The following is a 1,143,551-nucleotide window of genomic DNA, read 5'->3' on the forward strand; positions in this document are numbered from 1 at the left end:
CCTGATTTCATCCTGTGCAAGCATCCTAGAGTTTATTTACATAAACGTACTACACACTAGGATATAAGATATAGCCCAGTGCTCCTAGGCTACAAACCTATATAGCATGGTAACTGCGAGCCGAGATTGCACCACTGCATTCCAGTCTGGGCAATGGAGCAAGACTCACTCTCAAAAAAAAAAAACTTTCTAGTTGGGTGTGGTGGCGAGCTACCACAGTAGTCCCAACTACTTGGGAAGCTGAGACAGGAGGATTACTTGAGCCCAGGATTTCAAGGCTGTAGTACACGATGATTCCACCTGTGACTAGCCTTTGCACTCCAGCCTGGGCAGCATAGTGAGACCCCATTTCTAAAAAATTTTTTTTTCTTTTTTTGATAAGTTTACTTTAGCTTACTGTCACTTTTTTTTTTTTTTTTTTTTTTTTTTTTTGTAGACGGAGTCTTCCTCTGTCACCCAGGCTGGAGTGCAGTGGCATGATCTTGGCTCACTGCAACCTTCACCTCCCGGGTGACTCAGACTCCCAAGTAGCTGGTACTAGAGGTGTGCACCACCTTGCCTGGCTAATTTTTGTAGTTTTAGTAGAGACAGGGTTTCACCACGTTGGCCAGGCTGGTCACAAACTCCTGATCTCAAGTGATCTGCCTGCCTCAGCCTCCCAAAGTGCTGGGATTACAGGCGTGAGCCACTGCAACTGGGCAACTGTAACCTTTTTTTTTTTTTTTTTTTTTTTTTTTGAGACGGAGTCTTGCTCTGTCGCCCAGGCTGGAGTGCAGTGGCGCAATCTCTGCTCACTGCAAGCTCTGCCTCCTGGGTTAACGCTATTCTCCTGCCTCAGCCTCCCGAGTAGCTGGGACTACAGGTGCCCGCCACCAGGACCAGATAATTTTTTGTATTTTTAGTAGAGACAGGGTTTCACTGTGTTAGCCAGGATGGTCTCAATCTCCTGACCTCGAGATCCACCCGCCTCGACCTCCCAAAGTGCTGGGATTACAGGCATGAGCTACCGCACCTGGCCCCAACTGTAACTTTTTACTTCATGAACAATTACTTTTTTTTTTTGAGGTAGGGTCTTGCTCTGTCACCCATGCTCACTGCAGCCTCGACCTCCTGGGCTCAAGCAATCTTCCCACCTCAGCCTCCCAAATTGCTGGGACTATAGGTACATGCCACCGCACCTGGCTAATTTTTGTATTTTTTGTAGAGACAGAGTTTTGCCATGTTGCCCAGGCTGGTTTTGTTAAACTTTTTGGAACTTTTGTAGTAACACATAGCTTTTTTTTTTTTTTTTTTTTTTTTTTTGAGAGTTTCACCATGTTGGTCAGGCTGGTCTTGAACTCCTAACCTTGAATGATCCACCAGCCTTGGCCCCCCAAAGTGCTGGGATTACAGGAGTGAGTCACTGGGCCTGGCCTGAAAATGTTTTTGTGGTTTTTTTTGTTTTTTGTTTTTTTTGAGACGGAGTCTCGCTCTGTCACCCAGGCTGGAGTGCAGTGGCCGGATCTCACCTCACTGCAAGCTCCGCCTCCTGGGTTCACGCCATTCTCCTGCCTCAGCCTCCCGAGTAGCTGGGACTACAGGCGCCCGCCACCTCGCCCGGCTAGTTTTTTGTATTTTTTAGTAGAGATGGGGTTTCATCGTGTTAGTCAGGATGGTCTTGATCTCCTGACCTCGTGATCCGCCTGTCTCGGCCTCCCAAAGTGCTGGGATTACAGGCTTGAGCCACTGTGCCTGGCCTTAATACATAGCTTAAAACACAAACATGGCTGGACGCAGATTGCTGTGACAATCACTAGGTAACAGGGATCTTTCAGCTCCATTATAATGTTATGAGACCATCATTTTATATGTGGTTCATCGTTGATCAAAATGCCATGCTTTAATCCACAATATCAAAATGTTTTTCAATATCTAACCCATATATAAATATCAATGACATATTTTACTTTTTGGTACGAAGTTTTCTAAATCTGGTGTTTTACACTTACAGCACACCTTAAAGTAGATTAGCCCTTTTCTTTTTAAAGACAGTCTTGCTTTGTCACCCAGCCTAGAGTGCAGGAGTGTGATCTCGGCTCACTGAAACCTCCGCCTACGGGGTTCAAGTGATTGTCATGCCTCAGCCACTCAAGGAGCTGAGATTACAGGCATGCACCACCATGCCCGGCTAATTTTTTCTTGTATTTTTAGTAGAGATGGTGTTTCACCATGTTGGTCAGGGTAGTCTCGAACTTCTGACCTCGAGTGATCCACCCGCCTTGGCCCCCCAAAGTGCTGGGATTACAGGAGTGAGCCACCACCCCTGGCCAGATTAGCCCTTTTTAAATGCTTATGTGGCAAGTGGCCACTGGACAATAGGGATCTAAGTGCTTTTATGTATGTTAACTCATTGAGTCCTTGCAATCACTCTTATAGGTAGTTGCTATTATTATTATTTTAAATTGAGACAAGGTCTCCCTATGTTGTCTAGGCTTGTCTTGAACTCATGGTCTCTGGTGATCCATCTTGGCCTCCCAAAGTGATGGAATTACAGGCATGAGCCACTGCACCCAGCCACTTATTATTATTCACATTTTACAGATGAAGAAACTGAATCACAGAGCAGTTACATGAACATAGCTATTACATGATATTAATATATTGAGCATGCATCATGTATCCAGGCACCATTTTAAATGTTTTATACATAACAACAAAAAGGAAGGCACTATTATTATTCCCATTTTACAGTTAAGAAAGATGGTTCAGAGAAATAAATTGATCTGTTTAAAGTCATGTAGACAGGAGTTCAAGACTAGCCTAGGCAACATAGCAAGACTCCATCTCTACAATAAGATAAAAAATTAGCCAGGCATGGTGGCACACACCTGTACTCCCAGCTACTCCAGAGGCATAGGTGGGAGGATCACTTGAGTCAGAAATTGGAGGCTGCAGTTAGCTATGATTATGCCACTGCACTCCAGCCCAGAGAACAGACCAGACCATGTCTCAAATAAATAAATAAATAAAATCATGCAGAAAGCCAGGCAAGATGGCTCATGCGTATAATCTCAGCACTTTGGGAGGCAGAGGTGGGGGGATCACTTGAGGCCAGGAGTTCAAGACTAGCCTGGGCAACATAACAAGACCCCATTTCTACAAAAACATTTTTCTTTCTTTGAGACGACGTCTCACTATTGCCCAGGCTGTAGTGCAGTGGTGCAATCTCGGTTCACTGCAACCTCTGCCTCCCAGGTTCAAGTGATTCTCCTGCCTCAGCCTCCCACGTAGCTGGGACTACAGGCATGCACCACCATGCCCGGCCCATTTTTCTATTTTTAGTAGAGATGGGGTTTCACCATGTTGCCGAGGCTGGTCTCGAACTCCTGACCTCGTAACCCGCCCACCTTGGCCTCCCAAAGTGCTGGGATTACAGGCGTGAGCCACTGTGCCTGGCCAGCGGTTTTGAAAATTAGCTGAGTGGTGGTGTGTGCCTGTAGTTCTAGCTACTTAAGTGATTAAGGCAGGAGAATCCTTTAAGCCCGAAAGTTTGAGGCTGCAGTGAGCTATGACCATGGCATTGCACTCCAGCCTGGGTGAGAAAATGAGACCCTGTCTCAAGAAAATAAATAAATACTGTCAGGCAGCCAGGAAGTGATGGAGCCAGGAATTTAGGATCACGTGTTTGGCTTCAAAGCCTATGGAGGTAGCTTAGCTTTTCCTTGTTAATGTATCAGTATTCTCTGGAAGATATCCATTTGGAGAATAAAAAAAGATTCTGCTACTAACAAAGTTTTTTGTTTTTTTTTTAAGATACTGGATTGTATGATCTGTAAAATTACCTCCAGCTTGGTATTCATAGAAAATACAACCACTTCCTTTGAGATCAGCACTTGACTCATTTTCTTTTTTTCTTTTTTTTTTTTTTTTAAGACAGGCTCTCACTCTGTCTCAAGGCTGGAGAGCAGTGGCACAATAATGGCTCACTGCAGTCTTGAACTCTTGGGCTCAAGCAGTCCTCCTGCCTCAGCCTGTTGAGTAGCTGGAACCACAGGCATGTGCCACCACACCAGGCTGATTTTTTATTTTTTTAATTTTTTATAGCAACGGGATCGCTGTATGTTGCCTAGGTTGATCTGGGCCTCCTGGCCTTAAGGGATCCTCCCACCTCATCCTCCCAAAGTGCTGGGGTTATAGGTGTGAGCTATAGTCAACACCCAGAGTTGACTTCTTTTCTTTTCTTTCTTTCTTTTTTTTAAATTTGAGACAGGGTCTCATTCTGTCACCCAGGCTGGAGTGCAGCCTCGACCTCCCAGGCTCAAGTGATCCTCCTACCTTGGCCTTTCTACTAGCTGGGACTATAGGCATGTGCCACCATGTCTGGCTAATTTTCTTTTTTTTTTTTTGAGACGGAATCTTGCTCTGTTGCCCAGGCTAGAGTGCAATGGCACAATCTCGGCTCACTGCAACCTCTTTCTCCCAGGTTCAAGCAGTTCTCCTGCCTCAGCCTCCTGAGTAGGAGATTACAGTCGCCTGCCCCCATGCCTGGCTAAATTTTTTTGTATTTTTAGTAGAGACAGGGTTTCACCGTGTTGGTCAGGCTGGTCTCAAACTCCTGACCTTAGGTAATCCACCTGTCTCAGCCTCCCAAAGTGCTGGGATTACAGGCATGAGCCATGGCGCCCAGCTCTGGCTAATTTTTGTATTTTTTGAAGAAATGGGATTTTGCCATGTTGCCCAGACTGGTCTAGAACTTCCAGGCTCAAGCGATATACCCACTTTGGCTTCCCAAAGTGCTGGGATTACAGGTGTGAGTCATCATCCCCAGGAATTGACTCATTTTCTAACCTTGAAACATACTCTAAACCTTTACCTTTACTGTTTTTGTTTTTGTTTTTGTTTTTGAGTCAGAGTCTCACTCTGTCGCCCATGCTGGAGTGTAGTGGCGCAACCTCAGCTCACTGCAACCTCCACCTCCCGGGTTCAAGCAATTCTCCTGCCTCAGCCTCCCGAGTAGCTGGGATTACAGGCATGTGCCACTATGCCTGGCTGATTTTCTTGTATTTTTAGTAGAGACAGAGTTTCACTATGTTAGCCAGGATGGTCTCGATCTCCTGACCTCATGATCTGCCCGCCTCAGCCTCCCAAAGTGGCTGGGATTACAGGCGTGAGCCACTGCGCCCTGCTACTTTTATTGTTAGTACAGAAACCTTTCTCCTGATAAGCTATTTACTTGAGTCATTTGGGCCATTTCTCTGTCTTTTGTTGGATAATCGGACTTCGCCAAGTACCCACTCTATTAGCTGAATTCGTTTTGAATTCTGAAGTGTAGGCCTCAAGGAGTGAAGGAATCGTTGTGTGAACCTCCTCATTACCATTTATTGCTCATTAAGTGGGTGTTTACCTGAATGCCTACCATAAACCAAATAGCCACTAAACCTGGTGGGACTTAGGAATATTTGATGGTCAAGGCCTTTTGTCCTGGGGAAGTTGTGATCTTCTACAACAGGTCATAAGATGAAGAAGCAGATAGTACCAAAATGCACATGATAGATGTGCCCTCTGATGCCCGTGGCCAGTCCTAGGTAATGTGGAGTCTGATAATAGGCAGGATTTTAAGTTAATCATTTTAGAACGAGAGTAAACTCAGAAAAGTATAAAAGAGAAGACAAGCAAGTGGCCCACAATCCTCTCACCAAGCTGGAAATGAAAGTAATAGACAGGAAATTCAAACAGTATACAAAGACATCAAAGTGAAATAAGCTGGATATGGTGCAGCATGTCTGTAATCCCAGAGCAACCCAGGAGGCTGAGGCAGGAGCCTAGGAGTTGGAAGCTGCAGTGAGCTATGATGATCACCCCACTGTACTCTAGCCTGAGTGAAAGAGTGAGACCCCCATCTCTTAAAAATCAAATGTTTATTTTTCTTATCTCTAGAAATCATTTTAATAGTTTCTTACCACCGGGCGCAGTGGCTCACGCCTGTAATCCAACCACTTTGGAAAGCCGAGGCAGGTGGATCACTTGAGGCCAGCAGTCTAAGACCAGCCTGGCCAAATGGTGAAACCCTGTCTCCACTAAAAATACAAAAATTAGCTGGGCATTGTGGTGCATGCTTATAATCCCAGCTACTCAGGAGGCTAAGGCAGGATAATCACTTGTACTCAGGAGGTAGAGGTTGCAGTGAGCCATGATCGCACCACTGCACTCCAGCCTGGGTGACACAGAAAGACTGTGTCTCAAAAAACAAACAAAAAATAGTTTCTTACTGATTTTTATAGAAAAAAGTCTTAATTTGCCAGCATATTTATGGGTATCCTTTAAATTTTTTTTTTTTTTTTTTTTGAGACAGCGTCTTGCTCTTTGCCCAGGCTAGAGTACAATGGTGCAATCTTGGCTCACTGCAACCTCTGCCTCCCAGGTGCAAGCAGTTCTCCTGCCTCAGCCTCCCAAGTAGCTGGGATTACAGGCACCTACCACCATGCCCAGCTAATTTTTTGTATTTTTAGTAGAATGGGGTTTCACCATGTTTGCCAGGCTGGTCTTGAACTCCTGACCTCAGGTGATCCACCTTCCTCAGACTCCCAAAGTGCTAGGATTACAGGCGTAAGCCTCCATGCCTGGCCATGTTTTCTTATTTTTCTTTTTTTTTTTTGAGATGGAGTCTCATTCTGTTGCCCAAACTGGACTGCAATGGCGCAATCTCGGCTCACTGCAAACTTTGCCTCCTGGGTTCAAGCGATTCTCCTGCCTCAGCCTCCCGAGTAGCTGGGACTACAGGTGCCTGCCATCACACCTGGCTAATTTTTGTATTTTTAGTAGACATGGGGTTTCACTATGTTGGCCAGGATGGTCTTGAACTCCTGACCTCAGGTGATCTGCCATCCTCGGCCTCCCAAAGTGCTGGGATTACAGGCATGAGCCACTGTGCCTGGTCTTATTTTTATTTTTTAGACATGAGGTCTCACTATGTTGTCTGTGGTGACCTTGAACATCTGGGCTCAAGTGGTCCTCCGACATCTGGCTTTGAATTTGTGTGTGTGTGTATATATATATATATATATATATATAAAATGGATCTTGCTTGTTTGTTTGTTTGTTTTTTGGTTTGTTTTGAGACGGAGTCTCGCTCAGTCGCCCAGGCTGGAGTGGAGTGGCGTGGCATGATCTGGGCTCACTGCAACCTCCACCTCCCAGGTTCAAGCAATTCTCTGCCTCAGCCTCCCAAGTAACTGGGATTACAGGCACGTGCCACCATGCCGGGCTAATTTTTGTATTTTTAGCGAAGACAGGTTTCAACATCTTGGCCAGGCTGGTCTTGAACGCCTGACCTTGTGATCCACCCGCCTCGGCCTCCCAAAGTGCTGGGATTACAAGCGTAAGCCACGGCGCTTGTTTTTTTTTTTTTTTGTGAGACGGAGTGTTGCTCTGTTGCCCAGGCTGGAGTGCAGTGGCCGGATCTCAGCTCACTGCAAGCTCCGCCTCCCGGGTTCCCGCCATTCTCCTGCCTCAGCCTCCCGAGTAGCTGGGACTACAGGCGCCTGCCACCTCCCCCGGCTAGTTTTTTGTATTTTTTAGTAGAGACAGGGTTTCACCGTGTTAGCCAGGATGGTCTCAATCTCCTGACCTCGTGATCCGCCCGTCTCGGCCCCCCAAAGTGCTGGGATTACAGGCTTGAGCCACTGCGCCCGGCCTTTTTTGTTTTGTTTTATTTTATTTATTTATTTTTTTTTTGAGAAGGAGTTTAACTCGTCACCCAGGCTGGAGTGCAATGGTGCAATCTCGGGTCACTGCAACCTCTGCCTCCCAGGTTCAAGCAATTCTCCTGCCTCAGCCTCCCGAGTAGCTGGGATTACAAACACACACCACCATGCCCAGCTAATTTTTTTTTTTTTTTTTTGAGATGGAGTCTTGCCCTGTTGCGCAGGCTGGAGTGCAATGGTGCAGTCTCGACTCAATTCAACCTCCACCTCCCAGGTTCAAGCAATTCTCCTGCCTCAGCCTCCCAAGTGGCTGGGATTGTAGGCGCGTGCCACCACACTTGGCTAATTTTTTGGATCTTTAGTCGAGATGGGGTTTCACCATGTTAGTCAGGCTGGTCCCAAACTCCTGACCTCAGGTGATCTGCCTGCCTCGGCCTCCCAAAGTGCTGGGATTACAGGTGTGAGCCACCGGGCCAGGCCAATTTTTTTTTTTTTTTTTGAGATGGAGTCTCGTTCTGTGGCCCAGGCTGGAGTGCAGTGGCATGATCTCGGCTAACTGCACAGGCATCCGCCATTACGCCCGGCTAATATTTTGTATTTTTTAGTAGAGACGGGGTTTCACTGTGTTAGCCAGGAGGGTCTCGATCTCCTGACCTCGTGACGCACCCGCCTTGGCCTCCCAGAGTGCTGGGATTACAGGCGTGAGCCACCGCGCCCAGCCTATTTTTGAATTTTTACTAGAGATGGGGTTTTGCCAAGTTTTCCAGGCTGTTCTCAAACTCATGACCTCGGGTAATCCCCCCCTCCCCTCAACCTCCCAAAGTACTGGGATTACAGGCGTGAGCCACATTGCTTGGCCTGTTTTATTGTTTGTTTGTTTTTTTTTTAAACTGAACAATGTATCTTATTTTCCCCCTTGAATACAAACAGGTCTGCATTCTTTTGGGTTTTTTTTTTTTTGAGATGAAGTCTCACTCTCTTGCCCAGGCTGAAGTGCAGTGGTGCAGTCTCAGCTCACTGCAGCCTCCACCTCCCAGGTTCAAGTAATTCTGCTGGGACTATAGGCGCCTGCCACCATGCCCAGCTAATTTTTGTATTTTTAGTAGAGACGGGGTTTCACCGTGTTGGACAGGCTGGTCTCAAACTCCTGACCTCAGGTGACCCGCCCGCCTCAGCGTCACAGAGTTCTGGGATTACAGGCGTGAGCCACTGCGTCTGGCCTTCTTTTTTCTTTTTTAATTTAAATGCATTATGATTTGTAGAGATGGGCTCTCACTATGTTGCCTGAACATAATGCTTGTCTCCTGCGCTCAAGCGATCCTCCTGCCTCAGCCTCCCAAAGTGTTGGCATTACAGGCATGAGCCACTGTGACTTGCCAAAACATTTACGTTTTGGAACATACCTGAAGGATATACTTTATGGAATGGAATTACTAGGTCCAGGGGTATAATCATTTAAAAATTAGATGCCAGTTGGGTGTGGTCGGTCATACCTATAATCCCAGTTCTTAGGGAGGGTGAGGCAGGAGGATTGCTTGAGTTCAGGAGCTCCCGATGAGCTGGGACAACATTGTGAGACCCTGTCTCTACAAAATATAAAAAAGTTAGCCCAGTGTGGATGTGGTGGCATGTGCCTGTAATCTCAGCTACTCAGGAGACTGAGGTGGGAGGATTGCTTTCAGCCCAAGAGGTTGGAGGCTCCAGTGAGCCATGATTGCGCCACTGTACTCCAGTCTGGGTGACAGAGCCACACTCTGCCTCAAAAAAATACAACTTAGATGCACGTTGCGAAATTGCCCTCTAGAAAGGTCACCCCAGTGTATCCTTTCATCAGTCATGCAGGAGCCTGTCTGCTTTCTTGTACTTTCACCAGCACTGGTGTCCTAGTCAAACTTTTGGGTTTGCAGATCTGATAAGTGAAAAATAGCATCTTCTGGTTTTACTGATTTGCATTTCTCTAATCTGGAATGACCTTGTGCATCTCTTCCTAAGTTTACTGGGGAGAATCCTTAAGATTTTGAGACGCATGCATAGATAGTAATGGGTGGGTGAGCATTCCAGAGGGAGGCACCTATACAATTGCAAAGGCAAAGCATGGGGGGAGTGTTTAGGAAAGATTTATTCAGCAAATACTTACTGTGCAGTTACAATATTTAAGTTGCTGTGAAGCTGCAATGCCGTATAAGGAACCTTCTCTTCTAAGACATGTTTGTGTTCCTTATCAGGGTTGAAAATTCTAGGTGGCCCCAGGTGAGTTTTTAGAGAGCAGCCTCAGAAGTTGAGAATCTGGGTAGCTCCCTTTCTTGTTGGGAGTGTCATGGTTTCTTGGCAGGGCTTTGGAGGATAAGGAGGGTTTGGGAAGGAAGAGATAGGGATGAGGGATCAATAACACATTCTTGCACTGTCGCTCAGGCTGGATTGTAGTGGCGCAATCATAGTTCGCTGCAGCCTCAAGCTCCTGGGCTCAAGCAATCCTTCCACCTTAGCCTCCAGAGTAGCTAGAACTGCAGGTGCATACCACCACACCTGGCTACTATATTTTTTATTTTTATTTTTTGAACTAGGATCTTGTTCTGTCACCCAGGCTGGAGTTCAGTGGTATGATCATAACTCACTGCAGCTTGGAACTCCCGGGCTCGAGCAATCCTCCTGCCTCAGCCTCCTGAGTAGCTAGGACTACAGGAGCATGCCACCTTGTCTGGCTAATTTTTAAATTTTTTTGTGCAGACAGGTTCTCGCTATATTGCCCAAGCTATTCTCAAACTCCTGGCCTCAAGTGATCCTCTCACCTTGGCTTCCCAGAGTGCTGCGATTGTAGGCATGAGCCAGCACACCCAGTTTCATTTTCTTTTAAAATAGAATACATTTTCGAATAAAATAATGCAGAGCCCTGACAGATGTGTAGAGTTTAATGTGTCACAGCAGAAGGGATAGGTGCATTTAACATACTACACATACAACTTTGGGGGTTTTAAGCTGAAGTATCTGCCTGTAATCTTTTTTTATATATTGCTTCTAGAAGGTGGATCAAATGGTATAGTGACTCTAATTATGGCTCTAATTGTAGCTATCATTTGTTTAGCTTCCAGCCTGGCTCTGTGCTAGAGGCTCTGCATGTGTCACTGTTAGTATTGGAAGCTGTATATTACTACCTTTGTTTTCCTCATGAGGACTGGGACACAGAGTCTAAATGACTTGACCAAATTCACAAGAGTAGTCAATGGAGAACACTGATTCAACTGGGTCTTTTAAACCCTGGCATCCAGCTTTTCCCCACTATGCCATACACACTGGGTTTGTTGATGTTGTTTGAAACGGAGTCTCGCTCTGTCACCCAGGCTGGAGTGCAATGGCACGATCTCAGCTCACTGCAGCCTACGCCTCCCAGGTTCAAGCCATTCTTCTGCCTCAGCCTCCCGAGTAGCTGGGATTACAGGCGCGCACTACCATGACTAGCTAATTTTTGTATTCTTAATAGAGACGGGGTTTTACATTTTGGCCAGGCTGGTCTTGAACTCCCAACCTCAAATGATCCACCCACCTTGGCCTCTCAAAGTGCTGGGATTACATGCGTGAGCCACCATGCCCAGCCTATACACACTGTTCACAGGGAGGGACATGAGAAGGTAATGATCTGTGTCTCAGTCAGCTCAGGCTGCCATAACAAAATACCTGGGCAGCTGGTATTTTGTTAAGGCAAAATACCATAGACTGGTTGGCTCCAACAACAGACTTTCTTTTCTTTTCTTTCTTTCTTTTTTTTTTTTTTTTTTTTGAGACGGAGTCTCGATCTGTCATCCAGGCTGGTGTGCAGTGGCATGATCATGGCTCACTGCAACCTCTGCCTCCTGGGTTCAAGTGATTTTCCTGTCGCAGCCTCCCGAGTAGCTGGGATTACAGGTACACACCACCACATCCAGCTAATTTTTTTTGTTTGTTTTGGTTTTTCTTAGTGGAGATGGGGCTTCACCATGCTGTCCAGGCTGGTCTCAAACTCCTGACCTTGTGATCTGCTTGCTTCAGCCTCCCAAAGTGCTAGGATTACAGGCATGAGTCACTATACCCAGCCCAGACATTTATTTCTAACAGTTTTGCTTGTGCAGAAGTACAAGATCAAATGCCAGCCAATGTGATTCCTGGCTTGTAGATAGCTGTCTCCTTCCTTTTTTTTTTTTTTTTTTTTTTTAAAGAGATGGGGTCTTTGGGCGGGCGTAGTGGGTCATGCCTGTAATCCCAGCACTTTGGAAGGCCGAGGCGGGCGGATCAGGAGGTCGGGAGATCGAGACCATCCTGCCTAACATGGTGAAAGCCCGTCTCTACTAAAAATACGAAAAATTAGCTGGGCGCGGTGGCGGGTGCCTGTAGTCCCAGCTACTTGGGAGGCTGAGGCAGGAGAATGGTGTGAACCCAGTAGGTGGAGCTTGCAGTGAGCCAAGATTGTGCCACTGCACTCCAGCATGGGCGACAGAGCAAGACTCTGTCTCAAAAAAAAAAAAAAAAGAAAAGAGATGGGGTCTTGCTATGTTGCCCAGGCAGATCTCAAACTCACAGCCTCAAGCAATCCTCCCATCTTGGCCTCCCAAAATGCTGGGATTACAGGCGTGAGCCACTGCACCTGGCCTCTTCCTCTTGTAAGGCCCCAGCCCTAGGCTGGGCATGGTGGGTCATGCCTATAATCCCAGCACTTTGCGGGGATGAGGCAGGTGGATCACTTGAGGTGAGGAGTTCGAGACCAGCCTGGCCAATATGGTGAAACCTGTCTCTACTAAAAGTACAAAAATTATCTAGGTGTGGTGGCAGGCACCTGTAGTCCCAGCTGCTCGTGAGGCTGAGGCAGGAGAATTGCTTGAACTCGGGAGGTGGAGGTTGCAGTGAGCCGACATCACACCACTGCACTCCAGCCTGGGCAACAGAGTGAGACTCTGTCTAAAAAATAAAATAAAATCAAAATAAGGGCCCCCAGCCCTATGGGGTGATGGTCTCTATGACCTCATTTAACCGTTATCATCTCATCTAAAAGGTCCTGTCTTCAAATATTGTCACAACAGAAGTTAGGGCTTCAATATATGAATTTGGTGAAGACACAAACATTCAGTTCCTAACAGCACAGTACCAGTAAAGAGAAAAGATTAAGACACACAAAACTGTAAGAGTCTGTTCTAGGTGCATAATAAAGTGTTACAATTTATTGTTGTCTTACACAAGTAATGAGATGTTTATGGGTGGGGGGAACCCAAGAAAATATGAGGCCAGGTGCATGGCTTATGCCTGTAATTCCAGCACTTTGGGAGGCTCAGGTGGGTAGATTGCTTGAGCCCAGGAGTTGGAGACAATCCTGGGCAACAAAGTGAGATCCTGTCTTTATATTAAAAAAAGTAATTAGCCAGGTGTGGTGGCATATGCCTGTAGTCCCAGCTACTCTGGAGGCTGAGGTGGGAGGATCGCTTGAGCCCAGGAGGCAGAGGTTGCAGTGGGCCGAGATTGCATCACTGCATTCCAACCTGGGCAACAGAGAGACCCTATCTCAGGGAAAAAAAAAAAAAAAAAAGAAAAGAAAAGAAAATATGGATAGGTAAAACAGAAGAAAACAAAAATCATCCAAAGTGGTAACCACTTTTAATTTTCTGGTGATTTTCCCTTTGTGCATGCGTGTGTGTATGTCTGTCTGTGTGTGTCTGTGTCCTAGAGATATATGTGTGCTTCTGAGTGCGTATGCTCACGGTCTCTCAATACATGTTTCCCAAGTATCCCAATAAACGTGTTTTTCAGATGATGTAGTGACACACGTATATTGACACGGTGGTGGGATTGTGAACATTTGTAACTAGGATGATCAGAACAGGCATAACACCTGGCTGTTACTGTTCTTCCCTCTCAAGTCTCTGCAGTTGCCTGGGGTGGGGCATGCTGACCCAGCAGTGGAAATTGTACTGATGTTCTGTCTTGTTTCCTTCACAGCAGTTCTCAGCCCTGACAGAGGTGCTTTTCCACTTCCTAACTGAGCCAAAAGAGGTAAATAGAACATTCCATGTTAGGAAGAGTGGGTCCGTGGTCCCTGAGATGCTTAAAAAGTGAAGGCCCAGGTTTTCACTGTTCCCTCACTGCAGGTGGAAAGGTTTCTGGCTCAGCTCTCTGAATTTGCCACCACCAATCGTATCAGTCTCAGCTCCCTCAGAAGCATTGTGAAAAGCCTCCTCCTGGTTCCAAATGGTGAGTAACCTCTCTTAGCAGCTGTGGCCAGAGACATTAACTTGACATTCCTTTAGTACATGGAGTCATTGAAGCATGCTCTGTGGACTGAGCCAGAGTGTTCGGTAATGAGCCAGATGTGTGTGGGACTCAGTCTCTCGAGGGAGCCCGTGTAACAGGTGAACATAGTATAGTGGAATAGCAGTGCCCTGTGGCGCAGCGCAACTCAAAAGTTCAGTCTGTATCCTGGGTTCCATTCCGAGAATGTCCTCTTGTCCTGTCTCTAATAAGGACAGAAATTGAGAATAAGCACTTGGAAACTTTTATAGCAGCTCGACAATGTCCCTTGAATCTAGTATTTTTATTTTTATTTTTTTTGATATGGAGTCTCTCTCTGTCACCAGGCTGAAGTGCAGTGGTGCAATCTTGGCTTACTGCAACCTCTGCCATCCAGGTTCAAGTGATTCTCCTACCTCAGCCTCCCAAGTAGCTGGGATTACAGGCACGCGCCACCACGCCCAGCTAATTTTTGTATTTTTAGTAGAGACCATGTTGGCCGGGATGGTCGTGATCTCTTGACCTTGTGATCTGCTCGCCTCAGCCTCCCAAAGTGCTGGGATTACAGGCGTGAACCACTGCGCCCAGCCTGAATCTAATAATTTTTTTAATGGAGCATTTTTTCTGTTTTTGATAGGGTCTTGCTCTGTTGCCCAAGCTGGAATACAATGGTGCAGTCATAGCTCGCTTCAGCCTCGAACTCCTAGGTTCAAGTGATCCTCCTGCCTCAACCCCCCAAGTAGCTGGGATCACAGGTGGACACCACCCTTCCTGGCTAATGATTTTTGTGTATAGAGATAGAGTCTCTCTATGTTACTCAGGCTAGTCTCAAACTCCTAGGTCAAGTTGTCCTCCTGCCTTATAGATTCCCAAAGTGCTGGGATTACAGGTATAAGCCACCATGCCCAGCTTCAGTTCAAGTGTATTAGAAGTTGGGGGTTTAATTTGTTTGCTTCTGTTCGGCACCTTCCTATGTCTTAGTGAAGTTTCTTCCTTTTGCCCTGTATTGTGCTCCTGAGGTTCGGGGGGCTTGAACCAGAACATTCCAGAGATTTTCAACTGTGAAATTTTCTGAGCCTCGTTTTTATGTGATTCTTGCCTTCTTTTTTTTTTTTTTTTTTTTTTTTTTTTTGAGATGGAATTTCAATCTTGTTGCCCAGGCTGCGGTGCAATGGCACAGTCTTGGCTCACCGCAACCTCCGCTTCCTGGGTTCAAGTGGTTCTCCTGCCTCAGCCTCCCAAGTAGCTGGGATTACAGGTACCCACCACCACACCCAGCTAATTTTTTGTATTTTTAGTAGAGACGGGGTTTCACCATGTTGGACAGGCTGGTCTCGAACTCCTGACCTTAGGTGATCCACCCACCTCGGCCTCCCAAAGTGGTAGGATTACAGGAGTGAGTCACTGCACCTGGCCATGAGGTCTTTTTTTTGTTTGTTTTTTTGAGATGGAGTCTTGCTCTGTCGCCTAGGCTGGAGTGCAGTGGCGGAATCTTTACTCACTGCATCCTCCACCTCCCGGGTTCAAGTGCTTCTCCTGCCTGAGCCTCCCGAGTAGCTGGGATTTACAGGTACAGGCAAGTGCCACCAAGCCTGGCTAATTTTTGTATTTTTAGTAGAGATGGGGTTTCACTATATTGGCCAGGCTGGTCTTGAACTCCTGACCTCGTGATCTGCCCGCCTTGGCTTCCCAAAGTGCTGGGATTACAGACGTGAGCCATTGCACTCAGCCAAAGTCTTTTTATATAGGAATACTTTTTTTTTTTTTTTTTTTGAGACAGGCTTTTGCTCTGTTGCCCACACTGGAATGCAGTGGCATGATCTCAGCTTACTGCAACCTGCGCCTCCCAAGCTTAAGTGATCCTCCCATGTCAGCCTCCAGAGTAGCTGGGACTACAGGCGTGCACCACCACACCCGGCTATTTTTGGTAGTATTATTATTATTATTTGTAGAGATGGGGTTTTGCCATGCTGGCCAGGCTGGTTTCAAATTCCTGAGCTCAAGTGATCTGCCCGCCTCAGTCTCCCAAAGTGTTAGAATTACAGGTGTGAGCCATTGCACCAGGAGGAATAAATTTTCATTTTAAACTTTCAAAAACAGTACAGAGCTATAGAGAGTGAAAAGTAAAAATCCCCTTTTACTCTCTTCCTACTCTCGTCCCTAGAAATAATCACAATATAATTTTGGACTATAGCCTTTTATATTTTTATGTACACTAATGAACATATACATTTATGTAGCTTTGTTTTCATAAATGGTAGCAAACCGTAAAACGTGTCCTGGAACTCACATTTTTTTCATTATACCTGGTGACATCACCTTCATTCTTTAGGTGGCTGTAATATCCCATAGACTGAATATATCTCCTTTTAATCTATTTCCTGTTGTTGGATATTTCCGTTGTTCTCACATCTCACCCTTACAAACAACGCCACAGTGAACATCGTTACAACCTCTTCTTACTCACAAATGTGAGTATTTCGAGACCAGCCTGACCAACACGGTACCTAAAGTGCAGAACCACAAGCCTTTTTTTTTTTTTTTTTTTTTTTTTTCCTGAGACAGTCTCATTCTGTCACCCAGGCTGGAATGCAGTGGTGCGATCTCGGCTCGCTGCAACCTCCACCTCCCGGGTTCAAGTGATTCTTCTACCTCAGCCTTCTGAGTAGCTGGGATTACAGGTGCCTACCACCATGCCTGGCTAATGTTTGTAGTTTTAGTAGAGACCAAGTTTCACCATGTTGGCCAGGTTGGTCTTGAACTCCTGACCTCAGGTGATCTGCCGGCCACGCCTTCCAAAGCGCTGGGATTACAGGCATGAGCCACCATGCCCATCCAGAACCATAAGTCATTATTCTCATTCTCTAGCCTTCATCTTTGGAAATGGGTTTATCTAAGGGCTGAGACCTGTCTACCAAATACCTGCTATGGGCACTAATTTTTCGGGAGACCTCTGTCTAGTGTCCCTGTCCCCAGTCTTTCCTGTCTTCCTCATCTATGCTCCCCACCACACTGTACACTGTGTCCTTTTTTTTGTTGTTTGTTTTTTGGAGACAGAGTTTTGCTCTTGTCACTCAGACTGGAGTACAGTGGCAAGATCTCGAATCTTGGCTCACTGCAACCTCCATCTCCCAGGTTCAAACAATTCTTCTGCCTCAGTCTCCTGAGTAGCTGGAACTACAGGCATGCACCACCACGCCTGGCTAATTTTTCGTATTTGTATTTGTATTTGTATTATTTATTATTTCTTTTCTTTTTTTTTTTTTTTTTGAGACAGAGTCTCGCTCTGTCGCCCAGGCTGGAGTGCAGTGGCCGGATCTCAGCTCACTGCAAGCTCCGCCTCCCGGGTTCAGGCCATTCTCCTGCCTCAGCCTCCCGAGTAGCTGGGACTACAGGCGCCCGCCACCTCGCCCGGCTAGTTTTTTATGTATTTTTAGTAGAGACAGGGTTTCACCGTGTTAGCCAGGATGGTCTCGATCTCCTGACCTTGTGATCCGCCCATCTCGGCCTCCCAAAGTGCTGGGATTACAGGCTTGAGCCACCGTGCCCGGCCTATTTTCTTTTTTTTGAGATGGATTCTCACTCTCTCACCCAGGCTGGAGTGCAGTAGTGTGATCTTGGCTTACTGCAACCTCCACCTCCTGGGTTCAAGCGATTTTCCTGCCTCAGCCTCCCAAATAGCTGGGAGTACAGATGCGCACCACCACACTCAGCTAATTTTTTTTTTTGTTTTGAGACGAAGTCTTGCTCTGTCGCCCAGGCTGGAGTGCAGTGGCATGATTTCGGCTCACTGCAAACCTCCGTTTCCTGGGTTCAAGCAATTCTCTTGCCTCAGCCTCCTGAGTAGCCGGCATTACAGGCGCCCACCAACAGGCCTGGCTTTTTTTTTTTTTTTTTTTTGTATTTTTAGTAGAGACGACGTTTCTCCATGTTGGCCAGGCTGGTCTCGAACTCCTGACCTCAGGTAATCCGCCCGCCTTGGCCTCCCAAAGTGCTGGGATTACAGGCGTGAGCCACCCTGCCCAGCAATTTTTTTTTTTTTTTTTTTTTGAGATGGAGTCTCGCTCTGTCGCCCAGGCTGGAGTGCTGTGGCCGGATCTCAGCTCACTGCAAGCTCCGCCTCCCGGGTTCCCACCATTCTCCTGCCTCAGCCTCCCGAGTAGCTGGGACTACAGGCGCCCGCCACCTCGCCCGGCTAGTTTTTTGTATTTTTTTTAGTAGAGACGGGGTTTCACCGTGTTAGCCAGGATGGTCTCGATCTCCTGACCTCGTGATCCACCCGTCTCGGCCTCCCAAAGTGCTGGGATTACAGGCTTGAGCCACCGCGCCCGGCCGCAATTTTTTGTACTTTTAGTAGAGTTGGGGTTTCACCATGTTGGCCTGGCTGGTCTCGAACTCCTGACCTGAGGTGATCCGCCTGCCTTGGCCTCCCAAAGTCCTGAGATTATAGGTGTGAGCCACCGTGCCCTGCCTATTAAAAATAAATAGAGTCAGGGTCTTCCTGTGTTGCCCAGTCTGATCTCCATCTATCCTAGGCTCAAGTGATCCTCCCACCTCGGATTCTAAAAGTGCTGGGATTACAGGCATGAGCCACCACACCTGGCCCCCCCACTGGATCCTGTTAGATTGCCTTCAGCTGTTCCCAGTCCTTGAGCTCCGCCCCTGTGCTGTCTCAGAAAGCCTTCCCAAATCGCTTGAGTTCACAGTGACCTCCCCTTCCAGCATCTGAGATATGCTTTTTATCTGTAGCTATCATTTTGGTCAGTACTCATTTACAGGTTTCTGTTGTTCCTGCTGTTTTGTTTGTATCTGATGTATCTGTCTCATGGCTCTAATAGATAGTTCCTCAAAGTCAGGGGCTAGTCTTGTTCTTTCCTAAGCCATGGTTAGAAGCAAGGTAATGGCATAAAGCAGGTGCTCAGTACATGCAGAGCGAATTGAATATGATTTAGGAGATGCTGTGACTGTCACAGGGGATGTTGAGTCTATATTTTCCTTCTTTTTTTGCAAGGGGACAAGGTCTCACGCGGACTGATCAGCATAACTCACTGCAACCTCCACCTCCAGGGCTTAAGTGATTCTTCTACTTCAGCCTCCTGAGTAGCTGGGACTACAGATGCCCCAACACACCTGGCTAATTTTTGTATTTTTTGTAGAGACGAGGTTTTTACCATGTTGCCCTGGCTGGTCTTGATTCTTGAGCTCAAGCAGTCTGCCTGCTTTGGCCTCCCAAAACGCTGGTATTACAGGCATAAACCACCATGCCTGGCCTAGCTTATATTTTTCTCTTTTTCTGAGATGGAGTTTCGCTCTTGTCTCCCAGGCTGGAGTGCAGTGGCTCAGTCTCGGCTCACTGCAACCTCTGCCTCTCGAGTTCAAGCGATTTTCCTGCCTCAGCCTCCTGAGTAGCTGGGATTACAGGCATGTGCCACCATGCCCGGCTAATTTTTGTATTTTTAGTACAGACGGGGTTTCACCATGTTGGCCAGGCTGGTCTCAAACTCCTGATCTCAGGTGATCTGCCCACCTCAGCCTCCCAAAGTGCTGGGATTGCAGGTGTGAGCCACTGTGCCTGGCCTATAGTAGGTCATTTTCTATAGATATAGAGGAAATTGAGGAACTCAGCATACCAATGAAGAGATGGGCTTTTCAGGCTCACTCTGATTTGAGTTTTGGTCCCATCACTGAATGTAGCCATTTGGTCCTGGACAATTCAGCCTTGTAGAACCTCAGTTTCTTATCTGAAAAGTAGAATAATAATAGCAGCTTATTGTGGTGTTAGGAATGAATGGACGAATGCCTGTAAAGTACTTAACACAGTGTTTGCTCAACTGTAACCTTTGTTTTGTTGGGACTTTTGTTGAGCCAGGGTCTTGCTCTGTTGCCCAGGCTGGTCTTGAAGTCCTTGGCTGAAATGATTCTCCTGTCTTAACCTCCCAAGTAGCTGGGATTATAGGCGTGTTACTGTGCCCAGCTGTTATGGCCTTTATTTATTGATAGAGCAGCTAGTGATCAGTCCTATTCCTTTATGTTAAATTATGGGATAAAACTTTTACCTAATAATGAGGATGTGAATGTATGTCTGGGCTAGTTAATGTCCCAAAGCCTTCTAAGTTTTATTTTATTTTATTTTATTTTTTTGAGATGGAGTTTTGCTCTTGTTGCCCACACTGGAGTGCAGTGGCACCATCTTGGCTCACTACAACCTCCGCCTCACAGGTTCAAGCGATTCTCCTGTCTTAGCCTCCTGAGTAGCTGGGATTACAGGCACTCGCTACCATGCCTGGCTAATTTTTTATATTTTTATTAGAGATGGGGTTTCACCTTGTTGACCAAGCTGGTCTCGAACTCCTGACCTCAGGTGATCCACCCCGCCTTGTCCTCCCAAAGTGCTGGGATTACAGGTGTAAGCCACTGCCCCCGGCCTTCCTGGCCCCTTCTTATCGTTTGTCCTTGTGCATTCCTTCTTTCTAGTCCCAAAGGCTGCCATCCCAGAACAGTTTCTTAGCCCTGCATGTCTAGTTGTGGCAGTTACATCTCCACCTCCATTCTCCCATCTAGACTCCAGTTTGCCCTGGAGCACACTTACTACAGCACAGCTTGGATCATGCTGCTCCTCTCAACTGTTTACCTTGCGTAATGAAGTCTGTAGGCCTCAGTTTGGTATTCAAGGCCTTTCCTAATCTAATCTGCAATGTAAGAGCCTCCAGGCCCTCATCACTGTCCTTTCCCTTTAGCCTGGTCCTGCCTGTGCAACAAGCTGTTATTGTAGAAGTACAGTTTGTTAGAGCTGAAGTGGCCCCAAGAAACCACCAGATCAGTCTTCCTCAAATTGGTGTGTCCAGAGTCCGAAATACTCTCCCCCCAACCCCAGCCTTGGAACCCTGGAGATTCAAGCACACATTGACACATCTCAGGTTCTGAAAAGTCTTGCAGTAAAGAAACCTGCTTAACCAGTATCTGTGAAGCATAGTTAATGATGGAACTTTTTGGTTTCTTTTTTTCTTTTTGGCAGGTGGAGAGTCAAGTAAAAACTTTGTAAAGTACTGATCTTTTTTTGGCATTTTGTTTTATTTTATTTTATTTATTTATTTGAGACAGAGTCTCGCTTGTTGCCCAGGCTGGAATGCAGTGGCACAGTCTCTGCTCACTGCAACCTCTGCCTCCTGAGTTTAAGCGATTCTCCTGTCTCAGCCTCCCAAGTAGCTGGGATCACAGGCCCATGCCGTCACGCCCAGCTAATTTTTTGTATTTTAGTAGAGACGGAGTTTCACTGTGTTGCCCAGGCTGGTCCCGAAATCCTGAGCTCAGGCAGTCCATCCACCTTGGCCTCTCAAAGTGCTGTGATTACAGGCGTGAGCCACCGCGTCTGGCCCCTTTTTATTTTATTGATTTATTTTATTTATTTATTTATTTATTTTTTGAGACGGAGTCTCCCTCTGTCGCCCAGGCTGAAGGGCAGTGGCTGGATCTCAGCTCACTACAAGCTCCTCCTTCCGGGTTTACACCGTTCTCCTGCCTCAGCCTCCTGAGTAGCTGGGACTACAGGCGCCCGCCACCTTACCTGGCTAGTTTTTTGTATTTTTTAGTACAAAAAACCGTGTTAGCCAGGATGGTCTTGATCTCCTGACCTCGTGATCCGCCTGTCTCGGCCTCCCAAAGTGCTGGGATTACAGGCTTGAGCCACCGCGCCCGGCCTATTGATTTATTTTTTTGAGACAGTCTTGCTCTGTCACCGAGGCTCGAGTGCAGTGGTACAATCTTGGCTCTCTGCAACCTCCACCTCCTGGGTTCAAGCGATTCTCCTGCCACAGCGTCCTGAGTAGCTGGGATTACAAGCACACACCACTACACCAGGCTAATTTTTTTTTTTTTTTTTTTTTTTTTTTTTGGTAGAGAGGAGGTTTTACTATATCGGCCGGGGTGGTCTCAAACTCCTGACCTCAGGTGATCCACTTACCTCAGCCTCCCAAAGTGCTGAGGTTACAAGCATGAGTTACTGTGCCTGGCCTTTTTTGCCTTTTTTAAGAAATGTTTTTCTTGTACTATTTAGTATATAATTCTTTAAAACACCTGACTTCAGCCAGGCACAATGACTCATGCCTGTAATACCAGCACTGTGGGAAGTCAAAGGGGGAGAATCTCTTGAGGCCAGTAGTTGGAGAACAGCCTGGGCAACGTAGTGAGACCCTACCTCTACAAAAAATGGAAAAACAATGGCCAGGTATGGTGACTCATGCCTGTAATCCCAGCACTTTGGGAGGCTGAGGCAGGCGGATCACTTGAGGTCAGAAGTTTGAGACCAGCCTGGCCAACATGACAAAACCCTATCTCTACTAAAAATACAAAAATGAGCCGGGCGTGATGGCACATGCCTGTAACCCCAGCTACTTGGGAGGATGAGGCATGAAAATTGCTTGAACCTGGGAGGCAGAGGTTGCAGTGAGCCAAGATTACACCATGCACTCCTACCTGGGTGACAGTGAGACTCTGTCTAATAAAAAAAATATTAACTGGGCATGGTGGTGCGCACCTGCAGTCCCAACTACTTGCCTGTAGTCTCAGCTACTTCAGACGCTGAGACAGGAAGATCCCTTGAGCCCAGGAGTCCAGGCTGCAGTGAGCCATGATTGCACCACTGCCCTCCAGTTTGCACAACAGAGGAAGACCCTGTCTCTAAAAAACAAACCAAAGAAAACCCTTCAAAAGTGACTAACCCATGGCCAGATTGATTCATGTGGACCCCACCCATGGCTTCTCACTGCTCTCTGAACTGGATTACTTTAGTTTAGTTTAGTTTTAGAGATGTGGGGGTCTTGCTGTGTTGGTTGGGCTGGTCTCAACTCCTGGCCTCAAGCAATCCTCCCACTTCAGCCTGCTGAGTAGCTGGGATTACAGGGTGGGCAACATGCCCAGTGCAAACTGGATTATGTTAAAGGCAGTATCAGACATATCATTTTATTCCTGAATACTTAGTTATCTATCTCTAAAAAAAAAAGGAATTTCCCCCTTATCAAACTACAATGCCATTATCATATCTAAAAGGAAAATACAAGGTCAGTATTAATTTCCCCATTGTCTCCTGTATTTTGTTTGTTTGGAGTGAGTTCCCATCAGAATCTCAATAGGATTCCAGTCCAGCACGTGGCTGCTGGGTGGCCCTCCTGTGCTTGCTTACTCACCAAGGATTTAATAGCTCGGAGACCTAATGGTACCTGAGAACTAATAGTAGACTTATACTTTTATTACAAGGATAAAGATAATAAATGTAACAAGGTGCTCACTTCTCTAAGTGGTAGCGTACTGCTGCTAATGTTATGATTGTCATTTTTATTAGGTGTTATCTCCTAGCTGAGATTACAGATAACTTGGCAGTAGGGTCACTATTTAAGCCTGTTTTTAATTAATTAATTTATTTTTGATTAATTAATTTTTTTTGAGACAGAGTCTCGCTCTGTCACCCAGGTTGGAGTACAGTGGCGTGATCACAGCTCACTGCAGCCTTGACTCCCTAAGCTCCATCGAGCCTCCGACCTAAGCCTCCCAAGTAGCTGGGACCACAGGTGCGTGCCATCACTCCTGGCTGATTTTTGTATTTTTGGTAGAGACAGGGTTTTGCCATGTTTCCTAGGCTGGTCTTGAACTCCTGAGTTCAAGCAGTCACCTGCCTCAGCCTCCCAAAGTGCTGGGATATAGGCATGAGCCACCACGCCTGGCCGCCTGTTTTTTTATTTTATTTTATTCTTTTTGTTTGTTTGTTTTTTTAAGACTGGGTCTGGCTGTGTTGCCCAGGTTGGATCGCAGTGGCACAGTCTCTGCTAACTGTAGCCTTGACTTCCTGAGTTTCAGTGAGCCTCCCACCTCAGCCTCCCACGCAGCTGGGACCACAAGCGCATGCCACCGCTCCCAGCTAATTTTTGTATTTTTGATAGGGTTTTGCCGTGTTTCCTAGGCTGGTCTTGAACTCCTGAGTTCAAGCAGTCCACCTGCCTCAGCCTCCCAAAGTGCTGGGATATAGGCATGAGCCACCATGCCTGGCTGCCTGTTTTTTTATTATTTATGTTTTGTTTTGTTTTGTTTTGAGACTGGGTCTGGCTGTGTTGCCCAGGCTGGAGTGCAGTGGCACAATCTCTGCTTACTGTAGCCTCGACCTCCCCACCCTGCTTGGCTGCCTATTTTTATTTCATTTATTTATTTATTTTTATTTACTTATTTTTTTGAGATGGAGTCCCACTCTGTTACCCGGGCTGTAGTGCAGTGGCGTGATCTCGGCTCACTGCAACCTCTGCCTCTCGGATTCAAGAGATTCTGCCGCCTTGGCCTCCTGAGTAGCTGAGATTACAGGCATGTGCCACCACACCTGGCTAATTCTTTTTGTTGTTGTTTTGTGTTTTTTTTGAGATGGAATCTCGCTCTATTGCCTAGGCTGGAGTACAGTGGTGCGATCTCGGCTCACTGCAACCTCCACCTGCCGGGTTCAAGCGATTATTCTACTTCAGCCGCCTGAGTAGCTGGGACTACAGCCATGCACCACCATGCGTGGCTAATTTTTGTATTTTTAGTAGAGACGAGGTTTCACCATATTGGCCAGGCTGGCCTCAAACTCCTGACCTCGTGATCACCCACCTTAGCCTTCCAAAGTGCTGGGACTACGTGAGCCACCGTGCCTGGCCTTAATTTTTTGTATTATTAGCAGAGACGGAGTTTCACCATATTGGCCAGGCTGGTCTCGAACTCCTCACCTTGGGTGATCCACTTGCCTTGGTCTCCCAAAGTGCTGAGATTACAACCACCATGCCTGGCCCTATTTTTATTTTGATACTTAGCAAGATATCTGGCCCCTGTGGGTGATCCATAACTGATTTTTATTTTTTTTTATTTTATTTTTATAAAAAGGAGGTAACTCCCCTTCCCCACTCCCCAGTGAGTTCTTTGTAGCCACACACACAAAAAAGAATAATCAGCAATGAAGTGTAGTCATAAGTGGTATTTAATCAAACGTTGAAGTAAATTCCCCAGGACTGCCAGCCCCATGCGCCACCCTACTATTTTTCTCCATGACACTTTCCCCCTTCTTTCTTTTTTTGTTTTGGCGGGAGGGCAGTTTTATTATTATTTCTTTTTTGAGACAGAGTCATACTGTATTGCCCAGGCTAGAGTGCAATGGCATGATCTCGGCTCACTGCAACCTCTGCCTCCTGGGTTCAAGCGATTCTCCTGCCTCGGCCTCCCGAGTAGCTGGGATTACAGGCGTTCACCACCATGCTTGGCTAATTTTTGTATTTTAGTAGAGATGGGGTTTCACCATGTTGGCCAGGCTGGTCTTGAACTCCTGACCTTGAGATCTACCTGCCTTGGCCTCCGAAAGTGCTGGGATTACAGGCGTGAGCCACTGTGCCTAGCCTCCCCCTTCTCATACCCTGTGTGGCTTATGTGTTACGTTATTGCTGTGGTCTTTCTCCTGCCAGTAGAATGGAAGCCTCATAAGGGCAGAGATTGTTGTCTGTTCAGTTCATTGATGTTTCCCAGCATCTCTGTGAGCCTTACAGGGTGGCTTCAGCTGGACAGCCTTCGGGGTCAGTAATGACTGGATGAAAGCAGCTCTCCATCCTCTCCCATCTGCTTCCTTCTCCGGGAGTTTTCACCAAGCCTGTGTCCATTCCTTGGGCTCCCATTTGTACACTGAATAAGAACAATGTTTGCTGTTTTTCCACCTGTCTTGGCAAAGCTGAAATCCTCGCCCTCACTTCCATTTGTTTTGTCCTTCATATTGTTTGACAGCTTTGAGGGTTTAGCTAAGGCAACAGTTCTGGTAAAAATTGGTGCCTGTTGCTGGGTGCATTGGCGCACGCCTGTAGTCCCAGCACTTTAGGAGGCCGAGGTGAGTGGATCACCTGAGGTCAGGAGTTCACAAAGAGGCCGGGCATGGTGGCTCACACCTTAATCCTAGCACTTTGGGAGGCTGAGGTGGGCGGATCATGAGGTCAGGAGATCAAGACCATCCTAGTCTCTACGAAAAATGCAAAAAATTAGCTGGGCGTGGTGGCATGCACCTATAGTCCCAACTACTTGGGAGGGTGAGGCAGGAGAATCACTTGAATCTGGGAGGCATAGGTTGCAGTGAGCCAAGATCGCGCCACTGCACTCTGGTCGGGGGGAAAAGAGTAAGACTCCATGTCTCAAAAAAAAAAAAGAAAAAAAGGACCATCTCAAAGTTATCTGTGTTTGAAGAAGAATTTTTTTTTTTTTTTTTTTTGAGACGGAGTCTTGCTCTGTCTCCCAGGCTGGAGTGCAGTGGCCGGATCTCAGCTCACTGCAAGCTCCTCCTCCCGGGTTCACGCCATTCTGCCTCAGCCTCCCGAGTAGCTGGGACTACAGGCACCCGCCACCTCGCCCGGCTAGTTTTTTTTGTATTTTTTTAGTAGAGACGATGTTTCACGGTGTTAGCCAGGATGGTCTCAATCTCCTGACCTCGTGATCCGCCCGTCTCCGCCTCCCAAAGTGCTGGGATTACAGGCGTGAGCCACCGCGCCCGGCCCTTTTTTTTTTTTTTTTGAGACAGAATCTTGCTCTGCCGCCCAGGCTGGAGTGCAGCAGTGGCACAATCTCGGCTCACTGCAAGCTCCGCCTCCCGGGTTCACGCCATTCTCCTGCCTCAGCCTCCCGAGTAGCTGGGACGATAGGTGCCCACCACCACACCCGGCTAATTTTTTGTGTTTTCAGTAGAGTCGGGGTTTCACCGTGCTAGCCAGGATGGTCTCGATCTCCTGACCTCGTGATCCACTTGCCTCGGCCTCCCAAAGTGCTGGGATTATAGGTGTGAGCCACCGTGCCCGGCCCAGAAGGATGTTCTTAAATTTCCCCATGTATCATGTTCTGCTGACTGCAGTGTTGGAGTTTACACAATTTTCTTTTTTTTTTTTTTTTAAGCTCTGGGGTACACATGCAGGGTGTGCAGGTTTGTTACATAGTATGCCATGGTGGTTTGCTGCACCCGTCAACCCATCACCTAGGGTTTCTTTTCTTTTTTTTTTTTTTGAGACGGAATCTCGCTCTGTCACCAGGCTGGAGTGCAGTGGCGAGATCTCGGCTCACTTAAACCTCTGCCTCCTGGGTTCAAGCGATTCTCCTACCTCAGCCTCGCTAGTAGCTGGGACTACAGACACGTGCTACCATGCCCAGCTAATTTTTATACTTTTTGGTAGATATGGAGTTTCACCACGTTGTCCAGGATGGTCTCGATCTCTTGACCTCGTGTTCCACCTGTCTCGGCCTCCCAAAGTGCTGGGATTACAGGTGTGAGCCACCTTGCCCGGCCCATCACCTAGGTATTAAGCCCATCATGGATTAACTACTTTTCCTAATCCTATCCCTCCCCCCACCCCATCCTCCAAGAGGCCCCAACACAGTTTTCATTCTGTCTGGCATAGGGTCAAAGGTTGAAGGTCTGTCTTGTGGCTGGTATTTGCCTAGGACAAAGGAATCACCAAAGGAAAAAGCTGAAAAAGAGGTTAAGCACTTGAGACCTAGCATGATGCCAATCCATGTTTCAGGTCTGGCCTCTGCCCTCCCGAGGTAACTTCAGGATGGAGAGCTTGCTCTTCGGTCCCTGCAGCTTTGTTGCCTTCATTGTCAACAACTGTCAAGGCATTGCCTGGTACCACAGCACCAAGATAGCTTCTGAGAATGGCCTGGTGTTAGAAAGAACTTGGTGTGGGGACCCTCTGGCCTATAAGCCACTTGGCTTTGTTTCCTTTTTTTTTTTTTTAGACAGAGTCTCACTCTGTCGCCCAGGCTGGAGTGCAGTGGTGTGATCTCGGCTCACTGTAACCTTTGCCTCCCGGGTTCAAGTGATTCTCCTGCCTCAGCCTCCCAAGTAGCTGGGACTACAGGTGTGTGCCACCATGCCCAGCTAATTTTTGTATTTTTAGTGGAGACAGGGTTTCACCGTGTTGACGAGGCTGGTCTCAAACTCCTGACCTCATGTGATCCACCCGCCTCAGCCTCCCAAAGTGCTGGGATTACAGGCGTGAGCCACCATGCCCGGCCAAAGTAACACTTATTTTTATTTATTTATTTTTAGAGATAGAGTCTTGCTCTGTCACCCAGGCTGGAGTGCAGTGGTGCCATCATGGCTCACTGTAGCCTGAAACTCCTGGGCTCAAGTGATCATCCTATCTTAGCCTCCTGAGCAGCTGGATTACAGGTGTGCACCACCATACCCAAGTAATTTTTTATTATTTTTTTGTGGAGGCAGGGTTTTGCTATGATGCCCAGGCTAGTCTCAAATTCCTAGCCTCAAGCAGTCCTCTCATCTCAGCTTCCCAAAGTGCTGGGATTATAGGTGCCTTTCCTTTTTTTCTTGACATTATATTATACAGATTGGTCCATCAAGAGCTACTGAGCTACCTTTTTTTTTTTTTTTTTTTTAATGAGGTCTCACTCTGTTGCATAGGCTGGAGTGCAGTGATGCAATTATGGTTTACTATAGCCTCAACCTCCTGGGCTCAAGCCATCCTTCCACCTCAGCCTCCTGAGTAGCTGGGACCACAGGTCCATGCCACTATACCTTGCTAATTTTTTTTATTTTGTAGAATAGGGTCTTCCTGTGTTGCCCAGACTGGTCTTGAACCCCTGGGCTCAAGTATCCTCCCACCTCAGCCTCCCAAAGTGCTGGAATGACAGCACTTGGCCTTACATAATTTTTTAAAAGCCTGGATAGCATTCCATTGTAAGGATTCTTGCATTCAACATGTTTTTATTGAGTGCCAACCAATAAACTTTGCCAGGCATTTCTCTCGGAGCTTGGGACACAGCAGTAGGCAAAATGAGCCTAGTCTTTGTTCTTATCAAGCTGATGTTCTAGTGGAAAACTTGATAATAAATATATAACATAAAGTTGGGTAGTTATAAATGCAATGCAGAATATTCCACAGCATTATAGGAGTATGAGTAAAGGGCAGTGCTATTTAAAATAGAATGAAGCTGGGCTTGGCAGCTCATGCCTATAATCCCAGCATTTAGAGAGGCTGAGGTAGGAGTATTGCTTCAGTGCAGGAGTTCGAGGCTGGCAAGATAGTGAGACTCTATCTCTAGAAAAAATATTAAAAATTAGGCAAGCATGGTGGGGCGTGCCTCTAGTCCCAGCTACTTAGGAGCCTGAGGTGGGAGGATCCATTAAGCCCAGGAGGTCAAGGCTGTAGTGAGCCGTAATTACACCATTGCAGTCCAGCCTGGGTAAAATCTTATTTTAAATAAGATTAAAAAAAAAAAAAAAAAAGAAAAAATGTAAAATAGAATGGTCAGGGATCCTTTCTGAGGAGGTAAGAGTCAGGCACAACCCTGAATGAAGCGAAGGGATGAGCTGTGTGCAGAGAACGGCAAGGGCAAATGGCGGGGGGTAGAAAGCTGCTTGGCATATTCTAAAAATAGCAGAGTAAGCAAGGGAGAGAGCCTAGGGGTTCTAAGAGGAGGCCAGAGCATGCAGGGTATTGTACAACCTTTGGATTTTACTGTGAGTGAAATAGGAGATAGTAGAGGGCTTTGAGCAGAAAAAAAGACATGGTCTGACCTGAGTTTTTGTTTGTTGTTTTTGTTGTTGTTTGCTTGTTTGTTTTTGAGACGGAGTCTCGCTCTGTTGCCCAGGCTTGAGTGCAGTGGCAAGATCTCGGCTCACAGCAACCTCTACCTCCCGGGCTCAGATGATTCTCCTGCCTCAGCCTCCCAGCTAATTGTGTAACAGGTACCCAGCCTGTTTTTTTGTTTTGTTTTGTTTTTTCTATTTTTTTTTTTTGGGACAGAGTCTTGCTCTGTTGCCAGGCTGTGATGCAGTGGCGCCATCTCGGCTCACTGCAACCTCTGCCTCCTGGGTTCAAGCGATTCTCCTGCCTCAGCCTCCCAAGTAGCTGGGAATACAGGCGTGTGCCACCATGCCCGGCTAATTTTTGTATTTTTAGTAGAGATGGGGTTTTGCCATGTTGGCCAGGCTAGTCTCGAACTACTGACCTCAAGTGATCCACCTACCTCGGCCTCCCAAAGTGCTGGGATTATAGGCGTGAGCCACTGTGCCTGGTCTCTCCATGACCTTTCGTCCCTACTATCCACATTGCTAAAGAGCTTCCCTTGTATATCTCAGTGTGCTTTTGGGTGCAGCTTGGTTGGGTGAATTCTTGGCAGTACAATTCTTGACTATCTGGATTTGACAGATTTTCTCCCAAAAATGCTTAATCTTTCGTGGTAAATAAAGTTAAAATAATAGCTGAGCATGGTGGCTCCTGTCTGTAATCCCAGCACTTTGGGAGGCCAAGGTGGGTGGATTGCTTGAGTTCAGGAGTTTGAGACCAGTTTCGGCAACTTGGCAAGACCCTGTCCCTACAAAAATTAAAAAAATTAGCTGGGCGTCGTAATCCCAGCTGTGTGGGAGGCTGAGGTGGGAGGATTGCTTGAGCACCCCGCTGAGCAGGGGGAGGTGAGCTGAGATTGCCCAACTGTACTTCAGCCTGGGCGATAGAGTGAAACCCCATCTCACTGTCTCAAAAAAAAAAAAAAAAAAAAAAATTACAATAATAAAGCCCAGTGTTTTGGGATTGTCAAATAAAGTATTGGATTTGAATTCAGTATAAACCAAGAAGCTATATTCATGGTAGTTATGAGTTAATTGGATTGGCTGGGAAGTAGCCACCTTCTCAGAGGGCCTTTATGGCTACGGTTTCCTGGGGTCTTGCCTTTTTTATTCTGTGTGGCTTCCTTGCTCACTCTGATTTTGGAGATAAAAGATTTCCTCCCTTTGTTTATATGGTTGATTTTACCGGTACAACAGCCTTTAGGATTGTTTTTCTGGAGTGAGGTGGGGGTGGGGACTTGGGTTTAGGGTATAGGTTCAGGGCCTTCCCTTGATGGTGGTGGGCATCTTCCTATTCTTTAATTAGTCATTTTCTGGTGAACTAAAAAGTGGAAAATTTGAGAGTGGTTGCCAAATTCTGACTGGAGATGTAGCCTGCAGGTTAAACATTGAGAAGCCCAGATTGCTGGCTTTGTTTTCAGGAATTGGAGCCTAGCAAAACAAGGTGGCCACCACAGGGGAGTGTTCCTAGGGCTTCTGAGAAGTTTTGACAGCCTCTCTGGAAGTGACTTGTGAATTGTAGAGGTTAGTCTGTTTGGTCAATCTTGGTGTACTGCGTGAAAGCTAATTTCCTAGGATAACGCCATCCAATAGAACTTTCTCTGCAGATGTAAATGGTCTGTAATCTTCAGTGTTCAATACAATGGTCCCTGGCCTTGTGTGATCGTTTGACACAGGAAATAGCTAGTGAGACTGAGGAATGGAATTTTAAATTTTATTTAATTAAAATTTGCGGCCGGGCGCGGTGGCTCAAGCCTGTAATCCCAGCACTTTGGGAGGCTGAGACGGGCGGATCACGAGATCAGGAGATCGAGACCATCCTGGCTAACACGGTGAAACCCCGTCTCTACTAAAAAATACAAAAAACTAGCCAGGCGAGGTGGCGGGCGCCTGTAGTCCCAGCTACTCGGGAGGCTGAGGCAGGAGAATGGCATAAACCCGGGAGGCGGAGCTTGCAGTGAGCTGAGATCCGGCCACTGCACCCCAGCCTGGGCGACAGAGCGAGACTCCGTCTCAAAAAAAAAAAAAAAAAAAAAAACTTTGCATAACCACATGCAATAGTGGCTACATAATGCATTGTGGGGCTCTAGGTGGTTGCCCCCTGTGCCCAACCTGACATTACGCTCCCCTGCCTTTTGCTCCAGGAATTCATAGCCTTACTCATTGCTCAGACCAGTTGTTCCAACCCCAAGACCGTGAAGTCTTTTCTGTTGTCTCTGACTTCTCTCACACTTGCTGGAGGGATAAATAATTGTGTTGTACAATTAAAAAAAAAAATGCGCCGGGCATGGTGGCTCTCACCCCTTTAATCCTAGCATTTTGGGAGGCCGAGGTGGGCAGATCACTTGAGGTTAGTAGTTCGAGACCAGCCTGGTCAACATGGTAAAACCCAGTCTCTACTAAAGATACAAAAATTGGTTGGGTGTGGTGGTGCACGCCTGTAGTCCCAGCTGTTCAGGAGGCTGAGGCATGAAAATCACTTGAACCCAGGAGGTACAGGTTGCAGTGAGCCAAGATTGCACCACTGCACTCCAGCCTGGGCGACAGAGCGAGACTTCATTTCAAAAAAATAAATATATTTTTAAAATAAAATAAATAAATTTAAAAATGTACTGTCTTTCTTGTTTTCTGGTCATTTCGGATGCTCTTTCCCCGTGGCTGGATTGAGATCTTCTTGGAGCTGGCCAGTCTTTGAGTGTTCCTTTTGTCCTTTAGGTCACATACGTTGTGCCCATTAAATACTTGTTGCTGACTAATTCACTGGTCTGCCTTTCTAACTGATTTCTCCTCTGCCTCCCAGGTGCTTTGAAGAAGAGCCTCACAGCCAAGCAGGTCCAGGCGGATTTTATAACTCTGGGTAGGTCATTGGCCAAGGTTGCTCAGGGTGACTGGCTTCTGAGGCTTTTTATTATGTTAATATCTCCTTCTGTTCTCTTGTAGGCCTTAGTGAGGAGAAAGCCACTTACTTTTCTGAAAAGGTATAATTCCTCTTAATCAAGGTTAATTAAGATCACCTGCTTTTTTTTTTTTTTTTTTTTTTTTAAAGGTAGTCGCTTTCTGTCCAGGCTGGAGTGCAGTGGCGTGATCTCGGCTCACCACAACCTCTGCCTCTCAAGTTCAAGTGATTCTCCTGCCTCAGCCTCCTGAGTAGCTGGGACTATAGGCACATGCCACCATGCCCGGCTAATTTTTTGTATTTTTAGTAGAGATGAGGTTTCACTGTGTGTTAGTCAGGATGGTCTCTAACTCTTGACCTCATGATCCACTCACCTCTGCCTCCCAAAGTGCTGGGATTACAGGCGTGAGCCACCGTGCTTGGCCTCTTTTCTTTTTTCTTTTCTTTTCTTCTTTTCGAGACAGAGTTTCGCTCTTGTTGTCCAGGCTGGAGTGCAATGGCACAATCTCGGCTCACTGCAACCTCCACCTCCTGGGTTCAAGCAGTTCTCCTGCCCCAGCCTCCCAAGTAGCTGGGATTACAGGCATGTGCCACCATGCTTGGCTAATTTTGTATTTATTTATTTTTTTTTTAGAGACAGAGTCTCACTCTGTCGCCCAGGCTGGAGTACAGTGGCGCAATCTGGGCTCACTGCAAGCTCTGCCTCCGGGTTCACACCATTCTCCTGCCTCAGCCTCCCGAGTAGCTGGGACTACAGGCGCCTGCCACCATACCCAGCTAATTTTTTGTATTTTTAGTGGAGACGGGGTTTCACCGTGTTAGCCAGGATGGTCTCTATCTCCTGACGTTGTGATCCACCCGCCTCAGCCTCCCAAAGTGCTGGGATTATAGGCATGAGCCACCGCACCCGGCCAAATTGTGTATTTTTAGTAGAGACGGGGTTTCACCATGTTGGCCAGGCTGTCCTTGAACTTCCAACCTCAGGTGATCCACCCTCCTCGGCCTCCCAAAGTGCTGGGATTACAGGCGTGAACCACCACGCCCAGCCCCTTGCTTTTATATCACGAAGAGAGAAAACAACGGAAAATGCCAAGTAAGCCGAAACCATCCATCAGTATTATCATTTCCCCAGCCTAAGGTTTTCATTTGGCTTCAAGCGAGTGTCATACGCACAGCATTAACCAGCGCTATTCAGTGCATCTCTAATCATTTTTCCTGATTTGACCTAGTCAAAAATCTGCCCATTTTCACGGATCAGGAGAAGACTTACTTGTAAAAATATACCTCCTACTTTCTCCAGTTTACTGCTCTCAGATGTCACTGTGACAAAAAGAAAAATAACAAGTGACTGATTGAGAACTTACCCTGAAGACCCCAATTTTGCAATTGTCTAGTAGAAGCCATGTGGGGGCCAGTATGATGGCAGCACAGTTTTTATTCCAAGATGGATTAAATCTTGGAATGAAAAATACAACATTAATGTTGTGGTCTGCCACTCTGTACCCTCCTCCATCCCTAGGTATGTGCATATAGGTTGAGCCCTTGGTTCTGCACCCTCCCCACTATCTGTGTCAATGCTAAATATTGCAGTGTTGGGGCAGGATGGAGAAGGGGAGGTTCTTCCTCTTGTAATTGACTTTGGCTTTTGCTTTTGTTCCAGTGGAAGCAGAATGCTCCCACCCTTGCTCAGTGGGCCATTGGTCAGACTCTGATGATTAACCAGCTCATAGATATGGAGTGGAAATTTGGAGGTAACTAGTTACAACCAGTCCTGGGTTATTTGGGTGGTACAGGGTCGGGGTGCAGAGGCTGTGACACAGCCACTGTGGGGAAGGCACTGTTGAGGCAGCACCTGCTGTTTTGTATTCTGCCCACATTCAGTAGCTGTTTCAATTCATGGCTCTGGATAAGTTGACTTTCCAGAAGTACACCTTGCTGCCCTCATACTTGCCCCCACATGGCTTCTGCTGGACAACTGCAAAACTGGGGTCTTCAGGGTCAGTCCTCAATCTGTCACTTGTTATTTTTCTCTCTCTCTCTTTTTTTTTTTTTTTGTCACAGTGACATCTGGGAGCAGCGAATTGGAGAAAGTGGGAAGTATATTTTTACAAGTAAGTCTTCTCCTGATCCTTGAAAATGGGTAGATTTTTGACTTGGTTAAAAATTATCAAGTCTACATTGGGTTAAATATCCATCCATTTAAATATCCATTTAAATGGATGTTTTACTGAAGTACCTTACATATCTATCTCAGAGCAGTGTGGCCAGCTACAGATGTGGTCACTAACATGCCTACTTTCAGATGAATAGATCCTAGTATGATTCATTGACATGTGATTGTTCCTGTAATCATGGGAATTGTTAGAATTTTCAGTGGTGGATGATCCATACTGCTCCTGTAGGACTCTCAGGTTGGAAGCTTAATTAAGTCAAAGGGTTTTAATTTATTTGCCCAGTTGTCATTTTAATTTAAATTATTTCTTTTTCTTTCATCAGCTAAAGTTGGTGGTTAAGAAAGGAAATCAAACCGAAAATGTGTATATAGGTGAGTCTGAATTCCCTCTTGAACCTCTTCACCTTTTCCATGTTCTCTGCAGTCAGGGGCTGGTGACACTCACCACAAATCATGTCTTCTATAAAACAGTCATTGCCAGCTGTGGAGTAGCTGTTCCACTGCCTTTCCTCTCCTAAAAGATGGCACAAGGAGTGTTAGAAAGCCATTGGCAGGTTGGAGCCCCCACAGTTGAAGAGCCGTTTTGAAAAAGGGAAAGGGAGGGAACAGAATGTCTGGGATTGAAGAAGAAGGTTGATGAGCAAGAAGCTCTTGCCGTAGAAGTCCCATTGAACATCCCGAATGATACCCTTTCATCTCTTTGTGCTGTGGAGCTGTGCCATTTGAACACTCACTCCCTTTTTTTTTCCTATGGAGCAGAGAACCTTCTGCATTCAAGTCTCTCAGTTCTTTATTATGATCAATTACCCATCAAGAACTGCTTAGAGGTACTAAGCCAAAAAAGAAAAAAAAATCCTCTGCGTGGAAATTAATTTTCTTGGATGATTCTGTGGATTTATCTGAAGCTGAATTTTCTCTCCCCAGAATTAACCTTGCCTCAGTTCTACGGCTTCCTGCACGAGATGGAGCGAGTCAGAACCAGCATGGAGTGTTTCTGCTGATTTCTGTCCCTGCATCTCCCCTGGCCCCGTTCCCTGCCCTCCTCCCTTCCCTGGGTGACTGCTCTGAGAGGCACTTCACTCACAGGCCTGTGGGATGCTCCATGGGGCCCTGCTGGCTTCTTAGGAGCCCAGGTGCAAAGGGTTTCTGAAAAACAACAGGATTAAGTACTTAAAGAGCCCAACACAATTACCCCGTAAACTCTGTGTTAGGGCAACCTCCACCACCTATCTGTCTTCCAGGACACATTTTAGATACTGTGACAGGCCACTGCATCTCAGATTCAGGGGAGAAAGTAAATTGTCACCTCCCCTTCAAAGTTCCAGAGTAAACAAATGGTGCCATCATTCAAGATAACATGCTAATCACCCTCCTCCCAAAAAGCAAGAGCTTGTTTATGGCTGAGGAATCGGTGGATTGTCTGAATGACGTGTACAGAGCCCCCACGGATTTCTGCACACTCTGGGTCTGTGCTGGTGGAACACTGCCAGTCAGTTTTTAATGAGGCACCTGTGTGTAAACACATGCTTGGTTTTATCTGCAGAGAACTGAGGCTAAACTCTGTCCCCACTTCTGGTTTTGCCCTGTCATGTTGTAACGAGGCAGGCCTTTTGAGGCCATTTTAGTTTGAGCTCAAGCCAACCACCTCTGTTGGTTAGATGATGAATAAAAAGGTTCTGAAGCAAAGGTCTGGATCCAGTTGTCTTTCTACTGCATGGATTAAAGAGTGGTGTACCTTGCAGAGAGCTAGTGCTTGCTCTTGTCTTTAAAAATTATCTCCCTGATTTTGTGAAGATCCTGGGTCTCCAGTGAAATTGTGTCTGTTCCAGTGCTGGAATTCGTAAGAGCAATTCCGGGGAAAACTCAGGTTAAAAGCCCCAGGAAAAAGCATAACATGTGAAATTGAAATGCTTTGTGTACAGATGGCTTTAGCCCCCACCCTAGCATGTGACTTTTCCTGCTCCTCCTCCTCCAATACGTCTCCTTCTCAGAATTTTTTTGTTTGTTTGTTTGTTTGAGACAGACTCGCTCTGTCGCCCAGGCTGGAGTGCAGTTGTGTGATCTCAGCTCACTGCAAGCTCCGCCTCCCAGGTCCACACCATTCTCCTGCCTCAGCCGGCGCCTGCCACCACACCCAGTTAATTTTTTATATTTTTAGTAGAGAGAGGGTTTCACCATGTTAGCCAGGATGATCTTGATCTGACCTCGTGATCGGCCCACCTCAGCCTCCCAAAGTGCTGGGATTACAGGCATGAGCCACCGCTCCCGGCAAATACCTTCTCAGAAATTTTATAAAGTTTTGAATAGATAAAACATGCCCATGATTCAAAAAGTATAGTGTAAGGTAATAACCCGTCCCCACCACTGTTTCCCAGTTACCCAGTTCTCCTCCCCAGAAGCAGCCACTGTTATTAGTTTATTCTGTGTTCTGGAGACATTAACTGCATTTGCAAACAGATATGCATATAGTTTCACTTTTCTTCCCACACAAATGGTAGCATTATGTACACACCGTCCTGCACCTTTTTTTTTTCCATTCAACTTGGAAATCGTTCCATATCAGAACACAGAGAATTGCGTCATTCTTAGTAACAAATGTACCGTTTTATTTCAAATGGATGATTTATTTAATCAGTTTCCTGCTGATGGGTGTCTAGGTTGTTTCCATTCTTTTTCTCTTACAAATAATGCCACAACAGAATATCCTTGTATATGTGTTGTTTTGCACATATGGAGGTGTATTTATAAGGTAATTACATGGGCATGGAACTGCTGGGTCATAGAATATGTACATTTATCAGAGTATAAAAAAAGAATAAAACAAGCCAGGTGCGGTAGCTTACACCTGTAATCCCAGCACTTTGGGAGGCCAAGGTGGGTGGATCACCTGAGGTCGGCAGTTCGAGACCAGCCTGACCAACATGGAGAAACCCTGTCTCTACTAAAAATACAAAACTAGCCGGGCAAGGTGGTGTATTCCTGTGATCCCAGCTACTCGGGAGGCTGAGGCAGGGGAATCACTTGAACCTGGAACGCAGAGGTTGCAGTGAGCCTGGATCGTGCCACTGTACTCCAGCCTGGACAACAAGAGTGAAACTCCATCGCAAGAAAAAAAAAAAAAAGTCTAAAACAAAAGGTCTCTTCTCTCTTGTCTCCCATTTACTTAATTCCCCCACTAGTCTATTCCAATAGGTAACCTCTGTTGTTAGATTCTTAGGTACCCTTCCAGAGGTTCCCCCCCAAAACCACCACATAGAAAGAATAGGGCCAGTCATGGTGGCTCACGCCTGTAATCCCAGCATTTGTGGAGGCCAAGGCAGGAGGATTGCTTGAGGCCGGAGTTTGAAACCAGCCTGGGCAACATGGGGAAACCCTGTCTCTACAAAAAATTTAAAAGTTTGCCGAATGTGGCCAGGCACAGTGGTTCATGCCTGTAATCCCAGCACTTTGGGAGGCTGAGGCAAGTGGATCACGAGGTCAGGAGTTCAAGACCAGCCTGGCCAACATGGTGAAACTGCATCTCTACTAAAAATACAAAAATTAGCCAGTCGTGGTGGCAGGCGCCAGTAATCCCACCTACTCAGGAGTCTGAGGCAGGAGAATTGCTTGAATCCGGGAGGCAGAAGTTGCAGTGAGCCGAGATAGTACCACTGCACTCTAGCCTGGGCAACAGAGCAAAACTCTGTATTGGGAAAAGAAAAAAAATTGCTGAACTTGGTGGCATATGTCTGCTGTCCCAGGCACTTGAGAGGCTGGGGCAGGAGGATTAGTTGGACCTACGAGTTAGAGGCTGCAGTGAGCTGTGATCAGTCACACCACTGCACTCCAGCCTGGGTGACAGAGTGAGACCCTGTGTCAAAAACTAAAAAATAAACAATGGGAGGCCGGGTGCGGTGGCTCACACCTGTAATCCCTGCACTTTGGGAGGCGGAGGCGGGCGTATCACAAGGTCAGGAGATCGAGATCATCCTGGCTAACACGGTGAAACCCAGTCTCTACTAAAATTACAAAAAATTAGCCAGGCGCGGTGGCAGTCCCCTGTAGTCCCAGCTACTCGGGAAGCTGAGGTAGGAGAATTGCTTGAACAGGGAGGCGGAGGTTGCAGTGAGCCGAGATCGCGCCACTGCACTCCAGCCTGGGTGACAGAGTGAGACTCCGTCTCAAATAAATAAATAAATAAATAAATAAAATAATATAAACAGGGCCGGGCGTGGTGGCTCACGCCTGTAATCCCAGCACTTTGGGAGGCTGAGACAGGCGGATCACGAGGTCAGGAGATCAAGACCATCCTGGCTAACATGGTGAAACCCCGTCTCTACTAAAAATACAAAAAATTAGCCGGGTGCAGTGGTGGGCACCTGTAGTCCCAGCTACTCAGGAGGCTGAGGCAGGAGAATGGCGTGAACCCGGGAGGCGGAGCTTGCAGTGAGCCGAGATCACGCCACCGCACTCCAGCCTGGGCGACAGAGCAATACTCTGTCTCAAAAAATAAATAAATAAAAAATAATAATATAAACAATGGGAATTTTTATTTTTACACCTTTTTTTGTTTACACAGATAATTGCACACTCTACATACTTTTGTTAATACATCTTGGAGATCTTTCCATATCATTACATAAAGAGTCTGCATCCTTCCCTGTGGGTGTAGCATATTCTGTTTTGTGGATGGATCATAACCAGCATGAGCAGTTTTTTTTGTTGTTGTTGTTTTGTTTTGTTTTGTTTTGAGATGGAGTCTCGCTCTGTCACCCAGGCTGGAGTGAAGTGGCACAACCTTGGCTCACTGCAGCCTCTGCCTCTTGGGTTCAGGCGATTCTCCTGCTTCAGCCTTCGGAGTAACTGGGATTACAGGCACATGCCACGACACCCGGCTAATTTTTTTGTATTTTTAGTAGAGACGGGGTTTCACAGTGTTGGCCAGGCTGGTCTCGAACTCCTGATCTCAGGTGATCCACCCGCCTCGGACTCCCAAAGTGCTGGGATTACAGGCGTGAGCCACTGCGCCTGGTCCAGTATGAGCAGTTTTGATAAATGGTGCCAGTGTTAATCAGAGTTCTCAGAGAACAGAATCAACAGGATGTGTGTGCACATATCTAGATGTATATGTGTATGTATGTGGGAAGAGAGATTTTTATTTTAAAAGATTGGCTCACATGATCAGTCTTCAGAGTAGACCAGCAGGCAAGAGATGCAGGAAGAGTTGCAGTTCAAAGGGTATCTGCTAGCCAGGCACTGTGGCACACACCTGTACTCCCAACTTCTTGGAAGGCCAAGGCCGCAGGATCACTTGAGCCCAGGAGTTCAAGACCAGCCTGAGCAATGGCGTGAGACCTTGTCTCTAAAAAAAATAGGAAAATAAAAACTGTCTGCTGTCAGAATTCCTCACTAGGGAGAAAGAGATAGGATGCCAGCCTTTTTTTTTTTTTTTTTTAGGCTTTAACTGATTCGATGAGGCCCACCTACACTACGGAGAGGAATTTGCAATACAATAGGTCCCCCCGTATCCATGTTTTCGTTTTCCCTGGTTTCATTTACTCACAGTCTGAAAATATTAAGTGGAAAATTCCAGAAATAATTTATAAGCTTTAAATTGCATACCATCCTGAGTAGCATGATGAAATCTCATGCTGGCCCACTCCATCCTGGACATGAATTCATGTTCTGGGTTGAGAATCGATCCTTTCTCCAGGGTACCCACACTATGTACGCTGTTAATCACTTAGTAGCAGGCACTGTTGTCAGATTGAGAAAAACATATGTATAGGGCTCGGGACAATGTGGGTTTAGGAATCTGCTAGGAGTCTTGGAACATATCCCACATGGATAAGGGGGGCCGCTGCTGCACTTAAAAGTCCACTGATTTAAACGTTAGTGTCGGCCGGGCACAGTGGCTCACATCTGTAATCCTAGCCCTTTGGGAAGCTGAGACAGGTAGATCACGAGGTCAGGAGTTCAAGACAAGCCTGGCCAAGATGGTGAAAACCCGTCTCTACTAAAAATACAAAAATTAGCCGGGCACAGTGGCAGGCGCCTATAATACCAGCTACTTGGGAGGCTGAGGCAAGAGAATCTAATTGTTTGAACCCAGGAGGCGGAGGTTGCAGTGAGCTTGAGATCGTGCCACTGCCCTCCAGCCTGGGTGACAGAGTGAGACTCCATATCAAAAAAAAAAAAAAAAAAAAAAATTAGTGTCATCCATAAACACCTTAACAAAAACATCTAGAATAATGTTTGACCAACTCTCTAAGCACTGTGGTCCAGCCAAGCTGACACAAAATTAATCCTCACAGTGCCAAATTGACCTCTACATTCTTTCAATTTATGCTTCCACCAGCAAGTTTACTGTCCAGAAGTTCCAAAAAAGAACAGATGAGTGCCTTTGAACAGTGTCCAGATGTGATCATGAATTTTCAGAGAGCCTCATGTGCTTGAGACCATGATAATCTAATGTATTAATAAAAAGAATTCACCAAAAAAGAAGTAAAAATAAAAAATCAGAAAAAAAAAGTTCACAGAAAGAACGGGAAGGTACCTAACATACAATCTATTTATTTATTATTATTATTTTTTGAGATGGAGTCTTGCTCTGTCGCCCAGGCTGGAGTGCAGTGGCGTGATCTTGGCTCACTGCAACCTCTGCCTCCTGGGTTCAAGCAATTTTCCTTCCTCAGCCTCCTGAGTAGCTGGGACTACAGGCGCATGCCACCATGCCCGGCTAGATTTGTATTTTTAGTAGAGACAGGGTTTCTCTGTGTTGGCCAGGCTGGTCTTGAACTCCTGACCACAGGTGATCCTGCCTCAGCCTCCCAAAGTGCTGGGATTACAGGCGTGAGCCACTATGCCCAGCCAATACAATCTATTTAAAACTCACTCATATTACAGATGGGGAAACTGAGGCCTGGAGACTGAAACTGTGATCACTGGCCAGGGGTCAGACAGTGCTGTCCTGTGATCCATGGGGTCCTGCTTGATTCAGAAATGGGCTCCTGAGACTAGAAGGGCCTCCAGCACGCCAAGCCATCTGGTGCAGGTCCAAGTCTGGGTGCTGTGTAAGAGTTGCACCGAGCTGGCCACCGGACAGATTCTGACCAGGGAGCTCCTTGCCCCACCCAATTCAGCCGCTGCTGCCCCACCTGGATCACAACGTTGCCTTCCTGATGGCCCCACTAGAGTCTTCAGCCTCACAGCTTCCACAGTCCAGCCCATTTCCTGTGTGACTATTCTTACACACAAGTCTCATGTCACCCAACAGATCCACTGCGCAGGGTTCTGCCAGGTGTCCAAAGCAAAGTCTGAACTCTAGAACACCCAGCCCTGACAGCCTGGCCCTGCCGACCTCCTCCAATGCGCCATCTCCACTGCCTGCTGGCAGGCATCCTACTGGAGCATCTATACCAGGCTGCTTACAGCCGCCGAGCCATGATGCCATCTGCCTCTTCTCCCCTTGGGCTTACAGTGCTGCCCCACATTTCTAAAGGCCTCTCCTGATAGTTCTTGGCCATAATAAACACCCCTTGGGCCTTCATTCCTCTGCTTCAGGGGTTAGGAGTGCAAGCTCTGAAGTCAGACTGCCTGGGGTTTCTTTTTTTTTTTCTTTGTAGAGAGTAGGGCACAGGGGATGTCTCACTGTATTGCCCAGGCTGGTCTTGAGCTCCTGGACTCAAGTGATTCTCCCGCCTTGGGCCTCCCAAAGCGTCAGGATTACAGGTGTGAGCCACTACACCCAGCCCTCAAGCCCTGCTTGAGTTTCAACACTGGCCTTTCTGCTTATTAACTGTGTGACCTTGAGCAAACTCCTTAACATCTGAGAACCTTAGTTTCCCCGTTTGTAAAAGGGTTATAATTCTCACCTCACAAGGTTATTGGGGTAGATCACTTCACACAGAGCGTGCTTAACTAACCAGTGAGCTACTTATTATCAATCGTTGTAATTATTTGTTCCCAGGATTCTCTTTGCCACTAGCCCCTGAATTTCGTGTGTGTGTGTGTATGTGTGTGTGTGTGCACGCGTATATGTTTTGTTTTGTTTTTGAGATAGAGTCTTGCTCTGTTGCCCAGGCTGGAGTCCAGTGGAGCCATCTTGGCTCACTGCAACCCCCACCTCCAGGGTTCAAGCGATTCTTGTGCCTCAGCCACCTAAGTAGCTGAGATTACAGGCGCCTGCCACCACACCCAGCTAATTTTTGTATTTTTAGTAGACAAGGGTTTTGCCGTGTTGGCTAGGCTGTTCTCAAACTCCTGTGCTCGAGTGATCTGCCTTCCTCGGCCTCCCAAAATGCTAGAATTACAGGCATTAGCCACCATGCCCATCCCATGAGCTTCTTGATAGGAGACTTGCTTTTTAGTTGAATCACCCCTACATTCAGCATCATTCAGCCCCACTCCTCCTCCCCAAGCCAGCCTCATAACAGTTCCTTCCCTTTGTTGAAATGAAATGAGGCTGAGTATAGAGCCTCCATGGAAGCAATGTTAACAAACGTCCCTGGCTTTAGAAGAAATCCAGGCTGGGTGTGGTGGCTCACACCTGTAATCCCTGCACTTTGGGAGGCCGAGGCAGGTGGATCACCTGAGGTCAGGAGATCGAGACCAGCCTGGCCAACATGGTGAAACCCATCTCTACTAAAAATACAAAAAATTAGCCAGGTGTGGTGGCTCGTGCCTGTAGTCCCAGCTGCTCGGGAGGCTGAGACATGAGAATTGCTTGAATCTGGGAGGTGGAGGTTGCAGTGAATTGAGATCACGCCATTGCACTCCAGCCTGGGTGACAGAGTGAGGCTCTGTCTCAAAAAAAAAAAAATAAAATAAAAAGAAGTCCAGGGAAGTTGTTTTGATTGTGGGTCAGTTTTAACATAGATCCATAGATCACAGATAGCTCCACAGTGTAAGGGGCCCTCTTCCCAGAGCAGTTGACTGTCCCCCTGCCTGACTCCACCAACATTTTTGGAGCACCTCCTATGGGCAAAGGCTTTACTAGGCCCTGGGGGAGGGAGTGATAAGCCCTGAACACAGATAACTGACAAGTTGTTTTTTCTTTTTTTTTCCTTTCTTTCTTTCTTTTCTTTTCTTTTCTTTTTTTTTTTTTTTTTTGAGACGGAGTCTTGCTCTGTAGCCAGGCTGGAATGCTGTGGCGCGATCTCGGCTCACTGCAACCTCCGACTCCCTGATTCAAGCAATTCTCCTGCCTTGGCCTCCCAAGTAGCTGGGACTACAGGCACGCGTCCCCACACCCAGCTAATTTTTGTATTTTTAGTAGAGATGGGTTTCACCATGTTGGCCAGGATGGGCTCAATCTCCTGAACTTGTGACCCACCCGCGTAGACCTCCCAAAGTACTGGGATTACAGGCGTGAGCCACCACACCTGGCCAAGTTGTTTTTTCTATGTAAAAGTAGATTATATCCTCACTCCCATTTACAATAGTTCAGAGCCCATTATGAACTCCAGAAGTACTCCAGTTCCTTTGTTGGATTGGAATTTTGTTACGAATATACTCTGTTGAATTAGGAGCATTGATCAGGCTCTGCAGACTGTCAAGGGGGATTTTGCTGCAATGCTGGGGGATTTGGGCAGGATTTTTCTTACTGTTAGCACTGCACCTTTGCATCGATTCACTCTTGTTCCAATTCTGTTTAGAAATCTGCTGTCTGGTAATCTCACTTTTGATTGCAGTTTATTTTGTTTGCTTTTGGAGTATAGTGTTCGTTAGGATGGTAATGGTCTGGCCCAAGAGGAGATGAGCCAGAAATACCTGTATTCTTTCCCTGGAGGGAAGAGGACTGGCTTGGCTGGGATGGGAAGATCAAGCGGGGGAGGGGGTGTTGACTGTTCAGCTCCTTTTTTTTTCTTTCATTTTTCCATTTTTTGACCTATCATGCTTGTTTCCGATCACTGTTCAGTTCTGACACTATTGTTTATTTTTACTATAGTGGCATTAAAAAAAGAAGCTGGGCCTGGCACAGTGACTCACATCTGTAATCTCAGCCCTTTAGGAGGCCAAGGCAGGAGGATCATGGGAGGCCGGGAGTTCCAGACCAGCCTGGTCAACATAGCAAAACCCTGTCTCTACGAAAAACTTAAAAATTAGAGCTGGGTGTGGTGGCTCACGCCTGTAATCCCAGCACTTTGGGAGCCCGAGGCAGGCGGATCGTGAGGTCAGGAGATCGAAACCATCCTGGCTAACACGGTGAAACCCCGTCTCTACTAAAAATACAGAAAATTAGCCTTGTGTGGTGGTGGGTGCCTGTAGTCCCAGCTACTCAGGAGGCTGAGGCAGGAGAATGGCGTGAACCCGGGAGGTGGAGCTTGCAGTGAGCTGAGATCGCACCACTGCACTCCAGCCTGGGCGACAGAGCGAGACTCTGTCTCAAAAAAAAAAAAAAAAAAAAAAATTAGCGAGGTGTGGTGGCATGTGACTGTAGTCCTAGCTGCTCTGGAGGCTGAGGTGGGAGGATTGCTTGAGCCTGGAGTTAGAGGCTGCAGTGAGCCGTGATCTACACCACTGCACTCCAGCCTGAGCAACTGAGCAAGACCATTTCTCATGAAATAAAAATAAAGAAGTTGATGATGTTGCGGAAAGTCCTCAAATAGCCCAAGTGGTCAACTGCTCCCTTGTGGGACCAGCAACCTCAACAGGAGCATTTGCCAGAGTGGAAAATGGCCTTTCTGAAAGACAGAACACTCAACAACAAATAGTTTTCTAAAGGATACTTGGTCTTTTCCAAGTTGCTTTATTTTTTTTGAGACAGAGTTTCATTCTGTTGCCTGGGCTGGAGTGCAGTGGTGTGACCACGGCCCACCACAGCCTTGACCTCCTGGGCTCAGCCTCCCAGGTAGTTGGGATTACAGGCATGAGCCACTATGCCCAGCTAATTTTTTTTTTTTTTTTTTTTTTGTTTGTATTTTTTGTATTTTTTATAGAGACAGGGTCTCACTCTGTTGCCGGGACTGGTCTCAAACTCCTGGGCTCAAGGGATCCTCCTCCCTTGGTCTCCCAAAATGTTGAGATTACAGGCATGAGCCACCAAATCTGGCGGGGTTTTTTTTTTTTTAAACATTTGTCACATTTCACAAAGGTATTTCAGAATCTCTGAGAAAAGTGCTACAGATAATGTCTAATGATACTTTATATTTGGATGGCACTTTCATTTATTTTTTTGGCAGGGAATAGGGGGCGTCAAATAACTTACATATAGTGAAATTTACCCTTCTTCAGTATGCAGTTCAGTGAGTTTTGATAAATGTATAATGGTAGTGTAATCAATACCACAGTCAAGACATGGACTATTTTCATTAACCCACGAAGTGCCCTCGTGTGTGGTTAGAGTCAGCCCTCCCATCAGCACAGTCCTGGCAGCCACTGACCTGGTTTCTGTCTCTACTGTTTTGCCTTTTCCAGAATGTCATATAAGTGGCATCATTCATTATGGAGACTTTTTTTATTTTTTGAGAGGGAGTCTCGCTCTTGTTGCCCAGGCCAGAGTGCAATGGTGTGATTTTGGCTCAATGCAACATCCATCTCCCGGGTTCAGGTGATTCTGCTGCCTTAGCCTCCTCAGTAGCTGGGACCACAGGTGTGCACCACCATGCCCATGCCCAGCTAATTTTTTTTTTCTCTCTTTTTGAGACGGTGTCTTGCTCTGTTGCCCAGGCTAGAGTGCAGTGGTGTGATCTCGGCTCACTGCAAGCTCCGCCTCCCAAGTTCACACCATTCTCCTGCCTCAGCCTCCCGAGTATGCCCAGCTAATTTTTGTATTTTTAGTAGAGATGGGGTTTCCCCATGTTGACCAGGCTAGTCTCGAACTCCTGACCTCAAGTAATCCACTTGCCTTGGACTCCCAAAGTGCTGGGATTATAGGCGTGAGCCACTGTGCCTAGCCCATTATGTAGCCTTTTGTGCCCCACTTCTCCCACTTAGCATAATGTTTTTGAGATTCATCTATATTACTAGTGCATCTGTAGTTCTTTCCTTTATATGGCTGGATTGTTTTGTTTTTGTTTTTGTTTTGTTTTTGAGACAGGGTCTCACTCTGTTGCCCAGGCTGGAGTGCACTATCACAGCTCTCCGCAACCTCCGCCTCCCGGGCTCAAGAGAGCCTCCCACCTCAGCCTCCCGAGTAGCTGGGAATACAAGTGCACACCACCATGCCTGGCTAATTTTTCTCTCTGTCTCTCTTTTTTTTTTTTTAATTTTTGTTGGAAGCACCATGGAGCCGCCTGAGCCCGGCCGAGCCTAAAAGTCCTATGGCCCATGCCTGGCCAATTTTTGTATTTTCTAGTAGAGACGGGATTTTGCCATGTCTCCTAGGCTGGTCTGGAACTCCTCGTCTCAGGTGATTCTCCCGCTTCGGCCTCCCAAGTAGCTGTGGTTACAGGCACGTGCCACCATGCTCAGCCCTCCCGTCAGCACAGTCCTGGCAGCCACTGGCCTGGTTTCTGTCCCTACTGTTTTGCCTTTTACTGGTCTCCATGCTCACCTAAATTTTTTTGTATTTTTTGTAGAGACAGGTCCTCACTATGTTGCTCAGGCTGGTCTCGAACTCCCAGGTTCAAGCAATCCTCCCACCTCAGTCCCCCAAAGTTCTGGAATTACAGGCATGAATCACTGTGCCAGCATTGCATTTCAAAGCATGAATACATCCCAGTTTTTAAAATGTTTACCATTGTAAATGACCCCCGTTTTAATATGAAAATAACTAATATTGCCGGGCGCGGTGGCTCAAGCCTGTAATCCCAGCACTTTGGGAGGCCGAGGCGGGTGGATCACGAGGTCAGGAGATCAAGACCATCCTGGCTAACATGGTGAAACCCCGTCTCTACTAAAAATACAAAAAACTAGCCGGGCGAGGCGGCGGGCGCCTGTAGTCCCAGCTACTCGGAGGCTGAGGCAGGAGAATGGTGTGAACCTGGGAGGCGGAGCTTGCAGTGAGCCGAGATCGCGCCACTGCACTCCAGCCTGGGTGACACAGCGCGAGACTCCGTCTCAAAAAAAAAAAAAAAAAGAAAATAACTAATATTGAAGAGAGTATTATGAAGAGGATCATGGTTATGATGTGTAGACACAAATTATGAAGAGGATCATGGTTATGATGTGTAGACACAAAAATCAGGTTATAAGACAGTAAGGTGAGGGCCAGGCGCAGTGACTCACGCTTGTAATCCTAGCACTTTGGGAGGCCCAGGTGGGAGGATTGCTTGAGCCCAGGAGCTGAAGACAAGCCCAGGCAACACAGTGAGACCCTGCCTTTATAAAAAATTAAAAATTAAAAAAGGCTGGGCACCATGGGTCACGCCTGTAATTCTAGCACTTTGGGAGGCCGAGGCAGGTGGATCACGAAGTCAGGAGTTAAAGACCAGCCTGGCCAAGATGGTGAAACCCTGTCTCTACTAAAAATACAAAAAAAAAAATTAGCTGGTCGTGGTGGTGGGCACCTGTAATCCCAGCTACTCAGGAGGCTGAGGCAGGAGAATCGCTTGAACCCGGGAGGCGGAGGTTGCAGTGAGCCGAGATCATGCCACTGCACTGCAGCCTGGACGACAGAGTAAGACTCTGTCTCAAAATCAAAACAAACAAACAAAAAAACAGGCCGGGTTCGGTGGCTCACGCCTATAATCCAAGCACTCTGTGAGGCCAAGGCGGGCGGATCACAAAGTCAGGAGTTCGAGACCAGCCTGGCTGATATGGTGAAACCCTGTTTCTGCTAAAAATACAAAAAATAGCCGATGTGGTGGCAAGCACCTATAGTCCCAGCTACTCAGGAGGCTGAGGCAGGAGAATTGCTTGAACCAGGAGGCAGAAGTTGCAGTGAGCTGAGATCACGCCACTGCATTCCAGCCTGGGCGACAGAGCAAGACTTCATCTCAAAGGAAAAAAAAAAAAGCCAAAAAATAGTAAGGTGAGGGTGAAACTTCTCTTTTAAAAAAATGTTTACATAGAAACAAACTAAGTGGATAAAATGGATATAAACAAAAATGTTATCAGTGGTTATTTTTGGGCAGTGGAATTATAGGTTTTTAAATGTTTTGCTTATTTATAGTTTCCAAAATTTTCAATTTAAATATAAATTAGTGTGCTCTATTTATAGAGACAATACATGAAATATACATAATAAAAATTCAAATGTTATAGAACTGAAAAAGATGAAAAGTAAAAACAACCTCTTCCTCAGAGGTAGCCACTGTCCATAGTTTCTATTTTAGATTCTTACCTTTATACAAGATCATTATAGCTTCTATTTTTTGGTGTATGAACTGTAGTCCTAGAGGATTTTATTAGTTGTGAGTTCTATAACTAAGATCCATCATCTTAGTTGCTAAGAACATAGATACTGAGAACATCATTTAAAGAAAACATTTTTTTCAAGCAGGGAATGGTGGCCTACCCCTGTAATCCCAGCACTTTGGGAGGCCAAGGCAGGCAGATTGCTTCAGCTCAGGAGTTCAGGACCAGCCTGGGAAACATGGTGAAACCCCATCTCTACTAAAAATAAAAAATTAGCCAGGCATAGTGGCGTGTGCCTGCACTCCCAGCTATTTGGGAGGCTGAGGTAGGAGAATTGCTTGAACCCAGGAGGTAGAGGTTGCAGTGAGCTGAGATCAGGCCACTGCACACCAACCTAGGTGACAGAGAGAGCCTCCATCTCAAAAAAAAAAAAAATTTCCAGCCAAAACAACTGAAATTCCTCCCCGCTGACCACCTCGATTATTTCTAGATGCCTTGTCGCTGTCCAGACTGTGGTGATTCCCTGTGCTGATCTGAACCCGTGGCCTGAGTCATCTGCAGTTCCTCTCGCAGGTGGTCCCCCATGTCACGGCCCCTGTGGAACCAGTTCGTTACCGTCTCTGTTCATCGCTGCTTCCTAAGTCAGGCCCTGCATGTCTTGACAGTACGTTAGATTCAGAAAAGCTTTGATTGCATCACTGCTTTCATGAACTCAAATGAGAGGAAGGGAGGGAAGGCAGGAAGAAGGGAGGGGGTCCTTTCTCTCCCACAGTGTGCGTTACCTCATTTAACACTTCCTGCTAATGTGGTAGAATGTGTTTAACTTTGAATGAGACTTGGATTTATTTTTTTTTATTTATTTATTTTGAGATGGAGTTTCACTCTTGTTGCCAGGCTGGAGTGCAGTGGCGCCATCTCTGCTCACTGCACCCTCTGCCTCCCAGGTTCAAACGATTCTCCTGCCTCAGCCTCCCAAGTAGCTGGGATTACAGGCACGTGCCACCATGCCCAGCTAATTTTTGTAGTTTTAGTAGGGATGGGGCTTCACCATGTTGACCAGGCTGGTCTGGAACTCCTGATCTCAGGTGATCCGCCTGCCTCGGCCTCCCAGTGTGTTGAGATTACAGGTGTGAGCCACCGTGCCTGGCCTGAGACTTAAATCCACCTCTTTCTTCTTCTACTTTTTAAGACAGAGCCTCGTTCTGTCACCCACACTGGAGTTCAGTGGCGTGGTTTTGGCTCACTGCAACCTTGGCCGCCTGGGTTCAAGCAATTCTCGTGCCTCAGCCTCCCGAGTGGCTGGGACTATAGGCACATGCCACCACGCCCACCTAATTTTTTTGTAGTTTTAGTAGAGATGGGGTTTCACCATGTTGGCCAGGCTGGTCTCGAATTCCTGACCTCAGGTGATCTTCCTGCCTTGGCCTCCCAAAGTGCTGGGATTATAGGCATGAGCCACTGCACCCAGCCCACCTCCTTTTTTTAAAAAATTAATTAATTTATTTTCTAAAGATAGGGTCTCACTCTGTCACTGAGTCTGGAGTGCAATGGCACAATCATAGCTCACTGCAACCTCAAACTCCTGGGCTCAAGAGCTCCTCCCGCCTCAGCAACCAGAGTAGCCAGGACTACAGGTGCACACCACCATGACTGGCTAATTTTTAAATTTTTTGCAAAGATGAAGTCTCACTCTGTTGCCCAGGCTGGTCTCAAACTCTTGGGCTCAAGTGATCCTCCCGCCTCAGCCTCCCAAAGTGTTGGGATGACCGGCGTGAGCTGCCGTGCTCGACCTAAATCCACCTCTTATTGTTTATATTCATGGATGCAGCAGTTCAGTGAGAATATGTCAGCCGCCCACTGTGCACCAGCCCCTGTGCTAAGCAGTGCGTAACCTGGAGGCTTGTGTCACCTCTCCATACCTTTGAGGTTCATCTGTAAAATGGAGATAGTGTCTCCTCCAAAGGTGATTCTGAGGATTGAATGCAGTGCCTGCTTCAGAGTTGTACATCATCAACTCTATCACTCATCTTTGGGTGCTTAGTACTAAGCCATAGTACTGAGTACTTTTGGAGAAAATGATAAACCAAGCAAATGTATTGGTGGTAGGTAGCTACCGGATCCCCCTGCAAGTTCCACCCAAGGACTAAATGAATGGCTAGACCAATGGTTCTCTTTAAAAAAAATTTTTATTGGCTGGGCACGGTGGCTCATGCCTGTAACCCCCACACTTTGGGAGGCCGAGGTGGGTAGATCACCTGAGGTCAGGAGTTTGAGACCAGCCTGGCCAACACAGTGAAACCCTGTCTCTACTAATAATACAAAAATTAGCTGGGCATGGTGGTAGGCAGCTGTACTCCCAGCTATTTGGGAGGCTATGGCAGGAGGATCGCTTGAACCCCATCTCGAAAAAAAAAAAAAAAAAAAAAAAAAAACACTTGGGGCTGGGCACGGTGGCTCACACCTGTAACACCAGTACTTTGGGAGACTGAGGTCGGTGGATCACTTGAGCCCAGGAGTTCAAGACCAGTCTGGGGAACATAGCGAGACCCTGTCTCTACAAAAAATACATAAATTAGCCAGGTGTGGCGGCACACACCTGTGGTCCCAGCTATGTGGGAGGCTGAAGGGAGAATTGCTTGAGCCCGGGAGGTCAAGGCTGCAGTGAGTCATGATCACACCACTGCACTCCAACCTGGCCTGGGCGACAGAACAAGACCCTGTCTCAAAAAAAAAAAAAAAAAAAAAGCCGGGCGCGGTGGCTCACGCCTGTAATCCCAGCACTTTGGGAGGCCGAGGCGGGCGGATCACAAGGTCAGGAGATCGAGACCATGGTGAAACCCCGTCTCTACTAAAAATACAAAAAATTAGCCGGGCGCGGTTGTGGGCGCCTGTAGTCCCAGCTACTCGGGAGGCTGAGGCAGAAGAATGGCGTGAACCCGGGAGGCGGAGCTTGCAGTGAGCCGAGATCGCGCCACTGCACTCCAGCCTGGGCTGGGCGACAGAGCGAGACTCCGTCTCAAAAAAAAAAAAAAAAAAAAAAAAAAAAAAGAACTCTTGGGCAACATACAGGAAATCGTAAATCTATGTAGCAAGGCTGTGAGTTATAGAGGACACTGGGTTACAGTGCCTGGGGAGGAGAGTTAGTGAGTCGCCAGAGGAGGTCCCTCTGCATGGCTGAGCCCCACAGGGCTGGATCAGGGCTAGGGAGTGGTCTGCTTTGCTCTGGTAGGCCCAAAGACGGGGAGTCTCAGTGTCTCCAGGCAGGCGTTTGGGCCACACTTTCCCTTCACATGGCCTTTGTGTAGCAGGAGATCAATATGCTGCCTCTGGCCTCTTTGGAGAGACCCGTTTACCTACTGTTGACTAAATAAAGGCTTAGAGAGGCTTATGGAATAAGGCGGCTTTCACATCAAAGGGCTCTTACAAAACAGCCTGGTGATGAGTTAAGTACAAATGAATCAGAAACAGATGGACTCAATTTCCTAGAAAATACCCCTGGGCTTCAACAAGAAGAGGGAAAGTGCCCGGCCAAAGGCATTGTGGGTTTTTGCTGATCCTAAAATATGCTCGACGATTTTCTCTGAAATGAGCTGAGATGTTGGGAATATGTCGGCTCCAAGTCATGAGAAACTCTGGGCTGGAGCTCCGCCAGCACATCAGCTGATTTCCAGCAGCTCTCCAGCTCGCCTTGGGGGGCCTGAAGGAGACCCCCACTGACTTGGGGCCACTCTGGGTTTGCAAGGCCTGGACAGAAGGTGCTGGCAAGACCTTTCTTCTTCCTGCATCAGTTTCCTGATGATAAAATGCAGGAATCATTTTTCTTTGTTTTCTTTTTTAAGACAGAGTCTCATTCTCTTGCCCAGGCTGGAGTGCAGTGGTAAGATCTCGGCTCATTGCAACCTCCACTTCCCGGGTTCAAGCGATCCTCCTGCCTCAGCCTCCCGAGTAGCTGGGACTATAGGCACTTGCCACCACGTCCAGCTAATTTTTATATTTTTACTAGAGACAGGGTTTCACCATGTTGACCAGGCTGGTCTTGAACTCCCGACCTCAAGTGATCCACCCCTCCCCAGCCTCGGTCTCCCAAAGTGCTAGGATTAGAGGTTTGAGCCACCGTGCCCGGGCAAAATGCAGGAATTGATTTAGATAATCTCTAAAGGCCTTTTCAGTACTGGTGTTCCATGAGTAATAATAAAAGTAATAATTGCCAACATTTATGGAGTGATTCCTTGTGTTAGGCACTGCATTAAATGCTTTATGTACATTAGCTTATTTTTACTGCTTTTAGCAACCCCGAGTTAGAACTATAATTATCTTCATTGTACAGGTGAGGAAACTGAGGCTCAGAAAGGTTAGTGTGCCCAAAGGTCCACAGCTGGTCCATGGTAGAGTCTGAAATTTAACCAAGTGGTAAAGATCTTCTCATGATTTCTAGCCCATCAGCTCTTACATTTCCACTCCTTCTAGTGTCTAGGTTGGTATTAAATAGTCTCCTCTCAGCCCTGCCTGAATCCACTACAAAATCTTTCTAACCCAAAGTAATCTGGAATTGCTTGAATTCGGGGGGCAGAGGCTGCAGTAAGCAGAGATTACACCACTGCGCTCCTGCCCAGGCAGCAGAGTGAGACTCCGTCTCAAAAAACAAACAAACAAACAAACAAACAAACAAAAAAACCACAAAGTAATATTCTGGAAACACAGCCTGGCCTTGCTTGCCCCCTGCTCCCCAGCCTGCATGCCAAGCTCTGTGTTAGATGCTGGGTGTGCAGAGCCTGCTCTCAGGGAGGTGGACAGTAACTCCAGCGCTGTGTGACAGACGCCCATTTCCTCTGACCCAGAGCGGAGTGAGGCATAAGTGGATCATGAGGCACCTGCAGGGGTGAGGCAAGCCGGCATGGCAGGGGACGGCACATGGCACTGCTGAGTGGGATGCCTTCACCTCTGCAGGGAGTGAGAAGGAGGATGGCCCAGAGGCTGGGGGTGAGTGCTGGGTAAGAGGCGAGGAGGCCAGGGAGATAGTCAGGGGCCAGAGCCTACCAGACGATCCTTAGGCCATGGTTCTAAAGGGAGTCATGGCAGGCTGTGCAGCAGGGTAGTAGCAGAAGCATCCATCCCCTGCCTTCTGGTTCTACCCTCCTGCTCCCAGGTTGTGGGGAGTGAAGGACTGAAGGGCAGAGCAGGAAGTGTAAGTGCTTGTTGAGGGTTCACTGGTGACATGGTTGGGTGGTCTTGACCTTAAACATCCACCTGCCATGCCATAAGATGACCCAGATCGGTCAGGTGCGGTGGCTCACGCCTGTAATCCCAGCACTTTGGGAGGCCAAGGCAGGCAGATCACGAGGTCAGATCGAGACCATCCTGACCAACATGGTGAAACCTCATCTCTACTAAAATACAAAAAATTAGCCGGGCATGGGGGCGCATGCCTGTAGTCCCAGCTACTCGGGAGGCTGAAGCAGGGGAATTGCTTGAACCCAGGAGGCGGAGGTTGCAGTGAGCTGAGTTCGTGCCACTGCACTCCAGCCTGGGTGACAGAGCGAGACTCCGTCTCAAAAAAAAAAAAAAAAAAAAAAAAAAGGACCCATCTTCTGATTGGGTCAGCTGGAATAGTCTAGAAAGCAAGCATCCGGGCCAGTGCCCTGGCCCATCACCCTGGCTGCACAATAGCATTTGGGGAATGCTTGAAAAATTTCACTGTTAGGTCTCCAGCCCAGGCTCTTTAAGATGAAGATCTCTGATAGCAGAGAGGCCTGGCATCCTTGTTTGCAGAAGCTCCTCAGGGAGTTCCCCTGCATGGCCAGGGTCTGGAATCACTGACCTAGGCCAAGGGTTCTCAGTGTTTGGTGCACAACACAATCCCCTGGGAGCTCTCCTTGCCCCAACCTGGACCTGTGAAATCAAAATAGGATGGAATGGGTAGTGATTAGGGCATCTGTGCTTTTTTTCTTTTAGATGGAGCCTTGCTCTGTGCCCAGGCTGGAGTGCAGGAGCGCAATCTCGGCTCATTGCAACCTCTGCCTCCCGGGTTCAAGTGATTCTCCTGCCTTAGTTGCCCGAGTAGCTGGGACTATAGGCACATGCCACCATGCCCGGCTAAGTTTTGTATTTTTAGTAGAGACGGGGTTTCACCCTGTTAGCCAGAATGATCTCGATCTCCTGACCTCGTGATCTGCCTGCCTCGGCCTCCTAAAGTGCTGGGATTACAGGCGTGAGCCACCGCACCCAGCCCATCTGTGCTTTTATCAGGCTCCCCGGGTGACTGATGTGCGTGTATGTGTTGAGAACCCTAGATCATATACTTTGGTTATATTTGCCTGGGCTTCTAATGGAGGGCTGGGTCCTGGTGGGTGCTTGGTAAATGCTGATTAGAGATTGGTAAGAAGGGTGAGACCCTCCTTATGAAGCAGCAAGTGTTTGAGGACCTCTGACACTCTTGGTTCTCCTCTTGGCAGAGGGGAATAGAAATGATGACAAGGCCGGGTGCGGTGGTCAGGAATTTGAGACCAGCCTGGCCAACTTGGCAAAACCCCATCTCTACTAAAAATACAAAAGTTAGCCAGGCCTGGTGGTGTGCGCCTGTAATCCCAGCTACTTGGGAGCTTGGGAGGCTGAGGCAGGAGAATCACTGGAACCTGGGAAGCAGAGGCTATAGTGGGCTGAGATCACGCCACCGCACTCCAGCTTGGGCGACAGAGCAAGACTCTTGTCTCAAAAAAAAAAAAAAAAAAAAAGGTGGCAGTTTATGGAATGTTTTACTGAATGTTCCCATCCACCATCAACAGGCCCCTGCCCTCAGGGAGTTTACCTGTGTGGTGGGGTAGAACAGCCCTTCACCTGTACTCCAAACTCCTAGCTCCACCCTCACCCTGCAGTGCTCTTCTGAGCCTCTCTACTGAACATTGTAAGAAGGAACAAGTGAAGAAGAGGTGTTCTGATCGTGTAACTGGTTAACTTTGTGGTACGGTCAGAAGATAGAGTGCTTGAGTGCCAGCCTAAGTGGTGCCAATTGCTTACAGTGAGAAGTCATTTCATTTTTCATTTAACAAATATTTTCTGAGGATCTACTTTGTACCAGGCCTTGGGAACACCAGGGTGAGCAAAATCAACCTTGTGGGTTGACTCTGCCTGAGAAGACAGACAGTAGCTGGGTAAAGAAGTCCATAATGAACTTGTTCTGTGAGTTAGGATGGGAACTGCCTTCATGCAAGGATAGGGAATAATGTGTGTGTGGGGGGGGGGAGGCAGATCCTTAAAGTGGTCAGGGAAGGTCTCTGAGGAGCTGACAGGTGACCTAGTCCTGCATGATGCAGAGGAGCCTGACATGTAATGATGGAAGACAGAAGGGAAGGCATGTGCAAAGGCCCTGAGGTGACAGCATGTCTTGTGAGTTTGAGAAACAAGAAGGCCAGAGTGGCTGGTGAAGGAGATCAAGGGGGAGCAATATGAGGGCCGAGGTCATAGGCCCGGACATGCAGGGCTGTGATTAGGATGTAACGTCTTCAGCAGGAGAGCAGCCTGCATTTTATCTCCCAGATAAGAGAGTGCATCAGAGTTTGAATGAAGGGAAGTAAGAACGACGGTATGGGCCAGGTGTGGTGGCTCATTCCTGTAACCCCAGCTACTAGGGAGGCTGAAGCAGGAGGATCACTTGAGCCCAGGAGGTTGAGGCTGCAGTGAGCTGTGATGGCACCACTGCACTCCAGCCTGGGTGACAGAGCAAGACCCTGTCTCTGAAAAAAAAGAACAAGATAGAAAGTCGTCTACGTTTTAGGGACATGGACTTAAAGTTTGACCTCATGTGTGACCTGTGTAAGTCACAATTCTATGGACCCCCCTTGTGGGAGGACTGGCCCAGTTATCTGTGTCTAACTGTGTCTAAGGAGCCTCTGGCCCTCCACACATAAACTGAATGTAAAGAGTGTCCATCACGCATGTGGCTGGGGCAGTGAGAACCTCTGGAAGCTGTGTCGCAGATGTTTGTTCATCATCGAGTGAAGTGGTTGCTCTTCTTGACTGTGCTATTGTCCCCAGGGCTGGTGTCCAGTAAATACTGATTGACAGAGGCCAAGTTGGCCTTATTTCACATCAGTCTCCTTCTTCCCAGGAGAAAGAGAACAAGGTCTGCCCTGTACAGTGGCTGGGAGGAGGTGGGAGGGAGGCGGCAGGAGGCAGTGTGGCTGTGTGGCTGAAGACTCTGGCTGGTGAGGCCGGGCGCTGGGCTCTGGGCAGGTGTCATTTTTATGAATGATTTCCTGCCAGGTAGAGGAGCTGACTCAGCCGGTGGCCTCCCATGGGCTGGTGCGGGCCTGCTTTTCCGGAGCCCAATGCTAATCTGCCTGGGGCAGCTGGCTCCTGGGAAGGAAGGGCCTCCCGCAGAGGGGAGGCCAACTGTGCATCTTGGCAGCTTTTCTCCCCCCAGAGCTTTTCTTAGCTCGTCGAGGTGGGCCGTGGGGGAGAGAGTAAGACCCACCCCGTCTCCCCTCCCCCTTCTCCCTCCCTTTCCCTTTCTTCACCCCCCTCTCTGGCCTGTTGTCAGCCAGTTTCAGCTCCACTGCCCGCCTCATGCCTGCCTGCACTGCCTTCAGCAGATGTGTCTGTGGGAGGGGGTGAAGGCTCCCTGAGAAAACCCCTCCATCCGGTGGGTCTCTGCAGCCAGCCTGGAAGTCAGGAGGCTCCTGAGGTGGGCAGTGTTGGGGGTGGCAGCAGTGGGGAGGAATTCCACCTTTCCACCCATGAACCAGCTCCTGGAGTGCTCTCCCCAGAAATTCCTAGTACTGGCTCTGTCATCTCCTCCAGGTCAGAGCAGTCATTCCAGAGAGAGGCTCTTCTGTGCTTGTGGTCAGTGTGGGAGAGTTTTCAGGCCTGTCTCAAAGCCCAGGCAGAAGATGTGTCTCTGAGCTTGGGTGTATTTGGCATCAAACAGTGAAAGAGGGAGGAGGATTTGTGGAATGTCTGACCACCTTTTAGGCTTCAGGAATGCCTGTCTTCAGTCCCTTGCCTGCCCAGGGCCTTTGCAGAGCTCTCTGTCTTGTGGACACCTTAGTTCATTGAATTCTTACATTAAGAAGCAGTTACTATTTTCCCCATTTTACAGATTAGGAAACAGACCCAGAGAGGGAAATTCATTTGCCCAAAGTCACACAGCAACCAAGTAGGGGGATGTGGCTCTAAACCAAGTCTGCCCAGCCCACAGCTATTCTGTATACTTCCCTGGCTCCTGGAGGCAAAGCCCATGAAGAAGGTGAATGTGTAGGAAGCTACTCTCTTGTTAGGCACCAGAAGAGAAGTGGGGGATGGGGAGTGAGGTGTTTGGGTCTAACCTGCTAACAATCTTGTACAGACTTTGTTCATCCTTTGTTCCTCTATGACCCCATCTATAACACGAAAGGCTTACACTGGGTGCTTTTTTTGGTTTGTTTTTGTTTTTGAGACAGAGTCTCACTCTGTCACCCAGGCTGGAGTGCAGTGGTGCCATCTTGACTCACGGCAACCTCTGCCTCCCGAGTTCAAGCAATTCTGCTGCCTCAGCCTCTGGAGTAGCTGGGATTGCAGGCGCGTGCCACCATGCCTGGCTAAGGCTGATTTTTCTATTTTTAGTAGAGACAGGGTTTTACCATGTTGGCCAGGCTGGTCTTGAACCCCTGACCTCAGTCTCCCAAAGTGCTGACATTACAGGCATGAGCCAATGCACCTGGCCTACACCAGGTACTTTTGAGATCCCTGTTAGTGCCAATGTTCTTTCCTTCTGAAATGACCTCACCAAGGCCCAGAGTTCTGCAGGGGGCTGGACACTGGCATGCGTGGGCAATCTGACCTGCCAGAGCACCTTCTGGTGGCTCCTCTTTCACTCGCCCTCTGAGGCTTGCTCAGCTCGGAAAAGGAAAAGCGCTGCTGGTTATCGGTGGGTGCTGAGCTGAGCAGGAAAAGCTGAGCCCTAATCCCAGTATTCCCTGGAAGGGTCTGCATGTCCTTGGGCAAGTCACCAGCCTGCTCAGAGAACAGGGACCATGTCCTACGTCCTGCCTCCATCCTAGGGGATCAGGGGAGACAATGGATGTTAGTGGGCTCTGGGATAAGCTTATGGAAGGAGGACCCTCCAGTTCCCTCCCTCTCAGGTGTTGATGAGATTTGGCCTGCTGTAATTACCAACACTTTGAAGCAATTTGCAGGCGGCTGCAGGCAGTGGGAGCTGAGGGGAGGAGGCAGCCTCTGGAGGGCCTAGAAAATCTTTTTGCTAGATTTGGAGCAACTGGGTCCAGGTCTCCTCCTCCTACCAGTCTTATCTACAGGCCAAGCCATGCCTGCTCCTGCATCCTGGTCTTTGTCTCTGAGAAGAGCTCTCACCCTACTAGCCCAGAGGGGTAAGGAGCAGCAAGGTGGCTGGCGATGCTGAAAATAAGGTTGAACGTCCTTATATGACAGCAGTTTGAACAGATCAGCAAGTTCAACCACACAGAGGTGCCTGGAAGCCCCTCTCAGTGATACCTAAGAGGTAGGTCTCTGGAACCAGCCTGCCAGGTTCCTCCCTCCAGCCCTACTCTTATTGTCTGGGGGCCCACGGGCAAGTTGCTGCCTCCCTGCCATGGTTTCCCCATCTCTGAAATGGGAGCAGTGGCAACTCTGGGGCTAGAGGAGTAAATGCAGCAAAGTATGTGTGTTTGGCACCCATAGTGAGCCACAGTCTACAACAGCCAGCGCCACTCGGGGTGGTTGCTGTCATCGCTGGCATTATGCCTCACCCAGCCCATTTCTTGCGCTATGTTGGACACTGTCCCAGGATGGAGGCAACCATCTCTGTCCCCGACACAGTGCCCTGACAGGCCTACCTATCTGAGCACCGGATGCCTGCACTGCACTTCTCTCTCTCTCTCTCTCTCTTTTTTTTTTTTTTTTGTACACAGAGTCTTGCTCTATCCCCCAGGCTGTAGTGCAGTGCTGCGATCTCGGCTCACTGCAACCTCTGCGTCCCAGGTTCAAGTGATTCTCCTGCCTCAGCCTCCTGAGTAGCTGGGATTTCAGGCGCCCGCCACCACGCCTGGCTAATTTTTGTATTTTTAGTAGAGACAGTGTTTCACCATGTTGGCCAGGCTGGTCTCGAGCCCCTGACCTCAGGTGATCTGCCCACCTTCGCCTCCAAAAGTGCTGGGATGATAAGCATGAGCCACCGCGCCCGGCCACTTCTCTCTATTATTATTATTTTTTTGAAACCGAGTTTTGCTCGTGTTGCCCAGGGTGGAGTACAATGGCGCCAACTCGGCTTACTGCAACCTCTGCCTCCCGGGTTCAAGCAATTCTCGTGCCTCAGCCTCCCGAGTAGCTGGGATTATAGGCATGTGCCACCACACCTTGCTAATTTTTGTATTTTAAGCAGAGATGGGGTTTCACCATGTTGACCAGGTTGGTCTTGAACTGCTGACCTCAGGTGATCTGCCCTCCTCGGCCTCCGAAAGTGCTGGGATTACAGGCGGGAGCCACCGTGCCCAGCCACTTCTTTCTCTCTTCCTTTCTTTCTTTTTTTTTTTTTTTTTTTTTTTTTTAAATAGGGACAGTCTCACTATTGAGACTGCTGCCCAGGCAGTCTCTAGAACTCCTGGGCTCAAGTGATCCTCCCACCTCGGCTTCCCAAAGTGCTGGGGTTACAGGTGTGAGCCACCACACCCAGCCTGCACTGCACTTCTCTATGCATCTGTCTCACCGTCTGGATGGTGAATTCCTGGAATTCTGGGCTTCCAGAATTCTGACACACCCCACAGCTGACACCGGTGATTGCTAGAAGGACATGTTAACAGTTTTAGAAGGGCGTGGAGGGGAGGCGGAGCTCCTCCCCCTGCACTACTCCGTGGTTTCTCCTCTACCTCTGGTTTCTCCTCAGAAGAGTGGGGAGCTGTGGTCATTTCACAAACCCTGTAACACTGGGAGAGGTGGAATGTGACTCAGACTGCTCAGGGAAAGAGGGGCTGCCAACCAAGCCCTTCCTCTCTCATTTGCACCTGCACTTCCTGAGCCCGTGGTTTGTGCTCTGTGAGAGCTGATAAACCGGCCTATGGGAAGGCCCAGAGCCATTCCCCATGGCACCTCTCCAAGCGGGGCTTTCTAAAAGATCCCGAACCTAGGAGGTACTTGATAAGTGATTGCTTGATATATGCTTATGAGGTGGGGTTTGCTTCTCTCAGGCACCGACAAGGTAGATAGAGCTGACAAGTAATAGCCTCTGAATTGCCAAAGGTGATGTCAAGCTTCCACCATTGAGGTTTGAGCTAGAGGGGTACAAATCAGAGGTGAAACCAATGTGGGGAGCTGAGAGTCAGGGCTCTTTGGGGGCACACAGTGCTCTCAGCACTGCTGAGACTCCACATTTCTGCACGGACTCTTAGCAGTGAGAGCCAGAAAACACAGTGGGCCTGAATGAGATGCACGTGCCGCAAGACCAACCCTGCTGGTTCAGTTAACACTCAGGGAGCCATGTGGCCAAGGGCAGCGCCGGGGCCTACATCCTGGAGATACCAAGATCCAATTCAGCAAGCGTTTATTAAACACCTACAATACACCAGGCCCTGGGCATCTGAGATGGAGATGATGCAGCCTCTGCCCTGGGTAACCCCAGGTGGACATGTGCCAGACACCAGGTGGTTAAGAACCATTTGAGGCTGGGCACAGTGGCTCACGCCTGTAATCCAAGCACTTTGGGAGGCTGAGGCAGGTGGATCACCTGAGGTCAGGAGTTCGAGACTAGCCTGGCCAACATGGTGAAACCCCATCTCTACTAAAAATACAAAAACTTAGCTGGGCAAGGTGGTGGGCACCTGTAAATCTCAGCTACTCAGGAGGCTGAGGTAGGAAAATCGCTTGAACCCAGGAGGCGGAAGTTGCAGTGAGCCAAGATTATGCCACTGCACTCCAGTCTGAGCGACAAGAGCAAAACTTCGTCTCAAAACAAACAAACAAACAAAACAAAACAAAACAAAAAAAACCCGGATTCCTTTGTTCCACTGCGAAGAAGAGCAGTGCAGGCATCCCATGCTCAGATGGGAAGACCTGGTTCCTGGGGTGGGTGGCACTTAGGAAGCCAGCATCTAACTAGTTGCAGGGCCATGTGCGAGTCACCTGTTTCCATGCCTCGATTTCCCCACCTGTCATACAGTCCTGCGTGATCCAGCCTCTGTTTCTCCTCTTGCCTCGTGTCTGGCCAGCCTCTCCATGCCTGCATTCCCTCTGCTGCTCCGGCCTCCAGTGGCCTCCCAGGCTAACTCCTCCTCATTAGTCATGTCTCAGCTCAAGCATCATCTCCAGGAGGCCTTCCTTGGCCACCTGGCTCTGCATCCTCTCACACCCCATCATGCCTTATGACACTTGGCATCACGTGCAACAGTGTATTTACCTGTTGCCCTTTTTAGTGTCTTTCTTTTCTTGGGCCAAAGCCTGGCACTGAATAAATATTTGTTGAATGAATGAATGAACTAATGAATGAACAAATGAGCAGGTGTGCTGTGGGACTCAGATGACCCCACAGCTGGGACTCAGTGCCCTGGGAAGGGAGGGACACAATGTGTTCTAAGCCCATGGGCCAGAGTCAGGGAATCCCACATAGAAACTGGCTTCCCCTGGGCTTCCGGAGGCTGCTGGGGAGCACCACTGCCTTGGGCCTCCCGCCCAGAACAAGAACAGGCCTTCCTGGAGCCACTATTGTGGTCAGCATTGTTGTGGTCCTTGCTGCCCTCGCAGCTGTACTCCCTGGAACTCCCAGGTGTGTGTGTGTAGTGGGGTGGGCATGGGGGAAACCTGGAGCCCTGACCCTGAAGCCACCTGCCTCATTGGGTTGGGCAGGGAGGCGTCTCGAAGATGTGACCCCCAACCTGAGCGTTGCTAGCGGAAGGGGTATTAGGCTGGTGGGGAAGGTGGGGGATGGGCGTGGCGTATTCTAGGCTCAGGGATCCCAGGGCTGCGGGAGGACAGCCAAAGCTGGAGCGCCAGTCATGCAGGCCAGAGCTGATGGGGCTTTCCCTACCATGCCAGGCACTGCTTCTGGAGGGTGGGGCAGGCAGAAGGATTTGAAATGAGGTAGCAACAGCACAATCAGAATTGTGGTTCAAAGGCCTTCCTGTCACGGGGAGAGAATAGGCCACCACAGGTTCTTTCCTATCTCCCTCTTTCCCCTCCAGACCTCACCCCCTACAAAATGGAGGCATTTTGTTTGTTTTCGCTCAGAACCCAGTTCCTCATGAGCTGTCATTGTAAACAGACCAGAGGCCAGAACAAAGAAAGATGATTTTTAATTATTTTTTCCTCCTTGAAAGACTAGCTGAATGAGAACTGCTGACATGGGGTAAAGTACAGCACGCCAGATCTGAGAGAGGTGTGGGGGTCCCCTAGACTTGGAAACTGAGGCCCAGGGAGAGGCACTGCCGGGCAAGGAGCATCCCTCCACATCCCAGGTGGGGGTGGGCGCTCCACACACCAGTGTGATGGGAAAAGTGGAGGTGATGAGTGTCCTCACCTGGGCACAGCCTGGCCCTCACGAGATGGAACGTGCAGGGAGCCTTTTGGGGGAGGGTTCAGGAGGAGAATTGGGTGGTTTGCCCAGGAACCCAGAAGGAGTATTCCCTAGGCAGGTGGGTAAGTGTGTGAAAGGACACCTGAGGCAGACAGAAGACACAGAGACCCAAGGGAGAAGGAAGAATGCCTGGGTTTAGAGACGTGGATGTAAGTGAAAGGGCAGAGCTGAGGAGGCAGCAGGACAGGAGGGAGGGGGTTAATAACACACCTGAAGCCCATGGTCCAGGTTTGATTTCATTTAACTTAGTTTATTCTGGACCCCACAGTCTCTCTCAAATTGGAATGGCCTTTTTTTCCTTTTGAAGGGGGATTCTTTAGGAGGAAGGTCAGAGAGGGCACCAAGCAAGTAGATATTGTCTCTAATAAAAGTTTTGGTCATGGCCAGGCACAGTGGCTCACTCCTGTAATCCCAGCACTGGGAGGCCGAGGCAGGAGGATTGCTTGAGCCCAGGAGTTCAAGACCAGCCTGGGCAACATAGCAAGATCCCTGTCTCTACAAATAATAATAATAGTAATACTACAAAAATTAGCCAGGCATGATGATGTGCACCTAGTCCCAGCTACCTAGGAGGCTGAGGTGGGAGGATTGCTTGAGCCTGGGAGGTCGATGCTGCAGTGAGCTGTGATTATACCACTGCACTCAAGCCTTGGTGACAGAGTGAGATTCTGTCTCAAAAAAAAAAAAAAGTTTCGAGGGTGAGATGAAGTAAAACACTGGAATGTTCTTTGAGACATTGGGCTAGAGATTGTCATTTGTTTTTGCCACTTAAATCCAGGTGCTCTAGGCTAACCTGATTGGGCCCCTGACCCAAAGCGCCTCCTGGTGGGTGGTTCTGGAAACGCGGAATACTTTCCTCCCCCTGCCTGCCACCCAGTAACAATCTTAATCACAAATTACAGCATTTTTTTTTTTTTTTCCCCTGCAGAACAAAATTCCTAGAAGCTGAAGGGCTGAGTTGCTGGACATGAACATTTTACTTTTAGGCAGATTACATCAAAGTCTCTTTCCAGAAAAGCTTGCACCAATTTGCACTCCTTTTTTGGTGCATTTAAATATTAAACACCAAGATGAGACAGGGTGGATCCCTCCCCTGAAGTGTCCTGTCCATAAATGAAAGAGCTGGGGCCGAGCTCACGGTGGCTCATGCCTGTAATCCCAGCACTTTGGGAGGCCAGGGTGGGAGGATTGCTTGAGCTTAGGAGTTCAAGACCAGCCTGGGAAACATAGGGAGACCGCCGTCTCTTAAACTTAAAAAAAAAAATGGCTGGATTAAACGACAACAGTTTCGGGGACCCAGTCTTTTCCGAACAGTGTCTCCCCTGCTCAGCTCTCACAGACCATTGAGGTGGGCCTGCAGGGCCAGGTCACATAGCCAGTGGGTCTGAGCCGGCTTTTCTTCCCAAGTCTGTCTGATCCCCAAAACCCTTGGCTGCCCCCACTCTGCCCCCCGCCTCCCAGCCCTTCCAGCTGCAGCCTTTTCACTCATTCCACCACCACTCAGCTCTGAGTGGTTACCCTGGCGGGCTCTCTGCTTTGCTTCAGGGACGCTACAGTGAGCAAAGGCAGATATATTTTATGTGCCCTTGAAGAATCTCCCAGACAAACGTGTCATTGCAACCGGAGCCATAATGGCCAGGGGCAGGTGGCACAGATGAGTGCTGGGCAGAGGAGCCTGCAGGTGGGTGGAATGCAGCCTGTGTCTGCTGAAAGCGTGGGGTGACCAAAAGAGTCAGCAGAAAGACCAGTGTGTGGTTTTGAAGCCGCTGTCCTAGCCTCCCTGTGCCTCATGTGTCTCTTGGAGCTCCACCTGGGTCTCTGTGCCCACGGGGCTGCGGTGAGGCTCCCCGAACGTGGGGACCGTGTGGCCGTTGAGACCGTCTCCGGCAGCTATGGCTGAGGCCCCAGCCACTTCCGCCCTGTGCTCTCTCTGTGGTTGGCTTTGGGGGCTGAGACACCTCCGGCCAGTCTTGAGGGGAGCAGGAGGAGGCTGCTGGACTGTCCCCACGGCAGCTGCAGGGCCTCTTCACTCCCTCCTGCCTCTGTGGCTCCGAGGGCCTGGCTCAGCCTCTTCCTGCCGTTTGTCCCAGCCCTGGGCCTCCTCAGGAGGGCGGGCTTGTCGCTTGTCCCCCCTCCCCACCTCCCTACTTCCTCTCCCCACCCACCCCAGGATGTGAGGTGGGACACAGAGAGATGCCCAGCCCTTACTACCAAGGAGTCTTGGGGCTTGAGGGGGCTTCTTTTATGGCCACTCATTTCAGCCCCTAGATCCTGCTGGTCCCATATTCTTCACTCCCTGAGGCCTTCTGGCTCTCAAAGCTGGAGTCCAGTGCCTTCCTACCAGCCGTCTTCACCAGGCCCCTCTCCTGCGCTAGGTCTGTTTAGATGCGGGTGCACAGGGAGCAGGGGAGAGAGTGGGGAGGGCAGAGAAGGAAGAGTCCCAGAACACAAAGGCCAGGCGTGGTGAGAAATTCGGGAGGGAGTAAAAGGGAACAAGAGTAAGAAATAGGGACAGGCACACTGTGGTTCATGGTTTTTCCCGCAGAACTAAAGCTATTTAAATTGAAGATGTACTTTTTTTTTTTTTTTAAGACGGAGCCTTGCTCTGTCACCCAGGCTGGAGTGCAGTGGCGTGATCTCAGCTCACTGCAACTTCCGCCTCCCGGGTTCAAGCGATTCTACAGCCTCAGCCTCCCAAGTAGCTGGGACTACAGGTGCCCACCACCATGCCTGGCTAACTTTTTATTTTTTAGTAGAGACGGGGTTTCACCATGTTGGTCAGGCTGGTCTCGAACTCCTGACCTCAAATGATCCACCCGCCTCGGCCTCCCAAAATGCTGGAATTACAGATGAGAGCCACGGTGCCCTGCCTCAGAAGTTAAAAATTTAGATTCTGCTTCCTGTCGTGCTTCAAGTTTGCTGTGTAACATTGGATAGGTCCCTTCCTATCCCTAGGGCTCAGTGTTCTCGTAGGTTAATAACAGTGGCAACATCAACAATAATAGATAACAGGAGTGCCTTTGGTGCCTCTTACAGACCCATTTACCCCTCCCAGTCACCCCAAGAGATACAGATGATTAATGCTCTGGTGTCCGGATGAAGACATGGAAGTCCAGAAGAGTTAAGTATTTTGTCCAAGGTCACACAGCTAGTTAGAGGGGCAGCAGGGATTCACACCAGGCAGGCTAGCCCCAGAGACCACCTAATCACTGTATGATACTGAGTGGCTAGAAGATTTCTAGGCCTGGCACCATGGCTCACACCTGTAATCCCAACACTTTTGGAGGCTGAGGCAGGCAGATCATGAGGTCAGGAGATCGAGACCATCCTGGCTAACACGGAGAAACCCTGTCTCTACTAAAAATAGAAAAAAATTAGCTGGGCGTGGTGGCACGCGCCTGTAGTCCCAGTTACGCAGGAGGCTGAGGCAGGAGAATTGCTTGAACCTGGGAAGGCGGAAGTTGCAGTGAGCTGCGATTGCAGCACTGCACTCCAGCCTGGGTGACAGAGCAAGACTCCGTCTAAAAAAAAAAAAAAAAAAAGACTTCTTGCTCAGAAATACAGTGATTCTGTGAGCTACAGAAGGTGGCAGATATTTCAGTTCTAGCCCTTGGCAAAATTATCCTGGTTGGGTTCTTCTAGGCTTTGCTAAATAGCAACTGTGCAGATCTCTTCCTGGAAGGAAGGCAGCTGTAGGAACAGGGTTACATGAATGGAAATTTGGTCAAAGAGAGGGAGAGGAAAAGCAGACGGCCAGGCCTTCCTCCCTGTCTCACTGCCTGTCCACAGCCTTGTCAGTATTCCCTGAAGCTCTTCTGCGGCTGCCATCAACGCAGCTCTAGGCCACCTTCCGCCCATCTGGGCATCTCACTGGGCAGCCAATCTCACCTGCTCCGAAGCCCTCCAGGCAGCAGCCAGAGTCAGCTTCAAAGACAGCAGTCAGATCACATGATGCCCCTGCTTAAAGCCCTCCCATGACTTCTCGAAGCTCTTGCAATAAAATCCCAGGTGACCCTTTCCCACTGCTTCAACCTTACCTCGTATCTCCTCCCCTTCACTCGCTGTGCTCTGCCCCAGCGCAGTCCCAGCCAGTGGTCATGACTGTCTGTGGCTGCTGAGCACTTGAAATGTGGCCAGTCTATAAAATACACACCGGATCTCGAAGTCAGAGTATTTAAAAACGGATGTAAATCATCTCATTCATTTTTGTATTGACTATATTAAAATGATAATATTTTAATTACACTGGATTATATAAAATATATCAGATAGGGCGTGGTGGCTCATGCCTGTAATCCCAGAACTTTGAGAGGCCTAGGTAGGAGGATCGCTTGAGGCCAGGAGTTCGGGCAACAAAGGAAGACCCCATCTCTAAAAAACAAAACAAAACTATATATATATATGTGTGTGTGTATATATGCATACACACATATGTATATACATACACACATATATAGTTGTATATAGTTTAATTATATATAATTAAAATTAATTTCATCTTTTTTTTTTTGAGATGGAGTCTCGCTCTGTCGCCCAGACTGGAGTGCAGTGGTGCAATCTCGGCTCACTGCAACCTCCACCTCCTGGGTTCAAGCAATTCTCCTGCCTCAGCCTCCTGAGTAGCTGGGACTACAGGCACGTGCCACCACATCTGGCTAATTTTTTTGTACTTTTAGTAGAGACAGGGTTTCACTGTGTCACCCAGGATGGTCTCAATCTCCTGACCTTGTGATCCGCCCAAAGTGATGGAATTACAGGTGTGAGCCACTGCGCCTGGCCTTTTTTTTTTTTTTTCTTTTTTTTTTTGAGACAGGGTCTCACTTTGTCGCCCAAGCTGGAGTGCAGTGACATGATCTTGGCTCACTGCAGCCTCAACCTCCTGGGCTCAAGTGATCCTCCCACCTCAGCCTCCTGAGTAGCTGAGACTATAGGCATGTGGCACCATGCCCGGTTAATTTTTGTATTTTTTGTAGAGATGGGGCTTTGCCATATTGCCCAGGGTGGTCTTGAACTCCTGAGCTCAAGAGATCCTCCTGCCTCGGCCTTCCAAAGTGCTAGGATTACAGATATGAGCCACCACACCCAACAAACTTTATCTTTTTATTTTTTTAAATTTTATTTATTTATTTTTTATTGAGACAGGGTCTCGCTCTGTTGCTCAGGCTGGAGTGCCATGGTATGATCTCAGCTCACTACAACCTCTGCCTCCTGGGCTTAAGTGATCCTCCCGCCTCAGCCTTCTGAGTAGCTGGGACTACAGGCATGCACCAGCACACCCGGCTAATTTCATTTCGTCTTTTAAAAAACCTTTTTTTTTGAGAAGGAATCTCATTCTGTCGCCCAGGCTGGAGTGCAGTGGCGTGATCTTGGCTCACTGCAAGCTCTGCCTCCTGGGTTCAAGCAATTCTCCTGCCTCAGCCTCTGGCTAATTAAAAAAATTTTTTTTTTAAGTAGAGACAGGGTTTCACCATCTTGGCCAGGCTGGTCTCGAACTCCTGATCTCATGATCCACCCTCCTCAGCCTCCCAAAGTGCTGGGATTACAGGTGTGAGCCACTGCGGCCAGCCTTAAAAAACTGTTTTTGTCATGGCTCCTGGAAAAATTCAAATTCCCTGTGTGGCTCACACTTGTGGTTTGCATTGTTTTCCCCTGGGCAGCGCTTTTCTAGCCACACCAGCTTCTGTCTGGTTCCTGGACCGCACCTTGCTCTTCCCAGCCTTGGGCAGGGCCTTGTCTCCCTCCCACCTCCTACAGTGTTTCCGGCCCGGTCACTGGGCCTCCCCAGCACTGTCGCCAAAAGCCCTTTCCCCTGCATGTTTATGTCTTTCTTCCCTGGGTCGAGTGGAGGCTCCTGAGCACAGGCTCTCTGCTCTTGGTCTGGCACCTGGCTGGGGCTGGCCAGAAAGGCCACCTGCTCCCTGTCAGGTGTCTGGAGGAGGGTGGATGGGAACTGGCCGGCATTCTGCAGCTGGAGCCTGGGGCAGCCTTCAGCCAGAGGGACCTATCTGCTGCTACTTAGGATTTAGTCCAAACAGGGGTAGGTGATCAGAATCTTCTGAGCAGAACCCACGGGTCATCAGACAGGGGCTTTGGGCCTTGCGTGGTCCTAGGAACCTGGGACCCTGCTGTGTGGGTAGAACCAGGGCACAAAGTCTCCCCCAAGCTCCATCAGGGGAACTTATTTGGCAGCTTGGATCAGGAACCAGACACCCAGTGGCCACCAAGGGCAGGGCCCTGGGTAAACACCAGTGCAGCCAGAATGGATTTGGGCTTTGCTGGGGCAGCTCCAGAGTCCGTCTCAGCCCTGCTGCACACTAGCATGGTGACCTTGGCCGGTCACTCAGCTCTGCTCTAAATGACGATCGACTCACTGCCTGGGGCTCGTGCAGACTGGATTGAGGGCCTTGTGAACAGCACCCATGGAGCACAGCGTGGGCATGTGTGGGTGCTCAGGCACCCAACGCCCTGTGACTGGCTCTCCTCCCTACTGTCAGCCACATCTGCAGGACCACTGGCTGGGATGGTGTGGGTGGTAGCGCGTGGCCTCAGTTCCTGCGAGAGGAGGGGCCCCACACTGTGGGGGACTGCTAAGCCACTGCCTGGCCCTCTCTTACACTGAGGAGCCTGCCTGTGACTGCCATCTGGAGGAGGGGGAGATACCACCAGTTCTGTAAAAAAGGCCTGTGGGTTTCCATCATCCTCAAGCTCACAGCAAGCCAACAGGTGACCTGATTGCTAAAATAGCCCAGGAGGAGGGCAGGAGCTTCCAGGATCCCAAGGTGGAGTGGCAGGGCTGGGGCTGGAAGGACGTGAGGGCACCATTCTTGAACTTGCCGAACTCTACGGCTGGCTCTGGCAAGCAGGGAGCCCCTTCCCTGGAAACCTGTGCTGGGGTCCAGGCTGGAGACCACTGGCTTCTCACCCTGTGCTGAGACAAAGAGTTGGGGGCATGAGGAGTCCCAGGTAGGAGGCCGGCCTGGATCTCACTGTCAGTGCCTTTCCAACACTGCTTTTAAGTGAACTCGGTTGTCTTCCCTAAGCTGCAGGTCAGCACCCAGGGCCCTCACCTTCCAGGTTAGAAGAAACCCAGAGCGCTGGGATCGGAAAGGCCAGGGAGAACAGACCAGCTGGGTGCTCCACTCCCACATGGGGAGGTTGAGAGCCTGTGGGGCCACAGTGGGAGGGTGACAAAGGCCAGCTCTCCCCAGCCCACCTGCTATATTCAGCCGTCCCAAACAAAAGGAACAAAGAAGATGGCTTCTCTCATACAGCAGATAATAAATGTTCTGATTCTCAGCCCTGAGCGGTTCATTTCCCAGTGTCCCCAGCCAGGACATTTATGGCCTACAAGTGACTCTCCAGAGGGCCCCGGGCAGGGGTTGGATTCCTCGAGGGCAGTGTCCCATGGCTGGGGCCTCCAAGGACAGCAATGCCTGGTGAATCTTGTAACCTTGGTGCAGGCCGGGAGGCCTGGCTGGGCCAGCTGGTGAGGACAGAGCCCAGTGCCCAAGCAGCTCCATCCTGGCTGTGGAGGGGATAAACCTGGGCTGATGGAGCCCCTACCCTGCCATCCAGCCCCAGCCCAGCTCGTGCTTTTTTGGTTTATGTCTAATTATAAATGCAATTTGTACTCATTGTAAACTTTGGAAACTACAAAAAGGTAGAAAGGAGAAAATGAAAATCATCCGTCATCCCACTGCCCAGAGATAACTATGGTGCTATTTTGTTATGTTTCTCTCCAGGTCTGTTTTTCTATATAGATCATACATATATGTATATATGTGTGCATTTTAATTGTAATCGTACTCTGTAGCTGGCTTTCCCCCAACATTACATTGTGAACATTTTCTCATAGCATTAACATTTTCTTTGAAGTTATTTAATGACTGTAAAATATTCTATTAATAATTTATTTAGCCATTCTTTTTTTTTTTTCCTTTTTTTTTCTTATTCTCTTATTTTGACTCTCATTTCTACCAAGGGAATTCAGTAGTTTTTAAAATTCCACATAAAAATATAAATCTAGCTGGGCGCAGGGGCTCACGCCTATAATCCTAGCACTTTGGGAGGCCGAGGTGGGTGGATCACGAGGTCAGGAGATCGAGGCCATCCTGGTGAAACCCCATCTCTACTACAAATACAAAAAATTAGCCAGGCATGGTGGTGGGCGCCTATAATCCCAGCTACTCAGGAGGCTGAGGCAGAAGAATCACTTGAACTCGGGAGGCAGAGGTTGCAGTGAGCCAAGATTGAGCCACTGCACTCCAGCCTGAGAGACAGTGAGACTCCGTCTCAAAAAAAAAAAAAAAGTGTGTGTATATATATATAGCTGTTCCTTTTTAGAGGTGGAGTCTCACCAGTCACCCTGGCTAAAGTGCAGTGGTGCGATCATAGCTTACTGCAGCCTTGAACTCCTGGGCTCAAGCGATTCTCCTGCCTCCTCTTCCCAAAGTGTTGGGGTTACAGGCGTGAGCCACCACTCTTGGCCAAGCTGTTCCTTCCTGACTGCTGAGATGGGGGCAATTCTGGGATTTCCTGTCAGCCATTCACACAGAGAAGGGCCCCTCAGTTTAACATCTCAGGGTGATTGCAAAGGTTTAACATATATTTGTTTGTTTGTTAAATTTTTTGAGACAGAGTCTCACTTTGTTGCCCAGGCTAGAGTGCAGTGGCATGATCTCGGCTCACTGCAACCTCCATCTCCGGTATTCAATTGATTCTCCTGCCTCAGCCTCCAGAGTAGCTGGGATTACAGGCACCCGCCACCACGCCCGGCTAATTTTGTATTTTTAATAGAGACAGGATTTTACCATGTTGGCCAGGCTGCTTTCAAACTCTGGACCTCAGTTGATCCACCTGCCCCCTTGGCCTCCCAAAGTGCTGGGATTACAGATGTGAGCCACTGTGCCCAGCTTGTTTATTTATTTTAAACTCTATTGCTCCTTGCAGAGCAGGGCTAACCCATAGGCAGGGTGCCCAGAGTCAGCCAAGTTTAGCATTTAGAACAAGCCCCCAAAACAAAGAGTAAACCCCCATACCACCAGGGGAAGCTTAGGAAAAGAGTTTCCTTTTGCGCCCCTGGCTCGTGCTGCTCCCCAAGATTGGGTGTCATCTTGTGTCGCCCCCACCATGCTGGATCTGCCATCCTGGGTTGTGAGCGGGTGATGGAAAGTGCTGGACAGCCCCCAGTTCTGATTCTACCTGTGTCTTGAGTGGGTGGTGCTCTTGGGCAAGTCCTTTTGCGGCTCTGTTTCTCCATTTCCTGGGCTGGGAAATGGGTCTTAACGCTGACATCGGCCTCCTCTGGGGCTAGGATGGAGTGAGGTAGTGCTACCTCTGAGCTGATGCTTCTGTCCATGGGGAGCACAGGTGTGGAGTCGGGGGATTTGGGCAAGTCACCTCCCTTCTGTTAGAGCCGTGGCCCATCCTGACTGAGATCCTCTGCTGGGTCTCCTGCCCCATGGGTCTGTAGCTGCATCCTGAATGGCTGGCCCTTGCTGACCATCCTGTAGTCCAGATGACCCCTTTGCACAGCTCTGGCCTCCCAGGGCCCTGATTTAGTCCCCAGGAAAGGCACTAATCAGGGTCCCCTGCTCTCCCAGACAAATTCCTGCTCAGTAACCCAGAACCAGGCCCAAGGAGGATTCATGGAGAACCCCTAGATTTGCTGCTTCTCCCAGTCTTTCCAGAGAAATTCTGCCTTTTGTTCAGGGCTCAGGGATCATGCAAGCAGGGTTTCTGGAGGGCCAGGGCTGGACATCACTAGAGTATATCCTTCAGAAGGGCAGGGACCTTGAGCTTCTCACTTACTTGGTGCCTTCAGTGCCCAACACTGAGCCTGGCCTACTTAGACCTTTAATAAATACAGACCAAGGCAAGTGATATCTGCCCATCTGTTTCCCTTTCCATTCTGCCCTGCTGTCATGAGCTTTGTGAGAGCAGAGATGAGCGTGGTTCACCTCTGAGCCCTCAATGCCCAGCAAAGAGCCTGGCACCTGGAGAAGGTCCACACATGTATGAATGAGTGGAGAATAGGTGGGCTGATGACTAAGTTGGGCCCTGAGAGAGTCAGAGCTGGTGATGCGGGCCCTCCTTTCTTGCCGCCTCCCATACAGTGGGTCTTTCCTCCCTCTGAACACCTTTGATTGTCCCTTCCTCTTTCCCTCCTTGATATGGTTTGGCTGTGTCCCCACCCAAATCTGATCTTGAATTATAGTTTCCATAATCCCCACATGTCATGGGAGGGACTCAGTGGGAGGTAATCAAATCATGGAGGCAGTTACCCCCATGCGGTTCTCATGATAGTGAGTTCATTCTCATAAGATCTGATGATTTTATAAGGGGCTTTTCCCCTTTTGCTTGGCACTTCTCTCTCCTGCTGCCATGTGAGAAGGACATGTTTGCTTCCTCTTCTGCCATGATTGCAAGTTTGCTGACGCCTTCCCAGCCATGCAGTACTGTGAGTCAATTAAACCTCTTTCCTTTATAAATTACCCAGTCTCAGGTATGTCCTTTCAACAGCGGGAGAATGGACTAATCCACTCCTTCTTGGTAGAAACTGGCCACCAGGAAACGATGAGGCTTCCTGTCCATGTGACTTTGGACAAGTCACTTGACCTCCCTGAGCCTTTGCTGTCTCCTGTGTAAAATGGGGCCATTGAAAGGGTTTTGTGAGGCTCAGTGCTGATGGCTTAGCACAGTCAGTGCCTGGCAGGCCATGGACACTCAGGGAGAAGCAACCCCTCTTGTTGGCAGCAGTGTGGCCTCTCGAAGGTGTGAGCTCTCTGGCATGAGCTGGCCAACTGATTGACTAGTGAAAGGGCATGGAGTAACCCTGCGCCTGGACTGGCTGAGGAGGCAGTTACAGATCCCCTGAAACCGTGGTTGCTGTTCCTGGCACCTTGGCCCTTGGCTCTGTCATTCAGTGAGCTTTCTTTTGCTGGGAAGGGCACATCCTGCGGTTAAGTGCTCGGCTGGGAGATGGACCCAGATCCTCTGGAGAGCTGTTCCCCCACCTCCCTGCAATGGGAAAGGTGCTTACCACACAGCCTTGGAGAACTTCCCACTGGGCTGCCCTGTATAGGACAGGGGTGGCAACCGTGCACCAGAGGTGTGGTCCCCATATGCTCTGCTCCCCGGGCCTTTAAAATGGGGGGAAATAAAGTCAGAATGAAGACTTATAGATTTGCTGAGAAGAGCAAATGCTCTGGCATACAGGACAGCACACTGGTCACTGACACACACTCCCCAGGTTACAACACAACTGTGTTGATGTGGATGATGATGATGATGTTAATATATGTTTCATATAATTCGTAATAATTATTGCTATTATCTATTATTATTAATTGATATTACTAGTGTCAGCCACAGAGGTGGGGAACGTGCCCATGGCCTCTTGTAGGTGAAAGAGGCTGCCTGGTATGGCAGCTGAGAGCACAGGCCCTGGCTTGCACCTGTTCCTGCCACACAGTCACTGTGGGACATGGACAAGTGGCTTTCCCCTTTCATCCTCAGGGTCCTCATCTGGGAAATGAGGGAAGCCACCCTTCCTGGGATCCTGGCAGAATTCACCGAGGTCCACCCATGAGGGGTCTGGCCACGTCCAGTCTCAAAGATAGTGGCTGCTGCAGGCACCTCTGCTTTGAGCACCTGGGTCTACTCATGTAGGTTCCCTGAGTCTCAGTTTGCCCAACTGTACAATGAAGATGGTGATCCCACCCGTCACTTCAGGTCATTGGGAGGAGGAAATAAAATGAAATCACGTACTTTACCTAGTCTGACTGCCTAATGCGTAGAGAATGTTTACTGAGCTGTGATAATGTTTTTGTGCTAGTAGTAGGCAGGATGATAACCTGCCCCCAGCCCCAGGCCTCCTGCCTAGGGCTTCTCCTTGTTGGTGAATTGTACAGCCTGAAACAGGGTGACCTTCATCAAGCCAGGATTGCATTCCCAGTGCCTTTGGAGCATGAGCCAAGGGGGTCAGCTGTGCAGCAGCTGCACCAGCTGCCCTGAAAGAGAAGGGGTCTTAGGCCAGGCGCAGTGGCTCACGCCTGTAATCCCAGCACTTTGGGAGGCCAAGGCAGGTGGATCACTTGAGTTTGGGAGTTTGAGACCAGCCTGACCAACATGGAGAAACCCCATCTCTACTAAAAATACAAAAACTTAGCCAGGTGTATTGGCGCATGCCTGTAGTCCCAGCTACTTGGGAGGCGGAGGCAAGATAATTGCTTGAACCCGGGAGGCGGAGGTTGCAGTGAGCTGAGATTGCGCCACTACACTGCAGTCTGGGCAACAAGAGCAAAACTCCGTTTAAAAAAAAAATAAGAAAAGAAAGAGAAGCGGGTCTGAGTCTCTGGGAAGCTTCAGTGGGGGCTGGGCCTTGAATTGGCCCTGGACACCAAGGCCGGAGGACACTGAGCCTTGGTCTTCTCCTGCTCCATCTGCCGGTGGCTCCAGGGTCGTTCCCCACCTACCCTTTCTGCTCACACAATGTCAGGGCCAAAGGAATGCTTGCAACACAGCAAAAAGCTTCATTGTTTTTTCTGGCTGTAGAAGTCATTATTGTCCACTGCAGTAACAAAAATTGGAAAATTCAGTAAAACATAAATTAAGAGTATCCTAGATTGGGTGTGGTGATTCACTTCTGTAATCCCAGCCCTTTCGGAGGCTGAGGTGGGAGGATTGCTTGAGCCCGGGAGGTTGGGACCAGCATGGGCAATATAGCAAGACCCCATGTCTAAAAAAAAAAAAAATTCAAAAATTAGCTGGGCATGGTAGTGTATACCTGTAGTCTCAGTTACTTGAGAGGATTCCTTGAGCCCAGGAGTTTGAGGCTGCAGTGAGCCGTGATCCTGCTGCTGCACTCCAGCCTGGATGACAGAGTGAGCTCTGGTCTTCAAAAATAAAAAGAGTACCCTAAATCGTAAACTTCCGGGTATTTTTGTTATACACGTATAGATACAGATTTTTTCATAAGAATGGAATCCTATTATGTTTGCTTTTTTTTTTTGAGACAGTCTCATTCTGTTGCCCAGGCTGGAGTGCAGTGGCGCGATCTCGGCTCACTGCAAGCTCCGCCTCCCAGGTTCACACCATTCTCCTGCCTCAGCCTCCTGGGTAGCTGGGACTACAGGTGCCCGCCACCACGCCCGGCTAATTTTTTTGGTATTTTCAGTAGAGACGGGGTTTCACCATGTTAGCCAGGATGGTCTCGATCTCCTGACCTCATGATCCACCCACCTCGGCCTCCCAAAGTGCTGGGATTACAGGCGTGAGCCACCACGCCCTGCCTATACTTTTTAAAAATCAGAATGAGTATACTTTATTCTTAAATCACCTTTATTATAAAATATAGCACATACAGAAATAACCTATAAAATAATTGTTCAATGGCATGAATTATGACAAAGCAGCACCCCTGGGAACCACCACTCAAATGAGGATCTAGAGCTTTGCCAGCCACCCCAGAGCCCTGTGTGCCCACCTCACTCACAGCTCCCTGTCCCCACAAAGTTATCCTGACTTTTAAGTTGATCACTTTCTTGTTTGTTATTACTCAAATGTCCATTCCTAGATGTTGAAAATTTTTTTTTTTTTTGAGACAGCGTCTTGCTCTGTGGCTCAGGCTGGAGTGCAGGGGAACAATCTTGGCTCACTACAATCTCTGCCTTCTGGGTTCAAGTGATTCTCCTGCCTCAGCCTCCCGAGTAGCTGAGATTACAGGTGCTTGCCACCACGCCCAGCTAATTTTTGTATTTTTGGTAAAGATGGGGTTTCACCATGTTGGCCAGGCTGGTCTTAAACTCCTGACCTCAGGTGATCCACCCGTCTCGGCCTCCCAAAGTGCTGAAATTGCAGACGTGAGCCACCGTGCCCGGCTGAAATTTTCTCTTCTTAAAGTCTCTTAAGTACCTGTTTTAATCTACAGGCTTTCTTTTTCTTTCTTTTTCTTTCTTTCTTCTTTTTTTTTTTTGGTGCGGGGGCGGACAGAGTCTAGCTCTGTTGCCCAGGCTGGAGTGCAGTGGTGCAATCTCAGCTGACTAAAACCTCCACCTCCCAGGTTCAAGGGATTCTTTTGCCTCAGCCTCCTGAGTAACTGGAATTAGGGGTGCCCACCACCATGTCTGGCTAATTTTTGTATTTTTAGTAGAGATGGGGTTTTGCCATATTGGCCAGGCTGGTCTGGAACTCCTGATTTCAAGTGATCCTCCTGCCTTGGCTTCCCAAAGTGCTGGGATTACAGGCGGGAGCCACCTCGCCTAGCCTACTTATTTTTTAACCTGCTTTTTTTTTTTTTTTTTTCTTTTGACTTGGTGGTATATCTTGGACCTCATCGATGTTAGTAAATGTGATTCCTTTTTATTTATTTATTTTTAAAATTTTGTTTTAAAGATGAGGTCTCACTATGTTGCCCAGGCTGGTCTCAAACTCCTGGGCTCACGCAATCCTCCCTCCTCAGCCTCCTGAGTAGTTGGGGCTGTAAGTTTCTCCATCATTTTTAATGACTCCGTTGTTCCATCAAAGGGATGGATATAACTGACCTGTCCTCTGCTGATGGACACTTAGATTGCTTTCATACTTTTGCTGTTACAATCAATACTGTAATGAAAACCTTTTTTTTTTTTAATTTTTATTTTTGAGATAAGGTGTCACTCTGTCACCCAGGCTGGAGTGCAGTGGCATGACCACAACTCACTGTAGCCTCGAGCTCCTGGGCTCAGGCAATCCTCCTACTTCTGCCTCCCAAGTAGCTGGAACTACAGATGTGTGCTACCACGGCTGGCTAATTTTAGATATATATTTTTTAAGTCATGGGGTCTTGCTATGTTGTCTAGGCTGATCTCGAACTCCTGGGCTTTATCTGCCTGCCTCAGCCTCTCAGAGTGCTGGGATTACAGGTATGAGCCACCATGCGTGGATGAAAAATTTTATCCATATGTCCTTGTGCACTTGAATGATTTCTAGAAGAAATTTCTAGAAATAGAGTCATGGGTCCAAAGGACAGGCGTTTAAAAAATAACAACTTTATTGAGATATCATTCATATACCATATAATTCACAAATTCAAGGTTTTTATTATATTCACAAAGTACAACCATCACCACAACAATTTTAGAACATTTTTATCACTCCCCAAAGAACCTTATACCCATTGCTCCTGAACCCTCTTCCCCAGCCCTAGGCAACCACTAATCTGTTTTCTGCTTTCTGTCTCTATAGATTTCCCTATTCCAGACATTTCATATAAATGAAAAAGTGAAAGCTTTTTTTTTTTTTTTCCCCCAGAGATAGAGTCTTGCTCTCTTCTCCAGGCTGGAGTGAGTGCAGTGGCGCAGTCATAGCTCACTGCAGCCTCCAACTCTTAGATTCAAGTGATCCTCCCACTTCAGCCCTCTGAGTAGCTAGAACCACAGGTGCATGCTGCCATGCTCAGCTCATTTTTTATTTTATTTTATTTATTATTTTTTGAAATAGAGTCTCACTCTGTCTCCCAGGCTGGAGAGCAGTGGCATGATCTTGATTCATTGCAACCTCTGCCTCCTGGGTTCAAGCAATTCTCGTGCCTCAGCCTCTTGAGTAGCTGGGACTACAGGCACCTGCCACCATGCCCAACTAATTTTTGTATTTTTAGTAGAGACAGGGTTTTGCCATGTTGGCCAGGTTAGTCTCAAACTCCTTTGTTTTTTTTTTTTTTTTTTTTTTTTTTTTTTTGAGACGGAGTCTTGCTCTGTTGCCCAGGCTGGAGTGCAGTGGCCGGATCTCAGCTCAGTGCAAGCTCCGCCTCCTGGGTTCACGCCATTCTCCTGCCTCAGCCTCCCGAGTAGCTGGGACTACAGGCGCCCGCCATCTCGCCCGGCTAGTTTTTTTGTATTTTTAGTAGAGACAGGGTTTCACCGTGTTAGCCAGGATGGTCTCGATCTCCTGACCTCGTGATCTGCCCGTCTCGGCCTCCCAAAGTGCTGGGATTACAGGCTTGAGCCACCGTGCCCGGCCTTTTGTTTGTTTTTGAGATGGAGTCTTGCTCTGTCGCCCAGGCTGTAGTGCAGTTGTGCGATCTCAGCTCACTGCAACCTCCCCTTCCTGGGTTCAAATGATTGTCCTACCTCAGTTTCCCAAGTAGCTGGGATTACAGATGCCTGCCACCACACCTGGATAATTTTTTTTTTTTTTTTTTTTTTTTGAGATGGAGTCTCGCTCTGTCGCCCAGGCTGGAGTGCAGTGGCGCGATCTCGGCTCACTGCAAGCTCCGCCTCCTGGGTTTACGCCGTTCTCCTGCCTCAGCCTCCTGAGTAGCTGGGACTACAGGCGCCCGCCACCGTGCCCGGCTAATTTTTTGTATTTTTAGTAGAGACGGGGTTTCACCGTGGTCTCGATCTCCTGACCTTGTGATCCGCCCGCCTCGGCCTCCCAAAGTGCTGGGATTACAGGCGTGAGCCACCGCGCCCGGCCCACCTGGATAATTTTTATATTTTTAGTAGAGACAGGATATCACCATGTTGGCCAGGCTGGTCTGAAACTCCTGGCCTCAAATGTTCCACTTGCCTCAGCCTCCCAAACTGCTGGGATTACCAGTGTGAGGCACCATGCCCGGCCTCAGCTAATTTTTAATTTTTTTGTAGAGATGGGGTCTCACTGTGTTGCTCAGGCTGGTCCTGAACTCCTGGCCTCAGGTAATCCTCCCACCTCAGCCTCCCAAAGTGCTGGGATTACAGGTGTGAACCACTGTGTTTGGCCCCAGCATGCAGTTTTTAAGGTTTATCTATGTTATAGCATGTGTCAGCACTTTAGTCTTCCTTTTTATTGCTGAATAATATTCCATTGTATGAATATACCACCTTTCATTTATCCATTCATCAGCTGATGGACATTTGGGTTGTGGTGGTTTCTATTCTGGGGGAATAATGCTGCTATGAATAGTCAAGATTTTTTTTTTTTTTTTTGAGATGGAGTCTCACTCTGTTGTCCAGGCTGGAGTGCAGTGGTCGATCTTGGCTCACTGCAACCTCTGCCTCCCAGGCTCAAGTGATTTTCCTGCCTCAGCCTCCTGAGTAGCTGGGACTACAGGCACATGCCACCATGCCTGGCTGGTTTTTTTTTTTTTTTTTTTTTTCTATTTTTAGTAGAGACAGGGTTTCACCATGTTGCCCTGGGTGGTCTCGAACTCCTGAACTCTGACAATCCACCCGCCTTGGCCTCCCAAAGTGCTGGCATTACAGGCATGAGCCACTGCACCCAGCCTTATGTAAGTTTTTATGTGAATATATGTTTTCATTTCTCTTGGATATATACCTTTTAGTATATTTAGTATACCTGAATTGCTGGATCATATAACTCTATATATAACCTTTTGAACTGTCAGGCTTTTTCCAAAACGTTTTACATTCTTAGCAGCAGTGTATGAGGTTTCTGATTTCTCCATATTCTCATCAACACTTGTTACATCTGTCTTTTTTATTATAACTAACCTAGTAGGTACAAAGTGGTATCTCATTGTGGTTTTGATTTGCATTTTCCTAACGATTAATGATGTTGAGTATCTTCTCATGTGCTTATTGGCCATTTGTATATCTTCTTTGGAGAAATGTCTATTTACATCCTATGCTAATGCATTAGTCTGTTTGCATTGCTATAAAGGAATAGCTGAGACTGAGTAATTTGTAAAGAAAAGAGATTTATTTGGCTCACAGTTCTACAGGCTGTACAGGACGCATGGCACCAGCACCTGCTCCTGGAGCAGGCCTCAGGAAGCTTCCAGTCATGGTAGAAGGCAAAGGGGAACCAGTGTGAGCAAAAGAGGGAGTGGGAAGTGCCAGCCTCCTTCAGACAACCAGCTCTCTGGTGAAGTAACAGAGCAAGAACTCCCTCATTACTGCGAGGGGGACACCAAGCCATTCATGAGGGAGTCACCTCCATGACCCAAACATCTCCCAACAGGCCCCACCTCCAGCATTGGAGATCATATTTCAGCATATTTGGAGGAGACAAACATCCCAACCATATCAGCCCTTTTTTATTTTTATTTTTTAAATTTTGAGATGGAGTCTTCCTCTGTTGCCCAGGCTGAAGTGCCGTGGCACGACCTTGGCTCACTGCAAACTCCGCCTCCTGGGTTCAAGTGATTCTCCTGCCTCAGCCTCCTGAGTAGCTGGAATTACAGGCGCCTGCCACCACTCCTGCCTAATTTTTGTATTTTTAGTAGAGATGGGGTTTCACCATGTTGGCTAGGCTGGTCTTGAACTCTTGACCTCAGGTTATCTGCCTGCCTCAGCCTCCCAAAGTGCTGGGATTACAGGAGTGAGCCACCGTACCTGGCTCAGCCCATTTTTAAACTGGGCTATTTGTCTTTTATTATTGAGTTGTAAGCGTTCTTTATATATGCTGGTTAGAATCCATTATCAGATATATGATTGTCAGCTATTTTCTCCTATCCTGTGGGACACTTTTCACTTTCTTGATAGTGTCCATTGAAACACCTTTTTTTTTTTTTTTTTTTTTTTTTTTTTGACAGGATCTTGTTCTGTTGCCCAGGCTGGAGTGCCGTGATGCAATCTTGGCTCACTGCCACCTTGCCCTCCCAGTCTCAAGCAATCCTCCTGCCTCAGCCTCCCAAAGTGCTGGGATTTCAGGTGTGAGCCACCATGCCTGACCTGAAAATTTAAATTCTGATGAAGCCCAGTCTATCTATTTTTTCTTTGGTTGCTTGTGCTTTTGGTATCATATTTATGAAACTGTTGCCTCATCCAAGGTCATGAAGATTTATGTCTATGTTCTCAGAGTTTTATAGCTTTAGCTCCTACATTTGTTTTCATCCATTTTGAGTTAATTTTTGTGTATGGTGTGAGGCAAGGGTCTGACCTCTTTCTTTTGCAAGACTGTGTTTTGCCCATTGAACTCCACCATTAAATATGTTCAGCTCTTGCAGGTGAACCAAATGTGAGGATTTATTTCTGGACTCTTAGGACTCTTGTTTATATTTCATTGATCTCTATGTCTGTCCATATGCCAGTACCACACTGTCCTGATTACTGTAGCTTTGTAGTAGTTTTTGAAATTGGAAGTGTGTGCACTCCAACATTGTTCTCTTTTTTCTTCTTCTTCTTCTTTTGTTTTTGGGGAAGGGTCTTGCTGTGTCACCCAGGCTGAAATGCAATGGCACATTCTTGGTTCACTGTAATCTCTACTGCCCAGGTTCAAGTGATCCTCCCACCTCAGCCTCCTGAGTAGCTAGGACTACAGGCGCATGCCACCACACCCAGATAAATTTTTGTATTTTTTGTAGAGATGAGGTTTCACCATATCACCTAGGTTGGTCTCAAACTCCTGGACTCAAGTGATCTGCCCACCTTGGCCTCCCAAAATGCTAGGATTACAGACATGAGCTACCACGCCTGGCCCACCATTATTCTTTTTCAGGACTGTTTTGACTTTTCTGAGTCCCTTAAATTTCCATATGAATTTTAGGATCAGCTTGTCAATTTCTGTAAAGAACCAAGTTGGAATTTTGATGGAGATTGTGTTGAATCTGAAGATCAATTTGGGGAGTCTTGCCATGTTAACAATATTAGGTCTTTAGATGCATGAACATTGGTATTTTTCCATTTATTTATGGCATCTTTAATTTCTTTAAACAATGTTTTGTAGTTTTCAGATTATAAGTTTTGTACATCTTTTATTCCTTTTTTTTTTTTTTTTTTTTTTTTTTTTTGAGACGGAGTCTCGCTCTGTCGCCCAAGCTGGAGTGCAGTGGCGCGATCCTGGCTCACTGCAAGCTCCGCCTCCTGGGTTCACGCCATTCTCCTGCCTCAGCCTCCCGAGTAGCTGGAACTACAGGCGCCCGCCACCGCGCCTGGCTCATTTTTTGTATTTTTAGTAGAGACGGGGTTTCACCGTGGTCTCGATCTCCTGACCTTGTGATCCGCCCGCCTCGGCCTCCCAAAGTGCTGGGATTATAGGCATGAACCACCACGCCCGGCCTCCTTCTTTTATTCCTAAGCATTTTATTCTCTTTGATGCTAGTATAAATTGAATTATTTTCGTAATTACATTTTTGAAGTGTTCATTGCAAATGTGTAGAAACTCAATTGAATTTTGTATATTGATCTTGTATCCTGCAACTTTGCCAAACACATTTATTAGTTACAATATTTTTTTTAGTGGATTCTTTAGGATTTTTTTTTTTTTTTTTTTTTTTTTTTTTTGCTCTATCGCCCAGGCTGGAGTGTAGTGGTGTGATCTTGGCTCATTGCAACCTCTGAACCCCAGGTTCAAGCAATTCTTGTGCTTCAGCCTCCTGAGTAGCTGGGGTTACAGGCCCACCACCACGCCTGGCTAATTTTTGTATTTTTAGTAGAGTCGGGGTTTTGCCATGTTGGCCAGGCTGGTCTTAAACTCCTGACCTTAGGTGATCCGCCTGCCTTGGCCTCCCAAAGTGCTGAGATTACAGTCATGAGCCACCGTGCCCAACCAGGATTTTCTATATATAAGATCATGTCATCTGCAAATAGGAATAGTTTTACTTCTTCCTTTGCAACCTGAATGATTATTTTCTTGCCATTGTACTCAGTACAATGTTGAATACGAGTTGTGAATCCAACTTTGCCGTAAGAGTGGACATCCTTGTCTTGTTCCTGGTCTTGGGGAAAGCCCCAAATCTCTCACCATGAAGTATGATACCAGCTGTAGGAACACTCTTCTTAGAACTCCCCGAAAGACTGGCTGGTTTACATCCTCAGTTCCAGCAGTATACAAGCAGGAGGCCTAGTCCCCCATCCCTTGCCAACACAGTAACCCCAGGCTTTAGAGGCGAAGAACCCAAGCCTGGGAGGGAAGTGCTGCGTGCTATGTCACACAGATACTCAGCGACCTACAGTTCAGCTGTCCACATGCACTGGGAGTGAGCCCCGGACACTCAGCCTTCCCTCCCCTGGGGTGGGATGCCTTGAGACCCCCTAAAAAAAGCACTGGTACAGAGGAACTTCTGGGCTCTGTTCTTGTATAAGTCACTGGCTGTGCAACTGTAGGCAGGTCACTTTCCTCCGGGCCTTGGTTTGCCCATCTGGGTAGTGGAAAGAGTGGTCCACCTTGAAATCTTCCAACTCTGACCATCTCTGCCCCACCCACCCTTAAATTCACAGTGGCTTCAGCATCCACCACTGCCCAGAGAAGCCACCAGAGGGCGCCCCAGACCATCATTTGACCCAGCTTGGGTGCAGGGTGCCCTGGGGAGGCTGAGAGCAGTGCCTATTTTCCAGGAGCTGCTAGCTGTGCTTGCACAGACTTCCTGTGACTAGACCCGCCCGCTCCTCTGGCTGAGCTCTGATCTCCAGGAAGGGAGTAATGGAGGCACCATCCCCAAGGTGAGTGACCTAGCACTCACCTTGCCTGCTCTGGGTTGCCGCCTGAGACTCAGGCTTTGCAGCATCAGGGCCAGCAGCCTTGCGTCTCTCAGCCTTGGGAGGCTTCCACCACCTCTGAGCAGGCCTCTCACTGGTGCTGCATCCTCTCCCCACCAAATTGCCCAGCAGCAGGAAGCCCCCCAAACTGGTGGGTGTCTGGCCACCTGGAATGAGGACCTCACTGTCCTTTGTGGATGTGAATGTATTCATGCTGGGGGCCTGGACAGTGTAGTCTCCAAAACCACAGCATCTGGGACTCCTAGATACCTCCAGGATAGATCCTAGAACCATAGAAGCAGAAATCACAGACATTAGGAACCACCCAGAACTTCCCAAAAAAACCAGAGGAGGCTCCATCAGCACCCCCATGACCCCCCAGGGCTGATTTTACCCTTCAAATAAAATCAAAACCTTTGCTTTGCAAATTGAGCTCCGAGACACAGCAGCATCTCCCTACCATCCCAAGAGTCTCACCAGCCCCCTGCATGGAGGGCTACTGGGCCCCCTCTGATGCCAGGGGTATTTGCTTTTTTTTTTTTTTTGAGACGGAGTCTTGCTCTGTCGCCCAAGCTAGAGTGCACTATCTCAGCTCACTGGCGCGATCTCAGTTCACTGCAACCTCTGCCTCACCAGGTTCAAACGATTCTCGTGCCTCAGCCTCCCAAGTAGCTGGTACTAGAGGTGTGCACCACCATGCCCAGCTAATTTTTGTATTTTCAGTAGAGACGAGGTTTTGCCCTGTTGGCCAGGCTGGTCTCAAACTCCTGACCTCAAGTGATCCTCCTGCCTAGCCCTCCCAAAATGACAGGTGTGAGCCACCGCACCCAGCCACATTTGCTTTGCATTCCAGTTGTTTGTATGTGTGTTTTCTCTCCCCTTCTAGACTGGGGTCCCCTTAAAGGCAGAGTGAATCTCAGATTCATCTTAGTCCCTTCCTAGGGTCTTGTTCAGGACCCTGCATCCAGCAGATGCTCCACAAATGTCAACATAGGAATCCAGATCCCATCCTCTCCTCACTCAAAGGATCCAGGGCTGCCTCTTCCTCTTCCGTAGCAGTGTGGCTTTGCGGAAGACACTTAAGCTCTCTAATCCTTCTCCTCAGAGTGCCAGACTGCAGCTGCCACATGAAGAGGTAAGACTCAGGCAGGCTAGGTGCCAGGTTACCCCCCAGTTCCCCAGACCTTTCAGATGGCAGTGGCTGGCTACTCAGGTCAGACCAGATACTGTGCTGGACACTTCAGCTTTGTTATCTCCCCCAGTCTTCTCAGAGGCTCTTTGAGGTGGGCACTGTTGCCATCTCCAGCCTTACCAATGGGGAAACCCAGGCATGTGACCATGAGCTCCCTTGCCTGAGGTCACGTTGGTTGGCAAAGGTGTCTGAGCCTATAGCCCTGCTTTGAACCGACTTGGGGCAGGGATGAGCAGCCTCAGGGAGTTTTCTTGTCCACCCCGTAAGAATCTTCAAGGCTCAGAGATCATTTGCTCCAATTTTCTCATTTCTTTTCCTTTATTTATGTATTTATTTATGTTTTGAACAGGGTTTCACTCTGTTACCTACTTTGGAGTGTAGTGGGGCAATCATGGCTCACTATAGCCTCGACCTTCTGGGCTGAAGTGATCCTCCCACTTCAACCCCTTGAGTAACAGGGACCACAGGCGCAAGCCAACACACCCAGCTAATTTTTTTTTAGAGATAGGGTCTCCTGTGTTTCCTAGGCCTGCCTTGAACTCCCAGGCTCAAGTGAGTCTCCTGCCTCAGCCTCCCAACATGCTGGGTCACAGGCAGTAGCCACCTCGCCTGGCCAGTTTTCCCTTTACAAAGACTGGAATGTTGAGCCCGGAAAGAGGTGCTGTCCCTGTCTCTCATACCTGGGCTGACACTGGGGACTGCTGGGAAATTAGGGAAGACCTGAAGCCCCCTGCGAGTCTCAGGTACTAAGATTCTATGATCTTCTTGGGGGTCTTGTTCCCAATAAGTCACGTCAGCCTTGACTGGACTCACTGCCCACCTCTGGGACTTTGGCGGTGGGGTGGGAAGGAGGACCTCAAAGGTTCAGCGAGTCCACCCCCAGCCCAGCCACCAGAGCCAGTCTCCTCCTCCGCAACACCCAGGCCCTTATCAGGAAAGGATTTGGGTTGGTGGGGAGGGGCAGGGGGGAAGTTGGAGGCCCCAGGCTTGGCAAGGTGGGTCGGAGAGATAGGGAAGTGGGGAGGGGGCTGCGGGCCCCTGCTGGGTGGGGGAGGGCAATGGGAGGGATGCCCAGAATGGGCACGGTGGGGTGCTTTGGCCAAGCTTTGTCCTCGCTGGCCTGGCCCTCAACATGGTTCCAGGACTTCTGCCTCCCATCCTTGCCAGGCAAGTTGCCTGCACCTTTAATTAGCAAGCAGCAGTTTCTCCCCGATTCATCACGGTCGCTGTTTAATTAGCCAAGCCCAGGGTGCCCCCACCCCCAGCTCTGCCTGCTTGTCTCACCAAGGCCACCACCACCTCATGGTGTCCCCTGTCACCACTCCCCATACTTATTCTGCTCCCCAGAATGGGGGATGGGCCCGGCATGCCCAGCTGAAACCTCAAGGAGACTCTGGGCACCGGCGCTTGTATTCAAGGCATCCAGCAAACATGATTAGGGACCGAGGCTGCGCCAGGCTGGCTCTGGGTAGAACCCCGGCCGGACATGCGGGGCAGGCTCTGGTCCTGTCCAGCTGCTGGAGAGTGGCTTCTCCCTTGGGAGGTGCTGGGACGTCTCTCTGGCCTGGTCCCTGGGTGCTGGGAAGAGGCTGCAGTACTCCTGTGTGTCACTGCACCCCACATCCGGAAAGGGACACCATGTCTTCCCCTTCTTTCCTCTTCCAGAGCCCAGAAAGCTCCTCTGAGAACACTGGACTTCAGGAGAGGGGCCCATGCTCTGTAACCAGCCCTCAGCAGCCAGATCCTAGAGTCCCAGTGCAAGCTGTGGGCCAACGGAGGGGGGCGGACTCAGGCCTGCTTTGTGCCTGCAGGATCTGGGGAATTGGGAGCACTGGCCGGAGCCCACGGTTTGGGGCCGAACCAGCCCCCTTCTGTTTCCCTGAAGAAGGGTGAGGCTGAGGGCCCTTGGAACAGAGCCCCTGTGTCATTCTGTGCAGGGCCAGGGTAGCCACTAGTCACTGTGGGCAGAAGCAAGATGCAGAGGCTCAGCCTCCATCCCAAGCCTGTGCTCCTGCTGGGCTGTGGGAGGTGCGACCCTTCCACTGTTTCGTGAACTGAGAACATGGAGGGACTGGCATTTGCTGTGTTACCCTGTGGTGCCGTCAGCGTGTTGTGACAGGGGCAGGAGGAGTGTGCTAGAACCCACCCACTCTGGTACTGTCCATCTCTGTGGCCTTGGGCCAGCCTCCAAAACGTACCATGCCTTAGTTTCCCTATGATTCATAGCTGCTTCATGGGCTGTTGTGAGGATTAAATGGCTTACAATGTGTTTGGGTTTGGTTTTGTTTGGATTTGTTTTTTTTTTTTTGAGACAAGGTCTCACTTTGTTGCTCAGGCTAGAGTGCCGTGGTGCAATCACAGCTCACAGCTGCCTCGACCTCCCAGGCTCAAGCAATCCTCCCATCTCAGCCTCCCTGGTAGCTGGGACTATAGGCACCTGCTCCCGTACCTAGTTAATTTTAAATTATTGTAGAGATAGGGTCTCACTGTGTTGCCCCGGCTGGGACTTACAGTGTTTAAAGCACTTAGGAACACTGTCTGGCAGGAGTGCTTGATAGTCATTGGCTGTTTTTGCCATTCTTTTCCCTCCTTTATCCAATCAGCACTCCTTGCCAGGTATGAGGAAATGGATGTCAGTGGGAGAGGCAACCTCCCTGCCTTTCAGAGTTTGCCTCCTCGTTGAGGAGGCAGCTGAGAACAAATGAGTAAGGAAGAACACGGTTTCATCGGAGTAAAGCCTGCGGCTCATCAGTATAATGTACCAATGTCACTTTCTTGGTTTTGACCACTTACCATGGTTAGGTAATAGGTTGACATAAGAAAAAACTGGGTGAAGGGCCAACAGGAACTCCCTGTACCATCTGTGCAATTTTTCTGTTGCAAAATAATTTCTAAATTATTCCCTAAAGAAAGTTTCTTGGCCCGGCACAGTGGCTCACGCCTGTAATCTCAGCACTTTGGGAGGCCAAGGCAGGCAGATCACAAGGTCAGGAGATCGAGACCATCCTGGCTAACACAGTGAAACCCTGCCTTTACTAAAAATACAAAAAAAATTAGCCAGGTGTGGTGGTGGGCACCTGTAGTCCCAGCTACTCGGGAGGCTGAGGCAGGAGAATGGCATGAACCCAGGAGGCGGAGCTTGCAGTGAGCCGAGATTGCGCCACGGCACTCTAGCCTGGGCAATAGAGCAAGACTGTCTCAAAAAAAAAAAAAAAAAAGAAAAGAAAAAGAAAAGACAGTTTCAGGCAATGGTTAGTGCCATGAAGCAAATAATCAGGGGCAAGAGACAGAGAGAATAGGGATCGGGGCATTTCAGGAGAGGTGGTCCGGGAGAGCCTCTGAGGGAGGCAAAGCTGAGCAGAACGTGAGTGATGGGAAGGGCAGGGCAGGAGGAGGGAATGGCGAGTGCAAAGGCCTGGAGGCAGGATGGACTTAGGCTGTTGAGGAAGCTGGGGAGCCTGGGCTCCGGATCCCACACCCCGGCCACTGCCCTGGACTGGGAGAAAGGACCCCAACTCTGGAGTCAGCTAGACCTGGGTGTGATACCCACCGCTGCCTCGCTGTGTGTCCTAGGGCAAGTAGCTGCCCCTCTCTGGGACCTGGATCTGCTGCCAGGGATGGTAGAAGAAAGCCTGCTCCTCAGAGGGCACAGACGGTGGGAGAAGTGGGTAGGGGTTAGCTTGCCTAGGGTGCTGTAGGTGCCATCAATGGATTGGGGAGATACCCTGAGGGACCTGATGCCCTCTGAGCCTGGAAGGGTGGGGGAAGGTGATGCCCCCTGCTGTGAGTGGTGGGGCTGAGGAAGGAGCTGGGACCAACACTCCTGCACTCCAGGCTATGCACCTGACCCTGAGCAATCCCCTGACCTGTGGTAGTTTCACCCTTTCAACTCTGGGTGGGGAACTATATCTAGCACTTTCCACACATTAGTTCTCCATTTTACTTTTTTAGACACAGGGTCTTGCTCTGTCACCCAGGCTGGAGTGCAGTGGCATAATCTTGACTCACTACAGCCTCAATCTCCTGGGCTCAAGCAATCCTCTCACCTCAGCCTCCTGAGTAGTTGGAACTACAGGCGTGTGCTAAAATACCCAGTTAATTTTTTAATATATTGTAGCAACAGGGTATTACTATGTTGCCCAGGCTGGTTTGGAACTCCTGGCCTCAAGTGATCCTCCCACCCTAGCCTCCCAAAGTGCTGGGATTACAGGCATGAGCCACCAAGCCAAGCCCTAGTTCTTTTTTTTTTTTTTTTTTTTTTTTTGAGACAGAGAGTCGCTCTTGTCTCCTAGGCTGAAGTGCAATGGCAGGATCTCGGCTCACTGCAACCTCTGCCTCCAAGGTTCACGCAGTTCTCCTGTCACAGCCTCCCCAGTAGATGGGATTACAGGCATGTGTCACCACACCTGGCTAATTTTTGTATTTTTAGTAGAGACGGGGTTTTACCATGTCTCCCTCAGGGTAACTGTAAGGATTAAAATGAAGGACTAGGGCCGGGCACAGTGGCTCATGCCTGGAATCCCAGCACTTTGGGAGGCCAAGATGGGTGGATCACTTGAGGCCAGGAGTTCGAGACCAGCCTGGGCAACATGGTGAAAACCCATCTCTACTAAAAATACAAAAATAAGCCAGATGTGGTGGCACGTGCCTGTAATCCCAGCTACTCGGGAGGCTGAGGTGGGAGAATCGCTTGAACCCAAGAGGCAGAGGTTGCAGTGAGCTGAGATCGAGCCAGACTCTGTCTGAAAAAATCGAGCGAGACTTTGTCTCAATAAAAAGATTGAGCGAGACTGTCTCAAAAAAAAATATCCTCATACTGACCCTTGCCTTAAGGATACAAGCACTCTGTTTTAAATTGGAGAAAGCAGAGACACAGACAGGTTAAGTGACTCACTCAAGGCCACACAGCTTACCCAGAATTTGAAGCCAGGGACTCTCTGATAGCACTGTGTAGATGCGGAAACCGAGGCACAGAGAAGTTGAGGCGTCTACCCCAAGTGACCCAGAGAGGAAGCTGGGGAGCCCGGGCTCCAGATCCCACACTAATAGTCTAACACTTCCCCATCCTCCACACTGCTGGCCACTGCACTGGACTGGGTAAAAGGACCCCACCTCTGGAGTCAGCCAGACCCGGGTGTAACGCCCACCGCCGCCTCGCGGTGTGGCCCTGGGCAAACAGCTGCCCCTGTCTGTGACCTGGATCTGCTGCCAGGGATGGAGGAAAGAAAGCGTGCCTCTCAGACAGCCTGAAGATGGGTGGTGTGGTGGGAAAGCTCGGAGGGCTTGGCGCTGGCTCTCTCTCCTGTCCAATGTCTGCTTCTGCGCCGGGCAGGAGGACGTGCAGCAGTGCAGGGGAGAGGTCTTGCAGGAGAGGAGTGGGGGGGCCTGGCCCCTGCCCGCGGCCACTCAGCCACTCAGCCACTCTGTTTGCTGACCCAGAAATTCTGGGAAGTCCCAGTTTGGGAGAATATCCCCCCGGGGGGCAGGGTCATCAAGAAGAGGAATAGGGGTTTTGCGGAGGTTTGTGTGATGGGCCCCCCTCCCCTCCGCATACCCCCAGCTTGAGTGCCAGGATTCTGGAAGGTCAGCGAGCCGGGTGGGATGCCGGGTAGGAGGCTGCACCTGAGGGCAGCTGGGAATGATCACAGTGTTCACACAAAGACTTAGGCATGGCCTTTGGCTTAGCATACCCAGAAAATGAATTTCTCTACCTGCCTTCCCTGAACGGATGATCAGTGTACTAGGGGCTGAAACAGATCCATTCTCCAGGACATCGAGTGACAAACCCAAGTGCCAGTTTCTCCATCCACAGTGTGGGCCAGGGTGTTAGGGGCCAGATCACATTAGCACCCCTCCAATTCCTTTCGTATCTGAGGACCTGAGAACCTAGCTTAGGAATGGGAAGGGGGCCCAGAGAGTGGGATGTGGCACGGGGTTCGGGGCGTGTGGTGGCACTGGGGCTGGGAGCCAAACCCAATCTTGGAGTTGAATCCTAGCCCTGCTGCATCCCTGGACATGCTAATTTACCACCGAGAGACTCAGTTTCCCCCATCTGTGAAGAGGGATTATTATCAGAATTGAGATCTCACCATACAGGTACACCATGCATGAGACATCATTGGTGCTCAATAAATGTCAGTCTCCTCCATTGACTAGCTGAACAAGCTCCTTTTCCAAACCTCGAAAGGCCTAGGGAAAAATTTTGGCCCTTGTCCTACGTTCAAGAGGCTGCTGTCTGGGAGATATAATCTGGTGGCTGGATGTTAGATTTGTTGAGATGTTTACAGGGAGGTGTGAGGGGCTACTTGAATGAGGCACTTTCCCAATTAATTAGGCTCGGGGTCACAGGGCCTCCTCTGCAGGTGCCCCCAGGGGACTCCTGATCCTCTGACATCTCCCTTGCCTGAGGCTGGGCTGGCTCAACGTACAGGTCTTCTTTTTGGCAATTCCTTTTTCTTTTTTTTTTTTTTTTTTTTTTTTTTGAGACAGAGTCTGGTTCTGTCGCCCAGGCTGGAGTGCAGTGGCTGGATCTCAGCTCACTGCAAGCTCCGCCTCCTGGGTTTACGCTATTCTCCTGCCTCAGCCTCCTGAGTAGCTGGGACTACAGGCGCCCGCCACCTCGCCTGGCTAGTTTTTTGTATTTTTTTAGTAGAGACGGAGTTTCACCGTGTTAGCCAGGATGGTCTTGATCTCCTGACCTCGTGATCCGCCCGTCTCGGCCTCCCAAAGTGCTGGGATTACAGGCTTGAGCCACCGCGCCCGGCCTGGTTTTTTTTTTTTTTTTTTTTTTGAGATGGAGTCTCGCTCTGTCACCCAGGCTGGAGTGCAGTGGTGCAATCTCAGCTCACTGCAACCTTTGCCTCCCGGGTTCAAGCAATTCTCCTGCCTCAGCCTCCCGAGTAGCTGGGATTACAGGCGTATGCCTCCACACCTGGCTTATTTTTTGTATTTTAGTAGAGACGGAGTTTCACCACGTTGCCCAGGCTGGTCTCGAACTCCTGAGCTCAGGCAACCATCCACCTCGGCCTCCCAAAGTGCTAGGATTACAGATGTAAGTCACCGTGCCTGGCTGCAACTCTTGTTCTAGAAGGTTCCTCACAGATGCCACCTTCTGCCCTGACAACCTTCTGGGTGTTCTGTCTGGTTTGGGGGAGCCAGAGGCAGCTACACGGGGTAGAAGGGGACCTGGGCCAGTCCTGACTGGGCAGTCATGGGCGTGGGGTATCCCTGGGGTGGCCTTCCCACTCTGACCCTCTCGGATCCCTGTGGCAGGGCTGACAGCACCCCACAGGGCCATGATGCTTTCATGGTGGTAAGTGTGAAAGGGTTTTAAAAACAGGAAGGCACTTCTTCTAGGTGATGATGTTGAGTTTTAGCAAATCTTCCCGTCTTTTCTGTGATTCATGGAAGCTGCAAGATAGAAATGACCTTGACCGTCATTGTTTTCCAGGAGGATGTTAAATTGACCTTGGGCAGAAAAGGGTGTTCATCGTCAAATAAATTTGGGAAACAACAACGCAGACATCCACAGGGCTCTTCACTGCAGGGTTCTGCAGAACCTTTCGTGTGTGTGTGTGTGCGTGTGTGTGTGTGTGTGTGCGTGTGTGTGTGTGTGTGCGTGTGTGTGTGTGCGTGTGTGTGTGTGCGTGCGTGTGTGTGCGTGTGTGTGCGCGCGTGTGCGTCCGTGCGCGTGTGCGTGTGCGTGTGCGTGTGTGTGTGCGCGCGTGTGTGTGTGTGTGTGCGCGCGTGTGCGTGCGTGTGCGCGTGTGTGTGCGTGTGTGTGCGTGCGTGTGCTTGCGTGTGCGTGTGTGCGTGCGTGTGCGTGTGTGCGTGCGTGTGCGTGTGTGCGTGTGCGTGCGCGTGTGTGTGCGTGTGTGTGTGTGTGTGTGTGTGTGCGTGTGTGTGCGTGTGTGTGCGTGTGTGCGTGTGCGTGTGTGTGCGTGTGTGCGTGTGTGTGTGTGTGTGTGTGTGTGCGTGTGTGTGTGTGTGTGTGTTAGTTCCAGGAAGCGGCTGGGTCTACACCAGCACCCAGGCCTACGTGACAATGGTACCCTTTCTTATTTTCCTAGAGCATCCCGTGAGTTAGAAGTCTACGGAATCCATTTTGGGAAATGCCAGAATAGTCTAACACTTCCCCATCCTCCACAGAGCCCAGCTGGAAGAATCCGGGGGAATATGGGAGAATCTGGGGTCCAAAGAAGTTAAATGAATGCAGGAGATGCTCTGGGCTTTATTTTAAGGCTGAGATTTTAACTGACATTTTACCTCTATTAACCCATTTAATCTTCACAGCCACCCTATAAAGTAAGCACGACTGTCATCTCTGTCTTCCAAAGGGTAAACTGAGGCACAGAGGCCAAGTGCCTGCCCAAGGTTCACAGATAGTAAAAGATAGAGTGGGACACAGATCCCAGGCTGCCTGAGTCAGAGGCTGCCCTGGCACCCCCTCGCAGCCTGTCTTTACCGCGCAGGCTCTTGGAGCTGCCTCCGCCAGCAGCCACACTCTCACAGCACTGGGCCGAGGTGCACATTCCTGCGGTGGCTGGTCTCAGGCGTTCTCAGGAGTCTGTGACTCCGTTTCCCAGGGGGACAGGCTCTGAGTCCAGGGTCTGGGGATGCCCTGTGGGTGAGCCCTCCTGCCCACTGTCTGTAGCCTCCCACCGGCAGCCTGGCCCCACCAAGACACAGCCTGAGGGTCTCATTTCGTTCTCACTCTGGTTGTCTCCATTCTACAGGTGAGGCTGTGAGTGAACCGAGGCTCAGAGATGGAGAGTAACTTGTCCATGGTCACACAGCAAGGAGATAGTAGGGCTGGGATTCAAACCCAGGGAGTCAGAATCCAGAGCTGGATGTTCAAGATGCAGGCACCCTTGGTGATGAAGCAGTGAGTTTCTGGGGCCAGAGGCGGGCAGGGACATACCCCACCAGTTCTCTGCCCGCCTCTGACCAGCTGCCCCCCTTACAAGTCCCTAGACAGATAGGCTCACGGGTTCCCTGCTAATCTCCATGGCCTCTCCTTCCCAGCCTCAGACAGGCCAATAGTCAGTCATGTAAAAACAGGCGAGATAAATTACTGCCACCAAGGACGCGAGAGGCAGTTGCCTGGTGGCCTCTCGCCGTGCCAAGAGCATTATCTCTACCTCCTGGAGCCAGGCCTCAGCAGTTTCTTCCTCCTGGGGTGCGGACTTCTTGGTCTGTGTGTTTTTTCTTCCCCTTTGGCTTACTTGTTCCTGGAGATATACTTGTCTGTCTGTCCATCCATAGACATTCACTGGGCACTTCCTGTGGGCCAGGCCCTAGCAGGACTTGCTCTTCTACCTGCTCAGAGCAGGGCCAAGTCCACAGGGGGCTTCAAGCTGTCCCTGGCGGTGGGGTGTATGCCATTGGGGGTGTGTGCTGTGTCCACCGTTTGATAGTAAAGCAAGGGCCAGACCTGGCTCCAAACCCTACTTCCAACAACAATAATAAAGACACAACCCAATTTTGGCTGGGCACAGTGGCTCACACCTGTAATCCCAGCACTTTGGGAGGCTGAGGCAGGAGGATTGCTTGAGTCCAGGAGTTTGAGACTAGCCTGGGCAATATAGAGAGAACCCATCTCTACAAAAAATACAAAAATTAGGCATGGTGTTGTGTGCCTGGTGCCTGTAGTCCCAGCTACTCGAGAGGCTGAGGTGGAAGAATCACTGGAGCCTGGGAGGTAGAGGTTGCACTGAGCCAAGATCATGTCACTGCACTCCTGCCTGGGCAACAGAGTGAGACTCTGTCAAAAAAAAAAAAAAAAAAAAAAAAAAAAACAAATAACTCAATTTTAAAAATGGCAATTGGATCTAAACACATATTTCTCCAAAAAAGATGTATAAATGGCCAATCAGCAAATGAAAGGTGCTCAATATCATTGGCTATCGGAGAGATACAGATCAAAACCACAGTGAGATACCACTTCACATCCACAAGATGACTAGAATAAAAAAGACAAATAAGAACAAGTGTTGGTGAGGACATAGAGCAATTGCATCCCTCATGCACTGCTGGTGGGAATGTAAGATGGTGCAGTCATTTTGGAAAACAGTCCGACACATTCTCAAAAGTTTAAACATAGAATTATCATTTGACCCAGAAATTCCACTCCTAGATATATAATTGAGGGAATTAAAACATATATCCACACACAGACTTACACAAATGTTAATAGCAGCATTATTCCTAATAGCCAAAATGTGAAAACAACCCGGTTGTCCTGAATGTCTGTTTCTTTCTTCTTCTTCTTCTTCTTTTTTGTTTTTGTTTGTTTGTTTGTTTTTGTTTTTGAGTTTTTGAGTGTTTGCTCTGTCACCCAGGCTGAAGTGCAATAGTGTGATCACGGCTCACTGCAGCCTTGAACCCTCAGGCTCAAGTGATCCTTCCACCTCAGCCTCCCTAGTAGTTGGGACTAAAGGCTACTCCACACATGCACCACAACACCCAGATAATATTTTTTATTTTGCATTTTGTAGAGATGGGGTCTCACTATGTGTCCCAGGCTGGTCTCGAACTCCTGGCCTCAAGCAATCCGACCACCTTGGCCTCCCAAAGGGTTGGGATTACAAGTGTGAGCCACCACACCAGCCTGACTGTCTTTCAATATGATGAATTGACAGATATAATATGGATATTATTGGCCATGGAAAGGAATAAAATACTGATCCATGCTACAATACGGATGAAGCTTGAGAACATTATGCTAAGTGAAAGGAGCCTGTCACAAAGACCACATATTGTGTGAATCCATTTGTATGAAATGTCCAGAACACAGAAATCCATAGAGACAGAATATGGTTTCCTAGGGCTGGAGAGGTGGGTTCTGGAAAATGGGGAGTGACTGCTAATGGGTAGGAGGTTTGTTTTGGGAATGATGAAAATACTCTAAAGTTTGTTTTTTTTTGGTTTTTTTGTTTGTTTGTTTTTTGTTTTGAGACAGTCTCGCTCTTTTGCCCAGGCTGGATGGAGTGCAGTGGCATGATCTCGGCTCACTGCAACTTCCACCTCCCAGGTTCAAGTGATTCTCCTGTCTCAGCCTCCTGAGTAGCTGGGATTATAGGTACGCCACCATGGCCGGCTAATTTTTGTACTTTTAGTAGAGATGGAGTTTCACAGTGTTGGCCAGGCTGGTCCCAAAGCTCCCAACCTCAAGTGATCTGCCCACTTTGGCCCCCCAAAGTGCTGGAATTACAGGTGTGAGCCATTGCGCCCGGCCTGAGAATGCTCTAAAGTTGATGATGGTGATGGCTTCATAGTTATGTGAGCATGCTAACAACCACTGAATTGCATGTGTTAAACAGGTGGATTGTATGTGATGTGAATTCTATCTCAATAAAGCTGTTATTAAAAAATTAGAAAATATGGATAAGCAGAAAAAAAAAGAAAAGAATTGTAAGGCCCTCAATCCTATCACCTAGGGATAACTACTGTTAATATTTTAATAATACTCTCCCAAATTATACTCTGTTGGCCTGTGGACTGCTTTTTATTTAATAATATATTGTAAACATCTTTGATGTCAATAAATACACATCTACATAAAAACAAATTCTACTTCCACCACTCCCTGGCTGTGGGACCTCTTGGAGCCTCAGTCTCTCCATTTATAAATTGGGGTAACTGAGGACCAACCTCCACAGGAAGTCGTGAGGATGAAAGGAAGGAGGCCGCCCACGTACAGCACATGGTACAGACCCCAGCCCTCAGAAAACACTCAGGAATCCGAGGGCCTGTTATGATTGCATGTGTGCCAGAGTGGAGTGCTCCGACCGGGGACAGCCCATTTCTGTGTGTTCTGTATGCTTCAAACATATCATGGTTTATATAGCCGTACTTTCAAAGTAGGGGGGCAGTGGCCAAGGTGGCCTTGGGAGAGCCCTGGGGGTGGCTACGGTGCTTGGTGGACAGATACACCCTCGCTGAGCATACCCACTGTGTGCCTGGCACCAGCTCTTGTTGTCTCCTTTAATCCTCACCAGGACTTTTTTTTTTTTTGAGACAGAGTCTCACTCTGTCGCCCCGACTGGAGTGCAGTGGTGCGATCTTGGCTCACTGCAAGCTCTACCTCCGATAGTCACACCATTCTCCTGCCTCAGCCTCCTGAGTAGCTGGGACTACAGGCGCCCACCACCACGCCCGGCTAATTTTTTGTATTTTTAGTAGAGATGGAGTTTCACTGTGTTAGCCAGGATGGTCTCCATCTCCTGACCTCATGATCCGCCCACCTTGGCCTCCCAAAGTTCTGGGATTACAGGTGTGAGCCACCGCGCCTGGCCAAGTTTTGTACTGTTAATAGAGATGGGGTTTCACCATGTTGGCCAGGCTGGTCTTGAACTCCTGACCTCAAGTAATCTGCCCACGTCGGCCTCCCAAAGTACTGAGATTACAGGCGTGAACTGCCGCGCCCAGCTTTTTTTTTTTTTTTTTCACTATTTAAAAAAAAATATTGTTACAGGGTCTTGCTGTGTTGCCCAGGCTGGACTCAAACTCCTGCACTCAAGCAATCCTCCTGCCTCCACCTCCTGAGTAGCTGGGACTACAGGCTGACCCCACCATGCTCCTCATAATGACAGTTATGAACCCCATATTACAGATGAGGAAACTGAGGCTCAGGGAGGTGCAGTGATTTGCAGAGTGGAGCTGGGGTTCATTTCCAGGTTGGCCTGGTTGGAAGCCCATGTTCTGCCCACTTCTTGGCCTTCCGAGGAGGGGCAGCGTTGAAAGGTGTGTGTACTGTCCAACTAAGAGACTGTGTTATTGTTTCCCAGACTTGGGTAGAGGGAGAAACATCCAAAGGAAGAAGTCACTGTTCCCATAGCTCAAAGAGCAAGGATTGTTTTCAGCTGAGCCTGCTGTGTGCCGAGCCCTTTGCTGGGCTGTGGAACACCGTGGGTGGTGTCTGCTGCCAGGGACTACACAGGCTCGTGGCAGGGAGCCAGGGGAACCAGGGCCCTGCATCCTGGGTAGGGGCTAGAGGCACAGGCTCTGGAGCCAGATAGTCAGGGCTGGTACCCTCCCTCTGCTAGTGGCTTGGGCAGCTACCTCGCTGCCTGAACTCTGTTTCCCTGTCTGAACTTGTTGGGTGTAAGAATTAAGTAAGTCAGAGCATCTTCAGTTGCACAGCACAGCTCCTGACACAGAATACACACTTGGTATCACCAGGTGAGTCAGGCCGATGTTGCCGAGTGCGGGAGGAGGGGCCTGGGACAGGGGCTGCTGCGCGCCCCCTGCTTCTCTCTAGGGCCAGTGCATGGCAGCTAGCCCATGTGGAGGCCTGGAAACAGGTGGTCCACGGCTTCTGTGGCCATTTTTCAGAAGAGAAGAGGAAGCAAGGGCAGCTTTGCTGAGAAGCTGGCCTCCATCTCCCCAGCCAGACCTGGTCCCTCCTGTCCTCAAGTTCTGGGCAGCTGTTTTGCATTCAAGCAGAGCTCCTGCCTGGCCCTGGGTCTCTGTCCTCTTCCCTTTGGTTACCCTCACCTCTTCCAGGGTGGCCACTGAGTGGGACCTCAGCCTCCTCTGGCATCCTGGACCTGCTGAAAATCTCAGCAGACCACCTCTGTGACCCTGGGCAAGTGACTTCACCTCGCTGATCCTCCTTCCTCTTCTGCAAACGGAGTCTCCAGCGCCAGGGTTAGCAGCACCCTTCAGAGTCTGACTGTGACCCCCACTTTCTCGCTGTGGTCCCCTGAGCAAGTCACTCAGGCTCCCCAGCCTCATCTGCAATATGGAGACAATTATACTTCAGAGATTTGAGAATTAACTGAGAAAACATACATAAAGCACACAGAACAGTGATTGGGACATAGCAAGTGTTCAATATATGTTGGCCATGGTTATTACAATCCAGGCTTTCTTTTAAGGCTGTTGCAAAGAGCTCAGGGTCCTGCCCCAGAGACCCCACCCCCAAATGCCAGGTCCTTGGCTTCACACACAACCAGGCATGATGGCTCTTTGAGTCCTCACCCTGGCCTCTGCCCCTCCTGCCATCAGATTGGGCACTCTGCTTTGTATACACACACACACACATGCACACACGGAAACACACATGTACACAACGCACACATGCACACACACGTGCATGCGTGTACCCGCACACAAACAGGCACACACACAGGCACATGCACACACACCTACACCCACACACATGCACATGCATGCATGCACAGTGACGCAGAGGGCACTGATGTCTGTGGAACAAATTAAACAAAAGACGAAATGTGTGAGAAGAAGGCCAGGAGGCTCCACCTTTTGCAGGAAAGCAAGGATTCATTCATTCAATGAATTCTTACCGAACACCTATTGTTCTAAGCACCAGAAATACCTCAGTGATCAAAACAGACAAAAACCCCTGCCCATGTGGAGCTGGCACGGTGGTCCAAGAGATGGACCCTAGTGAAAGTGAGCAAATGACATGGAGAATGTCAGTCGGTGATACATGCCGGGGAAGCCTATAAAGTGCGGGTGGGGAGTGGGGAGGCTGTCATCTGAGACAGCAGTCAGGGAAGGAAGACCTCATGGAGGAGATGACATCTGAGCAGATTTGAAGGAGGCAAGATTACTGTTTGTTTGTCTACTCATTCATTTATTTTTCTTTTCTTTTTTTTTTTTTTTTTTTTTGAGACGGAGTCTCACTCTGTCGCCCAGGCTGGAGTGCAGTGGCCGGATCTCCGCTCACTGCAAGCTCCGCCTCCGGGGTTCATGCCATTCTCCTGCCTCAGCCTCCCGAGTAGCTGGGACTATAGGCGCCTGCCACCACGCCCGGCTAGTTTTTTGTATTTTTTAGTAGAGACGGGGTTTCACCGTGTTAGCCAGGATGGTCTCGATCTCCTGACCTTGTGATCTGCCTGTCTCAGCCTCCCAAAGTGCTGGGATTACAGGCTTGAGCCACCGCGCCCGGCCTATTTTTCTTTCTTTCTTTTATTTATTTATTTATTTTTTATTTTGAGACAGAGTCTCGCTCCGTCGCCCAGGCTGGAGTGCAGCAGTGGTGTGATCTTAGCTCACTGCAACCTCCTCTTCCTGGGTTCAAGTGATTCTCCTGCCTCAGCCTCCTGAGTAACTGAGACTATAGGCACCTGCCACCATGCCCAGCTCATTTTTGTATTTTTAGTAGAGATGGGATTTCACCATGTTGGTCAGGCTGGTCTCGAACTCCTGACCTCAGGAGATCCACTTGCCTCGCCCTCCTTCTAAAGTGCTGGGATTACAGGCATGAGCCACTGCACCCAGCCCTGTCCACTCGTTCATTTCTTCTTTCCTCTAGGCAGTCAGCCAGCGTCAGCAAACCTGTCCTTGGGCCTGTTCTGTGGCCTGGCCTTGGCAGGGTTGGGGAGGTAGAGAGCAGCCCAGCCCCTGCCCCGGGTGACTCTCAGGCTGCTGTCTCCCAGCAGTGGGCATGTGAACATGTCCTGCCCACCCAGTGAGAGTCAACAGAAGCCAGGGTGACCAGTCCTCTTGGTTTGCCCAGGCCTGAGGGCTTCCAGGACACTGGACTTTCAGTGCTCAAACTGGGCAGTCTTGGGCAGACCAGCATGAATGGGCCACCCCAACAGAGGCTGCCCTTGATGCCAAGGGTCAGACCAACTATCAGGGGAGTCCTCCACTTCTCTGAGGATGTCAGGTTTGCAAGGGACATGGAAGGGAAGTGAGGCCTCCCTGGGTGAGCGGGGAGGACAGAGGTTCCATGGCTCAAGTCCAACAGCACATGGGGGTCGCAGGTGGATGTGAGGACGAGGCTGTCTTCCAGGGCTCAGTGAGCGATGAGGCAGGAAGGGATGACAGGGGCCTTGCGTGTCTGCAGAGGGGCTGTGCTGACTGTTGGCAGCCAGCCTCCAAGTAGGTGGGCAGCTCCTCTGTGTTAGCATTTTAGAAAGGCCAGCGCTTTGCTGTGCAAGGTTATCCACTGGGGCCAAAGGCAGAGGGAGCAGCGCCGTGTCCTTGCTCTCCCTTTCGTTGATTCCAGCAGGCGTTAAGCACCTTCCAAATCCCCAGCCCTGGCCAAGTGTTCAGATGTCTGCACTAGTTCAGCAAGACAAAGTAAGAGAGAAAAAGCAAATTGTGGCAAATCTGAGTGAAGGGTGTTCATTATACCATTATCTTTGGTTTGGACATTTTCAGAATAAGGTATTGGAGGTGGGAAACAAATAGAAATAAATCCTGGGACCTATACAGCCCCTGGGGAAGAAAGGTAAGGCCGGTCCTTCCCCCAGCAGCTCGCCATCCAGGCAAGTATCTGGGCGTGCACACCCGTTGTTCAGTGGCAAGTGTGCTTTGTGTGCATGACCTCCCCAGTGGAAGGACCCTGAGGCGGGCCTCGGGGCTGGGGGAACTGTGCCAGATGGAGAGAGAAAGCAGAGGGCATTCAGACAGAAACAGCAGGAGTCAGAGCACGTGGGCTCACTGTACACAGGACGGGAGGGCCACACGTCATTCCCGGTGGCTCCCTGGGGGTTTGTGCTGGGCCAGGAGGCATGGCTCGGGAGGAGGCTGGAAAGAGAAGTTGTGGCCTCATGGAGTTGCCTCCTAGAATCCGTCTCTGAAAATGAAAATGTGAGACTGGCCCACCATTACAAAATCAGAGGACACAGGAATGTTTCTTTTAGACAGGGTCTTGCTCTGTCACCTAGGCAAGCAATCCTCCCACCTCAGCCTCCTGAGTATGGGAATACAGGCACACGCCACCATGCCCAGCTAATTTTTGTATTTTTGTAGAGACAAAGTATCCTCATGTTGTCCAGTCTTGAACTCCTGGGCTCAAGGAATCCAGCCGCCTCAGCCTCCCAAAGTGCTAGGATTACAGGCATGAGCCATGGTGCCCGGCTGAGGAAATTATTATTATTATTATTATTAATTTATTTTTCTTTCCAAGATGGAGTCTCACTCTGTTGCTCAGGCTGGAGTACAGTGGCGCGATCTCGGCTCACTGCACCTCCCAGGTTCAAGCAGTTCTGCCTCAGCCTCCCGAGTAGCTGGGATTACAGGTATGTGCCACTATGCCTGGTTAATTTTTGTATTTTTAGTACAGATGGGGTTTCACCATGTTGGTCGGGCTGGTCTTGAATTCCTGACCTCGTGATCTGCCAACCTTGGCCTCCCAAAGTGCTGGGATTACAGGCATGAGCCACCGTGCCTGGCCCATTTTTATTTTTTATTTTTTTTGAGACAGGGTCTCACTCTATTGCCCAGACTGGAATGCAGTGGCATGATCTTATCTCACTGCAACCTCCACCTCCCGGGTGATTCTCCTGCCTCAGCCTCCGGAGTAGCTGGGATTACAGGCGTGCACCACCACGACCGGCTAATTTTTGTATTTTTGGTAGAGACAGGATTTTGCCACGTGGGCCAGGCTGGTCTAGAACTCCTGGCCTCAAGTGATCCGCCCACCTTGGCCTCCCAGAGTGTTGGGATTACAGGTGTGAGCCATTGCATACGGCTGAAATTATTTTTAAAAAGGAAATAAAACCCCCAGGTTAGTCCATCACCAGAGATAGCCACTGTGAAGCATTTGACACATTTCTTCCTAATATATTTTCATATATATACATACGCATGTAGATCTCCTAATAAAAAATAGTTTGCCTCTTGCTGTCTTTTACCTACAGTTACATCAGATGCATTGTCTGGTGCCTTTAAGTAGTCTCTGAAATCTGACTTCTCAGCCTTTTGGATGGCTCCAGCCGGTCATGGCCCCTTGGCAAGTATGGCCCCTTCTCATACCTGGGCACAGAGGCCGTTTCACTCGTTTTCTGTGATATAAACACCGTAGTAAACATCCTCCGTCCTGTGTAACCTCATGTCCACATTGCTGATTGTTTTGTTTATTTTCTGATACATTTCTAGACATGAAATGCTTGGAAGCCCTGCTGTGCCCAGAGCTGGCCAGGTACTCAAGGGAGGGTGTTGAGCTTCCCAGAGCCACGTGTCCACACCTGAGGACAGCCTGGACCCAGCTGTAAGGAACAACGTGCACTTCTTCAATGTCTCACTCTCTCTTCCACCGCTTTGTCCATGATGTCACAGTACCCCTTGCCTCCCCTCCCAATGCCTGTCTTGCTAATTCTTTCTTATCTTTCCAGACTCCAGCATAACCTTCTCCAGGAAGCTTTTCCAGAGCCCCCAGGCTAGGAACCTCCCCGCAACCCCTGAACTCAAGCCCCAGCAGCCTGTGCTTGCACCATCTCCATCAGAGCTGAATCTCTCTGGGTCTCTGGGTAACAAGTGCCATTTCTTTGTTGTTTTCTGTGTCCCGCAAGGACAAAGCTCAGGCTGGATTCATCTCGGAATTCCCACCACCAGGGGTAGAACTGGCTCTTTTCAATTTCAGTAAATGTTTGTTGAGCAAAGGAGTGAAGAGTTGGACAAATGAATGAACGCATGAAACAGCCCGAGTGGGGAAGCTGAAGCTCAGGCATCGGGGACCTGGGAGAAGCATCCGGTCCAGGCGGACGGGGTGGAGGGGTTCAGAGTAGGGGCCCCAAGTCAGGAGTGGGGAGGCAGGGACGGCAAGACCTCCTTCCATGAAAGGAGGCTGGGACTGGGGAACCAGGTAGTGCAATGCGATGAGGGAAGGGGGCTGGCAGGGGGACTGGCCCGAGGAGTCAGAGGGAGGAGGCACCACTGGGTTATAGACAAGGACATTCTACGAGAGAGAAATGTGTCATGGGCTCTGGAGCCCCTGTCCAGGTTCAAATTGTGACCCTGTGCCAGGGCAGCTTCTTTGTGCCTCAGTTTTTCCCGTAAAATGAGGATACTAATACTTCATTCATTCGTTTTTTTTCCCCTCAACAAACATTTGTTGTATGTCTGCTGTGGGCCCAGGACAGGAGGCTGAGAGGGAGCTGACCACGGTGGTCACACAGCTAAGCCCTGTAGCTGAGATCTGACCCCAGTTTGCCTGTCACAAGTTCTGTTTGTGCCCCATTGTCTGCTTCCTGGGGTTGTTATGAGGGCTGAAGAAGGGGCAGGCACAGAGGAGACACTTACTATATGATCATTGTCCTCCTAGAGTATCATCACCATCAGGTGGACTTCAGTGGCCATCCCAGGCCTCCACAGCTCAACCACAAGATCTTGGAGAATGTCCTTATCCCTCCAAGCCTCAGTTTACCTTTAGGGTGACCAACCATCCTGGTTTTCCCAAGACTGAGGGTTTTCCTGGCACAGTCCCAGGCAAACTGGGATGGTGGGTCACTGATATAGTTTGGCTCTGTGGTCTCCACCAAATCTCACCTTGAATTTTAATAATCCCTACGTGTCAAGAGCAGGACCAGGCAGAGATAATTGAATAATGGGGGCAGTTTCCCCCATGCTGTTCTCATGATAGTGAGTGAGTTCTCACGAGATCTGAGGTTTTATAAGGGGCTTCCTCCTTTGCTCAGCATCACTCTCTCTCCTGCCGCCCTGTGAAGAGGTGCCTTCCACCATGATTGTAAGTCTCCTGAGGCCTCCCTAGCCATGCAGAACTGTGCGTCAATCAAACCTCTTTTCTTTATAAATTACCCAGTCTCGGGTATTTCTTCATAGCAGCGTGAGAATGGACTAATCCAGTCACCCTGGTTTTCTCATCTCTAATACAGGGACCACCTGCCTCCCAGGGCTGTTGTGTAGAACAGAAATAAGCCTACGGAAAAGGCAGAAAACCATGGAGCCAGAATTCTAGGTCTGGTTACATGAATACTAAAGACTTTTGCATGCCATGGAATTCCAGGCATGAAAAAGAACGAGGCGGTCCCGTGTACTGCTGTGGAAGAAGCTCTGAGATACATGTGTTTTTTTTGTGTGTGTGAAAAAGGCCAGATACCTTTTTCTGGCCTTTGTGGGGCAAAAGGCATCTTTGTGGGGAGCGCTTCTGTTAGTACCAAGTTGGGGGAGGCAGGAACACACATGCACGTGCTCCAGTGCACACATGGGTTCTCCCGGGAGGGGACTGGGGGCTGAGGAGAAAAGACTTGCTTTTCACTATACATCCTTTTGCCTTCTTTGAATTATTTTAACCCTTTGTTTTCAGTAGCTGGCCAAAAAACTTCCCAAGCTTCCATGTGTCAAAAAGAACTCACTGAACAAGATTAAAAGGCCAAAGTTAGGGAGTAGGAACTGTGTCTAGCTCAGGGCCCAGCATCTAAGGAGTGCTCTGTGAAAGGCCTTCTCCCCTCTCCCACTCCTGACCTTGCTGACTGCTGGGAGTGCAGGGGCAACTCCCCCAGTGCGGTATTTGTGAGGCTCAAATGCAAGCTCAGGCTGGGGAGACTGCTCTGGGTTCCAGGCAGCATCCTGCCTAAGCCCTGGGTGTCCCAGAGGTCCCTGACTCCCTTCTCTGCCTGCATGTCTCAGGTCGCCCTCTGGCCAGTTCTGAGGTCCTGCCCTGCCTTGAGCAGAGGTGGCAGAGTTGGGCCCACCGTGCTGGGTAAATGTCCCGGTTTCACATACCTCCAGATTGCAGGGACCTGCGTATGCTGCTGCTGCTACGGAAACCAGTTCTGGCTCTGCCCTTGGGGAGAGGGAGCCACAGTTGATTTAGGAAGAGGCTCCAGACGCAGCCTGAGACTACCAAGCAGGCCTGACCCCCACAGACCCTGCCTCTTGTGAGCGCCCAGACTCAGCCCTGCCTCAGGCTACCAGCCATGTGGCCAGCCACTTTTCTTCTTTAATTTTTACCATCACACAAATATTTCAAGAAAATATTCTCATTGTAAAATCTCAAACAGTAATAAAATGTAGTGAATAAAAGGCCAAGTAATTCTTCTTTACGTCCTGAGCCCCATTCTATTTAAACAATTGTTGTCAGCTGGTCAGTGTATATACCTATACCTATGCCATGCCTATACCAATACCTGTACCAATATTTGTAGCTATTCCTATGCCACTACCCGCACCTGTATCATGCCTGTACTGACACCTATACCGAGACCATCTATATCTGTTTAGATGTGCATATTGTGTTTAAGTGTGCTTCTCACATGAGTAGTAACATTCTGTATGTTTTGTTCTGCAAGATGCTTTCTTTTTTTTTTTGAGATAGAGACTCATTCTGCTGCCCAGGCTGGAGTGCAGCGGGTCGATCTCGGCTCACTGCAACCCCTGCCTTCCAGGTTCAAGCGATTCTCGTGCCTCAGCCTCCCGAGTAGCTGGGATTACAGGTGCACGCCACCACACCCAGCTAATTTTTGTATTTTTAGTAGAGGCGGGGTTTCACTGTGTTGGCCAGGCTGGTCACGAACTTCTGACCTCAAGTGATCCACCCGCCTTGACCTCCCAAAGTGCTGGGATTACAGGTCTGAGCCACCATGCCCGGGCTATTTTTCTTTCCCTCCCTCTCTCCCTTCCTTCCTTCCTTTCTTTCCTTCCTTTTTTCTTTTTTTCAAACAGGGTCTCACTCTGTTCCTCAGGCTGGAGTGCAGTGATGTGATCTTGGCTCAATGCACCCTTGCTTTCCTAGGCCCAAGCGATCTTTTTACTTCAGCCTCCAGGTAGCTGGGACTACAGGCACACACCACCACACCTGGCTAATTTTTGTATTTTTTTTTTTTTTTTTTGTAGAGATAGGGGGTCTCACCGTGTTATCCAGGCTGGTCTCAAACTCTTGAGCTCAAGTGGTCTACCCACCTCAGCCTCCCAAAGTGCTGGGATTACAGGCATGAGCCACCGTGCCCGGCCGATGCCTTATTTTTCACTGAACAATGTGTCATGGACATTTCTGAGCCAGTGCATACAGACCTGCCTCCTCCTCTGTGCTGTGCAGTATTCTGTATGGGAACTGGTTCATCCCTTATTTGCCCCCTGGCCTATGAATGGGCATTTCCATTGTTTCCCGCCCACACACAGCCCTGAGCAGGCCTCACTGTGCACTCTAGCAGTTTCTCCAGGATAGGTACCCAGCTGAACCCCTGGCACTACTAAAGAGGACGAGTACCAAATTTGTGATCGCTATTATACTAAAAACTTGCCCTCTGGAAGTCCAAACTAAGCTCTCCTTATTCTTGGAGTTCCAATCACTCTGTTGGGTTGGCTTTTAAAGCTGGGCCAAGGAGAACTTTTCAACCATCTTGGCTTGCCCTGTAGGTGGGTGGGAGAGAGGGTTCCCGGCCTGGGGCAGTTTCAGAGAGAAGGGGAAGAACTCGCCCAGTCCCCAAATTTCTCTCCCATCTAAATGCCCTCCGACCTGAAAATGGAGATAATAATAGAGCTTCCCTCACAGTCATTCTGGGGACACTGCGAAAAACAGCCAGGATGGAGATCTGGTGCAGAGGGACGAGGATAATAACAGTCGTGGTGCAATGTCCAGAAGCCTCGCCAGGCCGCCCGGAAGCCTCGCCATGCTCCAGGCACTCTTTGGAGGCCCACCACCATCTTCTCCCTTATGGTGCCTGACACACATCATCGTCGTCACTTGCACTAATGTGAGTCCTACCAGTGGCTGGTGCTGGTTCTCACATGCTCCTCTGCATCACGCCTGATCCGCATCGTTCTAACCCAGTGGCCTACGAGTCCCCATGGCTGACATTAGCTGCAGGGCTGGCTCAGAGAGCTGTCTCCCAAATTTGTATCCAGAATCCTTCCCCAATATTCCCAATGAAAACCCCAGGTGCTATGTGGACAGCTGGATCCAAAAGAGTTCTGGGATCAGTGGGACTGACTTACCCAGTCTCAGCTACTCCAAGTTCTGGGAAACAGTGGGTTCTTTGGGCCTGGGCCAGGCCAGAGCCTCAGTGTCCCCATCTGTAAGATAGAGGTGGTTGCAGTCAGACTGGATAATTCCAAAGTGCATTTTTGTTTGTCTTGGACCTCCTGCCCCACCCTCTCCAGCTTATCGTCTCAGAAAACATGCTGCTAAAAGGAATGGCCCAGTCTTGGCTCCTGTTAGCCTCTGTCTCAGGAGGGCAGGGGACCCGAGGACCAGGGAGTCAGTCGGAAGTTCAAGTTCTACTCCTGACTTCAAGTTCTACTGTCTGCCTTCTAGCTGCAGCCCTAGGTGATGTTTGCAAAGGCCCCTGTAACTTCGTGGGTGCTTAGTCATGGTCCCTCTCCTTTCCCTGCCTGGGCAGATCCCCTCACTTTTCTGAGCCTCAGTTTCCTTACCTCTGAAATGGCTGTGCCTCCCTGCCTGGCTCAGTGCCAGGGCTGTTTGAAGCTAGCAGAAGATGCTGGGTGGAAAGAACTTTGCAGGTAGAAAACGCCGGCCTGTTGGGAAGATTTATTGCTGGGACTGTAAGTGCGAGGTCCAAAGGCCATCGAGGCCGAGCCAGTCCCTGCCTAGAAGGCTGTACCAGGGACCGGGCTGCTCTCTCTCCACCCGCACTAGCTGAGCAGAAGGCCTTCTCCCTGAGGCCCTAATGTTTGGTGGTGGGGACAGGGGCTGGGCTCTATTTCAACAGATATTTACTCTCTTATTTTAGAGCGTCTGTCCCCCAAGCAGGGCCCTGGTCAGCGGCTCGATGACCAAGGCCTGGGGAGGGGCACAAGCAGCCTGAATCCTTCCCGTGCTCTCATCCCTCGTGTCCTGTGGATTCTCTTTCATTTTCCTTTCTCAACTGCAGCCCCAGGGGACCCTTGCCTCGCCCGTGGCCCCTTGCTACCCCCGCCACCTTGACCTCCTCCTTTGTGCTCTCCCCACTTCCACTCTGATCACCAGGATTCTTTGTGTGTGTGTGTGTGTTTTGTTTTGTTTTGTTTTGAGATGGAGTCTTGCTCTATCGCCCAGGCTGGAGTGTAGTGGCGTGATTCTGGCTCACTGCAACCTCTACCTCCTGGGTTCAAGCGATTCTCCTGCCTCAGCCTCCCGAGTAGCTGGGATTACAGGCACGTACCGCCACGCCCAACTAATTTTTGTATTTTAGTAGAGACGGGGTTTCACCATGTTGGCCAGGCTGGTCTTGAACTGACCTCAAGCTATCCACCCACCTTGGCCTCCCAAAGTGTTGGGATTACAGGCGTGAGCCACCGAGCCTGGCCTCGGGAGTCTTTGGAAAATAAGATTTGAGCAGTCTCTCCTGCCGAGTGCCAGCCTGTGCAGGGCCCTCAGGGGCAGTGGAGCCAAAAGGAGAGGAGACGGCATCCCTGAGCTTTGTACCCTGCTAACCCCCAGCCACTGCTCCCTAGCTCATGTCCTGCTGGGATGCATCCCACATTCTACCACACAGATCTGTTCCAGCGCCAGACCACGCTTCCTCTCTCTCCCCTTGGTGCGTCCCCTCCCCAGCCTAGACCCCTTCCTTTCCCTCTGCCTTGACGCATCCTGCTCCCAGGCTGGGTAAGGGGAGTCCTGGTCTGTGTTTCCTCAATGGAGTTAGCTCCTCAAATCCTATCTGTATGTCTCCTGAGGGGGTCCGCGAGCCCCACAGGCAGAGGCACACCTGCGTCACAGCAGGGGCCCTGAGCTCGGCCCTAAGTGGCTCCTGAAATGCTCCTGGACGCCTGAATGAATGCCCTCCGCCGGCCACCCGGGGCAGTTGGGAGTGTGAGACTTCAGGCTTGGCCCGGCAGAGCTATATTTAGACACCAGGGCCAGGGCAAGCTTCTGAGGCTGAGGAGGTGGCAGGGCCCACGGTGGGGCCCCAGGGGAACCGCCTCATCGAGGGGACTGTCCCTGGGTGAGAGGCCAGAGCCCATTCCGGTTGCTTTGGCTTCCACTGCCCCCAAAACGGCAGAGGAAGGATTCTATTTGAACAAAGGAGGCTCTCTGGCTGGTTTGGTGTGTGTATTATAGCTGGAAAAAATAAGTTCTGGGCTGGCTGGTCAGCTCCAAGGGTGGCCCAGGACTGGCGGGCCGGGGCGAAAGTGGGGGTTTCCTGGCCAGCCCCTGGGCTGGCTCCTGTCTGCTGCAGAAGCCTGTATGACTGACCGTCCTCCCCTCCATACCTCGGGCAGGCATCGTGCCAGGCCAGGGTGCGGCTGCCCGGCGGGTGAGGAGGGGCTGCCCTGGCCCCACTGCTCGCTGCCCAGCTCTTGGAGCGGGCTGGAGGCAGGATGGATGTTCGCAATAATTACCCAGCTGCAGCTTCCCCAGAGCTGCCGCCATAGCAACGGTGCCGGGCGCCCCAGCCGGCCAAGTGGCAGGAGGGGGATGTGGGCGCTGTGGGCAGGTCGGGGAGTGGGGTGGCACGAGCCCCAGGCACAGCCCCACTGGCTCCCTTTGTCAGCTCCCACACCGGCCCGCCCCTTCCCTAGAGGCCGGGGGAGGGGGGCTTTGTCTGGGCATAGGAAGGTTGGCACAGCCCTGAGGAGGCTCCAGCAGACGCCCCATTCCCACTGCCAGGGCCCATGTGGCAAGGGGGAGCAGGTGTCAGGAGGGCTGGGAACGCTCAGGGTCCCCATGGCTCAGGGTTCAGTGGAGGGTGTGCTGTGCCCCACCTGGCGGCCCGCCACACACCCGGGCTCCCCTGGTCTCATTGCCCACAGTGGCATCTTCTTTTTCTAGAAGGGAGTGTGTGGGCACTGGGCGCTCCCTGGGAAGGACTCCACTCACCCTGCCTTGCAGGGGTCCTCTTGGAGCAGGCCTTGGGCGGAACTGGCTTTGGGTGGGGCTTTACCTGTGGGGGAGGCCCTGGGAACCCCCATAATCCTGCCCTCATGGTACCCATCCCCTCTGTCTGTACTAGGAAGCCCTGACAGCCCCTCCCTCCTGTGAACATTCAGTCTGATGAAGAGACTGTGGTTAGCTCTGTTTTCCAGATGGGGAGACTGAGGCCAGAAAGGTCTAGGACTTGTCTGGGATCACAGAGCTAAAGTCTGTGGAGCCCCAACCCCGTCCAGTGTTGCCACCACAGTCACCCGGCAGCACAGCCTGGTGGTGACCCAAGAGTGCACGGCCTGCGACCCAGGGGCCCGGCCGGCCTCGCTCAGTTTCAGTTTTCTCCTCTGTGAGATGGGGATGGAATTGGAGCTCTCTGTATGGGGTTGTTGCAGGGATTCGAGGAAACTGCATGGAACGCGAAACGCCTGGCATGTGGGCAGTGTTAGCTGCTATTGCTGTAGGAAATATTATTTTTTATTATTGTTGTTACAACACGTGGGGGCGGACCTCGATGCTCACCAAGGCCCCTTTTGGCTCTGGTCTCCTGGGGCGCTCCAGGTGGGCGCCAGTCACCACAGGCGTGCTGGGAAGTGGGAAGCTCGCAGCCTACTGAGGTGGGTGTTAATCCCCTGATCCCACAAGTGCGTCTGGGTGTGGGCTGAGTGAGAGTGAGGGAGGAGACACGGGGCTGAGGCAGAACCCGCGCTGGGTGATGAGACTCTGTTTATACAGAGTGATAGGGGCCTGTCCTGGGGTCATCCTGGAAAGGTCAGAAGAAGCACATTCTAGAAGGTGGCCTTGCTTGAGGAACCAAAGGGGAGCCAGAGTCCTGGAGCACAGGGAGGGACAGAAAGGGACAGGGAGACTGAGGGTGGAGAGGTCCACTAGGGAGGACCAGGCTCCTGGGGCTTCCAGGGCCACCCACGGAGGAGAGGGCTGTTTTTGAGACAGTCTTCCTCTGTCACTTAGGCCGCAATGCGGTGGCACGATCTTGGCTTACTGCAACCTCGACTTTCCGAGCTCAAGCAATCCTCCTGCCTCAGCCTCTCAGGTAGCTGGGACTACAGGTGTGCACCACCACACCTGGCTAACTTTTGTATTTTTTGTAGAGATGGGGTTTTACCATGTTGATCAGGATGGTCTCGAACTCCTGGACTCAAGTGATCCTCCCACCTCGGCCTCCCAAAGTGCTTGACTACACTTGGCTGAGAGATTTTGGAGTGATTCTAGAAGCTGGGGAAAGCTGGCAAGGGGCTTTAAATAGAGGAGGTCAGTATGTATGTGTTGAATGAATGAAAGCTTTATTCTGCCTTGGCCAACCGCAGAGCCCCTCTCCCTTCACCTTTCCCTCCTTCCTGTCTCACACCCCCTCCCTCATCACCCCAGCCCTCCCTGGCTGGCTCAGTTTTGTCATTTATCGCCACTGCCCCTAGGAACCCACAGTCATATGGTGGAAGATTGACAAGTAAAGGGAAGAATCCTAGTGTAGCAATCTGGCCAATATGGAGGAGTGTTCTGAGGAAGGACAGCTGACACCGGGCCAGTCAGGGCATTGCCTGAGAGGGGTGTTGAAGGATTAATAGGAGCTCACTAGGCTGCCGAGGCAGAGGACACAGCATCTGCATAGGCTCAGCAGAGTATGCTGCGGAAGATTTTTAGTCCTTTCATGGGATAGTGACAAATAAGGGTAGCTACATTTATTGAGCACCCACTGTATATCCTAGTCTAGGGCTACACACGAGCTTATTGGAATCGCACAATTGAAACCCTGCTCCCCTTGTGGCAGACCTATTTCACTTTTATGGATGAGAAATCGAAGTTCAGATAAGTAACTTGCCCAAGGTCACACAGCAACCCCAAAGCCCATGCTCTTAATGACCCAGGGAGTGGTAAGGGGTGGGTTGGAGAGACAGGCCAAGTTGGCACAGGAACGATCCTGAAGGCCAGACTAGGGTGTCAAGACCTAATCCTGGGGCCACCAGCGGCCCATGGTAGGGTTTTGAGTAAGAGCAGGGGGTCTGGCCTGTGTCTGAGACAGACTCTGTGGCCTCTGTGGAAGGTGTACAGGGTAGCTGAGACCAGCCTGAAAGCTACTGCAATAGTCCAGGCGAGGGCTGACCCCAAGGGGGACATGCTTGGGGAAGGGAAGGAAGGGATGTCTTTAGGGGAGACAGTGAGACAAATGCAAGGCCAGGGGAGCAGGCTGAGGCCACTGGCTGAAGTGCAGATCGAGATCGGAGTTCGGGTCCAATGAGTCTAACAGCGAGTTGATGCTCTTTCCTGCTTTCCAGCCAGTTATTATTTCCCTGATATGTAAAAGGCCACATCTTCTGGCTGAGCGTGGTGGCAGGTGCCTGGAATCCCAGTTACCCGGGAGGCTGAGGCAGGAGAATTGCTTGAACCCGGGAGGTGGAGGTGTAATGAGCCAAGATCGTCCAAACTGCCCTCCAGCCTGGGGGAGAGAGTAAGACTCGGTCTCAAAAGAAAAAAAGACTTCACATTTTCACATTTTCTTCCTTGTAAAATTATAGGCGTTTTTTAAAAAGGTAGGTGGGAGAGGGCAGTTCTTAACCCACAATGGCGACAATGGCGCTGGCTGCTGGTGGCTCTTGGGCTTGGTGGCACCACTGGGGGTTTTCTCCAGAGTCTCCAAGGCCCCCAACAGGCTGAGGGCAGAAGGCCTTGCTCGTGGCGGCAGCGACCCTCAAGTGTGCACATGGGACCCGGCATTTGTGAGGGTCCAGCAGGAGTCAGGCTGCCCTAGATCCGTTCCAAAAGTTGGTGGGGCTGCAGAAATTGGAGAAGCTTCTAGAAGTCTGGCAGCAGCACACTTGACCTCTCTCTCTGGGCTTCCCGAGGCTGGGCTGGTGAACCGAGGCCCTCTGGCCTGCCCGCTGCTCTGGGAATATTGTCACCAGCAGGCCAGGCAGGTGGCGGCTTGAGCTGCAGGTGCTGTGTCACCTGAGCCGGGGTCATGGCCGTTCCACAGGGGAGGGAGCCAGGCTCACAGCACAGCCTGCCCGCCGGCCCTCTTCCCCACTGCCACAGAGGAACCTGGGCCAAGAGCCTTTCCTGGCCCAGAATCTGGAATGAGGATGCTGTTTTCTCTACCCCACCCACACCCAAGCCCCTACCAGGGGTCAGGTGCCAGTGGGAACTGTGACTAGGGAGAGGGTCCAGCACCTACAAGGCATGGCCCAGCCTGGCTGCCTGTCCCCCTGGCTCACTCTACTGCCCCCCTTTGCTGTCGCTCAGACATTTCAAGTACGAGCCTACTTCATGCCTTTGCACCTGCTGTTCCCTTTGCCTACAATGCCCTTTCCCCAGTGTCCCCGGGGCAAACTCCACAGTGCCTTTTTTTTTTTTCTTTTTTTCTTTTTTTGAGACAGGATCTCACTCTGTTTTCCAGGCTGAAGTGCAGCGGCGCAACCATGGTTCACTGCAGCCTTGCCCTTTCCTGGGCTCAATCGATCCTCCCACCTCAGCCTCCAAGAGCAGCCCTGGATTTACCTTCTGGCTTTGCCACTTAACCCTCAAGTGGCCTTGGACAGTCACCATTTTCAGCCTCAGTTTCCCCACCTGTCAATGGGGGCTGGTAGAAGACAGAATGAGATGGTGAGTGTTGGCCAGCCCAGACAGAGTAGACAGGAGGCTTGGGCTCCTTTCTCCTCTCCCTTCCCTAGGAGAGGAGTGGGGCCAAACCAAACCAAAACCAAACAAAACTGCTGGAAGCCTGACAGGCCTAACGATGGTTTGTAAGATGCCCTGCTTGAGCCGGATGTGCTGTCAGCTTGGCGTCCAGATGGGCACCCCAGAGCAGGGCACGCCTGGCCAGCGCAGTGCACAGATGGTGAAAGCACAGGAGGCCACAGCCAGGCCTCCGGAGGCAGAGCCAGGACTGCAGCGACGGGCAGTGGAGGTGGCAGTGGCCCCTCAGCCTCCAGGCCGTTGCTTCCTCCTGGTGGGCCTCAGCTGCCCGGGTCGGTCTCTGCCACCGGCGGTTGCACTGCGGGACACCAAGCATTGCCAGCCTTCAGGAATCCTTCTCCATCCCTGACCCTGTCCCCCTGTGACAAGGCAGACAGCAGAGGTCACAGGAGCAGACAGGCTTGAGCTCTGTGCCTGGGAGGTAGTAGAGTCAGGACATGAACCCCAGGCTCTGTCTGCACTGCCAGGTCCCCTCCAAAACACCCAAGATCCTTGCAGGGTGGGGCAGTCCTTCTGGCCTCAGCACTCTGAGATTTTCTTCTCCCAGAATCTTGCAAGGCAATCTGTGCAGCTTAGGCCACCACCATTCCCACCCCACAGATGGTACAGGGCACAGCTTCGTTCACTTTGAACCTCATTTGGAGCATGATAAGCCCCTGCTCAGAGCCCACCATAGCCTTCTGCCGTCCCTGGAGGAATCCAGCACCCACGAGGCATGGCCCAGTCTGGCTGCCTGTCCCCCTGGCTCACTCTACTGCCCCTCTTTGCTGTCACTCAGACATTTCAAGCACGAGCCCACCTCATGCCTTTGCACCTGCTGTTCCCTCTGCCTACAATGCCCTTCCTCAATGTCCCCAGGGCAAACTCCACACAGCCTTTTTTTTTTTTTTTTTTGAGACTGAGTCTGGCTCTGTTGCCCAGGCTGGAATGCAGTGGCCGGATCTCAGCTCACTGCAAGCTCCGCCTCCCAGGTTTATGCCATTCTCCTGTCTCAGCCTCCGGAGTAGCTGGGACCACAGGCGCCCGCCACCTCGCCCAGCTAGTTTTTTGTATTTTTTAGTAGAGACGGGGTTTCACCGTGTTAGCCAGGATGGTCTCGATCTCCTGACCTAGTGATCCGCCCGTCTCGGCCTCCCAAAGTGCTGGGATTACAGGCTTGAGCCACTGCGCCCGGCCCACACAGCTTTTAAAAAAATTTTTTTTTAAATTTTTTTGAGACAGGATCTCACTCTGTTGCCCAGGCTGAAGTGCAGTGGCACAACCATAGCTCACTGCAGCCTCGACCTTCCTGGGCTCAAGTGATCCTCCCATCTCAGCATCCAAGAGTAGCTGGGATCACAGCGTGCGCTACCACGCCTGGTTTTTTGATAGAGATGAGTCTCTCTCTCTGTTACCCAGGCTGATCTTGAACTCCTGGCCTCAACAGATCCTCCCGCCTCAACCTCTCAAAGTGCTGGGATTATAGGCCCCCAACTCACACGTCTTTAAGTCTCTACTCTCACATCCCCTCCTCCTCCAAGCCCTCCCTGACCATCTGAAGGCACCTCCTCCTCAATTGGTATTCTTTGAGTCTGCTCTCTTCTTAGTGCTCGTATTATACTTATCTTGATTGCCTCTCACACCTCTGCCCCTGAGAATGTGAGCTCCAAAAAGGTGGGAGCTTTCTCTTATTCAAGGCTGAATCCCAGGGCCTAGCACCATGCCGGGTACAGAGGAGTCACTGATACATTTGTTGAATGAATGATCAAATGAACAAATTCATCACTCAGCAAACATTTATGAGCACCTATTGTGGTCAAGATATTGCTGTCGGTACAGGACGCAGGGAACCAAATCCCTCGTACCGGGGCCTCAAGGGGACACAGAGCAGAGAACAGAAGGGAGGTAGTGGGGACCCTAATAGGCCTGGATTCTCATCCAAGCCCATCCTCCATTTCCCAGTTGAATGGTCTGTGGCTTGGCATTTGGCCTGTCTGAGCCTTACAGTCCTCATCTATAAAGGGGAATTGAAAATACCTCCCCACTACCCCACCCCAGCATCCTCCCTACCAACCCACCCCAGCCTCCTCTCCACCCTAGTCTCCTCCCCACCCCAGCCTCCTGCCCACCAACCCACCTCAGCCTCCTCCCCATCCCAGCCTCCTCCCTACCAACCCACCTCAGCCTCCTCCCCACCCCAGCCTCCTCCCCATCCCAGCCTCCTCCCCACCCCAGCCTCCTGCCCACCAACCCACCTCAGCCTCCTCCCCATCCCAGCCTCCTCCCCACCCCAGCTTCCTGCCCACCAACCTACCCCAGCCTTCTCCCCATCCCAGCCTCCTTCCCACCCCAGCCTCCTGCCCACCAACCCACCTCAGCCTCCTCCCCACCCCAGCCTCCTCCCCAACAACTCTCCCCAGCCTCCTCTCCACCCTAGTCTCCTCCCCACCCCAGCCTCCTCCCCACCCCAGCCTCCCTGGCAGATCTATACTCCATTATTTACATGGCAGCCAGAGGGGCCTTTCTTTTTCATTTTCTTTTTTCTTTTTTTCTTTACTTCCAAAAAGTATTTATTTATTTATTTTTGACTAGGTAACAAATTTGCATGGCTCAAAATTCAAAAGGTGCAAGAAAAAATGTAGAAACGATCCCTCCCACCCAGTCCAGCCAGCCGGGACTCCTCCTCACAGGCAGGCAGCTTCTCCTATTTTCATCTCTCATGCCAGAGATAATTTTATGCATATACAATGCATACCTTTTTTTTTTTTTTTAAGCCTACAGTAGCATACTGTGCATGTGGTTCTGTCTTGTTCAGTTTTCATTTGACAATTTAATCTGGAGACTTTTCAGAGGGTCTTTTATTTTTTACTTTTTTGTAGAGACAGGGTCTAGCTCTGTCGCCCAGGTTGGAGTGCAGTGATGTGATCATAGTTCACTGCAGCCTCAACCTTCTGGGCTCAAGTGATCCTTCCCACTCAGCCTCTTGAATAGCTGGGACTACAGGTGTGCACCATCACACATAGCTAATTTTTTTTTTTTTTTTTTTTTTGAGACGGAGTCTCGCTCTGTCGCCCAGGCTGGAGTGCAGTGGCCGGATCTCAGCTCACTGCAAGCTCCGCCTCCCGGGTTCGGGCCATTCTCCTGTCTCAGCCTCCTGAGTAGCTGGGACTACAGGCGCCCGCCACCTCGCCCGGCTAGTTTTTTGTATTTTTTTAGTAGAGACGGGGTTTCACCGTGTTAGCCAGGATGGTCTCGATCTCCTGACCTAGTGATCCGCCCGTCTCGGCCTCCCAAAGTGCTGGGATTACAGGCTTGAGCCACCGCGCCCGGCCAACATAGCTAATTTTTAATTTTTTAAATTTGAGACGGAGTCTCCCTCTGTCACCCAGAGAGGAGTGCAATGGTGCATTCATGGCTCACTGCAACCTCCACCTCCTGGATTCAAGCAATTCTCCTGCCTCAGAGTAGCTGGGAGTTCAGGCATGTGCCACCATGCTCGGCTAATTTTTTTTTTTTTTTTTTTTTTTTGAGATGGAGTCTCGCTCTGTCGCCCAGGCTGGAGTGCAGTGGCCTGATCTCAGCTCACTGCAAGCTCCGCCTCCCGGGTTCACGCCATTGTCCTGCCTCAGCCTCCCGAGTAGCTGGGAGTACAGGCGCCCGCCACTTCGCCCGGCTAGTTTTTTGTATTTTTTAGTAGAGACGGGGTTTCACCGTGTTAGCCAGGATGGTCTCGATCTCCTGACCTCGTGATCCGCCCGTCTCGGCCTCCCAAAGTGCTGGGATTACAGGCTTGAGCCACCGCGCCCGGCCTTTTTTTTTTTTTTTTTTAGAGATGGGGGTCTCGCCATGTTGGCCAGGCTGGTCTTGAACTCTTGACCTTAGGTCGTCCACCCGCCTTGGCTTCCCAAAGTGCTGGGATTACAGGTGTGAGCTACCACACCTAGCCTTAATTTAAAAAAAAAAAATTATAGAGACAGGGTCTTGCTATTTTGTCCATGTTGGTCTCAAACTCTTACCCTCAAGTGATCCTCCCATCTCAGCCACTCAAAGCACTAGGATTACAGGCACAAGCCACTGTGCCTGGCATTCAGGGGATCTTTTTAAAATATATAACCAATCCAATAAATAGATAAACCAATAAAACAGATAACCAATCCGTCCCCTGCAAACCAGCCCTGTGGCAGATTTTCATCATTCTTAGAATAAAATGAAAACGTCTAGAGGGTCTCCCAGGAGCTGGCCGCTGCCGTCATCTCTGACCCCTCCTCCCACCTCCCTCCCGCTGGCTCACTGTGCTCCAGCCATGCTGGCCCCTCTCTGCTCCTCCAATACTGCAGGCGAAGCCCCTCCCAGGCCTCCTGCACTTGCGGTTCTCTCGACCTCTTCCTCTGAAAGCCTCTCAGCTCCCTCTCTGTTTTTCCAGGTCCGTCATCAATTGCCACCTTCCCAGGGAGGCTCTCCTTGATTATCCTAACTGAAATCTTCCCCCTCCCCTCTGTCCCTTTACTCACCTTCGTTTTCTTGATATACCGATTACCATTTTTGAGGAGATGTATTTGGTCACTGTCTGACTCTTCCACCAGCCCGAGTTCCATGAAGTGAGAGCACTGGCTCTATTTCGGTTACCGTCCATCCGGACACCTGGATTTCAACAAATACTCCAGCTGGGCGCAGTTGCTCATGCCTGTAATCCCAGCTCTTTGGGAGGCTGAGGCAGGTGGATCACCTGAGGTCAGGAGTTCAAGACCAGGTGAAACCTTGTCTCTACTAAAGATACAAAAAATCAGCTGGGCGTGGTGGCAGGTGCCTGTAATCCCAGCCACTCGGGAGGCTGAGGTAGGAGAGTTGCTTGAAGCCAGGAGGCAGAGGTTGCAGTGAGCCGAGATGCGCCACTGCACTCCAGCCTGGGGGACAGAGCAAGACTCCGTCTCAAAAAACAAACAAAAAATCAGGTACTCCATAAATATTTGTTCTCTGAGCTAATTCATGGGTCCCCATTGTACAGATGAGGAAACTGGAAGTGCAGAGAAGGGGAATCCCTTGCCCAGAGTCAGGGTGGAGTCATTGAAAGTCAACCAGCCCAACCTCGGTTCCCATTGGAGTTCCAGCCTCCATTTCCTAGCTATGTAGTCTGGGGCTGGACTTTTGCCCCCTCTGAGCCTGCCAGTCCTCACCACCCATCCTGGAGTCTGTGAGGAAAATGAGATGGGTGTCCCTGGTGCTTTCCTGGGGGACCACCAGGAGCCCCACCTGGACTCGCTAATGACCATCTAATACAATGAGAAGGTTCCCGGCCATTTTTAAACAACAATCCCAAGGAAATATTTTTTAAATCCTGAGGCGTACTAGGGAACAGCTCTGAATTATTAACTGTTCGACAGCCCTGCTATATTTCTTGACAGAGTTTATTCTGATATGCACTATTTTCCTCCTGGTAATTTATGAGAAGTTCATTCTCTTCTTCAGGAAATTGTACCCCATTCTCCTGAGCATCCCACCCCAACTAGAATGTTTCCTGGGTAAATTCAAGACACTTTTATCCTTATAATTTATTTTTTTTATTTTATTTTATTTTATTTTATTTTATTTTATTTTTTGAGACGGAGTCTCGCTCTGTCACCCAGGCTGGAGTGCAGTGGCGCCATCTCGGCTCACTGCAAGCTCCGCCTCCCAGGTTCACACCATTCTCCTGCCTCAGCCTCCCGAGTAGCTGGGACTACAGGTGCCTGCCACCGTGCCCGCCACCACGCCCGGCTAAATTTTTTGTATTTTTAGTAAAGACAGGGTTTCACCGTGTTAGCCAGGATGGTCTCGATCTCCTGCCCTTGTGATCCTCCCACCTTAGCCTCCCAAAGTACTGGGATTACAGGCATGAGCCACCGCGCCCCGCCGGGGGTGCTGTTTTCAGTAGGCGTCTAGGACAGAGGTCTCCATCCCTCCTATCCCTGCAATTTTGTCCCCCAGGAGACCTTTGGCAGTATCTGCAGATTTTGGTGTCGCCACTGAGGGTGGGTGCTACTGGCATGTAGTGGGTAGAGGCCAGAGATGCTGCTAAACGTTCTACAGTGCCTGGGACAGCCTGCACAACAGAGTCATCAGCCCAAGTGTCACTAGTACCGGGGCTGAGAATCCCTGCGGAAGGCCTGTGAACCATCACAAGGCCTTGAGCTTTTCCTCTGAGTGATCCAGAAGCCGGGAGAGGGCTTGAAGCAGAGGAAAGACACCACCTGTTTTAGAAGAACTCCTGTGACTGCTGGGCAGGAAATGGGCTGTACTGGGGAGTAGGGGTGGCAGATGTGTCCTCAGATGCCAGTGTAGAATCCACTCTGCCACTCACTGAACTCAGCACTAGGTGCTGCATACACAGCCACACACAGGACACCAGGGCCTGCCCTCCCTGAACTTATGTTCTACTCAGGGGAGAAAGACAGACAAAGCCTTGCTCTGTCCCAGGCCCTCGACTGGCTCCTCCCATCACCCTTGGGACCAGCCTCAGGGCCCCGGGGCTCTGTTGATCCCTTGCTGGCCTCTCCAGTACCCTGCTCCTCCTCGCTTACTCCTGTATCCTTTGGATGTACCAGATGTGTGCTGGCCCTGGGTGGGGCAGGTCCTTGCAATGCAGTGTCCTCTGCCCCAGCGCTCACAAGGCCCTTCCCTCCTTCCCTCTTGATGCTTCTCTTTCTCTCTCTCTCTCTCTTTCAGACAGGGTATTGCTCTGTAGCCCAGGCTGGGGTGCAGTGGCACAATCATGGTTCACTGCAGCCTTGAGTTCCTGGGCTCAAGTGATCCTCCTGCCTCAGCCTCCTGAGTATCTGGGACTACGGGTGCGCACCAGTATGACCAGCTAACTTTTTCATGTTTTCTACAGACAGGGTCTCACTATGTTGTCCAGCTGGTCTCTAACTCCTGGCCTCTGGCAATCCTACTGCCTCAGCCTCCCAAAGTGCTGGGATTACAAGCATGAGACACAGTCCATGGCCCCCGATTCTTCTCACATGTTACCTCCTTTGAGAAAAGCTCCTCCACCCCCAGCCACCCTGTGGAAACAGCCTTTCCCTCACCTTCTCCCTTCTGGCTCCTTACTCTGCTTCTCTTCAGCCATCCTTCACCCTCCCATTCATCCAGGCTTCCATCTGTTCATTTGTTCATTCATTCACTCAACAAATACAGTGGCTCGCACCTGTAATCCCAGCACTTTGGGAAGCCGAAGAGGGAGGATCCCTTTCTTTCTTTTTCCTTTTTTTGAGATAGAGTCTGGCTCTGTCACCCCACACTGAAGTCCAGTGGTGTGATCTTGGCTCACTGCAAATTCTGCCTCCCAAGTTCAAATGATTCTCCTGCCTCAGCCTCCCGAGTAGCTGGGATTACAGGCGTGCGCCAATGTGCCTGGCTAATTTTTGTATTTTTAGTAGAGATGGGTTTCACCATGTTGACCAGGCTGGTCCTGCACTCCTGCCCTCAGGTTATCTGCCTGCCTTGGCCTCCCAAATTGCTGGGATTACAGGCGTGAGCCACCGTGCCCAGCCAGGGGAGGATCTCTTGAGCCCAGGAGTTCAAGACCCGTCTGAGCAACATAGTGAGACCCTGTCTCTACAAAAAAAAAAAGTAAAAATTAGCCAGACAAGGTGGCACATGCCAGTAGTTCCAGCTATTTGGGGGGCTGAGGCAGGAAAATTTCTTGAGCCCAGAAGTTTGAGGCTGCAGTGAGCTATGATCACACTATTGCATTCCAGCCTGAGTGCAGTTTATTTAAAACTTTTATATTTAAAATAAACTAATACTCAATGAGCTTGACTTAGTCCCAGATGCTGTGCTAGGTACAGGGGCCTATGGAAGAATGGGACAGACAGCCCTAGGCCCATGCCGGTTCGAGTCCCGGGGGACAGATGTTACTAATCATGCAAGCACATGCCTGCAGCTGTAAGAAGAACTATAAATACAAGTCCAGGCTGGCGGTCCAGGAGGGCTTCTTTGTGGAAGCAACTGCTGACTTGAGATCTGAAGGGGAGTAGGAGGTAGGTGGGTAAAGTGTGGGTGTGTTGGCTTTGAGGCTGGGGATGGGTGGCAGAGGAGTGTTCTAAGCCTTGGAGTGGGTGAGAGCGTGGTGCCTGTTGGGGACTGCAAGGAGACCACGTAATAGCAGAGCATGGAGGGATCAGAGATTGTGTGCAGGCAGTGGAAGACGAGGGCCAGAGGTAACTCAGTCCCAGTAAGGAGCTCCAGGATAGCCAGTGGGAGACTTGAGGCAGTGGGAAGTGGGGGCTAATTTACATCATAACTCCTCCTACTGCTCTCAGAGAATGACCTGAAGTAGGGTCTGGAAGGCAGTGGGGAGCCCTAGTGATGGGTGCTGTGGTGTCCAGGTTAGAGGGGGTAGGGCCTTAGTTGGGAGGTGGTAGGGGAGTTGGAGAGAGAGTTAGAGGTAAAATAGATGGGCCCTGGGAGTAGAGTGGATATGAGAACTAAGAGCAAGGGAGGAGTGGAGGGCTCCTTTGCCCACTAAATTGCCCCTTACCTAAGTGGAACCAGGCAGGGCTCATGCTGGGCACTAAGGAGTCTACCAGTTCAGGGGCCCTTCTCTCCATCCATCCATTCACCCATCCACCCATTCACCCATCCACCCATTCACCCATTCACCCTCCCATCCAGCCTCCCATCCATCCATTCACCCATCCATCCTTTCATCCAACAACCCTCTCATCCAGCCTCCCATCCATCCATCCATTCACCCACCCACCCTGCCAACCAGCCTCTTATCCAGCCAGCCAACCAGCTGGCCAGCCAGTCAGCCTCTCATCCATCCATCTATTTTCCATTCATCCAGCCATTCACCCATTAATCCATCTAGCCTCCCATCCATTCATCCGTCCATCCATCCATTCATCCATCCATTCATCCATCCATCATCCATCCATCCATTTATCCATCCATCAACCCATCCATCCATCTTCCCATTCATCCCTCCACCCATCCATCCACCCATTCATCCATCCATCCTCCCATCCATTCATCAATCAGCCTCCTGTCCATCCATCCATCCATTTATTTATTCATTCATTCATCCATCCATCCACTCACCTATCCATCCAGCCTCCCATCCATTCATCCAGTCAGCCAGCCTCCCATGCACCCTACTATCTATCCATCCAGCCAAATGGCCAGCCTGTCAGCCTCTCATCCATCCATGCATTTGTCCATTCATCCAGCCAGCCATTCATCCATCCAGCTTCCCATCCATTCATCTATCCACCCATTCATCCATCCAGACTCCCATCTGTTCATCCATCCATACATCCATCTATCCATCTATCCTCCCATCCAGCCACCTGTCCATCCATCATCCATCCATCTATCTATTCATCCATCCATCCACCCACCCTCTTGTCCATCCATTCATTCATCCATCCACCCATCTAGCCAGCCAGCCTGTCATTCATCCATCCAGCCAGCCAGCCTCCCATCCATCCATCCATCCATCCATCCATCCATCCATTCATCCAGCCTCCCATCCATCCACCTATCCATCTATCATCCATCCATCTATCCATTCATCCATCCATCTATCCATTCATCCACCCATCTGCCCACCCTCCTGTTCATCCATTCATTCATCCATCCACCCATCCATCCAGCCAGCCACTCATTCATCCATCCAGCCAGCCAGTCTCTCATCCATCCATCCATCCATCCATCCATCCATCCATCCATCCATCCACCCATCATCCCATCTATCCATCTATCCATCCATCCATCCATCCATCCATCCATCCATCCATCCATCCATCCATCTATCCATCCATCTATCCATGCATCTATCCATCCATTTATTTATTCATTCATCCATCCATTGATTCATCCACCCACCCATCCATTCATCTATCCATCCAGCCTCTCATCCATCTACCCATTCATTCATCTATCCATCCATCCTCCCATTCATCCATCCATCCATCTTTCTACTGTGCATTCCTCAGCATCTACTCTATCAGGCTGAGGGTTGAGACCCAGGGACCAGAAGGCCTAGGATTCAGCCAGCTAACACTGGGAATCTGGAAGTCCAGTTTCAGTCAGTGGATCTTAGCAAGGCTAGAAGGGGCCTTAGCTGTTGCAGAAGGCAGATGCCATTGTTCCAGGGACACTAAGGCCTGGGGAAGCTCAGGGGCCCATCTAAGATTACATGACTAGGCAGCAAGAGCGTCAGGCCTGGAACCAGAGAGGCCTCATGCCTCCCACTGCAGCCCTTTCTCCATGTGTCTTGGTAACTGTGCGTGGCACCTGTAGATCCCCAAGGAAGCCCTGCAGCTGGCAGAGGAGCGGCCTTCTTGTGCCCAGGCCCCTTCTTGCAAGCCTCCTTGTCCCACCCCCACCCTCACCCCAACAGCTGCAAGAGAGACCTGGCTGGGAAAATGCTTCTGTGTTGCCCAAAGGCCCTGGGATGCTGATTCATGGCTCACAGGAGCTGCCTGTTAAATATGTGGAGTTTGGCTATAGCCTGTGCCTGTCTCTTTAAGGAGACCTTGGGCCTCCTTGCTCAGCCAACATTCCCTGAGGAACTGGGAAGGCCTAGAGGCTCCCCTGGCATAGGCCCACTGACTTCAAGTTGTTAAGGCAGCCTGGGGTGGGGCCCACAGGTCCTTGGGTGGGGCAGGGAGGACCAGGGGCTCAGAGGAGTCCTCCCTTATCCAAGATCCTAGTCTTTGGAAGGGAGGGAAACTAAACCCCAGACCAGGCAGCTGGACCCCAAAGCCTGGGTTCGTGGCACTTGAGAGGTCCTGGGTTAGGATGACCAGCTGTCCAGCTTGCCTGAGACTGAGGGGTATAACTGTGATGGTCCCAGGCAAACTGGGATTCCATCAAGACCAAAGCCATCCCCATGCCTGGGCAGGCAGCCTTCTCTGCTGACTGAGCTCTGTGGGGTGCAGAATTCCTGGATTCCAGAGGCTTCCCCACCTGAGACATAGCTGTGTGACCTTGGGCAGGGCTCCTAATATCTCTGAGCTTTCATTTCTTCAGCTGTAACATGAGGGTGTGGCCACTGCCCTGCCCCTTTCAGGCCAATGGGAGAGTGCTGGGAGGTAATGGCTGCCAGAGTAACTTCATCCTTCATTTGAATCTCTGTGCCCTGGAACAGATGTCTTTTGAGCCTCTGGATAGCCCAATGTGGGGAAGAGGGTTCATTGATTCACTCAGCACAGGGCCTGGCACATAAGAGGTGCTTAGTGCATATTGAATTAATGCATGCATGGAAAGTTAAATGTGCATCTGTGCCTCCTCTGTGCACAGAGCTGGAGAAACAGAAGAATAAGACCATCTTGGCTCTCAAGGAGGTCATCTTTAGTGGGAGGGGGACAGAAAAGGAGTCAGTGTCCAGAGTGGCCTCGTTTGGAGCTTCTGAGCTGTACTACTTCCCAGCCAGGAGAACTTGGGAAGCTCTCTTTACTGCTGCATGCCTCAATAATCTCCCTGTGAAAACAGCATTAAAAATGGCACCCTCCCTGTAGGTTGTTAAAGAAGTAAGCCATGTGCATACAGCTCAGTGCCCGGCATGGTGTCAGTTATTATGACTGCAAAATTGTTATGTGAGGGAGGCAGATGGGAGGAGGGAAGTTGCCAGGAGAGGGGGCAGCAGCATAGGGAAGAGCCAGGAACCTGTGAGGGTGACCTTGGGGAGGGTGCCTGGCCTCTGTCTCACTGGTGGTTACAGGAGGAGTTGGAAGCCAGCATCTCTTGGGCCTCTGGGGTCTGCCAGCTTGTGAGTCTGCACTGAGCCTTCAGGAAGCTCAGCTCCCTACCATGGCGGGGCTGGAGGAGGTGGGGTGGAAAGGCTGGCACTCCCGGGTGCAAGCCCCTCGCCTGCCCACAGCTTGACTGGGCAAGGGTTGGATCCAAGCACAAATCATGCAGCTGGTTGCTGTGCCAAGCAATCTCCAGCCCTTTCACAGGACCACAGTCTAAATCCACAGCAGCTTAAGGTTCCCCACCCCCTGCTGAGCGAGGTCGGGGCAACCATTTCCTGTCCCAGAGCCACCTCTTCCCCAGGCCCTGTCCACACAGACCTCCTTCAGCTCTGCCAGGGAGGCCCTGTCATCCTCCATGAGCAGACGAGGAAGCTGAAGCATCCCTGAGAGCAGGCAGAGCCAAGAGGGCAGGACGTGGGCAGTCAGTCTCCGCCTGCTACCTCCTGGGCTCCGGGGCATTCACGGGCCAGGGACAGATGACAGGGCTTCTCCCCTGGGGGAGGACACAGTGGCACCAGGGCATTATCCGAGACCACCACCCATGCCAGCAGGCCTACAGCCCACAGGCTCCGGTGCCCAATGCTGCTGGTGTCTGCCCTGCTCCAGGATTCCTGGGGGACTCTGTAGCCAGGCTTACTCATGACGCAAAGGCCAAAGTGGCTCCAGCTGACTCCTCTGCTAGCTCAGGAGCTCAAGTCCAGGGCCAGGGGCTCCACAGTGAACCAGTGGGTAAAGGGTCCACAGCCTGCCACTGCACTGGGCGGGCAAGGGTCCCGAGCCACTTCCGGGCACCCGCTCACTCGCTCGGCGGCATTTGCCATAATTATCCAGCCATCCCCTTCAAGTATATGGCAACCATAGCAACAGACAGATGTTCTGTCCCAGCCACGGTCCACAGCAAGGCAGGAGCCAAGCACAAAATTTAACCCTTTCCAGCTCAAGCAGGCAAGGACGAGACTGGTCCATGGGCCCAGAGGCCCAGAGACCCCGGCCAGGCACCCAACCTTGCTGAACTCTGTTACATGGGACTACAGGAATCCTGAGCACCTGTTCACCTGTGATCCTTACTCTCCCTTGTTTGCCCCCTTCCACCTCTTCTACTTACATTTTCTTTCTTCCCAGGACCGAAAGAGGGGGATGAGGGATAGAGGTTGTATCTGAAAGGCTGGGGTGAGGCTGGTTGAGCTCTGAGTGCTAGTTATGGTGTAGGCTGAAGAGCACTGGATGCAGAGTTAAGTGAGCTGAGCCAGGCTCCTGCTGTGGTTCTGCCTCTGGTTTGCTGTGTAACCTTGGGCAAGTGACTTACCCTCTCTGAAGCTCAACTGCTGCTTTTGTACAATAAGGGGGGTAGACAAGTTCTCATTCCACAAATATTTATCAGTCATCTACTGAGTGTCAGGCCTTGTGCTAGGCCCTGAGGAGACTTCAGGGAACAGGATCCATGGGGTGCTTACACCCCAGTGAAGGGACAGGGCATTGACAATAGACAGGTCCACAACACATGGGGTGCCTGGTATTTTTGTTAAATGCCATGGAAGACCTTAAAGGGCCCTCAGATGGAGAGCGAGAGGGGGTGGGAGCAGGGCTGCTTGAGACAGGTGGTCGGGGGCCTCTGAGGAGGTGACCCTTGAGCTGGGGTGCAAGTTGGAGCAGGAGCCAGCACACAAGGATTAGGGGAAGAGTCCCTGGCAGAGGGACCAGCCAGGGCAAAAGGCCTGTGGAGGGAGGGAATGAGCATGGCCATCTGGGAGCAGCGGGAGTGACCCACAGGCAGTGAACCGGGGAGGGCAGGAGTAATTGCAGTCCCAGCCGCAGAGGGCAGGGCATAGCAGCCGCCTGCTCTAGACTCTGGGAAGGTTCTAGCAGGGGCAACCTGGCCCAACTTCCCCGTGGGCTCTAGGCCCCCAGCGGGTAATGGCCCAGGCTGTCAGCCCGACCCCAGCAAATCCGGCTTCCCCCAGATGCTGATGGCCCAGCTCTAGGCCATCTCTAAGTCTCTAGGGAGACCAGGGCTTCAGCTGTTCCCCAGCTGGCCCCACTCACTGGCTCACTCACTAGGCTTTGCCCCAGAGGCCACAGGGCTGAGCCTATACCTGGGGCTCCTGACGCAGCGGGGCCCCACCTGGGTTAGCTATTAATGAGTAGAGCATGGGTGAGCTCCAGGGTGCATAGAGAGGGCCCCTCAGGCCAGTAGACCCAGGTCTAGCCTGCCTCTGCCACTCCTTGTTTTGTGGCCTTGGACTTAGCACTTAGCTTCCCCGAGCCTCAGTTTACTCTCCTGGGAAAGGGCTTAGTAAAACTTCTCCCTAGCTCAGTCCCACCCACCCCGCTCTCCCCTGGTTCACTCAACTCTGGCCTCACTTACTGTTTTCGGAACACACAGAGCTCAGCCCTGTCTCACAGCCTTTGCTGTTTACTGCTTCCTCCACCTGGAATATTCTTCCTCCACACACGCTTAGTCCTTCACATCACTGGGTCTCAGCTCAGTGCCACCTCCTCAGAGAGACCACCCGGATCACCGCAGTCAGAATGGAGCCACCCCTCACACCATGTGTCTGAGCTGTACTTTATGTATTCATAGAATGTACAAATTTTATTTCTTTATTCAGCAATTATTTCCTCCGTGCCTGGCACTGTCCTCGGTGCTGGGGACAGGGCAAGGAACAGAATAGACAGCTCCTGTCTGCCCTTCCCAGAAGGCACATCCTTGTGGATGAGACACACAAAGAAAGCAGGGAGAGGGGTGAGGAGCTGGGGGGACTATGGCAATTTTAGACTTGGTGGCGAGGAGGCCACAGAGAGCTGGTGACATCTGAGCAGGGAGCTGAAGGAGAGAGGCAGAGTTTGGGGATCTATGGGAGGGGTCTGGGGAGGACGTATTTGCCTCCCTAGCTGGAAGCTGCCTCCAGGGGTGAGGGCACGGCGTGCCTTCTTGTTCCATTCTTGGTCCCCAGCACACAGTAGGTGCTTCATACCACAGTTGTCACTGCTGTCCCCATGGGCCCTTGGAGGATTATACATGGCCTGAAGTCCTTCTCGCATGGGGCCGGTACAAGTGGGCCCTGGAAAGCACAGTGCTGTGAGGAGAATCCGCCAGGCAGCGGGTGAGGGCAGCGCGGGGAACAGGCCGCCACCGGGGAGATGGGGGCAGACCTGCAGGGGAGGAAGAGACAGGGGAAGGGGCTGGGGCTGGGTCTCCAGGGGCCTCCACGCCACGCAGGGACTCTGGACATGATCCTGAGGGCCACCAGCAGCCACTGCAGGGCTCAGGGGAGGGGATGACATAATTAGGTTCAGTTTTTTAAAGGCCTTTCTGGCATCCATTATGGGAAATGGGGTGGGTCTGAATGGGGCCACGGGCTGGAGGGAGGCAGGGCCAGTGAGAGCTGTGGACAGCAGTGAAGGCAGGGAGGCCACAGGCCCCGCTGAGGGACTGGCAGGCATAGGTTGCATTGCTACAGCCGCGCCCAGGCCCCTTGAGCTCTCACCCTGCATGCCCTCACTGTGCCCCTCCTGGGCACTCCTTCACCAAGAGCGGCCTGGCTCTCGGCTGCAGGCCAGGCCCTATTCTAGGCCCGGGGGAGGCAGCGCGAACACAGGCCCAAAGCCCTGCCCTCCTGGGAGAACCCACTACAAACATGGTAAACAGATGAAATAGGTGGTGTGTGAGGAGAGCACAGAAGAGAGGAGGGAACAGGTCGGGAAGGGCCAGGCGGTGGTCAGGATGGTGGACAGGGCACGGGCTGGGCCTCCCCAGAAGGAGACTCCTACGCCAAGCCCCGAAAGAAGGTAGGACGTTTCTGCTGCTGCTGCTGCTGGGAAAAGAACTTTCCAGGAGGCAAACACCCCTGGCAGGAGCTACAGTGGGTTCAGCCTGGCGGGGGAGGGAAACTGGGCAGGAGAAGCCATGGTCGGGGATGTACAGTCTCAAAGAAGACGTCTATGAGGACTGGGCTTTTCCGAGTGACACAGGAGCCACTGCAGGGCCTGAACAGAGAGGGACGGACCTGACTCTCCTGGGACAGGGGCCCTCTGGCCGCCGGGTGGAGAGCTGACTGCAGGCGTGGCAGAGTGAAGATGCAGGTGAGATGGTGGAGGCTGGCCCAGGGGAGGCCGAGGGGATGGGAGCAGCTCTGGCAACTGAGATGTGTTTGGGGTCAGAGTCCGTGGAATTCACTGATGCAGTGATGTGGGATGTCAGGGAGAGACACAGAGTCAGAGACACAGAGTCAGAGACAGAGAGTCAGAGACACAGAGTCAGAGACACAGAGTCAGAGACAGAGACACAGAGTCAGAGACAGTCAGAGACAGAGACAGAGACAGAGGGAGACAGAGGGACACAGAGAGTCAGAGACAGAGAGTCAGAGACAGAGGGAGACAGAGACAGAGAGTCACAGAGAGTCAGAGACAGAGAGTCAGAGACAGAGAGTCAGAGACAGAGAGTCAGAGACAGAGAGACACAGAGAGTCAGAGACAGAGAGTCAGAGACAGAGGGAGACAGAGACAGAGAGTCACAGAGAGTCAGAGACAGAGAGTCAGAGACAGAGAGTCAGAGATAGAGAGTCAGAAACAGAGAGAGACAGAGAGTCAGAGATAGAGAGTCAGAAACAGAGAGAGACAGAGAGTCAGAGACAGTCAGAGACAGAGACAGAGGGAGACAGAGACAGAGGGAGACAGAGGGACACAGAGAGTCAGAGACAGAGACAGAGGGAGACAGAGACAGAGGGACACAGAGAGTTACGACAGAGAGAGACAGAGACAGAGAGACAATCAGAGGCAGAGGGAGACAGAGTCAGAGACAGAGAGTCAGAGACAGAGAGTCAGAGACAGAGTGTCAGAGACAGGGGGAGACAGAGAGTCAAAGACAGAGACAGTCAGAGACGGCGGGACACAGAGAGTCAGAGACAAAGACAATCAGAGACAGAGGGAGATAGAGAGTCAGAGGCAGAGACAGAGGGAGAGAGAGACAGAGAGTCAGAGAGAGACAGAGAGTCAGAGACAGAGACAGAGGGACACAGAGAGTCAGAGACAGAGACAGAGGGACACAGAGAGTCAGGGACAGAGAGTCAAAAACAGAGACAGAGAGTCAGAATCAGAGACAGAGGGAGATAGAGACAGACAGTCAGAGACAGGGTGTCAGAGACAGAGGGAGACAGAGATTCAGAGACAGAGAGACACAGAGAGTCAGAGACAGGGACACAGAGAGAGACAGAGACAGAGTCAGAGACAGAGTCAAAGACAGAAGGAGACAGAGACAGAGAGTCAGAGACAGAGAGAGACAGAGACAGTCAAAGACAGAGAGAGACAAAAGGAGACAGAGAGTCAAAGACAGACAGAGAGAGACAGAGACAGAGAGAGACAGAGACAGAGAGAGACAGAGACAGAGAGAGACAGAGACAGAGAGAGACAGAGACAGAGAGAGACAGAGACAGAGAGAGACAGAGACAGAGACAGAGAGAGACAGAGACAGAGAGAGACAGAGACAGAGAGACAGAGACAGAGAGAGACAGAGACAGAGAGAGACAGAGACAGAGAGAGACAGAGACAGAGAGAGACAGAGACAGAGAGAGACAGAGATAAGAGAGAGGCAGAGTCGGAGTGACAGAGTCAGAGGGAGAGAGACAAAGAAAGACAGAGGCAGAGAGAGAGAGACGCAGAGAGAGAAGGAATTAGAGACAGACAAGAGAGAGTTAGAGATGGACGGGGCAAGGGGTTGAGGATGACAGCCAGTGTCCTGGCCTGGGCCAGGGGAAGAATGCAGTCGCCATTCTCTGGGATGAGGAGGGTTGAGGGTGGAACCGATCCATGTGCAAATATCAGGAGATCCTGGAGAAGCCCAGAGGAGCTGTGCAGGAGGATGTGGATGTGTGGCTTTGGAGCTCAGGGGCGATGTCCAGGTTATTGATATCAGCGTGGAGAGTAGCAGACAATCGGTCTTTAAAGTCAGCCAGGGAGGAAGGCAGATGGAAAGGGACAGCTGCCCAGGGATTGAGTCCATGGTCCCCACCCTGAGAGGTGAGGGAGAAATGGGCGAAGAGGCAGAAAATGGACTGAGGAGGGGCAGCCAGGGAAGTGGCGGGAGGGTTCTGCTCACAACCAGGGGAGGACAGCGTTTGAAGGAGCAGCAGGTGTTAACTGCATCTGATGCTACTGACGGGTCGACTGGGAGGGCTGAGAGATGGCGTTGGGCAGGTTTAGCAACGAGGAGATTCTTCGTTTCCTCGGGAGGGGGAGGGGAGACCCTGTGGGGAGTGAATTGAAGGGAGAAGAGGGGAGAGAGACTCTGGAGACGGTGAGAATAGGTGCGTTTTCAGGGCGTTCCAGCAAAGGGCTGGAGAAAAACCGGACGGCCAGAGAAAAACGGGACAGCAGAGAAGGGAGGGGCGCTCAGAGAAAGGTTCTTTTAAAATTCAAGAAAACCCAGCACTTTGTATGGGGAGAGTTTCTGAAGTGAAGTCTTAGAGATGACAAGAGGGAGGGGTCACTGAATCCTTCCCATGGCCCTGGACAGTGAGCAATATTATCATCCGCGCTTTATAGACATGGAAACCTCAGCCCAGCGAGGTGGGTTCTCCTGCCCAAGGTCACACAGCCGGGCAATGGTGGTGAGTCCCTGCAACTCTTCCCAGGCCTGGGCTGTTATCCTGTTTGACAGATTAACTAGTTACTAGTCTGGTTCACAGAGCAGGTTAGTGGCCAAATTAGGAGGTCGATTTAACAGGCTGTGTGGGGAGAGGCTGTGGGAGGAGCCAGGAGTGACTCCTGGTGCTCAGCCAGCGGTGCCACTCCCCGGGCTGGGAACTGAGAGAGGAACAGGTCTTCAGAGCTGAGTTCAGTCACGGGTGTGCATGAGATTCCCCATCTGTGAGATGAGGCTGATGGCAGAGCTGACCTCACAGAGATCCTGTGAGACTCAAGCGAGCTGCGGTCAGTCCCAGCACACAGCAAATGCTGGGGATCTCGTGTTTGTTCTCATTTCTGAGTCTAGCTAGTTGGGTGCACAGTGGGACTTCCAGGCACCAGTGTACACAAGCAGCTGACTCCTGGGTGAGACTGGCAGGATGAAAAGGTTGATGGGAAGTTCAGGATGACATGGACCCTTCAGAGGTCCTTCCTGGAGGAGCCACACAGCTCTGAGTTTAGTCCTGGGTTTGGAGGCCCAGCCTTCAGGGGACCTTCAGGAGCCCTTAAGCAGGTCCAAGGGTGGGGCCTCCGGTGGATGAGAAAGGTCCTGGGAGAGCCTTCCCTTCTCAAAGCCTGATGTCTTCATCTGGAGAATGGGTGTTCTGAGTCTCACGTTGTGGACCTGTGGTGCCTGTGAAATGTGCTCACAAGTGTCCAGCGATTGCTCAGGGTAGATGGCCTGAATGAACCCTGGGGCTGAAAGTCGGGAGGGCTGGGCACCCTCCGTGCTGTGCCCTAATTTGCTGTGTGAACTTGGACACGTAGCCTAACCTCTCTGGGATTTAGCTGTGAAGCCTGGATGGTGTAAGGCCCCCCGCAGCGTGTGCACTTCATCGTGATTTAGAGCGTCCTGATTTTATTAGGTGGTAACACCTTCCCTGCCCGCCCTGCTACACCTGAGTTTTTCTGCTACAAAGTCCTGCTTCTTGCCAGGGCAGGAGAGGGCGGGAGAAAGTACAATGCAGGTCATCTGGGCCTAAGGGTCCCACTCTGAGGCAGCCCTGCCCCAGGCACACTCTGAGGTTCCTAGAGCGGTATCTCAGGTGATCCATTCATTGATCTGGGACCCAGAAGCTGTGGATCCCATTTCTCATCCATCTTACAGATGAGCAAACTGAGATTCAGAGGAAACATGGCTCACCTGCCTTCAGAGCCAACTCTTGCCACAACTCCAGGCCACCCCTGAGGAGCTGCCTGTCAGCAGGCAGGGATCACAGCCTCAACAGCATCCACAGGCCTCTGACCCTGGCTCCTTCACTAATTCATTCGGCCCATGGGCGGCACCTCCCATCCGCCAGGCTCTATCCTGAGTACTGGGGACACCAAGAAGACTCAGGCGGACTCCTGGCCTCCTCTAGTGGAAAAGACATATGTGAACAGAAACCAAAAGAAAGTGAGAGGGGACCGGATGAGGTGGCTCACGCCTGTAATCCTAGCATTTTGGAAGGCCAAGATGGGCAGATGGCTTGAGCCCAGGAGTTTGAGACCAGCCTGGGAAACATGGCAAAACTCCATTTTTACAAAAAATACAAAAAAAAAAAAAAATTTACCTGGGCATGGTGGCACACGCCTGTAGTCCCAGCTACTCAGGAGGCTGAGGTAGGAGGATCGCTTGAGCCCGGGAGGTCGGGGCTGCAGTAAGCTATGATTGCACCACTGCACTCCAGCCTCAGCAACAGGGTGAAACCCTGTCTCAAAAATAAATAAATAAATAAAATAGAAAGAAAGAAATTGAGAGGGGCTGGGGTCACTGGGGAGGGAGTGATTCGTTCTGATCTAAGGATCTGGGGGGGCTTCCTGGAGGAGGAGCATCCATGATGGCTCTGCAACACCAGGAGTGACTGTGACCATCCTGGGCTTCAGGGCACAGTTCACCTTCCCAGTCCCCAGTGAGGCAAGTCCTACCCTTAGTCCCACTGTACAGATGAGAAAACTGAAGATCAGAAAGCTGAAGTGATGTGTCCAGGATCTTGTGAGAGGGGCCTGAGCCCATTCCCAAGGTCCTGGCAGGGATCGGTCCCAAGACCCACCGTCCCCAGGCCAAGGAGGCAAGGAAAGACCCCCGCTCCAACAGCCTCAACCCAGGAGGCCCAGACCTTCCTCCAGCCTGGCGTCCCCGATGCCCAGTTTCACTTCCTGAAACACAGGCCTATTTTGGATCCTGCTGACTTCCTTTCTCACCCGTGGCCGTTCAGGCTCCGAGGACTGGGCAACCGTAGGATGGATCTGGTGCCCCTGGGCCTTTCCCAACCCGCTCTTACACCACCCTGGAGTGGGTGGAACTGCCAGGGCTGCCACCCTCTTCTCCCGGCCTGGCCCACCATGGCCTCTCAGGGAGGGTACCAACCGCAGGGGGCCTGGCAGGGCCCCTGCCACATGCCAGCTCAGAGGTCCTGCTCCCAGCCCATGCCAGCCTGAGCCGGACAGAGCAGGAGTCTTGGGCTGGGGTTCAAACCCCAGCCCCACAGCGTCTTGGCCTTGTGACCTCGTGCAAATTGTTTTCCTCCATGAACCTCAGTTTCGTTCTCTGTGACAGGAGATTAGGGTGACCTCCCACCTAGAATTGTTAGGAAAACCACTCAGGTTCAGCACGTCATTACCAAGCATCTACCATGCTCCAGGCCTGTTTTGGGCATGGGCCACTCGAAGAACCTTGTCCTCAGGAAGCTGAAATCCTAATGGGGGAGACAGCTGGGAATAAACACTATGAATAAGTTCATTAAATGGTACGTTAGAAAGTGACGCATTTTGGAGAAAATGGAGAGGAGAATGGCATGTGTGTGTGACGGGAGGAGATGTGGGGCCATGTTAGACGGGGTGGGGAGGCCTCCTGGGAAGGTGGCGTCTGACAACAGGAAGGAGAAGATGGAGCCAGCCCCACAGACATCTGAGGAAGGGGGCCCAGGCCGGGGGCCCGGCATGTGCAGACGCCCGGAGGCAGGAATGCCAAGAAGTTGTGAGTGTGCAGCAGCAAGGGGTTGGACGAGAGCCTTGGGGACACATGGCCAGAATGGGTGGGGCGGCCAGAGCATGAGGCCCTCGAGGGCCAGACTCAGGACTTTCTTCTGAGTGAGGTGGGGAGCCACAGGGGCTTTGGAGTAGGGGAGGGGTGCAACCTGACTCTTGTTTCAGCTGTTGCCCTCTGACTGCGTTATGAAGGGTGGGCGGTAGGGCCAGGTTGGAGGTCAGGTGCAGGGAGAGGTGCTGGGGGTTTCAGCAATGGGGCAGTGAGACGTGGTCGGATTCTGGTTATATTTTGAAGGTGGAGCCAAAGGGATTTGCTGATGGATCAGATGTAAGGGGTGAGAGAAAAGGGCCAGGGGCAGAGATGACTCCAGGGCTTTTGGCCTGACCCTCCCAAGTCTCCTGACTCCCATTCCACGCTCCTGCAGTCCAGTCAGTCCCCAGTAGCCAGAGGGGTCTCTTGAGAACCCAAGCCAGATGGTGTCTAGACCTTTCCAATCCAGTGGCTCCCCATGGCTGTGGTCTGGAGTCGACACTCCTTGCTTGGCCTGGCCCCAGCCCACCTTCCCAGCCGCTCTTAAGCCCACTGGCCTCAGCTCATACTGTGTGCCAGCCTCAGGGCCTTTCCATGTGCTACGCTGGGTTCCAGTCTGTTCCTCACCCACTTGGTGGCCCTGGAGATGACACATCTTTTGGGGCACCCTCAGTTTCTCTGTGTGTAAAAGGATAAGTTTAGACCTCTTGAGCCCTAAAGAGAGTCCTTAGGTTTGCACACTTTGGGAATTACAATCCATGGAGAAGCTGCCCTTCTCTGCCCTTCTCTTGCCTGGTGAGACCTTGGGCAAGGTGCTTCATGTTCCCCGCTCTCTGCAGTCTTATCCACTTTCTGGGGTCTCTCTCAGGTACTTATGGCTGGAAAAGGAGAGATGTGTTCCTGAGATCATGTTTCTGGACGAGGGTAAAGATTCAGACAGGCTGGGGGCGGTGGCTCATGCTTGTAATCCCAGCTACTCGGGAGGCTGAGGCGGGTGGATCACCTGACGTCAGGAGTTCAACACCAGCCTGGCCAACACGGTGAAACCCCACCTCTACTAAATACAAAAAAATTAGCTGGACGTTGTGGCACATACCTGTAATCCCAGCTACTTGGGAGGCTGAAACAGGAGAATCGCTTGAACCTGGGAGGCAGAGGTTTCAGTGAGCTGAGATTGCACTCCAGCTTGGGCAATAAGAGTGAAACTCCATCTCAAAACAAAAACAAAAACAAAAGATTCAGACAGACCTGGGTGGGCTGGGGAAGTTCCCTGCCCTGCCCTGAGCCTCAGTTTCCTCACTTGTAGCATGGGGCTCATGATCACTGAGCAGTCTGGTGACCACAAAGTAGGATGCCTGGTCCACTCAGTCATTCAACAAGCCTCCACTGAGTCCTGTCAGTGGGCAGGGCCTGGGCTGGGTGCTGTATACAGTGGGGATGAAAGATTCAGCCTTGCTGTCACGGAGCTGGCCCCTACAGGCACCAGGCAAATGATGTGATTGACTAACAGGGCACATCTCAGGCCTGGTTTCCTCGGGAGACAGGGCTGTACCTGCACTTCCCACCAATGCCTTCTGCCCAAGCTCTCCCCCGCCTGTCAGCCCCAGCCCAGGACCTCTCTCCAGGACTCCACTTTCCAGGGCTGACTCAACTCTGTCCTCACCCTTTGGTTCCTGGGCTCTTCAGAGCAAGTGACCCCAAGAGCAGGCTCTGGGCATGAGACCTGTTTCTGCAAGTCAGAGCCTGTGGGACTTACACAAGGCACTGGCCTTAGCCTTGGTTTTCACACTTGTGAAGTGGGAGAATAATAGAACCTGCTTTTTTTTTTTTTTTTTTTTTTTTTTGACGGAGTCTCGTTCTGTCACCCCGGCTAGAGTGCACTGGCGTGATTTTGGCTCACTGTAACCTCCGCCTCCTGGGTTCAAGCAATTCTCCTATCTCAGCCTCCCAAGTAGCTGGGATTACAAGTGCCCGCCACCATGTCCAACTAATTTTTGTAGTTTTAGTGGAGAAGGGGTTTCTCTACATTGGCCAAACTGTTCTTAACTCCTGACCTCAAGTGATCTGCCCACCTCGACCTCCCAAAGTGCTGGAATTACAGGTGTGAGCCACCATGCCCGGCCTTGAGCCTGTTTTTTTATAGGGCACTTATGAGGATTTAGTGGGTTGTGGAGTAGCAGTGGGCTCAAGGAACAGTCGCTGTGATCTTTGAAGCCTTTCTCTGACTTTTTCTCCAGTAGCCCTGAGGGCACGAAGCTGGGAGCTGATACTTCTTACTCCAGAGCCTTGGTACAGAGAGAGGACTTAGTCACTCCCCTTGTTCCTGGCCAGGTGAGCTCTAGAGTTCATATTTATTAGAAACTGTCTCAGACCTTCCCTGCTCTGGGTGCTTTGTTCTATTGACGAGTTAACTCAGAATTCCCCCAGTTCACAGATGAGGGAACTGAGGCACAGAGAGGTTAAAAGCACCCGAGCAAGGTCACACAGCTGGCGAGTGGCAGAGCCAGGGTTCTAACCCAGGCCGCCTGCCACCATCCTGCTACCCAAACTCTTAGAGCACTTCTGCCAACATTATCCACTCCCACGGGTTGCCTTGTGGTGTGATCCATCATCTGAAGCCTCAGGGTCATCCAGGGTCAAGGCCAGGAATCCTCTGCCTCAGCCTAGCAGGAGAAAGGTATCAGAGTTCAAAAACTACAGATTCCCAGCCAAGCGTGGTGGTTCCTGCCTGTGATCGCAGATACTCAGGAGACCAAAGCGGGAGGATCGCTTGAGCTCAGGAGTTCAAGACCAGCCTGGGCAACATAGCAAGACCCTGTCTCTACAAAAAAATTTAAAAAATTAGCCAGGCATGGTGGTGCATGCCTATAGTCCCAGCTACTTGGGAGGCTGAGGCGAGAGGATAGCTTGAACCTGGAAGTTGGAGGTTGCAGTGAACTGTGATCACACCACCCTGGGCAACAGAGCAAGAAACTATCCATTTATTTTATTTTATTTTATTTATTATTATTATTATTATTTTTGAGACAGAGTCTTGCTCTGTCGCCCAGGCTGGAATGCAGTGGTGCAATCTCGGCTCACTGCAAGCTCTGCCTCCCAGGTTGACTCCATTCTCCTGCCTCAGCCTCCCCAGTAGCTGGTACTACAGGCACCCGCCACCGGGCCCAGCTAATTTTTTAATATTTTTAGTAGAGATGGGGTTTCACCGTGTTAGCCAGGATGGTCTCGATCTCCTGATCCACCTGCCTCGGACTCCCAAAGTGTCAGGATTACAGGCGTGAGCCACCCGTCTAGCCGAAACCATCAATTTAAAGAGAAAAAAGAATGACAGATTTCTATTGTCCCCACCTTGCTGTTGACTGGCTGAGAACACCCTAGGCTGATCCTTGCCCTCTGTGTCTCTTCCTGCCTTTGTCAGATGGAGAGAAGAAAACCCTTCCAGCTTCGTCACCCCTGGGTCCTCCCTCAGCCCTGTCCTGTGCCTGCCATGTGAGCCTTCCTCCAGCCAGCATCCCTCTGGGGCTGTTTTCCTTGTCTGGCAAATGGAGCTGACACTACCTGCCCTTGTAAAGCCCTAGGCTGGCTGGGAGAGCACCCAAGAGAGTGCAGACGTGGGTGTGCACTGCAAACAGCATGCCCCTCTCGGGGCTCCCCTTGTCTCCCAGCCCACCTACTGAAGGCAGGGCCTCTCACCACCTCAGCTCCCAGGGAAGGGTGGAGCCCCTCAGGTCCTCAGCGGCCTCCCCTCTCCCTCCCCACCAGGTCTGCTCTGCATGGGTGCCTGGAGGGAGGAGCTTCTGTGAGCAGAGACAGCCCTGTACTGGCCCCAAAGAATGGGGAGGTCGTCTGCCCATCTTCAACAGCTGAGCATCTCCTGTGTGCCAGGCCCTGTGCTGGGTGTCAGGGACACCGCAGGGACCAAGACAGATCCAGTCTCTGACCTCAGAATTCACAGCTAGGGGTGCGGTGGACAGTTCTCAACCCAGGAACGACATAAATGTGAGATGCAGGGGTGGTTAAGTATTACAAAGGAGGGACATAGGATTCTGTGAGAGTGCGTCCTGGAGGAGGGTTCTGGGGAGGTGTTCGGGAGGTGATGATGGAGCTGAGTGCTGTTAAGGATGAGTTGGAGTTAATGAGGTGAATTTGGCCGGGCGCAGTGGCTCATGCCTGTGATCCCAGCACTTTGGGAGTTGAAGCGGGCCGATCACTTGAGCTCAGGAGTTCGTGACCAGACTGGCCAACAAGTGAAACCCCGTCTCTACTAAAAATACAAAAATTAGCCAGGCGAGGTGGTGGGCGCCTGTAGTCCCAGCTATCCGGGAGGCTGAGGCAGGAGAATCAGTTGAACCCGGGAGGCGGAGGTTGCAGTGAGTCAAGATTACACCACTGCACTCCAGCCTGGGTGACAGAGCAAGACTCCATCTCAAAAAAAAAAAAAAAAAAAAGTGAATTTGTAGTGAGCGAGAGAAGGGCTTGTGCAAAGGTCCTGGGGTGGGAAGGAGCTGGAAATTTCCAGGAAGCAAAGGAAAGTCAGTGTGTCTGAACTGCCCAGTGACGGCCAGGGAGGCGAGCACGGGTCAGACCTCACTGGACTGCTTGTGGATTTCACAGAACCAAGAGAGAAGAATCTCAAAACCATCCAAACTCCTCATGGCACAGATGGGGAAACCGAGGCCCAGTTGGGTAAGGGACATGGCCAAAGTCAGAGAAAGTCAGGGACGGACCCAGGGCTAGGACCCAGGCTTCCTAACTTCTGCCCAGGTCATTTTTTGCATCTGAGGAGTGGCCTGAGAAGAGGCGGAGAAAACCAACCCGACTTAGCGCCCGCAGTGCGGTCGGAGTGCTGCGTGCATCTGCACATGCACACGCTTCACCTCTGGGCCCCTGGGCCTGAGACAAAGGCCTTGCCCTAGGAATCCCTTCTAAAGAGAGAGGAAAGGGAACCTGCAGAGGTGGTCTGATGCAGCCTCCTGCCACTGTCTCAAGGCCTCACCCCACTGTCGCCTTTGAAATGCTCTGTGGCCAATAGGAATTATAATCCCCATTTCGTGGATGAGCAAACCGAGGGAGGGAGAAAATGAGGCAGTGACCCCAAGTCCCACGGGATCTGTCAGTCAAAGCTGTCTTGACTCCTAGCTTAGTGCTCTTTCCTAGGTCAAGCACAGCCCAGGTTTTAGCCATCTGGCAGGGCAGAAGTCCCTCCTGCTGTCTAACTGAAATCTCTCTTGCTTTCATATCTTGGCTTCTTGTTTGGCTTGCTGAAGATATGGAGAAGCTCTGTGTTCCACCTCATGGTCCCTGACTATCCATCTTGAAGGGGACTGAGCTGGGGGTAGGAGACTCAGGGACTTCCCCTACTACACCACCACAAATCTGAACCCAGGGTGTGAGTTTGCTGGGGTGGGGTGGGGAGGGTGGCAGGCCATTTGCCAGTGAGCCTTTCCTCTGAGGGAAGGTTCTGGGAAACCTCTATAAGAATTCCCCAGGGGAGAAGCCCTTCTGGATCACCCCAAGGACACACTCTCCCTGGGATGCAGCTGCCCAGGGGCTGAGCTCACGGCCAGTGGCTGGCAGAACTCAAGGCCTCAGATCCACCCCCATGGCTACAGGCAGCCTTGCGTCTCCTGCCTGTACGACTTGCTTGTCAGAAACCACTCAACAAAATCCAATTTATAGAGCCAATATGAAAATGGGGGGAAAGTTCCTCTAAACAAAAACCACCTTTTTTTCAAGTCAGGGAGGAGGAAGGCCCAACATCTGGGCTTCCAGAGGAGCAGGCCCCATGTAGGAGTTCAGCCCAGCCTGAACCTAGTATTTAATTGGCATCTTTCTCCGGAGAGAACCACAGCTCTCTAAAGACAAGGCTCAGTGTGTCTGGTATTTCCTGAGAAATCTAAGGTTATAGAGATGCTGGTGGCAATTTATTGGGGGTCTACTATGTGCTGGGCACTGTGCTAAGTGCTTTTTTTTTTTTTTTTGAAATGGAGTCTCGCTCTGTTGCCTAGGCGCTGGAGTAAAGTGGATCTTGGCTCACTGCACCCTGCGCCTCCTGGGTTCAAGCGATTCTCCTGCCTCAGCCTCCCAAGTAGCTGGGATTACAGGTGCCCACCTCCATGCCTGGCTAATTTTTGTATTTTTAGTAGAGATGGGGTTTCACCACGTTGGCCAGGCTGGTCTCGAACTCCTGGCCTCAAGTGATCTTCCCACATAAGCCTCCCAAAGTGCTGGGATTACAGACGTTAGCCGCCTTCCCCGGCCTATGCTAAGTGCTTTTATGTGGACCACTTCACTTACACCCTGACAACAACCCCATAAAGGAGGTGCTGTTATTGTCAACACCTTACAGATGAGGACATTGAAACTCAGAGGGGCTAAGTCATTCAGTCAAGGTCACACAGCTGGTGAGAGCGGGCACAAGACTCAAATGCAGGCAGTCTGGCTCCAGAGCCCTCACTCTTAACGTTTTGGGCCTGAAGCAGTGGGATGTAGAGAGGAGGGCACTAGGGGACAGAAGGCTGGACTGAGGGCCTAGATCTGCTGTCGCGTGCCTGGATGAGTCTGTCCCTTTCTGGGCCTCAGTTTCCCCATTCCTAAAATGGACCAGATGACCTCAAACTGTTGCCTAGGCCAGCTTTGGCATTCTCTCCCTTTCAGGGAGGGTTGAAGTGCTATGATTAGCACATGAAAGGCTCTGAGAAGTCCTGCAGTAAAGAAACCCCAGTGAGTGGTTAACTGGAAAAGGTGACCAGCAAAAATCGTTACCTAATGGTTTGCAAGGATTTCGGGAATATGAACCTGGCTCTTTGTCAGGGAAGAAGGTATCCAGGTGGAAGAGAATAGCCACATCAGGTAGTCACTGCATGAAGGAGACCAGCCGGGGAGCCTGAGGTGCCAGGAGAGAAGAGACACCTTATCCTGCCCAGCGGTCAAGGGAAGCATGGCAGACGGAGTGACAATCAGATGGGATCTTGAAGGATGAGTAGGAGTTTTTCAGGAAGAGAATTGGTGGGGAAGGGCAGTCCCAGGGATTGAGGGGAACAGCATATACAGATGATCCCCAACTTAACGAGGGACCAACCCACAATTTTTCAACTTCACGACGGTGCCAAAGTGATATGCATTCAGTATACTCCTTGACTACAAAGGGGTTACATCCAGGTAAACCCACTGTTAGAATAAGTTGGAAATGCGGTAAGTTAAAAGCGTATTTTTGCTGAGTGCTGTGGCTCACGCTTGTAATCCCGGCACTTTGGGAAGCCAAGGTGGGTGGATCGCTTGGGCCCAGAAACTTGAGACCAGCCTGGGCCATATGGCAAAACCCTATCTCTACAAAAAGTACAAAAATTAGCCAGGCATGATGGCACACACCTGTGGTCCCAGCTACTTGGGAGGCTGAGGAAGGAGGATCGCTTGAGCCCAGGAGGTGGAGGCTATAGTGAGCCGTGATCTCACCACTGCACTTCAGCCTGGGCAACAGAGTGAGACTCTATCTCAGAAAACAAAACAAAACAAACAAACAAACAAACTCAGACTTTTGACTTACTTACAATGATATATATTTTTTGAGACAGAGTCTTGCTCTGTTGCCCAGGCTGGAGTGCAGTGGTGCGATCTCGGCTCACTGCAAGCTCTGCCTCCCGGGTTCACACCATTCTCGTGCCTGAGCCTCCTGAGTAGCTGGGACTACAGGTGCTCACCACCATGCCCAGCTAATTTTTTGTACTTTTTTATTAGAGACGGAGTTTCACCATGTTAGCCAGGATGGTCTTGATCTCCTGACCTCGTGATCCGCCCGCCTCGGCCTCCCAAAGTGCTGGGATTACAGGTGTGAGCCACCACGCCCGGCCTACAATGATATTTTCAACATACAATGTGTTTATCAGGACTTAACCACATTGTAAGTCGGGGAGCATCTGAACATAGTCTGAACATAGTCTTGCTGTTCAGGGGAATGGAAGGTTCAGTGTGGCTGGTACAGGGAGAAGTAGAGGCTGGAATAAGATGGTGAAAGGCCTTGAATGCCACACCAAGGAGTCTGAACTTTATTCTGGTGTACCAGAGGGGAAAACCTAGAGGCCAGGAGTGCAGAGAGGAGGCTGGTACAGCCATGTGGGCCAGACCAGAGGGGGTCTGACTGCACTGAACAAACGGTACACCCGTCAGGGCTCATGGGGTTGCAGGAAATCCAGCACTGAGAGACCTAAGTGGAGATGGAAAGGGCCTTTAGGTGTGGTTGAATCCAGGGCCTCAAAGGGTGTTGTCAGAAATCTTTCTTTTTGAGATGGAGTCTTGCTCTGTCACCCAGCCTGGAGTACAATGGCATGATCTCGGCTCACTGCAACCACTGCCTCCCAAGTTCAAGTGATTCTCCTGCCTCAGCCTCCTGGGTGGCTGGGATTACAGGCAGGCACCACCATGCCTGGCTAATTTTTGTATTTTGGGTAGAGACGGGGTTTCGCCATGTTGGCCAGGCTGGTCTCGAACTCCTGACTTCAAGTGATCCGCCTGCCTCAGCCTCCCAAAGTGCTGGGATTACAGGCGTGAGCCACCGCGCCCGGCTGGTGTTCTCAGAAATCTGGTCACAATCACGGTGGTTGGGGCACGGGATGCTTTCAGTGGCCTAGTCGTTCAATGCTTTCAGTGGTCAGGTCAGTCCGGCTCCAGCAACATGTTCTGAACATGAAGGAGGCGGTTTCTCAAAGGGATTTCAGGATGCTGTTACCAGGAGAAGAAAGTTGCTATGCAGGTAAAAGCAGCAGCCCATCTTGGTGGATGGCGAGTGCTGCGGACTTGAGAGGAGGACGGGCACTTTTCCAGCCCAGGCTCCCGGCAGTTCTGAGGCTGAGGCATGTAACTGAGGGCTGGTGTGGTCAGGGCAGGCTTCACGGAGGAAATGGCCTGGAAGGAAGACCTGAGCAATTAGGTAGGGTCTGGGTAGACAGAGTGAGCATTGCAGGAGAAGGGGCCAAGAGAACAGAGCGGCAGAGGTGAGAATGAGCTGTAAGTGTTTGGCTGCCCGTGACATGCCAGGTCCAGAGGGCTGGTGGAGGGAGGGGAGGCTGAAGCTAGATGTTAGAGGTTCTCGAAGGCCAAGCACCCTCTGGCCTAACTAGCAGGCCTCTTACAATATATAGGTCAGGGGGAAACAGTGGCTTTATTGCTCAGCAGCCTCCCATGGCTACCCATGTCCCACCAGGGAGGCCCAAGGCTTAGCCAAGCATTCAAAGCCCCAGCCTGCCCACTGCCTGCTTCTAGGGCCCTGGTGCTCTCCCAGGTGGGTGTGCCCACCGCAGTCCAAACAGATCGCTCCCTTTTCCCTCCAAACCTCCACTCAGCTGCTTCTCTGGCCTAAAACACACTCTCCCTTTGGTATCTCCATCCACCCGCTGGAGGCTGGTTAAAGGTTTCAGCCTTAAGGAAGCCTCCCATGGAAAGGGCCTACTCTCAGTTTTCAACTCCCAGAGCTCTTACATTTTATTTTGATTTATTTATTTATTTTGAGATGGGATCTTACTCTGTCACCCAGGCTGAAATGCGGTGGCCACTGAAAGCACCCCACGCCCCCCGGACCACTATGATTGTGACCAGATTTCTGACAACCACAGCTCACTGCAGCCTCCAACTTCTGGGCTCGAGCAATCTTCCTGCCTCAGCCTCCTGAGTAGCTGGAACTCCAGGCACACACCACCACACCCCACGAATTTTTAAAATTTTCTGTAGACACGGGATCTCACTATGTTGCCCAGGCTGGTCTCAATCTCCTGGCCTAAAGCAATCCTCCTACCTGGAGCCCCCCAAAGCACTGAGATTATAGGTGTGAGCCACCGGGTCTAGCCAAGAGCTTTTTTTTTAGTGTGTGTGGTTTTTTTTTTTTTTTTTTTTTTTTTTTTGAGACAGGGTCTCATTCTGTCGCCTAGACTGGAGTGCATTGGCATGATCTCAGCTCACTGCAACCTCCGCTTCCCAGGCTCAAGCGATTCTCCTGCCTCAGCCTCCCGAGTAACTGGGATTACAGGCATGTGCCACCACACTCGGCTAATTTTTGTATTTTTAGTAGAGATGGGGTTTCACCATGTTGGCCAGCCTGGTCTTAACTCCTGACCTCAAATGATCCTCCCATCTCGGCCTCCCAAAGTGTTGGGATTACAGGTGTGAGCCACTGCGCCTGGCCCGTTTGTTGTTGTTGTTGTTGTTTATGCCCGTTGGCCCAGCCAGCCTGAGTGGGGCGGGATGGCAGTAATGTGCCCCGGCTTTAGAGCCAGGCAAATCTGGGTGCAAACCCTCCTCCTGCCCCTACTAGCTGTGCAACCTCAGCACGTTTAAGCCCTGTATGAGGCCTACATGTGGTTATAGGTACGAAGTTCTTGGTGCATAGCAGGCCCTCATGCAGCTCTCACCATTTTGGTTGTTTGAATTATGTCCACTTTAACCCTCTGTGAGCTCAGGCCAGGCAGGAACCACATTTGTTTTTTTTCTGCCTGCACTGCCTGGCACACAGAAGGGGACGGACTTGTAAGGGCTGACCTATCAATTTTCCTGGGCTGGGCAGACCCAGGCTCCCCTCCCCTCCCTGCCTGGGTGAGGTTGGGGTAGGCCCAAGGGCCCTACACCTGCTCCCTGAGACTGACCCAGCAGGCTGCTGGGTGCCAGCATCCAGCATCAATAAATTACTGGCGAGTTCAGGTGACGGGACAGATCCAGTGTCAGCTTCCTTTGTGTCCTGCAGGGAAACTCAGGCCCTGGGATCCCCCTCCACACACCTCCCCCAACAAGGGCTCCATCAAAATGAGAGTTGTCCACCTACTGTGTGCCAGGCCTCACCTAGGCACTTTGCACTGTATTTCATCAACACTTTGCAAAGATTCTGCAAAGCAGGCACTAACTCCATTTTACAGAAGAGGAAACTGAGGCATAAGGAAGGGAAGTGACTTGCCAAAGACAAAATGAATATAAGCAAAAAGGCCCCTGCTTCTCCAATTCAGCAGAAATCTTCCTGGATCTCATTGCAGTGTATAGTCAAAACACACACACACACACACACTCAGGGATTTTCATTCATTCATTTGTTCAGTTAACACATATGGGACACCTACTACGTGCCAAGCACTGTTCTGGATGTTGGACATACTGCAGTGAACAGAACAGAGCCCTGCCCTCTAGGAATGTACATTCCAGTAGGTGAGATGAACAGAGACAGGAAACAAATACATATGTATTATAAAGGAAGGTGGCACTGAGTCTATGAGGATGAACCAAGTAAGGAAAGGGAATGGAGGGCCACTGGGGGACTTTTAAGAAAGGCAGTCAAGGAAGGCTCCTCAGGGGAGGTGACATTTGAATGAAATCCCTCGACAAGTTAGTTACCTTATCTCTTTATGCTTTAGTTTCTGGAAAAAAGGGGATGCTGGACTCGAGGGGGTCTCAAACTCTGTGAGGTGCACAGAATTTTTTTCCCACTCATTCGTAATTCCACAGGCAGCGTGGCATGGGCCTCTGCAGGACTGGAGACACTTTTCTCCTCCCCTCCACTTCGTCCAGTGCTCCATCCTCTGGTCCAAAGGATCCTTAGGGCACTTAGGGTGGGGCTTCTTGAAGGTGCTCATCTGGGCTCCCCGCTCCCCTGCCGTGTGTTCTCATAGTAACTTTTTTTTTTTGAGACAGAGTCTCACTCTGTCGCTCAGGCTGGAGTGAAGTGGTATGATCTCGGATCACTACAACCTCCGCCCCCCAGGTTCAAGCAATTCTCCTGCCTCAGCCTCCTGAGTAGCGGGGATTACAGGTGCCTACCACCACACCCGGCTAATTTTTTTATTTTTAGTAGAGAGGGGGTTTCGTCATGTAAGCCAGGCTGGTCTCGAACTCCTGACCTCAGGTGATCCACCCACCTTGGCCTCTCAAAATGTTGGGATTACAGGCGTGAGCCACCACACCCAGCCTCATGGCAACTTTTTGTTTTTAATTCTAAACCCATTTGTCATGATTTTTTTTTTTTTTTTTTTTTTTTTTTTTTTTGAGACAGTCTCACTTTGTCTCCCAGGCTGGAGTACAGTGGCACAATGATAGCTCACTGTAGCCTCTACCGCCTGGGCTCAGGCAGTCCTTCCACCTCAGCCTCCCAAGTAGCTGGGACTACAGGTGCACACCACGACCGCCGGCTAATTTTTTTGTACTTTTTTGTAGACACAAGGTTTGGACATTTTGTCCAGGCTGGTCTTGAATTCCTGGGTTCAAGCAATCCACCCGCCTTGGTCTCCCAAAGTGCTGGGATTATAGGCGTGAGCCACTGTGCCTGGTCTGTCATGATCTTTTTAAAGTCAGCTAGTTCCTGAACTTCACGGGTCAGGTCCCTCTTGTTTATTACTATATTCCCAACACCAAGCATGGCGGCTGACATACAGAAGATGCCCAAACAAGCATCTGGATGATGGATGGGCATAATGACAATAGGAGCTAGCATTTGTTGAGTGCTTATTCTCACGACAGCCCTGTGAGTTAGGGATAATTGTTAATATTCCCATTTTATCGGCATTGAACACTGAGGCTTAGAGAGATTAGGGGACTCAGTCACTCAACAGCAGAGCCCGTTAGGAGAAGCACAATAAATGCTGATGGATGGACTGATTATGGAAGAAGCATAGTAGCATGGTGGCAAATGCTGTAGACTTCAGTCTAGCACCTGCTTTTTGAGGATAAGCCCATTCATTCATTCATTTGGTTGGTTGCTTATTTATCCATTTATTCAATAATGATTAAGCCTCAGCTCCTGTGCTGGGCACGGGTCGACACAGGTAATGAGGCCATCATGATTTGCTGTGGTCAGACCTGGGAGGCGGAAAGCCCAAGGCTCTGTGTGTGAGTGACCAGAGAAAGCCCCTGATCCAACCTGAGAGGTCAGGAGGCCTTTCTAGAGAGGCGGGCACGGAGCAGCGGCTCAGCATGGCTGGCAGACTGCAAGGGGATGCTATGGAATAGGGGGATGGCAGGGGGTGGCACAAACCCTTAATGGAAGGGGCACCAGCACCCAGTGATGGAAACTACCTCTCCCCAAGGCTCTGGGGCCTCTCTGTTCTTCCTAGCCCTTGGGTGGACAGGCCTCTGTGGGAGCCTGAGTCACTCTGCCCCACCCCAGGCCTGGAACTTCCTGTGGGCACAGTCAGGGCCACCTCACTGTCGAGTTGCAGGCATTCCCACTCATCTGGGCCCAGGGTCAGAGCTCAGTGAAAGGCAAGTGATCCAGGCCAAATCAGGCAAAGGCCAGGTGCCTAGTTCTGTCCTGCGGCCCTGAGCCTCTTTTCTCCTGTGGGACTCAGTTTGCCCATCTATCAGAGGCACGGTTTGCACTGTATACTCTGAGAACCCTTCATCACTAAGCTCTTGTGACCCAGGGCGTTACTATCCATATTCGGAGTGAGCCCTGGGGGCTTAGACTCACTGTGCTTCGACTCCAATCTCCCTTGGACACCTGGACTAAGTGTTAAAAAAAAAAAAAAAAAAAATCCAGAGGCCGGGTATGGTGGCTCACACCTGTAATCCCAGCACTTTGGGAGGCCGAGGTGGGAGAATCACTTGAGCCCAGGAGTTTGAGACCAGCCTGGGCAACAAAGAGAGACCCTGTCTCTACAAAAAATAATTTAAAAAAAATAGCTGGGTGTGGTGGTGCATGCCTGTGGTCCCAGCTACTGAGGAGGCTGAGGTGGGAGGATTGCTTGAGCCTGGGAGGTAGAGACTCCAGTGAGCTGCAATTGCACCACTGCACTCAGCCTGGGAGATAGACCCTGTCTCAAAATTTTAAAAAATGCAGAGGATCTCCTGGCCTTTGATTCATGGGGCAGCCTACTTTGTCCTTTGGCAGGTGTCTGGAATGGGAATCAAAAAGGAGCAGCTGCCCCCTGGGACTGTGATTGCATACCCCCAGGAGCTGGGCATTGTGGGAGACTTACCGCCCTCCCCCACCCAGCATGCCCCTCCTAAAGGACCCCAGTGACACAGATAGGCCGAAGACCCAGGATCTGTTTCTGCAAAAGTGGGGATGGGCCGCAGTAGGCCGTTCTCACTCCTTGGCTGTTCTACTCTCCCAGGAGCCCTCAGGGCAAGAGGCTGGGACATGCCGGGTACAGTGAGCTGTCACACAGTGGGGGGAACTCCAGACCTCTGACCTACAAGACCACAGACCTCTGGACCCCTGCAGCTGTCCTCCGCTCCTCACTTCTTCTCTACCCCACAGTCTTGCTGGTTTAAAACTCGCCAGTAGCTCCCATAGCAGCTGGAATGCCATCCAAAGTATTTCCCAGGGTCTTCAAGACTCCTGCCCTCCAACCCCTCCTCCCTCACTTCAGTCTCACCACACTGGATGCCTTCCAGCTTCTAGAAAATGCCAATCTCCTTCCCACCTTGGGGCTTTTGCCTTTGCTCTTCCCTCTGCCTAGAATGCAGGACCAGCATGCCTTGGCACCTGTCATTTAAGTCACTGCTCAGATGCTACCTCCTTAGAGGGGCCTTCCCCGATCCCCCTAAGAAAAGCAGCCCCTTCTATGCATTATTTGCTATCACAGCTCCCTCTCTCCTTCGTGGTCCATTCCCTGGGCTGTTGTGATCAATAGCTGGTTTGTTCAATAGCCATCTTCCATACCCATTGGCGCACTCCCGTAGGGCAGGGACCTTGGGGATCCCATGACCATATCCCAAGCCCCTGCTGCACAATGGCTGCTAAACAAATGTTTATTGAATGAATGAAGCACAAAAAGTGTCAATAATGCCTGTCTTCCTCCTTGAATACTTCGAGGCCCCCCTGAGGGAGAAAATGGCACTTATTGGGCACCCGTCACAGGTCAGGCACTCTCATCCTGTTGAATCTCTACATCTGTGACATCCTGTCCCGTTATACAGATGATGAAGTAGGGGCTCAGTGACCTGCCTGAGGTCACTCAGCAAAGGTGGAATGATGGCTTCATTCCACCGGGAAGTAGCCAAGTGGGATCTGTGAGCATGAAGAATGCCATGCCAAATAATCGTCAGGACTCACTTCCAAATCTGAGTCTACCCGAAGCCCATGTTCTTTTCATTATACTATACATTCTGCCGTGCCAGAACTCAGCCCAAGACTGACAACCAGGTTTTTAGCTTCTGAAAGGCAGGCAAAGACCCAGACTGGGTGGAGAGGTGGTCCGGCTTAGTGGTTATTGAAGTGGGTCCTGGAAATGGACGGAGAGACCAGGGCTCATACAAGGACCCCATCACCCAGGCACAGGGTATATTTGCCACAAGTTATCATTACCATCGCCAGGCTAGAGCATCTTTGCTCTCAGGAAGTGTCTGCTGGAAGGATAACTGTCAAGGGACACATAGAAAAACTCAGGGTCTGAGCTTCTTAATAACAGAAGCCCCTGCGCCCCTGGGGCTGGCCTTTGGGTAGTGACTTCCCTGCTCTGAGTGGTCACCTCTTAAAAACGGGCATGCATACCAGCATAGATCCAAAAAGAGCTCTTGGGAAGATAAAGAGGAAAAATGACTGTGGAGTTGTTGGTGTATATAAAGTAACATGAAATGTAAATTATCTAAAAATAATCTCCCATGTGAAATGCAGAGAGAGGTTGGGACTTGGGAGACCTCAAGGGTTCTTTCAGCATTTATTGACACCTACTGTGTGCCAGGTGTTGTGCTAGGGCCTGTGCATATGAGGACGGGTCAGATATGGCCCTGAGCATCTGGAGCTCCCTTTCTATTGGGGGAAGTGAGCCAGGTATTTACAGAGTGGGGCTCTCTCTGAGCGCCGAAAGGGGAAGACTTTGTGTGTGATATGGCAGCAGGAGCCAGGTGTACATGAGCTGAAACCCACCCCTCCTTCCTGCATGACCTTGAGCAGGTCAGGCCACTTCTCCAAGCCCCAGGCCTTCATCTGTAAAATGGGGCCTTCCCCTCTGCCTCTCAGAGTTGCCAGGACATGTCGCGTAGTAGGTCCTGGGGTGGGGGACTTTGGGATGGGAGAAGTCAGTAGTTCCTAGGCAGGAAACGGTCCTGCACTAGCCAAAGTCTGGGCCTCAGGACTTGGATGGTGAATTGCCTGCAGGAGTGTCGTGGGGACATGGGGTGGATCCCAGGGGACAGCTGGGAGGGAAGTGCAGCAATTCCTCATGAACTGTTAAGGAAGTGGGGGATAGGGGTGCAGAAATCCTGGAAATTTGGCCTGTGCCTTTATTTATGTTGGAATTTCATTAAGGGGGAGGGGACCAGCTAGCTCTACCCAAGGTCAGATCTGCCCAGGTAGGAGGGGGGCGGTGGGGCCACCTGAGTTTACTCAGCAAGAGATTCCAGGTCAAGGCGCACCCGGGAAGGCAGGGTGTCTCAGGATGAGTTTGTGGATGTGTTGAGTGCTTTCTGAAGCCGAGGTGGGATTGGGCTGAGGCCACAGGCGACTTCCCAGAGGGCCCGGGCCTGTCTCAGAGCAGCGGAGCAGGCAAGCAGAGGCAAAGCTGGTCAAACTTCGGGGAATTCAGGGTGAGGCAAAAGGAGAGGAAGTTTGGGGGCCCCGAAGGGCGGCGATGTGGGGTTCCCCCAGGGGCACACAGCTCTTCTGGCTTCGGCCCACGGGAAAGAGGTCAAGCCAGTTGCGGGAGCGAGGGACGGGGAGCCTGCCCTACACCTCCCCGGCCGGGCTAAGTGGGGCGGGGCGGCCTGGAGGCCGGCTGCTGGGCCGGGGTCTGTGCCCTACTCCCCGCAGGACCGCCGCGTCCAGGAGGAGCTGGACCTGCGAAGCTCCGGGCCCGGCCCGGCCGGACGGAACGCGGTCCCTGGGCTGGGCACTACGCTCCTGCGGTTCCTGCCCTCTCGGCGGCTGCGGGCGCGGCTGTTCCCGCGCCCCCAGGGGCCGGGCCGGGCGGGGGCTGGGCCCGGCGGGCGGGCGCAGGAGGACGGGGGGGCGGGCGGCGGCGAAGGCTGCGCCGCTCTAACAGGTGGGATCCCGCGGCGTGGTGGAGGCGGGCGCGGGAGGAGGAGGAGGAGGAAGATCCGCGGCAGCGGGAGCCTGAGCAGGAGCAGGAGCAGGATGAGCCGCGCAAGCTGACAGCCACTGCTGCCGCCCGCGCCCAGGCTCGGTCTCGCTCCCCGCGCTCGGGGCCGCTCCCCGCCTCCCGCCTCCCCCGGCCGCCCGCGGGGCGGCCCGCCCCCTCTGCACCTCCGGGCCCGGAGCTGCCTCCATCGCTCCTGCATCCCGGCCGGGGGGAGGAGGAGGCGGAGCAGGAGGCGAGCCGGAGCCGCCGCCGCCAACGCCGCCGCCGCCGCCGCCGCCCGAGCAGGACAGAGCGCGCCGCAGCCCCGCGCGTCCGGCCGCCGCCCGCGCCCATCCAGCAGCCTCGCCGGAGCCACACCGCGGGACAGCTGCGGCCGCGGCGTGTCCCGGCCCGGCCCAGCCCAGCCCAGCTCAGTCCCGGCACCGGGCGGCCCGGCGGCCGGCCCGCCCCCGAGGGCGCCGGGCGCGGCGGGAGGATGCCGAAGCCGACGCTGCTGCTGCGCGGGGGCTGGGAGCGCGAGCGCAGCCCCGGGGACTCGGAGCTGGGCCGCCAGTTCCGGGACTGGTGCTTGCGCACCTACGGCGACTCGGCCAAAACCAAGACGGTGACACGCAGCAAATACCAGCGGATCGCCGAGGTCCTGCAGGGCGGCGGCGGGACCGGCGCGGGCAGCGGCCCCGCAGCCGGCGAGAAAGGCAAGTTCCAGTTCTGGGTGCGCTCCAAGGGCTTCCGCCTGGGCAGCGGCCGGGAACCCAAGATGGGCCAAGTGGTGTATGTGCCGGTCAAGACGGGCTCGGTGAGTGCGCGCGCGGCGGCCGCGGGCGGGTCCCGCGGCAGGGCTTGGGGCGGGCGGGCGGGGGCGGGGTGGGGGTGTGGATGTGTGTCCGAACGTGTGTCCCTGAGGTTGTCCGTGTGTCGGGCCCGCCGGAGGCGCACGCGTCCCTGCTCACCGGCCCTCCCCGGCTCGCCTGGGCAGCGCTCCGGGTTCGGGGCGTCCCTGCCCCCCTCCGCGTCGCTGCCCGGGCCGTGGCCGGGCCGGGCAGGCTGTCCCGGGCTGCTCACCCCAGCATGTTCCGTCCTCCCGTCCCCTCCCCCCGCCAGCAGGCGGCTGCTCTGGAGCCCGAGCCTCCCCCCCGCCCGCCCCGGGGCTGCCTGTCCCGGGCGCCTCGCGCTCCCGCCCCCGGGCCGGCTGGGCGGTGTGTGTGTGTGTGTGTGTGTCTGTGTGTCTGTGTGTGTGTGCGCGCGCTGAGGGTGGTGCCGCGGGGTAGGGGGGAGGGAGGCAGGGGCAGCCGCGGGACGGGGAGTCCGCCGGGCCTCCCAGCGCCAGGGGAAGGGGCCCGCCCGGGCACTGTCGCCCCGACCCCACCCGGGGCTAGCCCGGGGAGGGGCGGCCGGAGCCGCAGCCTGGCGCAGGAGCAGCCTCCCGCGGGTGGGTGGGGCGCCCCCTCAGCCCCCCGGGCCCCTCGCTCCCCCCTCCCCGGGACGGGGGCGGCCTGACCTATCCCTCCCCTCCCCTCCCCCGTCCCCCGGGCCGGCCCGGTCCGGGCGGGGTGGCGTGGGGGAGGGGGCGGGGAACCGCAGCCGCCTAAAGGGAGGAGGCGGGCGGCCGGGCGGGGGCGTCCCCTCTGGCCCGGGGCGCCCTGGAGAGGGCGTGCGGCGCGGGCCCCGCGGCTCCCCCGCCGGGACCTCATTGTTCTGCAGAGGGTGGGGGCTGGGGGGGTGGCCGCTCCCGGGGCGCTGCTGAGCTTTGAACTTTCCGTCGCCGAGACCCTCCATTAGTGCGTTCCGCCCCCGGCCCGGTCGGGCCGCGCCGGCCTCCCCCCGCCCTTCTTGCTCCCTCCCCGGCCGGAGCACGAGAGCCGGGCCGCCCCGCGCCGGCCTCCCTCCCTCCCCCGCTCGCCCGCTCCCCCCTCCGCGCTCCTCCCCCGGCCGGCCCGCCCGCCCCGCGCTCAGCCCCGTCCCCGGCCGGAGCGGGCTCTTCACACACAATTGATTCGGTCGTTACGAAAAGTGCACTTGTCCCCTCCCCCTCCCCCTCCGCGGCCGCCCGGGCCCGGCCCGCGGGGTGAGGGGGCCGCGAGGGAGGGAGGCGGGCCCGGGGAGCAGATCCGGAGGCGCCTCCCCCCGCGCCCAGGGGACGGGGCTGCAGGCCGCGGGGAGTGGGAGCCGCGAGCGCGGAGGGCGGGCGGCCCATCTGCGAGGAGCGCTGATAACCGCGCTGCGGCCGCCAGCAGCCCATCTGCGCCGCTGCCGCCTCCGGCCGGACCGGGAACAGGGGGCCGGGGCCGGGCCGAGGGACGCGCCGGGACCGGGTTCCCCGAGGGGGAAGCTGGGGCAGTGACCCAGCCCGCGCAAGGCTGGGATCCCCCCAGCCTAAATCCGCACTCTCGCTCAAACCCGGCGAGTCTGGGTCATTGTCCCCTCCCCCGATCGAGTCCAGGACCCCTCCCCCAGCCCAAATCAGTGCCCACTTTCCCAGATGGGGCGCATGGGTCAGCCCTCCCCACCCTGCCAGGTCGGTCCCCTCCTCGGTTCTCCCATCTTGGGTCACTGCGCCCCGCCGGAGTGCGGTTTTTCTGAGGTCAGTGACCCACGAGATGGTTGGCTGGGTCCTGCCTCCTACCCTAGGTCAGTGCCCTCTGCCATCAGGGCTTCCCGGGTAGGTGCCCCCCCCATCCTGGTTACACCTCCCTGAAGAGCTGGAAGCCTTGGCCCAACCTTCTTAGTCTGAGGCAGGAGCCCTGAGTCCACCCTCTCCTGGAGTTGGGGGTTGACCCCCCCAAACCTGGCAGCAGGCTCACTGGCTTTCTGTGTAGCTCAACTTCTCCCTAGGGTGTGGGCATCTGGAGCAGTCGTCCACTCTTTATCCACACAGCTGTAGAGGCTGAGCACCCCCTCCCCCATCCAGGCCACATGCAGAAACTGGGTGTTAGGCCTGGACCCCAGGTCCTGCCGGCCCGGCTGCTGGCTTCAGACGCTCCCTGAGGCCCACGCTGACCTGCCCTGCCTGCCCCTGGCAGCGCGACCGTCCCCAGTCTCCACCCTGGCTCTCAGACCAATAATGAGCCCTCCCTGAGGGACCACCTGCCTGGGAGGCAGAGAAAGGGGACCCAGGCCTTCCAGTCCAGGCTGCCAGGAGATCGACAAACACAACAGACGTGCCCTCCCTCGACAGCCCGCCCCTCGGGCTCCCCACGCCCGCCTGCCTGGCCTGCTGGTCCCCAGAGAGCCCGTTAGTTACCTGCCACTCGCCCAGCCAGCTGGAGCCAGGCAGGAGATGCCACCCCCATCTCCAAGTTCCTTCCTGGGGCCCAGTTATTATTTTTATATTTCCATTTTCCTTTTCACTGATCCAAGAGGAACAAATCCTGCTGGGAATTCTGGGGCAGCCATTGGCCTCTTCCTGGGAGGGGCTGAATGGGACCTCCTTTGAAAGGTGCAAAGGACATCTCCTACGGTCCCTGGCCTACACACACACACAGACACACACACACAGACACACACACCCCGTCGCCCCTGGTGTCAGTTGGGAGAGAGCCTGTAGTTTGGTCCTCGGTGGGTTTTTGTGAAGGTCATTGGGCCATAAACCTTTGTCCAAAGCATTTGTTTAGTACCCACAGGCCTTGTGCGGGCACTGGGGTGCTGGGGTAGGTGGGGCTCTGTGCCTGCTCCCAGGTCACCCAGATGTCAGGAGTGGTGGGCATAGCTGAGGACAGGATAAAAAAGCCCATGGGGGCTTCAAGAGAGAGCAGGTAGAAAGATTCCAAGGAAGAAGGGAGGTGGGAGTTGGGTCATCCAGCTGCGACAGGCCCCATATAGCCTCTGTCCCCAGGGTGGCCATGGTGTGTCACCTCTCTTCCCCATTGCTCTCTGGCTGCCCCCACCCTGGGCCTCCCTTCCTCCTCCCACAGCCATATGCGGTGCTGCGGTCGGGGCCCTCTCCTAGTCCCGGCCAGCTTCGGGTCGATGATCTGACACCACTTGTCCCGTCCCATCTGGCCCTGAGCTTTTCTGGGTGTGTGTGACAAAGGCTTAATCTGTCCGGACGGGCCCAGGGCAGAGAGAGGGCGAGGGGAATTACACTCCGCAGGGCCTCCTGCAGCTGGGGCCCGGGTGGGGGTGGGGCAGGGCGGGGGTCGAGGAGAAGCCTGGGCGTGGGGGGAGAGGCAAGTTGGCCTCCAGTTTGCAGGTTGTCACAGGAAGTAGAAGGTGGAAGCGGGGTATGGAGGGGAGGAGGGCGGAGTCCTCCACGGGCAGCTAGGGGTGCTGGTGGGGATAAGATCTCTTTATGACAAGAGCCAGCTGGGGGCCTCCTGGCCGGGCGAAGCCTGGTGAGGATTTATTATTTCTTACGTTTGGCCTGCTCTAGCCCCTGTGGGCTGCCGAGAGGGGGAAGCAAACCCGTTGGAGACAAGACCCTCCAATTCTGTTCTGGCATTGGCCACAAAGTAAAACAACCCCTTTCCTTTTCCTCTGGCATCTCGGAGTGGAGCCGTCCGCAGAGCCTGCGAGGGCCACAGGTTATGGCTGAGGTGGGTCTCTGGGCTGTCTGTCATTTCCTAGGATCAGAGAGCCCCAAGACTCTGTGGAGAGATAGAGGTGCTCAGCCCAACTGTACCATCTTCCAGATGGGAAAACTGAGGGCTAGAGAGAGGAAGTTTCCATTTGTCGGGAGCTAGGACTGGAACAGGGTTCTCTGTGCACCACTGTAGCTTCTCCGTGGACCTGCCACATGCCAGGAATCCCACCATTAGAGCCCCATTCCCCAAGGGAAACTTCGAGATTGCCAAACTCCACTCTCAACACCAGGCTTTTGCAAGCTGGACCCCAGGTGTTCCGCTACCCAAATTGACTAATGGTGGTCTTTTCTCAGTTTGCAACAACGTTCATTTAGTGGAAAGCCTTTTCAGTCCTAAGTCTTTCTCCCCAGAGCTTTTGTGTAAACCTTTGACACCTGCGGCCGCTGGTCTGGGCGGGAAATGGCCTCTGACTTAGCACCGTGTAATATGTGCTGTGACCTTTGGTTGAGTCCCTCAATATTTCCTAGTTTTCCCTGAATTATCAGTACACCAGCTGTTTCGGGGGTCACCTACTGCGTGCCTGTCACTGGGCTGAGGTGCTGATACGCATCAGCTTGTGGAATTCTCACAGCAGCCTAGAGGCCGGTGCTGTGATTACTGCTACTTTCACATGAGTAAACTGAGGCTTAGGGAGGTTCAGAACTTCCCCTAGTCCACATCAATGCCAGGGATCTTGCATACCTCTCCATTCTGACTTTGAAGGGTCTTGCAACCTGATCCAATTTGAAAGCATAAGTCCTTCATATCAAGCTTTCAGTCCATTACACTTTAGTCTGAATTAGTTTCAAAGCATCCCTCTGATCAAGATGTCTGTATTCACAGGCTTGTGCCTGAGGCAGGACTGGCACAGCACAAAGTCTGTGGGCTTTCCGAGGGCTCATGAAGATGGGTGGGGAGGAAGAGGACGCCTCTGTTGTCCTGGGCCCTGGGGGGCTTTGGGAAGAAGGTTGACAGTGATGCCTGGCACAGGCATTTTTCGTGAGTGGCAGAGCGTGCGTTTTTGTCAGTTACGCCTTGTGATTTGGGTGGCATAGTCCTGGGTAACTCTGGGGGGCTGCATTTCGGTGCCAGGGTGATGCAGACAGGTCAGGCTCTGCCTTCCTGGGGCCTCCCCTCTAAGTCCTGGGTCACTCTCTGCCTAGGGGTGGGGACACTGTGCACCCTTCTTCCTTGGGTAGGAGCTGGCAGGAAAACCCTCTCCTTTATGGCCCCTGCAGGCTGCTTTCCCGTCCCTGCATGTCTGGGAGGCTGGAAGGCCCATCTGGGACCTCGGAAATGCTGCTGGGAGGATTGGGGGGTGGGGAGCCTATGGCTGGGGCTGTCTGGGGACCAAGGTGGAGGGCCTCAGGCATACCTGGGCTTCTTCAAGCCAGATCTTAGCTCAGAGGTTGTGCGACTGAATCCTGCACGTGTGTGCTCACAGGCTAGAATATGCATGTGCATGCGTGTGTGTGTGTAAAAGTGCAACTGTGTGGGTGTGAGTGTGCTGTTCCTATCTATGTGCAGGCTGGAAATGCTTGTGTGAGTGTGTGTGTGTGGAGTGTGTGCAGGGCACAGGTGGAGAGGCTCCTCTGTGTGTTTGTCGGCATCTATGTGAGCACCTGGGCTGTGGGCCTTGGCAGCCGCGGGTGTGACTGTGTGTGCTTGCACTCATGTGAGATCCGGATCGGACTCACCCTGTCTGCCAGCCAGTGTGGTGCTGTCGGGATGTCCTCCATCATCACCAAGTCACCCGAGCTGCAGCCCTGGCCCCTGCCATCCCTGGAGTCTCAGCAGCTGGCTGAAGCCAAGTGGTGGCCCTAAGAGGTGGTGCAATGCCCCTGTCCACATGACATGACCAGCCAAGGCATCTCCTTGTTCCAGCTTCCCACCACCACCCCCTACCTGCCTCTTGCTATGGTCCTATAACAAAGCCCAAAGCTAAGCATGGGGCGGAAAGGTCCTGGGAGAAAAGGCTCTGAACTTGAAGGGAGGGGGCCAGGGCCTATGGGGTCCTAACTCAACTGTTTAATTGCCACATGACCCCAGAGAGCCTGCCTCGCCTCTCTCAGTCTCAGTTTCCTTTTCTGGAAAATGGGCTCTAAAGCTCCATTTCTTGGCAAACTGGAAAAGGCTCTGCTGTCATTTGAGGATGGTGGCTAAGGAATGTGCTTGAGGCCACCCTGCTCACTCATGTCAAAGCCAGGCCTACCAGCCTGGGGACATGGTGAGACCCCGTCTCTATACAAAATTTTAAAAAACTTAGGCACGGTGGCACGCATCTGTGGTCCCAGCTTCTCAGGAGGCTGAGGCAGGAGGATCACTTGAGCTCAGGAGTTAGAGGCTGCAGTGAGCTGTGATCATGCCACTGCACTCCAGCCTGGGTGACAGAGGCAGACTCTGTCTCAAAAAAAAAAAAAAAAAAAAGGAGAACCAGGCTAGGCCTATGGGCCCCAAAGCAGGTAAAGGAGCAGCTGGAAGTTGGTGACAGCACCCACCAGGGCCAGTGGCTTATTAGAACAAGAACTCTTGAGTACACTTTGATGTAGAGAATAGGTAAAGGGCCTGGGCTTTAATGCTACAGGGCCCTGGGTTCAAATCCCATCTCTGCCCTTTTATCAGTTTGGCCTTAATTGTCCTTCCTTCCTCCCTCCCTTCCTTCCTTCCTTCCTTCCTTCCTTCCTTCCTTCCTTCCTTCCTTCCTTCCTTCCTTCCTTCCTTCCTTCCTTCCTTCCTTCCTTCCTTCCTTCCTTCCTTCCTTCTTTCTTTCTTTCTTTCCTTCCTTCCTTCCTTCCTTCTTTCCTTTCTTCCTTCCTTCCTTTCTCTCTTTCTTTTTTGATGCAATATTGGCTTACTGCAACCTCTGCCTCCCATGGCCTTAATTTTCTCATCAGTAAAATGGAGCTGTAATCATATTCCTCTTCTAGGACTGATGTGGAAATTAATGCTTTCATGCACGTAGGGCCCCCAAATGTAGCAAATCTTAGGAAATGTTAGCTGCTATGTGAGCTCACTGAGCCTCAGTATTCCTCATCTGGAAAATGGGGATGGTGATGAAGGATGTTGTGAATATTAAATGGCACAGTGGAGATGAGGCACCCAGCCAAGTCCCTGGCATAGAGTAGGTAGGCAGCAACTAGGAGTTCCCTAGAGGTTGTATCTGAGTCATTTCTGTGTCTTCAGCACTATCAGGGGCCTGAGAAATGTTGCACTGAATAGAACAGAGAAAGCTTTTTCTTTTCTTTTCGTCTTTTTGTTTTTCTTTTCTTTCTTTTTTCTTTTTTTTTTTTGAGTCAGAGTCTCACTTTGTTGCCCAGGCTGGTCTTCAGCTCCTGAGCTCAAGTGATCCTCCTGCCTCAGCCTCCCACGCAGCTGGGCTTACAGGCGGTGGACACTGCAGCTGGCCCCAGAAGTCTTGGTGAGGGATGGAGGTGTGGCATGAACCCCCAGAGCTGGAAACTTGCAGGCTCAGGGTCTCTTGCTGCCCTGACTGGTTCTTGCCCTGCAGTGAGCCTCCTTAGCTTTAGTTATTGACATACAGAAGACTCCAGTCATCTCCCTGCCTCTGAATTCCTCCGAGGTGTCAGATCCCAGAGGTCAAGGAAGGGCGCTGGAGGGCTTTCCCAAGGCCCGGCAGGCACCTGCTGAGTAGAGGGACAAGCCTCTCGCCCTTCTTCTATATGGACCCGACCCCCACCCGGTCCCCGCCTTCTCCATATGGACCGCACCCCCGCCCGGCCCCCTGGCTGGGAACCTGAGTTCCTGGGGTCTGGATTTGTAAGGAGAACACATAATGGCGGGCGTAATGACTGCCTCCCTCCGGCAGGGGTCTGAGCCCATCTCCCAATTTTTCAAGCCCCTGCCATGTGCCAGATACATTATTCCATTTAATCTCCCCTGGGTTCTGTGAAGTAGATGAGAACTTGGTACCAGAGAGGCCAGGGAACCTCCCCAAGGCCCACAGTGAACACATGACTGGGCTGGAGCTCCAGGACTCTGTCTGACCCTCCAAACCCCAGGGCCTGGAGGCGGGGTCCATGGGAGGACCCCTGGGAGTGAAGGCAGCAGGGGTGCCCTAGCTCTCCATCCACCCCTGGCTCATGGTGCCCGCTCACCTATAGTGAGGGCACCCCACTTAAGCTTTCTAGACCTCGAGGCAGCCCTCCCACCTGGCCAGACCCAGCCTAATGGGAGACAGATGCCCCCTCTGCCTCTCGTCCATGCTCTTCCCCTCTGATTTCAACTGCAGCTGCAGGCCTGGCCTGGGCGGGCTGCTGGGCCAGCAGACGGGAGTGCGGGGGAGTGGGGAGATGGCAGAGCAGGTGGGAGGCTGGGCCCATCCTCTCACCCACATGGTTGTGGATCCCAGAGCACTAGTCCTCTTGGCCACCCTGGACATGGAGCTCCTCCACTGCAGATGGGGAAACTAAGGCAGAGTGGAGGGAACTCACTCAAGGTCCCACTGAGCTCCAGAGCTGAGTGCGAGCCTCTGGTTCCCAAGCCCAGGTCATTCATTCATTCACTTCCTCGCTGTCCTTCCTGCACAGCAGCTGCAGCCTTCCCCTTCCTCGGCCTCCCCTGAGAGTCACTTCTGACCCCTTTCTCTGACCTCCTCTCCCTCCCAGTCCAACCCATTTGCAAATCCTGTTGATTCTACCTTCAAAGCACATCTCAAATTCTACCATGTCTCATGGCCTCCACTGCCTCCAGCCTGGTCCAAGCCTGGAGAGGCAGCTGCCTCCCCGCGGGGCCCCCTGTGTCTACCCTCTTCCCTGCCCACATAACCCCTTCTTCCCACAAACAGCCAGAGGAAACCTTCGAAACCCTAAGTCAGGTTCTCTTCTTCCTCTGTCCAGAACCCACCAAGACTCGTCTCATTCAAAGCAAGAGCCATTGCTTTCCCAGTTGCCTGCAGAGCCCTGCACGATCTGGCGCTGGCTGCCTGCCACTCTCAATTCCCTCTCCCCTTGTTCATTTGGCCTCAGCCACACTGGCCTCTTTGCTATTCTGCAAACATGCCAAATACAGTCCTGCCCCAGGCCCCTTGCACTGGCCTTCACCTAGCTTGGAATACTCTTTCTTCAGATCTCTGCATGGTCAGCTCTTCTCCTTCTTTAGGTCTTTGGTCAAATGTCACCTGCTCAGAGTGGGCCTCCCTGATCACCCAGTGAGGACCACCTTAGATCCCTTGGACCATCTCCCATCTCTCTTTTCTACTTGATTTTTCCTCTGTGGCCCTTATCACCCCCTGACATTCTACGTATTTCACTAGTTTCTGTGCTTAGGATCTGTCTCCCCCAAGGCCATGAGCACCCGCATGGCGGACTGCATCTGGTTTTTTTGCTGCTGTATCCCCAGGACCCAGACTAGCCCCTGCCCTTAAGGGGCTCCCTACTGGGCAGGGGGGTTCAGCAGATGTCACAGAGCCGGGTTCTGAGAACTGCCCAGTTATACACAGAGGCCCTGAGGAGCTCCAGGGCACAGACCCACCCTCAGGACAGGGCCTGAGAAGTCCTCGGGGAAGTGACATTTCACCATTTCACCTGGACCTTGAAGGCCCAAAAGGACTTTTCAGCAAGAGCAGAGCATGGGGAAGCTCATTCTGGGGGGGTGGGACTGGTTTTGGTGGGGGCAGCGTGGGCTGTGTACAACGGATCCCAGGGCCAATTTTCTTAGAGAAGCATGTTTGGAAGAACATTCTAGATGGAGTGGAGATGAGTAAATGGCCAAGTCAGCTTGAGAACCGCAGTGGGGTCCTGAGGGGGTGAGCTGGCACGATTGTTTGGGGCCAGATGGAGGAGAGGGATCTGAGGAGCCCATCGCATCAGACACAGCAGGGAGCTCGCAGGAGGGTGCTTATGTGGAGGGAGCTAAGGTCATGCTGGGGTTTTAGAAGGAACGCTCAGATGCTGTGGTGAGAGGCAAGAGGGCGACGGAGAAGGAAAACCAGGCGGAGGCATAGTGAGATGAGGGGAGAAAGGCATGGCGGGTTTCCTCAATGGACCAGAGGTTGAGTGGCTGGGGCTTGGTGAGGTGGGAGTGGGGTGAGGGAGGCTAGAGGGTCACAGTCAAGCCTGGGACTCTTGGGTGGGAGGAGTGCTTTAGGAAACCAGGGTGCACATCTGGGGTGAAGGCACAGGGGCAGGATCTGGGACGCAGCATCCAAAGGTGTCCTCCCGGCTGGCAGCCTGTGGCGGTGGGAGGCTGCGGAGGGGACCCCGTGACTCAGGCCTCGGTGGGGCCAGCGTGGGAGTCATCGTGTTACCCAGGCCCCCCCCCCCCACCGGCTCCAGCTTGGAACCCTCCCCTCCCGGCTGGGACCCGACACAAGCTCCTGGGAGGCCTGTGCTTGGGTGGATGACTCATCGTTTTCTCGGCATCCCCAGGCTGAGGAAATGTTCAAGGAGACATGGGGCCCTTCCTTCAGCAGGCCAGGCCCTAACTGGATGCTGGCGAGTCGAGAACAACACAATCAGGCCTCTGGCCTTGTCTGAGGACAGCCTGCAGGGGTGCTTCCGAGAGGCCCTGGCTTCCACAGCCTTGCACGTCCTCAAGCACCCTGAAAGGCTGTTATGACCCCATTCTACAGGTTAGCAAACCAAAGCACAAGCTCTGCTGGGCCCCCAGCTAAGCAACCACTAGATGCCTCAGTTTCTTCGTCTGTAAAATGGGTCTGATGATTGCTTCTCCCCTACAGGTTGTTGGGAAAAACTAAAGGCAAGAATCCATGTGAAATGTTTAACCAGTGGGATTGTCATTGTCATGGGGATGTGGAGAGGGGTCTGCCCGGGCAACAGGGGCTCTTGACTAGGCAGAGCCACCGTAGGGACATCCAGAAGGCAGTATGGCCAAGGACAGTCCTGCATTTGGATCCCAACTCTGGCACCAGCTGTGTGGTTCTAGGCAAATGGCTTGCCTGCTTTGATTCCTGACCCCTTCTATATAAGGGGGTGATAAAACCCATACCCCAAGGGGTAGCTGGGAAGATGGTGTAAAACCAAGCCTGCCAGGCAGGCCACAGAATAGGGGCTGCTGCTCCATCTTGGGGTCTCTCAGAGCAAAGATCCCGAAGCCAGGCAGCTGTGAAGCTCCCAAGGGTGGCTCTGAGGCTCTCTGTGAGGTGATATGAAAGCCTGGGCTGAGGGGAGAGAGAAGGGAGATAGCTCAGAGGGCTTAGGCTGGGAGGCTCCATGGAGGATGGATGTTCTCTGGAGCTCTTGAGGTTGGGACAGGAGCAGGCTGGGGGTGAAGGGCTTTATGTTGATTCAAGGCCCCTGCAGGTCAGCAGAGCAGTGGGGGTCTGGAGCCAGGGGCTGGGTCCAGGTTCTGCCACTTTTACTGCTGTGCAGTCTTGGGTAAGTTACTTCCCCTCTCCAAGCCTCGGTTTCCTCATCTGTAAAATGGGATGATAATAGCTATCGATTCAGTTATATCCTCCTTGTATGCTATTGTATAGAAGTATCTATACCAAGGTGTGGACAGTCAAGCCCTCAATGAAAGGGAGCTGTAATCGGGATTATGACTGTGGTGGAATCAATAACCCTAGAAGCTGTGATGAAGCCAGGTGAAGCAGTGCCACCGAGTGGGTCTCTGGAGCTCAGACTGGCGGGGTTTCAATGGCTCTCTGTGACTCATTAGCTGAATGACCTTGAAGCAAGTTGCCGCCCCTCTCTGAGCCACAGTTTTCTCATCTGTAAAATGGATCCAGGCCAGGCACAGTGTTTCATGCCTGTAATCCCAGCATTTTGGGAGGCTGAGGTGTGAGGATTGCTTGAGCCCAGGAGTTTGAGACCAGCCCTGGCAATATAGTGAGACCCTGTCTCTATAATAACTAAAAAAATTAGCTGGGCATGGTGGCGCCATTCCTGTGGTCCCAGCTACACTTGAGCCTGGGAGGTTAAGGCTGCAGTGAGCCATGGTTGTGCCACTGCACTCCATCCAGCCTGGGTGACAGCGAGACCCTGTCTAAAAAAAAAAGAAAAAAAAAAAGGGGATGCAATAGTATGACCTATCTCTCAGGGCTGCCTTGGGGAGGTGAAGAGAGACTCCATGCCGAGTGCTCAGCTTGGGAAACAAGAGCTGCTCTTTGCTTATGCCTGTGGCGTGGCCAGTGGCAGTCAAACCTATGGACATGGCGTCCGGGGCAGGGGCAGGGGACACTGGAGCAGAGAACTGCAGAAGGGGCAGTGGGCAGAGGCAGAAGTGAAGCCAGAGTGTGTGCAGGGAAACTGGGCTGGGGGGCTTCCAGGAGGGTGGTGGTCAGCTGGGTTTGCCTCCAGGATTGACAGGGCCCCAGCCCCCAGATCTGGAGGAGAGGGCCCTTGATGGAAGCCAGAGGGCAGAGGGACGGCGCCGAGCCAAAGGTGGTGGGAAGCGGAGGCTGGGAGTCCTGCTGCTCCAATCAGAGGCTGGTCATTGGGGAGCAGGGGCGAGGGGCAGTGGGCTCCACAGAGTCCAGGCTCTGCATTATGGGACTGAGAGCGGGTCCGAGAGCCCTGGGTTCGAATCCTGACTCACCAACTGGCTTGGATCCATCTTAACTTCTTCCATTCTCACATCTATAAAATGGGGAGAGCGATGTCAGCTGCTTCTTGGAGTTGCTGTGGGGAGAATCTGGAATACATACATGCTGTGGGGAGAATCTGGAATCTCACCCTGTCTGCTGCAGAGTGAGAACAATGGCAGTCATGACACAGCCAGTATTGTCCAGCGCTTAGGAAGTGCCAGGCCCTGTGCTAACACTTTATGCACACGACCCCATGTGATTGTCCAAACTTGGTGACCGCTGTGATCCTTATCTCGCCAGTGGAGATTCGGAGGCTCAGATATGTTAAGTAAGATGAACAAAAGCACACAGCTGGGAAGAGGCAGAGCACAGACTCGAGCTCGCACAGGGAAGGGTTGTGTCCTCAGCTCCTTAAATCGCCGCCCTTCTGCCAGCAAGGCTTAGATTCTGGGATCCTCTGTGGCGTTACCTGGTCTTGGACCGTGGTTCATCCCAGGCTAGGGAGTCGGGTGTGAGTCTGCCTGGCAGAGGGTGCCAACCTTGGGATATTAGGCACAAGTAGGGTCTATTGGTAGGGTTCACCCTCAGGGATCCCCCAGAGATTCAGCAGTTCAGGGAGGGTACAGAGTAGCATGGAGCCCCACAGCCAGCTGCTGGCCACTCCACATCAGCCGAAGCTGGGAGAGCCTCCTGCTGGCTCCTGGGGAAACCAGGCCTCTGGCCGCAGCGGTTGGGGCCTAAATGGGGAGGTGCAGCCCCACACCCAGCCCAGGCCAGCTACCAGCTGCCCCAAGAGCAGACGAGCGGCCAGTACATGATCTTGGGCAACCCCCTAGGGGGTTAGGACAGGGAGAGCATGCCTCGGTGGCTGGGGAGGAAGCAGGGAAAGCCTCTTGTGAGGAAAGGAGCCATGCAGTGGGGAGAGGAGATAGGCCTCCTAGGAGGGGGCAAGGTGGATGAAGGTACACGAAAGAGGTTTGTTTTAAAGCAGTACACGCACATGATTTAAAACCCAAACCAAAACCGGCAGTTGGCTGGACGTGGTGGCTCACGCCTGTAATCCTAGCACTTTGGGAGGCCGGGATGAATGGATCACTTGAGGTCAGGAGTTCGAGACCAGCCTGGCCAACATGGTGAAACCTGGTGAAACAAAAAACAAACTTCTCTACTAAAAATACAAAAATTAGCCAGGCGTAGTGGTGCACGCCTATAATCCCGGCTACTTGGGAGGCTGAAGCAGGAGAATCTTTTGAACCCGGGAGGCAGAGGTTGCAATGAGCCAAGATCACGCCACTGTACTCCAGCCTGGGCAACAGAGCAAGACTCCGACTAAAAAAAAACAAACAGAAAAAACACCCAAAAATAACAAAAAGCAAACCAGCAATTCCCTAGGGCCTGATAAGTGGTCATCCCATCCCATTTCCTGCCCCCTGGTTCCCCTGCCTGGAGGGGTCCACTCCCTTCTGTGCCCGATATATTTGGCTCTGGAGTGGGGTTCCTCGGTTTGAATCCTGAATTCACTGCATACTCAACTGTGTGGCTCGGACAACTTGCTGAAGTTCTCTGTGCTTCAGTTTCTACATCCAAAAAAGTGGGAGTACTAATGGGACCTGCTTTCCTGGAGGCTGTAGTGAGCATTGAGGGCTTCTTAAGGGTGGTGGTTGAGTGCTGGGTGAGTGTTGGCCATCATCACTGCGGCTGCTGTTGTTATCATTATTATTATCAATTATTATTGTGCATATATAGCTAAGCACGCCCTGCTTGCAGTTTTAAATGCCCAGCTCCCCGTGCAGGTCCTAATGCTCAGTTTTTGTGGTTTTGCCTATTCAGGAAAAAGAGAGGTAGAGGTAAGAGGTCAGCCCAGGGTCAATCCAGTGGCCCCAGACCTTGAGAAGGGCCTCTGGTGTGGGCGGGTTTTCTGGATACCCGCTGGGCCCCAGGAAGTAGCTGCTGCTTCGTGCAGGGCTCGTGGTTTGGGAACTCAATCCCTGCCCCTGTGCTGGGTACACAGGGTGGCCGTGGGGACAGGAAGGGGAAAGGGACTATGGAAAGAGCCCTTGGCCAGGCCCCAGAAGATGGGGGCTCAAGACCTTCCTCTGCTGCCCCTTTGCGGTACCATTCTTGGAAAAGTTCCCAAGCTCCAAGCCTTTGGGCTCCTTACCAGGAAGGCGGTGCCATTCTCTGAGCTGCTGTGGAGAGCCAGCGCAGCGCCTAAGATGTGATGGAGGATTGGAGTGTTCATCAGGGACCCCAGGGATCCCTGCCCTCAGGAGGATTTACAGTTGAGTTGGGAATGACGGTGTCATTGATAAGATCCTGGTTCAGGAGGTATTAACACGTAGCTGAGAAGAACCCAGCCCTGGGTTGGAATCTTGGCAGTGCTGCTTAGTAACAGAGTGACCTCGGGGAAATTAATTAACCTCTCTTGGCCTCAGTTTCCTCCTCTGTACAATGGGCCTAGCACTAGAACCTGCTGTTTGGGGTTGTTTCATGCTGGTAAGAGACTTAGCCCAGGGCCTGGCTCCTGGCAAGGGTCTGTGATCGCAGCAGTTGTAATTATTTTAAGAAACTCAGACTAACACGAGAAACTACCAGCAAATGATACAGGGCTGCAGGCGATCCATTCATTCATTGATTTGTTCAGCACATTTTGACTGGTGCCTGCTATGTACCAGGTCCCGTCGTTCATTCCATAAAGATTGCCAGAGCATCTACTCTTTGCTAGGAGCTGTGCTAGGTACTGCCTCCGTGGTGGTGAACAGGACTTGATCTCTGCCCTCTCAGAGCTGGGAGTACCAGGTACCCCCCTGGCTGGAGGTCAGGGGCAGCCTAGGGGCTGGTATGCTCTCCAGCTGGTTGGCTCAGGGAGCCAGCCCCTCTCCTGGTTGTGCCAGGCTTGCTGAGCTCCAGGACATGGCTTCTGCCTGGAGTCCCCCGTGCCAGCCCTGCTGCCCTGGTGTCTGGCTCCTCTGAGCCCCCCTTTCCCAGGAAGTAGTGCTCTAGGGAGTGTGAGAGTGCAAGGCTTTTTTCATCGCTACACCCTACCCCAGCTCTTGTCACTGCCTCCCCAGCTGTAGGACTCATTGTCCTCCCTCTTACTTCCTCCCCACTTCACACTGCGGCCAAAGTGCTGTGTTAAAAATGTAAACTTGACCATGCTCCTTCTCTGCTTAAAACTCTCCTGTGGCCTCTCTTCACTCTCCAAGCAAAAGTCACCATGACCTGCAAGGCCCAGCTCTGGTCCCTCTCTCCAGTTCCTTGGCCTCTGCTCACTTTCCTTCAGCCACACTGGCCTCCTGGCTGTTCCCCTGGACTTCACTGGGCTCTGCTGAAATGTCACCTCCGCGGGGAGGCCCTCCCTGATTGTCTTTTCAAAATGTCATTGGTTCCCATCACTCTCCAGTCCTTACACTAACTTTGGAGCTCTTATGGATATATGACAAACGCTGTGTTTTTGTGCGTGTTTCTCTTGGGCTCCATAAGGACAGGAATATTTGTTGTCTTGTTCACTGCTGAGTTCCTAGCACTCAGTGGATATTTTTTAAATGAATGCCTCAAGCCTTGTCTTTATCCATTTTGTGCCTCAGTTTTCTCCTTTGCAAAATGGAGAAGCAGAGCTGTTGTGGGGCCAACATGAGGGCTGGCGAGATGGCCAGGGTCCCCCACACAAGCAGCCTGCAGTCCCATCAAGGGGGGCCCGACCTACCCAACGAGCAGGCTCTTCCAGTCCCAGGATGGAGAGACTCAGGAGCCTGGTGGGGTCAGCAGGGCTGAATCATCATGGGCCTCAAGCCCCATCAAGAGGATTTCCACTTCCTCTTGGCCATGTTGGGAAGCCCAGGTGGGGCAGGGGCACAGGCGGTGGGAAGGAGGGAAGGAAACTGGCTTGAAGGGAGGTGCAGGGCTGGGGAGATATGGCTGGATGGCCCCATAATGGGGCCCCAGAAAGCCGGATCTCAGGGATTGGGAGCCATTGAGTATTGTAGAGCAGGAAGAACAAGGGGAGGGAGGTGTTTAGGGAGTGAGTCTGGTCCAGTGTGTGCAGGGCAGAGACTGGAATCTGAGGTCCAGGGAGGCTGTAGGCTCTAGGGGGCAGTGCCCTAAATGGGAGCAGAATTTACAGGAATGAGGGGAAGGGGCTGGAGGGGTGAATCAGTCTCCTCCTCATCAGCTGCTTTGCCCTCCACAAAGAACTCTTCACTCATTTATCCATTTAGCAACCTGGAGAGGGCCTCCTGGGGTGCACTATTGAGACCCCTAGATATGGTTCTTGCCTTGGCAGAGTTCAGGACATATCGTGGGGAACAGATGCTACATGACACAGTTACGGCGGTGGTGGTGGCAGTGGTGGTGCTGACGGTGATGATGGTGTTGGGGATGGTGGGGATGGTGGAGATGGTGGTGAGGATGGTGATGGCGGTCATGATGATATGATTATAGTGGTGATGGTAATGGTAACAATAGTGGTATTAATGGTGGTGATGGTGATGGTGATGGAGACAATGATGTTGATGTGATGATGGTGATGATGATGGTGGTGGTGGTGATGATGGTGATGAAGATGATGGTGATGACAATGGTGGTGGTGATGATGGTGATGAAGATGATGGGATGGTGATGATGGTGTTGATAGTGATGGTGATGAAGATGATGATGGTGATGGTGGTGGTGATGATGGTGTTGAAGATGATGGTGATGATGATGGTGGTGATGATGGTGATGAAGATGATGGGATGGTGATGATGGTGTTGATAGTGATGGTGATGAAGATGGTGGTGGTGATGATGGTGATGATGATGATAGTGATGGTGATGATGGTGTTGATAGTGATGGTGATGAAGATGATGGTGGTGGTGGTGATGATGGTGATGAAGATGATGGTGACAGTGATGATGGTGGTGGTGGTGGTAATGATGGTGATGATGATGATGATGGTGATGGTGGTGGTGATGACAATGGTGGTGGTGATGGTGATGGTGTTGATGGCAATGATGGTGTTGACTGTAGTGTGTCAGCTCACGTTTATTGAGCACTCACTGAGTGCCAGTCTATACTAAGTGCTCCCTGTGTGTTTGCACACTGGGCTCCTGCAGCAATGCTCAGAGGCGCTGAGATCTTATGCAACTTGCCCAAGGGCCCCTGTGAGCAAAGGGCAGCACCCAGAGGTACACTCACCAGATGTACTCCCAGCTATGGCCACCTGCCGCTTCCAGCAGGCAGTTTCCTCCTTCTGTGGGGGGCTCAGCACAGGGAAAGTGTGTGAGTTTGACTTGCCAGAGCAGAGTTTGGGGTCTGGTTTTGCCCAAGTAAGTTTGGACAAATGGTGCCGTGGCTCCTCTGCCCTCAGCACCTTGTCTGTGAAAGGAGAGAACCATCCTCCATGAAGGCCACCAGGAAGGCAAGGAACTGCCACCTCGCCATGGCAGCTAGTGTGTCTGGGGCAGATCTCGTTCCCTAAATCAGGAGGAAGAAAGAAAAGAAGGCTCTGTTCTCAGCCTTGCCTCTGGGAACCGGAATGGGGAGTGGGGCAGGTGGGAAGCCAGGGTCTCTTGGAAGGACACATTCTACACAACCACATTGCTGTTTCCCCCAACACAGGCCCCAGGGCAGGGGCTGTTCTCCCACCCATTGCTGGCTCCCATATCTCTCAGGAGGGGAAGGAGGCAGGGACCCAGCTGATCCCATGCCAGTAAAGAGAGGGGACAGATGCCCAGGGCTGGGGGCAGAAGGCCAGGACATAAATACTGCCCCTGCTCTTCCTGTGCAGCCTGGGGCCCACCAGCTTTCCTCTCTGGGCCTCAGTTTGATTCACTTGTTCAAATATTTGCCAAGCACCCGCTCTGTCTTAGACACCCTACTCTGGAGGCATAAACAAAATCCCTGCTCTCAGAGAGCTGACGTTCTAGGGCAGGCTGACAGTACCCAATAAACAAGGAACAGGCCCACTGTGTCCGACGCTGGTAAATGCGTGGAGAAAAGTAAAGCAGAACCAGGGGATCTTGAGGGGTTGGGGCGGGAGGTGTTAGAATTTTAAACAGGGTGTCAGGAGGGCCTCAGTGAGAGGCCTTCATCTACGAAATGTGACATTTTGAGCAAAGCCCTGTAGGAGGTGCAGGAGCAAGTTATGCAGGAATTGGGTGGAAAAACATTCGAAGTAGAGGGAACAGCAAGTGCAAAGGCTCCGAGGCAGGAGTGTGTCTGGTTTGAGGAACCGCAAGGAGGCCAGTGTCCCCAGCTCCTCCCACCCCCTGTATTTGGGAATCAAAAGACCACATTTTACTCTGCAGGACCTTGGGCCTCAGAACAAAATGATTTCTGAGCCCTCATAGCCCATCCCCACGGGAGTCAGTGATGCCAGCCTCTTACGTGGGGCTGGGGCAGGTGCCTTGCTGCCCATATCTTAAAAGTGCTGAGTGGGTTTGAGGACCCATGGGGACTCGGAAAAGAGGCCACCATCATCTAGCTCCTCACCATGAGTGGCGGATTCTCAGATGGCCCTGGATTCGAATCCTGGGTCCACTGCTTTCCAGCCGTGTGATCTTAGGCAGATCACTCTCTGAGCTTCAGTGTCCTCGACTGCAAAACAGGGACAGGAGGCCCATAGATCTGGGTTGCAATGGGACTTACAGAGACCACTCTGGGAAGCGTGTGTGTAAGTGCCCAGCCTGGGACCTGGCTGATAGGAGCTTCTCAGTAAATGTTTATTTTTCTTTTCTTTTCTTTTCTTTTTTTTTTTTGAGATGGAGTCTGGCTCTGTCGCCCAGGCTGGAGTGCAGTGGCCGGATCTCAGCTCACTGCAAGCTCTGCCTCCCGGGTTTACGCCATTCTCCTGCCTCAGCCTCCCGAGTAGCTGGGACTACAGGCGCCCGCCATGTCGCCCGGCTAGTTTTTTGTATTTTTTTTTAGTAGAGATGGGGTTTCACTGTGTTAGCCAGGATGGTCTCGATCTCCTGACCTCGTGATCCGCCCATCTCGGCCTCCCAAAGTGCTGGGATTACAGGCTTGAGCCACCGCGCCCGGCCTTATTTTTATTTTCTTATTTGTTAAGACAGGGCCTTGCTCTGTTGCCCAGGCTGGAGTGCAGTGGTGCGATCACAGCTCACTGCAGCCTTGACCTGGGCTCAGGCATCCCACCTCAGCCTCCTGAGGCTGGCACTACAGGTGTACGTCACCACACCCAGCTAATTTTTTTTTCTTCTTTTTTTTATTATTATTTTTTTAGAGATGGGGTCTTGCCATGTTGCCCAGTCTGGTTTCCAACACCTCAGCCTCCCAAAGTGCTGAGATTACAGGCATGAGCCACCGTGCCTAATGTTTAAAACCAGAACCTAACATTCTGGTATGACTCTGAATTGTTTTCAAAGTTGTTGGAAATTTGTCCTATCACTTGAATCTTCTAGCAACCCCATGAGGAAGACGGAATAAGAAACAATAGCCCCAGTTTACAGAGGGGGTGAGTTGAGGCCTGGAGAGGACGTGTGACTTGCCCAGGGTAACAGTGAGACAGGACTGATGGGGGGCTAGGACCAGGCTGTCCTGGCTCAGACAGCCCGGGGGGTTCAGGGCAGGGGAAATCGTCTAGCGCCCTTACACCCCTCACCACGAGCAGCCCCACGCATGCACCTCCTGCACATGTGTGCTATGCAATAATAGCGCCTTTCAGATTTGTGGTCCCGGCCAGGTTTTGTAAGGCACGGCTTGGTGGGACAGGAGGTCTGTTGTAAGGATGTTGAAAGGCCGGGAGCCTGGGGAAGCTCAGGCCGCAGGCAGGCAGAGTCTGGGGCAGGTCTCAGCAAGAAGAGGAAGAGGTACCTCACGTGACCGTCCACTCGGCCTGTGTGTCCATCCGGTGTCTGGCCTGGCTGGGCTGGGAGGGCGGGGTCTCCAGACTGTTCCCTCAACAGCCTGGCCCCAGTGCCTTGTCATCCAGATGCCCGTCCCTGTCAGCTTCTCTGAGCCTCAGGACAGCCCTGTGAGGAGCTGCAGATGAGGAAGCTGAGGTTCAGAGAGGCGCATGCCTGGTGGGGTTTGGACCCGGGCCTGCCTGATCCCAAGCCCCAGGGTGCTAGTCACAGTTCGGGCAGGTACTGGCAGATGGGCTTTGTGCCGGCGGGCCCCCTCCTCCCTGGGCCAGCCTTCCTGGCCACGGCGCAGCCTCCCAGCCCTTGACAGTGGGCCCTGCCCACAAGTCTCTGCTCCTTGGTTCCTGCAGCCTGAGTCTCATCTCACAGGGCTCCTAGCCCCTGACTCTAGCTGCACCTGCTTCAGCCCCACTGAGGCACTGGGCTGCTGGACCCCTCAAAGGAGCAATCAGGAAGCCCACCTTTGAGCAGCACCTCAAAGGGCCAGATATCCTTTCCCCAGTGCCCACACAACTCGGAGATTCCTAGCCCATTTTACAGATGAAGAAACTGAGGTACAAAGAGGGAAGATTGTGTCCTGAAGCACACAGGACATACGAGGCAGAGCTGGGACTCCAAAGCCCAGCTTCTTCCATTCTGTAGCCTTCTGCCCTCAGTTTCTTCCACTGCAAAATGGGAGCCTCGAACTAGACAGTCTCAATTTAGATCATAATGAGAATAGTACAAGCTCAGCAGTGAGATGGGCTGAGCTCTAATCCTGGCTCCTTCATGTCCTAGCAGGTGGCCTTGGGCAGTCGCTTCATCCCTGTACCTCAGTTTTCTCCCCTGTAAATGGGGCTGAGAGCAGTATCAACCCATGAGTGGCTGTGAGGTTCCATAAGCAACACACGCAGAGCATCCAGAAGATGCTGGAATGTTCGTGGGAGTCATCCGCTTTTTCAGTCTATAGCTCCCTGTCCACCTCCCCTGCAGTGCTCTGAAGGATGACAGGGCCATGTTAATGCTCTCTTCTGGCCTTCCTGGGGCGTGGCCGGGTGGCCCATACTGGACAGACTGTGCAGATGTGTCATGGGGACAGAGAGACGTCCCAGGGCCCACTGTGGTGGATGGCAAGTGGCAGGGAGCTCTGGATGTGAAGCCGGCTCAGGCTGCACCCAGGCAGCCAAGGGCGCCTTTGTCCCTTTGTCTCCTCTCGTGCAAATTAGCAATTACCTTTCCTGCTCCTGCAAGCTCGGCCTTTCCTGGGAGAATTGCTCCAAAACAGCCACTGAGCAGGCAGGAGCCGCCTGGCTAATTAGCGGGTAGCCGCCGGGGACAAGCTCAGGGCCTAGTGACCAGAATTGGGGCCACAGCTGCCTGGGGGCTGCTGCCACCTTGGCCGGGAGACCAGGCAATGTCCTGGGCTTTGGGACATCATGACTTTTCCATCATGGGGTGTAAGTCCTAGCGCTATGGCTTGTCAGCTGTGTGACCTTACATAAGTCACTTGGCCTCTCTGAGCAACAGTTTCTTCATATTTAGTATTATGTGGGTTTTGGAGCCCAGTGCCTAAATGGTGCCTGTTATCAGCCGGTGTTAAGATTACTGCTGTTGCCACCGCTGCCATTGCCTTGGGCCTGGGCTGGCTGGCTCAGGTGAGAGAACATGAGGAATATGCAAGCCCTGTGATGGCCCTTGGAGACCCCGTAATGTCGCCTGAGCAGCGCAGGCAGCACAGGCAGCGGAAAAGCCCAGGGAGGCCTCAGGCCCTAAGGCAAGAGGGAGGCTTCATCTCTCCAACCCCAATCTCCTTTCGGTCCTCTATGAAATGGAGTCATCAAGGTATTGGTTGGCCATGTGCCTAGAATAGGGCCTGACCCAGGGCAAGTATTCTGTAAAGGTGAGGCTCTCTCCCTCCCTCCCTCCACCCTCCCTCCCCACTCTCCCTCCACCCTCCCTCCCCACTCTCCCTCCCTCCCTCCACCCTTCCTCCCCACTCTCACTCCCTCCCCTCCACTCTCCCTCCCTCTATCCTCCCTCCCCACTCTCCCTCCCCTCCACCATCCCTCCCTCCACCCTCCCTCCTCATTCTCCCTCCCTCCACCCTCCCTGCCATCCACCCTCTCTCTCCTCCACCTTCCCCACTCCCTCCCTCCCTTCACCCTCCCCTCTCCACTCTCCCTCCCTCCACCCTCCTTCCCCACTCTCCTTCCCTCCACCCTCCCCTCCCCACTCTCCCTCCCTCCACCCTCCCTTTCCACTCTCCCCCTCCCCACTCTCCCTCCCTCTAACCCCTCCCCCTACTCTCCCTCCCTCCACCCTCCCTGCCCACTCTCCCTCCCTCCACCCTCCTCCCCACCCTCCCTGCCCTCCACCCTCCTTCCTCATTCTCCCTCCCTCTACCCTCCCTTCCTCCACCCTCCCTCCCAACTCTCCCTCCCTCCCTCCACCCTCCCTCCCCACTCCCTCCCCACTCTCGCTCCTCCCTCCTCCACCCTCCCTTCCTCCACCCTCCCTCCCCACTCTCCCTCCCTCCCCTCCACCCTCCCTCCCCACTCTCCCTCCCTCCACCCTCTCTCCCCACTCTCACTCCCTCCCCTCCACTCTCCCTCCCTCTATCCTCCCTCCCCACTCTCCCTCCCCTCCACCATCCCTCCCTCCACCCTCCCTCTCCTCCACCTTCCCCACTCTCCCTCCCTCCACCCTCCCTCTCCACTCTCCCTCCACCCTCCTTCCCCACTCTCCCTCCCTCCACCCTCCCTCCCCACTCTCCCTCCCTCCACCCTCCCTTCCCACCCTCCCTTCCCACTCTCCCCTCCTCCCACCCTCCCTCCCCACTCTCCCTGCCCACTCTCCCTCCCTCCACCCTCCTCCCCACCCTCCCTGCCCTCCACCCTCCTTCCTCATTCTCCTTCCCTCCACCCTCCCTGCTCTCCACCCTCCCTGCCCTTCACTCTCCCTCCCCACTCTCCCTCCTTCCCCACTATCCCTCCCTCCACCCTCCCTCCCCACTCTCCCTCCCCACTCTCCCTCCCTCCACCCTCCCTGCCCTCCACCCTCCCTCCCCACTCTCCCTCCCCACTCTCCCTCCCTCTACCCTCCCTGCCCTCCACCCTCCCTCCCCATCCTCCCTCTACCCTCCCTCCCTCCACCCTCTCTGCCCTTCACCATCCCTCCCCACTCTCCCTCCCTCCACCCTCCCTCCCCACTCTCCCTCTGTCCACCCTCCCTGCCCTCCACCTTCCCTCTCCTCCACTCTCCCTCCCTCCACCCTCCCCACTCTCCCTCCCTCCACCCTCCCCACTCTCCCTCCCTCCACCTTCCCTGCCCTCCACCCTCTCTTCCACCCTCCCCATTCTCCCTCCCTCCACCCTCCCTCCCCACTCTCTCTCCCTCCACCCTCCCTCCCCACCCTCCCTCCCCTTCACCATCCCTCCCTACACTCTCCCTCCCTCCCCTTCACCCTCCTTACCCTCCACCCTCCCTCCCCTCCACCCTCCCTCCCCACTCTCCTTCCCTCCACCCTCCTTCCCCTCCATCCTCCTTTCCTTCCACTCTCCCTCCTTCCACTCTCCCTCCCTCTACCCTCCTTCCCCTCCACTGTCCCTCCCCTCCACTCGCTGCCCCTCCACTCTCCCTCCCCACCCTCCCTCCCCTCCACCCTCCCTCCCCTCCACCCTCCTTCTCCAGTCTCCCTCCCCTCCACCCTCCCTCCCCTCCACCCTCCCTGCCCTCCTCAGGAACACAGCAGCTCCTGGAGCAATAGCATGGTGGAAGGGCTGTCAGCTTGTGGCTTGGGGTGATCAGGGAAAGGCCCCTCCCACAGGAGCAGAATGGGGAGGGCTGTGGATGCTGAGTGAGAAAAGGAGTGGCAGCCAGACCTAGGGCAAAGGGTGCCAGCCGGGAAGCTGTGGAGGTCAAGGGAGGGCAGAGATTCTGGATATAGGATACCAGGCTGGGAGCATTCTCCCCGCTGGCTGGTGACTCCGGGGAGGAGATCTCCCAGGGCTACAGAGAGGGTGTGGAGCAGGGGAGGAGTCCCTGGCTTGGCCTGGGGAGTCTGGGCTGGGGAGATTTTCTGGCCAGTATACCCTAGGGCTGAGGCTCACTAAGGGGCTAAGCAGAGGGTGGGTGTCCCAGGTAGAGGAGACAGCCTGTGCAGAGTCACGGAAGTGTCATTTAAACCTGAGGTAGGTGGAGCTGTGGCACACAGGCCTCTAGTACTCAGCAAGTCAGCCTGGATTTTATATGGGCACTGGGGAGCCCAGGAAGGTTTGGGGCAGGCGGAGTTGAGGTCTGATTTTCAGAGTCAACGTACAGCACTGTTAGTCGGGGAGGTTGAGATAGTGGCTGAGATAGAGAAACCGGAAGCCTGATGGGCGGGTGGTGGGTGGAAGTCAATCTGACATCTCACGCTCCCCAGTGTCACCTAGGCAAATGCCATTCCTCCTGGAGCCTCAGTTCTGCCTGTGGCCAGTGAGTGGACTGTGGACTTCCTGCCTCCCTGAGTGCTTAGGGGTGAGAGTGGAATAGTCCTGATGGCCTGCCTGGAGCCAGGCTCCCTATGGCGCCTCGGAGTAAGCGCGCCCGTGGTCTTTCACTGACCACTTGCTATATGCTAGATATTTTATTATTTATTTATTTGAGACAGAGTCTCACTCTGTCACCCAGGCTGGAGTGCAGTGGCGTGACCACGGCTCATTGCAGCCTCAACCTACCAGGCTCGAGACATCCTCCCACCTGAGCCTCCCGAATAGCTAGGACTACAGGCACGTGCTGCCATGCCCAGCTCATGTGCTACCTACTTTACACGAATTATATTGTTTCATTCTCATAACCACCCTTTTAGGTTCTCCCCATTCATTGAGGAGGAAACTGAGTCACAAGGGAGAGAAGTAACTTGCCCAAGAGACGAAGCTGGGATTTGGGCCCATGCTGGGGTGACCCCAGAGTCCTCACTGGTTGCTCCCCCACACTCCTATCCCCAAACCCAACCCTGGCCGGGGCGTGGCCCCGTCCCCAGCCAGTTCCCCAGGGCCCAGTTAATCCCCTCTCAGGGCCACCAGCATGAGAGCCAATTAGTGCCTGCTGTGCTGGGGGCACCACACCTGTCCCCTGCTGTGGGCCCCCCAGAGGCCCAGCCCTGCCCAGATCCTTTGGGCACACCCTTGGCTCTGCAAGCTGATGCTTCTTGTATTGCGCCATTAAGAAAAAGGACTCAGCCTTGTTTTTTGTCAGGGAAGCTAGGGGAAAATAAAGCCAGTGAGAGAAGCATTCCAGCGTCGGGATTTTTCCAAGCCTCGGCTGGGCTGCCCATGGAGTGCTGTCTTCCCACTGCAGGCTCCCCTCATCCTTCCAGCACCCACCTACCTCCCCCGGCAACCAGGCTCCAAGGGCCCCCGTGGTCCCTGGTGACGGGGGCTGCTGGTGGGGTTGGCTGCGGTTTCTCACCTGCGTGCCGGGTCTGGCTCCAGCGAGAAAGGAGGAAGAGGGAAAAAAAGGTCCTTGAGATGGTGACAAAGGTCTGAGTGTGGGCCACAAAAGCAGCCTGTTTCCAGGCAACTGCTATACCCTGGGCTCCCCATGGTGGCGGGCACATCCGTCATGCCGTGGCTCGGCTCCGGAGGGAGTCGGGCCGCCCCGGCAGCCCAGGCACACTGCCCACCGCCCCCAAGCTCCGGCCCTGCTGGGGACATGAGGCCCCTCCGGCCGGCACTGCGTGAGAACGCCTGGTGTTCTCGTGGCCGCTGCTGGCTAAGCTCCTACTAGGTGCTCAGCCTCAGGCCTGGTGCACGTGGGGCATAGCTGTCAATCATCAATCCCATCTGTCATTCTGTCCATCCCCCATCCAACCGTCCAAGATAGAACTGTGGTTTAGCGCGCAGGTTCTGGAGGGCTGGGTTGAAACCCACTCCACCAAATTTTTGCGTTTGTCCTTCAGTGCATTGCCCCACCTTGCTGGCCTCAGTTTCTTCATCTGTGAAATGGACATAATAACAGTTCTTACCTCACAGGGTTGTTGTGAGGATTAAATCACATAATATAGGTAATGCCTTAGGCACAGTGCCTGCCACATATTAAATTTGCTAAATGTTCATTGTTTCTCTTTTTATTATTAATTGTTTGTTAGGTGACAGTTGGGGCAGCAGGTAGCATGCCATCTGTGGCAATCAGATAGACCTGGGTGGGGGGCGAGTTTGCCCCACTTTGAACTGTATGACCTTAGACAGGTGGCTCAGCCTCTCTGAGCCTCAGTTTCCTCTTGACTACATTGGGGAAATAATAGCTGCCTCGACACGCTCCCCTCCCCAGCCTAAGTGTGAAACCCCATCTCTTGTCAGGAGGATTAGCAGTGTCCATGTGTGCCAGGGCCCCACCCTCACAAGGTCATTATTCAGAAGGCCACGATTGGTGCCCACTGGGTGCCAGTGTGAGGGCTGGGAGAGGAGTCAGGCCTGGCAGGGCGTGGCCTTACCAGCACTCCCTTCCCCTGCCTTGGGGCTGCCCAGCCCTGCCCCCCATCCTCCAGCTCCTTTGTGAAAAGAACCTCTGCGAGTGCCCTGGAGTGAGAAGAGGAGGACAAGAAGGCAGCCCGCGTGCCAGGGGGCCGGGCACACCGCCGCCTTTGTCTGGGCCACCCTGGAGGCAGAGGGAGGCTCGGTCCCCCAGGGCAGGCCACACTGCTGGCCTGCTGGTGGCTGAGGGAGGCCGTGTGGGCGGCAGGGCCTGGGCAGGCCCAGGCTGGCAGCGGCCCCCTGGGACAGCTTGGCCCACTCAGGCGAGAGGGATGCCCACGCCTGGGAGGAGGGCGGCAGCCAGCTTGGAGGTGACTGTGTCCTTCTGGGGCCTGTCACAGACACACCTCAGTACCTACTAAGTGCCAGGGACAGTGGCAGCCACTGGGCCCTCAGAACTAGGCCATGCATTCCAGTCCTGGCGCCTGGGGGCCCGGGTTGCAATGCCTGCTCCACTGTTTGACAGCTGTGTGGTCCAGGCAAATTCCCTCCCCGGTGTAGGCCTCCATTTACTGGTCTGCAAAATGAACGTAATAACAGTCCTACCTCAAGTGCTCCGAGCAGTGCCGGGAACAAAGAGAGCTCCCAGTAACTCTGGGAAATTTGTCATTGACTCTGCCCTTGAGGAGAAAGGGCTGAACATTTGTCGAGTTCCTACTGTGTGTTAGATTTCTGACCTGAAGAGAATCCAATTCAAGAAACATCTACTGAGTACCTACTACGTGCCAGCATCTGGGCTGGGCTTTGGGGATACCTGAATGCAAGACCTGGGGCAGGGGTGTGGAGATAGAAGGAAAAGGAAAGGGAAGGGAGGTTGAGGTATGAGGTCCTACTATGTGCCAGCCTGTTTGCTGAGCACTGGGAGTCCAGAAAGGAAAGCAGTGGCCCCTGCCTTCATGATAGGGAAAGACAGACATCCAGAACCCGATGATTATGACCCAGGGTAGTCCCGTGGGGGATACCTGGGGGCCAGGGAAGGCTTCCTGGAGGAGGTGATCTGGAATCTTGGCATTATGGCCACGCTACAACTCTCTTCTACAACAGCCCCATCATGTTGTGATCTGGCCTCAGTTTACACATCTGGAGATACGCCTGGAGATGGGACCAGGCCAGAGTTGAGATTCACAGATCAACCAGCCTCTGCTCGGCTGTGTGACTTTGGATCACTCTCTCCCCCTTTCCGAGCCTCCACTTCAAGTCTCTGGGCCCCCTGGAGATATTATTCCTCTACCCAAGGAGGAATTGGTACCCACTACCCAAGGAGGAATATACTTTTTCCATCTGCGATCGGCTCACCTTCCCTTGCGCTGGTTCTCGGCGGCCCCTCCACTGCTCCTGCTCTCATCCAGGCTGCAGCGGCTCTTGCTTCGGCCTGCCGGCTCCCTCTCTCCACCCAGCAGCCAGAGCGATCTTCTGAAACATAAATCACACATCATCAGTTCCTAGCCTAAAACCCTTCAGTGGCTCCCCAGGGGCTCTTAGGACAAAGACCAGACTCCATACCACCGCCTGCCAGGCCCAGCCAGACCCAGCACCGCTGACCCTCCAGCCTCACCAGTCAGAGGAAGGGGCCACAGTCAGGCCAGATCCTCCACCTGCCGGTGCAGCTGGAATCCTTGGTTACGGCTGTCAGGGGATGAGTGGTGTGGGGTGGTGGGGCAGCCGTGTACCCAGCCAGCTGTGTGATCTCAGCATACAGTCCCTTTCTAGATCCGTGCCTCAGTTTCTTCATCGGTAAAACAAGAGGGCCTCAGGGGTGATGCCCTCAATAGTCTCATTCAGGGTGCTGAGGCCCCTTGGACTCTTGTGAACTCACCCCCTTACACACACCCTAGGGCCTCCATGACAGAATGTTTCATGCCCTCCCCAGATCTGATCAAAAGAAGAGATCAGCAAATCAGGGTGAGATTACGATGTGGATTTCAGCAGCTGTCTTGATCGTAAGGAGGAACTGAGGCCCATAAGGTGAAGTGACCCTTACTGGGCTCATTCTCTTAGCCAAGCTCCTCTGTGGCCAGCTGTCAGTTGTCAGCAGCAATGACACAGGGCAGCAGCACTGGGAATCCCTTAAGAGAGGTCATGCAAACTCGGGAAGCTGGGGATTTTAATCCCTTCACTTGAAATCTAGATTTTATTATTTTTAATTTCAACTTTGTTTAAATATACAGTGCATTCACATTATTACTGTTACATTGAGACAGGGTTGCATTCTGTCACCCAGGCTGGGGTTCAGTGGCATGATCACAGCTCACTGCAGCCTCCACCTCCCCAGGCTCAAGTGATGCTCCCAAGTAGCTAGGATTATAGGCGCGTGGCACCACGCCTGGCTACTTTTTATATTTTTTGTAGAGACAAGGTTACACTATGTTGCCCAGGCTGGTCTCAAACTCCTGAGCTCAAGTGATCCACCCGCCTCAGCTTCCCAAAGTGCTGGGATTATAGGCATGAGCCACTGCGCCTGGCTGTGCTCACATTATTTAAAATGCAAAAGTTTAAAAATACAAACTTTTTCTTTCCCCCAGCCATTCAGCGTCCTTCCCAGAAGGTTCCCCTGTGACTGGTTTCTTGCCTGTCCTTGCAGGATACTTGATGCATGTGTAGGCAAATGCCCGTGTGCGAAATTCATTTTTAGCGCTAGAAGGAACTGGTCATTGTCTGAGTTTGCCCCCTGCCCACCATTAAGGGCTTGCCTGAGGTTGCAGAGCTTGGCAGTGGGTAGAGCCCTCTGCCATCCTCTCCCTGCTGGAGCACTGGGCATGCCCAACCGAGGAGACTCGGAGAGGCTGGCTGGGGTTGCTCTGACTTTGCTGCACAGGAGGCCAAGGAGGCTCCTGCCTCCAGAGCGTCTCTTCTGTATAAGCAGTAAATAGAGACCGAGGAGATGTTGAGAAAGTTCTAATTAGCTGCACTGAGCACTTGCAGCACCATCAGAACACAAGTGATAAGGAGGCTTGGTGCTTGGACTCAAATCAATGGGACTGCAGGGGCAATGGGACTGCAGGGGCAATGGGACTGCAAGGGCAGGACGGTGGCAGGGAGATTGCTCCCTGGCCAGGGCGGGGATGCGTAAGGGTGGACCCCACTTTATGCAATGAGCTCAGCAGTTTGACCCTGCTTTATGTAGTGGATAGGCTCTGTATTACGGATTTCAGAAACATTGTTTCGACCCACGCATATCCCCACCTGGTAGACACAGTTAACCCCCTGTAACAGCTGAGGAAAAGTCCCAGGGAGACAGAGTTCCTTGGCTGAGATCACATGGCTGGATTTAAAATCGGGTCTATCTGATTCCTAGAATTTCCCACCCTGCTTTGCATCAGGAGCTTGATCAATATCACACAAGCTGCCTCCTGCATAGTCACGTCGCTGGTGCAGAAGGAGCAAGGTGTCCGTGTGGCCAGCCACTGTGGCTCCAGCACTTCCAGCTCTGGCTCCACTATTAACCGGCTGTGTGGCCTTGGGCAGGTCACATGCTCTCGGTGGCCCAGGATCTCTGCCAGGCCCACCTCAGTTCAGATCAGACCTGCCCAGTGGAATGAACGGAGGAGGTAGAGCAGTTTCCCCTGGGGCTGAGGACTCTTGTGTCACCAGATGCCTTCGCTGATACGCCTGGAGATGGGACCAGGCCAGAGTTGAGATTCACAGATCAACTAGCCTCTGCTCGGCTGTGTGACTTTGGATCACTCTCTCCCACTTTCCGAGCCTCCGCTTCAAGTCTCTGGGCCCCCGGGGATGAGCATTTGGAAAAGGGAAGTTTGGAGTGTAACCCAAGCTGGCAGGATTTGGGCAGGGCTGGAATGGGGGATCAGGAAGAACAGGGTTCAAGGAAAGACAGACACAAGTAGCAGAGGACGGAGGCACCTTGTCTTTTGCTGACTTCAGGAATGAGTTTCACATTTTTCAGCAAGGATCTGATTTAAAGTCACTGGAAAAAACTGAGCCTGACAGACCTGAGGGGCTCCAGAGAAACCCCCAGGAAGGAAATATTTGCTGAAGAAGAGGATTGAAGTTCAAACGTTCCAGAAGCCTTGGTGGTGCTGTTTTGGTCGGGGAGTAGAGGCACGGAGGGAGGCAGGAGAGCTCCCGAGGCCGCAGAGCCTCTCTGGCTCTTCCCTTCTCATCTCACTCCACACATATTTAGGGAGAACCCACTATGCACCTGACACTGTGCAGAGACCAAGGCAGATCCCGTCTGTGCCCTTGTGATTGTCACCATCTATGGGGGACACAGCCATTAACCCAATGGTCACAGAAATACACAGAATACTGTGGTCATGAGAGGTGCCGTGAAGGACACAGCATTCACAGGGTCCCAGCTTGGGAGTGGGGGTTCAGGGAGGGATTCTCGGAGGCCACCTAATGAGTCTGCTTGGGCAGCCATGACAGAGTAACACAGACCGGTGGCTTAAACCACTGACATTTTCTCACAGCTCTGGCGGCTGGAAGTTCAAAATCAAAGTGTCAGCAGGGTTGATTTCTTCTGGGGCTTCTCTTCTTGGCTTGTGGACAGTCACTTCTGTCTGTGTCTTCTCATGGTCTCTCTGTGAATGTCTGTGTCCTAATCTGCTCTTCTTATGAGGACATCGGTCACGTCAGAGTGCGGCCACACTAAGGACCTCATTTAACTTAGTCACGTCTTGAAAGGCCCTGTCTTGGCCAGGTGCATTGTCACTCCTGTGACATCCTAGCACTTTGTTGTGATCTGGCCTCAGTTTACACATCTGGATATATAGGACACACTACCCAAGAAGGAATATACTTTTTCCATCTGCGATCAGATCACCTTCCCATGCACTGGTTCTCAGTGGCCCCTCCACTGCCCCTACTCTGGTCCAGGCTGCAGAGTCTCTTGCTTCGGCCTGCCAGCTCCCTCTCTCCACCCAGCAGGAGAATTGCTGGAACCCAGGGAGTCGAGACCATCCTAAGCAACATAGTGAGACCTCATCTCTATGAAAAAAAAAAAAAATTAGCCAGGCATGGTGCTACATGCCTGTAGTCCCAGCTACTTGGGAGACTGAAGCAGGAGAATCACTTGAGCTCAGAAAATTGAGGCTGCAGTGAGCCATGATCACTCCACTGCACTCCAGCCTGTGCAGTAGAGCAAAACTCACTCTCAGAAGAAATTTAAAAATTTTAAAAAAGGTCCTGTCCACAAATACAGTCACATTAACAGGGGTCAGGACTTCAACATATGAATTGGAGGATGCACAATTCAGGCCGTAACAGGCAGTAACACTTGAGCTGAGGCCTGAAGATCAAGTAGAAGTTAACGTACACCAGGAAACAAAGGGTGTTTCAGGCAGAGGGAGCAGCCTGGGCAGAGGCCAGGTGCTGAGAGGGGGCACATGGTGCAGATGTGGTTGGGGGAAGCCAGCGTGGTCAGGGTGCAGGGAGGCCACGGAGCGGGGTTCAAGAGGAGGCCCGAATCCGAGTTTGGCTGCTCCATTGCTTTGTTACTGGATCCATTTCCAGTCCTTGGTTTCCTCATTGGGGAAACAGCAGTAATCAAAGTTAGCCTTTTGGGGCTGGGAGCTGGAATGAGGTCACATACTTCTAAAATGTCTTGCCCCATGCCAGCTCCTAGTAGGCGCTCAAGATGAATTAGCTGTCCCTTTCTCCTCCCTTCCTGGACCACCTTTGGTCTCCCTAGCCCCCCGTCCTTGTCCCCTACTCTGATTTGGATGACCTGGCTTGAGATCCTGAGCTCCAGGGCCAACGACTCTTGACAAAACAGTATTGTGACTCATCGAGGCCCTCTGGGCCTCCTGGGAGGCAAGGAGAAAAGGAGGATTTCCTGGGGGGTTTCCCAGGAGAGGGTGCCTGCTTCTGAGTGATACAGGACCAGGGGTGGATCCTCAATGAAGCTTCTGAGCCTCCTGTGATATTTGGGAAGAAAAGCTCCACCCTCCCCCAACACAACACTGTCTTTCATTGCAAAAGAAATGAATCTTCAGTGACAAGGGCCTCCTTCTCTTGGGGAGGTGTTTGCCGGGCATCTCTGCCGATGAGCCACTTTCTATCTGGCTGTGCAGCCTGTGACAAGTGCCTTCACCTCTGAGCCTGTTTGTTCATTTGCACTTACATCCAATACATTCTTTTTGTTTGTTTGTTTGTTTGTTTTGAGACGGAGTCTCACTCTGTTGCCCAGGCTGGAGTGCAGTGGCGCAATCTTGGCTCACTGCAAGCTCTGCCTCCCGGGTTCACGCCATTCTCCTGCCTCAGCCTCCCGAGTAGCTGGGACTACAGGCACCCGCCACCACGCCCGGCTAATTTTTTGTATTTTTTAGTAGAGACGGGGTTTCACTCTGTTAGCAAGGATGGTCTCGATCTCCTGACCTCGTGATCCGCCCGCCTTGGCCTCCCAAAATGCTGGGATTACAGGCATGAGCCACCGCTCCTGGCCACATTGAATACATTCTTAACATTTCAGTAAATGGTTTATTGTAGGGTCAGTTTAGATTTACAGTTACAAAGTTGCAAAGATAGTCCAGAGAGTTCCTGTCTACTCCTTACCCACTTTCCCCTGTGGTTAACATTTGATATTACTAAGGAACCCATCCAGGCACATCACTATTAACTAAACTCATACTTTTTTTTATTTCACTAGTTTTTCCCTAATGTCCATTTTCTGTCCCAGGATCCAATCATAATACTACGTTACATTTAGCTGTCATGTCTCCTTAACCTCCTCTGGTCTGTGACAGTTTCATAAGACCCTGTTTTATTTTGACAAATATTTCTGAGCACCTACAATGTGCATTGATCTGTTCTTGGTGCTAGGGAAAGAAACAGAATCCCATCTTCCGTGGAGCCTATATGTTCAGGAGTGGGAGACAGACCATGAACCCTAAATGTAAATGTTCAATATATAGAAAAATAAAGCAGAGAATGGGGCTAGGGCTGGGGGCTGCTGCTTGAGATAGGTGTGGGGAGGCCTCCTGTTCCCCAGGAGACATGGGAGCAGAGACCCACTGGAGGTGAGAGAACATCCATGTGGGGATCTGGTGGGAGAGGATTCCAGGCAGAGAAAAGGATAAGTGCAAAGGCCCTGCAGCAGGAAGTGCCTGGTGAGTAGAACCAGGAGAAGGCCAGTGGAGTGGGCTGGAGCCCTGGGTGTGGGGGTGAGTAATGAGAGGTGAGCGCAGATCTGTGTGGGGTACAGACTAGGGTCGGGGGTGAGGGTGGAAGCTGGGAGGAGGCTGCTGCAGTGATCCAGGTGAACCAGGGAGAGAGGGTGGCAGCCTGCACCAGAATGGTGCCCATGGTGGGGTGAGAAGTGAGCCGATTCTAGGCCTGTTTTGGACTTGCTGGTGGAAATGGGGTGGTGCTGAAACCTTCTGGTGGGGCCTGTGTGAGGAATCTGAGGATGGTTGTGAGCGGGCTTGGTTGGCACACTGTAAAGTAGGATTCCTCAGGGGATCTCCTGTGCTTTCAGAGCCACCAACCAAGCTCATCCTCCAACTGAGAGCCAGTGAGTAATCTTAGCTTAATGCAGCTTCCACCTCCCAGATTCAAGCGATTCCCCTGCCTCAGCCTCCCAAGTAACTGGATTACAGGCACGCGCCACCATGCCTGGCAAATTTTTGTATATTTCAGTAGAAACTGGGTTTCACCATGTTGGCCAGGCTGGTCTCGAACTCCTGACCTCAGGCAATCTGCCCGTCTTGTCCTCCCAAAGTGCTGGGATTATAGGTGTGAGCCACTGTGCCCAGCCAAAAAAGGTGTTTTTTTGTTTTGTTTTGTTTTGAGATGGAGTCTCTCTCTTGTCACCCAGGCTGGAGTGCAGTGGCATGATCTTGGCTTTCTGCAACCTCCGCCTCCTGGGTTCAAGTGATTCTCCTGCCTCAGCCTCCCAAGTAGCTGGGATTACAGGCACCTGCCACCACGCCTGGCTAATTTTTGTACTTTTAGTAGAGACAGAGTTTCACCATGTTGGCTAGGCTGGTCTAGAACTCCTGACCTCAGGTGATCCACCCGCCTTGGCCTCCCAAAGTGCTGGGATTATAGGCGTGAGCTACCGTGCACTGCCAGAATTTCATTATTAAAAAACAAAACAAAACAAAACAAACAAAAAAACAATTCATCAAGTACCAGTGTACTGTTAAAAAGAAAAAGTCCCCTTTCTGGCCCTGCCTACCAGTTACCCTGTTCCTCTTCCCAGGCGAAATCACTGTTATTTCTTGGTTCTCCTTTCAGAGATGTTTTATACTTATATATGCACATATGCAAATCTATTTCTGGGTTTTGTTTCTAGTTTTACACAAAATACGTTGTACATTGTTCTATAGGTTGCTTTTAATATAGTAGCTTTTTTTTTGAGGTATAATTCACACGCCACACAATTCACCCATTTAAAATATGATTCAGGCTGGGCATAGTAGCTCACACCTGTAATCTGGCACTTTGGGAGGCCAAGGCAGGAGGATCATTTGAGCCCAGGAGTTTAAGACCAGGCTGTGCAATATAGCCAGACCCTGTCTCTACAAAACATTTAAAAAATTAGCTGGGCATAGTGGTGTGTACCCATAGCCCCAGCTACTCTGGAGGCTGAGGCGAGAGGATCACTTGAGCCCAGGAGTTCAAGGCCGCAGGGAGTTATGATAACACCGCTGCATTCCAGCCTGGGCAACAGAGTGAGACCTTGTCCCTAAAATAATAATAATAAATATAATTCAGTGGCTTTCAGTATTATATATTCAGAGATGTGCAACCATTGCCACAATCAATTTTAGAGCATTTGCATCACCCCCCAAAACCCCCCATACCCCTAAACATTCACTCCTCATTTCCTCCTGACTCCCTCCCCCAGCTAGGGAGACAACCTCTGCTGTGCTTTCTGTCTGTTTAGATTGGCTTTTTCTGGACATTTCCCATAAGTAGAATCATATAGTACGTGGTCTTTTGTAATGGATTTCTTTTACTCACATTTTCGGGGTTCATCCATGTTGTAGCATGTATCAGTACAGTCATGCACCACTTAAGGACATTTTGGTCAACAATGGACCATATATATATATATGACAGTGGTCCCATGAGATGAGGATGATGATCATGATGATCATGATGATGATTATTATTTTGAGACCAAGTCTCATGCTGTCACCCAGGCTGGAGTGCAGTGGCATGATCTCAGCTCACTGCAACTTCCGCCTCCTGGGTTCAAGTGATTCTCCTGCCTTGGCCTCCCAAGTAGCTGGGACTACAGGCACCCACCACCACACCGGCTAATTTTTGTATTTTTAGTAGAAATGGGGTTTCACCATGTTGGCCAGGCTGGTCTCGAATTCCTGACCTCGTGATCCACCCTCCTCGGCCTCCCAAAGTGCCGAGATTACAGGCATGAGCTACCATGCCCAGCCTAAATTATTATAATACTGTATTAATTTTTTTTTTTTTTTTGAGATGGAGTCTTGCTTTGTCTCCCAGGCTAGAGTGCAATGGCACAATCTGGGCTCACTGCAACCTCCACATCCTGTGTTCAAGTAGTTCTCCTGTCTCAACCTCCCGAGTAGCTGGGATTACAGGCACCCACCACCATGCCTGGCTAACTTTTTTGTATTTTTTTTTCTTTTTTTTTGAGATGGAGTCTCGCCATGTTGCCCAGGCTGGAGTGCAGTGGCATGATCTCGGCTCACTGCAACCTCTGCCTCCTGGGTTCAAGCGATTCTCCTGCCTCAGCCTCCTGAATAGCTGGGATTACAGGCACACTCCACCATACCCAGCTAATTTTTGTATTTTTAATAGAGACAGGGTTTCACTGTTTTGGTCAGTCTGGTCTCGAACTCCTGACCTCATGATCCGCCCACCTCAGCCTCCCAAAGTGTTGGGATTATAGGCGTGAGCCACCGTGCCCGGCCACTTTTTTGTATTTTTAGTAGAGATGAAGTTTCACCATGTTGACCAGGCTGGTCTTGAACTCCCGACCTCAAGTGATCCGCTCGCCTTGGCCTCCCAAAGTTCTGAGATTATAGGTGTGAGCCACCGTGCCTGACCTATAATACTGTATTATTGTTTACTATACCTTTTGTATGCTTAGATATGTTTAGATATACAAATATTGGCTGGGTTCAGTGGCCCAGCTACTCAGGAGGCTGAGACAGAAGAATCGCTTGAACCTGGGAGGCAGAGGTTGCAGTGAGCTAAGATCGCACCATTGCACTCCAGCCTGGGTGACAGAGTGAGACTCCGCCTCATAAAAACAAAAAATCAAATATCATTGTGTTACAATAGTCTACAGTATTCAGTAAAGTAATAGGCTGTGTTATCTAGGATTGTGTAGATACACTCTATGATGTTCGCACAACGATGCAATCACCTAATGACGCATTTCTCAGAACCTATCCCATCATTGACACTTGACTGTACTTCATTCCTTGTTATTGCTAATAATATTCCATTGAATGGACATACCACAGGTTACTTATTTATTCAACAGTTGATGGACATTTGTGTTGTTTCCACATTTCGGCTATTTTGAATCATGTTGCTATGAACAGTCATGTACAAGTTTTGGTGTTCACTTATGCTTTTTATCCTCTTCCATGTAGGAGTGGAATTGCTAAGTCATATGGCAACTCTATGTTTAACTTTTTGAGGAACTACCTGTTTTCCAAATCAGTACATCATTTTACATTCCCACCAGCAGTGCATGAGGGTTGCAATTTCTCTATATTTTTGCCAGAACTTGTTATTTATTTATTTTTGAGACCGAGTCTTGCTCTCTCGCCCAGGCTGGAGTGCATGGCATGATCTCGGCTCACTGCAATCTCTGCCTCCCTGGTACAAGTGATTCTCCTGCCTCAGCCTCCCGAGTAGCTGGGATTACAGGTGCAGGCAATCACTCCTGCTAATTTTTGTATTTTTAATAGAGACAGGGTTTTACCATGTTGGCCAGGCTGGTCTTGAACTCCTGACCTCAAGTTACCTGCCCGCCTCGGCCTCCCAAAGTGCTAGGATTACAGGCATGAGCCACCAGGCCTGGCCAAAACTTATTAGCTGTCTTTTTTATTAGAGCCATCCTGGTGGGTGTAAGTGGCATCTCACTGTGGTTTTGATTTGCGTTTCCCTGGTGACTGATGATGTTGAGTATCTTTTCATGTGCTTATTGGCCATTTGTATGTCTCTATTGAGGAAATATCTATTCAGATCCTTGCCCGTTAAAAATATTGTATTACTTGTCATTTTACCATTGACTTGTAAGAACTTTTCTGTATTCTAGATAAGTCCCTTATCAGATACATGGTTTGCACATATTTTACCCCAGTCTGTGAGTTGTCTTTTTGCTTTCTTAATGGTGTCCATTGTAGTACTAATGTTTTTAATTTTGATGAAGTGCAATTTGTCTAATTTTTCTTCTACTGCTTGAACCTTTGGTGTCATATCTAACAAGTCATTGCCTAATCCAGGGTCACAAAGATTTATCTCTATGTTTTCTTCTAAGAGTTTTATAGTTTTAGCTCTTACATTCTTCAGGTTGTTTTTCCCACTGAACAGTAAATCTATGTGCTGTCAGTGCCTAAGTATGTCAGAACATAAAGAACTTTCTCCTTCTTTTTTACAGCTGTGTAGTATTCAGTTTTATGAATGTACCGTAATTTACTTATCCAGTCCCCTGTTAACGGATATTTGGATTGTTTGTGATATTCTGCTCTCGCAAGACTTTAGTGAACATCCTTGAACGTAGATGGCCATTTCAAGCATGGGCGAGTTTATACCAAGGAGTTGAATTGCTGCGTCCGAGGGCATGTGCTTTTGGAGATGATACAGACTGCCCTCCACAGACAGGGAACCAATTTTCACTCCCGGCAATAATGTCTAGAAAGTGAGCCATTCGTGTAATGACCGTGGTTACTGTATATTGAGCACTCAGTGTATGCTGGCACTGTGCATCCCCTCGTAATGACCCTGAAGGTCAGAATTAAAATCCCCACTTTACAGAGATCTCAGTTCACATGATCTATCCGACTTCTGATCCTATTTATTTTTCACCATTTGATTCAGCCCCCATGCCTTGAGAGTGTCTCCGACCACTTCTGAAATAACTACCAGAAAAATGCCAATTCACCCTGGAGAATCTCTAAGATCATACTTAAGTGTGCAAAAGGCAATTAAGTGTGGAAGCCAAAGGCAGTCAGTTACTAGGGAGTCTTGAATGAGCATCTGTTGTATGCCTGCCAGTGAGACGTGGTCTGGTTTAGGGGCTTAGAAGTCTAGCTTTGCAATTTGTCAGGCAGATGTAGGTTCAATCCTGACTCCATCCCACGCACCTTTGGCAACTTGCTTCTCTTCTCAGTGCCTAAGTTTCCTTATCTGTAAAACAGTATTGACAATAGTACCTACTGGTACATCAGGAGTGTTTAATACACATTGGCTATTATTATCCTTGTTGGCAGAGTGTTACAGGAAATTGAAGGCAAGAGACATGTTGGGTTGGGGGTTGGGGGAAGGTCAGGGAAGGATTCCTGTAGAGAAAGAGAGGGCATTTGAGTGAAACCACTCAGTTCTGGGCATTCCAGGCAGAGGGGACAGTGTGTGTCCAGGCACAGAGGCAGGATGGCCCCAGAGCTCATGGGAGGAGAAGCAGCCAGGGAGGCTGGAATGTCAGGTTTGTGCTAGGACCTCTAGGAGGAGGAGACATGGCTGGAGCTGCTTCCAGGGGCCTCAAATCCAGGCATGAGTTTTTGGATGGCATTTGACGGGCAGTACAGAGCCATGGAAGGATAGTTAAGCTTGCAGTCCTGCCCAGTATGTCCCCACCTGCAACTCAGGCGCTTCCTTGGGGCAGGCTTCCCAAACCTCATTTCTTCTTGAGGGGCAGCCTAGGACACTGTTTAAGAATGAGAAAGCCAGGCATGGTGGCTCATGCCTGTAATCCCTGAACTATGGGAGTTTGAGGTGGGAGAATGGCTTGAGCCCAGGAGTTCAAGACCAGCCTGGGCAACATGGTGAAAACCCATCTCTACAAAAAATACAAACATTAGCTGGGCATGGTGGCTTGTGCCTGTAGTCCCAGCTAATTGGGAGGCTGAGGTGGGAGGATCGCTTGAATGTGGAAGGTTGAGGCTGCAGTGAGTCATGATTGAGCCACTGCACTCTGGCCTAGGCAACAGAGTGGGATCCTCTCTCAAGAAAGAATGAGAGTTCTGGGGCCAGGCTGCCCGGGCTGGTCTCTAGCTCCGGTGCTTTTGGTCTCTAGCTCAGGTGCTTTGTGCTGTGTGACATTGGGCATGTATGTCACTTTCTTCTCTGGGCTGCAGTTTTCTCCCCCATAAAAGAGAGTTGTCCCAACCTCCTGGGGCTAGAGTGAAGAGTCAATGAGTTGATATATGTAAAGCACTTAGAGCAGGGTGAGGCACACAGTAAGCGCATGGTAAATGTCTGTTGTTACAGAGAAGGAAGGCAGTGGCATTAGATTGTCCTGCCTGTTTCTCAGATGGGAAAATCAAGGCCCTCTGAAAGTTAGTGAATGCCCAAGGTCCCTCTGGAGGACCAGGAGGACTCATTCATCACTTATTTTTTCAGTACACGTTTCCTGGGCACCTACTCTGTGGTCAGCTCTGGCAGATACTGGGGATGCAGTGGTGAACAAGACAGCCTCCATCCCAGGGAGCTCCTGACCCAGGGAGTTGAAAGTCAAGACTGTCATTGCCTCCAACACCCATGCTCTCCTCCTGTGTCCCACCTGTGTCCTGCCCAGGCTATAAGGGAATTAGAATTACAGCCTTGCCAGGCGCAGTGGCTCATGCCTTTAATCCCAGCACTTTGGGAGGCTGAGCCGGGTGGATCACCTGAGGTCAGTAGTTCGAAACCAGCCTGATCATGGAGAAACTCCGTCTCTACTAAAAATACAAAATTAGCCGGTGTGGTGGCACATGCCTATAATCCCAGCTACTCGGGAGGCTGAGGCAGGAGAATTGCTTAAACCCGGGAGGCAGAGGTTGCGGTGAGCTGAGATCACGCTATTGTATTCCAGCCTAGGCAACAAGAGTGAAACTCCATCTCAAAAAATAAACAAATAAATAAAAACATGGAAAAACCCCATCTCTACTAAAAATACAAAATTAGCCGGGCATTGTGGTGCATGACTGTAATCCCAGCTACTTAGGAGGCTGAGAAAGGAGAATCACTTGAACCCAGGAGGCGGAGGTTGCGGTGAGCTGAGATCGCGCCATTGCACTCCAGCCTGGGTAACAAGAGCAAAACTCTGCCTAAAAAAAAAAAAAGGTCGTGCGCGGTGGCTCACGCCTGTAATCCCAGCACTTTGGGAGGCTGAGGCCAGCAGATCATGAGGTCAGTTGTTCGAGACCAGCCTGGCCAGCATGGTGAAACTCCGTCTCTACTAAAAATACAAAAATTAGCCCGGCATGGTGGTGCCTGCCTGTAATCCCAGCTACTTGGGAGGCTGAGGCAGGAGAATCACCTGAACCCAGGAGGCAGAGGTTGCAGTAAGCCGAGATCATGCCACTGCACTCCAGCCTGGGCGACAGAGCAAGACTCTGTCTCAAAAAAAAAAAAAAAAGAATTACAAGCTAAGTGTCTTGTAAACAGGCTCTTCCTAGCTCCAAAATCTGGACACAAGAATAATGGGAATCCAAATATCTTGCTCTAGCCCGTCCTTCTTGCAGACAAGAGAACTGAGCCTCAGCACGCTAGACTAACGGCACATGCCTCTCCCTGCACCTCCAGCCCCTGGGACAGTGGAGAATGCAGCTGCATTCTGGATATAGTTTAAAGGGGGACCCAACAGAACTTGCCCATGGATGGGATGTGGGCTGTGAGAACCAGTGAGCTGTCAAGGATGCCTTCAGGGTGTCTGGCCTGAGCAAGGGAGATGGAGAAGCCTTCTGGGGGAGGAAGTTTGGTGATGGTGGCCAGGACTGTGGGCAGTGGGGCAAAGGGGGTCTAAACGCTTGTTGGATGAGTGGATGGATGTGCTCCCTGGCTCTCCAGGGGGCCCTAGACACACACTTGCTTTCAGATGTGTCCAGTCGGCTGTCCAGCGGCAGAGGAGAGGCCCATGCTGGAGATGTCAACCTGACATCGCACACGTGTGAATGGCCCCAAAAGATGGGCGAAGTTCAAGGACTGGAGCTTGGGGTTGTCAACATCAAGTGGTCCTGTCCAAAGTTCACGTTTTTCTTATTTCATGAAAAGTCCCATTTAAAAAAATTTTTTTATTCTTTAGAGACAGGATCACACTCTGTCACCCAGGCTGGAGTGCAGTGGCACTATTAAAACTCACTGCAGCCTCAAACTCCTGGGCTCAAGTGATCCTCCTGCCTCAGCCTCCTGGGTAGCTGGGACTACAGGCAGGCACCACCATGCTCAGCCCCAACTTTTAAGTATCAGCAACAAACTCAAATTGTAATAAACCTCTGTAGGTTCCCCATAGACCCCACTTGGCCATAGACCTCCTGCTTAGGACCTGTGGTATGGGTCTGGAGTCACACTGCCTAGATCTGAACCTGGCTGTCAATTCCCAGCTGTGTGCTTTTAGCAGGTGACTTAGCCTCAGTTTCCTGATCTGTAAAATGGGAATAATAATAGTACTCACCTCTTGGTGTCATAGTACGGGTTCTTTGGCTGAGAGTCGTGATGAAAAGCTATTTGTGATGGATTTTACTAGTGACCAAGGCTGATGATGGCAAAGGGGAACAGTGCACTGGATTTCAGGTTCACCCCGGGGTGGGATCCATCTCTGCCATTGACAAGCTCTGTGACCTGGGGCTGGTTTTAGACCCCCAAGAAAGTGGTTTATTGCTCTTGGAGTTGGGAGCTGGCCAGGATGCCTGCTGAGGCCTCTGAGCCCCCACTGACCACCCTCCCTCCCTGCCTCTCTCCTTCCAGCCTCGCCCACCTGCCACCTCCCACCCCTCTACCCTGCAGCCAAAATGATCCTTCAAAAGCACAAATCTCAGCATGGTCTTTTCCTGCCTGGAGAAAAATCCTTGTTGACACCCTGCTGCCTTCAGGACAAAGCTGGAGAGCCTTAGCCTGGCGTAGGGAGGTGGGAGGCGGCCCTCACCTCTCTTCTGCTATCTCCTTTCACCAACCCTGCTCGGGTACCAGCTGCACACAGCCCCTCACCACGCCTCAAAGGCCCCGTGCCTCTTAGTACTCCTTTCCCCTTCCTTTCTCCACCCACCCCCCTGCCTTCCCATCATCCTTCCAGCAGCTCCTGGGCCCTGCTATACCTTGGGTCTAACCATTTCTCTCCCCCAGTGATCCAGCTGCCTCCTCATGGCTTCCCTGCCTCTCTCTCACCCCTTCTTCTCCATAGCCCATTTTCCACAAGCAGTCAGAGAGATCATTTAAAAATATCCTCTGGATGGTGTCACCCGCCTGCTTAAAATCCCTCTATGGCTGCCTGTTTCACGTGAATACAGCCACCACCCCATCCGTCCCTCCAGCATGTTCAGCACAGCCTCCCCACCATCCCACTCACCACTGCCCACGACGCCGGCCGCCTGCCTGCCTGAGGGCCTTTGCACAGGCTGTTGGCCATCAGAGGTGACTTAACGTCGCACCTTCAGCAGAGGCTCCCTGTCCACCACCCTTTTCACGGGCACAAATAACTCGTTCAGAAGGCAGCCAGGTCTGCCTGTTGACTTTGTAACCACAGTGCCTGCCCCTGTTTTGTTTTTTTTGTTTGTTGTTTGTTTTTGAGACAAGGTCTTACTGTGTCACCCATGCTGGAGTGCAGTGGCGAGATCTTGGCTCACTGCAACCTCCACCTCCTGGGTTCAAGTGATTCTCGTGCCTCAGCCTCCCAAGAAGCTGGGACTACAGGTGTGCACCACCAAACCCAGCTAATCTTTTTTTTTTTTTTTTTTTTTTTGTGACAGAGTCTCGCTCTGTCATTCAGGCTAGGGTACAATGGCACAATCTCAGCTCACTGCAACCTCCTCCTCCTGTGTTCAAGCGATTCTCCTGCCTCAGCCTCCCTAGTAGCTGAGATTACAGGTGCCTGCAACCACACCCAGCTAATGTTTGTATTTTTAGTAGAGACAAGGTTTCACCATATTGGTCAGGCTGGTCTTGAACTCCTGACTTCAGTGATCCACCCACCTGGGCCTCCCAAAGTGCTGGGATTACAGGCGTAAGCCACTGTGCCTGGCCCCAGCTAATTTTTGTATTTTTAGTAGACACGGGGTTTCACCATGTTGGCCAGGCTGGGTATCACCCTTTCTGGTGGCAAAAGTGCCACTCATCCTTCAAGGTCCAGCCCAAATATCACCTCCTCTGTGAAGCCTTCCTTCATGAAGCCCCACTCCCTGCCCTGTTCCCGAGGGCCCTCTGGATCGTTCTCTTCTATTGCATCCCCTGACAGCAGAGCCAGCTGAGCTCTGTGGTGGCTTCCCGCGAGCTTTATTCTCTTCCCTTTCCCCCACACTCGACACGGTAATGATCACTCGCTGGCGAGCTCCTCAAGGCGAGAGCACCCCAGCAAGAGAGCTCGTGTTTATCGAGCACGGCTGTGTGCTCAGCGCTTTCCTGCATTCTCTAAAATCTTCACAACCCCGTGAGGTCGGTTCTCCTAAAAGCCCCATTTTAAAGAGAAGCCAGTGGAGGTTTAAAGAGGTTAAGTCACGTGCCCAAGGTCACCCTGACACCAGAGCTAGAGCTTGGAATGAATCATGGCAATGACTTATATATAGCACCTTCCACATGCCAGGCACTATTAAGGTGTTTCATCTTCACAAAAACTTTCACTGCAGCTTCATGTTATGGCTGGGGAAACTGAGGCATGGAGCGGTTAAGTAACTTGCTAAAGTTCAAGAGGTGAGTCAGAAGTGGAGTAGGGCCTGGGCACAGTGGCTCACACCTGTAATCCCAGCACTTTGGGAGGCTGAGGCGGGAGGATCTCTTGAGCCTAGTAGTTCGAGACCAGTGTGGGCAACACAACGAGACTCTGTCTCTACAAAAAAAATAAAAAGATTAGCCAGGTATAGTGGCACATGCCTATGGTCCAGCCACTTGGGAGGCTGAGGTGGGAGGATTGCTTTTAAGCTTTGGAGGTCGAGGCTGCAATGAGCCATGATCCTGCCACTGTACTCCAGTCTGGGTGACACAGCAAGACTCTGTCTCAAAAAAAATTCTTTTTTAAAGAAGTGGAGTAGGATTTGAGCCCAGGCTGTCTGGCTATTGGTCATCTCTTGGTCATGCTCTCAAACGTCATGCTCTCAAACGTCATGCTGTACTGGCCATTGTAGCCTTCTCCCTCTGACCTGCCTGAGCAGCTCTCATTGTCTTGGTGCCCCCGAAACCTGGACTAGCAGCCAGCCCCAGGAGGCACTAGTTAGTGAGAGTGTCAGGAATAAGGGCGCAGGTAAGCCAGTGGACACGGGACCCTACCCCAGCCGTTCCGAAGCTCTGTGTCCCGAAGCCCAAAGATGTGGGCACCCGTCTCCTGGGCTCAGTGCCCCCACCACCCGCCTATCCAGACAGCCCCAGGGAAGGACCAGATCCATAAACATGAGGCTCTACTTGGGCTGGGAGGAGTGCTGGGCACTGTAGAGTCCTCAATATTATTGCTTTATTGTCATTTAAATGGAGCCTGCCTCAAACAGGCCACCCAGTTCTAGCCACCAGCTCTGGACAAAACCCCCATTGAAAAGCCAATTACAATCACTCCATCTAAATTGTCATGGATTTGTATAGAAAATTACATCTCCATTTAGTCCTAAAGCGACGTCCTGGGCATGGACAGAGCAGAGGCTGGCCCATTTACCCCCGCCAGCTCAGCGCGGGTGCCGCGGGCAGACAGAAAGCCCAAGCTGCTGGGTCTTGGCCGGCCCGGGAACAAAGGCCAGTTTGTGGGGGCCCAAAGAGAAGCTGGGCCTCTGAGGGCAGCTCAGATTCCAGGCCTGGGCCGATGGACCCTGCATCGCCAGCTGGTCTCCCCTGCTGGCGGCTGTGGCCAGACGAGCTCCTGACAGCCGGCTTCAGGCGGCCCATCAGCCCCGTCACCATCCAAGGTGGCTGGAGCTTGGCTCATGTCCACGCTACCAGGAAATGAAGCTCAGGGAGCACTTGACTGGGATCCTGAGATCTTGGTTTCATTCATTCATTCACTCACTGACACATTCAGTGCCTGCTAGTAGCATGAGAAAGGCAATAGCGTAGAAGTGAGCTCCAGCTTCAGAGTGCCCTGCGTTCGGTTCCAGACTCCGTCCTCAGTAGCTGTGAGGCCACTTGCTTAGTCCTTTAGTTTTGAAATAGTTGTCGAGCACCTACTGTGTGCCAGAGAACAGGACAAAACGGTCTTTACTCTTGGCTCTTAAAGTTCAGTGCCCTGAGGGATATAAACAGGGGCTGACACGGGCTAGTATCCCCATTTCACCGAAGTGTAAGTAGGCAGCTCAGAGGAGCTGGACATGCTGTATGCAAGTGGGAAGGGCATTCCAGCCAGAGGGAACTGTGTGTGTGTGTGTGTGTGTGTGTGTGTGTGTGTGTAGGGGGTGGTGAGGCAGGTTGGAGCAGCACTGTGGCATGACACGAGGTCAGTGGGGCAACCTACAGACTGTGAGCCTCTTTGAGCCTCAGTTTCCTCATCTGAGGAATGGGGGCGATGGCCCCAGCTGCTGGGGTCTTGGGCAAGGGCTCAGGGAGATAATGTGCCAGGTGTTCTGCGTGGAGCTGGGCACAGGATGTTTTTGGCTAACCAGGATAGCCTTACTTAGACGACACTCTCTATGGGCCAAACACGGACCAAGGGCTTTCCACTCATTCACTCCTAACAATGACAGTCCCATTGGGGAGGGCTAGGATCCCCATCTCACAGATGGGGAAACGGAGGCAACAGCACAGCTCAGCTAATTATTTGTTCCTGTTCCAGTCATTCTGATTATGGGTTAGCCCAGGGCCTGCACAGAGAAGACCCTCAAAAAGGATTTGTTGAATCAGTGAACGCATCTGGAAGGTCGGTGCCGGGCAGGTGTGGGGGCGCTGGGAGGAAGATTGCTGTGTACATGTGTGAAGCTGTGTGGAGTGGTGTGGGATTCTGAGCGTGGCTGTGGGCCTGCGTGTAACTGTGTGTAACAGTGTGTGAGACTGTCCAAGGACTGCAGATGGTTGCATGTGTGAGGCTATGTCCGTGTCTCTGTGACCTTAACTGTGTGTGACAGTCACACATTTTCTCCCTGAGTCCTTGCCCAAACGCCCAGTGGCCACAGGGACTCTGTCAGACTGACTGTGTGTGTGTGTGAGTGTGTGTCATGGCCTACACACGTCTGTCCGGGCCCAGAGGGACACTTGGTACCCTTCCTGGGATGGCTGGTGGGCCCGGAGGCTACCTCAGGGCAGGACAGGCAGGTGTAGAGGTGAAGGGGTCAGAGTCCCCAACCTCCCCTGCCCAGCCCAGCAGACAGACCGGCAAATGGAAAAAAATGTTCACACCCGAGGCAAGCTGGTGGCTGCCCCACCAGGGACTGCTCTGTGCACAGAAAACAAGTTCTTCTGGTATCAGCTTGGCAGGAAGTGGCTTTTGGGTGGCAGGAAGCTGGATTCAGCTCATATCAGCCCTGGCCGAGGGGCAGGAGAGCAGTTATCTGGGGTTAAACAGAGTTACCGAGAAGTGGAGCCCCCAACACGCCATGCCTGATAGAGTTGAGGGCACAGCCCGCCCCTGATGGCCCTTTGGAATGATGGGTGGATGGTCTTGTAAAGATGAGCCCCAGGCCCCAGACAGGGCTCGTTGTCCACCTCTCATTTACTCCCATTTAGAAGATGTGCAGACTGAGACTCTGAGAGGCAATGACTTTTCCAAGATCACCAGTAGAGAGACAGAAGGGAAAGACTGCAAGAAATTTACATCTAGAGACGAAAAAGGCAGGACAGAAGAGCAAAGAGAAGAGGAGTGATGGGACAGGATGGAGCTAGGAGTCACATGAATGCAGACAGCAGTGAAGCTGCACCATGGGAAGGCCTGTGTGTGCCCGCCATGTGCAAGGTCATCACATGGACGTCACAGCTGACCTTGAGATCCTGAACCCATTTCCCAAATGAAGGGAATGAGACTCAGAGAGTCTCACTGGCTGAGCCAGGCCTGGAATCCAGATCTGATTCCAAAGCCCAGGTTCTTTCAGGTCATGCCCCCACGCCCAACTTCCAGGGAAGGGAAGTCGCTCTTCTAAAACGGACACCCAGTTCCACTAGCTGCTTTCCTGGGTGCTCGGTTGAGGAATTCACTCAGCTGGCTTGTGGAGAGCCAGGGTTCAAACCTAGGCAGGATGGCTGCAGAACTCACGTGCTTAACCACGTGACAGGGTGTGCCCAGCGCTTTGCTGGAGCAGGCAGAGAAAGCCATGGCCCTGCCCTTGGGCTGGGACCCAGAGGGTCCAGCCACTGGAACAAAGCCCTACAGCTGGCAAGAAACTGAGTCTCCCAACACTCAGCCCTAGACACTCTGTGCCGCCCCCCACCCCACCCCCACTGGAGCCCCTGGGCACTGGGCTCTGGTCCTTCTGCTTTCATCCCAAAAGCAGCTCTCAAGCTGTTCCCTGGCTGAGATGCTGATTTGAAGCTCGGTTTGCATGTCGTTTGCACATTACTCAGTGTATGTCAGAAGGTACGAACATCTCCCTTTCCGGGAGAGGGCTGCCGGGCCCCCCTGCCCTCCTCCAGACAGCAAAAATGCCAGCCGGCTAGACGGGAGCGACGCCCTGGCCTCTGACGGCACCCGCCTGCCGCTGCCTCCCCCATTCCCTCCTGGAGCCAAATTTAGGCAGCTCTGCTACTGAGAGATGGGGAGAGCGGAGGCAGGAAACGGTGAGGTTGGAGGCAGCCTGGCCTTGGCCCTCCCAGGGTGGAGCAGCCCCAGGGGTGCCCCTGTCCCTAAAGCTCTGGGCGCAGCCTCCCCCCACCCCTCCTCCCACTGGAATGCTGGCGGGGTTGGGGAACACTGGGTTCTCAGCTGCAGCCCAGGGTGCTGGCTACCCCAGCCATGAGGGAGGAGGGAGGGAGGGAGCGAGGGAGGGAGGGAGGAGGTCATGGCCGGGGCAGTGGGGAAGGGATCAGATAGCCTCCTCCTGCCCCAGACACCCGCCGCCACTGGGGACACAGAGCCGGCTCTGCTTCTTGGACACTTCCTGTCCCTCCTTGGTGTGTACCCCCCAACCCTGGGACTGATTGTGGGTGGGGGGCAGGGGGCACAGCCAGGCCTGAGGGGACTGAACCCTCCCTGTCCCCCAAAGGCTCTCCCAGGCCATCTCTGACTTGGGCCAGCCTTGCACCTGAATGGTCTTGGTTCCCCTACCTGGGAAATGGAGGGAGTGGCCTAGAATGACTTCCAAGCAGCTTCCTGCACTGACAGCAGGAACTTCTGAGAGGCCTGACAGAAATGAGAGTTGTGGGCCAGGTGTGGTGGCTCACGCCTGTCATCCCAGCACTTTGGGAGGCTGAGGCAGGCGGGTCACTTGAGGCTAGGAGTTCAAGACCAGCCTGGCCAACATAGTGAAACTCTGTCTCTACTAAAAATACGAAAATTAGCCAGGCATGGTGGTGTGTGCCTGTAATCCCAGCTACTTGGGAGGCTGTGGCAGGAGAATCGCTTGAACCCAGGAACCAGAGGTTTCAGTGAGCAGAGATCGCACCATTGCACTCCATCCTAGGCTACAGAGCAAGATTCTGTCCCCAAAAATAAATAAATAAATAAATAAAAAAGAGATGCAGATTGTGGCAGTGGCTTTAGGCCTAGAAACTTCTTAGATTTCTCAGGTATAGCTAGGAGAGGCAGCTACTCACGATGCTGGGACAGAACCTGCGTGGGCTGAACTGTGGAAAGGAAGAAGAGGTGTGGGCTGGATTTCAGCCACCACGAATCCAGGGGTGGGACTAATGGAGGCCAGTAGTTGGGATCCTGGGGTCTGACTCCCTGGATTTGAACCCCGGCTCTGTCACTCTGTACCTTGTGACTGTGGGCAAATTGCTTCAGCTCTTCTGTGCCTTCGCTTCCTCACCCTGGGGCAACAGATCTCTCGTTGCTGTTGCGAAAGTGAACTGAGGCCATGAGTGCTTGGCACACAGTAGGTGCACCGCGACGCCAGCCACCAGTGTGACTGTTTTGCCTCCCAGGACGGTTAGGAGGCCCCTGAGTCACAGCAGATGTGGATGTGGACGCGGTGGGAGGCGCTGTATCTTGGTTGTTAAATGGGCACAGGGATGGGGGGTTCAAGTCTGCGTGACCCTGGGCAAACGGCCACACCCCGCTGCGCCCTGGGCGGGGAGCAGCAGAAGCGCTGACCGCGGAGGGTCTGTGAGGATTACGGGAGATCAGGCTTGGCACGGCGCCTGGCACATAGCGGGCGCTCCCTGAAGGAGAGCTGGCAAGATCTAATGGCACCGCCCTGCACAAAAGACAGGTGGGCAGCGTCTCGGGGGGCGGGGCAGGGCAGGTGCGCCGGGAGCGGGTTGGCGGGGCCGGAAGGGGGACGCGAGGCCGGCGGGCGCGCGCGCAGCAGGTGCGCGTGGGGTGGGCGGGGCCCGCGCGGGCGGGGTCTCCAGGTGAGCGGGCGCGCGCCTGGAGGCTGGAGACTGGGGGAGGCCAGCCGCCCCGGCCCGCCGCCGCCGCCGAGCGTCCCTGTGTCTTTAACGCCCCCGTCCCTGCGTGTCCCACCCGCCCCGTTGGTGCGTCCCCCCCCAGCCGGGCTGCAGCCGCGGAGCCGTCCCCCCTGCACTGACAGCTGGTATCTAATTACTGTGTGAGAATGGAAAGTCAGGCTGTCCCAGCTCCGGGGAGAGGGGATTAACGTCTCCTGCAGAATACACTTCCTCTGGTGGGTTGCCATGGTTACTCTCATTACCTGCCTGCCCGCGAGGAGCCCGCGCGAGCCGCTCCAGCAGGCCCTCCGAACCCGGCCCGGCGCGCGCCTTCCCGCCCCTCCCCGCCGGGGCACGCGCGCGCGCCTTCCCGCCCCTCCCCGCCCCTCCCTGCCGTGGCGCACGCGCCTGCGCCGTGAAGAGAGTGCGGCCGCCTCGCCCCCGCCCCTGCCCCCCGCCCGAGCAGCTGTCAGCGGCGCGCGCGGCCAGCCGGGCCCCAGCGCGCGCTGTCAACAGTCATTAGCGCGGCCCGCTCCCCTCCCCCTCCAGCCTCACCTCTTCCCCCGGCCCTGGGTGGGGCCCGCACCTGGGGCTCTCCGCTCGTTAGCGCTCCTGGGCCGCCTCCTCGGCCCGAGAGGGACCCGCCCGCTGGGCCTGGCTGACTCAGGGCTACCTCCTTTTGCCTAGGACACCCGCCTCGGTGACTCCCGATTCCCTGTCCTAGGCTGCGGTGCTCTGGGAGGCGGGTCTCCAGAGTAGCTGACAGAGCTCTTTACTGGGTGTCTTCTAGGGCAGGTGCTGTTTGTGCATCATTTGGGTTCCCACATACTTCCTATGAGGTGGCGAAAGCGTTATGCCTATGGTGTCACCTCACACAGGAGGAAACTGAGGCCCAGGCAGGACAGCCCCTTGCCTGGGGTGGGGGCTGGGTTGTCCTTAGGCCTGTGACTTCACCTTTCGAGCACCCCCTGTGGCCCCCCTCCCTGTCCCCGCCAGGCCAGAGTCCTGCAGCCAGGCTCAGACCCTGTCCTGTCCGGCCGGCCGGGGATGCTGGACAGTGCCCCTCTCTCTAGCCCTCACAAGTCATTATCATTCGGATCTGCCTTTCCCCAGCCCCTCTCCTTCTAACTGGGGGCACTGTGGCCCACTGTGCCCCTTTCTCTTCCCATTCCTTCCTCCACACCCATCCCAGACATCCCAGAGTTAACCCAAAAGAAAAAGAAAAAAGACTCAGAGCTGCTTGGAGGAGATGGCATCCTCAAATGTAGCGCTGTCGTTTGAGGGGCTGGTCCCAGGCACCTTTCTCTGTGGCCTGGGGTGTGCGTTTTGGTCCCCGGCGTGATTTGAAAGAAGATGGAGGTTCAGCGAAGCAGAAAGGAGGTCTTGGAATATGTGAGGCCTGTTCCAGATGGCAGGTGCGACTCGGTGGTGGTGGTGGCAGCGGCGGCTACGCGCTAACAGTTGGAGATTGTGCACAAGGGTGGAGAAGAGGCAGGTGCTATATTGAGTCCTCAGCGCCTTGTTTATGTATTTATTTATTTATGGGGAGAGTGTGGTCACATCCCTCTGCCCCATCCAGGTCTACGAAGCTCAATGGAACTTTGGGTCCTAAAATTCTGGGGTAAATTCCTATTTTGGAGGATTTTTTTTCAGTTTCCAGTCCCCAGTAGGTAGTATTCAGAACCGAGAGAAATTAAAATACTGCCTTTGTCCCATTGAAGCAATACCCTGTCTTCAATCACCTGATTGCCCTTTACAAATTATGACAGCTTCTCTTGGGGATGCTCAAGAGAGGGATTCTGGGTGTTTGGGTGATGGTCTTCATTCTGGTTTTCTTCTCTTTTTGTTCTCTTAGTTTAGTGTGGTTTTTAATTTCCTCTCCACCTCCTTCCTTTCCCTCTGGGGCCCCTTTGCAGGAGACTGACTCCTCCCCCTTGGTTCTTTTTTCAGCCCCACCAGGAGCTGAAATGAGACTTTGCAGGAATCCCCCTAGAAGCTTCCAAAACTCTGGTTCTGGCTGACTTTTTTTTTTTTTTTTTTTTTTTGAGATGGGGTCTCACTGTGTCACCCAGGCTGGAGTTTAGTGGTATGGTCGTGACTCACTGCAGCCTATACCTCCCCAGGCTCAAGTGATCCTCCCACCTCAGCTTCCTGAGTACCTGGGACGACAGTCGAATGCCACCACACCCGACTAGGTTTTTTGTAGTTTTTTGTAGAGTCCTTCTGGCGGCAGTGGGTGGGGGGAGGGGGTCGCCATATTGCCCAGGCTGGTCTTGAACTCTTGAGCTCAAGGGATCCTCCCACCTCTGTCTCCCAAAGTGCTGGGATTACAGGCGTGAGCCATTGCACCCAGCCCTGACTGAATTGATTGAAGCTGGGTTTGGGGGCAGGAGGAATGGCATGGTTGCAAAAGTTGGGAAGAGCATGCTAGTAATTAATAGGCAGGGTAACTTTTGTCTCTGATCTCGGCCACTTTGATGGCCTGGATGGGATGGAGCAGCATCCTCACATTTGCCTGTGCAGTCAGCCTCCTGAAGTCCTGGGCTCCCACACAAGTGGTAGCCAAAGATTTGCTTCCTTTGGGGTGGGCTCTACTGGCTGACTTTCTCCTCCAATAACAGTCTTGTTGATTTTTCTACCGTAGCAGAAACCCAGTTGAGAAATATCTCCGCTATTTAGCCGCATCCTCTCAACATGGCCTCGACGTTGCTGGAAGGCACACTCTACTAATATAGTGATGGTGGCACACTAAATGGCACCCTGGTGGCCTAAAACTGTGATCCCACCTTGATAAGTATGTAACTTATCCATACCAGCAAGTGACTTCGAAGTTCTAATGGAGATGACAGAACTGCAATCCATTAGCAACTGGACTTCACTTCACCATCAAGGGCAGGGATCCATTTAATTGGCTCATATGGGGAGACAGGCAAGATTCAGTCTGATTCACGAGCTCCCTGAGGTCGCCCCGGCAGGAGCCTGTCTAATGCCGTGGTAAGACATGCCGGTCCCCCCTTAGGTCTGCAGCCTGGGACTTAGCAATCTTCTCGTGCTGAGCATTCAGATCCATCTGAGGAAACCGAGGAAGCCAGAAAGGACCTGCCAAGGGATGCCCTGCTTAAGTATTAATTAACTTTGCCAGGGAGGACTTAAAAATCTGATGTCAGGATGCGGGGTGTTCCTGCTCTTTCTATCCATAATCCACATTAAGTCTCTGGGCAGATGTCTTGAGTTTATACTAATGTTGCCCAATAAGATTCTTTTGTTCTCACCATTAGGAAAATTGGCCTTCATTGGAAATGAAAATATTAATATATTAGGCCAGGAAGCACAGAGCATGTCTATATTTAATGAGCCAATGCCTGTTTTCCTACAGTTACCTCCCTGTTTCAATCATGGAGACATTCTAATCAGCAATTCTCAAAATCTGTCTTGCATCAGAATCATCTGGGGTGCCTGTTAAAACTCCCAGAGCATCAGATTTGGTAGGTTTAAGGTGGAACCTGAAAATGTGCATTTCTAATAAGTTCTCTGGTGATGCCAATGCTGCTGGTCTAAGGACCACTGCTGTAATATTTTGAAATATCAGCAGTATTTAAGTAGACATTTGGTGATTTTGTCAACGACTTGCCATCTAGCTTTTTGTTTAGAACCCAAATAGGCTGGTTTTAAGGGAGTTGGTGATATCCAAGAATGTAGCTCCGTAAATGTGTAGTTTTTTTTTGTTTGTTTTTATTTTTGTTTTAGAGATGGGTCTTGCTGTGTTGCCCAGGCTAGACTCAAGCCCCTGGGCTCAAGTGATCTTCCCACCTTAGCATCCTGAGTAGCTGAGACTACAGGCATGTGTCACCATGCCCAGCTTCTCCATACATTTTTAAAACTATTGCCATGTCTGATTCTGTTGGCCTGGCTCTGGCAGGCTGTTTGGGGGTTGGATGGTTCGAAAGGATGGCGTGTGTTACCATGGCAATGTTCTCCATGCAGGAAGGCCCCAGAGGTTGATCCTGCACCAGTGACTGTGTTTTCATGGTTTTTCCCATGGGGTGCTGCAGGGTTCCATTCCATTACTCCTGCTGAGTGTTTCCAGGAAGCTGGGATAGTCAGGAGACTCCAGGTCCCTTCTTGATCCAGCCTATAGATGAAGTGAACTTCCTTTGTCAATCCACTGCCCAGTTTGCTTAGGGCAATGGATTAGATGAAGCTAATTTGGGTACCAGGCAGAAGGCGGATGGCAGGGGCTTCCCAAGGCTACAGGGAAGGTGCTTTCTGCTCCCTTTATTAGCAACTCTTCCCTTGCAGCACTGTCTGGATCCTTAGCCAGGGCAGGCCTGCCTCTCCCGCAGCCTTTAGCATGAAGGTTATTACCTCCATGGATGCGAGGGATAGCAGAGATGTCTGTGGCACGTGACTACTGTCGGATCCCTTTGTTGCTGTCTTCTCAGGGTTCTCCTTGAAGGCCACGCAGACATCCTGGCGTTCTTCCCCTAGGGTGTAGCACACATGGAATCCAGGTGGCTCCAGCTCACCAGAGGACAGTTCAAGGTGTGGCTCTGCAGCCCTTGTGTGGTTTGAGTTCTGGTCGCTCCAGGCCCTCTCCTTTCCTATGTAAATCTTTGCTGTAGAGATAGTTGGATTACACGACCCAAATTTGAACATCAAGAGAGAAAGTGATCAATTTTTAAAGAAGGAACTACTGAAAACTGCTTCCCTGTTTTATAGTCACATCAGACCAGGTGCAAAGCTGTTGTTTACGAGTTGGCCTAAGAATGCAGGTGGGAAGCTGGGATAGAGACAGGGGCCATATGGGACAGTATGTTTTGCTTTTTTATCTGGGTTGGTCAATTACACTTTGACTTTTGGAAAGCTTATTCCAAGTTTGTGGGAGCCTTAGCATATTATTTAGGAATTAAATAAGACTGTGCATCTCTTCTGATGGTGGGTGTTACTGAGGGGGACCCATTTTGTCATGGGTCCCCTCTGGATGCGTTAGAGGGACTGGAGTTAAGAAGAGATTCCTAAACACAAAATGTCCAGACTTGGGAGGTCCAAGGAAAGAGATGAACATTAACTAAGTCTCTATGTGCTGAATGCCTGACATACATGCTTGATCCTTGAATGTCCAACTAGTACTTTTTAGGCCCATTTTACAGGTGCAGAAACTGACTTTCAAGAGGTATAGAAATAGGCCGGGCACAGTGGCTCACACCTGTAATCCCAGCACTTTGGGAGGCTGAGGTGGACGGATCATCTGAGGTCAGGAGTTGCAGACCAGCCTGGCCAACATGGCGAAACCCCGTCTCTACTAAAAATACAAAAATTAGCCAGGCATGGTGGTGGGCACCTTTAATCCCAGCTACTTGGGAGGCCGAGGCAGAGGAATCGCTTGAACCGAGGAGGCAGAGGTTGCAGTGAGCAGAGATTGCACCACTGCACTCCAGCCTCTTTGACAGAGCAAGACTCTGTTTCAAAAAAAAAAAAAAAAAAAGAGGTATAGAAATAAAGTGACCCACCCAAGGCCCCCAAGCTGGTTAGGGGGAAATTTCTATCTCATCTACATAAAATATTGTCTCCTCATCAGATTGCCTTCTTTCTCCATTCCTTCCCACAAAATTTTATCTCCTTCCTTTTCCAGAAATATCTGTGTTCTGGTCTGAAACAATTTTGAACAGGGAGGCCTACTGGCCTTTAAGCAGCTAAGCCTCCAGAGCTATGCCTCTGGATTCAGGTGATCCAAATGTGGCGGACTTCACTGTATACTTAAAAATGGTAAAGATGGTGCATTCTGTGTATGTATTTTACCTGAATTTAAAAATTCAGTGGAACTATCCCATGATATTCTTTTTAAAAACTGTTTTTTAAATTAAAGTTTATCACATATACAGAAATATACAGATTGTAAATGTTAAGGTTTTTGGTTTTTTTGAGACGGAGTTTCGCTCTTATTGCCCAGGCTAGAGTACAATGGCGCGATCTCAGCTCACCGCAACGTCTGCCTCCTGGGTTCCTGCCTCAGCCTCCTGAGTAGCTGGGATTACAGGAATGCGCCACCACGCCCTGTTAATTTTGTATTTTTAGTAGAGACGGGGTTCTCCATGTTGGTCAGGCTGGTCTCAAACTCCCGACCTCAGGTGATCCAGCTGCCTGGACCTCCCAAAGTGTTGGGATTACAGGTGTGAGCCACTGTGCCCAGCCAAATGTTAAGATTTAATGACTTAATAAGTTGAACACACTTCTATAACTACTGCCCAGATCAACAAATAGAAACCCAGCTATATTCATTTTTAAGGTTCATTTATTTATTTTCACCAATGTGAACCTCTGGTTAGAAGTGGCTTGTAACTGTACATCCCAAATCCAGATCTTTGCTGAGTAAAATTTTTTTAAAAGTCTAACTGACCTATCATAATATTTGTCCCGTCTCAACCTGTCATGGCAGTATTTGAAGGGCCCCGTAATGCTGGGCATTTATGGGTCAATAGTGAGCAAGTTAGTCATTGTTCAGCCCGTACAGATGGCCTGAGATGTCAGAGGGGGTGGGATATCCCCCAAAAGAGGTAAAATTGATTCCCGAGAGAGGTTAAGAAAAGTCATGGAACTTTACAGCTCATCTCATAAGTGAAGCTTGGGGAGGTTGAAGGGTTTGCCCACAATCTCACAGCGAGGAAGCCGGACCAGCAAGTGGCTTCTCCTGTACACGCAAAGAGAGATATGCACTATCTGAGATGTCCCATTGAAATGGGTTCTGACCAGGCAGGAAGCCATTGGCAAGAGGGCCTGGTTGGGGCCAGTGAGGTCACCTCCCAGCGTCACCACTTAGGGACACTGCCCACTAGCTGTGGGGCTCGGGACCCTACATCCCAGATGCCCTTTGCCCCCCATCTGCTTTCTGCTCTTGGATGGGCTGCTGGTGAAGAGACACTGCTGTTCGCCCATCGTGGTGTGTCAGGAAAGCTACTGGGTGAAACCAAGACCTATCTTTGCCAGAACCTGTTGTGAGCGAGCGTCCCCTGCCAGTGTGGCCTGTATTCTCCTTGGACTACAAAGTCTGAGGTCTGAAGCCATCTCTGCCACCCACCAGCCACCGCACCTCAGGCAGGTCCTGACCCTAACAACCTCCCAGTGTTGCCCCGGTGTTCAGCTCTCTCATACCTGGGGGAAACATGGCGAACTGCAAAACACTTCTTAATAACAATATTTATCTAGCAATCCCTGTACGCCAGGCTCAGTGCTAAGTGCTGCATGCACATCTCAGTTCTTCCCCGCAGTAGCTCATGGGAAAGGGGCTTCTGTTATCCCTATTTTACAGATAAAGGGACTGAGGCTCGAAGCACAGTAAGTGCTTGGGGTCACAGGGCCACTTCCATGATGAGCCGTATTCAAACCAGGGCAGAGTGTGTCCAAGTGACCCTGCCCAGCTGCCACTTAGAACCACTCAGTCATCCAGTCATTATTTACTGACTACCTACTATGTGTCAGGAACTGATTTAAGTGCTGGAGAGACAGCTGAGAAGGAGCAGGCGAAGCCCACATCCTCTTGTTGCTGACATCCTTGAGTTGGGGTCCTCTGGGGAAGAATTCTCTTGGAGATGTGTCTTTGGGCACTTTTGGAGAAAAGCCTGCTTCCTTTCCCCCCAGATTCCCTCCATACGGCTTGTTCTTGATCTTCAAAGCCCCCTGACATCCCCAAAGACTCCCCTTAAGGAGCTGGCGGCTGACAGTCTAGTGTCCCTGGGTCTGCGTACCTCGCTTGCGGGGACTGCCTGCGCAGAGCAGTTCCCCAGCAGTCTGTTCCCTTCCGGGCCCTGGCCTCGCCCCCAGCCTCCTGCCCTGTGGTTTCCCTGCAGCCCCTTTCCTGCTGGAGGGGAGGACAGGCGTCAGCCCCGCAGCTGTTTGCTATTGAAGGACCCGTCTTGCTCCTGGTGCACCTTGTCGGTCCAGCTGACACCACTCATGCCAGCCTGATAAGAGGCTCGGGGCCCATGGCCACCCCGTTCACACGGCCCTGCCACCTCCTCGTGGCCTCGTGCCTGTTATTCTGTACATCTCCACACACAAAGAGACCGGGTGCAGTTGCTGGCACTCAGCTGCTGGAGTGGGGAGGGCAGGCAGCCGAGAAAAGCTTTTCAGAAAGGCCAGGGCGGAGGCAGGAGTCACCCAGGTGATCGGAGCGGTTCCCCCGGGACCCCAGCCCAGGCCCGCAGTGAAAGGTTACTGCTAATTGGCGAGCTCCTGATGGGGCCGCATCTATTTAGCACTCCCCCCTCCCCAGAGACTTCCAGGATGGTCTTGGCACAGCGTGTGATTCAAGAGCTCCCCGCCCGAGTCTGGCACAATCTGTCTGAAATTGTGAACATGGAGCCTCTTGGTTTTTTAATTTGTGTTTTCGTTGTCGCCGTTCTCTGCCCATTGTCGCTGGTAGATTTCATAGCTGCAGCCACCCTGACTCTGGCGTCCCCCCTCCAGGGAGCCCCCTCGGCAGGCTCCTTCCCCTCCCCACCCCAAGACCCACTGTCAGAGGCATTGCCCATCCTGAGTCCTGACCCGTTGCCCCGGCCTCAGGGCCCAGTTCTCACCCCGCCATCATCCCTGACACTAACACAGCTTGTCCACCCTGTCGCAGGGGGCAGATGGCCTGTCGGAGCCGGAGGGCATCTCTCTGAAGCGGGTCGCTGTGGTGGAAGATTTCTTTGACATCATCTACTCGATGCATGTGGAGAGCTCAGCAGAGCCAGGCAAAGCCCCCAAGCACGCTGGGCAGAAGAAAACCTACCGAGCGGTGAGATTTCTGTCCCTTTGCCTCCACTGGCAGCCCCAGGCCTTGGCAGGAGGCCATGGGCTCCGCACATGTTGGGCTGGGGAGGGGGCGGGGCAGGGAGCTGAGGCGTGATGAAACGGCCTTTCGGGATCTAGGGGGGCACAGGGCAAGGGCACGGCAGCCAGAGATGGCTCACAGGGCGAAGGGAGGGGATCTGTGGTCTGAGCACAAAGGAAAAGCAGGTTGAAGGGGGTGAGAGGGAGGGAAGGAGAGGGATGAGGGCAGGAGGTGCCCTCCTCTTCCCCGTTTCTGCTTCACTTGCTCCTACCTGACACCGACCCCCCAGCCCCCTGCAGCCTGTTCTGGGGCTGGGGTGCTGGGGGCAGATAATGAACAGAGGAACAAATGCCTCCATGGAATGGCATTTACCGCATGCCAGGCCTGTCCTGAGCTCTTCCTATGTGTGAGCTCATCCTGTGAAGTCAGGACTGGGAGTTTCCCAGGGGAAGTCGAAGGACCTGCTCCCCACCCTCCAGGAGATCACAATTGGATTTGGGGTGGGGAGGCTGAGAGCAAAAACAAGATACATGAGAAGCAGAAGTGTCTCCAAGGCTCGCTTTGAGAGAGAAAGAACCCAGGCTCAGGGGCATTTAGCAAAGGCACTGCCAGATGCAGATGAGCCTGGGGGGCTGTGTGGAGAAGGTGGCACCTGTGCTGGCATTCTATGCTTTGGGGAGGCATAAGGGCAGAGAAGGCAACCTAGGGGCAGGGAGCATCACAAATGCGGGAGAGGGGAGAGGTGGAAATAGATGGGACTGGTCAAACCAGAGGCCCCTCCTCACCCTGCAGAGGGGCCTGCCTGTGTTCTGATCCATCCCCTGCTGACCCACATGTGAGCCTATCCACGGCTCATGCACAGCTCTGAACCATTTGTCCAGTGCCCAGGGAGGCCAGTAAAGCCAAGCCCTTCGTGCTCATTCAAGCCTTGTGGCAGTCCTGTGACCGAGGCACTGAGGACACATTTCACAGTTAAGGAAACTGAGACCTGGAGAATTGGGTCACCTGTCCAAGGTCAGATGGCAGCTGAGTTGCAATCAGCTGGTGTCCTCCATGCTGACTTTCTCTGGAGCTTCTAGAAATGTGCCCTTCTGTGTCTGGGCTTCCCCACCTAAGGCAGATGTGAAACTCCCCACCCCAAGTTATTTGTATAAATAGCTTTGGACTACATGGAGGTGGCTGTATAAGTCTATAATTTCCCCTTATGGTCTTTTTTTGTTTGTTTGTTTTTGTTTTTGTTTTTAATGCAACCATCCAGTTAGTCCTTGTCCTCAGAAAATGGCTTTTGCCCTAAATGGATTTTAAGGATTGACCCATGTGCCAAGGGCCTCAGAGAGATGAGGTGTCTGCCCAGGGAAGCAGGAGGTGGTGATGGTCTCCCCGCCCCTCCTGTTTCTCGGTCTGTGTGCTCTGGGAAGTGGCTTGTGGGAAGGGAGTTCTGAGGGTATTTCCACCAGAGGGCCATAGAAGAAGGAAGAGGCACCCAGGCTGGGGCCGACATGGGCCCCTTGGCACTGAGAAGACCACATTTTCTCAGCATTAAGTTTACCATTGTGGGTGGGGCACGGTAGTTCACACCTATAATCCCAGCACTTTGGGAGGTTGAGATGGGGGGATTGCTTGAGGCTGGAAGTTCAAGACCAACCTGGGCAACATAGCAAGACCCCTTCTCTTAAAACAAACAAACAAAAAAAAAAATTGGGGCTAGGCGCGGTGGCTCATGCCTGTAATCCCAGCACTTTGGGAGGCTGAGATAGGCAGATAACTTGAAGCCAGGAGTGTGAGACCAGCCTGGCCAACATAGCAAAACCCTACCTCTACTAAAAATACAAAAATTAGCTGGGCGTGGTGGCGCATGCCTATAATCGCAGCTACTCAGGAGGCTGAGGCATGAGAATCATTTGAACCCAGCAAACAGAGGTTGCAGTGAGCTGAGATCATGCCACTGCACTCCAGCCAGGGTGACAGAGTGAGACTCTGTTTCCAAAAATAACAATAAAGAATACATTAAAAAATCCAGGCCCAGTGGTATATGCCTATAGTCCTAGCTACTTGGGAAGCTGAGGCAGGAGGATTGCTTGAGGCTGCAGTGAGCTGTGATTGCACCACTGCACTCCAGCCTGGGTGACAGAGCAAGACCCTGTCTCAAAAAAAAAAAAAAAAAAAAAAAAAAAAATTAAATTAAAAAAAATTCACCGTTGTGCCGAGCAGTCAGCTTGTGCTCTACACCAGCACTTCCTATACATGTATGAAGGTTGCATGCATGAAGCAGGTGCTGTTGTTACCTCCATTTTAAGATGAGAAAACTGAGGCTCAGAGAAACACATAATCTACCTGAGGTCGGTCAGCTGACATTCAGCGCCGAGCCACCCACCCCAGAGCCTGTGCCCTGACCACCACACATCCTGCCTCTCTGCACCCCTCCTGTGGTCAGCTAGTAAGCCGCACGACTTGCTGTTGTCCAGGCGGATGGGCTGGAGCCAGCTGGATCATGTGATTTCCCTGGCCCCTTCGGTGCCCAGCATCAAGCCTCACCTACAGGCACTCTTTGGGCGGTTTAGGAAGGAAGGGGTCTGCGGCCTCCATGCTGTGGGGAGAGCAGGGCTGGGTTGGTTCTGCCAGCACTTGCATCCCTGGGCCAAGCGGACATCCAGCCCTTTGCTCTGCACTTCCTGGCTTCTCGTCCATATGCCTGCCGCGTGCCCCACTTCCCGCTGCCCAGCCTGGAGCTGGCACATGACTGGCACTGAGCCAGCTGGGCTGCGCACAGAGCTGGAATTTCAGCAGCAGGGCCAAGGCTGAGCTGAGCAGGCCAGGGCCCTCCTGCAGTGGGTGTGAGGCCGAGGAGGCTGGCACACCTCCCTCCTCCCCTGCATGCCTTCTCTCCTTTTCCCCTTCTCCTCCCCATCTGTCACCCTTCTCATGCCACCCTTTTCCTTTTTTGGGGGCAGGAGGTGGTGCCTGGATGCCTTTGTGCCCCTCTTCATCTGCTCCCATTTTCCTCCACCCAAACCTAGCTCTTCAGCCCCACTTTGCAAACTCAAGGCCCCCACCCATCCATGCCTGTGGAAAGAGCCCCCAAGGAAACCCCTGCTGATGGCTGTAGAGGGGCACAGCCTGGCCAAGGACTTTTTGGATCTATCTTTGTGTTTTGCCAAAGCTGAATCCTCGGACTGCCTGACAGTCTCTAGGACACAGGGCCCCTCTGGATTTTTCCAGGCCTGGGATACTATAGAAGTCAGGACTGGCAGGGTGGCGGCAGACTTGTTCAGTGCACTAAAGGAGGCATGTTATTTGGTGGGGAAAAGAGCTTTTTTGCATCTACTGCTGTCCAGCCATGGATCAGATAGGGCGGCCAATGAGCTTTCTGAAACTGGCGGTATTCGAGCTGGAATTAGATGGCCATGTGCAATGGATAATACAGGGATTCCCATTTTGAGCAGGAAGTCCCTGTCTCACTTAGCTTCTCGTGTGACCTGAGGTCCAGAGGATCTCGGAGATCTCGCCAGCACCAGGGTTTGAGGAAGGTTCCAGCTGGTCCTGCAGAGTTTCCTGAACTCACACAGAGGGCCAGTCCTTTTTCCAAGGGGTCTTCCTGCTTTTCTGATTTCTGCACCCATCTGGGTCAGAACAAGCCCTTTTGCTTCCTTTCTCCCTCCCAGGGTGCTGGTAGGTCAGATCGGGTTCCACAGTCCGGATCTAACTGCCCAGGCCACTTTGGAGTTGGGGCCAGATGTGGTCAGCAGCTGCTCCAGGCCCACTACGTGCTAATCCACCCGCAGGGCAGAAGGAGGATCTTGTAAAGTGGTGCAAATCCCCCCAATTGGTCTCATCTGTCTTTGTCGGCCTCTGAGTTGGGGAGTGAAATGGGGCCTTGCAAGTCAGCGACTCTGCAAATAGCTCCTGCTCTCTCTGCCAGTGAAGTCCCTGTTTTTTACCACCAGGAAAAATGTAAAAGGCGAATTCACATACGGGACTCAATGTCTAGGCAGGAGGCCCGGGGAGCAAGGCAGCAGGCAGCCCAGGGCAGCGGAGGGCAGCTGGGCAGGGACAAGGGTCCTGAAACTTCCCCTCCTTAGACACAGCAGCTCTGTCTTTATCTGTTTCATGTTTTGGGCTTCAGTGTATGAGTCTATTTCTAGAACAGGGTCTGCAGCTCTAAAACCATCTGAAAACCACCGTCCTATTAAGTAGAGCATCTGCTAGGATTGTCCTCCTGGTTTCGACTCATTCTGTGGTCCTGTGGCCTTGGGCATCCATGCATTCAATCAGAAATGGAGGTCCCATTTCTGGTCCCAGGCAAGCCGGGAAGATGAATAAGATGCCTGCTGAAGGTTGCAGGGGGAGGGTTTGTTATCCTCTTTGTGGGTCCCTACTGCGGTGCAGAGCTGGGCTGGACTCTGCTTTCTGGACTCCCCAGGGAGCTCTAAGCCAGGCTTGCAGACAATCCCACCTTGCCTTGCGGGGCAGGGCTTCCCTCCCTGGCCTTCAGGCAGTTCCAAGGACTTCTCACCTGTCAGCCTTCTATCCTCCCCTTCCACCCGTCTGTGGGACCCAGGGCCAGAAGGTGTGTGCTCAGCAGTCCTCATCCCTGTGGCACGCCAGCCAGCCTTTGCACACTGCTGGGGTCCCTGCCAAGGCCAGGATAAATGTGGCCACCACTCTACCCCTGGAGAGGGAGCCATTCCTATGCCCTCAGTAGGCCAGACAGCAAGAAGGGCCCTGCCCATCCTGTGCGCAGCCCTCAGCAGAGCAGCCAGGCCGGGAGGACCCCCTGAGCCTTTTAAAAAATATTTCTCTGCCCATTGGCAGGTGAGCAGGCAAGCTCCGGGTAACTCAGTAGGGCTGCCCTCATAGTAGGGACCTGACCCTCTTCTCCTAGCTGACTGTGCAACCCTTCTCCCGGGCCCTCTACTGAGCTCTCCTGAGGCCTGACCTAGGGTGCCACGTCTCAGGGTAGCCGAGGGGCATCTGTCGGCCCAAGTCAGTTACAGCCCTCTGCTCGGCCTAGCACACGCCCTTCCCTCCTGCACGCTTGCTCCTGCAGCTGCCACCCTTCAGCCAGGCATCTCCCTCCAGACCCAGCAGGCCTGAGAGCAACATGCCCCCAGACTTCCAGGCAGCCCTGGGCTGGGGATGAAGCTTTCTGTGTGCATGGCAGAAAAGCCCCATCCCTCGGCTTTGACACCTGACAAGGACCAGCTGCATCCCTGATGTTGCCCTCCCATCCGCTGCTCCAGTCAGAGACACTGGGGTTTGCCCTTGTCCCTGACCTCCAGAGGAAGGCAATCAGACAGGGAATTTGGAAGGGAGATAACTCATCAAGGAGCCTGCCTGCTCCGCAGAGCATCAAATCAGCTGAGAAATAACAATTGTGTCACCAAAATTAACTTCGCATTTGCAGCTGGCAAGAGTGGCCCCTGGACTCTGCCAGTGGGCTGAGCTGGAAGCTGTGCCTGAGCTGGTCCTCCAACGGCCCAGCCACAGCCTGGGACACCCCAGGCCTTCTGCATCCCCCACAACTCCACTCCCCAGCCCTGCCCTAGCCCATCTCTACCCTCCAGCCATCGCAGAGATGGAGAAGGACATTCGTGCATTTCCAAAGGAGCAAACCCCTGCAGTTGCTGGGGGAAGGCGGGGCTCAGCGCAGCCCAGAGCAGCCCCTCACCCTTGGCCAACTTTCCCAGCCGGGCTGTGGGCTGCGGCGAGGACAGCGGAACGCTTGGGTGATGCTGCCCCTTAGTGGAGAGAAGCGGGAGGACCCAGGCTCCAGGAAGCACATGGAAAACCAGGGAACCTGGGACTGAAGGGACTGTTTGGCCCCACCAGACAGCTAAATCAGGGTCAGTGGCTTTTCCAAAACCCAGAGCAAGAGGAAAGGGCTGGACACCTGGGCCCACAGCCACTTCTTCCCCACTCCCCCACCCAGCCCTTTTTTCATGTTCCCTCCCTTCTGTGTGTCTCTCCCCCAGCCCCCTGCATCCCTGTCCTCCTCCTTAACTAGGGAAGGCCCTCTGGAGACAACTGTGGAGTGGTGTCACCTGGAGCATGGGGTTTAGTCTGGCACTACCTTGAAAGTGCCATGTGACCTTGGGGAGTCGGCTCACTTCTCTGAGCCATAGTTGCCTGGAACATGGGGGTCCTGCAGTGCCTATCTAGTTTGAAAAGTCTGGTGCCTGGTACTAGCCCTTGACAGCTCTCCCTAAGAAGGTTCTTGACCTGTGAGTGATCACAGGAGATTGTTTGTAGGACCTTTGATTCTGTATATGGGTCCAGGGCAGTGAATTTATCTGTGGGTCTCAGTCTATCCATCTCTAAGAGGGGAACTGCTCACCCTATGCTAGAGCAATGTTTATAAGCCCATTTTTTTCATAGCAGCAATAAAATGTTCTGAGGAATGTTACTTATTAGGATATAGGTTAAAGACTGGATAATGTTTAAAGGCTTTGCTTTTTCAATTTTTAACCTCCTTTATTGAGATTTTTAAAACAAATGGTTTTCCACGAAAGTACTGTCTCATTTCCACAGCTGAGAATCCAGGACACCTGCCCCTTGCTCCTGAAATCCCTGACTTTCCTTGCAAGAGCCAAAGCGCTTGCCACCAAAGCTCAGACCTTGGTGACCTCATGGCCAAGTCACCTCCCCACGGATCCATATAACAAGTGAAGCTCTTGTCTCCTCCAGATCGCAGAGACCTATGCCTTCCTCCCGAGAGAGGCTGTGACCCGGTTCCTGATGAGCTGTACAGAGTGTCAGAAGAGGATGCACTTTAACTCCAATGGCCTGGAACCCAAAGGTAGTGGGGGTGGCGTGCTGGAGGGCTAGGGCGGGGGCCGGCTGAGAGTAGACTGTCCCTGAAGATGCCAGCTTTTGCTGGCACAGAAAAGTGTCCAGCAGCTGTTATTGCTAGCCCCAGAGGCCAGTATGGGTCCGTGGTGCTGCCCAAAGAGCCTCGTTTTGTTTTGTTTAACTTTTTTTAAATCTCAAGTTTCACTTAAAAACCAACCATACGAAACAAAAAAGCAAACAACATGTTTCCCTTGCCTCGCGAGGCCCAGGACAGCCCCTCTCCTCACAGCCAGATTCCAGCTGGGAATGGCCAGCCTACCCTGTTCGCAAAGTTCCATCCATGCCTCCCACTGCTTCTCCGTGCACGAGCCGTGGTCTGGCCTGTACACTCCCTGAGACATGTGCATGCGTCCTCCCACCCACATACCTGCTAATGATATGTCTTCCCTGGTGCTTGTTTCCACCCTGTGCACACCCATGTGGCCTTTGATCAGTAAACCCATGGGGGGCTGATGAGAATTTTTTTTTTTTTTGAGACGGAGTCTCACTCTGTCACCTGGGCTGGAGTGCAGTGGCGCGATCTCGGCTCACTGCAAGCTCCACCTCCCAGGTTCACACCATTCTCCTGCCTCAGCCTCCCAGGTAGCTGGGACTACAGGTGCCCGCCACCATGCCCAGCTAATTTTTTTTTGTATTTTTAGTAGAGACAGGGTTTCACTGTGTTAGCCAGGATAGTCTCAATCTCCTGACCTCGTGATCCGCCTGCCTCGGCCTCCCAAAGCGCTGGGATTACAGGTGTGAGCCACGGCATCCGGCCGACTGGTGAGAATTTAAAATGTCCAGGGCAGGCTGGGCACAGTGGCTCATGCTTGTAATCTCAGCAGTTTGGGAGGCTGAGGTGGAGTGATTGCTAGAGCCCGGGAGGTGGAAGCTGCAGTGAGCCATGATCATGCCACTGCACTCCAGCCTGGATGACAGAGCAAGACCCCATCTCAAAAAATAAATACAATAAAATGCCCAGAGCACTCATGACCACCAAAGTTGGTCCCTTGGACTGACGTCCATGCCTTCCAGCTCTGTCCTGCCCAGTGAGACCAGCAAGGACCTCGCTTCAGTACCCCCACACCCCTTCAAACTGAACATCCCAGAGGCTTCCAGTAAATCTGGGGGCCCATCTGTTTGCAGGTGGCTTTGGCACTGTGAGGCGGCCCAGCACATTTGGCTGGTACAATTATAACGCTGCCCTGAGAAATGGTGCCCAGGTGGGCGATTTATCAGGGTTTCCAGGACTGCCTGGTGCATCGTGCCAGCTCCTGGGCATTGGGCCTTTGGAAGGTGCTGAAGTCAGTGGGTGTTTTGCCCGAGGATGGAGATAGACTCGAATGAAGGGTGCGCCGTTTATCCAGGCGGCACTCAAGTAGCATCCATTGAATCTGGGGAAGGAAAAATCCACAGCAAGGCCTGAACAGACAACAAAGAATGAGGAGCATGGGCGTCAAGCGGGGCTTTCTGCTCGTGTTCGTTGTCCCTGACACACGTGAATGGCTTCTGACAGCAGCTGACTCACCAAATCCAGAGGCTCCCATGCCCTTGGGAGCCATCAGGCCACGGCTGTTTCATCAGGCACATGGGCCAACTTCAAAGCACGAGGGGCAGGAATGGATGTAGTTAATCCCTCATAAATGCTGGTTCCCATGTTAAGAACAGGGCTTCAGGGCCACACAGCCATTCAGCTACTGTGTGTCCTGGGCAAGAGACTTCATCTTTCTGAGCCTCAGTTCCCTCATCTGTGAAATGGGGTTAATCAGAAGGCTACCAAGATGTGAGTTAGTCCCTGTACTTGGCATTGGTACAGGAAGACAGAGCTGTGGCTATTGTGGTTCCTGTGATAACGCGGGACACTCCCACGATGCATGCCTGAGCCAGTGATCCTGAATGCTGCTACCCACGTGGCCTGCCCCTGGCCAGGCAGCGGCTGCAACGCTTGGGCCAAGACAGCATTTGGTACCTGCAGATGGGCTGGAGGGCTTTCCCTGCCGCTCTCTCCACCCTGCTGGGGTCTAGGCCACAGGGGCCAGGGGTGTGTGTCCTAGTGGTGGCTGCCTGGTTCCTGCCCACCCATCCGCCTGTCCCCTCCTGTTCCTGTCCTCGTTGTTTCCATAGCAACTGGCGGAGTCAGACACAGAATTGCTTGCCTGGAGGAACAGAGGTGAAGCCAAGAGGGGCTCCGTTTGTGGGCTGCTCTGGGGTGTCTGAGGCGCCATCCACTCCCCTCCCCTGCCACGCATCCCACTGCAGTGTGGAGGGCGTTCCTCAGCTCCCTCTGCACTCCTCACTGACGGCTGCTCTGTCTCCCCATGCTGCAGGCTTCACGCCTCATCTGCGGGCTTCTGTGTGGCCAGGAGGGCAACGCAGAGCACAGCAGTGGCCTGCTTCCTCTCCTCACTGGCTGCCACCACCACGCCCCACCCCCAGGGAGGAGAAAGAGGCCAGGGAGGGAGGGAGCACACAGGCCAGGAGCCATCTAGAATATAAACCAGCGCTGTGGGCTCGCTGCTAAAGCCTATCTTTCCTGGGGCTTGCTTCAGGCCGGACAGAAGATGAGCACCATGCCCATTCTCACGCATCCTCCCCCATCCTCAGGCACAATGCCACCTCTCTGTCCCAGGTAGCGGAGCTTCCCTTTGCAGGGCGAGGAGAAGACGCTGAGGGAGCAGGAGCCCGGGGAAGTGGCGCATGGAAGGGCATGGCCTTGGAGTCAGGCAGGTCTGATGTGCAGCCCTGTTCCCCACTACGTGTCCCTCGGCAGGACAGGGAACCTCTCTGAGCAGCTCCTGATCATGACAGTTACGAGTATCCTATGAGGTGTTAGTCCTGGCTTACAGGTGAGGAAACTGAGGCACAGAGAGGCGTTGAGGTGAAATCATTCATCCAGGCTCTCCCAGGAGATAGAAGTGCAGGCAGGAAACTGCATTTTCTCATCAGCAAAGTGGAAGAAATGCCATCCTTTCAGGGTGGTGAGGGTGAGCCTGTTGTGGCGGGCACCTGGAATGCAGCGGGTGCCTGGGGAGCATCACCCTGCCTCCTGCCTCCAGCCCGTGTCGTGGCCTGTGGTGCCCAGACACGAGGCTGCCAACGTCCAGGTGGCCCCACAGAGACACAAGGTCTGCTTCTACCCAGGTGGGGTCAGATGTGGCCCCCAGTCCTGCCAGGCAAGCACGCTGGGTCCACACCCTGAACAGGGTTAGAAGGGAAGGTCTTGGTTTCTGGAAGCTGCCAGTGGAGAGTTTAGAGTCTGAAAGGCTCCACTGTCTGCTAAGTGGCCAGAGGCACTTGCCTCCTGGACCGTCCCCAGGTTCCCCGCCTCCTGCCCCCACTGAAAGCCTGCAGGTCCTATCTCTGCCCGCCATGCTGGCCTCTGGATGCAGCTATATCCTGCTGTCTCCCAGGAACCCCTGCATTGCCAGCCCTCCCTTCTCCCTCTCCAGCTGCTGGGAAAGCAGAGCCTGCACCAGCCCCAGAGACAGGCCCAGTGTTCCTGCCCCAGGAAGGTGGGAGGGAGTGGGGACAGGGGACAGGATGGAGGCTCTTTGAGGGCTACTGGGAGAATGCCTGACTTCCTGGCCTCATGTTAAAAAGAAACAAAGGAAGTAGAGTGGCCTTCTTTGCTCAGCGGTCTCTCCCCAGCAGAGTGGGGGGGCCTGGACAGCCCCGTGCCCTCCCCCAGTGCCAGGAGCATAAACAAAGGAGGTGGCAGAGGATCAGAAAGTCTGAGGACGGGAAATTCCAGGGCCTCCTGACTCCACACTACTCTTCCACCAGTCCCTGAGGAGTTGAGGACAGAGCATGCAAACTAGGTGTGACTTCAGACCAGCCCAGCTCTTGTGGAAAGGGACCTTTGGAGGCATGTCTCTGTTTTCTTTGATGTGACAAAATATTGTTGCATGGTTGCAAACTGGGAGTAGCCAATGGGCAGCAATGCCAACTCTTCCTCAGCAGGCAGGTTGTCCACTTGGGTCTCCGCCCCTTCACAACCAGGCCCAGACTCCTCTGCATGGTTTCCAAGGCCTCCATGCCTGGCTCCTCCTTGCCGGCCTGGCCTCTCCCGGCTCTCACACTCATTTGCTGTGGGACTGTGGGAAGGTTGCATAACTCCTCTGTGTGCTGTTGCCTCATCTGTAAAGTCAGGGTATTACTACGAGCACTCACCTCACAAGGTTCCTGGAAGCCTCTAACCAGAGGGTGTGTATGGAGCCCTAAGCAGGTGCTCAGGAGCTGTCAGCTGAGCAATAGATCATGAGTCCCATTCAGATCCTCTCCATGAAGCTTCCTTGAGCTACTCCGGGGCCCTCTCAGCTCTTCCTCCAGTGACCCTAATGGCCTCACATCCGTCCCACCCTGCTCATCCTTCACCCTTGTTTCCTGAGCCCGGGGACTGCCCCGCACACAGTTTCCTCACGTTCCCCGCCCCGAATGCACGCACGTCAGCACTCCGTGAAGACTTGCCCATTCATTGATGTACTTCCCCAGGAAGGAGATTTTTTTGCCGGCTTTTGAGCTGGCCTCAGGCCTGGGATCTCTGTTTCCAAATTTGAACCCCCTGAGGCTGGCTGGTCTCACGGCCTCTCTGTGCCAGGCCCCCATCGTGCACACGTCCTTCAGTGCCCACCCCTGCCTGGAAGATCTTTCATACCTGTCTCTGGACCGAGAGTTCTTCGTGCTGTAGGTGAAAGCTTGTGAGAATCACCACCTGGTGTTCCCGCGAGGAAACGAGGGTCACTCCTGTGGTTGAAGTTTGCATTGGTTGATGAGTGCCATTGGCGCCCAGCTGCACAGGCCAGCGGACAACTTGGCTTGGCCCAAGCACCCACATCATTGATTATTCTCGAGATTGCATAAAACTAGGTCTAGTGCCTGGGCTGGTTTCCATTTTTCTTGGCAAAGAGATTTTGAAACATCTCTCTGGGCACTTCCTGTGCTTCTCTTGCCAGCAACCTGCTGGATGATTTAGGCTCCGTGACCCTTGCTAGCTCCTAGCTCACTCTTCTCCATGGCAACAGAGTCCAGCAGTGCTGCACCGTCAGGTCATTTGTGGAGGCTCGAGTGTGGCACCCCGTGGTGATCATGGGGCGGAGAGGGGGGCAGCCTGTCTCAGCGGAGCCCAAGGAACCCACTTCTTCCTTGTTCACGTTTCCACCTGAGCTCGTCCCCCATCCTGGCATTTTTCTCCTTGGTGAGCATCTGACTCTGCGGTTCCCACTGGCCCCTGCTCCGTCTCTCTTTCCTGCTAAGCCCATCCTCTCAGTGTGCACCCACTTACTGAGTCCAGAACACCTGGGGCTCCTCACTGCTGAAAAGCTTGCCTGCCTTTCTCCTCACCATGGTGTGGTTCAGCTCTGACCTCCCACCCGTGGCTCCATGGCTCATTTCCTCACCTAGAATGTCCCCTCCCCGCCGAGGTCCTCACAGAACTCTCATTCTGGAACGGCAAAATCCAGCATTTCACCTTACAGCAATGTTAGGTGTTCTCCGATAGGTTTAGGGGTCTGCTTGGGATGTTCCAGCTTCCCCAAGACCAGGGCATCCTGCCTTCCTCTTCTGAGCTCTCTTGGCTCACCTGCAGGCACCGGAAGTGGTTTCTCATCTCTGGAGATGCTGGGGCAGGTACAGGCCAAGGAAGACCTCTTGTCCCGCCTCCCAAGGGTACTGTCCTGGCCACTGTTTTATTTTTCCTAAGCTACCCTGTCACTAGCTTTATTAAAGATACTTTCTCATGCAGCATGACACTGCAGTCAGGACAGGGGCGACCATCAATGAAAGAACACAGCTGCCCGCCTCCATGCCTCCCAAACCTAGAGAATCCCTGCAACACCCAACGAAGGGTCGACCGGGGCCACGAGAGCGATGGGCACCCTTCACATTCACCGTGATGCTTAACAGCTTCTCACCAGACAGCCTCCTCTTAGACGAAACAGAAATGGCAGAATTCTCAGTCCGAACATCCACCTTTGAAAACAGGACCCACGGCTTTTCTGAGTGATACCGTCTCAATGTCATCACTAGACTGTCTGCCTGACATATCGCATCCGGCCTGGTCAATGTATGGGACTAGGGCTCAAAACCCCACTGAGGTTAAGAAAGTCAAATCTAGGTTGATGGTGGGGTGGAAACCCATTTGAGTTTGCCACCGCGTCGACCGGTGCGGAGGATCCCTGCCACCCAACCAAGCGGAAGGCTCTCTTAAAAAAGGGAGGAGGAGGGGGTGGTCCTGTCAGGCCAGTTTCTTAGCCATTCCATTAGTGACGTTTACTTTTTCTTTTTCTTTTTTTTCTTGGGACGGAGTCTCGCTCTGTTGCCAGGCTGGAGTGCAATGGCGCAATCTTGGCTCACTGCAACCTCCACCTCCCGGGTTCAAGTGGTTCTCCTGCCTCAGCCTCCCAAGTAGCTGGGATTACAGGCACGTGCCACCATGCCCAGCTAATTTTTGTAGTTTTAGTAGAGCGTGGTTTTTGTTTTGTTTTGTTTTGAGATGGAGTCTTGCTCTGTCGCCTAGGCTGGAGTAAGGTGGGACCATCTTGGCTCACTGCAATCCCCGCCTCCCGGGTCCAAGCGCTTCTGCTGACTCAGCCTTCTGAGTAGCTGGGATTACAGGCATGCGCCGCCACACCCAGCTAATTTTATTTGTAGTTTTAGTAGAGATGGGGTTTCTCCATGTTGGTCAGGCTGGTCTCGAACTCCCGACCTCAGGTGATCCACCCGCCTCGGCCTCCCAAAGTGCTGGGATTACAGGCGTGAGCCACCGTGCCCGGCCATAGAGCGGGATTTTACCATGTCGGTCAGATTGGTCTCAAACTCCTGACCTCAGGTGATCCGCCTGCCTCAGCCTCCCTAAGTGCTGGGATTACAGGTGTGATCCACCACACCCAGCCAACATCTATTTCTTCCTCAACAAAGAATGAAACATTCTATGTGTGACAGGGTAGCTTTAAAGAGCAAAACTAAGTTCTGCATTTCTGTAAAACTTGATTCAAAATGTTATTCAATCTGTAAAGTCACCAGAAGTACACAGTGTCAAAGCGGACCTCCATCCTCTAAGCCCCAGCTACTCCGGGTCCCCACCTTTTCTGCAGGGCTGTTCCTATCCTTGCCAAGCAGGAACTTCCCTTGTCCTCTTTGGGTAGCTTCACCCCTTGTTTGCAGACTTTTTTTCTTTTTAAATTATGGTAAAATACTTACAGCATAAAAACTTGCCTTTCATATATATATATATATATATATATATATATATATATATATATTTTTTTTTTTTTTTTTTTTTTTTTTTTTTTTTTTTTGAGACAGGGTCTCTCTCACCCAGGCTGGAATGCAGTGGTACCTCAATATCTTGCACTCAGGTGATCCTCCCACCTCAGCCTCCCAAGTAGCTGGGACTTCAGGCATGCACCACCACACCCAGCTAACATTTTTTTACCTTTTAGTAGAGACGAGGGACTCACTATGTTGCCCAGGCTGGCCTTGAACTCCTGGGGTCAAACAGTCCTCCTGCCTCTGCCTCCCAAAGTGCTGGGATTACATGCGTGAGCCACTGTGCCTGGCTTAATTGTTCCATTTTAAAGATATTATATTCACACTGTTGAGCAATCATCACCACTACCTATTTCCAAAACCTTTTCATCACCCCAAACAGAAACTCTGTACCCATTAAGCAATAACGTCCCATTCCCTCAGCCTCCAGCCCCCAGTAACCTCGAGTTACTTTCTGTCTCTTTGAATTTGCCTATTCTAGATATTTCGTGTAAGTGGAATCATACAGTGGTTGTCGTTTTATGTCTGGCTTCTTGCCCTTGGTATCGCATTTTCAAGGTTGCAGGGACCCTTTTGGGCTATGGCTCTGGAGGGGCAGGTAGTATAAGTCACCCCTGGATATCCTCTGGACCTCCCGGACCTCCGCCCTGTCACCCTGCAGCCTGTCTCCTGGGCCTCCTTGTGATGGTAGAGGGCGCTTGGTCTAGAAGTTGCTCCCACTTTTCCTCATGCCACGGAAATCCCAACCCATCAGTGGGACTAGGCACCAGGGGCACCTTTTGATTAAAGGCCTGGGGCAAAATGAATCTGGCCTGAAGTCCTTGGAAGAAGGAGGAGGAGGCCAGATAACAAATAATTGAAACAATTCCTACAGCAGCTTGGCCAGAGATTTTAATGGTTATCAAATTATGTCCCTACCTTTTAATTTCTTGTAATCTGTTCCAAAAAGGCAAGAAATAAGATCAGAAATACGGAGCAATATTTATGCACAAGGATGTCCCCTGCAGTGCTGTTTATAAGAGCCCCAATGGGAAACAACCTAAAAAGCCAATCATTACGTAGTAACTTAAGCAAATTATGGTAAACTATTACATGGCCATAAAAATTCTACTTACAAAGCAAAGTAAGATTCTCGATGTTGGGGAAAATACCTATGACAAAATTCTTTTTGATGTTGGGGCTCAAAATCCCAGCACTTTACCTCACGAGGTCAGGAGATCGAGACCAAACCCCGTCTCTTAAAAAAAAAAAAAACTACTTTTTAAAATGGCAGACTGGAATTCAGTCTGTATCCGGCATTATCCAAGATCATGTGTCTCAAAAAAAAAAAGAAAAATCACAGGGCATTATAAAAAAAGAAAAATCACAGGGAAAAAATAAACAGAAGCATATGCCAGGCTGCGTGGTGCAATTACGGTTTTTAAATTTTTTCTTTACATCTCTCGGCACTTTGCAAATTCTCTGCAAAAAGAACATGCATCACTTTGATCTTCAGGACAACAAAGGAATAAATGGGAGGAGACTGTTCCTCTGCATATGATGAAGGAGGAACCAGAATTTGGGGGCTACTGAAGGCCTGACTCAGACCTGGGAGCCATATGGCACCTGAGGATGTTTTTGGGGGATGCTGTGGGGTGGCAGGATTGGGTGGGGTGAGAGTGGCATATGTTCACCTGGAAGAGAACTGACTTAGACAATGGTTGGAAACACAGATGCCTTCAAGGATCTGGCAAGTATCATAATTGATACTTGCAAATGAGCGAAGCTGTGCAATACTATAAGGAGTGGTGGGGACTGTGGCAAAATGGGAGCCACATACCGTGCCTAAAAGAAGTGGCTGCTGAAGCGGCAGTGGTTGCTTGCCTTCGGGAGTGGGGGCCTCATGTGGCCAGACCTTATGCTCTTCAAAGAAGCCAAAAATTCATATAAATACGAGTGTGTGTGTTGAGGGGGTGGGTTTGTTGGGGTTTTTTTGTTTGTTTTTTAGAGACAGAGTCTTACTCTGCTGCTGAGGCTGGAGTGCGGTGGTGCCATCACAGCTCGCTGGAGACTGCAGCCTTGACCACCTGGGCTCAAGCGATCCTCCCACCTCAGCCTCCTAGGTCGCTAGGACTGCAGGCACACACCACCCATCTGGCTAATTTGTTTTATTATTGTAGAGATGGGATCTCCCTGTGTTGCCCAGGCTGGTCTTGAACTCCTGGGGCCTGTGGCCCTTCCTGGGGCTCAAGCGATCCTCCTGCCTCGGCCTCCCAAAGTGCTAGAATTACCGGCATGAGCCACCGCGCCTGGCCTCATTGTTTTTTAACATATGAAATCTCTAAAACACTGGCATCTAATAAAAAAAATATTTTTGACACCACACAGTCCACATCTCTGGGCCAGATGCGGGTGAGCCACAGAGTCTGCAACCTCTGACCTGTCCCTTCTCCTCCAAGGTGGCTTCCTCTTCCACGGGCTCTGTTAAATGCTCCCTGTGGGTGACAGGCCTGCAGCACAGACCGACAGACTGAAAGGGCTTTCCTTTTGTTCTTTCTGCCAGAAAACGAGCCTCCATCTCCACTGGTCTCTGGGATTATCGATTACAACATGCCCCTCACCTCCACCTACCTGAAGCAGATGAAGCTTCGAGTGATGAATTCCCAGGAGCAGGTAAGGCGGCCGTGTCCCCTCACCCCACCTGGAGGTGTCAGTGGCCAGGTCCCCTCACCACACCTGGAGGCGTTGGCAGCCCTGTCCCCTCACCCCACCTGGAGGCGTCCTGACTTGCCTGGCAGTGGTTGATTCTTTCCAAGACTTGGGGCCACAGCTTGTGTAAACACATGGGAAATCAAAGAGGCCCTTATCTGGTTATCTGGGCTGTCCAGGCAAGAATGTGTTTCTCGTGAGAGGGTCTCCTGTGCAGACAGCCCTGCGGGTCTTCAGAGAGAAAACTTTCCCCTTGGGTGGGCTCACGGGAGGAGGGGGAGGAGGGGACGTGGAAGGGAGGGAGCCGCAGCCCTGGCCCCTGGAGTTGTTCTCTCCCTGCTCTGCCCTTTATCGCTGGCCTCTGGCCACCTTCCCCTAGGGAGGCAAGAGAGAGTGGCTGCCTGCCTGTGGCCTCTGTCACTCTTGGGGCCCAGATGGACTAGGAGGATAGTCCTTGGAGGGTGGCCCTGGGGCCTCCTGGCTGTCCAAGCCTCCCCAGCTGGGGTTTGCCAAGGGCCATGAGACACCATGGAAACAGGCTATGAAAAGAAACTCCCTCTCGCCTGCCTTCCCACACAGTCCACCTCCTAACCCTTTGCAAAGCAAGTACCCTGACTGTCTTTCAAAGAAGGACTAGGTGAGTTCCTCTCCACCTCCACTCCCCCGCCACTGCCTAAAACCAGGGTAATCACTTCTTGCCTTCGGCTTGGAGTGTTCTCGTCTCTTGTGACATCCAAACCCATCATGTCCTTGTGGCCCTAGCAGGGGACTGGATTCTTTCTCTCCCATTGAAAGATGGGGCAGAACTGGAGTCTGACTTCCAGCCCTGGGTGCAGCTGTCCTGTGCGCTGGTCTCCTTGACAACCCCAGCATGCGTGCTCCGAGGGGGTGGTGGCTCCTCGGTCAGATCCATGGTGATGTAGCAGGGCACGTGCAGGTGGCATCTCTGGTGTGATACCCAGTATGAGGACTTCAGCCGGGTGGCTTGAACCTCCAGAGCTGTGTATTTCTTTCGAGAGGCGGGGCGGCCAGCCCTCCTGTCCCCACACTGTGCCTAGACCCTAGAGGCTGTGTGACATAGGTTTTGCTCTGAGCGGTAGAACTGTTTGCTAGAACTGTGTCTCCCGTGTCTTCTCATCTGAGTGTGCCTGTTCTGGGATGGTTGCATCTCCAAGAAACTTCACATCATCACAAATAATTCCAGTGGGGAAAATGGACTTGGGCTGGGTTTCCAATGCACAAAGGCAAAGTAGTTTGGGCTGCAGGAGTGTCGGTAATGAGGTGTCACTTTTGTTGTTGGTTATAGAATCCCAGCACCACTGTTCGGCCTCTGCGTTAGGTCTCCTCTGACTGCTGCTGAAGAGCAATCTGTGGCCTTTCTTTCCTGTAGCCATCCTCACTGTCCCCGGCGCCTGGCTTCGTAAACACAGTCATCACCGTGCTCATCTGTACCCAGGAAGAATGGAGCACAGAACCGCACAAACAGCGGGGCGCACAGCCCCCGGGTTTTGTTTCCTACAGAATGGCACTAAATTCAGGTCACCCCTAGAACCAGTAGTGGTCAGTGTCGTGCAAGTTGTGATCTCTTACTAAAGAATCAGATATTTGATTTGGTTAAAAATCCTTACTGTATCTTCACTTGCGTCAATGGAAGGAGGGGAGTTAAGACTACGGGTTAGGTGCTTTAACGAGGATTCAGTCATTCCACAAATATTTATGGAGCTCTGTTCTGTGAGCCAGGCTCACAGAAACAGGATTAGCAGAAACAGCAGTACCCCTAGATTTTCTTTCCTTCCTTCTTTCTTTCTTTCTTTCTTTCTTTCTTTCTTTCTTTCTTTCTTTCTTTCTTTCTTTCTTTCTTTCTTTCTTTCTTTCTTTCTTTCTTTCTTTCTTTCTTTCTTTTCTTTTTTTGAGGCAGGGTCTCACTCTGCCACCCAGGCTGGAGTGCAGTGGCGCAATCTCAGCTCACTGTAACTTCCACCTGCTGGATTCAAGTGATTCTCCCACCTCAGCCTCCCAAGTAGCTGGGATTACAGGCCCCTGCCACCATGCCTGGCTAATTTTTTGTAGAGACGGGGTTTCCTCATGTTGGCCAGGCTGGTCTCGAACTCCTGGGCTCAAGCAATCTGCCTTCCTAGGCCTCCCAAAGTGCTGAGATTCCGGCTGGCATCCCTGTATTTTCTTCTGATCTAGGGGAGACAGACACCAGCCAGAGGATCGCACACAAATGCCCAGCTCACAGCAGACGGTGATAAACAATGGAGGAAGTGATCAATGGGGCATTGCGATGGTGTAGAAGGACTTGTGGCACTGGGGGTACTTAGGGTGGGCTGGAGGGTGGACTGAGGCAGGGATCAGGGAAGCTGTGCCTTAGAAAGGGGTGCTTCAGCTGAGAGTGGAATCTGAAGGGAAGAGAGTTCCAGGCCGAGTGAACAGCTTATGCAAAGGCCTTGTGGCTCAAGGGAGGACCAAGACTAAGACTGCAAGAGATTTGAGGGGCTGGTGTGGCTGCAGCGGCTGCAGCAGAGAATGTGAGGAGTTCTGTTGCTGAAGCAAAAGGGGGAAAGCCCAGTGTTGGGTGCATAAGCACCTGGTGAGTATCTGTGGATGAACCGAAGTTCATGACATGAGATGCAGAAATTGCCCTGGTGAGGCTCTGGCAGCTTCCAAAGGAAGGAAGGACTGTGGAGGGCGTTTGTCTCCAGGGTGCTCTGGGAGTCCAGTTGGGGCAGGGCCAAGATCAAGGTGGCCTCTGCTTACAATGGGGCTGGATGTGACTTCCTCAGCTTCATTAGTAGTTTTCAGGTGGGGGCCTCTGAATGTAGCCAGCTTCTTCTGAGTGCTGCAGGAGATGGAAGTTCAGGCCTGCCTTTCACCGCCTGGCAGGTGAAGCAGCCTACCGCCTCGTGCCTAGAGCCCTTCATTTGTCAGTCTTCAGCACTCCGCACAAAGCAATGAGCTCTCAAGGCCTCCGCCTCTTAGGCAGCACCGTTATCCCTGTTTTATGGCTGGGCACGTGGCGCAACATGAAATCACATGGCTCACCAGATTATTTATCTGCAGCAGCAAGGAAGGGCCAAGGACCCAGCAATCTTTGATTCTTCAGCTTGAGTTAGAACTAAAAATACATATACTTGAATTACTAGCTTATTTCTTGTGCAGCAAAGGCAGGCCAGGGTGGCTGAATGACTCCCCACCATCCAAACACAGCTGCAGGACAGGTTCGGCTGCTGTCAAATCCGATGTCCCAAGACAAGGCTTTGAGAGTGGTTTCATTTCATCACTCTGACCACAAAATGCCGAAGAAGGACATCTGTAGTGTTTGCAGAACTCTAATGCAGGTTACATGGAAAATAAGCCCAATACTAAAGTAACCGGTAACCAGGATATTTTGTTTTATTTAATTAATTAATTTATTTATTTATTTTGAGATGGAGTCTCACACTGTCACCCTGGCTGGAGTGCAATGGCGTGATCTCAGCTCACTGCAACCTCTACTTCCCAGGTTCAAGCAATTCTCCTGCCTCCACCTCCCGAGTAGCTGGGATTACAGGCGGCTGCCACTAGGCCCGGCTAATTTTTTTTGTATTTTTAGTACAGACATCGTTCACTCTGTTGGCCAGGTGATCTCGAACTCCTGACCTCATGATCCGCCTGCCTTAGCCTCCCAAAGTGCTGGGATTACAGGTGTGAGCCACTGTGCCCAGCCAGGATAAATATTTTATTAATGCTGAACAAAGCTCTATGTCTGCAAACTTTGGGTAAGAAAAAAATCTCAATAATCTGTTTATTTCCAACATCACGTATCCAAGAGACAAATGGTAAGGCAAGGAGAACATTTTCCCTCACTTTGCTTTGATCAATGTGCAGGTGGTGGGATTTTCTTGAGGGCTGGACAGAATCATGTTATTTGTAGGCCAGTTGTATCAGATTAATGTGCTAGAAAATGAGTCCTTCTCTGCAGAGGGTGTTAGATAATCTGAAAATTCAATAACAAGATTCACAGAAAGAAGAAAGATTCTTTTTTTTTTTTTTTTTTTTCTTTTTTTTGAGACGGAGTCTCGCTCTGTCGCCCGGGCTGGAGTGCAGTGGCCGGCCTCAGCCTCCCGAGTAGCTGGGACTACAGGCGCCTGCCACCTCGCCCGGCTAGTTTTTTGTATTTGTTTTTAGTAGAGACAGGGTTTCACGGTGTTAGCCAGGATGGTCTCGATCTCCTGACCTCGTGATCCGCCCGTCTCGGCCTCCCAAAGTGCTGGGATTACAGGCTTGAGCCACCGCGCCCGGCCGAAAGATTCTTCTTAAAGTCTGGTTCAATGCACCCAATATTGAGAGTGTCCTCAATGTACAAGGTACCACTATGGGGGTTAGACTCCACCCTCTCGGGACCTCCAGCCTAAGACACAGACCACAGGAGCTGTCATCAAAGTGGCCACACTGAGCAGAAAATAGTGGAGTGTGGCCTGATCAAAGACTTTTTTATTTGGGAATACTCTTACAAAGATATAAAATGGAAATTGTATTTAGTTGTGCAGAGGAAGGAGCCATCTTCTTGGAAGGGGCAGGGAAGGAAGATTTCATGAAATGTAGACTCTCTCAGACAATAGCCGTTAACATTCTCTGATGAAGTGAGGCTCCAGAAAGGGGTGCAGACCATGCTCTTAGGGCCAGGTCCGGCCGGCAAGTGCCATTCTGAGCTGCTGATCCTTCAGGTTTGCTCTCAAGGGTGCGAGCAAGATGCCATGAGGCCTGCTGGGGTCTCTTCACACAGCCACTGATTTCGTTTTCTGTCTCATTTAGTTTTCTTTCATTCATATTCTTCTTATTATTATTATTTATTTTATTATTTTTTTTTTTGAGACGGAGTCTGGCTCTGTGGCCCAGGCTGGAGTGCAGTGGCACGATCTCGGCTCACTACAAGCTCCGCCTCCCAGGTTTACGCCATTCTCCTGCTTCAGGCTCCCGAGTAGCTGGGACTACAGGCGCCTGACACTGCGCCCAGCTAATTTTTTGCGTTTTTTAGTAGAGATGGAGTTTCACCGTGTTAGCCAGGATGGTCTCTATCTCCTGACCTCATGATCCGCCCACCTGGGCCTCCCAAAGTGCTGGGATTACAGGCGTGAGCCACCGCGCCCGGCCCTTATTATTTGTATTATTTATTTATTTATTTAAAGACAGAGTCTCGCTCTGTCACCCAGGCTGGGGTACAGTGGTACAGTCTTGGCTCACTGAAACCCGGGTTCAAGTGATTCTCCTGCCTCAGCCTCCAGAGTAGCTGGGATTACAGGCGCCTGGCTAATTTTTTGTGTGTGTGTATTTTTAGTAGAAGTGGGGTTTCACCATGTTGGCCAGGCTGGTCTCGAACTCCCGGCTCAAGTGATTCGCCCACCTCGGCTTCCCAAAGTGCTGGGATTACAGGTGCAAGTCACCACACCCAGCCTCTTTTTTTTTTTTTTTTTTTTTTTTTTTTTTTAATTACACAAGTAGGCCTGGCGCAGTGGCTCACTCCTGCAATCCCAGAACTTTGGGAGGCCGAGGCAGGTGGATCACGAGCTCAGGAGTTCAATACCAACCTGGCCAAGATGGTGAAACCCCGTCTCTACTAAAAAAAAATACAAAAAACAAATTAATTACACAAGTAACACACAGACTCAGCAGAAAAATCAGTCATCAAAAAGCAAAAGCATGGCAATGGAATATTTTGGTGTACACCCTTCCAGACTGTTAAAGAAAGAGGGGAGTATCCTATATGTATAATCTGCTTTGTTGACCCACATTATTCTGGGTCTCTTTGCCCTTTGCTGTTTCCACCTATCGAAGGAGCTGCTTCTATGATTTTCCTGTCATTCATTCACACAGCTGTCCATACATCCTTTTGTGTACTCTGAGCCAGGCACTGCTCCAGCTGCCAAGGAGACAGCGGTGAACAGGTCCAAGTCTCTGCCCACCGGGCTCTCCCAGTTCAATGAGAGAGACAAGAAAAAAAACAAATCAACACTCTGGGATCTGCAGGAAGTGCTCAGAGGAGCAACGGAGTGGGGACACGGGAGTGAGGGAGTGGGTGCTGTTTCAGGCAGATGGTAATTAATTAGGCGATTCTTCGGTGTCCAGCACGCTACATGCTTTATCCCTCACTAGGCTGAGTTACTGTCCTCATTCTACAGATTTGACAACTGAGGCTCAGAAAGGCTCAGCCCTTGCTCAAGGCCACACAGCCTCTAATATGAATTGGAGCCCAGATCTCCCCAGCCCCAAACCTGTGCCAAACTCTGTTTCTCCCCACACTCACCTGGATAAGGATGTGCTTTCTAGAAGCAGAGTGCTGACTGCAAATGCAAGCTGCCTGCGAGGACCACCCACTGCCCGTGGGCTTCGTAGAGGGACACCCTTGGCAGAGATGCTGGTGGCCTGTGTGCCAGAGGGCAGCAAGCACAGGTCGAGGGCTGTGTTTGGCCTGGGACCTGGGAGCCACCTTAAATATAAGGAAAATAAGGGCATATTGGGAGCGGACTGTGACAGGGCATCACCCCCACCTCCCTTGTGAATGCTACGTTGTCTGCAGGGGCAATTTGATGTCTACATGATCCTTCCTGAGATGACAGTGTTGGAACTGAGGCCGCCTTGTAGAAATTAGCTGTGGAAGCAGAGACAACTGTGCTCCTTCTCCATGCCAGAGGAAGCCGAGGCCCAAAGAGGCTCAGGGCTCAGCTCTGGGCTCTGTCTGGAGGGAAGGACTGTGGGCACCTCCCTTGCCTCCCTCTCAGCAGTTCCTGGAGCAGAGCTAATGTCCCGCTAATGGTTTTAATGGTCCTGACAGCAGTGTGTGAAGTGGTGTGGCTCCATTGTCTGAGCCCACGTGATGGAGGTTCTAGCTTGCCCCCATTAACCTCTGCCTCCCTCTCCTCTACCGTGCTGTCCTGGCCCAGAATTTTCCTTGGGTCCTGGAGGGCAGGAGAGGAGGAGAAGACCCCTTCACAGACAGTGAGCTCTTCTTAGGAGAGGGGACAAAACAGCAGCCACAGAGCTGTCACCTGGGACAGAAAACAGACGGGGCTAGTGCCAGGCAGTTCAGGGACACTGGCTTGGTTATTTATTAATTAATTAATTATTTATTTATTTTGAGACAGAGTTTTGCTCTTGTTGCCCAGGCTGGAGTACAGTGGTGCAATCTCAGCTCACTGCAACCTCTGCTTCCAGGGTTCAAGTGATGCTCCTGCCTCAGCCTCCTGAGTAGCTGGGACTACAGGCACGAACCACCACGCCCGGCTAATTTTGTATTTTTAGTAGAGACGGGGTTTCTCCATGTTGGTCAGGCTGGTCTTGAACTCCTGACCTCAGGTGATCCATCCGCCTTGGCCTCCCAAAGTGCTGGGATTATAGGTGTGAGCCACCGCGCCGGGTCTGGCTTATTTTTAAAATGGTATTTGGGCAAGGAGAGAGGGCCTGGATGAGGGAAGCTGAGAGGTAACAGCTGGAGCAGGACCTGGGGCCAGGGGAGGCTGGAGCCAGTTTGGGGAACGGAGGAGAAGGAGGCCAAGACTCAGAGGAAGCCCCCTCCTTGGAAGCCAGGCCCAGGAGAGAGTCCTTCCTCAGTCATCACTGGGGAGCGAGGTTCGGATTTTGAGCAGGAACTTTCTCAGGCTTCCATCCCCCTAAATGGAGAAGGAAACAAGGCCACCCTGAAAAACTCTCCACATTCATTTTTTTAAGAAAACTGTAATAAATATATAAAACCTAAAATGTGCCATTTTAACCACGTTTAAGTATATAATTGAGTGGCATTGAGTATATTCACAAGGTTGCACAACCATCACGAACTATCTATTTCCAAAATTTTTTCATCACCCGAAACAGAAACTCTGTATCCATTAAGCAATAATTCCCCTTCCTCCCCTCCCCCAGCCCTGGCAACCTCTATTCTGCTTTCTCTCTATGCAATTGTCTCTTCCAGGCACCTCATGTCATGGAATCAGACAATATTTGTCCTTTTGTCCTTTTGTGCGTCATGTCTCCAAGGTTCATCCATGTGGTAGCATGTGTCAGAACTTTATTCCTTTTTGTTAGTTTTTTGAGACAGGGTCTCACTCTGTCACCCAGGCTGGAGTGCAACGACACGATCACAGTTCACTGCAGCCTTGGCCTCCCGAGCTCAATCCGCCCACCTCAGCCTCCTGAGTATCTGGGACCACAGGTGAGCACCACCACACCTAGCTAATTTTTTTTTTTTTTTTTTTTTTTTTTTTTTTTTTGTAGAGATGTGGTTTAGCCATGTTGTCTGGGCTGGTCTGGAACTCCTGGGCTCAAGCAATCTGCCCATCTCAGCCTCCCAAAGTGCTGGGATTACAGGCATGTGTGCTATTGTACCTGACCAACTTTATTCCTTTTTATGACAATAATATTTCATTGTTTGGTTAGACCACATTTTGTTTATTACATTTATCTGTTCATGGACATTTGGGTTGTTTGCACCTTTTTGGCTAACTATATTTACTTTTTAATCATTATCTTTTCTCTTTCTTTTCTTATGAACCCTCTCAATCTCTCCCCTGCCCAGAAAGACCCCCCAAATATGGGCAGACACAAAGGAGAAGGAGTGTTAATGGGTTACTGTGACAGACTGTCATTTACTCAAACAGTGCTGACTCGTAGGGTTCTTACCATGGAGAACCCAAGAGTACTGACTTAGACAACCATGTTTAGGGGCCTGATAGCAGTGATGACTCCCTTCTTTCCTTCCTCAGGCTGCCCTGCAGCCCAGGTGAGGTGGGAGTTCAGAGGAGTAATAGCGGAATGGAAACATGGCCTCGTCTCCTGCTGTGGCTCAATGTGTGTGACCTTTGATGGTCTCTTAAAGAAGCGGAGGTGGCCGGTGCAGTGGCTGAAGCCTGTAATCCCAGCACTTTGGGAGGCCAAGGCGAGTGAATCACAAGGTCAAGAGATTGAGACCATCCTGGCCAACATGATGAAACCTCATTTCTAAAAATACAAAAATTAGCTGGGCATGGTGGCACATGCTTGTAGTCCCAGCTATTCGGAGGCTGAGGCAGGAGAATTGTTGCTTGAACCTGGGAGGCAGAGGTTGCCATGAGCCGAGATCGTGCCACTGCACTCCCCCCGACGACAGAGCAAGACTCCGTCTCAAAAAAAAAAAAAAAAAAAAAAGGAAGCAGCAGAGGTTCTGAGATGTTTCCGTAAAGTTAAAGAGTAATCTCTATGGAATAGAAATAGAGTGTAAAACTTCTAAACCAGTAGAGTGAATAAAAGAAACACAGAAAACTTAATTAGTCCAGCAAGAGTGATTAAATGGGGAATAAATGAAGAAACCACAAAAAAGAGATTTATGTATACATATAAAATAAGTATAAATGAATATGATAAATAAATGTATATATAATAAATTACATAAAGTAGGCCGGGCACGGTGGCTCAAGCCTGTAATCCCAGCACTTTGGGAGGCCGAGACGGGCAGATCACGAGGTCAGGAGATCAAGACCATCCTGGCTAACACGGTGAAACCCCGTCTCTACTAAAAAAATACAAAAAACTAGCCGGGCGAGGTGGTGGGCGCCTATAGTCCCAGCTACACGGGAGGCTGAGGCAGGAGAATGGCGTAAAAACTTGCAGTGAGCCGAGATCAGGCCACTGCACTCCAGACTGGGCGACAGAGCGAGACTGCGTCTCAAAAAATAAATAAATAAATAAATAAATAAGTAACATAAAGTAACATAACACAAACAAGACCAAACTACTAAATATAAAAAATGTGAATGGGGGGCCGGGCGCGGTGGCTCAAGCCTGTAATCCCAGCACTTTGGGAGGCCGAGACGGGTGGATCACGAGGTCAGGAGATCAAGACCATCCTGGCTAACATGGTGAAACCCCGTCTCTACTAAAAAAATACAAAAAACTAGCCGGGCGAGGTGGCGGGCGCCTGTAGCCCCAGCTACTCGGGAGGCTGAGGCAGGAGAATGGCGTGAACCTGGGAGGCGGAGCTTGCAGTGAGCTGAGATCTAACCACTGCACTCCAGCCTGGGCGACAGAGCGAGACTCCGTCTCAAAAAAAAAAAAAAAAAAAAAAAAGTGAATGGGTTAAATTTCATTACACAGTATCATAAAAGGCTCTGATGGGCCTTCTTAAATGGCATTTGGTATTTACAAAAGACATTTATCAAAATGACACAAAAAGGAAAATTAAAAAAGAGGGAGTAGTGATAATGTTAAATAAATATTCAAGGCAAAAAAAGCATTAAGTAAGGAAAAGTGTGATATTTTATGATGATCAAAGACAGTTTCCCAGTGACACTCCAGAACTTGGAGGTCAGCCCTTGCGGGAAGTGAGGAGGTCTGTTAAGCTTTGCTGTAAGAGGCAGAATCTTTCTTTCTAGCTCTCAGCATATCTTTGCCATCTCCACTCTCTTTCCACCATTTGCAGATTTTGCTACTGTCTTGGAATAGCCATTTCTCTAGACTGTTCAAACTTTGAGCATCTGTGTCTGCTCCTGAAAACGTGCATGGAGCAATAAGTGGGGTAGACCCTGTAGCATTTGTGAGGGTGTGGGGTCTGCTGCTTTGGCTGCCTAGATTTTAGTCTGCCTCATTCTTTCCCCATGGGGCTCTCCCACTGAGGCGACCACTTTCCTCTCAGTTCACAGCCTCCCGGGCTCCTACCCGTCCCACCACCTGTCTTCCCTACTTCCAGCCTTGCTGGTCCGCCTCTGGCTTCTTTCCTTTGCTCTATTACCTCCTCTTGTTGTGTAGCTGAGCTGCAGGGGCCTTACTTGCCACCATGAGACCACAGGAAAGGCCTGAAATGCCATCGGCAACATTTTCAGGATCTGAGAATCTATAGCCCAGACCTTCGTCCTGTCTCAGTAAATTCCTGGCCCTGTGGAAGGTTTATGCTACAGCAAGAAAACAAAAGCAACTGAAATGCTGTCCTTGACCAAGCCTGCTGTTGTGATTTCCCTAGGCAGAGGACGATTCTTGGCGCATTTCTGCTGTGAGAGGGCATGCAGGTGGAGAAGCTGCTGTGAGCCTCTACCTTGTGCCCCTAGACCATCCACCACAATCCTAGGGCAGCTCACCTACAGAAATCACTTCTGGATGGCCCTTTACCCCTTTTTAAACAGTTTTGATTTATTTGCATTTTTTTATGTTTATTTTTTATTTTGAGATAGAGTTTCACTCTTGTTGCCCAGGCTGGAGTGCAATGATGTGATCTCAGCTTGTTGCAACCTCTGCTCTTAAGTTCAAGAGATTCTCCTGCCTCAGCCTCCCGAGTAGCTGGGATTACAGGTGCCTGCCACCACGCCTGGCTAATTTTTGTATTTTTAGTAGAGATGGAGTTTCATCATGTTGGCCAGCCTGGTCTCGAACTCCTGACCTCAGGTAATGCACCCGCCTCGTCTTCCCAAAGTGCTGGGATTACAGGTTTAAGCCACCACAGCCAGCCTGCATTTATTTTTATTTTAATAGATAGAATACTTTATTATTATTATTATTATTTTGAGTCACCTAGGCTGGAGTGTAGTGGCATGATCCTCACTGCAACCTCTGCCTCCCTGGTTCAGGTGTTTCTCCTGCCTCAGACTCCTGAGTAGCTGGGATTACAGGCGCCCACCACCAAACCCAGCTAATTTTTGTACTTTTAGTAGAGACGGGGTTTTACCATGTTGGCCAGACTGGTCTTGAACTCCTGACCTCAGGTGATCTGCCTGCCTCAGCCTCCCAAAGTGCTGGGATTACAGGCGTGAGCCACCGTGCCTGGCCTAGAATACATTTTTTAAAATCATATAGAAAAATAGCAGACCCTGCCCCAGCCTCCTCACTTCAGTATCTACTCCCTAGGGACAGCCTCTTTTCTTTCTTATCTTTTAGCTGTCTCTTCTGGTATTTAACTCCTATTTCAAAATAACCTGCTTGTACTATTAGTTCTTGATTTTTCTATTGGGGCTTTTGTTGTTGTTAATTTCTTGCTGTAGGAAATAAGTATTTGCACTCTTACACCCTCTCATAAATACACTTATTATTTCTCCTTCCTCCATCCCACAACATATCTATACCTCTCTATTTAGATAGATTGCTATTCATTGTTTATATTATTATGACTGTGTGCATATTACTCATAGCTGACCCAATTAGCATGCTATGATTACGTTTCCTTACATTTCCTTTCTTTGGATTCCCCAGAGTTAGTCATTGCCTCCTTTTCCCCATCGGTAGCTCTCTCTCTTTTGATCTTGCCTATGCTGTGTGTGTTGTCATTTTTATTTTTATGTACTCAAATGTATCAATTTTTTCTTCAGATCACTTCTGCATTTGAGTCTTAAAAAGGCTAATTCCGTTCGGCCTCCAGTGGGACCCCTGGGATTGCTTGAGCCACCGCGCTTTTCTTTTAGTAGTTTTATGTTTTCATTTTTTTGATAGACTATTTTTGAGAACAGTTTTAACTTTACAGAAAAATTGGGAAGATAGTACAGAGTATCCACATTGCCCACTCCCAGACACACACAGTTTCCCTATTATCAATGTCTTACATTAAGGTGATACATTTGTTACCATTGATGAACCACATTGATACATTATTGTAACTAAAGTCTATAGTTTATTTAGATTCCCTTAGCTTTTACCTAATTTCCTTTTCTGTTCCAAGATTTCATCCAGGATACAACATTTAATTTTCATTGTAACATTTAATTACATTTAATTGTCATGTCCCTTTAGTCTTCTTTGGGCTTTGACAGTTTCTCAGACTTTCCTTGTTTTTGATAACCTTGACAGTTTCGAAGAGTACTAGTCATGTATTTTGTAGGATTTAGAAATTTGATGTTTTTCTCTATATAAAACTGGGGTTATGGGTTATTAGGAGGAAGACCACAGACATGGGGCATTGTTTTAATCACATCCTGTTAAGGGTCCATAATATCAACATGATTTGTGACTGTTGCCATTGGTCTTGATCACACCTGGTTGAGATAATGCTTGTCAGGTTTCTCTGCTGTCAAGTGACTTTCCTTCTTTCCACACTGTGCACTTGGGAAGGAAGGCACCGTGTGCAACCCACACCTGAAGAGTGGGGAGTCATGCTCTGCCTTTTTTAGGGTGAATTATCGACGTAAATTATTTAGATTGCTCATGCATAGGAGATTTGTTTCTCCTCCCCCACTTGTTAATTTATGCAGCCATTTATAGAAGTCGGGACTCATAGCTGTTTATTTTATGCTTTGGTAATCATTCAATACTTCTTCATTTTGTTGTACAAATTGTTCTAGCTTTGGCCATCGGGAGCTTTTTCAGTTGTTTCCTGTGCTCTTTTGCCATACCTCATTGGTGTTTGGGGTTTTTGTTTGTTCGTTTCTTGTTTTTTTAGTGCTTCCTTGCTTTCTGGCACTGTAAGACTCCAGGCTCATCTTGCATATTTCCTGCCCCAATCCTAGAATCAGTCATTTCTCCAAGGAGCTCTGATTCCTTTTATTGGAAAACTATATTAAAAACCAAAATATCTGACCGGGCATGGTGGCTTACACCCATTATGACAACACTTTGGGAGGCGAGGCAGAAGGGTCTCTTGAGTTCAGGAGTTCAAAACCAGCCTGGGCAACATAGCGAAACCTCATCTCTATACATTTTATATAAAACAAAACAAAACAACAAGATCTGGGCACTGTGTGTACTCATTGGTACTGAAGTGACCTTTCTTTTTTTTTTTTTTTTTTTTAAAGACAGAGTCTGGCTCTGTCTGCCAAGCTGGAGTGCAGTGGTGCGATCTCGGCTCACTGCAAGCTCTGCCTCCCAGGTTCACACCATTCTCCTGCCCAGCCTCCCGAGTAGTTGGGACTACAGGCGCCTGCCACCACGCCTGGCTAATTTTTTGTATTTTTAGTAGAGACAAGGTTTTACCATGTTAACCAGGATGGTCTCGATCTCCTGACCTCGTGATCTACCCTCCTCGGCCTCCCAAAGTACTGGGATTACAGGCATGAGCCACCGTGCCTGGCCGAAGTGTCCTTTGTTACAGGCCCTTCCGGCCGACAGAGAAAAAAGCATACATGGTTTTATTTTCATTTTTTATATTTAATCTTTGATCCATTTGGAGCTTATGCTGACATATTCTGAGATACAGATTCTGGTTAACCCTTTTGTCTCAGCATTATTTGTTAAATACTCCACTTTCCCCCACTGATTTGAGATGACACCTTTAAAACTTACTAAGTTTCCATCCAAAACAGCATCTACTTCTGTTTGGTCCACTGGGCTCCTTGACTATTCGTGTAGCAGCACCAAACTGTTTTAAGTGTGAAAACTTTATCACATGTTTTGATATCTAGTAGGAGTGATTTCTCCTTTGTTGGCTTTCTTTTTAAAAGTTTTGCTGGCTTTCAAGTTTTCATTACTTTGAAAAACATAATTTTTCCTTTTTTTTTTTTCTCGAGATAGGGTCTCCCTCTGTTGCCCAGGCTAGAGTGCAATGGCAAAATCTTGACTCACTACAACCTCCGCCACCCGGGTTCAAGCAATTTTCCTGCCTCAGCCGACTAAGTAGCTAGGACTACAGATGCCCGCCACCATGCCCGGCTAATTTTTGCATTTTTAGTGGAGATGGGGTTTCACCATGTTGGCCAAGCTGGTCTCAAACTCCTGGCCTCAAGTGATCTGCCTGCCTCAGCCTCCCAAAGTGCTGGGATTACAGGCATGAGCCACTGCACCTGGCCAAAAATTGTTTCTTTAATGCCTGAAAATGTGTGTACCCCCTTTTTGGTGGAGGAAAAATACTGCAGCAGCACCACTGATCTGCCCACATGAGCATTAAGCAAAGACACTTTATCCCAGGCTGCTTTGTTCACTGACAAACAGAGGTGGACTGTGAGCCAGGAGCACCATGAGCCCAGTGTCAGAATCGGGGGGCTCTGAACATGGACAGCACAGCATTCCTCATGCTCCTAAAATGGTATCACGCAAAATAGGACATTTCTTTTTAAAAAATTTTGTTTTGGCGGGGATCAGTAGCTCACGCCTGTAATCCCAGCACTTTGGGAGGCCGAGGTGGGCAGATCACAAGGTCAGGAGTTTGAGACCAGCCTGACCAACATGGTGAAGCCTCGTCTCTACTAAAAATACAAAAATTAGCCAGGGGTGGTGGCAGGAGCCTGTAACCCCATCTACTCAGGAGGTTGAGGCAGGAGAATCACTTGAACCTGGGAGGCGGAGGTTGCAGTGAGCTGAGATCGCACCACTGCACTCTAGCCTGGGCAACAGAGCAAGACTGTCTCAAAAACAAACAAACAAACAAACAAACAACAATTTTTTAAAGTAGAAACAGTGCCTCACTTTGTTGCCCAGGCTGATCTTGGACTTCTGGGCCTCCCAAAGAAAATAGTGCATTTCTTTTTATCTTTTTTTTTTTTTTGAGACGGGGTCTCACTCCCATTGCCCAGGGTGGAGTGCAGTGTTGCAATCACAGCTCAGTGCAGCCTCGACTTCCCAGGCTCTAGTGATCCTCTCACCTCAGCCTCCTTAGTAGCTGGGAACACAGGCACATACCACCTCACCTGGCTAATTTTTTGCATTTTTTGTAGAGATGGGGCTTCACGTGTTGCTCAGGCTGGTCTTGAACTCCTGGGCTCAAGCAATCCTCCCACTTTGGCCTCCTAAAGTGCTGGAATGACAGGCATGAGCCACTGTGCCCTGTGAAACTAGGGCATTTCTAAACTTGAGAGGGAATGATTTCTCAGAAACCTTTTTTTTTAAGAACAGAGAGAGGTGTGAAAAGCTCATTGTCAAACATCTTTTGTTATGGGGCATTATTTTTGCAATCAGTGTATGTTCTTGAACATCCTGAGGTGCTTTCTAAAAACTTACTACAGTTTCCAAATGCTCACAGAAAATGAGCATTTCTTCTGTTTTGTGAGGGCAACCTGGGCTGGGAGAGGTCTGTCTTTTCTTTCCTCCTGCTTCCCTGAAACTGTGTGGGAAAGTGGAAAACAGCCACCACCCTGTTTGGAAAGCCAGTGCCTGATGGGGTTGGCAGATACCCCAAACCTGAACGGCTCATTGTCCCCAGCAGTTCCTTGAGGCTGGAGCCCCTTCCGGGCTGCAGACCTCCACCCCCACAAATGCGAGGATGCTGAGGTGGCCTTTCAACTTTATTATCTGGGGAAAAACATGTACGAAGCACTTGTAATTTACTGGTGCAAGCAGGAGAGCTGCCTGGTGCCACAAGCAGCAACCCTGCATGCAGGGCTGACCTGGGGTAGCTTTGTGTGTGTCAAGGGAAAAGCTTGCAGTGGTCAGGAGCTGCTACCTGGGCGTCCATGAATGAGGGGAGGCAGTGGCTCTGTCTGGTCAGAGCTCTGGCAGTAAAACACCCCTGCCAGGCAGCCCAGGGAGCAGACTCCAGCTCTGTTTCTAAGGACAAGAGAGACCTAACAGGAAAGGAGACGTCTTTCCTGGGCTGGGCCAGGAAGGAGCAGCTCAAAATATCCAGATGGTCCCTGTACCAATGGCCGCCTTGTAACCGCCACAGCCTGATCAAGGTCCAGAAGGGAGTCGTGATCTTGTGGCTAAGTGCTGTTCCATTTCACAACTAAACTCCTCACTGCAGCTTTTGGGTGCCTCTTTCACCCAGAACTAGTGGGATATTTTGAGCAGGGTGCTTTCTGCAGCCCTCCCTGGTTTTCTTTGCTTTTTGTTTTGAATGCAGGACCCCTGATGGCTTTGTCAAGCCTTCTGCTTAAGGCACTGAAACTCAGGCAGCTCAGCCCCCGGCAGCTGAGCATTTAGTGGTTGTGGCTTTTCCACAGGTTCTTGACCCACCCTGACTCTTGTCAGCCTGATGGGTCCTTTTCTTGTGGGGCCCAGATAGGCCCCATCACCCCCAGCAAAGAGCAGCTCCAGGAGACCTGACTCCACGGGGCGGGTGGGTGGGCCCAGGGCTTTGTAACCAGACCTGGAGGGTGCAGGAGGGTTTCAGACGCTTCAGCAGCTGATGTCTGGAGATCAATTAGAGATAATGGCTTTGGGTGGACTGGAAGAAGCATGGCCAAGCTTTTTCCTGGTCATTATTGTGTTTACCTCATTATCGGGCTTTTTTTTTTTTTTTTTTTTTTTTTTTTTTTTTGAGGGCGGGAGGGTGCAGTGTTGCTTTGTGAATTTGTGCTGGCTGCTTTGTTTTGCTCGGGGTGACTGGGTGGATCCCAGCGGGTGGGTAGCTCCCCCACCCGTCTTCAGACTGAGAGGCACACAGCACAGCTTCCGCTCACGGCCCACCAGACCCTTGTCCTCCCTGCAACACAGCATCGTGTAGTTTTAAAGAAATTTCCTAGGCCGAGTATGGTGGTTCACACCTATAATCCCAGCACTTTGGGAGGCTGAGGCAGGTAGATCACCTGAGGTCAGTTTGAGACCAGCCCAGCCAACATGATGAAGCCCTGTCTCTACTAAAAATACAAAAAATTAGCTGGCTGTGGTGGTAAGCACCTGTAGTCCCAGCTACTCGGGAGGCTGAGACAGGAGAATCGCTTGAACCGGGAGGCAGAGGTTGCAGTGAACTGAGATCATGCCACTATACTGCAGCCTGGGCAACAAGAGTGAAACTCTGTCTCAAAAAAAAAAAAAAAAAAAGGAAAGAAAGAAATTTCTTCCTTCGTTCACTCAAAAAATCATTTCTGAGGTTCCTGCTACATGCTGGATGTCATTCCAAGCATAGAGGATACCCCAGTGAATGAGACAGATGAGGCACCCATCCCTAGGAGCTCACAGGCCTGGAGATGATAAACAAGGCAATATAAAAAAAAATATGCAAGAGGAAGAAATTTGGAGTAGATAATTAAAATAGAGTAAGATGACAGACTGTGCCTCAGGGCGAGAAGGCCTCTCTGAAGAGGCGGCATCCGAGCCAAGGCCTGAATGGTGAGAAGTGGCCAGCCCTGCAGAGATGAAGTGGGAGGGCTTTCCAGGCACAGGCGACCGCATGTGCAAAGACCCTGGGGTAGGAACAGCAGTGGGGCTCGAATAGAGGAGTGAGGGGGAGCTATGCCTGGGAGTCGTCTTCAGAGGCAGTGCTCCCAGGGCCTGCCAGCCGGATGCTCATGTGTTGTGATATGAAGCCTAGTGGTGATCTTTCTCTGCCAGAGGGGAGCAGGGCAGGGACCTGGGCCTGTCTCAGGTCGAAAGTAGAGATGAGCACCTGAGAGGGAGTCCAGCAACTCTGGTTTTAGGTGTGCCTGTGCCCCACGGGTCATCTAACTTTTATTGGGGTGCAGTGATGTGATCACAGCTCACTGCAGCCTTGACCTCCTGAGCTCAAGCGATTCTCCCACCTCAGCCTCCCGAGTAGCTGGGACCACAGGTGTGCAACACTGCGCCCAGCTAATGTTTGTATTTTTTGTAGGGATGGGGTCTCACCATGTTGCCCAGACTGGTCCTGAACTCCTGGGCTTAAGCAGTCCACCCACCTCAGCCTCCCCAAAGTGCTGGGACATGAGCCACTGTGCCCCAGCCATCTAACTTCTTCATGCTGCAGCTTCCCTCTTACTAGATCAGCAGGTTTGGGTCAGACATCTGTGGCTTTCAAATTTTTCATTTTGATGGAGGAACCCCTTTCTTTAAGGGACTGTCTTCTGGGGAGGAAGTTCAGTGGGTCAGGGGTCAGCAGCAGACAGGCATGTTGCTGGCAATGCTGGGCATAGGGCCCAGAGCCCGCCCACCTGCCCCTTTCGTCCCCAGCAGCCCATCTGCTTCCTTCTGCACCACTCCAGGAACAGGCCTGGGCAGCCCTGAGCTTTGGCCTGCGGTGCTGAAGACAGTCGGGGAGAGGGGCTCGGTCCAGCGCAAGCACAAGCAGCCTCCTCGACAGATATGAGTCACAGAGCCCATGCCCTGCCAGCCCCTGGTCATTCTAAGGCTGTGGCATTTAAAATGGCTCTAAATACCTCAAGAAGAGGTAAGATAGAAACAGAAGATGTCCTTTAACTGGGATACTCCTGTAGCTGGGGAAGTGCCCAGGCACATTTGTGCAGCAGCCATGACAGTTTTCCCTCCTGCAGAGTCCACAGGTGAGGGAACTAAATGCTTGTCTGCTCCCCAGGCACCACAGTACGCACAGCAGGTGCCTGGACGTAGCACCCCTGTGTCCTCTTCAAAGAGTCAAGAGGCTCCTGTGTCCTCTTGAAAGAGAAAAGGCAACATGGGAGTCGGGGATCCTTGCCATCTAGTCCACCCGCGGACAGGAGCCATGTGAACGAGTCAGGAATGCTTTTGACTACAGGCCCCCAAACCCAGCTGACTATAGCAAAACATGAAGTTATTTTACCCTAAAACAAGAAGAATGGAGGAGCCGCCGCTGGTGCCATTTTTAACGTTGGGTTGGTGTCTCTGTGATGTTGTTGAGTCTTTTCCTCATGGTTGCAAGTTGCCTGCTATTGCTCTAACCTTGTCCACGTTCAAGGCATTGTGTTGTCTCATTGCTGCAAGAGGGTCACGTGGTTCCCAGTTGTAAGGGAGGCTGGGAAAGAAAGAATTTCATGTTTCTACCCTCTGGCTGAAAAAGATAAGAGAGAATGTTGATTCAGGGTATAATATCAAGAAAACTGGTTCACAGTCTCTGCCACAGCCTGGGCACCATCAACTAAACTTTGACAATCGCTTTGGGTGTTGAGATGCCAAAGGCTTGGGCAGAGAAAAAGAATGGTAAGGAAAGGAAATGGGGGAAGTGGGGAGGAAGGAGAAGAGAGGAGAGGGAGGCAGGCAGGGGAGCAGGAACAGCAATTGTTGGGGGCCTTCTGTGTGCCAGGTACCCCCCAGACACAGAATTCAGTTCCTCAGCACACAGGGACACTGAGGCTCAGCTTTAGAGAGCTTAAGTAATTTGCTTTTGTGTGTGGGTTTTTTTTTTTTTTTTTTTTTGAGATGGAATCTCACTCTGTGGCCCAGGCTGGAGTGCAGCGGCGTGATCTCTGCTCACTGCAGCCTCGATCTCCTGGGTTCCAGTGATTCTCCTGCCTCAGCCTCCCAAGTAGCTAGGATTACAGGCATGCACCACCACACCCAGCTAATTTTTGTATTTTTAGTAGAGACCAGGTTTCACCATGTTGGTCAGACTGTCTTGAACTCCTGACCTCAGGTGATCCACCTGCCTTGGCCTCCCAAAGTGCTGGGATTATAGGCATGAACCACCGTGCCTGGCCAGTAATTTGTCTGAAGTCATAGAATTAGTAAGAAAGAGAGCCCTAGTCTCTCCAACCTTAATGCTGTTATTTCTCAAGGGAAGGGGTGGGGAGAGAGAAAGGAAAAAGAAAGCAATAGTCAGGGTAGGGACAAGCTGAGGCCGCAGCAGCGCTAGCACTATCGGCTCCACGTGGACAGACCCAGGTCTGCTTATCTCACCACTGCGGTCCCTGCACCTGGACTGGGCCTTGGAATATAGTAGGGGCTCAGTAAATGCGTGTGGACTAATGATGGAGTTATTACTTAGTTTTCATAGTACCATCATGATCCATAACTAAGATTCGGGCGGTGCTCTGTGCCCGGCGCCAGTCCAGCCCTCTTCAGCCATCACAGCAACCTTCAAAAACAAGCCCCTGCTGCTGCTGCCTCATTCTAGAGATGAGGAGACCAGGGCTTGGAGAGTCAACTCATCTGCCCGAGTTCACACGACGAAGGGCCTGAGTGCAAACAGAGCGTGTCCACAGCCGCCCACTCCCCTCCACACCTGAACATGACCCCCCACACCAGATTCAGCCCCAGAAAGGTCCCCGTGCAGCATCCCAGGCCCCAGAGCCTTGGGCCATCATCCACACCAGACTGGGGGCTCTGTCACGAAGAGACTGAGGGCCCTGGCAGGAGGTGCTACCTGCCCCCTTTTCTTGGTAACCTGCTCCCGTTTCCCTGCATGGCTTCCTTGGACCGAGTGAACGTAAGCTAGTCTCGCAGCCCCACAGCCCATGGAGGGTCCTTACCTCTGCTCACCTGCCGGAGAGCCAGCTAGAGTTTCATCCCTTAGGCTTCCAAGGCCAGCCTCCTTCCAAGGCTTGTATGGAGAAGCCCTGGGGTCCATCCCGAGGCAGGGCCTCACAGCAGCCCCAGCCCATTCCCAGGTCCTGGCCCAAGGGAAATCTCTGGCTGCATCCGATTCGCTCTGGTGGGTTCCTCCTTCTGCTCTGCTGGAGGTCGGTGAAGCACAGCACCATGTGGCCTGGCTCAGTGGTCTCACCTTTGCAGGGCCTACCACACACCCTGGAGACCCACACATCTTAGTCCAGCACAGCCACTGGATTCTAGCTCCATGACTGTGGACGTGTCCTCTGCTCTCTGAGTGCCAGTTTCCCCACTCTTGGGTGACTGAGCGAGTCACTTAATCTTCCTCCCAGAAGCCCTTAGACTTCATGTGCACAATGGCAATGAATATCAACCTTGTTATTTGGTGGATTAAATAAGATAACACATGAACACTGCCCAGCACAGGTACCTGGTGTCCAGTGGGTCGCAGTAATTGACTACAACAAGCTCCGGGCTGCTCAGCCATGGAACCTGGCCTAGCTTGCTGCTTCCCCTTTTGAAACTTCTACTGAAGCATAAAGCACATTCAGAAAAGAGCACCCATCACTCAGTTTCACAGCTCAGCCAAGTTCACAAACTGACCCCACCTCCTGTGACCCATATCAGATCAAGAAACAAAACATCGGCTGGGTGCAGTGGCTCAAGCCTGTAATCCCAGCACTTTGGGAGGCCGAGACGGGCGGATCACGAGATCAGGAGATCGAGACCATCCTGGCTAACACGGTGAAACCCCATCTCTACTAAAAAATACAAAAAACTAGCCGGGCGAGGTGGCGGGCGCCTGTAGTCCCAGCTACTCGGGAGACTGAGGCAGGAGAATGGCGTAAAAACCTGGGAGGTGGAGCTTGCAGTGAGCTGAGTTCTGGCCACTGCACTCCAGCCTGGGTAACAGAGTGAGACTCCATCTCAAAAAATAAAAAATAAAAAAATTCGGCACCACCCCAAAGACCCTTGTGCTCCCTCTAGTCACTGTCCCTGGGCCAGGGTGACTACTGACCTGACTTCTAGGAGTATACATTGATTTTGCTGTTCTAGAACTTTATAGAATGGAACTGTACAGCATGTGCTCATTTGCTCACAAGCATAAGTGTGTGAGAGTCATCTGTGTTATGGCATGCATCAGTAGTTTGTTTCTTTTCATGGCTGAGTAGTATTTCATGGTATGGGAGCGCCCATAATGTATCCATCCTTCATTGGTAGACATTTGGGAGGTGTTGTGAATAGTGCTGCTATGACTAGCCTGCCAGTCTGCTATGTGTTTTTCTTCTTTCCTTTCTTTCTTTCCAGACAGAGTCATGCTCTGTGGCCCAGGCTGGAATGCAGTGGCACAATCACAGCTCACTGCAGCCTTGATCTCCCAGGCTCAAGCAATCCTCCCACCTCAGCCTCCACAGTAGCTAGGACTATGGGTGCATGCCACCATGCACAGCTAAATTCTTTTTGCAGAGACAGGGTCTTGCTATGTTGCCCAGGCTTATCTCGAACTCCTGACTTCAAGTGATCCTCCCAAAGTGCTGGGATTATGGATGTGAGCCACCATGCCCGGCCTACTATTTGTTCTTTAAGGAACATCTGTGTTCATTTTATTGTGTACACACCTGCAAGTGGAAATGCAGGGTTGTGGCTGGCCTTGGTGTTTTCTCTGAGCCTCTCCAAGGGCACTAGAAAAGAAGGGAGGGAAAAGAGGCGTGTGCATTACCCATGAGAGTTACAAAGTGTGGCCTGTGTCCAGGATGGCCCGCTGCATTCTGAGCTCTGTTGAAGACTTCAGAGCTGTGTTGGCAGTGGGCAGAATGGGGCCTGAGTGATGCATCCCTACTGTGTGCAGGGTAACTCTTCTAAGAACCTGTCCCAGCCCTCAGAGCGAATGGCCCAGTTGGGAAAATGAAGTTTAATGCAAGAAACAGGAAGTACCACAAATGCATCAGTTCAGAGCCAGCTGGGCGGCAGTCTGTGGAGGGATGTTGATTTGCCTGGGGTGGAAGTTGTCTTTGTTTACAGCCCAGGCACCTTTCCACCTCAGGAATACCCATGCATCCTTCAGTGCCCAACTTCAATGTCACCTCCCCAGTGGAGCTCTCCCAGATCTGCTACGTCCTTCTCACACCCTGGGCACTTCCTTCCTAGAACGTTTCAGGACTATCCAGTACAAATTGGAATACACTGCCCATGACCCACAGGCCAGTCAGGATCCCATGACGTCACTTGGTTAATTTCTGTCTCCCCTGCTGGCCTGGAGGCTCCCTGTGGTCAACCCTGAGTCCGTATTGTTCATTGCCATGTCACCTGCACTTGTCATGGTGCCTGGTGCGTGGTAGGGCCTCTGTACATATTTTTGGAAGGTACACAGGCCTAAAAACATGTGTGGTCAAAGCATGGAGGAGTTGCACATGGGTGACTGGGGGACAAAAGATGGTGAGTCCATCTGCAATAGAGTTCCCAGAGAGGAACAGAAGGAAATAAGGCCAACAGGGCAGTGGGGCCTCCCAATGCCAGACCAGAGAGAGCTATAACTCGATTCCCCCCGTGACTGGGAGCTATTGAAGGTTTTGGAATAGGAGAGTGACATGACCAGAATTAACTGATGACATTTTAAAGCAAGACTTTTTGAAAAGGAGAATAATGAAATTGTAATTTTTACCTTTTATCGTGGTTTTCAGGAGAATGTATTTCAACAAGTCAGGCTCAGTTAGTTGTATTTGTAATGGAAAATTTATCTAAATGGAGAAGAATGAGGAAATAGTATTGGACTGTTTCTCCTAGATTTCAGCAAAGGTGTCAAACTGACTGTGAGGTTGCAGGCTGCTATGCAAAAATCAGTTAATATAAAGAACAAATGGATAGTCTGCGCTGCGGCCCAGCCTGCAGGTCAGGTGTTTTGAATCTAGGCACATGTGAAACCCTGGTGTTCTCCACGTCCTCCTCTTCCAGCCAGATGCCTTCCCTACTTTCCACCTGTTGCAAGCCTCCCACCTTCTTTGGTTCACAGTAAATGTCATCTCTTCCAGGAACCTTCCCTCTCACCCCCAGTCCCCCAGGAGAAACATCTGTCTTTTCTCCATAAATATGCTGCACCTAGAGCACCTCTTGGCTGTGATACTGCTTTAATTATTTTTGTTATGGTGTAGGCAGGGACAGTTTATGGGGTAGAGATGGATGCTAGCCCTACCTAGTAGGAAAACATATATATATACACACACATATATATATATGTGTGTGTAATGTGTGTGTGTGTGTGTGTGTGTGTGTGTATATATATATATATATATATTTTTTTTTTTTTTTTTTTTTTTTTGAGATGGAGTCTCTGTTGCCCAGGCTAGAGTGCAGTGGCATGATCTCAGCTTATTGCAACCTCCCCTTCCCGGATTCAAGTGATTCTTCTGCCTCAGCCTCCCCAGTAGCTAGGACTACAGACACGTACCACCACGCCCAGCTAATTTTGTATTTTTAGTATAGATGGGGTTTTACCATGTTGGCCAGGCTGGTCTCAAATTCATGACCTGAAGTGATCTGCCCGCCTCAGCTTTGCAAAGTGCTGGGATTACAGGCATGAGCCACCATGCCAGGCCAGAAAACATATTTTATTTATTTATTTATTTATTTATTTGAGACGGAGTCTCACTCTGTCGCCCAGGCTGGAGTGCAGTGGTGTGATCTCGGCTCACTGCAAGCTCTTTCTCCCAGGTTCACACCATTCTCCTGCCTCAGCCTCCCAAGTAGTTGGGACTACAGGCGCCCGCTACGACGCCCGGCTAGTTTTTTTGTATTTTTTAGTAGAGACGGGGTTTCACCGCGTTAGCTACAATGGTCTCAGTCTCCTGACTTTGTGATCCACCCACCTCGGCCTCCCAAAGTGCTTGGATTACAGGCGTGAGCCACTGCGCCCAGCCCAGAAAACATATTTTAAAGCCATAATACTGAGACAGGAATAGGTAGATCAACAGAATATAATAAAAATCCATACATAATAGAAAATTAGTATAAGATGACATTTCCAATTAGTGGATAAAGATGAGTTATTTCAAAAATGATATGTAGGCTGGGTGCAGTGACTCCTGCCTGTAATTCCAGCATTTTGGGAGGCTAAGGCAGGAGGATCACTTGAGCCCAGGAGATTGAGCCTGAAGTGAGCCAAGATCGTGCCACTGCACTTCAGTCTGGGTAGCAGAGTGAGACCCTGTCTCAAAAATAAAAAATAAAAGATGGAATTAACACCACTTAGAAAGCCATTTAGAAAAAAATAAGCTAGATCCCCCACTTTGCTGCTTACATTGAGATAAATAACAGATGGAATAAAGATTTAAATGTAATGAAGATATAAAGTTTCCAGAAGAAAATATGGGCGAATTACTTTTGTAATCTTAGAGTGGAAAAAAAACTTTTGTTTTAACCTGGAGCCCTAAAGCCCTAAAGGAAAAAACAAACAAAAAAAAAATCAGATGATATAAAAATGTAAAATTTCCATATGGCTAAAAAAACTTGTCATAAACTAAATAAAAAGACAACAAAAGGAAAACATATTTGCAAAATACATGACAAAAGATTAATTTTACTTATTTCCAAAAAGTTCTTACCAAAAAAAAAAAGACCAACAATTCAAATAGAGAAATTGGCAAAGGATATGAACAGGTTATTCTCAAAAGAAAAAAAAAAGAAAGAAAAAGAAATACAAGTGCCCCATAAACACACAGTGCACAGAAACATCTACTTACATTCCCAAGTGAAGAGGAGCAAAGGAAAATAAGAGACAGCATTCTTTGCCCCTCAGATTGACAGAGATAAAAGAGATTGCTAATAGTAAGCAGTGACAAGTATGCCGTGAAATGAATGCTGCTAGATATTGCTGGTGGCAGAGTGAACTGGTGTAGCATTTGGAGAGAGGGATGTGATCCTGACTGTGCAGTTATGAAATGTACAATCCTGATACCGTTGATGATAAAAGCTACCATCTACCAAGCACTCCCTCTGGAGAAAAGATCAAGATGTCTTTTAGGATCTAGCCTTGGCAGTCACACACGCTCGTTTCCACAGTACACCACTGGTTCCACAGCCCTGTGCATTGTGATGGTACCAGGGTATGAAACTGGGCAGTGAGGGTCATCATGGGCCATCTTGGAGACTGTCTAACACAGTTTGTAATCTCAAAGGGAAAAATTCGGTGCCAAATGCTACATTAAACACATGTTAAACATAGTGGATCTTTGGAAGGCCAAGGCAGGTGGATCACTTGAGTCCAGGAGCTTGAGACCAGCCGGGACAACATGGTAAAACTCCATCTCTACTAAAAATACAAAAATTAGCCAGGCATGGTGGCGCATGCCTGTAATCCTAGCTACTTGGGAGGCTGAGACACAAGAATGGCTTGACTAAGTCAGGGAGGCAGAGGATGCAGTGAGCCCAGATCATGCCACTGCACTCCAGCCTGGGTGACACAGCAAGACTCGATCAAAAATAAAACAAAACAAACAAACAAAAACATTGTGGATCATGTGTAGATGAGGAAACGGATGCTTAGAGAGGTTTAGGTATGGTGCCCAAAGTCATCCATCTAGTTGTCAGAGCCAGAATTTGAACTAGTCCCATCTGACGACACTCTTTCCATTGGACCTCCTCGCTGGCCTCCCTGTCACCACTTCTCTTCCTTTATAATCTCATCTCCCCGATCTAAAAACGTAATTCACATTGCATCCTCTCCTCACTCCCAGTGTAAAGCCCACACACCTCACGGGGTCAGGGGGGGGTGTTCAGGATGTTGGACACTTGGCCCTGTTTGCCCCCCGACGCTCATCCCTCCCGTCCTCCCCATGGCCCACATTGCTCTAGCCACTCTGGCCACTGTTCCCTTCCTCAGCAGCTTTGCACCAGCTGTTCCAGTGCCCCCAGGTCTTCACCCAGATGTGAACTTCTGCCCTCTGGGGATTAGGACACCTAGTGGCTCCCTCCTGGGAGAGCTCTTCCCTGACCACTCAGCCCAGAGCCCACCCTGGCCTCCACCCTCACTCCACCCCCATCCTCTGCCTCTCCCCTACCCGTTGTCCGCACCTCACTCCTCTACAGGATCTAAGAAGAGTCACACATTAAGTTTAGTTGTTATTTCTCTCTCTTTAATTCTTTGGAGATGGAGTTTCGCTCCTGTTGCCCAGGCTGGAGCGCAAGGGCATGATCTTGGCTCGCTGCACCCTCTGCCTCCCGGGTTCAAGCAATTCTCCTACCCCAGCCTCCCGAGTAGCTGGGATTATAGGCATGCCCCCACCGCGCCCATCCAATTTTGTATTTTTAGTAGAGACCAGGTTTCACCATATTGGCCAGGCTGGTCTCGAACCCCTGACCTCTGGTGATCCATCCGCCTCGGCCTCCCAAAGTGCTGGAATTACAGGTGTGAGCCACCTGTAATTTCTCTTTCATCTCATCATTTAGAAAGTCAATTAGTGACAATGAATGTTTTGTAGAGTCCACGACTATTGTGTTGTGGAGTTTCTCTTTCTGGATTTCTTGTCTGATTGTCTCTTGAGGAGCAGATTCAGATGAAGCGCGTTGGGGAAGCACACGGCTCAAGTGATGCTGTGTCTTCCACTGCCTCCCTTCAGGAGCCGAGGACATCATGTCTGGTGGCCCCACTTTGGAGGCTGCTGAATTTGATCACTTGATTGGGAAGTGTCTGCCAGATCGCTCCATTGTACAGGTACATTTTCTCCTCTGTCATTAATACGTCATTTGTGGGGATAAATTTTTTTTAATGCTTTGACATGCTTGAACAATGTCTGCTGTGTCACATTAAGATCCTATTTGTCCTAATAGTGGCAAACCAGAGTCCCATGGCCAGGTCCCTACCTGTGGGACATGCTCACTTCGTATGGGAAGCTGCATGAAAGGGGTTTGCTGTTTAAAAAGCCCCATCAGAGCATACCCCAATCATCTGTTTACAAAAGCACCCAGTGTCTTCAGAGGCTGGAGGGGACCTGGGGCAGCATTGCCCCCTCCCTCCCCTCCGAAGCAGATGGGAGCAGCTTTCTTTGCCATGTTCTCCTACCAGGCTGGGGCCAGAAGAAGGGACACATCACTGGGAGAATTAGTAGTCAAGAAACTAGGTCACCTGATTCCTCGTTGGGACTCATGCTGTGGCCACTTTAAGGAGGGGGGGAGTGGCACAAGGACACTGCAAACAACCTACACAAGGTTACTCCAGGAGTGGCAGCTCCTGCAGGAATAAGGATCTGGGAGATTTCCCAGGGTTTCAGCACACACACATGAAAACTCGCCTAATTTGCGGTGCTGCTCAACAGCCAGGTTTCTGCAGGGCTCTCAGCTGTTTTCTGTGGGTTGAGCAGGGCTGGGCTGTTTTATCTCAGGGATAGTAAATGAGTTCACATTTCATGCCTACAGAAAATCACTGCTCTGCCCTCCTGGGCAATACTAGCTCTCTTTTATTAGTCAGAGAAGAGGTGGGTTATCTGGGTTCAATTCCACCTTTGAACTTCAGTTGGATTTGGCTTTGTGTTTCAAGCTCAGATGTCCACCACTGCTGTGAAATAGTAATTCAGGCCAGGAGAAGTCAAAGGTCTCTGGAAATGTGGTGGGGAAAGAGGGAAATCCTGAGCCTGAATTATCTCATTTTCAGAGTGAGGATGGACAGTTCCCACGTTGGAAACACTCACATTTCCTGGATGAACTTAAGAGCTGTGGCCACCAGTTCATTCTAAAAATCATTATTGGGCACCAGCATGTGTGGATAAAGAAAGCCTCCCACCTGCCCCACACCACTGAGGATGAGAAGATCTAGTAAACCGGGGAGAGTGAATTGGTTTGAAAACACATTTGATTTCAGGAATAAAAGGTGCTAATGAGTAAATGTGCCTAAACCCTCTTTTAAAAAGAAAGTGTGAGTTTTCTATTGACAGCAGAGTCTTGAGCATGTGCGGAAGGAAGCCTGCGTGGCGCTAATGTGATGTCTTGTCATCGTTTTATTTTCCTGACGGGTAAACGCTGGGCTCTGAACCTGTGGGGTTGTACTTCCCACTCGCGGCTGTAGAGGGAGCCTTGTTTACCACGGATTGTTCACAATGCAAAGCTTTCAGAGGAAGAAAGAAAAAGGCTTTTTACAGAAAAAAAGTTGGAGGGTTAAAGGCAGTCTGTTTCAAAATTGCAAACAATTGCGGTGGCTCTCTCGTTTTCTCTTCTCTGCTGGTTCCACCGTGAATGAATGGTAGCGTAAAGAGTCAGTAGAAATTGCCCTTCCTCTTCGGGTGCGACCAGAGGAATCAGGAGGTGGGATCCTTATCGGGGTTTTTTTAGTGTTTTGTTTTGTTTTGTTTTGTTTGCAATTTCCCCACAGAATTCCACGAGGGCAGCTCCCCATCCTTGATGAAGCACAAGCTTTTTTCGAGGCTGATCTATGGTAGCGGAGAGTCTGGATTTGTAGGGGTGGGGTGGGAATGGGTCCCCTGACCCATTTTCTCCATCGGGGTCTAATTCTGCGGTTTGGTGACAAGCGTGTTGCTTTTCGGGCCGAGTCCGAGGTTGCTCGGAGGTCCAGGGCCCCCATCCCGCGACGCCCGTCCCGCCTCCTCCGCCCCGGGCAGGGGTCTGTCCGCCGGGGGGACCGCATCTGGGCTCCGCGTGGTCCCCCTCCCCGGCGGTGCAGTCTCCGCGGACAGTGCGTGCCCGGGTCTGGGCTGGAGCGGCGTCCCCGAGATTATCTTATTACTTTACAACTGTGGCTCGCGCGCCGTCAGGACCCGGCCCCGTGTGGGCTGGCGGAGCACAATGACCGGCAGCCGGGCGGGGGCGGGCACGCGGGCGCGAGCGGGCGGCGGGCGCTCAGGGTCGCGTAGATGTTTGGGTCGAACAGGTGAGCGCCTCCCGGACTCTCGGGCGCCTGCGGGGGGCAGGGAGGAGGGCGGAGGGGGTGTAAACTAAGTGGTGGGAAAGAGACAAAGGAAGAGTGAAGAGCGAGACGGTACGGAGGGGGGAGGGGGAGGGGCGCGCAGGGGCAGCCGGTGGGCAGCGCGCCGAGGAGCTCGAGCTTGAACTTGATCTAGCACCGGGGGCCCTGCCGTGGGGGTGGGGCGGGGGCACGGCCTAGAGCCGGCCACGTGCCTGGCTTTCCCAGCCCGGGGTCTCGCTCCGGCCGCCCGGGGGAGCCGAACCCCGAGGCCCGGCAGACCCGCCCCACAAGTACCCGCGTCCCTGGGGACCCAAGAGACGCACTGGGGTCGAGGGCTGCCCGAAGGGGCCCCGGACGCCGAGAGTTCCTGAGGGTGCCTGAGTCACTTTCTTTGGGCCAAGTCTCCTCTCCTGGCCTGACTGCAGACAGCCTGCCGGGTGCCCGCGCCCCCCAGCCCCCACCGGACCCAGAGACCGCGGCCTCCGGGAGCGATGGGTAGGCACAGATCCCAGCGCCTTCTTTCCGGGCTCAGCCCCTTGCAAGGATCTTCCTCGAAGCGCTTCCCCCTTAAGAGCGCTCTCCCCACCGAAGCGCACGGCGGCGCGTCCAGCGCGCCCTTATCCCCCCCTACCTGGCCCAGCGCCCCCTCCTTCCTCCTCTTCTCCCCCCGCGCCTCTCTCCCTCCTTTCTCCTCTCCCCTCTCCCTGGGTGCCTCCTTTTCCTCTCTCCCCTTCCCCCCCGTGCCCACTCCTCCCTCTCACCCGCCCCTCCGCCACCTTCTCCTGCTGCTCCTCCTACTCCCCCTGCCTGCGCCCTCCCTGCGCTCCCCTCCCCCCGCCCCCGCCCCCGCCCCCGCCCCGTGCCCGGTCCCGCCCCCCTCCCCCGCCTCCCCGTGCCCGGTGCCCCCTCCCCCTTCCTCCGGGCCGCGGCGCCGCCGCCGCTGCCGCCGCTGCTCGCCTGGGCCCTCCTCCTGGCCACCCCCGCCCCCGGGCCGGGCAGTGACGCGCCGCGGCGGTGCCAGCCCCTCTCCCCGGGCGGCCGCGGCGGCAGCAGCAGCAGCAGCAGCTGGAGCTGTGGGGCTGTCACCGCCGCCCGCCCCGCTCACTCGCGGATCCCGACCGCCCATCTCCGCCTCGCCTCCCGCCCAGGTACGGAGTCCGGCCAGGATCCCGACGATCGGGCCGTTTCCGGGGCCCCGGCCGCCGCCCCCCTTCTCCGGCTGCTGCCGCCGGCCGTTGAGCTGCGGTTAGGGGGGCGGGGGGCTGGGGGCGGTTCTGGGGAGGGGGGCGCAGGGGGAGCTTCCTTTGCCAGGGCTGAAGAAGGGGGCGCGGGGGAGCGGCTGCGCCCTGGGAGGAGTGGGCTGGGGCGGGGGGCGGGTGAGTGTGCCCCAGAGTGGGGGGGGCGATGAAGGCTGCATTGTGGGGGCCGCGGGGCGCCCGAGAGGTGTGTCTGGCCCCGAGCGCCCGGGGTCGCGGGGCGCACCCCATTCCCGGGGTGCGCGCCGCGAGTCCTGGGAGGCTGTGATTGTGCGCGCCGCGCCGCGGTATTGTGCGACGGCCGCTCGGTGTGCAGCGGGCTCGGCACCGCGTCCCGGGGAGGGAGGCGTTCGCTGGCGGCGGGGTGGGAGCCGGGCTCGGGTTGCCGCGGCCGCCACGAGAAGGGAAGTGGACTGTGTTTGGGGATGTGAGGACGGGAAGCGTTGAGTGGCAGGGAGGGGTTCCCCGGCGCGGCGCGGGGAGTTGAGACGCGGTTTGCAGAGTTGAACCCACTTCGGCAGGCCCGGGTCCTTCCCGGGAGGGGACGGGGTGTCCCTCTCAGGTGCACCGTCTGACCGGAAGCCGCGGGCGTCGGCGGCCCCTGGCGAAGGGGCCTTCCTTAATGAGGGGACACGGCGGGGCGGGGGCAGCCGGCCGGCTCGAGGGCGCGCGCAGGGGTTAAGTTGGATTTACACCTCCGCCCGCTCTCTCCTCCCTCCACCTAGTCCTCAAGGCTGGACACTTTGGGTGGGGAGGAGGAGGGAGTGCAATCCGCATATTTATTCCAGCCACTCGGGAGCAGAAGTGACCCTGCTTCCACCCAGAGCTGCGTTTGCCCGAGTCCGGCCGTCCCTACCGGGCTGCGCTTCCTGGGGGAAGTTCTCATTAAGCCTCGCTAATTAGCATTATTCCTGTAGAAAGGTTAAGGTTAGACCGTCCTTTTCCTTATGGGAGGCCCACCCCCTCCTCCCCATTCCCTACTCCCTCCCCTCTCCCCAAGAGCACAAAAGCACAGAAAGAAAGTGTGAAGAGGCTCAGATCAATGGAGAAGCCACAAACCCATTAATTCAAATGGAACCTTTTTTCCCCCTCTAAAACATTGATTTTCCTTTCTGTCTGCTCTGAGGGGAGATGAATAACCTCCTGATTTCACCTGAAATGGTGTTTGGACTCTGTGATTTCCTCCCCTTTCTGAGAAGGATTGTGGCTTGAAATAGATTGTCCCTTGAGATAAAGCCCTACTTATCCCAGAATCAGCTGGCAACCCCAGCCTGCCCCCACCCCAACTCACACACACCAAAAAGGGGGTGTGCGGAGAGGTGTTTGGGGGACCTCATGACTCTTCTGGGGAGAGCCGTCTGTGTGATGGGACCAGGCCCCTGTCTTGACCCCTGACACAGGCCAGATTCTGGACTGAATTGGTCTGGGGAAAAGGCCCATTTATGGCCCAGGCCCCCTGGTAGTTTAACCCCATGGGTAGTAAATTACCCCTTCATTGGAAAGCCATTAGGGCCTAAATGTGTCCTTGAATAATATCAAGCTCCTGTCTAATCCAGGCTCAGGCTGAGGCTTGCTTAATAGAGCAGGGTTTTAAGACAGCACCTCTAGAGCTGGGCGACACCACCCTATTCAGCACCTTCGTGCAGCACAGTGGGAACAGAGATCACTGCGGCCTTCCTCCCAGCTGAGAAGACGCCTTTGGGGAACTTTTCCTGTGGCGGCTACCCTGGGGCTCTGTGGAGCTGGACCGCCTGGGAGTTGCTCAAGAACTTTTTCTGTGTTGTCTGGGTGCCTTTCTTGGAAGGACAGCCCTGCAGGGGATTAGCTCACAGCGGCTCCCTTCCAGCCTTCCTTTTGGCTGGAAGATCCCTGTCTGCTGAAGCTCCTCTCTCCAACCTCACTTTAAAGAAACCCCTGTTAATGGCAGGGTCTGGGGTACCAGCGAGGCCCTCGTGGTGAGGAATGCTGATGGGGAGCAGCCAGGTGCCTTTGCTTAGGAACAAAAGCCTGTTTTCCATTCGATATACAGTGGGAAGGTGTGGGAAATGCTCACTTCCAGCATCCAGGCGTCCATGACAGCAGGGACAACAGGACCACATGTAGATGGGAATACGCTTCTGACAGACGCGGTGTGTGTGTGAGTGAGTGTGAGGGAGAGACAGCGAGAATGACTCCAGTATGGTAGGTGATTGGCTGTGTCTCCGCTCTCCCTGCCTTATATTTCCCAGAAGAGCTGGTGCTTGCATGGCTAGTAAGCAGAGGAGGCATGTTCGCAGGAAGGAGTGGAATTGTGCAGGGAGTGCTGGAAGGCTGGCCTCCTTCCCTGGTGGCTATGTGGGCTTGGGTTGTAGCCATGAAGCAACAGCTTTGGGACCCCACACCCCCAGGAGCTCAGACCACCCTCATATTTCATATATCTGTGGTGCAGACCACCCTCACATTTCATGTGTGCAGCCCTTTCACAACAAGGGTTTGAACCCCTGATGCTTTAGATCCTGGGGGTTTTTCGTCTCCCATTAATAAGCCATCTGATGAACTGAAGTGGTTAAGTTGGGGTCACATGCGGTTCAGTACCTTCTTGGCATGCTCAGAAGGCTGTGTGTGTAATGCTCGCTGACATGGAGACAAGGGGGAGAGTCGCCTCTTGCGGAAGAATGTCCAGGGCCTGGAAGGGGCCTGCAGGTGCCCAGAAGGTGGTGCCTACCAGTGGGTTGAGAAGAGACTCCACTTTGGGATAGAGCTGGTGCTGGGGCAACCGCCTGAGGCTGGTGTTCTTCCCAATGGGAGCTTTAGCCTCCTGTCGAACAAGCCTGGGGGCTTTATAGAGAGGGGTCTCTTTCCTGCTCGGCCCAGAAACATCCCCTGCACATCCCTGCCCCCGCCTTCCTCTGAAACACACACCCAGGGCTCCTCGTCAGGGCTTATGGCTTACAATTGCACTAAATTCTCAGCAAATCCTCCTCCTTTTCTTTCTCAAGCAAGCCATAGAGATAGAATTACAGCTCTCAGGAAGGGTCTGGAAAATACTGTGTGAGGCACGCCCCAGGATCCCGGGTCCTGGAGGATGCAAATGGCTCAACTTCAGAGGCACCAGGAACCCAGTTGCAGAGAAATTGACCCCAGTTGTAAAATAATCAGGTTACTGATAGCACCTGCCCGTAGTTACAAGCCATGGATACAGTCCCGTTTCCACCATTTCCCCTCTGGTCTCCCGTTTTCTCCTCCTCCTGGGCTGGGCAGTGGTTGTGCTAGTTACCCTGCAGAAGAGGAAGGGCCTCAGAAGCTGGGTGGAGAGAAACTGAACCTGCCCATGAATTTTGGACTGAAGATAAGAGCAGGGAGGGTCTGGTCAGCTCCTCTCCCTCTGCCCCAGAGGCAGGGCTCCCAGGTTGGGGTGTGTCCCAGAGGCTGACTGGGTGCTACCCATCTGCCTGCCTAACTCTTAAGTTCCCTTTTCAGAAGAGCATTTGGCTTTGGCTCTATTACCCTGTGACCCATGATGGCTTTGGTGCTGGAATAAATGATTGCTGGGTGGGCAAGGCCACGGGCTTCAGGGTTTCCAAAGGGCAGAGGCTAGAGAAACCGGGGGGTAGCTGACTGGACAGTCACATGGGGCCTGAGGAGAGGGAACCCAGAAGTAATAGACTGCACACACTTTTCTGTTGTAAATAGAGACAGGGTCTCACTGTGTTGCCCAGATGGGTCTTGAACTTCTGGCCTTAAGCAATTCATTCACCTCAGCCTCCCAAAATGTTGGCATTACAGGTGTGAGCCATCGCACCCAGCCCACACTTTTATTCTCTAAGTTTTGTTGAAGTTTGTTAACAGAAAGGGAGAAATTAGCCCCAATTCATCTGACATTCCAGAAGGGAAAAGTAAGAGGCACCCTGTGACCTCTGGGTGAGCCAGTGAGCACCTTGGGTCTCTGAGCAGGCCTGAGGCCTTGGTCACTCTCAAACCTGCACCATTGCCTCCAGCATGGCCCTCTGGACTTGGGTGTATTTTCCCCTTCTGCACAGTCGTCGTTGACAGATTCTGATCTGTGTGTACCTGTAACTGCCTTGTGATTAGCCTGCTTCTCCAGCCTTGGCTTAGGGTGTGAGTGAGGGACTGGAGCTATAGTCTGCCCATCTGCGACTGGGGGGCTTATACCCATGAACTGGACTGTGCTGCGCCAGACAGGTTGCAGAGGGTCTTGGGAAGTCTTCTCTAGCTCAGCCCTTGAAAGTGTGGGTGTTGAAGGGTTTGTGTAAGTCTGACCAAAACTTATTTTTGTATCGTGTGTTTTTGAAAAGTTAGGCTTAATAGACTTGATTTCTCACTTAAAAAAAAAATTGCTGTAGCAGCCAGGTGTGGCAGCTCACACCTGTACTCCCAGCACTTTGGGAGGCCGAGGCACTTGAGCCCAGGGGTTTGAGACCAGCCTGGGCAATATAGTGAGCCCTTGTCTCTACAAAAAATTAAAAGTTAGCCAGGCGTGGTGGTGTATGCCTGTAGTGCCAGCTCCTTGGGAGGCTGAGGCAGGAGCCTGGGGGCTCGAGGCTGCAGTTAGCCATGATTGCACCACTGTGCTCCAGCCTATGTGACAGTAAGATCCTGTCTTTAAAAAAAAGCCATAGCAGTCAAGATATCAGAATCTTAGAACCTCTTTCACAAAACTGGGGTTCACCTGGCAGAACCCTGGAGGCTGTGGGAAAACTCCTTGGGAGCTGGGGAGAGAACAATCATTGTTAGGTAACGAGGCAGTGTGTCCACAGTTTCTCCCCACTGCACCTACAGATGGGTCAGAATTTTTGCTGGTCCCTTTTCCTAGCTAACAAGGCCTGGTGTGAAGGAACCCTGCCTTGGTTATCTATGTCCCTAGCACAATGCCAGCACATAGTAGATGCTCAATAAATATACATCAACTCATTGAAGAAAGTGAGCATGCATGAGTGTGTATGTGTGTTGTGTGTGTGTGCGTGTGTAAATATAGCCTCATCACCCATGAGTTCCCTCTGGGCCTCATCTTGAGACACTTGGTCGTTAAGGAATCTGGTTCCTCCCATTGAAGGGAGGAGATGTGGTGAGGTGGCCCATGGTGCGGTGACACTGTGATACAGGCTCTGGGCACAGACCGCCTGGGTTTACACACCAGCTGTGCTGCTGGCTCCGTGCCCCTGGGCAGTTGGGGCAGGCGGGGCAGGCCTCGCAGGGGCAGTTGTCAGAGCTGGAGCTAGGCCTGACATGGGTGCCTGTGTTATGGGGTCATGGGAGGAAATCTCATAAAACCCTTAGCCTGAAGCCCCGTGCCTGTGGGCACTGGGTGCTTCTCCTAAATCAGGTAATTTTGATGCCAGGTTAGGTGTAGCCCACCTTTTCCCAGTGGGACCCATCAAGGAAGTGAGGGGTGGAGGGGCGTTTGGGTGAGCAGTTCAGTGATGTGAGCCAGAGAAACCCTGGCTGTGTGTGGGGTGGCTGGCAGCAGCAGGAGGGAGGCATTACAGGGCACCCGGCTGCCACCGGCCCACCAGCCTGCATCCTGGGCTTCAGATGCCCTCCATTCAAGAACTATGCGCAATGGGACCAGAGTCCTTAATTGTCAAATTAATGCCGCGTCCTCATTAAACAACCAACACCATGCCAGGCAATTCAGTGGATTCAACAAGTCTCATTGCCTTGTGCAGGATTCAGAGGACGTACAGTCTGGTCCCCACTGTTGGAAGGACCTAAGGTTTTCCGGGGAAAGACAGGGCAGAGATCCACAAGACAGCGACAGCTGGATACAGCTTGGAGTTGGGATTGTGGCTCACAGCAGCAGTGTGGGTTCTAGGCGAGGGCCAACTCAGTTAGGAGGGCGTGTCCAGTCCTTGGCGACTGCACAGATCTGGCTGTGCCTCATGTTAGCCCATGACCTTGGGCAAGCCCCTTAACCTCCTGGAGCCTCGGTTTCCTCATCTGTGGAGCGGGGCTGACAACTGTACCTACCTGGTGGGCCTGTAGTGAGGGTGAAATGCCACAAGCCCAGGGGAGCGCTGGGCCCCTGAGAAGCTTTGCCTTCTGTTGTTACGGTTTTGAAGTTGGCTGAGTGAGGCTGGAGTGTGCGAGCCGTCCCCGCTGCTCCACCCCCCGTGTATTGAGTGGAGTTCAAGAGCCTTTCTCCAAGCTAGAGATGGCAGGTACGGCCCTGCCAGGGTTGCGTGCACTGTGGGAGGGGACCTTTTCGTGTGGCTCCTCTGCCCCGTGTGCCCGCCCACGCCTGCCCACAGTGGCCTCCTTGCCTCTCCTCAAACCCAGCAGCTTGTGCCCCACTTGCTGCTGCCTGTGCCTGAAAAGTGCGTGGAGCCACACAGACCTCACAGGCTCCCCTTCTCACTTCTTGCAGGCCTCCGCTCCAGCGTTTCTGACCCATGGGGTTTTCCTGGGCTGCCCTGGCAAACAGGTCCCTTTGCCCTCTCGCCCCACTTCTGTGTGCTTTGCGGCCCTCATCAATGCTTTTCTGCTCATTGTCCATCTCCCTTGCGGATGAGGGGTGCCAGACAGGCCAGGAGTGTGTCTGGTCCACAGCTGAGTTTCCCAGCACCTAGAGGGGAGCTTGGCCCGTAGTAGGTGCTCAGTAAATACCTGTCGAATGGATGGATGGGGAGTTTGGAGTAGGTGGCGCTTTCAACTGTTACTAGGATACTCTGTCTTTTAAGTCATGAGCATTTGAACAATACCCAGAGTCTTTCTCCTTCAGCTGTGACTTCAGGTCAAACCCTGAGCATGGCACCCCCTGGGCAGCCAGGAAGTAGCAAGGGGCCCACGCGAGATGCTCTGTTCCTGGTTCCTGGAGCCAGCATGGCAGGACCAGCTGGGAAGATGGGGGGCCGCCTGCCCCTTGCAGCCTTGCTCAAGGCTCCAAGGAACCTTCCCCCACCTGCCAGCCTCTCTTCCCCCTCCCCCTCGTCTCCCTCCATCCAGTTAGCACAGGGGAGAGTTTTGTTGTCCCTTTGTACCCTTTGTGCGGAGAGCCTTTTGAACGTGTGTGTGTGTGTCTGGGTGTGTGAGTGAGTTTTCATGAAGGAGGGCTGTGGGTGGAGGTGCTTGTGTTTATGGAGCAGGCAGCCCGTGGGAGGGAGGCAGAGTGAGTGTGTGTGCCTGTGTGTGGGGAGAGGATACCAGAGGACATGTGGGCTCTATCCATTCCCCGAGGCCCTGGGTGTGCCGCGTGGGGACTGCAGTCGTCACAGCCCAGCTCCTGTCCTCTGGATTCAGCAGAGGGTCCACACTGCACAGAAGCTATAAATTCCAGGAAACTCCCTACCAGCCCAGCTGGTGGGGGAGGGAGTGGAGGCGAATCCACACTGGTTCCCTAGCACTTGGAGCAGATGTGTCTGCCTCAGGGACAGCAGCCTAAGAAAGTTCCAACCAAAGTGTGTTTGCTCACTATAAAAGAGGCGTCTGTGAGGGGCCCCCGAGGGGAGGCTTGGGGGGTGCTCTGCCAGAGGTCCTCACTGGGGGCCCACAGAGGCCATTGTGTCTTGCTGGGGGGAGGCCAGAACTCCGGGTGTGGGAGCTGCTGGGTCATCTTTCTTGGTTTTACAGCCAGCTCCCAGGCACAGTTGCTTGCTGCTCCTGAAAGGCTGGGCCGGAGGAGGTGGGGGCCCTTCCCGCTGGAGGGCTGGGTTGAAGGGGCCCCGCCCCGGGGGTTCCCGGATGACTGGCCAAGGGCCGCCGAAGCCAGCAGCGAGGGGAGAGGAGGCAGGCGTGGTCCTCTCTAGCAGGCCATCCGGCTGTTTGGAACGCCCTGGCGGCCCCCCAGGCCCTTGAGCTGAACCCCCTTTGCGGTCTGGTCCGAACCCTGGCCTGCCCCGCCCCCTTCCTTCTCTGCACTTCTGGGGCTGGCCCTTTCAGCCCTGGAAGCTGCCCAAGAGCGTATCTTTGAAGCACAGCAAAGGTTAGGAAGGAGGAAGACAGAAATGTCCTCTGGGCTGGGGGAGTGGGAGAAAGGAATTCCATGCATGCTTCATGGGAGTCAGGGCGCCAGGCCTGCTGGGGGCACTCAGCTCAGCCTCAGTGCCCGGTGGCCGGCATGTCCTGCTGCCCGCTTCTTGCCGCCGGGTCCTGTGCAGAGTGAGCCCTGGTCCCTGGGCTGGGAGCAGGGAGCGGCAGCCCTTGTTTACAGCACTTGTTTCAACCTTGGCTCACAAGGGTAAGAGCCAGGCCCTGCCATCCGCCCCTGCAGGATGCGAGACCTCATAATTGTCTTCAATTACAGACAGCACCGGCCCTTAGCCTTGGCTTCCGACAGGAACCAGAGCTGGGGCCACTTCCACTGGGCAAGGGGGAGCACTACCCAGCCCTCACTTCAAGGTTTGAGGGTTCCCTGAGGCCTTCGGGGTACTCGCAAACGCCCACTGGCCCTGGGGTCCACCCACAAGGCTGCCTCGGGCCGATGAGAGCCCGTCCCTGCTGAATGCCCACCTTCTTTGTCCCTGCTCAGGATGAGACTTCTGTGAGCAGCGAGGATTTTGATATGAGCGACTCCACATGGATGTCAGCTGACCCGCACCTGGCCTCCAGCCTGAGCCCCAGCCAGGACGAGAGGATGCGGAGCCCACAGAACCTCCACAGTCAAGAGGACGGTGAGTGCCCCTTGGTGGCGGTTGAGGAGGGGCTGTGCCCGGCCCCTTGCTCCCAGTTGTCCTCAGGTGAGAGGTGTGGACATACTCCAGGGTGGCGGAATCTGGGCCAAGGCCTTCGGGTGGCCCACACCCAAGCTTGCACTGCCCCCAGCGTTCTCAGCATCTCCATGGGCCCCACTGCCCCAGCCCCTGGCTCCTTCCTCCCAAAGATGAGGGAGGGAGCCCATGGGATTGGCAGCCTGTGAGGCCGGGGGTCTGCTTGATAGCCGAGATGCCATGGGCTTCTGCGATATGGGTTTCAGAGTTACCAGGGGCAGGCCTGGGAAGGTTCACTGTGTACCTAACCCAGAGCAGTTCCGCTGCCCAGCAAGGGAAACAACCTGTGTTTCTGTAGCCATGTATGAGGCTATAGCCCGGGTCACCTGGTGAGTGACCAGGCAGTGCAGCTGTCCACATGCATCCTAGCCCCTTGGGATGTGATGCGGCTGGCTGGGGAGCTGTCTGGATTCTTCCCTAGTCCTGGCCCTCCTGCACAGGGCCTGCCAGACAGCCTACTCCGGCCTCCCTTGGAATCGAGGCTTCCTTCTCAGGGATTGGAGAGTTAGGGTCAGGAATCAGACCCCAAAGATCCACCCTGGCCTCCATGTGGACTCCCCCAAGTGGTTGGGCTCTGGGGCCCTGGCATCTACCTTGGTGCCAGGATTGTGAGGTGGCTCTGTGAGCACAGCAGCCCGGCATCGCCTTTGTTTCCGCGGAGGAGATGGTTGGGGGCAGGGGATGAGTAAGCTGGGCCCCAGAGAACTGGGGTGTAGGAGCCGGAGCCAGCAATTAGGAGGGGTTGAAGGTCGAGGCCTGGAATGTGGGAGGGAGGTACGGGTTAAAAAGGGGTGTAATGTTAACTCTGTGAAACGGGTCAGCCTTAAAGAGTAAATAAGGGGTAGGAGCCTTGCTGTTTGGGTCAAAGTTCATCTCCATGGCAGAACCTGTGCGCCTGCCTCCCGACAGCCTTCTCAGGCCTGAATCCGGCTTTGTTTGGGAGGAGACCCAGCCTGGAGGCAGCTGGAGGTGTCTGGACCAGGGGCTAGGGAGCACAGGGAGTGGCTGCAGGAGGAGTGGGGTGCGTGGCTGCTGGCAAAGAAAAGGCTTTTGTGCCTGATGCCTCGTGAGGTCTGCACGACCCCCTCGTGCTGCCAGCCTCCCAGGCCAGTGCTGCCTTCCAGCGTTCCCACGGTGGTGGGGACCCAGCGGGCGCAGCCACGTGCTCTGGGGGGCTCTGGGACTGGGACAAGCTCAGCAGCTGACCTCCCGCCTCAACTGAGCTGATTGAGGCCACACCCAAGGAACACTGAGGGCTGTGCCTGCAGAGCTCAACTGGGGCCGCAGGCTGTGGTCCCTGCAAGAAGGGTCTGGGACAGTTGTTCAGAAACCCAGAGCAGTGGGGCTGAAGGGGCCGTGGTCCCCCTACTCATTCCCGAGCAGGTCTCTTGCTGTTATTCCCCATGACCACCATTTGAGAGTGGGATCTCTCTTGGAGACACGTCCTGGGGAGGTCTGGTGATTTGGGGGCTGTCAGGATCAGGTAGCTGACAGTGGCATTTCTGTGGGGTCCGTGGAGCTCCCTCAGCACCTGCTGCCCGGACGCTGGCTGGCCATGAGGACGAGGCTGAGAGATGCAGGGAGGCTGGGGGATCCGTAGGTCCCCAAGAGCCCAGTGCAGGGCCAGCCTGGGGTAGTCATACACTGCCTTCACACACTGCCTTCCCCTCCTGGTGGACACCGGAGCTGGGACAGTGAGGATGCTGCTGACCGCGGGGCCGTAGGCCTCACCGTCCGCTCCGAGGCACTCATGGAGTTGTGGGCCACCCCGCTGGCCAGCTGAGACCCCGGGCAGGGCACAGGCCTTGGGAAGGCCCAGGCAGCTGGCCTGGCCTCTACTGCCCCTTCTGGGCCTGTGGGCCTGTTGGTGTCTGTCCAGAGCAGTGGGTTTCCAGCCTGGAGTCCTGGGCCATCTTCCGGTCCCCATGGAGACACACAGCCAGCCCCTCTTGAAGGTGCTCACGGTGCAGACATGTGAGGTCCAGCTCCTGTGAGTGAGTCAAGGGGCTCCCATCAGAGCACTCTCAGGCCCCTGTTATTGATGCAGGACTAGGTAGGGACAGCCCAAGCAGAGGCACCCATCTTAGCCCTCTGTGTGCTCCACTCCCCGCCTGAGGGTCTCCATCGCAGAAGCCCCCCAACCCCACTGATGCCCAGGTGAGCTTGGTGTGTGGGCTGTGGCCCTCAGGCCTCCGTGGAAGTCAGAGGCCTGCTGTAAGCTCAGTCTCGGTCTCTGCCCTGCCCCCGGGACTCGGTTGTGAACCTGGCCCATTGTTGGTGCCTGCTGAATGTCTGTTATCCCGGAAGGAACAAATGAACAGACGTTTACTGAGCCCTGTCCAAGCACACCATTGCAGAGCAGATGGAGCTCCGCCTCTGATGGGGATAAGTTGGGTTGTTTGTTTCTAGGGACATCCTTCCCATCCGAGCACCTGGGCCTTTTCTCTTTGCCAGGAGCGTGGGGACTCCCAAGGCTGTGCCGATGACACACCTGTGTTGGTCCGTTTGGTGTTGCTATAAAGGAATACCTGAGGCTGGGTAATTTATAAAGAGAAGAGTGTATTTGGTCCACAGTTCCACAGGCTGTACAGGCATGGCACTAGCATCTGCTTGGCTTCTGGTGAGGCCTCAGGAAGCTTACAGACATGGCAGAAGGTGAAGGCGGAGCAGGTATGTCTTATGGTGAGAGAGGGAGCAAGAGAGAGGGAAGAGGTACCAGGCTCTTTTAAACAACCAGCTCTCGCGCGAACTCATAGTGAGCACTCACTCCATACAGCACCAAGTCCCTCATGACCCAGACACCTCCCACCAGGCCCACGTCCAACCCTGGAGGACACATCTCACCATGAGATTTGGAGGGGACCCAGATGCCAACCATATCAGCACCCCCTCCCTGCTGACGAGTAATCCAGCCGGGAGTGATTTCAGGGAGCCAGGCGGTTAGCACAGATCTACAGCTGTGGATTTGTCGGGGCCCTTCTTTAAAGGCAGATGAAGGCTGAGTGGCAGAGCAAATCCCATGGCGGAACCACTGAGCCCAAGAGTGCGTTGTGCGGATGCCAGCTCTCACTCCCCGGGGAGCTTGTCTCTGAGGTTCTACCGGGGTGAGTGTCTGCTTGTCCTGAAACACAGTTGGGTTTCTGCCCCCAGCCCTGCCACTGTCTGCGAGTCTCGGTCTCCCAGACCTCTTTACACCAGCTCCCCACACTCTGAAGTCCTGGGATGCTCCTGGGTCCCCGCGATCATAGCCGCTGGTGCTTGGCAGGGAGCCACCATCACAGTGCTCTCATCTCATGGGGAGGAAACTTAGAATCAGGGAGAGACTTGGGGCAACTCAGCCAGGGTTGGGGAGGTGCCAGTGCTTCTCCTTTCTCCCCTTTGGCAGGTGTAGGGGCCATGTGTGAGGGTCACCAGAAGATGGGCAGGGGAGCTAGGGAACCAAAGAAGGCCCTCTCTGCATACTTGGGGCACTCCCTCCTTGGGGCCCAGGGCCATGCAAGCCAGCTCCTGCCATAGTTTCCTGCCCAGGCACGGGCCAGGTCCCCTAAAGACCCTCAGCTAAGCCCTGGCCGAGGCTTGGGCTTGGGCTTTCTTTTGGGTCTGAACAGGGCTCTGTGCACATCATAGGGTGTGGAGGGAGTCTGGCTGCCTGAGATACTTTGTCCAGAGGCACTGTGGTCTGGCGTTGCCTGGGGGCTGAACAGCACATCCATCTGTAATTACGCCCCCACTGGTGGGATGATCTGTTTGATGCAGTCTGCTCCCCAAGTACCATAAGCACCCTGAGAGCCAGGACTCCAGCACCCAGCACAGGGCCTGGCACCGCGCAGGTGCTGGGGTACTGTTTGTTGAGTGAATGAGTGGATGAAAATGAACGAAGGCATGCACAGAGGCAGGTGAGCCAGTGCGCCTCCTGCAGGCCGGGGCTGGCCTGGGTTCCTGACCGGGCAGGCGGGGCCGCTCCTTCCGTTTCCCCTGGATGTGCTTCAGCAGGCCTCTCACTCTGCCCCTTCCTGAGCGGAAAATGTGAGGCCCGCCTGGCCTCCAGAAGGGATGCATGGGGGCAGGGAGCGGACATTACTCACCTCCTGGGCAGACAGGAAGCCAGCGCCAGGGGAGAGCGGGGGTCTGCTCGCTGGGCCTGCTTCCGCCTTCCGCAGGGTGGGCAGTTGGGGGATTGCTGAGCAAGAGTGATGTGGAGCCCTGGCTGGGGCAGGTCAGGGCCTGGTGTGTGCGCCTCTCAGATGAAGCTGCTCCTCCAGCCTGGGCCTTGGGACACACTGGGGCTCCCGCACCGTGCAGGCCTGGGGCTAGACGAAGGCACTGAGGGCCCTTTGGCTCTTCCAGTTTCTTGGCCACTTTTGTCACACCAGCGTTGGCCTTGTGACACTCAAGGGTGATGAGCCCTGTCTCCACCTCCCTGGAGGAGTCTGGGGTTTGGTTGAAGCCAAACAGGCACCAGTGTGGGACCCCTGCCGGTTGTCAGCTTGCGGAGGGCAGGAGCCATGTCTTTGTAGAAATGTCCCTGATTTCTCCCCTTATTTCAGAAGTATTACAATGATTGTAGAAAAATAAAGGAGAAGGCCAGGCACGATGGCTCATGCCTGTAAGCCCAGCACTTTGGGAGGCCGAGGCAGGTGAATCACCTGAGGTCAGGAGTTTGAGACCAGCCTGACCAACATGGAGAAACCCTGTCTCTACTAAAAATACAAAATTAGCTGGGTGTGGTGGCGCATGCCTGTAATCCCAGCTACTCGGGAGGCTGAGGCAGGAGAATCTCTTGAACCTGGGAGGCAGAGGTTGCTGTGAGCCGAGATCGCACCATTGCACTCCAGCCTGAGTAACAAGAGCAAAACTCTGTCTCAAAAAAAGAAAAAAAGAAAGGAGGAAAAAAGAAAATGAAAAATAATGATGTCTGGGGGGCCTATTTTTCTCAGACTTTTATATTATCTAAGTAACCAGAGCCTCGTTTTCTTTTCAATGAGGCAGTATTGGCACCACCTTTTTTCTCACGTAGTCATTGGCCTCCCTGACACTGATGTGGGCCAGCCACAGTTCGAAGGTTGTCCAGTCAGCCCAGTGACTGGGGGCCCATTCCTGAGCCCACTGTGTGCCCAGCCTGACCCTGTGAGCCCAGAGCTATACATGTCGCTGTTCCACAGGGCAGGAAATGTCGTCTCCGAGGGGAAGTAACTTGCCCAGACCACGGGGACTGGGTCTACCCAGAGCCAGCGTTTTGACCACTCCTATGGAAGGACATTTGAGTCCCTGTTTGTCTTTCTTTTTGTTGAGATGGAGTCCCACTCTGTTGCCCAGGCTGGAGTACAAATGGCACAATCTCGGCTCACTGCAAACTCCGCCTTCCAGGTTCAAGCAATTCTCCTGCCTCAGCCTCCCTAGTAGCTGGGATTACAGGCATGCGCCACCATGCCTGGCTAATTTTTGTATTTTTAGTAGAGACAGTGTTTCACCATGTTGGTCAGACTGGTCTCAAACTCCTGACCTCATGATCTGCCTGCCTCAGCCTCCCAAAGTGCAGAGATTACAGGTGTGAGCCACCGCGCCTGGCCAAGTCCCTGTTTTTTATTGCTGGAAGCAGGCGCCACAGGGTGCCCTTCAGGGCTGACCCCGTGTGGCCTGAGTCTCCTGTCCTGGGCTTTATTCCCAGGCCCTAGCACTGAATAGGTGCTCAACGAACGGCCACTGAGTCACTCTTGGAATAGATGGGGGATCAGAGAAAGGGCCTGGGACGAGGTGGCCTGGGAAGCCGGGCAGAGGCGTGGCAGCAGGGGGCTGGGAAGGGAGGAGGTGCCCAATGCCAGGGTTTCTTGGGTCACATGTTTCCAAAAGCTCCCTATGACCCAGGAGAGAAGCTCCAACCAGGAGAGAAGGGCAGAGAGGCCACAACCAGGCCATCTGGGGAGGGTCTGGCATGGAAGGGTTCTGGGAGGATGGAGTGGTCGGGCCCAATATGTGGCATCCTGTAGGCAGGTCCTGGGTTCTGTGCCATGGATCTGGCCAGCCCTTCCCCGAAGTATGGTCCTGAGCTAGCTGACCCCCCAACTCTGGGCCACAGCTTCTCTCTGTGACATGGCCTGTGGGCTGCAGCCCCTCACCCTGGCATGCCCCCAGGAGCTCTTAGTGAGAAGACCAAGGCTTCCTACCTTGTGGCCCCTGCTGCCCTGGGTGGGGCCCTCTGCCACCTAGAAATGCAAACTGGGCAGCAGGGCGGCCTCTGGGGAGCAGGTGTGTTGCTCGAGCGCCCAGGGCTCGGTATTTACAGTGGCAGCACTGTTGGCCTCTCTTCCTTGGCCTGGCCCCCTCCCCTGGGTGCCTCCTCCCTGGCCTCCAAGGGGTCTGCAGGGAAGCGTGGGGGCACACAGAGCTCAGATCTTGCTCAGCTCCCTCCTTGCCAGGCAGCCTTGGGCGGTGCCGTCCCCTTGACAGGCAGGGGTGATCATCTTGGCCCACCTTGCCAGGTGGTTGAGGACCAGATGTGGACAGCACAGAGGCCCGCCAGGGGCCAGGCTGGGACTGGATGTGGGCAGTCTTCGTCACCTCCCCCAGATTCTCTGAGCCCTGCACACCACCCCCTTGGTCCAGTCCTGCCTCCTCAGCCAGCCTGGTCTCCCTTGGTCCCCTCTGCCATGGAGACCTGTGGGACCCTGACTGCAGCTTACCTCACAGCCACCCTCAACGGCGTCCCTGTCCCTACTCTCAGCCCCCAGCCACCGTCCAGGTCATGCTTCTTTGGAAAGGGAGCCGGGCTAGGGGGTCCTTGGTGTCAACAAGACCCAGGCACTCCTGAGTCCCTGTCCCTCCCTCCCCACCCACATGAGCCAGGCCCTGTCCAGGGACCCTGAGTTCCCAAGACGCTGCTTCTCAATCTGGCAAATGCCAGACCCATCCCAGGTGCCCACACTGATGGGCAGCTAAGGCAGTGAGGAGTCAGTGCTGCCATCCAAGGAGAAGGTGCCAGGCAGAAGTGTGCCTCCGGCTTCTGGTACTCAGGGTGCCATGGGGTGTCCCCAGTAAGGGGTGAAGCCGTTTGAGTGAGGGATCAGGCAGGAGGCCATACGGCTGGTGGGGAAGGAGCTGGTGGGAGTAACGGCCAGGCCACCAGGGCTCAGAGACCATCACCCGCATTACCCCTGTGCCACGGCTCCTTCTAGTGCCCTCCTCAGGTGATGCCCACCCTCCCTGGGCCCATCCCTGGGTCACAGCAGCCCTCTCCCACCAGGGGGCACAGAACTCTGGCCTGCTGCTGACTCCCCCTGGACCCAACGCTCATGGCCAGACATCTGCCCTGGTCACTGTTGCATGGCAGGAGGTGTGGCCCCTGTACCAGTCTCCCTGGGTTGGCCTCTGAAAGGCCTCTCTTGCAGTAGGCTTTTAAGCCAAGCCTTCTCCCTAACACCTGCTCATTATGGCCATGTCCATTGCCCTAACCCTAATTCTCACAGCTGAGGCCAGAAACCAGGACTGGGCCCCATTCTCCGGGTGCAGGTCCCACCCACCCCCACCCCAGGAGCAAGAGCTGTTTGTTCCTCCTCAAGGCTCCAAACACCCACAACAGATGAGCAGGCGGCGGCCTCCTGGCCTCCCCTCCCCCAGGAGCAGAGAGCTGGGGCCCAGGCCTTCCAGGGATTGGCTGTAGGCCACACTGGCAGTCCCCGGTCACAGGAAAGTGTCCATCATCAGCTGGGCCGCGGGCGGCACAGACAATGCTGGGCTGTGCTGGGCCCTGGCCCGCCAAGGGGTGAGAGACGCCGGGAGACAGCACCGAGAGATCCCTTTATCCAGGAGCGAGCAGGGCCTACACAGCCCTGGCCTTGTCCGGGGTGCTGGGGCCTTGGGTCTCCAGAGGACAAGCTCTGGGGCCTGACGAGCTGAGAGGTTCACCTACTGAGAAAGTGGGGAGGTGAGCCAGGCATGGTGGCTCACGCCCGTAATCCCAGCACTTTGGGAGGCTAAGGCGGGCAGATCACATGAGGTCAGGAGTTTGAGACCAGCCTGGCCAACATGGCAAAACCCCACTTCTACTAAAAATATAAAAATTAGCTGGGCGTGGTAATGGGCGCCTGTAATCCCAGCTACTCAGGAGGCTGAGGCAGGAGAATCGCTTGAACCCAGGAGGTGGAGGTTGCAGTGAGCCAAGATCACGCCACTGAACTCCAGCCTGGGTGACAGAGTGACTCCATCTCAAAAAAAAAAAAAAAAAAAAAAAAAAATGGAGGTGAAGGTGAGCCTGGGCCAGTGGGGCCATGTGGGGATCAGTGCCCTTGCCCCTCGCGGCTGCCCCTCAGCCCAGGATACATACAGAGCTCTTGTCCAGCAGGCTCCTCTGTCAGGCCAGGCCCTCCTGAGGCACCTCCACCGGGAGCCTGTTCAAGGGTGACTTTCCTAGGAACCAGGAAGTGACCAGGCCACGTTGGCGTCATCACCCCGACCTAAGGACTGCAATGCACCAAACCCAGACTGGCTCCCGGGAGGGCTGGAGGAGGCCTGTAGGGGCTTTGGGGCCAGGGCCCTGCCCCATGAATCATTCACACATGGTGGCCTGGAGTGGCTCTGTTTGCTCTGAGAACACGGGGAGCAGGCTGTGTGTGTCTCAGCTCGATCTTTGCACACTGAATTAGTGTTTATTTCTTACCGCCTGTGCTTGGCCTGGAGGACGGGGCCAGGGAGGACACCCACATCCCGGCAGTTCATCCTGGGAGCGCTTCCCCGGGGCATCAGGGGCCAGTGGGTGTTGGGGGAGGGGCTCTAGGAAATGGGGCAGTCTGGTAGCAGGGGTAGGGAATTGTCCCACAGTACAGATGGGCAAATCAAGGCTGGCCTTGGAGGTTCCCAGAATGCCTGAGAGCACTGGGTGGCCTAGGTGGTGCTTTGGGGCTGTCTGAGTGCCGCCGTTCATCCCGGGTGATGGGCCAGTGACTTCCCCCTGGAGCCTCTGGTTCCTCCCTGATGTCTGCTGCAGAGGGTGGTTGTGCAAATCAGGCATGATGAGTTACCCACAGCCTGACACTTGGGACCTGACGCATAATTGGTGTCCGCCTTCCCCTCCACTGAAGGTGGTGTCTGTCTCCAGGGCCCCACCGCTTGAGCCACCTGTCCCAAGGCCTGAATATCATCTGCAGCTTGGACACCTGTCTAGGGGCGAGGACCCCCAGGGTCACTGCAGAGAGAAATGATTTCAGTTTTAGGGGAAAATCTAGGTGTACGACGTCTAATTCAGTAGCCAGGGACGGCTACCGAGCCTTGGAAAAGGCTGGTGCAGACAGGCATGCGATACATGCTGCGTCTCAGTGGCTCCATAGGAAAGAAGGTGAAATACCTCAGCTCTGATAACACGGTGTCGACTATTTATTGAAATGGTAATATTTTGGATATATTGGGTTAAATAAAGTAGATGATTAAAATTGATTTCACCTGTTTCTTTATTACTTTTTAAAATGTGGGTACTAGGGCACTAAAATCCCTCATGTAGCTCACTCTCTGTTTCTGTCGGACAGCACTGCTCCTGACTGTGAGGAACTAGATTGGCACCTGCCTGAGGAAAGAGTGACCAGAGTTTCAGCAGGAATGCCTGCTGCCCGGGCACTGAGGGGCACACACAGAGGAGGCAGGTGCTGTGGAGGTAGAGGCACTGGCGCCCCAGGGCTGGAAATCAGGGGGCAAGTGTGGCACCCAGATGGGGGGCATGGGCTTCCTGCCCCACGGCTGGGGCTGGGTCAGGCTGTGTGAACCACAGGACAGAGCAGGGTACTCAGGAGAGCAGCTTTGCAGGCAGCCGGGGCCTGAGGGCCACGTGGAGAATGTAGGTGCCCCGTGTGGCCTCATCACCCAGGATGGTAGGGTCCTAGTGTCCCCCATTTGACCTCTGCGCCCCTCCTGCCTGTCCGGAGGAAGAGCTGGGCAGCCCGCCCTGAGCCTGGTGCTCCTTGGAACTATGCATCATGTAAACACAGCCTGGGCACTGGCCTTTGTCAAAGCAGGCAGGGGGCCAGCCCTGGGGAGGTGCACGCCTTAAATTCAGAGCGGAGTCAGCACCCCCAGACCATAGCCCAGAGCCCTGCTGTCCACGCCTCCCTGGCCATGGTGGGCCTTGGCTGCAGCAGTCTCCCACCCCCTCCTCCCCCGTCGCCTTGTTGTGTGTGAATTATTGATGCCCCTCCCGTCCCCTGCCTGGCTGCTGCTGTGACAGTCTCATGGAGGCGGCACTGCCTCCAGCAGCCACACCTCTGGACACAGAAGGCAGTCTGCACGCAGGGCCTGCTGGCCTCCAGTGGCCGTGTACCTGGCCTATGGTCCCAGGGATGGTGGGCCTTCCCATTCTCCGAGCCTAGCCTGGGAGCTGGCGGGAGTCGCCCACCGGGAGAGGGTGCCACTGGCTTTGGGCCCCAGAGCGTGGTGTGGCGATTGGTGGTTCACACAGAGCTGGGCTTGTGCGGGCTGCGGGGCACTGGCGCCCACATAAGGGCATTGTTTGCTGAGGTAAAAGGGGTTTTTGTCTCCTTCTGGAGACGGGACAGAGGGAGGAACAATTTCCCCCATTCATCACTAATTCCTCCATTTGAATAGCAGCACATTGCCCCATGTTCAAATAGATGGGCACGGCAGTCCTTCCCTGCCCGCAGGCATTCTGGGCACAGGTGGTGGGCTCCGGGTCCTGCCCAGATGAAGGAGTCACCCTTTGCCACAGTGAGGAAGGCCTAGTTTTGTAGAAATGCTCAGAGGGGGTCCATCCCTGGCTGCTTCCCCAAGGCCCCTCAGGACACCTCTCTGCTGCCCACGCAGCCACAGGCTGGGGGCGGGCCCACCCTGCTGCCATCACGCTGGGCCCCGGCAGGCTGGCCTCAGGGGTGACCCTCCTGGAGAGGCCTCCTGGCAACAGCAAGATGGGGACCAGGTGGGGACAAGAGGTCACCTGGGCACCCTTAGATTCCACTTCCAGCTCCAGGTGTGGAGGGTCCATCTAAAACTCCCAGCTTCCCACTGAGCCTCCCAGCTGGAGGCCTGCACCCTGTGAGGCCTGTGTGCTGGGGCTTCAGTGCCCATGGAGCCAGCTGGGTTTCTTCACAGAGTCATAAAGTGCCAGAGCCCGGGAGGGCGTCAGCGGCAACTCCCAGGATTGTAGATAAGAGGAGGCCCAGGAGGTGGCAGTGCCCAAGGTCGCCTAGACTACAGGACCCTATACCTGCACCATCCCTGCCCAGGCCCCACTGCATTCCATCCAGCATGGGTTTGTGTGCCTATGTCTCTTTTAAATCCGTTTTTTTGTTTTGTTTTGTTTTTGAGACAGAGTCTCACTCTGTCGCCAGACTGGAGTCCAATGGTGCAATCTTGTCTCATTGCAACCTCCACCTACCTGGTTCAAGCGATTCTCCTGCCTCAGCCTCCTGAGTAACTGGGACTACAGGCATGTGCCACCACGCCCAGCTAATTTTTGTATTTTTAGTAGAGACGGGGTTTCACCGTGTCGGCCAGGATGGTCTCAATCTCTTGACCTTGTGATCCACCTGCTTCTGCCTCCCAAAGCGCTGGGATTACAGGCGTGAGCCACTGCACCTGGCCTAAATCACATTTTTTTTTTAAGGGTTGTGGGAGGCAGAATTCCAATTGGATCAAAACCCAACTGCCCCCAGTCTCTCTATTCCTTCTTTCCCCAGTGACAGGCGCGTTCTCCTGGCCAGGTGCAGTATGGGGTGGGTGCGAGGGTTGCAGCCAGTCCCTCCCGTGGGCATCAGCCCTTCCGTGGGCACCACCTCCTTCTGTGGGTACCAGCCTCCTCAGGACTGAGCTGGGCGTCATGGTGAGGTCCCCATGCGGAGCGATCCCAGCCCCCAGGTCCCGTCCCTTGGCCTCTGCCAGGGAGAAGACCCTGGACTACTCAGAGACCAAGCCATTGGTGTGAGCCCGCCCCTAGCCAGCCTAAGCAATAAGGAAATTGTCAGTTCCCTCACCAAAACCTCTAGGGCCTTCCTAGGTAGCAGGCACAGATGGATTCCAGGGGATCATCTGTGCCCCCTGTCAGCCCTGCTTTCCCCAGCGTGGGCCTCCCTGCACCATGGGCCCCCCTGCACCATGGGCCCAGCAACCCCAGGTAGAGAGTGCCTTCCCAGCCATCGCAGCAAGAGCCCCCACGTAATGTCCTCGGGTCCAGCTTGGTCACACGCTCTCACCAGTTGCTGTGATGGGCTGACTGGCCAGGCCTGGGGCATGCACTCACCCTGGGGCACCCAGGAAGACTCAGTTGCCCTCACCAGCGGGAGGGGTGTGATCTAGGGGGCAGCAGGAGCCATCCAGTTCCACCCAATACAGCTGCACCAACTCTGGGTCTCTAGGGCTGGGGCCGCTTCTGTGAAGGCTGGGCACAGGCCAGAGACACAATAAACACAGTAGTATTTCTTCCAAGCACTTATCCTCTCCTTGCACTACTACTGTGTTAGAGGGGCCTGGGCGCGGTGGCTCACGCCTGTAATCCCAGCACTTTGGGAGGCTGAGGCAGGCAGATCACGAGGTCAGGAGATCAAGACCATCCTGGCTAACATGGTGAAACCCCATCTCTACTAAAAATGCACAAAATGAGCTGGGCATGGTGGCGGGCGCCTGTAGTCCCAACTACTCGGGAGGCTGAAGCAGGAGAATGATGTGAACCCGGAGCTTGCAGTGAGCCAAGATCGCGCCACTGCACTCCAGCCTGGGCAGCAGAGCGAGACTCTGTCTCAAAAAAAAAAAAAAAAAAAGTAGGTAGAGGGGTCAGTGTGCCAGAGTGGGGCGGGAGCTGGGCTTACCAAGAAGGTGACCTTTACGCAGAGCCCTGGAAGTGAGGGACTGCGCCAAGGGGACACCCAGGACAGAGTGGAGCAGGAAGAGGGAACAGCAAGTGCCAAGGCTGGGTCACAGCTGGGGCGGGTGGGTGAGCCGTAGGGGCTCACTGAAAGGGCCTGGTGGGCCCAAAGGAGGGACCTGGCTTCCAGTTGGAGTCAACTCAGCCTGTGTGGCTACAGCTGGGATCAAATCCACTGCTTGTGGGGCCAAGGGACAGGCTGGACCAACCCCACCCCGAGCAGCACCTCTGCCCCTGCTGGTTCAGGAGGCATCAGCCCTTGCCCCACCATCCCTGGGATGGCTTCTGCAGAGCCATGGCCCAGAGCCAGTGCCACAGTGGAGATTGGGGCAGGCAGGGAGGGCTTCCCTGAGGTGGTGGTGCTCGGGTTAGCACGGAAGGGTAAGCAGCAGTCACCGAGAGTAGGGAGAGACCATGGCTCAGGGGCCAGAAAGCTGGTGACACCCCTTTGGAGGCCTGTCTCCTCTGGAGCCCTTATGTTTGATTTGTCACTGCTGGAGCACAAGCCTGGAGGGTAGCAGTCACCCCCATCCCCACAGTAGTCCCTCACTGGGCCCACCTCAGACTGTCACAGGCTGGGCTCCAGGATCCCCAGAAGCCCCCGTTGCAGTCTGGGAGAGCCTTGTGCGTCGGCAGTGGGTGAGTCATGATGTGAGAAAAGGTGGGGTGCAGGGAACCGGAGTTTCCTTTTGAGCTCCTGCCCCATCCCGGGCATCCGCACCTTAGAACCGTGTTTTATGGCCGTGAGACCCGCTCTGAAAGGAAACGGACGCTCCGGAAGGTGGAGTAGCCTCTTCCAGCCACTCCACGGCTCAAACCTGTGTCCTCCCCAGTCAGCAAAACATGGGCCTCAGGTTGTAGGCAGCTCCCCAGAGCGCGTCGTGCCAGGGCAGCTGTGTGGGGTGGTGGCTGCCTGAGCGGAGCCTGGGGGTAGGCGAGACCCTGGTGTCACTGGGGAAGGCAGGCTTTTGCGATCCATGTTGTGCCTCTGAGTGGGCTCTGTGTGTGCGGCGTGAGAAAATAAGATAATGGCAGATATAAACTAGATATAAACTAGTCTATAAACTAGGGCTAAGGGGCTGTTTTTGTTCTGGGTTTTTTTTGTGTGTGGTAAAATGTGTGACATAAAATTTGCCATTTTAACCATTTTTAAGTGTACACTCCAGAAGCACCATTACTTCCACAGCTTGTTCATCCCCCCCAACAGAAACTCTGCACCCATTAAGTAATAACGGCCCATTCCCCCAGCCCGTAGAGCCCACTGTGCCTTCTGCCTCTGTGAATTTGCCTGCTCCAGATGCTGTGCAGAAGCAGAATCACTTGCCATCCTTGCCCGTCTGGCCTGTTTCCCACAGCCTCATGTTTTTGTCGTCCACATTGCAGGACTTATCCAAACTTTGTTCCTTTTCATGGCTGGATACTATTCCATCATATGAATAGACCACATTTGTGTACTCATTTACTTGTCGGGGTTTTTAAAAATACAAATAATGGGTTGGGCACAGTGGCTCACGCCTGTCATCCCAACACATGGAGAGGCCAAGGTGGGAGGATGGCTTGAGTCTTGGTAGTTTGAGATCAGCCTGGGCAATATAGTGAGACCTCATTTCTACAAAAAAAAAAAACAACTTTAAAAATTAGCCGAGGCCGGGCGCGGTGGCTGACATCTGTAATCCCAGCACTTTGGGAGGCCAAGGCAGGCAGACTGCCTGAGGTCAGGAGTTCGAGACCAGTCTGGCCAACATAGTGAAACCGTGTCTCTACTAAAAATATACAAAATTAGCTGAGCATGGTGGCTGGTGCCTATAATCCCAGCAATTTGGGAGGCTGAGGCAGGAGAATCACTTGAACCTGGGAGACGGAGGTTGCAGTGAGCCAAGATCACCCCGTTATACTCCAGCCTGGGCAACAAGAACAAAACTGCGTCTCAAAAAAAAAAAAGAAAAGAAAGAAAGAAAAATTAGCCAAGCATCGTGGTGTGCACTGGCGGGGGGGGAATCGCTTCAGCCCAGGAGGCAGCAGTTGCAGTGAGCCCTAATGGCACCGCTGCACTCTAGCCTGGGCAGCAGAGCAAGACCCTAAAAAAAAAATAAGCCATGTAAATCAGTCGCCAGTATTTTAAAATCAGTTTACATAATGGTGCAGATTTCCAGTTTCTTCTAACAGCTTGGAACACGTGGCCATACGAGGTCCTAGCACCTGGTGCCTTACGGGTCTTACCCACCCAACCACTTCCCTGGCCAGACTGGGGTGGCGTCTAAGTACAGTTAGGGGAGGTTCTGCCCTCCGCATGTCAATCCCCAGCCAGGCAGCCGGGGGCACAGCCCTGAGGCAAAGGTCTTGGTAGCTGGAGAGTCGGGGCCCCCGTGTCAGGCATCTGACCTGGCGGAGGCTCCAGGAGCACCCTGAGCAGCGTGTGAGTCTCAGAAGCTCACACCCAGGGAGGGCAAGTCCATCTTCTCGGGAAAACCTGATTGGGAGGTGGGTGATGGGATGATGGGATGTCACCTCTGGCCCCGTGCACGGTGTGGCACTGCAGCCAGCCTTGGGCCTGGTGCCTGTGATGAATGCAGTGACCACTGGCTTGCTGTGTGCCAGGCACGATGCCCACTGAGGAGCAGCCCCTCCTTCCAGAGGAGGAATCTAAGGCCCTCCAAGGTCAAGCAAGTGGTCTGTGGGTGGGTGAAGGATGGGCCCCCGCAGCTCATGGGAGCGGGGGTAACCAGCCAGTATGGGTGTCATCCCTGTCCCCCATGGACCTCAGGTGCAGGGGCTTCTCTGGTGACAGGGTCTGTCCTGGTGGGGCAGATGGCCCTCACGATGACCCTGGGCCAGGTGAAGGAAGCACGAGGGTCCCTGGCAGGGCTGGACAGCAAGCTGGGGTTGGAGGCGTGAATGCCTCCTTCGTAGGGACAGTGGAGAAAAGTGCCAGCCTGAGGTGGCAGCGTGGAACCAGACCTTGAAGGCTGGCTGCCATCTGCTCAGCTGAAGGTATCATGGCAGGCAGATTGTAGAGCCCCAGCAGAGGATAGTGAGGCTGGGCTGGGGGACTGCAGAGGTCACAGGACTGAGAGTGCCAGTGGCCATGGGCCGGACTTTTATTCAGCTGCAGGAAAGCATGGGACAGGGGAGTGAGGATTAGGCCTGGCTCTCACAGGCAGGATGTGGGTGGCCTGGGCGCTGGAGAGCAGCCAGCGGGGGCTGCATGGGGAGCTGGTCTGGTTCCCGGGTGGAGGACAGTGGGCACCCCCATTCTCACAATTCACCTTCCCTGTTACCCACAAGGCTCAGTAAGACACATCTGTCCCCGCAGGAGGTCTGGCACCTTGGTTGCAGTCATTACTTTGTTTCCAGGCCAGCATTCAGTAGGTGCTCAGTAAAGATGCTAAGGAATGTGTTCACTCCAGACTGGGCGCGAGTAGTCTGTGGGGTCCTGGGGACTGCCAGCGCGGGCCGGGACTCCGAGGATGCAGCCAGTGAGGGGCAGCTATGGGCGGGCTTTGAGCAGAGCCCGGAGCTGCCCTGCGGGAGGATGGAGGGAGTGGTGGAGCTAGGCTGCCCGGAGGAGGACAAGACGCCTGGCCCAGGGGACCTGCGGCAGCCGAGGGGGAGGGGTGCACTGCGCCACCGTGGTCTCCCATCCCCCTCTGCCCGGCCCGGCTGCTTGATGGGCAGCCTGGACCCGCCCCCGGGCAGCCGGGAAGCCAGCAATTGGTTGGGGCGCTAGAGCCGCTCGGTCGCCATGGGGACGCTCTGGAGGCGCGCGTGCCCAGTGCCCTGCACCGGGGACTAAATCTTCATAATCTGCCGGCTGGGAGGGTGGGGGTGGGGTCCAGCGTGACCCTGGCCGGGGGGAAGGGGTGGCAGGGTTCGCTGTGACCACCCCTCCCCCATCCACGCTGGGTGCAGGTGCGGAGCTGCCAGGGTCACCCGTGCATCCCTGGGACCCTCGCGGGTGCTCACCTGACAGTGACCCCGGGAGTTCCCGTGCAGCTTCAGCCTCTGCCGTCTCAGCTGAGCAAGCAGGAGGCCGGGGCTGGAGCTGGGGCTGGGTGGGCAGAGAGGCCTGGAATGTATCTGGAACTGTCTGGTCTCCCGGTTAAAGTTTCCTCCCCGGCGCCCGCAGGCTGGCGGTGCCGCACTCTTCGCGGCAGGGGGCGCCCTCGCAGTGCTTTGCCGAGGCTGCCCACCCTGAGACGCCGGGCAGGCCCACTCGGGGGCCGCGTGCAGACCCCAGACCCTGCAGCCCCGGCTTGGCATGTCCCAGGCCACGGGGCCTGCACGGAGCACGGATCCCGGGGCCACCGTGCCTGTGCCTAGGCTGCCAGGGCTGAGCTGGGCTTGCTTGCAGGAGGGAGTGGATGGCTGGAGGTCACAACAGAGCCATCCTTCCTGCCTTGGGCAGAGGAAGGAGACATTTGAGGGCCCATTGTGGGTAGGGGCTTTGAGAGCTTGAAGCTGCAAGGCAGTGCCGGGCAGCAGGAGCAGGGTGGGTGGGAGGTGCCGTCCTGGGAGCTGGGGAGAAGGGAGAGCCTGGCCGGGCTGCGAGGGCCTCCAGGGCCCTCTGGCAGGCCACTCACTCCTAAACCCCTGGAGCTGGGCCTCCCTTAAGCCTGGACATAACGCTTGCAAGTTTGGGGTGCAGGAAGACCCTCCATGCCCTGCACAGCCCTGCCTGGCCACTCCCCTCCTGATGGCCCCTCTGTTCTGGCAGAGGGGACCCTGTGGCTGCATCAGCTAAGGCTGTGGGCTGGGGCAAGTTGCCTCTGAGGTGGGGTAGCAGCACTCATCCCCACCCAGGGATACTCATGAGGAAGACACAGGGTGGGATACTCCGAGGTGGCTGCAGTGGCCACAGTGTGTGGGATGGGGCCTCACACCCAGGCCTCTCATTCCAGATGACTCCTCCTCTGAGAGTGGCAGCGGTAATGGCTCCTCCACCCTGAACCCTTCCACATCGAGCAGCACGCAGGGCGACCCTGCCTTCCCCGAGATGAATGGCAACGGCGCCGTGGCCCCCATGGACTTCACCACGGCCGCCGAGGATCAGCCCATCAACCTGTGTGACAAGCTCCCGCCGGCCACGGCACTTGGCACACCCTCCTACCCCTCCGATGGCTGTGGTGCCGACGGGCTGCGGAGCCGAGTCAAATACGGGGTGAAGACCACCCCTGAGGTGTGTGGGGCTGGGGGCTCAGTCTCTTTCTTTCTGTAGAGGGCTGTCGTGAGGCGAGAATGAAATTGTATACACCCAGAACTTAGCTGGAGCCAGCCCATGTGTGTGACACCAAGCCAGGGTGGTGGCTGTGGCTGGTATGCCATCGGGTTCCTGGTGGAGCTCTGGGATGGGAGATGGCTTGGAGTGTGCCCTCAAGCCAGGCCCCCTTCTCCAAGTCTGGTTCCCCATCTGTGAAGTGGAGCTGATGGTCCCTGCCTTGGTAGAGATGGTAGATGGATATGCATCCCCACGACCCGTCCCCTCCCCCAGAACAGCATCTGCTGTGGATAACAGCAAGTGGCCACTTTTGGCACAGCCAGGTACGAGGCCTCCCACTGCCTGGTTTCTCTGCGTGCCTGTCCCCATTTTATAGGTGGTGCAAAAAAGGGGCAAGGGCCCAGGCACGTGGGCAGTGGAACTCCTCCTTTGACCAGGCTGATGGAGGGTGGGCACAGCAGGTACCGCTACCAATGGGCATCCCCCCTGCTTCCTGGGGCCTCCCTCACACTTCCACAAGCTGCCTCCGGGCCACAAAGGTTTCCTGCAGTAGTGCCTCTTCTCCCACCTGGGCCTGGGGGCCAGAGGCGCCTTCCTGGAGCCCGCACCTCTGGCCAGACTCTTCTCCCTCCCTGGCATCCTGCCCCATCCAAGTCTGTATGTGGACGAAGTGACAGGCACCAGGCCAGTGACCCTAGGGGACCGACCCCTGTGGGCCTAGTCCCAGGGAGAGAGGCCTGTCAGGGGCCGTGCTGTGGGACCAGGTGCCAGGCAGTACACTTCTTCCTGGATTTGCTCCTCAGTGAGTGCTGTTCCCCCTGGGCTGTGCCATGGCCATGCTGCCACATCACAAGGTCTGACCATGCAGCCACCTGTTCCCTGAGCCTGCCTTACCTGCTAGATGCCAGCCTCCTTGAGGGCAGGGACAGTGTCCCCAGGCTACTGCCAGTCAGGATCTGAATGAGTAGTTGGGACACATCGAAGGCACAAACTTTCCAAAAGACAACAGTGGTCCTCAGCCATCCCAGAGCAGTGCCCCGAGGCAGGGGCAGGAGACAGGTGGTGTGGGAGCTGAGCCATGAAGGATGAGAAGATGGAGGAAGCACAGAGGAAAAGAGGAAGCTGCCTCTTAAGGAGAGATGGGCAAGGGGGCTTGTCCAGGGAGGAACTCATGGTGGGAGCAGAGGGCTGGAGCCCTTCTCTGCTGGAGGACAGGAGACTGCTGGTGGAAGCTGGATCTGGTTCCCTTTCCCTTTCTAGCCATATATTCTCAAGGGGCCACTGTGTTGTCCTGGTGGGGGTGCAGACAGGAGAAGGCCAGGCCAGGAGCTGCGGGAACACATCCTGCTTAATGGACCTGTCGCCTTGGCTGGCTACCTCGCCCAGCCCATCTGTTCCTCCTCCCGACAGACAGCATGCTCGCTGCTTTGGTGACAGCTCGGTTGTCAGCTTGGGGTTGTAGCCCCTTGGGGATCAGGGAGGAAAACCCTGAAGCCAAAACATATCTTGGCACAAGAGGAGGCTGGCGGGTGGTGGGAGTCCTTTCCGTGTCTGCCTTTCCCCTGCACACGTGGCAGGTCCTGGTGTGGACCTCTGCTGAGGAAACAGGTGACACCCTCCTAAGTGCTCGGCACCCCCAGGAGCCAGGTCTCTGCATATACTGTTGCAGTCGGTCCTCCCTTCGGCAGCCCAGGGAGGGAGGAGGTGGTGGCATTGCTGTCCCCATTGCACAGATGAAGGGAGCAGAAGAGAGGAGTGACTTGCTCAGGGCCTCGCAGCTGTGGCTCTCGTGGCAGCAGGGCGTGCGTGCCACCCTGGTCCCCAGGCTCACCACCTGTAGGAGACCCAGCAAGGGCAGGAGCAGCTGCTTGGCCCAACCCTCTGCCTCTTGCCCTCTTTTTAGTCCCCCCCCTACAGCTCTGGGAGCTACGATTCCATTAAGACTGAGGTCAGCGGCTGCCCTGAGGACCTGACAGTGGGCCGGGCCCCGACGGCAGATGACGACGATGATGACCATGACGACCATGAGGACAATGACAAGATGAACGACTCTGAAGGCATGGACCCTGAGCGTCTTAAGGCCTTCAACGTGAGCACCGGCCGGAAACAGGTGGGATGGGGATGGGAGCAGTGCCAGGGTCGGCCCTTCCCATGGCCCGTGTCTCTGCAGATGTTTGTGCGTCTCTTTGTGGACGAGAACCTGGACCGCATGGTGCCCATCTCCAAGCAGCCCAAGGAGAAGATCCAGGCCATCATCGAGTCCTGCAGCCGGCAGTTCCCCGAGTTCCAGGAGCGGGCCCGCAAGCGCATCCGCACGTACCTCAAGTCCTGCCGGCGCATGAAGAAGAACGGCATGGAGATGGTGAGTCCCTCCTCCCTGGCCCACGCTTCCCCTCGGCACCACCACTGACCTCCTGCCACACGCCCAGGATGCCCAGGCCCCTTCACCGAGGGTCTTCCTAGGAGTCCTGGAAGCAAGTACCATAATCCCTGGTTTGCAAATGAGGGAACTAAGGCCTAGAAAGGTCCTATAGCTCCGTAGACTGAGGCACTGGAGCCCAAACCCCACCCTGTGCCACCCACCCCTGGGGCAAGGTCTCTGCACAAGCCCAGGGCCCCCACGACCCCATGCTAGCTCCATCCCCGTTCTGCCTGCAGACCAGACCCACGCCACCCCACCTGACCTCGGCCATGGCAGAGAACATCCTGGCAGCTGCCTGTGAGAGCGAGACGAGAAAGGCAGCCAAGCGGATGCGTCTGGAGATCTACCAGTCCTCACAGGTACCTGCCACAGCAGCCACTACAGGGGCTGCTCCCGGGCAGCCAGGGACAGCAGGTGCAGGGAGGGCAGGCCTCAGACGGGTGTGGACTGAGGGAACTGTGATGGGTGCAGTCGGGGAGGGGCAGAGGGGGAACAGGAGAGCAAAGACGAGGAGAGGAGGTGCGTGGAGGTCAGGGGTGGTGTTCTCAGAGGTCTTCAGACCTCATATGGAAGCCTGGACTTCATCCCGAGACTAGAGGGCCCAGATCAAATATGCTGACAGCGAGATGAGCAGAGTCGGGAAAAGCCCCCAGCGGGGAAGGTGGCCGGGGAAGGGACAGACAGAATCCCGCAGGTTAAACCACAGCATTGGGTCCCAGGAGTCCTGGGGCCGCAGCATTTATCCACCTTGTGTCCAGGGATGGTAGTTGGGGCCAGCTGCCCCTTGGTTTCCCCAGCGCCCCCCTCTCCCCTCTGCAGGATGAGCCCATAGCCCTGGACAAGCAGCACTCGCGGGACTCCACAGCCATCACCCACTCCACCTACTCACTGCCAGCCTCCTCCTACTCCCAGGACCCTGTGTACGCCAACGGCGGCCTCAACTACAGTTACCGCGGGTACGGGGCCTTGAGCAGCAACCTGCAGCCCCCTGCCTCCCTCCAAACAGGAAACCACAGTAATGGTGAGTCGGGGGAGGCCTGGACTCTGGCTCCCTGACCAGCACCCAGTTGGGTCTGTAGAGCAGCCCCCGGCAGGGCAAGGGGTAGGGGGAAGCAGAGGCCTGTGATGGAAAGGGACTGCCTCACAGCACAGGGAGCAGGAGGGGCGGCTCTGGCACCCTCCCACTTCATCGTCTCAGCTGGTCCTTAGATTGGAAGGTGAAGGAGACTTAGCTGGTTAAAGCAAAAAGCTACCGCCCCCTTCTCACCGCCAGTGGCGCTTGCTCCGCCGCTTCCCACCTTCACTCCCGGCGCCTCTCACTGATTCCGCTCCCCCAGGGACCCTGTAGGTGCCGAGTCCCAGCCAAGGGCCTGTTCTTGACCTGAGTTGAATCTCCACAGCCCCATCTCACCCATAGTGACCAAGGCTCAGTGAGACGGCTGCTGGCCTGGCCCAGCTGTGGCCCCGCTGGCCTGCAGGGCGGCTCCCTCCCCAGGCCTCAGCGCAGGGCCTGCCTTTCTAGGTGAAAGCTTTTCTCACCCGGGTGCTAGGCCTCAGTTCTTGCCCCTGCACTCATGGAGCCTACATCTGAGACACCCGGGGTGATGGCGCACACCTGCTCCCTTGCTCCGCTGCTGTAGCTGGGTGATTCAGTAGGTGCTTTTCCGGTAACTTCCCAGGCTACTCTGCGCAGATGGGGCACAGACCATTAGAGGAGACAGCCCCCGAAGAGACAGAGGCTTCCTCATGGAGTCAGGTGCTGCCGTGAGCACGAACTGGAGTGGGGAACCTCAGACCCCTTTACTGTGAGGCCAAGGGAAGCAGGGGAGGAGTGGGGTCAGCCTGGTGGGTCACAGGACCTCTTGGGCCAGGCACTCGGGTTGTGTTCTGTGTGCAGGAGGAGCCCCTGCTAGGTTTTAAGCACAGAAAGGCCTTGAATTGTGTGGTCATTCTGTCTGCCCTTGTAAGAAGGTTTGAATGGGGAGAACAGGAGGCAGAAGCCGTGTGCTTTGGGGGTCGTTCAGAAGCCAGGGAATGAAGGGAAGAATTGAGGAACTTGAGTAGGTTGGAGAAAGGTGCCACCTGTAAGCTGGGGAACACTGGTGCGAGGTCTTGGCTAAACATGCCTGAGGATTCCCTAAGCCCCAGTCCTTGGCTGCAGGAGACCCCTCACTGTTCCTGGGCTGAGCAAGGGAGGGAGCTAGTCCCCACCCATGGCAGGAAACCCAGGCCGCCTCCACTCGCCTTGATCCTCCACCCCCCAGAACCAGGAAGTGTGTGCAGGTCCCTGGAAGATTCGTGCCTGGGCTTAACTCCTCATCCCTTCCTAATGCCTCTTAACCTAAAATAAGAGGCCGCCTGGCCCTAATCCCTGAAGCTAAGGCCAGAGTGGCCAGCACAGTGAGAGGTGGACTGGCTGTCCTAGGTGGGCTTCTTTCATTCCGGGAAGAAAAGCCATCCCATAGCCCTGCCCTCCCTACACGTGGGAGTCTGCGGCCCAGCAGATGAGTGAGGGTGGCCTGGGGTCTGCTCCCTCCTAGCAGCAGGTGATGGTGACAAGCCTCTATCTGGTGTGCACCCAGCATGACCTATCTCAGGGGTGTTGCTGCCAGGTTCCCCTGACCCTCCTAAGGGCCTCTCATGGTGGGGCTGGGCCTGTTTCAGGCCTGCCCCGTTCACACCTGCCCAAGAGGCACAAACAGCAGCCAGATAATGATTCTTCAGGGAGGCAGCTGGCTCTGCCCTTGTGCATCCTGGGGCCTCAGTCTCCCATCTGTGAATACCCTGGTTCCTTCATGGTGGGTAGGGAGGCCACTAAGGCAGAAATCTGGTAATTTACCTCCTCGCCTGGGGCAGCCCCTGTCCGTGAGCACTAGTACCTCGTCTGGAGAACATTGTTTAGATCCTCCAGCGGTTGAAGGAAGATGACAGGCAGCCACGTGGTTGCAGGGCCACCCAGCTCCACTGGCCTCCCCAGCCTCAGACTTTCAAGTGATTGTTCAATCAGTTTGGTACCTCGGCTGGGCAGCCGTATTAATGGCTCAGAGCTCCTCACTTTGTTCATTATGTTGTCATCTGGAGATGCAAATCAGCTTAGATAGAATCAGGCTCACCCTGTCTTGCCTGGAGTGCTGGGTAACTCATGCTCGCTCCTATCCCTCTACCCACCATACAGTAGTCACTCGGCAACCTGAGCATCTGGCTGTAACCAGAGTCTGCATGGGATGTCTCCAGATCAGATTGGCCACAGGAAACAGGGACCTTCTCCTTTCCAAGCCTCAGCTACCGCCCAGGAGAGAAGGGAGGAAGCTCTGAGCACAGGCATGAACAGGACAGCACTTGGGGAGAGGAGGAGAAAAGGAAGGACCTGAGGCCACTGCTCATGTTGACTATGCCAGGAGGCTCTGGCCACTCCCAAGCATGATGCAGAGGGGACCAGAGCCACCCTAGAGGGAACCAGACCCTCTCCTCCCCATCCCTCTGGGTCCAGCCCCTGCAATATCCAGAAGCCAGCAGAGGTACTCCTGTTCCCAGTTTCTCAGTCCCCCATTGTGACAACACCTTGGGAGTCAGTGACCTGCTTGGCTGCTGTTTCTAGACACGGCCCCAACCCCTTCCCCCTGTGTTTGACTTTAACAGACTTAACTGTTTCCTTAACTCTCAATTCCAAGGACGCTGTTTAGAAAATAGTTCCTAGGACCTCCTCCTTGGTGTCCACGTTCTCTGGCCAGAGAGGAAATAACCCCATGTGACAAACTGTCCCATCTTAGGCTCCAGCTTCCTTCCCCATTCGGGGACTGCAGCAGCTTCCTTTTAGCAGCAGTCAGGTTCCATAGTTTATCCCAAGATGTCGCTTCCAGTCTGGATGCCTCCAGGGACAAGAGCTTGTCCCTCTTCATAGCAGCATAAAAACTGCCATGGAGATGCAATCATGAGTGAATGTGGCCATCAGAACCTTCAGGGTAGTTGGGGGAGTCTCACACCCCCATGGAAGAGAAAGCTGTGGGGAAGGGACTCCAGGGGGAGGGCAGAGAACAGAGAAGCTGACCTGGCTGCATCAGAGAAGGCTTCCCAGGGAAGCGGCAGCGCTGCCTGCACCTGCCCAGATTCTCTCTTCTTTGGCTGTTTCTTGCTGTGAACACCTTGCAGGATGCTTTTCAAATTCCAGGAGCTTCCAGGTCTCCTGGGAGCCCACTCAGAAAGCCGTGAAACCTGTTTGGAAGCCCTTCCCTATTGTGCCAGTCTAGGCAGGCAGGCCTCCTGCGGGCTGAGAAGGAGCCCTAGCCTGGGCCAAGTGTTTCACACCTGGCATCTTAGCTTCTGCTCACAGGAGCCGCTTAGTTTTGGCAGACGAGGGCTCTGAGGCCCACAGAAGTTAAAGGATTTGCCAATGAAGTAGCAGAGCAGGACTTGAATCCACACTTGCCCGACTCCAAAGCCAGTAGCTTCTTGGGAAAGGCCAAGAGAGGACAGGGCCTGGCGGTCCCCTCCCCAATACGCACACCCCTAGTGTGTTTTAGAAGATGGCAGGCTCCCTCTTCGCCATCATCATCTGAGGACAAAGGGCAGGCAGTTTCTCCAGAAACCAGTCTGGGTCTTGTCCTGATCGTTCGGCCCACACTCCCTCGTATCCCAGCAGCATGAACCCTCCACCTCACTCAGGCACAGGACTCCTCCCAGGAGGGGGTATTCGAGGTGCTGAGGCTTAGCAGAAAGAGGCTTCACACAGCCAGCCCCTTCCTCCATCCACTGGCTGCCACGGTCCCTCCTGGGGGTGCAGTTATGGCCTGGCCAGTCTGGCCTGTACCTCTTCCCCCAGACAACCAAGGCAGCTGGTCTCTCTCCAGCTGGACAGAAGCGCACACAGATGTTTCTTCTCCTGGCCTTTTGTGGCTCCACTCTGAACTCCTCCTGGGCTTTCCCCACACACATCTCTCAGGTGTGTTAGGCCCCTGCCTACCTGCAGAGTTTCCTGCACACCATCTCCCCTTCCAGCCTCGATGTCTGGGGTGGGGGAAGAGCACACGGATGGGTGCTGCTCCTTTAGGCATGCTGGCAGAGGCTTTAGCACTTGGCCCACAGTTCCTCAGTGGTGGGAGTATTTCCCATTCCCACGCTCTGCTCACCACACTGAGAGGCAGATCTTAGGAGTTCCTTTGCCCCAAGTCCTCCTCTTCCTCACCTAAAACCAGAGCTTTGCAAGATCACCCTGAGGATTCCCTGAGAACCCTGTCGCCCGCAGGCCCGTTCTAAGCACTAGGGATAGAGGCATCAGGGAGATGGACCAAAGCCACAGACTCCAGTGTTCAACTCACAATGGGCACTAGGCCATAGGTTATGACAGCGCCAAGGAAGACACACCTCCCAGATGCCAGGCAGGGTGGCCGCTCCCTCCTCACCCTACTTCCCTCTTCACAGGGCCCACGGACCTCAGCATGAAAGGCGGGGCCTCCACCACCTCCACCACCCCCACACCCACCCCCTCCAGCACCAGCACCAGCAGGCCCGTGCCCACCGCTCAGCTCAGTCCCACAGAGATCAGCGCCGTGCGGCAGCTCATCGCGGGCTACCGGGAGTCTGCTGCCTTCCTGCTGCGCTCTGCAGACGAACTGGAAAACCTCATCTTACAGCAGAACTGACCCCAGCAGCACCTGGAGCGTACTGCCCTAGGGAAAGAGGCTGTCCCAGCCTGGACCCAGCTTCCTGCCTCACCAGTTGGTACCTTTTGTTTTTGAAAGAGGTGGGATCCAAAAGAGCTGTTTCTAGCCACACTCCAAGCACCTGAGACTTTGGGCACAAGGACACTTTTTTTTTTGGAATCTCACCACACGGGTGCTCTGACCTGCTTGGAAGAGGCCAACGGGGCAGCTCTGGAAGGGTTGGGGGCTCCCCTGACAAGGCGCTGGGGCTGCAGCTCTGTTTAGAATCACCTTCGTGGACCCTGATGTTAGAATCCCACCCCCAGATAATTACCTTTCAAGTCTTAGGTGAGCAGAATTGCATATTTATTGAGAAAAACAAAGTGGACCCTTTCTTCCTCTCCCCTTAGTAATTTATTTTTCTGAAAATGGATTCTTTTGTGTTTGTACAGATTGCTAGTCTGTGTCTGTCTGATCAGAAGGATGTATCCCCATACCTAACATTCCATATCACTACACTGATGTGGGCTGGGGCCAGGGGCAGGGCAGGTGCCAGGCTGGCTGTTCCTCTGCATGCCTGGCGCACCCTGTGGCCACTATCCCATGGCCAGGCCATCCTGTTGCAGATCCCAGTGCTGCCACAGGGACACCACCAGGCACCTCCCTAGGCAGCGCCAAGCAGGAGGACCTCACCCACACCCATGGCAAAGCAAAACAAAAGAGGTACCCCCACCCCATTCTCCAGAAGCCCCAGTCCATGGTCACCTGTATTCTACCTCACACTCCAGCGTGGGCTTTTTCCAGGATGTGCCCTGAGCCTGTTCTGAACAGCTGTCACCCCAACTCCCCCACACAATGTGTCTGCCTGGGAGGTAAGTCCAGACTGGGTGTCCAGGAGCTGAACCCAGAGAGCGTCCTGTCCCTAACCAGCCACTGCAGTCCTCTAGCTCTGGCCCTCTCGGCTGCTTGACGGGACGGACTGCTGGGAGATGGCAGCCGGTCGGCAGGGCCCTTGCCGGTCTGAACTTCTGTGCACAGGCCTGGGCCCTAAGACTCCTGCCAAGAGGGGCCGCTGCTTCAGGGTGAGCCCCGGCTGTCAGGCAGCTGTGAGCTCCAGGGCGGACTGCAGCTCCCATCCCCTTGCGCCATGTTTGGAGTCAAGGGATCAACGGAAGTGGAGGAGCCACTTGGGGTTCTCCTAAGACCAGCCCTTCTGGAGGGGCCAGTCCTGGAAGAAACCCATAATCCCTGGAGTGTGAAAAAGGGCAAAAAGAAAAAGCTGGCCTGGTTTCCTTCCTCCCTGATAGGCACTTCCTCTTGCTCAGTGCAATACCTACCAGTGCTGCTAAACCAGGGATTCGCCCAGACCTCAGCAGGCCCCCAGGGCCTCTCCATGCAACACTCCGTAGCCATGACAGCAGCTCTCTGCTGCCCGCCCCTGCCCAGAACTGGCAGAAGCCCTCTGTTGCCTTTCCTCCCTCAGAGCAGCGAGGCCCCAGGGGAGCCAGGGCCGAGTGGATCCTAGGATGGCCACAGAGAGCCACTCGCTCCTAGAACAGGCACTCCTTCCCAAACCAGCTTTTCTGCAGCCAATTGCCTGTTGCAGCTGTGGCCACTGCCTCCCGGCACTGTGGCAGACTCCCCCCGAGGAGGGACAGGGAGGGGGCACCAGTGAAGATGCCCCATCCTGCCTCAGGTCCAGAACTCTGAAAGGTAGGGTGCCTACCCCGTGCTTACTTCCGGCCCCTAGAGGTTGGGGGTGGTCGTCTCTCTCAAGTGGCCTCCAACAACCCACCCAGCCACACCACCTCTGCCTTCCATCTGACCAATCCCCAGGCCTCTGGTCAGGGCCAGGACACCTGAGACTCACCCTTAGCACAGCACAACCTCCAGTGCCCAAGGCCTCTCCCACACCCCAGCCATCCACACATCCAGCCCCACCTGCTCAGTACTACTCCCCTCAACATTTGAATTCGTGTAAATATTTATTTTTGTGTGTGAACAATACTACAAAGTAATCAGTGAGATCTTTTGCAAAATGTTACCCCAGGCAATTTGTGAGAATCTTAATGTTAAAACCTGGCAGAGACAATCGCCACCCTAGAATTCCTGGTATCAGTTACTTAACATGTCACTTCTCCTCCCAGAGGCAGTACCCAAGCTAGACGTGAACCGTTTGCATTTCTTGGCAGACAGGAGTGAGAAAGACTGGGGAAGGGGCTCCCTCCCACCACCCACACAAGGATTAGATCTAAAGATCAGCATAAGCTACAGTTTGAAATCACGTTTTTCTGAGTTCAAGCTGTTGGAAATGACCACCCTCTAGCCTGCCTTAGTACTGCGGCAAGAGCATAGGTTCAATGTGTTTTCAAGAGAAAGGAAAGAATATGTCAGTGGTTAAAGTCCATTGGGCCTCCCAGGCCCCTCCAGGACAAGGGATTTCATCATGTTGACCCCATCTCTTGGGTGGGCTCCTCCTTTCCAGTGAAACTACACCTGAAGCCCTGGAGATGGCAGAATCAGGAGCAAGTTTCTGCATGGAAACGGGATTCCATTTAGCTGGCTCAGTCAGGGAACTTGTTCTGTTTTGCTTTTGTTTTAAAAGATACAGCTTCAACCCCTTCCCCCTACTCCTGACTTGGAGGGCACCAAAGAGCTGGTTCTGATGAACCAAGCTCGCTGCTGTCTCACCCTCACCAGAGAGACTGCCTTCTCCCAAAAGGAGCTCCCAAAGCCCTGTCCCGCAGCCATTTAAAAATCTTCTGACGGGCCTCAGGGCACAAAGTAATCATTTGGGATCCTAAGTTAAAAAGGAAATGCAAGAGTAGGATACTCCAATTCCAGAGTCTTTGCAGGGGCTAATCCCATGAGAAGGGCAGCATCAGAGAAGTGGGCATTGGTCTTAGTGGTGGACCATCAGGTAGACAAGTGATAGTGTGTGTAACCCATCTGAAACTCATTTTACCGTCGCCACTCTTACAGAGGACAGTTTATTCCCAAGGACAGTGCTGACAGGGAGGGGGACAGGCAGGGAGTTAGGAGGGTTTTCGAGGATTTCAAACAGGTGGAACCCATCCATCCCTATTCCCAAGGGCCACTTACAACTAACTCCAGGGGTGGTTATAGGATTAACTACCAGTTCATTTTCAAAATGCTGCTTTGAACTCAGAGGGTTGATACTTTTAATTTGTAATTTTTTGTAAAACTTTTTACAAAATAGTAAAGTATTTCACCAGAATACCAGTTTCAATCCGTCCATGGTCTGATTTTTATATAATTTAGTGGTGCTTTAGAAACTTTGTTTTTGTTGTTTCTGAGCTAAACAGCTCAATCCTTTTTCGCCTGTATCTACCTAAGACCAATGTGAACCTTTGTATTTTTGCTCCTAATTTTGGACTCAGTGAAAGTGTACTGTTTACATGTACAGATGCCCCCAGTCCCTGTGTGTTCTGCAAGACTTGCTCTTGAGGAGGAAGATGCACCTCACTAAGCTCATCTGCTTAGCAAAGCCACAAACAAAAACCTCTCACTTTTTACCTACGTTTCCACCTAAAAATACAACAAAAAACCTACACCATATAGAACTCATATTGGCTGAAAAACTTTCCACCTGGTAGATGGCCCATATGCCTCTATTATGTGGTCCATTTAGGAGCAGGAGTCAGAAGAGAGACCTCCTATTGGCTGCTGGTGGGTAACTGCATGGACAGAGGAAAAGGGAGGGCAGGACTTTGCTGCAGAGCTATGGGATGAATGTAGTTCTTCCCTGGGCAGCCTGGGAGTGGGAAGGTCAGAATGACTCACGTGGCCTTCAGGATCAAGCCAACCAGGATTTAGGGACAACCCAAGAGGTCTTTAGTCCTCTGGCGTGATTTAGACATGTTGTGGAAGAGCACGAGTTCCGTATCTGAGATGAGATGTTAAGACTTTCAGTGCAGACAGTACAAGCCATTTCTTCAGGGTTCCTCTGGGGGCAGCTCCTTCATGAGGTCCCACCTCCGGGGAGGGGCACAGGACTCCAGATAGTAAGCACTTAAGGCAAACAGTGGATGGCACCAACTTTTAAAGGTGACTCTTTGTTAATCAATGGCTTCACCTCTAAATTATATTTTTACAGATAATGCACCTATGCAACTTAACGTGGCTCTTCTAAGCAGGTGAGGACTTCCTCCTCAATGCTCTCTATAAAAATCATTTGTGTTCTATATAGTGAGTTTTACCAGTAAATGTGGCTTAATATTTTAATTCTTAGAATGTGTCTTCTGTACGTGATGCGACTAAATTCTGTTTTGTTTGTGGAATGACTAGCACAGGCCGACTCCCTCTCTCCCTCACTTAACAAAAGACCAATGAGCTGTTAATTGAGCTGTTATCTCCATGGTATTACTTGCTAAATGCACTGATTTCATAAGTATGTGGAATCCTTTTCCTTTTGAATCTGTATATCATATATAAGACTGAATCTACTTAATAAACACTGAACAACAAACTGAATGCTCTGCTTCCACTGTGTCCTATCAACAGCAGCACCACCTGCCACTTCTCACCCTTCCTCATCTAGTCTGGCACTGAAACATCTTTCTACTAGTGGAATCTACTAGCCAACAGTATGGCACACAGAAGGTCCTCAGTACATTTTCCAGAACAAATAAACCTGTAATTCCAGCACCTCATCTGTTAGAAAGGGAAGGAAATGAAACTTTCCCAGGCGCTCTTCAGTTGCTGAGCACATGCAGAGCTCTCATGCACCCTTTTAAATCTCAGTTCCCTTACCCGCCACACGCAGACACACGGGCACACGGAGTACACGCCCTGCTGAAATTCAGTGACCAGCAACAAACTTGCTTTTCCACAACCTCTCACCCTAGCACGTGGGCAATTGACTGAAACCAAATTCCCATAATAATCCCTAAGTGCTAATTTGGAAAACTGAGCAAACACGATCTCTGGTTCTGAACCTTCGGTGCTTAACATTCCATTCTATGCAAAACCCTGGATCCCACCTTGAAGGAAACAAAAGGGCTACTTTTTCCAAAGATACTTATTTGTGCTGATTTTTTTTCATCCTATATATGTGGTTTAGGTTAAGCTTTAAGGAAAAGTTGTAGGAATATGGCTGGGAACAAACGTGATCATGGATTTAAAAACTTTAGGCATGTTAAAAGCATACATTTTACTGCTAAAATTCTGTGTGTGTGTGTGTATATGTGTATACATTTATGGGACTTATTAAAACCTTTTTATTTTTTTAGACAGTATCACTCTGTTGCCCAGGCTGGAGTGCAGTGGTGTGATCTCAGCTCACTGCCTCCAACCCTCCAGGTTTAAGCAATTCTCTGCCTCAGCCTCCAAAGTAGCTGGGATTACAGGCACAGGCCACTATGCCCGGCTAATTTTTTGTATTTTTAGTAGAGACGGGGTTTCACCATCTTGGCCAGGCTGGTCTTGAACTCCTGACCTCGTGATCCACCTGCCTTGGCCTCCCAAAGTGCTGGGATTACAGGCGTGAGCCACCGCGTCCGGCCAACCTTGATTTTTAAATAATGACATAATCCTTTTTCTCATAGAAATTCCGTACAGTAGCCAAATATATAAAATGGAAAAGGGCATGACCTTGGGGCTGAGACTCACTGAAGACAGGAGGAGGTCCGGGCACAGAAGATGGCCCTTGATGCCTCCGTTTTCCCATGGATGTGGGGAATCAAGGGGCAGCAAATCCTCAGTTAATACCACGGAAATTCCTTGTCCTGCCTAAAATGATCACCAATGAGACTGCTCAAACTATTGAGACTATTAGAAACCCACAACCTGGGACAACAGCTCCAGAACACAGACCCCGTTGGCCTGCTGGCCAGCCCCGCAAACACTTACCTCCTTCCACAGGAAATGCTGCTGTTCCACCGGAGCACTGGGATTCCCGCTCGCTGATTCCAGTCTGGCTTCTTTAAACAGGGCTCCACACCACTGTTGTTAACAGTGGATAAAAGACTTCATCAAATGGGAATGTCCCCTCAGAAGAGCGAACTAAAATGTACTCAACGACAAAACAGGCAAATCTCCCTTTATGAAAAACAACTTAAAATGCACTAGGGAAGCGTAGTAGTTACATTTCTTTGCAAGAAGAATCCTTGCAAAATCCTATCTTCCCTTAATTGATCTTTTGTATAAACACAGATTTTATTAGGTTTATTCTCAGCCGGTAGTTTTTAAACACAGGGCCCCAGCTGCCTAAGGAGCTGGTAAATCCTGACACAGCACGCAAAACTTTGTGAGGCCAGGTGTGCTGGCGGCAAGATTGCTTGAGGCCAGGAGTTCAAAACTAGTCTGGGCAACAGTCTCTACAAAAAATTTTATTAGCTGGGCGTGGTGGTGTGTGCCTGTAGTCTGAGCTACTTGGGAGGATGAGGTGGAAGGATCACTTGAGCTCAGGAGTTCGAGGCTACAGTGAGCTGTGATCATGCCACTGCACTCCAGCCTGAATAGAGTGAGAGTCTGCAAAAAAAAAACCCAAAAAGCTTTGTATGTGCATTCCATGGGGGGAGAGTTCCCAAAAAAACGATTAAGACCCACCCATATCAGGTAACACAGCACTGACAACTGTTGTTCTTACAAGGCGTTCATCTACGGCTTGTGGTAGAGATGTTCATTCTAGGCTTTCAAATTTACCAGAGACAATAGGAAGCGTGGGGATGTTGTCCAATTTTGGAGCAATCTCCAAAGTTCCACATCCTGCCCCTTCCATGGCTTCAAACAACACCCACACATAAGGGCAACACAACCTGGGTCCCCTCCTCTCCGGGAGACAGGGCAGGCAGATGCTTTGGCCATCAAGACCCCTGATGGATGCAGGTAGCTCTATTTAGCAGGCACACATACCCACACACCCCTCTCTCTAACACAGTCTTACAGCAGGCTGGATAGCAAATAAATGACACCTTGCCAGGCCAATACCACTTTTCCTATATTCTGAAACATTATTTTCCCTGTCCTTTGGACCATGAGCAAAATAAGCCTTCCTGACCAAATATTCAATCTAAACTCAGGACTACACCAACCTTTGGTCAGGTCTGTGGCCTGAGACCAAAAGCCAGGGTCCAAAGGGACTTCATACCCTGCATCACCCCTCAGCGCAGCAGGCACAAGGCCTACATCCTGACAGCTCCTTTCTGGAGCAAGAGTGAAGTAGGTGGCAGTAGCTGTCTAGATTTCTACTGTAGTTCACCTATTATTGTCTTGGCCTGCTGTGAACTAACAGTCATCATGTCCTAGGAGGCAGGCACTAACAACCTCGTGAAGTAGGAACTATTACACCATTCACAGATGATAGTTGGCAGCCTGGTTAAATAACATGGCCCAAGACCACAGAGCTGGCGTGTCGCAGAGGCTGTACTCTAAGAACTCACTACATCATTCTGCCTCCCTGAGGAGAGGCAATAGGCACAGGAAGGTCCCGCATCTGGGACCCTAATGCATTCTGAGCTCCTGCAGATGTTTAAGTGGGCAAATGGGTCCTGTGACACAAGGACACATCACCACCACCAGGCAGTTGCTCAGTCACTACAGGGCCTCCGAATCATCAGTTCTCAAAACTGCATGTCGATCAAACAGCAGCACTACAAAATGGCAGCTTGAACTGCCCAAAGGATATCCCACCACGAAGTGTTTCCTCCAATTCACAGGAAAAAATAAATGAATAGATGTTTAAACTCCCATCATTTGGTCTTTTGGCTTATTTATATACTAATAAAATTATTTCTGATAAGCACAAAGTCAACGTATTTACGTACTCTAGAGACGTCTGAGGACTTCTCAGTCAAGAAGTCAATCCCTGAAGCAGGCCATCTACTCAGGCTCACTCAACCAGCATCAGACACCCCACCCTGGGCCAGCACCTTCCTCTCACTGCCACCAGAGGCTACAGAAAGAGGTGCTTGGGGTTAAAGTTTTCCAAGGTCAGAGCTAGTCACCCACCTACAGAAGACCACTGACCATTAGGAAGCCACTTGGCAACCTCAAGCTCGGTGAAGCTGTTTGGACGAGCTGCTCAGAGGGATGTCACAATTTATGACTCCCACTCACCAGGGGAAACATTCTCATTGCTCTCGGTAGATTGATGACTGCAGTCTATGTGGTGTAGTCCGCCAAGTCATGAACAGCTAAAGACCAGTGAAGCTGCCAAGTCATTCCTTTTGGACTAACCTCCCAAAAGAAGAGCTCCAAGTATAAGAACAGTAGCTCCAGAGCCAAGGTGAGGACAGCTGGCGTCTACTCCTTCCCTTCCAGCTCAGCACTTCAGCTGACCTTCCCACACCAGCGAGGCAGCCACAGATGACTGAGACCACAACTGCAGGTTGTACAGTTTATTGTTCCAATACCACAACAGACATACAGAAGCAGTGCTTTCTCTGGGCAGCCCCCATGGACCAGATCGGTGTCAAACTGTAACCTTGAGTGTCCCCAAAGGTTCCAGCAGAGGGAAGAGGACTGGACGTGCTTGGGCCCCTGTTTCCGGTTTTTGGTAAACAGACACTTAAGTTGGCAATTTTGACTTGGCCAATACTGCATTCTAAATCACATCATTCCCAACTTGTCACTCATGCTTCAGATGACGAAAATGCCACATCAGATTAAATGAGAAAAAAACCTTTCAAACTTGTTGAAGTCATACAAATTTTATACTTGACCTAAATTAAGCAAGGACCCTCAATTCTGTAGTAAGTCGAAATACAAGATATAAGGCAGGAAACAAGGCAAAGGGAACACACACACAGGGGCATCTACTTGCTGGAAACATGTTGGGAGAGAGGCAGGAGCAGGCATGGCTTTGTTTCTTCCCAAACCTGCCCGATGTCAAAAGTACGTCAAAAGGAGCCTCACAGTCCCAGGAGAGCATGGTCCCAGGTATTGCTGTGACAGGTGGTGGCCCTGGAGCCAGATCTGGAAGGCCTTCCTGGGGGCTGCCCAGGGAACTCACCCATGAATCCAGAAGCACTTAACACTGGTGGTGGTGATTTGTCACATATGGCAGCGAGCAGCCATTAAGGCTGTAGGAGAGATGTGAAAAGCAAGATGAGTTTGCTTGGCGGCGTGTGGGCAGGCTGACTGTGGCTCTGCAGGCTGCAGCAGGTTCACCCGGTGACCCAACAGGGCATCGGGCAACCTGGCAGGTCACAAGTCAATCATATCACCCTCACGTCGAGCAGCACAGCACTCAGTGGCTCTGACAACAGGTGTAGAGAAGTAGATTACACCACTTTAATGCAATGATGCTGAAGATGTAAAATTAGGAAGAGACGTTCATGTTCTCTGTACAATACATCCATTTACAGAATCAGCCAGTACTGTGTACAACATATAAATACATGATAAAACATTAGAGGTGCATAGAGCATACTTACAGAAGCCAAAAAGTTCACTTTATACATCCAAGAATAAAGAGTTAAAAATATAAAAATATGAAACACACACTGCTTTGAAATGTAAAATGACTTTCACATACACAGGTGCGTGGAGATGCCCACTCCCATAGGGTCCAAAGTGACAGGGAAGATGTCAAGCAGAGGAATTCACCTGCAAACGTCTGGACAGCTGACTCACAAGGTCTACAGATGGCATTTTCATAGGAAAGACAACCCTATTCCCCAACCCCATTGTCCAAGCAGAGCTATTCAAGGTTCCAAATGATCCTGTGGGCTAGTGGATCACACGGAGACAGAAAAGTTCCAAATTTGCTCCGTCAACTGGCAAATGACTCAACTGTGACCCTAAGGTCAGCACGTGCACCAGCCCCCTGGTGGGCAATGCTGGGAGTTACTTTAACCCTGTGCTGCCTTCTTTCCTGGCCATCAACTCCCCAAAGTAGAAGAAGAAAAGATGGCAGGGAGGGGGCAGTGGAAGACTGGCATTTCTACTTAGTTCAGGTAAGTTAATTCCCTTGATGGAGAATGCAACCTTCTTGCTTCAGTTTTAAGTCCCTCTGGGAGTCAGGCAGTCCCCCCACCACCCACAACCCCACTCCATGCCACATCAGGCTCTGTCTGCAGGAGAGCTCAGGCTGGCTGGCCTTGGGCAGCCCAATGGGTTATACCCAGGAAACCCCTCCAGCAAGACCAGAAGGGTCAACAAGAGACAGAGGCCTTTAGCACTATAAATTCTGGGGGAAGGCAAGAGTGCTCCTGCCTAAAAAGAGTATTGTATCAATGATATTCTGTATACAGATTTAAGATCAATCATTATCAAAATACACACACTAAATATACAACGTTTCCCATGGCCATAATTTATTATCTCACCACAAGGCACAATACACAGAGCTTTGAGGGTCCAATACAGTCATCATGACAGAATGCACCACAGCCTTGGCACATGATCATGGCTTTCAGGCTGCACGCACACTGGAGTGAGATGCTTTCCACTGTGCTGCTGTCAGTGAACATTTGCAAGGAAAGTGATGCACTGTGGCTCGCACCAAACTTTGCTTTGTGGCTCAGCTGCACCACACTTCCAGCAAGGCCTTTGGGAAAGGTGGGAGAGCTGGAGGAATAATTAAAGCTGGTGGAACTCAGCTGGAGTTTAGAAAGCTTCCCATAAAATGCCTGCTTGATGCTGAGTTGGGAGGGGAGAGAAGGCGGCTCCAGAGGCTCACTGAGCCCCTTCCCTGGTTCTTGGGGTAATTTCCAGAAGGGCAAGTCCATGACAAAGGGCATCCCTTGCAAGTGACCCACCAGTTCCAGGGGACTATGCCCAGTAGCTTTCCTGTTCTCGGCATTTGCCTTAAGAGAACCCCCCACAAAAGTCTTCTCATTCTTGACACTGCCAACAGAGGCATGTGGCTTTGGAGCCCAGTCTTCCCTTGGAGTCTGTACCCCACCAGACATGGAGTTTGTGCTTGGTCCCAACTTCCCACTGGGAAAAACTGGAGGGATCTCAGCAGGCAGAGGCATCGGGTCTGCAGGCCTGGGGCGCTGAAGGGTTGCAGCCACATTCCCAGAGCCAAAAAGCTTCTTCCCTTGGCCTGTAACATTGCTCTGATCACCCAGGGCCCGACCTGTCTGCTCTGGACCAAAGGAGATCACATTTGGAGATGAGAAACGAGGTGTTCTCGAGGTAGTAAGATCTCCTGGGCTCTTGCCTGGAGCAGCATTTGAATTACTGTCCTGTGACACGGCACAGACTTCCTTTTGATCTTCACAACTAAAGGAAGAGAACTGCTCTTTGGAATCCATTTCTTCCAGTTTCCTAGAGGAAGTAATTGGATTTGTCACTGGATGGAGGGAGTCAAAACTTGGGACTGTCTTGGAATTCTTTTGGGGTGCTCCAGGAGCCTGGGTGACCTCAATCCTGGCAAGACCAGGGCCTGTTTCATAGCTATCTGGTAGAAGAGGCTCCTTCAAAGCCCTTAAAGAAATGGGGCTGCTTCCACCAACCATGCCACTGTTTTCTTCAAGACCATGTAAAGATCCCAGGCACAGGGAGCCATGGCTCTGCTCGTTTGTAAGCGGTACTTGTGGGGCTTCTGGCGTGCTGTCATCGTGGGCCGGTGGAAGAACCTTCTCTAGGGGCAAGTTACCCTGCAGCAACTGCATCACAAGTGGGTTAGTGGCCTCCACTGAGGACCCAGGCCTGGACAGACACATGGCTCTTGGCTGGTACTCAGTATTGGCCAGCAGTAGGGAATCTGGGATCTTTTGGCGGACCGCACATACTCGAGACACCCAGCTCTGAGGAGCAACCATCCCATCTGTCCTTGTAACCAGATGCAGGTCACCATTCACCTTGGACAGTGAGGCAGATTGGTTCCAACTGGGTTTCTCATCCTTGTTCACCGAAGATCCCTTTGTCACTGCAGCTTCACTACTGTCAGCCTCACTGCTGTCCTCCGTGAGGTGACCTTCAAAGTCAGAGGCTGTATCTGTGGACTCACTGTGAGGACTCAGTGCTTCAGAGTCTCCATTGATTTTCAGCTTTTCAGCGTCCATCTGTTGACAGTAACTACCAGTGCTGTCATTGCCTCCTCGAGATGGCACAGTCCAGAGTGAAGTAAGGCTATCAGTAGGATCTAGACCCTCGTCGGCTGTCAAATCCCCAGGCAATGCAGGAAGGGTGGGAGGAGCTTTCTCCCACTCCTCTCCAACCTGGGGCTCAACAGATGGTACATGTCCTCTGGATTCTGGTTCAGGCTGTTTCACTATGTCATCATTCGATGGGATGGGCATCCAATGCACAGAACTGTTAGAAACGAGAGCCTTGGTTTTCAAGTTTTCTTGTCTAGTATCACTTTCCCTCACAGGAAGGCATGAGTCACCAAGACCTAATTTGTCATCAAACGGTCTGTTCTGCAGGCAATCAGTTGATGAGGATTCAGGTGTAGAACTGGGGGTCACATTTACAGGATCCTTCATAGTGGGATGACTGTCAAGAGTCTGGCCAGTTCCTTTCTCTAATGTATCATCTCCCACTAGAGACGGAATAGGACCATTGTCTGTGGGAGTGGTGGGTCCTCGCTCCTCATCATCACTTTCCCAGGAAGTGGTGCCAGACTCACATTCAGTTCTAACATCCGGATGCAACTGAGGCTGCTCCACTAATCTCTCAGCTACTGAGGTTTGGGAGGACAGTGGGGGCAAGGCCTGGCATGGCTGGTCCCCAGTGGGAGCAATGGAGAGTTGGGAGGCATCTCCCAGCCCATCTCTGAGTCCAACTGAAGCTCTCTGTAGTAGGCAGTTTTCCTCCTTTCTCAGAGAAGCCAGGTCCTCTCTCCTCGCTCTGGACATGGCAGTTCCGGCCTGGGTATGCTCCCCATTTAGAGGATAAGGCGGCAGTAGTTGTGTTCGCTGTAGATCTGACGTACACTTTCCAGGGGTGCTCGGGCCTCCCCTGGGCTCAAGGTGGCCACAGGCCTCACCACCATCACCACTGCTGCCGCCTCTGCCACCTCCCTCATCGGTGGCCCCGCTGCCACCTCCACCCGGGCCACCCCCCCCTCCGATGGCAGTGGTGGCCGCCTCTCTATGGCAGTCATGACCTCTCGCCCCTCGGACCTGCAGAGCACGGGCTTTAATGTCTGCGAGGGTCCTGGCGCCAGTCCAGCCCCGGCAGGAGGACTCCGTGGTGGGGATGATCCGGGGGCATATCTGGTAAGTGGGCTGACCTTTAACCACCCAGGGTGGTTTGATACGTGAAAGTTGAATCTGCAAAAAAAGAATTAGAAAACAGTTTTAACTGACTGGGTGATCTGACCTAGGGACTGTAAAGCAAAACTAGGATTCTAGTAGCTTAAGGGTCATGGCATACAGAATCAAATAATTTCCTTAAAACAACAAAATCATCATAGTAAAATGGCTGCCATAACACCACACCATTCAGAGAAGATTCTGCTCAAGGGCTGTTATATGCCACACTTCTAAATTTAATTTCTGGTGGGACTGTGTGAGTCACTACAGCAAAGAACCTAACACTATCTTAAAAAGATTTTAAAACTCCAAAGGATTTTGACCTCTGGAGATAACTTCAACAGAGTGAACAAAAAAGTGAGGAAGAAAAGAACCTATCTCACTAAACTTTAAGGCTGTCTCAAGAAAGCCTCTCATAAAAGGCTCTACATTCCCACATAATTAACTTCAAGGCCCCAGAGTTAAGGGCTCTATAATCTCATGACCCTCAAAGAAAACCTGGCTCCAGGGCAGCCAGGAATCAAACAGTCTCCTACCCGGATGGGCGGGACTTTGGGCTCCTCTTTAGTGGGCTGTGGCTTTTCGGTGTGAACACTTTCAATTGTGTTACGAAAGGACTGACGATCTTCAAGCCGGGGCTTCTTTTCGGGAAAGGATGCAGAGGCCGCCTGCTCAAAGGATTTCCTCTTCTGATCCTTGGGCTCCTGATCCACAGTCTCCCGAGGCAGACTAGGAATTCTGTCTGGAGATGCAGAGGCACGTGCCAAGTTGTCTGGCTCAGTCTGGATCCGAGAAGCCACAGACTCAACTGGGAATTCAGGACCCTCTGGGTCGGGTGCTGCAGAGGATGTGCCTGGCAGATGGGGACTGCTCAGCCCTGCTGGGTCAGTCTTAGCCTCCCCATCCTTGTAGAGGGGAACATCTGAGGCCACAGATTTTGCATCCTTAGCAACCCCTGCTTGTTCTGGCTCCTGTTTTTTGTACAGATTCCTCCTGGCTCTGGTTCGGAGATCTGGCCGAGAACGTTTCTTAAAATGCCCATCTCGCTGTCGGGTGGCTGGACCACGCTGTGAACGCACTGATTCTCCTGGGACACACAAGCCACTTTTGATTTCGGCCTCCTCCTGGCCCACGTTCTGCTGCAATGACTCTTCTTTGGTTAAACCCAGCCTGCAAATCAAAATCACACCATCAGTTTCAGGCCAGAGTGGACATGTCTCTTTTATTTCTATGAATAATATGGACCCAGAAACATAGATATCTCAGAACAAAATAAATCTGCATGGTGCATAACTCTAACCACAGAAAAACTTCTGTTAGCTTCACTATGAATGGCATTATGATAAATGACCCAAGTGTCACTGCAATCTCCACACTGTTGTCCAACATGTAAGTAATACACTACTTTGAGACCATCTACCTCTATCCCCTCAAAACCCCAGACCAGGACTCATAGCTCCAACTGCCTTACTTCTGTCCATAGTAGTCTTCAAAGAACTTTTCTTTCCATTGTTCCACCTTCTTTTCCTTCTCCATTTCCTGTCGTATCCTGACTTGCATTTCATGAGTAAATTCGCCTAGGGAGAAATAAACCTCTTCTAGTAAGTGCATTCGGGATATTAATGTCTGTCTTATGGACAGCTGAATCTCCCAGTTTTAAAACATGTCTCTTCTAGAGGCTCTCTCACATCACGCTCTTACAGGGACAGAGCTAACACGTCTACTATAAGGGAAATTCACTCTTCCCTAAAGTCAGACCAAGCAACTCCTTGATCGAAAAACCAAAACAACAAAAAAAAGAACCATTCTTATTTCCCGTGTAGACAAAAAGTTAACATAGTAGGCCTGATTGTTTATTCTTAGAAAGGCCTACTTAAAAGAACAGCTGTTGGCTGATATCTGGGAACTTACGATTTCAGGAGGGTTCCCAATCACCCTAACTGATGAGTTGTTCACTGTGCCTAAATTGTTTATGCAAACAATATGGCTTATGCTGAACACCTGCCTTCCTTCTGGGAATCTGGAATCTCGGTATGTGCCAAGCAGTGGCTTCCTACATGATCTGGCCTTGATAAAAACCCTGGGCACCAAGTCTTTAACAGGTTTCCCTAGTAGACATTTCATACATGTTGTCATAACTTGTTGCTGTGGGAATTAAATGTGTCCTGTGTGACACCACTGAGAGAGGACCTTGGAAGCCAACACATGGTTTCCCCTGGACCTCACCCCATGTGCCTCTCCATTTGCTGATTTTACTTTGTATTCTTCTGCTGTAATAAACCACAGCCCTATACATGTAACTATATGCTGAGTCCTGCTAGCAAATCATCAAACCTAGGGGTGTTCTTAAGAACCCTCTCAACACTTTCCCTACAAAATTAAATAGAAGCTAACAATCACTCCATGTGACAATGCCTAAAGACAGAGCATGATGGAGCTTGTCAACTCCACAGTGTACTTTCCTCCACCCTTCCAGACGATGCCATGATTACTGGAATAGGTGTTTATAGTTTTAATGATAAAAAGGAGATGAAGAATGAGTATATACATACAATATAGTGAAAGTCTAAACCTAAACACTCTGTTATTTCTTCAGAGCTATGTGGCACATTAATACCCACCACATTTATTGATAATGAGTAAAGCCTGTCTTATACTAAATAACCCTTTGAGAAGAAAGAGCTTGGATTTTAAGTACCAGGAGACATGCAACACCACACATGTCAGGTGCATCGCAAGCCGTCTGAGATGATCAAGTCTACGTACCATCAGCCAGGCGCTCCCGCCAGCTCTGAGCCGCATGGGTAAAAAACTCGTTATTCAGTGCACTGCTGCTGAGACGCAACAGGCCATCTGTCCCCACCTAGAAGGATCAAGGGGGGAAAAATCCTAATAAATAAACTTAAAAGAGAACAGAAGCCCATCCAGAAAGAGGCAAAGGGGAGGCTGCCCATGTGCACCTGTCTGTCTACTTCAGGCAGGAGGAAGAGGAGCTGCTGCTGGAAGTGTGATGGTAAGGCATGGAAGGTCCGAGAGTTGATCAGGGCACGGAGGTTGGTGTTGACAAGAATGGACCCAGGTGTCTCAAAATCTATTTCTTCCCCTCTGTTACGCTTCATTTGACCTATGATTTTTGAAGCAAGAAGCAGCAAGGTATAGATTTCAGCTTTTTAAAAGAAAAAAGCAAATGCCAACTGATGGGAAAACTTTGGTGACAGCACCCAAACTACCTAGAAGTTATCTGCACACAATCTGCTCAATCCATCCTAACCTGCATATTACAATTGTTCTTTCCAGGTTACTGTCATTGCCATCAAACCTAGGAGAACACTTGGGGTTGCATCCCCTCAGACAAAACTCTGTACCATGCTGTGTCACAGCCTGAAAAGGACACTTCCCACAGAAAACCAGGCAAGGGGCAGGTTCTGAGCTTCCCTCCAAAGCTGGAGAACAGGTTCCACAAAGGTCAACTGGAGAAATCATGGAAATTGTCTAAAAGTAAATCTAGTTAGTCTACTATAGAAAAATCTGCAGAAGCCTTCTATGAATGGGCTGGAGAGGGATGATCTCCATGCAGAAATGTACTAAGCACTGTTCAAAGCCAACTGAGATGCTAATACCTCTCACAGAAGCCTCAGCAAATGTTACTTTTATGTGAAAAACTCACTAGGACTAGAGACCTGTGAGACCTTAGATTGAGCACTGCTGATGAGCTAGAAAAGCAGCAAGACAGCAAATCTAGTTCTCACATGGACAAAGGTTTACTCTAATTCTCAGAAGCAAGTTTGTCTTCTTAATGGTTTCATGTGGCTCATCTACAAAAAAACCCAGCACGTGGGCCATTAAGAATTAAATCCTGAAATAGCAAAGAGCATACCAGTATTGCAAATAACCCTAATGGGGGTGGGGTGGGGTGAGGGGTGGGAGATATAGATACAGCACTACTGAATTTGTTTGCATCCCCAAAATTCAACACATGCTTCCACTCAACATACTGACTAGGTTGGAAAAAAGGGAGCGTCTGATAGAGACTACAGATGTTGGGAATGAACGTGGCAGGATGCTACCGAAGAGAGAAAAGGGGTGTTGGAATTCTTCACTGAGAAGCTCAGAAGCAGTTTTCAGTCACTCAAACACTTACTAAGCAGTACAAGGCAGGCATAGACTAGGCCTACAGGGACATACGAGAAACTATGTGGCATCATCTCCGCCTGAAAGGAGTTCTCACAGTCTAGCAGAGAGCTACAAATGAAATCATCAAACTACAAGGTAAAAATAAATAAAAATAGAGGGCCACCCAAGAAGTAAAAATAAACTGGTAAAGGAACTAGAATAGAAGACATCTTCTCACTAGGCCTGCAGGGGCCCCCTTTACAGGCAGAGAAATAAGTGCCAAGCCACTCACCTGTGGCTGGCTTCCGGAAGCCTCTCAGGAGCGGGGCAGGGTCCTGGGCGACCTCGGCCTGGCCACGAATAGCAGCGCTGCCCAGGGCCAGAGAGCCGCTGCTGCTGCTGGATGGGCTGCCGCTCTCGCCATCGGCGTGGCGGCCCGAGAACCCTGAAGGCACAGCATTCCACTGGTCAAAAGTATCACAAGCCGCGCCCACGGCTCTCAGACAAGCTCACTTCTCCCAGCTCTCCCTGAAATGCTGCCAGCAATACTGGGATACTTCCATCTCCCAGCCTTAGGCTGAGAGAAACCACCACCTCATGGTCTGGCTTTAAAAATACCACCTTACAGATGCCAAACCGCCATCTTTATTTGTATAGCACTACACCTTTTACAAAGCACTGGCACAATCAAATCCTCCATTGGATCCTCACGACTGCCTTGGGAGACAAAGAGGAAGGCACACGGCAGAGCCCAGCACTAGAACCTATGGCAGGCCTCACCCACTGGCAGGGCTCTTGCCTGTGGCCCGACAGCTCTCCTGGCATCACACTATTAAGTCAGAAACTGTTGACAGAGGGGGGCCAGGTCCCCAGGACCTGAGGAAAAAGCATCACAACCATGAGTTTACACATACCTGATGCAGATTCCACGTGGGCCCCGTTTACCTTCAGAGGAGTCAGGACAACTCGAGGCAGCATCACCCCAGTCTTTTTCTTTTGTTTGTTCGCCTACATTCCCAGAGAGAACAAAGAGAGCCCCAATCAACTGCAGAGCCACAAAAGCATTCCCTGGCGACACTCTCTACTCACTCTCTTGTAAAATGAAGTTCGTCTTCAACCAGATCTGTCGAATAATGCTGACGAGAGCACCGGTTAATGTTACTGAGCTACGTGCTGGTCACTGTGCCAAGCATCATTCCAAGCTACAAAACGTACTGTTATCCCCATTTTACAGGCAAGGAGTTTTCCCAAAGTCTCAAGGGTAGTAAGTGCAGGGTCACCATTCAAACTGCTCACTCCCAATCTCCTGTTCTCACTACTCTGCACTAACCCCACTTCTCCCCAGATGTTCACATGTATATTACAAGAATGAACAGAATCAGGCTGGGCGTTGTGACTCATGCCTGTAATCCCAGAACTTTGGGAGGCTGAGGCGGACGGATCACTTGAGGTCAGGAATTCAAGACTAGCTTAGCCAACATGGCAAAACCCCATCTCTACTAAAAATACAAAAATTAGCCAGGTGCAGTAGTACGTGCCTGTAATCCCAGCTACTCGGGAGGTTGAGGCAGGAGAACTGTTTGAACCCCAGAGGCGGAGGTTGCAGTAAGCGGAGATCACACCACTGCACTCCAGCCTGAGCGACAGGTGCAACTCAATCTCAAAAAAAAAAAAAAAAAAAAAAAGAACGAACAGAATCACTCAGCCAAGGTAAAGAAAAAGAAAAAACTCACTCTGCTCAGACCTACTGTTCACTTTTCCTACGGCCCACTGTTAAATGCTACTAACAGCTAGAGACCAGACTTCTATTCTTCACTCTCTGAACATGTCCACAGCTTACAACAGGAGAAGGAAGCATCTTGCCTTGTACCTGTCATCATTCATCCTCCCGGGTTAGGCTCTACCTCTTCCTTACCTGTGAGGAAGCTCTGTAGCTGTCCCTGGGATTGGAAAGAGGTCGACTCTGAGATTCTGTAGAACAGGATGCATTCGAAGATGTTTCATCAAGAGATACTGGAAGAAAGGAAAATAAAGGTTAGTCCCTAGTGCCCGCTGTGGCTCCCTCACCCATCCGGTAAAGGGTCCTTACCATCGTTTTCACCACTCACAGTGCTGGCTTCATTAGAACCACAGCTCTCCACATCAGCCGTGTCCTCTGGCTCCTCTCCCTCCACTGTAGCCGGATGGCGGGACCACTGCAGGGCATCCTTCTGTGATAGCAAGGTACAACTCAGGTGAACAAAGCCCTACAAATTCTTAAAGCAAGACAGTCATTCCTAAATGTGTATGCTTTTGAAAAAGAGGGATTTAGAATACTGACAAGTTCCTAACCCTTTCTGACCTTTTTCTCAACACGTTCTTTTCATAACTATACCATCAATAAAGTTAGATACACTTTTGCATTCAAACATTCATTAAACATTTATAGGGTGCCTCCTATAAGCTATACCATGTTGGTTCTGGGGAGGGTGGAGTGCTAAGGAGCAAGAATCAGGGTCCGGCTCTCAAGGAGCTCAAATAAAGGGGGGGGGTGTCAATTAAACTGATTACAATACAAAGTACAGTACATAAGTGAATATGGAGAGCAGTGGCAGCCCAGAAGAGGGGGCACCTAACTTCAATGAGTTGAGCGAACGATGGCATGGAGGTGAGTAACGATCAGGGAAGTAATACTTCCAAAAGGATGTGTTACTTAAGCTGGGTTTTAAAATAAATTAGCAACTAGACAGGTTGGCAGTAGGGAGACTGCAGGAAGTTCTAGATAGTGGGATGAGCAAATGTGAAATAATATTCCAAACTCAGGGAAACTAGAGGTGTGGGGAACTCAATATGTAGGATGCTAGAGAGGGCACGAGGGTAGATGGTAAGACCCATGTGGAGGGATCAAGAATTTGATTGATCTGGAGTCACTGAAGGATATTAACTAGGGGAATGATTTGGGTTTTCGGAATTTTATCTGGCAATCACAGGAAGCCTGGAGGCAGGAAGAAGAGTTAGACATTATGACAGACATCCACTGAAAAATGCCAAAGATCTAAACCAAAGATTGTGGCCACAGGGTTAGAGTGTAGAGGAGAACTCCATCCCAAATTTCACCTCCTAAGAAAAGCTTCCTCCAATAGACTATATGCAGACTCAGAATTAAACTCTACCCATTCCCAAGAACTTCGGAGCTATCTCACACCTCAAAACTACAAAGAGTATGGATGAATACTGGCAGTTGGAGACAAGAAGGAGGTAAGTTGGGGCTGAGGAGGAGAACATCTTCTTTGAATAAAAGTATGTAAAAAAAGAGTTGATGAAGTCATGATTCTGCTAAGGCGGCACCATAAATTTAAAAGCGGTGCCCACAACAATCCAACTCATCAATTTCATGGGTCTCTTGATCCACTACATTGAAGTTTCATCAATTTATTTTCATTAGTTTTAGCCAAACATCACGTATCTTGGAGTTTAAAAACAAAAAATTTTAAGGTATTTCCTTCAAGGAATACTACCACAGGTAGCCATTTTAAAAAAAGCTGTAGAGCATTTAATGACAAGAGAGACGCTGATACAGCAAGCTAATTAGGCAGTTAAATTCATACAGTATGATTCTATCATCTTTTTTAAAAAATGAAAATCTGTCTGTGTTTGCACAGAAAAACGCAAGAGAAATTCTTGCTAAGATGTTGACCACCACCATCTCTAGATGGCAGTTTTTTTGTTTTGTCGAGACAGTCTTGCTCTGTCACCTAGGCCGGAGTGCAGCGGCATGATCTCAGCTCACTGCAACCTCCACCTCCTGGATTCAAGCAATTTTCCTGCCTCAACCTCCTGAGTAGCTGGGATTACAGGCGGCTGTCACCACGCCCAACTAATTTTTGTAGTTTTAGTAGATATGGGGTTTCACCATGTTGGCCAGGATGGTCTTGAACTCCTGACCTCAGCTGTTCCACCCACCTCGGCCTCCCAAAGTGCTGGGATTACAGATGTGAGCCACCTTACCTAGCCTAGGTGGTAGAGTTTTATTAAGTGCTTTATATTTTTTTCAATTGTGGGTATTTTCTACTATTAACATGTATTGTTTTCTGTGATCAAGAAAATAACAATGAAAAAGAAAAATCAGGTGCATCTAGCTTTACCAAGAGCTAAATCAAAATTTCCTTCCTCTAAGTCCTAGAGTCTGGGGAAACCAAGTACTGTTTACAAATCTCATTAATTAAACAAACAAGAATAGGGCCTGCTTGTCTGCAATTCAAACTACCCAGAAGTTTCTAAAGCCATGCATTTTCAGTAAAAAAGCAACGAGGAAAACAAAACTTTTAAGAGCAAGATTTGCTATTCTAATATTGCATAATTTTTATTATACAGACAGGGTCTTGGTCTGTTGCCCAGGCTGGTCTCAAAGTCCTGGGCTTGGCCGGGCGCAGTGGCTCACGCTTGTAATTCCAGAACTTTGGCAGGCCGAGGCAGGAAGATCACTTGAGGTCAGGAGTTCGAGACCAGCCTGACCAACATAATGAAACCCTGACTCTACTTAAATACAAAAATTAGCTGGGTGTGGTGCACGTGCCTGTATTCCCAACTACTCGGGAGGCTGTGGCAGGAGGCTCGCCCAGGACGTGCAGGTGGCAGTGAGCCAAGATCTTGGCATTACACTCCAGCCTGGGCAACAGGGTGAAACTCCATCTCAAAAAAAAGAAAATAATAATAAATAAATATAAATGCTGGGTATGGTGGCTCACACCTGTAATCCAGCACTTTGGGAGGCCGAGATGGGCGGACCATCTGAGATTGGGAGTTCGAGACCAGCCTGGCCAATATGGTGAAACCCCCCTCTATACTAAATATACACACAAAAAAATTAGCTGGGCCTGGTGGCACACATCTGTAATCCCAACTACTTGGGAAGCTGAGGCACAAGAACCGCTTGAACCTGGGAGGTGGAGGTTGCAGTGAGCTGAGATCATGCCATTGCACTTCAGCCAGCGCGACAGAGTGAGACTCTGTCTCAGAAAGTAAAAAATTAAAAAAAAAAGAAGAATCAAAATTCTGTACTCGGCCGGGCTCGGTGGCTCACGCCTGTAATCCCAGCACTTTGGGAGGCCGAGACGGGCGGATCACGAGGTCAGGAGATCAAGACCATCCTGGCTAACACGGTGAAACCCCGTCTCTACTAAAAACACAAAAACTTAGTCGGGCGTGGTGGCGGGCGCCTGTAGTCCCAGCTACTCGGGAGGCTGAGGCAGGAGAATGGCGAGAACCCGGGAGGCGGAGCTTGCAGTGAGCCGGGATCAAGCCGCTGCACTCCAGCCTAGGCGACAGGGCGAGACTCCGTCTCAAAAAAAAAAAAAAAAAAAAAAAAAAAAAAAAAAATTCTGTACTCAAGCGATCCTCCCGCCTCAGCCTCCCAAAGCCCTAGGATTACAGGCCAATTCTACAATTAGCCACATCCAGCCAATTCTGCATTTGTAAAAGATCATTAATCTTTTCATACAAACTGTGTAAGTTTGACATAATTGACTTTTCATACATTAACTCTATATGTAGGACAAAAACGAAATTGTTTACTGAAAATAACAGGTGCCAGAAAACATGCCCTGGGATTCAAGATTTTAACATTCTACAAGAATAATTTCCATCATGAAGCTTTTTAAAAATTAATAATGAGTGATCTTTCACTGAATCCTACATATAAAAAATTCTATAGGCGGGGCACGGTGGCTCATGCCTGTAATCCCAGCACTTTGGGAGGCCAAGGCAGGTGGATCACAAGGTCAGGAGTTCGAGACCAGCCTGGCCAACATGGTGAAACCCTATCTCTACTAAAAATAAATTAGCCGGGCATGGTGGTGCATGCTTGTAATCCCAGCTACTCGGGAGGCTGAGGCACAAGAATCACTTGAACCTGGAAGGCAGAGTTGCAGTGAATCGAGATCATGCCATTGCACTCCAGCCTGGGAGACAGTACAAGACTCTGTCTTAAAAAAAAAAAAAAAAAAAAAAAAAAAAAAAGAACCAATCCTTCACCACACAGTTACCGTGAGAGGGAGAGTGTGAGATGGGAAGTGTGAAAACAATTAAGATCTACTCTCAGCAAATTTTAAGACACTGGGATATTCTAATGTGAACTGCATACTAGATGGTAGTGCTGCATTAATGTTAAATTTTCTGAGTGTGATAACTGTATTGTGCTTATGTAGGAGAATGCCCTTGGATCAATGTATACTTCCTCATATCCTTCCCCTACTTTTTTAAAATTAAAGTTTAATTTAAACACAGTGAAATGCACAGATCTCAGGTGTACCATTTAATGAGTTCTAACAAATGCATATCAAGATATAGAACATTTCCAACACCCCCAAAAGCTTCCTTGTGCCCCTTCCTAGTCAACCCCTATTTGAAACCACCCCCTCACCCCACTAAGGCAATCATTGTTCTGACTTCTGTCTTCATAACGTACTTTTGCCTGTTCTTGGTCTTCATGTAAATGGACTCAAACACATAAACTCTTTTGTGTCTGGCTTCTTTCACTCAGCCTGTTTATGATATTCATCTACGTTGTTGCATGCATCAGTAGTTCATTATTTGTTATTACAGAGTAATATTCTCATATATGACCATTTGTATATTCTCTCTTGATGGACATTTGGTTTATTTCCAGGCTTTGGCTATTATGAATAAAGCTATTATGAACATTCTTTTTTTTTTGAGACGGAGTATCGCTCTGTCACCCAGGCTGGAGTGCAGTGGCCGGATCTCAGCTCACTGCAAGCTCCGCCTCCCGGGTTCACACCATTCTCCTGCCTCAGCCTCCCAAGTAGCTGGGACTACAGGCGCCCGCCACCTCGCCCGGCTAGTTTTTTGTATTTTTTAGTAGAGACGGGGTTTCACCATGTTAGCCAGGATGGTCTCAATCTCCTGACCTCGTGATCCACCCGTCTCGGCCTCCCAACGTGCTGGGATTACAGGCTTGAGCCACCGCGCCCAGCCTGAACATTCTTGTAGACATGTTTTCATTTCTTTTTTTGTAGACATGTTTTCATTTCTCCTGAATAAGTATCTAGGAGAATTGCTGAGTCACAAGATGGATGAAAGCTAACTTCATTTAAAAAAAAGTATACTCCCAACAGTACTTGATGAGAGTTCCAGTTGATCCAAATCCTCACCATTATTTGAAGCTGGCAGTCTTATTTTAGCCATTCTAGTGGGAGTATAATGGTACCTCATTGTGGTTTTAATTTTAATTCAGAGTGCTAGAATTCAATGATTTTAATGTTAATTTGCCTAATGTCTCAAGATGTTGAGAACTTTTTCTGAAGATCTTTTTTTTTTTTTTTAATTTTACTTTATGTTCTGGGATACATGTGCAGAACGTACAGGTTTGTTACATAGGTATACATGTGCCATGTTGGTTTGCTGCACCTATTAACCCATCATCTAGGTTTTAAGCCCTGCATGCATTAGGTATCTGTCCTAATGCTCTCCCTCCCCTTTCCCCCAACTCCCCGACAGACCCCAGTGTGTGATGTTCCCTCCCTGTGTCCAAGTGTTCTCACTGTTCAACCCCCACTTATGAGTGAGAACATGAGGTGTTTGGTTTTCTGTTCCAGTGTTAGTTTGCTGAGAATGATGGTTTCCAGCTTCATTCATGTCCCTGCAAAGGACATGAACTCATTCTTTTTATGGCTGCATGAGAACTTTTTAATGTGCTTATTGGCCATATTCATATCTTCCTCTTTAAGTATCTGTTCAAGTCTTTCGCTCATTTTTTTTTTGAGTTGTCTTTTAAAAACTGTTGTTGTAGGAATTCTTTATTTTGAACCTTTTTGATACTGATGAGTATATATTACTTTTACAAATACATTTTGAACATTTTTATATGGAAAGAAATTCAATTTCATAGGAAAGCTGCAAGAGCTTTTCATTCTACTTTTGCAAGAGTAAAACAGTACAAAGAAGACTTGCTTTTTATACTTTTTACTCACATTCATCTATTAATACAAATAAGTGTTTCTAAAATGCATAAAGTATACTAGTTTGGCAAGGTAACTAGAAAAGAAGCTAGTGATAAAAAAAAAAAATAAACCATCAGTAATAAGTAAACCAAAATAAAATGTTCTCCCACAGGTCAGATGTTTCAAAAAATACAACACACTACGAATGTAACAAATCTGAGCAAAGGAGAGCTAACATTTAAACTGATAAAAAGTTTAAACTGCCCAAGATTAGATTCTGAAGCAAAAATAAATAAATAAAATAAGCAAAATGTCAGTTATGCCTTTCCTTATATCTTTCCTGAGCAAATATAAATACTATCTCTTAGGAGAAGGCTGACAAAAACTGAGAATATACCAACCATTCAACAGTACACTAGAATTCTTTTCAATGCATAATAGAAACAAGGGATTAGAAGAGATAAGCATGTCATAATTTCCAGACAGCATAATTATTTACATTAAAGATCCAAGAGACTCAGACCTAGTAAGAGATTTTAGCCACACTGTGACATCTGCGATCATATGAAAAAAAAAAAAAAAGAAAGAAAGAAAAAGAAAAATCAAGTGATACTAACATCACCACTCAACATCATCAATTAGAAAATTTATCCATTGGCCGGGCGCGGTGGCTCATGCCTGTAATCCCAGCACTTTGGGAGACTGAGATGGGTGGATAACCTGAGGTCAGGAGTTCAAGACCAGCCTGGCCAACATGGTAAAACCCCATCTCCACTAAAAATACAAAAATTAGCCCGGCATGGTAGCACACGCCTGTAATCCCAGCCACTTGGGAGGCTGAGGCAGGAGAATCGCTTTAACTGGGAGATGGAGGTTGCAGTGAGCTGACATGGTGCCACTGCATTCCAGCCTGGGCAACAAGAGCGAAACACCGTCTCAAAAAAAAAAAAAGAAGGAAGGAAAAAAAAAAAAAGAAAATATATCCATTTGCCAGGGTTGAAGAAAAAAGAAAATACAATTTATAACAAAAAAGAACGTAAGTTACCCAGGGATAAATTCCACAAAAGAAATATAATCATTTTATGAATATAAAACTTTATCAAGGAAGGTTTAAAACCTTAAAAAGGTCAGGCGTGTTGGCTATGCTTGTAATCCCAGCACTTTGGGAAGCCGAGGAAGGAGGATCACTTGAGCCCAGGAGTTCAAGACCAACAAGAGTAACATAAGGAGACCCCCGCTTCTACAAAAAAATCCAAAAATTAGCTGGACATGGTGATGTGCACCTATAGTCCCAGCTACTCAGGAGGCTGAGGTGGGAGGACTGCTTGAGCCCAGGAGTTTGAGGCTGCAGCAAGCTACGATCTCACCACTGCACTCCAGCCTGAGAGACTGTCTCAAAAAAACAAAAACAAGACCCTATCTCAAAAAAACAAAAACAAATCCTAAATAAATGGAGAGCTATACCATGTTCTTGATTACGAAGATTTTATATCATAAAGATGTCAATTTGGCCAGGCGTGGTGGCTCAAGCCTGTAATCCTAGCACTTTGGGAGGCTGAGGTGGGCAGACCACAACATCAGGAGTTTGAGACCAGCCTGACCAACATAGTGAAACCCCATCTCTACTAAAAATACAAAAATTAGCCAGACGTAGTGGCGCGCGCCTGTAATCCTAGCTACTCAAGAGGCTAAAGCAGGAAAGTCGCTGGAACCCAGGAGGCGGAGGTTACGGTAGGCCAAGATCGCACCACTGCACTCAGCTCACTGCAATCTCCATCTCCTGGGTTCAAGCAATTCTCCTGCCTCAGCCTCCCGAGTAGCTGGGGTTACAGGCACCCACCACTATACCCAGTTAATTTTTTGTATTTTTAGTGGAGACGGGGTTTCACCACGTTGGCCAGGCTGGTCTCAAACTCCTGACCTCGTGATTCACCCTCCTCGGCCTTCCCAAAGTGCTGGGATTACAGACATGAGCCATCGCGCCTGGCCAATTTTTGTATTTTTTTGTAGAGATGGGTTTTTTGCCATATTGCCCAGGCTGGTCTTGAACTCCTGAGCACAAGCAATCCACCCTCCTGGGCCTCAAGTGCTGGCATTACAGGTGTGAGCCACCACACCCGGCCTAAAAAAAAGATTGATGAAAATTTTTTTTTTTTTTTTTTTAAAAACCTACACATACATATTGAAGTGTATAGAAAGTTTACAGATCCAAAGTCAAAATGCAACTTTAGAAAACTGTGGCTAACATGGTCCACTAATGACGTTTTAATTTTCTCATGAAAATCCTAAAGAAGAATTAAAACTAATAAAGCAATCTCCATGCATGCTTGAGAAAAGGCTTCACCATTTAAACAAAATACTTAACATAAAAAGGTTCTACTGAATGTGAAATCCATTTGCATTATCAAAAGCAATTTCAATATTATAGCTGTCAATGAAAGAAAAGGAAGAGCTGTTATTTAAAAAATGAACACACTCTTGGAATATAGTTTAAATAAATTGTCTGAGTTCTTATTAATAATAAGAAAGGAATTTCTATCAACCAGAAATAAATTCTTGTAAGTTGCCACCCATAGCTGAAAGTAAAGTTTCTAGCTAATGGTGACCACAGGCCCACAATCCCTCATCTGAAATCTTTGGGTCTAAATGCGTTGTAGAATTTAGAATTTCTTGAACTTCAGAATGCTAATATATGCATATATTGTATATTATCACCACCAGCAACCCATAATCAAACACATTAATTAAAAAAAAATAAAATGTAGACAAAGACCAAGTGAAATAAAATAGGCTAACCTAGCCCTCTAAATCTACATCAGAGCTTTGACACCAAAATGAGTTTGGACAGGACAGGTTTTACTACTAAATCAGTCAAGGGGGAAAAAGTTCAGTTCTCATAATATTTTGGATTTCAGAATTGTTAATAAGGGACTATAGATCTGTATCAGGCATCTGAAGAGTTCATCATTAAACACAAGGAAATACATACAGACTTTTTAGGCATAAAACTTGATGTCATGATCATAACAAAGCACGTTTCTCAAAACTTTTTTTTTTTTTTTTCCCGAGACGGAGTCTCGCTCTGTCGCCCAGGCTGGGGTGCAGTGCCGGATCTCAGCTCACTGCAAGCTCTGCCTCCCGAGTTTACACCATTCTCCTGCCTCAGCCTCTCGAGTAGCTGGGACTACAGGCGCCCGCCACCTCGCCCAGCTATTTTTTTGTATTTTTTAGTAGAGACGGGGTTTCACTGTTAGCCAGGATGGTCTCGATCTCCTGACCTCGTGGATCCGCCCGTCTCGGCCTCCCAAAGTGCTGGGATTACAGGCTTGAGCCACCGCGCCCGGCCACGTTTCTCAAAACTTCTAAAAAAGATTTGTAAGTTTTATAATTCTATTTTTCTCATCACAATTACAAAATGCAAAGAAAATGCAATGAAATCATTTCACCAATCCCCATAGAAAGAGCCTCCAGGTCACTTCCATTTTACCCAAGCATACAATATGAAAAGGTAAGGGAATAGTCCCTTAGAGAAATTCTCACACGTTTGTACATGCAGACTAAGGATGAGTGTTCTGCAGTGTTTATAACAGAGATTAGAAAACAGTGAAAAACGTACATATTCATAACAGGAGACTGGATAAATAAAATGTAGCTATACTGATATGGTACACTATTAAACATTAAAGAGAATAAAATACACCTATATAAACAAACACACCACATACCTCAATATGAATAGGAGGATGCATATTAAATTAATGATAGCGGTTGCTACTGGGAAGAACAGGGGCAACAGGCCAGGGTGGCAGGTGGGGACAGAGGGGGTGGAGTTTGGCATAAAAGCCAAGGGCATTTCCCACTTTCTCTGTACAAAGGCTTGAGCTTCCATATTTAAACATGGCAAAATAGAAGTTGCTTAAAGGGTATAAAATAACAGTTAAATAGAAGGAATAAGTTCTAATATTCAATAGTAGAGCAGGAAAATTATAGTAAACAATAATTTACTATATATTTCAAAATTACTAGAAAAGAAGAATTTTAATGTTCCTAACACAAAGAAAAATGTCTATGCATTGCATACAGGTATCAAAATATCACCTGTACCCCCAAAATACATATAACTATTATATCTCAATTTTCAAACGTACTGCATTGCATCTACAAATCAAATTGGGAAGAAATGACATCTTTATGATATAGAATCTTCTTAAGAACATGGTATAGCTGCTCTCCATTTATTTGGGGTTTGTTTTATTTTGATTTTGCTTTCTTTTTTTAATATTTTTTATTTTGTTTTGTTTAATGTTATTTGGGGGTTGTGGATAAACATGGCAAAATGAACACATACTTCTTTGCATCCTCCTGAAGGTACACTAGAATGGCTATAAGGGAATAGTGAAAGTATACATGCATAAATACAAAGAGTAAGGGAAAGGAAAAAGGCAATAGATGAAGGATGTCAACAGAAATCTGAAAGATGGAGAGCAGGAAGATAAGAAGTAACTGACTCAGCAAAGAAGGAAGTTGAAGTTTACGGCTGCAGAGGGAAAAGCCACAAAAAACAACCCAGTGCTTCAAAAGCCCAGAGCAGGCAGGGAAGTGGGAAGCACCCGGAACCACTGCAGACAAGAGTTGAGAGGCAGTGGCTGAGAACAGGAGAACTGTTCAAACTCTGAATAAGAAGTCAGACCCCCTCAGGTCTCCTTCCTGTCCCTAAACAGTAAGGCAATACCCTTCTCCCGCTCCAAAGGAAAACAGATTTATATTCTGATTAAATCGAACCAGAGAAGTTCTGGAATAGAAGACCAGAGGCACAGCTCAAGGGATGGGGGATGGAGTGAGATGCCATACTCTAAATAAGACCAGTAAGTCAAAGACCACATAGAAAATCGTGATGCAGGCCGGGCATGGCGGCTCACACCTGTAATCCCAGCACTTTGGGGGACTGAGGCAGGAAGATCACCTGAGGTCAGGAGTTCAAGACCAGCCTGGCCAACATGGCGAAACCCCGTATCTATTAAAAATACAAAAATTAGCCAGGGGTGATGGCGGGCACCTGTAATCCCAGCTACTAGGGAGGCTGAGGCTGGAGAATTGCTTGAACCCAGGAGGTGGAAGTTGCAGTGAGTTGAGATGGCGCCACTGCACTCCAGCCTGGGCAGCAAGAGCTAAGCTCCGTCTCAAAAAACAAAACAAAACAACAACAACAAACACCAGAAAATTATGACGCCACTACCTTCCCTCCCCACCTTGGCTCCCAAAGTGCCCCAAATAGTGGTAGTACTATGACCCCAACCCTCAGCCTACTCTCATATAGATGGCAAGAGATGAAAGGATTTCTCCTCCTGGAAAAAGTGACCAGCCTAGGAGAAAACACCTTCAGAAATGGATAACACGAGGATCCCCTAAAAGCATCTAGGTCCCCACCCTCTATCACAGCCAATAAACACTGCTCACAAACACAGGATCCATCAGTTTGCTCACTGTTGAGTGACCTATCAAGAACCACCGGCTATTTAAGCACATTGTTATGTGAAAGACAACCACAATAAATAGAAGGAGAACTGAAAGGAAACAAAGATAAATAAAATTTCACAGTAAATGTTCTCAAAGAGCCCCAAAGCAAACATAGAGTGCTTTTTCTTTTCTTTAATGAGATATGGGGTCTTGCTATGTTGCCCAGGCTGGACTCAAACTCCTGGGCAACATAGCAATTCTCCCACCTTGGCCTCCCCAGTAGTCAGGACTACAGACAAGTACTACAGGTTAGCCAGAATTTTTTTTTTAAATAAAGCAACATTAAAGAACATGAACAATCTGCTAGAAATTAAAAATGAGATGCCAAAAACAACAGATTATCTCCTAGAGATCAAAAGAAAAAAAAGAAAAAGAAAAAGAAACTCCATTAAGAAAGTCCTACATCCAACAAATAGAAGGTCCAGAGGAAGAAAGCCGAAAGACAGAAATAATACAAGAAATTTTCCCAAAATGAGAAGACTCCAGTTTCCAAGTTTAATAAGGCAAAATACTCAGCATAATGAATGAAAAAGACCCATTCCACAGCATTATCATGAAATCTCAAAACACAGGAGAGAAACAGATCCTAAAATCTTCCAGTCAGAAAGAACACATGATAACCAGAAATCACAATGGCATGTTTCTCAAAAGCAGCTTAGAAGAATGTAGTAAGAGTAACATCTGGAATTCTGAGCCCAACCAATAATTCAGTGTGGAACACAGAATAAAGACATGTAAGGCCTCAATTTACCTCCTAGGCACCTGTTCTCAAGAAGCAACTCTACGTGAACTTGCTCTACATAAATGTATTGTGTAGAGAATGCACACACAACTAAAGGAGTAACAATAAATGAGATTTGTGTGAGATCTAGGAAAGGCAGGACATAACACAGGAGAAAGTGAAGAGAATTCCCGAGGTACGTAAAAGGAAAGTCTGAGGAAAACAGCCACATGCATGTCAAAAGAGTAACCAACAGGCCCCAGTTTGCCCAGGAGCTTCCATTTTTAGCACTGAAGTCCTACACCCCGGGAAATCCCTCAATCCTGGGCAAACCAGGATAGCTGGCCACCTTACATCACAAACTGTCCATGCAGAGAGCAGGAAAAAAGATGGCTCCAGGACCAAACATTCAGAAAGAATGAAATCGGTATGTTGAACACATCAAGAATTGTATAGCTGTTAACAGCACTGGGTTTCATCTTTTGTTTGTAACCCATTTTGTTTTTATTTCTCATCTTTGTTATTTTATCTACATATTGAATTATGTGAAATATAACATGGTTACAAATCAAAACTATATAAAAGGTTATACTCAGAGTGACACTGCTCCCCCCCATCCCTTCCGTTTTCATCCCCCTCCAACTCTCCATTCCATTCCTACTAGTCCCCTCACCAACCTCATTGTTTCTGGTTTATTCTTCTTGTTTCTTTTTGTACAAATGATAATATACACATCTATTTTATTTCTACTTCATCCTTAAACAACAACAAAAAAAATATCTGCATGCCTCAGAGAGTATTTTGCACTTCAATTTTTCATTTAACAATATATTCTGGAAATCACTCTATGGTTTCATAGAAAACTTCCTCATTTTATTCTTAGCTGCATGATACTCCATGATGTTGATGTATCAAAGTTTATATAATCACTCCCTCATGTACCACCAGCATTTAGATAGGTTTTAATATTCTGCAACTACAAATACTACTGCCTTGAATAACCAAATGGAAACAATGGGTCAAAAGGTAGATGCAAACGTAATTTTACTAATAGTATCAAATTCCCCAACAAAAAAAAAGTATCAACTTGTTTCTTGACCTGGGGACAGTGGCTCACGCCTGTAATCCCAGCACTTTGGAAGGCCAAGGCTGGAGGATCACTTGAGCCCAGGAGTTCAAGATAAGCCTAGGCAACATAGTGAGACCCCCATGCCTGGAAAAAAAAAAAAAATTAGCCGGACATGATGCATATACCTGTAGTCCCAGCTACTTGGGAGGCTGATGTGAGTTATGATGCCACCACTGCCCTCCAGCCTGGGAGACAGAGTGAGACCTGTTTCAAAAAAAAATTATTTCTTTTCTTAAGGGTAATGCAACAGCGCTTGTTTTCCCACAGCACTGAAAAGAGGAAGTGGTTGTGATACATTTAAAATTTTTACTGACATATACTTAAAGTGAATAACATAACCACACTGAAGGGGCACAAGGATAAATCTAACCCAAGTAATTCTTCAAGTATTTTGACTACGTATCCTTAGGCTAAAAACCTAAATGAACTATAAACAAATACTGAGTTCTAGTTAGATTTGTTTTTCCACAGTGGAATGGGTTAACAATTATAAAACTACTAAGTGTTTGTACTAAAACTGAGCAAGTAGGTAGATACAAAGTACATAACAGAAGCCAGATTGCTCAGTGTTGGAGTAGCAAGACACATATATAGAAGGGTAAAGTTAGAATGAAACTCCCAGCAAGAGATTGACTTCAAGGTATTAGTATGAATACTATATTTACCTACAGACAGACAAATAGAGAAACAGGTATAGATGTATACATGCATACCATTCTCAGCTAAAAGAAACCAGAGCTCCCCAGGAAAATGGATAATTTCAGAAGTGGGACTGGGAAAATACAAGTTAAGCCCAGAATATCTTGCTGGGTCAGAAAGCAGGTAAGTAAAGAAGTGTTCAGGAATGAGGAGGACACATTAAAAGGACACAAAAGCTGGAGTACATGCAATTCCACTGGCCAAATCAGAGACAATTTGTACATTAAAAATGATAGTAAGATTACAACTCAATAATAAAATAAGAATCCATGGGTAGGGCTGGGCATGATGGCTCATGCCTACAATCTCAGCACTTTGGGAGGCCAAAGTGGGTGGATAACTTGAGGTCAGGAGTTCGAGACCAGCCTGGCCAACATGGTGAAACCCCATCTCCACTAAAATTATAAAAATTAGCCAGGTGTGGTGGCACAAACCTATAATCCCAGCTACTCGTGAGGCTGAGGCAGGAGAATCACTTCAACCCAGGCGGCAGAGGCTGCAGTGAGCCAAGATCGCATCACTGTATTCCAGCCTGGGCAACAAAGTGAGTCTTCATATTAAAAAAAAAAAAGAAGAATCCATGGCCAGGCACTGTGGCTCACGCCTGTAATCCTAGCACTTTGGGAGGCCAAGGCGGGTGGATCGTTTGAGGCCAGGAGTTGGAGACCAGCCTGGCCAACATGGTGAAACCCCATCTCTACTAAAAAGACAAAAATTAGCCGGGCATGGTGGCAGGCGCCTATAATCCCAGCTACTCGGGAAGCTGAGGAAGATGAATCACTTGAACCCGGGAGACAGAGGTTGCAGTGCCGCCGAGATTGTGCCACTACATTCCAGCCTGGGCAACAAAGTACATGAGACTCCGTCTCAAAAAAAAAAAAAAAAAAGAAACCATAAACTCACAATGAATAGGGGGAGAAATTAAAGCTCTCCTTTACTGAAGAGTCACAACTAATAGATGTCAGATTAATGGTGGAACTTAAAAAAAAAATCACCACTTGACAACTCTCAGAGTACTAATTTTTTTTTTTTTTCAGACAGAGTTTTGTTCTGTTGCCCAGGCTGGAGTGCAGTGGCAGGATTCAGCTCACTGCAACCTCCATCTCCGGGGTTCAAGCGATTCTCCTGCCTCAGCCTCCCCCAGTAGCTGGGATTACAGGCGTGCACCACCACGTCCGGCTAATTTTTTTGTATTTTTAGTAGAGACAGGGTTTCACCATGTTGGCCAGGCTGGTGTCAAACTCCTGACCTCAAATGATCTGCCCACCTCAGTCTCCCAAAGTGCTGGGATTACAGGCATGAGCCACTGCACCCAGCCTCAGAGTACTCTTTTAGGTAGGAATCCTTCATCAGTGGATGCTAAAACCACTGAATGAAAGTATGTGAGAGTATTCATATAGTCTCAAAGTACAGTAAGCCCCCCCACCCAAAATTTCACTTTCCACAGTTTCAATAATCTGTGGTCAACAGCAGTACAAAAATATTACAGTATTTTGAAACAGAAAGAAGGACCATATCCACATAACTTTGATTACAGTATATTGTTGCAATTGTTATATTTTATTCTTGTTGTTAATCTTTTACTGTGCCTAATTTATAAATTAAACCTGTGGGGCTGGGCACAGTGGCTCACACCCGTAATCCCAACACTTTGGGAGACCAACGGAGGAGGATCACTTGAGGCCAGGAGCTCGGGCCCAAGCTGGGCAACAGAGTAAGGCCCTATTTCTAAAAACTAAATAAAGGGATAATAAAATAAAATGTTTCATAGGTACGTACCCATAGGAAAAAACAGTGTATATATGGGGCTTGGGACTATCTGTAATTTCAGGCACCCACTGTCTTGAAACATCCCCAGCAGATAAAGGGGACTACTGTATCTCTCTACAAGGTACTATTTACAGGAGAGAAATAAGGCAGACACCACCTTAACCAAGTGATTGAAGTTTTCATTATCAGAAATCAGACAAACAAGTACCATGGGTCTCCTGATAAAATGTACTGAGGAGGACATGCTGAGGTTCCTGTCAAAAACATTACTTTAATAATGAAAAGCATCAAGACAAATCCATATTGGAGAACTTACTATTAACACAAAATAAATGGTCTGTACTTTAAAAAAAAAATTAAGTCATAAAAGACAACGTTTGTGAGAACTTTTTCAGATTAAAGGAAACGAGATTTGACAAACGAATGTACCATGTGATCAAGGATGAGATCCTCAAACAGAATTTTGCTTTATAAGTAGCATTAGAAAACAATAGGTAAAATTTCAGTAAAATATGCCGATTTTTTTTAAAAGATGGGGATCTCACTATTGTTGCCCAGGTTGGAGTACAGTGGCTATTCACAGAGTGATCATGACATACTGCAGCCCTGAACTCCTAGGCTCAAGCGATCCTCCCACCTCAGCCGCCTGAGTAGCTAGAACTATAGGTGTATACCACCAAGCCCAGCTCAAAGTATGCACATTAGACAGCAAGCAGTACCATATCAACATTAATTTTCTGACACTGAAAATTGCAATGTGGTTATGAAAGAGAATGTACTTGTTGTTAATAACTATTTAGAGGTTAGGGGGCATTATATCTGCACTTTAGTACATGAAAAAAGTAACATGTAGATAGAATTATAAAGCAAATATAATCGTGTCTGAAATTATGTCAAAATTACAAGTTATTACAAAATTAACTCTATACCTGCTAGGGCAAAAAACTGGGAAATAAAATTTTGAAACAAATTACATTTACAATAGCATCGAAAACAAAAATACTTGAGGCTGGGCATGGTGGCTCATGCCTATAATCCCAGCATTTTGGAAGGCCAAGGCAGGTAGATCACGAGGTCAGGAGTTCGAGAACAGCCTGGCCAACATGGTGAAACTCCGTCTCTACTAAAAATACAAAAAATTAGCCAGGTATGGTGGTGCACGCCTGTAATCCCAGCTACTAAGGAGGCTGAGGCAGGTGAATCGCTTAAAATCGGGAGGCGAAGGCTGCAGTGAGCTGACATTCTGCCATTGCACTCCAGGCTGGGCAACAAGAGCAAAACTCCATCTCAACGAAATAAATTAATTTTAAAAATTTAAAAAATAAAAATACTTGAGAAAAAAATGTTAAGGCATGCAAGACCTCACTGGAAACTATAAAACACTAAGAAAAATTAAAGATGATAATAACTGGAGATTATACCATGTTCATGGATTGAAAAAAATCAATGCTGCTGAGAAGTTAAGAAGACTACAAAGTCAACATAACCCCAATCAAAATCCCAATTCTTTTAATTGGTAAAAATTGACAAGTTGATTCTAAAATTTATACAAAAATGCAAAAAAGGCTGGGCATGGTGGCTCACACACATAATCCCAGCGCCTTGGGAACTTGAGGGAGGAGGATGGCTTGAGGCAGAAGTTTTGGGATGCAGTAAGCTAGGACTGCGCCACGGCACTACAGCCTCTCAACAGAGAAAGACCTTGTCTCTAAAAAAGAAAGAAAGAAAAATAAACGCAAGGAACCAAAAGCAGTCCAAGCAATTTTAAGAAAGAAGAACAGAGGATTCACACTACTAACACTATCCAATTTCATGACTTACTAAAATCAGGAGAGTAAAATATTGGTATAAAAATAAATAGATTAATGGAACAGAACAGAGTACAAAAACATATCCTTACGTATGGACTCAATTGATTTTTGACAAAGGCACCAAAGCTATTCAATTTAAAGAGGGGAACATCATTTCAACAAATAAAGCTGAAACAAGATAAACACGTAAAAACGCAAACCTGAATGTATACCTCAAATCATATATAGAAATTAATTTTAGGCCAGGCATGGTGACTCAAGCCTGTAATCCCAGCAACTTTGGGAGGCTGAGGTGGGCGGATCACCTGAGGTCAGGAGTTCAAGACCAGGATGGCAAACATGGTGAAACCCCGTCTCTACTAAAAATAGAAAAATTAGTCAGGCATGGTGGCAAGTGCTTATAATCCCAGCTACTCATAAGGCTGAGGTAGGAGAATCGCTTGAACCTGGGAGATGGAGGTTACAGTCAGCCAAGATCGTGACGCTGCACTCCAGTCTGGGTGACAGACGAGACTCCCTCTCAAAAACAAAAAATAATTTGACATAAATCGCACACCTAAGAGCCAAAAATATGAAGGCAAAAAATATTTTTGTGCTACTATTAATAGGCAAAAATTTCTAAAAACACATTGTTTTAATGTGGATAAAACAGACTTCCTCAAAATAAAAAACTTCTAATCAAAAGACACTTTAATAAAAATGCAAAGGCATGCCATGGTGGCTCAGCAGCACTTTGGGATGCTGAGGTGGGACGATCACTTGAGCCTAGGAGTTCGAGACCAGCCTAGGAAACACAGTGAGACCTCATCTCTACAAAAAATAGACAAAAATAGCCAGGAGTGGTGGCACATGTCTATAGTCAAGAGACTGAGGTGGGAGGATTACTTTGAGCCCAGGAAGTTGAGGCTGCAGTGAGCTGTGATTGCGCCACTGCACTCCAGCCTGGGTGACAGAACAAGACCCTGTCTCAAAAAAAAAAAAAAAAAAAGAAAAGAAATAAAAGGCCACAGACTGGGAGAAAATATTTGCAATACACATACTCAGGATACACTATGTATCGAGAGAGAGAGAGAGAGAGAGAGAGAGAGAATTTCAATTCTTTTTTTTTTTTTTTTTCCCCGAGATGGAGTCTAGCCTGTTGCCCAAGTTGGAGAGCAGTGGCACGATCTCAGCTCACTGCAACCTCCACCTCCCAGATTTAAGCAATTCTTGTGCCTCAGTCTCCTAAGTAGCTGGAATTACAGGTGCCCTCTACCACACCCAGCTAATTTTTCTGTATTTTTAGTAGAGATGGGGTTTTACCATGTTGACCAGGCTGATTTCAAACTCCTAAACCAAAGTGATCCACCTGCCTCAGCCTCCCAAAGCGCTGGGATTACACGTATGAGCCACCACACTCAGCCTATATATTTTAATTATATAAACCAAAACAAAAAGACAAACCAATCTTTTTAAATGGGAAGAGCTGCCATTCTCTTCCCCCAAACTAGCCTTCCCTTCCTTTAAGTGGTACACAGCAAGGTAGGCATTTATACAAAAGTGGGGGCCTGAGGCTAGGTAGACAAGAGAGTCAGAGGCTGAGTGAAACACAGAAGGTATCTGTGTGTATCTGAGTGTGGTATGACGTGGGAGTCTGAGATCAAGAAGAGTGAAATGCCCAAACAAGGAATGACAAAGGATAGGGTACTGAAGCCCAAGTGGGTTGAGGAGGGCATGTATATGGGAGAACACCCTGATGGGACTGGTCAGAGCTTAAGTGAGTGAACTCATCCATGGGATGAGAGGAGTCAACCCACCACAGGGTGTTGGAGTCCAAAAGAAGTAAAGAGAACATCTGCATGAGGAAAGGGCTGCAACAGTGAGGAGTGGGTGATTAAATAAATAGGTAAATATATTAGGGATAACAGGAAAAAGAGAAGCCAGATTTGAGAGAGGGTCTCACTCAGTAGTGCTGGCTGGAGTGCAGTGGTACAATCTCAGCTCACTGTAGTCTTGACCTCCTGTGCTCAAGCGATCCTCCCACCTCAGCCTCCCGACTAGCTGGGACTACAGGCATGTGCCACCACACCTGGCTAACTTTTTTTTTTTTTCCGTATAGATGATGTTTGCCACGTTGCCCAGGCTGATCTTGAACTCATGTGTTCAAGCAATCCACCCGCCTCAGCCTCCCAAAGTGCTGGGATTACAGGTATGAGCCACTGCACCCAGCCCAGATTTCTTATTGTTGGAAAAAGGACTTACAACTATGGAAAGGGAAAAAACTAGAATGACTGCATTAGAACTTGTATTATTGGGGTAAGCTCATAGTTTTCAACATATTTAGATAAAGCTGGATATAAATATAGATTGAGTGAACATATGTGTATGTATGTAAATATACTCATATATTCCTTAGCCCCTTCCCACTGAAAGGAACTGGGATCACCAACACTCCAATAGCAGCAAACATACCTAGAAACTAGATCTTAGCTTCTAAATATGACTGTATATAATATTATTAATTTTTTTTGAGACATTGCACTCCAGCCTGGGCAACAGGAGCAAAACTCCATCTCAAAAAAAAAAAGGGGGGAGGGGGGTAAAAAGGAGCTTTATAGTGATGAAGGATGGCAGACGCTACCTTAACCAAGTGATCAAAGAGATAATCAATAATAGGACAAACTGAAATAAAGAGCTACCTGACAGGACGCACCAAGAACCTAGCATCACTTCTCTGCTATACCTGACAAAGATGCAAAACCTGAATCCAATTATGAAAAAACTCAAACTGAAAAAGATTCCACAAAATAACTGATCTGTAGTCTTCAAAAGAGTCAAGGTCACGAATATCAAAGAAAGATGAAAGAACTGTTCTAGAATGAAGGAGACCAAAGACATATGACAACTCCATGCAACACATAATTCTGACCTAGACCCTTTAAACAAAAAGGGCATTACATGGACAATTAGCTAAACTTTAATGAAATCTGAAGATTAGATGGTAATAATGACTCAATGTAATTTTCTAAATTTTATGAACGTATTGTGGACATGTAGCAAGGAGAATGTCATTAACTTTAAGGCAAATACACTAAAGTATTAATACTAAAGTATTAAGGGTAGGGCCAGGCACGGTGGTGCACACCTGTAATCCCACCACTTTGGGAGGCTAAGGCAAGAGGATCACTTGAGCCCAGAAGTTCAAAAAATTAAAATTAAAAAAAATTAACCAGGCATGGTGGCACACACTTGTAATCCCAGCTACTCAGGAGTCTGAGGCAGGAGGATCGCTTATGCCCTGGAGTGAGCTATGATTCTACCACTGCACTCCAGCCTGTACGATAGAGTGACAGACCCTGTCTCAATAAATAAATAAAAATATTAAGGAGCAATTGGGCTCTAAAATGGGTCAGGAAAAAATAAAGTTCTTTGTACTGTACTTGGAACTTTATGAAAGCTTAAAATTGCTACAAAATAAAAATTATTTTTTAAATGGGCAAAACTAATAGAAAATTCACACAGGAAGATGATAAAATAGTCAGCAAGCATATGAAAAGGAATTCATCATCAGGGAAATGCAAACTAAAACAATGAGATGTGAAAAGAAAGCATAATTATTTATATCAATGCAGAAACTTTGAAAACATTCAACACATACATTCATGATAAAAACTCTCAGTAAACCAGGAATAGAAGAAAATGTCCTCAACTTGATAAACACCATCTATAAAATATCTATAACTAACATCACACTAGTGGTGAAAGACTAAAGGTTTTCTATCTAAAACTGGGAATAAGGCAAGGATGTCCACACTAAGCACTCATATTCGACACAGCAAACAAGTCCCAGGCAAGAAAAGGAAATAAAATGTACACATATCAGAAAGGAACATATTAAACAGGCCCTATTCACAGATGATATGATGGTCTAACAGATAAAATCCTAAAGATTCTAGAAGAAAAACTTGTAGAACTAATAAGTGAGTTTATAAAGGTCACACAATATAGATCAACACACGAACATCAATAATGTCTATATATTAGCAATCAACAATTAGAAACAAAAATTAAAAGCACAATTTCATTTATAATAGTTTACAAAAAAAAAAAACTAGGTATATATCTAACAAAACTGCACAAAATATGCATGCTAAAACCTATGAAATGCTGATAAAAAACATCAAAGACGACCTAAATACATTAAGTAAAGGAAGAGGCACAGAAAGATAAATATTACATGTCGTCACTCCTATGTGGGAGCTAAAAGAGTTGATCTCATGGAGGTACAGAGTAAAATGATGGTTACCAGAGCTGGGAAGCGTGCAGGGAGATAAAGAGGAGTTGGTCAATGGGTACAAACATACAGTTAGACAGAAGAAATTAGTTCCAGCGTTCAACAGCACAGTATAGTGACTGTAGTTAACAATAATTTGTTGTATATTTCAAAATACCTAGAAGGGAAGAGTTGAAAAGTTCCCAGCATAAAGAAGTGATAAATATTTGAGGTGATGTATATCCTAAATACCTTGCTTTGATCATTATACACTAAATGCCTGTATAAAAATATCACATGCACCCCATAAATATCAACAATTATGTACATTTAAAAAGACAACCTAAATTAATGTAAAAAACATATTATATCCATGAACTGGAAGACAACATGGCCAAGATTCACTTCTCCCCAAACTAACCAATGGGTTTCATGCATTTACTATTGAAACTCCACCAAAATTTATTGTAGATAATACGATTCTAAAATTTATACACAGCCAACTGTGGTGGCTCATGCCTTTAATCCCACACTTTGGGAGGCTGAGCAGAAAGACCACTTGAGCCCAGGTGTTTGAGACCAACCTGGGCAACAGGGTGACACCCCAGCACTACAAAAAATGTAAAAATTAGCTGGGAGTGGTGGTGTACATCTGTAGTCCCAGCTACCTGGAAGCCTGAGGCAGGAGGATCCCTCGAGCTCAGGAATTCGAGGCAGCAGTGAATTATGATCACACCACCACACCCCAGCCCAGGCAACAGACTGAGGCCATCTCAAGAAAATAAATAATAAATAAATAAATAAAATTTCCATGTAAAGACAAAGAAACCAGAATAGCTGAAACAACTCTGAAAAAGAAAAATGAAGGTGGAGGAATAACACTACCTGATTTTAGGACTTACTATACAGCTACATTACAGAAATCAAGACAGTACAGTACTGACAGAGGAATAGATGTATAGGTCAGTGAGCCAGAACAGTGTGTGTAGGAACAGAACTTTTCACAAAATATGGCCAACTGACTTTTGCTAGAGGTGAGAAAGCAATTTAATAGAGAAAGAATAATCATTTTAAGCAAATGGTTTTGGAATAATTGGCCCCCAAAAAGGAAAATGAACATTGATAAAACCTTACGCTTAATTTAAAAATTAATTCAAATGCGATCACAAACTTAAATGTAAAGCATACAACTTTTAGGAAAAAAAACATAGGAGAAAATTTTGTTAGCCAGAGTGCTTAGATACGACACCAAAAAAAAAAAAAAAAAAAACTATAAAATTTAAAAATAGATAAATTAGACTTCATAAAAATTCAAACCTTTTGCTCTATGAAACACACTCTTAAGAAAATTAAAAGATTAGGAGAAAATATTTGCAAATCACATATCCAACAAATAACTTGTATCCTAGAACACTCAACAACAAGAAAAAATCCAATTTGAAAATAGAAAAGACTTGAACATAAACTACACCAAAGAGAACATTCAAATGGAACCTAAGTACATGAAAAGTTATTCAACATCATTAGTCATTACGGAAATGCAAATTTAAGGCATGAGATACTACTATCCACCTATTACAATGAACAGAAGGAAAAATACTGACAATACCAAGTGTGAATAAGAAAGCGAACAATTGGATTTCTCATACATTGTTAGTGGGAATGAAAAACTACCACCACTCTGGAAAACAGTGTAGTCGTTTCTTACAGAGTTAAGTATACAGGTATCATACGACCCAGCAATTCCACTCACAGGTGGGTATTCATCCTAGAAAAATAAAAATATTTTCACACTGAAATCTGCATACAAATGTTCACAGCAGCTTTATTTGTAATAGCCCCAAACTGGGAACAACTCAAACGTTCTTCAGTGGGGCCAGGCACAGTGGCGCATGACTAATCCAAGCACTTTGGGAGGCCCAGGCAGGAGGACAGATTGAGCCCAGGAGTTGGAGACCAAAAACAAAGCAAGACCCCTTCTCTATTTTTAACTGGGGGGGGGGGTGGGAAATGTTCTTCAATGGAAGAATGGGTAAACTGTAGTGTGCCCAAGAATAGAATACTACTCACCAACAAAAAGAAACACTGTTAATACATAGAACTTGGATCGATATCAAAGGCATTTTGCTGAGTTAAAAAAGAAAAGCCAATCTCAAAGGTAACATATTATATGATTCTATTTACAGCAGTCACCACTTACCCTTGCTTTCAGTTACCCATGGTCAACTGCAGCCTGAAAATATTACAGTATTTTGAGAGAGAAACCACATTCACATAACTTTTATTACAGTAAATTGTTATAATTTTGTATTACTGTTAATCTCTTACTGTGCCTAATTTATAAATTAAATTTCATCACAGGTGTACATGTATAGTAGGCCGGGTGCAGTGACTCACACCTGTAATCTCAGCACTTTGGGAGGCTAATGTGGGTGAATCACTTGAGGTCAGGAGTTCGAGACCAGCCTGACCAACATGGTGAAACCCCACCTCAACTAAAAATACAAAAAAATTATCCTGGCATGGTAGCATGAACCTGTAACCCCAGTTACCCAGGAGGCTGAGGCCGAAGAATCGCTTGAACCTATGAGGCGGAGGTTGCAGTGAGTCAAGATCACACCACTGCACTCTAGTCTGGATGACGAGAGCGAGACTGCGTCTCAAAAAAAGAAACACACACACACACACATACAGTTCAGTACTACAGCTGGTTTCAGGCATCCACTGGGGGTCTTAGAACATATCAACACAGATAAGGGGGGACTACTGTATTACGACATTCTGAGAAAGATAAAATTATAGCGAAAGTGATACAATTCAGACAATCGGTGGTTGCTGAGATTAAAGTTGGTTGGTGGGGGGGATGGGGGAAGGACATGATGACTACAAAGGCATTTCATTAAAATGATGGACTACTTCTATAACCTGACTGTAGTGATAATTACATGAAATCTATACATGTGATAAAACTTCATAGAACTGTACATTAACCATGCCAACTCAAAAGAGTTCATGTGAAAATACGAAATAAGGCATGAGGTTTAGTTAATACTATTATACCGATGTCAAGTTCCTAGTTTTAATAACTATACTATGGTTATGCAAAATGTTATCATGGGGAAAGTGGGTGAAAGATACCTCAGAACTCTGTATTATTTCTGTAGTTTTTAGTAAGCCTACAATTATTTCTAAAAGAAAAGTTGAAAAAAACTTTTCAAGCACAACAGGGACCAAATTTACCCTCACCTTAAACCACTAAAATAACTAACAAAACATGAAACAAACTATAGCTTTCAAGACGCTGCACAGCAGGCAATGAGAGACAGTGATCCCCGAAAGAGGGGAAACCAAAGATATGAGTCCTATGATTGCCAAACTTAGTGCCTGAAGAGAGTTTCCTGGGCACCATGCAGAAGCAGAAGGCCTATGGAGGCTGCAGAACTCAAAATTGAAGAGACAGAGCTCAGCTGAGAGTGCAGGACTTAGGCAGCTAGAATTCATGGGACAATACCACATAGTAGAGGGCTGCAGCGATCTAGAGAGGAAATCTCTCAAGTACTCAGCTAAGTACTCACTGGCCCATAGTGTGATGAAAGACCATGGGCAGCAAGGAGAGGAAAACAACACCCAAAAGGATTATGAACAGTACTCTGCCCTTACCCACTCAAGTAGCTATTAGACTGGAAATCTCAAGACAACCCTCAAGATTTGTGAAGAATCTTGTCTCAGAAGTGGTGAGGAGTTAGCCATAGACCAACTACTACACTGTTACCAGCTAACAAATCTTACAAACAAGACCTAAAAGAATCAACGGTTTTCAAGTGACTTAACTGCATCCAATGACAAAGTTAAAGAATATATGTAGAAATACAAATATCCCCAGCACCCAACGAGGTAAAACTCACTGTCTGACATCCAATCAAAGATCACCAGGCAAAAGGCAGGGGGAAAAAAAGTATACTAAAGAGAATAGTCAATTGTAACCAACCCTGAAATGACACAGATGTTAGAATGAGTACACAAGGACATTATAAGAGTTATAACTGCATTTCATATATTCAAAAATTTAAGCAGAGACAGGAAAGATTTTTTTTTTTTAAACCAAATCAAAATTCTAAGGATAAAAAAGGTAAAATATGGCGGGCATGGTGGCTCACGCTTGTAATCCCAGCAATTTGGGAGGCTGAGGCAGGCATATCACTTGAGGTCAGGAGTTCAAGACCAGCCTGGCCAACATAGCGAAACCCCGTCTCTACTACAAATACAAAAATGAGCCATGCATAGTGGCGGATGCCTGTAGTCCCAGCTACTCGGGAGGCTGAGGCGGGAGGACCGTTTGAAACCAGGGGGTGGAGGTTGTAGTGAGCTGAAATTGCGCCACTGCACCCCAGCCCGGGCAACAGAGACTTGGTCTTAAAAAAAAAAAAAAAAAAAAAAAAAAGTAAAATATGTGAGTTTTTTTTTTAAATGCTAAATGTGACTAATTTCAGATTACATACTGCAAAAGAAAGTAAATTCAAAGGCACAGAAATAGAATATTTCAAATAAAACACAGGTTAAAAAAAAAACAAAAACTATCAGTAAGCTATGGGGCAACTTCAAGCAGCTTAATGTTTGGATAAAGATATCTGGAGAAATCAGATGGAAAGTAATTTGAAAAAATGGCAAAAAAAAAAAAAATCTGAAACCTGAAGAAAACTATAAACCGACATATCCAAGAACATCAATGAACCACAAGCACAATAAACACAAGAAAAACCATACTGGCATATCATAATCCAATGCTCAAAACCAGTAATAAAGAGAAAATAATAAAAACAGCAAGGAAAAAAAAAGCATGCAAAATACAGAACAAAGATAGCAGATTTCTTGTTAGAAACAAGGTGAGTGACAAGACAGTGGCATATCATCTTTAAAGTACTGAGAGAAAAAAACCTGTCAACTACGTATTCTTTTTTTTTTTTTTTTTGCAACTAGTCTCGCTCTTGTCACCCAGGCTAGACTGCAGTGGCACGATCTTGGCTAACTGTAACCTCTGCTTCCCAGGTTCAAGCAATTCTCCTGCCTCAGCCTCCCAAGTAGCTGGGATTATAGGTGCCTGCCACCATGCCTGACTAATTTTTGCATTTTTAGTAAAGATGGGATTTCACTATGTTGGCCAGGCTGGGCTGACTCAGCCTCCCAAAGTGCTGGGATTATAGGCACAAGCCACCACCCCAAGCCCAACCTTTATTCTTAATCCAGCAAAAGTATCTTAATAAAACAAAATCAGCCACAAATGGCTACATACACTATGATTCCATTTGTATAAAATATCCAGAACAGGTAAATCCACAGAAACAGAGCAGACTAGTGTTTGCCAGAAGCTAGTGAAGGGAAAAGGGCAGAGAGAAAAATGCTTAATAAATACAGGGTTTTCTTTTAGAGTAAAAACAATATTTTGGAACCAGATAGATATGGTGGTTACCCAACACTGTGAATGTACTGAATGCCACTTAACTGAGCACTTTAAAATGGTTAAGGCTGAGAATCGCTTGAACCCAGGAGGCAGATGTTGCAGTGAGCCGAGATCACGTCACTGCACTCCAGCCTGGGTGACAGAGTGGGACTCCGTCTCAGAAAATATACATAAAATAAAGAATAAAATAAAATAGTTAATTTTGTTATGTGAATTTCATCTCAATTTTTAAAAGAGAAACAACCTATTGATTCATGTAACAACATGAATGAATTTTAAATGTATTTTTCTAAGGAAAGAAACCACAGCCAAAACGATACATAACAATAACTTTATAACGGTGTTTTGATTAGATACTATAAGGCTACAAACGAACCGATCTATACATAAATACTATACTACAATTGGTAAATTTGTTTCACATCTAAGGAAACATGACAACTAAATGCAATGTGGTATTCCGATTGTGTACTGTAACAGAAAAATAACAGTGGAAAAACTGATGAAATGCAAAGACATTATAGGCGTGAGCCAAGGCACTTGGCCTATACTTTTAAACTTACGTCTCAGAGCAAGCTTGTCCAACCTGTGGCCAGCAGGTCGCACACAGCCCAGGACAGCTTTCAATGCGGCCCAACACAAATTTGTAAACTTTGAATGCGGCCCAACACTAATTCACAAACTTTTCTTAAAACACAATTGGCTTGCCACGGTGACTCACGCCTGCAATCCCAGCAGCATTTGGAAGGCCCAGGCAGGTGGATCACTTGAGGTCAGGAGTTCGAGACCAGCCTGGCCAATATGGTGAAACCTATCTCTACTAAAAATACAAAAAATTAGCTGGGAGTGGTGGCGTGCACCTGTAATTCCAGCTACTTGGGAGGCTGAGGCAGGAGAATTGCTTTAACCTGGGAGGTGGTGGTTGCAGTGAGCCGAGATCGTGCCACTGCACTCCAGTCTGGGTGACAAAGTGAGACTCCATCTCAAAAAAAAAAAAAAAAAAAAAAAAAAGGCCAGGATCGGTGGCTCACACCTGTAATCCCAGCAGTTTGGGAGGCCAAGGCAGGTGCATTACAAGGTCAGGAGTTCGAGACCAGCCTGGCCAATATGATGAAATCCTGTCTCTACTAAAAATACAAAAAAAAAAAAGAAAAATAGCCAGGTATGGTGGCTCACATCTTTAATCCCAGCTACTTGGGAGGCTGAGGCAGGACAACTGCTTGAACCTGGGAGGTGGAGGTTGCAGTGAGCCAAGATCACGCCACTGCACTCCAGCCTGGGCTACAGAGCACGACTTCACCTCGGGAAAAAGAAAGATACAGAAAAAAAAAAAAAAAAAAAAAAAAAAAAAAAAAAAAAGCCACTGCGTGTTTTTTTGGTTGTTTTTTTTTTTTTTTTTTTTTTTTCTTTTTTGCGATTTTTAATTTTTAGCTCATCAGCTATCATTAGTGTATTTTACGTGTGGCCCAAGACAATTCTTCTAATGTGGCCCAGGGAAGCCAAAAGATTGGACACTACTGTTTAGAGTTATTTCAAAATGAACACATAAAAAATGCTAACTTACATATGTAGTATGTGACCTTATGTATAAACAAATATGTATACAGAGAGAGAATGAGAGTTTGAGCTCAAAAATTTTTTTTATATTACCATTAGGGGAATAATTTAAGTGAATCCTACTGGTGTAGGCACTGAAAAGTAATGCAGTGACAATATCAGAATTGTGCTTTAGAATTATTCTGACAGTAGTTTGTACACTGCATTAGAGACAGAAAAAGTCTGGGAACCAGAGTGCCAATTAAGAAGCTAATGCAACAATTCAGCAAGAGGTAATTACTCCCTAACTAAGAATGTTAGGAATATAAGGAAAAAGATTGTTATAGCATTAAATAAGAATAAATAAGGAGGGAAATAAGAAAACATGTATATCTGTATACCCTTACAAAAATAAACACACAAAGGATAAGCCCTACCTAACAAAGCTAAAAAGCAAGCCTCAAAAGAATTAGTTTCCAGCTAACTCATTTGCACTCCAGAACAAAGCTCAAAAATACCGACATGAATACAAAAATATCCACAACCCAAAGTAAAATTCACAATGTCTTTCATCTAAACAGAATGTATTAGGATTATAAAGAACCGGGAAAATCTGACCCATAATGACAAGAAAAATAGAAGACATAAAAACAGACCCAAAAATGATACAGAGATGAAATCAGAAGAGATTATGAAGACAGTTATTATATTTCACGTGTTCAACATTGAGCATGTTAAGCAGATAAATGTAAGATGTTTTTTAAGAAACAAACCAGACGCCTTTGCTCACGCCTATAATCCCAGCACTCTGGGAGGCTGAGGCAGGTGGATCACCTGAGGTCAGGGGTTCAAGACCAGCCTGGCAAACATGGTGAAACCTTGTCTCTACTAAAAGTACAAAAACTAGCCGGACGTGGCGGTGCACATCTGTAATCCCAGCTACTTGAGAGGCTGTGGCAGGAGAATCGCTTGAACCTGGGAGGCGGAGGTTGCAGTGAGCCAAGATCATGCCACTGCACTCCAGCCTGGGTGACAGAACGAGACTCCGTCTCAAAAAAAAAAAAAAAAGAAAAAAAACAAACAAACTGAATTTTTAAAGATAAAAGGTAGAATTCTGGATGACAGTAACAGCAGATTTAACACGGGAAAGATAAAGACTAGTGAAATGAAGATACATCAGTAGAAACTACCCAAAACAAAGAGAATAAAATGACTAAAAAAACAAACAGTGCGTCAGTGAGCGAATGACTACTTCAAGCAGCTAAATATACATGTAATTACAGACTCCATATGCGGTGGGGAAGTACAAAAGAAAAATATTTCTTTTTTTTTTTTTTTTTTTGAGGCGGAGTCTTGCTCTGTCGCCCAGGCTGGAATGCAGTGGCGCGATCTCGGCTCACTGCAAGCTCCGCCTCCCGGGTTCCCACCATTTTCCTGCCTCAGCCTCCCGAGTAGCTGGGACTACAGGCGCCGCCAGCACGCCCGGCTAATTTTTTTGTATTTTTAGTGGAGACGGGGTTTCATTGTGTTAGCCAGGATGGTCTCGATCTCCTGACCTCGTGATCCGCCCGTCTCGGCCTCCCAAAGTGCTGGGATTACAGGCTTGAGCCACCGCGCCTGGCCAAGAAAAATATTTCAACAAATAATAGCTGAATACTTAAATATTATCCAAGAAGCTCAAGAGAATTCAAACACAAGAAATATGAAGCAAACTACAACAAAGTATATAATAAACACATTGCTGAAAAGCAGTGATAAAAAGAAAATCTTAAAAATTAACCAAAAAAGGCAAAAAAGATAAAATGCTCACTGAAGAATAAAGATTAAAATAACAACAGATTTCACAGGAGAAATAATGCAAGTTAGAGACAGTGGAGCAACATCTTTAAAGTACACAAAGAGAAAAAAAAAAAAAAAACCTGTCAACCTAGAATTCTGTATCAAAGGAAAATATCTTTCCAAAAACAAGAGGAAGTACTTTTTCAAACACACAAAAGCTTAAAGATATCACCAGCAGACCTACACTGCAAGAAACACATTAAAGGAAGTCCTCTGGCAGAAAGAAAATCTGAACTGATGAGAAAAAATAAAGAAAATCTGGCAGATGAGAATCTGGAACTGCTCATAGGCAATAAAGAACACCAGAAATGGAAAATACATAAAGTAAAAGACATTTTTTCTCACTTTAAAAATCTTTTTAGGCCAGGCACGGTGGCTCATGCCTGTAATCCCAGCACTTTGGGAAGCCAAGACAGGCGGATCACTTGAGCTCAGGAGTTTGAGACCTGCCTGGCCAACATGGCAAAACCCCATCCCTACTAATAATACAAAAATCAGCCAGGAATGACGGCGTGCACCTGTAATCCCAGCTACTCAGGAGGCTGAGGCATGAGAATCACTTGAACCCAGGAGGCAGAGGCTGCAGTAAGCCGAGATTGCACCACTGCACTCTAGCCTGGGCAACAGAGTGAGACTCCATCTCAAAAAATTGTTTTAAAAAAATTGACTACTTAAATGAAAAATAATAATGTATTGTGAAGTTTACAACATAGGTACAAGTGAAGTGTATGACAAAGCACAAAGATTGAGAGGAAAATGAAGTGCACTGCTGTAAGGTTCTTATAATGTAGGTGAAGTGGAATAATATTAAAGACCAAGTTTCACAAGTTGAATTCAATAAACACTAAAGCAGCCACTAAAATAACAAAGTGCTAATGAGCCAAGAAAGAAGCTAAAAATGAACCACTAAAAAATTCTCAATCCAGGCCAGGCATGGTGTGGCTCACTCCTGTAATCCCAGCACTTTTGGAGGCCGAGACGGGGGATCACTTGCGGTCAGGAATTCGAGACCAGCTTGGCCAACGTGGTGAAACCCCGTCTCTGCTAAAAATACAAAAATTAGGCCAGGCACGGTGGCTCATGCCTGTAATCCCAGCACTTTGGGAGGCCGAGGCGGGCAGATCATGAGATAAGGAATTTGAGACCAGCCTGGCCAACATAGTGAAACCCTGTCTCTGCTAAAAATACAAAACATTAGCTGGGAGTGGTAATGGGCACCTGTAATCCCAGCTACGTGGGAGGCTGAGGCAGGAGAATAGCTTGAACCCAGGAGGCGGAGACTGCAGTGAGCCAAGATCACACCACTGCACTCCAGCCCAGGTGACAGTGCAAGACTCCGTCTCAAACAAACAAATGAAAAAAAATTAGCCAGGCATGGTGGCAGGCACCTGTAATCCCAGCTACTTGGGAGGCCGAGATAGGAAAACTGCTTGAACCCAGGAGGCAAAGGTTGCAGTGAGTCGAGATTGCACCACTGCACTCCAGCCTAGATGACAGAGTGACAGTCCATTTTAAAAAAACAAAACAAACACACACCACATCGGACAAACAGAAAAGATGGTAGATTTAAACTCTATAAAAATCAGTAAACGGTCGGCCGCAGTGGCTCACACTTGTAATCCTAGCACTTTGGGAGGCCGAGGCAGGCAGATCACAAGGTCAGGAGTTCGAGACCAGCCTGGCCAATATGGTGAAACCCCGTCTCTATTAAAAATACAAAAGTTAGCTGGGTGTGGTGGCAGGTGCCTATAGTCCCAGCTACTTGGGAGGCTGAGGCAGGAGAGTCACTTGAACCCAGGAGGTGGAGGTTGGAGTGAGCTGAGATCATGCCACTGCACTCCAGCCTGGGTGACAGAGCGAGACTCCATCTCAAAAAAAAAATCAGTAATCACATTAAACATAAACAGTCTACAAACTCCAATTAAAAGGCAAACACTATCAAACTGGATAAAAGCAAGATCCAACTACATGATGCTTGGAAAAAAAAAAAAACACTTTAAACATAAAGACACAGGTGATAAGTATTTTTAAATAGAAAAATATATGCCATATAAACACTAATCAAATGAAAAGCATGAGTAGCTATATTATTATGAGACAAAGTAAATTCTGTCATTTCAAAATGACAGAGACCAATTTATCAAGATGACAATCATAAATGTTTATGTACCTTATAAGTAAATTTCAAAATACAAGACGCAAAAAACAAACAGAATTGAGATTTTAACACCCTCTCTCTATAACTGATAGAATAGAAAATCGGTAAGAATACAGAAGACTTGAACATTATCAATCAACAAGCCAATCAACATTAACAGAATGCTCTACCTAACAACAGTAGAACACACCTTCTTTTCAAGTGCCTGCGGAACCTTTATCAAAACACTTTATTCTGATCCATAAAACAAGCCTCAATCAATTTAAAAGGATTCAAATCATACAAGGTATGTTCTCTTACCACAATGGAATTAAATTAGAAATCAGTAACAAAGATCTCTGGATTTTTATTCCCCAAATATAATACTGCACTTCTAAATAATCACTAAGTTAAAGAATAAATCAGAAGAAAAATTAGATATTTTAAGCTGAATGAAAATTAAAACATAGCATATCAAAATGTGTTGTGTGCATTAAATGTCTATCTTAGAAAAGACAAAAGATTTTAGGGACAGGCGCAGTGGCTGCCTGCCTCAGCCTCCCAGCACAGGCGTGATCTGCCAGCTTCAGCCTTCCAGCACTTTGGGAGGCTGAGGTGGGCAGATCACGAAGTCAGGAGTTCAAGACCAACCTGGCCAACATAGTGAAACCCCGTCTCTACTAAAAATACAAAACTAGCTGGGCATGGTGGCAGGCACCTGTAATCACAACTACTCGGGAGACTGAGGCAGGAGAATCGCTTGAACCCAGGAGGCAGAGGCTGCGGTGAGCCAAGATCGCACCATGCACTCCAGCCTCGGCAACAAGGGCAAAATTCCATCTCAAAAAAAAAAAAAAAAAAAAAAAAAAAAAGTCAGCTAGGCTTGGTGGCACACGCCTGTAATCCCAGCTTCTCGGGAGGCTACAGTGAGATGACTGTTTGAGCCCAGAAGTTAGAAGCTTCAGTGAGCCATGATCATGCCACTGGCACCCTAGCCTGGGTAACACGGCGAGACCTTGGCTCTAAAAATAAATAAATAACAAGTTGCTAGATGGTGGACTTAAACCAACCATATCAATAATTAAATGCACATGGTCCAAGCATCCCAAGTAAAAGACACATTAGGAAAAATTAGACACACATTAGGTCCACGCATCCCAACTAAAAGAATTAGGAAAAAAAAAAAATCAAGGTCCAGCTACAAATATAATGAAACAGACAGTATAACACAAAAGGACGGAAAAAATATACCATGCAAAAACTAAGCATGAAAAGAATTGAAGTGACCATACCAATGTCAAAGTGAATTTCAGAAAAAAAAAAATATTGCCAGGAAGAGCAAAAATTTTACTAAAACACAAAAACCTTGGCTGGGCTTGGTGGCTCACACCTGCAATCCCAGCACTTTGGAAGGCCAAGGCAGGAGGATTGCTTGAGCTCAGAAGTTCAAGACCAGCCTGGGAAACACAGCCAGACGTTATCTCTACTAAGAATCAAAACTTAGCCAGGCATGGTGACACACACCTGTACTCTCAGCTACCTGGGAGGCTGAGGTGAGAGGATCGCTTGAGCCTGGAAGATCGAGGCTGCAGTGAGCTATACTATAATCTTGCCATTGCACTCCAGCCTGGGCAACTGAGTAAGGCTCTGTCTCAAATAAAACAAAAACAAAAACTTGAATGTAAGATGGTGAAGCCACTTTGGAAAACAGCTTAGCTATTTCTTTAAAAGTTAAACAGAAATTACCACCCAACCCAGCAATTACTCCAAGGTTTATCTACCCAAGAATAATGAAACTGTATGTCCACATAGAAACTTACACACAAATATTTATTCATAGCAGCATTACTCACAGCAGCCAAAAGGAGGAAGCAGTCCAAATGTCTATCAACTGAAGAACGAATATTCAAGCAAAATGTGGTACATCTGTACAATGAGATACTATCCCGCAATATAACGAAATCAACTGTTAGCCAGCGGTAGTGGTTCACACCTGTAATCCCAGCACTTCACAAGGCAGAGGTGGGAGGATTGCTTGAGGCCAGGAGTTTGAAATCAGCCTGGGCAACAGAGTGAGATCCTGTCTCTATCAAGAAAAAAAAATTAGCTGAACATGGTGGTGTGCGCCTGCAGTCCCAGCTACTCAGGAGGCTGAAGTGGGAGGATTGCTTGAGTTTAAGCCTACAGTGAACTATGATCATGCCACTGCACTTCAGCCTGGTGACAAAGCAAGATGTTATCTCCAAAAAGAAAAAAAGAAATAAAAATTGCTAATACACATCACAAGACAAATAAATCTCAAATACTTCACACTAAGTAAAAGAAGCCAGACTCAAAGGGCTATATGATGTAGGATTCAATTTATATGAGATTCTAGAAGACAGTACTGCAAGGACAGAGAACAAATCAGTGGTCACCAGGAGCTGGGGGTGAAGAAAGAAGCCGACTACAAAAGGATACAGGGAAAGTTTCTGGGACGATGAAACTGTTCTGGATCTTAATTATGGTGGTGGCAGAGCACACTGGCTCATTCCTGTAATCCTAGCACTTTGGGAGGCTGAGGCAGGAGGATCATTTAAGGCCAGGAGTTTGAGGCTGCAGTGAACTGCGATCATACCACTGCATTCCAGCCTGGGTGACAGTGAGACTGTCTCAAAAATATATTTTTTTAATTAAAAAAGCATCATGGGTGGTGACTACATATCTGTATATATATCTGTCAAAACTTACAAGACTATACAGACAAAAAAGGTGAATTTCCTGGATTTTAAAATGGGAGATGGTAGCACCAATAAAATATACAGCATACCCTGACTTATGATTTTTTGAGTTTATGATGGTATATGAAAAAGATATGCATTTAAGAAAAGCCATACTCCGACTACTTATACAACTATTGTTTTTCACTTTAGTATTCAATAAATTATATAAGATATTCAATACTTAATTATAAAATAGGCTTTGTGTTTGATGATTTGCCCACTGTAAACTAATGTAAGTGTTCTAAGCACATTTAAGGTAGGCTAAGTTAGGACCTACAGCAGGTTAGGCGTATTAAATGCATTTTCAACTTAATATTTTCAACTTACGGTGGGTTTACAGGGACATAAAAACATCATAAGTCAGGACCATCTGTACTAGGATAATAGTATTCAAGCCATATATGGCATACATTTAAATAGCACTGTTAAAATACCAAATATAACTTCAAAACAAATTTGAACTAAAGAAATCAAACTCTCACAAAGCTGTATACTTGTACACTAAAAAGGGTGAATTTGGTTGTGCGTGGTGGCTCATGCCTATAATCCCAACATCTGGGGAGGCCAAGGTGGGCGGATCACCTGAGGTACGGAGTTCGAGACCAGCCTGGCCAACATGGTGAAACTCTGTCTCCACTGAAAATGCAATCATTAGCCAGGCGTAGTGGCAGGTACCTGTAATCCCAGCTACTTGTGAGGCTGAGGCAGGAGAATCGCTTGAACCCAGGAGGTAAAGGTTGCAGTGAGCCAAGATCATGCCACTGCACTACAGCCTGGGCAACAGAGCGAGACTCTGTCTCAAAAAAAATAAGTGGGAGGGAGTGGCGAATTTTACTGTACGTAAATTATACCATAAACTGAGAGAAAAAAAAACAAGATACTATTGTACACCCACGATATCCACGCTATGGAATAACCAGGCAATTCCCATGTACTGCTAGGAGTGTAAAATTCATATGATCACTTCAAAAAACAGCTGTACTACCTAATAATGAGGATCAGGTGCAAAAGCTACTATTCAGTCCCATTCCCAGCAACATATACACCTCAGAGAAGGGAATGCACACATGCATCAGGAGAAACATACACAAGCACTAAATGTAGCACTGTTTGTTATAGCAAGAACCAGAAATAACCCAAATACATGCTAAGAACAGGTAAATCATACAGCACATTGATAGCATAAGACAGCACACAGCAGAAAAGTATTTCTATAAATGCACCAACACAGATCAAGCTCAAAAATGAGAGGCAAAAGCAGAAAATCAGAGAAAATACATCCACCAGTATGATTTCATTGACATAAAAATATTTTTTAAAGCAGGAAAAACTATTATTTAGGACTTAAACTTCAGTAGCACATGTGGCTTAAAAGCAAAAGAATCATTAATATGAAAATCTGAACAGAATATCTAAAGCAGTGAGAGAAAGGAAAACGCTCTGAGGCTCCAAAGGGGTGTATACTCTGGAAGGGTGGAGGAAAATAAATAAATAAAATAGAGGGTAAAGGATGTTCTGTTTGACAATGGTTAGTTGTGGGGGCACGCAATTTATTTTTAGCTATTATTCTTTAAAGGAACACAAACTTTGTATATACGTATTTTAAAATAAATTATGTATTTCATAACAAGAAAAGTAAAAACAATATATTCCCACAATAAAAACATACATGCCCAGGTCTTATAGGCATGATCTACCAAAAAGAATGAATAATCACTATCTTAAAGAGACTACTACTGAGAATCAAGAGAGGAAAAACAGCACAGCTTGTTTTCTTAACAAAACTGGACAAGGCCTGAAATTAGAATATGATATAACACTTGTAAATTACAGATGCAAAAATTCTAAATAATTTATAACCTAAATCCAGGAATGTATATTTGAAAAGAAAATCATGTTGAAGCACCATTTATCCTAGGAATGCAAGGATGCTTGAGCACTGGAAAAAAAAGTCTATTAACATAACTTATATTACCAAATTAAAGGAAATAAAATATATCCCTTTACCCAAAGGAATAAAAAATTTGGCCAAGCATGGTGGCTCATGCCTGTAATCCCAACACTTTGGGAAGCTGACGTGGGTGGATGACCTGAGGTCAGGAGTTCGAGATCAGCCTGGCCAACATGGTGAAACCCCATCTCTACTAAAAAACACAAAAATTAGCCGGGCATGGTGGTGCATGCCTGCAGTCCCGGCTACTCAGGAGGCCGAGGCAGGAGAATTGCTTGAGCCTGGAAGACAGAGGTTGCAGTGAGCCAAGATCAAGCCACCGCACTCCAGCTGGGGCAACAGAGCAAGACTCTTGTCTCAAAATAAATAAATAAACAAAATATCTTTGGTGTTGAGGAGGGTGGCAAGAATGGAAGGAAGGACACCAGTTAGGAAGCTACTAAAATAACCTAGGAGATGAAGATGGCTTAAACCATTCTGGTGGCAGAGGGAATGATAAAATGAGATATATTCTGAAGGTGGAGCTAACAGGATTTATTCGTGATTACATGTGCCACAAGAGCAAAGGGACAGACTCCAAGATTGATGACTCCCGGGTTTCTGATTTAAAAAACTTATAAAATGGAGTTCCCACTAATTTACACAGGCAACACAAGGGTAGAACAGGTTGGTTTTGCACAAGTTAATTTTGAGATGCCATGAGATATCCGAATAGAGATATTGAGGACATAACTGAATATATGAGTCTGATGTTCAAAAAGGAATATCCAGGATGGGGATATAACTTGGAAGTCATCAATGACAGAGAAACAAATGGAGAAGCAAAGAGAATAGTTAGCAAAGCAAAGGAAGATGAGATCTAAGTGTTGCAGAGGGAGATGCTGAAAAGAACCAAGCAGATTCATCCCCTGAACTGCTGACAGGCTAAGAACTTAAACCAGACAAGGATGGAGTATGGAGTGGAAAACATAGGGATTATTAAAAGTGTGCATCAGGGCTGGGTGTGGTGGCTGATGCCTGTAATCCCAGCACTTTGGGAGGCCAAGATGGGTGGATCATGAGGTCAGGAGATTGAGACCATCCTGGCTAACACAGTGAAACCCTGTCTCTACTAAAAATACAAAAAAATTAGCCAGGCATGGCCGGCAGGCACCTGTAGTCCCAGTTACTCGGGAGGCTGAGGAAGGAGAATGGCATGAACCTGGAAGGCGGAGCTTGCAGTGAGCTGAGATCACGCCACTGCACTCCAGCCTCGGCGACACAGCAAGACTCAGTCTCCCAAAAAAAAAAAAAAAAAAAAAAAGCGTGCATCAGGAGACAGACGCCTTGTACTTCAGAACCATGCATCAAAGTAAAAACCACTTCTCCACTTCCATAAGACACAAGGGAAGTCACAAAACCACAATGCACTGAATTCGCTAGTAATATTTAAGATCCTGACTCTCAAGCATCACACCTCAATCAAGGATCAGCAGACATCTGAGTAAGGCTATGATGTGAAAGAAACAGGGCATGACAAATAGAAAAGCCTGGGCTGGATATTATATACGTAATATTTAATTTATTTATTTATTTATTTATTTTTTGAGACAGGGTCTTGCTCTGTTAACCAGGCTAGATGGAGTACAATAGTACGATCTTGGCTCACTGAAACCTGTCTCCCAGTTTCAGTGATTCTCGTGCCTCAGCCTCCTGAATAACAAAGGATTACAGGCGGTGCACCACCATGCTCAGTTAATTTTTTTTTTTTTTTTTTTTTTTTTTTAGAAGAAGGGGTTTCGCCATGTTGGCCAGGCTGGTCTCGAACTCCTGAACTCAGGTGTTCCTCCCACCTCAGCCTCTCAAAGTGCATGAGCCACTGCACCTGGCCTAAATTTTTCATTTGTATTATGAAATGTTTTTCTAACATAAAGTTAAATACTGACAGTATCAGAACAAATGGCTAGTTTCGCACCAGCTGGAAAATCTGTAAAATCATTTCCCAGACCTGAGACATGAGTCGCTAGACATAATAGCACAAAGAGTGAGAAAAGACCCACATCAAGGTACATAATCGTGAAAAAAAAGATTCTAAAAACTTTCGGGGAGAGGTAGCAAAAAAAAAAAAAAAAAAAAAAAAAGGTCATACACAAAAGATCAGGAATCAATATGGCATTTGATTTCGATTTCAGGAGTAACACTGGGCCTGGCGCGGTGGCTCTTATCTGTAATCCCAGCACTTTGGGAGGCCAAGGCTGGCAGATCACTTGAGGCCAGGAGTTCAAGACCAGCCTGGTCAACACTGCGAAACCCATCTCTACTAATTATACAGAAACTAGCTGGGCATGCTGGTGCATGCCTGTAATCCCAGCTATTCTAGAGGCTAAGGCATGAGAATTACTTAAACTCGGGAGGTGGAGGTTGCAGTGAGCTGAGATCGTGCCACTGCACTCCAGCCTGGGCAACAGAGCAAGACTCTGTCTCAAAAAAAAGTAACCCCTTGGGAGGCCGAGACGGGCGGATCACGAGGTCAGGAGATCGAGACCATCCTGGCTAACACGGTGAAACCCCGTCTCTACTAAAAATACAAGAAAATTAGCCGGGCGAGGTGGCGGGCGCCTGTAGTCCCAGCTACTCGGGAGGCTGAGGCAGGAGAATGGCGTGAACCCGGGAGGCGGAGCTTGCAGTGAGCCGAGATCACGCCACTGCACTCCAGCCTGGGGCACAGAGCAAGACTCCGTCTCAAAAAAAAAAAAAAAAAAGTAACCCCAAATATGACTTTTTTCTTTTGAGGAACAAAAAAAAAAAAACTTACACTTTGGAGGTTTTCAAACATTCCATTCCATGGGAAAAATTATTGCTAAACATTCCATACTACACATTTCCATTTTGACACTAAAAATTGCTATTGTAACTCAATTCAACTGTTGGCATTGAGAAATGCTGCCACCGCACATCTTCTATGTGTTTTTCCACTGCCTTTATTCAACAAACATTTATTGAATACCTACCAAAAGAGCTCCTAGGGATATAAACAAGAACAAAATAATACAGATTCTCTGCCCCTAAGGCCCAGTCAGGAGAGACACATCAAACAATCACCCAAATAATTACAAACTTATAACAAGTAAGGTTCGGACACAGGAAAATCCAATTTAGAGATAAGCGAAGGATCCTCTTAAGAACTGAGGTAACTTGTCAGCTCTTGAAACCTGTGGCCAGGAAAAAGTGGAGGAGAAAGAGTTCAAAATGAGAAATCCTGAAACTGGAAAAAGCTTAAGGAATTCAAATTTCTGAAAGAAGGGCAGTGTGGCCAAACAAGGTTTGGATTTTTCTGCAACTGCTGTGGGAAACCATGGATAAGTATCAAACATAGATCTATCATAATCAAATTATGTTTTGAAAAAAATCCCTCTGGCCACTGGATTAAAAGGAGCAAAGCACTGGATCATAAGGGGGCGAAGTGAAAGTAAGTAGATCAGGCAGAAGCTATTTCAGTATCCAGCATAGGAGGATAATTTAGGATAGGGTGGTGGCAATGGAAATGAAGACTAAAAAAAAAAGTTGAAGTTTTAGAAGTATAATTGTCAGGACAGATAACCTTCCAAAGAAAACCAACCAGAGGGGTCATCTGTATTTCAAAAGAGAAGACTAAAACAAAATAATTAGCTAATGCGTTTAAGAAGTATCAAACAAGCAAAGCCCATTTAGCACCACTGCATCAAAAAAGACAGCATCATTCAAAAGAAATTATACATATTTTTGCTCCCTACTCCTCTCATGATGTACAAATTAATTAAGATATTCCTCTAGAACCTTGAGTATGCTTCTCAAACATTTGAGAACTGACTCATTTAGTTGAAGCTTCAAAGTTCCTAACCTGTCCTTTCTGTATTAAAGACAAATCTCTCAACCAAAAGTGTTACTTTGTATAATTTACTTAAACTCTCACAGGCAATTTCCTCATTACTACAGGACATGGAAACATATTTACGCTTCAAAAGGACCAATATAAGGAGTATAACGTCTGTCTGGAATACAGTTAGCACTCAAACATCAGGCTCCATTTTTTCTTCTAGATTTAGCTAAGCTAGAAGCAACTTTCTTAGACTAAACAAATTCTTCAACTAACTCTCCCCCAAAAGCCTGACCTGAAGGATTGAGATCAAATGCACAGTTTTCATACTGGCTGACCCAAAGAAAAGCTTATTTTTTAAAAACACAGTCCCAAGGAAGCCTAGAATATGTACAATCTTCTAATTTTCCCAGAACCCTCATGCTTTAAAATCAAAAAGAAACATTTATAACCTTCTTGTTTAAAAAAATACATCCCTTTAGCACCTCTGAAGCAAGCATCCTGCCCACCCCACTAGGCTACCACGAAATCATCCCAGTGCTGGCGCTTTTCAAACTACTGCTACTTAACCTTTACCACCTCATTTTCACAGGGCTCTGAACTTCAGGAGGTAGAAGGACAAAAGGCAGTTCATCTCTTGGGCATAAAACCAGACTCTGGCCAGCACCCTGAAAACAATCAAGTTCTCTCTTCTCCCAGAACTAGCTAGGAATACTGACAGTGGAATATCCCTTCTTTTGAAGATAGATCCAGATGTCCTTTGGGAATCAGTCAAAGAAGGAACCTTTTACCAAATGAGGGGTCAAAGCCTCCCTTAAAACCAGATTGCTGGTCGGGCACAGTGGCTAACACCTGTAATTCTAGTACTTTGGGAGGCCAAGGCAGGTGGATCACTTGAGGTCAGAAATTTAAGACCAGCCTGGCCCATATAGTGAAACCCCATCTCTACTAAATATACAAAAATTAGCCGGGCATGGTGGCACACACCTGTAATCCCAGCTACTCGGGAGGCAGAGGCAGGAGAATCGCTTGAACCCAGGAGGCGGAGGTTGCAGTGAGCCAAGATACACCACTGCACTCCAGCCTGGGCAACACAGCGAGACTCTGTCTCAAAAAAAAAAAAAAAAAAAAGGTGAAGCCCACAAGAGATGGAGAAACTGAGCCCTCATGCTTGTTTCAAAAGCAGTTTCAGAGTCATCCATTTATATTCTGCAGTTCCATTTCATGTGATACTAGCGTTTTACACCCGCAGTTTTTAAACAACCAATTATACCTCTTCAGTGTTAGAGATAAGTGGAGATACCCAATACATGAGGTGCTATGCTGTACCTCAGTCCTTGACTCCTATTCCAGTGCTCTTACTACCACCATGTATCACTCAACCTGGCACAGAAAAGAAAACCAACAACTATTTAAATGCCAATATAATGGAGAGTGCAAAAACTCAAGCCATAAGGAACAGGTTCACATTTAAGGATATGAAAGGCTACTTTCACTCAACAAGAACTTTCACTGAAGAGAATAAAACTGACATTTTGAGAAATATCAAGAAACTTACAAGATCCTTGAAAAGATGAAGTGGCCAAAGGTCAGAAAACCAAGAGAAAAAACTTTATTCTAAATTGGCATAATGAAAAGAAATCAAATCAAAGATTGGGTCCTGGGTTCTAATCTCAACTCAGCCATATACAATTATCATATAGAAGTATGGTATAAATCCTTTCATCTATCAGAAGTTTAGTTTTTATCTGTAAAATGAAAGTGAATTAGACAACTTGAGAGCTCCTCCCTCACTAAAATTCTAGGATTCTAAGCATTAAAAATCACATGTATTTTATAAGATTCACACAGACTACATAAGTTATAATCTAAAATGTTGCTACCATTCATTTTTAAACAAATGCAAAAATTCCTTTTTTTTTTTTTTTTTTTTTGAGACAGGGTCTTACTCTGTTGCCCAGGCTGGAGTGCAGTGGAACAATCACAGCTCACTGCAGCCTCAACTTTCCAGGCTCAAGCAATCCTCCCATCTCAGCCTCCCAAGTAGCTGGGACCACAGGCATGCACCACCACACTTGGCTAATTTGTTTTTTGTAGAGATAAGGTCTCCATATGTTGCCCAGGCTGGTACCAAACTCCTGGGCTCAAGTGATTTCCTGATGACTCAGTCTCCCAAAATGCCGGGATTATGGGCATGAGGCACAGGGCTTGGCCTCTTTTTTCTAACAAGATGATCAAAGTTCAAAACTCTAACAGGAATAATATATCTGAAAAACACCTAGAATGTTTAAACAGTTCCTAAGGGTTCAGTTTCTCCCTTCAGCAATTAAAAGGAACCAGATTATGGCCACAGTCTGAGAAAGAAAGGTTTATTTCTAATGTCAGCAGATTATTCCACAGATTTATGCAGAATTGCTCTAAAGACAGCAAGAGGCCAGGTGCGCTGGCTCATGCCTGGAATCTCAGGACTTTGGGAGGCTAAGGCAGGTAATGTTCTCTTCTACTACTTCTACCACCAAAGTCAGCTTTTTTGGTTGCATTCAGCCAATATTTATTAGTACTTATTATGTGCAAGAAGTTACCGCAGAATTTTCCAGGTAAACAAGCTAGCAAATGCAAGAGCCCTAAAGTGTACCCAAGATTGGGGTGTTTGAGAAATAGGCTGAAGGCCACAGGATGGCTGAAACACGATGAATGACCAATTAGAGAGTGCTAGGAGAACCGTTTGAGAAGTAGGCAATGGCCAAGCAGAAAAGTGACATGATGTGACTTGCATATTTTTTTTTTTTAGACAGAGTCTTGCTCTGTCGCCCAGGCTGGAGTGCAGTGGCGCAATCTCAGCTCACTGCAAGCTCCGCCTCCCAGGTCCATGCCATTCTCCTGCCTCAGCCTCCCGAGTAGCTGGGACTACAGATGCCCGCCACCACATCTGGTTATTTTTTTTTTTATTTTTAGTAGAAACAGGGTTTCATGTGTTAGCCAGGATGGTCTCATCTCCTGACCTCGTGATCTGCCCGCCTCGGCCTACCAAAGTGCTGGGATTACAGTACAGGTGTGAGCCACCGCACCCGGCCATGACTTGCATTTTTAAAAAGGACCACTTTGCTTGCTATGCACCTATGAAGTCAAAAATGCCTTTCAAATGTTAAGCTCCATGATTTTATTGTATCTAAACCTAAGCTTACTCCAGTCATTCTTTTCTTGGTATTTAATGGTAAGTAAATCATTTGGGTTTTTTTCGTTTGATTCTTTGTTCGTTGAGACAGGGTCTCAATTAGTCACCCAGGATAGAGTCCAGTGACTTGATGTCAGCTGCAGCCTCAACCTCCTGGGCTCAAGCAATCCTCTCACATCAGCTTCCCCAGTACCTCCAGCTACAGATGCAGGCTACCACACCTGGCTAATTTTGTTTATTTTTTGTAGAGACAAAGTTTCACTATGTTGCCCAGACTGATCTCAAATTCCAGGGCTCAAGCGATTCTCCCACCTTGGGCTCCCAAAGTACTGGGATTATAGACATAAGACACCACACCTGGCAATAAGTCATTTGCAATTTTCTATTGTGGAATTGTACACAAAAATTTTAATTGTAATTATTTAACATTGTAAAAATGCAGTAATTATCTCACTCTGTTCCTCCTTTGCTTTTTCCTTTATTTGCCAACTATGGATTTAAATGGAAGATACTTTAAATGTAGTCATCTATTTCTTTTTCTCCTTTTTTTGGGGGCGGGCGGGACGGAGTCTTGTTCTTGTTGCCCAGGCTAGAGTGCAGTTGCACAATCGGCTCACTGCATCCTCCGCCTCCCAGGTTCAAAAGTTTCCTGCCTCAGCCTCCCAAGTGGCTGGGATTACAGGCACCCACCACCACACCGAGCTAATTTTTGTATTTTTAGTAGAGATGGGGTTTCACCATGTTAGCCAGGCTGATCTCGAACTCCTGACCTCAGGTGATCCACCTGCCTCCCAAAGTGGAGCCGTGACATCTTATGTAACAACAAAAGTGAATAATGTTGGCTGGGCACGGTGGCTCACACCTGTAATCCCAGCACTTTGGGAGGACAAGGCATGTGGATCACCTAAGGTCAGGAGTTCAAAGCCAGCCTGACCAACATGGCAAAACTCCATCTCTACTAAAAAAAAAATAATAAATAAACAAATTAGCTGGGTGTGGTGGCCTGCACCTGTAATTCCAGCTACTCAGGAGGCTGAGGCAGGAGAATTGCTTGAACCCAGAAGGTGGAGGTTGCAGTAAGCTGAGATTGCACCACTGCTCTCCAGCCTGGGTGACAGGAGACTCTGTCTCAAAAAAAAAAAAAAAAAAAAGACTGAAGTCTGACAGTGAGTGCTGGAATCACCATTTACAAACCCAATTTATTTGTGTGTGTGTGTGAGAGAGAGTGTCTCACTGTGTTGCCCAGGCTGGAGGCAGTGGTGCAATCTCGGCTCACTGCAACCTCTGCTTCCTGGGTTCAAGTGATTCTCCTGCCTCAGCCTCCCAAGTAGCTGGGACTACAGGCGTGCACCACTACACCCAGCTAGTTTTTATATTTTTAATAGAGACATGGCTTCACCATGTTAGCCAGGCTGGTCTCGAACTCCTGACCACAGGTGATCCACCCGCCTCAGCCTCCCAAAGTGCTGGGATTACAGGCATGAGCCACCAAGCCTGGCCTATTTAGTTGAGGGTTTTTTTTGAGACGGGGTAAGCATAAGCCACCATGCCCAGCCTGGACCCTATTTAAACTCAGCAAAGACACAACCACCATTTCACAAAAGCATGGTATTTCAGCATGAAAGTCCTAAGAATGTACAACACTACAAGGGAGTTCACAGTGATCTTATGACAACAGGAAATCCCAAGTGTGAAAAACAATACAAATCCTACCTCTAGCCGGGCAATAATCAACACTGACAGATTAGGAAAAGCTTAAGAAAAAAGAATTCAAATCAAGAACTCAAAGTAGAGATAATTTTCAACTATCCCACCATTGAGGACTAGCTCCAAGTACTGATGTAAGCATCTATATATAAAATATTGGCCGGGCGCGGTGGCTCAAGCCTGTAATCCCAGCACTTTGGGAGGCCGAGACGGGCGGATCACGAGGTCAGGAGTTCGAGACCATCCTGGCTAACACGGTGAAACCCCGTCTCTACTAAAAAATACAAAAAACTAGCCGGGCGAGGTGGTGGGCGCCTGTAGTCCCGGCTACTCGGGAGGCTGAGGCAGGAGAATGGCGTAAAAACCCGGGAGGCGGAGCTTGCAGTGAGCTGAGATCCGGCCACTGCACTCCACCCTGGGCGACATAGCGAGACTCCGTCTCAAAAAAAAAAAAAAAAAAAAATATCAAATATACAGGTTGAGCATCCCTTATCCAAAACTCCAAGAAACTCCAAAATGGAGTGCCAACCTGACGCCAAAAATGGAAATTTCTACACCTGACCTCACATGATGGGTTGCTGTCAAAACACAGTCAAAGCCTGGGCACGGTGGTTCACGTCTATAATCCTAGCACTTTGGGAGTTCAAGGTGGGCAGATGGTTTCAGCACAGGAGGTCAAGACCAGGCTGAGCAACATGGCAAAATCCCATCTCTATTAAAAAAAAAAAAAAAAAAAACACACACACACAAAAATTACTCAGCCACAGTGGCATGCACCTGTGGTCCCAACTACTTGGGAGGCTAAAGTGGGAGGATCGCTTGAGCCCAGGAAGCTAAGGTTGCAGTGAGTTGTGATCATGCCACTGCACTCCAGCCTGGGCGATAATGGCATTGTGGTTATGTAGGAAAATGTCTTTGTTCTTTTTTTCGCTTTTTTTTTTTGAGACCAAGTCTTGCTCTGTCACCCAGGCTAGAGGCTCGGCTCACCACAGCCTCTGCCTCCTGGGTTCAAGTGATTCTCCAGCCTCAGCCTCCCGTGTAGCTGGGATTACAGGCGCATGCCACCACTCCTGGCTAATTTTTTGTATTTTTAGTAGCGACAGGGTTTCACCTCGAACTCCTGACCTCAAGGTGATCCACCCGCCTCAGCCTTGCAAGTGCTGGGATTACAGACGTGAGCCACTGCACCAGGCCATGTCTTTGCTCTTAAGACATACCATCTAAAGTGCTTAAAGGTGGCTAGGCACGGTGGCTCATGCCTGTAATCCCAGCACTTTGGGAGGCCAAGGCAGGCCTTGAGGTCAGGAGTTCAAGACCAGTCTGGCCAACTATGGCAAAACACCGACCAGATATGTCCCCTTGACCTTGGCCTCCATAACTGTAAGAAATAAATTACTTTTCTATATAAATTACTTTAGGATATTCTGTTATAAGTACTAGAAAATGGACTAAGACACTATGGTACTCCTTCAATTTTTATATAGGTTTGAAATTTTTCAAAATAAAGAAACGTAAAGTAAAAAATAAAAATATGTATTTAACACCACCTTGGATTATGGTGTTTATTGGACAGACCTGAGTTCTCAAGTGATCAAGATGATAATCAGCTGGTTCAGATCTTTGATATCCTTTCTCATCTATTCCTGAGTAACAATAAACTAAATGCCTGCACTTCTGGGGGACAGTGTGGTGTTAATGAGGCATATAACAAGAGACTAGTTAGTAATCACACATTCATGGTTGGAAATCTGGAATTCTTAAAATAGTCTTCAAAAAGAATAAGGGGCCGGGCACCATGGCTCACACCTGTAATCCCAGCACTTCAGGAGGCTGAAGCAGAGGATTGCTTGAGGCCAGGAGTTTGAGACTAGCCTGAGGAACAAAGTGAGAACCCCCTCCATCTCTATAAAAAAAAATTTTTTTTCATTAGGTGTAGTGGTGCATGCCTGTGGTCCCAGCTACTGGGGAGGCTGACAGGAAGATTCCTTGAGCCCAGGAGCTCAAGGTTGTAGTGAGCTATGATGGTGCCACTGCACCATCTAGCTTTAGGCCACAGAGCGAGACCTTGTATCTAAAAATAAAAAACTGGCTGAGCACAGTGGCTCATGCCTATAATCCCAGCACTTTGGGAAGCCAAGATGGGAGGATTGCTTGAGCTCAGGAATTCAAGACTAGTGAACTCCCACCTCTACAAAAACTACAAAAATTAGCTCGGTGTGTTGGCATGCGCCTGTTGTCCCAACTACTAGGGAAGCCGGAAGGACTGCTTGAGCCCAGGAAGTCAAGGGTGCAGTAAGCCATGATTGTACCACTGAACTCCAACCTGGATGACAAAGTGAGACCCTGTCTCATAAAATAAATACATACATACATATACACACACACACACACACACACAACATATCTATATGTAACACCATGGCAAGTGGTTCAAAATATATTAACTGAATGAAACAAGCAATGATTAAACTTTTTCAAACATTAATTATTTAGGTTACAGGTATCTGAATTTTTCTTTTTTGAGGTAAGAGTCTCTGTCACCAAGGCTAGAGTGCAGTGGTGCGATCTCAGCTCACTGCAACCTCCACCTCCCAGGATTGAGCAATTCTCCAGCCTCAGCCTCCCAAGTAGCTGTAATTACAGGTGCCCGCCACCACGCCCAGCTAATTTTCACATTTTTTGTAGAGACAGGGTTTCACCATGTTGGCCAGGCTGGTCTCGAACTCCTGACCTCAAGTGATCCACCCGCCTCGACCTCCCAAAGTGCCGAGATTACAGGCATGAGCCATCACAGCTGGCCACAGGTAGAATTTTATGGGTGACTTTCATTTTCTCTGTTGCATTTACGTATATTGCTTTTATAATAGGTCAAAAAAATTAAGACACACACATAATTAACCAAGCTAAAATTCTACCAAACCCAGAGGAAAGCATTCTTCATTCTGGCTCTGAGACATGAGCTAGATGCCAGATGCAAATCTAGGGACAGTTTCATCAAAATTGTTTTTGAGATGGAGTTTCACTCTTGTCACCCAGGCTGGAGTGCAATGGCACGATCTCAGCTCACTGCAACTTCCATCTCCCGGGTTAAAGCGATTCTCCTGCCTCAGCCTCCTGAGTAGCTAGGATTACAGGCGTGCACACCCACGCCCAGTTAACTTTTGTATTTTTAGTAGAGACGGGGTTTCACCATGTTGGCCAGGCTGGTCTTGAACTCCTGACCTCAAGTGATCCACCCACCTCAGCCTCCCAAAGTGCTGGGATTACAGGTGTGAGCCACTGCGCCCAGCCCATCAAAATTATGAACAAGGACAGACGAGGTGGCTCATGCCTGTAATCCCAACACTTTGGGAGGCTGAGGTGGGTGGATGTTTGAGTCCAAAAGTTCAAGACCAGCCTGGGCAACAAAGTGAGACTGTCTCTACCAAAAAAAAAAAAAAAAAAGAAAAACAAAAAGAAAATTAGTAACAGTATTTATCATCAAATGTCAAAAGAATAATGAAGGTTGGGTGTGGTGGCTCACGCCTGTAATCCCAACACTTTGAGAGGCCGAGGCAGATGGATCACGAGGCCAAAAGTTCAAGACCAGCCTGGCCAACATAGTAAAATTCCATCTCTACTAAAAATACAAAAATTAGCCAGGCATGGTGGTGCACGCCTGTAGTCCCAGCTACTCGGGAGGCTGACGCAGGAGAATCACTTGAACCTGGGAGGTGGAGGCTGCAGTGAGCCAAGATCACACCACCACACTCCAGCATGGGTGACAGAGCAAGACATGGTCTCAGGAAAAAAAAAAGAAAAAAAGAATAACAAAGGGCCGGGCGCGGTGGCTCAAGCCTGTAATCCCAGCACTTTGGGAGGCCGAGACGGGCGGATCACGAGGTCAGGAGATCGAGACCATCCTGGCTAACACGGCGAAACTCTGTCTCTACTAAAAACACAAAAAATTAGCCGGGCGTGGTGGCGGCGCCTGTAGTCCCAGCTACTCGGGAGGCTGAGGCAGGAGAATGGCGGGAACCCGGGAGGCAGAGCTTGCAGTGAGCTGAGATCTGGCCACTGCACTCCAGCCTGGGCGACAGAGCGAGACTCCGCCTCAAAAAAAAAAAAAAGAACAACAAAGTACAAAAATGTAGCCATTATTCACTAAATTCGCTCGTTAAATATATATTTATTGAAGGCAACTATGTACCCTAGTACTGTGAGTAATGAATAAAATACAGACTCTGCTCTCAAGGAGTTTACAGTCTAATTAGAGAAACCAACCAAGCAAACCATTAATCCATTATAAGAGCACAACGAATATCAGAGAAGTGATGCCTATGGATGTAAAAGGCCAATGAACAAGATACTATGAAGGATAAGCAACATAAAGCCAAAGGCAGTTAAAATGACGTACTGAGCAAATATTCAATTAGCACGTCTCAGACACAAGCTGTAGACTAACAGACCACTCCCAAGCTTACAGCAGGTTCATACAATGGTGTTTATTCAAAGATATATTAAAATTAAGATGAAGGGGCCTGGTGCAGTGGCTCATGCCTGTAAAATTAAGATGAAGAAATATAATTCAGTTCACGCATAAAACATGTACTATGCCAAGCAAGAATTCTGCCCAGAGCCAAATTACAAACATAAATAAAACTCAGTTCCTGCCCTTAAGATACTCATAGAAAAAAGTAACTATCCTTCCTTTTAAAAATAGAATATACCATTAACAGGCATATTTGTAATAAACATATAATATGTATTAAATAATTACAACTGTATATAATTACAACATATGTAACAGTACACTATATATATGATAATAGAGGGCCAGGTATGGTTGCTCACACCTGTAATCCCAGTGCTTTGTGAAGCTGTGGTGGGAAGATCACTTGAGGCCAGGAGTTTGACACCAGTTTAACCAACATAGCAAGACTTCATCTCTACAAAAAAATTTAAAAATTAGCCGGGTGGTGGTGTACGCCACTCGGGAGGCTGAGGTGGCACTACTGCTTGAGCCCAGGAGTTCAAGGCTACAGTGAGCTATGATTATACCACTGCACTCTAGCTGTGGACAACAGAGTGAGACCCTGTTTCTAAAAATATAAATTAATATTACATTAAAAAATAATAGGCCAGGTGCAGTGGCTCCTGTCTGTAATCCTGGCACTTTGGGAGGCCACAGTCAGTGGATCGCTTGACCCCAGGAGTTCGAGACTAGCCTGGGCAACATGGCAAAACTCCTTCTCCACAAAAAATACAAAAAAATTAGCCAGGCATGGTGGTATGTGCCTGCAGTCCTAGCTACTCAGAAGGCTGAGGTAGGAGGACCACTTGAGCCTAGGAGGTCAAGGCTGCAGTGACCTGTGATTGTGCCACTGCACTCCAGCCCAGGTGACAGAACAAGACCCTGTCTCAAAAAATATATAACATTAATAGAAAAGTGCTATTAACAGGCAATTAAGGATGATAAACCTCAGATCATCATAAAGGCTATCATTTATTAAGGACTGACTCAATGCCAGGGATGCACATTCCACCAAAAAGAGGGGTTAAATCCCTCCCAAGTTACAAAGCTAGGTTTTCGTTTTGAGACAGGGTCTTGCTATGTGGCCTGGGCTGGACAGCAGTGGTGTGATCACAGCTCACTGCAGCCTCTATCTCCAAGCTACCCTTCTGCCTCAGCCTCCTGAGTAGCTAAGATTACAAGCACACACACCACCACACACACACCACCATGCAAGGCTTTTTTTTTTTTTTTTAAATAGAGACAAGGTCTTATGCTCCTGAGTTTCAGCAACCCTCCTGCCTTAGCCTCCCAAAGTGCTGAGATTACAGGTGTGAACCACCACACCCAACCCTACAAAGCTAGGTTTTGAGCTCAGTGGCTCTGTCTCTTCCAAGGCTCAATCACAAGAAAAGTATGCAAAACTGAAAGGAAAAAGAAGACCAAACTACTGGATATAAAAACAATATAGAAAACAGCAGATATCTGACCACAAGACAAACTTTATTTATATATAAAGACCAAGTTTTATGGCTTCATGTTTTATAGTTGGTATTTGTTCAGGTATTTATTTTGAATACAGTCCATCAAGAAAACAAAACTTAAAGAAAAAAGTTTGTACTGACCGCTACAATTTATAACACACTATGGAAGAATGAAAGGGTCAGCATCAAATTCTCAGTTTCTCCAATGTCAACAAGTCATCTTATGTCTAAATCAGGGGTCAGCAAAGTAGAGCCCCAAATCAAATCTGACCTGCAGCCTGTTTTCATAAGTAAAACAAACATCTGTACACAAAATACTCTTTTTTTTTTTTTTATTGGGACACAGCCATGCCCATTCATTTGGGTATGGCTGCTTTCCTACTACAAGGACAGACCTGAGTGCTTAAGACAAAGACAGTATGATCCACAAAACGAAAAACATTGATTTTCTGGTCCTTTACAGAAAATGTTTTCGGACCCCTGGTCTAAATGATTGCCATATATATCACAAATGGTGGAAAAATAATTAGCCTGTGCATTTCAGCCCTATTTAAGCTTTATTATGAACTCTACCTGATTTAAGTACTCTTCCTTTATAATTACTATCACTTAGTAAATGTTAATGAGTTTTTGAATTTCCACAACTATGTTCACATTTCAGTTATTTTCCATACAGTAGGTCTTACTTTAGCTGCCCAGTAATTTATTCTACACATAATTACTACAACAAAATCCTAATTAAGGCACATCTGTGGCCTGGCGCGGTGGCTCACGCCTGTAATCCGAGCACTTTGGGAGGCTGAGGCGGATAGATCATGAGGTCAGGAGTTCAAGACAAGCCTGGCCAACATGGTGAAACCCCGTCTCTACTAAAAATACAAAAATTACCTGGGCATGGTAGTGCACGCCTGTAATCCTAGCTACTCAGGAGGCTGAGGCAGAACTGCTTGAACCTGGGAGGTGGAGGTTGCAATGAGCTGAGATTGCACCACTGCACTCCAGCCTGGGCAACAGAGCGAGACTCCATCTCAGAATTTAAAAAAAAAAAAAAAAAGGCACATCTGCAATTATCCCCATACATAGTTATGCTTCAATTTTGTACAATCTACAAAGATACAGACAAGCAAAGATGAACACACAGACAAGAGCTGCTATGACTAAATAATTTCTAATATCCGATTCATATTCGAACACCTCAAAGTGCCATTTACAACTAACAGCATCTGGCCAGGTGTGGTGGCTCATGCCTGTAATCCCAGCACTTTGGGAGGCCGACGCAGGTGGATCACCTGAGGTCAGGATTTCGAGGCCAGCCCGGCCAACATGGCGAAACCCCGTCTCTATTAAAAAAATTTAAAAATTAGCTGGGCGTGGTAGCACGTGCCCGTAGTCCCAACTACTTGGGAGGTTGAGGCAGGAGAATCTCTTGAACACGGGAGGCAGAGGTTGCAATGAGCCAAGATCTCGCCCCACTGCACTCCAGCCTGGGTGATAGAGCGAGACTACGTCTCAAAAAAAAAAAAAAAAGAACAACATCAGTGTCATCTGACTGCATAAGAAATGCAAATTCATGGCCCCTATTCCAGACCTACCAGGTGATTCTTATGCACATTAAAAGTCCAAGAATCAATGCACCAAGACAGAGTTTATATCACTTACCTTGAGTGTGAAAAGGCTGATTCGGCCAGGCAGTTTATAAAACAACCCCTCTCCTCCTCTTGAATTGGAATGTAGCATAGCATTGAGGCATGCGAGAGGGGACGTCCCACTGTAAAACCACAAAAGAATGGATGAGGGTCATACAATCCATCTGCCTAAAGACCTAATCCCTCCAATTCATTCTTAAATGAGAAAAAGCTAAGCAAGAAATATAAAAGAAAAAATCTCATGACAATTTCACTGTGAAAATAGTAAAAGAATAACCAAATTAAATTCACATAAATCACACTCAGGGAACTCTGGAATAAACATTATGTGATACTTGAAATCCATACCTAACACTTCTTCAGTGCTTTTTGACAATATAAATCAAATTTTCAAGAAATTTAGAAAAACCACACAATTTTTTCAAATTATATTTTAATAAATAAAATTTTAATAAAATTTTACTATTAAAAGCTTCCTAGCCTCTATATTTCAATTTACATATCATACTCAGAAACTGCCACAGATTATCACAAAGAATCACAAAATCAATGGTCCTTTGCCAATAAAACAAGCAGAACTTTTTTTCCAGTTAAACATTTTCCAGTAAGTAAACAAAAAGAACAGTATTTCATTTGTTTTTTTTCTCTGTTGGGAGTGGGGAGATTGAGTTTTATTCTGTATCTACGCGGGAACAATTATTTAAACCTAAATACAAAAAGACAGTCAAGTGGATTTAGTTCCCAGTAATGCTTAAACATTAAACTAAAACAATGGCATACTCAGTTGTTTCATGGTCCTTACCACAACAGCAGGTTGCGAAACAGTGACAGTTCAGTGCAAAGGATGCTACTTACTGAATCTTAAAATAGAAAAGCTACCAAAAAAATCAACAAATGCCCATTATTAATATTAACTGAGTTTGGCACTAGCATATTAGTGCTAGGAGTCACCTGTGCACCCTCTTTTCCCTCTCCCCAGCATGTTAAAAAATATATAAATAGCTTAAGTAAGCCTCTTCGCATGTTTCAGAACTAGAGGCCCTAATTTATGCAGTGTTAAAAATAAATTCTGAGTCTAAAAAAACCATTAAAAAACTATTACTTATTTTGCCTTGGAACACACTGGATGCTAAAAAATTTTTCACCAAGAACCAATCTCTAAAAGAAACCTTGTGCAAAATCTGGAGTATCAAGTGGGTGTGCTAGCATCTCTGCTACAAGGAGAACAGCATGCTGGCACAGCTCTTCTGTGACTCCTACATATTATACCTCTGTCTACAAATTACAGAGCTGCTCACTCATCATGAGCCACCATGACTGCTTCATAATTCCTCTAAGAACAAGCAGCAGAAACAAGTTAAGGTTTTCAATTCCATATGTCCCAAAGGGACTCATTTACCTTCTATAGGCAAAGTGGTCCAACAGCAATGCAGACAGCAGCATGATGGGAAATAGCCCATAAAAACAAAAATAAAGCACAATTATAACACTACACAGTGGATAAGTACAAGTCAAATAAATGTGATGTAGACAATCTTAAATCTTCCCTCCCCACAAAACATCAACTTGAGAATGTTTGAACTGACAACAGGAAAGTGAGGGCCTTCTGACCCTAAAAGGTCAATTTGCTAAGTTTGACTAGCAAAAACATGAAGTTTGCTCTGAGTCCCAGGCAGGGACTGTGTAGTGCTCTCCTCTTTCCTCATTTAAGGACTTTTTTTTGGTTTTGTTTTGTTTCGTTTTTTAAGACGGAGTCTCATTCTGTCGCCCAGGCTGGAGTGCAGCAGTACAATCTCAGCTCACTGCAACCTCCGTCTCCCGGGTTCAAGCGATTCTCCAGCCTCATCCTCCCAAGCTGGAACTACAGGCTACAGGCATGCATCACCACACCGGCTAATCTTTGTATTTTTAGTAGATAATGGGTTTTGCCATGTTGGCCAGGTTGGTCTTGAACTCCTGACCTCAAGTGATCTGCCTGCCTTGGCCTCCCAAAGTGCTGGGATTACAGGCGTGGGCCATCACACTCAGCCTTTTTTTTTTTTTTTTAAGTTTGAAGTTAGGATAAGGAAAAAGAAAGATTAAAGATAGTCACTGGCTTTCAGGCCAGCAATTCTATGTTTCTAACTTGTTACTTCTCCAGGAAAACTATGCCATAAATTTAGAAAACAAAGGTCACCTCAAAATTTAGTAAATTCATATAATATGTGACTGGAATTAGTAGGGGGAAAAAAGTCAGTGGGTTTTTTATGTTGATGAGACCACCGTTCTTTTATCCTAAAAGAAAGAACTTCAGGGATACAGCATAGAGAAAAGGGTAGTGTTAGGCACAATAGAGGCTATCAGGTCTGAAACTTCTGAAACAGCAGGAGAGAAAATGTGCCCTGCCTCCTTACACAAAAAACAAGCTCTATGCCAAGATTTAAGGAAGAGCAAGGAGATGGGGAAAGCCACTGCACCTCTAAATGAAAACAAATAGATGTTCACCCACTGCTACCCCTCCACTCAGACGACACACAATTTGGGAAATGGATAGTTCTGCTTCACTATCAGACACAGAAGCACAAACATATACACACGTTTACTTACTCATATCACTACACAACTACAGAAAGACACATGTCCTATGAAACCCTCACGTTAAGCAACAAGAACAATACAAACCTCATTTCCTTTAGTCCTTCTGCCTCTATGACCTGCAGAATCTGTTTTGGTGTCATTGGAGCATCCGAGTAGTTTTCTAAAACCTGAAGAAATATAAACGTCCTAATTTCAGTGTGCAATTTCCATTTATATCCATCCGTCCATATATCATGGGCTAAAGTTCTGCTATGAGGTACCACTGGTGACAACTTACTTTTTCCACAGTTAAAATTACTTCAGAAATCAAATCACACATATATCCAGTTACTGAAAGTTACTACAATTAACTGAAATATTCAAATTCTCAATTCTAAGGATGCATATCTTCTCAGCATACATTGTATAGTATGTGAGACCTTAGCAACATTGGTTACGGTTTAACTTGATGCTGTTAATACTGCTAAACCACAGAATATATAGCACTGCACAAGAAACATGAGACAGAAATGCATTCACATTTTCTTTCCCAAGGAAGTTTAATTACTACCTATACATACATATATATATGTGTGCAAATTCATGGCCCCTATTCCAGACCTACCAAGTGATTCTTATGCACATAAAAGTCCAAGAATCACTGCACCAATGCTTTTGTATTTTAGTAGAGACGGAGCTTCACCATGTTGGCCAGGCGAACTCCTGATCTCAGGTGATCTGCCCACCTCAGCCTCCTAAAGTGCTGGGATTATAGAAGTGAGCCACCACACCTGACCAAGTACCCATATTTTTAAACGGTGCTTTTTGCCACTGTGTTGTTAATCTGTGGTGTTAACTGCCACAGTACGTTCTGCCATTTGGCAATATGATGCTATGATTCTGCATGACTGGTGCAATGAAAAGCAGAATATCCCATTTATGTTAGCATCATCTATAACCAAGTCATGGCAGTATTGCAGTATTTTCTTAGTGTGCAACTGCAGCTCTCTTGCTTTAAGAGTTCTTAGATATGTTATTCTTCTAAAAGAGGAAAAAAGCTGTCAATATCTTTGTACTTTGTCTACCTGTGCAGCTACTGAGGGTACTCCAAATCAAGCTAACATCTTATAGTCCATTTAACTACCATAACCAAGTACTGCTGTCACAAGCAACACATAAAGCAGTAAGTCTGATAGGACACTGCTGTCTGCGGCCATACCACCCTGGACATGCAAGATCTTGTCTGACAGGTCTGCTGCGGAAGGTACTCTATGGAAGAACATAAGACCTCAGCACTAAAGTCAAGGTTTGGAGAAGGTACTAAAATAAAACCCCTATTTCTCATGATCCTATTCTTTGCTTCTCTTTTCAGATTTTCCATTCTCCATGGGTAACATTATCATCTCAGTTTCAGCCACTACCTAAATTCTGATAACTATCTAATCTCTACCTCTAGCCCTGAAGTCTCCCCCAAATTTCAGATTCAAATATTCAGTTGTGTACTGATTGTACCCCTTCATTATCTACTCTAATTCAGCTCTACTCTTAATTCATCTAATTGGCAATTCTAATTCACCTCTTCTCCAGACCCACTCTTCTTCCTGTATTCCCTACCTTGATTGACAGCCTGTATAATCACCTAATTCAGAAACGCAGGTGTCATCCTTCTCTCTCATCTGTCCCCCAAGTCCCAAAACCAGTCTCTTTCCTGACCCAACACAACAGCCTCTTAATGTCTATCCCTCCATCCAGTCCTGCTTTCCTCAAATCCATTCTGACTCTGTTGTCATCCTTCAATCAACAAACACATGCAACACCTACCTTGTGCCAGGCACAATTCTAGGGATTCACAGTAAACAAGACCAAATCCCTGCTGTGGTAGAACTTACATGTTATAGCCTGAGGTCAACCCAGCAAAGCAAACCTGCCCTCATCACTTTTAACTCTAAAATCCTTCAACAGGCCAGGCACAGTGGTGCACACCTATAGTCCCAGCTGAGACTGAGGCAGGAGGGTCACTTGAGCTCAGGAGCTCCAGGATGTAGTGGGCCATGGTCCTGCCTGTGTATAGCCACAGCACTCCAGCCTGGGTAACACAGTGAAACCTCATCTCTTTAAAGAATTTCTGAAAATGGGGGCCAGGTGCGGTGGCTCACGCCTGTAATCCCAGCACTTTGGGAGGCTGAGGCGGGTGGATCACGAGGTCAGGAGATCGAAACCATCCTGACTAACATGGTGAAACCCCGTCTCTACTAAAAAGTACAAAAAAACTAGCCGGGCATGGTGGTGGGCGCCTGTAGTCCCAGCTACTCGGGAAGCTGAGGCGGGAGAAGCTGAGTGCAGTGAGCTGAGATCGCGCCACTGCTCTCCAGCCTGGGTGACAGAGCAAGACTCCGTCAAAAAAAAAAAAAAAAAAAAAAAAAAAAAATAGTAATAAAAATAGAAAGCAAATAAAATCCTTCAACAGCTCCTTAATCACATACTGCAAAAGCTGAAGCTTCCAAAGTCCACTGGCCCACTGGTAAAGAACAGGATCTAGAGTTAGATTCAAATTCTTACGTTCTAAACTAGGGCAAATTACAACCCAACCTGAACCTAGGTTCTCTTTTGAAGGATACTGATGTCTTCCTCTCAGAGTTATTGAACAGATTAGAGACAATGTAAGTAATGCTTACAGTGCCTGGCACAGAGTAGGTGCTCACTGGCCTGACATATGGAACCCTCACAATCTGGTCTCTGCCTGTCTCTACCCATCCACAATGACACTACACAAACTTTATGTTCCAATAATTTGTAGATATAGCTAATTCTCACACTTTGCAAATACACACACTCCCTCTCACCCTTTCTCTCTCTCTCTCTCCTGCTATGTGTTGTCACCAGCTTCTGCTTATGCCCTCTGTGACTGGCCTAACTCCTAGTTACCCTTCAAGATTGAGCTCAGAAAGCACCTTCCTCCAGGAAGCCTTCCCTGATCTCTGCCAGACAGAAGTAAAAGTCTCTTTTCAATGTCCCCATTGTTTCATAACACATACAATTATCTTCCAAACCAGGACAGTTGAAAGGAGAAACTATTCATAATTATGACTGGACAAGAGGCAGCAACTGGGATATCTGTTTATGATTTATACAACTATGATAACATGTATCATGACTACAGTAAAATTCTGTTCCTGTGTCTGGACCTTCTCCATCCCCAGACGACCATAAGCCCTGAGGGGGCAAACCTCATCCACCTTTGTATTCCAAGAACCTAAGTGCCAAGACAGGCAGTACTGACTTGAGCAAACCTACAATAAACCCTGGAACAAGCTACTAATGTTCACTGCCACAGATATCATTTCTTTGATACTAACTAAATGAAAGCTGAGCTAGCGAATTTTTGTAGCATTTTTTAAAAGAAAAGAAGCATGACTCAAATAGTAACTACCAATTATTTAAACAGCAATCAGAAATAGCCTGAGAACTTAACACAGGGGAAACAGAATCTCTAAAGGGAAGTTACATCAAAAGATACAAAGCATTCACTTTTATTAAAACTGTTTATGCCTCCAGCTTTTGGTATAAGAACAAGTCAGCAGTGTTCTATTCCTAGTCTCTTTCTAGACTACATTTAAAAAAAAAAAAAAGTCTTCTCTTACTTCAAAGGGGAAAAAAAATTTTGATGTAAGAACTGGTCAGTCACGAATCAAAGTAAAAGATAAAGCATGCGACAACGAGTTTCTCAGAGCCAGGGAGAATCCATTTAGGGTCCTCAATTTAAAGGGAAATCCCCTTGGCTATTTCTCCCAAACAAACTGCTCATAACAAGTTGGAAGATATCCACCCAACCATGTAAGGTCTACGTCTTACATCTAGAAAAGACAATACTACAAAATGTGTGAAAGAAAGAGTATCTATTTTTCAACAGTATAATTAAACATCTGCAAAAATCAGTCTCCTGGGGTATACTACACTGAAATTCTCAAGAAGAATCTTCTTTCCTCTGCAAAAACAATTTTTTAAAACGATTCCCAGTAACACTCTAGTCACCAGATTGCTCCTGGGGTCAGGAGCAATCTGAAAGTGTTCCCAAGGAAGTGCATACAATTGCCATTGCAAGGAGTCCAAATTCACCTGCCCAAAGAGAAGAGCAGTGTTCAGGTGTTCTAATGTTCAACTGTCCTACGTTCCCTCCTGGTCAAGTTTCTCTCAGTCCAGTGTTAAGCTCTCACAAATTCTCCAGCACACAGTGTTACAGAAACTTTTTTTAAACATTAAGAGGGCTATTTTTTTCTTTTGTTTTGTTTTTGAGATGGAGTCTCACTGCCGCCACTGGAGCGCAGTGGCGCAATCTCGGTTCACTGCAACCTCCACCTCCCGGGTTCAAGTGATTCTCCTGCCTCAGCCTCCTGAGTAGCGGAGGTTACAGGCATGCACCACCACCACGCCTGGCTAATTTTTGTATTTTTAGTAGGGACAGGGTTTCACCATGTTGGCCAGGCTAGTCTCGAACTCCTGACCTCAGGTGATCCGTCTGCTTCAGCCTCCCAAAGTGCTGGGATTATAGACGTGAGCCACCGCGCCCAGTCTAGGACTCTTAAAAAGTTCCCCCTTACCTACCATCCAGTCCCATCCAAAAAAATGGAAAATTCTAAAACAAAAAACACACAAAAGATACACAAATTACATATTACATTCTCATGAGTCCTTTTTTTTTTTTTTTTCTTGAGACGGAGTCTCACTCTGTCCCCCAGGCTGGAGTGTAGTGGCATGACCTTGGCTCTCTGCAACCTCCACCTCCCGAGTTCAAGTGATTCTCCTGCCTCAGCGCCCCCCACCCCTCCAAGTAGCTGGGATTACAGGCATGAACCACCACACCTGGCTAATTTTTGTATTTTTAGTAGAGACTGGGTTTCACCATGTTGGCCAAGCTGGTCTAGAACTCCTGACCCTGTGATCCACCCACCTCAGCCTCCCAAAGTGCTGGGATTACAGGCATGAGCCACCACGCCCAGCCTCATTATTTTTTTAGAGTCAGGATCTCCCTCTATCACCCAGGCTGGAGTGCAGTGGCACAATCAGTCATTGGCCACTGCAGCCTCCAACTCCTCAGCCTCCCAAGTAGCTAGGACCACAGGTGTGCACCGCCATGCCCAACTCATTTTGTTTCTGCTGTTGTAGAGACCGGGTCTATGTTGCCCAGGCTCATCTTGAACTCCTAGCTTCAAGTGATTATTCTGCCTCAGCCTCCCAAAGTCTCACAAATCCTTTTTCACATGTATAACACCACCATAAAGTAATTCCTATTCATAGACTAGGCGCGGTGGCTCACGCCTGTAATCCCAGCACTTTAGGAGGCCAAGGTGGGCGGATAACCTGAGGTCAGAAGTTCAAGACCAGCCTGACCAACATGGAGAAACCCCATCTCTACGAAAAATACAAAATTAGCGGGGCATGGTGGCACATGCCTGTAATCCCAGCTACTAGGGAAGACTGAGGCAGGAGAATCACTTGAACCTGGGAGGCAGAGCTTGCGGTGAGCCAAGATGGTGCTATTGCATTCCAGCCTGGGCAACAAGAGAGAAACTCCAAACAAACAAAACAAACAAACAAACAAGGTAATTCCTATTCATATTACTATTTTTAATGAAGAGCCTTAGAAGAAAAAGAGAAATAACTTACTCTGATAATCCGGTTTGAAGTCAATGATAAAACAGAAAGAGCAACCTCGATGTTGAAGTTCAGACCACAGTAAATTCGAGAATCTAAAGAGACTTCACAGTGGACCCCAAATTCCTAAAGTCAACTAGTAAGAGCCAACAGAACTTTGAAACAGATTTTATAATTCTGTCAAGACATAAATAACATAGGATTTAAAGGTACTTTCACCTACCTCTAACAAGTAAAACTCTGGCAAGCAAATTTCCTTGGGTGCCCAGGGTCATAAACACCCGCATTAACAGGAACGCCAAGGACAATGTCAATGAACACACAAAACTCATCGTCCAGGAGAATGAGAGCTCTCTCCCACTCCCCATCAGGCCTATATTTGTTTCCAGGTAAAGAACTATTAGAGAAATCCTGAAATTTCTACAAGATCCTGAAAACTAGCCCGAGCTTCCAATTTTGACTGAATCAGGAAAAAAAAATATTTCGGAACCTCAAAATCTTCAAACTTCACATGCCAGGCCAAAATAAACTGAAGCACAAAACTTCAGCATACAAACAATTGCTATTTTTGTTCCCTGGGCAACAAATGACTAGGGAAGAGGACAGCAAGCACCAATGAAAATTCTGTAGCCCAAATTCCTTCAGTTTTTATAAATCAGTAACTTTTACAGACTTCGAGAAAGAAAAAGGTGTACTTCAGGTTTGTTTCAACCCCACCCCCCATACGGTTTTTTTTTTTTTTTTTGCACAACACCTTTGACGCAGAAAACTCACTTCAAAATAAGAGAGAAAATTAAGTCTGAGCTTCACTCATCATTAAAACTGAATTACGACAATTACATATAAACTAGAGTGTCAAGAGACACTTATGCTATCCGCACCACAACCTCCCTGTGTGACAGATCTTAGGAACTGACAGCTTAGTATAACCTGTTACTACTGGTATCAGCAGATGTTACACGAGTATGTCTCAAAGTCTCTGAGCTTCGTGGGTGCAATCCAAAAGGAAGCTATTTCACCTGCAGGTCCTCTGACGCTCTGAACACAAAATTCACAACCCCCATCAGTTGAACGAAGCGGCTTCACTCAAATTACGCTCTCCCTTGCTAATCCTCAGTGAACAATGTCTCTCAACAGAGACACTTTGTCTTTGTCCAACATACATTCTTTGCAAAGTGGATTCAGTTCTCCTCAAAGTACCCATTTCCAGTCCAGCTTCTGAAGGCAAGCACCCCAGTCAGCGTTTCTCAAAGTGGGGTCCGTGAGCCACTGCGTTTCAATCACCTGGTAAGCCGGTGAAAGCGCAGATTCCCAGGCTCTATCCCAGACCCTGAGGCTCAGCAGGTCTTATGGAGGGCCCTAGGAGGAGCGTTACTAACCGCCTCTCAGGTGTCGCCCACAGGACACTAAAGTTAGAGAACCGCTCCTCAGGATTCAAGCTGGGAGTAAGCACTTTCTTCCCTCCACGCACCTGGTTTAGATTGGTAAAGCTCAAAATGCCACTGGCGTCCTTGAATGTGGGGTCGCTTTTCCACCCCCGGAGTCAAAGGCACCACCCCATTACCCACCATGAAGCGAGGGAGGAGCTTCCGACCCTTCCCGGAAACCCAACTCCCCCGGGTGAATGAACGAAGCTGCCCCAGACCCCCAGACGCTGCCAAATAGTGGGGGAGGGGAGGCGGGACCCCGCTGCCCAGAGGGGGAGGAGCCGGCCTGCCAGCTCGCCCCTCCGCAGGAATTTAGCTGGGTGGGGGGGGTAGGGGGGGTGGCGGGTAGGGCAAGCGGAAAAAGGCGCCACATCCCATCCCGGCGGAGCGCTCCCCACCCCGCGCCTTGCGGGGCTGTCCCGTTCTTAAAGGAAGATGGCCCCGCCCCCTCCCGCGGTGGGCAGGGCCTCGCCCCTCCCCCTCCAGTGGGGGGTGCGCGGCGAGCCCACCCCCACCGAGCCCCACGGAGCCCCCCTCGGCTACCCGCCTCACCAGGCGCGCGGCCTCGGCCCACGTGCGCTCCTTCTTCTTCTTCTGTTTGTCCTTCATCCTCCTCCCCGGCGGCGGCGGCAGCTCCACGCGGGACCTCTGGGCTGGGCGGGCTGGGGCGGTGGCGCGGGGCTGGGGCGGCGGCGGCGGCGGTGGGGGGGGGTCGCGTGGCAGCGGCGGCGCGCGAGGTCTCGGGTGCGGCCGGGGAGAAGGGGCGGGCACGCGGGGACCGGCTGGCGCGAGAGCGGCGGTGGGGGAGGGGCGGCGGCGGCTCCACGCGCCCGCGCTGCGTCAGTCGCCCACGGCGGCAGCGGCTGCTGCCCCGCGATCGCTAAGGAATGCGGCGACTCCGCATAACCACGGGGTCAGAGGTCACGGCTCCGGCCTCCGCTTTCCCGCTCTGCTGAGGGACCGAGACAGGACCGGCGGCGGGGCGGGAGGGCGAAACGCGGCTTTCCCTTCGGCGCCCGGGTGTGTGCGTGTCTGCCGTGGGTGTGTGTGAGTGTGTGTGAAGAGTGAGGAGGGGGAGTGTGGGGTTTTTTTTTTTTGAACAAAAACAAACCGAAAGGACGGCTGGGAGTCGTAGTCCCAGCGGCCTCTCTGGCCTCCCCCGCTCCGGAAGAATATGGCCGTGTGAAGGGCGTGGACCACACTTCCCGGCGTGCCCCGCGGCCCCCTTCCGCTCTCCCTCTGGCGTCCTCCGCCTAGCACCGACCTGAGTTAGGAACGGGGACGCATCGCTGTTCGGGGAAGGGGCTGGGTAGAGTCTCGCGAGGTGCGGGAACTGGCTGGGTACCTGAGGGATTCTGGGAGGCGATGCTGGGAAGGGGCGGTGGCTGGGCTCCCCCGGCCGCCCTTAACCCCTTAGGTGCTTTTTGCCTCAGGACCTCCGGGCGGGTGCGGGTGGGAAGTGAAGATGGGGAGCTCGACTCGCAGCTCCCACTTCGTGCTTCTCCTCGCCTAAATGGTTTTCACCTATACTTCTCGTAGGGGACGAGAGGCAGGACTTTCCCTTTAGGTCCCCCCTAAATGACTCACTGCCACATAATAATGAGACAGAAAGACCCTCATACCAGTAAAACGGTTATTCCACGGTTGATGGACTTTGACGGTTCCTCATTTCCTCCTATGCTTTCAGGCCGCTGTTTATTTGCAGAGCCTGCGTTCTTACCACTTGAGGAACTTGGTGATACGTTGACGGGTCGCATAAAGGACTTGGACTCTGGGGCCATACTGACTAGAATGCACCTGAGTGCGTTTTTAGAGGCAGTACCCTGGAGAGAACTCAGGCCCTGGAGTCCAACGGACCTAGACTGGAATCTTGGCTGAGTCACTCCCTGGCTGTCCACTCAACCTGAGCCTCAGTTTTCTGATTTGCTTTTGTCTTGTATTTCATGGCATTATTGGAATTAAAATTAACATAAAATTCTTGACAGATTGGAAGAGGATGTGAAGGGAGATCTTGACATTATTAGGTTCGCATGATTTGGCGCCTGGCATAGAGCAAATGTTTAATAAATGGTGGCTGTTATTACCAGGTGAGAGACAATGGGCAATGTACTTAGCTTCTCTGAGCCTTAGTTTCAGAACCTGAAATGAAATTGAGAGCGCCCAGCACATAGGTTTTCTGTCTATAGGTTCAGTCGTTGTCCAGAAACATTTCTGGGTTCCGTCTTGAGTTGGATTGATGCCAGCTCTTAAAAACTGTGGAGGCAGGATCAGTGGCCACATTTAAAGGTTTCCCGGGGTGAGGAAACACACCCCCCACTCCCTAATGTTAACAGGTAGCAAGAGCCAGTATTGACAGGAGACCATTATGGTGTAGCACAAATTCTAATGCCAAGGGGTTCAATGTTCTGCTTCTAATACTGGTCACAGAAAACTTTTGAGTCTGGTAAGCAAAATCCTACAAAGGGAAAAGACTGCAAAGTTAGAATAAGACACCTCTTAAAATCTCTCTAGCTCTACCCTGAGAGAAAGGAGGAACTACCATCCGCCAGAAAACTGTTTGACTTGATTTTTTACAAAGGATTTTTAGCTTTTTTTTTTCCAATCTACAACTGATACAGTACTCTTTGGCAAGTCATTTGGCTTCTTTCAGATGTCTTCTGAAGTAGCTTTACTCCTCTCTGACCTACAGGGAATAACTGAAATTTACATGTTTAATACAGGCACTGTAGTAGACAGAATAATGTCTTCCCCCCTTGCTCAAAACTGTCCAAGCCCTAGTCCCTGGAACCTGTGAATATGTTGTTTTTTTGTTTTTTTGTTTTTTGAGACAGAGTTTGGCTCTGTTGCCCAGGCTGGAGTGCAGTGGCGTGATCTTGCCTCACTGTAACCTCCGCCTTCTGGGTTCATGCGATCCTCCTGCCTCAGCCTCCCAAGTAGCTGGGATTACAGGCATGTGCTACCGCACCCAGCTGATTTTTGTATTTTTAGTAGAGACAGGGTTTCCCCATGTTGGCCAGGCTTGTCTTGAATTCCTGACCTCAGGTGATCCGCCCATCTCAGCCTCCCAAAGTGCTGGGATTACAGGTGTGAGCCACCGTGCCCAGCCAGCATTCTTTGGCAAAAGATACTTTGCCAGTGGAAATAAAGCCCTTAAAATAAGATGATTCTGTATTATCTGGGTGACCCCAATGTAATCACATGAACCCTTAAGAGCAGAAGAGGGAGGCAAAAGAGATGTCTTGGAGAGATGAAGCAGAAGAATTAAATTCAAAGTATGAGAGGAACTCAGCCCACTGTTGCTGGCTTTGAAAGTGGCCATAAGCCAGGGAATCCAGGCAGCTTCTAAAAGCTGAGAGGAAGTCCTGCCAAGAGCCAGCAAGGAAATGGGGACTTCAGTCCTATAACCTCACAGAGCTGAATTCTGACAACCTGAATGAACTTGGGAACAGATTATACCCCCTCCCCAACTCTCCAGAAAGGAATGTAGACGCCTTGATTTCAGCCTTGTGACACTGGAAGCAGAGAATCAGCTGAGCCATGGAATCCAGACATCGGGCCTACAAGAAGTGTGAAACAGAATTGAATATTGTTTTATGACACTAAATCTGTGGTAACTTCTTACAGCCCCAAAAGAAAGCTAATACAGGCATTATGGGAACACCTTTCTTTCAGCGAACACTGCCTGACTTCAGTTGGGTTAAACCATGGGGGAATCCAGATGTGAATATTTCAAGGTCTCTGCCCTTGCAGAATCAAACAGAAACAAATGACAACATCATAGTTAAGTGTGAAAACAGAATATGTTCAGAGAACTGTACAGATGTGTTAGAAAGTTGGCTTTAGTCATTAAACCTTAAGTAGATGTGATTTTTTAAAGTTAATGAGATTCATGAGTTTATTTTCTTGTCAGAAGCACCAACAGACAAAACAGTTGGTGTGTGTTTTTCTGTTTTTTAATCACAGTGCTTTTATTATAGATTATCTTCAGAAGTTAGTGCAGGTGGCATGTGGAACATAAACAGGATGGATACTCAACCCTGCCTAGTTTGGGGATGAGTCACTGTTTTCAAACTGCACAGTTATGAGCAAAGTGCATATTCAAGAACCAAGTTAACAGGCCACCAGCAGACACCCAGGAATTCCCAGCGGGACAACTGCACTGCAAAATGATAATATTATCATTTGCTCTGCACACCAGCAGGCCTGGGTTTGAATCTCTGCAGTCTTTCTCCATCCAGCTCTGTGGCCTTGGGCAAGTTATGAAACCTCTCATTGACTTAGTGCCGTCATTTGGACAGCAGGGTACATAGCAAATTCAAAGAATGGAACTGAGATTAAATGAGATCTTTGTAAAGTGCCTAGCACATAGTAGATACTCACTAAATACCAGCCCTCTTTGCCTCCAAAACGTTTTAGTGTCTAAAGTGTAAAATGTGCCTCATTGTTTATACTTTGAGTGAACCAAACCTTGGAACAGGGTTTGCTCCTGTAACAAATGTTCTCACTCAATAATAATATCCCCATTTTCAAATGAAGCTGAGGTTCAGAGAGGTCAGATTACCTCCCCTGGGTCCAGAAGATTAAATGAGATTACATTTGCTAAATAAACTTCCAGCATAACAGATGATCAGTACGTGTATAGCTCTCCTTGTCCCTCCCACATTTAATTTCTTCATGTGACTTTGGTTTAGTGATTGTGTTCATGCTACTATCTTTGGTTTCATCATCATATCCCCAATGCCTGGCACAGCCCTGGCACATGGTAGGCACCCAATCTGTTGAATAAATGACCCAATCTCAATAATTACTTTATTGGAGAAACTCTCTGAAGACTAATTTCCCTTTGAATGAGGCCCAAACAATGTTTGGAACCTGCTCAGGGAGAATCGGGAAAGACTAAGACAAGACTTCACCCAAATATATCTGTGCAAGTTATAAAGATGCTCATGGATAGAGAGCATGACTTCAGCTGGGTGTGGTAGCGTGTGCCTACAGTCCCAGCTACTCAGGAGGCTCAGGCAGGAGGATCATTTGAGCCCAAGAGTTTGAGACTGCAGTGAGCTATGGTTGTGCCATTGCACTCCAGCTTGGGTGACAGAGCAAGACCCTGTATAGGAGACTTCATGACCTCATTATTGTCATTAAGTCATAGAATCTGCCCACATGATGGGCAGCCCTAACTCGTAGCTCACCTTCCATTCACCATCATTTAAATCCTGCCGTTCAGTCTCCCAGTAGGGAGGACAATGTGTTTAAATTACCAGAATGTCTTTTTCGTTTGTTTGAGACAGGGTCTCTCTGTTGCCTAGACTTGAGTGCAATGGTGCAATCTCAGCTCATTGTAGCCTTCACCTCCTGGGCTGAAGTAATCCTCCCACCTCAGCCTCCCAAAGTGCTGGGACTGCAGGCATGAGCCACTATGCCCGGCAACAAAATGTCAATAATGGTTACCTCTGGATTGTAAGACTATGGGCAACTTTTGATTGTCTTTTTTTTTTTTTTTTTTGAGACAAGGTCTCACTCTGTCACCCAGACTGGAGTGCAGTGGCATGATCATGGCTCACTGCAGTCTTGACCTCCTGGGCTTACGCCATCCTCCCACCTCAGATTCCTGAGTAGCTAGGAGTAGGTAGGGCCACAGACACATCCCACTACCCTCAGCTAATTTTTTTTTTTTTTAATTTTTTGTAGAGACAGGGTCTCACTATGTTGCCCAGGATGGTCTCAAAACTCCTAACCTCAAGTGATACTCCTGCCTTGCCCTCCCAAAGTGCTGGCATTACAGTTGTGAGCCATAGCCATATTACTTTTTGTTTTTGAGACAAAGTCTTGCTCTGTCGCCGAGGGTGAAGCACAGTGGCATGATCTTGGCTCACTGCAACCTCTGCCTCCCAGGTTCAAGCAATCCTCCTACCTCAGTAGCTGGGATAACAGGCATATGCCACAACACCCGGTTAATTTTTGTATTTTTAGTAGAGATGGGGTTTCTCCATGTTTGGCCAGGCTGCTCTCAAACTCCAGACCTCAAGGGATCTGCCTGCCTTGGCCTCCCAAAGTGCTGGGATTATAGGCGTAAGCCACCACGCCCGGCCCATATTACACTTTTTAATTGAAAAAATTTTTTTCATTTCAACCACAAAACACAGAACATTTAGATTACGGTAGTAGCTATGGGTAATACTTTTTCTTTTTTATATTTGTATTTTCAAAATCTAGAATATGTGCTACTTTTATGATGGAAAAACAAATTCCATTCTCAATGTAATATACCTCAACAATGTGAAAACAACTTTAATAATTATTATTTTTATTTTGCTTAAAAAGATTTGTGGGACCCCCTAGAATGACCTCAAAGGAAGGATAACCTGAGCTACTTTTTACCGAAATCATGGAAAATGGCAGCTCTCTGATGCTTTAAGGTTTTCAAGTATCGATTTCAGGACGTCACTAAGGTGCCCATCCCAATTTTTAATCTCTCTTAATAATGCAGAGATGTACTCACATCTACCATAATGCTTCCGGCCTCAATTTAAGCCATTTCTTCTATTATTTCCTCTGTGAAAGAAGGAAAAGAACCTTTAAAATGTATTTTAACATCAAAATGCTGAGAGGGTGGTGTGCCAAAGTGATGAGACCAGTGAATGGGTTATTTCTTTGTTTCCCATGATTTATAATAAAAACATCAACTTACACCCTACCCTAAATGCCTTTTCTTTCTCATATAATGATTCCAATATCTAAATATGAAGTTGAGGGCTTACATAAATGGCTTTTCACGGGACTTAACTCCTGAATTCCAAAACCATCATACGAGGTGAATGAGAAAAGTGGGCCAGTAAAGATAAGACACTTTCCCAAGATTGCACAATTAGTTGTTGCTAGCGTCAACATTTAAACCCCAAGCTCCTCATTCCAAGTTCTTTCTAAGGCACTGTGGTAGCCATCAACCAAAATGGCCACCTCCTCGCATTCATATCCTTTTTTAGTCCCCTCCCACTTTGACTAGGGCTGAACTCTGTAACTGTGGAAATGACCATACGTGGCTTCTGGGGCTAGGTCAGAGAAAACATTGCAGCTCTGCCTTGTTTCAAGTCACATGCTCTGGGGGAAACTAGCCACCATGTCATAAGGACACTCAAGCAGCTTTCTGGAGAGGTCTATATGACAGTAACCCCAGACAATTTCACATGACTTCAGCCTTGGCCAACATCTTGCCTACAACCTCATGAAAGACCCCAAGCCAGAATCATCCACACAAGCTGGATCCCAGACCCACAGAAATGGTGAGACATGATACGTTGAATTTTTTGTTGTTGTCGTTTTGTTTGTTTTTGTTGTTGTTGTTGTTGTTTGAGATGGCGTCTCACTCTGTCGCCCAGGCTGGAGAGCAGTGGCATGATATCGGCTCACTGCAACCTCTATGGCCCGGGTTCAAGCGATTCTCCTACCTAGGCCTCCCGAGTAGCTGGGATTATAGGTGCCTGTCATCTGGCCCAGCTAATTTTTGTATTTTTAGTAAAGACCGGGTTTCACCATGTTGGCCAGGCTGGTCTTGAACTCCTGACCTCATGATCCACCCAACTCGGCCTCCCAAAGTGCTGGGATTACAGGTGAGAGCCACTGCGTCCAGCCGAGATGTTGATTGTTTTAAGTCACTAAATTTTGAGGTAATTCGTTTCACAGCAATTGACAACTAATAAAGACAGTGTCTCCCCTTCTGAGTGGTGCTTACCTTTTGTGAAGCCTGTTAAAAAGCAATGGACTCTCTTTCCAGAAAAACTTACACCTATTTATATGAAATTCTGTATAGTGTTCCAAGGTGTTCCTGGCCCCTCTTGAAACCACAAGAAATAAAACCACATGTCCCAGTTTATCGAGTTAATAGATGCCAGAGCCAGGATTCAAACCCAACTACCACAACTACACAGCCCACGTCCTCTGCCCCTTTGCCATTCTGCCTTCCTGGAGGCCTGAGCTCAGAACCGCTGCTCTAAGTTAAGTTGTCCTTACATCTTCATCTTCCTTCTGTATTCTATCCCTTTATTTATTTATTTATTTATTTATTTTTTATTTATTTTTTTTTTAGAGTGAGCAGCAGCAAGATTTATTGTGAAGAGTGAAAGAGCAAAGCTTCCACAGCATGGAAGGGGACCTGAGCAGGTTGCCTTATCCCTTTATTCTTATAGGTCACATTTCTCTGGACCCATTTTAATTGCAATTCCTGAGTGACTCATTGGGTATTAGGTCCCAACAAAAACACAAAGACAAGCTCACTGATTCTGAGGGCCCCTGGTCTAATGGGATCTTATAGATGGAAATAAATAACTGTACACATTATTCAAACCTATTTTCTTAGGTCCTTTTGGACAAGGAGGCAGCAACAAACTCTGGGGCAGCCTTCACAGAGGAATGTGAATACTTTAGCTGGGCCTTGAAAGCCCAAAGGAAAGAGGGTGGCTCGGGTGAATTCTGGGCAGAAGTGACAGTGAGTATGACTGGGAGTGGTCTCCATGGGTCTGTGTGTGAAAAGTGCAAGTGTGTTCACTTGGGGACGGGCCAGCAGTCCAGAAGGGCTGGAGCAGGAGACAAAGCCAGAAAGGTGGGCTGAGCAGATCCCAAGCAAAGAAGTCTTGACCACCTCCTATAACAACCAGCTCAATAGAACTATGATCTGAGCTCATATATTGGCTCTTACCCAACCCTGTGGCCCCAGACCCAATAGCAGAGGCCCTGACACAGGTGTTCATCAACGTTTGCTGAATGAATTCATTCAAGCAGAACTAGGTGCTAAGACTGGTCTGCGATTGGGGCAGGGAAAGCAAGATAGGGTTGCAGAGTCACCCTTGATGCCTCCTTGCATGTCATTTCTTTGGCAAGATTTTCCCTGATTTCCTACATTCATTAAGCCATCCATCCTCCCATACCACTCAATGCGTTCTTCAACATATAATGAGGAAAAAATCTAATTAGCTCTTGACATTAATGATGACTTCAATGTCTACTCCAAATTATACAGTCAGCCAGATGACGTCAGGGACTACTTGCTTCTTCACTGCTCTGCTCTCCATCCTAGAGGAAAGACTCCTCTATCCCAGGAAACAACAGTAATGCAGCATGGGGCATCTTCTTCCATTGGCACTGTTAGCTTCTTACTGGGATGCCAGCCGTGTGCTGAGCTCTGGGGACTTAAGCCTAAATAGACACCATTCCTGTGTTCACACAGATGGATTACAAATGATGGTAAGCCGATCTAGTAGGTGCCCTAGCAGATAGAAGCCTGGGGTGCTGTTACAGTTGAGAGAAGGGGATGTCTGAAAACTGACCCCAGGTAGCGGAGAAATTATTTCCAAACTCAACAATTATAGTCACTTTGGGTGCAAAATAAACATTCAAAAATGAATAACTTTTAATGTACTACTAATAATTCCATTAGAAAATGGTGGGATGAGGGCCAGGCACAGTGGCTCATGCCTGTAATCCTAGCACTTTGGGAGACCAAGGTGGTAGGGTTGCTTGAGGTCAGGCATTCAAGACCAGCCTGGGCAACATAGTGACACTGTGTCACCAAAAAAAAGAGAAGAAGAAGAAAAGAAGAAGAAGGAGAAGGAGGAAGAGGAAGAAGAGGGAGAAGAAGAACAGGAAGAGGAAGAAAGAAGAAGAAAGAAGAAGAAGAAAAATAATAATAATGGTGGGATGGCTGGGCACAGTGGTTCACACCTGCAATCTCAGCATTTTGGGAGGCTGAGGCAGGGTATCACTTCAGCCCAGGAGTTCAAGACCAGCCTGCACAATATAACAAGACTTCATCTATACTAAAAATAAAATAAAATAAATTAGCTGCGTATGGTGATGCATACCTGTAGTCCCAGCTACTCGGGAGGCTGGGGCAGGAGAGCTGCTTGAGCCTAGGAGTTCAACATTGCAGTGACCTCTAATCATGCCATTGCACTCCAGACTGGGCAACAGAGTGAGACAAGTCTCAAAAGCAGAAAATGGGTTGGGAGAAAAAACAAAATGGGTTGGAAGAAAAAAAATGGTAGGAGAAAAACGATTCTATTCACAAGAGCAATTAAAATATTATACCATCTGAGGCAGGCACAGTGGCTCACACCTGTAATCCCAGCACTTTGGGAGACCAAGGTGGGAGGATCACTTGAGGTCAGGAGTTTGAGACCAGCCTGACCAACATGGTGAAACCCGTCTCTACTAAAAATACAAAAATTAGCCAGGCGTGGTGGCTTATGCCTCTAATTCTGGCTACTTGGGAGGCTGAGGCAGGAGAATTGCTTGAACCTTGGAGGTGGAAGTTGCAGTGAGCCAAGATGGTGTCACTGCACTCCAGCCTGGGTGACAGAGTGAGACTCTATCTCAAAAAAAAAAAAAAAAAAAAAAAAAAAAAAAAAATTACACGATCTGGAAATAAAGTTAACAAAAATGTACAGGTCTTATATAAAGAAAACTATAAAACTCTACTGAAGAGCATAACATCTTGGACCAGTGGAGATCAGAGCTTTCCTTAGACTGGAAGGTCCTATAACGTGGATATTAATTATCCCAAAATCATCCCACAAAGAAAATGTCATCCCAGTGAAGATCCCAGTGAGATTTTATTGTCAAAACAATCCTAAAATTCAACAGGAAAAACAGGTGCATAATTTTCCTAACAAAAAGACCTAACATTTACTGACCACTCACCATGTGCCAGGTGCCGTCCTGAGGACTTGCGATGCATCATCTCATCACATCTTCACACACTGTGAGGTAGACACTGTTATTGTTAACATTATACAGATGAGGCAGCAGAAGTTCAGAGAGAAAAAAAAAAAAACTTGTTCAAGGTAACACAGCTAACCTGGGATTAAAGCTCAGGCTGGCTGACCTCAAGCTCCATGAATTTAACCACTTTGCTCTACTGCCAAGAAAACTTTGAAGAAGATTAACAAACTGGGACTTGTTCTGCCAGATATTAAAATGCATTAGATAGCTACAACAACTAAAACAGCAATTTCAACAAAGAAACACAGTCCTATTAAACCAAACAGAGTATAGAAACAGAGCCAGGGTATGAGGAATTGTAGTATATGATAAAGGTGACATTTCCAACTGGTGGAGAAGAAGTAGAAGTCAATAAACAGAATGGGACTAGCTATAGACTAGCCATTTGGAGAAAAATTAAGCTAGAGCTCCACCTCCCTCATTAAATCTAAATAAATTCCACCTAGATCAAAAATTTACATGTGATAAAAGAAACAATAAAAGTATTGAAAGAAACAAATGGATTTTTTTATAATCCTGGAACTATTAATACTTTTAACTATATTTTAATAATTAGGCAGTTTTCCTAAGCACAATATGGAAGTTAAAAAATCCTTGGGGGCCGGGCGTGATGGCTTATGCCTGTAATCCCAGCACTTTGGGACGCCGAGGCAGGCAGATCACTTGAGGTCAGGAGTTGGAGACCAGCCTGGCCAACATGGTGAAACCCCATCTCTACTAAAATTACAAAAATTAGCCCGGCATGGTGGCACGTGCCTGTAGTCCCAGTTACTTGAGAGGCTGAGGCAGGAGAATCACTTGAACCCGGGAGGCAGAGTTTGCAGTAAGCTGAGATCACGCTGTTGCACTCCAGCCTAGGTGACAGAGGGAGACTCCATCTCAAAAAAAAAAAAAAAAGAGGTCTAAACATGCTATTAACAAAAGAAGAAATACAAATGGAAATAAATACTTGAAAAGATTTTCAGCCTCACTAGCAAAGAAACTGCAGATTAAAACAAGATCGAGATATTTTTCAATATATCAGAGTGGCAAAGGTTAAAAAGATTGGCAGAATTCAGCAAAGATAGAGGGAAACAGACACAACTCAGGCACTGCTGATGGGAGTACAGATTCATACAATTGATTTGGGAGGCAGGTTAGCAATATGTAACAAAATTATACTTGTTCTGGGTGTGTCAGGATTTGAACACAGTTCTGCCTAACATGAGAAAATTATAGGCCAGCAGTGGTGGCTCACACCTGTAATCTCAGTACTTGGGGAGGCTGAAGTGAGAGGACTGCTTGAGCCCAGGAGTTCAAGACCATCCTGGGCAACACAGTGAGACCCTGTCTCTTTATAAAAAATAATAATTTAAAATATTTTAGCTGGGCACAGTGGCTCACACCTGTAATCCTAGCACTCTGGGAGGCTGAGGCAGGCAGATCACCTGAGGTTAGGAGTTCAAGACCAGCCTGACCAACATGGAGAAACCCCGTCTCTACTAAAAATACAAAATTAGCCGGGTGTGGTGGCACATGCCATAGTCCCAGCTACTGGGGATGCTGAGCCAGGAGTATTGCTTGAACACGGCAGGCAGAGGTTGCAGTGAGCCAAGATCACTCCATTGCACTCCAGCCTGGGCAACAAGAGCGAAACTCCATCTCAAAAAAAAAAAAAAAATTTAATACAATTATAATGGGAAAAACCTTTTGATTTGGTAATTCATATACAGCGATTTATTCCAGGAGGAAATTAAACAAGCGAGCAGTGATCTTTGTCCAAGGTTGCTTAATATAGCATAGTATAAAATGGTAAAAATCTGGAAATAGCTTCAATGACCATCAATAGTGTTAAATAAATTCTAGTACAATACAATATAATGCGAGATACTGATTTAAAACAATAATATAAATTTAAATTTATTAACTGGATATATGTCCACAACATATCATTGAGTGAAAACAGGACAGGTGAGTAGAATAAACTTATGTATACTATGATGGTCAAACAAAGAGTTTGCACAAAGAGGTATCCAAAAGATTATCATTGGCTCTGGGTAATGGAATTTCCAGTGATCTGTAATTACTTTCTTAAAATATTTTTGTATTGTTTGAATTTTTTACCATTAGAAGATATAACTTTTATAATCAAAATATTCAGTACCAGCCTAGGCAACATGGCAAAACCATGTTTCTTGTTTCTTTTTTTTTTTTTCCCCTGAGACAGAGTCTCACTCTGTCGCCTAGGCTAGAGTGCAGTGACCTGATCTCAGCTCACTGCAACCTCTGCCTCCTAGGTTCAAGAATTCTCCTGCCTCAGCCTCCCAAGTAGCTGGGATTACAGGCATGTGCCACCACACTTGGCTAATTTTTGTATTTTTAGTAGAGACAGGGTTTCACCCTGCTGGCCAGGCTGATCTCAAACTCCTGACATTGTGATCCACGTCCCTCAGCCTCCCAAAGTGCTGGGATTACAGGCATGAGCCACCGCACCCCACCTGCAAAACCATGTTTCTACACAAAATACAAAAAATTAGCCGGGCATGGTGGTGTGCACCTGTACTCCCTCCCAGCTACTTGGGAGGCTGAGGTGGAAGAATCGCTTGAGCTGGGGAGGTGGACGTTGCAGTGAACCAAGATGGTGCCACCATACTTCAGCCTGTGAAACAGGGCAATACCCTGTCTCAAAAATAAACAAACAAAAAATTTCAATAGAGCTCACTGCATTTTGGTTTTAAAATAGCACTTAACTGAACATCTATTTTATAGCCTACAAAGTCTATATTCTTATTTATTCCCTACCTCAACCCTGCATGGGAGGTCTTACTCATTTATTTTGCAGGTGAGGAGACAACTCAAGGCTCGGAAAGGTTAAGCAGCTTGCTCTGGATATCAGAATTTGAACACAGGGCTGGCTGACACAAGAACTCTTTCCATGATGCTCCACTACTTATCTTAATATTGCTATTAATATCTAATAATATATGCCTCATATTGTGTCTATTAAGTGCCAGGCACTTGATGGATATTTCTTTAATCCCTTCAGCAACCCTTCAGGGTATTAACCCTCCTCCAGAGGTGCAATAGCTCAAAACAGGTAATAAGTGCCAACCCTGGTTTATCCGCCTGCAAAACCTCCCTGTTCCATTTGGCTACATTTCCTGCTGATTTAGTAGTGTACTGTCTTCAATTGGAGACATTATTTGCCCTGAGGTCTGTGCTCCTCTACATGCCTTTACATCTCCATCTTGTAGCTGTTTGGTTTGACTGCAGTTCTTAAATATAGATTATGGATTTAACCATAAGGTAAATATTTACTTTTACCATGCAGTACTTAAACAAGAATGTTGTGAACTCTTAGTTTATCCACCAACTTTATCACCCAGCTCAGAAGCCTTCAGAGTCTCCCCTGACAGAATAAAAGCAAAACTCAGCAGCTAGGTTCCTTCACAGTCTAGCTGTAATGTGCGTGGCCACAAGGCTCCCAGAATGCCCTGGGCTCCCTCCTGCAGGCTCCTGACCATGCTCCTCCTGGGTTTTGCAGCTCAATAGCCCCAGCGCCCAGCAGGATGCTCAGCCCAAAGTGGCATTCAGTAAATGCTGGATGAAAGGAGGAAAGGAGAAAGCTCTACACCCTGAGACAAAGATTTCACCCAGGCAACAAGACAGGGGCCTTCGAGGCTGAATGAAATTCAGTTGGAGCAGAGATGAGGTAAGGCTTCAATGAAGGCAGCAGGCTCATGGCACAGTCACCTTGAGACCTACCTCTCTGCTGTGCTATCCAGCTTTACAAAATGCTTTCACATAATAACCCTAACTGCTACTACTTCTAGAGAGCTCACCACATGCCAGACACTAGGTGCTTTACAGATACGCTTTATTAGGATTAGTATATTATTAATTTCTGTACCTCTCCACTAGCTCCACACAAGCTCCAGGAGGGCAGGGGTTTTTGTCTGTGGTGTTCAAAACAGTGCCGGGCACATAGTAGACATGAAATAGGTCACTGAATTCCTCACAGAACTCCATGAAGGAGGAATTTTTTTTTTTTTTTTTTTTTTTTTTTTTAGGATTTCTCCTGTGTCACCCAGGCCGGAGTACAGTGGCATGATAACAACTCACTGCAGCCTCCAACTCCTGGGCTCAAGAGATCCTTCTGCCTCAGACTCCTGAGTACTTGGGACTACAGGTGTGCACCATCACACTCGGCTAATTTATTAATTTTTTGTAGAGACAGGGGTCTCGCTATGTTGCCCAGGCTAGTCTTGAACTCAGTGCCTCAAGCAATCCTCCTGCCTTGGCCATCCAAAGTCCTGAAATTACGTGCTTTGAGCCACTGTGCCAGGCCTAAAATAAGGATGATTTTAACCTCCATTTTATAGATGGGCAACTTAAGACTTAGAGGGGTAAGTGACTTTTCCAAAGTCACAGATCCAACAAAAGGCATAGCCAACACTAATAACAGCTCACCCTATTGCCCTTGCAACCTATTACCCTTGCATCCACCTGGATTCAGAAATGTTCACTCCTGGTCATGAAGTTGGGAGCCACCACCTGTCTGCAGGACTTCTTAATTGACTAATAATGATAACATGGTACCAATTAACATTCACATTAACATTGCCACATACCAGGCACTGTTCCCAGTGCTTCACATGTGTGACTCACAGCAACTTAAGAATTATAGTCATGCATTGCATAATGATGTTTCAGGCAACGAAGGACCACACATAAGACAGTGGTCCCATAGATTATGGTGGAGTATATACAGAAACATAAGGCCAGGCACAGTGGCTCATGCCTGTTATCTCAGCACTTTAAAAGGCCAAGGTGGGAGAATCACTTGAGGCTAGGAGTTTGAAACCAGCCTGGGCAACACAGTGAGACCCCCATCTCTACAAAAAATACAAAAATCAGCCAGAGGTGGTGGCACAAGCCTGTAGTCCTAGCTACTCAGGAGGCTGAGCTGGGAGGATTGCTTGAGCCTAGGAGTTTCAGAATTCTGCTACTGCACTTCCCTCTGGGCATCAGAGTGAGACCCTGTCGAAAGAAAGAAAAGAAAGAATAGAAAAAAGAAAAGAAAAGAAAAGAAATCTGATATATGGCACTTGATATTGACATTGCAGCTCAAGTAGAGGAGATGAGTGATATTCAGTAATGGTGCTGGGACATTTTGTTTTCCACATGAAAAAATATAGGAGAATGGCTTGAGCCCAGGAGCTCAAGACCAGTCTGGGCAACACAGGGAGACCCCCGTCTCTACCCAAAAATTAAAAACTTAGCTGGGCATGGTGGTGCACACCTGTGGTCCCAGCTATTGGGGAGGCTGAGGTGAGAGGATCACTTGAGCCTGGGTGACAGAGTGAGACCCTGTCTCAAGAAAAAAAAAAAAAAAGAAGAAGAAAAAATATATAAATAAAATGTATATACCACCTAGATTTGTGTAAGTACACTCTATCATGCTCACACAATGACAAAATTGCCTAAGTAATGCATTTATCAGAAAGTATCCCGACATTAAAGGATGTATGACTGTACTTGCTGACTCATTTTTGACAGTTGAGGAATCTGAAGCCCCAAGGAGGTTTAGAAACATTGCCAGAATTGCAAAGCTAGTAAATTGTGAGTTCAGAATTTCCAATCCAGCCGTCTGAGTCTGGCACCCACACTCTTCATCACAGCTCGCACTGCCTCAGTAATACATCGTCAGAGCTGCCCTGCTCTAGGATGGCAAACCAGGAGTCAGGGCAGCAGTGAAGAGCACAGCCACTTTGCTTGGCCTGCTAGACAAACTCTCATGTTTTCACATTACCTTTAAAACCTCACAGTTACCCTGTGAAGTTACAGATGAGCAAACAGCAAATAGCAATACAGGTAAGACCCAAAAAGAGCCAGGAGTAGACAGAAGACACAGAAAGCGGATTAGAGGTTGCCTAGGGCCACAGAGTTGAAGGAAAATGGGGAGTGACTGGTAATGCTTACTTGGGGTGATAAAAAATGTTTTTTGTTCTGTTTTGGGAATGGAGTCTCCCTCTGTCACCCAGGCTGGAGTGCAGTGGCACAATCTTGGCTCACTGCAACCCCTGCCTCCTGGGTTCAAGCGAGTCTCATGACTCAGCCTCCCAAGTAGCTGAGATTACACCATGCCCAACTAATTTTTTGTATTTTTAGTAGAGACAGGGTTTCACCATATTGGTCGGGCTGGTCTTGAACTCCTAACCTTGAATGATCCACTGGCCTCGGCCTCCCAAAGTGCTAGGATTACAGGAGTGAGCCACTGGGCCTGGCTTGAAAATGTTTTAAAATTAATGATGGTGGCTGATTGCTGTGGCCCACATGCCTGCAGGAAACACGGTCTAATTGGGGAGACCAATGCAAAGAGATACATAATTACAAATTGGGAAAAGAGTTCAGAAGGAAACAAGATGCGGTGAGAGATACCACACAGCCAGGTGGAGATGGGACCTCAGGATCACCTGAGGTCAGGAGTTGGAGACCAGCCTGGCCAACATGGTGAAACCCGGCCTCTACCAAAAATATAAAAATTAGCTGGGTGTGGTGGTGGGCGCCTGTAATTCCAGCCACTCTGGAGGCTGAGGCCAGAGAATCGCTTGAAGCTGGGAGGCGGAGGTTGCAGTGAGCCGACATCATGTCACTGCACTCCAGCCTGGGTGATAGAGTGAGACTCCGTCTCAAAAAATAAAAATAAAAAATAAACTAAAATTAATGATGGTGATGGTTATACAACTGTGAATACACTAAAAAAGCATTGAATTGTACACGAAACGGGTGAATTGTATGGTAAGTGAATTGCAGTCACACACCACATAAGGACATTTTGGTCAATGACAGACTGCATATACCACGGTGGTCCCATAAGATTAATAATAACATATTTTTACTGTACCTTTTCTGTTTAGAAATGTTTAGCCATACAAATACTTACCATTGTGTTACAACTGCCGACAGTATTTAGTGCAGTAACATGCTTCACAGGTTTGTAACCTGGGAGCAATAGGCTGTACTATACAGCCTAATTGTGTGGTAGGCTATACCAGTAAGCTTGTGCACATACACTTCATAGTGATCACACAACGATGAAATCACCTAATGATGCATTTCGCAGATGGTCTCCCCATTGTTAAGCAATGCATGACTGTAAATCTCCATAAAGTTGTGTGGGTTTTGTTGTATTTTTGTTTTTTAAAAAGGGAAAAAACGGGCTGGGCATGGTGGCTCACGCCTGTAATCCCAGCACTTTAGGAGGCCGAGGCAGGCAGATCACAAGGTCAGGAGTTCAAGACCAGCTTGACCAACACGGTGAAACCCCGTCTCTACTAAAAATACAAAAATTAGCCAGGCATGGTGGCGCGTGCCTGTAATTCCAGCTACGCAGGAGGCTGAGGCAGGAGAATTGCTTGAACCCAGGAGGCAGAGGTTGCAGTGAGCCAAAATTGTGCCACTGCACTCCAGCCTGGGCAACAGAGTGAGACTCTGTCTCAAAAAAAAAAAAAAAAAAAAAAAAAAAAAAAAGGGAAAAAACACATGGAAGCAAGCGGCATAGGTTGAATTTCAGTAAGTTTCAACTTACTGAAAAAATCTTGGAACTATTGTTGCTTCTTTTTATCTCCCCTCTCATCTCTGATTATCAGCAGACAAAATAAATCTAAGGCACGATCCCACTTCTCTGTCCCTACCTTTGCGGTCTACCTTTGCGGCCCCACTGTACCCCCTCACCCCATCCTCCCATCCCCAAGCCCCTGCCGCTCAGGCAGTCTCCTCACTTCCCCTTCTGCTCCCTACAGTTTGTCTCCACCAAGCAGCCAGAGGGATCCTTTGAAAGCATTCCTGTCAGATCATTTCCCTCTTTTGCTCAGAAGTGTCCAATGGCTCAAAAATAAAATTCACTTACGATTTGGCCTCTGCCCACCTCCCCAACCTACTGCCTACTAAGCACACTTGTCCCCTTCCTGTCCCTAAATGCACTCCCACCTCCTTTGCAGTCTTTTTTTTTTTTTTTTTTTTTTTTTTTTGAGACGGAGTCTTACTGTCGCCCAGGCTGGAGTGCAATGGTGCAATCTTGACTCACTGCAACCTCCACCTCCTAGGTTCAAACAATTCTCCTCCCTCAGCCTCCTGAGTAGCTGCGATTATAGGCGCATGTCACCACGCCTGGCTAATTGTTGCATTTTTAGTAGAGACTGGGTTTCACCATGTTGGCCAGGCTGGTCTCGAACTCCTGACCTCAGGTGATCCGCCCACCTCAGCCTCTCAAAGTGCTGGGATTTCAGGTGTGAGCCTCCATGCCCAGCCACACTCCGACTCTTATTTCCTAGAGTATTCTGCCTCCAGGTACCAGACACACAGCTTGCTCCTTAATTTCACTCAGGACTCTGCTCAAATGTACATCTCATCACTCCAGAGAGGCTTTCCCTGCCCTCCCAATCAAGCTCAGCCACACCCCAGCTCTTTACTTTCTGACCTGCCTGGTTTTACTTCAGAGCACTTCTGATCACCATTAGACACAGCGTGTTTGTCCTCTGACAACCATCTGCCTCAGATGTGACATTAGGATGTGACATTACTTAGGGCAGGGGCTTCCTTCTGTATCCTTAGGATCTAGAAGAATGCCCAGTACTTAGTAGATGCTCAAAGAATGAATAAATGAATCTGATGCCAAAGCCTTGGCTCCTCACTGTCCCTGGAATAATCCAGCAGAGGGTGATCACTGCATTAACAAAGCCCTTTTTGGAAATCTGTGATGCCACCTTTGTCTGTATCTGTGCCACTGCTCACCTTAAATTTATTTATTTGTGAATGGCCAGAATTTCCTCCAGACTGAGTTCATGGCTGCTGTAGCCCATGACATAGTCTCGAACAGCATAGGTTAATCTTTTGTTGACTGAACAGAAAAACAAATCCCCAAACCAATGGCAGAAGTTTAATTTCTCTGCTGCCAAATGCAGAATAGGGGCCACCTTCCAGCCCACTGCCCTGAAAAAAGACTAAGCCTCATTCCTAGGGAACTAAGACCTTGGAGTCAAGCTCAAGTGCTCTTTAGAATTCCTTGGGTATTGAGCTGTGCCAGAGAAAGCTCCTGGCAGAATGTAATTTGCCAACTAAGCCCAGAAAGCTGTGTGAACAACAGGCAAACTTAAAGCAGGCACTTAGTGAAATTGCTGTTATCTCAAAAAGAAATAATAGCATGCCAGGCTGGCTTAAGGGGAAAATACTCGAGTGTAAATAGGGCTGCGCTTCACTCCCCTGGTCTCCAAAACATACAAGTCTCCAAACACTCTCCCTCTAACTTGAGCCATAGAGTCAAGACCCTCCCAGCCCCATTCTCCATCTCCATTCCATCACTCCAGGCGCATCAGATTCCCCAGTCACCAGGAACTCTCCTTGCATTTATTAATGTTGTCCTCTTTGTCTGGCATGCTTGTCCTTCCTTCCTCTGCCACCCAGGCTGGAGGGCAGCAGTGCAATCGTAACTCACTGCACCCTTGACCTCCCAGGCTCAGGTGAGCCTCCAACCTCAAGCTCCTGAGTAGCTGGGACCACAGGTTCATGCCACTATGCCTGATGAATTAAAAAAATTTGTTTGTGGCCGGACGCGGTGGCTCACACCTGTAACCCCAGCACTTTGGGAGGCCTAAGCAGGCAGATCACAAGGTCAGGAGATCGAGACCATCCTGGCTAACACAGTGGAATCCTGTCTTTACTAAAAATATAAAAAATTAGCCGGGTGTGGTGGCACACACCTGTAGTCCCAGCTACTCAGGAGGCTGAGCCAGGACAATCACTTGAACCTGGGAGGCAAAGGTTGAAGTAAGCCGAGATCACGCCAGTGCACTCCAGCCTGGGCAACAGAGTGAGACTCCACCTCAAAATAAAATGGTGTGTGTGTGTAAAAATTGTGTGTGTATGTGTATGTGTGGAGATGAGGTCTCACTCTGTTGCCCAGGCTGGTCTTGAATTCCTGGCCTCAAGTGATCCTCCTGCCTCAGCCTCCCAAAGTGCTGAGATTACAGGTGTGACCCACCGCACCTAGCCCCTACTCATTTTTTGTTTTCTCCTTTGCAAAATCTTCCTCTTCCTCTCCTTCCTCTGACAGATAACTGTGTTCTGAGTTGTAGGTGTCAGTTACCAATTCAGCCGGCCAACTCAGCTCAGTGTCAAGATTAGAGAAGACAATAGAACAAGCCTGCAGGGAACACGGTCTAATTGGGGAGACCAATGCAAAGAAATACACAATTACAAATTGGGAAAAGGGTTCAGAGGGAAACAAGACATGGTGAGAGATACCACACCGCCAGGTGGAGATGGGGAAAACCACATCAAATGGCTAGGGAAGACTTCTCTGAGGAGGTGACATTCAACTGGTTCCTGATGGATGAGTAGGAGTTAGCCAAGCAAAGAATGGGGAGAAAATGTTTTAGGCAGAGGGCATGGCATGTGTGAGGGTGTGAAGGTGCGGGGCAAGAAAGCACATGGCATAACCCAGAAACCAAAGGGAGGACTGTGCGACTTCGGCCTCAGAGGACTGGGCGGGCTGTGTGAGGAGAGACAGGCCTCCTAGGCAGCAAATGCTCTGAATTGCCATCCTTGTGTTTCTGCCTCCCCTCTCCTCAGAAGGGCCGCGGTACATCTACTTCCCTCCCTATCTTCAGTGCAGGGCAAGACACCTGGTGCATAGAGGGCACTCAACAAGTGCCTGTGGGCTGCACTGTCCCCAGAGATGCAGTGAGCCATCGCTCCCTCTGTCCATTCCTCCACCCCAACAGCAAGTCCCCAGTTGGCACGCCTAACTGAAGCGCTCAGGGACTGGTTAACCACAAGACTAGTGAAAGAAACTGAGGATGAAACAGGAGCAGCTGCAAGAGCTACAGTTACGTCCTTGACTAATGCCACTGACAACCCAGTTGGCAGATGTGACCACCACATGGTCCTTGGAGACCAGATTCTCAGGGTAAGCGTCAATCAGATGTAACTCTAAGAGGGCCTGCCAAAATCACAGCCCCCAAGACTTAAATTATCAGTTTGAAGTTCAAAATACAGTTTCCAAAATTCAGTAGTTTGTTGATTAAAATTTTAAAAATCCAAAAGATAAAAACAAAGCTGAGTTGGTAGGAATTTCCAAGTTGCCAGGTGCCCCATCTGTCCTGTATTTCCCCTGATGAATTAGCCTCTGGCCCAACCAATAATTCTGTCATTTTCTTTTTCTTTTCTTTTTTTTTTAGATGGATGGATGGCATTTCGCTCTTGTTGCCCAGGCTGGAGTGCAATGGCGCAATCTCGGCTCACCGCAAACTCTGCCTCCTGGTTTCAAGCGATTCTCCTGCCTCAGCCTCCCGAGTAGCTGGGATTACAGGGATATTCCACCGCACCTGGCTAATTTTGTATTTTTAGTGGAGACGGGGATTCTCCATGTTGGTCAGGCTAGTCTTGAACTCCTGACCTCAGGTGATCTGCCCACCTCAGCCTCCCAAAGTGCTGGGATTACAGGTATGAGCCACCGCGCCCGGCAAATTCTGCCATTTTCAGGAACACACTCACACTTCTTCAAATCATACTTTGAACTCTTGCTTTCTGGGTAATGGATTCTGAACTATTCCAAACTAGTAATTATCAAGGCTAAGCCAAGCTGTTTCTTAACTCTTTTTGGAAGGGTGGGGAGTAAACGGACATTACACAGTTTGAAAGCATCTTATGAGGAAATACAATTATGAAACGTTTGCCTGAGTCGCACAGGCCACCATCCCCTTTGTGTTCCTTACATTTTTTGTTTGATCTTTAAAGTCCTACACTGGAATGTTTTCTACAGTTCTCCATGCTACCCTCTAGTGAGGGTAAAAAGGGACTGCAGATACCTTCTTGTGAAATTCGAGTCTGTTCTGCAAAACCCTGGCAAGCACTGTTCCCCCATCCCTTCACAAATGCCCTTCCCTCCTCCTTGCCCAGCTAACTCCTGTCCTCTAGATCGCACCGTAACTGCCATTTCTTCAAAGAGCCCTTTCCTACTTTACCCACCGCATCTAAATTAGGTCTCCACTCTCCTCTTATAATATTCTATTATATTGGCCACACAGGGTGGCTCACATGTGTAATCCCAGCACTTTGGGAAGCTGAGGCAGGAGGATCACTTGAGCCCATAAGTTCAAGACCATCCTGGGCAAAATGACAAAATCCCATCTCTACAAAAAATTTTAAAAAATTAGTCAGGTGTGGTGGTTCACACCTTGGTCCCAGTTACTTGGGGGACTAAGGCAGGACGATTATTTGAGCCCAGGAGGTGGAGACTACAGAGAGCCATGATCATGCCACTCTACTTCAGCCTGGGTGACAGAGTGAGACCTCATCTCAAAAAAAAAAAAAAAAAAAACCTATTATATAACTTCATGATATTTGACACAATTCATAATCATATATTTGTGCACATTTGGTTAACTTAACATTTACCTGCCGGGCGCGGTGGCTCACGCCTGTAATCCTAGCACTTTGGGAGGCCGAGGCGGGCGGATCACAAGGTCAGGAGATCGAGACCACAGTGAAACCCCGTCTCTACTAAAAATACAAACAATTAGCGGGCGCCTGTAGTCCCAGCTACTCAGGAGGCTGAGGCAGGAGAATGGCGTGAACCCGGGAGGCGGAGCTTGCAGTGAGCCGAGATCGCGCCACTGCACTCCAGCCTGGGCGACAGAGCGAGACTCCGTCTCAAAAAAAAAAAAAAAAGCATTTACCCATCCTCCATCCCCATTAAGGTGCAAGTTCCATGTGGGCAGGTTCCTGGTGTTACATCTATATATCTAGTGCCTAGAATAGCTTGACACATAGTAGGTACTCAATACAAATTACTAAATGGTTAACAGTTTTTCTTTAGGATTTTCTAAAGATGGTATGTCGAATACTGACTTCTAGTTTCTTGGGACACAAAGTATTCATGGTATTTTCCAAACACAGTGCATTATCACAGCAATAACCACATTTTTTTCATGGCTGCTCTATCCACATACTGTACTTGCTCCTTTAAATGTATCGCTAATCCTCAAAATGGCCCTTCAAAGTGGGGATCATCACTCCGCTTTACAGACAAAGGCCCTAAAGTTCAGAGAGGTCAATTAAATTCCTCCCAGTCATACGGCTAGTAAGTGGTGGCAAGACCAGAATTCAAACCCAGCTTGGAGTCCAGGGTCTGTGCTCCTTCCACCCAGTCCCACTTCTCAACATACGGGCACAAGCCCCCAGGGTCACTCCAGCAGGCCTATGAGCACGGGAATCCAAAAGACAATGTGCGGCCCATTTTTTGTATCTTCTTTTCCTGATGGTAAACAACATAAAATACTTTTGTGTTAAAAAAGGCACAGACCAGCCTGGGCAACATAGTGAGACCCCATTTCTACAAAAAAATAAAAAATTAGCCAGGCATAGTGCTGCACACCTATAGTCCCAGCTGAGGTGGGAAGATCACTTGAGCCTGTGAGGCTGAGGCTGCAGAGAGCCATGATCATGCCACTGCACTCCAGCCTGGGCAACAGAGTGATGCCCTGTCTGGAAAAAAAAAAAAAGGCACATATATTTTAAAGTATGACATATAAAAGTAAATTTAAAATAATTTTTAAAACAAAACACAAAAGTTAAAAGAAATTTCATGCTTGTTGCCCAGGTCAGTCTCAGGAACCTCTATGGAAAAACATGAAAAGCACCTGTCACTCTGTCCTTCTTCATTTTATGTATCTTTTCCTTGTTGCCATATTATTTATTTATTTATTTTTATTTATTTATTTTCAGATGGAGTCTTGCTCTGTCGCCCAGCCTGAAGTACAGTGGTGCAATCTTGGCCCACTGCAATCTCCGCCTCAAGCAATTCTCCTGCCTCAGTCTCCCGAGTAGCTGGGATGACAGGCGCACACCACCATGTCCCACTCATTTTTTGTATTTTTAGTACAGACAGGGTTTCACCATGTTGGCCAGGCTGGTCTCCAACTCCTGACGTCAAGTGATCCACCAGGCTCAGACTCCCAAAGTGCTGGGATTACAGGCGTGAGCCACCACACCCTGCCCCTTGTTGCTATATTAAATAATGCCAGCATCCCCACTCAATCTTCATTTTCCCACTCCCACTCAATTAAAATGTCTATTGAAAATGGCAGGATGTCAGCCACGTGCATGTCATTTTCAAAAGCCTTAGTCATTTATGAGGACACCTTTTTGTAGGTACAATAAATCTGATTGATTTTTATTACACATCTTAGTTTAGAATCACTTTTACATTCCTAGACAAAGAGATGATACAAATAAATATCAATTGTAAAACTTAGAGCCCCAAGTATTGATTGGCATATTCTTTGTCTAAAGGTAGCCAAAGAGAAGGTCGAGATCAGTAATAATTTCAAGGAGCCATAAAGCCCACTGCTTCCTGCCGGCCCCAGGATCACTCCTTCATAAATAACCCCAGAAGCATTTCATTCAGGCAACAAGGGCAGGCAGAAAGATGACAGATTTCTGAACAGCACAAAACAAAGCCTTGCGTGATAGATAATCGCCAGGCCCACTATTCTTAGCCAGTTCCCTCAGAGCATTTTTAGTATGGCTTTTAGAGTATATTAACAGCCCCATTTTCATCCACTGATGGGGTTCAGATGGTCTGAGGTGTTGTCTCCAGTACGCCTCAACCTCAAGTGGGAAATGTGAGGCAAAACTGATATCCACGTTAACAGGGAATCGACACTTCTCAGAAACTTGGCAACGATTCTACATTCAGTGAGGGAGGACTTGTCAGAGTCAGACAGGAAAAGCAGAGAGCGGCCCACGCCTGAGCTGCAGCACTCTGGCGCCCTTGGTCATGGAGGTGTGGGTGGAGCAATTCAAGCAGCATGCAGGCATTAGACGGGAAATAATCCAGCGTTAGGTCAGTCTTAAGAAAGTGCTTCATGCCTATGATTTGTGGCCTTGGGTTCTGAATCCAGGGGTCTGAGAGACATGTGACTTTAAAATATGAAGCCAGATACATTCTCCAGATCAGAATAAAAGGGGGTCTATTGGGGGTTGCACACACAGTCTCAAACTCCTTCTCCTGATGGCCATCTTAGATCCTGTTAGACTTGCTTTCTGGCTTTGCTAGCTGCTTCTGGCATAAAGGCCCTTAGATGGCTCAGAACATTCTAGGTACGATTAGAGACATGAAAACCTGGTCCCTCAGTGGGCTTGGTAGGTCCTCTACATATTTGGCTCAATGCAGAACCCAAAGCAGCAGCTTTCTGGTGGCAGCACAACATTCTACAATCTGCTCTATTCAAATATTTATCGGATCCATTTTTAGAGAAGAAAAGCACCAGAGACTGCTTGGAAAGGGACAGCTTCATTTCCAACTAAGTCTTCTTTTCTTTTGTTTCCACAGACCACCACATAAACACAGCTGGGTACAAGACAGGCCTGTCAACTTGTCTGTCTTCTCTTAGAAAAGTTCTATGTGTCACTTAACCACCCTTGGTCAGAAGAGTCACCTCGAGATACCAGTATTAACGTATAGGGTTATCTGCAGTTTTCTTTCTCTTTCTTTCTTTTTTTTTTTTTTTTGAGGCAGAGTCTCAGTGTTGCCCAGGTTGGAGTGCAGTGGTGTGATCTCGACTCACTGCAACCTCCACCTCCCAGGTTCAAGTGATTCTCTTGCCTCAGCCTCCCGAGTAGCTAGGACTAGAGGCATGCACCACCACACCTGGCAAATTTTTGTATTTTTAGTAGAGATGGGGTTTCACCACGTTGGCCAGGCTGGTCTTGAAGTCCTAACTGCAGGTGATCCACCCACCTCGGCTTCCCAAAGTGCTAGGATTACAGGTGTGAGCCACCACACCCGGCCGGTTATCTGCAGTTTTCAATTCTCAGATTTGCTACATGAATATTTTTAGCCTACAGAATTCAGATTAGCTTTGAGGAAATGTGGTGTGAGAGACACGTGTAACCAGCAGACAACCAGCATAGGCTACCCACCTTAGCGTTTTGTTCTTATTCAAACAGGCAAATTCTTAGTAAATAAGAAAGAAGCAAGGTTTGATCTCAAGAAAAGATGAGGGAAGGCTGAAAAGGGCCCTGGGTTCAGAAAGAAGGGTTACTAAAAAGGAGATAAGCCGCTGGACAACAGATCTCCATCTTGCAGAATGCTAAGACATTGCACTTAGTACCTCCTATTTCCCATGGGTTCTGATCCAGAAATGTGCCCTGGGAACTGAGCAGCTGAGTTAAAATATAACTCAAGGCCCACCTGAGTCGCCACCTTCCTGAAGCACCGTGCCAGCAAGGTGCACCAGTGTGGCAGACCTGGAGACTCATACTGTCCCCTCAGGCTTGGCTCGTGGACTCAGACACCCACATGGGAGTGCTTCCAGCCTGGATTAGTCATTCAATGGGCCTTTAATACAGACAGACAAAAGACAACAACTGCACATTAGTGTATTTCTAAAATTGGGCAAGTTCTTGGTCTCTGTCTCTCTTACAGACACACATGGACACATTCACAGACCACAGGCACCATCGTGCTCTCACACCCACACACACTTATGAGCTTCTCTTGGGGAAAAATGAGTAATATTCACCTAATGACCAACATAAAATGAAGCTCTGAATCTCAATAATACAAGGAACTAAAACTTACAAACCAAACTACTAATATGTAAACGGGAATTCTGAACTCTCCTTTGAGCCTATTCAATCACGCAGCTACTCTTCACCAACATCTTAGGCTCTGCCTGGAGGGAGCCACAGTTCTAGGATTTGGTGAATTCTCTGCTGAAGGCAGGCAGGATTCCTTTGCTTCCATCTGTTATGTCTTCCCTACCCACTGCACTGAGTCTCATGTCTCCATCTCTGCATCTGCCTAGCTACTCTTCTGCTCTCTATACCAATATGGAACAAAACGGGGAATTCAAAAGTGCCACTATACAGCTCCTTCCCTCAACTCCAGCCCATCAGAGAAGGCAGAGCAAGCCTCCTTTCTCACACTAAACAGGCCCACTGCACAGCATGCTCTGGACACAGAGGATGGGCCCACACAAGGATGCTCAGAGTATGCGTGCATGGGAAAAAATGGTGACAAATGAAGAGTAAAGTGATATGGTGTATGGACATGGCACCAGCTTACAGACTTAGGTCTTCGACAGGATGGTCACGGTTTTGAGGTTTTAAAGAAGCTATTTCCCTAAATACTCCGAGGAGGCAAAGGGAATGTTATTTCTATTGCTCCCAACATTGAATCCTTCAGAAGCAGAAACTGGAAGAGATTTCCTCACTGGGCAGGCCCCAAAGGCAGATCCACTTCTTACTGAGGTGCATGGAGGCAAGACGGCTGATGGTGCCCACCTGGGGCCTGGATTCAAATGCGATTTCTCATTTCTCCCTACAAGAACAGGCACCTAGTCAAGTTCTAGGCTTTTCACTTTTCAATCTCACTGTCATTTTATCCCGAGGCTCCGAAGATGTGGTCCTGCTAAGGGGACTCCTGATTCTGCCCTATTGTTCAACAAGAAGGGAGCCCCATGTAAAGAACAGGCCGGAAAAGGAGAGAGGAGAGAAACGGAGGGCAAGGGAAGGGGGAGAAGAAGGCAAGGTGGAAGGAAGCAAGGTCACTGGTCATTCTCTTGCTTTCCACTTGGACTATCGCACTTTACCTTACCCATGCATTTCTGAGATGCTAATTAAAAGATGTTTCCCAGAGGGGCTGAGTGCCAGATTAGGAACAGCACGTTTGACCAGATTAAGCTGGTTGATCTGCAAAGAGGCCATCGCTTCTCCTCAGGGGAACGGTTCTGAGTCTGGGCCGAGTCCTCTCTGCAGCTTTTTGCTAGTCTCTTCTCTCAGAAGGCAAATGCTGTTTCCGCCCTGGGAGAGGAGGAGCTGGCTTTACTTTGGAACCAGCCCCCGAGACTGTGGATAAAGCTGAGATGCAGGGGTTCCTGAGGAAGAGGAGGAGGATCCCGACTTCCTTCCACTTTTAGGCCTGCAAAAGTCAAACACGTGTTTATATTACATGTCCCCATCTCTGTCCCTGACACGTCAGATGTCATTAACATTTCATTTCAGGCCATTCTTCAATGGCCTAAAAATGATGATACGTTCAACTGTAAAACCACTAGACTGGCACAGCCTGAACCTTGGGGCATGGCCAAAATGGCCTCAGAACAGAGGTGTGGAATATGAGAGAAGAGATTCTGATGCTTAGCAGTTGTTCTTCCTTTAAAACCAAAGCTTGATTGGTAACAAAAATTAAGTTTGCAGGTAGAACTTCTTCCATTTTGGTTCTGCACCCAATTGTTTTCCTAAAACTTCTAATCCAGAATGTAATAAGACAGAATTACCACTTTTGCACCAAATGGGTGAGATAAACTTAGCATGGAGGCCCAGAGCCTGGGTTATGGATCTGGATTACCTATTTTTGAATTATCGCTTTCGCCCTTACTTGCTGGGTTTCCTTGGAGATGGCTACTTTCTCAAATTCTCTACGTTTCAGTTTTCCTGTCTATAAAATGGGACTGATTATAAAATTTACCTTATAAGTTTTTACAGGAAATCATTAAGAGAATGTTTGTAAAGCACTTAGAACTACCGGACACCTCGTGAGAACTGAAAAACTGACTGCTCTTTCACCAGAACACATTCACCTTATAGTAAGGGACTGGGGACATTAGGTATTCTGGTATTCAGTATACCTGGCATAGTGTCTCAACTATAAATATTTGTAGAATAAATAAGTAAACATAGGAGTAATATGGCAACTTTTTCTAGTGTGTTCTGCAAAATATTCCATGATAAACAAGCATTCTTGCTTTGGTTTGTCCTTATTCAAACATGTTCTGTTTAAACACACATCAACAAAGCCACTCACCTGGCCTTGGATTTCTTATTTGCAGTGCTTTCAAAGGATGATGCATCCACCTGTATCTCATCTTCATCCTGCAGAGCCGCATCCAATGCAGCCTGAACCTTGGGGGCAATGGCTGGACCCTCATAGTCTCTGGTGGTCCGGCTAGGCATGTCCAGCTCTAACAGCACAATGTTTTCTGCCTGCAGAAGCAGAGCCATCACCAGCTAGGTTAGCCTCCAACTGGACACAGGCAGTACAAGCAATCGAGGGCCCCTCCAAGAACAGACATGCAAACTGCTTGTTATTCAGGGCCTACCAAGAAAGTGCCTGCCTAAAAGAAGTGATGCAGTTTTACAATGCTAACCCCACCTAATTTTTTGCTTTTGCTTTCTTTCTTTTAAAGAACTCAAAGCCCGGAAGAATGGCACCCAAAGAGCTAACTAATCGTAATCTTCTGTTTGGCTCTGGCTGCCAAGAGAGATTCAGAAACATTTAAAATATTTCAAGTGAAAATCTTTCACTATAAAAATAATACAAGTTCCCTATTGATAGTTATAAATTGATAGTTACAAAATACAGATGAGCAAAAAGAAAAAAATATTGAGTGTGCTTCCACCAACCAGAGAAAAACAGTTTACATTTCGATATATTTTACACCAAATTTTATATTCACATATATACTTCTGTTACAAATTACTCTATAACTTAATACATTGTGTATCCTAGTTCAGCCACTTGCCACACTCCCTGACCTTTAAGCAACAGGACTGACTGCATAGAGGAGATGGGGAAGCTTAATTAGACAAAGCAGTCAAGTGCTGAGTACAATGCCCAGAACACAGCAAGTGCTCAGCTGGACATGGTCATCTCAGTGCTTCGGGAGGCCAAGGCAGGAGGATCACTTGAGCCTAGGAGTTTGAGGATACAGTGAACTATGATTGTGCTACAGTACTCCAGCTTGGGTGACACAGTAAGATCCTGCCTCAAAAAAAAAAAAAAAAAAAAAAAAAGGCCTGCGCGGTGGCTCACGCCTGTAATCCCAGCACTTTGGGAGGCCGAGGCAGGTGGATCACCTGCGGTCAGGAGTTCGAGAGCAGCCTGGCCAACATGGTGAAACCCCGTCTCTACTAAAAATACAAAAATTAGCTGGGCGTGTTGGCTGGCACATGCCTGTAATCCCAGTCCTTTGGGAGGCCAAGGCGGGTAGATCACCTGAGGTCAGGCATTCAAGACCAGCCTGGCCAACACGGTGAAACCCCGTCTCTACTAAAAATACAAAACTTGGCTGGGTGTTTCGGCATGTGCCTGTAATCCCAGCTACTAGGGAGGCTGAACCACCAGAATTGCTTGAATCCAGGAGACGGGCGTTGCAGTGAGCATAGATTGCACCACTGCACTCCAGCCTGGGCGACACAGTGAGATTCCATCTCAAAATAAATAAATTAATTTAATGTAACTAAAAAGTAGAGGCTCTCATGGCAGAGCTTCTATTTTTCTATTTTGGGGTCATAAAATAGTCCTCGATGTCCCTTTAAATGACTACATGACTGACACACATTTTGTGAGATGAAAGTACCTGAAGTTCTTTACGACAGGTCCATCTCCTGTCACTACATATCTGTGTTCTCTCCAGTCTTCCCACAGAGCCATTTTGAAGCTCATTGTTAATATTTACTGGCCATGACAGACAGGATGTTTGGACTCTTTCTCTAGTACTTTTTTTTTTTTTTTTGAGACGGAGTCTCGTTCTGCCAGCCAGGCTGGAGTGCAGTGGCACAATCTTGGCTCACTGCAACCTCCGCCTCCTGCCTCCTGGGTTCAAGTGATTCCCCTGCCTCAGCCTCTCAAGTTGCTGGGATTACAGGTGCCTGCCACCATGCCCGGCTAATTTTTGTGTTTTTAGTAGAGATGGGGTTTCACCACGTTGGCCAGGCTGGTCTCAAACTCCTGACCTCAGGTGATCCACCTACCTCAGCCTCCCAAAGAGCTGGGATTACAGGCGTGAGCCACTGTGCTCGGCCTATTCGTTATTATTTTTATTATATTTACTTATTTATTTTTTGAGACAGGGTCTCACTCTGTCACCCAGGCTAGAGTGCAGTGGCATGATCTTAGCTCAATGCAGTCTCTGCCTCCTGGGCTCAGGTAATCCTCCCACCTCAGCCTCCCAAGTAGCAGGGACTACAGGCACACACCACCACATCTGGCTAATTTTTGTATTTTTAGCAGAGTTAGGGTTTCGCCACATTGTCCAGGCTGGTCTCAAACTCCTGGGATCCACCAATCTGTCCACCTCGGCCTCCCAAACTGCTGGGGTTACAGGTGTGAGTCACTGTGCTTGGCTTATTTATTATTTGTTACAAAAGGATCTTCTCACCCTGTATCGGGCCTCTGGACGAATCATCATGGACATTCTCGCGTGCTGGCTCAATGGTCTCTTATATCCCACGGCTGAGACTGGCCGCTTCATCATCTGCTGGTTCCTGGAAATGAACTGCAGTGTTAAAGCCCTGGCTGGCGTCCTGAGGAACCAGAACTCGAAGACTCTGATAGAATCTGAAGCAAGCATCTCCCTGGACTGCGGGCTGACATAAGTGGGACGAGAACTGCTTCTGTTTTCTGCTTGAGCTGCTTTCTGATTCAGAGCATCATGCATCTTTTAAGCCAGAAGGAATTTTAATCATCGCCCAGTTCTTAGACGGCATTCACAAAGCATAGCTGTCAATACCCCCCACCTCTGCATCCCTGCCAGGTGTCTCCCATCTTTCCAGCAGGACCCAGACTTAGAGTGAGAATCCTTCTCAATACTGTGGGTCAGAATGACACACAAAGACAACAGCTCTGAATTGCCCCTCCTGTGACCTAGCATAGTTCACTTCACAGCTGGAGAAACAGAAATGCAGGAACTTTGGAAAGGTCACTTGCTCACTCACTAGTGACAAAGTCTCCTAATTCCTAAAACCACACTCATCATCACTTTTACCTGGTGGATCTATGGCAGCTACAAAATCAGAAATGCAGTGGGTTTTGAGTTTAAAGAAGCCAAACTGTGTTCTTACCAAACCCCTTTGTTGACTGGAGGGGTCTTGTTATCACTCATTCTTTTCCCCTCATACTTGAAAATATACTTAAAGTTAATAGTGACTTACTCCAGTCTGGTTATAGGATGTAGTTTCCAATGATCTTCCTCTTCATCAAAGAAGGCTCTATTCATAATTTTACTTTTTTCTTCCAGAGGGATAAAGTTTTCTATAATCAGATGCCTATAAGAGCACACAAAACAGGTGAAAATAGACACAGAATACATATGAAGTGTCAGCTATCTGGTCTCATGCATGGTGAATAATTAGGTAAGAGTCAAGGCACACAGCAAACATTTACTCAGCAGGTACTATAGGCCTAACATCATACAAAGAGCTGAGATACAGACACAAATGACATCTGGTTCCTGCCTGAAACAAAGGGTAATGGTGCAGCCCTGTTAGGTATAATAGGTACTGACAGCGGTCTGTCTTAGAAATATGGAGAGGTCACTTCTGCCTGGGAAGGGGCAGGATGTGAACAGGCTCAAGAGGGAGGTGATGCCTGGGCTATACTGGAGTGAACATTTGCTACCTGAAGTATCTTTTAGAGGGCCACTGGTGGTGCTAACGAAGGTCATTAACCTCCAAAATGCCAAAAACAGAATAAATTAAACTGCCTTACTCCAATCCCATGGCTTGTTGTCCAAGCTGGAAAATTTCCCATTCTAACTGACCAGGATAAAAAGCAGGACTGAGTGGATTTCAGCCCCTGAGAGCACTGAGAATGAAGACCATTCCTACGAACAGTCTCTGCCTGACAAGTGCCCAGGAAACACATCAAACAAGGAAACTGGAACCCACTAGTGGTGTCTCTCTATGGTGATGATTGTCTCCCATTACATCTCTGCCTTTACTCTTCTAAAGCCTCAGGACAAAACAATGCCAAAAGGAAATGAACATGGAAGGGACACAGAGCAAACAGCACAGAGGTAGAGGGTACTGTGGGAAACAGGTTGACTCACTGTTTACTCAAAAGATATAAAAAGAGATATAGGCCGGGCACAGTGGCTCACGCCTGTAATCCTAGCACTTTGGGAGGCCGAGGCAGTGGATCGCCTGAGGTCAGGAGTTCGAGACCAGCCTGGCCAACATGGCAAAACCCCGTCTCTACTAAAAATATAAAACTTAGCTGGGCATGGTGGCGGGTACCTATAATCCCAGCTACTCAGGAGGCTGAGGCAGGAGAATTGCTTGAATCCAGGGGGCAGAAGTTGCAGTGAGCCGAGATCATGCCAAAGAGCACCAAGTAAGCCTGGGCCAAAGAGCAAAACTCTTTGTCTCAAAAAAAAAAAAAAAAAAAAAAAAAAAGAGAGAGAGATAATAATGAAAATAGACTCCTTAGAAAAAACAATACTTTGAGGAGCTAAAATTTTCTCTTTATTTTGACATTTCAGAAATATTTTTTATAACACATATTTGGCTTTCTTCTGGTTATAATGATCCTATTTACTCATTAGAAAATGTAAAAAACAGGTTGGGCCCAGTGGCTTACACCTGTAATCCCAGTGCTTTGGGAGGCTGAGGCAGGCAGATCACCTGAGGTCAGGAGTTCGAGAACAGCCTGATAAACATGATGAAACCCTGTCTCTACTAAAAATATAAAAATTAGCCATGTGTGGTTGACCTGCACCTGTAATCCCAGCTACTTGGGAGGCTGAGGCATGAAATGCACTTGAACGGCCGGGCGCGGTGGCTCAAGCCTGTAATCCCAGCACTTTGGGAGGCCAAGATGGGTAGATCACGAGGTCAGGAGATCGAGACCATCCTGGCTAACACACTGAAACCCCGTCTCTACTAAAAAATACAAAAAACTAGCCGGGCGAGGTGGCGGGCACCTGTAGTCCCAGCTACTCAGGAGGCTGAGGCAGGAGAATGGCATAAATCCGGGAGGCGGAGCTTGCAGTGAGCCGAGATCGCGCCACTGCACTCCAGCCTGGGCGACAGAGCGAGACTCCGTCTCAAAAAAAAAAAAAAAAAAAAAAGAAATGCACTTGAACCTGGGAGGCAGAGGTTTCACTGAGCCAAGATTGCACCACTGCACTCCAACCTGGGCAACAGAGCAATACTCTGTCTCAAAAAACAACAACGAAAAGAAAATGTAAAAAACATAATCACCCACAATTTCACTATCCAGAGATAACTATTATTATTTTGGTATATTTTGTCCTGATCTTTTTCTAGATGTACATACCTACAAAGAGGACAGACCGACACACACATTTAATTAATTAATTAGTTTTTCTGGAGACAGAGTCTCACTCTGTCACCCAGGCTGGAGTAAAGTGGCACAATCTCAGTTCACTGCAACCTTTGTCTCCCAGGTTCAAGCGATTCTCGTACCTCAGCCCCTGGAGTAGCTGAGACTATAGGCACATGCCACCATGCTCAGCTAATTTTTTTGTATTTTAGTAGAGACAGGGTTTCATTATGTTGCCAGGCTGGTCTTGAACTCCTGAGCTCAGGCAAGTAGCCCACCTCAGCCTCCAAAAGTGCTGGGATAATAGGTGTGCACCACCGCACCTTGCCCACATTTAATTTTTTTTTTTTTTTTTGAGACAGAGTCTTGCTCTGTCACGCAGGCTGGAGTGCAGTGGCCGGATCTCAGCTCACTGCAAGCTCCGCCTCCCAGGTTTACGCCATTCTCCTGCCTCAGCCTCCTGAGTAGCTGGGACTACAGGCTCCCACCACCTCGCCCTGCTAGTTTTTTGTATTTTTAGTAGAGACAGGGTTTCACTGTGTTAGCCAGGATGGTCTCGATCTCCTGACCTCATGATCCGCCCGTCTCGGCCTACCAAAGTGCTGGGATTACAGGCTTGAGCCACCGCACCCTGTGCAAACATTTAATTTTAAGGGCTCTTTTCCCAATTTAAAATTTGGTCATTAAAAGAATCCCTTTGGGCCGGGCGAGGTGGCTCAAGCCTGTAATCCCAGCACTTTGGGAGGCCGAGACGGGCAGATCACAAGGTCAGGAGATCGAGACCATCCTGGCTAACACGGTGAAACCCCGTCTCTACTAAAAAAATACAAAAAACTAGCCGGGCGAGGTGGCTACCGCCTACAGTCCCAGCGACTCGGGAGGCTGAGGCAGGAGAATGGCGTAAACCCGGGAAGCGGAGCTTGCAGTGAGCTGAGATCCGGCCACAGCACTCCAGCCTGGGCGACAGAGCGAGACTGTCTCAAAAAAAAAAAAAAAAAAAATCCCTTTGAAAAGTTCTTCTTTGGCCAGGCATGGTCATTTTGTAATCCCACTAATGAAATAATAGATCCAGACAAAGAGATCATCTGTTGGCTGAAACCATTAGCTCCACATTTCTCAGGCCAGGCTGCACATTAATATTACCTCCAGAGTTTTGAAAAAAATCTTGCCCAGACCTCATGAGAGACCAAGAGTTCTCAAAGTGCATTCACCAAACCAGCAGAAGCAATACCTGGAAACTATTAGAAATGAAAATTCTCAGGCCCTGCCGCAGCCTTGCTGAATCAGACTCTGGGTGTGACACCCATCAATCTGTGTTTAACAATCCCTTCAGGTAATTCTGATGCCTGCTAAAGTTTAAGGACTACTGCCCTAGGCCAATTAAATCAGAATCTCTGAGGTGAGGCTTAGACATCACTAACTTTTAAAACTTCTCAGTTTGTAGCCAAGGTTGGGAACCCGTGCTTCAGAGACAGTTTTCAGTTAAAGCGAAATAAAGGGGATAGAGATGCAAGTTAATTGACACCATGAAGAAAGAGACCAACAAATCCAGAATGTGGTATATTTTTCTTTCTTTTCTTTCCTTTTGAGTTGGTGTCTCACTCGGTCACCTAGACTGGAGTGTAGTGGCATAATCTTGGCTCACTGCAGCCTTGAATTCCTGGGCTCAAGCAATCCTCCTGCCTCAGCTTCCCAAGTAGCTGGAACTACAGGCACAAGGCACTCCCACCTCCCTAGCCTGTGGGAATTTCTACAGGCTATCCGACTCACTCTTTTCAACAAGTCAACTATGAAAAATATGTGTGTGTGCGTGTGTGTGTGTGTGTATGTATATATACACTTGTGCCCCAGCGGGAGTGCAGTGGTGCAATCTTGGCTCACTGCAACCTCCGCCTTCCAGGTTCAAGCGATTTTCCTGCCTCAGCCTCCCCAGTAGCTGAGATTACAGGGGCCCGCCACCACACCTGGCTAATTTTTGTATTTTCAGTAGAGATGGGGAATTCACCATCTTGGCCAGGCTGGTCTTGAACTCCTGACCTCATGATCCACCCGCCTCAGCCTCTCAAAGTGCTGGGATTACAGGTATGAGCCACCATGCTCGACTGAAAAATATTTTTTAAAATAAAAAGAATTGGCTGGGCGTGGTGGCTCATGCCTGTAATTCCAGCACCTTGGGAGGCCAAGGTGGGCAGATCACGAGGTCAAGAGATTGAGACAATCCTGGCCAACATGGTGAAACCCCGTCTCTGTTAAAACTACAAAAATTAGCTGGGCATGGTGGCATGTACCTGTAGTCCCAACTACTCGGGAGGCTGAGGCAGGAAAATCACTTGAACCCGGGAGGCGGAGTTTGTAGTGAGCTGAGACTGCACCACTGCACTCCAGCCTGGCGACAGAGTGAGACTCTGTCTTCAATAAATAAATAAATAAATAAATAAAATAAAAAATAAAAAGAATTGCCTCAGATTAAAATAAGTCTAAGAGACTTAATAACCAAATGTAACATGTAGTTCTAATATGTAGCTCCTAATATGAGCAAACCAAGAAAATCTGAATGTGGATTGGGTACTAGAAAATACTAAGAAACTTAATTTTTTTAGGTGTAAAAATATCATTGTGTAGACAAAAAGCAATTATATATACACATATAATTTTTTTTTTTTTTGAGACAGATTATTGCTCTGTCACCCAGGCTGCAGTGCAATCGCACAATCTCGGCTCACTGCATTCTCTGCCTCTAGGGTTCAAACGATTCTCTTGCCTCAACCTCCCGAGTAGCTGGGATTATAGGCACCCGCCACCACGCCTGGCTAATTTCTGTATTTTTGTAGAGACACGGTTTCACCATGTTGGCCAAGCTGGTCTCGAACTCTTGACTTCAGGTGATCCGTCCACCTTGGCCTCCCAAAGTGATGAGATTACAGATGTGAGCAACCATGCCCAGCGGATATTTTTATATACTAGTAATTAATATTCCAAAAACAAAATTAAGAAAACAATGTCATATACAATAGCACCCAAAAAACCCTTAGGTATAAATTTAACAAAAGTGTAAGATTTATACACTGAAAACTACAAAACATTCTTGAGAAAAATTAAAGAAATAATAAATAAATGGAAATATATCTCATGTTCATGGATCTGAATACTTAATACTGTTAAGATGACAATATTGCCCAAATTGATCTACAGATTCAATACGATCAATATCAAAATCCCAGTTGGCTTTGTTTGCAGAAATTGACAAGCTGACTTTAAAACGTAGAGGCATACCTCACGTATATTGTGGGTTTGGTTCCAGACTACTGCAATAAAGTAAGTATCACAATAAAGCAAGTAACACAAGTTTTTGGTTTCCCAGTGCATATAAAAGTTATGCTTACACTATACTATAGTCTATTAAATGTATAATACCATTTTGTCTAAAAAAAGTACAGACTTTAAAAATACTTTATTGCTAATAAATGCTTACACAGAGACATGAAGTGAGCATATGCTGTTGAAAAAATGGTGCCAACAGACTTGCTCTATGCAGGGTTTCCACAAACCTTCAATTTGTAGAAAATGTAATATCTGTGAATTATAACAAAGCAGAGTGCAGTAAAACAAAGTATGCCTGAATACGGAAATGCAAGGGACCCTAAACAGCCAAAACACTCTTGAAAAAGAACAAGGTTGGAGGACTCACACTTACTGATTTCAAAACTTAACTACAAAGCTACAGTAATTTAGACAGAATGGTACTAGCATGAGGATAGATATATAGACCAAAGCAACAGTATTGAAAGTCCAGAAATAAATGCTTAATTATGGTCAACTGACATTCTTTCTTTTTTTTGAGACAGAGTCTCGCTCTGTGGCCCAGGCTGGAGTGCAGTGGCGCGATCTGGGCTCACTGCAACCTCCGCCTCCTGGGTTGGAGCAATTCTTCTGCCTCAGCCTCCCAAGTAGCTGGGACTACAGGGGTGCGCCACCACGCCTGGCTAATTTTTATATTTCTAGTAGAGACAGGGTTTCACCATATTGGCCAGGGTGATCTTGAACTCTTGACCTCAGGTGATCTGCCCACCTCAGCCTCCCAAATACTGGGATTACAAGCATGAGCTACCACGCCCAGCCCTGACTTTCAATAAGTATGCCAAGACAATGAAATGGGGAGAGAAGAGCCCTTTCAACAAATGGTACTGGAACAACTAGATATCTGCATCCAAAACACTGCACTTGAAACCCTACCTCACACCATCCATACACAGAAATTAACTCAAATGGATCACAGACCTAAATGTGAGACCTAAAACTATAAGCCTCTTAGAGGATCTAAGAGAATGAAACATATGTCCACAAAAAAACTTTAATATGAATGTTCATAGCAACATTATTCATAACACCCAAAAGTAGAAATAATCCAAATGTCCATCCAATAATGAATGGGATAAATAAATGTGGTATATTTATACAATAGAATATTATTTGGCCATAAAAAATGAATAAAGTATTAATACATGCTACAACATGGAAGACTGTTGAAAACATTATACTAGCCTTGGCAACAAAGCAAGACCCATCCTCATGAAAAAATTTTTAAAAATTAGCCAGGTGTGCTACCATGCAACTGAAGTCCTAGCTACTCAGGAGGCTCAAGCAGGAAGATCACTTGAACCCAAGAGGTCAAGGCTGTGAGCTATGATGGCACCACTGCACTCCAGTCTGGTTGACAGAGGAAGGCCTTATCATTTAAAACAGAAAAAAAAAACAACAAAACACACACACACACACAAAGAAAGCAATCACAAAAGGCCACATTATTCCAACATTATTTCATTTATAAACTTATATGAAAGGTCCAGAAAAGGCAAATCTGGATATAATACCAAAAGTACAATAAACAAAAGAAAATACAATTAAATTGGGCTATATCACAATGGAAATCTTTTGTGCTATAAGTAATACCATCAAGAAAGTTTAAAAACAACTCAGAAAAACAGAAAGTACCTTCAAATCATGAATCTGGTGAAGGAGTAGTATTCATAATATATTAATATAAAGAACTTTTTTTTTTTTTTTTTTTTTGAGACGGAGTCTGGCTCTGTTGCCCAGGCTGGAGTGCAGTGGCCGGATCTCAGCTCACTGCAAGCCCCGCCTCCTGGGTTCACGCCATTCTCCTGCCTCAGCCTCCCGAGTAGCTGGGAGTACAGGCGCCCGCCACCTCGCCCGGCTAATTTTTTTTTGTATTTTAGTAGAGACGGGGTTTCACCGTGTTAGCCAGGATGGTCTCGATCTCCTGACCTCGTGATCCGCCCGTCTCGGCCTCCCGAAGTGCTGGGATTACAGGCTTGAGCCACCGTGCCCGGCCTTAATATAAAGAACTCTTAAAACTCAGCCGGGTACAGTGGCTCATGCCTATAATCCCAGCACTTTGGGAGGCTGAGGCGGGTAGATCACCTGAGGTCAGGAGTTCGAGACCAGCCTGGCCAACATGGTGAAACCCCGTCTCTACTAAAAATACAAAAATTAGCTGGGCATGGTGGCACACGCCTATAGTCCCAGCTATTCGGGAGGCTGAGGCAGGAGAATCATTTGAACCTGGGAAGCGGAGGCTGCAGTGAGCTAAGATCACGCCATTGCACTCCAGCCTGGGTGACAGACCCAGACTCTGTCTCAAAAAAAAAAAAAAAAAAAGTCTTAAAACTTAATTATTGGCTGGGAGTGGTGGCTCATGCCTGTAATCTAAGCACTTTGGGATGCCAAGGTGGGTGGATCACCTGAGGTCAGGAGTTCAAGACCAGTCTGGGCAACATGGTGACACCCCATCTCTACTAAAAGTACAAAAATCAGCTTGGCACGGTGGCGAGTGCCTGTAATCCCAGCTATTCGGGAGGCTGAGGCACGAGAATCACTTGAACCCAGAAGGCAGAAGTTGCAACGAGTCAAGTTTGCACCATTGCACTCCAGCCTGGACGACAGAGCGAGACTCTATCTCAAAAAAAAATAAAATAAAATAAAAAACAACCCCATTTTAAATGGGCAAAGGATTTGTATAGATATTTCTCCAAACACATACAAATGACCAACAAGCACGTGAAAGGATGCTCAACATCATTAGTCATCAGCGAATTGCACAAATCAAAACCATAATGAAGTACCACTTCACATCCATTAGGGTGTCTATGATAAAAAAGACAGGCAATAATAAGTATCGACAAGGATGTGGAGAAGCCGGGCATGGTGGCTCATACTCGTAATCCCAGCACTTTGGGAGGCTGAGTCAGGCAGACTGCTTGGGCCCAAGAGTTTGAGACCAGCCTGGGCAACATGGTGAAACCCCATCTCTACAAAAAACATAAAAATTAGCCAGGTGGGGTGGCATGCCCCTATAGTCCCAGCTATTCCAGAGATTGAGGTGGGAGGATCGCTTGAGTCCAGGAGGTGGAGGTTGCAGTGTGCTGAGATTGCACCACTGCACCCCAGCTTGGGCGACAGAACGAGACTGCCTCAAAGAAAAAAAAAAAAAAGGTGGAGAAATTGGTGGTAGAAATGTAAAATAGTGCAGTCACTGTGGAAAACAGTTTGGCATTCTCTCAAGAAGTTAAACACTGAGTTACCATACGACCCACCAATTCCACTCCTATGAATATATCCCAGAGAAATGAAAACACACATCCATACAAAACCTTATACAGGAATGCTTATAGAAGCATTATCCATAATAGTCAAAGACTGGAAATAATCTGAATGTATATAAACTGAAAAATAAATAAATATGTGGTCTATTCATACAGTACAATATTATTCAGTCATAATAAAGAACAATTGATGTTGGGACTATCAGATATCTGTTGATCCATGCTACAGCATGGATGATCCTTGAAAGTGTCATGCTAAGCAAAAGAAGCCAGGCACAAAAGGCCACACAGTGTGTGATTCCATTTATATGAGATGGCCAGAATAGGCAAAGCCAAAGAGACAGGAAGCAGATTAGTGATTACTTCGGGTTGGGAAAGGGGGTAATAAGGAGTGACTACTAATTGATAGAGTTTCTTTTAGAGGAGAGTGATAACAATGTTCTAAAATTAGATTGTAGTGGTGGTTTTACAGCCCTATGCATATATATGTTTTTTTAAAAATGCTCATTTGTACACTTTATCATTTTTTAATTTTTTTAGTTGTTTTTTTTTTTTTTTTTTTTTTTTAAAGGCAAGAATCTCGCTCTGTCTCCAGGCTTGAGTAAAGTGGTGTGATCTCAGCTCACTGCAACCTCTGCCTCCCAGGTTCCAGCGATTCTCCTGCCTCAATCTCCTGAGTAGCTAGGATTGCAGGTGCACACCACCACACCCGGCTGATTTTTGGATTTTTAGTACAGACAGGGTTTCACCATGTTGGCCAGGCTGGTCTTGAACTCCTGGCCTCAGGTGATCTACCTGCCTCGGCCTCCCAAATGCTGGGATTACAGGCAGGAGCCACCGTGCCCCACCTGATTTGTACACTTTAAATACGTGAATTGTATGGTATGTGAAGTATGTCTCAATTAAGCTTTTTTAAAAACAGTATTGTGGGCTGGGTGTGGTGGCTCACACCTATAATCCCAGTACTTTGGGAGGCTGAAACGGGAGGATTGCTTGAGCCTAGGAGTTTGAGATCAGCTTAGGCAACATAGAGAGACCCTATCTCTATGAATTTTTTTAAAAAATTAGTTGGGCATAGTGGCACACACCTGTAGTCCCAGCTATCCGGGAGGCTAAGGTGGGAGGATTGTTTAAGCCCACGAGTTACAGGCTGCCATGAACTGTGACTGTGCCACTGCACTCCAGCCTGGGTGACAGAGCAAGACCTTGTCTCAAAAAAAAAACAAAAAAACCACTGTGATCATATATATATATAAGTATGTAGGAGTAAGATAACATGAGGTAAGATTTGCTTTAAAATATTTTTGTGAAAGACAGATGGCAAAAGCTTGTTAATCCTTGAATCTGGGTGATGGGTACTTGGGTATTCATTATACCATTCAGAAAATTGTCACAATAAAAAGTCAAGTTAATAAAATATTCCCTCTTATCATTAGACAGATGTAAGACCAGAATCTTTAAAAGCTTCAAGAAGGTAGGGTTAGAAGGGAACCTGGAGATCACCTGGTGAAGTCATTCAGTTAACAGATGGGATCCAGGGATGGAAAGTTACTTTCTCAGGAATGAACAGAAAATGGGGTGGCAGGAGATGAGCTGGAGAAGGACCCTTTTCCTCAGGGCTGTTTTTTTTTTGGAGACGGAGTCTCACCCTGTCGCCCAGGCTGGAGTGCGGTTGCACTATAACAGCTCACTGCAATCTCCACTTCCCGGGTTCAAGCGATTGTCCTGTCTCAGCCTCCCAAGTAGCTGGGACTACAGGCATGCACCACCATGCCAGGCTAATTTTTTTATTTCTTAATAGAGACAGGGTTTCACCATGTTGGCCAGGCTGGTCTCGAACTCCTGACATCAGGTGATCTGCCTGCCTCCCCTTCCCAAAATGCTGGGATTACAGGCATGGGGCACCACGCCCAGCCAAGGCTGTTTCTAACTAAACAAACAAGACCAATGACTCAGCAAGTGGCTTGGGGGCACTGTGGAAGACCTGGCACTTACTTGAGTTTCAGCTCCCTGGTGAGCTCATTCTGAGTCTGCTCTAGCTCTTGGCGCTCCTTGATGTGTTCTTCTTGGAGGTCGTGGATCTCAGCCTTCACTGCCTGAAGCTTGGAGAAGAGCTGGAATGCGGGGAGAGGCAGGTGAGGAGGGTGTCTGTACAAAGGGTAGAGTTCTCCCTTTCCCCAAGTCTCAAGGCACCTCCATCTGGCTCATTCCTTTCATACCTTTTTGAGTTTTTTGGTCTTGATGTCCACCTCTTGCTGCAATGAGCTGTATGTCTCTTTAAGTTCCAAGGTCTCTTCATCTCGACTTTCCATCTGTTGCTGGATTTCTCTTTCTCGACGTTTCTGAGCAACATGACAAAATTCATCAGTTTGCCCTAGAGACTGTGTCTATGCTGAATTCCCCAAGCTAGGATCAGAGTCTCCAGCTAGGATGAGGCGGACACACCTTGCTCTTATTCTCTTTGAAGACAGTAGAACATGAGAGATGTTTGTTCTGCAGCATAAACACACCTTACCCCACCCATTCTCCCTGAAAAAGAATGAAAAGTTACCTGCTCTGCAATTTCCTGTCGTTTCTGCTCCAGGATTTTCTGCTGTTCATTCGTATGATCTACTATATTTTTTCCTCCAACAAGCAACTTACTCTCCATGGCCTGAGTGAGAAACAAAGTAGAATCCATCTCATGAACGGTTTCCCTCAGAACATAATTCCTCACAGGGGCGCCTGTGAAAGATAAAGAGCTCAGGACTGAGCCAAAAAGGACAAACTCTGGGAAAAAATACACTGTGCTCAGCTGGTGAGGGACTGGGGCAGCTTCACTAGAGGCTTCTTGGTAACACTGAAAATACAGTTTCTCCAGACACATGAATTTTAGCTTTAACAAAAAAAATTTTTTTTTGCTTGTTTCTACAAAGTATTAATCCCACTTAGAACATACTAAGCAGCTCCTTTATGTTAGGTCCTGGGGATACAATGTGAATGAGAATCACAAAGCTCAGAGTCCACTGAGGAAAACAGACAAGCAAGCCAGCTTTAACCATATGGCGCCAGACGCCATCATGAGGAAAGGACACAGTAATTAATGGGAGACACACACTGATGGGATAGAATTCAGACTTTGTGGGGATTTAAAAAAATTTTTTAAAGACAGGGTCTAGTTCTGTCACCCAAGCTGGAGTGCAATGGCACGATCACAGCTCACTGTAGCCTTGACCTCCTTAGTTCAAGTGATGCTCCCACCTCAGCCTCCCAAGCAGCTGAGACTACAGGTGTACACCACCACACTTGGCTGACTGATGATAGAGATGAGGTCTTGCTATGTTGTCTGGGCTGGTCTTGAACTCCTGGCCTCAAGCGATCCTCTGCCTTGGCCTCTCAAACTGCTGGGATTATAGGCGTGAGCACAGCACCCAGTCAGAGAATTCAGACTTTTAGAGGGAGTCAGAGAAAGCTTTCTGTCTACAGGACCAGCTACACAGAGAGTTGAAGTGAAACAATAGGAATTAGTTAAGAAAAAAAAGCTTTTGTTTTGTGAGGGAAGGTAGGAAGTGATGAAGTTGACCTAAATCCCTGTCAAGGAGACTAAACTTCTTGATCCTGAGAAGTTCAGGGAACCACTGACATATTCTTTGAGCATGAGGCTACACACTCAGATGTGTGTTTTAGAAACATTACTCCCCTGCAATGGAAAGAATGGCAAAGGGCTGGCAGGATGGAGGGAGACAGGACAGGCAGCCATTGCAGGGGTCTAGGCCTGGGCTAGGCCTCCTCCCTAGTTGGGGAGGGCAGAGTAGATGAGTCCAAGAGACCCTGATGAGGCAGGATCCAGAGGCTTTGGGACAGCTGGCAAGGATAACTCCCAGGGGTCTGGCTTCCCTGAGATAAGGAAGGCAAGAGCAGGCTATGAGTGGCTGTGAGCATCCCAGTGGGCAGAAGGTTATTAGGCCTGGATGGCAGGAGACAGTGCTAGGCTAGATACGCAGATTGGCAACCTTCAGCATTTTGATAGGGGCTGAAGCCATGAGAATGATTTGGAACTGAAAAGTACGGGACTCCAAAACTGCACAACTTTTCTTTAAGAAACTTACAAACCTCACTGGAGCTCTGCTGACATTCTTTCAGTGAGTCCTCTGAGCCTGTTTCCTCATCTCTCGAATGAAGGGGCTGGACTAGATTGCTAAGCTCCACATACATACCTAACAATACCTAACTGCTCTAACATTCTTTTTTTTTTGGAGATGGAGTCTTGCTCTGTCGCCCAGGCCAGAGTGCCCAGGCCAGAGTGCACTGGCATGATCTTGGCTCACAGAAACCTCCACCTCCCAGGTTCAAGCAATTCTTGTGCCTCAGCCTCCCAAGTAGCCAGAACTACAGGTGCATGCCACCACGCCCAGCTAATTTTTGTATTCGTAGTAGAGATGGGGTTTCACCATGTTGGCCAGGCTGGCCTTGAACTCCTGACCTCAAGTGATCCACCTGCCTTGGCCTCCCAAAGTGCTGGGATTACAGGCGTGAGCCACCGCACCCAGCCTCTAACATTTTTTTATGATTTCACAGCATCCAGGGATTGAGAAAGACGGAAGTAATGTCATTCTCCATAGTCAAAATGTCTAAGAGATGCAGTGACCTTGAGTTGATGCTGTATCTTGCACACTCAGACTCTGAGAGTTCAACTTTTTCTGAGGGGTTATTTAGAGATTCTAGGTGCTCCTGGCCTTGAATAACAGATCTGATCCTAAAAGACAGTATGCAAGTTAAATATGGGCATACCCAGGCCGGACATACGGGTGCAGTGGCTCACGTCTGTAATCCTGACACTTTGGAAGACTAAGGTGAGAGGACTGCTTGAGTCTAGGAGTTCAAGACCAGCCTGGGCAACATAGTGAGACCTCGTCTGTACAAAAAATACACAAAATTACCTGGGCATGGTGGTGCGCGCCTGTACTCCCAGATACTCGGAGGCTGAGGTGGGAAGATTGCTTCAGCCTGGGAGGTCAAGGCTGCAGTGTGCCAAGATCGCGCCACTGCACTCCAACCTGGGGGACAGAGTGAGACCCTATCTCAAAACAAAACAAAATGAAACAAAATATGGGCACAGCCAGTCACACTTACCGTGCAGCAGTGAGAAGGCATGAAGTGCTCTGACATAATGGCATCTCAGAACCCCTCCCTGGAACAAAGTTACCTCCTAAGTGTATTGTATACGACTCCATTTTCACATCAGGTCTTAAAAGTCCTAGAAGGGACTTTCAAGGTTTTAAGAACCCTGCCTCTGAAGTAAAATAGCACCCAGCTCTGTGAAAGGGCTACTATGAAGCCACTGATTTAATAAAAAAAAAAAAAAAAAAAGTACAGCTTCATACAGTGGGGGTAGGGGAGCGGCAAAGAGAACTTCTAATTTTAAAATTTGTAAACATGGAGACATTTTAGGATAGAAATCAAAGTTTGCATGAATTCAATAAAACAGAACTGAACATTTCCAAGGAAATCTGGCTTGCGGTTAGCCAGTGCCCATCCTGAGACTTCCAAGTCTACCTTTGCACTGTCCTCTGCCATTAAAGCCCAGTGGAAGCTCAGAGTCCAGACAACTGCAGGCATAGTGAATTGCCACCAGAGAGAAGGCTCAAAACAATGGGAGCTCAGCACTCCAGAATGCTAACTAGCCATTGGGTGGAAAATGAAGTGGATGTAGGGAAATATATTAGCACATAGGGGTTGGGAGAGGAGGCTGACTATAAGAAAGCAGCATGAGGACACTTTGGGGGTGATGGAAGTGTTCCATATTTTGTGTAATCAGGGTACTATATACTGAAACTGCACCAAGAGGCTATACTATATCCAAACACTAGTCTGATCATCACAAGTGCTGGTAAGGATGAGGGGCATCCAGAACTCATACCCTGCTGCTAGATGCTTCAATCTGCACAACCACTTTAGAAAACAACTTGTCCTTGTCTAGAGAAGTTGAAGCTGCAAATATCGTAAGACCTAATAGTGCCAAACAAGACAATCTTGCACGTCCATGTTCTCCTGAAGCCAAGCACAAAAGCATTCACAGCAGAAACTGGAAACAACCCACACGTCAGGAGAATGGAATACCATGGAATACTTGGAACAGTAATAATGAGTGAACCACAGCTTCAGGCATCAACATGGATAAATCTCATGAACATAATGTTGCAAAAATAAAAGCGAATGGCATGAGTGGGATTCCATTTATATAAAAGTAAAAAAGTATATGAAACGAAACCATGTTTTCTTTAGAGAGAGATACATACACATACAAGACAAAACTATAAGGAAAAGCAGGGAAACAATAAACATAAAATTCAGGATGATGGTTATCTGTGGGGGAGGGGAACACAAGGCGCTACTAAAGATATGGGTATCAGCTGGATGCGGTGGCTCATGCCTGTAATCCCAGCACTTTGGGAGGGCGAGGTGGGAGAATCATTTGAGCCCAGGAGTTTGAGACCAGCCTGAACAACAAAGGGAGACCGTGTCTCTACAAAAAAATTTTAAAAATTTAGCCAGGCAAAGTTGCTGGCCTGTAGTCCTAGCTACTCGGGAGGCTGAGGTGGGAGGATCCTTTGAGCTTAGGAGGTCGAGGCTGCAGTGATTGGGCCACTGCACTCCAGGATTGATAGAGCAAGACCCTGTCTCAAAAAAAAGAAAAGAAAAGAAAAAAAAAAGCTGGACACAGTGGCTCACGTCTGTAATCCCAGCACCCGGGGAAGCCGAGACAGGTGGATTACCTGAGGTCAGGAGTTTGAGACCAGCCAGGCCAACACAGTGAAACCCCATCTCTACTAAAAATATAAAACTTAGCCAGGCGTGGTGGCGGGCACCTGTAATCCCAGGTACTCGGGAGCCTGACGCAAGAGAATCACTTAAACCCAGATGGCAGAGGTTGCAGTGAGCCGAGATCACGCCACCACACTTCAGCCTGGGTGACGAGAGTGAAACTCCATCTCAAAAAAAAGAAAGAAAAACGGATGTTGTTCTATTTCTTACACTGGGTGGGGGGTACATGGTGTTACTTTTATTGCTGTTCTTTATACTACGTGCATATGTAATAATTATTCTCATTATGAATTCAATTTTCATTTTTGTAAATGTGAAAAAATCATATTCACGTCGATTAAACAAAGGTTTATTGAGTACTGGGTATCATGGGCTGTTGGAAATCCAAAACTGAGAGAGATATCATCCCTCATATGGTTACGTTTTTTGTTGTTGTTTGATGAAAGCAAAAGCACTGATGCGGCAAGGGCCTAAGGAGGGGTATAGGTATGGTACCTTGATCTTGGCGCCCAGCATCTCGGCAGCATCCTTCTCCCGCCGCAGGTCCTCCATCTTTTTCTCTTTCTCCTTCAGCAGCCTCATCTTCTCCTCTGCAACCAAGCTGTGATCCTCTACAATGGCCCGCTTCTCAATCTCCAGTTTTTCTTGCTGTTCCCGCCAGTAATCATCCTTATCATCCCCTTCCTCCTCACCCTCTTCTCCCTCCTCCTCCTCCTCTTCCCCACCCCCACCACTGCCACCACCTTCCCTCCGCTTCTCTCGCCTCTTCCTCCTGCCAATGGACCGTTTTTCCAGCTGGGCCTTGAGCCGAGCGATCTCTTCCTGGAATTCTCGAAGGAGGGCATCCTTGGGGTCCTCATTGACCCTTGGTTTGTTCTTAATGTTTTTGGCACGGTTGGCATATCGCAGAGTGGTCAGAGTCTCTTCGACGTTATAAGAAGCAGGCCCCACATTGGCCACCATCACAGTCTTAGCATTGCCACCAAGGGAATCTTGGAGGAGCCTGGTAAGCTTTGAGTCCCGATACGGAATGTGAGTGCTTTTGCCATCCACCAGAGCAGAGATGACATTACCCAAAGCGGAGAGGGAGAGGTTGATCTTGGTAGCTTCTTTTAATCTCTCCCCTTGGGCGCCAGTCTTGGCTTGCCGTTCGCTGCCAGCAAGATCTACAAGGTTCAATTTCCCTACACGGATGTGGTTTTCACCATCGAGGCCCACCTCGCTGCACTCGATAGTGATAACGAAAATTGCATGAGAACGCGAGCTGTGCTCGTTCATGTTGGTAGCACCGACAGAACGGTTCTGGTTCCCCACATTCATCACGTGCTCTATCTCCTTCACACTCTTGGTGACAAAGGAAGACAGGTCTTTCACATACACTCCTGTGTCAGGCCTCTCTTTGAGCTCAAGCCTTTTGGTCTGATCCTTTGAGAGCAGATCTCGGATCTCCTCTTGGTAGATCTCTAAGTAAGAAGCCCTGACCAGGTACTGTTGATTCTGGGATCGAGAGATGTGGGTGAAGATGTGGTCAAATGAGTTGGGAATGACTCCTCTTTTTTCAGGGTCACCACGGATTCCTTCCATTGTGTAGGTTTTTCCTGTCCCAGTTTGTCCATAGGCAAAAATGGTTCCATTGAAACCTTGCAGGACCGAGTCAACAAGTGGTCGGAACGTCTCATCGTACAGTTCAAACTGCTTGGCATTCCAGTCATAGACGGCATCAAAGGTGAAGGTCTTGGGCATTTCATGGGCTGTCCCTTTGGGGTTCTTCACAGATACCTGCCCCAGTTTAACATCCACATCCACCACTTTGTCATACGAAGCAGCCTTTTCCTTGCCATTCATGGGGCGACAGCGAACCACCACCCTGACTGACTCTGAGCTTTTCAACTTTGACATGATGAACTCTGATCCAGTCAATCTTGAGGGGTGTCAATTCAAAATGTCTCAGGATGCTAAGGTCCTAGAAAAAAAGCAAAAGTAAGTAAACACAGTACTGTTGTCACTGGGGGCTGCCTGACAGAAGCTGACACACCTAAATAGTCTTCATCTCGCTAACCTGACAGCCATATTTGATAACTTTACTACACTGTGTATTTCCTCACAGGATCTTAACCAGCTTCAGTGGTAAAAATGAAAAACTGCAGTCCACCAGTATTGTCGGTGAGCCCATCCTCCTCTCAATCAATATTTGATCTTATGCTATAGGCTGAGGCAGCTGGAAATCTTTTAAGTCTGGGTCTCACTCTGGGAGGCTGAGGCAGGCAAATTCCTTGAGACCAGGAGTTTCAGGCCAGCCTGGGTAACACAGCAAGACCCTGTCTCCAAAAAATTTTTAAATTAGGCTGTACACAGTGGTTCACATCTGTAATCCCAGCATTTTGGGAGGCTGAAGCCAGAGGATCACTTGAGTACAGGTGTTTGAGACCAGCCTGGGCAACATAGTGAGCCCCCATCTCTCCAAAACAAAACGAAACAAAACAAAAAAACAATTAGCTAGGCATGGTGGCCCATGTCTCTAGTCTTAGCTACTTGGGAAGCTGAGATGGGAGGACTGCTTGAGCTGAGGAGGTTGAGGGTACAGTAAGCTGCGATCACACCACTGCACTTCAGTCTGGATGACAGAGTGAGACTCTATCTTAAAAATAAAGTAGGCCGGGCACGGTGGCTCAAGCCTGTAATCCCAGCACTTTGGGAGGCCGAGACGGGCGGATCACGAGGTCAGGAGATCGAGACCATCCTGGCTAACACGGTGAAACCCCGTCTCTACTAAAAAATACAAAAAACTAGCCAGGCGAGGTGGCGGGTGCCTGTAGTCCCAGCTACTCAGGAGGCTGAGGCAGGAGAATGGCATAAACCCAGGAGGCGGAGCTTGCAGTGAGCTGAGATCTGGCCACTGCACTCCAGCCTGGGCGACAGAGCGAGACTGCATCTAAAAATAAATAAATAATTAATTAAATAAATAAGTAAGTAAATAATAAAGTAAAATAAGTGGCTGGGCGTGGTGGCTCACCCCTGTAATCCCAGAACTTTGGGAGGCCGAGGTGGGTGGGTTACAAGGTCAGGAGATCGAGACCATCCTGGCTAACACGGTGAAACCCCGTCTCTACTAAATAAACAAAAAATTAGCCAGGCATGGTGGCAGGTGCCTGTAGTCCCAGCCACTCGGGAGGCTGAGGTAGGAGAATGGCCTGAACCCAGGAGGCGGAGCTTGTAGTGAGCCGAGATCATGCCACTGCTCTCCAGCCTAGGTGACAAAGCAAGACTCCGTCTCAAAAAAAAAAAAGTAAAATAAAAATAATGACCAGCCTCGGTGGCTCACACCTGTAATTCCAGCACATTGGGAGAATGAGGTGGATGGATCCCTTGTGGTCAGGAGTTTGAGACCAGCCTGGCCAACATGGCAAAACCCTGTCTCTACGAAAAATACAAAAATTAGCTGGGCGTGGTGGCGAGTGCCTATAATCCCAGCTACTGAGGCGGCTGTGGCATGAGAATTGCTTGAGCCTGGGAGGCGGAAGTTGCAGACAGCCAAGACTATGCCACTGTACTCTGGCCTGGACAACAGAGCAAGACTCTGTTTCAAAATAAATAAAGTGAAATAAAAATACAAAAATAAAAATTAGGCCTGGCGCGGTGGCTCAAGCCTGTAATCCCAGCACTTTGGGAGGCCGAGACAGGCGGATCACGAGGTCAGGAGATCGAGACCATCCTGGCTAATACGGTGAAACCCCATCTCTACTAAAAAAAAAAATACAAAAAACTAGCCAGGCGAGGTGGCGGGCACCTGTAGTACCAGCTACTCGAGAGGCTGGGGCAGGAGAATGGCGTAAACCCGGGAGGCGGAGCTTGCAGTGAGCTGAGATCCGGCCACGGCACTCCAGCCTGGGCAACAGAGCGAGACTCCGTCTCAAAAAAAAAAAAAAATTAAATTTAAAAAAATTTTAAAAAATAAAAATTAGCCGGGGTGGTGATGTGTGCCTATAGTCCTCGCTACTCAGGAGGCTGAGGCAGGATTGCTTGAGCCCAGAGTTCAAGGCTGCAGTGAGCTATGATCATGTCACTGCACGCCAGCCTACACTACAGAATGAAATCTTTTCTTAAATCAAAAAAAGTCTTATATCCTCTTGAACTACTATAACCTGTTGAAATACTACAACCTCTGGGTAGAGCAATTTGGAACTATCTATCAACATTTAAAATGCATATACTTTTTGACCTAGCAATTGTACTGCTAAGAGTTTATCCTAGAGATACAGATCTTAAACAATGATATATATACAAGGATATTATTGTGGTAGCAATAGATTGTGAGCAACCTCGGTTCCCATCAAGAGGAGACTGATTAAATTAAATATATTCAGTATAGTGGAATCCTATGCAGTTATGAAAAAGAAAGTGGTAATCTAAATGTAATCCTATACCAAGATATGTTGTTAAGTGAAAAACAGTAGGTGATAGTGTGTACTGTATAGTTTACATAGTGTGAAAAATGGAAGCTATAACACCAAGAATGAATCTTAATGTAAATTATGCACTTTGGGTGATGATGTGTCAATGTAAGTCTGTTACTTATGACAAACGTACCACTCTGGTAGGAGATGTCCATAATGGGGGAGGCTTTGCATGTGTGGAGGCAGATGTATGTGGGAAATCTGTGTACCTTCTGCTTAATTTTGCTGTGAACCTGAAACTGCTCTAAAAATAAACTCTATTTAAAAAACAAACATTACATAAGAAAAGGGGGGATATATGCATGTTATACGCTTGATATGAATACAATATTGTTAGAAATATACTTCTAAAGGTAGTAACAGTAGCAGACTTAGCAGGGGAACTGTGGGCCTAGGAGACTCAGAAGCTCGAAGAGAGAGGAAAGGCTAGGCGTGGTGGCTCACGCCTGTAATCCCAGCACTTTCGGAGGCTGAGGCAGGTGGATCACAAGGTCAAGAGATCAAGACCATCTGGGCCAAAATGGTGAAATCCCGTCTCTACAAAACACACAAAAATTAGCTGGGCATGGTGGCACATACCTGTAGTCCCAGCTACTCAGGAGGCTGAGGCAGGAGAATTGCTTGAATCTGGGAGGTGGAGGTTGCAGTGAGCCGAGATCGCGCCACTGCACTCCAGCCTGGCAACACAGCAAGACTCCGTCTCAAAAACAAAAACCAAAAAAAAAAAAAGGAAAAACTTTTCACAGCATACTCATTTGTAGTGTTTGAATTTCCTAGCTTGTGCTAAAAATATGTTTCAATCCCACAATCATCAATAAAAACTGGCTTGTGTAAAATGTGTGCAAATAAATAAGGATGTGGTATAATGCATTACATAAAAATCACTCATTCAATCAACAATTTTTTTTTTTTTTTTTTTTTTTGAGACAGAATCTTGCTCTGTTGCCAGGCTGGAGTGCAGTGATGTGATCTTGGCTCACTGCAACCTCCGACTCCCTGGTTCAAGCGATTCTCCTGCCTCAGCCTCCCGAGTAGCTGGGATTACAGGCACACGCCACCATGCCCAGCTAATCTTTTTTGCATATTTAGTAGAGATGGAGTTTCACCATGTTGGCCAGGATGGTCTCGATCTCCTGACCTCATGATTGGTCTGCCTCGGCCTCCCAAAGAGCTGGGATTACAGGCGTGAGCCACCGTACCCGGCAATAACTTCCTTTTTTTTTGAGATGGAGTCTTGCTCTTATTGACGAGGTTGGAGTGCAATGGTGTGATCTCGGCTCACTGCAACCTCCGCCCCCTGGATTCAAGCAATTCTCCTGACTCAGCCTCCCAAGTAGTTAGGATTACAGGCACCTGCCACCACGGTCTACTAAAAATACAAAATCAATCAATAAATTTAATAGAATTAGAATGCAAATAAGAAAATGGAGCCAGGTATGGTGGCTCACACCTGTAATCCCAGTACTTTGGGAAGCCAAGGAGGATGGATCACCTGAGCAGGAGTTCGAGACCAGCCTGGCCAACATGGTGAAACCCCATCTGTACTAAAAAAAAATACAAAAATTTAGCCGGGCATGGTGGCACATGCCTGTAATTCCAGCTACACAGGAGGCTGAGGCAGTAGAATTGTTTGAACCTGGGAGGCGGAGGCTGCAGTGAGCCTAGATTATGCCACTGCACTCCAGCCTAGGCGACAGAGCAAGACTCCGTCTCCAAAAAAAATGGGGTGGGGGGCGGGGGGAGGTGTTAACATTTTATAAAGTAAAAACAAAAACAGAGAGAGTTTCATTTGGTGCTGGAAAACTCAGGGAGCAGAAGAAAGGATTAAATGGGTCCTTTGGGTAGGGGTAGGTAGTAAGCAGGTCAGAGTACTTTACCGGTATATACGAAGACCCCAAACTCCTATAAATCTCAGTGCAGGAATTTTTAATTTTTCTTTTTAAAGGACAGTCTCACTTTGTCACCCAGCTGAAGTGCAGTGGTGTGATGGCAGCTCACTGCAGCCTTGACCCCCCTCAGGCTCAAGTGATCTCCTCCCACCTCGGCCTCCCACGTAGCTGGGACTATAGGTGCACACCACCACACCTGACTAAGTGCAGGGATTTTTAAAAATATGTAATTCGGCCGGGCGCGGTGGCTCAAGCCTGTAATCCCAGCACTTTGGGAGGCCGAGACGGGTGGATCACGAGGTCAGGAGATCGAGACCATCCTGGTGAACATGGTGAAACCCCGTCTCTACTAAAAAATACAAAAAACTAGCCGGGCGAGGTGGCGGCGCCTGTAGTCCCAGCTACTCGGGAGGCTGAGGCAGGAGAATGGCGTAAACCCGCGAGGCAGAGCTTGCAGTGAGCTGAGATCCGGCCACTGCACTCCAGCCTGGGCGACAGAGCCAGACTCAGTCTCAAAAAAAAAAAAAAAAAAAAAAAAAAAAAAAAAATATGTAATTCATGCTTTGTTTTGTTTTTTTAAACAGAGTCTCCCCTCTGTCCCCCAGGCTGGAGTGCAGTGGTGCTATCTCAGCTCACTGCAACCTCCACCTCATGGGTTCACGCAATTCCCCAGGCTCAGCCTCCTGAGTAGCTAGGACTACAGGAACCCACCACCATACCCAAATAATTTTTGTAGTTTCTTTTTTAGTAGAGACAGGGTTTCCCCATGTTGGCCAGGTTAGTCTCTGACTCCTGACCTCCGGTGATCCACCCACCTCAGCCTTCCAAAGTGCTGGGATTACAGGCCATGCCTGGCTGTTTTGTTTTTTACCAAAAGGCCCTTCAGTGACAGGTCTCTCTCTCTCTGTGACCTGTTCTCTAGCCATCCTGTTCTGCTGCCCACAGACAAGGGTTATTAGATTTTTAATCGCTGATACATAATAAGCAAATATGTATTAATACACACTTATCCCCTCCCTTTTTACACAAACATATTATATACGATAATAAACCGTGTCCTTGGAGTTCATTCCCTGGGTAAATACAGAGCTGCTTTATTCTTTGCAACAGCAGCATAATACTCTACTGTATGCATACACCATAATTTATGTCACTGCTGCAGATGCACTTCAGCTGTTTCTGATATTCTGCTGTGAAAAACCTAGGACACACAATCATTCATGTGTGGGAAAGTATATCTGTAAGCATTAATTCCTAGAAGTGGAATTGCTGAATCAAAGGATATATGCAATTGCAATTTTTAAAAAATATGCAGAACAATGACAGCATTCTTTTTAGTTGTGAGAATGACCTATTTCCGGCCATTCTCCCATGGTGGGAGAAGGTGAAGCAGTGATGGGCCATTTGGGCATAAATGCTGTAGCTTAATAAATAGACAGCATCAACATATTCCCCCACTGATCTTCATAGACTGTTCTGCCGCTGAGCAAGTGGAAACACAAAAAGTTGCTTTTCATATTTCTTCTAGTCGTTACATGTAATAAAACATTGTCGTCTAGAATGAAGAAACAGAAGACCTCTTAACCTCTCTGAACCCATTTTCTGTAAAATCTGAAAAAATAGGTGCAATTCTTCTTTTTTATGGATGATTATGAGACTAAGAGGTGCTTATAAGGGTGGAAGTACTTTGTAAACCAATATAAAGCTAGATTAAAATAACAATACAGGTTCATCCAAAACCCTTGTCAGGGGGTCACTCCAGAGATTAAGAATGAGGCCTAATTTTATTCATTAAATATCACTAGAAAAACATTTCTTTTTCTATTTTTCTTTTTTTTGAGACTGAGTTTTGTTCTTGTGACCCAGGCTGGAGTGCAAGGGCGCAATCTTGGCTTACTGCAGCCTCTGCCTCCCGGGTTCAAGCAATTCTCCCGCCTCAGTCTCACGAGTAGCTGGTATTACAAGCGCCCGCCACCATGCATGGCTAATTTTTGTATTTTTAGTAGGGATGTGGTTTTACCATGTTGGCCAGTCTGGTCTCAAACTCCTGACCTCAGGTGATCCCCCCGCCCTGGACTCCCAAAGTGCTGGGATTACAGATGTAAGCCACTGCACCCAGCCTAAAATAACTTTTTTTTTTTAACAGAGTCTCGCTCTGTCACCCAGGCTGCAGTCAGTGGTGTGATCTCAGCCCACTGCAACCTCTGCCTCCCGTGTTCAAGCAATTCTCCTGCCTCAGCCTCCCAAGTAGCTGGGATCACAAGCACCCGCCACCACATCCAGCTAATTTTTGCATTTTTAGTAGAGATGGGGTTTCACCATGATGGCCAGGCTGGTCTCGAACTCCTGGCCTCAGGCGATCCAGCCCACTCAGCCTCCCAAAGTGCTGGGATTACAGGCGTGAGCCACAGCGCTCACTCTAAAATAACATTTCTATTGTTCAATTTGCAACAATCATCCTAAAACAAATTCAGATTAAATTGAGATCTAAATACCTAAATGATGTTCAATAAGAACTAAATCTCAAGCCATGTAAAGAAAACTATGCAAAAGGAAGCCCTTCAGGAATGTATTAGTTATCTTCTAGATCAGGGGTATCCAATCTTTTGGCTTCCCTGGGCCACACTGGAAGAAGAATTGTCTTGAGCCACACACAAAATACACTAACACAAGATAGTTAATGAATTAAACAAAAAATTGCAAAAACATCTCATAATGTTTAAACAAAGTTTACCAATTTGTGTTGGGCCACATTCAAAGCCACCCTGGGCCACAGTTGGACAAGCTTCTTCTAGATGCTATTAGAATTTTGCCAGATGGGAAGAAAGAGACAGATGTTAGAATGCCCAGTTTCCTGCATCTTTTCATTTCAGGGGAATGGTTCCTGAGCTACGGCCTGTCTCTCCCTCCATTTCAACAGAGGCCTGCCAAAGCTGATCTAGGTGCAAAGGGAAAATCCTAGCCCCTGATAATCCTCTGGGAAGACCTCTGTTGCAGTGCATGAGCCTGCCAGACAAGATCCTAGACCTGAAAGAGTAAGAGAAACTGAATGGCAGAGCAGGACAGGGAGACAGGTCAGTGCAGAGGACTGATTCTTCTGCATTACAGGACTTCTGAGAAGGCGGAGCTGTCCAACTTTTACCTGTCAAAACAATGGGGTTCCAAGCCTGTGAAAGAAAAGAAGAAAGCAAGCCTGCAGCAAGCTGACCTTGAGGTTCAGCTGCTTTGTAATAGCTCCGTGTATTTTTTGAGCTCTCCAAAATGATAGAAACAAAGGCATGATAATGACCTACATTAATCTTAAAAATCTTCAAAAAGGAAGGAATTCCCAAAGCATGAGTCCCCTTAATTAAATCTCCTCAACTCTGAACACAGAACACCATTTCTTTTCTGAACTCACCCAGCTAGACCGAACTAGTCATGTATTATTGACACACTCTTTCAGGAAAATGGACTAAGTTAATTTCCTGCCACCAAGGCTTAAAATCTTATTCTGGGTCTTCCTCAAAGGAGAGAGTTTTCTTGGAAGGATGCCCTGATACTCTTTCTTTATTACCTTTGTTATTCTTCCAGTGGGTCTAATTACAGAGTGATAAATCTTTAAAGGAACTCACAGAATTGCCAGGAAAGAAGGAAGCACAGATCAGCAGCTCATCACCTTCATCCTGAAGACCTTTTCTGCTAGAACTTGTCATTCAATGTTAACACCCACTGTTTGAATGGTTATTGAACATGAAATATTGAGTCATTCCCCAACCTCATCTCTTTTATCTGCTGAGGAAATCAAATGCACATTTGTCACAGCAGCCACACTCTTCCAGACCGTTTTCCAACTCTTTTGTTTTTAGATTCATGCATCCTCACCCTGCTAGCAGTCACAGAGTCTCACCTCAAAGTCCAGAACTAGGTATGAATTGGATTCTCAGTAACTACTGGCTTCCTATGGAAAGCCTAAGAGAGAGGTCACAAACTGGTTACATTCTATCTGAAACATTTTATTTGGCCCACCTGGTATTTAAAACAACATAGGCGGGGCGTGGTGGCTCACATCTGTAATCTCAGCACTTTGGGAGGCTGAGGCGGGTGGATCACCTGAGGTCAGGAGTTCGAGACCAGCCTGTCCAACATGGTAAAATCCCGTCTCTAATAAAAATACAAAAATTAGATAAGCACGGTGGCGGGTGTCTGTAATCCCAGCTAATCGGGAGGCTGAGGCAGGAAAATCGCTTGAACCCAGAGGCGGGGGTTGTAGTGAGCTGAGATTGCGCCATTGTACTCCAGCCTAGGTGACAAGAGCAAAACTATGTCTCAAAAATAAATAAATAAATAAATAAAACATGGGCTGGGCGCAGTGGCTCACACCTGTAATCTCAGCACTTTGGGAGGCCAAGGCGGGCGTATCACCCGAGGTCAGGAGTCTGAGACCCCGTCTCTACTAAAAATACCAAAATTAGCTGGGTGTGGTGGCATGTGCCTATAGTCCCAGCTACTTGGGAGGCTGAGGCGGGAGAATTGCTTGAACCCAGGAGGTGGAGGCTGCAGTGAGCCGAGATTGCACTACTGCACTCCAGCCTGGGTGACAGTGAGACTCTGTCAAAAAAAAAAAAAAAAGAACATGAAGCCTCGGCAATATAGGGAGACCTCCATCTCCACCAAAAATTTAAAAACTAGCTGGGCATGGTGCCACTTGCCTGTGGTCGTAGCTATTCGAGAGGGTGAGGTAACAGGATCACGTAAGCCCAAGTCAAGGCTACAGTGAGCCATGACTGCACCACTGCACTCCAGCCTGGTGCTAGGTCTTGCCCTGTTTCCAAAAGTAAAAATAAACAACAACAACAAAATCCTCAGCAATTCCACTTCTCTATATATGTATATCCTAGTAAAAAGCTTTGTATATGTGCACAAGAAAACATAGACAAGATTGCTTCCTGCAGCATGGTTATCACAGTAGAAAAACTAGAAACAGGCTGGGTGTGGTGGCTCACACCTGTAATCCCAGCACTTTGCGAGGCCGAGGTGGGAGGATACCTTGTGGCCAGGAGTTCAAGACCAGCCTGGGGAACATAGTGAGACCATCTCTAAAAAAAATTTTTTAAATTGGCTGGGTGCAGTGGCTCACACCTGTAATCCCAGCACTTTGGGAGGCCGAGGCGGGCAGATCACATGGTCAGGAGATGGAGACCATCCTGGCTAACACGGTGAAATCCCGTCTCTACTAAAAAAGTACAAAAAAAATTAGCCAGGCATGGTGGTGGGCGTCTGTAGTCCCAGCTACTCAGGAGGCTGAGGCAGGAGAATGGCGTGAACCCGGGAGGCGGAGCTTGCAGTGAGCCGAGATTGCGCCACTGCACTCCAGCCTGGGCGACAGAACAAGACTGTCTCAAAAAAATTTTTTTTAATTTAAAAAATATAGCTGGGTGTGGTAGAACATACCTGTAGTCCCAGCTTCTTGGGAGGCTGAGGCAGGAGGATACCTTGAGTCCAGGAGTTGGAGGTTGTAGTGAGCTATAATAGCACTACTGCACTCCAGCCTGGGTAACAGAGGGAGACACTATCTGTAAACAAAACAAAACAGATCAAGTGTGGGGGCTCTCACCTATAACCCCAGTACTTTGGGAGGCCAAGGCAGGAGGATCGCCTTAGCCCTGGAGTTGGAGACCAGCCTGGGAACAGAAGGAGACCCCATCTTTAAAAATTAGCCAGGCATGATGACACATGCCTATAGTCCCAGCTACTTGGGAGGCTGAGGCAGGAGGACTGCTCAAGCCCACGAGGTTAAGACTGCAGTGAGTCAGGATCACACCACTGCATTCCAGCCTGAGTCACAGAGGAAGACCCTGTCCCAAAAAGCAAGCAAAAAAATCTAGAAACAGCCTAGACATCCATTTATAGGGGAATTGAATAATAAAATATGGTATATTCATATCATAAACAATATGGTTGGTGTGGTGGCTCACGCTTGTAATCCCAGCACTTTGGGAGGCTGTGGCGGGAGGATCATCTGAGGTCAGGAGTTTGAAACCACCCTGGCCAACATGGCGAAACTCCATCTCTACTAAAAAATACAAAAATTAGCCGGGCGTGGTGGGATGCGCCTGTAATCCCAGCTACTCAGGAAGCTGAGGCACAAAAATCACTTGAACCCAGGAGTTGGAGGTTGCAAGTGAGCTGAGATCGTGCCACTGCGCTCCAGCCTGGGTGACAGAGCGAGACTCTGTCTCAAAAAAAATAATAATAATAACAATATATATGTGTGTGTATATATATACACACACACACACACACACACACATATATACCATTCAGTAGTTTTAAGATATAAGGAATAAATTAGAGCAGAAGTCAGCAAATTACAGCCCATGATATGAATCTGACCCAGATCCTGGTTTTGTAAACAAAGTTATATTAGAACAGCAATGTCCCTTAGTTTACATATTATCTACTGCTGCATTAACTACAGAGGTGAACAGAGTTGAGTAGTTGCAAGACAGACAATATGGACTATAATACTAAAATATTTACTACCTGCCCTTTTACAAGAAGTGTTTGTCAACCTCTGAATTAGGGTTACATATTTAATATGGATAAATAAATAGGCTTGAGTGAGAAACAAAGCTGCAGAGTGACAGTTATGATTAGGAACTTACAAAACAATATGGTGCTCATGGATTTGCATTTATGTATGTATAAGTATTAAAAAGTGGGATAGGATGGGTACAGTGGCTCACACCTCTGTAATTGCAGCACTTTGGTAGGCTGAGGTAGTAGGATCACTTGAGTTCAGAAGTTTGAGACCACCCAGGGCAACAGAGCAAGACCCTATTTCTACCAAAAATGAAAATTAGCCCAGCATGGTGGCCTACTACCTATAGCTACTCCAGAAGACTGGAAGGATCACTTGAGCCCAGGAGGTGGAGGTTACAGTGAGTCATGATTGTACCACTGCACTCCAGAGCGAGCCCATGTCTCTGAAGAAAGGGGAGGGGAGGGGGAGGGGAGGGGAAGGGAGAGGGGAGGGGAGGGGAAGGGAGTGGAGGGGAGGGGAGGGGAGGGGAGGGGAGGGGGGGGGGGGGAGGGGAGGGGAGGGGGGGAGGGGAGGGGAGGGCAGGGGAGAAGAGAAGAAATAGAAGGATATATAATAATTTATGATAGTGGCTGCCCAAACTGGGCAATGGGAAGTAATGGGAGTAGAGATAGGAAGGATATTTCAACTTTATCTGTAATATTTTATCCTTTCTCTTAAAAAAACAAAAACAGAGGAAGCTTTCAAGCTTATAAGAGAAAATGTTAACATTTCTCTTACTTTGTTGATTCTATTTCTTACATTATTCCCTGAATTTTTGTTTTGTCTGTTTTTTGAGATAGAGTCTCACTCTGTCACCCAGGCTGGAGTGCAGTGGCACAATCACAGCTCATTGCAACCTCCGCCTCCCGGGCAATTTTCTGCCTCAACCTCTTGAGTAGCTGGGATTACAGGCTCACGCCACCATGCATAACTAACTGCTGTATTTGTTATAGAGCTGGGCTTTTGCCATGTTAGCCAGGCTGGTCTCGAACTCCCAGCCTCAAGTGACCCACCCACCCTGGACTTCCAAAGTGCTGGGATTACTGGTGTGACATTGCACCAGGCCTGAACTCTTTTTTTTTTTTAATTCAAAAAAACAACAATTTTTTTTTTTTTAGGGAGTTTCACTCTTGCTGCCCCAGGCTGGAATGCAATGACGTGATCTTGGCTCACCACAACCTCCGCCTCCCAGGTTCAAGTGAGTCTCCCGCCTTAGCCTCCCAAGTAGCTGGGATTGCAGGGATGCACCACCTTGCCCGGCTAATTTTGTATTTTTTTAAGTAGAGATGGGATTTCTCCATGTTGGTCAGGCTGGTCTCAAACTCCTGACCTCAGGTGATCTGCCCGCCTCAGCCTTCCAAAGTGCTGGGATTACAGGCGTGAGCCACCACACCCAGCCTAACAATTTCATATTTAAAAAAAAAAAAAAAAAAATTCCACTTCTCTGGAAACATGGGAATATCTGACAGCCCTTGACCTGAACCCCAAGTGGCAGCAATAGGAATCCTCCCCAACCCTACTCTCTCCTGTTTCACATCTAGCATGCTTTGCTCACTTATACTTCCTGGCTGGCTCTTGTAGACATCTCTATGACCAAATTCACGTATGTATGATTTGACTAAGAAAGGCCTGACACACTAGCCTATCTTTTTAAATGCCATTTGCTGAAGCTCTGTAATAACATAGAAAGTGCTTATCATAAATGAAAAAGCAGTTTACAAAATTGAATTACTGCATGCAGTCACAATTATATAAACATAAAGACACGTAAAAACATCAATAGTGGTCAACCCTGGGTAATAGTACTGGTGATTTCCCCTGCTCTTTCAACATTTCTGTGTTTTCCAAATTCTCTTTAATGAGCATATGGTATCTCCAAATGGGAAAAAATAGAGGTTTGGCAATTCCCCAGGAACAACCCTGCAAGGAGGTGCAACCTGTGGGCACACAGAGTGCATACTAATGCACCTCAAATCAATGCATTTCAAAGCAATGTCCTGTAAGATCAGATCAGGCAACCACCTGCCAACTGCCTGGCCCAGGGTTCAAATACTCAGAGTGTCTGAAATGCAGCCCAAGCCAAAGATCACATGAGCAATCAGAAAAGCACTGCAACACTCAAGCAAGAAGATAAAAGCGACTCCCTGCTAAGTAGCCTAAACCAATTCCCTGGACAGGCGTCTCTCCGGGGAAGCAGCTGTTTTTACTCTATATCCACTTCATCACCATCAACACTACTCCCTTTTACAATTATTTCTAATTGTTTTTGAAGTATCAGGACCCCATGTTTGCAATCCCTGAATCACATCAGGAAAGCAAGTCCAATTCTAGGTTTCTGGTTCCTATGATGGCCAGTTTCACAACGGGAGTTACACACTTTTTAAAACAAGATTATCCATCTTGGGTTGAAAAATAACACCACTGTCCTGCAGAACTTTTAAAAAGATATTTTATACATATTGAGGAAATGGCTCTACATTTGCTTATATGTGCATAAAAAATATCTGAAAGAATTCACAAGAACCATATAACAACTGCCAGATAACAACAGTGGCTTTCCCTAAAAGAGCCGGGTGGATGAAGGCCAAAAGTAGAAGAGAAACTTTTCATTATATACCCTTTTTTCTGTTGTTGTTCTTCAGACCGAGTTTCACTCTGTCACCCAGACTGGAGTGCTGTGGTGCAATCTTGGCTTACTGCAACCTCTGCCTCCTGTTCAAATGATTCCTGTGCCTCAGCCTCCCGAGTAGCTGGGATGGCAGGCACCCACCACCACACCCAGCTAATTTTTGTATTTTCAGTACAGATGGGGTTTTGCCATGGCAAGGCTGGTCTCGAACTCCCGGCCTCAGGTGATCTGTCCACCTTAGCCTCCCAAAGTGTGTATACCCTTTAATACCTCTTGAGTTTTGAATCATGTAAATATATTACTTAGTCAAAAAATAAAATAAAATAAAGGGAAAGAGAGAGAGGGAAAGGCTTTTGTGAAATTAAATATACAGGGGTTACTCATTTTTCCCATTTTATCTATCCATTTGTGCTGACCACCACGAATATAAGATAATAAAAATGGGCCGGGTATGGTGGCTCACACATATAATCTCAACACTTTGGGAGGCCGAGGCGGGTGGATCACAAGGTCAAGAGATTGAGACCATCCTGGCCAACATGGTGAAACCCCGTCTCTACTAAAAGTACAAAAATTAGCCGGGTGTGGTGGCAGGCAGCTGTAGTCTCAGCTACTCGAGAGGCTGAGGCAAAAGAATCGCTTGAACCTGGGAGGCGGAGGTTGCAGTGAGCTGATATCATGCCACTGCACTCCAGCCCAAGGGACAGTGCGAGATTCCATCTCAATTAAAAAAAAAAAAAAAAGATAATAAAAATGTTTTAATTGATAAATGAGGGGACCTACTAAGGGATCTAAATTTGGGACCTGCTTCTCCCAAATTTAGGATGAAGCTTTGTAAACCAGTTTCTATTAGGTCCATAGCACTGGAATTTTTAACTTTCTTATGTAAATGTAGCAAGTCACGTAGTGTCAGCTCTAAAAAGCATTTAGAGCAAAGATGTCAAATAAGAAACCAATAAAATATATTATGTTGTTATTACAGGCATTATTTATAAACATAAGGTCGGCCGGGCGCAGTGGCTCACGCCTGTAATCCCAGCACTTCGGGAGGCGAGGTGGGTGGATTATGAGGTCAGGAGATCCAGACCATCCTGGTTAACACAGTGAAACCCCGTCTCTACTAAAAATACAAAAAAAATTAGCTGGGCATAGTGGCGGGCGCCTGTAGTCCCAGCTACTCAGGAGGCTGAGGCAGGAGAATGGCGTGAACCCGGGAGGCAGAGCTGGCAGTGAGCGGAGACTGCGCCACTGCACTACAGCCTGGGCGACAGAGTGAAACTCTGTCTCAAAAAAAAAAAAAAAAAAAAAAAAAAAAAGCGGGGGTCACCTTTTTGTAAGCCAAACAGTTGTGTGAACTGTCTAAAAAGTTTCAAAATGTCCCTTACAGAGAGAACATATAAGAGCCACAGCATCTCAAATTGGCACAACACACTTGAGGGCAGTCAGGCAATCAACACCAAAACTCTAAATGTGAATACTCCCTTGAAACAGCAATTCCATTTCTTGGAATTATTTTAAAGACATAATTGAGTAAGTAAATACAACTAAATACATGTGCAACGATGTAATACACATTTGTGTTTGTCACAACACCATCTCTAAGCACTTAAATGCTCATCAATAAAGGAGTGGTTAGATGATGGCACATCTCTACAATGGGAAACTATGAAGTCATTAAAAACGGCAACAAACCTCTAGGTATTTAGATATGGGCAATATTCAAGACACATTGTTGAGTGAAGAAAAAGGCTACTGAACAGAATTACTATGATATAGTTAATGTGTATGTGTACATGCACATGTGCAGAGGCAGATTTGGGGAACACAGCATAAAGACATTGTTAAAAGCATCAGCTACGGTGTTCAACAGGTCTGGCTTTGAATTTCTGCTCTGCCATTTACTAGCTATAAAATCTCAAGAAACTTACTAAGTCATAGTTTCTTCTTCCACAAAGTATGGTTAATAACAACATCTCCCTTAAAGAACTGTTCTAAAGGATTAAACTAATGAATGTCAAACGCTTAGCTTTTAACATTGAAAAGTACTAATAGATAGGAAATGCAGGCAATATTGACCTCTAGGGTGGTGAGCCTGCAGGTTATTGTTTTGCTTTCTTTGTATTTTTTGATGGGTGCACGTATTTTGATTTTTATAATTAAGGTTGGGGGAGCAAAATGCAATGTTTTCTTTGGAGAAAAGTCCAGAACTTTGATTTCAGCTTAAATGTCTAAAGAAGACACACTAGTTCTCTGGAAAGAAACCTAAAAAGGTCACAGTCAAGTAATAAGAACAATAAATGCCTGCCCTGAATTCAAATGGGCGCCATGTACTCTCTGTCATTTGATGACACAAATAGGCAAACAAAGCATTTACTTAGGTAGGGAAAAAGGAAAAGAAACTCTTTTGGCATTCAGTTGTAAAACATTCATAAAATACATTCAAAAAAATATATTCAAGTCTATTGGACAACACCTACCATTCAGAATCAATGCGGTTCTTGGGTTTTATTGAATTCAATAGTCACAACTCACAGTATACCAAGAGCTTAATGTGTAGTCCTCTTTTAATCCTCAAAATCACCTTAGGAGGAAGGCAGGCATTAGCCTCATTTAAAGAATAAGGATCAGAGACTCAGGAAAATTAATTTGCCCAAGGTTACACAATAATTAAGTGGAAGAGTCAGGATTCAAAACCAGATTTGTCTTATTTTAAAAACCATATATAAACCCATATATTTTTAAAACACCTGATATATATATGCATATATACATGTGTATGTCTATGAACAGATTAAAGCAATTCAAGCTGTACAGAGTATACAGTGAACATGTAAACCTTCCTAACATATCTGCATTGCTCCTTCATCTTCATCTTTTTTTTTAAACCTTTTTAACTCAAGTAGCTGTATACTATACACCATTGTACTTCTTCCTAGATAAATCTTGGAGAACTCCCCTTAACTCATTGTGTATTGTTTTCTTTGCTTGTCTTTTTGAGATAGACTCTTGCTCTGCACTCCAGGCTGGAGTGCAGTGGCATGATGTCGGCTCACCCCAGCCTCAACCTCCTCAGTAGCTGGAACTACAGGTACATGCCACCAAACCTGGCTAATTTTGTTTTTATTTTTTTGTAGAGACAAAAGTCTTACTACATTGCCCAGGCTGGTCTTAAACTCCTGGCTCAAGTGATCCTTCCGTCTCTCAGCCTCCCAAAGTATGGGATTACAAGCATCAGACACCATGCCCAGCTGCTTCTTTTTCCTTTCTTTTCTGTCTTACATCCTTCCTTTCATTCATTCATTCATTTTGAGACAGAGTCTCTGTTGCCCCGGTAGCAGTACAGTGGCACAATTACAGCTCACTGCAACCTCGACCTCCTGGGCTCAAGTAATCTTCCCACCTCAGACTCCCAAGTAGCTGGGACTATAAGCACACCCCACCACATCCAGTTAATTTTTTATCTTTTGTAGAGAGAGGGTTTTGCCATGTTGGCCAGGCTGGTCTTGAACTCCTGACCTCAGGTATTCCACCCGCTTTGGCCTCCCAAAGTGCTGGGATTACAGTCGTGAGTCACTGCACCCAGCCAAAAAAGGCTTTGATCAATCAGTCCATTACTGAGGGACCTTCTGATTGTTTCTGGTCATTCGCTACTGCAAACAGTACTCCAGTAGCTATAATGAACATATATACCTTTAGATAAGTGGGAGTAGTTGGTAGGATCCACTCCCAGAGGTAGGACTGTTGTATACAATCTATTGTTTTTTAAGAGTCAAGGTCTTCACATTCTGTTGTTTTTTTAAGAGTCAACGTCTTCCTCTGTTGCCCAGGCTGGAGTGCAGTGGCAGAATCTCAGCTTACTGAAACCTCGAACTCCTCACTCAAGCAATTGTCCCACCTCAGCCTCCAGAGCAGCTGGGACTACAGGTGTGCGCCACTGCACCCGACTAATTTTTTTTTTTTTTTTTTTTTTTTTAATTTTTAGTAGAGACGGGGTTTCACTGTTTTGGCCAGGCTGGTCTCAAACTCCTGACCTCAAGTGATCCACCTGCCTCAGCCTCCCAAAGTGCTGGGATTACAGGCATGAGCCACCATGCCTGGACTAATTTTTAAAATAGTTTGCAGAGAGGGGAGTCCTGCTTTGTTGCACAGGCTGGTCTCAAACTTGTGGTTTTATGTGATTCTCCTACTTAGGACTCCCAAAGTGCTGGTATTACAGGTCCACCATGTAATACCAGCCACCATGGTGAGCCACCACGTCCAGATCCTTTTTTTTTTTTTTTTTTTTGAGACGGAGTCTCCTCTGTCGCCCAGGCTGGAGTGCAGTGGCCGGATCTCAGCTCACTGTAAGCTCCGCCTCCCGGGTTCCGGCCATTCTCCTGCCTCAGCCTCCCGAGTAGCTGGGACTACAGGCGCCTGCCACCTCGCCCGGCTAGTTTTTTGTATTTTTTAGTAGAGACGGGGTTTCACCGTATTAGCCAGGATGGTCTCGATCTCCTGATCTCGTGATCCACCCGTCTCGGCCTCCCAAAGTGCTGGGATTACAGGCTTGAGCCACCGCGCCCGGCCCCAGATCCTTTTTTGATCTTGATTCGGCCGGGCGCGGTGGCTCAAGCCTGTAATCCCAGCACTTTGGGAGGCCGAGACGGGCGGATCACGAGGTCAGGAGATCGAGACCATCCTGGCTAACACGGTGAAACCCCGTCTCTATTAAAAATACAAAAACTAGCCGGGCGAGGTGGCGGGCGCCTGTAGTCCCAGCTACTCGGGAGGCTGAGGCAGGAGAATGGCGGGAACCCGGGAGGCGGAGCTTGCAGTGAGCTGAGATCCGGCCACAGCACTCCAGCCTGGGCGACAGAGCGAGACTCCGCCTCAAAAAAAAAAAAAAAAAAAAAAAAAAAAAAAAAAAGATCCTTTTTTGATCTTGATTCAAACAAACCAACTGTTAAGAAATGTACAAAGACCAAGCTAGGTGGTTCACCACCCATAACCCCAGCACTTTGGGAGGCCAAGGCGGGAGGATCACTTGAGCCTAGGAGTTCAAGACCAGCTTGCGCAAGATGGCAAGACCCTGTCTCTACAAAAAAAATTTTTTTAATTAGCCGGGTGTGGTGGTGTATGCCTGTAGCCCCAGCTACTCAGGAGGCTAAGTTGGAAGGATTGCTTGAGCCCAGGAGTTTGCTTGAGCCGCCTGGGAGTTTGAGGCAGCAGTGAGCTCTGATTGCACCACTGCACTCAAGCCTAGGTGATACAGTGAGACCTTGTCTCAAAAAAAAAAAAAATGACGCCGGGCGTAGTGGCTCATGCCTGTAATCCCAGCACTTTGGAAGGCCAAGGACGGTGGATCACTTGAGGTCAGGAATTCAAGACCCGCCTGTCCAACATGATGAAATCCTGTCTCTACTAAAAATACAAAAATTAGCTGGGTGTGGTGCATGCATGTCTGTAATCCCAGCTACTCGGGAGGCTGAGGTAAGACAACTGCTTGAACCCGGGAGGCGGAGATTGCAGTGGGCCTAGATCGTGCCACTGTACTCCAGCCTGGGTGACAGAGCAAGACTCTATCTCCAAAAAAAAAAAAAAGTATAAGACAATCAAGGAAATTGGAACACTGGATATGAGACAATGTAAGAAATTATTGTTATTTATGTGTAAAAATGTTATTATTTTAAAAACAAAGTTCTTATCCTCTAGAGATAAACAAGAATATTTTCAGACAAAGTTATATGCTGTCCGGGATCTTTTTCAGGGGTAGGGTGCATGGAAGGTTATAGGTAAAATAGGATTGCCAACTGCTGAGAACTGCTGGAGGTGGGTAATGGGTTCATGATTCATTGCATTATTCTAGTTTTATGTATAATTGGGATTTTCCAAATGAAAAAAAAAATCACCCTCTAACCAACGGCTTATCATTTAAATTTTTTTTTAAATTACCGTAAAAAACCCCATATAATATAAAATTTACCCTTTTAATCATTTTAAGTGTATATAGTTCAGTAGTGTTAACTATATTCACATTGTTGTATAACATATTTCTAGAACTTTTTCATCTTGCAAAACTGAAACTTTACAACCATTGAACAATTCCTCATTTCCCCCTCTCCTCAGCACCTGGGAACCACGTTTCCATGATTTTGTCTACTCTAGCTACCTCGGATAAGTGGAATCATAACAGTATTTGTCCTTTTGTGACTGGCTTATTTCACTTAGCACAATGCCCTCAAGGTTCATCAATACTAAAGCATGTGTCAGAACTGCCTTCTTTTTAAGGCTGAATAATATTCCATTCTATGTATGTACCATATACATATTTATTTTAATTAATTAATTTATTTATTTATTTGAGACACAGTCTCGCTCTGACACCCAGACTGGAGTGCAGTGGCGCAATCACAGCTCATTGCATCCTTGAACTCCTAAGCTCAAGCAATCCTCCCACCTCAGCCTTTTGAGTAGCTAAGACTACAGGTACGTGCCACCATACTCAGCTAATTTTTTATTATTATTATTTGTTATAGAAACAAGGTCTCACTATATTGCCCAGGCTGGTCTGGAACTCCTGGGCTCAAGCAATCCTTCCGCCTTGGCCTCCCGAAGTGCTGGGATTACAAGCGTGAGCCATCGCACCTGGCCTGTACCACATATTCTTTATCCATTTATCCATTAATGGACATTTGGGCTGCTTCTACCTCTTGGCTATTGTGAATAATCCTATGGGCAGAGGGCCATAGCAAAACCTGTATTTAACAGGCAGAGGTAGCCTGAATAGCCAAAAAGAGATTCAGACACACCTGGGACTGAAACCCAGCTCTATCATTCCTAGTTTTGTTTGTTTTTGAGATGGAGTCTTGCTGTCACCCAGGCTGCAGTGTAGTAACGCGATCTCGGCTCACTGCAACTTCCACTTCCCGGGTTCAAGCGATTCTCCTGCCTCAGCTTCCCAAGCAGCTGGGATTACAGGTGCCCACCACCACGCACGGCTAACTTTTGTATTTCCAGTAGAGAGTGGGTTTCACTATGTTGGCCAGGCTGGTCTCGAACTCCTGACCTCAGGTGTTCTACTTGCCTCGGCCTCCTAAAGTGCTGGGAGCCATGGTGCCCAGCCTATCATTCCTAGTTCTGAGGCTCTGTGAAAGTTTCTTACCCCTCGGAGCTGATGTCCTCATCTGTAAAATGGGAATATCACTAACACCTGCTGCCTGGGGCAGTGTAAGGACTAGATGAAGACAGGCAGCAAGCGTCTGGCCCACAAGTGGTAACTCTACCTTGACCCAATTTGCAGGAGGAAAAAACAGAGACTTAGACAGGGAAGTAAAGTGGCACACTGAGTTAATAAGTGGTAAAGCAAGCTGAAACCAGGTCCACCTGGCTCCAAAGTCCATGGCCTTTTTCCACATCAGCATGTCCTAAATGTCAGTAATCAGATTGTTCCTTCACAATTTTCGCCATGTCTATCATCAACTGCACTATTATTTACTTACCGTTTTTTCTTTAAATCTACTTCTATTAACACAAACTTATTTTAAAAAGAAACTTTATATAACTACCATGAATGGAAAATCAGTATCACTTGTTATGAATAGAAAGTAACTGAAAATAAATATAAGAACCGACAACAATGTTACTAAATTCTAGCTAAATATTGTAGCTTATCTGAGGCCTGAGGCTTGATCACCATTGGTTTGAAAGGGAACTTAACAACTGTTAAGAAACAGACTAGTGGCCGGGCATGGTAGCTCCCGCCTGTAATCCCCGCCCTTTGGGAGGCCAAGGCAGGTGGATCATGAGGTCAGGTGTTTAAGATCAGCATGGCCAAGATGGTGAAACCCTGTCTTTACTAAAAATACAAAAATTAGCCAGGCATGGTGGCAGGGGCCTGTAATCCCAGCTACTCAGGAGGCTGAGGTAGAGAACTGCTTGATGCCAGGAGGCAGAGGTTGCAGTGAGCTGAGATTGCGCCACTGCACTCCAGCCTGGGCAACTGAGTGAGACTCCATTTCAAAAAAAAAAAAAAAAAAACAGACTAGTACCAAACAAATACAGTATTCTTCTTGACACAGAAGAACCAAGAGAGTTTTAAAGGGAATAGCTCTCACCACTGCATTCAACATAATTTAGGATGTTGTGTTTGCGTGTCACCCTAACTCTCCTCCTACTCCACCTGGTTCAGCTCTGCAGAATATAAGGACCCACTCAGATCCCCTGAATCAGGATCTTGTTTTATCAAGATTCATGCCTACGCATGCTACCTTTACAGTAAACAGTTTCAAAGTTGATCCAACAGAATTTCCCATAAATCATAGGATTTATTTTACTAATATGATGAGTTAAATGCTTTTTGAAAAATCCCTTTTCAAAAGTCCATCAGAACTGTCTTGGCTCATTGTCCAATGTTATAATGATATGCAACAGCCTATTCAGATAATGAAGGGTTGAAATGACAAAGGCCTACGTTCTGGGTCCTACTTGTAGGGAATTCTTCATCAGAAAGAAAAAATGGATAAAAAGAAGACACAAAAGAAGGTGAGAAAAACTATTACATTAAAAAAATACTTCATGATATGTAAAATATATCTAAATAAAGGTTTTTTTGTTTGGAGACAGGAACTCATTCACTGTGTCACCCAGGCTGGAATGCAGTGGCACAATCATGGTTCACTGTAGCCTTGAACTCCTGGGCTTGAACTCGCCTCAGCTTCCCGAGTAGTTGGGAGTACAGGTGCAAGCCACTGCACCTGGGTATATTTTTATATGTTTTGTATAGATGGGGTCTCGCTATGTTGTCCAGGCTGGTCTCAAACTTCTGGCCTCAAGCAATCTTCCCACTTAGGCCTCCCAAAGCGCTGGGATTACAGGAATGAGCCACCACACCCAGCTAAAGCTGTTTTTAAAAAGATACTTTTAGGCCTGGCGCCGTGGCTAAAGCCTGTAATCCCAGCGCTTTGGGAGGCCAAGACAGGCGGATCTCAAGGTCAGGGGTTCAAGACCAGCCTGACCAACATGGTGAAACCCTGTCTCTACTAAAAATACCAAAATTAGCTGGGCGTGGTAGTGTGCACCTGTAATCCCAGCTACTCAGGAGGCTGAGGCAGGAGAATCGCTTGAACCCAGGAGGTGGAGGTTGCAGTGAGCTGAGACTGCGCTATTGCACTCCAGCCTAGGCAAGAGAGTGAGACTCCATCTCAAAAAAAAGAAAATACTTTTAGAGGATTCTAAGAAGGGAAATGTACAGTTCTCTGTTAGAATTTTTTAAAGTTCAAACTTTTCACAAACCACTTATTTAGAATTGTTCTCTTATGAGGCTGAGAGAGAAGGAGATATTCTGTGTAACACATTATATGTGATTATAAAAAGGTGGAAACAACTTCAATGTCCAATGCCTGGGAAAGTGTAGTAGTTACTACTAAACTACTAACGTATAGTAATAACTACTAAACACAAAAACATAGCAAGGTGTAGTGGCTCACACTTGTAGTCTCAGCACTTCGGGAGGCTGAGGCAGGAGCATCGCTTAAGGCCAGGAGTTCGAGACCAGCCTGAGCAACATAGTGAGATTCTACCTCCAAGAAAAATTTAAAAATTAGCCACAAGTGGTGGCACGCACCTGTGGTCCTGGCTGCTTAGAAGGCTGAGGTGGTAGGCCCGGCGCGGTGGCTCAAGCCTGTAATCCCAGCACTTTGGGAGGCCGAGACGGGCGGATCACGAGGTCAGGAGATCGAGACCATCCTGGCTAACACGGTGAAACCTCGTCTCTACTAAAAAATACAAAAATCTAGCCAGGCGAGGTGGCGGGCGCCTGTAGTCCCAGCTACTCCGGAGGCTGAGGCAGGAGAATGGCGTGAACCCAGGAGGAGGAGCTTGCAGTGAGCTGAGATCCTGCCACGGCACTCCAGCCTGGGCGACAGAGCAAGACTCCGTCTCAAAAAAAAAAAAACCAAAAACAAGAAGGCTGAGGTGGAAGGACCACTTGAGCCCAAGAGTTGGAGGTTACAATGAGCTATGATCATGCCACAGCACTCCAGCCTGGGCAACAGAGTGACACCCTATCTCAAAAATAAATAAATAACAAAAAAATAGATTGGCCCTGGTGGCTCACACTTGTAATCTGAGCACTTTGGGAGGCCAAGGCAGGAGGACTGCTTGAGCCTAGGAGTTTGAGACCAGCCTGAGCAACACAGTGAGACCCTGTTTCTACCAAAATAAAATAAAAATTTAAATAACTAAGTATAAAAATATGGAAAAATGGTTATGACATAATGTTAAGTGAACGTTTCCAAATGGAAAATGGGAAATACACTTTGAATACAACTTTCTAAAAATATATCTGCAAGTAGTCAAGTAAGCAAAACCTGAGTTAGGGTATCATCACCTTGGGTATATTCCCCAACCGAACTGTAATTATGTCTGCCTTTGCAGCTTTAGGTGAACACTGCCATGTTAAAAGCATTCTTTCAGGGGGTTGCCTTTGTAATTTACAATTTTAACATTAAAGCTTAAAGAAACCATCAGTAATGCAGACAAAGGTTTGCACAAAATAATCATCATTAAGATGTTCTCGGCCGGGCGCGGTGGCTCACGCCTGTAATCCCAGCACTTTGGGAGGCCGAGGCGGGCGGATCACAAGGTCAGGAGATGGAGACCACGGTGAAACCCCGTCTCTACTAAAAATACAAAAAATTAGCCGGGCGCGGTTGTGGGCGCCTGTAGTCCCAGCTACTCGGGAGGCTGAGGCAGGAGAATGGCATGAACCCGGGAGGTGGAGCTTGCAGTGAGCCGAGATCACGCCACTGCACTCCAGCCTGGGTGACAGAGCGAGACTCCGTCTCAAAAAAAAAAAAAAAAAAAAAAAAGATGTTCTCTGAAGCATTACTCATAACGTTTAAACATTGAAAATAGCCTAAATAACAACAACGGAGGAAACAGGTAAGAACTGCAAGCCCATGAGATAAAATGTATTTAGGAATACATTTGTATATGGACAGTAAAATTTTTTTTTTTTTTTTTTTTTTTTTTTTTTTGAGACGGAGTCTCGCTCTGTCACCCAGGCTGGAGTGCAGTGGCGCGATCTCGGCTCACTGCAAGCTCTGCCTCCCGGGTTCACGCCATTCTCCTGCCTCAGCCTCCCGAGTAGCTGGGACTACAGGCGCCCACAACCGCGCCCGGCTAATTTTTTGTATTTTTAGTAGAGATGGGGTTTCACCGTGGTCTCGATCTCCTGACCTTGTGATCCGCCCGCCTCGGCCTCCCAAAGTGCTGGGATTACAGGCGTGAGCCACCGCGCCCGGCCGACAGTAAAATGTTAACAGTAGCTATTTCTGGGTGGTGGATCTTAAAGTCAGTCTTATTTAATCTGTTCAGTATTTTCCTCATTTTTTCCTCAATGGAAATTTATTATTTTTGTAATCGGGAAAAAATTACATTTTTAAAAAAGGCTGACAGCTGAAGAACTAAACAAGGAAAAACAACACATATATTTCTTAGGCTAGAGTCTAACTTATTATTGCAGATCTTGCAAAACCAGTAACTACTTCCACCAAAGACTATCTTCTTGTGGTTATCTTTAGGTAACTTGAACTGATATTTTATCTTACCTAGATGGAATCTTTTATGATTTGCCAGCTAGATTTTTTGCTTATGTTCTGAAATGTGTTATAATGATTACTACAGTCTGCTAAGCTGCTAGAGATTGTGCTATGAGCTTTTAGTTTCTGTTTAATTTATGTCACACAACAAAAGGCCAAGCAAGCCCTTCCTGAAAGCACTGCTGAAGGTGACATGAAGGACTCTAGAGTGGTTAAGTCCCAAGCTCCCAATAATCTATGGCAATTTCTATTTCACTTGAGCCCATTTCCATTTATAGACTATATTCAAGCATGACAAAATGCAAGTGCTGCAAATGTCTTGCCAAAAACTTTAAAAATAAAAGCCACACCCACCATGATTATCACTGGTTCACTCTCTAATGCAAATTATGAGTTAAATAAATCAGCATGCTAAAGATAGATCTTCCTGTGTGAAGAGCTCAATGTCCGCAATCAGTGTGACGAAGTGAGAAGACACAATGTGTCACCATGATTAACTGAACCTTAAACATGAACATCCCAAGCTGCTGTGCAGATGTGTGATGCTGATAAGATGAGCTGACTGTAATGCTCTCTGCCAAGAAATACACTCTAAAAGCCACACCCGAAAGCTCTGGGAGAAAGCCCAGTGTGAAGTCACCAAGAAAGAACAAAATATCACCCAATTCAAGGTTCAGTCTTGTGGGCGGGGCTGGAAGGGCTTTGGGGAGAACCGTCCTATGTCTTTATTTTACAGATATATACATATATATACACACATTTTTTTTTTTACACAAGAGAGACCTAGAGAGGTTGAGTCACTTGCTCTAAGTCACACAGCAAGTAGCAGAATCCTGCCTTTACCCAGTTCCCACCATCCTTTCAGGTCAAAATTTCCTATAATGGCATAGTCCTTGACCAATAAATCTTTCTGAGAGTCTAGAAAGATAGGAGGTGTTGAAAGGAAAATAATGAGCCCACAGGGCAGAGAGAGAAAACTGAGGCACAGTGAGATGGAATCTTTTAACAATTAGTCAGCGGGTGTTATATGGGACTTTATCCACTATCTTCTCACCCAGTGTAGATATTTATCACCAGAATCAAGAAACAGTTTAGAGCTAAATGACTCAGAATACAAGCTCACAGTTCCTACCTGCTTCAGCAGTCCTGGCCCTGAAGTTAGATCACTGAGAAGCGTGAGAGGCAGCTTATCTTACCAAACGAGGTATCTGTTTGCGGCTTCATCAGCCAAGTAACCGACACCCATCTAGCTCAGAAGTTTTTCCCTTGATTTCCTCAAACATTCTTTATTTCCTCAAACATTCTTTATTTCCTCAAACATTCTTTGAAGTCACTTTTTTTTTGGGGGGGGGTCATCATTTAAAATGAGTTACGTAGGTATGGAAGAGAAAGGCCTTGACAAGACAGCTACGATGTGGTCACTGCCCACCTGAAAAACAGATGAACATGCGCATGGTAGAAAGAACAACAGACCTGGAGTCAGCAGATGTGGGGAAGTTACTGAACTTTTCTGAGCCTCTACTTTCCTCTTCTGGAAACCTGTGTTACAGGATTGCTATGAGGTCTAAATCTAAATGAAACAACATGTGTTAAGTGCTTACAACACTGCTTGGCTAATGTATCTTAGCTACGACTACTACTTTCATTGTCATTATCATTGGTAAGTCTTAGTTTGCTACTGATTACCTAGATGAGAGCATCTCAGACTTTAACGTGCACAGGAAACATCCGGGATCTTGGTAAAAGGCAGGCTCTGATTTATTAGATCTAGGCCCTGTTGTTGTTTCCTTCTTCTTTTGTTAAAACTACAGATGAGGTCTCACTATTTTGCCCAGATTGGTCTCGGCCTCCTGGCCTCCAGTGATCCTCCTGCCTTGGCTTCCCAAAGTGCTGGGATTACAAGCGTGAGCCACTGCACCCAGCCTAGGTTCTGCATTTCTGACAAGGTTCTGGGGACACAGTACGTCTGTCACAGAGAACACACTTTGAGCAGCAAGGATCTCCCTAACTCAGCACCTAGAAAATGTTTAATATTACTGACAAAAACAAGTGACCACACCACAACGTCTTCATCTGTAAACTGGGGATAATATGTAGTCCACATAATCTCAATTGACAATTAGTAAATGAGAATGCACAGGAAAGAGCATTCTAAACTGCAAAGTTATACAAATAGCAGTGGTGGCCAGGTACAGTGGCTCATGTCTGTAATCCCAGCACTTTGGGAGGTCGAGGCAGGAAGACTGCTTGAAGCCAGGAGTTTGAGACTAGCCTGCAACATAGCAAGACCCTGTCTCTCTTTTTTTTATTAGCTGGGTGTAGTGGCATGCACCTGTAGTCTCAGCTACTTGGATGGCTGAGGCGGGAGGCTCGCTTGAGCCCAGGAGTTGGAGGTTACAATGAGCTATGACTGTACCACTGCACTCCAACCTGGGCAACAGAATGAGACCAGGTTTTCTAAAAAAAATTAGCGGCTCATGCCTGTAACCCAGCACTTTGAGAGGCCAAGGTGAGTGGATCACTTGCGGCCAAGATGCCTGGACAATATAGTATGACCGTCTCTACAAATTTCTGTTTTTTGAGATGGAGTCTCACTCTGTCACCCAGGCTGGAGTGAAGTGGTACAATCTCAGTTCACTGCAACCTCTGCTTCCCGGCTTCAAGTGATTCTCCCGCCTCAGCCTCCAAAGTAGCTGGGACTACAGGCAAGCACCACCACACCTGACAATTTTTGTATTTTTAGTAGAGATGGGGTTTCGCCATGCTGGTCAGGCTGGTCTTGAACTCCTGATCTCAGGTGGTCCACATGCCTCAGCCTCCCAAAGTGCTGAGATTACAGGTGTGAGTCACCATGCCTAGCCATCTACAGAATTTTTTTTTTTTTTTTTAAGACAGAGTCTCGCTCTGTCGCCCAGGCTGGAGTGCAGTGGTATGATCTCAGTTCACTGCCACCATCACCTCCCGGGTTCAAGCAATTCTCCTGCGTCAGCCTCCTGAGTAGCTGGGATTACAGGTGTGCACAACCATGCCCAGCTAATTTTTGTATTTTTAGTAGAGAAGGGGTTTCACCATGTTGGTCAGGCTGGTCTCAAACTCTTGACCTCGTGATCTGCCCGCCTCAGCCTCCCAAACTGCTGAGATTACAGGTGTGAGCCACCACGCCCGGCCCAAAAACACTTTTTAAAAATTAGCCAGGCATGACAGTATATGCCTGCAGTCCCGGCCACTCAGGAGGCTAAGCTAGAAGGATCACTTGAACCCAGGAATTCAAGGCTGTTGGGGAGCCAGGATCACACTGCTGCATTCCAACCTGGGTGACAGAGGGAGTCCCTGTCTCCAAAATGAATAAATTTATTAAATTTAATTAAATAAACAAGTGGCAGTGATAAGACTATTAGTCTTACTATTCACAATGCTGAATATACAACCCTGTAATGCCCAGATTTACAAGTACAGTTACTGGAATGTGTAACAATGAAGCTCGAATTCTCTTGCTCAGAAGAGATTCAAGAATCCTCTAGGAATTCTGGTAGAATACAATAGGTTTTCCAGGGATTCTCAAGTCAAAAGCTCTAAAACTTTAGAACTGTCGGCCGGGCGCGGTGGCTCAAGCCTGTAATCTCAGCACTTTGGGAGGCCGAGACGGGTGGATCACGAGTTCAGGAGATCGAGACCATCCTGGTGAACACAGTGAAACCCCGTCTCTACTAAAACTACAAAAAAAACTAGCCGGGCGAGGTGGCGGGCGCCTGTAGTCCCAGCTACTCGGGAGGCTGAGGCAGGAGAATGGCGTGAACCCGGGAGGTGGAGCTTGCAGTGAGCTGAGATCCGGCCACTGCACTCCAGCCTGGGCGACAGAGCGAGACTCCGTCTCAAAAAAAAAAAAAAAAAAAAAAAAAACTTTAGAACTGTCACTTGGTGGCCAGGAAAGAACCTGGCAGGGAGAGTGTGGCCATTTGGGGCACCGAATGAACTTCACTAGTGATTCTGCTCCCTCTTTGAGAGCTGGCCAGGCTCCCTCAGCCAAGATCCCGAGTCAGCACTGCAATGCCAACAGCACAAGACAGAAAGACAGATGGGTACTGCCCTGGCAAAGCCCACACCTGCCGCTCCACAGGCTGGCAAAGAGCCAGACTGTAGAAAAGCAGCAGGACTTTTTTTGGTTCACAGTAGGAACTTCAAGCTGCAATCAGTTGTACCTGACTAGCTTCTCTCAGCATAATCTGGGGATTTCCTCCCCATAGACTATAAAGTATGATGTGTATACCTTGTGCCTCTCCTCTAAGGGGTTCAAAATAAACTATGAATAATTCTTCCTCATAGGGCCCCTTACCAAAAAGTCCTCTCATCATTTCAGAGGCAGATGGCATCTCTAACATCTACTTAATTGCTCAGGCCAAAAACCCAGGAGTCATCCTTATTCTCTCACCGTCACCCCACCATCCTGCTGGTTTTACCTCCGAAACACATCCCCAATCCGTCCTCTTACCATCTCCACTGCCACCAATCTAGAAGGCCACTATCTTCTCTCACCTAACCTCCTAACTAGCCTCCTGGCTGCCACTCCTATGCCCTCTAAAATTCACTGCCACAAAGAGGCCAGAGTGATTTTTTAAAAAAATAAAAATAAATCATGCCACTCCCCTTCTCCAGAACCTCCAAAGATTTCTACAGCTTTTAGAACAAAATCCCAACTCCTTACTCTAGCAGACAAGGCCCTGCATGATCTGAGTGCTCCCCACCACTCCCATCCCCTACATCCATCCACCTCCCCACTCTGCCTTCGACTCACCTGTCCCAGCCATTCTAAGCCTTCTTGCAGTTTCTGGAACTTACCAAGCTTGTTGCCACCTCACAGCCTTTACCCTTGCTCTTCCTTCTGACATATCTTCAAATGGCTGGCCCCTCCCTGGGAGCAAATCTCAGCAAAAATGTCACCACCCTAGCAAGGCCTTTTTTCTTTCCTTTTTTTTTTTTTTTTTTTTTTTTTTGAAACAGAGTCTCACTCTGTTGCCCAGGCTGGAGTGCAATGGCGCAATCTCAGCTCACTGCAGCCTCTGCTTCCCGGGTTCAAGCAATTCTTGTGCCTCAGCCTCCTGAATAGCTGGGACTACAGGCACGTGCCACCACACCCAGCTAAGTTTTGTATTTTTAATAGAGATGGGATTTCACCCCAGCACTTATTCCTTATCCAAATTCCCTTGTTCATTTATTGGTGTATATTTCTGTTTGCTGCCAGTAGAATATAAGCTGCATGAGAGCAAGGAACTCATGTACCTTTCTACCATTATATCTCCAGGCTAAAACAGAATTGACACATTCTAGGTGCTCAGGAAATGCTAAATAAATACAATCTGGGGAGGACAGTGGTAAATACACTGAATTTGAAGTCAGAAGACTGGATTTCAACGTGAAATGGGCCACTCAATAGCATCATGGCTTCTTGGCTTCTCTTCAGATTCCTCGACTATAAAACAGAGATCCTCATCTGCACCTTACCTTCCTTGAAGGGACACAGATAAGATTAAATGAGTAAAAGCATGAGTGAGCAAGTGTAAGCATTTGTGTAAGCCATTAGGCACCATACTGTTATTGTCAAGTATTGTTACTCTTTGTTACATAAGAGGAGGGACTTGCAAATTAGTGGATGAAAAGGCTTAGGAAGCAATCTAAGGTTTCTAATCCAGGCACCTAACAGAAGTCTAGGGACACAACAAAACAGATTAGAATCAGTGGCTTTACTCTGCAGCCAGGGCAAACATAAGATATGAATTCATTTAAAGACGTCAAATGCAGTAATTTGCAAATTAAGCTCTGAGTTCCTTGAAGGATATGGAGATGGGATTGATCTCCACATCCTCCATGTACCTAGCATAAGCGGATTTAGCAAATATTTACTGAATTGGGTGTTGAGCTACCAAACCATCAGCTTTCACCTTTCTTTTTCTTTTTCTTTTTTTTTTGAGACACAGTCTTGCTCTGTTGCCCAGGCTGGAGTGCAATGGCATGATCTCGGCTACACTGAAAGCTCCGCCTCCTGGGTTCACGCCATTCTCCTGCGTCAGCCTCCCGAGTAACTGGGACTACAGGGGCCCGCCACCATGCCCAGCTAATTTTTTGTATTTTTTTTTTTTTAGTAGAGATGGGGTTTCACCGTGTTAGCCAGATGGTCTCCATCTCCTGACCTCGTGATCCGCCCACCTCGGCCTCCCAAAGTGCTGGGATTACAGGCATGAGCCACCACGCCCAGCCAGCTTTCACCTTTCTTTGCAACCCATCGTGGCACAGGATTACAGGTTCCTGGGGCAACCATATAAAAATATCAACATTTATATAATGCCATGATGGCTACTGTTTCATGCTTGCAATGACATTATGGTTGACAGACCTGGTATTATCACATACTTTAATTTAATCATTCACCAGCCATAAATGGAAAATACAGTACAAGTACCACATTAAGCCCAAATAACAATAGCTAATGTTTATCAAATATGCTGGGCACTTTACATATATTAAGTTCAAATAAATCCTCAGAACAGACATGCATGATACGTACTATTACTATCCCCATTTCACAGATGAGGGAACTACACCACCAAGGGGTTCAAAATGAACTACGAATAATTCTTCCTCACAGGACCCCTTACCAAAAAGTCATCTCATCATTTCAGAGGTATTGACCATCATTTCAGAGGTAAAGTAGCACCTCTTTGCTCAGTAGCGCACAGCTTGGAAGTAGCAGAGTCAAGATTTTAGCCCAGGTAGTCTGATTGCAGGCTTTTAACCACAACTGCAAAACAGCACTGAAAGGGCCTTCAGTATAATCTAGCCTAGTCCCCTCATTTTAACAAGGAGAGAATGAGGGACAGAGAAGCCCTTTTTTAAAGATTCCAACTCTCAGGTTGGGCGCGGTGGCTCACGCCTGTAATCCCAGTACTTTAGGAGGCCAAGACAGGCAATCACCTGAGGTCAGGAGTTTGAGACCAGTCTGACCAGCGTGGAGAAACCCCGTCTCTACTAAAAATACAAAATTAGCCGGGCGTGGTGGCACATGCCTGTAATCCCAGCTACTTGGGAGGCTGAGGCAGGAGAATTGCTTGAACCAGGGAGGCAGAGGTTGCAGCGAGCCGAGATGGCGCCATTGCACTCCCGCCTGGGCAACAACAGCAAAACTCCATCTCAAAAAAAAAAAAAAAAAAGATTCCAACTCTTTTCTGAGATCCTCACTTTGGATGGTATCTCTTTAAATAAAGCTTTACCTGAGATCTTGTTTCCTTGCCTTTTAGCTTCCAGTCAGTTAAAAGTAACAAAAGAAAAAAGAATACCCCTGTGGCCTTATAATAGCAACTGTTGCAAAATCAGAGGCAACAGTGAATGGGGGATAAAATACAGGATTTACCTAGAAACACCTCCACTTCCATCACTCAATAGATACAAAATTCTTAGGCAATGGCTGGGTGTGGTGGCTCATGCATATAATCCCAGCACTTTGGGAGGCTGAGGCAAGCGTATCACTTGAGGCCAGGAGTTCGAGACCAGCCTGGCCAACATGGCAAAACCTTGTCTCTACTAAAACTACAAAAATTAGTGGGCAAGGTGGTGAACATCTGTAGTCCCAGCTACTCGGGAGGCCGAGGCAGAATAATCGTTTGAACCCAGGAGGAGGAGGTTGCAGTGAGCTGAGATCGTGCCACTGCACTCCAGCCTGGGCAACAGACTGAGACTCTATCTCAAAAAAAAAAAAAAAAAAAGAAAAGAAAAAAAGATTCTTAAGCAGGTCCTTACCTTCGCTTTTCTGAAGCTCAGTTTCCTTATTGGCAAAATGAGGATGGTATCACCAGGTACCTGGCAAAGTCTACGTAAGGATTAAATGAAACAATATGCCTGGTAAAGTGCTTCTTAATCATATGCTTGTAGTTATTACTGCTGTAAGCACTTCCCAAAGGACACAAAGATGCCTTTTTTCTTCTGGAAGGATCAACGAAGCCCAAGTAGAAAATGAGACCATGACCCCAGCTATCTACAAAGGATTGACCTCAAAGAGTTTGGACTACTTGTAGAAGTCCACTACCTCCCTTGCTCTGAGCAGAATGGAGAAGTAAAACTGGGGTTGGGAGTTGGCATTGCAGTAGGACTACCCATATGGGCTGGCACTCTACACACCTACACCTTACCTGTCCCAAAGTCATCTCCTCCTGGGAGTCTTGCCCTCCTCCCCTAGACGCCTCATAATAGCTGGTTGAGCACTTACTATGTGCCAAGCTACTTGACATACCCAGTCTCGTTGATTTCCACAGTAGTCTCTTATACCGTTTCACAGATAAGAAAAACTAGACTCAAAGAAATTAACTTGCCCAGGGCCACACAATTACTAAGTGGAAATGCCACGTCTCTAACTCACTCAGACTTCAAACTGCCCTCTTGGTCTCCCATGCTAGGGTGCCCTAAAAATTCTCCCTCTCCCCATTTGGGGCACTTTCACACACACGTCTCATCACCTTAACCACTCAGAGCAGCAAGTGTTAGCACCCCTTTGAATAAACAGGTCAATTAAGGCCAGCGAGGGGAAAAGACTTGCCCAAGGTCACACAGCAAACCCGGGACAGCGCAGTGGTTCGGACCCCAGGCTCTCGCTTCCCCGCCCTCGTCCCAAACTGGGGCCCTGACCACCGCTCCAGGGCCCCCAGGTGGGTTGCGACCCAGGGTGGCCGTGTCTGGGGGTCGGGCCGCGACCTCGCCCGGGGAAGGAGGGGCAAGGCCGTCCGGACGACCAGAGGATGCCCGAGAGGCAGGGCAGAGGATGCTCCGGCTCGCGGGACAGCAAAGCCAGGCGGAGGCGCGGGCGCGGGTCGCAGGGAAAATCCCAGGCGGCCACAGGATAAGCCCTGCTCGGCGGGCGCCCGGCCCCTCCGACTCACCTGCGGCCCGAGCCGAAAGCGGGCGGCGGCGGCGGCGACGGCGGCGGCGGCGGGGGCGGCGAACCCCTGGCTCAGCCATTCCCCGCTGCCCCGGATGGGGAGAGACAGTGGCCGCTCACTTCCTTAGCAACCTGGCTCAGCGACCCACTTCCTTAGCAACCAGTGTCAATTTCAATAACTTTATTGGCACACGAGCAACGGACAGGGAAAGCCAGCTGGCGGGGTCCGGGCGGGGCTCAGCTCGGTGCTGGAGCTTAGCGGGGCCCAACACACCTTCATCTCCTCACCCACCTAAGCGGGTAGAGTGGCGCACAACGTGGCCTAACTCCATCCTCTGGTATGTCGTGCCTCAGTTTCCCATCTGTAAAATGGAACATACGCTATTTCAGCTGCCATTCAACCTTTCCTAAAAGCTTTCACATCCATTATCTGACTGGTGTCTCAAAGTCCTACCGAGATAACTCCCACTTAGGGTGCCCCCAGTGACTCAATACAAACACCTACAGGCATCCTTGTTGTATCTTTCTTGTACTTCACCCAATCTAATCAGTCACAACCGCACCAGGCAAGGCCAGACCACGCTCATCTCTAGCCTGCCTGAAATATCTGGTCTCTCTCTCTGTTTCCATTCTTTCGTCCAGCTCTGCCCGGACAATTCATTTTCCATAAGGTGGCCAGAGTAATTATTTAAAACAAATCATGCGGCCAGGTGCAGTGACTCACGCCTGTAATCCCAGCACTTTGGGAGGCCGAGGCAGGTGAATCACCTTAGGTCAAGAGTTCGAGACCAGCCTGGTCAACATGGCGAAACCTCCTCTCTAATAAAAATTTAAAAAAAATTAGCCAGGTGTGGTGGCGTATGCCTGTAGTCCCAGCTACTCAGGAGGCTGAAGCAGGAGAATCGCTTGAACCCAGGAGGCGGAGGTTGCAGTGAGAGAGATGGCGCCACTGCACTCCAGCGTGGGTAACAAGAGCAGAACTCTGCCTCAAATATAAAACATTAAAATAAATAAATAAATAAATACAACAGATCATGCCACTTCCTGGTTAATACTCGATTTAATAGAGCCTCATTGCTCTTAGAATCAAATGTGAAGTCCTTATTACTTCCTGCAAAAATTGTTAAAACTCTATTCCAGCCACACTGGCCTAGAAGGGCAGGTTCCATCCCCCATGGAATTTACACCTGCTGTTCCCCACTAAATAGAAACTGCATAAGAGCAGTCTTTTATTTGTTCACTCTTGTATCCACCAAGCCTGGAACCAAGCTTAGTCAATAGTAGGTACTCAATAAATATGTGTTGCTCCTTGAATAAATGAATAGCTGAGATGCTCTTCTTCACCTGCCCACCCCTACTTTTTTGCCTGTTGTGGCAGATATTGCTACTTCCTCTCAAAAACATTATTTCTTCTTGCTACTGGACACAGAGCTAGACAGTATTTCCCAGCCTTCCTTACAGTTCAGACCAGGTTCTGGCCAATTAAATGTGATGTGTGCCATTCTCAGGCCTGGCCCATTAAAACTCCCACATAATTTGATTTACACTTTCTCTAAAGTGAAGAAGTTTATTTTTAAATAAAATAATAAAGGAAATACCAAAAGACACTGCACCCAGCCTCTTTTGGTATTTCCTGAGGCTAATAATTGCCTCATTTTTTCCCCACTTTCATTAGCTTTCTTTGCAGGTATTGTTAATTTTTTCCTATGTGGTTAATAAATTAGACAAATAACCAGCAGTGATTTTTTTCAGATGTGTAACATAACAAATAATTCAGCTGGGTGTGGTGTCTCATGCCTGTAATCCCAGCACTTTGGGAGGCAGAGGCAGGCAGATCACCCTGAGGTCAGGAGTTCAAGACCAATCTGGCCAACATGGAGAAACCACGTCTCTACTAAAAATAAAAAAATTAGCCAGGCGTGGTGGCAGGCGCCTGTAATCCCCACTACATGGGAGGCTGAGGCAGGAGAATTGTTTGAACCTAGGAGGTGGAGGCTGCAGTGACCCAAAATGACCCCATTACACTCCAGCTTGGGCAACAAGAGTGAAACTCCATCTCACAAAAACAAGAACTTAAAAGAAAAAAAAAAAAGTTCATGAGTTCTCTTTTGTTTTTTTCTCCTGAAGACTTCAGCTCTGGTCCGGACCAGTGCTCTCCAGACCTAATGCACAGCTGTCATACTGGACTTTCCTACATCCTACTCCTGGTTGGGATTCCCTGTGCCCTGGACCTTGTGTCTCAAACTTCTGGATTGTGGATTTACTATGTCATCTCTGTGCAGCACATCTTTCTGTAGATTCCTGAGAAAGGTTGCAAAGAAGCAAATATATTTAGTCCTTGTATGTCTAAATATGCCTTTATACTGTTTTCACACTTGATTAATAGTTTAGCAGGCTATAGAAATATAGGCTGAAGGCCAGGCACCGTGGCTCACTCCTGTAATCCCAGCACTTTGGGAGGTCGAGGCAGGCAGATCACCTGAGGTCAAGAGTTTGAGACCAGGCTGGCCAACATGGTGAAACCTCATCTCTACTAAAAATGCAAAAAAAAAAATAGCTGGGCATGGTGGTGCACGCCTGTAGTCCCAGTTCCTCGGGGAGGCTGAGGCAGGAGAATCGCTTGAACCCAGGAGGCAGAGGTTGCAGTAAGCCAAGATCGCACCACTGCACTCCAGCCTGGGTGACAGAGGGAGCCTCCATCTCAAAAAAAAAAAAAAAAAAAAAAAAAAAAAAAAAGAGAGAGAGAGAAAAGAAATCTAGGCAGAAAATTATTTTATCTCAGAATTTTTAAAGCATTGCATTATTGTTTCTAGTACCCAGATTTAAGACGTCTAATGCCATTCTTAATCCTGTTGTGTCTTGTTCTTTTGTGTACGTGTCTTGTTCTTTTTTTAATCTTTGAAAACCTTTAGGCTATCATCTTTATCCATAATGTTGTATTTGATGATGATTCCCCTCAGTAAGGCTTTTCCTCACTTGTGTTAGCTGGGCCTTTTCAATCTGGAGACTTGTATCCCTCTAATCTAGGAAATTTTCTTGTATTATTTATTTGATAATTTTCTCCCCTCCTATTTTTTTCCCCCCTGAAACAGTGTTTTGCTATGTTGCACAGGCTGGAATGCAGTGGTATGATCATGGCTCAGTGCAGCCTCAAGTGATCCTGCTACCTCAGCCTCCCGAGTAGCTGGGACTACAGGTGCATACCACCACGTCTGAGAAATTTTTCTTTTCTTTTCTTTTTTTTTTTTTTTTGAGACAGAGTCTCGCTCTGTTGCCCAGGCTGGAGTGCAGTGGCTGGATCTCAGCTCACTGCAAGCTCCGCCTCCCTGGTTCACGCCATTCTCCTGCCTCAGCCTCCAGAGTAGCTGGGACTACAGGCACCCGCCACCTCGCCTGGCTAGTTTTTTGTATTTTTTAGTAGAGACAGGGTTTCAGCGTGTTAGCCAGGATGGTCTCGATCTCCTGACCTCGTGATCCGCCCGTCTCGGCCTCCCAAAGTGCTGGGATTACAGGCTTGAGCCACCGCGCCTGGCAAATTTTTCTATTTTTTGTAGAAATGGGGTCTCACTGTGTTGCCCAGCTGGTCTCCAACTCCTGGGCTCAAGCAATCCCCCTGCCTCCACCTCCCAAAGTGTAGGGATCACAGGAATGAGCCACCAGACTTGGCTTTCCCCTCCATTTTTTTTCTCTTTCTGGAATTTCTCTTAGTCAGAAGTTATACTTTCCAAACTGAGTTTCTAATTTTCTCTGTTTTTCTCTTATTGTCCCTCTTTTTGGCTCTTTTGTTCTACTCTGTGGGAGATTTCCATCATATCTTTATTTTTAGTGTCTATCTCTTCTATGAAAGAATCTGGGTTCACCTTTTAGTCATCAAATCAATATTCCCTGCAGACATTTGGGTCATAACTTCCTTCCCCTAGTAAGTCAGTTACTACTTCCCCTTCTGTCTCTGTTTTCCAAAAACTTGCTGAAATTCCTGAGCCACTCATGTCTCCTTTTCATTCCTATTAATGTTCTGGGTTAATACATTTTTTTTTATTCCTTATTGCCATATAGGTGGGTTTCAAGGGAGAAAAAATAAATACATGTCATCAATCCACTATGTTTAACTGGATGTCTTTACTGCTATTTAACGACAATGTATTGTGTTCTTCAAAATAGCTAGAAAACCTGAAATGTACCCAACACGTAGAAATGATAAATACTTGGGTGATAGATAACCTAAATACCCTGACTTTATCATTACACATTCTATGCATGTAACAAAATTGCACATTTTTTTTAAATAGGTAGGTTTTTTAAAAATAGGTAGGTAGGCCGGGCGCGGTGGCTCATGCCTGTAATCCCAGCACTTTGGGAGGCCGAGGCGGGCGGATCACAAGGTCAGGAGATCGAGACCACGGTGAAACCCCGTCTCTACTAAAAATACAAAAAATTAGCTGGGCGCGGTTGTGGGCGCCTGTAGTCCCAGCTACTCGGGAGGCTGAGGCAGGAGAATGGCGTGAACCCGGGAGGCGGAGCTTGCAGTGAGCCGAGATCGCGCCACTGCACTCCAGCCTGGGCCACAGAGCGAGACTCCGTCTCAAAAATAAATAAATAAATAAATAAAATAAAATAGGTAGGTAAAAGGTATGAACAGATAGTTCAGAGAAAAGGAATAGAAAATATTGCTTTTAAACATAGGAAAAGGAAAGATACGTATGCTTACTCATATTAAAGAAATGAAAATTAAAACAACTCTTTTTTTAAAGTTGGAGTGTCATGGCACAATCTCAGCTCACTGCAATCTCTACCTCCGGGTTCAGGTGATTCTCATGCCTCAGCCTCCTGAGTAGCTGGGATTACAGACATGTACCACCATACCTGCCTTATTTTTGTATTTTTTAGTAGAGGCAGGGTTTTGCCATGTTGGCCAGGCTGGTCTTGAATTCCTGGCCTCAAGTGATCCGCCTGCCTCAGCCTCCGAAAGTGCTGGGATTACAGGCATGACCCACTCACTGCACCTGGCAGAAAAAAAGAACTTTGGTAAAGCATTGTTGATGATTCTGTCCTTGGCAAGCTGAATAAAGCTGTGTATTAGAATGGGATTAGTAGTTGTAGCTGTACAGTGTAGGGTGACTAACTTGTTCTAGTTTGTACAGGTCTGTCCCTGTTTTAGCACCAAAAGTTCCATGTCCCAAGAAACTCCTTAGTCCAGGCAAACTAAGATGACTGGTCACCCTAGTATGATGGGGTAACTTCTATGTTACCAGTATGTTTCTACTCCTAGCATTTCCTTTCCATACTGTGTCCTCTTCTCCATCTAACCTGGACTGTGAAGTGTTTACTGCTCAGAGGAAGTTATTTCAATTGAAAAATAGAGAAAGGACTTTCTGAGCTCCAGAATCTTGGGGAGGAGACTCAGGGAATGAAAGAAGTTTTGAAAAGTCAGAGCAGGGCTTCCAAACCTCTCAATTCTGGAAATTTGCTCAGTTCAATGAAGGGGAGAGATGATGAGGGTGCAACAAGAGGGAGGAGGCCAGTGGGGCTGGAAAAAAGGGTCCTGATCTGGAGAGATCACATGGACCAGAGCAGAGACCTGCCTTCCTACCTCCCCCAGAGCAAACTCCAACCTACAAATGATCTGGTGTAATTCCAGCGAGCACCATTGTGTCAGCAGTAGAAACCAATTCTGATGGTAGCAGAAAAGGAATTTATTAGCAGGGTAACAGGAAGGCCACAAAATCACCAAGAAGTTTCTAGAAGTGGCCAGGAATAAGGAAGGCAAGGCCACACGGGACCACGTACTACTAGACCTGTCTGGTGAGAACACTGGTTGCCCTGCTTTCACCATGGTCACCTGGCCATGGGCACTGTCTCAAGACCATTCTCACCCTCCCTCTCCATAAGGATTCCCCAGTCTTGACTTCTGTAACCCAAGCCCTAATTGGTCAATCCTTGATCACATGCCCATCTCTTACCTGCAGTAGAAGCTGTAAAGACAAACATCTGACCTTTTGGCTTCTATGGTAGGAGGAAGACTGCCTTTGATTCACAAAGTAAAGAGTCCCCAGACATAAGGAGGGGGTTCTGTTGTTAAGCGGGCGGGAAGAATCCCTTTATAACCAGACATCCCCTTTGGCAAGAAGCTCCATTAGCCCTCCTCCTCAACATCACTTAGTGAGGACCCTCTTCCAGTGGCAGGCATGTCACCCAGGGACCACCCAGCTGGAATTAAGCCCACTGTGTTATGAAACTTTGCTCAGTCCCCATCTGAGTTATCCTGTGAGGATGCCATTTTAGTGGCTAAGAGAACCCAAATTCTGTATGAAAGAGAAAGGCACCATATACCTGGCGATTGGGTGGCAGCAGAGGAGTGTGGGAAAGGACATGCTTGCATCTATCATGGGTAAGGCTGAATGGAGTCCAAACCAGGAGAAAGGTAAAACATAGCCCAGAAACCCAAGGAATTTTTTTTTTTTTTTTTTTTTTTTGACAGGGTCTTGCTCTGTCACCCAGGCTGGAGTGCAGTGATGCGATCGTGGCTCACTGCAAGCTCCGCCTCCCAGGTTCATGCCATTCTCCTGCCTCAGCCTCCCGAGTAGCTGGGACAACAGGCGCCCGCCACCACGCCCGGCTAATTTTTCGTGTATTTTTTAGTGGAGACGGGGTTTCACCATGTTAGCCAGGATGGTCTCAATCTCCTGACCTCGTGATCTGCCCACCTCAGCCTCCCAAAGTGCTGGGATTACAGGCGTGAGCCACCGCGCCCGGCCTCATGGATGGTTTTATTATGATCTCATCCAGGAGAAATAACTTCCAATGGACTCCCTACAAAGCTGACAAGTGGCAGATGGCCTGGCTTCCCATGCAAGGGTAAAATCATGATGTTTTCTTTCTTCTCTCACATTCGAGAGCAGCACTGACCAACAGATCTTTCCACCGTGGTGGACATGTTCTATATCTGTGCTGTCCAATAAGGCAGCCAACAGTCACATGTGGCTACTGAGCACTTGAAATAAGTCTAGTGCTACTGAAAAACTGAATTGTATTTATTTAATTTTAATTAATTTATGCCTAAGCGGTCACACACAGCTAGTGGTTACCATACTAGACAATGCATCTCTGCACTATGAAAATGACAAGCATGGACTGTGGGGTCCAGACGGTTTAAAGTTTGAATCCCAGCTCCATTCCTTATGTGTTAGCTGAGTGACCCAGGGCACATGACTTGACGCCTCTGGGACTCACATTTCTCATGTGCAAAGTGGAGCTAGAAATGCAACTGCTTAGGTTTGTTGTGAGGATTAACTAAAATATGGTCTGGGGCTGGGCACAGTGACTCACGCCTGTAATCCCAGCACTTAGGGAGGCCAAGGTGGGTGGACTGCTTAAGCTTAGCAGTTTAAGATCAGCCTGGGCAACATGGCAAAACCCCGTGTCTACAAAAAATACAAAAATTAGCTGGCCATGGTGGCGCACACTTGTAGTCCCAGCTATTCAGGAGGTTGATATGGGAGGATTGCTTGAGCCCAAGAAGTTGAGGCTGCAGTGAGCTGAGATCATAGCACTGCACTCCAGCCTGGGCAACAGAGCAAGATTCTGTCCCAAAAAAAAAAAAAAAAAAAAAGAAAGAAAAGAAAAAAAGATACACTGTGGGACAATGCCTGGCACTTAGTAGGTTCTCCATGAATGGTGGCTGTCTTTCCTTTCTTTATCAGTAGGGTCATGGTGTCCTCCAGCAAAGCAATCATTGTAAACGTGAGAAGTCGTGCTGGTGAGAGAGTTCAGTCTTCCTGGAAATTTAATACCATTTGGGGAGGAGGGCTGAAGAGGGGTTGTATAAAAAGACTGCAAAAGGAATTATTTATTAGAATGCAAGGAGGTGGCATCCCAGCGCCCCTTTCAGGAAGAAACAAGATGCGGGGCTTGGACTAAAGCCAACACCTGAGCTGTGCTTGCTGCATCTCACTTGGCGGAGTGCCCAGGTTCAAAATGGATGGAACTCTGGGACCTGAGGGAGGCTCTAAGAGCTGAGGATCAAACTAATGGCTTCTAAATTCACATCTTTGATGTTTTCTGAAGAAAGCCAGACAGGAGTTGGCTGCTAATTGCTTCCTCCTCAGGCACTTAACTGGCTGTGTGACCTTGGGCAAGTGAGTTCACCCTTAGGACCTCGTTTCCCTGCCTGCTTCCCTCAGGGTTGCTGTGAGGGTTCACCCAGGGAATGGGTGTGAAATGCTTTCCCAGCTGTAAGGCCCATACATAGTAACACTGAGATAAAGAAAACAGTACTTTTTTTTTTTTTTTTTGAGACAGTCTTGCTCTGTAGCCAAGGCTGGAGTGTAATGGTGCGGTGTCGGCTCACTGCAACCTCTGTCTCCCGAGTTCAAGCCATTCTCCTGCCCCAGCCTCCCGAGTAGCTGAGATTACAGGCATGTGCCACCATGGACAGCTAATTTTTTAAATATATTTTTAGTAGAGATGGGGTTTCACCATCGTGGTCAGCCTGGTCTCGAACTTCTTGACCTCAAATGATCCACCTGCCTTGGCCTCCCAAAATGCTGGGATTACAGGCGTGAGCCACCGTGCCTGGCCAAGAAAACAGTGATATTAAAGTCTTAGAGCCAGGAGGAGGTCATAAAATCCCTTGACAGACCAAGACTACCCCAGTAGGTCCCAGGACCGGGTTTTATGTTACTTATTTGTATCATCTGTGCTTAGCACAGTGGCTGGTGCACTGCCCGCAGCACACTTATTTAAAAACATACGTTTGACCAAGCGACGTAATTCATACTTGTAATCCTAGCATCCTGGGGGCCCAAGGTGGGAGGATCCCTTGAGACCAGGAGTTTGAGACCAGCCTGGGCAATGTAGAGAGACTTCATCCCTAAAAATTAAAATTAAAAAATTAGCGGTTGGGCACAGTGGCGTGGGCCACCTTACTCCTATAATCCCAGCACTTTGGGAGGCCGAGGCAGGCAGATTATGAGGTCAGCAGATCAAGACCATCCTGGCTAACATGGTGAAACCCGGTCTCTACTAAAAACACAAAAAATTAGCTGGGTATGGTGGTGAGTGCCTATAATCTCAGCTACTCAGGAGACTGAGGCAGGAGAATCGCTTGAACCCGGAAGGCAGAGGTTGCAGTGAGCCGAGATCTCGCCATTGCACTCCAGCCTGGGCGACAGAGCAAGACTCTGTCTCAAAAAAAAAAAAAAAAAAAATAGCTGGTGGTGCATGCCTATAGTCCCAGCTATTTGGGAGGCTGAGGCAAGAGGATCCTTTGAGCCCAGGAGTTTGAGGTTGCAGTGAGCCAAGATCATGCCCCTGCAGTTTAGCCTGGGTGATGGAGTGAGACTTTGTCTCAAAAACAAACAAAAAATATATATATTATCATCATTTACTTCTCAAATTAGCAGATTTTTTTTTTTTGTTTTTTTTTTTTTTTTTTTTTGAGACGGAGTCTCGCTCTGTCGCCCAGGCTGGAGTGCAGTGGCGCAATCTCGGCTCACTGCAAGCTCCGCCTCCCGGGTTCACGCCATTCTCCTGCCTCAGCCTCCCGAGTAGCTGGGACCACAGGCGTCCGCCACTGCGCCCGGCTAATTTTTTCTATTTTTAGTAGAGACGGGGTTTCACCATGGTCTCGATCTGCTGACCTTGTGATCCGCCCGCCTCGGCCTTCCAAAGTGCTGGGATTACAGGCGTGAGCCACCGCGCCCGGCCAGCAGATGTTTTTTTAAGCATCATACTTGGCTGAGCTCAGTTGTTCACACCTAAAATCCCGGCATGTTGGAAGGCCAAGACAGGAGGATTGCTTGAGCCCAGGAGTTTGAGAGCAGCCTGGATGACATAGTGAGTCCCCAATCTCTACAACAAATTTAAAAATTAGCCAGGTGTGGTGGTGGCACATGCCTGTAGTCCCAGCTACTGAGGAGGCTAAGGCAGGATGATTGCTGGAGCCCAGGAGGTCGAGGCTGCAGTGAGCCATGATGGTGCCACGGTACTCCAGCCTGGGTGACACAGTGAGACTTTGGTTTAAAAAAAAAGAGAGAGAGAAAAAAAGCATCATACACAATGTTGGCAAGGAGCACTGACATCCCATTGCTGATGGTATTGAGAAATTGCCACAAATGGTAAGAAAATAAATCACGGCCGGGTGCAGTGGCTCATGCCTGTAATCCCGGCACTTTGGGAGGCCGAGGCAGGCAGATTACGAGGTCAGGAGATCAAGACCATCCTGGCTAACACGGTGAAACCTCGTCTCTACTAAAAATACAAAAAAATTAGCCAGGCGTGGTGGTGGGCACCTGTTGTCCTAGCTACTCGGGAGGCTGAGGCAGGAGAATGATGTGAACCCAGGAGGCAGAGCTTGCAGTGAGCCAAGATTGTGCCTCTGCACTCCAGCCAGGGAGACAGAGCAAGACTCTGTCTCAAAAAAAAAAAAAAAAAAAAAAAAATCGTGATGACTAAAAAACCTTTGAGTCAGCCCATTCCATTTCTAGGAATCAATTTTGAGAAAATAATGAGACATACTCCCAAAGATTTAGGTACAAGCTTGTTCACCTCAGCTTCATTTGCAACAGGGAAATATTATGTCCGATATTAGAGGAATGGAGAGAATAAACTAAGAGATGTCAGTAAGGAGAAATATTATGCTGTTATTGAAAATAATGTTTTTCAGCTGGGCACAATGTCTCACGCCTGTAATCCCAGCACTTCGGGAGGCCGAGGCGGGTGGATCAAAAGGTCAAGAGATCAAGAGCATGCTGGCCAACAAGGTAAAACCCCATCTCTACTGAAAATATAAAAATTAGCTGGGCATGGTGGCACACACCTGTAGTCCCAGCTACTTGGGAGGCTGAGGCAGGAGAATCACTTGAACCCAGGAGGCAGAGGTTGCAGTGAGCCGAGACCGCACCACTGCACTCCAGCCTGGTGACACAGTGAGACTCTGTCTCAAGAAAAAGAAAGAAAAGAAAGGAAGGAAGGAAGGAAGGAAGGAAGGAAGGAAGGAAGGAAGGAAGGAAGGAAGGAAGGAAGGAAGGAGGAAAGAAGGAAGGAAGGATGGAGGGAGAAAGAAAGAAAGAAAACAGTGATATTTTTCAACAGCATCCAATGATATGGGGAAATGCTCATGAAAATATAAGAAAGTAAAAGGATATCTATACTCATTAGGAAAAAAATTTAACTGCTCTCTGGTGGTCTTCAAGAAAGTTTCTTACACAATCAACAGAATTTAAAAGGCAACACACAGAATGGGAGAAAACAGTTGCAATTCATATATTAAGGGGTTAATATCCAGGTTCTATAAAGAACTCTGGCCTGGTGCGGTGGCTCATGCCTGTAATCCCAGTTCTTTGGGAAGCGGGTAGATTACCTGAGGTTAGGAGTTTGAGACCAGCCTGGTCAACATGGTGAAACTATCTCTACTAATAATACAAAAACTAGCCGGGCCTGGTGGCACATGCCTGTAATCCCAGCTAATCGGGAGGCTGAGGGAGGAGAATCGCTTGAACCCAGGAGGCAGAGGTTGGAGTGAGCCAAGATCATGCCCGGTAACAAGAGCGAAACTCTGTTTCCAAAAAACAAAAACAACTCCTACAACTCAACAACAAACATATAAACAACCCAATTAAAAAAACGGACAAAAGCTGGGTGCAGTGGCTCACACCTGTAATCCCAATACTTTTAGAAGTCAAGGCAGGAGATGGCATGAGACCAGGAATTCAAGGCAGCCTGAGCAACATGTTAAGACTCTGTCTCTACAAAAAAAAAAAAAAAACAAGGAAAAAAAATTAGCCTGGCATGGGTGTGAGCTTGTAGTCCCAGCTACTCAAAAGGCTGAGGCAGAACGATCATTTGATCCTGGGAGGTCAAGGTTGCAGTGAGCCATGATTGCACCACTGTGCTCCAGCCTGGGTGACAGAGTAAGTCTGTCTCAAAAATCAAAGAATAAAAAATGGGTGAAGGACTTGAATAGACATTTCTCCAAAGAAACTATGGAAATGGCAAAAAAAAAAAAAAAAATAGCCAGGCTTGGTGGCTCACGCCTGTAATCCCAGCACTTTGGGAGGCCAAGGTGGGGGGATCACCTGAGGTCAGTAGTTCGAGACCAGCCTGACCAACATGGTGAAACCCTACCTCTACTAAATATACAAAATTAGCTGGTCTTCGTGGCAGGCACCTGCAATCCCAGCTACTTGGGGGGCCGAGGCAGGAGAATCACTTGAACCCAGGAGGTGGAGGTTGCTGTCAGCAGAGATCGTGCCACTGTACTCCAGCCTGGGCAACAAGAGTGAAACTCCGTCTCAAAAAAAAGAAATGGCAAAAAAACACATGAAAAGATATCCAAAATTATTAATTATGGAAATGCAAATCAAACCACAATGAGCTAACACCACAAACCCATTAGATGATTATTATAAAAAATAAAAATAAAAAAACAGGAAATATGTGTTGACAAGGATGGAGAAATTGGAAACCTTACGCGTTGTTGGTGGAAATGTAAAATGGTAGAGGTGTTGAAGTGTTAGTTCCTCAAAAAACTAAAAATAGATTTTCATAAGATCCATCAATTCCACTTTAAATACCCAACAGAATTGAAAGCAGGGTCTCAAAGAGATTTTTGTATACCCATGTTCATAGCAGCATTATTCCCAAGAGCCAAAATGTAGAATCGGCTGGATGCAGTGGCTCACGCCTGTAATCCCAGCACTTTGGGAGGCCGAGGTGGGCGGATCATGAGGTCAGGAGATCGAGACCATTCTGACTAACATGGTGAAACCCCACCTCTACTAAAAATACAAAAAATTACCCGGGCGTGGTGGCGGGCGCCTGTAGTCCCAGCTACTGGGGAGGCTGAGGCAGGAGAATAGTGTGAACCCAGGAGGAGGAGCTTGCAGTGAGCCCAGATCGCCCCACTGCACTCCAGCCTGGGCGACAGGGTGAGACTCCGTCTCAAAAAAAAAAAAAAAAAAAAAAATGTAGAAGCAACCCACTGTCCCTCAACAGATGAATGGATAACAAAATGTAGCATAAACATAAAATAGAGTATTATTCAACTTTAAAAAGGAATGAGATTCTGACACATGCTACAACATGGATGAATCTTGAGCGTATTATGTTAAATAAACCAGTCACAGGCTGGGCGCGGTGGGTCATGCCTGTAATCCCAGCAGTTTGGGAGGCCCAGGGAGGCAGATCACTTGAGGTCAGGAGTTTAAGACCAGCCTGGCCAATAGGATGAAATGCTGTCTCTACTAAAAATACAAAAATTAGCCGGGCGTGGTGGTGTGCACCTGTAACCCCAGCTACTCGCGAGGCTGAGGCAGAAGAATCGCCTAAACCTGGGAGGCAAAGTTTGCAGTGAGCCGAGATCGCGCCACTGTACTCCAGCCCAGGTGACAGTGCGAGACTCCGTCTCAAAAAAATAAATAAATAAAAATAAAAATACAAAAATTAGCCAAGCATGGTGGTATATGCCTGTAATCCCAGCTACTTGGGAGGCTGAGGCATGAGAATCACTTGAACCCAGGAGGCGGAGGTTGCAGTGAGCCGAGATGGTACCACTGCACTCCAGCCTGGGCGACAGAGTGAGACCCTGTCTCAAAAAACAAAAACAAACAAACAAAAAAACCAAAGTCCTGAAACCTTGGAATGTACCTCAACCAGTCTTATAAAAAATTACCTTTGGGCTGGGCACAATGGCTCACACCTGTACTCCCAGCACTTTGGGAGGCGGAGGCCAGCAGATCACCAGGTCAGGAGATCAAGACCATCCTGGCCAGCACAGTAAAACCCCGTCTCTACTAAAAATACAAAAAATTAGCCAGGCATGGTGGCATGCACCTGTAGTCCCAGCTACTGGAGAGGCTGAGGCTGGAGAATCACTTGAACCCGGGAGGCAGAGTTTGCAGTGAGCCGAGATGGCGCTACTGCACTCCAGCCTGGGCAACAGAGCGAGACTCTCTCTCAAAAAGAAAAAAAATTGCCTTTGTCGGGTGGGGTAGCTCACGCCTCTAATTTCAGCACTTTGGGGGGCCAAGGCAGGTGGATCACCTAAGATCAGGAGTTTGAGACCAGCCTGACCAAATGGTGAAACCTTGTCTCTACTAAAAATACAAAAATTAGCCAGGCATGGTGGTGCACACTTGTAATCCCAGCTACTCGGGAGGCTGAGACAGGAGAATTGCTGAGATCACGCCACTGCACTTCAGTCTGAGCAACAGCGAGACTCTGTCTTAAAAAAAAAAAAAAATGCCTTTATAGGTAGAGCAGAGGTTACTGGATGAAAGTCCCAGAGAGACCCTCAAAACAGTTTATTTATTTTACTGATTGATTGATTGATTGGTTGATTGATTTTGAGACAGGGTCTTGCTCTGTCACCCATGCTGGAGTGCAGTGGCACAATCACAGGTTACTATAGCCTTGACATCCAGATTCAAGCTATCCTCCCACCTCAACCTCCCAAGTAGCTGGGACTATAGGCACACACCACCACACCCAGCTAATTTTGGTATTTTTGTAGAGACAGGGTCTCCCTATGTTGCCCAGGCTGGTCTTGAACTCCTGGGCTCAAGCAACTCACCTGCCTTGGGCTCCCAAAAAGTGTTGGGATTATAGGAGTGAGCCACTGTGACCAGTCAAAAATAGTTTATTTATTGTAGTTATTAATATTTAGCTTTATTTATTTATTTATTTGAGACAGGATATCATTCTGTCACCCGGGCTGGAGTGCAGTGGCACAATCTTAGCTCACTGCAACCTCTGCCTCCAAAGTTCAAGTGATTCTCCTGCCTCAGCCTCACAAGTAACTGGGATTACAGGTGTGCGACACAACTCCCAGCTAATTTTTGTATTTTTAGTAGAGATGGGGTTTTGCTCTGTTGGCCAGGCCACATCTATAATTTTAGCACTTTGGGAGGTTGAGGTGGGAGGATTGCTTGAGCCCAGGAGTCTGAGACCAGCCTGTCTCTAGAAAAAAAAAAAAAAAAAAAAAAAAATTCAGTCAAGTATGGTGGCATGTACCAGTAGTTCTAGCTACTTGGGAGACTGAGGTGGGAGGATCACTTGAGCCCAGGAGTTTGAGGCTGCAGTGAGAGATAGAGCAAGACTTTGTCCCTGAAAAAGGAAAAAAGAGGTAGGTAAGTGCTATTATTGTTCCCATCTTACAGATGAGAATTGAGGCTACAAGTATGCAATGAGTAAGTCGCAGAGTGAGATTCAAAGCCTGTTTTAACCCAGCTTTGAAGCCTGAGACTTTGGCTGCCTTGGGTTCACAAGCCTGTGAACCACAGACAGCATAAGTCTGCAGTTGTATTTCCTTTGGGCTGTTTGGTGTTTTATAAAATAGAGAATTAGGCCGTGCGCAGTGGCTCACGCCTGTAATCCCAGCACTTTGGGAGGCCGAGGTGGGCGGATCACGAGGTTGGGAGTTCGAGACCAGCCTGGCCAATATGGTGAAACCCCATCGCTACTAAAAATACAAAAATTAGCTGGGTGTAGCAGCGGGCACCTGTAGTCCCAGCTACTCGGGAGGCTGAGGCAGAAGAATCACTTGAACCTGAGAGGCGGAGGTTGCAGTGAGCCGAGATTGTGTCACTGCACTCCAACCTGGGCAAAAGAGTGAGACTCTGTCTCAAAAATAAAATACAATACAATAAAATAGAGAATTAATTGCCAGTTTAAAACCCAGGAAATTGGGAAATTGCCTGGCACACGGGCTCATGCCTGTAACCCCAGCACTTTGGGAAGCCAAGGCAAGTGGATCACTTGAGCTCAAGAGTTTGAGACCAACCTGGTGAAACCTTGTCTCTACAGAAATTAGCCGGGCGTAGTGGCGTGCACCTGTAGTCCCAGATACTCAGGAGGCTGAGGTGGGAGGATTGCTTGAGCTTGAGCCTGGGAGACAGAGGTCGCAGTGAGCTGAGATCGTGCCACTGCACTCCAGCCTGGGTGACACAGTGAGACCCTGTCTCAAAAAAAAAAAAAAAAGGAAATTTCCTATAAAATTGGGATTTTTCAACTTCTCTTGAAACATCTAAAGATCCGACTACACTGGACCTGAGTCCCACATGGCAACAATTGGCTGGGAGGAGTAGCAGTTGCTACTATTAAAGGAGGTGTGTGCGTTGCACTTTGACTTAGGCCCCCCAACACCCACTCCACCACATTGACCTGCCTCATTCTTCTAGTTGTTGGAAGCATTTGGGGATTTGTGTATGTATGTGTGTGTGTGTCTGTGTGTGTGTTTTAGACAGAATCTCGTTCTATTGCCTAGACTGGAATGCAGTGGCGCAATCTCAGTGCACTGGAACCTCCACCTTCCAGGTTCAAGTGATTCTCTTGCCTCAGCCTCCTGAGTAATTGGGATTACAGGTGCACACAACCATGCCTGGCTAGTTTTTGCATTTTTAGTAGAGATGAGGTTTCATCACGTTGGCCAGGCTGGTCTCGAACTCCCGACCTCAGGCAATCCGCCTGCCTCAGCCTCCCAAAGTGCTGGGATTACAGCTACCACACCGGCCCTTGGAAGCATTTGAATTTGTGACTCCTGGGTCCATACTTTCTAATTGTTGGAACTGCCTTGTAATGTACTGAGCTCCCCATGACTGGAAATGTGCAAACTGAGGCTAGATGGCTACTGTAGGGATGTCAGAGCGGGATTTCAAGAGCCAGTTGGGTAATTAGATCAGATAACATACATTATGCTTTCCAGCCCTGCAATGTCAAATATTTACTTAAGACTTTGCAGCATATATTTTTAAGAACTAACTTCCCCTCTGGTTTCAACTTACTGTTTCAGTCTTTCCTTTCCCTTTCCCTTGGTTTCTTGATCTATTTATATATTTTTAATCATATGATTATACTGTATGAATTCCTGTAAGCTTCCTCAAATCTTTTCTGGGAATAAGGGGAACAAATGAATCTATATGTAAATATTTACCTAAAGGGTTTGGTTCCAGGTACTGAAAAGAAACAAAAAAGGAATTATAAGTTACAACTGCCAAGTTATCTCAGGTCTCTCTGAGATTATCAGACTCAAAGCAATAAAGGCAACAAGACAGAAAGAGCTAAGAGTCTGGGATGTGAGCATGTGCCTGGGTACTCCCGACCCACCATCTTAGGAAAGGCAGCCTTAACGTTTATTGTTCACTCTGTGTTTAAAATACATTTTTTTTGTTTTGTTTTTTGAGACAGGGTCTTACTCTGTCACCCAGGCTGAAGTGCAGTGGCACAATCTTGGCTCACTGCAACCTTCACCTCCCAGATTCAAGTGATTCTCGTGCCTCAGCTTCCCAAGTAGCTGGGATTACAGGCATGCACCACCACTCCTGGCTAATTTTTGTGATTGTAGTAGAAACAAAGTTTCACCATGTTGGCCAGGCTGGTCTTGAACTCCTGATCTCAGGTGATCCGCCCGCCTCGGCCTCCCAAAGTGCTGGGATTACAGGCGTGAGCCACCATGCCTGGCCTAAAATAGATTTTTAAATTCCATGGCCAGGCATGGTGGTTCACGTCTGTAATCCCAGCACTTTAGGAGGCTGAGGCAGGAGGATCACTTGAGGCCAGGAGTTTAAGATCAGCCTGGGCCACACGGTGAGATCCTGTCTCTACAAAAATAAAATAATACAATAAATTATATAACTAAATGTGGCAGTTTTTAAAGAAGTGGCTGCAAATTCCTTGACACTCCTCCCACTGGAGGGGGAATCTATGTCCCCTTTCCTTGAATCTGGGTGGCTCGTGGCTGATGTCACCAACAGAGTATGGCAGAAGTGATGCTATATGACTTCTGAGGTTGGGTCATAAATAAACATGCAGCTCTGCCTGGTTCTCTTGGAATATTCTCTCTCCAAATGCTTCTTCCTGGAATATTTCCTCTTGGGACACAGCTTCCATGCTGCGAGGAGGCCTAGGCCACAGTGAGAGGCCATTTGTAGGTGTTCTAGTCAATGGCTGTAGCTGAGCCCAGCATGCTAGTCATCCAAACCCAGGCACCAGAAATGTGAGTCATCACCAGCTGTTCTCATCTCCCAGCTCAGGCTCCAAACGTCAGGGAGCAGAGACAAAGCAATTATGTTGTGCCTTGTGCAAATTCCTGACCCACAGAATCTGTGAATGGAGTAAAAGGATTATTGTTTCATGCCACTAAGTTTGGGGTGGTTTGTTATCCAGCAACAGAAAATTAGACCGGTAACCCAGGAACACATTGTTATTGCAAATGATTCAAACCATCAAGAAAAATACGTAGTATAAAAATGATAGGTCCAGTGGGTCATGGTGGCTCACGCCTGTAATCCTAGCACTTTGGGAAGCTGAGGAGGGCAGATCACCTGAGGTCCGGGGTTTGAGACTAGCCTGGCCAATGTGGTGAAACTATGTCTCTACCAAAAATACAAAAATTACCTGGGCGTGGTGGTGGGTGCCTCTAATCCCAGCTACTGAGGAGGCTGAGGCAGGAGAATCACTTAAACCTGGGAGGCAGAGGTTGCAGTGAGCTGAGATCATGCCACTGTACTCCAGCCTGGGCGACAGAGTGAGACTCCGTCTCACAAAAAAAAAAAAAAAGATGCCTGTCCTGGCCAGGCACAGTGGCTCATGCCTGTAATCCCAGCACTTCAAGAGGCCGAGGCAGACGGATCCCTTGAGCTCAGGAGTTTGTGACCAGCCTAGGAAACATGGCAAAACCCCATCTTTACAAAAAATACCAAACTTAGCTGGGTGTAGTGGTGCCTATATTCTCAGTTACTTGGGAGGCTGAGGTGGGAGGCTCACTTGAGCCTGGGAGACAGCAGTTGTGGTGAGCTGAGATTGCACCACTGCACTCCAGGCTAGGTGACAGGGCGAGACCTTGTCTCAAAAAAAAAAAAAAGGTTCTCTTTTCTTTTCTTTTCTTTTCTTTCCTCTTTCTTTTCTTTTCTTGAGACAGAGTCTCGCTCTGTCGCCCAGGCTGGAATGTAGTGGCAGGATCTTGGTTCACTACAACCTCCGCCTCCCAGGTTCATGCCATTCTCCTGCCTCAGCCTCCCAAGTAGCTGGGACTTCAGGCACCCTTCACCACGCCCGGCTAATTTTTTGTATTTTTAGTAGAGATGGGGTTTCACCGTGTTAGCCAGGATGGTCTCGATCTCCTGACCTCATGATCTGCCGGCCTCAGCCTCCCAAAGTGCTGGGATTACAGGTGTGAGCCACCGCACCCGGCCCTGATAGATTCCCTTTTCATAATATGCCTACAATTCCATCTCCCTCCCCAGGGATGACATTGTTACCAGTTTTTTGGGTTTTTTTTGTTGTTGTTGTTGTTGTTGTTGAGATGGAGATTCACCCTTGTTGCCCAGGATGGAGTGCAATGGTACAATCTCAGCTCACTACAACCTCCATCCCCCGGGTTCAAGCGATTCTCCTGCCTCAGCCTCCTGAGTAGCTGGGATTATAGGAGCACACCAACATGTCCGGCTAATTTTTGTATTTTTAGTAGAGACGGGGTTTTGCCACATTGGCCAGGCTGGTCTCGAACTCCTGACCTCAGGTGATCCACCTGCCTCCCAAAGTGCTGGGATTATAGGCACGAGCCACTGTGCCTGGCCGTTACCAGTTTTAAGAGTATCTTTCTCAATCTTTTTCTATACATTTGTATGTGTATATAATAGAAATACGTAGGTTTCATGCTTCTTTTTTAAGTGAGATTATATAAAAAGGCAACTTGCCTTCTCCTCTATTAATAATATGTCTCAGTGATCTCTTTATATTCACAAAAGAATCTGAATTGGTAATACTTTCACATGCTGTGGTCGCCAGCTTTGAAGACGGCCTTCAATGACCCCCACCTACTTGTATTCAAATCCTTGTGTAGTCTCTTCCCACACTGAACCAGCACTGGTCTGTGTGACTAATAGAATATGGCTGAAATGATATTATATGACACTTCTGAGATTAGGTTATAAAAGACACAGTAGCTTCTGTCTTGGATCTTTCTCTTGGATCCCTTGCTGTGAGTGAAGCCAGCTGCCAAATTGATAGCATCTCTATGAAGAGGCCCACAAGGAGAATAACTGAGGCCTCTGGTCAACAGCCAGTGAGGAACTGAGACCTCCAGCCAATAGCCACATGAGTGAGGCATCTTGGAAGCACACCCTCCAGCCCCAGTCAAGCCTTCAGATGATGGCAGCCCGGTTGACATTTTGACTGTAACATCATGAAAGACCCTGAGCCAGAATCACCCAGCAAAGCTTATTCCAGATCCCTGAGCCAGAATCACCCAGCAAAGCTTATTCCAGATTCCTTGTCCTCAAAAAATGTGTGAGATAATAAACGTTGTCTTTTGCTGCTGAGTTTAAGGGTAACTTATTTGCAGCAATAGATAACTAATACTAATTTTTTTCCTTTTTTTTTTTCTAACTCCTACCTGTATGACTAAAGTACTACATTTAAAAAGTATAAAAAGAGATAAGCTGGGTGCGATAGCTCACACCTGTAATCCCAACATGTTGGCAGGCTGAGGCAGGAAGATTGCTTGAATCCAGGAGTTTGAGACCAGTCTGGGCAACACTGCAAAACCCTGACTCAACAACAAATACAAAAATTAGCTGGGCATGGTGGTGTGTCCCTGTAGTCCCAGTTACTCAGCAGTCTGAGGTAGGAGGATCACTTGAGCCCTGGGAGTCAGGGCTGCAGTGAGCCAAGATCACGCCACGCCACTGCACTCCAGCCTGGGTGACAGGATGAGATCCTGTCTGAAAATCAGTAAAACAAAAAACAAAAAACAAACCCAGAAAACAAAAACCAAAGAAGGGATATAACAAACACTCTTTGTCACTCCTACCTTTAAACACCTGATCTCGCATCCTCTCCTACCTCTGCTACCCCTACCTCTGCTCCCTCATTTACAGTAAGCCCTAGGGAATTGTTCAGTTTATTCTCTTGGGTTCAGAAGCAGACATCCCCTTGACCCCTCTTCCTGATCATCCAACCCAAGAAAGGCTGCAGCAGAATGACATTCCCGTTCAGCAGCTGCAAAATCACACACCCTTCTTTCTCCACAGGAACTGCGCCACTGGCCTTTCCAGATTAGATGCCACCTTCCCTGCCAAGGCCTTAGACACCTACAAGCATCCCCACATCCTGTCTCAGGTCTGGGGGTGGGGGCTTCCCCCTCCTTGTACACTAGTGGAAAATGTTATTGGGTCTTTTTCTTCAACCCGTAGAAATCAGAAATCAACCACTCACCTCTCAACATCTAGTCCCAGCCCATTCCGCTGGCCCCTTTCTCATGGCACTCACCCTTCCTCCTGCCCAGCCTTTCCCTCTTCACTTCAGACAACCCAAAATGTTACTTTCCAGACTTTGCAGTCTTTTGCCCCTCAAGACATCAAGGCTGGGCGCGCCCTCAAGGGCTGGGCGTGGTGGCTCATACCTGTAATCCCAGCCCTTTGGAAGGCCGAGGTGGGCGGACCACTTGAGACCAGGAGTTTAAGACCAGCCTGGCCAACATGGGAAAACCCCATCTCTACTAAAAATAAAAAATTAGATGGGCGTGGTGGCTCACAGCTGTAATTCCAGCTACACAGGAGGCTGAGGCATGAGAATCGCTTGAACCCGGGAGGCAGAGGTTGCAGTGAGCCAAGATCGCACCACTGCACTCCAGCCTGGTAGACAGAGTGAGACTCCGTCTCAAAGGAAAAAAAAAAAAAAAGACATCACTCACATCCATCTCTCTGTCCTGAATGGTCTACCCACAATTAGCCTGTCTGAAAACAGCCACTTATCTTTTAAGATTCAATCCAGAGGTCACCTCTGTGAAGCCTCCTCTGACCTCCCTGCAGGTCTCCTTACTTCCAGCCTTGCCCCGTTCAGTCCACTGTCTGCTGGATGGCCAGAGGGATTGATTCAAAGCCTTTGTGTCTCTGCTGCTGAAGACAGTTGTAAACCCTGTGCAGAGCCCAGGGAACAGCCAGCTGAGGGCTCTGAAGAGTCAAGAGTAGCAGGCAAACTGGGGCAGAAGAACACTGACTGAATCACCACTAGCACTTCTGGAGGTTGAGGTGGAAGAATTGCTTGGGGCCACGAGTTCAAGACTTGCTTGGGGCCACGAGTTCAAGACCAGCCTGGGCAACATAGCAAGACCCTGCCTCTACAAAAAATATTAAAGATTAGGCAGGCATGGCGGTGCATGCCTGTAGTCCTAGCTACATGGAGAAGTGGGAGGATCCCTTGAGCCCAGGAGTTGGAGTCTGCAGTGAGTTATGATCACTGCACTCCAATCTAGGGAAAGAGCGGGACCCTGTGTCTAAAAAACAAACAAATGAACAAACAAAAAAACTCCAAGGAGGAAATGGGGAATTATTGTTTAATGGGTCCAGAGTTTCAGTTTGGGAGGATAAAAACGTTCTATAGGTAGATAGTGGTGATGGTTGCACAACAATGTGGATGTATTAATGCCACTGAACAGATTGAACCGTACACTTAAAAATGGCTAAAATGATTAATGCTATGTTATGCATATTTTACCACAATTTAAAAAAATACTCCAAGAAGTAAGGGTGAAGACTCTTTGCTCCCTTTAGCTTTCTCATAAAGACGTATTATATCATATATATGTATATATATAATGGAAATTTTACATCTGAAGAATAAGTGAAACAAAAAACTCAATGAATGGGCTAAACAGCAGAATGGAGATGTCACAAGAAAAAGTCTGTGAACTTGAAGATGGATCCATAGAATTTACTTAATCTGAACAACAGAAAGAAAAAGATTGGTTAGGCACTGTGGCTTATGCCTGTAATCTCAGCACTTTGGGAGGCTAAGGAGGGCAGATCAATTGAGATCGGGAGTTTCAGACCAGCCTGGTCAACATAGTGAAACCCTGTCTCTACTAAAATACACAAAAATTAGCTGGGCGTGGTGGCACATACCTGTAGTCCCAGGTTCTTAGGAGGATGAGGCATGAGAATTGCTTGAACCCGGGAGGCAGAAGTTTCAGTGAGCCAAGATCATGCCACTGCACTCCAGCCTGGGTGATAGAGTGAGACTCTGTCTCAAAAATAAAATAAATAAATAAATAGATGGAAAGAAATAAACAAATAAACAGGGCCTAAGGGACATGTAGGACAAGATTGAAAGGTGTAACACCTGTATAATCAGAAGGCTAGCTGACAGCATGGTATATGAATGTTTAGAGCAGCTGAGATCTGAATGTTTGTGTCTCCCCAGAATTCATTCGTTGAGGCCAGGTTCAGTGGCTCACACCTGTAATTTCAGCAAAGTGGGAGGTCAAGGCGGGTGGATCGCTTGAGGCCAGGAGTTTGAGACCAGCCTGGTCAACAAGGCAAAACTCCGTCTCTACTAAAAATATAAAAATTAGCCGGGTGTGGTGATGCATACCTATAATCCCAGCTACTTGGGAGGCTGAGGTGGGAAAATTGCTTGAACCCAGGATGTGGAGGTTGCAGTGAGTCCCGAGATCATGCCACTGCACTCCAGCTTGGAGACAGAATAAGATCCTGTCTCAAAAACAAAAACAAACCATGAAATACAAAAAAAAAACCCAAAAATTCGCCGGGCGCGGTGGCTCAAGCCTGTAATCCCAGCACTTTGGGAGGCCGAGACGGGCGGATCACGAGGTCAGGAGATCAAGACCATCCTGGCTAACACGGTGAAACCCCGTCTCTACTAAAAACTACAAAAATCTAGCCAGGCGAGGTGGCGGGCGCCTGTAGTCCCAGCTACTCGGGAGGCTGAGGCAGGAGAATGGCGTGAACCCGGGAGGCGGAGCTTGCAGTGAGCTGAGATCCGGCCACTGCACTCCAGCCTGGGCAACAGAGCAAGACTCCGTCTCAAAAAAAAAAAAAAAAAAAAAAACCAAAAATTCATTTATTGGCTGGGTAAGGTGGCTCACACCTGTAATCCCAGCACTTTGGGAGGCTGAGGCAGGTGGATCACCTGGGGTCAGGAGTTCCAGACCAGCCCGGCCAACATGGTGAAACCCCATCTCTCCTAAAAATACAAAAATTAGCCGGGTGTGGGGGTGGCGTGCCTGTAATCCCAGCTACTTGGGAAGCTGAGGCAGGATAACGGCTTGACCCTGGAAGGCGGAGGCTGCAGTGAGCCGAGATAGCGCCGCTGTACTCCAGCCTGGGTGACAAGAAATAATAATAATAATAAAAATTCATTTGTTGAAATCCTAACCCCCCGGTGATGGTGTTGGGATTAGGATGTGGGACCTTTGGAAGAGAATTAGAGCATGAGGGCAGGGCCTTCATAAACGGGATTAGTGCCCTGACAAAAGACCCCAGAGGGGTGCCTTGTCCCTTTCACCAGAGGAGGACATGATGAGAAGGCACCAATCAGAAAGCAAGGTTTCACGAGATACTGAATCTGCTGGCGCCCTGATCTTCTCAAGAGCTGTAAACAGGCCTTGCGCGGTGGCTCATGCCTGTAATCCCAGCACTTTGGAAGGCCAAGGCGGGCGGATCATGAGGTCAGGAGATCAAGACCATCCTGGCTAACACGGTGAAACCCCGTCTCTACTAAAAACACAAAACAAATTAGCTGGGCGAGGTGGCGGGTGCCTGTAGTCCGAACTACTTGGGAGGCTGAGGCAGGAGAATGGCGTGAACCCAGGAGGGGGAGCTTGCAGTGAGCTGAGATTGTGCCACTGTACTCCAGCCTGGGCGACAGAGCGAGATTCTGTCTCAAAATGAAATGAAATTAAGGCCGGGCGCGGTGGCTCAAGCCTGTAATCCCAGCACTTTGGGAGGCCGAGACGGGCGGATCACGAGGTCAGGAGATCGAGACCATCCTGGCTAACACGGTGAAACCCCGTCTCTACTAAAAAATACAAAAAAACTAGCCGGGCGCGGTGGCGGGCGCCTGTAGTCCCAACTACTCGGGAGGCTGAGGCAGGAGAATGGCGTGAACCCGGGAGGCGGAGCTTGCAGTGAGCTGAGATCCCGCCACTGCACTCCAGCCTGGGCGGCAGAGCGAGTTTCCGTCTCAAAAAAAAAAAAAAAAAGAAATGAAATGAAATGAAATGAAATGAAATAAAATAAAAGTGTAAACAATAAATTTCTGTTGTTTATAAGCCGCTTAGCCCATGATGCTTTGGTATAGCAGCCCAAATGGACTGAGACACAGCTCTACTCACAATTTCCCCAGATTGGAAACAACCCCTTCAATGGGTATATTGATAAACTGTGACCTATCCATACACTGGAACATAATTCAGCAATAAAAAGAAATGAATTACTGATTCCTGCAACAACTTAGATGAATCTCAAAGGCATTATTCTGAGTGAAAGAAGCCAGTTTCAAAAAGTTACATAATAATGATTTCATTGCTATGACATTCTCTAAAAGACAAAACTATCAGCTGGGTGCAGTGGCTCACTCCTGTAATCCTAGCACTTTGGGAGGCTGAGGAGGGGGGACCACCTGAGGTCAGGAGTTCGAGACAAGCCTGACCAATATGGAGAAACCCCATCTCTACTAAAAATACAAAATTAGCTGGGCGTGGTGGCAGGTGCCTGTAACCCCAGCTACTTGGGAGGCGGAGGCAGGAGATTCGCTTAAACCCAGGAGGCAGAAGTTGCAGTAGTGAACTGAAACCACACCACTGCATTCCAGCCTGGGCAACAAAAGCGAAACTCCGTCTCAAAAAAAAAAAAAAAAAAAAAAAAGACAAAGCTATCATGATGGATCTGTAGTTACCGCAGGTTAAGGTGGGAGGAGTGTGTCACTACAAAGGGGAACACAAGGGTTTTTTGAGGGGTGATGGAACTCTTCTATATCCTGTTTGTGGTAGTGGTTACGCAAATATACTCATATGTTAACATTCATAGACCTATACATCTTTACGTCAAAAAAGAAAGAAAAGGGTAAACTTTATTCTATTTTAATTAAAAGAAACAAATAAAAAACTTTCGGAGGCCTGCCTCTAAGATGGTCCACAATGATCTCACCTCCTCCTTGTACTTACGCCCTTCTCATATTGAATAGGGCTAGCCTGCACACAGGCTTGTGCCATTTTTCTTGTGGCCAAGAAAAATGGCAAGGCATGGTGGCTCATGCCTATAATCCCAGTTGGGAGACTGAGGCTGGAGTATAATTTGAGGCCAGGAGTTTGATACTAGTCTAGACCACACAGTGAGATCCCATCTCTACCAAAAAATGGTTTTTTTTTCTTTTCCTTTTTTTTTGAGACAAAGTCTCTGTAGCCCAGGCTGGAGTGCAGTGATCTGATCTCGGCTCACCACAGCCTCTGCCTCCCAGGTTCAAGTGATTCTCCTACCTCAGCCTCCAGAGTAGCTGGGATTACGGGTGCTTTTGCCACCACACCCGGCTAATTTTTTGTGTTTTTAGTAGAAACAGGGTTTCACCATGTTAGCCAGGACAGTCTTGAACTCCCGACCCCAGGTAATCCGCCCACCTCGGCCTCCCAAAGTGCTAGGATTACAAGTGTGAGCCACTGCACCCAGCCTCTACCCAAACTTTTTTCCTTTTTTTAATTAGCCAGGGCCGGGCGTGGTGGCTCACACCTGTAATCTCAGCACTTTGGGAGGCCGAGGCGGGCGGATCACAAGGTCAAGAGATCAAGACCATCCTGGCCAATATGGTGAAACCCTGTGTCTACCGAAAATACAAAAAATTACCTGGGCATGGTGGCATGTGCCTGTAGTCCCAGCTACTTGGGAGGCTGAGGCAAGAGAATCGCTTCAACCTGGGAGGCAGAGGTTGCGGTGAGCCAAGATCGTGCCACTGTACTCCAGCCTAGCAATAGAGCAAGACACTGTCTGAAAAAAAAAAAAAAAAGCCAGGCACGGTGGTACATGCCTATAGTCCCAGCTACTCTGGAGGCTGAGGCAGGAGGACTGCTTGAGCCCAGGAGGTCAAGGCTGCAGTGAACTGTGATCATGCCACTGCATTCCAGCCTGGGTGACACAGCGAGACTGTCTCAAAAAAAAAAAAAAGACATTACAGCTTCTGTCTTGGTGTCTTGAATCACTCTCTGGGGGTAGATAGCCGCGATGTTGCAAGGACCTTCCAGCAACCCCATGGAGAGGAACTGAGGCCTCCTGCCAATGGTCAGCCCCAACTTGCCAGTCCTGGGAGTGAGGCACCTTGGAAACGAAGCCTCTAGACACAGTCAAGCCTTCAGATGACTGTAGCCCTGGCCAATATTTGACTACAATCTCATGAGACATCCTGAGCCAGAACTGCTCAGCCAAGCTAATTCCAAATTTCTGACCCACAGAACCTGAAAGATAATAAATGATTTTTGTTTTAAGACACTACATTTGGGGGTTGTTATACAGCAATGGATAACTAATATAAAACCTAAGTCAGATGTGTCACTCCTCTCTGTTCAAAACCTTCCAATGGTTTCTCAGGTCACTCACATAAAACCAAAGGCGATGGCTCACGCCTGTCATCCCAGCACTTTGGGAGGCCGAGGCAGGTGGATCACCTGAGGTCGGAAGTTCGAGGCCAGACTGACCAACATGGTGAAACCCCGTCTCTAATAAAAATACAAAATTAGCCAGGTGTGGTGGTGCATGTCTGTAATCCCAGCTACTCAGGAGTCTGAGGCAGGAAAATTGCTTGAACCCAGGAGGTGGAGATTGCGGTGAACCAAGATCGCACCATTGCACTCCAGCCTAGGCAACAAAAGTGAAACTCCATCCCAAAAAACAAACAAACAAACAAACAAAAACCAAAGCCGAGGCTGGGTATAGTGAGTCATGCTTATAATTCCAGCATTTTGAGAGGCTGAGGCAGGAGGATCACTTGAACTCTTAAGTTCAAGACCAGCCTGGGCAACATAGTAAGACCTCATCTCTACAAAAATTTAAAAATTAGCTAGGCATGGTGGTGCATGCCTGTAGTCCCAGCTACTTGGGAGACTAAGGTGGGAGGATCATGTGAGTCTCGGAGGTTGAGGCTGCAGTGAGCCATGATTGTACCCCTACAATCCAGCCTTGATGGCAGAGTGGAAGATTCAGGAGAATTGCCTGAATCTGGGAGGTGGACGTTGCAGTGAGCTGAGATCGTGCCATCACACTGCAGCCTAGGCAACAGAGCACAACTCTATCGCAAAATAAGTAAATAAATAAAAATCTCAAAAACAAACAAACAAAGCAGAACCCATGAAAAACCAAAGGTGAGGTCCACTATGATCTGGCCTCTCTCACTGTCATACCTCACCTCCTGCCCACCTCCCTGACGCCAAAACCATTTCCCTTTCAGGACTTCTGCACTTGCTGTTGTTCCTTCTACCTGAAATGGTCTTCCCCAGATACCCACACGGCTCACTCACTCACCTCCTTCAGGCCTCTGCTCAAATGTGACCTGGACACAGAGGCCTCCCCTGACCATTCCAGTTACTCTCTTTCTCTTTACTCTATTTCATTCTTCATTCTCATTCATAGTCTTCGTTACCGCCTCATACATTAATTTTTTTTTTTTTTTTTGAGATGTGGTCTCACTCTGTCACCAGGCTGGAATGCAGTGGTGCAATCATGGCTCACTGCAGCCTTCACCTCCTAGGCTCAAGCAATCGTCCCAGCTCAGCCTCCCATGAACCTGGGACCACAGGTGAACACCACTATGCCCGGCTAATTTTTTTTTTTTGGACACAGTCTCGCTCTGTTGCCAGGCTGGAGTGCAGTGGCACAGTCTTGGCTCACTGCAACCTCCGCCTCCCGGGTTTAAGCAATGCTCCTAGCCTCCCGAGTAGCTGGGAGTACAGGCGCATGCCACCACACCCAGCTAACTTTTTTGTATTTTTAGTAGAGATGGGGTTTCACCATGTTGGCCAGGATGGTCTCAATCTCTTGACCTTGTGATCTGCCAGCCTCAGCCTCCCAAAGTGCTGGGATTATAGGCGTGAGTCACTGTGCCCAGGTAATTTTTTTATGTATTTACTTATTTTGCGACGGAGTCTTGCTCTGTTGCCTAGGCTGGAGTGTGGTGGCACGATCTCAGCTCACTGCAACCTCTACCTCCCAGATTCAGGCGATTCTCCTGCCTCAGCCTCGCGAGCAGCTGGGATTACAGGCACACACCATCACATCCGGCTAATTTTTGTAGTTTTAGTAGAGTTGGGGTTTCACCACATTGGCCAGGCTGGTCTCAAGCTCCTGACCTCAAGTGATCCACCGGCCTTGGCCTCCCAAAGCGCTGGGATTACAGGCATGAGCCACCGTGCCCGGCCCCAGCTAATTGTTTAAAAAATAAAAGTGGTTAATTGGGCTGGGCACAATGGCTCATGCCTGTAATCCCTGCACTTTGGGAGCCCAAGGCAGGCAGATCACCTGAGGCCAGGAGTTGGAGACCAGCCTGGCCAACACAGTAAAACCCATCTCTATTAAAAATATAAAAATTAGCCAGGCGTGGTGGCACATGACTGTAATTCCAGCTACTTGGGAGGCTGAGGCATGAGAATCACTTGTACCTGAGAGGCGGAGGTTGCAGTGAGCTGAGATCGTGCCACTGCACTCCAGCCTGGGTGATGGAGTGAGACTGTCTTAAAAAAACAAAACAAAACAAAACAAAAAACCAAAACAAAATTCGTTAATTATTGGATGATGAGAGTGTGGGTGAGTTTTTGTTTTGTTTTGTTTTTTGAGACAGGGTCTTGCTCTGTCACCCAGGCTGGAGTACAATGGTGCTATCATGGCTTACTACAACCTCCACCTCCTGGGCTCAAGTGATCCTCTCACCTCAGCCTCCTAACGTGCTGGGATTACAGGCATGATTCACTGCACTTGGCCTCACCTTTGGTTTTACAGGACTACAGGCACGTGCCATTATGCCTGGCTAATTTTCGTTTGTTTTTTTTTTTTTTTTTTTTTCTTTTGGTAGAGACAGGGTTTTGTCACATTGCCAGGCTGGTCTCAACTCTTAGGCTCAAACCATCCTTCCACATTGGCCTCCCAAAGTGCTGGGATTATAGGCATGAGCCACTGCGCCTGGCTCCAGCTAATTTTTCGTTATTTATTTCTTATCTGTTTCTTCCCCACTAGAATGCCAGTACCATGGGAGGAAGACTTAATTCATAATGGTTCAATGTCTTAATTTGTATTCTCATTTTACAGATTCAGAACACTGAGTCTCATAATTACACACTGGATTAATTTTAAAGCTAGGCCTTGCACCCACACGCTTACACTACAAACCTAATGCCCTTTCCAAAGGGTGACCCAGTTCCAAAGCCCTCATTTTACAGTTGCAGAGGAGGCAAGAGTTTACAGAAGGCCAGGGCCTGTTGCAAAGAAGCAGTTCTCTGCCTCTTCCCATCCTCTGCCCCTACATTGTTGGCCTGGGTCCTTAACTCCCTCCAAGCCCTACTCCTCAGAAGCCTAATCCCTTGGAGGTGGGAGGGGGTTTCTCCTGCCAGCTCATCTCCCCAGCAGGCAAAGTGCTCAGAGTTCCTGTTTGCTTACTGGCAACAGCTGGGAGAAGATGGTCTCACTGTGAGCAAACACAACATTTAAAAGCCAGAGGGAGATGTAAAGGAAACTTACAGCAGGCAATGCCTAGCAGGGTTGCCAGAGCCCCAGTAATGCTTAATCCTTCATATTTGAGGCCCTCCTAAGACTGGCAAAGCATTTTCATGAACTTTGGACTCTCTCTGACAGCTTCATGCCAACTGCTGGTTCCTAGCTGAAGAATCTGAATTTCAGAAAGGTTATGCAATTTCCCTAAATAATAACGCATTTTTATTATCAACCATCTACTATGCATCAGGTACTGTGGCAATATTATTTATATATATCTGTGTGTGTGTGTGCGTGCGCATATATATATATATATATATATATATATTTTTTTTTTTTTTTTTTTTATGTAGTCTTGCTCTGTTGCCCAGGCTGGAGTGCAGTAGCATCATCACAATTCATTACAGCATCTGCCTCCTGGGCTCAAGTGATCCTCCCACCTCAGCCTCCTAAGTAGCTGGGACCACAGGCACACAGAACCACACCTGGCTAAATTTTTTATTTTTATTTTGTATTGATGGAATTTTGCCACATTGCTCAGGCTGTTCTTGATTTCTTGACCTCAGGTGATCCACCTGCCTCGACCACCCAAAGTGCTGGGATTACAGGTGTGAGCCACTGCACCTGGCCCATTCAACCCATGTATAAAGGACGCCTTTTTTTTTTTTTTTTTTTTTGAGATGGAGTCACTGTGTCACCCAGGCTGGAGGGCAGTGGCACAATCTCAGCTCACTGCAACCTCTGCCTCCTGGTTGATCAAGTGATTCTCCTGCCTCAGCTTCCCAAGTAGCTGGGATTACAGATGCCCGCCACCACACCCAGCTAATTTTTGTATTTTTAGTAGAGATGGGGTTTCACCATGTTGGTCAGTCTGGTCTTGAACTCCTGATCTCAGGTGATCTGCCCAGCTTGGCCTCCCAAAGTGCTGGGATTATAGGCGTGAGCCACCGCGCCCGGCCATAAAGGACACTTTTATAAACCAAGCACTGGGCTAGGTGCTGATGTTGGGAAATGCATCCGGCATGGTCCCTATTCCTGCGGGACACTTCTGGTCCAGCTGGGGAAACAAGTTGGCAAATAATTTGGTCTGATGGGTGACATGACATGAGAGGCAGCACAATGCGTGGCTTTGGGGCACTGACTCGTGTGCCATGCTTCCAGGGCCCAAGTCCCAGCTCTCCCACTCACAGGCTCTACAACCTCAAGCTGGGTGCTTCAACCTCACTGGTTCTCAGTGCTCTTATCTGTAACATGAAGATAATAAGAAAAGCAACCTCTTAGGGCTATTCTCTAATGAGGTGAGTTAATTGATGTAAAGTGCTTAGAACACTGTAGCACATGGTAAATGATACATGTTAGTCATTTAATACATGTTACTTATTATTTGAGACAGGGTCTTCCTCTGTCCCAGGCTGGAGTACAGTGGCACAAACATGACTCACTGCAACCTCTTGGGCTCAAGTGATCCTCCCACCTCTGCCTCCTGAGTAGCTAGAATCATAGGTACTTGCCGCCATGCCTGGCTAATCTTTTGACTTTTGGTAGAGATGGGGGGGATCTCACTTTGTTGCTCAGGGTGGTCTCGAAATCATGGGCTCAAGCGATCCACCTGCCTCAGCCTCCCAAACTGCTGGGATTGCAGGCGTGGACCACTGCACCCAGCCCATGTTACTTATTACAATTTCAAGGTTCTACGGGAGCTCAGAAAAGAATTTCATAGAATCTTGAAACATTTACGATACGTTTTTTTTTTTTTTTTTTTTTTTTGAGACGGAGTCTCGCTCTGTCGCCCAGGCTGGAGTGCAGTGGCCGGATCTCGGCTCACTGCAAGCTCCGCCTCCCGGGTTTACGCCATTCTCCCGCCTCAGCCTCCCGAGTAGCTGGGACTACAGGCGCCCGCCACCTCGCCCGGCTAGTTTTTTGTACTTCTTTTTAGTAGAGACGGGGTTTCACCGTGTTAGCCAGGATGGTCTCGATCTCCTGACCTCGTGATCCGCCCGTCTCGGCCTCCCAAAGTGCTGGGATTACAGGCGTGAGCCACCGCGCCCGGCCAACGATATGTTTTAAGCAGAGAGAAAGCTTAGACAATAGTGTGGAGGTGTGAAGAGTGTTTCTCTCACAAAAGCCCGTTGGATATTGTTTTGAGCTATCTTCAGGGGTTGGCTGAGTAAGGATCTCCCAAACTTTATCGTCATAATTCAAGCCACACCATTTACTTGATACTTTTTCTCTGAACCAACTCACTTTTTGTAACCTAAGTTTCTTAAAAGGAAACTTTAAATCACATTTTAAAACAGAAATACACAAGTACAAAAGATCAAAAAATGAATAAAATGGCTGGGTGCAGGGGCTCACTGTAATCCCAACACTTTGGGAGGCTGAGGCAGGAGGATCCCTTGAGGCCAGGAGTTCGAGACCAGCCTGGGCAACACGGCAAAACCCCAGCTCTACTAAAAATACAAAAATTAGCTGGTGTGGTGGAGCATGCCTGTGATCCCAGCTGCTTAGGAGGCTGAGGTGAAAGAATGTCTTGAGCCTGGGAGGTTGAGGCTGCAGTGAGCCAAGATCGAGCCACTGTACTCCATTCTGGGCAACAGAGTGAGACCCTGTCTCAATAAATAAATTTAAAAAATAAATAAATAAATAATTTACTTAGTAATAGTTACTAAATTCCAGCAAACTAAGATTGTCTGACTCTGAGGTCTACTCTGTTACAAGGACAGATTATTAGCAAGCAGTAGAGAGGAGTTAATGACACGACAGCACTGAACTGAGACTTTCTCTTTGGGCATTGTTAGCAGGATTGAGAAAAACTGAAAAGATAATTTTTGCCTTCTGCCAGTGCCTGCCCAGGACCCCCTAAACCAGCTTGTGCAGTGTCAGAGAGGGGAAGACATCCCCCACACTGGAGGAGATGAATGTCAAATGGATCAATGTGTTGCCAATTTTTTTTAGAAAGGTGGATTTTTCAGAGAAGGGTTTACCTGGTTATGCTTGGCATCCTGGGCTGATGATCAATAAAGGATTAGATGTAAAAACAAACCAAACCTGCTTGCCCTTAAATAATGTTATTTCAAGGGAAAGGTCTCAACCCTGAAATAAACCAGGTTTCAAGCAAGAATGTGAATTCATTTTGACAACAGAATCCAGAGTGTAGGATTTGCCTCCGGGCTATGGGTTTTCTTCTGTCAACTCCACTAAGGACAGAGGAGAACTGAGGAGAGGAAGGATCTTTATTTTCAGGCCAGTGAAAGCTTATTATTGTTGTTGTTGTTGTTGTTACTATTAATAGATTATTTGCTGAGCTTCTTTGAACAGAAAATGGAAATGAGAACTCAACTCTTTCTTCCTCCCTCTGTCCTTTCTCCTCTTTCTTCTTTTTTTCTTCTCTCTCCCCTCCCTTCCAGATTTGTGGAGATCTATGATGTTTCAGGACAGTGTTTTCAGCTTTGGTTCCATTGAACACCAGCGTCTCCATTTCTCCATCCAATCAGATATAGATTTTGAAAAATGGAATTCCCTTAATTTTGAAAAACTGAATTTCCTTTTTTTTCTCTCTCTGAGATGGGGTCCCACTCCAATGTCCAGGCTGGCGTGCAGTGGTGCCATCACGGCTCACTTTGCCTCGACCTCCTCCTGGGCTCAAGTGGTCCTCCCACCTCAGCCTCCTGAGTAGCTGGGACTACAGGTGCACACCACATGCCTGGCTAATTTTTGTATTTTTTGTAAAGACAGGGTTTCCCTATGTTACTGAGGCTGGTTTCGAACTCCTGGGCTCAAGCCATTGGCCTGCCTCAGCCTCCCAAAATGCTGGGATGACAGGAGTGAGCCACTGCGCCCAGGCTTCCCTTCCTTTTCTTATATATAAATTTGGTCTGACCCTAAAACAATGAGAGAGATTTGATCATCTGGTTGTAAAGCCTCTACCAATATACAGTAGGAGATGGAGGTCAATACAAACCGGGCAGCAGGCAGTTCCCAAAGCCACCTTGTTGACCACACCTGGTGGAACCCGTGAGGCTCACCAGGGAGGGGCTGCAGAGGTCTTCCATTACCATTGGCTGGCTGACCACACAGTGAGATCCCTACTTCCTTCAGATCAGTGTTGCTCAAGTTTTAGCCCCAGGAGAGCTTAAGAGCTTCCTGGGCTGCGTCCCCAGAGATCCTGACTCAGTGGTTCTGGGCGGCGGCCTGGGATTCTGCATTTCTAACAAGTTCCCGCAGGCGATGCTGATGCTGCTGGTCTGACGACCACAATTTCAGGTCTTGGGCCACTGGGCATCCAAATCACTTGCAGGTGCTTGTGAAAAGGCAGATTCCTGGGCATTACCCCCAAGACATTCTGATTCTCAGGTTCAGAGTGGCTCCTGGGAATCTGCCTTATCAACCAGCCCTGGAAGGAACCTCTGAAGTCCACCCTTTGAGAAGCACGCCTAGACCATTAGCACCTGTAATGCTGAGGTGAGGAATGCGGAGGTGAAGGGATTTGCTTCAAGGTCGTTCTGCAAGTCAGGGACAACTCCCTGGTGCCTGGGCCCTCAATCTTGGAGCACCCTGGACTCCTCTTTCCCTACCAGTCCACATTCAGCATGTCAGCAAATCCTGTTGGCTCTTCTTTCAAAACACGTTTAGGGTTTCCTTAAGACTCTAGCAAACAGACTTGGGTGTAGGAGAGTAAATTAAACTAGACTGGTAAAATGTGGGTCACTGTTGAAACTGTGAGTTCATTTTATTACTCACAATTTTAAATTTATATTTGAATTCTTCCATAACAAAATGTTTTAGGTGTTTGATCCAACAAATTCACTTCTGGGAATTTATCTTAGTCAACTTTTTTTTTTTTTTTTTTTTTTTTTTGCTTTCTGTCCAACAACTTTACTAATGAACATTTTAAATAAAGAAAAACTCTTACAAATAAAAATATTTTTTCAAATAACCATAGTGAAAAACTAGGGACACATTAAGTCTCCTTTGTTTTTTTTGAGATGGAGTCTCGCTCTGTCGCCCAGGCTGGAGTGCAGTGGCACCATCTTGGCTCACTGCAACCTCCACTTCCCAGGTTCAAGCCATTCTCCTGCCTCAGCCTCCCAAGTAGCTGGGAATACAGGCATATGCCACCACGCCTGGCTACTATTATTATTATTATTATTTGTATTTTTAGTAGAGATAGTTTACCATGTTGGCCAGGCTGGTCTTGAACTCCTGACCTCAAGTGATCTGTCCATCTCGGCCTCCCAAAGTGCTGGGATTACAGGCATGAGCCACCGTACTTGGCCTAAATTCTCACAATAGGAAAACAATAAACTATGGAACACTCCTTGGTAGATTTTTGTATAATCAAGAGCATTTATCCAGGCTACATACCAACAGGGAAAACATGATACACTATTAAGTAAAACAATAGGACATTAATCTGTATATATTGCATAATTAAAACTATGTAAATATTTGTATCTTTGAAAAAGACTGAAAAACAATTATATATGTTCAGAATCTAATCATTTCCCACTTCCTTCAATGCAATGGCCTTTGTCTCTTGGGAGAGGAGGGCACTGGAGTCCTAGTCTAGGGGTGCCCAGCACCCCAGTCTCTCACCTGCAACACTGTAACAGCCCTGCACTGGTCTCTCTGCTTTCACCTTTTCTCTCTCCAACCTCCTCGGCACTGGTCAGCTAGAGAGGTCCTTCAGAATGTGAACCAGCTCATGCCCCTCTTCTACTTAGAACCCTAGGAGGCTTCCCGTATCTCTCCAACTAAAAGCTGCCTGCCATGGCTGTCCAGGCTGCAGAATGTCAGCTCGCCTGCTCTGATCTGCTGCTCGGTTCCCTGCCTAAGCCTGCCTCTCCAGCCATGCTGGCCTCCTGGCTGCTCTTCAGGCACACACTCCAGTCTCAGGGCCTTTGCATGTGCTGTTTTCTCTGCCGGGAATGTGCTCCCTCCCTCCTTCATGGCAGTTCTTCAGAGAGGTCTTACCTGGGCTCCTTATCTAAAATAGATCCACTCCCTCTTTTTGCTCCCAAACTCTATATTTATTTATAGCACTTATCAACACCTCCCACAGTACATTTATTACATCTGCTACTTTCTAGAATGCAACTTCCTTGAGACCAAAGACTTTATGCTTGATTCTCTCCCACATTCCCAGTACCTAGCATAGAGCCTGACACATAGTAGGTGATCAACAAACACCTGCTGAATGACTGTTGTACTGAGTAACTATCCAATGGGGGCTGTAAGCTACATGTGGGCTTTTTTTTCTTGGGTAACCTCCCCTCCTTAATCCTTTTGGCATAGGCAGACTCACAGCAGGTACCCAACAGAAGGTAAGGTGGCTGATCATTTTTCCATAGGAGGCCTCCATGGCACACAGTGTGGAAAGTGCATTCTGTGAATTAGAGGAAGCAGAGCATGGCGGCTAATGGAACTGGCTCTGGGAGGTCAAATTCTGGCTTAACACCACAAGCTGGGCAGCCTTGGGAAAATTATGAGAATTCTCAGGGCATTAATTTTTCCTTGTGCAGAAAGAGAAGGATAATGACAGCTCCTATTTCCCAGGGCTGGGGAATAAATAAGAGAATGCCCATAAAGCACTTAGCAAGCACAGTGCCTGGCATGGAGGTGACAAGCAATGAGAGGCAGTCAAATTAGTCAACAGCCACATTTGTGCCTTTGTCTCTTTCAAGTTTACAACGTGCTCTTATATACATGCTTTAGTTGATCTGGGACTTTGAACATTTTATAGGTAAGAAAATTCGGTCAGAGGAAAAAGTGCTAGCTCACAGAACACAACTGAATTTTGCTAGAACTTCTGGTGCTCTTTCTTTCAGAACACAAGTGATTATTACTGCTGATGTGAATCAAGGTGATTTGGAGCCAGGTGTGCAGTCTCAGCTACCAGAGAGGCTGAGGCGGGAGGATCGCTTGAGCCTGGGAGGTCAAGGCTGTAGTGAGCCATGATCATGCCACTGCACTCCAGCCTGGGAGACAGACCAAGGCCCTGTCTTGGGGGAAAGAAACATTGGATGGCCCCACCGGAGTCCCAGACTCTAAAATGTTTGCCTAGTGTAAGGCTGTGGATGGCAAATGAATTCCAAAATGAAATCAGCCAGCCAGCCACGGGCTTACAACCTAGTGGTGGCAGAGAGTGTACAGTCTCCCTCATCTGCAGCTTTTTCTCTGGATGAGGCTTGAGAGCAAGTCTGGACAGGCAAACCATCTCTCAGTCCACCCAGGACTTAAAATACTTCATTGTTTTCCCAAAAGGGAAAAATAGCAAGGCCCTTTCTGTAGTTTCTCCTGCTTAGAGTTGGGTGGCAGCTCTATGCAGCAAATGCTGACTTTGGTGTTTGAGATCTTTGATACCCTGTGACCTCTGAGCTCTGACCCAGGCTGCCCCTGACAACAAAATGTTTCCTCCCACAGGTAATCAAGGGAGAAGGCCCAGCAAGGAGCTCTTGGCCTGGCTCAGTGGAGGCTCTGCCATCTTTCCAGGATCAAAAGCCAATGGAGGTGACATGGTGGGGAAAAGATCTACAGGGGTCAGACATGGAATTTTAGAACCACAAGGTTCTAAACCATGGGCTCTCAGGAGTCATGGATTATTAAAACTGCAGCATCTGAGAGACCAAAACACTCATGACTTAGAGCACCTTAAGCCTCATGGTGTTGGCAGAGATTACATCGGAAGGGAAGGGTCAAAAGGTGCTTCTCCACTGATAATTCCGATGGCTTCTGGGCGCTGGGCATCTTCTATGTGGTCAGAAGCTTGGCAAATGTTCCCTTGTGAGAATATGGCCTGAAGGCTCCAGCTGCAGGAGGAGGCTGGGAGAACAGGCTTTGGATATCAACCTAATGCCAACATTGTACCAACCAGGCCCCACTGGGGCAAGAGATCAGAAGAGATTTGATGGTGCTAAGTTTGCAGTGGCCACCAATCACCAAAAGACTGTGAGAACAATACCATGATAGTCTGACATGATGGTATGTGCTCCTTGCCAGGAACATGCTATGTGAGTGGCACTTGGTCGCCCACAGAGCGCTGCACAGCACTACGACCAATAACTTCCATTTGCATAGTGTTTACAACACAGGACAGTGTTCATCCCCCAAGCTCCAGCAATGGCCTAGGAAGTGGGGGACAACAATGGATCTGGCCAGGCAGTAGGGATGGCTCTTGAGGGCCACACTGGGGGACACCTTGAAAAGCTGCCAAAAGACTCACACCAGCCCCAGCCTCATCCACATTCAGTTAAGGTCACTTTAGGTACCTACGTTAATAGAATTCACTGATTTTCAAAAACTACAGAGAGTTCTAGGGTAGTCATGACCTTGTATCAAAATTATAGAAATCTCTCTATAAAAAATCTCTCTGAAGAGTTCAGCATCCCAGGCTGCTCAGAGCAGAATGGACCGAAAGATGGAGGCTGGACTGCTTTGCCGGTGTGAGACATTCCCCGAAGAGCAGGAAGTACGTGCAATGGGAGATGCTCCTGCTCCCAGGAACTTGGAAGTCCTATGCCCTGGGATATGGAACGTCTCCCTCCTCCAGGGGTCCCTGGCACTCTTCTCCATCTTTGCCAGGTGAGAAGAGGAGTTTGCAATCCCGGAGCACCTCTGGCTGCCAGGCCTGGCTGGAAGGAACAGCTCAGATTCTGGTCCCTCCAGGATCAGAGGGCCTGGTGCTCAGGCCAGAATCAGAACTCGTCCCGCAGCTGAGGGGGCCTGTCCATGCCGAAGAAAGAAGACGGCCTCCCCTGGAGGTCCCGCTCCCGCTTCACAAAGGCAGTGAAGGAGGAGACACAGTTGCCAATAAAGTGGTCGGCTTGGCCGAGGATGTACAGGTCCACCTGGGCCACCTCAGGCTTCAGGCTCACCACCTTCACCTGCAGGAGGAAGGGCAGAGCATATAAGCTGGGGTGGCTGCAGGCCAAGGCCTGCCATCCATACCCCCAACCTTCTTCCCTGGGCTGCAGTTATAGACACAAAAGGAGGGGCAGAGAGGAGGAAGATGTGGTTCAGTGACTGAGGGAAGCATTGCCCAGCTGTTGCTTAGGCCCACCCCACCGTTCCCCGCTCCAGGAGCCTCAGCTCCAAACAGACCATTCACGCCTTCATGCCTTCACTTGTGCTGTTCCCTCTGCCTGGAATGCTGTTTCTTCACCCGTTAAAATACCGACCAGACTTTTTTATTTTATGTATTTTTTAAGATAGGTTTTTGCTATACTGCCCAGGCAGGTCTTAACCTCCCAAGCTCAAGCAACCTCCCACCTCAGCCTCCCAAGTAGCTGGCACTACAGGTGTGCACCACCACGGATGTGGTTAATTTAAAACAATCTTTAAAGAGGAGAGGGTCTTGCTATGTTGCTCAGAATGGTATTGAACTCCAAGATTCAAGTGACCCTCCTGCCTCAGCCTCCCAAATAGCTGGGATTATAGGCATGAGCCACTGTGCCTGGCCTGACGAGACTCTTAAGGCTAAGCTCAAGTTCTGTTTTTCCTAAAGCCCTGGCCTGATGGTCTTCCCCACCAAACCATAGGGGAACAGAGAGCCCCACACCTTCCAGTCCTGGGCTGGATGCCTCCGTCTCCCATCTACCCCAAATCCAAGCCCAAGGTCTGTCCAATCTACCCCCGAGATATTCCCCAAAGGTGAACCCTTCTCTTGAGGGACCGCCACTCCTTGGGCCCGATCATCACAATCTCTTGCCTGATGGACTGCAACAGCCTCTTCCTGGTCCCCTCACTGCCTCTCCTGGTCTGCTCACCACAGAGCAGCCAGAAGAAACTTTTTGAGATAACCTTGCACCTGTCCTTCCCACCCTCCAAGTAATGATGTCCTACTGCCCTTCAGATATGGGTGACATATTGTGAACGTGGCCTACAAGGCCCTCGTTGGGCCTCTTCTTATCCCACCCCCATCATTCCTTGAGCTCCAGCCCCTACCCAGGCTCCTGCCCTCCTCAGGACCTTTGCGCATGTTGTGCCGTTCAGGGTGCACCTCCCTTTACCTGGTTAGCTCCTAGCTCTCCTTCGCATCTCGGCTTCAGTGGTACCTCCTTGGGGAAGCGCTCCCTGGCCCTCCAGCCTAGGCCAGAGTCCTCTGCTCTTCACTCTTGCAGAACCCTGCTGCTCTACTTTGGAGCACACATCTCTGCTTATAGTTTCCACTCCTTAGTGATTCTCTGATTAGCATCATCTCCTGCCCCTGACTGGGGCTAGAGCTGTGTCGGTTTGCTCTCCACTGCTGGCCAGGTGCAGCACAGAGCCTGCCCCAGGAAAAATCTGGTGAGTGGACAGGTGAATGAATGGACCTGCCCATCTCTCTAGCAAGCTCCTGAACCTACCTTGTGACACACGTTATTAGCTCCCTGCAGTCTCTTTTCCTGGGTCTAGAATGTGAGCCCTGGAGGGCGGGACCACATTTTATTTATTGGTACCCCTACTCAGCACTGGACCAGCTTAATGGAGGAGCAAGGCTTAGTTCAGGATAAGGGTGGCCTCTGAACCCATGGAGAAGGGAGTTGAGGGGTGGGGAGGGACGAGAAGACTGGCACAGGGACAGGAAATAGAAAATGGCAAGAGATTCAAGGTGCAACAGATACAGACTCCAAAAACTCACAAAAAAACTCCCTGGGACTCTCCAAATGCTTCAGCTTAGTACAGAGGTAGTTGGGGGTTGTAGGTAGGTGAGGGGAATGTGGGCAGAGTTGGGGCTGAAAGTGCTTTGCTGTTCCACAGAGATTTCTGATGTAACAAGAATCATCATCCTGCTATCTGGATTGTAGCAAAGAAATAATACCAGTTTAATCATGGCCAAAATCCCCCAAACAATTCCGCTCACATTCTGAAACTTACCCACTCTGTGTCATGCCCATTATAATTAGCTCTGGGACTGCTTGGGTAAACTCTATCCTTTCTTGGGACATTGGTTTCCTCAGCTATAAAAGAGGGTTTGGGTTAGACGACGCCTGAGGTCTCTCAGCTCTGATTTTCTCTTAATTATATCTTTCTTCTGTAATTATTTATTTAATAGAGATGGGGTCTTGTTATGTTAGGCCAGGCTAGTCTCGAACTCCTGGCCTCAAGCAATTCTCCTGCCTTGGCCTGGGATTACAGGCACGAGCCACTGTGCCCAGCCCCAGCTCTGATTTTCTGTTCAGTGGGTGGGGAGGAGATTAGAATGTGCTGACTTAGCACTTCCTCTCTGCACTGGAGCTTCCTGTGTATTTGGGGTGAGAGAGAAGGGGAGGCCCTTGATATAAAGCCAATGGCACCCAGTGTCTGCCTCTTAAGGCCTGCACAGCATTTACGGTTTTCACTCATCCTACAAAGTCCTATGGAATGCTTAATACTAATTCAGTCATTTTATCAATACGTACTCACTCATTACCTGAGTATTACTCTTCACTGATACAGTAAGCACTGACCAATAACATTCTAGTATTTACTCTTGTACTGAATACTCACTATTCATGGCTTCTTCAAGGGTTTATAAGCACAAAGATCCTTTGCTTCCTTCATCAGCCACCAATTTCTACTATTGATGATAGTTAACTTTATTGAGCACTTACTCTGTAGCAGAAACTGTTTCAATTTCTTTACATCTGACCTTCACAACTGCCCTGTGAGATAGGTATTGTTCAATCCCATTTTATAGATGAGGAAACAGAAGCACAGAGAGGTCAAATAACTTTTTCAAGGCTGCACAGTGGGTAAATTCAAGTTCTCTGACTCCAGAGTCTCTTGTTATTAACTCCTCCACTATACTGGATCTCTCCCCAGAGCCCATTCTCTACATCCTCATTCAACAAACTGACTGCCTACTAAGTGTCAGGCACTGTCCTAGACACTGGTGATGGTAAAGCAGGGTTTCAGTCCCAAAGAGGTTGAAGCACCAGGCTAGACACCAACGAATGTAACAGTAAGCCAGCCTTGGATCCTGCCTTCAAGGAGCCCACAGCTCCTGGGAGGAAATAAGACATGGTTCGACACCAGTCTCATACAGTCCAGAAAGTGCCCAAGAGAAGAAATGATACAGGGCCGAGAAGGTCCCAGCGGGGACATGCGAGCTCCAGGAGCGGACGAAAACCTGGAAAGACTGTGGAGGAGGCCTCTGAGCTGGGGTTTGAAGGAAGGTAGGAACTGGAGAGGAATGGTAGATCCAGGCAAAAGGCTTGTAAGGGAGCCCATGAAGCATGCAGTGGGCAGTGGGACCACCCTGACTCCTCCTTTCATTCCCTTCCTGCTGCACTCCCACCTGGCCCGCACATACCTTCCCTTTGAAGAACTGTTGGAGCTCAGGCACATAACTCTCGGAATCAGTAGCAACATAGACCGACTGGGCATCCAGTGACTTCACCCAGAGCTTCACAGCCCTCTGGATCTCCTTCAGGTCAGGCAGGCACATAGTCATCGTGAGGGGGGCCGCTGTGCTGCGGCTGTAGCCCACACACTGCGGAGAGGCCATGAAGTGCGAGCCTGCAGTCCCGTCCTTCAGCATAGCACAGGCATTTTTCTATGGGGGGCAGGGAACAGGGTTAAATACTGGCAACTGCCCTGGTAAGTGGAAAAAGACAGGCTATACAGGAAGACCCTAATTACTTTTTTTTGCGATGGAGTCTCACTCTGTTGTCCAGGCTGGAGTGCAGTGGTGTGATCTCTGCTCACTGCAACCTCTGCCTCTCGGGTTCAAGCAATTCTCCTGCCTCAGCCTCCCGAGTAGCTGGAACTATAGGCACCTGCCACCATGCCCGGCTAATTTTTGTATTTTTAGTAGAGATGAAGTTTTGCCATGTTGGCCAGGATGGTCTTGAACTCCTGACCTCAGGTGACCCACCCGCCTTGGCCTACCAAAGTGCTGAGATTACAGGCTTGAGCAGCTGTGCCTGGCCTAACTACGCTTTTTTTTTTTTTTTTTTTTTTGAGACAGAGTCTCGCTCTGTCACCCAGGCTGGAGTGCAGTGGTGTGATCTTGGCTCACTGCAAGCTCTGCCTCCTGGGTTCATGACATTCTCCTGCTTCAGCCTCCCGAGTATCTGGGACTACAGGCGCCTGTCACCACGCCTGGCTAATTTTTTTGTATTTCTAGTAGAGACAGGGTTTCACCGTGTTAGCCAGGATGGTCTCTATCTCCTGACCTCGTGATCCGCCCACCTCGGCCTCCCAAAGTGCTGGGATTACAGGCGTGAGCCACTGTGCCCTGCCCCTAACTACATTTTTAAAGAAAACATTGAGGACCAGGCGCAGTGCCTCGCACCTGTAATCCCAGCATCTTGGGAGGCCTAGAGCTAGGCTGATGGCTTGAGCTCAGGAGTTGGAGACCAGCCTGGGCAACATGGCAAAACCCCATCTCTACAAAAAATACAAAAATTAGCCAGGTGTGGTGACGTGTGCCTGAGGTCCTAGCTACCCAGGAGGCTGAGGTGGGAGGACCAGGTGAGCCCAGAAGGTGGAAGCTGCAGTGAACTGTGATTTTGCCACTGCACTCCAGCCTTGGTGACAGAGTCTGGAGACCCTGTCTCAAAAAAAGCACTGAGGGAGGAAATGCACCAAGAGTTAACAGTGGTTATTTCTGGGTGGTGGGATATTGGCTTTTTGAAACAAAAATTACTTTGCTTGGTCTTACTGCATTATCTGGGACATTCACTGAATTCTAAACAGTGGCAGTGCTAACAGGCAGCCTTATCTGATTCCCAACTACAGTGGGAACATGTCCAACAGCTCCCCAGGAGGTATGCCATCTGCTGTGGTTTCGAGAGATAGCCTTTATCAAGGTAAGGTGGGTCCATTCTATTTCTGGTTGGTTATGAGTTTTTATCATGAACAGGTGGTGACTTTTATCAAATACTTTCTTGGCCTCTATTGAGATGATCATATGATTTTTCTTCTTTGGGTGTTAATATAGTAAATTTCATTACATTCTTGTGATAGATTTTACATGTTTGTGTTGTGTGCTAATATGTTATTGGGTTTGACCTGTCAATATTTCACTTAGGATCTATGCATTTGTGTTCATAAGCGAGAATAGGCTATAATTTTCTGAGCTGACCTTATCTGAGTTTGGTATTAGTGTTATGCTAGCTTTATAAAAAATAGCATCTTATATCTCTTCATGTTGTAGGAAAGTATAGATGGGAATTACTATTCCTTGAATGTTTGGTTGGAGCCACTCATAAAATATCCTGGGTCTGGCTCCCTTTCTTTGTGGGGGTGGGGGGAAAGGGGAGAATTTAGTGGGTAAATGTAAGATTACCTCATCAATCGGCTATGAGTTAATTTTAATTTTAGTATTTTTCAAGTTTTCTGCAATGAGCATTTCTAACATATCTACGTATCTTCTTAAGTCAATTAAGGCAACAGTCTACACTGATTCGGTTATTTTCACACAGAGGTGAAAACCTCATTGGAATACGAGGACTCTGCACATTTAAACAGCCTCCAAATTCTGGAAGGATGACATCTTCATTTCTTGGGCGCCACGCCTCATCTCCATAGTTTGTTTTTCAATACGGAGTCTACTAGCCAGACACTGAGCTAGGACAGGGGACTCCTGGACTGTGGCCTCTTTATGGCTTGCTGCCTGACCTGGGGTCTGGCATGATTTCTCAGTTTACCTATCTGTAAAATGAGGATAAAACAGCAGCTGCTACAGTGAGAGCTGGCCGGCAGGCACTCCGGAGTTACATTTTGATGTGTACTGCAGTGGGATGATGGGACACAATCCCACGAACCAGGCCAAGCAAGAGCTCTCTGCTCTGGCTGGGACGCAGGGCCAATCCCTACAGGCCGGGGCCCGGGCCCTGCTCAGGGACACATCCAAGTTAGCTAGTGAGAGAGGAAGGGGGAAGTTACCCAGTCAGAGCCAATACGTAGATGAATGCCCACATAGGGCCGGACAAGGTGGGCGTGAATCTGGGCTTCTCCCGTCCTCACCATTTCGTCTGACCATACCATGTACTTCTGCAGTGGTCTGTGTTCCTCCAGGACAGGGAACTGGGCCGGGGCTCCCGGCAGGGCAAGCACCGGATGTTCCTTTGGAGAAAATCTAGACAGGAGATGGAATGAGGGAAGTCAGAGGACGCACAGAAAGCCTGGCTGCCACCCCCACGGAAAAAAGGATGGTGTTGCACCATGCCCCAGAGACCCTGCGGAGGGGCCCCTGTAACATGCAAGAAGCACGAGAGGTTGTGAAATACCAACGGGCTGATAAGGAACCTTGGTGGCGGCGGCAACAGGCACAATATGCAATACTGTCCCGCCGCAGGGAATTTACAACCCTCTTTGCTTGTTTAACAATTAAAACTTTACAGTAGAGCATTCCAACCTTTTATATGTCACGCTGGCTTCCAATCTGTGGTGCGGTAATTCACTCCAGGGTGGGGTGTCTGGACCAAGCCTTTGCCCTTTTACCTACACGGCGGGACTGGGACGTGCAGCTGCTTACAGAAGCAACAGCCAGGTCACACTCACAGGGACTATGTACACTGGATTTGAATCGTTCATTCAACATTTAAAAAACATTTATTGATTGCCTACTATGTATTGGGGCCTGGGGGAAAACAAGACAGGAAGGGTCCCTGCACTATGGAAGGGAGCAGAGGTCTGCAGGTGCCCCTATCACACCCTCCCAAGCCCCTGCTTCCTCCTTCATACACAGTACACCTCATAATTATTTCACATCTGTTTCTGCTGTGGGAAGGCAGTGGTTACAGTGTGCGCAGAATAGTGTCTGGCATACCCAAGAGCTCGGTAAATATTTTTCTTTTATTTTTCTTTTTTGAGACAGGGTCTTGCTGTCACCCACACTGGAGTGTAGTGGCTCACTGCAACCTCCGCTACAGGCTCCAGAAAAGACCCTCCCACCTCAGCCTCCTGAGTAGCTGGGACTACAGGTACGTGCCACCAGGCCCAGCTAATTTTTTATATTTTTTTATAGAGATGGGGTTTCACAATGTTGCCCAGGTTGGTCTCGAACTCCTGGATTCAAGTGATCTGCCTACTTAGGCCTCCCAGTGTTGGGATTACAGGTGTGGGCCACCGCACCTGGTCAATATTTCTTGACTGAACAAATGAGGAGCAAACCTGTGTTCCCTCTTCAGCTAAACCCAGACTACGTCTCAGCAACATGAAACACCTTGCTGTTCCATGTTCACAATGCACTTTCAAGTTCTAGATCTCTGTATACTTCTCTCCAGCTGGAGTGGGGAAGTGCCTTCCGCCAGCCAAAATCCTTTCCTTAAAAGTATGAAATGGGAACAGCCATTCTGGAAAACAGTTTGGCAGTTAGGTATGCAGTTACCTCATGACCCAGCAATTGTACTCTTAGGCATTTATCCAAGAAAAATGAAAACTTACGTTCACACAAGCCTATATACCAATGTCCCTTGCAGCTTTATTCACAAAATAGTCCCCAACTGGAAACAACCCAGATGTCACTCAACAAGTAAATGGCTAAACACACCGCAGTACACCTGTATCATGGAATATGAACCCCACCAAAATAAGGAACACACTATCAATACAGGCAACAATTTGGATGATGTCAAGGGAATTATCCTTGGGTCAGGGAGGGTAGGCAATCTCAAAGGTTATGTATTGCATGGTTCCATTTATATAAACATTTTAAAATGATAACATGGAGAAGAGAACAGAAATGGAGAAGAGATTACTGGTTGGCAAAGGTTAGGAATGGGGTGTATATGTTTAGGGAGGTGGGTGTGGTTATAAACTGGCAACACAAGGATCCTTGTGATAATGGAACCGTTCAGTGTCTTAACTATGGTAGTGGATACACAAACCCACATACAATAAAATTGCACAGAACTAAATACATACACATACACACACACACACACACACAGAGGCATGCGCTCACACACTCAGAAGTAAGTACAAGAAAACTGAGTAAGATGGGTGAATTGTATCAATGTCAATATCCTGGTTGTGATACTGTACTATAGTTTTGCAAAATGTTACCATTGGGGGAAATTGGGTAAAGGCTACATGGGAGGTTGCTGTCTTATTTCTTACAACTGTATATAAATGTACAATGACCTTAATGAAAATTTCAAGTAAGAATTATGAAATATTTCAAACCATTCAGGCAAATACAGAAAATAATTTAATAATTTATATACCCATGACCCAAATCAGCAGATACTAACTTTGCTTTGTTTCAGGCTTAAAAAAACAAAACTAAACTAAACAAAACATACACACACCTAAATACAAGCTCATCCTGCCATCATCCTTCCCAGAGGGTAATGTGTTTTAATGTATGTTACACTTTTACTATAGGCATCAAAAAGGAGGGGAGGGTTCTTCTGAGTGCTTTCTATGGACTGAAATGATGAGGAATGTAGATTAAGCCAGAATGCTTTGTTCCAACGTTGACTATGCCACTAGCTAACTTGGGCAGGTGACTTCACCACTCTGTGCCTTAGTTCCTCATCCATATAATAGAGATAACAGATAACAGTTCCCACATCATAAAGCTGTTTTTTTTTTTTTTTTTTTAAATTGTGGTTGGGTGTAATGGCCACTCCTGTAATCCCAGCACTCTGGGAGGCTGAGGTGGGCAGATCACTTGAGCCCAGGAGTTCAAGACCAGCCTGGGCAACATGGCAACACCCCATCTATCCAAAAAAATCAAAAAATTAGCCGAGTGTTGTGGTGTGTGCCCGTGGTCTCAGCTACCTAGGAGACTACGCGGGAAAATAGCTTGAGCCTGGAAGGTTGAGGCTGCAGTGAGCCATGATTGTGCCACTGAACTCCAGCCAGGGTGACAGGGTGAGACCTTGTCTCAAAAAAATAAAAAAAAGTTGGCTGGGCGTGGTGGCTCATGCCTGTAATCCCAGCACTTTGGGAGGCCAAGATGGGCCGATCACGAGGCTGGGAGATCGAGACCATCCCGGCTAACACAGTGAAACCCCACCTCTACTAAAAATATAAAAAATTAGCCAGGCGTGGTGGCGGGCGCCTGTAATCCCAGCTACTTGGGAGGCTGAGGCAGGAGAATAGCGAACCCAGGAGGCGGAGCTTGCAGTGAGCCGAGATCGCGCCACTGCACTCCAGCCTGGGTGACAGAGCGAGACTCTGTCTCAAAAAAATAATAATAAACAAAAAATAAAAAAGTTGTATATATTTAAGATATACAATATGATATTTTGATATACGTGTATGTAGTTAAATGATTAGTACAGTCAAGCTAATTAATATATTCATTTATAGGGCTGAGAGGATTAATGTATTAAAGCAAAGCACTTAGAACAGTACCTTGGCACACAGAAAGCGCTCAGAGAATGCTAGCTCTCATCATCATTATCATCACATTGCATATAACCTAGTTAAAGGTTACATACAAATCTAATCAACTTTTTAAAAATTCAACTTTATGTTTCAGAGACTTAGCCATGTTGATCATGTGGATCATGTGGTTGTATTGGCTTCTCTAAAAGCTTTCCATTTTGTACAAATAAACTGCAATTTACCTACCTATTTTCCTCTTGCTGGACAGTGAGGTCATTCCAATCTTTCCCTCACACAACAGTGCTCTGACAGACATGCCACTCATTCTCCACACCCAACACTGACCGCTTGCTCAGCAAACACCTTCCACACCTCCAAGGTCAGTCAGAACTCCCAAGCCTCACCTCCTTAGGGAGGGTTTCCTGTCCCACTTCTCTTGCTGCCTTCTGCACAACAATATGCTCCGCAGCCATCTTCTCTGCCCATGGAACTGTCAGCTGGTGAGGCTGGGGACCTGGGCAGCCTGTTTGCCATTGCTCCCACATACACTATCCAAGGCCTGTGTCACTTACACAGGCTTTGGACCAGTGACAAGAAAGTGTTCCTTGATGGTCCAGCTGGGTGACACTTGTCTTGCTAGACTCCAGTTTTCTTTTTTTTTTTTTTTTTTTTTTTTTTTTTTTTTTTTTTTTGAGACGGAGTCTCGCTCTGTCACCCAGGCTGGAGTGCAGTGGCGCAATCTCGGCTCACTGCAAGCTCCGCCTCCCGGGTTCACGCCATTCTCCGGCCTCAGCCTCCCGAGTAGCTGGGACTACAGGCGCCCGCCACTGCGCCCGGCTAATTTTTTTCTATTTTTAGTAGAGACGGGGTTTCACCATGGTCTCGATCTCCTGACCTTGTGATCCGCCCGCCTCGGCCTTCCAAAGTGCTGGGATTACAGGCGTTTTTTTTTTTTTTTTTTGAGATGGAGTCTCGCTCTATCTCCCAGGATGGAGTGCAGTGGTGTGATCTCGGCTCACTACAACCTCCGCCTCCCTGGTTGAAGTGATTCTCTTACCTCAGCCTCCTGAGTAGCTGGGATTACAGGCACGTGTCACCATGGCCGGCTAATTTTTGTATTTTTAGTAGAGATGAGTTTTCACCATGTTGCCCGGGTTGGTCTCGAACTCCTGATCTCAGATGATCCACCCGCCTCAGCCTCCAAAAGTGCTGGGATTACAGGCGTGAGCCACTGTGCCCGGCCTAGACTCCAGTTTTGTTTATATACATAACTGTGAATTGTTTATTGGGCCTCATTATGTGACAGGCAATGCTCCGATTGCTTACGTATATTAAGTCATTTGATTTTCACAAGAGCTCTGGGAGGGAAGTGTACTGTCATTCTCATTTTACAGATAAGGAAACTGAGGAACAGAGGTTATGTAACATGCCCAAGGTTGCACAGCCAGGAATTGGTGGAGCCAGGATTTAAATCCGGGCAGTGTGCTCCAGATCCTACATTCTTAACTACTACCCCTCACTCCCATCTCCTCCACCCCTGACAATGAGCTGAGTCTGTGGCTTAATCTGATTCCCAGCCCCAGCACAGGCCTTATCCCATGGTAGGCATGATAAATTTTTTAGAATAAATGAGAAAGATTTGGGGACCTCACCAGAAAGACCAGATCAGGCTGTCAGAGGTTAGAAAAGGAAGGAACTCATATTACCTGAGTACCTACTAAGGGCCAGGTCTTCGGCTAATCTTTCAGATGCTACCTCAAAGGATTTTCAAAGGAAAACCAGAGTAGATCTCCCAGAGGGGCTGGAACATTGGGATAAATCCAGGATGTGAGCCCCCCGGCCACCCTCCGACCTCTTGGAAAGCACCTGCAGTCGACCTTTGGTGAATTCCAGACTTGGAATGTGTGTCCCCTCTACCTGGATCTGGACCAGCAAAGAGCTGTCCCAGTGGAACAACATCAGCTCAGACCCAACAAGCAGCGAGAGGCTAAGGCTGATCTGCTCACTCACTCTTGGTGCGGTAGGACAGCGCTGTCTGGAAAGAAAGCCAGGGGAACAGGGACCTTGGCTGGAAAGAAAATCTTGACCAGCTCCACCTGCCCGGTGACTGCTCACCCGTGGTCAGGTTCTTTGCCTACTGCTATCCAGCTGAAGTGGGCTGGCTTTCCTGCTGCTGGGCCCAGTGAACCTCTGGGGTTCTTCACCACCATGCCTGTGCTGCTGAGATTCTCCAACAAACTGGGACTTCTCTGTATACTTGGGACTTCATGTATTTATGTGTCCAGTGTCTATTTGTGGGACCACGAGTGGATGAACCCCATATTGAGTGCAGAAGACCCAGGGACATGAACAAGGCAAGGCCTTGTTCTGGATGTCCCTGCCATGAAGGACTGTCTTTCCCTCCAGGTCTCTGCATGGCTGGCTCCCTCTCACTCTTCCAGGCTCATTCTGGTTCCCACAGGGAGGCGGCAGCAGCCTGGGAGAATGACAAGCCATGCGCTCAAATACCTGGACCATTATACATGAGAATAGTTTGGCATGACGGTCCATTGCCTTCCGACAGTCAATGTGCAGTAAGTGTCAGCTGAATTAAAGCTGTGCCAGGCTATTCACAGGCTCAGAACCATCAGAGCTGGAAGGATCCTCAGAAAGTATGTGGTAAAGAAGAAATACCTCTTACCCTCCTTCCCAAGAACCCAGTTTTCAGCTGCATACATGGCAGCCTAAAATAAAGACACTTCTTATCAGCCAAACATACCCCGGGGGGCGAGGGGGGAAAGAAAGACAGACATTTCTAAGTACTTCTTGCAGGTAGGTATGGCCCATGTGCCCTAATACTAGCCAATGAGATGTAAGCAGAAGGGTTATAATGAACTTCTGGAAAAGCTTCTTAAAAAGGGAGGATATGCCCTTTTGCAACTTTTGTCCCTCCAGTTGGGATGTGATGGCTGGAGCTTCATCTGCCATCTTGGCCCATGAGGTGACACAAAAGCTAATGCTGGATGGCTGAACAAAGAGATGGAAGCCTGATTTTTTTTTTTTTTTTTTTGAGGTGAAGTCTCACTCTGTCGCCCAAGCTAGAGTGCAGTGGCATGAACTCAGCTCATTGCAACCTCCGCCTCCCAAGTTTAAGTGATTCTCCTACCTTGGCTTCCTGAGTAGCTGGGATTACAGGCGTGTGCCACCATGCCTGGCTAATTTTTTTTTTGGTACTTTTGGTAGAGACGGGGTTTCACCATGTTGGCCAGGCTAGTTTTAAACTCCTGACCTCAAGTGATCTGCCTGCCTCTGCCTCCCTAAGTGCTGCGATTACAGGTGTGAGCCACTGCACCCAGCTGGATTCTTGATGACACTATGGAGCCCAGGCTGGTCTTGAACTCCTGGGCTCAGGGGATCACCTGCCTGGGCCTCCCTGTAATCCCTTAAGATTACAGGTGTGAGCCATCATGCCTGACAAGCACTTCTTGAAAACTCTGAAGATAGCTTCAAAACCACTCATCTTGCCCATCCCCTTCATTTTATAGATGGGACATTGAGGTCAGAGAAGGGGAGCAGCTGCCTAATCGCACAGTAAGCTTCACTCTCTGATTCCATTTTTCTCTCCTCTCCAAGGACAAATTTGCATAGCAAGGAAGTATCCTGTATCTTAAGAAATGTTTAATGTTAAATGTTCATAGACATTCAAATTCATCCCTACTAATCATTCACGGGCTTCTTAGCAGATTGCCTCACAGGGCCTACAAACCTGAGTGTTTTGACCCCCGCCCACCTTCTGATCTCCTTTCCTGTGTGGCAGATTAAAAGTGGTCATCAAGTCTTTGAACCCCTTCCCATTAGGTGGGCTCTGCCTCCTCCCAATAGCACCCAACACAAGTGACACTGTGCCGGTTTCCAGATTCAGTTGTTAGGGAGCCCGCAGTTTCTATTTTCTGTCTCTTGGGACACTCACTCCCTGAATGTCCCCTCTCAGAACACAGGCGCCATGCTGTAAGAAGCCCAAGCCATATGGAGAGGTCATGTGTATACATGCTTGTTGGTGGCCCCAGCTTGGCTCCCAGATGACAGCAGCATCACCCACCACACATGAGGGGGACTTCCTGGACATGTAGCTCAGTCTAGCCTTTTTTTTTTTTTTTTGAGAGAGTTTTGCTCTGCTGCCCAGGCTGGGATGCAGTGGCACAATCTCGGCTCACTGCAACCTCGACCTCCAAGGTTCAAGCGATTCTCATGCCTCAGCCTCCTGAGTAGCTGGGGTTACAGGTGTGTGCCACCACGCCCAGCTAATTTTTTATATTTTTAGTAGAGACTGGGTTTTGTCATGTTGGCCAGGCTGGTCTTGAACTCCTGGGATCAAGTGATCTACCTGCCTCAGTCTCCCAAAGTGCTGGGATTACAGGTGTAAGCCATTGTGCCCAGCCATGGTCAAGCCTTTAGATAACTTGAGCCCTGGATGGGCATGGTGGCTCATGAAGTAATCCCAGCACTTTGGGAGGCCAAGGCAGGATAATTACTTGAGGCCAAGAGATCAAGACCAACCTGGGCAACAGAGCATGATCCCCATCTCTACCAAAAAAGGAGGATAACTTGAGCCCTAGCTGACAGCTGACTGCAGCCACATAAGACCACAAGCAAGAACTGCCCAGCTAACTCAAGTGTCCATCAGTAGGTGAAGAGATACACAAATGTGGTATATACATACAATGGACTATTAGTCAGTCTTAAAAGGACTAAAATTTTGATACAGGCTACAACACTGATGAACCTTGCCACATGAAATAAGTCAGACACAAAAAGATACATATTGCATGATTCCAATTCTATAAGATACCTAAGTACCTATGAGATACCTAGAGAAATTCAAAGACAGAAAGTAGAAAAGCATTTACCAGGGGCCGCGGGGACATGGAAATGGGAGTTATGGTTTAACGGGCAGAGTATCTGTTTGGGAAGATGAAAAAATTCTAGAGATGGATAGTCGTAATGTTTGCACATGTGAATGTACTTAATGTCACTGAAGTGTACACTTAAAAATGGTTAAAAAAAGTTCCACTAGTAGTATACATATATACACACCAGTAACAATTTTGAAATCTTGTGTTTTTAAATGTTTAGAATCGATCCTGCCAGCAATATTTACCAAACTGGTAAATATTGATACAAATTACAACTCAAAAGGACAAGTTTTTTAATTAAGGAGGGGTGTCTTTTTTTTTTTCTTTCAGATGGAGTCTCGCTCTGTTGTCCAGGCTGGACTGCAGTGGTGTGATCTCGGCTCACTGCAACCTCCGCCTCCCAGGTTCAAGCAATTCTCTTGCCTCAGCCTCCTGAGTAGCTGGGATTACAGGCATGAGCCACCATGCACAGCTAACTTAGAAACGGGGCTTCACCATGTTGGTCAGGTTGGTCTCGAACTCCTGATCTCATGATCCGCCCACCTTGGCCTCCCAAAGTGCCAGGATTACAGGCGTGAGTCACCGCGCCTGGCCGGGGTGTTTCTTTTCTAAGATAGGGTCTCACTCTGTCAACTAGGCTGGAATGCAGTGGCATAATCATGGCTCAATGCAGCCCTGAACTCCTGGGCTCAAGCAATCCTCTTGCCTCAGCATCCACAGTAGCTGGGACTACAGGTGCATGCCACCATGCCTGGCAAATTTTTAAATTTTTCTTTTGCAGGGACAAGGTCTTGCTATATTGACCAGGCTAGCCTCAAGCGATTCTCCTGCTTTGGCCTCCAAAAATGTTGGGATTACAGGCATGAGCTGCTGAGCCCAACCAAAATGAAAAAGTTAATTATTATTTGATTATATATATATTTATACATATATATACACACACACACACTGATTTCATTTTAAGCTAATATGTGTAGATATGTATGTGTATATATAATATACATATAAATGTGTGGGGGACACAAGTATACACATCAAAATGTTAATTTTTTTTGGAGAAGTAATGAATTACATGTAAATTTTCCTTCTTCATTAAAAAAGAAACCTCTACGCCAGGCATAGTGGCTCACATCTGTGATCCAGCACTTTGGGAGGTCGAGGCAGGAGGATCACTTTAAGCCAGGAGTTTAAGACCAGCCTGGGCAAGATGACAAAACCCTGTCTATACAAAAAATAAACAAAATTAGATGGGTACGGGGGTGTGTGTCTGTGGTCCCAGCTACTTGGGGAGTTGAGGTGGGAGGAGCTCTTGGGCCTGGGAGGTCAAAGCTGCAGTGAGCTGTGATGGAGCCACTACAATCCAACCTGGGTAACAGAGTTAGACCCTGTCTCGAAGAAAAAAAAAGAAAAAGAAAAAAGAAAGAAATCTCCCACCATATCTGAGGGTACTCATTGCCTCAGAATAAAGGTTATTCATTCCAAGAAATAGATGTTTAACCTGAATTTAAACTTTGTACGCAGGGATTCCATAAAGAAAAAGGAAAAATGAAAACCCAAAAGAATTGCCCAGCTAAGCCCAGTTAACCCACAGTCCCATGAGAAATAATAACTATTGTTATGCTACTAAGTTTTGTAGTGATTTATTATGCAGCAACAGATGACAGCAACATCCTACCATTCTCTCACTCACTGTGTACCACATTGCCTTCTTTCTGCCCCCTCACCATACCAAGCTTATTCCTGCCTCAGGGTCTTTGCTCCTGACTTCCTGCTGTGAACTACTTTCCCTCTAACTCTGACATAACTGGCTCCGTCTCATCCTTCTGGTCTTAGCCCTGCCAATCACATACCACCTGTTTAACATCCTTCTAAGCACCATGTCACTCTGGAACTATCCTATGTAAAAGTTTATTCACTATCTCCCCTGTTAGACTGTGAGTTCCATCGGGGCAGGGACCTTATCTGCCTTATTCTGGCCTGTATCCCCAGCATCCAAACCAGCCCTTGACGCTCAGGAAGTGCTTCTTAAGTACATGTTGAAGGCAGGCAGGCAGTTGTCCAGAGACTGTCAACTCCGTTAAACTCCCTCCAGGGACCTCATCTTCCCTACTAATTTTCCTTTCCCAAAAACTTGGCTGTAAGGCACAAACTTCCTCAAACCCTCATGTAATTCTTACAACTCAATGAACTAAAACAAAGCTATGGGGCAATAAACAAGTGTTTCAACAACACTCCCCATGCACCATTGTCCTTTCTCTTCCTACTAGGATTGTGTGCTTTTTCTGGCTTTTTGGAATTTGCTTTTGGAGCTGCTTTTAGAGTTGGTGGCACTTTTTTTCCCCCTGGCATACTGTCAACATGGGCAAATCTCCATCTTTTGAGGGCAGGTCTGCCTCTGGCAACAGCTCCAGTTCATTCGGAGGTGAATGGGGGAGAACCATGCAGGCAGACGAATGGGAGTGTGTTATCTGGGATCAACAATGAAGAAGATTTAAATCTGCCATGACTGAGGATCCTCAGTAGCGCATGAACTAGGTGCAAAGGCAAGTCCCAGAAAGGAACTGGCAGCTGTTAAAGGCACAGCTATTTAATCCATGGTGATTAAGAACAGGTGCTTTGGGACTGGGCGCAGCAGCTCATGCTTGTAATCCCAGCACTTTGGGAGGCTGAGGTGGGAGGATCACTTGAGGCCAGGAGTTTAAGACCAGCCTGGGCAACATAGCAAGATCCTATATCTACAAAACAAAACAAAATATTAGTCAGGCATGGTGGCACATGCCTGCAGTCCCAGTTACTTGGGGGGCTGAGTGGGGAGGATTGCTTGAACCTAGGGATTTGAGGTTACAGTGAGCTATGATCATACTACTGTACTCCAGCCTGGGAAACAAGCAAGACCCTGTTTCAAATATAAATATATAAAATAACTGGTGCTTTGGATTCAGACTTCCTGGGTTCAAAACCAAGCTCTGCAACTTCAAGCTTCATGACCTTGGGCAAGGGACCTTACTCCTTTCTGTTTCAATTTCTCTAAGTGTAAAGCATAGATGACAGTAACAACCCACAGACTCAGGGAAAGAGTAAGTGAGTCAATACCTGTGAAGACTTAGAACAGTGTCTGGCACATAGAATGCACTAAATGAATCTTAGCTGTTGTTATTTATTAAAGATTTACAGGCCGGGTGTGGTGGCTCACGCCCGTAATCCCAGCACTCTGGGAGGCTGAGGCGGGCGGATCACGAGGTCAGGAGATTTGAGATCATCCTGGCTAACATGGCGAAACCCCGTTTCTACTAAAAATACAAAAAAATTAGCCAGGTGTGGTGGTGGGCGCCTGTAGTCCCAGCTACTCGGGAGGCTGAGGCAGGAGAATGGCATGAACCCGGGAGGTGGAGGTTACAGTGAGCCGAGATCGCGCCACTGCACTCCAGCCTGGGCGACAGAGCGAGACTCTGTCTCAATAAATAAATAAATAAATACATACATACATACATATATACATAAAAATAAAAATAAAATAAAATAAAGATTTACAAACAGACCCAAGCTGTCCACTCAACAGCTCAATGACCTTGGGAAGTTATTTAACTTCACTGGGCTCAGTTTCCTCGCCTATAAAATGGAAATTGATAACAATACCCACTTCATGAACTATCTCAAAGGCTTAAATAAAATAAAGCACGTGAGCAATAACACTGACAGCCAACACTGGCTGGCTGCTTAGTGCGGAATATGCACTTCATGCACTACGAAGCAGATACCATCAGTGCTGGCTCAGGGCTCAGGACTGTCTCACTCCTCGGCCTGTGCTTGTTTTGTTTTGTTGAGACAGGGCCTTGCTCTGTCACCTGGGCTGCAGTGCAGGGGTACCATCATGGCTCACTGCAGCCTTGATCTCTTAGACTCAAGTGATCCACCCACCTTGGCCTCCCAAAGTGCTGGGATTACAGGTGTGAGACTCATTTCTCTATATCTGTTTACCTTTGGCCTATTAAATGCCAAGTGCTTTGACCACATATGAATTAGTATGTTCCTTGCACCTCCTAACCAATATCTGCCTTCTAAGCCCACGATCTTTCCTGCCATGCTATAGCATTAAGGACAAGTACACTATGCTGATTATTGTCATTGTGAGATCATAGCTCCTAGAAAACCAGGGCCGGTCATCCTCATTTTCACACATCACCACTGGCCTCTGAGTATTATGTCTCAGACATGACAGACGCCCTATAAATGTTTCACAGCCTGTGCCCATGCCCTGCTAACCTATTTTTTTTTAAACAGGGGCTAATGGAGTGCAATTAATAAACACATCCAGTAATTATCAAGATGACATCATTTCTCGGTCTGCACCTGAAGATGTTCTCTAGAAGCTGCTCCCAATTTCACCTTGTGAAGAGTAAGGTAACACAGGAGTGATTCTCACGCCTAGAGGAGGAAATTGAGACTCATGTGACTGCAGAATGTTCTTTTTATGACATCCCTTATCAACCGATAAACTCTTTCTCAACCTCATGGCAGGTCAACGTTCCACCGTGTCAGGCGTGGAGATGGGAACAGATCACACAGGATTCCAAGTTCAACAGACAGAGCACCGGCACCTTTGGTCTCATACATCAGGGTGGGGAAGACCGAGAGAGTGCCAGAAGGTGCTGAATACCCACGAGCTCCATGCCCCTCCCCTAAACCCAGCAACCCTACCCCCTCCAAGTACCTCTGGCTCCATTGTTCTCTGTAGGAAGCACTGAAGGAAATGCCTGTAAAAAGCTCAGACTTGTTGAAACTCACATGAAACTGATCCCAGAATGGGCCAAAGGGGTTTCCTTCCTGCAGAAAGAGAGTGGTGGAAAGCTTACTGAGGGGGATGGAAAGCCATTTGGGGATGGGGCCAGTAGGTGGGAAAACCTGGGTGATTTGACTCAGGCCAAAACACTCTCACAGGATGGCCTAGGAGGAATGTCACTCTGTAATTCCTGGGCCAGGGACTGAGGAGATGCCTCGGCTTTAATTCTGGTTTCCAGCAGGAAAGTCTTTCCTGTTCACATGTCACACCCTGCTGACCCGGCAGCACTGATGACGGTCTGGGGAGAAGCAGACCTGAACCAAGGACTAGAGCTTCAAGAGACATTCAAGATTGGCTAATCCAATGCCTTCATTTTCAAGATGGAAACCAAGGCCCACTGAGGGTCAGACACTTACCCAAGGTTACAAGCAAGTAAGGGCACTACTGGGGCTGTGAGCTAGGTCTCCTTTCTCAAATTTCATGGTTCTTCCAACCACTTTCCTAAGACTTTAGAACATACACCGAAAGACATATTTGGGGGTTGCCTTATTTCCAAAGTGCCAGAAATGCACAAATTTCTTCTAATAAGATATGACAGCCTCTCATTTGCCTGCTGAGATGCAGGAAAGTATTCAAGTTAAGTGGGTAGACAATGGTGCCAAATTACGTAAGGCTGAATCCCAGCTCTACCACTTGTTTGCTGTGTGATCCTGAGTAAGATACTGACCCTCTCTGTGCCGTCCTCAGTGTCCTCTCTATGAAGTGGGGATATTATAAGTATTCTCTTCATGGAACAGTGTGAGTATTAAATGAGTTGATACACGTAAAGCTCTTAGCATGGTATCTGACATATATAGTAAGTGCTACGTGAATATTAGTTATTAGTACTGATGTGACACTTTGCAGTTTATAAGCACTCTTTCACCTGGCCCTCAAGACACTTTATGAGTGAGACAGAGCAGGGACTGGCATCTCTATTTTGTAGGTAGAAATGAAGGCTCAGAGAAGCAAAGTCTTCTGCCCGAGGTGATGCTGCTCTACTAACAAATGCCAGAAACAGGACTTAAATCTCCGTTTTTCTACTCTAAGTCCTTTCCCTGCATTTTGCCATGACATAGTCTTGGGGGCCTAGAGGACATGGAACAGGAAGAAAGGGACCCCGAACCCACAGGACCCACCTTCATGGGGCACGTCTTCTTATCTGGGCTTCGCTGGGCTGCCACCTCAAAGCAGTATGCCACCCGCTTCTCAGGGGGCCAGTGGGTGGGTGCCAGCTTCTCCATGAAATCCTCCAAGCTGATGACCCGATGGTAAGCCTGGAGGGGCTCCAGCTTGAAGTACTTCTGGTAGGACACATGGAGCTGCAGGAAAAGGAGGAGCAGAGGTCCCACCTCAGTGCCCTAGAGGCTACTTTAGACATTTATTAAAACAATACACTCCAGGCCAGGCGTAGTGGCTCACACCTGTAAACCCAGCACTTTAGGAGGACAAGGCGGGCGGATCACTTGAGGTCAGGAGTTCAAGACCAGCCTGGCCAACACGGCGAAATCCTGTCTCTGCTAAAAATACAATAAAATCAGCTGGGCATGGTAGTGAGCACCTGTAGTCCCAGCTACTCGGGAGGCTGAGGCAGGAGAACCACTTGAACCTGGGAGGTAGAGGTTGCTTGCAGTGAGCCAAGATCATGCCACTGCACTCTAGCCTGGATGACAGAGCAAGACTCCGTCTCAAAAAAACAAAAACACTCCAAGATCAAGACAGTTCAGACTACATGACAATGAAAAGTTTTCATCAAAAGACGCCAAAGTTAGGATAGAGACAGGTTAGGGGGAGAGTCTGCAAACTAAAGAACAAACAGTAACATCCCTGTGTTAAAAAACACCTGCTAATCTATAACAAAAAAAGATAAATGATGCCAAGAGAAAAATACAGGCAAAGGTTAGGGGTAAACAACTCACAGCAAAGGAAACCCAAATAGCCAACATACTCAGAAGATGTCTAACCTTACTAGTAATTAGGAAAAAGCAAATTACAATTATAATAAGGCATCAATTACTTCTCACTCATGAGACTAGCAAAAACTGAAAAGCCTAACTTGTGGGGAAATGGGCACTCTTGTACACGGCTGGTAGCAGAAGTCTACATTTTGGGGCAACCACTTTGGGATCCAATCAGTGAGTATCTAATAGAATTTAAAATGCTCCTTTTGGCCAGGTGTGGTAGCTCATGCCTGTAATCTCAGCACTCTGGGAGGCCGAGGCAGAAGGATCACTTGAGGTCAGGAGTTCAAGACCAGCCTAGACAACATAGTGAGACCCTGACTCTACAAAAAATTTAAAAATTAGCTGGGCGTGGTGGTGCACACCTGTAGTCCCAGCTACTAGGGAGGCTGAGATGGAAGGATTTCTTGCATCTAAGAGGTTGAGGCTTCAGTGATGTGTGACTGTGCCACTGTACTGTAGCCTGGGCCACAGAGTAAGACTCCGTCTCAAAAAAATTTTTTTTTGTTTTTTTAATATACTTTCCTCTTCTATCTGCTCTAGAGAAGTACAGAAGTTCTTGCACTTTGGACCTGGAGATCGGTACCAGGATGCTCAGTGCCACAATGAAAGTATAGGAAGGAACATCAAAGGAGTCACACCAAATATACTATATCCACAACAGTTTTTAGGGAACAGGACTAGCCCCAGGAGTCAAAAAGAGACTTCATCATTTACCAACTTTATCTGTAACGCTTTATTTCTTTTATTAACAAAAAAAGAAGATGAAACAAAGATGAGAAAGTGTTAACAATTATCACTTCCAATGGTGGGTACATGGTTGGTGGTTGTATTCATCTATGTATTTTTCTCTTTTTTTTTTTTTTTTTGAGATGGCGTCTCACCTATCACCCACGTTGGAGTGCAATGGCGTGATCTCGGCTCACTGCAACCTCTGCCTCCCAGGTTCAAGCAATTCTCCTGCCTCAGTCTCCGGAATAGTTGGGGCTACAGGCGCACACCACCACGCCCGGCTCATTTTTTGTATCTATAGTAGAGATGGGGTTTCACCATGTTGGCCAGGTTGGTCTCAAACTCCTGACCTGGTGATCCGTCCGCCTCGGCCTCCCAAAGTGCTGGGATTACAGGCGTGAGCCACTGCTCCCGGCCTCATCTTTATATTTTTCTACATTTTTTTTTTTTTTTTTGAGATGGAGTCTTGCTCTGTCTCCCAGGTTGGAGTGTAATGGCGCCATCTTGGCTCACTGCAAACTTCGCCTCCGGGGTTAAAGCAATTCTTCTGCCTCATCCTCCTGAGTAGCTGAGTTTACAGGTGGGCACCATGACACCCAGCTAACTTTTGTATTTTTAGCAGAGACAGGGTTTCACCATGTTGGCCAGGCTGGTCTTGAACTTCTGACCTCAAGTGATTCACCTGCCTCCCACTGCACTCGGCATATTTTTCTAGATTTTAAAACATTTCTGGCTGGGTGCAGTCACTCACGCCTATAATCCCAGTACTTTGGGAGGCTGAGGCGGATGGATCACCTGAGGTCAGGAGATGGAGACCAGCCTGGACAACATGGTGAAACCCCATCTCTACTAAAAATACAAAAATTAGCTAGGCGTGGTGGTGGGTGCTTGTAATCTCAGCTACTCGGGAGATCTGAGGCAGGAGAATCAGTTGAATCCGGGAGGTGGAGGTTGCGGTGAGCCAAGATCGTGCTACTGCACTCCAGCTTGGGTGACAAGAGCAAAACTCCATCTTGAAGAAAGAAAAAAAAATTTCTGGCCAGGTGTGGTAGCTTACTCCTGTAATCCCAGCACTTTGCAAGGCCAAGGCAGGTAGACTACTTGAGGCCAGGAGTTCGAGACCAGCCTGGCCAACATGGTGAAACTTCATCTTTACTAAAAATATAAAAAGTTAGCCGGGTGTAGTGGCGCATGCCTGTAGTCCCAGCTACTCAGGGGTGGAGGCACGAAAATCACTTGAACCCGGGAGGCGGATGAGCCAAGATTGTGCCACTGCACTTCAGCCTGGGTGACAGAGCGAGACTCTTTATCAAAAATGAAAAACAAACAAACAAAACCAAAAAAATTTCTGCAGGGTGTGGTGGCTCACATCTGTAATCCTAGCACTTTGGAAGGCTGAGGCAGGAGGACTGCTTAGACGCAGGAGTTTGAGACCAGCCTGGGAAACATAGCGAGACCTTGTCCCTACTAAAAATCACAGAATTAGTCGGGTGTGGTGGTGGGTGCCTGTAATCCCAGCTACTTGGAGGCTGAGGTAGGAGGATTGCTTGAAGAGAAGGAGGCTGCAGTGAGCGATGATCATGCCACTGCACTTCAGCCTGGGCAACAGTAAGACCTTGTCTCAAAAAACATAAAAAGAAAAAAGAAACACAGGCCTGTAATCGGGGGAGATTCTGAGTCTGGGCCAGAGATAAAGTTGGGAGGCACATGGAGAAGAGTAAAAGCCACAGGAGTCAACAGACATTTAGAGCAAAGCAAGTAATGGTAATAATAGCAACTAATATTTACTGCATGCTGACACAGTGCCAGGTACTGCACTCATCACTTTACATAGATTTGCACATTTAATCCTAAGAGGCAGGAATATAACCATCTCCAGTTTACTTATGAAGAAACCCAAGCATACAGAATCTTGATAACATCTGAGGTCACATAGCTGATAAGCAAACAGAAAGAGGAGAAACACTAACATCTAAACAGTGGGTGGAGAAAAAGGAGCCCCTGATACAGTGTAAAGAGGAAAATGCTGAGAGGTTAGATTGTAGCAGGGACAGGTGGTGTCTTGGAACAGGGAAGTTCAGGAAGGAGAGGCTCACAGGGTCAGGTGCCACTGGGAGGTCAGGTGACAGAAAGACTGGAAAATAACCCCTGCCAATTTGGAGGTCACTGGTGACCTCAGTGAGAATGCTAACAGTGGCAAAGAAGAGCCTTGTTGAGGCAGGTAAGTAAGCCACAGAAAGCAAGGAAGTGGGGATTCAGAAAGACAACTGGCTGAGAAGGCAAAGAGACAGAGGCAAGCAAGCCAGAGGGAGATGGATGGGCAATGTCTACACTCTAATAGTACGAGGCCAGGCGCAGTGGCTCACGCCTATAATCCCAGCACTTTGGGAGGCCAAGGCAGGCAGATCATGCGGTCAAGAGATTGAGACCATCCTGGCCAACATGGTGAAACTCTGTCTCTATTAAAAATACAAAAATTAGCTGGGCGTGGTGGTGCACCTGTAGTCCCAGCTACTCGGGAGGCTGAGGCAGGAGAATCGCTTGAACCCGGTAGGCGGAGGTTGAAGTGAGCCGAGATCGCGCCACTGCACTCCAGCCTGGCAACAGAGCGAGACTCCATCTAAAAAAATAAAATAAAAAAAGTGAGTGTGAAACTATCAGAACATCAATGGTTTCTATTAACTAAGGACTCTAGGATCTGTACGTTGATGAGCTCAGTTGCTTCTAAGAGGGAGGTGGCATATGACAACACTGAAGGCGTGTTACTGTCACTGACTCATTCAGTCCTTACCACAGACGGTAACAAGAATCATTATCAGCTTATTTTTAAAATGAGGAAACTGAGGCACAAAGAGGTAAAGTACCCTGTCCAGGCCATGTAACTAGTAAGAACCCAAGTCAGACTACGATCTCAGGTACTCAGGCTTTTGACTGCTGTTCAAAACCTCCATAAAGGCTAGGTGCGGTGGCTCACGCCTGTAATCCCAGTACTTTGGGAAGCCGAAGCGGGTGGAATACCTGAGGTCAGGAGTTTGAGACCAGCCTGACCAACACAGTGAAACCCCGTCTCTACAAAAAACACAAAATTAGCCGGGCACTGTGGCACATGCCTGTAATCCCAGCTACTCAGGAGGCTGAGGCTGGAGAATTGCTTGAACCTGGGAGGTGGAGGCTGCAGTGAGCCGAGATCGCGCCACTGCACTCCATGCTGGGCAACAAGAGCAACACTCCATCCCAAAAAAAAAAAAAAAAAAGACTCCATCTCACAACCTCTGTAAATACTGGCATGCAAAGGAAAAAGTAAAATCTATGCAGAGAAAAAGTTGTAAGAATGAAATTAAGTGTTTTGTTCACACTAAGTATTATTTCTGATGTCTACTGAAAAATTATTAAGTCAATTCATCAAATATTAATTAAGTTCCTACTGTCAGGCTCCGGGAGATACAATATGAACAAAGACACAGGGTCACTGGAAGACACAAAGAATAAGCAAGGAACTGGGGGCCGGTGAGCATCGCATGACAAGGGAGCCCCTTGATGGGGTGAGAGGCACTGAAGCCAGACTGCCTGGGTTGTGGCCTTGGACATATTATTAAATAACCTGTGCCTGCATGTCTCCTTTAAAATTGATAAGAGCATCTACCACCCTTGGCCAATGGAATGCACAGAGGGTAGGACCAATCAGGGAAGGAAATGGAGGCTTTAGGTTCAAGTCACAGGCTCTGGAGTCAGACAAAGAAGGCTTTGAATTCCAGCTCTCCTACTCACAGGCTGTGTGATCTTGGGCAAGTTACCTAACCTCTGTAAACGCCGGTTTCCTCACAGGCAAGTGATGAGGGTGAAATGAGCTAATTCTCATGCAGCCACACACAACAGGTGCTGGATAAATGTTAGGCATTGTTATTGCAGTGAAGACAGTTCTGGCTGGAGGTAGGGCAATCTCAGAGGAGTGGGAGGTAAAGCCCAGAGGACTTGAGGGTTAAGTGTAAGTAAGCAAGACTGAGGAAGGGCAGAGAAGGGTCAAGGTCAGGGGGAAGTACTCACGTTGGTGAAGGGAGGCTTGTGATGCTGGTACTCAATCCAAGGAGGGACAGCCAAGGTGCGGTTTAGCAGCTTTGCAAATGCCAGAGAGCCCAAGAAGTGATCGGCCTGGTTCCCAAAGCGCCCTGGAAATGGTACATTGTGGGTGAGGTGAGGCCTGGGGCATGGAAGGCATAGAGCATGCAGGGCTCAGAAAGGTTGTGGAGCCAGGGGTAGAAAGTCAGGGATACCAAGGAGAACTAGGGGACCTGGCAGCATAAGAACAAGTCTGGACTTTTGGGTCTGATATCCAAGGCTCTTCAGGTCCTGCAACAACTGCTTCTGCCACTCCAGGCTTCTTGCTATTTCCCCAACATGCTCTACAATTCCCGTCCCCACCCAATGCCTCTGATCTTGCTGTCCCTTAGCCGGAAGAGCCCTTCTACCTTTATCTCCATTCACCTGCACATGGAAGGGCAACTCGAATGCCTCATTCACTGGGCTCCTTTCACCAATCCCCTGCCATACTCACTCTCCTCCTTTACCTCCCACTTTGGCTCTGAGTTACTTCAGTTCTTCAATTTTCCTCAAATATCTTTATCCACTTCCTGGCCTTTGTACTGGCTGATTCCTCAGCCTGTGAATGCCTCAGAAGCAAGGACCCTGTGTACTTCCTTTTGTTAATCCCAGCGTGCCATCTGTTCGTTCATTTCACAGATATGACTGAGAGGCCACAATGTGCCAGACTCTGTGCTAGGTGCTGGGATACAGGAATGAACAAGAAGGACAAGGCCTCTGCCCCCAAGGCACTCACAGTTCACTGGGGAGACACTAAACATATAACAAATACATGAAAAATGTTGATAATTGCCAGAAAGAGATGGAAAAAGTTTGGTGATAGGGTAATGAGACTACTTGGGTAGAGGTCAGTGAAATCCTTTCTGGTGACATTTAGGTTGAGATCTAAAGGATGGGAAACAGTGGTCAGGCAGAAATGGAGGAGAGGGTTCCAGGCATAGGGACTGCCACCTGCAGCAGTGCAGACTGGAAGACCTGAGCATGTGTGAGGAACGCAAAGGAGATAAGTGTGGCTGCAGCTGGAGGATCAGCAGAGAAGGGAGTTGTGGAGATGGCCAGTGGAGGCTACCTCATGCAGGGCCCTGAAAGCCATGGTCAGGAGTCTGGAAGCCACTGGGGGCCTTAAGATCATCCACTTCCACAATGATGATCCACCACACCCATTTCAACTGTGCACCTGGCATGGCCTTTAGATTCTCCCTACCCTGCTCTCTTTATTTCCCCTTAGTATTCATCATCCTCTATGAAACTATGTACTTATTGTTTTATGTTTGTCCCTTACTGGGTTTGTTTGCTTGTTTCGAGACAGGGTCTCACTCTGTCACCCACGCTGGCAGTGTAGTGGCAAGATCAGAGCTCACTGCAGCCTCGAATTCCTCAGTTCAAGAGATCCTCCCACCTCAGCTTCCCAAGTAGCTGGGACTACAGGCACATGATACCACGCTCTTTTTTTGAGATTGGATTTTCACTATGTTGCCTAGGCTGATCTCGAGCTCCTGGCTTCAAGTGATCCTGCCTCGGTCTCTCAAAGTACTGGGATTACAGAAGTGAGCCACCGCGCCTGGCCTACTTATTCTCTATTGGTTGTCTTCCCCAACTAAAATGAAGGCTCTACAAGGACGCGGAGTTTATCTTATTCACTGCGGTATTCCCAGCACAGAGAACAGCGCCTGGCACAGAATAGGTGCCCCATAAATATCTGCTGAATGAATGAAAAATCACCAGGAGCCAGCGTGGGTCAGTGACATCAAGTCCTGCCCCAGTAACTCCATTTACTGGACCCTGGGCTAGCTTAGACCTCTAGCAAGTCACATAACCTCTCCCAGCCTCAGTTTTCTCATCTGTCAAATGGAAGGTTGGACACGTTGGCCCCCCTGTGCCCTTGCAACTAGGGCAGAGAGAAGAGCATGCCCTGTCCCGCTCTGAGGTTCCCTCCTGGACCTGTGAAGGTGTCTCTGGGCGCATCAGAGGAGTTGCTTCTCCTCTCCCGGCCTCGGTTTCTCCATTTGAGCAGAGGGCTCGGGAGGCCTTACCCATGCAGGGGCAGTAGAGCAGGTAACCGGCCGGGTCCCAGGAGCCCGCGGGCATCCCCGGGAGCGGCAGAAGCAGCAGCAGGAAAGGCACGCGCAGTGGCGGTGCCCACGCGGCGGCGCCCATGTCGGCCCGGGAACCCGAGACAGCCGCGGCGAACAGTCGGGGACAGAAGGAGGGACGCAAGCGCCCGCCCCGCTCCCGGCGGTCCCTGCGCGCCGCCCGCGCGCCGCCCCGGCCGCTCTAGCCCGCGGGCGGGCGGGACCATAGAGATCCCGCGGCACCGCCCCCTCCACGACCCGAGCGCCCGCTCGCGCGGCTCCCACAATGCACCGCACAATGGCCCGACCGCCGCCACTACCGGGGCCTGAGCGGGCCTGGCGGAGCCCGAGCGCGGCCCGGCCCGCAGCGCGGGGCCCCGAGCGCGGTGAGTGCCGGCGAGGGCCCCAGGGGACGGCGGGGAGCGGGGCGGGAGGCCGTCTCGCTGGGTCCGCGCGCCCTGTACCCGGAGCGGCGGCGCTCCTCATCTCGGGCCCCTCAGCGCGGTCGCCCACACCCCCGATCCGGGGCCCGGTCTGCGCCAACCCGGCCTCAGATAGGCCCTGGGGTGACGAAAACTCTCCCTGGACCCCATACCTGTGTCTGGGGGACCCGAGGAGGCCACTGGTCCCCTCCCTTCCGAGACCTGGAGACGCAGTCCTGAGGGACCCCCACTCCCGACCCCCAGGCTCCCTGGAGACCCAGATAACGCGCTGCTGACCTTACCAGGGACCCGGGTCTGGGGGACGCAGATAAGCTGCACCTGCTCCTTCCCTCCGACACGCCTACCCAGACCCACATAACCCCCTTTGCTGCTCCAGATAGCCCGCTCTGTACCCTGTTTCATTTTTCAGACTTATGTAACCCCCTTTGAGGCTTCCCTCAAATATCTGTGTCTGGAGAAGTCGGATAAGCCCCACCTGTAGTTCCCTCCTCAGTGGCCATACTCCCAAGCTTTCGACATCTTCCATCCTGTTACCCATTTTGAGACCCTCTTGAAATTCGGAGGATTCACTTCTGACTATCCCCAACCCCCCAGCCCTCAAACCCTTAGAATCCCCCATCTCATTCTTGTGGGGATCCCTTAGAGACCCAGGAAACTTGCTCACGATTCCTTCCCATCCTGGCTCTTCCTTCCCATCCCGGCTCTTCCTTCCCATCCCGGAGACTCCCTCCAGACTTCTCCCTGAATTTCCCTTGCTTCTCCAGCCCTCATCTACTCCCATCTCTCCCAGGAAATTGAACCTTTCCCACACCACAGTGGGGTGGTCTAAAAGCTGGCCTGGGACCAGGCTGTGGCCCACCTTGGTGGGGAGAAAGGGCCCTGTTAGGAGGAGGATATGGGGACAGGTGTGTGGGGGAATCGGTGCTTTCACCTGCAAGCATAGCCTGTCTCCTGGCTTGTGTGTTTTTCCACCTGTCAGCCATGGGACTGTGAGTCTGGCCTTGGGTTTCTAACCCTTCTCTCCTAAAGTGAGGCCACCAGATTGGGGGCGGGGGTGTCGAATCAGGTTTTCTCCCCATGAAAATGGGGTTGTGATGAGTTGCAGCCATTTGTTCAAGGCCTCCCCAGGAGTGGGAGGCAGCAGGAATCTGAGGAAATAGTGAATCAAAGGGACTCTAAAGAGGGCCCATCTACACTGACAGAAGAATTAGCAGCCTGCGAGTAAATCCAACCCCTGTTAATCCTGTTTGATGTTTCTTGGAATGATGCAAGTCATTGAGACTCTCCAGCCTCCCTGTAATTTAATTCTCCCACCACTCTGGAGTGGGCGGGGGGAAGGGGGCGACAGCATTCCCATTTCCCCTCTTCTCACTGTTTTCCAGCCAACCAGTGTGTCTTTAGGATTTGTTTCTGGTTCCGAGATCAGGATCTGTTTTTTTTTTTTTTTTTTCTTTCCTCTAAGTCTATTTATAATTTCCCAGTTGCTATTTTAGGTTCTGCTTTAGGGAAGATTCTACCCCAAGGAACGTTCCGGGTCTATTTCCTCCGGCAGGTGTTGAATTGAGTTCTTCAGATCCCCAAGTAACTCTTGGGCAGGAGGATAAAAGCTATTTTAGGGTAGTCACTGAAGTGGAGCTGTTAATCCTCTGTGGGTCTCTTTAGTTAAGAACACTCAAAGATTAACCCTTTCCTTGTGCAGGGATGTTATCTCTTAACAGTTTTTTAGGGGGGAGTTAGGAGAATGAGTGTGGTAGCAGAAGGTGGAAACATGCAACTCAATACAAAGACAAAGATAATAGCTCTCTTTTGTTGGGTACTTCTGGCAGGCCAAGCCCTGTGCTGAACCCTTTGCATACCTCACTAAAATAATCCTTACAGCAAGCCTGTGAGGTAAGTATTTTTAGCTTTACAGATGAGGAAACAGGCTAATAATGGAGAAAGAACGCAGTTTCTATAGAAATGATGTAACACCATAAAAACTATAGTTTCATCAGAGGGCAGCAGGCATCATGGCACATAACAGGGGATGGACAGACTGGAGAGAAATATGTCTCAGTTTCAGCTTCCAAAGAGGACCATACAGAGTTTTAAGCAAGCATTCCTGTTTGGGATATGGAGCCCTAATAATAGAAGAGGGTATAGGAAAGTGGCTGTCTGCTCAAGAGAGAACTCTGGCCCAGGATATGGTGCTTAGAGGGAGGTAAAGTAAAGGGCTCTTTAAAGGGGATGTGCCGAGGGTTAGTTGTGAGGGAAAAGGGGAAGACTGCATTCTGGGGGAGAGGTTGGGAAAGGAAGGAAACTCACTCTGAGGCCTGAGAAGTAACATTAAAGAGGAAAAAAAGAAGTACTACTCAGGCCTCATGCGGAAAAAGAGGCAGACACAGCTGAGACCTCAGAGAAGGCACTGCGTGTATTCAGCACACATTTTGTATCAGCCACTTTCAAGAGTATTATTTCACTTAATCCTCTATACGTATCTTACAGGTAAGGAAAATAAATCCCTGTTTTAGAAACTGAGGAAACTGAGGTTCAGAGAAATAAAGTAAACTGCCTATGGTTTCCCAGTTAGTAAGTGGCAGCTCTTCTGATAGCAAGTCCAAGGTTCTTTCCCCTTTCAGATCAGGCACTAGAAAGAATCTTAGGCTGCAAATATACTGAGTTATGCCAGTAACTGGGAAGGATTGTGTTTGTTTTATGGAAACAGGTTCTGTCAGCTTCTCTGTAGTCTATAGTCGTTAAGATTAAAATGTGAGACCAGAAGAGCAGCTTTGAAAGAGAAGTAGAATTCTTTCACAGTTTTGCTGAGGAAGGACAAGTCTGAAGGAACAGACCTTCTGATTATGTGAGACAAACCCAGGAATGTTTCTGGATCAGAGGAGTTTGCAGACAAAGGGCAGAGAGAGAGACAGACTAGATCCCCAAAAGGGTTCATAGGTAACACTAGCAGCTTTGGTTATCCAAGAGGCTGCTGGTGACTGTAGGTAGGGACTTCCTGTGCCTTTTGAAAAGTGTAGGAGAGTAGGATCAGGGTGTTGGCTCTTTGTGAAGACATAACTCCATTAAAAGCAGATCACGGTGAGCGCATGGCTGCTGCTTTCCTCCTTTGGTTCTATCAGTACAAGCTCCTTAGCCACCACCAGCCTCTTTCCTAGAAGCCCATTACTCACTCTTTCGGTAGCAGCCTACTAAACTATTGTGTCTTGTTTGTGCTTGTTCAGAACAGATGAGGTGGACGTGTGGGAGGTGGGGACGTAATGTTCTCTTTCTGAGTTTGTGTGGAGTTTCCAGGGCTAGGCTCCTCTCTCACATCAGCCAAACTGATGTGACTTGTTTCCTTCTGGCTGCCATTCCCAACTTTCCAGAGGCTGAGGTGCATGGTTTCAAAATGAAGGGGGAGTAGAATTTGACTTTGAAGGTAGGGGTAATTCCCTCCAATCTAAACATGCACACTCGAGCACACTGTCTGCTCAATTCCAAGGTGCATAGTAATCGCTGGTATTACAGGTAATTCCACCCTTGCAAAGGAGGAGGGGACTTAAACAATGAAAGCCAGACGTCACAGGCCTTTGAGGTTTATAGTGAAGCAGGCACATATGCCATAATGACTCGAAGGCTGAAGTGGGACTGGTTTTTAGTGCTACCTACCCCTCCTCAGCATGTGATTCATGCAAAATGCAGCCACCTTAGTGCAGATCTTTCTAGACAAATCTACACTCATGATGGGGACATGTTTATCATATTACATCGCAGTGTTTCTTCCACAAGAGGAATGGTTCCTGAACAGGACGTAGCTCTTGTTAATGATGAGCAAAGCTCTCTGGGGCATGAACCCGCTGATCCCATCATCTTGTTCACGGCCAGTCTGTTGGATGAATGATCACTGTAAGCAGCAGGTGCTAATGAGCTGAGCAAGCATTCTGTGGCCCACAGCTAGTTTGTGCAGTTGGAGCCCTCCCCAGATTCTCGTGGATAATCCCCAGACACCCCTTTTTCTCTCTTCACATGGAAAAGCCTCATGATCAAATTTTGGCACGATCTCTTCAAAGGGAATCCCCCTGTTGTAGCAGGTTGCATTGTGGTTGGTAATCTGTGGTAAGCTCGAGAGTATGAATGTGGGTCTCGTCCCCTTTTGAGAGTCAGTGTGGTAACTCCCATCCTCTTCCTCTGGATTGGTATCCGGAAAGGAGTTGTGTCATCCTTGCACATCTCCCCTTCTATTCAACAAGAGAAAGAATCAGACTTTAAGATTTTGGCTTCCCACTTGGGAATGGCTGCGAACCCAGTTTAAACCAGAACTACCTGGGCATAGGTTGGTCCCTGAGAATCAGCCTGCATTCAGTGACTAGTTAACCTATCTGAAATAAAGTTGAGGTTCCCTTTTTAGATATTAGGTATATAGAGATGAAAGAGAGATGATGCAAGCCCTCAAATAATCAGGCTGGTGGAGAGGAGTAAATTCCAATGCGAGCTTACTACCTTCTTCTTTTTTTTTTTTTTTTTTTTTTTTGAGACGGAGTCTCGCTCTGTCGCCCAGGCTGGAGTGCAGTGGCCGGATCTCAGCTCACTGCAAGCTCCGCCTCCCGGGTTTACGCCATTCTCCTGCCTCAGCCTCCCCAGTAGCTGGGACTACAGGCGCCCGCCACCTCGCCCGGCTAGTTTTTTGTATTTTTTAGTAGAGACGGGGTTTCACCGGGTTAGCCAGGATGGTCTCTATCTCCTGACCTTGTGATCCGCCCGTCTCGGCCTCCCAAAGTGCTGGGATTACAGGCTTGAGCCACCGCGCCCGGCCAACTACCTTCTTCTAATGGAGATGTGCATATGTACTCTGAGGGCCTGTAGGAGGGGCCCCTCAGCACCTAGGGGTGTTGGACAGGCTTTGCTAAAATGGGATGGTCTGGGCCCTGAGACAGAGACCCAAAGAAGTGGTGGTGGTCAGGATGGGACCAGTCCTGGTTTAGGGAAAATGCTAGGAATCTGCTGTTGCCTTCCCAGACAGACCCTCCTGATGTTGATGCACTGCTAAGAAACACATCTGGTACCAGGACTGACTATCCAGGATGTAAATTTCCTAAGCAGAGACTTCCCCTTCCTCCTCTCTTGCCTTTTGGGCATTTTATTGCTCCTTAGCACCTCCATGAGGAGGAGAATTGTGGAAAGTAGTGGACGAGGAGGTGCCAGGGTAATGAGAAGGAGGAACCGCTATCTCTAGGTTCAGTGGAAAGGATATAAAAGTGAGGTCCAGAAGAAAAAGTTTGAAGTTTTGGGGCTTTTGGTTCTTCAGTTTATCTTGTTTCTTATTAGCCTAAATGGTACTAGTAATAGTAGCTACCACTAAGGACTTAATGGATGCCCAGCCTTCTGCTGAATGCTTTATATTCATGATCTCATGTAATCCTCAAAACATTTTTACAATTTAAGAGATTATTATGCCCATTTTATAAATGAGGAAACAACTCAGGGAAGTAAGTAATTGGCTGAAAGTCGCACAGCTTCTAAGTGGAAGGGCTGGGATTGGAACGGGATCTGTCTGCCTCCAGAGCCCATGTTCTCATGATATTGGGCTCCCTAACACCAGGTGTTCTGATGTTTCAGGTGAAGAGATTGTTTTCTGAAAGCTGCGTTGGAGGCTGTGACAGAGCTGAGAGCCTGTGTGGAGTGGATGGAGAGGCTTTCTCAATAACATGGCCCTTTGCCATTAGCCTTGCCATGACCACATTTTTCACCAGCGTCCCCCCCTGGATTCAAGATGCAAAGCAGGAGGAGGAAGTGGGCTGGAAACTAGTTCCCAGGCCTCGGGGCCGGGAGGCGGAGAGTCAAGTGAAGTGCCAATGTGAAATTTCGGGGACACCTTTCTCAAATGGGGAGAAGCTGAGGCCTCACACCCTTCCGCAACCAGAGCAGAGACCATATAGCTGCCCTCAGCTGCACTGTGGCAAGGCTTTTGCTTCCAAATACAAGCTGTATAGGTAGGTGACACTCTCATATCTCTTCCTGCCCTGTGGTTCCCAGAAGGAAAAAGCAGAGAGACTCTGCCTAGAGTGGGTTTTTAATCTGTGGCAGAAGAGTGGAGGTTAATTTGTCCTACAAGTATACCCTGAATGCCAAACAGTTGAAGTCACTCTCTAAAAATTGATTCAGATTGCTTGATTCAGACACTAGAATCTGATGGGTTGCCTCCCAAACTATTGGGATTACCGGCGTGAGCCACTGCACCCGGCCTTCTTACACCTTCTTAGTAACGATCTGGGTGCTAATGTCAGGCAGCCTTGAACTTTTTTTTTTAAAGAGATGGGAGTCTTGCTCTGTCATCCAGGCTAGAGTACTGTGGTGCAGTCAGCTCACTGCAGCCTCTCATTCCTGGGCTCAAGTGATCCTCTCACCTCATTCTCCCAGGTAACTAGGATTACAGGCTTGAACCACTGCACTTGATTATGTTTTTAATTTTTTGTAGAGATGGGGGTCTGGCTGTGTTGCCCAGGCTGGTCTCAAACTCCTGGGCTCAAGTGATCTTCCTGCCTTGGCTTCCCAAAGCTGTGAGATTACAGGCATGAGCCACCGTACTTAGCCCTGAACATTTTTTAAAAATATTGCTTTCCTCACCTTTGTCAGGTGATGGTCAGAATTTTAGCTAGAAGTTAGGAATCAGGAATCAGTATTCGAACTTTAGAAGGAGAAGTAGACCTTTTGGCCCAGTCTGTAAATTTTAAAGTAGAGGCTCAGAGTAGGGACATAACTTACCCAAGGTCACACAGCTTCAGAGGTCCTGCAGTACCTCTTCTACTGAATCAGCCTGCTACTTACTCATTTAACTATGTCTGTGTCCCTGTTGCCCACTGGGGTAGCTGCTTTTCTGAAACTTGTAAGCCCAAGAACCCCTACTTAAAGTGAAATTAAATGTAAAAGTCCTGACATAAGGCAGATAGAGAAGAGCAGCTTTGGTTGCTTTGGTGAAGACAGGCAGGCATGGTCAAAAGCAATTTTGGGCCAGGCATGGTGGCTTGCACTTGTAATCCCAGCACTTTGGGAGGCTGAGGTGGGCAGATCACTTGAGGCCAGGAGTTTGAGGCAAGCCTGGCCAACATGGCAAAACCCCATCTCTACTAAAAATTTTTAAAAATTAGCTGGGTGTGGTGGTGCATGCCTGTAGTCCCAGCTACTTGGGAGGCTGTGGCAGGAGAATCACTTGAACCCAGAAGAAGGAGGTTGCAGTGAACTGAGATTGTGCCACTGTACTCCAGCCTGGGTGAGAGAGCGAGACTGTCTCAAAAAAAAAAAAAAAAACAAGGGCAATTTTGATTTTGTCCTTTTCACGTTAGAGGAACCTTGAACTTGCCCTTTAGAAATGAGGTAGATTGGCCTGATGCACAGTCATCCAACTATCCATTCATCTACCCAACGTTATTGAGCTCTTGCTCTGTACCAGGCACAGTGCTCGGTGCAAGCGGTAGAGGAGTGAGCCAGTCAGATGGGGGTGCTGGCCCTCCTTGGGTTTATGGTCTTAATAGTGGGTACAGACAGTAAACAAGTAAATACATGAACAAGATGACCACAAAGCCTCAGTTCCTCATCTGGAAAACAGTTAATAGGAAGGGACTAAAATAGGCAACAGGGTAGTGTGGTAGCCAGGATTGCCCTCTTGACAGTTGTTCTGTGGTCCTCAGGAGTGCTTAGATTCTCTGTGTGCTCCTATATCTTAAGGGAACTCCAGTCAAAGCCATATTCTTAGGCTTTCTTTTTTTTTTTTTTTTTGGTTTTGAGACAGGGTCTCACTTTTGCCCAAGCTGGAGTGTAGTGGCGTGATCATAACTAACTGCAGCCTCAAACTCCTGGGCTCAAGTGATCCTCCTACCTCAGCCTCCTGAGTAGCTAGGACCACAGGCATGTACCACCACCACACCCGCTAATTTTTGTACATTTTCTAGAGACAGAGTCTCTTCCCTGTGTTGCACAGAGTGGTCTCAAACTCTTGGCCTCAAGCAGTCCCCCCACTTTAGCCTCCCAAAGTATTGAGATTATTGGCATGAGCCACTGCACCCAGCCTTCTTAGACTTTCTTAATGATGGTCTGGTTACCAGTGGGCGGCTGCAGGAAAGGTCCTGGGTCAGGAGGCAGGAGCCCTGACTCATCACGTATAATTTACTGTGTGATCTTAGGTGAGTTACTAAACCTCCTTGGGCCTCAGTTTCCTCACCTGCAAAATGCGGGAAATGAGCAGTGGATCACTAAGCACCTCCCTCTCTACATTACCATCTCAGTTCCATTACAGGAGGTTGACAGTAACCCACACAGGCATGAACATTCTTGAGCATGCACATGTGGGATGTGGGCAGTGGGTGTGTTTGATACCCTCCAGGAGGAAAGGATCACAGAGTGCTGTACGAGAGAGACAACTGTTGCATACCTGACTGAACACAGGTCTTCCGAAGGCCTGTTTAAATCCAGCCTCTGCTACTTACCAACTGGCGGGTGAGGGGGCCGCCTTATTTTTTAGACTCCTTTCCTTGTCTGGAGATCAAGGTTAATGACACAACTCACGCAGAGCCTGGCAAACAGTGGGTGCTGAGTTGATTCTGAATATGCTCTGGAGCTGTGAATTGCAGTTCCTGGATTCTGAGCCACTTTTCAACCGTATGGGATCAGGTAAACCAAGGGACACTGAAGTGCCATACCATTAAAACATTTCTTTAAGTGTTACTGGTTTACATGACAAGCACTTCAAGTGGTACTAACTGGCATGCCATGAAGAGTGAATGGTCCTCACACTTGAAGTCCCTGTTCCTCTCCCCAAAGGCAGCTGGTGGGTTGGTTTTTGTGTATCTTTCCTAAGACATTCAAACATGTATATTCCCTTTCTTTTTTATTTTCAAAAAAGATTGTATTACATGCACTGTATTGAACTTCCTTTTTTGACTTAGCCCTGCATATCTTGGAAATTTGTTCTAGATAAGGAAGTTAATTTATTTATTTAGAGACGAAGTCTCGCTCTGTCAGCCAGGATGGAGTGCAGTGGTGCGATCATAGCTCACTGCAACTTCGAATTCCTGGGCTCAGGTAATCCTGCCCTAGCCTCTTGAGTAGCTAGGACTACAGGTGCGTGCTGCCATGCCCATCTAATGTTTAAGATTTTGTAGAGACAAGGTCTTGCTATGGTTCAGGCTGGTCTCGAACTCCTGGGCTCAAACGATCCTCCTGCCTCGCCCTCCCATAGTGCTGTGATTACAGGCGTGCACCACTGTGCCCAGACTGGAAGTTTAGATATATTTCATTTTCTCTTTATTGTATCATTTAAAATTATTTAAATGTAATGTTTGAAAAACGAAATACATCCACGTAATTCAAAATTCAAAAGGTATCAAAACTTATATGATGAAAATTCTCCATGACACCCATCCATAAGCTGTTCGGTTCTTTTTTGCATAGGCAGCCACTGGTATCAGTTTCTTGTATATCCTTCCAGAAATATTTTAGGCATATACAAGCAAATGTACATATATTTTTCCCCTTTTCACATAGAGTCCTATTCTGTATCCACTATTCTGCCTCCTTTTTTTCTACTTCCTGTCTTTTAGGAGCATGTTCCCTGTAAGTACACATAAAGCCTCATTTTTGAAAAGTTAGTCATTTTATGGACTTATAATTTATGTAACCAGTTCCCTATTGATAGATTGGACGATCAGATTGTTTCTGATTTTTTTTTTGCTACTACAAGGAATGCTGCAAAGAATATCGGTACACATTATTTTGCAGATAAGCAAGGATATCTGTAGAATATAATTGGTTTGGTATTGCATTGCAAGCCTTTACCATAGTTTTTGTATCTAGTTTCCTGTTAATGGACACCTTGGTTGTCCAGTCATCCCTTGTGATCTCCCCTTTTTCTGCTTTCTCCCCTCTCCCCGTCTCTACCCCCAGGCACATGGCCACCCACTCAGCCCAGAAACCCCACCAGTGTATGTACTGTGATAAGATGTTTCACCGCAAGGACCATCTGCGGAACCATCTGCAGACCCATGACCCTAACAAAGAGGCCCTCCACTGCTCTGAGTGCGGTAAGAATTACAATACGAAGCTGGGCTACCGGCGCCACCTGGCCATGCATGCTGCCAGCAGCGGTGACCTCAGCTGCAAGGTGTGCCTGCAGACCTTTGAGAGTACCCAGGCCCTGCTAGAGCACCTGAAGGCCCACTCACGCCGGGTAGCAGGCGGTGCCAAGGAGAAGAAGCACCCCTGTGACCACTGCGACCGGCGGTTCTATACTCGTAAGGATGTACGGCGGCACCTTGTGGTGCACACAGGCCGTAAGGACTTCCTGTGCCAGTACTGTGCCCAGCGGTTTGGCCGTAAGGACCACCTGACGCGTCATGTCAAGAAGAGCCACTCGCAGGAGCTGCTCAAGATCAAGACAGAGCCTGTGGACATGTTAGGCCTACTCAGCTGCAGCTCCACAGTCAGTGTGAAGGAAGAGCTGAGCCCTGTGCTGTGCATGGCCTCTCGGGACGTAATGGGGACCAAGGCCTTCCCTGGCATGTTGCCCATGGGCATGTATGGTGCCCACATCCCTACCATGCCCAGCACGGGCATGCCACACTCCTTGGTGCACAACACGCTGCCCATGGGTATGAGCTACCCTCTGGAATCCTCACCTATCTCTTCCCCAGCTCAGCTCCCTCCAAAATACCAGCTTGGATCTACCTCATACTTGCCCGACAAATTGCCCAAAGTGGAGGTGGATAGTTTTCTGGCGGAGCTTCCTGGAAGCCTGTCTCTCTCATCCGCTGAACCCCAGCCCGCCTCACCTCAGCCGGCGGCAGCTGCGGCCCTCCTAGATGAAGCACTGCTTGCCAAGAGCCCCGCCAACCTCTCTGAGGCCCTCTGCGCTGCTAATGTGGACTTCTCCCACCTACTGGGCTTTCTTCCACTCAACCTGCCCCCGTGTAACCCACCTGGGGCCACAGGAGGCCTGGTCATGGGCTACTCCCAGGCCGAGGCACAGCCCCTGCTCACCACTTTGCAAGCTCAGCCTCAAGATTCCCCAGGAGCTGGGGGACCACTGAACTTTGGGCCTCTGCACTCCTTGCCTCCTGTCTTCACGTCTGGCCTGAGTAGCACCACCCTGCCTCGTTTCCACCAAGCATTCCAGTAGCCCCTACAGAGGCCCTCAGCTCAGTTTTTGGCTCTGTTAGGGAGCCTTAGTACCCACCCCATCCGTGTCCCCCATGAAGGCAGCTGAGCTTTCAGAGCTGGGTTCAAAAAAAATTCCAGTGTCTGTATGGAGCACTTGGTTTGGGGGTTCAGGCTCCAGGATCAATTCCAGAAGGAGCCTTGAGCCCCAACCCTGTGAAAAGATCTCATACCATAGGACTTCAGGTATTTTTTACTTTTATTTTTTTGACCTGAATCGGGAGCCACACTTAGCCCTCTTCCTCTCCAAAGCGCCAGAACCTCCTCCTCTTTGGAGAATGGGGAGGCCTCTTGGAGACACAGAGGGTTTCACCTTGGATGACCTCAAGAGAAATTGCCCAAGAAGCCCGCCTTCTGGTCCCAACCTGCAGACCCCACAGCAGTCAGTTGGTCAGGCCCTGCTGTAGAAGGTCACTTGGCTCCATAGCCTGCTTCCAACCAATGGGCAGGAGAGAAGGCCTTTATTTCCCACCCACCCATGCATCCTGTACCAGCACCTCCATTTTCAGTCAGTGTTGTCCAGCAACGGTACTGTTTACACAGTCGCCTCAGACACACCATTTCACCTCCCTTGCCAAGCTGTTAGCCTTAGAATGATTGCAGTGAACACTGTTTACACACCGTGAATCCATTCCCATCAGTCCGTTCCAGTTGGCACCAGCCTGAACCATTTGGTACCTGGTGTTAACTGGAGTCCTGTTTACAAGGCGGAGTCGGGTCTTGCTGACTTCTCTTCACTTGAGGTCACATTTTTCCCCCGTGGGGAAATAAACTGAGTTTGGACTGCTCCAGTCTCTGCCATCTTCCATGACTGCATCTGTTCCTGCCTGCCTCGGCAGTGTCCACAGAAGACAGGCAAGAAGATTGGAGCAGTTTTCTCACAGGTCTGCAATTCTGTTTTTCTCCAAGTACATTATGACCCCCTCATCCTTCTCTTGAACTGGAGAGGGGAAGAAATGAAAGGCATGCCCATATCCGTCACCTCCCCATCCCTTAGTCCCCACCTTGAACATCATGAGCTGTTGTTACTAGTCTTGGAAGCAGAGTCTGGGTTGGTGTGGATAGCGAAGGAGGAGGTCTGAGCCCTTCATTTGTCTTCCTCCCACCTGTCCCTTTTCCAGGAAGTTGTGGAATTGTTGGAAGAAGAGTTTGCAGAAAGGAATGGGCAGATAGCTAAGTCCTAATCTATGGGTACATTGTTGTGTCCCAAACCAAAATTTTCCTTATCCGCAATGTCCCTTCTGTCTCTTCCACTTTACAGTGGACTCGGCCACTGTGCATAGGCTTCTCTGCTGTCCGTCAAATCACTTCTACTTCCTTGTGCCCCCGCCCCCGCCTCTAGTTTTCCCCCAGTATCCAGCAAGGTTTCTTGCAACAAATGATCAGTTCTTCTCTTCTGACTTGTGGGGCTCCCTACCGCAGAGAGTACAGCCCTTGCCCAGAGCCCAGGAACCCCATCCTTGCTTCATCTCAGTTCTTCATGGGCTTCACTCTTCCCACTCATGGAAGGGAGGCAGCTCAGGGACCTCCATCGTGGGACCCTTGAGACGCCTCCACTCTGATTCAGAAACACACTTCTACCTCTTTACTGTTAACTCTTAATAGATGCAGTCAGCAGTTTCTGAGCACTTCTCTCAGTAGGTGCCTCCTGCTGACTTCTCCACTAGGGTTTCAGGACAAACTACCAAGGAACTGCCTCAGCCTCCCACCAGTTCTCCCTCACCCAACTTCTGTCTAGGTTCACTTGGTTTGTCATCAGGAACTGAGCAGGTCCAGGACTCAGGCTTCTGCTTCAGCCCAAGCCAGAACTCCTTGTTTGAGGTAAAAGCCTTAAAATTTAGCTCCCTAGCCCTTGATTGGAAGCAATTTGGAATAAGTGTGTTTCGATTTAGGCAGGGTAGCTTGGGATACTTTTTAAAAAACAAAACCAGATATTAAAATGTCTGGCAAGGTTAGAATCAGACTAGATGATTTGCTTCTAAAAATTAGTTTCAATGAGTCCCAGGGACTAATTAAGGTTTATTTTAAAAAGCGTCTACCTTGGTACGCAGCCACCTCCTGCATGCTGTGCATGTTATTGGGACTTGTATTATAGGCGATAGTATGTGAGAATCCAGTTGGGACTCGCTGTTGCCATCCTCCTTGTTGTATCTGGTTTTCATTACTAGACCCAGCAACCCTTCTCACCTTAACGGCCACCTTCCCTAGACCCTCAGTTTACAGAGGCCACTGAGCCTCTGGCTGCAGAATACAAAGTCCTGGGCTGTTAGAGGAGTCCTTTCCTCTCTGCCTGCCCTTTCCTGTCCCTCCCTCGAATTCTTTCTCCCCGTAAGTGATGCTGGGAAAGTCATAGGACTGGCAAAGCAACTGTTTAAACCCTTGTAACTGGGGCCTTGCCCCCACCTCCTGTCTTTTCTCCTTGCCTTCCCCATTCCCGTGTCCTCCCATCTATCCTGTCTTTCCTTTTCTCCTCCCTTAGTGTCCTCAGCACCCACAAGGAATTTTCCTATCACTGTGAACTTTGCTGGTACAGAGGAATGATATCTGCCTTCATCTTTTTTTTTTTTGGACCATAGCTAGCCAGTCATTTCTTAAACCTCCCTTCCTAAAATCTGGGGGGTGGAGGGGAAAAGAAAAAAAAAAGCCTTAGTGGCCTGGTTGTTCAAAGGATAAGAATAGCTTTATCCTATACTCAGTACCCAAACTCACTTCAGTATGCTTACTGAGGCCATGAGAACCTGAGGGACATCTGCCCAGAACACGAGCCATGGCATATGGCAAAGACCAATGAGGGACCAGGAAAAAAAGGGGTGATGTCCCCTTTCCCTGCCACCTCCAGCCTCTGTCAGCAATGGGCTGTCTCCCTCCCACTCTACACAGTAGCTGGTCAGGGCTGAGTGCAGCCCTGGGGGTAAGGGGATGACATGCCCAGGTGTCAGCTCAAAGGATCTCTGCATCATCTTGAGGTGGGAGGCAGGGAAAGGAGCACCAATGAGGTTGCCCCCTCCCCAACCTTTTACAAATGGCATTTTCTTAATTGAAATCCGGGAAGCAGGTGTGATTACTTTTTTGCTCGTAGATATTGTCCTAAGTTGGAATTCTCCCACTGCCCTAAAGCTTTCCCTAGTAGTCCTTTAAATTCCCCCCTGCCTTTTTGGTAGCTGTTTTCTCCGTCCTCTCTCCACCTCCCCTCTTATCTAGGAGCTGTCTGTAAGCACGATTTTTTAACAGGTTATATTGTACAGGATCAATATTTTACTTTTTAACAAGGATATTTATGTAACAAGAAACTTTGCCTTAGGCAGGTGTTGGCCAGAAAAGTCCAGATTCCTCTGGGACCCCACCCTGGCCTCTCCTGGAGCTCTGAACCTGCTGTGGAAGGAACTGGCCATGGCCTTCGCCTCTGGAGAGTAGGGCCTGTGGTGAGGGAAGGGCGCTCATTCACCATGATAGTCTTGTGCCTCCCTGGAGGGCTTGGAAACATTCCAGGCCGACTTCTTTGTGTGCCGGCTGACTTCCTCAGCTCACGCTTCCCACGTGCACCTCTCCACCTCTGCATATTTGGCACTAGAACTCCTGAGACACCACTTCTCATGCTTCTCCCTCCCTACCAGCGGTCAAGGCTTTGTAACTCCAGATTATTTAAAGAGAAAAATACAAGACAGAAATCTTCTAGCACTTTGTAAACACAGTGAATAACCTCTTGGAGTATTTTTGGCTTTATATAAAACAAGGTTTTTAATTGTAAAGTATAAGTGCCATTAGAAAATGCACAGGGCATATCTTTGTTAAAGTAGATTTTTCAATGTTTTACAGAATTACATTTTCAAAAAAAGGTTTTTATAATGAAGTTGTTTATTAAAAACTTCTGAATGATGTGTTGGGGAGTTGTGAACCTGTCTGATTGGGAAAGGGTTGGAGACAGCCTGGAATTGGGAAGAATTGGAGTCTCCAGACATCTTTAGCATCCAAGATGATGGTGAGTGTAGGGCAGACAGTAAAAACCCCTCCCATCAGCACCTACAAGCTTTGTACTTTTAAGTTAAATATCTTATTTGCATGTCTTTGAGGTAAGTGGCATAATTCTATCAATCATCTTGGATGCAAGGGTCAGCCAAAATCAAACTGGCTTTAAACAGTGAAATTGCATGTAACTGGAAAATGCCAGACGTAGAGCAGTCTTTAGGTTAGGCTTGATCTTGTGGCTCCAACATGGTTGGCCTCAGCATTCCTATTTCTCTCTGCCTTGTCTTGTGCAGTTGTGACTTCATCCACAGGCCCTACAAAGTAGATTTCCCCTTTGTGTGGGAGTGAGCAGAATGCTGCCTGGATTCCAGACCTGCCATTCTCACACATTGCCGACCAGAAGGAAGCAGCCCTTTCCGGGCTCTCAGGAGAGGACTTGCCACAGAAGCCCCAGTAAGCATCCTGTTTCATTGGCCTTGATGGGATTCTGTGCCATCCCCAAACCAGTTACCATATGCCCCTGACAACAAGGCTGAGACAGGAGGAGTGGTTTCTCAAAGGAAATTTGGGGCACTCTTAGGATGAGGAATTGATGCTGGTTGACCAAGAAAGGACAGATGTTCACCCTAGTCACTGCCCAAGGTGCACAGCTGGTGACAGCTAGGACCTGACCTTACCTACACTTGTGTCCAACCAGGTTCAGGCAGACTGCTGAGAGGCTTACATGGCTTCACCTGAGCTTGGTGGTCTCTAATGAAGGTCGTTACCACCATCTTGGGCACCAACCCTTGTGCTGAAATCCTCCCATCAGGGGCTCAGACTGAACTGGCTTTTCTGTGGTCTGGAGCCAGTGTCCATGGCCAAGCAGTGCAAGTCACTTGGAGTCCAGCCCAAGAGCCTGTGGGGCCATTAACAAGTGCAGGTGTTTTGTGTACAAAGGAAGTGGGCTGACCCTTCATCGTTGGCCTTCCACTTGACACATGTTTACTGTCCACCCCAATAGGTTAAAACCCTAGCTAGGACCCTAAGGAAATCTACCTTGCTCCCTAGGGAGTGTATACCACAGTAAGGTCTGAGGGCTTAGATGAGGGAACTGTTGTATCCATTGGTCAGGAAAAGGCTGAAAGCTTTCTGGAAGAGGTGGCAAAGACTTCCAGGCAGAGGTGGGGGGATTAGAGGTACTGACCTCCACAGGTCACAGTTTGGGAGCTGAGACCAGAGGAACACAGATTTGCAGGATCAAGGACTGCAAGGGCTGGCCAATCCAGCCCTTAGCCTACCAGGTTCAGTCCCTGCACTTCAGGCTAGAGTCCACCTTTGGAAGGGTAGTCTTTGGGCCTAGGACAAAGTGAAGCAAGGTCCACCAGGCTTCTGCCAGCCAGCCCAGGAGGAACCAACTCCTGTTGGAGAAACCAGGCAGATGCCCACTCGCTCCCTGGTTTGTAGCATTTAAGACCCTCTCTCACCCCAGATTCTTCCACTCTGACCTTGCTTATTTTCCCCACATGAATATTTCAAGCACCTGCTTTCCCTACATGAATGCGTTGATCACCTTTGTGTGTCAGAAGATTATCTGCCGCTCCCAGTTTAAGTTTGGTCAGTCTTTGCAGGGGATACCTCTTAAGCCCTCTGCATGTGCCTGAGTTAATTTATCCAGTGCAAAGCTGAGTGTCCTACAACTGCCCAAAAGCGCCACTGGAGTGTGGAAGCCGGGCGACTCCTGCCTTCCCACCGCAGATGGGGAACATTGAGCAATCGCCTGGGGGGTGGCTGTGATGGGGAAGTTTTAATTGTCCAGGGCCAGGGACTGGGCCTGTCCCCTGGTGTTTGCTGCGAGCTGACCCTTGCTTGGTACACACTTCTCCCCACCTCCACCGCCAGCGCCAACGAATCTGGGGCCAGTTCCGTCTGGCGCCCGCGGTCGCGTCCCCATCGGGCAGTCCCGTACCCCTCCTCCGGGCCTCCAGGCCGCTCGCCCCGGCTGCGGGGGACCCCAGCGAATCACATCCGAGAGGGGGACGCGTGGGGCGGAGCCTTCCGCCCTCTGTCCTCCAGCCACCTGCCGCACCTCTCGCCTAGGCCGCAGTCGCCCGCGCGCCCCGAGCCCCTCCGGGTCAGAGGCTCCCGCAGGCGATGGCGGACGAGAGGGCGGGGACTCCGGAAGCCGCGGCGCGCCCGCCGCCCGGCCCTGCCCGGGAGGGGGACGCGCACACGGCCCCCGCGGCCCGGGCCCGAGAAGCTGGGGGGCGCAGGTCCCTCCACCCCGCAGCGGGCCCCAGGACCGCCCTCCTTTGCCTCGGGCGCGGGGAAGCTGCCTCCGCGGCGACTACTCCGAGCCTGGAAAACGGCCGGGTCCGGGACGAAGCCCCAGAAACCTGTGGTTCAGAGGGGCTAGGGGCTCGGGCGGGAGCCGGCGAGAAGGCCGAGGACGCGACCATGGAGGAGGGCGCCATCTTCCAGGAGGAGCCAGCGGAGGAGGTGGAGAAGCAGCAGGTGGGGGAGAAGCTGGTGGGGGAGGAGAAGCAGGAGGTGGGAGCGGAGGCCCAGGAGGGCCCGGGGCTCCTGAACCTTGGTGCCCTAATTGTGGACCCACTGGAGGCCGTGAGCGCCCAGGCCGACAGGGCCTACCTCCGGCTCGAGCGCAGGTTTCGGCGGATGCACAGGTCGCACCTTGCCCGTAGGAGCTTCATCATCCAGAATATTCCGGGCTTCTGGGTCACCGCCTTCCTGAACCACCCGCAGCTGTCAGCCATGATCAGCCTTCGAGATGAAGACATGCTCTGCTACCTGATGAATTTGGAGGTGAGGGAGCTCAGGCACTCCAGGACAGGTTGCAAATTCAAGTTCCGCTTTTGGAGCAACCCCTACTTCCAGAACAAGGTGATAATGAAGGAGTATGAATGCAGAGCCTCAGGCCGAGTGGTGTCTATTGCGACTCGCATCCGATGGCACCGGGGCCAGGAACCCCCGGCCCTCGTACACAGGAACCGGGACACTGTCCGAAGCTTCTTCAGCTGGTTTTCACAGCACAGCCTCCCAGAGGCCGACAGGGTTGCCCAGATTATTAAAGATGACCTGTGGCCCAACCCCCTGCAGTACTACCTGCTGGGGGATAGGCCCTGCAGAGCCAGGGGAGGCCTTGCAAGGTGGCCCACAGAGGCCCCTTCTAGGCCCTACGGGTTCCAGTCTGGCTAAGTGCTGCCTTGGGATGTGGAGCTTAGGTAAGGCTCCCTCATGCCTCCTGTGTGTGGTGGATCCGGGCTCAGGCCCGTGGTGGGCGCTCTGCTGTCTGCTGTGTGTTCTGTGCACTCCGGCTCTGCATGTTCGGTGGACTCAGCTCTCAGATTGTGGCCCTCGTGGCCAGTCTCTACTGTTTCCATATGGCCTCATGCTGTTCTGTGTTAACATCACGTGGCTGTCACATGCCGCTACGTCTACACTAAGCACCCAGTGCTGTGGATGTGCACTGCCATAATCTTTATGGCGTGGACCTGTGACCATGGCCATCCCAGCCAATTTTGACGAGGGCACCCACAAGTCACTACTTGGAGGACAGTGCCTCTTTGAGGCCTGTGCTTCAAGACTCCAGCCTGCTGGCCTTCACATGCGTGCTGGTCGTGCTCACAGTAGCTCTACATCCGGGCTGTGGTAAGCTGAGTCTCATTACCCAAGATGAAGTGGGTTCATCTGGTGCCGGGTGCCACCCAGACTTGGACATTCCATGGCCTCAAGACCACAGGCTACCACCAAGTGGACTCTTGAGTATCTGGCAGGATGAGCACACAGCTGTCTGCTGGGCATGGGTGAGGTCAAGGGCATGAAGCAGTGGACAGCACATTCTTTGTGATCATACTGCTCCTCCTGCCCCACGGTGGTCTGAGATCACAGCCTGCTACTAGCTTGTGAGGGTCTGTGCCATGCCCCAGCAATGCCTGGCCATCTCCTTTCCCATGAGTTTTGCCCAGGCAACCATCGCCCTGTTGCTCGCTCCCAGGTCTACAGGAACCCCCATAGCTGCTTGTGGACCCAGGTGGGCCACCTGCCAATGCACAGGACAGCCCCTAATCCCCAGGAACTCTGCCAAACTGGCCTATCTGGGCATGTGAGTGAGGCAGGGGCAAGGACAGGATTGCCTCCTGAGCCCCAGTTACTGGACCCCACAGAATCCAGGTGCTCTGCCAGCCCCCCTGCCTCTACCTGTTAGGCTGCCAGGCTGTGGGTGCTGGGGAGGGGGGGTCTTCCTGGTCCTGGGGCCTGTCTATCCATACCCAGATCTCACACCATTTTTTTCTTTAAATGATGGCTTAGAAACAAAAAATAACAACTGAAGAAAAAGATTTTTTCTTAAACTCAACAAGAAGACTTTCGTGTTGAGTTTGCCTCTCTTCATCTCCAGAAAGGGAGGGCTTGCCCTGTAGACCGCCAGCATTCTCTCTTCCCGGATACCTTACCCTCTTTAGCAAGGCCTAGAATCTTCCAAAGGGGACAGCCCAAGGCTGCTGAACAGAGAGACCAGGAAGTCCCCAGGGCAGGGATAGTTAATATTCCATTTTATGCTGTGTTCTTTTAGACTGACCCCAACTCTTTCTTACCCTTCCACCAAGTCCAAACCCCTCTAGGTACAAGAGCTAAGCTGCCCACCCCCCCTCCCCCTGCTTGCAGAGCTGTCTGTCTCCATTTCATTTTAGGGGAAGGGGTGGTGGTGACCATACCCAGGCCCCTTCCCATGGAAGGCCTTATCTTCTGTTCCTTAGGACCTGGGGAGGCCTTATCACAAAATAATGTGGAGGGTGCTTTTGGCAGGGAAGTACAAACGGAGCCAGAGCCAGTTGAAAAGGCAGGATGACTGAGAGATGGTGGAAGGAGGAGAGCCCTTGATTTTGGTTAATAAATAGAGACAGGGTCTCACTCTGTTGCCCAGGCTGGTCTTGAACTCCTGGGCTTAAGCAATCTGTCCACCTTTGCCTCCCAAAGTGCTAAAATTACAGGTGTGAACCACTGTGCCTGTCCGATTTTTTTTTTCTTCAAGACAGGGTCTCACTCTGTTGCCCAGGCTGGAGTGCAGTGATGCAATCAGAGCCTCGAACTCCTGGGCTCAAGTAATTCTCCCATCTCAGCCTCCCAAGTAGCTGGGACTACAGGTGTATGCCACTATGCCCAGCTTTAAAAAAAAAAAAAATTTGTAGAGACGGGGTCTTGCTTTGTTGCCCAGGATGGTCTTAACTCCTGGGCTCAAGGGATCCTCCCACCTTGGCCTCCCAAAGTGCTGGGATTACAAGTGTGAGCCACCGTGCCCAGCCCTTGCTAACATTTTTGATTCACCAATACATTTTGTAAACTAGAAGAATAACAGAACACTGCAACTTGAAAGCTTTTCTCTCTTGGTCTGACCTTGTGTGTGTAGAAAGTTAATGTTGTAAGCTTTTCTTCTGCTGCTTTTAAGTAAGACCCTATGCATCCCCTCCTGTGTTTCAGCCCATTGGGGCATTATGCTGTAAAGGCCTGCTTGTTGCTTTTAGTTGAGAACTTTTGCAAGATTGTCAGTGTACATTTTTTATGCCACTTGGGAACTTATGTGACTATTCACAATTGTTGTCAGGTTGTTGGGGCCTTTACCATAACCTTGTACTTAGAAGCAGAGTTCCGGTTTTCTTGGACTTCAGACTGGAAGCTGTGACCGTGTTCTGTAAGGATAACCTCCAGAAAGAATTCTGTGACCCTGATGGTCTTGATGATTTTGTGCCAGGTTGTAATTGACATCACTGTAACTGACAACACTTCTTTTAAGCAGAGAAATATTCCTGAGGTGGCTTTGTCCAGTCACAAGGGGATCTGTGACACTTTTGTTTTCTATATGCATGATAAAAAATAAAAAATTGCCTGTCTGGGGGAAAAATAACTTAGATCATGTTACTTCCCCATCCAAAACCCTATACTGGTTAAAAATATGTATCTATAGTCCGGGCGCGGTGGCTCATGCCTGTAATCCAAGCACTTTGGGAGGCTGAGGCGGGTGGATCATGAGGTCACGAGTTCGAGACTAGCCTGGCCAACATAATGAAACCCCGTCCCTACTAAAAATAGAAAGATTTGCTGGGTATGGTATGGTGGCAGGTGCCTGTAATCCCAGCTACTCAGGAGGCTGAGGCAGGAGAATAGCTTGAACCTGGGAGGCAGAGGTTGCAGTAAGCTGAGACCACACCATTTGCCATTGTGCTCCAGCCTGAGTGAAAGAGTGAGACTCCATCAAAAAAAAAAAAAAAAAAAAAAAATATATATATATATATGTATGTGTATATATATATATATATATTCCTTATTGCAGGCAACAAAGCCCTGCATTTGCTGATCTCTCCCAGCATCTCCCATCCACCTCCACTTTGCTCTCTCTGCTCCCCCCACACTGGCCTCTCGGCTGTTCTTTAAACACACTAAGCATGTTCCAGCCTCAGGATTTTAGCACTTGCTTTTTTCTCTCCCCTAGCTGGGATTTTCCTCCTGCAGATATTCTTATCTCATGGCTCCCTCAATTCATTCAGACCTCAAACGCCACTTCAGAGGCCTTCCCTGCCCAGCCTGTCCAAAATAAGCCTCTACCACTCCCTTCATGACTTTTTCCATGTCACTTGTAACTCTCTGAAATGATTTTTTTTTTCTTTTTTGAGACAGGGTCTCATTCTGTCCCCCAGGCTGGAGTGCAGTGGTGCTATCTTGGCTCACTGCAGCCTCCGCCTCCTGGGTTCAAGCGATTCTCCTGCCTTAGCCTCCCTAGTAGCTGGGACTACAGGCGCCCGCCACCACATCTGGCTAATTTTTGTATTTTTAGTAGAAACAGGGTTTCACCACGTTGGCCAGGCTGGTCTCAAACTCCTGACCTCAAGTGATCCACCCGCCTCGGCCTCCCAAAGTGCTGGTATTATAGGTGTGAGCCACCACACCCGGCCTCTCTGAAATGATCTTTTCTTACCTTCTTCCACCTCCTTTCACATGTGGCAGGAGAACAAGCACACACGTTTCTGCTGCTTTGCTTCCCCATAGTTTAGTGTCCAGTGTCTCAAAGATCACTGGTATGAGTGACTGACTTTATTCCAGCGTTCAGAATACTGTGCCGGGCTCTGACAAAGGCATGGTTCCTACCCAAAGGATTTCAGTTGGGTGGAGAAAGGTGTGGGTGGTGAAGGGTGACTGTTTAATTTGCCATCCAGCTGGAACATATCTGGGAGTGAAAGGGTCACGACTAATAATTACACCGGGGCAAGAGGTGTAACTGGTACCCAATGGTCATCCAAGGAGACAAAACCCAACTGCATCCAACGTGGCTTATAGTTCACCAGGTATGTGACGATGTGGGATCAGAGGGTGGGGACTTCTCTGAAGTTGGGTCACGAGCTAGGTGTTGAGGAATAGGCAGTAGTTTAGAAAGTGGAGCCAGAGAAGGGAATTCCTGGCAGAGCAAACAATGTGAGCGAAGGCACTGGATGGGCAAATGTGCGGCGTGGTTAATGTAGAACATGTGCCGTGGGTTTGGCTGCTTGGGAGAGGCAAAGCTGATGGGTAGATTGAGGCCACTTTTTTCTTTTATTTATCTTTTATTATTGTTTTCAAGAGCAATACCTGAAGAGGCCACTTTCTGAAACAGGAACTCTTGAATGCCAAGCCAAGGTATTATCCTGTGGATAGTGGGGTGGGGTATCAGGCGTGGTTCAGAGGTGGAGTGATCTCACAGGGCATGACTGGAGGAGTGTCTGCAGTTATAGACCCCTAGTATCTTCAGTTTGAACCTTATCTGTCCATTTAGGCTACAGCTCTTCTAGGAAGTCCTTCATGATTGCCCCAGCCCACTACAGTCTTAGGACCAACTATCTTAGCACCAACTATAATAGGCATGAGATGACCATTCTGGCCCCTGCCCTCAGTGAGCTCCAGGGTCCAATGGTGCAGCTGAAGAACATTGATAATAATCACCAATGTTTCTTAAGCACCTACCATGCACCAGGGCTTTATGTGGGTGCAGCAGGCAGAGTGTGGCTCTCTAAGCCTGAGTCAGACCATGCCCTTCTGCTCCAAACCCAATGGCTGCAATATACAGAGGAAAAGCCAACATGCCCTGCCTGGCCTGCAAGACCCTCCTGATCTCACCTCCAGTCACCAATCTAACTTCATCTCCTATGCTTCTCCACCTCCAGACCACTTTCCAGCTCCAGCATCCTCTTTTTCTTTTTTTTGAGACAGAGTCTCACTCTGTTGCCCAAGCTGGAGTACAGTGGCACGATCAAGGCTCACTGCAGCCTCAACCTCCCACGGCTCAGGTGATCCTCCCACCTCAGCCTCCTGAGTAGCTGGAACTACAGGTGTGTGCCACCATGCCCAGCTAATTTTTGTGTTTTTTGTAGAGATGGAGTTTCATCATGTTGCCCAGGTTGGTCTTGAACTCCTGGGCTCAGGCGATCTGCCCACCTTGGCCTCCCAAAGTGCTAGGATTTCAGGTGTGAGCCACCATGCCCGGTCTACACCAGCCTCTTGCTAGTCTTCAAACCTGGCTGGAGACCTTGCTTCCTCTTCCCTCTGCCTAGACGTTGCTTCTCCAGGTGTTTGCATGGCCGGCTCCTGCCTTCATTAAGGTTTATCAGTTCAAACATTAGTTACGCCTCTTCAAGGGAAGCCTTCCCTGACCACCCTTTCTAAAACTCACCCTGTCACTCTCTGTCCCCTTTCTGTTGTAGCACTTAACAACCACCTGATATATTATATATTCATTTTATTTATCTGCTTTTTTCTCTACACTCTTCGGGATTTTTTTTTTTTTTTTTTTTTTTGAGATGGAGTCTGGATCTGGTCGCCCAGGTTGGAGTGCAGTGGCGTAATCTCAGCTCACTGCAACCCCTCCTCCTGGGTTCAAGCGATTCTCGTGCCTCGGCCTCTTGTGTAGCTGGGATTACAGACATGCACCACCATACCTGGTAATTTTTGTATTTTTAGTAGAGATGGGGTTTCCCCATGTTGGCCAGGCTGGACTCGAACTCCTGACCTCAGGTGATCTGCCCATCTCGGCCTCCCAAAGTGCTGGGATTATAGGTGTGAGCTACCTCACCCAGTAGGACTTTGTTTTATTCACTGCTAAATCCCCTTTACCTAGAACAGCACGTGGCACAGGAAGTTCTTTGTGAAATGCATGAATGAATGCGTCACATCGTTGAGGTTCAGAAGGGTCTTCCTGGTGGGTGAGGCGACAGCACCTATGAAGGCATCAGATGCCTGCTGAAGGCCCTTCCAGGGCTTGTATCTCTAGGGATAGGAACTCTCTACTGCTCAAGGCAGTACCGCACTTTTCCAGGCAGTCTCAGAATTGAGGCAATAAATGTCCCAGGGCCCATTCCTGACCCCTACTACAGAGAGATGGCCATGTGGCCTCCACATGCTCCAAACATGGAGGAACGAGGCCAGGGTACAGAGGGGGCTTCCTGCTCTGGCGTGGAGAGCGAACACAAGCCTTGGATTCCAGGGTTCTGCTCCCCTCTGTCTCAGGTGCCTGCCCTGTTCTGTTGGCTGGGAAGGAACTTTGGACAGGCTCTTTTCAGTCGAGAAAAATCTGTCCCGAAACTATGGCAATTACTTGTAATCTGCAATTGCCTTGATTACAGCTTGGGGGACTTTGATATTTTCCTCCAAGGATACCATTTCAGCACAAAAATTCAAGGAAGTCCCCGGTGCTTGCTTGCTCTTGCCCAGCAGAACTAAATGTTGACTGGAGTCGGTGAACTTTGAGGCCTCCACCCACAGGCCCCACCATCAAAGCTGACTCAGGATCTTGGGACACAGGGCTGTAGTGCACCAGGCACCTGCTGGAAGGCTGATAGGCCTGTGCGGGGCTGCTCTTGCCACTTCCCCCTGCATGGCCTTGGGCATGTCTTTTCACAGCTATCAGCCCTTTTCTCATCCAAAGGAGAAAGAATTCCTTAGCAGGAGGTAAGAGTACCTTTAAGGTGCTCTCCTCCACATGCACCTCTAGCCCTCCAGGTGGCCAGCTCAGTGACAATGCTTTTGGTGGCATCTAACTGAACCGCTAATTAAGTCTTTTTTCCTTATATGAATATTCAGAGGGGAGCGAGACATTGGGGCTCTTTGATCCATCAGCTCAGTGATGCGTCCAGGTTCGGGCCTTTTCTGATCTGCCATCCTTCTTGTTAGTTCCATCCTCAGGTTGGTGCCACGATGGTGGCAGCAGCCCCAAGTGTCCACACTGGAGTATGGCAACTCCAGAGAAGGGAGACTGTGTCTTACCGTGACTCCTGTTATGATGGAGGAAGCCTTTCCAAGAAGCCACTGTAGATTTTCCTGGTCCTATACCTTACTGACTAGAACTGGGTCACATGCCCAGTCTTGAATTAGTTATTGGCAAGGGGGAGCAGGGTAGTGGTAGACCAAGCATTGATGGGGAATGGATGTCTGCTCCTAATGTCCAGTGCCTAGAGGCAAGCTAAGACCACTGTCTGTAGGTGCTCACAGTCACACTTTGGCTTTTCACCCCATGATGGCCCTCAGGGTTAGAGGGTGCTGACTTCTAGGCTAGCACAGGTCCAACTGCAAGGGTTCTGGAGCTAGAAAGTTCCTTAAGTTGAGCCAAGTCACTGCCAAACTAAGATTCCTAGGAGGCAGGCCCTTCAGACTCCTTTGGTGAGTGAGGAGGGATTGAGCACCTATTGTGTGAGTGTCTCTTTCACTTCAGAGAACTTGTCTGGGTGTGGTGGCTCACACCTGTAATCCCAGCATTTTGGGAGGCCAAGGCGGGCAGATCGCTTGAGTCTAGGAGTTCGAGACCAGCCTGGGCAACATTGTGAAACCCTGTCTCTACAAAAAACATAAAAATTAGCTGAGTGTGGCCGGGTGTGGTGGCTCACGCCTGTAATCCCAGCACTTTGGGAGGCCGAGGTAGGTGGATCATGAGGTCAGGAGATCGAGACCATCTGGCTAACACGGTGAAACCCTGACCAAAAAAAAAAAAAGCCGGGTGTGGTGGCAGGCACCTGTAGTCCCAGCTACTCAGGAGGCTGAGGCAGGAGAATGGTGTGAACCCAGGAGGCGGAACTTGCAGTGAGCTGAGATGGCGCCACTGCACTCCAGCCTGGGCGACAGAGCAAGACTCCGTCTCAAAAAAAAAAAAAAATTCAGCTGAGTGTGGTCGTGGTAACCTGTAGTCCCAGCTACTCGGAGGCTGAGGTGGGAAGATCACTTGAACCTAGGAGGTGGAGGTTGGAGTAAGCTGAGATTGTGCCACTGCACTCTGACCTGGGCAACAGAGCAAGACCCTGTCTCAAAACAAAACAAAACAAAAAATCCCTCATACAGTTGTTCACAGAGGCCCTGTGATCTTACAGGTAAAAAAGGTGGTGCAGACCGGGCGCAGTGGCTCACGCCTGTAATCCCAGCACTTTAGGAGGCCAAAGTGGGAGGATCACCTGAAGTCAGGAGTTTGAGACCAGCCTGGCCAACTTGGTGAAACCCTGTCTCTACTAAAAATCCAAAAAAAATTAGCTGGGCATGGTGGCAGGTGCCTGTAATCCCAGCTACTCATGAGGCTGAGGCAAGAGAATCGCTTGAACCCAGGAGGTGGAGGTTGCAGTGAGCTGAGATGATGCCACTGCACTCCAGCCTAGGCAACAAGAGTGAAACTGTGTCAAAAAAAAAAAAAAAAAAAAAAAAAAAAAAAAGGCAGTGCAGAGACTTCTATTTCTAGGCAAGGTGGAGTAACAGGGATCAGATACATCTGCCCACCTGAAACCAAAGTAAAACTAGACAAAATACATGAAATAGTGGTTTTCAAGGCTCTGGGCATTGAATGATAAAGGACAGAGATTCCAGACAGATGGGAAACAAAGGTGAGCCCTGTGATTGCCCCCAGCCTTGAGAGAGAGTTTTCAGGCTGCAACACAGGGATGGGGAATTAAAGTGGAGCCAGGGAACACCATGAGTTGAGGAGACGGCACTAAATGTCAGGGCAAGGTAACCAAAGTGTGTAGGACATTAGTGTGTAGCACAGAGTGCCAGAGAGGAGACAGCTGCCTAGAGAGAAACCCCTGGAGAGCTGTGGAGGCACCCCTGAAACCCCACAGGGTACTGATGAGCACATGTGTGTGAAGGACGCAAGGCCAAGGAAAGGCCCATCAGGAAGGATTTAGGGAACAGTGCCTGCTGCTCACTGGGTGGGGACTGTCTGTTCCCACCAGCCATGCCGAGTGTCATGGGGTGTTGAGAGGACTCAGGAAGGCCTTGCCTCACTAATTGCAAATAATTAGTTTTAGAATGAGCACTGGTTGGATTTGCCTAAAAAATTCTTGTGTGAGCAAGACCCAAAAGGATTAAACGGTTTCCAAGTAACTCAAGTGTCCCAGAAGAAAGCCCAAGAGGATTTACAGATTACAAATACATCCAGCACCCAACAAGGTGAAACTCACAATGTCTGGCACCTGATCAAAGATTATCAGTCCTACAAAGTAGAAGGTAATGCAATCCATAATGAGGGAAATAAGCAAGCATAACCCACAACTGAAACCGATGTTAAAATGGGCAGGTAAGTGCAAGTTACCCTAATTTTATTCCATATGTTCAACAAATTAAATAGACCCTCATATATATGGTCAAAAGATTTTTGACAGGAGTGCCAAAACCATTCAATGGAAAAAGGACAGTCTTTTTAACAAATGGTGTTGGGAGAATGAATATCCACATGCAAAAGAATGAATTTGGACCATATACCATATACAAACATGAACTCAAAATGGATCAAAGACCTAAATTTAAGAGCTAAAACTGTAATATTCTTAGAAGAAGACATAGGAGAAAAGTTTCATTAACAGTGGATTTGGTGATGATCTTTTGCATATGACACCAACAGCACAGGCAACAAAAGAAAAAATAGATAAATTGGAATTCATAAAAATTAAACTTTTGGCTAGGCTTGGTGGTCCATGTCTACAGTTGCAGCTACTTGGGAGGCTGAGGTGGGAGGTTCACTTGAGCTCAGAAGTTTGAGGCTGCAGAGTGCAATCACTGCATCTGTGAACGGCCACTGTACTCCATTCTGGACAACACAGCAAGACCCTGTCTCTAAATACATTAACTAAACTTTTGTTCATAACAGGACACTATCAAGAGAGTAAAAAGGCAACCCACAGAATGGGAGAAAATATTTGCAAATCAGATACCTGATAATGGGTTTAATATACACAGTATACAAATAGCTTCTATAGCACAACAAGAAAGCAACTCGATTAAAAGAATGGGCAAAGAACTTGATTAGACATTTATTCAAATATATACAAATAATAAGCAAACGAAAAGATGCTCAACATCACTAATAAGTAGATAAATGCAAATCAAAATCACAGTGAGATACCACTTCATCTACACTAGGATAGGTATTATAAAAAAAACCAAAAAAACAAAACAAAAACCAGAAAATAAGTATTGGCAAGGCTATGGAGAAATTGGAGCCTTTATGCATTGCTGATGGAAGTGTAAAATGGCATAGCCACTGTGGAAAACAATATGGCAGTTCCCCAAAAAATTAAAGAATCACCATATGATTCAACAATTCTACACCTGGGTATATACCCAAAAGAACTGAAATCAGGGGCTGAAATAGATATTTGTATACCAATGCAGCATTATTCACAATAGCAAAAAGGTGAAGGCAACCCGAATGTCCATTGATGGATGAATAAACAAAATATGACAGAAGATAATTTAACCTTATAAAAGGAATGAAGTTTTTTGTTGTTGTTGTTGTTTTTTATTGAGACGGAGTCTCGCTCTGTCCTCTACTGGCCAGGCTGGAGTGGAGTGCAGTGGCTTGATCTCGGCTCACTGAAACCTCTGCCTCCCGGGTTCAAGTGATTCTTGTGCCTCAGCCTCCCGAGTAGCTGGGATTACAGGCGCATGCTACCATGCCTGGCTAATTTTTGTATTTTTGGTTGAGACCGGGTGGTCTTCGCCATGTTGGCCAGGCTGGTCTCGAACTCCTGACCTCAGGTGATCCAGTCGCCTTGGCCTCCCAAAATGCTGGGGTTACAGGTGTGAGCCACTGTGCCTGGCTGGAGTGAGATTCTGACACATGCTACAACATGGATCAACCTGGAAGACGTTATGTTAAGTAAAATAAGGCAGGCAAAAAGGGCAAATATTGTATGATTCCACTTATGTGAGGCACCTACAGCAGTCAAATTCAGAGACAAAAAGTAGAATGGTGGTTACCAGGGGTTGGGGGAGGGGGGAATGGAGAGTTAATGTGTAATGAGTATACAGTTTCCTTTTTTTTTTTAGACAGAGTCTTGCTCTGTTGCCCAGGCTGGAGTGCAGTGGTGTGATCTTGGCTCACTTGCAACCTCCGCCTCCCAGGGGTTCAAGTGATTCTCCTGCCTCAGCCTCCGGAGAAGCTGGGATTACAGGCACATGCCACTACACCCAGCTAATTTTTGTATTTTTACAGACATATGTCACCATGCCCAGCTCCTTTTATGGATTTTGCTTTTTGGTGTTAGACATCTTTGCTTAACTCAAGGTCACAGTGAATTTCTCCTGGATTTTCTTTTTTTCTTTTTTGTTGTGGAAGAGTCTTGCTCTGTCGCACAGGCTGCAGCGCAGTGGCATGATCGTAGCTCACTGCAGTTATGATCAAGGATCAAGTGATCAAGTGATCAAGGATCAAGATGGGGTTTCACCATGTTTGCCAGGCTGGTCTCGAACTCCTGATCTCAGTTGATCTGCCTGCCTCGGCCTCCCAAAGTGCTGGGAAAATTCTCTACCGAAAATACAAAAAATTAGCCAGGCATGGTGGCAGGCGCCTGTAATCCCAGCTACTTGGGAGTCTGAGGCAGGAGAATGGCGTGAACCTGGGAGGCGGAGCTTGCAGTGAGCTGAGATCACGCCACTGCACTCCAGCCTGGGCGACAGAGCGAGACTCCGTCTCAAATAAATAAATAAATAGAGACATTCAAGCCAGGTGCAGTTTGGCTCGAGCCTGTAATCCCTGCTACTTGGGAGGCTGAGGCAAAAGGATTGCTTGAGCCTAGGGATTTGAAATCAGCCTGGGCAACAAGGTGAGACACTGTCTCTACAAAAAAAGAAAAAAAAAACTTGCCAGGCGTGGTGGTGCATGCCTGTGGTTCCAGGTATTTAGGAGGCTGAGGTGGGAGGATCACTTGATCCTTGATCATAACTGCAGTGAGCTATGATCATGCCACTGCGCTGCAGCCTGTGCGACAGAGCAAGACTCTTCCACAACAAAAAAGAAAAAAAGAAAACCCAGGAGAAATTCACTGTGACCTTGAGTTAAGCAAAGATGTCTAACACCAAAAAGCAAAATCCATAAAAGGAGCTGGGCATGGTGACATGTGTCTGTAATCCCAGCTACCCAGGAGGCTGAGGCCAGAGGATCGCTTGAGCCCAGGAGTTTGAGACCACAAGCCTGGGCAACATAGTGAAACCCCTGTTTCAAAAATCAAACAAACCAAAAATTCAAAAAGAACAAATTAAATTATTTACTTAAACTGTTTAATTGAATTGTTTACAATTTGGACTTCATCAAAATAAAAAACCTGTGCTCTTCAAAAGACACAGATTTCAATGAAAACGCAAGCCATACACAGACTAAGAGAAAAATCTTTGCAAAGCATTTATCCGATAAAAGTCTTGTCTGCAGAATACATAAATAACTCTCAAAACTTGACAATAACCCCAAACCTAATATAAATGAACAAAAATTTGAATATCTACTTCACCAAAGAAGATATATTTGTCACCAACAATAACAAATAAGCACATGAAAAGATGTGCAACATGTCATTAGGGAAATAGAAATTAAATCACGAGATGTTATATACCTGCAAGAATGGCTAAAGTTAAAAATATTAACCATACCAAGCGTTATTAGGATATAAAGGAACTGGAACTCTTGTATACTGCTGATGGTAAAACGATACACCCACCTTAGAAAAGAGCATGGCAGTTTAGGTTAAACATACACCTGACTTCCTCTGAAGCCTGGCATTTGGTCGGTGGGGACCCACGCGGGTTCAACATGCATATGGAGAAGTGTTATTTCGGTTCGGGGCCCATCTACCCTGGCCACGGCATGATGTCTGTCTGCAACGATTGCAAGGTGTTCAGATTTTAATTCATTTAAATTTGAAAAACATAGACATGAACTTATCAAATACCGGCGAGAGCTATGGAATAAAACTATTGATGCAATGAAGACAGTTGAAGAGATCAAACAGAAACGCCAAGCTAAATTTATAATGAACAGACTGAAGAAAAATAAAGAGCTACGGAAGTTCAGGATATCAAAGGAGTCAAGCAAAACATCCATCTTATCCGAGCCCCTCTTGCAGCCAAAGGGAAAGAGTTGGAAGAGAAAATGGTACAGAGGTTACAACAGGATGTGGACATGGAAGATGCTTCTTACAAATCTGTAACCATTTCTTTACATACATTTGAAAATGTCCTTTGGAGACTTGGAACTACTAAACCTTTTTTTTTTTTTTTTACATAAGGTTGCTTAAATGAAAAGTGATTAAAATATATCTTTCCTACATTGCTATCTACTTTAAAACATCAGATATTACAGATGTTAGATTGTATCTCAGTGTTAAATCCTCACTGATAGATGTACATATGTAAATCATGAAAATTCTACTTATAACTATAGAAGTGAATGGTGGACGTAAAATGGTTATGCCGTTTGGCTAATGGCATTAGGCAGCATTTGTGTAAAAACTAATGGCAAAAATTCATGGCTAGCGATATATAAAATAAAATATTCTTTGAAGTAAGATATTCCCTTTATTAATGTTATAGAAGGGGAGATACAGCAAGGAACTAACCATTTGTATGACAGCATCAAGTATTATTTTAAATACTTCCTGTTTTGATTTATTTGCATCTTAGAAGAGCATAATGGCATTGTTTGATGACACCTAATTATGCCGGACTGTTTTAACCTAGTTTAACCCTTCTGATAGGGAGTTGTGGATGTTGGGTATGAGAACTGAATAATCTTTGCCTGGAATGACATTACACTCTAGGATTTCCACTTTGGAGAATAGTCAGTTCTAACTTGTGATTCCTGGTAGAACAAACTTTATTTTTCTAGCCTAGCAATGATCTACAAACAGAGGAATCCCAGTGCCTTTAAAAATTGATTATGTGGTTTTAAGAAGCTCCTAATTGTTTTTGGAGAGTAGAATTTATGGGTGTAACATCTGTTCATTATTTGCACATAAAATAAAACCATTTTAAAAGTAAAAAAAAAATAAAAGTCCAAAACCATACACCTACCATATGATACAGCTATTGACGCTTCACTTGCTCATAGCAACTTTATTTGTAATAGCCCAAATTGAAACAACCCAAATGTCCATCAACAGATGAGTGGATAAACAAATTCCGTACAATGGAATAAAAAAGAAATGGACTATAGTCACACATAAGAACATGGATGAATCACTAAGTATGCTGAATGAAAAAGTCAGACAGGCTGAGCATGGTGGCTCACGCCTGTAATCCCAGCACTTTAGGAGGCTGAGGTGGGCAGATCACCTGAGGTCGGGAGTTTGAGACCAGCCTGGCCAACATGGTGAAACCCCGTCTCTACTAAAAATATAAAATTAGCCAGGCATGGTGGCGGATGCCTGTAGTCCCAGCTACTTGGGAGGCTGAGGTAGGAGAATGGTGTGAACCCGGAGGGCGGAGCTTGCAGTGAGCTGAGATTGCGCCACTGTATTCCAGCGTGGGCGACAGAGTGGGACTCTGTCTCAAAAAATATATGTATATACACACATATATATAAATAAAATATATACGTAATAAATATATATAACGTATATAATATATATACACACATATATACACACATATATATATAGCGTAATATATAGTGTATGATTCTCCTTATATAAAGCTCTGGGAGATGCAAATTAATCCATAGTGACAGAAAGATCGGCGGCTTATTGGCGATGGTGTCTTAGTCTGTTTTGTGTTGCTATAAAGGAATACCTGAGGCTGGGTAATTTATAAAGAAAAAGAACGTTTACTTGGCTCATGAGTTTTTTTTGTTTTTGTTTTTGTTTTTGAGACAGAGTCTTGCTCTGTAGGCTAGGCTGGAGTGCAGTGGCACAATCTCGGCTCACTGCAACCTCTGTCTCCTAGGTTCAGCCTCCCAAGTAGCTAGGATTACATGCGTGTGCCATGATGCCCGGCTAATTTTTGTATTTTTAGTAGAGACAGGGTTTTACCATGTTGGCCAGGCTGGTCTCTAACTCCTGACTTAAGGTAATCTGCCAGCCTCAGCCTCCTAAAGTGCTGGGATTACAGGCATGAGCCACCACGCCCGGCCAGCTCATGAGTTTTAAAAAATGTTTTAAAATTTGTTTTTAGAGATGAGGTCTTGCTTTGTGGCCCAGGCTGAACTTCTCCTGGCCTCAAGTGATCCTCCTGTTTCAGCCTCCCAGAGTGTTGGGCTTACAGACATGAGCCACTGTGCCCAGTCTGGCTCATGATTCTGATGGCTGGAAAGTTCAAGATTGGGCATTTGCTTCTGGTGAGTTCCTTCTGCTCATGGTGGAAGGTGGAGAGCTGGCTGGCATGTGCAGAGATAACAAGGGGAGAGGAGAAGTAGGGGTTGCAGGGAGGTGCCAGGCTCTTTTTAACAACCAGCTTTCTTAGGAGCTAAGAGAGAACACACTCACCTCCTCTGCTCCCACCTCCCCCAGTGCACTAATCTATTCATGAGGAATCTGCTCCCATGACCCAAACACTTCCCATTAGGCTCCACCTCCAACACTGGGGATGAAATTTCGACATGAGGTTTAGAGGGGACAAGCATGATGGTGAGAGGCTAGAGGGCAGGATTATAAAAAAGGGCATGAGGAAACCTGAGTATGCTCACTATCGAGATTGTGGTGATAATTTCATGGGTGTATGTATGAAAACTTATCAAGCTGTGCAGTTCATTTTACATCAATTACATACAATTTTACACACACGCACAGCCCTTTCCAAAGGCGGCTATAGTAGAGAGGTTGGAAGGACAGATTCAGAAGTCTGGCTGTCCCAGGTGAACGCTACTCCATCCCTCATGGGTGCCTCTGCGACCACCTCTGTAAAACGGGGCTAATAACAGAACCTGCCTCAGAGGCAGGTTGTTATCTTGTAACATATCCAAGATTAAATGGGCTAACTCATGGAAAGTGTTTGGAACATCAGAACACAGGAAGTACTCCATAAAGAGTAACAAGCACCTTCCCATTGCAGATGACGAACTGAGGCTTAGGGTTAGAGAGGGTGGGAGGTAACAGGCCACTGTTTTGGTCTGCTTCACATCCCTTACCATGGGAAATGGTTCTTTCCTCATCAACCATTCCAAGTAATCCTGGTGGGGCTGAAATTCGCTATATCCAACACCGTCAGGAAAAGTGGCCCCAGATCATACTCCATCGCCCTGGATATAGTGATTGGTGCAAGACATGCAAATAATAATCCAAGCTGGGCCAATCAGAAATGTTTCCTGAAACTTCTCTATATTGAATAAACTGAAGTGGGGAGGGACATCTTCCCCTACCCTAACCCCCTGGCATACCCAAGTGGATCATGTAAGCCTGGGGTGATTGACATCCTGCCCTCCCTGCCTCACCCATCAGGAGGAAGACTGTGGATAACAGGACAGAGGGAGGCCGGAGAGGAGCACAGTGGAAAAGGCGAAAGAGCCCTAAGGCTATCCGTTGAGCCCCTGGATCCAGTCAGACCTGAAGCAAAATAAACAAAATCCTTGACGACTTAAGAACCAATCAATTCATTTTTGGACTAAAACCAGTTTGACCGACATTTCTATTGCTTGCAATTGAAGAACTGGGTTTTGTGGAGTGAGATAAGCTGACAGTAAAACACTGAAGCTGGGAATCCAAAACCAGATCTCACTGCTACCAAAACACACTTGATTGCCATTTCCCGCTTGTGGGATCAGAAGAGCAAACGACTGCAATTTAGTATGGAGGGGCTAGGCAATGGACTTGTACCAGGCAGGGAACAGCAGCGGCTTGAGCCCTGGAGGAGTCTGACATGAGAATGAGCTTCGGGGGAAACTATGCAACTAAACCCACTTGGGGAAGGTGTCTCACCTCAGACCTCCAACCCCTGCATAAGACTCAAGACCAAACAGTAGGACAATGGCATATTTATTTACAATTGGACCAAAAAAAGGCATACAGGCATTTTTTTAATTAAAAATAATAATGATGATGATTTAAAAAGTCAGAAAAATTGATGATCTTTGAACCCTTTATGAGGTGTCCATTTCCCATTCCCCCTAAAAAGAGAATCTCTTAGGGAAAAAGAAAAAAAAATCCAAGATTTGAATGAACAAAACACTCCAATATCGCTCTCTACTGCTTGGGTTCCCTTTTCTCCAACCTGATGCTTGGTGGATGCCACCTGGTGCCGCAGTCACTGTGAGGCAAGATTGAGAACTTCACTGGTTTGATGGGTGAGGCTGGTAGGGCCACCGGGAGAATGTGGGGCAGTGAGGGAGGGCGTCTTCCTAGCATCACCAGCATCCTGAGCTTTGTCTTGTGTTGGGAGCCTCACAAGGGCTGCTGCAAGGATTAGCAGCTGCTACTTGAACCCTAATCCCTGGGTGGATTTGGTCTCTTGTAACTTAAGAGCAAATGTTCGTGATGACATGCACAGGTGGGCAGAGGTTAAGAACAGGGGTCTATGGAGGAGCCAGGCCAGCCACGTGAGCCCCTTCTTTCTAAGTTGGCTTCTTGTCCATTCCTGGGGATTGGGGAAAGGACGACAGAACTTACCTTCCATCTTCCTTCTCACAAGCAGTGTTTTGGGTGTCCCCAAAAGGAGGAGGCAAGAACTCAGGTGTCGGGTGGAGGGGATGGGGCTGGCTAAAGAAGTGAGTATGACCCCGGAGGCCAGAGAGGGCAGGGAGAGAATGCCCGGCCACTTACAAGAGGGGATCTGTGATCTCTGGGCCTCCCTGTCCTGCCTGAAGTTGGCCCACTGCCAGCACACCTTGGAGAGTGGTACCTCCTGGGGAGAGGGCCGGGGAGCGATCCTGAGGGGTAAGGACCCTAGCGGCCTTGGCCATCCCTTCCCAGACACAGACAAGTGGATGCTTGGCTTGGGAAATACTTGGCCCCAGGTCCAGGGTTTCTTGGCACAAAAACAGTTCACTGCAAGTCTCTTCTCTTCCTCCTTGTTGGTCCAGCAAACTCCGGCTGCTCTGAATAGGGGTGATTCCTGCTGTCTGGGGAAACTGGCCCCCAGTACTTCCAGGGGATTTTCTTGTAGCAACTAAGACTTGGGTTTGCTCCTGGTGAAAAGATGACCCCGAGGCCTGGCTGGAAACCCTGCCTTGGGCAGCCCTGGAGGAGGCTGGGGAGAAGAGGGAAAGAGAGGTCTGGCAGAGGTTGGCTGGCACTGAGGGTGCTGTCCAGGCTGGAGCTGTGCTTTGTCGTGGCCTCCGTGGTGAGGACGGGCAGGGGGAGGCTCGGAACCTCACTGAGGCTCTGGCATGTCCTCTTCCAGTTAGTCGCAGGGTGGCCAACAGCCCTGAGGAACTGAGGTGGAGACAGTGACCAAAACCCTTATCTCGGTGGATTTATCCATCCTGGATCCATTTGTTAAAACAAAGAAGAAAAAAAAAATCCAAACCAGAAATACACCTGAATAAACAGGTCAGAGAGTTCCTGTTGGAGGGAACTTTCTTAGCACTGAAGAAAAAGCAACCCACAAAAAACTCATCCCCCACAGAACTGGAATAAGATGAAGAAAAATGCAAGATTATCTACAGGCCCTCCCGCCCCCTATGCAGCCCCAGGATCCAGGAACACTGTGCCAGGAGTTACATTCCAAACGAGCAGGAGTTATTTTATTTTGCGTGCCTGCAGTCCCCCACGCAGGGTGGCTTCCTGTCCGAGGATGGAGCGGGCCTGGCCGTGGTCCACTCCAATCAGTCTATCTTCACGGCAGCATAGATCTTGCGAACAAACATGTAGGCTGCATAGAAGCCGATGGTGCCCGTGAGCAGCCAGAAGGACAAGACCATGAGGGCCGTGTAGCCAAAGTAGAGGAGAGAGGGGATGAACTCCACGATGTCTAGCTGCGGCCGCGAGCAGAAAGAAGACAGGGTGCGTGCTTAGTGCCAGGCTGCATGGCAAACTGGGGCCCCACCCTCACTGATATCATGGGGAAACTGAGGCCTGGCCAGGGGAAGGGGTGTGCTCCAGTGGGTGGCAAGGGGCAGGCAGGGCTCCTGGGCACAGCTCTGCTTCATCTGGACCAGGCCTGTGTATTGCCCTAATGCACACAGCCTCAGGGGCCAGGGTCAGAATGCCACAGGAGGAATGGCCATAGCTGTGCCCTTCCTGGTCCCCCCCAGTCCCTGGATCAGTATGGCAACACTCCTGGATGGCTGGAGCAGCAGTCAGAGTGGGTGGGGCAGTGGAAGGGAGGGGTGTCCAGGATGCCCAGCTGATGGGTGACCAGGAGCCCCATCAGCCCGCCTCAGCCTTCATTCATTCCTCTCTTCCCCAGAATGCTTGTCACTTCTGTTAGCATCTCACAGAGATTTTGATCTTGGAGCATTTTGGACTCCTTTTTAACTGGGATAGAGTTTAGAGGCTGGGTGGAGATGCTGGGGATCTGTGTTGTGTTATTTACAAATGGAACTAATGTGGAACCTTGGTATCAAGATATGCCCAGGGCCTGAGTAGGGCCTGTCCCAGGACTCACAGGCAGACACATGGTCATGGAATGCCAGCAGCCCAGAAGAAAACAGTAAAGAAACAAAGAAAACAATATAGGTCACCATTTGAAGCCCTCTCCTAAGCCTATGGGGTGAAGGCCATGTTTTCAGGCTCAGCCCTGCAACTCTCCCTCTACCCCTTTGCTTTAAAGGGACAGGATCTCCCTCTGTTACCCAGACTAGAGTACAGTGGCATGATCACAGCTCACTACAGCCTCACCCTCCTGGGCTCAAGGGATCCTCGTGCATCAGCCTCCCAAGCAGCTCAGACTATAGGTGTGTGCCACCACACCCAGTTAATTTTTATTTTTTCTAGAGATAGTGTCTTGCTCTATTGCCCAGGCTGGTCTCAGACACTTGGCCTTAAGTAATCCTTCCACCTTGGCCTCTGAAAGCGCTGGGATTATAGGTGTGAACCACGCACACCCAGCCTCCATCTCTTCTTATATGCATTCTTGTGGCTGGAGGTGGGGAGAGGAGTGGGGGAGGGACAAGGAGCAGAACAGTGGTAAAAGGAGGTAAGGGATGAGGCAAAGAGGCAGAGACGGAAAGTTCCTCATTTTATACATAAGGCACCAGGGCTGGAGGAAGAGATGTTTTGAGTAGAGCAAGAAGACTGGAGCAGAAGGGAGGAAGAACAAGAGGCTGTGATGTGATCTCTAGTTATTGTCTAACCGTGTTCCTTGTCTTCCATCTTCCAGATGTTTTGAGGAACACACTCAAAATACCTGGTCCCGTTGGGGCCATCAATCCCAGCACAAAATAAGCCGGCTGCGGTGGCTCACGCCTGTAATCCCAGCACTTTGGGAGGCTGAGGCAGACGGATCACATGAGGTCAAGAGTTTGAGACCAGCCTTGCCAACATAGAGAAACCCTGTCTCTGCTAAAAATACAAAATTAGCCAGGTGTGGTGGTGTGCACCTGTAACCCCAGCTACTCAGGAGGCTGAGGCCGAAGAATTGCTTGAACTTGGGAGGCGGAGGCTGCAGTGAGCCAAGATCGCACCACTGCACTCTAGCCTTGGCAACACAGCGAGTCTCCATCTCAAAAAAAAAAATCCTAGCACAAGACCTAAGCCAGTCTGCCTGAATGTGTTATGCTATTGGACCTGGAAAACAGTGAGCACTGGGCATGTCACCCGAGCAGAGCAGCGAAAGTATTCACTGGCTGACGTATGATGGTAGAGGAAAGATAGTCTTTTAGCTCTAGGGCTGCAAAGCTGGAAAGAGTAGACTCTAGGGCTGCCACTGGCCATCTTTCTACTTTGTGAAAAGATCTTGCCTGTAGACTGAGGTCAAAAAAAGATACACAGGGCTAAGGTGTGGGCACAGAGCCCTGGTATGTATGTGTGTGTATTTTTATTTCTATTTTATTTTATTTTATTTTGAGATGGAGTCTTGCTCTGTCATCCAGGCTAGAGTGCAGTGGCACGATCTTGGCTCTATAACCTTCGCCTCCAGGGTTCAAGTGATTCCCCTGCCTCAGCCTCCTGAGTAGCTGGGACTACAGGCATGAACCACCACACCTGGCTAATTTTTTGTATTTCAGTAGAGATGAAGTTTCACCATGTTGGCCAGGATGGTCTCGATCTCCTGACCTCGTGATCCACCTGCCTCGACCTCCCAAAGTGCTGGGATTGAGCCCTGATACTTTTGAGACCCTGGATCTAAGTATGGTTGAGGCTAGAACTCCAATTTCTTAGTCTTTCCAGTTATATCAGCAAATACATTCTTTTTGCCTAAGCTACTTTGAATAGTTTTAGTCACTTGCCACTTACGAGAGTTCTGATTAATATGGGCTATAGAAGAGGGAGATTAGATTTGTTCTAGATGATCCCAGAATTAAGACTAAGGTCTAAAGATGGAAGTCACAGCAAGGGAGACTGCAGTGTGAATCAAGACCTTGATAATGATAGGAGCTGTCCAGAAAGAATGGGAGTGTTAGGAGGGAGTGTCTTCTCTGTTGCTGGATGTAGGTGAGCAGGGGTCTGCAATCTTTTACTTAAAGGGCCAGATTGTGAGTATTTTAGTTTCTGCAGGCCATATGGTCCCTGTTGCAACTATTCAACTCTGCCACTGTAGTGTGAAAGCAGCCATGGACAGTATGTTAATGAATGACCATGGCTGTGTTCCAATAAAAATTTACAGAAACATGGGGGCTGCAGTTTGCTGACCCCTGAGCTGGAGAATCAACTGTTGAGACTGTTAGAGAAGAGGGGAGCTGGAGAATCAACTGTTGAGACTGTTAGAGAAGAGGGGCACAGTCACCAGACTGGAGGCAGGGGTGCAGCACCACACTAAATGATCCCTCTAGTCTTTTCCAACTTGATTGTTTTTGGGAAATGGCATTCCCAGCTTCGATCAACTGACCTGCAAATACGCCTGGCTGCCGCAGAGGACTGCTTGCTTCTGGGCTCTGGAGACCCAAAGTACAGCAGGTGAGAGGAAGTCTTGAGTGTTAGTTCTGGAGGTGAGGGGCCCAACAGGGCTCCTCCAAATTCCTCTCAATGGCTCATCTGGTTTGTGTATCATGTATGAATCTAGTAAAAATGTCGTGGGGACATCTGTATTCTTGCCCATGCCTCTCTCTGGGGACAATGGGCTCTGTGAGTTGCCGTAGTCAGGTAAGCCTGGCTCCCTCTTATTATTGGGCCACACATTACCTCTGTTGGGTCACAGAGCAAGGAGGGCTCCAAGATGCCTGCGAAAAACTTTCCCATCCTCTCCTTACTCTGCAGGATTGAACAGTACTTGTGTGAAGAAGAGGACACCTGCAGAGACAGGACGCCTGCAGCCCTAAATTTGGGTTCTACTATTTAGGCTATTTCAGCATTTTGTGCTTTTATCTTTATTAACTCCTTTCTACTTTTCTTCTTTCATATTACTCTCATATTTTCCTTTCTCTCAAAGTGTTATTAGTCCCTCTTATTTCCTGTGAAGAGCCCTGCAGGTGACATACTGCTTTCAAGTCCTGCTTTGGCCATGGCTATACTTCATAAGTTTCACAAGTATTATTCACATTGTCACGTATCCTGATGGCCTTTGTCTCCCAAACATACAGAATACAGATTCTTTCTTTCCTACTAAGATCCATCTTCTAGAGCAGGAACAGTTCTAGGTGGCTTTGGTCCTCCCCATTGTGGATGGAAAAGGAAGATTCAGGCACTTGGGTTTTTCTCCCAGAATCCTCCTCCTGACCTTCCTACCCTACGAGGACTAAGAGGACCTCCTCAAGGAGGGCAGTACCTTGTTAACGAAATAAAAGATGGCATAAACCAGGACGTAGAATGCAGAGCCCCCGGAGACTAGGAAATTTCTCCACCACCAGCGGTAATCCTGAGGAGGAAACAGAGGAAGGTCAGTGTTGTCCTGGGGCAGAACCCCTTCCTACCAATTTCACAGTTGCTTGAGGGGCTGAAGACTCTGGTAAGAGCAGTAACATATAGGGTGATAGAAATGTTTCACAGTTTGACTGTGATGGTGGTTCCACAACTGTATGCATTTCTAAAAACCACAGAATTGTGGACAAAGAAGGGTGAACTTTACTGTTTATACCTCATTAAAAAAAAAAAATCAACAAAAAAGTAATTAACATTTCTCGAGCAAATGCTTAGCATGTGGCAGGCCCTATTTTTTTTTTTTTTTTTTTTTTAAGACGGAGTCTCACTCTGTTGCCCAGGATGGAGTGCAGTCGTGCGGTCTTGGCTCACTGCAACCTCCACCTCCTGGGTTCAGGCGATTCTCCTGCCTCAGCCTCCCAAGTAGCTGGGACTACAGGAACATGCCACCACACCCAGATAATTTTTTGTATTTTTAGTAGAGATGGGGTTTCACCGTGTTAGCGAGGATGGTCTCGATCTTCTGACCTTGTGATCCACCCACCTCGGCCTCTCAAAGTGCTGGGATTACCGGCGTGAGCTACAGCATCTGGCTGGCCAGCACCATTTTAAGTGCTATAGATGAATCCACTCACTTAATCCTGAGAGCAGCCTCCAAGGTAGGTCCTCTCACTCACCCCATCATATGGAGGAGGAATGGATGGCACAAAGTTAAGCAACCTGCCCAAGACCCAGAGCTACTCATGGAGGAGACAGGGTCCCAGCCCAGACTGTTCATCTCAAACCCTGGCTTCACCTACTCTGCCAATGGCTAGTCCCCAGAGGGAGGACAGGCCACCCAGTGTGCATCAGCCTGTTGGAGAAACTACTACTGGAGTGGACCTGGCATTGGCAAATCTACTGTCCTTTCATCTAGCTGTGGTGAGTACCCCACACAACTAAGCTGGAAGGTATCTCATTAGCCCCAGGGTACAGTTAAATACATGGAGGCTGGGAGAGGCACAGCAATGTACTGGCCCAAGAGCTCAGAACCAGAAGCAAGGGCCACATGAAGAGCCCAGACCCAGCCTCTCCACAGAGCCTCACCAACCCGTTCAATGCTGGATCCAGTTCTCCCTCCCCCGCCTCCTGGCCCTGCTCTCCTCACCTCTGCACACAGCTGGAAGTACACCATGACGATGCTGATTTGTGAACAGGATACCACCAGGATGATGAAAACAAGGAACAGGAAGCCAAAGAGGTAATAGAACTGATTCTCCCAGATAGCCTGCGGACACACAGTGGGGCTTCAGCTGGCTTGCCTACCCTGCACCCCTTCCCCTGGCACACCAACCTGTCACAAGGGCAGGAGTGGACACATCATCCTGACACTATCAGGGCCTGTGGGCCTGGCATGTGGCTCTGGCCCCTCCTCCCCAGAGCAGGGGGTGAGCCACGCTGTCCTTAGGGAGGGGCTGGGGCTTGACTGACCCTGCTCTGGGTGGACCCCAGCGTGAACTCAGCAGCTTGTAGAAAATAATGATTCCTATCCAAAGCAAAATTATAGAGCAGCCACCACCACTCGAGCAGCTTACCAAGCGCTAGGCCTTGTGCCACATGCCTCATATGCAGTTACTACATGTGTGTGTCTACGCAAGCTTGGCCTGGTAGAGCTAAGAAAGTCAAGGATCAGAGAAGCTGGTGACTGGCCCAGAGCCCCACAGATGAAACAGAGGGGGCCTCCCTGGGGAGCACGCATGGGCTTTGGCACCACGGGCAGCCAACACCTCCTCTGACCCTTCTCCCAGGCAAACCTGTGTGGGTGAGGTAGTCTCAGCAGGGAGGGGCTGGGCCATTACTCTGGAATAGCAGATACATGTCCGGTACTGACTTGGTACAAGGTACCATCTGGGCTGGGCCCCGAGCATGTAAGGGTCAGCCACACTTACATGGCTCTGAAAGGCCTTCCTACCAACTTTCACCTTGGCACTCTTTGGGAGGAGTCATCATCACCACTACAACAGCATTTCCTGAAGTCAAGCACTTTTACAATGACTTATTCCAACTTCACAATGACCCTGACAAGCAGGAATCCTTCTGTCCACCCTCCTAGGAACTATGAGTAACACAGAGAGGTAAAGACGTGCAAGGACCCAGAAATGAAAGCAGGTGCAATGATGCTATCGGTCATGGTGGTGAACGACTAAAGTACTACTGAGGCAGCTTCTATTTACCAAGCCCTGCTTTCCACACACCAGGCACCCCCCCCACACCGCATGTCTCATTTAACATTTTTTTTTTTTAGATGGAGTCTCACTCTGTCGCCCAGGCTGGAATGCAGTGGTGCGATCTTGGCTCACTGCAACCTCCGCCTCCCGGGTTCAAGCGATTCTCTTGCCTCAGCCTCCCGAGTAGCTGGGACTACAGGCACGTGCCACCACGTCCAGCTAATTTTTGTATTTTTTAGTAGAGACCGGGTTTCATCATCTTGGACAGGCTGGTCTCGAACTCCTGACCTTGTGATCCACCTGCCTCGGCCTTCCAAAGTGCTGAAATTATAGGCGTGAGCCACTGTGCCCAGCCTCATTTAACTTTCAACGCTGTCCTGACAGGGAAGGCTGTTATCCAATTTCAGGGTGAAGAATGGGGCTCCGAGAGGTGAAGTGGCCCATGTGAAATTTCTCAGGCAGCAGGCAGCAGAGTACCCAAGTGGAGTGGGAGAGACCTGGCTAGCAGTGGTGGAGGGTTTGGGGAGGCACCAGTACTCACACTGAAGATGAAGAAGAGCTCAATGAACATAGCGCCAAAGGGCAAGATTCCAGCCATGAGGATGCTGCCGCAGAACAAGAGGTTAACACTGTTAGAGACCAGGCCATCAGGAAGCCCCAAGCTCCCTCCCAAGCTGGCATGAAGTGAGAGTGCCTACACAAGTGTGGTGGTGCTAATTCTTCTGGCATATTTCTGTACTATTATAATCTCTTGAGAGGTATGCAGGGTGGGCATTATTCTCATTTTATAGATGGGAAACTGGGGTGCAGAAAGGTGGAATGACTTGCCCGAGGTCCAAGTGATGGTCTTAACCTGTCTCACCATACCCTTCCATCCTTCCCCTTCCTTGTCCTGGTTCCTAGGACGACACCAGGTCTGCCTACAACCTGGTCACCTTGATCTTAGAGTGAAGCTAAGCTTTTATAAACTCTATTAGAGCCGGCTGAAGCAGCAGGAACTCTGGTTGCTGCACCCTTCTGGTGGGGGGTGGGTACCCTCTTCCATGCCCCCCTGCTCTTGCCTCTGCTGGAGGACTCACCCCACAAATCGGTTCATGTACCACCGCTGCTCGGGGATCTGCCGGGGAATCTGGTTGGTGCGCACAGGGTTGTCATATGGCTGCTTTCGGAAGCCGAAGTAGTAGCCCAAGTAGACGAGGGGCAGGGAGATCCCGAACCACATGCACAGCAGAGCCACCATGGTGGGAAAGGGCACCTGTGGACATGGCGCCATGAGGCCCCCACGAAGCCCTGATGCCCGGGATGGGGGCTGCGCAAGGGGGAGGGGACCTTCTGGGCTCCATGGAAGGAGAGGCGACTTGTGCAGCAGAAGCACACTCCCTGCCCCCATCACAGGGCTCCTGGCCAGCATCTCTTGGGGCTGGCCCCAGCCCTGATCTGGACTCCCAGTGAAGAAGGCACCTCAGCATCCCAGAGGAGCTCGCCATCCAGGGAGGAAGGAGGGGAGGAACAGGAAGGGACTGAGAACGTGAAGAGGAGATGAAGAGGTCAAAATGAAGAGATTACATGTGGCACATTATGTGAAGAAAAAAAGGGAAAAAACAAAATTGTACAAAGTGCTCCCAATCTTGTCAGAATAAAACTCCATGATATACTATTAAGTGTAAAGAGGAAGATATAAAACTATGTGTATAGAAGGATTCCATTTTAATAAAAACACAACATAGTCGGTCCTCTGTATCCACAGGTTCTGCATCTGTGGATTTAACTGCAAACAGAAAATGTTCAGGAAGGCCGGGCGCAGTGGCTCATGCCTGTAATCCCAGCAGTTTGGGAGGCTAAGGCGGGCAGATCACTTGAGGTCAGGAGTTCAAGACCAGCCTGGCCAACATGGTGAAACCAAGTCTCTACTAAAATTACCAAAAAAAAAAAAATTGCCAGGCACTGTGGGGAGCACCTGTAATCCCAGTTACTTGGGAGGCTGGAGCAGGAGAATCGCCTGAACCCAGGAGGTGGAGGTTGCAGTGAGCTGAGACCTCGCTACTGCACTCCAGCCTGGGTGACAGAGTGAGAGAGTGAGACTTCGTCTCAAAAAAAAAAAAAAAGAAAAAAAGAAAAAAAGAAAACGTCCAGGAAAAAAAAACCAAAAACAAAAAACAGTAAAATAAGCTGGGGGCAGTGGCTCATGCCTGTAATCCCAGCACTTTGGGAGGCCTAGGTGGGCAGATCACTGGAGCCCAGGAGTTTGAGACCAGCCTAGGCAACACAGTGAGAATGCATCTCTACGATTTTTTTTTTTTTTTAAATAGCTGAGTGTGGTGGTGGCACCTGTAGTCCCAGCTACTCAGTGGGGCTGAGGTGGGAGGACCGCTTGAGCCCGGGAGGCAGAGGCTGCAGTGAGCTGAGATCACACCACTGCACTCCAGCCTGAGCGACAGAGTGAGACTCTGTCACAAAACAAACAAACAAAAAATACAACAATATACAAATTAAAAAACAATACAGTATAACAACTATTTATATAGCATTTACAGTGTATTAGGTATTTTAAGTAATCTAGAGAAGAGTTAGAATATACAGGATGTGTGTAGGTAAACACTATGCCACTTTATATATGGGACTCGAGCATCCTTGAATTTTGGCATCTTCAGGGGTCCTGGAACCACTCCCCTATGGATACCAAGGGACAATTCTATTTATTTATACTTGTGCCTGGAAAGGCCTATACCAAAGAGCTAACAATACTTTCTTAAATGGGATATGGGGGATTAGAATTGATTTTTCATTTTCTTCTTTATCCTCTTCTCTACACTTAAGTTTTTACAAGAATCACATAAAAAGAAATAAATATATAAAGTGTTTAGAACAGTATTACTGCAAAGCAAGAACCATATGTTTGCTGTTATTTTATAAATTTTAAATTACAGAATTCTTTTGTAAGTATATCTATAAAAAGGAAAAAAGACAGAAAGAACATATATTAAAGACCTACACTGTATTTATCTCTGGTGAGTAGATTTGGGGTTATTTTAAATTTCTTCTATAACTTCTCTGTACTTTCCAAAATTTCTACAACGAATGTTTATAATGAGCAGTTGGTAACTGGGAGGAAAATGCTCAAAGGGAGAAGGAACGCAGGTATAAAAAAGGGGAAGTGAGAGGAAGGGCATGACTGTGTCTTGAGGGTGGCTTCCTAATTGCTGGGAAAGAAACCCCTTCTCCGAGTGCCTGGACATGAAGCCTCATGCGAGGACCTTTACCGCCACCCCCAGGTGGAGGGCAGGCGGCTCTACCTGCTAAGGCTAGGATAGCAAAATGCCTGCCCCATCTCAACTGCAGTCCTGCTAATTGACCAAGACCCCATCCCCCCTCCCCACAACTGAGTTCAAAATCCTACTCAGTAAGTCTTGGACAGCTGCTAGTAACACACTGGGCTAGGGCTGGCAGGATCCCAATTCTAAGGGTAATACAACCTGATCCTTCCTTTCCTCTCCTCTCCACTTGCAGGGGCTGGTGCTGAGGGGCAGGGACACTGAGGAGGACAGGCTTGCTTTGGGATACTGACCTAATAAACTCACACTGGGAAGCCCACTCTTGGTTAAGACAAAGGGAAATTTCCCAGTTGGCCCCTGGACTGTGGAACCCTCCCTTTAGAGAAGTGGGCTTGGGCCAGTTGTCTGAAAGATCTCACAGGAAGGCCAGGGCCAGGGCATGGCACACCAAGGGCAGGGCTGGGGAAACCCCACATGGCCCTCTGCCCTCATGGCTGGGAACATAACTTTGGGGACTCAGAAAAGGGAAGGGAATGGCAGGAAGTGGCTTTTGGGAGTGGGGCTGAGTGCAGCTGGTCCTCGCTTGCTGGGGAGGGGCTGGGAGGGTAGGGGAGACACTTACCGCTCCTGATGAGTGCTTTCCCCAAATGAAGCAATTCAACACGAAGCAGATGCCAAAAACCACACCAGGGTACAGAGTTGCCGTCTGAAGCAAGAGGGGCCAGGCTGAGGAGCAGCATCCAGGGAGCTCCCCAACCTGTCCCAGTGGGGCCCCCAGACCAGAAGCTCTTAAGCCCTCCTTGTCTTTCAGACTCAGCTCAAGCATCATTCCTTCCAGAAAGTATTCCCTGACCCTCAGACTGAGCAAGGCTCTGTCCTATGCCCTCTCAGGTCTCTAAAACTGCCCCTTCTTGCTCTCCTCCCAGTTTGTAATTACATATTTTGGCTACCTGATCAATATCCACCTATCCCCAAAAGACTGTGAGCTCCTTGGGAGGAGTGTATCTACCTTGTTCTCTGATGTACTCTCATCACGGAGAACAAGGTAACTACTCTGGCCGGGTGCGGTGGCTCAAGCCTGCAGTCCCACACTTTGGGAGGCCGAGGTGGGTGGATCACCTGAGGTCAGGAGTTTGAGACCAGCCTGGCCAACATGGCGAAACTCCAACTCTACTAAAAATACAAAAATTAGCTGGGTGTGGTGGCACACGGCTGTAGTCTCAGCTACTCAGGAGGCTGAGGCTAGAGAATTGCTTGAACCCGGGAGGCAAAGGTTGCAGTGAGGAGAGATCGTACCACTGCACTCCAGCCTGGGCGATAAAGCGAGACTCCATCTCAAAAAAAGAAAAAAAGAAAGAACACATTAACTACACTATATATATATATATATGTAAATCTTTTTTTTTTTTTTTTTTTTGGGGAAAAAAAATTACTTCCAGAATCGCTTGAGCTCAGGTGTTTGAGACCAGCCTGGGCAACATGGTGAAACCCTGTCTTTACAAAAAAGTAGCCAGGCGTGGTAGTACGCACCTGTAGTCCCAGCTACTTGAGAGGCTGAAACAGACGGATCGCTTGAGCCCGGGAGGCAGAGGTTGCAGTGAGCCGAGTCACGCCACTGCACTCCAGCCTGGGTAATAGAGCGAGACTCTGTCTCACACACACAAAAAAAACCCAAAAACCAACTTTAACAAACCACATATGTCTGGGCCCCAACCCAAACCGCCTAGAAGGATGGTGAAGCGCTGAGTCTTAGGGGTGGCAGATGCTGGGTTCCTATGTACCTTGTCTCACCTAATCCTCACTGCAAGTCTGGAAGGAAAGTCTACCATTATTCCTTTTAATGAGGACAGAGGCCTGGCAATGTTAAAGACTCCCCCCACCTCCACGTCACCCAGTCTCCTGAAAGTGCAGCAGAGTTGTATAAACCCAGGCAGTCTGAACCCAAAGCCCATGCTCCTGACCTACTGCAGTGTATTCTAGCCAGTCAGAATCTCTTGGGTGGGGTCTAGGCACAGGGATTCTAGTCTAGTCAATGCCCAGAGTTAAAGTTGAGCCTTTTGCTTCTATTTTCTTCAGAGACAGGGTCTCACTGTGTCACTCAGGCTGGAGTGCAGTGGTGTGTGTAATCAGCTCGCTGCAGCCTCAAACACCTGGGCTCAAGTGATCCTCCCACCTCACCTGCCTGATTAGCTAGGACTACAGGCACATGCCACCACAACCAAGTAATTTATTTTTTGTAGGGACAGGGTCTCACTGTGTTGCCCAGGCTGATCTCAAACTCCTGGGCTCAAGTGATCTTCCTGTCTTGGCCTCCCAAGGGACGGGGATTACAGGCGCAAGCCACCACAACCGGCATGAACCTTCTTGCTACACTGATCACCAGGCCAGGGACTGCTGTGGCATCCTGAGCTTCCAGGTGGGTCACTAACCACAATGACGAAGGCCCTCTGGAACCTGACGCTCAACCTCCATTGCCAGTTTCATCTTTGGCTCACAGCCCTGCACCCAACAACTGGTCACTGTTCCTGCACATTCCTGTCTCTGGGCCTTTCTGCATAGGTCATCAACACCTCAGAGGATCCATTTCCTGAGGGCTAACGCTGTACCAAGGTCCTTATGTGCAGTTAACCCTAGCGATCTTCATTGGAGAGATGGGGAAACTGAAGCTCAGAGGGCTGTTGAAAGTTACCAACCAATGAAAGAACAGAGCCAGACGGGGATCTAGGCCATTCTAGAACCTTAGGTCCCACTGCTGGCTGCATCCCTTCATCTGAAATCCTCCTCTCCAAGGCCCGGCTCAAAGGTCACTTCCTCCCTTCCTGTGTGTTCCTGCATGACTCTGTTGTGTAGCACAGAATTCCTCATCTGCCTTCCTGGCTGAAATTTACTGACTGGTCACCGTGCTAGGTAGGAAAAAATGCTCCAGGGAGAAAGGCAGACCCCTATGTAGAGAACGACACACCGCCCCTACTTAGCTCTGCCAAGTGCTACTTAGGTCTCATGAGGGCTGTAGGAGGTGGGGGAGGCAACAGCCTCTAGAGTACTGATGCAGGAGCTAAGACTAAGGATGAGGTGACACCAGCCAGGTGAGAAATAAGAGTGGTGTGGCCCAGGCAGAGGGGATGGCACAGACTAGGCCATAGGAGAGTACACCCACACTGCTGCGGGCTGTCGGAGATGACCCCCTGTGGAAAGGCACCAGGTAAGGCTCAGAATCTTGCAGGGAGACCGTGAGAGCCAAGTGAGAGGCAAAGATGTCTGAATCCTTGAAGATGCAGAGATGGGGGCGGGGGCGTGGAATTCATGGAACATTCACAGAACATTTGGTAGGAAGACCCTTAGTACTTGATGTCTGAGAAGGAATGAGGCACGAGGGAGAAGGAGGACAGGCAACTCCAGGTTTCTGGCTTGGGGGGTCTGGATGAATGATGGGCTCACTAGATGCAAGGGGTGGTTTGGGGGAAAAAGACTGGGTTTGGTGTGGAAATCCTGGAGGGTATCTGGTGACCTCGTCAAGGAAGAACCTTGCCAGGAGGCAGTGGTGGGTTTTACTCCTCTCTAGATCCCTGGCTCTTGGCATATGGTAGCCAGAGAAAAATGCTCAAATCATCAAGAATTCAGGAAATTGGCTGGGCACGGTGGTTCACGCCTGTAATCCCAGCACTTTGGGAGGCCGAGGTGGGCGGATCACCTAAGGTTGGGAATTCGCAACCAGCCTGACCAACATGGAGAAACCCCGTCTCTACGAAAAATACAAAATTAGCCGGGCATAGTGGCGCATGCCTGTAATCCCAGCTACTCGGGAGGCTGAGGCAGGAGAATAACTTGAACCCGGGAGGTGGAGGTTGCAGTGAGCTGAGATCGCACCATTGCACTCCAGCCTGAGCAATAAGAACGAAACTCTTAAAAACAAACAAACAAACACACACACCAAAAAACAATTCAGGAAGCTTTCTTTGATCCTTCCAAAATAGTCACGGTCCTAACTTTTCTTTACTGAGGCTTACTTTGTGCCAGAGGTGTGGCAGCCAGAGCTCTCCTTGACCTTTTGACAGCGGTGAGAATGGTTTCAGAATCCCGGGCCCAGAGACTTCTCTGAGAGTGGGCACCCAAGAGTCTGCCTAGTCCTCTAAGGGACTCACTCGCTCTGGGAGAAGGGGCTTGGGGCTCCCTAGGAGGTGAGGTCAATCTCCAGACCCCCTCTGGTTTCTATGGTCTTTTCTGCTGCCAAGAACTCGCCTTACCTCCAGGAGGCCAGAGAAGGGCAGGAGCCCTCACCAAAGAGAAATGCAGGCACTAGTCTGGAAAAACGGGCTGACAGGAACTCAGGTCTGGACTCTTCGGGCTTAGGCAGGCAATTCCCTCTTTATTCAGGGTGTTCTCTCAGCTGCCCTCCTATTCTAAATCTTGTTATTCTGAATCCCCTATTTCTTCTCTTGCTTGAGCCATCAGACAATGTTGGCTAAAAATGACCTAAGTTCAAATCCCTCATTTTACAGATGGGGCGGCGGAGGCCCTAGCAGGTTCTGCTGTGAGTCTGTGGGTAACAGCCTGGGATTCCTCCCCTGGACCTGTGCTCCTCCTCCTACGTCTTGCTGCTGCTCAGCTTCTGGCCCAAAATCCCCACCAGGGCCTGCCTACCTCCTCCTGAGGAGCCCAGGAAGAAGCTTCTCAGCTTCCCACCAAACATCAGAGAAGGTTTAGGACACTCACACAGAAGGCTCCTTTCTTCCACCGATGGCCTTTTAGAGTGCGGTACAGACGGCCAGCAGAAAATCCTCCAAACACCCTGTGGGAAAATGGCAGGGATCCACACCAAGGGGACCCATTAGCTGGCGTGGAAGAGGCCTGTGCCGCCCCCGGGCGCCCGCTCAGACACACCTACCCCATGAACATGAAGAGGAAGCAGGCTGTGGTCATGAGAGCTCCCCGGCTGGAGGGTGACAGCATCCCAAGCATGGCCACAACTGTGGAGGGAGGGAGGGTGGGCAGAGAAAGGCAGGGTGGCTGATCACCAGGCCCCCAGCCCCAGCCCCAGCCCCAGCCCCAGGCCCATCTTGGACAGGCTGACAGGAGTCGTCTGGGCAGATGAGGCTCCCCCTTCCTTGTCTTCTCGACAGCATAGTCCCCTGCCCTCTACAGGGGAAGACTGGGTCTTAGCTGGAGTTCAGAGGGGTGCAGCAGCTGCTGGGCCTTGACTGGCCAAATCTCAACTGCAGCTTCCAGTCCACAGAGCACTTGCAGTTAGTCAGGTGCTGGGCTGAGGGCACCACAAACGCCAGGTCTCTGAACCCACCTTACCAACTCTGCAGGGTGATTACTTTCCCCATTTCTCAGGTAAGGAAACTGAGGCTCACAGAGGTCAAGTGGCCTGTCCGAGGTCACAAAGCTTGGAGGCATGAGACTGAGATGTAAATCTAGACAGACTCCACAGCTGTCTAAAATTACTATATATTAGTGGAGTTTTTGTTAAATAAAAAAAATACTTGATTTCAATCCTAATCCTGGTACTGACTTTGGGCAGGTCATAGCCTCTGACTACAAAAGGAGGCCAAGCTCATAGCAGTGATGTGTGGCCTCATTGACGAAGGGGACACGGTGGGCTCTGTAAACGGCTGTGAGGTGAATCACCAGTCCTGGGCTGGGGCTGGGGCTGCTGCTGAGATAGACGGCCCGTCTGGCCCAGAGATACTGACACGCCCACTTGGCGCCAGGAGCTTGGTTCCCTTTCTGCAGGGAGGGAAGCCCACCCTTCTCTCCTTGAGACACCTGGAAGAGGGAGCCATGCCCCATGCCGGGCCCCGCTGGGCACACTCACAGATGACAATGAGGATCATACAGAAGAGCTGAATGCCTGAGCCCAGCAGGGAGCTGAGGATCATGGGGTACTGGGGGGGCCTGAAGACATCGCCGTGCACCAGCTTCCACCCAGACTCCTCCATGGTGTCTTCCTGCAGAGAAGAGCTAGAGTGAGGCTGGTTGTTGAGGATGGAGGCAGCTCCTGCAGGGACCACCCCCAAGGTGACAGCTGACACCCTCAGGTGTCAACCAGTGCTGCTCTGACACACGAGTGTAAGTGATAGGAGAAAGTGCTTATCTGAAACTGTCACAAGAAAAGGAGGCCACAAACCTGATGCCTGGAGCTGCGTAAAAGGAAAATCTCTTTAAATTCCACAAACCTCATTTGTGGGAAAATAATGTAAATACCTCAACTCACTAAAATGTTAACTGTAATAGTTCTTGAGTGGTGAGATTTGGAATCAATTTATTTATTTTTTCTGATTATAAAATAAATACGTATTCTTACTTGTGTAATAAAAAAAGTAAAAATAATTTGGTATGTAGCATGAACTTCAAATGAACAAAAACTAACATGCTTATTATAGAAAAATTTAAACAGAAAGATAAAAAAATAAAATGACTGATACTCCCACTTAATAACACTGTTTTGATATAATTCCCTTAATCTTTTATATATAATGTATATATGTATGTTTTAAACAATAACATTGGGATCACACTATGTACTTTGTTATTTTCAGTTGGTATGTGTGAACATTTCCTTAGGTCAATAAAAGCTCTTTGACATTGTATTTCAAAGCTGTAATATTTCTACACCAAGTCTTGGTGTTTTGAATCTTGCCTTAGAAAAATTATAGAAGAACTGCCATGCAAAGCAAGTTGCCTGTTTTAGTTCTTTTTTGTTTTTGTTGAGGCGCGTTCTCCCTATGCTGCCCTGGCTGGTCTTGAACTCCTGGGCTCAAGTGATCCTCCTGCCTTGGCCTCCCAAAGTGCTGGGATTACAGGCATGAGCCACTATGCTCAGCCTGTTTTATAGTTCTTGATATCCACTGCCAATCACTTTTCAGAAAGCTACCAACTTACACTTCCATGGGTGGTATGGAAAGGTGCTTGGCTCACGTTAACCTTGCCAATAATTAGTACTGTTAAAAAAATAAAAAAAATCTTGTGCTAATATGATGGTCCAAAACAGTCTTCTCAAGATTGTTTGAATCTGCATTCTGTGGGGTTATTCCTGAGGTAAAAACAGTTTTTTCTTGCTTACTGGGCATATTGTAGTGTCTTGCCTGTAAATTTCCTGTTCATCATTACATTCGAAATTTTAGATTTTTTGGTTTTATTTATTTATTTATGAGACAGAGTCTTGCTCTGTTGCCTAGGCTGTAGTACAGTGGTGTGATCTCGGCTCACTGCAACCACCAACTCCCAGGTTCAAGCGATCTCTGGCCTCGGTATCCTGAGTAGCTGGAAGTACAGGTGCCCACCACCATGCTCAGCTAATTTATGTATTTTAGTAGAGACGAGTTTTCACCATGTTGGTCAGGCTGGTCTTGAACTCCTAACCTCAAGTTATCTACTGTCCCCGACCTAGTTTTGTTTTGTAGACAGAGTCTTACTTTGTTGCCCAGGCTGGAGTGCAGTGGCATGTTCTTGGCTCACTGCAACCTCCGCCTCCCGGGTTCAAGTGATTCTCCTGCCTCTGCCTCCTGAGTAGCTGGGATTGCAGGTGCGCGCCACCACACCCAGCTAATTTTTGTATTTTTATTAGAGATGAGGTTTTCCCATGTTGGCCAGGCTGGTCTTGAACTCCTGACCTCAGGTGATCCACCTGCCTTGGCCTCCCAAAGTGCTGGGATTACAGGTGTGAGCCACCATCCCAGCCCTGACCTAGTTTTTTTGAAACAAAGAGATTTTATATGAATTCTTTAAACTGTGCTACTTTTTTCAAGTTTGTTGCAGATATTGTTTTGCCACTGTGGCCTTCTGTTTTGTTTATGTATTTGGCATGCAGAATAGTTTTACAATTTTCAATGTCAAATGAATCAACTATTCTGATTTCTTCCACTGTTTTTATGCTTTAAAATTAGGCTGTCCCTATCACTTTGGGTGAATACAACTTTTTTCCTTACATTTTTAGTATTAAAAGTATACTAGGAGGCCGGGCGCGGTGGCTCAAGCCTGTAATCCCAGCACTTTGGGAGGCCGAGACGGGTGGATCACGAGGTTAGGAGATCGAGACCATCCTGGCTAACACGGTGAAACCCCGTCTCTACTAAAAAAATACAAAAAAACTAGCCAGTGAGCCGAGATCCGGCCACTGCACTCCAGCCTGGGCGACAGAGCGAGACTCCGTCTCAAAAAAAAAAAAAAATGTATACTAGGCCAGGCACGGTGGCTCACGCCTGTAATCCCAGTACTTTGGGAGGCTGAGGCAGGTGGATCATGAGGTCAGGAGACTGAGACCATCCTGGTCAACTGCACAAAACCCCGTCTTTACTAAAAAATACAAAAAAATAGCAGGGTGTGGTGGTGCGCGCCTGTAGTCTCAGCTATTCGGGAGGTTGAGGTGGGGGAATCACTTGAATCCAGGAGGTAGAGACTGCAATGAGCCGAGATCACGCCACTGCTCTCCAGCCTGGTGACAGAGACTCCGTCTCAAAAGAAAAAGTATACTAAACTATTTTAGTATGTTGAGGTTTCCGTGAATGATAATACACACACACAAACACACACACACATACACACACACACACACACAGGCACACACACAGTCCTCCTCCCCTCCCCGTCCAACTTCATCCCTCCCCAGCCAAGACCTCGTACAATGTCATCCTCCTTGTTGTAGTTGGCAATGTCCTTCCGGAGGGTCCGAATGATAATCATGCTCAGGATACCTGAAACAGATGGGGTTGAGGATGAGGAGAAGTTGGCGCTGCCAGCAAGCCTATGCTCCCTGCCCTCCTGGACATGATGTTTTACTGTGCAACAGCTGGCACGCACGGCTTGCTCCATTATGAACTGGCTATGCAGTCACCTCAAGGCCTCTTCTTGGGGGAGCTCCACTCCAGCTACCAGGGGAGGAGATCACAGAGCGTGGAGGTGGGGATGAAAGGGCTGCTGGGATGGGTAGGGGTATCCTGGGGAGAGGAGCATCCCAGCTGTTCCATGGCTTGGTCCTACCGACTTCTCAGCTCATGTGTCGAAGGGCCGCCTGTGGCTCCACCTCTGGCTATCTGCTGCTTCAGTTATGGCTCCTGGCCTCACTGTGTCCTCACTAGCATGCCTTTCTTCAAGCTATCCTTTTTGCCCAGAATGCCCCGCCCTGCCCTGACTTCTACTCATGCTTCACGGCTCACCCTGGGCATCTTCACCTCCCAGCACCCTGAACAGTACAGAGCTACTCCTGGCCCCATTTGTACTTTCCTGTTTCCCTCTCTAGGCAGCACTGTAGTGTTAAGAGCATGGGCCATATGCCCTTGAGTTCACTTAACATTTTCGGGCTTAGTTCACAGGGCTTCAGGGATTGAAATGTTTGGAAAGTGCTTAGTTCAGCAGCTGGCCCTATGGTAAATGTTTAATAAACAGTACTTAGCATTATCTGTGCTTCTCATATGATAGTGAAACCATCAGTGTCATTCTACTCCTGCCTACCACCCTCTCACCACCTGGTTTCTTGCCAAGCTTATCTCATTGCAGGACCATGATCCTCACTGGCACAGACTTTTCCCAGGTCTCTGGATGATGGCTCCTTCTCGTAAAGAAAGGTCTTCCCCAAAGAGCCTTCACACTTTCCTCAGCTATTGCGTATTTGGCCACTCTGTTGATCTGCTTCACAGAATGTATCACTATTTGGAACTCCACTACTTATTTGCTTTTTTGTTTCTCTCCCACCACTAGAATATATAGGCTCTGTGAGAGCAGAGCCTGGGTTGGGCTCGTTCACACCATATTCCTAGCATCTGGCAAAGTGCCTGGCACAGAATGAGCAACAACAACATCTTGTTGAATGAATCAAGAATGTGTGCAGGCTCAGGTGTGTCTGTCCTCCATGAATGGCCTCTCCAGAGTTCCAGAGCTCTCTAGAGATGAGTCTTGTTCACCTATGTACACCTGATGCTTAGCAGAGCCCTGATGTCTGTTTTTGACCTACACCTGGCCCTGAGAACACCCTGGAAGTCCCCCATACATGATGTGATGTCTCAGTCCCTCAACCCCAACTCCCATCCCTTTCCTTCAACCCACAGATCTCTCACCTGACAGGAAGAAGACAACAACAACAGAGTTAATGATAGAAAACCAGTGGATCTGGACGTCACTCATGGTTAGGTAAGTGTCCCAGCGAGAGGCCCATTTGATGTCACTTTCCTGGCAGGTGGGAGGAAGCACTTAGAGTCAGGCCTCCTGCTGGAGAACCTGACACAGACCAGAGCCCTCCTCCCCTGCCATGAGCTCCAGCCCCTTCTCACCTCCCAGTGGACAGAGTAGGTGAAGTACAGCTGATTCTCCTTGGTGGGGTCAATTTCTTGGGGCGAGGAGTTGGTACCCTCGGGCAGAGTGCACGAACTCTTCTCATCTGCTTTGAGGTCTGAGAGAGACAGAGACTCAGTCTGTTCCTGTGGTGGCCAGTGCCACTGCCCAGGGGCTATTCCAGGGGCTGCCCTCAAGGCTGTCTGTTGCAGGGACCCAGCCTCTAGGGTCTGACTGGAGATTGGGAGCACGATGGGCAACAACGGGTTTTATTTTTTATTTTTAAACCTTATTTTTTTAGAGACAGAGTCTTGCTCTGTCACGCAGGCAATGGTACAATCATAGTTCACTGCAGCCTCAATCTCCCAGGCTCAAGGGATCCTTCTGCTTCAGCCTCCGGAGTAGCTGGGACTACAGGCGGGTGTCACCACACCCGGCTAATTTTTAGAAATTTTTTGTAGGGACAGGGTCCCGTTATGTTTCCCAGGCTGGTCTTGAACTCCTGGCCTGATGCAATCCTTCTGTCTTGGCCTCCCAAAGCACTGGGATCACAAGTGTGAGCCACCGTGCCTGGCCAACAATGGTTTTTGAAAATTATTCCCCAGAGCCCTGACTTTCCAAAGGTACTTAGGGGCTGCAGAGAGGCCTGTGCATGGGGGAAGGGAGGGGCCTGAGTTGGAGTTCCTCCCTGAGTCAGTGTTCCTTCACTCAATTCAAACATTCACCTACCATCCAGCCAGTCCCATTCAACATAAAACCTTGATCCATTCCATCATGCTTACTCATTTATTTAGTCTATTTCTAAAGTTCTGGCATTTTCGTAATAAATCATTCAGATGTTTTCTCCATTCATTTGCTCATCTGTTCATCCTGTTATGCATCTACTCATTCAACCAACAACGTATAATAAACACCAACTATGGGCCAGGTTCTGTGTTGGGTGCTTAAGATAAAATGGTGAGCCGGGCGTGGTGCCTCACGCCTGTAATCCAAGCACTTTGGGAGGCTGAGGCGGGCGCATCATGAGGTCAGGAGTTTGAGACCAGCCTGGTCAACATGGTGAAACCCCGTCTCTACTAAAAATACAAAAATCATCCAGGTGCGGTGGTGGGCGCCTGTAATCCTAGCTACTGGGGAGGCTGAGGCAGGAGAATCGCTTGAACCCTGGAGGCAGAGGTTGCAGTGAGCCGAGATCGCACCACTGCACTCCAGTCTGGGTGACAGAGCAAGACTCCGTCTTGGGGAAAAAATGAAAAAGATAAAATGGTGAGAAAAGGAGACAGGGCCGGGCACGGTGGCTCACGCCTGTAATCCCAGCACTTTGGGAGGCTGAGGCGGGTGGATCACGAAGTCAGGAGATCGAGACCATCCCGGTTAACACAGCGAAACCCCGTCTCCACTAAAAATGCAAAAAATTAGCCAGGCGTGGCGGCAGGCACCTGTAGTCCCAGCTACTTGGAAGGCTAAGGCAGGAGAATGGCGTGAACCCAGGAGGCGGAGCTTGCAGTGAGCCGAGATCGCGCCACTGCACTCCAGCCTGGGCGACTGAGCGAGACTCCGTCTCAAAAAAAAAGAAAAAGAAAAAAAGAAAAGAAAAGGAGACAGCTAAAAGAAAAATCTAAAAGAAAAGAAAAGGAGACAGCTAAAAGAAAAAGCTACAAGAAAAGAAAAGGAGACTCCAAGCTCGAAGACCCAGTGGGGCAGCAGGTGGCCTGAAAACCATCACATACACATCCAGCAGTAGATGCGCTACGGAGCTCTTGAAGGGCAGGATCTATGTTTGGGACTTCTGGGTCTAATTTTGTTTGAACACTAAGTTCCACAGTGAAAAAAAAAAAAAAAAAAAAGTCCAAATACCACCGACGATGTCAAAAGGCTGGGCATGCTGCTTAATTGAAAAGCACACTGTGGTGATCAAGGACCAAGAGGTGAGGCGAAGCCAGACCGGCTCCTATGAGGCCCATCAGGACTGTGCTGGGCTCTGAAACTCCCGCACACCTGTTGACCCTGGGCAGATTTTAGTTTATGCCAATCACTCACACAGGGAGAGGAACGAAGAAACCTGCTGCCTATGGGCTTTGTCGGTACCCTGGCCCCTTGTTCTCAACCCACGGTGAGCTGGCTGGTTCTTGTGAAGAGGCCCAACAAAGCCCCAACTTGCTGTTTGGTCTTGGCCAAGTCAGCAGCCCCTGTTGAGGCTCTAGTTCCTCATCTGTAATCACCACGTACCTCCTGGGATTGCTGGGAAGGGGTAAACTAGTAAGGTGTCCAACCCGTGACACTGCCGCTGTCAGCTGCCCCCCCACCCACCTTCTCTAATGAGAATACCATGATCCTACCTTGGCTGGGCCCACATGCCTCACCCGAGCCCATCGGCCAGCTCAGGAGGGAGAAGAGTGCGAAGACCCTGGGTGGAGAAGCCCAGGCCCATCCAGCCCTGCCCCTCCGGCCACACCTCCCCACTCACCCTCCAGCCTGATGCTCTGGGGAATCACCTCGAAGCGGACGACACGGTACGTGTGCTCCTGGTCCTCTTCCATGTCCTCCCGGTGGTAGTAAAGGATGAATGAGAGGTGGTTGTGCAGGTAGATCTGAAATGCAGCAACAGAGAGAGCACAGCAGAACATCACTTAGGGATACTCTCCAGGTATTAGGGTCCTCGCCTCGCCCAGCATGCCTGGTTGTACCAACCTTCCTAAAACACTATTCTCATCACCCCCCTACTCAGAAGCTCTTCAAGGGCTCCCTGGGGCTTATCAGACAAAAGCCCAATTCTCTCAGCCAGGCATTCAAGGCCTTCTATCCTCTGACCCTGACAGAACTGAGTGTAATCATCTAAGTCACATGAGTTCACCCAGCCTCCCCTGCGCCCACTGTCTCATGAACCAGTCCCTACCCTGCATTCACTCCAACTAGAATGCCACTCCCAACTCCACACAGCAAAAGCCGACCATCTTCTCGTGGCCCACCTCCTCTGTGACAACCTGAGTGTAAAAGGAGCTCCCTCTGACCTCCCCTGCCGTTAACAGCCAGTGAAAGGCAGCTGGGACTTGAGACCTAGAGCCTCCCACTGTCGGTTCTCTTCCCAGTTAGGACAGATGCCCTTTGGCGACAGGGGCTGCCCCTCAAAAGAAATGTTTTTGTCATTTATTCCCTAACTAATATCTTTCAGTTTAGAAAGAAAGATAAGAGAATCAGGGCTATAACCACCACATTATTAGCTGAGTCTCCAGGGCTGTGCTGGGAAGTGCTCACACGGATGCGCTAATTTACCCCACCACTGCTGCTGCATGTATTTTACAGCTAAGGAACCACAGGCTCAGGGTCACTCAGACAACTAGTAAGTGGGAGAGGCAGGATTCAAACCCAGGGAGCCTGCACGCTCTTGACCACTACTTAGCCCTCTCTCCTACATACTGATGAAGTTCCACGTTTTTTTTTGATGTTGTTTTAATCTTAGGAAAATGGAACCTGACTTCCTAAGAACTGTGCCTTCACCTCCCTGTAGCATCTCCCAGGGCCTTGCCCGGAGCACTCGGACCTCTGACAGACCATCACGCCCAGGGCACCTGGAGAAACTTGCTGTGGCCGAGCCCCACCTTTTCTGTGGCCCGGGACTCGTGAGGTGTGGCTCCTGGCCCTGTGAGCACGCCAAAGACACTCTACCTTGTTGACATCTGTGAAGCCGAGCCGGTAGCCGTGTTCAAACTGCACATCTTTTTCCTTCTTCTTGTCATCGCTGTCTCGGTTGGAGTAAAGCTCCAGCCGGGTGGCCACAGGCAGGTTGTCAGCAATGCTGGAAAGTGAAGGCCCCGCTCAGTCCCTCTCAACCGCCTCTCCCGTCAGTGCCCTCCCCTGTGTGAGCCTGAGGCAGCAGGGAGTAGAGGGCAACTTACAGGTGGACGTAGTAGTCTTCTGTGATCCGCTCGGCCACAAGTCGGCTCTGCTCCACTGTCAGGGTCACTGGCTTGTTGGACTGGCTGCACAGAACTTCACACTTCTTCTCACTGTTCATCAGAACCTGGAAAGGGGTGTTGACAATCCGGTCCCCTCTCAGCACCTCTCCTGCCGTAAGAGAGACAGATCGAGCTCAGAGCTTCAGCCCTGAGGTTGCTGAGGTCAGCAGAGTCACAGAGACACAGGACTGCAGGGCAAAAATGGGCTTCCAAGGACTTCAGCAGTGCCTCAGCCTGACAGCCAATGCCCTTCCCCATCAGTTCACACCCAACTGGCCCAGCTAACCCCCACCTGCCACCCTCCTCCTTTGGGCTCTAGTGCTACCAGACCCCTTAGCACTCATCTACCACCACATCCTTCTATGCCTCTGGGCCTCAGTTGTTTCCTTCTCCGGGAGTGCTGTTCCCTGCCCCATGCTCCTGGCCTCCCCAGGAAGCCCAGTTTTCATTTCACTCTCTCTGGGAAGCCCCTCCTAACCCCTCAGGACAAGCCCATCACTCCCTCCCCTGACTGCCCTCTGTGTGAGGGCGGCATTATGCAGTGGAGAGATGGCTCTGAGTCCCGGCTGCCTGCCTTAGCAGTCTTGGTAAGTCACTCCACCTCACTGAGCCTCAATGTCCTCATCCATAAAATGGGATAATAACAGTACCCACCTCACAGGGTTACAGTGAGAAATAAAGGAAGTCAATCCAATAAAGTAGCAGGCACAGAGTAGGCAGGCACCAAACGCTATTTTATCATCAGCACTCATTTCTATGTTAAGGATCTACTTTGTACAATGTGCTAATACAGTCGTGTTTCTGACTCCCCTAACTGACTATGAGCTCGTTACTGTTAGACTGTTTCCTATTTATCTCTGTGTCTTCAGTTCCTGGTTCCAGCAGGGAAGGGAGTGGGGTGAAACCCAGCACCTGAGATTTTTAGCCAAAACATCTTTTGACACAATGAAGTGGCACCCCTTGTGTGCCTTTTGCCTCAGAGTAACCTGCTGCCAGATGTCACCCTAACAGGCACTGAGCAGTTAGGGACTATCAAGCAAACCCCATGGTGCTTTCATTCTGAGCTGTTCAACAACTGATGGACAAGATGAAGACACCTCCACATGCACTTGGTCTCGCACTTTTCCTCCAGGGTGGATCTGCTCAATAGGGCACTCTCCCTAGTCATCTAGTCATTCATTCATCCATGAACATGTACTGGGTACTGGCTACCTGCCAGGCCCTAAAGATACAAAGTTGAATAGACGTACTCATAGAGTGCATGGCCTAGCAGGAAGATAGACTTTGCTGAATAATCAGCAAAATGAGAATATATAACTTGCTGTAGACACAAGGGAGTGGGTCTAGGACAGCTTCCCTGAGGAAGTGGTACTTGAAAGGAAGAGAGAAGTTAACTAGGCAAAGAAATGGGGGAAGAATATTCCAGACAGCACAGCATGTGCAAAGGCCCCTTTGGGGCGGGGAGAGGCACTGAACCTGAGAGGCCTGTGTGGCTACAGTGCAGAAAGCTCAGATGAGCTGCAGAGATGGGCCAGTGCTAGACCACAGGGGCCTGTGGGACACACACAGTTTGATCTTGACCAGTTTGACCTAGAAAGCAACAAAATCCAATAAAGGGTAGAGAAAGACGTTATCTGAGTCTGGTTCCAGAAAGATCACTCTGGCTGTTTTGTGAAGAAAACAGAGGATGCAAGGAACTGGCAGTGAGCGGTGGGGGGGGGGGGGTGGCGGCAGTGATGGCAGTCAGTCATGCATGAGTGACGCTGGTGGCTGGAACAGGTGCTGGTGAGGGTGGAGAAGAGTACACAGGAGCTCCGAGGAGGTGAAATCCAGGGGAAGCATTGCTGACTGTAAACAAGGCATGAGTGAGGGGTGGTGCATATTAGGAAGACTCTGAGGTTTCTACAACTAGGTTCTAGGTGGGAAAACAGGAAGAACAGCAAATTTACATTGAAGGCATTTTCAGTTTGGATATATCAAGTGGGCACTTAGATATCAAGATCTGAGGCGCAGAGGAGAGGTCAGGGCACAGAAGCAGCCCTGGCAAGCGATGCTTTGAGTGTGGAGGAGGCACACAGGAGAGGGAGAGGGTGAGGAAGGGCCTGGATGAAGGCCTCACCTCTCCACCCTGTTTTGGAAGGCTGGCAATGCAGGTGAGCCTGCAAAACCCAGGGATGGACTGGCCAGTGAAGAGCGAGGACACAGTAAGACATATGCAGAGTCCACTGCTGAAACGGCATTTTAAAGACAACAAGCTGAGGATCAGAGACCTGCTTGTGGTGATACAAGGCGGTGGTGGTAATGCTAAACCCCTGGCCTCTTTCCTCTATAACATTTCCTACTGCCCATTTTATCTCCTGTCAACGAGGATCTTGCTTGAGGAGAGAAAGAGCTACAGAAAGAGCTTGGCAGACCAAGCATGGTGGAATAGCTTCTTGGTATTTAAAAATTAAGTTTAAACCAAGAAGGGGGACAAAATGGTCAGGAAATGGCTCATTTCTATTTCTTTTTTTGTTTTGTTTTTGAGACAGAGTCTTGCTCTGTTGCTCAGGCTGGAGTGTAATGGTGCAATCTCGGCTCAATGCAACCTCTGCCTCCTGGGTTCAAGCGATTCTCCTGACTTAGCCTCCCAAGTAGCTGGGATTACAGGCGTGCACCACCATGCCCAGCTAATTTTTGTATTTTTAGTAGAGATTTATGAATTTTTTTCAATTTTGTATTTTAGTACGTTGGCCAGGCTGGTCTTGAACTCTTGACCTCAGGTGATCCACCTGCTTTGGCCTCCCAAAGTGCTGGGATTATAGACATGAGGGAAATGGCTCATTTTATACACTGAAGTACTCCTTTTAACAATGAGCAGTAAGCCACGAATGTGGAGCCTCCCAGAGTCCGAGGTTCTATCCAGAACACCTGCCAAGGATCTCCATCAATGTGACACCATTAGCACAGCCCTCAGACAGCCCTATGGGCCTTTCTGGAGAAGGCAGCCTGGGACAACAGAAATAACTCTGGCTTTAAGGTAAAAAAACCCTGAGTTTAAAAAATCTCAATTTCTCCACCTATTGGCCATGTGACCCTGAATAAGTCTTTCAAACCCTTGAAGACGCTGTTCCCTCTACTATGAAATACTAAGCTTACAGAGTTACTATGAGAATCACAGAAGCTGCTGTACAGTGTGGTACTTATGGGCATGGATTCTGGAGCCAGAGTTCCTGGAGTTCTGCCACTTACTAGGTGAGTGACTTTACCTCCTTGTGCCTCACCTCCCTTATTTATAATAAGGAGAGAGTAAGAGAATCTACCCCTTATTGTGAGAATTAATAAGTTAGAGTTGTTGTGAGAATTGAATAAGTTAAGGCACAGGAATGCTTACAACAGTGCCTAGCTCATAAGATGAGCCCTCTCGGTACTAATGATGACGATGAGGATGATGATGTAAATGGCTTACAATCCAATGGTCATGCAATTAAGGATGGTCTTGCTCCACTCAGGTAAGACACTAACACTTATCAAATGCCTACTATGTGTCAGGCACTGGGCTAGAAGCTGAGAAGAGAGGGGAACGTGAGACACAATCCCTCCAGTCAAAGAGCCCTTAGGCCATGAAGGCAGGCACTACAAAGACAGAATGAGATACAATATGGCAGGATAACACTTGTATACAGAAATCTCCATTTCTATGAAGCAGGAACTTTCTCCAGCTTTAGGAAGATTTGGCAGAGGTTGAGAGACGTTAAAGTCACCCAGGATCACACTAAGAGTGCGTAACTATAGAGCCTTGGGCTGCCAAAGGGTCCACAGCAGCTCCCAGGAGAAGGGAGGTACAGTTGTGAGGGGCCTGACATCAGGACCCTGGAGCACCAAGTGGGTCAGGCTTCCCGGGGAGAGGTAAGGTGGCTGGAGGATGGCATGGTGTGGAGAGGAAAAGAGGGCAACGGCAGGCAGGCACTGGTCCACAGATGGCAAGTGGCAGGGCCACGAGCTGCACCACTGCAGTCGGTGGAGGCCAGCCCAGGCTCTGAGGCCAATCTCTGTTCAACGCTACAAGGCAAGACTTCGGCACAGCTGGTATTAGGGGAGATGGTGCTACCCAATTTTGGTTATACTGCCTCCAAGGCGTGCCTCCAACTGGTCCAGGACCCCCAATACCTGGCAGTAGATAAATTTGTCAGCTAGGGGTTCCAGAAATATCTGAGCCATGGGTAGCCCTGATGGAGAAGGCAGCCCTTTCAGGGGCCCGCTCAAGAACCAGTTCTCTCCTTTCTCCTTCCTAAGGTGTAAGAAAAGAAAGTTTCTTAAGTTCCTTGAGGTCAGGGAGAGCATCTTTCCATGCTTTTATCTCTAGGACCTAACACAGTCATAGAGGAAGCACTAATAACTGTGTCATGAATAGATGCCTCTACACCTGAAATCCTGCCAAATGGAGAATTATTTAAATGAGAATAAAATGGCTACTAGTTATGGAATATTTATGTCAGACACTGCACTGGGCGCCTCACATTATTTGACATGAGTGTTGCAGAGTTCAGCAAGAACTGTGGTGGCATCTCTGCTTGCATTCAGGGCAGAGGCACTCACTCTCCCTTTCCATTTAAAGCAGAGGAGGTGATGAAGCCACCAGAGAGGAGATATCTAGAAATCAAGAAGAAGAGGTGTAAGTAGAAGCCAAATGCTCCAAGTCTGAAGACTGACTGTGGATCCAAAACAAAGATCACTTTGGCTGTTTTGTGAAGAAAACAGAGGATGCCTTTGTCCACAGTATAAACAAAGACAAGTCACTTAACCTGCAAAATGGGAATAAACACAGCAACTGTCTCCCTGGGACTGTTACGAGGTTTAAATAAGCTAACAGGTATGTAAACAATATAGACCAGTGTCTAGAATATAGCAAAGTTAACTGTTGTTATCATTATAAAAATCATGCTGGGTTCCCCCTGGGGACAAGTTGACAGCAGTGTGGGAGAAGAACTTACCCAGATTCTCTGCCTTGTAGGTTATCTTGCTGGGCTGGCAGAAGGGCAGTGAATAGTATTCATAAGGTAGCTGGGTTCGAGAGCTGGTAAGCTTCACAGCCTGATGGGAATCCAGCAGAAACCAAGATGACCAATAATCCTTCCTGGTACCCACACATCTTTAGTACACTTGGTAATATTATCTAATAGGCAAATGAATTAGCAGAAATGACAGCAGTATACTATATAATGTACTGCCCTCAATTCTGAATTATTTCACATTTCATTCCATTTAGACTACATTACAGATTTAGTTGAAAATCACAATCAAATTCAATACATTGTGAGATTCTTGAACATGCTACTATCCCTTGACACAGTAATTTCACTTTTGGGCATCTTTCCTAAGGAAATAACTCCAAATAAGGGAAAAAAGCATTTTAGGAGCAACGAAGTTCACTCCTTATTCATAACCACAGTGATCTTCTTCCTTCAGCTCCTCGAGTCAGTCATGCTCTCTCCTGCCTCAGGCTTTGACCCACTGCTCCTTTCTGACCTACTGTGTGCTCGCCTGGCTTCTCCTCATATTCAGGTCTCAGCTCTCCCCTTGCCTGTGAGGCCTTCCTTCACCAGGGTATCTAAAGGAACTCCCCAATATCCACTGGACTGTCAGTCTTCAACTGTTTACTTTATAGCATGTCTGATAAAATGTTAATTAGTTTCCCTGTTTTTTTGAAAATCAGTTTCTCCCATTAGCATTTAAGATTTAAGCTCTATAAGGACAAGGACCATGTGTGCCTTGGCCACCTCTGTAACTCCAGTGCTTTAGAGCTAGGTACAAAGTAGGTACTCACTCACTAGCTTTAGAGCTAGGTACAAAGTAGGTACAAAGTAGGTACAAAGGGCTGAATGAAAGAAGAGAGGAAAAATGAAATACAACTTCAACTCAAAGCCCCTGCAATGGGAAATTGATCAATAAACCATGATATATTCTTTCAATTAAATATGGTAAAGCCATAAAAAAATAAAGTTTAAGACAATGAAGGAGAATATTTAGGAAATGCTATAAGCACACAGAATATAGCTCTGGAAACCACAGACAAAACAGAACCCATCAAAATGTTACAAAAAATAAAATTTTAATCCAAACGTGAGTGAAGCTACCTTTACTATTTAGGAACTACTGACCATTCCTCATACACCACCTGAAAGTATAAAAGATTTTTGGAATACAGGTCTACAATCTTTTTTGGGATTAGAAATTTTCCGGATTCCCTGTAATCCCAGCATTTTGGGAGGGTGAGGCAGGCAGATCACCTGAGGTCAGGAGTTTGAGACCAGCCTGGCCAACATGGTGAAACCCCATCTCTACTAAAAACGCAAAAATCAGTTAGGCGTGGTGGTACACACCTACATTCCCAGCTACTCAGTAGGCTAAGGCAGGATAATTGCTTGAACCCAGGAGGCAGAGGTTGCAGTGAGACGAGATCATGCCACTGCACTCCAGCCTGGGCGACAGAGCAAGACTCCATCTCAAAAAAAGAAAATTTCCAGATTTTGGAAGGCAATGTGGTATACAAACCATAGCCAAGCTGGGTCTGGACAGTACCTCATATTCAATAACTATTTGTGCAGAGAAATGCAAAAATATTCATATAAAGTGGGATAAAAAAAGTCAATAAATAGCTTCATGTTCAGTTCTGGTCAGTTCTTGCCTCAAATGTGCTTGGAAAAACTGAGTTCCAGAGCTTTCTGGATGTGAAACTGAAGGGATTAAGGACCTCTATTAAACATTCCATGAATTGCTTGAGGAAAAATGGCCAAAAGGTCTGTTTTAACAATTTTGTGTTTCTTAGCATTCTCACTCAGGACAATGGGAAAACAATGCACGTAACAGAGAGATGTGTCCCACCTTTATGGTGCCTCCCACTCCCTCTCTTTCCACCCAAGGCGTCCACCCTCACATACTCAGCTATATGGGACCGGAAGCCAGAGCAGCCCTGGTATCTCCAGGCCACTGCTCTGCTCTGGAGGGAGCTTTTGACAGAGGTAGTGGGAAGAAGGTACTGCAGTAGTTAAGAGATGGGGTCTTGGGCTGGGTGTGGTGGCTAATGCCTGATAATCCCAGCACTTTGGGAGGCTGAAACATGAGAACTGTTTGAGCCCAGGAGTTCAAGACCAGCCTGTGCAACATAGTGACACCTCATCTCTACTTAAAAGAAAAAAAAAATTAGCCAGGCATGGTGGTGCACACCTGCAGTCCCAGTTACTTGGGAGGCTGAGGCAGAAGGATCGCTTTAGCCTGGGAGGTCAAGGTTGCAGTGAGCTATGCTCATGCCACTGCACTCCAGCCTAGGCAACAGAGAAAGACCACATCTCCTCTAAATAGAGATGGGGTTTGAACTAACCCTATGTCTTCCTCACTATGTGACCTTGAACATGTTAATTTTCCTTCCCAGGCCTCAGTTTCCCCATCTGTAAAATGAATAGGAAATCTGTGTAACATATAGAATTAGCCCCTCGGGGGACATCCTGAGCTAAGCCATGCATATGCCTGGCATGTAAATAAAAGTTATTTTAATGACTGTTCCTGCAAGTTACCAGTCTAACTGCCAAGGAAAAGAGATGCTCACAATATATGAACAATATAAGCAGACACTAGGAGTTATGCAGACAAAGCTGGTAACAGAGAAGAAAATGGAGCAGGTGCGAAAGGGAGGCAGAGATGCTAAAGAGGCAGGTGGAGCAAGACAAAGGCACAAAAACAGATGGATACATACACGACAGAGACAGAATACTTGAGAGCAAAAGTGAGAGTGAGAAAGAGACCGAGATGCACATACACAAAAGCATACACAGGGACAGAGACACAGAAAGAACCGGAAATGGAGAGGGGACGAAGAACCAGAGGCACAGGGAGAGGGAGAGGCAGAGTTCCAGGGTAACTGGCACTATTCCTTCTCCTCTGCAACCACAGGATGGACACGAGCAGCTCACCATGGTGCTCCAGCCACGCTGCCTAGCACAGAGGCTCCAAAAATCCAGGAACACACTTACCTTGATTTCTACAGGATCGTTCTGGTGGAAGTTGATTGGTGCGACCCCAGGCACATAGAAGGCGCTTGTTTCACACATCAGGGAGAAAAGCAGTAAAGACCATGGCAACCAATCCTGCTCAGAAGAGAGGCCAGGGTTGGAGTGGGGAGAAGTGAAGAAGATCCTCTGAGGAAGATCAAGTCATACCACCTTAATGTTGCTTTAACTGACCCAGTGTCAACACCCTCTGACCCATGAAGCCCGAAGACCTCGTAAACATTGTCTCCCAAATGCCCCCAAGAGTGCCACAAGACAACAATTCTGCACTTTCAGGAGTAAGCCACAAAGTAATTAACACCTGGGCAAAAGGGAAGGCTGTCACACAGGAGCCATGTCTCCCCGCTTCTGGATCAATGTTCTTTTAACCATTTATAGTGTGTAACTCCCAGGATAGCTAGCAGGGAATAAAGCTCCAGGACATTTAATTAATTCCATTTCTCTGTACAGCAACTAGTTCACACTGTCAAAAGCTCCTATGTTACCAAGAGATGTTCCTACAAGTTTCTCCAAAACCATGCTGGCCTCCGTCACCTCCCACTCTCCTCGCTCAGCTCAGCCACACAGGCCCCCTTGTTGTCCTGACAACAAACCCTTCTGCACCCCTCAGGGCCTTCGTCTTTACTGTGCCTTTTGCTGGAATGCCCTTCCCACAGGCACCTGCATGGCACATCTCTTTTCTTTTTTTTGAGATGGAGTTTCGCTCATTACCCAGGTTGGAGCGCAATGGCACGATCTCAGGTTACTGCAACCTCTGCCTCCCAGGTTCAAGTGCTTCTCCTGCCTCAGCCTACCGAGTAGCTGGGACTTCAGGTGCCCACGACCACACCACGCTAATTTTTCTATTTTTAGATGAGACGGTGTTTCACCACATTGCCCAGGCTGGTCTTCAACTCCTGACCTCAGGTGATCTGCCCACCTCGGCCTCCCAAAGTGCTGGGATTACAAGTGTGAGCTACCACGCCCAATGGCACATCTCCTTCTTATTTCATTCAGGTCTCTCAAATATCACTTCCTCAGAGAAGCCTGCACTGACCATTCTATCTAAAAAACAACCTCAGGGCTCCCATTACCCATTTCTCTAGTCCCTTATCTATTTCTCCTCATGGACTTATCTAATTGACATGTACTATATGTATGTGTTTATTTGGGTACTGCATGTCCCTCTACCCTTGAATGCGATCTCTGTGGGAGCAGCACGATGAACAGTGCCTGGCACAGCATGGGGACTCAGGAAACGTCTGCATGCAGCATAGGCACCTGGGAATCAAAGGCAAGAAAGGCCCATTGCATCTCTTTCCCTTAATAATAGCGCTTCACCCCTGCAAGGAACTAGAAGAGCTGCCAGATTCTCTTCCTTCTGCGCAGTCTGAACAATGAACTTTTGTCTTCCACATGCCTAAATCACCAACTCAAGTCAGTTTCTGTATCTGACTGCTCTCCCTAACCTTTCACTGCTGTTGCACTTCAGATGGTTATTTCCTCCCACCTGGACATTGGCCACAGTCTCCTGATCACCCGTCTCCACAGCCCTCCCATCCATCAACTTACACCCCGTCCAACTAACCAAGCAACCAACTAACCAACACACACACACACACACACACACACTCAGATGACTCTCAGTGAAACTCAGTTTTATAGGAAATCAGGATCACTTAGTGAGGGGGCTCGCCAAAAATGCAGAATGATCTATACAGGCTTCTGAATTTGTAAAAGGTTCGGAGTTCAGTACACTTTTTGCAGACACATAGCTTGGTCAAAGTATTTTAAGCAATATCTTCATGGAGTTTTTCCTCCGATTTGTTGCGAACGTTTACAAGTATCTGCCAGCTGATGTTCATTAGGAAAGCCTGCCCCCCCATAAACACAGTGCCATGGCTAAGACAGGTGTACTGTATTTGGCAATCAGGAGGCCAGATGAATTAGGAGAGCAGGAAAATCTTTAAAAGAAATGACAAGACTAGTAGATAAATTGCCTCACGGGGCAATGTGGATAGGAAGGATAGGAAGACAGTATTTTTTCCCTCTGTCTTTTTTTTTTAAAAAAGAACTTTGTACTTTTAAGTAAATTTAGATTTGCAGAACAGTTACAGAGAGGCTACAGAGGGTTCCCATCCATTCTTCACCCAGTTTCCCCTAATGCTAACATCTTGCATAACCATAGGCGAGTAAGGCTTTTTAAAAGCAACTAGCATGAACATTTTTTGAAAAAGCAAATTGCAGTAAATAATCCAAACAGCGCAATTGGGTATGCCATGAAAAATAAATGTTCCTCCCACTTCAGGTCCCCATGGACAACTGCTATCACCAGTTCCTTGAAAATCTCTCTAGAGACATTCCATGCTGGTACAAAGGGGAGGGTTTCATAGTATGGGATGGCTTGAATACAAAAACAAATCGATTTTTCTTCTTTCTCTCTGAGTAGTGATGGAAAGCCTCCCAACTGCAGGCTGGGTACAGCATCTGATTTCCTCTGCATCAGGGGACTTCCTTCACCTGACTAGGCATCTGAAGATTCTGGCCCTTCCTCATTGGAACCTTTTGCCAACCCTCGTATGTCATTGGTTAGAATGCAAGTGCGTCATGTGAGAGAAATAAACCCTGCCCTCTTTTTCCCTCTAATTCCCCTCTGTTCCTGAATTCCAGTTAACCAAAATATAAAGAAGGCAAATCCTGTATTGCTGGCAAAAACAGCCACCCAAAAGTTGTTAAAAAACAAAACAAAACAAAACTCAACCTTGAATTTTTGAAAAACAATCCTCACACAAAGATACTATCAACAAACCACACATCAATTTATCTTAGAAGGATCAAGAGATGAAAAACAGCAAAGGATATTTTCGTAATATGCTAGAATATTTGAATATAATACTTAAGTTGGCAACCAAAAGCAATTCAGAAGTTCAACTTAGAACTAATGGCTGTATCCAATGACACTGTCTATTTTAGATATTAAAAAGTCACCGTCTTGGTATTTTCACATGGCTATAGGGATTATAAACTGGAACACTACTGCGGGTTTATCTGGCACTCTGTATCCAAAAGTCCCCCCAAAGTACATACTCTTTGACTCTGTAATTTTGCTTCTAGGTATGTTAAGAAAAATATGTCAGGTATGCCAAAATGTATACATGAAAGGGTGTTTGCCAACAGCATTATTTAAAATAGTTCACTACTGGCCGGGCGCGGTAGCTCATGCCCGTAATCCTAGCACTTTGGGAGGCCAAGTGGGGGGCAAATCACCTGAGGTCAGGAGTTCAAGACCAGCCTGGACTACATGGTGAAACCCCATCTCCACTAAAAGAATAAAAATTAGCCAGGTGTGGTGGCACATGCCTGTAATCCCAGCTACTTGGGAGGCTGAGGCAGGAGAATTGCTTGAACCGGGGAGGCGGAAGTTGCAGGGAGCTGTACTCCATCCTGGGTGACAAAGGGAGACTCCATCTCAAAAAAAAAAAAAAAAAAAAAAAAAAAAAATTCACTACTTACAATAGTAAAATGTCAAATGTTAGTGGAATGGGTTAAATTATTATATGTCCATTTAAATAGTCATTGAAAGATGACATGTTTCTTTTTTCTTTTTTTGAGACAGGGTCTCACTCTGTTGTCTGGGGTGGAGTGCAGTGGTGCAATCACGGTTCATTGCAGCCTTGACCTCTTGGGCTCAAGTGTTCCTTCCACCTCAACTTCCCAAGTAGCTGGGACCACAGGCACATGACACCATGCTCTGCAATTTTTTTTTATTTTTTGTAAATACAGCATCTCCCTATATTACCCAGGCTGGTCTCAAACTTCTGGGCTCAAGCAATCCTCCCGCCTCAGCCTCCCACAGTGCTGAGATATAAGTGTGAGTCACTGCACCTGGCCGATACATTTCTTGAGTAGGAATGTTCAAGCTTTAGATTTACATAGTAAAAGCAGGAGCTAGAACATTGTGTGGCAGGATTCCTTTTTGTTAAGTTATCTTTGGAAAAATATTTAGGAGGCAAAATGTCTTAGTGATGAGCTTTTTTCCTTTTTGTGCATCTATATTTTCTAATTTTCTTAGAGGATTATATAGTATTTATGCCACTTAAATAATAAATGAGGCAAAAGAAAACATCACCGTTCTGAACACTGAGGTGAGAGTAATCCTAGCTTGGCACAGAGGAACATCCACCCACCGGCCCCAGTGTCTCTCCAGCAGCACCTCCCACCTTTTCTTTCTAAGCCTGCAGGGAGATCTAGGACTTGGGACACTGTATAAATGTGTACACACACACACAATGGAATACTCTTCAGTCATAAAAAAGAATAAAATCATGTCTTTTGCAGCAACATGGATGAAACTGGAGACCATTATCTTATGTGAAACAACTCAGAAACAATGTCAAATACTGCATGTCCTTGCTTGCAAGTGGGAGCTAAATAATGTGTACACAGGGACATACAGTGTGGAATAATAGACACTGGAGGCTCTGAAGGGTAGAGGTGGTGAGGGATGAGAAATTACTTACTGGATACAATGTACATTATTCAGGGGATGGTTACACTAAAAGCCCAGACTTCCCCACTACCCAATCTACCCACGTAACAAAGCTGCATGCACTTGGTACGCCCTAAATTTTATTTTAAAAGAGAAAAGAAATGCAGAATCTCGGGCCCTACCCTAGAACTAGTGAATCAGAACCTGCATTTCAGCAAGTTCCCTGAGTTAAAGTTTAAGCAGCACTGTTCTAGGTAAGCCTAAAGTGCAGTCAGGGTCAAAAACCACTGCTTAGGTAGAAGGGTCTATCCCAGATAATACAAACCTCTCAGAAGGGATGTAGTGGTCTGTATTTCTCTTTGACTAGATTTAAAACTGCATCTTGATAACCAATACTGTGATGGCTGTCACTTGCTAGGGAAAGCACTGAACCTGGGGTCTCAAAATAAGGCCAGGGAGTTATACCCTCCCCTCAGTTGTGCAGCACTGGGCAATCAACTTCAACTTTGCTGGGCTGTGTCCTCATTTACTAGGATGGATTCATGTGGTAGAAGTGGAGCTCAAAAAAGAACATGGATTTGAAAACATTTAATAACCAGTAAGCCACAACCCTTATATGTAAGTATGATTATCATTATTTCTTGCTCATCAATAACCTGTGCTCTGAATGTCTCCTCCTAAGAAGCTGGACACCAGACCTTTTTGTCTCATCTGATATGTGATTTGAAACCAGTGCAGGGGATCACAGTCTCCTCTGGTTATCAAGCCAATTAAGTCTAAGGAGTTACCGCAGTTCTACCTTCTTTTGAAACAGAATCCTCCAGATTTAGTTGAGCGACACCACCCTAGGGAACTCAAGGGCTCTCTGAGAAGCTCAGGTTGCAGAGCAATGAAAAGCAAATCCTGAAAGACTTTAATACACTTTTGTTCCAGTCTCAAACCAATGGAGCAAGTACACACATAAAAAACAAAAACAAAAAGACACAGCAAGAATGCCCTAACAGGAAAACACCACCAAAAAACAACCAGAAGGCAGAGTTACTGAGCACCTTCTAAGTATAAGGCACGGTGATAGACCTGCTTCCTTCTTTCCACTTACCGCTTACCAAATCCCTGCGCCCTGCTAGGCACTGACAAACATTGATTTGTGGTATCCTCACAACTACAGGTACCTGGAGATTTTGGTCACCATTTTGCAGACGGTGTTAATCTGAGACCCAGAGACCCAGAGGTTAAGTAACTTGCCCAAGGTCACCCAGCCAGAATGTGGAAGAACAAGGATGCTCTTTTCAGGCAGGTGAATTGCATTACAAATGAGGAGACTGGAAGATGATGTTCATAACAACGGCAGCTAACATTTATTGGATGCTGATTATCTGCTAAGCACAGTTCTAGGTTCTTTCCATGGAATAATTCAATGAAAACAATCCTATGAGGTGGGGACTCTTGTTCCCATTTCACAGATGAGGAAACAGAGTCAGACGGGCTCTCAGGATTAGCATTGAACAGTATTAGGATTAAACAGGATTTAGTCTGGTTGAGCCCAAAGCCCATGTTCAAACCACTACAGAAATTAGTTCACAGGCCAGGTGTGGTGGCTCACGCCTACAATCCAAGCACTTTGGGAGGCCAAGGCAGACAGATCACCTGAGGTCAGGAGTTCGAGACCAGCCTGGCTAACATGGTGAAACCCCGTCTCTACTAAAAACACAAACATTAGCTGAGTGTGGTAGCAGGCGCCTGTAATTCCAGCCACTCAGGAGGCTGAGGCAGGAGAATCGCTTGAACCCGGGAGGCGGAGGTTGCAGAGAGCCGAGATCGCACCATTACACTCTAGCCTGGGGGACAAGAGCGAGACTTTGTCTTAAAAAAAATAAGAAAAAATAAATTAGTTTAACTACTTATTGAGCACCTACTGTGTCAGGCACTGTGCCAGCCTCACAGCATACATGCCCACAAGGAGCTTTCAGGCAGGTCAGGGGACACAGATGAGCCATCAGCCAATCACAACACTAGGTCCCAGATGCTCTCAGTAGGTTAAGAGGCTAAGAGCAATATGTTGGCAATACATGGGAGCAGCAATATACCCAGACTTGGGGCAGGGAAGGAGTGCAAACCTAAGAACTCAAGTCTACCCTGAAACCTGAAGGGAGGGGAGAGGAAAGAGAGAAGGGTTCCAGAAAGAGCACAACACAGACGCAAGGGCCTGGCGGCAACTCTGACTTTTTGGCAGGTAATCTATAGGCTGGTGCTTCTTAAAGTTTAACGTGCATTTAAATAACTTTGTGACCTTGTTAAAAAGCAGATACTGATTCAGAAGGGCTGGTTAGGGCCTGAGACTCTGCATTTCTCACAAGCTACTAGGTGATGACGACGCTTTCGGTTCACGGACTATCCTATGAGCAGCAATGTTGGGCTTTGTTCTCAGCACAGTGAGGAGACTCAGGAATTTTAAGCAGAAAAGGAATAAATCATATCTGCAGTTTGAAAGGTTACTCCGGCTAGTGTGTGTGTGTGTGTGTGTGTGTGTGTGTGTGTGAGAGAGAAAGGGGGGCTGTGTGCAGCACATTTCTGCTCTGGAGACGTAGTAATATCCAGTCCTGGATTTGACATTTAATAAGGATAAATGAAATAATCTAGCCCAGTGCGGTGGCTCATGCCTATAATCCCAGCACTCTGGGAGGCAGAGGTGGGTGGATTGCTTGAGCCCAGGAGTTTGAGACCAGCTTTGGCAACATGCTGAAACCCCATCTCTACCCAAAATACAAAAAGTTAGCTGGACGTGGTGGCATGTGCCTGTAGCCCCAGCTACTGGGGAGGCTGAGGTGGAAAGGATCACCTGAGTCAGTAAGCCATGATCACACCCCTGCACTCCAGCCTGGGTGACAGAGCAAGACTGTGTCTCAAAAAAAAAAAAAAAAAAAAGGAAAAGAAAAGAAAAAAGAGAAATCACTTATAAATTCTTGGTCAAATGTGAAGAGAAGCAGCAGCCAGGTACAGAAGTGGAATGACATGGCATGCAGTGGTAAAACTTGAGCATGTACGGAAATTACCAGGAGGGCTTACTAAAACACCTGGGTGTGGGGCAGGGCCTGAGAATGTGCACTTCTAGCAAGTTCCCAGAAGATGCTGCTGCTCTTGAAATCACACTTTGAAAACCACTGGTGTACTGGAAAAAGCACAGGCTTTGAGGACCATACAGACATGAATTCAAATCCCAAACCTACCACTTTCTAGCTGTGTGACTTTGGGTAAATTTTTATCACTCTTTTGAGTCTTGGGTTCTTATCTGTAAACGAGAAAAATACTACTAACGTCATGGTAGGGTGATGGTGGTAAAGATTAAATAAAGTTCATAGAGCACTTGGCACACAGTAGGTGCTTCATAAGGCAGGGTGGCCTTGTTTTGGGTTGTACAAGAAAGCAGAACCAAGGAGGACACTGCAAGGGAGATGCAGCGGGCCCACTCTAAGGGCTCTTCTAACAGGAGAGCTATGCAACCATCACTGTGAGCTGAGTGACCGTGGGAGGAGATGGCAGAGGAGGTCTCTGCCCTGATGAACAGGGTGAATCAGAGGTCTCACGACCTCCCTTGAAGCGCAAGAAGTTAACAATTCCCTTGAGAATATTCGACACTGTATCAACCAAAGTAACCTAAAAGTAAAACAAAACAAGGCAAAGTTCCATTCCAAGTTGGGTTTGATGGGGTTAAAAAGACAGTTTTTAGGGCTGGGTGTTGTGGCTCACACCTGTAATCCCAGCACTTTGAGAGGCCAAGGAGGGTGGATCACCTGAGGTCAGGAGTTTGAGATCAGCCTGACCAAGATGGTGAAATCCTGTCTCTACTAAATATACAAAAATTAGCCAGGCATGGTGGCACACGCCTGTAATCCTAACTACTTGGGAGGCTGAGGCAGGAGAATTGCTTGAACCTGGGAGGTGGAGGTTGCAGTGAGCTGAGATCGTGCCACTGCACTCCAGTCTGGGCAATGGAGTGAGACTTCATCTCAAAAAAAAAAAAAAAAAAAAAAAAGAGTTTTTAAAAAAAACTTCAGAGGTCATATAATCCAGGAGGTCAGAGAGGGAAAGTAACACACCCATGGTCACACAGCAAGTTATCTGCAAAGTGACATAAGTCCAGCTCCCCCCAAACTAGCACAGCCAAGTGAAGAGAGGTCTGTCATCAGGCTGGGAGCCATGCTTAGGGATAGTTTGAGGTCACGATTAGAGGTGTTCAAGAAGAACTGTATTGCCACAGATGAACTACTTATTCTTTTCCTTTGAGCATCCCTCTCCAATTCTTTTCCTCTGATTGTTCGTCTCCCTTGTCTCTCCCCCAATTCAGTGCCTTTCTTTTAACAAACCATTGCGATAAATTTGGTATTTGTCCTTTACTTTGGAGTGATTTTGAAAAGAGGAATAGTTTTTTTGAAAAGGCAGACTAGTTTTACTAAACATTAAAATGTAGAGCTACCCAGGCCAGTCATGGTGGCTCACACCAGCAATCCCTGATTTGGCAGGAGAATCACTTGAGGACAGACGGGAGTTTGAGAACAGCCTGGACGAAGTAGTGAGACCCTGTCTCTACAAAATTATTTAAAAATTAGTTGGGTATGGTGAAGTGGGCTTGCAGACCTAGCTACTTGGGAGGCTGAGGCAGGAGGATCGCTTGAGTTCAGGAGTTTGAGGATGCAGTGAGCTATGATGGTGTCACTGCACTCTAGCGTAGATGACAGAGGGAGACCCTATCTCTTTAAAAAAAAAAATTGTATATATGAGAGAATGTGTGAGCTAAAGAGCTATCCAAAGTGTTTGATACTGGTGGAAAGAACATAAAGACTTACAAGTATAATTAAATAGAAGTACTAGAAGAAAATATGGATATGCTTTTTTTTTTTTTTTTTTTTTTTTGAGACGGAGTCTCGCTGTGTCTCCCAGGCTGGAGTGCAGTGGCATGATCTCGGCTCACTGCAAGCTCCGCCTCCCGGGTTCACGCCATTCTCCCGCCTCAGCCTCCCAAGTAGCTGAGACTACAGGCGCCCGCCACCACGCCCGGCTAGTTTTTTGTATTTTTAGTAAAGACGGGGTTTCACCATGTTAGCCAGGATAGTCTCGATCTCCTGACCTCGTGATCCGCCCGCCTCGGCCTCCCAAAGTGCTGGGATTACAGGCTTGAGCCACCGCGCCCGGCCATGGATATGCTTTTAAATAATCTTTGTGGAAAGTTTCCAAAGAATAAAGCAAAATCCAGAAGGTATAAAGAAAAAGGATACATAAATGCATAAAGGAAGAAAATGAAAAAAATACACCAAAGAGAAAGAAAAGGACAGTTTAGGTAAAAACATTTAACATACTTGACCAAGAATTACTTTCTTCAATATACAAGGACACTCAGAAACCGATAAAGGACAAATAATCCAAAAGAAATATGAATGGGCAGTTAAAAAAAAAGCTCAAATGGCCAAACACAAAAAGATGCTCAGCATCATTCATAATTCAAAAGCTGTAGGTCAAAATAATGACATCTCATTTTTTTGCTTAACAGAGTTATAAAGCTTTAAAAAGTATGATTAGCCTAGATGTAGGTAAACTGGTACAGTCTTTAGGGAGGGTAATTTAGCGATACATACTTAAATAGAAGGTAGAACTGTTACTGAAGGACTGGCAACATAAGCTATTATGCAGGGAAAAAAAAAAAAAAAGAGGCACAGCAGGTTTATGTAGTTTATGTATAGCCTTTTTTCACTCGTCTAAATAAATTTTTAAAAAACCATGTACCAAAGCCAGGCGAAGACATCACAAGAAAAGGAAAAGGAAACTACAGACAACTATCCTGTGTGTTCATGATGATGATGAACAGATGAAAAAATTCTTTTTTTTTTTTTTTTTTTTTTTTTGAGACGGCGTGTCGCTCTGTCGCCCAGGCTGGAGTGCAATGGCCGGATCTCAGCTCACTGCAAGCTCCGCCTCCCGGGTTTACGCCATTCTCCTGCCTCAGCCTCCCTAGTAGCTGGGACTACAGGCGCCCACCACCTCGCCCGGCTAGTTTTTTGTATTTTTTAGTAGAAACAGGGTTTCATCGTGTTAGCCAGGATGGTCTCGATCTCCTGACCTCGTGATCCTCCCGTCTCGGCCTCCCAAAGTTCTGGGATTACAAGCGTGAGCCACTGCGCCTGGCCTTTTTTTTTTTTTTTGAGACAGAGTCTCTCACTGTCACCCAGGCTGGAGTGCAGTGGCACAATCTTGGCTCACTGCAAGCTCCGCCTCCCGGGTTCATGCCATTCTCCTGCCTCAGCCTCCCAAGTAGTTCGGACTACAGGCGCCCGCCACCACGCCCGGCTAATTTTTTTTGTATTTTTGGTAGAGACGGGGTTTCACCGTGTTAGCCAGGATGGTTTCGATCTCCTGACCTCGTGATCCACCCACCTTGGCCTCCCAAAGTGCTGGGATTACAGGTGTGAGCCGCTGCACGGGGCCTGAAAAAATTCTTAACAAAACATTAGAAAATTGAATCTACGTTAATACATCACGACCAAATGGTGTTTATCCTATGTTGGCTTAATATTTGAAAATCAATTAATATAACACACCAGATAAACAGAATAAAGGACAAAAACCATATGATCATCATAATGGATGCAGAAAAAGCCGTTGACAAAATCCAACATATTCATCATTAAAACTCTTAACAAATTAGGACTAGAAGGGAACTTCCTCAATCAGATAAAGGGTAGCTATGAAAAATCCACAGCCAGTAGTGAAAAACTGAATTATTTCCCCTAAGATCAGGAACAAGGCAAGGATGCTGACTCTTGTCATTTCCATTCAACACTATACTATAAGCCACTGCACTAAAGCAAATACATTAATAATTAAGGGCATCTCTGAAGAAGCATACGGGAAAAAATTAAAAGAAATAAGCAAAAAGTGCTTTTAGTTACGGATCACATGATTGTGTATCTAGAAAATCCTAAGGAATACACAAAACAACTACTAGAACTAATAAACAAGTTGAGCAAGATCAGACTACAAAAAATAAAAGCTCCACTTAGTATAAAAAGAATAAAATATTTAGGAATATATATTTTTAAAAGGACTTGTATATTGAAAATTCTGAAATTGCTGAGAAATGAACAAAGATAATTGGGGAGATATTCCATGTTCACGGACTAGAAGACTCAATATTGTCAGCATGTCAGTTCTCCCCAAATTTATCTACAGATTCACTGCAATCCTTATCAAAATTCCAGCAGGTTTTTCTGTAGAAACTGACAAGCTGATTCTAACATTTATATGGAAATACAAAGGATCCAGAACATCTAAAACAACTTTAAAAACATAATTGGAGGACTTATACTACATAATTTCTAAACATATTATAAAGCTACAATATCAAGACAGTGTGGCAAGAATATGCATAAAGATCAGTGGAACATAAAAGTCTAGAAATAAATCTTTACATTTATAGTAAATTGATTTTCAACAAAGTTGACAAGGCAAATTCAATAGAGAAACAATAAGTCTTTTCAAAACATAGTGCTTGGACCACTGGGTAGCCATATGCACATGGAACCTTAGAACATACACACAAAAATTAAGTTAAAATGGATCACAGAACTAAACAAAAAAGCTAAAACTAAAAAACCTCTAGATGGAAAAATAAGAAATCATTGTGATCTTGGGTTAGGCAAAGATGTCTTAGATACAACACCAAAACCAGAATCCATTAAAAAAAATTAAATTAAATTTCATAAAAAACTAAAAACTTTTACACTTTCAAAGATACCACTAAGAAAATGAAAAGATGGGCCAGAGACTAGAGGAAAATTCTCTGCAAATCACGTATCTGATAAGGAACTTATATCTAGAATATACAAACAAGACTTAAAACTTAATAAGAAAATGACAATCCAATTTAAAAATGGACAAGAGATTTGTACAGAAATTCACCAAAGAAGATATATGAATGACTAATAACCATAAAAGATATGTAATATCATTTGTCAATAGGGAAATGCAAACCAAAATCACAGGGAGGTACCACCACACACCCTCGAGAATCTGCCTGCCTCGGCCTCCCAAAGTGCTGGGATTACAGGCATGAGCCACCACGCCCAGCCCTAATTTTTGTATTTTTAATAGAGACTGGGTATCACCATCTTGCCCAGGATGGTCTTGAACTCCTAGGCTCAAGCGATCCACCTGCCTCAGCTTGCAAAAGTGCTGAGATTACAAGCATGAGCCACCACATCTGGCCAAATAAACCTCTTTTCTTTATAAATTACTCAGCCTCGAGTATTCCTTTATGAGCAACACAGTCTCCCAAAGTGCTGGGATTACAGGTGTGAGCCACTGCGCCTGATCTATTTTATAGCTTTTTAAAGATTGACAAATAAAAATTGAGTATATTTATGGTAGGCACACAACATAATGTTTTGATACTTTTATAGCTTTTTAATACATTTTTCCACGTACATGGATCACTCTTACTCAAAATAAATACATTTACGGGCACAGTAGCTCACGACTGTAATCTCAGCACTTTGTGAGGCCGAGGCAGGTGGATCGCTTCAGCCCAGGAGTTTGAGACCAGCCTGAGCAAAACCTCGTCTCTACAAAGAATACAAAAAATTAATGAGGAATGGTGGTGCTTGCCTGTAGTCACAGCTACTCCGGAGGCAGAGGTGGGAGGATCACTTGAGCATGGGAGGTGGACGTTGCAGTGAGCAGAAATCACACCACTGCCTTCTAGCTTGAGCAAGAGTGTGACCTTGTCTCAAAAAAAAAAAATAAATAAAATGAAATAAATACATTTAGGCTGAGCATAGTAGCTAACGTCTGTAACTATGTGGGAGGATTACCTGAGCCTAGGAGTCCGACGGCTGCAGTTAGAGTGAGCTATGATTCCACCACTGCATTCCAACTTGGGTGACTGGGTGAGACCCTGTCTCTAAAAAACTTAAAAAATTAAAAATAAAGACAAATATTCATTTATATTTTAAGAAGCGAAGGCAATGGGTTGCCTCTGAAAATACCTGGATGAGTTCCACAGAAGATGTGCAGAAAGTGGGCTGCAGGGGGGGTTCTGGCACCAGGTTTGTGGGTAAGCAGACAGCTTAGCAATTTTTAATCTTGGGGAGGGTGTCACAAATCCCTCTGAGAAACTTACCAAAGCTACAGATACTGCTCTCGGAAAAAATATTCCAATACACAGAGAATCAAGGACTAGAAGTTCATCGGTCTCTGGTAAAAACCCCTGGATACTGTTCCAACTTTTTGTGATTCTATGACTTCATCACCTTCTATACTCCTGATAGCCTGATAAGAGGATATTTGGCCTGCTGTTCTTTTCTGCAAGGAAGTAGCAAAGTACCTGCTTCTTAGGAAATTCCTTTAAATCTTCTTTTAATTTTTTTTTTTTTTTTTTTTTGAGACGGAGTGTCACTCTGTCGCCCAGGCTGGAGTGCAGTGGCCGGATCTCAGCTCACTGCAAGCTCTGCCTCCCAGGTTTACGCCATTCTCCTGCCTCAGTCTCCCGAGTAGCTGGGACTACAGGTGCCTGCCACCTCGCCCGGCTAGTTTTTTGTATTTTTTAGTAGAGACGGGGTTTCACCGTGTTAGCCACGATGGTCTCGATCTCCTGACCTCGTGATCCGCCGGTCTTGGCCTCCCAAAGTGCCGGGATTACAGGCTTGAGCCAACGCGCCCGGCCTTAATTTTTAATTGATCGCCTCATTAACTCCCATGTGAGGTTCAGTCTGAAAAGTCAATTAAATATTTAGTAAATCATCTTCTGCGTGTTCAGAGCCATGCGAGGAGTCCTAAGAGATGTGAACCAGCCCATTCAACGTCATTTTGCTTTTGCTACTTGGTTTGCAAGTCATGAGACCGCAAAGGCAGCATATCAAGCAATAAGGTGATGGCAATCTAGAAGCCTTTTGTGCTGTAATCTAACACGCCATCACTGGCAAAGATACAGGTGACCTGGAATGTTATAAAGCTCAAGAGAACCAAGAATCAAGGTCTTTCCCTCCCCATCTGTTTTATTCTTGGGGGTGGGGTGGGTTGGGCACTCAGAAATATCTCCCCCAAATAGCTGTCTAATGAAGGGCTGCTAGGACTCAAAAGTACCCCAAACTACTCCAAATTCACCCCACCCAGTTTGAAAGGTGTGAACAACTAACATTTTCCAAAGAAAACAGGAAGTTTTTCTGAGAACTAAAAATTATTTCATTCATTCGCATTTCTCTGTAACCAGAAGTTAACCTTTTCTGGAGTCCTCTGCCTTGCAATCTCCTTTCCCATAAATAGCATCAACTAGCAGCAATACATCTGGTCAATCTGAACAGCCTTTTTGGTTCCTGTTCCATGCCTTTCCTACCGTAAAAGCAGCATTTTCCTTAAAAATAGACTAGATTCTTTTACTTTCTAAAAGACAGTCACTTTTTTTCTTTTTTGAGACAGAGTCTAACTCTGTTGCCCAGGCTGGAGTGCAGTGGTACGATCTTGGCTCACTGCAACTTCCACCTCCTGGGTTCAAGTGATTCTCCTACCTCAGCATCCTGAGTAGCTGGGATGACAGGTGCCTGCCACCAGACCCAGCAAATTTTTTGTATTTTTGTAGAGACGGGGTTTCGCCATGTTGGCCAGGCTGGTCTTGAGCTCCTGACCTCAAGTGACCCACCCCGCCCTCGGCATTTCCCAAAGTGCTGGGATTACAGGTGTGAGCCACTGTTCCTGGCGACAATCACCATTTTGAGACCATGTCAGTAACTGCTCCCTCAGATTAAGCAATTAAAAAAAAAAAAAAAAAAAAAAAAAAAAAAAAAAAAAAGACAGAAAAAGGAAAAAGAGAGAAAAAAAAAAAAAAAGAAAAAGGCTTTAGGCACAGTTTGCCAACAGTTAACTGAAGTCAATTACCCAGTCAGTTAAAGCGTACCAAAAATCCAACCACATGTGAATGAAGGCTAATGACAGCTAGAGACTACTTACTAAGCAGGCCCAGGGAACTAAAGAACTCACAAAGCAAGAAAAAAAACAAACCAACAAAAAACAAATTAACCACAGGAAACTGAAAATGTAGCCTTCATTTCAGAGTCCACAGAAACAGAGTAGCTGTTGAACAGAGACACATGAAAGACTCAAAGCTGTAATTTGGGGGTAGGAAAAATGTACAGCAGGCTGCAGAAGTCCAGGTGAAACTAACAACCACCCTCACAAAGCAACAGGCAACCAGACTTCAACCTTGATGCCAGAAAGTGCAGAAATGTACTGCTCTCCTGTCTCCACCTTGGGTATTTATAAAAGAACTCTCAGCTAGCCCAAGCAGTAGGCTTAGATAGCTCACCTCAGGAAGACTTCAAACCTTGGAGTAAAATTACAGAGCGTCCTCTTGCGCTAGCACTTTCATCTCATAGTTCATTTAATCATCACAACAACCCCTTGAGAATATCATCCTTGTTTCAAAAATGAGAAGATTAAAAAGTTCTGGAGACGGATGGTGCTAACAGCTGTATACGTGTGAATGTACTTAATGCCACTGAACTGCACACTTAAAAACGCTTAAAGTGGGCCAGTCATGGTGGCTCATGCCTGTAATCCCAGCACTTTGGAAGGCTGAGGCAGGTGGATCACCCAAGGTCAGGAGTTCGAGACCAGCGTGGCCAACATGGTGAAACCCTCTCTCTACAAAAAAATACAAAAATTAGCCAGGCGTGGTGGTGCATGCTTGTGATCCCAGCTACTTGGGAGGCTGAGGCAAGAGAATTGCTCAAACCCAGGAGACGGAGGTTGCAGTGAGCTGAGATCGCACCATTGCACTCCAGCCTGGGCAACAGAGTGAGCCTCTGTCTCAAAAAAAATAAAAATAAAAAAAGCTTAAAGTGGTAGATTTTGTTATTACCACAATAAAAAATTTTTAATATAAGGTAATTGAGGCTTAAAAGGGCAAACAGTTTTCCCAAAATCATATAACCAACCAGTCCAAAGTCACAAAAGTAATCACAGTGTCACAGCTGGGAGGCTAGCCCATATTCTCGGACCAAGCGTAAGACCAGGATTTCAAACCCTGGGAGGTCTGTCGGTTTAATGCATCAGGCATAGGTGAGAAACCATGTTAGGAAGGGAGAGAAGGAAGCAATGAAAAGGAATGAGATGGAACTGAGAAGTCCTGGGTGTCCCCATCCATGCCCCATTTGGGAAACTCTAGTGTCAGCAAACGGTTCAGGGATCAAAGCAGGCTTGGAGGTGGTAGATGGCTCCTATTATTCATCTGTGGCCAGATGGCTCTCCTCATCCTGGGTTCTTCCCACCTTCTTGCCAGTGCCCAGAGATCAAAACTCAACCTTCTCCAACATTCTGTGACCTGCTTCTTTAATGCCAAGATCAAAGAGAGACGTTTGTCCAAGTTGTAAAACAGAACCCAAGAGGCAACTTAATGTGATCCCAACCTCCTCTGTATTTCCTGAGGGGGGTTAAGGGCATTCCTTTAAAGGGACGCCTCGGAGAAACACATTTAACCAAGGCCCGATGTCAGCACCTCGGTTCCAAGGACACAGCAGCTCCTGCAGAACATGAGCCAGGTGGGGAAACCTGGCTGATAAGACAGACAGCACAACCAACACGACAGCTTGGAAAGATCACAGGGACCATCATCATGGAAAAAACAAGGTAAGTCTGATTTATAGGCATATTAGCAAAACTCACCTTAAATGCAAGTATTCCAAACTACAAAATTTTCAACTTGGAATTTGGAAATCATCAAGTCCAAACCTTAATTCCACACATGTCATATGTGGAAAACAGACTAACAAAGCCAAAGTCATTTGCCCCAGGCCACACAATGCATCAATGGCAGCGCTGGGACCAAGCCCAGGCTGCTGGCTCCTGCTCCAGTGTTCCTTCTTCAGTCAGCTCATGTCCTCCTGTACACGGGGTCCACAGGAGACAGCCACTTCCTTTACACAAGACTGATGGCACAGCTCAGGCTCCCGGCCTTCTGTTCCAGGACTCTATGATCCAACCTGATTAGCACCACATTCCACCATTAATTAAAAACAGCTTTAGCCTGGCACAGTGACTCACGCCTGTAATCCCAGCACTTTGGGAGGTCAAGACGGGAGGACTGCTTGAGGCCAGGAGAGTGCAAGGCTAGCCTGGGCAACATAGCAAGACCCCGTCTCTAGGAAAAATAAAATTAAAAAATTAGCTGGATGTGGTGCGTGCCTGTAGTCCCAGCTACTCAGGAGGCTAAGGCAGGATGATCGCCTGAGCCCAGGAGGCGGAGACTGCAGTGAACTATGATCGTGCCACTGCACTCCAGCCTGGATGACAGAGTGAGATCCTGTCTCAAATAATAATAAAAAACAAACAAAACCAGTTTCTGGGCCTTTGACTGGGGCTGGAGGGACTACTGGCATTGGCTCCATTAGCACAAAGGAATCTTGATGTCATTCATTCCATTCCTCTGTTTCTGGACTGGATCAAACCCAAGTAACCGCAGAACAGTGTGAACTGATGCAGCAATTACACCCCTATACGCCCAAGGAAACTGAACGTTATGTTCACACAAGAACTTACACCTGAGTGTTCACAGCAGCATTATACCTAACAGCCAAAGAGTGAAAACAATCCCAATGTCCATCAACTGATGAATGATAAACAAGCTGTGGTACATCCATACAAGGGAAGATTCAGCCATAAAAAGGGATGCGGCACTACTGATACATGATACAACATGAACAAACTTTGAAAACATTATGCTAAGAAGCCAGACACAAAAGATCACATATTATATAATTATCTTTGTATGAAATGTCCATAATAGGCAAATCCATAGGGACAGAAGGTAAATTAGTAGTTGCCTAGGGCTGTGGGGAGGGAAGAGTAGGGAGTGACTCTCTTTTGGGGGTGATGAAATGTTCTGAATTACACAATGGTGATAACCATCACATTTAGTGTATGCACAACCTATGAAAACACTAAAACCCACTAAATTATATACTTTAAAGGGGTGAATTTTATGGCATATGAATTACATCCATAAAAAAGATTATAATAAAAACCAAAACAGTATGAACAATGATGTGAGAGAAGTACAGAGTTTTATTCTCCAAACTGAAGTTTCTAGACTCCTGAGACATCTAGAAATGTACTCAATGGACATTTCCCAAGTTTCAGTGAAATAATATTCCCAAGAACCGTTTTCCATAAAGAGTGAGACATGAGCCCACCTCTCAGTTCAGACCTAGCTAGATTAACACTGTATCCTGTAACTTCACAGAGTAGTCGAAATCTAAGGATGGAAGAAGACAGGAAAATCAAAGAGAACTTCAGTTTATACCAGCTATCTTTCATGGAGGGAGAAGTCTTGCCCTGCAGGTTCAGGAAACACCCTCTATACTAACGTCGCTCTGGGAGACGGCAGCCCAACGCTTGGGGAAGAAGAGCCATTCACCAAGGAGAGAAATGGAAAGGCTCACATGCCACTGCACTCGCACCCACAACCCTAACTTTCAAAACAAAGGACAAACCAAAAACCCGGCTGTTCCCACGGCCACTGAATCCACTAGTTCAGTTCCTCTTTGGCTGTATGACTCACGTCAGTGACCCATACACTCCAAAGTAGATCTACCGCACCCCTCACCCCCCACCAATGGTTATGAAATGAGGGTGTGTATGAGGGAGTGGGGACTATTCTGACTTCCGTGTAATGAAGTGCTGACACAGATCAAACTCAACCCTGTGACTCCACTTTGCCCCTTACTCACATACCCCCATAATAAATTTGCTTCCACACCTTTTCACTATTGCACCAGATACGAAGTTTCTCCATATGCACCCTTTAAACTGGCCTCTGCGTGTCACTGCATACATTACATATTCAGTTTCTTTAAATCAGTTACTTTTTCAGTACAATACTCCCAGATGGCACAACAAATGCTAAATCACCGTACTTTCAGGGTTTTGTTGGTGGTGGTTTTTGTTTTGTTTTGTTTTTGCGAGACAGGGTCTCACTCTTGTCGCCCAGGCTGGAGTGCAGTGACACGATCTTGGCTCACTGTAGCCTCCACCTCCTGAGTTCAAGCGATTCTCGTGCCTCAGCCTCCCGAGTAGCTGGGATTACAGGTGCGTGCCACCACACCCGGCTAATTTTTGTATTTTTAGTAGACAGGGTTTCACCATGTCGGCCAGGCTGGTGTCGAACTCCTGGCCTCAAGTGATTCGCCTGCTTCAGCCTCCTAAAGTGCTGAGATCACAGGCGTGAGCCACTGCTCCCGGCCTGTTGTCGTTTCTTAAGACAGGGTCTCGCTCTGTTGCCAAAGCTGGAGTGCAGTGCTGTGATCAGGGCTCACTGTATCCTTGGTACTGACCTCCCAGGTTCAAGTGATCCTCCCACCTCAGCCCCCGAAGTAGCTAGTACTACAGGTGCACACCACCAAGCCCAGCTAATGTTTTCCTTTTGTATTTTTTTTTTGTAGAGATAGGGTTTTGCCATGTTGTCCAAGCCGGTCTCAAACTCCTGAGCTCAAGCGATCTCCCTGTTTTGGTCTCCCAGAATGCTGAGATTACAGGTTGAGTCACTGTGCTGGGCAAAATCTCCGTCCTTTCCACTGTGCTTAGACTAAAATCCAAACTCCTTTCCACAGCCTCTGTGCCAACTGAGAACAAGCTGGCTCCCTTCAAGTACTGTCCTCAAGGGGATGGGAAGGGGAAGCAGCCTAATACAACACTCTATTTCAAAATGCAATTGACCGTCAACAAAATGTAGACTGCAGTCCATCCCAATTCCAGGCATGCTTTTCAAAACAGTTGCTCTTGCTTCCCTCCAGTTTCATCTTGTATCATTCTCTCCTACCCCAACCCTCACCATGCTTGGCTCCTCCAGCCTTCTGTGTGTTCCTCAAAACCACCAAGCTCCCTCCCACCTCGGCCCCTTACATTTGCCATTTCCTTTGCTTGGAATATTCTTTGAATGGCTGGTTCCTTCTTGTTAATTATGTTTCAACTCAAGTCACCTCCTCTGAGACTTCTTTCTGGCCACTCAATCCAAAGTAGTTGTGTCATCTAGTCACCCCAATCACTATCACTTCATTTTGCTGTCCTCACGGCATTTACTGGTGACATTATTTTGTTTATGTATTTACTTGTTCACTGCCTGTCTCCTCAAACTAGAAAGGCTCCACAAGTGTAGGAACCTTGACCCTCTAATTCACAGCTACACCCCTAGTTCATGGAACAGAATCGGTACTCAAATACTTGTTGACTAAATAGATGTGTACCACATATATGTATGGCTAACTTATAACCTCTTAAAAATCTCTGACCAAGGCAGGGATTTCCCAGTGCAGTGCTGTAAATACCACTTTATTCACTTTATTCAATGTTTTCCTTATAGCAAGAGAGGGTGTGATTTCCTGTTAAGTTCTTACACCATCTTTGTTCTGAATGTGCACCAGAATATATATACATACATATATATATACACAAGTTTCAATATACTACTTTGAGGATTTGCTCCATTCATGGTTCAGCCTGAAGTCTGAAACCACAGAAACCAGGTAAGGTCATGAAATCTTTTTACGTGACCTCTGAAGTTCTAAATAAGGAATCCCTCATTAAACAAAAGATAAGTTCTCAGTCAGCTAAGAGAAGGAGGGAAAACTGCTACTAGTCAATAATATATACCTGTTTGGAGAAAACCAACACCAAATTATTTAAGCCAGAATCTTCCTTTGCTAAAATCAAATGTCATTTCCTTTTCTCTGAGCCTTCCTTGTCATTCACTCCCAGGATGAAATTATCTGCTGACGAAGCAGTAAGCAGGAAGATCCAGCAAATCATTCTGAACTAAGTGACTTCAATTTTAGTTTTGGTCTCTTGACGATCAGAATTTGAACTAAACTTTTGGAAGAAGGGCCAGTCCTTCAAAGATTTACTTCCAGGGTTCTGCATCAGGAGCCCGCAAGCTCTGACCCAACTTCCAAGCATGGCTCTTTTACCTCCACCCTCATCCACACAGACTTCATCCCAACATATAGCTTCATCATAATGAGCCTTCATCCCTAACGAGCTGTGTGGCCATGTTAGGGAAGGGGAAGGACAGCAGTGAGGTGGTGCTATTAGTGTTTTTCAAAACGTAGTTCGCAGACCACCTCCACCATAATCACTGGAGTGCTTATAAAAGGGCAGATTTCTGGGCATCACCTGGCCCTATGGAATTAGAATCTTTGGGAGTGGGGCTGCTCAGGAAACTGCATTTTTAGCACGCCTCCTCCTGCACACCCCGAGATTCTTTCGCACAGTAAAGTTTGAGAACCAACAGGGTAAAAGGTCCCTAGAAGAGGGGCAGGGAGTTGACTGAGAGAAGACAGGAGGCGCAGGGAAGCGTCTAGGGATGAAAAATGGGGGTGGGGTAAGTGAGGGCAAGCTCTGGGGTAGCGGCAGTCAAGAGGAGTGCGGGATGGGGACAGCTATGAGTGTAAGTGAGGACAGGGCTCTGCAAAGGATCTGAGGCAGCGCTTGGGCTGGGAGGGTGGTCAGAGGGGAGGTCACATCCGCGGACTGGTTAGGATGGTGGGGAGGCGGGGAGAGCAGGGTCTGGACGTGACGGGGAGGAGCAAGGATGAGAATAACGGGGGCGAGGGTCTTCAGAGGGGTCAGGACTGGGAGGTGAAAACTGGAAAATGGGGCTCACAGTGGGCGGAGACCAAAAGTAGAATGGGAACCGGCGAAGGTAGGAGCCAAGGTCTCTCTCCAAAACGGCGCCTCCCCCAAAACTTGAGGCCTTGACAAGCCTGAGTGCAGGGGCAGGACCGGGGAGGTGGATCTCGGGGGAGACCAGCCCAGTCAGAGGCAGCCCTCAGGCCTGAGTCAGGGGTCCCGGAGGTGGCTCAGGGTCAGGCATGGGGTGCTGGAAGATCCTGGGATACCCCGGAGGGCCCCGCTCCAGCTCCCGCTCCCGGAGTCTCCTTCACTCACCATCGCCGTCGCCATCTTGGATCCACGTGTCGCCGTAATGACGTCAGCGGAAGTGGTGCTCCCAGGTTACGGAGTTTAACTCCGCAAGGTGGTCGCCTAGCTTCAACCGCTCCTGTAGCAGCGGTCAGCAGAGGGTAAAAGGAGTCTTAGCTCCTGCTCCACAGTCTGGTCTGGGAAAGTAAGGTCACTGATTAGTTGAAGAGAGAGAACGGTGTAACTATGGAAGCCATATTAGCTCCTGGCAGAAACTGAGCCTCCCCTATCCCCGCTGCATTGTGGGTAATGGGGGTGTGTGAAAATGCGCTCGTGGTCTCAGCGCCATCTTTACTACTGGCAGGAAGACCCATTGCCAGGGCTACCTGAGACCTTGATTTGAGGGAGAGGGTGGGCACTCGGGCTCCAAGGGCAGTCCGACTCCAAGAACAATTTGTAATTATATATTTAATTATTTGTTTGACTGTCTTATATCCTCTTTAGTAGACTGTAATCCCTATGAGGACAGACCCTGTTTTTTGTTTGTTTTTTATTTTAACCTTGCTGTGCCTCATTCCCATCTGTAAAATGGGAAGGGGGTTCATCATAGGCTTGTGATGAGGATTCAGTGACACAATATTAAATAGGATGTATTCAATAAATAATTGTCAGTATATGTTTATTATACTCCTTTGGGCTTGTGGTAGGTGCCCAATACATTATTTTTTAAGTGAAGGAGTGAAAACCAGCATATTCAGTGGAGGGAGATATCTCTGAACGTGGACCTCATGCACCAGCTTAGTATGTAACTCCAGATAAGTCACGCAATCTTCCTAAGACTCAGTTTCCAAATCTGTAAAAAAGAGACTCAAAGAATCATGGTATTAAGGTTAGGAAAGAACTCAAAGTTCATTTGGCCCATGGATATCACTTTAAACTGAATACAGTGCCATCTTAGACTATTTTAAAAAGCTATTAAAAGAATAGTAATGTTAATAATAATCATCAGCACTTGCTGAGCATTTGGTGTGTGCTGCAGCACTTGGCATTGTGCTAAAACAGTTCATAAGACCCTTTTTATCTAATTCTAGGGGGCAAGGGACAGTTGAACTCTGATCCCCACCTATGGGCACCACTGTGGTGGATTCTCTGCAGATAGCTGCCATCTGGTTCTGTCCATCCTTGCATGATGAGCATACGGTTTCCCTCCTCAAGAGATAGACTCTGTTTTACATCATGTTGAATCTGGCTGGTCATGTTGGTTGCTTTGACTAATAGGATGTGCTACAAGTGATTCTGCCAGTACTGAGCCTAGGCCTTAAGAGGATTGAAAACGCCTGATTCTACCATCTTAGTTATAAAGAAGTGTAGCTACTCTGCTGAAAAGGCACCTGGAGAGAGGGAGGCCCAGCCAACTCCTCAAGACATCCCAGAAACTCCAGCTGAGCACTATAATAAGTAGTTGAAGTCATCTTGGACATTCCAGCCTCCACTGAGCTGCTAGCTGAATGCAGCTACATGAATAACCTCATGAACCCCATGTGGACCAAAAGAACTGCCCAGCTGAGCCCAGCTGTTTTAGAGTGGGGTGGTTTATTATAGATCATTTCAGGAATAGATCATTGAAACACACACCCATTAACTCTTGTGACCGGCACAACCATTCCAAAGATTGGAAGATTGGCTATTAACCCCAAGGAGGAGGAAGCTTGAGAGACTAGGAGGAATTTGCTGCAGTCTCATATGTTCCAAACTTGGAACCAGTTTTTCTAGAGCTTCGATCCTGAGTGTTTCCCACCATTTCTAGCTGCCTGAAGAAGGATAACTGATAAGGAGCAAAGCTCCATAAATGGCTTATTATTTTTTAGTATTTCCATTTTTTTCTTCTCATGCTTTGTATTTTCCCCTAAAGGGCTTTCACATCCCAATCTCTTTTAGTGACATAAGCCAGAATCCTAGAACTAGACTGCCTGGGTTCAGAGCCCATCTCTACCACTCATTAGCTCCATAACATGGGCAAGTTTCTCTTTTTCTTTCCAAAAAAATATTTTTTTTGAGATGGAGTCTCACTCTGTTGCCCAGGCTGGAGTGCAGTGGCATGATCTCGGCTCACTGCAACCTCTGACTCCCGGATTCAAACAATTATCTTGCTTCAGCCTCCTGAGTAGCTGGGATTACAGGTGCATGCCACCAAGCCCAGCTGAGTTTTTGTATTTTCAGTAGAGATGGGGTTTCGCTGTGTTGGCCAGGTTGGTCTAGAACTCCTGACCTCAAGTGATCTGCCTGCCTTGGCCTCCCAAAGGGCTGGGATTACAGGTGTGAGCCACTGAACCTGGCCTAAATTTTTTTCATTGTTGTAAAATATACGTAACAAAATATTGACTATTTTAATCATTTTTAAGTGCACAATTCAGTGACATCAACTACATTCACAATGTTGCCAGTCATTACCATCCTCCATCTCCAGAAAATTTTCATCATCCCTGAAAATGAATATCCATATGGAAAAGAATGAAATTGGACCTTTATCTCATACTATATACAAAAATCAATTCAAAATGGATTACAGACTTATAGGGCCAGAAACTGTAAAGCTACTAGAAGAAGACATGGGGAAACTTGACATTGGCTTGGGCAATGATTTTTTGGATATGTCACTAAAAGCACAGGAAACAAAAGGAAAAATAGACAGGTGAGATTGCATCAAACTTAAAAGCTCTGCACAGCAAAAGAAACAAGAGAGTAAAAAGGTGACCGCCAGAGCTAAAGAAAATATTTACCAATCAAAAACGATCTGATAAGGGGTTAATATCCAAAATATATAAGGAGCTTAAACAACTCAATAGCAAAAACTCCCAAATAACCTGGTTTAAAAATGGGCAAGACATCTAAGCAGACATTTCTCAGGAGACAGACAAATGGCCAGCAGGTAAATGGAAAGGTGCTCAACATCCTTAATCATCAGGGAAATGTCAATTGAAACCGCAATGAGCAGTCATTTCACACCTCTTAGAACTGTTATTATCAAAATGACACACAATAAGTATTGGCAAGGATGTGGAGAAAAGGGAACTCTTGTGCACTGTTGGTAGGGCTGTAAATTGGTACGGTCACTATGGAAAACAGTATGAATGTTCATCAAAATTGAAATTAACAATAGAACTACCATATGTTGCAGCAATCCCACTTCTAAATATATATCCAAAAGGGAATGAAATCAATGTCTGCACCCCCATATTTATTGCAGCATTATTCATAATAGCCAAGATATGGAAACACTGCAGCTGTAAACTATTATCTATATTTAATATAAGTACATAACTATATATTATTTCTATTTATAAATATAAAATATATATAATTTTTATATATATGTAACATATATATGTAACATATATATATATGTTATGGAGGAAATGTTCCACAAAGGCAAAAGTGCCCATGAAAATCATCATGCAGCTCTGGTTGGTAGCTTGAAATTCACCATGGTGGGAATGTTGACACCACAAAAATCAAGAAGTGCTACCAATCGGGGCTTGAATTTTTGTTTTGCTGGCAACATTTTTTTCTGTAAAGGGCCAGATTAGTAAATATTTTGGACTTTGCCAATCATACGGTTTTGTTACAACTACTCAACTCTGCCATCTTAGTACAAAAGCAGCCACAAACGTTACATAAATAATAGACATGACTGTGTTCCAATAAAGCGTAGTTTGCCATAGTTTGCCAAACCCTGGTCTAGACTTAAAGTGATGGAGAAAAAATGTTAATATTGCAGATTAAATTTAATGGTGGGCAGTGTCTATAGCTGTTACCTTGTAACTAGCACAAAAATATGACTTTATTTGAAAGTCTTTCCCTGATCAGCAAAGAATTTGCTCATATCATTGACTAAGTCAAGTTCTGATATATGTCTTCTTTATTTCACTTTCATCTTATTCCTGAATATAACCAAAACTATCAACCCACATTCATGTTGGTACTATACTGGGAAAGCCTATTTGTCAAGCAAGTTACCATTGTGGGCAACTGAAGTTTAATCCTATGGAGCAGCTCTGGGAAATGATGCAAACCACACACCTTGGAGTTACCCCACTGAGGGGCAAGGGAGCAAGGCTGTTTATACACCAACTCCTGGAAGTCATTAGCTGAGTACTGTTCCCAGAGGGTGTTAATTCCTTGGCACTTTCAGCCTTCTGGGAACACTGGCAGCTGAAGCTTTTTGCAGTTTTAGGGAAAAAGTCCTCAGAAACAGTGACGCGGGATAATGACCCCTGAAAAGTCCACCCTACTCTAAGAGATACGAGTGGGGCACTGGCAGTGCATGCTGCACCCTTGGAGGTAAGAGTCTAGAGGAAGATTGTCCAGGCTGATATGGTGGTTGTGCCCTAAAAATCCTGTGTTCCACCTATTCATCTCTCTCTCCCTCCCACTGCCAGACCCCTGGCAACAACTGACTTTATTACTGCCTCCATAGTTTTGCTTTTCCAGAATGTCATATAGTTGGAATCATATAGTATGAAATCTTTTCAGATTGAATTCTTTCTTAGCAATATATATTTAAGCTTCCTGAATGTCTTTTCATGGCTGGATAGCACTTTTTAAAAAATTTCTTTTCCTTCTCTCTCTCACACTCTCTTTCCTTCCTCCCTCCCTCCTTTCCTTCCTTTTTTCTCTCTTTCTTTCTTGCTTTCTTGCTTTCTTTCTTTCTAGTTTTGCTCTTTGTTGCCCAGGCTGGAGTGCTGTGGCACGATCTCGGCTCACTGCAACCTCCACTTCTCAGGTTCAAGTGATTCTCCTGTCTCAGTCTCCTGAGTAGCTGGGGTTACAGGCACCTGCCACCACGCCAGGCTAATTTTGGTGTTTTTAGCAGAGACAGAGTTTCACCATGTTGGCCAGGCTAGTCTCTAATTGTTGACCTCAAGTGATCCACCTGCCTCGGCCTCCCAAAGTGCTGGGATTATAGGTGTGTGCCACCACTCCCAGCCTATTTATTTATTTTTAAATTTTCTTTTTGAGACAGAGTTTCACTCTGTCACCCAGGCTGGAGTGCAGTGGCGCAATCTCGGCTCACTGCAACTTCTGCCTCCCAGGTTCAAGTGATTCTTTTGCCTCAGCCTCCCCAGTAGCTGGGACTACAGGTGTTTGCCACCAAGTCTGGCTGATGTTTTTGTATTTTTAGTAGAGATAGGGTTTCGCCATGATGGCCAGGCTGGTATCAAATTCCTGGCCTCAAGTGATCCACCCATCTCAGCCTCCCAAAGTGCTGGGATTATAAGTGTGAGCCACTGTGCCTGGCTATTTTTTTTTTTTTTTTTTTTTTTTGAGACAGAGTCTCACTCTGTCGCCCAGGCTGGAGTGCAGTGGCCGGATCTCAGCTCACTGCACGCTCCGCCTCCCGGGTTTAGGCCATTCTCCTGCCTCAGCCTCCCAAGTAGCTGGGACTACAGGCGCCCGCCACCTCGCCCGGCTAGTTTTGTGTATTTTTTAGTAGAGACGGGGTTTCACCGTGTTAGCCAAGATGGTCTCGATCTCCTGACCTCGCGATCCGCCTGTCTCGGCCTCCCAAAGTGCTGGGATTACAGGCTTGAGCCACCGCGCCCGGCCGTGCCTGGCTATTTATTTATTTTGAGACAGGGTCTCATTCTATCACCCAGGCTGGAGTGCAGTGGTACAATCACGGCTCACTGCAGCCTAGACCTCCTGGGTAGTTCTCCTACCTCAGCCTCCTGAGTAGCTAGGACTACAGGCACCCGCCACCATGCCTGGCCAATTTTTGTATTTTTTGTAGATACAGGGTTTCACCATCTTACCAAGGCTGGTCTCAAACTCCTGGGTTCAAGTGATCCACCTGCCTTGGCTTCCCAGAGTGTTGGGATTACAGACGTGAACCACCATGCCCGGCCAAAATTATTTATTTATTTATTTATTTATATATTATTTATTGAGACAGGGTACTGCTGTCTTGCTGAGGCTGGAGTGCAGTGGCACAGTCACGGCTCACTGCAGCCTCAATCTGCTGAGCTCAGGTGATCCTCCTTCCTCAGCCTCCTGTGTAGCTGGGACGACAGCTGCGTGCCACCACAACCACCTAAATTTTTAACTCTTTGTAGATATGGAGGGGTCCCACTTGTTGCCCAAGCTGGTCTCAAACTTCTGGGCTCAAACAATCCTCCCACCTTAGCCTCCCAAAGTGCTGGGATTACAGGTGTGAGCTACTGCACCTGCACCTGGTCAGCTCTTTTTTCTTAGTGCTGAATAATATCCCATTATATGAATATACCACAATTTGTTTATCCATTCACCTATTGGAGGACATCTTGATTGTTTCCAAGTTTTGGGATTTATGAATAAAGCTGCTATAAATATCCATGTGCCATTTTTTTTGTGTGTGTAGATATAAGTTTTCAACTCATATGGGAGCACAATTGCTGGATTGTGTGGTAGGTTATGCTTAGTTTGGTAATAAACTGCCAAATACCTTCCAAAGTGGCTGTACCATTGTGCATTCCCACCAGCAATGAATGAGAGTTCCTGTTGCTCCACATCCTCATCAGCATTTGGTGTCATCAGTGTTTTGAATCTTAGCTATTTTAGCAGATACTTTTTTTCAATTGTTGGGTTTTAAGAGTTGTTTATATATTGTGGATACCAATCCTTCATCAGAGATATTTTTTGCAAATACTTTTTACAAGCTTGGGGATCATGGTTTTCTTTTCTTTTCTTTTTTTTAAGACAGAGGTTTGCTCTTGTCACCCAGACTGGAGTGCAATGGTGTGCTCACTGCAACCTCCGCCTCCTGGGTTCAAGTGATTCTCCTGCCTCAGCCTCCCCAGTAGTTGGGATTACAGGCACCTGCCACTACGCCTGGCTAATTTTGTATTTTTAATTGAGACAGGGTTTTACCATGTTGGCCAGGCTGGTCTTGAATTCCTGACCTCCTGTGATCCACCTGCCTTGACCTCCCAAAGTTCTGGGATTACAGGCGTGAGCCACCGGGCTCAGCCATGTTTCTATTTTCTTAATAGTGTCTTGGGCAGAGCAGAGTTTTTGATTTTAAAGAGGTACAATTTATCTTTTTTTTTTCTTTTGTGGATCATGCTTTTGGTGTTGCATCTATCCCCATGTTTTTACCTGTCTTTTCGGTGACCAGAGGGACAAATCAGTGTTGGTTTCAGCAGTATAAATTGAAAGAGCAGAAAGCAGAAATTGATCCCTTAACATTGTCCATAAGCAATAGGCTTCAACTCCTGAGATCGTGCCTCAGTCACTGTGGCTGTCATACTTCTATGTAACAAAACAACCCCGGAACACAAAGGCTTATTATCGTAAGCATCTATTTCTCTCTCACATATCCGCAGGTCAGATGGAGTTCAGTTGATCTAGGCTGGGCTCAGGCCTGCAGGTTGGTCTGGGTCTGCTCCATCTGTCACTCATCTTCCTTGGACCATGTTCTTTTCAGGGCAAAAGACTGGAAGGCAAGCCCAGCCCCACAAGCACGTTTCAAGCCTCTGCTTGCATCACATGTGCTAACATCCCATTGGCTAAAGCAAGTCTCATGGTCAAGTTCAACACTGGTGGCACAGGGAAGTGTACTCCTCCCATCAGATTATTATCACAAATCATAAGGCAAATTTCCATCAGAAGACCCTGGACTCTGCTTTCATGTACCCAAGCCACATCCCAAACTAGAAAGCAAGAAAGAAATTACCAACTAGGTAAGTTGAAACACTACTAGCTTTATTTTCCACTGTTCTTATAGTCAGTTCCTAAGGTCAGAACCCCACCCTACTCAGAGGTACAGAATCAAGTTAGTGTAGGATTCTCTGGGACCCAGGGGGTGATGTGGTGTACAACCTTCAGGGGATGCAATAATATGGAAAGGTGGTGTTTCCTTTTTACCCACTGTCCACCTCTTTCTGTCTTTCTCTGTGTGATAATAACTAGCTGCCAGGGATTCTCAGCTGAGGCAACATTAGGGAAGCCCCCACCACTTTGTCTTCTCTGCTTCCTACGCAGGTCTCCCACCTCTCCACTGAGAGCTTCCTCTGTAGGGTACTAGATACTCTCAGCAGCCATATCTCCAGATCGGGATTCCTGCAATGGCAAATACCACCTCAACAAGTATAATGGCTGCTTGACCATGGGGAATGTCAGGTCTGCAGGCAGCCCCCAGCCCTGGAGGCAGCCCCCAGCTCTGGGGAGCTGTAAACTGACCAGCTTTTGTAGCATTGTGGCCTAACGGGAAAGTCAGGGTCCCGAATCATGAGAAACCATTCCTGTCATCCTGGAAGACCCAGCTCCTTGGAGGCAAAACCCATCCAGCATCTGGATACCAGTGGAGAAGGCAGGACAGTGCCCCCCACCGAGAGATGTTCATGCCCTAACCCTCAGAGCCTATGAAAATGTTACCTCACATGGCAAAAGGGACTTTGCAAAGGTGATTAGGAATCCTGAGATGAAAAGATTATTCTGAATTATCCAGGTAGGTCCAAGGAGTTCTTACAAATTAAAGAGGGGAAGAAGACTCAGAGTCAGAGGAGATATGATGAAAGCAAAGTTAGGAGTAATGAGCGAAAGGGGCTGATGAGTGAAGGAATGGGAGCAGCCTCTAGAAACTGGGAAAGGCATGGAAACAAATTCTCCCCTAGAGCCTCTAAAATGAATGCAACCCATTTCAGTCCCTCTGACTTCTGGAACAGTAAAGTTATACTTGTATGTATGTGTGTATGTATGTATGTATATATGTATGTATGTATGTATGTATGCATGCATGTATGTATTGAGACAGGGTCTCACTCTTCTGGAGCAGTAAAGTTATACATGTATGTATGTATGTATGTACTTATTTATTTATTGAGAAAGGGTCTCCATCTCTTGCCCAGGCTGGAGTACAGTGGCACAATCTCGGCTCACTGCAACGTCCACATCCCGGGTTCAAGCAATTCTCCTGCCTCAGCTTCCCCAGTAGCAGGCGCCCACCACCATGCCTGGCTATTTTTTGTGTTTTTAGTAGAGACAGGGTTTCAGCATGTTGGCAGGCTGGTCTTGAACTCCTGATCTCAAGTGATCACCCACCTCAGTCTCCCAAAATGCTGGGATTACAGGCATGAGCCATTATGCCTGGCCCAGTAACGTTATGCAGTTGTGTTGCCTTAAGCCACCAAATATGTGGTAATTTGTTACAGGAGCAAGAGGAAACGAATACAGCCAGCAACTATTTTAGGACAGTTAGAAAACCTCAAGTATCGAACCCCACTTTTCTTTCCTTTCTTTCTTTTTCTTCTTCTTCTTCTTTTTTTTTTTTTTGAAACGTGGTCTCACTCTGTTGCTCAGGCTAGAGTGCAGTGGCATGATCATAGCTCACTGCAGCCTCGACCTCCTGGGCTCAAGAAATCCCCCGCCCCTCAGTCTCCCAAAGCACTGGTATTACAGGTGGGAGTCACTGCACCCAGTCTGAACCCCACTTGTCTTTGTACTTCTGGTCCCCAGGAGAGTCCGTCACACTTTCTGACTTGTCATACAGCAAGATGGCAAATAGATATTCAGGAATTGGAAGGACAAGAAAACCAACCTTTTGGTAAAGACTTTGGCATTTATATCTTTTATTTAAATATTCATTTCACTATTTTGAAAGTTTCCCTTCCAAATCACAGCTGTAACTAAAATCCAACCATTCCAGGAAATAGAAATATCAACTTGGGGGCTTCCTGAGAATGTCAGATTATGGATTGCGAGAGTCAAAAAGAGATTTTCCAGTCCAACCCACTCACTGGACAGATGAGGAAACCGTGGCTGAAGCGAGGGTGGGTGTCTGGGAGTAGGGAGGGGGCGTGGGCCCTGGTGGATGGTGCTGGAGCCACCTTGCAGCCACCACCTGGGCACCCCCTGGCCCTACCCTGGTCCTCCCCATCATGGCTGCTGTTGGTACTGGCTCTCTGTGGCCGTGTAGAAGTCATCCAGCACACTCTGGATGTATTCGAAGGTCGGCCGCTCCTCCGGACGGTTCTTCCAGCAGCGCATCATGATGTTGTAAAGCTCCTCTGGGCAGTTCTCCGGGCGAGGCATCCGGTATCCACGCTCCAGAGCTCGGATCACTTCGGGGTTTGACATCCCTGAAAAGGAGCCGTGGAATTAAAAAAGGAAGCAGTTGGGAAATGAGAGCCCAGGGGTGGCAGGTCCTGTGGCCCCCCCCAGCAGCCATCACTCCCCACCTCGCTCGCAAGCTGAGCCCCTCCCACTGTGAAAACCAGAGACTTCCACCCTCAGCTTCACTTGCAGCTAGGTCATAGGCCGGGGACCCAGTTTGGGCCAATGGGAGCGGATGGGGAGGTCTGCTGGGAGAGTGCCAGGAAAGGTTTTCCTCCCGCTTAGAGGAGAGGCTTTGGAGAACGCACCCTTCCTTTGAACACTGTGAGATACTTATGATACTTGGAGCTGCAACAACCATCTGACAACATGGAGAAGACCATCACAGAGACAGGAACCCAGAGTCCTGACAGCTGCTGAACTGCTGAACTAACCAGTCACCCATGGCAGATGGGGAGTAATAGCTTGCTTCTGTTTCAGTTACTCTTTGTCTGTTATTTTGTTGCTTGCTGCGGAACACATCCTAATGGATTTAGCTTCTACTGTGTGTTGCCTAGTTTTAACTAGTGCACCCTCAAGACAAAACAGTCAGGTGGTCAGATTCAATGTCAACCTATGGATGGGACTATTTTCTTGTTCAATTTAAGTTTTTATTAGTTATTCATAAGAATAGCCATTCAATATCTGTGATCCCCAATTTTATATTATCAGTCTCAAACTCCAAACTCATGAACTCAAGTGCTTCCTTTACTTGGATGTCTCTATACTTAAGTCATCTCAAACTTAACAGAGCTAAAACAGAGCTCTTCAATTTCTGTCCCTAGACCATTACCCACCCTATGGTGCAAAGCCAGGGTAATCATCCCTGATTCTCTCTCTCTCACCTCCTAAGTCAGCAAGTCAAATCTTCTCTTCTTTTGAAACGTAGCAGCAGTTCATCAACGTATGCCAGTCACGAATGCCACCACCCTGTCCAGACCATCATCACCTCTGCCTGGACCACTGCTGTGGCCTCCTCAATGGCTGCCACCCTGTTCCCCTTCCCTCCCATTCACTCTCCACGCTGAACCAAAACATCGCTTAAAAATGGAAATCACCAGCCTGTCAACATAGCAACACCTTGTCTCTCAAAAAATTTAAAACATTAGCTGGGCATGGTAGTGTGTGTCTGTAATCTCAGCATTTTGGGAGGCCAAGGCTGGAGGATTGTTTGAGCCTGGAAATTAGAGACCAGGCTGCGCAATGTAGTGAGACCAAGTCTCTACAAAAAAATAAAAAATAGCCAAGCATGGTGGCACATGCCTCTGGTCCCAGATACTCAGGAGACTGAAGTGGGAGGATCACTTGAGCCTAGGAAGTCGAGGCTGCAGTGAGCTATGATCGCACCACTGCACTCCAGCCTCGGTGACAGAGTGACACCTTGTCAAAAAAAAAAAAAAAAAAAAAGAAAGGTGGAGAAAGGACAAGATCTGATTCACAGTTTAGAATTATCCTGGCTGTATGTGGAGAATAGGCTGTAGGATGAGGAGGGAGAAAGCAGTAAGACTGATGAGAAGGCTGCTGCACCATCCATGGGAGACGACACTGGCCTGGATGTAGTGGAGACTGTGGGGTTCAAAGTGGTGAGACGTGGGATATGTTTTGGAGTTGAGTGGCCAAAATCTTGTGACTGCTCCATTGTCACAGGGGTGCGGACAGGCACGGTGGCTCACGTCTGTAATCCCAGCACTTTGGGAGGCCGAGGCAGGAGGGTTACCTAAGGTCAGGAGTTCGAGACCAGCTTGGTCAACATGGTAAAACCTCATCTCTACTAAAAATACAAAAATTAGCCAGGCATGGTGGCAGGCACCTGTAATCCCAGTTACTCAGGAGGTTGAGGCAGGAGAATCGCTTGAACCCAGGAGGCAGAGGTTGCAGTGAGCCAAGATTGTGCCATTGCACTCCAGCCTGGTGACAGAGTGAGACTCTGTCTCAAAAAAAAAAAAAAAAAAAAAAAAAAAAAGTCATAGGAGTGAGAGAGAAGGAAGGGCCAAGGAAGCCTCCAGACTTCAGGCTTAAGACATTGGATGGATGGAGGTGCCTTTAACTAAGATGGGAAAGGTGAGGGAAAGTTGGGGGTGAGGATCAATAACTCAGTTTGAATGGACATGTTGTCTAGATGAACCCGTTGCCAGGATGCCCTGGAAGCAGCCCCGAGCTGATGTCCTTTCCCTACCTGGGTAAGGGATGCGGCCGTAGGTGACGATCTCCATCAGCAGGATACCAAAGGACCAGACGTCTGACTTGATGGTGAAGGAGCCAAAGTTGATGGCTTCAGGAGCTGTCCACTTGATGGGGAACTTGGCCCCTGCAGGGTTGAACAGAGCAGAGTCAGGGGAAGGTTGGGGAGCTATGAGGGTTGGGATTCTGCTAAGGTGGGGGAACAGGCAAGGGCAACAGTTGCCAACATCTGCCCATGCAGACCTGCAATTCCCCTGTTACGTGGCCTCCCTGTGGAAGCAAGGGACATCCATCCTGAGGACAGATGGCTAAACAAGGAGGAGTGGGCAGAGGGGCCTGGGGTATGGCGTGGAAGTTCACTCTAGAAGCCTCTTCATTGATTCAGCTAATACCCCAGTTAACTACAACTCCGAAGAGTGGAATCCCGGAGGCCACAGCTCTTTGGGGACAGAAGGATGCTTCAGAGGCCCTTGAGTCCAGATTGCAGCCAATGTCTCAGTCCTCTCACCCCAGGCAATGGGAAAAGGGAGGATTCTGGCTCCCAGCCCATGAGGTTTCCACCAGTCACTGTGTGTCTCCCCCTTTACCCACCCCTCCTCCCACCTAGTCTGACATGGGTTTAGTTAGCCTTTTCATTTTTTTTTTTTTCTTTTAGAAGCAGGGTCTCACTCTGTTGCCCAGGCTGGAGCACAGTGGCACAATCATAGTTCACTGAAGCCTCGAACTCCTGACCTCAAGCTATCCTCCTGCCTCAGCCTCTCAAGCAGCTGGGTTCACAGGTGTGCCCCACTATGCCAAGCTAATTAAAAATTTTTTTGGCCAGGTGCAGTGGCTCATGCCTGTAATCCCAGCACTTTGAGAGGCTGAGGAAGAGGATCACCTGAGGTCAGGAATTCGAGACCAGCCCGGCCAACCCTATCTCTACTAAAAATACAAAATTAGCTGGGTGTGGTGGCAGGTGCCTGTAGTTCCAGCTACAGGCTGAGGCAGGAGAATTGCTTGAACCCAGGAGGCGGAGGTTGCAGTGAGCTGAGATCATGCCACTGCACTCCAGCCTGGATGATAGAGTCAGACTCCGTCTCAAAAATGAAATAAAATAAAATAAAATTTGTAGAGACAGTGTCTTATTATGTTACCCAGCCTGGTCTCAAAACTCCTGGGCTCAAGCAGTCCTCCCACTTTGGCCTCCTAAAGCACTGGGATTACAGGTGTGAGCCACCGCACTGGGCCTAGTTATCCTTTTTTAGTGTTTATCTTAATTATATCATGGTTGGTGAACAAGGTCTATAGAATATTGTTCTTTGGAGTTTGTTGAGACCTGCTTTATGACTGAGTACACGGTCAGGTTTTGAAAATGTTCTGTGTGTGTGTTTGTGTGTGTGTGTGAGAGAGAGAGTATGTGTGTGTATATGTGTTTTCTCCTTCCTCCTTTGGATCTAGATACTTTTCTTGATTTCCTGCTTATCTTCTTCTGGTTTAGACATTATACATTCTACTTTTATTCCTTTAGTCATTACCCTTATTTATTTATTTATTTATTTTTTGAGATGGAATCTCGCTCTGTCACCAGGCTGGAGTGCAGTTGTGCTATCCTGGCTCACTGCAAGCTCTGCCTCCTGGGTTCATGCCATTCTCCTGCCTCAGCCTCCCAAGTAGCTGGGACCACAGGCGCCCACCACCACGCCCGGCTAATTTTTTGTGTTTTTAGTAGAGACGGGGTTTCACCGTGTTAGCCAGGATGGTCTCGATCTCCTGACCTCATGATCCACCCGCCTCAGCCTTCCAAAGTGCTGGAATTACAGTCATGAGCCAACGTGTCTGGCCCTATTTATTTATTTTTTTTGAGACAAGGTCTTGCTCTGTTACACAGGCTGGAGTACAGTGACATGATCTTGGCTCACTGCAGCCTCAACCTCCTGGGCTCAAGCGATTCTCCCACCTCAGCCTCCTGAGTAGCTGGGACCACAGGCTCACACCACCATGCCTGACTTATTTTTAAATTTTTTGTAGAGATTGCCCAGGCTGGTCTCGAACTCCTGGGCTCAAGCAGTCTGCCCATTTTGGCCTCCCAAAGTGCCGGGATTACAGCCACTGTGCCCGGCCTAAAATTTTTTTTTATTGTGTTATAACATACATGAAATAATATGCACAAATCTTTAATATCCATTTTGTGCAGCTTTATATATGTATATACCCTTGTAATCACCATCAGATTGGGGTGTAGAACATTTTCAGCAATTCAGAAGGCTCCTTTCTGCCTCCTTCCAGTTAATACCCCCTTACTTAAGGTGACTGCAGGCTGTGCATGGTGGCTTATGCCTATAATCCTAGCACCTTCAGAGCCTGAGGCAGGAGGATCACTTAAGGCCAGGAGTTTGAGACCAGCCTGGGCAACACAGTGAGATACTGTTATCTACAAAAAATAAAAAAAAAATTAGCTGGGCATGGTAGCACATATCTGTAGTTTCAGGTACTCGAGAGGCTGAGGTTGGAGGATTGCTTGAGCCCAAGAATTGGAGGCTACAGTGAGCTATGCTCTCACCCCTCCACTACAGCCTGGGTAACAGAGCAAGCACTTATCTTTTTTTTTTTCTTTTTCCTTTTGAGATGGAGTCTTACTCTGTCACCCAGGCTGGAGTGCAATGGCACAATCTTGGCTCACTGCTGCAACCTCCGCCTCCCGGGTTCAAACGATTCTCCTGCCTCAGCCTCCCGAGTAGCTGAGGCTACAGGCACCTGCCACCACGCCTGGCTAATTTTTGTATTTTTAGTAGAGACAGGGTTTCACCGTATTGGCCAGCTGGTCTCAAACTCCTGACCTTGTGATCCACCTGCCTTGGCCTCCCAAAGTGCTGTGATTACAGGCATGAGCCACTGCGCCCAGCTGCACCCGTCTCTTTAAAAAAATAAGACTGGCACAGCCGGGCGCGGTGGCTCAAGCCTATAATCCCAGCACTTTGGGAGGCCGAGAAGGGCGGATCACGAAGTCAGGAGACTGAGACCATCCTGGCTAACCCGGTGAAACCCCGTCTCTACTAAAAATATACAAAAAAAAAACTAGCCGGGCGAGGTGGCGGGCGCCTGTAGTCCCAGCTACTCGGGAGGCTGAGGCAGGACAATGGCGTAAACCCGGGAGGCGGAGCTTGCAGTGAGCTGAGATCCGGCCACTGCACTCCAGCCTGGGCAACAGAGTGACACTCCGTCTCAAAAAAAAAAAAAAAAAAAAAAACAACTGGCACAATGGCTCACGTCCATAATCCTAGCACTGCGGGAGGGTCAGGTGAGTGAATCACTTGAGGTCAGCAGTTCGAGACCAGCCTGGCCAACATGGTGAAACCCTGTCTCTACTAAAAATACAAAACTAGCCAGGCATGATGGCGCGTGCTTGTAATCCCAGCTGCCTGGGAGGCTGAGGCAGGACAATCGCTTAAACCCAGGAGGTGTAGGTTGCAGTGAGCTGAGATCGCGCCAGTGCACTCCAGCCTGGGCAGCAGAGTGAGACTCCGTCTCAAAATAAATAAATAAATAAATAAATAAAAACTAAGCTAACAGAAAATAAAGGTGACTGCAATTCTGACCTCTAGTGCTATAAAAATTTTTTGCCTGTTTCTTTAATAGTGTTAGGGAGATAGAATGCACAGACCATACATTTCACCCATTTAAAGTGTATAATTCTGTGGCTTTCAGAATATTCACAAAGTTGTGGATTTTAGAATATTTTCATCACATTTCCTTGCAAAAAACCCACAGAAGTCACTCCTCATTTCTCCCAACTCCCCACTGCCAGCTGTAGGCACCAATAATCTACTTTCTGTCTCTTTAGATTTGTCTGTTCTGAGCCAGGCGTGGTGGCTCATGCCTGTAATCCCAGCACTTCGGGAGGCCGAGGCGGGCAGATCACTAGAGGTCAGGAGTTTGAGTTCAGCCTGGCCAACATGGTGAAACCCCATCTCTACTAAAAATACAAAAATTAGCCGGGCATGGTGGTGCGTGCCTGTAATCCCAGCTACTTAGGAGGCTGAGGCACAAAATCGCTTGAACCTGGTAGGCAGAGGTTGCAGTGAGCCAAGATTGAGCCACTGCACTCCAGCCTGGGTAGCAGAGAAAGACTCCATCTCAAAGAAAAGAAAAAAAAAAAGATTGCCTGTTCTGGACTTTTCATAGAAGAGGAATTATACAATATGTCGTCTTCATGTTGACTTTCCTTTAACATAATGTTTTTAAGGGTCATCTTTGTTCTAACCTGGCATAGTACTTCATTCCATTTTATGGCCAAATAATATTCCATTGTATGGATATACCACATTTTCTTTATCTGTTCATAAATTGGTGGACATTAAAGTGCGTTGCTTCCATTTTTTGGCTATTAGGAAGAATGCTGCCATGAATGTCCGTTTACGAGTTTTGTCTCTTTTTGGATTTCACAAAAATGGAACCAATCGGCATCTACTATTTTTTTTTTTTCTTGGTCTAATTTCTTTCGTTTTGATATTATACCTGTGAGAGGTACCCATTTTGGTGCATTTAGCATTGGCTTGTGCTTTTTTCTTTCTCTCTCTCTCTCTCTCTTTTTTTTTTTTATTTGACAAGATCTTGCTCTGTAGACCAGGCTGGATGCAGTGGCACGGTCATGGCTTACTGCAGCCTTGACTCCCTAGACTCAAGTGATCCTCTCACCCTAACCTCCTGAGTAGCCACAACTACAGGCATGCGCCACCATGCCTGGCTAATTTTATTTTATTTATTTATTTTTTAAATTTATTTATTATTATTATTATACTTTAAGTCTAGGGTACATGTGCATAACGTGCAGGTTTGTTACATATGTATACTTGTGCCATGTTGGTGTGCTGCACCCATCAACTCGTGGCTAATTTTAAAATTTCTGTAGAGACTAGATCTCCCTGTGTTGCCCAGGCTGGTCTTGAGCTTCTGGGCTCAAGCAGTCCTCCTAAAGTGCTGGGATTACAGGCGTGAGCCACTGAGCCTGGCCGGTTTGTGCTTTTTCATCACTGCGTGGTATTGTATTTTGTGAATGTACCACAGTGTATACATCCATCCTCCTGCTATGGACATCTGGATATCCTCCCATTTTTGTCTGTTATGCACAAAGCTGCTCATACTCTTAATTTCAACATATATTTGCCCACTTCCTCTAAAATCTATCAGTACTTCTCAATCTGATCTAAAATCTCCTCAAAATCTCTGGGTGAGACTCTGAAGTTCAGGACATTATCCAGAAAGATCCACCAAGCTCAAGAATGCACAGCTAATACGAGGGCAGACCCTTGCATTTTACCAATCGCTCTCACAGGTATCAACTCTCAACAATCACAACCATCCAAATGGGCAATGTGGGGCTGCTTGGCAGCGTTCCCTACCTTCCCGAGCTGTGTACTCATTGTCCTCAATGATCCGGGCCAGGCCAAAGTCAGCAATCTTACACACCAAGGATGCAGAGACCAAGATGTTGGCGGCTCGGAGGTCTCGGTGGATGTAGTTCCTCTGCTCGATGAAGGCCATGCCTTCTGCAATCTGCACCCCAAACAGAGACACCTTTGTCCTCAGACCTGGCCTACACCAAGATGGCCCCACCAGAAAGCAGCAGAGAGGTGTTTAAGTGGAAGAAAATGGGAAATGTCTGCACCAGCCCTCCCTCTTTTATCAGGAGGGCCCCAGGGCTCAGGGTGGCATTCGTCCATCAATCCATTCAGGTTAGGGGGATCCCTAAGGCCTGGGCCAGTCTGGGGGATTCTCAAGAGTTCCAAGACTTCCAGAGAGCACTTTGAAATGTTCTCAGGGAAAAAGCAATGGGACTATTTCTCTGGGACCTATTCTTCCAGGAACACACACGCACACACACACACACACACACACACACACACACACACCCCACACCCCCACACCCTAGGATACTATGAAGAGCTTTCACCTTCAACTCTCTTTCTGGGGACAACCTAGGCTTATGTCGTATTCTGCTATACCTCTCCTATCTTCCTCATGCCCCAGCCTGGGTAAGGAAAATTCACCTATTTACTCAAAAGAAATCTACTGAGTGTCTTGTGGGTGCCAGACACGTTGCTTGAACAGGTGACGAGCTAGGCAAAGCCCCTACAGGTGGTAAGTACCATAAAGAAAAGATAAAATAGGCTGGGCATGGTGGCTTACACTTGTAATCCCAGTACTTTGGGAGGCCGAGGTGGGTGGATCACTTGAGGCCAGGAGTTCAAGACCAGCCTGGACAACATGGCAAAAACCCATCTCTACTAAAAATACAAAAAGAAGATGAGCGTGGTGGTGCACGCCTGTAATCCCATCTGCTCAGGAGGCTGAGACACGAGAATTGCTTGGACCCAGGAGGCAGAGACTGCAGTGAGCTGAGATCGTGCCACTGTCCTCTAGCCTGGGTGACAGAGCGAGACTCTGTCTCAAAAAGAAAAAAAAATAAAACAGAGTAACAAAATATGACCTGTAGAGAGCTTTTTCAGATTGGGCGTTCAGGGAAACCTGCTTTGAGGGGGTGAGATTTTAGCAAAGATCTGAATGGTGATAATAATAAGTGTGTCCCATAAGAATATTCTAGGCAGAGAGAACATCAGGTGCAAAGGTGTGGAAGTAGGAAAGAGCTTGGGTGTTCATGGAACAGCAGAGGCCAGTGTGGCAGCAGAAGATGCCACAGAGAGAGTATGGAGAGTTGAAGTGAAGAGGAAGGCCGCCAATCATGAACTGCCTTGTAGGCCAGGAGAGGAGGGTGGGTTTTATTCTGAGCGTGCTGGGGAGATATTAGAGGCCTTCGAGCAGGAGTGTGACATGTTCTGATGTACATTTAAAGATCACCATGGCTGCTGAGTGAATAACAGACTGCGGGGAGGATTCTTATTCACGCCAGGGACCCTAGAAGCCTCTGATGAAAACACAAGGATTATATCTTGCAGACATTTTTACTTACAAGGGTTTGGACAAGAGAGGTTGAAGATGAACCCTCAGATGCCCAGAAAGCAGCACTTTTGGTTTGCAAACTGGGCTATGAGCTCTTTGAGGCAGGAATGACCATGATCTCTGTTTTACAGACATGGAACCACTTGTTCCAGATCACACCACCAGGAAAATTCTGAATGTCAGACTCAAACCAGTCTGAGGACTCCCAATCCAGTGCTTCCTGCTGCCTCTAAATAACCCAGCACTCCAGTGCTCCGGCGGACTGCAGCTGGGTGCAGTCTGATGAAATTATTCTGGAAGCCAGGGCGTCTGACCAGACAGAACAATCAAAGCACCACCGGCGGGCTTCTCAAGGTCTGAGGCAAGTGGGTGGCGCACTTGCAAGGAGTGGACAGCAGGGGGCACCCGAGGCAGTTAGAATGGAGACCCATGCTTTTCTTTTTTCTTTTCTTCTTTTTTTTATTTCTTTTGAGACAGGGCCTTTCTCTGTCACAGAGTACAGTGGTGGGATCACGGCTTACTGCAACTTGTGCCTCCTAGGCTCAAGCAGTCTTCCCACCTCAGCTTCCCAAGCAGCTGATACTATAGGTGCATGCCACTATGCCAGACTAAATTTAAAAAGAACTTTTTTTTTTTTTTTTTAGAGAGAGACGAGGTCCCACTACGTTGCCCAGGGTGGGCTCAAAGGCTCCTCCTGCTTCAGCTTCCCAAAGTGCTGGGATTACAGGCCTGAGCTGTCACGCCCAAGGGAGACCCAGAGACCCAGATTTTTCAGTAAAAACTTGGAAGAGACTCTAATTTTGTTTGAAATAGTTAGATGTGGGAATGAAATGGGGATGAGGTTGCCAGGGTGGAGTGAGACAGCATCTTGGCCCTCAGAGTGTGGGAAATTTATGGGTCCTTAGATGAACAGTTAACAAAAATTATTATGCTAATGGAAGGCATCATAGCTTATTTATAAGATGATACTTAAACACTTACGTGACATTTACCATGTGCTTTGGAGGAGGCACTTTTGCTATCAGCCCCATTTCCACAGACAAGAAAACTGAAGCCCAGAGAAATAGGTAAGTGGCCCCAGCTTACACAGCTTGCAAGTTGCAGAGCCACGGATGGAGCTCCAAAAGCGCTGCTTGGGGTCCACACTTATCTGTTACTCGGCCCAGCCTTTTTGCCTCGCTTTTCTTCTGGAGCAAGCACTAAACTAATGCCGGTAGTTACCACTGTTTGATCCTCACTGGCAGATGCCCATATGCTACTGATTTTCACAGGAGCTCAATGGGGCAGGGATGACACCCCACTTAGGAGACAGCAGAGGGTAATCGCTTAATGGCCCTGGAGCTGGACCAACTCAGCTTGAGCGCTGCAGCTCTGTGATGTCTAGCAAGTTGTGTCATCTCTCTGTACCTCACTTTTCTTCTCTGTAATAGCACCTGGTTCCAAGGGGTCATGTGAAGATGAATCCCCTAAGCCTACGTCAAAGGCTCAGTAGAGTGGTTGGCACATAGTTAAGTATTTATTTCAAGAGTGGCTCCCAGTGCTCCCAGTGGGGGAAAGTGGCACTCAGAGAGGTTAAGCAACTTGCTCGAAGCTACACAGGCAGAGGTGAGATCAAAACAAAACTCTATGTGACTCCTAAGCCCAGATGCTAATAGTGTTGCTTCTCAAGGATTTGCTGACTGAATGAATAACGAGTAGGTTTATTGGGCCCAGGTGTAAGCACTGCAGGTTGATAAGGTGGTGAGATTTCATGACTCCCAAATAGGGTGCCTTGAAACTTGGTTTTGCTTCCAAAGGGAGTCACAGCATCAGAGCTGGAAGGACCTGCAGAGCTCTTCAAACTGAATCCTATGGATGCCTCAAGGTTGTATGGGTGGGGGAGACAAAAGAAAGGCCACAGATAAGCCCCCACCCTGCTTCAGTCAGAGCAGCCCTGTTTTGACCTGTTTGTATATATGCAGCTACTGCGTAACATTTCGACCACAGAGCTGTGACCACAAAAACACCACATGTGTGGTCCAGTTCTCTCATTTCCACCTGCTGCTCCAAGCTGCCTCTCTGAGTCTGGAGGTGAAGACCAAGGCCCCAGGTGGGCTCCTTTCTGTCCCTGGGCTCTGAATCTACCTCTGCTTCTGGACAGATGAAGGCCCAGAACCTCTTTTCCTCCCTTGGTTTGTTTTCCCCTCTGTGAAATGGGGAGAGTGGCTCTTGCCCAGTCCGTAACTGCTGCCCAGCAGGGTTTCTGCTAGTTCGAAGATGACAATTTAGCAACAAACCAGTCTATTGTCTCCCAGAGGACCTGGCCCATTGGAGTGAAAACACATTTCCATATGCCTCTGGCATTCCAGGCTCTGAAAATAGGGTCTTTTGTTACACTTTGTGGTGTCCTATGGGCCCCTGGAATTTGCATACTCAAATGAGCCTTGCCCTTGGCATCTCCAGCAGGCCCAGCTGAGGCCCAGGCAGGGTCTCACTCAACTCCAGCCACCCTCTGGGCTCCTGCTGAGTAGGCTGAACTCCTTCACCTACTTTTGCACAGGCTGTTTCTTTTGTCTAGAAGACCCTTCCCTTTTCTCTTCATTTATTGAACTTCTACTCTTCCTTCAGGCTCAGCCTAGAGGCCACTTCCTCCAGGAAGCATTCTCTGATTGCTCCTGGACCAGGCTAAATGCTCTAGCTATGCACTCTAATATTACCCAGTCCTTACACTCTGTTTTTCCATACATCGGAGAGAGAATGAGAGAGGACAGAAGTAAAAAACTGCTCAGGCTGGGGGTGAGAGGAGCTGCAAGAGGCATGGGGAACATGAGAAAGAAAATGAGGTTTCAGCAGTGTTTCTGCGATTTGCGAACATCATTTACTTTGTTAGCTACTGTGCTGTTTTGACTCAGCCAGGACCACTTGGGTCATGGTCCCTAAGAAATTCAGTTATTTAATACCCATCTTCCCTTCTGGACTGTGAACTCTATTAGGACAGGAACATTTTCATTTTGTTCACTGCTATATCCCCCATAATTAGCACAGTAACTTATGCAAGCCACTTGACCACACTGGGGCTCAGTTTCCGCATCTGTACTTTACTTCTGCTCTATGCCTCAATTTCCTATTCTGTAAAATGGGTTGATAATTACCTACCTGTGGCCAGACTGTTATATCGGTGGAGGGGGCGTCCCTGGGATTTGTGTTCTTGGTCAGTCCCCTCCCACACTGATTCTGGGCATGGCTATGTGATTTGGCCAATGGGCCATTAGCAAGCCTGATGCAGGCAGAGGCTTAACAAGAGCCTGCTCATGAAGGCTTGGCTCCTGGTCCAGCTCCGTTTTGGAACCCAGCTGCTGTGCCGTGAAGAAGCTCAGGCTGGGTGATTGGGTGGTTAGGGGCCATGTGGAGACACCCTGGAGGCTGAGCCATGTCTTGAACATTCTAGCCTGGGCAAGTGCCAACAGGATGCATCCGCACCTCACTTTACCACAACAAGCAGAAGAACCACCCAGCTGAACCCCAGGCAACCCACAGGATCATGAGAAATAACAATTGTTGTTGTTTCAAGCTACTAGGACTTGGGTGGTTTGTTATGCCAAAATAGATAACAAAAATCCCAGCCTATAAAACTTATAGGATGATTAAATGAATGAATACATGTATAATAAAATACATGCAAAAAGCGTAGTTTTATACTGAGCTCTCAATACATTTTAGCCATTATTATTACTGCTGTCATCATAGTATGTGGTCAGTAAATATTTGGCAAATAAAAAAACTGAATTCCTGTTTTCCTTCCCCATTTCCTCGTTAGGCTCTCACCTGGGCTGAGAAATCAATGAGTTTTGGCAAAGGCTGTTTGCTGCCCTCATCACTTTTCAGAAAGTCCAGCAGGCTTCCTATATGGGGGAGAAGGGAGGAACATTTACTACTTTTACTATTTAATGGCAAAAACCACAATTACTTTTGCACCAATCTAATACTTTAGTGTGTGGTGAAGATTTTTCGCAGTAGTAGATTTAAATACAAATATTTGTTTGCAATTCCTAGTGTTTGAGAAAGAGAATTTGAGTTTTTGTGAAGTGACTTTTTGATTGCTAGATGAATTCTGGGACTGAGACAGCCCCTGAGCCTGGATGGCCGGGATCATGCCTTCACAGGACTGGCATAATTGCACAGTTAAAATGAAAAAGGCTTGAGGTTTCAAATCGCCCTAAATGGGATTGTGTGAGATGATTCTGTTTATCAAAAACTGGGCAGAGTGGCTAGGCATGAGGCTCACACCTGTAATTCCAGCACTTTAGGAGGCTGAGGCGAGAGGATCACCTGAGGCCAAGACTTTGAGACCACCCTGGGCAACATAGAAAGACCCCATCTCTAGAAGAAATTTACAAATATATATGTTAGGCCAGGCTCAGTGGTTCATGCCTGTAATCCCAGAGCTTTGGGAGGATCACTTGAGCCCAGGAGTTTGAGACGAGCTGGGGCAAGATGGCGAGACCCTGTCTCTAGAAAAAAATTTTAGAAGCTGGGCATGGTGGCTCACGCCTGTAATCCCAGCACTGTGGGAGGCTGAGGCAGGCAGATCACGAGGTCAGGAGATCGAGACCATCCTAACACGGGGAAACACCATCTCCACTAAAAATACAAAAAAATTGGCCAAGCATGGTGGCAGGCGCCTGTAGTCCAGCTACTTGGGAGGCTGAGGCAGGAGAATGGCGTGAACCCGGGAGGTGGAGCTTGCATTGAGCCGAGATCGCACCACTGCACTCCAGCCTGGGGAACAGAGTGAGACTCCGTCTCAAAAAAAAAAAAAAAAATTTTTTTTTGGGATGAGCTGGATGTGGTAGGGCATGCCTATAGTCCCAGCTACCTGGGAGACTAAGTCGGGAGGATCCTGGAGTCTCAGAGTTTGAGGGTACAGTGAACTATGATCATGCCACTGCACTCTGGCCTGGGCAGGCAGAGGGCAACCGTGTCTCTAAAAATAAATAAGTAAATAAATAAATAAAGTTAGCTGAGTGTGGTGGCATGGGCCTGTGGTCCCAGCCACTCGGGGGGCTGGGGTGGGAGGATCACTTGAGCCCGGGAGTTATGATTGCACCACTGCTTGAGTAACAGAGCAAGACCTGTCCCTAAAAAACAAACAAACAAAAAATGTCAGGGGTTGAAAATGGTTGTGAAACAGTGGCCTAAAAAATTCCCTGAGAAATCCTGAGTTGTGGCAGGGTGGGGGTGGGGGCAGAACTGCTGCTTTGCCAGCTCCCTCTCCCAGGGCATTGGCAAGTACAGGGAAGGCGGCTGATGCAGGAGAGTGGCACCCCCACCACCCCCACCACACCCTGGCCCCTAAGGCTCACTGTGAACCATAAGCCCCTTCTCCCATCGCCCAGGAGTATTCTGGCCCCATTCCCTTCTCCTGGTAGCCCCTTGTTCTCCCTTCCCCAGTGACCCCTTAACATGATCTCACCGCACTAACCAGAAGGGCTGAATTGTTGCATATTAGATTCTCAATGAGTACTTGTTGGAAGAGCTCCTGGCCAGATTGGGGCCATCTCAAGGGCAAGAACCATGTCCAAGCTACCCTTGAGCCCGCAATTGACCAGTATAGGCCACAGCCTGCACCCCCAGCCCCAGCATGCAGCACCTTTGGCCATGAACTCCGTGATGATGTAGATGGGCTCCTTGGTGACCACTGCATGAAGTTTGACTAGCTTGTCATGCTGTAGAGTTTTCATCAGGTTGGCCTCTGCCAGGAAGGCCTCCACCGACATGCTCCCTGGCTTCATTGTCTTCACCGCCACCTTGGTGTGCTTGTTGTAGGTGGCTGGAGGGGGATAGAGAGCAGGGAAGGTGATCAGAGCCCACTGGTCTCCCTTACCTCCCTAGAAGGCCCAGCTGCAGACCTGCCTCCTCCAGAAAGCCTTTCCTGCTCATCTCAACTCTCAGAGAGGGAAGCGAAGTCATGGGCTTAGGCCTCAGACAAATGTGGGCTGAAAGGCGGGTTCACCACTTCCTAGCTGCGCACACTAGGGCAAGTCGCTTAACCTCTCTGAGCAGGTGTGAGATGTGCTTCCTCAGCTTCCTCATCTGTAAAGTGGAAATGGTAAGCCTTGCCTTTGAAGTGCTGTTGCAAGGATTTAAAAATAGCTTTAAAATACCGCTCAGGTTATGTCACATACACACACTGCCCACTTTAATCTTAACATTTTCTTAAATAAATGCCAGACTTACTACGACTCCCAGGCCCTGCATGGCCCAGCCTCGTCCTCCTCTCTAGCCTCATCAGCCACTAAACTCCCCTTCCCTTTTACGTGCCAGTCACCCTGCAGGTCACTCAGTCCCTCAAGCACCCAACTCCCCTCCCACCACAGGGATTTGGCACATGCTGTTCCCTCACCTCACCCCACCCTGCTTCATTTGGTGGTTCTTGTCAGTTTTATACTTGCTTGGGTTTCCATTTTGCCTTGGCTTCCAGGAAGCTCCAATCTAGAACCGTGGGCTTCCTGTAGTAGGAGTCTAGGGCCTTATATGATATTTTTGGCTTTCCAATCTCACCACTCAGATCTGTCTTACCTTCCTTTCCATATTTTCTTTTTTGTCAAATTCTTTTTAATTTTATTATTATTTTTTAGACAGAGTCTCACTCTGTGTCCCAGGCTGGAGTGCAGTGATGTGATCTTGGTTCCCTGAAACCTCCACCTCCGGGGTTCAAACGATTCTCCTGCCTTAGCCTCCTGAGTAGCTGGGATTACAGGCTCCCATCACCACGCCTGGCTAATTTTTGTATTTTTAGTAGAGATGGGATTTCACTATATTGTCCAGGTTTGTCTCGAACTGCTGACCTCAAGTGATCCACTCACCTCGGCCTCCCAAAGTGCTGGGATTACAGGTGTGAGCCACCGTGCCCGGCCTTGCATGCAGCAGAATCTCAATAAATATAGCCAAAATACATGGATTTTAAACTTATTTTATCTGGCTGAGTTGTTTGCATCCCTGTAAATTGTCTTCGCTCCCATCTGGAACATAGTGGAGTATTAACACAGCAGGGTCCCCACACTGGGCTGGGCACTGCATCTACCCCACACCCCTGCAAAGCAGGCAATGTTGTTTTTAAGTCCTTGGGGAAAATCAGCAGTTGTAAGATGTGCTTTTCTGATTTTCCCACAAGACCCTAACAGTGCTGGGCACACAGTAGGTGCTCAGAATAACCTGTTCATCAGTTGCCTGGAAATCTGCAAGCTGCATTTCCCCATTCTTAATTTTCATCATCTGAAAAGGTCTCTGGTTATCTCATTCCTAAACTATTAGGCAGTCCCCACTCCGTATGAGGGAGGGATTCCTCATCCGTGACACCTGCTTCCCAGAAGGAAGTTTCTGATCCCTACAGGACTGGTCTCAAAGGCAAATCAGTGTTTGCACAGCAAGACAATTTGGTTTGCTATCAGAGAACTGCTTCTTTATGGCTATTATTTAAATCTCCACTTCTGCTGCATTCCCACTTTGCCATAAGGTGTTCCTAGAAGCAAGTGACCTCCCTCTCCCCTCCACCCTCTGGCCCTGTGGGCTCTGGCCCTGGGTCCTTACCCATCCAGACTTCCCCAAACTGCCCAGCTCCAAGCTTCTTCTCCAGCTTGAGGGATTCCCGAGGGATCTCCCAGGCATCTTTCTCCCAAGGCTTCTGGGGCTTGGAAGACACGCAGGGCACCGAGAGTTTCTGGCAGAGCCCATCGCTCCCCTCTGGAACAGAGTCCCTGGTCAATTGAGAGCAACAAGCACCGAGCCAGCCAGCCAGAGGTTGCTCCTCGGAGGCCACCCTGCCTGGCCCACTGGATCTGTCCAGTGTTCCACCTGGTGGCCACCATCAGAGACATTCCCAAGCAAGCAGAGTGTGACGGGGTGCCACCTCTACATCCTGGTCACCCCACCCTCCTGCTCAACAGTCCTAAGCCTTCAGAAGCACCCAAAGCATCTGTCTGGGGATGGCCAGGAAGAACACAGCAGGTCTCAGGGGCTGCAGTGCATCCATGACTAGGAGTCTCCAGGACCATCGCGGTGGGGATGCCGCCGCCCCCCGCCCCCGGGGTGGGACTCACTCTTGTAGTGGTCCACCAGCTCCTGCAGGGTGCTGAAGGTGCTTCGGGGGGATATGTAGAAGCCCCCGTTGTCCAGGGTCCGGATTTTGTAATGTTTCACAGTATCTCCCTGCCGAGGGTCGTAGTCTCGCACGGACAAAGAGTAGCTTCCTGAATTGACCAAAGAGAAACCCCTCAGAATGGCATCTTGGAGGCCTGCCACCTTGCATTAGCGCTCTCACCCCATAAGGCTACCGCTCGCACCTCGGCAGAAGTGCACGAGGGTCTGAGTGGGCTGTGGGAGTCAGGCATCCTGGGCTCTCATCCAGGCTCTACCACACCCCCCCGTGAGACCTTGGCCACGTGACTATGTCACCTCTCTATGCCTCATTTTCCTCATCTGTAAAATGGGAATAGTTTTCATGCCTCCCTACCTGATCCTATTGCCTGATGGCTAAAAGAAGTAACCCCTGTAAACTACTTGGAAACTGAACACTCTGCAAATGTTGGCTATCATCATCATCATCTTCATTATTTCTGATCTATTGATCCATCTTTCTATCATCTACCCTACAAAAAACCAAGAAACCATACTGTACTTTTTACTTTTTCATAAGAACTCAGGCTATGACTTTTCTGGAAAAAATCCAGAAATCCAGTTCAGTTATTGAAATATGAACACGCTGTGGTAGGCTCAATAATGGTCCCTCAAGACGCTCATGCCCTAAACCCTGGAACCTGGGAATATGTTACCTTACATGGTAAAAGGGACTTTAGATATGTGATTAAGTTAAGGATATGGAGATGGAGGGATTATTCCAGATGATCCAGGTAGCCCCAGTGTAATCACTTGGGTCCTTGTTAGAGGGAGGTAGGAAGGTCAAAGTGGAAGAGGTGAAGATGGAAACAAGAGCTTGGACAGATGTCAGGAAGGGGCCATGTGCCAAGGAATGCTGTAGTCTCTGGAAGCTAAAAAAGGCAAGAAAATGAGTTCTCCCCTGAAGCCCCCAGAAGGAACCAGCCCTGCTGACATTTTGAGCCCAGTGAGGTCAGACCACTGATCCCCAGAACTGTTAGAGAATAGACGGATGTTGTTTTAAGCCAGTAAGTTTGTATTAATTTGTTACAGCAGCAGTGGGAACCTATATACATATTAGGCTAGTGCAAAAGTAATTGCAGTTTTTGCCATCGAAAGTAGTGGAAAAAACTGAAATTACTTTTGCACCACCCTATATTATCACATAGAGCAGAAACACATAAGTCTTTCAGATCATGGCCACCGTTTTGCCGTTTGTCAGCTGAGTGCCCTTGGGCAAGTTATTAGTCCTTATGTCTCAGTTTTCTCTACCATGATAATAGCACAATGTCATAGGATTTGGGGAAGTTTAAACTTTTTTTTTTTTTTTTTTTTTTTTTTTTTTTGCGTTGGAGTCTCACTCTGTCACCTGGGCTGGAGTGCAGTGGTGCAATCTTGGCTCACTGCAACCTCTGCCTCCCAGGTTCAAGTGATTCTCCTACCTCAGCCTCCTGAGTAGCTGGGATTACAAGCATGTGCCACCATGCCCAGCTAATTTTTGTATTTTTAGTAGAGATGGGGTTTCGCCATGTTGGCCAGGCTGGTCGCCAGCTCCTGAGCTCAGGTGATCCACCTGCCACAGCCTCCAAAAGTGCTGGGATTACAGGCTTGAGCCACCTCACCTGGCCAGTTTATACTGTTGAATGAATAATAGTTTACCATACATGCCAGGCAAGTTCAAAGCACTCTGTGTAAATGAACAATGAATGAATAAGAATAATATTCATTATAATGAATTATAACTACATAAATTATATTATTTATTTAATGAATGAATAACTTCCTGGGGTAGGGGTTTTATAATATCATCATCCTCATTTATAGATGAGGAAACTGAAGCCCAGAGAGGTGAAGTAACTCACCCACAGTCACACAGCTAGTAAGTGGCACAGCTGGGATTCAAATCCAGGCAGCTGGCTCCAGAGCTGCTCTTAGCCACTCTGTCCCAGTGTGGGTGAGACTGGCTTGGTTGCGGCTGGATGGGGCGTGGCAGGATCCAGGAAGCAGCAGGGTGGGATTCAGGGGCCTCATGCTGCAACTGTTATTAAATAGGCTACACTTCCCACCGTGTCCCATCTCAGAGGGCTGTGAAAGCTGGACCAGGCTCATTTTCCTGCCCCACAGATCTGTGATGGTTTCTTTGATTTCTCTGCCCTTGTCTGCAGAATGGACCAGCCCAAGCCAAAAGCTGTCCTGGGCACAGCTAGAGAGGAGAAGCGCTGGGCTGTGCACAGCTTTGTCTTTTTGTCTCCTTTTTTTTTCCCCCTGGGAGCTTGAACAGGGCTTGCTGGGTGGGAGAAGGCAAAGCCCTAGCATTTACTGAGCTGCCACACTGACTGTGGGTAGCATTATCCTAGCCACATGAAAGCGTCGCCAGTTCAGATAGCTGAGGGTCGAGTAGAAGGCCACACGAGGAACACGCCTTTAATCAGTGTCCCCAAATCTGTTTGCTTCAGGGTACTGTGAGGTCACATTTTATACAATGTACTTGGCTTATTTGAGTCAAGCAGTTGTGAACCTAAATAGTAAAGGTGGACTTAGAGCATGAAATCTGAAATCACAAGAATCCTACTGATGTTCATTGCTTTGAGGCAATGAGCCTCAATCGATGCCAGTTTGAGCTACGCGATGTTTTCCAGGCCTGTTCTTGCCATCTATGCACCCAACCAGCATGAATCCACCCTTGCAGCACAGAAATTCCAGGAAGCTGGTCACCTGACATTAAAACTTCCAAAAGCTTCCAAGGAGCATTTTCAGCAGAGTCCCAGAGAAGGCTGGCTTGATTCTCTTCTGGTGACCTCATCCTACCTCATTTCCTTACAGAGGAAGGAAAGGAGGAAAGAGGCTTGTGGATAAGATAAACTGTAATAGGTATTTTATTTTATTTTTTTAGAGATGGGGTCTTGCTGTGCTGCCCAGGCTGGAGTCCAGCGGCTCCATTATGGCTCACTGCAGCCTTGAACTCCTGGACTCGAGAGATCATCCGACCTCACCCTTGCAAGTACTGGGGAGTACAGATGTGCGCCACCACACTTGGCTAATTTTTCAAATTTTTCGTAGAGATGGAGTCTCATTATGTTGCCCAGGCTGGTCTCAAACTTTTGGGCTTAAGTAATCCTCCTGCCTTGGCCTCCCCTACTTGGTCTCTTATGGGTATTTAAAAAAAAAAACAAAACAAAAAACAATCCTGATACTTTGTAATCCTGACACTTTGGAAGGCTGAGGTAGGCAGATTGCTTGAGTCCAGAAGCTCGAGACCAGCCTAGGCAACATGGCAAAACCCCATCCCTACTAAAAAGAAAGAAAGACAGACAGATAGAAAGACAGAAAGAAAAGATTAGCCAGTGTGGTGGCACCTACCTGAAGTCCCAGCTACTCGGGAGACTGAGATGGGAGATCATTTGAGCCCAGGAGGCAGAAGTTGCAGTGAGGTGAGATTGTGCCACTGCATCCCAGCCTGGGCAACTGAGTGAGACTCTGTCTCAAACAGAACAAAACAGGCTGGGCTCAGTGGCTCACACCTGTAATCCCAGCACTTTGGGAGGGTGAGGGGGTGGATCACAAGGTCAGGAGATCAAGACTATCCTGGCCAACATGGTGAAACCCTGTCTCTACTAAAAATACAAAAATTAACTGGGCGTGGTGGCAAGTGCTTGTAATCCCAGCTACTTGGGAGGCTGAGGCAGGAGAATCGCTCAAACCCGGGAGGCGGAGGTTGCAGTGAGCCGAGATCCCGTCACTGCACTCCGGCCTGGCAACAGAGCGAGACTCTGTCTCAAAAAACAAAACAAAACAAAAACCAAAACAAATGAAAAACCAAGTTAGTGAAGAGCAAGCTTCAGCTGGATGTTTCTTTGTTTTCAGGGCCTAAGCCACATGGCACTAGTGCCACTGACCTAAACCGGCAGCTGTGGGGAATTAGAAGGGCCAAGCCAGGCACAGAGCCTCAACCCTCCCTGGCTCAGGTGGTCAAGAGCAGGAGAAACCTGGCAGCCACAGCACCTGATTGGGTTTTTCAGCCTTTGCTAAGGCATTTTCCAAGGGAAGGGTGGTGGCCAGTCCCACCTGGGGCACCTCTGCAGGGAGGACAGTGTGGGGAGGGCTGGTGTCACCTTTAGTGGTCTCGCTATCCCGGATCATGAAGGAGCCCAGCATGTTGCCGGGAGCCAGGAGTTGGCGCTCTGCGTCCTTCCGGCTGATGCCCTTGAAGAACCACCTGATGGAAAAGGGAGGGGACAAATGTGAACCTGGGGTCGTGCAGTCCTGTCCTGCCTACACAGGGTGCCTGTGGCCATGCAAGTCCCAGGGGGATGTCAGGATACAGAGGGTCTGGCTTCCTGCAGCATCAGTTTTACTCAAGGATTTTTTGGGGGAGAAAGGGGAAAGGAGCCATTCTTTTGATATCCAAATAGACATTTTACCAAGGTGAATCCTGTGTGCTGAGACTGAAGCCTATGCAATTTGGAGCGGGGGAGCTTCCTTTAAGAAAAATAATACAGCATTCCAAGTGCAAAAAGCTGACGGGTCATTCCAGTGCCGCTTGCTGTGAGGGACAGGAAGACAGAGTGGAAACAGACAGCAGTCTTAACCAACTGTGGTCAAAGTCTTACTTTTGCAGATTTCACAAGCATACAAGATCCTTCTTGGGACCTTGGAAACCTGTGAAGGGCCTGAGTTTTGTTAGCTTTGCAACCAATGCTCCTCTGCATATACAGAGTTGAATGTAAAGTTGGCATGAACTTCTAAGCTACAACGTGAGATTGGAAAGAATTTTATACTTAGGATCATATCCTGGGATCTTTTCTTCATTCTTCCTGAGTATTGGAGATATTTGGGTGGAAAAGTTCAAGCAGCAGCAGCTGAATCCATTCTCACCTTCACTAGGGTGAGGAGCAGTTGGAAAAAAGCCGCAGACCTGACTGACCTCAGCCCACCTTGGCCCTGCCACAAACCTGCAGTCTGACTTTGAGCAAGTTCCCTTCCTCTTTGGGCCTTTGGTTCCTCTGTTATCAATTGGGGAGAAAGTTAACATCTATCTTGCTGTCTACCCAACAGCTCTATGGAGTTGTCACCTGTATCATTCCTTTTTTTTTGAGACGGAATCTTGCTCTGTCACCCAGGCTGGAGTGCGGTGGCATGATCTCGGCTCACTGCAACCTCTGCTTCTTGGGTTCAAGCGATTCTTTTGCCTCAGCCTCCCAAGTAGCTGGGATTACAGGCATGCACCACTACACCCAGCTACTTTTTGTAATTTTAGTAGAGACGGGGTTTCACCATGTTGGCCAGGCTGGTCTCGAACTCCTGACCTCAGGTGATCCACCCACCTCGGCCTCCCAAAGTGATGGGATTACACGTGTGAGCCACTGCTCCCGGCCCCATTTTATGGATGATGAAATTGAGGAACAGAGAGGGCAAGTAATTTGCCTAGAGTCACACAGCTGGGAAGTTGTAGAGGCAGGTTTTGAAGCTAGGCAGTCTAACTCCAGAACCCGAGATCTTAATCACCATGCTATGTTGCCCATCTACCTTCTTTGCTTTCATGTTGTAAAGTGACTTGTGCCATGGTAAAATATTCAACAATGTAAAAGTAAGAACTGTCTCCCTGACAATTCTGCTCCTAGGAAGTTATCCCATGTATCTTGCACAAGGGAGAAATGACATATACACCAGGAGATTCGCTGCAGTACATGCCTGGAAACAACTTAAGAGACCACTGTATGGGGCAGAGGTTAAATGGATGGTAGGACATCTACGGGACAGACCCCCTGTGGTATAAAAAGGAAGGAGGTGTCCGGGAGCACTGACTCACGCCTATGATCCCAGCACTTTGGTAGGCCGAGGCAGGCAGGTCCCCTGAGGTCTGGAGTTCGAGACCAGCCTGACCAACATGGAGAAACCCTGTCTTTATTAAAAATACAAAATTAGCCAGGCATGGTGGTGCATGCCTGTAATCCCAGCTACTTGGGAGGCTGAGGCAGGAGAATCACTTGAACCCGGTAGGCGGAGGTTGCAGCGAGCCGAGATCGCACCATTGCACTCCAGCCTGCGCGACGCAGTGAAACTCCTTCTAAAAAAAAAGGAACGAGGTGCTGCATGGAAGGTCTGAACGAGAGGTATGGAACAGTGTGTGTGGTATCTACCACTTGTGTGAGACAAGTGGGAAGAGATGTCTGTTCTTATATAAGGAAGAAGCATCTAGGAGGACTCACGAGAAACTGGTTGCTTCTGGGGAGGGGTTGGGGACAGCGTGGGAAGAAGACTTTTCACTCTCTCTTCCACATGCTTCCCCACATTTGCATTTTGAAATATTTGAAAGTATTGCCTATTTCAAGGGGGAATGAGAGAAACTAAGATTCCATCCCGCCCTGATTCCCAAGGTCCCAGTTGTGCTCCCCAGAGGCAACCTCTGTTAGCAGTTTCTTGATTCAGACACAAGGACCCCTGAGTGCCCTGAAGACAGATATGTGTATTCATTTTTAATTTTTATTATTGTTTTTTGAGATAGAATCTCGCTGTGTTGTCCAGGCTGGAGTGCATTGGCATGATCTCGGCTCACTGCAACCTCTGCCTCCCAGATCAAGCGAATCTCGTGCCTCAGCCTCCGAGTAGCTGGGATTACAGGCGCCCGCCATCACACCTGGCTAATTTTTGTACTTTTAGTAGAGGTAGGGTTTCACCATGTTGGCCAGGCTGTTCTCGAACTCCTGACCTCAAGTGATCTGCCTGCCTCGGCCTCCCAAAGTGCTGGGATTACAGGTGTGAGCCTCCGCGCCTGGCCAGATATGTGTATTTAGATCAGTGGTTCCCAAGCTGGGTCCCGGGAGCAGCAGCAGCAGCAACTACCTCACCCAAGAACCTGTTAGAAATGCACATTCGGAATCTGACAGTGGGGCCCCGGAAAGCACTTGTTAGCCAGCAATCCGGGCGATGCTGATGCTGCTCGTGTCTGAGAACCCCCCCACCTAGGTTATTTTGCCTTTGTTTGCAAATGATAACCCCCCATTCATGTTGTCTACACTCTGCATTTTCCACTTAGCAATTATGTTGCCTTTGAGAAATAATACCAGCCATGCCTCCTCCAAGGTTGCTGCAAGGACCACATGAGGTGACCCAGGCATTCTGTAAGTGTTCAGACCCTGGAGTGGAGAAACAGAATGGGATGACCCAGGGCAAAGCCTGGAAGAAGGAGAGAGAAGCAGCTCAGAGCCCCCAGTTCCATGATCACTAAGAAGGGATGGCATTATTATTATTATTTTTTCTTTTGACAGAATATCGCTCTTGTCCCCCAGGCTGGAGTACAGTGGCGTGATATTTCGGCTCACTGCAACCTCTGCCTCCCGGGTTCAAGTGCTTCTCCTGCCTCAGCCTCCTGAGTAGCTGGGACTACAGGTGTGCACCACCACACCCAGCTACTTTTTTTGTATTTTTAGTAGAGATGGGGTTACACCATGTTGGTCAGGCTGGTCTCAAACTCTTGACCTCAGGTGATCTGTGTGCCTTGGCCTCCCGAAGTGCTGGGATTACAGGTGTGAGCCACCATGCCCAACCAGAAGGGAGTGGCTTTAGAGTGGGAAAAGCCCAGACGTTTTCATTTTTAACAGGCAAGCATCCCAAACCCATAGTACCATCTAGCTAGAAAGAGGAGGCAGAAGAGACAAAATAATGGGAACTGTCATTTGTCAACTTTTGATTGGCTGGTTTTAATGGGATGTACTGCCACCCCTCAGTATAGTCATCTTTTTAATCATCAACCTCATCCACCATACAGAGAACATCTCCAGCGGGGAGCCCCATCTGAGTCATCTTGTATCCCTGGAATAGGGAATCAACAGGTATCTGTTGGATGATGGATGGATGGATGGATGAATGGATGGATGGATGGGTGGATGGATGGATGATTGAAGTATATTTTTAGAGTCAAACTAGACACGAGAAGAACCCACAGCCAAGAACGATGGGTTACGGGGAGCTCCTTGAAGGTAGGGAGATATCTTATTTGTTTCCACAGCCCTTAGCCTGGCACAGGGCTTGAAGAGTCATGGGCATGTGTTTTTCGAATGAATCAAATGAGGGATGGTCCAGGTGCAGTGGTTCAGGCCTATGATCCCAGCACTTTGGGAGGCTGAGGCGAGAGGATCACTTGAGCCAGGGAGTTTGAGACCAGCCTGGGCAACATAGGGAGACTAAAAAATTAGCTGGGCATGGTGATGCACACTTGTAGTCCCAGCTACTGGGGAGGCTGAGGTGGGAGGATCACCTGAGCCTGGGGAGGCTGAGGTTGCCGTGAGCTGTGATGGTGCTACTGCATTCCAGCCTGGGCAACAGAGTGAGACCCTGTCTCAAAACAAAACAAAACAACAAATGAGGGATGACTGGCCAGGTGTGAGCTGTCTCACCTCTCCAGAGACCCTTCTTGGCAAGACCATATGCTTCATTCAACAATATTTATTGAGCACTGACTGCATGCCAGCCTGTGCCGAGGATGCAGCAGCAGACAAAGTCCCCGCTCTCACCAGCTCTCTTCCTTGCAGGGCAGGCAGAGAATGCACGTGTAACCAACCAAAGAAACAAGGTCGTTTTGCTAGTAAAACATGTTCAGAAGGGAATAAAACAGGTTTCCACAAGACAGAGTCACAGCGGGGACCCACTTTAGCCTCTCTTCCCTGACTGGAAGGATGAAACCTGAAGGAAGAGAAGGAGCCAGTCAAACCCAGAGTCCTGGGAAGAGTATGTGCCAGGCAGTGGTACAGTGTGTGCAGAGGTCCTGAGTTGCAAACAAGGTTGACTTTGCTTGACTCTTTCTGGAAGGTAGGAAATAGGATACTTACTCCTCTGTCTCCAGAGAGTCAACGCGGGCGACATAATTGCTTGGGATGTAGCCCTCCTTTCGGGTGGCCAGGGATCGAGCCTTCCACCACTCCCCAGATCTGAGGGACAGGAGGGAGTAAAGGTGTTAGGGGCAGAAGGATCATTCTCCAGTCTCCTCAAGCTCCCCAGCATTGACCTAGAAAATCCCCTGCCTCCAGAAAGCCAGTAGGGTAAGGGACAGGGCTGTGACTATGTCAGCCCCCCAGCATGTGCCCATGATTAGGGTAGGGATCCTTACGACAGTTCCTGTTGTGCATCTGAGGGTCTGGAATCACCCTGTCCACAGCCCAGAGCCCTGGGTCTCCGGCTCCACTCCTCTTCCCTGGACTTGTAACTTTGGTCTTATTAGCTATACCCATGGCAGGGTCCTGCGCCCATGGAGACTCAGAATGGTTCAGCTGGGGCTGATAATAGGGGAGAGTGGGCTTGAGGGTCCAACCAGGCATGACCTCTCCCATTCTCGGGATTCAGCACATCCTGGACACTATACCCACGATGGTGAAGGCTGTAGGAGATCGGAGGTGGAAAACTCAGAGATCCAAGGATTTCCGAATGTTAAGGTCACCTTGATGGGGCCTGGTCCACAGGTAAAAACCGTTGGCTTAATCACAGGAGCCCTAGGAAGGCTTCCCTGAGAAAGCTTCACCTGTTCATCCCAGGCTGGACGTGCACTCTTAGTAAGTGCACAATCCCCTTCATCCAGGTTGAGAGCAAACCCTTCCTCCACTGTTGTGATTAGCTTCTCTTTAGACATTTGTACCCAGGATAAGATAGCCCATCTATCAGGTTCTTTATGGAAGCACAAAAGAGCACATAGTTGAGTAGAGGAGGCAGGTCTGTCTTAGGGGGAGTGGGATGGGGACTCACTCCTCTAGGACGACCATCTGGTCCCCCTTCTGGAAGCTGAGGTCTTCGTGGTGAATGGCCTCATAATCATACAGGGCAACCACGATGATGTCCTCAGAGCCTGTTGGAAAGGGAGACACACGGAGGGTGAGGTTTCGTCTAAGTGCATCCACAGCCCTGGGTGACCCTCGCCTGGCACCTGGCACAGCTCCGCACCCATCAATATATGGCTCCTAGTATAAGTAGGCATCTCACCATGCTGGGTGTGATTCTCAAGTTTAAAGCTAAATATGTTTTGTTCATGTTACTAAACAGCGTTCTAGAAACACAATAGCCTGTGCAAAGTACTTCAGAGGAAATTTCGGGGATTCTCAACGAGGGTTTGACTGTTTGGGATTTTTGCCTCAAGCTGAGTGAGCCTAGTGGAATCCTCTGCAGGACACGTGACTCCACTGCATCTGCTCGGAGATACTTACCCTCCCCAATTCCTGGTGTGTTCCTGTTGTTGCTATTAGGCCCCTGTAAGGAAGAAATGGGAGAAGGGTATGAATCTGACCAATGTGTGGGGACCCACGGAAGGTCTGTGTTGAGGATACCCAAGAGCATCTTACCCTAGCCCTGTATGTCATGGGAGGAGGCCCACATAGGGCAGGGGACATGCCTGGCACCACACAGCACATTAGGGGCAGAGCCAGCAAACAAAATGATCCAGGTTTTTTGTTTTTTGTTTTTGTTGTTGTTTGAGATGGAGTCTCACTCTGTCACCCAGGCTGGAGTGCAGTGGAGTGATCTCAGCTCACTGAAACCTCTACCTCCCGGGTTCAAGTGATTCTCCTGCCTCAGCCTCCCGAGTAGCTGGAATTACAGGCGCACGCCACCATGCCCAGCTAATTTTTTGTATTTTTAGTAGAAACAGGTTTTCACCATGTTGGCCAGGCTGGTCTCGAACTCCTGACCTCAGGTGATCTGCCCACCTCGGCCTCCCAAAGTGCTGAGAGAGCCACCATGCCCAGCCAGAATCCAGGTTTCTTGAGTTGTGGCCTTGGCCTTCCGTCTTGGACACACTGGGGGATGCTGCTTGACCCCTCCCCTCAAAACACAGTGAGGGGGTTGGTCCGGATCGGTGTTTTCTGACTACATTTGAAGAAATCATAGCCCCACCAATGATTTATAGTCCATAAATAAAGGCTCCATTATGTATGTGAAACAATCTAAATGTCCGTGCAAAGGGGAAATGACACCTAAACTGTGGTGTTCTAAGCAACTTCTTCTTCTTTTTTTTTTTTTTTTTTTAAAGAGACAGGGTCTCCCTGTATTGCGCAGGCTGGAGTGCAGTAGTGTGATCATAACTCATGCAGTCTCGAACTCCTGAGCTCAAGCAGTCCTCCCGCCTCAGCCTCCCAAAATGCTGGGAGTACAGGTGTGAGCCACTGTGCCTGGTCTGTGGTTTCATTTTTGAGAAGAATGTATTTGTGTGTCACACAGTAGGATTATTGTGAGGATTAGGGTGCTAATAACCATAAAGGCTTAGAACAGTGCTTGGTTCATAGTCAGCTCTGCATAAACATAAAAGAAGTTGGTAAATACCTCTCCTAGCATGACTGCTTCTCTTTTTACAACTCTTGCTGTTGTTCCTGCTGCTACTCTTGGTCTTATACTCGTGCAATTATGGTTGGTACTATTACTATGACAATTGTTACTGTATTTTTGCAGTGCTGCTGATACTACCATTACGTGGTCACTTCAGCTGCTATCATGACTGGTCACTCATCATTCTCAGCACTGCTTTTGCTTCTGCCCAGGCCCAAGGCCTGAGATGCTCACTCAACCTGTCTGGTGGAGCCCAGGCTGACGGGTCAAACCTGGGCTTCAGGAAGAGAGGTGACTTCCTTGTCCCTATGCATGCTGGCACTGCATCCCGGAGAGTCGAGTCGGGTCACTGTTGGTGGCCAGTCAGCTCCCTTTCACTCCAAGCTCACCCTGCCCAGCCTTGGGAAGACAGGAGGCTGTTAGGGCAATGTTGGGGCAGCATCCGGCAGCCCACAGGGAAACCGGGACCTCCCCTACTCACCGGCTTGATGGTGGATGTGGGATCCGGCACATACACAGGGCAGTGTGGGTTGGCGCTGGTTTCAGTTTTTGAGAATGTATTGCCTCCGGCCTGGAGGAACTTGGACTTCATGCACCCCATCCTGCAGCAGACAGAAGAGAAGCGATCCCCGGTTACCAAGAGCCTCATGCGGGGAAGTCTTCTGATGCTGGCATTCCAGGTCTCCTACCCCCGGACTGGCTCCCACTGGCCTTCCCAGTCTTAACTCCCCTTCTAGCTCCAAGCACCCTCATCATCCCCACACAGAACCGACTCCATCCTTGCCACCTCTGGGCTTCCCCATGTCCACGTGCCATAGCACTGGCCTAGGGCTGACAAGCTGTCATTGTCATGGGTACCAAGGACCAGCGTGATGGGTGTTTATTCAGAGGATGGCATGAGGATAACAGAAACATAACAGGTTGAGCTGTTGGGGGGCAGAGCAGGTGGTGGGCACTGCCGGCTCTCAGGTCAGAAAGCCTCAGCTGATCCTTGGCCCCTCCACCCTACCAGCACCTCACTGACCACTTTCCTGCCCCCTACCCACCTCTTGGGCTTCATTGGCAAAATGGGGACAATAATAAGACCTATGGTGGGGAAACACTCAGTGCAGTGTCAGGCTCAGAGCAAACACTACAGAAAAACTACAGTGTTATCTGATGATAAATTGCCATTTTTATATTAAATAACAAGATGAGGTCACATAACATGGCTCAAACAATCTAGTTTGTCAAGGCACTGTATTCCTGGTATCATTTTGTAAATGGCTTATAACTCCTTCCCTCCCTCCCTCCCTCCCTCCCTCCCTTCCTTCCTTCCTTCCTTTCTTCCTCCTCCCCTTCCTCTCCTTCCCGCCTCCTCCCTCCTCCTCCTCTCTCTCTTCTCCTTCTTCTTCTTCTTCCTCTTCCTCTTCCTCCTCTCTTTCTGTCTGTTTCTCTCTAAGTTATTTGGTAATTCATTCATCCATTTACACAGCCAACATTTACTGGGCACTTTTTTTTTTTTTTTTTTTTTGAGACAGAGTCTCGCTTTGTCGCCCAGGCTGGAGTGCAGTGGCCAGATCTCAGCTCACTGCAAGCTCCGCCTCCCGGGTTTACGCCATTCTCCTGCCTCAGCCTCCCGAGTAGCTGGGACTACAGGCGCCCACCACCTCGCCCGGCTAGTTTTTTGTATTTTTAGTAGAGACGGGGTTTCACCATATTAGCCAGGATGGTCTCGATCTCCTGACCTCGTGATCCGCCCGTCTCGGCCTCCCAAAGTGCTGGGATTACAGGCTTGAGCCACCGCGCCCGGCTACTGGGCACTTTTCTAAACTGTGAAAAAGGGAAGCAAATTCATGCCCTCAGGAATTCAACTGTAGCCGAATGGGAGACAGAGACAATAAACAGGCCAACAAATAAACAACAGGACAAATAACAGGACAAATTGAGTTAGTGAAAAGTGTGAGGACAATAAGAGAGGGTGCTACGGGAAACAACAAGTCTGGCCCTTTTAGGCAGGGCATTTGGCATTTGGGGAAGACCTCTCAGAGGAGGGGATACAAAACCTGCGGTCTAAAGGACACGAAGGAGCCAGTCAGGGGACACTCTGAGGGAAAAGTGTTCCAGGCAGAGGGAACAGCAAACGCAAAGGCCCTGAGGCTGGCACGTGCTTGGAGAGAAGCTGGAGGCACTGAAAGCAGGAGAGTGTGGCTGAAGCGCATGGGCAGGGGAGAGGGTGGTTGTGACGAGGCCACCACACCCTGGAGGGCCAGTGAGGACTTTAGATTTTATTCTAAGGATGATGGAAAGTTTCTGACAGGAGAATGATGGAATTCAATTTGCACTTTAAATAATCCCACCAGTGGCTGAGTGAGGCGTGGACAGTAGGGAGTAGGGCAGGGAACCCTGTGAGAAATCTGCCTAAATGTTCAGGTATGAGATGATGGTGGCCCAGGGCAGGGTGAGGGCAGAGAGGAGTTAAGCATTGGACAGGTTTGGGGAACATATTGGAGGTAGAGCTTGCAGACTTTGCTGCTGTATTCAATTAATTTAAGGATGCTTAAACAAAACACATTTACTCCGAGTAGAATAAAAACATAATTGTAAAAGTGGAAGAAACATTTCATTTCTTTTCTCAAAATGTGCACACACATTTGCTGAGAAGGCAGGCTGTGACAACCACATAAGAAGTGCTTGCTTTTCTCATCTCTGCACAATTGCCATTTTCTTCTAAAGCAGTTAGAAGCAGTTACACTTATCTTGTTAAAATAAACATGTGTTGTGGTTTAAGAAAAAAAAAAACAACGCCCAAATTCTTAGGCTTAGACGAGTTACTTTTAGAAATGAAAAAAGATTCCTTTTATTTACAAGGATTTCTCTCTTCTGGTGGGAACTGGGAAAGATTTGCCACCTCAAGACTTGAGCAGTTTTGCTTCATTTGTCTTTCGGAAATAAAGTAAGAAACACATTCAGACTCTTGGAGTGCTGGATCATTAATCTGAAAAATTATCGGCCGGGCGCGGTGGCTCAAGCCTGTAATCCCAGCACTTTGGGAGGCCGAGACGGGCGGATCACGAAGTCAGGAGATCGAGACCATCCTGGCTAACACGGTGAAACCCCGTCTCTACTAAAAAGTACAAAAAAACTAGCCGGGCGAGGTGGCGGACGCCTGTAGTCCCAGCTGCTCGGGAGGCTAAGGCAGGAGAATGGCGTAAACCCGGGAGGCGGAGCTTGCAGTGAGCTGAGATCCGGCCACTGCACTCCAGCCTGGGCGACAGAGCGAGACTCCGTCTCAAAAAAAAAAAAAAAAAAAAGAAAAAAAAGAAAAATTATCACAATTAATCAATTAATCACAGATTTATAATGTACTTGCATGCATTTAAAACTGAAACCGGCACCTCTCTTTGAGATAAATGTCCATGACAGTTCTGGGAAATTAAACATGCACCTTGTGTGGCGTGTATGACATAAAAGGATCTCACATTTCGTATGTTTTGGTCAGCATAAAGATGTTCTGGGAAGAGCAGCACTGTGTCAGGTAGAATAGCTCACTCTGCCTCTCTGGGCACCCACCGATCTGCAGCTGCGAGCATTGCGATTCCCAATCCACACGTGTTGAGCACCTCGTATGCTTCACTTACGTGATCAATGTACATATTCAAGATGGTCACAGGGTCCCGAGGGAGGGGTCTTGGAAGACCTGTGTTCATTCACAATCCAAGGCTGTCTCTGAGAAAGGGTGGCGAGGGTTCTACCTCACAGGGTGGTGGTGAGCATTGAGCAAGTTGATGAGTGTCAAAGTGCCCAGCATGCAATAAGCGCTGCAGAAACATTAACCACCACCATTTCTGTTTACTGGCAGACGTGGCACTGCCCCGGAGCATGAAGCAAGCACAATTTGCAATTCCTCTGACTCACAAGCCTAGATACCGCAACACTGGAGAAGTTCGCTCTTTTTAAAATAGGGAATTCCCATGAGTTCCATTTTCTCACTATAAAGCGTGATTTGTTTTCTCAGAGACAGTCTCGCTCTGTCACCCAGGGTGGAGTGCAGTGGTGCTTACTGCAACCTTGACCTCCCCATCAAGTGATCCTCCCACCTCAGCCTAGTAGCTGGGACTACAGTTACGAACTACCATGCCTGGTCAATCTTTTAAAATGTATTTTCTGTAGAGACAGGAGGCAGAGAAGGGGGCAGGTCTCACAATGTTGCTCAGGTTGGTCTTGAACTCCTGACCTCAAGTGATGCTGCTACCTTGGCCTCCCAAAGTGCTGGGATATGAGCCACCATGCCCAGCTGAAAGTGTGATTTTTCTAAAAGTGATACACTGGCAGGAGTCAAATTTGTGTAAAATGTGATTGTCACCCTAAATGAGAGAACCATGTCTACTGCCTGGCATGGACAGGGCATCAGAAATGTCCATGTTCATGGTCACTAGGCCCAGAAATGTCATGCGAGCCACAAATATAAGTTGAAGTTTTCTACAGCCAGATTTTTAAAAATTAAAATTTTATTTTATTTTATTTTTTCCTTTTTAAAAAATCATTTATTTTTATTTCCCTTTTAAATTTATTTTTAGTTTCTATTTTTAAAATTATATTTATTTATTTAATTTTTTGAGACAGAGTTTTGCTCTTGTCACCTAGGCTGGAGTACAGTGGTGCGATCTCCACTCACCACAACCTCTGCCTCCCGGGTTCAAGTGATTCTCCTGTCTCAGCCTCCTGAGTAGCTGGGATTACAGGCATGTGCCACTACGCCTGGCTAATTTTTGTATTTTTTAGTAGAGACATGGTTTCACCATGTTGGTCAGGCTGGTCTTGAACTCCCGACCTCAGGTCATCCATCCGCTTCGGTCTCCCAAAGTACTGAGATTTCAGCCACCGCGCCCGGCCTATTTTTCATTTAAAAAAATTTTTTTACAGTCAGGTTTTTAAAAGTAAAAAAAAAAGTGAATTAATTTCAAGATGTATTTATTTTACCCAATATATCAAAATTATTAACATATAATAAATAAAAAATTATTAATGAGATACTTTACATTCTTTTTTTTGTACTAAGCCTTCACATCTCAGTGTGGATTTTACTCTTAGAGCACATCTCAGCTATGACTCCATCTGTGCTCAACAGCCGTCTGTGGCTCAGAGCTACCGTATCCAAACATGCAGAGACAGAATGCTCCCATCACTGCAGTACAGGAAAGGCTGGTGCTCACGCCTGCATTCCTCAGTGCTTAGCCCAGTACCTCCTGGCACACAGTAGGAGTGTCATGCACAGTGAGTGAATGGCTGCATGCCTGGCGTGCCATGCTTTATGTAGTAGGAAGTAAAAGCGTCTGTCAGCACCATAAGACGGGGCAAAAACAAAAAAACAAAAAAAAGAAAAGAAAAGCATCAGGACATAGTTCCTACGACCGAGTTGAGAAGGGGAGACTGGACACACAATTACATTCCGAAGCCACATACTAAGAAGCTATTAGGAGATACAGAAAGTAGAATGGTGGTTGCCAAGGGTTGGGGAAAGGGGGAATGAGGAGTTAGTGTTCAACGGGTGTAGCGTTTCAGATGAAATGAGTTATGGAGATGGATGATGGTGAGGGTTGCACAACATTCTGAATGGACTGAATACCACTGAAGCGTACATTTGCAAATGATCACGACAGAAAATTTGTTATATGTATTTTACCACAATTTTAAGAATGAAAGAAAAAGAAGCTACTAGGGAGTGCTAAAGATAGGAGGGGCCATGCAAAGATTGCTAAAATACTTATTGGGTGAAAAACGCAAACTGTAAACATGTACAACATCAAACCACTCTTGTAAAATGAATGTATGTGCCTATGTGTATGTTAGTAAGTTCGTATAAAAAGCAACCTGTTTATAATAATAATTGAGCAGCAAGATAATGAGTTGGGTTTTGAAGAACAGGGAGGATCTGAATAGATAAAGATTGGAAGAAAGTCAAGAATATTCCAAAGAAGAACTGACTTCCAAAAAGGATTTGAGGGAGCTTATAATATTAAACCATATACAGAGCACTGCAAGTCTCAAAAAGCGTTACTCTACACCATATAGAAGTGAAAGATTATTGAACTAGAAGCCCAGGATGGGACTGCTACTACCATTGAGTACAAGATTTATCTCTGAGCTTCCTAGTAGCCAAGATAAAAATGGAAACTTGTACAACATCACCATAAGATCTCAGGAAGCACAACAATTTGTCTGTTGACAGAAACAAGTATTTTTTGAGTACTAAATTCAAGATAATTTGTTCTGTGGCTCCTCATAAGAAGGTCACTGGGCCTGGGTGCGGTGGCTCATGCCTGTAATCCCAGCACTTTAGGAGGCCGATGTGGGCAGATCACTTGAGGTCAGGAGTTTGAGACAAGCCTGGCCAATATAGTGAAACCCTGACTCTTCAAAAATGTAAAAAATTAGCCAGGTGTGGTGGCACACACCTGTAATCCCAGCTACTCGGGAGGCTGAGTCAGGAGAATCACTTGAACCTGGGAGGCAGAGGTTGCAGTGAGCCAAGATCGTGCCACTGCACTCCAGCCTGTACAACAAAGCAAGACTCTGTCTCAGAAAAAAAAAAAAAAAGAAGTCACTGGAGGGCACAATGGACAATTTCTTCAACCGTGATTTGTCAGCAGAATTTATGGTATGTTGGTGAGTGGTTCCCAAACAGATGGCGCTGATATTATTCAGGTGGGTTTGGGAACAGGCGATGGGGTGAAAGTGGGGAGAGAATGATGGAAGAAAGAGGTTTATGTAGTCCAGGGCCTTGCTGCAGAGTGCCTTGTGACAAAGTGGCTTGAGTGAGTTTAGAAATGCAATATGGTGCTCAGAGTGTGAGCTAGCCTGAGAACCAGCAGCCTCAACCTCATAGGGGAGCTGTAAGAAATGCAGAATCTCAGGCCCCACTTCCCAAATCAGAATGTGCATTTTAACAAGGTTCCCAGGCGATTCATGTGAACATTCTAGCCGAGAAGCCTAGAGAACCTCTTTTGCTCCTGCCTCCTCAGCATCTGTCCCTCTTCAGACAACAGTACCTGGATTTTCCTTTGGAGAACCAGCCTTCTCCCACTCAGTGCATGAGGTTTGGTGGGGCGGATCCCACCCTTGCCTTCAGGGATTGGCAACTTGACACAGGCCTGGCCAATCAGAGAATCCCGTATCCTCTGGCCCCCTGGCTACAGATATTGGTTCAGCTATAGGCATAGATGTCCTCCTCACTGAGGCAGTCTGCTCTGGGATTTTGCTGGAAAAATTAGGGAAAAGGCACCCTCGTTCTACAAGGATTGTTGAGATGTAGGAACCTCGAGTTCTTGGAAACCACCTCAACATCATCAAGGTAAAAGCTGCTTTAAAGTGAAGCCACCAGAGAGGACAACAGAGCTGAGGTATGGAGATTAAGTAATTCCTGAAGATAAATTGAGCACCTGGCTCCAGCTGTGCCTGAAGCCGTTATACCTCAGGATTTTTCCAGTCCACAGGCAAATAAATTCTCAGTTTTGCTTAAGCCAACTTGAGTTGGGTTTCTGCCATTTGAACTCAAAAAGTCTTCACTGATTCTTGCATATTCTTGCATCACACTCTGGATTGAATGAACCAGTGTCTGGGAGTGAGGGCCTGGAATCTGTAGTTCTAACAATTCTGCAGGAAATTAGTATATACACTAAAATTTGAGATCCACCAACGTAGCAGAATGAAGGCTGAACTTGGGAGTCAGAACACTTGAGTTTGGATCGCAGTTCTGCCACCGACTAGGGATGTGACCTTGAGCAAGTCCTTTGCCCTCTCTGAGCCTTATTTTTCTTTCCTGCTAAATAGGAGGCCTTGCTTCTCAGGCTTGGCCTGAGGTCCTATGTGACTAGGGATGTGAAGGACTGTGTAAAACTTCTGCATACGCATTTCTCATCTAATGTGTTTCAAAAGCAGGCTCTGGGAGCAGAAGTAGCCCGCCTCGGTGCACACCCACTCAGAACTGCTGATCCCTGGTAAAGACACTTCCTCAGGCCACTGCTGACCCTGGGGACCTGAAACCTGCTCCTCATCACCTCAGCCTCCGCTGAGGGAAATGAGAGGGGTCAGCTTGCTTGTGCCTGGCTGCTTCCCACGGTCACCATGCTGGCTGTGGAGGCCTCAGAGACTCGGCCTGTGCTCTCGGAGTCAAGCTCAAGGCGGAGAGGCCAGGGCCTGCCTGAGCATCCATGCAGTGGGCTGGAGATGGTTTTCTGGGAGCTTCTATGCTTAAGCAGAAGCCTGCAAGGGCTGGGGGTGTGAAGCCCTGGATTGTGGTCCCATCTCTGCCATAAGCTCATTGTGTGACCGTAGGCAAGTCTCAACTTGTCTCTGAGCCTCAGTTTCTCTAAATGTGAAACGAGATGTTGGATGAGAAGTTCTCTGAAAGAAGCAGCTGCAGTTCTTTCCTGCATAGAATCCATTCCCCCTTCTTCTAACAACAGTTGTCCAATTTTCCTTTGGGAATTACTCCTCCCCTAGTCTCAGTTTACAGCTTGGGATAGAGTTGACTCCAATGCCTGGCTGTACAGGTGGGTGTGTGACCAAATCTAGCCAATGAGAGTTGCAGTAATAGAAGCAGAGATGGGTGTCTGGGCACAGTGGCTCCTGCCTGTAATCCCAGCATTTTGGGAGGCAGAGGCAGGTGGGTCATCAGAGGTCAGGAGTTCAAGACCAGCCTGGTCAACATGGTGAAATCCCCATCTCTGTTAAAAATACAAAAAATTAGCCAGGCATGGTGGCAGGCACCTGTAATCCCAGCTACTTGGGAGGCTGAGACAGGAGAATCGCTTGAACCTGGGGGGTGGAGGATTCAGTGAGCCGAGATCGCGCCATTGCACTCCAGCCTGGGTGACAGAGCGAGACTCTATCTCAAAAAAAAAAAAAGAAGGAAGGAAAGAAGGAGAGAAAGAAAGAGAGAGAGAGAGAGAAAGAAAGAAAGAAAGAAAGAAAGAAAGAAAGAAAGAAAGAAAGAAAGAAAGAAAGGAAGGAAGGAAGGAAGGAAGGAAGGAAGGAAGGAAGGAAGGAAGGAAGGAAGGAAGGAAGAAAGAAGCAGAGATGGGCATGTGATTCAATTCTGGCCAACAAGAGCCAGCCTTTGGTTTCTAGCTGGAAAAAAAGGCCTGCAGCAGTACGGCAAAGTCAAGAAAGCCTTGCCTGAAGCTGATATCTCAGGGATTTTCCAGTAACCTCCTTCTGCTTGAGCCAGTTTTGAGTTGGATTTATTCCCCCTTAAACATCAAAGAGTCTTGCCCAAAGAGTGCAGAGGGATTTCTTATAAGGGACTGTGATTCACACTTAAGTGTAAATGACTGATGGCAAAGACCTCCCTGATACCAGGTTTTGGTAGAAGAGAAGGTAAGATGGTACTAACCTATTAGAGTAGGTGAGGATGGGAGGAATACGGACCTCATTAAGCTGATGGCACTGCAGCCATGCCTTAAAAGGGCCTCTGGTTATAGAGGCTGGGTGCAGGCGCTCATGCCTGTAATCCCAGCACTTTGGGAAGCTGAGGTGGGAGAATTGCTTTGAGCCCAGGAGCACGAGGCCAGTCCTGACAACATAGCAAGACCCTGTGTCTGCCAAAAAAAAAAAAAAAAAAAATTAGCTGGGCATGGCAGCATGTGCCTGTAGTCCCAGCTACTTGGGAGGCTGAGGTGGGAGGATCACTTGAGCCTGGGAGGTTGAGGCTGCAATGAACTGTAGTCATGCCACTGCACTTCAGCCTGCGCTACAGAGCAAGACTGTCTCAAAAAAAGAAGCACCTGGTATCTAATAGGCCCTCCATACACATTTGTGGAATGGATGTATTATGTTCCACTCTCTATGGGCCTAATCATACTTGGCTAAAGTCAACAGAGCAGAATTATGAAGTTATTTTTCAGATAGGGAAATGGAAGCCCATGGGATAGTGGGTCCCCTGGCTAGTCAGTGGCAGGTCCAACTGGCACTCAGCTCTCCTGCCTCTCATCATCCACTGAGGTCAGCCCTAGAGGGTGTGGGCAATGAAGGGGAAGGTGAGAATGAGGAACCCAAACAGCACTCTCAAGAAGGTAGACCGCTGGGGGCCCAGGGCTTAAGGCTGTTCAGTTACAGGAACTTTCTCTTCTCAGAACAGCTCAGCCATGGGGGTGGGAAGAAAGTATTTCCCCAACAGGAGTCAACTTCCTGAGCAGTGCCTTAGGGGTGCAGAGTCTAGCAGCTCCCTCTCCTCAGGTTCCCTAACTGTCTTCTGAATGAACTGTCTTTATCCCTGAGTGACTATTGTCCCTAATAAACAGTTAGGGGTCACTCCTGACTTCTCACCTCTTCCCTTTACTGAGCCTCAGCTTCTTTCTCACAGAGCTCAAAACTTTGATTTTGCAAGCAGGAAGAAACTTGGGAGATCAGCATTTTCATTGGACAAGTGGAGTAACAGCCCCAAGAAGCTGTGTGGGCCCTGGCTCACATGATGGCAAGCGACAGAGCAACATACTGAAGGAGAACTCAGGGCCTTTGGTCATTTGCCTGGCTCAGCCATAGGGTTGGCTCTGAGATGCATGTGTTTCAACCACTTGTTCAACCACATATGAAACTCATAGCATGTTCAATGTTACTTTTGGATCCCTTGGTCAATTTCAGAATTCCAGAGCAACTGTGAACCTCCTTGGAATGATTTTATCTCCAAGGTAGGCAGGAGGCAGGGCAGTCTGAAAATAGAGCATGAGATTTGAAGTCAGATGGAGCTGGGTTTGAATCCTTATTCTGCCTTTTACAAATAAGTGAGCCTTTTAAAATGTAAGTCATCCTGAGCACTGTGGCTCACAGCTGTAATCCCAACACTTGGGGAGGCTGAGGCGGGCAGATCACCTCAGGTCGGGAGTTGGAGACCAGCCTGACCAACATGGTGAAACCCCACTCTACTAAAAATACAAAAATTAGCCGGGCATGGTGGCGCGTGCCATCACTGTCTAGCCTGTTCCCAGCTATAGTCTTCATACCCCTAACCACCTCTTAAACATGGTGGTCATGAGGATGCACCTCTCAGATATCCAACTGCAGGAGTACGATTGGAGAAATTGATCAGCAGCTCAGCTGCTGTGCTTCAGAGTTGCTCTCATGGGCTGCATCACTGCTGTCAAGGGCTGCTCCCAGCCAATGACTGAGTGTGGCAGGGAGACTGAAGCCTGCCCATTTCTGGGGGACCTCTGCCAAGAGACTTTGGCCAAAGGCTCCTTAACAGCCTTGACAAACGTTCCTTAGAATGGCATGGCAGCCGGGCACGGTGGCTCACGCTTGTAATCCCAGCACTTTGGGAGGCCGAGGCGGGCGGATCACAAGGTCAGGAGTTCAAGACCAGCTTGGCCAACATGGTGAAACCCTGTTTTTACTAAAAATACAAAAATTAGCCAGGCATGGTGGTGCATGCCTGTAATCCTAGTTACTCAGGAGGCTGAGGCAGGAGAATTGCTTGAACTCGGGAGGTGGAGGTTGCAGTGAGCTAAGACTGTGCCAGTGCACTCCAGCCTGGGCGACAGTGAGACTCTGTCTCAAAAAAAAAAAAAAAACAAAATAAAGAAACAACAGAAAAAAAAAAATGGCACGGCAGTCCAAGACACATCCTCCTTTTATTCCTTTCTTCTTCCTTCCTTTTTTCCTTCCTTTTCTTTTTCATTCGTGGCCAGAGGTGCCTCAATATCTGATGGCTCTCCTGTCTTCTCCTGGTTTCTTCCCATTTTCTATCATAGCCATTTCCTCCAATAAATGTCTTGCACATTTAATGCTATGGGAGTCTGCTTCTCAAAGGACTTGAACCATCTCAGGGTATGCTGAAGTTAAGTATAAAAAAAAAATAAAATAAAAAGAAAATAAAAAATAAAAAAGGACCTGGACTAACACACCTAATGTATTACCTGTTGATTTGTTTATTATCCATCTGACCATTAGGATGTGAGATATGACAGTAAGGACTTTGTTGTGTTCACCGCTATATCCCCAGTATGCAAAACTGGAACACAGCATGTGCTCAATAAATTCTTATTGAATGAAGTCCCCTTTAGCCTGCTGGATGCCCCCAGATTTCCTGTCTAAACAATAGCTATAAATAGGCCAGGTGCAATGGCTCATGCCTGTAATCCCAGCACTTTGGGAAGCTAAGGCGGGTGGATCGCCTGAGGTCAGGAGTTCGAGACTGGCTGGCCAACATGGTGAAACCCTGTCTCCAGCAAAAATACAAAAATTAGCTGTGTGTGGTAGTGGGCGCCTGTAATCCCAGCTACTTGGGAGCCTGAGGCAGGAGAATTGCTTGAACTCGAGAGGCGGAGGTTGCAGTGAGCCAAGATTGCGCCACTGCACTCCAGACTGTGCAACAGAGTGAAACCCTATCTCAAAACAAAAACAAACAAACAAAAAGAAAACCAATAGCTATAAATATATGTTTAAACTGAGAAGGGTGATGCACATTTGCTCGCTTCTGCTGGGAGAGAAGCAGTCTTTCCTTGGCTGCTACTCAGTGGAAGTTTCCTCTTCCAGAGAGGACACAGTGGCCAGTTCACCACCAGGGCCACTTTTCACTTTAACCTGCTGTGGTACTGAGAGGTCAGCTGCCCCCAAACCTGTCCTCCACAAATGGAATCCTCAAAGCCACAGTAACACATGTGCTGACCCTTTTACTTTTTTTTTTTTTAATAATTGACAAAGCTCCAGGTCTCAGTTTCTGTCATTTTTGAAGGGTATGTATTTTGTTTTTAAAATGACCTTTTACCACCTAGTAAAACATTAGTGCATCCTTCTTGTTAAAAATTAAACCACTGGCCAGGTGCAGGGGCTCACGCCTGTAATCCCAGCACTTTGGGAGGCCGAGGTGGGCGGATCACGAGGTCAGGAGATCGAGACCATCCTGGCTAACAAGGTGAGACTCCATCTCTACTAAAAATACAAAAAATTAGCCGGGCATGTTGGCAGGCGCCTGTAGTCCCAGCTACACAGGAGGCTGAGGCAGGAGAATGGCGTGAACCCGGGAGGCAGAGCTTGTAGTGAGCGGAGATCGTGTCACTGCACTCCAGTCTGGGTGACAGTGCGAGACTCCGTCTCAAAAAAAAAAAAAAAAAAAAAAAAAAAAAAATTAAACCATTACAGGCCAAGCATGGTGGCTCACATCTGTAATACCAGCACTCTGAGAGGTCAAGACAGGAGGATCGTTTGAGCCGAGGAATTTAAAACCAGCCTGGGCAACATGGCAAGACCCCATCTCTACAAGATTTTTTTAATTAGCTGGGTGTGATGGCATGTGCCTGTGATCCCAGCTACTCAGGAGGCTGAGGTGGGAGGATCGCTTGAACACAGGAGGTTGAGTCTGCATGAGCCATGATAGCGTCACTGCACTCCAGCCTGGGAGACAGGGTGAGACCCTGTCTCAAAAAGAAAAAGAAAGAGAGAGAAGAAAAGGAAGAAAGAAAGAAAGAAAGAAAGAAAGAAAGAAAGAAAGAAAGAAAGAAAGAAAGAAAGAAAGAAAGAAAGAAAGAAAGAAAGAAAGAGAAAGAAAGAAAGAAAATAGAAGCAAAGAAAAGAAGAAGAAGGAGGAGGAGGAAGGAAGGGAAAGAAGAGAGAAAGAAGAAGAAAAAGGAGGAGGAGGAAGAGGAGGAGGAGGAGAAGGAGGAGAAAGGTGAAGGAAGGAAGGTAAAGAAAGAAAGAGAAAAGAAAGAAAGAAAGAGAGAAAGAAAGGAGGAAAGAAAGAAAGAAAGAAAAAGAAAGGAGGGAAGGAAGGAAGGAAGGAAGGAAGGAAGGAAGGAAAAGCAAGAAGGGAAGGAAGATTAAAACATTACAGATACATTTAGGACACTCTTGGATTACTAATTCTCTAAGCCCTCCATGGCCACCTCTTCCCCGACCCAGCTAGCCTCTGCCAGCATTTGACCTCGGCCTCTGCCTCTGCATTTACAAACATGTATGTTGAAGCAGAGGCTGTCAGTGCTCTGCCTCTATCACTCCGCCCTTTACCATTTCCGCACATTCTGGCTGGACTTCCAGCTGCCGGCACCTGCAGAGGTTTCTCTGTGGCTACTGGGTGCCTGCTCTGCCTGTGAGCTTGGCAAGCCGAAAGTGCTAGAGAATTATCACACCGCCAGGAGTAGTTTTCAACTAAAGACAGGAGTGGGTGGACAAATACCCCGGTTCCCTCGCCTCTCGAGCCTGTTCTACCCTGGCTCCCACAGCTCCTCAGTGGGAGTGAGCTCCAGGTGCCTGCAGTGGTAACTGGACTGAGAAGACACCTTTACTGACCGCCTTCCATTCCCTGCCTTACTTCCTTACTCCCCTAGAAGGGTCTCTGGAATCAGCTCTCAAACAAACTATTTGCATTCGAAACCTTGCCTAGGGTCTCCTCCTGGAGAAACTCAAACTAAGACATATATGCTATGATGGACTAGTGGGTGTGGGTGTGTGTGTATGTGTGTGTGTGTGTGTGTGTGTGTCTGTGTGTCTGTGTGTTTTGACATAAAAGGAATCATGCTGCAGGAATCATGAGTAGTATCCTTCTCAGTTCCTCTTTTTTTTTTTTTTTTTGAGACGGAGTCTTGCTGTTGTTGGCCCGGGCTGGAGTGCAATGGCATGATCTTGGCTCACTACAACCCCGCCTCCCGGGTTCATGCCATTCTCCTGCCTCAGCCTCCTGAGTAGCTGAGATTACAGGCACTCACCACCATGCCCAGCTAATTTTTGCATTTTTAGTAGAGACGGGGTTTCACAATGTTGGCCAGGCTGGTCTCGAACTCCTGACCTCAGGTGATCCACCTGCCTTGTCCTCCCAAAGTCCTGGGATTACACCGCGCCTGGCCTCAGTTCCATTTTTTTTGGATGTGGAAACTGAGGCTCAGAAAGGGAAGAGATTTGCCCAGTGCATCACAACCTGTCTTTGGCAGAGCTGGCACTCAGACTCGGGGTCGTCTACTGTGCTGTATTGACTGTTCTTCATTTCTCTGGTAGAGATGAGGCGGGGACTCCTGTTCTCTTGGCTGCACTTATATCTCCTGGGCCAAAGGATTTCAGGGTGATGCCTGGAACTCAGGGAGGTGACTCAAGGGGGGAGGCAGGAGTGCACGTCCTAGCACAGTGCCATCCAGAGCTGTGGGACCACAACCAGGGGCCAAGACCAGGGCACATTTACACTCAAGCACAGGCTGCTTCTGCATCATTACCCACTCCTCTGAAAGCACATTCAAACTCCCAGTCCTGTGGGGGAGGAAACTGGAAAAATGGGGTGGGGACCAATATGTGGTTGGGGTATTTAGAAAGGCAGAAGCTGATTGCTTGATGACTTGTATAGATAAAGAAAACTAAACTAAAAAAAAAAAAAAAAAAAAAAAAAAAAAAGATGTAAGAAAGACAGACAGAGGCTGAGAGAGATTGTGCCACTAACTTGCTGTGTGACTTTGGGAAAGTCATTTACCCTCTCTAGGCTTCACATTCCTTTTCTTTTCTTTTCTTTTTAACAGGGTTTTGCTCTGTCACCCAGGCTGGAGTGCAGTATCTGCAATCTTAGAACACTGCAACCTTCAACTTCTGGGCTCAGGCGATCCTCTCACCTCAGCCTCCTGAGTAGCTGGGACTACAGCCATGTGCCACCACAACCAGCTAATTTTTGTATTTTTTGTAGAGACAGGGTTTTGCCATGTTACCCACGCTGGTCTCAAACTCTTGAGCTCAGATGAGCTGCCTGTCTCGACCTCCCAAAATGCTGGGATTACAGGAGTAAGCCACCACGCCCAGCCCTTCATGTTCCTTTTCTTTAAAAAAGGAAGCCTTGTCATGACCCAAAGGGTGGGGTTTGAAAACTCAAATGACTGTACAGACCTGGAGGGTTCCGCGCATGAGGTAAGTGGGCCTGGCAAGGGCCGTGCAAGCTGGACAGTCCAGGGCAGTCCCCGGCTCCACTGAGGTTGTCTGAGGAGAACTGGAGTCGTGGGTTCTAGTCTCAGGGCTGCTAACTCTTCTAATTTTTTAGGAGACAGAAATCCAGGTTATGTGAGCTCTCCTGAATTTAAATGTTAGCAACTAATTAAAAATAATCACTGTGGGTGGAGGGGTGTTGGGGGAGAGCAGCTGAAATATCTCAGGCAAGGCAGGGAGGAGGTTGTCCAACATTCATTACGTTTGCCCCTTCAGTGTTTTTTTGAGGCCCTACTATGTTTCAGGTGCCAGGCGTTAGAAGATACAGTGGTTTATAGGACAAATATGTTTGTGCTCTTGTAGAATTTACTTTCTAGGAGAGTTTAAAGTCCAAGCCCTGGCTAGTCCTTAGAGTGTAGACAACTTTCTCCTTACTTCCTAGGGGTAAGAACCCCCAGAGGGCAGCCTGGTTTGAATGAGTTTAAGATTCATGCTTTCTGTACCCATTAGAATGGTAATAATAATAATAATAATAATAAAAAATATAGTAGGCATTGGCAAGGATGTGAAGCCAATTGAAACCCGTGTATGTTACTGGTGGGGATGTAAAATGGTGGAAAACAGCATAGCAGTTCCTCAAAAAGTTAAAGATAGAACTTTTATATGAACCAGTAACTCTACTTCTAGGTATATACCCAAGGGAATTGAAAACAGGTGCTCAAACAAATACGTGCATGCATATGCATGCTCATAGCAGTGTTATTCGCAACAGTCAAAATGTGGAAACAGCCCGAATTTCCATCTGCAGTTAAATGGGTCAATAAATTGTGGAATATTCATACAATGGAATATTATTTGGCCACAAAAGGAATAAAGTACTAATAGTTGCCACGATGTGGATGAATCTTGGAAAACATTATGTTAAGTGAAAGAAGCTAGACACAGAAAGTCACATAGTATGCTTCGATTTATATTAAATGTACTGAATAAATTAATCCGTAGAGACAAAAAGCAGATTGGTGGTCGCCAGGGGGATGGGGGAATGGGGGTAATTGCTTAATGGGCACGAAGTTTCCTTTTTCAGGGGTGATGGAAATGTTTAGGAGCTACTGAGAGGTGCTTGTACAATGTTGTGAATATACCAAAGGCCACTGAATTGTTCACTTAAAAATCATATAGTTAATTTTATAAAGTTATGTGAATTTCACCTCAATTAAAATATTTCTAAAAATTTCAAACTGTATAAAAGATTGCTGGCCGGGCTCAGTGGCTCACACCTGTAATCCCAGCACTTTGGGAGACTGAGACAGGTGGATCATGAGGTCAGGAGATCAAGACTATCCTGGCTACCATGGTGAAACCCCGTCTCTACTAAAAATACAAAAAATTAGCCGGGTGCGGTGGCGGACGCCTTTAGTCCCAGCTACTCAGGAGGCTGAGGCAGGAGAATGGCATGAACCCAGGAGGTGGAGCTTGTAGTGAGCCAAGATGGTGCCACTGCACTCCAGCCTGGGGAACAGAGCGAGACTCCGTTTCAAAAAAAAAAAAAAGATTGCTCTGTTAGAAACGTTAAGCAAATTTTAATACAGGCAAACAGTGGAATATTATGCAGCCACTAAAAATTTAAGAACATTTTAATGACCTGGAAAATGCTACAATGTAATGCAAAGCAAATAAGATAAATATAATCTATGGGTATCATTTTACTAATTATGTTAATTTAAAAGTGCATAGAAAAGACTACATAAAGATATATGAAAATATTGTTATTGTTCCATCAAAAGATTCATGCTTCCATTTTCTTGAACACTTACTAAGTGCCAGGCACAGTGAGTCAGGCAAGTGAAGCGCCTTACAGCAGAGAACATGAGGCCTGGAAGAAGGGCCATTGATCCAGGGACAGCTGGGAGGTCAGCAGAGCAATATTCTTTTCTCTTCTCTGCCCCAGAGTCCCTGAGTAACCCTTCGGGCTTCAGTACTCCTGTCGCACAAAGGGGAGGGTGACAGGTGCCCTCTCTGGGGAGCCATCTATCCTTTTGGTGTTTTCCTCAAGAAACACCTGTACATGGGCTGAAAGCTACATATCCAGGATGCTCCTGGCAATATTGTTCATTGTAGTGTACACCTAGGAACAACTGGAGTATTTACCCACAGGGGAATGGGAAATACTGTAGAGTGGTCACCTGCTGGGATACTCCACAGCAGCTGGAAGGAATGAATGAGGCCTCTGTTTTCTATTTCTCATCCTGGATAGATTTTGACAACTTAATGATAAGAAGGGGCAAATATGCTCCTCTGCTATCCCCTTTCTCAGAATTGCAGAAAAGTCTCACAGTTAGATAGCTTTTTTTTTTTTTTTTTTGAGATGAAGTTTCGCATTTGCTGCCCGGGCTGGAGTGCAATGGCGCGATCTCGGCTCACTGCAACCTCCGCTTCCCCGGGTTCAAGCCATTCTCCTGCTTCAGCCTCCCGAGCAGCTGAGATTACAGGCATGAGCCACCGCATAGATAGCATTTTTAAAGCACACAAAACAATAATATGTGCTGTTTATGCATACACTTATACACAATCCATTTTTAAAGGCACAGCCTGGAAGGACTGTAATCACGACAGCGGTTGCCCCCTGGGGAGGGATAGAAACAGGACTGAGAGTGACACAAGGTGGGGAGACTTCAAATTTTTCTGTTACTTTTAGTAAATTAATTTTTTAAAATCTGAAGCAAACACAACAAAATGCTATCATTTGTTAATTCTGGATGGTGGATTCTTGGGATATTTAATATATTATTCTCTTCACTTTTCTGTATTTTTTTTTTTTTTTTTTTTTTTTTTTGAGACGGAGTCTCGCTCTGTCGCCCAGGCTGGAGTGCAGTGGCGCGATCTCGGCTCACTGCAAGCTCCGCCTCCCGGGTTCACGCCATTCTCCTGCCTCAGCCTCCCGAGTAGCTGGGACTACAGGCGCCCACAACCGCGCCCGGCTAATTTTTTGTATTTTTAGTAGAGACGGGGTTTCACCGTGGTCTCGATCTCCTGACCTTGTGATCCGCCCGCCTCGGCCTCCCAAAGTGCTGGGATTACAGGCGTGAGCCACCGCGCCTGGCCCACTTTTCTGTATTTCAACCTGTCACCCCCTCCCCTAAAAAAAAAAAAGGACCATAAAGAAAAAACCATGGGATAAGGCAACTGATATGTATTGAGGCCTTTTTCTGTGCCAGGCATAGGCTACCCCAGTGGTTTTCAAAGTGCCATCCTTGGATCAGCAGCAGCAGCATCACCAGGGATGGAAGTTCTCAGTGTCCTGCACAGAGTTACTGAATCAGAAACTCTAGGATTCGGCCCAGCAATCTGTGTTTTCACAAGCAGTCCAGGTGATGCTGATGTAGGCTGAAGTCTGAGAACGCGGGGCCATGTGTCTAGCTAGGGCAATGTTAAGATACATTAAGCCTGTGTACTGTCAGACAGTACTCTCAGAGCTTTCCTTCAGTACCTTGCCTTTTCTTTCTTTCTTTCTTTCTTTCTTTCTTTCTTTCTTTCTTTCTTTCTTTCTTTCTTTCTTTCTTTCTTTCTTTCTCTCTCTCTCTCTCTCTCTCTCTTTCTTTTTTTCTTTTTCTTTTTTTGAGACAGAGTCTTTCTCTGTCGCCCAGGCTGGAGTGCAGCCGCGCGATCTCAGCTCACAGCAACCTCCACCTCCCAGGTTCAAGTGATTCTCGTGCCTCAGCCTCCAGAGTAGCTGGGATTACAGGCATGTGCCACCACGCCTGGCTAAGTTTTGTACTTTTAGTACAGACGAGGTTTCACCATGTTAGCCAGGCTGGTCTCAAACTCTTGACCTCAAGAGATCCACCTGCCTCAGCCTCCCAAAAAGCTGAGATTACAGGAGTGAGTCACCCTACCCGGAATCTTCAGTATCCAATTAATCCTCTAAACAACCCTGTGAAGGAGGTACTATTACTCTCCCCATCCTACAGTTGTGAAAACAGAAGCAAAGAAAGGCCAAATCCTCTACCCCAGGCCCAACAGGCAGTTTGCCAATAGAAGCCCCCTCCCCTACCCACTAGCCTAACTGTCTCTCACAGGCACCACCTCTCACATACTCCAATTTCCTGCATCCTTGCAAGAAAGACTTCATAGCTCCGGCTTACAGATGAGGAAACGAATCCTGAGAGGGAGAATTCGTCCAACAAGGAGGAAAGTGTCAGGGCATGGCAGTCTTGGGCCAGGAGGTTTAGGGGTTTGACCTAGACCTGCTGTGGGAGGAGGGGCAGAGAGCCGACCAGCTGCAGCCGGCCTGGGTGTGGCTCACACGTCAGGCCTCCGCCCAACTGCCCCCTTCCCCAAGCCGGCTGCCAACCCGGCGTGACCCGGCCCCCACCGGGAACCGTAAGGGCCTTCCCCTCCCAGGCTCTGTGAAGCCCCATCCCTTCCTTCTTCTTTTTTTTTTTTTTTTTTAATTAAAAAAAATCCCCCCCACCCCGCCGCAGAAGGGGAACCTGGACAGCCCAGAGAAGTGGTGGATAAAGTCACTGCACGGGCCTCCCCTCCCCTCCCCCTGGCATCCAGCAGTCCGCAGCAGTGCCGCCCCTCTCCTGGGCACCCTCCCCTGGCTGTCGACCCCTCATCACAGGCTACCCGCGGCTCCCCCGACGTTCCCGTCTCTCCTCGCTGCCCTCAGCAGCAGCCGTAACCAGCCCTCCCCACTCCCCTAGACTCCCTCCGCCGCCTGGGACCCCTCGCGGGCCGGATATTCCGGGTCCCCTGTGCGCGGCACTCACCTGGGCGCCCGCTCCTGGTCTCGCGGGCAGCCCGGATCCTCGCAGCTCGAGCGCCCCCCCAGCTCGGCAGCCCCCGAGGTTCCGGGGTGCCAGTGCTGGGAAACTGACTTTCTAGAACTAGAGGCGGGGGCAGCGCTCGCAGGGGCTTTGGTGCCGCGGGCGTGTCTCGCCCTGCACTGTCTGGGTCCCTTCCCACTCGCCTCTAAGCCTCCGACGTGCTCCCGGACTGGGACCAGGGACGCGGTGGTGCCCGCAGGCCATCTGGGCGCTTTAGCCGCGCCCTGAGCGATGCTAACTCCGCCCCAAGTGTCCTAACGCCGCCCCGAAGACTCAGAAGCCACCCCAGGTTCCTAACCTGCTCCCCAAGGGTCATAACCTCCGTCTCCTGCAAGCAGGATCCCAAACCCGCCACCAAGAGAAAAAACAAAAAAAAATTAGCATCATCCATCGGAGGCTTCTAACGCGTCCACCAAGGATGTTAACCTCCATTCCTTCCGCTCTACTCTCCCTAACACCTCCCCATCCCACCGCCCAGCGTCCTACCGCAGTCTCCGAAGGATCCCAAATGCCACCCCTGGGGATTCGAACCCTCCCGTCTAAGAACCCCAGCACCCGCTCCCATGCTCCCAAGATCCTAACTCCGCCCCGCCAAAGGATTTTTAAACTAAACTTGCCCCCAAAGATTCTAATCTGCCCAATGGAAAGATCCGAACTCTCACTTCAGTGGATTCTAACCCTGCCTTAAAGATTTAGAACACTAACCCCAGGGTTCCAATACCGCTCTTGCTCCTGCGCGATCCCAACCTGCCGCCGCCTAAGAGTTTTAATCCCCAGGGGTCTATCCCGCCGGTCCAAAGACTCCAACCCTGCCCTTCAGAGATCCTAACCCCACCTATCAAAGGATTCCTGCTACAGTCTTCAAAGATTCCAACCCCACCCTGGAAAGGCCTTACCCTACCCCGGAAGCATCGTGATCCCTTTCCCCCACCACTCCGACCCCTCCCTTCTGGCCCGGCCCCCCCAGCGCCGCGGCCCGAGACTTCCAGGCCCGTCTGTGGTCAGCGGTTTCCCTTCCGCAGGCCTGCTCCATTCAGACGCCACGCAAAGTTCCTCTCTCGAAGGAACCACCGTGGCCATGCAAAGTTCCCTGACCAAAGGAACTACCCTGGCCATGCAAAGTTCCCCGCCCGAAGGAACCACCCTGGCTTCCGGGCAGCTCAGAGGACTCCCAGACTGGGGGAGGTGGTCTGGAGAGGTGAGGAGTCAGGCTGGAGGGTGACCCCCCCCCCCCCCCCCCAGTGGATGGGATTGTGCCCAGCTCCAGGCAAGGGCAGAACACACCCTCTCCTGAAAACACAGGGGCTATCACCCTAAATTCTGTGTAACACACCTCCAAAATCTCCAAAATGTACAAGAATCATACTGTGTCTCTCTGTTCCCGTTCTATCAGCTGATCGGGGCTACCGTCATTTCTTCACTCATTTCTTCACTCATTTCTTCATTCATTCATTCATTCATTCATTCATTCATAATTCATTCAGCAATGCTGTCCTGGGGGCTGGGGGATGCAGGGGTTCTTAACTTGGCACTATTGACATTTGGGCCACGTAATTGTTGTGGGGGACTGTCCTGTGAATGATAGGATGTTTAACAGGATTCCTGGGCTCTACCCACTAGTTGTCTATAGCGTCCTCCTCCCCAGTTGTGACAACAAAATGTCTCCAGACATTTGTAAAATGTCCCCTGGTGGGGAAGGGTGGAAGAACCATGAATGGGAAAGACAATGACCCTACTCTTATGATTTTGGTATATGTGCCTGCACGGGCCTTTTTTCCTTCTCTTTAGCCTACAGTGCTGTTTTAAGGGGGTCTCCCATCCAAGTACTAACCAGGCTTGATCCTGCTTAGCTTCCAAGGTCAGACAGGATCCTTCCAAGGATCAGATGCGTTCAGTGTGGTATGGCATAGATAACTTAAAAAAAAAAAAAATAGAGATGGGGTCTTGCTATATTACCCAGGCTAGTCTTGAATTCTGGGACTCAACTGAACCTCATGCCTTGGCCTCCCAAAGTACTGGGATTACAAGTGTGAGCCATTGCACCCAGCCTGTATATGCTTTTTATAAAAACAGATAATGTTCTGAAGGTATGTTTAATGTTACTCATCAATTTTTGTACATTCCCTCCCACCACCCCATCACTGTTGTTAATATCCAGTCATGTTTCCAAAGGTAGTGGCCATACGTATAGTCACTGTTTACATCCTTCACATTTTATTTATCCATTCTCCTAGTCATGGACACCTAGATTGCACACAATTTCCCACTACTGTAAATAGTGCCACAGTGGACATCCTCATACACGTCCCCTTTATCGTCCTACATTAGAATTTTGTAAGGACTTGCTTTGCCAAGAATGACAGGTGTTTGCAGAATTACCACTGCCCCACTCTTTCTCCCATCATTTCCCCTTATCTTTACCAACCCTTGGTATTATCCATTGGTCTTAATTTGAGTTCCCCAGAAGCAGACCCTGGACATGGATCTAAGTGAAAATAGTTTATTTAAGAGATGCAGAAGACAAGAGTAGGGCAGTAGGTGGATGAGACAGGGAAGGGAGGGAAGCCAGTTAAAAAGAGTATCATGAAGCCAGTTACCATTATGGGCAACTGGAATTCAATTCTGCAGGGGATCTCTGGAGATATACCCACTTCAGAGTTGCTCCACCTGTCAGGTGAGGGAGCTGGGGCACTTACACACCAACTCCTGTTGGACACTGGATGAGGGGTACTTCAGGGGTACTGACCCTCCAGCATTTTGGCCTCCCTGATGCATGCTTCAGCCACCAGAGGGTCTCCAGGAAGAGAAGCGCAGCTCTTAGTAAAGGCCCAGGGGGCAGTAGAGGGTCCGTATTAGCATCAGCTACATTTCCTTCCAAAAGTTTGCTATTCTGATAGTAAAGAACCAGAGAGCTGACACGTGATCCTGTTCATGGACAGTTTCCCAAATGTTTTGTCCTAAAGATAATGCTGCAATTGAATTCCTTGTGCATTTTCCCAAAGCTTCTGTCAACTTTATTGTCGTGAATAAAATCTACCATCATAAATATTCAGCTTGATGAGTTTTAGCAAATATATATACCTGTGTAACCACCACCCCAATCAAGATATAGAACATTTCTATCACCCCAAAAAGTTCCCTTATGTCCTACTGCAGTCAACTCCTCCCACACTTAGGTAGCCTTAGGTAACCACTGATTGGCTTTTTGCCATTACACATTAGCTTTGTCTTTTCTAGAATTTCTCATGAATATAGTCATACAGTATGTTTCTTATGTGTTTGTCTTCTTGTACTCAGAGATTTTTCCATGCTGTTGCATGTTCCAGTAGTTTGTTCATTTTTACTGCTGAGTAGTATTCCATAGTATAGAAGTAACACTATTTGTTTATCCATTTATTTGTTGAGAGACATTTGGGTCATTTTCAGTTTGGGGCTATATAAACAAAGCTGTTATAAATATTCATGTACAAGTTTTTGTGTAGGCATATTTTTATTTCTCTTGGGTAAATACTTAGGATTGGAATTGCTGGGTCATATAGCAAGTGTATGTCTAACTTGCAATAAATTGCTAATTTCTTTTTCTTTTTTTTTTGAGACAGGGTCTTGCTCTGTCACCCAGGCTGGAGTGCAATGGCATGATCTTGGCTCATTTTAACCTCTGTCTCCTGAGTTCAAGGGATCCTCCCACCTCAGCCTCCTGAGTAGCTGGGACTACAGGAACATCACCATGCCCAGCTTTTTCTTTTTCTTTTCTTTTTTTTTTTTTTGTAGAGATACAGTCTCACCATGTTGCCCAGGCTGGTCTTGAACTCCTGGGCTCAAGCCATCTGCCTGCCTCAGCCTCCCAAAGCGCTGGGATTATAGGTGTGAGCCATTATGCCTGGCCTAAATTGGTTTTTGAAGTGGTTACGCCATGTTGCATTCCCATCAGTGATTTATGATTTCTAGTTGTTCCACATCCTTGCCAACATTTGGCATTGTCATTCTTTTCAATTCAAAAAATTCCCATCTAACCCATATTTGCATCAAAGAACATTTATACAATTACAAATTGTATTCTAAAACACCCCCTTACAAGTCTTTGGAGGTGGCAAACATTTTGTCTACTCAATTATTCATTGGTTCATTGTCATGGAGACTATAGCTAACCACAAAAGTGGTGCTAAGGGCCAGGTGTGGTGACTTACGCCTGAAGTCCCAGGATTTTGGGAGGCCGGGGTGGGCAGATCATCTGAGGTCAGGAGTTTGAGCCAGCCTGGCCAACATGGTGAAACCCCATCTTTACTAAAAATACAAAAATTAGCCAGGTGTGGTAGCGGGCATCTGTAATCCCAGCTACTCGGGAGGCTTAGTTACTCGGGAGGCTGAGGTAGGAGAATTGCTTGAACCTGTGAGACAGAGGCTGCAGATAGCTGAGATTGTACTACTGCACTCCAGCCTGGGTGACAAAGCAAAACTCCTTCTCAAAAAAAAAAAAAAAAAAAAAAAAAAAAGAGTACTGAATGTTCCATCGTTGGAGTCAGACTAGAGTTCAAACCAGGCACTGCCGTTACCAACTGGGTAATGTTGTACAAAGAAGTGACTTGACTGTCACCTCTTTGAGTCTCAGTTTCCTCATCTGTCAAGTCGGAATAATACTATTACTTACCTCAGCGGGTCATTTTGAGAATGAAATGTAAGTAAAGTGCTTAGGTATGCTAGATATAGATAGTCAATATCATTAGTACAGCCTAATCATTAAGATTTCAAACTGCTGCTCAGGCACTGATTAAAGTATAATTTGGAAATCGCTTTTGTTTCACTCTGCCTTGTTCCAAAGATAAAAGAAGGAGCATATAACTTTAAAAAGGAGATATTGCCCTGTGGGTAGTGGTCCCTTTTGAACATGGAATAAAAAGAACTCTGAAATGAGGGTGGACTTTGCTGTGACTGAAGTCTGGAGAACCAACTGTGTCCTGGGGCAGGGGGCCAATTCTAGATCAGGAGTAACAAGGCCCAGATTCTAGTGCTCCTTCCATCTCTAGACGTGTAGCCTTGAGCAAACCATTTGATGTCTCTGATTCTCTCACTTGGTCAACAAACATAATAATGGGCACATACTGCGTGATGAGTCTTGAGTGTGAAGAAACACAACAGAGAATGAGGCAGCCAAAATCCCTGGTCTCACTGCGTTTTCCCCTCACTGGAGGGCATTTGACAAACGGTTGCCCCAATAAAGGCAGGCTGGAATTGCAACAAGCACTATCGAGGGGTGGGGCTCCATACAGGGGCTTTGAGAGGTTAACAGGGGAAGGTAGGGAAGGTTCCCCTGAATGGGCAACATTTTTTTTTTTTTTTTTTTTGAGACAGTCTCATTCTGTTGCCTGAGCTGGAGTGCAGTGGCACAATCTCGGCTCACTACGACCTCCACCTCCCAGGTTCAAGTGATTCTCCTGCCTCAGCCTCCTGAGTAGCTGGGATTACAGGTGCCTGACACCATGCTGGCTAGTTTTTATATTTTTAGTAGAGACAGGGTTTCACCATGTTGGCCAGGCTGGTCTCGAACTCCTGACCTCAGGTAATCCACCCACCTCAGCCTCAGAAAGTGCTGGGATTACAGGCATGAGCAACCATGCCCTGCCAATAAATTCTTATTGTTTCAAGGCTTTAAACTTTGGGGTAGTTTTTATGCAATGTTGATAACTAATACAATACGCAAAGGCCTCAAGGAAACTAGGTGCTTTGTGTGTCTGAAGAACATCATTGTGTCTAGCACAGAAGGGAGACCCAAGGTGAGGTCCATGAAATTGGCTAGGCCACTCAGGACCTTGTAGGCCTCTGTGAGGAGCATAGGTTTTATTCTAACATCCATGGGAAGCTGTTGGATGGTTATAAACAGGGGAGTGGCATGATAATTCATTCACTCAACAACTATTTATGGAGCACCTACTATGTGCCATGCGCTATGTTTGATGCTGAGGATACAGCGATAAACAAAATTAATTCCTTCCTATATGCTTAGAATTTGCATTCTTGAGGGGAAGATGGATAATAAACAGATACTGAAAACTCATCCCATGTTTGGGAATGATATGGGTTATAAGAAAACTAGGGAGGGCAAAGGGAGAGGTAGTGGGATGGAGAGGAGTGACGGTATGACTTGAGACGGGGTGGTCAGGGAAGGCTTCTCTGAGGAGGTGGCATGTGAGCAAGACCTTTCAAATTGGAGAGATAAGTCATGTGATAATCTAGAGGAATTGTGTTCCAAGCAGAAGCAACAGAAACAGCAAAGGTCCTGAGAAGCAACAGCACATGGTGTGTTTAGGGAATACAAAGAGCCCAGTGTGGCTGGAACACAGAGGGTGCAGACAAGAGTGATGGAGACAGTGTTGGAGAGGTAGTGAGTGGGGTCATATTGTGAAGGCCACAGACATCTTGATATCAGTATTACATTTTAATTGACACAAGATGGGAGCTGTTGGAGGGTTTTTTTTTGTTTGTTTTGAGATGGACTCTCACTCTGTCGCCCAGGCTGGAGTACAGTGGCGTGACTTCGGCTCACTGTAACCTCTGCCACCTGTGTTCAAGCGATTCTCCTGCCTCAGCCTCCCAAGTATCTGGGATTACAGGTGCCTGCCACCATGCCTGGCTAATTTTTGTATTTTTAGTAGAGACGGGGTTTTGCCATGTTAGCCAGGCTGGTCTCAAACTCCTGACCTCAGGTGGTCCGCCTGCCTCAGCCTCCCAAAAGTGCTGGGATTACAGGTGTGAACCACCGCGCCCAGCCCTGTTGGAGGGTTTTAAACAGAGGAGTGAGCCAAACTGGCTTATGTTTTCACAGGATCTGTCTGGCTGCTGGGTAGGGAATGAATTGGAGGGGCAAGGGAAAGGAGGGAAACCAGTGAGCAGGGAGAGAATCATCCAAGGGCAAGATGATGGGAGCTTGGGTCAGAGTGGTAGCAGTTGACGACTAAAGGAGCTCAGAGAGAGAAAACATCAGAATGCCCAAAAGAATTTGTGGTATGTACAGGAGAATCATTGCAGCACTTCTTTTACTAGGAAAAGACAGAAAATAACGTAAAAGCCCATGATTTGGGGTGTGGGAAAACAAATCTTAATAAAACTATTGAATACTAAGCAGTTGTCAAAAATCATGAGGATATATAAAAACCAATTGTAGCTGGGTGCTGTGGTGAAACCCTGTCTCTACTAAAAGTACAAAAATTAGCCAGGTGTGGTGGTGGGCGCCTGTAATCCCAGCTACTCAGCAGACTGAGGCAGGAGAATCGCTTGAACCCGGGAGGTGGAGGTTGCAGTGAGCTGAGATTGCGCCATTGCACTCCAGCCTGGGCCATAAGAGTGAAACTCCGTATTTAAAAAAAAAAAAAAATGTATCTCTATACACTAGTAATAAACAATCTGAACATGAAATTAAGAAAACAATTTTATTTATAATATCACTAGAAGAATAAAATACTTAGGAATAAATTTTTTAAAAGTTTAACAATATACTCTGAAAGCAAGAAAACATCCTTGAAAGAAACTTAAGACCTAAATAAAATCATCCCATGGGTTGGGAGAGACATCTCATGTTCATGGATTGGAAAACTTAATAGTGTTGATGATAGTACTCCCCATATTGATCAATACAATCCGTATCAAAACCCCAGTTGCCTTTTTCTCTTTTTTTTTTTTGGCAAGAATAAACAAGTTGGTCCTAAAATTCATATGGAAATGCAAGGGACCTAGAACAGCCAAAATAATCTTGAAAAGAACAACAAAGTTGCAAAACTAACACTTCCTGATTTCCAAAACTTACTACAAAGCTACAGTAATCAAGACAGTGTGGTATTGGTGTAAGAATAGAAATGTAGGTCAACGGGACAGCATTGAGAGTTGAGAAATGTACCCTCACATTTATGACCAATTGATGTTCAACAAGAACGCCAAAACAATTCAATAGTGGGAAAAAAAATAGTATTTTCAACAAATGGTGCTAGAACAACTCAATATTCACATGCAAAAGAATGAAGTTGGATCCCAAAGTGGATCGTAGATCTAAGTGTATGAACTAAAACTATAAAGCTCTTTTTTTTTTTTTTTGAGATGGGGTTTCACTTTGTCACCCAGGTTGGAGTGCAGTGGTGCAATCTTGGCCACTACAACCTCCATCTCCCAAGCTCAAGCGATCCTCCCACCTCAGCCTCCTGAGCAGTTGGGATCACAGGCACACACCACCACACCGGCTAATTTTTTTGTATTTTTGGTAGAGAAGGAGTTTTGCCATGTTTCCCAGGCTGTAAAACTCTTAGAAGAAAACAAAGAAGGAAATTTTCATGACCTTGGGCTAGGCAAATTCTTCTTAGATGGGATACAAGTGACAAAAGGAAAAAATAGATAAATTGCACTTTATCGAAATTAAAAACTTGTGCTGCAAGTAATATATCATGAAAATGAAAACACAACCCACAGAATGGGATGAAATATTTGCAAATCACAGATCTGAAAAGGGACTGGGGTCCTGAATATATAAATAGGATGGCTCAATAATTTAAAATTCCAGAATTTAAAAGTGGGCAAGAGATCTGGATAGTTCTCCGAAGAGGCTATACAAATGGCCAATAAGCACACGGAAAGGTGCTTCATATCATTAGTTATTAGAGAAATGCAAATCAACCCCATAATGAGATTCCATTTTACATCCATTAGAATTGCTGTAATTTAGAAAGACAGATAATAACAACTGTTGGTGAGAATATGGAGAGCATATGGAGAGATTCCACCTCATACAATGATGGTGGAAATGTAAAAGGAGCAGCTGCTTTGGGAAACAGTCTGGCAGTTCCTCAAAAAGTTAAACATAGAATTACCCTATGACCCAGCAATCCCATGCCCAGGTATATCCCCAGGAAATTTGAAAACATATTTCTACACAAAGTTCTGCACATAAGATCTTCATACCAGCATTATTCATAACAGCCAAAAAGTGGAAACAACTTCGATGTCCCTCATTGGATAAAGGTGGCATATCCATACAATGAAATATTATTTGGCAATAAAGAGGTATGAAGTACTGATACAGGCTATGATGTGCATGGACCTTGAAAACGTTATGCTAAATGAAAGCAGCTGACCACAAAATACTATATATTATAAAATCCAATTTATATGAAAGGTCAAGAACAGGCTAATCTATAGAAACAGAAAAGAGGTTGGGCACAGTGGCACATGCCTGTAGTCCCAGCCACTCTGGAGGCTGAGGTAGGAGGATCATTTGAGCCCAGGAGTTCAAGACCAGCCTGGGCATCATGCTGAGACCCCCATCTCTACTTAAAAGGAAAAGAAAAAGGAGATTATTGGTTGCATTGGGCTGGGAGCTGAGGAGAAATAAGAAGTGGCTGAAGTACAGGGTGTTTTTGGTGGGTAGGTAATGAAAATGTTCTAAAATTGATTGCGGTGATGGTTGTACACTTTGAATATACTAAAAACCATTGCATTGTAAAACTTAAACAGGTGAATTGTATAGTATGTAAATTTATAATTCAATAAAAATGCTTTTTACAAAAGAAGGAGGAAGCCCCTTATGTACTAATACAGAACAATGCAAAAATATAGCTGTAAATATGGAAAAAAATTGAGGCATCCAACAGCTTCTATTGTATTTCACTATTTGTGCAGAATAACAGAACAAACACACTAGCATATGGCTAGGCCAAGTCAAGAAGGGCACACATAGCAAACAGTCCCAGCGGTTTCTTCCAGGAAGGGGAACTGCATTGTATCTTTTGTACTCTTGAATGTTGAACTACTTAAATATATTAGCTATTCAAAATAAAATAAAGTCAATGGAAAATACAATCAGAGACTTCATGGATGAGATAGAATTGATGCTGCCTGGGATTTTTACGGGATGAAAAGTCAAGAAAGGTGTTCTGGGTGTGCATTTGACTGTGGGGCCAGGGGTGGAAGAGTGTGGGAACAAAGGCACAGAGGCTGGACTGACCGCCTCTTACTAGCTGTGACTTTGGACAGGTCCTCTCTGCCCATTTCCTCCCCTGCATAATAGAATAAAAGTACCTCCTGCACCAATGTAATTGAGGTTGCCCTCAATTACATTATCTCATTTTCTGTCTTATAAGTAGGGATGACTATAAAAGGGTTGCTCAGAGAGGTAAAGACACTTGCCCGAGGTCACACAGCCAATAAGAGCCAGAGCTGGGATTTGAAGAACCCACGTGCACGTGCCTCCAGTGTGCCTCTGACAACTGTGTTTGTAACCATTTCACAAAATGTAGTAATTGTGCCCAGGAAATTGAGGAATATAGAGATGCAGAATGCAGGAAGGGACCCAGGGCTCCATCCTGGAAGGAGGGCAGGAGCTAGAACACAATGTAAGCTTTGCTTTGCATTAGGTCAGAGGTTGGCTCTTTCAAAAATGTATTTTCCTACTTCCAGAGGGCATTTGCATTTCATATTTCAAATTCTTTGGGACCACTGTTGACTGTTCTATATTCAAAACATGTTGAGGGATGGGAGAGAGCGCCACAATCATTATTTCAGAGCTCAACCATTTCCCCTTTTATTTGTAAAGTAGCCAGCGTTTATTTCATAGCTACACTCTCCCAGGCAGGCGTTCACTGCTCCCCACATTTCCAAAAGGGGCAAATGAAAATCAGAGGAGACTCACCCTTGAGAAATGCTCAAGAGCCCCTACGAGGTCCCCGACCGCCTTCGAAAGCTCCTCCCTCCTTCAGTCTTCTTTAACTCCCACTCAGTCTTATTTTTCTCCAGAGAATTTGTCGCCATCAGGCACTATGGTACATATTTGTATGTTCACCTGCTGATTCTCTGTCTCCTCTACTATGTTGCAAATTCCATGCAGATATTATCCACCTGCCCATTTTACAGAGGAAGAAACTGAAGCTCAGAGTTTAGGAATGGCCAGTGAGTGACAGTGACAGTGCTGGCATCTAAACCCTTCATTCTTTGATTAATTCCATTAATACGTATTAAGGGTCTACCATGTGCATTTCTGCCAAGGTCTGGGAGCACAAAAACGGAGAAGAGGGTTTTGGCCCTCAAGCAACTTTCAGTACAATTATGGAGGCACTCATTTAACCAATAACTTAGATACAGAGTGGAAAATGCCACTAGAAAGAGAGAGAGAGAGAGAGATAGGCCCATGATATTGTAGGACCAAGTAGCAAGGACACTGAGTGTGACAAGGACTTCTTGAAAAAGGTGATATGGGCCAGGCACGGTGGCTCATGCCTGTAATCCCAGCACTTTGGGAGGCTGAGGTGGGCGGATCACCTGATGTCAGGAGTTAGAGACCAGCCTGGACAACATGGCAAAACCCTGTCTCTACTAAAAATACAAATTAGCTAGGCGTGATGGTGGGCGCCTGTAATACCAGCTACTTGGAGGCTGAGGCAGGAGAATTGCTTGAATCCGGGAGGCAGAGGTTGCAGTGAGCTGAGATCGCGCCACTGCACTCCAGCCTGGGCAATGGAGGGAGACCTGTCTTACAAAAAAAAAAAAAAAAAAAGGTGATACGAGTTGAGGCTTAACGGATGCCAGTGGAAGATCAGGGCAAAGGGTGTTCCAGACAGAAGGGACAACCTGACAAAGGCTTGAGAGGGAAACAGTCTGACCTGTTTGAGGAACTGTAAACATTTCCATGTTGTCGGTGCCTGAAGCCCCAGACAGATACCATATTTGGAAGAGGAGGCTGGAAGAAGCAGCAGCAGCTGGTAGGCACTGGGGCCAACTCATGTGGGACTCGGGCAGGACTGCACAAGGCTGGCCTATGGGTGCCTTCCAAGCTTACCTACCCCAAGTACCATCCTGGAGGCTGCAGACCTCCTGCTCAGGGGCAGGGTGAGACTGGGTGGGGACAGGGGGGCGGTGCTTGGGGAGTCCATGAAATTGTTTTTCTGCCCCCAGCTGCATGGCTACCCCCAGCTGACAGGTCCCCCCAGGGCGGTTGGGGTACTGTTCAGTTTCACAACACCCCTCTTCTCTTCCCCTAGTGTCTCTGGAGGCTAAGAAAAGAGGAAGCGCTTTGCGGACTTCCTCCTGGGTCCGGTGCACCCAAGCCCAGGCTGGTCTTCTCCCAGGGGCAGGGCTGGACCTGCCCACTGCATTCTGCCAGAAAATAAAGGGCCTGGGTATGGCCCTGCCCTTCATTCAGTGGTGGACATGCTCAAGCATGGTACGCCCAGGCCTGGGACTAGGAGAGTAGGTTGGAGTCCCAGCTCTTTTAACTTGCTGTGTGTGCCTGACAAACTCTTCTCTGAGCCTGAATCTCAAAGAGGAAGACACATCCTTACTCAGCAATTTGAAACTGGGGTGATGTGCGTTAATTATCGTGGAGAGATCCCCAAGACATTCTTTGAGAATCACAGAGTACATTCCTTTTTAAAATAACATGGTTTTGTGTTTACCTCTACATGTATGTAAATGCATAGATAAAACTCTGGAAGCTAAACAGCCAACAAGAAACAGAGGTTGTCACTGAAGAGAAAAGGAACATTGAAATTGGTGGTGGCGGGGAGTCTTTTTCTGTTTTTTTCTTTTTTATTTTTTTTACTTTAAGTTCTGGGATACATGTGCAGAACATGTAGGTTTGTTACATAGGTATACATGCACCATGGTGGTTTGCTGCACCCATCAACCTGTCATCTAGGTTTTAAGCTCCGCATGCATTAGGTATTTATCTTAATGCTCTGCCTCCCCTTTCCCCTCATCCCCCAACGGGCCCCAGTGTGTGATGTTCCTCTCCCTGTTCTTTTCTTTCTTAACTAAAATGCATTGTTTTTATTTATGGAACTAAAATAATGATAATAAATGAAGGAACTGGCATATATGGTTATCTTTTTTTTTTTTTTTTTTTTTTTTTTGAGATGGAGTCTCGCTCTGTCGCCCAGGCTGGAGTGCAGTGGCGCGATCTCGGCTCACTGCAAGCTCTGCCTCCCGGGTTCCCGCCATTCTCCTGCCTCAGCCTCCCGAGTAGCTGGGACTACAGGCGCCCGCCACCTCGCCCGGCTAGTTTTTTTCTAATTTTTAATAGAGACGGGGTTTCACCGTGTTAGCCAGGATGGTCTCGATCTCCTGACCTCGTGATCCGCCCGTCTCGGCCTCCCAAAGTGCTGGGATTACAGGCTTGAGCCACCGCGCCCGGCTATATGGTTATCAAGGGTTCCTTCTTCTGAACATTTTATTATGAAAATGTCCAAATATACAGCAAAATTGAAAGACTTTTACAAGAAAATACCTACTCTCACCATCTACATTCTACCATTCACATTTTACTTGCTTTAACTACGTTTGTCCATCTATCTGTCCATCAATTCATCTTTTAAAATGCATTTTGGAGAAATTACTTCAGCACACATATTATTAACTGGAGTTCAATTTCAATATTTGTTTACAGTAGTTTTCTTTTAATGTAAATTTACAGGCAGAAGGCAAAAGATTAAGTGTTCATTTGCTGAGTTTTTACAAATGCATATATATTTATGTAACTTAAATCCCATTAAGAGATACATTTTTATCACTCTAGAAAGTTCCCTCTTGTGGCCAGGCGCGGTGGCCTGTAATCCCAGCACTTTGGGAGGCCGAGACGGGCAGATCACAAGGTCAGGAGATCGAGACCATCCTGGCTAACACGGTGAAACCCCGTCTCTACTAAAAAATACAAAAAACTAGCCGGGCGAGGTAGCGGTCGCCTGTAGTCCCAGCTACTCGGGAGGCTGAGGCAGGAGAATGGCGTGAACCCGGGAGGTGGAGCTTGCAGTGAGCTGAGATCCGGCCACTGCACTCCAGCCTGGGTGACAGAGCGAGACCCCGTCTCAAAAAAAAAAAAAAAAAAGAAAGTTCCCTCTTATTCTACAGTATGTGTGTATATATACACATATATACATACATATATATGCATATATATACATATATTTGCACGTACATACATACATATATATGCATATATATACTTACATACATATATATACACACATACTTTTTTTTAGAGAGTAGGTCTCACTATGTTGCCCAGGTTGGCCTTGAACTCCTGGTTTCAGGTGATCCTCCCACCCCAGCCTCCCAAGTAGTTGGGACTACAGGCCTCTGTGGTGTATTTTAATTGCTGACATCTTATGGGTCAACACTCAGCACAGAGCCAGGTATATAGTAAATGCTCAATAATGTTGGTTGAAGGAAGGAACGAGTCTAGGAATGAATGTGCAGGTGGCTTGCTCCCCTAAGGGCAGGACCATGTCTCTTTCTTTTGCAATCACCACGGAATTGATACACATCAAATGCTTAATAAAGGTTTATTGATTGTGGCCAGGCAGGGTGGCTCAAACCTCTAATCCTAGCACTTTGGGAGCCTGAGGTGGGAGGATTGCTTGAGCCCAGGAGTTTGAGACCAGCCTACACAACAAAGTGAGACCCCATCTGTATAATAATAATAATAATAATAATAATAATAATAATAATAAAATTAACCAAGCATGGTGGTGCATGCCTATTGTCCCAGCTACATGGGAGGCTGAGGCGGGAGGATTGCTTGAGCCCAGGAGGTCAAGGTAACAGTGAGTTGTGTTCACCCCATTGCACTCCAGCCTGGATGGCAGCACGAGATGATCTCAAAAACAAAAACAAAACAACAACAAAAAACAAAAACAAAACAAAACAAAAACAAACCTTTGCTGATTACATTAGTTATATACTGCTGTGTAACAGATTACCCAAAATTTAGCAACTTAAAACTGTATAAACATACAGAAGGAGCAAGACTGAGATTTAAAAAATTATAACTATTAAAAAAAATAGAGACAGGGTCTCACTATGTTACCCAGGCTGGTCTTGAACTCCTAGCCTCAGGCAACCCTCCCAACTTAGCCTCCCAAATTGCTGGGATTACAAGTGCGAGCCACCGCACCTGACCAACATTTATTATCTCACAGAGTTTCTGTGGGTCAGAAATGTGGAAGTAGCTTAGCTCAGTGGTTTTGGCTTGGGATCTCTTATGAGGCTGCAGTCAACATGTCAGCCTAGTGGGAAATCATCTGAAGCCTGGACTGGGGCTGGGGGATCTGTTTCCAAGATAGTTCACTCACATGACTGTTGGCAGGAGGCTCTGTGCTGGGTGCCGTGCTGAGCTCCAGGGAGTGTAGGAATGAGTCAGAACCAGCCTCCCCTTCCAAGATCTCTCTCTGTGTCTCTCTCTGTCTCTCTGTCTCTCTGTCTCTCTCTCTCTGTTTCTCTGTGTGTGTGTGTGTGTGTATGTGTATGTGTGAGTGTTGGGAGTAGGGGTGGGGTTGGAGGGGTCAGACAGCTATGGAAACACATGGTGTCTATAGAGTTCAGTAAATACCACAATACTGGAATGGTGGCTTTTTAAAAATTGCTTTGCTGTAATTCATATTCATGACGTAACATTTAGGACACATCATGCAGAGAAAGTCTCCTTCCCTCCTTATTCTACAGCCACACACTCCTCCAGCTCAGAGGCACAACTATAACTTGTTTTGTGTACCTTCCAGAACTATTCTACACTTACAAGGCATTTCCTACCTCCTTAAACAAAAAGACAGCACTATTCAAAGTGTGTTGTTCTGTACTTTGCCTTTGTTTCTTTTTTTTTTTTTTCACTTACTCTATCTTGGAAATAATTCTGTATCAGTACACAGAGTGACTTTGTTCTTATTTATGGCTGCATAGTATTCTATTGCCTGCATGAGCCACAGTTCATTTAACCAAACCCCTATCACTGAACATTTCGTTTATTTCCAAACTCTTGTTATTAGAGACAAAGCTGCAATGACTTTCCTTGCACATTGGTTTCCACTCGTGTGGGTATAAATGTCGGAGAAATTCTTGGCAGTGGAATTGTTGCATCGAAGGGCTCATGCATCCTGGTAGATATTGCTCAGTAGGGTTTATACCAACTCGCTCTCCCACCAGGAATGTGTGAGAGTGTCTGTCTCCTCACACCTACACCCACATAGTGAGTGATCACACTTTTCCAAACTTTGCCAGTCTCTTAATTGAAAAATGGTTGCTCGGTGTTAATTTGCATGTATCTTTTGAGTGAGGTTGAACATCTTGTCACATGTTTTAGAGTCATTTGTATTTTCTGTGAACTGTCTGTATAAATAATTTGCCTATTTTTCTATTAGGTTGTTGGTCTTATTTACTTGTAGGTCTTTATACATCAAATGCGCTACCCCTTTGTCCTCATGATAGACTTTGAAATTTTTTTTTTTTAGGAGAACAGGCTGCTTTTAGATATAAATGAGAAGTTTCTGCAGATCGCATCATTTTCTGCACATTGCTGCAGGGCTGCCCAATGGCTGAGGCATTGGGAATACTGTGTAGGGCTCTTAAAGGTGATGTTAGAAGCCGGGGGGTGGGCCCTGGGGACGGCAGGCAGGGAGTGGGGGGACAAGGAGGTGGATATTAGCTCTTGCATTGGATGGAAGGGGCTGCCACAGGAGACAGTGAACTCCCCAAGGTAGAAAGTGGGCAGAACAGGCTGGCCTGGCTTTAAGACCCCTCTGCCCCTGCTCTCAAATACCTGAGGATAAGCAACAAGTCAAGTGGGAGGACCCACCAAGAGGGCCATCAATTTCTGGCCATTTAGGCCTGATTGGGTGGTTACTGCATCTGGAAGCTCCTAGTAACATTATTTAATAGTAATATAAACTCCTAGAATGTAAACTCCAAGAGGCCAGGGTTTAAATGCTAAATAAATGGTTGTGGAATGAATGAATGAATGAATGAATGAATGATGAATGAATGAATTTGGTCAAAGAATGTGAGGGGCTACTATTTCTGGGTGGGGGTGGGGGTAGGCAGAGTTCTCTTTCTCTCCCTTCCTCTTTGAACCTACTCTCTCCTCTTCCTTCCTCTTACCCCAGCTCAGTCAGGTCTCTCTCTCATGTGGTCCTGGTTCCAGACTCCTCCCCACTTCGCTGCTTCCAGACGCTCCTCGGTTTTCCTATTGATCCTCCTCTCCAGCAGCTTGATTCGCTTCAAGAAAATGCAGGTTCCCTGGCTTGTTCCCAGGCAGGGCACCGTGGTTCACGCCTGTAATCTCAGCACTTTGGGAGGCTCAGGCGGGCGGATCCCTTGAGCTCAGAAGTTCAAGATCATCCTGGGCAACATAAAGAGAGCCCATCTTTACAAAAAATTTTAGAAATAGCCAGGCGTCGTGGTGCACACCTGTAATCCCGCTGCTTTGAAGGCTGAGGTGGGAGAATGGCTTGAGCCCAGGAGCTGGAGGCTGCAGTGAGCTACCATTGTTGTTCCACTGCACTCCAGCTGGGTGACAGAGTGAGAACCCGCCTCAAACAACAATAACAACAATGACAACAACAAAAAACATTAGATGGCCTCCCATTGCCTGCGCTTCCTAGCTTGCCCTTCAAGGGGCTTCTAATCTACCCACTTCTCTGGTTTCCTCTCCTGCAACTCCTACCCACCCACCTTGTCTCCCACCTCACACACTCCGTGTTCCCCCAGCAATTACAACGGTCACTAACTGAGCCCTTTCTACATGTACTTTTACGTGAAATATCTTGTTTAAGACTCACAACAATCTATGGGATCTACGAGGGTGAGGCTATTATCAACCCCACTGTACAGATGAGGAAACCAAGACCCAGGGACATTTTAGGGGCTTTCCAAAGGTCACCCGACAAGCAGATGGCAGAGTTCGGATTCAAAACTCTCCGACCCTCCGGCCAGGGAGCCTAAGTGCTGCACCAGGGCTAACCAGTTGCCAGTCCTGGGTGTGCCATGCTCCTTCAAGCTCCCCTGCCTTTGCTTGTGCTGGGTCCTCATCTGGAGGGCTCTCCCTTCTATTGTCCATCCACCAAAACCTTGTCTTTCAAGCTCTCGCTCATGGGTCACCTCCCCTGTGAAACCTTTCCCAGCTTCGCCAGAAGGAGCTGATGTCTCACTCTTTGACTTTACAATTGAGAACTTTGTGCTGTGATTATCTGGGGACTGTCTTCCCCATCAGTGTGCCCCTGAGTGGGCAGACTGTGCTGTATCTCCCTCTAGTGTCTTGTGCAATGCCTGGCACAGAGCAAGTGCCCTCTAAATGCTTGGCGGCTGAATGACAGTGGCCCCGGGACTCCTTCTCCTTAGCACAGAGTTGGGAAGGACTGCTGGGAGCTGCCAGTGGAAGTGGGGAGTGGGTAGGAAGTTTCAGGGCCTCGCCTTGGGAGAGGCGTCCATCTAGGGGCAGCTGGAGACAATTTTACCACTCACCTTTGGGCCAAGACCATCCCCAGGGGATCCAGCTGGTGGGGAAGTTCTATACTTGCACTACCCCTAGAAGTCCTTGGGAACCAACTATCCCACCCCTAGGGGGGTTTCCCCTCTTGTGATGTCAGGAACTGAACCAAGAAGGGAAGCAATTCTTGGCAGGGTCTCTAGATGCTACAGGAGGAAGTGTGGCCAGAGTCTCCATACTCAGTGCCTGGCTTGCCCTAGCCAGTGCCCTCTGGACCCCAGGAACTAAGGGGTTACATGGCTTTGGTAAGAAGGTAGTTCCGGAGCGGGTGGGGACTTCCTTGGGGTGTGAGGGAAATTGCCCCATCCCCGGAGCTGTGGGGTAAGAACTGTCTGTCCCAGTGCCTCTCAGCAGCCCTGTCACTGTGCTCTGGCTAGGACTTTGGGCAGTTTCTGAGCTTTTCTTGCAAAGCCCCAAGGCCTTTAAGAGGTACTCCTATACCTTTGGCCCCTGTCCCTACCCAACCAACTTTTGCCTCTCCTGCTGCCTCGCTCAGGAACTTACTAAGGCTCCCTGTAGCCTCAGGTCCAAATGCCTCAGGCTACGGCCACTACATCCCAAAGTCTCAGAGACAGGACAGTAGAGAAGCTAGGGGCATGGGCTCTGGGTTAGCCAGACAAGTCCAAAGCCCACCTCACTGTGTGACCTTGGGATATTCACTTCACCTCTTGAACTCCAGTTCCTTCATCCTGAAAATGAAAAAGAAATAAAATCGACAACCTCAAAATTAAGGAATTTGCTCAATAGGACAAGTTTATCCAATGGAAGCCATCACAAATCAGTTGTTCTCAGAGTGGTCCCTGGACCATCAGCATCACCTGGGTACTTGCTAGAAATGCAAATTATTGGCTGGGCACGATGGCTCATGCCTGTAATCCCAGCACTTGGGGAGGCCAAGGCGGGTGGATCACCTAAGGTCAGGAGTTCAAGACCAGCCTGGCCAACATGGTGAAACCCAATCTCCACTAAAAATACAAAAATTAGCCAGGCATGGTGGCGCACGCCTGTAATCCCAGCTACTCAGGAGGCTGAGGCACAGAGGTTGCAGTGAGCTGAGATTGCGTCTCTGCACTCCAGCCTGGGTGACAGAGCGAGACTCTGTCCCCACAAAAAAGAAAAAGCAAATTTTCAGGCCCTTCCCCTTCTCTTATGGAGAATCTTTAGGAGTGGGGCTCAGACATCTGTGTTTTAGCAAGCCTTCCAGGAGATTCTGATGCCTGCTGAAGTTTGAGTACTGTCACAGATAAACTTGACAGAAAGCAAATATACTAGGTGAATATACCTGGAACATCAACATCCAAAAGGGATTAATATGTAAAATTTATAAGCTACTCTTGCAAATCAATGAGAAAAAGACAGGAAGCCCAGTAAGAAATGAACAAAAGATATGAATAAGGAAGTCACAGAAAGGAGAGCACAAATGGCTGACAAGTACAGGAGGAAGTTATAATTTCAGGATTAACAGAGAAATGCAAATTGAAACAACTTGCCACCTTACACCCAAACTGAAGGCAGATAAAAACAAAATCAGATAATGAAAAACCTGATGAAGATGTGGGGAAACAGCATCCTTCACTCACTATTGGTGAAAGCCATTCTGGAAGAAGTTAATGAAATGTAAAAACCTGCCTGTGATCTAGTAATTCCACTCTTGGGTTTAGAGTCCAAAGAAATGCTCACATAGGCCCATAAGCTTCATGTACAAAAATGTTCATCACAGTGTTGTTTGTGGTGAAGAGGGAGTTGGAAGCAACCTGGGTGTTCATCTCTGGGGAGATGGATAAAGAAAACAGTGGATGCTCAGCTTGAAATATTTTGCAACAGTTGGATGCAACAGCGAGATTTTTCAACAGCAACATAGGTAGGTATTTAAAACATTTTCGGGTGGCTGGGCATGGTGGTTCAACCATTAATCCCAGCACTTTGGGAGGGCGAGGTGGGAGGATCACTTAAGCCCAGGAGTTCGAGGTTGCAGTGAGCTGTCATTGCACCATTGCAGTCCAGCCTGGGTGACAGAGAAAAAACCTGTCTCTAAAAATTTTATTTTTTTAAATTAAAAAAATTACAGAATAAAAGAAGCAATAGAATGAAATTCTTATATATACCATTTATGCAAACACACACACAAAGCACTGTGTAGTTTAGGTCCAGGGACATATATCAGCACATAGGGTTAGATGTTCATGGTAAAGAGGGAAAAGGAGTGTGGGGAACATGTGGATTGGGAGAGGGGAAAACATCAGAAGGGCCCTACATGGACCAGTGATAATGGGATGATCATTTACCACAAACCAAGTATGAATTATGGAACTCTTTGGACCTGGAGTCCTAATAATATTTTTTGAAAATTGCTAACAGTACCTATTTTATGGTGTGTACAATGTGTCTGGCCATGGAAGCCTTGGCAAGGTTTTACAAACACATTTTGGCTCTCCTGTGTGGGTCTCTGGTCTCCTCTCAGGCCTCATTCCTTTTAGCTTTCCAGCCTTTACTCAGGCTGTGCTGAATGCTGTCCTCATCCTGACTTCTCTACCTCTCCAACTTTGCCTTCATATTTCTTTGGCTACCCCAGACTCCCAGATGGCTGCCTATGGAGTCTTGGCTATTTCTGGTTTGGGACTTGAGCACAGAGCTAGGCTGTAACAAGGCTGCAAGGGGACAAATATTGTTTCTTCCTCCCAAACAGTGAGCTCCCCTGAGGGTCTTCTGAATAGCTCACCCCCACCTCAGTTGCAGTAAGATGCACCCAGGCATCTTTTGCTTATTACCAGGCAAGAAAGGTAAACTGAATCAGAAAATGTTTGATGTGGAAAGGAATATTTATTGGGCACTTATCATGTGCTAGACTCAGCTCTAAGGTCTTAACCCTCAGTAATCCCTATGGCCACCCTGTTAGGTGGATGGGGGCTGAGCTCACTGGACAGATGGGGAAACGGGAGCATACAGAGGTTATGACACTAACCAGACAGAGGCTCCAGGTCGGCCTGGCTCCAAATCCAAGAGTTGAACGAACACCTTGTTTGGGGTCTTGAGGCCAGAATGGGACCCAGATCGCCCCCGAGTCAACCCTGGGTGGAGGAAACCCTCTACTCCACACTGACTGTACAAGTCAGGCATCAGGGGGACGGGAGACCCTGACATTTAGAGCCTTAAGAAGACCTTCTACACTATTTAGTATGGTCAGTTTGAGGTCATATAAGGAGAATCAGGAGATTCCCTCAAGCCCTTTCCCCTCTTTTTGAACCATAGTTTTCCGATCTGTAAAATAGGATCCAATTCTGGAAATTCTTTTCTCAGTCTGCCAGCAGGTGGAGCCCACTCTTCATGCCTTCCTCAGCCTCCAGAAAGCTGCGGCGTCCCGGGGAGGAGGTGTTCTGGGGCCGACCCCTCTGGGCTTCTGGGACAAAGCAGGATCGCTGCCCAGCCCCAGCCTGGCAGAGCGGCACGGGAGCCCCGGGTGACTGCCCCGGTCTTTAGGGCCCGGCTTCGCTCACCCGCTGCAGGACACTCTCGGTACTGCAGGGTCCCGGGCCCCAAAGGCAGGGAGCGAGACCCTGGAGTGAAGACGCCCCCGCCCCCGCCAGGTGTGATGAGCGGGCCCTGGGGACAGGGTCTCCCCCGGGGATAGGGTCGCCCAGGCAAAGCTGAGACTCGGAGGTGGGCTGCGGGGCCACACCGTCCGCAGGGGCGGTGGCTACAGGTAGTTGTCTTCGGCAGCGTCACTCCCGCCCCTGGAGCCCCGGGGCTCATCCTCCTCATCGTCGTCGTTATCGTCGTCATCGGGGGCCAGCGCCTCGATGTCGTGTGTGATGTCAGCCAGCAGCCGGTGGAAGGCCTGTGCCTCAGGCCGCTGCGCCGCGCCATCGTAGCTGCGCACCGCAGAGGCCGACGTGGAGCTCATGCTGCGCTTGATGCGGCCGAAGCTGTCAGTGAGGATGCCGCCCTCGCGGATGCCCACGCCCTCCAGGAAGCCCTCGAAGTAGCCGATGTCCTGGTCCGGGATGAAGGGCCGCATCCCTGTGAGCCGAGGGATGTGGTGAGTCCTCAGGGCACGGCCCCTTTCCCTCCCACAGGTGAAGCGTCCTCTCTGCAGATCAGGGTGCAAATCCCTGCTGTCACTCACTGGCTGTGTGGCCTTGCCCAAGGTCCTTAACTCTGAGCCAGCGAATAACAGCACAGCACTTAGCACACAGTGAATGCTCACTACATACTACCTTACTGTACTTTTATTATTATTATAGCCTCCGCCTCCTGGGTTCAGCGATTCTCATGCCTCAGCCTCCCAAGTAGCTGGGATTACAGGCGCACACCACCACGCCCTGCTAATTTTTGTATTTTTAGTAGAGACAGGGTTTCATGTTGGCCAGGCTGGTCTTGAACTCCTGACCTCAAGTGATCCGCCAGCTTCAGCCTCCCAAAGTGCTGGGATTACAGGTGTGAGCCACCTTGCCAGGCCTATTTTTGTTGTTATTAGTACCATCATTACATTCCCATTGATTAATTATGTTGAACCTCATTTTCCTGACCTGTAAAACTGAGATAATTGCACCTGTTCTCTGGGTAGGGATGTGAGGATTAAATAACAAGGTACTCAGCACATACTGAGCACCCTGTAAACAGTTTGTTTTATTTCCATTCCTACTTACTAGCTGTGTGACCTCAGTCCTTTACTTTGTTACTCTGAGTCTCAGTTTCCTCACCTGCAAAATGGGGACCAATAATAGTATCTACTTCTCAGAACTGGGGGCATTCAATGAGATGATGCTTGGCATATGGTAACTGCCAAGCACATGTCAGCTTATTCGTACTATTCCTCCTATGATTAGCCCTCCTTACTAGCTGTGTGACCTTGGACATGTTCTTTAGCCTTTCTGAGCCTCAGCTTCTGCGTGGGGTAAGATGGGGAAGAATCAGTCCCTCTCCCAGCTTTGCTGTGCAGATGAAATGGCCACACCACTGCTTAGTTCTTCTTATCAACAGTGTCTCCCAGCACTGACAAGTCCTTTCCCTACTCTGCACCTTGAGCTCCTCATCTGCCCTGCGAATCTCATGATCTGGGTTTCATCAGAGACTGAAGGATAAGGAGAAAACATTCACACCCAGGTGCCTGACTGGGATGGCAAGGACCAAGCAGGGGCCCTAGCTGACCTCTGGGGGTGCAGGGGGCACTCACCGAGGAGGAGGAACTTGCGCCGGTCTCCATAGAGCTTCAGCAGGCCTGTGCAATAGTCCTGGATGGGCAGCCCCAGCCTGTACTCCCGCAGCAGCAGTGCAAATTGCTGGATCTCGAGGGGCCCCAGCTTACTCCGCAACTATGTGAGGGACACCATTCAAGATCAATCCCAGGGAGCAGCCCCACCCAACCCCTGCCTGAAAGGCCCAGAGCCTTCCCTAAGGGCATGTTTGGCCCAGCTCTCCTCTGAAAACCTTCCCATGGGCTACTCAGAGGACATCTAGATCCCTTAGGTTGTATCTAAGAATAGGATGTGGACTCAAGCTGCTGAGTGCAAATCTTGACCCCTTCGCTGAATCAGCTCTGTGATCTTGGATAGTTGACAGCCTCCATGATGCTTGCCTTTCTCATCTGCAAAGTGAGGATAACGATGGCATTTTCCTCTTGGTGTTGTTGAAAATATTAAAAGAAATAATGCATGAAAGGTGCTTAGAATGGTGCCTGGTACACAGCAGGCACTCAATTAATGCCAGCTGACATTAGTTAAGGCCTTTCACAAGCTGGCCTCAGTTTACTCTCCTAACCTCATCTCCTGCTCTGACCTCTGAGGTCTTCTACTTAGGTTATGTCCACAGCAATGTGCAATTCCCAAAATGTTTACTCCAGCCTCCAGGACTTTGCTTGTGCCATTCCCACCGCCAGCCCCAGCTCACCGTGACCATGTAATCCTGTAACTGCTCCAAGCCCAGACCGCTGTGGTCGCTGCCGCTGCAGTGGGAGCCGTGAAAAGAAGGTGTGGACGTGCCGCTGTAACATGCTTCAAAGGTGTCCTGGGAGCCATTGCTGCAGGCACAGGAAGAAGGGCCTTCACTCGTCTCCCTCCAGCTCCTCGCCCTCGGGCAGGCTGAAGGTAGGAGGCCTCATCCTAGACTGCACGCTGGCCTCCAAGGCCTGGCACACCCTGGCCCCTGGCACCTCTCAAGCCTCATCTCTCACTGTGCTTGCCTTTGCCTTTGCTCTCTGTGCTCTGTGCCCCGCTGCTCCCTTTCTCCTTCTTCCTCTACTATCTCCTCACCTCTAGGTGTTTGCACCTGCTGTTCCCTCTGCCTGGATTGCCTCCTTTCCCCTCCCTTTTGCTCAGCGAACTCGTACTTATCTCATCATCTTAAATGTCATCTCCTCAGGAGAGTGTTCCCTAATTCCCCTAGGTTGGGTTAGAACCTCTGTCGAATGTGCTCCCTCAGTCCATGGCCTACCTGTGACATGCATGGCCTTTCCAGGTACCCCCAAGCATCCTCTCTGACCAGTCTCTCCCTCACACCATTTGCCACAGCCACAGTGGCCACCTGCTGCTCCTCAAACCCACTAAGCTCTATCCTGTTCAGAATTTTTTTTTTTTTTTTGAGACAGATTCTTGCTCTGTCACTGAGTACAGTGGTGCGATCTCGGCTCACTGCAGCCTCCGCCTCCCGGGTTCAAGTGATTTTCATGCCTCAGCCTCTTGAGTAGCTGGGACTACAGGCATGTGCCACCCGGCCAATTTTTGTAGTTTTTGTAGAGACGGGGTTTCACCATGTTGTCCGGGCTGCTCTCAAATGCCTCACCTCAAGCAATCTGCCCACCTCAGCTACCCAAAGTTCTGGAATTACAGGCGTGAGCCACCACACCTGGTCAGCTCAGGATTCTTACATTTGCTCTTCCCCCTTTCATCCTCCAGGCCTCAATTCATGTGCCATCACCTCTGAGAGGCCCTCCTGACTCTCCAGCTGAGTTGGGGTTCCCCTCAGCCTCTCTTATAGCACCCTGAGCCTCCCTTTAGTACTTACTATCATTAATGATTGTTACTGTTAAATTGTGATTTCATTGCCTCCCATGCTAGACTGTAAACTTCACAAGAGCAGGAACCTTGGTTTTCTTCATTTGTTGAACACCTACTATGTGACAGGCCCAGGTTTTGCCCTCTGTCTTGTGTCCATCTGTATCCCCAGCATACAGCACAGTGCCTGGCACATAGAAGGTACTCAAGAAATATTGCTTAATAAAAATTCAACCTTGGGCTCCTGCCTCCTTGTCTCCAAATTGTTCCAGAACCATCCTCCATTATTAGCTACAAAGAAGCAGTGTAGCTTTGTGGTTAAGGGACTGGACTCTGGAGCCAGCCTTCTTCTGTTCAAATCCCAGACCTACAACTTACTAGGTGCTTGACCTTGGGAAAACTAAACTTAATTTCTCTATTTCTCAGTTTTTCCATCTGTAAAATGGGATAATAATAATTGGTATCATCATGAGAATTAGAGGAGTATTTGTAGAACACTTAGAATTATGGGCTACAAGCAATAAACAGTAACTGCTGTAATGTTACTATATTGATGAAAAAATAAAGTGCTTTATAGAACAGCACTTAGTACATAGCAAGCTCAATGTTCAAACGCTATTATCATTATTTTCTCTCTCCAGTAGATATCTGGTTGTTTAAAGACTAGCCTAAGGGCACACAGTATGAGGAAGGCAAATCTATTACCACTAAAAAGGAAAACACAGTAAGGGATACATCACTGGCAGAGGCTGCTACATGCCAAACCGAAGCCCTTAGTAACATGACTAGGTGATCAACCAGTAACCCAGGACTTTCTTGGTTTTAGCACTGAAAATCCCATATCCCTGGGAACCCTTCATTCCTGAGCAAACTGGGATGGCTGTTCATCCCAAACAGAACCTTGGGTAATGTTCCCAACTGAATTGTTTAACATTTTATGTATTTATTTATTTGTTTGTTTGTTTAAATAGAGACAGGGTCTCCCTATGTTGCCCAGGCTGGTCTCAAACTTGTGGGCTCATGTGATCCTCCTGCCTTGGCCTCCCAAAGTGTTGGGATTACAGGTGTGAGCCACCGCAACTGGCCTGAATTTATTTATTTTATTTTATTTTATTTTATTTTATTTTATTTTATTTTTGAGATGGAGTCTTGCTCTGTCGCCCAGGCTGGAGTGCAGTGGCGCAATCTCAGCTCACTGCAAGCTCCGCCTCCTGGGTTCACGCCATTCTCCTGCCTCAGCCTCCCAAGCAGCTGGAACCACAGGTGTGGGCCACCATACCTGGCTAATTTTTGTATTTTTGGTGGAGACGGGGTTTTGCCATGTTGCCCAGGATGGTTTGGAACTCTCGGGCTCAAGCGATCCACCTGCCTCAGCCTCCCAAAGTGTTGGGATTACAGGTGTGAGCCACTGCATCTAGCCTGAAATATATATATTTTTAATCCTAAATTTTCCAGTTTTGCTTGCAGCTAGTGATGGCTACGTAACAAAGTTCTGGCCTATGACATATAAGCAGAAGTCATCAGGTGGGAATCTGGCAGAACTCTTTAAAGAGGCCCCTAGCATGCTACTGTGATGGCTGGAGCTACAACCACCATCTTGGTCCATGAGGTGACCTTAAGGATGGCTGCAAGTCCTGAAGAGGGTAGGGGAGGAAAAGAGAAGCCTGAACTCCTAACAACCATGAAATGTTGAATTGCTGCTCTATTTTATGTCAAAGATAAGAAAAAAAAAAAGTTCTATCTTGTTTAAGATACTCTTTTTGGGAGTTTTCTATTACATGAAACCAAAATTAAGCCAAAATGATTTTTTTGGCATGTAGCTATCTATGATTTTGGTTTCTGCAGGCCACTGTGCCTGGATGACTGGGAGAGAACCACAGGCCTGTGTGGACCCACATCTGAGTTCTGGTGTCTCGTGGGTCTCTCAGGGGCCTAGATCCTGTGAGTTTCCAGAGTCAGGGAGCTCGGTTTATCTCCCCCTGTTAGTGCCCAGTGTCTCAGCAAGGTTGGGTCACCTTCTCCTACCCTCTCTAGACTAGTGACCCTGTTTGCGCAGGGGTAGGGGAGCAGGGTGGAGTCCCTGACAGGGGCTATACTCACAAGGAGCTGCAACAGCTGAAGTCGGCATCATAGGCGTACGTTCCATCTGTGCGGCAGCTCTCACCTAGGACCAGCAGACAGAGGGAGTGTGAGAGGCAGCAAAGCAGGGATCAGCATCCCCTGCTCCCTGAGGCCCCGCCCTCAGTCTCAGCCTGAAGTCTAGTCCTGCCCCTGACACCAACACACAGCAGACCCTGGGGAACTCCCCTCCCCTCTCCTGATCCTCAACTTCCCCGACATGGGGACAATACCACCCCCTGCCTACCTCACGGGGGGCCTTGGGAACAGCAGATGAGGAAACATGTGAGGGAATATTTTATAAACTGTGTGTTTTAGGCAAGACAAAAAAAAGAAAAAAGAAAAAAAAATTTGTAGCTCACGCCTGTAATCCCAGCACTTTGGGAGGCCAAAGCAGGAGGACTGCTTGAGCCCAAGAATTCAAGACCAGCCTGGACAACATAGAGAGACCCCATTTCTACAACAACAAAAAATTTAGCTGGGTGTGGTAGTGCACGCCTGTGGTCCCAGTTACTTGAGAGGCTGACATAGGATTGCTTGGGCCTGGGAGGTCAAGGCTGCAGAGAGCCATGATTGTACCACTACAGTCCAGGCTGGGTGACAGAGCAAGACCTGGAAAAGGAAGAAAGAAAGGAAGAAAGAGAAAAGAAGGAAAGAAAGGAAAGGAAAGGAGAAGAAAGGAAAGGAAATGAAAGGAAAAGAAAGAGAGGGGGGAGAGAGAGAGAGAGAGAGAGAGAGAGAGAGAGAGAGAGAGAGAGAGAGAAAGAAAGAAAAAAAGAAAGAAAGAAAGAAAGAAAGAAAGAAAGAAAGAAAGAAAGAAAGAAAGAAAGAAAGAAAGAGCGGCGAGCGAGAGAGGGAGAGAGGGAGAGAGGGAGGGAGGGAGGGAGAGGGCAGGGCAGGGGAGCAGGGAAGGAAGGAAGGAAGGAAGGAAGGAAGGAAGGAAGGAAGGAAGGAAGGAAGGAAAAGAAATTTGTGAAGGGGAAGAATCTGAAAACCTTCAGAGCAAAGAAACACCAAGTATGGAGAGCTTGCGCTCTTCCTAGTCCTGTTCTCATTTAGCTGGTTATTAGCCCTACCCTTTCTGATCTCTGATCACTCAGTGTCGCTTCCTTACCCTCCAGGTGGGGTCAGTTCTTCATTATATGTTCTCCCGGCACAGTCTGTGGTTATTTATTTATTTATTTTGAGACAGAGTTCCACTCTTGTCGCCCAGGCTGGAGTGCAGTGGCACGATCTCTGTTCACGACAACCTCCACCTCCCAGGTTCAGTTGACTCTCCTGCCTCAGCTTCCTGAGTAGCTGGGATTACAGGCACCTGCCACCATGCCCAGCTAATTTTTGTATTTTTAGTAGAGACGGGTTTTCACCATGTTGGCCAGGTTAGTCTCGAACTGCTGACTTCAGGTGATTCACCTGCCTTGGCCTCCCAAAGTGCTGGGATTACAGGCGTGAGCCACCTGCCCGGCCTGTGGTCATATATTTATTTGTGTACTTATTTAATTACTGTCAGCCTGCCTCCACTAAGTAAACTTCATGAAGACACGGCCACCTCTGGTTTTGCTCACCAGGATAATCTACGGATTAGCACTGGATCTGACCTACTAGGTGTTCAATAAATATTTGCTAAATGAATGAATTTGTTGAAATATTTGTTGAATTATCTAATGTATTTGCCCATCATCCTTGTGAGAGTTGAACTAACCCAGCTTCCCAACAAGCACAGCTCCCACAGATGCAAGGGTCTTCGGAAGAAAAGAACCAGCACTCTGTTGCTGGTACCATGCTGCGGGAGACAGTGGCTGGGGGAATTCACCCACGGGCCTGAAGGCAGCATGGGGACTGAGGTTGTTGCTGATAGAAGCTTCAGAATCAGACAGACCTGGGTTTGAATCCTCACTCTGCCACTTACCAGCTGTGTGACCTTGAGTAATTTATTAACTAATCTGAGCCTTAATGTCCTCATCTGTAAAACTGGAATCCTGACTGGGCACAGTGGCTCAGGCCTGTAATCCCAGAACTTTGGGAGGCTGAGGCAGGCAGATCACGAGGTCAAGAGATCAAGACCATACTGGCCAACTAACATGGTGAAACCCCGTCTCTACTAAAAATACAAAAATTAGCTGGGCGTAGTGGCACACGCCTGTAATCCTGGCTACTCAGGAGGCTGTGGCAGGAGAACCGCCTGAACCTGGGAGGTGGAGGTTGCAGTGAGCCAAGATTGCGCCACTGCACTCCAGCCCGGGCAACAGAGTGAGACTCCATCTCAAAACAAACAAACAAACAAACAAACAAACAAACAAACTGTAATCCTAAGGCCTCACAGAGTTCTTTCATGCCTTCAAAAAAATACTTTGTGAGTATCTGATGTACCCAGTCTCAGGACAGGCAAGGTTGCTATGAGGACATGGCACATTGGTATGGTGCTTGGCACACAACTGGTGCTCAACACATGCCTCTGTTGATCTCATTCTCCTTCTAGTCCTTGAGTGTATCAAGGACCCATCTGGAAATCTTTGTTTGGCCTTAGGGTCTTAGTGGGATCAATGGCTCAGTAAACAGATGATACATGTGCTTAGGTTTCTGCAATACAGGGACACAAAAACAAAAGGGGGAGAGAAGAGTTCAACTCTAGGGGGCTTGTTCTGAATTTGGCAATCCAAACATCTTTGAAGAAGCTAAGTTTGAGATCATGATGAAAACTGATGGCTGGGTGCAGTGGCTCACGCCTATAATTCCAGTACTTTGGGAGGCTGAGGCGGGTGGATCATGAGGTCAGGGGTTTCAAGACCAACCTGGTCAAGATGGTGAAACCCTGTCTCTAAAAAAAAAAAAAAAAAAAAAAAAAAAAAAAAAAAAAAAGCCAAGCGTGGTGGCACACGCCTGTAATCCCAGCTACTCGGGAGGCTGAGGCAGAGAATTGCTTGAACCGGGGAGGTGGAGGTTGCAGTGAGCTGAGATTGCATTACCATACTCCAGCCTGGGCAACAGAGAGTGACTCCGCCTCAAAAAAAAAAAAAAAAAAAAGAAAAGAAAAGAAAAAAAAATTGACATTTCACCTACAATTACATTTCACCTGTAATTATGGCAGAGATCAGGAACCCTAAAGACCTTCATCAACCCCAAGTCCTGGGACATCTTCCCTCCCCTGGCCTTTTTGGGATGTTTCACAGGAGGGGAGGCCAGGAGTTCTGGTACTCACTGCGGCTGCAGAGCCACGGCCGTTCGGGCGTGGATGTGTAGTGGTAGCCAGCCCGGTCCACACACTCAATACTCTGGTCCCCATAGATGATCTGGAAGACCTGACAGATGAGTGCGCAGGACTCCTCTGCAGCGTCCTGGCCCAGGGAGGAGGATAGAGAGCTCAGGTCCTCACCAACGACCAAGATGTTACCCCTGCTTCCTAAAACACAGTGTGAAGATGTGCACAAAGATACACATCCATAGAGCCCTTTAAATTGGCTTTTGAGACTTTTTCCATCAAAATTCTATGGCTACTCTCTGGATCTTAGAACCCCTTTATAGAATTCAGTGACAACTCTAACTCTTGTGCCATGAAAAATGTACCCCAGATTTCTGGAGGATTCATCAGCCTTCCTGATGCCCTTCTAAGTCCTAATTTAGTTTAATGTATAGGTATGGAAACTGAGGCCCAGTGAGGGGAAGTGATTAGTCAGGATTAGAATCCAGTTCTCCTAATAGCTAGTAGGAGAAGGGATGATTAAATATATCAAAATTTTAGGTTCAATATAGTTACTAACACTGGAAGCCATATTTAGATATGAGCTTCCTAGCATTCAGTGTGAAAATTGAAGCAGGGTAAATAAAATTCAGTCTCTGATAGAAGGAAAGAGTTTCAGTTATTGGGTAAAACTTTTTTTGAGACTGCAAATTTGAATAGGAATTTACCTCTTTATGCCTTAAGCAAGACACATAGAAAGCCAGTAATTGATGAAGAGACTGTCTTCATGAAGTTTTTCTCTAGGTTGTGTCTCTAAAAAGGCCCAAGCTAATGGATGGTTGGATACAAAAAATAAAAATGAAAAAGTCCAAAGAATAAATTAAAATGTAACTCAGGATAGGCATTTTGGGATAGTGGGTGTGTCCTAATAATTAAACCAGGACTGATCCTTACCATAAACCTACAAAATGGACAGGGCAAAGAGGATCCTTATTTTATAATCAAAGATGCTGAGACTTAGAGTGGTTAAGTGACTTGCCTAGGCTCACACAGCAGGTTCATGGCATTAGTACCAGCACCCAAGTTTTGTTTCACTCTAACTCCTATATCCTCCTTGGAACCAGGATGACTCAGATAAGAAGCCAGATGCTCAGACAACCCTAGAAAGCAACTTTTTTTTTTTTGAGATAGAGTCACACTCCGGTCACCCAGTGGCACAATGACAGCTCACTGCAGCCTCAACTTCCTGAACTCAGGTGATCCTCCCACCTTAGCCTCCTGAGTAGCTGCGTGACAGGCACACACCATCACACCCAGATAATTTTTTGTATTTTTAGTAGAGATGGGGTTTTGCCATGTTGCCCAGGCTGGTCCGGAACTCCTGGACTCTAGTGATCTGCCTGCCTTGGCCTCCCAAAGTGCTGGGATTACACTTATTTACTCACTTCACAAATTCCAACTTAGTCCTATTGTGTGGCCGGCACTGGGCCAGCTTCAGTACCCAAAAGCCCTCACAGTCCAGTGGGATGAACAGGGCACACTGTTGGCTTTGTCTGGAATCCTATTTCCAGCCACAGAGGAAGTTGGCATGGTGGCTGGAGTACAAATGGCCTTGTAAGCAATTGTAAGGATGTTAGCTTTTACTTGGAGTGAAATGGGAAGCCACTGGAAGATGTGGAGTTAGGGACATGATGTGACTTACATGTTAATGGGACCACTTTGTGTGGGGGAAGAGACTGTCAGCGAGGGCTGAACCAGTCAGAGGGTGACCACAAGATTCAGGTGAGAGAAAACAGGGCATGAACCTGGGTGGGTACAGGGGCAGGGTGGGGAGAAGTAAATGGATTTTGATGGTTTTTTTTGTTTTGTTTTGTGATGGAGTCTTGCTCTACTGCTCAGGCTGGAGTGCAGTGGTGTGATCTTGGCTCACTGCAACATCTACCTCCCAGGTTCAAGCGATTCTCATGCCTCAGCTTTCTGAGTAGCTGAGATTAAAGGCACCGGCCACTAAGCCTGGCTAATTTTTGTATTTTTAGTAGAGATGGGATTTCGCCATGTTGGCCAGGCTGGCCTTATTAACTCCTGAACTCAGGTGATCCACCCACCTTGGCCTCCCAAAGTGCTGGGATTACAGGCTTGGTCATGTTTGAAAAATAGAGCCAACAGGATTTATCCACAGAGTGGATATCGGGTGTGTGTGAGAAAGATAGAGAGCACTAGAGGCAGCCAAGGCCCACTGCAAGGTTTTGGCCTGACCAATGTAAGGACACAGCTGCTATCAATTGTGACAGGGAAATCAAGGGAGTAGCGGGTTTGGGGGAGGAGTTTGGAGCTCAGCTTTGGATGTGTTGGGTTTGAAACAGTCATTAGATCTTCAGATGCAGATCACCTAGAAATGGGTAGATGACGGATAGATGGAGGAGGGAAGAGGATCAAGAACATAATCTGAGGCACTCCAACTTCTGGAGAAGAGGAGGAACCAGCTAGGTAGGAGAAAAGCCTGGAGAAAGTGGAGAGCTGGAAGCCAAGTGAGGAAGTGTTTCAAGGGGAGAGAGACAGCTGTGGCGTCTGAGTTTACTGGTTATTATCTGCCTCACCATCTAGATAGGAAATATGTCTGTTTCATTCACCACTGTTTTTATACAGAGGGATCTGGTGGTCCAAGATCAGAGGAAAAGCTTAGAATGCTCAGAAATTGAAGGTGTCTGCTCGACTGTGAGCTCCCTAAGGATGGACACCAGATGTCTTTTTCACGTCTGTATCCACAGCACCTAGCCCATTGCCTCGCCCAGAGCTGGCACTCAAACATGTTCGGATGAATAAAAGCAAGGGTGAATGAAGAGGATGGGGGAGGAAGAGGGGAAGATGGAAGGAGAAGGAAGAATGGCAGGAAGGCTTCTGCCTTGGGTGACTGTCTTAGTTACCAAGAGTACTGGCTCTGAATTTCCTGGATTTGAACCTTAAAACCACCACATGCTTCCTGTGTGACCTTGCCACCTACGGATCTGTTTCCTTCTCCATAGAATGGGGATACAGTAGTTGTAATATTTGCCTCCAGAGGTTGCTGTGAGAATTAAATGAGTTGATGCAGCCCTGTGTCTGGCAGGAGCTGGCCCTCGATTCAAGCTGGTGATTAGTGTCCTCGTGAATGTTACTGTGGTGAGGCCAACACTGACAACGCTGGAGAACGAACGGACTGGAGGTTAGATCTAGTTTGTTTTGGCCATTTTGAGAGTTCGTCCCATTGAAGGAGTCAAGGGGAGATGCCCTGGAGGTGTCCAGGTCCGGAGTTTAGGAGCCATTAGGTGAGGTAGGTGCAGGGAAAAGGCAGGGGCAGACCCCAGGAACCTGGTGGGTGGGGCGGGGGCAAGGTGGGGAGAAAGCAGCGTTCCCGAGCCGGGCATTGGGAGCGGGCTGTCCTCGGGCTCACCCTGTTGGCTACAGCCAGGATGACCAGGTTGCAGTAGGCGTCGGGGCTGGGGTCCTGCGGGTCGAGCGGGTTGGGACCGGGATGGCGCCTCTCCCAGCTGCCACCGCCACTGCCCGCCTGCCTCCGCTCCCAGCTGCCGCCCGGCTTGCCTGCACCGCCGCCGCCGCCGCTTCCGTGCCGCCGCTCCCAGCTGCCGCTGAACGTCTGCCGCCGCTCCCAGCTGCCCGACGCCCGCGCCCCGACGCGCTGGCGCTCCAGGCTGCCGCCACCGCTTCCCCCGGCCCGGGCCTCCGCGGTGCCCCCACCCCACCCCATCCGCCAGTCCAGGCTGCAGATGGTGTGGCGCCGCTCCGCGGTGCCCACCCGCCGCTTCTCGGGCGCCGCGCCCGGCGGGCCGGGGTCGCGTCCTGCGCCGCCTGGGCTGGCGTCCACGCCGGCTGGCACCGGGTCCACGCCCAGACCTAGGAGAGTCCGGGGAACCGTCAGCCGCGGGGATCCGGGCTCAGAGACCCCCACCCCCACTGAAGCCGGCTGGTAGACCTGACCTCGCAGCTCTGGCGTTCCACCGCCGCCTCGCCCCCGGCTTTAAAGTAGCGCGGCGGTTCCCCGCCCATTCCGCTTCCACACTTTCGGGCCCGCCCCCGGTCTCAGTCTCCACCCCTGGCCTCTGGGTGGTGTGGCCGGGTGGCTTCCACGCTCCCCACGCCGCCCGCGCCCCTGGGCTCAGACCTGCCCTCTGAGCAGAGGGTGGTGGTCAGGCTGTCCCCTCCAGAGGGGGCCTTAACTGGAGACCCAGTCTTGGGTTTCAGGGACCGCCCCCTTGGATTCTGACTTTCCGCGTCTCCTCAGCCCCGCCCCCGGACTCAGGCCCCGCCCCCAGCCCGAGGGTCCACTCTAGTCTCAGAGCCGGCACTGTCTGCTTGCCTAGAGCCTCTTCGGCCTGCCCCTGGTCTCAGGGTAGAACGGTCAGGCCTTTTCCATCTCCTCCGCCCCCGCCGCAGGTCCCTCTCCTCTACACGCACATTTCCTGTCCCTGCCCCGCCCCCGACCCCGCCTGCCGCACCAGTCTTGAGCACTAGCAGGTGCAGCGCATCGTCCTGCAGGTAGGAGGCGGCGGCGATCTCGTGCGTAGGAATTCGCAGGATGAGCTCTTCGTTGTCGCGCCAGGTGAGCAGCAGGCAGCGGGCAGACAGGCTCAGGATGCTGTCCTGCTCCGCCGTGGTCTTCAGCGGCAGCTCCTTCAGCTGCTGCAGGGAGGGGCAGATTTCGAGTTCCCGGGGTCCGCAGGTAGAAGAGGGAGAAGGGGACGAGATCCTGCCCTCCTTCCTCCCCAGAGTCTCACCCTGGCGGTGTCTAGCAGCTGCAGGAGCTCGTCCCGACTGGAGGGGTTCAGTGAGGAAGTCACCCAGGTAAGGTGGCCCAGGAACTGTATGGAAATCGTGGTGAGAGAGGGACACAGAGAGGTCACCCTGAAACCTTGAAGAACCCTGGCCTTCTCATTGATGCAGTGCGGATAGATTGAGATAGAAATACATGAATTAATATAACCTGATAACTTTTACTGAGCCCATAATAGAAGCCAGGCACAGTTCTGAGCGCTGTCTATATATTCACTCCTTCACCCTTGCTTTAAGGATGACAAAAACCAAGGCAGGGTGTGGCTAACTAAACAACTTGCCCAGGATTAGGTAGCTAGAGAGGATCAAACTGGGATCCACATGCCGGAACCCACACTCTCAACTGCTGGCTTATATTGCCTTAACACATAGTCATCTAGCTATCAGATTCCATAGGGAAGCAAAAGTTGTTATAATAGCTTGAAAGAACTGACCATCTGTAAATTTCCTCTGGCCTGAGTGGCTCTCTCTACCCCAAGCATCACTGTCAAATGAATTATGAATCACTTGCCTTCCTTATGATCTTGTTGCAGAAGTCAAATGGAAAGCAAAGAATGTTGGATCGAATTAGTATATAATTTTGTCAGGAAAAAATAAATCAATAAATTTTTCCTTTACTCTTATATCCTGTTAGCACTTAGATGTTATTCAATATAATAAACTCTTTTTTTTTTTTTTTTTTTTTGAGACGGAGTCTGGTTCTGTGGCCCAGGCTGGAGTGCAGTGGCGTGAGCTTACTGCAAGCTCCGCCTCCCGGGTTCACGCCCTTCTCCTGACTCAGCCTCCCGAGTAGCTGGGACTACAGGCGCCCGCCATCACGCCCGGCTAATTTTTCTATTTTTAGTAGAGTCAGGGTTTCACCGTGTTAGCCAGGATGATCTCGATCTCCTGACCTTGTGATCCGCCCACCTCGGCCTCCCAAAGTGCTGGAATTACAGGCATGAGCCACTGCGCCCAGCCAATAATTAACTTTTTTTTTTTTTTTGAGACAGAGTTTCACTGTCACTCAGCTGGGGTGCAGTGGCAAGATATCAGTTCACTGCAAGCTGCCTCCCGGGTTCAAGCGAGTCTCCTGCCTCAGCCTCCTGAGTAGCTGGGATTACAGGCGCACACCACCATATCCAGATAATTTTTGTATTTTTAGTAGAGACAGGGTTTCACCATGTTAGCCAGGCTGGCCTCAAAACTCCTGACCTCAAGTAATCCGCCTGCCTCGGCCTCCCAAAGTGCTGGGATTACAGGTGTGAGCCACCACGCCCGGCCAACTGTTAAAAAATTATTTTTAGTTGTGTTCGTCTAGGTGAATGCACCAATCAAACCTTTTCTCTTCTTTTTATTCTGTATCAAATTTCAGTCCTCAATTTTTAAGCAGATTTATTTGTTAGCTTTTCCCTCCACATAGGTTTACCAGATAAAATATAGGATGCCAGTTAAATCTGAACTTGAAATCAACAATTTTTTTTTTTTTTTGAGGTGGAGTCTCGCACTGTCACCTGGGCTGGAGTGCAGTGGTGCGATCTCGGCTCACTGCAACCTCTGCCTCCCAGGTTCAAGTGATTCTCCTGCCTCAGCCTCCCGAGTAGCTGGGATTACAGGTGCCCACTACCACACCCAGCTAATTTTTTGTATTTTTAGTAGAGACGGGTTTCACCATCTCTACTAAAAGATGGCCAGGCTGGTCTTGAACTTCTGACCTCATGATTCACCCGCCTCGGCCTCCTAAAGTGCTGAGATTACAGGCATGAGCCACCGCACCCAACTGTTGATCAACAATAATTTTTAAGTTGTTTAGTATTTTTAGTCCCTTGCAATATTTGGGACATAATTATGCTAAGAAAGTATTCATTGCTTATCTGAAATTCAGATTTTACTAGGTGGCTTGTTGTTTGCCAATTCGGACAACCCTACCCCCATATCAATCTTCTTAGGCTAAATGAAGACCCATCATTGCCTCTTCATGGTGTTCATGCCAGGTGCGGTGGCTCACACCTGTAATCCCAGCACTTTGGGAGGCCGGGGGGGGGGGGGGCGGGCAGATCACCTGAGGTCAGGAGTTTGAGACCAGCCTGACCAACATGGCGAAACCCCAGCTCCATTAAAAATACAAAAAAATTAGCCAGGTGTGGTGGTGAGTGCCTGTAGTCACAGCTACTCGGGAGGCTGAGGCAGGAGAATCGTTTGAGCCCGGGAGGCAGAGGTTAACAATGAGCCAAGATCGTGCCACTGCACTCCAGCCTGGGTGACAGAATGAGATTCTGTCTCAAAAAAAAAAAAAAAAAAAAAAAAGAGAAGAAGAAGTAGTACAGCTCCTAAGTGGTGGAAGTCCTTTGTGCCTGGCTGTTCATCTGGACACTGTCCGAGTAACAGCAAGGTCATCGCAGTAAAACCTCATGGGAAATGTGAAAGTTGTCAATCAGAATGGAGTCACTTGTGTTAAAAGCCCTGACAAATAGAAGGGAGGATTCTCGTGCATGAACACCTGATAACAAGATCTATGAAAAAGACTGTAAAAACTACCACTTTGCACAAAGACCATCACAACCTTACACACACACACACACATATTCCTGCAAGGACAGCAGCAGCCAGGGATAATTATCTCAAAACAATTATGTAATCCTCCTCACTTTTCCTTTAAAAACCTTTGCCTTCCTTTACCTTCTGTATACACAGAGTTTACTATGACACGCATATTCCCATTGCAATGCCTATTCCTGAGTAAACATCGTTTTCTTTTAGTGAGTCTCCCTTTCTGTTATGTGGGTTGACAAAAGATAGGACTTTTCCGTGCACAGAACACTCTCCCATCCACTCTACCCTGGGATAGGTTTTGAGTCCTATGTTGAGATGGGAACACTAAGGAGGCTCAGCGGATGGAGGTCACTTGCTGAGGGTAGGGGCAAGGCTGACATGAACCCAAGCCTCTTTCCCATGAGCCACAACTTCCCCTGTGTGAGACAGGGCTGCTTAGAACTCGGTGTCAAGGAGAAGTGAAGGTCTCCTCACCCCAAGGTTTTCCCACCCCTTCTCATCCTGCACGCACCTTGACCTCTTTCTCCAGGTAGTCACACAGCAGAATCTGGGGGTCGATGAGGTAGTCAGGGGGATAAAGGGGCATCGAGTGCAGGGGCCGGCGGCTCACGCTGCTCCTACAGGCTGCACGGCGCCCAGCCTTGGGGAACACCAGCCTTCGGATGGGGGATACAAAGCCCTGGGGAGGAGAGGAGGAATGAGAGTAATAACAGTGGTTGCTTTTATTGAGCACTTACCATGCTCACTTTTACTTACATTACCTAATTTAATTCTCACCAAAACTCTGCAGAAGGGGTACCTCTGTAAGTCCCATTTTACAGATGGAAAAACTAAACCCTAGAGAGAAACTAACTGATAAAGTCACCAGCTAGTAGTGGTGGAACCAATAGTTCACTGTGGGCATTCTGGATCCAACGACCTTCTTTCTAAACACCGAGGTGAGAGTGTAGCTCCTGCCAAACAGGTTTGAGGAATGAGTCTAGGCTGGGGCAAATACAGAAAAATATTAGGATTCAAGGCTGGGCATGGTGGCTCACACCAGTAATCCCAGTACTTTGGACGCCGAGGCAGGCGGATCACTTGAGGTCAGGAGTTGGAGACCAGCCTGGCCAACATGGTGAAACCCTGTCTCTACTAAAAATACAAAAATTAGTTGGGCATTGTGCCAGGAGCCTGTAATCCCAGCTACTCAGGAGGCTGAGGCAGGAGAATCCTTGAACCCAGGAGGCAGAGGCAGAGGTTGCAGTGAGTCAAGATCGAGCCACTGCACTCCAGCCTGGGCAACAGAACAAGACTCCATCTCAAAATATATATATATATGTATAATATATATAAAATATATAAATATATAATATATGTATAATATAGGTATATATATAAATATAATATATGTTAGGATTCAATGTGGTGGAGTGGTGGTGGGTGCATTGCTATTTCTGAGACTATTCTCTGTGCTTTCCTAAAAGTTAGAAATTACTAATAAGTACATTTAAGTAGAATCCAGGGGCACCTGCATAAAAATGGCCTGGATCAAGGTTAAAGGTGCAAATTCTGGGACTCAACCCAGACCAGCCGCCTGAATCTCAAAAGAAAACTTGAGTTACATCTAGAACAGCATTTCTCAACATGAGATTCCTGGAACAGCAGCACCACCTAGGAATTGAGAGAAATGCAGATTATCGGGCCCCATCCCAGACCCACTAAATTAGAAACTCTGGGAGCAGGGCCCAGCAATTAGGGTTTAACAAGCCCGCTGGGTGATTCTGATGCATGCTCAAGTGTGAGACTGCACTTTAGAGCAGTCGCTCCCAGCCCTGGCTATCCTTTAGAACTACCTGGGGAAGGCCAGGTGCGGTGGCTCACACCTGTAATCCTAGCACTTTGGGAGGCTGAGGCGAGAGGATAGCTGGAGCCCAGGAGTTCGAGACCAGCCTTGGCAACATGGTGAAACTGTCTCTGCAAAAAATATACCAAAAAAATTAGCCAGGTGTGGTGGTATGCACCTGTAATCCCAGCTACTTGGGAGGCTAAGGTGGGAGGATCACCTGAGCCTGGGAGGTCAAGGCTGCTGTGAGCTGCAATTGCAACACCGCACTCCAGCTTGGGTGACAGAGTAAGACCTTGTCAAAAAAAAAAACAAAACAAATAACCTCCCCCCGCCCCCAACACACACACAAACTACCCGGGGACCTTCTAAAACTTCAGATGTCCAGGTTACACTCCCGACCAACTGAATCAGAAATTCTGGGACTGAGACGCAGGCATAAAATTTTTAAGTTTTTAATTTTTTTGAGATAGGGTGTTGCTCTGTTGCCCAGGTTGGAGTGCAGTGGCACAATCATAGCTCACCGCATCCTTGATCTCTTAGGTTCAAGAGATCCGTCTGCCTCAGCCTTCCAAGTAGTTGGGACTACAGGTGTGTGCTACCATGCCCTGATAATTTTTTAAATTTTTAGTAGAGATGAGGTCTCACTGTGTTGCCTAGGCTGGTCTTGAACCCCTGAGCTCAAACGATTCTTCTGCCTTGGCCTCCCAGAGGCCAAGGGATTACAGGTGTGAGCCATTGGGGTTAATAAGCTCAGTCCATTAAGATTTTTAAAGCTTTCTTAGGTAATTTCAAAATGCAGCTCAGCTGAAAACCACCGAGTGAATGTATGGTGTGATTACTTAACTCTTGTAATGAGGCAAATATGAGTAAGACAACCTCCCTGCCCTCAAAGAGCTCACATTCTTTTCAGGTAAACAGAACACAAGTCCACAAATACATCTGTTCATTTACTCATTCATTCAGTAAACATGTATTCACACCTGTATGGCTGGACTCTGTGCTGGGTGCTGAGGATTCAGTGGAGACCTGGTCCCTATCCGTACCTCCAGGGCTTGTGATAAATGACCTAGACTAGTGAGTTTCCAACTTTATGTACCCTGGAGTTTTGATTCAGTAGGGTTGGGTTGGAGCCTGAGACTGCATTTCTACCAAGCTCCCATCTGGTGCTGATACTACTGGTCTGTGCACCACGCTTTGAGTAGCCAGGATCTAAACCAGTGGTTCTCAAAGTGTGGCCCCACAACCGTAAGCATAACCTGTGGGTTATTAGAATTGCAAATTCTTTCTGACTCAGCGATCCTCCCACCTCTGCCTCACAGTAGCTGGGACCACAGACATGCACCACCACCACACCTAGCTAATATATATATATATTTTTAAAGAGATGGGGTCTTACTATGTTGCCCAGTCTGGTCTTGAACTCCTAGGCTCATGCAATCCTCCTGCCTCAGCCTCCCAAAGTGTTGCCATTACAGGCATGAGTCACTGTGCCTGGCCAGAAATGCAATTTCTTGAACCCCATCCCAGGCCTATTGGCCCAGAAACTGGGGGTAAGACCAGTGATCTGTGTTTTAATGAGTCCTCAGGTGATTCTTATGGGTACTCAGCTTATGTTAGAACCAATATCATGCAGCCAGGATGGGGTATGTAGAAACTTTGAGGAATGAGAGGAAACTATCTGGGAGGACGCATGCCAAGCAGAGGGCACAGCATGTGCAAAATTCTGGATGCCTCAAAGGCTGGATGAGGGTGAGCCTGGAGAAGCTGTGTACAGTCAGTCTGCCCTGGCTAGATTATGAGATGAACATATCTTGAATGCCAGCTATGGAGCTGGGACTTTGTCTTGCGTGTGTGTGTGTGTGTCAGGGGTGGGGAGGTGGTATTTTTGTTGGTGGCCCTGAATGGTTCAGCTCTGCCCACCTGTCCAGCCCCATCTGCCTCACTCTTGTCCCCTGGCCCCCCACTACACAGTCCTCTTTCAGTCCTTCTGGCTTGCTACGTTCCTTCCCACTGTGAGGCTTTTGCACATGCTGTTCCTCTGCCTCAAACGTTCTTCCCTACCCCCTTTCCTTCCACCCGTCAGCTCTCGACTCAAACTGATCAGTCTAGGGCTTGGTACCCTAATATTCTGTCCTCCAGCACTGAGCATGGGACCTTCTATGAATTTTTTTTTTTTTTTAAGACAGAGTCTTACTCTGTCACCGAGGCTGGAGTGCGGTGGCATGATCTTGGCTCACTGCAACCTTTGCCTCCTGGGTTCAAGCCTCAGCCTCCTGAGTAGCTGGGATTACAGGCATGCACCACCACGCCCAGCTAGTTTTTGTATTTTTAGTAGAGACGGGGTTTCGCCATTGGCCTGGCTGGTCTCAAACTCCTGACCTCAGGTGATCTCCCGCCTCGGCCTCCCAAAGTGCTAGAATTACAGGCATGAGCCACTGCACCCGGCCCTTCTATGCAATTTTACATTAATTTATTCATTGCTTTAACAAAAGAAATGAAATGCCTGGTGCATAATAGGCATTCAATAAATACCTATTAAAAGAACAAACTAAGAGAAAACATGCATGTATGTCTTGGCTCCCTTCTGAGCCCTGTGTGATTCATGTGGGCACCTTTTAGAACAGCCTGGACCCATGTTTCTGGTGGGGGTAGGGTAGAGGGGAGGATGGAAATGGGGGTAAGATGGAAGTTAAAATCAGAGTAGCTCCCTGAACTCCAAAGACAACCAGGTGAGACACCCAGAGAAGCATACCAGAAAACTTCAGAGTCAGAAGCGGTGAGGGTCTGGGGGTGGGGGAATGGCTTCTGGCTGACGCCTTACACATAGGCCCTTGTAGAAAGGTGGGGAGGGGCAGGGGAGCAGGTGGGAGACTCAAGCCCGGGTAGGCAACCTCCTATGAGAATTGTCCTGACTGGTTCCTTCTGTCTGGGGCAGTGGCGAGCGGGAGAATGGATCTGCTGGGTGTCTGTCTGTCTCTCTGTCTGAGAGGCTGCAGGAGAGAGCCACCAGGAACAGCAGGGAAGCAGGTGTGGAGAATCTCCCAAACTAAGTCTGTCTGGCCAGGTTTCCTGGGAAGATCCCTGTCTGTCCGTGTTAGGGATGCCAGAGGCCACTGAGAGTGGAGAAACAGGGAGTTGAGAGCCTGGATGTCTGGCTGCCCAAGAGTGGGAAGGAAGTTACTTCCAAATGAGAAGAAAGACCCCACTTATGCCCCTTGCTACTGACCCCCCACCCTGCCCCAGGTTGCCCCCTTCCCCAGCTTTGGGGACATTCCCTGCCTCCCTCCCAACCTCCTACCTACCTTCTTCCCTTTCTTGACTTCATATTCCATGGTGAAATGTCCCGTCTACTTCTGCCACCCTCCTGGCCATCCCCTCCACCCCCCCAACCCAGTTCCTTTGTTCTTTTTCCTGCCTGGTCGGAAACTCCACCAGCCCTGGAGTTCCTGCCCCTCCCATCTGACGGGGAGGGCAGGGGGTGTGGAGGACACAGCCTTGGGACCCTGCAGCTGAAGGGTAGAAGCCCAGGCAGAGCTGACCTGAGGAGGGAGGCTCAAGGCCTCTAGCCAGAAGACATGTTATTGGGGGAGCTCGGAAACTGGCCAAGGCTGGGGAAGGGCCCCCTACATTTGAAGTCCTAGTTTGGAAAATTCCAAGTTCCAGCCCTACTTCTGCCACTGACCTTGTTGTGTGACCTTGGCAAGGCAAGTCGGTTCCCCCTTTCACAGCCTGTTTCCCCTGCCCTCCATAGTTGGAAGTAAACACTGCCTCCCTCCCTAGACTGCTGTGGTGAGAAATGAAAGAGTCGGTGGAAAGTGTCTTATAGAGAGTATTGTAGCCAAGCAAGTTATGATTTTTAAAAATTAATCGTTACTCTGAAGGGAGGCAGTATGCGTGGGCTTTGAAGATAGGCTGCTTGAGTTTGAATCCTGGCTTTGGCACTTACTAGGGTTATGACCTTTGGGAAGTCTCTTAACCACCAGTGCCTCAGTTTTCCCATCTTTAAAATGAGCATAATACTAGTTTAACCTCATAGTGACCTTGTGGGGATTAAATGCACCTAGAAGAACTTCTGGCACATATTAAGTACTCAGTAAGGCCGGGCGCTGTGGCTCACGCCTGTAATCCCAGCACTTTGGGAGGCTGAGGCGGGCGGATCACCTGAGGTCAGGAGTTCGAGACCAGCCTGGCCAACGTGGTGAAACCCCGTCTCTACTAAAAATACAAAAATTAGCCAGGCATGGTGGCACACACCTGTAATCCCAGCTGCTCGGGAGGCTGAGGCAGGAGAATCGCTTGAACCTGGGAGGTGGAGGTTGCAGTGAGCTGAGATCGCGACACTGTACTCCAGCCTTGGTGACTGGCTGAGACTCCATCTCAAAAAGAGCAAGACTCCATCTCAAAAAAAATTTTTTTTTAAAAAGTGCTCAGTAAATATTAACTGTTTACCTGCCTAGCAGTTGTCAAGTTAAAGAACAAACAGAGACTCTCTAAAAGAAATTTCACTTAGGGGCCGGGCGCGGTGGCTCAATCCTGTAATCCCAGCACTTTGGGAGGCCGAGACGGGCGGATCACGAGGTCAGGAGATCGAGACCATCCTGGCTAACACGGTGAAACCCCGTCTCTACTAAAAAAAAATACAAAAAACTAGCCGGGCGAGGTGGCGGGCACCTGTAGTCCCAGCTACTTGGGAGGCTGAGGCAGGAGAATGGCGTAAACCTGGGAGGCGGAGCTTGCAGTGAGCTGAGATCTGGTCACTGCACTCCAGCCTGGGCGACAGAGCGAGATTCTGTCTCAAAAAAAAAAAAAAAAAAAGAAATTTCATTTAGGCATTAAGCATTGCAGTGGGAATTACCTATATGCCATAGTAAGTGATGTGCACTTTCAGGGAGGTGGGGGAAGACAAAAATTTTTAAAAGAAAAAAATAAGGATTATGTTGTTGTTTTTGAACTAATTATCCTTGACTACCAAGATCAAGAGCAAGCATGACGCCAGTCTAAAGTTGGACAAGCAGTTGCTGGGCAGATGTCCTTGTGGAAGTATTTTTTGTGCAAGGTTTCGATGGCCTTTGTGCAAGGTTGTGATTTTTGTAGTCTTTTGTGTAATCAGTCTTTGTTATTATCTGTTTTGTCATCAGTCTTATTTGTTTTGCAAGCATGAAAATCCTCTATGGCCTTCCCCAGCTCTATTTGTCAAGGTTTTCTTAACATTAGTGACTCCATTTTTATTCTGACCATATTCATAGGGTCTTGAGCTGTTTTACTCTGTTGGAAGTATATTAGAGAGGCAAGGTCCCCTTTGTGGCTCTGTGCTGAACACTTTACATATTTTATCTTACTCCTCGCAGTGTTGAGTACCATGATAGTACCTATTACACAGATTTTTAAAACTGAGGCTGAAGTGCAGAGCCTGGTTCAAGGAGGTCACATGGTGAATGAGAGGAGGAGCTGGGATTTCTGGCTGGTTCAGATCTGAGCCTAGCGTTCCTTACCTCTAGGACCTATGCATTCTGCATGCCCCACCCAGGACAGATGGAAAGGTTCTGAGTGGCCCATTCACACCTTGCAGCGACACCTGGGTTCTGGAGACCTAAGCTCTGGAACTGATTTGCTATATATGACCTGGTCCAGGTTGCTTATTGTAACTTCTCTTGGCCTCAGCTTTCTTATCTTTCCAATGGGAACAATAATTTCCCAAAGCCCTGCTCTGCTCGTCAGAGCTGTGGCCAGAAAGACACAGGCCATGGATGGAAGAGCAGTTGGAAACCGTAAAGTACCAATGCATTGGATTCTACTGAAAGACTTTTTCTGAAAGCCTGGTGTTCAGGGTCAGTGCCTTGGAGGGAGGATCAGAGCTCCCCACTGCTTCTGGGTGTGAGAGCTACAGGAGATCCTAGCCACTAGCCCTTCCTTTTCCTTCCCCTCCCTTGGAGGGGAAATGGCCCAGGCTGCTTAGTGCTGGCTCTCACAGCCACTCCCTCCTGCTCCCCTGCATCCTGCCGGTCACCTCCCAGTACAGGAAGTGAGATCTCCACTCAGCCTGCCAGGCGAACAGGAAGAGGCCAGGGTGTGCTAGCCAATTCCTGACTCTGCTCTGGACATGAAAGCTCCAACTTAACCCCTTGAGCCAGCCCAGAATTCCCACCCTTGGAGCAGCAGCAGGGCATGAGAGATGTGGTCTCTTGCTCTGGCATCTCTATGACTGGCTTTTGCAAGCCTTTTCCTCTCTCTGGGCCTCAATTTCCCTGTCTATAAAATGGAAGCTTGTATTATTCCTGGACTAGCTCCAAACATCGCTGAACTGCTGGGAATCTCAGATAGGGCGATAAGTGTTTTGCATGCTACTAAAATTAGAAAACTATCTCTGTATTCCCTGCAGTGCTCCCTGCAGAGCCATAACAGATGAAGTGCTTAGTAAATGTCAGCGGAAGTGGTTGGAGATGGTGGACGTAGGCTCAAATGTATATGACCTTGAACACATTACCTCATCTCTTAGCACCTCAGAGCCCTCACGTGTCAAAAGCAGGAAAATGGCAGTACCTGCCTTGGAAGGCTGCTGCAGGGATTGAATGAGAACAGAAGTGCACAATGATAACGTATTATTAAAATTAGCTTGTGAATCAAAGAAGAGATGAGCAAAACAAAGTCCCTGCTCTCAAAGACTTAACAGTTGTGGCAGATAGGATTCATCTCTTTTGAGCCACCTCCAGTTGATTGGCAGGGGCTGCCTGAGGGCTGCGTAGAGGATTATAAAAACTGGATCTACTCCCAGCAGGAAGAAGGGATTGATTATCAATGCCTGCCACAGGCAGGAGTGGGGAAAGTAGCAGCAGGTGGTCAGTGCACATGTTGACCGGGATCTGGTTAGAGACAAAGACACACAAGCCAAGAACTCTGGTATCAGGCCAGCAACTTGTTTGGGGGAAGGCAGAATCAGGAGCCATTCCCCAGGCCGGTGGCATTTAAGCCAAACCTTGAAAGGTGAATGGAAGGAAGGTTACTCTGGGCAGAGGGAACAGCTTGAGCAAACACAGTGCCAGAGTTCTGCCTGCAAGGAACAGACAACCCTGCCAAAGGTGGCTTAGACAAGAAGGAACATTTATTCTCTCTTAAAACAAGTCCAATAATGAGTGCTTTCAGGTTATTTGAGCAGCTCAACACTAGCATCAAATTCCTTTATATTTTTTACTTTGCTGGTGTTATTGTGTCCCTCCAATTTATTTGTTGAAGCCGTAACCCCCAGGACCTCAGAATGTAACAGTATTTGAAGACAGGGTCTTTAAAGAGGTGATGAAATTAAAATGAGGCAGTTAGGGTGGATGTTACTCCAATCTCCCTGGTGTCCTTATATGAAGAGGAAATTTGCATCTGTAATCCCAGCACTTTGGGAGACCAAGGCAGGCGGATCACCTGAGGTCGGGAGTTCAAGATCAGCCTGGCTAACATGGTGAAACCCCATCTCTACTAAATATACAAAATTAGCTGGGTGTGGTGGCACACGCCTGTAATCCCAGCTACTCGGGAGGCTGAGGCAGGAGAATCGCTTGAACCTGGGAGGTGGAGGTTGCAGTGAGCTGCGATCGCGCCACTGCACCCCAGTCTGGGTGACAGAATGAGACTCCATCTCCAATGAAAAAAAAAAAAAGGAAATTTGGACACACCAAGACAGCACGGTCACTTGTGCACAGGGAAAGACCGTGTGAGAACACAGTGGGAAGACAGACAGCTGTCTGCAAGCCATGGAGAGAGGCCTCAGGAGAAATTGTCAGAGGTGTTTGAACCGGAGCAACTCCATCTTGAATAGAAGCTAGGTAGAGTGAGGCTGAGACCTACTGGGCTGCATTTCCAGACAGTTAAGGCATTCTAAGTCGCAGGATGAGATAGGAGGTCAGCTCAAGATACAGGTCGTAAAGACCTTGCTGATAAAACAGTTGCAGTAAACAAGTCGGCTAAATCCCACCAAAACCAAGATGGCCACAAGACTGACCTCTGGTCGTCCTCACTGCTACACTCCCACCAGCAACATGACAGTTTACAAATGCCATGGCAACATCAGGAAGTTACCCTATATGGTCTAAAAAGGGGAGACATGAATAATCCACCCCTTGTTTAGCATATCATCAAGAAATAACCATAAAAATGGGCAACCAGCAGCCTTTGGGCTGTTCTGCACATGGAGTAGCTGTTCTTTTATTCCTCTACTTTCTTAATAAACTTGCTTTCACTGTACTGTATGGACTCACCCTGAATTCCTTCTCGTGTGAGATACAAGAATCATCTCTTGGGGTCTGGATGGGGACCCCTTTCCTGTAACAAAACCAACTCTGCCAATGCCTTGATCTTGGACTTCCAGCCTCCAGAACTGTCAGGAAATAAATTTCTGTTGTTTAAGCTGCCTGGTCTGTGGTATTTTGTTATGGCAGCCCGAGCAGACTCACGCACCTGGCAAGGTGGCTGCAGTGGCCTTGGGAGTGGCACATGATGCCATCCCGAGATAAGGCCAAGGGTTTCCCCTTCTTGTGTGTCTTTTTTTCATGGAGCAAAACCTTTCCCAGGAATCTTCAGAAGACTTCCCTTAAGAACCCAGGGGTCAGATGCATTTGCCAGGACTTTTTTCGGCTGAGTCAAAGACCGAATAACGGACCTAAACAGGAGAGTTTCTCTCTTCTTCAGGCAATAGTCAAGGGTGGGTGTGGCAGCCCCCTGGGTCCCAGACCTTGATGTCTCCTATTTTGTTGCTCCACCAAGCAGTGGTTCTGCTATCAACTGCAAGATGGCTCTCTCCACCCAGCTGCAGTCCAGCCAGTAGGGTCAACAAAGCAGAAAACATGATCTGTCTCTTTAAAGTGATGTAAGTAGCACAAATTTCTCCTTGGCCAGAACTTGGTTCATAGCGGAGCCTAGCTGCAAAGGAGGCTGGGAAATGTAGTCTTTTATTCTGAGTGGCTATGTGCCTAGCTAAAAACTCTTTAGAGAAAAGGAGGAACATGGATACTGGGGGACACTTAGCAGTCCCTACCTCACCAGAATTGGGTCACATGCCCCTGCCCCCATCAATCCCTGGTCAAGGGAATTATCTTAGACCAATGGTCCTCAAATGTAGGCATACATCAGAATCACCCAGAAGGCCTGTCAAATAGATTGCTGTGCCCCGTCCACACGGTGGCTGATTTAGTAGGTCTGAGACCTGAGAAACTGCGTTTATAACAAGTTCCCTGGTGCTACTAGTCTGGAGACCACAGTTTGGAAACCACTGTCTTTGGTCAATCATGATTTGCCTCCTGGGGCCAGGTCAGGGTTACATTCCCTGGGCACTTTGGAGGGGGATCCTGGAAGAACTGGGGCTCCACCTGCATGAAAGCATGGTGAGAAAGCCTGTTGGATGGCAATCAGGAGAGTCTTACGGAAACAGGAAGATGAGTGGTTTGGAGAGGCTATGGGAGCCAGGTGGGGTATGTCAGAGATGAGACTCGAGGTGGTTTTAGGCCCAGTTTCTAAAAAGTCAGAATCTGACAGAAGAGTTTGACCTTTATCCTGAAGGCACTGGGGAGCCATGGGAGGTTCTGAAGCAAGGAAATGCCATGATCAGATTTATGGAGGGTACATTGAAGTAGTGGTCCTTGGCTGGGTGCAGTGGCTCACATCTGTAATCCCACCACTTTGGGAGGCCAAGGCTGGAGGATTGCTTGAGGCTACGAGTTCGAGACCAGCCTGGACAACATAGGGAGACCCTCATTTCTATAATAATGTTTTAAAAATTAGCTGGGCATGGTAGCATGTGCCTGCAGTCCTAGCTACTCAGGAGGCTAAGGCAAAAGGATTGCTTGAGCCCAGGAGTACAAGGCTGCAGTGAGCTATGATTGCATCACTGCACTCCAGCCTAGGTGACAGAGTGAGACTCTGTTTCTGGAAAAAAAAAAAAAAGATCTGCAAGGTCAGGTCCTCAGATCCGCTTGCACCAGAATGCAGGATTCCCAGCCATGTTCTTTAAACACACCTGAAGAACTTAATGCAGATTTCCAGGCATGTTCTACCTACTCCCTGATTATGGAGGCGGAAATATGCATTTGAAACATATCCCCTCTTCTCCAAGTGATTCTCATGCACTTTGAAGTTTGAGAACCACTGGATTAGGATGGAAGGCCTGGAGACAGAGGCCCTCTAAGAGGCAACACCCCCTAGGATAGGATGTAAGCTCCTTGAGGGCAGGGACCTTGCCTGTTTTATATCTTTCTTGTTCACTATGCCTAGAACTGCCTGGCACCTGGTAGGTTCTCAATAAGTATTGGTTGTAGTGGAGGTAGGAACTTCAGTCTGGGTCCTGATTTTGTCATAGACTCATTCTGTGATCTCTGACAAGTATCCCCATCTTTATCTCCCCCCACCCACTTTATCTGTAAAATGAACTTGGAGAAAATCTGTAGAACTTTTGTCCTTAGGATTCTAGTTGATCGATTGAGACGCTGTCAATAAACAGGAGACGTTGTGTAATGTCCCACCCTCTCCCAGCCCCTTTCTCTCTTAAGCCACAGAGATTGTGGCAGGTGGTACCCTACCCATCCCTCTTTCCTCATCTCCTTCCCCTGGCCCAGAACAGCCAAAACAATAGGACACAAGCAGCACGTACTGAAATGACTTTTAATATCTCATGTTGCAGCAAAATTAAAAATATACAAAAAGTTCGTGGTGTACAAAAGAGTCTCAGTAAAGAGGCCCCAGCTTGGGGCCCCCTCCCCCTCCTGGGGGAAGCACGGAGGGTGAATGGGGGTCAGGGGATGGAGGATGGCACAGATGTAGTAAATACCAGGAGGTGGGACCAGGGAAAGGAAACAGAAGAGGACAGGGGTGAGGGCCCGTTAGGGAGGAAGAGACGACAGGTAGGGGAAGAATCACTCGGAATTGTGCTGACAGAGGGAGATTAGCCCCTCAGGCATGGCTAGTGATTCCTACAGTTCCAGGGGCATGGAGGGGAGGATCAGGGCTGGGGGTATTCTGGTGGGACCCTCAAAAGAACTGGGTTCTGGTCTCACCCTGCCACCAACTTACTGTATGACCTTGGGCTGGCCATCTCCCATCACTGGGCTTGCCCCTTCAGTAAAATAGGATGCTGGATGTCTAAACCATTGATTCCTAACATGGGGTCCCAGACCCTCAGGGCCTGTGAAAGCAGGAATGGGTGCCCACGAGTGCTTTTAGGAATTTTGTATTAAGCAACTCAATAAAATACAAATATTCCCCCACCTTCAAGCCCTAGAAGTTGACTTGAGGCCTTGGAAGCATTTATCTGCAATCAGAAGCTCAGTTTGAGTTAATTTAATGTGGGAAAATGAATTCTTCTTCAAGAAATGAGGCTGGTTTGGGAGAAAAATCTTCCAAACCACAGGATCCTCAGGGAAGAAAATAATGAGGGAGCTATGGGAACGGTTCAGATCCCTTCCAGCTATTTCATGATGGGTTTGGAAAGCAGGGGGGCTGGGGGCTGTGTTTATATGAGGCCCCTACAAGTTCAGTGGTTTAGCTTAATGGAGACCAGGCAGAAAAGGGTCGGATTCGATCTGGGGGAGTTTGGGTGAGAGAGAGATGGAGGAATCGTCTTTTACCCCCTGGCGCCTCTGTACCCCTTCTTTGTCCTAGGGTACCCTCCATTCTGAGATTATTGCAGGTGCCCTGGGACCCCCACCCCTTCAGCCTGGCCCGGGGGTGCTCTTGCAGCGGTTATGCATAGAATAAAGGCCAGGGTTGCTGAGGAGAGGGCAGCCTCCTCCTCCAGAGAAGGGAAGGGTGGCAGAAGCCCAGCACAAGGGGTAACCTCTCTGTCCCCTGGGGAGTTTTCTGTCTCCAGAAACCAGGCCAGGCTTGAACAGGGCCTTCCTTTTCCACTCCCACATCTCCCGCTCCAGAGTCCTTCCTCCCCATACCTCTATCAGCAGCAGCCAAGGACCCAGAAATGTCCTATCCTCTCCCCAACCAGAACGGCACATTGCAGACCCTTTCCTCCCCAGCCCTGGGTCTCAGAAGCCTCTGTGGTTGGGAAGGGGGACTCAGACCCCAACCCCACTACTGCCCATGCGGCTTGGCACCCACTCAGTCCCTTCCATTGAGACACTGCAAAGCACTTTAAAACATAAACTGACAGCTCCCCCTACCAACCTCTACAGCAGGCCCCACCACAGCTTGAACTGGGAGGGAGACAGGTGCCAAAAGTGGCAGGGGCCAGCACAGAATGGGGCAGTTGGGTCCTGGCTTTCAGTCCATATCCTGCACCTGGACTCCCCTGCAACCCAATGTCAATTCCTCCTAACCAGTGGCCCCCAAGCTGGAAAAGACTCCAGCAGCCCCTAACCTGAGGCACTGGAGGGCCTGTAGCCCTTATCAAATGATGATTCCCAAACCAGGGACCCTGTGGACCCCCAGACTCCCTTTTCAGCTGAGAGGGCAGTGGGCTCAGTTCTCAGATAGCCAGGTGATGGGGATTTAGGGTTGGACTAGCAAAGTCTCAGAGGGAGCCACAGCCTCTGTCCCTGACTTCCCCTGAGGGGTTTCGAGACTCTGCAGGACACTCTAGAACCTTCTCAACATTTTGAACCGTAAGTCTCAAACTGGTGGCACGTGGGCTAAATATGAGCGGCCTGCAGTTTCCCAAACATTTGAATTTTAGTTCCTACAGGCAGGGCACACAGTCACTCTCCTGTTTGCCAGAGTCCCCACCACTCCCTATTGTCTCCATTACTCTTATTTTCATTATGTCGAGGCATTTGAGTTTGCATCGCATGAAGCCCTTGTCCCAGAAAACCTTCTCCCTACTGTCCGAGGCTTCTGTGGACTCCAGGCCCAGATGAATTCCAAGGGAAGAACCTGCAGAACTTGAGTACTTAGGAGGGTGTTGGCTGCAAGCAAGACCTTCCCTGAATATTCCCAGCCCCTCAGCCCTTATCCAGAGACCTGGACTTTCCCCAGGTCTCACGTTTCCTGCCCTCTGCCTGCCCCGACTCTCATGGGTGACATGCCTCTGTGGGACACAGGTGTAGCAGGGAGCTGACTGGGGGTAAGGCAGATTTTGGGGAGACACAAGAATGAGGCAGATGACAGGAGGGGATCAAATAAGGCCCCCTTGTTGGGGAGCCCTCTGGGGGAGTGGGGAGGTCTGTGCTGTTCAGCTGGGGTGACAGTTACAAGACACACGTCACATCAGTGCCAGGAGGTGCCGTGATGGGGGCGTGGTGCCTGCAGAGGTTTGGGGAACACAGTCAACAGCCTGGGGGTCGTTCTAAGAAAACAGGGAGACAGAAGTCTGCCCTGGAAATGGGGACACTGGTCTCCTGGGGTCAGAGGTAACTGAAGGCAGGGTCTGCCGTATTTGGTACCCAAAGTATCCTGTTCTCTTCTGTTCCTGGCAAAATCAAGATGCACCCAACTACCTCTCATCCCCAGGGAAATCCTAACTGCCACTGACTTCCTGTGTGGCCTTTGGTGAGTCCTTGGTCCTCTCTGGGTCTCACTTTCTCCTGTCTAATGTATGTGGAGGGCAGGTGGCTTAAGGGACCCTCAGGGACCCTCTGGGCTGCAAGGACCCTGGGAGGGTGGGAAGGACTGGGAAGGACTGAGCATCTAGACTGGGGTGGGGGTCAGGGGACAGGGGGCAGAGGACCAGGGGGGTCAGTTCTGCCAGGGGACAGACCGGCTGAGGTAGATTGTGTCACAGAAAAACAAAACAACAGCTCTAAGGGGATGGACCCCTCCCTCATCTGACTCCTCTATCCCAATGAAATGAAGGGAAGAGCCAGTGGAGCAGGGGGCCTCAGGCCTGGTCCCGAGCTCCTGGGTGGAGAGTCCTTAAAGGGCTGAGACTCTTCTGAGGGTAAGAAGCAGGAGAAGGTGCCTGTAGCCCTCTCCCCGGGCCCTTTGACTGTGGCCATTTCTGTGCCCAGATGTCCCTGCAGGCAGAGGCCCTGAGGGAAGGGTGTGTGGGGTTGATAAGAGGTGGGGAGTAGGGGTGGAGTAAAATCCAAAAATGTGGCCATGGCTTCCCTGTGAGCCTCAGACCATGCCAAGCCCTGCCAGCACATCCCTGCACCTTGGGAATCTCCTGGAGTGTAAAGGACCCCAGCTAGGACTTTTCCTCTAGAAGGCAGCAGCCAGATGGGCCATTCTGGGATACTGGGGAGGAGAACAACTTGCCAAGGGTGGCCCTCATGCTACCTCTCTGGGCCTCAGTTTCCTCATCTGTAAGATGGGTTGATAATGCCTCTCTTGCAGGGATGTCATGACCAGAGGAGAGTGTGAGTGAAACGACATGGGGTGAAAATTCCTGGCACAAAGTCGGCCCTGGAGAAATAGCCTGTTTCTGGTTCTGGGTCTGCATCCTCAAAGCTCCCATCTCACAAAGGCTTTGTGTGTGAATTCAGTCTCCGAAGATGGATTTGGGCAGAGAACAAGCAGGATGGATGAGTCCAACAGAGCGGGCCTGGGTCAGCCTTGGGCTTCTTCCAGCTCCCATCACCCTTGAGGCCTGGTTCCTGAGGGTGCTTAGCAGCAGAAAGAAGGAAAAGCACTCTTGCTGTGTTGGCAGGAGGGATGATGCACACACCATCTTGGCCTGTGTGCTGGTGGGGAGGGTGACTTGTATCATGGTTGTGATTGTGCTTGTGTGTATGTGGGCAGTCTGGCCCTCTCTGCCTTTGGGGTCACCCTGCATCCCCAGCAATTCATCATTACCCATCACCTTTTGATGGGCAGCCCAGAGTCTGGGACCTTGAGAGAGTAGCTGCCACTCTGGGCCTCAGTTTCCCATCTGTAACCCAAGAAAGGCTGAACCAGGGAGGTCTAAGCACCCTTCTAATTTGCATAGTCTAGGATTCTCATGGCCCACCTCACTCCAGGATCAGGTTTGCATCTGTCCTTAACATCCCCTGCTGTCCTCTCCCACTGATCACACCTAAGTTGCTGTGGGAGTGTGTGTATGTCTGTGTGTATGTGTGTGTGGAGGGGGGCAGGGTTCCCAGCTCTGCTAGAGGCTCTGTCTCCTCACCCCATGGAACTGCCTACTTCTCCTCTCCCATACACCCCCTCAGTCCAGCACTGGCTGTCCTAGGTGGGAGGAGGGGCCTTGAGTGAGTCCCCTGGGCACACCAGGATGTTCAGGCCATGGGAATAGACCACAGGTCCTGGGGAGTCATCAGATCTAAGGCAAAACAAGTCAGTTTCCCAGATGTCGCCCCAGGGAGCCCCATTTGCAGGGTGGCTGAGAGCCAGGATTCATGTCACGTCCCCAAAGCTATTTTTTTTCCAGCTGGGAACCAGTTGGCAGCTGAAATGTCTCAGGGGTTCTGAGGACAATTTCCTTTTAGAAAGATGGCTATGGACCAAGGTAACAGGGGCCTAGAGCTCCCATAAGCCCCAGAAGTCTAGAATCAGAGCACCCATTCCTAGAAAATTCCATTCACACTGGGCTCTAGAACCCCTTCTCCCCCACCACCATGACAGGTGCTAGAATCCCCCACAGCAGAGCAGCGGGGCTCCAGTGTCCTCCCCCATCACAGTAGAATACACAGATCAGAGTGGCTCCCTGGGACATTTGATCAGCCTAGCACTCTAGAACTCAATCTAGAACTAAGCGTGCTTCTGGATCAGTTCCTCTGATAAATGTGCTAAAACCTCAGCTGCACTTGAGCCCAGAGATCTTTCCAGACATCTTATCTGCTCTGCTGAAGACCTGTATCTAGAAGCCACATTCCAGGTACTCATCTAGAACAAAGAATGGCTCCTTCAAATATTTCACCCGAGGCATGTGGAACTTCATCCTTCACAGAGCCCACCACAAGAGACATCTCTTGAGGAGTTCATTCTTGTTCGCTATGCTCTGGATTGCAGGTTCCCCTCCCCCAAGTCTTCCACCCCTCCATGCTTCTGCCAGCCTAGACCCCCACAGTTCTTTCTCCTGTCCATCTCCAGCACTGCCAGCTCCCCACCCCAACACCCTGCCCCACCCTAACTCCCTTCTTCAACTCCCTCTTGCCCTGGCTCCAGGCCCCAGATGCTACAGGAGCCATGCCATCCCTATCCACACGATGCTCCAAACTCACCCCATCCCTTCCACGGCCTCCTCCATCCTTCTCAGAGGTCTTTTGCCACCACAGAGGCAGCCCACTCTCCACAATCCCGGAGGGGCACAGGGTCTAGGTCATGGACCCCAGACAGTGCCCTTTCTCTGGCAAGTCCAGCAGGGGCAACATATGGGCAACACCAGGCAGGGGAGAGGTGTGGAGGCCCCATGAAAGCAGGGCAGCTCGAAAAGTGTAGCACCAGATGATTCCCCAGGCCCTGGGTCAGGGGAATTTAGGGAATGGGCCACAAGGCTGAAAACGGGGCCCAGGGCTGGGGCCTCTGCAAGGCTGCCCCGTCCCCTGAAAGAACCCAAAAGTGGGGCTGCTCTACTCTTGAACCAACAGATCCACTCCCCCTTAGCCTGGTGGCCCTGAAATTCCGGGCTCAACACTGTGGCCGATGTGGGATCAGCCAAGCCTGTCCCTTTTGTGCGGGGACACTGCAGCCTACACTGTGGTCTCATACTCCAGCAGCTCCTGGGTGGTCCCCACACTCCGGTACTGCAACCGGGGCGTGGCAGGTGAGGAGTACTCCAGTGCCAGGATGGTCTTCCGGAGCCGGCGGTCAATAAAATGAGCATCCCACGCAGGGTACTTCTTGCGAGGCAAGTCAATCCGGATGACAGGCCCCTCTGTCCGGGAGGTGCGGGCCACTGGTGTGGGAGGCAAGCCAGGCCGCACCTGGAAGACAGGTGGGGTGGGGGTTCCTGCACGCTCTCCTGCCGAGGCCCCATCCCGCTCAGCACCTGTAGTCCTTGGCAGGGACCTGGGGGGACTCGTGATGGCGTCAGCGGGTGGGCCACAGGGCTCTGAGGCCTCACGAAAGATGCAACCAGGTGCCTGGGAACCCAGCATGGGCCCGTTGGGGTGCAGGAGACAGTAGTAGACACACATGAAGAATATGCCCAGCGCAAAGCTGGAGGCCACCACGCAGACCATGATGAGGGAGTAGAAGTCGGTTGAGAAGTTGCGGTTGGAGTACCAGAAGCCGGTGAGTGCAGCGTTCTCCAGCAGGACGATGCAGTGGTAGAGGGTCATGCGGTGTCGGCTACGGCCCTCCTTGACGTTGAACCAGCAGAAGATGTAGATGATACCCACCACCATGTTGTAGATGATCTCCTCCCACTTGGACATGCAGAAGTCCGTCTCCCCTTGGATGACCCAGAAGGTCATGACGCACCAGTGGGCCACGATGAAGATGCCAAAGTAGAGCTTGTAGACGCTGGCGAAGAGCGCGAAGGCCAGGCTGCGGGCGGCAATGGTGAACAGGTGCCACAGCACCTGGGCCACGGCGCCCTTGTAGGACAGCGGCCGCTTGTCGTCCCGCGAGTCCCGCAGCACCTTCTGGTAGGAGGCCAGTGTCCAGGCCAGAGACACGAGGGAGGCAGAGGTGGAGAGGGCTGTGGAGACAGGGCAGGGGCGGGGTGGGCTGGGTTAGGGGCAGGCTCGGGTTGGGGTCTGGGGAGAGGCGGAGGGTTCTGGGACAGGAGCCGGGTTTCGAAAAGGTGTGAGGAAAGGGGCTATGGACCAGCAGGGGTGTGGGGAAGGTCTGGGAGGTGGGGAGCTTCAAGAGCCATGATGAGGCGTGGTGAGGGTGCACGGGACTGGGTACTTCTGCAGGGTGGGAGCATAAAGGGAGATGAAGATGGGGCTTTGGCCTCCATCTAGGACTGTGGTATGGGGCTGTTAGGGTTCAGGGGTCTTGGTGGGAGGGTGGAAAATGAGGGTCCAGGACGCTGGGAGTGGAAGAGGAGGTGAAGAGGAGGTCATGATTAGGGTGTGGAGCAGCCAGGAGGGGACCATTAGAAGTCGAGGGCCACCAGTAGGAGGCCGGGCATGGAGAGGAATATCTAGAGCTGAGCTGAGCAGAGCTGAGGGGCAGGGGCGGGGAGACCCAAGGTGGGAAGCGTTGTGATTGGGATCCAGTATCTGGGCAAGGGATCTCCAGGGCCCTGAGGGGTGGTGATAGTCTTTTGGGACACTGAGGATGGATTGGGCAGGGACTGGGTGGGGAGAGCATGGAGTGCTTCAGGGAGACAGGGGGATGCGATTTTTCTCTGATATTGAGGGGCTTGGCCTGGTCTGTCATTATGGAAGGGGCAAGGTGGGAAATTAACAGGGCCTTAGGGAGGATGAGGGGATGAGTGCCAGGACTAGGGCTGGGAGGACCCTCCCGGGGCCCCCCAGTGAAGTAGGCTCTCTGGAAACTGATGGTGATTGGCCAGGTCTATGAGGCAGGGGGTCCCCAGGAGATGCAGGCCGGGATCAGGTTAGGGAACGAAGTGGGCAGGGGATTCCCCAGAGGGTCTAGGTGTTTGGATGGGAGATGGGGTTTGGTTGGCTCTGGCAACGGGGAAGGGAGGAGAGCGGGAGAGCCCAGGGGGCTTGATGGGTGTCGGCCAGGTCCCTCCTCACTCTGAGTGTAAGTGGGCCATCGAAGGGGATGCGGCGGTCTCGAGAGACCTGGAGGGTGGTGAGGTAGAAGGGGCAGGCCTCCGTAAACCCTGACTGAGTGAGCCCTGGGCTGGGGTGGGGAAGCGCACAGGGCATCCCCAGGGAGCCTGAAGCAGGGAGAAAGGCCCGGTGGGGCGGTCCCAGGCGCGGAGGGTGAAGGGGCGGGCTCACCCGGCAGCAGGTCCGGCGCGCCACCGCGGTGCACCAGCAGGCTGAGCTGCAGCACTAGCTGCGGCGCGCTGCGCAGGAAGGTCTCCAGCAGGCGCAGCATGCTCACGTCGGCGCTCTCGAACAGCATCCGCCAGTAGAAGTGGCGCCGCAGCTGCTCCCCGCGCCAGCGGCTCTGCAGCCCCAGGTACAGGGCGCGCAGGTACCTGCGGGAAGGACGCGGTGCTCAGGCTCCCGCGCGCTCGTTCCTCTCGCTCTGTCCCACCCGCCCCGACCCGCCCACAGGCGACGGGGGGCAAGTCACTCCCTACGCTGAGCCTGTTTCCTCAGCTGTGAAATGGGCATTTCGAAAGGATCGCTTTATGAGGCTGCCGTTGAAGAGTACTGAATGGACTCATGAGCTTAGAGAAAGGACTGGTACTAAGTAAAGCCTTAAATACAACAGCAGCATCGCCATTGTTCCTATAACGGGTTGGGGCGTGCTTTCTTTACAGGGTTACTGACACCTTGGAGTGTGCTGAGCTTACAATAGCCCTGTTACCCGTCCCTTATTTTGTTTTATTTTTAGAGATGGAGTCTCATTCTGTCACCCAGGCTGGAGTGCAGTGGTGCCATCTTAGCTCACAGCAACTTCAAACTCCTGGGCTCAAGGAACCTTCCCGACTCAGCCTCCTAAGTAGCTGGGACTACAGCCATGTACCACTACACCAGGCTAATTTTTAAATGTTTTTTTCTGGCTATATTGCCCAGGCTGGTCTTGAACTCCTGGCCTCGCCTCAAGCGATCATCCTGCTTTGGCCTCCCAGGGTGCTGGGATTACAGGCATGAGCCACCGCACACGGCCCAATCCCCACTTTGTAGGTGAGCAAACTGAGACCCAGAGAGGTATGTCATTTATCCAAGGTCACACAGCTAGGACACAGTAAAACCAGGACTCAAACCCAGTCATTCTGGCCTCAGGGCCGGCACTCTAACCATGAGGCAACACTGCCTCTGACTGTAAACCATAAAAAGTTTTGCTCACATAGGTTCCTTCCAGGAATAGTCCCTACTGCCTGGTGCCAGCCCCAGTTCTGTTGCCACCAGCAGATCCCTGGCCTGTTCCCTTCTCAGTGCCCAGCTGAGGTGAGATCCTCACCGCTCAGTGCCCAGCTCTCACCCCAGGGTGCAAGGAAGGTGCTCACAGCCACTTCGGCTTGGCATCTGAAACCGTTGCTTCCTCTCATGCCACTTCTCCCAACAAACTCTACGGCTGTTCATGGCCGCTTTGCACAGGTCACAGAGCCAGAGCTCACAATGTTCTCCCTTCTTGCTGAGGAATTTTACCTATTGTTTCCTCTCCCTAAAACACCCTGCCCTATCCCCTAACCCCATCCTGGCCCCAACCCAGGATGACTCTTGTTTTTTTCCCCAGGCTCAGCTTTTGAACACAATTTTGTCCATAAAGCTTCGGCTGACTACCTTTCATCTAGGGTAAAGGTCTCTCCCAGGCTTCCGTCTAATCTGCCAGCACTTGTCACAGTGCGTTGTAACTGCCTGGTTATGTGCGCATCACCCCCATGCTATGAGTACCTGGAGAATGACTAGGCTGGCTTGCTAACTGCTGCATCCTCAATTCTTAGCACACAGTAGGTGCTTAATCTATGTGGGCTGAATGAATGAAAGTGTGCACGACTGCAAGCTTGTTGAACTGAATGGAACTCTAGTAACCCTATAAGGGTATAGAAGGGGACTCTGAAGTCCTGAGATCAATCCCTGACTTGGCTTCTAATTTACGTGTGATCTTGAGCAAGACCCTCTCTGAGCCCTAGTTAATCCCTCCCAAAGTGGCGGTGAGGATTAAATGAATGAAAAGAAACTTTGCACATTATGAAGTGCACAGTGCCTATGTAAGGTGAGAGGGGACCTATCCACACAGATCTCTGGGTCTGATTTCCCCTCTGCCCTGGTTCCTTGCCCAGAAGCTCCACTCCTGCAGCTACAGACCCTGCCACCTTCCCAGCAACCCCCACCCCTGCCAGCTCCCCAAACTCTCTGATTCACGGGACAGGCACACCCTTTGGTGCAAACCAGAGGACTCTTCCAAAAGTGGCTTTCCCAGGAAACTGGGGGTGGTGTGTGCATGTGTGTATGTGTGGAGGGGTAACCCTTACACAGATTCTGTGACCCGCTGCCTGGATCTGAAACTGGGGAGCCAGGGATTTGGGATCTATTCCCAGGGTGAAGTGCTGGCACTTCCAGGATGTTGTTTGGGAACCAGGGGACTCACTCTATTCACAGCCCAATGGAGGAAGTCACAGTGCTCCCTGGATGTGGGGCCAGCTGATACCAAGTTTCCTCAAATGAGTATACTGGTCTTACCAGCTGTGTGGCCCTCTCTAGGCCTCAGTTTCTCCATCTGCCAATGAAAGGGATGAGTTTGATGACTCTGGAGATCCTTTCAGAGTGAATATTCTGGGACTCTGCAAAATGTGGCCAGGAACATCCCATTTAGGACCCTCCTCCCCATCCCTGGGTCATCCTGGCATCAGTCTATGACATAAACACACTGTCAACATAACAAATGGCAGGATTGGCAGCCAGGATGGGGAAGGGGGCTGTTCCCTCAGAAGCTGACTCTGGAAATGCAAAGCCCCCTCTGACCAACTCTCCTGTGCCTTGCTGGGATTCCTTCAGCCATTTCCAGCCTGGTGCATCTATACCCACTGCTGACACGCTCCCCAGGACAAGGACCTCAGCCTGGTGCATCTATACCCACTGCTGACACACTCCCCAGGACAGGGACCTCAGCATGGTGCATCTATACCCACTGCTGACACGCTCCCCAGGACAGGGACCTCAGCTTCTGAGCAGCTCCAGGGCTGGATTGTGTTTCTTCTGATAAGCAGAAATTTGTCTCCCTGTATCTTCCCTTTTCTGGACTCCTGCTTACCCCACACATAAGGATCCCTGCAGCCAGAATGATTCATTCATGTAGCAGGTGGATTTTGACCACCTGCTCTGTGCCAGGCTGTGTGCCCTTATGTATCTCCCAGTCCCATGGAAGAGAGACAAGATAGGAGGTGAAATAATGCTACAAGATGCCTTGAAGGGAAGAAACATTTGATCTCAGTTTTTTTGTTTGTTTTTGTTTTGTTTTGTTTTGTTTTCAGACAGTTTCGCTCTTGTTGCCCAGGCTGCAGTGCAGTGGCACAATCTCGGCCCACCACAATCTCTGCTTCTGGGGTTCAAGTGATTCTCCTGCCTCAGCCTCCCGAGTAGCTGGGATTACAGGCATGCGCCACCATGCCTGGCTAATGTTGTATTTTTAGTAGAGACAGGGTTTCTCCATTTTGGTCAGGCTTGTCTCAAACTCCCGACCTTAGGTGATCCGCCCGCCTTGGCCTCCCAAAGTGCTGGGATTACAGGCGTGAGCCACCACGCCCGGCCTGGTCTCAGTTTTAAAGCATGGGTTGGCATTTGAAGGCACACAGGAGATGGAAGGTCATTCCAGGCGGAAGAATCAGCTGAAGCAAAGGCTCAGAGGCCTGAAAGAATTTGGCCTTTTAGGGGAATAGCCAGAGGTTTGCTGGGCCTGGACAGGGGGTTTTAATGGGCAGGGGCATAAGGAGACTAGAATTGTGAAGGGCATCAAATTCTGGGCTAAAGAGTTCAGATTTTATTCTCTATCTGAATGCCATCCCAGAATCAGGGGTGATGAGATTGGCTCGGTGGCTTAGAAAGCTTGCTGTGGAGGCTGGCTTGGAGGAAAGCCAGGAGAGGATGGGTTTTGGTCCAGGTCTGAAATTACAGGGCTGAGCTAAGGCAGGGGATAGAGGAGGGGCAGAGAGAGATCTGGAGATGACCAGAGGTGGGGGCTGGGGGAGAAACCAAGATGGCCCCTGGAACTTCTGAGGGCCTGTGCTGTCTTTTCTAGCCTCCATCCCCCCTGCCACCACATTCCCTTCCCCTTCCTGTGGCTCTGGCTTTGACTAGGAAGGATAGACCAGCTGGTCCAATGTGAAGGGGCCTGGGGAGTTGGGGGAAGGTGACACCCTGGAAGTTTCTCTCAGGCTGGAAGACCATCTGTTTCCGGGCCCGGGTCAGCATGAGAGAGGCCCTGGCCCCCAGCCAGCATCCATCACTACCTGATGGGCCGCCTGCCCACCTCCCTGCCCACTCCTGCCCCTTCCTCTGCCAGCTCCCAGCTAACCACAGACAAAGGGCTCACACAGCCCAGGGCCACCGTGGGCAGGAGCAGCGATGGAGGAAGAGAAAAGAGGAAGCCTCTGAGTCCCAGGAATGTGGGGTCAATGGGGAGTGTGGAAAGGCCACACTGTGGTCTGGGGATAAAAGGCCTGGGTTCTGCCTTGCTGTGCCTCTTTTGGCAACAGGACCAAAACCGTGGCTGTTCCCTCCAGCCAGCACAAAAAGCTTTCTGCCAAGGGCCTGTGAGATTTTCATGGGCCTAGGAAAATGTTTGAAGCCTGAAAAAAAATTGGCTCCAAAACACAGGGAAAAACTACAGAATCAAAATTAATAAATGTTTAATTAAACGTCTGCAAAACAGAACATGATGTCAGCCAGTCAACTACAGTTTGGCTTTTATCTGGTCATATATAATTTACATGGGTTGTTTGATGTAGCTGCATTTTAATATGCTTGATAGATGTGGTGCCCACAAAGGTCTTAAAACAGTCCTGCCCAGGACATGCAACCTCATTTCCCCGGCCCTCAGTTTCCCTTCTCTAAAATGGGAATGGCACTTGCCATTCTGCCTATACATAGCCACTGGGGTAAGGATGAGGGAGGAAAGGTAGCAATGGCTGGCATGTGGGTTTGATTCCCATCTCTGTCTCAGACCCGCTGTGTGACCTTGGGTAGTCTCTCCACTTCTCTGAGCTTTATTTTCCTCCTTGTTGTGAGCATTAAATGAGTGAGGGGGCAGGGTGCAGTGGCTCATGCCTGTAATCCCAGCACTTTGGGAGGCTGAGGTGGGTGGATCTCTTGAACCAGGGAGTTCGAGACCAGTTTGGGCAACACAGTGAGTCCCTGTCTACACACACACACACACACGCACACACACACACGCACACACACACATGCACACACACACACACACGTGCACACACATGCACGCACACACACGCGCACACACACGCACACACACACGCACGCACACACACACACACGCACACACACATGCACGCACACACACGCACGCACACACGCACACACACACGCACGCACGCACACACGCATGCACACACGCACACACACACGCACACGCACACACGCACACGCACACACACACACACACGCAGTGAGTTTCAAAATAGTTTATAAACTGTAAAGGGTATCCATAGAGGGAGTAGCATACACTGGGCAGGGGCCTCTGGAAGCAACCTCTCTTGAAACCTCCTCCAGGAAGTCCACCCTATCCCACATCCCGCTCTATTTGAAATGAAGTTGAAAGAAGCTGATCTTCACCCAAGAGAAGAACACCCCACCTCAGGGAAGGGAATCCAGATTGGGGGTGGTGCACATCTGATCTTCTCCAAAATTATCCCCAGGCCAGGTATGGTGGCTCATGCCTGGAATCCCAACATTTTGGGAGGCTGAGGCGGGAGGACCACTTGAGCCCAGGAGTTCAAGACCAGCCTGGGCATCACAGAGAAACCCCATCTCTACAAAAAATTTAAAAATTGGTCAGTGTGGTGGCGTGTGCCTGTAGTCCCAGCTACTCGGGAGGCTAAGGCAGGAGGATTGTTTGAGTCCAGGAGTTCGAGGCTGCAGTCAGCCATGACTGCACCATTGCACTCCAGCCTGAGTGACAGAGCAAGACCCTGTCGCTAAAAAACAACAAAATCCCCAGTCTGTCCATGTCTCCTCTGCTACCACCTGTGCAGGCCACAGTCATCTTGCCTGGGTGACCACGTCAGCCTTCCATGTGGGCTGCCTGAATCCACTCCTGCCTCCCTACAGTCCATTCTCCACATGGCAACCAGCGGGATATTTTTAAAACCTGTCAGATCATGTCATTCCCCTTCGCAAAGCCTTCCAAGGGCCTCCCATCACACTTGGAATCAAACCCACGCTTCTCCCCTCGGCGTGCAGGCCCTAAACCATCTGGCCCTGCCTGTTTCTCTCACCTCATCTCAAACCACTGTCCCACTTGTTCCTGACACTCCAGATGCGCTGGGGGGATCCTAAAACTCAGCCAGACTCATCCCTGGCTCAGGACGTCTGCACTTGCTCTGCCTGGAACACCCCTTTCCCAGATCCTCCCGTGGCTGGCTCCTCATCAGTTCACACCTTCTCAGAGAGGCCTCCCAGGCCACCCTTGCCAACTCACTCTAGTCTACCACACCCCCCTGTATTATTTTCTCCTTAACCTACACTATGAAATCACCATTTATTTATTTATTTTCCATTCTCCCACTGTGAATCCATGAGGGCAGGGACCTCCCTCCTGACCTTACAGGGCTCTGGGGTTTCTCTCCTTGAAGTTGCCAAGAGCCAGGACACCTCACAGGCTCCTCCTGCCCTCGCTGACTCATTCCTGTCCTTCTTCCAACAGGATGCACTCCCTGATGCCCCTCTAGCCCGGTTAGGCCTTGCTTTCTCTAACAGCTCTCAGGCTTGAACTGCGTGAGGCCTGAAGTGAGCCAGACACTGCGGTTCGTGCTGTTAACCTAACAGGCAACTTCTGCTGTCCCCATTTTATAGATGAGGAAACAGAGGCCCTCTGTCTGTTTGGAATCTAATTTACTGACCCCCAGTCTTGTGCTCAGAGAAGAAGCTTGTCCGGGAAGAAACTGGAAGAGCAGAGTGTATACTGCTTGGGGTGGGGGTGAGAGCAAAAAGGCCATGCCTGGTGAGGAGAGTAGAAGCTAGAGTATGAAATCCCTCCTGTCAGGGATCTAAAAACCTGTCTCTTCTGAACCTCACTGCCTCTGTGAACAGATTGCAGCATCGATAAATGAATAGGAGCTCATTCCCTTCTCCCCAGGCCCATCCTACCCTCCCCACAGCAACTTTCCAGTGTCCGCCAGTCCCCCAGAGTTTGGGGGCTGCTCTCTAATGGGCAGGAGGGGAAAAAGATAAGGGGATCCTATGTTCTTGAGAAGCCAGGAAGCTTCTGGCAGTGTCTGCATCACCCCATCTCTCTCCTGTTCTTTGTTCCTGAGGCACCCCAAGTCTCTGGTTCTAGGTCAGGGTTTCTGGCCTGCAACTCAGTCCATTCAGACAGTCAAACCTGGGCCCAAGCCTGTACCCATCCCTTTGACCTCAGATCCCGAGTCATTGTCTCTGTCTGTCTGTGGATCAGATCAGCCTGTCCATTGTGTCTGTCCCTTGAATGCAGGGCCAGCCTATTTATCATTCCTGCATTTCTGTCAGGAGTCTGTTAGTCAGTCAGTCTTACCCTGGAATCCTGGCTCAGTCCCTGGCTTAGTTCCAGAATCCTGGAATCCTGTCCCTTAGACTGTGGGTCACATAGTCTCTCAGACACTATGTCCTATTGGCCTGACCCTGTGATCCTGGGTAAGCCTGTCTGCCTGCCCTTAGAGGCCAGGAGCTTCAGTCTGCGTCCCCCGGATGCCAGACAGCTTTCTATCCTGTGAATACGAGGTCTGCTTTTCTGTCTGTGTCTTGATACTGGGTCTGCTTGGTGGTCTGTCTGTCTGTGTCTTGGATGCTGGGTCTGTTTGGTGGTCTGTCTGTCTGTGTCTTGGATGCTGGGTCTGTTTGGTGGTGTGTCTGTCTGTGTCTTGGATGCTGGGTCTGTTTGGTGGTGTGTCTGTCTGTGTCTTGGATGCTGGGTCTGTTTGGTGGTGTCTGTCTGTGTCTTGGATGCTGGGTCCACTTGGTGGTCTGTCTGTATCTTTTAGTCCCTCGACTGCTTGGTTCATCTGCTGATTTGTTGCTCAGCTCGTGGCTTGGCGTGACTGCCCGTTTTCCGGCCGTCCTCCCCTGCCTGCTCCTCCTCTCCCTGACTCTGGGTCTCTCTCTGTCTGTGTGTGTCTCTCACATCCTCAGCTCCTCCATCTGTCGGTCTCAGCGTTTCCGAGTGTGTGTTCTCGCCCCTCCCCACTCCCCCTCACAACTCTGGGCCAAACACACAGCAGCTTCCAGCGGCTCCCCCGCTGCCTCTCCATCCAGGAACCACCCTCATGCTGGCTAGCTCCCTGGTCTCCATGCGGGCCAGGGTCTGCAGACCCCTACAGAGGGAACAGGGTGGGCCTGGGAGGCAGATGGGAGAGCCAGGGCTGATGGGCAGGGGCAGGACATCCCCCCAGCTGAGCCCATAGCTAGTCTGTAGGTCTGCAGGGGCACAGTGTGCAGCAGTTACTAATCAGGATAACAGCTCACATTTACTGAGTCCCAACTGGATGACAGGCTGTGCTGAGACTTTTTATACATATGAACGTGTCCATCCCTCTTAACAAATATTTGAAGTGGGGACTACCATTATCCTTATTTCACAGATGAAAAACAGACCTAGAAAGGGACCAGGACTTGTCCCAAGTCACACAGCAAATTAGTGCCAGATCTAGAACTCAGCCCTGGCTCTTCATGGCCTCCTGAGCCAGAGCAGGAAAGAGGAAGGACAAGCCTCGTCCCATGGGATTCCCCTGTTGCCTCAGCTGCCTATGTGGCAGGTTCCCTTGCGTGGAGGGTGTGCAGTATGGCTGCCCAGCAGGACCCTGATAGGACTCCGGTAAGACACGATGGACTTCAGGTTTCACTTGGGATTATATGGGTTTAGAGAAAACCGGGAGAGGGGCAACAATAGTAAGTGGAGAGTCAGGAGACCCAGGTGATTCTGGGAAAGCCCAGCTCCTCGATGGGCCTCAATCTTCCTCCATAAAATGGAAGTAACTGATTCTTGTCTACACCAAGGGGTGTTCATCAAGCCCCTCCCCACCCACCCAACTCTGATAACATTAATGCTCCACAGCTATGTCCTGAACCCAAGTTCTTCTCTCTACCCTGGTGTCACCACCCTGGGCCAAGCCACCCCATTCCAGCAGCTTCCCTGGGGTTCTCACTTCCATCCTTGCCCTCTTCAAGCCTGGTCTTCACACAACAGCAGGGGGATCTTGTAAACTCCTAGGTCAGGGCAGGCCACTCCCCACTACTTTTTTTTTTTTTTTAATGGAGTCTCACTCTTGTCACCCAGGCTGGAATGCAGTGGTATGATCTCAGCTCACCGCAACCTCCGAGTCTGGGGTTCAGGTGATTTTCGTGCCTCAGCCTCCCGAGTAGATGGGATTGCAGGCATGTGCCACCACGCCTGGCTAATTTTTGTATTTTTAGTAGAGACAAGGTTTCATCATATTGGCCAGGCTGGTCTCAAACTCTTGACCTCAAGTGATCCACTTGCCTCGGCTTCCCAAAGTGCTGGGAGTGAGCCACTGCGCCTGTCCACTCCCCACTACTTATTTATTTGTTTATTTTGATTTTTAATTTTTTTTGAGACAGAGTCTTGCCCTGTCACCCAGGCGGAGTGCAATGGCGCGATCTTGGCTCACTGCAACCTCTGCCTCCTGGGTTCAAGCAATTCTCCCTGCCTCAGCCTCCTGAGTAGCTGAGATTACAGGTGCCTGCCACCATGCCTGGCTAATTTTTGTATTTTTAGTAGAGACGGGGTTTTGCCCTGTTGGCCAGGATGGTCTTGAACTCCTGACCTCAGGTGATTCGCCTGCCTCGGCCTCCCAAACTGCTAGGATTACAGGCGTGAGCCACTGTGCCCGGCCCCCACTACTTTTAAAATTAACTCTTCACCATGACCTTTGAGGCCCAGGAGGACACAACCTTTGTCCCTCTCGGGGACCCTCTCCTGCCGCCTCCCTCTCTCCCATGCTCCAGCTCCTACTTCCTGAACACACCAAGCTCACTCCAACCCCAGGGCTTCTGCCTAGAAAAGTCCTCCCTAACGCCTGTCAAACTCTCATTCTCCCATCTCAGCTCAGTGTCACCTCTTCAGAGATCTTTCCCAGCCATCCCCCTCACCACTGCCTGTAACCCCACAGAGCACTTCTGCAGCTCCTCTGGTCACTTTCTGTCATGTTACCCTGTTTTTTTAAGTTACACATATCACAACCTGAAACCGTCTCATTTACTTGTTTACATATTTATTGCCTGTCTTTCCCCCAGTCCTGCAGGTCATGAGAATGGGGACCGTGTTTATGGTGTCCTCTGCTACAAGCCCAGTGCCTGGCACATCGTTAATGCACAGTCATTTGTTGAGTGAGTGAATGAATGAAGAGAGTGAATATACTTTATAAACTCTGCTTTGTAAACTCCTTAAGTAAAAGTGGCCAAAAACAGAGGGAAAGAACCCAAGTGAGAGAGTCAGGTAGGCCTGGGCTCAGATCCTAGCTCCATCTCTTACTATGTAGCCCCAGGCAAGTTGCCTCCCCTCTCTGCACCCATCAGCCCAATACCCATGTACAGGGTAACTGTGAAATCAGAAAGTAGTAATGTGTGTAAAAGGCCCAGCTCAGTGTTGGGCACTTGATCAATGGAAGGTTTCAAGGAACTTTTTGAATCAGAGGCCCCATCGGTAAGAAGGAAGTTTGGTTTCTGGCACAGCTGAGACCCACTCCTAGGCTGGCTTTCCCCTGGTGCTCATTGAATCTGTCCCCAAGGGACACTGGGTAAGAAAAGCACCTTTGGGACAGGTTCACAGGGCAAGTATTCTTTGGGGTCTCTGCCTGCCCCCCAGAAAATAACTCCCACTCATCAAATGCCTTTTATATGTACTTTGCTAAAATCCTCACTGCAGTCCTATGAGGTTCATGGATATAATCCCCATTTTCCAGATGAGAAAACTTAGTGCCAGAAAAGGGAAGGTTCATTTGACATTTATTCACCAAGCACATTTTTTTTTTTTTTTTCCTTTTGAGACAGAGTCTCTCTGTCACCTGGACTGGAGTGTAGTGACTCGATCTTAGCTCACTGCAACCTCCGCCTCCTGGATTCAAGCGATTCTCTTGCCTCAGCCTCCTGGGTAGCTGGGATTATAGGTGTGCACCACCACACCCAGCTAATTTTTATAGTTTTAGTAGAGACAGGGTTTCACCATATCAGTCAAGCTGGTCTCGAACTCCTGACCTCAGGTGATCCGCCCACCTCAGCCTCCCGAAGTGCTGGGATTACAGGCATGAGCCACCGTGCCCAGCCCACCAAGCACTTTTGAGTACCTACTATGTACCCAAAAATCTGTGCTAAAATGGCTCGTGGACACAATGGTGTGCAAGACAGACCCAACCCACTGATGGAACTCAGTCTAATGGGGACCTGAAGATTAACTAAATCATCAGGTAAACATGTAATAACAAGCATGTTCCACGGGCTCCAGACATACTCCAAACAGGGGTCCCTGCTTCAGCACTGAGGATGGCAGTGCTACTGGAGAAGGGCCAGGCCCAGCTTGGGAAGGGTGTGGTGGTCAGGGAAGGCTTCCTAGAGGAGGTGACTACTGAGCCATGATCTGGGGTTACAGGCATGAGCCACTGCACCCGGCTGGTCTTTATCTTTTTTGTTGTTGTTGTTTTTGAGACAGGGTCTTGCTCTGTTACTCAAGCTGGAGTGCAGTGGCACCATCTCAGCTGAGGGGTTCACCATCACTTGAAGCCCCGCCCCCTGGGTTCAAGTGATTCTTCTGCCTCAGGGGCATCCCAAGTAGCTGGGACTTCAGGTGTGGGCAACTACACCCAGCTGATTTTTGTATTTTTTTCGTAGAGACAGGGTTTCACCACGTTGACGGGACTGTTCTCAAACTCCTGACCTCAGGTGATCACCTGCCTCTGCCTCCCAAAGTGCTAGGATTACAGGCATGAGCCACAGCACCTGGTCTTTTTTTTTTTTTTTTTTTTTTTTTTTTTTTGAGACAGGATCTCACTCTGTTGCCCAGGCTGGAGTGCAGTGATGAGAGCACAGCTCACTGTGGCCTCGACCTCCTGGGCTCAAGCAATCCTCCTACCTCAACCCCCTGAGTAGCTGGGACCATAGGCCTATGCCACCATACCAGGATATTTTTTTAAATTTTTAGTAGAGATGAGGTCTCTCTATGCTGCCTAGGCTGGTCTCGAACTCCTGAGCTCAGGCAATTCTCCTGCCTCAGCCTCCCAAAGTGCTGGGATTACAGGTGTAAACCACCATGCCCAGTCTGGTCTTTATCTTAAGAGTGATGGAGAGCCACAGGAAGGTTTTAAACAGAGAAGTGACAAGATTAGATACCACTTCCTCATGTTAGAGGAAGCATCCTGGCTGTGGGGAACAGATCGCAGGAGGACAAGGGTGAAAGACAGGAGACCAGTTGCCAGGTGAGAGGTAAGGATGGCCCAGACACAAGGCAATAGAGTCTAGAGCCATTAGAGAAATGACTTGCCCAAGGTCACATAGCCAGAAAGCATCAGAGTTGCATCCCAAACCAGGACTGGCTGACTCCCCCATTTCACCATGGGGCATGGATCAAGCTGAGCCAGGCCCTGGGAACCCAAATCTGGTCTATGGGTTCTCCAGGAAACACTCGGTTCCCAGCTATACAGCCTCCTCACCTGCAATGAAGCCCCAGAAGCTTTTGCCGGGGGGGTTAGGGGGATGGCCCTGAGGCCCCCTCCCCATCTGCCTACCCTTTAATGTTGAGTGCGCCTGCAAGAATACAAAATAGGACCTTCCTGGGGTTGTCAGCCAAATGAGTCATAAATGTCAGTAAAGAATGTGATTTTACACGTTTGGCTCCCATTTCATGTGGTGCTGGGAGCTGGAGCTGGGCTGTCTCCCTCCTCCTTAGCAGCCCCCTACAGAGTCACAGCACCTCTTTTTTTTTTTTTTTTTTTTTTTTCTTCTGGGCTAAAGCCAAACATTTCCCAACCACTAATTTTAGGCCCTAACTGAGAAGCTGAGACCCTCTCCCATCCCACTCACCTTCATCAGCTTCCAGCCAGTGTCCCTCTTTTGCACAGCAGAGGAATGGGCAACCCCTCTCCAGCAAAGCATTTGGGGACTAGGTTATGGCCTCTCACATCCCTCACTGTATGAGTGCAGCCAGCTCTCCTCCCCTCTCTGGACCTCAGTTTCCCCGTCTGTGAAATGGGTGCAGAGCAGAGACTAAAACCCAGGACCCCATACTCTAGCCCAAGGCCCTTTGTTCCCCCTTTCTTTCTTTGCTTGATATCCTCATGTGGAGTTGGGATGTCATAAGCCAGTGGGGGAGGGGGTTAGATTCCAGCCTCCTGATGGCATCTGAAGGTATCATGGGACCAAGGCAGGGAGAAAACATCACTTCTATTTGTCCCTAGTCTCGGTGTGAGATTCTACGTGGTAGCCAGGGTCTCAAACGCCAATGCTCAAAGGGGCTCAGCTGCTATCATTATGAAGGACTGGGGAACTATGTGGCCTGTCTACAGAGGCAGCCACCTGTCAGTTTCAGCCAACTGATGCCCTGGGAGAATATGAGCCCAGCATGACTGGAGTTTCAATTTTTCAAGAATAGGCGGATATTAGGATATTTATGCAAAAAGAAAAACAAGGGAAACATCTCATTTTGGAAATGTTCACAACAAATTAAAGAAATACTATATGAATTTTTAAGAAATTAGGCTGGTGTAGTGGCTCATGCCTGTGATCTCAGCACTTTGGGAGGCTGAGGTGAGAGGATCTCTTGAGCCCAAGAGTTCGAGGCTTCAGTGAGCCACGACTGTGGTACTGCACTCTTGCCTGGGTGGCAGAGTGAAACCCTGTCTTAAAAAAGAAAAAAGAAAGAAGGAAGGAAAGAAAGAAAGAAGGAAGGAAAGAAAGAAAGAAAGAGGAAAGAAAGAGAAAAAGAAAGAGAAAGAAAGAGAAAAGAAAAAAAGAAATTATAATTCCATTTTGTAGGTGTGTGATAGCAGTATTACATATTTTAACAATTTTTTTTTTTTTTCAGACAGTCTCACTCTCTCGCCCAGGCTGGAGTGCAGTGGTGTGAACTCAGCTCGCTGCAACCTCCGCCTCCCGGATTCAAGCAATTCTCCTGCCTCAGCCTCCTGAGTAGCTGGGACTACAGGCATGCACCATCATGACCAGCTAATTTTTGTATTTTTAATAGAGACGGGGTTTCACCATGTTGGCCAGGCTGGTCTTGAACTCCTGACCTCAAGTGATCTGTCCACCTTAGCCTCCCAAAGTGCTCGGATTACAGGCATGAGCCATCATGCCCAGTCATTTACTGATGTTTTTGAAGTCTATCTTTTTAGAGATGTTTGAGATTTGCTTGAAAATAATATGGAAGGGAAGGAAATGGGGTGGGACCTGCAACTATGCTCTCCAACACCTACATGTTCAACACTTGCCATGTATGATTATTTAGACTTTGATTAATTAAAAGTAAATAGTTTAAAATTTAGTTCCTCAGTCATACTGGCCACATGCCAATTGCTCTGTAGCCATGTGTGGCCAGTGGCTACTATATTGGATAGTGCAGATATAGGACATTTTCATGACTGCAGAAAGTTCTGTTGGATGGTGCTGCCCTAGATAAAACAAGGTTGGTCAGGAACCAATAATTGTTGAAGAGAGGTGATGGGGGATCATTATCCTATTCCCTCAACTTTTGCATGTGTTTAAATTTTTATGTAATGAAAGGTTTTAATAAAAAGTAGGAGAAGAACTGGCACAGTGGCTCACGCCTGCAATCCCAGCACTTTGGGAGGCCAACGCAGGAGGATCACTTGAGCCCAGGAGTTCAAGACTAGCCTGGACAATATAGTGAAATCCTGCCTCTACAAAAATTTTGTTTTAAAATTAGCTGGGCATGATGATGTGCACCTGTAGTCCTAGCTACTCCGGAGGTTGAGGCAGGAGAATCACTTGAGCCTAGGAGGCAGAGGCTACAGTGAGCTGAGATCGTGCCACTGCACTTCAGCCTGGGCAACATAGCGTGACCATCTCAAAAAGAAAAGAAAAGTAGGAGAAAAAAATCCTTTGCAGACCAAACCAACACTCTTGAGGCTGGATTTGCCCATAGGCCACTGCTTTGCAACCTGTGGTCTGGTGGTTAAACATCATGGAAACGAGTATCATGAAGTCCCAAGGTTACAGCTACAGACACTTAGAACTAAGGGGCTTTAGAGATGATCTAGTTTACCCTCCAAACTGAAGCAGGAGTCCCTGCTACAGCATCCCTGCCAAAGTTAGCCACTTCCATCTGGACACCTCTGCTGATGCGGAGTTCACACCCTTGGGAACAGCCTGATTGACAGTGTGTTCTTGCTTCTATTCCAAAGACTGTATCTCCCTTTACTTTGAGTTCGCATCTGCCCTCACACTATCTCTGGAGCCATAGAACAACTCTCCTTCCTCGATAGGGTGTCAGTGGGTGAGAGTTAGGACCCGTTATGCCCCTGTCCTAACCCCATCTTGTTACTAAGCAAGTAGGATGGGCTGCGACTTGGGCCAGTAATAGTAGTCATTGTAGTAGATGTTTTCCGGGCATATACTACATGACAAGCCCTGTGCATTTACATTATCTCAAGATATCCTTGTAAGAACCTTAAGATGTGGATGCTACCACTATCCCCATTTCACAGGTGAGACAGGAGCTGTGGCTGGTGGAGCAACTTCCCCAGGGTCACGCAACTAGGATGTCATGGCACCTTGATCTGCACTGGTGCCCCAAGCTCTCAGCTACTCTGCTTTCTTGTCCAAGTCCCAGGAAAACTCACCAGAATTCTGAAGTTACTTTACAGATGGAGTAACTGAACCCTAGGTGGTGAAGTGACTTGTCCAAGATTCTGATCTCAAAGGTTCAATCCAGTTCACACCAACATTTGTTGAGTACCTACTGCATAAAAGGAACTTGACTTCCTCCATCTCCTAAGTCAGCCACATCTGTATCATTCTGGGAACCCAACCCAGGGTTGTTCCTGTTACCTCCTCTTTCCTTAGCCTTAGGCCATTGACAGTTTTAAAGGCTGCAGATGTAGGCCTAACAGACCTCAGTGCTGTGTCCACAACTGCAGAAAGCTCCCACATTCAGCACCTTGCACTTCATCCACAGACCCAATGCCCACTTCAACTGGCTTCATGTTGCAAGAACCCACCACGGACCTCACCAGAGCTGGCTGGGTGCAAGACCACCAAAAGGAACAGAGGATCCACTCTGGGCTAGTCACCATGGGAGAGAGAGAGAAAAAGGGACAAGGCCTCAACTCCCCAGGGGTTTGTGATCCAGTGGGAAAGCCAGCCAGGTGGGCAGATGATCACAACAAAATGTGATCAGTGGTGTGGGGTAAAGAGGAATGAGTAATTGTGCCTGCAGAGGAAGTCTGAGAGGAAGAACCCAGAATGTTAACAGTGCGGACTTTACATTAAAATACAAATTTAAAAATACTTTTCTGGCCAGGTGCGGTGGCTCACGCCTGTAATCCCAGCACTTTGGGAGGCCAAGGCAGGTGGATCACCTGAGGTCAGGAGTTCAAGACCAGTCTGGCCAATATGGTGAAACCTCGTTTCTACTAAAAATACAAAAATCAGCCGGGCATGGGGGTGGGCATCTGTAATTCCAGCTACTTGGGAGGCTGAGGCAGGAGAATCGTTTGAATCCGGGAGTGCAGTGAGCCGAGATCGAGCCACTGCACTCCAGCCTGGGTGACAGAGCGAGACTCCGTCTCAAAAAAATAAAAATAAAAATAAAAATACTTTTCTGATATTTTTTCTTCTGCTTCTCTAAACAATACGTGATTGACTGTTTGTAAGAATACACTTAACTAGCAGAAGACAGTATAGCTTGGTGGTTCCCCCTGTGGGTTTGGGAGCCTGACCTCATGGCTTCAAACCCTGGCTTTGCTCCTTATGAACTGGAAGGCCACTCTTCCCTGTGCCTCAATTTCCACATCTGTAAAATGGGGCCAATAATGCTAGCAAATACTGAGTACCACTATGTGCTGAGTACTGTGCAGAGCACATATATGTTAATTGAATCAGCCTTCACAATGGAGACCTGGGTAGGGATTGCTATGATGCCCATTTCACAGATGAGAAAGCTGAGGTCCAGAAAGGTTAAGTGACTTGCTCAAAGCCACACAGCTCATATGTGGCAAAGCCAGGGTTTTGGGTCTACAGTTCTTCTTCTTCATCCTCGCACTCCCTACCTGGCAGGATTGTCAAGAGAAATGATAGAATCTAAGTCTTAATAAACAGTAAGTATAATAATTTTAAGTAACACCTGATTTTTAAAAAACAGGCAGATGCATACATGCATTTTTTTTAGCTAATTAAACACCAGAGGTAAAATCTTCAAGCAATGCAAGAAATATCTACTTAGTAAGTGGAAACCTGCCCTGACCCCAACCCTCCAGCCCCAAGAGATAATGAGCAGAGGAGAACTTCTTCATGCCTTGTCTATATTGCCTGAGGTTTCAACAAGAATGTATAGCTTTTTCATCAACAGACAAAACAGCCAAACATTTTCCACTTTAGAACAATGACTTTTGCCTGGTTGAGGGAGTGGGAGGTGGTTTCTGGGGGGCAGAGGATAGCATGTGTGGGATTTGTTCAGAGAAAGTTTCTTAGAAGAGGTGGCATTTGAGCTCAGCCTGGAAGGACGTGCAGAATTTCACTGGGAGGAGACTGGAAACGTGTTGGATGTTGCTGGAGGAAGAACTGCAGGCAGTGGAGAGCAAGGGGGTGGGGAGCAGGTTGTTATGTGGGTAGAGCAGGGAGGAAAGACAAAAGGTCAGGGGGCAAAGGGCCTTAAAGCCAGGCTAAAGCACAGGGACTTGCTCTAGGGACAGAGGAGAGCCATCGCTCTGCCTGCAGGTGGAAGTGGGATTGGGGGTTGGGGTGATTACCAGAGGCTGATAGGATTTCCCAGGGGAGGAATTTGGATGCCCTAACAAAGGGTGGTGAACAGAGAGGCCAGAGAAGATCCCAACCATCCTCCCTCCTCTCCCCAGGGACCTGCGCCCCAGCTGCTGGGTTCAAAGCCATTTCCTGGCAGCCCTCCGCCCTCCCACTCCCCAGAGCTTCTCCTGTGTGGTCTTTATAGATCAAACAGGGGACACTGGGCCCAACTGCCGCAGCCACTGTGTCTGTTAGGAGCAGCTCTAATGGCCCATGACAGCTGGATGGGCAAGGGGAGGAGGCAGGGTGGGAGTGGAGAGCCTCCTGGAGAGGGATCTCCCAGGAGGTGGGTGGTGAAGCCCAAAGTGGAACAACCCTACAAAGGCAGAGCAGGGAGGAACCTCATGGATGATCACCGAGTTCAGGGGGTTGTAAACAAGCATCAGCTGTAGGACAGATTATTCAAAACAAAATATTAGACATGTAGCCAACATGTCATAAAAGAGACATTCAGAGATACTTGGGTTAAAATGATGGAGACAGGGCTGTAAAACACAGTTTGAAAACTATGGAATCCAACCCCTGACCTGTTTTACAAATAACAATGACTAATGATCATCGTTGAGCACTTCCTATGTTCCAGGCACTGTGCTGAACACTGAACATTATTTAATTTTCTACTACCTCAAGCCCCATGTGATAGGTGCTATTATTAGAGGGTCCATTTAGCAGATGAGAAAATCAAGGCACAGACAAGTCATGTCACTTGTCCTAAATCACAGAAAGTGGCAGACGCAGGATATGGCTGATTCCAGAGAGTGGATTCTGAACCATTAACTCTGGTCCCAATGGAGAGACTAAGGACCAAAGAAGGAAAGAGGTCACATTAGCTCAGCCTGAAGCAGACCCCCACCCCTGTTGCTACAGCTTGATCCAGTCTCCATTGTCTCTCTCCTGCATCTTTGTAGCAAACTCCTCATGCATCTCTAGGCTTACTCTGCCTCCTTCTAGTCTACTCACTCTCTTTTTTATGCTTTTTCTCTTGGGATGGAGTCTTGGTCTGTCATCCAGGCTGGAGTGCAGTGGCACGCTCTCAGCTCATTGCGACCTCCGCCTCCTGGGTTCAAGCGATTCTCCTGACTCAGCCTCCTGAGTAGCTAGGATTACAGGCGCACGCCACCACACTCAGCTAATTTTTGTATTTTTAGTAGGGATGGGGTTTCACCATGTTGGCCAGGATGGTCTCGATCTCTTGACCTCGTGATCCTCCTGCCTTGGCCTCCCAAAGTGCTGGGATTACAAGCGTGAGCCACTGTGCCCTGCCCTTCCAGTCTATTCTCCACCCAGCAGCCAGAGTGGACATTGTAAAACACAAGCCAAGATCATATTCCTTCTCTGTCCTGGGCTCCCCATGTCATGAAGAGTAAAAGCCCTAGTCCTCGCCATGGCCTCTGAGGCCCTGCATGACCTCGCCCCTGCCAGTCTGTCCACCAGCATCTCCAAATATGCTCCCCTCACTCTATTTCTGCCCCACAGGCCTTCTCCTTGCCCTTCCCTTTTCCTTTGCCTGCAAAACCCTTACCAAGACCTCTACACAGCTTGTCCTCACCTCCTGCAGCCCTCTGCCCACATGCCACCTCCTTGAAGAGGTCCACCCTGACCACCCTATCTCAAAGAGCCACACCTCTCCCCAGCACTCCAGTAGCTCCCTGCCGTTTCATTTTTTTCCCATAGCACTTATCACAATCTGACCCAGGTATTATATATCACATATAACATATATCATAGTTTATTTTTTTATTAGTCCCTTCATTAGGCTATAGAGCTCCAAGAGGGCAAGGACTTTGTCTTGTTCACCACTCTATTCCCAGCACTTAGAACAGTACCTGGTATATAGCAGGTGCTTCATAAATGTCCGCTGAATGAATAACTGCAGATTAAATGAATGACTGCCATGTCATTATGGCTTCAAGGGACTTCAGGACCCCCTTGCTGTCTGGCCATGTGCTCCATGAACAAACCTTTGTTCCACAGGGAGCAAAGACCAGGCTAATGCACTAATCATTGCCAGCAGTTTCTGAGCATTTAACGATGGAACAAGCCCTTTGCTGAACCCTTACACATTACCTCATTAAACCTTGAAACAACCCAAGAGGCGGGTGGGTACAATTATGGTCCCTAGTTTACAACGGATGAGGGATTATTTGCCTTATCAAGGTCACATATAAGGAGTAGTAGAGTCGGATTTAAACTGAGGTCATTTGACTCTAGAGTCCGTGCTCTTAACCATTATGCCAAGAATATAGTTTCCCAGAGGGGAAATCCAGGGCCTGATGTTCACTTCCAGTAGGTCACTAACTCATTCCAGAACTTCTCTGTCATGCAGGGCTTCTTAGGTGACATAGAGTGCAGTGTCCAGGCCTAGGCATAGAGAGGGCATCGGAGGGAGGGCCCCCAAATCCCAACTGCCTAATTTTCTCCCCATTTTGGGGTTCCCAGATCCTGAGAGCCTGGCAGGAATCCCATGTCAGATCGTCTGCCACTAATTGGCTTAGCAAACCATGCTTATCTGGGCGAAGCTGGGGCCCAGTGAGTTCAAGATTAGGAAAAGCAGGATTCATGGCTTACTGCTCTGCTGCCTACAGGGCCAGGGGGACAGGGTTAGGACTTTAATTGGCTTGAGAACCCTGGGCGGTTTAACAGCTCAGGAATTTTAAAGGGAAGGGAGGGATGAAGATGCAGGTTGGTGTCCAGGACACAGCTAGCTTCGTGCCCCGCCAGAGGATCTGTTTGCTGTTCTCTCAGAGGGTCAATCTCTTTGTGCACAAAGACATTGTTCTGACATCTTCCAAAGTAGCCAGTGTGTGGTGTAAAAGATAGAGCCAGGTTTGGGACTGATCACCTTTCCTCACTTCCTCAGTGGGTGACTTTTGGACAAAGTTACTTGACTTCTCTCAGTCTCACTTCCTTATCCGATAAATTGGTATAACAATAGTCACCAGGGGGAGGGTTTCAGAGTAACATGAGATCACATGCCTGAAACACTCCCATGCGGCCTGTGGGGACACGGTAGGTGTGCAGTGTCTGTGTATGCTTTTTCCTCTTCTCTCTCTTCAGAGTCTCATTTTATGTTTAAATTAGTAATAAAATATTCTGTGTGAAAAGACCTTATCAATTTGAAGAGCTAAACCAGAGGTTACAAAGAAGACAGGCTAATAAATATGTTTCCTTTGGTTGACACTATTTTTAAACATCTTAATTAGTAGTCAAATTTTGGACAGTTCACGGAAAAACCTCAATTTCCCATTTCTCTTGAGAAATCAAGACTGGATCCACGATTTCTCATGGCATGATCAGCTGGAGCTTCCCTTTGCCTCAGACACTACTTGCCCCCGAATGTCCTCTTGTCTGACACCCCTTGTATCTTATGGTCTGTTACCTGCCTGAGTCTTCAAAGCATTTGAATTTTTAATCCAGCATTTTACAAGTCTAAGAAGTTGAAAAATATCTTCATGATTATAATTATTTTATTCAGAATTGAGGAAATGGGATCAGGAGGTGAGTGGCTGCCTAGCCTCCTAGGTATGATTCTGGAGGACCCAATCACACATCTCCTTCCTCATTACCCCAGGCCCCACCACTCAGAACATCTGTGGGAACATCTCAAGTGGTAAGCAAATGTGCTGGGCCAACATTGCTTAATTTCTAGGAATGCCAGCCCCTGCAGCTTCTCTATACCTTCTCTGGATTTTCCCTCCATTTGTCCAGGCCCTTAGCCATTTTAGAATCCAAAGATTTTGGGGGAAAGGGCCCAGAGGCTTTTGCTTTGGCAATAAACCCAGAGTCAGAATTTCAGGAATGGGAAACTCTTAAGGTCATCATATCGAATCTCATTTCACACACAGGGTAACTGAAATTACCCAAAGATGGAAAGAGCCTTGCCCAAGGTCACCCAGGAAACTATAGTCACAAACTAGGATAAAGGTGTCAGCCTCCTGACCAGATCACTCCCCAATCCAGCCTTTTCCCCATAATACACACTGTTTCCATCCTCACCCACATAGTTCAACTCCCTGCCCCTCTTTTCACATTCTTATCTCAGTGCAACAGAAGCCCTGACTTTCTATCATACTGGAATCTTGGAAACTCAGATTCATACTTCTTTAAGATTGAGGGACACTTTAGTGGCATAATTACAAGGTGGATACATTGAACTCAGGCTTTAAAGGCAGAGAGCCTGGAGTGTCAGCTCTTCAAGTTCCTAGCTGTGTGACCTTGGACAAGGATGCTCCCTCTCTGAGCCTCCATTCCCTCATCTGTCAAGTAGAAATTATAACGCTAACCACATGACAAGATGATTAGAAGGGGTACAGGAGATATAGCAGGTAAAAAGGCAGCCAGTAGGCTTGGCACAAAGTCAGTGTTTAATAAAATAATTGTTATAGAACTGTAAATTAGGGCTTTTAGGTCTAAGTGAAATAGTACAGATATGATCAAAGGGAAGGATGGACAAATTAGAGCACATAGACTCTTTCTAAATTGTTACAGGATTGATACTGCTAGATCCAATTTTTTCAAAGGGAAGCTATGACTCTGGGTTTTTAAAATACCATACAAGCCACACAAAACACTTCCACAAGCCACATTCAACCTAAGCGCTATTAGATTGTTATCCCTACAAACTTATCTCATCCCAGCTCCCTCATTTTGCAAATGGGAGATAGTAGAAATAGCTAGTCCTTTTAGCCATATCCAAGAAACCATAGAGATGAAGGGATCCTTAGCAATTCTAGCTACTCCCCTGAGACCCCACACCCATGGCCATTTTTGCCCCGTTTGAGGGAAACTCAGTTTACGCTTAACAAAGAAGAGAAGTATTAGTTTCTTGTAAGTGGATTCTGAATGGGGGGATAGCCAGTGAGTCAAAGGGCATCTGGCCCACTTAAGGCTGAAGGAAAAGGGGGATGAAGCTTGGCTACCAAGAATAGGAAGTTACCATTTCAGAATCTAAAAATATCTTTCACCATCTGTCCACTCGGGCACAGAATGATAAATGCAGATTAGTTCCTGGATGTACACATGAGTATTTTTATGTGTCACGCTAATAATAATAACACCACCTTGTGTGGATAGAGCTCCAGCCCCCCTTTTCCCCTAGGGTAAGCTAAGTGGAATATACACATCATCTTGGCAGGAATAGATAGGGAAACAAAGGCACAGAGATTCGACAACATAACAAGAGTGACACAGCAAGTGAGCAGCAGGGACAAACCCTAGGAGTCCTGTTTTCAACCCTCAGCCCCAAACTGAATCTTCTGAGTTAGGCAGAATGTGTTAACAAGTAGCAGAATAAATATAACAACAGCAGTAATCACTTTTTATATCTCTAGAGTGACTTTTTCCATGCTTTCCCCATGCTCTTAAAATGTTGTAGTCTACAGGGCCCACATGCAGACCTCTCACCTGACCATCCCAACAGGTAAGAATAATGCAATTATAAGACAATGAGATAAGAGGAGTAGGGATTCTCCCTCATTTCATAGGAGAGGAAACTGAGGCTTGGAAGGAGGAGGGCAGCTTGCCTAAGATCATACAGTAAGCAAGTTCATTCGTCAGACCACGGAAGAGCCTAAGCTACTAAATAGAAATTCAGATTCAAGAGGAGCCCTAGGTTATAATTACCCCTCTCTCCAGTTAACTTAGTGCAGCAGGCACCCTCAGTCCTGGCAGAGGAAGAAGACTGGAAGTGGGCAGCTTGAACAAAGCCTCAGTTTTGCATTACCAGTTTGGGATTAAAGGGCAGCCAGTGGCCATCTAATCTCAGATTCAAGATTCCAAATCCCCTTGGCCCTGTTGGAAGGGGAGGACACTTAGTTGGGAGAAAGGGGGTCATAGGAAGTAGAAGGAACCTGAGGTTTCCCCAGTTGGGTCCAGCATATCTTTCTCCAAAAAGCCCAAGAAGTTTAGGCGGGATATTCATTTAGCTGTCTCAAATTCTGTGGCTCTCCTTGCAGATTGTGAATGAGCTGCAATTCTGAACTGAGCATCTTTGAGAGCAGGAAAGGACTTCTGAGATCTTTCCTGAGCCCAGGCTTGGCACTCAGGCAGAGAGGAGTGGGTTATGGCAGAATGGGGCCCTGTGGTCCTGTTTCAAGCTTCACATTTATCCTCATGAGCCCCGGATCCTCCCCACTCATGCACACCCCTGAGGATCTCTTTCTCTCCTTTCTTACCCCATCTCCTCCCCTCTCAAATGCCAGGTCAGACCAGATGGCACTGGGGTTGGTCAGGGCTTGGGGGCAGAGGTTAGGGAGCAGCCGACTGAGAAGAAATTGGAGCTGCAACGGGGTGGGGCGGGGCGGAGGTCAGGACAGGAGGGTAGCCCGGAAAGGTCAGATCAGGGCTGGGACGGCAGGTAGCCCTTCGCCACCCCCCGTCCTCGGGCTCAGCTCTCTCCACCTGCGCTTCTCCTACCTCCAGACCTGGCCCAGCTGCAGGAGGTGGACGAGGGTCTGCAGCAGCCAGATGCAGAGGCGGCAGCAGCGGCGGCGGTAGGCGCTGGCCGAGGAGGGCGCAGGCTGGGGACCCGGCTCGGGGCTGCCTTCTTTGGTCCGGAAGGCGCCGGCGCTGTCCTTGGTGCTGATGGCGGCTTCGCCGGCTACGCTGTCCTTGGTGCTGACGGCGGGTCCCGGGGACCCTGCAGGCTCCGAGTAGTCGTAGACGAACCAGCGGAAGCTCAGCAGCTGCACGACCAGTGAGGGCAGGAGCACAAACAGCAACGTGAGGCTGAAGCAGGTGTGTTGACCCTGCAGGTAGTAGGAGGCCGCCAGCCACAGGTCCGTGGCGCCGTCGGAGAAGAACACGAGCAGCGCGCACAGCACCCAGCAGCAGTCCCGCAGCTCGTAGCGCGGCCCCGGGCCGCCCGCCCCGACGCTCCCCGGGGGCCCGGCCGCCGCCGCCGCCTCCCCGCACCCGCCGGCACTGCCCCGGGCTCCACCGGCCACCCCCTCCGGGCCCGGGCCGGCCGAGGCCGCCGCTCCATCCGACTTCGCGGCCATGTTGGCGGAGCGGGAGGCGGGGAGCGACTTCCGGGCGGCGGAGGGGGGTGCGGCGTGGGGAGGACCTTGCGCGGGCGGCTCCTCTTCCTTCTTCTCTTCTTCCTCCTCCCCTCCACTTCAATTATTCATTCTCCTCGGCGCCGCCCCGCCCCGCCCCCACCCTCCTGAGCTGCGGCCGGAGGGGGGCAGCCCCCGGGAATGGGGAAGCAGGGGAGGGGGGGCGCATCCCAGGTCACCCTCTCCCTCCTTCCTCGGAGGCGCGGGGCTCCAACCCCATGCTTTCTGTCTCTCATCTCCCCCCGGACTGCACTTCCTTTTTTCTTTATCACTGCCGCCTTCCCATTCTCTCCACTTCGTTTTTCTCCTGTGTTCACCTCCAGGGGTCTGGGTCTGACGGGGGGTGGGTATGGGTGGGTGGGGGACTTGGAAGAAAGGAGCTGGGGGACTTGGGCGGGCCCCCCAGTAACCCTTTAGCAGTCACTCCATGCTAACGCTCATTTCCAGTTTCCTGAGTGTTCACGTATTGTTCCGTCCCCTCCTTTGATCTTGAGAGGTCCCCTTTTCTTATTGTCTTCGTTTTGAAGCTGAGAAAGCTGCAGCTCTGAGTTGCTGTCTCTTCCTTACTCTCCCCTTTCCCTCCCTCAGGGACTGCCTTCATCTGGCTACAGCCCTAGTAGAGTAGGGGGAGGGAAGGGGACAACATCCAACATCAAGAGGAAAGGGATGGGAGGAAACACCAGGTGGAGGAAAGAGCAAGTGCAAAGGCCTGGAGGCCTGAGATTGGAGGGCATATCTTCAAGCAAGTCGATCTCAGATCCAGGGGAGTAGAAAGATGGGGAAGATGGGGCTGGAGAATTCTGAAGATGAGATCCTAAGGGGCCAGAAGGTGGCCTTTATCCAGCGGGCAATGGGAAACCACTGCAGAATTTGAGCAGAGGAGTTATGTGGTCACATCAGGATTTAGAAAGAAGACCCAGCAGCCAGAGTAGAGAAGCGATCACAAGGAAGCAGCCTGGGGCTGGTGAGACCAGAAGGAGATTATAGCAGTAATCTATGAGAGGGGGTGGGGTTTCCACACATCCTGGATACCCCAAGCTCATCTCCCATCTCCGCCTTTGATCAGATTGGATGTACCCAGGCATTTATTATACAAACACTCATGTAGTAGTGTCTCTTTGCCTGGTACTGTCCAAAACACTACAACTACTAACTCATTTTACCCTCACAATTTGTGAGCTAGCTCCTTTTTTCCTCCCATTTTACAGACGCAGAAACTAAGTAACAGAGAAATTAATTTGTTTAGGGCTGCACAATTAGTAGGAGCTAGAGCCAAATTCATGCCCATCATCTGGCTCCAGAATAGGCTTTGCTACCCTTCAAGGGGAGGGACAGAGGAGGGGCAAAGGGTAGGGGGTGAAGAAAGAGGAGCTGAGGAAGGGAAGCAGGAGAACCAACCTGCCTCAGAGTGGCACGGAAGAGAGGATGAAGGGAGACAGCTGCCCTGGGTCAGGAAGGAGAAGCCATCTGCAGTCCTGCAGCCTGGCATCCTTTTCATGCCCAGGGACTGTTTTGGTCTCAGCAATGCTTAGGAGGTTGGGGTACCAGCTGTTGCCCAAGGCTGAAAACAGAGCAGAAAGAGTTAGGGATTAAGGGAGTTTTCCAGCATGGATTCAAGGCTGACAGTCCCCTATTGACAGGCATGTTTAGTGAGCAAGAGTGTTTATGGGTCAGGCTGGAAGGTCTAAATCCCAGTGTAATTTAGAAAGGAATATCTCTGCTTTTTCTTTCTCTCCCACAACCCTAGGCAGGAAGACTAATGAAGTGCAGAGAGCCCTGGATGGTAGCGGGCAGGGGAGAAACTCTGGCCGCAGCCACCCTGAGGGTCCTCGGTCAGTTCTTGTATGTGTCTTGATCTCTTCCTTTTCACTGGTGTCTGGATAGGATATGGCAAAGTTAGAGTCCCACTTTTGGGCCCCATCCAAGTGAAGGCAGCCTCTCTACTTCCCATGATGCTCTATATCCCAGGATTTGCCTATTCAAACAGGCAGCAGAAGACAGGTTTTTTAGGTCTGAGACTCCACAGCCAGGGAATCTGGGTTTAAAACCCGTTCAGCAGCTGGGTGCAGTGGCTCACACCTGTAATCTCAGCGCTTTGGGAGGCCGAGGTGGGCAGATCACGAGGTTAGGAGTTAGAGACCAGCCTGGCCAACACAATGAAACTCCGTCTCTACTAAAAATACAAAAATTAGCCGGGTATGGTGTAGTCCCAGCTACTTGGGAGGCTGAGGCAGGAGAATTGCTTGAACTTGGGAGGCGGAAGTTGCAGTGAGCCGAGATCAGGCCACTGCACTCCAGCCTGGGCAACAGAGCAAGACTCTGTCTCAAAAACCAACCAACCAACCAAACAAACAAACAAAAACCATTCATCCCTTCCTGGCTCCATCACCTTGGGCAAGTCACTTAATTTATCTTCAGGGAAAAGTAAAATGAGAGATAACCAGTGCCTTCCTTCTAGGACTGTGGTGAGGATAATTAAAGCTAATTATTAGACTAGGGTGATGTCTCCTGCAGGAAACCTTCCTGACTCTCCCACCCAGCCGTGCCCTGCTCCTTGTCTCACAGAGAAGTCTCCCTGACACAATCCTGTTATGAGCTTCCATAATATCTTTGTTTTTTCCTTCTTAATATCAGCACATTGGCAATCTATGCTTGCCTGTTCGGAATTGCCTGGGAGCTCCATGAGGATTGGAACAATTCATCTATTTTCTTCACCACCAAATCTCCTAGTGCCCAGTGCTATGCCGGGCACTCAATAGGTATTCTACAAAAATCATTAAGTCAATGAATGAATGAATAAGTGAGTGAGTGATCACCCCTACAAATATGTTCTGAGGCTGGGCATGGTGGCTCACACCTGTAGCCCAGCACTTTAGGAAGCGGAGGCGGATGGATTGCTCAAGCCCAGGAGTTTGAGACCAGCCTGGGCAATATGGCCCCATCTTTACAAAATAGACAAAAATTAGCCAAGTGTGGTGGCATGCACCTGTAGTCCCAGCTACCAGGGAGGCTGAGATGGGAGGATCACTGGAACCCAGGAATTTGAGGCTGTAGTGAGCCATGATCATGTCTCTGCACTCCAGCGTGAGTGACAGAGTGAAAAAAAAAAAAAAAAAAAAAAAAAAAAAAAAGGATAGGTTCTATAGGTTCTTCCCATTTTATAAACAAGGTAACTTATTCAGACAAGGGCAGTGACTTATGGAATTATTAAGCCTTTCTGTGTGTCACGAGCTGTGCTAAGAACTTTACTAGTACCATCACATGTTATCCTCAAACCAGCCATTTCTCAGGTAGAAATTGAAATTCAGGGAGGTACTGTCACAAATGCCATTTGTTAGGAAGTAGCAGAGTTGGCATTCAAGAACTCTATGCTAAAAGTTCAGGTGACTAGGGGGAGTGACCAGGAGAAGGATTTGAAGTGTGGATGAGGTATGGAGGTGACCCACCTCTCCGGGGTATTGTACAGGGGACTCTACCCTGAAGGGGTTTGGGCTGGTGTGTTCCGAGTGGCCCGCCAGTTCAGAGATTCAGACAAAAACCAATAGGAGTGCACAGAGGTGATGTTCCAGTGGTGGGGGCTGGGGTGGGATCAGCTTGGGCAAGCACTCTGCAATAGGCAAGTTCAAGGACTGAGAAGAGGCTGAGTCTGTCTTGTGTGGAGGGAGAAGGTGGCCGCAGCCGGTCAGAACTGGAAAAGTCCTTTGGGATTTCATCCAGCTCTCCAAGCCCCTCTCTCATTTTACAGGCAGGGACTCTGAGACTCAGAAAGAAGTCCCATGTTTTGCAAGTGGCAGGAGCCAATCTGGGAGCCTTTCCCTAGTCCCCCACATCTCTGACCTTTGTTGGGAATCACTCTTTATTGTTGCTTAGGCTGGAGTGCAGTGGTGCAATCATAGCTCACTGCAGCCTCAAACTCTTGGACTCCAGCGATCCTCCCACCTCAGCCACCTGAGTAACTGGGACTATAGGCACATACCACCATGTCCGGCTAGTCTATAACATTTTTTTGTAAAGACGAATTTTGCTTTGTTGCCTGGTCTGGTCTCAAACTCCTGAGCTCAAGCAATCCTCCCTCGGCCTCCCAAAGTGCTGGGATTACAAGCGTGAACCACTGTGCCTTGCCAGGAATCACTTTTACAAACAGCCCTCATCACGTTTCCTTGCTTAGCCTTGCTTCGGGATCCTGCTGAGGGTTCAGCTCTTGTATACTGCACCCTCTGCTTGAACCAGCTCCTGATAATCTTCCTTTAGTTCCGACTAAAATATTTGCACCTGTGCAAACTATGCATGAGAACACTGATACAGCATTGTTTATAAAAGCAAATAGTGGGAATGACCTAAATGCCTATCAGTGGGAGACCAGCTAAATAAATCATGAGACTTGTGACAATGCGATGGCGTGTAGCAGCAAGCTCTCTATGTCCTAATACAGAAAGACTTCCTCGGGGAAAAACAAGGCAGAGAACAGGGGATGAAGCTAGGTGAAAAGGGGAATAATAATGTATATTTTTAATGTGTTTTTATATGCATAAACTTTGGAAATTTACATAAGGAAATAAAGAGATTACTGAAGGGGGAACTGGGGAGAAGGGCAGGCAAGGATGGGAGGGAGACTTCATGATATATGCCAATTTATGATTTCTTTTTGGAGTCATGTGCATGTATTTACTTATTAATAAAATAAAATAATAATAGGGACAGCTGCTACTCAGCTCCTGCTGGGTGTTGTAATTAGGAATGGGTGGTCAGTCTGGTCACATTTGTTAATTATTCAGGAGAAGTCAGAAATTTGGATTTTACTGTGAAGTTCCTTGATTTTTAAGCACTGGCTCCAACTTTTCTCAAACACTTTTCAGGCCAAATAAAAAAGCCAGCAGGTTAGACGCAGCCTGAGGGTCACCACTTTCAGCCTCAGCTCTAATAGCTTCCTGGAGTCCTCAGCACCCCAGGTTACTGTCCCCCATGGGCAGCTACAGGACTGAAAAGTGTCTTGCCCTACCCCTTTTGCCACCCTCCAACCCGCGCCCCTTGGAGCTGTGACATGTGGGGCTTTTAACTCAAGATTTGGAAGGCAGAGCAGGGTTATGAACTCTCAGATAATTCCCTCCCCCAGGGCCCTGCAGGCATCAAGGCCCAGCTGCTCCTGCCGCCCACCCATCTGTCCCTGGGAGGTGGGGACAGGAGCGGGCTGGCAGGGAGGGGGTGGGCAGGAGTCCCCGATCTGAGCCTCAGATCACTGGGTCTGTTCAGACCCAGAATCCAAGGGGAGAAACCTGGAGATTGTGAGAAAAGAAAAACAGTGTGGCTGGCTCACCTAGTTGATATGTTCTGAGGTCATTCACCAAATTACCAAATCCCAAAGCTGCAAAGGCCCTAAAGGAACATCTTGTTCAACTCCCCTATTGGACAGATGAGGACACCAACCTGTGCTCCCCACCACACTGCCCCAGGCTTGTCACCTTTCTCCAGGACAACTGGACTGCCCCTGCCTCCTCACTGGGTTCCCAGCAGCCCCTCTTTTCTCTCCTCATGTTCAGTCTCCACCTTCAGCCAGAGGGGCCTTTTAAAAAGGGAAATTTCATCAGGTCCCACATCTGCTTAGAACTTCCAACTGCTTCCTGCCTGACTTTCAGCCAAAGTCCTCAGCCCTGCATATATTCTCTGTCCAGGCCCCCTCTCTGACCTCATCTCCCACTGTCTTTCCCTTGCTCACTCTGTTCCAGCCACACTGGCTCCTTTAACAAGCCAACCTTCTTCCTTCCATGGGGCTTTTGTTCCTGCGGTGCTCCCAGGTATTCACAAGGCTCCATCTTTCTCCTTTCTAAAATGTTGCCTCTTCAGAGGGATTTTTCTCGATCGTTTCTCCCACTCCCCTATGTTCTCTATCCTTTCACTTGCCTTATTTTTCATTCATAACCTTGATCACTACCTGATTTTATAATACGTATTTATTTGTTTCTTGCCTAAAAGGTAAGTTGCATTAAGGCAGCAGTCATGCCTATCTTGTTCACCACTGTATCCTCAGCACTTAGTGGGGCCTGGCATATAGCAGATGCTCAGTGTGACAGAAAAGGACAAAGCGCTACAATTCAGGTAAGAGCCAGTCCTGGTTCTGCCATTACCTGCACAGGTGACCTTGAGCAAGTCACCTCGCCTCTGTAGGCCTCAGTTTCCTCATTTGGAAAAAAAGGGAATCACTGACATCTTCAACTCAACAATCCTGAGAGGTCTTCTTCATCCCAATGCCTCTTTCTTCCCCATAGAGTCAGAAAGTCCTTTCAATAAACATAATTGTATTTATTTATTTACTGAATGGTCAGTATATTCACATGGTTCAAAACTCAAAGGCACAAAGGGGACACACTGAAAAGTGTCTCTCCTACCCTATCCTCCAGCCACCCTCCCCTTCCCAGTGGGCAATCAATGCTATAAGTTTCTTGAGTCTCTCTCTCTCCCTCTCTTCCTCTCTGCCTATCTCGTCTCTCTCTCATCTTCCTATTTATATACCTACCATCACCATTTTAAAACAAATGATAGCTTAATTATATATAGTCCTATACTTTGTTTTCCCCACATGACAGCATTTTTGGAAACTGCTTCCTGTCGGTACATAGAGGGACCCTCATTCTTTCATAGTATGGCAACATTCCATTGCATGCACATGCCACAATTCACTTCATCAGTCCCCCAAATCATGGGCAGCTAGATTTTCTCCAGCCTTTTACAGCAATACTTCAGTGAATGACTTTGTGGACATGCCATTTTGGGTATCTGTAGAATAAATTTCTAGTGATAGACTTGCTGATTGAACAGCGTGTGTGTTTTATAATTTTGATAGATGCCCTCTATAGGGGCTGTACCAATTTATCCTGCATACACCAGCATTGAGTGAGAGTGCTTGTAAAAGGCCGTTTTAAATGGCCTGCAGTAAGTCCTCAAGACTCCTTACAGGTGGGTAAATCACTTCACCTTGCTCAGTTTCCTCTTCAATAAAATGGGTATCCTGCTTCATAGAGTGGTGGTGAGGATGAAATGAAATAGTGCATGCAAAGTGCTCAGCACAGTTCCTGGCACATAGTAGGACCTCTATAAAGGTTAGCTATTCTTTCTCTGCCCCCAGGGAGCTCTGTGGAAACAGGGACTTTGTCTGTCATGTTCACTGCTATAGCACAGCTTCTGGCTAATAGTGGGCATCCAGTAATTATTTATTGAGTGAATGAGTCCATTTTCCAGCTTTACTTTGCTGACCAGGGCTTTCTGTCTATCCTTACAGCCTCTCTTCCCCTTCTCCTTGGACTCCAGACACACTGGTCTTCCCCTGGCTCCCTCCTGTCACAGTGCCTTTGCACTTGCAGTTCCCTCTGGCAGAAGCACTTTCTCCACCCCCGTCCCAACCCCCCACCATCCATAGCCTCTCCATTTGCTTAGTTTATTTCTACTCATCCTTGAATCTCAGCTTAAATGTCACTTTCTCAAGAAAGCCTCCTCCACCTCCAGTCCAGGACCGCCCTCTATATAATTTCACTGGACTCTGAGCTTTTTATTCAAGCATTATCACAATTAGGAGGGTGCATGCATGGTGTCAATCTTGTCCCCATGGCTGAAAGCCTGTCAGGCCCAGGACTTGGCCTGTCCTATGTACCACTGGATCCCAGGGCCTGGCCGAGTACAGGTACTCAATAGCCATTGACCTGAGGGAATAAGTGAGGCCCACATCAACTTTCCAAATGGGTGGACCTGCCTGTGCCCAGCCAAGAGAGGGGGAGTCTTGACTGAATGTTCCATCCTCTTTCCAGTGGAATGAGCTGCTCCTGAAAGGTTCTAGTTGGTTAAGGGGTAGGGGTGAGAGGCAGGAGAGAGGGGAGAAGAAGAGGAGAGAGAGAAAGGGAGAGTGGACCCTTCATTCCCATAATTAGGTCATGGCCTCAGTCATTCAACAGACCTCTCCTGAGCCCCATCTGAGGGTCCTGAGCACCTTCAAGGAAGCCAATGGAACCCCTGGCCTCAATGGACTCTTGGGCTGGTGAGAAAGCCAAAACCATGAACAATAACAAATACCTGGTCTTGTCCAAAACAGGAAAGTGTCTGATGCCAGGAGAAAAGGGAATGAAAGTCCCTCTGAGAGAGCTGAAGGAGAGCAACCCTCTTGGTGGCAGGGGTGGGGCAGGGCCTTCTAGGAGGAGGGTCCTTAAGGGAAGAATAAACACTCAGCAAAAGACATTCCTGGCAAAGGGCACGGCCTGAGCACAGGGAAAGATCTGGGAAAGTTAGGATGTGTTTAGGAACTGGTGTTCAAGAAGAGTGGAGGAAGATGAGGCAGAAAAGAAGTTGAACTCAGAGAAAAGTACAAGGAAGCATGTCCCTGAAGGATGATTGCAGCAGTTTGTATCATCTGCAAATGTGGAAACAATTTAAATGTCTATCCACAAGAGACTGGCTGAGTAAATACGTTACTTACAGCCACCACACTGGCGGGCCATGGAGAGGTGGAAATGCCCAAAGTTGGTGAGAATGTGCCTCACCAGTAGGAGTGAAAATGAGGAAGCCATCCGGGAGAGAAATGTGGCAGCATTTAGGAAAAAGAAGGCTGGGCATGCTGGCTCACGCCTGTGATCCTAGCACTTTAGGAGGCCAAGGTGGGAGGATCGCTTGAGCTCAGGAGTTTGGGACCAGCCTGGGAAACATGGTAAACCTTGTCTCTATTAAAAATTTTTAAAAATTAGCCGGGTATGGTGGGGTGCGTGCCTGTAACCCTGACTACTTGGGAGGCTGAGGCAGGAGGATTACTTGAGCCCCGGAGTTCGAGGCTGCAGCGGGCTATGATCAGGCTACTGCACTCAGCTTGGGCAACAGAGTGAGACTCTGTCTCAAAAAAAAAAAAAAAAAAAAGAAAAAGAAAGAAAAAAAGGAAGAAGAAGTGTGTGTGTGCCCTATGACAAGGCAATACCACATAGGATGTCCAGTGTGGCGCTGTGTGTGTTGATAGGGGCAGAAAGCAACTCAGGTGTCCATAATCAAGAGAGTGGACAAGTGAAATGAGGTAGAGGCAGCTCTGCAGTTCTCTGGAGCTAGAGGAGTAAGGAGCTAGAGGTACCTAGAGTGCTACAGTGCATGAAGAGATCTGAGAAACATTGGGAGAGGCAAAAAAAAAAAAAAGAGAGAGAGAGGAAAGGAACATGACTTACAACTCAATAACATTTATGTGGATTCAAAACACATGCCCTGGGCCAGGCACGGTGGCTCATGGCTGTAATCCCAACACTTTGGGAGGCCGGGGTGGGAGGATCACTTGAGGCCAGGAGTTCAAGACCAGCCTGGCCAACCTGACGAAACCTCGTCTCTGCAAAAAATACAAAAATTAGCCGGGTGTGGTGGTGCACACCTGTAGTCCCAGCTACTTTGGAGGCTGAGGCACAAGAATCGCTTGAACCCAGGAGGCAGAAGCTGCAGTGAGCTGAGAACATCTCTGTGTCTTTGGGTACATGTAGGTATGTGTTTCTTTGTTTGTTTGTTTTTTTTGAGACGGAGCCTCGCTCTGTTGCCCAGGCTGGAGTGCAGTGGCCGGATCTCAGCTCACTGCAAGCTCCGCCTCCCGGGTTTACGCCATTCTCCTGCCTCAGCCTCCGGAGTAGCTGGGACTACAGGCGCCCCCACCACGCCCAGCTAATTTTTTTGTATTTTTAGTAGAGACGGGGTTTCACCGTGTTAGCCAGGATGGTCTCGATCTCCTGACCTCGTGATCCGCCCGTCTCGGCCTCCCAAAGTGCTGGGATTACAGGCTTGAGCCACCGCGCCCAGCCCATAGGTATGTGTTTCTATTGTGTGGAATTACACACAATGATAGGAGTGGAATTGTTAGGTATGCCCAGTTTTAGCCGATACTAATAAACTGGGTATATGGTTTGGTATTTATTTATTTATTTTTGTTTTGAGATGGAGTCTCACTCTGTCGCCCAGGCTGGAGTGCAGTAGCACGATCTCAGCTCACTGCAACCTCTGTCTCCTGGGTTCAAGCGATTCTGCCTCAGCCTCCCAAGTAGCTGGGATTACAGACATGTGCCACCACACCAGGCTAATTTTTGTATTTTCAGTAGAGACGGGTTTTGCCATGTTGGCCAGGCTGGTCTCTAATTCCTTACCTCAGGTGATCCACCCACCTTGGCCTCCCAAAGTGCTGGGATTACAGGCATGAGCCACTACACCCGGTCCCACTAAGAAGTTTTGAAACAGAAACACATAAAAAAACATGATGCATTTTGCAAGAAATTCTGAGTATTTAAGGACATATCAAACACAGTAGAGAGGGTTTCAGTGAGGTCAAAAGTGAGTGGAGGTGGGAGAAAATAATATAAACAAGAAAGGGTCCTTGCAGACTAAATCATGACCACGTGCTAATAACTGAGAGGCAGGATTAACTCAACCCACTGTACTTCAGTGCATGAAAATAAAATGTAAATTTTAATGTAGAAAATGAGATAAGCAAACAGACTATATGGCTAATATACTACAGAATATATATACACACACACACATACACACACACACACACACACATATATATACACACACACGCTACAGAATTTATATTTATATATTTGAGGCAGGGTCTTGCTCTGTTGTCCAGGTTTGAGTGCAGTGGTGCGATCTTGGTTCACTGCAACCTCCGCCTCAGCCTCCTGAGTAGATGGGACTACAGGTGTGCATCACCATGCCTGGCTACTTTTTGTATTTTTTGTAGAGATAGGGTTTTTCCATGTTGCCCAGGCTGGTTTCAAATTTCTGAGCTCAAGTGATATGCCCCCGTTGTCCTCCCAAAATGCTGGGATTATAGGCGTGAGCCACTGCGCTGGCCTCACTATAGAATATTTTGCAGCTATTAGAAAATAGAAAAGAGATCTAAATGTCAATCAAAGCTGTCCAAGAGCAATGCTGCAAAGCACTAGGTTTGTGTGCGATGCCCTCCACCTGCCTTCCTGTCCTACCATCTCACAATAGTCCTGTGGGTTTTCTCCAGGTTCACAGCTATGTCTTTAAATGCATATCACAGTTCTGAAAAGACATACCCAAACTGGGATACTAGAGGGAACTGAGAAGAGCGGGAGGAGGGTAAAGAAGAGTTTAGTCTTCTCTGTAATGTTTTTAGTTTCCATAAGAAGAATCCATTTATAGAAATTAAAATGAATGAATTTGGTATTAAAAGGTAGTAGTAAAAACCAGCTCAAGGAGGGCTGGAATGTTCTGGGCTTGCACTCTCTTTGGGATCACTTAAGATTTTTCAAGTCAAGCCATGGGCCATCTGTTGCCTGGTGAAAATGGAGGCGTGGGGAGCTGGGAGACATGTCCCCACCTGGTGTCCCCATCTGGCTGCATGACCTTGGGAGGGTCCCATCCCCTTTCCTGACCTCAATGTCCTCATCTGCCCAATGGGATTCAGATTTTTGTGTTACCCAGGGATGTGGGAGGATGAAGTGAGGGCGCAAAGAGAATCACATGAATGTAAGGGATTATTCTCCGGGTCGGGGAGGAGACAGGGTGGAAGCATCTCTTCTACCCTAGCCAAGCCCACAGGGGTGCAAAGGAAGTGGAGGGAGGAGCTGAGGACCACCCAAGTGAGCACACAGCCCATCTGCAGGACAGGAGCATGTTGTCAGCAGCTGGGAGGCCCAGCCAGAGCTGGTAGGGCAGCCACCCAGGCTGCTTGGAGAATCTGGACATTAAAAGGATTCCTCTCACTGCTCTCTTAGTGCAGCTCCAGCCCTGTCACTTCCCCAAGCCCCCATTTTCACCCTCCCACCCCCTCAACACATACACACATATCTCAGAGGAATGCACTGCACTTGCCCCTCTTCACCCATCCTATCACCAGAGCCACGCGGGGCTTTCACAAGGTAAACCCAATCATATCTGTGCCTGCTCAGCACCTTCCAGCAGCTTCTCAGGATCTGAGAACAAACCAGTCCCCTTACGTTAGTGGATAAGGCACGATCCCAGGCCTCACCTTTAAGAGTCTGGCCTCAGAGAGAATCTGCCTTAAGTAGAATTCTGACTCTTCTCCTCATTCATTCATTCATTCATTTATTCATTCATTCAAAATTGTTTATCAAGCACCTACTGTGGGAGCCAGGCACTGTTCTAGACATTTGGGAGACATCAGTGAAGAAATGAATGAAAGATTCCTGCCCTCAAGGAGCCTCTCTTCTAGCAGAGGGAGACTAACAACAACCATAAGTAAATTATATGGCAAGCTGGGAGGTGACAAAAGTTATGATGAAAAGAAAGAAAAAGAAAAACTAGAGCAGAGGAAGTTGATCAGGAGTAGCAGGAAGGGCAGAAGTTGCATTTTAAACATGGTGGTCAGGGCAGGCTCCACTGAGAAGGTGTCATTTAAGAAAAGACTGGGCCAGGCGCGGTGGCTCATGCCTGTAATCTCAGCACTTCGGGAGGCTGAGGTAAGCAAATCACCTGAGGTCAGGAGTTTGAGACCAGCCTGGCCAACATGGTGAGACCCCTGTCTTTACTAAAAAAATACAAAAATTAGCTGAGCATGGTGGCACACACCTGTAATCCCAGCTATTTGGGAGGCTGAGGCAGGAGAATCACTTGAACCCAGGAGGTAGAGGTTGAAGTGAGCAGAGACTGTGCCACTGCGCTCCAGCCTGGGTAACAGAGTGAGACTCCATCTCAAAAAAAAAAAAAAAGGAAAAGAAAACGAAAAGACTAGTAGGAGGTGAGGGAAGGAACCATGTAGACATCAGGGAAAAGTGCAGGCAGAGGCAGCAGCCAATCGAAAGACCCTGAGGCAGGACCATGCCTGGCTTGTGTGAGCAGCAGCAGGGAGGTAGTCGAAGACCCAGAGAGGGGGACACTTTTCCAATGAACAAGACAGACAAAGTCTCTGCCCTGGGGAGCTCACGACTACAAAGCGAGGTGTTTAGAGAACAAAGGTGGTATGGGAAGTGCAGAGATGAGGGAAGTCCAAGAAACTGTGGGGGCCCAGAGAGGACTCGACCCTCAGGAGGAGGTAACCCCAAGCTGAGCAGTGGGGGCTATGGAATAGTTACACATGAATAAAGGCATGGGAGAAAATTAATCTAGACCGATGTGGGAGTATGTGCAAAGGCCCTGAGAATCCCACCACTGGTCACCAACCCCACTGCTGTCTCTTGGTGCAGTGGCCACCCTCTCCTGCCTGGATGATTATAGCAGCCTCCTCTTGGGTCTCCCACAGAGGGGCAAAGAAGCTAGAGTATGCAGTCACTAACACCTCTCTTTTCTCGGTAGGAGTTCACACTCGTGGATATTAATTCACTGCATTCCCCTCTCAACCTGCATCCATGAGCAGAGGAAGCAGGAAGCCACAGGCATATGCAGCAGTGTCTGCAGATGACCTCTGGGGAGGCCCTAGTGGATTTTGGGTGGGGCTCTGCCACCGCCTTCTACAGCCCTGTGTGCTCAATGTCTCCTTCTCCTCTCTGTCCTACCCTCCCTCCCTCACTAATTCTGTTCAAATATTACACTGGCTGTTCCCTCTGCCTGGAACGCTCTTCCCCTAGATATCCACAAGGCTCACCCCCCTCATCTCCTCCACACTTCTGCTCAAATGCCATCTCCTCAGAGACACCCTCTCTGACCATCTTATCTCAAATGGCCCCTCCATTATTCCCTCTCCACCTTGTCCTGTGCTATCTTTTCTTTTCTTTCTCTCCTTCCTTTCTTCCTTCCTTCCCTCCCTCTTTCTCCCTCCTTTCTTTCCCTTTCCTTCCTTCCTTTCTTTGTTTCTTTTCTTTCTTTCTTTCTCTCTCTTTCCTTTTCTTTTCTTTTCTTTTCTTTTTTAGAGAAAAGGCCTCACTCTGTCACCCAGGCTAGGGTACAGTGGCACGATTGTAGCTCACTGCAGCTTTGAACTCCTGTGCTCAAGTGATCCTCCCACCTCAGCCTCCTGAGTAGCTGAGACAACAGCCGCACACCACTACATCTGGCTAATTTTTTTATTTTTATTTTTTTGGTAGAGATGGGGGTCTTGCTATGTTGCCCAGGCTGGTCTCGAACTCCTGGTTTCAAGTGATGCTCCACTTTGGCCTCCCAATGTGTTGGGATTACAAGTGTGAGCCCCCACATCAGGCTGCTATTTTTCTGGTAGCACTTTTCACCACCTGACATATATTTACTTGTTTGTATGTTGATTGTTTGTTTCTCTCACCAGACTGGGAGATTCCTGAGGGCAGGGACCATGTCCAGTTTTGCTCATGGCAGAATCCCTATCACAGGGCCTGGGAAGTCAATAAATAATTGTGAAATAAATGGTTCTGAAACTGAAATGCTCTCCGAGAGTCTTTCTGAGTCTGACCATTTCAAAGTCTTGGAAATGACTATGATTCCCCACCCCAACATTTCCAGTGGCCAGGGGTGGCCTCTAACGGCTAGTCACCACCAAGAAGCTGCTAATCTGGGAGCCTCTCTCAGCCTCTCCCCATCCAGGCCCATCTGGTAGGGGTCAAGGGTCAATGTGGTCCAGCCCTCTGTGGGTCCTGAGGTAGAGGAGACGCAGTTCTGGGGTCCAGGCCGAGGGACGCCTGGTGAGCCCCATTTCTGCTTTGGCAAACATCCCCCTTTCCTTCTCAGGGCCTGTGTCTGCATATTTGAACCAGAAGGTGTTTATACAAAACATCCTGGGTTTGGCGACAAATTCACCCTCAGTGAGGAATCCTTAATGAATCTCCCTCCTTCCCCAGACCAGGTGGCTGAAGGAAAAATTAGCTCTGCCTCTGGTAGTTGAAGGCAGCCAAAGGCTAGGCAACACAGAGGTGCTGCTGGGGCTTCTGGGGCCACAATTTTGGGGGAGGGTTTTTTCAGGGTCCAGAAATGGCATGGACACCAGGCACTCCTGGCTTGCTGTGTGATGAGGCACTGCCTTTCTCATGGCCTCAGTCTGCAGCTGTGAAATGGGGCAGTAATAATCCCATCCATACAAAGGTTGCTTTGACACTCAAGTAAGGCAAGGGGTGTGAAGGGTTACAAGAGGTCAAAAGGAGAGAAGAAGAAGCTGGAGTCAGAGAGGCAAAAGATCAGAGTGATAATACCAGTTCTGCTCTTTAGACTTTCAAAGTCCTTTCCCAGCGCCTTTTACAGCCCTGTGGGCTCAATGCCTCCTTCCCCTCTGACCTCCTGCCTGCTTCCCCCTGCCCATTCTGTTCCACATACACTGGCTGTTCCCTCTGCCTGGAACACTCTTCTCCTAGGCATCCACATGGCTCACCCCTCACCTTCTTTTCAAAGCCTTACCTCTCTCTGAGTTCTGTTTTTTTTCCAGCTATCCAATGAGGAGTTTGGGCATGAAGACCTCGTGGGAACTCTCTGGTTCTGATGGTAACCATTTTCCATCTTCCTGCCTCCTCTGGGAAGTCCTACCAATCCTACAACCCACACCCGTTTGCTTTTCTGAGCTACCATTTCATTGCTTACTGCCCATAGTTTTCAAGTCTGTTCCTTATGTATAGGCCAGTTACTTTGGGCATTGGGTCCAACACAGGGGCTCAAGTGAACTCTGGTTAAATGGAATTAAAAGTGATAAAGTGATTACTGCTGGAGTGCAGTGGTGCCATCAGAGCTCACTGCAGCCTCCACTCCCCAGGTGCAGGTGCTCCTCCCACCTCAGCCTCCTGAGTAGCTGGGACCAACAGGCGCGCCCCACTGCACCCAGCTAATTTTTTTTAATTTTATTTTTTATTTTTAGTGGAAACGGAGGTTTTACTGTGCTGGCCAAGCTGGTCTCTAACTCCTGGGCTCAAGTGATTCCCCCCGGGCTTTGGCCTTCCAAAGTGGGATTACAGGCATGAGCCACTGCGCCCAGCCGATTCCTACTTCCTTCCGATTCTGTGGAGAGACACTGAGGCGGATTTTTATTCATCCCCTTTTTATAAATTAGAAACTGAAAGTGTCAGAGATTAAACATAAGTCACACTGCCACATGGGCCTTCTTGGTGTTTCTTAGCCAGGGGAAGAATCATATTTCCCAGGTCCTGATCACTACCTGCCATTAATTGTCGGTGTTTCCCACTGGAATGAAGTTCCATGAAGGCAAGGATTTTGTTGTGCTCACTGCTGCATCCTAAGCACCTAAAACTGGTTGGCACATAGTAAGCGCTCAAGAAGTGTGAACCGAGGAGTTCAGAGACAACCCACGGACTGAACTCTCTGAGCCTGCAGAGGGCGCTCCAGCCCCGCCCCCAAAGCTAGGCCCCGCCTCTCGCAGCCGGCTGGCGCACGAGCGTTGGAGCCTGCGCACCACCGTTCTTTTAACTGCGCAGGCGCGGCGGAAACCCCTTGAGAGCGGCGCATGCGCAGCGGGAGTCGAAACGGAGACCCCCCCGGGGTCGCACGACAGCCGCAGGAGGAGTTGGTGGGCGGTATGCTATCGCCCGAGGCGGAGCGAGTGCTGCGGTACCTGGTAGAGGTGGAGGAGCTCGCCGAGGAGGTGCTGGCGGACAAGCGGCAGGTGAGAGGCCCGTCCGCGGCGCTGGGGCCTGGCGGCCGGCGCCGTCGGAAAGCCCGCGGGGTCGCGGAGAGTTGACCCGGACAGGCGGTTAACGGCTCCGAGGCGACAGACGTGGGCCAATAAATATTCGGCCGCTACTAAGCGAGCGCCTGCGCTGTGCTGGTCATTCCTCGCTCTTCATCTTTTCTCTGCCCCTTGCCATGCTCTCTGGATCTCGACCCATCATGCTCTGGGCGGTTTCCTGAGCACCTGTTTCAAAATGCACTTCCCGGCCCCATGGTTGATCTGGGGGCACCGCCCTGTAAAGGCCCTTGGGGAGAGCTAGAACCGAAAAGAGGCCTGAGGGGGCCTTGTGACTGGGAGGGGGTGGGGACCTGGGGGAAGGTGGCGCCCTGTTTATGGGGTGCCTTGTAGGGGGTTTGGGTCAGGCTCTAATTTAAGTGCCAAGCTTTAGAAGGGAGTTCCTTGGGGAAGGAGGGTGACGTAATTGGATTTAGGTTTTAAAAGGATCCCCCGGCTGCTGTGTGGAATACAGAATATAGGCGGGCAAGGGTGAAGGCAGGGAGACGGGTGAGGGGCCATTGCTATGGTTCAGACCAGAGATGGATTTGGACTAGGTAGTGGTGGTGGAGAGAAGTGAAGGGGTCAGAAATGTATTTTGGAGACAGACTCAGTAGGCCGTGATAGTGGCTGTGTAAATGGGTGAGGGAGCCACGGGAGTCGTGACTCCCTCTCATCTCCAGTTAGAAGGGTCAGGTATTTACTGAGAAGGGGAAAACTTGGGCAAGAATCTGTCAAATTAAATACTGGATCAGGGTGTGCTGGATGAGAATAATAAGAGCACTTAAAGTTTATCAGCAGGCCTGGCGCGGTGGCTCACGCCTGTAATCCCAGCACTTTGAAAGGCCGAGACGGGCGGATCACGAAGTCAGGAGATCAGGACCATCCTGGCTAACACGGTGAAACCCTGTCTGTACTAACAATACAAAAAATTAGCCGGACGTGGTGGCGGGCGCCTGTAGTCCCAGCTACCCGGGAGGCTGAGACAGGAGAATGGCATGAACCCGGGAGGCGGAGCTTGCAGTGAGCCGAGATTGCGCCACTGCACTCCAGCCTGGACAAAAGAGCGAGACTCCGTCTCAAAAAAAATAAAAAAAAGTATAAATAAATAAATAAATAAAGTTTATCAGCTACTTACTATGTGCCAGGTACTGTGTTAAGTCATTTAATTGCTGGCTCAATAACCTGTGAGGTAGGTACTGTTTGTAGCTCCATTTTGAGGAGGAGTAAATAGGAAGGTGAAATTACACAGCTTGAGGCAGACAGCAGGATTCGAACTTGGGTATTCCAGCTCCAGAACCAGCACTCTCGTGCAGTATACTGTACTACTGCTTCACTTCCTTAGTAGCTATTGTGTTGTTACCACTGTCTCAGTGCCCCCAATCCTGCTGTTCCAATCTAGTACTGTTGGGTTTCTCATATTACTAGTTCAGAATCAGCTGGAGAAGTTTGTCCAAAAATAAACATTAGGCCTGCTTAATCACAGTGTGTAGGGGAAGGGTTTCCACTCCCCCGGTGATTCTGACATGCCCTAAAGTTCGAGTGGATAATGCAGAATTTCCCGTTTAGTCAGCACATGTTTTCCCAGCATCTTCTCTGGGCAGAGGGCAGCTGCACACAGCATTGTCTTTCAGACCAGGAAGCTGAGTGAGAGAAGAAATACATTCACACATCAATCCATTTTAGGCAGGACATTGGATGTAACCAGGAATAATTCATTGTCTCTGCAGCTGTTGTCTGTCAAGAGGTGACAGCTTGGGGCAAGAGATAGCTGAGTTCCCTCCTGTCCCTGTGGTTTTCAGATTGTGGACCTGGACACTAAAAGGAATCAGAATCGAGAGGGCCTGAGGGCCCTGCAGAAGGATCTCAGCCTCTCTGGTAAGTTGAAATTTTCTCAGTGCAGCCCTGGAGGCCTGTTCCATTTTCCTTTAAGGCCTTTACCTTGTCCCTGATAGAGATCAGGCAGGAGGTCACAGCTGTATAACAGCCTTGTGGGAAATTGAAACAGTCTGAGGAGATGGGGGAGCAAATTTTGCAGTTCTGGCACAAACTGTGGTTCAGGATTTTGCCTGCTCACTTCAGTGACTGGTTGTTAGCTCCTGGCTTAGCAACAATGGCACACTGAGAGAGTGTTGGAGATGTATGAAACTGATGGTTCCTGCCCTTGTGCTTTACAGATGAGGAAAACAACGTAAAATGTGTAATTGAAAGTTGTAAGAAAGCCAAAGATGGAATTGGACTTGGGGTGGGTGTTGAGAATATATATCTGGAAGAATGGGAACCCTTTAGATGAGGCCGAGTGGCTGTGGCAGAGGAAGCAGATGGGGAGTAAGTATGGCTGGAGAGAGGGGCAGAGACCAGGCCATAATGAAAGGTCTTGGGGGATAAGGGAGGAAGTTTACATTTTGTTGAAAGTGCACTAGAATGTGGAGAATCTTCCAGTTGCTTCTCATCTCATCTGAGTAAAATCCAGAGGTCCTGCAAGACTGAGTAATCCAGTCCCCGTGAATCCATGAGTGTGCCAATATCATCTCTGCCCCTGCCCCGCCCCCCATGACTCCATCCACACTGGTCTCCTTGCTGTTACTTTATTTATGTATATGGAAACAGAGCCTTGCTCTGTCACCCAGGCTGGAGTGCAGTGGCGTGATCTCGGCTCACTGCAACCTCTGTCTCCCAGGTTCAAGTGATTCTCGTGCCTCAGCCTCCTGAGTAGCTGAGATTACAGGCATGCACCACCACACCCAGCTAATTTTTGTATTTTTAATAGATACAGGGTTTCGCCATGTTGGCCAGGCTGGTCTCGAGCTCCTGGCCTCAAGTGATCCACCTGCCTTGGCCTCCTAAAGTGCTGGGATTACAGGTGTGAGCCACTGCGCCTGGTCCCTTGCTGTTCTGAACACCCCAAGCACACTACGGATCTTTGCTGTTCCTGTTTCCTCTGTTTGGCTCACTCTTTCCCCAGATGTCTGCAGTGCTCCCACTCTCACTTTCCTTGGGTCTCTATGTAGATATCGTATAATCAGTAAGGCCTTCTCGGACTACCTGGTATGAGTAACAAGGTCCTCCTCTGGCATTGCCTAGCCATCTTAGCCTGCTTTATTTTTCTCTGCAACTTTTAATCAAGGTGTGAAAAATCCTATCTTTGTTTATTCTCTCTCTTCCACTATAACATAAGCTCCAAGAGGGCAGGAACTTTGTCTTGTTCTGCTGTGTTGTATCTAAAATAATGCCTGGCAGATAATAGGTACTCAAAAAAAAAATTGTTGAAGGAATTACCATTTGCTCTTTCAGAAGATGTGATGGTTTGCTTTGGGAACATGTTTATCAAGATGCCTCACCCTGAGACAAAGGAAATGATTGAAAAAGGTAAGGCCTCCTGGGGATGGGTCAGGGATGTGCTGCCTCTTCCACCAGCTTTGGTCTTAACCCAGAACAGGGAGTCAGGCTTCAGGCAGCTGGAGGAGAGGCAGCTCTGTCACAGGGTTCAGACTGCTGTGGGTTTCAATTCCACCTCTGCCACTGTGGGTTATTTCCTCATTTCTAAGAGGGGAATGTGTCTATGTAGCACAGCTGTGAAGTTGAGGTAAAACACTATGTGTGCCTAGCATAGTGCTTTCTTACTAGTGAGGAATCAGTTGGGCTGCAACTAACAAAACCAAACAAATTGAGGCTTAAGGAAATATGCTTCTTTTACTCTTGCATAAGAAATTGTCCAGAGGTGTGTAGTCCAGGCCTGGCATAGCTGCCCAGCAGTGGCACCTTAGCATATTCTCCTGGTTGTTGTTTCATCATTGCAGGCCTCATGTCCTCATGTCCTCATGCCAGGCTGGAGGAAAGACAGAAGGCTTTTGCCACATAGAGCTTTGCCTTCTATTTTGGAAGTGAGGCCATCTCCTCAGGGACTTCCTGCCAATATCTCATTGGCCAGACTAAGTCACATGGTTACCCATAGCTGCAAGAGAGCCCAGGAGAGTGAGCTTTTCTTTTTCACATGCCCTGCAATAGAGACTGGGTTGAATATGGAGGTTTGGGGAGAGTAAACGTCTAGGGTCTGCCATAGCTTGGGCACTCAGCGTACTCAGTTTCCACAGCCATAATCTGGAAGCTCTTTGGAAAAGCATCTTAAAGCAAGTCAGGCTACAAATGGATTATTGGCTAGAAAAAGAACAGGCTACACATATTTTTTCTTCCATAACCTTGAAAATGGCCAAAAGGACAAGCCAGGTTGACTCAGTCCCTGAAGATAGGGTGTCTTCACACCTCATGAAATAAAACTTCTTTTTTTTTTTCCTTGAGACAGAGTCTTGCTCTGTCACCCAGGCTGGAGTGCAATGGCGCTATCTCGGCTCACTGCAACATTGCCGCCCAGGTTCAAGCAATTCTCCTGCCTCAGCTTCCTGATTAGCTGGAATTATAGGTGCATGCCTTTATGCCTGGCTAATTTTTGTGTTGTTTTAGTAAAGACAGGGTTTCACTATGTTGGCCAGGCTGGTCTTAGAACTCCTGACCTCAGGTGATCCACCCGCCTTGGCCTCCTGAAGTGCTGGGATTACAGGCGTGAGCCACTGCTCCCGGCCAATTACATAAAACTACTAACAGAGAAAGCTATATCCAGCATGGAGAAGTTTCCAACTGTTGTGTTGAAAAAATACAGTAATAATATGGTTATAAAATTAAACTGCACTTGGTGGTGGGCTGTAGACTAAGCTTTCAGAGGGGTCCCTTGCCTGGGTTGAGGATCTTGTTGGCTCTTTTGGTCCCCAAATGTGGTCTTGTCACCGTACCTAGAGGGGTTCTGAGACATCATCAGGTTTCTTGGGGATCAACACAGGCTAAACAAGCTCATGGACACTGGGGTTACTCATTCACAATGAGAAATAGAACCAGGCTATAAGACTTGGCCATTCAGGGTTTCTCCCCGTCAGAAAGAGTGAGTCTGTGGGGAGACAGACTAGCCAGAATGTCACTCGTGAGCAGGTAGAATTGGCTGGGTGACTTCAGTTGATTGGTCAATGAGGCTTTTGATAGCCACCTCTGTCATCACACTGACTTTTCTCAGGGGCAGTCCAGGACACTAGGAGACCCTTTTCTGTTCACAGTGGCTAATTAAGTTAAGCCTGAGCATTAGGCTTTCGTGTTGATTGTTTACGTCACATGTTCACACAATCATATTTTTCTAAAACCCCCCCACCTTGATGGACTCGGGTTTGTAAAATTTCTTAGGCATCCATTTTCTAGCCATCTAGGGTGGGCTGAATCTAGAGATGCTTCTTTGTTTGTGCATTGGAGTTTTCCATAATTTCATTGTGGGAGGGCGGCCTAAAGTCCTGATGTTGCCTTTTCTGTCCACTGACCACCTCAAGGTACTTTGCATAATGCAAAAAAGGCCAGTGTAATGGAAGTCGGGACTGCTGTGTCCTGGGCTCTCTGAGTGGTCCTGAGCAGGTCATGTCCCTTCTAGCCTTGAATCCTTCCTCAGTTGGCCTCTGATGTCTCCTTTTCCTTCCTGAAAGCTACACGCCCTTGCTGGGGAGAGGCTGGCATCTCCACTCCTGAGGTCAAGTCTGTCTGGTACAATCTTATCCTCTGCTTGCCCCCCTCATTTTTTCAGATCAGGATCATCTGGATAAAGAAATAGAAAAACTCCGGAAGCAACTTAAAGTGAAGGTCAACCGCCTTTTTGAGGCCCAAGGTATTGGCCTAGCAGGAACTGGAGACAAGGAGGGGAGAGAATCATCAGCATGGACTTTGAAGGGCAGGGGTGGGAAGCCCAACCCTCAGAGGTGGGCAGTGGCCGGGGCAGCCTGTGAGTGGCCCTGGAGGTATGCACAGTGGTTGGTTGTAGCTGCCCAGGGACAGAATGGACGGGAATTTATAGAGTCCTAGTCCTGTCACAGCTTCTTTTCCAGGTCCCAGGAACCGCTTGGGGTGATCTCACGTTATACATCAGGGCATGGCATGGGGATCAGATAGCTCCGACTGAGGAAACTCAGAAGGCTTCAGTGAGTGATTGAGGTCAGAGCTGAAATTCTTGATAAACACAAGCACTCTAGATTGGTCACAGGTCTTGTAAAAATTTGAGACAGCAGAGTCATGACTTTGTAGGTTCTTGGTGACACAGGAGTGGTGGTGATGCCTCATCTGGTGCATTGCAGAATTGGAGGCCCATCCCTGCCAGACCTCCAGGCCAAGTTTGGCAGCATTAGTGCAGCGTCAGCCCCTTTCCTGGGCCTGGTTCCAGAGCCAGCAGGAGGCCTGACATGCTGATGGATCATCTTCTCTCCTAGGCAAACCGGAGCTGAAGGGTTTTAACTTGAACCCCCTCAACCAGGATGAGCTTAAAGCTCTCAAGGTCATCTTAAAAGGATGAGACTCAAGAACCAAGATGGGGGACCAGCAACCCCCCAGGGTCATGAAGGACCCAGAACCCTCCAACCTTGACATCTGTAAGAACAGGATCTGCCCTGTAAGGGGACAGGCGTCAGGAATCTGGCCATGAAAACCTCTTTGTCTGTAGTGCTTGGCTACTCTGTGATGGCAGGAGGGAACCTTCAGCCTATCTGGCTGCTGGACCTGGACACCAGGGCTCAGTGGACACAAGATCTATTGATGGGCCCTGGTAGCCATCAGTGGGTGTGTGGGGCAGTGGCTGTGGGGGTGTAAGAATGACTGCAACAGGCACTTCCCAACAATGGCCTGCTGTTCACATGGACCCTGAGCAAGGAGGGAGGGAGGGAGGGGCAGAGTGGAGTTTCATTCCAGCATTCCCCTCAGAGGGGAGAGAGGTTTTCAGGCAGGTGCCATGGGATTGGAATAAACCAGGAGGCTCATGGGTGGTTGCTGAATGAAGAACAGAATCTTGGTGCTTTGTGGCTCACCACAGCCATCTGTGGGGCAGGCACACACACCTCCCTGCCAGCTCCATTTTTGCGCTTTTTCCCTGCTTGATTCCAAGAGTGGGTGCTGCCTAGCAGCCCTTTGTGGCCGCTCTTTACTCAGGAGGGCCTTGCAGAGTCCTGCACCAGGCCTGGGTGAGTGGGTGCCCCTCTTACCATATATGACATGTGTCAAGAGTGACCTTCCACCCCCTCTGAAAGTGGGGCCTGGCCAGCACTGCTCGTTACTGTCTGCCTTCAGTGGTCTGAGGTCCCAGTATGAACTGTCATGAAGTCAAAACTCTTGTGTTCATTAAGGGCTCAATAAATGTTAGCTGAATGAATGAATAGTAGCAACTAGTCTTTATTTACCTCATCTAGTCCTTCAGTGAGGGCACGCCGCTCCATTTAGAATACCACCTATGAACATGGTTCTTGCCTTGAAATGAACCTGTGATAGGCAGGTGACAACAAATGGTAGCATGGCAGGGGCACACCTCTCCTGGTCCCCCTGCTTCTTGGCTCTGGCTCATAGTTACATAGAAACACAGGCTGTCATGGCCAGTTCTTAACGTTTTTTCTTTTTTTTTTTTTTTTTTTTTGGAAGGAGTCTCACTCTGTCGCCCAGGCTGGAGTGCAGTGGCCGGATCTCAGCTCACTGCAAGCTCCGCCTCCCGCATTTACGCCATTCTCCTGCCTCAGCCTCCCGAGTAGCTGGGACTACAGGCGCCCGCCACCTCGCCCGGCTAGTTTTTTGTATTTTTTAGTAGAGACGGGGTTTCACCGCGTTAGCCAGGATGGTCTCGATCTCCTGACCTCGTGATCCACCCGTCTCGGCCTCCTAAAGTGCTGGGATTACAGGCTTGAGCCACTGCGCCCGGCAACGTTTTTTCAAGAGAAGCTAGACATTTGGGTTGTGAAGTTGAATCTCCTGTCTTTTAAATATTTTTGTCTAATGCAGAAACTGTTTTAAAACGTGAGTGTGGGTCACAGGTGTTTTACCCTACCCAAGCCAAACTTGGCCCAGACCTACAGTTTTGAATCCTCTTGAGTTTTGCAGAAATTACTATGTGTTTTCCCTGTGAACTCTTAAGAAGTAGGCAGGTGGAATTGGAAACAAACTGTCCATCCACAGGGGACTAGTTAAAGGAATCAGTAGCTCCAGATAGTGCAATACCATACAACTATAATCAAGAATAAGGAACAAGCTCCAAGATACATCAAGTGGGAAAAGCAAGGGGAAGGCAGGTGTCTTATAAGCTAATAATGTGTGTGTGCAAATACAATGTCATTCCCTCAGAACAGCACCTGCAGGGTTGGGGCACAGAGGTGGGAGAGAAGGAGATGTCACCCTATACCCATTGGTAAACTTTGGATTTTAAACCACATGAATATATTACTTATTTTTAAATGTAAATAAAGTAGGGAGTTGCAGAATTCACCTTGCTAGATGTTCTCCAGTATGACTGCCTGATTCACAATTTCACCATTGGAAAATTGCCCCTTCCTCCCTTGCAGGGTGGGTGCTGGGCCAAAAAGAGCCAATCGCATTCCTTCTGGAAATAGGGAACCTGGAGCCCATGCCTGGACCTGTCTGTGTTTGCCTCAGTCACAAGGATGAATGGGAGAAGTCCTCATGCTCTGAAGGCAGAAGGTCCAGAGTAGCTTGGCTTCTGGCTTTCCTAAAGTCAGCGGGTTCACTTCTTGGATTTGCCAGTATTTTCCTTCCAAAAGTCTTCCCTTTGCGCTTAACCTAGGCAGTCAGATTCCACCATTTGCAGCCAGAGAAAGTACTCTGAAGCTGGCGGAGTGGTAGAGGGAGTAAATCCCCCTTGGAGCAGTTACCCCAACAGCCCCGACTCTTGTTGCAACCCCTCTTAAACCAAGAGGAGGCTTAGGAATGTAAGATGTGAAAATGCAGAGATTTTTACTCACACTCAACTCCCCAAGCTGTCCTGCCCATGAGCCCAAGGTTTTCTGGTTTCTGGCTCAGCTCCGAAGCTCAAACACAGGGCCTAGAGAAGCACTTAAGTCACCCATCTGACTTAGATCAATGCACCTTTGCAGAGACCCTCACTAAGCTCTGCCTCCCTGGTCTGTCTGGTCCATCTGAGAAGTGGGGATGCTCTGTCCCACTGGTTTTCAGATGATGGTGAGGGAGCCCCATGGGTTCCCCATATGCAGGGTCAGGGTATTACAAGGAGAAGAGGATGTGTTTAGGGCTCAGTACTTCCCCAGACCCCCAATAAATACAATCTAATAACAGCTTGCTTTGTAAGCACAGCTTAAAGACAAGTTCCTTAGCCTCCAAACCCTTGCTCCTGAAGGACCTTTTCAGCACTGACTTGGGAGGCATCCAAGTGTCAAAGCCAGGAGGACTTGGCTGCAGCCAGCAGTATCCCCTGAACCAGGCCTGGTGCCCAGTGACTCCAAGTAGGGCCTGTGCTCATTTATTAGATATGATCTCTTGGGGGTAGCAGAACTTGCTGTATTTGTTCTCTTTGGGCCTAATTGCCAAGTCAGTTTGTCAAGGTTAAAACACCCCCCAGTCCTAGGGATTGGCGTCTCCTGGTGCAAAGATGCCTGGGGATGGGCTGGAGGTATCCAAGCGGCCCAATTCAGGTAGTAAGCTGCAGCTGCTAAGCCAGCAAAGCTGGTGCCAGGGTGGAGGTGGGGAGGTGAGAGCTTTGAGGTGCTGTGCTGGGATCTGAGAGTGCGGGGGAGGCCTGGGTGGCACCTGCTAAGGCTGATTTCCTCCTGGCAGCTGGGGATCAACTGGAAGCTTTCTTCTGGACTTGAAGGGAGTAGAAGAGCTGCCTCAGTTGTTTTTTCCGATCGTTGATGCAGCCTGGAAAGGAAGTGGGGTGTTGGCTGGGATGACCTGTGCTTGGGAGGAGTGGAGGGGCCTGTGCCCCCACTCCCTGCTGGGAAGAGGGGACAGCGGGAGTCAGACAACCACACACAGCCTGTGGTTTACATCCTGGCTCCATTCCTGAACTGCCATGGCCCTCAAGCAGGTCATTTACCCTTTCCAGCATCGGTCTTCTCATCTGTAAACCAGGATACTACTGCCCACCTTAGGGAGTGAACGTGAGGATTGGGAGCTTCCCTCAAGCCAGGGACTGCTCCAGATGCTGAATGTGGATGGATTTGTTTGGCCTTCACGGGAATGATGTGTAGAAGAGAAAACGGGCTCAGAGAGGTTAAATCATTTGAACCCAGACTACCTGGTGCCAGAGCTACACTCTTAACCACTACCCCACACTGCCGCTCCTCCTGGCTTTGCTCAGTGAAAATGCATTTAAAGCTAGCACAGTGCCTGGCTTCTCATAGCTGCCCAGTACTGTCAGCTTTCTTCCCTTACCCAACCCATGTGTCAGGCACAACTGGCTAAGGGATGAGTTTTCCGTACATGTGGCCCCCAGTCCCAGGCAGTTCGTGCTTTTAAATATTTCTGCTGTGAGCGCTGAGACGTCTCTCCCAGGACGTTCATGGTGCTACATGTTGGCTATTTGCTCTCAGAGCTGATCCTTGGGGTAACTCTCTGGTTATTTAATCTCATGCCAGGCATATTGATGGCACTCAAAAATGCTGCTTGAGTGACTGAATCTCTCTGGCCACTAGTACTGACCTGGGGGTGTCTGCCATCTTCCACATCCCCCCAAACCCTGTCTGTCCCTGCTTCCTAGGCACTCACTTAGCCATTCCCTGAGCTGAGAGCCTACTATGCACATCTTCAGGGTTTTCCAGAGTGAGTTCCATGCAGCCCTAACTTAAACTCTATTTGGCTCATTCATAACTCCCAAGTCTTCTTGTCCAGTGCAAACTTCTTGGAGTTCTAGACTCATCTCTGAGTTATCTGCTGACCCTTTCACCTGGATGTCCCTGAACACTTCCCTAACACAATCCATCAGTACTCTTCCTACCCTAACCAGCTACCCTTGTGTTTACCACCATCAACCCAAACACTTGAAACAGGAATAATTCTAGAGACTTCTAAAGCACTGGCTCTCCCAGCCTGGTCAACATAGTGAGATTTTGTCTCTACAGGAAAAAAACACACACAAAAAAATAAAATTAGCCAAGTGTGATGGTGTGTGCCTGTAGGCCTAGCTACTTGGGAGGCTGAGGCAGGAAGACTGCTTGAGCCTGGGAGTTTGAGGTTAGTTACAGTGAGCTATGATCGCACCACTGCACTCCAGCCTGGGTGACAGAACGAGACTCTGTCTCAAAAAAAAAAAAATTAAAAATTAAAATATAAAACAGTGGCTTGCAACTTGGGCTGCATATTGGAATCACTTGAGAGCTTTAAAAGCTACTGATGCCCACACCAACCATATCTTGATCTGGCAGGCATCAGTAGTCTTTAAAGCTCCCGGGTGATTCCAATGGGCAGCCAAGGTAGAGAACCGCCACTTTCCATCTTTGCTACTCAAATGGGGGTCCAGGAACTAGCGCATTGATATCTGAGGTACACTGTTAGCAAAAATGGCTGCAACAATTCCATTCCTATATGCACACCTCTGTGCAAGGTGACTGCTGCTCCTCTCATCAAGAGGTGGGGTCTATTTTCTTTTTTTTCATTTTTTGAGACAGAGCCTCGCTGTGTCGCCCAGGCTGGAGTGCAGTGGCGCGATCTCGGCTAACTGCAAGCTCTGCCTCCTGGGTTCACGTCATTCTCCTGCTCAGCCTCCCGAGTAGCTGGGACTACAGGCACCCGCCACCACGGCCGGCTAATTTTTTTTGTATTTTTTAGTAGAGACGGGGTTTCACCGTGTTAGCCAGGATGGTTTCGATCTCCTGACCTCATGATATGCCCGCCTCGGCCTCCCAAAGTGTTGGGATTATAGGCGTGAGCCACTGCGCCCGGCGAGGTGGGGTCTATTTTCTTACCCAGTGACTGGGTTAGACTAACACATGCTTTGATTGTAGCAGAATGACTTTATGGGACTTCTGAGTCTGGGCCACAAAAGCCTTTGCAGTGTCTTTTCTCACCCTCTTGGAACCCCAAGTCTACCACATGAAGAAGCCAGGGCCAGACTATTGGAAGACGAGTGGCCACATGGAAAGAGAGGCCCAACTGACAGCCAGTATCAACCCCTACACCTATGAATGAGGCTGTCGTAGCTATCAAGCCTCAGTAAATCTGCCAGGTGCCTGCAGCCCTATGAGTGACCCCAGGAGGGACCTGAGGAAGCATGAGCAAATAAAACAGTTGCTTTAAGCTGCTAGGTTTTGGGAGGGCTTGTTATACAGCAATGGTTAATCCATGGAGCATTACCCAGGAGCTTGTTAGAAATACAATCTTAGGCCCCACCCTAGACCTATGGAGTCACAATCTACAGTTTAACAAGATTTCCAGGTGATTATATGCGTATTAAATTAAGCTTGGACAGGGTTATATAGTCATCCGAAGCCTTATACATTTAGAAAACTAAACAACCCCTAGAAAAATGGATAAAGAGTATAGACAGCTTACAAAAGAAGAAGTGCAAATTTACCAAACGGAAACCTCACCAGTAATCAATGGAATGCACATAAAACAACAATGAGTCAGTATGTTTTACCTCGCCAGTTGGCACAGATTTTTTTTTTCCCTAAAAATTCAAATCTGGCAAATTCGTATAATCTTCCTGGAAAGCAGTTTGGTTGTAATAATCCCATCCCTTTGGCCCAATAATTCTGCTTCTAGGAATCTGTCCTCAGGAAATGGCCAGAATTTCAGCCGAGCTTAATGTGAAAGGGTGTTCATCAGGGTATTATTTATAAAAGTTAAAAAATATAAAATGCAATTGGGCCAAATGTCCAATTATAAGAAATTGGTTTAGTAAATGTCGGCATATGTACAAACTGAAATATTTTGCAGCCATACGGTAATTTTTTTAAACTGTGCCAAGAGGCAGGAAAGTCTAACGGTCAAGCACTCAGGTTTTGGAGCCAGGCAGATGGGAGTTTGAGTCCTGGCTCACCACTTATGACCAAAACCTTCATTCAGCAAGTTACATAGCACCTGGATATCATTTCCTCATCTGTAAAATGACAATAAAAACTGCTTAAAGATGAAATGAGATAATGTATGTAAAAGATTTCATCCAGACTGGACCAAAAAGTACATTCAAGAGGGAGGCTCTTAATATACTTGAATGGAAAATGCCATGGGGAAAAGTGGGATTCGAAACTCTAGCCCAATGCCAATTTTGTAAAAGAAAAAGTATGAATATATGCATTTTTTAAGAACTGGAAGGAAATACACCAGATTGTTAAAGATGGTTATGTCTGGATGTTTTTTTATTTCTTTCTTTAGTTTTCAAATATTCTACAATGAGTGTAAATCCTTTTTTTATAATCAGGGGAAGTTTTCACTTTTTAGAAACCAAATTTTAAAATGAGGAACAGAGGTTAAGTCCCTTGCCCAAGGTCACACAGCTGGTAAGTTGCAGATTGAATTCAAACAATCTAACCACTATCCCAACCTGCCTCCTAGACTACCTGGTACCTCCCATGACCCATCCCTTGTGCCCACTCCACCTGGCCCTACATACCGAGGTGTGTGTTGCTCACAAAGTTTCCCATTCCCGACAGGTCAGGAACCCCCTCCTCTCTGCTAACAGGGCCATCATTCCACATGAGGTCAAAGCCCCCGACTCGCTTCTCCCTTCCCGTGAGCCTGGACAGGAAGGAGCACACAGGGTTAATAAAGGTGCACCTGGCGGGGCCCTAACACCCAAGTGAGGTCCCTGATCCCTCCCTGAGCCCGACTGATGTCCGTCTCTCAGAAGTCCTTTTTTCCCAACCATTCATTGACTGTTTCCCAGGTACCTATGCAGGTCTCTGAGGGGTTGTTCCCCAGTTTTCCCCCAAGGCTCCTTGCTCTTGATAACATGCCCCTATTTGTTTTTGTTGTTGTTTTTGTTTTTGTTTTTGTTTTTGTTTTGAGACGGAGTCTCTGTCACCCAGGCTGGAGTGCAATGGCACGATCTTGGCTCACTGCAACTTCTGCCTCCAGGTTCAAGCGATTCTTCTGACTCAGCCTTCCGAGTAGCTGGGACTACAGGTGCACACCACCACACCCGGTTAATTTTTGTATTTTTAGTAGACATGGGGTTTCACCGTGTCGGCCAGGATGGTCTCAAACTCCTGACCTCAAATGATCTGCCTGCCTCGGCCTCCCAAAGTGCTGGGATTACAGGCATGAGCCACCGCGCCTGGCCACGTGCCTCTATTTGTGATTTGTGGTTTAAAGTCTCCTTTCCTCCTTAGACCTTAAACTCCATAAAGGCAGGGACTAGTTCTGTCGTGTTCCTTACTGTGTCCGCAGGATATGGCACAGGGCCTGGTACAGAGCAGGGCTCAAAAGTTTGTTGAATGAATAGGTGATGGTAGGAATAGTGGATACCTGAGGTTTCTGCCTGCTCAGCATCCATTTCACCTTTCAGTCCAAGAGTACCTTGGGTTTTCCTTTGAGAACCACTTCTCCCTCCCTCATCCCATGGCTCACGTGGGGTTGACCCCACTCCCGAGGATGTGGGCACAAGAACTATGCTTGGTCAAGCAGAGTCACAATGAGTGGTTTAGGAATGGTCATGTGTCCCAGTTCCCAGCAAGGAGAATCAATCCTCAAACTTCTGCTGGAATAATTGGGGAAAAGCTAATACAGAGGAAAGAGAGGGAGGGGGAGGGGGAGGGGGAGGGGGAACAGACTAGCCAACATTGAGCACCTGGATTCACACATTCACCCATTCCTAAAAGTAGCTCTGGGTTTTTTTTTCTGCCATTGCACATTGTTATAGCAATAGCTTTGTACTCAGCACTTACTGTTAGCTAGGCACTAGATAGTAAATTATCGTTGTAAATTAATCTAACAACTCTGAGAGGTAGACATGGCATTTCCTATTTTGCAGATGAGGAAGCTGAGGCTCAGAAAGGTGATGTGACTAGTCCAAAGCCTCACAGTCAGAAGGTTTCGAGGAAATCCTGCTGGACTGTCTCAGAAAGCTGTAGTTGGCCCTGCTCTGCCCTGGAGAGGTCAAGTCCTTGGGTCAGGACCCTACCCTCTGTGGACATCTCAGCTTCTCCATCTACAAAGTGGTAGGGCAGGCCAAAGCCATCACTGAGGGCCACTCAGGCCCCAAGGTTCTAAGCTTCCCCTCTTCCTTGGTGGGAGCCTCAGTTGTCATGTACAAGGACATGTGATCAAGGCTGCCCTCCCTCACCTTGCTTCCATGTCCACGACATGCAGGGTGTCTTCCAGGAGGCAGGTCTTGAGCTCATAGTCTTCCTGGCTGCTGGCTGTCAGTGACGGGGACGCATTGACCTCAAGGAGCCACCTGGGGAGGAAGGGGAGTAGAGAGTCTTAGGGTTACTCGGTCCCTGGAGCCCCTAGGATTTCACTGAGAGGCTAGATGGATGCATGGACCCCACCCTTAATTCAATCCAGGCTACTCCCTCTACCTTTCTATTTTTTTAAATTATTTTTATAGAGATAGGGTCTTGCTAGGTTGCCCAGGCTAGTCTCAAACTCCTGGCTTCAAGTGATCCTCCTGCCTCAGCCTCCCAAAGTACTGGGATTACAGATAGGAGCCACTGTGCCCAGCTCCCTCCCACCCCCCTGCCTTTTTTTTTTTTTTTTTTTTTTTTCCTAGAGAGGGAGTTTTGCTCTTGTCGCCCAGGCTGGAGTGCAATGGCATGATCTCAGCTCACTGCAACCTCTGCCTCCCAGGTTCAAGAGATTCTCCTGCCTCAGCCTCCAGAGTAGCTGGGATTACAGGTGCCCGCCACCACGCCCAGCTTTTTTTTTTTTTTTTTTTTTTGTATTTTTAGTAGAGACAGGGTTTCACCATATTGGTCAAGCTGGTCTCAAACTCCTGACCTCAGGTGATCCACCCACCTTGGCCTCCCAAAGTGCTAGGATTACAGGCATGAGCCACCTTTCCACTTTGAAGAAAGGTAACTTAAATGTAGAAAGCTGGCATAGGCATGATTATGGTGCTTTCGTGGTGTTATTGTTTTCCCTTCTTCCAACAGAGATGTGAATGCAAGAAAAACTTCCCTTTCTTAGTGAAAATTTGCGCACTGTAGGTGGCACCCAACCTGCTGTGTCAGGGGTTGGGAAGCAGTGGGGAGAGGTGGAGACTGTGGTGAGCTGGAAAGGGCATTCCATGTCTAAAGGGGTGGCTGTGGCCAGCTCCAGGAGAGTGTTGCCTTGTGGGCATGTGAGTCCAGAATTGAGAGATCATCTGATTTTTCCAGAAAAGCCAAAAATTGTGAATTTTTTTTCTTTTTTAAGAGTCAGGATCTGGCTCTATCACTCAGGCTAGAGAGCAGTGGTGCAATCTTAGCTCTTTGCAGCCTTGAATTCCTGGCCTCAAGTCATCCTCCTGCCTCAGCCTCCTGAGTAGTTGGTATTATTATTATAGGTGCTTGAGCCACTGTACTTGGTAATTCTGATTTTTATGTAAACATCTTCCAAATTTTAGAGCCTGTCAATAAATTAAAATTAAAAATAAAAACAGTCTAAAGGCCAAATTCCAAGTATCTGCAGGCCAAAAGCAGCCCAAAGACCTCCCGCTAACCACCTCTTGTCTTGTTCAACCCCATCCTTTTACAGACAGGAAGCTGGAGCCCAGAGAGGGAAGGGCTCACCTGGCAGGTCTGTGGGAGACCAAGTCCCTTTCCACTGTACAGCAAATTATCTTGGTAAACTACTCTAACAACTTGGAGAGGTAGACATGGTGTTTCCCATTTTACAAATGAGGAAGCTGAGGCTCTGAGGGGTGACGTAGCCACCTGGGGTCCTATGCAGCCAGTCTTCTTGGACCTGCAGAATTTTTGCCCACACGGAGGGGCACGGCCAGAGTCATCCGAATCACAACACTCAGGGCTGGACCCCTCTTGTCCAGGCCTAAGGGCAGTGCTGAGGGCCATTGTTTAGGGGTCTCAGCAGGCCAGGTGGTGATTAACTGAGGGTCCCTCCCCCAACCTGACTACCCAGGCCCCAGGGCTACAAGTGGATGCTCCAGTGCTTCCTGCAGTAGCTGGTGTCCAAGCACCGACCAGAGCTTATTCCTCCACCAGGTCCACCTTAATGCCAGCAGTCACATCCTGCTACAGGGGACAAAGGAGAGAGTCCTGCTGGTGCCGGGACCCTGTTTCCCTTGAGCGAGGGCTTCTCCTGGCTTAGAAAACCCCTCAACACTTACATGGTGACCCTGAATAGAGGGTTGGCTCCTGGATCTGGCAGTGCTGGTGAGGAGCAGCTCAGTCCAAGTCCTTAGACCCTGGGCCTGGCTTTGCCCCTGACTGGCTACATAACCTCAAGCTCCCTGACCCTCACTAGGCTTCTGTGTCCTGTTGCATCATGTGAGGCCATCACAGTGGTCCCTGCCAGGTCCAGTTTGTTCTATTCATCAGCTCAACCTCTTCCACCGGCATCTTGGAAGTGGATCAAAGTCTTGGCAAAGATCAACATTGTAACAATATTCCATTATATGGTGCTTTGTATCTTCAAAGCTCCAAGACTTACAGAGGGGAAGTTTCTTGCCTGGTATAGGGGAGAATTCCTGACTCAGCAGATGATCAGGAAAGGCCTCCCAGTGCCAGGCTTGGTCCTCAGTGCTCTACAGACTATATCTCACTTATTCATCATAACGTTCCTATAATGACCTATGGATAGATCCTGTCATGACCAACCTCATTTACAAATGGGCAAATTGAAGCACAGAAAACGTAAGTGTGCACAAGGTTATACAACTAGGAATTGGCAGAGCTGGGATTCAAACCTGGGCAGTCTGGGTATTCAAACTGTGACCTCCTGGCTCTCCCACCCACCCACTTACGGCTTGAGGTCCTGGTCGATGAGGATGTCGTAGCCGTACAGCTCGAAGCAGTGCTTGTCACTGATGATCACCTTCTGCACACTCTGCAGGCTTTTGACAAAGATGTTGTCGATGTCCCTGAAGAGCGTCTCCACCACCTCGGGCCCGTGTTTGGATGCCAGGTACTGCCGGAAGCGCTGCAGCATCCACTTGCAGCCCTGGGCCCCGGGCAGCCAGGTTGAGAGAGGAGCCTCAGTTAGTCAGGATCTGGCCTGGTAGGACCCTTACACAATTGCCTTCGGTGTTTCCCTTAGACCTGGGCAAGAGGGGCCCAGCCCTGAGCCCTGTAATTAGGATGACCCCAGGTGTGCCCCTCTTTCAGGGGAAAAAATTCTTCATGTCTAAGAGGACTGGCTATGCAGGATCCCAGAAGTCCCTACCCACACGGCCTGCGTAGGCCCCTTCCCTGAGCCTGACTTGCTGAGGACAGACCACACTGACCATGTGTACATCCCAAGGCCAAGGAGTGACCAACAGGCTGCCATTTTCAGGGGTGTGTATGCACAAGGGCCCCACTGTGTGGGATGGAGCCAGAGGAGGGAGAGAAGGGAACAGGTGTGAGCTGGGGACCTGCTCTCCTGTGTCCCCTTGGTCTGGCCCTTGACTTTGAGAAGTCTGAGAATTCTGTATTTGAACCTGGCCTTGCAGGTTATTTTACATAGATAGAGATAAAATATATCTGTATGATACATTACATTAATCGATTAATCCATTGACCAATAGAAGATATCTGTCAAGGTAGGGGAATAGGACATTTTTTGTTTAGGGGTGTGTTAGTGTGATTACAACTTTTACATACTTAGACACATGATACGTAGGCCTCCATTTGTAGTCCTGCCCTGAGCCCTGCAAGTGGGATGGGCAGGCCTGCCTCACTGGTGAACACAGGCTCAGACAGGCCTATCCTGGGCTCCTTGCCACTCCACCCTCCCTACCCCGACCCGGCCCTAGAGGGCTGCCCCCGTGCAGAGCCACGCCTGGCTTCCTCACCTTCTTTGGGTGGTAGTCGGGAGATGTTTTTTGCACGGCGACGTTGGTGAGGTGAACATCTGGGAAAGGGTGGTAGTCAAGGGTCAGTGTGAACAAAAAGGGCGAGCCCTGCCCCCCGAAGTCCCCGGGACTGAACTGAGACCTTGCTTGGGAATTGATGGGGAAGACTACGAAATAGCTCCACAGTCGTGTGTGTGGGCTTTGGAGTCAGTTGGGCCTGGATTCAAATCCTGCCTGCATCTTTCCTGGCTGTGGGCTCCTGAAAAGCCATTTCACTTCCCTGGGCCTATTTCCCCACCTTTTAATGGGGGTACTTAGTAGTATATTGACCTCACAGGATTTTTCAAAAGGTTAAATACTGTGCCTCTTCCAGTGCCTGGCATAGCTGATATTATACTACGGTTTTTCTTTTCTTTTTTTTTTTTTAATCTTTTTTTTTTTTTTTTTTTTAATCAAGAGGAGTGGTTCTAACAAGTAAAGGAACTAAATACAGAACAACCATCTCAGGACACACTAGGCTGTCTGTCACTAGAGGGGTCCAGGCTGGGCGGCCACTTTGTAGGAATATTGGCAAAGGGATCCAGCACTGGGATAGGGTCAGGGTGGCCTTGGAAGACCCAGCCCGGAGATTTGGCCTCTCAGTACCATCACCATCATCACCACCAGTGACATCAGCAGCACTTTGCAGCTTACAGAGCATCTCACTTGTTCCCCAAATTATTCCCGTCTCACAGATGAGACCTTGGAGGCTCAGAGAAGTTAAGTGACCACCATTCAGAATACTCCTTCCTTAACATCTTCCCCCCACAGCTAAGCAGGATGGCTTCCTCAAACCTCCTTGTATTTGTTTGTCTGTTTGTTTTGAGACATAGTCTGTTGCCCAGGCTGGAGTGCAGTGGTGCAATCTCAGCTCACTGCAACCTCCGCCTCCCGAGCTCAAGCGATTCTCCTGCCTCAGCCTCCCAAGTAGCTGGGATTACAGGCGCCCGCCACCATGCCAGGCTGATTTTTGTGTTTTTAGTAGAGATGGGGTTTCACCATATTGGCCAGGCCAATCTCAAACTCCCGACCTCAAGTGATCCGCCCGCCTCAGCCTCCAGAGTGCTGGGATTACAGGTGTGAGCTACCACACTCAGTACCAAACCTCATGAAATGGCCATAAGACCTGACTTTCTCCAGGACTTACTTGGGGCATTTCTCAGATGGGGAGGTAGAGGTTCTAGGTCTCTGACTCCAAGTCTAATTCCCCTAAACGTATGGCTCTTCCAGTTTGTGGTGTATTGAACAGAGTAGGGTGGTTTCAACCTCTCTGGAGAAGGTGAGTATCCTCCTTAGCATCTTTTTCCTAGACATCTTCTTTAGAGCTCTTCTTCAGAGCTCTTTTTTTTTTTTTTTTTCTTTTGAGACGGAGTCTTGCTCTGTCACCCAGGCTGGAGTGCCGTGGCACCATCTCAACTCACTGCAACTGCTGCCTCCCGGGTTCAAGCGATTCTCCTGCCTAAGCCTCCCAAGTGGCTGGGAGTACAGGCGTGTGCCACAACGCCCAGCTAGTTTTTGTATTTTTAGTAGAGGCAGGGGTTTTACCATGTTGGCCAGGCTGGTCTGAAACTCCTGACCTCAGGTGATCTGCCTGCCTTGGCCTCCCAAAGTGCTGGGATTACAGGCATGAGTCACCACATCCAGCCCAAAAATTAATTTTAAATGGACCACAGACCTAAATATAAGATGCAAAACTATGAAATTCATAGAGAAAAATAGAGGAATGAGTCATTGTGACCTTGAGTAGGCAGGTCCTCTTAGATAGGACACCAAAAGCACAGATGACAAAATAAAAAATAGATAAATTCAACTTTATCAACATTTAAAACTTCTGTGCTTCAATGGGAATTATGGAAAAAAATGAAAGAAAACTCACAGAATGAGAAAAAATATTTGCAAATAATGTATCTAATAAGGGACTAGTATCCAGAATACATACAGGATTCTTATAACTCAACACTAAAAAGATAATCCAATTTAAGAATGGGCAAAGGATTTGAATAGATTTATAAGTGGTCACAAGCACATAAAAGGTACTCAGTATCATTAGTCATCAGGGAAATGCCAATCAAAACCACTGCACATCCATTAGAATGGCTATAATGAAAAGGACAGATAATAGCAAGTACTGGCCAGGCATGATGGCCACGCCTGTAATCCTAGCACTTTGGGAGGCCAAGGCAGGCAGATCGCTTGAGTCCAGGAGTTCAAGACCAGCCTAGGCAACATGATGAAACCCTGTATGTACACAAAATACAAAAATTAGCCAGGCATGGAAGCGAGCATCTATAGTCCCAGCTACTTGAGGGGCTCAGGCGGGAGGATCACTAGAGCCTGGGAAGTCGAGGCTGCAGTGAGCCAAGATCACACCACTGCACTCCAGCCTGGGCAACAGAGCAAGAATTTGTCTCAAAAAATACAAAATAACAAGTGTTGACGAGGATATAAAGAAATTGGAACTCTCAAACAATACTAGGGGACATGTACAATCGTGCAGCACCTTGGAAAACAGTTTACAGTTTCCTCAAAAGTTAAACATGGAATTATTATGTGCAATTCCACTCCTAGATACATACTCAAGAGAAACGAAATAGGCTGGGTGAGGTAGCTCATGCCTGTAATCCCAGCACTTTGGGAGGCCGAGGTGAGCAGATCACTTGAGGTCAGGAGTTTGCGACCAGCCTGGCCAACATGGCGAAACCTCATCTCTACTAAAAATACAAAAATTAAGTCAGGCATGGTGGCGCACGCCTGTAGTCCCAGCTACTCAGGAGACTGAGGCACGAGAATCGCTTGAACCTGGGAGGCAGAGGTTGCAGTGAGCCAAGATGGCACCATTGCACTCCAGTCTGGGGGACCGAGACACTGTCTCGAAAAAGAAAAAGAAATGAAAACATATGTCCACACAAAAACTTGTACATGAAATTTTTATAGCAGCATTTTTCATAATAGCCAAAAAGCAGAAACAACTCCAGTGCCAACAATGGATAAAATGGTATACCCATTTTACTGAATGTGATATATCTATACAAGGAATATTTGGCAATAAAGAAATATGAAAGTCCAGGCGCGGTGGCCCACACCTGTAATCCCAGCACTTTGGGGGGCTGAGATGGGCGGATCACCCGAGGTCAGGAGTTCAAGACCAGCCTGGCCAACATGATGAAACCTCATCTCTACTAAAAATACAAAAAAAATTAGCCGGGCATGGTGGCAGGCACCTGTAATCCCAGCAACTTGGGAGGCTGAGGCAGGAGAATCATTTGAACCCAGGAGGCACAGGTTGCAGTAAGCTGAGATGGCGCCACTGCACTCCAGCCTGGGCAACAAGAGCAAAACTTGGTCACAAACAAACAAAAACCAGAAAGAAATATGAAGTACTGATCCATGCTACAACATAGAAGAACCTTAGAAACAAGCCAAGTGAAAGAAGTCAGACACAAAAGACTGCATAGTGTATGATTCCATCTATATGAAATGTCCAACGTAGGCAAATCCACAGAGACAGGAAGTGGCTGCAAAGGCCTGGGAGGGGAGTCTAGGGAGGAATAGGGGATGATGGCTAATGGGTATGGAATTTCTTTGGGGAGAGGATAAAAATATTCTAAAAAGCTGGGCATGGTGGCTCACACCTATAGTATCCTCTACTCAGGAGGGTGAAGTGGGAGGATCATTTGAGCCCATGAGTTCGAGACCAGCCTGAACAATATAGGGAGACCCTGATTTAAAAAAAAAATAAATTTTCTAAAACTGATTGTGGTAATGGTTGTGTGGATATGATAAGGCATTTCATTGCATGCTTTCACTGGGTAAATTGTATGATATGTGAATTATATCTCAATAAAGCTCAATATATATCTCAATATATGAAGATATGATGGCCAAATAAAGCTGCTATAAAAAATAGGAAAAGAGAAGGCCAGGTTCAGTGGCTCATGCCTGTAATCCCAGCACTTTGGAAGGGCAAGGCAGGAGGATCACTTGAGCCCAGGAGTTTGAGACCAGCCTGGGCAACATAGTGAGACCAGTCTCTACAAAAAATTTTAAAATTAGCTGCGCATGGTGGTACATGCCTGTGGGCCCAGCTACAAGGGAGGCTGAGGTAGGAGGATCGCTTCAGCCCAGGAGATGGAGGCTGCAGTGAACCATGATTGTACCACTGCACTCCAGCCTGGGCAACAGAGCAAGACTGTCTCGAAAAAAAGAAAAAAAAGGAAAAGAGGATGCTGGAGCAAAGTGAGTTACTGGCTGAAGAGGACGAATAGCTCTCTTCGGATGAAGGAAGCACGGCTCCCAGAACTTCACATTTCACACACTGCTCTTGCCTGCTGTGGAGGAGACAGTGGGCCTCCTTAGGAGCAGAGGAGGAGGAGAGGCTAAAAGAAAGGGGTGGGAGATGGTCAGCAAACCTCAGAGCCTCCCGTCTCTAGAGAGGAACCTAAAACCAGGTCTCCATGGACCAACGGTCAAGTAGCAGAGTAAACATATAACCAAATCCACAGAGAAACAGAACTGATTCATGGTGAAATCTTTAGGAGAAAAAGACTTTTCTTAGTTTAGAAATGATGGTAAAAATCACAGAAGAAACCAGTGGACAAGTAAGCCGTCAAGCATGTGAAAATAAAAATGAACAGATGTCAAGACAAAAATTAAAGAATCAGTGACCACAGAAAAGATGTGTAGCAAATGCAATAGTCTAATGTTTCTGTCACATGAAAATCCCACATGAAGTAACAGTAAAAAGTATGACTGTTTATGTACTAAGTAAAGGATATGGACAAACATAAAAGAGAAAATACAGCTGGTAGGACCCCATCTGGGAAAAAGCTCAAAGTTCCTAGTAATAGAAGATACATAATTTCAAAGGCATGCAAATGGGGGAAAATGAAAATTGGAAGAAATGCTAATTTTAAGGCAAAACTCTGCTTCCTCATCAAGTCAGTGGGATGTACAAAATCTTTTCATTTTGAAAACTTCAAAACTCACAGAATATTTGCAAGAGTCATATAATGAATGCCCCTATCTGCTTCACCTAGATGTGCCCAATCATTTCAGAAATGGCTGTTTAAAACAATTGTCCCCAGGACTGGGGAGCTGGGATGAAATGGACCAGTCAATAGGAGGGTAAACATATTTTATTTTATTTATTTATTTATATTTATTTTTGAGACAGAGTCTTGCTCTATCACCCAGGCTGGAGTGCAGTGGCACAATCTTGGCTCACTGCAACCTCCACCTCCCTGGTTCAAGCGATTCTCCTGCCTCAGCCTCCCGTGGGGTGAGTAATAGGCGCTCACCACCATGCCTGGCTAGTTTTTATATTTTTAGTAGAGACAGGGTTTCACCATGTTGGCCAGGCTGGTCTCGAACTCCTGACCTCAAGTGATCTGCCCACCTCAACCTCCCAAAGTGCTAGGATTACAGGCGTGAGCCACCACACCCAGCGAGGGTAAAAACATAAAAGGACATTTCTGGGAAGCAATGTGGCCAGATGGGCTTGACTCAGTATTTACACCTCTATGACACCATCCAAAGGAAACATCTTAAATACCGTAAAAGATTTATGAAGAAATATGCTCCTTTGCAGCATTATGTGTCACTATAGCAAGAAACTGAATACTTCCCGAATGCCTGCAGCATGGGGGATTAGAAAACCAGGAAACCTACTCAGTGGAATATTTTTGTAACAGGAAAAAAAAAAAAAGTCTACAAGGAAAATACTGCTGATAATGTTTAGTGCAAGAAAAGGTTATATTTATACAGTGGGATCATTTGTATATAAAAGGTGAATGACAACAAAATTCCCTACAAATAAGCCTAGAAGGAAAACAAGTAAGTAGTTTTTGCCAGAAAATGTGCCTAGAGAAGGTTTCTTTTCCTTTTGGTACTTTTCTGAATTTTCTGATTTGATTTTCATGAGCTATACCACTTTTATAAAAACTATATCCTTTAGATGTTTTATGATGTTATTATTAGAGTAAGGCCTATCCGTTGTAGAAACAATTCATAATAGTTATGTATAAAGTTGAAAATAAATGTTTCCTGACCTGATTCTAATACTCTGCAGTTTTCAGAGTTAATAAATTAGTGAGGCTGGGCACGATGGCTCACGCCTGTAATCCCAGCAGCTTGGAAGATCAAGGTGGGAGGATTCAAACTGTTGAATCAAGGTCACACTCTTGAGCCTAGGAGTTTGAGACCAGCCTGGGCAACCTAGCGAGAACTCATTGCTACAAAAAACAAGTTAGCCAGACATAGTGGCGTGTGCCTGTGGTCCCAGCTACTCAGGAGGCTGAGATGGGAGGATCACTTGAGCCCAGGAGTTCAAGGCTGCAAAGAGTGGTGATCCCACCACTGTACTCGATCAGGGGCAATAGAGGAGGAAACTGTCAATCAATCAATCAATCAGTAAGATAGATTAGTGAATCATGAACATCCTTTCATACTTCTTCTTAAACAGAAACATTCTTCCTTAAAGGCAAAAATGAGGCCAGGCGCGGTGGCTCACGCCTGTAATCCTAGCACTTTGGGAGGTGGAGACGGGTGGATCACGAGGTCAGGAGATCGAGACCATCCTGGCTAACACGGTGAAACCCCGGCTCTACTAAAAAAAAAATACAAAAAACTAACCGGGCGAGGTGGCAGGCGACTATGGTCCCAGCTACTCGGGAGGCTGAGGCAGGAGAATGGTGTGAACCCGAGAGGCAGAGCTTGCAGTGAGCTGAGATCCGGCCACTGCACTCCAGCCTGGGCGACAGAGCGAGACTCCGTCTCAAAAAAAAAAAAAAAAAGGCAAAAATGGGAACGTGAATATACCAGTTCTCCATCTTAGATTTTGTTTTTAACTTAGTCATCTGTTTTAGGTACCTTTCTATGTCCTGATATTTCGACCTATCTCATTGCTTTTAATAGATGCACAAGATCACATAGATGCTTTATCATTCATTTCACCATCCCTCAAGGGAGATTTAAGGGATCAAGGGTGATGACTGTACACTATTATATACAGTGTTTCAATGAATATTTTTGTATTTAGTATATGTATAGATATACTATATGTAAATATATATTTGAATAATTATATATAAACTATATATATTATATATAATAAAGTCAGGTTGAAAATGTTTATTATTTTGTGATCCAAGATTATTTTAAAATTTGGTATGTAATATCTGATGTGAATATGATAAAATATTAATCTGTTAAATCTGGATGGTAAATGCATGGGTTGTTACAGTCTTTCCTGCAGTTTTCTATTTATAGGAAATTATTTTCTATTAATATTTCAAGATTAAAAATTTTAAACAATATAAAAGAAGGGGTGGAAAATGTGTATTTACTCACTGTGAAAACAGCAAAGCCTCATTAACTAGTAACTAGCCTCGGGAGAGGGCTTGATTTGTTTAAAAAGTCCCCATGATGCCCAGAGCTGTGCAAACATTTTTAAGTGGGAGAGGAGGACCACTAACATTTACTGAGAGGTCACTCTGGGCCAGCCACTGTTTTAAGTGCTTTACATGTATTATTTAACTTTAGTAAAAAACAAAAAACAAACAAACAAAAAAAAACTCGATGACTTGCGTATGATAAATGCTTGTTAGAATTACAAAATAAAATGAATGTACTGGAAGTGCTGACGTTGGCAAAATAGAAAAAAACAAATTGCAAAAAATACTCAGAAAGGTCTAATCCCAGTCTCACATGCAGGCAATGCACATGCATCACCTTGGACACGCACTCAACTGAATGGGAAAATTAACGCAGAGAGATGCACATGGACTAAAAGCATTGGCTAGGTTGCCCACACCCGAAGCTGGGTAGCGTCACCCCTTTCCATCTTTCCAACGTGCAGGTCATCTGGTCCTGCCCACTTGCCTCCTAAATATTGCTGGATTCTCTACCTCTTTTCTTCTGAGGCTCAGGCCTAAAGATCTTCTTTTGATGTGTTTATTATGACCAGATAATACATTCACATTGCTCAAAAGTTAAAACGCACACAATGTATGTAAGGAAACATCTCCTTTCTACCTCTGTCTCCACTCACATTTCTCTTCCCAAACGCTACATCTATTTCCAGCTTCTTTTTTTTTGAGACAGTCTTGCTCTTGTCACCCAGGCTGGAGCGCAATGGTGTGATCTCGGCTCCCTGCAAACTCTGCCTCCCAGGTTCAAGGGATTCTCATGCCTCAGCCTCCCTAGTAGCTGGAATTACAGGCAGGTGCCACAATGCCAACTAATTTTGTATTTTTAGTGGAAATGGGGTTTCACCATGTTGGCCAGGCTGGTCTCCAACTCCTGGCCTCAGGTGATCCACCTGCCTTGGCCTCCCAAAGTGCTGGCATTACAGGTGTGAGCCACTGCACCCAGCTTCTTGTCTGTTCTTCCAGAGATGTCTATGTACAGATAAGCAAACATATATATATAGAGAGAGAGAGAGAATTTTTTTTTGAGACAGGGTCTATGCTCTGTCACCCTGACTGGCACACAGGGGCAAAATCACAGCTCACTGCAGCCTCGAACTCCTGGGCTCAAGTGATCCTCCCACCTCAGCCTCCTGAGTAGCTGGGAGTACAGACATGTGACACCACATCTGGCTACTTTATTTTTATTTTTATTTTTTTCATAGAGACAGGATCCCACTATGTTGCCCAGGCTGGTCTTGAACTCCTGGCTTCAAGTGATCCTTCTGCCTCAGCCTCCAAAGTGCTGGAATTACAGGTGTGAGCCACCACATCTGGCCAGATATAATTTTTAACATGAACGAGAACATACTTTCACACTGTTCTAGACATACTTTGTTTTTTCCCAATTAACAATATATCTTGGAAATCGTTTCATATCAGGACATAAAGCACTTTCCCCATTCCTTTTTAACAGCTTCATAGTATTCCACTGTATAAAGGAGCCATTCATTTCATTGTTCCCTATTTTTTTCTCTCACAGACAAGGCTGTGCAGTGAATAACCTTGAAGCCTGTCTTGTCTCATACTGCAGATGTACTTGTAAGACGATAAAATCCCAGAAGGGGAATTGCTGGGTCACAGGGTAGGTGCATTTGTCTTTTAACAGATCTTTGCCAGATTGTCTTCAAAGGAGTCATACCAATCAATTTACAAACCCACCAGCAACATATGTATTCTCCCAGCCTCGCCAGGACAGCGTGTTATCAAACTTTTGGTCTTTGCCAATCGGATGGGTGAAAATAGCATTGTGCTTGAATGAATGAGTGAGCCAATGACTAGGCACTGAAGAAACAGGCGTATACAGTGTTCTCCAAAGGGCTAAAACTGTCCGACCCTAGGAACATAAGTAAATGTGAATGTTAGGCATAGCACCAAAACTATCATTAGGCAGAGCGGTTTGTGGTGAGCTGCGCTAAGCAGAGTTGGCCTCTCCCACGGAATCACCCCCACAAGACTGGAAGCTCCTGGAGGGAAGGGACCAGACCTGTCTCATACATTGTCTCCTGTGCCCAGACCACAGCAGGCACTCAGCAAACATCTGTGGGACAAAGGAGTTCACTTGCGACCGGCCAGAGTGTGGGAAGGGGTAGGTGTGTTGGGGGTGGTTCGGCAGGATCCCAGGATACACTGGTCATCAATGCTGTTCAGCGTGAAGCGGGTGTTGGAGAATCGGGCAAAGCCATCCCGGTAGAGCCAGGCCCGCAGCGGGATGTACTAAGGCAGAGGTGGAAACAGAGAGAGAGAAGGGAAAGGGAATATATTCAGGCACTCTCAGACCGCCTAGCTCTTGCACCTACCGTTTCCTCCACCCGGAGTGCCCTTCTGTCTTTCCCAAATCATCCTTCAGGCACCTGCTTTTACACCAGCCTTCTTTGATTCTGTCCCCTCCTTTCCCCCAGGGGGAGGGGGATACAGAAGGAAACAAAATGAAGGTGAGGTCCAGGAGGACAGGGGTGAGGCCTGCCTCAGATACCTCCATATCCTGTGCCCAGCAAAAAGATCTGAACGTTGGCTGGATGAAGGAATGAATGAATGGGTGGAGGGAACATAGCCACTCCCTGGTTAAGAGAGTAGGCTCTGGGGCCAGGCTGCCTGGATTTGAATCCCAGCTCTGCTGCTCACCAACTGTGTGACTTTGGGCAAGGTACACAACCTCTGTATCTGTTCCCTCATTGTAAAGGGAGGATAATAATAGAACCTGCCTCTCTGCGTTGGTAGGAGGCCTGAATGAGATAAAACCTGCTAAGTGCCAGGGCCTGGTATTTAGTAGGTGCTCTATAAATGTCTGCTGTGGATGACCGAATGAATAAAGAAGGGCAGATAGAGGGCAAATCTAAATTTTTGGGCATCTAAGATGGTAAACCTCAGATAAGTCTTCCTGCCCCCACCCTATCCCTAGATGTCCCTTGGGGCTCTCCCAGGCAGAGAAGACCAGACAAGTTCATACAAGGTACCCCCAGGCCTCTTCCCCCCATCTCCCTAGTCCAGCCACCCTTTAACCCCTGCTGGAAGAGGGACCCCACCTTTGTTACTCACCGACATCACCAGCACATAGACACGCAGGTCAAACTTGCGGCCTGTCAGGCAAAGAAAGAATTTGTGCACAAATATTGATGGTCAGACATTGTGCTAGGTTTTGGGAAAATAGCAGTGGACAGACAGGAAACCCCGCCTTCATGAAGCTCCCACTGAAACGACACAAGGGACCAGGTGCAGTGCCTCATGCCTGTGATCCCAACACTTTGGGAGGTGGAGGCAGGAGGATCGCTTGAGGCCAGGAATCCAAGACCAACCTGAGCAACATAGTGAGACTGTGTCTACAAAAAATTAGCCTCACGTGGTGGTGCACACCTGTAGTCTCGGCTGCTCTGGAGATTGAGGCAGGAGGATCGCTTGAGCCCAGGAGATGGAGGCTGCCTGAGCTCTGATCATGACAATGCACTCCAGCCTGGGTGACAGAGCGAGACATGGTCTCAAAAAAACACAACAAAAAAACTGCACAAGGTATAAAGAGAGAATAACGGGAGGCGGGGGAGGGGTGCGTGGGGGTCAACTTGGGGGAAAGGCTTGAAACTCAGTGGTCAAAGACCCCCATGGGGAGTGGTGACCTTCATGGAGTGAAGGTGCCTGCCTAGCCCAGAGTGGTGCAGGACCTTGGGCAGGAGGAACTGCGAGAACAGAGGCCTGGAGGGGGAAAGAGCTCGGGCCAAGGGCAGAGTGGAAGGAGATGAGGTCGGCTAGGCTGGCAGAGGTCAGGGCCCATGCAGTTTTGGGGTTTTGTCTCACAAACCATGGGAAGCCACGGAAGGGTGTCTCCTCCCTCTGGCTGCCACGCTGAGGTGGAGAGAAGTGGGCAGAACAGCAGCAGGTGCCAGTGAGGGAGCAGGTGTGGTGGTCCAGGAGGGAGAGGATGGTGGCCGGGCCCAGGGTGGAGGTGAGAGGAGCGGCCAGGCAGATTCAAGAGCTTGTAGGAGCTTGGTGAGAACCAGATGTGGCAGGGGAAGAGGGACACACCCAGAATGGCTCCTGGCTTCTAGCTGTGTCCCTGACACAGAAGCTGAGGAGTGGTGGGGGGATGGGAGGGCAGAATTTGGGATGTGTTGGGTTTGAGTGGCTGGCAGATGCCCAAGAGGGATGTCACAGGCTGCTGGACATCAGGATCTGGGGTTCAGGGGCAAGATCTCGGCTGGGGACAGAAAGCTGGGAGTCACTGGCCTTTGGGTGGTGTTTAAGCCACAGACAGGATGGGGTCACTATGGGGGAGAGAGGAGAAGAGGCCTAGGGACTTCCCCCTGGGGAAGGTAATTGCCAGAGGACGTGGGAGGAGGCAACTGGCATTAACACTATTGCAATGACGTCCCGCATGCCTGATGTGCCTGTAGTTCCCAGAGCCCCAGTGAGAAAAGCAGATGTTGGCCTGCCTGGGGAAACCCACCAAGGTTGCGGGCAGGAGGCTGGGTTCCACCTCAGGGCCTTCTGCCTTTGCAATTCCTCCTCCCTGCATTCCCCTCCCTCCAAATCTACCCACAGTGACTCATAGTTGTCACTCAGGTCTCAGCTCACGTGTCCACCCCCTGGCCCCCATGTCACTCTCTGTCCCATTGCTCTGCTTGACTGACTTCCTAACACCCAGCACTGCATGGGACCGTCCCGTGGTTTGTTTTCTGGTTTATTGCAGCCTGCTCATCAGGGGTGTAAGCTCCAGGAGAGCAGGGTTGGGGGGTAGCCAGTTTTCAGGGCAGTGCTGGCACCAAGTAGGTACTTTATAATATTTGTTGGATAAATGCATGAATGAATAAGTTAGTTTTTAAAGGAGGAGAATTTTCCTGAACCAAGAAGGGAGTGGAATGGACATGCTGGGGAGAGGGAACCGTACAGGCAATGGCTAGGAGGTGGGAGACTGCAGAACCCATCTCTTTCCACGCAACCCTTCATGCCTGGTGTCAGGCTGGGCCCTTGGCAGGCTGCTGGTCAAAGCTTGTTGACTGACTGACTGATGACCATGCAATGGAAGAGCAGGAGCAGAGACAGCCATCTCACCTCCTATCAGGTAGGGATTTTCAATGTAACGCTGAGCCACATAGTTCTCCACAGGAATATCATCTTTCTGGTCATCAGAGCTTCTTGTGTCCTAGTTGTAATAATAATAATAATTGAACATTTATTTATGGAACATTTCCTATGTATTAGGCATTGTGTTAGATACTACTTGGGGTAGCTCATTGGATCTTTAAATCAACCCTATTAGTACTTACTATCAGGTAAGTACTAATGTTATTTCCATTTCACAGATTAGAAGCACAGAGAGGGAGAGTAACTTGTCCGAGTTCACACAGCCAGTTAGTGGTGTTGCTGGGATGTAAACCCACACAGTCTGGGCCCAGAGCCTGAGTGTTTAACCTCTAGACTTGTGCTGCCCAGTAGGGCAGTCACTGGCCACAAGAGGCTATTTACATTTACCTTGATGAAAAGTAAATGAAATTACATGCTACAGCATGGATGAAACTCGAAGACATAAGGCTAAGTGAAATAAGCCAGACACAAAAGGACAAATATTGTCTGGTGTCACTTAGATGAGGTGCCTGGAGCAGTCGAGTTCATGGAGATAGAAGGTAGATGGGGGCTGCTAGGGGCTGGGGAGAGAAGGGGATTGGGAGCTTGTGTTTAACAGTTTCAGAGTTTCAGTTTGGGAAGATGAAACATTCTGGAGATGGACGGTGGTGGTGGTTGCACAACAATGTGAATGCACTTAATGTAACAAAGCCACACACTTAAAAGAGGTTACAATGGTAAATTTCATGCTACATATTTTACCACTTTTTTTTTTTTTTTTTTTTTGAGAATGAGTCTTGCTCTGTTGTCCAGGCTGGAGTGCAGTGACATGATCTCGGCTCACTGCAACCCCTACCTCCCGGGTTCAAGCAACTCTTGTGCCTCAGCCTCTGAAGTAGCTGGGATTACAGGTGAGAGCCACCATGGCTAAGTTTTGCATTTTTAGTGGAGATGGGGTTTCACCATGTTGGCCAGGCTGGTCTCGAACTCCTGACCTCAAGTGATCCGCCCACCTCAGCCTCCCAAAGTGCTGGGATTACAGGTGTGAGCCACCACGCCCAGCCCACAATTTTTACAAAGGATATGAAATTAAAAATCCAGTCCTCAGTCACACCAGCCACATGGTAAGCGCTCAACATCCTGCATGTAGCTAGTGGTCACCGCATTGGAGAGCACAGATATCCACCATTTCCATCCCTCTAGAAAGTTCTGTTGGACAGTGCTGCTTATACCACCCATGGGCCCCCGAGGACATTGCTCCTTCTTCTCTACCTGCCAGCCCAGCTCTGGAAGACAGCAATGCTCTCATGCATCTGCACAGCACCTCACAGGCTGCAAACGCCTCTCCCACCTATTGTCCCCTTCACTCAAAGACAAGGGTCACACACTTGATGGGGTGACACAACAGCCCCAACAATGGCAGGCAGCACTGGCTCTCAGGGTAGACCTGCTCCACCCCCCATTGTTCCCCATTTAGCTGTATCACGACAGAAGCAGCCAGGTTTTGCCTTCCTGAGACCTGGGCCCAGCTACTCACGTGGCTGCCAGAGGGACTGACAGTGCTCCAGCAGGCTGGACCTCCAGGCTGCTGAGCTTCTTCCCTGCAGTGCCCTGACAGTTTCATGGGAGGAGTCAAGACACTGAGCACTGCTGTTCACCTCCTGGTACAGCAGGGGCCGGTCCTATAGGATTTCAGCCATCCTGCTCCTCCCACCCACCCTGCACCATCGTCAACACTCGGGTTCAGAGGGTTCAGAGGGCTTCGGTCATTTTCCCAAGACCACACATCTGCTGAGTGGGAGAGGCAGGATTTGAATCAGGATTTCTACTGCACCGTGTCTTGGGACAGGAAGGGATTGGGGTTGGGAGGGAGCTGCCCCCGAGGCTCAGTCTAGGCCCTGAGGAAGAGTCAGCCAAACTCTCCCCAGCCACGTGAGCAGGAGGCCCAGATAAAAAATGTGCATCGAGGCCGGGCGCGGTGGCTCAAGCCTGTAATCCCAGCACTTTGGGAGGCCGAGACGGGCGGATCACGAGGTCAGGAGATCAAGACCATCCTGGCTAACACGGTGAACCCCATCTCTACTAAAAAATACAAAAAACTAGCTGGGCGAGGTGGCGGGCGCCTGTAGTCCCAGCTACTCGGGAGGCTGAGGCAGGAGAATGGCCATGAACCTAGGAGGCAGAGCTTGCAGTGAACTGAGATCCGGCCACTGCACTCCAGCCTGGGCGACAGAACGAGACTCCGTCTAAAAAAAAAAAAAAAAAAAAGGCCGGGCGCGGTGGCTCAAGCCTGTAATCCCAGCACTTTGGAAGGCCGAGACGGGCGGATCACGAGGTCAGGAGATCAAGACCATCCTGGCTGACACGGTGAAACCCCGTCTCTACTAAAAAAATACAAAAAAAAAACTTAGCCGGGCGAGGTGGCGGCGCCTGTAGTCCCAGCTACTCGGGAGGCTGAGGCAGGAGAATGGCGTGTACCCGGGAGGCGGAGCTTGCAGTGAGCTGAGATCCGGCCACTGCACTCCAGCCTAGGTGACAGAGCGAGACTCCGTCTCAAAAAAAAAAAAAAAAAAAAAAAAAAAAAAAAAAAAAATGTGCATCGAGCGCTGAGTGCCAGGCACTGTGCTGGGTGTGTGGGTATGTGTGAGAATATGTGTGTGTGTGTGTGTGTGTTTATTAGCTCACTGCATCCTCAGCAGGTACAATCACCATCCACATTTACTGGGGCACTGACAGGTGAAGTAACTTGCCCAAGGGCACACAGCTATTGAGTGATTGAGTGGCAAGGTCAGGATTTGAACCTGAACAATCTGGCTCTGGAGACCCTGCTCCAATGGGCAGACCTGTGGGCAGAGTTTCTCTGCCAGCCCTCTGAGCTTTGACAGCAGGAAGGAGGGGCCCCTCCTGCTGGCAAGGTCAGAGGAGGGTTCAGGGAGGAAGGGGAAGAGGCAGGCTCACCTTCCTCCAGTCCATGATGTCCTTCAGCCTGCGGAAGAGGAAGATGCCTTTCCCCTGTGACCGGGCTACCTGGGGTGGGGTGGGCGCAGAAAGCCAGCTCTTAGCTCTGCATGGTTCTTCGTTGGCCCCCATGGCTGGAGGCTCTCCCCAGCATATCTGTCTCTTTTTCCTTATGAGCCCCCAACTCTCCCCAGAGGAAGGCTAACTGAAGGGGCTGGAACAGAGAAGGTGCTAACCCTGGCAGAGGGAGAGAGGGAAGCGAGGGAAAGAGGCAGACTGACTTAGCTCACAAAGACATACATTTGCATGAATAATGCAAAAGAACAGACAATTAAAAAGCCATTTCTAACAGTCCTGGGAACATATTATCCAATTCTTTTTTTGGAAATCAATTTGCCTTCCTAATTAGGGTTTGCTTCGGCTAATACTGAAATCAGCCTGCCTTTACTGAAACCCAGCATGGATAATTCATAGCTTCACAGAGTCTAGGGGCTGACAGAATCTTTGATCTCTTATGGAGTGGTCCTCAACAAAGGCATTACTCCCCTTCTACCACTGTAGAAGGACAACAGTCCTCCTGCCTGACTTTGCACACCCACAGTGCCTAGGAGCTCACTACCTCTCCCAACCCACGCCAAACACAGCCCATTTTGTTACAGGATAGCTTTGTTAAGTAGTCATCCAAAAGGTATATATGAAGTGCATACTGTATGTTGAGCTTTATGCAATAACCCAGACCTCATAGAACGTTCACAGCCTAACCTGTGTTGAGCTAAAACTGGCCAGTCTGGCTTTGGCTTCTAGGACCTCCTAGAACAAAGCTGATTCCTGGGTCCAGAAGAGTCCTTTAGGTATTTGCAGCAACTGAGCAGGTCCCCCAAGCCATCTTACCTCCAGCATAACTGCAAACTCTCATTTCCTTCTGTTCTCCTCTGAACATGGCCCACCTGACCCACCTGACGCTCTCTGTACAAGGTAGGGGCAGGCAGGGTTGTCAAGTGTGGTTGTACAGGTTGTTAACTGCACAAAGGGCCCCTGCTCTGCCTGCCATGCTGTGCACCCTGGTTCAGGGTTGTGTATGCCCAGAAGACTGGGTGCCAAAAACTCTATGGAGTACTGGTGGTGGCTCAGGGGCAGCCAAATGTGCATAGCAATTTTAGAAAGCAACTAATCAGTGTGCACCAGGAGCTTCCAACAGTTCACAGCCTTGCAAAAGACTTGAACAGGCATTTTATGAAAGAAGATTGCCAGTGTAAACATACAATAGGTTGGGCCCAGTGACTCACATCTGTAATCCCAGCACTTTGGAAGGCCGAAGTAGGAGGATTATTTAAGCTCAGGAGTTTGAGACAAGCCTAGGCAACGTAGTAAGACCTGGAGACCTCATGGCTACTAAAAATAATTTTAAAAATTAGCTGGGCGTGGCCGGGCGCGGTGGCTCAAGCCTGTAATCCCAGCACTTTGGGAGGCCGAGACGGGTGGATCACGAGGTCAGGAGATCGAGACCATCCTGGCTAACACGGTGAAACCCCGTCTCTACTAAAAAATACAAAAAACCAGCCGGGCGAGGTGGCGGGCGCCTGTAGTCCCAGCTACTCGGGAGGCTGAGGCAGGAGAATGGCGTGAACCCGGGAGGCGGAGCTTGCAGCGAGCTGAGATCTGGCCGCTGCACTCCAGCCTGGGCGACAGAGCGAGACTCCGTCTCAAAAAAAAAAAAAAAAAAAAATTAGCTGGGTGTGACAGTGCACCCCTGTAGTACCAGCTACTTGGGAGGTGGAGGTGGAAGGATGACTTGAGCCCAGGAGAGCAGGGCTGCAGTGGTCAGGGATTGCACCACTGCACAGCCTGGGCAACAGTATGAGACTCTGTCTTTATAAAAAAAAAAAAAAAGAAAAGAAAAGAAAAGAAAACAAAAGAACAGGCACTCAACTTCATCAGAGAGTTCACCAACAGAGAAGTGCTAATTGACAAAACAAGAGCACCGTCATCTTGGACAAACACCACCACTTTAAGTTCCAGCTCCCTTTCTAGCCTCATGCATTCCAAGGAAATCACTTCTCTTCTAACTATGAACAGCCGGAAAGAGCAGACAGTAAAACACTGATAAGACAGCTCAGGCACAGAGGGAGGCGGGGGGAAAGTCTCTTGGGCAACTGCCAAACTTCACCCTCATACAATGGACTCCAGTAAAACAGTGGGTCTTAATAAGCACATTCCTTTCCCTTCAGGTGCACTAAGATAGGAAAGCTAAAAGCAGACTTGGGGGATATGCCTGCAGCTGCAGAAAGATGTATGGGAACAGACACACAACTCTCCCTCCCAGATAAGCACAACAAAGAGACACAGAAGCAGTCCAAGCCTCTAATAAATTCTCCCACCCTGAATCCTTAAAAACTCTTAGTCTGGCTGGGGCACGGTGGTTCATGCCTGTAATTCCAGCACTTTGGGAGGCTGAGGTGGGCAGATCACAAGGTCAGGAGATCGAGACCATCCTGGCTAACACAGCAAAACCCCGTCTCTACTAAAAATACAAAAAATTAGCTGGGCATGGTGGCGAGTGTCTGTAGTCCCAGCTACTCAGGAGGCTGAGGCAGGAGAACGGTGTGAACCCAGAAGGCAGACCTTGCAGTGAGCCGAGATAGCGCCACTGCACTCCAGCCTGGGCTACAGAGCGAGACTCCACCTTTAAAACAAAACAAAACAAAACAAAAAACTCTTAAGTCTGTAAGAAAGTGTGGCTCTGACCTAACTCAGCCAGAAGGCTCCTCTCAGGTTTGTTTTCTCTAAAATAAACCTGTCTTGACTGGCGAGCCACCTTTCGAGTTTCTCTCCTCTTTCTTTAATTCTTACACTAATGAAAATCACAATATGATACTACTACATACTACCTGAGAATGGTTAAATTAAAGACAGACAATACCAAGTATTGATGAGGATGTGGAGAAACTGGAACTTGCACACACTGCTGGTATGAGAGTATGTTGTTTGGAAACTGGTAGCATCCGCTAAAGCTGAACATAGGCATCCTCTATCCTAGGTCCCAGAAATTCCTCTCCTAGGGACCTACATGACAGAAATGTCTGGACATGTCACCATGGACATGGCCCCAGACACCCATAGCAGCACTATCATAATAGCTCCACCCGGAGACTACCCAATGGATGAATATTTAATCAATGGAATAGTATACAAAGATGACAGTAATGTACAATTACCCACAACAGCAGAATGAACTGCAAAACATGTCAAGGGAGAGAAACCAGACACAAGGTACTCACCCTATAAGATTCCAATTAATTGAAGTCCAAAAGCAGACAAAGCAAACCTATGCTGTTTAGTGCCTTGAGGGGCTGTGAGTGAGTGGAAGGGGGTCTAAGAGGGTGGCTGAGGGGTAGGGAATGCTCTGTTTATGACCTGGGTGCTGGTTATTTGAGTGGATTCACTTTGTGAAAATTCATACTGTGCCCCTATAATTTGACTACTCTTCTATGGTTTATTAAACTTCAATTAAAAGGTATCTTTTCAGGTTCATACTCTTTGATCTAGGAACCCCTATCTCCAACCCTATTGGCTGCCTTTCCTATGGCCACTTTCCTTCTTCTTCTTCCTTGCTAGCAAAGCCCACCTCTCATGAGGGAGGCTGGAAAGGCCAGATGTAGGTTTTCCCAGCTTCCCTTGCAGTTGGTGGAAACCTCATGACCAGTTTTAGCCAATCAGACCTAAGGAGACATTTGTTCAGAGATTCCAGGAAAGATGTTTCTCCTTTCTAAAAATATTAGGGAAGGAGCTGGGGAGAAAGGGGGTCGGGAAGAAAAGTCCTGGCCTCCTTCCTTCTTTCTTTGAATGCTACTGTCTGCAGAGATGATGCCTGTGACTGCAGCAGCCATGTCACACCTATGAGGTGACAAGTCTGATGACAAAAAGCCAGCACACAGGCTGCAGAGTGGATGGAGAGAAGGAGCCTGGGCCTCTAGTGGCATCATGGAGCACATCCCCAAACCTGGATCTGCCTACCCTCAGCCTTCTAGTTCTGTGAGATAACAAAATGCCTTTATTGTTCAGGCCATTGTTACTAACTTGACACGACTGTTCCAGGAGGTGCCTTCCTAAGGGACTAACCCTAAAGAATGGAAGATGAAGCGCCTGCATGGTGTTACATTGGGGTTGGTGAGATGGAAATCACCTAATACTGATTAGGAAATCACCTAATACATCCAGCAGATGGCAGTTTCCAAAAACAACCACGACAATATTTCTAGTCCCATATGTTCTCCAGAACCCTGTCAAGAGGTAAAGTCAATGTCCCCTCCCTTGAATCTGGAAGTGTCTCTACTAATTGCCTATGGCAGAAGTGATGTGTGCATTCCAATGCCAGATCATAAAAGGCAATATAGCTTCCACCTGGCTCTCTCTTTCAGGATGGTCGCCCTCAGAACCCAGCAGCCATCCCCTGAGGAAGCCCAGCTCACAGGAAGAGGCCCACCTGGAAGGCAACTGCGTCTTCCAGCCCTCAACCCTGGCTGAATTCCCAGCCAACAGCCGGCACCTACTTGTTAGCCCAGCCAGTGAGCAGGCTACGAAGAGGATCTTCCAGCCCTCAGTGGATGCTGGGGCATAGATGAGCCTTCCCTGTCAAGCGCTGCCCAAGCTGGAGGCTCATGAACTAAATAAGACATTACTGTTGTTTCAAGTCACTATGTCTGGGAGTGGTTTGCTTCTCTGAAATAGATAATCAGAATACGAACTTTAGTAAAATGGTTCATAACAATGGCAATGCCAGCAGCTAATACTTACCAGGTGTTTACTCTGTGCCAGGCACTGTGATTTACACACGTTACCTCATTAAAGCTTGAAAAAAACACACAGCTTTGACATAAACATTAATGTTATCCCCATTTTGCAGCCGAGAGAACCAGTGAACAGAGAGGCCAAACACATTGCCCAAGGTCACCCAGCCAACGGGTGACAAATCCGAGATAGTTAAATCTGTGCTACACAAACCTGGGGCTCATATACCTCTTGCAAAGTGCCGGGGATACACAAAATCACATGATAAACATTGCTACTTCTGGGGACATCTCTATTACTTGATGGTTTGGGAGGGAAATATTTTTATATTATGCTTTTTTCTTTGAGACAGGGTCTTGCTTTGTCACCCAGGCTGGAGTGCAGTGGCGCCATCTCAGCTCACTGCAACCTCTGCCTTCAGGGCTCAAGCACTCCTCCCACCTCAGCCTCCTGAGTAGCTGGGACTACAGGTGGGAACTACCACACCTGGCTAATGTTTACATTTTTTGTAGAGACAGGGTTTCTTCATGTTGCCCAGGCTGGTCTCAAACTCATGGCCTCATGGGATCCACCCGCCTCAGCATCCCCAGGTGCTGGGATTACAGGCGTGAGACATGGCGCCCAGCCATATTATGCGTTTTATAAAAAGATATATTTTTTATTGGAAACCACTATTTGAATGGATTATCAGAATAAGCCATAAATTTTTGTGCCAGCTGTGGCCAACCAAAGTCCTTGTCCCCTTGTCACCCCATGCCCTGTCGCTGGGGGCTGCATTCCTCACGTAGCATTCATCGGGTGTGGAATACAGCCAGTGGCGCAGCCATGCCCTCCTCTCCTCTGCCAACAGAACCCATCTGGACCAACTCCTCCCGGTGGCCCTGTCCTCTGGGGCGGTCTGAGCCCTCACGGTGATTGCCATGTGATTGGTTCAGGCAGGGGCCAGCAGGATGCTACGGGAAGCCTGCTGCAGGGACTTCTGGGAAAAATGTGTGTCTTCTTCAAAAAGGACATGAGGCCAGGGCATTCCTTTATTCCCAAGGCAGGGGAGGTGTGAAGAGGGGCCTGGGAGAAGCAGCCAGCCTGCTGGGCTGGGAATTGGTGGGGTTGCTAAGCCACCCAATAAACCATCCCTAGAGTCGGCTTTTCGTCATTCAAAAAATTCCCCAGTGTCTGTAAATGTAAATTAAAAAAAATTTTTTTTTCATCTTTATTTTCATTAACCCCTAACCAGATGTTCACATTTCTCTCTATTAGGAATGCAACAAATCATAGGAGTGTTAGCCATGCCCGTGACTTTGCCATCAAAAGAGATCACAGTGATTTCGATATCACATTACAATTGTTGCAGATATCTCAAAATATTGTTTATGCTCCTCTTGACTTTAAAATTATGGTAGCTGTGAGGCCTGCTGTTAGATCCTCTTTAATTGTTAATGAAAAGCACACATATTTCTATAGCACAAAGAATTTCGTAATAGCTTGTGTGGTGCCCATGACAATGCACCTTGCAGGCCTCCAACAGAGTAACTGACTGAGAGTGCCAGCTGCTTCCAGTTGAGGTCTAGCTGTGTTTGCCAGAGCGCCTTGCTAGGGCTGTTCAGTCAGTGACTGCGCCCCAGGGGATATGAAGACCAGCCATTCCTGAGAGACAGTGGACTCCTGACAGCCAACTTTGGCTGAGGCCTCCCAGGAGCCTTGATGAACTTTCCAAAGGCTTCTAATCTTCCTCCCTCCCTCCCTCTCTTCTTTCTTTCCTTCCTTGGAGGCCTGACTTCTCTCCCAGTCTCACCTGCTAGCTCCCTCCCCATTTTTTCTCACCAGCCAAACTGTTTAATTTTGTCTTGGCATCCATTTCTTGGGGAACCCAGACTAACAGTTTGATAATGGCTTTTCAGTATAGCTGCCTTCTTTTATAATGAAATGTACTGTATTTTCTGTTTTGAAAACCACAACTCTTTCATTGGTACATGCTTATCTCCAAACTCATCAAGCTGTCTACATTAAATATGCACAGCTTTTTGTATGCCAATTATGTTTCAATGAAGTGGTTAAAAAAATACCACTATTCTGTGATAGGGTCCACACATTTCACCAGATTCCAGAGGCCAATGGCATAAAAACAGTACAGAAGTCTTGCCCTCTTGTTTAAGCTGCTGTTATTTGGATTTTCTATTATTTACTAAGCAAATCATCCCAACTCTTAGAAAGTTTCAGTGAAAAATTCTGAGAAGCTCTGGTTGGGGTAAACTAGTGTAATGGAATGTTAGAATGTGGCTCTTCCTGCCTTGCAGTTTGGAAATAGGCCCCCAAGGCTGAGAACAGCCCCCTGGTTGCCAAGAACGCTTGCTGCGGTGTGTGAAGTGTTAGACCAGCTTGGTGGACACAGGGTGAGCAGATAGATAGGCCCTGTCCCTGAGCAGCTTGCGGGGCACACAGAGAGACTGACAGGCCCAGTCCCTGACAGCCAAGCACCCACCTCCCCATACCACAAGGCATACTGGAGTCACAGTGGTCCCATGACCCATGTCAGTGTCCTGCCCACCTCCCCACCAACCCTGCCAGCCTGAACTGCTGGCAAGGGAGAATGCTTCCATGGGAAAAAAGTTAAGAGCAATGCAATGTTTACACTGGACATTTAAATGCCAGACCCTCTTGGGTCTGTTCTTATATTCCCCTAAGAGCTCCAAGATGGGCTGGGGCTGTGGCCTGGTGGGAGGAGGGTCCCCACAGGGTGGTGGAGAGGGGATGATGTTGCCTGCTCCCTTCTGAGTCCTGGGCTGCTCTGCTGCCACTGATGAGGAAGATGAAGACTCGGCAGACACCAGGAAGACAATGCAGAGGAGATGCCCGAGGGCTGCCCTGTGACTGGCCGGGCCACAGCAACTATGCGAAAACTTTCGCCTGTGGGTGGGCAAAGATCAACCATGTCACAAAGACAGGCCTTATGGGAAGAGTGGAGGGACTGGGGGGACTCTTCTCCCTCTATTCTCCAAATTTAGGGCAATGTTCTGTTTTTAACACTCTCTCCTCCTGAACGGAATCCAAATAAGATCCCGGAATTAATACTGAAACCCAGTGGTTCTCAAAGTGTGGTACTCAGACCAGTAGCACCCTCAGAACCTGGGGTGATGGTTAATTTTATGTGTCAACTTGATTAGGCTATGGTGCCCAGTTGCTTGGTCAAATACTAGTCTAGATGTTTCTCTGAAGGTAGTTTGTAGATGTGATTAACATCTGCAATTAGCTTTTTTTGAGATAGGGTGTCACTCTGTCACTCAAGCTGGAGTACAGTGGAATGATTTCGGCTCACTGCAGCCTCAACCTCCTAGGCCCAAGCGGTCCTCCCACCTCAGCCCCCAAAGTAGCTGGCACTACAGGCACATGCCACCACACTCAGCTAATATTTTTGTATTTTTTGTAGAGACTAAGTCTTGCATGTTGCCCATGCTGGTCTCAAGCTCTTGGGATCAAGCGATCCTCCCACCTTGACCTCCTAAAGTGCTGAGATTACAGGCATGAGCCACTCACCTGGCCTGTAATCATTAATTTTAAGTTACCACCCTTGATAGCATGGGGGGGGGGGTTCATTTAATCAGTTGAGGGCTTAAGAGTAAAAACTGAGTGTTTCTGAAAAAGAAGCAATTCTGCCTCAAAACTGTAACATAGAAATCCTGCCTGAAGCTCCACCCTGCTGGCCTGCCCTGCAGATTTCAGACTTGCCAACCCTCACAATATTGTATGAGCCAATTCCTTACACACACACACACACACACACACACACACACACACACACACACACACGCTTTCCTTTCTCTGGAGAACCCTGACTGCTATACCTGAGAACTTGCTAGAAATGCAAATTCTCAGGCCCCCACCAGGCTGACTGAATCAGACACTCTGGGGTGGTGGGTGGGATGCTTGAACAAGCTCTTCAGGAGATTCTGTTGCATCCTCAAGTTTGAGAACCGCTGCTCCACAATCTCGATACTGAAAGTGTATGCACAGACCAGCAGCACTGGCAGGTCCTGGGAGCTGGTAGAAATGCACATTCCCAGGCCCCACCCAGACCTGTGAATCAGGCTCTGCATTGAACCAGGTCCCTGGATGCTGCATGGGCACTCTAGGGTTTGAGAAACACTGACCTAGTGCTTTCCCAGGGACACAGCGAAGAGACAGTGTTTCCTGGACTCTTGGAAATACCAGTGGTCAATTATCAGGCACTTAATGCCAAGCCCTTGATATAACTTGTATAATTCATGTGTTAAATGTGTGTAACTTCACTGAATTCTCTCACAACCCTGTAAGGTAGACACACTCATTAATTCCATTTTACAGATGAAGAAATGAGCCCAGAGGGACTTAAAGGGGTTGGGTGACCTGTTCAGGGTCATATAGCTTGTAAGCAGTGGACACAGAATTAGAACCCAGGCCAGAAATGACTAGAAGCACAGAAGCACCCACTCTCCACTCCCCAGACAGGGTGCCTCACGATTTGGGAGACAGGACACACACACACAGACGCACAGACACACAGAGCCAAGATGCCTCCTCTTAATTACAGCTGTAGCTGCCGTTGTGTCTGCTGCTAACAAAGGCTGTGGGCTGGGAATGGAATCAATTTAATATGCAAGTGCTGTTCCCAATTAGCACAAATTACCATCTGTCTGAGAGGATAATGCTGGGAGCTGGAATCTGCCCCGGTGGGTCGCAGAACTCCATGCGCATCAGCCTAATCCCTACTGCTGCAGCCACAGCCTTCCTCACCGTCTTCCCTGGACACAGGAGAGGCAGGATGGGCCAGGGGAAGAACCTGGGAGGCAGGTACACCCTGGCTCCGTGCCCGTTGGGAGCATCCATTATTTTTGTCAGCCCAATGTCAGTTGCCCTCCAAGCACCTGTGTTATTGGCTAAATCTGCATCAGCCAACATCAGTCTTCAGCTACACAGGAAAGGTCTGCTCCCTCCTCCCTCCTCCCTCCCACTCCCTCCCTGGGGCCTGGAACATTCTCAGGCCTGGAAACATAAGAGGGCTTTGATCACTTCTGCATTCAATAAACACTCATTGAGCACCTACTGTGTGCCGGCAGCCATAGCTGCTGGGTCCACACACTGCAGAGAAGAGGAGCTAAAGCTGGCCCTTCGGGAAGGCAGACTGCATCTAAGGCTGCATTCCCAGACAGTGTCTGCACCTGATCCCTGCTCTGGTGCCTGGGACTTGTTCCCTCCCACCAGCCCCGGGCACTGGGCACTCACAGGCTTCATGATCCAGGTGATTCCTGGGTTTTTGCGAAACTCCTCCACAAAAAGATGGTACTCGCAAGGCATCTCAAAGGTTTTGGGGAAGAAGTCGCACTTGGCTGCCTCCAGCTTTCCCGCTTCGCGCTCCAGCTGCTTCCGGAACCGCTTCAGGTTCTTTACCATATAGTTCTTCCGGGTCAGCTGGGTGGCGGGAAGGACAGGCAGCCATTAGCTCCTGCTCGCAGCCCCGCTCCCCTCCCAGCCACACACATCCACCAGCCACCCTGCAGCCTCCATGCTCTGGCCCACAAAATAGCAACAGTAAGAGTAACTTTGACCCAGAAAGAGCTTGCTAGTCAAGAATTATCCCCATTTCACAGATGAGGAAACTGGGACTTAGAGAGATTAAGTCAATTGCTCATAGCTATCCAATGAAGCTATGGATTTGACCAGGATTTGACCAAGGCCTGTCTTGATTCCAAAATTCATGCTTTTGGCTGAGCGCGGTGGCTCACACCTGTAATCCCAGCACTTTGGGAGGCTGAGGCAGGCGGATCACAAGGTCAGGAGTTCGAGACCAGCCAGGCCAACATGGCAAAACCCCATCTCTAATAAAAATTAGCCAGGCGTGGTGGTAAGCACCTGTAATCTCAGCTACTCGGGAGGCTGAGGCAGAAGAGTCACTTGAACCCGTGAGGCAGAGGTTGCAGTGAGCCAAGATCATGCCATTGCACTCCAGCCTGGGTGACAAGGGCAAGACTCCATCTCAAAAAAAAAAAAAAAAAATTCATGCTTCTAACCACTAAGCTAGACTAACCTTTAAAAATCTCCCACCACAGCCTCCCCCAGTCCTGTCCCTTCTAGACCTCCTTCCCATCTTTAGACCCCAAACTTCTCAACTTGCCTCCACCCTGAAATCACCATAATCATTCATACATCCTCTCCCTTCAGACCCTGCACCCTCAAACCAGCTTGCTCCTCAAATCTTGGTGCTGAAACTCCAACCAACCTGTGACCTCCAATCCTCAGGCCTTAGATCCCTATACCCCCAAACCATTTGGCTCTCCATAGGTCTAGCCCTCATACTCCCCACCTGGCGTTGCATCCCACATTCTAATACACTTTTCCAATATACTTTTCTGTTCTGATCCTTGTACCAGCTCCAGCTCATGGCCACACCCAGTGACATGAGTTGGTTGGCTCGGTCCCCTCCTGCCTGCCCAGCTTACCTCGTAGTGGTTCCGGAAGTGACTGATCCGCACGTGTTCGTCCATGTAGGTGTGGTCGAAGTTCTCCCGGAGCCAGCTGACGTCGCACCAGTAGAAATCCCACTCTCCTTCGCTGGGGTTGCGGTTGGGGGTGGGGATAAAGGTCATGATCTGAGGACCTTGGCACTGCAGGGCCCAGGGAGGTGCTGCCGAGGGGGTTTGAGGAAGGGTACGCAGCAATGTGTCCCTCTGGAGTCTCTTGAAAGTGGCCGTGGGTGTCACTGGCCTAAATGTTCTTTGTTAGACCAGAGCAAAAACCAGGGAACTGTTCCCACAAAAATCCAGGTGGCTGGCTTCCCTTGAGCTATCACTGAACCCAGAGTGCCTCCTGGCACCTATTAGTTGGGCTGAGGAGCGGCCACCCCTTCAGACAGGGCACACCCTCCCCAGACCACAGTCCCTACGACTCTCTGTGGTGCGACAGCCACTTGGCCTCACTTGTTCTTGCCAGTTGCCACGCCTGCAGCCCGCAGTGGAATGAGCTAACTTCTGCAAGCCCCTCCCAGTTCACAAAACTCTCTGTTCACCAAATCCTCAGAGCAGCCCTCAAAGGTGACTTGGATCATCCCCAGAGCTCTAAGGCGGGATGACCTTGCTCACCGAGGACATGGCAGCAGCAGGACCCACATCCAGCTCTGCCGGCTCCAAATTCTGACCCATTCTCCACCACCATGCCAGGGAGAGGAAACCGGGTCAATCTACCAAATCTGGGTGCCAGTGCTAGGGTGCTGGGAGGAGGAGCTTGAAAAGATGCCACAGGAAATAAAACACCACCATGATTGTTCACAATCATTTTTAAGTAAAAAAGTACAGATACAACTGAAGCCCCCTGTCTATCCCTGCCTGATTCTATCTTCTTCTCTCCTGCTGCAAAGGAAACCATCAGCCTGAGTTTGGTGTGTTATCATTTCTATGCAGTGGCTTTTTTTTTTTATTTTTTTTTGAGACGGAGTCTCACTTTGTTGCCCAGGCTGGAGTGTAGTGGCGTGATCTTGGTTCACTGCAACCTCTGCCCCCCAGGTTCAAGCGATTCTCCTGCCTCAGCCTCCCAAGTAGCTGGGACTACAGGTGCGTGCCACCACAACCCGCTAATTTTTTATTTTTAGTAGAGATAGGGTTTCGCCATGTTGGCCAGGCTGGTCTGGAACTGACCTCAGGTGATCCACCCACCTTGGCCTCCCAAAATGCTGGGATTACAGGTGTGAGCCGCCGTGCCCGGCCTGCAGTGACTTTATAGTTTCATCATGTACATATGTGTGTATCCATGCATCATGGCACATGGCATTGTTTGTCATGATTTTAAACTTAACACTAATACTTATTACTTACCGGCAGAGCAGGATTTGAACTCAGGTCTCAGGCTCCAGAGTCCAAGCTCTGTGGTTAGAACCACCCCCGTCTGTTTCTTTTCACAACATGCTTTCTTCCCACCAAACTTTTGTTTTGGAGATCGATCCTTTTGATACATAGGAGTCTAATTCAGTCATTCTAATTGCCATTTCCCATTCCATTGGGTGAACATACCACAGTATATCCATTTTCCTATTAAAAGGTGTTTGGGGCTGGGCGTGCTGGCTCACACCTGTAATCCCAGCATTTTGGGAGGCCAAGGTGGATGGATTGTTTTAGCTCAGGAGTTTGAGACCAGCCTGGCCAACATGGTGAAATCCCATTTCTACCAAAAATACAAGAAATTAGCCAGAAGCGGTGGCATGCACTTGTAGTCCCAGCTACTCTGGAGGCTGAGGTGGGAGAATCACTTGAGCAGGGGGTTGGAGGTTGTGGTGAGCCAACATTGTGCCACTGCACTCGAGCCTGGGTGACAGAGTGAGACCCCATCTCAAAAAAAAAAAAAAAAGTGTTTGGTTTGTCTCCCTTCCCCCCACCCCTTTTCTCTAATACAGACAAGTAGACTGAGTTTTAAAGGACATCTGAAGGAAATTTGAGGCAGAAATGGAGAAAAGTGAAGAGACATCGCCATCACCTTGGGATGATGAATGAACAGGCCCTGAACAGGACCAATGGGGAGGATGCAGGGGCAGACTGTAGTTCCAAAAGATGCCTACACTATATCCCTCATCCAGAGGCTGCGGGGCTGTGAGGCCACAAGGAGAACCCATGAGAACCTTCTTCAGCTGTCTGCCCTAGTGAGATCCCCACAAACAGCTAGCATCGACTGCCACACTTGTGAGTCAGATGCCCTCAGACTACTCCTGCCACCAAGTGACCTCCAGATCTGGACTCTTCCCAGCTGATGCCCCCAGCTGATGTCACAGAGACAAGCCAGTCCCACTGTGTCCTGTAAGAGTCCCTAACTCACAGGAGCCCCATGCCTAATGCAATGCTGTCCTAAGCAGCTAAATTTTGGGATTTGTTACACAGCCATAGCAACTGGAACAATGGCCAAGCAGTTGAGCCTTGTGTTGTAAATGGAGCTCCCTTTGGAATTTTCTTTCCTTTTTCTTGAGACGAAATTTCGCTCTTGTTGCCCAGGCTGGAGTGCAATGGCACGATCTCAACTCACTGCAACCTCTGCCTCCCGGGTTCAAATGATTCTCCTCCTTCAGCCTCCAGAGTAGCTGAGATTAGAGGCATGCACTACCTCGCTTGGCTAATTTTGTATTTTTAGTAGAGACGGGTGTCTCCATGTTGGTCAGGCTGGTCTCGAACTCCTGACCTCAGGTGATCCGCCCGCCTTGGCCTCCCAAAGTGCTAGGATTATAAGTGTGAGCCACTGCACCCAGCCTGGAATTTTCCTAGAACTAAAGATTTAAATTGCTTCTCCTTGTGGCTGCTGGTTTGGTGTTTCTCCTGAATGTCACACCATGTGCAGAAGGGCTTTAAAGCAGGCAGACAGGCCCAGCCTTTCACTGTGCTCAGAGATGTCCAGAGATGGACATCGGTGCACACACTGTGCACAGATATGGTGACGTGAAGCACATGGTAACAGAATGACACTGGAACTAGAAATCTATGGTTTCCAAATTTTGTCCTAAGTTACTCATGAAAATCTGGGGCCTGGTCCTTCTCCAAACCTCCCCTGTGGCTGTGCCCAGGCACAGTGGTTTGCAAGAATGGTTTCAAGAACTGATGGAAACCCACTGGAGAAGTGGCTGGTTGGGCATGGTGGCTTACGCCTGTAATCCTAGCACTTTGGGAGGCCGAGGAGTGTGGATCACCTGAGATCAGGAGTTTGAGACCAGCCTGGCCAACATGGTGAAACCCCGTCTCTGCTAAAAACTAAAAAAATTAGCCCAGCGTGGTGGCAGTTTCCTGTAATCCCAGCTACTTGGGAGGCTGAGGCAGGAGAACTGCTTGAACACAGGAGGCAGAGGTTGTAGTGAGCCGAGATTGCACCACTGCACTCCAGCCTGGGCGACAGAGTGAGACTCGATTTCACAAAAAAAAAAAAAAAAAAAAAAAAATGGAAATGGCCATGTGTTCTATAAACCCTCAGACACCATAGACTCGCAGATTCCTGGCTGGCTGGCTGGGGCTTCATCTAGATGCCCAGTGCTGCCTTTTTGCCACCCTGATGTTTTTACCAAGTCATGTCACACAGTGCAAGGAGCACTAGAACAGGAGTCAAGAGCCCTGATTCTCGTCTTATCAGGCAGTAGCACTTATGTGACCTTGCCCTCTTCTCTGGGCCTCAGTTTCCTATTGGGAAAATCTAGGTGTGGTAACCTCTAGGCAAGATGATAGACTGCAATGAGCCAAACTGATACTAAATAATTAAATAAGGGGCAGGAAGAGAAAAACTTTCTCTACAGAAGAATGCCACCTAATACATGTAGAAGGAATGACAGAGAGTAACCATTTTGCAATTATTGTAATAATATTAGATTTAGGCAAGAATCCTCAAAAAAGGCCAGGCACGGTGGCTCCCGCCAATAATCCCAGCACAGTGGGAGGTCAAGGCAGGGGGATTACTTGAGCCCAGGAGTTCAGGACCAGCCTGGTCAACATGGTTAAACCTCATCTCTACAAAAAATACAAAAATTAGCCAGGAATGGTGGCATGGGCCTGTAGTCCCAACTACTCAGGGGACTGAGGTGGCAGGATCACTTGAGCCCAGAGGGTCAAGGCTGCAGTGAGCCATGATTGTCCCACTGCACTCCAGCCTAGGTGACAGAGTGAGACTCTGTCTCAAAAAAAAAAAAAAAAAAAAAAAAGAATTATCAAAAAATGCTAAAACCATTGCATGAAAGTTTGTTGGGAACAAGATATTTGCAGTCTCAGAGTATCTGCCCATGAGATACTTATTAATTATTTTTTTAAAGTTAATTTACATTGGAGAAACCTGGCAGACACCACCTTAATCTAATGGTCAATCAAGGTACTGTCACCAGTGATAAGACACATTGACATCACAAACTCCCGATGAGTTCCACTGGAAAGGGCACAGCACTACTTCTGTGATATTCCTGCCAAAATCTATAACCTCATGATGAGAAAACATCAGACAAATCCAATTCAAGGGACATTCTACAAAATGTACTCTTCAAGCCGGGCGCGGTGGCTCAAGCCTGTAATCCCAGCACTTTGGGAGGCCGAGACGGGCGGATCACGAGGTCAGGAGTTCGAGACCATCCTGGCTAACACGGTGAAACCCCATCTCTACTAAAAAATACAAAAAACTAGCCGGGCGAGGTGGTGGGCGCCTGTAGTCCCGGCTACTCAGGAGGCTGAGGCAGGAGAATGGCGTAAAAACCCGGGAGGCGGAGCTTGCAGTGAGCTGAGATCCGGCCACTGCACTCCACCCTGGGCGACATAGCGAGACTCCGTCTCAAAAAAAAAAAAAAAAAAAAAAAAAAAAAAAAATGTACTCTTCAAAAGTGTCAAGGGCATGAAAGACAAAGACCAAGGAACTGAAACATATTTAAGGTAAAAAAGGTCAACTAAATGCAAAGTGGGATCCTGGATTGGATTCTGGAACAGAAAAAGGATGTTAGTGGAAAAAAACTGGTGAAATTCAAATGATGTCTGCAGCTTGGTTAACAGTAATATATCAGTGTTAACATCCTGACTTTGACAAATGTACTATGATTACATAAGCTGCTAACAGGGAAAGGTGGTGAAACTGCTAAAAGAGGAAGCTATGTATGATTTTTGAAACTTTTCTGTAGGTCTAAAGTTATTTCAAAATAAAAAAGTTTAAAAGTAAGTATTTTAAAATATTAAAGTTGGACCCCTACCTCACACCATATAAAAAATTAAATCAAACACCTAGATGTAAGGGCTAAAACTATAAAACTCTTAGAATAAGACATAGGAGTAAATCTTTGTGACCTTGGATTAGACGATGGTTTATTAGATGTGATACCAAAAGCACAAGGAACAAAAGAAAAAATAGGTTAAATTGGACTTTATCAAAATGAAAAAGTTTTTACCTCAGAAGACACAGTAAAGAAAGAGGAAAGATAATTCACAAAATGGAAGAAAATATTTGCAAATCATATATAAGAATACCCTTATAAGATAGAATTCTTATAACTCGAATATAAAGAGACAACTAAATTTAAACATGGGCAATAGATATTTCTTCAAGGAAGATTTATAAATGGCTAATAAGCACATGAAAAGATGCTAAAAATCGTTAGCCATCAGGGAAATGCAAATCAAAACCACAATGATACCACTTCATACCCACTAGGGTGGCCATAATAAATGCGAGGGTTGGTACGGTAGCTTATACCTATAATCTCCACACTTTGGGAGGCAGAGGCAGGAGGATCACTCAAGTCCAGAAGTTCAAGATGAGCCTAGGTAACATAATGAGACCCCATCTCTACAAAAAAAAACTTAAAACATTTAGCAAGGTATGGTGGTGTGTGCTTGTAGTTCCAGCCACTCAGGAAGCTGAGGTGGGTGGATCACTAGAGCCCAGGAGGTCAAGGTTGTAGTTGGCTGTGATTGTACCACTGCACTCCAGCCTAGGTGACAGAGAGAGACCCTTTCTCTAAATAAATAAATAAATAAATAAATGGATGAATAATAACAAGAGTTGGTGAGAATGTGGAAAAATCGGCACCCTCATACACTCCTGGTGGAAATGTAAAATGGCACAGCCACTTGAGAAAACAGTCTAGCAGTTCCTAAAAAAGTTAAACATAGAGTTATCATATCACCCAGTCACTCCTCTCCTATGTATATACCCACAAAAAGTGAAAACATATGTCCATTCAAACTCATACATGAATGTTCACAGCAGCATTATGTATAACAGCCCAAAGGTGGAAATAACCTAAACACCTATCAATTAATGAATAGATAAATAAATGTGGTACTTCTTCACAGTAGAATACTATTCAGTCATAAAAGAGAATGAAGTCCCAGCAACTCAGGAGGCTGAAGCAGGAGAATCACTCAAGCCCAGGAAGTTGAGGTTGCAGTGAGTCATGACTGCACCACTGCACTCCAGCCTGGGTGACAGGCTGAGACCCTGTCTCAAAAAAACAAAACAAGAAACAAAAAAAGGAATGAAGTACTGATACATACTGCTACATGGATAAGCCTTGAAAACATTACGTTAAGTGAAAGAAGACAGGCAAAAGTTTACATATTGTATAATTCCACTTATATGATGTGTCCAGAATAGATAGAGACAGGGCCCAAGACAGGGGCTGGAGAGAGGGAGAAATGGGAATGACTGCTGGTGGGTATGGGGTTTCTTCCTGGGATAATGAAAATGTTCTGGAATTAGATCATGGTTTTGACATAGCAGGTATGTGGGGGAAAAAAAAATGGTGATGATTACACAACTTTGTGAATATTCTAAAAGACATGAAATTGTATATATATACTTTTTTTGGACTTAATCAAAATTAAAAAGATTTTATATATTTTTTCTTCCAACATGTAGGTATTGATGCAAATCCCAGCCCAAGCCCTCACAAGCTGAGTGACCTCAAACATGGCATTTTCACTACTTTGTGCCCAGTTTTCTCATTAGTAAAATGGGGATGATGATAACATCTACCTGAAAGATTTGTTGGGATGACTAAAAGATCATGCATGCAAAATGCTACAGAGTGTCCAGAAGGCTTAGCTAATGGTAAGCAGCACATATTTCCTGAGCACCACACAGCAGGGCAGCTATCCCTCTTATCCCTTCTCCCCTTTCTCTACAGTAAAATAATTTTCAGCATTTACTTGAGAAAATGTAGCCTGTATTTCCCCAAATAAAAACTACATTTTCCAGATTCGGCTGGGCGTGGTGGCTCACACCTGTAATCCCAGCACTTTGGGAGGCCGAGGCGGGTGGATCACAAGGTCAGGAGATCGAGACCATCCTGGATAATATGGTGAAACCCCGTCTCTACTAAAAATACAAAAAATTAGCTGGGTGTGGTGGCGGGCGCCTGTAGTCCCAGCTACTCAGGAGGCTGAGGCAGGAGAATGGCGTGAACCTGAGAGATAGAACTTGCAGTGAACCAAGATTGTGCCACTGCACTCCAGCCTGGGCAACAGAGCAAGATTCCGTCTCAAAAAAAAAAAAAAAAAAAACCTACATTTTCCAGATTCCCTTGTAGCTGGGTGTGGCCACATGGTTAAGGTCTGGCCAGTGAGCTGTGAGAGACTCCTGGGTTGTGTCCTTCAAGGGATGGGCTTGCCTTTTCTTTTTTTCTTTCTTTTTTTTTTTCTTTTGGGACAGGGTCTCACTCTGTCACCCAGGCTGGAGTGCAGTGGTGTGATCACAGCTCACTGCAGCCTCGACCTCCTAGACTCAAGCAATTTTCCCACCTCAGCCTCCCAAGTAGCTGGGACTACAGGCACACACCACCGTGCCTGGCTAACTTTTTAAAAAAATTTTTGTAGAGACAGGGTCTTGCCATGTTGCCCAGGCTGGTCTTGAACTCCTGGACTCAAGCGATCCTCCCGCCTTGGCCTCCCAAAGGGCTGCAATTATAGGTGTGAGCCACTGCACCTGGCTTATGCCTTTTATTGCCTCTTGCCTACCTCCTGCTGTTTGGAATGTGAAAGCAAGGCTGGAACTCCATCTTGGACTATGAAAAACAAGGACTTCACCTAAGGGATAGTAGAGTGGAAAGACAGAAGCAGATGGATCTCACATTTCTGTGGGGCCCCCTTACCATCTCTGAACTTCCTACATATGAACTTCAATGGGATAGATAAACTTCTAGCAGGTCGAAGCCTCTTTTACTTTGGGTTTCCATTGCATACATCCAATCCTTAGCCCTAACTAATAGCACCTACTCTGTGCCAGGCATCACATGCTGATTTGTCTCAATCAGTGTCCCCAGAGGCCAGCATGAAAGAAGAAAGGCAGGCTTACAGGCCAAAGTCACAGAATTAGCAAGTGGCCAGGGAAGAGCAGTCCTTGATCTGGACCCATCACAGGAGGATCCAGGCCACAGGTCTGTGGTAGCTGCATTCCTAGTTTCTACTGAAAGCCGTAGGACACAAATGCGCCTGGGTTTGAATCCTGCTCTGACGCTTGCAATGCTGTGTGACTTTAAGCAATTGGTTTCATAACTCTGAACATAATCTTATCTTACGGTTTAGTTGGAAAGCTTAAATAAGACAGAGATGATAGCGATAATGTGCCTGGCACATTGTGGGTGCTAAATAAATATCACAGCCACTTTGGGACAAGTCCCAGTGGCCACCCAGGGGAATTAGGAGAAAACCGAAGGAAGACAAGGACCTGTGAGACAAAGGGAAGAAGGGACAAGGCTGGGGGGAGTGTCTTACTCCTTCACTTCCACCCATCCTGGCCTGTGGCGAAGGACGTCCATGAGTGTGTTCATGAGGGTGGTCTTGAACCGGATTGACGCTCTCTGCTCTCTGCAAGACAAGGCAATGAACATTTGCTCAGGATCCATGATTTTCCTAGGGTGGCGCAGGGAGAGGAAAAAAGTGGGAGGAAGAGAAGTCAAGTTCCATACCTGGAAAGTTCCACACTGTATTTTAGAATTTAGCATTAGAGCATGACAACACTTAGCATAATCAAATTGAGAATTATAGCATCTTCGAATCATTGAAAAATAATGATCATTGTATCCAAGCCTACTACGTGCCAGGCATGATCTGGTTGCTTTCCATGTGCTATGACTAATCCTTACGTGAAATGATAAGTATTTGCAAAGCCCTCTCCTGGCAATCATCTGGGAAGATGAAGCGGATGTACTTTTTCCTATTCCTCCTACTGATACAACTGAAAACTCAAGATATTATCTATAAAACAAATACAAGACGAAAAGATAGAGAAGAGGGCAGACTGGCTGAGGACTTCAGGACCACGGGAACTACAAGGTGGTGAATTCCCTGAGTTTCCTTTTTATCTCATACAGTTCAGATATGGAGATGAAAAGCCACCAACCCAGAAATGCCAATGGGCACAGACGATAAAGCTTCAACAAAAGCACCCCGTTTCTAGCCAAAGGACCAAGAAAGGAGCAGCCTAGCCAGGCAGAAGACTTGGACATCACTGCTCTACTCCAGCTGGATCCCCAAGAACACATCTGTGGCCCACTCCCAGTGATGCCAGCAAAGGCTGGGTAGGGAGTCTAGACTTCCCCTGAGGTTGCAGCAGGGCACCCAACACCCCTGCCCGGTGCTGTCAGAGAAGGCCACAGACATAGCCAGGCTTTCACCTCTGCCAGGCGGTAATGAGGCTTCCACCCCCACTGAGCAGTGGAGACCACGTGTGGAGCCTGGACTTCCTCCCCGACCTGGCAGTAATGAGGTGCCCTCCCACTCTGGGGTGATGTTAAAGAGGGCCTAGAGGAGAGCTGGAAATCAATACAATCGAAAACAGAAAAACAGTATAGCCAAACGGTAAAATAAAAGGCAAGTTCTCTGGAAAGATCCATAAAATCGACAAGCCTATTTGTCAGTAAGACTGACAAAAGAAAGACCCAGCTACCCAATAAGAGGACCAAAACAGAGGCTCCTGCTATGGAGCCCACAGGTATCACAGCCACAATGAGGAAATGCTCTACACACCTACATTTGACAGCTTAGATGAAATGGACCAATTCCTCAAAAAGCACAATTACTACAACTCATCCAATATGAAATAGGTAATTTGAATAGCTCTATAGCTATTAAGGAAATTGAATTCATAATTCAAAACCTCCCAAAAAAGAAATCTCCAGGCTCAGATGGTTTCACTGTAGAATTTCCCCAAATATTTGAAGAAGGATTAACACCAATCCTACACAATCTCTTCCAGAAAATAGAAGAAGAGGGAGAATTTCCAAATTCAATTTTGCCAAGTTAGTATTAACCTGATATCAAAACCAAAGACAGTACACAAGAAGTAAACCACAGACCAATATCCCTTATGAATATAGATGGCAAAATCCTTAACAGAATGCAATCAAATAGATTTCAGCAATATATAAAAACGATTATACACCATAACCAAGCAGAGTTTATTCCAGCAGGCAAGGCTGGTTCAATATTCAAAAATTAATCAATGAGCCAGGCATGGTGTCTCATGCCTATAATCCCAACCCTTTGGGAGGCTGAGGCAGGAAGATTACTTGAGGTCAGGAGTTCAAGACCAGAATGGCCAACATGGTGAAATCCCATCTCTACTAAAAATACAAAAATTAGTCAGGTGTGGTGGTGGGCACCTGTAGTCCCAGCTACTCGGGAGGCTGAGGCAGAAGAACCGCTTGAATTGGGGAGGCAGAGGTTGCAGTGAGCTGAGATAGCGCCACTGCACTCCAGTGTGGGCGACAGAGACTGTCTCAAAAAAAAAAAAAAACAGTCATTAACATACTAAAAAGGAGAAATCACATGATCATATCAATTGATGCAGAAAAGGCATTTGACAAAAATTAAACACTCATTCATTTAAAAACTCTGAGAGGAACTTCGTCAACTTGATAAAAGCATCTAAAAAAACTCGAGCTAACATTATAATTAGTGGTATGTGAAAGTTGTCAGATTCAAAATGGAGTCACTTATGTCAGACCCTGGCAAAATAGGGCCAGGGGCCCGGCGAGGTGGCTCACGCCTATAATCCCAGCCCTTTGGGAGGCCGAGGCGGGTGGATCATTTGATCATTTAAGGTCAGGAGTTGGAGACCAGCCTGACCAACCTGGTGAAATCCTACTAAAAACACAAAAAAATTAGGCCGGGCGCAGTGGCTCCTGCCTGTAATCATAGCACTCTTGGAGGCCAAGATAGGCGGATCACCTCAGGTCAGGAGTCCCAGACCAACCTGGCCAACATGGTGAAACCCCGTCCCTACTAAAAATACGAACATTATCTGGGTGTAGTGGCTGGCGCCTGTAATTCCAGCTACTAGGGAGACTGAAGCAGGAGAATCACTTGAACCCGGGAGGTGGAAGTTGCAGTGTGCTGAGACTGTGCCACTGCACTCCAGCCTGGGCAAGAGAGTGAGACCCTGTCTCAATAAATAAATAAATACATAAATACATAAATAAATACATGAATAACCTTACTGTCCCAGAAGTCAGAGGGACTGAAATGGGTTGGCAGAGCTTCATTCCTTTTGGAGGCTCTATGGGAGAATTTGTTTCCTTGCCTTTCCCAGCTTCTAGCCAGGTATGGTGGCATGTGCCTGTAATCCCAGCTACCCAGGAGGCTGAGGCAGGAGAATCGTTGGAACCTGGGAGGCAGAGGCTGCAGTGAGCCGAGATCACGCCACTGCTCTCCAGCCTCCGCCCCATGCTCTTAGCCGGGCATGGGGGTGCACACCTGTAGTCCCAGCTACTTGGAAGGCTGAGGCAGGAGAATCTCATGAACTTGGGAGGCAGAGGTTGCAGTCAGCCAAGATCCCACCACTGCATCCAGCCTGGGTGACAGAGTGAGACTCCATCTCAAAAAATAAAAAGTAAAAAAGTAAAGAAACAGAGCCAGGGAAGGTCATGAAGGGAGGATTCTCATGTATGAGTTGCCAGATAATAAGAACCATCACAAGAACATTTTCCAAACCACAGCTTACCACATGAGACACAAGTACTGCTAACAGCACAAGGGCAGCTAGCAGCTAACAGAAGAATACTAGCCTGACACTGTTTCTCAGGCCCAATCCAAAACTGCAAGGGCCTAACAAGAACTCCAAGACTCCAAGTCCTACCTAGCAACTACTGACACTCACCAATCTGCTACTAAACTCGCCAGCTCTCATAAAAAACCCTGCTAGCACCAATGAACTTTCTTTTGAAACAACTTACGTAAATCTCCTCTTTCCCCAGGAGAACCCTAATCTTTTCCTTTGTTCTCAGACATGCTGGGGGCCATCCTAGTCTATATGGACATCCTAGATTGCAGTTCTACTTCTTGTATATTATTCCCAAATAAAACCTTTTTACTTGGAGATTTGTCTCTATTTTTTTATGTTGACAGATGAAAAACTGGAGTTGGAGACTAGCCTGGGCAACATAGTGAGACATTGTCTCTAAAAATAAAAATAAATTAAACAATAATGGGCACTGCAGCCCCACCTAGTTCAAACACTAACAAGCTCAAAATGGCAGTGAAGGAGACTGGACTGGAGTGCACACAATTTAATTAAAGCTGCAGCCCAATCCATGTTCAATTCAGCTTTAGGAGGAATCTGAAAGATCAGCCCCTAACCCTAACCACTAGACAGAGGAAGGAGCTTACATACTCTATAAAGTGTGTGTATGTATGTGTGTGTATATATAGACTAAAATTTATTATATATAATTGCTTTTCATACACAAGATCCAGAGTGCAGTTCTAAAAATATAACACATGCAATAGCAAAGTAGGAAAATGTAATACATAATCAAGAGGAAAAATAGCCAATTGAAATAAACCCATAAATGACTCAGTTATCAGAATCATTAGAGAAGGAATTTAAAAATCTTTATAAATATGTTAAAGGATTTATGGGAAAAGATGGATACAATGTGTGAATAGATGAGTTATTGCAGAAAAGGACCAAATGGCCAAGTGGCTCACACCTGTAATCCCAACACTTTGGGAGGCTGAGGTGGGAAGATCACCCAGGAGTTCAAGACCAGCCTGTGCAACACTGTGAGACCCCATTTCTACACAAAGTTTTAAAATTAGCCAGGCATGGTGGCACGTGCCTGTAGTCCCAGCTACCTGGGGAGCTGAGGTGGGAGGATCACTTGAGCCCATGAAGTTAAAGCTGCAGTGAGCCATGATCGCACCACTGCACTCCAGCCTGTGTGACAGAGTAAGAAACTGTCAAAAAAAAAAAAAAAAAAAAAGAACCAAATGGAAATTCTAGAAGGGAAAAATATAATATCTGAAATTAAAAGTTCAATGGATGTGCTTAACAAGAGACTGGGCATTGAGAAGGAAAAACCATACATTTTATAACAGTACAACTGAAATTGTTCAAACTGAATTAGAGAAAAAATTTTTACATGAACAGAACCTCAGCGACTTGTGAGATAATATCAAGCAGTCTAACATACATGTAATTGAAGTTCAAGAAAGAGAGGAAGAAGAGATAGGACAGAAAATATTTTTTGAAGAAATGGTGGCTAAAAAGTTTTCCAAATTTGATTAAATTATCAACTCACAGATCCAAGATGCTCAATTAACCCCAAGCAAGATAGACACAACATAAACTACACCCAGGTAAGCCATAGCCAAATTGCTGAAAAACAGAACAGTCTCAAAAAAAAAAAAAAAAAAAAAAAAAAAAAAAACAGCCTGAGAAAAAAGACACATTGCATAGGGGGGTGGGGGGGAGGAGTGGAGAGTGGGAGTGGAAGACAAGAACAGCTGACTCTGGCCGGGCACAGTGGCTCCCGCCTGTAATCCCAGCACTTTGGAAGGCCAAGGCAGGTGGATCACCTGAGGTCAGGAGTTCGAGACCAGCCTAACCAACATGGAGAAACCCGTCTCTACTAAAAATATAAAAATTAGCTGGGCGTAGTGGCAGGTACCTGTAATCCCAGCTACTCGGAGGCTGAGGCAGGAGAATCCCTCGAACCTGGGAGGTGAAAGTTGCAGTGAGCTGAGATCGCCCCACTGCACTCCAGCCTGGGCGACAGAGCGAGACTCTGTCCCCCCCCCGAAAAAAAAAAAAGAACAGCTGACCTCACATCAGAAACAACATAAGCCTGAAAAGACAAAAGAATATCATCTTTCAAGTGCTTAAAGAAAAAAAGATCAACCTAGAATTCTATATCCAGTAAAACTTTACTTAAAAAATGACAGTGAAATAAAGACATTTTCAAATAAATAAAAGCTGAGAGAATTTATTGCCAACAGATCCACACTATAAGAAACACTAAAGAACGTTCTTCAGGCTGAAGGAAAATTATACCAGATGGAAATTCAGAAGGAAAGATGAGTGGAGTAAATATGGAATACTTTCTTCCATGTCTTAATTACAAAAAAAAAAAATACAAGTAGCTATTTAAAGCAAATATAGTGAGAATGTAATGAAGGGTTTGTAACATATTTACAAGTACATATATGACAAAAATAGCAGCACAAAGGACCAGAGGGGAGCAAAGAGAAGTGTGTTGCTGTAGGGTTCTTAGTTGTACCTGAAGTGGTGTAATTATGCTTCAAGGTAGACTTGAAGGTGATAAGGTAAGGATGCATATTGTAATCCCCTAGAGCCATAGGTTGTGAAGTGTGGTCTCAAATATTCCTCAGGGTCCCCAACTCTCTTTCAGGGGTACACAAAGTCTTCCCTTTTCCAAATACCTTTGTGAGGCTGGATTTTCTTCCTGTCCTTTGACCAAAACAATGTATATTAACAGATTGAGCACAGAAGATCTGGAAAGTCAAATGTTTTCCAATAAGCCAAACATTAAAGAGATTCACAAAAATGTAAAATGACTACTACTCACCTCAGTACATTTTGGTGGGGAAATATAACTATAACTCCTAAAAATGTTGGGCCGAACACAGTGGCTCACACCTGTAAACCCAGCGCTTTGGGAGGACGAAGCAGGCGGATCACTCGAGGTCAGGAGTTCGAAACCAGCCTGGCCAACATGGTGAAACCCCGTCTCTACTAAAAATACAAAAATTAGCCGGGCGTGGTAGCCTGTAATCCCAGCTACTTGGGAGACTGAGGCACGAGAATCGCTTGAACCCGGGAGACAGAGGTTACAGTGAGCTGAGATCACACCACTGCACTCCAGCCTGGGTGACAGGGTGAAACCCTGTCTCCAAAAAAAAAAAAAAAAAAGTTTATGCTACTATGTAATGAGTATTTTATTGATTTTTAAATGAATGAATAAGTATTTTTAAAATTTATCAGCTTAGACCAGGCATGGTGGCTCATGCCTGTAATCCCAACATTTTGGGAGGCCAAGGTGGGTGGATCATCTGAGGTCAGGGGTTCGAGACCAGCCTGGCCAACATGGTGAAACCCCATCTATACTAAAAATTACAAAAATTAGCTGGATGTGGTGGTGCATGCCTGTAATCCCAGCTACTAGGGAGACTGAGGCAGGACAATTGCTTGAACCTGGGGAGACGGAGATTGCAGTGAGCCAAGATCGCACCACTGTACTCCAGCCTGGGTGACAGAGTGAGATTCTGTCTCAAAAATAAAACAAAATAATAAAATAAATTAAAATTTATCAGCTTAAATTTCTTATATGGTACACATTGTTAGATGTATGCCACATACACAAAAGTTAATTCGTTTCACAATAATTTTTAAGTTGTAAAGGGACCCACCCTGAGCTTAAACTTTTAGAACTGCTGCTCTAAAGTAACCATTTAAAAGATCAAATAGGCCGGGCACGGTGGCTCATGCCCGTAATCCCAGCACTTTGAGAAGCCAAGGCAGGATCACTTCAGCCCCGGAATTTGAGACCAGGCTGAGCAACATAGTAAGACCTCATCTCTACAAATAATATGACAAAAAAAAAGATAAAATTAGGAGGTTTCGCTAAAAGTCAATAGAGGAGACAACATGGACTACTAAAAATATATGCAATAGACCCAAAACGACAAAGAGATACAATTTCAAAATCCATCAGGTTGCAGAAAATATTAAAAATCAGGCAAATATCAAATGTTCGCAAGAATGTGGAGAAATGACAATTATTTTACAATGCTGATGGGGTGCACATTGGACACATCTTTGGAGAGCAATTCGGCATATTACAACAATCAAGGACTATGTCACACACATCAGACTGGCAAAAATCTAAAGGTCCAAGTTTTGGCAACAATGGGATAAAATGGAAACTCCTCCTCTGCTGGTAGAACGCACTTTGGAGGGCCACTGGGCAGTTGTCAGTAAAATCGAATATGCACGTACCCTAAACTCAGCAACCTATCCTAGCTCTATACCCTGGGTTTGTACTCTGCATTTCTACCAGGAAACACATGTGCAAAGATACTTGTCTGTAATTGTTAATATTGTTACAGAAATAACCTGTGGCACACACTGTTGGTGGTCTACCCATATCCCTTTGGCATTCACCACTCCTGTGCGTGCAAATCAAAGAGCTTCCCACTGCCAGCACCTTCGATGCTACCTGAGGGTTTTCCCTGGCCCCCGGAGTCTGCTCAGCCAGCATGTGGAGCAGATTGGAAGCACCAGAGTGAACTGCCCCTCTGCCAGCAGCATACAAGCAGTGACGACTGGAGTTGGTGGATAAATCCGCTAAGTCTCTCATCTCTCACTTAGGATGAGTCTGCAGTGCATTCTACGTTCTCCCAGGAATTCCCTGGGGGGATTGAGCCCACTTGCTCACAGCAATTACCTGTCGATGATGCACCTTTTACTGGTTTCCCTCCTCAGCTGTCTTACTTCCCCACTTCCCTGTCAGTGCTCACTGGAATTACCTTCCAAATAAACCATTTGCTCTCACATCCTTCCCCCAGGGTCAGTTTCTGCTGAAACCAGTACTTCATAAGTGTTTTTCGACAGGAAGATGGGTAAATAACGTGTGATACACAATGAAACAGAGGTAGCAGTTACAATGCATTCAGAGCTACATGTGCCAACGTGGATAAACATGAAACATATTTTGTGTGACAAAAGCAGGGTGCAGAATAGTAATAACAGTACAATGACACTTAACATAACTTGTATTCCTAGCTACCCATGCAGTTGGGGTGGCCACGTTACACAATTCTAGTCAATAAGATAGAAACATAAGACTGCTAGAAAGGGTAAGTTCCTGGGACAGTTTTGGTCTTTTGAGGAAGGAAAGAAGGAAGGAAGGAAGGAAGGAAGGAAGGAAGGAAGGAAGGAAGGAAGGAAGGAAGGAAGGAAGGAAGGAAGGAAGGAAGGGAGGGAGGGAGGGAGGGAGGGAGGGAGGGAGGGAGGGAAGGAAGGGATGTGGCTTGAGTTTTCCCTCCCCTCTTCTTCCTGTCTTGATCATGACATGAAGGCTGGAGCTATAGCGGCCATTTGGTCTCCATGAGGAAGAGGTCAAGACAATCATGAAGGCTCATGCCTGTAATCCCAACACTTTGGGAGTCCGAGGTGGGAGGATCACTTGAGGCCAGGTGTTGGAGACCAGCCTGGGCAACATAGTGAGACCTCATAACTACAAAAAATAAAAAAAAAAAATTTAAAAAAATTAGTGAGGCCGGGTGCTGTGGCTCACGCCTGTAATCTCAGCATTTTGGGAGGCCAAGGCGGGTGGATCACAAGGTCAGGAGTTCGAGACCAGCCTGGTCAATATGGTGAAACTCCGTCTCTACTAAAAATACAAAAATTAGCCAGGTGTGCTGGCATGCGCCTGTAGTTCCAGCTACTAGGGAGGCTGAGGCAGGAGAATCACTTGAACCTCTGGGGTGGAGGCTGTAGTGAGCCGAGATCACGCCACTGCACTCCAGCCTGGGCAACAGAGCAAGAGTTTGGAAAAAAAAAATAGCCAAGTGCACTGGCATGAGCCTGTAGTTCCAGCTACTCAGAAGGCTGAGATGGGGGATTGCATGAGCCTGGGAGATCAAGGCTGCAGTGAGCCATGATCGCACCACTGCACTCCAGCCTGGGCAACAGAGTGAGACTCCATCTCAAAAAAAGAAAAAAAAAAAGGCAATCATGAAGACGCTGGCTCTGACATTATTGAACCACTGTACCAGCACCCCAGGCTCTTTGTAATGTGAAGAAAATAAATACAATTTGTTTAAGCTACTATTACGAGTTTTCTCTTACTGGTAGTGGAACACATATCTACATGTGCCCTAATAAGGCACATAAATAAAAAATGTTTTATGGTAAATACCTGTGTGTGTGTGCGTGTGTGTGTGTGCCTTTATGAAATAAGTAGATGGGGCCTTGATATGGTTTGGATGTTTGTCCCCTCCAAGTCTCAAGTTAAAATGTGATTCTCAGTGTTGAAGGTGGGACCTGGTGGGAGGTGATTGGATCCTGAACACGTATCCCTCATGAATGGTTTGGCAACATCCCATTGGTGATAAGTGAGTTTTCACTCAGTTCATGGGAGATCTGGTTGTTTAAAAGAGCCTGGGATCTCTCCCTTGTTCCCACTCTTGCCATGTGACATGCCTGCTCCCCCTTTGCCTTCCACCATGATTGTAAGCTCCCTGAGGCCTCACCAGAAGCTGAGCAGATGCTGGTGCCATGCTTGTACAGCCTGTAGAAACATGAGCCAATTATACCTCTTTTCTTTATAAATTACTCAGTCTCAATTAGCCACGCATGGTGGCGGGCACCTGGAATTCCAGCTACTCGGGAGGCTGAGGCAGGAGAATCACTTAAACCTGGGAGGAGGAGGTTGCAGTGAGCCAAGATCAGGTCATTGCACTCCAGCCTGGGCAACAAGAGCGAAACTCTGTCTCAACGTAAATCAATCAATAAATAAAAAGTCTCAGCTATTCCTTTATAGCAATGCAAAAACAGCCTAACACAGGCCTGTTAAGTGCTCTTTGTTTTGTTGGGATGGGGGTCGGGTGGGCATGTATGTTTAGGGCCAGGATCTGGAACATTGCTGAGTTGCCCTGCATAAGAGAGTGAGAGATTTGAAGTTGGTGGGATAGTCAGTATGGAGAGAAAGAAGGCAAAGAAGATGGGCGCTGCATGAGAGAAGCATCCCAAATCACACATGCCCTCCTCAGTGGTGGTATAGCCAGGAGGGACTTTAGAAAGAACAGAAATATCTGGCTGGGCACGGTGGCTCACGCCTGTAATCCCAGCACTTTGGGAGGCCGAGGTAGGTGGATCACCTGAGGTCGGGAGTTCGAGACCAGCCTGACCAACATGGTGAAACCCTGTCTCTACTAAAAATACAAAATTAGCTGGGCATGGTGGCGCATGCCTGTAATCCCAGCTACTCGGGAGGCTGAGGCAGGAGAATCACTTGAATCCAGGAGGCAGAGTTTGCCGTGAGCTGAGATCATGCCATTGCCCTCCAGTCTGGGTAACAAGAGCGAAACTCAAAGGAAAAGAACAGAAAAGAAAAGGAGAGAAAGACAGAGAGAGAGAGAGAGAAATATCTAATGAGCCAGAGAATAGATTATCAAAACATTTGCTATGTAAACTACCTCCTCTAACTCCCCACAAAAATCTTCAATAAAGTCTACATTGTTCACTCCTGCTTTGTGCAAGTGGATTCTCTTTAGGAGATCCAAAGGGGTGCTGGGTTTGGCATCCAGGTTGTTGATGCAGAGTGAAGCAGATCAGAGGACAGCTGACATGCAAGTCATCAAGTCATCACAGGGTTGTTGAAGGAGGCAGGAGAGACCAAAGTTAGATAGTGGGCCCTGGAGTCCAACAAGCTCTGCCCCTAACTGATCATGTGATCTTGAGCAAGTCACTTAGCCTTTTTGAGCTTCAGTTTCTCCATCTGTAAAATGGGCACAATAGTAGTATCTACTTCAAATGGTTGGGGTCAGGATTCAATGAGCCAATACAGGTAAAGTGACAGGCCCAGAGCCTGGCACATGGTAAGTGCTCAATAATGGTTTAGCTTTACTACTTCTACTATCATTTTCATTATAATTGTTGAAGTAGAAAAGTGAGAGAGGGATTGAAAAGGCGAGGGAGGGAGGGAGGTTGGTTGTCTGTGATTGTTGGATTGGATGGGACCACTCACCGCTCTTTTCCCTTTGACAATCCATGGCCCTTGTAATTTTGGTTCTGCAATGAGGAAAGGAAAAGGCTGTAACTGGTTTTGTATATCTGCCCTGCTTTCCCAGGTTAACTTACTGCACATATTAAAATGCCGAAACCATCAGACTCAATAATGCTTAGGTTCTGAGACATGAAGGTCCAGTCTGATCAAGTTCCCACTGGCCACCATGTCCCCAGCAAATGGACCAGAATTTATCTGCTATGAATGAACTCCCAAGTATCCAAGGTACACCTTACTGCAGGTTTGCTCCACAGATACGACCAGTATAGCAAATGCCTGATTTTCAGTACTCCAAAGGTCAGCCCTGAACCCCAGTTTTGAAAGCTCAGCTCAATACACTGTGTGAGAAGGATCTGAACTTTTTTTTTCCTTGTGTTTTTTTGAGATGGAGTCTTGCTCTGTCGCCCAGGCTGGAGTGCAGTGGCGCAATCTCAGCTCACTGCATCTTCCACCTCCCGGGTTCAAGTGATTCTCAGCCTCCCTAGTAGCTGGAATTAAAGGTGCCCACCACCACACCCAGCCAATTTTTGTATTTTTAGTAGAGACAGGGTTTCGCCATGTTGGCCAGGCTTGTCTGGAACTCCTGACCTCAGGTGATCTGCCCGCCTCGGCCTCCCAAAGTGCTGGAATTACAGGTGTGAGCCACCACACCCAGCCGATCTGGACTTCCTACTCTTAACTTGGAATGTTTGATTAAATTGATCCCAGAAGAGGCTAGGTTAAAGACTCAGAGCAATGTCAATTCCTTTCACCCCAAATGGACCTTTCAAATCCTCAGTGGGTGGTGGGTATTATTTCACTTCAACCACGTCCAAAACAGCTTGGCCCTCTGTCCTGGGAAGACCAATCCCTAAGGCACGTATGACGAGAGAAATCGAAATTGGTCCTGTGCAGGATGACATTTGCAGCTGGGACAGACCTGCCATCTGCATTCATTTTCTATTGCTGGGTAACAAATTATTACAAAATCAGTGGCTTAAAATGATGGGAATCCATTATCTCAGTTTCCATGGGCCAGGAGCGTGGGCATGGCTTAGCTGCATCATCGGCTCAGCTCTCACAAGGCCACAGTCAAGGTGATGGCTGGGGTTATGGCTCTCATCTGGGGCTTGGGGTCCCCTTCCAAGCTCATTCAGGTTGTTGGCAGAATTCAGTTGCCAGGGGTTGTAGGATGGAGGTCCCTGTTTACTTGCTAGCTGTCTGCTGGGGACTGCTCTCAGCTCCTAGAGGCTGCCTGCAGCTGCAGTGTGGCCCCCATAGGCACTTCACAACATGCACGTTTGTTTTCCTCCAGGCCACGTGGAGCACGTCCCTCTGACTTCCAATCCTCCCCTCTCCAAGTCACCTATGATGGAGTCCTAAGTAATGGAAGGTAATCACCATAGTAACCATACCATCAAATTCACAGACTCCTCCATGCTCAAGGAGAGATAATTGTACAAGGCATGTACACCAGGGGGTGGGAATCTTGGGGCCCATCTTAGAATTCTGCTTAGCACACCAGCCTACCCCTCAAAGAGCGGCGGAGAGGGGTGGAGGATACTGCTTTATAAAACTGGCAGAAGCAAGCCCCACTGAAACACAGTGAAATCTTCTTTCATTCTTCCATTCAAGCCCTTCCAACTCCCCCAACACTAGTCAAGCTGTCCTCGTCTTTTTGTTTTTTTTTTTTTTTTTTTTTTTTTTTTTTTTTTTGAGACGGAGTCTCGCTGTGTCACCCAGGCTGGAGTGCAGTGGCACGATCTCGGCTCACTGCAAGCTCCGCCTCCCGGGTTTACGCCATTCTCCTGCCTCAGCCTCCGAGTAGCTGGGACTACAGGCGCCCGCCACCACGCCCGGCTAGTTTTTTGTATTTTTAGTAGAGACGGGGTTTCACCATGTTAGCCAGGATGGTCTCGATCTCCTGACTTCGTGATCCACCCGCCTCGGCCTCCCAAAGTACTGGGATTACAGGCTTGAGCCACCGCGCCCGGCCGTCTTTTTGTATTTTATCTTTAATCCTCTCTCATGCTTTCAATTCCATTTTCCATATGTTTATCCAGTTGCTCCAGAGCCTTTGGTTAAAAAAATTTTCCTCTCCTCATTGAATTGCATTGGCACGTCTGTCACAATTCAATTGACCATGTGTATGTGGATCTATCTCGAGACTGTGTTTTATTCTATTTACTTGTCTATCCTTATGTCACTATCACATTGGCTTAATTACTGCTGTAGCTTTCTAGTAAATCCTGAAGTCAGGTAGAGTAAATTCTGATTTCAGGATTGTCTTTGCAATTAGGGGTCCTTTGTACTTCAACATAAATTTCAGAATTGGCTTGCCAATTTCTACGAAAAAACATGTTGAGATTTTGACTGGGATTGCATTGAATCTACAGATATTTTCAGGAAGTGACATTATAAGGTACTGAGCCTTCCAACCCATGAGTAATATGGTCTCTCCATTAATTTAAATGTTTTAAAAATTTTTTTCTACACTATTTTCTAGTTTTCAGTATAGCAGCCTTGTACATTTTTAATTAAATTTATTCTTAGGTTTTTAATTTTATGATGCTATTGGATACAGTATTTTCAAATTTCGTTTTCTACCTGATGATAGTAAATTGTAACAAGCAGAAAAAGGCCATCTCCAAAGATGTCTGTGTCCTAATCCCTAGAACCTATCAATGTGTTACATTATATGGCAAGGGGAATTTAAAATTGCAGATGGAATTAAGGTTGTTAATCAAAGAACCTTAAAATAGAAAGATTATTTTGTATTTTCTGTGTGGGCCCAATGTAAGGATCCTTAAATGTGGAAGAAGGCAGAGTCAATGTCAGAGTGGCAGTCACACACTGTGAGAACTGACTTTGAACATGAAAGGGGACCATGAGACAGTCTCCAGAAACTAGAAAAGGCAAAAAACAGGGCTTCTCTCCTAGAGCCTCCAGATATGAAGGCAGCCCTGCTAACACCTTGATTTTAGCCCAGCGAGAACCCTTTCAGACTTCTGATCTCATTAACTGTAAGACAGGGACCAGGCACAGTGGCTCACGCCTGTAATCCCAGCACTTTGGGAGGCCGAGGCAGGCAGATCATTTGAGGTCAGGAGTTCAAGACCAGCCTGGCCAACATGGTGAAACTCCATCTCTACTAAAAATTACAAAAATTAGCCAGGATGGTGGTGCACACCTATAATCCCAGCTAATCAGGAGGCTGAGGCAGGAGAACCCAGGAGGCAAAGGTTGCAGTGAGCCGAGATTGTGCCACTGCACTTCAGCCTGGGTGACAGAGTGAGACGCCATCTCAAATAAATAAATAAATAACTGTAAGATAATAAGTTAGTGTTTTTAAAAGCCATTGAATTTGTGACAATTTGTCACAAATTGGAAACTGATACATACATAGAAGTATAACTGATTTTGTACATTGACCTTGTATTTGATGCCCTTGCTGAATTATTAGTTCTGGTAGTTTGTAAATCCTTTGAGTTTTCTCTGGATACAATGATGTCATCTGTGAATAAAGGCAGACTTACTTCTTTCTTTTCAATATTTACGCTTTTTATTTAGTTTTCTTGCTTTATTGTACTGGTGAAAACTCTAGTATATACAAAGTTGACTAAAAGTGGTAACAGCTGACATCCTTATCTTGCTCCTGATCATAAGAGGAATGCATTCTCTATTTCAGCTTTTAAGAATGATACTGGCTGTAGATTCCTATAGTTTCCTGTACTAAATTGAGTAAATTTCCTACTATTCCCTGGTTTTCTGAGGGTTTATCATGAACAGGCTTTTTTTTTTTAAACTTACTTAAAACATCTTTTCTTATACAATTATGCAATTATATAATTCATTTAAAACATTTTTTATTATGTAATTATTATGTAATTCGACCATTATAGGAGTCAAAGATGTTTGACTCCGAGATGTTTAGCATTTACATCTGCCTGGGCCCCCAAGAACAGTAAACTTTATGGTAACATCTTATTTAGCATTTCTCAGACTAGCCTGAGGACTCATCTAAGGTTAAGAATTCTTGCTGGGCGCAGTGGCTCATGCCTGTAATCCCAGCACTTTGGGAGGCTGAGGCAGGTGGATCACGAGGTCAGGAGTTTGAGGCCAGCTTGGCCAACATGGTGAAACCCTGTCTCTACTAAAAATACAAAAATTAGCCAGGGTGGTAGCAAGCACCTGTAATCCCAGCTACTCGGGAGGCTGAGGTAGAAGAATCGCTTGAACCCGGGAGGCAGAGCTTGCAGTAAGCAGAGATGGTGCCATTGTACTCCAGCCTGGGCGACGGCAAGACTCCGTCACACACACAAAAAAAGATTTCTCAGGAGAAAGGTTTTTTCCCCTACACTGAAGCTGCCTAGCTTCCTAGTTGTCTCCCACTGCTGAAGGGTAAATTGGTTCTAATTACACTTTTACTAAGGGTGGGGGTCTCTGAAGGGTCCAGCTTTATGGTGAGGTCTCAGTTCCAACTCCTTGCCCAGTGGGCCCCATGACACTTCAACTCCTGTTTGTGAGACAATCAATGACTTCCCCAAGGAAAATGACGAATGAAGAATCAGTTAGTGACAATTCTGTTTTTTATTTTTCTTGTGTGTGTGTGTGTGTGTGTGTGTGTGTGTGTGTGTCTGTGTGTCTGTGTTAGGGTGGTGGTCCCTTGGGGATTTTTCTTCTACCAATCCTTGCCCCTCCACATACGCAGGTCAGTTACACAGTTCAAAGGATGTCTGTTATATTTTGGCCAACAGTTTTAAGTGTGTTGTGTTAATAAGCTTTTCAAGAAATCTCATCTGTCATATTGCCTGAGATAGAAGTCCTATTACTATCTTGACCCAAAAAACAGCCCAGGGATATAAACTTTCCCCAAACCACTAAAATAATGCATTTAGAAAAGATAAGGCTACAAGAATTTTTTTTAAAAATGATCTTATTGAGAAAATGATTCAAAAGTGGCTTGGTTGCTTGTATGGGCTACAAACAGAGAACTTTTATTTCTCGTTGGTGCCATTCATGGAGGGTAGCATGAATGGCACCAGTTGGTGTTGAGTCAAAAAGAGCATAGGATTGTGACACTGCCAGCTGCCTTCATTCCTGGCTCTATTCCTGGAGTCCTGCTCTGAGCTCCCTGGTACTACCCACCAGGTGGAGACAGTCATGCTGAAACCAGTTTGCCACACCAGCCTACCCATTGTGATTAGACTTTGAACATCTAACCAGAGATCAGCTTCATTGCTTAGCTGGTTCCACTAACCCCAGTTTCATTCCTGCCTGATCCAATTCCTCATTTCCCCTTAGCCCTCTGAAGAGTTCCCAGCATGCCTTGGAGCTGAGGTCTTGGCGACCATCACCTTGAGGAGATGAGGTCAATGGTTGGAACATATAGTATTCTGACTTCTGGCCTTCTCTGGGCATGTTTTTGTGAGAGTACACAAAGTATATCCCGGCATGTTCTCTTAAGGCTGACATGAATGATCCTGTTCAAATAAATTCATACTCCTATTTCCCCTGGGTCATTTGAAAGAAACCGCAAAGTCCTAAGTCAATATATAGGAGACCTTTGTTTCCCTTTCCAACAACAAAAACAAAATTCATCGTTTCACAAAGAAGTAGTCCACAATTTTTTTCCTTCATCCAACGTGGTCTGCTACACCCATGTCTAAACTATATTCACAGTGTAGACTGCTAAGAGTTTGTGCATTCTTCAGCAACCTGCAGTTCGTCCTTCCTTTCAAAGGAATCAGTTGGGTTCATGGGAAGGGACTATTTCAGTAGATGTTTGTTTTCTTTTTTCTTAATAATATTTTTATAAAATGATACGCAGGAAGCTGAGGCAGGAGGATCACTCAAGCCCAAGAGGTTGAAGCTTCAGTGAGCCGTGTTCATGCCACTGCACTCCAGCCTGGGCAACAGAATGAGACCCTGTCTCCAAAAAAAAAAAAAAAAAAAAAAAAAAAAAAAAAAAAAAAAAAAAAAAAAAGGTTATATGTGTCCCAATCTGTGTGTTTAAAGAGTATTAATTTTTAAAATTTGAGAGTTTGGTCATGATTAGCATAGTAGTTGAGGTAGAGGGAAAAAAATAAATTCAAGACATATTCAGAAAGTTAGAGGAAGGAGGCTTTTATTGGATGTGGGATGTGAGGAAGATGGAGGAGCCAACAGTCCCAGTTTTTTAGCTGAGCATCTAGGTAGGTCGTTCAACAGTCATTCAATATGTATCAACTGTAGTTAGCTCTGTGCTGAGGACCGGGAATACGGAGAAGAACAAGTCAGATTAGATCCCAGAGCAGCGAGGAAGACAGATGTTAAACAAATAGTCACATGAGTAATGAATTGTAGTAAAAAGGCGAAGTTCAAGGCATTCTGAAAGCAGATAAACTCACTTTTTGTTGGGAGAGGGAATTAAAGAAATCAGAGGCTGACCAGGTGCAGTGGTTCATGCCTGTAATCCCAGCACTTTGAGAGGCCAAGGCGGTAGATGGTTTGAGGCCGAGTTCCAGACAAGCCTGGGCAACACAGCAACATAACATAGAGACTCCTGTCTCTACACAAACTAAAAAACAATTAGCTGAGCATGGTGGCACACACTGGTAATCCCACCTACTTGGGAAGCAGAGGCAGGAGAATCGCTTGAGCTCAAGAAGTCGACTGAGCCAAGATCACACCACTGCACTCCCTCCTGAACAACAAAGTGAGACCTCATCTCAAAAAAAAAAAAAAAAAAGGCCGGGCGCGGTGGCTCAAGCCTGTAATCCCAGCACTTTGGGAGGCCGAGACGGGCGGATCACGAGGTCAGCAGATCAAGACCATCCTGGCTAACACGGTGAAACCCCGTCTCTACTAAAAAATACAAAAAACTAGCCAGGCAAGGTGGCGGGCGCCTGTAGTCCCAGCTACTCGGGAGGCTGAGGCAGGAGAATGGCGTAAACCCGGGAGGCGGAGCTTGCAGTGAGCTGAGATCCGGCCACTGCATTCCAGCCTGGGCGACAGAGCGAGACTCCGTCTCAAAAAAAAAAAAAGGAAAGAAAGAAGATAAATGAAGGTTCCACTCATGAATGAGAGCTGGGATTAAGAAGTAGGATGGAGGCTGGGCGCAGTGGCTCACGCCTGTAATCCCAGCACTTTGGGAGGCCGAGGCGGGCAGATCACGAGGTCAAGAGATCGAGACCATCCTGGCCAACATGGTGAAACCCCGTCTCTACTAAAAATACAGAAATTAGCTGGGCGTCGTGGCGTGCGCCTGGAGTCCCAGCTACTCTGGAGGCTGAGGCAGGAGAATCGCTTGAACCCGGGAGGCAGAGGCTGCAGTGAACTGCGATCACGCCACTGCACTCCAACCTGGCGACACAGTGAGACTCCGTTTCAAAAAAAAAAAAAAAAAAAAAAAAGTGGGTTGGGGTGGGGAGAGCGGATTTTACAGTAATTCATTTTCCCTCTTCGACTTTCATTTTTCCCATTCTTAAAACGGGGGAATTGGTCTGTGCCCTCTTAGAGGGCAGAGGTTTGTCTGATTCACCTGTGTCCCTTGACCAGCAATGAGCTTGATGGGGGAAAAGACACTAATTAGCGTTGTTTTGAATGGATAGATAAACGGATGGATGGATGGATGGATGGATGGATGGATGGATGGATGGATGGATGGATGGACGGACGGACGGGCAGGCGGGCTTCGCCAAATCAGGAAATCTGAAATTCTGAGGTTCAACTTCCCCAGGGGTCACGGAGCTTAGAATCCCACTGTTGTGTAAATTTCCCCCCAGCTGGCCGGGCTCGCTGGACTTGCGCAGCAGCTTGGGCGGCGCGGTGCATGCCGGGAGTTGTAGTCTTTCCTCTAAGTTCGTTGACTTTTTTTCTTCCTTTTTCCGGAATTCCTTCGCAAGAACACCACCCCCTCTCCCCGCCCCACCCCGCTACCCATTCCGCGGGGAACACCCATCCCCAACCGATTTTGAATCCCTCTGCGGCTTTCCTCCCTTTTTCTAGGGACGATAAAAGCATCTGGGTCAGGTTGACTCCTACCTTGGGTCGCGACATAACGCGATTCCCCACGGGCCAGATCCAAACCGCCACCGCTCGCCGCGCGTGCTTGTGCGTCCCGTTGCCAAGGCGACAGAGAAGCGGCTGGATCCGCCGCTCTGATTGGGTGAGCCAAAGGCACGCTCTCGGCGGAGTGCGCAGACTCCGATCCACTAGAGCCTCTGGAGGCTCTTGGGTGTCCTGGCAGCCTAGGTTCCCCGGCTTCCTCAACCTTTCTTTCCCAGGCCCGCCTCTCCGCGACCCTGGGGCTATTCGTTCTGAGGCTGGCTGCCTCTGCCCCCCGCCGCCTCCAACTGCACTTCCCTTAAACTAAGAGCGCTGCGTCTGAAAAGTTGTCAGCTTTTGGTAAATGTAATTTACCAGATGTAATTTACTGAGTTTCCTTACTTAAAGAAGTTATTCACTAAGTCACCTGGTCACTTGGTCAGTCAGTAACGCGGCCAGTCACCTTTGCTATCCCAGCCGCTAATTCTTAAGGTCTATGGCCTCACCAACATTTGGTGTTGTCCATCTTTTTCATTTTAGTGACTACAGCGATAGCTCATTGTAGCTTGTTTGAGACAGAGTCTCGCTGTGTCGTCCAGGTTGGAGTGCAGTGGCACCATCTCGGCTCACTGCAGCCTCTGCCTCCTGAGCTTAAATGATCCTCCTTTTTCAGCCTCCCGAGTAGCTGGGATTACAGGTGCATGCCACCACGCCCGGCTAATTTTTGTATTTTTAGTAGAGACAGGGTTTCACCATGTTGGCCAGGCTGGTCTCGAACTCCTGACCTCGTGATCACCTGCCTCGACCTCCGAAAGTGCTGGGATCACAGGCGTGAGCCACTGCACTCAGCCAGCTCATTTTTTTTTTTTTTTTTTTTTTTTTTTTTTTTAAAGTACTGAGGTTGGGCTGACTGGGAAGGAGATGAAGGAACTTTCTGGAGTGATGGGGATTTCCTTCTCTTAATAAAGATGTGGGTTATATTGAGTATACGCATTTGTCAAAATTGACTAAACTGAAAACTTAAGATCTATGCATTTCATTATTTGAATGCATATATAAGAAAGAGACAAAGTTATCATTTGCAGATAACATGAGAGTTTAATTGTTCAGAATTCTTGGTTACAAAAAAAACTATCTTTGATTAACTGAAATAGAAATGGAATTCATTGGTAGGATATTGAATGAGTCACAGAGTTGTTGGAAATCAGAATCAAAAAATGGGGAAGGAATTCAGGGAGTCTAGCTGATCAAAATTATGGTCAAAATCAGAGTTTGCAGAAACTTTGATTGGGGTGCCGTTTCTGATTATTACTGGACATCAGACACCACTACTGACATGACTGCTGCAAATAGCACTGGATGCTGTTGCTTTTACTGGCACCTGTGCTCAATAGATACTACTACTAGTACTGGAATTGGCCAAATGAATACTCAACAGACACCTGCTTTGTTGTACTATTTGTTTCAGATTTAAAGTCCACAAACGCTGCCAGGGCTAGAGTACCTGACTCTTCTAGCTTCATACAGTAGTAGTGTGGAAGATGCTGCTAGTTGCCTACACAATATCCATTCTTCTCTTCTTCTGAAATAGATGTCCCTCAGAACTGTCTGCATTTAAAAATCCAAAGAATCTACAGAGTATTAGAACAAATTAAAGGTTTAAAAAAAAAAAAATCAACCCAAAAATGACATTTGAATTTCTATATACCAACCATAGCTGATTGGAAACTACAATAAAAATATATAGCAACAGAAATATAAGATATGTAGAAACAGATCTCATAAAGTATATGAAAGACGTTAAACAACAAATTCTTATGAAGCATCTACTCTGTGTCCTGCTCTGTTCTTGACTCTGAAGATACAGCAGAGAGGAAAACTGACAGAGCATTTGCCCTAATGGAGTTTATATTCTCATAGAGAAAATTACAAAATATTATGAAAGGACATCAAATAAATGCAATAATATACATGTTCATGGATGGGAAGGCTCAATATCAGAAAGACGTGTATTTTCCCCAATCCAATCAGGATTTTTGAGGAATCTTGTCAAAATCAAAAGAACAATGTGTATATGTTGGGGCAAGGAGACACTTCTCTGCCTACCAAGCCAATGAGGAGTAGAGCTTCAAAACAGACACAGGAGAGAGAGTGTGTGTGTGTGTGCGCGTGTGTGTGTACTTGATGTCAATAGAGGTGGCATTATAAATCACTGGGGATGGCCGGGCGCGGTGGCTCAAGCCTGTAATCCCAGCACTTTGGGAGGCCGAGACGGGCGGATCACAAGGTCAGGAGATCGAGACCATCCTGGCTAACACGGTGAAACCCCGTCTCTACTAAAAAATACAAAAAACTAGCCAGGCGAGGTGGCGGGCGCCTGTAGTCCCAGCTACTCGGGAGGCTGAGGCAGGAGAATAGCGTAAACCCGGGAGGCGGAGCTTGCAGTGAGCTGAGATCCAGCCACTGCACTCCAGCCCGGGGGGCAGAGCCAGACTCCGTCTCAAAAAAAAAAAAAAAAATCACTGGGGAAAAAATAGAGGACTCGGTAAATGGCACTGAGAAATTTACTTTCCATAGAGTTGAAAAATAGATGCCTAATTAAATGGATTAAATAAATATGATAACAAATATTTAAGACATATACATGTTATATTTATTATCTTGGGGTGGGAAAGGACTTCTTAGATAAACAATAATAAAACACTACTCATAAAGGAAAAAGATGATCTGTGACTACCTCAAAATTTAAACTGCCAGGCTGGGCGTGGTGGCTCACGCCTGTAATCCCAGCAGTTTGGGAGGCCGAGGCAGGCAGATCATGAGCTCAAGAGATCGAGACCTGGCCAACACGGTGAAACCCTGTGTCTACTAAGAATACAAAAATTAGCTGGGTGTGGTGGCACATGCCTGTAATCCCAGCTACTCGGGAGGCTGAGGCAGGAGAATCACTTGAACCCTGGAGGCAGAGGTTGCAGTGAGCCGAGATCATGCCACTGCACAAAAGACATGGTAAATCCGATTAGCAGATAAGCTACAGACTGGGAGGAAACATCTAGAACATATATAACAAAGGATTGGTGCTCAAGGAACTCCTTCAAACCGTTAAGGAAAAGACATCCCTACCCTCACCCCTACAAAAGAAAAGAAACATGGGCAAAGGATATAAATAGGGAATTTTCAGCAGAAGAAACTCAAATGGCCGGTAAGCCAATTGAGAAATGTAAATAAAAATAATTGTATGATTTGAAATACATCAACTATACAAAAATAAAATATGTCAATGTTTTTTATGAGGTCAGATGTTAGTGAGGACGTGGGGAAACAGGAGCCTTTACATGCTATTCACACCTTGGAATGCAATTTGGCAGTATCTCATAAAGTTGTGGAACCTTACAACCCAGAGATTCCACTACTAGACAATATCCTATAGGCCCACTGAATAGCCTATAGATTCCACTATTAGACAATATCCTATAGGCCCACATCTCCATGGAATACCTTTCATCTTGTAGTTAGTGTGCAAGGTGACAACCTTCCTAAAGAAATTTTTACACCACTACATAGGTCATATGTATAAGGATGTTGTTTGCAATGTTCTTGATAACGCCGAAAATATTAGAAACAATCTAAATGTCCACTAGTAGAGTGATGGGTGAATAAAACGGGATAGATTCCTTTTTTTTTTTTTTTTTTTGAGACGGAGTTTTGCTCTTGTCACCCATGCTGGAGTGCAATGGTGTGCTCTTGGCTCACTGCAACCTCCACATCCCGGGTTCAAGTGATTCTCCTGCCTCAGCCTCCCTAGTAGCTACAATTACAGGGACCCACCACCACGCCCAGCTAATTTTTGTATTTCTAGTAGAGATGGTTTCGCCATGTTGACCAGGCTGGTCGTGAACTCCTGACCTCAGGTAATCCACTGGTCTTGGCCTCCCAAAGTGCTAGGATTACAGGTGTGAGCCACCACAGCCGGTCAATATATTCTAATAATAAAATACCATACAGTGATAAGAATGATCCAGAGCTATATCGATATGTACATATTCCCAAAACCTATTGTTGAGTGAATAAAAGAAAGTTGTAGAATGAGAAATGTTTTTTAAAGGTTACAATTTGTGTTAATTATAAACACATATAAAGTGTGTTTCATATTCTTTTGTATGTATAGATAGTAAGAGTTTAAAAACACAGACTCAAAAGATATGCACCATAGCCAATCCTTGTGAGTATAGTGGTGAGTATCCCCGCCTGTCAAAAGATATGCACTAAATTCATGATACTAGTTGGGGAGAGAGTGAAGGAAGTGGGGAGAGAAAAGGAAACTTAACTACTTCAAGTTTATTTAGAATGTTTTTGTTTTATTTAAACAACACAATTGAAGCAAATAGGTCAAAGTATCCTTACCTGGATTTAAGATTTTTTTTCCCAATGAAAAACAACACAGGCCATAGCAATAATATGATAGAGGAAGTTTAGCATGCTTTGGGAATGCACAATAGTGGTTTCTAAACTAGTCTAATAGGAGTCAGTAAAGACTTCCAGGAGGAATGAGAGTTAGCTTGGTAAGGAGGATGGGAAGAGCATTCCAGGCAGAGAGAACAGCATATGCGAAGTTGGAAGTTAGAGAAAGCAAAGCACGACACAGATCAGTAACTAGGAAAGAGTGGAGTAGAGGGGAGAGACAAGACTTCCACACCTGTTTGGTCTTGTTTCCTTTTTCACAGATGTGGAAACATAGCCCTAGTGAAGGGAGTAGAGACAAGGGTTCTTACTCTGTCAATTTTTCTGTGATAATAGTAATGCCAATGGTAATAATAATAATAATGTACTATGTTACAGTCTTTCTACTAGGTATTTGAAACATGTCCTCTCATTTAATATTACTACAGACCTACTGAGAGTTTTTTTTTTCCTCCCTATTTCATAGATGATGAAACTGAGGCCCAGAGAAGTTGAAAAAAAACTTGCTTAAAGTCAGTGGCAGAAACCACATCCCACAAGGCCTCCTTGTGTGCCATGCTAAGCAGGTTGGACATTTTCCTAAAGGTGTTGGTGAGTGTATGAATTTCCTGTTGCTGCTTGTAATCACAACATAGTGACTTAAAACAACACAGACGTAGTATCTTACAGTTCTTGAGGTCAGAGGTGTGAAATGGGTCTCACTGGGCTAAAATGAAGGTGTCGGCAAGGTTGAGTTTCTTTTGTAAGCTCTAGGATAATCTGTTTCCTTGCCTTTTCAACTTGCATCCCTTGGCTGTGGGCCCCCTTCGATCTGCAAACCCAGCAATTACACCACTCCAACTTCTGCTTCTGTCATCGCATGCCCTCTGATTCCTACTCTCCTGCCTCCCTCTTTCACTAATAATGACCCTTGGGATTATGTTGGGCCCCTCTGAGTAATCCAGCATAATCTCTCCATCTCAAGATCAGCTGATTCTGGCCAGGTGCGGTGGCTCACGCCTCTAATCCCAGCATTTTGGGGGGCCAAGGTGGGTGGATCACTTGAGGTCAGGAGTTCAGGACCAGCGAGGCCAACACGGTGAAACCCCATCTCTACTAAAAATACAAAAATTAGCCAGGCATGGTGGTGGGCACCTGTAATCCAAGCTACTCGTGAGGCTGAGGCAGGAGAATAGCTTGAACCCAGGAGGCAGAGGTTGCAGTGAGCCGAGATTAGCAACTATAATTCCATCTGCAGCTTTAATTCCCCTTTGCCATGTAACATAACATTCACAGTTTCAAGGAAACAGAGTGTAAACACCTTTGGGGGGGACCGTTATTTTGTCTACCACAGTAATCCACTAAAGGGCTTTAAGCAAGGGAATGACAGGGTGAGACCCATATTTTAGCATCTTCCTATTATTGGTTTTGTAAAATGGTCATTTCATGATTTAAGACAGATTGGGCTTTGTATTAACTAATAATTCCAAAGGCTGAACAGTACATAGATATTAAATGTGTTAGATCTAATAACACATACGGGCTTTTAACTTAAAAGAATTATTTCCTACATGTAATTTGTGTCTTCCCCCTTAACACTCAGTGGGAGTACAAAGGACTGTTATAATTGCCCCTCTATGGGTAAATTAAGAGACATTGGCTCACCTGCCTAGGATCGCAGAGCTAAGGCCAGGGCCATGGTAAGGAGCTAGTCTTCAAGCTCGTTTATCAGTTTCCTTCCTTCCTTGCTTCCTTGCTTCCTTCCTTCCTTCCTTTCTTTCTTTCTTTCTCTCTTTCCTTCCCCTTCCTTCCTTCCTTCCTTTCTTGGTTTCTTTCTTTCTTTTTCTTTCTTTCTTTCTTTCCTTCTTTCTTTCTTTCTCTCTCTCTCTCTTTCCTTCCTCTTCCTTCCTTCCTTCCTTCCTTTCGTCTTTCTTTCTTTCTTTCTTCTCTCCTTTTTTTTTTTTGACAGGGTCTCTTCTGTCATCCAGGCTGAAGTGCAGTGCTGTGATCATAGGTCACTGCAGCCTCAACCTCAAGCAATCCTCCCACCTCAGCCTCCCAGGTAACTGGGACTACAGGTTCGTGCCACCACACCCAGCTAATTTTTTGTTTTAGTTTGCTTGTTCGTGGAGACAAAATTTCGCCATGTTGCCCAGGCTGGTCTCCAACTCCTGGGCTCAAGCGATTTTCCCACTTCAGCCTCCCAAAGTGCTGGGATTACAGTCTTGAGCCACCACGCCCAGCATCAGCATTTCTTTACACCATCCATGGGTCGGGCATTTGGGGAAACTTAAGTCAGCACATCTTTGACACAATTTTCTACATATAGCTCAGTGCCCAATAAACATGTGTTGAATTGGTGAAGACCCCTGCTTTCATTTCTGTGACACAGATAGTAACTTTCAAGGCAGGAAGCCTTGGGGCCATCCTAATATTCCTTCCTTCCCCCTACATCCAATCAATCTGCAAGTCCTTTCAGCTGCCCTGCCAAAATATTCATATATGCTGAGTCCATCCCCTTCTTTCCAGCTTCTCAGGTCCCACTCTGTCCCAGGGCACTGTCACCTCTTACTTGAGCTGCTGCAGTGGCCCCCACAAAGGAAAGGGTCAGTGAGGGGTCAAAGTATTTGACTTAAATAAATCAGATGACCTGGCCTCCCAGATTAAATTTTCCTGTTGGGTTTTTATCAGACAGAAGAGAAGAAAAACTGGCCAGGCCCGGTGGCTCACACCCGTAATCCCAGCACTTTGGGAGGCCGAGGCGGGCAGATCACCTGAGGTCAGGAGTTTGAGACCAGCCTCAACATGGAGAAACCCCATCCTACTAAAAATACAAAATTAGCTGGGCGTGGTGGTACACACCTGTAATCCCAGCTACTTGGGAGGCTGAGGCAGGAGAATTGCTTGAACCCAGGAGGTGGAGGTTGCAGTGAGCCAAGATCGCGCCATCGCACTCCAGTCTGGGCAACAAGAGCGAAACTCCGTCTTAAAAAAAAAAAAAAAAAGAAGAAGAAGAAGAAGATAAGAAAAACTTTAACTCCCAATCATGGCCATATGTGGTTCTGCATGCTCTGGCCCCCAACCGTCCTCTTAACACCTCCTGTAGCTCCCTCTACTGCAGTCCCACTGGCTTTTTACAGAGGCCAAGCTACTCCCATCATAGGGCTTTTGCCCATGCTGTTCCTTCTGCTGGAAATACTCTCTCCACTCTTTTTCTTTTTTGTGTGCGTAATTTTTTACTTTTTGAGACAAGGTCTCGCTCTGTCACCCATTCTTGAGTGCAGTGGTGTGATCATGGCTTGCTGCAATCTCGACTGCCTGGGCTCAACTGATCCTCCCACTTCAGCTTCCTGAGTAGCTGGGACTACAGGTCCCGGCTAATTTTTTTGTTTTTGTTTTGTAAAAACAGGCTCTCCCTATGTTTCTCAGGCTGGTCTCAAACTCCTGGGCTCACACAGTCCTCCTGCCTTGGCCTCCCAAAGTTCTGGGATTACAGATGTGAGCCATCATACCCAGCCAAATTTCTTTTAGAGGTGAGGTTTTAGTATGTTGCTTAAGCTGGTCTCAAACTCCTGGGCTCAAGTAATCCTCCCGCCTCAGTATGCCCATGTGTTGGGATTACAGGCATGAGCCACCGCACCTGGCTTTCCGCTCTTTAAACAGCTGGGTTCTTCTTATACGTCACCTCTCAGCTCAAATGCCACTTATTCAGAGAGGTTCTCCATGTCCGCTTTGTTTCCTTTGTAGAAAACTGGGACCATTTGTAAATAATTTGTCTCTTTGCTTACTTTGTTTGCCTTCCCTTCTAGATCTGAGATGTCTAATATGTAGCTACTAGCTGCATATGACTAGTAAGCGTTTTGAATGTGACTTGTCTGAATTGAGACTTGCTGTAAATGTAAAAGACAGCAGATTTTGAATAGTTAATACAATTTTAAAAGGATATAAAATATCTCATTTATAGTTTTAGAATACTGACTATATGTTGAAATGGTATTTTGGATATATTGGGTTAAATAAAAATATTATCAACAATTAACTTGTTTCTGCTTTTTAAATGTGGCTGTACATGTGGCTGGCATTATACTTCATTTGGACAATGCTGGTCTAGACCGTTAGCTAATGAAGGTAGGAACAATCTCTACCCACTGCTGTGTCCCTAGTCTCTATCATATACTAGATGCTCAGTAAGTATTTACTGAATAATTTGGTATTTATGAGAACTCTGGGCTTTTATGAGAGCTGAGACAGGCAGTCCCATGTATGCTATGAACTTGAGGGAGGAAGAAACAGGAAAGAAACAGTTTTATTTTTCTCCAATCACTGTATTTCAAAGGGCTCTGTGGATTCTCTCTGTCCTGCTCTCTATCCACAATCCCCAGTCACCTACTACTATAGATTGAGGGGTGGGGGTGATGGCTGGAGGAACAAAGCTGGTGCAGCTGCTTCTATTTCAGTCCTATAGGAAGTGTCTTGATTATTTTACTTTCTCCAGCTTTGGTCCTGGGAGCCGGAAGGGCTCACCTCAACATCCTTAGATACACAGATAGGGTTAGCTGGGGCTCATGGGGACTTTCCCAGGGTCATCTAGCAGGTCAGAGGTGAACAGGGCCTCAAACCTTGGTCTCCAGACCCCTTCCAGGACCCTGACCTCTAGCTATTAATACATCCTGATGTAGTCTCCTTTAGACTGGAACCCTCCCTGAAACCCCTCTCCCAACATTCACCTGTGATTTCTTGGGGCACCTAATGGCAGTTGTGCCTGGTCCCAGAGCTTACCTAGATGGCACCATCCCTCCCAGGGGCCGAAATGGGTAGAAGGAAGGAAGGAGAGGGTGGATGTATGGATGGGAAGATGGACGGGTGAATGAGTGAACAAGAGGGTGGGAGAATGGATGGGAAAGGAGGATGGCTGGTTGGTAGGGTGTCTGCACGGGTGAAGGGGATGTATCGGAAGGAATTACCCACTTATCACGTTCCAAGCAGACTCTGAAGAGCAGAGAGCCGTTGGCGATCAAAGTCCAGCCCCGTCACGTTTCTGCTGGAAGCCGCGGCGGGAGAAGTTGGGTGCTTTGCCCCGGGGCCCGCAGCGAGGTCCAGGCAGAGCCGGAAGGGGGACGGGAGTTTGTGGACCGGCCGGGGGGCTCTAGACGACATCCCCCCATCAGCCTGCGCCTGCCGGTGCCAGGGTGGGGTAGCGCCCCCGCCCCCACCTCCGGAGGTGGCGGCCCCACGCGGCCCCAACAAACTGCCGTTGTCCCGCGGGCCGTGGGCCCGGCACACTGGGGCTTTGTCCGGCCCCCCGCCGCGACCCGAGGGGGGGCCCCACATGACCGAAGGGGTAGGAGGAGCCTGTGGCGGCGGCGGCGGCAGCGGCGGCTCCACCACCATTTCCCTCCCGGGCCGGGGGTCGGCGGGCGGTGGCAGTGGCTGGGCAGGGCTGGGCAGGGCCGCGGACGCCAGGCCCCCCGTTCCCCGCCAGGCTGCAGGCGCCGGGCCTGGGACGTCAGGGCAGCTGTGACCGGATCGCTTTCCGGGCGACGAGCTGGGGGTGCGCTCGGACCGCCGCCCCCGGGATCATGGGCAATGGCATGACCAAGGTAGGGGGCGGGCCCCGCGCAGCCTCCCCGGCCCCCGCCCCGGCCGCCGCGGCCCGGCGCTGACCAGCTCCGTCCGCCCGCCTCTGACCTTCTGGTCTCGCCGGTCTCTGTGCGGCGGCATCTCCGTGTTCCTGTGACTTGAGACCGCGGCTGTCGGGTGTCTCCTTCTCTGACCCTGCGTCTCTGTCCCCGCTGTGTCCGCCCTCTCTCCTAGACTCTGTGTCTCTCGCTGTGTCTTGTTTTGGCTGTCACTCCCGGGCTGTCTCCCAGTGAGTCCGGCTCTCCGTCTGCATGTGTCCCTCTCCCTTGTCGCTGACTCCCCTGCTGTCTCCGGGGCTGTTTCTCCATCCTGTCCCGCCTCTGCATGTCCCTGCCTTTCTGCCTCTCCAGCCCCAAAATTTCCATCCCGGCACCCTGCAAGTCCACCTCTCTCCTCTCCTCCTAAGACCTGCCTTCCTCCTCTCCCCTCTTATACCCAAGCTGGCCTCCCTTGGTTCCCTCGGTTGGTTAACTGGCCCCCTCGCCTACCCTCCCCAGAGCCCCAGACCCCTCTCACAGAGGACCCAGGGCCCACAAAAGGGAAGCGAGTGCTCCCTGAGCCCTGAGGTTCATACCCTTCATAGGACAGTGAGGGGCTGTGGGCCCCCCAGCTGCCCTGGGGGTGGAAGGGGGTGCCTCTGCCCCACTGACCCCTGCCTGTCCTTCCTTTAGGTACTTCCCGGACTCTACCTCGGAAACTTCATTGGTGAGCACTGCCCACTCTGTCCCGAGGCCATGGCACTCTGCCTGTCTCAGGCCTGTGTCCACCATTCATGCCCTGGCCCATGTATCTCAGGAATGGGGTTGGGGGTAGGGAAGCGGCTGCAGGCTGGGAGGAGGAAAAAGCTGATGAAGGACAATGGGTGCATGTGCAGGTGAATGTCCCCAGGCTCGAAGAGACATGGAGGGAGCATGGGGGCCTGACGTTGACATCCCTCCCCGCCATTCAGCCTTACCCAGTGTTCTACCACAAGACCAAAGGAACAGAGCAAAGGGCTCAGGGCCTGGGCTGTGGACCTGAGCAAGTCTACACCCGCACTAAGCCTCAGCCTCCTCCTCAGCACAAAAGGTCTACCAGCCGCTGAGGGCTCTTCTGACCCTGAGGTTCTGGGTTGAAGTCTGTTTAGGGGTGCTGCTTCCAGCGGGGAGGCTGGGAACTCTTCCCCTCTTAACTTCCTCCTTGTCAGAGGAGAGGTCTCTGGAGACCGGCTGGGCCCTCTGTGAGCAGGGTCATGAGCACCAATCCCGTCACACCCCAGAGCCCTGAAGCAGGTGGGCAGCCTGGAGCTGGAAGTTGGCGGGGGTGAACTGGCAAGCTTTACATTCCCCACTCTCTCATCCATTCTTTCCGCAATCTTCAGTCAGGAGGAGGGGACACCCATGTATAGATACGTTGTTCCTCAGTGGCTTCCAGGCTGGTGGCTGGCAGGCACAGCTGAACATAGACCTTGGGTAGAAAACATGCTTGGTAGAAAACATGCTAAGGGGGCCGGGCACAGTGGCTCGCACCTTTAATCCCAGCACTTTGGGAGGCGGAGGTGGGCAGACCACCTGAGGTCAGGAGTTTGAGACCAGCTTGGCCAACATGGTGAAACCCCGTCTCTACTAAAAATACAAAAATCAGCCAGGCATGGTGGTGGGCACCTGTAATCCCAGCTACTCGGGAGGCTGAGGCAGGAGAATCGTTTGAACCCAGGAGGCGGGGGTTGCAGTGAGCCGAGATCGTGCCACTGCACTCCAGCCTGGGCGACAGAGCGAGACTCTGTCTCAAAAAAAAAAAAGAAAGAAAAAAGAAAAAGAAAACATGCTAAGGGGCAGACTGGTCCAGGGCTTGGGTGACCCGAGGTGAGAAAATCATTTCCATCTGCAGAGTCAGAGAAAGCTTCAGAGAGGGAGGGGCTCAGATGCTTTACCCTCGTAAATTCTGGTCCCTTCCTTCCTGGGAGCTCCCTCAGCTGCTCATGCCACATTGATTTCTGTGAGTATTTGGCCAAGTAAGGTCTGAATCCTCTGTAAGTGTGCAGGCCCCATAAGGGCAGGAGCTACGAAGCTGGCCCCAGACCTCCAGTGCCCAGCCAAAGTATGCAAATAATTAGCACTCGGTAAATGCTCATCGAATGAGGAAATGGAGACAGAGGGGACATGTGTTATTTATTCTGAATATAAAAGGTCTGCATATGCTGGGTATGCAGCCCCTAGAGAGGGCCACTGTCGGGTACATCCCTTGTTCATATATCTTTGTAGATAAAGGCATAATATTTAAAATAAAAGTGGAAGCTTATTCTGTATCCTTAAAAATACATTGTGGGCATCATTGCACATCAACATATATAACTCTTTTTAATGGCTGCATGCTGTGCCAAAGTATGCCTACACCATTAATCATACAGTCCCTTTTTAATGAACACTAGGTTGTTCCCATGTTTAAACTATTTGTGATATAAGCAGGACTGCAGAGAACATCATCCTCCACACACGGCTTTCTGTGTGAGCAAGTGCTTCCGTAGACAAGATTCCTAGAAGTAGAATTGCTGGGTCAAAGAATATGCCTGGGAAGGGTATTTTGGATGAAAAGAACAGCATGAGCAAGGATGGAGAGATGCTGGACTGTTATTTGCATGTGCCTCAGAAGCAAGAGGATCAGGGAGCCAGCAGAGGGTGGGCCAAGGTGGAGTGGTGGGGTGAGGGGGAGAGCTGGGCAGGCAGTGAGCTCCCTCCGCACTTGGCCATCAGGGACAAATAAGTTACGCCAGCCAGATTGGCTCAAACATCCTGTTTCTTTCAGATGCCAAAGACCTGGATCAGCTGGGCCGGAATAAGATCACACACATCATCTCTATCCATGAGTCACCCCAGCCTCTGCTGCAGGTACTTCTTACCCCCATCCCAGGGCTATGCGGGGTGGGAGGGTGCAGACCCGTTTATCAAATATCTACTATGTGCTAGGTGCTATGCTTCCTTCTTGACTCATGTTAACTCATTTGGTCTCACCACTGGGCCATTTTACATTATCATCCCTATTTGGCAGCTGACGCCCCGAGAGGTCAATTAACTCACCTAAGGTCACATATCCAGGAAGCTGAGGAGTTGGGGTACAAACACAGGCCATCTAGCACCAAAGTCTCACACTGAACCTTAAAATGGCCCCCATATGGGCTTCCCATGGCCCAGCTGGATGAATGAATCCAAACGGATGACTCTGGGCTCTGTGTCTTGCTATGCAACCTTGGACTGTGACTTCACCTCTCTAGGGCTTCGATCCCTCAGCTCTGTCTGCCCCCAGGGGGCTGTTGTGAGGATGCACAGGGACTGCAAGATAGTGAAGGTGCTTTGCACACTGTAAAGTGTGGTCCCCTCTAGAGCGGTTGGTGCTGGTATTATCAACTCCTGGGAAAGGGGCATGAGGGTGTTAGGACCCAGCAGAGGAAAGTAATAAATCCAGACTACACGTGCTTATGTCAGGAACATCTTCACCGTTTATTTGTTTTATGACCTTGCAGACAGGACTTTGCCCCCTCTGAGCCTCAGCTGTCTGATCTGTAAAATGGGAACTTTGTAACAGTACCCACTTCACTGAGTGGTTGGGAACTACATAAATAGGTGCCCAAAAAATCACAACTGATACTGTAACAAAGTTAATCATATTCTTATCCCATGAACAGAGCCTCTTCTCCCTTATCTATTAGAGTCTGTATCATCCACTGGAGAGAAAGAACCATGGGTGGGAAAAGGTCCTGGAGATCTGAAACGAAGATCCGGTTCTGCCATAGACTTGCCGTGTGACCTTGGCCAAGGTCCTTCCCTTCTCTAGGCCTCAGTTTTCCCATATGTCAGATTTGATATTCTCTAACAGCAACCTCCAATAATCTACGATTTTCAATGTCATTCAGAGAAGAAATTTCCAGGCCATTGGAGTCTTATTTTGCCTCCTAGGGCAGCCTCGTTTGGGAGTATTTGGAGTAAACAGTCACTAGATTGCATGGGGAAGGTTGTCAAGTCATGAGTGTATTTACTAATGAAATGACAGTCTACACAGTGAGTCTCTGCTCCTATGGCCCTTCCTGCTTCTCCCGAGCATCTCTCCTCCCTCCCGCTCCATCAGCGCATTTACCAGGCAGGGTTTGATAGCACCACACAAACCCAAGGCCAAATGTGTTGCAAAGTGAAATTGCAAACTTTGCCAAAGATGCAGGATGTCATGACCTTGGGGAATGTGAGTGAGAGAAGGGCTGGAATCTCACACAAAGCCATGGATAAATGAGAACCTGGCTGGTGGTCCGTTAGTTACTGCCAGTGGTGGGCCTGGCCCCTGAAGAGATCCATTTGAACATCAAAATGTTAAGACGGTTTCTTGAGAAAAGCAAGGAGGTCCTCAGGAGGCGGGCAAAAATAATCTTCATGATATTGTATGGCTAATCAGGAAACAAAGGACATCACAGCAAGTTTGTTGGAAAAAAATCCTGACAATTTATTCCTTGATTGTTCTCACAATTAGCACATCATTTTATAACCAGGATTCATGAAATGTATACTTGTTTTCATGATTTTTGTTTCTCTTCAAGATAATCAAATCTGCTTTACCTTTTTTACGAAGTAATTTTGTAATTTGCATTTGGAGTGGAGTCCCTTTAAGTAGCCCTTTCCTGGTGATTTGATAAAGGTTCCTGGGTCCCTGTTGGGAGGGATAGAAGACCTCATGCCCAAGTCACTGATGGGGTTAGGAGACACCATCTGCTTAGAAGGTTCAGGAATCACAAGTGGTCACAGCTGGGAGGCCTCAGAGATGACTACTTTCTTTGGACAGAGAGGACCACGGTGGGCCAGAGAGGGGCAGGAACTGGGCTGGGGTCATGCCCTGCCTGGGCAGCTCAGACCAGCGTCAGGGAGGGTTGCAAGCAAGGTCCCCTGCCTGAGTGTATTTTGTACTTGTAGGATATCACCTACCTTCGCATCCCGGTGGCTGATACCCCTGAGGTACCCATGTAAGTTCCCCTGGATGGACCCACAGATGGACAGACAGCCGCCTCCTGTGGTGGGCGAAGGGGAGGGGGTTTGAAGGAGGACAAAGTACTCAGGCCAGAAAGTTATCACAGGTGGTCAGCTCAACCAGTCCCAGGTTTGACTCTGTCTCAATCATGCCCTTGTGATATGCCCTTGGCCAAGACTCTCGACCTCCCCGAGCCTCAGTCTCATCAGTATGAAATGGGAAAAAGACACTCTGTACCTTGGGACCAGCTACACCGGCTGATTTGAAAGGGTCACGTTCAGTCTGTTCCTGGCCTTGGGGTTAAGACATCTGGGTTCCAGCCAGGCTTTGCCATTTACTTGCTGTGTGACCTTGAACAAATCACTTCCCCTCTCTGAGCCTCACCTGTAAATCCAGAGTGCATGATCAGAGTCAAGGAGGCTTTCAAAGATCAGATGACAGAGGTCAAGGATCTAGCATAGGGCCTGAAGTATAACCAAGCTCAGAAAATGGGATTTTTGTTTGTAACATCAGTAGTCATGCGTCCCCGCTTGGGATGGAGCCAGGCAGACAGTCCTGCCCCTTGGGAATCTTGCTCCCAGCCCGCTGCTGCCCGTCATTGTGCCCAGGTGCTCTGATTGCAGACCCCAGAGGAGTGGGACCCTTGTATTTCCTCCCACCCATTTCTTTGAAAGGCCACAATAAACCCATCATGATAACAGGGTCCACAGGAGGAGTGCTCCTGCCTAGATGGTGAGATTGGCCCTGACTGGCCTCTCTCACTGCCTGAAATGCCACCATTCTTGCTTCACACACACACACCTCCAGCTCATGCTAAGTACTGGCCCCTATTCACTGCATGTGCTGGCTGACCTGGGGAACCCAGTGCTCTGTGTCCCTTGCTATCCTGTAATTGGGGTGGGGGTGGAACAACTCCTGAGAGATCTGCTCCACAGTGCTCCCTACCCTATTGCTTTCTCCTCTAGCAAAAAGCACTTCAAAGAATGTATCAACTTCATCCACTGCTGCCGCCTTAATGGGGGGAACTGCCTTGTGCACTGGTGAGTCAAGGTTGGGGGGTAAGGTGGGGGAGGAAGGAAGTGGCTGTGCCCTCTGTTGAACACATACTCATCCTATGGGAAGGTTGAACCTGTGAAAGATCTTCTCCAGCCTGTCACAGTGCCTGAGGGCCCACCATTCATTGGAGAGCGGCCAACCCGGGGCTCTATTCCTTATGAGCTGTGTGGCCATAGCCAAGTAGCTGTTTCTTTCGGAGACTCAATGTCCTCATCTGTAAAATGGGGAAAAGAAAGAAAGCTGACCTGACGGGACTGTTGGGAGGAATAGTGAGGTCATGCAAGTAGTTCACCCTCCAGTAGTTCTGGGCCTCTCTCCTCCCCTCCAGGCCTTGGAGGTGATGGTGCAGGGCAGTGAGGAACCCCAAGCTGGGAGACAAGAATTCTGGGTCTTCCCAGGTGCCCCTCGCTCAGTTGATGTCATTCATTCCTTAACTTCTCGCTGAGCGCCCATCCTATCCAGGCTCAGGCTGGCTCTGCTGGAGGCCCAGCAACGAGGCTGGTTTCCCAAGTCTCATCTCCCACCCTCTCCCTCCTTCCCCTTTCCAGCTGTACTAACCTCCTCCCCATCTTCCAAATCTACAAGGCTTATGCCTCATGGTCTTTGTACACACTGCCCACAAGGTTCCTGAGTAACCCTTATCCATCTTTCAAACTTCATTGATGTCTATTCCTTGGGAACCCCTTCTCTAACCCCACTCCACCTATAGATTAATACCTCTTCCTATGTGGATCTCCTAGCCCCCAGACTCATCCTCAAAGCTATTATCACCACCTGGAATTGATTCTCTGATCAATGTCTGTCCCCCCAGCCATACTGTAAGCTCCAGGACAGCAAAGACCGTGTCTGTTTTATACCCGCTACATTCCCAGTGCCTGAAAAAGAACAGATGCTCAGGACATATTTGTTGACTGAATGAATGGTGTTTCACTCAGGCCTTTGATGTGGGAGAATCCAGGGGGTGCTCTAGGCAGAGGGAACAGCATGGCAAAGGCCTGGAGGTGGGATGGCAAGTCCTGACAGGTCCCTTATGGTTGGAGCTCAGGAGGCAAGGGTGGGAGAGCTGAAGCAGGGTGGGGTGCGTGGGGGGCATGGAGGACACTGGATCTTACTTGAAGCCTGAGGGGTTGTCGGGGATCCCAGCTTTGCAGGCATCTCTCGCAGCACCACGATTGTGACGGCGTATGTGATGACTGTGACGGGGCTAGGCTGGCGGGACGTGCTTGAAGCCATCAAGGCCACCCGGCCCATCGCCAACCCCAACCCAGGCTTTAGGCAGCAGCTTGAAGAGTTTGGCTGGGGCAGTTCCCAGAAGGTAGGGATGGATGGGGTCAAGGGCTGGGTTGGGCCATGGGTGGGAGATCCTTCTTCCCACTCAAACTGATCACTGATTGGAACAAATTTAGCCTGTGCCTCAGACCCGGATTTTTCTAGGGTCTCAAACTCATGGCCTTTGAGCTAATCCAGCTCCTAGGTGTATTTGGTCAGACAGCCAGGTGTTTTCTTTTTCAATGTAGAATTTGAATGCCTTTAGATCAGTGCGGGCCCTCCCATTTGACTAGGTCTTCCAGCACTTCCCACTGCCTGCCCTACCTGGCTGGAACCTGAAGGATTTGAGTGTTTGACCCCATCGGGGAGAACTATGTCCTACTCCACCCCTGTGTCCTTGATGAGACCACAGCAGTTTCCCTCTTATACCTCTTGGGCAGATGCCACGTAGAAATGTCAGGAACTAAGCTTCCCTGGGAACAAAGGATGAGAGGGGGAGGGCTCTCAGCAGGTTGAGGGCGGTACCCAGAGGCTTATCTGCAGGACGGCGTTGGGAAAGAGTCGGGCAAGGAAGAAACCTGTGGGAATGGGGTTGTGAGCACAGAGGTGCAAAGCGGGAGGAGTTACCCAGAAGTGCAAAGAGGGAGGAGTGATCCCGGCTGGGCGCCTGGGGTCAATTTAGCAGGTCTGGAAACGGGAGTGTCAAAGGCGGAAGAGGGGTCAGGGAGAGGGAAGGACCTCCTAGAAGGGAAGAGGAACTCAGTGACGGGATGGAAACCCGGGAGACGGGAGGCAAAGAAGACGCTCAGGAAGGGAGGGGCTCAGCGAGGTATGGGACGCTCGGAGAAGGGCGAAGGTCGGGAGGGTGGGGGCGGGGCCGGCTGCCTTGACCCCGTCCCGCGGCCGGCCTTGACCCCGCCCACCTCACCCGCCCACCCAAGCTTCGCCGGCAACTGGAGGAGCGCTTCGGCGAGAGCCCCTTCCGCGACGAGGAGGAGTTGCGCGCGCTGCTGCCGCTATGCAAGCGCTGCCGGCAGGGCTCTGCGACCTCGGCCTCCTCCACTGGGCCGCACTCCGCAGCTTCCGAGGGAACCCTGCAGCGCCTGGTGCCGCGCACGCCCCGGGAAGCCCACCGGCCGCTGCCGCTGCTGGCGCGCGTCAAGCAGACTTTCTCGTGCCTCCCTCGGTGTCTGTCCCGCAAGGGCGGCAAGTGAGGATGCAGTCCCGCCGTGGCTCCCCACTTCCTCCCAACTGGCTGCCTTCGGGGGCTGTCGGCGCCTTCCACGCCCCCCAGGATGGGCCCAGAGGCTGGGGGAGCCCCGCGGCGGCCTGAACCCTGCCTCCCTCGCCCGCCCTGCTCATCCGCGTCTGCAGTCAGCATCCCCAACCTGTGCGTCTCTGTGTCCGGGCCGGCCGGCTGCAGCCACCTGGTGCCTTAGTCCGTGGGCTGGGGGAGGGGGCCCACCCTTAAAGGCGGCGGGAGGGGAGGGAGGGGGAGTGGAGGGTTGGACGGGCCTGGAGGGTATTAAAGAGACACAGAAGAAGCTGCCTGTCCGAGTGCCTCCCAGTCATTCAACGAAGGCAGGGCAGCACCAGCGGGACTCTGCCAGGGGCCAGCAGCCTGCAGGAAAGGGAATGCGAGGGAGCCTGCATCCCCTGGGGCCTGAGGAGCCCACCACCCTCCCGCAACTGTAGTCTGCGGAGTTGCCTCCTGGGACCGCACCTCCTTCTCTAAAACCTCCCCTCTCCCACCCAACATACATCTCTCCCAAAGCCACCGTGTCCCGCCTGACAAGGCCTGAGTTCCTCCTTATCTCGGAACCTCCTGCCACCTTTTGAATCCCTCTCTTCCACCCTGAGTGGCCCCTCCGCTCCCCGACTCCCTTCCCATCCCTGTGCACAAATACTAGCTAGGAAGATAAGGTAGTACCTCCCTCATCCTGACCTTTTACTGCATGAGTTTACTTAATCCTCAGGGAGGAAACAGAGGCTCAGAGAGATCAGGCAGCTTGCCCGAGCACACACAGACAGAGCAGGGGAAGCTGGACGCTAGCTTAGTCAGTCTGAGTCCCACGATGGCAGGTAGTTAGGAAGTAGCTCCTCTGGTTTGGGAGGTTCCTGACAAGGAGGCTCCACCCCCAGCCAGTGGGAATGACCCTTCCTGCCAAGATTTTAAAGGCCAGGGCTGCCCATCAAAGCAGTAGCTGGCCCTGAGGATGAGTAGAAGTCACTGCAGCTGATATTTCCAAAACTATACCCAAAGTTGAGAGGGATTGAAAATAGCTATAACCCAATAGCCCCTTGTATGGGATTCTTAATATGCACAAACCACTGTGCTCAGGGCTGCCGGGGAGGCACCGATTCCAGCACTGGAGTTGGGGGATGGACAAAATAACCTTCAGCTGCCACCCCAACTTCCTACTCCTCATTCATGCAACAAATGTCCATTGAGTACCTACTGTGTGCCAGCCATTGTGTTCGGCCCTCGGTATATAGCAATGAGCAAAACCTCTGCTTTCAGGTAGCTGCCATTCCGGTCCGGAAGATACCAGATAAAAAATACGCCGGGTGGTGAGGGAGTGGACCATTTGGTTATCTGGGGGAAGCATTCCAGGCAGGCAGAACATTAAGGGAAAGGCCATGAGTTCGTAACCTCCTTGCCAGTAGCCTCCAAAACCAGAAGGAGTTACTTCCTAACTACCTACCGTCATGAGTTAGGGTCTTTCCCTTCACAGTTAATGTGAAGAGCAAAGTGGCTGGACTTACCAGAGTGCAGGGAGCCCACATCCTCCAGGCTGGTTAGTTTAAATGGCAACCAGATGCCCCATTTAAAACACCTTCTATCTCTGATGGTGTCTTCCCCTATTTAAAAGTTTCCATGGAGGCGGAGGCTGCAGTGAGCCAAGATCGCACCACTGCACTCCAGCCTGGGTGACAGAGCGAGACCCTGTTTGGAAAAAAAAAAAAAAAAAAAGAAGCCTCCATGGCCCCCATCATCTATAGGACTGATCTGATGTTCCAGATCAATCCTTCCAGATGCTTCAAGAGCCAGGCGGCTACTGGAATATGGGGCTGGAGGAAAGGAGGAGCACGAAGAAAGCCCTCCTAGCAGGTACACATCAGGAACAATGCTTCCAGTCTCTGGTCAATGCTGGCCAGGTGCCCAGCTCTGTGCCCACTGCTGTGCAGAGGTGCAGGGAGTGAGGGGCGTTCTCTCTCAGAGCCTCAGTTCCATGAATACAGCAAGGAATGGAGCAATCTGAGCAACTTGATCTCTTTCATATCCCACATCTCCTTTGACAATTTAATGAAAGATGCAAACCCCAGAAAAAAATGCATAGACATGAAATTTACATTCACTTTTGGGGGTCAGAGACCCCCACCAAGAATCCACGAAGTGCAGGTGTAGCTGTCGGCAGGCAGTGTGGGGCACACATTTTGGCTCCTGGCTGCACTACCCACTAGTCCTGTGACCTTGTTAGAGGGTTTAACCTCTCTGAGCTCAGTCTTAACATTAAAACAGGGCATTATACCAACCTCATAAGCTGTTGTGAGAACCAATTGAGACACTGCGGGAAAGTGTTTAGTCAGGCCCAGCACTGTGATGAGCAATCAGTCAGTGGGAACTCCTAATATTTACGGAAATAAGTGTGACCCCCGGACCACCTGCATCAGAACCTCATGGGGGAACTCATTACAATGTGGGTTTCCTGGGCTTCCTGCCCAGAAAGTCTGATTCTGCAGGTCTGGGATGGAGGTCATGAGTGTGCATTTGAAACAAGTTGCTACCTCTCAGTTCTGGCAGGAGTTAGTTTGAGAAGCCCTTGCCTTTCCAACCTCGACAGTCCAGGTCCTGGAAAGAGACTGACAAGTTTGCAGGTGGGCTGGGAAGAGCAGGTGACAGTTGTAGGGTGGGGCAAAGCTGTGTCTCTGGAAGCTAGTGGGGGCCCGCCTCCTGGGACCTGCAGAGCCCAGGCTACCCAAGTTGAGTGGGTCTTGTGACCCACAGCGGCTCCTGCCGCCCCATAAAAGAGGATCAACGCCCTCCAGGCTAGGCTGCTATGGGGAGAGGCAAAAGGAAAGGGCATCCCAGGAGAGGGGACAAAAGACAAAGTGAAACCTGCCCACCCAGACTTTCACTTTCATAGCCTCCAAGCATCATCCAGGTGGCCCGTAGTCCCCAGGCCCACGTGGATCCAGCCACTGCGAGCCCAAGACCTGGCCCCCTGAGCACTGCATCCCTGATGGCCAGAAGGAAGGAAAGGTCCACGATGGCAGGTGACCCATGGCAGAGCCAGAGGTCCCCTGCGCCTCTGGGACTGGGGTGGCGCAGATTGAGAGTGGATGCTACATGGGGTTACGCTGGGAGGATGTGGACAAGACCCTCTTTTGCATCCCCTGGAAGCACATAGCCAAGCAGGGCTACCAGGCGCAGCAGGACTCAGCACTCTTCAAGGTAAGGGGACAGGGGACTGGAGACGCTCAGCACTGGGCAGGTTCTGGACACAAGTGGCCCCGGTACTGGGACTGACCAATAGCTGTGTGACCCTGGGCCACTCTCTGGCCTCTAGGACTGAGGGTAATCTTCTCTACATATAAGAGACCCTCGGACACTCTCTTATAACAATCAGTCAAGGCTGCCACAACCTGCACCACCTTTCCCTCTCAGAGGACCTCTTCTCCCACTCCACCAATGCACTCATGGGAATTCCCTCAGCCTCCCACCCCCAAACCCACCAACCTCTGCAGCTCAGGAACCTTTTTGGTGCTCCCAACACCAGCCCTTCTCAGGGACCTCCTGCAGGAATGTCCTCCCTTTCCCCAGTCGTCATTAACTTCTTCCAAACTGGCTCCTTTCTTGAGAAAGAGATGGTTAAGCTGAGGATGGTGGGAGCTTGCCAGGTAAAGGTGAAGAGGAGAAGGTGTTGCAGGCAAAGGGAACCACATGTGCAAAGATCTAATGGTGATAAAGACATGAAGCATTTAGAGACAAAAACTACTAAACTGGGGGAGGAGAGGGAGTGGAGGCAGATGAGGCCCGGGAAGGGCAGTTCATGCATGGCTTTGCAACCATGACGAAGAGTTGGAACTCTTTCACAAGGGTAATGGGGAGCTATGGTAGGGGAGGGTCAAAACCAGATTTATGGCCAGGAGCTGTGCGTCAACTGTAATCCTACCACTTTGGGAGGTCAAGGCAGGAGGATCACTTGAGCCCAAGAGTTCGAGACCAACCTGGGCAACATAGTGAGAGCTCATCTATAGAGAAGAGAAAAAACAAAAAAGACCAGATTTGCATTTAGAAAGATCCCCCTGGAGGACCTTCTGGCATTGTGGAGGGACAGTTGCCGTCATTTCAATTCTGGGCTGTCTTCTCTGAGCAATAAGCAACCAACCACACACCCACACACCCCCGCCCCCCCAAAACACCAAAGTCACCTCCAGCCCCTCCTTCTGTGGCCTCCCCCTCTTTCCACAGTGGGAAGCACCTGGAGAGCCTCCTCACACCAACTCCCTCCCTCTCAGCCTCCCAGCCCCCCATGACCAGTCTGGCTTCTGTCCCTCTTGATAATGCCTAAGTTGCCAAATCCAAGCATATGTCACTGTCTTCATCTTCTTTGGCTCCTGGATGGGTCTGGGTGGGTCTGCATCTCGTAGGCCCTCCCTCCTCCTTGAAACACTCTCACTTGGCTTCCAGAATCTCTGCTGCCTGCCCTGCAACTCCTCCCAGGCCTTTGCTTCTCAGCCTCCATCCTGTCCCCTCCTCTGCTGGGGCTCCCAGCACTCACTTCTGAACCTACTTCCTCATGTCCCACTTTCCCCTTCCATGGCCTCAGCATGGTGGCTCCGGGTCTTCCTCTGAACCCCAAGTCTGCTCATCAAGCTGCCTGCTGGGCGCTGTCTCCTGGATGGCCCCCAAGCACCTCAAACTCAACACACCCAAACATCACACTCATCAGCTCAGCCCTACATACTTCTGCCATCTGGGTACCTGAACCCTGGCCACTCCCCACCTTCCAGCCTAATTCTACTCCATTACCAAGGCCTGCCGGCTCTCCCCGCAGAACATCTCTTCAGTCGATCTGCTGGAACCCATTTCTGTCAGCTCTCACGGGACAGCTGCAGTGACCTCCCAGGGCTTCCTGCTTCCCCCATCCCTCAGCAATCCCTGCAGTCCTCAAGAGGGATCTTCCTAAATGCAAATCTGGCCTCAATTCTCCCATACTCAGAATCCTTCCATAGCTCCCCATTGCCCTTGTGAAGGAGTCCCAACTCCTCACTATGCCCTCAAAGCCGTGCATGAACTGCCCCTCCCTGGCCTCATCTGTCTCCACTCCCTCCCATCCCTGACTGTAGCTCCTTTCATTTCTAAATGTTTCATGTCTTTATCACCGTTAAACCTTTGCACATATGATTCCCTTTGCCTGCAATGCCTTCTCCTCTTCACTTTTACCTGGTCAGCTCCCACCATCCTCAGCTTAACCATCTCTTCCTCAAGAGAGCCTTCCCCGGGAGGTGAGGAATAAAATACTACAAATTTGGTTCAGTGTATACAGTTTGGGTGATGGGTGCACCAAAATCTCACAAATCACCACTAAAGAACTTACTCATGTAACCAAGTATCACCTGTTCCCCAAAATCTATGGAAATAAAAAAAATTTTTTTAAAGAGCGTTCCCTGATGCATTCATTTATTTAATGCATTTATTAAGCTCCAACTCAGTGCTTCTTTCAAGTCATCACTGACTCCAAAGGTGCAGGCTCATTGAACAACTTTCCCTATGAATTTTAAGTGACTGCTGTGAATTTGTGTTCTCTAGCAGACCATGAGCTGCTTGAGGGCAGTGTCATCAAGCACTGTGCCTGGCACATAGTAGGTGCTCAATAAGTGTTGAATGGGTGGTTGCATGGCCTGTCCCTTAAGACTTACATGCTGTTGTTCAAAGGCAAGAGATTCTGGGGTCTGGCCTCCCCATCCTTCTGGCTGCTCTGACCCATCCCTCAATCCACCACTGTCACACACATGACTCCTTCGCTTCAAACCCTTCTGGTGCCCAAAACTCATGGAATAAAGCTTGGCCTTCAAGGACATTCATGATCTAGCTTCAGCCTATCTCTTCCTCCTTAATTTCTCTTGCTCTTTCCCCCACCACACACAGTCGACCCTCATTATTCATGGATCACATAGTTGCAAATTATCCTATTTGCTATAATTTATTTGTAATCCCCAAAGCAACACTTGCGTCACTTTCATGGCCATTCATGGATGTGTGCAGAATGGCAAAAAAGGTAAGTCGCCCCCCGCAACCACCCAGGAACATTCGAAGCTCAGGTCAAACAAGGCAATTCTCTGCCTTCTTATTTCAGCTCTCATACTGTAAACAAGTGTCCTTTTTACAGTCTATTTCCACATTTTTTATGTTTTTGTGCTTTTTTGTTGGTAATTTAAAATGGCCCCCAAGCATAAGGTTGAAGTGTGGTCTAGTGTTCCTGAGTGCAAGAAAGCTGTCATGTACCTTCTATGGAAAATACAAGTCAGATAAGCTTGATTCAGACATGAGGTTTAGAGCTGTTGGTTGTGAGTTCAGTGTTAATAAATCAGCATCATATTAAATAAAGTTCCTCAAACAGAAACACACAGAAAACAAGGTTATGTGTTGGTTGGTTGATGAAAATGGTGTGACCAGAAGCTGGCAGGAACCTAGCCCTGTATTTCCCCTAGGAGCAATGGTTCGTTAGTCCCTAATTTAGTGTTTATGGGAACTTTATAGAACACAACTAACTCCCTCAAATAACGAGAGTCGACTGTACCCTCAGACACACACACCCAGCAAGGGCAACACCAGGCTGCTCACTGACCCCGGAGTGCACCGTGCCTTCCACACCTCCAGGACTTTGCTCAAGCTCTTCCCTCTTCCAAAAATGTCACTCCATCTCTCAACTTCCTACTCACCCTTCAAGGCCAGCTCAATGCATCCAACAAATACATACTGAGGGTCTCCTGTGTGCCAGGGACCATTCTAGTCACTTGGATACCACAGCCATGAACAAAAACAATACTCCTCTAGTCATGGTGACAGCACCCTCTGCCCTATGCACATGTCATCTTCATGTTATTCTTAATATAATAAGTGTCATGATAAATAGCACTGTGTGCCAAGCACTTATCTAAGCACTTTATATGCACCAGCTCATCTTACACCTACCCCAACCTCATGAGGTTAGGTGGTATTGACACCTACAGACATTTACAGACAACGAAATTAAACCTCAAAAAGTCTCACCCCTAGCACCCACAAGGACCTGTGGCTTTTCTGTTTTGGTGTCCATGTTTCCCACAAGACCTGGAGTCTCTGAGGACAATGATTGAGTGCAATTCATCCGTTAAATCCCCCTCAGTGCTGAACGAGAGAAATGTAGCAATACATCTCCTGATGGCCTCCTCTTTGATCACACTGGCCTTGCCTGAATTATCCATCTCTTTTTCACTGCAGGCCCTTTGCCTTTGCTGCTCCTTTTACTGGAACACCTTTCCCCGGCTGTTCGTCAGGCTCCATCCAGGTGTTAGCACAAATGTTACCTCCTGAAAGAGGCCTTTTCTGACCACATTCTTTAAAGAAGCCTCCCAGGTTAGGCGCGGTAATTCACACCTGTAATCCCAGTGCTTTGGGAGGCCGAGGTGGGAGGGTCACTTGAGCCCAAGAGTTCGAGACCAACCTGGGCAACATAGTGACACCCCCATCTCTACAAAAAATATTACACTATTAGCCAGACATGGTGGTGTGTGCCTGTAATCCCAGCTACTTGGCTGAGGTGGGAGGATCACTCGATTCCAGGAGCTCGAGGTTGCAGTGAGCCCTGATCACCAGGCCAGAGTGCAGTGGTGTGATCATGGCTTACTGCAGCCTCAACCTTCTGGGCTCATGTGATCCTCCTGCCTCACCTCACTCTCCCAAGTAGCTAGGACTATAAGCACATACTACCACACCTGGCTAGTTTTTAATTTTTCTTTTTTTTTTTTTTTTTTTTTTTAGTAGAGACAGGGTCTCACTCCTTTTACATTTTAAGAAATGTTCTCTGACCCTAAAAGATTTTCTCCTGCATTATTCCCACTAATTTTTATCATTTTGTCTCTTACTTGTGGTTTTTTTAAACCATTTGGAGTTCAGTTTGTGTATGACAATAGGTAGGGATTTCATTTTATGGCTCGGCAGATAGCAAACCACTGCCATAATTTTATATCCCATCACTCTATTTTTTCTTTTATTTATCACAATCCATAATTTAGAATATAGTTATTTCTGTTTAACTGATTACAGCTGTCTTCTCCCGTTAGGCTTGAGTTCCTTGAGAGCAGGAACCATGTCTATCTTATTCCCCATTTAATCCCCAGCCCTAGCTGGGGTCCTAGTAGGAGCTCAAATAGTATGTGTTGTGGGGAGGGAGGGAGGGAAAGGGAAGGGAAAAGGAGGGAGACAGAGGGCAGGGGGCAGGACAGAGTCTCATCCCTCTGCACGGCCCAAGTGCCCTAGCTACTCCCCAAGTGCCCCCTCAAGCCCCCCATCCCCCAATCCCCTTCAGCCTCCAGGCCTGGGTGGTGCACAAGCGTTTGGAGGGCACCAACAAAGAGGCCCCTCCACCTGGAAGAAACGACTCCACTCTGCCTTCAACAAGAGCGCCGCCTTCCGGGCTGTGAGAGTCAGTGCAGCCAGCTGGACGCCTCCAACTTTTTTTTTTTTTTTTTTTCTTTTCTTTTGAGACGGAGTTTTGCTCTTGTCACCCCGGCTGGAGTGCAATGGTGAGATCGCGGCTCACTGCAACCTCCGCCACCCAGGTTCAAGCGATTCTCCTGCCTCAGCCTCCCAAGTAGCTGGGATTACAGGCACCTGCCACAAGCCCAGCTAATTATTTTACATTTTTAGTAGAGACGGGGTTTCACCATGTTGACCAGGGGTCTTGAACTCCTGACCCCAGGTGATCCACCCACCTTGGCCTCCCAAAGTGCTGGGATTATGGGCATGAGCCACTGCACCTGGCCAACACCTCCAACTTCTACAAGACCACATTGTGTCTGCTGGCTGTCCCCCAGGTACCATCCTGCCCCTGGAGGTAGTGGCCAACGATGGCTGTCTAGCAACAAGGATCTCTTTGCTCTTCTATAAAGTGGGTGGTGGACTCATTGAGTTCAAACTCATGTGCTGGTCAATTTAGGACGCCTAGACCACACAGTTTATCTCCCCACTAGAAAAGGAGGAAACTGGCTGGGTGCGGTAGCTCACAACTGTAATCCCAGCAATTTGGGAGGTGGAGACAGGTGAATCACCTGCGATCAAGAGTTTGAGACCAGCCTGGCCAACATGGTGAAACCCCGTCTCTACTAAAAATACAAAAAATTAGCCAGGAGTGGTGGCAGGTGCCTGTAATCCCAGCTACTCAAGAAGCTGAGGCGGGAGAATCACTTGAACCTGGGAAGTTTAGGCTGCAGTGAGCTGAGATCGCACCACTGCACTCCAGCCTGGGCAACAAGAGCAAAACTCCGTCTCAAAAAACAAAAGAAAGAAAGAAAGAAAAGAAGGAAACTGAGGCCGAGAAACAGGTGGACCTTGCCTGAGGCCATACAGTGAATTGGGGTACTCGTCTGGGGTCATCTAAATTGAGGGGGTTCCTCCTGGGGCCCAGGGAATAGCAGGCTGTCTCCTGCCCAATGCAGTTACCAGGCCTGTGTGCCCCCTGAAGAGGTAGGCATGCCCTGGAGTCCACAGGAAGCTCCTGTGGAAGTGGCTGAGCCCACCTGCAGGTCAGACCTGCTGAGTGTGTCCTTCCAGCCCCTGCAGCCTTGCCAGCCCAGTCACCTCTCAGCAAGCCACCCGCTGGCCCCACCCTCTCTGGCTATGACCTCCAGCACCATCATTTACCTCATCCCTCCAGACCACCAGCTCCATACCTATCCACATGCTCCCACCTGCTCCACCTTTTCCTACCTCTCTTGCAGCCCTCCCTCCATCTGCAGCGCCACCAGGCCATTCCCTTCACCTCCACCATCTTCAGTTTCATTCCCCTGTCTGCAGCCACCCCATCTTCTCCACACTCATTCCTCTGCCCTCCTTGGGTCCATCACTCTACCCCCATGCACCCCATCAGGTGCAGCCCTGTCACCTCTGGCTCCCTCACTGTTCCCATCAGCTCTGTCTCCCTCGTTCTGTCTGTATCACCCCTATTATCTCCACCCCATCACCCTTCCCCCATGGTTGATAGCTCATTGCTCTGTTCCCATCACCCCCACCCCCCACATCAGCATCCGGCTCTGTCCCACATACCTTTCATCTCCAGCTCCCTTGCCTCTTACCCCCAGCACTTTTTTCCCTATCACAATGACCCATCTCTGACCCTAATACCTACAACATCTTCATCAGCTTTCTCTTTACCTCCATGGGGTCTGGGGAGTTTGAGCTCTGAAACTTCAAAGTTCTTTTCTCAAAAGCCCAGTGCAATAATATTGACTTGGACAGCGAGCCTTTTACTCAGTAACACTGTCAACCCCAGCTGGCCTTCAGTCCGCCCAGACCTCTCTCCGCCCCTGGTGGGGACAGTCTGGGAACTCCTGAGGAATCACAGGCCTCCTCTCCCACCCTCACGGCCCCTTCTTCCAATGCTCAGGATGGCTCCGGATTTGCCACAGAGGATGAGGACAAGGAGCGGCCCCACAGGCTGGCCCAGCAGGGTTCCTTACTATCATCCATCCTCTTCCCGGGCCCTTTGGTTGAGCACAGTAAGGACTGGGTCTCCTCACCCAGCCCTGCCTCCTCCCTGGCCTCCTCCTCATCTATGGGTCCGGGGTGAGGGTGAGGTGGTGCCTGACTGCTTCCTCCCCTTCGCCACGGTACCAGGCATAGGACCTCAAAAACCCCTGTGCCCAATGTCATCCGATGACTTCAGCAATCTGGTAAGGAATCGAAGCCCCCTCCCCTCCAACCAGTGTGCTGAACTGGGGAGGGCTCCAGGGTGGGGCCAGCCCACCTCTGTCTCTCACTCAAAGCACCCAGCCCAGGCTCCCAATAATAGCCACAACAGTCAACATTTGCTGAGGGCTTAGTTTATGCCAGGCACCCTTCCAAGCTCCCCACAGCCTCCAGATGCTGCTATTCTTCCCATCTTGCATATGCCCAAACCAGGACACAGAGCTCAAGAACCTTGCCTGCGGTCACGCAGCTAGTAACCCTGGGAAAGTTACTAACAGGTCACAACTCCTAAGTGGCAGTGATAGACTAGAATCTAACGGCCTGGCTGCAGAGCCCGCAACCCTAACCACTGAGCAGGACTGCTGGTTTCTCATGAGATGCTGCTAGGTTGTTGTTATTGTCGCTGTTATGGTTATTTCTACCTGCATCAAAATCTTTGCTGGGAGGAAGCTCCTAGAATCCCAGAGGATTTGCTGGGAGGGTTATGCCTTCACTGTAGATGGCCCCAGCTTTAACTACAGAGCTCGACTATCAGTTCGTTTATACTGCAAGTTATTATTTACTACTATTATTACTAGAATTCTTATCAGCACTGATAGGGAGAGAGCACCCAGAATATCCGAGGTAGAGGCTGGGACGACCTCTGGGTCCAGCAGAGTTTGCAGGGGAGGGTAAGAAGGTGGGGGGAGCTGGCGCCGCCCACGCCCAGCACGTGTACCCTCTCTCTCGCCCCACAGCCTGCTGGCTACACATGTGGCTCTTCTCTGGCGCAGCGCTGGTGCGCTAAGCCACCGGGCGCACAGCCCAGCGCTGTCGTCTGAGTCCGCGGGCCGCCGCCGCCGCCGAGCGCCTGCTGGGGCCGCCACCTCACGTTGCAGCAAATTCGCTTCCCCGACCCACGGCCCAGCTCCCACATGTTGCAGCGCCTGCTGCCTCACCTGGAGCGCGGTGTGCAGCTCTGAGTGGCTCCAGAGGGCGTGTTCGCCAAGTGCCTGTGCCAGGGCCTGTACTGGTGCGGCCCGCTCACTCTGCACCCAGCGCAGCCCAACAAGGTGGAGCGCAGGCGCACCTGCTAGCTGCTGAACACACGCGGCTTCCTCGAGGCGGTAGGACCGCTGGGAGAGTGGAGCAGAGTGGCGTGGGTACGGGGGCATAAGGACGCGGTGGGCAAAGGAACACGACAGAGGACAGTGGGCACATGAAATGCAGGCCCAGGGGCATGGGCCTAAGGATACTGGGCATGAGGTGGACATTGACACAAAGAATATGGCACAAAAGCACGAGGGATGGGAAAGAATACGGGCACCAAGAGGGCTGGGCACAGATACGGAGACAGGCGTATATGGGGTGCTGGCATGGGGCAGGTTTGAGGCTTTGGGTGTGGAGCATAAGAATAGGGCTTGGGTACCTGTATTGGCTTAGGGCATAAGGTGGATGTCAGGTGCACCAAGCATGCAATAGATATAGGTGAGTGGCAGTGGGCATGGGTTGGGCATAAAGGCATGGGGGTGGGCATAGGGGCCAAGGAAGGGACATGAGCCGTGGAAGTGGGCACAGATGTGGGACATGGGACAGGCATAGGGACGTGGAAGTGGGGCTAGGGCACAGGCACACAATGGGATGTGGGCTTACAGGACTTGGGCATGGGAAATGAGCACAAGGTAGGCACCAGTGGGTTGCCTAGTTCTTGCCCAGTCCCCACAGTCTCAGTGCCGTATAATTGTGTGCCCACCTGCAGGACGGTCACCCAGACCCAGAGTGCCAGATCTGCCTGTGCTTTGGCGAGGAGGACCCAGGCCCCACAGAGCACCCCGAGGAGTGGCTCATCATGGCATACGTGATTCACTCCTTCCACTCCAGCCGAGAAGCACGCCCTCCAGTCCCCTCCAGACAGCCCTTCCCACGCTCCCTCCAGTCCCAGCCCTGCTTCTGACCCTTCTAGCACCCTCGGGTCTGTAGGACCCTACCTGGAAAATGGGGGTAAGGATTCGGCTGTAACTAGGGCTGTGACTTCCCGTGGGAATAACCGAGGCGGGAAACCTAGAGGATCTGCTCATCCCACCCCGCGCAGGTGCAGGTGCAGGTGCAGCTTCGGCCTGGGAACTCATCCTGCACTCTAAGTGCCTCAACCCAGCGCCCAGATGGGTCCTCAGCCTGGCAACCCCACTGGCATCACTCACCTTCAACGCAGCTGCCTACATCCTAAGCGGGCCACTTCCTCCTCATGTACCCGCGGAAGGCAGCCCCCAACAGGGGGGCTCCCTACTCCCACCCAACCCTGCCCACACTAAGCCCATGGGCTTGGGGCCTCCCCCGGCGCATCACCCAGGTCTGCTGGATGGCAGAGGTGGATCGCGGCCTTCCACTCCTCTGCCACAGGCCCCGGAACTCGAGAGTAGGCCACACCACCCCACTGCTGGGCATGGGGCTTGGGCGGGAAACTGATCTCAATCTTGAGTCCCCGGAAAAGCAGCAACTGGGGCAGAAGCAAGACTTCATCTCTTGCTGACAGCCCAACTTTTCAATAGTGCTTTCCTCAGAGCCAGCCTTAACCTGCCGTTGAGTCCGTCAAAATGTTTGCTTAAAGCTTTTACCAATAATTAGATCATCAGGGTTGTTTAGTGTGGGATCAACCCATAACAAAACTGCCTAGCCTCTCAGGGGCCTTGAATTTCCAGACCCTTCCTCCTCCCTGCAGCTAGTCTCTCTTCTTTATTCTGGGGGCTGGGAAGGATCCCAAAACAGAGAACTTGGCCGGACCCTGGGCTTTGGATGCTAACCACTGAAGTATCAGCATCTGTAGGATGCTGTCCTTGAAGAAACTGCCGCAGACCTCCAAACGCAGCCCTAAGGCAGAGGCCAACGTGGAAGACCAGCCCTTCTCCAAGCCCCAAGGGTCTTTGCAAGCTGTATGTTGTAGGGAATCTGAGAACTGGAAGGGGGACTACAACCAGAAAGTTGGTTCCCCTGCCATGGGAATAAAGTAGCTGTTTTCCACCCCACATATCTGGCCTTTTATTCTTCTGAGTTCTGATTTTATTTATAGGAATCCTCTTACAGACGCCAACATTGTAAGTCTCTTTTAATGATACATTAATAAGCCACCTTCACGGGGGGGAAACTGTGATTCGATAAAGGACAGAAATCAATCAATGGCTGTTTGTTTAGTCATTGAGCAGACATTTCTTGAACACCTACTCTGTTCCAGGCCTCTGTTCCAGCGTCCAGTGTGTGACACTGGGGTACAGCAAACAGCATGGGCTTTACTCTCTTGGAGTTCACATTCTGTCTTCTAGTGGGGACCCAGCGACTCTCCCCGACCCCTGCCCCTCACTGAAGAGGCAGTATTTAAGAATTACAGAATCCTAGGCTCATATCCAGCTTTGTCACTCACTAGATGTGGGACATCAGGGAAGTTACTTACCTTCTCTGAGCCTCAGAGCCCTCATCTCTTCAAAAGAAGCAGTGAAGCACTCCAGGGCAGGGTTGGTTGGAGAAGTAAGTGTAGGGTTAGGGAGGTGAGCTGCCCTGATACAGAATGGGTGAGCAGTGACTTGGGAGTGGAAGAGCAGAGAGGATGCTGCCCCCTCCTCCAGAAGGCCTGACTCTTCTGGGCCTGACCTGTCTGGACCTCCCGGCCCGAGGCTGCAGCTGGGGTAGCCTCAGTCCAGAGTGACAATCCACAGCCATGTTCATATCCCCACTCCATACTAGGTGCTGGATTCTGTGTAAGGGGAACCTGTTGCCTCCCCACCATGGCCTGGACAGCTGAGGAATCATCAGCTCCGTGTTAGAGATGGGGAAACTGAGGCTCAGCCAGGGTTTTGAGGTGTCTCTTGGGAGGGAGAATGTCTCTCCCCAGATAGCTGTCCTTCCCACACCAGGCACTAGGGGACGACAGGGGCTCAGCAGAACTGAATTTCATGGGCTCTGCTTACCGTCCTAGGTGCCGCTCCCTCCAGAGCTAGGAGGACAGGGTAGGAGTGGTGTGGTCCCGAGGGCTCTGCACCGCAGGAGAAGGCAGTAGGCACAGGCCCGGGAGGAGAAGAGGGAAAAGCAGGAGTAGAGGTAGGGATTAGAGAGGGCCCTGGGGCGTCGCTCACTCTAGGGGAACTGGGCTCAGGCCCTGCCTTTCTCTCCTCTCTCTCTCTCTCTATTCACTCCTTTCACGCCTTGTGTTTGCACCTGTGTCTCTCTGTCTCTCCTTTCTCTCTGGCTTTGTGGATTTCCTTGTTTCTGCCGACTCAGTGATTCTCGCTTTCTCCGTATACTACATGTGTGTCTGTGTGTGTGTGTGTGTGTGTGTCTCTGTGTGTCTGCGTGTTGCTTGTGTGTATGTCTCTGTGTATGTGCTTGTGTGTGTGTCTGTGTGTCTGTGTCTCTGTGTGCCTGCGTGTTGCTTGTGTGTATGTCTCTGTGTATGTGCTTGTGTGTGTGTCTGTGTGGATGTCTATGTGTCGGTGTGTCTCTGTGTATTCGTGTGTGTGCTTATGTCTGTGTGTGTCTGTGTCTGTGTGTGTCTTTCTCTGTGTGTCGGTGTGTCTCTGTGTGTCACTACGTGTATGTCTGTGTGTGTCTGTGTGTATGTCTCTCTGTGAGTGTCTGAGAGGCTCTGTGTGTCTCTGTCCGTTATGTCTGCCTCTGTGTTATCTTTACCTCTCCATCTTTCTCCCTCTTGTGATATCTCTACCTCTCTCTGTCTCTATCTCTCTTTTTCCCTGTTTCATATGTTTCTGTCTCTCTCATTTTGTTTTTGTCTCTGTCCCGCTCAGTTTCACATCCTGTCCCTCCCCAGCCACCACCACCCAGCACACGTGGGCTGAGGGTCTCAGTCCCTTCCTTCCCACCTCCTCATCCCTGGCAGCTGCTCGGCTTCCCACTACTGGCCTCTCCTGCCCGCCTCTCTTGGGCCTTGCGGGAGTAGGGCGAGGGAGGAGGGGAGGACAACTCAGCAGACCCACCCCTTTTTGCCTTTCCAGGCTGGGAGGCTGGGCCAGTGGACCTTTTAACCAGCCTGGGCAGGCTGTTCCGGACGTGAGCCCTGGACGCCGAGCCTGACCCAGCAGGTCCTGGCAGCCCGGCCAGCCCGGCCAGCATGCAGCAGCAGCCTCTGCCCGGGCCCGGGGCCCCTGCGGCTGAGCCAACCAAGCCTCCCTACAGCTACATCGCCCTTATTGCCATGGCCATCCAGAGCTCGCCGGGGCAGCGGGCCACGCTCAGTGGCATCTACCGCTACATCATGGGCCGCTTCGCCTTCTACCGCCACAACCGGCCCGGCTGGCAGAACAGCATCCGCCACAACCTATCACTCAACGAGTGCTTTGTCAAGGTGCCCCGCGATGACCGCAAGCCAGGCAAGGGCAGCTACTGGACGCTGGACCCTGACTGCCACGACATGTTTGAGCACGGCAGCTTCCTACGCCGCCGCCGCCGCTTCACCCGGCGGACAGGTGCTGAGGGCACCAGGGGCCCGGCCAAGGCACGCCGTGGACCCCTCAGGGCAACCAGCCAGGACCCAGGAGTCCTCGACACCACGACCAGCAGGCAGTGCTCATTCCCACCAGAGCTGCCAGACCCCAAGGGCCTAAGCTTTGGGGGTCTGGTGGGGGCCATGCCAGCCAGTATGTGCCCAGCAACCACTGATGGCAGGCCTCGGCCACCCACGGAGCCCAAAGAGATTTCCACGCCCAAGCCTGCATGCCTGGGGGAGCTCCCCGTGGCCACCTCATCTTCCTCATGCCCAGTGTTTGGCTTTCCTGCCGGCTTCTCGGAGGCTGGGGGTTTTAATAAGGCCCCTACACCCGTCTCGTCCCCGGAAGCAAGCATCGGGAGCAGCTACCAGTGTCGGCTGCAGGCACTGAATTTTTGCATGGGGGCTGACCCAGGCCTTGAGCACCTCTTGGCTTCAGCAGCCCCCTCCCCTGCACCACCCACCCCTCCAACCTCACTCCGGGCCCCGCTGCCCCTGCCAGCTGACCACAAGGAACCCTGGGTTGCAGGTGGCTTCCCTGTCCAGGGAGGCTCCAGCTACCCGTTGGGGCTGACCCCCTGCCTATACCGGACGCCAGGAATGTTCTTCTTTGAGTAAAGGCAGCCTCGTCTCGGGCAGTCCCTGCAGGTCCCTCACCCTCCAGGCTGAGCCTGGCTCTAGGACCTGGAGAACTCTCGAAGGACCCAGCCCTGGTGAGCCAAGGACAACCACACAGAAAGCCAGGATGGAAACGGTGCTCAGCCTGGCCCCTGGGGCCTCTGGACAAACTTGGGGGTGAGGGGAAGCGGGGCCTCTTGGGATTGACTCTGTGGCTCTCAGGGCCAATAAAGCCATATGATGATGAGGGTCAGCTTGCCTGATGGCTGGGGACTGAGGGCCAGGGCGCCCGCTTGTATGTGGGATGGCTATAGCTGTGGGGTTGTGCAGCAGGGGCAGAGACCCTGGGTGGGAATGTCTCACATGAGGTTTTCTCCTGCTGGGGACTTTCTCAGGGAGTTTCCCAGAAAGGGAGAGGAAGGGGAGGTAGGGAATGGGGGGCAGGGAGAGGAGGATACAGGCCAGGGAGAGACTGGGCAGGGGCAAGCCTGGGCTGGCTTGAGGGACTGATTCTCCGGTCTCAGACACTGGGACTCGATAGCCTCCATAGGCGCAGTCGTCATAACCCTGACAATTTGTGACCCTGATCCTGTCCCGGGCTTGTATATATCATCTCACCTGTGTGACATGGAAGGTTGGCCCCGTTTACAGTGGTGGAAACAGGCTCACCAGCTCCAACTCTAGATGGCAAATGGATGGCAGAGGGCAAATCAAAACCATACCTGTGTGGCTTGCAGCTTGAGTGCGGACACGGGTGGAGAAGAGGGTCAGGGCAGAGCTGGTGGTGGCCCCCAGACATGGGAGGGCTTTGCTGAAATCCTGGAAGACCAGGGCTAGAAAGGCACCCTTTACCCATTGCACAGACAGGGCACCCAGAGTTCAAAAGGCAGCACCTACCCCTGTTTGGACTTCCCACATTAATGGGGGCGCTCCCCTGAGCCCCTAGCTCCCTGAGGTCCTCTGGTGACTCTTTAAGACGGCATTTCTTGGGGCCAGCGGCATGGTCTGTGACTATCCTACTAAGCCCTGACTTTTGACCTTCTCTAACTACCCCTTCACAAGGAAGCAGGAGAAATGGGGATATTCCTCGTTAGAGGAACAGAGATAGGAACCTGAAACATCGCTGTCCTCACAGACCCCAGCACTGGAGGAGCAGAGGCGAATGGCTTCCTGCCCAGAGCCTCGGTCCTCCTATCTGGATCATGGGCACAGGGAGAAGAGAGAGGGATGCTGGGGCACCCCTATTCTGGTTTTTGGTATGTGGTCTAGAGGGTCTTATGTCCCACGAGGTTTCACCCAGGGGGCTGGAGACCCCTTCTTGGGCAGGCAGCCCTGTCCCCTCCAGAGGCCCTCCCTTGCCCAGGCAGCCCTGAGGACTCCAGCCTCTGCTGCTCCCTCCTCCCCCAACAGGTCCCCTGGGGCCTGGGAGGAAGCGAGCCCGGCTGGACAGCCCAAACTGTCTGGTTCCCACAGTCTCAGAGCTGGGGTGGAGGGGGACCTGCAGGGTGAGAGGGGCTGGGAAAACGCCTGGCCAGCTGTGGGGCCCCTCCCCACCATGCCTGCTGAACCCCAGCCCGGAACCCATCTAACAATGGGGAGAAGGAGCAAGGGTCTGTGCAGCCTCCTATGGGCAGCTTCATGGGGCAGAGGGGAGAGGAAAGGCCCTCTGTGTGCAGGGCATGGTAAGGAGGGGGAAGCAGGCTCTTGTGTGAGTCTCTACCACGGTGTGTGCCTGTGTGGATCAGTATGTCTCAGGCTGCGTGTGTGTATATGACAGAGAAAGAGAGAGATGCAGAGAGACAGACCCTGCAGAGGCAGAGACAGACAAGATTCAAAGGGATGAGAGTTCTTTCTCAGTTGGGTCAGGGAAAGAGGCCTCTGCTGGGCACTGTTCCCATTGTGCATTCCTGTGGAGCCCTGGTGACCCCAGTCCCTTCCCAGCCTGGGTTCTGAGCTACTAGGAGAAAGGGAGGCCGGCTGGGCTGGGGGAGCCCAGGCCTCTGCCGCCGCACTCCCCAGCATCCCCCTGAACCACGGAGGTTTAGCTCTGCGCTAGGGTGGGGACTTGTGGAGAACGAGGCTGAGTCTCCTGCTCATCCCTTGCCCTGGGGGAACGTGCGAAAGGGTTGCCCACATGCAGGCTCAGAGCCTCCTCTGCACATCTCTCTCTGGCCTCCAACATAGTCGTGAAGTGAAGACAGGCCCCCTCAGCCCCAACTCCCCAAGCAGGACCTTGGACTCCGTGCATGCCTTGGACTCACTATAGGAACCTGGACCAGTGCCCAACTCTCTGCATTTCACTCCCTTTGCCCAGTGGTTGCGGGGAAGGGCAGCCTGACTCAGGGTCTGAGTCCCAGGAACGGATCTGACCTGGGGGATGGCCTGGAGGAGGTCCCTTCTCTGGAGGTGCTGGGCAAGGAGACACCATGATCTCATGCACCCTTGGCTAGCTGCCCAACCCGGGACCCCACCCATGGGGCCTCCTGCCTTCACATTCTTTCCATGACCAACATTCACCTCTGGCTCCCAGCTGACCACCCTCATCTGGACAGGGGTTGCGGGGGACAGTGAATGCCTCTCTCGACCCAGAGAGAGCCCCTTGGCACAGATGGAGAGACCAAGGCCAGAGAAGATAGGTGACATGCCCAGGGTCACACAGCAAGGCAGGAGCAGAGCCGCTGCTCAACCCATCCATGGCACCCCCTCTGATGCCTTAATGTAGCTCTGGAGGGGAGGGATGGGGCCATCTCGCTGGACTCTGCGCCTAGGACCCTCCTCATAGGAAGCGTGTCTGTCTCCAGGAGGGAATCCCAGTCCCCATGCCTCCTTTTCAGCAGGTGAGAGCAAAAAAGGATACCGAGACCCTCACAGAGTTAGACGAATCAAATCCTAAAATGGGAGAATCAGAATCTGAAATGAGTATTTCAGAATCTTCCAGAGTTTTTAATCATAGCAACTCAGATTCCTGGAATATCAGAGCCTGAAGGGCACCTCCTGCCTGATTTCTGAATCCTCTCTACATTAAAGTGGTCGACATCACATGGGGTTCCAAGAACGGGGAGCCCACTGCCTTTCCAGGTGGCCGGCCCCTTCCCACAGAAGCGTGGCAGCTCTGAAAGACCATTAGGAAGCTTCACCTGCTGGGCCTCGGCCTTTGTTCTCCCGAGGGAGGAGAGAACTCCTGGCCCCGGGAGAGGCCACCCTTACCCACCCACAAGGCTGGCCTTCTCAGCGGGGCCCTCCTTCCCAATGCCTTATCTCCAGCCTGCTCTCCGCCCACCCCCTTCCTTCCCTGGTTTATGGCATTCCATGGCCCAGAGTTAGACACTCCTGCCCACACCCCAGACAGTGCCTTGGCTAAGGGGAAGGAGACCCTCTTCCTTGGAGGGCAGGGCCCTGCAAAGCTGCCACAGTGATGAGAAAAAGCTGGGAGGTTGTGTCGGCCAGCCTGGCATGCCGCCTGCTGGGAGAGTATGCAATCCAGGAATCTAGACCTCAGCCAAAACATCCCTTCCACACCCAGACTCCCATCCACCCAAGGACCAGGCACCACGTCCTAACTGTGTGACCTTGGGCAAGTTGCTTCCCCTTTCTGGGTTTCCCCCATCTGTAAAATGTGGACCCTAACAGTACCTACCCCCATGATGTTATTGTGGGGATTACATGAGTTAATATTGGCAAAGTGCTTAGAACGGGGTCTGGCACATGGCAGCTACAATATCAGTATTTGCTGGCCGGGCGCGGTGGCTCACGCCTGTAATCCCAGCACTTTGACAGGCCAAGGCGGGAGGATCACTTGAGGTCAGGAGTTTAAGACCAGCCTAGCCAACAGGGTGAAACCCTGTCTCTACAAAAAATACAAAAATTAGCCAGGTGTGGTGGCACATGCCTGTAGTCTCAGCTACTCAAGAGGCTGAGGCAGGAAGATCGCTTGAACCCAGGAGGCGGAGCTTGCAGTGAGTTGAGATCGCGCCACTGCTCTCCAGCCTGGGGGACAGAGCGAGACTCCATCTCAAAAAAATAAAGTAAAATAAAATAAAATAAGTGTTTGTTAAGTACAATAAATAGGTATTTGGGTCCTGGATATGTCTCCCTTGACCTGATTTACGCCCCAGAGGAGTGTCTAGCTGCTGTGGAGGCAGGAGGACAGGATTTAGGGGGAGGAAGGGCTGTTACATGGACAAGGCTTTTGACTCAGTTCCTGGCATCTTCACTTCCTTGCTATGTGACCTTGAGCAAGTGGATTCACCTCTCTGAGTCTCAGTTTCCTCATCTGTAAAATGGGGGCAATGATTCCAGTCCCCAGGACTGGTATGCGGGAAGCCTTGTCCTGCACACTACCTCCACAATTCAGTCAACAGGAATGAAATTAGAATTTATTAATAAAACAACTCCATTGGAGGACCTCATGACCTCAGTGTAGTCCTCTCCATCCCTCCCTTCACACAGGGCAAAACTCACATCCCCACAGGTCCGGAGGTGCCTAATCTCTTGTTCCCACCCTTCTGGTATTAGGTGGTGACTCAGGGAGGCAGCCGGTGGGGCAGAAAGAAGCGGTTCCATGGCTAAAAACAGGCCACTGTCAGCCAGAACCCAGCCTGGTGTCCCTGGAAAGACCAGAGCTGCCTCCTCTTGACCACAGCCCTCAGGGCCAGTTTTGAGGTCTCCCTGAGCATACAAACAAGAGAGGGCCGACCCTCCCACTCCCTTAGGACACTCGCCTCCCGTGAGTTTCTTTTCCATCTCTAGGCCTTTGCAGTGGCTGTTCCCTTTGCCCCCACTGGCTGTCTCTCCACATGCACGACCCACATCACATCACCTTCTCTGAGAAGCCTTCCTGCACTTCCTTATCTAATTGGATGCCCCCAGATCATTCTCCCTCTGCATCCCATTTGTGCTGCTGAAATAGCATCTGCTGCAATGTAGAATTACTCATGTGCACATGTACTCACGTTTTACTGTGTCTGTGCCTTAGAATGTAGACCTCAGGGGCCAAGGGTTGGGTCTGCCTTATGCATTTTGTCCTCTTCCCTAACTCGATGACTAGCACATAGTAGTCCCTCCATAAAGGTTTAGGAGTGGATGGATGGAGTCATGGTCACCATTCATTCATTTGCCATGAATTAAATCTCAAGGCTGGGCACGGTGGCTCACGCCTATAATCCCAGCACTTTGGGAGGCCAAGGCTGGAGGTCAGGAGTTCGAGACCAGCCTGGCCAACATAGTGAAACCCCCGTCTCTACTAGAAATACGAAACATTAGCTGGATGTGGTGGTGGGCGCCTGTAATCCCAGCTACTCAGGAGGCTGAGGCAGGAGAATCGCTTGAACCCAGGAGGTGGAGCTGCAGTAAGCTGAGATCATGCCACCACACTCCAGCCTGGGCAATGGAGCAAGACTCTGTCTCAAAAAAAAGAAAAAGAAAAAGAAAAAAAATTTCTTGAAGACCTCGCCACCAACAAGTCTCCTTGTTTTGCTAATAGGCGAGGGCCACTGTGGTCTGTCCCCAGCTCCTCCTTCCTTCCCCCTCACTCACTCCAAGCAGCCTGTACACTGGCTCTGTCTTATCTTCCATGAATGTCCAGGTTTCACTCCCTCGTATCCTCCAGTTTCTGTTCAAACGTCCTCAGAGAAGCCCTGCCTGGCCGCCACATTCCCCATTTCCCCAACCACTAACACATTCTAAATTCATTATTGCCATTCAGTGTGTCTCCCCCACTGGCATGAAGCTTCATGAGGTCACGGATTTTTGTCTATTCGTTGCTTGTCTCCAGCACCTAGGGCAGTGTCTGGAACATAGCCGGGGTCGGAGAAATAGTTTTGAAACAAACATAAGCTCAGTAGCCGCACCAGGCTCCACCTACAGATCTCATGTAACTTTCTCATTATCCTGGGAAGCAGGTACGATTCTTACCCCATTTTACAGACAGGAAACTGAGGCTCAGGGAGGGCAAATAAGTAGATACGAACCCTGTTCTGTCTGACGTGGAACCCAAAATCTGTCATCAGCCTATCTCTCTCGAGTCATCTCCCCCTTCTCCCCACAGTTCTTAACAGCCTCTCAAGCAGACACGGCTCAGCCTCCACCGGGTGTCCCCGCCTCCAGCCTCTCTCCCCCATTCACTGGCCTCCTTGGCTGCGAGGATCCTTTGTAAGCATGAATCTCTGACCTCCCTTCCACGGCTCCCCATTGTCCCAGGTCAGCCTGCCATTCGGGCTCCTGCTAACTTCTCCAGACCTATTTCCTGCTTCATCTGATGCAAAAGCCCTACTGGCCTTCTCCAAGATGAGCTTATACTCAGCTCCAAGTCTCTGAACAGCAGTCCCCTCTGCCTGGAACACCCTCCTCACTCTGTCTGGAAAAGCCCTGCTCCTTGTGTGCCCTCAGCTTGGGTGTGACTCCCACTGAAGAGAAGAGAATAGGGGTTAGTGTCTCCTTCCTGTTCTCATGGTTTCATGAGTTTTCTTCCAGCTTCACCCTGATCCCCATCCTCCCACTGGGGTTCCAGAGGCTGTGAGCTCCCCAAGGGCAAGGACCATGACTCATTCATCCCCAGGCTCTCGCTGGGGGCCAGGCCCAGAACCGGGCTCAACACATGGTTGTGAAGTGGTCGCTGTGTGGGAAGTCAGATGGCCTGCCTCACATCTTGATTCCCCTATTCATTAGCTGGGAGCCCATGGACTTGTCCATACACTCCTTGTGCCTCAGTTTCCTCATCTGTGAAATGTCGATAATGAAAATGCCTACTCATAGGGTGGAGACAAAATGAGTTAATTGATGGAATCACTTGGTATAGTTCCTGGTGGCTGATAAATATTACCCATTAACGCGAAGGAAGGAACAGGTGCGTAGGCAGCTGCACAGGTAGGAGATTGGTCCAGGTGGGCACATCCTTCAGGACAGCCCCGGCTGCTCCACGCCCTTGGGGCAGCCCTATCACCGGCCAAATCGCTACCCACCACTGTCTGGTTGGGTCCAAGGTGGCCAGTGGAATTCAAGGCCACCGGACCCAGACAGGAAAAGGCAGCGTCACCAGCCCTGATGTAATCCAAACCAGATGTGGCCTTAGTGGCTTCCAGACCCATGGGGGTGGTCACCGTGGGCCTGGCTAAGGCCCTGAGGCAGGAAATGGTCTTGGAGGAAAACTCTCTGGGCTGGGACCAACTGGGAGGAGCACTCCCACTGAGAGTGTTAACCCTTCTTAGCTCACAGAGGGCCCAAGACCCCATTCAGGGGAAGCCCAGGCACAGAGGTGCCTTGCAAGGGAAGAACACAGCATCGGCGTTGAGATGGACACTGAGCAGGAGGGGCCCATGGCCCTGGTGCCTGTGGTGGGCAGAGCAAGCCATGCAAGGGGCAGGGAAGCTCAGCCTGACACCCAGAGAACTGACGCCCTGGGAACCCTTTCTCAGTCCTGGTCCAGCTTGACAGTCCCAAACCAGCTATGGGCTCTCTCCCTCCATCAGGGCAGCTCCTGTGAAAAATCTTTCTTCCTTGTAGCTGCCAGGGATGGGAGCATTCCTGAAAGCAATGGGGCTGGGGCCTAAGCCTGCAGAGAGGCAGACCCAGTTCTCCACAGGGGCTGTGGCTGCAGCTTTGCCCTCAGTGTGCTCCGTGGCCCTCAGTGGGAACAAGGTCTCTCTGAACCCACATTTCCCCATCCATATTATCAAATCTATATTGTCTGCTGCTGGGGACCAGGAGAGGCCCAAAGGAAGCACCTGATGAATCATAAAGAGCTTTCATAAAGAGCTCCTGGGAAGGGGTGGAGCTGGGTTCTGAAATGGCTTCTTGCACGGGACATGTTAATTTGCTGTGTGGCCTTGGTCAAGTCACTTTCCCTCTCTGAACCTGTTTTTTTCACCTGTAAAATATGGTGCATGAGCACCCCATCCCATCTCTCAACTGTCACAATGGCCCTAGGAGTGGCAGAGGAGAAAAGAGCTGAGGTTATCATCTTCATATTACAGAGGGGGAAACTGAGGCATGCACTGGGAGTCAGGAGTCCTGGGTTCTAGTTCCAGCTGTTACTGTCTCTGATGAAGGACCTTCCCCATCTCGGCCTCGGTTTCCCCAGCTGGATCCAGGCCCTGGATCTCCGCTGTGGCTGGACTTCATTTCCTTCCCTCCCCCCACGGCGGTGACTCATCCCTCATCAACACGCTGTGTGGCCGAGGCTCAGCATGGGTGGGGGCCAGTGAGGCCGAGAAAACCACTCAGAGGAAACCACAGGCCTGGCCCAGCTGGCAGGTGGCGGACGGGCAGGGAGGCAGGAATTCATAGCCCTAGGAGCCCTGCCCATAAGCGCACCTCCTACCAAGAGCCCAAGCCAGGTTCCCCAGGCCCCCCACTGCAAGTCAGGCTCAGGCCTCAGAGTCACCCATTCACCACCCCAAGTGATACTGCTGCAACCGGACTCTGAACTCCCCGGCTCAAACAGAGAGGGGATGGTAGTGAGGACCAGTGTTCATGGAGACAGGAGAGGGATGGGATGAACTGTCAAGGTTTCTGTCCAAAGGCAAGCCAAAGGTTTCTCAGGAGGCAGGCAGTGGTGAAGAGAAGGGACTCTGGGCCCAGACCATCTGGGTACAAATCCTGGCTCTGCCACTGACTAGCTATGTGGCCCTGAGCAAGTGGCTGAATCTCTCTGAGGCTTGACTCCCCACTCTGAGAAATGGACACAACACAACACCTCACAGAGTCACCGTGTGCAGCCGATGTGATCCTCAACACAATGTGGTGCCCAGGGCCAGCAGCTGGAGGGTGCTGGATGCGTATTAACTGCTGTCTCTGCTCTTCCTGCTGGAACCTCTCTGTTCCCACAGGCCAGCCCCACTTCTCAGTCATCCTCACAGCCAGAAAGGCTGCACCCTATCAGGGTTCAGCTCTCTTGCCCTCTGGGCTTCCCCCAGATGGAGCCTCCCCTGCCCCGCACTGCTGGCCTGGGGTGAGGTGGCTGTGACCACTGGGAAAAAGCAGAGAACAGTCCTCTCCCCTGAAGCCCTCATTGCAGACCCGTCGCAGGCCTGCTAGACCTGACCTCCACCTGGAGACCAGGCTCTCTGCTTACACCCTGTCCTGGTGAGAGGCAGAGTGAACGCATGGACAGAGCCCTGCTCTGGGAGACGGAAAAGTTCCTCTCAAGCCCCAGTCCCTGACTTGTTGAGTGGCATTCAAGTTCCTTCTCTTCTCTGAGCCTCAGTTTCTTCATTTGTGGAGTAAGGATAAGAACATTATCGTTCCCTGAGCCAAGCACAGCCCTGAGTGCCTTAGCTCAGTCTGACTGATGCTGCAGCCATGGCCCCACCCTATGAGGTAGATCCTAGCGCACTCTCTCTGGCTTAGTTTCTCCCTCTGTAAAACAGGAATAATACCTGCCTCGTAAGAATCACCCGAAGCCAGGAGGCGGAGGTTGCATGCAGTGAACCAAGATCACACCACTGCACTCCAGCCTGGGCAACAGAGTGAGACTCCATCTAAATAAATAAATAAACAAACAAACAAATAAATAAAACCTGCCTCGTAACCTTGCTGTGAGGAGTAAATGAGTTAACACACGCACAGGTGCTTTAAGTAAAGCTGGGCACACAGTAATCACACACCCAGTGTAGGCTGTTGCTGTGACCGCCCTCTCACAGGTGAGGATACTAAGGCACAACATGCAGAAGCCACCTGCCCACATCATATGCTGTGAAGTCTGGCACCTGAGCCTGCATGGACCACCACACTATGAGCTAACGGATGTTGCTAAAGTGTCCGGCACACAGTAGGTGCTCAGTGAACTGTGGTCATCGGCGACCTCACACCACTGCAGGCACACACAGAGGGAAGAAGGCCACATCCAACCTGTACATTTATTTACAAGGCACAAGCTGAGAGCAGGTTGGGGGCTGCCCCATGGCCTTCCTACTTCTCCTGGGCCTGCTGACCCCATCATCTGAGGCCATGGGTGATCCCCGAGATGGGGACCCCCAGTGGTTGGGTTGGGCTGGCTTGGCCCTGAGGCAAGCTCGGGGGTGGTCTCCTGTGTCCCCTGGCTTCTCCCCTCCCCCTCCACCAGGCCTGGGCTGGGCGCCCTCTTTCTCACACAGAGTTCCTGTGTGTTGGTGGTCGCAAGGAAGGTGGGTGGGGGCCAGCCTGGGCCAGATGGTGTGGGCTCGGCCTTATCTGCTGGGAGCGGGGAGGCGGCGGGGGCACAGAGGTCCTCTCTCACAAAGCCTGCTCTGTCTCCCCTGGCAGCTGGGCCTTAGGAATCGGCGTTGCGGCCTTCCTGCCCCGCCAGGAGCCTCCCATCCACAACCATAGAAGCCCTACATGCTGAGACCCCCCAGCCATGGCACCCAGGCTAGGAGCAGGCCCAGGCTGAGGATGCTCCCAGTGGGGAAAAGCAGGGGTCACCACGGCGGCAGTTCAAAGACGGGGAGCTGGGGAGGGAACCGGGAGCGGCTTCAACAGGGGCCTGGCGTCTGGGGTGTGGCCGACTGGCTGGAGCCCTGTCTGGGGAGGCCACACTCCGAGGCGGCTCACATCGGGGAAGCGGTCACTGCGCGGGGGCATGGGGAGCCCCGAGCCTCCCAGCCTGGCACAGCCTTGTCCTGGCGAGCCTGCCCTGGGTATCTGGCTGCCTTCTCTGGCCTCCTGGGCTGTGTGGCCTCAGCCCCGGCCACAGTGTGGCTGCGTCCAGGCCTCAGCTGTGCCCAGGGCTCAGACCCCCAGAGCCATCAGTGCCCCTGAGCTGCTGATCTTCTTGAAGCGGTTGGCAGCGCTGACAGCAATGAAGTTTTTCTAGAGAATAGAAGACAGGGAGTCCCAGTTAACACCAGGGCAGGGGGGCAGCTCCAGGGTGTCTGAGCACCCTCTAAGTCCCCTGCAGTCCAGGAGGGTCACAGGCTAGGGAAGGCGCAGTGCCCAAAACGGCCACAGGAGGCGCCATGACATGGCATTGTCCAGGAGTCCTTCCCTCACTCAATGGATAGGTCAGCCAGACCTGAACCGAGGATGACTCCGCTCCAAACACTCCCATGGCTCCAGTTTTGCTCCAAGTAAAACATAAACCTCTTGCCATAGCTGATGAGTCCCTCCACCTCCTGTCCCCCTCTTCCTCTCTGACTTCATTTCTTACGTCCTTGCTCACTCCACTCCATCCATACTGGCCTCCTACCTGTTCCTCAAACTCACCAACTGCACCTCTGCCTCACGGCCTTTGCACTGGCCCCTCCCTCTGCCTGGAATACTCTTCTCTCAGTATTGGCATGGCTCACCCCTCCCCACCTTCAGGTCTTTGTGTACATGCTTCTCAGTGAGCCCTTCCTGACCCCCCTATTTAGAAGTGCAGGCTGGGCACAGTGGCTCACACCTGTAATCCCAACACTTTGAGAGGCTGAGGCAGGAGGATTGCTTGCCTGAGAACATGGTGAGACCTTATCTCCACAAAAATATCTTTAAAATATTAACTGGACATGGTGGCATGTGTCTGTGGTCCCAGCTACTCAGGAAGCCAAAGGAGAGGATCACTTGAGCCCAGAAGGTCAAGACTGCAGTAAGCCATGATGGCACCACTGTGCTCCAGCTAGTGAGGCAGAGTGAGACCCTGTCTCTAAAAAAATAAAATAAAAAAGTGCAACCTCTCCCCTGGCAGATGGCCCTTATTTTTTTCTAAAACCCTTCTTTAACCCTATTTCCCCAGGGCTCTAGAAAATGCCCCACCTCAGCCGGGCGCAGTGGCTCACACCTGTAATCCCAGCACTTTGGGAGGCCGAGGCGGGCGGATCACAAGGTCAGGAGATCAAGACCAGCCTGGTCAACATGGTGAAACCCTGTTTCCACTAAAAATACAAAAATTAGCCAAGTGTGGTGGTAGGCACCTGTAATCCCAGCTACTTGGGAGGCTGAGGCAGAAGAATTGCTTGAACCCGGGAGGCGGAGGTTGCAGTGGGCCAAGATCATGCCACTGTACTCCAGCCTGGGTGACAGAGTAATACTCCGTATTGAAAGAAAAAAAAAAAAAGACAGAAAATGCCCCACCTCCCACCAAAAGTAAGTCCACAAAGACAGATCTTTGTCTCTTTTGTCCACTCCTATATCCCAATGCCTAGAAGTAGCAGATGCTCAAGAAATATTTGAAAAATGAAGGAAGGAAGCCAGAGCCCCAGATGGGTGGGGCTGAGTGGAAGGCTGGGTGGAGGTCTCCACTCCAGGACAGGAGCCAGTCCAGGGCAAAAACAGAAAAGTAAATCCTGTCTTCCAGACAGGGCCCGGCCTGGTCAACAGAACCTGCCAAGGCAGGGATGGTGGAGGCTGGGATCTGGCGCCAGGAGCTCTTCCCACTCCAGAGTCCTCCCTCCTCCCCACCCCGAATCCAGCGGTACCTTCCAGCGCCTCTTCATGAGGTATTTCTTAAGCAAGATCTGGGACTTAAGGCGTCGGTTACAGCGCTTGGCTTTCTCTGCCAGGTTGTTGAGCCAGGGGTGGGCGAGACACTGGGCTGCGCTCATCCGGGCCCTGGGGGAGAGGCAGCATGGTGAGGGTGGGCTGCATGCTCATGAGGCCCCATGGGCTGAGCTGGCCTCTCTACCCGGCTCCTGCCCTGCCAGCACTCAGACACACTAAGGTTGCACACATACAGTTCAGGTTCTGGGGTGAGCCTCACCTCTGGTCCTTGACGATGAGGTTGGAGACAAAGTCTTTGGCCTCATCTGATACGGCCTCAAAGGTCTCTTCGTCAAAGTACCAGTTGCCAGATAGAACGTTGTTTAGGGTCTCTGTGTCATCATCTCCCAGGAAGGGGGAGAGGCCGCTCAGCCTAGAGGGAGGGCATAGCAGGGGGCAGGGAGGTGAGATTGCAGGTGCTGAGTCACCTTCAGGAGGGTAGGGAACAGGGGCAGATCCTAGGAGGCAGCGCCATGTGCTGAAAAGACCCCCAGCCTCTCGTGGGACAGACCTGGGTTTGAATCTGGCTGGGTGACTTTGGGTAAGTCACCTCCCCTCTCTGAGCCTCACTCTTCTCATCTGTAAAATGGGCATAATCATCCCAGCTTCCCAGGTGACAGTGAAGAGGAGGAATGACGAGTGCAAGGTATGTGGTGAAAACATAGGAAATGTCCACTGGCCCCCTGCCCACCCCAGGTCATCCGAGATCTGCTGTCCAGATGCTATGCCTTTATAGGGACCTTGGTTTTTCCATCTATAAAATGGGTACCATGTTCCCCTTTCCTGTTCTCCCTAGCACCCCCAACCCCAGCAGACCTCTGACTGAGGGACTGGGGAGGTGGGACCACCTTACCAGGACCCCAGGGCCAATCTTGGCCTCAGCCGCTTGCCCCCATGCCCCACCAACCCCATAAACATGACCCGCCTCGGAGCTCACAGCATGTAGGTGATCACCCCCATACTCCACATGTCTGTCTTATCGGAGATTTGGTCATAATTCACCACCTCAGGTGACAGGAACTCTGGGGTCCCAAAGTTCACCTTCAGCTTCTCGTTGGGGTTATACCTGGAGGTGAGACCAAGGGCTCAGAGCACAGCTCCTGACCTGTACCCATGCCCCCTCCACCCCACCCCCGTCCCCTGCCAACCTCAGAGTCTTGTCTTGCCCTCCCCACCCACCCGAGTAGTACCTCCGTGCCAGGCCGAAGTCAATGATCTTCACCAAATGCCCTGTGGTGTTGACACACAGGATGTTCTCTGGCTGAGGAGAAAGGGGGTGGCCTGGGTTGGCCTCTGACCAGCTTACCCTCCCTCTCCCACCAGGCCCATGCAAGCCCCAGGCTCCCTGAGGCAGAGGTCTAAGCTGCCAGAGTGGGCAGCTGCCAGAGACCCTCCAGCCCTGCCTGTTCTGGGCACAGAGAGATCTTGAGGCAAGTCCCCCAAGAGGGGCTTCTGCGAGGCCTTAAAGCACAGGACCTGCCTTGATGGGGTCAGGTGGGATCCCCTCCGTCTAAGGCCAGAAAGAACCACCACATTCTAGCAGTTCTGAGGATGGGGAAACAAGCCTGTGGAGAGGAGGCATGACTGCCTGCTGCTCCCTGCCCCGGGCTGGGGGGCCAGTGCAGGGCCACCACCAGATACATGAAGCTCCAGAGAGGAGAGAAAGAAGATGCCAGCTCAGTTCCGGAGAGCCTTCCTCTCGGGAACATGGGGCTTCACACCACTCCAGGGTTGCCGGAAGATGAGCTACTCTTGTCTCCCCAGTTAGTGATGATGACGAGCTACAAAACGTAAGGCCCGGTCCACTCACGTTCTCACTTTAGCTCCCCAGTCCTTCCCAAAGATCTAGGAGGCACACGCTGTTACCTTGAGATGAAACTGTGACACTGAGATACTATTACCATCCATTCCCATTTGACAGCTGAGAAAGCTGAGGCTCAGGCACAGAAGTGACTAGGTCACAGTTGCCCAGCAAGTAAGCGACAGAGCCAGGAAATGAACGCGGGACTGACTCCAGCACTGGCCTTGTGACGTTCTGATACCACCACTACAGGGCTGGCTCTTCCAGGCCAGGGACCATCTTCTCCTGGCCTCCTGGGTCCCACCCTCAGGGTCTAACAAAGGCACCCAGTAGGGGCTCAGCCAAGGCTCAGGGGAAACCTGTGTCCCATGCACAAGTGAACACACGGATGACGTTACTGTAAGCCCAGTTCCTCTCTACTCTGGGCCTCCGTTTCCTCTTCCTATCACACAAGGACACAGGACTAATCTGAGGTTGCAGGGTATAAACATTTTTAAGTTAACAATGGTTCAAAGGCAGGAGATTTTGCACAAAAACCCTGAATTCCAGCACCTCCTGAAACACCGGAAGCCCTGGCCACATGGGCCACATGCTTTGGAGCAAGTTGCCACTGACAGCCTGAGATGGGACAAACATCCTCCAGCTCTCCCGTGGTCGCCACCCGCCCCGATCCCTCCCATTCAACATGTTTTTGTTATTTGTCTGGGCTCTGTGGGCATTTGACTTAAGTCCCCCAATGAGACACTTTCTGAAGGCACTTTTACAACTGATAGATTAACTCAGAGTAGATACGAATGATTTTAATAGCTTGGCCTGGTGTCCCACAAAACAGGAAAGAAAAGAAGGTTCCCAGGGTACAAGCACTTGGGGAAATGAAGCAGACTCAAATCTCCTTTCAGAGATTCTCCGTCTACACATAGAAGGCCCTCAGAAGCCCTGCAGCCAAGAGACCCAGGACATGGCCTGTGGGCTGGAGTGCACTCAACCTACTTGACTGTGAAACACTTTTTTGATGAAAAACGTATAGTTATCCCGAAAAAAAAAAAAAAAAAAAAAAAAACACGTTTTAGATATAGAGGCTCACGACTGAGCTTCTTCCCAGAGCACTGCATTTTAATTGGGGGACCCTATTCTACCCCAAAGAAATTAGCCTTCACAAGCGAAAGGCAGGCTTCCAATGTCATCATGCAGGCACTAACTGCCCCCAGCTCAGCGAAGGGACCACCATCTGTTCAGTAACTCAGGACTCACCCTTGATCCTTTCTTTTCCTAACCCTCACACATGCAAACCCTCAGCACATCAGATTGGCTCTATGTCCAAAATGTATCCTCCATGTGGCCCCTTTCCCTCCCCTCCCCAATTGACACTCTGGCTCAAGCCCCCAGCATCTCTCTCCTGGCTTACGTACTCTATCAGCATCTAAATTCTCTGCATCCACTCTGGCCCCACTGAAACCCACATCCTCACTCTGTTTGTGTCCTCCTCTGTCAGTGGCAGTGATACTAACACGCCTAACCCAGGGAACTGTTGGGAAGATGGCACCCTCACTCAGACAGCATCAGGCACAGAGCAAAACTGAGACAGGTGTTAGAGGCAGCAACAGCATCTCCCTGTCTGCTTCAGAGCTGTGCCGACTTCAATTTCACCCAGTGCGATTCCTCATTACTCTTGTGTATTTTCTCATACACTTTTCATTGCTTAAAGTGACCTATTTAGTTAGTCATTGTTTTATGAATGTCTGTTTCCCCTGGTGGCTCCATGAGACAGGGACCATTTCCTTCATAGTCCCTATGCCTAGCACCAGGCCTTCCAGGAGCAGGTACCCAGCACGTGCTTAACGAATGAATTAAAGAAAATACCCAGCCTGTGCTTATGGAATGAATGAATGAAACTACCATCCACTTTGCTGATGGGTGTTCACATGCCTCCACATTAAGATTCCACGTCCTGCCACTTAACCCACAGCATTAATACCTGCCATCAGGACTGCCAACCCCCTGCACTCCTGCTGCCCTTGCCTGCTCCACACCGAGCTCTGGACAGCTACTGACAACTGACTGGAGTTGCTGCAATGTATAAAACCTATCTGCGGCCAGGCACGGTGGCTCACACCTGTAATCCCAGCACTTTGGGAGGCCGAGGCAGGCAGATCGTCAGGAGTTCGAGACCAGCCTGGCCAACCTGGTGAAACCCTGTCTCTACTAAAAATACAAAACTTAGCCAGGTGTGGTGGCACGCGCCTGTAATCCCAGCTACGTGGGAGGCTGAGGCAAAAGAATTGCTTGAGCCCAGAAGACAGAGGTTGCAGTGAGCCAAGATCACACCACTGCACTCCAGCCTGGCCCACAGACCAAGACTCTGTCTCAGAACCAAAAGCCTATCTGCTCTTCCTGACCTACTATGTGCATGGTACTGAGCAAGGTCAGAACAGGGATATCAGGCTGGGCACAGTGGCTCACGCCCGTAATCCTAGCACTTTCAGAGGCTGAGGTGGGTAGATCACTTGAGGTCTGGAGTTCGAGATCAGTCCGGCCAACATGGTGAAACCCTGTCTCTACTAAAAATACAAAAATTAGCCTGGTGTGGTGGCAGGTGCCTGTAATCCTAGCTACTTGGGAGGCTGAGGCAGGAGAATCGCTTGAACCCAGGAGGTGGAGGTTGCAGTGAGCCAAGATCATGCCACTGCACTCCAGCCTGGGCAAGAGAGTGAGACTCCATCTCAAAAAAAAAGAAGAGGGATATCAATATTCTTTCATGAAACATTTTTGTTAGCCCCTACCTCATGCACATTGCTGCACTGACGCTATACTTATTTGAGAGCTCTAAGAATGCAGGAATTTTTATGTTTTGTTCACCACAGGATCTTCACCACCTAGAGCATTGCCTGGCATAAAGTAAGCCTTCAAGAAATATTTGTTGATTTTGAATAAATGATCAGACACTCATAGTACCTGTCATCGGCCAACGCTGAGGCAGGTGCTATTGCAACACTTACTAGTCACTTGTCTGTGTGACACATTGAGCTTGGGGCTCACAGGACTGCAAAACGCCCTTTCAACAAATACTTAGTACTAGACTAGAAGTTCCATGAAAGCTGGTGCCATGTCTTCCCCCCCCCCTCTTTGCTGTGTCCCTGGCTCCTGGCATTGGTAAGTATTCCATAAACCCTTTCTGAATCTATGAAGGGAAGGATGGATGAAGGAAGAGAAGGAGGGATGGGAGGGCAGAGGGATGGCTGGTGACAGCACTGATCTCAGGGGGTTGGATGCTGCCCCTGACCCTTCCCAGGAGGCCCCAGTCCAGTACCTTGAGGTCCAGATGCAAAACCCTCATCTTGTGCATGAAGAGGATCCCGTCACAAATCTGCCTGACAAACACCATGGTGTCCACCTCGGTCAGATGGTAGTCCTCATCCACAATCCTCTCGAAGAGCTCTCCGCCCTCGATGCTGTGTGCAGAGACCCCTCCACAGCTTGCTCCATGCCAGCTGGTACCCTCACCCAGCCCCTACCCCAACTTCAGGCACTCACTACTCCATGAACAGGACGATCTCATGCGGAGTCTCGATGGCTGCGTACAGCTGGATCAGATTGCGGTGGTTCAGCTGGTTCATGACCTCGATCTCCAGCAACACCATTTCCTGGGGACCAGGGAAGTCAAGGGTACCAGTTGGACACCATCACTCCCTGCCACCCACCCTCCATACCCACACCCTTGACCAGGCCTGCTAGCCTTGCCCGGATCACTGTTCAGCCTCGTCCTTGCCTCTCTTCTCTCCCCCAGCCCCACATCTGCGGTCCTCACCACTCCAAGTCATGCCTGCTGAGACATCTTCCTTCTGCCGGCTCTTCTCCTGAGTACTGGCATGCCAAGGGCTCCATCCTCCCCCCTCACCGCTTCCCTCTCTCTGCTCTCTCCCTGGGCATCTGCATCAAGTCTCATGACTTTACATTTTATCCAAAGTCATCAATTTCCAAATACATACCTCAACCTCTGAGCACGCCATTGAATTCTAGACTCCAATATCTCTGTCTACTTACCTTCGTTGTCTAATAGACATCTCAAATCTATCATGTCCAAAATTAGACCCTAGACATCGTCCCTTCCCCACAATTGAGTTGCTCTTGGCTTGCCTGGCAGCAAAAGTACTCCCACGCTTCGCCCAAGGGTGCAGGACAAAAAGTTATGAGCCATCCTAAGTTCTTCCCTTACTCTCACACCCTCACACCCCACCTCCAACCCAACTCTTCAACATCGTCTACCTTCAAGCTAGATTATACATCCAGTCATTCTCACCTCCTCCACCACTGCCTTCCTAGTTTAAGACACCATTATTTGTCACTTTCAGAAAGTCGTAAGCCAGCTGTCACATCGGTAGGCTGATATATCAGCTATAATAGGAATACTTACACCATGGGAAATGGCAAATGCTGTAAATTGGGCCTCTCTCCACACCTGCCCTACCCAGATTCAATGGTTAAACACTAACCCTTGTTTCACTGGCGGAATGGCTCCCCTTCTGCCTTTACCCACTCCTTCATTCAGGTCTCACCTCGCATACCTCTTTCTCAGAGAGGACCGATCTCACCTCCCTATGTAAAAGGGCCCTCATCAGCCCCGTACCCCCTCTACCCTACCTGGCTTTATTTTCCCTCCTAGCGCTTCTCAGCACCTGATGCCAGGCCTTTTTTTCTTTTCTCCCTTTTTTTTTTTTTTTTTTTTGCTTTATGTTTTAATTGTCTCTCCCTCCACTCTAACATGTCAGCCCATGAGGGCGGGGGTGTTTTTATTTCACTGGCATTTCCCCAGCCCCTGACCCAGTAGATGGCAGAGGAAAAGTGCTCAATAGTTAACAACTGATAACTGACTCCAGTTAATTGAGCCGCAGGTAGGTGCTGAGCATCTACGCTGAGCCAGAGCCTATGATAGAGGCCTGGGACCCAGGAGTCAATAATACAGATCCAGGCCCTGTGAGTGGAAGAGACAAAGAAGGACATTATCACATAGAAAATGCACTCCTTCCAGTGTGCTTAGAGCCATGATGGGGACCCAGGGCTAGAGCGACTAGAGCTGCTTCTCATGCTCTCGCTGGGAGCAGGCCTGTGCCCACACTGCGGTTTCTGTCTGGGATGCCTAGACCCTCACTCCCCGGCACCTCCTGCTATCTCTGGCCCTCAAGCCTTTCCTCCCGTAGTCCCCTCTGCCTGAAACTCTGCCCCTGCCTTCTCTACTGGAACGTCTCCTCATTCCTCAAAGCCCTCACTCAAAAGTCAGTTGGTCCAGGAAGTTTCCCTGACCCCTCAGCCTGAGCCAGAAGCTCTCTTGAACCCTCACATGCTACCCCCAGTTTCCCTGAGTGACAGCTCTGGTCATACCAGGTTGCTATTACCTCCTCACATAGCAGACTCCCTCACTCTACCTGCCTGCATTCTTTCATTCCTTGAACAAATGCTGCTCGTGGCCTCCTCTGAACCTAGCCCAGGCTGTGGGTGCTAGAGGCAAAGCTCTAGACCAGGCTTGTTTACCTTGGCATCAGTTTCCTGAGGGTGGGGACCACACCCACTTCACTCCAGGACCCCGAGTGCCCAGCACAGGGCCTGGCCCAGAGCCCACACTCATCAGTGTTTGTTGAATTGAACCAGAGGGCATGAATATCCCATGCCTAAAAGGGGAAGTCCATAGATAAGTTCAGTAACTGAAGTATCTGGTTATGGATAGGGTCCTCAGGCCCCTCCTGCAGGGCTGTCCGTCCATCTATCTGTGTAGTATTTTCACTGCAACAAACTCCCATAACAGGCCCCGGGTTCAGCAGCACCGGTGGAGGGAGGCGAGAGGTGCCCACTCCAAGGATCCCCTCCCCATCCTGGGCAGATACCACTCCCCCACCTCACTACCTTGTCTTTGGGAGTCTGTTTCTTGATGACCTTGGCTGCCAGCTTGAGGCCTGTGGCTTTCTCCTTGCAGGTACAGACTGCCCCAAACTTGCCACTGGAAAGAGAAGAGGCTGTAAGGGGACCCCAGAGCCCACCGGGGTCAGTGGCATCCTTTGCTCTGTTCCTAACTTGGTCCCAGACCCAGTGGTGCCTCTGGATCCCCTTTGGTGAGACGGGAGCACTCACCCCAGCCAGCCCTGACTCCCTCCTGAAGCTGTGATCTGTTCTGCCAGGACAATGGCTGAAGCAGGTTCTTTGAACCACACAAACCACGTGCACAGGAAGGGCAGGCATGTAGGGAGGATGGCCCTGGGATGCGACCCTTAGAGGTTTAGGGCAGGCAGGCCCTGGGCCCTGGGGGAGGGCACCTTCAGGCAGAGGGAGGATCTGCAGAGGTACAAGACTGAGTCAGGGCTTTTTACAAAGCAGGAATCACCATGAGGGGGTCAGTGTGGTGCCTGGAGCTGAGACAGACAGGAAAATGTTGTGTATTTCCTACGGAAGCACTGAATGGCTGACGGTGTGTCTGAGTAAGTGACAGCAACACTGAGTGCACATCAGCATGTGACAGCTGCACACAGTGTGTGTCCCACACAGAGGTGAACGTGTCCACGTGGCCATGTCTAAGCGGGGTGCGTGTCTGGGCCTTGCACAGGGGAAATGTGAAGCCACAGGAGCCTGGCGCGCTCTCTGTCCATGAGTGCCCAGCTGGGGTCCCAGATCTCACCCTCCGAGCGCCTCCTTGGAGTTCATACTGAATTCACTGCTGACATTTCCGGTCCTCAGCTCCACCATGCGGTGAGGGAAGGGGGCCGGGGGTGGCGGGCAATCATCTGGGGGACAGATCACAGCCCTCATGGTCCGTGCCAGGGGCTGCTGAGGATTCCCCTTGGCACCACCCCCTCCTGCTGGCCTGGGCCCCATCCGGGGAAGTTAAGCTCACCAAGTGATACCTGGGAGACACCTGGCTCCAGGATAGGGGCTATGAGGCCCAGTTTCCAACGTCAGTTCTGCCACCAACACAACACCCCTATCAGAGAGGACCCAGTTTCTCCTGGCAGAACAAGCGGGATGGGAGCTTGGCTTTTCTGAACCCTCTGCACTATAAGGCACGAGGACTCCATCCCGAGCTATCTGCATTTCCACCAAAAACAATCAAACACAGCAGCTATAAAGCGGAATGCCGGGCAGTGGGGTTGCTATGTCTGAATGATGGGGTAGGTGGTGGGATCTGCCCACCCGCCATTCTAGTAACACCATAAGCTGGCCAGACCGCCTATGGCGCGGCGGGACCAGGGACTGGGCTGTTTGGTGGGGAGAGGTCGCCACCTAGCGGCAAGTGTGGTTTACCGCTCGCCCTGAAGGCTGGCAGGGCGGCAGGCTGTCCTCGGGAAATGAAACCTCTTTATAAATAGCAAGAGGCGGCAGGGAAGCCGGGCTGGTGATAAATCAGACGGCCTTTGGAGGTGGTTCAGATCCCGTCACCCTAGGATGCAATTTCGGGGCGGGGCGGAGGTCTCTGCGGCTGCTAGGGGCGGAGGCAGGGCTCCTGGCTGCCGCCCAGCCGCCAGGTCCTCCCACCCTGTCTGGGTGGCACGGTGCCGCTCACCAGTCAGGCTGGCGGGTCTCCCAGGGCACTTCAGTCTGGAGGCAGGGGGGCATCAGGACACTCTGGGCTCTCCTGACCCCATCTCACCCCACCCCCAGCCCTGCCGCACCCCTGCCCAGGCCCTTTCCCTATTCACCTGCTGGCCAAGCTCACTCACGCTCAGTGCTCTCTGCGGCCCACGAACAAGCCACGGGCTGCTTGTTTAATCATCAATGAAGGCCACTCCACAGTACTGCCCCACTGCACATGCCCAGCTTCCTTGGTCACTGCTCCCACACACAGGCACCTGTGCTCCTCAACTCATGAGCCCTCTATAGCTCCCATGACCCCACCCCACTATGCAGTTTAGCTACTAAGCCTGGCATTTGAGCCCTTCTACAGATTGACTCCAAATTCCATAGACCAGAAAGTTTATGTTGCTCCAATAATCTGCCTGATTTTTCTTTTTTTAAACCCCATTTTAGTCAAAGTAGAAAAAAGTCAAAAGTGGGTTCTGGAGTCTGGGTGGACTGACAGGTTCAAATCTTGTCTTCACTGGATATTTCTGGGAACTTCATTTTCCCTTTTCTGAGCCTTCCTTTCCCCACCTATCAAAAGGGAATACCAAATTTAAGAGTAAAAATAAATTTTAAAAAATAAGATTGAAAAAAGCCAGGCATGGTTGTACACGCCTGTAGTCCCGGCTACTCGGTAGGCCGAGACAGGAGGATCACTTGAGGCTGAGAGTTTGAAGCCAGCCTGGGCAACATAGCAAGATCCTGTTTTTTAAAACAAATGAATGAATAAGTATTCATTAAAAAGGGAATACTTTCTGGAGTTGTGTGACCCTTAGATGAATGGGCCTGGGTAAGGCATGGCTCAGGGCAGTTCAGACCGCCGAACAGGAGACTTGGGACTGACAGCCCCCTTCCCTCCCCATGGCCCCAGGACAGCCCCAGCCCCCACCTGCCCCCAAATCTGGAAGCAACCTACCCAAAATCTGGAAGCAGTCCTCCTCCCTGGCTGTGAGACAGAGGGCCTGCCCCACCTCGGATTTCTCTGAGGGAACAGCCTGGAACTCGATCCCTCTTGAGGTGTCCCCTTGCACCTCAGCCTGGCCAGCCTGGCCTGGGGTTTTCTCTCCCACTTCCTTCTGGCTCTCTGCCAGGATGCTCTTTCCTTCTGCCTTGGCTGGCCTGGGATCCGTGGGGCCGTGGGTCATGGGCACCCCTTCAAAGGTGAGCTCTGATGCCTCACTTAGGGGCTTCTTGGCCAGCAGCTTCTCAGAACTAGAAGGTGAGAACACAGAGGTGAAGCCCTCAGCGGCCACAGCCTGTGGCCTCAGGCAAGTCTCAATGCAATCTGCAGAGCTAATCCAACCCCATCCCAAATGCGTGGTGTAATACAGCTAAATTCACTTGGCACAAAATCAAGGGATGTTCATGACTGTGGTCATTATCTTGACTACCAATGTACTAATAAATCATTAATAACTATTAATAGGGTTGTTGATATGGTTAATCATCATGTGGATACAACTAGGGAGTTATGTAGCTCTTGATTCATAAAATCTGTTGTGATATAATTAATACATAATTACCAAATTGATATGGTGTTATTATTGTGGCTTACAATATATCATTAATGACCTCATTAGCATTCAGGTAAGTATAACTGATTGTATCACAGATGTGCTATATTATGGTTATGAAAATACTGTCAGTGATCCTCCTATCTGGTTATTAGTCATCTTTTCATATCTTACCAATAATTATATTAAGAAGAACAGGAAAATGCTGGATGTCCTAGGAAACACACAGCCTTTTGCCTGACACCTTTAGCCTTTCTGCCTGACATCTCAATCCTGCCCTTGGCTAGACCCAAGCCCATGGAGTAAGGGGAACTCTGGACCCCAGAAGCCTAGAGAAGATATGTTCAATCTAGACGGTCTTTGAGGGTCTTATTCCAGCCTTCTACGAATTATGGCAAGGTTCTGGTTTCTGCAGGGGACAAGGTGGTAGATGCAATGCGCAGGACAGAGGAAATTGAATGTCAGAACTATCATTCCCAGCACCGAATGTGATGACGACCATGACTAAGACAAGGGAATTAAGCAGGAACCCTAGGGTAGGAGCCACAGGACCCCTCCCCACTCCCAGGAGGGGATATTCACCTGGAGATGATGGCGGGACAGCTGGGGCTATGCAGAAAGGCGGGTGAGCCCCTCCTGGCTGCTGCTTGGCCCTCTGCTGCCTTCTTGCCCACCCTGGGCTCTCCAGGATCCTGGCTGCCTGAGGCTCCCTCTTCAGCCTTGGGCTTCTTGACACTGGTCTCTGGCGTAGCAGTCTGCTGGGGCAGGGCTGCCGGGGGCCCAGCACTGCCCTCCGCAGGCCCCCCGCCCCTGTCACCCTCTCCCTCGGGGCCTTGGCTGCTAGTTGAGGGTTGGGCCAGGGTACCATCCCCTTTCTCTGGGGCAGGGGCTTTGGCATCTTTCTTCAGGGTGGGTGGATCGGGAGTTTTCTTTGGGTCTGGAGGGCCAGGGTCTTTCCCTGTACCCAGGGGTCCTTCACCTGCAGGACCTTTAGGTGCCTTGTCTGCAAAGGAGGTGAGATACCCATCAGGATCCACCCTCCTTTCCCTCCCTCCCCACCCAGGCTGGGCAGAGACCAGCTCTGGGCCCAGGTTCCCACCCAGGCAACAACTTGCAAATGCTTGTCCCACTGAGTCCCTGGGGCCACTTGATGGCCCCTAGAGATGAGCTGCTGCGACCTTGGAGGGCCTCTGTGGGAGGCTTCCGGCCCTTTGGGTGGGCCTTGGTAGCCCCCATCATCCTTGCCCTGACTGTTTAGGCGCATCCCCAGTAGCCATCCCTGGTGGCTTCACATTTTCCTGGTCTCTCCAGTAAGGGCTTCATACAGGCCCTGGACCCAGCCCAACCCTAGCCAGAGATTCCTCTGTTTCTGGATCCCCCATGCACCATGCAAAGGCTGGGGCACAGAACTCCCACTGAGGAACCTGCCCAGCCCTGGATTCAAAACCCCCTTCCCAAGCTCCTCCCTCCATCTCCTGCCCCAGCTTGGCACCTGTTGACGGGTTCTGAATTCCCAGCTCAACTGCTCCATTTTCTGTCGCCATGAGGTAGGGAGGCGTGTGCTGCTGCTTGTCTAACTCAAGTCTTTCTAGCTGCAGAAACAAGAGCGGGGTGTGTCAGGCTGTCCAATTTCCCCTCTCGTCTGGCTGCAGTGAGACAGGAAACCGAGGCCTGCTAACTGAGGGGAGAGAGGTACCTGGAGTAGAGAGGGGCAACCTGGTGGCCGTCTGTCTCCCAGCGGCTGCTCAGGAGCAGTCCTGGGCAGTTGTAAGGGATTGGGCCTGGTGGGCAGAGGCGGAGGCAGGGGTGTGGGCAGTGGAGGCGGGGACGGAGGAGAGGATCTCTTACACCAGGGGCCATGCAGCTAGGACTGCCACCACCTGTCACTCTTGGCCCCCGTTCAGAGGACACGGCATTCTTCCCATGGCCCGACTGGGGGGAGAATGATGTTGGAACAAGCGAGAAGAGAAAAGGGAGGGGTATCTGGGGTGCTGGGGGAGCAGCCCTTTCCCCAGGCCTTGCTCAGTATCCCTGACTTGGACAGGATCAGAGGGGGCCTGGAAGAAGGGGAGTACTCAGGTAGGCCTGAAGGGCAAGAGTGTCCCCAGGCTGAGCCCTGGCCTCCCACCTGTGTGCTACATCTCCTGGGGCTCCCCAGAACCTGGCTAGAGCCACGAAGTCCCAGGGATGATCTCCCTGACCCTAGTGCCCAGCTCTGTGCCCCGACATCTGGACCTGCTTGGATCATCTTTGGGTAAGAAATTGTCTCAGGGGCACTTGCTCAACATGTCCCTAGGCCTAGAAGCTGTTTCTTTTGAAACTGTCCTTTTCTTGGGCTCCTGAGTAGCCATGGGAGATGGAGAGTGCTCTGTGCCCCTCCCCCGAGCTCATCCAGTTCTCACCCATGACCCACATGGAAGAACGGGGCTGGCAGAGAGTCTTTTCAAGGATCCTCCACTAAAGTGTTCAAGATGGGATGGGGACAGCTCTGATCCAAGGAGCCTTCCATCACCCAGAGCCTTTCTCAAAGGGGGCCCTTGAGAACTGGCCAGACCTGGGTGCATTAGAAGTAGCTCTAGAGGCCCGATGCAGTGGTTCACACCTGTAATCCCAACACTTTGGGAAGCTGAGGCAGGAGGATCACTCAAGGCCAGGAGTTGGAGACTGGCCTGGGCAACATAACGAGACCTCGTCTTTATACTTTAAAAAGTAAAATAAAATGAAGTAGCTGTAGAGTGGTTATCCAGGTGCAGGTCCCGACTACAGCAAACCAGTCACTTCACTCCATGGCCTCGGCTCCTCTATCAAATGGGAAGCCAATGGAAAAACGCTGGATGAGAGAAAGGAGGGAGAATGCAGCCCCCCTAAGCAGTGGGGAAATAGGGACCTATAAAAAAAGATTGAGGAAGCTGTTAATGAACTGACAAAAAGCGACCACCAAAGTGGGGGGAATAAAAAAAGCAAGGTGCAAAGTAGCATGTAGAGTGTGCTATTGTTTGTGCAAAAAAAAAAGGGGGGGGATGAATAATATATAATATTTCACTTTATACACATAAGAATTTATTTGGTAGGATAAGCAAGGAACTGGGGCCCAAGGGTGGGAGGGAGACATCACTGTATATACTTTTCTTTTTGAACCATGAACTGTGTGAACAGGTTACTATTCAAAATGAGTGGGTTGTTTTGTTTTGTGAGCTAATGTCAAGGGTTTTTGGTATAAGCTGGTAAAAACCATAGTTGGAGCTCCTTCCCCAGTCTTGACTACTTCTGCTCTGCCTGGCCCTCCTCTCCAGGCCCAGTCCTCCTCTTCTCCATTTCTCTTCTTTAAGGTCCAGTTAACAATCTGCCTCTTCCAGGAAGCAAAAGTAACAGCTGATGCCTATACAGCACTGACCACGTGCCTGGCCTTGCTCTGCATGCTCATGTTGATCCACCCAAGTGGTCTTCAGAAGAACCCAGTGTGGTAGGTACTAGAGAGATGGGGAAACTAAGGCATGGAGAGGTTATGTAATTTACTCAAAGTCACACAGCTTGGAAGGGGCTGAACTGAGCTCTGCACCCAGGTCCCCTGCAGAAAGGGAGCTCTCACGTGCTGAGCACCTGTCATTCGTTTTAGCCATCTTGCCTTTAAGCATCATCTTGATGATAACTCTGTGGGGAGCGCTCATCCCATTTTCTGGATGAGGACGAGGAGAGTTAAAGGAATCAGCAAGGACGGGAGTTGAGCTTGGAATGTCATTCTTCAAAAACTCCAAAGTCCTCTTCCTTTCCTAAAACGTCCCAGCCTGTGCCTCGACCCCTTCTCCCTGCTGAGTAATCCCTTTGTGGATCTTGCAGCATTCAAAAGGTGGAAATGTTTCCTATCCATGCCGATCATCAGAACCTCCGGGCCCTCTATCTGGCCCAGAGCATGTTCTTGTTTAATTTGGAATGTTGGGTCCCCTGCTTCTGGCCTCCCCGCAGTGCCCCAGCTGATCCCACCATTGGTTGACACTGTCTGGAAGCCCCCTCAAGGCCAGTGGCTAAACACATCCCCAGCACAGAGTGGACTTGCCCGTAAGTGTCTGATGAGTAAATAACTGATTGACCAGAAAGCTCTAGACTGGTGTTTGTGGAGTTACTTCCCTATGCTGGACCTTGCTGGCGTCTCCTTGTTATTATTGTGGTTATCAATTCCAGTCATTTATTGAGTGCCCACCAAGGGCCAGGCCTGACCATGCCAAAGATCCAGCTCCCTGGATCCTCAGAAGGGACTGTAGGGGCCAAGTGTTAGACCATTTAAAGGTGTGGAAACTGATGCTCAGACAGGGAAGTGGCTTGTCCCCACAGTCACTCAGCTAGTGAGTGGCTTAAAATTCAAATCCAGAACCACCTCCCGATGACACCAAAATCCAGGCTGGGACAACTTCAGGGGCATTAGTGCTACTTTTGTTATAATTATTATTCTCGAATAATAACTCTTATTGAATTCTTCCTAAAATGGACCAGGCACTGGAGTAAGCAGCTTCATGAGTATCCTTCCGTCAATTCTTACAACTCCCTACCATGCAGTGATTAGGAGATCTGTCAATGAAGCACTGCGACCAGTAACTGTGAGCTTGGAACAATGCCTTCACTTGTTTCCTCATCCTTAAGGAGAGCACCTGCCTCCCAGGAGGTAGACAAAGCATTAGAACAGAGTGTGTGAGCATAGCGAGTGCTGTATAAATGTCAGCTCTTTCATCCCCATTTCACAGAAGTGATGGGAAAACTGAGTCACAGGACAAAGTCACAGAGTTGGGATTGGACCCATCTAACCCAAGGCTCTGCTCATAACCGCTCTGCCCCATTGCCTTCCTCTCACAGTATGGCTGGGAGCATTTAGCCAGCACACATGTAAAGAGTGCCCAATGGCACAGGACCTACAGCACTGTGGGGGCCCGATAATGTTGTGGACACCCCAGGTAGAGGGTTCAACTGTTCCCGCCAGCTCCCCTGCAGTGCCTCCCACTGGGATGAGAGTCTGGCCTGGTTCCGAATCTACGGAATTGCCTGCTCCAACCAGCTGCTCCCTGGGAGTCCCCAAGTTTCTCAGCACTCCCTTGGAGGCACAGGGGTGGGGCATGGGGAAACTTCCTCCACCACCTAGGGGCTGCCAGAGCCCCTGCCCACCCTTAAGAAGGGGCTTCCCCACCCTGCACCAGCTGTGCAGACACCCTCTCTGCCTCTACACGGGCAAGACAGGAAGTGGGGCAATGCCAAGACCAATTAAACCCGCCAGGGGAATTAAGGTCAGCAGGATGCAATTATGCCTGTTGGATTTAACAAGGCCAGAGGGAAGGTTTCTCCAGCCAGAGTTCACGGCTCCTTAGGCCTCTTGCCCTGCGTAGCTCTGCCTTCCAGGAGCCTAGGCTTCTAGGCTCACCTAGCTCTGGAAGAATGTGTTGGGAGTGAAGGGGTTAACTCCACCCTGGCGCTGCTTCCTTGGCTCTGGAAAGGAAATCAGTCCAGCCAAGAGGCTTTAAAAGGACCTGTTCAGAGAAGACATGCCCAGTCTGACCCTCTCCCTGCTCAGCTGTGATGGAAAATCCAAAGAGTTGAGCAATAACCTTTCTGACTCCAAAGAGAGCAGCCAATTCCCCTCACAGCCTTCCCTCTGCTCCCGTTTGAGAGCCACTCAAGACTGCATTAGCACGTTGTTTTCTCTTGCCCTCTCCCACCTTGGACCCCTGAGCCCAGGGCCTTGGCAGGACCTCTCAGGTCTCTGGAAAAGCCCTAGGTAAGGTCGCTGTCCTTATAGCAAACCTTGTCCTTCCAGCCAAGCTAGTAAGCAGAGATCTGTGGGCATTCTGTGTGCGAACTGGATATAGATTTCTCTGAAAACGCAATTGACACACTGTTCCATCCCACAATTGTAGAATCTTATTGCTAAGATTATTTACTGGAGGCTCTACTGTGACAAGGACTAAACTGGTCACTCTGGGGACAGAGAGATGAAATTGGGGGAGAGCTATAGAATCATGGCATGTTACATTTTAGGTGAAAAAAGACTATAAAAATCAACTATGCCTGTAACCTAGCATGTTAAGAGGCCGAGGCCGGAGGATAACTTGAGCCCAGGAATTCAAGACCAGCCTTGGCCAACATAGTAAGACCCCATCTCTGCAAAAAAATTTAAAAATTCTCCAGGCATGGCAGTGCACACCTGTGGTCCCAGCTACTCAGGAGGCTGATGTAGAAGGATTGCTTGACTCCAGGAGCTTGAAGCTGCAGTGGGCCATGATTGTGTCACTGCACTATGGCCTGGGTGACAGGGTGGGACCCTGTCTCAATAAATAAATTAATTAAATAAAAATCAGCCATGGAGTGGGATCCTTTTTGTTCAAAATATTTACAAAGAAGATGTCTGGAGGGATATAAACGGACATATTAACAGGCGTACGAAGAGAGATTATTTTTATTCTTTATTCATCTAGATTTTCCAATTTTTTTGGAAATGACTCTTGTAACTCTTAATCAGATCAATAATTCCAAATATATCAATGTGGACACAGATTTCTTCACAGAGAAAATGGTAAGAGCTATAAAACACCATAGAAGGACTTCTTGGCTCAGGGCCTCAGAGAACTCACAGTTCAGCTACTGCAGGGTTTTCTCAGTGCCTAAGCCCCACAGTTGGCTTAAAATGAAGCCTCCTGGATGGGCGAAGTGGCTCACGCCTGTAATCTCAGCACTTTGGGAGGACAAGGCAGGCGGATCACTTGAGGTTAGGAGTTCAAGACCAGCCTGGCCAACATGATGAAATGCCATCTCTATGAAAAATATAAAAATTAGCCGGGCATGGTGGTGGGCACCTATAATCCCAGCTACTCGGGAGGCTGAGGCATGAGAATCGCTTGAACCCAGGAGGCAGAGGTTGCAGTGAGCTGAGATTGCACCACTGTACTCCAGCCTGGGCAATAGAGCGAGACTCAGTCTCAAAAATAAAAATAAAATAAAAAATGAAGCCTCCTTGGAATTAGGCCCCAGAAATGTCTATAAACCAGCATTTCAGGTGATTTTTCATGCACATCCAAGTTCAAGAACTGCCAGGTCAGAGAGCCAGCTCTCTAGAAAGCATCCTGAGAGCCTTGGAAGAAGAAACAGCTTTGAGGCACTGTCCTGACAGTCACCCTGGTGCAGTCAATGGACAGCTTCCAAGATTCATATGCCTATAACCTGGGGCCACACTTCTCAACCCTGATGCACACTGAAAACACCTAGAGAGTGTCTACCACTCTCGAAGTCTGAGCCCCTTCTGAGCTCAGACCAATTAAATCAGAACATTTGGAGTGGAGCCCAGAATGTTGGTATTTTTTAAAATCTCCCCAAAAGATTCTGATGTGTGGCAGGATGAAGAGCCACTGCTCTGAGGCTTTCCTAGGACAGGAACTTCATTTTCTTTTTTGTTTCTGTTTTTTTGAGCCAAAGTCTCGGTCTTTCACCAAGGCTGGAGTACAGTGGCGCAATATCTGCTCACTGCAACCTCTGCCTCCTGGGTTCAAGTGATTCTTCTGCCTCAACCTCCTAAGTAGCTGAGATTACAGGTGTACACTACCATGTTCAGCTAATTTTTTGCATTTTTAGTAGAAACAGGATTTCATCATTTTGGTCAGGCTGCTCTCGAACTCCTGACCTCATCCACCCTCCTTGGCCTCCCTATAATCCCAAAGTGCTAGGATTATAGGCGTGAGCCACCGCGCCCAGCCAGAAACTTCCATTTCTGTTTCCCTTGAATGCCCTCCATCATAAGGTAGGAAATAGTAGTACACACAGCAGGTATTCTTTCTGACTGGTGCTGACCGGGTACCTCATCCCAATATCTGAGACCCTTGGAGTCCAGATGCCAGTGCAAACCAGATGCAGACTACATCACATTCGATTTTGTATCCCAAGTACCTAGTACGATACATGGTACTGTTGTGGTTAGTAGTAATAGCCACTAACATTCATTGTGTATTTACAATGTGTCAGACAGAAATATTAACTCTTGGCCGGGCGCGGTGGCTCACGCCTGTAATCCCAGCACTTTGGGAGGCCGAGGCGGGCAGATCACAAGGTCAGGAGATCGAGACCACGGTGAAACCCCGTCTCTACTAAAAATACAAAAAATTATTTTGTATTTTTAGCCGGGCGCGGTTGTGGGCGCCTGTAGTCCCAGCTACTCGGGAGGCTGAGGCAGGAGAATGGCGTGAACCCGGGAGGCGGAGCTTGCAGTGAGCCGAGATCCCGCCACTGCACTCCAGCCTGGGCGACAGAGCGAGACTCCGTCTCAAAAAAAAAAAAAAGAAATATTAACTCTTTTAATCTTCAGAGCAACCTAATGAGGCAGATACTATAATCACTCCCATTTCCAAAAGGAAACTGAGGCACAGAGGAGTTTCAGAGGTAGTAAATGGCCGGCTGGAATTTAAACCCAAACTGTCTCGCTCCAGAGCCCTCACATTTAATTACTACTCCGTACCACAAAGCAATGCCCATTGAAAAATAAATGTACAAGTGAGTGAAGAATCAGTTTGGTTGCCCTAGGGCCTGACATTCAGTAGGTGCTCTGTAAATGTTGAAGAATAAATGCACCTACTTGTTAGGACCCTGGAACAATGGGAGACCAAGAGCAGCCCCTCCTTCATGCCTCCTCTCCCATCCCAGCCCAACTTCTGCAGCATAAACAGCAAAGCCAAAAATAGTGATCTAATGACGTCAGGGGAACAAGGTCATCTGAAAATTGCCCACAGCCACTGGACACCTCCCTATAGGATCAAGTAGCAGGAGGGTACCCCAGGCTGGTGCAGCTGTTCCAAGAACAGGAAACGTCCCAGGAGCAGACTTGGAAGCACCACCACATAAAGGCAGAGGCAGTGGGGGGGAAACCACAGACATACCAAAGAGTAGAAGCAAGACCAAGTGTGAAGCATAGACCCAGAAGATAAGAGTAGTTCGACTTTATCTGCACTAGAAGTTGCTCCCATCACCCGATCCCGGGAAATGGCTCGAGAAGCAGAGCATGCATGTTCTGTCCTCTTGCACAGGACAGCTTCCCAGCCTGCCATTACGCTATTTATAAAACTTCAGGTCCGTTTGCTAAACTGGGCTACCATAAGAATCAGGGGGTGCATGGCAAGCTCTGAGCAGCTGCTGGGGGAAGAAGACCCTGCCTGAGATGGTGAGGGGCCTCCAAATAAAGGATGAGGGGTGGGCTGGGCAAGGCACCTCCTGGCTGCAGTCCACTTGGCATAATGACCACCTTGGCTATCATTCAGGCCTGCTGAGGCTTGTGACTTAACTGACTGGCAGCTGTGCCACATCCCTGACAGGATCCAGCACGGTCCGAGATGCCCGCTCTGCTGACAGGGTGAAAGCGAGGAGAGGACCTGCCTCCCAGTGTCTGAGAAGCTTAGCTGGAGGTTCCCACAGCAAGGTCAAGAGTTCAGTGAGGGCTCCAGTTCAAATCCAGAAAAAGCCAGACCCTATCCTCCTGGAGCTGGCTCTGGTCAAGGGATGCAAGTTGCTGTGGTAGAAAGGACACCTGAGGGCAGATGGACCTGGGTCCAAATTCTGACCCTGCCATTTATTAGCAGTGTGACTTTGGATGAGTAACTTAAACTGTGAGCCTTGGTTTCCTCATCTATCATATGACTTGTTGGAAGAACATATGGAAAAGCATTCTTCCCTCCGTCTTCATTCTGGGAATGGAGTCTTGGCTAAGGAGATAAACATCCACTCAACAAGCTCAGCCGCTCTCCCTCCCGTGTCTAACTCAGTCAGACTGTACAAAGGTGACCCCCCCCAAGGGGCTGTGGAAGGGAGGAAGGTGTTCTCAGCCTGAGACAGGCTCTTGATTGGCTGGGCACTAAGGTCACAGGAGAGAGTGGCTGCTGGCTCCCTGGCCCATGGGTACCTGCGTTAGACCTGTTGTCTGTCAGGATTTCCAGGTCCCTCTCCTGGCACAGTGGTCCTCACACTTAGGCATGCATCACTGTCCCCTGGAGCGCTTGTTAAAATATACATTGCTGGGCCCCACCCTCAGTGTGCCTGACTCAGTAGGTCCAGTGTGGGAATAGAGAATTTGCATTTCTAGTCCCTGATGCTGCTGCTGCTGGGCCACACACCACACTCTGAGGACCACTGTCTTAGAGAATAAAAGTCCCACAGGCCAAGAAGCTTAGGCCTCTGAGTAGCTCACAAGAGTACTGTTGTGGTATGTGTGGGGAAACACAGAACACTGAGACCCAGTCATCAGTACAGCAAATGTTCCAAGGAGAGAGAGATGCACAAAAAGTGAAGCTCTGGCCTGGCGCGGTGGCTCATGCCTGTAATCCCAGCACTTTGGGAGTTCAAGACCAGCCTGGCCAACATGGTGAAACCCCGTCTCTACTAAAAATACAAAAAAAAAAAAAATGAGCCGGGTGTGGTGGTGGGAGCCTGTAATCCCAGCTACTCAGGAAGCTGAGGCAGGAGAATTGCTTGAATCGGAGAGGTGGAGGTTGCAGTGAGCCGGGATGATGCCACTGCACTCCAGCCTGGGCAACAGAACGAGGCTCTATCTCAAAAAAAAAAGTGAAGCGATTTCGTGAAGGGGAGGCACACTGGCAACCCCTCCCAGCTCCTGAGTGAATGCATGCTGTGTGTTGCTTCCCGCATTCGTTTTCTATTGCTGCAGTAACAAACTACCACGAGAGAGAAAAAGGCTCTCTTGCTTGCACAAACTCCCACGAACCTCCTCCCCTGCAGAGACGTCTCCCTGCTTCTTTTGGCCAGCTGTTAACTAGAAGCTGCTGACCCTATCCTGTCAGGTTGTTAGCTGTGGGTAAACAGCAAAGGCTTCTGGTAATCCCTGGTTACACAGCCACTGAAAACACTGAATATGTGACTCAAGCATGGCCACACTGAGTCACACTGGCTAGCTGGGTGGGTAACAGTCACCATTGCTGCCCAGAGTGCCTTTGGGGCATGTTAAAGCAGGAGAGAAATCTCCCTCCACTGCGCTGGAGGAAGGGTCCTTTCTAGCAATATCATTCTAACTTTTACGAGGAGACTGAGACCCAGAGAATATAAACAACATGTCAGAAAGCAAGAGCAGTTCTCCCAGTTCCCAATCTAGGGTTTATTCCATGAAATAATTCTGTATTTCTCTTGAACCCCGTGCCAGTTATCCAAAAATAACCCAGGTCTCCTTGACCATGAACACGTAAAACCTGAATCGCAATGGAGAGAACAGAAAAGGAACAAGGTGAAGTCTGTTTTATGGTGACATCCTTAAACTGCCTCCAACAATAGAAGGATCACTCCCAAAATAATCTCAATCTTGGGGGGGAAATCATATATTGGATAGGAAGGACTTCTTTGTGGCAGCCTGCAAGAATTCATTGAACATTCTGTGCAGTCTTTAACCAGTTCCAAGGTCAAGAAAAACATCAGAAAATATGTGTGCGTGTCAAGGGACAACATTATTCAGGGATTAGTCCCCTGGAGTGATCTGGGCTAGATTTCCATTTCCAGAACAACCCTTGGAAAGTCCTCAACAAGATAGAACACTGGTCTCCAACACACTTTGTTCACATGGAAACCCAGGGACAGGGGAGCTTGCTGTCTTGCAGGGATTGAACAACTGGCTATAGAAGACATATAAATACAAAAGTAGGGCTGGTTTGGCTTAAAAACCTGCCTAGAAAAAAATCTAAAAATATTTAAGCTGAAAGGAGCCTTATTAATTGTTCCAACTCAATCTTATTCGACAGATGTGGGAATTGAAGCCCCCAAAAGAGGAATAACTTGTTAAAGGTCACCCATCATTTCACTAACCGGAGTGAGATTATAATTCCACCCTTCCTCCCAAAAGACACATCACAGCTCCAGGTAGAGTCTTTGTTTTGTTTTGTTTTGTTTGCTTTGCTTTGCTTTTCTAGACGGAGTCTTGCTCTGTCGCCCAGGCTGGAGTGCAGTGGCATGATCTCGACTCACTGCAACCTCCGCCTCCCAGGTTCAAGCGATTCTCCTGCCGCAGCCTCCTGAGTAGCTGGGACTACAGGCGCCTGTCACCATGCCTGGCTAATTTTTGTATTTTTAGTACAGAAGGGGTTTCACCATGTTAGTCAGGCTGGTCTCAAACTCCTGACTTTGTGATCCACCTGCCTCGGCCTCCCAAAGTGCTGGGATTACAGGCATGAGCCACCACACAGAAACCTCCCGGTAGAGTTAAGAAAGACCAAGAGCTTTCTCCTTTCAAATCTGATCTAAAGTAGAGACAACAAATCTACTTGAAAATGTGGCATCCCAAGACTTTAAAGAACATAACTAGAATTATCTCCAGAAAGGCTTTACTAAATGCCAATGAACGTCATCTCTGGACATGGGTGTCAGTAACATTGACATCACATCAGCCAAAAAGAGCTTTCCATTCAGCAAATGTGCAAGCCAGGGTAATGTCATAACTATGCTTTTGGGAAGGGCTTCTATTTGCTTTCAAGCTTATATTTTAATTATAAACATAGACCGGTAAGTGGTTTGAGAGCAATCATTTAAAGTTTAGAGACAGCAGACACCAGGACTCCACAATGGCATCAGTCATACCAGTGAAGAAGAAACTCATGGATGTCAAATTAGGGGAGCTGCCAAGCTGGATACTGATTTTACCACCAAAGGCATTGTTGAAGCATTTCAAAGAGGTTACCACAGATACTATTAAATACAAGCATGACAACATGAAAAAGGGGAGTGTCGCCAGGGCTTCCATGGTGCTGGCAGCTTATATGCCTTTTGGCCACTGCCTTTCTTATAAGGAGCTCAAACATAAGTACCACTGAGGAGGGGCCAGTGTGGAGAGCACACTCCGCACTCCTGACCATGACCTCCTTGGCCCAGAACCCCTCCATGAGGAATGTGATCATTGCTGAATCTTTTATACCCAAATGAAAATAAACCTCCAAATAAAAGATGACTAGTAAACAATAATAATAATAAAGTTTAGAGACAAACATGATGTGTTAGGGGGAAGCAAATACAGACAATTCTGTCCTGTAAATAGAGCTAAGAAAAATCCTTTGCAAAACAAGCACTTTCAATGTGGAGAAGCAAATTCAGAACAATGGAATAGCATCCTGCTGTTAAAATTGGTATTTACAAAGTATGCAATAATATAGGAAAAATGAGTTACTATTATGCTAAATGAAAAATAATACCAGTGGGGCACAGTGGCTCACGCCTGTAATCCCAGCACTTTGGGAGGCCGAGGTGGGTGGATCACAATGTCAGGAGTTCAAGACCAGCCTGACCAACATGGTGAAATCTCGTCTCTACTAAAAATACAAAGATTAGCCAGAAGTGGTGGCGTGTGCCTGTAATCTCAGCTACTCAGGAGGCTGAGGCAGGAGAATCACTTGAACCCGGAAGGCAGAGTTTGCAGTGAGCTGAGATCATGCCACTGCACTCCAGCCTGGACGACAGAGGGAAACACTGTCTCAAAAAAAAAAAAAGAAAAAGAAAAAGAATACCATATATATATATATATATATATAGAGAGAGAGAGAGAGAGAGAGAGAGAGAGAAAGAGAGAGAGAGAGAGAAGCTCTACTATGTATAAAACCAGACAAAGTTTTACACAAGGAAAAAAAACCCCATTCATCTGTGTGACAGAGTGTCCCTGAGTATGGTGATAGAGGTGTGTCAGTGCAAGGCTAAAGCCTTCTCCTCTCTCTTTACCACTAAGCAAGCTTAAATAAGGCTGCCCCAAACTGCTTTTCACATTACAAGTTACTACCACTCACTAGTATCTTGACCCACTGGAAATTTCTCCCACCCTTGCTCCTGAAAGAACACCTGAGACCATCAGTGCCCAAACAAGCGAGGCAATAGCACTTGGATGCAATTCTTCACACATTCACACACCTGCAATGTTCTGGGACACTAGTCCCACGCTAAATTGGTCTCTTCAGATCTGACAGCCCAGGTTTCTATTTCCTCTTTGACCAATAAAGCTTTTTTTTTTTTTTTTTTTTTTTTTTTTTTGAGAAGGAGTTTCGCTCTTGTTGCCCAGGCTGGAGTGTGGAATGGCAACCTCCATCTCCCACGTTCAAGCGATTATCCTGCTTCAGCCTCCTGAGTAGCTGGGATTACAGGTGCATGCCACCACACCCAGCTAATTTTTGTATTTTTAGTAGAGACAGGGTTTTACCATGTTGGTCAGGCTGGTCTCGAACTCCTGACCTCAGCCTAGGCCTCCCAAAGTGCTGGGATTACAAGTGTGAGCCACAGTGCCCCGCCCAAAAAAAAGGTGGGGGAAGGGCATTTGATGCCATCAGACCAGGTTTAGTCTGTTGAAATCATTCTTTCATCATAAAACCTAGTATTTGCTTAAGCCTTTCCCTTGACCCTCCTGGTCTGAGTGAAATGTCAGCATTTGTGAAGCTGTTTCAGGAAGCTGATACTTTCAACACATAAGAGCCATGGTTTGGCCTGAGCCCAATTCTTCTTCATTTACAAGGAGAATAGCAAAAATCATCAGACATTTCCAATGTCAGCAACCTTTACTACAGCATTAGAAAACAGAGTAGGTGTGCAAGAAGACAGGGAAACAAGTAAAAAGCATGTTTTTGTCCCCAGGCTTTTTTGTAGCAACTACACTGGCTTCAGCTGGATAACAAATTGTCCTGGAATTCTTGGCTTTGGAGCAAACATGTCAGCTCCCTGGTTACGCCTTCGTCATTGCCCAAAGTACCACACACTTTAACCTTCCTGCTCTTTCCATAGGCCTGGGTTTGTCCCGTATCCAGGAAACTTTATATGTTGTCTAAACTGAGCATCCCAGCAGGCTACAAGGCAGATGGCAGCTCAGGATTCAGAATGTTGACCAATTCCTACCTGGATCCACACCACCAAGCTGTAACTCAGCCTGCCTGTGCAGAAATAGGAGACCAGCCACGTGGCTAACAGCTTTTTTAACTGCTACTCTCAGCAACGAGGAACTTCCCCAGCAGACAATATTCAGTAAGACGGCCTTCATCGAGAGAACTGAAAAGGAAGCAGTATCAAGATTGATCCAACAGGATACACAGGTTCAACCAAACACTCAAGACAATACGCAAGCCCCCAAAGCTCAATTAAGCCAGGAGGAGATGAGGACCAGGTGCTGCTGTCTTGCCCTCTAGTCCTTGGGACCTCAGGTCACAAACCCAGGACATCATGCAGAGGTCTGCATTGTCATAAGAGGCTTCATACTTCAGTCAGGAAGGAAGCCAGGACATGCCTGAGGTAGCACCTGAACTACATCTTTTAAATGCACAACACGCATGAAAAAACCAAAGTACAGAGTGTAAAGTATGAAGCTATCTGTGTAAAAAAATAAGAGGAGAAGGGTAGGTAGGAGTATGTATAGGAGGAAACCATCTCTGCAAGGGAACTTAAGAAGCTGGCAGCACTACTTCTGGGGAGGGGAGCTGAGCAGTTGGGAGGAAAAGGTAGGAGGAATACTTTATGTTTGTATCTTTTCAATTCAGAACCATGTGAATGTATAATCTTTTAAAGAACAAATTAAAATTTAAAAAAATGCAGAATGCTACTATCTTATTTTAAAAATACTCTATAAATGTGTGTGCTCATAGAAAACGTTCTGGAAGAATCCTATTGTGAACCATGGGTTACATTGGGACATGGGAGTAGGGGAAGGAAGGAGACTTTCATGTTTTATTTCACAGTTAGTAGCATTTTACTTGTTTCCAAAAGGCAGTACTACTTTTGCAAATTTTACTTTAAAAAAAAAAAGAAAAAAATCTTTACAAACTGCAACCTCACTTTCAAAAACAATCCCTAAACTCCCACAGCACTCTGTCTCATATTACTGAATCACATCCCATCTTGTGTTACGATTATTCATGTCCAGGTCTCATCTCTGTTAAAACGCTGGAGCAACTGCAACCACGGTCTGTCTACCATGCTGGTTCCACTTCCCAGGGACAAGACTCTACAGAAAAGACCTGGTAAGGAATAAAACAATCAAACTGGTAACCAAGCAATTACACAGGACAAAACAATCAACCAAAGTTAAGAGTGAGCAGTAATCTTATACATCTATTAATTAGTATAAGAATTATTGCCGGGCGCGGCAGCTCATGCCTGTAAGCACTGCACTTTGGGAGGCCGAGGCGGGCAGATCACCTGAGGTCGGGAGTTCAAGACCAGCCTGACCAACATGGAGAAACCCCATCTCTACTAAAAACACAAAATTAGCCGGGTGCATGCCTATAATCCCAGCTACTCGGGAGGCTGAGGCAGGAGAATCGTTTGAACCCGGGAGGCGGAGGTTGCGGTGAGCCGAGATCACGCCACTGTATTCCAGCCTGGGTGACAGAGTGAGATCTCCAAAAAAAAAAAAGTCAAGCAAAGAGTAGCAGCCAAATTCTTAAAATTCAGTAAATTCGTATCTCAAGACATGTTCTTTATTTAGGAAAATTCCTGAGTGACCTATGAGTGTAGAAGGATGATGCTCCTATTAGCACATGGCCTGAAGGGATTAAAAAAGTAATTTTTCTGTAAAATGCAAGCAGAGGCCGGGCGCGGTGGCTCAAGCCTGTAATCCCAGCACTTTGGGAGGCCGAGGCGGGCGGATCACAAGGTCAGGAGATCGAGACCACAGTGAAACCCCGTCTCTACTAAAAATACAAAAAATTAGCCGGGCGCGGTGGCGGGCGCCTGTAGTCCCAGCTACTCAGGAGGCTGAGGCAGGAGAATGGCGGGAACCCGGGAGGCGGAGCTTGCAGTGAGCCGAGATCGCGCCACTGCACTCCAGCCTGGGCAACAGCGTGAGACTCTGTCTCAAAAAAAAAAAAAAAAAAAAAAAAAAAAAAAAAAAATGCAAGCAGAAAGTTTGAGTTTCTGGGAAAAATGGGAGTGTGCTAGAAAAATGAAGGTGATGTGAGGTGGTCCAGAAAAAGAGGGCTCAGTACTAAGTAAGAGACCATGTGGTAGAGAAACAGATTGCCCCTGGGAAACAGAAATTCTGGGAAGCAAGAGGCACTGAATGCTGACATCTCAATGTTAAGATACTTTCTCTAAAGTAATGTAACTCCTCTTTGTGGCCTCTAACAGACTGTCACTTATTACCACTGACATGAGTTTGCACAGGGGATTATCCAGAATGGGGCAAATGGGGCGGAATGATCCCTCACATCCATAATTCTCAGTAACACTCTCAAAACCCTCAATCTGAGGGCCAGATTTATTCCCCTGCCTGAAACAACAAGGAACAAAACCAGACAAGATATATGAAAAAAATGATTCCAGGTGGAAATACATGAATGATAGTGATAGAGGAGAAATGCTGATACCAGTAGACAGAAAATCTACATAGAACAGAGATCAAGAGATGAGCAGAAGTGGAAAAAACAAAACAAGAGGTAAACAGAAAAAAAATGAATGCTATGAACCCACAAGAAATAAAAGGACTAGGGTAGAACTGGATTTCTCACAGTACGAGGAATGGACCGTCTCTGTTTGGGGCTGACACCTGGGTGCCCACCTTTCTTTCACTCTCCAAATCCCATCTGTTAGGAAGTCTTGTTAGTTACAACTTTAAAACACATTCAGGACCCAACCACTTCTCCTCTCTGCCACTGCTATCACCCTAACCCAAGTCACTGTCAGCTCTCACCTGGACAACAGCAGAGATCCTCTTCACCTTCCCAATTACAATTTCACATGCCCCTGACTCCCAATCCATTTATTCACATAGCATTCAGCACATCTGTCACCTGACACAAGAGCTTAAATTATTTGCTTATTGTCTATCTCGCCTACTAAAACGTGAGCTCCATGAAGGCAAGGTCTTCTTTTTTTGTTCATTGCCTTACTCCCAGAGACCAGAACAGTGCCAAGGTATACACAATCATCCCTCAGTATCCGTGGAGAATTGGTTCCAGAACACCCCTTCATTCTCCACTCTTCACACATCAGTTTATGGGGGTTCAGGAGGACCAGGATCTGCAAATCATACTGTGAGAAACATCATCTTGCTTTGTCAACTAATGCTGGGACTACAACGACTTGTATATAAGAGATTCATAAATGCTCACTGAATAAAAAAATGAATAGAAAATAAGTTTCAGGTCATATTTGGTACCAAGGACTAGCCTGGGCAGAACCCAGATGCTTTGTATCTCCTAGCACACACGATGAATGACAGAATTGATACTCAAAAATGATGTGAATTCTAAAAGAAAATATATTGTTTAACAGGGACCTAAGCCAATTCTGTGTCAGCCACAAGAAACACAGAGATGGCTATGGCAATTCTTCAAAAACTTACGTATCTGTATCTCTACTAATTTGTGAACAAGTTCAAGTAACTCAGATATAGTATAACTTGCTCTACTCGAGATGTATGCAAGAAACATTTGGGAGTCACAAAGAAGGAAGTGAACATCTTTACCTGAGGAAGTCAGAGGGTCAAGGAAAGATTTCTGAAAAAGATTTAACTTAGGCTGGGCATGGTGGTTCACACCTGTAATCCCAGCACTTTGGGAGGCCAAGGTGGGTGGATCACTTGAGGTCGGGAGTTGGAGACCAGCCTAGTCAACATGGTGAAGCCCTGTCTCTACTGAAAATAGAAACATTAGCTGGGCATGGTGGCACACGCCTGGAGGCTGAGGCAGGAGAATCGTTTGAACCTGGGAGGCGGCAGGCTGCAGTGAGCAGAGATCGCACCACTGCACTCCAGCCTGGGAGACAGAGCGAGACTCCATCTCAAAAAAAAAAAAAAAAAAAATTTAACTTAAGCTGAGTCTTTAGGTAAGAAGGTACAGTCTGTGTGAAGGCATAACATACATGATTAAGTGGTTACTGAGAGAGAGTTAACAGAATATGGAGATATTCTGACATAAGACAGAAAAAAACTACAAAGTACTTTCCTTTAAGGACATAGCCTGTGCTTTTAAAAAAAGTTCCTGGACCCACCTCTCAAACTACCCATTTCCCAAATAAGATGTGACCTCCAAAGGGGCTCAACAGATTTAAAAACATCAAATAACACAATCAGGGAGGGAAGACAAAACATTTATTCCAGGCTAGGTCTTAAAATGCACACTGTACTGGTTCCCTGTTCTTATCAGCACCAATAAGGAGAGAACATGCCTTAACGGCAGCCCCACCCAGAGCCTGCTGCATGGCTGCTGTGAGGCTCCCCATGAGTCCACGCAGTCTTCTTCCTCACTGGTGCAGCTGGTGAGGTTTTCTACCCTCACAGCAAAGGGATGCTTAACTATAAATTCACTGTATGCAGGGAAGAGGACAGAATCTGATGTATTGATTGTTCCTCATCTAAACCATGACTTAATCCCTATCTTAGGATTTAACTATCTTTATTTTCTGGTTAAAATTAAAAAAAAAAAAAAAAAGTGGGGGGAGGGGGAGAATGGTAAGGGACAATAGCAATAGGGATTACACTGTGCTGACACAGAGACTAAATTCTAATCAGAGTGAAGACCCATATAAAGGGCCAGCTGATAGTTTACAGGAAGTAACTACATGGAGTCTAATCGAGACATACATGCGTTATGTCTCATTAGCCTTAGTAATGAAAAAGAAAACAATTCTCAACAAAACTGGAGTCCACAGTTGTCAAGTATGCTTTCTCAGGCATGGGTAGCTAAAAGTCTGGAGAAATGGGTTCTCTCCATGCCCAGTAACAAAGCAAGATGGTCTCAGGTTTGATATTAAGAGCAGGTCCCATTGTCAGGCGGTGTCCGCAGCTCACAGCTGAGTTCAGCAGTGGAATCGAGTGGAGAATTTGGGAGATACAGGCACAGTCAGAGGCTGGTCACTTGACTTTATCTCCAGACCCTGGTACTTGCGTATTGGATTTGCCTTATGCACCTGCAAAGTAAGGAAAATAAAGTTTAAATAAAGTTACCAGTGAGAGGGATGTCAGAGAACTATTCTTACAATTGCTTTTATTTTTTTCTTTTTGAGAAAATGTTGTAGAGCTGTATAGATACCAGTCACTAGTTTAAGGTGTGGGGAGTGGGGCCTGGGGGGCAGCACAGTATGACGGAAAAGTGCAGGTGCTCTGGAGCCCAGTTTCTATTCGGGTCTCCATAGGGTTCCCCAGCTTTCCTTCAGGCCATGCAGTCTCCTCAAGTCCCTCAGCTTTCACTACAGAATGTCAAACCTATGTCCTATGTGATCTACTAGGGTATAATAGGGCTGTACTCAAGTATAGCAGAGAAGTTACAAGCTAAGAATTTCCCAGAATACAGTCTTAAGTTTGCAGACTAAATAGTCATCAAAAGCCTGAATCCTGGGGAAAAAAACAAAATAAAACACAACATCCATACCAGGAAGGGTGGCTAAAGAAGGCATGGTCCCATCCATCCTTTAGGGTAGTCTAAAATCAATCCTAAATCAAGCCAGATTAGTACAGAGTTAACCAGCATTGACTGAATCGTGCTTTAGAATGTTGCCATCCACTATGTTGAGAATTGCTGCAAGAAACAGTTCTATAATGGGGACAAACACAAGAGGCAGGTACCAAGTGCTAAAGAAAAATCAAAGTTGAGGCCAGAAAAAAAAAAGCTGATTGTATGAGTGTATATAGAGTGGGGATTATACTATTTTCTCATTCACTCAGCAAATGGTAGTCTAGATTTTGCCAAGAGGCTAGTCTCCTGAATAGTGTGTCCGTGGAACCTTCCTATGGGCATAATCACCTATGCCAATAGCTGTTTCAACTGCTAGCCTAGCATTTTATTTATTTATTTAAAATACAGATGGGACCTTGCTATGTTGCCCAAGCTTTTCTTGAACTCCTGGGCTCATGCAATCCTCCCACCTTGGCCTCCCAGAGTGTAAGAATTACAGGTGTAAGCTGCCACACCCAGCCATAGTACAGCACCTTCAGACAAAACCTCAACAACTTACACATTTCTTTTTTTCTTTTCTTTTTTTTTTTTTTTTTTGAGACAGTCTTGCTCTGTCACCCCCAAGCTGGACTGCAGTGGCGCGACTGGCTTACTGCAACCTCCACCTCCCAGGTTCAAGCAATTCTCCTGCCTCAGCCTCCCGAGGAGCTGGGATTACAGGTGCGCGCCACCACGCCCGGCTAATTTTTGTATTTTTAGTAGAGTCCGAGTTTCGCCATGTTGGCCAGGCTGGTCTCCAACTCCTGACCTCAAGTGATCCACCCGCCTGGGCCTCCCAAAGTGCTGGGATTACAGGTGTGAGCCACTATTCCTGGCCTTCTTTCTTTTTAATTGACAGATAACACTGTATATTTTTATTGTGTACTGCTGATTTTTTTTTTTTTTTTTTTTTTTGAGACGGAGTCTCGCTCTGTCGCCCAGACTGGAGTGCAGTGGCCGGATCTCAGCTCACTGCAAGCTCTGCCTCCCGGGTTTACGCTATTCTCCTGCCTCAGCCTCCCGAGTAGCTGGGACTACAGGCGCCAGCCACCTCGCCCGGCTAGTTTTTTGTATTTTTTAGTAGAGACGGGGTTTCACCGTGTTAGCCAGGATGGTCTCGATCTCCTGACCTCGTGATCCGCCCGTCTCAGCCTCCCAAAGTGCTGGGATTACAGGCTTGAGCCACCGCGCCCGGCCGTACTGATATTTTTAAGTATACATACATTATGGAATGGTTACTATGTGAGATAATGCATTATGTTAATTAGCAAGATGCTAATTAACATTGTAGTGTGAGCACACAACATCTACTTTCTTTACATTTTTCAAGAATACAATATATCATTAATTACAGTCACCTTGTTATATGATAGCTCTCTTGAAATTTACTCCTTCCATCTAAGTGTAACTAAGTAACCTTTTACCAATATCTCCCCATGACCCTTTCTTTTTTTATTTATCGTATGAAGTTCCATCTAAAACTCTCTGCTTCCTCATTAACACAGTTAACACAACTTGCTGCCCTCCTAACAGAGTCGTCCTTAATGCGGAGTTCAGGCTTCTTTTTGGACAACCAATATCTAAATAATTATGTTAGTGGAGGACTACCTGGAGCGATGAACACTGTAACTCCAAGGAGTTTGGGCCAAGTATTAAAACAAAAATACAGTTGCCATTTAATTCCCATGTCCTTCCCTATGTATTCTTGTCTAATTACAAAACTCAGCGGTGCTTCTTAACCCCAGAGGAAATTATAAGTTACATAAATAAAATAAACAAATAAATAAAAAAACAGTCCTAGGAAAGGCATCACTGTACATGGTTATACCACATGTTGTCCTCCTTATGAAAACTTCTGGAAGAAATTCTGTTTAAAAATTCACTATCAAAGGGATAAATGTATTTTTTGAACAATTGTCTTATGTCTCATGAACACTGTGAGTTTTGTAACTGACAGGTTGGTTCCTAAAAAGAGCCAAAATTACAGCTCCTACGTTAGCTTCATTCACAACTCAACTTCATCACCACCCTCAGTTTGTGCAGTTCCCCCTTTCACTCATTGTCTTTGGTACAGCCTTGCGGGCTACCTTAGATCCTGTCTGGAACAAGGTAAGGTACAGGTAAAACAAAACAGAGGCATGTCTGTGTTTGTCAGTGCTCATGCTCCCAGTTACCAGTTCTCTCCGTAGCCTGGCCAGCTCCTCCTTTTTCTGCTCTTCCTCCTGTTGTCTGGCCTCCTCCAACTGCTGGGCTTTCTGGGCTTCTACCTCAGCCATTCTCTTCTCCAGCTCCTGCCGCTCCTTGGCTCTCTTCTCAGTAGCCAGCTGAAAAGGTTCCTGAACTAGAGAACCAGAAAGGCCCTCTAAGTACAGAAACAGAAAAAATATTGGTGCATAAGCAGGACTTGCATAAACCTACGCCCCCTGGAATGAGCAAGTGGCACAGACATGCACACTAACAAGAAGACTGTGCTCTAAACAAGCCCCACTGGGAGAAAGGTAGAGCAAACCACATACAAAAAGTTTTAGAATTTTAAGACTTCAAAGGGCCCCTGGAAATCATCTAGTGTAATTGGGAAACAAGCAAAGAGATAAAGTAACTTGCACAAAACTACATAGTGATTGATTTTGAGGCAGACATAGGAGAAAGAGCCCAATATTCTTTTTGTCCCTTTTTGGAATGATTTTTTTGAAAAAGAGATGGGGTCTTGCTATGTTGCCCATGCTGGTCTCAAATCCCTGGGCTCAAGTGATCCTCCCGCCTGGGCCTCCCAAAGTGCTAGGACTACAGGCATGAGCCACCACACCTGGTGGAATCCCAATATTCTAGCACACTACCCAGTGTTTAAGGAATCAAATGTTTTATATCTAAAATTTGCTTCAGGGTGAATTCCAGAAAGCCATACTGGCTCTCCCTCCCTCATTTACTTGTTTCTCTATGGGTGGGGAAAACCTATCATTGTTGTTGAAATGCCAGCTGCTTCTGCCAAGGTTCATGTTAAATGAATCTGGCCCTAATACATCCTGCAACTCAACATAGCTGCTGGGTTCAATAAAGGCAAAAAACTGGGTCTAGGGGAAGAAAAGCTACCATCTGCTAAAGTCAAATGCTTCTAGTTGACACAGCATTGTACCGACACACTGAATCCCAGCATCCCACTGGGAAGTCTGACAATTCTGCCCCAATCCCATCAGAGTACATATAATACTACCAGCAACTGATTTCTTCTCTTTTTTGGGAACAAAGGGCTCCTGAGAGATGACCGTGTTTGGACGAGCCTTGAAGCAAGCTGCTTCTTTCTGCTGTCTCAGTTCTTCTTCCAGCTATTAGAGAGAAAGTTGGTCAGATGAGCAATGCCTCAACTTTCTATGACCACTACCTCAATAACTTAAGTTCTAATGTCTGAACTGTTTCATCAATAAAAATAGCAGATTTAATATAAACCCTAGTAAAAATCTCTCACACAAACTTTATAATGAACAGATCAGTCTGACAACATTTGAACTCACTGAGAACTAGAAAGTATTTTTAAGATACTTTTAAGATTCCCGGCCGGGCGCGGTGGCTCAAGCCTGTAATCCCAGCACTTTGGGAGGCCGAGGCGGGTGGATCACGAGGTCAGGAGATCGAGACCATCCTGGCTAACATGGTGAAACCCCGTCTCTACTAAAAATACAAAAAACTAGCCGGGCGTGGTGGTGGGCGCCTGTAGTCCCAGCTACTCGGGAGGCGGAGGCGGGAGAATGGCGTGAACCCAGGAGGCGGAGCTTGCAGTGAGCCGAGATCGCGCCACTGCACTCCAGCCTGGGCAACACAGCGAGACTCCGTCTCAAAAAAAAAAAAAAAAGATTCCCAAGTTTGCATTTTCAACATTGAAGTTTACTTTTAAATTAAAAAAAAAAAAAGATTCCCAACAATAAATGTTTGAGATTCTTGACATGCTAATGACCCTAATCAGATCATTACACATTATATGTATTGAAACATCACTATGTATCCCAAGAATATGTACCACTATTATTTGTCAATTAAAAAAATAAAAAGTTTTAAAGTTACTTTTAAGACCAGACATCATGAAAATAAACAACTAGACATTTTCTGCCTTCACACATGATTCATTAGGAACTATACAGTATCACCTATAAAGTATTCTTCCCACCTCCAAAAAAAAATCTAACCAGAATTGAATCAAGCCTCTAGATCTTACTACTCATTTATAGGAAATACAAGCAACAGAGGAACATGTTAAACAACTGTGTGGGAATGCAATCAGCAAAATCCAGATTGTGGAAAATTTACAGTACAAACAATCCAGTTTATTCAACAAATAAAATGCAAAGAGAGGAGCCTATAGATTGAAAGAAGATTCAGAGATTTAGCAAAGACACTATGTAGACCTATATATGGATATTGATTTTAACAATTCAACTGTTTAAAAAGTAATGAGAAATGTGCAGATATTTGATTACTTTTAATCTTTTTAAATGTGAGAATATTATTGTGGTTATAAGTCCTTATATTTTAAATATATACACTGAAGTATTTTTGGATGAAAAGGGATGTTACAGAGAATTTGTTTCAAAGTAATCTTATATAGGTAGAAGTATCCAGCGTAGGGATAAGTGGGTAGAAGTAGGGATGAAATAAGACTTTTCATGTTTTGATCATTATAGAACCAGGTGATGGGTTCATGAAAATTCATTATACTATTCACTCTACTTTTATATTTCTGAAAAGCTTTTTAAAACAATAGTTTTTGTTATTGTTATTTGCAGAAAATGCCCTACACAAACATTCTGTGTCTTGGTCATTGAGAAGGGGAAATTCACTATTTCCAAGGCAACAGTCCTAAGGTTCCTAGAGAACCACACCAACAGGGGACCAACTTTCAGTCATGAAAGCCATTACATCTCTCGGGCTTCAGGACGGGTAATTCCTACAAACCAACCACAGCCTAGAGCTCCTTTTGGAAAGAGTCCAGGATTAATGATGACATAAAAATCCCAATAAACTTAGAAATTCAGGGGAAACTTTTTCCAGCCGGATAGAATTAGATCCCAATTAAATCAGCAAATAAGCAATTAATTGTTTTAAATCACCTGTCATTTATAAAGAGCAAATAACACATCATGCTGAGAAAACAGCATTGTACATTGACAACTATTCTCCCTTACTGTTTCTTACCAGTGCACCAACAGAAAGAAATAAACACAATGAATGAGTCTAATAGATGAAATAGATAAGATCTTAAAGAGACTCCCGACTCCAGAAAAGCTGGTCGGTTCCCACATTCCCCGGGTGATCACTTGGAGCAGGGACGTTCCCAGGTGATCACTTGAAGCAGGGGTCAGCAAACTCTGGCCTACAGGCCAGATCCAGCTCGCAACCTGTTTTAGGACAGCCCTTGAGCTAAGAATGTTTTTTATATTTTTTAAGAGTTGGCTGGGCACAGTGGCTCATGCTTGTACTCTCAGCACTTTGGGAGGCCAAGGCGGGCAGATCACTTGAGATCAGGAGTTGGAGACCAGCCTGGTCAACATGGCAAAACCCTGTCTCTATTAAAAATACAAAAATTAGCCAGGTGTGGTGGCACGCGCCTGTAATCCCAGCTACTTGGGAGGCTTAGGTGGCAGAATCACTTGAACCTGGGAGACGGAGGTTGCAGTGAGCTGAGATCGCACCACTGCACTCCAGCCTGGGTAACAGAACGAGACTGTCTCAAAACAAACAAATAAAAAAAGAGTTGAAAACGTAGCTGGCGTGGTGGCTCACATCTGTAATCCCAGCACTTTGGGAGGCCAAGGCAGGCAGATCACGAGGTCAGGAAATTAAGACCATCCTGGCTAACACGGTGAAACCCTATCTCTACTAAAAATACAAAAAAATTAGCCAGGCGTGGTGGTGGGCGCCTGTAGTCCCAGCTACTCAGGAGGCTGAGGCAGGAGACTGGCGTGAATCCAGGAGGCGGAGCTTGCAGTGAGCCTAGATCACGCCACTGTACTCCAGCCTGGGCAACAGAGCAAGACTCCGTTTCAAAAAACAACAACAAAAATGTGTGCGTGTACACACACACACACACACACACACACACACACACAAAAACATGAGAGACCTTATGTAATCTTCAAAACCTAAAATATTTCCTATCTGGCCCTTTACAGAAATAATGTACTGACCCCTGATTTACAGTGAGAGCCCCTGAAACAATCTAGTATGTCAACCCAGGTGATTTCAGTGTGGTGAGTCTGCCTGTCCAATCAATCAACCAAGCAATTAACGTTTTGGCTGCTCTCCCCATCCCCTACCTGGTGCTTCCAAGTTTGTGCCTTCAGAGCACCTCTTCTGTCAGTCTCCAAGCAGAACGGTTCAATCTGGGTCACATTCTTTACCTTCTTCTCTGGCAGATTAATGGTGTCAAAATGAGGCAAGGGAAGTGCCTTGAACTTGGGCACCTAACAGAAAAGAAAACATGAGATTTAAGATAAAGACTAGCTGGAAAGCAATAGCTGCTCCAGAATATCTGGATGAATCTGAAAAATAAGGAAGGACAATCAGTTTTCAAAGCAGCATGGTCTAGGAGAAAAGAATAATGGGTTCAAAAGGAAATCCAGGTTTTCCTCCTAATATTGCCTATAACCAGCAGTGTGATCAGAGGCAAGTCACTTAACCTCCTTGTGCCAGAAGGATTATTTAAATTACTTGTCCCATTTATATTTTATAGGGTTCTTAGAAAGATCAAAAGTCAGTGATTTTATAGCTAAAAGTACTATAGAAAGAACTATCTTTGAGGGATCAAAGAACAGTATTATACTACTTGCAGAAATGGAAACACCTACCTCCCCTTTCTGCAGTTCTTTTATTTTCTTCTCCTTCTGTAACTGACGCTCTTTGTCTCGAGAATCAAAGGAGAAAGGGCATATTTCCACAGTTCTTGCCTCTGGGATTTGGGGCTTAAAAGGCACCCCATAATGTGGCACAGGTTGAGCTTTTATCAAGACTGGTTCGTCCTCTTCCTAAGGGAAAAATTGCAGTTTAGAAATAAGACTCCTCACTCTTAACTTCCCCAGAATGTGGAGTCAGAAGACATTATATTAACATGTGGTATTAGTTAAAACAAATCACTGAGCCTCTTAGGTGTCTTAGCTTCCTTTTCTATCCAAGAAGGATGATGACTTAGGTAAGTCATCTACCACCAAGGGCTAACACAATTACTCTTAAAAGATGAAGTTTTCCACAGGAATGTTGTAAAAACTAAATAAGATCTAACATTATGGATAAAATGAAGATCAGAAGATCGGTCCCAACCAAGCATATACTTTAGTCCCTTTGACCCAGCCTCTAGACTTCATTAAAACATGTGACTGGGACTTAATGGTTGCCAAACCCAGAATAGGACCACGTTGTTTGGGTTCAAGCTGGTAACACAAGATTACTGCGTATTTTAGTTTCAAATGAACCTATAAAAAGGCTTATGCTTGCAATCTGCTATAAAATTACCCTAACTCTGGATATTTATAGATAAAATGGAGCTGTAACAAGAAACTGGCCTGATCAATGACAGTTTATATATTACAATTCCATAAACCATCACCATGGTCACGTTTGCAACTCCTGGGTTAATGGAAATAGGACAAGGTGGATGTAATTGCTTAGTATGAATTTTCAAAATCCCTCACTGAATAGTGACAATCTAAGGCAAAATAAAGTGCAACTTTTGATCCATGTTACAAAGAGCAGCTGATTTTCAGTGCTACAGCAGACAAGCCTCCAATGCTTAACTTCTCCTTACTGTTTCCATAAATTGTAACTAGTTATCACTAAGAGCAGAAAATTCATACCCTTACCAATTACTTTGTTCTTGGAGGAACAAAAAAAATGAACAAATGTTCATATCCATTCTTAAAGACAAGTCCAGAAAAGAATGGATGCCTTTGAACTCCATTAAGATTAATAAATGATAAGGCTTAGACTGACTGACTATATAAAGGAAAAAGAACCCCCCTGCTCCCAGGGAATCACCTCATCTTCTTTGGTGGGCATTCGAATTCTGTTCTTCAATGCAAAGGCTGGTGACTTGGGGACAGTGATTGGAAGTACCCTCTTTTCAGGAACACCCTGAAAGGAGTAAGCAACTCAATTAGATATCACAAAACGATCTCCACTAAGCTGTATGAGAAGATTAAATCCTTTTTTCCCCCTTTGGGCAGAGACAGGGTCTCACTATGTTGCCCAGGCTGGTCTCAAACTCCTGGGCTCAGGCAGTCTTCCTGCCTTGGTCTCGCAAAGTACTGGGATTATAGGTGTGAGCCACTGCACCTGCCCTAGAATGATATTTTTGAGTTTTTAAAGTATAATTAATCTAAGCACAGAAAATAAAAGAACACCAAACTGGAAAGAACACCAAATTGTCAACTCTCATATCTCTTTGAGGGTGAATTAAGAGAGAAATTTAATTTTATACATCTCATAATCCTTTTATTTGTTTGTTTGTTTTGAGACAGAGTCTCACCCTGTTGCCCAGCCTGGAGTGCAATGGGGCAATCTCAGCTCACCGTAACTTCTGCCTCCTGGGCTCAAGCCATCCTCCCAACTCAGCCTCCTGAGTAGCTGGGACTACAGGTGCTCACCACTATGCCCGGCTAATTATATTTTGTAGAGATGGGTCTCAAATTCCTGGCCTCAAGCAATCTCCCGCCTTGGCCTCCCAAAGTGTGAGGATTACAGATGTGAACCACTGTACTCAGCCTTATATCTCATAATTCCAACACATTCAACTACTCTGAAGATTTTTCCTTAATGATTTTAAAACACTGCTAACATTTCAAATCGTTGTGGAATAAATGACATGTATCATATTGTGTGCATAATTTAAAACTAATACATTTTAGAGAGTTGTTCCATAGCATTTTTTAATTCGCTCAGAATTGATATTCCATCACAAATCTGGCAATTAATCCTAACTGCAAAATGCTATCTCTTGGCTGCTGTTTTGAATGAAGTGTATGGCCAGATCGATTAAGAACAAAACAAAACCTCAGTAATTTCTTGTTACACTCATGTTCACATCCTGCCCTCATCAGCTCTCTATTCTGCTCTTCCCTAAAGTTTCACTGCCAGACCTACATCAACTATTGCCTGTGCCATTCTGCTAGTCTCCTAATAGTCTTTCAGTTCCGCAACTCATTCTTCCAATTCATTGTCTACATATAGTCCAAATTATTACTCTAAAACATATTTGATCACATCACTTTCTGACTTAAAATTCTTCAGGCCAGTCGCGGTGGCTCACGTCTGTAATCCCAGCACTTTGGGAGGCCGAGGTGGGTGGATCACGAGGTCAGGAGATCAAGACCATCCTGGCTAACATGGTGAAACCCTGTCTCTACTAAAAATACAAAAAAATTAGCCAGGTGTGGTGGTGGGTGCCTGTAGTCCCAGCTACTCGGGAGGCTGAGGCAGGAGAATGGTGTTAACCCAGGAGGCGGAGCTTGCAGTGAGCCAAGATCATGCCACTGCACTCCAGCCTGGGCGACAGAGCGAGACTCTGTCTCAAAACAAACAAACAGACAAACATTAATTCTTTAATGGCTCCTATTGCCTACCTACAACAGCATAACAAATTCCTTGCCATGAAACACAAGGCACTTGCTTGACTCTCACTCATAAATATCTCCTTCATGGCCTCCTTAGTAGTAGCATTAATCTGGTACCCTCCTGACTCTCCTGCCTTACTTCTCACCCCTCCTTACACAACACGTTCCAACCACAAAGAACTACTGGTCTCTCCCCAAATGGTTCCTGTCTCATTACCTTTGCTTGTGCTTTCTCTGTCTGAAATGCCCCAGCTGCTTGAAAGCACCCAACTCATCTTTTCAAGCCTCCACTTTTATAAAGCCTTTCCTCTTTTATAAAGCCTTTCAATAGATCTCTCCACTCCCAGGACCTACAGAACTGACCCCTTTATCCCACTGTATATGGTTTCATCACAGTTCATACAAAACTTAATTGCACTTATTTATTTAGATGTTCATTCCCCCTGCTAGCCTAAGTGCTTCGAGGATGGAGACTATTTTATTCCATCAGTCCCAAGTACCTAACATAGACCTTGGCAAGTATAAAGCATTCAGTAAATGTTTGTTGAATGAATGCAGTAAGAATGAATGAACACATGAGTAATAGAATTTATACCTTGGACTCTAGGAGGATACCTTGGGAGCCTTCTCCTTAATCCCAACAATGCTGCAACCGTTCGAAACATGTGTGGAATGTCTTTCTTGGAGTGGCTTTCAAAGGCACTTTCTGGACCATGCGAGATAGTTGCTCAATCTTTACTATTCATTTAACAAATAGTTTCCACCTCTATTATCTTGGACTACTCAGAAGTTTTAGTTCCAAATAACCTTAGACTAGATTCTAAAAGCAAAATAAAGTTTCAAATACACGTGAAGATTTGTCACCCTGGGAGGGATCCAAAAGGCTCATCTCAGGATTCAAGATGCATGGCTTTTCCAAAATGCTTTGTGCAGTATCACAATCATCAGAAGGGATTTACAGTCTCTCAAGGTGACCACTGGGAATGCTCATTCTGCTGTGAAATTTCTTATATGTTTTCTAAAGAATCATTAGCATAGTGATTCTTTAGAAAATCACTAGAATCATTAGCATAGCGAAATCCAGTATAGTAGCTCTTGTATTCAGAGTGACAAAACTCCAAGAAATGGGTTGTCAAATGATGTTTACCATAAAACAGCAACAACAAAAAATCTGCTCTTCTATAGACATGTGGACACTAGCATCTTGCTTGAATGCGCCAGGGGCAAGTGGAAGAGAGACAAACAGTGAGCAAGGAGCCACGGGTCTGTCTGTTCCAGTCCAGCTCTGCTTCCAATCTGTGTAACCTTGAACACATCAGATACACTTCTAGGCCTCAGGGTTTTTTAATAAAATAAAGTAATTGAAATAAGCAATTGAGGATTCATTTAGTTCTAAAATAATTCCCTCTCTCTGCATTCACCCAACAGAAATGTCTGCATTTTAAAGAGAAGCAATGGAAACCTCTAAAAAGTAGGCCATGAAGGAGATATTTAAGAGTGAGCTCAATCTCTTAATTAGCTGGGGGAAAGGAAAAAATGATTTATGAAAATTGTCTTTGCAGCAACTATCCACTCACATCCCATCCTCCCTCACATCAAAGTTAACTAGGGGTTCAATTAGAAATAATGAATAATGGGTTTCCAGAAACAGAGAAGGTTTCTTTTCTTTTCTTTTTTTTTAAATTGCTGTTTTAAGTTTTTTAAATTATAAGCTCCTTGAGGACTGGAATATTGTCATTTGCATTCTTTTGTCTTCCCATATTACCTACTAGAAGACCCAGTAGTATCTGTTCAATGAACATATGTTGGTTAATACTACCATATTTACTCATTTACACATCTATCTGCTCTACCAGACTATGAAAGCTTTGAGGACAAGGGCAGTGTCTTGTATCATCTTTGAATTCCTAATGTCTAACACAAATTAGAAACACAGGCTGGTGCCTGTCAGCTTGTACTATTACTCACTCAGTTATCCGATATCAGAGTTCTTGTACTATGGTGGTCACTATGCTAGGGACTGGAGATACAGAGTGAATAATACAGATATACATGGTCCCTGTTCTCAGGGAGCTCACATTCTAATGGAGGTAAGAGACAGTGAAGAAGTAACAAATCAAATACTTCCAAATTTTCACAAGTGCTCTAAAGAAACCCAGCAGAATATAGAGCTAATGGTTATTAGAGGGATGCTCCCTCAATGAAGGGGAAGGTATCTCTAAAGAGGTGATACGTGGTTAGAATGGGCCAATGTTGGTGGACAGATGATGCATTTAGGAAAAGCAGCCAGGACTGGGGATGGGTATATTGAGGTGAATACTTCTCCCTAAGACAGGATATGCCCCCCAGGTACCCTGGAACAGGATCTCAGGCCTGTCCCAGGGCAGTTAGGAAACTACTCTGAAGCAATGTTATTTTGGGAAGTATATATATTTAAAAAAAGACTGCTGGCCTCCCCAAGTCATCCCTAAAGTATCTCTGCTAAAATTACTCACTGGCCTCACTGACACCACATCCACCTCCGTGGTGCCCCGGCTGCCCAATAGTCAGTACTAAGTTCACATTTCACACCCTCGTGCTCAAGGCTTTGTCACTCCACCTCTGCCCCAGGAGCCGTTTTCTCATTTCTGCCTCACTTGGGCCCACTGTTGCCCAAGCCCATCTTTTATCAACCCTATTTATTGTCCCCTTGCCACTTATCAACCACAAGTGGAAGTGCACAGGAAACACTGCAAGGACACACGAAACAGCTTCAGCACTGGGGGGACATGGATGGGGAACAACAGCATCAGACAGATAAGCTGCATCAGGCTCTGGAAAGTGGGCTCTTAAATTCTGCTGTAAAAGTTCAAGACTAGAAGTTCGAAGACTCTGTTTTGTTTTGTTTTGTTTTGTTTTTTGAGACAGAGTCTCACTCTGTTGCCCAGGCTGGAGTGCAGCAGTGCAATCTCAGCTCACTGCAACTTCCACCTCCTGGGTTCATGCAATTCTCCTGCCTCAGCCTCCCGAGTAGCTAGGAGTACAGGCGCCCACCACCACGCCCTGGTTAATTTTTTTGTATTTTTGGCCAGGCGCGGTGGCTCAAGCCTGTAATCCCAGCACTTTGGGAGGCCGAGACCGGCGGATCACGAGGTCAGGAGATCGAGACCATCCTGGATAACCCAGTGAAACCCCGTCTCTACTAAAAAATACAAAAAACTAGCCGGGTGAGGCGGTGGGCGCCTGTAGTCCCAGCTACTCGGGAGGCTGAGGCAGGAGAATGGCGTGAACCCGGGAGGCGGAGCTTGCAGTGAGCTGAGATCCGGCCACTGCACTCCAGCCTGGGCGACAGACCGAGACTCCGTCTCAAAAAAAAAAAAAAAAAAAAAAAAAAAAAAAAAAAAAATTTTGTATTTTTAATAGAGACGGGGTTTCACCATGTTAGACAGGCTGGTCTCCAACTCCTGACCTCAGGTGATCAGCCCACCTTGGCCTCCCAAAGTGTTGGGATTACAGGTGTAAGCCACCACGTCTGGTCGACTTACTCTCTTTTAAATGTTTCCATGGGCAAGCTACATTCCCCTGTGAAAGGAAAATAAATCTCGGGACCCCAAATCAAAAGTGGTGGTGTGCCTGTAGTCCCAGCTACTCGGGAGGCTGAGGCAGGAGAATCACTTGAACCTGGGAAGCAGAGGTTGCAGTGAGCCGAGATTACATCACTACACTTCTGCACTCTAGCCTGGGCAACACAGTGACATTGTCTCAAAAAAAAACAAAAAAAAAAACAAAAAAAAAAAAACAGTAGTTCAGGTGTGACTGATGCTATGAGAAAGGATCTTAGGTGAGTTGTAGACTTTTTTTTTTTTTAAATAAGCACATGTTTCCTAAGAACCTTCTATTTTAAAAGGTAACCTCTATTTTTATATAACAGCATGGGCTCTGGAATCATATCACCTAAGATTCATATGCTAGTTCTGCCGCTCACTAGTTTGTGATCTTGAGCAAGTTATTTAACCTCTATGTTTCCTAACTTTAAAATGGATTGATAAAGTACCCACAGTGCTTACCTCATAGGGTTGTTGTGAGAATTAAGTGCATTATTACATAAATGTAAAGAGCTTAGAATAAAGACCTGGCATATAATAAGCATTATATAAGTATTAGCTATTATTGCTGTGTTATTTGTGGCAAAAGGTACTGGTTTTCCATTTATATATTTATTTAAAAGTTCCCTTTAAATTTACGTTAGGTCACAAAGTGAGTTGATTTTTAAAATAATAATATTGGTATGTAACGTACAAGGATATAGGACAAACTGAGAGAGTGGTATATAAATAAAAACAAAAACTTAGGTAAGTGGAAAAGCTAGGAGCTTGGAGGAAAATATGTTATTAAAAGCCAGGTGCCGGCCAGGAACAGTGGCTCACGCCTGTAATCCCAGCACTTTGGGAAGCCAAGGCAGGTGGATCACCTGAGGTCACGAGTTAAGAGATCAGCCTGGTTAACATGGTGAAACCCCATCTCTACTATAAATACAAAAATTAGCCGGGCGTGGTGGCGTGCGCCTGTAATCCCAACTACTCAGGAGGCTAAGGCAGGAGAATCACTTAAACTCAGGAGGCAGAGGTTGCCGTGAGCCGAGATCACGCCATTGCACTCCAGCCTCGACAAGAAGAGCTAAACTTCATCTCAAAAAAACAAAACAAAAAATCAAAAGCAAGGTGCCAAAAAAGTGTTATAAAAACCCTGAAGAAATAATTTCTCTTATCTGGGCCTCCATTTTCTAGTATGTAAAATTAAACGTTGAGCCCTTCTGGCTCTAGAACTCTGAGGCTTGCATATAACCTCCTTTTCCCTTGTTGTATTCACAACACTGTTTCCTCAATGGGTAAAGACAAAGAAGGCACAGCCCTTAGAGATTAATTACTTGGGTGGGGGAAGATTTCTTAAAAGTTTATTGTAACAGAGTTTGGCATATAGTACATGTGCTTCATGGCAGGGGGAAAAAAGCATTGTGAACAGAAGAGAGATCTCATGCAAAAAGCCCTCAATTAAAAGTAGGTATCAGGGAGAAGAACCATTTCTTTTTTTTTTTTTTTTGAGACGGAGTTTTGCTCTGTAGCCCGGGCTGGAGTGCAGTGGCCGGATCTCAGCTCACTGCAAGCTCCGCCTCCCGGGTTTACGCCATTCTCCTGCCTCAGCCTCCCGAGTAGCTGGGACTACAGGCGCCCGCCACCTCGCCCGGCTAGTTTTTGTATTTTTAGTAGAGACGGGGTTTCACCGTGTTAGCCAGGATGGTCTCGATCTCCTGACCTCGTGATCCACCCGTCTCGGCCTCCCAAAGTGCTGGGATTACAGGCTTGAGCCACCGCGCCCGGCTGAGAAGAACCATTTCTAAGCCTAATCATGACTTTTGTAAAGCCTGGAAAATATAACTTCAAGTTGCTTCTGATTTAGTGCTAAGAAAATACAACAAACAAAACTAGGTACTCAGTCAAAGGTAATACATTGGTGCAGTTTCCCCTAAAAGCATGGTGACTCTAAAACAAGCAAAAAGCAAGAAGACAGGAAAACAGTGCTTCCAGAGTAATCCTGGACCTGCATCAATCCAAGCAATCCAAACCACTGGCGGTGGGTGAGGTCCCCATCTGCACTGAAATGTAACTAAAAGCCGCTTTCACATTTATGCAGGTGCCTAACTCCATTGCTTATTCTGTGACTGTAGCCTTGCTTCCTGATTGCACATTTTCTCTAAAATTGTGGTTGTGAGTGTATTATCAAACTACAACCCACTTCTCTGAAACAGTTTCCAGTGGCTCTTGATAAACTTTTCTCCGGCTTAACTGACCCACTAACAGCTCCCAGTAGAAGCTTCATGTTTCCCAACATCAGGCTTTTTATCATGTAATTCCTACTGCCTGGAATGTTCTGCCAATCCAGTCCATTTGCATTTCTGCAAGTCAAAATTCTATCATATAATGGAGAGGCAATATAAGGAAGTATTAGGATCACAGACTCTAGCTAGAGTGTCTGAACTCTTACTTGCTCCACCATGTACTAGCTGAGTGCTCTAGGAATATTACATAACCTCTGTGTGCCTCAGTTACTTCCTCTAAAACAGGTGATAAAGTAACCCACTGAAAGGGGTTGTTGTCAAAACTAATGGGCTAATATATGAAAAGGGCTTAGAGCAGTCCTGGCACATAGTAAAACTGTCATCTATTATGGTAACAATAGCAACCCAATGACAATAACTATTACTACATATTGTCAAGGCTCAGGTCAAATGGTGCCTCTCTACAAAGCACACCCTGAACTTTCTATCTGGAAGAAACCATTTTCTCCTCTGAATTCCTATTTTAACTGTCATCTCTCTCAGAACACTTCTGTCTATTTTCTATTATTCACACATATATTATCTCCCATACCAGACTTTGAGCTAACTAAGAGCAAAATCCACCTCTGATAAGTCTCTTTATCACCTACAGTTCCTAATATGATGCCCTGCTTATAATATCAACCCAAACTTTTGTGTGAATGGGTGGATATTTAGTCATGAGCAGGACACTTCTGCCAACACGCATAGCCTCAACCTTACCACAACATCTTCCAAAATTTTAGTAGGGCAAGGTCTGGAATGAAATTCAAAGTGTTCATCCTCTGATTTCTTCTTTGATTCTCGCTCCTGGATTCTTTTCTCAATTTCCAAATCAAAGCCAATAGGCTCAGTGGGTGGTTTCACAGGTGGTTTCTTGGGCAAGATGGGCCCACCTTCAAGTATTCTGGGATCAAGTTCACGTGCTTTGAATTTGTATCTGTAAGGTAAAAATTTAAATAACCACAAAAAAAATTTTAATAAAATAAAAACTTCACAAACAAAGTGAGCCAACCACAAAGAATAGTAATCATTAAAATTATGCTCCCATTGACTGGACAACAGAATAAAATAAATAAAAATGAAAAACAATTGGCCGGGCACAGTGGCTCATGCCTGTAATCCCAGCACTTTGGGAAGCCAAGGCAGACGGATAACTTTAGATCAGGAGTTCAAGACCAGCCTGGCCAACATAGTGAAACCCCATCTCTACTAAAAATACAAAAATTAGCCAGGCATGGTGGCGCACACCTGTAATCCCAGCTACTAGGGAGGCTGAGGCAGGAGAATCTCTTGAACTCGGGAGGCAGAGGTTGCAGCAAGCTAAGAGGCACCATTGCACTCCAGCCTGGGCAACAAGAGCAAAACTCCATCTCAAAATAAATAAATAAATAAATTAATAATAATAAAAGAATAAAAGAAAAAATGATTACCCATCACACACAGTAAAATTTCAACTCTCCACAACACTATCTTTACCTCTAGAAGAAAGAATAAATGAGACAGTCCTAACATCCCTACCACTTAAGAATTGAGGCTTCATTTCACAGAAGAAGCTCCCCTCCTCAAAAGCAGCACAAAAAGGAATGGAAGAAGGATATAGGAAATAAACTCCAACGCTATGAACCACACTAAGTTTCCATTTCCCTCCACTAGTAATAGCTGTAACAATACCTTGAGGAGTCACAAAAGGGTGGGATCTACCTAACCTAACCTTAGAGGGCACTCCTTAATTGAAATCCTAAGTAAGTTCTTCTACTCCAACCTCTGGATTCGATTTTGTGCGGGGGGGGTGTGTGTGTGTGTGTGTGTGTGTGTGTGTGTGTGTGTGTGACAGTCTCGCTTTGTCACCCAGGCTAGAGCGTAGTAGCGTGATCTTGGCACACTGAAGCATTGTCCTCCTGGGTTCAGGCTGCCCCGTAGTAGGTGGGACTACAGATGTGTGCCACCATGCCCAGCTAATTTTTTTTGTATTTTTTGTAGAGACGTGGTTTCACCATGTTGCCCCAGGCTGGTCTCAAACTCCTGGATTCAAGTGATCCTCCTGCCTTGGCCTCCCAAAGTACTGGGATTACAGGTGTGAGCCACCACACCCAGCCTGGATTCAATTTTCACCACTTTATACTCCAGGATATCTCCATATTCCCACTACAGTCCTTAAATCATAAAGGCAGGGATGTAGCCTGCAGAGCATACTGCTCAAATGCCATAAATTTTCACGGAAAGAAAAATAGCAACTGTCATCCTTACAGAACTGAAAATAAAGTAGGCAGGTTCTTGGAACTCTTCCTCAGATACTGCCAGTGGGACTTACTGTTGCAGTTTCTCGAACTCCTCAGCCTCCAGCTCTGCTGCACTTTTGCAGGTCACAGGCCGTGCACGGTGTCTGGTTTGCAGTACAGGAGTCTGTGGGTCTCTGCAAATCTTGGTCACAGAAGATTTGGAGGGTAACAGGTCTGTAAACAGAGATGACAGACGTTCATCTAGCTTGGCAAGACCCAGTTTACTTTTAAGTGCTGATTCACCTATGTAGCCCAGAGAGGGATAAACCAACCACAAAGTGGCAGGCCCACAACCCTCAGCTCAGCTTACATGGGTAAAACCAACCAACATTCAGTTACTTCTCCCCTATTCCTCTTTTACTGAGGGGTATGACTAAGGTAGCCTTTGGGTAAACTCTACTGTCATCTTCTCAACTGAAAATCCATCCATGTCTGGTCTGATAGGTTCCTTATCACTGCAAGGGCCTAGACTGGCTTTCATTTTCTTTGAGACAGGGTCTCACTCTGTTGCCCAGGCTAGAGTGCAGGGCCATAGTGGCTCACTACAAATTCAACCTCCCTGGACTCAGGTGATCCTCCTACCTCAGCCTCCTAAGCAGCTGGGACTACAGACATGCACCACCACACCCAGCTAATTTTTATATTCTCTGTAGCGACAGGGTTTCACTATGTTGCCCAGGCTGGTCTTGAACTACTGGGCTCAAGCAATACACCCATCTCAGCCTCCCAGATTGCTGGGATTATAGGTGTTAAGCCACTGTGCCTGGCCAGGCCTAGACTTTCTATTGACAATGCCAATTATTTTGCCTGTTATTAACACAAAAAATTTTTGCTTATTCCAGCTTTAAGATATAAGACCTTCCTGGTCAGGCGCGGCGGCTCACGCCTGTAATCCCAGCACTTTGGGAAGCCGAGGCGGGTGGATCACGAGGTCAGGAGATCAAGACCATCCTGGCTAACACGGTGAAACCCCGTCTCTACTAAAAATACAAAAAATTAACCGGGCGTGGTGGCGTGCACCTGTAGTCCCAGCTACTCAGGAGGCTGAGGCAGGAGAATGGTGTGAACTCGGGAGGTGGAGCTTGCAGTAAGCCGAGATTGTGCCACTGCACTCCAGCCTGGGCAATACAGCAAGACTCAGTCTCAAAAAAAAAAAAAAAAAAAAAAAAGATATAAGGCCTTCCTAAAGACCAAGTAAAGCCTGAATAGAATGGCTCAAACCTGTAATTCCAGCAATTTAGAAGGCCAAACCAGGAGGACTGCTTGAGGCCAGGTGCTCAAGACCAGCCTGGGCAACATAATGAGACCCTGTCTCTTAAGAAAATATAAAAATTAGGTTAGCATGGTGGCATGCACCTATAGTCCCAATTACTTGGAAGGCTAAGGCAGGAGGATCACTTGAGCCCAGGAGTTGGACACTGAAGTGAGCCATGATCATGCCACTGCACTCCAGCCTGGGTGACAGAGCAAGACCCTGTCTCTAAAAAGCAAAACAAGAAGGAAAATAAATAAATAAATAAATAAAAATCAAAACAAAAAAAGACCAAGTGAAAACTCCCAATTTTAGGCCGGGCGCGGTGGCTCAAGCCTGTAATCCCAGCACTTTGGGAGGCCGAGACGGGCGGATCACGAGGTCAGGAGATCGAGACCATCCTGGTTAACACGGTGAAACCCCGTCTCTACTAAAAAATACAAAAAACTAGCCGGCCGAGGTGGCGGACGCCTGTAGTCCCAGCTACTCGGGAGGCGGAGGCAGGAGAATGGCGTGAACCCGGGAGGCGGAGCTTGCAGTGAGCTGAGATCCGGCCACTGCACTCCAGCCTGGGTGACAGCGCGAGACTCCGTCTCAAAAAAAAAAAAAAAAAAACTCCCAATTTTATGAAATCAATATAAAAGCAACAAGACCACCTCTTATATATAGAAAATCAAATGGAGAAAATTAAAAACTAAGTTAAAGCATCAATATTAAGATATCACCACCACTCACTGAAAATACTAATTTACTTGGCCAGTGAAACCTTGTCAATTTTCATAACTAATATAGAATGAATCTTTCAATTTAGGTCTTGTCACGTAACAGTGGTAGATCAAAACCAAATCTATTTTAGAAATAAGCCATGTTTCAAAGATACATATAACCATTATTTAGCTGTAACTGTACAAAGTTTTAAATAAAAATTGCATAGTATAATTTCTCTTTCCATTTGCCAGGACTAGTATTCTAAAAGCATGACATATCAGACTCTGAGTCATATATTATTTGAAAAGTTATGCTTAATATTTAAATTTCCATTAGAATAAAGAAGAATATTTCATTATTTTCATACTATAAAATCTAACAAAATCATTTTGGCTACTAGAACATAATAACAATATTTAAAAATGCTACACTTGACCAGGCGCAGTGACTCACACCTGTAATCACAGCACTTTGGGAGGTCGAGGCGGGTGGATCACTTGAGGCCAGGAGTTCAAGACCAGCCTGGCCAATGCAGCAAAACTTGGTCTCTACTTAAAATACAAAAAGTAGCTGGGCATGGTGACACACACCTGTAATCCCAGCTACTCAGGAAGCTAAGGCACGAGAATCGCTTGAACCCAAGAGATGGACATTGCAGTGAGCTGAGATTGCGTCACTGCACTCCAGCCTGGGTGATGACAGCCAGAACGAGACTCTGTCTCAAAAAAAATGCCTATGCAAGGATATAAAAAATTTAAAGATCCTCAAAAGTAAAACAACCACATTCTGCTTTATCCAGAATACTATCCCTATACTCCCAACAACTATTTTATACCACCTCCACCCTTCAGATTTCACCTTCCTTCTTGTAGAAATTATTTCCATAAAGATAGAAACTATTAAATTAGAATCCACTCATCTGCTCACCACCAAATCTACAAACTCCCCCAGTATTTGCACCCATTCCTCCCACTCTTCCATCCTCCTTTTAAAGAACACTCACTTCACCTGTGCTAAGTATCCCTCCAATACCTGCCTGTTCAGGGACTTAATCCATTAGTTATCTCCTCTCTCTCTCGTACCTTCAGCCTCTTTATCTCTGACAAGATTTCTCAACATTCAGACATGCTCTCCCTATCTCCCACCTCCTTTGACTTTTGCATCTCCCTCCTCCTCAAAAGCTTTTACCATAATTTGCAGTGACCTATTTATCTCTAATGACAGTTTAAGAATGCAAAGAACTAGTTAATTTATCTCTAATGACAGAGATAAATAGGTTGCTACAAATTATGGTAAGGGCTTTTGAAACTTGATGTCAGAAACTTGATGTCGAGTTTTGAAACTTGAATTAGAAACTTGATGTTGAGTAGCACCAAGTCCATTTTATTTACCTCTATACACCTAACACAGTGTGCCTGGTTAGTAGTAGTAAAAATTTTGGTGGACCACTGAATAAAAAGCACTTAGCCTTGAATGAATGAATGAAATGCCTTCATTTTCTATAGGTAACTAAATGCAATGTGACACTTTGACACATGGCAAAAATGTCCATTAAGGGCATGTAACAACATCTCAGGTTGCCTTAATTCATTCCCCTTGGCCAGTTATTGATGAGGAGGATCAAGATGGTTGATGGGTATAAGACAGATAGCTGGTTGGCTTGAAAAGTTCTGAAGGATACATTTGTTGTCTGCACAGTCACATGCCATACTTTAATTGAAAAACTAGGATTTCAGCTAAAGACAAATCTGTGCTTAAGATGTAAGCAGAGGGAATATAGGAGAGGTTCCATCCAACAGTGACACTGGTAGGAAACTTACTAATATCATCCTTCTTGCTCCTCAAATGATATCTGTTAGGGGTTCGTTTATGGAAGTCTTCAACCTGCTGTGCAAGGGGCACATATGTAGAAACTGTTTCATCATATGTTCTTTTCTTTCCTTGGGACAGGTTGAAAGGCTTAACAATGGTACATCCCTTAGTCACTCGGGCCTGTAAAGAGAAAAGTTGTTCCCCAAATGAAATGTCATGGAAGAGCTCACATCTACCATAAGCCACATAGTTGGCACAGAGGATCAATAAAAAAGGCCTGTGTAAAACCAAGATGATTATTCTGAAGTTTGTCTGTCCTTGAGCAAGGGTTATAACTAGTCTATTCTCATTAAAAAGAAAAAAAGAAAAAAAAAGGAAGAAAGGATCTAGCACTTAACAAATCTTATGTTCTGGAATAGTACATAGGTAATTTTTCCCCAACCATGTCAATGTTTTGAAGGAGTCCAGAGTAAGCTCTCTTAGAATTGAAGACAAAATGTGCTGCACAAAGGAATCTCACCCTCAACTTCATTTAAAAAAAAATTGATTGGGCCTCTGGGTCTGCATCAGGTCAGGCAGCTTCCTGAATCAGTGGAATCTCTCCATACATCCCCTAAAGTGATGGATGAAGAAGCCAATTCCTATTCCTTGAACGAGTAATTTTGAAAAAACTGTCTCTAATTAGAAGCAAAATCCTTCAAGGACCTGTATCTCAAAGAAAGAAGCATAACCTCAGGGTTTAAGAATGCAAATAACTAATTTCAAAAAATGATGATACTGACTACAAATGCAAGTGGAGATTATTAGTACTAGAATTTTTACTTATGATTGTTACTGACTTTGTTGGTGCTCTGGTAACAAAACAGCATGAGATTTGACTGGTCTGCCCCAACCCTATTTCTCCTATAAGATCTGTTATATTGGCCAGGCATGACGGCTCACGCTTGTAATCCCAGCACTTCGGGAGGCTGAGGCAGGTGGATCGCCTGAGGTCAGGAGTTTGAGATCAGCCTGGCTAACATGGGGATACCCTGTCTCTACTAAAAATACAAAAATTAGCTGGGCGTGGTGGCAGGCGCCTGTAATCCCAGCTACTTGGGAGGCTGAGGCGGGAAAATCACTTGAACCCAGGAGGCAGAAGTTGCAGTGAGCCGAAATCGCGCCATTGCACTCCAGCCTGAGCAACAAAAGTGAAACTCCATTTCAAAAAAAAAAAAGATCTGTTATATTTTACACAACTTTATAGACACAAAGATTTTTTTCTCAATTATACTATTATAAACAGTGACCACAAATGCTACACGTAAAATCCTAAATGAATATTAGTAACAGAAATGCTCATTTGGCCAGGCGCGGTGGCTCACGCCTGTAATCCCAGCACTTTGGGAGGCCAAGGTGGGCAGTTCACCTGAGGTCGGGAGTCCAAGACCAGCCTGACCAACATGGAGAAACCCTGTCTTTACTAAAAATACAAAATTGGCCGGGCATAGTGGCACATGTCTATAATCCCAGCTACTAGGGAGGCTGAGGCAGGAGAATCGCTTGAACCTGGGAGGTGGAGGTGGTTGCGGTGAGCCGAGATTGTGCCACTGCACTCCAGCCTGGGCAACAACAGTGAAACTCCGCCTCAAAAAAAAAAAAAAAAAGAAAGAAATGCTCCTTTAGTCTACCAACTTACAGGAGATGAAGGATGCTTTCGTAGTTCAGATGTAAAGTTCACTTCCTTATACTCCTCCTGGTTCTTAGGATGTTGTTTGATTCGCTCATCTGTGCGAAAGTGGAAGTCAACTGATTTGGTGACCTGGCTCACTGATTTCTTCACAGGTTGCCCTGAGTGAGGAACACAGTAAAACACACAGATAACATTAAGATAAGGAACACCAGTAAATCCCCTTTACTCCAGTCCTTTTGCTATTTCTGTTACCATGGATCTAACTTTGTTCACTATCTACATGTAACCCAAAACTTGAAGTAGTCCTCAGGGACACTAATATATGTGTCATATTCATTGAGTATTATTGGGTTTGAGGCCTTTCAGTTATATGCAAACTAAAAAAAAAAAGTAGTAGGCTGGGTGCGGTGGCTCAAAACTGTAATCCCAGCGCTTTGGGAGGCCGAGGCAGGTGGATCACAAGGTCAGGAGATCAAGACTATCCTGGCTAACACGGTGAAACCCCGTCTCTACTAAAAAATACAAAAAATTAGCCAGGCGTAGTGGCGGGCGCCTGTAGTCCCAGCTACTCAAGAGGCTGAGGCAGGAGAATGGCGTGAATCTGGGAGGCAGAGCTTGCAGTGAGCTGAGATCCGGCCACTGCACTCCAGCCTGGGCGACAGAGCGAGACTCTGGCTCAAAAAAAAAAAAAGACTTCAAAAACACCTAGCAAGAGTGTAAGAACCACCCCTCACGAATCAGTCAACCATAGCCAAGCTCACCTATGCCAGCCAGAGCAAGTTTCTTGAATTCTTCATTCTTTTTCCGCATTTCCACCACTTCTTGCTGCATTTTCATACTCTTCTCCAGCTCTTGCTCCTCAGTACTTTTCAGAACCTTCTGCCTAAAGAGAAAATCAGTAAATGAGAAGAGAGGAGAGGAGAAAGTTGCTCAGTGACTCAAAAGAATCTACAGGCATTATATAATATTTTTAACCTGTGATAAAATAATCATCAAAACCAAAAAATATCATCTAATAAATAGATGTTAACTTAACTAGATAACACCATGAAAATAAATAAAAACACACACTTTGGCCGGGCATGGTGGCTCATGTCTATAATCCCAGCATTTTGGGAGGCCGAGGAGGGGAGATCACCTGAGGTCAGGAGTTTGAGACCATCCTGGCCAACATGGTGAAACCCCGCCTCTACTACAAATACAAAAATTAGCCAGGTGTGGTGGCACACGCCTGTAATTCTAGCTACTCAGGAGGCTGAGGCAGGAGAATCGCTTGAACCTGGGAGGTGGAGGTTGCAGGGAGCCGAGATCGCGCCATGCACTCCAGCCTGGCCACAGAGCGAGACTCCGTCTCAAAAAATAAATAAATAAATAAAGACAAGAAAATGCACACTTTATACCAAAATATTGAAAAAAATTCAGAAGAAAATAACTAAAATAGATTAGAATTTATTACAAAATATCCACAAATATAATCATAAATGATTAGATTGGGCTGGGTGCAGTGGCTCATGCCTGTAATCCCAGGCACTTTGGGAGTCCGAGGCAAGTGGATCACCTGAGGTCAGGAGTTCGAGATCATCCTGGCCAACATGGTGAAACCCCATCTTACTAAAAGCACAAAAATTAGCTATATGTAGTGGTGGGCGCCTGTAATCCCAGCTTCTCAGGAGGCTGAGGCAGGAGAATTGCTAGAACCCGGGAGGTGGAGGTTACAGTAAACTAAGATTGCGGCACTGTACTCCAGCCTGGGCAACACAGTGAGACTCCATCTCCAAAAACAACAACAGCAACAATGACAAAAAAGATTAGGTTGTACGCCACAAGAAAAACTAAAAGACCAGTAGAAGCCTGGTGCAGTGGCATGCACTTGTAATCCCAGCTACTTGGAAGGCTGAGGCGAAAAGATTGCTTGAGCCCAAGAGTTCAAGACCAGCCAAGGCAACACAGCAAGGCCCTGTCTCAAAAACAAAAACAAAAAAAGACCAGTAGAATGAGGAAAGTATCTACAACGAAAGGTTAATATACATAAAATACATGTAACAGAAGAAAGAAACTCAGAAGTAAAGCAGACTAAATCCCAACCCTGTCATTTCATTTGCCGCCTGTAATGATATTGAGAGAACTATTTAACTTTCCTGAGCCTAAGTTTTCTCCACTGTGAAATGAGAGTGTAAATACTCTTGCTTACATCCTATTTGTGACTGTTCAATCAGATGATATCTCTGAAGTGCTTGACACATGGTAACGTTCAATACAGAGTAGCCATTCTTAGTAAGGAAAATATCACCAGGACATTTATAGACAAATAAGGTTACCAATAAGAAAAAAAATAAAAAGGAAACAGATAATTCACCCAAGAGGAAATATGGAAAAAATGTTTACAATAGTAGCAGTAATACAATCTTGTCAGCAAATACATAAAAATTAAAATAATTTGATGCTGGGGGTTGGGGGAAACGGGGAGATGATGGTTAAAGAGTACAACAAATCTCAGACAAGAGGAAAAAGATTTTTCTTTTGACCTACTGCACAGGGTGAAGGATATCATTAATAATAGTAATACACTAAAAGAATAAATTCCAGCCAGGCACGGTGGCTCATGCCTGTAATCCCAGCACTTTGGGAGGCTGAGGCAGGTGGATCACCTGTCAGGAGTATGAGACCAGCCTGGCCAACATGGTAAAACCTCATCTCTACTAAAAACACAAAAATTAGCTGGGTATGGTGGCAAGTGCCGGTAATCCCAGCTACTCAGGAGGCTGAAGCAGGAGAATCACTTGAACACAGGAGGCAGAAGTTACAGTAAGCTGAGATCTCGCCACTGCACTCCAGCCCGAGCAACAAGAGAGAAACTCCATCTCAAAAAAAAAAAAAACACCCCAAATGTTCTCATTACAAAAAGTGGTATTTGAGGTGACGGATATGTTAATTAACTAGATTTAATTATTCCAAATTGTAGTCATGAATCATAACATCACTTTGTACTGCATACATATATACAACTATAAATTATCAATTTACAACTAAATTTTTTAAATAATTTGATGCCATATTATATGAATTTAAAAAACCAAAACAATTTTAAAAGTTAACAAACAATGCAGAAGAGATAGTAAGAAAATAAAAATATTAATTCAAAGCCAATGGCACTTCAGGCCAGGCATGGTGGCTCACACCTGTACCCAGCACTTTGGGAGGCTGAGGCGGGCAGATCACTTGAGATCAGGAGTTTGAGACCAGCATGGCTAACATCGTGAAACCCCATCTCTACTAAAAATATAAAAATTAGCCGGGGCCGGGCATGGTGGCTTATTCCTGTAATCCCAGCACTTTGGGAGGCTGAGGGGGACGGATCCCTTGAGGTCAGGAGTTCAAGACCAGCCTGGCCAACATGGTGAAACTCCGTCTCTACTAAAAATAAAAAATGAGCCAGGTGTGGTGGCAGGTGCCTGTAATCCCAGCCACATGGGAGACTGAGGCAGGAGAATTGCTTGAACGTGGGAGGCGGAGGTTGCAGTGAGCCAAAATCGTGCCGCTGCATTCCGGTCTGGGCGACAGAGCGAGACTCCATCTCACAAAAAAAAAAAAAATTAGCTGGGTATGATGATGCATGCCTATAATCCCAGCTACTCAGGAGGCTGAGGTAGGAGAATCACTTGAACCCAGGAGGCGGAGGTTGCAGTGAGCAAAGATTATGCCACTGCATTCCAACCTGGGTGACAGAGTGAGACTCCATCTCAAAAAAAAAAAAAAAAAGTCGACGGTACTATAAATTGGTACTTCCATTTCAGAAGTAAAATTGGCAATAAATATCAACACTGACAAAACTGGTCATTCCTTGCGGGGAATTTCTCCTTCCTTATTCTGAGGAGATCACTCAAAGAAATGGCTCTGCCTATAAAGTTGTTGACTGATTACTTATAATCGTGAAAAGCTGGAAACTACATTTTCAACAGAAAATAGTTAAATATAATTTGATAGAATATTAATCTATCAAAAAAGGATAAATGTGAAGATTTTGTAGCAGCACAGAAACAAAATCTGAAATAGTCTTATGGCAAGTCAATAAAGCAGAACCCAAGGTTTTATATTAACTGATTGTGAAAATATGTATGCTGGCTTGGATAAAACCCAGCAGGGAGGTTGGAAAAATAAGAAATGTTCCATTTACATGGTAAGAACCATTGCTAACTTTTTCCTTTTATATTTCTTTTAAATTTGCCTCAACAGTATATTTTTCTGACTGTTCAAGATCTGAGCACCAGCTAGGCACTGTGGCTTACACCTGTAATCCCAGCACATTGAGAGAGCAAGGCAAGAGGATTGCTTGAGGTCTAGTTTGAGAGCCTAGGCAAATAGCAAAACCCCATCTCTACAAAAACATGTAAAAGGTAGGCTGGGCACGGTGGCTCACGCCAGTACTGTGGGAGGCCAAGGTGGGCAGATCACTTGAGGTCAGGAATTTGAGACTAGCCTGGCCAACATGGTGAAACCCCACCTCTATTAAAAATACAAAAATTAGCCAGGTGTGGTGGTGCACACCTGTAATCCCAGCTCCTCAGGAGGCTGAGCAAGGAGAGTTATTTGAACCTGGGAGGCGGAGATTGCAGTAACCCAAGATCGTGCCACTGCACTCCAGCCTGGGAAACAGAGTGAGCCTATGTCGTAAAAAAAAAAAAAAAAAAAAAAGTTAGCCAGGCATGATAGTATATGCCTGTGGTCCCAGTTACTTGGGAGGCTGAGGTGGGAGGATCAGGTAAGCCCAGGAGGTCAAGGATGCAGTAAGCCATGATTGCACCACTGCACGCCAACCTAGGCAACAGAATGAGGCCCTGTCTTTAAAATTAATTAATTAAATAAAAATTTAAAAATCTGAGCACCCTTCAGGACACATGTAACAATTCACCTCACCATGGTCAAAGCTTCAGGAGTTTCCCAACCTCCAGGTACACCAAACAGATTGGAGATATAAGTCTGTAATTTTACACCATTCATTCTAAAGTTTAAATTCAGGAAAGAAACTTACTTTATGGGTGGCATACAAGGCACAGTATGTCTACCCTTGGCTTTCTCTGGGGAAGATTCATTCTTTTCAGAAGTATCTTGAGCACTGCCTTCTTCCTCTGGCTTCTTTTTGTTGTTAGAACTTGAGTTCAAAAGAACAAAAAATATGTTTTCAATTCCCTGAAGCATAGCCTGTACCCTCCTCCCCAAATCTGCTGCATATGGATTAACTTTTCTCATTCTATAGGATAACAAGCATGCTTTGACCACATGATTCTTCCAATAGTATCATTACATCATATATACTAATGGCTTCAATGAGTAAACTTTGAGAAAGCCAACTTCTATCAAGATAAGAGTTACCTAGTGGTGGTTCAGAAGAGTAAGGAGGAACTCTAACTGCTCACCATCAAACGATCAAATGGCAGAGTTAATTGCCATCCCAATATCTATTATCTTATTAATAAAACCCCAATTTCAGGAGGAGCATCAACGCACTAAACTACAAGTAAGTATTGTACTTGCTTCAACAGCCTCTACTGCAACTAGGGAATCCAAGTGACACAAGTCTAGGCAAATGAAATGAAATTTAAGGTTTGCTGGGAAAGACTTAAGTTTCCTGGTAGAGATGCTGCCCTTTTTCCTTTACTGCTCTCTTCTTCTCTTAAACATAAATACAACACCTAGAGATATACCAGCCATCTTGTGCCAATGAGACAACAAGCAAAAGAAAAAAGCTAAGAAATACAGAGCAGCATCTTGAGAGCAAGTATGAAAAAAAAAGCTAAAAATCAGCCACTGAACCAAAGCCAGCAGCTAACTGCTTTAGACCTCTGTGAACAAATAATTCATTATTCTTTAAACCACTCCAGTTGAATAGACTATTACTTGCAGCAAAATATATTCTTAATAAAAATATGAACAAACATGTATGCAGCTTGTTATTAAACATAAAAACAAAAAGAGGTAAAACCTATGCCAACTAAGATGTGAGTGCCCTCCAGGACACATGTAACAATTCACCTCACCATGGTCACAGTTTTAGGCATTTCTCAAGCTTGAGGTGCACCAAACATATTGCAGATGTACCATTTTTAATTTTATTCTATTCAATCTAAAGTGTAAACTCAGAAAAGAAACTTACAAGTGGTATACAAGGTACAATATGTCTACCCTTGGCAGTAAGAAGTTGTGGCTACTCACACTTTCATTTTCTTAGAGGGTAGAATTTCATCAATGATTACAGGAGCGGCACATCTCTTGGCTTTCATTTTTACATGATGCTTTTCTTTCTGTTCCAAATCCTTCTGAGCAGAAAGCCTAAGAGATCTTCTATGGTAGAGAAATTGACAAAATGTATAATAAACATATATACTACAGACATCTAAATGTTCCTCAGAAATGTGAAAGGATGTCAAACTACAAAGGGCAATAAAATGGAGTGCTATTCTCTCCACTCTAAAAATCTGATCTCTCTTGTTGATAGTTTTTTAAATTCAACCATAACATTTTAGTTCTTAAATACATTGGTGTCTATAAATGTGACCTCAGTAAAGTGATTAAAAAGAAAAACTTGGCTGGGCATGGTGGCTCATGCCTGTCATCCCAGCACTCTGGAAAGCTGAGGCAGGAGAATTGCTTGAGGCCAGGAGTTCAAACAAGCATGGGCAACATATCAAGACCCTGTCTCTACAAAAAATTTTTAAAAAATTAGTCCCAAGTGGTGGTGCGCATCTGTGGTGCTAAATACTTAGGAAGCTGGGGCAGAAGAATCACTTGAGCCCAGGAGGTCATGGCTGCAATAAGCCATGATCGTGCCACTGCATGCCAGCCTGAGCAACAGAGTAAGACTCTGTCTAAAAACAAATAAATCAATAAGATGAATACAAAACAAAGAGCATAGTGACAGATCTAATACATACCAAAAAGTGCCCAAAACAAAAATAGTTAAATGACTACCAAGTGGAAGACCTTATGAAATCACCACCTAGGCCAAGATACAGAAGAACACTGACAACCACTGCTATCTTGACGTCAAGTGTGATCATTAGATAATTTCCTTATTGCTTTACCAAATAAGCATGTATTATATAAACATGGTATGCTAGTTTTGAAGAAAAACAAAAAATTTTGTATAATGTAACCAGACTACTACAAGTATTCTTTTCTGTCTGGCTTATCTCACTCAACTTTATGTTTGTGAGATTCAACCACATCAATTCCCACAGCTCTAATTCATTGACTTTCATTGCTGTATAATATTCATTGTAGGGATATGCCACTATTTATTCAGTCTACTGTTGATGAGTTATCTCCTCATTTTAGCTATTATAAAAAAAAATAAGATTGGTGGGTCTTAGGAAATTAATGTGCTTTTCTCTGATGATCAGTAAAACTGAGTACATTTTCACGTTTATCGGCCATTTGTTTGTCCTTTTCATAAGTGCTAGTTCAAGTCGTTTGCCTGTTTTCTACTGGCTTGTCAATTCTTTACTAATTGATTTGTAATTCTTTGTATACTCTGGATATAAACCCTTTGTAGGATTCATGTGTTACAAATAGTTTCTCCCACTCTAGGGGTTGAATTTTCATCTCTTTATCTTTTAATTAGATAAATGTGCTTGAATTTATCAACCTCTGCCACCCCCATTATGGTCAGTGCTTTTCTATGTGTGTCCTGTTTAAGAAAGCTTTCCCTACTCTGCCAGGTGCGGTGGCTCACGCCTATAATCCCAGCACTTTGGGAGGCCAACGCGGGAAGATCACAAGGTCAGGAGATAGAGACTATCCTGGCTAACACGATGAAACCCCATCTCTACTAAAAATGCAAAAAAAAAAAATTAGTCGGGAGTAGTGATGGGCGCCTGTAGTCCCAGCTACTTGGGAGGCTGAGGCAGGAGAATCACTGGAACCCAGGAGGCGGAGGTGGCAGTGAGCCGAGATTGCGCCACTGCATTCTTCCAGCCTGGGCGACACAGCAAGACTCCGTCTGGGGGAAAAAAAAAAAAGATGGCACATACCAGGCATGGTGGCTCACGCCTGTAATCTTGGCACTCTGGGAAGCATAGGTGGGCAGATCACTTGAGCTCAGGAGATCAAGACCAGCCTGGACAACATAGCAAGACTCCATCTCTACAAAAAATACGAAAATTAGCTGGGCGTGGTGCCCTGCACCTGTAGCCTCCACTACTCGGGAGGCTAAGGCAGGAGGATTGCTTACGCCTGAGGGGTCAAGGCTGCAGTGAGCCAAGATCATGCCATCGCACACCAGCCTGGGCAAGCGAGCAAGACCCTGTCTCAAAAAAAAAAAAAAAAGATCAAATTTTTGAGGCAAAATTTCAGAAGCAAGAGAACCACAGAGAGGGTAAACACTAAACCCTGATTATAAACTCATACTCTGAGGCCGGGCGCAGTGGCTCAAGCCTGTAATCCCAGCACTTAGGGAGGCCGAGACAGGCAGATCACGAGGTCAGGAGATCGAGACCATCCTGGCTAACATGGTGAAACCCCGTCTCTACTAAAAAAATACAAAAAAATTAGCCAGGCGTGGTGGCGGGCGCCTGTAGTTCCAGCTACTCGGGAGGCTGAGGCAGGAGAATGGCGTAAACCCGGGAGGCGGAGCTTGCAGTGAGCTGAGATCCGGCCACTGCACTCCAGACTGGGTGACAGAGCGAGACTCCATCTCACAAAAATAAAAAATAAAAACTAAATTCATACTCTGGCCTGGGTGCAGTGGCTCGCGCCTGTAACCCTAACACTTTGGGAGGCAGAGGTGGGTGGGTTCAGTGAGCTCAGGAGTTCGCGACCAGCCTAGACAACGTGGTAAAACTTTTTCTGAACAAGAAATACAAAAATATTAGCTGAGCACAGTGGCTTGTGCCTGTAGTCCCAGCTACTCAGGAGACTGAGGTGGGAAGATTGCTTGAGCCCAGGAGGTTGTGGCTACAGTGAGATATGATCATGCCACTGCACTCCAGCCTGGGCAACTGAGCAAGACTCTGTCTCAAAAATAAATAAAATAAAAATTTGTCTATTGGCTGAATGCAGTGGTTCATGCCTATATAGTCTCAGCACTTTGGGAGGCTGAGGCAGGAGGATCACTTGAGCCCAGGAGTTTGAGTCTGCAGTGAACTATGTGCCACCACTGCACTCCAGCTCCAGCCTGGGTGACAGAACAAGACCCTGTCTCAAAAAAAAAAAAAAAGCTAAGGTAATACAGAAGAACAAAGATATTTGACATTAGGAAGATGTAACAACTATATCCATACAAGGCCTTTGGAAACAGATTGATAAGGGTTTGAATCTTGGCTCTGAAATAAACTTGCCTTAAGCAAGCAACTTAGTATCTCTGAGCCCTTATCTATAAATTAATTAATTAAGCATATTACCTACAACTCATAAATGTTATATGGATTTTTCTTAATTTATACCAACCACACAAACCCATTATTATGAGGATTTTAAAAGCTAACATAGCCGGGCGCAGTTGCTCACGCCTGTAATTCTAGCACTTTGGGAGGCTGAGGCGGGTGGATCACCTGAGGTCAGCAGTTTGAGACCAGCCTGGCCACATGGCAAAGCCCCGTCTCTACTAAAAATACAAAAATTAGCCGGGTGTGGTGGCAGGTGCCTATAATCCCAGCTACCCAGGAGGCTGAGGCAGGAGAATTGTTTGAACATGGTGGGGCGGAGGTTGCAGTGAGCTGAGATCACACCACTTCGCTACAGCCTGGGCAAAAGAGCGAAACTCTGTCTCAAAAAAAAAAAAAAAGTAACGTAAAGGTGTCCAAAACACAGTATGGACACATAACAGATGCTCTGTCCAGTAACTATCCTTTGAACATTATTATCATAACCACCATTTTGAGATTCCAAACAGTCTTACCTCTGAGGCTGGGCAGGAGTTTTTCTTGATATGGCTGCCTCAACTTCCAGGGAAGAACAAGCGTTTGACAGAATGGATTGTTCCACAAGATTTTCTTTTTCTGCCTCTTTGTAGTAAGTGTTGTCAACTGTGGGAGACCAAAAGCTAGTCAGCACTCAAATCCCAAGGGAAATAATTGGAGATAAGCCACACACACACACCCCGTCTAAGCCACAAAATCCTTAGTTCCAGTTAAACCTTATAAGAAGACCAGTTTATAAAAGCTACTTTGGTTGAAACAGAAATGAAGTATCCGGGACTTGCCTATTCGCCAGCCTAAGGTACTACCTTTAAAAAAAGCATCCCACACACAATCTCATGACATTTCAGGACACTGATAAAGTTCTGAAAGCTTCCATAAAGAAGAAAAAAAGATCACTTACGAAGTAACGAAATTAGATAAGCACTGAATTTTTCATCAGCGATACAAAAAAAATAGAAGGTAAAGGAACAATGTCTTTAGAGTAGTGATAAAAAATAATTTGCAATCTATAATGCCGTATTAAGATAAACTTTCAATTGTATATGAAAGTGGAACAATGCCATTTTCAAATATATAAGAACTCAAAGTTTTCCTCTCCTGTACTAATTTAAGAAAGTTTCCGCCGGGCGCGGTGGCTCAAGCCTGTAATCCCAGCACTTTGGGAGGCCGAGACGGGCGGATCATGAGGTCAGGAGATCGAGACCATCCTGGCTAACACGGTGAAACCCCGTCTCTACTAAAAAATACAAAAAACTAGCTGGGCGAGGTGGCGGGCGCCTGTAGTCCCAGCTACTCGGGAGGCTGAGGCAGGAGAATGGCGTAAACCCGGGAGGCGGAGCTTGCAGTGAGCTGAGATCGCGCCACTGCACTCCAGCCTGGGCGACTGAGCGAGACTCTGTCTCAAAAAAAAAAAAAAAAAAAAAAAAAAGAAAGTTTCCTCAGGATGCACTCCCGCATAATAAAGGAGTATATCCAGAAGAAAGATATAAGGTCCAGGAAACAAGGCAGAAAAGATAGTAAAAATAATAATGCTCTCCCAAAAAAGCAGTAATAACTTCCAAGGGTCATTGTCCAATATGAAGCAAGATAAAATGTGGCAGAAATTTAAGAAATTGATAAAGTTTAAAGAAAAGCAAATCCACTGATCTCTTGATGTCAGAATCATCTTTATGTGGCTCAGCAGTTGTGACAATACAACTAAATACAGCCAAAGAGAACCAAGAAGGGATGAAATTGCATCACAGTTACTGACTTGGCATTGAACAATATTTACATAATTATAACATTGTAAATACTGCTGATATAATCATACTATCAGGCATTATGAATGTAACCACACAAGTTAAAATAGTGAGTTAAAACACTGGGAAGACAGAGTCGGGAAGATCACTTGAGCCCAGGAGTTTGAGACCAGCTTGGGCAACACAGTGAGATCCCACTTGTAAAACAAAACATAAAAACAACAGGCCAGGCACGGTGGCTCACGCCTGTAATCCCAGCACTTTGGGAGGCTGAGGCACGTGGATCACGAGGTCAGGAGATCGAGACCATGGTGAAACCCCATCTCTACTAAAAATACACAAAATTAGCCGGGCGTGGTGGCGGGCGCCCGTAGCCCCAGCTATTCAGGAGGCTGAGGCAGGAGAATGGCGTGAACCTGGGAGGCAGAGCTTGCAGTGAGCCGAGATCGCACCACTGCACTCCAGCCTGGGGGACAGAGCGAGACTCAAAGTCTTAAAACAACAACAACAACAACAACAACACCAATAAGAGTTTGAGAAAAAGGACAGGGGATAGGGATGGGAAGAGGAAGGTGTTATTTTAACATAAACTCTAAGTATTGTGATGTTACCGTGGCCATGTTTTACTTTGATAAACTTTTTTTTTTTTTTGCTTTTCAATATTATATAAATAGAGATTAGAGATGGGGGTCTCACTATATTGCCCAGGTTGGTCTCAAACTGCTGGGCTAAAGCAATCCTCTCATCTTGGTCTCCCAAAGTACTGGGATTACAGGCATGAACTACCAGCCCAGCCTTGATAAACATTTTTAATGAAATAGAACAAAAGTGTTATGGGAACACTGAGAAAGTTAGCCAGGCATGGTGGAATGTGCCTGTAGTACCAGTTACTCAGGAGGCTGAGGCAAGAGGATCACTTGAGCCCAGGAGGTCAAGTCTGCAGGGAGCTGTGATCATGCCACTGATCTATAGATGGGGTGACACAGTGAGACCCTGCCTGTCTGCAAAAACAAAAACAAAAACAAAAAACAAAAACAGAGTAAGAAAGAAACAATCAAGTAAAGGCTTCATGGAAGAAACAGCACTTAATCACATAGCATATAAACTGATCCCTGATAAAGGAATTAAACTGCAACAAGATGACAGGGAAGAAAAGATAGGCCATGAAAACATAGTTTAGGCATTATTCATTTGAGAACAATCATTTGGCTCATCTCCTAAAAAAATATTTTTGGGGCGGAGAGACTCACACACACACACAAAATAATAGCATAGCATGTCAAGGCTAAAATAGATGCACTTATTCCAATTAAAATGCAGTGACAATAATATTAAATAATAAAGCAAGATCCAATTATATGCTGCCTATAAAAAATGCACTTTAAATATAGACACACCATGCTAACACCAATCAAAAGAAAACTGGAGTGATTATATTAATATCAGGCAAAGTAGGTTTCAGAGCAAAGAACTTCAGTGGGGATAAAGAAGATCATTTCAAACTGTTAAAGTGGGGCCAGGCACAGTGGCTCAACCTGTAATCCCAGAACTTTGGAAGGCTGAGGTGGGTGGAGCACTTGAGCCCAGGCGTTCAAAACCAGCCTAGGCAACATGGCAAAATCCTGTCTCTACAAAAAATATAAAAACTAGCTGGGCATGGTAGTGGCATCTGTGGTCCTAGCTACTCAAGAGGCTGAGGTAAGAGGATCACCTGTGCCCAGGAGGTAGAGGCTGCGGTGAGGTGTGATTGCTCCACTGCAGTCCAGCCTGGGTGACAGAGTGAGACCCTGTCTCAAAAATACATACATAAATATGTATATATACATATATATACACATACATATATATATGCTTGTATATATATGTGTGTGTGTGTATATATATGCATATGTTGTTTGTTTGTTTTTGAGATGGAGTCTTGCTCTATAGCCCAGGCTGGAGTGCAGTGGCACGATCTTGGCTCACTGCAACCTCCGCCTCCCAGGTTTCAGCGATTCTCCCACCTCAGCCACCCGAGTAGCTGGCACTACAGGTGTGCACCACCACACCCAGCTAATTTTTGTATTTTTTAGTAGAGATGGGGTTTCACCATATTGGCCAGGTTGGTCTCGAACTCCTGACCTTGTGATCTGCCCGCCTCAGCCTCCCAAAGTGCTAGGATTACAGGTGTGAGGCATCACGTCCAACCAAAAAAAAAAAAAAAAAAAATATATATATATATATATATATATAAAAGTGGCCAGTTCATCAAGATGACATAACAACCCTAAACATTTATGCATCTAATAGTAGCTTCAAACTACATAAAGGAAAAATTATAAAGAGACAAATCCATAATTACAGTCTGAGATTTCACTACCTAATTGATGAAACAAATGGAAAGAAAAATTAGTAAGGATACAACAGCCATAAATAATGTATAAACAGGCTAGGCACGGTGGCTCATGCATGTAATCCCAGCACTTTCGGAGGCCGAGGACGGTAGATTACCTAAGGTCAGGAGTTCAAGACCAGCCTGGCCAAAATAGTGAAATCTCATCTCTACTAAAACTACAAAAAGTAGCTGGGGGTCGTGGCAGATGCCTGTAATCCCAGCTACTCCAGAGGTTGAGGCAGGACAATCGCTTGAACCTGTGGCAGAGGTTGTAGTCAGCCAAGATTGTGCCACTGCACTCCAGCCTGGGCAACAAGACCCAGACTCTGTCTCAAGAAAAAAACAAAGGAAGAAAGAAAGAAAATCCTAAAATTCACATGGAACCACAAAAGACCCCATGTAGCCAAACTAATCCTATGCGAAGAGAACAAAGCTGGAGGCATCAAACTACCAGCCTTCAAAATACATTACAAAGCTAAAGTAACCATAATAGCATGGTACTATCATAAAAACAGACGCACAGATAAATGGAACAGATAGAGAACCCAGGAACGAATCCACATATTTATAGCCAACTGATTTTTGACAACGGCACCAAGAACATTCCTTGGGGAGGGGACAGTCTTTTCAATAAATGGTGCTAGCTTTAGGAGGCTGAGGTGGTAGGATGGTTTAAGCCCAGGAATTCTGAGACAAGTCTGGGCAATAGGGTGAGACCTCATCTCTAAAATAAAATTTAAATTTGAAAAATCAATAAATGGTGCTGATCAAACTAGATATTTGAAGGTAGAAAAATGAAACCAGACACCTATTTCTTACCATATACAAAAATCAACTCAAGGCCGGGCGCGGTGGCTCACACCTGTAATCCCAGCACTTTGGGAGGCCGAGGTGGGCGGATCACAAGGTCAGGAGTTTGAGACCATGGTGAAACCCCGCCTCTACTAAAAATACAAAAAATTAGCCGGGTGCGGTGGCGGGCACCTGTAGTCCCAGCTACTCAGGAGGCTGAGGCAGGAGAATGGCGTGAACCCGGGAGGTGGAGCTTGCAGTGAGCTGAGATCGCGCCACTGCACTCCAGCCTGGGGGACAGAGTGAGACTCCATCTCAAAAAAAAAAAAAAAAATCAACTCAAAATGGATTAAAGACTGATACGTAAGACCTTAAACTATGCAACAACTAAAAACATCGGGGAGGCCGAGCGCGGTTGTTCACGACTCTGATCCTAGCACTTTGGGAGGCTGAGGTGGGTGGATCACTTGAGGTCAAGAGTTTGAGACCAGCCTGGCCAACATGGCGAAACCCCATCTCTAGTAAAAATACTAAAATTAGCTGGGTGTGGTGCACGCCTGTAGTCCCAGCTACTCGGGAGGCTGGGGCAGGAGGATCACTTGAATCTGGGAGGCGGAGGTTGCAGTAAGCCGAGATAGTACTACTGCACTCCAGTCTGGGTGACAGAGTGAGACTGTCTCAAAAATAAATAAATAAAGTAATAAAATAAAAACAGGTGAAATATTTTAGGACATGGTTCTGGGAAAAGATTCTATGAACATGACCTCAAAAGCATAGGCAACAAAAGTAAAAGTAGACAAATGGGATTTTTTTTTTTTTTTTTGAGACAGAGTCTCACTGTGTCACCCAGGCTGGAGTGCAGTGGTGCGATCTCGGCTCACTGCAAGCTCCACCTCCCGGGTTCACGCCATTCTCCCGCCTCAGCCTCCGAGTAGCTGGGACTACAGGCGCCCACCTCCACGCCCGGCTAGTTTTTTGTATTTTTAGTAGAGACAGGGTTTCACCATGTTAGCCAGGATGGTCTCGATCTCCTGACCTCGTGATCCACCCGCCTCGGCCTCCCAAAGTGCTGGGATTACAGGCTTGAGCCACCGCGCCCGGCCGACAAATGGGATTATATTAAATTTAAAACTTTCTGCACAGCAGGGTAAACAATCAACAGAGTGAAGAGACAACTAAAGAATGGGAGAAAATATTGTTAACTATTCATTAAAGAAGGGAGTAATATCCAGAATACACAAGGAACTCTAACTCAACAGCTGGACAAATGAGCTGAATAGACATCTCTCAAAAGAATACATACAAATGGCAAACAGGTATGTGAAAAAATGCTCAATATCACTAATCATCAGGGAAATGCAAATTAAAAATCACAATGAGATAGCCTTTCATTCCAGTTAGAATGGATACTATGAAAAATGTTAAAAATTTCTCTGCATCTCTGAGGATGGAGAGAAAGGGGAACTCTTATATATTGTTAGTAGTAAAGTCAACTCGTACAGGTATTATGGAAAACAGTATGAAGGCTCCTAAAAAATTAAAAATATAATTACCATATGATCCAGCAATCCCATTACTGGGTATATATCTAAGAAGAAGGAAATCAGTACATCGAAGAGATATCTATCTGCAGTCCTACGTTTATTACAGCACTATTCACAGTAGTCAAGATGTGGAATCAACTGAAGTATCCATCAACAGACAAACAGATAAAATGTGGCATACACATACAATGAATACTATTTAGCCACAAAAAAGAATGAAATTCTGTCATTCACAGCAACATGGATGAACCTGAAGGACATTATGTTAAGTGAAATAAGTCAGGCATAGAAAGATAAATATCGACCAGGCGCCGTGGCTCACGCCTGTAATCCCAGCACTTTGGGAGGCCAAGGCAGGCAGATTATGAGGTCAGGAGATCTAGACCATCCTGGCTAACACAGTGAAACCCCGTCTCTACTAAAAATACAAAAAATTAGCCAGGCGTGGTGGCAGGCACCTGTAGTCCCAGCTACTCGGGAGGCTGAGGCAGAAGAATGGTGTGAACCCAGGAGATGGAGCTTACAGTGAGCCAAGATCATGCCACTGTACTCCAGCCTGGGCGGCAAAGCAAGACTCCATCTCAAAAAAAAAAAAAAAAAAATCAGATACATAACTCAAATAATTCTTGTACAATGGCAAGCAGTAGAGTCTTCTTTTTTGCTGTTTTATTTCCCACCCAGACCCAGGTTAGGTTACATTAAATCTTGTCATAAAAAGAAAACGGTTACGTATCTGGCAATAAAATTCTATGTTAGCCTCCGGGCACCGTAGCTCACACCTATAATCCTAGCACTTCGGGAAGCTGAGGAAGGAAGATCACTTGAAGCCCAGAGGTTAAGATCAGCTTGGCTAGCAAAGACTCCTTCTCTACTAAAATTTTTTAAAAATCAGCCAGGCATGGTGGTGAGCACCTACAGTCCCAGCTACTAATCGCTCAGGAGTTTGAGGCTACAGTGAGCTATGACTGTGGCACTGTACTCCAGCCTGGGTGACAGAACCAGACCCCATCTTAAAAAAAAAAAAAAAAAAAAATTATGTTAGCTTAAACTCCAAGAGATTTTTTTTTAAGTGTAACACATCATTAGTTTTACATTCATCATGAAATGAATTAGCCCATTTCACCAATAATAAACAAAGAGAACATTTAGGTAGTTTTCCCAGATCCTAAGGCTTCTAAGACAATGTCCCACCATTCTGTCAAGGAGCTTTATTCTAAGATGTTTTCTTACCTGGTTTCAAAGGTGTGACAATAGCTTGCTGAAGATTAGCCTTTCTCAAAGGAGTTTTGCCCTGAAAAAGCCCTCCGGTTCCATTCTTCCCCAGTAACTTATTCTCCAAATTGGCCTTCTCCTCTGTGAAAAGGGAAGATCATCATTGTGCAATCAATCAGCAAGGAAGCAAAACAAATCACTATCACGCACTTAAAATGCAACTACGGCCGGGCTCGGTGGCTCAAGCCTGTAATCCCAGCACTTTGGGAGGCCGAGACGGGCGGATCACGAGGTCAGGAGATCGAGACCATCCTGGCTAACACGGTGAAACCCCGTCTCTACTTAAAAATACAAAAAACTAGCCGGGCAAGGTGGCGGGCGCCTGTAGTCCCAGCTACTCGGGAGGCTGAGGCAGGAGAATGGCGTGAACCCGGGAGGCGGAGCTTGCAGTGAGCTGAGATCCGGCCATTGCACTCCAGCCTGGGCGGCAGAGTGAGACTCCGTCTCAAAAAAAAAATGCAAACTACAGCTCCGTACCAGTACACTTCCAACTCATGTGGCAAGTACAAGCAAAGTTCTAGCAATCAAAAGAAAAAGTACACATTACACAGCAGACATAGACTATAAAAACAATCACTAAAAAACTGGCAACATTAAACAATGTATGATAAAAAAGAAAAAGTACAGATTCTGCATTGTGAATAACTCCTTATCTTTGTTTGGTACCCATTTAGGGTCATACAAACATGAACTAGCTTTATCTACCCTCTAAATACATCATGTTCCTCTCAACGAAAACTGTAACCAGCCAGGTGTGGTGGCTCTGGCCTGTAATCCCAGCACTTTGGGAGGCCAAGGTGGGCAGGTCACAAGGTCAGGAGATTGAGACCATCTTGGTCAACACAGTGAAACTCCGTCTCTACTAAAACACAAAAAATTAGCTGGGCGTGGTGGCACGTGCCTGTAATCCCAGCTACTTGGGAAGCTGAGGCAGGGGAATCGCTTGAACCTGGGAGGCGGAGGTTGCGGTGAGCTGAGATCGAGCCACTGCACTACAGCCTGGCGACAGAGCAAGACTCCGTCTCAAAAAAAAGAAAAAGAAAATAGTAATCATCAAAAACTCTAGGGCTTACAAAAGACATTGTATAGTCTTACAGTTTCCTCCTCACTGGGATGGTGGGAGGAATAAGGGGTGTGTGAGGGTAGAGCAGAGCTACGTTTTCTCAAGAAATTTTATCTTAGATTCTACTGTGCCCAGAAGTCAGTACAAAGCAATGAAGGGTCTGTTCTGCCAACAGCCTACTGATAAGTTTCAGGAATGCAGTGAGACACAGCAATAACTACCCTGTGCATGTACACTCTGACTGCAACTGTGTAAAAGATGTGACTATTTATTTAAGAAAAAAATTGGAAAGTAATATATTAAAATAGAGGTAGTTTTGTTAGCCAAAAGAACTCTGGCAAAAACAAAAAAACAAATAAATAATTTTTTAAACTAAGTTTTAGAAAAATAGTGGGGTCATTTTTTTTCTTCCAAATTGTATTTAACAGTATTCTTATGCTAATCTTTTCTTTTTTATTTTAAAGAAAAGCTTAGAAAAAGAAATCCTCAGACAGCCCAGCCATTTCCTTAGGGTTCCAGTGAAGCAAGGGCATGGGGAAGATCCCCGCAGGACAGGTGGCCCTTGTAGTTACCCTTCCTCCCCACCACTTCCAACAGACTACTCCTCTCAGGATCCCCACTAGATGCCATTAAAGTCCTTTTCCAAAGGAATGGCACCTGCCATCACATTTGGACAGTGCATTATACAGATAAGTACAGCTGCAATAGACTCACTTCTGTTCCCCACCACGTATTGATAGTGATTTCTCCTGATAAGGAGGATGGAGACATGACAGAAAGAATCAAAGGGGCCTCAACAACTAGTCTCAGATATTATTTCAAAGTAATGTAAAAATGTAACTACATTCTTATTCACTGTTGGCCAAGCAAAACTGTTTCTGGGATTGGGTTCTTAGTAGCATAATCCTTCCATTTAAAAATGAATTGAGGGCCAGGGGAAGTGGCTCACGCCTGTAATCCCAGCACTTTGGGAGATCAAGGTGGGTGGATCACCTGAGGTCAGGGGTTCAAGGAGAGCCTGGCCAACATGGCAAAACACCATGTCTCTACTAAAAATACAAAAATTAGCCAGGTGAGCTGGTGGGCGCTTGTAATCCCAGCTATTTGGGCGGCTGAGGCAGAATCACTTGAACACAGGTGGCAGAGGTTGCAGTGAGCTGAGACTGTACCACTGGGCAACAGAGTGAGACTCCAGTCTCCCAAAAAAAAAAAAAAAAAAAAAAATGAATTGAGGGAGGGGTGGCAGGAGGGAGGTGAGGGTAGTTATAAAAGAGCAATACAATAGTTCCTTGTGATACTAGAACTGTTCAATATCTTGACTGTGGTGGTAGACACATTAACCAACACAGGTGATAAAACCACAGAGAACTTAATACACATACAAGTGAAACTGGAGAAATCTGTGTAAAACTGGTAGATTGTATGAATGTCAACATCCTAGCTGTGATATAATCTATGCCTAATGATAGTAGAGAAAGTTTTTATGTGGCTGCCATCACTACAGACATATTTGAGCATGGAGTTTTGCTGAACACTGGTTCATGTGAACTTTCCCGTATGTCCCCAAAGCTTAAATCCGCCATTCTGAACTACAAAACAACATATAATTTGTGTTTACAATCCATTCCCCAAATACTGGGCATTTCAACTATTCCCACAATATCATGGATGACAGAATGTCTTGGTGCAGAAAGGAGTTGATATTTTAGTTATTTTCTTGGTGCAGAAAAGTTCTTTTCTTGCAACCCCTTCTATTATTGAAAGGTCTTCAGCACAAAGCAAGCCACTAACCCTTAAAATAGCCAGAGAAAGCAGGCACTTACCAAACCATGAATCTACGTTTTGAGTATCGCCTTCATCATCCAAGGATGAAAAATTGATGAAGTCCGAGGGGGCATCATAGGAATAAGAGCTTTTAATTTGTGACATTGTCTCCCACTTAGTGCAGAAGAGCAGGTTTTTCCCAGTATTTGTACCACTTTTCTCAGCAGGTCACCTTCTGAGGAAAGAAATGGTTGCACTTAAATCTAAGTAAATTCCCATCATTACTGAGGAAAGAAATGTTTACACATAAATCTAAGTAAATTCCCATCATTACTTTGGTTTTACTATCATGGTGGTAATTTTGCAAACCACCTAGAATTTACTGAAAATAGCCTTACTTTGTCCAATCAACCTAAAAAGTAGTTTTTCAGGTAACTTAAAGATACTCCTTGAGGTAAATATGTTTGGAATTAGAAAGCAGTGGGCCAGACACAGTGGCTCATGTCTGTAATCCCGGCACTTTGGGAGGCAGGAGGACCACATGAGACCAGGAGTCCAAGTCCAGCCTACAAAACATAGAGAGACCCTGTCTCTAAATAAATAAAAATTATCTGTAAGTATAATAGTTGACCCTGTCTCTAAAAAGATAAAAATTGTCTGTAAGTAGTTGACACTATCTCTAAAAAAATAAAAATTATCTGTAAGTAATCAGCAAATATAAAGAAAAACCAAAAAGAAAAAAATAAAATTAAAAATTAAAAATTAAATTTAGGCTGGGCGCGGTGGCTCACGCCTGTAATCCCAGCACTTCGGGAGGCCGAGGCGGGTGGATCACCTGAGGTCAGGGGTTGAAGATCAGCCTGGCCAACATGGCAAAACCTCGTCTCTACTTAAAAAATACAAAAAATTGGCCGGGCGCAGTGGCTCAAGCCTGTAATCCCAGCACTTTGGGAGGCCGAGACGGGCGGATCACAAGGTTGGGAGATCGAGACCATCCTGGCTAACACGGTGAAACCCCATCTCTACTAAAAAATACAAAAAAACTAGCCAGGCGTGGTAGCAGGCACCTGTAGTCCCAGCTACTTAGGAGGCTGAGGCAGGAGGATGGCGTAAACCCGGGAGGCGGAGCTTGCAGTGAGTCGAGATCCGACCACTGCACTCCAGCCTGGCTGACAGAGCGAGACTCCGTCTCAAAAAAAAAAAAAAAAAAAAAAAAATTAGCTGGGCGTGGTGGGGGGAGCCTATAATTCCAGCTACTCGGGAGGGTAAGGCAGGAGAATCGCTTGAACCCAGGAGGCGAAGGTTGCAGTGAGCTGAGATCACGCCATTGCACTGCAGCCTGGGCAACAAAGGCAAAACTCCATCGCAAAACATAATAATAATAAATAAAAATAAATTTTAAAAATGATTTTTTTTTTTTTGAGATGGAGTCTCACTCTGTCACCCAGGAGGGAGTGCGGTGGCACGATCTCAGCTCACTGCAAGCTCCACCTCCCGGGTTCACGCCATTCTCCTGCCTCAGCCTCCCGAGTAGCTGGGACTACAGGCGCCTGCCACCACGCCCGGCTAATTTTTTGTATTTTTTTTAGTAGACACGGGGTTTCACCATGTTGGCCAGGATGGTCTCGATCTCCTGACCTCAAGATCCACCCGCCTCGGCCTCCCAAAGTGCTAGGATTACAGGCGTGAGCCACCGCGCCCGGCCTTAAAAATGTTTTTTAAAAGAAAGAGGCAAAGTCTGATAAGTATCTACACTGTGCTAGGTGTTTTACATTCACCATGTCATTATTTTCCCTCAATTTACCATTTTCTCATTTCTAGCCTCCTCTAGCCCAATTTATTCTCTCTCTGCCCTAAATAACCCAATTTCTAAAATAAACCACTAATTTTTATGCCTACCAACCAACAGCTTATCCATCATTCAAAGTCCAGTTCAAATCTCTGTGAACTCTTTCCCAATTTCCACCTATCATACAAAATTGTTGCCTCTCCAAAGCCAATCGTGCTTTGTTTACATCTCCGCTCTAACACTTATCATACAATTTTATGTTAACTGTGTAAATGTCTCTCCCAGTATACTCAAAGTTCCTAAAAACAAAGATAGATTTTATTTACTTGTGTATATCTCATCCATCCATCCATCCATCAAGGTACTTAACACAGTGCATTATACATGGTAAGAGCTCAACACAGTTTTGCCAAATATAAGTTGTCTTTTCTTAGAAATATTTTCAAAAAATACTATTTCTGAGTATAAAGAAGACGACTTTGAAACACACGTAAGAGGCACAATATGCAGCATAGGAATAGAAGCAAGGATAAAGGAACAAGTTAAACAGGCCCCTCCCTACTCCTACGTACGAAGTTTTGCACTCTATCCTGTGGAAACCTGTGTAGGTTTACAATCCGCTCCTACTCAAGCCCAATCTAGTCAATTAATAAAATAGCTGAAAGTAATCTGATAAATAGCCTAAAGGCCACACTCACTGGCCAATAATTTGCCGATGAATCCCAATGAGCCATTTGTCTTTTTTTTTTTTTTTTTTTTTTGAGAAGTTGTCTCACTCTGTTGCCCAGGCTGGAGTGCAGTGGCATGATCCTGGCTCACCACAACTTTTGCCTTCCAGGTTCAAGCAATTCTCCTGCCTCAGTCTCCCGAGTAGCTGGAATTACAGGCACTCACAGCCACAGCTGGCTAATTTTTTGTTTTTAGTAGAGACAGGATTTCACCATGTTGGCCAGGCTGGTCTCAAACTCCTGACCTCAAATGATCCACCCGCCTCAGCCTCCCAAGTGTGGGCCACTGTGCCTGGCCAGCCATTTGTTTTTATCCAGGGAACAACATGTACTCAAAAGTATCTGTATCTTAGAAGGGAGGTAGATGCCAGTAATCACCTGAATAAATGTTTATTTAAATTAATACCTTTCTAGTGGGGCGCAGTGGCTCATGCCTGTAATCCCAGCAGTTTGAGAGGCCAGGGCGGATGGATCACCTGAGGTCAGGAGTTTGAGACCAGCCTGGCCAACATGGTGAAACCCATCTCTACTAAAAACACAAAAAAATTAGCCGGGCATGGTGGCACATGCCTGTAATCCCAGCTACTTGGGAGGTTGAAACAGGAGAATCTCTTGAACCCGGGAGGGCCGAGGCTGCAGTGAGCCAAGATCATGCCACTACACTCCAGCCTGGGTGACAGGGCGACGCTCTGTCTCAAAAAAAAAAAAAAAAACAAAAACAAGGTTAATTAACACCTTTCTTTAAACCCTTATTATACAAATGAATGCTCATTTAAAAAAACAGACAAAAAGCTGTTATTAAAAAAAATAAATAGGCTGGGGGAAAAAAAAATAGGCCAGGCACGGTGGCTCACGCCTATAATCCCAACACTTTGGGAGGCCTATGCAGGTGGATCTCCTGAGGTCAGGAGTTCAGAGACCAGACTGGCCAACAAGGTGAAACCCTGTCTCTACTAAAGATACAAAAATTAGCTGGGCGTGGTAGCAGGTACCTGTAACCCCAGCCACTCGGGAGGCTGAGGCATAAGAATCCCTTGAACGCAGGCAGTGGAGGTTGCAGTGAGCACTGCACTGCAGCCTGGGCGACAAGAGCGAAACTCTGGCTCAAAAATAAATAAATAAATAATAAATAAATAAACCTATAATGCTACACTATTCCAGATGTCTGGTGTTTTTTTCAATTTTCCATGACCTGCTAAACAGATTTCTTATATTAAAAAAATAGGCCAGGCACAGTGGCTCACGCCTGTAATCCCAGCACTTTGGGAGGCCAAGGGCAGGCGGATCACCTGAGATCAGGAGTTCGAGATGAGCCTCGCCAACATAGTGAAACCCTGTCTCTACCAAAAATACAAAAATTAGCCGGGTGTGGTGGCAGGTGCCTGTAATCCCAGCTACTCAGGAGGCTGAGGCAGGAGAATCGCTTGAACCCAGGAGGCGAAGGTTGCAGTGAGCTGAGATCACTCCATTGCACTCCAGCCTGGGTGACAAGAGTAAGACTTCATCTCAGAAAATAATAATTTTTGTATAAACCATTATAGTCACATTTTCTGTCAACTGTAGTCAAAAGCAATCCCAACTAACAGAAGTCCAGAATGCCCTCTCTGGCATTTACCACATATATGTTACAATAGGCAAATCACTAACTCTCTGCCTACCTTCTTACCATAAACAAGTAAGAAGGTACTTCAAGTGCTATGAAATACGCTATCGTAAGGTAGTATCACTGCTGATACCTTTCCTCTCCTTGACCACATTTCTATTCAAAGGATTTTTTAGTGAAAGATTCCACAGTGACTGACTGTTTTAAAAACGCCTTGCTGCAAGGAGGAAATTTTCCTTTTCTTGTGAACAAATATGCTAGAAGACATGGGAAAATCTTGGATTCCCATGATCTTAATGCCTAACTCAGGTCACTGGGAACACTTCCCAGGCATGAATGTAATGAAGACAACTAAGGCTGGGGGAAGGAAGAGGCAGGAATGTAATATGCAGCAACCCCACTTAGCCACAAAACCATGATTCCACCAAAGCGTGATGCTGAAAACTACCTGGAAAGTGTTCAAATTTAGCCCTTCACATCCTTTTTTCTTTCTTTTTCATCTCTGTTTTTTAAAGACCTAGGGTCTTGCTATGTTGCTCAGACTAGACTCGAACTCCTGGGCCCAAAGGATCCTCCCTCCTCAACCTCCTAAGTAGCTGGGCATGGTGGTGTGTGTCTGTAGTCCCAGCTAGTCAGGAGGCTGAGGTGGGAGGATCATTTGAGTCCAGGAGTTCGAGGCCACAGTGACCCATGATTGCACCACTGCACTCCAGCCTGAGCAACAGAGTGAGACTCTGTCTCTTAAAAGACAACAACAACAACAACAAAATAAGCAGTATTTATTTCCCTAGATCTATGTTTGCATCCCAAAAGAAACTGAGCTTTCTGGAATTTTTATTAAATATTCGTGACAATCAAGCAAAAATTGTCTAATCTCTTGATTTGGGGAAATAATCCTTCCCATTTACGTGGCCTATAAATTGACTATTAACTTATCCAAAGTTACATATTCTCTTTCTAATATTTCTATATAGAACTATCAGCCTGGCCAACATGGTGAAACCCCATCTTTCTACTAAAAATACAAAAATTATCTGAGTGTGGTGGCACATGCCTGTAATCCCAGCTACTCGGGAGGCTGAGGCAGGAGAATCGCTTGAATGCAGGAGGCAGAGGTTGCAGTGAGCCGAGATCATGCCACTGCACTCTAGCCTGGGCGGTAGAGTGAGACTCCGTCTCAAAAATAAATAAATAAATAAATAGCCGGGCACGGTGGCTCACGCCTGTAATCCCAGCACTTTGGGAGGCCAAGGCAGGCGGATCACAAGATCAAAAAATCGAAAGCATCCTGGCCAACGTGGTGAAAACCCGTCTCTACTAAAAATACAAATATTAGCTGGGCGTCATGGTGTGTGCCTGTAGTCCCAGCTACTTGGGAGGCTGAGGCAGGAGAATTGCTTGAACTCGGGAGGCAGAGGTTCCAGTGAAGCAAGATCGTGCCATTGTACTCCAGCCTGGCGATGAAGTGAGACTCCGTCTCAAAAAAAAAATTAATTAAAAAAATTAAAAATAAATAAACAATATTTCTATATAGAACTAAAAATGATTCCTGGGGCATTGACTTAATAAAAGGGTATATAAATTTGAAAAAGTTAAAAATAAAAACAGCTATTAACTTTTTTCTTTTTTTGAGACAGAGTTTCACTCTTGTTGCCCAGGCTGGAGTGCAGTGGCACAATCTCGGCTCACTTCAACCTCTGCCTCCCGGGTTCATGTGATTCTCCTGCCTCAGCCTCCTGAGTAGCTGGGATTACAGGCACCCGCCACCACGCCCAACTAACTTTTTGTATTTTTAGTAGAGACGGGGTTTCACCAACTTGGCCAGGCTGATCTTGAACTCCTGACCTCAAGTGATCCACCCACCTCAGCCTCCCAAAGTGCTGGGATTACAGGCGTAAGCCACCACACCTGGCCAACAGCTATTACTTAATAAGCACTTACAACATGCCAGACACTGATGACAGTATCTTAAATGTATTAACTCACTAAAGCCTCACAATAATCCTATAAAGTAGGTACTATTATCATCTTCATTCTATAATGAGGGACTTTAGGCACAGAGACTTACTACTTATTCGCAGTCATGCAGCTAAGAAGCAGTAAAGCCAGGATTCCAAACGGAATAGACCCCGAAGGTGGTGTTCTTATCCACTGCCTCTCAAATGTATTTAAAAATGGACATTTAAATAGATAAATAACAAATGTCATGGAGCAAGAGACAATAACTTCCAAATACTGTCTGCTGTAGGCCAGGCACCTTGCCAGACACTTCACATAAATCATCTCATTTAAACTGCATTAATAATATAAAAGATTGATGTCTTTATAAACAGATGCTACCATCACCATTTTATGAACAAGGAAACAAGCTCAGAGAAGTTACCCTATTCCAAGATCACCAAACTAATACATAGCAGTGTCGAGTTTTAAAAGAGCAGGTCTGTAGGATTCCAAAATCTGGGGTCTCTCTAATGCACAAGTTTTCCTATAAACATTGCTTCAAAAAGGAGGAATGAAAACAAATCGTATGATCCTGTTCAACAAAGACAAATTCTGCTCTTTTCGAAACCTAAGCATCCCTGAAACGCTCATAAAGAAAACTTGAGCAAATTACAAATCTTGTTCTAAATTTAATTGGAAAGCTCTGATCTGAATATTCCCATAAAATTTTTTTTAAAATCCCTTTATTCCTTTTTTTTTAAGTGTACTTTTGCATATAAAGTTTTTCCTCTATATAAGATGGAGGTTAGATAAAACCTCAGTGATATTCTAGAGTAAAGAGACTATGAAGAGGGTTCAAGCAGCAGAAGAAAGGTGTCCTCTGAGGTCTAAGACTACATTTGATTAGTGGTGGACAAAAAGCGAGGGGTGCAAACCTAAGTACACTTAATCTTTAGGTGAAATTTTAAAAACAAAATATTATTTTCCTAACATGATCCATTTTTTAAAAAAGCTTCTTTTAAGCTATATTTTGGTCTAGAATGGCCAACTCAGGAGACCATCTCCTCTCTCTGGAAAAAGAGAATAAATAAATACATATCCATTGAGAAGTCTGACTCTTCAATGAAGGCTGACAGCACAAGTACATCAAGAAAACCAAAAGTTAACTACTGGGTCATTTCGGTTTCACGACACTACCTCCCCCAGAAATAATAAATATTAGGATGTGAAACTTATCAAAATTAAAGTCCACAGGGCCTAGTAGGAAATGGAACAGGCCAGAGCCAAAGGCAGCTGTTTAAATGACAGAGCCCCAGGCATGGTGGGAACTGGATGCCTTCCTGCGCCCCTTAATCAAGATTGAATTTCTGTCAACAGGTCTCACAAAAAAAAAAAAAAAAAAAAAAAAAAAAAAAAAAAAGCACATGCGTCAACCACATTCCCCCAAACAAATCAAGCTGCCAAGCAAGAGAATTAGCTTCACATTTCAAAATTATCTGAATCTATCACAGTTTCAGATTCTTGCAAAACTAGAAATACTCTGTTGTATGACCAATATTAATGACCAATTAATGACCAATATTCCTACAAAGACCCAAGGAAAAAGCCTATCCTGTATGCTATGAACCAATTAGGTTCCTCTAAAAACTGCCTATTCAATGTCATCCATCATGTCTTATAGCCCATTTTTGTTTCCAAAAAGCGAAGACTAAAAGGATAGATAGATAGATAGACAGACAGACAGACAGACAGACAGATAGATAGATAGATGATAGATAGATAGATAGATAGATAGATAGATAGATAGATAGATAGATAGATAGATAGACAGACAGACAGAGATATAACTATAAAATCTCTTGGCCGGGCACAGTGGCTTAGGCCTGTAACCCCAGTACTTTGGGAGGCCAGGGCGAGTGGATCACGAGGTCAGGAATTCGAGGTCAGGCCAACAAGGTAAAACCCGTTTCTACTTTAGTAGAGTAAATTAGCCGGGCGTGGTGGAGACGTGCCTTTAATCCCAGCTACTCGGGAGGCTGAGGTTGCAGTGAGCCGAGATTGCACCACTGCACTCCAGCCTGGGACACAGTGAGACTCCCTCTCAAACAACAACAAAAAAAATATCTTCCCTCCAAGAACACACAGTTGAATGGGGGAATGCAAACGATTACAATATAGGGCTATCCTTGCTGCAAGAGGGCATAAACAGAGAGCACTCTGGAAGTGCAGAGAAGGACAACAGGATAGAAGAGGATCAGAGGTTTTCTGATGTAAGTAATACTAAAAAGACGCTGACAGACCTGCAGAGTTCTACAAGCTAAGAACGAATGTTGACTTTTTCTAGGGTAAGAGATAAATGGAAGGGGAAGACAAATACAAATTAGGAAGACTGCAGACAAAGCAATGTAACCTGTTCCCACATTCATCTGAAATTAACCTCCCATTGCCTCCCATCTTTCTTCACTCTCAAACCAAAAATAACTAGTCTTGACAAGCTCTATAAATCAAAAGGTGCAGGTTCAGACCGGGTGGGGGAAAGCTGCAAGAGCGTGCATTCTAAGCAGGGTAAAATAGTGGACTACCAGCTCCTAAGCGAAACAAAGACTTTGGTGTGACAGATGCTCTCAAACACCTTGCTATCCAGCCAGTGAGATATGACTTGCCTATTTCTATTAAAGAGAAAGTCATGAGTTAAACTGGTAATGTAATAGAATAAACAGAATAAGACAAGACTTCATTAGAAGTATAGTTAGTTAAGATGGTCCCATCCCAGGCAGTGCCATTTCTCCAGGGACATCCTCTCCTACTTTCACAAGGGATAAGAGATCCTATTACATTACCACAAGTAAAATAGAGTGGAGTTATTTTCATCTTACCCAGGGAGAAAACACATACATTTTTTTTCTTGTATATAAGGGATTAGCAGCAGTCAGTAAATGGCAACATAATCCAGCATGCAATTTTTAACTGTTAATCAAAGTCACAAACTAAGTCTGAAGGAAGTTTAATGGACTTTGTGTTTCCACATTTATGTTTGCTAACTTCTATGTTGAAATTGGATCTGTTTACAGAAACAGATCTATGAAGCTTCCAAAATTGGGTCAATTTAAAATCCAATGACAATCCCTCACTGTCCAACACTCAGAAGTCAGCACAGGACACATGGACACTTGTTCTAATTCATCACTGTCCAGAAACTTCAAGCAAATATATTTCCTATCATTTCTCTCCCAAACTTGTATGTTTCATACTGCCCTTTTTTAAGGGTTACAAACTCAGTTTTGCTTTAATTTATCCACAGAACTCAACAAACCACCTATGACTAATAGGACCTAGATAGAAATCAGTGATGCTGTTTATTACTAGGACAAATAATGACACAGAGCTTTGTAAAATACTAAAAGGAAATCTTAGCAGAATCACAAAGTGATCTGATATTCCAATAGTATGAAGCTGAAAAAGTGTGTAATGGTTGACAGTGGGGCTGCAGATTACAATCCTAGTCAAATGGTAGTCATTTCATTTTATAGATGATACCCTTCAAAAGGTATCTGGTTTGGGGAATACACACAAACACCCAAACCCAAGAACCTAATAAAAGTATTTATTAGATGGCTTATGCCTGTAATCCCAGCACTTTGGGAGGCCAAGGCAGGTGGATCACCTGAGGTCAGGAGTTCAAGATCAGCCTGGCCAACATGGCAAAACCCCATCTCTACTAAAAATACAAAAATTAGCCAGGTGTGGTGACACACCGGTAATCCTAGCTACTCAGGAGGCTGAGGCAGGAGAATCACTTGAACCAGGGAGGCAGAGGTTGCAGTAAGCTGAGATTGTGCCACTGTATTCCAGCCTGGTCGACAGAGTGAGACTGTCTCCAAAAAAAAAAAAGTGTTTACCTATGGAGAATGAAGAAGAAAGTTACAAGGTTGGAAGAAGAGTTTAAACCATAAAGCTTTTTGTATTCTTTTGATTTTTGCACCATGCAAATATATCACCTATTTTAAATTATACATTTATGCCTATGTGAATATATACTGTTTCAGGTAAATCAGCATAATCTTCCTATAAGGCAATTTGGTGTTACATGTCAAAAGTTTTTTTTTTTTTTTTTTTTTTTTTTTTTTTTGAGACGGAGTCTTGCTCTGTCACCCAGGCTGGAGTGCAGTGGCCGGATCTCAGCTCACTGCAAGCTCCGCCTCCCGGGTTCACACCATTCTCCTGCCTCAGCTTCCCAAGTAGCTGGGACTACAGGCGCCCGCCACCTCGCCCGGCTAGTTTTTTGTATTTTTTAGTAGAGACGGGGTTTCACCGTGTTAGCCAGGATGGTCTCGATCTCCTGACCTCGTGATCCGCCCGTCTCGGCCTCCCAAAGTGCTGGGATTACAGGCTTGAGCCACCGCGCCCGGCCACATGTCAAAAGTTTTAAAAATGTTTTTTGTTTCTGTTTTTGTTTGTTTGTTTGTTTTTTGAGATAAGTCTCGTCGCTGTTGCCTAGGCTGCAGTAGTGCAATGGCGCGATCTCGGCTCACTGCAACCTCCACCTTCCAGGTTCAAGTGATTCTTCTGCCTCAGCCTCCCAAGTAAGTGGGATTACAGGTACTCACCATCATGCCTGGCTAATTTGTGTATTTTTACTAAAGACAGGGTTTCACCATGTTAGCCAGGCTGGTCTTGAATTCCTGACCTCAGGTGATCTGCCCGCCTCAGCCTCTGAAAGTGCTGGGATTACAGGCGTGAGCCACCACGCCCGGGCAAAAATACACATTCTTTTAGACCAGCAATTTCACTGGGTAAAATAATATAAAGAACCAAATAATGGAATACCATATAGCCATTAAAATTATGTTGCAGAGCCGGGCGCGGTGGCTCCCGCCTGTAATCGCAGCACTTTGGGAGGCCGAGGCAGGCAGATCACAAGGTGAGGAGATGGGAGACCATTCTGGCTAAAATGGTGAAACCCCATCTCTACCAAAAATACAAAAAATTAGCTGGGTGTGGTGGCGGGCACCTGTAATCTCAGCTACTCCTGAGGCTGAGGCAGGAGAATTGCTTAAACCCGGGAGGCAGAGGTTGCAGTGAGCCGGGATCGTGCCACTGCACTCCAGCCTGGGTGACAATGAGAGACTCCATCTCAAAAAAGAAAAAAAAAAAAATTATGTTGCAGAAAAATTTGGCCAGGTATAGTGGCATGCACCTGTAGTTTCAGCAACTCGAGAGGCTGAGGCAGGAAGATCACCTGAGCCCAGGAGATGGAGGCTGTAGTGAGCTGTGATCACGCCACTGAAGTGCACCCTCCAGCCTGGGTGACAAAGCAAGACCCTGTCTCAAAAAAAAAAAAAGAAAAGAGAAGAAAATTTATTAATGACACGGGAAAATATTCATAGCCTGATTATTAAGTCAAAAAACTTAGGGGCCCGGCGCAGTGGCTCAAGCCTGTAATCCCAGCACTTTGGAAGGCCAAGGCAGGCGGATCACGAGGTCAGGAGTTTGAGACCAGCCTGGCCAATATGGTGAAACCATGTCTCTATCAAAAACACAAAAATAGCTGGGCAAGGTGGCGGGTGCCTGTAATCCCAGTTACTCGGGAGGCTGAAGCAGGAGAATTGCTTGAACCCGGGAGGCAGAGGTTGCCTTGAGCCAGACATCGGGCCACTGCACTCCAACCTGGGAGACAGAGTAAGACTCCGACTCAAAAAAAAAGTTGAAAAAATTAACAAAAGATTTTAGTGTATGATTTTTTAAAAAAATTAAAGACAGTGGGCTCTCTGTATCTATGGTTTCCATGTCTGTGGATTCAATCAACTGCAGATCAAAAATATTTGGGGAAAAAAAAAACTGCAAAGCCGGGCACGGTGGCTCACGCCTGTAATCCCAGCACTTTGGGAGGCAGAGGTGGGCGGATAACCTGAAGTCGGGGGTTGGAGACCAGCCTAACCAACCTGGACAAACCCTATCTCTATTAAAAATACAAAATTAGCTGGGTGTGGTGGCACATGCCTGTAATCCCAGCTACTTGGGAGGCTGAGACTGGAGAGTCGCTTGAACCTGGGAGGTGGAGGTTGTGGTGAGCTAAGATCATGCCATTGCACTCCAGCCTGGGCAACAAGAGCGAAACTCCGTCTCAAAAAAAAAAAAAAAACTGCATCTGTACTGCACATGTAGACTTTTTTTGGAGACAGGGTCTCGTTCTGCCACCCAGGCTGGAGTGCGGTGGCACCCTCAGCTCACTGTAACCTCAAACTTCTTGGCTTAAGTGACCCTCCACCTCGGCCCCCCGAGTAGCTGGGACTACAAGTAGGTGCCACCATGCCTAGCTAAATTTTTTTATGTTTTTTTTTTGTAGAGACAGGATGCCACTATGTTGCCCAGACTAGTCTCAAACTCCTGGCCTCAAGCAATCCTCCTACTTAAGCCTCCCAAAGTGGTGGGATTACAGGCCTGAGCCACTGTGCCCAGCCTAGACCTTTTTTCTTGTCATTATTCCCTAAACAATACAGTATAACAACTATTTACATAGTATTAACATTGTATTAGGTATTATAAGTAATCTAGAGATAATTTAAAGTATATGGGAGTATGTACATAAGCTATATGCAAATACTACACATCATTTTGTACCAGGGCTTGAGCATCTGACAATTTTGTTTTGTTTGTTTTGAGACAAGAGTCTTGCTCTGTTGCCCAGGCTGGGGTGCAGTGACGAGATCTTGGCTCACTGCAGCCTCTGCCTCCCAGGTTCAGGGGATTCTCCTGCCTCAGTCTCCCAAGTAGGTGAGATTACAGGCGCACACCACCACACCCAGCTAATTTTTGTATTTTTAGTAGAGATAGGATTTTGCCATGTGGCCAACCAGTCTCAAACTCTTGACCTCAGGTGATCCGCCCGCCTCAGCCTCCCAAAGTGTTGGGATTACAGGCATGAGCCACCATACCCAGCCGCGTATGAGAATTTTGATATCCTGGGAAGGTCCTAGAACCAATTCCCCATGGATATCAAGGGATGACTATACAGACACAGAAAAAAATTATAAAGAAATCTATCAAAATGCTAACCACGGTTTATCTGAGAGGTGGGATAGTGGGTGATTTTATTTTCTTTTTGCTTTTCGTAATAAATAAATTTCCTTCCAAAATATGTGTTACTTTATAAAATTAAAGTCATTTAAACACTTATGAAGTTGATATATTAATGTTCCTTCTTCCTATGGTCACTGCCTTACCTGTGGTTTAATCAGTCTATCAGGCCTACAGGCCTGACTGAAAGTTGCAATCTTCTCTTTCACCCCTTTTCTTAAATCTTGAAGTCTGGCAAATATGTATCAAGAACCTGGAAGAAGTAGAAAAGTGATGAAACAGGTTCCAAGTTCTCTGTAGTAAAAAAAGGGTTAACAGGCCGGGAGCAGTGGCTCACAACTATAATCCCAGCACTTTGGAAGGCCAAGTCAGGTGGATCACTTTAGGTCAGGAGTTCAAGACCAGCCTGGCCAACATGGTGAAACCCCATCTCTACTAAAAATACAAAAATTAGGCTGGGCGCGGTGGCTCACGCCTGTAATCCTAGCACTTTGGGAGGCCAAGGCAGGCAGGAGATCAAGACCATCCTGGCTAACACAGTGAAACCCCGTCTCTACTAAACATACAAAAAAATTAGCCGGGTGTGGTGGCACGTGCCTGTAGTTCCAGCTACTTGAGAGGCTGAGGCAGGAGAATTGCTTGAACCTGGGAGACAGTGGTTGCAGTGAACCAAGACCACACCATCGCACTCCAGCCTAGGCAACAGAGTGAGACACCATCTCAAAAAAAAACAAAAAACAAAAATTAGCCAGGTATGGTGGCAGGTCCCTATAATCCCAACTATTCGAGAGGCTGAGGTAGGAAAATTGCTTAAACAGGGGAGGCAGAAGTTGCAGTGAGCTGAAATCTCAAAAAAAAAACCTCTCTATATAGTCAATTTTGCTTCCTAACTTTACTCATAGCAAAGAAAATTAAGTATGTCAAAGGGCATTTAACTCTCCCTCCTCTTTCTCCCAGGAATTCAAAGAGAATTAGGGAAGAGACCCAGAAAAAGCTGAAGGAAAATTAACCAACAGATGTAGACGAACTCTGAAAATCTGGTACCTAAACAAGAAATGAAGGACTCTCTCACATAATCCTGGACAATCTTAACTGCAATAAATTAATTTTATCAAGGTTGAAATACACAGATTTAAGCATAAGGTTAGCCAAATAAACCCTATTCAGCTAATTTGAAAGTCTAAACAAAATTACCAACCTAGTTGAGTACAATCCAGTTTTTCATACCCGCAATTTTGTAGTCAATTCAGATAGTGCCTTCTTGCCTAGTCAATTCAACAGGTATTTAGTGGGTGATTCCTATGTACCAGGATTGTTTCAGTCCCTGTCTAACCAAACTCTTGCTTATCAAGAATTAGGCAAGGGTGGCTTTGTGAAGCACAGAAACACAAACTGGCTCTTGATCTCCCTCACCTCTAAATTGTCCGGACACTTAGAATACAAAACAGTAGAGCACTCAGATGGTGTCCTGTCTTGTTCTGATTCTCACTTGCCAATTTCAAACCATGTTTTTGTCCCCAAACACACCAAAAAACCTTTGAGTTCATCACACATCTGTATACCCATATCTCATGCCAATCTGAGCACGCAGTACCCTCAAAGGACAACTAAATGGCTGAGTTAGCTGAGAGCCACATAATTTTGATCCAAGAATGCCAGCTTAATACTGAACTGACTCATCCATCCAACCAGGGGGACGGACTTAAGTCTGACGTGGGGGTGGTGTAATACACTAAGGCCACAATACAAGAACATCCTTATAGTCCTATTTTTGACAACATTTGATGAGTGAGAGAAATTCAAAGAGAGGCCATAGGATGTCAAGAAAAGGTAAGGGTGAACCAGGGAGTAAACCAAGAGCTGGTCTTAAAGCAAAATCTAGGAGTCAAAAATCCTTTTCTATCCTAAGTAGGCCTGATTTGGGGAAGTCCATGTTACTGAACTACCAGAAAATTATATGTGGAAAACAAGACGTTATATGTCAAGAAAATAGGGGGCAAACCAATTCTACAATATTATAACCTGGTTTGGTTTTCCTTCCCCCCTCCAATCTATAAATGTTGAGAAAGGAAATGAGAAAGGGAATAATATCTGGTGATTCCATACAAAAAGAGAGAGCTGGACAAATATGGATAACATATAATGAATTTTAAATCCCAAATAGAAGACAACTCCAAATGGACTTAAACTCTCCCTCAATTATGTTCTCACACCATCTAATCATCTTTCTGTTTTAGATAACAGTTTTGAAATGTCCTTATTTGTGACTACCTCTGTTTTCCTCCATCAAACGCCACACTTCCTGAGGGCAGGGCTACTGTATCACCCATTTCTCGAAATTTATCTAGATTCTGGCCCACAGTTTCCTCCTCCTACCTCCTTCCTCCGTTTCCGTCAAGAGGGACCAAGAATAGCACCAACTACATTGGCTTGGCGAGGAAATTAAATGAGAACGGGCACGCAGGGTACTTAGTTCAGTCAATGTTTATAACCTGTTAGCATGGTAATAATAATTATCGTTACCTTTATTAGACGATAGCCTCCCGCAACTCCTTTTCCTCCCAGTTTCCCGGACGGACTTCAGAGCAAAATCCTGTCGCCAAGAGAAGGGTGGCCCGAAGCCCCCGCTCGCACCCTGCCCCGCCTAGGCGGCGACCGAGCACCGCAACCGCCTCAGAAGCCAGGCCTACCCGCGCGAACTGCGCTAGGAGCTGGAAGGTGAACTTCAGCCATTCCAAACTCCGAGAGGAGGGAGACCCGCGCCCCAGCTGCTCCCTCTTTTCTTCCCGCGGCTCACCTAGCCTCTCCTCAGTTCTGACAACGAAGCGCCAGCCAACCCGCCGCGGGACTCATTCAGTATCGTTGAAATTTTGAACCCAGGCAGCCTAGTCGAATGCACCAATCAGAGCTCCAGGAAAGCAATTCCAGGCTCCCGATTGGCCCTACAGAGAGCAGCAATACCGGAAGTCAGAAGGCGGTACCAGCGAACAACGAGGCCGGGAGTTCCCGGGAAGTGTAGTCTCCTGCGCCTGCGTGAGTCCACTGGACCAGCCCTTAGGAGTAAATTACTACGAAGACCGGAGTGCTCTGCTCCAAACTCTTTGGGAAAGGTGGTACCAACTGAAGAGGTGGAAAGTCGACTTAGATCACAGAATGGCGCGCATCCTGGACATCCCCAGGCTTTCAGGGAAGAAAACTTTATTTTTAAAAATTATTCTCGTTATGGTTGTGCATTATCCCTTGAAGGTTCAGAGGAGTTCACTCGTCTTAACGTGGAGTCTCCTGCATGCAACATAGACTCGCCCGTAGCGTCCTTCCCAACCGTGCATGTGTCTTCTCAAACCTTTTACCCAGGCCCTGCCCTGATCTTGTTCGTTGGGTGCTTTATCCGGTTTTATTCCCAACTGCATTCCGGCTTTATGATCCCCATGTGGTAAAAAGAAAACAAAGGCTCGGAGAAGTTGAACAAACATGTCCAAAATCATATAATAGATGGAGAAGACGGGATTCGAATGAAGAAGGTCTGTTCTTTTTATACATCACCGATAATTAATTAGAGGCCAGGCTTCGTGGCCCTCACCTGTAATCCCAGCTACTCAGGAGGCTAAAGCAGAAGGTTCTATGAGACCAAGAGTTCCAGAACAGCGTAGATATCATAACGAGACCACCCCCACCATCTTAATTTTTTTTAATCAATTAGAAAATAGAAGCAACAAGCACAACAAAACAACCCCCTTCATAATACCAGCAAAAGCTAAAGATTCAAAACTTTAGCTCTAGGCTGGGCGCGGTGGCTCACGCATGTAATCCCAGCACTTTGGGAGGCCGAGATACGCAGATCATTTGAGGCGACGAGTTCAAGACCAGCCTGGCCAAAATGTTGAAACCCCCATCTCTACTAAAAATACAAAAATTAGCTGGGCGTGCTGGCACGGGCCTGTAATCACAGCTACTTGGGAGGCTGAGGCAGGAGAATCACTTGAACCCGGGAGGTGGAGGTTGCAGTGAGCCAAGACTGCACCACTGCACTCCAGCCTGGGCGACAGAGCAAGACTCTTCTCAAAACAAAACAAAAAAAAAGGTCGAGGCAATTCCAATGAAAGTCCCAGTGGGTTCTGTTCTGGAATTTGCCAAGTTAATTCTAAAGTTCCTATGGAAGAGCAAAAGCACAAGTAGTGGCATCTTGAATTTTTTTTTTTTTTTTTTTTTTTTTTTTTTTTTTTTGAGACGGAGTCTCGCTCTGCCGCCCAGGCTGGAGTGCAGTGGCCGGATCTCAGCTCACTGCAAGCTCCGCCTCCCGGGTTCACGCCATTCTCCTGCCTCAGCCTCCCGAGTAGCTGGGACTACAGGCGCCCGCCACCTCGCCCGGCTAGTTTTTTGTATTTTTTTAGTAGAGACGGGGTTTCACCGTGTTAGCCAGGATGGTCTCGATCTCCCGACCTCGTGATCCGCCCGTCTCGGCCTCCCAAAGTGCTGGGATTACAGGCTTGAGCCACCGCGCCCGGCCGGCATCTTGAATTTTGAAAAAGATTGGGGAAATTGACATACCAGATTTTGTACATATTAACATGAAATTATAGTAATTTTTAAAGTATGGTTCAACACGCACGGGGGGCAATCAGCAAAATCCAGACAGGAAAACCACAGGACAAATGATTTAGTTTATTCAAAACATAAACTGCCAAGAGTTTGGTTTTGTTTTCTTTTCGTTGTTGTTGTTTTGTCTTGTTTTGTTTTGTTTTTTGAGACGAAGTTTCATTATTGTAGCCCAGGCTGGAGTGCAACGGTTCGATCTCGGCTCACTGCAAGCTCAGCCTCCCGGTTTCTCCTGCCTCAACCTCCCAAGTAGCTAGGATTACAGGCACACGCTACCACACCTGGCTAATTTTTTATATTTTTTGGTAGAGACGGGGTTTCACCATGTTGGCCAAGGCTGGTCTTGAACTCTTGACCTCGGGTGATCCCCCTGCCTCACCCTCCCAAATGCTGGGACTACAGGCATGAGCCACCACACCTTTTGTTTTCTGTTTTAAGAGTCCTTGTGTTGTAGAGATACATAGAGATATGGTAGGGATGAAATTACTCTGGCACCTGCTTCCAAATAATTGGGAGTAGGCAGTGAAGATAAGTAGGTGGGGATTTAGATGAAACAAGATTAGCTACAAAATGATAATTGTTGAACCTGGTGATGGGTTCATGATACATAAATACATACATATACTCTTGTATGAGTTTGAAATTTTCCACAGTTAAAATGAGGTGGTTGCCTGATGCAGTGGCTCACACCTGTAATCCCAGCACTTTGGGAGGCCAAGGCAGGTAGATGATTTGAGGTCAGGAGTTTGAGACCAGCCTGGACAACATAGTGAAAACCTGTCTCTACTAAAAATACAAAAAATTAGCCAGGCATGGTGGCGGGTGCCTGTAATCCCAGCTACTTGGAAGGCTGAGGCAGGAGAATCACTTGAATCCGGGAGGCAGAGGTTGCAGTGAGCTGAGATCACACCATTGCAGTCCAGCCTGGGCGACAGAGCAAGACTCTATCTCAAAAAAAAAAAAAAAGGCCGGGCGCGGTGGCTCAAGCCTGTAATCCCAGCACTTTGGGAGGCCGAGACGGGCGGATCACAAGGTCAGGAGATCGAGACCATCCTGGCTAACCCGGTGAAACCCCGTCTCTACTAAAAAATACAAAAAACTAGCCGGGCGAGGTGGCGGGCGCCTGTAGTCCCAGCTACTCGGGAGGCTGAGGCAGGAGAATGGCGTAAACCCGGGAGGCGGAGCTTGCAGTGAGCTGAGATCTGGCCACTGCACTCCAGCCTGGGGGACAGAACGAGACTCCGTCTCAAAAAAAAAAAAAAAAAAAAAGTGGGGGGATGGGGGAGTAGTGGTTGTTGTTGTGGTGGTTGTTTTGTTGTTTTGAGATAGGATCTTGCTGTCACCCAGGCTGGAGTGCAGTGGCAGGATCACAGCTCACTCTAACCCCAACCTCCCAGATTCAAGTGATCTTCCCACCTCAGCCTCCCAAAGTTCTGGGATTACAGGCATGAGCCACCGCACCTTGTCTAAAAAGAGATATTTTTGCTGGGCACGGTGACTCATGCCTGTAATCCCAGCACTTTGGGAGGTCAAGGTGGCCAGATCACCCAAGGTCGGGAGTTCGAGACCAGCCTGACCAACATGGAGAAACCCCATCTCTACTAAAAATAGAAAATTAGGCCGGGCGCGGTGGCTCAAGCCTGTAATCCCAGCACTTTGGGAGGCCGAGACGGGCGGATCACAAGGTCAGGAGATCGAGACCAGCCTGGCTAAATACGGTGAAACCCCGTCTCTACTAAAAAATACAAAAAACTAGCCGGGTGAGGTGGCGGGCGCCTGTAGTCCCAGCTACTCGGGAGGCTGAGGCAGGAGAATGGCATAGACCCGGGAGGCGGAGCTTGCAGTGAGCTGAGATGCGGCCACTGCACTCCAGCCTGGGCGACAGAGCGAGACTCCGTCTCAAAAAAAAAAAAAAAAAAAAGAAAATTATTCTGGCGTGGTGGCAGGCACCTGTATTCCCAGCTACTCCGGAGTCTGAGGCAGGAGAATCGCTTGAACCGGGGAGGTGGAGGTTGTGGTGAGCCAGGATCGCGCCATTGCACTCCAGCCTGGGCAATAAGAGTGAAACTCCATCTCAAAAATAAATAAATAAATAAATAGAGGTATTTTTAAGTATGGTATTGTCATAGAAGTTAAAAGTGGGGGAAATCAGTAGAAGAGTTTAAGAGTCCAGAAACACACTCAGCCAGTTACAGTGGCTCATGCCTGTAATCTTAGCACTTTGGAAAGCAGAGGCAGGAAGACTACTTCAGCCAGGAGTTTGAAATCAGCCTGGACAACATGGCAAGATACAAAAAAACCTTAAAATTAGCCAGGTGTAGTGGCACGTACCTGTAGTCCCAGCTACTTGAGAGGCTGAGGTATGAGGATCACTTGAGCTTGGTAGGTCAAGGCTGCAGCGAGCCATGATTCTCCAGCCTGGGCAACAGAGCTGGATCCTATCTCTAAAAACAAAAACAAAATCCAGAACTCACGTATATCACGTATATCAGAATCTAGTAGGCCAGGCGCAGTGGCACACCTGTAATCCCAGCACTTCGGAAGGCTGGGCGGGGGGGAGTAGCTGCGACTACAGGCGCCCGCCACCTCACCCGGCTAGTTTTTTGTATTTGTTAGTAGAGACAGGGTTTCACCATGTTAGCCAGGATGGTCTTGATCTCCTGATGGTCTCGATCTCCTGACTTCGTGATCTGCCCGTCTCAGCCTCCCGAAGTGCTGAGATTACAGGCTTGAGCCACCGCGCCCGGCCTTTTTTTTTTTTTTTGGAGACAAAATTTCGCTCTTTCACCCAAGCTGGAGTGCAATGGCGTGAACTGGGCTCACTAAACCTCCCCATCCAGGGATCAAGTGACTCTCCTGCCTCAGCCTCCTGAGTAGCTGGGATTACAGGCACTCACCACGAAGCCCAGCTAATTTTTTAATTTTTAGTAGAGACGGGGTTTCACCATGTTGGCCAGGCTGGTTTGGAACTCCTGACCACAGGTGATTCACCTGCCTCAGCCTCCTAAAATGCAGGGATTACAGGTGTGAGCCACTGCACTCGACCTATTAACAACTATTAAAATGTCAAACAAGTATGCCTTGTGATGTAGGACTTCCATTTCTAGGTTTCATTCCAAGAGATAAGACTCATCCAGTCACACAAAGGCCCAGTTGCTGCAGCGTTTATTGAGCACCTGCTATGTGCCAAGTCACCATATACTAAGTGTGGGGATACAGCAGTAAAAAGACGAAATTCCTGTCCTCGTGGAACTGTCGTTCTAGGGGAGAAGGCAGATGCTAGATGAGCGAAATAAGTAAATGATCTAGTGTATTAGCAGGTGATAAATGCAAAACCGTTTGCTCACGAGGCCCTGAAGTGTGGATGGCAATACAAGGAGAAAGGCAGGAGCTGGATAGACAGTGGAGCAAAGGGAGGGCAGGGGTCTGCCTGGGCTGTGACTGTCCCACTTTCAGCACCCACATCACCCAACAACCAGGCATGTGCCTGCCAACCATGGAGTAGACAGGCTCAGGTCAAGATTGGGGTGAAGGTAGTTTGCCTTATATTAGGAAGGAAGAGGCATCAGAACTGTCGTTGTCTGGGGACTACTAGGCAGAAGGTAACTGACCAAATGAATAAACGAATGAATGAGGCAATGCAAGGAAGCCAGGATGTGTGCAAGAGCTTCCCAGTTCCTTCCAAATGAACAGGAGGTAAACCTGGTCCAACAGTTTCCTCTCCTGTCATTTTATCTGCTCATGTTAGGCTGAGCTTCAAGTTCTCGTTCTCTGTGAATGGCAGACTATGTGGTCTGAATCACTGAAGCAGAATTTCAGAGCTGGAAGGACAGACACATCTGGTCCACTCTGTCCACAATTTCAATTATCACCGAGGAAAGGGGACAAGAGTGGAAACAGGGAAATCAATTAGTAGCTCACTGCAATGTAGTTGTGAGAAATTGGAAACCACCTAAATTTTCACAAATAGGGGAATATTTCAACCAACTGCCTACAGAATGGAACACTAAGCAGCAGTTTTAAAAAGTTCCATGGATCTGGACTGACAGGAGGGGATCTTTAAGATACATTTTTGAGTTAAAAAAAAAAATGAATAGCATGACTGGGCACGGTGACTCATGCCTGTAATCCCAGAACTTTGGGAGGCCAAGGCAGGTGGATCACCTGAGGTCAAGAGTTCGGGACCAGCCTGGCCAACATGTTGAAACCCCATCTCTACTAAAAATACAAAATTAGCCAGGCATGGTGGTGGGCGCCTGTAATCCCGCCACTCAGGAGGCTGAGGCAGGAGAATCACTTCAACCCGGGAGGTGGAGGTTGCAGTGAGCCGAGATCGTGCCACTGCACTCCAGCCTGGGCAACAAGACTGAAATTCCGTCTCAAAAAAAATGAATTGCTGATTGACATAAATTCATTATGACATCATTATGTTTTTAAAATACTCAAAATAATGTTCCACTTTTCCCATGGGTGTGTATAAGTAACCATTAGTACTTACCACATGCCAACCACTATTAGAAGTATTTTACATGTATTAACTCATATATCCTAACAATAACCCTATGAGATAGTTAATGTTACCACACCCATTTTATACATTGTAGAAATTGAGGCTTAGAAAGATTAGACAATTTCTCTGAGATCATACAGCTTTTGTGTGACAAAATCAGGATTTGAGGCCAGGAAGGCCTACTCCAGAGACCAACCCCCAACCATTGCCCTGGACTGCCTCTCCTACGTGGATATACATAGACAGAGAAAGTTATGGAAGAATTCATAACAAACTAACAAGAATGGGAAATTCAGAGGGGAGAAGTCAAACTGGACTTACACAGAGAAAGGATAGATAACTTGAGTCTTTAATTAAAAAGAAAAAAGGCTGGGCGCGGTGGCTCAAGCCTGTAATCCCAGCACCTTGAGAGGCCGAGACGGGCAGATCACGAGCTCAGGAGATGGAGACCATCTTGGCTAACACGGTGAAACCCCGTCTCTACTAAAAAATACAAAAAAACTAGCTGTAGCGGGCGCCTGTACTCCCAGCTACTCGGGAGGCTGAGGCAGGAGAATGGTGTGAACCCAGGAGGCGGAGCTTGCAGTGAACTGAGATCCGGCCACTGCACTCCAGCCTGGGTGACAGAGCAAGACTCCGTCTCAAAAAAAAAAAAAAAAAAAGGAATGTGAGCCAGGCGCAGTGGCTCACACTTGTAATCCCAGCACTTTAGGAGGCCAAGGTGGGTGGATCACCTGAGGTCAGGAGTTCGAGACCATCTGGGTGGTGGCGGGAGCCTGTAATTCCAGCTACTCGGGAGGCTGAGTCAGGAGAATTGCTTGAATCCAGGAGGCAGAGGTTGTGGTGAGCCGAGATTGCACAACTGCACTCCAGCCTGGGCAACAAGAGCGAAACTCCATCTCAAAATAATAATAATAATACATAAATAAATAAACTCAAATCAACCAAATAATACACAGCAACATTCTTTTTACTTACTTATTTTATTTATTTATTTATTTTTGAGACGGAGTCTCGCTCTGTCCCCCAGGCTGGAGTGCAATGGCGTGATCTCGGCTCACTGAACCTCACCCTCCCGGGTTCAAGCAATTCTCCTGCCTCAGCCTCCTGAGTATCTGGGATTACAGGTATGTGCCACCATGCTCGGCCACATGATTGTATTTTTAGTAGAGACGGGTTTTCACCGTGTTAGCCAGGAAGTCAGGATGGTCTCGATCTCCTGACCTCGTGATCTGCCCACCTTGGCCTCCCAAAGTGTTGGATTATAGGTGTGAGACACCGTGCCGGGCCATTTTTTTTTTCTTTTTTCTTTTTTTTTTTTTTTTTTTCCTAGATGGAGTTTCACTCTTGTTGCCCAGGCTGGAGTGTAATGGCGCCATCTCGGTTCACTGCAACCTTCGCCTCCCAGGTTCAAGTGATTCTCCTGCCTCAGCCTCCTGAGTAGCTGGGATTACAGGCATGCACCACCACACCCAGCTAATTTTCTATTTTTAGTAGAGATGGGGTTTCTCCATGTTGGTAAGGCTGGTCTTGAACTCCCAACCTCAGGTCATCTGCCTGCCTTGGCCTCCCAAAATGCTGGGATTACAGGCGTAAGCCACTGCACCTGGCCTATTTTTTTTTTTTTTTTTGTAACAGTAAAACTGCAAAGGAGAGAGAAGGAGGAGCCAGTGAGGTAGAAAGTTATTTAAGCTCTTCAAACTGTTTTGAAAAAGTGAGAGATTAACTGGGTGTGGTGGCACATGCCTGCAGTCCTGCCTACTCTGGATGCTGAGACGAGAGGATTGCTTGAACACAGGAGGTTGAGCCTGCAGTGTGCTGTGATCATGCCACCTCACTCCAGCTTGGGTGAGAGAATAAGATCCTGTCTTGGCCGGGCGCGGTGGCTCAAGCCTGTAATCCCAGCACTTTGGGAGGCCGAGATGGGCGGATCACGAGGTCAGGAGATCGAGACCATCCTGGCTAATATGGTGAAACCCCGTCTCTACTAAAAATACAAAAAACTAGCCGGGCGAGGTGGTGGGCGCCTGTAGTCCCAGCTACTCGGGAGGCTGAGGCAGGAGAATGGCGTAAACCCGGGAGGCGGAGCTTGCAGTGAGCTGAGATCCGGCCACTGCACTCCAGCCTGGGCGACAAAGCGAGACTCCGTCTCAAAAAAAAAAAAAAAAAAAAAAAAAAAAAAAGATCCTGTCTTGAAAAATAATAAATAATGAGAGAGAAAGAACGAACCAGCCTCCACTGCTGCCCCTAACCAATCTAATCCTCCACTCTGTGTCTCTTAGTCCCTCTCCCTCCACCATCTAACTAGTGGTCACTAGGCCGGAAATCCGGACCTGCCTTCCAGCTCAATGGAGGCCTCCTACTTCATTGGCTCTGGGTGATGACTTAACTTCCAGACACCTTCAAGCGAGGTGACTTCAATCACCCAAAGACACTCCTCTGGAGAAGGCTGCAGGTATAAATCATTGATGACAGCTGTCAAAAGGATCCCCCAGGATCGCTTGGACTCAGGAGGTCAAGGCGGCAGTGAGCTGTGATTACACTGCTGCACTCTAGCCTGGGCAACAGTCATACCCTGTCTCGGAAAATAAACAAACAAAAAAAGGTTCCCCAGAAAAGTCAGCACTGTGGCACTGGTTTTTTTGTTTGTTTGTTTGTTTTTCGTTTTTTCTTCCGATCTTCCATCCAACCAAGTGTTGGGGCTCAGAAAATGATACTCTAAAATATGGTGCTTTGGCATGCTGGGTGCTTTGAACAAAGGAGATTGAAAGGCCTCAGAAATAAGCCTCAGAAACAAGGTCTCTCTTTGACCTTCTGTTCCCTGTCCCCATCATTCCCTTCCAAAGAGCAGGAGGGAGCCATTGCTGAAGTTCTTTCCCTTATATGACTGAGGGAAGTTCTTCCAATTGTGCTAAACGCAATTGTCTTAAACTCTCTTCCTAGGAATCTCATCAAACAACCAGGGAAGATTAGTCACCAGAGAGGAGATTAAAAGTAACCACCACATCCAGACAGGCTATTGCCTGTTCTTCCAGAGACTATTCCAAAACAACTTTTTTTTTTTTTTTTTTTTGAGATGGAGTCTCGCTCTGTCGCCCAGGCTGGAGTGCAGTGGCGCGATCTCGGCACATGTAAGATTGGTGGTAGCAGTCTGAGACCAGCCTACGCAACATAGTGAGGCCCCGTCTCTATAAAAAATAAAAATTAAAAAAAAATTAAAAAAAAAAAAGCTAGGTGTGGTACACACCTGCAGTCCCAGCAATTCAGGATGCTGAAGTGGGAGGATCGTTTGAGCCTGGGAGTTTGAGGCAGCAGTGAACTATGATTGTGCCACCATACTCTAGCCTGGGCAACAGAGGGAGACCCTATCTCAATTAAAAAAAAAAAAAAAAAAAGAGTGATTCAAAGACGTTTGAATGCAAATACAGATACCTCATATATCTATAGCTATGCACACACACATTTATATATATATATAATGTCTACGTGTGTTCATATGTTGTTCAAATTTTTCATTTAAAAAGTAATGTTTTCTTTTCTTTTCTTTTCTTTTTTTTGAGACAGAATCTCGTCTGTCACCCAGGCTAGAGTGCACAATCTTGGCTCACAGCAACCTCCGCCTCCCAGGTTCAAGTGATTCTCTTGCCTCAGCCTCCTGAGTAGCTGTGATTACAAGCAACCACTAGCACACCCAGCTAATTTTTTGTATTTTTAGTAGAGACAGGGTTTCACGGTATTGGCCAGACTGGTTTTGAACTCCTGACCTCAAGTGATCTGCCCACCTTGACCTTCCAAAGTGCTAGGATTACCAGCATGAGCCAACGCACCAGGCCAAAAGTAATGCTTTCTTATTTTAATATTTGGAAAATACAAGGAGGGTAAGGGATTAAAAATCACCCATTGATTACAATGTATACTTTTTAAGTGATGGGAACATTAAAAGTCCAGACTTCACCAACTGTATAATTCATCTACTAGGTAACCCAAAACCACTTGTAGCCCTAAAGCTATTGAAGTTTTTTAAAATTGTATATATGAAAAAATACTGAAAATAAAGAATAAAGAACAATAACTATAATCTAGCCTTTAGTGGCACTATCTCTACTATTAGCATTTTAGTATATTTCCTTTTGTCTTTTAAACATTGATTTTGTTAATAGAGTAGATACAAATATATATATGCAATGTATGAAAGGTATAAAGAATAATGAAGCAAAAAAAGGTCTCTGTACCTATGTATAATTCAACAAGAAAACCATTTTCGTTAACCTTTTTTTTTCTACTTTTTTTGTTTGTTTGTTTCTTTTTTTTTTGAGACAGAGTCTTGCACTGTTGCCCGGGCTGGAGTGCAATGGCTCATTCTTGGCTCACTGCAACCTCCACCTCCTAGATTCAAGCGATTCTCCTGCCTCAGCTTCCCGAGTAGCTGAGATTACAGGCACCCGCCACCATGCCCAGCTAATTTTTTTGTATTTTTAGTAGAGACAGGGGTTTCACTATGTTGGCCAGGCTTGTCTCGATTTCTTGACCTTGTGATCTGCCCACCTTGGCCTCCCAAAGTGCTGGGATTACAGGCATGAGCCACCACACCCGGCCTTGTTCCTTTTTATTTAAATTGTTTACTACTATTCTGTTTCAGACATAGATCATTATTTTTGAAGCTTCCAATTTCATCTTGTTCCCTAGATCAATCCAGTACCCTCTCCTGTTAATGTCCAATAGCTATAATGACTTTTTTTTGTTGTTGTTTTTTTTTTTTTTTTTGAGAGAGAGGCTCTCTCTGTTGCCCAGGCTGGAGGGCAGTGGCAGGATCTCAGCCCCCTGCAACCTCTACCTCCTGGATTCAAGCAATTCTCGTGCTTCTGCCTCCAGAGTATCTGGGACTTCAGGTGCACGCCACCACACCCAGCATATTTTTAGTAGAAATGGCATTTTGCCATGTTGGCCAGACTGGTCTCAAACTCCTGATGTCAAGTGATCTGCCCGCCTTGGCCTCCCAAAGTGCCGGGATTACAGCATGAGCCACTGTGCCCAGCCTATCATGACTTTTGTGTTTGTCATTCTCTTATCACATAGACATATAAGGTGTGTATATATACATATAACTTGTATATATACAAGTTATCTACTATTGGAGAACAAATTACCTCCAAACTTAGCAGCTTAAAATTACAATAATTTATTATTTCATACAATTTCTGAGTATCTGAGGAATACAATTCTGAGGAATTCAGCTTAATGGAGTGGTTCTGGTTCAGGGTCTCTAATAAGATTATCATCACCTGAAGGCTTTACTGGGCCAGGAGGACCCTCACATGACTATCGACCTCTCCATAGGGCTGCTCCCAACATGGCAGCTGACTTCCCCCAGAGTGAGAGAGACCACAAACACAAAGACAGAAGCTACAATCTTTTTTTTTTTTTTTTTGATTTGGACTCTCCCTCTGTCGCCCAGGCTGGAGTGCAGTGGCGGGATCTCGGCTCACTGCAAGCTCTGCCTCCCAGGTTCACGCCATTCTCCTGCCTCAGCCTCCCGAGTAGCTCGGACTACAGGCACCCGCCACCACGGCCAGCTAATTTTTTTTTGTATTTTTAGTAGAGATGGGGTTACACCGTGTTAGCCAGGATGGTCTGGATCTCCTGACCTCATGATCCACCCGCCTCCGCCTCCCCAAGTGCTGGGATTACAGACGTGAGCCACCACGCCCGGCTGAAGCCACAATCTTTTGTAACCAAGTCTTGAAAGTGACATACCCCCAGCTTGGGCAATATGGCAAAACACTGTCTCTACAAAAAATACAAAAATTAGCCAGGTGTGGTGGCACACACCTGTGGTCCCAGCTACTAGGAAGGCTGAGTGGGGGAGGATTGCTTGGGCCAAGGAGGTCAAGGCTGCAGTGAGCCGTGACTGTGCCACTGCGCCACAGCCTTGGCAACAGCAAGACCCTGTCAAGAAAAGAAAGAAAGAGAGAGAGAAAAGAAGGGAGGGAAAGAAACATTCCATTGCTGCAATTTGTCATTAGTCACACAGAACAACTGTGGTTCAGTGTGGGAGGAAAACACACAAGGGCGTGAATACGAAGAGGCAGGGATATTCAGGTGCCATCTTGGAGGAAGCTAGATACTACAAACTCTAAATTGTATAGTTTTGCTTATTTCTAAACTGCGTATAAGTAGATTCTTCCTACATTATTCTTTCTTTTGCAATTTTTTCCATTCAATATGTTTCTGAAATTCTTTTTTTTTTTTTTTTTTTTGAGAGGGTGTCTCACTCTGTCGCTGGAGTACAATGGTATGATCACATCTCACCATAGCCTCGACCTCCCAGGCTTAAGCGATTCTCCTGCCTCATTCTACTGAGTTGCTAGGGACTACAGGTGTTATGCCACCAGGCCTGGCTAATTGTTTTTGTTTGTTTGTTTGTTTTGTTTTGTAGAGAAGAGGTCTCACTATGTTGCCCAGGCTGGTATTGAACTCCTGGCTTGAGCTCAAGCATCTTTCTGCCTCAGACTCCCAAAGTGGTGGGATTACAAGTGTGAGCCACCATGGCCGGTCTGTTTCTGAGATTCTTTTTTTTTTTTTTTTTTTTGAGACAGATTCTCGTTGTGTCGCCCAGACTGGAGTGTGGTGGCATGCTCTCGGCTCACTGCAACCTCTGTCTCCTGGGTTCAAGTGATTCTCCTGCCTCAGCCTCCTGAGTAGCTAGGATTACAGGCACCTGCCACCATACCTGGCTAATTTTTGCATTTTTAGTAGAGACGAAGTTTCACCATGTTGGCCAGGCTGGTCTTGAACCCCTGATCTCGTAATCCACCTGCCTTGGCCTCCCAAAGGGGTGGTACTACAGAGGTGAGCCACTGTGCCCGGCCAAAGTTGGCATGCTTTTAAATAGTGTTATATAGTTAAAAATAGGCCGCGCACGGTGGCTCACGCCTGTAATCCCAGCACTTTGGGAGGCCGAGGCGGGCAGATCACGAGGTCAGGAGATTGAGACCATCCTGGCGAATACGGTGAAACCCCATCTCTACTAAAAATACAAAAAAAGAAATAGCCGGGCGTGGTGGTGGGCGCCTGTAGTCCCAGCTTCTCGGGAGGCTGAGGCAGGAGAATGGCGTGAACGTGGGAGGCGGTGGAGCTTGCAGTGAGCTGAGATCATCGCGCCACTGTACTCCAGCCTGGGCGACAGAGTGAGACTCTGTCTCAAAAAAATAAAATAAAATAAAATAAAATAATAGCTGGGTGTGGTAGCTCATGCCTGTAATTCCAGCACTTTGAAAGGCCGAGGCGGGCGGATCACAAAGTCAGGAGTTCGAGACCAGCCTGACCAACATGGTGAGGCAGGAGAATCACTTGAACCCAGGAGGCAGAGGTTGCAGTAAGCTGAAATTGTGCCACTGCACTCCAGCCTGGGCGATAGAGCGAGACTCCATATCAAAAAAAAAAAAAAAGAAAAAGAAAAAAAAAGAAAAGAAAAAAAGAGGGAGGCTGAGGCCAGAGAATTGCTTCAACCCAGAAGGCAGAGGTTGCAGTGAGCCAAGATCATGCCACTGCACTCCAGCCTGGGCAACAGAGTTAGACTCTGTCTCAAAAAAAAAAAAAAAAGAAAAAGAGAAAAGAAAAAAAATACAAAGTTATGCGTAGACAATACAGAGAAGTATAAAAAAGAAAACTTACTTTCTTTAGATTTAAATGTAACTTACTTTCTTTAAATTAGAATCCAGTGAAAGATCATTTGAGAGCCACTTTCAAGACTTGCAAAATTCCTTTTCCAAAATACTGTATCCATCTTTCCAAAATATAAATTTCTTCATGTTCTTTCTGGTTTAAAAAAGCTTTGCTGGCTCCTCTGGTGCTATTTGATGTGCTGCTCGCATGGATACACATTTATATTCCATCTCCTCTCTACCACTCCCCTCAGTCATCCCAATTTATTTCCAGGACACCATGGGCTCTCATGCTGGGTTGCCAGGCCTTCGCTCAAGCAATATCTTCTGCTTAAAATACTCCTACATCCTTTCTCTCACAAGCAAAATTCGATTCTTCTTTTGAGGGCCGGTTCAGTAAAGCCCCTATCTGTGGACAGAGTTTATCTGCCCTCTGCTAGGCTCCCAAAGCACACTGAGGCTTCCATAATGATACTTTTCATATTGAAATAATTGTGACACCACAGGTCCAAAAATGTAAATCAGACCAGGTGCGGTCGCTCACACCTGTAATCCCAGTACTTTGGGAGGCCGAGGTGGGTGGATCACGAGGTCAGGAGTTCGAGACCAGCCTGACCAACTGGTGAAACCCTGTCTCTACTAAAAATACAAAAATTAGCCAGGTGTGGTGGCAGGTGCCTGTAATCCCAGCTACTCAGGAGGCTGAGGCAGGAGAATCACTTGAACCCCGGAAGCAGAGGCTGCAGTGAGCTGAGATTGTACCACTGCACTCCAGCTTGGGCGACAGAGCGAGACTCTGTCTCAAAAAATAATAATAATAATAAATCAGGGCTAAGTGTGGCTAATGCCTGTAATCCCAGCACTTTGGGAGGCTGACACAGACGGATCACTTGAGCCCAGGGGTTTGAGACCAACCTGGGCAACATGGGGAAACTCCATTCTCTACAGAAAATACAAAAATTAGCTGGACGTGGAAGTGCGAGCCTGTATTCACAACTACTGGGGAGGCTGAGGTGGGAGGATCACCTGGGATGGGGAGGTCAAGGCTGCTGTGAGCTGAGATCACACCATTGCACTGCACACTGAGTGACAGACAGACCCTGTCTCAAAAAAAAAAAAAAAAAAAAAAAGGCCAGGCACGGTGGCTCAGGCCTATAATCCCAGCACTTTGGGAGGCTGAGGCAGGCAGATCGCCTGAGGTCAGCAGTTGGAGACCAGCCTGGCCAAAATGGTGAAACCCTGTCTCTACTAAAAATACAAAAATTAGCTGGGCGTGGTGGTGTGCACCTGTAGTCCCAGATACTAGGGAGGCTGAGGCAGGACAATCACTTGAACCTGGGGGGCAGAGTTTACAGTCAGCCAAGATAGCACCACTGCACTCCAGCCTGGGCAACAGAGCAAGACTCTGTCTCAAACAAACAACAACAACAACAACAAATGAGGAAAAAGTTCAACAGAAAGACCACCTGGAAAGGGGGTAAACAATATGAAGAGAATTCACCAATACAAGATCCACCCTCCAAAGAAAGACTAAAAAAATATGACAAATTGCTCAACTTCATTCATAATAAAAAAAAGAAATATGAAAGTGCCTTCGGTTTTTACCCATCTAATTGGCAAAGATAAAACATTTGATAACACACTGTGTGGTTCAGGATGTAAGGAAATTGGCCGGGATAACACACTGTGTGGTTCAGGATGTAAGGAAATTGGCCGGGCGCGGTGGCTCACGCCTGTGATTCTCCTGTAAACGATTCTCCTGCCTCAGCCTCCCGAGTAGCTGGGATTACAAGCATGCGCCACTAGGCCCAGCTAATTTTTTGTATTTTTAGTAGAGACGGGGTTTCACCATGTTGGGCAGGCTGGTTTTGAATTCCTGACCTCAGGTAATCCGCCCGCCTCGGCCTCCCAAAGTGCTGGGATTACAGGCGTGAGTCACCACGCCCGGCCTGTCCTATGGACTTTACAATTAATAACTTTTTAAATCATCACAATAGCTCAACGAGAGAGGTTGGTACTATTACCCATTTTACAATTGAGGACATTGAAGCGCAGAGCAGTTGAGAAACTTGCCTAACTGGCAGAGTTAGAATCCAGACAAAGTGCTTAACCACAAGGCGATGCTTCTTCTATATATAAACTGACGGACGGATGAAATAGGCTGATTGACTGATGACTGACTGACTGACTGAATTAATGAATACATGGAAATGTGATTATAAATGTTGATTTTTTGCGCCTTCCGATTCCCCGGATCTACCGCGAGGGGGCGATCTCTCCCCGGTCCTGATGCCAGTCACTCAAGGCGCGCACTCCCTTTGCGTCTCGGGCTCGCGCGCGTTGCCGCAGCACCGGAAGTGACTGAGCTTGCAAGTTCCCCCGTCTCTTCAGGGGAAACTGAGGCCGGCTTGTTCGGGAGAGACGGCGCGAGCAGTCAGCCAGGTAGGCCGGCAGCCAGGTAGGCCGGCCCGGGTCCGCGGCGCGGAACTCGGCCGCGAAGAGCTCTCGCGTCTGGAAGCTACCGGGCCGATGAAGGGGGATGTGGCCCCCCACGGCTCGCGGGGCTCACAGGTGAGAGCGCCGCCTCCCCTGTGCCTGACAGCCGCTGCGCCCAATAGGAGCCTTCGCCGTCCCGCTTCCGTGCCGGCTAGGCTCGCTGATTGGCGGCGCTGGGGAGGACCGCCGGGGGCGAGGCCCCTCCTCCTAGAAAGGTCTAGGGGGCGCCCCCGGGGGAGGGCGGTTGCTTAGCAACGGGGCGGTGGCTCGGCGGGTACCGGGCCTAGTGAGCGCGAGAAGCCGCGAGGCCGCAACCGGCCCACCCTGGGCTCCGGAGAGGTGCAGCCCCCGGCCCCGGAGCCCTCCCGGGGGCGCCAGGAAGCCACTTTGGGCCTGTCCCCAGGAAAACGTGGTCTCAGCTGTGGGGCCGTCGAGCAGGCCTCGACCCCTCTTCCTGATCTGAGGAGAGGCCCAGCGCCTCACCCTCACCCAGTCTTTGTGCAGGGCGCCGGCGGCCATTGTGTCCGGGCGGGGAATGGAGGACCCGGCAATTCCCCACCGCCACGTTCAGGGCCTTTGGGGAATTCAAAGAAAACCAGCGGCATTTGTGGGGGGTCTCCGGCCTTCAACCTCCCAGACAGGCCTGGGGGTGGCCTTCCCAAAGTCAGATCGCAGATCCGAGGCAGTTTCTCCCTCCCTGCGTCCCTCACCGAAACCTTGAACCCCATTGAGAAGTCCCTTCAGGGTTTCGGACGCCTCCACCTCACCCTGGGCTGGTACTTAAATAGAAAAAAGAAAGGAAAAAAAAAAAACCAACTAAATCCATACCAGCCACCTCCGGGAGAGTTCTCCTGGCTCCCAGTAGGAGGCGGAGAGCCAAGGGGCGTGCAAGAGCGAGGGGGCTGGGCTCCCGGGTGGCAGGAGGCCGCGGCTGCGGAGCGGCCGCCCTCGATCCGGGCGATGGAGGAGGAAGCAAGCGAGGGGGCTGGTTCCTGAGCTTCGCAATTCCTGTGTCGCCTTCTGGGCTCCCAGCCTGCCGGGTCGCATGATCCCTCCGGCCGGAGCTGGGTTTTTTGCCAGCCGCCGCGAGGCCGGCTGAGTTACCGGCATCCCCGCAGCCACCTCCTCTCCCGACCTGTGATACAAAAGATCTTCCGGGGGCTGCACCTGCCTGCCTTTGCCTAAGGCGGATTTGAATGTAGGTGGTGCGGGGGAGGGGGAGTGAGGGGGGGACTGCCCAAGGGGTGACTTTCCGAGGAAGGCATTTCGGAGAAGAGGGGGGTAGAAAAGGCTGGTGGGAGATTCAGAGTCCACTGGTGCTTTCGATTTGACTTAATTGAAGTATCTTGGAACCTAGATCCAGACCTTCGTAAGACCCACAAAGAAACCAGTTCTGGTACCTGGAGGGGGAATGGGATGTTTAGGGTAAGTGGCATGCATATTAATTTTTTTTTTTTCCTAAAGCTCTTTCTCTCCCTTCAGAATCTTATTTTGGCTTTGGATCTTAGAAGAGAATCACTAACCAGAGACCAGACTCAGTGAGTGAGCAGGTGTTTTGGACAATGGACTGGTTGAGCCCATCCCTATTATAAAAATGTCTCAGAGCAACCGGGAGCTGGTGGTTGACTTTCTCTCCTACAAGCTTTCCCAGAAAGGATACAGCTGGAGTCAATTTAGTGATGTGGAAGAGAACAGGACTGAGGCCCCAGAAGGGACTGAATCGGAGATGGAGACCCCCAGTGCCATCAATGGCAACCCATCCTGGCACCTGGTGGACAGCCCCGCGGTGAATGGAGCCACTGGCCACAGCAGCAGTTTGGATGCCCGGGAGGTGATCCCCATGGCAGCAGTAAAGCAAGCGCTGAGGGAGGCAGGCGACGAGTTTGAACTTCGGTACCGGCGGGCGTTCAGTGACCTGACATCCCAGCTCCACATCACCCCAGGGACAGCATATCAGAGCTTTGAACAGGTAGTGAATGAACTCTTCCGGGATGGGGTAAACTGGGGTCGCATTGTGGCCTTTTTCTCCTTCGGCGGGGCACTGTGCGTGGAAAGCGTAGACAAGGAGATGCAGGTATTGGTGAGTCGGATCGCAGCTTGGATGGCCACTTACCTGAATGACCACCTAGAGCCTTGGATCCAGGAGAACGGCGGCTGGGTAAGAACCAAGCCCCTTGTGTGTCCCTTTTCTTTGGCCTCTGGTCAGAGATCCCCAACTGCCCTTCTTCTGTATCTCTTTCTGTTAGGTTGGGTGATTGTTGGAGACATTGATAGTTGAGGAAACCTGATCTCATTTCACGACAAGAGGTTAACTCCCTGGAAATATAAATGACCCGGTGCTTCAGAGATCAGGCATCTTTTACCCTGGTCACCCCCATGACTCCACTATTCCATACTTGTGTTCCAGTTTCTTAGCAAAGAAAACTATAGCCTATGTGTTCATTAAGTCCCAAACCTGTGAGGGTAGGAAGTTAGTTTGGTGTTTCCCTTACCGTATACAATGGTTCACACACAAAAGGGTGATGAGTATCCGTGACCCACAGACCTCTCCATCTGTTCCCCCTAGGGGTCTCAGTCCTATCCTGGGCTTCTCTTCTCCAAATCAAGTTCCCTTTATTTCAAAGTTTCCGTGTAAGGCACTCTTCTCTCAGACTAGGGCATGGCCACAGGCAGGAGTTCCCACTGGGTTGAATGGCTGAGAATTGTCAGATTTTGGGGCAGTGTAGGCTGTGCAGATTGTGTTTGCACTGCGCCCCCTAAGTTCATTTCCCCCAAAGTGTGTGACTTTCTGCATGGTTGCCTTGTTTGTGGAGCACTTGCTGTGTCACACATTAAGCCCGGGGACTTTGCACCTCGTTGCCTGGGGTCGGTTGGGGAGCTCCAGCTGCTCTGCCTGTTACTTTCCGGCCAGAGCCCTGGGGCCTCTTCACCAAGCACTGTTTGCTGGCAAAGCAAGAACCCAGTCTTTGGGGCTCTGTGGGACATTGAGATTTAGTAACAGACTTCAGATGCAGGTATAAGTCCCTGTCTTAAAACTCTGTCATGTATCTAGCTCCGTCATATAACTAGCTGTGTGACTTTGGACAGGCTGGGTTACTTTCTCAAGGCTTAGTTTCTTCCACTAAAAATGTGGCAAGCTCTCCTTGACTTACAGAGTATTGTAAATCTTGGCAATAATGTGAGCACAGTGACCAACACTAGCAAATTCCCTTTCCAGGGAGGGAGAGTTCTCCTGCTCATCACTGAGCCAGGATGAGGTGGTGGTGAAAGCTTCTTCACCAGTGGTCACTGTGGGCAAGTTTTGCTCTTCAGTGAACTCAGTCCTGGTTTCTTGCTTATTTCCTTACCTAGGGGAGGTGCAAGGTTTATGAGAGGTATTCTATCCCTTCAGAATATGCAGAAAAGCAACAAGCTGTGGAAAATAAGTCATCCATTGAAGGAGCTGAGGTGGAAGGGGACAAGCACCATGGACTCAGGAATGTCAAGAATGCACTGTCTATAGGCTGGGCCTAGGGCGTGGCAGGCACTTCACTTTACCACTGAGCAAGAGACCAGGATTTGCCCTGGAACCCCACCCCCTCATTTCCCATTTCTTTGCAACTTCAACTCTTCTGTGCCACCTCTTCTAAAAGGCTAGGGGGTCAAGTCAATAGAGGTCAGATAACTGGGGTGGGGTCAGGGGAGGTAAAGGTGGTGGGTTCTCTTGAGCTAAGGCTGACTAGACTTGAAAGCCATTCTGTAAATGAACTCCCTGGGGGGATAAATGATTAAATAGTTCCTGTTGGTTTGTGCAGTGACCTCTCCTGTTCCCTCCTGCTTTGAATTCTCTTTTGGGGCAAATATTTGTTCAGTTGATTACAGGAGGGACAGGATTCCAGTACTGCAGACACACCCTCTGAGGCATCTCCAAGTGGGGATTGAGGCCACTTGCCCACTTTGCCTGACTATTGTCTTTGGCCAGTGGTCCTAATACCAGGTGGGTTGTTGCCAGCTATAAACAAAAGGCAGTCTGGGAGAGGTGCCTGGTCTGCTAGCCAGCCTCTGCAGAGGGCTACCCCTACCAGAGAATTGCCAGCTGCCCAGTGGTGCATATGAAAGAGGTCTTAGACACAGCAGCTCTGGGCAAGTTTATTAGATCTCCATTGGATTGAAATTCCATCTTCCATCTCTTTGCTTAAGAATTGTCAGAGCCCGTTGGACAACATACCACATGTCACTTCCTCTTGGTGAACAGAGGGGATGTGTGTGGAAGAGCTAGTTATGTCAAAACCATTTCTGAGCATGCATCCTCTCCCTGAGGCCAGGGAGTAAAGAACATTTGACTCAGGATCCTTTGAGCCTGGGTAGAAGGTACCCGCCTTCCTCTCAGGTACTGTCCTGTTCCAAGCTGCACCACCTGGCTACTGTGGTGGCATCGGGTAATTATCCTGGAGGCTGCAGCTGGGAGATCCTTGGGGGTAGGAGTTATGGGCTGTTCTACTCAGGGCTGTGTTCTAAATTTAGCATCCCTACAGGAAAGGGGAAGGAAATTAGTCTTTATTGAGTACCTGTTAAGTACTAGGCACTGTGTTAGGTCCTCTATGCAACCAGTATTTCTTGAGCATCTACTGTGAAGCTGGCAGTGTTCTAGGTGCCGGCCATAAGCCACACATGGTACCTTCCTTCATGGAAATGGCATGCTGTTTCATATATTCTACAGTAACCTTCCAAGGTAGGCGAGTTTATTCCCAGTGAAGCTCTTTGTGGCTAAGTGACTGACCCCAGGTATTCCTCAGCCGGTTAAGTGTCTGAATGAGAATTTACACTGAGGTTGGCATAACTCTAAAGCCTAAACACTTTTCATCCTATCCAGTTGTCCAGGGAGTAATAAAGTGACCCAGACAGGCTGACCCAGAAAGCCAGAGATGCTATTGGGCCAAGCAAACCATGCCTGTCAAGGTGCTCACTCTGGACTGATAACTGGCTTTGTTCAGGTAGTTATGGGAAGGATAGTTGGCAGTAGCAGGTTCCCAGAGGTGTGTTGGTAGCCTCAGATTCTGGCACTGCTAAAACTCAGACATGGCAGGTTTCAAGTGGGCATCAGGGTTTTGCCCAGAGTGAGCTGCTTATTAATTTTTTCATTGCTTTTTTTTTGAGACGGAGTCTGGCTCTGTCGCCAGGCTGGAGTGCAGTGGCGCCATCTTGGCTGACTGCAATCTCCGCCTCCCAGGTTCAAGCGATTCCCCTGTATCAGCCTCCCCAGTAGCTGGCACTACACGCACGTACCATCATGCCTGGCTTATTTTTTGTATTTTAGTAGAGATGGGGTTTCACCATGTTGGCCAGGCTGGTCTCGAACTCCTGACCTCAGGTGATCTGCCTGCCTTGGCCTCTCAAAGTGCTGGGATTACAGGCTTGAGCCGCCGCGCCAGGCCGATTTTTTTTCTTTTCTTTTTTCTTATTTTTTTGAGACGGAGTTTCACTCTTGTTGCCTAAACTGGAGTGCAGTGGCGCAATCTTGGCTCACTGCAGCTTCCGCCTCCCCGATTCAAGCAATTCTCCTGCCTCAGCCTCCCAAGTAGCTGGGATTACAGGCGTGCGCCACCACACCTGGCTAATTTTGTATTTTTAGTAGAGACGGGGGTTTCTCCATGTTGGTCAAGCTGGTCTCAAACTCCTGACCTCAGGTAATCCGCCTGCCTCAGCCTCCCAAAGTGCCAGGATTACAGGCATGAACCACCTTGCTTGGCTCCGGCCAATTTTTTCATTGTTAAAACCCTCTCAGGCCCTGCCAATAGATGACAGCTGTGTGCGTGTGGGGATAAGGTGGCCTGGCCCAGGTATCTCCACTTAGTGGTGGAGTGATGCTTCAGGGACTGAAAGTATAGACCCTTAGCCAGATTATTGCCTGCCTGGAGTCACCTGATGAAATGCTGAACCTGTTCGGCTTTCTTGTCCTCCGCCTGTAAAATGGAATAATGATAGCCAGCTTCCATAGCTTGACTCTAGTAAAGGATCTAGCACAAAAGCCCTTCCCCTGCCATAATTGTAGGGTGGAAACCCTTTAATGAATGGGCAGCTTCCCTCAGAGAACTGACTCTTCCCCCTAGAGTTTCTCCTTAAGAAACAAAGTCCCTGTGATACTCACCTGGAATGTTGTATACATGACCTTCCCCGAAGGGACACAAGTGTTTCTGGTGCTTTCCAATGGGAATGTGGGAAGGGACCCAGGTGGGCCTGGCCACTTTGGGATTGCTGTTCCTGAAGAAATCCTTTAGCCTGATAGAAACGTCATTGTTGGGAGCAATGAACAGTGTAGCGGGGCAGAAAACATAACTTGGCCTTTTTTAAGCTGTATGGCTCAGTAGTCTGAGTTTCTGTAGATCTCTTATTGCCTAATCTGCCTTCAGATGGATGTATGCTTAGTTGAAGCACCTCAGCCCTTTGCAGATAGTGGCAGTTCTGCGGTTTTCTTGGGGAAACCCCATTAGAAACCCCAAATGTGGAAATTTTTAGTAATCTCATTCGGGTCCCAAAATGAAGTAGAAGTGTCTCAGGGGCTCCCCCTTGAAACACCTACTACTTCTGAGTGTACATTTGAGGTTGCTCTTAAAATTTTGTTACCATCACAGGGTTTTCCAGACTTCCTAGGAATAATTTCCCCAGTAGCCCCACAGAGCCCTTTAGCTTCTGTCGAAAATTACCCGGGTATTTTTTCAGGGGGCTCCAATGGAACCTGGAGAGTTTTCTTGACTTTTGTATGGGTGTCCCCAGATTTGTTTGGGCTGCGTGAAGCAGCAGTTGTTATCTCTGTCCCTTCCCTCAGCAGATATCTGTCCTGAGGCCAGTGGGCTTGAGAGTCCTCCTCTGTGTCCGACCTCCCTGATTTTGCCAGTGCCCTCAACCTTCCATCATGGGGCTTTCTTTAAGCAACTGTGGTTTTGCCTGAGTTTAATGTGGATAGACATAGGGGTAATTCCCAGTGTACTGCTTTTCTACAGAAGCATAGTCTCCTACTGCCTTAATTAAGCAGGGGCCCTGTCCCCATCCCAACCTCCAACCTAATTACACAGAGTCCTCCCTAAGGACTCCCTCTTTTTTCTTTGAAGGAGTCACTCTGCTCCTGGATCTTCTTCTCTTCAGCCCCTCTATCTAGCAGTCTGTCTTCCTTGTTCCCAGTTGGCTGACCTGAGTCAGACAATCTCACTGGGTCTTTTTGTTTAGCCTGGGAAGAGAAGACCTAGGAGAATATGATCAGCTTCACATATCTGAAGGAAGAAGGACTGAGTCTTTTTTATTTTTATTTTTTGAGACAGAGTCTTGCTGTGTCGCCCAGGCTGAAGTTCAGTGGCGCAATCTCAGCTCACTACAAGCTCCGCCTCCCGGGTTTACGCCATTCTCCTGCCTCAGCCTCCTGAGTAGCTGGGACTACAGGCGCCCGCCACCGCGCCTGGCTAATTTTTTTGTTTGTTTGTTTGTTTGTTTGTTTGTTTTAGTAGAGACAGGGTTTCACTGTGTTAGCCAGATGATCTGGATCTCCTGACCTCCTGATCCGCCCGCCTTGGCCTCCCAAATTGCTGGAATTACAGGCGTGAACCGCCGTGCCCAGCCCCAGGACTGAGTCCTTTTTTTATTGGTGTGGTACCTGGCAAAACTTGGATAAATGAAAAGAAGTTAACAGTTGGTAGAGCTTAAATTATGTGCAGAGAAGACATTTCTAACAGATTTACTCTCTCCTATATTTAGGAGCTCCTCAGGGTGGAGGCCACATCTTGGCCATGCTTGTTTCCTCAGCTCTGAGCAGAGGCCTTGGGCATAGCAGATATCGAATGAAAGAGAAACCCAGTAAATTTCTGAAAAAACAGACCGTTATCAAGCCAGAGTAACAATCATGGGAGTGGCTATTTACCTAATAATTAATTCATTGAGTCAAACAATGTTTACTGAGCTCCTACTGTGTACCAGGCAGTCTTAAGATACTGGGAGTATGGCAGTAAACAAAAGTAAACAAAACTAAGTTTCTGTCCTCATGGAGCTCACATTCCAATGAGGAGTGATAAGCAATAAATATATAATTACATGTTTATATCAGATGATTGTACATGCTATGAAGAAAATAAAGCAGGTTGGGACATACGGCATGTCTAGCAAGGGAGGGTGGGGCTGTAGTTTTAAAAGAGTGATCAAAGAAGGTGTAAGGGAGAAAAAATGGCTTTCCTCTACCCTTCTAGGTCCTTTGGCTGGGCTGAGAATTAAATTAACATAGATTAGCTGGAGGAAAAAAAAAATTTAATTACATAGGTATACACGGGAGTCCTACAAAATATGAGGCTCAAAGAAGGGTCAGATAATTGAAGCTTATATAGCTACAGGAAAGAATGTGGGGCTTGGGACTTCTGCCATAACCCAAGTTATGGCAGGGTAAGGGAAAGAGTTGGTAGTGGTGTGGTCCCAGCTACGGTTGAGGGGGTATACTGAACTGGGAGGATCACTTGAGCCTGGGAGGCGGAGGTTGCAGTGAGCCGAGATCACGCCACTGCACTCCAGCCTGGGTGACAGAGCAAGACCCTGTCTCAAAAAACAAATAAATAAATAAATAAAAAGTCTATCTGGTAATAAAATTTGTCTGGAGCAATCCTCTTCCTAATACAGATACTTTTACTAGTGTAGATTTCCTTTTTAGATGTGAATTTCTTTTACAAAAGGACAGCTTTTCGGAGCTACTCTTATGTCTGCAGTTTCTCAGAATAACCAGCTCAAAATATGCCGAAGAAGTGTATTTTTGGGGTGGCATATTCTGTTTTCTTTTTTTTTTTTTTTTTTTTTTTTTTTGAGACGGAGTCTCGCTCTGTCGCCCAAGCTGGAGTGCAGTGGCGCGATCCTGGCTCACTGCAAGCTCCGCCTCCTGGGTTCACGCCATTCTCCTGCCTCAGCCTCCCGAGTAGCTGGAACTACAGGCGTCCGCCACCGCGCCCGGCTCATTTTTTGTATTTTTAGTAGAGACGGGGTTTCACCATGGTCTCGATCTCCTGACCTTGTGATCCGCCCGCCTCGGCCTCCCAAAGTGCTGGGATTACAGGCGTGAGCCACCGCGCCCGGCGCATATTCTGTTTTCCTACAGTCATATTTTGGGATAGTATGTCCTGAGTCCCAACAAAAGTATTACCTAAAGGTGATATTTGAGCCAAGAGCTGAATGAGGTAAGGCGGTGGATGATGTAGGTACCCTACAGCAAAGGGTGTTTAAAGCAGAGGGAATGGACTCAGGAGGGGAGCATGCTTGACATTTTCAAGGATGAACAAGAAGGTCAATGTGGCTGGAGAAGAAACAGCAAAGGGGAAAAGGGTAGAAGGTGGGGAGGAAATGGTTGAGGAGAGGGTGGAGAGGCAGGTGGGGGCCAGATCGCGTAGAACAATACAGACCATGATGAGGATTTGGCTTTGGTGGAATGAGAGGCCAAAAGATTTGGAGTGGGGGTGATATGGTCTGTATTCTTAAGGGTGGCAACAGGGAGCCCAGTGAAGAGGCTGGTGCAATTGCCAGGTGAAAAAGAATGGTGGCTTGGACCTAGAGATGGAGGTGCAGCGAGAGGGGTACTGGAGAATAAGACCAGGCTTGCACATGGTATATTGATGGGTCCAGCCACCCTGGAAACCATATTTTTCAACTACTTGGAGGTCCTAGAAGTTAAGTAAGCTAGATGTTCTTGGGGAATAGTTCTCTCCAAATGTGATATCCTGATTAATGGTCCTCTTCCACTCCAACAGTATTTCTGTCTGAGTAAATGCAATTTGTCTGAGTTCAGTTCCCAACTCATCCATGTCTACCTATGCAAGCTTCTTTTACCTCTCTGATTCTTGGGACAAATAATAATACCTGCCTCACAGATGGTGATGGTAAAGACACAGTGAGGTGTATCTGAGATGCATAGAGCCTGGAGCCATGTTGGTATCATTATTCTTATTATCTTTACCACAGAACACATGTCAGAGACCCATTCACAGAATCTTGAGCATCCACTCTCCTTTTTCTAAACACTATAGTGACCCATGGGCACATCTCAGAGCAGGCCCTTCTAGCGTTTCTGTTGTAGTGGGAGCTCCATAGTGTTTGTGTGCAATGGTGGTATGAGCACTGGTCGTAGACAGTATAGGAATGCTGGTTCTCTCTATCCTTAGACCTTGTGGCAGATTCCACCATTATGGCATATTTCACATTAGTTATATTTTAAAATGTCTCTCTCCTGTTGACAGGTATGTCAGCACCTTAACTAAACCCAGTGTCAAGGCAGGCTAGTTTATCGCTGAGCCCACAATAGTGATACCCTATATTTATAACACCTTACAGCTTCCAAAGCACTTTCAGATCAACCTTGCCTTTTTTATCCTTATAACCACCCAGAGAGTTGAGCAGGAAGGATGCCATCTCCGTTTCAAAGGAGAGAAATCAGGTGAGAAAGATGAATTGACTTGCCCAAGGTTACATCAGGAGGAAGAGGCAGTTTTTGGACTTTCAAATTGGAAGTTGACTACTAGCTTGCTGTTTGACCTTGGGCAAGTCTTTTAACTTGTAAATGGCTGTAATAATGGCACCTTTTTCTGAAGATTCCGTGAATTAATTCATGCCTTAGGGCTTTCATGTCATCCTAGGGCTCTTCACTCACATCATCTGGCTTCTTTTTTATTACATATTGATTTTTGAAATTGTGTTTTTGTATGAAGAAACTACCTTTGGGACCATGTGCTATTTTGTTTCATCCCTGATGAGACTCTCGGGCCAAGCTTGAGCCTTACAGCAAACTCTGAGCCACACAGCTTTTTGGGCAGCCTCCAGTGCTCCCCTCGGAACTGGAGGTTTTTCTCCAGCTCTTCAGGAAATGCCATTGCGATGACTTCCATGGACTGCTTCCTGTCCCAGCCCTGTCGGCAAGAGTGTGGAAACTGGAAAGCAATGTCCCTAGAGATCCGCCCCCTGAAAACTACTTTTTTTGGACATGTCCCTACCTTTCCTCTTGTCAATTACTTTCTTTGCTCCCTACCCTTTCCTCCTTCACCCGGCTTCTCCCTCCAGCTGTGATCATCCCTTCAAGACTTAGAAAATGCCTTTCTACTTGGTTCTGCCAGGCCATTTCCCCCTACCCTAGGCTAGGCTGTGAGGGAGGTCGGTTAGAATTCCTGGGTTCTCGGTCTCCTTGGCTCCATCACCCATTAGCAGTTTCAGTCCTGGACTTCCCCTGGAGATGTTTTAAACCTGTTGCTTGCAGTGCCCTGTGTCATCCATTAACCCTGAGTTCCCATAGGAGTTTCCACCCCACCCCTGCATAGGATGGGATTCTTAAGATATATCTCGAGGTTTGGCACATATAAATCCTGCCTCTTGGAAATTGATGATAGAGGGTGGAGTGAAACAGAGCCTGCCTTCCCCTCCCCCAGTCACCTTTGAGGAGGAAGCTAGAAGGTTGAAAACCTTGTTGGACAATCATCTGAGGAATGGGAGCTGGCCTGGGAGGGGATTGGAACGCACTCAACTATGCCTCAGATCCTTTGTTCCTCTCTTGAAAGGGAAACATTCCCCTCCCTCCTCCCTGGCCACACACACACATACACACGTGCCTTTGTTCCCTCGAGTCAGGCAGGGATAGGAACACAGTGTCCCTTCCAAGGAGCCTGACTCGCTTCCCTAGGGACTGGTCTGGTCAGTGGGACTGGGATATTTGCTTAGGAACCCCCAGCCTCATGTCCTTTCCATAGAGTCTCGGAGGCTAAGAACTTGCCTACAAACAGCTGAGACTTCTCTGTAATTATTTCGTGGGATACCCATGTCCCAGGATAAACAGTTCCTCCCTCTTACTCCAGTTGGTGATTAATATTATTGTTAACATTACTATTAATAGTATCTAACACTTATTGAGTGCTTACTTTATGCCAGCCATTGTTCAAAGTGCTTTATATGTATTAATAGATTTCATTCTCACAGTAGCACTCTGAAGTGGGTTCTATTATCTCTGTTTCACATGTGAGGAAACTGAGGTACAGAGAGGTTAAGCAACTTATGCAAAGTAGCAGAGTTAGTAAGTGGCAAAGCCTGGGAGGGTAGCTTTCAACCTCCCCCTTTTAAACACTCCACTGTGTTCCCTCATCCAGTTCACTATTGTCTAGATGACTGCTGGCATTCATCCAGTGCTCACTATGTGACAGCCTTTACTGACACCATCTCCGTTACTATCCCAACAACCTTATCATTATAGGACACTGAGATTTGGGAGGGCTTATAGTTAGCCAGAGGCAGAGTCAGGATTTGAAACCAGGTCTCTCTTACTCTAAAGCCTGTCCCTTTTATCTGCAATCCTTACAAATCTTGCAAAGTAGGTGTTGTTACCTTCATTTTATGGTTGAGAAAATTGAGGCTCGGAGAAAAGTGATGTGCACAGAGCTTCAGAGGCTAGTACCAAGAAGAGCTGGGATTCACACTCTATTGCCTTAGTAGTCTGTATTGTCATGATTTTTCTTTTTATGTGCTTGATAATACTTTTAATTTACCAAACTCCTTTTATAAGTTATTTCCCAGTGAAGTAGGTGAGGTGGGTATGTTCAGCACTGTTTCTTTTTTTGTTGTTGTTGTTGAGACAGAGTCTCCCTGTGTCGCCCAGACTGGAGTGCAGTGGCCGGATCTCAGCTCACTGCAAGCTCCGCCTCCCGGGTTCACGCCATTCTCCTGCCTCAGCCTCCCGAGTAGCTGGGACTACAGGCGTCCGCCACCTCGCCCGGCTAGTTTTTGTATTTTTTAGTAGAGACGGGGTTTCACCGTGTTAGCCAGGATGGTCTCGATCTCCTGACCTTGTGATCCGCCCGTCTCGGCCTCCCAAAGTGCTGGGATTACAGGCTTGAGCCACCGCGCCTGGCCATTCAGCACTGTTTCTAGAGAGGAAACTAAGATAAGGGGTCTTGTCCCACAGTAAATAGCAGCATCAGGCTTAGAATTCATGTTCTGGCTTTTAACACAGTATTATCGATACTGTCTGCCTCTCCTAAAGCTGGATATGTGGCTTGGAGCTGTCCTTGGAGTTTCATTTCTTTTGTTAAATCAGCAAATACTGACAAATGCTTTGTAATGTGCTAAATGCTAGCAATACTGTGGTTATTGCGGTAACTGGAACTGAGTCCCATCCCTCAATGGTCTGTTCCCATACTCCACACCTTGGGTCTTGCTGGTGGTGGTTGTCTGCCATCTGAATCAGTCTACATGCGCCATCCATCCTTCTCCTCAGCTCCCAGACACACCAGGCAAGATTCATTATAGTTGATATGTATTAATCACCTTCAACACATACACAGACAAAACTCTGGCCTCACATTTGAGACAGCTTGACTCCTTGCTGGTGGCATAACACAAAGCAAATCAGCTTCAAATTCTCATCCATAAGCCTGAAAAAATAATGCCAAGCCACCAGAGTAAGTGAGGCATGAATGAGAAAGTGAAATGTAAGTGTGTTTTTTGGTAATAATAACAGGTACTATGTGTTGAGTAGTTACTTGCTCTGTGCCAGGTGCTGTGTTTATGCCCTTGATATAATCGTCTTACTTGGTTCTCACAAATGCTCTCCTGTGAAGATGGAGAATCTAGGGTTCAGAGAGGCTCCCTAATGTGTCCACAGTAACAGATCTTATAAGAGGCAGAGCTGGGTCTTACACTCAGATGTGTCTGATGCAAAAGCCTATAAGCGTCATTGGTTCTTGCAAGCCCAGACTGGCTTATTTTACCCTGACTACGTGGCTCAGGGCCTGCGGTTGGGTGGGGACTTGGCCAGGGCCTGCTCAATGAACATGAAGGGTTGTTATTATTAGATACAGGTTAGGCTACAAAAAAAGTTTCTGCCTCTAAGGAAGCAAACTCATTTGGAGCAGTAGAAATAGACCCCAAACACTTGGTGAATGGCTTGAGGCAAACTGTGCCAAACCTGTGGAGTAAACTCCAAAAGCAGAAGAGGTTGAGTCCACCTGACTGCATTGCTGGGCCCTGGGCCTCTGCCAAATGGGCCCACTTCCACCATCAACTACTCAGTTGATTACTGGGCCCAGAGGCCTCTACCCTCAGCCTATATCATCAATCTGCACCCTTTCCCTAGCCAACTGCATTGCCAATCCAGACTCTCTTCTGCACCAAGAGTGGAAAGGGTTAGGAAGGAGAGAGGTCACTGGCAGCTTGAATAATCATAGCTTTCTCAGCACCAAGCTTTGTACAGTTCCCACTGAGGCCTCAGTTTCCTCATCTGTAAAATGGGGATAATACTAATCTCTTAATGAAGATGATAGTAATCTCTTCCTTATAGGCTTGCTGTTTTTCCTCTGCCTGTATCACTCATCCTATAGATCTGATCAGGGCTCTCTCTTTATTTTTTTTTTTTTTTTTTTTTTTTGTTTTTTTTTTTTTTGAGACGGGGTCTCGCTCTGTCACCCAGGCTGGAGTGCAGTGGCCGGATCTCAGCTCACTGCAAGCTCCGCCTCCGGGTTCACGCCATTCTCCTGCCTCAGCCTCCCAAGTAGCTGGGACTACAGGCGCCCGCCACCTTGCCCGGCTAGTTTTTTGTATTTTTAAGTAGAGACGGGGTTTCACCGTGTTAGCCAGGATGGTCTCGATCTCCTGACCTTGTGATCCACCCGTCTCGGCCTCCCAAAGTGCTGGGATTACAGGCTTGAGCCACCGCGCCCGGCCAGGGCTCTCTCTTTATCATTGAGGTATCAACTCAGGTATCACCTCCCTAGAGGCCACCATGTTTACACATTTACCATCTGTTTCCTGTAGTAAAACATAAGCTCTCAGAGTACAGGGGCTTTATCCTGTCTTCTTCATCCCCAGCATCTAGCAGAGTGCTTGGTACATAGGAGGCATTCAGCAAATATTTGTTGAATGAGTAAGTGGCTGTGTAGACCACCTCACACAGTGTCTGACATACTCAGTCAATGTTAGGCATTGCCATGTCTTAGGAAGATGTGGACCATGATGGGTTTAAATAGATGAAAAGAATGTAACAAGAGCAGGCTATGGTTGGGCGTGGTGGCTCACACCTGTAACCTCAGCACTTTGGGAAACTGAGGCAGGTAGATCACTTGAGATCAGGAGTTCAAGCCTAGCCCGGCCAATATGACAAAACCTTGTCTCTTCTTTTTTTCTTTTTTCTTTTTTCTTTTTTTTTTTTTTTTTTTTTAGACGGAGTCTTGCTCTTGCTCAGTCGCCTAGGCTGGAGGGCAGTGGCACAATCTCGGCTCACTGCAAGCTCTGCCTCCCGGTTTCACACCATTCTCCTGCCTCAGCCTCCCAAGTAGCTGGGACTACAGGTGCCCGCCACCACACCCGGCTAATTTTTTTTGTATTTTTAGTAAAGATGGGGTTTCACTGTGTTAGCTAGGATGGTCTCGATCTCTTGACCTCGTGATCCACCCACCTCGGCCTCCCAAAGTGCTGAGATTACAGGTGTGGGCCACCGCGCCCGCCTCATGTCTTCTAAAAATACAAAAATTAGCAGGGCGTGGTGGCCGGCGCCCATAATCCCAGCTACTTGGGAGGCTGAGGCAGGAGAATCACTTGAGGCTGGGAGGTGGAGGTTGCAGTGAGCTGAGCTCATGCCATTGCACTCCAGCTTGGGCGACAGAGGGAGACTGCCACACACACACACACACACACACAAACACAAAAGATCAGGCTAGTCACGCGCGCGCACACACACACACAGACGAGCAGGCCAGATGGGTAAGAACCACCCAGACAGAACACCCAGGGTGGAGTATGTATGAAGCATGTGGGAGATGATGAGGAGGCAGACTGGCTAGAGCCGAAGACAGTCTGTGTCAGCAAAAAAGCTGGTCAGGGAAAAAAGCAGGTGGCTGATGACAGAGCCCTCTGGACAGAGGGATGGGGATGGTTGATGGTAGAGGTGGGCCCAATGGGGAGAGGCCCAGAGCATCTGTGGGATGCAGTCAGGTCTCCAGTAACCCCTGGGAAAAAGAATTTCTTGCCAGCCAGGGCTCAGCAGGCAGAGCTGCAGAGAGAGAAAAGCCAGAGGCACCTGCAACCTGCAGATCAGGTAAGCTGCCCTGGTTGTTATTTTGGGACTCAAGGCCAGGTGCAGATTCAAAGGATTGATTGAAGCCTTTTGGCAACTTTGGCCTCAGCAGGGTAAACATCACCTGTCTCCTGCCACCTGCAGTGACAGTGCCAGGAAGGGTACCCTAGGTAGGCCCAAAGGGGCCTAACTTTCTTGCTGCCCTGGTGGAGCAAGAAATATCTTCCAGGAGAGGCCAATCCTTCCCTGCCCCACAGCTCCTTCTCTGAAAAGCTCAGGTGGCAATCAGGTACCTCCTGCCCAAGAGGCCCCCATGGTTCTGGCCCAAGGAAGGTAGGGGCGGGGCACTGGGAGCCGTTGACAGCTGGGCTCAGCTGGGGGGAGGGGTCAGTTTGGGAGCAGGTGCAGATTTCAGGGAGGGTGGGGCCTAAAGGGAAGTAGGGATCTTGGTAGGCTGCAAAATTTTCCTCCCCATCCCCCAGCCACAGCTGGCTTCTCCAGGAACCTGATGACCTAGTTACAATGCTTAGAAATTGTCAGCTTAGCTTGCAGTTCAGGGCTTTGCCAGTCTCTCCTCTCTGAGGCTTCTTGGGTCCAAGAGGTGCCTTGGCATTTCCCCAAGGGGGTTCCATGTGAATGACACACGCCATATCACATGTACAGGCTTCTTGCCCAGAGGAGGAAAGAGCCAGTAAGGCTGCTGCTTCTTCCCTTGTGTGTGCCCCCAACCCCAGGGATAAAATACTCCCATGCCCTTGCCCCCTTCCGTTTCTCTCTAGAGGGTTAGTGAGTGACAAATAGGAGGTCATAAACTTCTTCCCTTGAGGGTCAACAAAGAGGGCCAGACCCTTGTTGTTCTGAGGATAGATTGAGCACACCTAACCATTCTTTCCTTACCTCCCCATCTCAGTGTGATGTTAAAACCTGATGGAAAGGGGTTAGGAAAACTCTTCTGGGGGCTCTGGAGGCCCCCCACTCTCTCAGGCAGCAGCTGCTCCTGGTATTCCTGGTGTCTGCCTTGCCTCCTTGGGAGAAATTCCATCGTTGTTAAGAGTCAAGTATGAAATTTGACAAACCAGTGTTGAGTTGGTGAGTCTCACTTGCTTAATAGTTATCCTTGGCAAATACTTAATCTTTCCCAGCCTTAGTTTCCTCATGTATGAAAAAGAGATAACCATATACAGTGCTTTTCTTTCTTTTTTTTTTTTTTTTTTTGAGACAGTTTTGCTCTTGTTGCCAAGGCTGGAGTGCAATGGTGTGACCTCGGCTCACCACAACCTTTGCCTCCCAGGTTCAAGCGATTCTCCCGCCTCAGCCTCCCGAGTAGCTGGGATTACAGGCATGCGCCACCATGCCCAGCTAATTTTGTATTTTTAGTAGAGACAGGGTTTCTCCTTGTTGATCAGGCTGGTCTTTAACTCCTGACCTCAGGTGATTCTTCTGCCTCAGCCTCCCAAAGTGTTGGGATTACAGGCGTGAGCCACCGCACCCAGCCTACAGTGCTTTTCTTGAAACACTCTTGAGAGCATGAAACAGTTGAAAAGATACATGGAGCACTTACCAAGGAGCCCAGCGTATAGTAATTACTTAGTATAACAAGCTACTATTATTACTGTTATTGTCACATTGCAATCACTGGTAAGCAAATTGTTGTCATTGCTGTTGTCCAAGAGTGAATTTTCAGGCTGACAGAATATGTGGATATCTTTGGACCAAGTGTTTAGAGATTTTAAGGTACCTGAAGCTTGGGGCCTTGGCTCACAACCTTGTCCCCTACCTTCTCTACAAGGACCCCAAATCATACCTTGTACACAGTAGAGGTTTGGCTAGTGTTGTTGACTAGGCATTTGGCAATGGGCCATATTTTGTTTTATCTTCCCAGGGACCTCCTTGTTTGTTGACTTAGTAGAAGACTTAATGAGTTAAATATTTAAAGTGTGTAGGAGCATGCCTGGCACACAGTAGGTGTTTGACATGTGTTTGAATGCTAAAACATGGCATTGTGGGAACTCTGGAGTTTTTCCAGGATGGCCCCACTCACTCCTTGTTTGCTCTGTGGCCTCAAGCCTCTTGCCCAAGCTCTGCCTGTTGCCTCACATGTTGAAGAAAGATAACACCCGCCTTGCCTCCCTCATGGGCTAGCAGGGAGGCCCAAAGAGATGATAGATGAAAAAGCACTTTGAGAACTATAAATATTTGGTCTTGTTGCTACTCCTTGACTAAAGTCACAGCCATAGCTGTGTCATTCATTCATTCATTCAGTCAACAAGGATTTTTTGCGTGGAAGCAATATCTTATCACTTAACTGGCTTCATGAATTTAGACAAGTTACTCTCCCTCTGTAAACCTGAAGATCTATAAAAGGGAAGTAATACTCATTTCAGAAGGTTGTTGGGAGAAAGACTAAATGAGGTGCTCTGAGCTTATTGAGGATAAAAACTGTGTCTTATTCACTCTTAACAGCTACTGCTGGGCCTAGTACTTGGTGGCTGAGTGTTTAGTGACTGGGTTAATAAACATTCCTAATAATTAATGGTATATGTAAAGTGCACTTACACAGTGCCTAGTACAGAGTAAAAGCTCACCAAATGCTGAGTCTTTCCCTTTTCTCTCTCTATGAGGCTTGAGGTGCCTTGATGCAGCCATGGGTTGCCTTCTGCAGTCAAATTACCAGGCAAGGCCAGACTCTGAATATGACTCAGATGTGAAATAGAAATGAGTATTAACACCTAGCTCCAGGAGGTCCTTACCTGCCTAGGCTGGACTTCAGTGTGGGGGTTCTGAACTATCCAGGATCAGTGCTGCTTAAACAAAATCCAGACCCATAGTATAGCTCTGATGACCCATGCTTATCTCTGATCCAGAACAACTGCCTCTTGTTCTACCCACTCTCCATCTGCTACTCCAAATAATTTCCCTTTGCTCACAGCACCCACGTTCAATTGGAGCCCTAGGGGTTACCATGTCAGGGAAGTCCCAGGGAGTCACTCAGCAATAGCCCTTTGGGGCAAGGTCCAGAGAGGGAGCCCAATTCTAAGGCTCAGTGTCTCCTGGGACTAGGTCAAGCAGCAGGTGCACACATGAGGCCCTGTGGCTGGTGGCTGAGTGATGAAACTGAGAGATGTGTAGGACCAGACAAGAAGTCAACCTAGAGGAAACTGCCTGCCTGTTCATGCAGGTGTTTGGACACCTGGGGAAACTTTCTGGGTCTGATTTAGTGGTGCTAGTGTAGGTTCCATATTAGTATCCCAGGCCCCAGTGAGGGAAACCAATGGAACTCCCAGCACCTTTAAACCCTTCTCAGATCCCTTTAGGGTGAAAGAGAGGCCCCCTCCTCTGGGTTCTACAGCATCTACAGCTGGAAACTCCAGGGACAATGACATAATAACCATAGCTCCCTTTATAAAGTCTCTGCTGTGTGTTAGGCACTGTGCTGGGGGTCTTTATGAAAAGGGGATCATTTTGTTATTGGAAGTATGGGCTCTGGAATCAGACAGAGTTGAGTTTGAATCTGGTCTCTATTCCATATCAGCTGTTAGATCTTGGGTACATTCCTTTCCGTTTCTGAGTCTCAGTCCCCCTATCTGAAAAATGGGGATAATAATAATACTTCATAGGGTTTTTGTAAGGATTTAAGAACCTTTTGTAAGGATGTATGTAAGATCATACAGTACAGGTATTAAGGTAATTTTAGTAATAGTTAACATTATGGAGCACTTGCACTTAAGCATTTTATATGAGATAGTTCGTTGAATTCTCAAAATAGTACCACTCAGGTAGGTTCTCTTATTATTCCTATAGAGAAGTTAAGGAAGTTGTTCAAAGATGCACAGCCAGTAAGTGGTAAAACCATGATTTGAACCCAGGTAGTCTGGCTCCAAAGCCAACTTGTCCTACCTCTGGATAAGGAAGGCCATAGTAAATGTTGCTGTTACAACTGTTGTATCCAACATTGTAGTCGTCTCTGGTTTTTGGTCTATCCACTGAATTCTGAGCTCAGTGAAGACTAGAAACCCGTTTAATCACCTTGCACCCCTAGAGACCAACATAAAACTCATTAATACTCATAGAACTCATTAATATTTGCTTAATGACTGAGAATATTCTCTTTAGTAATCAATCAGTAACTCTTTTTTCTTTTTTTTTTTTGAGACAGAGTCTTGCTCTGTCGCCCAGGCTGGAGTGCAGTGGCCGGATCTCAGCTCACTGCAAGCCCCGCCTCCCGGGTTCACGCCATTCTCCTGCCTCAGCCTCCCGAGTAGCTGGGACTACAGGCGCCCGCCACCTCGCCCGGCTAGTTTTTTGTATTTTTTAAGTAGAGACGGGGTTTCACCGTGTTAGCCAGGATGGTCTCGATCTTCTGACCTCGTGATCCACCCGTCTCGGCCTCCCAAAGTGCTGGGATTACAGGCTTGAGCCACCGCGCCCGGCCAGTTAGTAACTCTTTATCGACCACTTCCTGTAAGCTAGCTTTGAACTAAATCCTAGGAGGAATGCAAAGTACAGCTATGCCTTTGTAAACGGAAGATTGGGTGTGTGCGTTGGGGGTGGGGAGTGCATTCCAGAGAGCACTGTGTCATTGGCAGAAACTTCCACACAGGAGGCAGAAACAATACAGGTGGTTTGAGGATGTTTTCCAAGAAGGGATTCCCACCCCTCCCTGAGGGAGTCACTTCCTCCATCTCCTGCAGAACAAGGTGACACAGATTCCCTACTCTGGCCAAGGGCAAGGAACCACTCTAAGCTCTTTAGTCACTCTAATCCAGAATCTGTGTCTTTATTGCTCAGGCAACCAGTTCATGGGAGCCTAGAATGACAGGGGAAAAGTCAGAAGATTGGAGCTGGGAAGGGACCTTAGAAAATCATTCTTGCCCAATACTCCAGCCAAAGTGGTCTTCTAAAAAGCAACTTCAGGCCGGGCGTGGTGGCTCATGCCTGTAATCTCAGCACTTTGGGAGGCCGAGGTGGGTGGATCATGAGGGGAGTTCAAGACCAGCCTGGCCAAGATAGTGAAACCCTGTCTCTGTTAAAAATACAAAAATTAGCCGGGTGTGGTGCATGCCTGTAATCCCAGCTACTCGGGAGGCTGAAGCAGAAGAATCGCTTGAACGTGGGAGGCGTAGGTTGCAGCGAGCTGAGATCAGGCCACTGCACTCCAGCCTGGGTGACAGAGAGAGACTCTGTCTCAAAAAAAAAAAAAAAAAATTTAGGGCCGGGTGCAGTGGGAGGCTGAGCCGGGTGGATCACCTGAGGTCAGGAGTTTGAGACCAGCCTGACCAATATGGTGAAACCCCATCTCTACTAAAATTATAAAATTTAGCCAGGTGTGGTGGCGTGGGCCTGTAGATGCTGTAGAACCCAGCTACTTGGAGACCGAGGCAGGAGAATCGCTTGAACCTGGGAGGCAGAGGTTGCAATGAGCCGAGATCACACCACTGCACTCCAGCCTGGGTGACAGAGCAAGACTCGTCTCAAAAAAAAAAAAAAAATTCAGGGCTGGGCTCAGTGACTCATGCCTATGATCCCGGCACTTTGGGAGGCCAAGACAGGCGAAATCACCTGAGATCAGGAGTTCGAGACCAGGCTATCCAGCATGGTGAAACCCCGTCTCTACTAAAAATAAAAAAAAAAAATTAGCCGGGTGTGGTGGTGCATGCCTGTGATCTCTCAGCTACTCTGGAGGCTGAGGCAGGAGTATCACTTGAATCCAGGAGGCGGAGGTTGCAGTGAGTCGAGATTGCACCACTGCACGCCAGCCTGGGCAACAGAGTGAGACTCTTGTCTCAAAAATAAAAATAAAATAAAACCAAGTTCAGGCCAGGCGTGATGGCTCTCGCCTATAATCCCAGCACTTTGGGAGGCCAAGGCAGATGGATCACCTGAGGTAATGAGTTCGAGACCAGCCTGGCCAACATGATGCAACTCTATCTCTACTAAAAATACAAAAAATTAGCCAGGAGCAGTGGCTCACACCTGTAATCCCAGCGTATCGAGAGGCCAAGGCGGGTGATCACCTGAGGTAACGAGTTCCAGACCAGCCTGACCAACGTGGTGAAACCCCATCTCTACTAAAAATACAAATTTAGCCGGGCATGGTGGCGCATGCCTGTGATCCCAGCTACCTGGGAGGCTGAGGCAGGAGAATCACTTGAACCCAGGAGGTGGAGGTTGCAGTGAGCCAAGATTGCACCATTGCACTCCAGCCTGGGCAACAAGAGTGAAACTCTGTCTCAACAAATTTAATAAAATAAAAACCAAGTTCAGATCTTACTGCACTTTTGCTTACAACCCTCCAAGTGGTCTTCCACTGTAGTTAGAATAAAACCCAGACTTTTTTTTTTTTTTTTTTTTTTTTTTGAGACGGAGTCTCGCCCTGTTGCCCAGGCTGGAGTGTAGTGGCGTAATTTCGGCTCACTGCAAACTCCGCCTTCCAGGTTCAAGCGATTCTCCTGCCTCAACCTCCTGAGTAGCTGGGATTAAAGGTGCCCACTGGCCTGGCACAATGGCTCACCTCTGTAATCTCAGCACTTTGGGAGGCTGAGGCGGGCAAATCACCTGAGGTTGGGAGTTCGAGACCAGCCTGACCAACATGGAGAAACCCGTCTCTACTAAAAATACAAAATTAGCCGGGCTTGGTGGCACATGCCTGTAATCTCAGCTACTCAGGAGGCTGAGGCAGGAGAATCGCTTGAACCTGGGAGGCGGAGGTTGCAGTGAACTGAGATCACACCATTACACTCCACCCTGGGCAACAAGAGCAAAACTCCGTCTCAAAGAATAAAAAATAAAAATAAAAAAATAAAGGCACCTGTCATCACGCCCAGCTAATTTTTGTATTTTTAGTAGAGACAGGGTTTCACCATGATGTCCAGGCTGGTCTCAAACTCCTGACCTCATTATCTGCCCGCCTCAGCCTCCCAAAGTGTTGGGATTACAGCTGTGATCCACTGCACTCAGCAAAACCCAGACTTCTTACCAACCTCTGAGGCCTTTGTGATCTGGTCCTGGCTGCCCCTCCATCATTCCGTCTCTCCCTTACTCCACTCAAACCATATGGGTTCCTTGCTGCTCCTGGATCCTGGCGTAACTTCTTCCTGCCCAAGGGCCTTTGTAGTTGCTCTTCACTCTGCCTGGAATGTTCTGCCCCTAGTATTTCCTTTCTGAGTCCTACATTGGGTTCAGCTTGCTGGTCACCTCCTCTGAGAGACTTTCCTTGGCCTTCAGTTTAAAGTAGCCATGCTACTTCTAAATTCCTCTCCAGTCTTCTTGTAGTTTTGTCATAGCAACAACCTGTACCTGGAATTTTCTTTTTGTTTGTTTACTTGTTTTTGTCTGTCTCTTCTATTAGAATATAAACCCCATGATTATAGGGAGTTCGGCTTGTTCATCATTGTATCTCCAGTGTCTGCAGCTGTTCTTTGCAGGTAGTAAACATTCAGTGAATAGTTTTTGAATAAATGATTAAACAAATGAAGAAAACCTAAGACATGAAAAAACTGAGGCCCAGAGAAGAGAAGCTAATGAGAATTAATAGTGTTCTTTCATCCTACTTTTGAATGCTTATTAAGTGCTAAGCACTGTATTCAGTGATTTACATGCATTATTTTTGCCACTTATTCTTAACTGTTTTTTTTTTTTTTTTTTTTTTTGAGGCGGAGTCTCGCTCTGTCGCCCAGGCTGGAGTGCAGTGGCGCGATCTCGGCTCACTGCAAGCTCCGCCTCCCGGGTTCCCGCCATTCTCCTGCCTCAGCCTCCCGAGTAGCTGGGACTACAGGCGCCGCCACCACGCCCGGCTAATTTTTTTGTATTTTTAGTGGAGACGGGGTTTCATTGTGTTAGCCAGGATGGTCTCGATCTCTTGACCTCGTGATCCGCCCGTCTCGGCCTCCCAAAGTGCTGGGATTACAGGCTTGAGCCACCGCGCCCGGCCTCTTAACTGTTATAATGAGTTGTTTGGAACATCATTTTTTATATATACCACTGTACCACTTAGAAAAAGAGTACCACTGGACCAACTCTTATTTTTTATTGGAACCTTGCTCTGTTTTACAAAGAGTTGGAAGCAACTTAGGAAAATTCATACAACCAAAAGGATAATGTAGCTAAGGGAGTCAGGTGAAAGGAAAATATGGGTAAGAAGACAAGAGCCAAAACTAAAATTAGTTCACACAAATGTATGTTACAAAAGTCCTTTGAACTGAGCAGTTTTTCTGCCATTCTTTATAACTAAATATTGCCCAGATTCATTTAAAATGATGGTTTTTTAAAAATCTAATTACAGGCCGGGCGTGGTGGTTCACACCTGTAACCCCAGCACTTTGGGAGGCCAAGGCAGGCAGATCACAAGGTCAGGAGATCGAGACCATCTTGGCCAACATGGTAAAACTCTGTCTCTACTAAAATACAAAAAATTAGCCGGGCGTGGTGGCATGTGCCTGTAATCCCAGCTACTCAGGAGGCTGAGGCAGGAGAATCGCTTGAACCCAGGAGGCAGAGGTTTCAGTGAGCTGAGATCGCGCCACTGCACTCCAGCCTGGCAATAGAGCAAGACTCCATCTCAAAAAAAAAAAAAAAAATCTAATTACATAGATGACCTTGGGATTGTCCCAAACTGCACATCATAGTTTAGGATTTGCTGGCTCCCTTCCTGCCTCATCAGCTGGTCTCCTGGATTGAGGCAGCGGGATCTCCTGTTTTTGCCAAAGGGCCTGGTCCAGCGGGGAAGAGCCTAGACCCCTCTCCAGTCCTCTCGGGACCTAGCTAACTTTGTTTCAAGGAGTCTTTTCCGTTGAAGGTTTATTAATTGAGATATTGCCATTGGAAGCCCAGTTCTGCTCTCAAGATACTTCCAATTGAATTAGAGAGAAAAAACATAATATACATGAAAAGAGATCTTGTAAAAGCCAACAATTGCTGAATGAGGGAAGGACTCCACAGAAGAGGTGAGGTTTGCACCAAGCCTTACCACAAAGCAGGGAACAAAGGGGCTGTAACTCCCAGTAGGAGAGTCGACGTGAGCTGAGATTTGCAGGCTGAGACCAACTCTCAAGAAGAGACCTGTGAGCAGTGGCAGTCAAGTTTTAGGCATATGTGGAGGGGACTCTTTTATTAGGTAATAAATCCAAAAAGGTCAGCTAGAGCCAGGTTTGTAGGATCTTCAAGTGCCAGGGGGAGGATTCAGGACCCACCTTGGCAGCCCTGGTATCCCAATAGATAGGTCATGCCTAGGGACTAATACCCATCCTGGCCACTGGTTGGGCTGCTGATTCCCAGGTGGCAATGGCAGCTTCCGAAATGGGAGCCAGAGCCTTCAACTAATAGTGAGGAGAGGAGTAAGTGTGGGGCCATTATCAGTTTAGCTTTTGGCCATCCCAGGTGCTGCTATTCATTTGGTGATTCAGCAGATGTTTATTGAGCACCAACTATGTGCCAGGCCCTGTGCTATGTGCTGAAGATGCTAAGATAAACAAGACAAGGTCAAGGACATTGCTCTTATAGAACTCTTACTTTAATGAGAGAGACAGCTAGCCCAAGAAACAAATAAGATTATTTCAGAGAATGGGTTAATTGCTGTACAGAAAATGAAGATGAGTAATGGAATATCTGGGGAAGCAACTCTATGCATGGGCCCACTCAGATACTCAGCTTTGACACCGTTGGGTCTAGTTGGTACCTTTGTTTCCTTTTGTGTTATAGATGGGGGTGATCTTTCAAATCTCCTCTGCAGAGATCCAATGGGATAATGGTGACTACCATTTATTGAGCACCTAGCCCATGTCAGCACTCTACATGCATTTTCTCGTTTAATCCCCTCACCTAGACTGTGTGGTAAATGATCCATTAGCCCTACTTTCTTTTCCACTAAAGAAACTCAGGTTTGGAGAGGTGAAGTTGCATGCCAGGGTCCTGCAGCTTTATATGGTGAATCCTGGATTTGAACCTAGATTGGGCTGGCTCTGAAGCCAGGCTTCTTTCCACTGTTCCACCCTTGGAATAAATGAAGAGTTGTTGGTTGGATGTGCAGAAAGCTGCTTAGCAAAAGGAGAGTTGGAGAAGCATGTTGGTTTGAGGGTCTTGAAGGATACCTACTGTCCTCCCAACTGAGAGGACTTTTTCTTCTCATCTTCAGGAGGTTGCCTCCAGAGCCTGGGGTTACTGTAGGCCTTTGCCAGAGGCATGTTCGGACTTAGCCAGCTGAGTATCCCCTGTTTCCTGCTTTTACCATCTCAGCTGCTGGTCAGGAGGTTTGGGAAGGTGACATCATCTAGCTGAATCAGCTGCTGCTTCTAGATACATTACTGGAACTGAAAGTCATTACCCCTTCCTTCCTGCTCTGCAAGTCTCTTCAGAATGAGGCTGGAGTATGGGTGTTCCACCTGTCTGCAGGGTCATGGCTGGAACAGTGCTTGCTGCTTTTAAAGAGCTAAAAGGTTTTTAAAAGCTTGCTCGTGGCAAAAGCTTTCCTCAAGTCTTCTCAAGCTAAGGGAACAGATTGTCCTTGAGAGGCAGGAGGATTCACAGGAAGGCCCTCCCCGACTCCCTCCCGTCCACCTACTTTTAGCCATGTGACCCTTCTGATCTCCTTTGCCTAAGTCCGAGGCTTAGGCCCAGCACTGCAGGATGGGTAAACAAAACATTATTTGTGGACTTTTTGACCTTAAGACTTTTAGAGTCTGGTCAAGGGGACAAAAAAAACTGCTTACATTTCAGAGCCGACCAGCCACCACACTATTGGATATCTATTGGAGATCTCCCCTTGACTCACTAATTGAAAAGCAAAAAAGGGCAGGTGTGGTGGCTCATGCCTGTAATCCGAGCACTTTAGGAGGCTGAGGCAGGCAGATTGCTTGAGCTCAGGAGTTTGAGACCAGCCTGGGCAACATAGCGAAACCCTGTCTCTACAAAAAAAAATACAAAAATTAGCTAGGTGTGGTGGTGCACACCTATATTCCCAGCTACTCGGGAGGCTAAGATGGGAGAAACACTTGAGTCCAGGAGGTCAAGGTTGCAGTGATCCATGTTCATGCCACTATACTCCAGCCTAGGTGACAAAGTGAGACCGTCTTCAAAAAAAAAAAAAAAAAAAAAAAAATGAAAATTGTCTGGGTACAGTAGCTCATGCCTGTAATCCCAACACTTTGGGAGTCTGAGGTGGGAGGATCACTTGAGCCCAGGAATTCAACATCAGCCTGAGCAGTACAGTGTGACCTCTATCTCTATAAAAAATTTGTCAGGCGTGGTGGCACATGCCTATAATCCTAGCTACTCAGAAGGCTAAGGTGGGAGGATCACTTGAGCCTGGGAGTTCATGGCTGCAGTGAGCTATGAACACATCTCACAGAACTCCAACCTGGGTGACAGAGCGAAATCCTGTCTCAGCAAAAAGAGTCATTGGAGGGTTTTGAACCAAAAATGACAGTCCGACATACATTTTTAAAGGATCACCAGGCTGGGCACGATGGTTGACCCCTGTAATCCCAGCACTTTGGGAGGCCGAGGGAGGTGAATCACTTGAGGTCAGAAGTTTAAGACTAGCCTGGCCACCATGGTGAAACCCCATCTCTACTAAAAATACAAAAATTAGCCAGGCGTGGTGGCGTGTGCCTGTCATCCCAGTTACTCGGGAGGCTGAGGCAGGAAAACTGCTTAAGCCTGGGAGGTAAAGGTTGCAGTGAGATGAGATTGCGCCACTGCACTCCAGCCTGGGCAACAGAGTAAGACTCCATCTCAAAATAAATAAATAAACAAACAAACAAATAAATAAGGATCACCAGTAACTAGATAGATAACAGATTAGAGGAGGGCAAGGGCAAAAGCAGGGAGCTCAGGAAGGAGGCTGTTACTGTTGTCTAGGTGAGAGATGATGGCAGATGTGAGAGAGGGAATGAGTAATAGCTGTTCTCTCTTACATCCTACTTCCCAGCCTTTGCCCAGGCAATTTCTCCTGCCAAATAAGAAACAGCAACAGCACATGCTGGGGATTCTGTTCAGTGGTTTCCATTTACCAGTATAGCACCTCATTAATCCTCCCAACAGTTTGTTGAGGTGTGCTGCAGTGGTATCTACATTTTACAGAGAAGAAAACTGAGACTTTGAGAGGTAAAATCACCTGTTAGGCCGGGTGCGGTGGCTCACACTTGTAATTCCAGCATTTTGGGAGGCCGAGGCGAGTGGATCATGAGGTCAGGAGTTTGAGACCATCCTGGTTAACACGGTGAAACCCCGTCTCTACTAAAAATGCAAAAAATTAGCCAGGCATGGTGGTGGGCACCTGTAGTCCCAGCTACTTGGGAGGCTGAGGCAGGAGAATGGCATGAACCCGGGATTGGTTGCAGGTTGCGGTGAGCCGAGATTGTGCCACTGCACTCCAGCCTGGGTGACAGAGCAAGACTCCGTCTTTTAAAAAAAAAAAAAAAAAAAAAGGTCACCTGTTAAAAGATTACACAGCTAACTGCCAGCATCCAAAGCCTGTCCTCTTCCCTCTTCCATTTGAATAGGCTCCTTCCAGCCAACATTCATGTATGTCCTATCCGGGCTCCAAAGTCCAGTACCAAGCCAGTCTTTTCCAGGAAGGCTTCCCCAAGCTTATCTAATGGCCTGTCCCTCTATTGAGAACTGATCTACAGAGCTACCATCCATTGAGCACTCCATGGGTGCTAAGTATACTGCTGAATGATTTAAATATGTTATCTCATGTAATATTCCAAGGAGCCATATACCCTGTGACATCCATTTTACATGTGAAAATAGTGAAGCTAAAAGATACGCATGTGCCATCATGTCTAGCTAAGTTTTTTGTTGTTGTTGTTGTTTGAGGTAGAGTCTTGCTCTGTTGCCCAGGCTGGAGTGCAGTGGCGTGATCTCAGCTCACTGCAGCCTCTGCCTTCTGGATTCAAGTGATTCTCCTGCCTCAGCCTCCCGAGTAGCTGGGATTACAGGCACTCGCCACCATGCCCAGCTAGTTTTTGTATTTTTGGTAGAAACGGGGTTTGACCACGTTGGCCAGGCTGGTCTCAAACTCCTGACCTCAAATAATCCACCTTCCTCTGCTTCCCAAAGTGCTGGGATTACAGTTGTGAGCCACTGTGCCTGGCCGACTAGCTTATTTTAATTTTTAGTAGAGACAAGGTCTCACTGTGTTGTCCAGGCTGGTCTTGAACTCCTGGGCTCAAGCAGTGCTCCCACCTTGACGTCCCAAAGTGCTGTGATTACAGGCGTTAGCCAGCAGTGCCTGGCCTCTAATGACACTTTATTCATGAGAATAAATGCCAAAATGTATACAGTGCATGGGCAGACGACTGGGAGACCTTGGTAGGCCAGCAGTGGCAAGCACAGTCACCTAGAAATAAATGCCCCAGAGTTCACTGAACCTGGGTTTCAACTGCCCAGGCTTACTCCTTCTCAAAACCAGCCCTGTTCCAGCTTTGTGTCCCTGTGTGTGTGCATGGGTACATGCACAAGTAGATGACACAGTGGTGATGCTATGCACCCAGGACATTTCATAATAGGAAAGGATGTTGACCACTGCCATGGGGTACCAAAGGTCATCAGGGCTGAGAAAGCCAAGGACACGCAGGCAGCCTTGCTCCCATTTGAGTCTGAGTCATTTCCTGAGGAATAGTGGTCATTCATTCATTTGTTCATTAACAAGTATTTATGGAGTTCCTGCCATATATCAGGGACTGAGCTAAAGGTTGGACATACAGTCTGAATAAACCAAAGTCCCTGTTCTCACCCAGTGGACATTACAATGTGGGTGACAGATTCTAAGTAAATTAACATGTCAGGGCTAGGCATGGTGGCTCTTGCCTGTAATTCTAGCACTTTGGGAAGCTGAGGTGGGAGTATTGCTTGAGCCCAGGAGTTCGAGACCAACCTGGGCAACATAGTGACGCCCCACCTCTAAAAAATAAATAACATGTGAGGTAGTATTTAGGGCTATAGGAAAAAATAAAGCAGGGAAAAGGGATTAGGGATGGGAAAAGGAAGGGTAGGGTAGTTAGGAAGGCTTCTCTGATAAAGTGACATTGGATCTGAATGCAGTGAGGGCATGATCTGTGCAGATATTTGGGGAATAGTGTTGTAGACGTAGAGAACAGCAAGTTGTAAAACAAAAAACTAGGTGCAGTGACTCACGCCTGTAATCCCAACACTTTGGGAGGCCAAGGTGGGAGGATCACTTGATGCTGAGAGTTTGAGATCAGCCAGAGTGACAAAGCCAGAGTTTAGCTGGGCATAGTGGTGCATGTCTGTAGTCCTAGCTACTCGGGACACTGAGGCAGGAAGATGGCTTAAATCCAGGAGTTTGAGGCTGCAGTGAGCTATGATCCTGTCACTCTACTCTAGTCTGGGTGACAGAGCAAGACCCTGTTTCAAAAAAATTTAAAAAGCAAGTACAGAAAAAGACTCTCCAACATATTAAAGTACAGCAAGATAGCCAGTGTGACCAGAGTAGAGTAAGCCAGTGGTAGGAATCAGGTCTGAGATGTCACCAGGGGCCAAGTCTTGCAGGGCCACATGGGACCTTGCTTTAAGGGCAGTGGAAAGGCATGGAGGATTTTTAAGCAAAGAAATGACAGGTTTTAGAAGGATCTCTCTGGTGTGGAGGACAAACTCTATGGGTAAGAGCGGGAGCAGGAAACCAGTGAGAAGCCAGGTGGGTGATAACAGCAGTTTATACCAGGGTAGAGGGGTGGTGGAAGTGGCAAGCAGTGGTCAGAGCTTGGATATAATTTGAAGGTTGGACCAACTGGATTTGCTGATGATTGCTGGATAAGAGATAAGAGAGAGAGAAGAGTCCAAGTTTTTGGCTTAAGAAACTGGAAAGTCCTTACTGCCATTTAATAAGGGGAAGATGCCTTGACTAATAGTGATTTCCTGCGAGGGCTGTGGAGTTGAACTGCCTGCATTCAAGTCCTAGTTTGCTTACTGTTTTGTTTTTTTTGTTGTTTTGAGGTGAGGTCTCACTATGTTGCCTATGCTTGTCTCAAACTCCTGGGCTCAAGTGATCCTCCCGCCTCAGTCTTCCTGGGATTATAGGTGCACCACCAGGCCCTGCTTACTGTTTGACTTTAGGTAAGTGTTTAACTTTACCAAGCCTTAGTTTCCTTCAATGTAAACCTACCGTCTAGATGATAGGCAGTTGGGTGCTGTGAAAACTAAATGGGGGTAATTTGTATGAAGGGGTTAGGACAATGCCTGGCATATGGTAAACCTTCAGTAAGAGTTAGCTCTAATCCTTATTACTATTGTTGGAAAGCAAGAAGTCCCAGGGCCTCAAGGTCCTCTGGAAAGCAGGCAGCAGGTCGCACTCCACCTCCACCACCCCTTCAAGGAGCCCACCCTCCAAGAGGCAGCTCAGACACCATCTGTCCAGCAGAGAAAAGCCACAGGGAGACAGCTTTCGGGGAGCATTAGATAGATGAGCCCTTCCCAAGAAACTTAATCTCATTCTCAGCAGGTGCTAATCCCACCACCCTCCCTTGGTATCTGAGCCCAGCCCACCCACTTCCTTCCCCACCCCCATCCTGTGTCCTAGACCCTCTTCCCCTTCTCACCAGCTCCAAGCTGCCACCAGCAAACTTCCTTACCAGATGGAGGGGCTCTGACAGGAGCCCACCACCCATCTGACTGGGCCCAGCCTCTCACACGTATCAGGTCACCAAGGGCTACAGGTGCCACCTGTCCAGAAGCCCCCCCTACAGGTGCCAGTTCCTGGGCGTGGTGCTCCATCCAGGCTGGAGCCAGCTGGAGCCAGGAACTCCCACTGTGCCCCAGCTGCTGCCTGCCCTCCCACCCACAGGCAGAGAAACAGGCTTAACCCTTTGGACACTGCGTATGTTAAGTTAGTGGTTACAGTTCTGGCTCAGAGTATTGCACTGTTTCAGTACACTTTTTTTTTTTTTTTTTTAAGAAATCTATCATAAATACAACAGAGGATATCTAATGCATATGTACAATTTCAAAAATAGGAAAATCATCACCTGTAAACTCATCACCCAGTTTAATAAATAATCAAACATATGTCTGCCTTACATGATGGCTTATGCCTGTAATCCCAGCACTTGGGAGGCTGGGGTAGGAGGATTGCTTGAGGCCAGAAGTTTGAGACCAGCCTGGGCACCATAGTGAGACCACTGTCTCTACAAAAACTAAAATTAAAAAATAGCTAGGCATGGTGGTGCACACCTATAACTCCAGCTTCTCAGAAGGTTGAGTTGGGAATCACCTGAGCCCAGGAGTTTAAGGCTGCAGTAAGCTATGATCGTGCCACTGTACTCCAGTGTGGGCAACAGAGGGAGACCTCGTCTCTAAAAACAAACAAAAATAAATGTGAGTACCTTAGAGCCCCTTGTGTACCCCTCTGCAATCATAGCTACCCCACCATCCATACTACTGAGTTGTGTTTTGTTTTGTGATACCTCACCATGTCAACCAGGCTAGAGTGCAGTAGCATGATCATACCTCACTTCAGCCTCAAACCCTTGGGCTCAAGTGAGCCTCCTGCCTCAGCCTCCGAAGTAGCTCATTTTTGAATTTTTTTTTTTTTTTTTTTTTTTTTTTTTTTTTTTTTTTTTTTTTGGAGACGGAGTCTCGCTCTGTCGCCCAGGCTGGAGTGCAGTGGCTGGATCTCAACTCACTGCAAGCTCCGCCTCCCGGGTTTACGCCATTCTCCTGCCTCAGCCTCCCGAGTAGCTGGGACTACAGGCGCCCGCCGCCTCGCCCGGCTAGTTTTTTGTATTTTTTTTTTAGTAGAGACGGGGTTTCACCGTGTTAGCCAGGATGGTCTCAATCTCCTGACCTTGTGATCCGCCGGTCTCGGCCTCCCAAAGTGCTGGGATTACAGGCTTGAGCCACCGCGCCCGGCCTTTTTTTTTTTTTTTTTAAGAGATGGGGGTCTGACTATGTTGCCTGGGCTGGTCTAGAACTCCTGGCTTCAAGTGATCCTCCTACCTCAGCCTTTCAAAGCACTGGGATGATTACAGGTGTGAGCCACCACACCTGGCTGCCTTTTTTTTTTTTTTCTTAAGTTTTACTATATATATGTAGGTATATATTTCTGAACAATATAGGATATTCTTCTACATGCTTTTTTTTGTTTTTGTTTTTCAGACAGTCTCACTTTCTTGCCCAGGCTGGAGTGCAGTGGTACGACCTCAGCTCACTGCAACCTCCGCCTCCCGGGTTCAAGCGATTCTTCTGCCTCAGTCTCCCAAGTAGCTGGGACTACAGGTGCACGCCACCATGCCTGACTAATTTTTTTTTTTTTCTTGAGACGGAGTCTCACTCTGTCGCCCAGGCTATAGTGCAGTGGCGCTATCTCGGCTTACTGCAACCTCTGCAGCCCAGGTTCAAGCGATTCTCCTGCCTCAGATTCCCGAGTAGCTGGGATTACAGGTGCCTGCCACCACGCCTGGCTAATTTTTGTAGTTTTAGTAGAGATGGGGTTTCACCATCTTGGCCAGGCTGGTGTTGAACTCCTGACCTCGTGATCCACCAGCCTCAGCCACCCAAAGTGCTGGGATTACAGGCGTGAGCCACTGCGCCCAGCCTCTGCATACTTTTAAACTTCATTTAGGTATTACTCTGTTTATGGTCTGCAGTTTTCCTTTTTTCATTCAAGGTTGAGATCCATGTTACTTAAATAGCATCATTTGTTCATTTTCATATCCCTTTTTTATGATTATATCTCAAGCTGTGTATCCATTCTGCTGTCAGTGGTTATTTGGGTTGTTCCCAAATAACCAAATAACAAATAGCTTGTTTTTGCTATTTCAGACAATGCTGTTATGAAAATTGTTTGTGTCTCCTGCACATGCACATGTTCAAGAGTTTCTCCCAGGCAGTGGTTCCCAAACTTTAGCTGCCCATCAGAATCACCTGGAAGGTTTGTTAAACCTCAGATTGCTGGGCTCCACCCCCAAAGTGTTTGATTATGTATGTCAGGGTTGGGGCCCTCAGAATTTGCAATTCTAACAACTTCTCAGCTGATGCTGCCGCTCTTGGTCCTGGGACCTCACTGAGAATCCTTGTAGGGTTTACACAGAAGTGGAATTGCTTGATCAGAAGGTAATGGCAGATTGTTTTCCTGTGTTTGTTTGAATTTACACAGCCACTAACAGCATATGGGTTTTCCATTACTTTACCTCTTTGTTAATACTTGATATGGTCAGACTTAAATTTTTATGGAGCTGGTGGGTGTGAGATGGTATCTTGTGGTTTTAATTTGCTTTTCTCAGATTACAAGTGGGGCTGTGAATCTTTTCTTACATCTGTTGGCCATTCATGTTTCCTCTTTGTAAAATGTTCAAGTCCTTGCTCCATTTCCTTTTGATTTGACTTTTTCTTAGGGTTTGTAGGCTTTTAAAATATATTTTGAATACTAATACTTTGTCTCTGCATGTTACAAATATAGTCTTTCAGTTCTCCTGCCTCAGCCTCTTGAGTAGCTAGGATTAATTTGTTCGCCGGGCATCACTGTACCTGGCCTGTTTATTTTATTTTATTTTTTTTTTATTTTATTTTATTTTTTATTTTGAGACAGAGTTTCGTTGCCTCCCAGGCTGGAGTACGGTAGCACGGTCTTGGCTCACTGCAACCTCTGCCTCCCGGGTTCAAATGATTCTCCTGCCTCAGCCTTTCGAGAAGCTGGAATTACAGGCATGCACCACCACACCCAGCTAATTTTTGTATTTTCAGTAGAGACAGGGTTTCACCATATTGGCCAGGCTGGTCTCGAACTCCTGACCTCAGGTGATCCACCCGCCTCGGCCTTCCAAAGTGCTGGGATTACAGGCGTGAGCCACCGTGCCCGGCCTACTGTATTGATATTTCATAATGAACGAAGGTACCCTCTTTGGGAAAAAGTTGGGGCTTTTTTTCCTTTTTTCTTTTTTAACTTTTCAATCAATTCTCAAAGCCAGCATGTGAGAAAGAGTTTATCAAATCTTAGCCAGGCATGGTGGCGCACGCCTGTAATCCCAGCTTCTTAGGAGGCTGAGACATGAGAATCGCTTGAACTCAGGAGATGGAGGTTGCAGTGAGCTGAGATCATACCATTGTGCTCCAGGCTGGGCAGCAGAGAGAGACTCTGTCTAAAAACACAGAGGACTTCATACTGACCTGTGTGTGGGATTTGTTTCAAAATAATACCCAAGTGAGAGAGGTAGTGGTTGGGGAACAGATGAAATCAGATTGGCACCAAGTTGATACTTGTTGAAGTTGAATGATGGGTTTGTTTTATTCTGTCTACTTTTGTACATGATTAAATATACTCATAAGAATAAGTTTAAAATTGACCAGGCACAGTAACTCACACCTGTAATCCTAGCAGTTTGGGAGGCTGAGGTGGAATGATTGCTTGAGCCCAGGAGTTTGAGATCAGCCTGGACAACATAGTGAGACCCTGTCTCTCTCAAAAAAAACAAAAAAAAATTAGTCGTTTGTGGTGGTACACATCTGTAATCCTACCTACTTGGGAAGCTAAAATGGGAGAATCTCTTGAGTCCGGGAGGTTGAAGCTGCAGTGAGTCATGATTGTGCCACTGCACTCCAGCCTGGATGACAGAGTGAGACCCTGTCACGGGGGGAGGAAAAAGTTAAAAATATCCAAGGACTATTTCCAGGGTTACTTGTGAGGTAGAACATCTTTTCGTAACGTTTTATTAGCCATTTGTATTCTTTCAGAGCCAATTTAGTCTCTGTCTACTTTCAGGAGTTCCTGATAAAGTGGTCTTAGCAGGCATGGAAGAGACTGATTTTAAATAAAACAGGAGAGGGATTGGTAAGGAAAGACTGGGGAGGGGATTTTCAGGCCATTGCCAGCCCTTCTCCTAGAGCCTGACTACTACTACTTCCTCTAGGATTAAGTTTCCTACCTTCCCTTTTTTCTTCCAGGACCACCATGGGATAATTTTTATTTTCTTTCTTTCTTTCTTTCTTTCTTTTTTTTTTTTTTTTGTAGAGACAGGATCTCACTATGTCTCCCAGGCTGGTTTCGAACTCCTAGACTCCAGCAATCCACCCGCCTCAGCCTCCTAAAGTGTTAGTAGGATTACAGGCATGAGCCACTGCACCCAGCTTTCTTCCTTCCTTTCCTCCCTCTTCCCTCCCCTTTCCTCCACCTCCCTCCCTCTCCCTCTCCCCTCCCCCCCCCCTTCCCATTTCTTCCTTTCCTTTTCTTCTTTAATTTTAGAGACAGGGTCTTGCTGTATTGCCCAGGCTAGTCCTGAACTCCTGGCCTCAAGCAATCCTCCTGCCTCGGCCTCCCAAAGTGCTGATATTACAGGTATGAGCCACTGTGCCCAGCCAATTTTTATTTTAATGGTATTCTTCTTTCCCTATTGTTTTACCTGGACAGACTTAACCCAGAGGATAGAGGAACCTCATCATGGATCCTGGTCCGCTTTTAGCTTAACAGCATCCAAAGACAAGGGGTCAGAGATGGCAGCAACCCTAGTGTGGTCGATACAAATAGTGGTGTTATTTTGTTGTCATAGGATGCAAATATCAGAGTTGTATCTCTTAAGATCTTTCTGTGTCAGTACATAAAAGCTTTCTCAGTCTTTTTAATGCTGCATGGTATTCTACACAGGGCACTATTCTATACTTTATTTAACCAGTTCCGATTGGTAGACACATTTTTTTCCCCAGTCTTTTGCAGTTATAATAGTGACACTCAATGACTAGCCCTGTATATTTGTCATTTGGCCCATATATGAATACAGTATATCTGGGGGGGATGAATCCCTAAAAGTGGAATTACTGGGGCAAAGGGTATGTGTACTTGGGATTTTAGTAGGGTTAGTTAGCCTGGGCCCATAGCAGTGGGTACCAGTTTACAGGAGTATCTTTTTTCTGAACAGCCTTCCACCCAAGTATAGAGTTTGGTTCAGCACATTTCTTTTTCTTTTTCTTTTTCTTTTTCTTTTTTGGAGACAGAGTCTCGCTCTGTCACCCAGGCTGGAGTGCAGTGGCACAGTCTTGGCTCTCTGCAACCTCTACCTCTTGGGTTTAGGCAGTTCTCCTGCCTCAGCCTCCCAAGTAGCTGGGACTACAGGTGCCCACCACCTTGCCGGGCTAATTTTTGTATTTTTAGTAGAGACGGGGTTTCGCTATGTTGGCCAGGCTGGTCTCAAACTCCAGACCTCAGGTGATCCGCCCGCCTCAGCCTATCAAATTGCTGGGATTTACAGGTGTGAGCCACCGCGCCAGCCATCAGCACATTTCTTGAGTGCCTTCCTGTACCTGGCACTGGATATAAGGTAAACACTTTCATGTATCAAGTGAAATTGTTACTGTTTGCCAGGCACAGGCACATTATATGATAATTCTCATAACCACTCAAAGAGGAAGGCTTTTAGATGAGAAAAGTGAAGCTCAGAAGGGTTAAACAAGGTGCCATGGTAATGGTCCAGCTATTAAGTGGCAGAGCTAGGATTAAGCACAGGTTTCAATCCTCTGACGCCTGTGCTCTTATGGTACACCCTTACCTGCCTCTCAGGAGGAAAAACATACGGTCTTATTGTCTAATACAGGAATCAGGCTCAGAAAGGGTAACTGGCCACAAAACACCCAGCGTGGAAGCTATGAGGAACCCACATATGTCTGATCAGAGGCCTCTGGTCTACACTGAGCTGCCTGCCTCCCTCCCAGGGAAAGAGTTTGAGAATTTTCTTTTTTTCTTTTCTTTTTTTTGTTTTTGTTTTTGTTTTTTGAGACGGAGTCTCGCTCTGTCGCCCAGGCTGGAGTGCAGTGGCACGATCTCGGCTCACTGCAAGCTCCGCCTCCTGGGTTTACGCCATTCTCCTGCCTCAGCCTCCTGAGTAGCTGGGACTACAGGCGCCCGCCACCGCGCCCGGCTAATTTTTTGTATTTTTAGTAGAGACAGGGTTTCACCGTGGTCTCGATCTCCTGACGTTTCTTGAACCTGACCATGTGGAACTTTCAAATTGCCTATTTTCTGTGGGGAACTAGAGGCTCATTGCAAATGCCAGTGGTTTACAATAAGAACAACTGTTTAGTTTGGGGAACTTTATTTCAGATAGAATCTTCTTTCTCTCTCTCTCTCTTTCTCAATTTTTTTTTTTGGGGGGGGATGGAGTCTTGCTCTGTCACCCAGGCTGGAGTGCAGTGGCGCGATCTCGGCTCACTGCAAGCTCCGCCTCCCAGGTTCACGCCATTCTCCTGCCTCAGCCTCCCAAGTAGCTGGGACTACAGGCGTCTACCACCACGCCCGGCTAATTTTTTTGTTTTTTTTTTTTTTTGTTTTTTTTTTTGTTTTTTGTTTTTTTGAGACGGAGTCTCGCTCTGTCGCCCGGGCTGGAGTGCAGTGGCCGGATCTCAGCTCACTGCAAGCTCCGCCTCCCGGGTTTACGCCATTCTCCTGCCTCAGCCTCCCAAGTAGCTGGGACTACAGGCGCCCGCCACCTCGCCCGGCTAGTTTTTTGTATTTTTTAGTAGAGACGGGGTTTCACCGTGTTAGCCAGCATGGTCTCGATCTCCTGACCTCGTGATCCGCCCGTCTCGGCCTCCCAAAGTGCTGGGATTACAGGCTTGAGCCACCGCGCCCGGCCTTTTTGTATTTTTAGTAGAGACGGGGTTTCACCATGTTAGCCAGGAGGGTCTCCATCTCCTGACCTCGTGATTCACCCACCTCGGCCTCCCAAAGTGCTGGGATTACAGACGTAAGCCACCACGCCCAGCTGTCTTTCTCAATTCTTAATAAAAATATACTGGAAGAAGAAAAACAAAGCTTTAATGGAGGACCTTGGTAGAAAGCAGGTAAAAATTATATAGAGTCTCTAAAATCTAGGGAGGTCCCCTGAGCCAGTAAATAATTTAGAGGCCAGCCTTCTTGCCTATCCCAGCCAGCTTATCACTTGTCTTGCCCTATTCACAACAGGCCTTCAAAAGGCCCAGCCTTCCCTTGGCAGCTGCATGTGGTGAACACCAACGGAAATCCCTGGTATTTTTCTTTGCATGCAACCAACCGTGGAGATGTAGGTCAGGCATTGCTGGCCTGGCAGTTACAACAGCTCTAGCTTCACCCCTGCACCTGTAGCCATGTTCACTAAGCCCCACAAAGATGGGGAATGGATGGTCCCTTCTAAATAGGGTTTGTATCCCCAAGGGCTCATATGGGTGGAGCTGGCTGGGACTGGAGTGGGTTTGGGAGGAGCCAGACCATCCGGAATGTGGAGATGAGAAGGGTGGCTCTGGCTCTCCCTCCTTAATGTCTGATGTCTGGCGTGACTATAGCTGGATTGGTGGTGCTTCTGCTCAGCTCAGCTTAGAGTCATCATCACTGATGGAGGAGACTGGGGAGGTCCCATCCTTCCGCTGGGCTCAGCTGGGTCCCCAGACCTACACCTGAACCCCACGCCTGTCTGATGTTTACGGGATTGAAGCTGTCACCCTTTGGGACCTATCCTGTTTTCATTTCTGCTCTCAGCTGTCTGGTCTCTGTGGACCTCACTTACAGGTTTGTACATGCCTGTCGCCCACGATGCAGCCCCATGAGGCTCTCCCAGCCTGGCACACTCATGCCTCTTTGGCCTTTGTTCTCTTCAGCAAAACTGCTAGCTCTGTGCCTTGCTAGGGAGGGCTTTCCTGGCCTCTCAGATAGGTTCTATTGGTCCAACCTAGCTATACCTTTCCTGAGATTCAGTCTCTTTGTCCACACCCTGGGGGACAAGGCTGTGGTTCCAAGGCATGTTGGGGGGTACCTGTGGGCCATTCTGGACTGGCTTCCAGTCAGCTGGCTGACTCTGCCCTGGGTCTCAAATATCTCCTCTGTAGAAGTGTTAGACCAAGATCGTCAAGGTAACTTAGAGGTGATATGCAGATGGACATTGTCTATTTTAATAGTCAGTATATTTTATGTTGATTTCCATCTGGGGCAAATGATACTGTTTATAGTAAGAATAATAAGTTGCCTTTTCATTGCATTTATTTATTTAGCAAATATTTACTGAGTGTCTACTATCTGCCAACCACTATTCTAGCTACTGGGGATACCTACCTTCATGAAGTTCACATTGTTTTTTGTTTTTTGTTTTTTTTTTTTTGAGATGGAGTTTCATTTCACTCTTGTTGCCCAGGCTGGAGTGCAATGGCGCAGCCTCGACTCACTGCAACCTCTGACTCACGGGTTCAAGTGATTCTTTTGCCTCAGCCTTCTGAGTAACTGGGATTACAGGTGCCCACCACCACACCCAGCTAATTTTTGTATTTTTAGTAAAGACGGGGTTTCACTATGTTGGCCAGGCTAGTCTTGAACTCCTGACCTCAGGTGATCCACCCACCTTGATCTCCCAAAGTGCTGGGATTACAGGCGTGAGCGACCGCGCCCAGCCATCATGAAGTTTACACTCTAAGAGGACAGAGAGTGATTGGGGGGCCTGTGGTAGGCAGCTTTTGGTATGTGTTTGCCTTTTTAATAAGAGATAATTAAAGAAGGCCTCTGAGGAGGAGGCATGTGAGCAGAGATCTGCATGATCTGAGGGAGAAAACCATGTAACAGTCTATGGAAAAAAACATTCCAAACGTAAAGAACAAGTGCAGAGGCCAAAGGGTGGGAATGGTGTGCCTGGCATGTTTGAGGAAGAGCATGGGAGATGAGTGTGGCTAGAACAGAGTAAGCAGAGGAGAAGTGGTTGGAAAGGAAGGTTTGTGTGAGCAGTGGTGAGACACTTTGGTTCTCCTCTGGGTGAGATGGGAAGGCAGTGGAGGGTTTTGAGCAGACAAGAAACTGACTTTGCTGACCCCTCTGGCTGCCATGTGGTGAAGGAACCATGGGGTCGATAAGAAGCTGGGAGACCAATAAGGAGGCTATTAGGACAATACAGGCAAGAAATGATACTGGCTTGGACCAAATGATAGCAGTGGAGGTGGTGGGAAGTGGTGGAACTCTAGATAAATTTGGAATACAGATCAATCAGGATATATTGACAGATGAGTGCTAGAGGGGATTTAAAGATGAGAAAGATGCAGAAAGAACAGGTTTGGGAAGAAATTAAGGACTTTCAGTACATTTATTTAAATTTATAAAAAGTAAGTAAATTGATAGAATAATGTTAAGTAGGCCAGGCACAGTGGCTCACAGCTGTAATCCCAGCACTTTGGGAGGCCAAAGCGAGAGGATAGCTTGAGCTCAGTAGTTCAGGGACAAGACTGAGCAACATAGTGAGACCTTATCTCTACAAAAAAGAAAAAGAAAAATAAATTAGCCAGGCATGGTGATGCACACCTGTAGTCCCACCTAGTTGGGAGACTGAGGCGGGAGGATTGCTTGAGCCTGGGAGGTTGAGGCCTGAGTGAGCCTTGATCACACCACTGCACTCCAACCTGGGCAACAGAGTGAGACCCTGTCTTGACAAGAAAAGAAAAATGTTAAGTAAATAATAACAGAATCACAGATAAGGTCAAAACAGTGATGGCTGAAATTGTGGATAGAGTGGACCAAATGTGTCTGTGCTTCCTTCCAGCTCTAAAATCCTGCTTCAGTGATTCAGACCACATAGTCTCCAATTCACAGAGAACAAGAACTTGAAGCTCAGCCTAGAATAAGCAGATAAAGTGACAGGAGAGCAATCCTTTGGGCCAGGCCTACCTCTTGTTAATTTGGAAGGACTTGGGAAGTTCTTGCACATATACTGGCCTTCTGGCATTACCTTATTTATTTATTCATTCATTCATTCAGTCAGTCAGTCACTGAGCACCTTCTGCCTAGTAGGCCCTGGACAACGACAGCTCTGATGCCTCTTCCCTCCTAATATAAAGCAAGCTACCCCGACCCCCACTCCCACTGGAGCCTGTCTACTCTGCGGCCTGACATATGCCTAGCAGTGATGTGTGTGCTGAAAGTGGGATAGCCACAGCCTAGGCAGAGCCCTGCCCTCCCTTCGCTGCACTGTCTCTGTGCATCCTCTGCCTTTCTCATCTTATTGCCATCCACACTTTGAGGCCTGGTGAGCAAGTGATTTTGCTTCCATGAGAGCACAGAAATAGTTGCTTTATCTCTTTCTTCATATAGGTCCTCATAGTTATCAAGCTGGAAAGAAATCGCCAAGGACCTCTTCTCCTGTCTTTTATAGATGGGAAACAGGGGGCCAAAGGGGCAGGCAACTCCCACAGTCCACATCTAATTCATCAGCAAATCCTTTCAGTTCTACTTTTATTGATTGATTGATTGATTGAGAACAGGGTCTTGCTGTGTCACCCAGGCTGAAGTTCAGTGGCGCAGCCTCAGCCTCTGGGGCTCCAGCAATCCTCCCATCTCAGCCTCCAGAATAGCTGGAACATGCCATCACGCCCAGCTACTCTGTGTTATTTTTTTGTAAAAATAGGATTTTCCCATGTTGCCCAGACTCGTCTGAAACATTTGGACTCAAGCAGTTCTCTCACCTCGGCCTCCTAAAGTGCTGCGATTGTAGACATGAACCACTGCACCTGGCCCAGCTTTACTTTAAAAAATAAATTCTGAAACTGACTGCTTCTCACCAACTTCTCTGGCACCATTGTGGCTAAGCCACCGTCATATTTTCCTGATTATCTCACCAGACTCCTGGAGATCTCCACCAAGCAGCCAGAGGGACACTATTGAACACCAAGGTCAGGTCATGTCCTTCCCCTGCTCAAAACCCTGCAGTGCTTTCCCAGGACAAGCCCAAGTCTTCAAATGGCCTACCAGGCCCTGCACAATTGGGCCCTTGGCTACTTCCAGATCTCATCATTACCCGTCTCCTCACATTCACTGGACTTCAGCCACACTGGCATTTTTCCTGTTCGTGGAACACCTCAAGCATGTTCCTGCCTCTGGGCCTTTTTTTTTTTTTTTTTGCACTTGTTCCTGCCTCTGGGCCTTTGCACTTATTCCCATGGCCTTTTCTCAGATCTTTGCAATGCCTGTTCCCTCACTTCACTCAGGTCTCTGATCAAATTCACTTCCTCAAGAAGTTTTCCCTGACCATGGATTCTAATCTTACTTTCTTCCATGTTTCTCTGTACCCCCTTTCTCACATTTATTCTTTCTTAACGCATCACCATCTGACATGTTTATTGCCTGTCTCTTCCCATTTGGTTGTAAACTCATACAGGTACGAATTTTCATTCTATTTAGTCACTGCTTTATCCCCAACGCTTAGCACAGTGCCTGAATCTTAGTGGGCACTTAATGAAGATTTGGTGAATGAATGAGTGTCCAGAGCTAGGCAGCCTTCCTACAACTCCATAGGTCAGCCTGGCTTACAAATAGGCCATGTCCCGTCTTAGAAAACTCATCTAATAGCTTCACCAAAGCTACGTGGCATCACTTTTGTTTCCAAGATAAAGATCAGACAGAGGGAGGAACTCTCTCTGCAAATACTGTCCTTGCAGAGCTGGCTTGGGGGAAATTGATTTCGTCACTGAGTAGCCTCAGCACACTCTTCCCTGTCTCACCCCTCGAGGCACCCAGGGAACCTGGGGGAATGCTACTTCCATGTACTTAAAGTCATCTCTGACTCCCAAGGCCTAGGAATAGCAGATTCTCAGTAAATATTGAGTAGGTGAAAGGGTGAAGGAAAGAAGGTCTTAGTAAAATCTTTTCATGTATCATGTTGCGCTGGTAAATTTAGCATGCTGTGAAGTTGAATGCCCTCACTTGTAACCAGGGACCTCAGGCAAAGTCTCATCACCTCTCTGAATTTTAGTTTCCTCATTGGTAAAATGGGAACAGCACCTACTTGCAAGATTTTAAGAATTCAAACAGTAAATATTAGTTCAGCAAATATTAGCTGTTACTTTTTGTTTGCTTATAGCTACAAATAAGAGAGACACTACGAGAAGCATAAATGGAGCCACTCATTTTTCAGCAATAAAAAAAAAGGGCTGGTGCAGTGGCTCATGCCTATGGTCCCAGCACTTTGGGAGGCTGAGGCAGGTGGATCACTTGAGGCCAGGAGTACAAGACCAGCCTGGCCAACATAGCAAAACCCCGTCTCCACTGAAAATACAAAAATTAGCCTACAAAAGTACAAAAATTTGTGTGGTGGCACACGCCTATAATCCCAGCTACTCGGGAGGCTGAGACATGAGAATCACCTGAACCCAGGAGGCAGAGGTTGCAGTGAGCAGAGATCACACCACTGCACTCCAACCTGGGCGACAGAGACAGAGTGAGACTTCGTCTCAAATAATAATGATAATAACAACAGCAGCAACTAACATTTACAGAACGCTTACCATGGACCATTTAACTCTGCTGCTAGGCCTGTGAAGTAGGTACAGCTGTTTCATTTTGCAGCTGGAACACCAGGCTTGGAGGGGTAAAGTGTCTTGCTGCAGGTCCTGCAGCCAGGTAGTCATAGAACTAGGGTTGGAAGCCACACTGTCTGACTCCAGGGTAAGGAGGCCTGAGGCCAGGCTCTGCTCTGTCCCTGTATGAAGACTTGGAGGCATCCCTTCAGTTCCTCTGGGCCTCAGTTTCTTACCTGCTGAGGGTTGAACCACACAGCTCTGTGACGCTCTGAAATTTCTGGGTGGTCCACAGGCCACATCAAGTGGGACAGTGGGTTGCTTCCGGGCCTCCTGGTGGTGGTGCTCTGGGTATTGACTGTGAATAGCACACCTCTGGGTGCCCCCTTCCTCGACATCAGGCAAAGTACCTTAGCCCTCTTCTCACCATCTCAGGCATCTTACTGTTCTGCACCTTAAAGGGGTAATGAACTGGGGCAGAAATGAATAGGGCAGAAAACTAGAAGGAACCCACTCCCTTGTCTGATGCAGATCAATGCTGGATGCTGTGGAGAAGAGTACGAGGCTGACAGTCAGTGGATGTGGGTTTTGTTTCCCAGTTCCATCACATCACAGAACAGAAGGAAATGTAACCCCGTGGGTGCCTTCAGCCCTGAGTGTTTGGTTACGTGGGGTGTGAGCATTCATCTGTACAGTGGGAATGTACAAGTAGTCCCAACTACTTGGGAGGCTGAGGCGGAAGGGAAGGGTGTTGCAGGGATTTGCTCCCTTCCCCAAATCCTCCAGAGCTGTTGCCTTCTGCTGTGGAATTCCAAACATTTCCGATCAGATAAAGGTGGCTGAAAATACTCGGGACTTGTCTGGACTAGTTGGAGGCGGTGCTGGGGTGAAGAGGTCGAGGCCACAGGAGCTAGAGCGTGGAAAGATCTAGCCTTGCCCAGCCAGGAGTCTGCCCTGGGTCATAGATGTGCCTATTGCTCTCTTCCCCTGGAATCCTGCAGGTTTCAGAGCAATGCCCAGCAGGCTTTGAGGTGGAGAAGAATCAGACTCCTTTGTGGCAACAAGTCCTCCTACTTCAGAATGTTGCTTCTCAATTTACACACTAATTACTGGATCTTTTAGATACCCCTGAGAGAGAGAACCCCAGTAGTCACTCATTTGTCTGCATGAGTTACTTTCATTCTCCTTATGCTGCAGCCCTAGACGGAGCCCTTTGAGATGATTCCTACTTCATTTGACAGTTGGGGAAAGTCCCAGACTTTCCCAGAGTCTCAGACAGGGGAAAGGACTCACCTGCAAATCAGCGATGGACCTGGGAAACAAAACCCACATCCACTGACTGTCAGCCCAGTACTCTCTTCCCTGCAGCATCCAGCACTGATCTGCACCAGACGAGGTAGTCGCCATAGCTTTGGACGGAGAGGAGGAAGGAGAAGCTGCTTTGGACCATGGAGCACTTGGGGTCGAAGACCTCAGAAAGAAGTCCTAGTCTTTGGAGATTGCTACCCCATTCCTGCCCATTGCCTCAGCACAGTGCAGAAGATGCCTTTTCTAGAACTTTCCCATAAGCTTCCTGTCCCCCTTTCTTATCCTGAGAGAAAATGTCTGGAGAATACTGGACACCCTGCCTAATCACCTGCTATATTGGGGCCTCTTTCTAGTTTTGCCAGGCAGTGAGGAAAGGAATGAAGAAAGTGGGAACTGGCCTTTCTTCTCTTCCCTCCTCTCTGTCCACCACTCAGCCATACTCTTCAGCACCTTCTCTGGACCCAGCACTGGGTAAGGCCTAGGGGACAGAGCCCATGGTCAGATGGGGGAGGAAGTGAGCAGCTAGGCTCCTTGAGAAAGTAACCTGTGGATTAAGACCTCAGAGATAAGTGGGACAGGGCTTGGCAGAAGCCCACTAGTGTGGGCAAAGGTCCTGAGTCTGAACAGAACATGGCATGTGAGGAATGAAGCAGCCTGGCCCTAGGTGAAGCTGAGAAAACCCTGCAGGCCCTTGTAGGCCATAGAGAAGGCTCTGAGACACAAGCTGAGCCATGGTCTACTAGTAAGAACAATAAATCAGACATTTGCTCAAAGTTAACTATGTGCCACACACAGGTCTAAGACCTTTACATGTATTAATTTGAATCTTCGTGGTATTCTTTTGAAATAAGGTCATTTTGGGCAAGGCACAGTGGCTCATGCCTGTAATCTCAGCGCTTTAGGGGGCCGAGGTGGGTGGATCATTTGAGGTCAGGAGTTCGAGACCAGCCTGACCAACATGGTGAAACCCAGTCTCTACTAAAAATACAAAAAAATTAGCCAGGCGTGGTGGCGCATGCCTGTAGTCCCAACTATTTGGGAGGCTGAGGTGGGAGAATCACTTGAACATGGGAGGCAGAAGTTGCAGTGAGCCAAGATTGTGCCACTGTACTCCAGCCTGGTCGACAGAGTAAGACTCTGTCTCAAGAAAAAAAAAAAAAGGAAGAAATAAGGACATTTTTAATCCCCATTTTACAGATGAGGTCAAAAGCAAAATATCTTAATCTAGTTTGCAAATTTTATTGGTTCTCTGGCTGCTCTGTGCTCCGGCAGCCCAACTTGATAGAGAAGTCGAAATTAATTGCCTTCATCCAGATAGCACCTCCGTTTCACAAATGGGGAAACTGATACTTGGAGGAGAGCAGCAGAGGAGAGAGAGTAGAATTAAGACCAGCCAGTCAAGGGAGATAGAGGGAGATGAGCATCAGCTCCCTAACAGGGAAGAGTTTTCCAATGGGGCTGTCCGAAGATGAAATGCCCCACCCAGGAAGGAGGGAGCTCTCCATAAGTGCATAAGGAGAGAATGCCCTAGAGATGACTACCAAATCCCATGCGTGTGGACCATCAGGATGAAACAGACCCACTGTGGGACTTCAGCACTCCACCCTTCTGAACCCCGTCTTTGAAATGGGGGTGTTCATGGTGAGCTTGAGTATTACATGGAATGTTGGATGGGCATGCTGTAAGGTCACTGGAGTCTCCGACTCTGTTCCAAGGATGAGTATTGGTCTTTCTCACCCTGGACATTGGGAGAAGAATGGAGGGCTGTGGCCATCTACTTACAAAAGAACAGGGAGTCACCAGGGTTGAAATGAAAGGGTTGAGATGAGGGGAGGCATCAGAATCCCAGGGGATGAACCCATATGAGCACATAGCAGCCACCCAGGAACGGTTAAATGTTTGGACTCTGGAGACAGACTACCTGTATTCAAATCCCAACTCTACCACTTGTGGCCTCTATGACCTTGGGAGGGTGACTTGTCCTCTCTGCCTCTGTTTCCTCATCTGTAAGCTGGAGAGTAATAACAGCATGTACTCACTGGGATTATTGTGAGGATTAAGCAAATTCTTACAGACGAAGCACTTAGCACCATGCCTGGTACTTAGTAAATATCAGCTGTTTTATCACTGTCACTTCAAGGGAAGGAGGTTGTGAGCCCCCAAAGAGCATCTCTGCCCCCAATAAATGCTTTTCTGAATTCTCTCTCTTTGCCCCCAGGCCCATCACCCTGGTTCTGAGCTAGAGAGATGGAGAGCCCACACTCGCACTGCTGGGCCTGATAGCTTTCTCGATTCCCCAGCAGAGGTGTTATCTCCTCCCGGCACAGCCGCTTCCTTTTCTGAGAAATGCAAGTGCATCAGTCAGGCACAGCTTCTTAGAACTAATGGTGGGGGAGGAGGTGGAGGAGGAGAGGCTGGCAGCTGAACTGAACGCGTCAGAGTTGGAGGAAGAGAAACATGAAGTTTGTTGTGAGGAAAGCACCAAATATTCCCTATAGCCCAGATGGCTTGAGCCCTCTATGACACCCCCTGATCTCACCACTACTGCTAGGGAGGTCAAGGCAGGAGAAACTGAGGCTCAGATGCCAAAGGCTTGCTGTGACACCCATAGCTGGGCCGGCTGGACTGAGGTGTTGACCCCAACACAGTCTCGCCACCCCTCTCTTTGCCACTGCCTCCACTGAGCTGCTTCTCCAAGTTGCCTACCTCCAGACCTATGTTTCCGTGGGGGAGAGGAGAAAGGCCATGTTCTTCTCACATCTCGGGAGCCAACAGCTCCCCTAGGAAAACCAGAGGAAGTGGATTCCAACCACAAACCTCACTTCTTTCGAGTCTCCGCCTGCAACTCCCTGCCACGAGAGTGATAAGGCCTCTCCGTTTGCCCTACCCCCTTCCTACCATCTCCCAGCGATCTAGCAAGGCCATGTTTGTCTATTCAGTATGCATTTATCAGCCTCTCCCTCAGGGAAACTGAGGCCAGGTGCAGAAGGTGACTCTGCAGGTGACCCACAGCCTGCCAATGCAAGGATGTGAGGAGGACAGGACAAGGTACAGTCCTGGTGTCTCTGGCACTTTCCCTGGCTGCTAGTAGAGTAGCCCCTTCCTCTTCTCCACCTACCTCTTTCCTGAAATAACCAAGCAGGAAGGAAGCAGTGGGCCTGGGCCCTCCAGAGTCACCCAAGAGGAAGGAAGGGTTCGTCTGGCACAGGCATGCTTGTTCCTCACTGAAGCCAGGACGGAAGGGTTTCACTTTCCCTCCTGGTCTTCGTCACATCCTTTTCCTGTGGCACCAGTTCCCCTCAGCTGGCGGGAGCCAGTGCTTATTCATTCAGCTGATGGCCTTGGGCTACTTTACCCTCCTTGACAGACCCAGGGCCATGGCGCTGGCCCAGAATATGGGGTTTGCTGCCAAACATACTGGGGCTTAAAAATGGCTTCCCCCGTTTTTGTTTTTTTGAGACGGGGTCTCATTCTATCGCCCTGGCTGGAGTGCAATGGTGCGATCACAGCTTACTGCAGTTTCAACCTCCCGGCCTCAATTCTCCCACTTCAGTCCCCTGAGTAGCTGGGGCTATAGGTGCATGCCAACGCACTCAGCTAAATTTCTAAGATTTTTCTTATAGAGATGGAGTCTCACCATGTTGCCCAGGCTGGTCTTGAACTCCTGAGCTCAAGCAGTCTGCCCACCTTGACCTCTCAAAGATGCTGGGATTACAGGTGTGAGCCACCACACCTGGCTGCCACTTATCTACTTTAGCTAGGTCTCAGTATCTCTGAGCCTCGGGTTACCTGGACTTAGAATGAAGGCCTTATTCAGCCACAGAAGTACATGGACCTGGCCCATGATCGTCCTTTAGAAACTGAGCAGAGTGCTGCATCAATGTTAGGAGTAAAGGCACTGGAACCAGATCGCTGGTGTAGATATCCCAGTTAGGTCATCAGCTCACTACATGGCCTTGAGCAATTCACAAATCATCTGGGCCGCATGTCCATCAGCTATATGGGTTAATGGTAGTACCCACTGACAGAGTGTAGAGACAACTAATGAACTAGTCTACAAAAAAACCAAGAAGAGTACCTTACAGGGTATGTGCTCAGGAAGTGTGCGCTGCTGCTGCAGTCACTAAGGAAGTCAGGTTTTCTGTGGGTAGAGATAGCAGGGTCTAAGATGGCAAGATTGGACGTCAGAATGAGTGTGAATGAAGTACTATCTTGGGTAGATTAAAAGAAAAAAAAAAGGATGGTGTGAGGCCAGAACTCAGACAGATCCCACTCTTGCCACTTCCTAGATAGGGATCTTGGGTAAACTCTGGAGCCTTCATTTTCACATCTGTAAAATGGGGCTATTGATAAGTGTTATGAGGATCAAATGAAAGCATTCATTTGTTCTTCTAAAATAGTTTCACTTAAAATGGCATCTGCTGTGTTCCAAGTATAGCACCAGGTTCTAGAGATACAGGTGACAAAGCCACACACAGTGAAGTGGGGGAGACAGAACAAAAAATAATCTCTCAAGTGAATATGATGATTATACATGTAATTGGGAAATATGGCCTAGTGTGCATAGAGTGCTTCAGCTCAGTGCCCAGCACAGGTAGAACACTGAAATGTTTGGTAATGGTCAGCTGTCATAATAATAGTTTTTTGTTTGTTTATCTTTTGTTTTTTTGAAACAGAGTCTCACTCTGTTGCCCAGGCTGGAGTGCAGTGGCCCAAACACGATTCTCTGCAGCCCTGACCTCCCAGGCTCAAGAGATCCTCCTCAGTAGGATCCCAGTAGCTGGGACCATAGATGCATACCACCACACCCAGCTAAATTTTTTTTCTTTTTTTTTAATTTTTTTGTAGAGACAGGGTCCTCCTATGTTGCCCAGGCTGGTCTCAGACTCCTGGACTCAAGCAATCCTCCTGCCTCAGCTCCTAAAGTATTTTATTACTGTTAACAAGTAAGGGCTGGGTGCGGTGGCTCATGCCTTTAATCCTAGCACTTTGGGAGACCAAGGCAGGTGGATCACCTGAGGTCAGGAGTTCCAGACCAGCCTGGCCAACATGGTGGAACCCCACATCTACTAAAAATACAAAAAATTAGCTAGGTGTGGTGGCGGGCACCTGTAATCCCAGGTTACTTGGGAGACTAAGGCAGAAGAATTGCTTGAACCTGGGAGGCAGAGGTTGCAGTAAGCCGAGATCATGCCACTGGACTCCAGCCTGGGCAACAGAATGAGAGACTGTCTTAAAAGAAAAAAAAAAAAACAAGGACACCATGGGCCAGAGAGGTGAAGTAACCTGCTCAAAGTCACACTACTTGGAAGAAGTGGGAAGGGCAGGCACAGTTGCTCATGCCTATAATCCCAGTACTTTGGAAGACCAAGGTAGGAGGATTAGGCCAGGAGTTTGAAACCACCCTGAGCAATGTAGTGAGACTCCATCTCTCCAAAAATTTACAAGAGAAAAAAGAAAAGAAGAAAATGTGGGCAGTGAAACCAGGATGGGAACTGAAAGATCAGATTCAAGTAGAGACTATACTTCAGCCTCTGGCTGGTCCCCTGGCACTTGGGCCCCTTTCCTCAGGGCATCATGCCAACCTTTTCACCTGACTTCTGCAGGGTCACAGGCACCTACAAGGTGACCTGCATCATTCAGTTGGCTGACTCTGGGCAGAGATCTAGCTGAAGTCAGTCTGTGCCTGTCTGAGTAGGTCCTGGGCCAGACTTGGTCCCTATCTGCACTGAGCCCCCAGGCTGTTGGGGGAAACCAGGCACACAGAGGCCATCAACCCAGGAACATCCCTCCCCTCCCTCCCACCTCAGGGCCTTTGCACTTACTACCTCTGCTAAAACATGCCTTTTTTTTTTTTTTTTTTTTTTTTTTTTTTTGAGACCGAGTTTTGCTCTTGTTGCCCAGACTGGAGTACAACAGTATGATCTCGACTCACTGCAACCTCCATCTCCTGGGTTCAAGCAATCCTCCTGACTCAGCCTCCCAAGTAGCTGGGATTACAGGTGCCCGCCACCATACCCAGCTAATTTTGTATTTTTAGTAGAGACAGGGTTTCGCCATGTTGGTCAGGCTGGTCTTGAACTCCTGACCTCAGGTGATATGCCCGCCTCGGCCTCCCAAAGTGCTGGGATTACAGGTGTGAGCCACTGTGCCCAGCTCCCCCCGGATATTCTCTATCACCTCCCCAGGACTTAAGACCCTATCATCTCGAAAATTATCTTTTTTTTTCTTGTTATCCTCTCTGCTTCCCAGTAAGACAAGGTTTCTCAACTTTTTTTTTTTAATCACCCACCCCTGCAAGGAGTCTTTTTCAGACTTTTTTGTCCTAATTGCTCTCCCATGAAATTTGAATACTATACTATATATACTATATATCTCTTTATGTGCTTTGGCCCTGTGGAGAGCCACAAATCACTGTAATGTCTAAGAGTGCTTCACTTCATGCCATTGGAGGTGATCTTACTACCATTGAGAATGGACTAGAAAATAAGTTCCATGGAAGCCTTGCTCATGGCTGAGTCTCCAGTGCCAGCCTCAATGCATACCCCTGGTATAAACAGAAGTCCAGGGACCCTAGGAGCGGAAAGGAGACATTCATCCCAGAGGTTAGGGAGGGATGAGCAGGGAAGAGGGGACTCCAAAATGGAGTCCTATAGGCCTAGTAGGAGTTGGTTAACTGAGGAAGATATGGAATGACCAGTTAAAGGACAGTGTTGGCAAAGGCACCAGGGCCTGAAGCACTTAGGAGTATGTAGTGTGGGGCCACTCCAAGTGGGTGGCCAGGACTGTTGAAGCCTCTGAAGTATTGGAAGAAGGACCTTGAAAGTGGTACTAGCCTAGGCATCTCCTAGGGGCCAAGTCAGGAGACCCAATTTTCTAGTGTAGGCTCTACTACAAACCAGCAGTGGAAACGTAGAATGGGCAGGTGGGTTGCCCTTGCTGACTTCGTGGGTCTACCTGGCTAGGAATCCATGACTCTCCTGTGGAGATCATTTGCCATTGTCTGTCCCCAGTGGCCCTACAAACCCCCACAGGGAAGTCAGCTACAAAGAGAAACTTTCCCCACTTTCCTCTAACTCAAGCAGAGGATGCAGACAGGCCCTTGGGCCTGGGTCTCCTAGAAACCTTTGTGACATTAGAAACCTCCCTGCAACCCACTCTTAAACATCATCCCCTGCCTACCATGCCAGCCTGGCTAAAACCAGTGGGAGCCACCCAAGGAGTAGTCGGGGCTTATCTCTGCTTTTCCAGACCAGGGCTGCTCTGCAATCCTGTTTATTTATCCAGAGCAGCCGCCCGCTGAGAAAATGGCTCTGTTTATTTCCAAGTGTGTCGTGTGAACCATGGGCTAAATATACCCACGCCACCGCCTCTCCAGCACCCGCCCTGGAACAGCACGCCCCATTTTGCTCGTGCTCTCTCTGCAAAAGCAATCCTTAGAATCCACACCCCTTGGAAATCCTACTCCCTTTCCCCAGGAAAAGAAACTGAAGTGGAGATGAAGGTTGTCATGACCAGGAACACATGAGTGGAAGCTGGGGCAGGTGAAATGAGAATGTTTGTGTGGCACTGAAATGAGAATGTTCCCTCCACCCAGGAATGACTGTTCCTGGACAGTGAATGCTTTGTGCGCTTGTGGGGACAGCGCCTGTTTACTCCAACCCAGCCCCAGAGCTGAAAATTTCCTGTGGCTGCCAGCCCTCTACTTCAGGAAAGTTCCCATCAAGGGAGCCAGGCCTCTCCCATTTTGGCTGCAACCCCAGTGTCCCTGGTTTCTTGAGAGACATTTGGCCTTTTGGGATAACCAGGGCCTTCTCTCATGCTCTTCATAGTCTGGAACTCTCCCTCATCACAGATAATCCTGTTTTGACTCCACCTGGGCATACGTGGGAGCAACAAAATCAAACCTCCTGTAAGAATATTTTTCTCTGCCAAGACCCACAGAGACTGGCTAGGATGGAGTGGGAGACAGGGAAGCATAGCCACGGCCCTACTGCCCTCCTCTCCCCAGATCCTCCACCTCAACCCTGCTCCCACATTCCTTCTCCTGGAAATCCTTTCAGCACTACTGACAGGACATGTCCCTCCAGCCTCAGACTTCAGGGAAGTGTCCTGCCATAGCAGCACTCCCTTTGAAGCAGTCTTGCAGTTCGATCCTGACTCTGCTGTCTGCTGAGTGTTCCCTGCTTTAAACCTCAGGCATCTTATTTGTGAAATGTGGCTCAAATCTACATCTCAGGATTCTGATAAAGGTGAAGTGGGATACCAATGCCTGACATGTAGTAGACGTGCAATACATTTGTTAACTCATGTATTTACTGAGCACCAGTTATGTGCAAGACACTGTTCTGAGCACTGGGTGTATAGGAACAAGACAGGACCTCTGCCCTTATCAAGATATATCTAGTATAGGCTGAGGGTAGTGGCTCACGCCTATAATCCCAGCAGTTTGGGGCTGAGGCGGGCAGATCACTTGAGGTCAGGAGTTTGAGACCAGCCTGGTTAACATGGTAAAACCCCGTCTCTACTAAAAATACAAAAATTAGCTAGGCGTGGTGGTGGGCGCTACTCAGGAGGCTGAGGCGGGAGAATGGCTTCAACCCTGGAGGTCTAGGTTGCAGTGAGCCAAGATTGCACCACTGCACTCCATCCTGGGCGACAGAGCAAGCCTTTGTCTTAAAAAAAAAAGACACATCTAGTATGGAAGACACATCACAACAAAAACAAAGTACAGAATCTAGTCATGAAAAGTGCTGGGAGTGGGTGCAGCTTAAGGGGGTAAAAAAGTGGTGAGGTGGTAAGGCCAGGCATGGTGGCTCACACCTGTAATCCCAGCACTTGGGAGGCTGAGGCAGAAGGATCCCTTGAGCCCAGGAGTTTGAGACCAGCCTAGGCAACAAAGTGAGACCCTGTCTCTACAAAAAATTTAGAAATTTAGCCAGGCATGGTGGTGTGTGCCTATAGTGGCAGCTATTCAGGAGGCTGAGGCAGGAGGATCGCTTGAGCCCAGGAGGTCAAGACTGCAGTGAGCCATGATTGCGCCGCTATAGTCTGGGTAACAGAGCGAGACCGTGTCACAAAAATTTTAAAATAAGAAAATGAAGCGCCGAGAAGAAAAGCTGGCACGGTACGGTGGTCATTCTGTGTAGTGTAGTTCCTGTAATCAGGAGGCTGAGGCAGGAAGATTGCTTGAGTCCAGGAGTTCAAAGTCAATCTGGATACATCTTTTAAAAACAAGAAAAAAAAATGGTAGCCATGCGTGGTGGCTTATGCCTGTAATCCCAGCACTTTGGGAGGCTGAGGCAAGCGGATCACCTGAGGTTGGGAGTTTGAAACCAGCCTGACCAATGTGGAGAAACCCCGTCTCTACTAAAAATACAAAATCAGCCGGGCATGGTGGCACGCGCCTGTAATCCCAGCTACTCTGGAAGCTGAGGCAGGAGAATTGCTTGAACCTGGGAGGCGGAGGTCATGGTGAGCCGAGACTGCGCCATTGTACTCCAGCCTGGGCAACAAGAGCGAAACTCTGTCTCAAGAAAAAAAAAAAAAAAAAAAAGGCCAGATATGTTTGGTGGCTCACGCCTGTAATCCTAGCACTTTGGGAGGCCGAGGCGGGCGGATCGCTTGAGGTCAGGAGTTCAAGACCAGCCTGGCCAATATGGCAAAACCCTGTCTCTACTAAAAATACAAAAATTAGCTGGGCATGGTGGCACATGCCTGTAATCCCAGCTACTCAGGAGAATCGCTTGTACCCGGGAAGCGGAGGTTGCTATGAGCCCAGATTGTGCCATTGCACTCCAACCTGGGGGACAGAGAAAAACTGTGTCTAAAAAAAGAAAAAAAGAAGTGGCCGGGCGCGGTGGCTCAAGCCTGTAATCCCAGCACTTTGGGAGGCCGAGACGGGCGGATCACGAGGTCAGGAGATCGAGACCATCCTGGCTAACACAGTGAAACCCCGTCTCTACTAAAAATACAAAAACTTAGCCGGGCGAGGTGGCAGGCGCCTGTAGTCCCAGCTACTCGGGAGGCTGAGGCAGGAGAATGGCGTGAACCCGGGAGGCGGAGCTTGCAGTGAGCTGAGATCCGGCCACTGCACTCCAGCCTGGGTGACAGAGCGAGACTCCGTCTCAAAAAAGAAAAAAAGAAACAACTAAGAAGAAAAATCAAGGAAGGTAAGGGGAGGACAGGCAGAGAGAGATGGGGGTGGTATACTGTTTTAGACAAGGCAGTCAGGGAAGGCCTCACCTAGGAGGTGACATTTGAGGGGAGTCATGGTTGTGAAATGATGGAGTGAGGCAGGCGCTGACCTGGGGTCAGGTGCTCCAGGCAAGTGGGAACAGCAGACTCCTGTGGCAGGAGACATTGGAGGAACAGCAAGGAGGCCAGTGAGACTGGAGTGAAGTGTGCGGGGACAGGGGTGGGGAGGAGGCCAGAAAGTGTTAGAGCCAGATCCCACTAGACCTTGCTGACCAGGGTAAGGAGTGGGGACTTTGTTTCAGGTGTGATGGAAGCCCTGGGAAGGTTGAGAACTTGGAGTGACTGAATGGAGTGTGCTTGTGCGAGGGCTGAGATTCATGGGTCACTGCTCTCTACTGGCTTAATGTTGAGGATTCCTTCAGTCAAGTTAGCACCTCAGTGCATATGGCATTTTGCTAGGTACCAGGTATACAAAAATAATGATGCTGGCCTTCTAAGTGCAGGAGAAAGCTGCTGGAGGGCTTCAAGCATAGGTGTGCTATGATCTGACCTGTGTTTTTAGAAATCTCTGTGTGGAGCATAGACTGAGGGGGTTGTCAAGACTGGAAGTGGGCCCAGGCAGGGGTCACAAGTGAGCAAATTGGTAGGTGAGACCTGAGGCCAACTGGAGATGGCATGCCCTGACGGAGCAGCCACTCGCCCGTTTGGGACCGGTTGGAAATGTAGGCCCAGTGTTGCAGAGGTCTTGGTAGAGAGGCAAGAATCAGCCAGTAACTCATTCATTTTACACACACACACACACACACACACACACACGGAACTTACTTTTTTGTTGTTGTTGTTATTGTTGAGACGGAGTCTCTGTCACCCAGGCTGGAGTGCAGTGGTATGATTTCTGCTCCCTGCAACCTCCACCTCCCAGGTTCAAACAATTCTCGTGCCTCAGCCTCCTGAGTAACTGGGATTACAGGTGCGTGCTACCACACCTGGCTAATTTTTGTATTTTTAGTAGAGACGGGGTTTCACCATGTTGGCCAGACTTGTCTTAACTCCTGACCTCAGGCGATCCACCCGCCTCAGCCTCCCAAAGTGCTGGGATTATAGGCATGAGCCACCACACCCAGCCTGGAACTTCTTTCTTACATATTTCTAGGTGCCAGACACCAGTTTTGGATTCTGGCTCCACCACTGACACAGATGGGTGACCTTGATCTAGTCCTTGGGTCCTTGGCCCTTGGGCACAGCTTCTTGGCCTGTAAATGGGGAGAGACAGCCTGCATTGCAGAATTGTTGGGAGGATTAAAGGACAAATTGGGTACAATGCTTACTCATAAAAAAGTATGTTCTAAGTGTCCCTCTCCCTGCCCCACAGGCTGCTGCACCCTGGGCTGGGTAGTTTAGCCCACAGCTCCTCCTTCCCCCTATCATGTGCTTCCCTTCTGACTTAGATTCGGAGCAGAGGGCTGTTGATCACAACCTCCTGGGCGCAGAGTCACACTCCCTGCAGTGGAGGACAGGGACAAGGCCTCACAGACCCCATCATGGAGGCCTCTCAGTCCTGCGTCATTGTTACCCTCTCTTCTCTGCCGTGCTCTTCTCATCACCAACCTGCCCACCAGAGACTCCCTCCAGAGGGAGGAGCCTCTGGCTGAAGTCCCAGGACCCAGTCTACCCCTGAATTGGCCCCAAATCACCCTGGGGATTTAGCCCTGGGCTTCCTTGTCCCTCCCTCTGGTGCAGCAGTAGAAAGTCTGAGGCCTAGTGTCTCCACACTCCACACTACCCTCAGACTCAACTCCAGGCTCCTCGCGGCTTCCAGGCCACACATGGTCTGGCTCCTGCTCACCCCTGCACCATCATCTCCCCCATGCCCTCTTCTCCTGCACTCTGCTCCAGTCACCTGGCTTCCATCAGTTCCCTGACCCTGCCCATCTCGTTCCCACCTTGGATTCTGGAGAAAGTGCTACTTGCTGACCTCAGGGCACTTTCCTCCTCTCTACCTGTTTTCTGAGCAGTAACATGGTTTGGTTATCACCAACTGAGGGTCAAGAAAGAGGACCACCCTTAGCCCTTTACCTGGCCCAGAGTGGGCACGGATGGCTACAGTTTTTCATGTCACCAAGGCCATAGCATGCACATGGCCCCTTTCCCCACCCACCTACATTACTCTGAGAATTCAAACTGCGCCTTCCTTCTCTCTCCCTGCAGGACACTTTTGTGGAACTCTATGGGAACAATGCAGCAGCCGAGAGCCGAAAGGGCCAGGAGCGCTTCAACCGCTGGTTCCTGACGGGCATGACTGTGGCCGGCGTGGTTCTGCTGGGCTCACTCTTCAGTCGGAAATGACCAGACACTGACTATCCACTCTACCCTCCCACCCTCTGCCCCACCACATCCTCCGTCCAGCCGCCATTGCCACCAGGAGAACCACTATATGCAGGCCATGCCCACCTACCCACCACAGGTTTGGGCCCAGATCTGGTCCCCTGCAGTTAGTTTTCTAGAATTTATCACACTTCTGTGAGACCCCCACACCTCAGTTCCCTTGGCCTCAGAATTCATAAAATTTCCACAAAATCTATCCCAAGGAGGCTGGCAGGTATAGAAGGGTTTGTGGCTGGGGGCAGGAGGGCCCTACCTGATTGGTGCAACCCTTACCCTTTAGCCTCCCTGAAAATGTTTTTCTGCCAGGGAGCTTGAAAGTTTTCAGAACCTCTTCCCCAGAAAGGAGACTAGATTGCCTTTGTTTTGATGTTTGTGGCCTCAGAATTGATCATTCCCCCGCCCCCCCCCACACTAACCTGGGTTCCCGTTCCTTCCATCCCTACCCCCTAAGAGCCATTTAGGGGCCACTTTTGACTAGGGATTCAGGCTGCTTGGGATAAAGATGCAAGGACCAGGACTCCCTCCTCACCTCTGGACTGGCTAGAGTCCTCACTCCCAGTCCACATGTCCTCCAGAAGCCTCTGGCTAGAGGCCAGCCCCACCCAGGAGGGAGGGGGCTATAGCTGCAGGAAGCACCCCATGCCAATGCTAGGGTGGCCCTTGCAGTTCAGCACCACCCTAGTCCCTTCCCCTCCCTGGCTCCCATGACCATGACTGAGGGACCAACTGGGCCCAAGACAGGTGCCCCAGAGCTGTTTATGGCCTCAGCTGCCTCACTTCCTACAAGAGCAGCCTGTGGCACCACAGGCTTGGGCTGCTCCTCATGGCGGGTTCAGGGGACTCAGTCCTGAGGTGAAAGGAAGCTATCAGGAACAGCTATGAGCCCCAGGCTCTTCCCTACCTCAGGCAGGAAGGGCAGGAAGGAGAGCCTGCTGCATGGGGTGGGGTAGGGCTGACTAGAAGGGCCAGTCCTGCCTGGCCAGGCACATCTGTGCCCCACGCCTGTCCAGCCTGGGGAGCCAGGCTACCAAGGTCAGAGTGGCCTGGCCAGGAGCTCTTCAGGCCTCCCTCTCTCTTCTCCACCCTTGGCCTGTCTCATCCCCAGGGGTCCCAGCCACCCCGGGCGCTCTGCTGTACATATTCGAGACTAGTTTTTATTCCTTGTGAAGATGATATACTATTTTTGTTAAGCGTGTCTGTATTTATGTGTGAGGAGCTGCTGGCTTGCAGTGCGCGTGCACGTGGAGAGCTGGTGCCCGGAGATTGGACGGCCTGATGCTCCCTCCCCTGCCCTGGTCCAGGGAAGCTGGCCGAGGGTCCTGGCTCCTGAGGGGCACCTGCCCCTCCCCCAACCCCCACCCCACACTTGTTCCAGCTCTTTGAAATAGTCTGTGTGAAGGTGAAAGTGCAGTTCAGTAATAAACTGTGTTTACTCAGTGAACAAAGAGCCTGGGCTCTTGTGTGCTCTGGGATGGGGAAAGGAGGGGCCACTGGAGAGCTGGGTACTGGTCCTGGCTCTGCCACCGCAGGGGAGGGCCCTGAACAAGTCCTTCCTTCCTTCTGGGCCTGAATGTATCCACCTGTACCAGGACAGGGTTTTATTGAGCACATGCTGTGTGCTGGGCACTGGGGCTGCATGTGATGGGACAGAGAGTCTCTGCCCTCAGGAGCTGACATTCTAGTGGGAGAGACAGCCACTTGGCAAGTGTTTACTGAGCTCTGCTCTACACAGACATAGTCCTGGGCACTGGGGACTTCTTCAAACAAAATCTTTGCCTTTACGTAGCATTCATTCTAGTGGAGGAGACAGACACAAGCACGGCTCTGGCTGCTGTAGGGTGTCGGGGAAAGGTGTGATGGCTTTCCTCACCCAGCAGAAGATTCTATGACTGACATTCCTATAACAAAAGAAAAACAAAGTGGCAGTTCACACCCTGTAATCTCAATACTTTGCAGGTGGAGGATGGGTTGCTTAAGGTCAGGAGTTCAAGATCAGCCTGGGCAACAAAGTGAGACCCTGTCTCTACAAAAAGAAATTTTAAATTAGCCAACCCAGCAAGGCCAGTCCAGATTCTTCTTGGCCTCTGTGTAGCATTCCTTCCTCCCCGGTACAGGAGACAAGACATAGGTCAGAGTATTTATTTTTTAAGAGGGTCTCATCCTGTCACCCAGGCTGGAATGCAGTGGTGTGATAGATCACTGCAGCTTCAAATTCTGGGCTCAAGCGATCCTCCTGCCTCAGTCTCCTGAGCAGCTGAAATTACATGTGGGTGCCACCAAGCCTGGCTAATGTTCAAATTTTTTTTGTTGTTGAGATGGGGATCTTGTTATGTTGCCCAGGCTGGTCTCAAACACCTGGCCTCCAGTGATCCCCACGCCCAGCCAATAATTTGTGGCCAGCTTATACATAGTAGAGCAGAGGAAGGTTACAGTAGTATTTCTGTGTTTTGTGAGTTGCTTTGGGGAGAGGAGTTCTAGTTTCTATAACCCACCTTGGGGAAGAGGAATGAATGCTAGTTTCTGTTACTTGCTTCAGGGGAGAAAGAGAAATGGGAGACAGCAAACCAGGAGAAGAGAGATCTTGTTTCTGAGGCCTTCCAGCCTCCTTTAGTTCAAAGTATTCAGCATGCCAAAGTGCCATACTTGGGGGTATTGTTTTCTAAGCCCCAATAAGGGCAAAGGAGGAAAAGCAACAACCATGAGGAAGCCGTTTGGTCTTCTACTAAGACATGAAGGACTTAGTAGGGAAGGAGGTAAGAAGGGATCAGACTTGAGATTTTTAAGGTAGATCCCACAGGATTTCAGGTGGAGTAGAGAGAGTTTCAGAGAGACTCAAGGATGACAGATTTTTAGAATAGTGGTGCCATTATAGATACAAAAATGAAGTGCACGTCTGAAGCCAGTGCAACCCTAGAGACTCATAGTAAGTTTGATCTGAGCTTGTCTGGGAGTCAGGAGTCAGGGAGGGCTCCCTGGAGGAAGTAACGTAAGAGCCAGGGCCTGAAGAGTGCATCACGGTTAACTTACAATTAAGTGGGGAGGCAGGAGAGTGGGCCCAGGGAAGAAGCAGTAAATGCACCAGATGAGCAGGCATTGTCTTCAGGCTGAAGAAAAGTTGGTGTGTCCAGAGCTAAGAGAGAGGGCGCTCCTGGGTTTAAGATGATGACAGAGGGTGGAGTGAGGGGACTGAACTTGATCCTAATGGCAGTGAGAGCCAGAGAAAGGTGGTAAGTTGGGGAGTGATACAGCCCGAGAGCCCCCAAAACGCTGGCTGATGGATGGAGAAGGTTCCGGAGCGAGGAGCAGAGTGGAAACACTGAGATCAGTGAGGAAGCCATGGTTTCATGAATGCTCCGGTTTTGAGGATGGACAGCCAGATTTGTGTCCCAGGTCATCATTCCTTGAGCCGTGGCTTCCAGCGAGTTACGTACTCTCTCTGTGACCCAGCTTTCCCCTCTACAAAATGGGTGTGATGGGCAATTGAATGCAATAACCCAGAAGCGGTGGAGGAGGACTGGATGTTGAGGGTGACCGCAGGGATGGACTCGGCATCCCCCCGGGCTCTCCAGGAGAAGAGAGGAGGCGCCGCACTCTCGGAGTCCCGCGTGACCGCGGCCGGCGGTCCAGGAAGGATCTGGGAAAAGCTGTCAAGAGCTCCAGCCGGAGGGCGGCCCTGGAGGTGGGACCTGCCCTGGGCGCCCCGCCCCACCGCGCCCCGCCCCGCCCGCTTTTCGGAATGGGCTTGACTGCCCCCTGGTGGCCACAGGATGCGACCTGAGAGCCAGCCCCAGCCCAAACTGCACCGGCTCAGTGTGCACGACCTCTGTGGCTGGGCCACATTTCCCCAGTGCCTTCCACCCTCTACCCTACTCACCAGAAAGACAGCTACACTTCCAACCCTTAGGTACTGGATTCAGAGCTTGTATGGGCTCTCTGGGGCTCAGAATCGCCATCTTGTTTGGTTCAAGACCAAAGCCTCCAGCTCCCACTCGCCCCTCCCCCACGATGTGTCCCTAGCTCCTGCCCCTAGCCATAGCCTTTGAAGTCCCTTCTTCAGATTCTCCATGTGCTTCCAGAAATGTCTTCACTAGCTTGCTTTTTTTTTTTTTTTTTTTTTTTGAGAGTGGCTCCCCACTCTGTTGCCCAGGCTGGAGTGCAGTAGTGTGATCATAGCTCACTGCAGCCTCGACTTCCTGGGCTCAGGTGATCCTCCCACCTCAGCCTCCCAGGTAGCCACGACTACAGGAGCACGCCACCACACCTGGCTAATTTTTTTGGATTTTCTGTAGAGGCAGGGTTTTGCCAGGTTGCCCAGGCTGGTCTCGAACTCCTGTTCTCAAGCCATCACTTGGCCCCAGCCTCCCAAAGTGTTGGCATTACAGGCGTGAGCCTCTGCGCCCAGCCCAGAAACATCTTTTCACATATTGGCACAGATATAAATATATTTTGATCCTCCACTAATTTTTTACACAAATGGTAACATACTAAACACACTTTCCCTTGCTTTTTCCATCTGCATACTGTATCTTGTAGAGGTTTCTTTTTTTTTCTTTTCTTTTTCTTTTTTTTCCTTTGAGACGGAGTCTCGTTCTGTCTCCCAAGCAGAAAGTGCAGTGGCATGATCTCAGCTCACTACAACCTCCACCTTCCAGGTTCGAGAATTGCAATCTCCACCATCCGGGTACAAGCAATTCTCCTGTCTCAGCCTCCCAAGTAACTGGGAATACAGGCGCACACCACCACGCCCAGCTAATTTTTGTGATTGTAGTAGAGACGGGGGTTTCACCGTATTGGTCAGGCTAGTCTTGAACTCCTGACCTCAGGTGATCCGCCCACCTCGGCCTCCCAAAGTGCTGGGATTACAGGCTTGAGCCACCTAGCTCAGCCCTGTAGACGTTTCCATATTCAGACATGAATCCCCATGTACTCACCAGGCAGTTTCAACAATTACCAACTAATGTCACCTTTATTCTTTTTTTCTAGCTGTGTGGTATTCCACAAGTTTTAAACCAGACCTCTCCGTGATTCCCAACTTTATATATTGCCATGGAACATGCTTGGAATTGCACAGACGGAAAGCTGGAGGGGATTTGGGACTCTCTATGTGGTTCCTGGGGAAAAACTCATTCAATTTCCATATATTACATATTTATGATGAAAGAAATGAAATACAATATATTTCATAGAGAAAATATGAAGTATTAACTTTAAAACATCTAAATACATGAGATATTTTTAAATTTTTTCTTTAAAAACTTGACTTTGGTCCTGTAAATGCAACTTTTTATATGAGGTTTTATTATTGAAATGGCTCGGCCGGGAACAGCGGCTCACGCCTATAATCCCAGCACTTTGGGAGGCTGAGGTGGGCGGATCAGGAGATCAGGAGTTTGAGACCAGCCTGGCCAGCATGGTGAAACCCCGTCTCTACTAAAAAAAAAATACAAAAAATTAGCCGGGAATAGTGGCATGTGCCTGTAATCCCAGCTACTCTGAAGGCTGAGGCAGGACAATAGCTTGAACCCAGGAGGCGGAGGTTGCAGTGAGCGGAGATTGCACCACTGCACTCCAGCCTGGGTGACAGAGCACAACTCCGTCAAAAAAAGGGAGGGAGGAAAGGAAAGGAAAGGGGAGGGGAGGGGAGGGGAGGGGAGGGGAGGAGAGGAAAAGGAAAGGAAAGACTCACACAGGGCTCAGTATGGTGGCTCATAAGGAAGGAAGGAAGGGCTCACACAGGGCTCAGCATGGTGGCTCATGCCTGTAATCCCAGCACTTTGAGATGCCGAGGTGGGAGGATCGCTTTAGCCCAGGAGTTGGAGACCAACCTGGGCAACATGGTGAGATCACTTGAACCTGGGTGAAACCCTGTCTCTACTAAAAATACAAAAATTAGCTGTGCGTGGTGGCCCACATCTATAGTCCCAGCTACTCGAGAGGCTGAGGCAGGAGAAATGCTTGAAACGGGGAAGCAGAGGTTGCAGTGAGCTGAGATTGTACCACTGCACTCCAGCCTAGGTCACAGAGCAAGACTCTGTCTCAAAAAAAAAAAAAGAGACTTCGCAATCTCAAGTAGGAAATAAAAGAAAAATGTAAACCATTCCAAAGCTTACTATTGAAATTATATTTAAACATTCTAATAGCTCTTCCTTTCTTTAATTGACAAATTAATGTTAATATTTCTTGTATTCAGTTGGATTTGAAATCAATCCAAATGTACGTTTTCGTTTTGAATATTTTAAAATAATGACTTCAGAACACAGGAAAAGATACAAATCTTTCAAACTCTTCTTTCTTTCTTTACCATTATAACTGTTATTAAAACTGGGCAAGGCTGCCAGGCGAGGTGGCTCACGCCTGTAATCCCAGCACTTTGGGAAGCTGAGATGGGCAGATCACAAGGTCAGGAGATCGAGACCATCCTGGCTAACACGGTGAAACCCCATCTCTACTAAAAATACGAAAAAAATTAGCCGGGCCTGGTGGCAGGTGCCTGTAGTCCCAGCTACTCAGGAGACTGAGGCAGAAGAATGGCGTGAACCCAGGAGATAGAGCTTGCAGTGAGCTGAGATCGTGCCACTGCACTCCAGCCTGGGTGACAGAGCCAGACTCCGTCTCAAAAAAAAAAAAAAAAAAAAAGAGAAAGAAAAAACTGGGCAAGGCTGTACAACACCAAGAAAGAGAGAGGAAGGAAGAAAAGAAGGGAGAGAGGGAGGGAGGGAAACACAGAAGGAAAGAAGGAAGAAAGGAAGGAAAAGAAAGGGAATTATAGGTCCCTATTACTTATGAACATGTGTGCCAAAGTTATAATATTAACAAATCAAACCTAACAACATATTAAAAGAATAATATATCACAACCTAGTAGGATTTATTCCAGGTAAACAAGATTGACTACATATAGGAATTTTTTCTTTTTTCTTTTTTTTTTTTTTTTTTTTGAGACGGAGTGCAGTGGCGCCATCTCAGCTCACTGCAACCCTCCACCTCCAAAGTTCAAGTGATTCTCCTGCCTCACCCTCCCAAGTACCTGGAATTACAAGCATGCACCACCATGCCAGGCTAATTTTTGTATTTTTAATAGAGACAGAGTTTCACCATGTTGGCCAGGCTGGTCTTGGACTCTTGACCTCAAGTGATCTGTCTGCCTTGGCCTCCCAAAGTGCTGGAATTACAGACATGAGCCACCGCACCCAGCCAAGAAATTTATCTATGTAATTTATTGTGTTGAAAAATTAACAAAGAAAATGCTTATGATTATTTCAGGAGATATCAAAATAGTATTTTCTAAAATTCAACACCTGTTCATGGTTTTGTTTTGTTTTGTTTTGTTTGAGATGGAGTCTCACTCTGTTGCCCAGGCTGGAGTGCAGTGGTGCCATCTGAATTGCTTGCCACAGCCTCTGCCTCCCGGGTTCAAGCAATTCTCCTGCCTCAGCCTCCCGGGTTCAAGCAATTCTCCTGCCTCAGCCTCCTGAGTAGCTGGGATTACAGGTGCTTGCCACCACATCCAGCTAATTTTTGTATTTTTAGTAGCAACGGGGTTTTGCTATGTTGGCGAGGCTGGTCTTAAACTCCTGACCTCAGGTGATCTGCCCGCCTCGGCCTCCCAAAGTGCTGGGGTTACAGGCATGAGCCACAGTGCCCAGCCAACACCTGTTCGTGATTTATTAAATTAAAAAAAAAAAAAAAAAAAAAAAAAAGCTTTTTAGCCAGCTTTCACTTCTTGTCTTCTGGGTCTGTAGAAGTTTAAGATAATAATTTTGTATATTGCTTGTGCAATGTTTTTTTTTTAATGAAGACATAGTTTCCTTATGTTGCCTAGGCTGGTCTGGAACTCCTGGGCTCAAGTGATCCCCCTGCCTCGACCCCTACAAAGTGCAGGGATTACAGATGTGAACTACTATGCCTGGCTCACTTGTGCAATTTTTTAAAATTAACAAATCGGCCGGGCCCGGTGGCTCAAGCCTGTAATCCCAGCACTTTGGGAGGCTGAGACGGGCGGATCACGAGGTCAGGATATCTAGACCATCCTGGCTAACACGGTGAAACCCCGTCTCTACTAAAAATACAAAAAACTAGCCGGGTGAGGTGGTGGGCGCTTGTAGTCCCAGCTACTCAGGAGGCTGAGGCAGGAGAATGGCGTAAACACGGGAGGCGGAGCTTGCAGTGAGCTGAGATCCGGCCACTGCACTCCAGCCTGAGTGACAGAGTGAGACTCCGTCTCAAAAAAAAAAAAAAAAAAAAAAAAAAAAAAATCAACAAATCATGCAGAAAACCCGGCAACTTATGTCATGATCAAATTTATTACATAGGCCAGGTGTGGTGGCTCACACCTGTAATTCCAGCAGTTTGGGAGGCTGAGGTGGGCGGATTGCTTGAACCCAGGAGTTCCAGACCAGCCTAGGCAACATGGCAAAACCCCATCTTTTTTTTTTTTTTTTGGAGACGGAGTCTCGCTCTGTCGCCCAGGCTGGAGGGCAGTGGCCGGATCTCAGCTCACTGCAAGCTCCGCCTCCCGGGTTCACGCCATTCTCCTGCCTCAGCCTCCCGAGTAGCTGGGACTACAGGCGCCCGCCACCGCGCCCGGCTAGTTTTTTGTATTTTTTAGTAGAGACGGGGTTTCACTGTGTTAGCCAGGATGGTCTCGATCTCCTGACCTCGTGATCCGCCCGTCTCGGCCTCCCAAAGTGCTGGGATTACAGGCTTGAGCCACCGCGCCCGGCCGCAAAACCCCATCTTTACAAAAAAAATACAAAAATTAGCTGGGCTGGGTGGCACATGCCTGTATTCCCCACTAATAAGGAGTCTGAGGTGGGATAGTCACTTAAGCCCAGAAGGTCGAGGCTGCAGTGAGCTGTGATCACACCACTGAACTCCAGCCTGGACAACAGAGTAAGACCCTGACTCAGAAAATAAAATAAAATGGGCTGGCCGCGGTGGCTCTCACCTGTAATTCCAGCACTTCGAGAGGCAGGCAGATCACTTGAGGTCAGGAGTTTGAGACCAGCCTGGCCAACATGGTGAAACCTCATTTCTACTAAAAATACAAAAAAAATTTTAGCTAGATGTGGTGGTGCGCACCTATAATCCCAGCTGCTCTGGAGGCTGAGGCAGGAGAATCGCTTGAACCCAGGAGGTGGAGGTTGCAGTGAGCTGAGATCACACCATTGTATTCCAGCCTGGGTGATGCAGTGAGAGGCTGTCTCAAAAAAAAAAAAAAAAAAAAAGATAAGAACAATAAAATAAAATAATTTATTACATAATGCCCAGCTTTCTATTTTTCTATCTCTACCATCATAGTCTTGGTCATGAGGCAAAAATAACAAGAACTATTTCTTACTATATTGAAAATAATAGGCCGGGCGCAGTGGCTCAAGCCTGTAATCCCAGCACTTTGGGAGGCCGAGAAGGGCGGATCACGAGGTCAGGAGATCAAGACCATCCTGGCTAACACGGTGAAACCCCATCTCTACTAAAAAATACAAAAAAAAAACTAGCCGGGCGAGGTGGCAGGCGCCTGTAGTCCCAGCTACTCGGGAGGCTGAGGCAGGAGAATGGCGTAAACCCGGGAGGCGGAACTCGCAGTGAGCTGAGATCCGGCCACTGCACTCCAGCCCGGGTGACAGAGCGAGACTCCGTCTCAAAAAAAAAAAAAAAAAAGAAAAGAAAATAATAGAAATGGGCCATGCATGCTGGCTCGCGCCTGTAATCTCTTTTTTTTTTTTTTTTTTTTTTTTTTTTTTTTTTTTTTTTGAGACGGAGTCTCGCTGTGTCTCCCAGGCTGGAGTGCAGTGGCGTGATCTCGGCTCACTGCAAGCTCCGCCTCCCGGGTTCATGCCATTCTCCCGCCTCAGCCTCCCAAGTAGCTGAGACTACAGGCGCCCGCCACCACGCCCGGCTAGTTTTTTGTATTTTTAGTAGAGACGGGGTTTCACCATGTTAGCCAGGATAGTCTCGATCTCCTGACCTCGTGATCCACCCGCCTCGGCCTCCCAAAGTGCTGGGATTACAGGCTTGAGCCACCGCGCCCGGCCGCGCCTGTAATCTCAGCACTTTGGAAGGCCGAGGCGCGCAGATCACCTGAGGTCAAGAGTTCAAGACCAGCCTGGCCAACATGGCAACATGGTAAAACCCCATCTCTACTAAAAATACAAAAAAATTAGCTGGGCATGGTGGCGGGCATCTGTAATCACAGCTACTCAGGAGGCTGAGGCAGGAGAATCACTTGAACCTGGGAGGCAGAGGTTGCAGTAAGCTGAGATGGTGCCATTGCCCTCTAGCCTGGGCAACAATAGCAAAACTCCATCTCAAAAAAAGAAAAAGAAAATAATAGAAATGACTGGGCACAGCCAAGTGCGGTGGCTCACACCTGTGATCCCAGCACTTTGGGAGGCTGAGGCGGGCGGATCACCTGAGGTCAGGAGTTCGAGACCAGCCTAACCAACATGGAAAAACCTCGTCTCTACTAAAAATACAAAATTAGCCAGGTGTGGTGGCTCATGCCTGTAATTCCAGCTACTCGGGAGGCTGAGGCAGGAGAATCGCTTGAACCCGGGATGTGGAGGTTGCAGTGAGCAGAGATCATGCCATTGCACTCCAGCCTGGGCAACAAGAGCGAAACTCCATCTCGAAAAAAATAGTAATAATAAATAAAAATCAAAGAAGACATACATTTATATAGATCATATATGTTCATTTCTTTCTTTTTTTAAGTCTCACTCTGTCACCCAGGCTGGAGTGCAGTGGTGCCATCTTGGCTCACTGCAACCTCTGTCCCCTGGATTCAAGTGATTCTCCTTCCTCAGCCTCCCAAGTAGCTGGGACTATAGGTGCCCACCACCATGCCCAGCTACATTTGTATTTTTATTAGAGACAGGGTTTCACCATGTTGGCCAGGCTGGTCTCGAACTCCTGACCTCAGGCAATCTGCCAGCCTTGGCCTACCAAAGTGTTGGTATTACAAGCGTGAGCCACTGCACCCAGCCTGATTTTTTTTTTTTTTTTTTTTTTTTTTTTTGAGACGGAGTCTCGCTCTGTCGCCCAGGCTGGAGTGCAGTGGTGCGATCTCGGCTCACTGCAAGCTCCGCCTCCCAGGTTCACGCCATTCTCCTGCCTCAGCCTTCCGAGTAGCTGGAACTACAGGCGTCCGCCACCTCGCCCAGCTAATTTTTTGTATTTTTAGTAGAGACGGGGTTTCACCGTGTTAGCCAGGATGGTCTCAATCTCCTGACCTCATGATCCACCCGCCTCAGCCTACCAAAGTGCTGGGATTACAGGCGTGAGCCACCACACCCAGCCCCAGCCTGATTTTTAATTAATATGCATACACTCATGTAAGAATTCTGACCATGTTGAGTATTCTCTCCTAAATTATTTAAGCCATCTTATTTCAATAAATTCACATATAAATAATTGATTTTAATAATTTCATTATAGGGAGTCTTGTGAATTCTTGAAGTTCTTAAATGAAATTTAAATGGCCATATTATGAACTGTTAACACGTCAATGTTAAAACTTGAGGAAGTCATTTTTAAAACACCAAGATAGGCCGGGCACGATGACTCACGCCTGTAATCCCAGCACTTTGGGAGGCCAAGGCGGGCAGATCACGAGGTCAGGAGTTCGAGACCAGCCTGGTCAAAATGGTGAAACCCTGTCTCTACTGAAAATACAAAAATTAGTTGGGCATGGTGGTGCGTGCCTGTAATCCCAGCTACTGGGGAAGCTGAGACAAGAGAATGGCTTGAACCTAAGAGGCAGAGGTTGTAGTGAGCCAAGATTATGCCACTGTACTCCAGCCTGGGTGACAGAGGAAGACTCCGTCTCAAAAAAAACAAAAAACAAAAAAACACTAAGATATTGCCAGGTGCAGTGGCTCATGCCTGTAATCCCAGCACTTTGGGAGGCCTAGGCGGGCGGATCACGAGGTCAGGAGATTGAGACCACGGTGAAACCCTGTCTCTACTAAAAATACAAAAAATTAGCCAGGTGCAGTGGTGGGTGCCTGTAGTCCCAGCTACTCAGGAGGCTGAGGCAGGAGAATGGCGTGAACCTGGGAGGCGGAGCTTGCAGTGAGCCGAGATCGCATCATTGCACTCCAGCCTGGGCGACAGAGTGAGACTCCGTCTCAATAAATAAATAAATAAATAAATAAATAAATAAATAAATAAAAATAATAATACAACACTAAGATACCAAGAATGTGGATATAAAACAAGAAAAAGTTTTTCTGAATATAAAATAGAAAACAATATAAATATAACATAGTGGCCTGGCCAATGAGATGGTTTGTAAACTTGTTGCTGAATAGGAAATGACCAGTACCCATGTCAGCAAGTACCCACATCAGGCTCTAATTGCACTGATGTAAAAAACAAGCCAGGCATGGAGGCTCATGCCTGTAATCCCAGCACTTTTGGAGGCCAAGGTGGGCGGATCACCTGAGGTGAGGAGTTTCAGACCAGCCTGGCCAACATGGTGAAACCCCGTCTCTACTAAAAATACAAAAATTAGTCGGCCGTGGTGGCGGGTGCCTGTAGTCCCAGCTACTCAGGAGGCTGAGGCACGAGAATCACTTGAACCCAGGAGGTGGAGGTTGCCGTGAGCCAAGATCACACCACTGTACTCCAGCCTAGGCAACAAGAGCGAAACTCCGTCTCAAAACAAACAAACAAACAAACAAAAAGCTGGACGTGGTGGCTCACGCCTGTAATCCCACTTTGGGAGAGTGACACAGGAGGATTGCTTCAGCCCGGGAGTTTGAGACCAGCCTGGGCAACACAGCAAGACTCCATCTCTACAAAAAACAAAACAAAACAAAACAAAACAAAAAACTTAAAAAACAAACCTCCCCCAGAAATAACTGTTATGATTGCATTATAAAAATAATAATAAAATGATAGGGCTGTAGGTTACAAACCATTTGTGAAGTGCAACATCCCTCTGCAGCTGGTTGGCTGTCCCTAAAAGGGTATATCAATCTTTTTTTTTTTTTTTTTGAGACAGAGTCTCGCTCTGTCGCCCAGGCTGGAGTGCAGTGGTGCGATCTCGGCTCACTGCAAGCTCCGCCTCCCGGGTTCCTGCCATTCTCCTGCCTCAGCCTCCCATGTAGCTGGGACTACAGGCGCCCGCCACCACGCCCGGCTAATTTTTTTGTATTTTTTTAATAGAGACGGGGTTTCACCGTGTTAGCCAGGATGGTCTCGATCTCCTGACCTCATGATCCACCCCTCTCGGCCTCCCAAAGTGCTGGGATTACAGGCTTGAGCCACCGCGCCCGGCCGGGTATATCAATCTTACCTGGACTTTGTGCCAAGCTCTCTGGGCACCTGGAAAACCAACTGTAGTGTGTACGTGGATGGCCACTCTCCACAGCTGACCACTACAGTCGATGTCCAGAAAGGAAGAGGCCAACCTTGGCCAAGCTCAGCTCACGCTGGTGAAGCAGCAGGGGACCAGAGAAAGGATAGTGTGGTGGTTTGGAGCAGGACAGTGAAACAAGACTGCCCAGGGGAGGTAGGTGCCCTTGGACAAGTGACTTAACCTCTCTGTGCCCGAGTTTCTTTGCCTGAAAAATAGCGGTGTTAATCATGCCTACTTCATGGGGTAGTTACACAGATTTAATGCTTGTAAAGTGCTTAAGGATGGTGTCTGGCACTGTAAGTACTATTTTTTATAGTAACTACTATCAATTGTATCAGACTGTGCTGCCATACCACCACCAAGCTCTGCCTTAGTGTAGATTTCCCCCAAAAGCAAAGCCTAGAATAAAGATTCAGGGGCAAATGGTTTAAGTGGGGAAGTGACACAAGGAAGGACAGGGAGCTAATATAGGGTGTGATGCTGAGTAAGCTGCCGCTCCAGGCAATGGGGCTCCTCCACAGGGCATCCTTTGAAAAACCCGTGGAACACTGCTCAAAATTCTGTCACTGGCCGGGCGCGGTGGCTCAAGCCTGTAATCCCAGCCCTTTGGGAGGCCGAGACGGGCAGATCACAAGGTCAGGAGATCGAGACCATCCTGGCTAACACGGTGAAACCCCGTCTCTACTAAAAAAAAAAAATACAAAAAAAAAAACTAGCCGGGCAAGGTGGCGGGTGCCTGTAGTCCCAGCTACTTGGGAGGCTGAGGCAGGAGAATGGCGGGAACCCGGGAGGCGGAGCTTGCAGTGAGCTGAGATCCAGCCACAGCACTCCAGCCTGGGCGACAGAGCGAGACTCTGTCTCAAAAAAAAAAAAAAAAAAAAAAAAAAAAATCCTGTCACTGAGAGACAAGACCACCAAGGTGTTTATCTACCAACTCATCCCTCATTGGCTGAGGGCTGCTTCAAGATTTTCTCCTTGACATTTGGCATTTCCTGCCTGCCCCATGCTTGGTCAAAAACACACAGGTGGCTGTTCCCTTTAATGAGAACTGTCCACCAAAGCTTCGGAGAGCATCCTGCAGGCACATTGCCCACAGGGTCTGCCACAAGTTGTGATAACTTTGTAGCACTCCAGGTGGAACAATTTAGTAGTTCTCAACTTTTGTTGTTACTGTTTTTGTTTTTGTTTTTGGAGATGGGGTCTGTTCTATTGCCCAGGCTGGAGCGCAGTGGCGTGATCACGACTCATTGAAGCCTTGACCTCCCAAATTTGAGGATCCTCCCACCTCAGCCTCCCAAGTAGCTGGGACCACAGGCATGCACCACCATGCCTGGCTACTTTTTATTTTTTATTTTTAATAGATCTCACTATGTTGCCCAGGCTTCAACTCCTGCTAATCCAAACAATACTGCAATCCATCATTTTGCATATGTGCCCGTGTATCCACAGGGTACATTCCTAAAAGTAGAACTGCTGGGCCAAAGGGTGTATACATTTGTCATTTTGATGGATACAGTCAAATCAGGCAGCCTGTGAAGTCGCCTGTCCTCTGCACTCTTGCCAACATTCATGTTAACACTCTGATCCTTGTCAATCTGGTAGATGAAAAAATAGTACTCATCCTTTAAAATTTCATTTTTAAAAATCTAATTGAGGTTGGCATCTTGTCATGTATTTGAAAGCCATCTGTACTCCTAATACGTTAATGAATCTACACAATGACCAATGAAAGCTGCTAATGGTACACAGAGACAACCAGGCGTCACGTGCTGCCTGCCAAGAGAACACAGCACACCCATCAAATATTCTTGCCAAAAACATCAAGTGCGAGTCTGACCAAGCTTCTAAATGTAATCACCGTTTATAGAAAACACAGGGGACAGAGGGGCATAATAAGTGACACACGGGATTGCAATTACCAAAATACAGACTGGGGGAAATCCTCGGGACAAATGACTCCATTTTTTTCAACAAATGAAACGGAAGGGGAAGGAGGGGTAGGGAGAAACAGAGAGATTATATATTAAAAGAGATTGTAATATATAGTAGGATGAACCACAGGACTTCCACATCTAGGAAGATGGAGCAGATGTACTTTTCCCTATTTCTCCTGCTAAGTAAAACTAAGAACCTTTGGCCGGGCGCGGTGGCTCAAGCCTGTAATCCCAGCACTTTGGGAGGCCGAGACGGGCGGATCACAAGGTCAGGAGATCGAGACCATCCTGGCTAACACGGCGAAACCCCGTCTCTACTGAAAACACAAAAAATTAGCCGGGCGAGGTGGCGGCGCCTGTGGTCCCAGCTACTCGGGAGGCTGAGGCAGGAGAATGGCGGGAACCCGGGAGGCGGAGCTTGCAGTGAGCTGAGATCTGGCCACTGCACTCCAGCCTGGGCGACAGAGCGAGACTCCGTCTCAAAAAAAAAAAAAAACTAAGAACCTTTGACACTGTATATAAAATAAGAATAAGAAAACTCAGGCTGGGCGCCGTGGCTCATGCCTGTAATCCCAGCACTTTGGGAGGCTGAAGCAGATGGATCACTTGAGGCCAGGAGTTTGAGACCACCCTGCCCAACATGACAAAAACTGTATCTACCAAAAATACAAAAAGTACCCAGGCATGGTGGCTCATGCCTGTGATCCCAGCTGCTCAGGAGGCTGAGGCACGAGAATTGCTTGAACCCAGGAGGTAGAGGTTGCAGTGAGCTGAGATCATGCCATTGCACTCCAGTCTGGGCGACAGAGTGAGACTCCATCTCAAAAAAAAAAAAAAAGAAAGAAAGAAAGAAAAAAGAAAAGAAAACTCTGAGAAGTGGAAGGATGGCTGACCAGCTAGGGATCTTAAGACCTGAGACATGGCCAGGCATAGCGGCTCATGCCTGTAATCCCAGCACTTTGGGAGAACAAGGAGGGGGGATTATAAGGTCAAGAGATGGAGACCATCCTGGCCAACATGGTGAAACCCTGTCTCTACTATAAATACAAAAATTACCCGGGTGTGGTGGCACACACCTGTAATCCCAGCTACTCAGGAGGCTGAGGCAGGAGAATCACTTCAACCCAGGAGGCAGAAGCGTCAGTGAGCTGATTGCGCCACTGAATTCCAGCCTGGGCTACAGAGCAAGACTCCGTCTCAAACAAAACAAAACAAAACAAAAAAACCATAATGAGACAGGTCTCATTATGTTGCCCAGGCTAATCTCAAACTCCTGGCCTCAAGCTATCCTCCTGCCTCAACCTCCAAAAGTGTTGGGACTTCAGGTGTGAGCCACCATACCTGGCCTTCAACTTGATTTTGTGTTGGTCGTTTCTCCACATCCGTAGAATATTTTATTATCTGCTCACAATTCTGCCTTCTCTCCTCATGCCTCCATGCACACCCTGGCTGTAGGATATTTCTCTCTCCATCAACATTGGGCTTGACCTTGGGTGGTAGACTGTATTTTCGAAAAATGATCTCAAAAATTTTCCTTCTTGGCCAGATGCCTCTTGGCTCATGCCTGTAATCCCAGCACTTTGGGAGGCTGAGGCGGGAGGATTGCTTGAGCCCAGGAATTTGAGTCTGCGGTGAGCTAGGATCGTTCCACTGCACTCCAGCCTGGGTGACAGAGTGAGACTTGGTCTCAAAACGAGAGGAATGAGATCATATCCTTTGTGGGAACATGGATGAAGCTGGAAGCTATCATCCTCAGCAAACTAACACAGGAACAGAAAACCAAACATCGCATGTTCTCACTCATAAGTGGGAGCTGAACAGTGAGAACACATGGACCCAGGGAGGGAACAACATACACCGGGGTCTGTGGGGGTGAGGGGAGGGAGAGCATTAGGACAAATAGCTAATGCATGTGGGGCTTAATACCTAGGTGATGAGTTGATAGGTACAACAAACCACCGTGGCACACGTTTACCTATGTAACAAACCTGCACATTTTGCACATGTATCCTGGAACTTAAAGTAAAATAAAATTTAAAAGAAAAAAAGAAGAAATTTCCCCTCTCACATGCACCCCACATTTTACAATGACCTCCTACTGAGTGGTGAAGTCCATGTCCTCTCCCTCTTGAACCTGGGTGTACCTTTGGTAGTGACTTGACCATTGGGCTCCAGCAGAAGTGATGCTTTTTGTCTTCTGAAGCTGAATCATAAAAAGACCATGCAGGCCAGGCGTGGTGGTTCACATCTGTAATCCCAGCACTTTGGGAGAGCAAGGCGGGCAGATCACCTGAGGTCAGGAGTTCGAGACCAGCCTGGTCAATATGGTGAAGCCCCATCTCTACTAAAAATACACACAAAAAAGCTGGGTATGCTGGCGCACACCTCTAATCCCAGCCACTTGAGTGGCTGAGGCACAAGAATCGCTTGAACCCAGGAGGCAGAGGTTGCAGTGAGCCGAGATCGCGCCATTGCACTCCAGCCTGGGCGACAGAGCAAGACTCTGTCTCAAAAAGAAAAAAAAAAAAAAAAAAGACAAAGCACTTCCCCACCGCTCTCTTGGGACCCAGCCACTGTATTTTTGTTTTTGTTTTGGAGACAGAGTCTTGCTGGGTCTCCAGGCTGGAGTGCAGTGGTGTAATCTCGACTCACTGTAACCTCAGCCTCTCGGGTTCAAGCGATTCTCCTGCCTCGGCCTCCCAAGTAGCTGGGACTACAAGTGCTTGCCACCATGCCCAGCTAATGTTTGTGTTTTTAGTAGAGATGGGGTTTCACCGTGTTGGCCAGGATGGTCTCCATCTATTGACCTCATGATCTGGCTACCTGGCCTCTTCAAAGTGCTGGGATTCCAGGCGTGAGCCTCCACGCCTGGCCTCTAGCCACCATGTTTTAAGGGAGAATAAACTAGTCCACACAGATGGACCATGGATGGAGGCCACAGAGTGGTGTTCCAGTTGATCTCAGGTCCAACTGTGGTCCCAGCATCAAGCGCTACATATATGAGCGAAAACACCTCCAGCCAATCCTGGCCACAGCCCTTGAATGTTTCCAGCTGAGGCCCCAGATGTTCTGGAGCAGAGGCAAGTGGTTTCCACCACACCTGACCCGAATCCCTGACCCAGAGTCTCTGAGCCTAATAAAGTAATTGTTTTATGCCACTCAGTTTCAGGCTGGTTTCTAATGCAGCAATCATAATTGGAACACCTTGGCCAGTGGAATGTGGTGCAGTTTTGTGTGTGCTTGTTTTGGGCCTGGACTTTAAGAGTGTTCCCACCCATTCCTCTGCCCTGACAAAGTCTCAGACTTCTGCCATGAGAAGAACATGCCCTAGATGTCCACTGGTCCCAGAACAAAGAGACACCAGAATAAACCTCAGTCCAACATTTTTTTTTTCTGAAACAGAGTCTTGCTCTGTTGCTCAGGCTGGAGTGGAGTGGCACAATCTCTGCTTACTGCAACATTCACTTCCCGGTTCAACTGACTCTTGTGTCTCAGCCTCCCGAGTAGCTGGGATTACAAGCGTGCACCAACACATCCAGCTAATTTTTGTATTTTTAGTAGAGACAGGGTTTCTCCATGTTGGCTGGGCTGGTCTCGAACTCCTGGCCTCAAGTGATCTGCCCCCCTCAGCCTCCCAAGTCCTGGGAGTACAAGCGTGAGCCACCATGCCCAGCCCTGAGCCCAACTATTAAGGTCTCAATTGTATCTCCTCCAAATTCATATGTGGATCTTTTAACCCCCAGCACCTCAGAATGGGACTGCATTTGGAGATAAGACCTTTTAAAAAAGGTGACTAAGCCAGGCACGGTGGCTCACGCCTGTAATCCCAGCACTTTGGGAGGCTGAGGCAGGTGGATCATGAGGTCAGGAGTTCAAGACCAGCCTGGTCAACATAGTGAAATCCTGTCTCTACTAAACATACAAAAAATTAGTCAGGTGTGGTGGTGAGCACCTGTAATCCCAGCTACTCAGGAAGCTGAGGCAGGAGCACCGCTTGAACCCGAGGGGCAGAACTTGCAGTGAGCGGAGATGGTGCCATTGCACTCTAGCCTGGGCAACAAGAGAGAAACTCCATCTCAAAATAAATAAATAAATAAACAAACAAATAAAGTCATTAAGTTAAAATGCACAATAAATGTTTGTTGGTTGAATGACTTGTCACAACTGCTCTACTAAATTCTTCCCTTGGCACCTAGGGTATCTATGGAGATGTGCTACTCAGACTCTTCAAGAGAACCTGCTATGAAGAGGGTAGATGTGTGACCACCTCCAGCTGCCACACTTTCAGACCTGCTGTAGTGTTCATGCCGAGGCCGTGATCTTTCTGGGCCGCTCCCAACCAGGGACTGAGCACAATGGGGTTACTAGGTGTGATGGTTAACACTGAGTGTCAACTTGATTGGATTAAAGGATGCAAAGTATTGTTCCTGGGTGTGTCTTCGAGGGTGTTGCCAAAGGAGATTAACGTTTGAGTCAGTGGACTGGGAGAAGCAGACTCACCCTCAAGCTGGGTAGGTACCATCTAATCAGCTGCCAGCACTGCTAGGTTAAAAGTAGACAGAGGGGGCTGGGCGCAGTGGCTCATGCCTGTAATCCCAGCACTTTGGGAGGCCGAGGCAGGCGGATCACGAAGTCAGGAGTTCGAGACCATGCTAGCTAACACGGTGAAACCCCGTCTCGCCTAAAAAATACAAAAAAGTTAGCTGGGCATGGTGCGGGTGCCTGTAGTCCCAGCTACTTAGGAGGCTGAGCTTGCAGCGAGCCGAGATGGTGCCACTGCACTCCAGCCTGGGCGACAGACCGAGACTCCATCTCAAAAAAAAAAGAAAGAAAGAAAGAAAGTAGACAGAGGGGCCAGGTGTGGTGGCTTTAGGAGGCCAAGATGGGCAGATCACCCTAGGTCAGGAGTTCAAGACCAGCCTGGCCAGCATGGTGAAACTCCATCTCTATTAAAAACACAAAACTTAGCCAGGCGTGGTGGCCCATACCTGTAATCCTAGCTACTCAGGAAGCTGAGACAGGAGAATTGCTTGAACCTGGGGGGCAGAGGTTGCAGTGAGCTAACACCACTGCACTCCAGCCTGGGAGACAGAGAGCAACTCCAACTCAAATAAATAAATAAATAAATAAGACAGAAAAACGTGGAAATACTAGACTGGCTGAGTCTTCTGGCCTCATCTTTCTTCCGTGCTGGGTGCTTCCTGCCCTCGAACATCAGACTCCAAGTTTGTTCTTCAGCTTTTGGAATCTTAGACTTACACCAGTGATTTTGCCAGGGGCTCTCAGGCCTTCAGCCACAGACTAAAGGCTGCACTATTGTCTTCCCTCCTTTTGAGGTTTTGGGACTCAGGCTGGCTTCTCCTCAGCTTGCAGATGGCCTATTGTGGAACTTCCTTCCCCTTGTGATCGTGTGAGTCAGTTCTCCTTAATGAACTCCCTTTCATATATACGTCTATCCTATTAGTCCTATCCCTCTAGAGAACCCTGACTAATACACTAGGGATGCATTAATTTTGCCCAATACAGGACTCCACTAGTGGGCATTCCTTGCTCTGGGACTTCCCACTGGCCTAGCCAAGACTTTCTGAAAGATGCTGGGCCAGTTATCAATGTATTACCGCTCAGCTCCAAATTCACTCCACTCTGCACAATGGAGATGAACTGAACTCCTTTATAGTGAGATGCTGAGCTTTGCAAGTAGTCAGTGCTAGAAGCGACTTTCAGGAGAGGAGGTTTCTGTGTGCGCGCTGTTCTTGCTCCTGTTTTTTGGTTGCTTAGCAGTGTGTGTGTGGACATTTAGTGGTGATCTGCCCCAGCCATGAGCCCAGTGTGCATAGCCTATAGCAACACTGCAGCCCTCAGGCCCGGGGACCATCTTCCAGCAAACCTCCTGATGCAGACACCTCAAGCTTTAGGCCTCACAACTGCAAATGTGCCCCAATTCCACCCGCCCACCAGTCTCAGCTCCCTTAGCCCTCTGAGGGTTATTCCTGCTTACCCAGGGAACCGTGGACCAGCTCTGGCCGTAGGCAACCCACCCAACTTCCCGCCATCCAGTGGGCTGCAACCAACCACACCTTCTCCAGTGAGGTCTGAACCTCACTTGGGGAGGGCACCCCCTTCCAAGTTTATCTTTCCTTGGGGACTCTCCTTGGATATCTTTTAAAGGTCTCTTTTTTTTTTTTTTTTTTTTTTTGAGACGGAGTCTCCTTCTTGTTGCCCACGCTGGAGTGCAATGTTGTGATCCTGGCTCACTGCAACCTCCACCTCCCAGGTTCAAGCGATTCTCCTGCCTCAGCCTCCACAGTAGCTGGGATTACAAGCGTGCACCAGCACGCCTGGCTAATTTTTGTATTTTTAGTAGAGATGGGGTTTCCATGTTGGCCAGGCTGGTCTTCAACTCCTGATCTCAGGTGATTTGCCCACCTCAGCCTCCCAAAGTGCTGGGATTACAGGGTGAGCCACCGCAGCTGGCTTTTGCATCTTTATGGTTACTCTCCTGGGTAAGATTAATAATGTTTTCATATTAAACAACCCCTGTTTAAATTGCTTTGTGGTTTTTGTCTCCTGATGGGACTCAGAATGATCCAGAGGCCCTGAAGTCTGAGGCTGTTCCTATGCAATTCTCCTTTCTTCCCTTCTCTTCTTCCACAGGTGTCAGATCTGCACCGCAGTCTGAAGATTCTCCCAACCTACTCCTGCTTCCTCTCTCCTTTATCTCTCACAGGCATTACCCCCAGTAAATCTCTTCACATGGTTAATTCCTTCTTGGCATTTGCTTCTCAAAGAACCCAAATGGACACAACTTCCCATCACACTTAGAATAAAATCCCCCAGCACTTTGAGAGGCTGAGGCAGGAGGATCACTTGAGGCCAGGAGTTCGAGACCAGCCTGGACAACATAGCGGAGCCCTGTCTCTACCAAAAAAAGCCGAGCGTGGTGGCTCATGCCTGTAATCCCAGCACTTTGGGAGGCCAAGGTGGGCAGATCATGAGGTCAGGAGTTTGAGACGAGCCTGGCCAGCATGGTGAAACCCTGTCTCTACTAAAAATAGAAAAAATTAGCTGGGCGTGGAGCGGACGCCTGTAGTTGCAGCTACTCGGGAGGCTGAGGCAGGAGAATGGCGTGAACCCAGGGGGCAGAGCTTGCAGTGAGCAGAGATTGTGCCACTGCACTCCAGCCTGGGGGACAGAGCGAGACTCCATCTCCAAAAAATAAAATAAAATAAAATAAAATAAAATAAAATAAAATAAAATAAAATAAAATAAAATACCAATGACCATGTGCGGTGGCTCACGCCTGTAATCCCAGCACTTTGGGAGGCCAAGGGAGGTGGATCACCTGAGGTCGGGAGTTCGAGACCACCCTGACCAACATGGAGAAACTCCGTCTCTACTAAAAATACAAAATTAGCTGGGCATGGTGGCACATGCTTGTAATCCCAGCTACCAGCGAGGCTGAGGCAGGCAGGAGAATCGGCTGAACCTGGGAGGCAGAAGTTGCGGTGAGCTGAGATTGCACTCCAGCCTGGGCAACAAGAGTGAAACTCTGTCTCAAAAAAAAAAAAAAAAATTAGCTGGACATGGTGATGTATACCTGTACCACTACTTGGGAGGCTGAGGTGGGAGTATCACATGAGCTCGAGAATTCAAGGATGCAGTGAGCCATGATCATGCCACTGCACTCCAGCCTGGGTGACAGAATGAGACCCTACCAAAAAAAAAAGAAATGAAATACCACTTCTTCCTAAAGGCCTTCACTACCAACCCCCAATCCCCTTTATCCTGTCCCCTCATGCTGCTTTGTTGTGTTTCTTCATGGCACTTATTACCATGTAACCTACAAGTTATTGCATTATTTTTTCATTTTTTTTTTTTTTTTTTTTTTTTTTTTTTTTTGAGACAGAGTCTCGCTCTGTCGCCCAGGCTGCAGTGCTGTGGCCAGATCTCAGCTCACTGCAAGCTCCGCCTCCCGGGTTCCCGCCATTCTCCTGCCTCAGCCTCCCGAGTAGCTGGGACTACAGGCGCCCGCCACCTCGCCCGGCTAGTTTTTTGTGTTTTTTAGTAGAGACGGGGTTTCACCGTGTTAGCCAGGATGGTCTCGATCTCCTGACCTCGTGATCTGCCCGTCTCGGCCTCCCAAAGTGCTGGGATTACAGGCTTGAGCCACCGCGCCCGGCCATTTTTTCATTTTTCTATCTCCCTGCATAGAGGAATGTCTCCTCCGTGAGGCCAAGGTCTTTGCCTGCTTGTTCACTGCTGCATCCCCAGGGCCTGGATTAGAACCTGGAACATAGTAGGTGCTCAGTATTTGTTTTTTGTTTTGTTTTTTGAGATGGAGTCTCTCTCTGTCGCCCAGGCTGTAGTGCAATGGTATGACCTCGGCTCACTGCAACCTCTGCCTCCTGAGTTCAAGCGATTCTCCTGCTTCAGGCTCCTGACCAGCTGGGACTACAGGCATGCACCACCACATCAGGCTAATTTTTGTATTTTTTAGTAGAGACGGGGTTTCACCATATTGGCCAGGCTGGTCTTGAACTCCTGACCTCAAGTGATCCGCCCTCCTTGGCCTCCCAAAGTGCTGGGATTACAGGTGTGAGCCATCATGCCCGGCCAAGTATTTGTTAATTAGCTGAATAAAAGAGTGTCCTCACCTTTGATTAAGCCACTTGCTCCACCCCGATGCCTTCCCTTCTTCTTGCCTTTCCTAATCCCACCTAAGCCCTGGCTCTAGCCCCCACTCCTCCAGGAAGCCCTCACTGACCAGATGAGTTCTGAGCCCTTCTTGCACTTCGCCTGGTAAAATGCTTAATTTTAGATGCCAAGTAAAGTCTGAAGTGGAGGTGAGAGGCAGAAGAGAACCAATCAGCTTTATTGGGGTTAAGGGCAGGGGAGGGGAGGGGAGGTGCCGGCAGAGGCTCCCAGCCAGGGTGGAGCCGTAGGGAGACAGCTGGGGATGCAAGTCACTTCTTCCACTGCTTCTTCTCATAGTCCCAGCGGGAGGCCAGGCCCTGCACAGGATTGACCTTCATGTCCAGCATGCGCTGCAGCTGCTTGGCTTTCCATTCGTCCGTCAAGGTGATGGGCTTTGGAGGAAACACTGCAGGGAGTGCATGGGGGAGCTCAGGATCCGGCCAGTCTTCCTCCACCAGCCAGGGTCTCCAGCCACCCTGTAGCCTCCCAGCTACTCCCAAGGCTGACGGTACAAGTTACTCCGGGGTTGGGGTATCCTGCACTGAGGCACTCCCTCCACCCTGTCTAGCCCAGCACCCCAGACTTTCTCCTAAAGCATCGCCCCAGGCACCTCTCGGTTCTGATCCCAGCTTTGCCTTAGACTCCAAGGACCGTGGGAGCCAGGCCAAGGTCCTTCCCAACTCAGTCGCCTTACCTACTTCTGTGGCCTGTGGTAATAAGAGCACTGATTTGAAGACTGCCTGAATCCAAATCCCAGCTCCACCACTCCCTTGCCCTGTGACTTTCAACAAGTTACTTCACCTCTCTGAGCCTCAGTTTCCTTACCTGTCAAAAGCAGGTCCTATCCACTAGGATTGTGGGAACTGAGTATTTCCAAAGCTGTTGGCACAATGTTAGACAAATATTAAGCACCTGATACATGTTATCTACTATAATTATGTAATTACTGAGTTTGTTCCCACTTGCTGGGCAGGGTAAAGGATGAAATAATTCCTTTTACTTTCTAAGGGGGTTGAGAGTAGGAAGTAGGTAAGAGTGTTCACTTTAAAAATATGGGGACAGGCAGCAGGGCGCGGTGGCTCATGCCTTTAATCACGCCCAGGCCGAGGTGGGCAGATCACTTGAGGTCAGGAGTTCGAGACTAGCCTGGCCTAGTCAAACCCTGTCTCTACTAAAAATACAAAAAATTAGCTGGGCGTAGTAGTGTATCCCCGTTATCCCAGCTGCTCAGGAGGCTGAGGCAGGATAATTGGTTTAGTCTGGGAGGCACAGGTTGCACTGAGCCAAGATCATGCCACTACACTCCAGCCTTGGTGGCAGAGCAAGACTCTTTCTAAAAATAAAAAAAATAATAAAAATAAAAAAGGCCGGGCGCGGTGGCTCAAGCCTGTAATCCCAGCACTTTGGGAGGCCGAGACGGGCGGATCACGAGGTCAGGAGATCGAGACCATCCTGGCTAACACAGTGAAACCCCGTCTCTACTAAAAAATATATATATATAATACATATATATACAAAAAACTAGCCGGGCAAGGTGGCGAGCGCCTATAGTCCCAGTTACTCGGGAGGCTGAGGCAGGAGAATGGCATAAACCCGGGAGGCGGAGCTTGCAGTGAGCTGAGATCCGGCCACTGCACTCCAGCCTGGGCCACAGAGCGAGACTCCATCTAAAAAAAAAAAAAAAGAAGAAAAAAAAAATGGGGAGAGCCAGGTGCAATGGCGTGTGCCTATGGTCTCAGTTACTCAGGAGGCCAAGATGGGAAGATTACTTAAACTGAGGAATTCTAGTCTAGCCTGGGCAACATAGAAAAACCCCTGTCTTTTTTTTAAAAAAAAAAAAAGAAAAAAATCTGGTGGGAGAGGCAATACTTAACCTAAAAGCTGAAAGCACTCATAGAGGCATTTTAGGCACCTTGATGTGTGGATGGGGACAGGAAAGGCCTGGAGGCCCGAGCTCCCAATAGCTCTCATACCTTACTTTCTGGTCCACCTGGTCCTGAGGCTGACTCAGCCTTCCTGACCTTCATCCCTGGTACATTCTATCCCAGGAGCGGAGCAGGAAGGGAACAACCTTTATGAGCATCGACTATGTGCCAAGCACTAGGCTAGACTAGCCCTTCCAGGATGCATGGGAGGTGCTGAGCCTTTCACTGGTCTACCAGAGGGATGGGCAGTTAAAATAAAAATTGCTGGGCCGATGTGGTGGCTCACGCCTGTAATCCCAGCACTTTGGGAGGCCAAAGTGGGTGGATCACAAGGTTAGGAGTTCAAGACCAGCCTGGCCAATATGGTGAAACCCCATCTCTACTAAAAATATAAAAATTAGCTGGGTGTGGTGGCATGCACCTGTAGTCCCAGCTGCTCAGGAGGCTGAGGCAGAAGAATCGCTTGACCCCAGGAGGCGGAGGTTGCAGTGAGCCAGGATCACGCCACTGCATTCTAGCCTGGGTGACAGAGCAAGACTCCATCTCAAATAAATAAATTAATTAATTTAATTAAATAATTATTGGAGTCAGACCGGGTACGGTGGCTCATGCCTATAACCCCAGCACTTTGGGAGGCCAAGACAGGCGGATCACAAGGTCAGAAGTTCGAGATCAGTCTGGCCAACATGGTGAAACCCCATCTCTACTAAAAATACAAAACTTAGCTGGGCATGGTGGCGGGCGCCTGTAATCCCAGCTACTTGGTAGGCTGAGGCAGGAGAATCGCTTGAAACCAGAAGGCGGAGGTTGCAGTGAGCCGAGACCGCACCACTACAAAACTCTCTCTCAAAAAAAAAAAAAAAAAATTGTTGGGGTTGGGGTCTACCCCCAGAGTGTCTGACCAGTGGAGCTGAGAATATGCATTTCTAGCAAGTTCCTAGATGGTGCTATTGGTACACAGAGAACACTTTTGAGAACCACTCTTCAGAGGTAATAAAAGCTCAGCTGTACATGTGACTACCCAGCTAAAGACTATATTTCCCAGCTTCCCTTGTAGCCAGATGATCACATGATCATTTCTCAGCCTATATCATGTGAGGAGAAGTGGTTTGAGCAACTTCTAGGCCTCAAAGAGGAGCCTATTTTCCCTTTCCCTTTTTTCCTTGGCTGGAATGTAGGCTTGATGGCAGGAGCTGGAGCAGCCATCTTGCATGTCAAGGATGCAGAGCAACAAGACAGAAGGAGCCTGCATTGTGGAGTCCCCACATTTGTCTGGATTGCTTCTCTGCCCTTGTTGTGAGAAAGGAATAAACCATTATCTAAATTAAGCTCTTGTAAGTTGGGGACTCTTTGTTACAGTAGCTGAAGCAATATATTGAAAAATAGGCCAGGTGTGGTGGCTCATGCTTGTAATCCTAGCACTTTGGGAGTTCCAAGCAGGCAGATCACTTGAGGCCAGGAGTTTGAGACCAGCCTGGCGAACATGGCGAACCCTGTCTCTACTAAAAATACAAAAATTAGTCAGGCATGGTGGTATACTCCTGTAGTCCCAGCTACTTGGGAGGCTGAGGCAGGGGAATCACTTGAACTGTGGAGGCAGAGGTTCCGTGTATGTATATATATATATATATATACACACCGAAAAACACATAGTTCATACACAACAATCAGTTACAACACCATTCATGACTATGAGCCAAACACTGGCCTATAGCCCTCTCTCATTAAAATCCTCTTAAGTACCCTGAAATGGAACATTACTATTTCCATTTTACAGATGAGGAAACTGAGGCCCAGAGAGGTAAAGTTCCTACATTCAAACCTAGACAGCCATGCTCTGCCCTTCACACTACACCTCTTCAGACATTTTCAACTCTTCAGATGAGTGCCAGCATGGTTCCTTTAAGAAACCATCTGGTGGCCGTGACCACAAGGTCACGCCCAGGATTGCATCTAGATGAGGTGTTGCTACTCACTGTAGACCCGCTGCCACCAAATCACCAGAGCTGCGAATCCAAAGAAGAAGAAGACGTAACCCATCACTGTCTTCCACTCATTGGAGCGACGGTTCATCTCCGCAAAGGTCTCATTGAACTGGAGCCGGTACACTGGAGGCAATTGGGGGGGAGGGGGGAAGGGCCTCAGGTGCATCCACTCTAAGTGATCCCTGGCTTCCGCCTCCCTGCAGCAGATGCTGTTCATTCAGCAAATTCTTACGGAGCATGTACTATATGCACAGCATGACCAAGAACTGGTGACAGCAGTGAGTAAGCCAGATGAAAATCCCTGCCCTTGTCGAGTTAAGAGGGGAAACCGTGGCAAATGCTTCAGGCAAACAGTTGGGTGGCCAGGGAAGGTGTCTCAGAGGAGGTGACATTGGAACTGAGGCTTGAAAAATCAATGGGAGAAAATTGGTGAAAACCGGAAGGAAATGCAAAGACCCAGAAGCAGGAAGTGGGTAGGAAAAGAGTGAAGTGAGGACCACTGTGGCTGGAGTGAAATGAGCAAAAGAGAGGGAATTTAGCAAACGAGAGGCTGGCCAGAGCCGGTTCACACAGGACCTTGTCAGAATCCATGGAGAAGAATCTGGATTTCATTTCAACAGAATTAGGGAGGGGGCCAGGCATGGTGGCTCATGCCTGTAATCCCAGAATTTTAGGAGACCAAGACAGGTGGACTGCTTGAGTCCAAGAGTTCGAGACAATCCTAGGCAATATAGCGAGATCCTGTTCCTACAAAAAATTTTAAAATTAGCCAGGTAAGGCTGGGCGCGGTGGCTCATGCCTGTAATCTCAGCACTTTGGAAGGCTGAGGCGCGTGGATCACAAGGTCAGGAGATCGAGACCATCCTGGCTAACATGGTGAAAACCCGTCTCTACTAAAAATACAAAAAATTAACTGGGCATAGTGGCAGGCACCTGTAATCCCAGCTCCTCGGGAGGCGGAGGCAGGAGAATGGCGTGAACCAGGGAGACGGAGCTTGCAGTGAGCCGAGATTGCACCACTGCACTCCAGCCTGGGAGACAGAGCAAGACTCCATCTCAAAAAAATAAATAATAAATAAATAAATAAATAATAAAAAATGGCCGGGCACGGTGGCTCAAGCCTGTAATCCCAGCACTTTGGGAGGCCGAGACGGGCGGATCACGAGGTCGGGAGATCGAGACCATCCTGGTTAACACGGTGAAACCCCGTCTCTACTAAAAAATACAAAAAACTAGCCGGGCGAGGTGGCGGGCGCCTGTAGTCCCAGCCACTCTGGAGGCTGAGGCAGGAGAATGGCGTGAACCCGGGAGGCGGAGCTTGCAGTGAGCTGAGATCCGGCCACTGCACTCCAGCCTGGGTGACAGCGCGAGACTCCGTCTCCAAAAAATAAAAAAATAAAAATAATAATAATAATAATAATAAATTAGCCAGGTACAGTGGCATGTGCCTGTGGTCCCAGCCACTTGAGAGGCTGAGGCAGAAGGACTGCTTGACCCTAGGAGTTTGAGGCTACAGTGAGCAAGGATCCCATACAGTGCTGTCTTAGCCAGGGCAACAGGGTAAGACCGTTTCTTTTTTCTTTTTCTTTTTTTTTTTTTTTTTTTTTTTTGAGACGGAGTCTCGCGCTGTCGCCCAGGCTGGAGTGCAGTGGCCAGATCTCAGCTCACTGCAAGCTCCGCCTCCCGGGTTTACGCCATTCTCCTGCCTCCTCCTCCCAAGTCGCTGGGACTACAGGCTCCCGCCACCTCGCCCGGCTATTTTTTTGTATTTTTTAGTAGAGACGGGGTTTCACTGTGTTAGCCAAGATGGTCTCGATCTCCTGACCTCGTGATCCGCCCGTCTCGGCCTCCCAAAGTGCTGGGATTACAGGCTTGAGCCACCGCGCCCGGCCCCGTTTCTTTTTTCTTTTTTGAGACAGTCTCACTCTGCTGCTGAGGTTGGAGTATGTGATCTCATGCCCGCCTGCCCTGGAAGAGGTCTGACAAGACTCAAGGCATTTGGCCTGGCATGATGGCTCATGCCTGTAATCCCAGTGCTTTGGGAGGCCGAGGCAGGAGAATTGCTTGAGCCCAGGAGTTCAAGAGCAGCCTGAGCAACCATAGTGAGACTGCTCTGTCTCTACAGAAATATAAATAAATAAATAAATAAATAAATAGCCGGCGTGGTAGCTCACACCTGTAATCCCAGCACTTTAGGCTGAGGCAGGTGGATCATGAGATCAGGAGTTCGAGACCAGTCTGGCCAACATGGTGAAACCCTGTCTCTACAAAAAATACAAAAAAAATAGCCAGGTGTGGTGGTGCCCGCCTGTAGTCTCAGCTACTCAGGAGGCCAAAGCAGGAGGATTGCTTGAACCCAAGTGGCAGAGGTTGCAGTGAGCCAACATGGGGCCACTGTACTCCAGCCTGGGTGACAGAGACCCTGTCTCAAAAGAAAAAAAAGAAAAAAAAAGTTGTTTAACTGATCTGTGAGGCTACACTGCAATGCACCAAGCATCCCACCAAATCTTCAGTGTAGCTAATGTGGTATAGCAGCTAAGGGTGAAACCCCTGGTGCCTGTCTGTGTGGTTTCAAATCTTGCCTCCACCACTCTCTAGCCGTGCGACCATTGCAAATGACTGCACTTCACTGAGTTGAGGCTCTCAAATGTGAGCTAATGAGAGCACCTACCTCCACAGCGGTGCCTGCTACCTGTAAGCGTGCAGTACATATTAGGGGTGGTGCTCATGACCATCTTGCCTGGCGAATGTCCGTCATTTATTTTTCTCTCTCTCTCTCTCTTTTTTTTCTTTTTTCCCCCAGACAGGGTCTCACTTTGTTACCCAGGCTGGAGTGCAATGCAGTGGCACAATCACAGCTCACTGCAGCCTCAACTCCCCTGGGCTCAAGCGATCCTCCTGCCTCAGCCTCCTGAATAGCTGGGACCACAGGCATGTGCCACCACGCTCAGATAAAGAGTGTCAATTTCTGAAATGAAGAGAAAACCAAGATATGTGTGTGTGTGTGTGTGTGAGAGAGAGAGAGAGAGAGAAAGAGAGACAGAGAGAGAGAGAGGGAGAGAGGAAAGGTGTTGAGAGAGGGCTGGAAATGCAAGCTCACAGGCAGAAAGGGAGCCTGGCTGGCTCACAGCTGCATTCCCAGTGCATGGTATTGCAGTAGGTGCTCAATAAGATGTTGACTGAATGAATGAATTTGAGAAGCATGAACCTTTCCCCACTAGGAATCCTTTGAAATCTTGGAAGTCAGGCTGAGTGTTCCCATTCATGGAATGAGAATAAGGTGCTCCAAATATCAAAGGGTCAGCTCAGGGATGCTCTGGTGGACATGACAAGGGACCACACATCCCTCCAGTCTCCCAGGGTCAGAGGGCTCCTCCCCAACCACCTCACCTGCCTCTCTCTGTTCCATCTCTCCCACATCACTCAATTCCAGGAGCCTCCACAGTCTCCTGCTCTGGACACCCTTCCCCATGCAGTTCCCACTCCCTGGCAGTGCCCTCCTCTTCACCCTTAAAGGCCAGCTGGAATGTGCCCTCCTCTGGGAGGTCCACCAATATTTCATCTCACAGTCCTTGAACACACCTCACCCTAGTCACATATTCTGTATTACAATTTTTGGGGTCTGTACTGGTTTTCCCCATGGGACTGGGAGCACCATGGGGACAGGAACTATCCAGGTGATTCACCTCTTGTCCCCAGCATTGCCTAACATCAGGCTATGCACAAATAGGTGAGTGAATAAAGAAACGAACAAAGGCATAAACTTCACCCCTCAGGTGTTTGGAGGTTTCTGGCTGTCTTGGGGGCCTCTCTCTGCCCTCTGATCCCTGACAGGCCCTTCTTTCCAAAGTTAGGCCCCAACCCCCTCTCTCCAGCCAGCCCCACCCTGACACCTACGGGCCACCTTTTCGGCGTGGGTCAGCAGGGTCCAGCTTCCCTTCTCTTTCTCCTTCAGGGCCTGCTGCTCAGCGTTGAGTTCTGTGCAGAAGGGCTCTTCTGGCATGGGGTAGTGGCGCTGGGCATAGCAGTTGGTGTAGCGGGGCGTCTTCCCCCCACCACGGGCTGCAGACACAATGGAGGGAGCTGAGTCCAGGCTGCCCCTTGGACACCCTATCTCTAACTATATTAATAAAGGAAGTGGCCGGGCTTGGTGGCTCACGCCTGTAATCCCAGCACTTTGGGAGGCCGAGGCGGGTGGATTGCAAGGTCAGGAGTTCGAGACCAGCCTGGCCAAGATGGTGAAACCCCGCCTCTACTAAAAATACAAAAATTAGCCAGGCGCAGTGGTGGGCACCTATAATCCCAACTACTCGGGAGGCTGAGTCAGAAGAATCGTTTGAACACAGGAGGCGGAGGTTGCAGTGAGCTGAGATCACGCCACTGAACACTCTAGCCTCAGCAACAGAGCAAGACTCTGTCTCAAAAAAAAAAAAAAAAAAAAAGGTTTATAATAGCTTGGGGTACTAGCAAGGGCTCAATAAATGTTTCTTTGTTATTCTCCATGGGTCAGCAAGGCCCTTCTGCTATCTGGCTGAAGTCTCTCCTGCTTTAGGTCTCTTTCTTCTTACTAGCATTCAAACTGGGGTCTGGAAAGGAGGAATCAGGGTCCAAGGTTCTGTCAGCATCCTCCACCTCAGGACAAAAGACCTAGGGACCTGAGGCTTGGGGGCGGGCTCCTAAGGAAGCTTGGAATGGAGATGGCCACTGTCTGCTCACCCCACGGACTCCATTTCCTGGAGAAACTTGGCCTGGGACCAAGGAGTGGGATCATAGGAAGTGTGGTAGGAACAGGCCCAGGGTGGCATGGAAGGGCAAAGGGGGCAGAGGGGACCCCTGCCCCTATCTCTGGAGTTAGGCTGGGAGGAAGGACTCCAGGTCTCACCGGTGCCTTCTGAGCTGTGCATCCCTCGTCTTCCACGTCCACCTTTCCTCAGCACCAAGCTCCAGGCAGCTTTGGGCAGCATCTGGGGGCATGAAGGTATAGATGAGTTCTGCCCCCACATCACCCTCTGCCCCCAAACCTCAGGGCCAGACGGAGAAACCCTTTTCCACTGGTATGGTAGTGGTAGGGATCCCAGGGTTTCAAGGTCGCCCTCATGCCCTTGACCCTTCTAATTTTGTCTGATATCCCTGGGAAGGGGGGGCAATGGGGGTCCTAGACCTTTGGAGCCCCTTCTTGGGACCTCAATTCACCATCTGAGAAGTGGGAGGAGGCCTAAGTCTTGGGCCAGGGTCTGAAGAGTTTGAGGCTGAGGGCTTGGGTTCTAGTGCCAGCCCCAGCTCAGTCTGGCCAGACTAGAGAACTCTGCTCAGTTGTTTGCTCCCCAGAGGAAGCTGGGTGGGGGTCCAGGTTGAGAGGGAGCAGGTCCCCAGGCTCTCTTCCCTGCCCAGCACAGGCAGAACAGACAGACCGTCTGGCCCCCACCTCTTCCCCCATAATTGGCCGCCTACGTGCACACAGCCCTGCTCTGCTGGATCTGGTTGGGGGTGGGGGACTGGGCTCAGCCAGACCGGCTAAGCCCAGTCCCCCACCCCCAGGGAAGACTCAGGGTTTGGCATCCATGGGGGTGGGGAGGGGCTTTAGAGGATAGGGACTTAACTGGGTCAGAGGGAGGGAGACACACATCTGGGGAAAAGAAGGGGATCCCACATCTAGGGGGAGAGAGGGACACCCAACAAATAGAGTGAGGGAGGGGGCACATTACAGGTGATAAGTGGGAGGGGGCGGCCCGCACTTCTAGAAAAGAGGAGCTCCGGCCAGTGATTATGATTAGTGGGTGGGAGAGCTCCACATATCCAGAGAGGGAGGGTGTAATCTGTATTTGGGGAAAAAGATGGCATACATATGCAGACAGAGGACTCCCCAGGAACCCTCAACTCTAACCTGCATGAAGCCCCCCAACCCTCTAAGACAGGGACCACTCGGGGCGCGACCCAGCGGCGAAGGCAGGAGACCGAGCCGCGCCCCTGACGCGCGGGCTTGGGTTGCGGGGTCCTCCGCCAACTCACTCACCTCGCGGGCTCGGCAGCGGGAGTGCGACCTGGGTCTGCCCAGAGAGCAACTGAGAACCCGCTGCGGAGGGACCTGAGCGCGGGCGCCCGCCCCCGGCCCGCCCCACAGCCTTTCAGGGCCGCCCCCGCGTGGGAACGTCCTGCTTCGGCTGGGCGTGGGAGCGCACAGCCCGCGTCCCTGGGGGCACCCCGGCCCACAGCTTGGGGGGAGGGACTGCAGAGCGACTCCTGCATCAGTGTCCCTACCCCTGGGGTCCTGCCTCTGGAGACCCTCTGCAGACAGTAGTCCCAAGAGCAGGGTCTCCCTGCCTCCTCCACACGTTCCCTCCTTGCTGTTTCTCCCACCTGGGATGTTCTCTTCAGGCCTTTGAAGACACAAACCTTTCAGCTAGGCCCAAAGCCTCCTACTCCAGAAACATCTTTTAGGCCAAGCGTTGTGGCTCACGCCTGTAATCCCAGCACTTTGGGAGGCCGAGGCGGGCGGATCCCCTAAGGTCAGGAGTTCGAGACCACCCTGGCCAACGTGGCAAAACCCCATCTCTACTAAAAATACAAAAATTAGCCGGGTGTGGTGGCATGCGCCTGTAGTCCCAGCTACTCAGGAGGCTGAGGCAGGAGAATCGCTCAAACCCGGGAGGCAGAGGTTGCAGTGAGCCGAGATCCCACCATTGCACTCCAGCCTGGGCAACAAGAGTAAAACTCCATCTCAAAACAACAACAAAACCAACAATAAAAGAAGAGAGGTCATCTTGGCCAGAGTGTCATGGTTAAAGGGGAGGCTGGATGGAGGGAAAGGTGGGCTGGACCACCAAGAAGGACCTGTAGGTCATGGTAAGGAGCTTGGATTTTATTTAAAGAAGGTGATTAAACTGGTGTGGTGGCACACCTGTGTAGTCCCAGCTACTCAGGAGGCTAGGGTGGGAGGTGGAGGTTGCAGTGAGCTGAGATCACACCACTGCTCTCCAACCTGGGCAACAGAATGAGACCCTGTCTCAATAAATAAATAAAATAAAATAAAATAAAAAGAAGGTGGGAGGCAACCAAAGTTAAGAAAAGGAGTGATGTGTTCGAATGGAGCAGAGCACGAGTTCAGTAAATGTGTCCCGGGACTGTCAGTATATGGATGGCAGATGAATGGGCGAGGGCTGGGGGTCCCCTCGGTGGCCTGGAGACAAGAGCTTTCCAGGTCTCCCTGCTCTAGGTCCCTGAGGTATGCCCAGCCCCCATGCCTTCCATCAGGGTTCCTATACCCTAACGAGGCCATAGCGGCCTGCTCCAGACAGTCTCTAAAGACTGGCCAGGTGTGGTGGCTCATGCCTGTAATCTCAGTACTTTGGGAGGCCAAGGCGGGCAGATCACTTGAGGTCAGAAGTTCGAGACTAGCCTGGCCAATATGAAGAAAACCTATCTTGCTGGGCGTGGTGGCTCATGCCTGTAATCCCAGCACTTCAGGAGGCCGAGGTAGGCGGATCACACACAACGTCAGGAGATCAAGACCATCCTGGCTAACATGGTGAAACTCCGTCTCTACTAAAAACATAAAAAATTAGCCGGGCATGGTGGCAGGCGCCTGTATTCCCAGCTACTTGGGAGGCTGAGGCAGGAGAATGGCGTGAACCCGGGAGGCGGAGGTTGCAGTGAGCCGAGATCGAGCCACCGCACTCCAGCCTGAGCGACAGAGCAAGACTCCATCTCAAAAATAAATAAATAAATAAATATATATATATAAAATAAAATAAAACCTATCTCTACTAAAAATACAAAAATTAGCCAAGCGTCATGGCATATGCCTGTAGTCCCAGCTACTAGGGAGGCCGAGGTGGAGGTCGCAGTGACCCGAGATTGCACCACTGCACTCCAGCCTGGGCGACAGAGCGAGACTCCATCTCAATCAATCAATCAATCAATCAATCAATGGAGGGGGCTTAGTCCTGGGGGCAGATGAGCCTAGAAGGCGAGGGGCTCAAGGGAAGGTGTTAGAGGGGCCCTAGAGTGCACATCACCTCCATTCTGGACGGTGCCAGAGACAAATCTTTGAGAAGGCAGCTTGGGAGTCTTCCAGAGTTCCATGAGACGTCCAGCTCCCAGAACTGGCCAGGTTGGGCCCACTGCTGGTCACTCTGGGAGCTGCTCCTCCCCTTCCCCAACCAAAGTAATTCCAAATGTGAGACCCCCAAAAGGACCATCTTGGCCGGGCGTGGTGGTTCATGCCTGTACTCCCAGCACTTTGAGAGACCGAGAAGGGTGGATCATCTGAGGTCAGGAGCTCGAGACCAGCCTGGCCAACATGGAGAAACCCTGTCTCTACTAAAAAGACAAAAATTAGCCAGGCGTGGTGGGCACCTGTAATCTCAGCTACTCGGGAGGCTGAGGCAGGAGAATCGCTTGCACCCCGGAGGCGGAGGTGGCAGTGAGCCGAGATCACACCACTGCACTGCAGCCTGGCCCGCGGAGTGAGACTCCCTTTCCAAAAAAAAAAAAAGGACCACCCCTTACCTCTTGGTTGCTGAGCAGGGTGTTCTATAGAGTAGTCCTATGGACAGAGGACAGGGGAAGACGCTTCTTCAAGAATCTGGAGGAAAAACCATGGCTTTTTTTTTTTTTTTAAAAGCTTTGTAGAGACAGGGTCTTATTATGTTGCCCAGGCTAGTCTTGAACTCCTGAGCTCAAGGGATCCTCCTGCCTTGGTCTTCCAAAATGCTTGGGATTATAGGCATGAGCCACCACGCCAGGCAGAAGCTGATGAGTCTTGCCAGACCTTTTTCAGGGTGGCTGGGAGGGTGGTGGCTGCACTGGAGTGAGTGGCCTGTGTCTATGCATGGCTCTACTACAGCCACTCTGAGTGGCCAAGCGGCACCATTTCTGGGTCTAATCTTCGCCCCCACCCCCCTCAGTTTCACAGGGTCTCCCAAGGGAAGGCATTTGGGAAAGGCGTCCCTCTGTTCTTCCCTGCGCTCTTCCGCCCCAGCCTCTGTGGGAACATCAGGTTCCAGAAGTTGAGTGATGCTGTGATAAGGAACATCTGTGGGAGAAGCCCACCCTTGGGCTGAGAGCCATGGGGTAGAGGCAGGCCCTGAGCAGCTCACAGGGAATACAGCCTGCAGGACGATTGCGGAGCCTCCTTTTGAGGTCCTGAACCTGGGAAGAGATGGACTGTCCCTTAAGGCAGGCCACTCGGGGTGCCAAAGCCAAGGAATAAGGGTCTTCTGGAACCCTGGTGGGTCCAAGGGTGGAGAGGGCTCCGGAGAGGGCATTCAGGCCACTTGCCACAACAGGGCCGACATGCCGAGAGCTCTGGGACAGGTTAAGACCTGCCAACAGGAGGGATGGCAGCTCACACTCACTTGGTCGGCTCCAGGGAGACCCCCAGATTCTGCCCAGACGCTAAGACCTGAGCCACAGCCTCAGCATCCCCCTGCCAACAAGACCCCCACCCAGGCTCTAGGTTTCACAGAGGACCCACCTCCAGCCTGCCAGCCTAGAGGGGATACTGCGGAAGAGCTAGGCCTCATGCAGGACCCTAAGGTGAAAATAGGAAGAGGTGCTGGACAAAACATCACAGACCTGGACTCCCAGCCCTTCGGGAGGCCCGAGGGCCCCTTGAACCCAAGGAGGAGGTCTAGTACAGAAGGAGCAGGGAGAGGCGGGAATGGGCAGAGCTAACCACGAGGAGTGAGGCCAGGGGACAGCAAGGAAACCAGGAGCTGAGGGGGCAGGGCCAGCGAGCCGATGGGCGTGGTCAGTGAGCTGAGGGCCGTGGCCAGGAGCGGAGAGCAAGGCCCACCCAGCTCACCCGTGAGAGCGGAGGCTCTGCGGAGCCGTGGGAGTCACTGAACACTGAGAGTGTCCCAGCAGCAGCTCAGGCTCGGAGGACGTCGCGGGAAGACCCGCAGCTCCGGTGGCCCGTCCAGCAAGTGCTTCTAAAACCCTGGACAGGCAAGCCAGGTCAGAACCGACACTGAGAGCTGGGCGTGGTGGCTTGCCCCTGTAATCCCAGCACTTTGGGAGGCTGAGGAGGGAGGATTGCTTGAGATCAGTAGTTCAAGACCAGCCTGGGCAAAATGGCGAGACCTTGCCTCTACAAAAAATAAATAAATAAATTAGCAGGATGTGGTGGTGCACACCTGCAGTCCCAACTAAGGAGGCTGAGGTGGGAGGATTGCATGAGCCCAGGAGCTCTACGCTGCAGTGAGCTGTGATTGCACCACTACATTCCAGCCTGGGCAACAGAGCAAGATCCTGTCTCAAAAAAACAAACTGCTGGGCGTGGTGGCTCACGCCTGTAATGCCAGCACTTTGGGAGGCTGAGGCGGGCAGATCACGAGGTTAGGAGATTGAGACCATCCTGGCTAACATAGTGAAACCCTGTCTCTACTAAAAATACAAAAAAAATTAGCCGGGCGTGGTGGCAGGCACCTGTAATCTCAGTTATTCGGGAGGCTGAGGCAGGAGAATGGCGTGAACCTGGGAGGCGGAGCTTGCAGTGAGCCGAGATCATGCCACTGCACTCCAGCCTGGGTGACAGAGTGAGACTCCGTCTCAAAAACAACAACAGAAACTGACATTGAGCTGGGACTGCCATAGAGGTGGATGCCACTAATGGCAGGTTTCCTGGCCTGCCACAGAGCCCATAGTGTGATCAGGGGTAGATGAATGCCCTTAACTAGATTTCACCGGGACAGGACATGACAGGTGGCCTAGAGATGGAAACCTCCTGGGGGCAGGTCAGATCGCTTCATACTATTCCTGTTTCCTCCTCGCGACCAGGGCAGACACACTAGAGGAGGGGGGCCAACCTGGCAAAGGGCGCTGAGGTGGTGAGATCTGGGAGTGCCCTAGGGTAGGCACTAGTCCCTTCACATCCTGGAGGCCAGGGCCTCTGTCTTCGCTGAGACACAATTGGCCTGCACATGGGCATGGGTATTTGGCCCCCAGATGTGGGGACAGCCTCTGCGGGGACAGCCTCATGGCATCCTTGAGCCTTTCTTGGCACCGCTGGCTTCCCAATAAACTCCTTAGCCTGACGTTCAAGGTCCCCACTACCAAACCTTCCAAACACAGCTTCTTCATCAGCCTCTCCTGCTCTCCCACCACGCCCCAGCCACGCTGGGCTTCAGTTCCTAGAACACACCCAACCTTGACCATGGCAGGGCCTTTGTCATTGCTCTTCCCTCTGCTAAAATGCTCTTCTCTCAAGGGCAAGTCTTATTCCCACCACCTGTTTCCATCTGAGAAAGCTCTACTGGAGCAACACACCTGGCCTCTCGCTCACAGACCAAAGCTATGCTTTACTAAGTAGTTCATCAGGAATTGTGGCAAGTTGTATTTTCAAAGAAGATAGCCTCATCAGTATCTCCAATTCCACATGCTCGTTGGACCATTGTGACCTTGACACTCCTGCCCTGCAGTGGTGGGATCTATGTCCCTCTTCCTTCAGCCTGGATGTACCTTTGTGACAGCATTAAACAGCGGAATATGGTGAAAGTTGCTATGTGACTTCTGGATCATAAAAATGCCATGTGGGCCCAGGTGCGGTGGCTCATGCCTGTAATCCCAGCACTTTGGGAGGCTGAGGTGGGTGGATCATGAGATCAGGAGTTCAAGACCAGCCTGGCCAAAATGGTGAAACCCTGTCTCTACTAAAAATACAAAAAAAAAAAATAGGCTCGATGCCGTGGCTCATTCCTGTAATCCCAGCACTTTGGGAGGCCGAGGCAGGTGGATCACCTGAGGTCAGGAGTTCGAGACCAGCCTGACCAATATGATGAAACCCTGTCTCTGCTAAAAATAAAAAAATTAGCCGGGCGTGGTGGTGGGCGCCTGTAACCTCAGCTACTCAGGAGCCTGAGGCAGGAAAATTGCTTGAACCTGGGAGGCAGAGCCAAGATTGCACCACTGCACTCCAGCCTGGGCGACAAGCAAGACTCTGTCTCAAAAAAAGAAAAAAAAATTAGCCAGGCATGGTGGCAGGCGCCTGTAATCCCAGCTACTTGGGAGGCTGAGGCAGAGAACTGCTTGAACCCGGGAGGCGGAGGTTGCAGTGAGCTGAGATTGTGTCACTGCACTCCAGCCTGGGCGACAGAACATGACTCCATCTCAGAAAAAAAAAAAAAGAAAAGAAAAGAAAAAAAAAAGCCACGTGGTTGGGACACTCTCTCTGGGAACCCAGCCATCATGCTATGAGGGAGCCAAGCCAGCCCAGGTGGAGAGACCATATGGAGAGGTCATGTGTAGATGTGCTGGCTCAGGGCCCTGCTGAGGTGCCAGCCTACAGCCAGCATCCATTTCCAGACATGTACAACTCCAGATGATTCCAGCCCCAGCCATCAAGGCCCTCGTAGCCATTGAGTCTTTCCAGCTGAGGCCCCAGACTTCATGGGGCAGAGACAAGTCATCCCTGCCGTGCCCTCTCTGACCTCCTGGCCCACAGAAACCATCAGCATCAGTTATTTTACGCACTAAACACCAGTTGGCTTGTCATGCAGGAACAGTGACTGGAACAATTAGGAAGTGTTATTTTGATTTCAATATACCTGATTCCTCATCTGGCTGTCTGTTGTGTCAGAACTTGGACAAAGAAGAGGTTGTTATGTATTGACACCCAAACCCCAACCAATGTCCTTCAATTTGCAGCTCAAACGTCATCTCAGAGAGACTTTCCCTAAGATCCCTATGCAGTTTAGATTTCTTTTCTTTTTTTCTTTTTCTTTTTTTTTTTTTTTAAAAAAAAACAGGGTCTCTTATGGTCACCCAGACTGGAGTGCGGTGGTTCGCTCTCGACTCACTGCAGCCTCAACCTCCTGGGTTCAAGCAACCACGCCTGGCTAATATTTTTATTTTTATTTTTATTTTTATTTTTATTTTTAGTAGAGACGGGGTTTCACCATGTTAGCCAGGATGGTCTCGATCTCCTGACCCCGCAATCTGCCCACCTTGGCCTCCCAAAGTGCTGGGATCACAGGCGTGAGCCACCGCGCCCGGCCTAAACCAGGTTTTTTTGTTTGTTTGTTTTTTCTTTTCAGACAGAGTCTCACTCTATGGCCCAGGCTGGAGTGCAGTGGTGTGATCTCAGCTCATTGCAACCTCCGCCCCCGAGGCTCCAGCGATCCTCCCACCTCAACCTTCTGAGTAACCGGGACTACAGGTGTGAGCCCACCACACCCAGCTAACTTCTTGTATTTTTTTTGCAGAGATGGTTTCACCATGTTGCCCAGACTGGTCTCAAACTCCTGCGCTCAAGTGATCCTCCCCGGCTCAGGCTCTCAAAGTGCTGGGATTACAGGTGTGAGCCACCACACCTGGCACTGGCAGTCTTTTTCTTTTTTTTTTTTTTTTTTTTTTTTTTGAGACGGAGTCTTGCTCTGTCGCCCAGGCTGGGGTGCAGTGGCCGGATCTCAGCTCACTGCAAGCTCCACCTCCCGGGTTTACGCCATTCTCCTGCCTCAGCCTCCTGAGTAGCTGGGACTACAGGCGCCCGCCACCTCGCCCGGCTAGTTTTTTGTATTTTTTAGTAGAGACGGGGTTTCACCGTGTTAGCCAGGATGGTCTCGATCTCCTGACCTCGTGATCCACCCGTCTCGGCCTCCCAAAGTGCTGGGATTACAGGCTTGAGCCACCGCGCCCGGCGGCAGTCTTTTTTAATCTGTGACAGTTCCTCAGTCTTTCCGTCTTTTTTGCGACCTTGACACTTTTGAAGAGTCCTATTCAGCTGCTTAGTAGAATGTCTTTCAAGTTGGATTTGTCTGAAATTTTCTTGTGATCAAATTGAAGTCATGAATTATGGGGAAAATGTCACAGAAGTGGTGTCATGCCTTCCTCAGTGCATCCTTGCAGAAGCACCTGATGTTGACATGTATGACGAATGACGTTAACCTTGATCAGTTATCTAGGGCAGTATCTACTGGACTTCTCCACTGTAAAATTATTATCTTAGGCCGGGCGCAATGGCTCACGCCTGTAATCCCAGTACTTTGGGAGGCCGAGGCGGGTGGATCACGAGGTCAGGAGTTCAAAACAAGCCTGGCCCACATGGTGAAACCTCGTCTCTACTAAAAATACAAAAATTAGCCGGGCATGGTGGTGTGCACCCATAATCCCAGCTACTCGGGAGGCTGACGCAGGAGAATTGCTTGAACCCGGGAGGTGGAGGTTGTGGTGAGCCGAGATTGTGCCACTGCACTCCATCCTGGGTGATAAAGAGAGACTCCAGGCCGGGCGCGGTGGCTCACGCCTGTAATCTCAGCACTTTGGGAGGCCGAGGCGGGCGGATCACAAGGTCAGGAGATCGAGACCATCCTGGCTAACACTGTGAAACCCCGTCTCTACTAAAAATGCAAAAAATTAGCCAGGCGAGGCGGCGGGCGCCTGTAGTCCCAGCTACTCTGGAGGCTGAGGCAGGAGAATGGCGTGAACCCGGGAGGCGGAGCTTGCAGTGAGCCGAGATCGCGCCACTGCACTCCAGCCTGGGCGACTAAGCGAGACTCTGTCTCAAAAAAAAAAAAAAAAGAGACTCCATCTCAAAAAAAAAAAAATTATTATTTTACTCTGTGTAGTTATTAAATGTACTTAGGGAGATACTTTGAAACCAGGAAAATATCCTTTTTCTGCTTGAAGTTTAACCCCTTGAATTGGGCATCCTTTGGTAGATCATTATCGTCACAGTCAGTGCTTAGTAAGTTACAGTCATGATGATGATAATGGTGATGATGACGATGATGATAATGATGAACTGGATCCCAGGAGAGCACCTGCCAGCCAGGTACCTGGAACTAGTGTTTCCTCTTGGAGCCTCACCTTTCTCATTCATAAAATGGGACAATCACGGATCTGACCTCACTGAGTTGTGGAAGTGTGTTGAACTGAGATACCGGCAGCAAAACACCCAGCACAGGATTTGACACATAGCAGGTATTTTGGGTTGGGAATGTCATTGCTAGGGGACTGAATTGTGCAGGGTGGGAGGTGGCCGTGTGGGGCACCTGGGGGCTCTGGGTGGGAATGATCCTAAAGCAATCCCTGCAACTGTCAACAAGCGGGAGGAAGGTTGTCTCTGGAGGTCGGGAAGGGAGCCTGAGAGTTTCCAAACTAGACCAGCTTTCTGGAGGAGGTGAATTCAGACAAACGAGGCTTGGAAGACATCACCAGAAGTCATTTGTGCAAAGTCTGGAGGCTGGAACAGAAAAGAGAGGTCATGGCTGGTAGGCACTAACTGAGCCCTCATGCAACAATAGGTTTTGGTAACCAAAGCCACTCTCAGTACCCCCTTCCAGGACTGGGGACTAGGCTGCCAGGGGATGGCAGGTGCCTGAATGCCTCTCTTCCCAATGCCAAGACATATGCAGGATTATCCCAGAAACTCTACCCAGCTGGATGCACGGAGTTGAACCCAAGTGTGGTGGGCATACATCTATTCATCCACTCTCTCATTTATTCAGCAAATATTTATTAAGCACCAACTATGTGCCAGGCTCTGGGCTGGACAGTGAGCACATGGCAGGGAACAAAGCAGTTCATGGAGCACCCATTCTAGAGGCAGAAAACATGGTAAGCAATCAAATAAACATGATGGCTCTGGCTACAACAAATTACCATAACAAATGCTCCATAACAAATTACCCCAAAACTTAGTGGCTTAAAACAACAACCATTTTACTATATCTCACAGATTCTGTGAGTCAGGGATCAAGGTGGAGCATAGTTGAATAATTCTTCTGTTCCCTGTTTTTGTTTTTGTTTTTCTTTTTGAGTTAGAGTCTCACTCTGTTGCCCAAGACAGAGTGCAGTGGCATGCGCTTGGCTCACTGCAACCTCCACCTTCCTGAGTTCAAGCAATTCTCTTACCTCAGCCTCCCAATTAGCTGGGATTACAGGCATGCACCAACATGCCTGGCTAATTTTTTTTTTTTTTAGATGGAGTTTTGCTCTTGTCACCCAGGCTGGAGTGCAGTGGCACGATCTCGACTCACTGCAACCTCCCCTTCCCGGGTTCAAGCGATTCTCCTGCCTCAGCCTCCTGAGTAGGTAGCTGGGATTACAGACATCTGCCACCATGCCTGGCTAATTTTTTTGTATTTTTGCAGGTAAGAGCCACGTGCCCAGCCAGCTAAGTTTTTCTGTATTTTTAGTAGAGATGGGGTTTCACCATGTTGGCCAGGCTGGTCTCCAACTTCTGACCTCAGGTGTTCCACCCACCTCAGCCTCCCAAAGTGCTGCTATTAAAGGCGTGAGCCACCAGGCCCGGCCCGATCTGGTTTTTGTTGTTATCACCATTCACATCTGTAATTGTCCTCTGGGCAAGGAACTGAATCTCTCTGAACATACTGCAGTTAGAATAGCTTATTGTCCTCATGACAGTTTTTGTTTGTTTGTTTTTATAATTAGAGACAGGGTCTCATTATGTTACCCACTCCTGGGCTCAAGTGATCCTCTCGCCTCAGCCTCCAAAGTAGCTGGGACTACAGATGCACACTGGCACCCCTGGCTCAGTTTCTTTTCTTTTGTTTCTTTCTTTTTTTTGAGACAGGGTCTTGCTCTGTCGCCCAGGCTGGAGTGCAGTGGGATGATCACAGCTGACTGAAATCTCCACCTCCCGGGTTGAAGCAATTCTCGTGCCTTAGTCTCCTGAGTAGCTGGAATTACAGGTGTGTGCCACCATGCCTGGCAAATTTTTGTATTTTCAGTAGAGATGGGGTTTCACCACGTTGGCCAAGCTAGTCTCGAACTCCTGTCCTCAAATGATCCGCCCATCTCAGTCTCGCAAAGTGCTGGGATTACAAGCCTGAGCCACTGCGTCCAGCCTTATTTTATTTCTTTTTCTTTTATTGTTCTTTCTTTCTTTTTTTTGAGACCAAGTTTCGTTCTTGTTGCCCAGGCTGGAGTGCAATGGTGCCATCTTAGCTCACCAAAACCTCTGCCTCCCGTATTCAAGCGATTCTCCTGCCTCAGCCTCCCGAGTAGCTGGGATTACAGGCATGTGCCACCACGCCCAGCTAATTTTTTTGTATTTTTTTTTAGTAGAGACGGAGTTTCTCCATGTTGGTCAGGCTGGTCTCAAACTCCCGACTGTCAGGCCTCTGAGCCCAAGCCAAGCCATCGCATCCCCTGTGACTTGCACATATGTGCCCAGATGGCCTGAAGTAACTGAAGAATCACAAAAGAAGTGCAAATGCCCTGCCTCGCCTTAACCGATGACATTCCACCACAAAATAAGTGAAAATGGCCGGTCCTTGCCTTAAGCAATGATATTATCTTGTGAAATTCCTTTTCCTGGCTCAAAAAGCTCCCCCACTGAGCACCTTGTGACCCCCCACTCCTGCCTGCCAGAGAACAACCCCCCTTTGACTGTAATTTTCCTTTACCTACCCAAATCCTATAAAACGGCCCCACCCTTATCTCCCTTCGCTGACTCACTTTTCGGACTCAGCCTGCCAGCACCCAGGTGAAATAAACAGCCATGTTGCTCACACAAAGCCTGTTTGGTGGTCTCTTCACACAGACACGCATGACACCGACCTCAGGTGATCCGCCTGCCTCGGCCTCCCAAAGTGCTGGGATTACAGGTGTGAGCCACTGCACCTGGCCATTTTATTTCTTAATGGCCTCAAATTTTTGACACTCTTCCTGTCAAAACGCGGGTGTATGTCTACTCCCCATGAACCTGCGAGGGCTTCTGTGACTGCTTGAACCAACAGATTACAGTGAAATGATGCTGTAATCCCAGCACTTTGGGAGGCCGCACCAGGTGCATCAATTGAGCCCGGGAGTTTGAGACCAGCCTGGGCAACATGATGAAACAAAAAATGCAAAAATGAGCTGGGCATGGTGGCATACACCTGTAGTCCCAGTTACTTGGGAGGCTGAGGTGGGAGGATCACTTTAGCACTTTGAGAGGCCCTAGTTGGAAGGACTGCTGGAGCCCAGGAGTTCGAGACCAGCCTGGACAACATGGTAAAACCCCATCTCCACTAAAAATAAAAAAAGTAGCCTAGCATAGTGGCACATGCCTGTAATCCCAGCTACTCAGGAGGCTGAGGCAGTAGAATTGCCTGAACTTGGGAGGCAGAGGTTGCAGTGAGCCAAGATCCTGCCACTACACTCTAGCCTGGGCAAGAGAGCAAGACTCCGTCTCAAAAAAAGTGGTAAGACCAGGCGCACTGGCTGACGTCTATAATCCCAGCATTTTGGGAGGCCGAGGCAGGTAGGTCAATTGAGCCCAGAAGTTTGAGACCAGTCTGGGCAACATGACGAAACAAAAAATACAAAAATTAGCCGGGTGTGGTGGTACACACCTGTAGTCTCAGCTACTTGGGAGGCTGAGGTGGGAGGATCACTTGAGCCCAGGAGACAGAGGTTGCAGTGAGCCAAGACTGCACCACTGCATTCCAGCCTGGGCCACAGAGTGAGACTTTGTCTTTGGTGGGGTGGAGGGGAAGAGTTAGAGTTGGCAGGACTTGGAGATGCAATGAGTATGAATGTGTATTTGTCTTGGGGTGGTTTTCTTTTTTTTTTTCTTTTTCTTTTTTTTTTTTTTTTTTTTTGAGATGTAGTCTTGCTCTGTGGCCCAGGCTGGAATGCAGTGGCACAATCTTGGCTCACTACAAGCTCTGCCTCTCAGGTCTACGCCATTCTCCTGCCTCAGCCTCCCAAGTAGCTGGGACTACAGGTGCCTGCCACCACGCCCAGCTAATTTTTTGTATTTTTAGTAGAGACAGGGTTTCACCATGTTAGAAAGGATGATCTCGATCTCCTGACCTGGTGATCCGCCCGCCTTGGCCTCCCAAAGTGCTGGGATTACAGGCGTGAGCCACCGTGCCCAGTGGGATGGTTTTCAAAGAGCATCCTGGGTTTCTAGTTTGCCCAGATTCTTTTTTTTGTTTGTTTGTTTGTTTTTTGTTTTTGACGGAGTCTTGCTCTGTTGCCCAGAATGGAGTGCAGTGGCCAGATCTCGATGTGCCCCCTCCCTGTTTTTTCTTCTTCTTTCTCCTTCTTCCTTCTTCTTTCTTTCTTCTTCCTCCTCCTCCTCCTCCTCCTTCTTCTTCCTTCTGCTTCTTCCTTCTTCTTCTTTCTTCTTCTTTTCTCTCTCTCTTTCTTTTTCTTCTGCCTCCTGGATTCAAGCAATTCTCCTGCCTCAGCCTCATAAGTAGCTAGAATTACAGGCGTGCACCACCACGCCCAGCTAATTTTTGTATTTTCAGTAGAGACAGGGTGGCACCATGTTGGTCAGGCTCGAACTCCTGACCTCGTGATCACCCACCTCGGCCTCCCAAAGTGCTGAGATGACAGGTGTGAGCCAGCGCGCCTGGCTGCCCAGATTCTAAAACCAGCCTAGAAGACAATTTTAAGGGTAAAATATGTCTTGTTAATCTTCAAAATGAGAAGGAAATATATTCTCATGCCTCACTCCCAGAATCACTTCTAAGGCTATGACCTTAGCCCAAGAGGCCAGGTCTGAGGGATTCTGGGCAAGTCACTGAACTTCTCCAGGCTTTCCTTTTCCTATCTCTACAATGAGTGCACTGGGTTAAGCTGTATGTAAGGGACCTCCCAGTTCTGATTATTCTGTTTAATCAAAATAGACTCCAGACCAGGCGCAGTGGCTCATGCTTGTAATCCCAGCAGTTTGGGAGGCCAAGGCGGGCAGATCACAAGGTCAGAAGATCGAGACCATCCTGGCTAACACGGTGAAACTTCGTCTCTATTAAAAAAATACAAAAAATTAGCCAGACGTAGTGGCGGGCACCTGTAGTCCCAGCTACTTGGGAGGCTGAGGCAGGAGAATGGCGTGAACCTGGGAGGTGGAGCTTGCAGTGAGCAAAGACGCACCACTGCACTCCAGCCTGGGCGACAGAGCAAGACTCCATCTCAACAACAAAAAAAAATCCAACCTAGTAATGTTTAAATTGTGCATCACCTAGGATGCAGCCATCCTACTCCTTTTAACACAGATTCACTGGAGATATGTGCCAAGGCATTCAGAGCAGCACTGTTGATAACAGCTAAGCCCATGAAACAATCCAAAGGTCCATCACAGGAGCTTGGGGCAATAAATCACATAATAGAATACTACAAAGTGGGCTGGGCGCGGTGGCTCACGCCTGTAATCCCTGCACATTGGGAGGCCGAGGTGGGCAGATGACCTGAGGTCGGGAGTTCGAGACCAGCCTGACCAACATGCAGAAACCTCGTCCTTACCAAAAACACAAAATTAGCTGGGCATGGTGGTGCACGCCTGTATTAATCCCAGCTACTCAGGAAGCTGAGACAGGAGAATCATTTGAACCCAGGGGGCAGAGGTTGCAGTGAGCTGAGATCGCACCATTGCACTCCAGGTTGGGCAACACGAGCAAAACTCCATCACAAAAAAAAAAAAAAAGAGGATACTACAAAATGGTGAAAATGAATGAATGAAGGCAAGAAATCAAACATGGATGACTCTCATGTAATTCATGTTGCATGAGAAAATTAGGTTGCAGAAAATTGCATATAGTATGATTTTATTTATATAAAAGGCAAAACCAGGTAATATTAAGTAATACATTGTTTAAGGATGCATACTGGTACATATGTGGAAAAAAAAGAACAAGCAATCGATTAACACAAAGTTCTGGATAAGAGGTAAAATCTTATGGGGATTTTATCCTGAAGGGCACACAGGCTTCAAATGAACTAATATTCTATTTTAAGCAGAGTGGCTGGTACTTAAGTGTGTGATATATATATAATAATATATATAATTATATATTATATATTTAATATAGATATTAAATATATATATATATATTTTTGAGATGGAGTCTTTGTTGCTCAGGCTGGAGTGCCATGGTGCCATCTCAGCCTCCCAAAGTGCTGGGATTAAAGGCGTGAGCCACTGCACCCGCACCCGGCCGGTTTTATTACTATCTTTTTTTTTTTTTTTTTTTGAGACGGAGTCTCGCTCTGTAGCCCAGGCTGGAGTGCAGTGGCCGGATCTCAGCTCACTGCAAGCTCCGCCTCCCGGGTTCACGCCATTCTCCGGCCTCAGCCTCCCGAGTAGCTGGGACTACAGGCGCCCGCCACCTCGCCTGGCTAGTTTTTTGTATTTCTTAGTAGAGACGGGGTTTCACCGTGTTAGCCAGGATGGTCTCGATCTCCTGACCTCGTGATCCGCCCGTCTCGGCCTCCCAAAGTGCTGGGACTACAGGCTTGAGCCACCGCGCCCGGCCTATTACTATCTTTTTAAAACTGCAGACATGTGATATCTGCTCTATTGTAGGTATGATACATTTCACAATTGAAAAAAAGAAATTTCCAAGATTAGGCCAGGCGTGATGCCTCACACCTGTAATCCCAGCACTTTGGGAGGCCAAGGTAGGTGGATCACCTGAGGTCAGGAGTTCAAGACCAGCCTGGCCAACATGGTGAAACCCCATCTCTGCTAAAAATACAAAAAGTGAGCCAGGCATGGTGGCGAGCCCAGATTGCGCCACTGCACTCCGGCCTGGGTGAGTGAAGCTGTCTTCCCCCGCCAAAAAAAAAAAAACTAGCCTGGGCGCGGTGGCTCACGCCTGTAATCCCAGCACTTTGGGAGGCTGAGGCGGGTGGATGACCTGAGGTTGGGAGTTCGAGACCAGCCTGACCAACATGGAGAAACCCGTCTCTACCAAAAATACAAAATTAGGGCGTGGTGGTGGGCGCCTGTAATCCTACTACTCGGGAGGCTGAGGCAGGAGAATCGCTTGAGCCCAGGAGAGGGAGTTTGCAATGAGCTGAGATCGCGCCACTGCACTCCAGCCTGGGCTACCAAAAAAAAAAAAAAGAAAAGAAAAAAGAAATTTCCAAGATTAGCCCAAGATCCCCTCCTTTAAAAGGGAGGGAATGAGGCTTATAGGGGGTTGTCACAAGAAAGGAAGAGGAAAGACTATGAGAGAATGGGGGAAACGGTAGCGAAGGGGGCCCTGGGAGAGGGGGGCTGAACTCTCCTAATATGCTTACAGCTCTGGCTGCAGTTCCCAAGGCGCCCACTAGAGGTCATCAAGGCATCAGCCTCCGCCTCTCGCAGCCTTTCTCGCCCACGGTGGCGCAGCCCAGGCTCTGCTCGGGAGGGGGCGCTGGTGGCCAGAGGAAGACGGGAGCGGGCACAGCGCCTGCGTTTGCAGCTGCATGGATGAGACCAGCTGCTCTGGAGAGCGCTGGCCCGCCTCCCAGCTCTTCTCTGCCGCCCAGATATTTTAGAGTCTCAAACCCAAAAACCGGGCCGGACAGGGTGGCTCACGCCTGTAATCCCAGCGCTTCGGGAGGCCGAGGCGGGAGGACTGTTTGACCCCAGGATTTTGAGGTCAGCCTAGGCAACCATGCAAGACCCCGTCTCTATTAAAACAACAACAGGCCTGGCGCGGTGGCTCACGCCTGTCATCTCAGCACTTTGGGAGGCGGAGGCAGGTGGATCACCTGAGGTCAGGAGTTGGAGACCATGTTGGCCAATATGGTGAAACCCCATCTGTACTAAAAATTCAAAAATTAGCCAGGCGTGGTGGCAGGTGCCTGTAATCCCAGCTACTCAGGAGGCAGAGGGTGCAGCGAGCCGAGATCGCACCATTGCACTCCAGCTTGGGAAAGGGAAACTCCGTCTCAAAAAATAAAATAACATAGGCAGGCCGCGGTGGCTCACACCTGTAATCCCAGCACTTTGGGAGTCCGAGGCGGGCGTATTATGAGGTCAACAGATGGAGACCATCCTGGCCAACATGATGAAACCCCGTCTCTACTAAAAATACAAAAAATTAGCTGGACGTTGTGTTGCACGCCGTAATTCCAGCTACTGGGGAGGCTGGGGCAGGAGAATTGCTTGAACCCAGGAGGCAGAGGTTGCAGTGAGTCGAGGTCGCGCCACTGCACTCCAGCCTGGACAGAATGAGACTCCATCTCAAAAAAAAAAAAAAAAAATTAGCTGGACGTGGTGTTGCACGCTGTAATTCCAGCTACTGGGGAGGCTGAGGCAGGAGAATCGCTTGAACCCAGGAGGCGGGGGTTGCAGTAAGCTGAGACGGCACCATTGTACTCCAGCCTGGGCGACAAGAAGGAAACTCCGTCTCAAAAATATATATAAATAAATAAAAATAAATCAATAAAATAAAATAATAAAATAACAAAACAAATCCAAGAAATGAACAGCACCCACAGACACGATTCTTCCTGTCTTCTACAGCTGTGCCTTCAAAGTTGGGCCCTGCTCTGTCTCCTCTAAAGGAGAGGATCTAGGTTTGTACAGCCTCTAAAGAAAAGAATACAATATTGTGCAGATCTTGCAAAACACACAGAAATCATGTGAACACATGGCTGATACTCTTTCCAGGTGAGGAGGCTTGAAGTTTAAGCTTCAGTAATTTCCAGGTAAATGCACCTCTGATTACACATATGCATATTTATCTACTGCATGTCTCCCACTAAGAATGTAAGTTCCAAGACAGCAAGAATTTGTATCTGAATTGTTAACTCCTGGGGCCCTGTTCCTAGTATATTGTAGAAGCTTTATAAACTATTTGTTGAAAGAACCAGTTGGGGCTAGTAGTTTTCCAGGTAGAAGTACAATGGCCTAGCCTGAGGCTTGAGGAGTGCAAAGGTTTGGGATGCTATCACTGAAACCTCAAAACAGTGAGTATAACACCCATTTAAAAGCTGGGAATGAGGCCAGGCGTGGTGGCTGACGCCTGTAATCCCAGCACTTCAGGAGGCCGAGGCGGGTGGATCACGAGGTCAGGAGGTTGAGACCATCCTGGGCAACATGGTGAAACCCCGTCTCTACTAAAAACACAAAAATTAGCTGGGCGTGGTGGCGCACACCTGTAATCCCAGCTAGTTGGGAGGCTGAGGCAGGAGAATTACTTGAACCTGGGAGGCAGAGGTTATAGTGAGCCGAGATCATGCCACTGCACTCCAGCCTAGCAACAGAGGGAGACTCCATCTCAAAAACAAAACAAAACAAAACAAAACAAAGCTGGGGATGGCAGGGTACAGTGGCTCATGCCTGTAATCCCAACAATTTGGGAGGCCGAGGCACGTGGATCACCTGAAGTCAGTAGTTCGAGACCAACCTGGCCAACATGTAGAAACCCCGTCTCTCTACTAAAAAATATGCCCCCCAAAATTGCTTGAACCCAGGAGGCGGAGGTTGGCAACAGAGTGAGACTCCATCTCAAAAAAAAAAAAAAATGCTGGGGATCCTGAGAGCCCAGGAGGTGAAGCAGCTGCCCAACCAGAAGTGGCACTGGGCCTAGAACCCACATTTGCCTTACCTCTCGCCCTGCCTTGCTCCCAGCCACTGTCCCCCTCTTAACTCCCCTTGCACAAGGCCTTGATGCAACCTGGTACTGGCCTGGGGCACCCTGCTTGAGGACAGTGTTGGGAAGGAGGTTTTGCAAGAGTTGCAGCAGGAAGCAGCACCAGCCAGGGCGGGTCCAGGGAGATAAGGGCACCCTCGCCCTTCCCTGTGCTCCTCCTGGCCTTCTGGTTTCCTCTTCCCTTCCCTTCCCTTTCCTGGAAAGTGGCGCCCGCCTGGACCCTGGCCCCAGCCTCACCCAGCTCCTGGCCTGGCCCTGTGACTCACCTCCTTTCTTTCTGGCAGCTGTGCTGGGATGTGAGGCCTGCCTGCCACCAGGAAGGCCTGCTGTGTGTGACCCTGGGCAGCAGGGAGCTCTCTCTGGCTGGCAGTTCCTGGTGCTCAATAAGAGTGACTGGCATGGGTCAGGTGTGGTGGCTCACGCCTGTAACCCCAGTACTTTGGGAGATTGAGGCGGGCGGATCACCTGAGGTCAGGAGTTCAGGACTGGCCTGGGCGACATGGTGAAACCTCGTCTCTACTAAATATACAAAAATTAGCCAGATGTGGTGGTGCACGTCTGTAATTCCAGCTACTCAGAAGGCTGAGGTACGAGAATTGCTTGAACTCAGGAGGCGGAGGTTGCAGTAAGCCAAGATCATGCCACTGCACTCCAGCCTGGGTGACACAGCGAGACTCCGTCTCACCAAAAAAAAAAAAAAAAAGGCCGGGCGCGGTGGCTCAAGCCTGTAATCCTAGCACTTTGGGAGGCCGAGACGGGCGGATCACGAGGTCAGGAGATCGAGACCATCCTGGCTAACACGGTGAAACCCCTTCTCTACTAAAAATACAAGAAAATTAGCCGGGCGAGGTGGCAGGCGCCTGTAGTCCCAGCTACTCGGGAGGCTGAGGCAGGAGAATGGCGTGAACCCGGGGGGGCGGAGCTTGCAGTGAGCCGAGATCGCGCCACTGCACTCCACTCCAGCCTGGGGCACAGAGCAAGACTCCGTCTCAAAAAAAAAAAAAAAAAAAAAAAAAAAAAAAAAAAAAAAAAAAACCTGGGCACGGAGGCTCATGCCTATAATAGCAGCACTTTGGGAGGCTGAGGCAGGTGGATCACCTGAGGTCAGGAGTTTGAGAGCAGCCTGGCCAACATTGTAAAACCCCATCTCTACTAAAAATACAAAAATTAGCTGGGTGTGTTGGCAGATGCCTGTAATTCCAGCTTCTTGGGAAGCTGAGGCAGAAGAATTGCTTGCATCTGGGAAGTGGAGGTTGCAATGAGTCAAGATCGCCCCATTGCACTCCAGTCTGGGTGACAAGAGGAAAACTCTGTCTAAAAAAAAAAAAAAGACATTCCCCAATGTGGGTTGCAAAAGTTGTGAAATGTGTATATTTCTTGCATTTATCTGATGTATGCTTTTAAAACAAATAAACATAATGACCAGGTATTATTTCAGTTGGAAATAAGATGAAAGGCTTTATGAACTAGACATACTCTGGGAACATGAGGCCCCTCATAAGCCTGATTTGGACAAGTCTGATTTCTGGAAAGTCCTCTAAGTCAATGTGCAATGTGGCCTTGGGCAGGTCACCACACTTGTTTGATGCCTCCGTTTTGTCATCTGAAAAGTGAATATAGGCTGGGCACGGTGGCTCACGTCTGTAATCTCAGCTCTTTGGGAAGCTGAGGCAGGCAGATCCCTTGAGGTCAGGAGTTTGAGACCAGCCTGGCCAACATGGTGAAAACTCTTTTCTATAAAAACATACAATTAGCTGGGCATGGTGGCACTTGCCTGTAATCTCGGTGACTCAGGAGGCTGAGGCAGGAGGACCACTTGAACCTGGGAGGTGGAGGCTGCAGTGAGCCAAGATGGTGCCACTGCACCCCAGCCTGGGGAATAGAGGAAGACTCTGTCTCAAGAAAAACAAACAAACAAAAAAAAGTGGATATAGCAGTAGGCCCACACCTGGTAGGGCTGTTGAGACAATCCACTCAAAACACGTTATTGCAACATGCACTACTGTGAGCCTGTGCTATGCTTTTTAGGTGCATTGGTTCAATTAGTCCTTGAGGCCCAGGTTCTGAAGCCCATTTTCCAAAAAAGAAAAGAGGCTCTAACAGGTGAAGTGATGAGCATCAACGCTGATTCTGGGCTTGGGTTCTACCTGCCTCCCTACTAAAATGTTAGCCTACTACTCTTGTGGTAGTGGTGGTTGTTACTGTTATTCAAATGACCGTATGATGATAGCACTGGCCTCGTTAAAGTTCTGACGATTAAATGAATTGATATTGTAAAGAGTTTAGTATGGTGCCTAGCACATAAGCAGCTCTCCGTATTTCTTAAATAATATTAACATTACATCCCCGGAAAGGCAGAGTTCAGTGCTCAAGAAACTTGGTCCTGGGGTTTCTCGGCATCTTCCACCCCAGCTCCTGGCTGCGTCCTGTCCAGGAGAGGTTAAGGAGTTAATGATTTCCAAAGGAGCAGGGTTTTGTGTGCTACACGCACACACACCGGTGGCCTCTGTCCCCCCCCTCCCTTTGCGAGGCCCGGAGCCTCTTATGCAAGCCGCCGGCGCCCGCCGGTTCCCAGGCCCGGCTGCAGCTGCGGGCGGAGGGGCAGGGCGGGGGCGGCGCGCTGTTTGTCTAGCGCGGCCGTGCCAAAGACTGCGGGCCCCAGACAGCCAGGCGCCTCCGTACACCTGGGGATGCTCAGGTTAAATAGCTCCGCATTCCTCGGGCCCAGCTGATGGAAACGCTCCCAGGCCGCCGCCGAGCCGGCCTCCAGATGGGCTGGGCCTGGGCCAAAGGGGAAAAGAGGGGAACGTGGAATCCAGAGTGTGCCTGAATGGCGGGGGAGGTGGCCCAGGCCCCTGCCGCAGCCCCTTCCTCCCCTGGAAGAAAGGCCCTGCATGTCGGAGTACGCGAGGGGGAACCTGCTTACGTTCCCGTGGGTGGGCTTGCAGGCCAGGGCCCACACGTGAGAGGGAGTGCGTGCACACGTGTGCCTCCGAGGACACTCCAAGGATGCACAGGAGACAATTAATCATGATAATATATAACTATGCAACATTGTGCCAAGCATTGTGCTAAACGTTTTAACCACTTACTTTCATTTATTCTGTACCACTTTCCGTGAGGTTAGTACTATTGATACAGCAGCCGGTGGAGAGGGGGTAGCAAAGAACATAATTCGCCTGCAAATACTGTGTTTGATAAAAGCCATAAACTGCTTGTGGAGGGGGTATAACTGGCTTAACGTTAGTGCTCAAGGAATCATAATCTTTCATTTGATTTTTTGTTCATCCCGTCTGTGAGCTTGTGTCTTCTGCTGTAAAACGGGGACCACAATCCTGCCTTTAGCCCCACAGGTATCCACGAAACCGTTTTTGTAAAGGGTTGAGTTGAGCAGAGCCAGGCTTCCGGTGCTAGGGGCTATTTATTTTATTCTATCGTTTATTGACAAAATGTATGAATAGCCCTTACCTTTCTGGGACAAGTTCTTTGCCATTCCTGGGACTCAGTTTCTCCATATGTAACACATGGGGATTTACCTGGCATCTATTCTTGAGGGTTGGTGCCCCCAGGACCTAATGATAGCCCAGGGAGTTGCCACGTGAACTTTTGAGGCAGGATTTGCCCAAACATAGCTGTCCCCACCTTCACTCCAGACCCGCAGAGGCCCAGGAATGCCAACCAATCTATAGAACAATTATATACACAGAAACCCACAGTGTGGTTCTGTGGCCCCCAGACATTCAAACCCATCCATCATCCCAGACCCATGCAGAGATGCCCACAATGCATTTAGGCAGAACACACAAGCCCAAACAGCTGGAGGTTCCACACTTATCTGCAGAACACATGTGCTCTATTTGCCCTTCTGCACACAGCCCCGAGCATACCCCTACTTACACCCCCAGGCCTATATGTGAATAGTTGGCCCATCCCCACCGTGGGGTAGCAGGGGGAGACCAGCTTACTCCTGTTAGGTACACAGGAGTAGACACCCATACACGCTTCCCTGAGTAGAAATCCACATACATGTCCAGGCAGATAGGCCGTTGCCAATGACGTATTTATCCTGCTCAGGAGCTGGGGAATGAGATTCCACTCCTCAGATCCTACCCAGGAACCCTGGGGTTGGGGGGAGATTTGTTTGAGCTGCCAACAGAGCCAGGCCAGGGTGATGTGGCTGAGTCTGGACCCAGAGCAGGTGTCCCAGCAGCTGTGCCCAACCTGGCCCTGCCAACTTGCTCACCCACTTGGATGAGCCAGGAGCCCCAGGGCAGCCTGCTGGAACCCAGAGGTAGGCTGTTGGGGGAGGCACCTCCTACTGGGGAATGGGGTGATAGAATCACTGCCTCTCACAAGCTATGGCCCTAAGCAAGTCTTTTTCCACTGGGTCTCATTTTATCCACATCTTGGCAAGGAAGTGGGTGGTCCAGCGACCACGTTCTCCAACTTAAATGGCTTGCTCAATACTCCAACACAGAGGGGGCCCTGGCAGGTTCATCTGCATTTTAACAACCTCCCCAGGTGATCCAGATGGCCCAATGATCACCTTGAGAAACCCCAGAGGTCTAGAGTATTTAGTTTTATAACACTAGGGAGCAGGGAAATGGCCGGGGATGGTGGGGGGAAGAATAGACTTTAAAGACACCGGAAACACCCATTCAGGCCGGTAAGAGCAACAATCCAGATGTAGCCCTCCAGTTTCTCCCAGAACCAGCTGTGAAGAGGGTCAGGGGTCAACCCCCAGCCGAGGACCCTCCCCCTCAATCCAAGAAGTCACTGCCACCATCTAAATTATTTGTTTAATAACAAAGAAACAGCCCCACATAACTATTGTAAAACAATATTCTCAGTCGGTGATCATTGTAATATACAATACAAAGCAATTTCCTCAGAAATCTGAGAAGCACCAAACGTGACCATTTTTTAAAATGTCTGCTTTTCAAAAAATAGAAACACACGAGTGGAATCCCACCCCCTAAAGTCTCCGGTGACTAGTAGGTGTGGAGAGAGGGTCGCCCTCTCCTCTCCAGTCCCTCAGCCCTAGGCTGGATGCTGTAAGGGCGCAGTGGCCGCCGATCTGTCTAGTTCGCCCCCAGATCCGGCGAGGCGCGTTGGGGAGAGCACTTAATTCCTCTTGCCCCCGGATGGCTGGGGTGCGCCGATCCCTGGGGAATGCGCTTCAGCGACACAAGATGCGATCGTCCGTAGGAACGCATGCCGCCTGTGAAAACGAGAGAAGAGGTGAGACCGGAGCGTTGGGAGGGACGCCGCTCCGAGCGCAGCGGACGCCCCCTTCCCCAGGAGTACACGACGGGAGAGCGCTTTTTCCAGGCTCCTTAGGCACCCCCGGCATAGCCAGCTACCCGCAAAGATGGGACGGAACTGGTGCAAGCGCCCACACCCTCTCTGGCCTCAGTTTCCTCGTAGGTATAAGGATAATCTAGTGGTCGGATCTGGATCTCACCTCGGCCGTCAGGGCGCTGATCTCGCCGTTGAGGGTGCTTAGTGGAGCCCGGACCGGCAACCCTCGGCCCCCGGGGGTCCCGACTTCGGATTCCGAATTCAGCTCCAACTGCAGGTCCCTGATGTAGTCAATGACGTGCTGGAGGATCTCCACCTTGCTCACTTTGCGGTTCTGGGGCAGGGTGGGCACCAGCTCCTTGAGGCGTGAGTAGCAGCCGTTCATGTCGTAGAGCAGCACGTTCACCTGCTGCTCGTCAAGCAGGGCAGGCAGGCGCGCCCCGGCGCCCCCGGCGCAGCGCGAGATGGCCACGCTCTGCTCAGACAGGCAGCGCACCACCTCGCCCGCGCCGCCCGCTGTCTTGCCGGCCTTCAGCGCGCAGCTGGGGCCTGCGGCGGCGGCGGTGCTGCCACTGGCTACTTTCATGATTTCCGGCGACTGGCTGAAACGGAATGGGCAAAGCGAACGGAGAAGGCGGGAGCCCGAAGTAGAGGTGGAAAACGGAACAGTTAGGAACGTGGAATGAAAGCGCGCAGCCACCGCAGGTCTTTTATAAACATGCCACAGCCCCCGGAGGGGCGGGCTCAGAACGTTCAAAAGCAGCCAATGGGCGGTATGGGGGCGTGGCCCGCGCTCCTAGGTCCCGCCTTATGCTTTTCTAGTGCACCCTCTCAATCTGGAAAGACTACCCGAGTTTCAAGAACAGCTAGGGTGGGTGGGTGGTAAGGGCAGCGGGTGGAGGCGAGGGCTGCACTGGGCTCCTCGTGAAGGAGGCAAGGAAGCTAAGCCGGCATTGCCTTATAATGAAAAGACCTCAGGAATCAGTTTTTCCCATATTCACTTTCTCACTTCTCCAGCTCCATTTCACAGATGAGAGAAGTTGAGGCCCAAACGGAGAAGCGGCTGGCTCTGGATAGCCCAGAGAGCCTGGGTTTCCGGACCCTCTTGGAAGATACCTGTGGGACCTTGATCTACAAATATCAGGACCGAAACTTAAAGCCGGCGCTCCTTTACATCTGCTCCCCTGGGGTTTCTCAATTTCTAGATAATGTTGCTGTTCGTGTTCCTGAGACCCGCAGGGCCTACCCAGATCCCCCCCAGGTCGGAGCAATTAATTCGGGAAGGTCTAGTAAGTTTGAGGCTGGATGGCTGGGAAGTGAACTAGATAGAGTGCAGTGGAGTGAGGCTGCATTCGATTCCACCTTGAATTTGCAGCCCCTTGCAAAAATTTCCTAAACCTGCAACAACTCGTGACTTTTAAATGTTTTTTCCCATTTTTGGCTACATTTTTAAATTTTTTTATCAAAGACCTCAGAGCAGGGGCTCCCTCCCACGGCGCAGCAGCTGCGGAGCTAGTCTCCCCCCTCTCCTTCCCGGGCCGGTCTGTGTCAGCGTCTGAACAAGCGGCTCAGACCGTTAGACGCCAGGCCTGTGACGTCACCCATTCATAAAACCCGGACGGACTGTCAGGCTGGCGCCGCGCGGGCGGTCGCCATGGAGACGACAAACTGAGCTAGCTAGTTCCCTCGCTCCCCACAGCCAGTCACCTGCAGACCAAGGGCGGGAGGCCTGGGAATGCGTTCCTCGCGGGCGCGGTCGCTGAGCAAGGGTCACCTTACCTCCCCGCCCCACACCTGCGAATCTCCCCACCCAGACCCACAGCACAGCCTGGGCCGCTTGGGAGGTTTCCTCACTGCTCCCCCCACCTCCCCGCCCCAGCTACCCGCTCCAGCGTGGGGAAAAAGGCCTGAGTTCCCTTTCCAGCTTTGCAGCTGGGTGGATTCAGGCGGGTCGCATGCCCTCTCTGAGCCCTAATATTTAATATTTGCCTGGTATTTTAATAATCACAAACGTGACCATTACTTTGTACACCGGGCACTGTGTGAAGAGTTTGTCTTGATCATCTTTTTTCATTTATTTCTTATCTTAAAAAATGAAGGCCTGCGCGATGGCTCACGCCTGTAATCCCAGCACTTTGGGAGGCTGAGGCGGGTGGATTGCCTGAGGTCATGAGTTCGAGACCAGCCTGACCAATATGGTGAAACCCCACCTCTACTAAAAATACAAAAATTAGCCCGGCATAGTAGCGTGCGCCTGTAATCCCAGCTACTCGGGAGGCTGAGACAGAATTGCTTGAACCTGGGAGGCGGAGGTTGCAGTGAACCGAGATAGAGCCACTGCACTCCAGCCTGGCCACAGGGTGGGACTCCATCTCAAAACAAAAACAAAAACAAAAAACGGGGCGCAGTGGCTCACACCTGTAACCCCAGCACTTTGGGAGGCCGAGGCTGGCGGATCACGAGGTCAGGAGATCTAGACCATCCTGGCTAACACGGTGAAACCCCGTCTCTACTAAAAATAGAAAAAATTAGTCGGAGGCCGGGCGCGGTGGCTCAAGCCTGTAATCCCAGCACTTTGGGAGGCCGAGACGGGTGGATCACGAGGTCAGGAGATCGAGACCATCCTGGCGAACACAGTGAAACCCCGTCTCTACTAAAAAATACAAAAAACTAGCCGGGCGAGATGGCGGGCGCCTGTAGTCCCAGCTACTCGGGAGGCTGAGGCAGGAGAATGGCGTAAACCTGGGAGGCGGAGCTTGCAGTGAGCTGAGATCCGGCCACTGCACTCCAGCCCGGGCTACAGAGCGAGACTCCGTCTCAAAAAAAAAAAAAAAAAAAAAGAAAAAATTAGTCGGGCGGGGTGGCGGGCGTCTGTAGTCCCAGCTACTCGGGAGGCTGAGGCACGAGAATGGTGTGAACCCAGGAGGCGGAGCTTGCAGTGAGCCAAGACTGCGCCACTGCAGTCCAGCCTGGGCAACAGAGCAGACTTCGTCTCAAAAAAAAAAAAAAAAAAAAGATACCGGGGTCCGGGCGCAGTGGCTCCCAGCACTTGGAGAGGCCGAGGCGGGCGGATCACTAGGTCACGAGTTCGAGACCAGCCTGACCAACATGGTGAAACCTCGTCTCTACTGAAAATAAAAAATTAGCCGGGCATGGTGGCATGTGCCTGAAAATAAAAAATTAGCCGGGCGTGGTGGCGCGCGCCTGTAATCCCCCAGCTACTCAGGAGGCTGAGGCAGGAGACTCGCTTGAGCCCAGGAGGCGGAGGTTGCAGTGAGCCGAGATCACACTACTGCACAACAGCCTGGGCAACAGAGCGAGACTCTGTCTCAAAATAAAATAATAATGATACAGGGTCTCACTCTGTCACCCAGCTTGATCAAGTTCTGTAGTCTTTTTCACAACTCTAAGGAGAGGAGCTATTTGGTGTCTTTATACAAAGGAGGAAACTGAGGCTCCAGAAGACGTCTGAGAGTTATAATCATAGTTGCGTTATTATAAGGAGGGTACAGTATTGCAATGCAATCGCTTCCTGTTGAGAGCAGGCAGTCTGATTGCAAAGTTCTGGACATGCCACAGGTGGGGAAACTGAAGCTCAGGTTAGTCACCTAAAGCCATACAACATTAGCAGGGGTAAAAATCTGTGCCCACCAGTGAAGGATGATATTATGGTCCCTCCCTGCTCCCCTCCGCCCCACTATCCCGCAGCAATGAATTCACTGAGTTATCAGCAGGTTCCGTTTTCCCACAGAAGTTTGGGGGAGGAGGGAAAAGTAAAGGAGCCTCTGTCTCCACATCAGGAAACCAGGAAAACCAAACCAATCAGTGAGACCAGCTTCAAAAGAGAGAGACATCATCAATTAATTAGCTAGACTCCTCATCCCCTTACCACACACACCAAAACTCTCTAAACTCCCTATGCCTTGTTTAGCAATCCTAAATTAATGATGGCAGGGAATAGTTTGCTGCTCAAAAGAACTGCCAAATAATTGGAAGAACAATGGTCAACCAGAGGAAATTAGAGTATTAATTCATCACTAAGTGTTTATTTTTATTTATTTATTTTTGAGACAGAGTCTCGCTCTGTTGCCTAGACTGGAGTGCAGTGGCGCGATCTCAGTTCACTGCAATCACCACCTCCTGAGTTCAAGCAATTCTCCTGCCTCAGGCTCCCCAGTAGCTGGGATTACAGGCACCCACCACCACGCCCAGCTAATTTTTGTATTTTTAGTAGAGATGAGGTTTCGCCATGTTGGCTAGGGTGGTCTCAAACTCCTGACCTCAGATGATCCACCCGCCTTGGCTTGGCCTCCCAAACTGCTGGGATTACAGGCATGAGCCACTGTGCCCGGCCATCACCAACTGTTTATTTTATTTATTTTTATTTTATTTTTATTTATTTATTTATTTTGATACGGAGTCTCGCTCTGTCACACAGGCTGGAGTGACAGCCTGGAGTGCAGTGCAGTGGTGGGATCTCGGCTCACTGCAAGCTCTGCCTCCGGGTTCAAGTGATTCTCCTGCCTCAGCCTCCCGAGTAGCTGGGACTACAGACGCCCGCCACCATGCCCAGCTAATTTTTTTGTATTTTTAGTAGAGACGGGGTTTCACCGTGTGTTAGCCAGGAAGGTCTTGATCTCCTGACCTCATGATCCGCCTGCCTCGGTCTCCCAAAGTGCTGGGATTACAGGCGTGAGCCACCGCGCCCGGCCTATTTATTTTTTTTGAGATGGAGTCTCAGATTGTTGCCCGGGCTGGAGTGCAATGGCGCAATCTCGGCTCACTGCAACCTCTGCCTCCTGGGTTCAAGCGATTCTCCTGCTTCAGCCTCCCGAGTAGCTGGGATTACAGGCACCCACCACCATGCCAGGCTAATTTTTTTGTCTTTTTAGTAGAGACAGGGTTTCACTATGTTGGCCAGGCTGGTCTCAAACTCCTGACCTTGTGATCTGTCCTCTTCAGCCTCCCAAAATGCTGGGATTACAGGCGTGAGCCACGGTGCCTGGCCTTCAACTGTGAATTAATTGACCAGCAATCCTGTTTACTGCAATGAATTCTAGAGAAAACAGCCTGGCCAACATAGGGAAACCCAGTCTCTACTAAAAATACAAAAATTAGCTGGGTGTGGTGGTGGGCACCTGTAGTCCCAAGTACTCGGGAGGCTGAGGCAGGAGAATCATTTGAACCCAGGAGGTGGAGGTTGCAGAGAGCCAAGATCAAGTCACTGCACTCCAGCCTGGGCGACAGAGTGAGACTCTGATTCAAAAACATAAAAATAGATAAAAATGAGAGAAAAAATTATGCTGTAGAAATTAATTCAGGGCCGGGCGCAGTGGCTCATGCCTGTAATCCCAGCAGTTTGTGAGGCTAAACCAGGTGGATAATCTGAGGTCAGGAGTTCGAGATCAATCTGGCCAACATGGTGAAACCTCATCTCTACTAAAAATATAAAAATTAGCAGGGCCTGGTGGTACACGCCTGTAATCCCAGCTACTCAGGAGGCTGAGGCAAGAGAATCTCTTGAACCTAGGAATTGGAGATTGCAGTGAGCCAAGATCCCACTGCTGCACTCCAGCCTGGGTGACAGAGAAAGACCCTGTCTCAAAATAAATACATAAAATAAAATGACATAATATTTGTGTGAAACCTATGCATATCCTTCTATACACTTTTTTTTTTGTAGATGGAATTTTGTTCTGTCACCCAGGCTGGAGTGCAATGGCATGATCTCGGCTCACTGCAACCTCTACCTCCCGGGTTCAAGCGATTCTCCTGCCTCAGCCTCCCGAGTAGCTGGCATTACAGGCACCCACTACCACCCCCGGCTAATTTTTGTGTTTTTAGTAGAGACAGGATTTCGCCACATTAGCCAGGCTGGTCTCAAACTCCTGACCTCAGGTGATCCGCCCTTCTCCGCCTTCCAAAGTGCTAGGCTTGCAGGCATGAGCCACCACGCCTGGCCTTTGTTTTTGTTTTTGTGTTTTGTTTTTGTTTTTGTTTTTGTTTTTGAGACGGAGTCTCGCTCTGTCGCCCAGGCTGGAGTGCAGTGGCCGGATCTCAGCTCACTGCAAGCTCCGCCTCCCGGGTTCACGCCATTCTCCTGCCTCAGCCTCCCGAGTAGCTGGGACTATAGACGCCCGCCACCTCGCCCGGCTAGTTTTTTTGTATTTTTTAGTAGAGACGGGGTTTCACCGTGTTAGCCAGGCTGGTCTCGATCTCCTGACCTCGTGATCCGCCCGTCTCAGCCTCCCAAAGTGCTGGGATTACAGGCTTGAGCCACCGCGCCCAGCTTGTTTTTGTTTTTGAGACAGAGTCTCACTCTGTCCCCCAGGCTGGAGTGCAGTGGTGTGATCTTGGCTCACTGCAACCTCCGCCTCCTGGGTTCACGCCATTCTCCTGCCTCAGCCTCGAGTGAGTAGCTGGGACTACAGGTGCCTGCCACCACGCCTGGTTAATTTTTCGTATTTTCAGTAGAGATGGGGTTTCACCGTGTTAGCCAGGATGGTCTCCATCTCCTGACCGCGTGATCCACCTGCCTCAGCCTCCCAAAATGCTGGGATTACAGGCGTGAGCCACTGAGCCCGGCCTTTTTTCTTTTTTTCCTTTCTTTCTTTCTTTTTTTTTCTTTGAGACAGAGTCTCGCGCTGTTGTCAGGCCAGAGTACAGTGGCGCCATCTCGGCTCACTGCAATCTCCGCCTTCCAGGTTCAAGTGATTCTCCTGTGTCAGCCTTCTGAGTAGCTGGGATTACAGGGGACCGCCACCACACTTGGCTACTTTTTGTAATTTTAGTAGAGATGGGGTTTTGCCATGTTGGCCAGGCTGATCATCTCCAACTCCTGACCTCAGGGGGTGATCCACCTGCCTCAGCCTCCCAAAGTGCTAGGATTACAGGCATGAGCCACCGGGCCAGCGGTCATTCCTTCTTACTGCTAAGTAGTGTTCCATTATATGAATATACCACCATTTGTTTATCCAGACACTTGGGAGGGGCATTTGGATTGCTCGTAGTTTCTGGTTAGTAAAATAAAACTGCTATGAACTTGTGTGGCTGAGGTGGGCAGAATGCCTGAGCTCAGGTGTTCAAGACCAGCATGGGTAAGATGGTGAAACCCCATCTCTACAAAAAATACAAAAATTAGCCAGATGTGATGGTGCATGTCTCTAGTCCCAGCTATTTGGGAGGCTGATGTGGGAGGATTGCTTGAGCCCAGGAGGTTGAGGCTACAGTAAGCCAAGATCATGGTGCCACTACACTCCACCATGGGCAACAGAGTAAAACCCTGCCTCCAAACAAAACAAAAAAACCCAGCCAAACTGTTTTCCAAAGGTGGTTGTACCGTTTTATATTCCTATCAACAGTATTTGAGAGGTCCAGTTCTTCCATATCCTTTCTAACACTCCAACAGTTGGTATGTTGCATAACTAAAATACAATATTGCAACCAGAATTCAGGTGAAATTCAGTTTTCTTTTCTTTTTTTTCTTGAGATGGAGTTTCGTTCTTGTTGTCCAGGCTTGAGTGCAATGGCGCCATCTCGGCTCACTGCAACCTCTGCCTCCCGGGTTCAAGCAATTCTCCTGCCTCAGCCTCCCAAGTAGCTGGGATTACTGGCATGCGTCACCACGCCTGGCTAATTTTTTGCATTTAGTAGAGAGAGGGTTTTACCATGTTGATCAGGAGGGTCTTGAACTCCTGATCTCAGATGATCCACCCGCCTCAGCCTCCCAAAGTGCTGGATTACAGGCAAGAGCTACTACAACTACATCTGGCCTTTTTTTTTTTTTTTTTTGGAGACAGAGTCTTGCTGTGTCACCCAGGCTGGAGTGCAGTGGTGCGATCTCGGCTCACGGCCACCTCTGCCTCCCAGATTCAAGCAGTTGTCCTGTGTCAGCCTCCCGAGTAGCTGGGATTACAGGCACATGCTACCACGCCTGGTTAATTTTTTGTATCTTCAGTAGAACTGGGGTTTTACCGTGTTGGCCAGGCTGGTCTCGAACTCCTGACTTTAGGTGATCTACCTGCCTTGGCTTCCCAAGGTGCTGGGATTACAGGCATGAACCACCGCACATGGCATGAAATTCAGTTTTCGCCTGATTTATATGCACTAGTTTTTGTGTGTTTTAAGTTCTATGCAATTTTTTTTTTTTCTTGGAGACAGGATCTTTCTCTGTCCACCAGGCTGAGTACAGAAGTGCAATCACGGCTCACCGCAGCCTTGACCTGGGTCAAGTGATTGTCCCTATTCAGCCTCCCAAGTATCTGGGACTACAGGCATGTACCACCACACCTGGCTAATTTTTTATTTTTTTGTAGAGATGGGGTCTTACTATGTTGCCCCAGGCTGGTTTAGAACTCCTGGACTCAAGTGATCCTTCCACCTTGGTCTCCCAAAGTGCTGGGATTTACAGGCATGAGCCACCACACCTGGCCTTATCTTTTACATTTTTAAGGCCTGACAAGGAGTTTAAATAAAGATTGCCTGCTTATCTTGTTGTCAGATGGGCATTCTTCTGGTCTTGGTAGTTTGAATTGAGTGTGCGTTTTCTTCCCAGTCCTCCTTCTCTGAGTCACCTTAAGAAAACAGACACTTCTTCTGGTGGCCAGGAAGTTTGGAGGGCTCCTTAAATGAACCGCCATATTCCCAGTCCAACATTCATGGTCATAGTCCCTTAGGAAGCCCTTTTCACATACCTGGCACATCTGATTTCACAACTGCTCCCTGGAGCTGGTGCAGCTGTATTATTGTAATGCCCCATTTCACAGATGGGACAGTTGAGCCCCAGAGAGAAAAAGGGACCAGTCCTTCACGGTTTCCTGTCCTGGCTGTGCCATTGACAAACTGGGGCACAATTTCCTCATCCATAAATTGGAGCTAATGCTCATCATCCCTGGTCGTAAGGTGGTTGTGAGAGTGAAATGAGCCATACCAGGAGCCGACCGCAGCACCTGGTGATAAAAGGGAGTATTTTTTCCTTAGGACTTTTCTGTCACCACGCCTCCTCTCTGCCTTCCAGGGTGCCTCCTCTGGCTTCCAGGGCTCCAGGCAAATGGCTCACATTTACTAAGAGTTTCCTCAATGCCAGGCCTGGTTCTAAAGTATTGTGTGCTTAGAAGGGAAGGGACCACGGGGGTCCTGTTCCCTGCTGTCAGGCAGAGCCTGATGCAGCGCCTGGCATGTGGGAAGTGCTCAATGAATATTTGTTGAATTAGAAATAAACAGCCTGGGAGCACTTTGGGAGGCCGAGGTGGGTGACTCACCTGAGGTCGAGAGTTCGAGACCAGCCTGACCAAAATGGTGAAACTCTGTCTCCACTAAAAATACAAAAATACTAGCCAGGCATGGTGGTGGGCGCCTGTAATCCCAGCTACTAGGGAGGCTGAGGCAGGAGAATGGCTTGAAACCTGGAGGCAGAGGTTGCAGTGAGCTGAGATGGTGCCACTGCACTCCAGCTTGGGTAACAGAGTGAGACTGTGTCTCAAAAAAAAAAAAAAAAGGAACAGCCTGTGGAAAAGTAGTAATATCATGTCCCCTTCACAGCTGAGCTAAGGACATGAGACCTAGAGAGGTTGCGTGATTGCGTGATTTGTTTCAGATCACAAAGCTGGGAGGTGGCATTGAACCCGGGCACTCTCTCCTGAGGCAGGGGCTGTGTGGGGCTGCAGGGGGCCGTGTGCCTGGACGTCTACAGTGCACAGTTCCTCTTTGTTGACGCATGTTCTGGTCCAGAGTGTTCTCCACTGCCCCTCCTAGGAGTCTTGGCCTTGTAGGCTCCAGGGCGGTGCTGCCCTGTGCCACGTGACCCACTCTGGCCCTGGCTCGGCAGCTGCTCCCCAGATGTGCCCACAGTGCAGTCTTCCAGCCGCCAGGCCGGCGCCTCTGGGCTGGGACTGCCGGAGCTGCGGGGGAGAGACCTTTGGCTCTGGCTGTCCCAACACCCCCAACCCTTGTAACAGGAGACTACGGCCCACCCCCTACTACCACCATGTCTGTGAGCCCAGCACATCGCACGGAGAATAAGATCCAAACTCCTCCCCTGCCCACTACCCAGCTGGGCCCCTTCCCTTTCTCTCACCAGCCCCGAGGCCTCCCTCCTGAAACTATTAATAGCTCCGTCCTGCCTCAGCGCCCTTGCCCTTGCTGTTCCTTGTTCCTAGAACACTGATCAACCCCAGGTCTTTGCCAGACTCCTCATTCTTCAAGTCTTAGGTCAAATGTCGCCTCCCCAGAGGCCTTCTTAGACCCCCCCCCTCGGCTACTTTCTTTCACATTCTCCTGCTCTTATTCACTGAATTCATTACCATAGGAAATAATCTTTGTTTTCTTGTATATTTTCCATTCCTTGCCTCCTCTTCCCTGCCCAGGCTATGCGCTCTAAGAGAGCAGGAAACGTGGCTCCTTTGGTCACTGCTGTGTCCCAGAGCTGAACTAGGGTCTGGCCCAGAGAAGTTAAGCAACTTGCTCAAGGTCACACAGCACACTACTTGAAATACAGTAATGTTTAGAGTAGTGTCCGTTGAAGAATAAATTGTTGCGTTATGGTTCAGTGTCCTCCTGTGCAAAATGGGCACAAAATATGAACTTAACCCACAGAGTTATGACACTTCAGCACTTAGCACATGGTAAGCATTCAGAAATGGAAACCTCAAGAGACCGTTCTGCTTCCATCCCGGGGTGTCATTTTTCCATCCCCCAAACCCGGCAGGAGGCTGTGAGGGGGCACATAAAGGGTGTGGGGCTTCAGGCTCCCTCCCCTTTAACAGGCATGAAACCCCTCAGTTTTCTCATCCACACAATGGGGACTGTCCCCAGGGCCTTCCCTCCTAAGGATTCCGTGCTGTGACCCCGGGTGGTTTCAGGGAGTGTGGGGGTCCAGGCCTGTGTCCACCTTTCACCTCCCATCCTGTTTTCCAGAGAGGCCCCAGAACAATGGACGGGAGGCTGGAGCCTGCCAGTCTGGGCCCCTCCCAGGTCCCCTGCCGATGGAGGGGGGTGGGGCCTTCCTGTGGCTGGACAAAGGGCCACTGCTGCCCAGGTTCTCCAGCAGCCAAAGGCAGGGGCAGAGGCAAGGCTCAGGGAGCTCCCATCTTAGGTTACTCAGCACAGGCCAAACCTGCAGGGTTACACAAACACACTGCTTCGCACACCCACAGAGCAGTATACAAATGCACACACCTACACGCCCAACGTGGCACTTATATGTACGATTCACAAAACAGACAAACCCAACAGTCACACATCAATAGACACAACCTGCCAAATGCACAACGCACAACAGTACACCATAATATGCAACCAACACACTGACCTCAGCGCACACTACTGAAACACCAAATCTGCACAACCAACACACCAAAAAATAGAGAACAAGGAAGCAATGTCTTAAAACACCCCATTATCAGGCCGGGCGCGGTGGCTCAAGCCTGTAATCCCAGCACTTTGGGAGGCCGAGACGGGCGGATCACGAGGTCAGGAGATCGAGACCATCCTGGCTAACACGGTGAAACCCCATCTCTACTAAAAAATACAAAAAACTAGCCGGGCGAGGTGGCGGGCGCCTGCAGTCCCAGCTACTCGGGAGGCTGAGGCAGGAGAATGGCCTAAAACCTGGGAGGCGGAGCTTGCAGTGAGCTGAGATCCGGCCACTGCACCCCAGCCTGGGTGACAGAGCAAGACTCTGTCTCAAAAAAAACAAAAAAAAACAAAAAAAAACCACCCCATTATCACTCCTAACAGAACCACATGCAATCAATCCCCTCAACAAACAGGACACACAGACACGTGCACCCACACTACAACATTGCAAACACAACACGCACACCTATACAGTCCTGCTCACGCCAAAACACCTGGGACTCCAAGATGCCAACACACATGCCCGCAGCCTTAGAGAAATCCACCACCTGAAAAAGGATAAACTGGCTTCCTGCAGGCACCCATCCCCACTGTGTGCAGACCCAACCAACACCCACCCGCACCACGTCAGAGACCTCCCACCACAGCCTTTCTAGAGTACACAGTCCCCTTACTCTCCACACATACACAATTCAGAATCCTGAATAAAGGCCAGGTGCGGTGGCTCACGCCTGTAATCCCAGCACTTTGGGAGGCCAAGGCAGGCAGATTACATGAGACTGGAAGTTCGAGACCAGCCTGGCTCACATGGTGAAACTCCCTCTCTACTAAAAAGACCGAAATTAGCCAGGCGTGGTGGTGCGCACCTGTAACTCCATCTACTTGGGAGGCTGAGGCAGTAGAATTGCTTGAACCCAGGAGATGGAGGTTGCAGTGAGATGAGATTGTGCCACTGCACTCCAGCCTGGGCGACAGAGCAAGACTTCGTCTCAAAATAAAATAAAATAAATAAAATAAAATAAAATAAAATAAAATAAAATAAAAATCCTGCATAACGGCCGCGCGCGGTGGCTCACGCCTGTAATCCCAGCACTTTGGGAGGCCAAGGCAGGCAGATTACATGAGACTGGAAGTTCGAGACCAGCCTGGCTCACATGGTGAAACTCCCTCTCTACTAAAAAGACCGAAATTAGCCAGGCGTGGTGGTGCGCACCTGTAACTCCATCTACTTGGGAGGCTGAGGCAGTAGAATTGCTTGAACCCAGGAGATGGAGGTTGCAGTGAGATGAGATCGTGCCACTGCACTCCAGCCTGGGCGACAGAGCAAGACTTCGTCTCAAAATAAAATAAAATAAATAAAATAAAATAAAATAAAATAAAATAAAAATCCTGCATAACGGCCGCGCGCGGTGGCTCAAGCCTGTAATCCCAGCACTTTGGGAGGCCGAGACGGGTGGATCACGAGGTCAGGAGATCGAGACCATCCTGGTTAACACAGTGAAACCCCGTGTCTACTAAAAAATACAAAAAACTAGCAGGGCGAGGTGGCGGGCGTCTATAGTCCCAGCTACTCGGGAGGCTGAGGCAGGAGAATGGCGCAAACCCGGCAGGCGGAGCTTGCAGTGAGCTGAGATCCGGCCACTGCTCTCCAGCCTGGGAGACAGCGCAAGACTCCCTCTCAAAAAAAAAAAAAATCCTGCATAAGCCCCAAGGACACACAACCACACCCATCCAGGGCCCAGGCGTCTCTCTCCTCTCGCACCCATGAATGCAGGCCTTGGCCCTGCCCAGCGTGGAGGCGTGGGAGCTGACCTGACCCTGGCAGCCTGGGAGGCATCAGCCACCAGTCAGGAGTGCCCCGAGGCCAACTGGCTACACCCTGGGCAAAGCTAAGCAGAGACCACTGCCCCTAGCTGCAAGGACCTCTGAGGTGAGAGTGGAGAGACTGGGCAAGAGGCCTCCGGGCCTCTGTGGTGTCCCCATATGCCTACTGGGTGAGGGACGGAAGGCCCCAGAGGTCCGCTCCCAGAAGCAGTGGCCCTCCTCTCTGGCGCCCAGCCTGACCCTCCTTTGACTCACCTGCCTCCCATATAACTGGCTTCCCTCACTGCTCCAGGGCCTGGAACCCAGGAACCAGCTGAGGTTGAATGTCTCAGGACCCCGCCCAGCTCCCTGCCCACCTCACAGAGCCTGGGGCAACCACCACCCTCCTGGCTCAACCCAACCCTGAGTACCCAGTCACCAGGGGGCGGCGCCTCCAGCTGCACCCTCACCTCGGGCCGATTCAGAGCTGTACTTCTCAAATACTATGACTCATGATAATGTATGTTTTCTTTTAAAAAGTATATTTTTTTTCTGGCTGATGCAAAAGAAATGATGTGCTGTTTAAAAGGAAGCTAAAGGCTGGGTGCGGTGACTTACGCCTGTAATCTCAGCGTTTTGGGAGGCCAATGCAGATCTTGAGGTCAGGAGTTTGAGACGAGCCTGGCCAACATGGTGAAACTCCGTCTCTACTAAAAATACAAAAAAAGGCCAGGCGCGGTGGCTCACGCCTGTAATTCCAGCACTTTGGGAGGCTAAGGCAGGCGGATCATGAGGTCAGGAGATCAAGACCATCCTGGCTAACATGGTGAAATCCCGTCTCTACTAAAAACACAAAAAGATTAGCGGGAGGCGGAGCTTGCAGTGAACCGAGATCGTGTCACTGCACTCCAGCCTAGGCAACAGAGCAAGACTCCGTCTCAAAAAAAAAGAGCTGGGTGTGGTGGTGCGCACCTGTAGTCCCAGTTACTCAGGAGGCTGAGGCAAGAGAATCGCTTGAACCAGGAAGGTGGAGGTTGCAGTGAACTGAGATTGCATCACTGCACTCCAGCCTGGGCGACAGAGCAAGACTTGGTCTAAAAAAAAAGAGTTTGGCCGGGCGCGGTGGCTCAAGCCTGTAATCTCAGCACTTTGGGAGGCCGAGACGGGCGGATCACGAGGTCAGGAGATCGAGACCATCCTGGCTAACACGGTGAAACCCCGTCTCTACTAAAAAAAAAAAAAAAAAATACAAAAAACTAGCCAGGCGAGGTGGCGGGCGCCTGTAGTGCCAGCTACTCGGGAGGCTGAGGCAGAAGAATGGCAGGAACCCGGGAGGCGGAGCTTGCAGTGAGCTGAGATCCGGCCACTGCACTCCAGCCTGGGCGACAGAGCGAGACTCCGTCTCAAAAAAAGAGTTTATGTGATTTAAGCCTGGGCACAGCGGCTAATGCCTGTAATATCAACACTTGAAGAGGCGGAGGTGGGAGGATGACTCGAGGCCGGGAATTCAAGACCAGCCTGGGCAACATAGCAAGAACTCTCTATAAATAAATTAATAATAAAAATTAAAAATTAAAAAAAATATCAGCTGGGCCTGGTGGCACATGCCTGTAGTGCTAGCTACTGGGGAGGTTGAGATGGGAGGATTCTTTAAGTCCAGGAGTTTGATGCCACAGTGAACCCCATCTTGCCATTCACTCCTGCCTAGGCAACAGAGGGAAACCCTATTAAAAAAAAAAAAACCCTATAAAAAAAAAAAGACGGGCTGGGTGAGGTGGCTCACACCTGTAATCCCAGCACTTTGGGCAAGCCAAGGCAGGAGGATCACTTGAGGTCAGAAGTTCAAGACCAGCCTGGACAACACGGCGAGACCCTATCTCTACAAAAATTTTTTTTAAAAGCCGGGGCTGGGGCAGTGGCTCACGCCTGTAATCTCAACACTTTGGGAGGCCGAGGAGGACGGATCACCTGAGGTCAGGAGTTTGAGACCACCCTGGCCAACATGGTGAAATCATCTCTGTTAAAAATACAAAAATTAGCCAGGTGTGGTGGAGGGTGCCTGTAATCCCAGCTACTCAAGAGACTGAGGCAGGAGAATTGCTTGAACCCAGGAGGTGTAGGTTGCAGTGAACTGAGATTGTGCCACTGCACTCCAGCCTAGGTGAAATTCTTTCTCAAAAAAAAAAAAAAGCTGGTGTGGGTGGCATGTGCCTGTAGTCCCAGCTACTGGGGAGGTTGAGGTGGGAGGATTGCTTGAGCCTGGGAGGTCAAGGTTGCATGATGACGCCACTGCACTCCAGGGTGACAGTCAGACCCTGTCTCAAATAATTAGAAGGAAAAGAAGGCTGGGCGCAGTGGCTCACACCTGTAATCCTAGCACTTTGGGAGGCCAAGGTGGGTGGATCACGAGGTCAGGAGTTCAAGACCAACCTGGCCAATATGGTGAAACCCTGTCTCTACTAAAAATACAAAAAGTAGCTGGGCGTGGTGGCGTGCACCTGTAGTCCAGCTACTCAGGAGGCTGAGGCAGGAGAATCGTTTGAACCTGGAAGGCGGAGGTTGCAGTGAGCTGAGATTGCACCACTGCACTCCTACCTGGGCGGCTGGGCGAGACTCTGTCTCAAAAAAAAAAAGAAGAAGGAAAAGAAAAAAAAAAAACAAAAAAGCCACGCAGGTTCCTGGCAGTCAGCATTCAGTAGGCAGTAGTTATTATTACAGTGACTATACCTCTAATTGGGCATATCCTCCACCACTGAAATACAGAGCTTTAGAATCATTAAATAATAAACGATTAGTGTGCACTTGCTTTGTGCTAGGCAAAGCATGGAAAGAACATGACCTAGGCTCAGGCTCTTCAGAGCTACATTTAGTTGAGGGTACCCAAATGGGAATAAACACCGCCAGTCACGTGCTTGCTTCCTTGCTGCTGTATCCACATGCCGAGGACACAGAGGTGCGGTGGGTAGGTGAGCTACTGCCATCCCAAGGGTGTGCTTTGTAGGAATTAGAAAAAGGAACCCCTTACTTCAAGCAGATGGAGCCTTCCACAAAAGCACTATTTGTAGCACCTTTGTGTTCCTTTCAGCCTGCTCAGTGGCCCTGCAAATGTGACCTCTTCCTGGGGAGCTCATAGTCCGCTGGGGAAGACAGACCATAATGAGACAGTCACCCCTGAAGTCCCCAGTGTTGTGATGGGAAAGCACATGAGGTTATGGGAAGCTGCCAGTCAGCTAAGGGAGATCCGAGAGGCCTTCCTGCATGAGGAGGTGATAGTCCAGCTGATAGACAAAGTGAGGAAGCGTTATGCAGATGCTCCTGAGCCCCAGCATTTGCATATCTGGGATGTCAGCAGGAGACAACTGCAATGTCACCCTGCAAAAAACATTAAAGTCTGGCCTAGCACGTGGCTCACATCAATAATTCCAGCACTTTGGGAGGCCAAGGTGGAAGGATGACTTGAACTCAGGATTTTGAGACCAGACTGGGCAATATAGCGAGATCCCATCTCTAGAAAATATTTTAAAGGGCCGGGCGTGATGGCTCACACCTGTAATCCCAGCACTTTGGGAGGCCGAGGCAGGTGGATCACCAGATCAACTGAGATCAGGAGTTCAAGACCAGCCTGGCCAACGTAGTGAAACCCTGTCTCTACTAAAAATACAAAAATTAGACGGGCATGGTGGCCGAGATCGTGCCATTGCACTCCAGCTTGGGTGATAAGAGCGAAACTCCGTCTCAAAAAAAAATATATATATATACATATTTTAAGGAAATAATTAGGCATGATGGCACGTGTGTAGTCCCAGCTACTGGCTACTGGGGAGGCTGAGGCAGGAGAATCACTTGAGCCTGGGAGGTTGAGGCTGCAGTGAGCAGAGACGCTGCCACTGCACTTCAGCCTAAGTGACAAAGCTGTCTCAAAAAAATAAAATAAAGGCTTGTCTTCAAAAAGAAAAAAATTAATAAAAGTTTAAATTCTGATAATATAGAAAATGTTGCTGAGCATGTGGGAAAATAACGCTCATCCAGTGCTGGTGGGTGTGTAAACTGGTATGACTACTTGGGAACTCAATTTGGCAATATCCACCAAAAGTGAATATTTGAAAACACCCTATGAGCCAGTGATTCACTCCCACGGACATACCCTGGGAGTCCTGCACACGAGAAAGCAGATGTGGGCAAGAATGTGACAGCCATTTCTCCAAGAACAACAAATTGAAAACTAGGCCAGTTGCAAGCGGCTCATGCCTGTAACTGCAGCATTTTGGGAGGCCGAGATAAGAGGATCAGTTAAGGCCAGGAGTTCAAGACCAGCCAGGTCAACATAGCGATCGATACCCCATGTCTATTTTAATAATAATAATAATAATAAAAAATTGAAAACTACTTACTTGTCCAATGACAAGAAAACAGGGAAATGAAATGGCGATGGAATCGTACCCAGTATTGAACAGGAATGAGCTACATCTGTGTGTATTCTGCTAGGTACCTGCATAACAAAA

General features: G+C 48.5%; 21 protein-coding genes, 1 long non-coding RNA gene and 1 pseudogene across 71 annotated transcripts in view; 10 read left to right on the top strand and 13 right to left on the bottom strand.

The window, feature by feature from the left end:
• The window catches only part of COMMD7 (COMM domain containing 7), a 319,129-nt gene extending 282,828 nt beyond the window's left edge, over window positions 1–36,301 (top strand). The window contains exons 3-10 of the mRNA XM_050807315.1: window positions 13,641–13,694; window positions 13,790–13,892; window positions 32,351–32,407; window positions 32,491–32,528; window positions 34,107–34,197; window positions 34,508–34,557; window positions 34,943–34,991; window positions 35,544–36,301. Coding sequence (XP_050663272.1) covers window positions 13,641–13,694; window positions 13,790–13,892; window positions 32,351–32,407; window positions 32,491–32,528; window positions 34,107–34,197; window positions 34,508–34,557; window positions 34,943–34,991; window positions 35,544–35,620 — 519 coding nt within the window. The 3' untranslated portion in view covers window positions 35,621–36,301. The remainder of the gene's footprint in view (window positions 1–13,640; window positions 13,695–13,789; window positions 13,893–32,350; window positions 32,408–32,490; window positions 32,529–34,106; window positions 34,198–34,507; window positions 34,558–34,942; window positions 34,992–35,543) is intronic.
• Window positions 36,302–86,406: 50,105 nt separating this feature from the next.
• Window positions 86,407–87,485, top strand: LOC126964111 (uncharacterized protein C20orf203; the record flags this gene model as incomplete). Its single annotated transcript, XM_050806936.1, is given in 3 exon segments — window positions 86,407–86,635; window positions 86,766–86,941; window positions 86,943–87,485. Coding segments are annotated over 3 exon segments (678 nt in total), but the record flags the coding sequence as incomplete, so codon positions are not given.
• Window positions 87,486–128,274: 40,789 nt separating this feature from the next.
• DUSP15 (dual specificity phosphatase 15) lies at window positions 128,275–874,413 on the top strand. Of its 3 annotated transcripts, XM_050807354.1 has the most exons (8): window positions 128,275–128,278; window positions 865,275–865,518; window positions 866,230–866,263; window positions 868,343–868,425; window positions 870,490–870,539; window positions 871,510–871,584; window positions 872,744–872,915; window positions 873,811–874,413. In XM_050807354.1, the coding sequence occupies exons 2-8, from the start codon at window positions 865,498–865,500 to the stop codon at window positions 874,081–874,083; spliced, it is 708 nt and encodes a 235-aa protein (XP_050663311.1). In that variant the 5' UTR covers window positions 128,275–128,278; window positions 865,275–865,497; the 3' UTR covers window positions 874,084–874,413. The 3 variants fall into 3 exon arrangements, with proteins under 3 accessions (XP_050663311.1, XP_050663310.1, XP_050663312.1); XM_050807353.1 differs by lacking the exons at window positions 128,275–128,278; window positions 865,275–865,518 and adding an exon at window positions 865,553–865,675; XM_050807355.1 differs by lacking the exons at window positions 128,275–128,278; window positions 865,275–865,518 and adding an exon at window positions 865,699–865,787.
• NOL4L (nucleolar protein 4 like) lies at window positions 153,650–300,689 on the top strand. 6 transcript variants are annotated; one of them, XM_050807079.1, is made up of 12 exons: window positions 154,096–154,417; window positions 213,201–213,356; window positions 220,077–220,188; window positions 230,029–230,138; window positions 269,833–269,974; window positions 287,822–288,099; window positions 290,042–290,227; window positions 290,309–290,500; window positions 290,797–290,919; window positions 291,380–291,581; window positions 292,240–292,316; window positions 295,979–296,086. In XM_050807079.1, the coding sequence occupies exons 1-12, from the start codon at window positions 154,097–154,099 to the stop codon at window positions 295,997–295,999; spliced, it is 1,920 nt and encodes a 639-aa protein (XP_050663036.1). In that variant the 5' UTR covers window position 154,096; the 3' UTR covers window positions 296,000–296,086. The 6 variants fall into 6 exon arrangements, with proteins under 6 accessions (XP_050663035.1, XP_050663036.1, XP_050663038.1 ...); XM_050807081.1 differs by having other exon boundaries at window positions 292,240–292,365; window positions 295,979–296,055; XM_050807078.1 differs by lacking the exon at window positions 292,240–292,316 and having other exon boundaries at window positions 153,650–154,417; window positions 295,979–300,689.
• ASXL1 (ASXL transcriptional regulator 1) lies at window positions 304,545–382,009 on the bottom strand. 9 transcript variants are annotated; one of them, XM_050806990.1, is made up of 12 exons: window positions 380,603–382,009; window positions 372,007–372,089; window positions 369,359–369,467; window positions 315,574–315,694; window positions 315,400–315,497; window positions 314,399–314,492; window positions 313,777–313,929; window positions 312,332–312,495; window positions 312,138–312,234; window positions 310,843–310,948; window positions 309,908–310,541; window positions 304,545–309,389 (listed from the first exon to the last, which is right to left on the bottom strand). In XM_050806990.1, the coding sequence occupies exons 1-12, from the start codon at window positions 380,759–380,761 to the stop codon at window positions 306,483–306,485; spliced, it is 4,725 nt and encodes a 1,574-aa protein (XP_050662947.1). In that variant the 5' UTR covers window positions 380,762–382,009; the 3' UTR covers window positions 304,545–306,482. The 9 variants fall into 9 exon arrangements, with proteins under 9 accessions (XP_050662947.1, XP_050662948.1, XP_050662953.1 ...); XM_050806991.1 differs by lacking the exon at window positions 380,603–382,009 and adding an exon at window positions 379,533–380,581; XM_050806996.1 differs by lacking the exon at window positions 380,603–382,009 and adding an exon at window positions 378,933–379,428.
• On the bottom strand, window positions 403,941–463,452 carry KIF3B (kinesin family member 3B). 3 transcript variants are annotated; one of them, XM_050807053.1, is made up of 9 exons: window positions 463,333–463,452; window positions 427,791–429,258; window positions 423,043–423,144; window positions 422,711–422,833; window positions 422,487–422,605; window positions 411,738–411,851; window positions 410,966–411,071; window positions 408,610–408,788; window positions 403,941–407,724 (listed from the first exon to the last, which is right to left on the bottom strand). In XM_050807053.1, the coding sequence occupies exons 2-9, from the start codon at window positions 429,192–429,194 to the stop codon at window positions 407,628–407,630; spliced, it is 2,244 nt and encodes a 747-aa protein (XP_050663010.1). In that variant the 5' UTR covers window positions 429,195–429,258; window positions 463,333–463,452; the 3' UTR covers window positions 403,941–407,627. The 3 variants fall into 3 exon arrangements, with proteins under 3 accessions (XP_050663010.1, XP_050663012.1, XP_050663011.1); XM_050807055.1 differs by lacking the exon at window positions 463,333–463,452 and adding an exon at window positions 462,200–463,049; XM_050807054.1 differs by lacking the exon at window positions 463,333–463,452 and adding an exon at window positions 439,072–439,797.
• POFUT1 (protein O-fucosyltransferase 1) lies at window positions 498,506–530,829 on the bottom strand. Of its 5 annotated transcripts, none has more exons than XM_050807163.1 (7): window positions 530,592–530,829; window positions 528,505–528,626; window positions 522,907–523,089; window positions 521,660–521,772; window positions 508,661–508,853; window positions 506,082–506,324; window positions 498,506–502,692 (listed from the first exon to the last, which is right to left on the bottom strand). In XM_050807163.1, exons 1-7 carry the CDS (start codon window positions 530,713–530,715, stop codon window positions 502,504–502,506), a joined length of 1,167 nt encoding a protein of 388 aa, XP_050663120.1. In that variant the 5' UTR covers window positions 530,716–530,829; the 3' UTR covers window positions 498,506–502,503. The 5 variants fall into 5 exon arrangements, 3 of the variants coding, with proteins under 3 accessions (XP_050663120.1, XP_050663119.1, XP_050663121.1); XR_007729331.1 differs by having other exon boundaries at window positions 502,601–502,692; window positions 503,818–506,324; XR_007729332.1 differs by having other exon boundaries at window positions 502,615–502,692; window positions 504,429–506,324.
• PLAGL2 (PLAG1 like zinc finger 2) lies at window positions 530,875–546,132 on the top strand. 2 transcript variants are annotated; one of them, XR_007729330.1, is made up of 4 exons: window positions 530,875–531,016; window positions 536,666–537,039; window positions 540,986–543,138; window positions 545,556–546,132. XR_007729330.1 is itself a non-coding variant. In XM_050807150.1 (3 exons), exons 2-3 carry the CDS (start codon window positions 536,780–536,782, stop codon window positions 542,214–542,216), a joined length of 1,491 nt encoding a protein of 496 aa, XP_050663107.1. In that variant the 5' UTR covers window positions 530,875–531,016; window positions 536,666–536,779; the 3' UTR covers window positions 542,217–546,132. The 2 variants fall into 2 exon arrangements, 1 of the variants encoding a protein (XP_050663107.1); XM_050807150.1 differs by having other exon boundaries at window positions 540,986–546,132.
• On the top strand, window positions 546,227–552,119 carry LOC126964252 (putative testis-specific Y-encoded-like protein 3). Its single transcript, XM_050807215.1, has one exon. It carries the CDS (start codon window positions 548,354–548,356, stop codon window positions 549,413–549,415), a length of 1,062 nt encoding a protein of 353 aa, XP_050663172.1. The 5' UTR covers window positions 546,227–548,353; the 3' UTR covers window positions 549,416–552,119.
• Window positions 561,769–562,995, top strand: LOC126964312 (probable ribosome biogenesis protein RLP24; annotated as a pseudogene).
• On the bottom strand, window positions 566,432–622,813 carry TM9SF4 (transmembrane 9 superfamily member 4). 3 transcript variants are annotated; one of them, XM_050807093.1, is made up of 18 exons: window positions 622,564–622,813; window positions 600,081–600,194; window positions 597,045–597,144; window positions 592,012–592,180; window positions 591,782–591,911; window positions 590,583–590,706; window positions 588,115–588,233; window positions 587,902–588,013; window positions 586,472–586,542; window positions 583,665–583,797; window positions 582,732–582,813; window positions 582,560–582,635; window positions 578,469–578,552; window positions 575,654–575,829; window positions 575,116–575,179; window positions 573,515–573,634; window positions 572,276–572,365; window positions 566,432–568,385 (listed from the first exon to the last, which is right to left on the bottom strand). In XM_050807093.1, the coding sequence occupies exons 1-18, from the start codon at window positions 622,576–622,578 to the stop codon at window positions 568,236–568,238; spliced, it is 1,929 nt and encodes a 642-aa protein (XP_050663050.1). In that variant the 5' UTR covers window positions 622,579–622,813; the 3' UTR covers window positions 566,432–568,235. The 3 variants fall into 3 exon arrangements, with proteins under 3 accessions (XP_050663050.1, XP_050663052.1, XP_050663051.1); XM_050807095.1 differs by lacking the exon at window positions 622,564–622,813 and adding an exon at window positions 622,280–622,304; XM_050807094.1 differs by lacking the exons at window positions 600,081–600,194; window positions 622,564–622,813 and having other exon boundaries at window positions 592,012–592,136; window positions 597,045–597,129.
• HCK (HCK proto-oncogene, Src family tyrosine kinase) lies at window positions 632,112–682,743 on the bottom strand. Of its 3 annotated transcripts, none has more exons than XM_050807146.1 (13): window positions 682,623–682,743; window positions 661,703–661,823; window positions 660,108–660,150; window positions 659,653–659,752; window positions 658,746–658,844; window positions 654,030–654,133; window positions 649,863–650,012; window positions 649,354–649,506; window positions 647,414–647,593; window positions 645,589–645,665; window positions 640,227–640,380; window positions 634,841–634,972; window positions 632,112–632,651 (listed from the first exon to the last, which is right to left on the bottom strand). In XM_050807146.1, the coding sequence occupies exons 2-13, from the start codon at window positions 661,820–661,822 to the stop codon at window positions 632,449–632,451; spliced, it is 1,515 nt and encodes a 504-aa protein (XP_050663103.1). In that variant the 5' UTR covers window position 661,823; window positions 682,623–682,743; the 3' UTR covers window positions 632,112–632,448. The 3 variants fall into 3 exon arrangements, with proteins under 3 accessions (XP_050663103.1, XP_050663101.1, XP_050663102.1); XM_050807144.1 differs by lacking the exon at window positions 682,623–682,743 and adding an exon at window positions 681,861–682,154; XM_050807145.1 differs by lacking the exon at window positions 682,623–682,743 and adding an exon at window positions 664,842–665,292.
• On the bottom strand, window positions 698,079–725,216 carry CCM2L (CCM2 like scaffold protein). Of its 2 annotated transcripts, XM_050807112.1 has the most exons (10): window positions 724,975–725,081; window positions 720,356–720,523; window positions 717,258–717,341; window positions 716,979–717,162; window positions 715,916–716,376; window positions 712,507–712,642; window positions 709,290–709,353; window positions 706,087–706,216; window positions 705,374–705,512; window positions 698,079–704,217 (listed from the first exon to the last, which is right to left on the bottom strand). In XM_050807112.1, exons 1-10 carry the CDS (start codon window positions 725,002–725,004, stop codon window positions 703,895–703,897), a joined length of 1,719 nt encoding a protein of 572 aa, XP_050663069.1. In that variant the 5' UTR covers window positions 725,005–725,081; the 3' UTR covers window positions 698,079–703,894. The 2 variants fall into 2 exon arrangements, with proteins under 2 accessions (XP_050663069.1, XP_050663070.1); XM_050807113.1 differs by lacking the exons at window positions 698,079–704,217; window positions 709,290–709,353 and having other exon boundaries at window positions 705,410–705,512; window positions 724,975–725,216.
• Window positions 732,293–765,269, bottom strand: XKR7 (XK related 7). Its single transcript, XM_050807419.1, has 3 exons — window positions 764,686–765,269; window positions 740,401–740,603; window positions 732,293–739,175 (listed from the first exon to the last, which is right to left on the bottom strand). The coding sequence occupies exons 1-3, from the start codon at window positions 765,267–765,269 to the stop codon at window positions 738,223–738,225; spliced, it is 1,740 nt and encodes a 579-aa protein (XP_050663376.1). The 3' UTR covers window positions 732,293–738,222.
• PDRG1 (p53 and DNA damage regulated 1) lies at window positions 766,680–789,103 on the top strand. 2 transcript variants are annotated; one of them, XM_050807347.1, is made up of 6 exons: window positions 766,680–766,683; window positions 781,661–781,821; window positions 783,684–783,759; window positions 785,176–785,250; window positions 787,496–787,576; window positions 788,172–789,103. In XM_050807347.1, exons 2-6 carry the CDS (start codon window positions 781,663–781,665, stop codon window positions 788,252–788,254), a joined length of 474 nt encoding a protein of 157 aa, XP_050663304.1. In that variant the 5' UTR covers window positions 766,680–766,683; window positions 781,661–781,662; the 3' UTR covers window positions 788,255–789,103. The 2 variants fall into 2 exon arrangements, with proteins under 2 accessions (XP_050663304.1, XP_050663303.1); XM_050807346.1 differs by lacking the exon at window positions 766,680–766,683 and having other exon boundaries at window positions 781,605–781,821.
• On the bottom strand, window positions 789,990–855,575 carry TTLL9 (tubulin tyrosine ligase like 9). Of its 5 annotated transcripts, XM_050807126.1 has the most exons (14): window positions 855,476–855,558; window positions 847,433–847,476; window positions 836,154–836,246; window positions 827,397–827,508; window positions 826,183–826,368; window positions 816,139–816,207; window positions 813,169–813,259; window positions 811,165–811,205; window positions 810,255–810,342; window positions 800,624–800,682; window positions 799,595–799,791; window positions 796,973–797,086; window positions 795,302–795,426; window positions 791,439–791,607 (listed from the first exon to the last, which is right to left on the bottom strand). In XM_050807126.1, the coding sequence occupies exons 1-14, from the start codon at window positions 855,488–855,490 to the stop codon at window positions 791,531–791,533; spliced, it is 1,311 nt and encodes a 436-aa protein (XP_050663083.1). In that variant the 5' UTR covers window positions 855,491–855,558; the 3' UTR covers window positions 791,439–791,530. The 5 variants fall into 5 exon arrangements, with proteins under 5 accessions (XP_050663079.1, XP_050663081.1, XP_050663080.1 ...); XM_050807122.1 differs by lacking the exon at window positions 795,302–795,426 and having other exon boundaries at window positions 789,990–791,607; XM_050807124.1 differs by lacking the exons at window positions 795,302–795,426; window positions 847,433–847,476 and having other exon boundaries at window positions 789,990–791,607; window positions 855,476–855,575.
• Window positions 870,006–871,848, bottom strand: LOC126964360 (uncharacterized). Its single transcript, XR_007729349.1, has 3 exons — window positions 871,652–871,848; window positions 870,782–870,928; window positions 870,006–870,584 (listed from the first exon to the last, which is right to left on the bottom strand). It is a non-coding gene; the product is annotated as an uncharacterized LOC126964360 (long non-coding RNA).
• A 15,436-nt stretch (window positions 874,414–889,849) lies between the features above and the next one.
• Window positions 889,850–891,160, top strand: FOXS1 (forkhead box S1). Its single transcript, XM_050807251.1, has one exon. It carries the CDS (start codon window positions 889,921–889,923, stop codon window positions 890,911–890,913), a length of 993 nt encoding a protein of 330 aa, XP_050663208.1. The 5' UTR covers window positions 889,850–889,920; the 3' UTR covers window positions 890,914–891,160.
• Window positions 891,161–900,748: 9,588 nt separating this feature from the next.
• MYLK2 (myosin light chain kinase 2) lies at window positions 900,749–916,084 on the bottom strand. The gene is made up of 13 exons (XM_050807100.1): window positions 915,953–916,084; window positions 915,749–915,848; window positions 914,839–915,259; window positions 913,659–913,954; window positions 911,805–911,910; window positions 911,039–911,132; window positions 908,675–908,784; window positions 908,451–908,592; window positions 904,533–904,603; window positions 904,280–904,408; window positions 903,563–903,715; window positions 903,282–903,414; window positions 900,749–901,698 (listed from the first exon to the last, which is right to left on the bottom strand). The coding sequence occupies exons 2-13, from the start codon at window positions 915,798–915,800 to the stop codon at window positions 901,618–901,620; spliced, it is 1,788 nt and encodes a 595-aa protein (XP_050663057.1). The 5' UTR covers window positions 915,801–915,848; window positions 915,953–916,084; the 3' UTR covers window positions 900,749–901,617.
• Window positions 916,085–933,299: 17,215 nt separating this feature from the next.
• On the bottom strand, window positions 933,300–994,939 carry TPX2 (TPX2 microtubule nucleation factor). 7 transcript variants are annotated; one of them, XM_050807063.1, is made up of 19 exons: window positions 993,457–994,939; window positions 991,080–991,186; window positions 989,054–989,178; window positions 977,855–978,030; window positions 974,927–975,049; window positions 967,724–967,850; window positions 964,042–964,170; window positions 962,861–962,980; window positions 958,593–958,714; window positions 957,838–957,989; window positions 956,168–956,339; window positions 952,420–952,561; window positions 950,829–951,045; window positions 942,678–942,773; window positions 941,495–941,671; window positions 940,964–941,110; window positions 937,870–937,981; window positions 936,833–937,020; window positions 933,300–934,134 (listed from the first exon to the last, which is right to left on the bottom strand). In XM_050807063.1, exons 4-19 carry the CDS (start codon window positions 977,958–977,960, stop codon window positions 934,024–934,026), a joined length of 2,241 nt encoding a protein of 746 aa, XP_050663020.1. In that variant the 5' UTR covers window positions 977,961–978,030; window positions 989,054–989,178; window positions 991,080–991,186; window positions 993,457–994,939; the 3' UTR covers window positions 933,300–934,023. The 7 variants fall into 7 exon arrangements, with proteins under 7 accessions (XP_050663020.1, XP_050663017.1, XP_050663022.1 ...); XM_050807060.1 differs by lacking the exon at window positions 989,054–989,178 and having other exon boundaries at window positions 993,731–994,939; XM_050807065.1 differs by lacking the exon at window positions 989,054–989,178 and having other exon boundaries at window positions 977,855–978,027.
• Window positions 994,940–1,010,007: 15,068 nt separating this feature from the next.
• BCL2L1 (BCL2 like 1) lies at window positions 1,010,008–1,069,805 on the top strand. Of its 10 annotated transcripts, none has more exons than XM_050807305.1 (3): window positions 1,010,008–1,010,274; window positions 1,011,682–1,012,357; window positions 1,068,188–1,069,805. In XM_050807305.1, exons 2-3 carry the CDS (start codon window positions 1,011,794–1,011,796, stop codon window positions 1,068,323–1,068,325), a joined length of 702 nt encoding a protein of 233 aa, XP_050663262.1. In that variant the 5' UTR covers window positions 1,010,008–1,010,274; window positions 1,011,682–1,011,793; the 3' UTR covers window positions 1,068,326–1,069,805. The 10 variants fall into 10 exon arrangements, with proteins under 10 accessions (XP_050663262.1, XP_050663270.1, XP_050663269.1 ...); XM_050807313.1 differs by having other exon boundaries at window positions 1,011,682–1,012,168; XM_050807312.1 differs by lacking the exon at window positions 1,068,188–1,069,805 and adding an exon at window positions 1,017,495–1,024,570.
• Window positions 1,069,806–1,092,527: 22,722 nt separating this feature from the next.
• LOC126964308 (cytochrome c oxidase subunit 4 isoform 2, mitochondrial) overlaps window positions 1,092,528–1,143,551 on the bottom strand; it is a 393,425-nt gene continuing 342,401 nt past the window's right edge. Inside the window, exons 1-6 of one of the 3 annotated variants that reach the window (XM_050807341.1) lie at window positions 1,102,278–1,102,407; window positions 1,101,147–1,101,228; window positions 1,100,162–1,100,326; window positions 1,096,256–1,096,387; window positions 1,093,180–1,093,233; window positions 1,092,648–1,092,760 (exon numbers count right to left, since the gene is read on the bottom strand). In XM_050807341.1, coding sequence (XP_050663298.1) covers window positions 1,093,196–1,093,233; window positions 1,096,256–1,096,387; window positions 1,100,162–1,100,326; window positions 1,101,147–1,101,228 — 417 coding nt within the window. In that variant the 5' untranslated portion in view covers window positions 1,102,278–1,102,407 and the 3' untranslated portion in view covers window positions 1,092,648–1,092,760; window positions 1,093,180–1,093,195. Of the gene's footprint in view, window positions 1,092,761–1,093,179; window positions 1,093,234–1,096,255; window positions 1,096,388–1,100,161; window positions 1,100,327–1,101,146; window positions 1,101,229–1,102,277; window positions 1,102,408–1,143,551 lie in introns of those variants that run through there. The other 2 variants (XM_050807340.1, XM_050807339.1) reach the window with 2 other exon arrangements.
• Window positions 1,125,371–1,126,580, bottom strand: ID1 (inhibitor of DNA binding 1). The gene is made up of 2 exons (XM_050807349.1): window positions 1,126,055–1,126,580; window positions 1,125,371–1,125,811 (listed from the first exon to the last, which is right to left on the bottom strand). Exons 1-2 carry the CDS (start codon window positions 1,126,475–1,126,477, stop codon window positions 1,125,770–1,125,772), a joined length of 465 nt encoding a protein of 154 aa, XP_050663306.1. The 5' UTR covers window positions 1,126,478–1,126,580; the 3' UTR covers window positions 1,125,371–1,125,769.

Source organism: Macaca thibetana, chromosome 10, assembly GCF_024542745.1.
Source record: "Macaca thibetana thibetana isolate TM-01 chromosome 10, ASM2454274v1, whole genome shotgun sequence".
Classification (NCBI taxonomy): Eukaryota; Metazoa; Chordata; class Mammalia; order Primates; family Cercopithecidae; genus Macaca; species Macaca thibetana.

Coding starts and splice junctions, on each gene's coding strand:
- MYLK2 (XM_050807100.1), bottom strand. CDS start 915,800: ATGGCGACAGAAAATGGAGCAGTTGAGCTGGGAATTCAGAACCCGTCA. Junction 911,133..911,804: donor TCCAAGGAGGCGCTCGGAGG/GTGAGATCTGGG, acceptor TTCTCTTTCCAG/TGGCAAGTTTGGGGCAGTCT. Junction 901,699..903,281: donor TCATGAAGAGGCGCTGGAAG/GTACCGCTGGAT, acceptor TCTATTCTCTAG/AAAAACTTCATTGCTGTCAG.
- NOL4L (XM_050807078.1), top strand. CDS start 154,097: ATGCCGAAGCCGACGCTGCTGCTGCGCGGGGGCTGGGAGCGCGAGCGC. Junction 290,501..290,796: donor AGAAGAACGGCATGGAGATG/GTGAGTCCCTCC, acceptor TTCTGCCTGCAG/ACCAGACCCACGCCACCCCA. Junction 290,920..291,379: donor AGATCTACCAGTCCTCACAG/GTACCTGCCACA, acceptor TCCCCTCTGCAG/GATGAGCCCATAGCCCTGGA.
- HCK (XM_050807146.1), bottom strand. CDS start 661,822: ATGGGGTGCATGAAGTCCAAGTTCCTCCAGGCCGGAGGCAATACATTC. Junction 658,845..659,652: donor CAGATGGTCGTCCTAGAGGA/GTGAGTCCCCAT, acceptor CCTGTCCCTCAG/ATCTGGGGAGTGGTGGAAGG. Junction 650,013..654,029: donor GGATAGCGAGACCACTAAAG/GTGACACCAGCC, acceptor TGGTCAATTCAG/GAAGCTACTCTTTGTCCGTG.
- DUSP15 (XM_050807354.1), top strand. CDS start 865,498: ATGGGCAATGGCATGACCAAG. Junction 866,264..868,342: donor CTACCTCGGAAACTTCATTG/GTGAGCACTGCC, acceptor TGTTTCTTTCAG/ATGCCAAAGACCTGGATCAG. Junction 870,540..871,509: donor GATACCCCTGAGGTACCCAT/GTAAGTTCCCCT, acceptor TTTCTCCTCTAG/CAAAAAGCACTTCAAAGAAT.
- LOC126964252 (XM_050807215.1), top strand. CDS start 548,354: ATGGCGGACGAGAGGGCGGGGACTCCGGAAGCCGCGGCGCGCCCGCCG.
- CCM2L (XM_050807112.1), bottom strand. CDS start 725,004: ATGGAATATGAAGTCAAGAAAGGGAAGAAG. Junction 717,163..717,257: donor AGCTGCTAGACACCGCCAGG/GTGAGACTCTGG, acceptor CCCTCCCTGCAG/CAGCTGAAGGAGCTGCCGCT. Junction 712,643..715,915: donor TCCTGGCTGTAGCCAACAGG/GTGAGCCCGAGG, acceptor TCCCTGGGCCAG/GACGCTGCAGAGGAGTCCTG.
- ASXL1 (XM_050806990.1), bottom strand. CDS start 380,761: ATGGCCCCAGAGTCCAAGTCCTTTATGCGACCCGTCAACGTATCACCA. Junction 312,496..313,776: donor CTTCCGGAAGCCAGCCACAG/GTGAGTGGCTTG, acceptor CAAAAATCATAG/GTCAAATGAAGCGTAACAGA. Junction 310,542..310,842: donor GAAGACTACTATGGACAGAA/GTAAGGCAGTTG, acceptor TTTGATTTGCAG/GCTGGGTTTAACCAAAGAAG.
- ID1 (XM_050807349.1), bottom strand. CDS start 1,126,477: ATGAAAGTAGCCAGTGGCAGCACCGCCGCCGCCGCAGGCCCCAGCTGC. Junction 1,125,812..1,126,054: donor TCAGCGCCCTGACGGCCGAG/GTGAGATCCAGA, acceptor TCGTTTTCACAG/GCGGCATGCGTTCCTACGGA.
- XKR7 (XM_050807419.1), bottom strand. CDS start 765,269: ATGGCCGCGAAGTCGGATGGAGCGGCGGCCTCGGCCGGCCCGGGCCCG. Junction 740,604..764,685: donor CAGCTGGGCCAGGTCTGGAG/GTAGGAGAAGCG, acceptor TCCTTCCCGCAG/GTACCTGCGCGCCCTGTACC. Junction 739,176..740,400: donor CGCGCCGGACCTGCTGCCGG/GTGAGCCCGCCC, acceptor CTGTCTCCACAG/CCCTCTCCACCTCTGCCTCC.
- FOXS1 (XM_050807251.1), top strand. CDS start 889,921: ATGCAGCAGCAGCCTCTGCCCGGGCCCGGGGCCCCTGCGGCTGAGCCA.
- TPX2 (XM_050807064.1), bottom strand. CDS start 977,960: ATGTCACAAATTAAAAGCTCTTATTCCTATGATGCCCCCTCGGACTTC. Junction 957,990..958,592: donor ACTTGCTCTGGCTGGCATAG/GTGAGCTTGGCT, acceptor TTCCTCACTCAG/GGCAACCTGTGAAGAAATCA. Junction 942,774..950,828: donor AAATTTTGGAAGATGTTGTG/GTAAGGTTGAGG, acceptor TACTCCTTTCAG/GGTGTTCCTGAAAAGAGGGT.
- TM9SF4 (XM_050807093.1), bottom strand. Junction 588,234..590,582: donor CCAGAGCATCAGGCTGGAGG/GTGAGTGGGGAG, acceptor TGTCTCTCTCAG/ACCTCAAAGCAGATGAGAAG. Junction 582,814..583,664: donor TATGATCCTCATTGTCATCT/GTGAGTGTGCCC, acceptor CTCCCTCCACAG/TTGTGGCCATGCTTGGGATG.
- POFUT1 (XM_050807162.1), bottom strand. CDS start 530,715: ATGGGCGCCGCCGCGTGGGCACCGCCACTGCGCGTGCCTTTCCTGCTG. Junction 528,627..530,591: donor GCTCTACTGCCCCTGCATGG/GTAAGGCCTCCC, acceptor TACCATTTCCAG/GGCGCTTTGGGAACCAGGCC. Junction 521,773..522,906: donor AGAAGACGTGCCCCATGAAG/GTGGGTCCTGTG, acceptor CTCTTTCTGCAG/GAAGGAAACCCCTTTGGCCC.
- BCL2L1 (XM_050807305.1), top strand. CDS start 1,011,794: ATGTCTCAGAGCAACCGGGAGCTGGTGGTTGACTTTCTCTCCTACAAG. Junction 1,012,358..1,068,187: donor TCCAGGAGAACGGCGGCTGG/GTAAGAACCAAG, acceptor CTCTCCCTGCAG/GACACTTTTGTGGAACTCTA.
- PDRG1 (XM_050807347.1), top strand. CDS start 781,663: ATGCGCAGCGGGAGTCGAAACGGAGACCCCCCCGGGGTCGCACGACAG. Junction 783,760..785,175: donor GAAGGATCTCAGCCTCTCTG/GTAAGTTGAAAT, acceptor TTGCTCTTTCAG/AAGATGTGATGGTTTGCTTT. Junction 785,251..787,495: donor AAAGGAAATGATTGAAAAAG/GTAAGGCCTCCT, acceptor TCATTTTTTCAG/ATCAGGATCATCTGGATAAA.
- KIF3B (XM_050807053.1), bottom strand. CDS start 429,194: ATGTCAAAGTTGAAAAGCTCAGAGTCAGTCAGGGTGGTGGTTCGCTGT. Junction 422,606..422,710: donor AGACCAAAAAACTCAAAAAG/GTATGAAAGGAA, acceptor CCCGCATTCCAG/CTCTTCTCCAAGCTTCAGGC. Junction 408,789..410,965: donor GTCCAGAGGCCCGATACAGG/GTGAGAAGATCC, acceptor CTGCTTCTGCAG/GCAGAAAACATTGTGCTGTT.
- PLAGL2 (XM_050807150.1), top strand. CDS start 536,780: ATGACCACATTTTTCACCAGCGTCCCCCCCTGGATTCAAGATGCAAAG. Junction 537,040..540,985: donor TCCAAATACAAGCTGTATAG/GTAGGTGACACT, acceptor CTCTACCCCCAG/GCACATGGCCACCCACTCAG.
- TTLL9 (XM_050807122.1), bottom strand. Junction 816,208..826,182: donor TCACCTGGATCATGAAGCCT/GTGAGTGCCCAG, acceptor ACCCCACCCCAG/GTAGCCCGGTCACAGGGGAA. Junction 791,608..796,972: donor GTCGTGGACATGGAAGCAAG/GTGAGGGAGGGC, acceptor CTTCCTTTCCAG/GCTGCATCAACGATCGGAAA.